The sequence below is a fragment of the Centruroides vittatus genome, unplaced genomic scaffold (assembly GCF_030686945.1).
Source record: "Centruroides vittatus isolate TY-2023 unplaced genomic scaffold, ASM3068694v2 scaffold_861, whole genome shotgun sequence".
NCBI classification, from domain to species: Eukaryota; Metazoa; Arthropoda; class Arachnida; order Scorpiones; family Buthidae; genus Centruroides; species Centruroides vittatus.
This window is the reverse complement of record NW_027122718.1, coordinates 4,186,271-5,314,531: the sequence shown is the minus strand read 5'-3', so window position 1 is coordinate 5,314,531 and position 1,128,261 is coordinate 4,186,271. Positions and strand designations below refer to the sequence as shown.

Sequence of the window (1,128,261 nt, the reverse complement as noted above, 5' to 3'; positions counted from 1 at the left end):
AAGTAATTTATCAAAAAAGCATGGAAAAGATACACATCAACATTAACTTGTGTAACCATAGATCTAATCTAAAATTCAAGTTCACTATTCTGATATCAAGGCTCTACGATATAAATTAACTTTTTTATAATATTGTAAAATATCTCCGGATGTTATCGAAGGATAAAAAAAAAGATAATTAGGCCTACAAAGGTTAGCAAATAAATAGAAATTAAACTTTTATTATGTTTAAAAAAAAATACTAAACGCAAACAGACCAATAAGGTTTTTGCAATAAAATTTATGAATTGCAAATTAAACTACTGCATGACACGAAATCAAAATATAATTTGCAAATTAAACAGCAATAAAATATAAGTTGACAAATTAATCAAAGTAAAAATGCTACTTCATCAATATCAAAATTTCATTTTTGTTTCATGCAACCTAGGCAATTTATTTAAAAATTAAGTAGTAGGCCATTTAAAAAGCTATCTTAACGAGGTTTAAAATTAGAAAATTTCCATATACTTTTAGTGTTAAATATCTAAATATCTAATATATATATATAGGCTTATACGTTAAACTCGAACATTATTAAATATTGTATATACTTCATAACTTTATTTTAAGATTTAAAAATAAATAAATAAAACTAGACTAATTTAATTGAAGAAAATAAATTTATTAGTCGATTAAATGCTAAATAAATTAAAAATTTTTTTTCCTAATAATCAATTATAAGAATGGTTTATAAAAGCTTGACGTATAATCGATTGGAGAAAGCATTTAATAAGCTCATAATAAGCTTTAGTTTTTGAAAGAATGAGACTACGATCTAAATAAAAACTATCTGGCAATTCATCATTCATCTAAAAGTCATTCTCTAAATAAACATCATTATTGGAAACCTTTATATCGGATTTCTACAAAATTTACAAAAGAAATATATATATATATATATATAATTATAATAAAATATCTAAACTTCTTAACAGATTGTCGAATATGCAAATTTAAAAGCCGTATCATTAATCTTCTATCAGCTTTCTTCGAAATTATATTTTTGATTTAAAAAAATAAATAATTAATTAAAATTTAGAAATATTAAGAGCAAACTAAAGCAGAATTTTAATAATTAAATATTTTCGAATAAATTTTTTTTTTAAATAGTTAAAAAGAAATATTTTAAAATTACCTTAGTGGTTTCAGTTGCATATATAAATAACAAGATTTAAATTTTTAATCTTTATTCAAATACCTTTAAGTTCATTTAAATACATATTGACCGAATCAAATTTAAGTTACTCGATACGTCTTGAGCATTTAAAACAATCTATTTAAAATCTTTTTATATAATTAAACTTTTAGGCCTATATATATATATATTTAAAATGATCAAAATTATATATATATATATTTTTAAACTAAGGATAAGTCTATAAGCTCTATACATATGTGTATATAACTTAATATGTGTTGTGACAACAGGAGATAAATTTTTGCTTATGTTTTTTTCCCATCACGTGTCTTGTCAAAAGTCTGAAATAAATATTAACTTAAAAGTTCGGTCTTATTAGATTAAGAGATAAATTCTTTAAATCTTAGATTTATCGCTAGTACTTAGATTTAAATCTACGTTTTGTTGTCTTAATTTTCTGAAGAAAAAAAAATTAAATATGTTAGAAGCGATATGGCTTTATATTCTACCAAATAATAATATATAAATACTAGAAAATAACAGATGAAATAAATGAATTTATATCACAAGAACTATCTTTTATATAGGATAAAGAATTTAAGTGATCAAGCACTATAATAAATGAAGAATTTTCATTTACAATTTTATACGTATATAAATCTAAATTTATTTATATATCGGGTATCGTTGTTGTTGTTCTTTTAACTAGTCTACTTACTTGGAAAAAAAAAGAACAAAGACTATTGTTTGCATAGGCGCTTGCTCTTCATAAAATTTAAGGCCTTTATAAAGTAAACACTTCATTTTCCGAAAGTCTCTTTTTTCATACAATAGATGATTGCGATCTGTCACGTTTTATAACTCAATCAATTGAGATCTTTGGCGTTGCTTTGTAGTTTCGAGTATTTTAATTATATATAAAAAAAGAAACAATAGTTTAAAAAATATGACAATTAATTAATGGATGTTTTTATAGGTAGCTATATTTTGATGGAATTATCATAACAATAGAAGACACTCATTCAAGATTTAGTTTTGACTTGGATAATTAGATTGTAATAGCAAATTGTCACGAATCACGCGAGGCGACGAATAACCAAGATTATTTGAAGAAGAAATCATTATATGGTGTTTACTAACGCCCTATTGCGCTAACTACTCGAAAAATCTTTATTCTATTTATTAAAATCCCAATAAAACTATCAATTTATATAGATTAAATAATAATTAAAATCTTATTTTATACCTAAGATGACCAGAAATGTGTTTTAAGGTGCGTGTTTACGTGTGTTATCTATAATGGGATGTATTCAATTTTAAGAGATCGATGCTCGGATGCTGAAGAGTAGACAGAGAAAATTATAAATATAAGTATTTAAATGTGTTATAATTGTGAAAATCAGTCGGTAATCACACGCCTCCTGATCGATAAGTCTATATAGGATACACTTACAGATGGTGAGAATTGATAATCTACTGAGATATAAATGTAAATTCACTTAGGAAAAATGACGGTTAATGAAGCGGTGTCTCGTCGGTGTCAGATGGAAATTTTCATAAATTGAATTATATTCTGAATTAATTTTTATCTATTGAAGTTTATGACACAAAAGGCTATATAGACATAAATATCGAGGTGCAAGGACACTGATCCGATGCGATACAGTTGTCTATCGGGGATGCTCTTTTGTGACTAACTTTCTATTGTTGAGCGACACCTAGTGGTGGTAAACAGCTAAGCCCTATCAATCGCCCAAAGAGGAACAATGGGATGGGTTGTGATAGGTGTCTAAAAAGATCCGCCATTTACAATGGCACCAGAATTTCTACTAGGGAACCTCCCCGAATTTTGGGGTGAAATAATAGAATGTTCTCGGCTCTACATCTGCCTATTATGATCTCCAAAGTCACAGTGGGGTCCTGTAACAATTGGGTTTCGTACGATAGATAGGAGTCTGGGGGTCGGAAGGGGGCAGATGTGTATATGCATTGACAGTGTCATCAACATCTGCCGTGAGAATTTCTGTGGTACTGGGGGGCGGCGAAGGGTGCTGCTACCAACTAGCCATTTAGCTGACCTCCCTGACCTCTTGTTTCGTTTTCTTTGTAAATTTGCTGTATAGCACACAGTACAGATGTCCTTATAGATTTTTATGAAAAATATAATTGTAAAGATTGGGTTATTTTATTTAGAACCTTACTTCATATTAAATAAACCAATAGATGGCGCAACTACGTCTTTAACATATATGTTAATTTGAACTTTAAAAAATAAAAAAAGAGTCGCTTTTAAATTGCTTAAATGGTACGGAAGAATTACGGCAAGCGCTGCACCTCCCTCTTTACTGTCTATCAACTGAACTAATCTTAGCCATTAAGCGCTTCACCGAACTTGCTAAGTCGCGTGAATATAATCTAGCTCAAGGCTGTGTTGAGTCCATATATCGCAAACCACTAACCTCAGAAGGTGGCCCTGTTGCCTCATGTTGTCCTTTTATGTACCCCTTAGAAATACGAGAAGCAACAACAGACATTCATTTCTTGCCAATTAACCTTTCAAAGATATTGGTGTCTGGTAGAACCACAACTATTGTCGCAGCACCATAAAACAATTCAGTTCCCTAGTCAATCCCTAAGGGAGACCTTTTGTTTGCGTCCGAATCGTTTGCTTGCTGAACTTTCACCTAAGGGTGATCCCACGCTTCGACTTTAACACTTTCTGACGTTTAGTTAACCCCTGCTGTTTCTTTCGTCTTGGAGACCCCATCGTGGCACCTAGTCACCTTTAGGAGCTTTTCTTTTCAGATAAATTTTTAAAGAGACGTTCTGCATTCGAAATAAATTTTATGAAAATTCAGTTTAGTGATGTATATCAATGATTTACAATTTTATAAGGACCTGGGCTAGTAAATTTGTAATATTAGGTTAAGTGTAAAAAAAAGTAAGCGATTTTCTGCTTCACTCTAACAATGCTTGTCAGTGAATGACTGTGACAAGAAAAGGGGATAGGCTAAGTGAAAATAATCTTTTTGAAATACTTGTCTGACCTTCTAACAACCTCTTCCAATGTTAGGATCGCGTGACACAATATCCCAGACCGACACAAAAGGTGGTTTTTAAGATCATTTGACTTACTGGGTAGGTGGAGATGGTCTAAGATAGAACAATGCAATGTCGCTACTATTGAACAATAGGAAATTGTGGGAACCATTGGTACATATAGAGAAGGTGATTCTGTAACATATGCAACATAGGAAATGGGTGAGTCCCAACGTTCTTCCAAATTTAAAGGTTTTTTTTTTATGTGGAGGACTGCAAATTCCGATTTTCATTAAGATTTCAGCAGCTGTTTGATGACATCATATTTCAACAAAGAAGTTGTTACTCGGAGAAATTTGCTCGATCAGATTAAACACGGGCCTAGAAAGTTCTCAGGCTTAATAATGAGAATCTTAAAGATAGGGATGTTCAAGTATAAAAGCCTGAAGTAAAATTCCATACCGGGCTATTTTCGACTTATAAGTCACTCATAAGCCACTCCTGTATAAGTGGCGAAACAAATCAGCATTTTTATCTTTGCACAGAGCCTTAAAAAAATATTAACCACCTAGAATTATAATTTTTTTTATTATTTATAATCAATGTTTCGACAGAAGAAAGATCTTTGGTTGTCTTTAGAATTATTTAATAAAAATTATTTATAAATAGAACAATTTCTAAATATTTATTCGATTTATTTAAAATAATTCAATGCAGAAGTTAACTAGATTTTACATTGATGAATAGAAGAGGAAAGATTGGATAAAAAATATATGAAAGCAAGGAAATTGTTATATGACCGAAATGAAATCCACAGGAAGCCAGAATATATTATATACAGTCAAGTTGAAATATTCTCTTGGGGCATAGACATGTATTTTACGACTTAGTTTTAATGAGTTTGGTGCCTTTATCCACCTTGCCAAGTATTCATTCTGTTACCACACAATGCTAGACATAACTCATTCCTTATATAAATTGCTGGAACAAGTCGGCACCCATGTAAATAATATGTTACTTTCGGGCTTGGATCTTAACTGCGGAATACTAAGTATTTTATTTATACAGAGAGAGCTAGTTTTAAAATATGGGGCTCATGCAAAACTATAGACTAACAATAGAGTGTATTACATTAAAAAAATTTTATTTCTCGAGATTCACGGTTGGATTTATGAAATTTTTATTGTTAAAAAGTAGAACATGCGAAAATCTATTTGGAACATGAAATATCCTTACAGATAAGACCTCTGTTCCTAAATTACAAATGAATGGACTATTTACAAAGCACGGATTTAAAATACACAGCAATATTTGTTGGCTTATCGTTCTGAATCGTTCTCAAAATTCTTTAAGAATTTAAACTTACATTTTAAATTACGCTACTATTTAATCTATTTACCTAATTAAAAATGTATAGTATAGGCCCTATATATTTATTATTATTATTTTATTAATACGTGGAACAAAACTTTAATTTTCAAAAGCGTAATAAATATTTTAAAATAAGTTATTTTTTCAATAAATAATTACTTGACACGATCCATTTGATGTTTCCAGGATGGTGATTCGGAGGCAGTAGCTGGCAGTAGATTGATTGTATCTACCTGAAGAACTGACCGGTCTATATTTTAGCTAAGCTATGCGGGAACATAGTTCTAGATAAAGTTATAAACAGAGACGAATACTTCTGATTTTTTCTTCTGAAAGGAAACAACCGGATTTATTTTTTCCAAAAGTAATAGAATTGGTATAGACATAGTCTGTATGATTCAGTTTCTTTCCTGTAATTCTTTTTCTTTTTTATTTAGTAATATAAACATTAGATTCTGCACCTCATATTTATCTATTTTTTACTTGGTTTCTTTTTGAAAATTCGCTTAAAAATTCAATTAAAAATCGAAAAACATTTTAATGGTGCTGCATGTAATTTTGCCTGTAGGCTAAACAAATATTTTAAACTATTCGCATTAATTTCCTGGTTTTAAATCTAAATTATTAGATTAAAAATTTAATTGCCATATAAATTTATACGTTGCATTGCTTTTAAATGGGCTAAAGAAATAAATCTCTTAAAAGATTTTACTCTTTTATCGTTGAATTAAAGAACGTAGTTCATTTTGGAAACCATTAAAACTGATTATTTTAATTAATTAATTATTTTTTTTTCGTGGGGCAATCTACCCAATAGGGTCTATTATAAAAAAAGAAGTAACTTTTGGCCAAAAGGATGATAGTATTCGAGGAATTTTACCGCCAAGAACTAGCCCAACATGCAAGTTTGCCTCGCACGGCAATAAAACAGAGAATTAACAGAGAGAGACGTGACGGTATGTAGAACGCCACACTTCGAACTCGCTCAGTCAGAGGACCACCTTGGAGATAGTGTCTTTGTCATAACAAGTTTGTTCGGCGTTGTCTGTTTGCAGAAGTAGGTCTCAGACGGAAGAGATCAAAGTTCAGAAGTTTGCAAAGAATTATAGAAAAATTTTGAGGTCAAAAGGCGATTCGAAAAGATACGTTTTTTTCCAGAACATCCGATAAGTAAATTTTCATAAATCTGCACTAAAACGAAACGTAAATATTCAAGTTTAGAAACTTAATATAGTTTGCATTAGCTAACAATGCTTCCTGTGTACCATAAAATCTGCTCTTAAATTAAGTCTAAAAATATTTTTTTAAATGTAAACTAAATTAAACTCGAAGGCAAAATTATATATTATAAACAATGCTATCTTAAAATTCATCCGGTATTTTCTCACCTTAAAGCCGATAAGTGCGAACTGTTTTCGAATCAGAAAGTCTATATCAGTTCTATTGACAATGAGATCAGCTTGTTCACATTAAGAACACTATCGGGCACGCACATTACCTAGTGTGTGACAACACAGCCCACACACGTACATAGCGATGATTTAATGCCTCACTGCTTCGCCTACACAACCCCATCCTCTCTCTTCTTTTGTGGGGGTGGCGGAGCTGCAGCACGTGACGGCATGACACCTATTTCTCAGTAAATGTCTTCACTTCGTATTATTTAATCAAAAGCTTTAAATTATTTTTTTAAGTTCTTTCAAATACTACCTAAACCGAATATTTAAAGGCTTACATACAGCAAAAATTGCATATTAATTAAACAACGAGACTAGTAACGGATGCAAAATCTAAAAACATTCTGTTCCTATTTTATTAACACAAACAGAATTTAATTTGATTATAATGTTCTCTGAGGCTAGTAATTTATAAAGTTTATTATATTGCAATCTTATCCATTTTTATTAAAGTAAATTGTAATTTTATTAAGGCTAATTAGCTCCTTACAATAGAAACGGCTTCAGGGAAATAAGGTAGAAGATTCCTGTTAGTATAACATGTCAATAATCAACTTTACTTATCCCGAAGGGTAATCTAACGGTACAAGTTTTGTTTTATGATTCAAAGAGGAGTTTTTCATATCGTACCTACTCGAATGAAATTAGTTCATATGGAAAAGTACGTTTGTTTTTATTATTATTTTTTTACTGTATTATGTATGTGAGATACAATGTTAGAACTTGCGTATAAGTATCTTTTAGTAAAGAAGAAAAGTAAACAATAGTCTTAGAAAAGGGCAGAGTGGGCGTTAGGATAAAAATTAAAATAAATTTATTACGTTGGGTGGAGAAGATTGGATGATGTGTGGCAGTATAAAGAGGTCGTACCAACTTTTTATGAAAAACTGGAAACGGAAACGAGTAAACGCGATGGGTCAAGACCTTTGGAGATTCGCTGAAAATGAATCTTGAGTCTACTTTACGGTCTTTATAAGACATCAAGTTTCTTCGGAAGTGCATCTGCAATAGTAAATTCCGTCCTGTCAGTTTAAAAAGATTCCCTTATTAAATTAGAGGGTCTGGAGAATTAAAGGCTAATAAGGATAATTCGGGGGTGTTCGGTTGCGAGTGCTGATCGCTACTTCTGTGTATAGAGACATCAGACTGAAGAAACTTGACACTAGCGACCCTTCCCTGGGTACGTATTACTATCCTCTCCCCTTCAATGTGTGTGGCACAGAGCAACTACGGTCACGAACCTGCAAGTCGTCGCACGTCGATGTACCCCCTCGTACCCCACCCCAATCCTTCTTGCCCTTTGATGCCGCAACAGGTCCAACTGATTAATGACAACCGTGGGGAAAAAGCTACCGAAACTTAAGCCATCGTTCTATTGTAGTAGATACATTTTTGGTAAATTTTTCTGCTTTCTTTCTCCCTACTCAGTATAAACAGGGGCGTAGACCGATAGTTGCCCCAGGGGGCCACCCAGAATATCGGACAGAAGAACCGCCCCTTTGAATTTCCCTCATTAAAATTGTGCAATGTGAGGTTAACTGATTGGTATAAGTGAAAATCATTTTTTGGGGTAGATCCCATAAGTTTTATTAATTTAATTTTGCGCTTCTACAGTTTTTTTTTCTTCGTCTTTAATAACGTTTACATCCCAAGAGAAGAAGACACAATATAAATGTATGAGACATACACGAAACCACTTACAGAGATGCAGATTTTGTATAATATTTTCCTCTTCAAATCTGTTAAAAATTCATTTTTATTGTTTCTGCGTTAAGATAAAAATTTGTACGGAAAGGAACTTTAAAAATGAAGTATTCTGCAAGTTGAAAGTGCTCGCTTGAATGCTTTTTTTTCCTGCTTCTAGCGACATCGTAAATACACACCGGCATTTATCTGGACGTTGATCAGTGAAGGGATGATAGTAAAACTGAAATTGTCTCGTCACAAATCTGACGTCTTGTCCTGGATCTTTGATGGTGGCCTTTAGATGATCAGATATTGTCCTTCTATCACAGAACTATATCAGTTATTTAAAAGAATTATATAAAGAATTTATTATTTTTTTCACGATTTTTTCGGAGTTAGAATAAATTCTTCAATTAAAAATAAAAACTGATTATTTCTCTTGTGTTTTCCCAATTATTTTTCACTCATTCTTTAACTTTTTAAAATGAATAAATTTTATTAATCATTGTTTTAACACGGAGTTAATAAATAAAATTAGAATTTGCATCTCTAGAAATTAATTAATTCGAAAAATAAAATAATTTTACCGTGAATAAAATGAATTATTTTCAATAAAAACATCTAATTTTTACAAAATTTATTTAATTTCAAACAATTTTAAATTAAAAATCAGATACTGTATTTGTAAACCTTACAAGTGCAGTGAGCTCTCTCTCTCTCTCTCTCTCTCTCTCTCTCTCTCTCTCGCTAATCCGAATCAATTTCGTTCGTCTTGCTGCTAATTGTTACAAACAAAAACAAAAATAAATCAAGAATTAATTCTGAAAAACGACAAATTTGCATTATTAATATGTACTGTACTTATCTATAAACCTAATTGACTTCCTGTACTTTATATATAACTCAGGCGGCATTCAGGAGGGGGTACTTATGATGCTACAGCAAAGCAATCAGTTTTGTTACTTTAAAATTAAAATAAATATAATAACGCGTATTGCATGACCTCAGTTAGGTAAGATTATGTAATTAAAATAATTCTAAAGTAATCGAGTAACATTTTCCGAAAAACAACAGCGAGTACGTGTCTTGGTCCTCAGAATCTGCCTCGAGTAGCATCCAAAATCCTGGTACGCCACTGATATAACTTGATAATACGACTTTTTCGCTAATTTGATCAACTCTGTGCAATAATTAGTTCAGATTAGCGAGAGTGTACTGTAATTTATTCAAGTAAAATTGAAGTTTATGTACTGTACTACAAAAACTTAACTAAATATCTACTTTTCTTTTACAGATTTCGAATGATTTTATTTAAGTCTGTCCGTCATCGATTAAGAAGAAACTGTCAAAATTTTGTTTTATTTCTGCTCACTACATCATAGACTTTCGAGTTTGAGTGTTTATATACAGTATATTTACATTAATGGAGATTATTGCTGGGATAGAGTGTAACATAAAGAGTGTATGTATCATTATTCATTACTAGACAGAAAAAAATAAATGACTAAAAAATAATTAAGCTGTCTATTTTCTGATTTTATTACGAAAAATTATAATATTAAATTATATAAATTGAATAAGAAAGCTATTTTTAACGATCATATTTACGAATTACAAATAAATAAAGTATTTATAATATTAAAATAGAGCAGTATTTAAGTTTTATTTATAAACTGTCTTCACTATAAAAATCTGCTAAGGAAAGAAAATACTTCACGAAACCTAAGCATTTATTTATTTTTCTAATATAATATTATTTATCTGTAATAAATTAATAGAGATTGGTACGGGATGGTGGGGGATGGTGAGGGTGTCCTAACTCCACCGTATACATCACTACATGGCGTTTACACACACACACACACACACATCGTGATTAAATCCTATATTTGGTTGTGTTTATCGGGTTTCGGGATGGGGAGGATGGTGAACGGCCACTCCCTAAAACATGATTAAAATCATAGGACTTACGAGTTAGTTACGTCCTCAAAGTTTCGTCCTTCTATCTTAATTAGAAGTGGGTAAAATTTGAGTTGCAAGATTTGAGGACATGAAACTAAGTTTAATAATAAAGTTAAAGTAAAAAACTTTTTTTTTTATTTGGTATAATAGTAGCATAATATACAATACATTGACATCTACGATATAATGCTAAAATACTACAGATTTTTTTTAAATTTTAAATCGACATATATCTAACTTCGAACGTTCCCGATTTAGATGAATCCTTCCGATAAGAATTTGTGTGGAATAAAAGAGCATCATCTAATGAAGCTGACGCTAAAAATGTATATTTCTTTCAGCCAAATCTTCAAGGTCAAAACACAAAGCACCCAGCGGTCCCTTGTCCCCTTGGGACACTTAGGGAAGGGGCTTCCTTTCTATTTCTTGTTTACAATTTTGTCCAATAGTGATTATACTGTGGTTTTACTCATTGGAGCAAGTTTTACCTACCTCGAGATCGTGGATAAACAAGTGGCATGAAATTAAGATTGACAAATGTAAATTTAAATTAGTCAAAACTTTTAGTAGTAATTTTGTTTTCACATAAGTAATAATAAAAAAAGGATTGAAATAAATATTTTTGATCAATTACAGTTGCGAGGGCAATACTGTAATTATGGTACTGTTTAAGAAAATCATTTATTTTACCGACAGAACTAATTCTCTTAGCTGGAGGGTCCCCATTAAGCTGTTTAACCACGAGTCTAAGATTTAGAAGGTTAAATAAATTACTAAAACTAATGCTGGATATTTTTGTATAGGTACATATATATTATTTAAAGTTAGGTATTATCACTTAATTTCTGGTCCTACAGGAAGTAGATTGATTATTTCCTTTTTCCGTGACCGTCCGAAGACAGGAAACCCCCGTATAAGAGAATAGTAGTCTTGAAAAGTTTCTCAAGACAGTCACGAAGAAACAAGCTAGGTAAGGTATATATATATATATATATATAACTCTTATCTTAATTTTAATTAAAAATTAAATTTGGCTTAAACGGATAAAATAACAAATATATATTTAAAAAAAGTCCTGTTTTGTGCTTAAAAAATATTATATTTTTCTTATATTTTTAATCCTCTACTGTGGAAGTATTGATGGATTATAGATTATAAATTACTAAAAGATAATGTATATAAAAGACAAGATTAATAATTTATGAATCTACTCGCTTCTAAGCTAGTTATTAATTAATAATTATAAAATTTACTCCGGTAAATGATCAAGAAACATAATACTCTTTCGGGTAAGATACGATGACGTCATGGCGGACGACGTCCGTTATCGAAGTCGGAAGTTGAATTTTTTTTTTTTTGCTTCCTTCTAGAAAACGAAGAATGGGAGATAAGGCCGTCAATACTGACAAATTACGCTATGACAAAATCCTTGTTTCTTATAGACCACACAGCTCGGCTGATTACATCACTTCCTGCGTTTGTGCATAAAACCACTTCCTCTTCGTAGAAAGAAGAAGGGGGGGGGAGAAAAAAGAAATCCGGTGAACATTCTATCATCCAAGGTTGTATATACGGCACGCGCTCTGTCTCTATAGCAACTGGATGAGATAGTAAAAAGCATCAGACCGTAATAAGTACAGGTTGGAAGATTTTAGAAAAACGAATTTTCTGACTTTCCGAATGAGAATGAGTTTATTCTCACGATGAATTTTCTAACTTGATGTGAATTTTATATCATTTTTTCCCTTAAAAAAAAAACATGTATAATATATTTAATTCAGTTTTTCTACACTCGACTACCTAATTTCTATTAGCTTACATTAAATACCAACTTATTTCCGATAATTTTATAAATCTTATACATTAATTTACATTGTATTAAATTAGATTAATTGTTAATTATCCCGTTTTTCAAAATTTAAAGTAAAAGTTAGAAGAGTTTCTTTTTTTTAAAATTAGTAATTGTTTTTAATTAATCTTTTTTAAAAGGGAAGGAGGGGGAGGAAAAAAAAAATCACTTGTAGTAGCATGCTTTAAGTTACAGATTAATATTTTAAAGAGAAACAAATTTAGTCAGAATAAATAACATAATCATTTATTAAGATTCAGTTACAATAAGTTAGATGTTGTAAAAAAAAAATAATAATAATAATAAATGATAATTTAAAACTTTCTTTCTGTTGGCTATCTTGTCATTTTGGATAAATGTCTGTTTGTAAAGCCATCTTGTCAGATAATATAGAACAGGATAAACTGGAAATTCTTGGAATAAGAAAGTTTAAAAACTCATATTTGAATACGCTTTGGGCTAAAGCGAATGAAATAACTTCTCGGATGAAGTTGCTTATTCTACAAACTTTAAACACATTTAATTTTGTAAACTAATTAAAATTATTGTAAGTACTTATTGAGGTGTAGATTTTAAAGAGAAGAAGCTATATAAGAATTCAGTATACTTCAAAAATATTAAAAAGATATTGTAACATTGATAAATAGTGTTTTAAAAACCGAAAAATATATTTCCTGATCTATACAGTTAGAAATTCATTACCTATGAAGGAAGATAATGAATGAAGGTCGAACAATACCGACTTGTTTTTAACTTTAAATGTAAACTTCATTTTATATTTCCATCACGTAGATCCGTTTAAGATTTAATGAAACAATTTTTATGTAAGAGAGGCAAGGCGCAAAACATGCTTATTTTTCCTTGTCTTAGGAGTAAATAAATTGTATTTTAATACAAGATTATTCTTAAAGTCTAAGGAACGTTTACCCTCTTCTTTATTTATTTAATGACGTATCTATAAATTAATAAATCATAGAAGAAAATTTTTTTATTGATTTATAACGATGTTATAACCAACCGCAAATTAATAAAGTTTGGAAATATATATATAATTAGATATATTAGGATTATATTTATGTAGTATGGAAACGATTATAAAAAGAATGTAATAGTCAAAATATATCATGCTGTAGACCATTTGTCAATCGCTTATCTTATTTATCTAATTCCTTTTCGGACCAGATGTCACATACAAGACATCTAATTTTATATCGAAACTGGTTTGGTAATCTTGAAACGGGATAAATGCTTAGCTAGGTTGACGTAACAATTTTACTTTCACACTTTACGCTACTTATTAGGTGATGCACCTCGTGACTGTTTTTCAAAACTTGTTATGCGGTTTCTGTTGACATAGCTGCTTAAAACTGTCTTCGATACATTTAAAATGTCTTTCTTTTAAAAGAATCTGACGTTAAAAAACAATACATTTTCTAAATTTGGCATTGGAATAAAAAGAAAACGTTTGTAAAAAAATACAGTTAGCGTGATAAAAGTCGAAATTATATTAAAATAGAAATTTAAAAGCAATTGGCTATTTTTAAATATTTACCGAAAATTTCGACCAATCAAATAATTTCTCGATATTAAACGTAATCATGCGCAATACTGTTAGGAATAGTTCTATTTTTCTGCATGATGTGGCGCTGTAGTCGAAACAGATAGGTTAACATTTGGCTGTAAGTGCACCTAACATGAAGTCTTATAAAAAAAAAAGTATAATGTTGTATATGAAAGAATTAAGTAATACATGAAATGTTTTTTTTCAATCGATTTTAAGATATAAAAATAATGTAAATAATAATATAAAATACATTATATCTTGTAAAATATATTGTATCTGTAAGTGTAATAAGAAGAAGATTTCTGTAGAATGTAACGTCAGGAGTTAATCCGATTTGCATCACACCAACACATCGGAGAGTGGTGGTGTAGTATAACTACGGCAACACCTCAGTAGATAGAATGGATTATGATGTTAGACGGATTGAAATATCTGCGAACCGGGGTTGGTCTTGGAGTCCGTAGACCTTAGTTGAGCACGTCCCTCCATTTCTATCCCCCTTTTTCCGATGACATTTTAATAATCAACCAACACCAGCGCAAGAGGGGTAGTGGCCAAGGAAAGCTGCGCTTTCTGATTGGACGCCAGCACGTGGTTGGAAGGGGGCTGGCCTGACTTGCACCAAGCGCCACCGCAGAAGACTTATGTGCCATGCATTGCGATCAATTGTACACACTCCAAGCGAGGTATAAAAACGTGGTGTGTAGTCAGAACCTACCAACACCTACACTGAACCGTGAAGGACTTCGACCACACCCCAAGATTATGCTTGTGTTGTGAGTCTGATAAAGTGAAAAACATGGCTTTAGATACGGACCAACAATCGTCCGAGACTAGGCATTTGGACTCTCCAGGTAGGCCAAATTCCGCCCCCGATATGGACAGTTCCAAACAACCTACTTCATCGGCAGCATCTTCACCCACTTCTGTACAAACGCTCAAGTTTTCTATCGAAAAAATACTTTCACCGGACTTCGGTAGAACCGTCAGGGAGAGTTCGGATGATAGTAGCAAATCATCAGGTAATAATAACAAACACTCGTCTTCAACCGGGGCAGATGCAAAGAAACCAGCCATGCTCTGGCCAGCGTGGGTCTACTGCACTCGATACTCTGACAGACCATCATCCGGTATGTAGCTTTGTTTCGCTTCTTTTTAATAATCTGCTCGATGATACATTATTACTATAAGCAGCTATTTGCACTGTTAATTACATCTTGCGCTATTTCATTCTATAAAGGTCTATTTATTAACGTTTTAAATTCATATTTCAGTTTGTAAATTGATTTAAGTTTTATTTATAAGTTTTCATAAGCCTATAATTGAATAACTCAATAGGCCTATGAGTTTAATAGCGCTAGGTACTTTTTGATAATTACATAAAGGCAAATTTAGTTTACATTAAAAAATACAAATTTACATCTACAAGGTGATCTACATGTATTTTTCAATTGTATTTTTTCTCGTTGTTTGAAATTTCAGAAAATTTTTATAAATAAATATTATAGACTGGAAAAAACCTTATCAAAATTTAATTTACATAAATCTACAGATTGATTTCATTTAATTAGACTAAAAATAAAATTCTATTAAACTTTTCGTCGTCGTTAAGATAGGCCTAAACCAACAAATGATCAATTTTTAAGTCATTTTAATGAAATAGATCTGGCCTAATATTTAGAATAGTTAGGGATTCGCTAGGGGACGGCTAATTCGAATAATTTCATTCTATTTGCCGATTGTATAGAGAAATACGAAATTCTTAATTAAAACATTGGTCTTGAATGATTCTTATCGATAGGACAAGCTAAAAGATAGTCTTGACAATAACTAATCTTAAGGGAAAACAGATTTAATCTGTTTTACTCAACAAAATACAGTTGTAACAACACACGCATTCCCTCTCGCATCTTTTCTACGTGTTCCATGTTTTCATTTCATAAATTCTTTTCGGGGAACGTATATTCAGGATGGGTGGCCCACTACATCAGATAAAATTAAATTTATTTCGCTTTGCTGTAGTTTAATTACATCATTTCCACCATCTGAATAAAATGTAACAAAAGTTTTCTTCTTTTAAATTTATTTTTTTGACTAGGCCTGTACAGGTAGGTTTTGAATTTGTGGCTTAGATGATAATGTATCTTTCGACGTTTGAAACAACCAGAAAGGTTAAAACTTAAATAAATTAAGAGCAGTCATAGCTAGGCTAGAATTTTCCCAAATTATAAATTAGTCTTAGAGGAAGCCAGAGGCTAATTTTAAGTCTAGTTTTTACGTTAAACGTCCCTATTATTTGCAGATAGAGGCTGTTTGAATTTCTAAACATGAGGAGTTGTTACATTTGCATTCACCCCAGGCTATCTTAGACCAGTGAGTATAATACGACTATAAAACTGCAGGTTGTTGTGAACTTTACCGCTCTTTGCCACCGAAAATAATTCAAAAGCATAAAAAAAAGGTATAGCTCGACTTTAATGATACTAATCAGATTTACTGTTGATCCCTGACCTTATTTACTGCAGTAAAATAGAAATTGGGATGCAGAAGTGCGGTTTCTAAAGGTCCTACCTCCTCGAATTCTAACTCCAACACTATAGCTGCTTTATTCGTTGTTTAATTAAGAGTTTGTTTTTTAATGTTTGAATTTGTGGTATCAATCGATATAGGGGCTCTAACCAAGCCTAACGTGTTTAATAACATCTTAGTTTGGAAGGTCTGTCGTCATGTGTTGTCTACACGCGATTTAATCGATTATTCGATGTAGGGAAACGTTTGTTAAGTAGGCCTCTTCGATCTATAGTGAGGGTCCATATCTGGTTGGACGTCACACCCATTCACAGGGCTTTCCCTATTTTAATTTCGAATTTACTTATCTTATACGTTTTACTTTTAATTTTCTAAACTTGATTCTCATTCGAATCGATTTGAAAATCAGTTCTTTTCTTTTCTTCATTTCTATAATTTCGCTTCTGAGCGAAATTAACATTAGTCCAATATTCCTTCGTTTTCAAACAGGATCTATTCAGTTCTACATTAAATATTTTTAGATTTAACTCCTTCACGATATAAATTTGAAGTCTATATTATACTACTCTGTATCAATCACTTTCACACTAGGCCTGTATCATTTTACAATTGTATGTCGTTTTATTCTGTACCTGTTTTTCTTACGAGCCTTCAGATCTTTATATTTTATAGGCCTGATTTTAACTGACAGCCTTTAAAAGTTATCGAGAATTTAAATACAATTAAACTTTTATTATTTTGTTCTTTTTTTTTGTTTTTTACAAATAAGAGAAAGAATGTTTAAATATAATAAAGTTGTGTATTTAGATATTACCGAAAGTTATGGAAAAATTATGTTGTTTAAAGTAAATTAGTATGGTAGCATTCAAAATGTAAGTTATGCCTTTGGAATATTTAAGATGCTTATGTAATCTATGTAATAAATATAATGGAAAGTTATCGCAATCTAAGAAAGAATAGTCGATATGGCAAACTTATATGAAAGATATATGATGTTTTGGCTTAAGTAAGGTCCTTTGCTCGACTAACTTAACTCAGATATTGTGCAATTTATAACCAACTTTAAGATATCTTAATAAATGAGCCTGTCGCTGTAAAAGAATGCCGTATAGGTTTTATTTATTCCGAACATGTCCCCTTGGGCCTTTGGCCTCTTCCACGTCATTGGAAAGACACTTTTCATAAAAGAGGACCTCTTGATAAACCGAACTATGATTCTATCAACGACATGTTAAATGGTTTTTACCTTTATGATAAGGTGCTTATATCTTAGAAACATTCGGCATTTGGGCCAAAGACATTAAAATCCGAGCTTTTTTACAATGAAATTTATCAATTTACGTAGACTTTGAGGGGGGAAACGAATTTAAATCGCATCGGGGTAGGCCTAAATTAACAGAAATTTAATTAAAAAATCTGAAAAACAGTTGTAACAGGACGTATCATTTTTCACGTTAAAATTCTTAAACAATTTGTAGAAATTTCATTTAAAACATTTTTAAAAAAAATCCTTTGTAAAAGCGGAAGATTTCGAATGCAAATTATCTTCCGTAGTGGAGCGATGAAAGTCATTTCAGTAAATTAAAGCGTAGAAAATTGAGGATATATTGCTTATTTAAATGCATTTAACTGATAATTCATAACATTTTGTGGAGATATTCGCAGCATATCTAATTAGATGATGACAATTAAGTGTTTGCATTTTTCCAAGATAGATTAGGGACAGGTCATTGAATCTTGCACTTTTACGCTTTTACTACCTGATTTATAATAATGACATCCTTCTTAAAAAAAAAAAAAAAATTATGACTTAAAATATTATTACCGTTACATAGTAGGCCTAATATTTAGATATTATATAGCTTATTTATAAACAGGCCTAGAGACAATTCAGTTATTATTATTTCATCTATACTTCTTCTGCTAATAACTCTTATTGTTTAGAATATTTTAGATGAAATAAAATCAGCATACAACGATACCGAAATAATGTTTACTATGTATTTAATTATTTAAATTTATACTTACCGTAATTATGGTCTTAAGCAATCTATAGGCGACAATATACCTAAGTTATTAAGAAAACGTTAGGTAGATGAGTAGCAAAACGATACTATTTTGTAACTAAGAGATAAATACGATAGGTTATCACGCAGACAGCTGCAAGAATTTGAAGGTGCTCTGCTTTTTCCTTGAGCATGTCCGCTGGATAGATTATTGAGAAATCATTAACTCCTATACAAGGGGCAATTAGTCGCCCAGGGCTTGTTGACTTAATGGACGAAATCCACGACAGTTTTTACAATTAGCAAATCTGTTGTCTGACAAATTACTCAAAATGTCATTATGTGTAATTTGCATTAACAGATCGTTACTTTATTTTTACATTATTGCCAAGCTTTGAAACGTTGTTTTTTAGTTTTCATTTAGTACTATAGATCTATATCTTACTTTCGAAGAGACTGTTAGGTGCAAACAAGTGAAATATCTAGTTTATTTTTGCTAAGATTCAATATTTAATAAAATGCTAAATTACTTGAAATATCGTTACGATTCAATCTGTGTTTTTTTAAAGCTTAAAACTATAAAAAAATTTTGCGATTAATAAAAGGTTATGTGACTTTGTTGTTACCGAGGTGTGAGAAGGACGAAATTATGAAGACATTGTAAACACTTTTTGTTAACACTTTCTACTTTTTATTCGAAAGCTTAAGCTTTTAAATTTGAATTTTAAGACATTTTAATTCTTAAAATGTTATATTGTTGTATAATATATAGCTTAGATTATATCAAAAACGAATTAAAAGTTTGAAATCTTTCAATTCTGCTAATATAATGTATCTGAAATTAAGCAATTATTAGTCTAATAATTTGCCTTTAAAATGCTGAAAATTTTTATTTTCTTGTTTTTAATTTTTTTTTTAAATTATATCCTACTTTTATTCTAATTCTTTTATAAAAAAAGAAAAAAATTATAAAATTCTGTCTTGTTATTTTGAATTTCATCTTAGATTTGTAAACCGTAAATGAATGAGTATTTCAAACAGTTAAGCTTACAGGCTTCAAAAATTCACTAATAAAAATAAAATTGGATTTTACACAATTTTTTTTTTAAGATTTACTCTTGAAATTTAACGAATTTCAAGTTTTTCGTGCGTAGATTTTCATAATTGTAACGAGCTTTAAGCGTATTATTTATAACAATGTTGTTTATCGTGTTAACACAAGCTTTACTATAGGGCAATTCTATAAACTGTTGTTGATCAATAGGCCTAATTGTAGACTACGTACGATGTGATGGAAAATTAAGAGCTGCAGTTCTATAGGGTGAACGAGATTGAATTATTCGTCTACTTATATTAAATTGATTCTGTCATATTAGTTAAATATTTGAAAATGAAATATAGTTATTAATTTTATGCAATTTTTTTCCGATTTTCAATTTCTATGCTATTCTTTAGCGCTTTAAAGTATTTAGAATCTGAATGTGACTATCGAAAGCCTGCCTGTATATATCAAAAAGGCCCTAAAGTTATGGATATTATAATTAATATTTGGAGTTCCAAAATTCAAATTAATTTGTTAATTTGTATCATCAGAGTCAGTCTGAAGTAGTTATCTCTTTCAGAACCTAGGCGTTTGTCCAGATCCCGTCAAGCCAACTCTAACTACTCAGGTTCGTACTTCAAATTTTACTGACTCTTAAACTAAAAATGCACCCGGGTCGAAAGCCACGAGGTATATTAGGATATTTTTTTCTGTTGCCTTTCTTTAAATAGTGTGTACGGTCTTTTGGCATAATTCTCTATTAGCTTATACATCAAAGTAGGGTCTAGTGGAGTGAGCGGTATCAAAATCGATGATGTTCAAAAATCTAGTTTGGAAAGTCTTTAAAATGTTTCAGTTTTGTGTCGTCGAAGCGGAAAACAGGTTAGCAAAGTCCGTCAGCCCACCAATGGAGGCCGGAAGATAAGCCCTATACCCCGAGGGATTCTGTGATTACAAGTTTGTTCAGTGAGGTATAGAATTGTTTTGTTAACGAAGAGACGATACTAATTGGTAGAACTTAAAAGCAATCTTAAAATATATATTACATTTCATTTTTTAATTCTACATGATGATTGCGTGATCCACCCAATTAAGTTTAGTGGAATCATTTTTGATTTAATATCTACTAACATGATGTAGGCCTAAATAAATATACAGTATATATATATATATATATATATACGCTGTCTTAATGCATTTAAGATCAGAGAAATAGATACTATAAAAATAAAATATTACTGTAATAATTTTTCCTTCAAAAACGGTTCCACCCAAGACGATTGAACTCTAAGAAATACTTCGAAGTGTATGCAATCCATATAGGTAGCTGTTACCAGCTGCTATAGATGTTCACATCTGCTTCTATACTCGCCTATATTATTATTTTCACATGCCGATCCAAATTATAAGGTGTACGTGACATACTGGATAAGGTCATTCGTCTGTGACTTCCCACAGCCGTTTTTGATTCTCATCTTTCGATCGGTGCTACTGTAGCCATTCAATAGTTGAGAAAGTCGCTTGTATTCACTAGAAGACCAAGTACTGTGTAGAGTATTCGGTTCGATTCGGTTTACCGGTAAGTCGTACAAAGTCGGTTAATAGAGTGTCGTGTGTAACTTGCCGAACGGTCCACGAAATTATGAGAGATTTGACATACGTTACGGTTTTTCAAATGATGAAATTTCTGTAATACGTACTACTTGTTAATAATCTAGATGTAAACGATCCATTCAATCGTATCGCATCAAATCATCTGCCTGCAGTGATAGGGACTAGACATAAATCTGTAGGACCTCACACACAGCCCTGTACAAGGGACCATCGTGTGAGGTCCTTCTTTAAAACCTTGGGCGGACCACTAACTAATTTTGATCGATCGAAAACTAAGAATGAATAAACTAAATAAATAAATGTATACGTTTCCTATATTTATATGCGAACTGCTCTTTAACGTAGAAGGGGTAGAGTCAGGAAATCGGATTACGATAGAGCATGCGCAGTTATCTATGTAGGTGAAGACAGAAAGATGGATTGATTGTACCTTAGCTGGGGAAATTGGTGGGTGGCGTTCGTGAGTTAGAAGGTATTTCGTGTACTACTATTCTTAGGAGAAGGGAAATATGCGGTATAAGATTTAACTATGCGGTTTACAAACACGATAACTTAATCAATATGGTCACTGAAAAAAGGATTGTCCTCTATGAACTCGACTTATAGAAGCATGACGCGTGAAGATAGTCACGAATGGTTCCATCTCAGGACCAATCGGTAAATTAGCTTTCTACGATGGTCTCAGACTGCAATGGACATCTCAACACCAAATCTGCGTGATTGACTAACATTAGCGTGCCGCTTTCGATTAGAATATAAGAATTTATCTAAAATATTTTGTTCATAAATCTTGTCGGAATTTCTGTAAATACAATTGAAATACATAGACTCGCAGTGTCAATGGGTGGAGCTGTTCGTATTACATTACAAAATGTGATTCATTTGCTTATTTTTTCACTCCATTAACTTCACACCTTACTGAAAGTCGAAAATTTTTGACCACACACGACCTTTTGTCGCCACACTTCCCACCTGTAGTTTTATCTCATTTATCTGAACCTTTCAGCAATGATACTTTAGTTGAAAGCGTTTGTGGGTGTCCCTTAACATCACTTCTATTCACTATTGTGTCAATGTTAAATTAGGCCTAATTCCTCTTCAATACCTCTGTTCGCAGGTAAAAGTCATCTCATTGTTCCTTAGAGGTTTAAAAGTGAGAAAAGGTAGGTAAATATCCACCTACTATTACTCTCGCGTCATTGGCTCACTGTTATAGTCACTTTTCCTATTCAGCTTTGAAAAGCATAAAACGAGTCTTGCTCAAAGATCTTCACGTTTTATTTGACTTTTAGAACAGTTAATGAAATATTACGTAGCCCACGAGTAAGCACCACCTCCAGAAAAAAGAAAAAAATCAATAATTCTAATCGATAGTAGGTGTTATTCTTTATTGAAGAGGGTTAGAGATTATTAACACCTATAAATTTGGATAAATGTCAGCAAGATCCCCAAAACGAATTTATTAAATTACAAAGTACTATAGTCCTTGTTAGGCCTGTCATGTTGTTCGACAACTACGCAGGGCAGAAAAGATTAACTCTGTTCATTTTAATAAAATTACATTTAGAGTTAAAATTTATTTATGCTTAAACGAAATTTCGGAAAAGTATTGAACACGGTAACAAAACAATAAAATTTTTTAGTTGTTACCACGTGTTGTAGAGTACAGAATGTTTTCTGATTCTTTTTTTTTGAGTTAACGTCCCTATCAGATTAAATTCAAAAGAGAAACGATAATAAAAATAACATTCTGAGAACTTTATCTATCTAATTAATTGGCGCAAATTATGTTACTATCTGTAGATTATTTTACCAGAGAACCATCCTTTTGTTCCTTTAAATTTTTGTATAAGGTGAGAGGCTATCTACTTATCCTACAGGCCAGCTCTGTTTGAAGAAGGTTCGGAGGAGAATTTATCCACTCACAATGATGCAGCTACCGAATCAATTGTCCAGGCGACGTTGTGTTGAAAGGGCTGTATTTCACCTTGATGTATTGACATAACCTGTCTTTACTACGATAGGGCATGGTTTTCCGAGGTGAACAGCTAGTTTAGTTTATTCCTTTCTGCACACAAAGTGTGACGAATAAATCACGCACTCGCTACCAGGTGCTAGATGCTCCATACTATCCTAAGATAAAGCGTTCACAAAGAAGTAACACACTGCAAAAGGTTATATTTACAAACAGTAGGCTACGAATAAGTCTATAAGCCAAGTAGACCTTACAACCCTAGGAAAATAACGAATTATTAATTCGGAAATGCGACAAATTAAAGATAAAGGGAAGAAACAATGTTTACGTTTAATATTGATGTAATGGGGGAGTTTGAAAATCATTTCTCTGCCACGCTGACGATAAATGGTCTCTCTCTCTCTCCCGCAGTTTAATTTCTTAAGGAGTAATATAGAATTAATTAAAGTAAATTATGTGGAAAATAGTAGAATTCAATTACAAAACTCCCAACTCGTCTGGATTTAATTGAAGGCGTTAGAAGGGCAAATGGCAAATGACTCATCAGGGACGAAAATCTTGTACAGGAATGAGTACAGTTTTGTGATGTTAGGAATCAGACCACGTCCTCTGCTTTTCCGGCAAATCCCCAGGAGTACAGTAAGGAAGCATGTAGACGTAGGCCGCCTAAAATTCGTTAGGTTTAATAACCCGGAACGTAACTCGACGGCGACTATCATTCTACTTGCAGTTGTTTCTCTTATTCCAAATTAGGATACTCAGTCAGCAAAAGTGGAAAAGCATCTCGACTTGACTTTTGCTCTTGAGATTTCCCAATATAGGCTTTATAGATCTGCTGCAAAATAAGAAGTTGACGGTTTCCAATGCGAACTCACTTCTCCAAAGCAGTTAACATCGTTTTTCAATTCTTCTCTCATAGGCCTATTTCTCCGAAAACTGATTTTAAGTCGTTTTTGTCCATGCATTCTACTCCAATTGTAAAATCTTCTTTGCAATGCATTCATTTGTATTATTTTTTAAAATATATATATATATATATATATATATATATATATAAATATTTTCAAAACAAACCAATACATTTATATAATAAAACAATTATTTAATTTATTAACTTTATTTTCATCTTAGAATGAGGCATAATTTAAGATATACCTTTAAAATAAAAGATTATTGTGTTTAGATTTCTTATGGTGAAAATTTGAATTAATTCAAAATAAAGTAAACGAAATATTTGTTTACTTTATTTTTTTAGATTTTAATTTATAATTTCAGAAAGAAAAAAAAATATTCAATCTAACCTGCTAGAGACTATAAGAATTAAGTTCAATTTTCATTTAAATTATCTAAAACAGTTACTACCGAGTTCCTCTTCCGGACTTAAATTACTTCCTATTATTTTCACTCCTTCCGCTTAAAAAATTTACTGGTATTAAATTAAAAATTGCTAAATTAATTTGTAGACAATAATTTTAACTCTTGATTTGATTTATTATTTGATTATTTTAAGCAGATTTTAAATTAGGCTATAAATTCTTATTTATCAGTTTATCATCTGGATTTTTTGAAGTAGAATTTTAATTAAATCTGTCCCCCCCCTTTTATTTTATTTTTTTTGTAAATGTTTCATGCTTTAGTTCGGAAAATTTTTTTTTCCCCAATTTTTAAATTTTATTCTGATCTTATTTTAATTAAATTTTTTCTTCAAATTTCAAACGTTTCAATAGTTAATTAGATACAATTTCCAGTTTAATTCGGGGGCATTTCACTTATAACAATATGTTTAATTTTAATTACAAAATTTAAATAATTGCCAAATCCGGGATAAGAGTTACTAAGTAGTTAATTTTAGTTAAACATCATAAAATGCTAAAAAGTACCACCTACAACGACAATGCATACATAATGAAGATATCTTGTTAGAGAAGTACACTTGGAAACTCGTCTGACCAGTTATATTTCGGTTATAGGAATTAAATTTCCCTTTGGGATGATCAATTGTAAATAGGCAAAGCTTCCATTTAATGTCTGAATTATTGCATTCATTGTAATTCCCTTTTCGGATTTAACAACATCCCAGATCCTCTTTACCACACCCTTTGTGTCACAGAAGCGAAACGACGAACCATTAACCAAATGAAGATATGAAAGACCAATTAGTGTTTCATCTACCTTTCCTGAAGGATTACAAAAAGTGGAACATTAACTATAGTTTATTTAATATTCTGTCAATAAGTTTAAACGATCGATAATTTTTTTTATGTCTTCGCATGTTGTGTTTTATTCAACGAGCGTTGGTTTATCGTTAACGTGTGTTTGTAAATGGAAGATTTATTTGTTTAGTTTAGTTTATGTAGCATTTAATTTTATGTAATCATTTCTATGTATTCTTTAAAGTATTAATAATTTAAAAAATAAATAAATAAACAAACAAACAGCGATGGTATAAGTGAAGGAAAATACTACAATTAATAACAATTTTTTGGTGATTTATATGATTTAAAACAAAATTAGCAAAGTAAAAAAAAGAAAGGGGGGGTTTAACTTAAGAAAAAATTCTTTAATGCTATCTAATTTCTAGTGCTATCTCTTTGTCCAGAAAGTGTAAAATTTATTTAGACTAAAACTACCATTATATTTCATACAGAATGGCCGTGTTACAATCGTCGGTCGGACAGAGATTAAAGACATTATCCCTTGTGTTTTAAGGTTCAACCACGTAACGTCCAGTCAAGTTAACAGTACTTTCCTCCAGGAGACATAAAATTAAATAACGTTCGAAAACTGAGGCACCACGCTTGACTGCATAGTCCGTTTATCGTCTGTTCCTTGTCAAGGCTGCGGAGAATGTCAGGTACTATTGCCTGATATCCTCTCGGGTGCTGTCAGGATATAGCCTGAATTCAGCAAGATATCTTCTTCCTGTTAAGAAGAGTCTGGTGTGGATGATAGAAGACTTAAAATTTCTGAGTTGTTTTAACCCTCTTTCTAAGTTGATGTTATATGGTTCTTTGGAGCTTATGTCTTTATCTCATTTCGGCATTATTTTAACCATCGAGCTTTAAAAAGTCGTGATAAATGAGAATACTTTTCTAACGTCGTTCGTAAACCGGATATATTAGGAGTTTTTAAAGCTTATAGCAGCCGGTGTAATAAAATAATTATAACCAATTAACTTGCACCATTATATATGGTAGATTATAGGCCTATAGGCTATTTAATTATTTTACCAAAGACGTAAGCTGGCGTTACCGGAGGCGCCTTGTCAGATAATTCTCAGATTAGCCTTCAGGTAGAGACGCCTCCTGTGTGTTTCTATGGCAACACCACGTTTCTAAAGCCCTTTCTCAGTTCTGGCTGTGATGAATGTTGTAATTACTTAGACGTTGAATGTTCTGCACTTGGATCGATAGATGAGCCAAGGAGTGGCAAAGTTTACCCCTCTTACATAATTCGACACCTTTGAGATTGCGTATATTTTTATAAGAATTGGTGAACTCTTTACAATTAATAGACTATATTACATAGAAGAGAGTCTCAGATAGGTTTTTCTATTCTAGTCTTTAGGATCTCGTTAAAGAAGACCGAATTCATTCAGTCGAGACTGAAAATGCTTTAACAATAGTTTACTATGTTAAAATATATAGCTGAGAGTTATAACTAGTATAGTCTAACAAGGTAGTCCCATTGTTTTTCTCAAATAGTAGAGATATATAATTATATATGCTGAACATTTGTACAGAGAATTCAACAATTATAAGGGCGATTGAATGCGGCATTATCTTCCACCGTATAGTTTCTTGTCTCGTGAGTTGCAATTTCACGGTCACCAACAAGTCCTTTTACTGTCAGGTGTCAGTCCTAAACAGCGTGACGTGAATGGTGACGTCACTGTGACGGTTTTCCGTTTCCGTCAACGTGTGTGGTCCTTTTCGACTTTTTTTTCTATGAGTCGGGAGACTTTCGCAAGAATTTTTACAGGAGGTTGAAAATTAATAATTAAATCATGTTTAATTAACTAATATAGAATCATTACTCTGTTAAATAGATTAATAAAGTTCACATATAGGGTTTTATGAGTAAGCTAAACATTAAAGGACTCTTAAATTTCTAATATATCAAATTAGTTCCTAACGAATCTTGTTATGAACCCATAGCCTGGTAATGGATCCAGATAAGGCCTACACGTATTAAATTTTCAATTAAAGCCTATGGTGAAGGTTATAGAAGAGTAAACGTCATACAATCGAATCAGCGCATCCTTTACCTCTTAAAGCAAGAGAGAGACCAAGCGGTCGATGGCGGGACAGTTGTCGAATTAATGGTCCGTAGTGTCGACACGGCCGTATCACCAAGACCAGACGTGAGTTCAGTGTCAGATTACGATGATCTATGTTCCCGCGAGGACACTCGTTCAATTTTCCAACGTCCCGGAATTGTCCGCCGTTCAGCCCCTAATTACCAAAAGACCTGAGCTGCCGAGGTCGTGATGCTCTATAGAGATGTAATGGCCCACCACTGTGGGGTGTATAGATAACAACGCAACCATTACAAGGCATTGAGCCTAGATAATGGTTTGTAACATTTTGTTGAGGAGTGCGTGAGTCATAGTGCTTCTCTAACTGTTGCTTCCTACCAGTTCCGTTCTAATATCGGTCCATTAATAGCTGCCTATTGCCAGACTTTATTTGCGTGAATTTGAGAAAAATGGGCGGTTTCTATGTTCTATACCATAAGCTGGACGGGGATGAAAAATGGATCTTTTATTCGCATCATATTCTTACTCGAAATACAATAATCCTATTATTTATCTTTGCAAATTCTTTACGTAGGCCTAAATATATATCTATCACACCTAAAAATTGAAGATTTTTAGCTAAATCGTTTTCGAATTATCGATTATTTTAAATAATTTCACGTCAATATTGGATCCAAGATCAAAATCAATTAAATTATGGTAGATAATTTTTAAAGTTTTAATTCTACTTTTTAATAATTATTCACGGGCATAAATTATTTCAATTTAATTTAATTAAATATTAATTTAAATTACAAATTAAATCTAATCAAGTTTTTTTTTTAATGTATAAATATATCTCTCTTTTGTATATAAACTATAACTTTTATAAACTTAAAATACACGTGCAGCAGGCCTATTATTTATATAATTTTAAACGAAAAACTATAATTTCCGAAATTTTTTAGGTGTAAGAATGCATTTAATAATTTTTCGTAAACTCAATTTTAAACGTAGAATTATATTCTTGAAGTAAATTAAAATCTAGAAGAAAAAGAAAAAAAAAAATAAAAAATACCATTGTTTAATTAATATAGACCTATTTTATGTAGGCATATAGATATTAACGTATTGTTTTCTCTGATGGAAAATCGATATTTTGTGCTTATCCTTCTTTATTATCATTGTTATTTAATACTAATTTCCTTTTTTTTAAACTATTAATTGCCTAATTAATCGAGATTTCAGCAATTTATGAGTTTAAACGCGAGGTGTTCTTTAAGCGAAGTTGAAGATAAGGTAAGCTTTCTGTTTATTAATCTAATTCGAAAATTAAAGTATTTCAAGTTCTATTTACACGATTGATCTACATAAAATTTGAATTTCTATGAATTATTTCATTTGAAATAAATGGGAGGACAAAGATTCTTTATGAAAAAAGCAAAAATCATTATTACTAATTTAGAATTTCCGAACAAAATCGCTTAAGGTAACAGAACGTTACAAAAATAAATTTTATTTGTTTAATTTCTATAGGAACACGTTTTTAAAATAAGCTTACGGTTTATAAATTAAATTAAATTAAACGTCGACTGAATGGACTTATTTTTAAATCAAAGACGTACCCTTTCAGAAAACTAAAAACAGTTTTTTCACTATTAATTCTTTTCTTTCAGAAATTCAAATCATTTTTATTAAATTTAATATATTTAAATGATTGAACCGTAATGAATTGAAATCTTATTACATGTAAAATTTTAAATATAATCTAAAACATTGAATTCATTTTATTAATTCGTTTAATCTAGACAAAACGATCGTTTTTCTTGTTTATTAAATGTAATTAGATCTATCACGAACACTTAAACTAATTGTTACTATTGTTTATCATTGACTAGGTTTACTTATAACTTTACATTATATTTTTCTTACAATTTGAGCTATTTCTTTTGTTCAATAGGTCTTTATCAACAAGCCTTCTATAAATATACAATTGAATGACATTTAAATTTACATCATTTAATCTTAAGAATATTATTCTTTCTTGAATGGAATAAGTTTACAATTGATCTAAGCCTTTAATATGTAATTTTATAGTGTTTTTAATAACTCTAATTATTATAAAAACTTTTATTAATAAATTTATTTTTAGATTTTATAATTAATAAGTATGAATCTGTTTTATAAATCAAGATTTAGTACAGTAGTTGGTATTAAACTTTTAATAACACACGGACTTCATTTTATTTAAATATTTCATTCGTTTGCATATTTCGTTTAAATAGGCCTAACTTATAAATAACTGTTTTAAGTAGAAAAGTTCTAAAAATAGTTTTAATTTAAAAAATGGAAGTAAAATTATTAGAAATTCGAACAAAATTGAAATTTCGATTGAGTTATCGATATACTTTAAAGTCATTAGGATCATACATTAATTCTTTTCAGAGTTTAATAGATATATTTTCACATAAATTCGGAAAGGAAATTTCTATATTTCATTCTGGAATGTTTTCTTTTCCAATCACGTGACTGGAAAATGTTTAAAGAAGAGAGAAAAAAGCGACAGAGCAAGAAAATCCATCCAACGAGGTGATGAAGTGGCGCTTGTATTTCAATCCACATGTCTTGTTTCGAAGGGCGCTCCATATTTCTTTTTTCCTCTTTTACTGAGTATCAGAGATTGTTTTTGCATCACAAAGTACATATTTCTTCATTCACTTCTCTTGTTTTTCCTTCCTTTTTTTTTTTTTTTTTTTTTTCCTGTTTTGCTGAATAAATTAGAATTATCTGCTCGATTGCTATTTTTTAATGAATACTAATTTATCCAAATCTATTTTCTTCAATTTAAAATTATTAATGACAAGTCGGGGGTTGTTAAATGGTTTTCAATAAAGGTTATTAACTTCCGAATTTTCACTCCCTCCCAAAAAAAAAGACTTTTTGTATTCTAGGGAATGAAACAAACGAGATAATTTCTTCCTCTTTCAACTAAGCTTTGTAGATCCAAAGGGTGTTTTAATTAACTGTCATCGACCTTATGATAGAGTTAAGGGCATGCATTCCAACTCTTAATATCGAATAGTTCAATCAAATGACTTGTCAAGGGGAAAGAATGCGCGGAATCTATTGCCTCGTCATTCCACAACTATGTCTTTCGCTCCTGATAATTCAAATTCTGGATTTATCTCTAAAATATAAGGGCTTAATTAACCATGGAAATATTAATTTGAAAAAGAACCTTTTGGATGGATAGGCTAGCTAGATTCCGACAATCTGATGAAAGCTAGACAGGGAAACAGGCTTACTGGGCCAAAAGTTTCATCTTTAAACCACTCAAGTCTACTCCATTCTCTTCTTTCCAACAAATGTAATTAATTTAATAATCATATTTTATCTTAACAGTTTTGTTTAAATGTATTTTCGAATCTTTCTAAGGATAATTTTCGCATTAATAACATTGCAAACAGTTTGTTACATGTTTTGCTTCAGTTATTTAGGCCTAGAACTACTCATACAGAGGAAATCACAAAAATATGTCTATTCCTTCCTTCAATTTAAAAAAAAAAAATTATTTTATTGGTATCAGAAGATTACAATCGTATCAAAATAGTAGGTATATTCTACAGATATTATTATTAATTAAAGTTAGCTATTATCAAATACGCGGCCTATCAGATAAATTCAAAAGAGCAAAACTAATTATGAATTAGGTAAAATTCTGCCTGTGCTTAACGTTACTTATTATAAACAGTCGTAAAAAAAGATAAAGAGGATGGAATTTGATCCGTTTTATCGAATGACTACAGCACAATATGGCAAATTCAGTTTTTATCCTTTGCGGACAGACCCGACTCTAATGGAGTCGATCACAAAATCACCGAGGAAAGCAAGCAAACAAAAAAAAAAAACCTTTCAGAATCTGAATTAAAGTCTGAAGATTTTTCTTTATAACAGTCGAAGCAACTCTTAGCCGTTAGGAAAGAGAATCGAGAAGATATAAATTGATCTCGGAGTAATTTTTTGTGTTTTTGGAATAAGAATTATATATTAAAAAGAAAATACAGTTTATTTAAATTGCAGTTTTGTTATCAGTGAAGAAAACACATAAGGTGCGAATGAGTAAGATATAGGCTATATATACCTTAGGTATTTTCATCAGTAATAACAAAACGGAAATTTAATGTAACCCATCAGAATTTTTCAACTGAGAATGCATTATCGTGTATCATTTTACTAATTTAGACAATCAAGTAAATTACTCGAAATTTTACGCTATTTTCCGCTTCTTGATCAGATGCCAAAGTCCTTTGTTGTTAAAACCTTATTATTCGATAGGTAGACTATATCACGCGAGAAGTATGTCTCGAAAAAAAAAGTTCTCTGAACTAAAAATTTACTACATTTCTCTCGAAACTAATTTATTCATTCCGGCATATTCGCATTAAATCCCAAATCAAGTTTCTCGCTATTACTTTATAAGGCCACGAATAAACATAAATTATTTTTTAACACAGACCAGTAGCTCCTCCCTGCTAGGCAGGAAGGATAGTCTATTCGTTGCCGAATTACCGGGTAGAAACCTGTTCAACGCCTTTCTTCATCACCTGCCGGTTGGGCCTATCCTTATTGGACAGTTACTATTAACCTATACTTCTTTCTCATTTTAAATATTTAAAAAAAAAAAGAAAAGAAAATATGAATTCAGATTAACTTATACAGTCGAAAATTATAGTCCGTCAAAGAAAATCAATTTTACTCTACTATAATAGAAAAACTATTTTAGATAATAACAGAAGCTTTCTAATATGTTGGGACTATATAAAAAAATAACAAATGGAACGATTCGAATGACTCCCTACAATTTTTTTAAGCATAATTTTTATCTCTGAAGGTAAAATCTATGTTACAATTTTCTTTTTATGCCCTTCCGAAGTGAGAAAAATATATTTTTCCCCCCTTCTTCCAAAGGAGCAAGCTCCCCTTACACATCTCTCCGAACGGAAAACATGACCCTATATTGGTTTTACTTTATTTTTTATTTATTTTTTTTTACCATGTTTTATTTTTATTTTAGCTTATAACATATCAATTTTACTTATTTTTTTTATACAACAAATGCCTATTGGTTGTTTCTGTTGCATATTTTCTAGGGACTTCCTACTTTTGCAAAGTCCAACTTGTAGAGGAAGTACTGTACTTCAGATTAGATTAACTATTAATGGTACATTGCAGAGTTTAATTGAAGCTGCGATAAAGGGGAGCGTGAGACAGTTCGCACGCGTAGTCCTCATCTATCAGCCAATACACGCGATAGAATTAATAGATCGTCTTAGAGATCTGCTGAACCAATAATATTTGGTGTTCATATAGCGATCCATCTCCTACTTCAGACAGCTCCGTTAATACAGAAGCGACTAGGGAAATTTCCCTTTTTTTGTTTTTTTTTTTACTTACGTCCTTATGGATGTAAAAGTTTTTCTTGTAATATTTCGAGTGCTGCTGTTGCTGCAAACTCTTCCGAGGTGAATTAACTCCCCTTCGGTTTATTCCAAAATACGGAAAGTTATGAGATTTGTAATTGATAGGCCTTCTATGAAAAATGATGGATTTGATTTGCAGATTTGTCGATAGGAGTTCTAAGCACAATAGAATGAATGATTGGCAACGATTGGTCTTTTTTCGGATTAAAAAAAAACGAGGGAGGGATTCTCTGATTCTCCGTATTTATAAATACTCTTATGGGTCTTAATAAGTTATAAATTTTAAGATTAATACGGGGAGTTGTTCTTTGCGAGATTAATATTAAATTTACTTAGCTATGTTTCCATTAATTAAGATTATTTATAAATTTTTAAATGTATTACGTCTTTATAAATTTGTATCTAAAAATAATAGTCTTTCAAGATACAATCATAACTTCAATTTATTTATTTATTTATTTTTTTTCTGATGTAGGACGTTGGCCACTGGTTTCTGAACTTCACCTTGAATATAATGCAATTTTTTTTTTCCCGATAATTTCATCTTTGATATATAATTTAGGTCAATAACTGCATATTAGATCAAATTATATAAGTAATAATTTTACCAGAAAGATATTTTTACCAATGAAAAAAAAATAATAATAATAATAACAACCCCCCTTTAAAGTTATAAGCTCCATCTGGTGATGCAAAGTAGCATTATTTCATTTTTAACAGTTAATAATTTTTCGAATAATTATTTACATGAAACAAATATTTAAGTATAATATCAAATGAAACATTATCGTGATTACGTGATATTTAAAATTTATTTATGCGAATCATCCTTTACAACCCTTTCATCGATCTTAGTAATCAATGAGACGGATATTCGATATCGTTAGCAGTCTGTAAGTCCCTAATGATCGAAATTTTACGTATATTTCTATTATTCTTGAAGAGATTTTAAAGTATAATTAAATGACTGTTTAAACAAGGAGTTAAGAATTAATTTTAGCCAATAGTTTCTTTTTTTTCCCCCCCTAGTCGAGTGTTTTAAACATTGTGCTTTATTTAAAAATAAAAACAAAGTTGGCCATGTTTTTATCCATTTGTTTTCTGACCCAATTTGTAGTGTCAATTATGAGAATTCATGGTTATCAACGGAAATACGAACAAGTGTAATTCATCAAGCTTGTCAACTAAAGGTCTGGGAGGGTTAATGAGCATCTTTTAAATGCAATGAATAGTCACTGCTTAAATTACGAACTAGAAAATTACATAAAGTAACTTAAATCAAGGACGACTTGTTTAACACAATAGGGGTAACGTACAAGCGATTTTTTGTACATAAAAGTCGTTGCCAACATCGCTATTCTTGAATTGAAAAATTGAAATTGTTTTGATAAATTCCTTTCTCCCCCCCTCTCAATTTAATCCGTTTATTTAACACTTTATGTATTTATTTTTCTAAAAGAAATAAGAGGAAAATTATTAATATTTATTAAAATCATCCAATCTTTTTAACACTTTAAAAAAAAAAATTTAATTAGCAAGTTAGTTCTTTAACTAGAATATTGACATTTAATCGATTTTAAATAGGATACTTTTTTACTTTATAATTTATAAAGGAGTGTGTTTTGAATTTTAAAGAGAAAAACCTACCCTTCAATTTTATTAACGAGTTATAAATTAATAAAAGAATAGTCTGTAACCAATATTTAATTATAACCTTTACCTTTGAAATTATTTAGTATTTTTTAATTGAACCAATTATTATAATCTTTGCTAAAGTCAGTATAGAATTTTGTTTTATATCTTTAGTTACTTTAGAATTTAATTATTCTAATTTTAACGAGGATATTATATAATAAATTAGGTTATCTTAGATTTTACCTTATGTGTTTTTAGCAATTTGATTATTTAAAAAAATAATAATAATAATTTGAATGTCCTTAGTACTGAATTTTAATTATTAAAATAAATTTTCTGATCGAAATTAGTAAAATAGGAATATATTTCATTCATATTGTAGAAAACAAAATACGTTATATCAGAGAATGAGAACCAGACCATCTTGTTTCTCCCCTTCTCATGATTCATGGCACCCGCAATATGGCGTGCTGTACTATGGTGAGGATCACCAAAAACCCAATTTTCGATCTCGAACCAAGTTGTGTGTAAATACTCCGCTCGTGATGAATGGGGATGGTTGTAGACCGCCCGGTTATCCGGTCTTTGTCGGGGAGAAGCTCACAGCTTCACTCTGACGCAATAATTGATTGCCTGGTATCCGTCTGCGGCGTACCCTGCAAGGATTTAGGATTAGCCATTAGCTACTCCATCAAATATTGTACTTTTTCCACAATGCCATCTTCTTATGTATGTAGAAGTCTTTACAGCTAGTTAAATTCTTATTAGGACTGCTAAAAATGGCTTAAGTGCTAACAGGGAAAGAAAAGCTACTATTATACTTCAAAAGGAACCATACACATTTCATCCGCTGTATTTCGACAGAGGAAGTGTATGGGTCTTTTTGATGAGAAATTTATTTTCAATTTTCTTTCATTAAATAATCTGAAAGTTTTTTAAAAATATATTTTATTTCCTACGTATTCTAATAGATTATTTAAACGACCATAGCTTAAAAATTAGAACTAAGATTTAATGCTTTTGCTTTGTTTAATAAAAAAATAAGAATAAGAAATATTAGATTAACTAATAATAATCTATGTAGTCTATAGGCTATATAACTTATAGTTAACTATAAATGGATCTGCTCTGCATCTTTAATTTCTAGAGCAATTCTAGAAGAAAATTCTGAAAGTAATTTTAATAAAACTATTGGAAACTTGTATTTATAATTATCTTTTTTTATTTCAATTCAATATTGCTATCAAAAATTTAATTATACTTTTTATTTTATATTTTAAAAAAGTTTGCTTATTCAACCTTATTAACACAGGCTAAAGGGTTTTTAGCCCAATAGGCCTGTAATATACTTAAAGGAGCTAAAAATTTAAGTGTTCGGATACTCCTAAATTTAGTCAAGGTGCCTCAAACATGATTTTTCATGAAAAAATCATTTATTTTAGTCGAGTGCTAACCTAAAGTTATTACAGCATTAATCTACTTCGCCAAAAGTGTAGGGTATAATTAAAGGAAATGAATTATCTTCTAAAGTAATAACAGTTTCTTCTTGTGTAAAAGTTGCACCAACAAACTTAAGTGGGTTAATCATAGAATGAAAACATTTTTGGCTTGAAAATCATTATAATGGAAACTACTTCCTGTCATAATTTCCCATTAATGTCGGTTCTCTTTGGAAAAAGCATTTTTGATTCGATTAATAATGGGAAGAGTGACAAATAGTCCAAAAAATTTTCATAAAAATGGTTTCTACCTACCCCCAACTGTATTTATATATTATATACAAGTTATTCTACTATAATTAGAGGTTCTAGGTTAGAATCGATTATTCTTAGAAAGTCGGAGTTCTGTTTGAAATCATGTTCAATGGTTTAAAAAATTTCGTATGCATCGTTGATTAAAGTTGCTTGTGAATAATGAGTTTTCTTTTCAAGGCTATTTTCTCGAAAAAGAACTGATTTTTCGATTACGATTAGAAATTGGCCTTTAGATTTTTACGCCTTCTGTTTTGGTTCCTTTAGTTATAATGCGGGATTTCAAAAGCTCTTCTGTTTGGCAATACAAAATAACGTAAAAATCTACACAAGTTAATAAACTAGGTTAGTTTATAGCCTAATTAAAAGACTTTCATAAAAATTAAATTTAAGAATTAAAGATTTACTTTGTATGTACTGTACTGTGCTTCCTATTTATTAATAATTGCATTTATATTGAGCTTAGTACTAAAATCTGAACAAATTAGTATAAAGTTTTTAGGATTAGATCGAAATTTATACCTATAATAATTTTTTATATAAATTTATTACATGTTTAATGGAACATCTGTAAGGGAATTAAATTATAATTCCTATTATTGAGATAACTTTTTTTTAAAAAAAAGAGCTAGACGAATGAATTAAACTACAAAGTTAGTAGTTTCTTTTTTCATAGGAAAAAAAGTAGTATAAGATGAGACTAATCTGAAGGGTCGAGGCACGGATAGTGTTAAAAAAACATCATTATAAAGTAGCAAATCTGTTCAACAGTAAAGCATTTTTATTGCTAGTCGCATCTGTCACTCAGACTGCGGACCACCCGTTATTCAACCACAACATTCGATCTTATCCAGTCAATTCGCGATGGGGTGTTCTTTGTCTTCGAACTAGCCACCCCGCAGATTTTACAAATTTGTTCTTCGCCTTTTTTCAAAATTAAAAAAAATAATAATAATAATAACAATTTCGGAACATCCTAATTTCGTATTATGGATACTTTTATGTGATTGAAAATCTGATCTTTAGAAATCCACTTGACATGTCTCTTTTGGAAGCATGTTCGTGATAGAAACCATTAAAATCAATTAAACAGGTCGATATAAACATCACGCAGCGATTTATGTGTTTTAGAAGCGTCTAAAGAACAAAAAAAGGCTCTTTCGGAACAGAGAATCCCATAAATATTACAAATGGTCTGCTAACGGATGCAATCACGCAAAGAGAATCGTCACCTTAAACTATGAAATGTTTCATGATCTTATATGATCTTTCTGAGTTCTTTAAGCAATGTTTTAAGCCTTAGAGGCTTACTGGAAGCTAAATTTTCATCTTAAAGGCCTAGATTCCTTAACGATAAGTCGACCCATTTAAAAACTTCCAACATTATAATTAAGTCTACCTATAAATACGTTTTTGATAAGTATTAAATCTGATAAGGTCTAAAATGAAAAGTCAGAAGAAAACTTGTAAGCCTACAGGCACGGGCTTTTAAAAAACCATCACAATCAATTCTATTTTTTTTTCGTTAGAGCCTCAAGGTTTTTCTTACTCTTACCGAACATTAATTAATATAGTTTCTGTAGCAATCACCACATCCAACACATTTTTTTTTGTTCTTTCTTTGTATTGTGTCAAACAGAAGAGCCACACAAAGAAAATTTCCATTTGTGATATCTAGGAATAGACATCACTGTCAGAATCGCCCATTGTATGCTGTTCTCACCTGCCGTAATACCTGTTTAATTCTATATTAAAGAATAATCGAAGGACATCTACTACTTGATATGTTTATTGGCTATTATCAGTGAAGCCAATAAGGATGAAAAAAACAAAATAGCAGCTTCTATTTCGAGATAATGCCTAATTTATGGGCCTAATTAGATAAGACAATTATCAGTGATGTAAATTTTATTTATTAAGTCATGAATAGTCCAAACGGATAATCTACAGGAAAAGATAGCTTCTTATCTTTACTCAAAATTTCTTTCTTAATAATCACATCTTATGTAACGACGTTTTTTGGCATTTATTGACTAGCTTGAGGCTTGCGACATCTGTATAACATAGTCTATAGCATACACTATATCTTTTTCTTCCTCTGTTGTTTGTCTTTCAGGAATCAATCCTCGAAGGGAGCAATTAAATACATTTAAAAAAAACCGTGTAAATCATCTTTCGACTTTAATTTTAAAAATCATAAAATTAAATTTCGATTATTAATTAACGTTTTGAAAAGAATAAACATTTAAATAAATTCATCTACAGTAAAGAAATCAAACCGTGAAATTATTTAAGTCTTGATGGAGGAAGACTTACATTCACTTACATACACAGCAACGGACTCGTGAGATGGTCTTTGTTGAAGGAAAACCAATTTAAAGCAATTGTTTTTGAAAATATTTTATGCCCTTTTAAGACAAGCATTAATAATTATGTTTTATTCCAGTTTTTGTTGCTTATTAAAGCGAGTTTTAAAGTCACGAAAGTATCTTCTAATTCTTTCACGACTTGTCAGGTCTTTTGTGAGTTGTGGCCTTGTAAGTCAACCAGCTTTCAAACTAAAGTTTTGTGATGGCCTAATGGGTTGAAAGGATGTGATCTTTCACAGATCCAAGATAAATATGGGCTAATTTTCAGCGGGTGCGACCGAATCCGTTTAACTTGACAAAGGTTAAATTATCAGTTTTAAAATGGTGTGAGAACGCCGTAGTACACTCGGGTTAAAGATCACGACAGCGACGACAATCAAGGCTCGGAACCGTCCCATCATCAATCATCTCATGTTGTTCAGATCTGCTCTGGTTATAAAACAAAAACCAGCCAAATTTTTTAGAAATCAAACTATGTTCAGTTGATGAATATCATACTCACGAATACAATGTTGAAAATATACCTTTTTTTTTTTTTTTTCATTCGAATGGTCATCCTCCTCCTGTATCAATCTTATTATCGAAAAAAAAAGAAAAGATCTTATAGATCTAAGTATGTAATATCTTATCATATCTTTAATATGTTAAGATTTCTGAAAGAATGCTTAACTAGAATGTAAAATAACTATAATTTTTGAGAATTCTTCCGTATCTAAAAAAACCTCTAATTGATTAGTTAGATCACACACACAGGGATTAATCTAACAGCAAATAAATCTTCTTCTATCTTCTTATAAAATTCTCTTTATCCGAAGGATGTATGACGTAAATATTTGACATGAAGATATCTTTTATGAAATCCTGTTTATTATTAAATTGATCGGAGAAGAAAGATTTTTACCGAAAACTTTGTTTAATTGTGATAGTTTTCATTTCTGTAGAAGTTTGGGCGAAAATTCCTGACAAACGTAGACAGCTCGGAAAATTAATCTGCAGAGAAAAATCTTTCTTCTCTTTCTGTGCAGTGATTGAAGGAGAAATCCATTAGTTGGTAAAGCCCACTTGGTTGGTTCCCACGTCCGGCCACGTATGACGTACGTTGATGGACGGTCGTAATTTCTCGTTCCCGACGAGATTCTGTGAGACTTCCGAAACCTAGGTTCTTCTACTTTTCTTTTCTCCCCTCCTTTCCACTCTGGACATAAAAAATGAAAGGAAAAAAGAAAAAAAAAACACCATAAAGTTCAGAAAAGAAAAACTTAGTTTGGAGAAATTCTGTGATTACTAAAACGAAATTGCTTTTCCTATCCCGAAAAATAGTGAAAGAAGGATAGTGTATGTTTTCTTTGCAATTCTCGGCTCGGATTTCCGATAGCCTATAGGTTTATCCTACTAGAAATTGGTATTTTACACTTATTTTATTTTTGTCGTTTTTAAAAAAAGAGCAAAATTTCACTTAGATTTTATATCTTTATCTTGTGAAATCACTTCGAATTTTCTATGCTTTAGACATCGATAAATTTGCAAGACTTTAATGGGTGGAAAATCTACACAAGCATTTATTTTAACAGAAAAAAAATGGAGTTATTTATTTATTTATTTAATAACATACAGACTACATTTATTTTATTGAAGAAACAACGTAACATCTACTAAAAGGACAAAGCGTAGGCTAGATTTTAAATTCGACCACTCTACATTTTTGAGTTTAATTTTGCTCAAGGCCTATTTGTTCCTATTAATTGAATATAATATTAGTAAAGACTGTTAATTAGATTAATTAATTAAGTAATATTTTTCCCAGGACCCAGGTCGAGGAGAATAAAGAAAGCTGAAAAGAAAGCTGACGAGAAGAGGCCACGCACAGCATTTACTGCAGAACAATTGGCCAGGCTGAAGCAAGAATTTCAAGAAAATCGTTATCTTACAGAAAAAAGAAGGCAGGACTTAGCAAGAGACCTCAAATTGAATGAATCTCAGATCAAAATCTGGTTCCAGAATAAGAGAGCTAAAATCAAGAAGGCTAGCGGACAGAGAAATCCTTTGGCCCTTCAATTAATGGCACAGGGACTTTATAATCACAGTACTATACCCGTCAGGGACGATCAGGATGAACAGTCGATGTCGTCGTAAAAAACGAACTTGTAAAAAAAAAAATATTTCAAAATTTCAAAATTTTCTGTTTTCTTCAATAGTTGCAGATTTAAGAAATTATCGGTTTTTCTTAATCCCAATTGAAAAACCGTTTTGTGCTGTTGCTCAACCATTAAAAAAATAATAATAATAATAAAACCACGAAGAAAACCATAACGATTGGTTTTATCGACTAAATTTTGTTTTTTTTTTTCTGTTCTGAAGAGACTGGACTTCTGTATAAATATTAGGGGTGGTGTACCAAAATTCGTTTCTCAACTTTGTGGTGATATCTAGTCCACTTCATCTCCTTAAAAATTCAAAAATTGGACTTTTGTTCTCGAAATATTCTTATGGTTTTTGATAAGCGAGCCTCCTAAGTTCCACTTTTTAATACGGTGGTTTCAAGGACTCTAGAAGAGATTCCTAAGAGGAGTTACTTATTAGTAGGCCTACTTAATTTTGTTAAAAAAAAAAAAAGTGGTCTAATAGTGAAATTTCAAACTCTGAAGTTTCAAAAAATAAATGAAAGAAAAAAAAAACAAAATGGCTGGCAATGAAAGAGTTTTTAAAGTGCATTTAAACCTTCAAAAGAGAAGAGCTGAATCTACTTAGTGTTAGGATTGCTTACGTAATTTAGGAGCAATATTAGAAGGTTTAATCTCTGGAGCCATTATTAAAATCGTGCCACAGAAGAGAAGATAAATAAGTCCATACAAAATCTAAACTTTTAACAAAAAAAAAAATGGAGATGAAAACAAGTGTATAGACATCAATTTTATTTATATCTTCGCGAATTTCAATTAATAATAATTTTTGTGTATTCTGTACCCTACCGAAAAGAGAAAATCCATTATGATGGCAAAAATTATTTAAACAAAAGCAATAAATAGAAGAAAGGCCTACCGAAGCCTCCAAAAATATTTATTTATAGAAATAAGACTTAAAAGTTTAAGAATTGTTTCCCTCCCCCTTAAAAACTTCTAGTTATTTGTAAATAGCCTTTTTTTTTATTTTATGATAAGATGTTTGTTTTTAGTTCATATTATATTTACATGTAATTAATTCCGACGATTGTAGTAGGCTAATCGCAATAAAATAAAATTTTGACTTAAAAATTAATTCAATTTTTGCCATCTTATTGAGATTTTTCCATATTTAAGAAAATGTCCTGTCTTTATAAATAATATGTGATTGTTTATCGTGATATAGTTAAATAAAGATGTGTTTTTAAAACCTTATACAGTCTTTTATAATACATAGAATAAGTCTAATGCCACGTTAAGTTTCCATTTTGAAATTTCAACTAGATTTTGAATTAGATCTTTTAAAAATTCTATTGAGATTACTTACTGACATTTATTGTTCACGTCATGGAAAAGAATACCAGACCTTACACTAGATTTTTCTGTAGAATTTCTCATCACAATATCCATTTTAAATTGGAAAATTAATTATTAACTTAGGGAACAATTTTGGAATTTCCAGTTAAATATTTCAAGGATAGATGATTATCTATAAACAATACTAAAGAAATGACTTTTACATTAATAAAATTTTAATAAAAACGAGTTTGAATTCTTAGATGTTATTAAGGAAATTAATTAGCCTTGGATAAGCATGTTTATAAGTTTCGTAGGCTACACTTGTTCATGTAAATCGAAGGATAAAAATATGCACACAATATATTCAGTGTGGTCTAAATTAAACTAAAATGTCTAGACAGGGACAAATATTCCTCCTTTATAATTGCCACATAAATAGATAGTTATGAATCTACATCAATTCGAATTAGTTATAACAACAAGAGAGTCCACCTGTGGCATCTGCATCTATTTTGACATTTGCTATAACTCATCGAGTAGTTAGAGGGGTCCTTCGTTATCTGTGACAACTGTTCCCCGTGTGCATGTCAACTAAGTGTCCGGGGACACATATTTCAATAGAGAGTCATAATTAGGGCAATCTTTCCGAAACCGTATCCTTTTCCATCAACTTGCCCATTAGCCCTTCATTAGGTGAAGTTGTGTTTGCTGAACGGATGATGGGCCACCCAGTGAGATGCACTTTTTCTATAATTGATATCACACGTTTTCCTTTCCTTTACTTTTAACAGTGTTTTCATTCTATTCAATCCTATTCTACGTTAATAATCGATTTATATATATAATTTTTTTCCATCCTTTAAATTAATTGAGATTTAATTAGAATTAATATATTTAAAATTACAAATTTAATTTGAAAATTCCAGGCCAAATAATATAAGTCTATGTAAGAAGTAAGCCTTTGAGGTGTTTAGCCTAAACAAACAGATTGATTAAGTTACTTAATTTTTAAACAATTTAAAATATTTTATCTTAATGAGATTCTTTTTTTCTTTTATTATTGTTTAGGTGTGCCGTGCCATTATATTTTTTACACTTTACGATCAGTATCTAAACCTTATCAAGATACTTTCATATAGAAAGGTAAATTATAGGTCTATATTAAAAGGTACTTTTATTAGATCTTATCCTTATTTTGCCGTTAGACTTCTACGTTGTTATTATAGACGTTCTTTAATAAAAATTGGCCGATAGGAGAAAAAAGAATAGGAGGTCTTCAATAATAGTGGCGAAATGTTCAGGCGTGAACTCACGTGACCATCTGCACGCTATAAGACCTATCTATAACACGAAGGCACAATGTCACCGACCTAATGTCATTGTGAGAACCTAAACTACATATCCCTATAATAATAGGCTGATATCAGATAAATAACCTACAAATACATATTCTGAAAGATATCTAATCAATAGCTTGTCTTTAACTAGTTAACGTTTAACCTAGACCTATTTTTGTAAAGGAATAAGCATTTTTAAATGCATTATCTAAATTCCGTATTCTACAGTTAATAAAATTTGCAAAAATTGTTGTAATTTTTAAATTCCAAATACCAATTTAACTATATATTAAATTATAGTATGGTATTTATTTAATATTTTTAGAATAATTCTCCAATCAAAATATACAGAAATCTTAGACTGGAAATATCATCCCTGAACAGATATTATAATAGATGAATTTTGAAGTAAAGTTCATTTAAATTTGACATTATTTATACCGTTTGAAATTCAGAAATGAACAATGTTTAATGTTAATGTTTCAGCGTAAATTTCGGTAAATCCTGGTCGTATATTTTTAAGAAGAAAAAATGGATTTAGACAGTTTTAAATGAAAGAAAACATTGATGGAATTTCTTCGAAGTGGCTTAAAAGATCTCTTGTCGGAAATGGTGTCAAGCTAAGGTTCAACGTGCCTGTCACCGGAATTGGGGTGTCACATGTAACGTGTCTGGTGACATCTCACTCCAAAGTCGAGTTCGGGTCAGGACGTTTGTCAAATTTCCAATGACAACTTTCTCTAAATAGGGTTCCGCCCGAAACTGGGCATTAAAGCGTAAAAAAGGAACAACCCTAAGATTTTTACCCCAGTTTTTAAGAATTTCAAAATCCTCCGGCACACCCGTAAAAAAACAAGGGAGGCCCTCTATCCTGATGTATTGAAGAACCTTATCTCTCATTTTAGTAGGGTGGATGGGATGAGATTTGAGGGTGGTGATATTTGCAATGCAATAACGCCTCTTAAGTGGTTCTACCTCCCAGAGTAGGACCGATAGGAGTGTTTTGGTCCATATAAATGGTACGCCTAAATACACGAGTAAGAGCAAGAGGTAATCTTTGACCATGAGTCATGGGTAAAAAATATGAACATGATGGCGCCTCTTACAGCCTAGACGTATAGCCGCCTATTAGGAATCAATACAGCTTTAGTCAATTAGACATCAGATCCATTGAGCGAAAACAAATTCCAATAGTGGTCTTTACTGGTATCCATAATGCATTTAAAACCTGAAGGCCCTTCACTGTTTGGTTCTTTATAACTAAGAAAAAAAGAAGAGATCTTGCGTGACAAAAGATAACGTTAATTATCACTTTGCAATTTAGCCCCGGGGCAAATTTAAAAACAGTTGGCTAAGATAAATATCTCTTGTTCGATACTCAAATAAGATGTAATGCAAATGGATAACTTGGCATTTATCCAGGTTATATCTGGAGGAAAAGAAAATGCTGTGAGTAGATTAATTTATGATTATTAGGAGATCAATTTTCGCTATGCAAATATGCTTGTATGCCAATGAATATTAAGTTAGAGCCATAAACATTTTATACTGAATATCATTCTATGTCAAAATAATTTTTTTTTTTTTTTAATGTAAGTTTGCACACAAATTGAACAATAAATTAAGATGTAAAGAATATAAAAATTCGATTTTAAAGATTAAATTATTTTTGAATTGAGCGATAAGCATATTTAAATTTAATACGTATAAAACAAATGAATTTCTCCAGACCGTAAGATATATGAAGACGTCGCAACCACACCCAAACAACAATTCAATTATCCAGGATTAGAATCACACCATTGGGTCTGTGCTACCATTTAAAGGGCCTCGCCCAATATTAATGCCTCAATTGATAAGGATGCAATGAATAGAATTCGTTTATCAATCTCTCTGTGAATGATGCCAAGCAACTTTCTTCTCTTATAGAAAAGAGTTGAAAGCCTACTGGAGGCTCATTCATAAGATTGACATACCAACAATAGGAACCGTCTAGGCCTTAATAAGTCGAATCGCTTTATAAGCGCTTAACTTCTAGAAATAATTGTATGAAGCGAAATTCGACTTTTGTTAAATATTGCGCTTCTTCTCTAATATATAGAAGACGGGTCAAATTTTTAATTATAATATTAATCAAATATAAGAAGTTTGAAATTTTATACTTAAAGGAATTAATAGATCCTAATAGGCCTACATAAACTTAAGAAATATTATTTCTCTAATTACTTAGCAATGCAAAAGAGTGTATCTCAGACACCTTTCTACTGAAAATTTTTAGTGTAGATTTGTTAATTAGGCATATTGGAAAAAGGGGAAAAATTAGGGCGATTATCACTGCCTGCCAAAAAAAAAACTTAAGACTATATCACCATTGACTTTAATTATCTAATTTTATACCTATTAATTCATAATCTAAAAAAGTTTGAGATGCTAATTTATAATTGTGGTGAAACACTCCATCAGACGAGTAGGAAAGCGAAAGGGTTTTTTTTTTATTTTTATAATTAAGGATTCACGTCAGCTTCGTATAATGAAAAAGCATCAGACCTTGTGTTAAAACAGGAAAACGATTAAAATGATTTTTAGATGTGGCTTTAGTTTCCTGTAGATAAGAGTAGATGAGGTCAACGTAAGTAAAGGTTAAACCAAAAGTGTGAAAAGGTTTGCTTTTTCCGTAAACCATCTTCAGTTCAAATTTTTATACGTTAATTTATAGCCTGTGGGATAAATATTTATCTATGGGTGCAAACTGTTTATTTTAAGGGCGTTACTAAACTTTATGAATTCATACGTGATTTAAACAAAGAAAGAAGTAACTTTAAACCTTACCTAATTTGCTTTCTGTCTTAAATAATTTGTATTTAAATAATTAAGAACGATTTCAGGGTAAATTATAATTTTAAGAAACACACGCCCCAAAAATAAAAGAAGAAAATGCAAAGATTCTTTCAACCCTTAATAATTTAGATTTAGTTAGTTTCTTATCTGATGCAAGAATCCGCCTAAAGATTTATGAAATAAAAATTATATATAAATCTGAAGAAAATATAAATATTTATTTATAAAATTACATAATTAATTTTAATTTTTTTTTTTTAATATTTAATTTTAACTTACAGTTCATATAAATCTATTTAATTTTACGCTACTGTAGTCATTTCACCTTCGAAGTTTTGTTTAGAGCAAATGATACAAATTATAAATGAATAAATACTGAGATTACAATAATTAGCCTATTTTGACTTGAAAGGTTTAACTTTGAGAATTTACAAATGTGTTTTAATTATAAAAGAAATTATTCTAAATTCTAATTTGTTGATTTTCATTTGACGTTCGAATATTGGAAAATTAGACATATTTTAATGCCCTTTATTAGGAAGAATATAAAAGCTATCAGAAGTGTACCGCAGTGCAAAGAAGTAACATCAAGCCTAATCAACGTGCCGCTTGCCAGGTAAAGGAGGTCTGCCTGGAGTTGGGGAGGTACCTTTACCGTCCAACCAGACCACGCTGTAATTACTGACAGCAGACTAGTCTTTCTAACAAGGAGCGGGCGAGTTGTACGGCCGCCTCCATGACAAGATTGATTTTCCACTTTCTGGGTGGTCCGATCACGTCACAACAATTTCCATTTAAAAACCTTCGGCCTCTGTTAGCGCGAACGTGACGAACGAGGAGCACCTGTGGTCTCTCTCTGCATCAACCGGAACACCGTACCCGAATTGGTGTCGTCCTTATCTAGGAACAGTACCCGAGAGGGCACCCGATTAAAAATCATACAAAATTTACGCCATATTCCTCCGATTTAATATTGTATATGATCTAAAATTAATGAATAACTTCTTTAAGCTGTTTGCTTGTATCTTTTGTTATAGTATTGATTATCTTACAAGGTTTACATGATTCTAAGCTAATTCTTTCACATAAAGAATTTCTAAGAAAGTATCTTTCGAAATATAAAAAAGATATGATACGAATTCGTTTATAGGCCTATAAAAAGTAAATATGCTTACCAACAGAAGCCTTTATTGAAGATCTATTCAATAAACTTAGGTTTTATATAAGTTGGCACTTAAAAGGCTTCTATAAGGATTTACGGTTATTTATCTTAGTTGGATAAACGTAAAATTGGTGAAGTGAAATTCAAATTAGCCTATATATTATTTTAAGCTTATAATTTACCAAATTTAGTATTCACGACTCGAAACAATCGAGTAAACATTCGTTTTGGGCATCAGAGGAGTTGTTTTAAATTCTCGCTTTATATTAAAACCTATTTCTATTCTCTACGAACTCGAACTCATTTACATTTAAATTGTATTCTGCATTTTCAAAATGAAGCAAGTTGATGTAAATTTTATTTGACGTATTTGCTTCATTTTCGAAAGATTCCTCCTCTTTTTTTTCTTTTCTTTCCCCCCCCCTCGTTATAGACAAGGAATAAAGGCCTAGTTTCGTAGATCTATAGGCTAATACATAAGAATACGTAAATTGTCTTGCTTACTATTTAGAATTTAGAATTATTTGTGAATCAAGAATGATAATAACACAGTAAAATATAAATTCAAAGTTTTAAAAAGTAGCTAGTCTAATGATTAAGCGAGCTTTTTAATTTATTATACCGAAAATTTTAAAATACAGAAGTAGGCTTCTTCCCCGGTGAGAGATGATCAGCATTAAGTACTACGCTCATAAATTAGTCCAATGTAAAGTAGTAAATGAAACTAAGAGTTTGGCTACCTGCTCTCCTCTTCTTGTTTTTTTGTTACTACTCTTAATTAGAGATAACCTCTAGCTGCACCGAATCATTATGAGATCGTTGAAATTCCAAGGTGGCACACGTATGTACATTCTTGAATAAATCATTAAATAAAAGGCATTGTTACTTTTAAAGAAGAGAGGTAATTAAGAGAAGGACACACTTTCCTCTCGGGGCTTTACAAACGCTTTAATTTACTTTTAAGAAATAAATACAGGATCTTTCATGATAGATAATTTTACACTTAAAATTTCATTTTGTTCTGTTTAGTTTTAAATTTTTACTTGTAAACAAAAAGTATAAATACATTATATAGGCTATGTAACTTATATAAATGTAAACCTGTCGAAAAAACAAAATAAATGTATGAAAATTCGATTTAAAGATTACACCCAATTATTAAGACTTAGGCAATATATAAAGACTTCAATTAACCTTGATTGAAGGTTTGGAATACAGATTAATAACTCTTATTTGGCACGGTGTGAGTCTAATCAAGATACTAAAGAGATCGTTAAAACAGACATTAAATGAAGATCTTAAACATAAAAATTTTTAGCTTTTCTCATAACTCAAGTGTTAATCGCGTAGAAGTAAATCTGGAGAGTATTCTCCCGATTAAATAAAGATTTTTATAAGATTTGCAAGCATATATTAATCTTTCCAAGTTTACTATTTCATCAATCAAATTTCGTCGGACGAAAGTGGTAATTAATACACAACAATTACTAATACTCGATCGACTTAAAAGGCCTCTTTTGACGCGGACAGCCAAGGTGTTGCCCGCGTATACCCTGTAGGAACATGACGTCATCACAGGGAATGAATGTTCACACCAGAGTTAATGGAGTGTTACAGACAAGCTCGGACCTCACACGAAGCTTTACCTGGCCCTCCCAGACGGCCAGGTATGACAAACAGCCTGTCAGTGCCCTCAACACACAAAAGCTCACCAATAGCAGTGGGCTTAGCGAATGCCAGCACGAGCGGCGACCAATAAGAAGAGGGAAAAGAGCAGGTGTTAGTTGTAACCAGGGAAAAAAGTAGCCTCAAAAAGAGATGAACCTGTTATGCTGGGGTAAATTGCCTGTTCTGAGATTAAGTGTCTATACTATTACGATATACTTATCAGGATCTGGAGACGCCCTCTATGGGTGTTGCCGAGAACTAGTGTAAAGTTGAATAAATGAAGTATTGAACGTTGAGATAGCGACTTGACAGTTTTTACTGATTAATTATCTGAAGACGTGGATAATTTAGATCGGATAAAATATTTAGTAGCCTCATAAACGTTTGGCTTCGTATTAATCCATAATCTCGTGCTTAGCTTGGCATCGCCATTAAATAGGATTTTTAATTAAGCGGTTATATTAGATTTATAAATAAACTTTGATATTGATAGAAGCCATATATCTCTTTAATTACCCCAATGATCCATTGTGCATATCGGCTCCACTAAGGTTATGCAAAAGCATAGTTCCGTCAATAAGTTTAAGTTTAAACCTAATGCTTGGCCTAATGTATAAAATTATGAATTTTTTTTTTTAATAAGAGACAATTCTTAATAACTTATTTATTTAAAGCGAGAATCATTTACCATTCTAGAGCCACGTAACGATGGTAATAAAAATAAAAAGTATTAATAAACAATGGTCAAAAATGGAAGCCGTTAAAGATGGAATTGGAAAACGTTCTCTTTAAAGTGAGATTTTGGAGTAAAAATCTTCTGATAAATTTTTTCCCTCTCCTGGTTTGATGCAGGAGTGATGTTTTCTTTTGGCAGAAGTCGTGTCAGTGTCGTAATTTGCCGCCCAAATCTCGTCATCACTTTTCCTGATGCAGTAAATCCCCGGCTGGCCATCAGCAGTAAATTCCATCACTAAACCTGTTTTCTTCCTCGTTAGGCCCATAGGCTTTCGAGAAATAAAAGGTGAGTTGTTTATCTTTGGTAAAAAATTTTGAATAAGTTAGTTTATATCCAAATTTACTTTCTACATACAAGAGTTAGAACAGTATCTTATATACAAATCCTGTAATATAATAATTTTATCAAATTTATTTTATAATGGTCAAAACGTTATATTTAATTCGATTTAGGCTACAATTTTTCAATGTAGACTGCATGAACTTTATCACGTAAGCAACTTAGACTTGCCTTTAAGCTTAGGCTAAATTCTATAGTTAAAAATATTAAAACATTTAATAGGCCTAAATGAATAAACCTAAAACATATTAAGGATAGTTTCATTTGGAATTTTAGACTGTTCTAATTAATATTGTTAATTATTTTCACGTGTTAAGATAGTGTTAATCATTAAAACTATTTGCTAAATCGTCAAATAAACTTCATATTTAGGCCTGCCTGTTAGAAGCTGCTTTAAGATAAATCTAATAAGAAAACATGATTAAATATAGATAAATTACTGAGTATTTATGTTATTGTCTATGTTAAAAACATTGTTATTCTAATGAGAATTTTATTTTGAAATTGTTAAATCTACTAAAAAAAAATATTTAATAATTTTAATAGAAATTTCTATTAAATTTTTATTAAATAACATAAATATCCTTGTAAACATTTTACAAACTGTAGTGTGGGTTGTAAGATAGGGCTAGAATGTTTGTAAACAAACTCGATTATTCACTGTCCTTTCGAAAACTTTAAATTGATTTAATTTAAAAAACAACTTAATAAATTTAAACTATTTTAAAATCTAATTAAATCGAGTACAAAATTGAACTTAATTAATGCTACCATCTTAAAAAGAGGTCTTTCGAGTAAAATAAACGTAAAAGAATATTGTTAATATAAGGAAATATATGAAATTTTTTAATCAATGTTGATATTTGATATGACCTTTTATAAATATTATTCTAAATATTAACATTAATAGTAGATTTTAAAATAAAACAAAGAAGTATTGGGAAATCATTTTGACAATTGCTAAAATTTAATTGTGTGAAAAATACTTAAAAATAAACTTTTCAAATTTTAATTATTGCATAAACACATCAGTTTAATCCTTCTTATTGTTTTAATTTATGAAAATATGCTTTTTAATGTAAGTTGTTTTGAATAAGAAACTATAAATTGAGTGTAGCTTATATATAAGTTATATGTTCTGAATTTTAATAGATGTAACTCTTGTTGTTATATATATATATATATATATATATACTATCTTCTTTCAGGCTTTCAAAATCATGTGTTTTAGTATTTATAAGATTTCATAGTTAGATTTATAAGATTTCAGATGTTTACAATTTAAAATTTTATTAATAAAATTATTATATGTTCTTAACCTTTCTCGGTCTAAGGAAAAATTCAAAAATATCCAGTTTTAATATTAATAAAAACTAAATTATGTTAACTCTTATGCTTTGATGCTTTTATTATCCACAAACGCTGTGTTTACTAATTAGAAATACAATCAAGAATTAAGATTAATACTCTGAAGTGATTAATTTTACGAATAAATCTTGTTTTCTAGTTATTTATTAACAGTAAATCAATAGTTTAAGTATAAGAAAAAATACAAAAAAAAGAATTTTGAAGGAATGTTGACATATGAAATACCACTTTCTAGTAGACTATAATGGCATTTCAAATATTTCCATGAGCAGTAGCCATTAAAATAAGACAAAATGAAATGAAAGTGATTAATCAGGAACTGAAGAAATTTCTACTTTCCGCGAACGATGTAAAATGATAAGTATGTCTTTGAGCTCGTCTGTAAATGTAGAGAACAGAAGACGATTGTCAAAAGAAGCAAAGGTGAAACTGTTAATTAAAAATCAGTTATAAATATGCCTTGTTTATACAAACCACTCTTCGGATTTCTGTCAAGAGACCCTGGGGAGTGCAGCATGAGAGGTGAGCACCTAACCCCCTGCTGATGGTTTGTGGAAAGAGCATTGCTCAGCGGGGAAGCAAAGGGAGTAATTATAAAGGGTGGTATTTTCTAACGACAGCTACCGCAGCTCCCTTCTGGGTGAGTAAAAGTTTTCTTTGTGACAAGAAACCCGCAAGATGGTTGTTATAAATCGTTTAGAGGCCTTTGCCCGACAGCTTTCCGAGATGCTCTTCCACTTTCGGTTTGAATAAGAAATGGTAGTCTGTACGTTTTCATTATATATCCCCTTTGTGTCTCCTGCACCCCGCAGTTCAAATACAACCGTAGAAGCTAAGCAAAGAGTGAAGGTTTTTGGTTATGGCCCATTCATCTTAGAACAAATCTGTTCCGAAAATAACCATATACTGTTAGAGAGAAAATAAAAACTTACACAAGTCTCGAAGCTGAAATATCAGTAGGCAAGTTACTACAAAAATAATCCTAAAATTAAAAATTAGTCAAGGCAAAGCAATTTTCCAGTTGGAAAATTGCATGCAGTTGTACGTAATTTTTAATTCGACTTATTAAAGTTATAAAATTACATTAGGTTTCCTCATTTATTTAGGTTATTTTCCAAGTCAAAACTGTAATTAAGAACAATCTCAATTTAAGATGTTTTTAAGATTTGGATGGAATCTAAAATTACCCTTGGTCATTCATTGCCTGTCATTTACGGCCTGTTATTGTGACATTTATAGCCTATTATTATAGAATACTGATGAGAAAAATTTTCATCTTATTGCAGTAAATAGCTTGAAAATAAGCTAAACTAGGCAGTCAGATTTATGTTCGGGGTATTTGTATGAGGGCGTGTCTACTAACGCCCCAAATGGTTGTCGGAGCATCAGAGAAAGAGTTTGAGGCGTGGCTCCAACTTTCAGTACACATTCGAATCCTTAAAAATCTCAACATAATTATAGCAGATGCCAAATATTCTAATCTAATAAAATTTTACAAACAGAATGCTGAAAGAAGCGTATTAATTCACTCGCTACACAAAAACCATTGAAATTTAGTTACACATGAAATTACTTTTGAATGCATTTATAACTTTCGTGCCACAAGATTTATGCTTCAAATAATTGTTTAATTTCTTAAAAATAAGAATAGAAAAGCCTTCGTTTAAGTGTTTATATCCAAAATACTTCATAGCATCCGAACATTTTATCATATGAGCTTTGTATTAAAAATTTGAAAGCTCTATAGAATATTTATTTTATATTTAAGAGTATTTCCTATTAATAAACATTAAATAAAAAGAAATATTTTATTTGTAGACATTACTGGAATGCATTAAATGTATTAGCATAACAGAATTAAATTACGAGATTGTCCAATCTTAAAACATGGCATTAAAGTCGAACTCAAACTCAAAATATTCCCAGGAAGTTATAAGGTTTTTAATGTGTGGTTCTGTATATTTATCGATGTCCAAGGTTCATTTATAAACCTTGTAGTCGAAATGAATAACATAATACACAGGGGGATAAACTAACAAAGTGTTTATTCGAAAAATCAATCATATAAATTAGTTTAAACGATTACTGGAAGGGTCTTCTGACTAAAGAAAAACAAAACGTTTAGAATATTAATACGGTGTTTAAACTTTTATAAATTATTTAAGAGTATTTAAAGACCCAAACATCTTTTTGGGAGGAGCTTCCTGGTCTAAAGCTTAAGATTAGATTCGGTTAGTGATTGGTCAGTCTTCAAGGTGTTTAAGCGAAAAATCACCTTTTTTTTTGTGTGTGTGTGTGTGTGTTGCAACCAGGTGTTAACTTAAACACACGTTTGAACTTTAAACAATAGACGACACCAAAGTCAGATGGGTGTTATTATGAGAAAAAAGAAAGCTTAAAAAATAGTAATAATAAAACTGAGAACACTAAAATTCTACGTTTAGCTTTTTTTCACTTTTGTATAGAAACGATAAAGACTAAAATAGGGGAATTAACATATCGATAAGATTTTCATTGTTTCATAGAAGTAATATCCCACAATTCAACAGTGCGATCGATCTACCATTTCCTCGCGGTAAGAATCATTCGTCTTGATCACTTCCCACCCGAAAGCGGGAAAAGCCACACCTTAGCCGAAATTCGGCCACACCCCGAATTCACTTGAACATGTCAACAAACCTATATTTTTAATAAGGTTGTGGATATATTCTTCTATCAAATGAAAATTAGTGGTTGGTTTCAAATGAAAATTGCCGGTTGATTCTACGAATTTAAATCATCAATTCATCGATTTTAGAATTGATCTCCAAAATCTCAGATATATTAATGGTGAATAACTTCTTCTTCTTTAACTTCTTCTTTTTTTTTTAAGAAAAATCGTTCAATTAATCCTCTTGTTTTCTGAATTTACCAAAGCCTCAAATACAATTATGTAGTGATTAAGTCTGTTCAATTTAGTAGATAATCATTAAAGTTTTTTTAAATTATTAAGATTATGTACTGCTTTTGATAGTACTGATCGATTTTTTCATGTAAATAAGCCTAGGCCTACATTAATTATACCAGTAAGAATGAAAATTGTATATAGCCTATTTTTGAAAAAGCCTACAAGATAAACAATTGTAGGCCTATACTACTGTAGGCAAAAAATCAATTTTAAATGTAATTAAGCTTCTAGCTTGGGAAAAGAGCTTTGTTTAGTTAACACCTATCGTAATAATAATTTACTCTGTATTGGAAGAGAATATATTAATTTCATATTTAATTATGTCATCTTAAATTTGTTTCAGGAATCTTTTGTTATTAGATCTAAATTCAATATTTAATTATGATTATTACGCATCATATATTTATTAAGCTTATTATTATCACGTTAAATAATAATCGACCGATAGAAATCCAGTCTGGAAATTTTTATTTCGTTCGTATAAACATTCCCTTTATTTCTACCAAACATAAATAAATTAATTATTCAAAATTAATGTAGCTTAATTAATTTATTATAATTAATATGAATAAGATAATTAGGAGCAAAATGATAATTTTGTTTGTCTGTAATGTGAAAAAAATCACGTTTAATATAGATTTTCAAGTTACATTATCTGTGGTAGTTGTGTACAGCTTATAATTTGAAAAATAAAAATAAAAAATAGTATTTACATTACGTCTTTTGCAATGTAAATACTCTATAGATGAGAATACAATGAGGTATAATGTCCGTCCTTTCTTTACCTAAGTGTAATATAACACAAGGTCTAGTTTATGTTTTTATCTCAAATAACAAAGCCTGGTTATAAAAGTTAGTATGATATTAAGTTTTATGCATAATTACTTAATAAAAATTATAATTATTTGCAATTACTTAAGGAAACCACTCGAAGAAAAACAAGATTTTGCATTGAAACATGCTGTTATAACTATCCATACGAGGATAATTTTATGTGAAAAATTAACAGTAATAATAGAATGAGGTTTAAGTAAATATCTACTGAAGATAATATAATTATACCCGAAGTAGGATAGACAGTTTCGGTGTATTCTGTAAGATTTGTCTCGCCATTTTAATCCTAATAAAACACACCACTGACACATATACTTTAGCAAACAATCAATTTATTCTAATATAAATTAAACACATACATAAAAAAAGGTTTAATTATTTTAATTGTTCTGAAAGAGCATATATCGTGCCAATATAATTTTTGATGTGGGATAAATAAAGATCTCTAACCGCCATGTTGGTTTAGTCGCTCTTAATCTTTTTATCAAGTGAACAAATATAGTTGTCTTAAGATTGGATTTAGATCCTGTATAAAAAAATTGCTAGCTTCACTTATGGGATGCAGTTTTAAATATGTTATAATCATATCCTGTCTATAGTCTTAACTAGCCCATTCCTTACTACGACAATACGATTCATTAAAAACATAAATATTAACTTATCTGTAAATATAAATAGAAAGAAATTACAAGATATTATTTATTATAACATAATTTTTCTATACACTAATATTATTTATTAGTTTATAACTATAATTAGGTTATAAGAAGCGTAATCTAGACAAAATAGCCATTTTCATTCTTAGACTTCGAATCTTTAAATTAAAATAGATTAGATTTAAATAAAATATTTAGTAAGGTATATATATATATATATTATAACGTTCTTTTTGGAGGAATTTATTAATAGGAATGAAAGGATCTGGAATATTTTCTAATTTTAGGCTAAAGTCCTTTAATTTTCCACTTAATTTATAAAAATTTTAATATATGCATAATATAGGTGTAGAGCCAAGCTCTTATAAACTTATGATAAATAGCGGGATATAAGATTTTTTCATTTTAATAAGAGCAATTTTCAGCAATAAGTTACTCACGAACATCTGCTGTGCTGCAGATGTTTTCTAAAATATTTGAAAAATATCTGTTATCTCGAAATTTACATAAACTTTAAGCTGTCATAGGGCTATAATAATTTGCAATATTTCATGTTTTTTTTTTAACCCTAGACATCAAAAAAGCTTCCACGCTTGAACAGGATTTGCAATAAATTTTAACCTCCTCTGTCTAATATGCTAAGTAGGTAAGTTTTAATTAAGGTTTTTGGCTAATTTAAATCATATTATCTCGTAGCTACTGTTTTCAAAGAAAGTTATTTTCATTATTTTTTTGGTATCTAAAAAATTTCTATCTTTAGAAATTAGGCCCGCCTATAACTGGCGCCATTCTACACCATCATTAGAGGTCTATGCAAGTTATTTCGATCCTTATCTGAGGGAGGTTTGTTTGACACCAAGTTGCCATAGAGACCAAAAAGAGTCCTTACTGATCCACCGGAATTTGCCTAGGCCTATGTATATTTAAAGACCTCATTTTTCCTTTGAGAGTGTTGGTATTTTAATATTTAAGATCGAAAAATGTCCCGAAAGTCAATGATAGACATTGACAGCATCTTACTTTGTCAAAGATTTATTGGTTAATCTAGATCTACTTCCAACGCAAGTTTATGTTTGTTGTGTTTAAATGACCGCAACGTGACAATATTTCAGCCTTTTAAATTTATATATTGTATATTTTTAAGAAATTTCTAACGACTTACAAGCGAATCCAATTTTCCGACGTTCACCTGGTGTCGACAGGTGATTCTAATAGATCCTCTCCTGATACTATCGCCTTCATCCTGTGGGGGCGTCGACGTTTGGCACGAACTAATTTTCTGCAGTCCTATCATCCTGAAAAGATTTATAACGACACATCAGTCATCATTTTCACTCCCTCCACTACGTGATTAAAACCTCAGCTGCAACGCAATTTACCCCTTTGAAGAGATAGAATCATCAGCACTCTTGCCTTCTTCTTAGGCCCATTTTAATGTTTTCGGGACTAATATGCTTGCTAATAAGTCTTTCGTTTATAACTTTTTATAAAAAATAACACTGTTTTCTTTATTATACCTAATTTATTTTTAAATAACTAGTTTTATTTTCATTCCTACAGTGCATTAGGTACAGTACAGGAGAAGTCCGAACAAGATATATGTAAATTTTCCACAGTAACGTTTTGTTTTTATATTATTATTATTATTATTAGTAAAATAACACTTATAATCCATCAAATTTTACAGGAGTTTTGCTTTAAAAACTTTACATATTTATCTTTTTTTTTCGAGATTGTAGTTTTACAATTTGATGTAATGTAAACTAAATTAGAAACGATTAGAAAATAAAATTGTTTATATATCACTAGCGCGGTTTTAATTCGATGTACAGATATAACTAGTTAAATTACACGTTTCTTTTTTTAAATCGAGTGTATTTAATTGAGTTGAGTCGAGCATTAAAACTGAAGAGTATTTTCTAGAATAACTTAAGACTACAAATTTACATTAAAGGGCAGAAAGGACCATTAAGTTTGATATAAGCAATGAAAATTGAAAACAATCAAAAATCATCCAGGGGTTTTTGACAAGCAAAGGTAAAAAAAAATAGAAGAGAGGCCATTTCTTTATTTTCTTTTCTCGAAGTCCATTTACTGGAGAGATGCAAGAGAATTGATGGGTTTAATCCTGTAGAAGCACATCTGTGTATCTTCTCAGACCATTTCCGTATGCCCGAGTTGCGAAACCACACCTGATATTCAAATCTCTGCCCGAGTGTAGCAATTTACTAGCAGTCTCTAATGGCCTGCACCATCTGCTCTAGCAGTCTTGTCAGCACTTCGTTAGCTGCCCTGCACGCACATCTCACCAATGGATGCAGGACGCATGCTCTTCAATAGAAGGGCAGCTACGTTAAACTCAGCCTATGAGAATAATATTGTAACTGGGTGTAGATTGATACCAGCTGTCATCGTTTCGATCTTCAGAGGCCAAGAAAAATCTTCTCATTGCTCCCAACGAATGCAGCTAAACAAAATTTGATCGAAATTGTAAAATTTTTAATTATCAAACGTATACGTTTAATTAAGATCTGAATACGTTAAAAGAACATTCTCAAATAATTGTCTGCTACAATCGATACGAGTAAGGCATTGTATTTTTAAGAAGGAAAAGAAATTATAAATTTTTCCTCTTAGCTTAACGGACAGATGTAATTTTTATGTTGGGCTATCGTTTCTTAAAAACAAGTAAATTTGATAATATAAATTACATGCTATCAAATTTCATTGTATAAACAATTTTTTAAATCTTATAGATCTTAAACGCCTACTCAAATATCTCTTCGATAATTGAGTCAAATTGCCAACATTTTAACTCGATATACACTTAAAATACATCGATTTAACCTTTATCGTTATACACAAATTTCTCGAATAGAAAGGAACGAATGTTCGATAGGATAGAAAAAATAACATATTTAGATAAGTTTCAAGAAGATGAGGGCCATTTTCGACTATATATTAATACAAAACTAAAGTCGGAAGTACAGTTAAGTGTATTAGTGGTCATAAAGTTACGGGGCACACCCTGAACTGTTCTAATGGTGTTTCTATAACAGTCACGTTTTTATTCTTCGCCTATTGGTTATTACAAGAAAATCCACTCTCAACTGCAGCTGATGATTGCCCAGTAGCTGGACCCGTAGGTCACGTGCACTGGTTAAGTTAATTGTGCAAAGATAATGGTGCATCTTGTTTGACGACCGATATTTAATTTACAAGTCCACTCGTCAAATTCTGAAAATAGCAGAAGAAAAATAAAAAGAAAATTAACTAAATTAGATAGTTTATTAAAATAATTAACAAACAACAATAATTGAACAAACCTAATGTCGTTGTAGAAGATTTACATACGCTATTAAACAGAACTAGCTTATACGCGCGCCCGTTTGATGATTAAAAAACTACAATTAGTGAAGATCCGACATCCTGTTTGGGCACGATGCTATCGCGCATGTGTGGACAATAAAAAAAAGCGCAGTGATATTTCAATAAAGGAACGTGTTGTATAAAAGGAGAAAGTTTTCATCCACGATTCGATCAGCGAATAGATAAAGTGCTGTTTCAATAAAGCTTCTTTGGGTTATTCGTGACCGTACAGACATTCTACACGTCCTCGTAAATCACTTGAGCGTGATCGTTCCTCTACTCTGTCCTCCGAATTTCCCATTAAGAGCGCAGTGGGATATCTGTCAACTTGCTGCCCTCCTCTCATTGGTTGTTGTTACCTTTGACAATCATTCTCTTGCTCCAATGGTAGGTCTCGTTGATACTTTTCTTCTTGCCGACTTCTGATAGAATTATTATTCGTTTAATTCTGACCGTAGGTATGCCTAATTGGGACAAACATTCCATGACAAGGTCCAAAGTTCCTATGTGCTTTGAATAACAGTTTTTATCCTGTCTCAAACCACTAATATGTAATAAAAGAGTCGAATTACTGTATTATATTTATGCTAATTGTAATATATTTATGCTTATTGTTACAGCCAGGGGAGGATTTAACTTTACGGAGCCTCGAACTTGAGGTTTTTTTCGAGAACACTTTTTAAAATTTTTATTAAATAATAAAATTTTACACACGAAGCAACATTTTATTAACACATTTATTAACTGTTAACATTTTATTAATGTTCCCATTAAGTAAAAGTTAATTAAGTAATGCATAAAGTAGTAGCTGACCAGTGTCCTCGTTAATTATTTTTTTTAATTTTAACAAGAAATTTCTACATTGTTATTGTTTTACATTTCTATATTCTATCCCTTATTTAACAGTACAGTACATACTTTGCATTGTGTCTTAAGGCCCCTAAGAGTTGGGGGCCTTATTAGCCTATAAATAGATCCCGCAACCGGTTACAGCTTTAATAAATATAACCGATTATAAATATCTAAAAATTCTTAATGGGTAACTTTGAATTAGCTATGTAACTAAATTTTAAAATTTACATATCCTGTTGGTTTAAAAATACGTCGAGGGGATGACTCACAACCTTCTTGGATTGTAAAATATAAGAATTATCGAATTATTTTCGATTTAATTCCAAATATTCAAATGATCAAATTTGTCGACATTGGCGATCTTAATTAAGAAGACGACGAGGGTGAAACGAAAAAGAGCAACATAGTTAGCATTATAATCGAGATGTCTTGTCAGACTAGTAGATGAGGCGCCTTCATGCCCTGTAGATATGAGGGCAAAGTCGACAACAGTATCACTAGAGGCGCGAACGAATTGAGTCAGCTCCAAAATTTCGGGGGTAACATGATTTCGCCCTAGGTCTTTTATTTCTATAGATTTTTTTTCCCCCTTACACATCTCGGTTAGATGAATCTATTGAAAAAGGCTCCTATTCGTGAAATAAATACGTTTAATTAACAAGATTTCGAAAGACTGGCCAAAGAATTGTAAGTGTAAAGATTATTTCAATTTTCTAATCTACCGAATCTAACAGTTTTTTGAATAATATTTAGATTTGTCTTTAAAATTTTTCCTCTGTAATACATCACCTCTTTCTTTAGCTTTACTAAGAATTTTCTTTTGATCCTTTAAGCAAATCTTCCAGGAAAACATTTAATAAATTTCAGATTTCGAATTGTATAGAGCTAAAAAAGGTGTGAAGTGTTTATGGGTAATGTTACACAGCAGGGTTTCTTTAGTAGTAATTTGCGGAATGTTATATCCAGACATATTTTATTTCTCAAAGTTTGAAGGCAGGTAAGTTAAATTAGAGTTCTTATTCCATAAAGTTATGCAGATTCCTTTAGAAGTTAGACTTTTTCCTGGAAGTAAATTACTTTTATATTTATAGCAAGACATAATTACTTAAATTCTTTTATGTTTATTTATTAAAATAAGTTATAAAGTAAAATATAAGTGTCTAAAAAGCGAAGAAGCTTTAACAAAAATTTGAATAATTTACATAAATTTAATTATGCCTAACAACTTTTTCTTATTTAATATAGGCCTTATAAGTAAGTTAACATCTTAAGCATAAATTTTCCTATATATTATAATTAACAAATAACTGTAGGCTAAGGAATTTTGTAATTAAAATGATAATGATTAATTTTCCTATAATTTAATTTAGAACGTTACGAAATTCTAATCTTAGGTAATTGATGATCTAATGCGCCTATAGGAAAACAAGTTAACACAAGAATTGAAGTAAGTAAAAATAATAAACCGGGTAATAAACTTTAATAATAAACTAAACGGTACAATGAATAGTTATTGAAGACAATGTAACCGAGCTTAATCTAAAAAGTGCGAAAGAATTAAATAATTAAGTTCGAAGAATACAGAAATAAAAGAATATAAAAGTATTATTGTTATTATTAGAAGGGCAGCATCTGATTGAAAAAAATAATAATAATAACAAAAGCCGAAAGAAGAAAACTGAGTTACGAGTCGAAGATTTAACCTAGACGGATTCAATGGGAAACTGAGAGAAAAATAAAAATATAACTGAGAGATTAAAAAATAAAGATATCGAGGAAAGAAACAATAAAGATTTTAAATTGAAAAAAAAAAGGGAAAGCAGAGTAGAAATTTATTGGTACAAATGATCTAAGTTTAAGCCAACTTCTCGAATAACACGGGTTAAAATATAACCAATTAATGATGTGTAAAATAAAAATACCTGAAGTTAACTCATTAATTACGCTACATATTCGAAATTATTCAACGAATAAAACAAAAAGCTTAAACGGAAATAATTTTAAATAATAATACACGATCATATAAATTAGAAGGATTAACGAAATCTATTGTTAATATAGACATATCATAAATGCTTTATGGACAAACTACGCTTTAAATATAATTTTAAAGAATTTAGTTTAAGTTTTAAGCGTACTTAACGTAGGAGAAGTTAAAATTGTTTACGTTTTACACGTACCATAAATTAATCAGATATTAAATATAAAAGACATTTTCATTCATTCCTTTCTATTTTATTAGTTTACACGGGCAAGGAATTTACCTTAAAGATAAAGCGGGTTTAAGCTATACTCTATCTATAAGAATTTTGAAACAGAATTTAATCTTATTTATAAAAATTGCTCGTTATTTTTGACAATTTTCAATCAAATTTTCAATTTTTATTAAATTAAAAACATAATTTAATGCCAGTATATTTTTGCGCAATAAATACGTAAACATCTTTTCATTTTAAACGTATATTATTATTATTATTATTATTATTATTATTATAATATTCAGTAAAGTCATGTTCTGTCGCTTCGCAACGCATACGATTAATTTTTTAAAGAGTTTGTTTTATTTGACGTGTTATATAGCCTAACAGAATATAAATGAAAAGATTATATATCAATGGTAAACAAAAAGGAAAAAATATTATGTTAGGCCTTCTGTTTCGTGAATATAACAGTTATAGCTTATCATTTATTACTTAAAGGGTAAAAGTGAAAATAAAATATGCGACTGACGTACTTTACGTATAAAATATTATCTTAGAAACACTATATAAAGTAAACCCTCGATTTAACGAATTAATTGGGGTCGGCCATAAACACTCGATTTAACGGATTTTCGGCAATGGCGGACCCCAATTAATTCGTTAAATCGAGTGTTTAAAAACATATAGACTATTAAATGTCGTTATAATGTATAAGTTTGAATAAAATAATATAATATATTGTACAGTACAGTACATTGACTCTTTAATCCAACCTCTTGCGAAGAAAACGTTTTTAAATTTTTCTTATCGAAAAGAAATTGTCAGACCGTTAAATCGGGGTCTGTTAAATCGAGGTTCCACAGAAGATAATTTCAGAAATGGCGATTTGTTTCTAAGATATGGCATCACACGAGGAATCCCTTATAAATTTGAATTCGACTCAATAAATCTACCTAGCAATGAAACTTTAAAGAAACATTCATTATTAATCACCATAGATCACACGTTATCGACTTTTTTTCCCTTATTAAGTATTCGCAATAAGGTAAAGACTATTTTTCAGCCGATACTATAAAAGATTAAAAGATATATGATAGAATAAAAATATAAAATAATTATATTTCTTGCTGTTTAAACAGAAAATTCAGCACATTTATCGATATATATCCTTATAAAATAAGAAGAATAAGCATCTATCAATATTTATATTTAAATATAGTCAGATTGCTCGTTTCAGTTTATTAAATATTAATTAAATTTTCAGATTAATGAACATGTAATTATTCTGTATAATGTTATAGGATAATACGAATGTTTCCCTTTCTCTACAATGGAAATTTATTCATTTGTATGTTTGAATATTTGATTTAGTTAACGAGAAAAGTCGGTAATTTAAAAATAAATTATCTGAAATTTATTTCTAATGTATAAATATTTACCAGATTTACTTAAGATGTAAACGACTTTTTTCTATTGAACAAAGTGCATTCTGCTTATACAGTGTTAACACAAACAATATTTGTTAAAATAAAATAGGCCTAAGGCTATTTAATTGCTTAACAATTTCAAAGTTAAACCATTATTTTATAATTTTTATAAGCTTTAATATCAACTTTAATAAACTGAAAGCGTTATTGTGATATTTACTTTATAATTTTGACAATAAAAACTATTATTAACCTGCCTAAGACGTTATCTCGGATCCGAGTTAACCGTACTAAACTTCAAAATTCTTTTTTTTTTTATGATTAAATTAAATGTGTTAATTTAAATTAAAATCTGTAAGAATTTATAAATATAAATAGGCCTATTTCTAATTTGTAAGATTAATTACGGGATGAAGTTGTATAAATTAATTTTATCCGCAACAAGATCGATTTTTTCCTCCCCCCTTCAGAAATTAGTTTAATGTAATGCTAATTTTTACATTCAATTATCGAGAAGATTTATTTAAATTCGTATAAAAATTTATTCTGATGGTTTATATTATAAATTTTACAAAGAAATTTGCATAGGCCCTAAATAAAAATGCCCGTTTTTATATATTAAATCGATTGATTTATTTTGGAATATTTAATAGAATTTTAACCTTGTTAAAAATTAGATTAAAATTTTTATTTAAAAAACAGGCTTGGTATTAATAAAAATGTCGAATTTTCATTTATTACACTGTTAAAATTGATACAGTAAAACCTGCCAAAACGGAAAGATATTCGGTACAGTGCAATTCCGGTTTAAATAGGTTTATATTTATTCGAATATGTGCAAATTCTTATTATAAAAGACAATGATTAAATACTACACAGAAACAGTTTACTGGTTTAAGTGTTACGTTTCTCCTCGATACAATGAAAATTAAGTTTATCATCATCAGTAGATGTAAATTAAGTTAATACTCGATATTCTAATGAGTAATACGGTTAAAAATTACAATAATTTTATAGTTAACATTGACAAAATGCCACTGTAACATGCTGTAGCTTACACATCGTTGTTACACGTTGCAACGTCTTCGTATGTGTAATTTTCCAAACTATTATCTAAAATAGGAATAAATTCAAAAAAATAATCATATTTATTATATAATTTAAAGTATTTTTTGAACGAAATTTGCAAAAATAGTTCTTAAAACAAATAAGATGTAGTAGAAAAAAGTGAACTAATTTATAACTGCTTATAATACATATTGTTATAACACATAAAAAAACTGTTATTAATAAAGTAACTTTTAAAATAATATATATTAATAAAACTAATTTAATTAAGGTGTTAAATGTACAAGAATACCTTTTTTTAAGTTCTTCGTTAGAATAAGCATAAAAGATAAAACAGTTGAACACTTGTACAGCACTTTGATCTAAATAATAAGTTTATAATTTATAAAAAAATTCTATTAGTAATTTAGAAATTTGGCATTCAATACTAAACCCGAATCTATTGATTTATAAAAAAATAAAATTACTATTTAAGAGGATTTTCTTCAATGTATAACATTAAAGCAAGCTTATTGTAACTGGTTTATAAAATTTTTTTAAAACGACTTTAATGGCTTTAGAACACCCATCCTTATCTAGATGTAGAAAATAGTTATGTATGAAGAAAATAGCTTCGACTAAATATTTAATGATTTCTTTGTTTTCAGCACCTGTTTTATAAATTGTTATATACATCTGCCTCCGTATATTTGCACCTGAAAGCAACATTGATTTTACCTGTAGGCATCATTTATTTTGTTTGCAGAAAACATTGTTTCTAATACAGGTGCATCCTTTATGAAACTTATTCCTCCATTTTGATTTGAAAGTTTAATAACTAATTAAATTTATTGTATTATACATAGAAAAGATTTACAGAGTTTTCCAGAGAAAATATTGATATTTAATACACCAAATTTTATAGATAGCATATAGAAGATTTAATAAGTAAATTAATTAAAAGTTAATTTAAAAAACCAATTTTATTTTCACAAATTCAGTTGTAAGTATTAACATTTTAACATTGATTTTATGTATATACGAGTTTAAAAACACGATAAAATATTTCTCGATTGGAAAAACTGTGACGTAAAATTTGTATTTTTAAGAAGAAATGTGCACGTGGATGTTTATTTTCGTCAATAAAAACAAAATACATTGTATAAAAATCTTATGCTTTAAATATAATTTGAAGAATTAAGTTTAATTTTAAGCGAGAAGTTAAAATTATTTACGTTCATACGCATTATAAATAATCAGATATTTAAATATAAAATCCATCAATAATTTTGATTCATTCTTTTCTATTTTAAGAACACACATTTCGTAGAAAATTCGTATTATTATTATTATTATTTCTTTTATTAAATATTAATATAAAAATGCATAAAAAAAACAAAATAAAATATTAAAAGCATATAATTTTAAATACATATTTAATTACATCTCTAATATAGTAATAACACTTAAATTTTAAATAATAGTCATTACACTTCACTTTGCAAAATTGCATATTTTTTACAAGTGAAAAATATAAATCGAATTTTATAAAATGACAAAAATCAAATAGACTTCATATTACTTCCTAATTGAAAAGGAAACACTTTTTTTTATATTATTATTATTTTATTTTATTTTATTTTTTTTTTCGTTCCACCACTTCTACTTGCTGTTCCTCCCTTACTCTGTCATCGAACGGCTTGGAGTAAATCAAATAAGTTGAAATGTAATTACACGCTGAGGAAAAAAAAAGAACAGATGCCAGTTCAATAACAGAGAGTGCTGCTCCTGTACTACATGCCTATCCGTGCCTTGCACTTCTACCTTTAGGCAAAAGCAAGTGTGAAGATTATAGTGTACGCGTGTCAACCGGCCTTTAAATCCGATTTTAAGATTTTCGTTTTTATAAAATAAAAGATTCGATTTAATTTAAATTTTGGCTCTTTTTTTTAATTCCCGAAAATCTCGCAGTTTCGGCAAACAATGTGTAAACAATGTACGAAAAATCGGGCGGACTATCGCGAAGTGATAAGCCTGGGGCATACCAAACAGCAGAGGCTCGGAGTCTCGCAGCCCCTGATTACAGGGCTCTAATAGGCATTGCTATATCCCCCTGGGTGGTCCATTCCAGGCCTGACAATTTGTCGACCTTGGATGACCTCCACTGTACTTATCCACTGATTTTGGTTGCGGCCCTATTGCGCCATCAAGAATAATAAAGGCGTTGAGTGTGTCTTAGTGGATAGGTATCCGAGTCGATTAACCGTTATGGTGTCTGACGTCACTGAAGCTCTCCGTTACGCTAGACAAATTGGGTTTGCAACGTCCTCTTTAGCCGGGACCTTCACAAATGGAGGAGACGTATTAAAAGTTGTGAATTTTTTTTTTTTTTTTTTTAAATAACATTGACAGGACCAGAATAAAATCTAAATATTTAATTAGAGATTAAATTTTGGTCGATTAAGTTAGAATGCTAACGTCTTTATAGGAAGAACCAGCGTGGAAGGTAATTCTAGGGGCGCTTAACTTGATACTTAGTTTACTTAAGAAGAAGGGATGTTGTAACTGTAGTTACACATGCTTCTCTTAAATACGTGATCTGGCTAATCCTCAATGACAACTACATCCCTTAAAGTTTGAACATTTAGTTAAGGGATCTTAAGCTCGATACCTCGCAAAATCCCCTCGACAGCTGCCAAATTGCTGCACCTGTGCCTGTATTTTAGGAAGGAAATGTAGTCGGATTATCTTCCTTGATCTGAATGGTTGCTTTAAGTAGTTGATAACGTCTGCTTTTCTCTAGTGGAAAGAAAAGTTAATATAATGTATGAGGTAATTTTAGAGGACAGATATATCGTGTGACATGAGGTATGTGCAATGATTTTTGATCTTTTTTTCCTGAAGAGGCGAAGAAACAACTGCTATTAGAGTACTTCAGTTATAAACAAGTGTTAAGGTGACAAGTGATTAGATGTTGAACATGAATTAAAGATAAAATATGTTGAAACGGTAAGATAAATTATGAGTACAAATATGCGGTTGATATTCATAATTTAATGTCTTTCGTTTTAGAGGAAATTGCTTATAAAACTTTGAGTTTTAATCTTTCAGATGAATATCTGTAGATTGTGTTAAGTAACTTACCTTTTATCGTAAATTTACTTAAAAGTAAGCGAGTAAGGAAGAAAAGATGGAGCAAAATGCTTAATCGTTTACGTAAATTTAAAGTTATTTCCATTAGAGAATTTCTTGATCAGGTTAAATTTCATTTTCTAAATCTCTTAACTCCATGGAGAAATCGAACTTCAGAAGTTATATATTAATTTTACAATAGCGAATTTCACGAGCCTCTTTCGTGTATAAAAATGGACTTTTCGATTTAGCAATCAGTAAATTTAGTTGTTGTACCGCTGTTTTAGCATTAAGGAATCTGTTAAAATTTTATATTATTCCTTATAGTAAAGCGCTAATCGTATAAAATTACGAATAAAAAGTACTTGAAGATGAAAATTTTTAATGAAGAATATCTAAAACACAACCATATTTATCATTTATATAACATTGTAGAATCAATCTCTTCAATTAGAACAATATAAACGATTTCCTTAATTAGACTCTACTAAATATAATTTATATATGTATCTATATCAAAAGTTTTGAATAAATCTATTTAACTATTAAAGAGTGACAAGATCACTAATGATTAGTCTATATAAGTCCATTAATTATTCAAAAGTCCAACAATCGGTTGTCTGCCTAATATTTCTTTTTTTGTGTTTTATTCATCCTAAATTAAACTCTGATGAATAATGATTCAATACGGATCACGTGGTCATTTGTAGTCATTTACCTTATATTATGACCGGAATAATATTCTAATCAAGCAGATTTCGATCATTTTCATGTAAAATTTAATAACTTTATCATATTCTATAAGAGAATAACGTTATTAAATTAGTTTTAAAGGAGTTTGAGGGGTCGAGAACTGCCACTGTATTATGTCAGGCCTTCAAACTTCGAGTTAAAAACAGAGATTTTTCTTTATAAAAAATTCGAAATTTCTTTTCTTCGGTAAGTAGAAATATTTATTATTACTACTATTATTATAATATATATTTTATTAGACGATTTTTCCCCTCTTATAGCTGTCAAACCTTAATTCTACTCCAATGAAATTCCAGTTTTAAATGGAGATAAAATCAAAAACTTATAATATTAATCATAAAAAGAAGGGAAAATATATATATATATATATATATATATATATTTCGTTTTGAAATTTTGCTTCCGGTATATATTTTTAATCATTTATAATCTGTGGCATCAACGGCAATTTTATAAATGTTCTCTTAACTTGACGAAAAATATCGCAACATTTATAAATGATTAGAAGGTGTACTTCATTCTTCTTTTTTCTTTTTTTAAATTTAAAATCACGAATTCTTATAAGTAATGTTAGAAAACGTGCAATAAGAAGACATTGACGAGAGCATAAACATTAAGAATAAACGACTACAGCCATCTATATCAGCTAACGATAGATAATAATGTTCGGGAATAATGGCACATCATTAGCTGGTTAGTCCGAAGCATAATGATTGCAAAAATGCCTCGTCGTCCCTTTAATAGTTTATTTCTTGGAATGCTTTTCTCTTAATATTAAATTAGTGCTCATTTTAAATCTAAACTCTTGGCTAAATTGTCATATACTCCAGTCTAAAAAGTTCATACGTGGCCCGTAAAATATCGATATTCTTAGCTAAACATTGGAATAAATTCAATCAAAAAGACGTGGAATCAAAGTTAATTTTGACAAAAATTAATTAATTCATTAATTAATACGATCAATTTTATATTTCTCTCCGATTTACAGCTATTAATGGAATGATTTCGAATGCTTGGTATGAATCGTGTAAGAATTTTATAATTTGTCTATTAAACAAATGCTTATAATTTAATTCTTCGGAATATATAATATAGTTCTTTAAATTCTAGAGAATTTCTAGAAAAATATCCAGTAGTAGATGTAAGCTCTACTAATTAGCCTATATTTATATAACGTTCGCATGAAACTAATGTATACAAATTAATTTATATATGGGCATAATTCTACTCGAATTATATTTATTTTAAACCTGTTTACTTTTTAAACTTTTAAATTTATTATCCATATTCATACACAATTAATATCGAAGGGATGGTCATAGGCCTAAAAAAACATTTACATCGGGCTCTAGAGCAAATTATTATACAATTTTAGTACATTGTATTCAACTAAACGTATTCAATTCTATATTAACATTTAGATTAAGTTAATAATGAAAAAAAAATACAAGTTTAGTAACCATTCAATCACTTTATTCTTAGAAGTTGATTAGATTTAATATAGAATAAACCTTAATGTAAACCTTTAGTACAATCTATCGAATACTCTTAAACGTGAGTTTGCTTGAAAATATTTCAACTGATCGCTGTAAACACAACTAAATTATAGAATTGCTTCTTTAAAATAAATTTTTAAGTTACAAGAAAAGCGCTAGAAATACAGAAGAATTATCAAGAACAGTTTGAAAACGGAAATATTTCTGTCATTTCGACAGCATTTTCCAGTTCTTTCTTGTTCTTTTAGGAACATTAATTTCGAAATTTCTTCTCAAAAACAAAATTTTTTGGTTTAGAAGTAGTACAAATAAACTAATCAAAGATGCAGACAATTCTTTCTTTGGCCAATTAAATCTTAATCAAGTTTTAAGGGTTATATAAGTAAACTTTATTCATTTAAAGGTTTGTTTTTTTTTAATAATTAGAATTGACTGTACAAATATATAGTTTTTCCCCCTTTTTTTTAATTTAAACGGAGTAAAAAACGGAAGAAAAGAAGTAAATGTAGCGTATTTTTAAAAGCGATTACTCGAGTTCTGCATGCTTTAATAGAAAAAAAAAAACATCGCATTTGATAAGATAAATTTTCGGAAAGAATTTAATTCGGAAACAAAACTACATAAAATTTTAAAAATTTCAACTTAAAATAATGATAAATTGATCCTACTAACGATCGATATTCAGATTATTATCCTAGCTAATGCATGATAATTATAACCTCTCTGGTATTTTTGTTCTTCTAGTGAAACAAATACGTCACATCTATGATTAATTTTTTTTTTCTTTTCAGTTTTATGAATCAATGAGTTTATTTTCTTTGAGGTAGATTGATCTTTTGTCTTCCTTAATGTACTCTTTTCACTTTTTAATGTTATCACTCTTGCGTGGTAATTACACAGGATGTTGTGGAAGTGTCTGACTAATTATTGGAATTGCCAATGCAGCTACAGTAACAATAAGTTATCAAAGGTTCTCGTATTTCTTTTCCTTTTTTTTTTTATATCTTAACAGTTTATTCTGTAAGCTTCTTCTTTTTTTAACGAGGAAAGCTTTAAATAAAATGCCCAAGTTCTATCATTCGGGTTCTGAATCAAAGTTTTAAATTGTAAACTTATTTATCAAATGAATGCTTATTTTACTTTCTAATCAAGACGATAATTTTACCAGTTTTTAAGCTTCATTAACATATAATTTATTTAAGTATCGAGTTGATTGTGAATGTCTTCGTTAACTACTTCTCAATAGGCTATATCTTAACAAAAAAAAATGCATTAACCTGTAAGCCTAGTATTAAAATTAAATGATCAAAAAGTATGTGAAAATGTATAAAAATAAGCAATTACGTACTTTTTTATTTCAGATTTATCCGTGAAGAATTAGATTAAGTACTGTACTGTATACATCTACTACGATTTAAACTTGTTTAACGAGGCCTGAACTACTGTTTTTTAACTTTCCAGTTGACTAAACAGTAAAGATAACCAAGAATTTCCGAAGAAAATAATTCGAGCAGACAACTGAAGTTCTAAATAAAATGAAATGCATTTGTAGTGTAGCTTCAATTCTTAATAATACGTCTATTTGTACGTTAAGACTTTAATTGTAATTCTTTTCTGAATAAAGAATGGTTTGATATTTCGTGGCTTTTTTTAATTCTTTATTAAATAATTCTAGTATTTTTCCTTCTATAAAGGAACTAATAAAGCCACGTGTCTCCCCCAAAAAGTTAAAATCCCGTAGAAACGTCCAGCATAATTAAAATGGAATGTGTTCCATGATCAAGGTAGTGATAATCATATTCCGATACTTAGTTGATTACAACGTTAATTCAAGATTGAATCCAACATCTTATTTCTTCTGAACAGAACTTTTGTACGGAATCGTCTATTATAAGATTTACAATTCGATAAACAAGTTTTAATTCAACTCGCCGCCATACTTCTTTTGTGTATTTAATTCAATGCATTGGAATAAATTTACGAAATTTTTCGTCTTAATTGAAATAATTCTACTGTCGAAATATTTAGAAATCCATCCTAACCAATTTTTATCAAATTTAGTTGTATTTATAATTACTTTCGTTTGAAAATCGTGCATTTTACAAGCTAATTATACGGAACCATTTCAATGTTTGTCGCGGATAATATTTGGCTAGTGCACTCCAAACATGTGACAGAGGATTTGCTTTACATAAATTAACATGGTCGTCTATGATCACACAGAAAGAGCTACACAAAAGAGGAGAAGGGAAAAAAAACGAACGTACTCAACCAGGTGTTCAATCTCCGCACGAAAGTAAGCTTCACTTGGATCTAATTGAATTTCAATATACCACTTGGCATAATGCCTAAGGGCGCTTTGACTAAGTAGAATTTAATCCTTTTATATTTTTTCGTTAATCTTTAGGGGAGGACAGTTAACAATTTATTATTATCACTGGTTAAGGATATACAACTTGGAAGAGAAATCAGATTTTCGAATCTAACGAGTTGTCTTAACCTTTCAAAGCCTTGTTAGAACATAAGAGATGCTTTCAGATGAGAGGATAATACGGTGATTGATAATTCATCCCAGAGTAGAGCGATTCACGATCCATATTCAGCAACTTAACCTTTCACCCACACGAGGTGCTGACAAGGTACTAAATATCATATATAATTACCTCTTACTTGGCATAATTTGCAACATATCGTAATTTCTTTATAAAACAAAATAACAATAGTAAATAAATTCAAGAAAACGTGATAATGATACTAATATAAATCTTCTATCTAAGAACCTCCTGCCGATTTTTAGTCACGACTTCGAATCTTATAATTAGAATTCTTTACTTTAGGCATTAGAAGTGGATCTAACTGGAATTTTCTAGTTGATTTCGATATGTATAAAATATGCTAGGTTAAATTAAACAGGACTTGATTTAAAGGGGCATTTTTATCCTTTTCCTCAATTAAATCAAGATGACCTACGTAAATTTTATAAATAATATTGATTAACAATTAAAAAATGAATCATCGATTATATATTTACGCGTTAAATATAATTAAACCGAATAAAATTTTCTAATAGAGCCAATCGTCATCTTCAATTCAGTAACGTTTAGTTGACGTAACCGCCAATAAGAGTGCTTAAAAATGGAAACTGTGTCTTCTTCGTAATAATAATAATTAACTAGTAAAGTGCATTTTAAAATCGTGGGTTTAATTTATTATTATAAAGTTAAAATATCAAGATAAAATGATTTAGATCCAGCTCTATACAGGGCTTATCTCTAAGGGGAATGTCGACATAATTCAAGAGAAATTCTTGTAAGAAGTGAGAAACTATGGAGAACGAGTTTCATAGCCGGATTTTCTCCACAACATTCCTCCACTATACACTTCGCTATGTTATCTCTTCCTGTAAATGTTTTCACAAAGCTTTTCTTTACATTTAGCCCAAAGCCGCCACCATTAGGAAAATGTCTTTCGTGAGTATTATGACATATTGTTAGTTTCCACCAATCGCAATTCAGTTCCCATTCCGAGATAACCGTAGAATTCTTCTTTTATGATAATCGCATGGGAAGAACGGAAACAATCAAATTCTGTAGAAGTTCTTAAGAAACGTTTAGGTCATATTTTCTAATAGCTCGAGTTTTAGCGTAGGATAACCCGCGGTAAAGTAATGATCTTTCATAGAAACTCGGAAGCATTGAAGAAAATCATGCAGAATCTCACGAATTAAAAGATTATACCTTATATAAAAAAAAAAGTGAATACAATAAGCTAATACCCTTATGTTAAAGAAGAATGAAGAAAAATTAATATATCCATCTCCCGTTTCGTATAGGAACCATAAGAATAATTTCGAGACTATGTGGGCCAAACATCATTATTTTCTAAAGCTTATTCTCCAAACAATTACCGAGAATGTTCATCCTGGAACAGAAAAGTTGTGGCAAGTAGAGAAACCTGTTATTTCTCGCCAGAGAATACTCATTTATCACCGGATTGTAGTTGCCGTCATAAAATTTGCTAACTCCTCATCTGATGGATGTTAGCGTGTAGAACAATTCTCGTCCATAGTTGTATTAATCATAAACAGAGAGTCGTTTCATTCTCTTTAATGTTTAAGTCGATTAAGTGTGGATGGGTTTGTGATGTTCTAAATCTTTAATGATCTTCAAAGAAAAATATCGTCATTTGAATTCGCCCTTTTATATCAAAACCAGAAGAAAAAAAAAATTTGTACCACCATTTTATTTATTTATTTATTTATTTAGAACTTTTAAAGGGGGGAAGAGTTTACTCTTAACTTTTAGTGGCTCCATCTCTCGTTATAAAATAAAATTAAAAGGTGAATGACCGTTTTATTTAGCAGATACATATACTATTATGTTATTGTTTAACACGCGATTCAAAACGGCTTTAGTGTATAAAATTATATAAAAGGATCCTTCTAAGATCGCATGGTTTAGCTTATCGAGTGACCTTTTTTTTTTTTTTTTCTTCTTGACCTTTTTAAATTCGAGAATAATTAATGTAAATAAACCTATCATTGTAGAATTGTTAAATGCCTATAATTTGTACAGTTAAGAGTATTTATCAGTTAACGAGAGTAGTTAGAATTGCAAATTTTGCGTTTCGACTTTCATTAACGGATTTTCGTGCCTTCTTAAATAAAAAAAAAAATATATATATAATAAAATAATAATAAAAAAATTGCTAGTGTTAACATTAACTTATGTATTTTTCTCAGCACTTTTTTTATATTATTATTATTTATATTTCGTTAGTTCAATGAACTGTTCTTTTACAGTTAAGAATGCAACACTTTAACATTAGTAATTATGAAATCTTAATTAAAATATTTACGTAATAATTTATCTTAATTTCTTGTTTTTTTTAATCGTTTCAGAACAGATTTTTAAAGATTATTTTTCAAGTATGATGAAAAAAAAAAAAGTCTAATTTTTCACGCATTTTTGCTTTTGGTGTTTAAATAAAGTGATAATAGGATCTGTTTTTTTTTAATTATTTACACGTTTTTGTTTTTTATATGATAATTAACCTTTGAGTAAACATTGTGATTATTCATTGATGCGGTCAGGTAGGCCGAGTAAAAAAATTAAATTTAATTTAAAAAAAAACAAACAGAAAATATCTTATTTATAATAAAAAAGTTTAAAAAATTTACTCAAATAAATTAATTAATTGTACATAATTTAATCTGTACAATTTATTAAATATGTCATTCATTCTATTAATGTAAATGCGATTAAAACTCATATATGACGTCAGCAATTTTACAATTATAAAGAATTTATAATTTTTAATCTTAAATAGTTTTTTTTTAAAATTAAAATTTATATGTCGTTAATTATGCTATTAAATACTGTTTAATAATATTAAATAAATTTGGATTAAAATTTAACAATAATTTAATTTAATTCAAACGTGCCAAGATTAACTCAAAAGTGTCTCCATCTAGTATCGAAAATAGTATAAAAAAATTAATTTTAAAATATTTATTTAATAATTATTAAAATTATTTTACATATATCTTACACTTCATTAAAATTTAAGAATAATTTGGTATTTTAATTAGTGTAAAATTTAATATTTAATTTTCTGTTTATTTAAAGAAGATATAAACGAAAATATATTATCCCTGCAAACACGATTTTAATTTTTTAAAAAGTAATAATGATTACGAAAATAAATATTTAAAAAAAACACACACAATTATCATTTCTAAACAATTAAAAATAATAATTTCAATAAAAAAAATTTGTGTCGCCATCTGTTGTTAAAAAAGAAAAATTTTAATATAGATATAAAATTAATGGAATTTTATTTAATTAAAAGGTAAATTTCGGGACAGGTGAGATTCCATCACACTTCTCAGGTAAATGAAGCGATCACACACAACTAACTGCACCTGAACATAACGATATTCAGCTCAGGTGCAGTCAGGTTTCCAAGCAATTAATTCTTGACAAACGCCCAAGATAAGATTATAAGTAATACTTTAAACAAGACAAATAGTCGATTTTTTTAAAGTTAAATTATGATAATTAAAAAAAAAATAGAAGTTAAGCAGGAAAAAAACATCGCCCAACAATGTCTGAGTTTTAATCAATCGATTAAGTAGCTAATTAAATTCATTTTTTTTCCGATTAAAAAGTTAAAAATAATCAAACGTAGATTAAGATTTTAAGCTTTATATTAAATAATAATTGTATTATTGTTGAAAGGATATTTTTACTTTTTCAATAAGTTTATCAAAGAATACGCTAGATGGCGACACATTCTCAACCCCTTTCTGCGTAAAGTAATTTCTAAATTAATAAGTAATTTATGTATTTTAGGTTCTGATTTGTAAAAAAAATTATCATATATATGCACATTTTTATTTGATTTAATAAAATAATTTTAATAAATACGAAAAATATGTGTAATTTTTTAACGTAACACGAATGCATTATTATTTACTTAACAGATGAAGATAAATGATACATTGTTTCAAGGTGGCATAAATTAAGTAAGAAAGTCAATTGTATGAAATATTGCACACCAAGAAACAAAAATAGATAGTGGTTAGTATGCATACACATCACTGTAACTATGTTTGCATTGCATGTATTTTTATAATTTCTTTTTTAATCTATAATTTAAAAAAATTTTTTTAAAAATTTATATTATTAAATCATATGTTTTATGGTTAATTCCATTATTTAAAACGTTGCTTTTAAACTAATAAGTTTTTAATTTTTTAGTTTACGTAACAGTTACTAGAGGGCGCTCTTCTCAGACTGGAGACAATCGAACGTCAAAACAATAAATTTTATCTATTCCGGTGGCTTCAACACTGAATGGAAAATAATCGTACAATTTAAAGGAAAAAAATATACGCAGATACTAAAAGATTTTCTGTTGAAGCAATAAAAATAAGCCCGGATACTTAGATTCAATACAAATTTTCATGGGAGAGGTTGACCCGGATATATTAGGCCCCCATTCTTCTCTATTCCGCTTCTTCCCGTGTGGGTCTGGCCGAATATATGATGAGTTTTAAAAAAAGACTCTCAAAAAGAGGGGGGAAAATGCTTTGTTTGCGTTAACAGATTATAAATATTTAGTTTCTGGGCATTTAAATTATTTTTTGCATTATTATGAACACATTTTATTCCGATTACGATTACAAAATATATAATGTATTATTAAAAGTTTATTATTGTTATTATGCATTACTCTAAATTGTCTTTTAAATATTGCGTTTCTTTAAAGCCTTTTTGTCTGTCCATAAATATGTATTTATTTCGTTTGCTATACAGTACAGTACGTCATAAAGATTGCTCTGTCGATTTTATCGCTATCTGGCGGATTGTCGGTTAAATAACTCTCGTTCAGTGTATCTTGTAAAGATATTCTTCTTTAGCATTTACCATGATTCAAAGAAACGGTGCATTTATAATAAGTAACAGATACAGTATCTTGTTTTCAAAGCAGAGTGCAATCTGCACCACCTTGTGGCACATTGATCCAACGTTGAATCATACAATTTGAAGCTTCTTGCATAATGTACGAAAGCTTATGCCGTCTTTTTTATAGTTTGTGGGCGCCGCTGTACCGAACAAATCTGAAAAAGGAGATGGATTGTTGACTCACTAATCGACTCGCAGGTAGATGTATGTACCGGTACCTACCGAAAATTTCGGCAGAGGCGTGGCGCAAGAATTTTAGAATTCATTATTATGGCTTAGTTTACAATACGGTCAGATGGACGAGACTGTAAGGTAAGACGTCAGCCCACTGATCTCGGGAATACGGGATCGAATCCGATTGAGCCACTCCCCAAGATTTATCACGAGTGATTTGTCCCGAATACGTCGGACCCTCTATCTCATCACCGACATCCCCATAGTCGGCTTGACGGATTCTACCATGGATATGATTAAAAAGGCCCTCTTAGTGCCTTTTAAATCATACTATAGGTTAGAATAACAAATAAGAAAAATAGGGTAATAGTAATTGACACTGTACCACTTTCTAAATGGTATCCATTTAAAAAGTAAAAATTTAAAATAAGCTAGTTAAACGAAAAATGTTCAGCTATACCAACTATTGTTACAGAATTACATTAAAACACTGTAAAAATTATTCCGAATGGGAGCCATCGAGGCCTTAGTTTTCAATTCGATTTTGATACATCAGTTAGTTAACTGGTTTCTCAAATATTTTAAAACAGTATTTTATTAAAATCTTTTAAGGAAAGGTTAGAATCCTTCCTTAAAGATTTTTTCTAATACAATACCGATATTGTACAAAGAATGTACTGTACAAATGGATAGATATATGACAAAAAAAATAAAATGTAACACTATTAGTGGTAGTGCAATTGTATTTCCGGAACCAACGAATTATTAAATCCATGTAAATCACGCTCTTAAAATAGTTTCCTAACCCACCAGCGTCTCTTTTGGCATTTTTTAATAAAATCATCAATGTTTGAGTGAAATATAACCATCAACAAATATATACCGACGGCGCCATTTTACTAAACTAATATATGACGTTGTTACGATTCCGTTTCTATTCGGACGTGTGTGTGTTCTGGCATAAAAGCGTACAACAGAAACTAAACTGAAAGCTGATTTCTGATTCAGTTTTCTGCCACACAATTTTACGCATGTGTGTTCTTGGCCTTACAGACTTGGCCGAACCTACAATGAGCTTGATAAAAAGGCCTTTTCAGAGCCCACAAGGGTGGAATGAATTGAAAAGTATCATGACAGCAATCGGGGGAAGAAGAGAATGCCGATTGAAACTTTTCGGAAGCTAAATGGCCTTTCTGAACCAGTGTGCGGCATAATTGGAGCGGCAGCAGCTGCGCACTCGTATACTCTCAGGGTTAATAATACAAAAGTTATTTTTAAAATAAAATCTCATAACAGCTGGAAAACTTACGCAATTCGTTGCTAGATCCCGTATTATCAGAAAAATTTCCATTAAAAATATACAGTAGAGCGTCGAAAAGTGGAACCAATTGGGGACTGGGGTCCTTCCAGTTAATGATTTGTTCCAGTTTCCGACTTTGTACGAAAAAATACATTAACCTGTCCGATGTTCAAATTTTTCTCCGTTGCGTATCGCTTCCTGTTGAATTTTTCTCCGTTGCGTGTCGCTTCGTGTTGAATTTTCGTCGATTTTAAGCCTAACGAAAATTTTTATAATAATCATCGAGGCTATCGTATCGTTAAAAATTATTTCTGCATTTTGTACAAACAAAATAAATATGTTGAAGAATATAAAAAACATGAAAATTATACTTTAGAAGTAAATTTAGTATCAAAAACATTCGATTCAGCACGACACAGTCCGACTGAAAATCGTTCCACTTTCCGGCTATTCCACTTACCGACGTTCCACTTATCGACGCTCTACTGTATGACAATTTATAAAAGAATTAAATAAAGCATCTGTATAACAAACGAGCAATTGTTTATTGTGACATCGTTACAATGCCGGGCTGCAATTTTTAATCATATCTTTTATTTATTTAAATATATGCTCTCCACCTCGAATTAGTACTGTAGTGTCTTGCCCATGTACTGTACATCATACTTTTCTTTTAACAATAGAGTCTTAACTGGTCATCTAAGTCCTTTCAGGAGAAATTTTAAAAAGTGAAATAACGTAACTTCCGGTTTGTATCGAAAGTTCGTATATAATTAATCGGGACCTCCTGCCTCTAAGGTTTTCATATCTGGTCTCGTTTTTCATCTATCTAACTCCGCTCTCGAGATTGAGGAAAGACAGACGGACGAACGGGCGACAGTGGGAATTTAAAGGTGCACAATTTTTTAAATTGCAGCTCAATAAACTACCGTGTATTTATTACTCTATAAAAGTAACCTATTTTAGATATTCATTCAACATATAGAAAAATAAGATATTTTTTCCAGGATCCACAGTATGTTTGGCTTATGACTATTGTTTCCGTCTTCTGGCAGTCCACGTTATATATTTGTAAGGCTAATCGCTTCAATGCGATCTCATGACATATGGTATGGAAGATTTTTTAATAAAACACAAAAATACATAAACTTAATTTTGAATTAACCTACATATTTTCTCAAAAGAATTAGGGCACATTATGAGATTTTGAACAATTCATTGACTTACCTCAAAGCAGGATGCACACGGAGCGACAAGGAACGACGTTTCTCACACTAACGCCCTTCCGTCCCTCTCCTCACTCTTCTGGCCCCCACTGCCACCCCACACGAGCTTACAAATAAACAGTAAAAAATGCCAGAAGCAGTTGACTACTGAACAGAACAGAAAACAAGCACATCAGACTCAAATACGAGGCTACACACATTTATACACATTTATTGTGTATAGGCCTATATAATATTTTGACATTGAAGAAAAGAGTTTCTTTTTGTAGCTTCTTTTCATCCTTTTTGTTTAGAGCATTGGGGCATTCTTTTTGCCAAAATCTTTAACGCAAAAGATTCCAGAAGATACGATAGAACGGTAAGTTACTAAGACAGTAGAGGCATCCAGTCTCCCTGTCTGATTCGAATCCAGATCGTGACCCTCAGGAATTTTTCACGAGCGTCTATCCCAAAAACGGCGGTCCCAGTCCATTGCCATGTAACTGTCCGTTTTGTGGGCCTGGCCAAATTTATGATAGGTATGAAAAAGGCCCTCTTAATGTTTACAGAACCATAAAAGTGAAAAATTAAAAGAAAAAAGAGGTACGAAAATTAGTTTAACAGATCTAAAAGCCATTGAAATTTATTGTTTTAAAAAACAGAATTACGAAAACTACGTTGTGTTAAAAATTATTAATAATGGTATATAGGGTTCGATTGATTGATTATTTTATTTTAACACACTAACATATTAATATTTTGAGCCGATTTCAACAAGTGACCGAAAGAGGCTACGCGCTCAGTGGCACAAAAGAATCATCTGTATTAAATTTCTTTTATGTTTCAATGTATTTGTTTTCGTTACAGTTAAATAATTATGAGGATCTTTAGGAAAGAAAGAAAGAAGAGCAAAAGGAAAGCGAAGTAAAAAGGGGGAAAGAAAAAAACAAGAAAAAATAAACGTAAAAGAAGTAACTTTTGATAATTTCGCAGTGTTAGTACACAAGACGGAAGCAGAAGATAGACAAAGAAAACGAGAAAGAGATATTAAAATCGGTGAAGTGGAACAGAACATGAAGAAACCGAGCACACGAGGAATGAAGTAAAGTCAGGATGACAAATGGATTCGTAAAGATAAGGAGACGGAGGAAGAATTCTAAGAAACGAGAACACAAAATGGCAATGGTTAGACAGTGAATAAACAATTGAGTGTAATACCGTAGGTGCTGATGAAAAGTAATAGCTCGGTGGAGAGCGATCGAGAAAGTACAGTGGAGAAGAATACACAGAAAGAATGGAGGACAAAAGAAAACGAAAAAGGAAAGCGAAGAATATGATTGAACAATGAGCGAGGGCCTTTGGACGAATGATAGTAGAAACCACGAGAATAGTCAATGGAAGAATTTCAGTTATTTTGGAAATCGGTAGAGGAACAAAGATTGAAGGAAAAATTGCGGATACAAAAAGAGTTGGTGAGTAAACTGGAAAAATGGGCAATACGAGAATCAATGACAGCAAATAGCGTAATATATTTAGTGAAAGTAATAGGTCGGATGGTAGCACAGACGAAAACATTGAACAGCACGGATTGCAGAAGATCTCTCTATCAGTCTTCGACACAGTGTCAATTAAGTATTCATTGCAACAAGAATTATTTAAATATCTTTTGTTGGTCTAGATAGCGACGATTTATTTTCAGCGTCCCCGTACTGTACTGTACCTTAGAAGGAGAGTAAGGCAATGTCATCCATAATCTCCACCACACCATACCTAAGAAAAGAGAGAAAGTATTTAAAATCGTCGATTAAATCTTAAAAGCGAAAGAGAAATACTGTCAGCACTTTCGTTTGATGAAGTGAGATGTTAGACTTGTATGATTGGCTCACTATAAATCATGTGTCATACATGAAACTGATTCTAATAGATTATATGTGGCATTTTGCAATGCTTATTTTATTTATTTAAGAAAAACATTGCAATGCTTGCAATGTTTTTCTTGTGTTGTTGAATAGTAAACTCCCTACACACACAACAAAAACTGTTATAGTCATTTACGCACTCGCGAGCGTAAATAACCATAACAGTATTTTCATGATTACCACTGCTAATTCAACTACTTGAGTAAACAATACGGGTTGGCCACGTGGAATGTGCCATCCCGGCGCGAACACGCCACCAACTCCAGCGTTCAGTGGTTGTAGTCTATCCACTCGGCCGTTGGTGGGCTTCACAAGGATTGACTTTGAGAAAGACACTGTGTTGGTAACAGAAGACCATCCGCTTGTATCGTCCAAATATGATAGAAAAAAGATAGAAAAAATTCGATTTGGGAAACTAAAAGCTATGGTCAGTGACTCCGAATATAGACAGATGACGCGATCTTTGATGTCTCACAGACAAAGGAAAAAGAAAGTTTAATTCAAGGCGCGAAAGACGAAACAATATACAAGACCTTAGATGAATGCCACATCCAAAGTTGAAAGGTCCCGATATTTTGGGGAAAAAGAGAAATTTCAGCCAAACAAATATTCAAGAGAACATCTAACAAGTGCTGAAATTTCCAAATTTAATACTGTTAAACAGCGGCGCTCGCATACTATAAAAAAGGGCATCGTACATTATGTAAGAACATACCTGATTCGTTAATGAAATACAGCGGTACCCCGTACTCAATCACGACCTACTAGAACAAAATTTTTGGTTAATAACAAATATTTTAATTTTGTCATCAGTAAAAAGTTTTCTGTGATAAAAATGAGTAAATAATTTAAAAATAAAATTAAACCTTAGAGCTCCCTTGGGGATTAAGAAAAGAGTAACCCCACGACAAAGGGAGGCACGTGCCTCAAGTGTCTCAATGTACGGGCGCCCCTACTGTTAAACTGAACTTGTTCCTCTTGATTGCTGAAGTAAGAGGCAATTGTAGGAAATCCGGCGATCTTTTCATTGCTAATTCTTAAGCTTTTATTTATATCTAAGAAGAGCAAGCTGGATATAAAATAAAATATTTGAGAAGTATTAATGGTACCAAAATTATTTTCCTTTAATTATTTTCCTTCCTTTAATTAATTACGTAAAAATTAGTAATTCTGATGCTCAACTTACTTTTAAAACGTAATATGCATGAAACACAATAAACTTTACGTATTATATTCTGATATAGTATGGCCGTGACTTAGACCGTTTCTGATTGGCTGCGCCATATTCCTTCCACTTTTGTATTGTTACCTGCTTGTGTGTGTTGAAATTCATTCATTAACTCACAATGTGTATTAATTAATAACAAATAGTTATTGAAACTGTTATTTAATTTAAAAAATTTCAGCGACGAGTTGCTTAACTATCCTGGCAACATTTTAAATTTCGTATGTAGCGCCATCTGTTATGATATTTTATCAGCGCTATTAAATTTTACTATTAGCTAATACACAAACCTTCCTGCAAAATTTCAGGAATTATCGTTAAAAGACAGGAGTTATTAATCTTCAAGTAGAGTGAACAAAATCGTGCCCCACATAGACATATACACACATACAGAAAAAAGAACTTTCCATTACAACGTCATTCACAGAAATCCTGAATGGAAGGAATATGGTGGACGTACTGTAGTACGTTCCATGGCCACGCTGTATATATCTAGCTACTGTAATGATGACTTCAGACATTTTTTTCAGAGGAACTTTGGGAGTAATCCTCGTTCGTTTTTCTAACAGGACCTCTGGGGGTTTAAGTTCTGAGTTGCGCCGAAGCTACACCGAAAATCTAGGGTCTCCAAAAATGACGCCAAATTTAAATTTCGATATTCTTACTACAGTAATGAGTTTATAAAAGATTGGTTTGAGGTCTCCTGTTGGTGGGAATTGAGGTAATTGCATTTTAGCCCATAGGATAACTAGCCACTGCCAACATCCTTCCAGTGTCCCTTGAATCTTCTACAGCCTTCAATGGGCGGTAGCGCCCATATTAAGAATCACTGATCTAGTTAAATGTTACAAAATAGAAATTAATAATGAAGATAATACGAAGTCATTTTTTGTTTATTAAACTATTCTGTTCACAGTTATTCTCATTTAACCTTGCACCCCTTATAAACAGTAATTGTACTCTTTTATGGCCATAAAAACTACTGTAAATATACTTATCAAATTTTTTGTTAATTCTTTATTTCTTCCACTTATAAAATTGTATAGAACTGTATACATTCGTGTTAAATTCATATTGAAAACACCAAAACCAAGTTGAATAGATGTTGACATCTATTGACAACAATCTTTAACTTTTAATAATACTTCCAAAATCAAAATATAAAATAAAACTTAAAAATAAATCGTGCATATTAAGATTAATTTTGGATCTTCGCCCTGTGGGCGCTAAAGGGCCTTTTGTTTTCTGTATCCATCACAAGTTTACAAGGCCTACAACGAGGGCAGCCGGGTAGTAAGAAGGGTCCGATATACAGTATAAATGGATTATACAATCGTATAACGCCTAAGTTTACATATTTTTATACGTTTACAATGATTTTAATATAGTAACACCCGCATACGCGAAAGCGCAGACAGCAATAATGAATTTAAATGAGAAAACTAAGCATGATTAATGTCCCTTGTAAATTATTTAAACAATAAAATATTTTTTTCTATAACAGCATTAATCATTAAAGTTTATCTGGAATTACAGGAATTTTACACCCGTAATTTTTAATTTTCTCGTGTAAAAAAAAACAATAGTAATATATTATTTACTTATTGTAAAAATATTTAATTAAATTTAGATAGAAATTGTCTTGTTAAGCAGGTGATAATAATACTGTAATAATAAAATCACTGTCTTAAGTATGAAATACACTTTCATACTTAAGAAATGATTTTACAGCGGACACATGAATGACGTAATTTAACATCATTATAGATAATATGATTATAGATTTACTATAGACCCTAGGTATGAATCAGGTTTCATTTTTGAATAGAATAGTATCGAAAAAAACCCGCTTACATCGAGAAAAATATAATAATTTACTCTCTTTTAGCATTCAGCTCTCTTGCCTTCATGAGGTGTTTTTTTTTTTTTTTTAAATGTAAAATAGGTCTTGTAAAAATTCACTTTTACATTATTATAGTTATTAAATTTCAGATTTACGTATAAAAATTGCTAAAGTTTACATTAAGAAATACCTATTAAATCAAAAAATACTAACATTTGTACTTATCTATTGATAAAATAAACGTGTTTACGTATTATATTTTTAAAATAATAAATATATTAATTATTCTTGAGTAAAAAAAAAAAAAAATTATATATATATTTTATACATAAATTCTTCTGTGGCGTACTTTTAAAAGAGGAATATTTAATTAAAAAAAATCATTTAATATATATTTTAATTATAAAATGAAAAATTGTGGCATGTTTTACGTAAATATTTAAATAATTTCACATATTAAAATAAATTGTAAATGTATAAAATATCGAAAAAATTTATTTTTATTTATTCGGAAATTTGTTTTATATTTCGCCACCAGATGGCAGTGAGGAGTAAACAGCCAATAGACGTAAAGTACAGTATTGTATCTGATAAATATAAATGATTCTGTACAAGCTTAACAATGAATTATTTAATTTTAAATGCTTTAATTACAAAATAAATTAATTTAATTATTTTATAGAAATTATATTATATACTTTATTAGAAATAAAATTTTCAACGGTAAGAGATAAATTTTTAAAATAATTATTAATTTTTTTTATTTTTATTTTTTTAACATAAGTCAAAATTTGCTTAATAGTTTAAATTATTAAAGTAAGTTACAAATTTACTATGTTAACATTTTTAATATTTATACGTTATATTATAATATAAATTTTAATAAAATTTACAGATCGATGTACAAAAGAGAAACTTTTAAGAGAATCATACAATATTTCTTCATCTGTTAGTCATGATGATGATGCATATTTTATGAAGAGTTGGAAGATGTATTCTAACTCGGAACATATTCATCTTTCTAGGAAACTTATTAATAAGCATATTTTTTTTCCCCCTTTCTTGAATCAACGAAAAATCTTCATAGGTCGATACGTGTCCCAAAACTATTAACATATAGATTTACATTTCGGGGATTTTGCTGTTTGGCTATAGGAAAAAAAAGACATTTTTAATTCGTTAATTTGTATATTATAAGTTAGGAACCGTCTGTTAAGTACTAAAGTAAAACCTGTGTAAACCGTCCCGAATATTTTCCGGTTTGGCAGGTTTCTGTTTTATTAAGGTTTCATTTTGAATAGGTTTTATTGTACACAATTTTTGAGCCATTTTTTTTAAACCCTCCTTCCCTGTTGTATAGTATTTTTGGCTTATCCTCTCCCTTTTAATTACGTTTATAATATATCAGACCCCCCCGAAAATGTTTGCAGAACTTTTTACACGTGACTAGTGAGTAGGCTTACTTACAATAGACCCTCCCTACAGCGTACAGAGACGAACTTTTCTCGATTCTCCTCCCTCCTTAAACTGTACGGGTAATTAACGGACGGCCCCTTATTATAATTGTTTTGTTATTTAATACATAAATATGCTAACAGATGGCGCCGAACGTCTAAAAATGAACAGAAATTCTTTCCATCTGGCTACACCTATAGCGTTAAATATAAGTAAATCAAGCCTGTAGGCACGCATTAATTGAGACGTGATATTATTACCATTATTTGCATTCTTTAAACATCAATCGGATATAAAGTAACGTAATTCATAAGTCTAGTTCCTTCCTCTGTAATGTATTCAGTGTTTAGAAGAGAGATTTTAGACGTTTTTTTTTTTTTTTTCTTTTTTTCGGTGACGTTATAATTGAAAAATCTGCTAGTAATCAGCAAATTTCGATAATACGCGAAAAGAAGAGGAGGGAAAAAAGAGCTAACGGCATTTTAAACGATATTTCATTACATGGCTTTTTGTAGTAATTATATGCTAGAGTAGCAACGCATTTAAAAGCTCTTTGGAGCGAATTCTTTCAAGCAAAACGCGATTGTGTTATTGGAGAAAGGACTAAACAATGACACAGACTTTACTTCTTTTTCCCCGCATCATCCTTTGTTTCGTTTGAAGGAATCGCAGATTTATTCCTTCACAATATCCTTCTGGTTTCAGATGATAACATAGAGTTTCACATATGTTTATTACAGTACTTATAATAGCACTTACGTAACTAATCATAATTAAATTTAGAACTGATTTATTATATATTTTTATGGGATTAAAGTTATATTTATATAATCTACTTCTTTAATAATATGTAAATAAAACTTTTGAAATATAAAAGTTTTTTTTTAATTTCGAGTATTAAGGTGTTATTTCGGGAGAAGCTTGCAGTAAAACTAATTAAACAGAGTATAAGAACTTATAAGATATTTAAATGCAGAATATGAGAGAACTTTTTAAAAACTGAATTACAATTTTATACTTTTCTTGGGTACTTTTAATGTAATATAGTGTAGGCCTAAGTATTGAAGAATAGATACACACTTAATATTTAATTCTACAATAATAAATACTTATTAAAAGTTCAAGCTTTGGGAATACAAGCTTTAAAAATTACAGAGTAAAAGGTTTATAACCTTATTAATGAAAAATTCAAATAATATATTAATAAATTTGCTACTATGCTTTGAAAGTTATTAATTTTTAAGTATAATTTCATTCAAAAAAAAAAAGACATTTTAACTATTTAAATCGGCAATAAATTTAACAGTTTTAAGTAAATGACCTTATAAATCAAATGCTTTAATTTTTAAATGTTGGATATTATTAAATAACATTAATATTTAATTGTAGAATTTAATTATTTACTTTTACTCTAAGTCTAATTCTCATTTATCAACGGATACGAATCATCATTTAGACTGGTTGCATTAGGGCAGAGTTTAATTCTAAAGGTTAAAAACTTTGAATATATAAAAAAAAAACTTAATATAGATTCTTCTAAAGATTTTAAAATTAATTAACATTAATTAATTATTAATTAATATAAAGCGTAACATCGTTCCGAAGAGCAAAAATCATTGCGAATATAACGCTACAGGCCTACGAGAAGCGAGTAGAATGAAGCAAAATTTAATTTTTTTAAAGATAAATCTTTCTGTAGAAAGAATATTTTTAAGTTTATTTTATTAGAAGCCGTCATAATAGAGTACAGATGAATGGTTATGGAAGAAAAAACGCCATATTTATTGGGCCTATAGGCTATTATCGAGGAAGAATTCTTATTACAAGCTGCATAGTCGCTATAAGCGGGGAGTCATCCATCTGCCGAATGTGTTGATTGTATTTGTATCCGGACAGTTGAAATATCGAAAGCAAACCTTAAATTTATCATTTTTGAATATAGAGCATAAAGAATGTGTAAAAGATTGAACAATTTTTATCTTTCTTTTCAAAATTTGACGTTGAATTTGAAACTAGGAAACGATCTGATTTGATTTATAACTGTAAAGTTGACGTCTTTCACTTAAATTTAATCTCCCAAGAGATGAAATATGCGACAAACAACCTCATCGATTGGCCCACATTTCAATAAATTATCTTCGCGCCGCGATGCGGATGATACACGAACTGTAACTGTTAAGAGGTATCTACAAATGGACGCCATTTTGAATTCGCCTTTTATCCACTTTCCTATTCTTTATTGATATTTAATCCAAATGCGATGCCACGTGATGTCATTCGCCTCTATATTTACGTATCCCATTTTTATCGTATTGTATGTATAATCCCATCAACTGAAACAAATTTCAAAGCTTCCTTCTGTTGGTTAAAAATGATTCAGTCAAAAGAAAAAAATAAGAAACGTTCACGATGAATATCTCCAATCCATTTTATTGTTCTGTATGCCTTATTTTCACTCGACAAATGGGGAAAAAAATGAATTATGACAATGTTTTTGAAGGTGAAATAAGGCGTATCATCGAACTTAAGTTTATTGTTAATGCGAGACAGTTAATTAACATTATGCAAGACCTAGAACTACTTAAACATATCATTAAATTTTATAGGCCTGTACGAAATATGTCAAGTTCGAAGATATTTGCTATCTTTAAATATTTTATCTTCTGTTATTTATTATTATCATATTAAAGAATAGAAACTTCTACATCTAATACGTCGAATGGCCCTATAAAAACTTTCGAGTAATAAAATAATTTAAATGTCTATAGATTCAGACAATGCAAGGCCTATTTTTTATTCATGATTTTGACTTATTTTTCGCTTTATATTTCCATTTGTCAAACAAATATTGCAGTCTGTCTGGCTGTAGCCTTTTATTAAACCTATAGACATTGATAAAAAGCCTTACATAAGACTATTCTGAGTTAAGTTATCTTTTTTTTTCTGTAATTGAAGAGCCTGGGGCAAGAGTTTACTATGCTATAATTTGACTTTTATCAGTAAAAAGGCAACATATAAAGATATCCTATTTTCATATTCAGATTAATACTCTTGGAAGTATTGATTTAGATTAAGACTTCTTCAAGATATTATAAATCGGATAAGAAAATAACCTATGCGAATATATAATTTCACAAGATACAAGGCTGTAAGTAGCCTTAAAAGTAAAATATTGTATACAGTTGTGTCTCCTCTTCAATTTTAAATGACCTCACTAATACTTATAAACAGTATATTTAAAAAAATTAAGTTTATAAGCTTGAAAACATTTTAAAAAATTGATATTTTTTCTTACCAATTGGATGCTGTGTAGTGTCTAAGACATAAAGTGTTTAAGAGGTTTACCCAGTGACTTTCGTAAGCAGTGGCTTTTCTCCTCAAAGCAAAATTAAAATATATAAAGGAAATCAAGCAAATGATGTAATTATAGTCATAGCAAGTAACATATTCAATTAGAATAACTTTTCAAAGGGGAATTACAACTTTCTTTGCTACTGAAGACGTCTCATGTACAGGTTTTTATGTTTGTAGGCTATTAATCAAATTCTCATTCAAAATACTTGCCTTCCCTACAATTTACTTTGCTCAATTACAAAATTACAAACTATCTTTACCTTCAGAAAAAAATAAATAAAAAAAATTACTTGTTGTTAATTAAGTGTAAGGGTAGGGAATGACAGGATAAACATTCCGTGTCAGAAGAGATGAACACATTTTACTGTAGAAAGAGAAGTAAAGGCCTATTTGGATCCAACTGCACTTTACGAGCCATTAATAGCTCGTAACTAGGCTTCATTTCATTATCAAAAGGTAAAAGATAAAATAATGTCTAATTTTGTTAGAATTTTGAACTTTTATAATTTCTAATTAGCATATTTTCTAGGTCATCTGCATTTTTAAATTAGTTTAGTGTTTACCAAAAACATTTTACTAAGGATCTATCCGACGTTTATTTATCTGATTTCCAGCATTTTTAATATTTAAATTTAAGTTATTTCGGATAGACGTGCATTTAACTCAGACATTTCAAAAGTGTGATTCTTCTTAAAGATCTTCCTTCAAATTTAAGGGTTTCGGATTTTCTTGCGGATTATTATCTTATATTTATAAAGATAACAACAAAATAAATAATTATAAAGATATACCGTGTAATTCTTAATTTTGAATCGTGTATGTTAATATTTTCTACGCCAATTCGTATTTTTAACTGATAATATTTGATAAAACTTAACGATTTATCCCTGTTGTGGACCTACTTAAGATCTCAAATTTAAATAGGATATTTTAAAACAATCTAGGAGAATTAATGTCTATTAGTTATCAACGGGATAACAATTTAAATTACATAAATATAATCTTACTTGATAATTTATGTTGTATGTAAAGTGTTAGTGGTAAATTTGTTAGTATAAATATAATATGTTTTAATATTATACTAGCATTATAATGCTTAAGGAGATTCAAAGAGTAGCATTATAATTCTGTTCTTTGAAACTCTTTAGCTGATCTCTACGAATGATCTTCAGAATCATTGATTTTGATAATGATAATAAAGGAAAAATAGTGTTTAAATTCTCATTATTAATCAGATATATCTGACATTTCTTTTAGTATCTTTGATAATAAACCGAAGAGTAAATATACCACGACAATCTGTTTACATTAGTAATGTATTTTATCGGATTCTTAAACTTAGATATACACGTCTATTTACGTTTAGAATATTTGAATGGATCTATTCTATTCCGAAAATTAATTCGTAAGCTGTGTCATTAACATTAGAGTTCAGACGAATAGCATGCATATAAAACAATTTAGAAAGGTCTACATGTGTAAGTAGAAGTTCTCAAGAATATCGCGGCATAATAGAATAATTCATTCGACAAAATGCATAAATTGTGTTTTGTTACGATAAGTGCAAGATTAATACGTAGGATAGGCTAAACTAATACAGATTTATTTATCAAAATATTAAATTTCACGTTAAATAATGTATACATTTATAGATTCGATTGCTTATCATCTTTCAATCGAAGATTTGTTTTCAAGAATCCATCATTTAGAGTAGGGAAAAAAAAAACATTAAATTTTTCAATATTAAAATATTTTTACCGACGATTCGAAAATATTTATTGTATTTTCTGCATAAATTAAAATTTTTAAAAATTTGATTTGGCTTTCGTTGTGGCGCCGAGTTTCGGCCTTAACTAAAACTCGAGATACGAACAAAAATTCCAGCGTATGGTGTAAGATATTTAAAAAATTAATGGAGTCGAGTATATTTTAAAATAGCTTTTAAATTGAAAAATCGAGTAAAATTCTACTTTGGCCTTTAAAGAAGTAGATTACAAAAGATATGTGAGAGTTCTTTGTAATGTGAATTGAGGGCCTTATCGCTAATCAAAGCTTACCTTTGTTGGCTAAGCGTATAAACTGAAATACATGCAGATAGGCCTTCTATATGGCACGGTAGTTGAGTTTCAGTCATGCAGCATTAATGTCATAACAGTTATAAGGGTTGTTGCTTCACTTGATATCGCGTAAAAGCGAATTGTCAGCGTTGAATCGTGACCACTCGAGTAATTCAAGCGTAAAAATGGGACTATAATGCCTTTTGAATCAAAAACGATAAAAATTTTGAGGACTCGGCGCTAATGGATTTTTTTTTTAATGCATTGTGGGTGTATGGTGTGTTAACTATGTAGTTTCCGACTTGAAATCTGATTTATATTTTCGGAAAAATTGAGGAAAAAATTATCATTAGAACTTCTGTAAAGTTTTACTGGTTCTTTCGTTTCAAAAATTGTTAAATTGTATAGGTCTGTAATGTGTAATTGAGGCCTATTTTATACATAATGGTTACTTTTAGATGTCTCGGAAGCGTAATATTTCAGAACAATAACATCACTTAAATCTGCAATAAACTTAACTTTGCGTAAATATTAGTAACATTTAGGCCCATTATGGTTTTAAATAGGACTCTATAAGCTTGTTTTAAAGGTGTTCATGAAAGCCTGGTAGAGAAATGTTACTAAATTAAGCTACAGTCGGTTTTTTCGTGTAAAATAACTCAATAAAAAAAGCCATTTTGCTGTTGATTTTCTTTTGGTAAATCGATTTTTGTATATATCTCAATTAACTTTTCGTATACATGAATTAAACTAAGAAATTGCTATTTTTGCAGGTAATCTCATAAAATATCAAATACTTTTATATTTAATGGCATCGAAATGTAGGAGATTAGTGCATTACAATGTTGTTATTCGTTATGGCTATATTTTTCTGTGAAGCGCTTAAGCCTGAAATGCCACTAAAATCTTATGAATAAATGTTTACTTTCTGCACTCTTTTCTGTGTTTTCTTGCCATTTTTATTAAACTAGAGTATTCAATCTATATTATAATGTAAATATTTGTTTAACTTAGATGTAGACAAACAAGCCTAGATGATTTAATCATTCAACAATATGTATGTAAGTTCGATTTAGCTGGTTTTGAATTTAGCAGATCGGTAACTTGTAAGTTTATTCTTAACTTAATGAACATTTTTATAACTTAATTTCTGTCATTGTTTCTATATGTTCTATGCTAACCTTTTAGAATTAAACTAAGTTTTATAAGAGTGTTATTTTCGAATTGACAAATTGTATAAGGCTTGAAACTTTAGAAAAATATCGAATCCAGTCTCAGACCTACTGCAAACAGGATGCACTTATCTCAAAAAGAGCTTGTGAGGTCTATGAATCCGCAAACCAATATAATAAACGCAACCAAAATACATTAGGACCTATAATTTAAAAGGAATCTTAGATCAATTTCAACCGGAATTTCCAAAATAAAAAGTATTCTTAATTAGGATCACTTAAAAGAAGAACAGATGTCATTAACAATGGTAAATAGTCATTAATAAGTCTCTTTATCTCATTAACTTCTACAATTAGATTAATATGATCGCTTCCACCCTACTCCGTCCTTAATGAATCGCGGCAACGTGAGCCCATAGGGTCATATCCTGCACCTATGTCATTGCAGAAAACTTACCTCGGACAGCATCCCACACTTGTGCACTTGCTACATATCCAACAGCATCTTTACTACTTGGCTGATAGCATGCAATTTAAAGAGACGAAACCCATCCAATTGAAGAGCAGTAAAACGGAGAAGGGGGGTCGAGAGGATAATTGAAAAATCACTCTGCACAGTCGACAAAATGAGATGCACAGCACTTGATTGTATGTTGACCCGAAGCCACCAAAATGGAAAGTATATACGGAATTACCGTTATCAGCATTCTACACCCATAGAAGTAAATAATAATTGTTATTACTGGGTTGGTTTAGCTATCCAATAGTATTGTGTGCAAGCTTAGGAATAACTCGTCTGACATCTGTTAATGGTGATTGCTGGCTTGTCTAGGATGGAATACATTGGCGGACAATTATTTTCTTCACTCTTCTCCAATATCGTTTATGATGACAAGGGTAATAGAGGGGTTTGCCGATAGCATCGCTGTTTATTGTCACTAAATTCGATGGTCGCCTTCTACTTTCGATATTTTTTTAACTTCTCTGACGAGCCTAAGGCACACATTATGAGTTTATTAATAAGATTACTATTATAGGAACAATCTTTTGTGATGAGTGTTTGCCTAACCGGAGAAATGCTACTACTTTTTTTCAATTATACTCGAGTTACCGATTTCGCTCTTTTGTTTCGAGTTAGTCTAAGTGTCCAAAAGTCAGTTTTTTTTGTACTTAGATCAAGTGTTTCTTTTAGATTTAGGAATGCTGACTCCAGGGATGGAACTGTTTTTGCCATCAAAATTTAGTAATTTTAAGCTTGGATAAAATTCTGATCCCTATCGCCATTGCAAATATGACGTCTTCTGCCATTTTTGATGGAGCGTAAACAATTCCCAAATCTCCTGGAGAAATTTAAAAGAAAAAAGGCTGCGACCCCGATCTCTAACCTCTGACCCTCCACATCCGGGTACCGGTGAGTTTTTGGTAGATTTTGGAAGTCCTTTTGCGTCTGTAGAAGACAGAAGGAGGTTGGATGATGGATAGCTGGTTCCCCCCAACAACATCTCACGTTCCATGAATTACGCCGTCCCCACCTGAGTGGCGAGGTCAGATATCGCAGCCATGTGAGTCACGCGCGAGCCGTAAGCTGAATAACTGTCATTACTATGTCTGAGGCCCATCATTAGAGCAGTCGCTGGTCCTGAGGGATCCACCGACCGTCCCGTCAGACAGTTCGTCATTAGGCTTCTGTACGGTCCGTCTTGTCCGAAATCCGATTCGGTGTCCAAGTACAGCCCAGTCATTCATCATATCTTCAACAGAACAATGGAGTTGCATCGAAGCCTTTTCGAAATATTTTTTTAAGGCTACGACTCATCTCATAAACTCCCTGAACACTCAGTAAACTTTTCCGAAAATCTAAATCTCTTACAAAAAATTTTTCTCTCCGTATTTTAAATAAATATGCAATAGTCTTCCTGCATTTCCATTGTTAAGACCGTTTCTACGTGCAGATTTTTTGGTTAATTCATACGGACGATACAGATAAGAAAATCCTATTCGTTTCGCTTAAACCTAACATTATTATAGTTGGTTCCACGCCCTATTCATGTAGGGTAAGCTTCTACGGCGTGGGAAACGAAATTAGAGGGGTTTCTTTTCCACCCCTCTGGAAACTGGGGTGTCACTGTTCGGTCAGTTTTGGCCTTCGGTCATTTAATTTATACTATTCAAAGTTGTATTCCAATGAAGATCGGTAGGGCCTAAACCGTAAAGAAATCACCACAATTCTATTTCCGAATTTAGATCCTATTTATAGTTTTCTAATCTAACAATATTGCACTTTACAATCGAAATTGCAAGACTGACAAATTCAAATAGCCACAATGACCGAAAAACTGAGAGTAAAATTCAAATGATGCTATTGATATAGAGTATAGAAAGTTATGTCTAAAATTAATTTTCGGTTAAATTCTTTCTGGGCATGAAACGTTACTTAGTTACATTTTAACGTCCTCGGTGAGTAGACTTAACTAAAGCTTAAGTCATTACACGAGAAGAATCTGTTATGCTTATGATTCTAAAAGCCATTTAGATCTAATGGTTTATAAGGTTTATGACTTTTCTAAGGTTGATGACAGTAACTTATAAAGAAGCAAATGAAATATCTAGTTTACAGTAGTACAATCCATAAATACATTTTAAAATATTTAAAAAAAAATTGTTTAGTAAATTCCATAATAGATCTATTAACAGTTCAGGCTTTGATATATTGTAATATTATATTTAAAAAAATATTTGTCATTAATTGATTTATTTCATTATCATTAGACTATAGGCGAGACTATTTTCAAACTTATTTTTCAATTCAAATTTAATACAATACACTTAAAACTTAAAAGCAAATTAAATTGATTTTCTTTATAGAGAATTAAACAATGCAATTGCGAGAATAGGCTTATCTCGATATTCGTAAGGCTAAAATAAAAATATGAATTGTGGGCCTTTGCAAAGAATAACAGAGAGGCTATTCAAAAGAAAAATTCTAGGGTTCCCAATGGATAAAAGACACGCGAACACGAAATACAATATCTAGACTTAGACAAAATAAATCTCCTCATACATAAACATGAGTTGTGATTATAAAAAAAAAAAAAGGCAATCGATAGTCGATAACTGGGTTGAGATTCACTCTAGGGCGGAGCAGCGCTTTCAATCAGAATTTTTAATCTAGGCCTATATAAAATTTGTCATATTTTCAATTTTATAAGCCTACGCTAATCATCGGAAAGGGTCTATATATCAAATAATATTAAACTGAGTATTTAGTCTTCGAAAATGTTTTAGAATCCTCTGTAAAAAGAAAGTCATAGGAATAACATTTCCTGCAATAGGTTTCTTAATGGCTAAGCAAGCGAGATTAATATCTTTAATTACATTAAGGTTATTCTAGATTAGTCTATCAAAAATTTATGCTATTAAAAGATGTTTTTTTTTAAAGAATTTATTCTGTGTACGAAATTTGAAGGCTCGTTAATTAAATCAAAGAGAAGCGATGCGAAATAAGGCGTGTCTCGCAACGTATGAAATTCGTCCAATCAGAGTGCTTGTCTACGGAGTTTACGCCTACTTGGCATCCATCGACCTCTCAACGTGCTCCATCCCAAAATGGCCTCTTCCGAAGTACTTGACACATTGGGCGAGGTCATAGGAGCACATGTCATTTGTTTTTCAAATATTATACCTTTGTTGCTTCATCTGTTCAGTGTTACACGGTACAGAAGGCGAACAGACTGCTAATTTCTTTTTTAAGGTTAGGCTTAAGCATGAGTTTATTTTATAGAGTCGTTTCTATATTAGTCATTTTTAACTTATAAAAATTGCGTATTAATTTTAGACAAATTATCGAAATTTAAAACGTTTGTTCCGTTCGTTTTTGTCATAAGAATTTTAATTTTGGTAAACTGTGAATTTAATAATTATTAATTCCATCGTAAATAAGAAACATCTTCAAATGTTCGTCGGTGACCAAGCCTTAGGCTAACGCTCATTAAAGCTGGGAGTTGTTAAATGCAATTCAACTAGTCAAAGACTACACTTGATCAAAAATTTATAATTTTTATGGGTGGAAATGAAGTTGATGCGTTAAACTTTCTGCTCACGATTTTTGCTTTTCCTCCAACTTTCTCTATGAGTATCACGTGACAAAATCGTTCCATCTCCGGACGCTTTACGTAACATGAATATTTCATAAACTTTCGCAGATTGGAGTTATCTTCCGCAAGCAATTAACTCCCCTCTGGCTATAACGTGTCTTCCCTTTTCAACTAAGTTTCCACTGATTAATTTTGCATCAAGCGATCTCCGGTGGGATGCATGGGAACAATAGCTCTTCCAACCACCTGACTCCAATTCTGTATTCCGACGACATCCTTTAAATTTTGCAAATGCAAAAGCTTAGCCTCTTAAGAGTTAAAAATTATCCTTAAAAGAAAGGATGGGCTTTCTTTACTAAAAAATTTCGTAATTGATAAGATATGCATTTTTAAGAAAACTTTTAAACGGGATGCACATTTATATGAATAGACATATTGTGTTTAAAACTTTGTAGACCCAATTCTCGGAAGCGTACAAACTTTATACATAGATCATTATAAACTCTTAGATGCGTTGTTACATCTTCATAAAAACTGAGCTTACAAAGTTTAAAACATAATAAATTTATTCATAAAGTCCACGAAGAAGTTTTTCTTAAACAAATCATCTAAATTGCTTCAAAAAAAAGAAAACTTAGATCTAATCAATTATGAATTTTTCTTGAAGAAAAGCCATTCTTTGTTAGAATAAATTTTTAATTTTTATGAAGCCAAAGTTTTAAGATTTTTTTTTTAATATAAAATTCTATTCAAATTTTTTAATATAAAATTTCACCTAAACTCAAAGCAATGTTTTATTTATTTATGGCGTAAATAAAATATAAATTCGAATACTCTAAACTATATAAAAATTTTTTTAATGAAAAAGAAAATCGTTATTTATTCTTGTTTTATAGAATATAATTAATAAAATTGTTTTTTAAAATGCATATTAACGCGCTTCCTTTATAAGTTTCTTTGTTCGTGAGGTCATTTAGAACACTATCATGAGGTTTGCATTGATGCAAATGTCTCTTGAAAAGCCACAGTTTGTATTTATTAACAGTATTTATTGCATAAAATTGATATATTATAAATAATCTTTATTGTTATACAATTCCATTGTAAATTTGGCATCTCTTGTTTACAATTTAACAGCGAAAGTCAGTTGAATTTACATTGTTTCACCTTCATCTCAACATAATCTATTGTTAGTTTATGTCATACTTATGCAATATAATACATGTATTTTGAAGATCTATACAATTAATACTGAGGAATATTGAAGATTTATAGTTTTACTTCCGTTGATGTAACTTATAAATGTTTTGAAATAAACTTTCTCTTATATAAAATTCTAACTTTGCATGTAAATTAAGATTTAAAATTGGGCTTTAACTTGGTATAAAAGTTAATGTTTAAATGATCAATTATTAATCAGGCCTTAGCTCTTAATTTACTGCAAATTTGATATGAATGATGTGTTTGATTTTCACAACAGTTGTTTATTTATTTTTTTTAAATTCAAACATACCAATTTCATTTCTTGAAAATAATAATTTTGAATATGTCTACTATTTATAATAAGTCTATTACAATAATCATAAAGATAATTTGGTCTACAATTACATGACAATTATACACATTACGAGGAACATTTACACTAAAATGAGTGGTTCGATATCGAAAAGTCTATATCTATTTCTGCGTAGTTTATAACAAATGCGGAACAATAAATTTCAAAAATTAATAAAAAATTCGGTTTAATTTAAATTATTTAAAAAAAATAAATATATGTTAAATAAAAAAATAATATACGTAAACACAGAGGAATTGTAGAAGAATAAGAATTTCTGATTACGATCTCTATGGTAAATTTTTTATAGACATATTCTATATAAGTTATGACTATAGAATTAACTTGATCTAGAGGACTATAGCTAGCAAAAACAGTATTCGTTTTAAACTTTTTAAAGCATAATTTATTTTAATCTTAGTTAATATTTTAATTAATAGCCTATAGTCTATATAAGGCTTCATCAAACTAATTAAACAGAAGTAAAACCTTAACAAAAACAATAATGTTATTGGTAAGGTTTAATATAAAACAAAAATCTACAATAAACTTAAAAAATAAAAGAGATATAAAAAATAAACTCTACTTTTTTACCTTCTCAATTATTTTACACGGATTAAATATTCAAATAGTTTATACATTTGTTCTTAAACTCACCGTTGTAAATTTACTTAATAATTAATGCAATAGTTTCATTGGTAGCCTTAATAATTAATTTGATCGAATTTATATAAAATATCACTATTAATTAAAATATTTAAAAGATAAATCATAGCTTTAATGCTATAACATTGCATAGAAACCATCTTAACATTGTTTATCTTAACATTTATTTTCGGTGGTTCAGGAGAGTATTTTTGTAAATTTTTAAATTGTAAATTAACTCTAGCAAGATAATATTTGGAAATAGTTTGAATCATGTTTACAACTAACATTTAATACAGTGCACATTGCGTTTAATAATAATTAAACATAAATACATTTAGCCTATAGTCTATTTTTATTAATTACATTAGTAGCAGTTTTCAATTTGACTTTATAAAGAATTAATATTACAAATTCTCTGCATAACTTTTTGTAAAAAAATAAAACCGTGATTAATTTTTTATATAAATCTTCTATTTTAAACACGCTAAATTATTTATACAAGATATAAAAATGCCAGGTGAAAATTAAAAATTTAAATCCGATTCCGATACACGTTATTCATTTGCGTAAGAAAGTGTGTTTAGTAAGTTTATATAGACCCATCCTAATCGCGTTATGGTTTTCCTATTTTTTAATCTATTTAAAAATATTTTAAACCTTTTAACATCCTTAACCAATTAGCTATAATCTGATGTTAATTTAATCATTAGTAGGCCTATCGGTATCGGCCTAAGGTAAATTACAATAGATCTGGTACAGTACAATATCATAATAGAATGTTATAGATTTATTAATTTAAATAAACTTAATTGGGTTAAAAATAAATTTATGATAATTGTTTTTGAGGAATTATCGCATGTGAAGAGTAGAGTCACGCGAGATTGTCCGTTAGTTGGCATGTTTTTCATTCATGTGCAACAACACGCTATCCTTATCGTTCAAAAGATTGATTATCGTGGAAAACTGCAACAGGTTTGCAATATTATATCCATCAGTAGCTTAATTGACAATCAATAGACTCCTAGAAAAATCCTGTAGTCGAAGAAGTGAAGAAGAATGATAGGGATATGTATAGGCCAATTGCTAGATACGTAACGATTTAGGTTACATTTTACTTTCAAAGGGCAAACTATATAAGAATTCAGTTTCAGATTTAAAATTATTGGAAATTGAAAATATTAAACGATAACTTTCACGGACATTGTGATATTTTTCGAGGTATAACTTACATAAAGTAAAGTACTTTTTTGAAAATTCCGTGATTTAAAGAACGTGTGTGGGATACAAATGCATAGAATATCGAACTTTCTGAGTTAAAGAATTAACTAAAAGTGTAGCAAATAAATTAAAAATGTGACTAATTTTTAAAGTTTTATTGGAGAAGATCTTTACGGAAGAATTCGGAACAGAATATAAAGTTGAAAGTTGCACTGCAGAGCGATTTTTAACAGAAAATAAATGGCGAACAGGACGTCCTTCTACGAAATATTAGCTTAGAAAAAGAATAAAAACATCTATGAATTAACAAAATTATAATATTTGAATAAAATTCGAATAATTTTGAAAAGTTAGTTTTAATCTAAGCGCACATTTCTCTATTTAAATGTATGATTTACAACTGAAAATAAAAGTTTAAAAGTTTCTCAAGTTTGTAGAAGAACTATATTAATTCATTTCTTTTACAAATAAAAATAAAAAATTCATCAAAAAGTACTTTAAAAAAATTCTTAACTCGAATTCTATTAATTAATTATTATCATTATGAACTTATTTGATAAAGATTGAATTGTAAATTCTAAGTTCTAAATAAAGAAAATCCTTGAATAAAATTCTTTAAGAAGATTTCTCTTTCTGTACAAAAGTTCGCTCTTTGGAGTCTCGTTGAAGAATTTACTCTTTTACATAAGAAATTAGTTGAAAAAAATGATCCAAAATCAATGGAGAGTTACGAAAACGATGATGACAGCCGAGGCCCGAAAATCTGAATGAAAATTAAAAAATAAAATAAAATCAGAAAAGTTTTTGAAATAAGGCCCGATTCTACCAATAGAAGGGACCAACGCCCACTAAAATTAATCGGACGACTACCAATTAAGAACACTCTCAGGGGCTTTCTCACACCTTGGGATAATCTAAACAAACAGGCAGAGACGGTGTACACCCCCCGACCTAGCTAGGGCGTCTAGATGGCGCTGTAGGGTGGGGCAGCTGCTCTTCTTCCTTCCCCCCTGAGCTGTCTTTCCTGACCACGCCTAAAGGACTTTAATTGCTTGCAACGGATGGAGATAAAGATGATGACAAATGGAACAGTCCATGGTCCAGCCGACGGACTAACTCCGCTATTATGGCCATAAATCATGTCGCACGTCTGTTATTTAAGTGTCGATAGCAGAGACTACACTTGACTCTGTAATTACCTAAGCCGGTCCTCTTTCCTATTGGTTCTTTCGAAGAAGTATCTCTCGGCTTCACTCCATCCACCATGGATCTGGTTGCCTCTTCGCCAACGAGATTTGACGAAGCGACTATGTTCTGTATATCCGACTGTACTCTTTTGCTTTATTTTAGCTTTCGTCTGACCACTTTATTATAAAATGCGATAATTCAGGATTAGAGGTCTTTATTCTCTCCTATCTGCTTTTAATGCAAATAGATGATCGCTTATTTTTTTTTATTTATCTTAACTTCTTTATGGGATATAAATATTACAGTTCAACTTCGCCGCCTTTCTATAACTATGAGTAAGAAAGATGAATTTTGATTAGCTAGAAATTGAACGTTTACTTTATCTGAATCATTCTGATCATTATCTCCTTTACTTCCTCGAAATAAAGAGGATTGAGGTCTTTAATTATTTTATTTCCATCGTAATAAGCACCCTTTCTACACATTTACTTCGGCCCTACACTTTTTTTTAAGTTTAACGTGATGCTGATACGAAGGTAGAAGGAACTTTAATGTTCTTTAAAGACTGAAATATAACTTTTTTTAATTGTTTTGAAAGCATCCCTTAATATAAATACCTTTTAAAGAGATTTACAGGAGCGAAAGTTATCATTATTTGGATATGAAATCTTCGCAGCATTTTGATTTCTCTGAAAGTCGCGTAGGAAGAGAGAGGGCTACTTTTCATTTCATTTGACATGCTTACGACAAGAGATATGTCGCAACATGTCACATGACAACTATCTATTTACTCAATAGCATCATTAAGTGAACATATGATGTTAGAGGATCTCCTAACACTTGCTATACCTTTAACCAATAGGGATTGATGTAACTCGAGTATTTTATCAATAAACTACCATCGTGTGTGCTACATTATATTATATTCTACTTTTTAAACACCGTAGTCTCCTCAATTATAGTATTTTTCCGTTAAATACCGTCATTTGTATTGATTTACACTCTGCTAAGGTGCGAACTGACATATGGAAAGGAGAATCTACACATAGTAAACCATAACAGGACCACAAAGGTTCATAATCTAATTATCTTTGATCATTCATCTATTGATACTTGCGTTAAAGAGTAAAATTTTGTTCTACTTTCCCTTAAAGATGGCTCGTCTTCGGTGATGTGAAGCTATGCGGAGAAGTCGAACTGTTGAACTATGTCGTTTCTCATTCTAAAATTTCGAGAAATGATTGTGAAAATGTCAAGAAATATCGATTTTTCAATGAGAAAGTGAAAGGTTTGGTTGAGTGAAAGCTACACTTACTCCTTATCGATTTTCTCATTTAGTAAAATAGTTTATTCGTCCACGATAAAATAACCTAGCAACCTTGCAGGAAACATAGTGCGATGGCACGAATGTAAGACAGTAATTGCAGGGATATTGAATCGTCTATCTTTATAACACAAACCAGCAATTTAATGTTTTACTGCACAGATTTGTCGCCTCGTTGAAACTTATTCCACTGTATTTGTGGTTTGTGTGGTAATGACTTAATTGCCTTATCAATCTGCGCTTTGCTTTTTCAAAAAATCCAATTCCACTTTTTACTTCATTTTTTCTTCTACTTTTCATATAATTAAAATTCGCTCAACTCTTACTTCTTATTCAGATAGAACCTTAAATTTTCCGAATTTTTTATCGCCGAATGTTCAAAGTTTAACTTTGAGAATCTAAAAGTTCATATAATTTATTTAAAAAGTATTTTTTTAAGTATCGTAAATTAAAATGAATAAATTTAGTCTATATTAGAACACTTTTATTAGGTTATATCACTTAGTGTGATTGTGATTTAGCTGGCTAATTCAGCATTCTCATCAGAAAGATTTTTTGCATATTTACATAATTGGTATTTGATCGAGATTTCTGTAAAGAAACTGAACAGGTTAAAGGGGGAGAAACGAAGGAAAAATGCCTTTGGTAGTGGAGAATCTGCCATTATAGAAGAAGAGCTATATAAACAGTGGCTTGGTAGAAATTTGCGCAACACGATCTTGGTACAGAAGAGAAAAGAAAAGGTAATGGCTTAGTTGCCCGCCTTAATAGCGAGAAATAAAGTCGACAGTAGATTTATTACACATTGCAATTCTCGGAACGACTTCAGCCCGAAGCAAAAAGCAGCACCGGACAGTGTCCGCCACTTCTACATCTAACCTACCATTACCCGACAGACATTGATGCGTTGTCTCTGTTCTTTTTGTGAGAGGGTCTCTTCTCTTTCCCTTTCCCCCATCTCTATTACCTCCCCCGACATTACTTAGTAGCAAAAAAGTACGTTTTTCGTTTTGACCTGCACTCTTGCTAGCTTGTGACAGGAGACTTGCAGTGTTGTTTCAACCGGTGCAAGAATGAACTGACGGGCCCTGCTTGGGTGTTATTACGTCAGAAGCGAGAGTCGAAAATCACTAGACACCGCGATAATGAGGGGTTATGGACGTTCCCTTTTGGGGGGTAAGGGATGGAGAGGCCACCTCGCTTCACTACCCATCTACAGACGCCTAATTTCGACCTCCGAAATTATTGTCATTCTTCCTCTTCCTTTTTTATCCTCGAGTCCCCCCTATACTAAGCAGGTTGTCAGATGACAGATACCGCCCTTTCTTCCGCCTTTTCGACGCGACTTCCGTTGCTGGTAGGCTCTACACAGAATCAATCAGCTATGCCCTGTCAGAAGTGCAGTTGACAAGACTAAAATTAGGCTAATGTAATCGTAAATGCGTGATCGGAATTTGATTGGATACTTTTGCTACAAATGATCCTATTTAATGTGAGCTTTCAATTAATCTGGATTAGATTGCCCTTAGCCTTAATTTTACACTTTTATTTCGCCTCTGGCTACTGATAATATTCTTACAACTATTAAATGAACACTACTTCACACTACAATAGTGGGATTTCAATCAAAGAAAGCCCTAATCGTTTCGAAGTTAAAGGTCTTTTACACTATAAAATTAATGTAGATACGAGCGTATTTATAACTTAAGGTAAATGATAAAAGAATAAACACAATATTGGCCATAATTCAGCCGTGTTATACTATCGAACAATCGAGTAGTTAACGAATACAACAAGGGATCAATCGTGTATAACTGTTACAGTTGATCTAAGGGAAAAAAACCTGGTAAAGTCAACCATTTCGGAAGAAAAAGTCAACGAGTTAAACTATTTTCAAGTTGTTTTCGTTAACCATCGTTTTCAACAACGACGCCTCGAAAAAAAAAGGTTATTGAAGAAAGGGAATGAAGAGAAGGAACAAGCAGAAAATACTATCTCATCCGAGAAATGCTAGTGGCCGGATAATGATGATCAGTCGCTCTATCCATTGCTAAATTATGACAATCGTGAGTCTAATAACGACTATTATACTTTAGCTGCCACCTGCTCGACTACCACACTCTCAATGACAGTGGTTATTGCCTCAAATGGCGGCAAGATTTGGAGACGACCAATAGGATGAGGTTAAAAGCATCACGTGGCTAATCATACTCTAAAAGGTAACGTGATTTTTCTCATTTTTTTCTACTTTTGTATCAAAGGTGAGATTTTTATTAATATAATAACATCATTTTAAAGTGGTTTTAGTCCGAATAATTAGCCAAGAGACGATTTCAGCAGAAGGTTTTCCAGATTGGTTACGATTTCGGATACTTTTTTATGGAAAATAATTCGAAATAGCTTCAATTTTCGCAATTATAATCTATAAAATATATATATATATATATAGGCCTACATAACTTTAAATAAACCTGGAAAATCTCTCTACCTTCTCCAATGAATTTAATTGGCAAATTTTCGTAATTGTAATTAATTACTTAATCAAGTTTACTTTCTTTTGTAACTTAACAAAACATTAAATTTTTAATTATGTAATTAAGTAGATTTGTGTAAAACAAATCTTGAATTTCAATTCGGAATTGTCTTTAAAAAAATCTCCCCAAGTTAATTATAATATTAGATGAACAATAGTAATAATACTTGATAAAACTAAGTAATTAATATTAAATTATTTATACTTTTTTACAAATTTAAGTATAATATGATATTAAAAAAATAATAATAAATATAAAATTATAAATTGTTGACGTATGATAACATCACTCTACGGGGTAATATTAGAAGACGATCTTAATTTTGTCTGTTAAGTGCGAGAGAAGAGCATGGGTAAAGATAAGAATAAAGGATAACAATAGATAAAAATAGGAATAATGATAACAATGGGTAAGAATGATAATAAGGATATGAATAGTTAAGGTTAAGAAGTAATAACTGTCACAAGGATCTTACTCGAATTCAAATTCCTTTCGGTTGTAGTGGTATATTTAACCCAGACATCACCCGATTTCATTGATATTCTGTGATTTAAAATTATAAAAACGACAGAATTTACAGGTGATACAGATAAATTTAAATGAGAAATAAGAGCGTATATTTTTAGCTTCTAGAGTCTACTCTTCTGTTAAAATTTTATATTTAATCCTTAAGAATGATTGTAACATTTAGGTGGTCGAATCGTAATAAAATGCCTATCGAAGAATAAAGATTAGGCTGATGATAATGCAATTTTTCAGAGTTTAGCTTCCTTGCCAATGCTTTAAAAAAAACTCATTAGGCCTGACAATTTTTCATATTATCATTAAAATTATATTAGATTAAATGAAAAATTTTAATTGTAAAAATGTGTAAAGTCATTAGATTTATTTATTTATAAATTATAAGGAGTAGATATATTATTACGCTTCGGTAAATTCGTATCTATTTAGAGATTATCGATACGTGAGAGCAGAATTGTTGCCTAAAATGTCATTTTTTCTAAGATTTTAAAGATATTTTTACACCGTTTTTCTGTAATCCATTGGAAAAGAGTTGAGAAAGGAGAAGGTCCTTCCCACGTGTGAGAGAATCTTCTCGTCTTAATTGAAAACTTGGAGATCGGCGGAAAATTTAAATACTATATTTTAAGACGTCTTGATTAATCGAAGGCCTAGGCCTATATTAATTAACTATGGAACGCCTGGTGTTAGGCATTGAGGTTGAATGTGTCAACAACTTCTGGCAATGTCACCGTTCGACTTAACCACTCAATCATTCGGCGCTAACAACACTAGAGACATGTCCACTTCTTCCCAGCTGACTCCCTGAAGGGCTCATTAACTGCCTGTTGGTAGAGGCGCATCTGCTTTCTCCTAGGGATGTAACTTGATCGCGGATCATTAAAATTGGATTTGACTCCCATCCCAAGCTTCAACCTGATTCGATTAAGGAGATAGCACGGTTTTGTGGCCCCGTTTGCTTTGATTTTTCAATAGACCTATTTATAGAGAGATATGGATTTTATCTCCTCGCATATTCATTACTATTTGTAATTTATATTGACCTAAATGATATATATTTTAAGCGTTATTTATAGGCGAATTTAAAGGAAGATAAATTAATAATAAAGAAGAAAGTATATTTAATTAAAATTAAAATGTTTAATTTGTATTTAAAAAAAAAATAAACATAGCCTTATATACAGGCCTACGTGTGTTGTAAGATAGGCTCATCGTTGAACTTTCAAACTCAAATCCTTCGAAATTTCACTTAGATAGGCACAAAGTCTTACGTTAATTTAATAAAACTACGAAAGTTTTAGGATGATTTTTAAAAACACTTTCAATTTTTTTAAAAATTACACAATAATATGCCTAGGTAGGCTTTGTATGCGTCATGCGCAATGTAGCATGTTGGTTTTATGTGTGTCAACCAAGTAATGTAGGCTATAGAATAACGAGTGACGTGTGCAATTCTTTGCTTGGCTGAATCTTCGTAAATAGTTTCCTTCATCCTCATCAACTTTCTCTTTTCAAACAATTTTTGTACTTTTGCCTATAAAAAAAAAAGAACCAGAAAACAAGATTACAGCATCCCAAAAGAAAGTCTGTTAACAGATTATAGCTTACGCCAATAGATTACCAGATAATTCCAACAGCCTATTGTTATTTTGCTCCTTCGATCGGACAATCTAGAATTTCAAGACACATAAATGCAAGAGACCCACACGTTTAACTCGAAATTCTTTCATTTATTTAAATCAGTTTTTCGTCTCGGAAACTATTACTACACTTATCTGTGAAGTCCGTTTCGTTAAATTAGATTATCAAGTTAATTTCTAATTAACGAAAAAGGCCATTTTTATATAAACAAGTAATTACGGTATTTAAAAATGTAAAAAGGCAACTACAATAGAAACAAATGTCGTGTTTTTTTTTATCGTCTCCAAACCGTTAAAGTACCTGTTTCCGTCTCTAGATGTCGCTAGTTAGATTATACCCTACCCAACAAAAGTTCATCTTCTCTCTCGAGACATTTTCGTGATTAATTTCATAAATTTCTCACACTAATTAAATCCTCATACTCAAGAATTGCCTCCTATAAAGGAATTTGTTTTGTATATAATCAAAACTAATTACGCATTGTTTAATGTGGGGGTTATCTACATTATTAGTTTACTTTCAAAATGTTGTTTCTTACATACGTTCGGGAGTTCATTTAGGGGGATAGGAAGGGAAAAATCCCCAGAAGAGGGGAGTGCAGCTGCACTCCCCTCTTCTGGGGATTTTTCCCGAGTAAAGCCGGGTATTCGAGTAGTAAAAAATTTTATAAAACGTACTGTTTCTTTTTTGCATCCCTCTAACAATTTCCGAATCCGCTATTGTATAAGTAGTAGAGTAATTTTCAGTTAATCCCGCTTGATTTTTGTTAAAAGTTACGTAAAGGAGGATTTAATTAAGACGAGTGAACTATGGTTAAGAGCGGGCGGAAGAAAAGAATGGATGTACAGTACAGTACTTCCTCTAACGTGCTCCGCAACATCCGACCGTGACTATACCCATCCAAAAGGCTAAAGCATAATTGGTGGGAAACTTTTGGCGTCTTGGTCCGACACAAGAGTGTCTTCTCTACAGGTGTATTGACCTTACGCAGACTTGGGCGTTACGCCCCTCTAGTCGCACTAAGCACTTTTACGTTCGATGGGGAGTGTGAGAAAAAAGGACGACAGGTGTTTCGCCCTGCATGGCTTCCTCAATGGAGTTAGCTGGACTTAACTGTCGGACATTGTTCGGTTCGATTAGAGTAGTCTTTATCAATCAACATCTGTCATTCTTTGTGGCCAAAATGAAATTTTTCATTTTTTTACACTCATTAAATATGTCTGCGATGATTCGAGTGGAAAGGCTTTAAGAATTCTCTCCACTTGAAAGAGATAAATTTGAAAGATTAACTTAAAAGTTGGGTCGGGCATTCACTCTTAACTCGATCTTCTCTATTCTTAATAAAGTTATACCAAATTTTTCCTAATTTTATTACAGTTTTAAACTTATTTTTTAACACCAAAATATGCATTTCTATACGTAACGTCTATACATCGTATTTTAAGTATAAAATTTTAAGACTAAAAAGTCTGCAAGTAGATATTAACTTTGTTAAACTTAAACTATTTTTAATTTATAATCAACGATTTAAAACAATTTATACCTGTATACATAACAATCGAAATATGTATTTACGTACGTTTGTTTGTCAGGTAAAGGGTTCTATACCTTTCTATATCCGTACCAAATTTGGCATAAAGATTCTTCGATCCCCCTACATAAAAAATAATAAAGAAATACTGTTGGTTCCTCACTCCAAATACCTCAAAAACCCTAACAAATCCAGCTATTATTTAATAAAATTTAAACGTTGTACAGTAAAAATGTATTAGTAACAACACGTTCTCAGTGTACGCGAGTTGCAGAATACTTTGGTAGAAGAAAAATAAAATAAAATTGATTCGGATATACACGATTAAGTTTCTTAAACTTTCGAAATTTATTGGCCGATAAATATTTTTAAAATCAAGAATACGAAGCAAAACACACCCGAGTTGTTGGTTTCTTTTTTTAAAATTAGGAATTCTCTATTCGTAAACAACGTTTATTTTCTCATGGGAGAAAATTGTAATCATAATAATAATAAAAACATTGCGTGTAGAGCGAAAACATTTCTTTCTTCAACAATTTTAGTTCCGCCTGCAAGTATACTGCGTAAAATTGATCTCTTATACCAATGGTCCATTAGCTGTATTTAGAGGCAAGCATCATAAATTTAGATGGTCCTTTAGTCACTAAATATTTCACATGCTAGAAAATCGAGAGTACAAAACGATAACTGCCTGTTAAAACCACTTTCGTGACATTAATATCAGTTATTGGTGGTCACACTAATTTCTAACGATCGAAAAATTGGTAACAAAAGCGCACATCTCCGATAATGGGCTTAATAGCCCTTTACACATATCAATTAGGTGCTCCGTTCTTTCTTTTTTCTTTTTTCTTTTTTTTTTTCCTTTTTTTTCGGGTATCGGAATATTTTGACATTTAAATTTTCAGTCCTGCTGACGTCATCACTGATGAATAGCTTCCCGTCATGCTCCAGTGGTCATGTGACAGATAACGGAACAGTTACTTCCGTTGAAGGGACGTCCGGTCTCACCATTCCCTCTGACCCTCCGGCTTGACTGAGCTTCTCCGGATTAATCAGCCTCCCCCCCTTTTTTTTCTTACGAACGTAGATGAAAAGAACGAAATCGCCATTAAATACGGTTCTAAGGAATTTAACTTTTATTCCTTTGTACTCGACGATCTCCGTTTTCTGTGTTTGAATCCAGGAGATTTGATAAAGAGCACCTTATTTAGGCAAAGAACAAAGGACCTAAGCGATGTGAATGCTTAATTTGTAAGAAGAAAGCGTCATATGTACCAATAAATTGCAATTTTCTCGAATAAACACGCCATAAACTATTATTCCTTGTAGATTTATTTTTTTTCTTAAACTTTTTAAATTATCTTTTATAAATTAATAATAATATTTCTACTAAAAAGTTAGAATTCAGAAAAGGTCCCATCGTGAGTTTCTTTAAACTTTTCCACCAAGGTCAAAAGACTGAAATATCTCCATAGGTCACGCAGGGGTTGTCATTTGAGGGATAACATCCATATGAGGTTCTTTGGCCAAGAGAGAAGAACCTGTCATTCAAAAAAGCCTAAGGGGACAGAGCAATTTTAATTGTTTTGATTCAGAAGGCGTCAGTGACCCTATACAGAAAATAATCACTTCAAGGCATAGAAATCTTCCAAAAAATGTAAAAATTTTATGTAGAGACGAAAGAAAATGGTTGCCGTAACCTCTACAGTGAGAGCGAAACAAGAAAAAAAGATAAATCTTCAGAAATTAATGCACTCTTTAGACCTATTTGTCACTTGCAGTGTCCCTTCAGTATGTATTTTTAATTGCTTTTGTTTAAACGTGTTTATACCTTTAGGGTATTTCTTCAAATTTACGAGCGGAAATGATACCGGCACATCTTATAAACCTACCGTTTCCGGCAATTTCTATGCCTATAGGCATTTTTCAGGGGAGGTTGATAGCGATATAATCTTTTCTGAATAGGCCTTTCTTGATTAAATTAAGTAGAAGGCAGAGAGAAGAAATATTTTTAATAAATATTTTTATTATGAAAATTTTAAAAGGTTTTTAAGGTTGTATAGAAAAGGCACAGAAAGTATTTTAATTGTTTTTATAAAAGAAACTGGACGGCGCTTTTTATGCCTGGAGCAGAAACACAGGAGAGTCTTTTGTTCTATGACGCACAAAAATGGAGTACTTTATGGCTAAGGAATAAATAAATTAAATATATATATATATATTTCTTTTTTATAGTTATTAAAATAGCAGTAAATGTCCATCAAAAGTTACTTTTTTTTAATTTAATAATTTAGAATTCAAGTTGAGGAAAAAAGTGAAGTTCAAACTGATAAATGAGAGCGTCGTGTGTTAACGGAAAAAAGGCAAAACAATGATATTTAGTTTTTATAAATCTAATCGAGTGAAATCTCATATTTCAAGCTTTTGATATCAAAATTTGAGAAGCCTCTATTCTGAAAACTGGACCGATGCCGTCGGAGCCTTGAACTTAATTTGACAAGGACGGTATGTTTGTGTTGACTTTACTCGCACCGCTTCAATCCTCCATTCATTTCGGTGGTGCTTTCATCTTTGCCGACACTCCCCCTTGGCAGGTTGGCCAGCAAGCGCCAGCCAGGCGGCCAGGTAAGAGGTACAGCCTTTGGGTTAGGCTGGATCCAAATGCCTTCAGGCTTAAGTTGGTGTTTACTGAAGACTGAACTACATCGCTCATTAAATACTGCCTCCAGTACTCTACCGGCTCCTAGACGATGAAATAATTAATACCTTGTTGGTGTTAGACCTCATCTCACTTCCTGTGTAAAGGACATGGTCGGTAGAACAAAAGTCCTGAAACGCATGTTTTCGGTCTAATTTCAAACAGAGATAGTTGATTGCAATTTACTACTTGTTCAACTTTTAAAGGCCTTGTTATATAAAATGTTCCGCTTATAATTCTAAATACTTAATTCTGTATATATATATTTAGTAAGAAAGTATTGTAAGGATACTTTTTAGGTACGAGCTCTCCCTATTTAATGCATGATATTAAATTCAAAATCTGGAAAAATTTTGAATATTCTTAAGTTTCCTGATGGTCTGTGAACACTGTCAAACATTAAAGTAATTAAACAATTATTTTTTTAATAATTATCAAAGTGAATCACCGATGCACGACTGATCTACACAGAATTTAAGCCTTTCAAAAATTCGGAAATTAGTCTCTCCAACATTAAATTTGCTATAAATACGCTTGTAATATAGATGCATAGATTGAAATACTGCCTGAGATTAGATAATACGCCTATGATACACAAGTAAACGTTCGATTTTTAATAGAAAAACACTGTACATTTACCATATTCTGATTCGAAATTACATATACGAATAGCAATCTTGATATTATAGTTGTCAAAATGGTGTGGGGATGGTAGAGGTGAAGACACTTTCACACACAAACCAGTACAGTACATATACATACACATCATGATTAAATTGTACATTTGGTTATGTTTATCGAGGTGGGGAGAATAGTAGAGGTGGGCCACCCCGTAAGACATGATTAAAAATGTATTATGATGAAATTTAGGTATGCGCTCAAAGTTTCAACCTTCTATTTTAGTTAGGAGTGAATGAGATTTGAATTGAAATATTTGAGGACGTATATTGAATGAATAGAAATTAAAATATGTACTGTACAGTAGAATACAATACAAGTACGTGTCATCAGTGTTGGGTTAAAAGTCTAATAAAAATCATATATGTTATTAAATAGTGACTCCACGACTAGTGTGTAAAAGTACAAATAATCATCATCAATCTGCGTCAAAAAGTTGATTTAATTTATTTTTATATAATAAATTAAAGTCGATGTTTTTGTACACTTCGTCTTTATTTCAACTGTATTCCGAGTGTATAGAGTGCAATTCGTTTGAAGTTTGTAGACTGTAAATATCTTGTATGTAAAAAGTAAATTAAACCGGTTTCTTAATGAAGGTTGGTGATGACAATTTGATTTGTATTTAAAATCATATTCTGTTCTCCTTCAGCATGAATGAATATTTAACGTGATAACAGAAATCAAGATGAAAACGAATGAAATTCTGTCAAAACAAGACTCAGATCGTTCGTGTCTTATCCTAAATATTTCCCTTTCAAAGGGATTAAGAGCTCAAAAAAATATCTTATTAATAAAATGAGCTGGTTTGAATTTAAATTAATAAATAAAACGGACATTTCCGAAGCTATTTTTAATTTTGAATTTACTGTGGGGTGAGTTAAATGTTTACATTTGACGCGCCGTTTAAGTAATAGATCAACTATTAAAGAGCAGTTTTCATTTGTTTATTTATTTTTCAAAAAACAATAGGCAATACTTTCAAGTTGCGGAAGTGTTGTTAACTTTCTCGTATTTTTTTCCCCTTTACGATGTGTAAATATAGTTTACATTGTTTTGGATGACGTCACCAGGCTGTGATGGCTTCAAATGGGTCAGCTCACCACAGAGAAGGAAAATTACAAAAATTGGTAGTCATTTGTAATCAAACTTCCGGTATAGGGAGCAAAATTGTAGCGAGAAATAACTCCACCCGTTTTTGAATCCGTGGCACCTTACTCTAAGCCCTAAAGCTAACTTGTTTGCAGCCTAGTTAGGCCAGTTCCTTAATTGAGCCTAATTACTTTCTAGATAAAATTCTCTAAGAGCAATCTGGATTGTTTACTACTATGATGAATATGGCTATTCAAGCTTTCATTACGAAGACAATTTCTAGTATAGTATGGGGGCTTATTATAGAATTTTCGCCAAAATAAACACCCAGAGTTTCGAATAATTCCTTCGATGGTCTGTTTTAAATTAAATTGAAAGTTTTATCGAAAATTGATGTACTTTTTTCTAAGTAGAAGTAAATTAAATATTTTCTGAAAAACTTTTTAATGAAAAGGAAAATTTTTCAAAGGCCCTCACAGGATTTATCTTTATTTAATAGTAGGGTCTTATGTAATGCGATAGAATACATTAGAATACATTATAGAAAGAAATTTGAGTTGGACGAATAGAAATTGAAGTAAAGCAGGATTAGGCTCCATCATCATCTTGAAAACTTTTCCATTCAACTTATAAAACAACTATTTCTGTTGATAGTACTTTGTAGAGGATCCTATTACTTAATAGATCATAATTCATCCACTCTTCTTGAGGAGCTTCTTTTTGGCAACAGCACGAGTCGAGGTTGGCGCACTTCCTCCGGAAATCCATTGTGTCTCGTCCATTGTCCAGTCGGTGTTCAACTAATGTGGGAATGATGAGTGTGACACGTGATCATGATTCCCCCCACGCTTTGCTTCTCCAGGCTACCCTTACCTTTCTCCACTTTTAATTTATAGAGTACAGCAATCATCTGTCAGTTCAGACTAGTTGCATATATAGCCTCGGGCTTCTTACTTGATTGAAAATTCTCTACACAATCTTTATGGGTTTCATTGTGATTTGTAGATGAATTTTTGAAAATTGTCCACATTTGCTTTTTTCTAACGAGAAAAAAAAAGATCCTGCATTTATAATTTCGAAAAATTGAAACCGAAGCGTGTTTAAGATTCTAATCATTCTGTACGACTTTCTGTTGCAGCGAAAAGTATTGTTGATTCTACAATGGGAAATATTAATTTAGACCTGCCAGATTTTTTCAATCCAATCGGATATATCCGTCTAACTGTCACATAAGCGCATTCCCACAGTAATTTAATTCTAGACAGGTGTAAGCCTATAGATACACCTGGGTCTCACCTTCTCCTGACAAGAACCAGTACGACATTCACCCTATTGTCCGGCCATCGAACTCCCCTGAACGGACAGTCACGTGATTCGATGGTGTGATTACCCCTAAAGCGTCCCCTGTCGTTCCGGTCGGAGGAACCAAAAAATTGGGGTTCTAGCTTCATGCTTGAGGAGTTCGCGTGTGGGGGCGTTGTTTTCCCTTTCGCCATCCAACCTCTCCCCGTACGCGCACGGGATAGACCCGGTTGTTTGATGGAGCGTAGGTTCCAGACCAAAGTCCCACATACCGAACAATCGGAGCGTCTCCCGACGTAAGCTTAACCTTTCGTGTCATGTGACAGATGGGAAGCACTTCCTACTGCTGTACACTGGAGAGCGTGGAAAAGATGCATTAAAATCTATTATATATATATATATATATATATATATATATCATCAAAAAATATAAAGACACTGTGAAAAGTTCGAGTAAGAATTGTTTAATTCTCTAAATAAAAATTTTAAATAAGCCTATACAGTATAGCGGACAGCATCAGGTCGGAGAAGTTTGTCCACTATTTAGAGGTAAATAATATAATAAACGTTCTATTATTAGGGGTCTGGAGATTGTAAAAATGTTCGTTAAATAGAGGTGTCCGCTATTCGGGAGTGTATATATATTAATTTTCATGCATTACATACACACTAGCCTTGTTTCAATACAATTTTCAAACACTTCTACTCTATTCCATTGTCTCTCATTATAGAAATAAGTTCCAGAACTACACGAATTTATTAATTTCGAGTTACCAAAATGTATTAAATCTGAAATTTATTTATTTATTATCATTTTACTGCACCTAAATTTATATATTTTAAATTCTTTATTTATTTCTGAAACTATATAAATCGAGGATCAAGCAATCTTTTTCACGATTGTAGCAAGCATAACCGAAATCTTTGCGCCACTTTCCCAAAAATATATTTATAAAATATTATAAAAGTAGATTGATAACACTTAAAAAGAAACAAAAAAAAAAACAAAAAAAATTTCCGATGTTTACAAAATCTAAAATACCAAATTAGAGATGATCATCCTAATCCGAAATTTGAAAAAGAAAAAGGATCTTTATTGATTCTCGATAGAAAAAGTGTCGAAGCACTCTCATAATAAGCATGTTTATCTTCATTAATCTTTTACTGAAACGTGACGCAACCCTTTCACTGACCCAATTTTGCTATCATTCGAAAGTCATTACTAAGGAACCTGTTTCTCAAGAGATAGTGACGAACTGTAAGGAGTCGCTTAAGAATTTTTCTTTCTTCCATTTTTTTGACTGTCGTGAATATCGTGACACATAATCCTCATTCGCATGATTATTTAACTGTTAATCACAGAAGAATGAACTTCATATGCTAGAAAATGCATCATTTACTAATGCAGGAGCCTTGTACTGTACCCCCGAAAGGTCCGCTTTAAATGCAGAGCTTTTTTAAAATTATATTTTAAACTCTTCCAATAGGAATCTTAATTATTTTAGTCCCAAAATTTAGATGATTGGATCAAAATATATTCGGATTTATTTTTTAAAAAATATATATTGTGTTGATAGGTTAGATACTATATGATCGCCTGTAAATCGATATGAATATTTGTTAATTGAATGACATTTTATGCACACTTTAAAGGCAATTTAAAGTGTGCATAAAACACCGTGTAAGGGTGCACACTTTTTTTTTTAAATGTCATATATTTTATTTGATAAATTAACGAAATTATGATTAATTCAAAAATTATAGATTAAAATATTTAACTGTACGTTATCTATTTTCATAATTTTTTTTCCCCCGTCACCGGCTATAATTATGTAAAAGTGTAGTTCGTCAGTGCTCTGTTTATGCACCAAATTCTTGGTAAAATTTATGCTGGATTACACAGCAGGTGATACTAGTCCCACCTGTCTAATCAGCCGGTACTAGGTACCAGGTACCAACACACCACGTGCTCCACTTACACACCTGCTTTGCTTTACCCAAACTCCCAATCGGTACCGGCTAGTTCTGTAAATCACCGCCAGGGGAGCACCTCGATTCGGCTAATGACTTCGGGGGCGAGAGAAGAAAGAGAATGAGGGGAAAAAAGGAGAAGTGCCGAAGATCACATTGCATCGTTAAGGGAAAGATAAAAACATGGGATTGTAGAGTGAAGGTGATATCGGGTAACGGTTGGGTGTCCGGGCATGCGGACCATTGCAAACTGATCCTCTCTACCTCGTTAGCCCGCGAGTCCGATAACAAATCACACACTAATTGTCTAGAACGCGTGGCGGGCATCAAGTTGCAAAATCCCTTTGCTCCCTCTACTTAATTACTTTCTGACCATCTAACCAGTTAAAAACTATATTAAAATGTTTAAATTTTTAAATTAAAAAGCAAAAAAATAAAATTATAATTAAGAGTTTAACTGCTTACGGATAACAACTAACAATATTAGTTAATTGATGCGGGACTGTGAGAATTTTAAGCGGTGATATCATACGAGTGATACTTAAAAAATATAGGCTACATATGTATAAAAAGTTCTCATTGAAGTAAATACGCAATTTGCGAAATTATAAATTTATCTTTTAAGATGGATAATGTTATTTTATTTGTGTTAGAAATTATGAAATCAAAAACAAGGAAAATATCGATATTACTAACCATAATTCAATTTCTCAAATAGAAAAATGTTTTCCTCTAGCTTCATCTTTATTTATACTTCCATGATATAATTAATACTTTCTGTGTATTTAGTAACATTTCCTTATAATTATTTCAGTTCTGATTAGAAAATATCCCTTTTCCTTCTGATCTTTTTTTCTCTGTGTTATAAGTCGAAGGGATGAAGAAAGTAAAACCTTTTGTCAGTTACGTCGGTACGAGCATTGAAAAGGTCAATGCGCTTTTGTTAATAGAAAGAAAAAACTGTTAATAATTCACTGTATGTGGTCAAGAAAAATCTTTTGTGGTGTTCCGAAGCTGACAAAAGACCTCGGAATAAACTTAGCTACTGTTTATTATTTGTTGTGCCTCCGGCCAGTGAGTCAACTTTATCATTCATCAATGTTAGGCGATTTCTACAAGTTTTTTTTTTAATCATCGATAACTTTACTTTCATCGCGAGAATTCTGCAATCTCGAATAGCTAATTCGTCAGAAAATAAAATTGTAAAATGTATGTTTTTTGAAAGAAACCTAGCCAGGGATAGTGGGAATCGAGAATAACATAAACTCACTACAGGATACGTACTGTACCTTACTTCTTCCCACTATCCTTATACACTATATTCTTGCGCACTATATAAACTACAAGCGACAGATTTTTATATCGTAACGCAACAAATGTCTCGAGTAAGAGCCAATATGAGAAAAATTACCAAAATGGAACGAATAGTCGTCAATTGTCAACCCTACAGTGGGCATCCCAGCACAAATGCCAACGCATGAATGCCTAGTCGGATTTGACAATGTCTTCCAAAGGTAGCTTAAAAGAATTTATTCATGTTTACTCACGCATCAAAAATCCCGCGCTATATAAGGCCCAACAGAAATTCTATTGACGTCTTCCTATTGTAAATTTCCAAAGAAGAGAAATTGAGAAGGGATTATCCGTTATAAAACCTCGCAGGAACAATTGATTTAAATTGTTAAATTATTATATACTTAAATATGTAAATCTATCCATTTAGGGATTATCATCTCCCGTGCATTAATCGAGAGCTGACTAACAAGTCACATGCAATTTTTACTATTAAAAAAAAAGTCTTTAGGTATTAAATAAATGTTACTTCTTAAACATGCGTAGGAAGAAGAGTCAAGCAGGTATGAAAGTTGACAGATTCCTTGCTCAATTGACCACGAGCGTGGGAGGGCTGCGGCCCTCCCGTACCACCCGTGGGAACCTGCACACTCACGTAGCATCAGACAGAAGCATGAGTTAATCAGACTGCCGGTTTCGGCCCACTGATATTGCTTCTTCCCGCCGGGTGGCCGATCCTCTTCTGGACGGCATCTCTGTGGGAACCATTAGGGCGATGCCCTCTGTTAGATGTCGGACGAGGGTGCCGCTTAAACACCTATTTTCTTTGTTTGCAGCCGATGAAGTGTTGGTATGAGTAGGTTACGAGAATATCATCTTTTAACAAAGTATAAAACTTTTTCAACAGAAATCAGAAAGTCAACACACTCTTTCAAAAATCGTCCGTTTTAAAACTCTTATTAATGGATATTAAATATTAAAATATGACTGTTTTAATGCATTTTTAATATAATTTTGTTCTAATTATAGAATGAAACGTAAATAAGGAACTTAAATTGTTATAAAATATCAATTGAGGAAGAAATTAATAAAATTTCTCTTAACTTCTATTAATTCTTTTTTATTTTATTTTAAAATATGCTCCTCCTTATGGCTCTAATCTGTTACCTAAATAGACAATAGATATGGTATTCTATGGGACACAGGAAATTAGGGCAAAGTGCGAATATTTGCTAAATAAGCATTTTGATAAATTGTCTATTTTATTAAATTTAGGCCTATAGCTTTAAGGCTTGTGTGAACTAACATAAACATTCTTCTCAATAACCTGTTCTCTATCAGGCTTTGACCATAAGAAGCATTCGACATGATTAAAATTTGTATTTAAAAACTATGGTGAAGGCGTAAACAATAGGATAAATAAGCTGATTTTAATAATAATAAAAAAGAAACACGAGACTGGTTAATATAACTTTTTTAAATAAATGAATATTAAAATTTTAATTATTCAAATTAAATTAATTATGAAATTATTTTTAATATTTTAAAATGAAGAAAAAGCTTAGAAAAATAATTTTATATTGTAATTAATTGAACGCGATTTTTGAATTTTAAATAATTAGGCTTTTATAAAATAAAAGAATGCTTTAAAAAGTTAAAAGAAAAAAATTTAGAGTCCTGCAGAGTGGCCACAATTCATTCGAGATACTTAAGAACATTAAACTAATGGAAGCAGTGGTTTAAAATAAGTCTAAGGGAACGTACAGCAGCAATTTGTAGAAAGAAAAAAAATGATAGAAGCAAAGAAATCAGGCGGGGCGTTACTTCTCCCCTCTATCAAGCGGCTTGTTGGGCTTGACTGCAGAGCATATCGCATTTCAAGGCAAGCTAACTCGCAGGGGTAAACGCCTCCCTGGTGTGTTGTCGTCCATTCGAGGTCGCCCACGTCAAGTAAAGGCCCGTCAGAATAATTTAATAATGCACATTACCTGCTGTAATTGGACCTAATCAGATAAATTACCAAGAGTTGCTAGTAGCTTTACTATCAGGATGAGAAACAATAGGAGGCTTGTGACAGCCAAGATGACATTCTCTGCTGTGTACAGCCGGCAATTTGCTACTGAGGTCTCGTTTTCCCCGTAATTCACGCCGATATTTCGGAAAATTGCTTAAAATTAGCGAAGATTACGAAGAGTAGAAGGTTCGCTCCCCCCTAATTGAGCTACATGTCTGTCGTTTGACGTCGGGGCGACTCTCTCAGATCGGACGAAGTCGCGACGCGACCAGACAGACACGTGGACTGCTCCGGACCTCATAACTGACCTCATATCTGTCTATCTTTGCTTTCTGGATGTACCTGACTGAGCCGGACTCCTTTACTTGTTAGGATTCGTCTACCTGGTAGGTAACGATCCAATCAGATTGCTTCTATTATATTTTATACCTAACTGCTACTTAGTACTTTACGTATTCGTTACGCTTCTGTGATTCTGCTACGTTTGTTTTGTCTAAAATAAATAAGAAGTTATCGGCCGATTCTTATGTAATGCGCAGGAGTCATTCGAGAGGTATAATAGCTTAAATGCCAGACATAATAGTTACTTCCTAATGCAAGAAATTACCTAGGTTTACAGAAATAAATTCATATTAATCCATGCAAATTTTTATCAGATATTTTAATCTTAGGCCTCGCAAATATTCTTCACATAAATATATTTTTCTAACTGCAGTGTAGAGTTTTTCATCATGGACTTAACATTGTTTCTATGGTTAGCATCTAAGTTGGAGTAGTCTAAGCTTGACTATAGAATTAAATGCATAAGCTATGAGCGGCGAGTCAAAAATCTGCTTCAAAAATTGGATTTAATAGTTTATAAATCAGGTTTTAGCATAATTAGAGAGCTTAGTGTAGTATATATCAATAAAATTGCCTAAATTGAAGTTAAGAAGCATACTTTAATTAAAAATAACATTAAGAACTGTCGGCGTTGTTGATGACCACATAAATCTTAAAAACAGAGAAAGAAACGTGGAGTTGAAATACAAAACGATGGGCCAAAATGAGTCTAGAATCGTAAGTTGGCCATTAAGAAGTTGAATGAAAGGAACCGACGTGCAAATGATCCCCGTTTCTTAAGTATAGGGGTGGTTTAAAGAAATAAGTTACAAATAAGTGCCGGGTCTCTTATACGCGGGTGACGTCACGAAAATACGTCACGCGTAAGACAGAAGCATCTTTAAAATGTTCTTATCGGTGGGACAAAGAGAAATTGCCCCCAGGCTCAGAATTGTGTACGAGAACTCATGCTGTGCTGATTTGTATAGTCAGAGTAAGGCTAATCGGCACCTTGGGGGCATAGTTTGTTTATGGGTGACAGCTTGAATATAAGGTCTCTCTCAGCTTATACCTCATGAAGTGATGATTAAAAATAACGACGGTAGATCGTGCAATTTCTTACGTTATCCAACACGTATTTTTATTAAAACTGATTGAAATACAGGCTAATAACTGAAAAATAAACCAATTCGATTTAATTAATAAATAAGGAATATCGCGCCATTACTGAAGAGTAAAATGAATTCCAATTCGATGAAAACATTTTTTTTTTATCTGATTATTAGATTGTAATGTGATAAAACTCTATTTTTACATAATTACACAAATTGGAACAGCTGTGAACTTTTTATTTCTCTTTTCCTGATTAAGAGCGAAGTAAACACATTTAGGCAATAAAACCATTTTCGAACACCTGGCCATGGGAATCTCTGGTTAGTAAAGAAAATCACGTGACAAGTAATTAAGTGAAATGCGGTAAAAATGCCCTCTTAACGGAACCAATAACTTTATTTATTTATTTATTTATTTTTTACTTATTGTAAACAAATTAAATAAAATGATTTATATTTTCGAATTGAAGAGAAATTAGTGTTTTAATATCTAATCAAGGTCAAGCACTTTTAAACAGTAGCTTTTAATTGTAAAATTATTATGGTAAATGACCTTCTTTTTTTCATTGGTAGATTTTAGCATTTATATTTAACTTAAGAGAAGGCCTAATAAAGGTTGTATTTTTAAGGCATTCGAAGGAGATATTTATCATGCTGTACATGCATCCTCTGTGGGATGAGTAAGAGTCTTTTCACATCGGCTAACAATCGCTGGCAATGATCCATCAATGGTAAGTCATTTGGCAGTAGCAACTTGATCATCTCATTGTAACTTGACAGCTTGACCAACTGCATTCGCCTAAAATATGAAAACCCACAGAAAAATAACTGATTAAAGACATAAAAATGTTTAAAGCCAAACCTCAAAGTAATAAAATCTATTAAAGTCGCAATTTTAAACAATTACAGTTTTTACTTTTATAAAGTGTTGCCATCTGTTCGTGGACTTGTTTGAGATAAAATAGAAAGTTTAATATCAGAAACAAGCTGTTATATAAATATTATTAATCGTTAATGTAAATCGTTGCTCGTAAGAGCCAGTTTATTGGAGTGCATATTGCTACATTATGACTTAGAGCAGATATTACGAGCCATGTTTTAGCATTACTGTCTGGCACACGTGCAGGACAGGTTAGCTCTATTGCTTTACTACACTTACTCGTGCTATGTTGTTAACTCCTTTTATATTGTTTATGGCATATTTTCTTTCCATTTAGTGGCTCGATACTTAAATTCCTAAGTTCGAAATATAACAAAGTTTCTAATTGTATCAAATGAAAACTAAATTCTATCAGTAGGCCTATACACTAGGATTTTATAATTTTTTTTTATTCTTTAACAATATAGATTACATGTGTATTTGCAAACTCGTGTAACTTTCGTGTAACTTTTGTTTATTTTATGTTAATAAATTTGCATCGAAATTCAGCCATTAGAAAATATAGCCTATCAACTTCTCTATTGCACATCATTGCAGGAATTTATTCTTATCTAATGCTATACACCTTTACGAATAAGTCTTGCTTTAATAGACTTTACGTGTTATATTGCCGATCAATAATATTAAAGCTTTTACATTATTTTTATATGAATAGCTGCGTGTACCCGTTCGGGCTTTTGAGGGAGTGCGCGATTGGTGAGGATGGGTTGGGAGAAGATAATGAAAACAATAGTCGTAGTAACTAAAATACACGTTTCTTAACCTGAGTATTTACAATAATGAAACTGTAAAAGACAAAAAGATTGCTCGGGCTCCTCAAGAGGGGATGGATAGGCTTGAGTAATGGTTGGGAGGGAGGACAGTGTTTTTTTTCTAGGGTGTCGAAGAATATTCGTGCGGATATGTCGAACGGTATAGAACCCTTTATATAATAATCATATATATATATATTGATTTTTATATGTATAGGTAATAATGTAGACTATAAATTTAAATATGTCACTAAAGACAGGTTTAAATACAAGACAATTCAATAATAGACTCTGTTGAAACTTCCAACTCTATTGACAATAAATATATTTTAACGACTTTAAACGTAAATACGCTACATTTTAAAGACCCATTAAAGTTTTAAAAGTAACCACAAAATAAACTTATAAAAATTTTCGAAGCTTTTTTTTATAAATCAAATGAGTAAATCAATTTAATTCAGTTATAATCTACACAAATATATATATATTATCAATATAAAGTCGAGCAAAATATAATAAAAATTGACAAGGTAACAGTAATCTTAGACACAATTTACACGAAATAACAGGCCTACATTAACATTACTTATATGCAAAATGGTAATATATGAGTGAATTTAACATTAAGTTATCTCCGAGAAGAACAATTCAAATCGCTTCATAATTCTAGGATGAATAGATAATAAAGTAATAGAATTTAAACTCAGATTGTTATCTCATATTATTACTGCGTTACTGAAATAAATATTGATTTTGATTAATGCGCATAGGCTATATAAAAACCATATTTCTCAACCTTATTAGTCTTTAAAAAAAATTGAAGAATTGCATCAGCGAAAGCCTACGAAACGATCAAGTAGCGTTGCTATTAAATACTTAATAATTATTTCCGCTATAATAAGCCACATTATTATCATTTATGAAGTAGGTTATGATGTATCTATAATTTTGTAGCCATCGTAAATCTTTTCAGTGATTTTAATGACTCGCATCTCCCAATCGATACGTACGGTGTTTTACGATTTCAAATAAGCTAAGTTAAAAGAATCAACACAGCTTTATTAATAGTCCAACGTCTAAATTTAAATCTGTCCTAAGTTTCTCATCGAGATAAAAATCTGAATTTCGCTATAGCAAATCTTAACGCAACGTACAGCACTGAAGCGTGCACCTTAATGACATCAGCTTACCTTGTCCCATCTTTAAAGATTTAGGTCGTTTTGTGCACAGGTTGGAGACACGGACGATTTTATAAAGGACGAAACTTCGATTATTTTCTGTTTAAATATGGTAATAGGCCGTAAATTGACTATAATAACTGTTTAGTTTGTAAAGTTACTCGTAAGTGGAAGTGGCTGGTTGTAAATACCTATCAATAGCATGATGTAGGCCTATATAATAGCACTTTTTCGTAGTTAGCTCGAAATGTCGGTTTGTGAGCTATAAAAAGGATCACTTCTACTAATGTTTCAGTTCCCGTAACATGGATACAAATTGGTATTATTTCGTCTCTTTTAATTCTAAAAATTTTGTTTATAAATAATAAAATATTTACAGATCAATTATTTAGATAAAAATTACTGATAGGCGTGCAAATAGGTCTAATTTAAAGGCCCTTTTTTTTAAAATTTTATTATTAGCATACTTATAGCATACTAGTCATTGGAAAGACTTTAAGGGGTCTTTTTCGTGCTTCTCTCGTTCCAAGGTCAGTAGCTACTATGATATTTAATTAAATCGATTCACATAATAGAGTTTTCAATTCGAATACCATTCTGATTTCCTATAAAGATGAACCAGTTCTGAATGAAATATTTATTCATTATAAAGATTGGAAGCATAAAATCAACGACCTCTGATCTTTGACCTCGAAACAATTTGGGTCCTCCGACTCGTACCACTTCCGGGTTCTATCCTTCTAGTGGTAGATAGAGGAAATAATAATTGGGTCCCTATGATTGCCCATCATTCCGTATTTTGTGATGCGTAACCGTTCTCTGATCTTTCGACGAAATAATCATACCAGAAATTCGGTTAAGGATTCCTCGGATCGGTCAAAACTACTACAAAAAACAAGAGAGTTTACGGGGAAAAAGAAAAAAAAATATACAAAATTTATTATTTTCGGAGTTTGTATTTAATAATTATAATAGTTTTTAAAAATGAATTAAATCCTTTCTTTTTTTTTTAAGTCGGCGGGCTTTAAAGGGGTTTAGTTTATTTAATTATTTATTTATTTAGCTCTCCTATAAAAGGATTCTAGTAGAAAAATAAATGCATTCCTCATCGGATAATGGTACGAATGTTTATCTTACAATAAATCAAATCGCTATCGGTTTTTAGTAAAATTTGTATTGTTTACAGGCTCTATATACAGAAGGCCTAGTTTCCTTTCTATTCTTTTACAGTAATCAGCGAAAAATAGCCTTTAGGCATTCGCAGAGTTGTAGGTGGTTTGGGGCGGCCATTGGCCCTGCTCTTTGTGAGAGTGGATGTGTCCGTGAGTTCTCGACGGTCTATTTTGGGCAAGTTTTACGGTTTACTGATTTTGAGACCCAACTTGAAAAGGCTCTCATCTCTCATCTGTCAGAATAACGCTTCCTTCACAGCATAACCTTCTTCCGGATCATGTTAAAAAAAGAATATTAAAACTTCATAAATTGTCATTCATTAATATTTTCTGTAAATCTTCTTACAACTACTAAAAGCGCTCATAAATTCTAAAATCTGGTGTAAATTTAGAGGTGTAATCTCCGAATGTTTCGTAAGCTTCTTAATATTAAAGCGTTTTCTTTTAAAATTATTAGTTAGAACCGATAAATAAATAAAAATAAGATTTTTAAAAATCGTTTATACACAACGTATTAACTTTCTTCAGGTCCTTACTTAAAGTATTTAAAACGTAAATGACAAATTACAGTTTGTAGTAAATGGGAAACGACACTAAACGTGACACGTATTCCGAAAAGTCTATATTTTGGATCCTTTTTTTAAAGTCCTTATCAAATGACACAGTCAAAGGCACGCGTGTGAAGTGTGCCTTTATCTTTGTTGATAGGGAAACAGAAAAAAAAAAGAAAAAAACTTCAGCCACGTGTCTGCCTCGGGCCCGCTGATAAAAATCTGCCCTCCCGGTGACAAATGTGGACAGAATAGTTAGAAGAGAGCTTCTGTTTCCTACTCAGACCCGGGTGGTCGTCTGACTAAACTTGTCCCGTTACCATGACAACAGGTGGTAAGTGAACAATATGGTTTACAAATAAGAAAATTAAAAATTGCTCCTCGTGCCCTGCTATAATTCGCCCCCTTTCAGAAAACTTTTTTTAATGTAATACAGTATGTATTTTTTTTTACGAAATAATCATACGATGTTATGAATAAAAAATAAATAAATAAATAACGTTTAATAATAATCTTTCTAATGATCGAGTTCTGTTCGGTATATGTAGTGATTAAGTTTGAAAAATTTTTAAATTTTGTAGTTTCCAGTAACAATCGCTTTTACACTAATTTATAAAATCGTGATGGAAGGCCTGGAATGGCGTAAACCTAAAAAGGGCCCCCGATAATCTATCTGTCAATGATGAGATCGTTTTCAAATTAATTACGGTCGCTGATAAACAGTTATTAATCAGAATTAAATAGGTATAGATAATAGCCTAATTATAGGTTAAGTCGAACACGTAAATTGTTGGACTAACTAGAAAATTTAATTCTGGGCAATCAAGAGTGAGCATTGATAAGAGAACGAGAGAAATCTTCTATATATTTTTTATATTTTTCAATAAAAATATAACAGATTACAGTGTAAAGATCTCAAAGATTATTTTCTATTTAATAAAATATTAAATATATAACTTCAGCGTGAAACTTGATTTTAAAATGATTTTTATTAAATGCATCTTAATAACATTTTAAAAAGAAAATTAATATCTAAATTAGATTTTTTAAAATAAGACATTTAAATTACTTTATTTAGACTTTACGTTTTTCTCTTATTTAACGTGAGTCGACAGTATTTCTGTACGGTTAAGATTCAGCTTGTATTACACTGTATTTTCATCGGAGATAATATTCTTTATTATTTAGTGTTAGAAGTGTTCAGTTTAAATACATAAATGTCTGTTACTACTGGATTTATCAATGGTTACACTAACACTAACATTATCGGAACGGCTCACAACACACTACCACTCAAAATTGACTTTCTTTTCCTAAGCCGTCAAAACCCGAGGAAAAGTTTTATTTAATACATTTGTCTAACCACTTCTCACGGCAGATTACCGTATTTAATCCCCGGAACTAACTGTGGCCTCCCGCAAAGGGGGATTACTCTTTAAACGTTCCAAGTATACGAGTCTATGAAAAGCCCTGTTTGTTCACATTTACAATGTTCCATTGAGGGTCCTACTGCTACTGGATTCTGTTGACACTATTCTTTATTGATACATCTCAATAGAAGGTCTTTTACACGGCGGTACTGTTTATTTAATATTTTTATACCTCATAAATCAGAACTTCTCAGGTAGTTCTGCATTATAAGAATTTCTTACATCAACCCCTTCTTTCGACTTTACCACAGAGGGTCGTTAAACAAACATATCAGATATCTCCATCAGTCGAAAAGAAAGTACCCCGTTGCCGTTGTGTGATCAACAATGGCATTCCCAATAGACAGGGGGCACAGATGGTACTAAGCCTCTTGAAAGAGGGTAGGAGGAACAAGCACCATTATGCCCACAAGACAACAATAAAGTCTCAAACCGTTTTCGTGTTCTGGATAGAGGGATCGTGTTCACCCCCTTTTAGTAAATCGGGAGGGATATCGCGACAAAGTATTCCCCAACAGCCCTCGATTTTCCCAATTGGTCCCTTAAGAGGTGCTGACGTTTTGCTTATCTGCTGTTGTTATAGGTAGAGAAATTGTCACGTGATGGCGATAAATGAACGGTTTAGTATGTTGTGTATACCTGATAGTCTACTTAGATGATGATCCACCGATTATGACCCAATAGGGGTCTAAAGTTTATTCTGTTATCCTCCGTTCCATTCAAGGATTTAAATGGTAGCGACAGGAGTCACTTTTTGGATTCCTCTGGTGCCCCAAGATGATAAAATCCAACAATATTAATTATGGGCGTTTCAGTTGCAAATTTAAAAATAAATCCTTTTTATTTTTTGTATTTTTTGAATACAATGAACAATGGGACGTTGCAATTCTTGACAGTCATCCTGAAGAGGATAAGCCTATAGGCCTGAGTATCAATAATGTTGGATGGGGTTATTGTTGACTAATCCACGTTATGCACTGGTGAGCAGCATATAATTTACTTTACACGTGCATTTTCTATGCCCTACGTAACACTGTATAAACAGAAGGCAATTCTATAGAAATACATGGATTCTATTCAGAAATGGAAACTTGCCTATAGATATTAATTTTTAATATTACAAATTATAGAAAAGATTTACTTACTTTTTAGAAGAGCTTGAAGACAGCTTATGGATGATATTTCGGCCATGTTATACTCGTTGCACGTGAGACTAGGAGGAACCGGTTGAGGAAATTGCTTTTGTAAATGATGGAAATTACGTTTATTACCCCGTAAGTAGTATTATTACTGAAAAGCAACAAGTCCTCCAATCGCATAGAAATGAGTGCGAACCCAATTGTTGGCACCAAATGTGCCTCTCCGTTATTAATTTGCCAGGTGTCACTTTCGTTAAGTGCTAACGGGCCTGTTAGAAGGATTTCGACTTACCACCGGGCCTTAATTTTCTAAAGATATTCCGAAATGAAAAATCCATTCAATTCATTCTATTCTTAATACTGATATCAATGTAAAGTATTTAAAATAATAATAATAATTTAAATTTTACAAAAAAGTCTTTAAAGTTTTCTGAATTTCATACATTTTAAGTTTATTTCATTTCTAAAATTGCAAACTTTCCAATTTCACTACGAAATCTTTGAGGAAAAAAAAAATTTATCAAACTTTTCCTCTTAAAAAATTATTTTAAAACCTTTACAGCATTATTTATCCAATAGAATAACGAAAAAACAATTTTTTTTTAAATATAAGCATCCTGTCTAACACTTAATCACTTCCCCCCTTGTGTTTTAATAAGTTTAACAATTGAAGTAAAACTTTTTATGGAATCGATCAATTTTTAATTTTTTTTTATTTTTTTAAATTATAATTTTTACTGGTATATTTTTATAATTTTTAGGAAAAAACTAGGAAAATCCCATGCTGTCAACGACTCTCTCTCCTTTGTAATGAGCGCATCCCCTTCGATTATGACATTATGGCCGCTAGAGGCGACACCGTCGATGCTTGCCGGTACCGGTGGACTCTATCGCTATCTTATCTTCTTCCATCAACACCGCTTAGTTTGGAAGATAAACTGTCAAATATAAGTAGAATCGATGAAAGCAATTATTTCTACGATTCTTCATCTTAATAAAATGGTTAAGATATTCTAAAATCTTAATATGTGATATTTAATGAACTCGTAACTTCTAGGTTTTTAAATAAATTTTTTATTTTGTGTGTGATAAATATATTTAGTAAAATTAGCCTTTTCGTTATGACTCGTGTTTATCTTAATTTTATAAATTAAATAAAAATTAATTTCTCTTACTTTCAATGCTTTTTGTACGGCTTCGGAAATATCTTCTACAAATCTTCTCGAATGCAATGTTTTGTATCAAATATAGTGCATAATGATTAATTTGCAAATTATTATTATTAAATTTTTATTTAAAAAAAGGATATAATATAATAATAAAAAGTTTAGAATGAAATAAATATTTAAATTAAAAAATATCTTTAAATGAAGAATGCGAAAAAATAATATATATATAAAATAGCAGTAAAAATTTATTTATAAACGTTATGTTGCTGCGAGGACGACAGCGAGAAGAGAATCCAGTGGACACCTTTAGAACATACCTTCGGAAATTTATTTATGTGCGTAAACACCTTTGTGCATCGATCGAGGGGGGAGTGCCGGACCCCTCAAGTGGGGCTACCAGGCGTCTATGAGGCCCTGCCGGCCTTAGATAGAAGGCGCCAGGTAGGTGAGGCCGCAAGGCTAGGAGAGAGGAGAACCCGAGAGGTGGTGCACTGCCCGCCGCTCAGCAGCCACGTTGCTAGTCACAGCCAATGAGGAGATTGGCCCGTGTACTATGGGCGGAGTTACAGCACTCGTCATCCATATTCATCGGCGTTGGGCTTTTGGTACACTTGCCACTTTAAGTAGTTGCTGTACGGCCGCACAGCAGCCACAGTCCCTTTCTTTCTTAGTCAGGTATATACCTTATACCGTCACCACGTTGAATTTCACAGAATTCACGGCCCCGTATCCCACTATGGCGGGCAATGCGGATGGCCTTGATCAGGACGTCAGCAACAAATCGGCATTTATGGAGATCCAGCAACAAGGATTGTCTACCATGTCTCACCATGCCCAGGCATATCCCATTCGGTCGACTTATCCAACTCAACAGACTCAACATGAAGCTGCCTTTGCTACATCGCAGCACCCTAGGCCTCTAGGTGCCTACCCGTTTCCTATGAACAATAATCCCTTGAACAGTTCATTGCACAATAGTTATACGCATCCGAGCCACCCTTGGACATATCCAGCCAATGTGCCAGGATGTCCTCCCTGTCCATCGCCGCCTAGAGATGGTAAGTGAGCTTTGTTTTTATTATCGGTTAGGCTTAACAAGCGAAGCGTCCCGGATAGGGAACGTTAGGCTTAGTAGTATTTACGTGACCAGAGTAATAGTGAAAAGCCGTTAAATGTTTTGTATCGTCGAGTCGCCTTTAATGAAATGTTAATGATGGCTCAACACGCGATGAGTCAATAACGTGCTGCACAAATTTAACGTCTTTTCAAATATACACAGTACTGCACATGCCAATAGTAAACAGAGTGAACAATTACCCTCAGCTGTTTATAATTACCTGTAATTGTTCACATAATCACACTATTGGCAGCCGCCACTCGATAGCCTTGAACCACTCCATGTCTCTACCATCCTTAAACTTAAATTCGCTTTTTTATAAAATCACTTTTTTATAAGGGTTTTTAATCCGTTTTAGACAAAACACAACTTGAAGAAACGCTTCGGGTTAACGGTAAAGGGAAAAAGATGCGTAAACCACGTACTATCTACTCAAGTCTTCAACTTCAACAGTTAAACAGGAGATTTCAACGGACCCAATACCTAGCCCTGCCAGAAAGAGCCGAATTGGCAGCATCCTTAGGACTAACACAAACTCAGGTGAGTGTTATTGCCTCGGGGGCTCCGTGAACCCGACTCACGCACACCCTGCTGCCTCTCTCTTAAAATTAGGCCTGCGACAGGGCCTATGCACATACTACAGCCTATTTTGATACTGTGGGTAGAAGTGTGGGTTAGCATCATGTAGGATATATCGAGCATGTGGGAAGTGAGACCATGACAGGTGGTGTAAAACTGAGACCGCCGCTAGTATAAAACACCTGTACTGCACATGGTAGTCTATATCAAGTTGGCGTTAGCAGTTATTTTAAACTAGATTATCCCTCTTAAATCTATCGGATTGTATCTTCCTCCAATGCATAAGACAGGGTGACATAACAACATCGATAGTTGCAATCAGTGGCGAATTAATGACATTACTGGTAATGATACTCGTCATCCCTTCTATATTAAATAAAATGCACACGCGATTCTTCCTTTAATAGCGATTTAAACGACGGCAACTTGTCATAATAATTAATTTGTCCCTCAAGTGTTCTTTTCAATGTATGGACGGAAGGTTAATATAGTTTTTCTCTTTCAAAAATATATATAATTTTTTAAATATATAATTCTATAAGGATATGTATTGATGGAAAGTTTGTTCGTGACAATCGTTCTTCTAGGCAGTGTTGGCGCACATGCATTCAGTTACACTTATCTCAACACAGACAGCCAACATGACAAATAGAGCTATCACGATAGCCGAAAGAAGATGAACGATCTCGAAAATCTCAACCTTATTTAGAGATATGTCGACTTTAATATATAATTTAATCCGAAATTTTATATAAAAATAATAAATAATTTCATTTTCATGTCATAAAATATAACAATTTCTTAATACATTAAATATTACTATAATAGTATAATATAGAATTAAATCATTTTTCGGATGTTGCGATTTCTCTTTCTCTCTTTGCCCGCATCACAGATAATTTTAATAAATTTGTATTTTATTTTATTTTGTAAAAAAATTTAAGTAAGATCTCTCTTACATCATTATATTTTAATAAGAATAATTAGAATAAATTTCAAAAATCCCCATTTTTATTTAAATTAGCGAAAATTACGTTTAAATCCTTAGAAAATTGAAGCGTGTTTTTCGTTTTATAATTTTAAATACATTTCTTATATAAAAACGGATTAATTTAAAAATTTAAATGATAATACGTTAAGTTATTTGTATGTTTTACTGTTTTACCACGTGAAATTCATAAACACTACGCCTTGTTTAGACGTTTACAAGTCGGTCTTAAATGCTCTGTTTGAATTGGATTGAGGTAATCTCGGGGTTTTCGACAAACAATAGTAACTATTGGTGTTTTTGTTTTGACGAAATTTGTTTACAATGTTGTTTTTCACACTAGTTTACAGCAAACGGACTTTCGGCTCCTTTTTATTAGACTCTTTTTCCTCGAACGGGGAAAGAATAATCAAATAAAATTAGGCGGAGTCTACTTTACGATTTTCTTTTCTTTCTTCTCTTTGATTTATGTTTTCAACAACTTTGGTAAAAGAATGGAGTTGTTAAAATTTTCATCTTCGACATTTTATCACTTAAGAAGTAATTGCTCGATGTTTTTCTCTCATTGAAGTTAAAAGAAAATTCGAATTTGTAAGCTGTCAATACCTGAAGACATTAACAGAATTATACACTGTGCCAAATTAAACCAGGTTAATAAAAAATTATATTATTTAATATTTATATTAAATAATAGCATCAGTATATAAATCAAATTTATGAACTATTAGATAGCTATCACACCATTTGTTTTTTTGTTTGCTATTAAAACATTCCTTCGTCTATAATTTTATTGCTGATATCACGGCAGCATCTTCCAAGGAGGTATCTAAAGCGTATGAAAGTTTATTTAATTCATTTTTCTTTTTTTTAAACAGAGATATAAAATATGTAGGCTTGTTTTAGTTCGGCCTATAGGCTATAAAATGTTACGAAACGTAGGCTCGGCGCAAAAATGGTCGATCTAATTCATAAAATAAGTATCCATAGGCCTGTATTTAGTCATCTGTTTTATACTTATGTAGGCTAATTTAATGCGTAGTGTGCGTAAACGTTTTATACTCGATCGATTCTTAACTAGGCGTGCCTATAGGCATGAAATTCAACGGATGTTGCTACGAGTTGTCCATTAAATAATACTCGAACACTTAGTAGATTTCCATTTCTTTAAATAGGTGATGGCAATTAAATTAAATTGGTTTAGGTTCGAATAACGTGTAACGCTTTCTTATAGGATTTCCATCGATTGGTTTGAAGGATTTTGAAATTAGTGAAAACATTAAAAAATCAAAATAATAATAATAAATAAAATGACAAACAGACCGGAAATTACTTTTTTTTTCTGCGAGAAACTAGGCCCTAGAAGTCTCGATTCGTGCCTAGCCCAATTTTAACGTGTTCGCACCGTTTAACAACGACTCTTGCTCACCTGTTCCAACTAGACCGTGAAGTTAGAAGTGAGAGTTCTTCGTGGGAGGGCAAAACACATTCTTGGCCGGAAAAACTGCAAACACTAAAATTTTATAAAAGTGAAAATACAGTATATAAATAGGAAACGAACAAAACAATAAACAATAAGAGAAAAACAGTTTCTGTTTTTGCAACCTATGCAGCGATTTTTTTTCTTTCTTTCTTTTTAAATTTCCCACTCTTTCCTTGCATTGTCTATTGAAATGGCCTCCGTTGGGCTCCAACCTCCTACCGAACACAGCTTAGTTATTATACAAAATTGAATTTACGGAAATATTATTGCATTAAACAACTTTGTTTTATTATAAAATGTAAATTAGACTGCTTTAAATCTATTGAAAAATACTTAAACTTTTCGTTAAATATCATTACCGAGAATAAAGAAAAAGTCTATAAAATAATTAACTTCGACACGAGTAAGCATCAATAGAAGAGAGTCGGTATTCGTGTGCAGTATCTGCCTTAGGTTTCGCCTAATTACTTTATCGCTGATTGGAGACGATAAGCCGGTCTTTAAGCTTCAAGCAGGGTTTATCAGACATGTAACGCTTGGCTTAGATAAAAGCAGCGCGTTTATCCGTACTAGTCTTTTGTGTTCGCAACCATATCTCTCGGTTTGGTTCCTAGATGAGGTTTGCACGCAGTCCTACTTTCTAGGCCGACATCAATCTCATTGCATCTTCGCCTATTCATATCTATACTCATCTTTTTAGGTCTTCCAGCCCCGTTTGTTAAAAAACAACAAATTAATTTTCCTAGGAAAATTAATGTACAAGAAACGTAAAAAATATATATATATATACATCTAACAACCAAAAATTCTCAATTTAATGCACTTATTACTGCATCATGATCTTAATTTAAGGCAGCAAATTACACGAAGTAACTAGTTTTTTTAATCGTTGAAGGGAGGAAAAAAAAAAGTAAATATCTTAAAAATGCTATGGAATTTATTTTAATTTATAGGCCTAATTGATTAAGCCCATATATCATATAAAATTCGAGTAAACAAGTTTAGACAATGCATACGAATTAAGCGTAACACATCTCAGTTTAGAGTGACAAGAGTCTCTAGGCATTTTATGCGTTTATTTACGATGGAGGAAACAATGGTAGGCATCTAAACATATTTAGATAAAAATCTTTCATGTTAGAACATCGCCATTAAATTTGGTGTTTTAATGAACTCGTTCGATCGAAAAATATTTAAAGTAGGAACAGAGTGAGTATCTCATTTTTCAAAAACGATTTAAAAGGTGACTAAAAGTGTAATATTTTCACAGTTTATGACACACGTGACTAACCGGATGGTATTCTCGTGACTTCGTTTCACACAAAAGAATAAAGCAACAGTTATTCCGTGGGGGTGGGATGATCATTAAAATAGATGACTGGGGTGTGGATGACTCTCATTTTTTCGAATTCTTTACTTAATTTTCACTCAAGTAGACTATTTAAATAGCTTAGATACACTGTTTATGTCCTAGGCGCAAATATTTGTTAGTTAACCATCGTTTTTCACGCGTAAATTTATATCATAGAGTTTTGTTTTATTTCTCCTACAATCTTAACGTGTATACGTTACATTATATAGGTTTATTGACGTAACTTTATCAGAATATTCTATAGATTTTTGGACGTTCGGAAAAATATGCGATAGCATCTTCTTTTTTTTAATGATTTAACTAATATAATTAGCACTTAATTACGATAAAATATGTCTAATTTAATTAAAAACATATTAGATGTATGGAAAAGAATGAAATCGAAGCTATATTTCGATATTATTTTAATCATTAATAAACTAAAAAAAATAAATTTATGAGGGGAAACGAAAAGCGAAATTTCAATATAGATAAAATAGCTGTAGAAATTATCAACCCATTTTACAAGGTAAAGAGTTATTATTAATGCTTTAAATTAGCTAGAAGTATTAAATATTAATACGTAAAACCTATTTTGTAATATGTTTAGATAAAGTCTTCCATCATTGTATTATAATACGAGATTGATATAGAAATATTTTCATTACAAAAATGGTTATTCGAGATTCGGATTTCTATTCGAAAACGTTAAAACACGATTCTCATAGGTTAAATACAATCATATTAATTTATTTAAAGCAGCATTTTAACTTCATTTTAGATATACATTTACATTAAGAAAATGGCTAATGTGAACAAGTTTAATTTCTTTTTTTTACGTTTAAAATTTCTTCCAGAGAAAGATAAAATTTAAAAAAATCTTCCCACAAAAATAAGAAGTATTTTTCTTAAATTCTTCTGTTGTTGAAAATATTTTTTAGAGTGGACGTTAAAAAAATCTTCGGACCGTGAATCCAAACAAAATACTTTAAATGCTTGAATTATATTTTTCAATGAAAATGTTGAACTAGGCCTACTTTATTTTTATTAAATTTAATGCCTATTTGAGCATCAAAAAAATAAAAAAAAAATTAAAATTAAAATAATAGAAACTACCCGATACTTCACACCTACATAAAAAAAACTCTATTTAAAAGCTGTTGCTATTTAAAAGTTCATATACTCTGTTACAATGTAAACATTTTTAAACGAGGTTATTATTATTATTATTATTATCTAATATCAATTTGTAATTAATTATAATTGAGTGTAATTATTAGAAATTAAATGTCTAACATACAAAAGTACCTTTTCTCAGAAAAATGATATCAAAATCTAGGCCTTGTAGTATGAATGATTCCATTTTAAATTCCACTTAAATTTATATAAAAATCAAGGATATTAAATACCTACCTTAATTTAATTCAAATTATATTAAAGATGTAATGATATTTAATGTTTTAACGGGTATAAAATACGAATATATACACTTACTCTATATATATTTAATAGGACGTTTTATATAATAATAATAATAATTAGAATGAATTTTCGAAGAAAGAGAGCTTATTTTACAGAATTTCGGTAATATAAATCAATTGAAATTATGTTTTTCTTATAAGATAACACGTTATACACTGCTTAATGTCGATGTAATTATATTATTTAATAAGAAATTTTGTAAATAGATACATTTAGTAATAATTGCGTAGAAGATATTTATTGAAGGCCTTCGATGGTTTCCATTCTGAAGGCTTTTTTAAAGATATAAATTTAATAAAATCTCACCTCGAAACAATAAAAAACGAAACGTAAAAGAAAATAAAAAAAGATTTAAATGGTGGAAATTAAAAAGAAAGCGTTAAGAGCATTAGATAACGATCTCGATACTTTAGACGACACTTCTTGCCATTAATCTTGGCATATTTACCCAAGACAATTGGATTGCCTCAACAGTGATTCCTCATGAGGCTGTTTGTTCTAGGAGGCCCAACCGAGTGACTGAATGGGCGAAAACTGGACAGATGATTGCCATCGTAAAAGTTTACTGCTCTCAGCGACACCTGTGTGACCCTCTTGTCAACAGGGGGTTCATCTGGCGTGGAGATCTGATACTCTCTTTGGCCTTTTTTCGCCTATCTTCAGATAATTTAATTTTCTTACCCATCGTATTATTACATTCAATTGAGTGGATTTATGTAATGGAAATAATGCGCCGTTGATTGTGCGTTCAATTAGATAAAAATTGGAATCGATGCAGTATTTATGTGTACGAATTAATGGGATTTTTTCAATTGAAATTAATATGCGCGGATGCCATTTTATGGTCGCTTCTCGCGCGTTTAATTATACCATCGGCCTGTTTTAATACTAGCAAATGGACATTAACCTCTTTAATAACGAAAGCTGAGAAGTAAACATTTTGATTCTGAGGAATCTTTGATTAGTGGATGTCCTCCAAGCCGCAGTCGGAGTTTTATCACTATAATCGGAAAGAAATAAGAGGCCACCCAATCGTACAATATTAACGGGTTATGTTTCATTATTATAAAGTGAAAAACAAACGATTTGAATTTTTCATAACAATTAAGTTCAAGATAAAAAGTAATTAAAAACTTCAAGTTTGGCCCCTAGCCTTAAGGACGAATTGTTCGAGAACCGAAAAACTGGAGAGGAGGTCAATATTTTTGATTTCCTCGTAGCTCAGCTGATAAAAATGGAGCCTTGAGGCAATGATAAAGTTGGGAGGAGGTTCAAAATTGGATGATCCTTCTGAGTGTGGAAAATAGATGGGTTAAATGAACAAATACAAACATTTTGGAAGAGTGCGCCTTATATGAGTTCCACCTCCATGTTTGCGGCGAAGGGGCGCACCTATAGCAGCACTTAATTGTCGGTTAGGAAGCTGTTATTAGGACAATTACCTGCCAGTTTAGGCAAAGTTTACGTAAAATCTTTTTACCTGTCCTGCTACCTGTCCTAGCGCGCGAGGTAGACGCATGTTAGTTAGATAAAAGGTCCTGTCAACCTGTTCCTTACAGAAGTTCCTTCAATAGACTAGGCCCACATTTTTATTAAATTATTACTTTATAGATTAATATTGGGGATCTTTGGCATCTTTTCGACCGTTGTGAGAGTCGCGATATCGGTAACTTATCCGAAACACACACACACACACACAAAAAAAACGGAACCCGATCCAGATAGTCGCGTTGGAAGCCTGAAGGCCTGTAATATATCACGTGATTTAATACATAAATGGATAATAGACCTAGATAGTGCGAAGAGAATTCATTTAGGTTATCGTCGTAAAGGCTGAGCAAATTAAACTAAATTGCAACTTGTTCGACTAATTTGCTAGGTACTTAAGGTCAATTTTCTCTTTTAATATAATTTTTTTTATGATAAAGTGACTCGGAAAATATTAAATGAATTTTCTAATGTTTAATAACTATTTTATCTTTCGTAAGGCAGCCTTGTGATTTTAAATCTAAAGCCTTGTATAGATTCGCATACACTAATTAGTTACTGGATGACAATTATATTAATCGGTTATTACTGCAAAATGGTAAAAAACATCCACCCCCATTCGCGCCACTGGACTGCCTAGATATTGTCAAAAGGTGCGAACATCTTGGAAAAGTGCTACTTTTCATCAGAATTATATACATTGGTAGCTTTTAGTGCATTTAATCACACGAAAGCACTTATCACACAATTACAGGGATAATAATATATATGCTATATGGAAACAAAACGAAACGCCTCTCAAAAATTAACATTAGAGCACCTCCTTTTCCAAAAATTCCCGGAAGAATAAAAATTATTTCCATTTATTCCTTTTTGAATGTTTTTTTTTCTTTTCTTTTCTGTCAAGAAAAAATGTTTTTCTTGAGAATTAAACTTATCATTATTTTGAACCGATAAGCTTCTTTGTAACGGTTTAAATTCTTTTTAAATACATATATATTTTTTTATTATTTCAAAATGTAAGTAAAATAGATTAAGTATTAAACATAATATCTTAAGAAAATATAATATTTTATTAGAGTTATTTCATTCACGTTTTAACTAATATAAAAATGCCCATAGGCATTTGTAATTAAGCGGTAACTTATGTTGCGTAATAAAAATAATAAAGAGTTGTAACACGAACTCTATGCTTGTTTGCCTATGGGCTTATCGGTAATCGGATTTCTCCCTCCCCCCATTTTGAATTGCAAATATTTTTAACATTTTGGTGAGATCGCTAAACTATTAAGCTCGGGTTATGACCTTTGCTGTTGTCCACATTAAGTATAATTATTGTTTTCTGTGTGTAATTCGTAGTTTTTGAGATACGCAAATGCCAATAGCGTAAGGCCTATTAGCTGTAGGGAAGTTTTATTGTTTTAAGTAGGCCTTATTGTTAATGATTAAGTTCAGTGTTTCTTGTAATGATGCTTTAATTGATTGAAACGACCTCTATTAGCATGAGAAATAATCATTTCGGTTGAATCATGGCTAATTCTTGTTTAATAAACATGTTAAAGGAATGATTCCAATTGCATGATCAGATATTAAGTCCTTAACGAGAGATGGGCTTCGAAGTTATTTTAATAGGAAGATCTTCTTAATTAATCACAGTCATTATAATGTTTATGGGTCCTATAAATTAGAATTATATATATTGATGTTTATAAGTTTGAATTTAAACTTTCGACTATTACATTTCGATATTCTTCTTCGCGGGTTAAAGTTGACGTTTAATGTTTCTCCGAGAGGGCCTTGGAACATTGAAACTCTCAGAAGAGTGGGCCGTTCTTCAATGCCATAAAATAAAGGCGGGGTGTTTGAAGGATGATTGGGCCATTCTATTATCTTAGCGCTAGAATTTTTCTACATAGAGGCACGGTATATCGGAAGGTAGTCGAGGGAAGATGAATATATCGTAGTGGCCACCATCTGCAAACCGAAACAAAGTAGACAGATTGAAACGATACAGACCAGTGAAAACAACCCACAATGGGACAATAGAAGAATGTGTGTCATGTGGTTGTCACGCACATGAACGGGAAATGTCACGTTTTGTGCTCGACTATATACTAACAGTTGTCAACGGATGTAGTTTTATTTGCGAAGTTACTTATTAACTTATTACATAGTTTCAAAGTTCCGTTTTGCCACTTTTACTGCTGTCCAGAATGATTTGTAAGGCTTCTTTGAAATATAATTTGAAAAAAGAAAAAAAAGAGAGAGAGAGAGAGAGAAATGTTGGATTATGAAACTTTACTGTAACGCCACATCAGGATTCTTTCGTTTAAACAATGTAAAATGCGAAAAACGAGTTACTAAATTTCCAAGGGTAAAAATAAATTTAAAATTGGCAGACCGCGATGTATCGAAACTTTTTGTCCTTCAATATAAATTGGGATGTTTCGAGACAATAACAATGGATGACAAAAAGTAGTAATATGCAGAATCATAGCAGGGGGGTCTCCTATTGCGCACAGACTTCCGGCCTAGTGCTGACTAAATCACGCTAGCCGCTGCCAAAGAATTGTGTAAGAGTTTCCATAGCTAAAGGGACAGGTCCAAGGTCGAGTCAGGGAAATACTTGAGAAACAAAGAACCTGTTCTGACCGCAAGATTTGTCCTATTGCTCGGCTCTTATTGATGATAGCCAACTTAGGCATTAGCTTATATTATCATTTAGGAGCAATGGGATATCTTTTCACCCTATTTTCCGTAGAAATCAAATTTTTTTTTAAATTGTTTTTTATTCTGTTCAAATCATAGATTTTTATCTCTACTGCTCCTGTTATCTTAACTGGATTATTATTATTCTTTTTTATTTAATCCGGTTAGCCGATAGGATAGCATCTGGATGGTAGCCTATAAAATTGCCTTTTTTTTTTTCTAACGTGTGGTATACCGCAAATTAGGTAGGTGCTAATAATTTGTTAAATAATGTCGCTTAATTATTAACTTAGTTGCGTGAAAATGCTAATTTTCAGATCTGATTGAGATAGTTGCTTAGAATGGTTTCTAACCTTTGGAGTTTCTTTTTTCGTGTAATAATCGAACGAATCTTCTTTTAATAAAGCCAAAAAGTCGAAATTTTTTACTGTAGGAAATAGAATTTTCTAAGGGGGAAAAATTGAGGAAGAAGTCCTAATAATAAAAGTTGTAGTCCTAGTTTACTTGTAGAATAATAGGTTTAGATAAATACCTTTAGGGCATAATCAAGTACAATCTTAAACATATGAGAGTATATAATAAATTTTAATTACTGAACAATTATTTTTTCAATGAAATATGATAGTATACACGTAATTTATCAATTAGATAATTCGGATAAAGCTAAAATTCTAAAATTAGAACATTCCTTTCTTATTAATTAATGATTAAAAATTAAGAAGAAAACGAAAGAGAAATTTATATGAATTAATTTGGCAAATAAAAAAATAAATTTAGTTTTTAGTTAAAAGTTCATATAAAGTGTGAGAATTTAGAATTCCAAAAGCTGCACTTCCTTGAAGCCTGCTCATTTCCTTATCTTTAGAATCTCGAGGTTACCACGACTAGAACTCAGCCGTTTAAAGCATATCCCGAGTGATGTATAGTGTGCCATTTAAAGTTTCTCGAAACTCTGCATATTCAAGGATCTGCTCGAAAATAAATTAGCCTTAAAATTTTCCCGGTTGCTAAAAATTAATCGCCAATCTACCTAAAGGGTTGAGTCTTTCGGTGATTTATGAACCTGAAATATTATTCAGTGCGCGAAGTTAAATATACGGGATATTTTAGTAAAATAATCATTATTTTTTTTTAAATTTTAATCTCTCATCCGACTTCGACAGGTAGGCTACTATCTATTAAATTGAACTTTCTATTTTTTGATAAATAGACTCTTAATGGGATATAATAAGAGTTGTCTATTTGACGACTTTTCATCACTCCTTGCATCATCACCTAATCAACGATGCGTGCAGCACAGAAAGCTACATGAAGACTATTGCAATAATGGCATGAGTAACTTACTGTTTACAATGACCCATATAGTCGTATAACAGGCTGTTTAGTTGCATATGATTTGAAATACGTCGATAAATCTAGAATAATATTTACTCCGCGTAATCCTTCCAGCTTTCGTTTTAATAACTTATTTAAAATTTCTCAACGGATACGTTACGTAAAGTATTTTTAGATTAACTTTCTTTTCGAGTTAGAAATAAATTTAATTGGATGGGACGGCGATTAATACGATTTGGGAAGGATGAAGTCGGGAAGAGTATTACAGACGAATTATTCTTTGATGGTGAAAGGTTCTCGTTTGCGACATTTCCGATTGATACGTTTTTTCATGAAAAAATCCAAGTTTCGAGTACACTTTAGATGTGGCCTCGATTTTGTGAGAGAAGGTGCACGTGTTAAACAGACTCGGAAAGGGGGTAGAATGATTAAAAGTAAGAGCGACAACCGAGACAGGTTTTACGAGACTTCCGACTAACTAGGTCTATTGCAAGGTTATGTCTAATAGATATACGCAAATGTGTACAAAATTGGGCGACTATTTATCCATTTATACCAAAAGATCTTTTTACCTGAAGTTTTTTTGCATCCCTGCTTATTAATGACTTCTCGAGACCTAAGAAGGGTTTATAATGCATCTTTTTTTTTTCTACTTTGTTTACACGTTACTTCTGGCAACGTCGGCTGCCTTTGAATATTCATCACGCTTACTCCCCCATTCCTAACCCGAGCCCTCCAACGACAACTTCCTCAGCCTAGCCGTGACCGGATAGCCTGGTTGTGGGCTAGATGCTATCCCATCGCCCTCTCCTCCCCCTCCGGTGCCGACATGATAGATCTATTGCTTGACGTTGTATCCGCCCGCCACCTAACAACTGACCTATTCTTGCACCACGTGACTTGCTTTACAGGTGTCATGACGTCGAAGAAGTTTTACTTTAGCCTTTTACGCAATCATTCTTATAGACTTAGACCCGGAAATTAGATCTATCTAAATTTAATTCTTGATTAAAATTATGCATTATTTTTTTTCTTAGTTATTAAATTATTTTGTTATCATCGTGTTATCTATGAAGTAGAGCATAATGTTTTAATATTTTCTGTTTTCCTCCCCATTAATTTTATACATTTTATATCTGACTTTACTATTTTAATGCGAACTTAATTACGGATAAAAGTTTGTTGCCACTTATATAAATAGAACGACGAAGCGCTAATAATAAAGTACGACTTTTAGTAAAATTTTTTAAGGATGGTGCTTGTTTTAGTTCTAAAGAATAGTCCATTTTTCAACTCCCTTTATGTATCTTACATGCAACTACGTGCTGCTCTTCTACAAACTTGGAATGATGACAAAACAGAAGGCGGAGTATCCCCTGTAGTCTAGATCATTGCAGAAGGTCTCCGTATAGGAAACCGATAGCGAATTCGCTACCGTGTAAGGGCTGCGTGCACGTCAGGCCCACCCACGCTAGTCTTGTGACGACCACCTCGTTCTATTCCCTATATTCGCGAAGTTGGATATCCAGTCGTGTCGTGAGAGTATGTGTAACATGACTCGGATCCTTTTTAAATCCGAGTGGACCAAGGAGTATTTCTTGTTAAACGTTTTACCGGCTGCTATCATGAGCGGTGGGCTCTCTTACAGATGGCATCACATTAGGTTCTATTAGAGTAATGCAGCCTACAGTATTTCCTGCAGAACGGTTACCGCCTAGTCACGTAACAGTTGGGGGACGAAAGATCTCCTGAACGGAGCCTCTTCATCGGTAACATCCAACTTCACCAGCTTAAGCTAATCCTAAACGCAGCAGCAATCTCCGATAAGCTCCACCCTATCAGCCTGTCCAAACCGGACTCTTAGCAGATGCCATGAAGAGAGAAAGAGAGAGAGAGAGAGAGAGACGAGAGAGAGAGAGAGAGAGAGAGAGCCTTTCGTAAATTATGTGGTGGCAATTTCAATTAGGTGTGAACAGTCGTCGGCAACACGATACTCCTGACAGCGACCCCGTGCGGTCAATTTCTTACTACTGCACTTCTTCCATTGGTTTTATCCTGTGACGTCAGTGGACAATAAAGCGTTGACGTCATGGTTTTTTGATGTGTGTCATGGACATTGTCACTATTTAACGGATTTTAAAATAGATCTGGGACTATATGGTTAAAGGCTATTCAGGAATTTTAACTTGTAAAATCCTAAATACGCTTCTGGTTCAATTGGAGATAATTCCGTTTTTAATTTTGGGATCGTAATTTAATAGATGTAGGACTGACAAAAATCAGTAAGTCGTGAGTGGAGTGGAATTTCTTAAATCGTCCCAAATTTTTCGCATTAATGCATTCTTCTCCCAAGCGGATAAAGAAGGTTTTCTGTACCAGTCCCCGCCGAAGGCGTGGTTGTTTGATAGCTTTTCACCTTCTGAGTTTTTTCTTTACTTCTCTACACAGAACTCAATGCATTTCTAGGAATTCGCGAACATGGAGTTCGTTGGTTTATATAGAATAGATCTATTTTGTTTTTTAAAAATGAAATCGGCTTGTTCTTCCTTTCCAATTAATATTTGCTGAAGCAGTTATATAAATGTATCAAAACAGTCGAAATCCTGCTTTGCTATATTGTATGCAGATGTCAAGAGGAGACATGCTTGGCCGGAAATGCTCACCCTCATACAGGAAATCACATGACCACAAACATCCGCTGCCAGGTGCTGAGTCCAACAGCATGACTGATATCCGGACTTCAACGGGTTTGTTTTTGATGTCGGCTTACTCAATCCTGATACCTTTGTATAGATATATTTGTGCAATTCAATTAAAAAACAATATTTTTTTCTATTTTATAAAACATTTTGCAACTATGGCAGCAGAATAAGTATCCACTTAAGCCCCGTAATAATCAGAATCTCAATTACTAAATGTAAAATATCTTTTTAAAATTGTAACTAAAATAAATGTTTCATCCCCCAGGTAAAGATATGGTTCCAAAATCGTAGATCCAAGTACAAGAAAATGCTGAAGGCGCAACAACAGCAACAACAACAACCACCTCAGCAGCAAAATCAGACGCCAACAACCAATCCAAATATGGTGCCACCAAATCCGGCTTCGACACCACCAGAATCACACGATAGTCGTACACCACCATCAGTGTTACCCCAATCTGGACTTCTTGCACCGTCCAATCCTCCACAAGTGAACAGTATGTCTACAGCTGTTAGTCCTCCTGCCATGAGCCCTCCTATAAGTTCTTGGGACATGAATCCTGCCAAGGCAGCAATGAATGTATCTAACACGTATATGCCCCAGTATTCTTGGTACCATCATCAACCGGATCCATCTATGAATCAACAGATCCTCACTTAATTAAAAAAAGAGAATTATGTATTGAATTTCGGATCTCCTTCTTTCAGTCAGCCTGAGAGCGTGAAAGGCTGCTCTGAATCGAAAATGTATTGTACAGCGGTTTCCGGGATTGGTCCAGTCAACTTTGAGCCCCACAGTGAGTATGAAAACGGGCCCGAGTCCTCCCTACAGTTCCATAAAGAGAAGGTTCAAATGTGATCCTCTCCAAAGACTTGACGACCGTTGTGAAATGTTTTTGACGTGTTTCTATCCTTATAGGACCGACGGCGTGTGGGCTCGGTGCTATCCCGATTCGCCGTTTTTTTAAGTTAAAAAAAAAACCAATGTCGTCCTGGGCCTGTGGGGTCCTTAAAATCCGAGGGGCCCTGTGTATATATATGTACGTTTGTGGTGTTAACCTAGTGTTCTTCTCCAGCTACTCAGGTACGTGCAGGCCATGGGTCTTTCACTCCGTCATGGAGAATGTGCGCGAATTCCTGATGGCTTCACGTGACGTCATACTCATCTAAGAACATTTCGATCAATACTCAAGTGTACGCGGAGGAGAACATGGTCCCTGCCCTTCTTTGTGCAATGTGCCCATATAAAAAGGGGACCCTCCGACATCCCTGATCTCTGAGTTAGTGTACAGTTTCTCAGCTCCCTCCATATGCCTCCCCTTCTAAACCCTCTTTTGCTTTTTATGAATGAAAAAAGTGTTTGTAGGTCCTGACAAAAAAAAAAAAAAAAATGAGATTTAAAAAATTTAAAAAGGAAAAAGGAAATGACACTTGAAATGTATATTGTGAGGTTTCATTAATAAAGTATTTTAGAGAATCTTCGTCTCCGCATCTTTTTTCATGCCGCTCTATCGGATCAATACAACGAGAAAATTTTTAACTGCGTGAAATGTTTTAAAAATTCTTCAATATTAATGAAAATATTATTTATATTTGAAAAAAAAACACTTAAATATTTAATTAAATATATTTCGTTTCTTTGTTCTCAGTTCCAATGCGACTGTCATGTTCTTTATACTAAGCTTTTTATGTTGATTGTAAGAAATAATTCGTGTGATGCCAATTAGCAAGCAGGTAACCTAAACGAGAAAAAATTAAAATTAAATTTGTTTTTTTTTTTTTTAATTTAAAAATGGCGATTTTATTATTTGAATTAAAAAGTTGCAAATTTTAAAGATTATTAACGTAGAAATAACCAACTTTATTCGATTAGAAACAAGAAGCAGGTTTAATGTTACATCAATTGGTCCGGAGAATAACCTAATTAGATGAAGCACCTATTACGTCTTATCTCATTAGTGTAACATTACGTCTTCCAATTAGAGGACATCGATTGCTATTAGAGGATATCTTTTATGCACATTTATTTCTTATCATTCTAAGCATGTCATAATTCAAGTCATTTGATCATCTTTACCTAAAGGTTACTAACATAGGAACATTAATTTTGTCGGTTCTGCCAACAAACTCTTCACTAATATCTCTTACTCCGTAAGAAGTTTTCTTTTTAACCTTCGCATATAACTTTTCGATTTGTACATTACATAAATCATTGTAAATAAATAAATATATATATATATATATATTACATTTAAATTTATAATTATTCATTTATTAAATTATGTTATTGGCCTAAGTAAGCTCTTAATTCCATCTTGAAGATTTATTCTCCGTTCCGGGAAACTTCTGCTTTGAAAAGTATTTAATGGTAAGCAAAAATTAATAAGTATACATTAGTAAAATTTAATTATTTTATAAATAAATAAATATATCAATATATATATATATATATATATTTTTTTTTTTTTCCACAAACTTACAGGAACTTTGGCGGAACGTCAGGTTGAATTCAAACTGGAAAGGTAGGTAGGACTTTCATTAATATTAATAAAACGTTTATAGTTAATTAGAATGTTACAATAATTTTATCTATGTTTATCCTACTTTAAATAAGCAGATAAGACTATTAAACTTATATCATTATAATCTTTATGCCATTCAAAACGCTTGTAACTGTAAGAATTGATTAGATTTCTAGTCATATAGGCTATGATTACAATCATAAGTAAATGTGAAACATTTTTAGCAAATAAAATTGTTGTTTAGGATAAAGATTTCCGGGGGGGAAAAAAAGGAATTTACTTTAAACTTCGAACACGAATTAATCGTCTCTGATAGGATTGCATGAAAACTCTTCGGTTAGTATATGCAAGGATCTACGTGAACGGCGGTAATGGCGATAATCTTTTCTTTTTAAAATGAAACTTAAAAGGTAAATGATAAATGAATTTATCAACTATTACTCGAATTCAACTTTTCTATCTATATTTGATGCACCGAGGGCGGTGCCTATTCCTCGATAGCCATTGAATAACTCATGATGGAAAGGTTGAATGCAGTTAGGATACATTCCTAGATTGACATTTAAATCTAACTCATGCTTGACACTCTTCTAAAAACGAAAATATTCAATTTTTGTTATGTTCTCAACACGAAATCCGATCGCCATCGTTGTAAACTCCGAAACTTTTACATTTTGGTATTGGTCGGAAACACTTTCGCTTTCATAAGGCCTATTCTTTTTGCGCTTGTTTGTTTTCGTTTATGTATAAGAAGGTGGAGCGGAAGACTTGTAATCATGCGATGAGTCAGAAAAGAAAAGTGGATGCAGGTCGAAATATTCGCTTGGTCGCTTGACCAGAAATAATGTATATATATATATTTTTTTTCTTCTCCTATCTTCGGAGAAAGTTTCATCGTTAGAACAAATCACTGCAAAGAATTAGAGCATCAAACATCACTTTCTTTGATGGTGATAGAGATTGATCCCGATGATGGATCGAACCGGATGAGAGATGCCAGAAGATTTTAAGCGGTCTGGAATTTTTACTCGATTTTATTTTATTTTTCAAAAAAAAAAAAAATATTTAATTCTCAAAATTTTAAACATAAACAACACGTACACTTTATTTTACATTTATTATCTCTTCGATTCCATGATAATTGTAGATAGAAAATGACGATTATAAAAGTTCCTCGATTCTTTTATTATTAAAATAAGTAAATATTCTCTTTAAAATGATACTATTTAATAATATTTTCAAGTATTAGTTAGTGTTGCTAATATTGGAAATTTAAAATTTTCCAATCGGTTGTAGAAATCGGATAAGTAGTAAACAATTGAATGCCCACGTCTTATTCTTCTTTTAAAAATTTAAACGAAACGAGTCTAAATATAAATTTAACACAGAAATAAATCAGGGACGACTTTCTTAGGCTTTTGCTTTAAACAAAAAAACAATGGAGTTAATAATGGTCTATAAAGTTGAATTATAATCAGCGAAGGTGATTTCTAGATAACAAGCTTAATGAGCTGAAGAAAAAGAAAAGAGAGAGAGAGAGAGAGACTAATTTTATAATTCTAATATTTCAGATTTAAATTTCATTATATATTCTTAAGGTTTTTTTTAAAAAAATAAATTAAATTTATTAATAATTGGATTAAAAATTATTCTATTAAATCCAAAGAATTTTTATTATAGTTTTTATATATAAAATTTTAATTTATTTTGCTAATTTTTTAAGTGATTATTAACTGTAATAACTGTGTAATTAATTAAATAATTTTACTATTTTTTTAGCAAATTTATATAAATCTATAGACTTCTAATAGAATTTTTGAGTTGTGTCGTGAATTTACAATTTTATTATAGTTTTAAGTCAAGGTTTTTAGAAAGAAACACATGTAAAATTTCCTGGTTTTATTAATATTAGCTCTCGAACACTTAAAGAGCACTTTTATTATTCTCGGTTGAGGATATTTAGAGAAAAATATGAATTATAAAGTGGTTTAGCCTTTATCGTTGGAAAGAGCATTTGATTATTAGTAATAATTAGTAAAAATGTTTTCCTTCTGAAGTGAAGACAAGGCTGGAATCGAGCATCACGGCTAGATGCCGATCTGTGCCAAAACACCCAAGCGTAAAGGAAAAATCAAAAGCGGGTGAAGGAGAGACTCTATCAGTTCCAGTAAATGTTTAGCATACTCATTCCCTTACTTAACTAATTTTTAAAGATATTTTTAAATTTATAGAATAATTTTGACAATAAAAAAAATCCCTCCAGTACGCCCGCGGATGGCCGGAGGCTCGTTGCGCTGCACCTCCGGCAAAACTGTTGGGCGGAGTTCTGTATGAAGTTAGATGCCGACATTGCAGACAGTCCGGCACCAATGTCTTTGTCTGAACCGCTCCTGACAGGCCACGTTGATTTTCGGTGTTGACATACGTCTATTGTAGTATCCGAACCGTACCGCCTACGAAGCATCTGCCTTAGTACTGTAGCAGAATTGAAGGACTACATAACTACACTTCTACCTATTCAATGAATCGGAAGGCCTTTATTAATGACCGAGCAACTTCTCCGGTCCACAAGATAGAAGTTTAATTTAACATTTTTCATTCCTGACTAGGCTTGAGTACAAGTTTAATGCCTTCCTTCCATGAAGTGACAAGATTTCTGCCTTTCATCTTTTATAAATTCCTGAAATTCATAAAGAGAATTTGATGCTGTCTTCATTAAATAAATGCCATTTCGGCGTATCATTAGTTGAATATCCTTTGTAACGTTTAAAATTTAATTTATATTAAATCTTGACATTCTATTAACTGTTGATTATGCTAAAAAAATACTCGAATTCGCATCCTTGACTATTAAAAATACATTAAATTGGAATTTCGTGTTTTTATTAAACGTTAACTCGTGCAACATTAGTTGGAGTCAGTAGTTTCTTTATGCCTTTTTACTTATATATGCTTATAAAATAAAGCTATATTAGGCCTATAAAGTGAGAAGACCGCTTAAAGAGGTTAGAAATATTAAAATTAAGACGTATAATTTACGTATGTAAATTTAAAACGTAAATTATAGAGGAACTTAGATACGTTGAAAACTTGGGAATTGAAGGCGTTAAAAAATAGATTAAAGTTTGAAAATTTTGTAGATCTTACTTCGGATATTATTGTTTATAGTTCTATAAGTTTATTTTCGCTTTTCAATTGTAATTGAATTAAGTTTTTGGAAAATTTCGTATGAAAACTGACAGGAACAGATCCATATTTAGCCAGAATTTGGGTTGTCTGGCGGCCGTGTGTCGCCTTCACCAATTGACGCGGGGACCTTTATGACGTCATGGACGTTACCAATTGTCCCATTAATAGAGGCTGGATGGGCAAATTGACATTTCCTCCTCATCTTGACTAGGCAACTTTAATAGTTACTTCCAACTTCATACCAGGAAGTGGAGAAGGAGCCTACATAGTACAGCCAATCGCTGGAATTCTTTCAAGGTTCCCGAGAGCCCTTCTTTTTTGAGGGGCTCGTAATATAGGATTATACTATTTTATTTTTAAACCTTGATAGATAGAATTAAAAAGTGGTTTATATCTCAGCCTACGGGCTTCGATTGTTTAACAGTAAGTATGCATACCTTTCGGGATATATCAGACTTATTAGGCCTATTACCTAGGTTATGCACTTTAATTAGGCCTGTTTGTATCTGGAAAATATTCTTAAAAAAATCAATTTTTTCAGTTATATATGTATTTCCCTTTTTCTAAACTAGATCAATATACGAAAAAACATACATACAAATAAGCAATGGATGGCGAAACAATGCACTAACATTAAAGTAATAGCAAGATTAACTTTGATCTGCAAACTTCTTTCCAATCTTGTTAAAAGGTCCTCGCTTTTTTCCAGTTCTCTAACGTGACAAAAACGAATCCTTTCGTGGCAGAACCGGACAATGAATATACACTTCTTTCATTGTTTTTCCATGTAGCGAGAAAAATTTTAGGTTAAAGGATAATTTTCTTTCTAAGCGACTCTTAAACTATGATTATCGTAAGGACCACACGCACTGTAGATAATCATTAGTTGTTTAGATTAATGAGATATAAATAAGGCAGAACTTTAAGGATTAGAAAGAGGAATGACGATTTTAAGATTTGCCAGATTGGTCAGAAGTATAGATTTTCTTAATTATTATTATTTTTTAATATGAATGATAACAACAAAGAGTCGTGGCTCCTAGCAATACTAACAAAAGGGAGCTAGTAAGAAAGGGTTGTTGGCGCCAAGTGACAACAGAAGCCGTTAAGTAGAGTCTTAGTTAAAAGAGCATAGCCGTCAGGCAAAGAATTCTCAATGGGTGGTGTCTTTTGTCTAATATCTCTGCTTTTCTACGAGAATGCGATGAAATTCTTGCTGCGCTATGAGCAAAATCGATTAAGGTACCGCATCACTGCTGCTGACTTAAACTTCTCTGCACCAGTATATTTTGAGTAAACATAATTCGGAAACGCAAAATAACTGTTTGTACAACAAAGTAGTAGTTATGGTAGACAACATATCAATCAATGGGATTGTTGCGTGTTAGGTGAATCTATCCAACGCCGAAATTCAATTTGGATAGAACCGTGTTCTAATGATCCTGGATCACTTCGTCGATGGCCAGGTGCCATTTCTCAGCTGCATCAGCTAAGATAGGGAAAAAGTATTTTCGGAAAATCTGCAGATAATGTCCCGTGCATTTACGTGAAGGGCTTCGAATGGGCGGAGATGCATGCGAATTTCGGAGTTCGGCAAATATTTCCCTTCTATCCGTGCCGCCCCTTCAGAACATCCTCCATCCATTGTTTCAGAGACAGTCGATCCACTTACAAGGGATTGTGCGCTAGACCTCATTAAGGCCCTTCTCTCTGTCTACTTAAGGAAGCGCTGCACCATCCACCTGTTGTGCATTTGCCTGATGCTCCGCTTTTTTCCCTGTCATTTTTATTTTTATTCTTCTTATTCTAGCACCAGATTTTTCCTCTAGCTATTCATTAGAATTGCGTCTAATTAGAGGGATAAATCTGTCCTTTTCCTTACCAGAGATCTCTATATTTCACGTTGTCGATGCGCCAAATAGATTCTCACAGAAAACCAGAACTTGGAAACATTTCTGATAGTTTTATGTCTAAAATAATTAATAAGTCGTTGTCTGTACATCTGTGTAGCCACATTCACTTTAAATTCTTACTCTAATTTAGTTTATAGATGCAGGTTAAACTTATTTTCCCAGATTAAAATCAGATATAAATTAAACGACTATGACAACTAAGAATATTCCCGTTCACTCCTTACGTTAGTATGGGCATATGATAGAATCTTTATACACTATAATGAAAATAGGATATTAATTCTAAAGAGCCCAATTATTTAAATATTAATTCTTGAATGCCGAATGTTAAATTAATGTCCAATTAGGGTCGCTAAAGCTAATCATTCGATCGTTTATGGCATTTAGACAACGCTAATCATATAGAGCAAACTGTCCAATAGCGAGTGTCTTAGGCATTCATTCAGTAGGTTAAATTTGTCTGTCACACATCTAGAAGATGATCGTTACTCTATTCCAGCACACAAACAGGTAAGGCCTCATTTATTGATGTACGCGGCTTTGTGCTTATAACCTACACTTACTTAAATATACTCGTATAATAACATTATTATCTAATTTTGGAGCAATGAAGCAGAAGGCTTAAAGAAAAACAAAAATAATTCTCTATAATAAAAAAACGATATAGACCTATTTTAATCCAATCCAACGGCTCTAAGAATCGAACAAAAAAGGATCGAATTTACTTTAAGCAGGTGAACTCATCTTCTATTAATAACAGTAAATTGAGTATTTTTTAATTTAACTACCAGCTGTAATATTTTAAGCGTGTGAAAATACAGTTAATTCTCCTATCTGACTGAAAAGTTATTTAAGGTGCATAGCAAAAGCGATCTTCTTCCCCTGAGGAAAGGCAGAACCATAGAGTAATTAATGAATTGTTGCCTATCTCTATGGCTATACTCGCTTTATCTTCTTACATTTTTTCCTAGATTACAGGTAGATTTTTACATTTTTATAAAACCTAATAAAGACCAAAGAATGTCTTAAATTCTGAAGGTTATTATAATATTAAAGTTAATTTTAAAACAATTATAATTGTAATTAATGCCATTTTTTTATCTGTTAAAATACTAAACATCTCACTACAGTTTCTAGTGAGGGACGAGTTAAAAAGTTTCAGTAATGTGAGGTCATCTCCTATAGAGAATTCTCTTCTTATATGAGGTCTTATCTTTTTTCCCTTCTTTTTTTTTTATTCATTTTAACCACTTAAGGGAAACCTCGGGATGGTTGCTGATACTACATCCGGGATATATGGAATGGGGACTACATCTCTCACAATGGCTAGAGTGCGATTTATTAGTGCAATTTCCTGTTTGTCTACTCTTCTTCCTTTCAGCAGTCCGTTCAAAATTTCTTAACTCGCACGTTAGACTTAATTAAGGCCTGCTCTTCTATAATCGAGTTCGTCGCCCTATTATAGAAGGTCAAAATGTGTTCCAAACCAAATTGGGAAAATAAATAAGATGCACACAAGTTATTTATAGAGCGAAATTTGACCAAAAGAAAAGCTTATAGACCATACTGTCGGGAGATTGTGTATATCATTATGACTAAGAATTAATGAATTTTAATTACTCTAATTTTGTTAGATGTAAGATATTTTAAGCCGAGTAACTTCTAATAAATCAACGTATATTATAAAAATATCATTGAAGTATACGGAATGTCCGTAAAGTATCCTAAATTATGGCCAGTAGTAACGTTGTAAAACATTTAGAAACACGTCGTTGAAGAGTTTTATCTATTTTTCAATTTCTTTTTACTAAGTTCCATTCTCAAAAGTTTAATAAAATGCATTATTAGTAAGAAATAATTAATAAATGGACAATTGTATTAATTATTCTATAGATACGAATTAATATTTCTTTTCTTTTCTCGCCTACTTTACGCATCATCCCGAAAGAAATCTTTGTTTGTGAAATTATTTGACCATTTCGCCGGCGATCTGTTATGTATTGTGCATTTATTCGCTTCGTGTAAGAATTACAGTTAATAATTTTTATACATAAGCAACTAAACAAACAGAAAAAGAGACATCAAATTTAAACGAAAATGAACAATGAGCAAAGCAAATCATCCTTGAATGACAGTGTTGACGGAGGGCCAGACGATATCTGGGGGTAGGGGGCCAATCCTAATGGCCAACCCCATGTGGAGAAATGACCCCTGAAACACAGTCGCTGTCAGTAGTAAGGTCTCGGACCCTGGGGCTTAGCAAGGGGCACCCGCTGTGCTAGTACCCACCCGTTTTCGTCTCCGGTAGATCATTTAAGTTGCACTCGAACCTTTTCTTCACAAACACGATTTGTTAATGAATAGACACTCCTTGTAAACTGTATTTAATATCCTCATTAATAGTGAATGAACTACCTCGTTGACTATGGTCATTAGCGTGCTTTACTTCTACATAAAAGTTAATAATAGACAAATTATTACGTATCTAGATAAATTGTTAGAGACTGATTTGATTTTCTCTTTAATGGCGATTTAAGAGATTTTAATAAGACGAAATTTAAATAAAAATTATAATATTTTTATAATTAAATCGCTTTACAAAGGGACTGATGTTAGCCTATATATTTTGCTGGGAATGAAATTTTTAATAAGAATTTAAAAAAGAAAAAGAAAAAAATAGAACTCGTTTCTTTTACAAATTCTCAGCATTAAACAGGAAAATCTGGTAGTGTAACGGTACTTCATTTCGTTTGTTAAATATTTAAAAATTCAAATTAATATAAGAAAAGGATTATTAGACTATCGAAAAACCATTAAGGCATAGAAATAAGGCAAAAATTCAATCTTGAACAACAACAGGGCACGTCCGCGATGTTAGTCACACGTGTAATGAAGAAAAACGACATTACTTAATTATCTATCGACCGCACGTGTTTTTATGCCACCCTATGACGTAATTGTCATGTGATGATGTGGGGATATATGTGTCTGACACACTCTAGGACCGTTAATTTGAAGCATTAGATTATCTCACTCCGGAGTCACGATAATCGTGTACGAAACTTTTTCGCCTACTACACCTCCCGAAAGTAAAAAAATTATTTAAAAAATCCGTAGAATCTTGTTAATAATCTGAATTTAGTTTCTTTTTTTATTTATAAATAAAAAAATAATGAAAATAACATGGTTAAAAGTTATTTTATGAGATTTTATAACGTGACGATTATCATCGTGTTTAAAGCTTTCCTCTTTTCTAGAGTTTTAAGTAGTTTAAAAATATGTTGAAAATTTTTCTTTTATAACTTTACTCATCATAATTAGCTTCATTTAGATGCTAATTAAAGTTTTCAATTAGCAAACATTAAAGATACTCAAAATGTCCATAAATTAGAGAGAAAGTGGAAAGAATACGTTAACTTATATCCATAAAGAATAGAATAAAGCGACCCTTGAATGATGAAGTAATAGTTTCTAGATGGGTATTATAAGTGATACGTTGCCCCTTAAGGGTAGGTTTTACTGTGAAAGGGCTGAATAGAATTTGTAGATGGAAGCTCAAGTTTAAATACAGGAAATGGTGCACTCTGAACAATCTAATTGATATCAAGCACAGTCCAAGATAGTCGAATGCAGGAGGATGTGGGGAAAAGAGGCGTTGATGATTAATTCATCAGTTGAGGGAGGGAAAGGGCGCTACTCACGAAATCTTCACATTATGGCCTATCAATTATGGTCTAATAGTGTTCCATGTGGGGGAGTCGCACAGGTACCGTTAATAACACTTTAGACTAAGGTCGAGGCTGATGACCAAGTTTGCCGTCAATTACCAAATATAGGAATTCGAAAAAAACTTGGTTCTATTTTAAACTTAAATTTTTTTATATATATATAAATCCAAGTAAAGCGACTTTCTAGCTGAAAATTTTCAAGCATCATCCAACTTCAGTAAAGTGCATACTGTTAAATAGACAATATCCGTACTCCCGATCCTCCGATCTGGGGATGTATATATCTGACAAGAGTTATTACAGAAAATGCGTGAATGTGCCGCAAATGCGTGACACAATCTGGCCCTATTTATGTATTCTATATAAAAAAAATCTAACCAGGTGGTACTAACTATGAAGCGGATTGTGTTCGCCTGTCTCTAACATTCCCTGCGGCTGGTCTGTTGGCATTGTTTCGTCCGAAGCCCTTCTATCACCTGTCGTGTCACGTGACCGTCCAACAATAGGCGGGCGTCAGAGAGTGACGGCAACTCGAACGCAACCGGAACAAACCGAAGGCTCGTACAACCGGGATTGCAGTCTGCACGTAATGTTGCAATCTAGGCCTATAGGCGCACATGCATATTAATAAATAAAACTTTATATATATATATTTTTTTTTAAATAAAAGAGTTTTCTAAAGTTATTGTGCTGACGTCATATTGAGAGTTTAGCCGGTAGCTGGTAGCAGTTTGTAGTGTCACGCCTGTGGCGACATCATCACAGCCTCTAATTGGTGCTAAGGTAGGCCTACAACTCTCCAAATACCGATTCTAAAGAAAGAATAATAATAAAAAAGAGGAGGCCATTTTTATTACTTCTTTTCAACGAAATTTCTTTGTCAATCATTTCTTTTCTTTCTCTCTCTCTCTCTTTTAAATGCGCTGTCACACTTTATTGAAACTTTTTGTTTTCAAACCGCAGATCGACCTTATTTTTAAGAGTCTTAATCTTAATCCAGGTGCAGAGAATTCCTTAATGCCAAAAAGTTTCCTTCACAATGGGAAAAAAGGAAGAAAAAAAAAATGCTTTTTGTGATGTCTGCAGAAAAGAAATAAGAATATGTCCTTTTTTGTAGTAGATTTTCTGCAATCAATTTTGAATATCGATCAAGTCAGACTGGAGTGAACTTCTTAACCTCATAACACTTCCAAATCGATCAAGTTTATCACAAAGTTTTTAAATCAAAAGCCAGCTAAATTTGTAAGACATCGGACCATCTTAAAATAAAAATTACAGGCCCATAAATTAAATTTCTTCGATCATTAATTTGACCTTATCTAATATATATATATATTTCTTTTTTCAGAGATATTTTCCTGTTCTCTCTTCATTACGACTAATTCTTACAGGCAAAGGCATTTCGCTTATTAAGACCGAAACAACCACAAATTTAGTTCTCAACTTTTCCTTGAGCAAGTTAAGAGTTCAGATGCTTACATCCTAGTATAGAAAATGTCGACTTCCTCTAACTGCGAGAGGGAAAAAAAATCATTTAGCAGAAGAAATGTCATTTGGTCGAAGCACCAATGACTGAAGATCTAAATAATCCCTTTGCCGATTCCCCCACCCGAGGGCTAGTGGACCATCGGAGGGGGATCTGGTCGGTCACGTGACATGGGAGACCCGCCTACCGCGTCGACAAGGGGGAACAGGGAATAGATCACAGGGACCGGCGGCGCCTGGATGGCTGGAGGTTGACCCTAAAACGACAATCCCATTCCCTGTGGAAGAAAAAAATTAAAATGTAAAAATAATCACCCAGCAAGGGTCAAGATGGAGGATTATACAAATCGTACCATTGTGGGGTTGGAAGGTGAGTAAGCCCCCGACACGTGGCCCTTTCAGTAGATCCCCTCGTCTCCCATCCGTTTACATTTGTTTCCTGCCAGTCGGGGGTGGCAGCATAGCTCCCTGAAGGTGACGCCCACTCGGAGCGGACGAGCTGCCAGATCGATTGTCGACAGGCTAAAAATCAAGCTTTAGCATGATTTGTGATGATTTCGCTCACACTCGACGTTGCTGTGAATAATAGTAATGCATTCTGGCAACATTGCCAAAGCTCTTTAGTCGAATGGGTGAAGTGAACCGGTCGGGTGCAGTATCGTGAATTTTGATGTGTTGACAGTAATGTGTTTGCATAATCTGTTAGTAGCTGGATGAGTAAACATAATGAATTATATACTAAATTAATCTAAATTTTTATATATATATACAATGCGCATAAACGAAAGTAGTTTTACTTCTACCTGACTAATTATAGATTGTTGATTAAGTAGCGCAAACTTCTTTCAATGGGTGAGCTAATCTTAATATAACTCTACCTTGAGTAAATTATAATAATGATAATATAGTTTATGTTCTGTCTTAAAGTTAGGCTCAACCTCCAGCATAAATACTGTTTTGGATAATATTAAAATGGAAAATTCAAAACAGTAATGTTATAATTAAGAATGTATTTAGATTGAAGAGGGATGCTACACGTGCGAATCATTATTTATTTATAGGCATATTGAAATGTATAAAAGTCATTTCAAACTTATATTTGCGTGCTCTTATTGCAGGAGGATACATTTTTCCTTTGTGATAGGATTAAAGCTTCAAATCTTTAACTTCTGTAAAATCCTTTATGGCTCGCAACTGTTATTGATTAAAGCTTTGAAAGGGATCTCGGGGGTTACTGCTGTATAAGCCGCAGCTTTTTCGCTTCCTAAGTAATAGAAAAAGAATCTAAAATCAATACTTTTATAAGTTATTTATAAATATAAAACACTAGTAATATTTTGCTTGTATAATCTACTAAACACCGATCTTAGGCCAATGTAGATATTCCTATAAACGCCTTTCTGACGTAGTTTTAATTATAAAAATACTCATAGATTAATTAATATTAGAGAATATTTACGAAGTATTTTAATTATTTTTTAAAGAAGAAATGAAACTTTTTTATGCTGTACGAATTCCTTTTTCATCTGGATGTAGATGCAAGTGGAAAGAGATTTACAGGATTTCCAACGAATAGAAGGAACATAGAGACTCAGAATTTTATATGTAAATTTAAATGAGAAATAAATTTTAGTTAGAAAAATCTAAAATATAGTTAATAAAAAGTAAACTTTATTTCTAAACTTTAATAGAAGAGAAAAATAATAATTATTAAAAGAAAAAAGTAAACATAGAAGAGAGAGTTTTTTAAGTTTTTTTTGTGTTGAAAGATTACAAAAATAAAAACTTAAAATATAAAAAAAAATAAGTGGAGGAAACACAGATATCTTAGCTGCTGCAGAGTTTGGCTTGCGTGTTCCAGATATGTCTTCTTGTCTAGCTTAAATGATAAGCACTCACACTTGGGAAAATTGTTTTGTAGAGGATTCTATGCGTCATGATTTATGACCCTCTGGGTATGGAATTGTGGGAGAAATAAAAGCAAAAAAGACTACAAGATTTTTGTAGAGTTGTGCCGCCGGCTTTCATCTACTTTATTCTTTGTTGGAATATCACGCACATCTTAGTTTCAGACAGACTATGAGTGATTGTGGCCCTCCTTTCAAAAGGTGAAGAGTGAACCGAAATTTGCAAAGGATTATTGTTATATTTAGGTCCTACTTCAAATAGATCCGAAATGTTTGTTTTATTGAAATCATCTTATCTAATTTATAACACAAGTAGTGTATCCGTTCGACAAGATACGCGCACTTAAGTAAGTTTAATGTAACGATTGTCACATGCTAAGCATTCGTATACTTCATACGCCTTTCAAATGGATGAAATTGTATTCGAGTAATTAATTTTATTTTAGCTGCAGAGGATCTATTAAAATAAATAATCGTGTCGCAATATAGGAACGCATTCGTACGAATTTTTCCTTATGAAAAACAAAAAAAAAAAGTCAAAAGAGTTTTTAAAAATTGGACACAATCCGAGTGGAAAGATAAAAAAGAAAGCGGTCTGATTGTGCAACTTTCGTGTTTTCTCATAAACATTAACACGACTTTTACGAGAGAAGCAAAGTAGTCAGACAAGCAACCAATCGATGCGATTCGAGTCAATACGGCAGTGTCACGTGACCAGATACGCCCAGCGGTCACGTGACCAGTGGCGGAAGATTGCACCCGCCGAAACTTTTTCCTCTGGTTAAGGTTTCGTTCCACTTTCCCACAAACGAAAAGTGGGCAGGGGAAGTAAAGCCGAGCCATCTCTGATTACCCTCCCCCCCTTCGAAGTAGCGTCATCTGGTGACGGAAGGTCCTGGAATTCTATTCCTGGCCCCAGTCCATCCAAACGTAATAATTATGGGTCATTCTCCAGATCTAGACCTGCCGTGATAGCAGCGGCACCAAGTGGCAAATTACTAGCCGCCCTGGCTACTGCCCCCTGGTTGTGAAGGGGTCGACCCCAGCGACATCCCTGTGTCCTTTCGTCGGAATGTTTGTAAGTCTGCTAGCTTGCGTGTCGATCGCTACATCTGGTAAGTTGCATCCTCTTTCGTTTTTATTTAATGTTTAGTTAGTAAGATCAATGGCGGGCCAAAGACATTTTTAATCCTTAAAGATGATAACTTTTAATCTATCTCGTTCTTGCAGAGGCAAACGACCGATTTCTATTGGTTTAAAGTTGGCTTCTCAATAAGATCATAAATCAATTTGTAAAAACGCTTTGAAACTTTCAACTTATTCTTGTTTGGATACTTTAAAAGGATTATTTGAGAAGCTTCTTTTGCTTTATTATTATTATTATTATTATTTTAACTTAAATCGGAACGAAATTTTAAATTTCCCCACACCAAAATCACGGAAAAGGAAGAAGCATCGTCACCTTGGTATATTTCTAAATAATTACCTTGTATTTTCTCGTATATAATACCGAATATAAGTATATTATAGATTATTTAAGTCATTACAGTTTATATTTCATCATTAAATAATTACGTTTCTAGGAGTTTTGATTACGTAGTTCTTAATTACTTTTAAAAATCGAGAACGGTATAAAAAAATAAATAAATAAATGAATTATTTTCTATTTTTTTTTAAAACTAAGAATAAACTATTGAAAAATTTTAATAACTGGATAAAAATAGATTTATGAGCTTAGATAGTTGTGGGAAACTCTAGGTAAAAGAGCCTAAATAAATAATTATGGGGACTTTGTCAGGATGAGGTATGCCTAGGGGTTAATATTTGCTGTCTACCAAAGCCCTAATTATTTTTTTCGATCGATTTTTACCTTGGATAAACTACTATGCACCTACTGTAGATATATTCCTATAGAACTTATAGATTATCTATATCAAAATTTAGAATGAGAGATTTTTATTAATTATATTGTATTTACTGTCCCCTAACTGGAAAAATGTAACCGGCGACAGGAATATATATATATATATATATATATTTTTTCCATTGAAATATCTAGAACCAATCATACTTTTTGTTTCTTGCGATAATCTTCGAGTCAATTCTTTGAAAACTGAGCGATAAGTTACACAATAATCCATATTATAACACACTTTGTACTAATTTTCAAGTCTTATACGATCACCACGTTTAGTCAAATCAGTCCAAATTTATATTTAGGACCTTAAATTTGTTTTCAGAAGAAATTTCGGAGAAATTAAAATACATTTTTTCACAGATTCTTTGCGTAAATCAACTTGTATATTAATTTTAAACCTGTGTAAAACGTAATACTTTGCATTAACCTTGTCTGAAATTACGTGATAACTGATAACTTAAGTAATGATTTGAAAAGTAGATTTACATTGTCTCTATATAGCGAATTCTTTTCTCTAAGACATCGCTTCAATTAACTTTTATTTATTTTTGATAGTAGCCCCGTGTTAACTTGTCATTAAGTAATAGAAATCATTCGTTTGTCACCCGGAATCGAATACCTACACCAAGAAATTCTCTCGAAAATTAGGCATATTTTAAGTCACTTCTACCTACAAAAACTTTCTGATATTCGCGTGTATTAAATTAATTAATTTAAGTGTATTTTTTTGTCGGTTAAGATTTTATTTTAATGTATTAAACAAAGCATATTTTAAGCGAAATTTACGAAAGTAAATAGTTTAAGCGCTATTTAAAATACTGTATAATGTATGTACTATACTTTATATACAGATATTTTTAGCTTGCGTAGGTTTATATTTATAACTATAAAGAAAACTCCTATGTAGATTATAATGATAGACGTTTACAGACGTGCACTTGAATTTACGCCGACGAGTGTGATACGGAATGATTTAACATTTGATGATTATCATGCGTGAATAATGCTAAATATTTGTGCATAGTTTATTTTATTTAATTATTTATGCTTAATAATTATAAATCATAATTTATACGAAGATTTTATCTAATTTTAAGGAAGTGCGGTCCGATAACTGATTTCGTATGTTTTCGGTAATTCATGTAAAGTAGCTAATGCAAAAATCATTGATTATTCTAATATAAAATTGACTCGTGTATCATTTAAAATGTTTAAATTTTATATTAATAAACGATAATAAAATTTAATTTTAATTAAAATAGTCGCAAATTAAATGCCAAACCTCTAAACTTTCTTCATTTGTAATAGGTTCTATGTAATCTTTGGTCTTCAACCTTTGATGAAAGATTGGTTTTTTTTTATGTAAAGATGGTTTCTAGTATATTTTTACTTGTGATTTTTATTGTATTTTCTTATTCTTTGTCGGTTTTAAAGGGGAGGTTTACTCGGGGAAGCAGCAATCGTACATACTGTACAGTACCAAAGGAAGCTTACTGCAATAATTAATCGATAAAAAAATAAGAAATTTAAATTTGTAACATATCTGCGAAGATCCCAGTGTTTTTTGGCTTGTTCTTTTATTAAAATGTAATGAAAAATGAGGGATTTTTCAGCGAAGTCATCGGAGCAGATCTTTAGGATGAAACGAATTCTTCGAAACAGCAGCGACTCTTAAATTCTAAGAAGCGAAACGAAAAATTAAGCAAGACTATACGTAAAATATCTATCCATATTAGGTATTAAGATTGTTCCAAATTTTCATTGTTTTGACATTGTCTTTCGAGCGTGACAATATTTTTACGAGAAATTCCTTCCCTCCAAGAAGAAAATTCGCTTCAAGGCTGTGCACATTTCGGAAACAACTTTATAAATAATTAAGCTTTAAACAAAATAGTCTATGCTTATGTTCCTCTTAATAGTTCTGCTAATTATCACGCGATCTTTCGCTCTCCACAGAAACACTAGAAATTCTCAAAATACACTCGATATATGGAACGAAAGAAACGTTAAAATATGTTAATAAAATTTGAAGTTTTAAATTTTTTAATATTTTATTTAAGTTTAAGCTTATATCATTTATTAAAGGCGATGACATTAGAAAAAATAAATGTGGGATTTTCGCGAAAATCCGGCCTAAAATACAAATGGTTAAAATTCTCAAAATTTCGCCGATGAATCACTTCTTAAGTTAACTTTACTTAATAAATGCCGCTTCTATTACCGCTTCGACTTTATTTATTAACAGTTAAGAAAGTAAACTTTTAATATTTGATTAAAAAAATTAAGAAATTCTAGATGATTTTATAATTTAATAGCGATATAACCACTCTTTGTTTAGAACCTATTCGGTTTTGTCCTATGATTTACTTCATAGGCCTAAACATCGCTCTATCTAGTCTAAACGACAATAAATAAATCGATTTTATTAGATCTTTAAGCGTAGTTATAATTAATAAATCATCACGAATTATCCCGCGATGTAGGCCTAAGTTTAAATGAAATATTTTCCGATTCGGATAGACCGATAGACTTTCTATGTTTTGTATTCTCTCCGTTTTATTTATAATTTTATATTAGTTTTCTAATCGAATACAACTAAAACGTTCGATTATAAAGTTTAGAATAGTTTAGATCGATCTATAGATTCAAATTTGCTTAATTAAAAGATTGATCTATTGAAAAATAACCTTTTTTTAAAGAGATAAATTGTTTAAATGTAAATAAATACTAAATTGTTTCGTATCTGACTTATTTATCTCGGGCTTATACGCTTGTGTTTCATCAATCTTATTACAAGACGGACAGGGCGCAAGGTACTGTAGCAGCCTACAATGAATCGAAAAAGAGTAAATTTACATAGACAAAAATAAAAAAATTTTGAGTCCTATAGTTGATTAAGCCGCAATGCGGTCCATTGTTCTAATTTTGATTATTGTAATGGAGATTCGAAACACTCCCTTTTCTTTTCGAGAGAAGTCCGGGTTTAGATCGTTTCTTTGTCTTTGAAATGGCGTCATTCTCCTGTGGAGGGCACACAAATCTACTTGACTATCAATTCTGCGAATGACGAACACGTGACGAGGCCAAAGACCCAAATTAGACCTACACCTACACAGGCATGGCCGCTACTCATCACCTTCGATTAAGAGGGGAGTTGTTTTACGGGAATTCGCTTTACAACTAATTTACTGTACTTAGCCATATCATCTAGTTATTAGCAGGCTGACACACCAGCCTTAAAACTTTCGGCTTTTAGAACTTAATACCATTCTTACTGTTATGGGCACCAGCCAAGAGTTTAAAATTACCATTTTATAAGAAATTTTAAAACGGATATTTATGTGTAATATACAGAGAAAATGTCACGATTAGAATTATTTTACAAGCACTTTTATATTAAATATTGAGGATTTATTCGATTCGATCGATCTGAAATTAGTCTTTAATGGATAATTTAACATAAAATTGTAAGGTTTATCATAACCTTATCCATTTAAATATAGAAAATCAAAAGATTTTAAGCTTGAAACTCCGAACGAAACTCCATCGTAATGGAGCTAGAAATTTCTTTGTCTTAACATAGGTCTGTGGGGTCTATTTTAGCTCTTTCAAATTACACTTTTTATTCTTTAATTCTTCATTAAAATAATGTTAAACTATTAAATCATAACATTAAAAAAAATAAATTCGAGTTTAAGAAGATTAATTTTAATCATTTTTAACATATAAAATACATTCTTGTTATCGCAGTAACCGTATAAACTTCATTAAAAACTTTAAAAATTTTGATAAAATTAAATATATTTTGAAAAAATCAATAATATAAGATTTTATTTAGAAATTAGAAAATAGGTTTTTCAATTAAGAATTAGAAATTTAAACCGATTGATACCAGAAGTAACTTATAATGTGTAAGTAAAATGAAAATTACCAGGAGGTAATTTTCAAAATGATAAACTATTATAATAATCAAAAGAACCAGTTCTCTATAAAATTAAATTGGTAAAAAAAAAAAGAATAGATGCAAAAATGTATACTATTCTGACCTGTTTAATGTTGTTTTGCTATTGTTTGGTTGTACCCACTAACCTGGAGTCATTGGCACTAACTTTCAAGGTCTTTGCTATGATTGTGCTAAATGTTAGTAATTATGTCTTCCACTAGTTTGTTGGCTTGTAAAATAAGCCAATGTAATGATTGCGATGCGTGATATATGGATTAAATAAACATAGACTGTTGATGTCACTCTGTAAAGTAGATGGTGACGTACAATCACCTACCGTATTCTAATACATCAACTTAAAATATTCTTAAGAACAAAAGTGAAAATTCTTGTAGTCCAAATAATATTTTTGATAGAAGAATTTCAAATTTTTCTTTTCTCCATCTTCTTATCGTTATTTTCAATGATGAAATTTAAGAGGAGGAGGGGGAAAAAAAAATTCCGATTGAAAACAATTAGGTTTAATGAGTTTTTGATAACCTTACCCTGTAATTTCTTACCTTAAAATATTAAATAAGGTTTACTCGAGCATTTGAATTTGTAGCGTTGTAAGTTTTTAGTAGTCGTAAACAAAATGATTTAAATAGAAAATTCTATGCAGATAATTACCGAATTTTTACTTAAATAGAAAGATTTCTAACTAAAAACGTTGGTATTAGTGTTAAATATTGCAAAGGCCTTCATTAAGAAGGGAAATCTGAAGGCCCTCTTAAATCTCTTCACTGTAGTAAATCAGATGCGAGCCTATTTGCAGGAATAAGAAAAGAGTAGATAGGCCGAGCGCAACAAAGAGAAAAGGGGAGAGCACCAATCGATGACAGTCTATCGAAGAGATCGGTTGTACTAATGGCGAGCCTTCAAAGTGATGTAGTCCCAGAAACCTGTGGGGCGGTACCAACGAGAAAGTTTAATTAAAGTTGGCAATGATCGTCTTTGTGATTCCCACGCCTGTTTCCTGTAGCGTAGAAGGATTGTATAGGAGAATCATTGTCCTTTTTCTCCCGCATCTTCTGTATGACGATTTTCTCTACTCTTCACTGCCTAGGTATTGATAAATTGAAGACAAGTGTGCAAATTGTAAGCTGTCTCTTGTTTGAAACATTTGCATTTACTTGATGTTGAAGAAGGTGTTAGATTTTAATCTAATGTTTTTTTAATGCTTTTACTTTCCAAACTATTGCATGATATTACTTTTCCCATCGCCGCTGTTTCTACTTTTACATTAAGATTGTTTTTGTTAAACTATACGAAATTGAGATTTTTATTATTGTAGAAAAATTATTTTTATTTTGATCGTCTCATCAAGATATATATATATATTTAAAAAAAATTAGCTTCTTATCTTTTCTATTTACAGATCAGTTGAATTAATTAAGGCTAAACAATTATCGTTTGCTTTTCCTCTTACTCTCATGCTCTCTTCTCGGAGTTAAACGGCTCTGATTTTTTTCAATGCATTCTTTCTCAGAATGCTTCACCAAACGAGACTATCTCGACATCATCCCATGTGACCGTGACATTAGATGGGAACTGGCCCTCTATATTATCTCCGTGACAAACTGCACCGGTGTTCACCCGACAAATTGACTTCCACTAGTCACGTGATCTCCGAGTAGAAAATATGCAAGAGGCTTTTGATGAATATGTAAGACTCTGCAACCCTATTCATATCCTAGACCTTAACCTTAAGGCATTTTTATACTTTTTCTACCCACATCTAGAGAATTGTTTAATATATTTATTAAAACTTTTACCATTAAGTTAGTAAAGGTCTAATTGCATTTCTTTACTTTTTTAAGCCTTTTATATTAATTAAATTTTTATATTTTATTCTCTCCCCTGCTTGGAATTTCAAGGGCTAATAATAATAATAATAATAATAATTCTGTACGAAGAATTTTTTGTTTTTTGCTAGTAACTAATTTCTGTACTTTTGACTAAAAAATAAAAATGTTTACTCATTGCAAAAGTGTTGCGTGATTACTCAAAAAATAATCCTGTAGAATACCAAAATACTTAAGATAAAGAAGGAAAACGATTCATCATTTTATAAAAACACAAACATAGTTCTTTCATTTATCTCTATCACATGGACAACCATTTGGAGTCTTTAGAAGAAGAAAAAAATTCGTCATTTGTTAGCATGTCACCTAAGTCCCAGAACTGGCGTCAAATATCCATGAATTATTACCCTAGTAGTAGCTGGATGCGAAAAGCATGGCTAAACAGATACTACATTAGTGTCTCTAGTATCTCTATTGGATGTCCCTTGGTATCTGATGGGCGGTGCAAATCTCTTGCTCTACTACATGTATCCTACTTAGATAATATGGGAATATCATGTAGGAAATAGTCTAGCATACGCCTAATCTTGATAGCTTGTTACTACTTTATTTTTAGAATTTAGTTTAGAAATGACTAAAAATTCCATTTTAGGAACCACGCTAGTCAACCTTTCTATTGTTTACTTATATAAAAAGTGAAAGTTTCGCTTTCCTCGTTGATTTTTTTAATGTAATCGCGCTATAAAATAAAACTTACAAACGTTTTTATTTTATTTTATTTTATTTTTTTCTCTTCATTATACAAAGATTTCAAAGACGTTTCCATTTATGCGCTTGGTTTCTGTTTTCTGTAATAGAAAAAAAAAAAAAAATATATATATATATATATATTTAGATAATTAAATATAGAACAATACTTTTATTTTTTAATTTAACTATTAAAAATTAATTTTTTTCTTTCTAAACACTTCAAATTTATTGTTTTTCTGAAAGGTTCAAACATCATTACTTATCAATAGATGGCGACACGTATCATTTAGAGTATTTTTTGAAAAAATAATGGCGAAAATAAGAAAGTCTTTGAGATATCGGAGATCCTAAACAGATACGGGATTGAAGAGACATGGTCGCTAAATTATTTAAGAGATCGGTCATGTGATCGATTAGAGATAAGCAGAGATTGTCCCCACTACTTTAGATCACACTTTCTAGGTCGCAGATATACCTCACGTGTATTATTAGCGGGAAAAAAACGAGCTGTCAGAGACTATTTTTTTCCTTTTTTTTAGATGAGGTTCTCATTTTCCAATCACGAAAATTTCACTAATGTCATTCCTGGAAGAGTTGACACATAACACAAATCTTCTAACTGAATTTTCTTCCTGCAAGAGCTGGACTACCACGCCTTTCACCCCTCCTATTCTGAATTCAACGAACGCCGAAGTTACACGGTCCGCATATGTTCTCTACTAAACCTGTTCTCCCTGTCTGCCGTTACTCTCAGCCATTCGCATCAATACGGCAATCACGTAGCTGCTGTTGGTTTTATGATTTCCGCCGATAGTGGATCCTTTTTTATTTATTTATTATTATTATTATTTTTTTTTTTACGCGTAAGAAATATTGCTGGTGACAGTTCTCCCCTACTACCGGTCGTCTACGCAACACCACTGGATCGCGCTCCCTTTGCTCTCGAGTAGCCGCGAACACATCACATCACCACTCATCATGGACCCACGTGTAAAATGGAGTTTTTTAAAATAGTTCTGGGGGGGTGTAACATTTATTATTTAAAAACGCGTGAGAAAAATTTCCATCTTGTTTCGGCCGAAATAAATGGATCAAAAGAGGTCCTACCCATAAAACAAATCACACATTCCTCAAAACATCTTTTTGTTATCTGTATAACTGCTAAATGGGCGGATTTACGGGGAGAATATTTTTTATTTTTTGATGTTATAATGGGAGACTCCAGGTGTACAAATCATCTTATTTCTTATCCCACCTTTACCGAATACATTAAGGAAATGGTAGTTTGTTGGCTGTAGGGAAATGAACTAGTCTACATCTATCCCTTTTTTTTTTTTTCCTCTCCCCCTTGTTTTTTCAAATCTCTATTGGAACAGGTTCGACCAATGACGCTTTACTGACTTAAATTTTCGTCGTAATAATTAATTAAGATTTACGTAAAGGTCAACTAACTTATGTTAATGTAACATCACTGGTGACGTCACGTAGTAACCAGTGGTAGGCTCTAAACAAGATTTGTTTATTATGTCGACTTATGGGTGATCAATCATGTTGCCAGACAGGTTTATGGTAATGAGTGTGATTCGATGCATAACTTCAGGCATAATGGAAGAGACAAGGGAACTTCCTCTTCAACGATTTTTTTTCTTTTTTCTCCCCCCTATTGATAGGTTGGAGGTCAGTAAAAGTTAAAAATTTTTCTTAAATGGAAAAAATTTTACCATTTTCTTATTCTTATTCTTTTTCTTTTTCTTTTTTGGTTACACTGATGGCATCAATTTCACGGAAATGCTCTGTAATCTGGGTCACGAGATGTGATCACGTGAGCGGAGATAGAATGTGCCACGCAATTTCACGTTGCAGAAATTAACACCCACAATACTGCGTGTGGACGAAATTAAGCTGGACAATCAGTCGTTACAAATTGACTCACACGAAACCAGAAACGACTCTTCACAACACGTGATGGTCGAAATGAATCTATCACGTGCCGGAAAGTGATTGACGTTTTGGGGAAACTAATAATCAGCACGTGCGGAATCGTAACTGATTTCTCGCAAGAAGTCACGATTGATATAACTGATTCGTTCCTTCGCTGATACTCACTCTACAATTGATTCTTGAGCGACGTATCGATTTAGAATCTCCAATGTGTCCGGACTCATAACAATTTTTTTGAATGAATGGGAATGTCAACCTATTTCCAACACTAAAATATTTACGAGTATACGGTGTTCAAGAATATTATAATCACTGTGACGAAATCAGTTACGTAAATTAACAGAAAAATCTATAATTTCAAATTTTGAAAAGTAGTTTAAGTGTAAACTCATAATACTCATACGCTCCAGAAGCTTGAAATATGTCTATAATTTATATAAAAATTTAACTAAAGTATTCTCTTTTATAAAGAGAAAATTTAGCCTACAATTAACGATTAGGCCCTACTTTAACGCTTATAATTAAAAAAATAAGTGATATTTGATTTAAAAAATAATAATGTTTCTATCTACATACATACAAACAGAACAGACTAAAATAATTTAAATTGCAGTGTATAATTGATTCTACACCTCATTTTATGTAATATTAAAATTGCTAATTACTACTTTCATTAAATTCTTTCTTATTATACATATTGTGTTAATAATATACATAAAATAAAACTTGTACAGTGCATATGTTTATGTGTGTTTGCAGTCTAATCCATGAATTTACGTCCAAGATTTTTAAATATTCCAATAATTAATTTAAGTAAACTGGCATTCGAACAAGATAAATCTTAAAAATTTATCATAGAATAATACTAAAAATATAAATTTTAAGTGCCGAAACAAGTCTATATCTACACACGTAACACAAAAGAATGCTTTTAAACAATATACGGTCAAACCTCTAAACGACGGACACTGACCGGAGCATAAAAGAAAAATGGCCGCTGTTCGGAGGTGGCCGTTATTACAGGTTCGAGCGCATTACTTTAGCGATGAATAGAAAATAAAACATGTGTTACTTTATAAAACAATAATAGTAATATATATTAAAATGATGTTTTTCGAAAGTTTTGCTAGATACTGATTAAAAGTGATAAATAAGAAATTTCACGTAAAAAAATGAATATAATTACTGAATGATATAAGTTATAAATGAATGTTTCATCATCACACGAGATGAATGCACTGCCCTTCATCGCATGTCCAAAATATCTTCATTGTACATTGTAAAGTCTCTCGTGAATGGAGGAGAATCCCACTTTGGTCATCGAACGATTGTTATTTTGAGTGATGATGTGAGAAAGTTCCCTCACGTAGTTTACTTCCGGTTAAAGTAGGATTAATTGGTACATAGCAGAAATGATCGGGATTATTCTTAGATATGTAACTATTGTCTCAGTTTAGCCATGCGACAAAATTTGAGATGCTAGTCCTGTAATAATCGTATATATAATAGTATATAGCATCCTCACACGGACCTATTTTTCTTTGTTTTAAACTGGAAAAAAATAGAAGAACATTTTTTTTCTATTTATTCAATTTTTAAATACACCGAAAATCGAGAATAGAAATTATCAATTGGAAGTATTATTTAAGAGAAAATGGACGTTAGAAAAATCGAACATACGAATTTGTTTTTTTATCTGTCCGACTTGATGAACAATTTTGTTTATTTTTGTAGGGGGAAGAAAAAAATAATAAGCATTCTTTTTTACTTTGAACATTTATCAGCACAAAAATTAGTATCACGAAAATGCTAATTAACGTTCCATATCATCTTTCCTAATAACATAAAAAAACCGAAATTGTTGAAAATAGTCACGCACTTATCGTACGAAGTATGAGTAGCCACTTCATTAATGAGGACTCGTTCGATTATTTTTACAAAATACAAAAATTATTCTGATACAAAAGATTCCAATTTTACAGTTATACATATTAATATCTTCACGGATGCTTTGGGAAAATCCCCGATGAAACCACGAAAGATTAATGGAAGCTGTAAAGAGATTAGTCTTTTAAATCCTAGTCTATACTTTGTTTGCAGCATCCTTTAATCAAAAATTATTTATTCTCATCAGTATAGATGCTCAAAAGTGGATCAAAGTTGAGTAAAGAGGCGTTACTATAAGGATCGGAAGACGCCCTGTAGGTAACTAACATCCTTGAGGACAGAAGGACAAGCTGTCGTGCTGTTGTATACCTGTCACCGTCTAGAAACAGGTGTCACCTAAATGTCGACTGTGTTAGAATAAACGGTCATATTATTTCTTTCTTTCTTTCTTTTTTTAAAAAAAAAGGAGGAAAAGAAAAGAAAATGTCGCATTTATTCTTACTTCTTTGGTCCTCATAAAACGGGTCATAACTATTCTTCGAAAGATTTAAAACTTGCTCATCCTGTTTTAATTAAATCTGTATTCTTTAATGTAATTAGGCCTATATAATATATTAATAAAGCTATTAAAATATTATTTGATACAACAATTTCATCGGTAAAGGTTTTCTAAGCGAGTCGACATTTGCCCATTAAATTTTTCTCATGAGTTAGGCCCACCTACGCCACGAATTTAACTGATGAGAGGTCAAGCATGTTATATCACATAGATAACGGATCTAACTTAATAATACTTTTTATGAATTTATCTTTCGTTTTTCTTGATATTAGAGTTGAGATATAGGTTTTTCGCCCTCCGATGTCGACATATTATCTGTCTTTCCTCATTTAGGGCGGATAATTTATCATGTGATCGAATCGGAACATCATAATGTAGGAAAATATAGAGAAACTTATTATAATTAACTATAGCTTTTTCTTACACGTTAAGAACAATGAATACTAACTATACTCAAGATTACAACTACGTGATTTACTCTAATTTTTGTTTTTCTCTTACTGCTGTGTTTTTACTTCAAATAAAGAAAGGGAAAAAATCATTAGAGTATCTTTACCTTATTTTTTACCTTACCAGATTTAAGGTAAGGTGGTCTGGTAACGTAAAAATAAGATAAACATCATTAAATGTTTTATTTTAACGGCTGCTAAGCTTAAATCGCATTCGAATGTGACTCGAATTTTATCTTGAGCTTCGAAAATGTACAGCTTACTGACTTCAAATTTATAACACGTCACAATACTTCGACTTTGTTTTGTTAACATCGGACTAATATGTCGATCTTATTCCTAGAAACGGCATATTATCGCATACATTTGATTCTTTTATATTAAAATACACGTGATTTGATCAAATAATCTAACCTTATACGTGAAATTTCTATGTATATAAAAGTCAAAATATATATGTTTATATGTACTGCATGTTAGGGAAAGGTTTCTATACCGTTCAATTTATCCGCACGAAATTCGACACGAATATTCTTCAATACCCTACTGTGGGGGTCACCACTTTCAACTACTCCTAAAGCCCACCCTCTCTTAACTTTAGCTCGAGCAATTTTTTTGTGTGTTTTGCAGTTTCATTATTGTAAATACTCGGGTCAATAAATGTACTATACTAACAAGTTACTAAGACACTAAGACCATTGTTTTTATCACCCTCTCCCAACCCAACCTAACCGATCCCCCATCCTCTCAAAAGCCAGCACAGGCAGCTGGTATTTCCTATAAGATATAGAGGATTTAAATGTACGATGACTATCAAGAAATCTCAGCCTGAAAATGTTTTTAATCTTTATAAATTTACCAAAATAGTCTTTACGGTTCTCTAATAAATGTATAGAAAGCAGACTTTATCCTCGTCAAGATTTTAATATAGTCCTATAATATTATATTGGTACCCATAAGAATTTTTCAATATTATCCACACCTTAAAATAAGCCTAAGGCATTCATTGATCCTTACTGGATAATGATCCGTACTCGGCCCTTAGCGCCTATAGGCTTATGTTTAACATTTAAACTTACCTATTTGTTTAAATAGCCTATAGGAAAAATGCTAAATATAACTTAGATCTATTATTATTTCTAAAATCATGTTCCAAAGGCTAGAATTCGAGAAGAGACTAATCTAGAAAAGGCCTTAGGAACTTCAGTTAATAATAGGCCTGATGTAGAAACCGTTATTTATAGGATTGCCTATGTATTAGGTAGTGGTAATAACCGCTTAGATCTATATGATTCGAAGAACTTATCCTTTAAACTAGATCTTAGTTATAAGCATTGGAACAAATTTATTAAATATGTAATAGCTGAAAGAATCTATTGATTTATCTTTATAAAAATCACGCGAATGATAAAAGAATTAAAAAAAAAAATTAAACATTCAGTCGTGATAGGTGCAGAAGAGATCAGCGGTGCAGAAAGTAGCACTCACCTTAATTAAATCACAATACAATATTAATAGACAAAACTAAGTTGTAACGGGTAGCCTATAGGCAGCAACATTCATAGGAAGCTGTATTTGACATTAATTAATGCTACTAATGTCAGTCTGTGGCGAGACAAGTCATTTAAGGTTGCACTTTTAGTTGCATGAAAAGGTTATATTTTTAGTGGATGAAATACTAAATTAAACATTGTTTAAATTCATAAAATATTTTCGCAGTAACATCGACTATCTTAACTTAAAAAAAAATATAAAATTACAAGTTTATAAAGATATGAAACAATTTAAAACTTCGTGAGCTTACTAGGAGAGATGTAAGTAATTTTAACCCCCGTCTTAAACAATACAGAATTTAATATGCACCAATTAAATTTACATTCAAATTTTATACTTCATAAAGTAGAAAACATTAAATTCGACGAAAGTTATATAATATTCAATACACACTTATATTATTTTACTCCAATACGCGAAGAGAAAACACATTAAAATAACATCAGTTAATAGTTGAAGATGCAATTGTATATACGAGGCCTCTAAGGGAGATGGTATCTACTTGCAATATTCAAGACATACATTTGTACTGTACAAAGGTAGCTCCTCTTCTGCTTCTTCATAACTAAATGACTTTATAATTTCCTCATTAACACTTCATTACACGAACACGGAATATTCGACTTGTTATTTCATTATATACTAAATGAGCTGAAGTATTTCAGATAACGTGTATTATTATACTTTATGTTAATATTTTTATCATGCACGTTATAGTTTTCGTGCAGAAATTAAAATATTTTATTCAAAAATAGAAGAATTACCTTGTATATCCTACATAATATTTCATAGTGAAATAGTGACCAAAATTTCATAAAATTCATATATTTATATCCAATGTTTTCATATCAATTCGACTCATTTTAATTGAATTTTTAAATATTACATACGTGAGAACTTAATGTCGTTAAATTTATAAATAGAAACTTAGGCCTCATTCCCAAATAAGAGGCCAGGCCCTTAAACGTTGGATTAGTTTATTAAATTAATATTTTTACAACCTGTCATGCATCGCATGTGAACTTTTTAAACGAACATCATATTGTTTTACAATCAAATTTTGAAAGTTTTTATAGCAGATACCCTCCTATCGAGGCTTATTTATTCTCCTTAGGAGGGGGGTCCAATTTTTGAATAGGGATCAACGGACAACGAAAGGGCAAAAACCTTACTAGACTTACCTGTTTAGAAAATATTTATCGATAAATACGTTAGACAAAACAATCGAGAAAGATATAACAAGCAAAGATGACACGTGATGCCCTGGCCTCATAGGGTTTTCGTCTAAAAGAATTGGCTCCAAATTTAAATAACTGTCGTCATTACGCATGCGTACAAGAGAACTTAAGTGTTTAATCTCCCCCTCTTCTCTAACTCATTAAGAAATGCCTCCAACTGAGATACGACATGCGGCGCTGAGAACTGTATCGTGACAATATAAATCTTATCTATCATTAGATTGCTTAAAAAGTTTTTAATTCTCTCGTCGTTTAAAAAACAATTAACAGCTTAAAACTTTATTTTTAAAGTTGCCGGGGTATATCGATCAGCGGAAAAAGGAGAAAAAAATGAAAAGAAGTCACTTCGTGACGTGACATTCCGATCACGTGACTGAGCTAGCGTGATTCTTGGCATTTGTCGGGGGTAAACGTTTTGTAGTCAGTCAGTGATTGGAAAAAAAAAAAGTGTTTGTGTGCCCATCTTTCAATATTTACCTTTCAATTGATTCGCTCCTCTCGAAATAAAAATATTGATTCCAATGATACAATAGAGATGTTTATTTCCCTTTTCACAATTTCAACGTGCATTTATTATATATTATTTACGTGTAGTAAATCAGACTTTATTGTTATTATTTTCGACTTTAAATACACACGATTTTTCAAGAATAAATTTCGATTACCGTTTAAATCCCTCGCCACGAATTATTTACACACGTTATAAGTGGCCCTGTGGTAATTTAAAATAGATTAATTAATCCGTCGACGATTTACGAGATTTTTGAACTGAATATCGTACAAAATATTCTCACCCCAACTTTCTTTAAAGTCAAATACGGCTGTTAACCAAGTTTAAAATAGCCCATTGTGTTTCCTAATAGGCCTACTTCTCTAGAGAGGTTTCAAATTAGCCTTGATTTCCGAGATGTAGGCCTACTTTCCATCTCAAAATATCTCTGGAAGTAACAACTTTATCAATATATTCCCCCCCCCATAAACTTCCATTTTGAATGTAAAATTCGAGCAGAAGTTGGTAAATATTACATTAAGTTACTGTCGAAGCACGTATCTTGATCTTTCATTAATGGCTCGATATGTGACGCGTGAAATTAGTGGTTATACCCTACCGTAATATACGTGACACGTAACTGAACGTGAAGAGTTTATGATGAAATAGTGTTATTTTTTTTTTTAAAAATGAAATGATTTCGCAAATTTCAATTATAACCAATAACAGAAATTAAACGTATTGGAAACTTAATTCGAGAAAAAAAAAAAAAAAAAAAAAACTAGGAAGGAAAATAGGTAAGAGGAGGAAAATAGAAAATTCGCATGAAGTTTTTCAAATACATGCATAAAATATGTTCTAATAAATTAATTACTTAGTGTGCATGAATTATTAAATTTATCATTATCAATGTACACAGGGTGTCAGTTTGTGTTTAACAATAAGTTTCTCTCTCAACTTGGTTGTAAAATGCCTATAGGCTAAAATTACAGTTATTAACTTGTCTTATCAACACACTTTAATAAATTATGCTTGCTATTAATTAAAACAAAATTATGCCTACAGACAATGTCTGTTTTAAATAATATTATGTCCAGAAGACAATTCTCAAGTTCTATGTACCATACATTGTCACTTTGGCTGAAGGCAAATGTAGTGTCCTTCAATAAAACAATGCTTTCTGTCTTACGGCTCGAGTCTTTGTTTTTTTTTTTTTAAATTTTAATACATTTATGTATGCCTACATTACATATACTCGTGTAGATTAAGTAAGCCAATTAGTCATTTTAGATGTGAAAATTTATAAATTCTAAATTTGATCGAGTTGCAATAATATTTTACAGGTCTCACGCGTGTGATATCTTTGGATGGCATTGCTTAGGTTAATAAATCTATTTCCGAATTATATCGGAAAGGCTCTGAAGATAACATATTTAGTAATGTTTTTTGAAATCTTACAGATGTAGGCCTACGTACTGTACAATACATTACAGTAAGAAGGTCCGATAGTACGATACGGTACGATATCAACTTGCCGACTCGTCACTGACCGCAGTAAAGCCTAAGCGAAGTACCAGACATGGAAAAAATCAAATAAAAAAAAGCCTAGCAGCTGATGAGACTATGGCGTGACTGGATCTCAGTTGGTAATGTCGTAACGAAATCTGTATCCCTATTTCTACCCACCCCGATCTGTACTGCAGCTACCTTTGCGTGACGAAGCTGTATGCAATGAAAGACGTTTGAATTCTGAGTGTTTTACAATTGCTCTCGTATAGAGACTACAAATTGGGATTTTCCGAGTTGAAAAGAAATACTTAATGCACACATAGATATGGCAAGACTTGGACTAATACGTAAATAAGTTTGAAAAGAAAGAAAGAAAGAAAAAAAAAATTCTCAACGGCGTGCCTATTAAATTAGCCTAAACCAGAAAATATTTAATATTAGTTTTACGAAGAAAAGAAGAAGAATTTGCATGATATATATTTGCAACAACTGTTGCGTAATTTCTAAATAGGTATTAAGCGTCATAAATCCCTATAGGTTGGCATAATTTGATTTATTAAATTATTATCTATCATTAAACTCGAAGCAGTTCGTTTCCGCTTCGGCTACACGCCTATAGGCAATACCTATCGGAACTTAGTGACGTCACATTTCGTGCAATTCCTCCGCCACCTGCTGCTATTTTCACCATCTGCTGGCATTTAATCCACAAGTCACAATATTTATCAAATCATTTATCCACATAAACACATTGAAAAATTATGCATCATCTTAATCATCACACGATTACCATATTCATAAACTTACTCCTTTCAGTTGGAAAATGGATTTAAAACGTGTAATCGAAACCAAGGCCGTCTAAAATCGTGTAGACCAAATCTTAGAACACGTAAGTTAAAACTGTATCGCATAAATACTTTATATATATATATATATTATGCAATATTCAGTCGAGTGGAACCCCTGGCTTTACTATTTCTAATCGTTCAAAATAATTTTCTTCACGTCTTAATATAGAATTTTGAATGAAGATTTATTCTTCTATAGTTTTATTGAGTTGCGTAAGTTGTAAATAACTAATACATTGTGTGTGTGTGTGTGTTGATACGCGCTTTGTCTTGAAAATTGATCCATAAACTATAAAATTTCTTAACCATACAAAATAACTTATACGTAAGCTTAGATTTTTGGTATGACTTTAGACTTTTCTTATGCATTTTGTAAAGTGTTCTCGAAAGTAGGGAAAACGAAAAAAAAAAAAAAAGATGGTAATTTCTATCAATTTGAAAGGCTCTATATAAGTCGACGATATGTGGTATCCTGTAACATCAACATTAAATCCTAATCTAAACAATACTATAGTATAGGGTCTGGGAAAGTGAAGTGTGGCCCCCGACACAATGGGGGTCCGGAAGTCGGCCAGTGTTCTCTGATGCGTAACATGATAAATAAGTCCTGCACGTCATTACATGAGGCATAGAGCAAGACGGTCCCTGACGAACAATGGCGTCCTGCAAGCCGTTTCGGTCCTGTGCACAAGCATGCGTGCCGTGTCTCCCTTCGCGTGCCGTGGCCAAAGGTGGCCTTGAGTCTTCATCGAAGGAAGAAAAAAAAAAAAAAAAATCCATATAACGATGGATTTAACAGTTTCTCCCAATCAAAATTTCGTCGAAACACGTGACTGCGCGTCATTACAATTCAAAATTAATGCCGCCGTCCCCCTTAGTAAAAACTTGCGTAGGGCGGACAAGAGTATATATATTAAGCCCTTAATAACACACTCCCCTATAAAAGAACCGGAAAAAAAAACCGCGGATTAACCGGGTTCGATCTGTCAAAGAAAACAATTAATCTCTTATATTAAATAATGAATATAATTATGTATTAAAATACCAAAAATGTTTTAAAATTCGAAATAGGCCTAACTCATCGAATTAAATTGTAACCATACAATAAATAAATGCGTTATTAACCTAACGAAATAAAAAAAAAAAAAAAAAAAATAATAATTTTATTGTTAGTTAGTGCTAATAAAAATTATAACTTAGATAAAACTATTGATAATGATCTCTGAATGAAGCGACTTAATGCTTTTTGTAACGATATTATTTTGAATTATCAATGTCATGTTCAATTTTTTTTTTAATATACACATATAGTGTTTTTTTTTATATTACAATTATTATAAATGATTAATATTGGGTGATTAATCATACTTAAAATATATCAGATTTTTAAAATTTATTGTTATAAAGATGTTATGATTCCTAAGTTTATTATTAATTATCCGTAAAATAATGATGTCACTCTCTAATTATCATTTTATTTTGCTACTATAACAGTCTACTTTTTATACAGAGGAGAGAGAGAGAGAAAAAAAAAAGGTAGTCCTGTTTGTCTAATTTCAAAAGGCGAAGGATTTTTATCATCTGATGCGAGATTTATGGATATTTTATGAAAAATATTTCCATAATTTATGATAACCTAATAATTAATTAATTCTCGTTAGATTTTAATGTTGGTTAAACTAAATTAGGCCTATCCATTATACTTTTGAGATAGAATAATAATATATATATATATATTTTTTAAAAATTATTTGGTAGATGCTCTTAATTATCTTAAAAAAAAAAAAAAATTAGTAGTAATTTTATATATTTTTATCCTGTAAATAAAAATAGACCCGTATAAAAATAGTAAGTTAATTAATACAAGTTTACATATCTAAATAGACCTATTAAATGAAATTTTAACCGTGAAAAACTCTTCGTGTTATTACTAAATATTAAATAAAACTTTTATTTTAAAGTTATATTTATTATTTATTTCCTTTTATCACAATTAAAGACTGCGTGCATCGGCAAAATGCCTTACTTTTTTACATTAAATCGAGTACACCGAGGTAAGCTGTGTTTTTTTTTTTTTTTTTTTTCATTAATTAAGTCTAACTTTAAGATATTTCCCCAATTTTAGAAAGTATTCGAGCACTTTTAACATTTAATTTTAATGCAGTTTGTATCCATCCAGTTAAATAAATTAAATTTCTACATATGTTTACAAAGAGTACATTTAACGATTTAATCAATGAAATATTTTATTAAATCTTGATTAAAAGGTTTAATGAAAGGTTAAGGTAAAGTTTTCAAATTAATTCTCTGTTAGGCCTTAGACAATAGCGTATATCTTAAAGTAGACATTTGCATCATTACGACAAAATTTATCTCTTGCTTATTTATTTATTTATTTATTTTTTTTCCTTTCATAATATGCAAATTAAAACTATTTAAGCTTAGGCCTAAAGCTATACACGAAATGATTTCAAATATTAAGAAACATGTCTAAGAAGTTTTTTATAAGTCTAATTATTATTTTTTTTTTTAAGTTGTCGTGGTATAGATTTTATACTCAATATAAATTCGACAGAGATACATTCCGTTTTAAACGTATATTTAATTATTTAAGGCATACAATTCTCTTAAATCGTCCATTAAAAAAATCCGTTTAAACGTTTCGTTCGTGTTTTAAAAACAAGTTTATAACCATTTAGACCTAAATTTCGGCTTATACAGTTTAAAATTCGCATATTTTATTCTTTAATCTTCCTGAAACATTCAAACATTTGTGAAAAACTAAGAACAAAGTTCAGTTATCAAGTGAAAAAAAAAAAAAAGACAACTTCGAATTATCCAGATTTACCGGTTTAACTAAAAAACAAAAAAAAAAAAGAAAGATAAAACCGCTATCTCAGCTTTATATTAAATTATAATTAGATCGATTTAAGCTTTAATCTAATTTTGTATTAAGATAATCACGAATTAAACCAAAATGGTTGTTTAATAGGCATGAATAGGAATTAGTAGGCACGTTTCGAACAATTTTCATTCACGAAACGAGTATACATTCGGTCACTTGTTTAACTACACAAGAGTATCGGAGTGAAGTCATTTAGCCCATTAACAGTTCGGTGTGTGATGTACCTTATCAAAGAGAAGGTTTCATTTGTTATAGGGCCTACTTACGGCATTTGAACGGGCCATTAGCTAGAGGCTGAGTGCCTCTTATCCTGGGCGGTTCTGTAACTTGAACTGGCGAGGGGCGTGAATTGCGCATCTGCCGCCACTTTCCTTAGTTCAAATTTAGTACTTTAAAATTGTTCCATCTGTAAAAAAAAAATTCTTCTAAATAATCTTCACATTCTATCCCATATTTAATTATAAAATATAAATTAAAAAAATATTAGAGAAACCGTCCATTCAGTTTTGAAGATACGCGGCGGGATCGGGTGACCATTTCAATTCCTTTTTATATTGATTAAAACGTCGTATGTCGTTAAATCGAAATCCAATTAATTAATACAATAAGTTAAGTTCGGCGCTTAATTTATGTTCCGTTGTTTTTAATTCAGTCGGTTGCTTTTCAAGGTTGACAAAGTTGATCAATGACCAGACTCGACTAAGTGGTCAGTAAAAGTCGTGACATTTGTCACTTTCTGCTTTCGTGAAGAACGTTGCGTGTTTCTCTCTTCATCCGTGCGTGAGAAAAGTTGCAAATATATCAAAAATACTTTTAAATATCTCATTCTAATTTAAATATACCGTGGATAATTTAATATAACTTTATTCCGGTAATAGCGTACGTATATATATATATATATATACGTACTAAAACTTGCTATATTTAATTTTAGACAATTAAAAAAATTTTTAAATAATTTTTGTCAACATTTAAAATTCTAGAATAATATTAATTTCTATAAATAATTAAATTATTTTACAACAATTTATTTAACAGAATCGCTAGTTTTAGAAGTTTCCACGACGTCACCTCAATCGACACTTTAACTTCAAGTTCGAACAACGCCCTCTAGCGACGAAATCGAGAAGCACGATTAATTATAAAAAATTTTCTATTTTTAAATGTTTAATTATGATTATTTTTTAAAATGTAAATTAACGTTTCATTTTAAATAAATTTAAATTTAAATGTATAATAATAATAATAATAATAATAAAATATATATTTTACACGCGTGTTGTTCATATCAATAAATTACGAGTTTTATAACTTTTTAAGGATAATTATGTCGAGTTTAGTACAAATTATATAAAAATTTAAATCGATTTTAATTGAAACAATGTTAAATTTAATCACAATTTTCATTTCTGTAAGCAAAGATACGAATCATCCACCTGTTATCACGCTACGATGGAAGCCTTTAAAGCGGCTAACAATTATAAGAAGAGTAAACATAGAATTTTAATACAAAATTTAGCAGATGTTTCACATATAAGTTTTAATATATATAAAAATAATAATAATAATAATAAAATTTAACACATCTCTAAGATTTTTTTTTTTTTTTTTCCTCTTAAAGTTTCGAGTATAAAGATCGTTAAATCGTTGGTTCTCTTAGTTGTGTGTAGGTACCACTCATGCAAGGGTGAGAAACAGCAGATTGGTATCTCTATACCTAACCATAAAAATACTATAGAGTGGGTGGTTTTATTATGTCGTAAGACTATCCCAAATTCGCTTTATGACACTGACAGACATCTCTCAATAAGAGATGGGTCATTTTTCTACACCTATCGAAGAAACGGTGATGGCCCGACTATTTAATTCTTTTTTAAAAGAAAAAAAAGTATAACTTATGTCGATTTTAATTAGTTGAATTATCTTTATGACGATTCAAAATAGTATTATTTCTGAAGGTATGGAAAATTTCTAAAGTGGAACGTCGAAATCAATTGGCATCTAACAACTTTTCTATGCAAACATTGATTCATCATAAGTGCACGATAATATCAAACCTGTCTTCCTTCCTACAATATGTATCGAGTTGTAACGCACACACAAAAGTTGTAAAACAGACTGTAGGATGTCATAACTGTTGCCCTTTCAAGTCATAAAGTCCGCAGGAAAGTTGAAAGGAGATAAAGATCTCTCTCTCTCTCTCTCTGCACCCCAAGGACTCACAAAAAAATCACGCACTTAAAGAATTCCTGTTCTAAATCTAAAATTTTATTTACAGTCAGTAAAATGAGGTTCGTAAATCATTTATGGCGAAAAGTTTTTCTTCTTTTTTTTTAATTTTTTTTTAAGCGAAAGAGGCCTAAGGTGATAGTTTGATGAGGCCTACAGGCCATAAAAATAATACGAAATACCACAGGTTCTACTATTCTAAAGTAAGTGTTTTTTTTTTTTTTTTTTTGACACGGAAAATTTGAACTTTGTTTCAGTAAAAGAAATTTTAGAAAAGAATAGATGGAATTTTTTATTTGTTCTTCTTCTTCTTTATGATGAATAAGCCGATAATATAGACTAATCCTTCATAAATGGCTGGATAAATTTATAATATTGACAATGACTGGGAGCAAAGGGCAATATTATTATTAGAAAATTTTCAATGGGTTTGATAAAATGGGTCAGCTAAATTTAGAATATCTTCTCATGTCTTGATCAATTTACTTTACTCTTTCCGTAGATTGTTTCTTCGTACTCTCTGTCCCGCATTAAACTCTTCAAGAAAATTTAATATCTACGCTAAAATTCTCTACAGGAAAGTTAATTTAATCGAGATTAATCCATAAATTATTTATCGCACGTTTAATTACCGTTAGGCTATTAAATAAGATGTGTTAAATTACTAAAAAAAAAAAAAAAAAACACTATGGATTATTAAAAATGAACTATTTCTATTTTTAACTGACCTAAAGGTGTTTTTCCTTTCGTGGAAATATCACGTGATTAAAATTTCCATTCATGGACATCCTCAATATGGCAGATACGTTGAACTACATGATCATCCATCCATGATATACAACAGGAAATGTTTTTCTGTCGAGAAAAGAAGATAAAAATCAAAAAATTACACTTTTCATTCAAAAGTAAACTTATAAATTTTAACAATGAATTACAGTTCTAACGTTTGTTTATTCTACTTTAATTTTGTAATAAAACAAAGATCTTTTCGACTAGACTACATACGATTTTCAAAGAAATTTAATAGATTTGATATCAGTTTCTTTTTTGGCTTAACTTTAATAAAATTTACATTGATAAATACAGGAAATGTAAACATTGTTCGCTGTTGAACAGATACAGATCTTCCCCCATTTATTCATCCATTTATAGATTAAAAACGAACAGATAAAAAGCTTAAAGTAATACTTTTCTTTTTTATATATCCAATTTACTGTTTTCATAACAGAGTTTACCTTACATTTTCATTAAATTTATATCAGAAATTAGATTAAAAATCGTGATAAGTGAAAAAATTAAAACATTTCGTCATTATTTATCCACAGTACTTTATATAAATATGGCGACGAATCCTATGTTCAGGCTCGAATTAGGTATACGCGATAACAAGCTAATTTCGCGTAAATAACAGGTTTCGATCAATGATGTCGGAAATAAATAGAAAAGACTTTCAGTTACGTAAAACTATCAATAGTCTGTGATGTGCAGTAAACAGCTGTAATTGCTTGTTAACATCGGATAGTTGCGCCTCTTCTTCTATTCGCTAGTTCTTCCAGTTACGCCTACTTGGGTGAATGCGAGAGGCTGACACATCCTTCTAACCAATAGTAACATAAGGAAAGTTGGGTTACCACCCTCTGCGGAGGTTCTCTTGGGTCTTCTTTCAGAAAAACGCAAGATTGGTCGCCAAACTCTAACAAATATAATCTTTCTTTCGGCTAATTCTTTTTTAAATTTAAAGACTTACAACAGGGATTTTTAAACGTTTCATATATAATTTAAAAACGATGCGTTAAATAAAATCTTATAGCCAAACGTAGAGGCAGAGATAGTGGGAAAAAAATATTAAAAAAAAAAAAAAACAATTTGTAGAGAAGGGGGAAAAATAGGAGCTTATTTAATATGCATCTGAGATTCTTTCAAAGGCTTGAAGGAAAAGAACAAAGGGTCGATGGAGAGGATTATGGAGGGAAGTGGGTGAGGTCGAGAGAAATGACGAAAGCGTTACTGACGCCCAAAATGGAGACAATTCCATGATTTATTGATGGAGATTATAGAGGAGGTTGTCGATCTGTATGGGATTAGAAGAGAACGTTTACAAATTCCAAACAGCCATATTTGAAATTCTGTTTTTCTTTCAACACGCAATAGTCCAATGAATTTTTTTATTATTATTGTTTTTTTTATATATTTTTAGTAACAATGATTTGAGTCTAAAAACGTTAGAGGTACTAATTTAAAAAAAAAAAACTATCCATAAATCTAAAAATAGACTTTTTATTTTCTAAATACGAAAACATTGAAACTTAACAGGCTAATTATAATATTAACAGGCGAACGAGAATGAAAATAGCCTTATAAATCGATAAATATAGATATATTTTCCATCAAAAATTAGAGTATTTAAACTAATATCAGGCCTAGACCTGTATAGGCTTATATATTAGAAAAATTCAGTTTACAGTTACACTGTTTTAATTTAAATTTACAAATACAAGGGCGTTGATCATCTCTTCTTTCAAACTTCATAATTTACCTTATACACTTAGGCCTAATTTAGAAATGTAATATTATTAAAAACAAAAGCTTAGAGCGAAAGAAACAATTAATTAAGACTAAAAATGAATAGAATTATGTCTCACAAAGCGATTTTCTGGATGATATTAAAAATATCGGAAATTATAAGACGGACAAAACGGTTTAAAAAGTGATCAAAAGGGTTGAATTTGTTTGTTACGATGAATCTATCAGCGCCACTTCACGTGACAATCAGCTGTTTCCCGAATTTCTATTAGGCATGTCGTGCACCCACCAATTATGAGGGCGCTGTCATTGGAGAAGGCTTTTGATGAATGAAAGCTGTCTTTGCATCCCATGTAAATGAACATTATCCGTGTCAATTATGCTTTAATGTCTCGTTACAAACAAACAAACTCCTTTGGTGCTATTTACGGATAATTTTGACACGGGTCAACCATAAGCCGGCTATTAAAGTTATTTCTTTAGTCTCTTTGCCTTGCCTACCTTATCCATCTCTCTACGTGGATATCTTTTTAAGTAAGTTCTTATTTAACTTTAGAAAAATATTCAATCTTCAACGACTACGGAGCCGAAATTTTTAAGTTTTTAAGCAAAAATATCCTTTTACGCGGTTTCTCTTATATACTTTATTTATATAAAAATATAAATTGAAGAGCTTTATAAAGGTACACGACTGGATTTCTTTGAACATTGATAAATGACAGAGCAGCTATCTGAAAGTGAATAAATTTCTCTGAGGTTAAATAAATGTCCTTGGTGGGTTAATTAATAATAGGCTTATTCTTCGGCATACTCATAAATATAGCCTATAAAAGATAAACTATATTTTTGCTTTAACGATTTATATACCGCACGTTTATGAGACTGACAAAAAGATTATTTTCGTCAGACACAAAGGCCATGAGAGAGAGACATCTTACTTTTCTCCAAAGAATGGGCACGATTAAACTCGCTTAAGTTTAATACATTTTTTAAAGGTAATAGAAACATTTTCTAAGATTTTCATCTACGAAATTCGAAAATAGACGAAAACATTAAAGAATTTCGGAGGGGTCGAAGCACGAAGAAGAACGTGCCTGGATCACGTGAAGCGCACAATCACGTGATCTAAGAGGTAAGTCCGATGAGAGAAAAGATAAGACGCCACCTCCATAGTTACGAAGATTAGGCCTACCTCTGACATTCTTCTTTTCGTTTTATGATTAATGAAGCATCCGTGATGCGAATAATATCACGTATAGACGCCACGTAAATTGTCAGGGGAGGAACCTCTCTACTGGATCAAATAACATTCCACTTTTACCCTTTACAGACCATGAAAATAAACCCCTATACGTCTCGAAAGTATGCTAGTAAAACGTGCTTTAACAAAACTTTTTATAAACCTATTCCACAATTTTTTCTTCCAAATCTTTGTAAAAATACCATAAGTTTAATAATAAAAAATTTATACACCAGAAGAAGTACATAAAGAATGCTTAAGGAATTTATTCAAAATCTTACAAATTTTATAAAATATCAATCATATACCAAGGCCTTTAAACCTATTAATCTATTTTTAACAATAAAAGACATTTTTTTCTTTCATTTTTAATAAAGAAATAGCAATATTTATTGTCTAATTATATAAGGGTTATAATACTCCAGAACAGGGGGAAATATTAATTAGAACTTTATATAATTTACAAATAAATATTTGCAAGAGTTTCAGAGTGAGTTTAGTTAATTAAAATTAAAATAATAATAATTATAATTATAAATCAAATCTAACCAATTGCTATATAGAAAGAGGGATATTTTTTCCTCTTCAGTTAAAATTACATAGGCCTATAAATGTATTTTTTTTTTTTTTTCCATAAGAAGATTAGGTTTATCACTAAATCTTTATATTGAGACGTAGACTTATTAAACTTTTTTAAACCTAGAGATTTATATATAAAAAATAATAATAATATATTCATTAATCATTAATTATGTTTCGGTATAAGATAATGGTGTACAGTACAAATTTAATCGAAAATATCGAATTTCTAATGGAGTTAAGATGTCAATGCGAACGTTAACTAATCTGTACCGCTTAATTAACCTTGAATAAACATTTTTATTCTTATAATACAACGAGGTAAGTGTTTAAATATAGATAAAAATAGGCCTATAAGTGTAAAGTTTAGAGTTAGTATAATGTAGGCCTAGACAAAATCAATATAACAAAGCTCGAGTTAAAAGTCACATAAAACAATCGTGTATTTTTTAAATTAAATATAATTTTCGGCACTTTAATTATATAATATTTTACTATAATAAAGCTGTACTAAAACTAAACAGGAGCTGCACACTAAACTTAACGTAGGCCTAATTATAAACGTTACCTTCTTAAAGTCCGTATAATAATAATTATTATAATTAAAAGCACTAATGACGAATTAATTTATCCGATAAAATAATTATATTTTAATATTATTTTCTAACCAATGCCTTCATTTAAATACGAATTAACACCTTAATATTGTTCTCGTTTGCCTCGATAAAGTATAAGAGTTTATTGAAATTTTGAAGATGGAAAGTTTAAAAAAAAAAAAGTAGTAAACACAGGCTTTACTTACAGTAACGTGTGCCTCGTAGCCCGGGAAAAATACGACGAAAATGCCACTTAAAACTTAATGATGCGTCAAAATCTGTGCTGTATCACTGTTACCTCTAACCGGCAACCATTATTACACCTAAATAAATACGGGTCTATTGTCATGCCTTTATTACACTAATAAAACGTTAAATTGACGAAAAAACTGCACTTGACAGTCTTGTCTTCCATCAAGCGAGGAAATTCGTGTACTTAATAGGCTTGACGACACTACTTAACTTTTTCCTCAGTCCTAACCAATGAATTTGAACATAACATTTTTACTTTCCTCATAATTAATTATAATGTTTACTTAGCTTTTTAGACCTAATTTCTATATGTAGGCTTTAAGAACGTGGAGTAGGATGAGGGGGAAAAAAGATTGCAATGGTTCGTTCGATATTAATTTCTGTCAAGTATTAAGTATCGAACACCATTATACACATATCCTATCTCACTCTCAGCGTGATAACTTAAGGGAATAGTTAAAAATTAGTATCTGGGTATAAAGCCTATTGGATATAGGCCTATAGGGATGATGGTCACGCCTCCGAAACTAAATTCATCACATGAAGATTTCCCTGGAGAAGCTCTTAAACGGATACGTTCCTACCTTACAAATTAATTTAACCCGTTAGGCATGCGCTATAATATCCGGGAACATAATAACAGTGTTGATCTTTGTAGTGAGAAATTTCAGAGTGAGGCATTCCTTGAAACAACTTTATCCCTGGAGCTAACCTTCCAAATTTATTAATGGAGAGGCGCACCTAAAAGCCATTAAGACATTTCTCATTTTGAGGATAAATAATTACTTTCGGCTATTTTTACTGTAAAAAAATCTTCATCATTATCAGATAATTATAAAATATCTTTCAAGTCCGGCTTTACATCAAATAAACAAACAAAAATAAATGTCTGAGTTACTTTAAACGAAATTCTTAACCAGATAACCGCATTTTATAAATTTTAAATTTAAATTAAGCTTATAAAGATCTAAAAGGCCTATAAATTTATACGTTGGAAAGAAATAATACACACGTTTAGCACGGATCATGCTTTAGTTTTAGTGTTTATCACTCAGTGTTTTCTACGGAAATTTATTATTAACCACATTACAAAATTCGGCGAAAGTACTTTAGAATTAGTCTAAAATTTAAATTAAAACACTTATTTAATCTTCTTATTTGAAATATTTGAGTATTTCATTACTTTCAATCAAATAGTAATATACGTAAGTCGTGGTAAGAGGTGATCGACAGTCTTTACGAATATGAAATTTTAATTGGGATCTTTTTTGCATGCCAATACAGCCTATGTAGGCCTGTTACCACCACATTTATAATGTAAATTTTAATGTTTTCTATATTTGGTTTCGTTTTTCATTTCTGAATTAATCGATGGGAAGATTTAGCCATCTTTTTTACATTCAAATCATATTTGGTTCCTCACTAAACTCGCGAATTTTCGTCCCCAAGACGTCCGTAAGGTACAAAAATAAGATTAAGTGTATTGAAAACCTAAAATTGATTTTATTTTTACCTCAAAAACTGCCTTCAGATTAAAGTCTACTCCTTGTACACCAAAGAAAATTCTTGATGTAGAAGTTAAAATGGCATATCTAATGCAATTAATCCATTATATAAAACGTCTCTATAGATTATTTAGCTCTTCCTTCTCGTTATATTATGAAACATCGCATCGTTGATCCTTTATAATTTCGTTATTGTGATGCTTAACGTCTTTTATCACAGCAATAACTCAAAACAAGTCTTCATTACACTTATATATATTTAATAACAAAGCGTGCCTTAATTATGATGTACCATATTTATATAAAAATATATCATTACGGTATTATTATCATAGGCCTACATTTCTCCATTGTTTAAAACAAAGTAAACTTCTAAACTAAAGTCTAGAAACAAAATCGATAGACATACGAACGTTCTTTTTTTTCTTTTTCTTTTTAATTTTTAATATTAAATTTTCGTTCTTGTTTGAGTGATAATAAATTATATAAAAGCGTAAAGTGAATAGATATTTTGAATATTTTTATATTCAAAAATATTTGTTTTTGATAGGAAAGGGTCTAATGTCAGGGTTAGAAGAAGCAACACAGGTTTCGGCAACATCGTTAAGGCTATAAAGAAGGCAAGGGTGAGAGACAAGGCTATTGTCGACTAAGAAAACTATAGTTATTACAAGAATTAAATGAAAGCCTATACGACGTAGAAGATAAAGACGTTAAGACCTATTTATGATTCAAACACGAACCTACCTGAAGGGACTAAGCCTAATATGTCTCCTGTCGCTTGTGTCCGCTTGTTATAGGCGAATTATCTGGAGTTTCGCTAATGGAAACAACTTACATGCTTGAGTGGTTAGAAAATTACTAAAGATAATTGCACAGATTATGAAAATAAAAAAATAAAAAAAAATAAGAGAGAAAGAAAAATATACCTATTAATCTTAGTATCTATATAGAGTAACGTAAGATGAAAATATTTAAAAATTAGCTATAGTTAAATAACATAATTGAAATATAAGTCTGTGTCTTTCTCAATTAAGACAGACTTTCTAGATATGTCTGGCGGTCTTTGAAGAGAATGGACCCATTTTAGCTAGAGGCTTGTCCTTGGGGATTCTAGGGGAACACTGTATCGATCTCAGGGGAGCTTAGGTAAAAAACGGGGTAAAGATATTTAATGACAGTTGAGGTTCCTACAGTTCCGGTTCTCACACGGACGAAACTAGTGACCTTTCACCTCCGACCCCAGCTGGCCGGTCATTAGCTAAAAAAATCGGTAGGAAATCATCGGGTTCCTCCTAAGACTAAATGCTATACTATACCGTTAAGCTCCAACAAAGTGAAGCCTCCGGTATGTATTTGTTGTCAAGATACGATGATTTATGCCTTTTATTGATTGGAATACAGTTTTAAAAAGCCGAGAAAAATCCCGATATAAACATTTAATTCAAAGAAAACCGAGGCCCTAACCGAAGTAGGCCTACTCTGACCAACAACCTCATCTACATCCTCTACAAAAGTTCAAAAAACCAAAAAAAAAATCCTCCATAGATTAAGGCCAATTCATTAAAAATAAACATCATTTAGTATTAATTAGTTCCACGATTAGAATTATTCAGTTTATTGATAAAGGTTAGATTAGTTTTTCAGCAACCCAACCGTGCAGTTGGCTCGCTCAAACTTATAATGTAAACGAGTTAAACACAAAAAATAACTTATAAGCATATTTAATACGATTGATTACATTATTTTTGATATAATTCCAAGCAGATTATTGCTTATAATAGAATATAAAACAGCGCATTATTAAATTTATGTTTACTTTGCATTTTAAAAGACTTATTGATTTTTAAAGATCTGTAATAAGGCTATTACATTATTAGCATCATTAATAGGCCAGGCGGTTTAATTCATCTTTTATGCAAATTTCCTTAAGCAAAAAAAAAAATAATAATATTCTGCGGTATGTTTTCTTACAGTTTCAATATTATATTATTAATTTACGGCTTATAAAAATTCGATAAGTTGGACACAATACTTTTTTGGAATAAAACAGTGAATTATATTTTAAATCGTTTTATAATTACGTGTTTTTATGCTACTATTGTATTTTTGAATATGAATCAACAAAAAACGGAGCATCATGACAAGTCAGCATAACGTTGTATTAAAAGTAATAAATCTTTTAATATTTTACTTAAGAAAAATAAATAAATTTGCTAATATTTAGTTTTAAATCGAAGTTAAATTCGTTTAAAATTAGGTCTAGAACGATTTATTTTTGTAAAAGTTTGAAAAAAATACATGTAAAGTGAATAAACATTCAAACTTTAGAGTTTTCTGGAGGGTTTCGGGGATTCTCTGAAGGATTTCAAGGGTTTTCTGAAAGGTTTCAGGGGTTTTCTGAAGAGTTAATATCCGCACATTAAGCAACGTTTAACTTCTAAATAATAATTTAACTCAAGAAGAATCTCCAAGTTTTCTAAAAAGCGCATAAAAACTAATGAATTAAATTCGATAATTGAAACTAAATTGTAATTTTTGAGGCATAAGTAATTATAATAGTTAACATTCACGGCAGAAAGATTAATTTGAAAGTGCTTTTATTCTATTGGCAATTCTTATCGATGGAGAATCGCACTTAATATTGTTTGAGGGAGAAAATAAAACAGCCAATATTATTTATATACTGTGCACAACCGACATGATCAACATCAGCATTGTCGAAGCGTATCTTCCATCTTGAAGACAACGACATCTGCCGGAGTTATTTTAAACCAATGCCTCCAAGCTAAGTGTTACTTCTTAACAATGATTTACTGTTTTCTCTAACAGTTACGGGGATTGGTTGTCGATAACATTACGTCATATCCAGTAAAGTTTACCATAACTAGAGTAAAGTTTATAGTTTGTGGATAATAATTTGTAAAAAATAAAAACGTTTTACTTACCCTGTTGTAGTGCTAGAAAGACACAATACGAGTGTTTGAATGAAGTATTATGTCCAGCAGACGGGTAAAACGAAGCGGATACTCTATAAAGTGTGGCAAAAGTGAAGGAAATGGACATTTCCAGTAACAGGGTTGATTGAAATCGGTATTGTCAGTTGCACAACTAACCACGTGTAAAACACGTGTTTTCTAGACATTAGTAAACAATGTAACCGGATTTTTGTCATCCTACATACACTATCCATACAGACACACACCATCAGGTATAGTACGTGCGGACTGATGCATCTAGCAGTGTTTCTGTGACTTTTATACATTATAGGGGGGAATCAGATGACGTGGGGAAGGGAAGATATCATAAACGTGCAAATTGTACTTTAATCACCATGCCAGACTGCTAGCGAATGCTGACTGTACTTTGTACTTCAATTAACTTACAGACAGACTCTATCATTTGATGCATTTAACAGGCTCCTCGCCCTACGTCCTTAAGTCAGTCCACAAAAGGGACATGCATCAAATTGGCATTGGCGAGTGAGATTGGTCGGATAACAGCATGTTTCTGGCTCATGAAGTACCGTGATTATTGCAATTGCCCGTGTGGGTAGCTTGGGGTTGAGTTAAACGGTTCTAAATGGTTAGTCATTTACATTGACTGCTCTTTGGTAGAAAAAGAAAAGTAGATCAAGTAATGCCTTTGGAATATTTCATAATATGTCTCCTGTTTTTATAGCATATGCAACACTTTTACACGTTCCAAAATGTCTCCGTATCTGCAATATTTATAATTTAATGAGGATTAATTATTTTCACAATCGACTTTAAAGGGGAACAAATATGAAAACTTTCTGCTGAATGCAAAATCAAACAGTTCCAAGCGTTTAAACGAGGATGAATTTTTAAAACTTAATCTTTAGATGAGTGACTACACACCACGAATACAAAATGAAGGCTCGCAATTCATTAAAGACCAAAACCAAAAAATAAAACAAAGCAACATTTATTTTAAAATATTCTCTCCATCTTCACGAAATAAATAAATAAAATAATATACAATAAAGTTATAAAACGAATGGCCTGTAGGCAAAATATTTGCATTCACAAAATGTCTATGCACTAACAATTCGGGCAGTCGTTGGAGAAGCGTATATACATTGTGAGTTCTTTTTTTGTACGTATGGATTAATGATCGATGAGTTTGAGTAAATCGATAGACATTCGATCAATCATTAAAATCTTTAGATAATGTAGTCTATACTTTTTTTATTAGATTCAACTCATTCTGTTTATCTCATTCTAAAAAAATGCTCCAAAATCAGAATTTCCCTCCAAGGTATCTAATTGTCGGGTCCTATCTTAAATAAGAATGCAAATTAATCATTAAAGATGCCAAAAGACTAAAATTAGCCCAGTTAGCAACCTATATATATATATATAGGCCTTTAGTAGTGAATGATATTTTAATACTGGAGAGTGGATTCTGAAATCTGCCTTAGAGTGACTGCTTTGGCAGTCGGGAGAAATGCAGAGGGAATGAGTGTAGTTAGCGGTGCCTGGATGGCGACCCATAATTTCCAGCTGTTAGCCTTAGCACGAGATCATTAGAAAATCTACCGCCTTTATTGAAGGTTTAGGCTGAGGAGAAGAGGCCCAGTCATTATCTGACTGTCCGACTGAGGGAGGAGATTTCTGTCGGTTCAGGGATGGTTCAAATTAAAGTTCTGTTTTTCCTATATCAGTGTGACAGTTTTCGGCGTGGGTGGGCCAAATATTTTAACCTGAAAACAAAGAATTATTGGGTGGAAAAACTGTAGTCAACACAATGGGTTAAATAGCTTCAACATCGAGCCCTAACTTAGCTAGTTAAATTGACTTATTTATTTTTATTTATTATTTAAACAAAAATCAGCGATATAAAATAAAAATCGAACATTTTTTTTTGTAAATTGCTTACTCTTTGTTTAGAACAAATGCAACAGTGTTAGTTAAATCACGTGATTAATGATCGATGATCGCAATCAATCAGCATCACCAAATCACAACATGGTGGAAAGAGGAACTCATCATAGCTAATAATTAATTTGGAATGTGTTTTGAAATTTGAAATTATAGTGAAGCTAACTTGTTACATCACATTTGACCCAATAAGTTTAAACTGTTTTAAATTATTACGTATGGGATCATAACTTAAGAAATTCTAAAAATGGTCGAAAAATATCCTCTATTTTTTTCTTCCTAAATACAAAATTAAAATATCTTTCTCTCCTCAAGCAAAATAACACCCGAAAACTAAAATAAAATGACATTTTTTTTTTCTTTTTAAGGTATTAAATTTACGGTAGGCTACAGTTTAACACTACGGCATTGTTTTATTTCGTACGGAAAAAAACTGGCAAATGGTATATAAATGGATATATAAGTTCTAATTAAATTAAAACGATTTAATGGAACTAGATCGATCATTTTACTTTTTCAAAAGGTTGAACAATATACCAGTTCTCTAAATAATCATATGGATTAGTAGGTCCTATGAGCTTTATACTCACATTTAACCATGCTGTCTATTGTTGCGTCATACAATTGATACCAGTTAGGTTAGAGGTCAAGAAATCGCCCTGTCAGATTTTGAGACGTGCCCTGCTTCGATGCCACCACAAAAACCTCGCAGCCATCTTAGTCGATGTGGCACACGTGCAATCGTGCCCCCATCTGGTGACAGAAATTCGAATTAAGCGAAATCGAATAATCGCTAACCCCCTTAAAAACACTCTTTACGTACTTTTTAAATAATAATTTATACGTTAGTAAATTTAATTTTAATGCGCGAAAGCCATTTTGAGACTTTAATAACTTAAAAAAGACGTTAATACAATGAAGAAAAATCAAGAGAAAAGTAGTGTTTTCGACCGATTAAATCAGTAAATCTTCAAAAGAAAAAAAAAAGTAATAATATAAATAAATAAATAAAAACTCTTGGATGGATGTTTTGTAGCCTTCGTCCGTACGATATTCGCAAATCAATACGGCAAGTTGTTAATAATCAAAACACGAAAAACTGTTTTGTTGTAGTTGTAGTCAAGAAGTCCTCTTCGATTTTTGCATTCTCATTGTCAGTTTGAACAATGCCCTCAGCTGACTGGAGAAGCATTTTTTACACGAAAATCAATATTACTATAATCGATAAGAGACCTGAATGGGCAAAACTTCTAAATAAAGATTTTGTGATTGATGCTAGATATCAGTTACAATTTTCTTATGCCCTTATCTACATCATCAAGTTACTTTTAAGTTAAACATTTTAATAAATTACCCGACATCAATCAGATTTAAACAATTGAAAAAATTATCAGATTTACTCATAACTCTTTCAAATTGTTTAAATTCGAAGATTTAAATTGCTAGAGAATTTAATAAAAATAAATACAATTGAGTGAGACAAGAGAATGTCTCTTGTTCGCCGCCGCTCAATTTTATTTATTTAAATTAAACAGCAATAAAATTAATATTAAAGCAGTGTTATAGGGCCTATACTTAAGCTATCAAACGGGTGTATTTTATTATTAGATAATCGGAAATCCTCCCGTTTTCCATCATTAATTTTTCTTTTTCAATTTTAATACCAGCATCCTGTTAGGTGTATTCCGATCCAAATGTGGCATTGCGTGTCCTACACACATTTGTTGATTAAGACCATACAACTCGTAAAAGTAATATATTACGTGACTATGAGAAAAAAAACATATATATTTGCGAGTTTTTATACCTTTCATGCGTAAGTAGACTTAAAAAATAAATCTCTATAACGGGGTAAAGTATTAAATTATAAACCTTTCAATGGCGTAACGTAAGATTATTTAAGACAATTTAAATCCATTATTAAGGTGTTTTGAGCGGATGGTTTATTTTTTCGGGCGTAGATATAAGTGACGAGATAGCTTAAGATTGCAATAAGAAAATATCAGAGTTAGTTTTAACATTGCTGAAGGAGCAATTCGTAGAAAGATAAAAATGTTTTTACGATTTCTCTTTAATGCCGTTGAACCGAATCAGCCTCTAGCTACTTGTTTTACGCAGATAGAGAGAGGCATATCTTTATTTTTTCCCTTATTTTTTTTTTATTCTTAGTCCTTACTAGGGCACTTTCTCGATTCGGAATGTCACGGCAATGACGTAAGCGTTACTAATCCGGATTAGGATCAAATGGATTATGCGGAAAATCAAGGCACACACGTGACTAGGCAGGCTGGGAATGAAGAACGTGCACGAATTTAGGTTGGTGTTGACGTCGGTTGCGTGCGAATCCAACAATGGGGGGACTGGGTCCGCGTATCTGTTTAGTTTCCCACAAAATAAAATTGCCAAGTTAAAATTCCTTACCGAAAATTGCTATCTTCAAGTTACACGCGCGCCTACGAAAATTCTGTAAAAGAGGTCTCGAAATAAATAAATAAAAAAATTTTTTTTTTTAGGTCTCATTCTTGGGATGTAACCGATTAGGCTGTAACTATATTAATGACTTTTATGTAAACATAATGTTTTTTCGTGAGTCTTTTTTCGCCTTGGAATTTATGGGATATTATTATTCTACTTTTTTACAACCCACTGTCATCCTTCATAGCTCGTAAACAATATATTGTTTGCATCTCGGTAGAGGTTATATTCGATTCTAGGGATAGACTCTAGCTAGAGCTTAAGTCTAGATCAGGGATGGGAGTCCGGAAGGGAGATTGAAAATCCCTCAAATAACCCCCAAACACATAAATTTATTGTTTCTATGTAAGCCTATATGTATATGCTTGTGTATTATATATATTTTCACCCCTCTCAGATAAGAAAAATATCCCCGGAGATAATAGAACTATTATCGAATAAGTTATATATGCTATATAATATATTATTATGCCTAATAAACTTGTACAGTACATAATCTATATACGTTAGATGTCAGTAAAGGGAATGAAAGAATGAATAATAGTATAAATATTCATGAATGAAAACAGTTATACTTGTAAATTTAGTTTCATCTTTAAGTATTAAGATGATAAATTAAACTTACATTTCAATTGATAATTTTTATATTATAGTACAATTCCCTCGATAAGAGATAAATTATCTTATAAAATATATTAGATTATCTTTAATAGTATCTTAAGCATCTTAAGCAAAGCTCCCCCCATCATCTGGGCAGGTGCCCAGATGATGGGGGCCCTTCCACGCTCCGATTTCAAGCACCCTACTTTATAATACATTATATACGACGTCATGCCTATTGTTTACATAAAATAATAGGTATTGCAACATAAAAATTGCAATTATATGGAAGAACGTCCGTATATATTAGCACCGATATAGAATTAATACATTTTTCAAACAGTGCAGATTAAGCCCCCCCCTTTTTTATGGATCGTGCATATTGCGACCGTAACGATGTCGTAAAATAATTTAATATTTACAAAGGCAGAAATTAAAAAAACTCGTGTGACTATAACACAAGTGATCCTGAATGCACGGACGATCATATAAATATGTAATGAAATTATATAAACCAATACTACATGTTATCAATTAGTCAGACGTTACCGTAAGCCACCAAACGGGCATGCAACGAACTAAAAAAAAAAATAATAAAAAATAAAACGATCCAGAATGCAATATTCATGATAGGTTGGAGAAAAGTTTTTATCCGATTTGTGTAGCCATGTGTGAGACAATTGGTCCGTTTTCGTGCCGCAGGAGATCCTGATTATTCAAGTCACGCTGGCCGTGTACAATTACTAGTTAGTTGGTAATTAAAGACTTATAGAGCGTGTTAGTCACGTGGTACTTCCGTATGTTGGCCTACTGTGATTTGATTAGACTAACTGCGTCATATGATCGGAATGCTTAAACGGGAGGGCATTACGCCAACACAGCAGTTTCCGAAATTAACTTTTTAATTTATTCTCTTTCCATTCGCCAAACTCCAGTTTACACTTATAAGTTACTTTTAAAGGCATTACGATTTCCCAATTGTGGTTATCGCATACTTTTCGGTATATTCTTATATATTGTATGCCGTATATTATTTACGCAAGGCATTAGACATAATTCGAGTCTGTATTTTTAATTGACGGGGGTGCAAACTTTCTTCTCTGTCTAACTAATTTCTATGTTAAAAATTTTGTTCTAGTAAAGTTTATATTTGATTATTAAGAATTCATTAAGGAATTTTAGGTGTAAAATAACGCTCGTGTAATTAGAAACTTTCTATTTTGACGTTAATGTCAAAAATTTGGAAGTTACGTCTTATTTAATTGGATTAAGCAAGTTTCGTGTTAAATTTGATACGTTTCTAGAATCTTTCTTATATTTTTAGAATATAAATTAACTTCTAGATTACGTGCATTATATTATATATTTTTTTAAATACAGATACCGAAAGTTTTCTAGAATAAGTTGTAGATTTTTTCTGGAATAAATTTGTAGAATAGAATAGAATATATCTAGAAGAGCGGAGAATAGAATAGGGTACTTACATCTACAATAGCACGGAATGTATCCAAATTTATCTCTTCTCAATCATTATAAATTCCGCTTTGAAAAACAAACGTAGACTTGATCCTACCAGAATCTGAGATATAATTATCATAGGATTATTTTTTAAATCCTCCAAAGCAGAGTGGCATTGATAATTTTTTTTTTTTTGATTGCCAAACGTATACAAAATTTGGCTATTTTTTTATTTTTTTTTAATTCTTGGCCTCTATCTAATTGAAGATATTAGGCGTAAAATGATAAGATATTTTATACTAATAAGGCCGGTAAATTGTTTGATGTCTTGCTAAACACAACTGTAATTACGGCCTATATAACCTAGCACGAAGTAATGGTTGGCCGACTGTACGAAACGTCATTTTAAGTTGGATTTTTTGTGTATGTGAGAATTCATGTCCCGCTAACGAGATTTTGTACACGCGATAAGCTATTTCGTGTATTTTTTCTGTAGACTCCGAGTCTTACGTAGGTAGGCATTACCTACTCTCAAGCTTTTATTTGTATGATCTATAACCCTGCTTTCGTTCTAATTATGGTTCATAAATTTTATATTTGTATAAGGTTTATATATGCGGCTTTATAATCAACAATATTAAAGCACGAGAGAATAAGATCTAATTTTTATCAAATTATCTACATTTTGTTTGAAAATTATCACCTTCTTCAACCATACTTTAATGCCTTTTTTATTTATTTTTTACTGTTTTAGAATTATATTAGATGTTCTCCACTCTCGTTTATTACCTTTTAAATATGTTTTATTTTTAATTTTTACAGAAAAATTAAGTAAAATTACATACGTAAAACCTGACACCATTGAAAAGCACTTCAGCGCCTTTTAAACACTTTAAACTTTATAAAGAGAGGGGGGGGAAATATTCTAGAAAAGATCTTAAAATCACATTTACAGTCCCTACTTTAATCCAAAAATATCCTGTAACTTAAAATACTTTAGGGATTTTCCCAAAAGAGACAATTCATCCGAGAAGTCTATTATCAAAACGTTGAACATGAAATATCTGTCATGGTTTCTCTTCATGAATAAAGCAGAAGAAGGTTTGGAATTTTTTTATTTATTTATTTATTTTATCTTATTTTTTTATTATCCAGCTGTATTCGTTTTCAGACCCCCTTTAGGCTAAAATCGATGAAAACTTTACTATATAAAAAGTGTGTATCTAAAGATTAAAAATCCCTATATTTTTTAAAAAAAAAAAAAAACTTCGCGCGCCATTTTGTTTTAGATCGTCGCTAGCTTAAATTGACGAAAATAATTATGAAAATTAGCCTATAGGCTCTTTGGAAATACGGTAGGCATAATTATTGAATCGTCCAATGATCTTTCGTAATAATTTGCTGTTTAACATGGCAATGGTGTCAGATATCAGTTGGATCATCTACTTGACAAGCGTGTCATCTGTAAGAATGGGGTGGAGATTGGGTTATTAATTATGGTATAACCATTGAATGCTATCTATGAATTGTAGAAGTGGAGGATATTAATCATTTTCTGTTTACATTTAAAAAATACGGAGGCCTTTCATTTTACGAGAGGCCTAAATATTTTAAAAGGCCCCGCTGTTACATTTATCTAATTATAAGCTTTATGAAAGAAACTTTATCATTTCGTGATGAATGCCGCCCCCTTTTAATCTTCGAATTAGATACTGCGACACGGTGCAGTTAATAATGTAATTTTTATTTTAGTTAATTGTCTTATGCAAATTTATTATTATTATTTTAAATAATTTATAAAGTTATTCTCCTATTGTAAGCAGAATTTTTGAAGATCTTTTCAGTAATTTAGCCCCTCCACACACGTCATTTTACAGTTCGTTAGATTAATTCTTAGAATGGAAAATCTTAAATTATGTTTGTGTAGACTTTGTGATGAAATTTTAAATGCAATTAAGTGGCTTATTTTTATTAAAATTAGTTGCAAACCGAATGCGGGCCTCTGACAAATTAAGTTTCCTCTGTAAGACAAACAGAGGAAAGTAAAGTGTATTCATTTTGTACATTCTCATTAATTTTAAATCAAGCAAAACCTATTTCAATATATAAATAATTTATTAAATCTGTGCCTTATTTTAATTCCATTAACTTCTTAGGCAACTTGTTACCGATGCCACATACTGAGAAGAATAGAGTAAGCTATTATAGATGTTCATGTTTTGACTTTCCAATCACGATTTCTGTTATACGATCCAGCAGAAATTATCTAAATGAAAGATTAAATATTAAACTATACTTAATACTTCTTAATTCATCAAAACGACGCCATATGGCGACACTGTCGGATCCTAACTGATTATAACAAAACGGGCAGACTTACAGACGTGACGGGAATATTGTCTAATCTAATAATCGATTTTTTTTTTTTAAATATACACAAATGTACGAATTTATATATACATACAATTATAAGCCAAATAAGAATGAACTACACTGTACTGTACATCTCTTACACTATATTATACAGTACAGTACATACTCTTCTTTTACTATGCCGTACATATTTTACGTTTCTCTTCTCCTGTACTGTACATATTTTACGTTTTACATACTCTTTCTTGTACTATACTATACGGTACAGTACATAAGTTATTTTATATTTTCTCTTCTCTTGTACTGTACTGTACTGCACATACTCTTCTCGTGTACATATTTAACATTTTATTGAATAAAAGCAGCAAAAGTCTGGTAAATTATGCGAATACTTTATTTAAAAAATAAAAAAGAAAATCCCCACGAAGTTTTCGTACACGAATTTTTTTTTTTTTTTTCGTCCCCGTCGAAATTATGGTAATTTTAAATAAAGTTTTTTAGGTAATGTTTATACCGGGAAGATAAACTTTTAAAAAATATCATTTATGTGAAATCTGCAGATCGTAACTCGTAACTGTATGTTTAATGGAGGGCAGATGTTTCTGTCGTTCCGTATGTTTCCGTGATTATAGACACCAGGGGGAGCACGGATATTGTAGCCGGTGAGTTTCTTCGAAATGTCGCTTTGTAGCACGCTAGTCACGCAATCTAGCGCAACTTATAATTCACTAGCGCCATCTATGGAGTGGAAATATTGCCGATAAGCAAAACGGCCGTTCTAGGAAAATGCCTACTCCTCTTTTTCATTATACATTCGCCAACAAACCGGCGATATAATTTGCTTAAGCACGGACACGGCTTTTTAAAACCCACTTCTACATGTAAAATATAATCGCTAATGCCATCAACGGAGATTGAAACAATGGATAAACAAGAAGAAACCATGACAATTTACCATATCCACTATAAAAAAAACGTGAACTTACGAGTTAACTAATTAATGCACAGTTCCACTAGGAATATATATATATATATATATATACTCCCACGTAGGCTCCACACAGCCGTGCGTATATGTATATATATATATATACACACTTATACGCAAGGTCAAAAATTTAAGGGGCCTCTGAAAGAAGTTATTAGTGAGTCCTTTAAAACATTTTTTAAATCAAATTTTCTTAGAAATTTGTAGGCGTGGGGCCTCTCCTATCTTGAGGTTTCGTTGTGATGCCCGAAAAATCGACATCTGAGCAGGCCCACTGATTGATGTCCCTATTTCTTGGCGCATCCTTTCACTTAATATACGCACTAAACACTTAAGATACACTTTTAACTCCCTTCTCTTCCTTATTTTCCTTTCGTAACATTGATACTGAAATTTTTAACTCTTTTCCTCTTTCCAAATACGTTTAAAATAAAATTAATAGTAATTATTTTCTTTTATATTTCGTGTCCGACCACGTGAAAAAGAAGGGGAGGAGAATAATCATTTTTCCTTTATATTGTAGAAATTGCTTTTTTAAATAAAGAAAAGAATTGAATGGCTTGAAATGATTTCTTTATACCAAAAATTGCGTAAGTGACGGTTACATAAATATTAATTTCCATCGTGGCATCGTCACGTTTAACAATTCGATATTTATTCTTTAATGTTAAAGTCATTAGATTTAATTTAAGTCAATGATGTTGCGAGAATTGTTTATTATTTTATTTTATTTTTTATATTATTTTTCCAGTCTTGTTGTACATTTTATACAAATATTTGCTACTGGAAAATTTCTCTTGTATCATACGCGTGCATGAAATATACTGTAAAAAATATATTTACAGTACAATAGTTACTGTAAAATATGTACTTAAAAGTGTATTATTGTACAGTGAAATCCGTGAACAACTGCCACTGATGGTGACATAAAAAAAAATGGCGGCGTTTGAAGGTCATTTTGTATGTACTGTATTTAAAAAAAGAAACGTTTTTGAAAAACTTTACGCCGTTTAAGGGGTGGACGTTGTTAAGAGGTGGACGTTTTTTGAGGTTCGACTATTGTACACTGCATAAATATTTAAATTTGAATTAAATCGTGTTCGAGCATCTATTTACATAAAATTTTAAGTATATTTTTAGATTTTTATTCATATTTTTTTAAAACTTTTATTTTTATAAATACTTATATAACAGCTTTAATAAATTTAAATTAAATCACGTGATTTACGAAAATAATTTTAAAAAATTCGATTATAAATCGATTCATGTGATAAAACTTATACCGTACAATTGCATGTGTCGCCATCTTCCGCCTAAAAATAGAATTTTAATTTATATATTAAAAAAAAATTAATAAAAGTTTCTAAAATATAATAGAAAAATACTAAGTCTTAATAATTGTAAATTAAAATTGAATAAATTTTAATTTATGATATTAATTATTTTCTAATTTAAATTATATTTTATTGAAAACATTTAAATCTATAAAAGATTAAAATAAAAAAATAAAATAAAAATGAGTAGAGAATATTGTGTCGCCATCTGTCGAAAAAAATAGTAAACTTAAAAAAATCTTGATTCTAATGAAAGAAAATATTTTGAGTTTATCAGGATATTTTAGGTGAAAGAAAATTAATAATTTTCATTAGATTAATTATCAGAACAGTTTTACTTAAGATAAAGGCGTATGATAAGATACAAAATGTCGCTAATAACTTCTAATTGGAAGCTTATCTAAATATAATCATGTATGCCACTTAAATTTTTAAACGGTCTAGATAACAAGTGATTGATTAATGTTTGTTTTTAATATATGTAAGACTTTTTTTAATCTTTAACTTCCTGATAAAACTTCATTTTCATTTAAATAAATTTAAAAAATAAATAAATAAAATTATAAAGTTAAATTTATTTAATATATTAAATTAATAAACAGGCTTTTTAATTATAATGTAGAATTTTTACGTCAAAAATTATAATACATTTTCTTTTTTTAATGTTTAATAATTTATATTAAATGAAAAATTATATACAATTATTATTATTATTTTTTTGAAATACAGAATACGTCACGATCACGTGACTCGAGTAAATTAATTTTTAAAAATAATAATAAATAAAAATTTAATTTGTATTATTTAATTTCTGTAAATTTTAATTGGAAAAAGTGTTAAATAATTCATTTTAATTTTAATTTAAAAATTTACAAATGAACATTTTACTGTATTCGATAATTTTAATAATATGTATAGACAATGATTTGTTGACATCATTAATCTCTTGAATTTAATTAACAATATATTTTCGTGTTATAAACTACTAATTTACGTTATAATTAATAATTTATGAATTTTCTAGAAATTAAACACAATTATATTTCGTTTTCTACACACCAGATGGTACTACTAATGACCAACAGATAGGATACATTGACATCACTGCTGCTTCCATCTGGCGCATGAAAGAAAAATAAAACTTTTTTTTTTTCATATTTAAATATTTTGAATAATAAAATACATATAAATTAATTTTTAAAAATAACTTATATAATCACCGTATCATTAGTTTAACTTTAATTAAAATCATTATCGACATTTAATGAAAGTAATGCATCACGTAGATTAAGAAGTAACGGTGATTCTTATTGGCCAATCAAAAATTAATTTCTTCTTCTCAACCACTAAAAATCGATAACAATTAATAAACATTTTTGAATAATAAACCGTCGAAATTGTTTAATAATACGAATAATTATTGTATAAATAATTCATAAACGAACAAAAATAATTATGATTAATTCTCAAAATTTAAATTAACAAATCAAATTAAATAAGAATTCTTAATTTAATTTCAAAGTTGATATATTTTCTTTGTTTTAATAACAAATAATTAATTATTTTTTTCATATTTTTAATGTTCATTATAACTCTTTACGTAAGGAAAATGAATATTTCTAGTTTTATTTGGCTTAAATCAATAGAATTGAGGGTATTTTTTAAAGATGCTTCAGATCCAAGGTAGCATCTACGGGTGGTTTCGGTCGGTAATTTATGTAGAATATACGAGAATATATCGAATAATTGGGAAATATTTACGTCAATATTACGTGCCGCTTCTCATTGAGACCTATTTAGATTAATCCGCGTAATCAATTCATTTCTTGAAGTCCGGTACAAAGTACCACTGGAATAGGATTTTGAAAGGTTTAATCTATTTTAATGCCAGACCAAAATAACCTTAAAGTTTTCTGTTTAGTGCCATTGGTGAATGGCGTCGAAAGCTTTTAATATCTCTTTTATTATTAGCTTTAACATAAGTTTAATAGAGCGAAGTACAGTAAATCGGCATTAGAAGCCGAAGCATCCATCCCGCTGATGGATTTTGGGGCTTTAGCAAAGCCTGGACGAGATGTTTTAACCGCTGTTTTAAAACTGTTTTATATCCTTTAAGAGTTTCGGATATAATTTTTAAAATTAGAAGGGAGAAAAGAAATCGGTAGGGGTTGGGATAAATTTAAACTAAACGCAAGCTATCATCCGTCATTAAAAATTGAAATCGCAATGCGGAGTCGGGTTTAATTTAGAAATCCACAAATAGAAAGAGAAGAAGCAGATGGAGCCGGCATTTTAAAATGTAAGAATTTAAAATATTCCAAAAAGTTTTATTGGATTTACGCAGCGGAGATACAAGACGAATAAATCGATTGTTGATGTTTAAACTTTACTAGTAGTACTACTTCAAATTCTAGAAACATTGACTGATTTATTGTTACGCCGCGCCGTGTTAGAGGGGGATAGCGGCGCGGCGCGCGTGTGAAAGAGCGTGAAATTTTACGCCAGGGGTGTAACAAGCGACGTTGGCCGATGTAGGACGGATAATCAGTAAGTCTCGCAGACAGATTACAAATGAGAGGGAGCGTAGATCGACTTTTTGACGCCCCCGCCTTTCCATTCCCTCTCCTTCCTTAGCCAATTCACTACGACATCGGTAATGTAATTTCCTAATTGCCAGTCGTGTGCAGGGGGCAACGAGTCAGCGCAACCCCAGTCGCTTGGCATTATCGTAAACTCAGTTAGCGGCCGTATCGATCGTTGAATCCTACACCGCAGGCTCAGACGTACTTCATTAAGGCTAAGTGGCTATCTCGGCAGAATTCAATGAAGCCAATGAATGCGTGGGGAGAGGTGGTCGCTGCACGTTCTTTGGATGAGAGGGGATAATATTGGTCATTCTCTAGCTCCCCCGCATCGCAGCTTTGACATATGACCCGGGTTTGTTAAACGACGTATTTGCGTCAAATGACCGTTTTATAAATTAATTTTATCTTTATGGCCTCTGCGACGATAGGGCTAGTTTTTCCCTCAACGGCCTTAATTTTAGGGGAGAGAATGAAACTTATATATACATAAAATCGATTAAGCTAAATATCGTTATGCTAATTGATAATAATTTACCGAAATTTCCCTTCGGCATGCTAGAAATTAATTCTTTATCTATGTTCCCTTCGAGGGATTTCTCCCGGTAAGAGAATCCCTGGCGCATTGATTAGAACCAAAATTAAAAGTGTAAACTTGACCCTGACTGGACGAGTGCGTAATGCTTGCTCATATCACGGAATGATGCTAATTTTTCCTGACGTCATAATTTCCGCAATAAAAAGAACGAACGTCACCGCAGAGTGATTTGGTGCACAGAAATGGCAAATGTGCCAACTTACTGGATTCTCCCGGCCGGGATGATGCACGATATGTCATTTTGATTCCGGCCACTCTGTAAAATTTAATAATAAAATTTCGGCCTGTCCATCCTCTTCCTTACACCCGACGTTGGACACGGCAAATTATGATAAAATAGTAATAATAATAAAATTTCCAAGATTTATTACACATTTAATGAACATGCTAGCATACAGAAATCTCATGTCCAAAATCATAATCACGAAATAAATACAGAATCACTCATCCTATTTGTCTATAATAGTTGTGGCTGTTTATTTTTTCAAATATGAACCAAATGATGATGAGTACTTTTTTATAATTTCTAAGAATGTTCAACTAGAATAATCACGAACACGCCTGATCACACTATAATCAGTTGTCTACTATGCACACGCGAAAACCATTCATCTCTCTTCGGATGACCTGACCACATTCGACTGAGTATGTATTAATGGTCTCTGACTCCACGATCCGGAAAAAAATTTACCCGACAGGTCCGAAATCTGATGGTGGCCAGTTTCCGTGGTGCCAAGTATTTGAGAATTTAAATAATGTACTCCCGACGTACCAACCCTAGCAAGATGAAAATTATCGATTTGTCTTTCTTGGTTATAAGGTCTTTGACGTTTCAAAGTAGCCGCATCTAACTCCTGCACCTCTTTATTTACCTCTAATTCGTCTTTTGTGTCCGTCTGAATGACGGATGACGACCCTTCCCTGAAATTCATAAAAGGTCGAGGGTTTCTGAGTGTCCAATCAATTTGATCTTTGCCATCCGATCGTTGCGAGGTCTCACCTAAATGATGCCTGGGTAGTTCGATGGCAGAAGTGCTATTTCCTCGGGATTTAATGAAATTTGTTACGTCCAGCTGTCTTTGATGATACTCGTTGCATATTTCTTCTGTGCTTCCTCTCGAAGAACCGTCGTAATCTACCGATCTGTACGAGTCATTTCTTTCCATAGAATTCCTAGTATTTTCATCGTCTTGATATTTTTTATCGTCCCCTTCATTTTGATTGGAATCTCCGTTATTTCGAAGTTGATCACTAGAGGAAGGTGAATCGTGTTCTAATTTATTTGATCCAGATTTCTCTTATCCGACTTTTCGTTATTGCTTTTAGATTCCTGTTGAGATTTTTTGCTTCTCTTCCATTTCATTCTTCTATTTTGGAACCAAATTTTTACCTGGATTAATAAGTTTTAAAAAGAAATGGCAAAACTTAGATTTAGTTTTTAGCAGCTTAAAAAGAAAATGCATACAATCTCGAAGGCTCCGGTTTTCGCGGCTTCCGATCGAAAATTTACGTGGAAAAGAACCATAGAAATCCTTACCTGCGTTTCGGTTAACATCAAATTTGTTGCTACTTCGAATCTTTTAGGTCTAGAAAGGTATCTGTTTAACCTAAATTGATTCTCCAACTCCAAAAGCTGCTGGCTTGTGAAAGCGGTCCTCGGTCTTCGACTTTTACCCATGGCGAATGGTCGTTGGTGGGCTACAACATTAAAAAGACAATTATACTATTCTCGTCCGTTTTGCTTAAGTGTTTCCGTCTTAGTTTTTACTTATAAAATAGTAATAAATTGTGGAAAACTAAAATAATTGCTTCAACAGACGACGAAAGTGGTAAGTTGTTATCTTCGGAGGAATGGTAAAGATGGAAAATTCGCCGACTTATTTTTAGTTGAATAGATTGTTAGAAGTTTGGAAGTAGAAAAAGAAAAGAAAAGAATTAGTTGAGGCAGTTTCGGGTCAATCTACAATGTGTTTTTTCAAGTGCACGACGGTTTTTACGAAATTTCTACCAATCAGACATAAAGTTTATTTGCGACGTGTCAATGCTTGTTTTAATATAAATTTAAATTTCAAAAATATTTTAAAATGAAAAAAGTTTAGTAATTTAAAATTAGGCAGAAACGTTTTTCATTTTATATAAAACTTATTTACGATCCCGTACAAGCGAGATGATTAAATCAAACTAACAGTTTTTTCACCTTAAAAACAAGATAACAAAACATTCCTATGAGAGATAGAAAAGAGAGAAAAGGAAAAGTAGCATTTTTTGTTATACTCAATCCTGCGGGCATTTTGCCTTTTAAAGTGCGAACAACAGATATCGAGAAATAAGAAAGAAAGAAAAAAAGAAATAGTGAGAAAGGCTTGTATCTAGAACTGTCTCTCCCGGGAAATAGTTAGGTCTAAATCGAATTCGGACAGCTCTTTGCCAATTCGGTGTTAAAAAGTGGACAAGGACTGCACATGCGCAATGTATCTTGGCCTCCCCCTCTCTAGCTAACGCGATAAAAACGTTGTGGAAATACATCCCTATAGATGCGGCAGCGCCCGCAGGGAGGACATATCGTGATTTCCCTAGGGGCCTTTCTGGCGTTATTCAAACACAACCCCCCGGCACGCGGCTCCCCTTTGGGGGACGAAGTTTCTAGCCCCCTGCGGCCTGCCCATCGTCACCTTCCAATTTTCCGATTTCACTTCAGACCATCGGGGCGATTACCTTACAGCCAACTGTACCCTAACAGTAGTTGGTTGGAAGTCCTGACGGGTTTATCGGCTTTTCAAGACGGTAGTAAAACTGCTTCGTCTACCGTTTCTTTTACAACCTCCTTTCTTTCCTTGCTTGGGCTACTGCTAGGGACGCCAATAATGGCAACTTCTTTTTTAGCAACACACTGCGGCTGGCGAAGCGAACACTTTCCTTCACAAAAGAATATTTCAATCGTCTAGTGAGCGGCTTTACCGCGCTCTTCCGACAATAAAAAGGGTGATGACGAGAGTATTAAATATACTCTCCTTTCCGAGTGTAGAAAATAGATCAGTCTTTTCGTGTTTGGACGCCGAGAATAAATAAAAATAAACAAAAATATACATGTATATATCATGCTGACGAAAATAGGTTAATGTAAAGCCTTATCTAATCGGAGGCGGATCCCATTCATAAGATAATAATACTAAGTAACTGTGGAAACAATTACTGTAACTCCTACTTAATTGTTTCCACCATTTTCTTCATCAAAAATTCGAAAATTTTAGCTTTAATCTGGTTATCTCGGCATTTCGAAGATACGCTACCCAATGAGCAATATTCTCCGATTCTATCGTTCCTCTGGGACCAGTACCATATTGCCGATGCAGCCGTAATTTGGGCTCATTGCCTTGCCCCATAGCAGCTCACAAGATATCTATCATCTCTTCTGATTGGAAAATAACTTAAATTCTGACAGAAAAATCAACTGTGTCCACAAATTAATTCATTAATAGGAGCTTCCAGTACTTAAATATTTCGATTGTATATTTTATAACACTACGAGTGAAAAATCGGTTCCGTAATAAGGCTTCTTTGTAAAAATTAAGTAAATTTAATCAGCTATAACTTAGCCATTTTGTAAAATGTAGTAGAGTCGGATATAAATAGAATGGCATTCAATTAAAATTTACATCAGAATGCTAATGCTAGTTTCTGGGAGATTTAATTTCGTTGCCCGGTCTCAAATTACCGATTAATGGTTAAATTTTAAAATTAAAAGATCATTTTTATTACAGAATTATATATACGGTATTTAAATCATTAAAAAATTGCTTTTATCTTTGATGGAAGCAACGGAAACACGACAGCAAACTTCATCCGCTCAGCCTATAACGGTTAAATTTTTTAAATATATTAAAAACTGTATTTGTAAAAGACAATAAGAAATATTGTTTATTGTTTTTTATATCGTAGGCCTATTATTTAAACGATTTTTTCTTTGGTAAAATAGCGATTTTATAGTTTATTTCTAATTAAAAAAAATTATATATCACGCCGTGCTTCGGATGACTTTTAATTCACTTTCTGGTGTTTTAGTGTCTGCCGATGACTTGGAAGTAAAATTAATGAATTGGTTGTCGTGAAAAATGGTAAGAAAAAGGCATCATCCAGATCAAAACTCCAATAAAAGCAGGAATAATAAAGCCAAAGGCAAAATCTTAATTTATCCGTTTTCCTTCTCATTAAAATTGGTTCAATTTCTTTGCACCAGGTGTCGCGGTTCATGAAAAAGGCCGTAAAATTAAATTAAAGTAATCTGCGCCCGTTAAAATTAGCATGTTTAAACACAGCCAGGCGCCTGTCAATAATGGCGTCGTTAGACTGTAATTGGTTAATCGCAAAGAATATATAGTTCGTTTTTTTTTCTTAAATTCTCGACGTTAGTAGAATTCTTTGAAGTTCATTAGCGTTTGCAGTCGTTTAATTAAAACAGCATTTCCTTCATGGTTGCCAAACGATGCGGGGCCATTAACGGAAGTGAGTGGTACCCCCTGTGGACGCTGATACTGTTGTCGTTAAATCATGTTCACTGCGGCAATTATCTCGGCCTGTAAAAACCAGCACGTAATTATTTTAACGATGAGCTTATAGCCAAGGTGTAACCTATGACCTCGCATGCTTAAATTCTTCTGTTTAAACAACGGATCGTGTTTTTATTATTAATTAATAGAGAGGTTTCTGTTTGATATTGTCTTACACTATATAAAGTCATAGAGTTCGGTTCATCTTCCCTAAATTTTAAGCACGCAATCTTGTACTAAAACAATGGAGAAGAAAACAATTCCTATTCATTCGTTAAGTAAAGGGTTTCTAAAACGGGGGTGATGCGGGTGTTGGAACCCCCTCCGAGGCTTTACCACCAGCTCAATTTTTCTTTATTCCGATTGTACTTTTTACGCCATCCTCTCCAGATCATCCCCAGAGCAAAATCTTCGCACTTTTCCTATATAAAAAGAAGAATTTTACATAGGCTCGTGTATCTATTAATTAAGTTTTCAGATGTTTCTTGTCTTAAGAAAATTTTCCTTGTTCATTTTGTTAATTGGGATGCCTTTGGTGAACGGTTTTTGATTGTAATCAATTTCCTAATGATCACTTTTAAAATGCATAATAGGTTTGGAAATTAAACCGTATACGCCAGTTATTTTAATCGAATTGTTAATCATCGTCTGCAAGATATTATCATTTGTAATGCATAGTTAATTAAAGAGTTATCGCCATTTTGAATTATTTAAACGAGAGAATCCCGAATGGACACGGAAAAAGAATCCCTGGCAAAATAAGTTATTTAAGTTAGCGAATAAAGTTAAATTACTAACAAATCGTAAGGGTGAAGATCCATAAAGCTGTGACGACGTCTCGCATCTATTGAGTCACACTCTAAAATTCAACTTGCAATAAAACATTCTTCTTTTTTTTTTCTTTCGAAAAACACTCAATGTCCCTCAGGGTATAGTATAATACATACACAATTAGGACGAGCTTTTGTCATGTAAAAGTCCCATCTAATGCTCCAAGGGCAGAAAATCGGATACAGCCCATTACAACGAACCAATAAAAGACGTAGGGTGGGTGTAGACCAGTGGAGGGCTGAAGTTCCGAGTGCGAAACAAATCCGCACAATGTGTTAAACAGTTCGGGCTAATCAGAGAAATGTTTACTCTAGCCAGGGTGAGCAGGTGGCTTCTAGTTGTGGTAACAATAGGCTAATGTGATTTAGCCTGGCGACGAACTGCTAAGAGGGGTATGCAAAGGGGGGAACAGGCTAGGATCGGATTTAGGGACTGGTAGGGGGTCACCAGAAGGGGAAACTTCAGTCTTTTGTACAATTCTTCCCTTAGTAGAGTTTTTTCGTTTCGTACAGTTCTTCTGTCCTAGCTCCCCCGTTTCGAAAGATAATCTAATCAACGCTCGGCGCAGTCGAAAAACTTTATGAACTGTTCGGTTCGACTTATTTCTTTCCTTAAGGATTGAGTTACTGTTCAATTGAAAAGTTCGCCTTTCTTAAGAGATAAAGTGATGACCTACTCTGCCTACACTGTGATTGTTTAAAGTTAGCGCCGTGTACAAGTTGATATTTACATTATCAAATTTATTACGAAGCGTTAAATAATAATTTTCCTACTTTGCTTCTCAGAATTGGCCGGGGAAGAAGAAATCAATTCGCACATTTTATTGTTTAGTTTCGTCGAAAAATTACAGAAATTTCCATCCCCGCATTCTTAATTTAATTAAAGATATTATCTAATAAAATATATGTTATCGATTGAGAAAGTTAAAAATTACCACTTTAACAATACGGTTAATGGGTGGATGTATATAAATAACTTAATAATCTCGACTTGTAAATATACCTTTTTAAAAGTAAAAATATTCCATTTTTCGTAGATAATTATCATCAAAATCGCAACATTTATCGAATTTGAATGGTTTTTAAGCGCTATCAACACAATAATTGTCATTTACGACGAAGAATTTAGTGTAAAATATTAACCGAATCGACTTCTACACGAAAACGTAACGAAACTTAAACAATATTGGTTTCGCTTCTATCCGCATTCCAGGGCTTGACAATGACGTCATGGGTCTTCCTCCCTTCCAGCATCCCATCAGTCAAACTGACAACTCAGCGGCTGGGGAGCCAACCTATTAGCACCCCCTAATCAGTTCGGTGTTTAACTAATGACATCTATGTCACTGCAATCAGCAACGTCTGCAGTCCGAAAAAAAAAGGACGAATGAAAAGGATCTTACGAATGTCAATCCAGAATTAATCGCTTTAACAAATATTCCGATTCTTACATTTGAAAGTAGAAAGAGATTTACGGAATTCTCATATTCCTTTAAAGTTTTGAAATTTAGTAAAGACGAAGGTGATTGGTTGTAGGAAGCACGCGGGATTAGTCACAATAGTGTAGTAAAAGGAGAAATTGTAAGGCAAACTTAGGAATTAATTCAGGCCTACAGTAAAACTATAAGTAGATTATAGAAATGGTATTGTTACAAAGAAATTAAACGTATATGAATACAAATGATTCCATTGCTAACAAGATTCGGTTGGCTCAAACTAACGGACAACACGTGATTTAGCAGGATAAACGTAACGAGATTTAGGAAAAATTGGAAATATCTTCTAAAATCTTGTTATATTTTCCTATTTCCTATCTATTAAACACTGCAAATTCAACTTTATGATAATAATAATAATAATAATAAAAGAACTATATCGTAAGCACTCGCGGATATGAACCACCAGAGAGGAATCACAATACTGTTCGATGGAATAAAGAAGATGGAAGAAAAACAAAAGGGAAAAAGTGATCCGTAGCTGGGAGCAATTTCGGTGACGTCATCGAAAGGAATGCATAATCACGAGCACAATCAGAGGATGTGGACTAATTAGGGAATGAAAAGAATGCGAGATGTGACAGATGAAGCAGATGATTTGCAGAAAGCAGATGTCGTATCTAAACACCTAATTAGATGACGTTTTTGATGACCGAGTTAACAACTTTTCTGCCATGACATTATCAACTTACCGTTCGCCTCCCGTGTTTACTTCCCCGATTAAGCTTAACTAACCTTAACGTAGTGAAAGTAAATAGTGGGGTGACGGCGCAGATGGGACAATGGGAAAAGATCTAATGAGATCGGGGGGAAAAAAAAACGAATTAGACGTGATGCCGTGATTAATCTGAGTATTATCATTTGAATTAGTCCACTTTCAATTACTCACAATTTATCTTGGGCTCGTAGGCATATCGATAATTACTCTTCACTAAATTTCTCTTTCACGCCATCGCTATATGTATTGTCAAGCTGATAAATATGCTTTGGCATGCCTATGGGTTATTACAGGTTTATTCCTCTCATAGTAGCTTATGTTAACTTATCTACCGATAATAAAAGATTTGTTTATAAATTATAATACCCTTCTAAAGTCTGATGATATTTTATGGCTCGGTAGCGAGTTTAATACTGCCAAATTCTTCGCTTTAAAATTTTCTTGGCTCTAATCGCAGAGTATAAAAAAATTTAAATCAATAAGAATCGTAAAATACACGGGCGATTTACTTAAAATATACAAAAATGGAGACGTTACGGACCTCGTATCTGTGCCATTTTCGAGTTTATAATCAAAACGTGCCGCCGAGGCAATAAAAATATTCTTGCTTTTATTTAGGGCCTATTATTAAATTTACAAAAATTTCATTTAATTTAATAAAAAGCCAAATTTAGAATCTAATGATGTACTAAAATAATTTAAGAACTTCTTCTTTTTTTTTCGTAGAATAAAAAGGAAAATATATGTTTTGCTCGACTGTTTTAGGTTTAGCAGAATAGAATCTATTCCATATAGAAGGTGGATATTGTTGATGCGCATTTAAGAATGCCGAAAAATTTAAATTTAAAATGTTTGAAGTATTTTATGCATTATCAGAAAAATAAATTGCGCTTTAATATTCTGAATATAAATGTAGAAAATATTCAACGAAGCGCCCGGTATTCTATAGATAAAAATTTTCCATATTGTGATGCTTCTCTTTTGTTTTATTTTTTTCTTTTCTTTTCTGTTTTACTTTCGTCTCAATTGATAGAATGTTGTTACTATAGCAGCACGAGATATTTTTCACAATGTATTTTTAATTAGAAAGAGATTTAAAGTGTTTTCGGTGTGAAACACTTTATCAGTTATCATTGACAAATTGATAAGTAGAGGGAGAAGCTATTAAGAAATCGTCCCGAAAAGTTGATAAAAAACATCGATTATCTCGACTGATCCACATCATTATAGAAGTTAATCGCAAAAATTTTGATATAACTGTCATCGAAATGGAACAAGATGGCAAAAACAAACAATTATAACCAGGATAGATGAGTAACATCACCTATAAAAGATATGAAAGGCAGAATAACATAAAAGTGATCGCTTTAATCGGACTGTGTTCTTCGATTGACGTTTTCGATTGATTTGTGGTGTTGGTAATCTCGTTGCTGAAGTTCAGATAGAGAGTGTGAACAAGATAAGCTCAATCTTAAAATATATTTTCACTCATTCCCTCCAAACCGAGTAAAGTGGCCTTTCGTACCCCGGTAAGAGTAACAGAGAAGACTCGAAAAAACGTGGAAAATATCCAACTTTATTAGGGGAATAATTTCGGATTGATTCATATTGTTTTAATTATGCCAGTAGCGGAGCGTTGTTACTTTTTAAGACGGAGAAGGTGGAGGCCTCATCAAGAGCGCAATTACACCAATCAGATTGTGTGTAAGGGGGTAGAGAGATATTCATTACGGCAACGAATGCCGCAGTACTTAACATAGTTTTGATGTATGCCAGACACCGCAGGGGAAGACGCAACTGTAATTTCCTAGAATAACACAAGCTTATCGTTCATTCGCGTCGAGATACATCAAGGCCCGCCCACCTAGTTAGATGCAGCATTCTCAGTCAGCCCAGAGGACGGCAGGGCAGATCGGAGCTACAATGGGAGCATCCCATAATTACAAGCTCTCCTAACTGCCTGGGATTTAAAAACATCATCCAATCGATAAATTCGCCTTCCTCTCGTTTGTTCAGTGTTTTCTCCAGACTGACTTCCATTACTTTAATTGTGCCAGGGATTTTTTTTTCACTTGTCTTTTGTTTTATCGTATTGTTTTTACTTGGCATTTACGTCTTCTGATTGTGATGGAGAAGTTTAACTTGACAATCACTAATTGCGGCAATTTACTATGAAACCAATTAAAGAACGACACTGGTTTACGTTTGATGTGATTTCGATGCAATTCTTTCTTTGTTCTTTGTTTTTGCAGTTTACCAATCGCGGTTGAATCGCTACAATCTGTTTGAGTGCATTATGAACTGCTTCTCCTTTTTCCAATTGATTCCAGTCTTCTTCTTTCTTCCAACCTTATTTCATCTACATTTCCAATAAGCAAATCCTAATATCCGACTACATTTTCCTACAAAATACCTCTATTTTCCTCAATTACCCCCTGTATAGTGAAATTAATTCAAACTTTTATTTTATTACCTACGCTTACTTTCTCTGTAAAAAAATAAAAAAAAATGAAGAATGAATACTGAATTATTAATTCTCCCGTGTTACTTTTGTTATTTATTATAATTTTTCACACTTTAATTTAAGAAATGCTTTCGGAATTCCACATTCTTTAAAGGCGATGTCAAGTAGTTCTTGTAACTAATTTGATAAAACGTTTACGAAAAATGTAAAAAATTAGTATATATAAAAAGAATTTATTCTTAAAAGTTAAAGGCACAGACTTAGAAAGTTTATATGTATATAAGCCTATATTTTTAAGTAGTTTCTATAGAGAATTTTCGAACTTTTAAACTCTTATTTAAAGCCAATTTTAACACGTTACTAAGCTAACGAATTTAACTTAGAATAAAGGGAGACGATTTAAAATTTCTTTACATAAATTTTTAAACGTTAAACCAAAATTTTAACCTCTCTAAAACTTGTCACACTTAAGGAAAAAAAAAAAAAAAAAAATATAGGAAAAAGTTTTGATCGTTTTCTGGCTTCTCTATCATCTAAAGCAGAGGTTAAAGCTCTTAGTTAGTTGAATGTTCGTGACAAAATGGCTGTTTGCGAACATTAAATCATTGATTTTGAAACAGACTGACATTTTGTTAAATGCAAATGATAATCTGGTGACTTTTCTCGAAAAGTAGACATTGAGAATTTTGATTAATTGATATAATGGAGTGGATTAGTAACTAATAAAGCTAGAAAATTACGAAAAAAATTATATAAATTACACGTAATCTTTAGCACTTTTTAAAATAAAAATTAAAAAAAAAAAATCAAATTAAACCATTATCAAACCATTTCGAACCAAAATCAAACCATTATCGTCGTCTCGTAATAGTTGCAATTAAAACAAATATTTCGTATTAAAATCTCATATTTTAATCTCGGCTTTCGGAGAAAATTGTTAATTTAGTTAATAGGCTTTTTTGTTTTTTTTAAATTTAATTTAAAAAAAAAGAAATAAAGAATAAAATACACGAGTAATATCATCATCGTATGTAAACAAGAAGCCTTGGTTAATCTAACACATATAAAAAACAAAAAAGGAATTTAATTTTATAAACATTAAAGTTGAATAGACTGGAATATTTAGAATAGATGATATGAATATTGTTGATAAATTTATTAAAGCTTAAATGAATAGAATTTTGTAAGCTTGTAATAGAACTAAATATCATTTACGCATTGTTTGCTGTAGATTATCAGTTGGATGAGAATATGTGGCCCCATTATAAATAACAGCAAAAGATATACTTTTTAATACAAGTGAGCTTACAGATAATACTAAATTGTAAGGATAAAAACATAAGCTACACCAGTACGGTACTATAAATTCTAAATAGGCCTATAGAATTTTCGATTGTAAAAGTACAAGATCAGTGCGAAAGCTTTAAACATTTTTCTAACTTTGTTTAAAAAATAAAGCGCTCTACTAGTTATTTATTTATTAACTTAATACTTTACAACCCTACTAAGCTACGTCTATAAAAATTGGATTATTTTAATACGAAACTGGACAATAATTTAGATAACATTAGGGCATATTTTCTTTAATTTGGTAAAGAACTAATCTACGATCAATTATTATTTTTTTTTATTAAATACGTTAAAATTTGGATATTATATAAATAAAAATAAACTAATTAATAATAATAAAATCGTTCTGTAGGCCTGTACTGTACTTCAAGATGGCCTGTGTTTTCAGTTGAATTTATAGATGAGCTGGCCTTTAAACATTGTAAAAATAATCTCCCGATTAGAATTAAACTCACAATTAACAGATATTTTAATTAAGTTATGAAAATAATTATTAAAAATGTATTTAATTCTGTAAAAATTTAAGCTGAAGAAGTCGTACAAATACATTGAAAATTTCTATGTAAAATGAAGTTATTTAATTCTAAAACTATATTAAAGAAATATCTCGATGAGAAATGGTCTTAAATTATGAATAATTTTTGTATTTTCCACAGCTGAAACCGTTTTTTTAAATGCTACCTTTTTAATAGAACAAGATTGACTTATTGTCTAATTTTGTATAATATTTAAATTATAATAAAATATATGCTAATAGAATCGATCGTATTTAATTTAATAAGAATTAAATAATATTCCATAACTGCATTAAATAGTTTAATAAAAATGAATGAATAATTATGCGCAAACTTAGGCCCGTTTATTTTTATTCTGTAAACATTTAACAATTGATTTTACAATAGGCCTACGATATTAATGAAGTTCGGTGTAATTTTAATTACGAAGTTGTTAATTAATAAATTCATATTTATTTTTAATCAATTTTATAAAAATTTCTTCCCGATATTTTCAAAATGAAACATCCGATCTTAATTAATTCATTACGTTTTTTTTAAAGATTAAATTGGGGAATAGATATTTAATGAACTGTAATGACTTCTTCTAAATGTATTATATTAATGGAATAATAGGCCTATGCAAATTTATTATTAAAATACCATTAAAGTATAGATTTCTTTTACAAAATAAAGGTGTTTAATAGGACATTTTCAATACTTAAACGGCGTGCTTTAACCAGGATCTCCACCCCGTTTGGTCTAATTAATGTAGTGTTGTATTTCATCAAAAGCTCGTAGACCAATTAATTTATATTTAATTATATTATGCAAAATAGTATAAAATTAATCATCATCTTTACAATAAGTGAAGAATATTTTTATGATGTAGCCTTTAACATTATCAATAGAGGGAATATAAAATTTATCTAACAATCTGCAATTCATTTTCGGATACTCAAAAGGGCATAAGGCATTTTTAAATCTATAAAAGATGTTACTTTTAGTAGTATTATTCAGAAGGAATTTCTTCTTTTTACTTTATACTCTTTTCTCCAGCAATAATCGAATCCCAAGTTAAATTTTGTATCCCTATTGACCTATAAAGTAGCTTGTGTACGACTCCATGGAGAGAATAAAACATATCGGCCTATTAGTCCATCTTCAAGTATAGAATTTACAGCACGAATCGTAAAATCTAAAAGATAACAAAATAAAAAAGAGAAAACAAAAACAATTAATCACCTTTATTGTTTGGAAATTATGTTTAGGTCCTTGTGTATGCAAAATAATCCAGGAAGTGCCATGAAGTCAGTTCTACTCCTTTGTTTTCTCCATTAACAACTAATTACACATTTAATTAGTTTTTACTGCTTTCATTCACTCATTTTAAGCTTTAAACAATAGTTTTTAACATTAATTTTAATTAAATTAATAAAAAACGAAACACTATCGTCGTATATAAACTCGATTTTATGTGTTATAAGATAATATATGTTTACATTTCCAGGCCTAAAGGCGGAGATTTTTCGGGCCTGTTCTTCATTAAAAAAATGCAAGTTGAACTAATGAATACGGTAAAATCTGACTTTTCTCTCCTCCTTTTGTATAAAAGTAGCCATTCTTCCATCGTAAATTGCAGAATATATTTATATAGAGGGTTTTATGCTTTCAGCAAAGGTTAGGCTGTCAATATTCTTGTCTAGTAACGGCAAACATCTGTCGAGTCAGCCGTGTAGGGCTTAGCTTACAACATTTGGGCGTGTGAAGAGGTGGAGCAAACATGGCTGCTCAATAAGAGGGTCGATTGGTGGAGAGCTAGTTTCCTTTTTTCAAAAAAAAAAGAAAAAAAATTGCATACAAACGTTCAGCTTCCATTTTACAGTGTATTATCATACACGAGGCTCTTATGTAGAAAGAGTTAGACAATGCATTAAATGTGAAGTGTGGAGAGAAAATAATAGGCCTGTAGAGCAATTCTCTAGTTTTCTCTTACCGAAATTTGATCCCAAATTTTGGAAATTTGTCAACATTTATCCTTGATTTACATTATCAAAAACAGTTTAAGTCCAATTAAAATGTTTCTTGTCTATCAATTCATTTATTTTCAGTTAATTAAATATATTAACTTGTTAAGAAAAATCACTTAAAAACTGTAGTGGAATTAAATATATATATATATATAAAGATTAAAAATTGAAAATAATAAGTGGAAATAAAAAGATAAAAATTTTAATACGAGAAAAAAAGTGACTAAAGAATAATGTTGTTAATTTAATAATAATGTCATTAAGTAAATTAAATCACTTAAGTCATGGCTAATTATCTTTAATTTGTTCATCAAAAATAAAGCTACAATATATAAGCTAATTTCTCTACTGGGCCTTAACTCTAATAGACCATAACTCGATTTTGTAAGTGGCTATTTAAAAGCCGAAATATGACAATCGACATTTAAGTGAAGATTTTAAGATCCAAACTGCTGTGTTTATCGTTTACGCTATTTTATATTTGACTTTGGCATTTAATCAAGGCTTAAATGGTAAAATAAATTAGTTTATTTAATTTTAATGTAACTGAAATTACATTAATCGTAATATTTTATCTGGAGAATTTTAAGCTGGGTTTTCTAAGTGCTACGAGGGTTTATTTAAATGAAAACATTGTTATAATATCTGTGTTGAACCTAATAGAATTTTAAATGGACTTTTTGAGAGTGCATCTTATAAGTAAACTTAATAATGCTAAAGATGATAAAGAAGAAGTAATTACCTGCTAAATCTAGAGGTGGCGGGTAGGCCAATCCCGATCTTAATAACCATTGGAGGCTAAATGGTTGATGGTTCTTTAGTTGATCAAGAAGTGGACGGCCCGTGCAGGGAGAGTCTTGGGACACACCCGAATTGTCAGCGTGAATGTCCAGAGGCGGGTGTATCCCACCCAAAGGATGGGACGGCAGCAACGGTAAGAAAAAATGGCCCGGGTTGGTTGTACCTGCCAAAGGTAAGACTAATGGAGCCACACCGTAGGATCTGGTAGCGAACTGTGGGCCTGCTGATTGGAAGGCAGCACTCGGAGTGTCACCTGTCCTGCCGTACACGGGGGCCACGCCGTACATACCTGAAGGACTGGATATACCTGCCGGGGAAAGGGGACAACCTGTAGATTCTTGTTCCCCCGACTTAGTGACATCATCTTTGGCTAAGAGGGCATCTATCCCAAACGACTTTGTCTTCATCGCCGTCTTCATGGTGGTCTGTCGTCTGGTACAGCCGAGTTAGGCCTAGCAGCGGTGTGTCGATCCCTATTGGACGATTGGCTGTTGGAAAATGCACCGATTGGACGAAAGACTTTGCTATAATAGCACGACTGAGGTGTCTTAAATTGGCTGCTAACATATCAATTGCGTGTTGACAGCATCAGAGAAGAAAATACCAGTCGATAAAGCTTTTGTCGGAACTTCTCCCCGCTACTATACACGACACAAATGCTAACTGATGCTGTTGCCATTTTCCAGTTCCGCTTTGGCTATTGATAACACCGCCTACCTGACTATTTCCTAAACTTTACTCCCGCAACCGATTACGCGATTTTTCAATTCTTGGGGCCTTTGCTATTCTTTACAGGACCAGTTGAGGGAATAAAACCTGGCTTGGCTTTATTTATATTTATTTTCAATCGACACTCGAACCGATGCGGCAAACAAAAACAATGCCATCGAAGAATTAATTAAGAGAAATTTCCGTCTTGCCGATCACGTTAACTTTAAGTGGTATTTAATGTTTCTTGCCTCATAATCTGGAACGTCGCTTGATAAAGAAATTGGGACTTTACTCGGGGCTATTGATGTAAGTAAACGTGTTCGGACTGTAAGACATCCGGTGTGATCTCGTCAGCGAATTATTAATGTAACCAATTACAGTTGGTAAAGTCTCCAGAGATCGTTTTCCTAAAAGCTGTCTTTGCCAATCTCCTAATGTTGTTTTTTTGTAAACTAGATTTCTTTCCAGGTCCTAATCGATTGGGACCTCATACGTCAAGTTATAGGATATATTTATTTATTTGATGGATCTGTATCCGTATCTTTTGAGAGGATGTTGCATCAGAGGCGGGTCTTTCAGTGTAAAGATTCAACTGGAAAAATCTCCTATTAAAATATTTGTTTTGTAAATCGAAAAAACGTATTTCGTTAAGTGCATCTATAACAGATAATAGTGTAGCATCCTATCCGATCTTGATATTTTTATTACTAATAAAGGAATCAAATAATCGTCAGATATGTGTCTATTTTGAAAACATTTGTAAGCCCTTAAAAAAATAAATTATTTATTTAGAAACGTCTCGATAAATATTATTATTATATTCGGCTTATTTTATTTTATTTTATACGGGAGATGTGGCTAAAACGATAACTGTCACCCTCCCCATACAACGAACGATAGGCGAATTTCATTATAATATAAGCTAAAATTAAACGATTATATAGGCCTATATATTTTTTTATTTATCTAGATTATTAAAAAACAGGCGAAACGAATAAAGAAAAAAAAAATACAATTTTTGATATTTTAAGCAAAACTAGTATTTAATTCTTAGGCCTATTTTAATGCGGATTTAATATGACTTTAGGCCTTAATAATTTTTGGAATGTAGGCCCATCTTTTCAAGTTTTTAAAACATTAAACTTATAAGAAGAGGAAGAAATCTGTGTATTTTGTAGTTTAGTTTCCTTTTTCCTGTTTTCACGAAAGGCCAGTACTGAACACATAAAATTACGTTGATCCATGAGTGACCGTAGAAAATCTTTGAGGGGAGGGCCAAGCTCGCAGACAAATAATTATATCAATAAATTTTCTTTTCACGAACAGATTATAGAATATCGTACTGCATCTCATGGTCGAGGTGTACGCTTTTACTATTATAATTTGTGGAATTTTTTACTCGATCCGGGGGGCGAGTGCCCCGTTTGTCCCCTTGTGAATACGTCCAAGCGTTAATCATAATATTATTGAAATGTAACCTTTATAGTAATTTTAAGACCTAAAGGTAGTTATTATTGCCTTTAATTGTACACATATGACCTTATAAACTACGAATATTGTATTAAAACTAGTTAATTAGCATTATGTAACTCAGAACGACTGTGTTCTCTTAAGTAAGATTATCTTCATAGATACACAAACGAGATTATTAGTTTCTCTCACTCCATATGAATAATATGGAAGAATCTTATAAAAATTAAGTTAAAACACCTGTAGACCGTGTTAGAAAGTTAACTGTTACAATATTAAATTAATATCGAATTCTGTATCTATATTAATTAATTAATTAATAAAGGCCTAAGCCAATTCCGATAATTAAATGGACCAATTATAATTAAATTTATAATCTCCTAGTTAAAATGGCATTTCATATTTGATCTATTTTAAGTTACCTTTAGGTTTAAAAATATTTTTTTTTTTTTATAATTATAATTAAGTAGGTTTTCTGGATAGATTATTCAATCAAATTAAAGAAATTAATTGTAAATATTTTTATATTATTCATTACTATAATATATATTCCAGTTAAGTATAAGCCTAGAGACAAATTGAGATGATAAAATACATTTAATAAATCCTTCCCGTTAAAGAAGAGAAGAGAAAATAGTCTCTTAAACAACAAAACCGCTTAAAATTTAATTAGCATAAATATTTCAAGTCTACCTATTTAAAATAACGTTAATTACATTGCACAGCCGACAACCACATTTTAATGAATTTGAAGATGCTGAGCAAAAACAGAAGGGAAAAAAAAGAAAAAAAAAGGTTGAACGATCGGAGATACAAGATGCTTTAGTCACGTCTGTCTCATTCAATTGGATAAATCGTTAAGGATCTTCCGCTCGTCCCTCTATACCCGAAGGTCTAGATTTATATACAGCACAATGCCTATAGGCCTTATACATAAGGTACATTAGAAAATAAATCTTTACGAGTTTTAAATCGATGTTTTCTTTTTTTTCCTCCTCTTCTTCTTCTTCTTCTTTTTATTTTTGTTTGCCTTTCGATGAAGTTTTTCCGAATTAAATAATTTTCACTTAATGATTCTACATTATAAACTGAATATGCCAAGCTATAACGCATTGTTCTTAATAACTGTTAAGAAAACAGAGCAAAAATACACCTAACGAAGCTAAATTTTTTATAAGATATCAGAGAAATTTGCTGCTTATTTTCCATAAATTACAACTTATTTTCATTTAATTAACGATATAAATGGAGGGGGGTTTTTTTGTGTGTGTAGGCATGTGCTGTGTTGAAGAAATTCGAATTAGAATAAGATGGCTTCAATTTTCTTAAAAACAGGTGTAAATACTATGGATATTTACATGATTTTTGGGAGAAGCGATCACACTTTATTATTATAAATTAAAATTCGAAGTGATAATATTTAACATTATAATTCTACAAAGAAAACAAATGAATTAAATTTGTTTTTCCGCCACGCATTTAGTGACGAAGATGGAGAAGACGAAAGAGAATGAAGGTATTTTACAAAGATAAAAAACAAAAAACAAAAAAAACTGGAAATTTCCAATGTTTTTTCTTATAGATTAGTCTAAAAATAGATATTTGATAGACGCGAGCAGTAAGCGATAGGCCGATAATATATATAAAGATAGAAGAAAATCGGAAGAAGGAAGGGGAAAAAAAAAAGAAAAAAAGAAAAAATTGAATAGCTTTTGTTCTCTCACAAACAGGTTAAAGAGAACATCCAGTTTGCTTCCGTCGCCTCTAGGAGGCGCTGATTTAGTAGGAAATTTAAAACATCTCAGTGTGTAATCAAGCTTCCTCCATCGTCCATCCTTTCTCCTCAACAAGACAGATTAGGGTTGAATTTTAGATCGGGCACCACACTTGGGAAAGACTGATTTCCCACGGCACCTATCTCTCAACCGTTGCTTAGCAACCATCCGACATGATGTTCGCATGCCATCTCAGACACTGGACTCATATTCTCCTCTAACTGACTGCTAAATAACTTGTTTTTCCCACTAAATAAGTAGGAAGATACTTTTTTGCAATAATCATTGATGATTCCTGTTTTATTTTATTTTATTTTTTTCCTTCTTCTTCTTCTTCTTCTTCTTCCTTTTTTATTTTATTTTTATAACATTTGTAAAGATTTCTATCGTCCATTCTAATGCAAATGATGGGTTTTCTAAAGATCCCGGTTATCATCCAAAATTAGAAACTTAACGAGGATGTTCTTAGGTAAATTTTAAACAACCGATTCAATAAATTAATTAATCGCCTCTTATTTTTTTCCACCTGCTCTTCCTTGCCTTACTTTATAAGTGTACTACTTAACGATTATCCCGATTTAGAGCCATTTTAAATCCCTATTTTTAGGGTAATCGATAGAAAGAGACTATTTCTAGCAATTTAGATAAAACGTTAGGATTTTTCTCATCTGATCTGACTAATGGTTTCCATTTTCTAGGCCATTAAACGTTTAGATATTGTTGCAAGAGTATTCGTTGATCAGAATGGAAATGTTCGAATTGTCCAACCGAGCGCGATAACTTCAAACGACTACAATAAACGAAAAGAATAAAATATACACCACGTTAAAATAAAAATCATGTTATAATCTATGAATTTTATTCTTTCTAAATCTTCAGATTAAACAAAAAAACATAATAATAAAAAATATACAGAGAAAGAGAGAGTGAGAGAGAGAGAGAGAGAAGATGCGGAGGAAAAACGGGGAAGCGCGAGAGCCACATCTTTAAAATGGAATTTTTAAATGTAATTCTCTCGCTAATTATTATTAAAGGATGTTGTTAATTAACTCATTAGTTTTTCTTGTTAAATAACGGCTTAATTGCCGTTAATGACGTGTCAAATTCGATAATAGTTTGTGATACAAACACGTGATGATCGCGCTAATTAACCCCCCATTTTTTTGTTTATTTGTTGTTTTTTTTTAGTCAAATCTGATACTTCGCTGTTTTAATTTAAGCTTATTTAATTATAATTTTTTTCTTTTTAATTTAAAAAAAAATAATAATAAATATGTATTGTATAAATATAATAGGTACTGTATTATACTTTGCGCCATCTGGTAACTGTTAAATAAATTAAAACAGATTAAAAATTTAAATTAATTTGTGAAAGTGTTAATTATACAGTAATTAAATATTTTATTTACAGTAAAACCTGTCCAAAACGGAACCTGAATAAAGAGGAAACCAGCGTAAAAGGAAAACGAGACGGAGCGATTTTCTATGTTTTTTTTAAAAAAAACCTGTTTAAAACGGAAAAACCGGCTTACGCAGATTTTACTGTACTGTACATTTGTGTAAATTTATCAATAATCTAGCAAATTTTATTGATAAATAAAGGATAATGGAAAGAATCTGATGCGAATTTAAAACTAAAACAGGTGATAAGAACAGCAGAATGAATCTATAATCTTATTTACACTTATCTCATTACGTAGTTAATAAATGTGATCAATTATTATTATTTTTAGTAATTATAATTAACTTTATAGATAAATCGACTTTTGTATTAGTTAATTAACTCAACTCGGAATCGATTTATCAAGTTCTAAGTAAAATATTTATTATTTAACATTCTTCATTACGATCTGATTTTATCTTTATTAAAATGAGTATGCTTATCCCTAGGGTAGATATAGGACAGACAAGTTAATTGAAGTAATTATAATAATACCTACCACAAATAGATTCTACCGCAGTGTACAGAGAAAAATTCTCATGATTTAAGTGTAATTATTTCATATTAAAAAAAAAATTCTATTCTTTTATAGTATTTAATGAGCAGGATGTAGGGGGTTTGCGTGTTTAAACGGTGTTAATTAATGTAGTAAAATATACATTTTTTCTATATTTTCTCCCCTCAGTTTTATAGTAAAAACCTGTCTAAAACGATACAAAACCATGAAAATATTCGGAGTGCGATTCCGGTTTAGACAGGTTTTACTGTAATTTATTTTCGATTTTATATGATTTTGTTTTTGCACTTTATAGAAGTTATATAGGCTTATATAAATTTATAGAGTAAATAATATAGAATTCATGCTCATATTTTATATGCTATTATGTGCTATTTTTGTTAATTAATATAAAGATTTTAACGTAGTGTTCACTGTAAAGGTAGTCTACATTGCACAGATGCTATACAGTACAGTACAACACATTTAAATTGTATTGTGATCAAACTCTGTTGCCAAATCTCTCCTCGACAGTGCATTCATGTAATCACGATGAGAACTGATTAAGTGAAAACTCTCCTTTCTTATCCCTATTTTTAGAAAGCATATTCTTTTATTGACAAATGAGATCCAGTGATGGAAAGCATAAGCCTATTAGACTATTTCATCATCTTCATACAATTTATAATAGAAATTACGAAATTAAAACAGTTTATAACTTTATATACACTCGTATATATTGATTTTTGAACGAAATTTATTATTATTATTATTATTATTATTCGAAGAAATCGTAAGCATTACAAGGTTTGATCATTAGACCATCAATTCTGACAATGAACACTATTAATAAACGAATCGATTTGTTGTTAGTGGCCACCGTTATGATGTTTTGTAAGGTTTGATCGATTGATTAGAAAGGTTCGAATCACTGGCCTAACCAGAGAGGGGCCCAGAAGGACCCCCTTTTGTAATGAGGAATTTAATAAAAACTGATAAATATAGAAAAAATATAATTAAATTATAGTGTAAATTTGTATCTATTAACAGTAAGGGATTACGTCCCTTTCAGGCCCTAGCAAGGCCTTTTATGTAAAAGTGTTTTTTTAATATTAAAAAGACAATAAACTCCTTAAATAATAACAAATTTTTTTCTTTATAATATACACTTTTTATACGCTTAATAAGCTTTTTAGAAGCTTTCCGCTATTTAATTTTTGAGGCCCCTCGAGATGACGAGGCCTTAGGCACGCGCCTAGTGTCAGTACTAAAAGAGAAAATATTATATTTTAACTTCAGATCCCCCCTTTACGAAGCTTCTAGTTACGCTGGTGTTCATAAAACAATTGCTTGTATTCTTTTATATAGTTTTTCTTCATATGATTTACTAAATTTAAAATTAAAAAAAATTTATTTTAAAGATAAGATTGCATAAAAATAAATGAATTAATTTTAGTTCTAATTATCTCGACGGTTCTAACGGGTGATTAATTTAAAATTAATGTACTCTAATTAATTTATGGCTTTGTATAACAAGTTAGAAGACGAATTAGTTGCTAGACACGTATTCTCCAATAGTCGAGAGCTAAATCTTTAAAGGAGATTTGCCGAGTTATTTATCTGTATGTTATTAAGATAAATATTTACTACGAATAATAAAAGAATTCCCCTTGGGTTCTTTACCGAATTTTAATCTGTGCTTATTTGGTTGAAGGGTTTTTATGAATTCAGCAGTTTTACTTTGTTAATCTTTTGTATTCGTTAAGAAATTAGATTAAAGATTTTCAAAACGTAAAGTCATAGTTAAAATATATAACGGGACAATAGTATAATCTTAAATATATTCAACAATTTTTACATGATTTATTATAAAATTATATACGTACAGTACAGTATGTTAACAAAAAGTAGTGTATTCACATAAGGATTCGCATCGGATAATGCAAAAATTTGGTTAATGGAGGCTCGGATAATCGAGCTTCTACAGTATAAGTAAAATTTTATATCTGTATCACGTCATATATCATTATTAATGAATAGGAATTTTAAAAAATTCCTGTTTTTTTCTCCTTCTCTTTTACCTAATTTTCATAAAAAATTAAATCAAGATTAAAGCTTACATATAAAAATCCTTGTTAAGAGTTTTGTTAAGTTATATTAAACAAAACGAAACCATTAGCAAGGATTTTTGCTGTCGAACAAGAAGAAAAAAAAGAAGAAATGATAGAGAACAAGACTAATTTTTAACGAGCAATTCTTTATTGTGACATCGTCACAATGTTGGGCTGCAATCATATTTTTAATTAATTTAACTTAAAATATATGCTCTCCATCTCAAATTAGTATTATCTTGCCCCTGTACATCATACTTTTCCTGTTAGCAATAGAGTCGTGCCGGTTATGTATCTAACCCCTTTCAGTGAAAATTTTTTGAAATAACACGATATAGTTAATCGGGGCCTTCTGCCCCTAAGGTTTCTATCCCTCTTCTCATATTTCATATAACTAACTATATTCTTGAGAATAAGGAAAGACAGTCAGACAATGGACGACATCGTATGAATTAAAATAAATTAAATAAAATTTAATCTATTTAAAGGTACTGGTAAGAATTTTCCGTTTTGACAGGTTCCGTTTTATAGAGGGTGATGCTTTTATTAACTTTTCTAGAAAGTAAGAAAGAAACAATGGTATTGCATTGTCACATCTGTTTTCAGACAATGAAACTACAATCTTTAACAAAGGAAAAAATAGTAGACTGTAACCAAAGACGGATTCACGAACAAATCCATGGGGTGGAGGGCGAATCGTGTAAAGTAATGAACAATACTAAACACGGAAGCTTAGTTGTTTTAATAATTACTTAAAATAAACTGCATAGAAATCTAATTAAATTGAAGAGTAGTGATAAAAATATTAAAATATGCGTATAAACGTATTACTTGAAAGAAATAAAGAAGCTGGTGTTAGCAATAAAAATCTTAGGGGCAATTACCCCTATCGCCCACTATAGATCCGTTACTGTAATTCGAGAATTCCAGAATAACCAAATCCCACAAGTTACAGCATTACGATTTAGAATTTAGATGTTACGCAGGAAACGTCGAGAGCTTGTGTGGGGCCCCTTTAGCCATTTGTTCATTGAACAAATGAAATAGGTAGAATGTTTCTTTATTAATTAATAGAAAGCAATTTTAAAGATTTTATTTCCTATTAGTATAAAAGTGAATTTTAATTAATTTTATAGGAATAGGAATTACTACACCCAGCACCCTTGATAGCATTGTTTTATAGTAGAGATATCCAAACTCATGGAAGTCACATAGAAACTTGATGTATTTGATTAGCTCAGTTAATGGTTAACTTTAATTAGGAGTGCATTACAGCTAGTTAAATTATCTTCAGTAAATACTACTAGTAAGTGTTGTTTTTTGATTTTATACAGTGAAAAAAAATGATTGAATCTAAGAGTTTAATTAGGTTTAATCACTAACCATAAGGGATTTAAAGTGAGAGTATCACTTTAATCAGTCACAAACAATTTAAAAGTATAATAGAAAATTAAAGGAGAGAAGGAAGAGAAAAGTAACCAAGCATTTAAATAAAAATAATTTTATATGGGAACAAGTTTACCTTTTTATTAGAGAAAGAAACTCGAGGAAAGTCTGAAAGAAGTGAAATAGATCCACGCAAACAATGTTGAAATAAATAAAAAAATTAATAAAGAAAATGAAGAAACTAATCGCGGATGGCGCCGATATTTAGAAAGAATGGAGTGAAAGTCACTTTGGAAAAAACAAAAACCATTCTTAGTAAGTATAAGGAAGCTCGAATCGAAATATTTAAAGTTGGAAGAACACAGTGGGAAAATCCAGTCACGCCGTAGCGTGGAATAAAGCGTGGAAATCGCAGCAAGAACAAATAAGTAGATATTTAAATTAAGGAAAATTCTGATTATATAATAGACAAAAAAAAGGTGAGGCCAGCAGCCAATGTCCTGCATTGAATAAAATAAATTACCTGTATAGTGATAAAAATTGAATTGTTACGAACTTTGGTAGCATTAGTCTCAAGTAAACCTCAAAACGGTATCAAGAAAGTGCGCGAAGAACTAGGAAAAAGAAAAAAAAAACAATTTATAAGGCTATTATATTTAACAAGAAATGGCGACCTGGAGGCAGCCTCCTGCCAGATTGCTTAGTAATTATTTAGCCTCAAAAGCCCGATAAAGGAATCCTACTGTTCGTATTACATTTCAAGGAATGATTAGTTGTATTTACTACACGTAAGACTTGAAAGATATATATATATATATTTGTATTTTGACTTCAATATTGCACAGATAAATCTTCCATTTTATCATTTACCAATTCTCAAGGAAGAAAGAATAAATTATGTCACTCACTTAAGAATATTTGGAAACTTTTCATTGATAATCAGCTTATTTTTTGAAATCTCTTATTACATTCAAGAACGGAAACATAAAGGACTATAGTTTAGTCAGCCGAACTTGACAGTAAAAACAAAAATGATATTTCAAGAGGCCGTATATTTGAATAATACTTTCTCCTTTTACCGATTTCTCGTATAGAAATAGAATACAGACATAAATATTTTTACGTAAAACTTTATAAACTGTCATTTATAATAATCAATTTATTATCTACAAGAATTACAAAAAAATTATTATGGGCACGACTAAAGTAAATGAATTTAAAGTCGGCCATTTTGAAAATATGTTCGTTACTCTCACTGAAATACACAATTGTATTTAAAAAAAAAAGGTGTTTATGCTCTTGTAAGTTCTGCAATTACGTAAATAATGATTTAAGAACGTAATTTATTTCCTCACATGTTGGCAATTTATGTGTATAACACGTAAAAGTTTATACCATTTGACACACTACATTTTTTGATTCGTTCAATCTATAAACTAAATAACTCATTTAAATTAGACTTTAAAATTAGAAAAATAATATACACAGTTAATTTTATACGTATATTTATTTATTACTAGAAATAATTAAAGACGAAAATTATAATATACAATTAATACATAACCTATTGTTTAATACATATAAATTACATTTACAAATTATTGTGTATTAGAATCAATAAAAATTATTGAATAAACATGAGATTTGTACAGTACGTATTGAAATCTTGAATGCAAACTCAAAAATTCGTAAGAAGGAATGTATAAATGACTTTTGTGAAGATGCAACTGTTGAAATAATAGAAAAATAACCTTTTCTTCGGATAAATTGATTCAAATTCACATTTTTTAAACACTTTTTATCGCGGAATAGAATTCTAGGCCATCAGTTTCGGTCCAGTTGCGATTGTAAACCTTCGTAAAATACTTTCCTAGTTTCGACTATCGTCGCTCTAGAATATAAACAGCAAATTTAAATAATATAAAAAACGGTAGTAAAGATTAAATTTAAGTAAAACATTCTACCTAAAAACCACTTGTCCAGAATGATCGTTGGGTGCCACCCATGCCAAATGAACTGCGATTTTGGGTTTAGGATTGCTATGGCTTACAGCCGAACATTCCTTCATAACGGCTAAACCCGGTGCTTCGATAAATTTACCAATATATTTACCCGTTTCTTTATCCAGAGCTTGGACCATGAAACCTTTAAAGGATGCTTGAGGATCCAAGCGCCTTATTGCCACTAAAAATAAAAATTTTAAAAAATAAATCATCACAAATGACACCCATTAAATTCTTATTTTAGAAAAGCTTCCGATATTTATTAACTGCGACCCACTTTCTGAGAAATTCTTGCACCTTGGCGTGTCAGGTTTTAAAATTTCATCTTAATCTATTTTAAAGTTACGAACGATATAAAAATAATTGGTCAACGAACTGTTATAGATGAAAAGATATTCTACAACGTTTTCTTTATTAAATTATAAATATATATATATGTACTGTACGGTATAAGGAATTAGAAAATAAATAAATAAAACATTTTGACACAATTATGAACAATCAGTGTTATTGTCCGTATGTTTCAAGTTCAAATACGGATAATTCAGTGATTCGGGACATTGTTATTGTTTAATAACAATTCTATTCTTGATCTACTTTTTTTTTATAGGACATCGCAAGTAGTCATCATTTCAAATTTATCTTCCTGACAATCCGTCCAAAAATAAAATACACAGAGCCATGTCTATAACAGTAAATATAGTAACCAATACAGAAGGAAAAAAAACAAGAAAAAATCAGTTTTCTAGAAGTCAATTTCGCAGTGTGAATCGCCTGTTAAAAATTAATCGTTAGCATACGCTGAATTTTAAATAAGTAAAATTTTGTGTTTAATAATGCAATGATTCAACTCACCATTTATAACGTCTCCAGGATTATAGTAAACTGCGGATTGTATTATATCGTAAGGAGCGTTACGTGCGGGTTGGGGGTTAGCTTTGTGACCTCTCTGTGGACTCAAAGAATCACAAGATTCAGTCGGAGCACCTCCTGGAAAGGCCGATACGTAAGTGTGGAATGTTAGAATTAGAGAAAACACTAGCAGGCTCATATTGGCTCGTTGTAGACTCGACTAAATACGAAATGGATTTAACTTCACTTTTTAAACCTATTGTCCCAATTTTATTAACGCTAGAGGCTATCACGAAAGACCTACATTAATTTAAGTTTCGATAATTGTATCATCGTTTCCGGTTCAGTAGTGAAGGTTTAAATAGAGACGGAAGTTTCTCTCATTTCCTTGAAGTTTTTCTTGATGTAGACAATTTTTTTTTTGTCTTAATGAATTCTTTCAGGTCGTTCTACTTAGATCCGCGCCAACCTACAGGCTATAAATTAAACATTATTTTTTTTTTTGGTTTATGCCAATGCGAATAACTATTTTAACGATACTAACTCCGCATAACTATTCTCAATGACATAATCCTGAATAAATTTGGAGTCATTTACCCGTCTTCTCCGGAATTTACGTAATAGTCCTCGTGTTGTAATACGTCAACGCGGAAAACCTCAAACGTAATTTATCCAGTTTTCCTACCACGTTATCCTTAAATAGAATAAACTTAATATACTAAATTATCGGATAATGCGTTATAATCTTTTATTTTTTTACCGGATTATTCGACATTTTAAACACATCCCAGTGACTAAAAACATTAGAGAAAATTTACTTTTTTTTGCTTATTTTAACGAATAATCATCAGTCATTTAAGTTTTGTACTCAATGCTTTGCACCAATTATTCATAATAAGAAGCAATTAAAGAATACTTTTTGCAAACGTTAAATATATTGTACAGTGTATTTGACAGTAAAAACTACAGAACATTGTGTAATGAAGTTTCTGATTAAAAAATGTTTTAATATAAACAAACGTCTTGGAATTATATTTAGAAATTCATACAGTTTGCATATTAAATAGAAAACTTTCCTTACAATTGTAGTACCATAAATAGAAGAAGAAAATCTGATGAGTGAACAAGTAAATTTGATTAACTTTCTTTTATATATATATATAATTTTCTTACATCGTGACCAAAATATAGTGAGAAAAAGTGGAATCTGATAGTGACACAACTGGTTTAACCTTCATCCGAGGAAACTACTAAACTATTCTACAGGGGACTTACTTGTAATCTTTGACTTGTAACTATAAATAGGTTACGAGAATGCAGCACTTGTTAAAGTTCAGTAACACCTCGTAAATTCAGTATTGATCGGTTTTCTACTTTGGAAGAGATCGTACTTAAAATGATTTAAGAAAAGATTCTTCGAAACAATATAACTTGTAATATCTTTCGGTGTATTTTTCAGAGACGTACGAGACTAGAACATACTTTTTTTTTTTTTTTTTAAAATCTTATTTCCTGATACGAATTGAAAAAAATAGGATAGGATAAGATATATTAATCTTTCTATTTTAAAAATTTATATCTTACATTAATTCTTTTTCTATTTTTGTAGATTTTTACTACTTTCCCGGCTGTTATATAACAGAGGGAAAGTATGGCGAGCGGTCGAATAAATGACCTACCCCTTAAGATTTTTACGTTTTCGAACTCGGGAGAACCTTGAAAAACGTCGAGAAAAGCAAAATAATTTGGTAGATTTTTTTTTTCTTTACGTATGGATGTCAGTGTAGTTGTGGGAAGCACGATTTTTTTTTCATCCACTTTTGAAGCTTGATAACTCCCGCGCGTTTTGCCAAAATTTTTTGAAATTTTGCATATGAGTTTATGTATTATGGAAGAATGTTTATAGAAATTTTCAGGAAAATTGGACAATTGGTTCGGGAGATATAGCCCCCAACCCATTAATGTCCACGGAACCAATCCGAGGACTAAAGAGTAATGGTAGCAATTATTAGGGATGAAAACAAATAAAGAATACCAGGAAAGCCTAGCAACAATGTTGCCAGCTTTTTATAACATCTCGCAAAATATTTTAAATACAATTTTTAACGCTACGTAATAAGCAAGCATGCGAGAAATTTTTTTTTTTTAACCATTTCAAAATTATAATTACTGTTCAAGTTGGAGTTATTAATGCGTTACGCCTTTTATATTATAAATAAATCCATTTTAAAACTAAATAATAATGTAAAAATTCCAGCAATTTGTTATTAAGCTATTTACAGATAAACGTCAGAACTAATGATTATTGTTAAGTCAAATTAACGAACGAATGTAATCACATTATGTGAGAACTCAAAATTATCTGAAGACGTAACAGAATTAAAATGAATTGGAAACTGAGAAGTGAAGAACATTTAAATACAATGAATAGATTAAATAATGATGGATTGCAGTAATATTAGCGAGTTTTTTGGATTTTTAAGTTGGTTATATTAAGCTAATTCGATTGTTAAATGGCATTATTAAATTCTCTCTCTCTCTCTTTTTTTTTAATTTGTTGTTTTCACAAACGAGATTATCCTTATTGGTCGAGTGCTGCTTCGTAAATTAAGTCTTTTCCTTTTCGGGAACATTTAACAATCGTCTCACGAAAATCTCTTAATACTTGCTAATAATTGGTAAAATCTTCATTAAGTCCGATCCCACTCGAGATATGACACATGATCACTTCTATCTCTCCATTCCTCGACCTTTAACCTCCAAAATTTAAGAGTATCAACCCCCCAATACATCGCATTTCAAATTTTTTTTTTTTAAATCCAGCAACAAGTTGCATAACTTTCCCGGCGAAAAATAGGTTTATTTATGTTGAAGAAACCAAATAAAAATTGTATGTGGCACCATCTGTTACGAGATTTTATTTCAGAATAATTTTTACATTATTAATTACTATAAAAAAGGCAAAAAAAAGGCATAGAGGTAGAGATGAGTGTTTTAAGTTCAATCCCACTCGAGATATACATATGATCTCCCTCAATCTCCCCACCCCTCCAGTTCCGTACTCCAAAATTTAATAGAATCAATGTCTCTTATATACAAGTTACTATGTCAAATTTCGTTTCTTAATCTTTACCACATTTTGAGACATTAAATAGACGTCAACATACACAAACACACGCATGTAAGCGTAGAAGTTTGAAAATGACGTTTGGAACGTCGAGCATGATTCCACTGACGTTCCAAACGCCATTGTCAAACTTCTAGGCTTACAAGATGGCGGCGCTCAACGTTCACGTTTTAGTGATGAAAACTTCGGCCGCAACCTCTCTATTAACACTCCTTGAAAAACTTCTGGGGTTCTTCAAACCTCCTGAATTTAATTCCGGGTCTCCCAGAGAGGTAGGCTGATGCCTTACAGTTTCGGTTTTCTAAGAACGGTCCTCTTAGTACCCACAGGGCAGTCAGCTTTTCCGAATGAGAAGTTAAAGTTCTTTTCCCATGTTCCTAAGAAATTACTTGATTGAAAGACGGGTGAACATGTAATAGAACCGAAATAAGAGCGAATGTAATGGTTCTGAAAAATGATTCAGCCATATTGTACTTAACGTATGATGAAAGTGGTTCCTATTTCATGCCTAAAAATTAAAATACTGTACTGTAATAAATTCCAAAATTATTAGAAATTCCCTTTTAAAGCAATATATTTTATAATAGTATGAGGAATTTGTTTGTTTTTAATAGACTGCACTAAAACTCTGAGCGGTAATTTTCAAGTTGTACAGTACATGAATGATCTAAATCAAAATGACTAAATTTTTAAAGTACAGTATAAATATACAGCCAAATAAATACGGCTATCTTTGAGAATTGATTTCAAAGTACTGTATGTCTTTTTATGTTCATAAATTTAATTAAAATTGATGAAATCTTATAACTCTTCTTTGAGAGAAGACAAAACTACAGTAAGTAAATTTATATATATTAATGTAATTCCTTTCCATCTTTATACAGATATAGAAAATTTATTTTAGTATTAGCATAATAAAAAACAGAAATTATTCGAAAGCTTGTAATACTCAAATTAAAAGACAAGATTGTTTAATAGAGTAAATTCACAATACACAAAATTATCTATACTGGATACACTATTTTTCAACATAATTCTTTTGACAGTTGAGCACTATCACAGCATGTAATAACTTTGTTCATTTCAAGTGCATAGACAGACAAATCCCTGTTTCAACAGTATTTAATACCTTTATTACAGACAAAATACTGTCTCAAGTATAGAAACACATGAAAATCACCGGGTCAACATTGAAGTGTATAAAGATTGGTCTAATGTTTCTTTTGCAATTTTCTGAACCTGCGATATGTAGTGTTAACACGACAGAATTGCACTGACTATTAAAGTCATTTTCCATGCCCACAAAAACTGCATCATTTCTATTATTATTTTAGCTGTACCCTTACATACATACTTCAAAATATGTAACCGAATACTAGAGATCTGTATTGTGCATAAGTAGTAAGAAATTTCAATAAAATATTACAATGTGTACATGAAGTCCACATAAACTTTAAAATTGGAATAATTTAGCTTTCATATTTATAATAAAACCATCACAGGAACTAAAATAAATTACTTTTACAATGCATTTTATATGGTTAAGATTCAACAAAATCTCTTATTGCAAATCCAACATGCAATATGATTTTTGGAACCTTTTCTCAATTATATTAATAATAATTGCTGTGAAAAACTCCTCCAAGTTTAAAAAAAAAAACAAAAAAAAAAAAAATAATAAAAATAAATTGCTCTTCTGCAGTTCGGTTATTTACAAATTTCGGACAGTCAAGTCCGTCCTCGGGAGACGTACAAACAATTTCTAAGTCTCCTGATTATATTAACTGCATTTATCATCTTGATAGGAGCATAATTCAAAGAATATTTGAGGAGTAAATCAAAATTAAAATGATTATCTCCATTGGAATTTTTCCTGTACAAACTGTGCAATTTGTATTCATTAAATAAGTTAAAATTAAAAACAAGACAAATTTAATACAAATGTTCTTGATTATAATTTAATGGTCGTCGTCGTCAGATAATAAAAAATGGAATAATATTCAAAGAGAAAATAAAACAACATTTAAGAACTTAGATTGTCATTGTAAAGAAGATGTAATTTTAAATTATAAAATGTAATCATAGCTGGAATAAATACATATTTGAATAACATTCCACACACAAATCTTAAATATTGACCAATAAAGTTTAGTCAAAAATGTTTATTGCATTAAATTCGTTGTCCTCGTCGGAATTTCACGGCAGTGTTTATATTAAGACAAATTAGACAAATCTAGCAATTAATATTTAAAATCTATCAATAAGGATTTCTTTCTAATGTTTTTTTATATGAAAGTCTGACAGAATTAATATGTAAGAAATTATTATTATAATTATTAAATTAGCATGATAATTAAGAAAATATACAGTTAAACCTGTCCATCTTGAAATTTACTTCCCCCCCTGCATTTTCAGCCTAAATTCAATATATTTACTATGTTCATCTCAAATAATTTTCTCCCAAACCTCTATATCTCAAATTATAAACTGAAGTGTCAATTACAAGTTCAAAGCTCTATGACTACATTTTGACAGTATAAATTCTAGCAGCAATTCATGCCGCTTTCCTCTGATTGGCTCGTGTCTTATTGCTTGAAGAAAGTTGGGCATCGGCAACTGTTGACAAATTATTTCTGTTAAGATGTCAAAAATGTTTTACTTATATCTAATATAGGTATGTACTGTACTTGCTATTGTATCAATTGTGCCATACCTTCAATCAAACCTATTACTGTTTACTGTGTAGGAATATCTATATTTTGAATTTATTCTCATTCCAGTGAGATTTGAGATAGATACGTTTAACTGTATATATATTTTCATTTAAAGTTGAATTAAAGTAACCTGAAAAAATTTGAATGTTTTGTTTTTTATGAAATATGATTTAATATGTATTCTTGTTTCATGTAAAATCTATATAATAAAGTTACATTGGCTTCACTAACAGACTGACAAACTAACATGAAATATTTGAGAAGCAGACAACTTACAGAAAAATGACATGGCACATTCAAAAGAAAATGTTGAGTTTATTACCATAAAAATCTGAAGTCTCAAAAAATAAAAAAATAAAATATTTCAGATCCTATAAAATGTCAAATTTCAAGCACCACCTGCCTATTTTTAATGTTTTTTTAAAATAATTTAATGAAGAATAAATTTTTAGTAATTTATTAAAGCAAATTATTATAAATTGCAAGACAAATATAACATTGCTAGACATCAGAACTGAACTGTCAAAAGATAGTCAGGAATGGAGCACCTCATATAAATCAAACTTAAAGTGTTTAAAAAATATCTACATATTGTCCCAAAAGACTATTGTTTCTATTTTCACTATTAAATATTCAGTAGTATATTTGTTCTTATTTAAATTTTGAATTTCTTTCATATTAGTATGTATTAATATGAATGAAACCCTCCTGCTTAATGTTTAATTATGTTTACCATTCAATCAAAATCTTATCTCTAATTATTACAAAACATAATGTCATCATAAATAATTATTATTATGAAAAAAGAAACGCGCATTAAAAAAAATTATTACAGTTTGAGATTTATAAGAGAAAGTGTGTTTGAAAATTTATGAATAAAACAGCAAAAACAATGTTCTTACTTAAATATTCATGAAACAATAACGATTTTTATTTATTTATTTTTGACTAAAATCTCAAAATCAATAATTCTTTTTTCTGCATTTTATTCCACATGAAAAAATATTTTTAAGTTATACAATTATTCTGCAAATAGTGTATCCATCTGTGAAAAATTTAATTGAATAAACTAACATTAGAATTTAATATAACATTTTTACAATTTGAAATATATTATACAGTTCAGTATATGATCTTATATACATATTACCAAGTGCATAAAATAGGAAATGTTTAGGATATAATTGGAATACTGTAATAAAAAACTTCTATAATGAAAATGCAATTTCACCTTGTACCACAATCCCCAAATAGACGTTTCATTGTAAAAATAACACCAGTTGTTTCTAAAAATAATCTAAAATTATAATAAGTACATGTAATAGATTGTTTTAGCAAATTTGGATCATATTGTATTACAATTTTCATGAATATGTAATGAATTCTAGTATTTTTTAGAGTTATTAATTTCTGTACACTATAGAATTGTAATCAACAAATACCATATACAATGTGTACAATCAACAACATTAACACCTAATTTGGATTTTGATTAATTGACATGAACATATAAATCAGAGATCTTTTTGCACAATATTTTAAATATAGTATATTTCTTTATATAACATGAAAATCACTTATTTCATAATTGTTCATTTTTTGTGTATTGTTCTGATTGATATCAATTATAAAATTGTCAAAATAATAATTTATACTTTCAAAATAAAAATACGGTGCAAGATATTTTTGCTTAACACAGGAAAAAAAAAAAAAAAAAACAACTATATAATAAATCTTGTTTAATTTTCTATTATGTTTTGTATGTATGTAGCATATACGTCATAACTAACTTTATTTTTTATCACCCATCAGAGCGAGAAGGAAAATAAATATGTAAACAATATCCAAGTACAATTGCAAAGCTGCAAAAATATATTCTTCAGCACTGAGTTGGTGCTTTTTGCCACCCATCAGCATTTGGGTATCATAAGCCAAAAACTAAAAATAAAATAAAAACACATGTTTTAAGAGTATTAAATTTCCTTCTTAACTTTACAGAAATTCTAACTCACCAACATAAACAGCAAAGCTCCTAATCCAGCATAGATTGTGTTCAATATCTAAAATTATTTTTAATTACACTTTTTAGTAAAATTACATTTTCAAATATTAGTATGTATGTAAATTAAACTTACAGAATTGTAGGTGAATATTGTAAGAATGCCAAACAGGAACAAAACAAAGCAAAGAATGAACAGTACACCACCACAGCTTGTAAAATCATACTACACATAAAAATGGTAAGATATTAAAGTTATAAATTGTCTAAAATAAAATATAAAAATAAATATTACCTTTGTGTTAAAAGAAAAAATAGTAATTGCCAAGCAGCAGGCAGCACAAATTCCCATGGCCATTAATACAATATTTGTGTTGTGATAACTGCAAAAAAATAAAACATGCTATAAAATTAAATTTGAAATAAAATACCAAATACTATAATCATTACAAAATATTTAATATCTCAAGGCAAATTTTAATATTGATCAATAAAAATCTAACTATGAAAATTTAATAAAAATATATAAGAGAATTTTTAATATCCTTTCCTGCCAAAGAATAATCTTTCATGTAAAATAATACATAAATTTTGTTACCTTGAAATTACTGTGTTAAATTATGTAGATAATTTGAATGAGGAGCAAGTTATATGATGGGGTGGGTTATATGCTAATTTTAGATTGCAATTACAAACTTTTGCCTGTGGAGCAATGTACGCTTACTAGTGGAACTGAGTTCAGTTTTGCTTCACTGCTCACTGCTTAAAACATTGTGTCCCTTTAATTTTCCTCTCCTCAGTCTTCATGTTATCATGCTACTTCAATGTTAACCCTTTCCCAGCCAGGGTACCGATCTATCGTTACCCTATTCGTTTAGCAAAACGGCCAGGGTACCGATTGATCGTTACCCTGTTAACAATCGATTTTTATAAAATTTATTGACAATAGATGTCAGCACTTGACGGCATCGTCTTGTTTATCGTTCATTCTACATATTTTTGTTCAGGTGGTGTTTTGTCGACTTAAAAAATTTTAATTATCGGTTATTTTTTCTTAATTTTTCATTTTCTGATAATTTTTTATTTTATTTTTAGCATATTCATGCAATAATATTACTATAATAAGTTGATTTATGCTATAATAAGTTTATTCAGCTATAATATGTTAATATATCGTAAATATTTAAGTTATGACCTTCAGTTCTGATATTTTATATATTTTTTTTAATTTTTAATTTTTAATTTTTTTTAAATCTAAAATATTAGCAAATGTTACATCTATTGCTATTGGTAATCATATGTTTATTACAAAAATATATAGTCTTGTTTGATATGAAATGAATAAAGTATATTAGTTAATTATATTAAATGAAAGCAGAATAAAGTTCAGATTTCAAACAAATGTTTGATATAATGTGCGATAATTTTACAACGAATAAACGTACGTGCATAAATGTAATATCAAATTGTACAGAACAATATTCTACGTCATTCTGGCTCAGTGACAATAAGAATAAAGTAACCAGACAATGTTAATTTTGACAAAAAGTAACAAATTTTCAAGTTTGAATGTCAATTATCATATATTATTTTTTTTTTCTCATAAATTTTTCAAACAAACTTTATTGAAAAATGTCGTATTTAAAACTAACTATATTGATAAATATATGTGATTTTTTTCATATGAATCAAATAATAATTTAATTTTTGGTGAATTTTTAAAATAATATTGCCTGATTTACCTATTTTGACCTTGGCCGTTTTACAAAATAAGGGGGCGTGGCAAACGGCAGGGAAAGGGTTAAGAAACCTCCACTTTTTTAAATGTACTGTGTTGTATTATTTTTTTAATACATAAATACTGTTTTAATATAAAAGATTAAATATGTAATTAATGTTTTAATTTGTTTTTCTAATATGTCTACTTATTATGCAACTGTTTGAAGAAAAGAATCAAGGATAGCCTTTCAAATCCTTCAAAATAGTCTGTCCCCCCCAGCAGTTGAAGGTGTAATGAGTTCACTAAAATGTTCTTCATAACCGTATGATAAATAGGGTAACAAATTATGTAATAATTCTATTTTTTTTCTGGTTATTTTTATGGGCTATATGCATCATGGATTATGTGCATGAAAATATAATAAGTATATATTTTGGACCAAATTTATTAACTCATCCTGTGTAAAAAATCCAAGTTCTTACAAAAGTAAAATAATTTTTAAAATTTCATATTTTTCAAACATGCAATAGTTGGTATTTGGTGCATTAATTCTTTATAAAAAAAAAATAATATTAAAAAATATTGTACAGAAATATTAACAACAGAAATATCAAAACTAGAAACATCAGTAAGCTCAATTTTTGTATTGAATTCTCATTTTGATATTCAAAGTTCTATATTTTTGGAATTGTATCTGTTGACAGTATCAAATGTCAAGTTTGAAAAAATTTGAGTTTATATTTGCAAAACAAAGTTTATAAAATAAAATTTATAAAACTTAATTTAAAATTTTGTACAAAATTTTAAATTAAGTTTTAAAGTTTTATAAATTTTAAATGTTTATTATGAAACACTTATAATTCACTTTTCATTTTATCTTAATCATCAATTTGATGATAAAAGATAAATTTAATTTTTGCAAAATGCTTTAATATTTCAAAAAAACACCATCTTTAAAATTGCAATTAATGTAACTATTTAAAACTTTAACAAAATATAATTTATTCTAAGGTAATTCTTATCGTTATTCAAGGATAATTTTTAGACCCCAATTAATGAAGAAAATTGTAATAGCTACTACATAAAATACAGAAAATAAAATTCCTAGTGAAAAATTAAAATTTTACATTTGGGATTATAAGATCTACTTCAAATAAAGTTTATATCAATTTAAAAATTGAGGATCAAAAATCAATTTTGATAAATTTGAAATACTGTATGAAGATAAAAACTAAAGCCTAGATTTTAAATACTTAGTAATTATAATAAATTAATAAAGTAATATTTTTAAGAAAAAAAAAAAAAACAGCATAGTAGTAAATTTTAAATAATTAAATTTGATTCATAATGATCTAATTTTGCCACAAACAAACGTTCTGTTACTTTACAAAAAGCAATAAAACTAACTTACTTTAAGCTTTTCTAAAGCCAAATATGAACTAGTCAATATCACAATTTGTTTCTTGTATATTAAATTTATACAGTTCTAACTTCAATATTTATTACTTAAATATCATTTTAAATCAAATGTTGGTGAAAAATATATGGCAGACCAGTCTAGGTTCTCAAATCTGACATATTGAATCAATATTACATCTTATAATAATATTGTTAGTAATGTAACAACACAGAAGAATATAAATAATATGAAACTTATCGAAAGTTTTATATTAATTATATTCTTTTATGTACTTACAATTATTATAATATATGTATATATACGAATTAATAATGTTATATACATGATAATGGTATTTTTGCTTTCATAACTTGCAAGACATTAAATTCTTTATGTGAAGATTAAAGAATGGAAGAAAGTTGTTCTAAAAGAATTCAGAAGCATGAAATTTACAAAAAAACATACTGATATTTCAACAGGAAAAAAAAAAAAAACAAAAAAGTAATTTGTTTTATATTTCAAAATAGAATGTTATTATTACTGATAAGTGAAAATTCAATGTTTTAAATATTTGATGAAAACTTTAATATAAAATGAACCATACCTTGAGATAGCTCCAACCAAGTAGCTTAAACTTACAGTCTGAAATTTTCAAAAAAGAAAAAATATTTATATAATCACTAAAATTGCTTTAAAGTTATAAGACATATTTTAATAAAACTAATATGAAATATAATACTACTCACAAATAATCCAAGAAGAATGATGTTTGTTGGCCATTTTCTCCTGTTTTTTGATAAATTTTATATTGATATAATGTTTTAAAATATGATTTTTACATTTATTTAATATTCTGATATATATATATATTTTATATATATTTATTAAAAAACTCACCTCAATTCTGAGCAACAGACCAATGTGATGTACAGTGCTAAAAATGCCACACTAAATATAAAAAAAATTATTATTATTATTCCTGTTTTTATTTCAAATTCATTACATAATACTAAATAATGTTAAGTATTTTATTCTATTATTCTACTTATTAAAATATTAGAATAAACAACTTAAAATTTAAATTGTCACATGCCTTTCTACATTTCTATACGGGTATACCTCGTCTTACGTTGGTAATTGGTGCCAGGAGAGGCAACGTAAGTCGAATTTACTTGTGTAGTTACCACTTACGTCGTAACTAAACGCCAATAATGGAGGAAATGCCAATAATGAGCACTTAAAGACCGCTAAATAAGACGACAACACAGAAACACAGATGTTTTCATGTTTTGTTCTCTAGAATTTATGATGATTATATTAACATTTACTGTAAATGTACATATTTTAATATGATTTTATGTGCTTTCAACGCTTTTCTAGTGATATTACGACTTCAATGTTTGTGGCAGACAAATTTAAAGTCGAATAAACTGACTTAAACTTGATTTTTATTTTTCCATATACTTTTTTGACAAATGACGGATAATCGGGAACGACGTAACTCGAGGTATACCTGAATCAGTTAATCTCTAATGTTAATAATAATTCTATTTTATGTCTGTTAATGTTGATGATCTGACAAGAGAAAATTACTAGTGGAAAACATTTTACCTTATTGAATTTTTAGATATCTTAAACTTTTGCCATATTACCTGTTTATTATAGCTATAGGTGAAGTTACATGCAAGGAGATAAACTGGATTCTTTAACACTACTGAGTGATTCAAACTGTTTTTAGCATTCAGCTGAATAAACTTTGTTACAACTGAACTTAGCTGTTGAATTATTTCATATGTGTCAAAGAGTTGGATTCATTATTCAATTTCATTCGTCAATTAATTTCTTTTTAAAAAAATAATTTTTATATGTTAAATCATATTCAATTCAGATAAAACAAAAATGGGAGATGATGAAAATTAATTGCAATAAAAAATGTGGCAATGAGTTGAGTAAATTTCCCAGCCAAACTTAAAAATGTAAAAATCTCTGGGGTCAATTTTTAACCAAATATTAACCAATTTTTCCTTCTGTTATACAAGTGTATAACAGCTGGGAAAGTAAAAATGACAAGAAAAATAAAATAATATAAAATACATAAAAATTATTAAAAATAATTATAAAAATCTAAAACTAAATTCATAAAATAATAATTAAAACTGGCCTTTACAATGAAACCAAAACTGAAATTAAAAATAAAATAAAATCAATTGAAAATTAAAACAATGTTTTAAAAACCATTTAAAAAGTTCTTTTGAAATTTTCAAATCGTAAATCAAATTAATTTTTAAATTTACATTATTTGTGCGTAGCGGTAATGGAATATTTTGCTTTTTATATACAGAATACAGATTGCCGGTCAAGCCGACCCAATGCCAGCCAGATGGCAACCTTAATGTTACCCTATCTCCCTAAATTGGGATGGTTTATAATATCAAGTGCAATCTCTCATCTCTGACTACATGAAAGAAAAATCCACAATCACTTCCTGGTGGCAATCACACTGGGCTCAGGTACACACTGCTTTATCGACATAAAAGTTTCCAATAAACTATTACTTAATTGTTAACATTGTAATTTAAAAAATTTTTAATCTTCCATTGAAACAAATAATTAATTTTCTTATTAATTAAATGTGGAAGAATCATTTTAAAAATTGGAAATCGTGATGAGATTTGCTTGATTTGCAATTCCAATTTAACAACTTGGAAAATGTTAGTTTTTTAGCGAAATGTGCCAAGAACGTCGTTGCTAAATCTAAATTCTTGTAGTATTTTAGTGAAAAAACTAGCAACAGCTTAAACCCTGCAGTTGCTTTTAAGCAAACTCCACATGCTAGGGCTATAATACCAAAAACCAAACTTGGATCACTCTTGCTCTGCGGCTGCCATATATAAAATCAAATCAAATTCAGTAAATGATATTCATAATATACCTACATATATATTTTTGTGTGTATATAGGTAACTTTCATACTACAACTGGAAGGAGGTAGAGGAATGGAAAATGAAGATAAGCAGAAAGAAAAGCAAGACAGTGGTGATGTCAAGGAGAACTCAGGAAGAGAGAGGGAAAATTGAAATGAATGGAGAATTCTTAGAGGATGTTGACATTAGATACCTGAGAACAGAAATATCAAAAGGATTGAAAGTTAAACAAAGAAATAAGTAAAAGAATATAGCAAACTTCTACCAGACTATGAGAACTTTAATCTGAAAAAGGAAGTGCCACTGAAATATAAGTAAGTCCTTTTTTTAATTATACTTTATCCCAATATTGACTTATGAAGCTGCAGCATGGACTATATCACAGAAAAGACAAAGATCCAGGCAGCAGAAATGAAATTCCTTAGCAGCATGATGAATAAGACCAGAAGAGACAGGATAAGGAATGAAGAAAAAAGAGAAAGAACAGGAGCAAAAAATTTGGAAGAGAAGATAGAACAACTTAGACAGATGATTTGGACATACCAAGAGAATGGAAGACAATAGAATACCATAGTTGTTATTGGTGAAGGAGATGGTGGGGAGAAGGCCTAGGGAAAGACCCAGGAAGAGGTGGATGGACAAGGTAGCTGAAGACCTAAGAAAAAAGACTGATGATGTAACAGTGGTGTTTGCAGAGGAGTGGTGGAAGGATAGAGAGAGATGGAGGTCTAGAGTCCATGGCCCAACCCAAACTTCACTGGATTAAGGACAAAGAAGGTAACTTTCAATGAAACTTAAGAAAATAATTCTTCTCGTATAGAACATAAAAATTAAATAAAACCTGCAACAAAATTTTAATTTCATGCATGTTAATTATAAAATTCTCTCTTAATTTTAATTTTCTAGCTTAAAATAAGCTGTGAAATTATTATGTTGATGACCATATATTTGCAAAAATTCCCAAAATTAAATACATTTCTATGGGATAATGAACCTTTTTTTTAGCTTTTGAGGAATCATGACCATCCAAAAATTCCCTCAAATTTATATTAATGAAAGAATTTATTAAACTATTTCAATTTCAATAAACAAACAAATTTTTCACATAGAAAACCAAAATGCTATTAGAGCTGTTAGTCTGACAATAGATAAGGACTTTATCTATGGATAAACCATTATGAAATTCTAATGGAAACAGAAGACTTTCAGACAAAGAAACTAAATCTTAGTCAACCTTTTTACTTAATTACAAATTACTGTAGTAATAATTGAAATAATCAGATAACCAATAGTACTGAAAACTAATATAAACAATATTTTGAAGCATTCAAATCAAACTTCAAATCTTCCTCACGGAACCCAAAATTATTCAAATATCTTTTAGATACATCACTCCATTAACAGCAGTTTAAACTTGTACTTATTACGTAGAAGAATATAACATTCTGTTGATTTAAACAATTCTGAGCATTTTGAGGAAGATTTAGAGTTTGATATAAATTTTAATATATAAAGTTATTTGTTGGCATTGAAAATTGAGGAATCTATGCTTTAGAAACACTAATCTAACATTTATCACAGGTTTAATGATAGATATCTATTAGTGAGGATATAAAGTCAAAGCATTGGATAACTTCCTAATATTTCATTTTTTAATTGTTTTTAGAAGTGAAATGAAATAGCTAATTTCATGGATCAACAATTAGGCACTTCTGAGAGAATTTTTATCAAATTATTCTAATAATTAAAACAGCACATAATATTACTTTTAATCATATTAATTTTAATAATGTTTCATAGAAACATTCTTTACTGTTCCTTTACTATTTCTGTTTTTAACAAGTCGTTAATTTGTCTGTTTCCACAAAAATGCTGACTGTAAACATTAAAGATATTTTAGCATGTTTCATTTCTATTGCATACTTAAAATTAATTTCTCTAAAATTCTTCTGCAATTATGATAATGGTAGAAACAATTTTTCTATATTAATATGGATCAAGTAAAAGTCACAGTAAGATTAAAGCATGCAAAGGATGCAAGTAACACACGTCCTCAACATTAACTGAATTAGCATTTTTATTTAAAAACAATTCAAATTTAATATGTTTTAAATTTAAAATCATACATATCACTATATAAACTAAAATAAATAAACTAACAATTAAAACAAACATACATATGTCATTATTCAATTTAGTTATGATAAGATATATTTTAATTTGTTTTATTTCAAGATATTTCAGAATTAAAGTAACTCTAATAACAATTTAAAATAAATAAAACAACTTTTTGTTTACCATTCAGTTACTTCATAAAAATAGATTACAGATGACCCACATGATTTAGATAATTCAAAAATACACCAATTTTCTATGAACTTTTTCTTTGTAATAAAAAATTTATTAAGTATATATATAAAAAATATATTTATTAAGTAGATATAAGCTTCAATTAAATAAAATAGAATTTATTAATCAGTCATACACAATATGAAGTAAAAAATAAGTTTAAATTTTACACAAATGTTACTTTAATTGATGTAAAATTGATTTCTACATAACAGTGCTTATAAAATAAAGCAAAAAATAATGTCAACTTTAGTGTCAATTTCGTTACTTATTTAGTTCTCACTGCACTATTAATATTTGGTTCAAAAAATTTGCATTCTACTTTAATTAACAAAACAAAAATAAATTAATGAAAACTGAAATAAATTAGATAAAATTTAAAGATTTTAAAGATTAGAAAATACAAACACTCATAATTGAGCACTGTATGTATCTCTCAGAAGACTGGATCAAAACAACATACCATATATTTCCGCGGATAAGACAAGGTATAAATTTTTCTAAAAGTTTTATAATTTTAGCATATATCTGTCCTATAAGACGATCTCCAAACTATTAACGACCTATGAATTTAGTCTAGATCAGCGATCATCTTCTGGATAATAATACAGTATAGTGTATATGGAATTATGTCCTATTCGTAATTTTTCGAATGAACAAATTTTATTTTCTGCCTTGCTATTGTTGCAAATGTTCACACTGATTCGGGCATTTGGGTAATGATCTTGACTATTCACAAAAACATCGTATGGGCTATTCTATTTTGTGGACATGCTCTACTCTATACTAGTAAATAATTATGGTTTGTCCGTTTTTTTATAATGGTTTTAATTTATATAAATTTCAATCTAATGTTTTTGTATCTGTCCTATAAGGTGAACCTGGATTTCGGTGTCTTTTTTTATGATTCAACTATAGTCTTATCTGCGGAAATATATGGTAATTAAAATTTCAAATGCATCACCAAACAGCAGAACTTAATTTTTGTGACAAACTCAAAATATTGAAGCTTTTAACAAATATTTCAATGTTTATCTTTTATTTTAAATTATTGTTATAAAAAAACAATAATACTTTTTATTACACATACTGTTATGGTCAGTGGTCAAGTAGACATAATTTGCATATCTGATGAATAGCAATAAATTCAAAAGTAATTTTTGTTTCTTACTGCCTGTGTGTATTTTTGACTGAAAGGTACTTGTAATGAGTGGTATATGTCCTGTACTTCTGTTGTTTCAGTATACTACAAACATGTAAACTTCTCCTATACAGGTATACCTCACCTTACGTTGGTAATTGGTTCCAGGAGAGGTGACATAAGTCGAAAAATGACGTAAGTTGAATTTACTTGTCACTAGGCTAAACCACAAATTACCATTCCCAGTTCTGTATTTTATTTATAAATGCATTTTTAATAATATATGGTTAATAAGAATCTATTTTAAGCTTACAAACAAATAAATTTTCTTTTTTAATATAGTTCAGAAAAAAAGTAATCTAAATTTACGAATACATGTACTGTACATACTTGTAAATGTACAGTACATGTTTACAATTTGGTGATGTTTACAGTACATTGCAGACTCTTTATTTGTGAATGTGGTTTCTCTAAGACATTATAAAACAAGATTATTTTTTAAGGTTAAATAACAAATACAGTTATTAAAATTATTTTGTGATAGTAGAAAATAAACTAATTTATATTAAATTTACCAATATTGAGTGGCGCTGACAACGACGCCAAACGGTAAATATTGGAACTACTGTGGAAAACGCCAATAATAAGCACTTAAAGACCACTAAATAAGACGACAACACAGAAACACAGATGTTTTCATGTTTCGTTTTCTAGGATTTATGACGATTATATTAACATTTACTGTAAAATTATATTAAAATATCTACATTTATGTGCTTTTAACGCTTTTCTAGTGATATTACGACTTCAATATTTGTGGTGGATGGATTTAAAGTCGAATAAACTGACTTAAACTTGATTTTTATTTTTCCATATACTTTTTTGACAAATGACATTATGTCGTTCTCGATTATACTCAAGGTATACCTGTATTGTGATCACTTCGCGTCCATTAAGTAAATAATCTACAACTAATCCTCCCTCTCTGAGGAGACATATGGTGGAGTTCATATTATGTGCCATTTAATTCCAGAGATATGATTAAAGGGGTACAAGAATAGAAACAAAAATGACATGTTCGAAAAATTGTAGGCATTGAGAAATTGCTATAATTTTTGTAATAATAATGCAATCATAGTAAAATTTGTGTACAGCATACACAAATTTTACTATGAAATCTTATAATTCCTGCATTGGTAGTGTGGTAGTGACAGAGAGGCCATACATACAGTAGCAAAAAAGATGACTACTTTTCTGTTCAGGAATGAGTGTAGATTGTTGCATGCTACAAAGTGTGGAAATCAGTGGTTGCAATGCAGAGCTGGTGACATATGGTGAAGGGATATCAGGCCGCAATCCATCCAGAAATAATCAAGAATTGCCATTTGAAGCTAATGACTACAGGTTCAGCTGTGGATGTACAAAGATGTGGCTACTTGTCCACATTATGATCCTCAGTCATTTGAAGAAGTTGGTGAATGGCACTAGTAACTACATTGAATTTTAAGGTATGCATCTGTATTTCTATTTAATAAGGTACATGTCAAATGATTTATCATCATCATTGCTTTAGAAATATAGTTATTATAGTGATTTCTCAATGCCTAGTTACTTTCCATCCACCCTGTATTTTCTAAAAAAATATTGTGATATCTTTATTACAGAAGAGATGACGTACAATCATCCCTATGATATATTGGTTCCAGAACCCTTGCAAGTTCCAAGATATATGGTTGCTTAAGTTCCTTATAAAAACATGGTATAGTATCCTACAATAACCAATCGACATTTCTATATGCTAGATTACTTATAATACCTAAAATGTAAATGGTATAAAAGTAATTATTGTACTAATTTGTTTAGAGAGTAATCACAAGAAAAAAGTTTGTACATGTTCAGTATAGATATAACTATCATAGCCTAACTACATGTACATTTACACACTTCTTTTGTTTACTAACCTGAAATAAATACATAAAATAAAACATACAATATAACCAAATTCAAGTTTTGCTTTTTAAAACTGATATTTTTTTTTTTGTTTTCTGAATATTTTTGATCTTCCTAATTTATGAAGAGTTGTCTGTATAAATGAAATTCCATCATAAATTTAGACATAAATGAAATAATTCACCATTGGAAGGAAGAAATAGGAATGTGTTGGGACCAATATAAAACAAACAACTCCAATGTATATATAAAATAAAATTAACCTATTTCAAATAGATTTTTTTTTGTTTTATATTAAAACTATCTCCTTTTCGAATTACTGGAGTTAATCCAACCAAAAACAAAACCTTTAAATAACAGTAACATAACTTTAACGAAAACTTCAAACTTTTTCGGCCTTTTCCAAGGCCTGCCTCGGGTTTTTTTTAACAAATCAAATTCCGAAATGGAATGCTAGTACGATATTTGAAAAATCAATTTTAATTGATGTTTTGATTATTATTAATTCATCTCAGACATTGTGTACATCTTAAAAATGTGTGTGTGTATATATAACATGGTCATACATTTATGATTTTTAGTCTATCTACCATATGAATTTGGTACACATTATGAGTTGTTTGAAATCTTAAAATTGATTTTTCAAATATTATCGTACTAGCATTCTATTTTTGTTTTATAAATAAAATAAAATGAATTAGTTAGCTACAATTTTTAAAAATATTCTAATATCTATTAAATTTGAATGTTTTTTTTTTCATTCTTATGAAAAACAGTATCAGATTCAAGAAAATATTAGAAAAACAAATCTTATGAGATCAAATAAAAACACGATAGATTTTCACACTTCAGAGGCCAGAAAAATACTTAAATGGCTGAACAATTTTAGATAAAAAAACATTAAACAACAAAATGAGGAAAATCAATTATGTCTTCAAACACAAAAAATTTTCAAATATAAAATTATTAATTTAGTTAAGCTCTCATCTTTATTTAAATAAGATCTTTCAATCTTTTCAAGAGAAATGATTCTAAAGGGAGACAATATAATCATAGAATAAAATAAATACTCAAGTATGATAAGAGTCATAAGATCTAGCAATCTTATGACTCTGCCTAATAATGACTAAGAAGAGAGATGATAAATAAATTACATCCCTAAAATTTTGTTCTAATTTATCCGCCTGTGGGCACTAAGAGGGCCTCTTTTAGTAAGCCCATTATGGGTTTGGCCAGGCCCACAATGGGGCGACTGGGTGGTGAGGGACGGGGCCCGACATATCCGAACGGACTACCCCCCGAAAAATTCCTGGGGATTTCTCGACCCTTTTGGATTCGAACCTGGGTCTCCCAGAGCAGTAGGCTGCCACCTTGACCGCTCTTCCATCAGGCCTCGCCTAATAATGACTAAGAAGAGATATGATAAATAAATTACATCCCTACAATTTTGTTCTAATTTATTTGAAAGATTAATTTTTAATTTTCAAGATTAAATTTACCTAAAAAGTTTTGTAATGAAATTGACACACAATTTTACTTAAAGGGCAATTCTAAGAAAGTTACTACTATAAAATTTTTTTATATGGATATACTGTATAAAGATTATTGTCAGATATTTTATAATGAATTTTGCTTTTTAAGTGAGACTATTTCAATGAATTGTGGAATGACATTTTTAACCAAACTTATTCATTTTCTTAGCTGAATAGCTCAAATTAGATTTGCCTTAATTTTATTAAATCTTGTTTTTCTTCCAATTTCATTAATTACTTATTCCTTGAATTAATTCAATGAACAAATAATAATAAATGAATGGACAGATTTAACTGATGCCCAGGTAGTGTAACTAGTAACACATCTGCATGCAGTGGCACACTCAAGATTTAATCTTGAGGTGAGCCAAGTTGAATGGATAAAAGTTTTTTTAATGCAAACTCAATAAAATTCCCACCTCATGTAACCGCTAATTCATAAGTAATATAGAAATAAAACACATGACAATATAAATAAACTTTAATTAGGAAAATGTTTTTGAAAATCTACTAGTGTTTCTTTTCCTTTTACTTCGGGGTGCCAAGGTCCCTTTGCCCACCCCCCAGGTGCATCACTGTCTGCATGGTAAGCAGGAGTTGCAGGTTTGAGTCCAACTCCATGATAATCTTATCTTCCAGAATATTCTAAACAAACTTATTTTTTATTATTAAATTTAACACGAGACGGCAGCTTAACCACCTACTTCTAATCCAAACTACTTGATACCTTGTTAATTGTACCTGATAAGAATCTGGTTGTATCATTTGAATATGTTAGTTCTTTTGCAGCTAAATTTCAACCAAAAAATTGATTGAAATCATATGGCATTAATACTGTATATTGAAACTGCTTATATCTTGTCATTGATTGTTACAATTAAATTATTGTATACACATGCTGAAAATGTTTGTTTACTAGAAATACATTTTCAAAAAGGGTTTTAAATTCTAATTGTTATTTGAATTACAGAATTTGATAATATTTATCATTTTAAAATTATCTTTAAAATGAAACTAATATATACTTAAGAATATACTTATAGAGATAAGTATGTCTTTGAACTACTTCCTTTACTTTAGGCCTACAAATATAAAATTGTAAAAAATATTACAAAATTTTATTCTGTAATAAAAACAGTTATATTTAATTTAAATATAATAATAAATATTTCATACAGCTATTTACAATGAACTATTTGAAATCTAGCCTTTCATGATTTACTACAGCAATTATTATATATTGTATGCATTTTAAGAAAATCAGTGGAGATGAGCACTAAAATCACTAAATATAAATTCAATACTTTGAATAAGGTATTAAAAACTCAAAACAAGTAAACAACAGACTTAATTCAAGTAATTTCACTTATGACATTGCAAACTTCTTTAAAAACAAAAAACAACAAAGCTTTTTTAAATTTTAACGAAACATTTTTACATAGATGGTAATAGCAGGAAAGTAATAAAAATTACTACATAAAAAATACATAAATAGGAATAAAAGTAAATAATAAAAACAGATGATAAAAAACGAGTTAAAGTACTGCACGTGTCTGCAGGGGCAGAGAATACTTGTAAAATATGTAGGCAGAAGTTATGAGGTGGTGGGTGGCCCGGCCTTGCCTAGTTTAACCAAAGTTACAAATTTGCAGCCAATATTCTGGAAAAGATAATGTGGAAGTGTTGACAGGCTGCAGATTTGTAAATAAGGAATTACTCCCAAAAAAAGTTTTATCATTGTCTCTAGTAGATAATTTCCAAAAATATTCCATTAAATTATATCATAAAAAATGTTTATTTTAAATATATTTTTCTGTCACATATTCCCTTTTTTACTCTCTCATTATCAAAAATGTAAAATCAACTGCATCTCTAAAAAGACAAAGAGATTTAATTATTTCATGAATAATATTGCAAATAATCAAGGTTCCAGTTTTGCAGACATGTAGATTAAAATAGCCAACAGACAATCCTTATTCAGACTATTAAATCATTGTCCTTCCTCTAATAACAGAAAAGTAGTAATTGATATTTTGCATATATATATCTTCATATTCTACTGTAAATTTAAACGTAGTATTTTTCTTATTACGCATTTAAAACAGTGGTTCTCAAATCATGTTCTGCAAACTTGCCACACGTGTTCTATGGAGGAAATAAGTCTCTATTGCAAATTTATTCCAATATACTACAATGCATTATTTTATTCATAGACAATTCCACGTTTACTGTTTTGTTCAATATAATAAAGACAATTAGTTTATTGCTTCACTGTTTCACAAAAATAGTAAAAATGGAACTACTTATTGATTTTTGAATATATTGATGCTAACGTTCCATGAAATAGAAAGCATATGAATGGTGTTCCATCACATCAAAAAAGTTGAGAACCACTGATTTAAAAGAGTCATTTACAACCTATAATGAAATTCAAAAACTTTCTGCTTAAAACTGACACCAAAAATAATTATGAAAAATATCTTTGAACAAATGTATATGCTTTAGCATTTTGCATTAGTTCAAAACTAGTTCAAAAGACTGAGAAAGAAATTTGAATATGGAAAAGGAAAATTCACAATTTTTTCATTGAACATATTAAAATCTGTGCAATGATAATAAATAAATCATATCTATTAACACAATTAACTTGTAACTTCTTAAATCTATTAACTATCTGAACATAAGCCATTTAAAAACTGAGCAAATATTTATTGTAACGTCATCACAATGCCAGGCTGCAATTTTTAAGCATATTTCTAATTTATTTAATTTAAAATATAATTATGCTCTCCACCTCAAATTAGTAGTCTTGCCCCTGTACACCATGTTTTTCCTGTTGGCAATAGAATCATGCAGTCATCTGTCTAATTCCTTTCAGGAGAAAATTTTTGAATTGAAATAACAAGACTTCCAGTTTGCATCAGAAGTTCTTATATAGTTTATGGGGCCTCCTGCCCCTAAGCTTTCCATATCTGGTCTCGACTTTCATCTATCTAACTCCATTCTTGAGATAAAGAAAGAACAGGCAGATGGACAACAATGAGAATTTATAGGGCTACGATTTTTTCAAATTGCAACAAAGAAAAAAAAATTTTTTTTTATAGCAATGTACAGTGAAAATTTGTAAATCATTCTCAATACTTAAATTACAGCATCCAAAAAATGTTATAATTTGCATGTTGTGGGTTTTAAAAATGAGTCGCCATAAATTACTAAAATATAATGTTAATGTAAATATTGAATTCCGTGAATAAATAGTCGTCATTAAAAAAAATAAATGGTATAATTTTCTGCTCTGATTATACATATTATCATATTGTAAAGATAATGTGACAAATGATAGCTAAATAAGAATTTTCTAGTTTAATTGCTTTATTCTTTCTGGTTACCCCTTTTCATTTTTTTCAGTTCTTTAAATAAAATAAAAACTCAAAATATGAAGAAAAGAACCATTTAAAAACAGTATTTGTCCGTAGATCAACATCAGTTCATGGAGATTAAAGTCTGAAATATATAAAGCTGGAACAGGAAAATCAGAAAATAACCACAGCTTTTTTATAGTTCTAGCAAAAGTTTAGTTTAATACAATACTAATATTTTGGGGCATCTTACTCTGCTTTCCTCAAATATTAGCAAAATGAACATTTAATAAATTTTTTAGAACAAACAAAAAATTTAAAAACTATTCTTTTTGCTAATATTTGAGAAAAGCAGTGTAAGATGTTCCAAATCATTAGTAGGTTATTATATAAAACTAAAATTTTGTTAGAACTGTAAAAAAAAAAAAAATATGGTTTTAAATCTAAAAATTATTCAAAATTTTGACAAAAATAGCGAGGTTGAGGCCAGAGTTTTAAATGCAAAAACATGTATGTCGGACGTTCAGCACCGCTTTCCTGTAAGCCTAGAAGTTTGACAATGGCGTTTGGAATGTCGAGCATGATTCCATTGACTTTCCAAACACCATTGTCAAACTTCTAGGCTTACAGGAAAGTGGTGCTGAACGTCCGACGTACACGTTTTCGAATTTAAAACTTTGGCCTCAACCTCGCTAATATATATTTTAAGATAAACAGATATTTTTATCACTAATGCTGAGTATAGTATGCAATTAGTTGCTGATCCTGTTTTGTGATAATTTTTTAAGTTCTAGGAATTAAGAAAAACCTTACTAAATCTTTGTACTTAATATTATATATATATATATATATATATATATAATATTAAGTACAAAGATTTAGTAAGTATATGTTGTTTTATTTACATATGTTTTTACTGGTCTGAATTTAATACCACCACATGAACAGACTTTGAGATAAAACCATCAAATTTTTTCAAAAATTGCATCTTAAAAGTACCCATTAAGAAGATAAGAAAAGATTATAAATGCCAAAATCTATTCCTTTGATAAAATCTTCATTAAATGTAAATGGTTTTATTTTCCAAATGCATAATCTCTTGAACAATCCAAAACTATATTCACTAATCATAAATTCTAAGATTGGTCAAGCTATTTATTCATAGATGTTATTGCAATATAATAGTTTAAGTTAAGTATAAATTAATTCTCTACTATAAATATAAAGAATAAATAAATACTTACACAAAAATGAATAAAGCAATCACAGCTGTAGTAAAGCCAAGTTGCAGCATAAGAATGGTATACACCTGTAGAATATTTAATATCTTTAATTCTTAAAAAATATCATATTTTACATAAAGTTCTCACCACAATTGACAATCTTAAAAGCTGATAAAATATTAGCGAAGCTATTACTAATTAAGCTAACTAATTACTAATAATAAAAATTATTACTACTTTGACTGCATTACAAAATAAAGCTATTTTCTAGAATAACTTTAGACAGATATGAATAATTTGATGTATGAGCCATTCACAGACCAAATCAATTAACTCAGTACATCCTTGAAATAATAGTTATTTTTACATTTTTTCACATAACTAAATTTATGTGTCATTAGATAAAAGCTATGCTTGTAATAATATATTCTATAATGTTTATTTAAATTTCAAACAAGAATGTGCATCATTTTTATCAATTTCTGTACTTTTTGCTTTGTGGAATTAATTGATTTGAAAATAAGCAACTCATATTGATATATGCTTTCTCTAACCTAACATTTATGGCAATCAAATTAGCATGTTTAAATAATTTGTGTAAAAGTAAAAGCAAATTTCTTGTAAAAAAAAAATAATAATAAGATATAGTCAAAAAGAGATATTTAGTATGTTATCAGAAAAAATCATAATCTGACAAAGTCAAAATAGTTCTGCTATGAAGTTCATAATACATGCCTAACAGAACATCATAACAACCATCCATCAACCAACTTAAGCAAGATCTGCTTATTTTTTTAAAGATGTCTGTTATTAATTTATTCTGCATTATTTTAAATTGCAGCATTTTCTTCTCTTACCATCAATTATTATTCATTAAATTTGTTTATTATTTACTGTTATTTAATTTACTTTCCATACTGTACTTAATGGAGTTCAATTTTCTGTTTATATTAAACTGAGTGCTTTTGAACTTTTTGTCCAACTTCAGAGCTTATTCCATTTGTTCTAAGTTCTTCTGTGAACACTGTTTTAGAATGTTTTCAAATTCTCTAACCAGCTTTCTTATTGTTACAACATGTCTATTGACATATGTTTAAAAAAAAAAAAAAGCATTTCATTTGAATTAGATTCAAAATTTAAACTTAAATTTATAACTACCATTTTATTTTCTTGTTTTTCTTTATTTACAATGTACTCTTCTTATTCATAATCCACTTCCATATCTTTCAAGTGGAATCATTAGCAAGTAAGTTGTGATGGTATGGAGTGTAAGGATTTAATTAATATTGTTTATGTAAATAATTATAACACAGATACAGTGCATATCACAAAATTATACAAACTTTAGTGATGGACTGCCAAAATTCTGGGAGCAGAATCCTTGCTAATATTAAAATAAAAATTTTTTGTAACAATTTAATTATAGAAATATTATTATTATATCACCAATATGCATCAAAGAATAAATGACACATTCGAATACAATTTTTAAAACGACTGACAGCATAATAGGAGACTTTTCTATTGCTGATAAACAGTCAATTTGATTTTCTTCTGAATTTTCATGCATAACTGTATTAAGATATTCTCAGTGAAAAATTTATAATTATATTCTTTCCTATAAAGTCTTCACATATAAACTTAAATAAGCATTTTAAATAATAAATATGATAATCACATACATACATATTTTATATGCATTTAAAACCAATTAAGACCATTGTTCTTTTAAAATGGACAGTTAAAAAAATTAAAATATTTCAACAGATATTACCCAATTAATTTGAATGATAAAACAACTTACTAAAGAGATAAATTTTCTAATAAACTTTAAAAAAAAAGGTGGTATAGTAATGATATGGTTAATATGTCCCAGCTGAAGATATTGAGCAAACAATAAATAAATAAAATAAAGAAATATTTTGTAAATCAATAATAATTATATATAGTTTGGGGAGAGGAAAAGTGAGACTATATATATCAAAGAGCTGCTTACTTTTCACCGTATATGAAGAATTTTTTTCTTTTTTTACTTTTTGCCACAGACACAAGATTTTGATGCTATGCCGCTAGCTATTAATGCTATTTACATTACTGAATTTAAAAAAAAAATTAGTTTTTAGTGCAGACATTAATAACTCAAAAATATGAATTATTGAATGTTATTCTGTTTGATCAGTAATTTTTTCACAGAATAGCTTTAATTCTATATTTCATGACATGTTTTAGGCATGCATATAACCTAAATGCATATGCATTGTAATACTAATAATGTTCTAAATTTAAACCTTATTGAATTATTTACATAATTCAGTTTCGTTGTTTTAATAATTAACTTTTGTAACTGTTAGATAACAAGTTTCTAAAACTTAGTTTTGGTTTTAGATGCAAAATATCTTAATACCGATAGAAGTCTTGATCTCGGACAAAAACATCTCAGTTTCATCTTGGTCTTGCAAAATAGTGTCTCATTAACAAGACTGGATTTACATATATATATATATATATATATTTCAAGAATTCTAGAGATACATACATTGTACTTACACCTTTATATATAGAAAGTGTACTTGGTGCTATTATCTAATCTCATCCAGAACCTGATGATTCTGGTCAACTCCCATGTCTAGAGTAAAAAGAGGGGCCTGGTAACAAGGCCTTCTAAGCCATGTACCTCAATAAACCCTTTTTGGAAAAGTGTGAATGGTTTTTTTTTTTATAAACCTGTATAACTGGCTGCATGTGAGAGTACAGGCCTGCATTGACACTCAAAGATGGTACATGGTATACTGATATGGTCTGAGTATTGTTGACATATGCTATACTTTAGAACTTGTGCATGTATTAGTATACTGTACATAGTCATTTCCAGTACCCAGCTTATTACCTGAAGATATGATCTTGAGTAAACTGAAACACATTCAGAGTATTGTAAATTTTTTTCATCAGTAGAATTTAATTTACAAGCAAGCCTTAAAAATTATTGAATATATGTTAATATTAAGTAAATTAGCTTGGAATTTGAAATATACATTATTTATTTAATTATATAATAAATAATACCTTTCTTATAAAAACACGTCTGATTGCTTTATCTGTAATTCCTTCCCATCCTTTTATTGGATCAGATTCATATCCATCAGTTTCAGGACCTAACACATAAGTTGGTGGTGGTTCATTATAGGGTTGATTAGTTTGTGAAAATTCTGATGAATATGGGTATGATTGTCCACCAGTTGGATAACTTGATCCAGCAGGATAGCCTGCTGTTGGTGGATATCCCGGTGCTGGTGGATATCCTGGTGCTGGTGGATATCCTGGTGCTGATGGATAGCCTGTTCCAGGTGGACCTGTTCCTGTTGTATAATTAGGTGCAAAACCTTCAAAAAAATTTTAATTTAATAATTACAAAATTACATGTAATAAATTATCAGTTTTAAATAAAAAAAAAATTATATTAAATATCAAGTAGATATTTTTACTTCTTTCTACAAACAATAGAATTAAAATACTTGAAATCATTGTCAATTTTAATCAAATTCCTATTAGTTATGGAATCAATTAATCCCAATGGATATTAGCATAAAAACACAGCAAAATAAAATTGTAGAATTTTAATAAAACATGAAAAGAAGATACTGGTTAACAACATAAAGTATTCTATTATTATCTGATTCTATTAAACCCTCCAATACTAAATGAATGAGGATCTTCGCCCCATCTACATTGCAAGCTTTACCCTAATCTCAGCATACATAATCTTATCAACTTCAGCACTCTACAGAAAAGATTACGAAACTAACAATTATGCACTATTATAAAAAAAAATACTGACAAGAGAATAAGTCATAAACAAAGAAAATTAATTAATATTTATGCTTTAAAGTTTGCCACTGTTTACATAATAGTTTAAAATTATATCAGAGTTGAATGTGTGATAATCTGACTTTTCCCATATTTCGATCGTCGATGTCGTCATACTTGCTCAGTGGTTGTCGTCATCTATTACCTGAGAGAATCTCTTACACTTTCTCGATAGCAAAAATGATGCATTCCCGTGACCTGCTGACCTCTTTGCCAGACGATATTGTACTGATATTGAAATTGGAGGCCGAAAGAAAAGTCAGCTGTCGCCAGTCCCTCAATAGTGAAAAATCGTTGCCAGACCTCTGTCTCACGCTCTGCAAGTCACCACCCTTTTCGGATACGTCTGCCCACAAACATCTACTGGATACTCGAACTGTTTCTCAATCCTAACCTTTCTTTCGTTCAACCAGAGCACCGCAGACCAAGACCCTTTACAAGATCCTCTATAAAGTATTTATCACCACACGAATCTTATGTAAACTCTATCTCTCGAGAACTGCGAAATTAGGCCTATCTAACCCTATTTTAGCTATTACACACACTATCGAGAATTTATGTATTGTAATATAATGAGTTTTTTTGTCCTTTACAAATAAACGTTGTTTTGTTAACATGGTCTCTGCATGAGTCACTTCCAGTGTGCTGTCTCTCACTCCATCCCGAATCTGATCACCTGTGGACGCTCGTGTGACCGAATCAACACACTGTCTCGGCTTCCATGTCAATCGAGACACAATGGTGTGTATCCTGATGAGGCACTAAAGAGGTGCCAACCCTCTGGTCACAAATGAAATTGAAAATACTTCATTTTCAGTATAATAGTTAGAGAAAGACCAAACTTTGTAGAAATACAACTAATATGATTAAAAATGTACTGAATAGTGCTATCAAATATGAAACTGTAATAAGCAAACATTATATCAAGACCAACCACTGCCGAATTATCGGGCTAGAAAATGGCTATAGTAATATTAATAATTTAAGATAATTTGGTACTAGAGCCATTTTCTAGCCCGATAATTCGGCAGTGGTTGGTCTTTATGTATAACGGGTTAGTTGTTGTTTATTTATAAAACATTATATCTCTAACTCTTGTGGAACTTTACTCCTGTTATGTTGTATTTTATTGATTGCAAAGAGATTCACTGAAATTATGATAGATTTCATAAACTTTTTGCAGATTTCTTTTGAAATATCTTTTTTAACTAATAAAAACTAAGCTAAAATTTTATTACAGTAGAATACATTTATAACAAACATTGTTAAAAAAAAAGTTTGAGTTCAATTAACCCATTTTCCTGAATGTAAAGTCAGCATATTTAATTATCTTATTTAATAATTTTTTTTAATTTGCCTATTAAAATATCTAAATAAACCTATACTATACTATTTTGTAAACATATTGTGCTACAACATATAATATAATTTTATTTATTTAAAAATGAGTAGGCCACATATTATTGTGTTTAAACAATGAAACTTCTTGGATTACTATGCATTTGTTAGTTTCCCTTTATTTGTAATTTTCACTGATGCAATAAATCTATTAATTATCAGTCCCAATAAGAGGAAAGAGATTGGGCAACTCAATGTTATTTTTATGACTTTGTGTTGTGTTAGGCCAGGAACACACATGCGTAAAATTCAGTGTAAAATCTAGCATAAAACAGAAAGTGTAAAAATTTTTCTGAAATTTCAGCTGAAACAGAACTGAAAAAAGAGTAGAGCGTGTGTCTACTTTTTACGCCGTAAAATTTTTACGCCAAAATTCCTCCAATAAAGAGAAATCTTTTCTGTGACATCAAAGTAAACATGTGATTTTTATTCTAACAATGGCAGCAATGAGGGTTAACCCTATAATTGTGATGGTCTCGAAAAAACGAAAAATAAATGAAATACAGGGGTTTATCGAATCCATTCGACCACATCAGTGTCATGTATACACTGTATTTAAACAACGTTTATGGATGGCTATAGGTGCAAAATTTCAAATAACAGGTAGGTCTAGTAGAATCGATATATAGGTATACCTCACCTTACGTCGGTAATTGGTTCCAGGAGAGGTGACGTAAGTTGAATTTACTTGTCTAAACTGAATTTACTAGGCTAAACCACAAATTACCATTCCCAGTTCTGTATTTTATTTATAAATGCATTTTTAATAATATATGGTTAATAAGAATCTATTTTAAGCTTACAAACAAATAAATTTTAGTTTTTAATATAGTAGAGAAAAAAGTAATCTAAATTTACGAATACATGTACAGTACGTACAGTACATACTTGTAAATGTACATGTTTACAATTTGGTGATGTTTAAAGTACATTGCAGACTCTTTATTTGTGAATGTGGTTTCTCTAAGACATTATAAAATAAGATGATTTTTTAAGGTTAAATAACAAATACAGTTATTAAAATTATTTTGTGATAGTAGAAAATAAACTAATTTACGTTAAATTTACCAATATCGAGTGGCGCTGACAACGACGCCAAACGGTAAATATTGGAACTACCGTGGAAAACGCCAATAATGAGCACTTAAAGACCGCTAAATAAGACGACAACACAGAAACACAGATGTTTTCATGTTTCGTTTTCTAGGATTTATGATGATTATATTAATATATACTGTAAATGTACATATTTTAATATGATTTTATGTGCTTTTAATGCTTTTCTAGTGATATTACAACTTCAATATTTGTGGCAGACGGGTGTAAAGTCGAATAAAATGACTTAATCTTGATTTTTATTTTTCCATATACTTTTTTGACAAATGACGTATAATCGAGAATGACGTAACTCAAGGTATACCTGTACAGGCCTAGTATTTACATCACACGTTCTTTATTTGAATTCAGAATACAAGTGTATTAATTTAAATTTTCTATATTATAGCAGAGGAAGTGGAGAAAAAATGGAAGGTACAAAGGGATAGATATATGAGAGGAAAAAAATTAATAAAATTAGCACTGTTAGTGGCAGTGGTGTTTCCTATTCGGCCAGAATTTTTACATATGTGTGTTCTGGCATAAAAGCGTAAAACAGAAACTGAACTGAAAGCTCATTTCTGATTCAGTTTTCTGCCACACAATTTTACACGTGTTCCTGGCCTTATGCATGAACCATCCCACCATCTGACAAAAATTACAAACATAAAAAGCAATACATCTTGTATAACTCAAGTAATACATTTAATTAACTCCTTAAACACTAAAATTTTTGTGTTTACTACGTATTTGTAGACTGAATAGTTTTTACCCTAAGGATATACTTTAGTGTGGACATATGGTTTAGTTTCTCCCCAGTTGTGGAACAGTTCAAATATATTATTGGGGGGTTTGCCATTTATGAAGTTTTGTAATATTTTCTTGATATTTTTGTTAATATTTATAAAATTAACATCATTTTAAATGTCATCTTTTGTATATAATGAGAAATGCTCATTCTTAGCTTTATATATAAAATAAATTATATATTAGTAACTTGTCTTCTAAAAATAGATAAATAATCCTTTCATTAAATATGATAAGTTTCAATAAAATGTTTCATAGATTATTTTAAAATATTGTAAAAAATATTAAAATATACATGAAAACAAATATAACATAATTAATGATATAAAGTAATTTACATTATAATAATAAATAATATATTATAAAATAAGATTAATATAAAAATGATAAATGAAAAGAAGTCAGAAAAAAGTGTAAATAACATTTCATTCAACAATACAATAATATTTAATTTATATAAAAACTATATAGTATATACAAAACAACAAAGATTTTATAAACATAACCAACTAACATTCAATATCACTCTTAAATGAAAATGAACTCAACCGAGCGGGAAGGGAGTAGACAAAACGTAAACAATTTGTAAAACGAAACCAGTAAAACAACTTTTTGTTTGGCTGACTTCATCTTGAACGGATTAAGCCGATTTATGCCGACTTCGTGTTTAAAGAGTTAAACTTGTTCTTGGTCTATTGTTCTCTTATAGTATGGAGGCACTTCAATCTAAACAAATGAGTTAACATATGCATATCATAGTTCAGACAGAATTTTCACTTCAAAATACAAAGTAGCTGTATTCGAACTAACTGAATTCCTTACCATATAAATCTCTATATCCCCAGCTGGGACAAAAGTACAGTTACGAACTAACGGGATTTTGAATTATCTGATTTCAAATAAATGAGGATTTCCTGTACAGTAAAAACTTATCTGGCTCATTCATACACAGTTAAACACCACAGTACACACAGAACTGTATTGAATTTCATAATAGTTTTTCATACCCTTTGAAGCAGTTTCTGTTAAAATGAAGATTTTGATGTAAGTTGATAAAATAAAAAGTAGACATACAGTATATAAGGAGTATGGAATCAAACCATCAATGTCATCAATAAAAAAAATTAAGACCAAATTTCAAAACTGAAAACTAATGTAGATTCATTGCTTTTGTGGTTCAAGAAATGAAGACATTCCAGTAAGTGGGACCATGCTACAAGAAATAGCCATTGAATTTTTGAAATTGTTTAATATTGAATTCAATTACATTTGCAGATGGGTCAATCATTTTAAGAAATGTCAATATTTTTATGAGAAAAAAAATCTCTGGTGAAACTAACAATGTTGATGAATCACAAATAAAAGATTAGATTAAAAGCAAAACTTAAAGAATATCTTTAATGCTACAAAAAGTCTTCAAATTACTGTCCAATAGAGAATTAAAATTTCACAGAGAGAAATGTATAGATGGTAGGTAAACTTTTGAAAAAGAGATTACAGTACTTGTTTGCACAAATAGGTATGGCAGCAAAAAAAAAAGAAAGTTATTGATTATTGGAAAAACCGTAAAGTTCTGAAAATGTAAAGACAATGGTCTGTTGGTTGAGTTACCAAACAGTTTAGATGACTTTTAAATTATTCAAAAAAATTTGAAGTTGTGGGATCTAGAACGAACAGTATGCAACAATTAAATATTCTTCTAAGTTTAAAAAAAAAAAGTTCTGGAATGTTTGATGTGGGTATATAAGTAAAGTAATAAGGGGAAAATTCATCAGATATTTCATTGGAAGTAAACACATCTGCAATGTCTGACAATACAAACATTTTACATTTCAAGATGAATCTCATTCAAGCAGTGATTCCATCATTGATGATAATGTTCTCCTGCAACTGAGACTATAGTTCACAGTTGACCATCAGAGAATTAGCACAACTTGAGCATTCCCATTCCAAAAATTGACAAAGTCCAAAAACACAACAGCACAGCAGTGTATAGGGAAAATATGATGTCAGAGAAACTAGCTAATCTGGACTGGAAGGCTCTGCTTCATCCACCTTACAGCTCAGACTACCACCAACTGACTACCTTCTATTTCATGCCCAGCCTGCAGAACCATAATGTCAATGTCCAGTTCAATGACAATATCCATGTGTAGAATGACAATTGAGACTTCCTTCAAAGAAAAACCCCAGTCATTCTATGCTCATGGAATTGAAAGTTTTCAGCAAAGGTGATGAGATGCGATTATCTACAAGACTAAACTATAATCATTGTTCAGTTAATTGTCAATAAAATTTTTTTTAAAATTATCTAAATTTTACCTTTACAACCTGATATTTTTCATTCTCCAAGGATGTAACACTCAAACAGAAATGATTCCTTACTATAACTTACATTTATCACTAAAATTTTTATAAATGATCTTAATGTTTTCAAATTTATGTTTTATTAGTTTTAATATTTTATTTAGGTTTCTTTTTTTTATTAATTTAGTAAAGATAAAATAGATCTTTTAAAATCATTAAAGGTATAAAATTGTTCTACTTCTTTAAACAAATTTAAGTATAATAAAATTTAATTAATAGGGTATCAATTAATTTACTTAGGAAAGGTGAACAGCAAAATTTTTTCAAGTGTTATTTGGGTTTATATTAATATTATCTTATATAATTATTTTTTAATTATTAAACACACAATTTTGTGTAATATATATAATAAAAGTATTAATTTGCTTCAAATAAAACTTTGCTAACATCAAAAACTAAAAGAATATTTAATAAAAAATTCTTATATCACTTCTAAAAGAAATTTTGCTTCTATGTAAGAAAATAAACTATTTTTGTACATTAACAAAAATTTAATAACTTTAAAATGAACATATTTAATTTTCACAAGCACTTCCCACAGCTAATTAAAAAAATGATGCATATATAACAAGATAAATAAATTATATGAGATGGATATATTATAATCCTGGATATATGAGACTAATTATTTCTATACAAACACCATAATTAAAAAGTTTATAAGGCTACCCAATTGGCCTGGGAATACTAATAAGTTTGTTGCAAGATCAATCAATTATAGGCAATGCATAATGTCTCCCAAATGTATTTGAAATTACATGTCAATTTGTCATATTTGAAACTTCAAATACACACACACACCATACCAAATTTGCAATCCTATTGATTATGAATTTTCACCTAAATGTGAAAGATTCAAATTAGCTGTCAAACGTGCTTGTGAAAATTTTATTTATATTGCTTCCACTTCCTTTTGTTAAATTTAAAAATAATTAATGAAAATATAATCTAAAATATTCTCAATCTCTCAACTGAAATGACTGGAATTATCCCACCTTCTCTCTAATTTATCACAGAAGAATATTTTAATATGAATGTAATAAATATTGATTTTAAGTAAATTCCATTACAAAAATATTACCAGTTGGAGGTGCAGTTTCCATTTGAAATCCAGGTGGTGGAGGTTGTGTTCCAGGATATGCTTTAGGATATGGTGTTCCTTGAGGATAGGTACCATATTCATTTTGCGGTTGCATGTTGACTATCACCTTAAAAGACTGTCTCCCTTGTAATATAGAAAAAAAATTATATAAATATATATTTAAAGAACTTAAAGCATTTTATTGATAAATTAATAATATTTTAAATGCAATTAATATAAGAAAAGAATAAATCTTAAATATTCATTTTCAATATAATAAAGGGTACGTTCGTTAAGTCAAACGAGTTAAACGAGAATGACGTCATCGTTATTCTTGTTTCGTTAGACTTTTCGAACGATTCGTTATAACTAAATGGCTGTTTCTAAAATCGAAGATATGAATGTTGCTAGTGCAGCCTTATCCAAAATATTTTTCTTAGGTTGCTTCAGATGGACAGTTATTTCAATCATTTCACCTTTTAATTCACAATTTAAACACTCAAGTAGATCTAGAAACATCGATATCGTCGGGCGCCATTTTCTTAACGAAGTAAACTAACTCTTTCCTTCGTGAGCTTCGTTAGAGTTTCGTTCGATACGTCATCACCGCAGAGCATGCGCACTGAGCGAGACTACTACTTTTCGAACAATTCGTTACTAACGCGTTTAACTCGTTTGACTTAACGAACGTACCCGAAATCTCAATAGCTAAAACTTGAAAAGTATCATGCTACAAAACAAATACATCATTCTTTAAATTAAAATCCATACTGTCCAAAGAGGAAGATGAACCTTTGGTAAAGGTGCAAGACTAAGGATAGAAATCTGATGATAAAGGAAACTTTTATTTGATGATTCTGTGTAGTTTAACAATCATTAAATAAAAGTCTACATAACAGTCATAAAACATAACTTACATATAAATCAAAATAACTTTCAAACACTAGGCCTAAAATTTTTTATACCATAATAAGAGATTAAATTTGGACAAGTGAAAAAAAAAAAAAAAAGTAATTTATGAAGATGACATACACAATGAAAGAAACAACCATTGTTATTCTTTTTATCAGAATTATATTTTTAAACGGTTAATGTTACCTTAGGTATACAAAATGGCGACTCGTCTCTGACTCCAGCATACAGAAGCGAGGAAACAGTGGGGTCGCACGTTTTCTAAACCTAACCTATACTAATAATTTAGTTGCTGATAATTATGATAATTTATTAGAATAGGTTAGGTTTAGAAAATATGCATCCCCACTGTTTCCTCACTTCTGTATGCTGGAGTCAGAGACGAGCTGCCATTTTGTACACCTAGGGTAACATTAACCTTCAATCCAGCAGAGAACTTTTATTAAAATAAAAGCATTAATGAATTTAAACAGATAATTTTTAACTAGGGATATTACCACGAATGATACTGAAAAATCAGCCAAAACACAATTTTCTACTAGTTTAATGATGAACATCATATAAAGTATTTGATTTATTTCAATGTCAAAAAAAATCCAAACAAAAATATTTTCATTTATACCTATTTTAAAATACATCATTTTATATAATTAATGTATTACTTAGTTCTTTTTAAACAGTTTTAAATAATGTGTCATGATATGAATTTTAGTTTTAAATAAAATTCTATGGTTACTATTCTTTCGAATTAAGTTGATACAGTTAATACGGGTTAACACCACCCAGCCATAAACAGCGAGGAATCACTTCATAGTTCATCAATATTTATTTATCAATAAATCTATTTTTTACAAACTAAATAGTCTTCATCAGCAAAAACACAGGAAATAAAGACTTAAAAATATATATATTTATATTTTACTGAAATTTAATGACAATAAAAATCAACTTATGGTATGTTTTGATTGCACAATATATTAACAGATACAAAATTAAAACATTGTTTTTGAGGTTTTAGATATGAGTTATTCTAAAAGTGATGATTTCATGTCAAATCAAATTACTATTACTTAATCATAACCTATCCTTATTACGAAACCGTGTTGTATTATTCTTCGAAGTATCAAACACAAATTCGTGTTAATAACAACCACTTGGCTTTTTTACACTTTTATTTAATAAAGGTGGAAAAAATTTATCCTTATTAACTATTTAGATAATATCAGGATCAGCATAAACTTAGTTTGAAATATATATTTGTTCACAACAGTAATTCTTAAATTTCAATTAGGAATTATGATGTTGCAGAATTCAAAGTTGTAACTTTAACCATCAGAACATTATCTAAACAATTAAAATGACTAATTTTAACTGTTTGAAAGAATTCTTCCTCCAAAAACCTAATAACCGGTGCCAAACCACTTAAATTATACGGCAAACGTTTTCGGACACTTCACTGCGCCCTTCTTCAATTTGAAGGAACAAATAGAAATCTTTAAGGCCTTCCGTTCATCACAGCCTATTAACGCAAAAGATGAGATGAAATTATCGATGGCTTGGCAGGCCCTGCTGCAAAAAGACCAGACAGAGTGAAAGAAAGGAAACGGGATGACGATCTTTTATTGATAGAGTGGAGGAGCGTTTTTATGAAATTAGTTAAAAAGTGCGACGTTTAGCAATGACATAGAGCTGCTTATGTCATCACTCGTTAGAGGAAGGGCAGAGCGAGGTAGGAATTTGTAAATAGCAAAACAGTAGAATGTTCGAAGGAAGCTTCATTTACGGAAGTTAGTTGAACCGTTGGAATTTGGGTTGTTCGATTTTTTAATTTTTTTGATTTTTAAATTTTATTCGGTTGGCACGTGCGGAACGGAAATATGACTTCGTTTGTTCGAAAATTCGTTTTAAGAAGATTGGAAGGCTTGAAGAAGGGCGCAGTGAAGTGTCCGAAAACGTTTGCCGTATAATTTAAGTGGTCTGGCACCGGTTATTAGGTTTTTGGAGGAAGAATTGTTTACAATCCGGTGTTTTAGTGAGAGTTTGTGTACTGTTTGAAAGTTTAAAACAGAAAATTTAGACAGGACTTTTTCTAATAATTATAACAATCTATCTAATACATATAAAAATAAAAATATATTAGTTTTATTATGCATAATATTATAAACACTTGCTAAACAACACCTTTTAAAATCTACATGTACTGCCCAAAAGGCAAAAGACTAACTCCATAAAAACTGAAAATAAAGTTGTGCACTTGTCGCTATACCCAATTAGTGTCCTTTATCAATATTGTCCAATACTCTGCATTTAAAATGTTCTGTAATAATTAGAGGGTTTTTCATGCTAGATATTAGTCAATATCAATAAAAGATACTGATTAGGTAGGACAACAAGTGTACAACTTGATTTTCAATTTTTGTAGAGATAGAGCATGTTTCATTTGAACAGTACACGCGTGATATGGATAACAAGACCTTAACTTCTGCTGCCAAAATGTTTAAAAACGATAGATCAAGTTTCAGCTTTTCAGAAATACTATACTTTTGATATTTGTGAAAGCAAATTATAAAAAAAGCACGCGCATGCACACACACACACACACACACGTATTAGAGCACACACTAGCCTAAAAATTTTGAGTCAACTTAAGTAATCCATGAGTGACATCAGTCAGTTTTGAAAAAATGCATTTATTGTGTACTTTGTACGACGTTACAAACTGAAATACTTTGAAGATATTACAACTGTTAAGAAATACAGCACTGGTATGTACTGTACATACTTATATAATACAGGGCAGCCAGAATTTTTCATTATCCCATGCTCAAAAATGTTTTCTTTCATGTCCATTTTGCAGTAAATTTTGGAAAATTTTTGTCTAAATTCTCATTTATATGTTAATTTTTGCAATTTAGTTATTTTTTCAGAAAAATAAAAATTTGTCCAGAATTCTTCCACAATTGCTCTGGGCATAAAATGACAAGCTTAGACACACACGACTTTTTTTTTAATGACTAGAATTTTATAAGTGTGCTGCTTTCTTGTACTGAGGTTATACAATTATTTACAATAGATAAACATAGATAAAAAACTAAAAAAAATTAGTACATTTGAATGGAGAATACACAAATTTACAAATCCAAGTTGACAATATATACATTACACATAGTGGAGATAAAATAAAAAGAGAACTCCTAGATGATAAAAATTGAACAATATGTGAAGAGCATATGACATAAAATACACAGCAGTCATATTGATAATACAGAGAAATGAAATGGAGCTAGCATATTGTAGTTCTTTATGTTAAACAGTTTAATAAATTTTAGTAAATATTTAAATACATCTTTGTTTCTTTGAAGATTGTTTAACTCATAGGATCAGGAAGCATTACTCAATGAGTAAAGTTTGAAGAGTGTCTAATATCTGTCAGCATGAAGCAGTCAAAGATGTAGTGCCAGATACCATCAAAACCTATATAGATAGAAATCAAACCAGCCATGTAAACTTTGAAGATCTAATCCTGTAAGCCTATTCAAGTCATGCACGTCTTAACCGTTACCCAATGGAGGGCAGTCCAACTTTGGTTAGATTGTCGGCCACAATGTCACACAGTATTTGCATTCTCAATCCTGTACTCTCACATACCAGACATAGCATACTGATATTTGCAATGTCAAATTTCAGTGAGTGACAAACTGACTCACCAGTAAAAATGCTGAGTCAAAGTTGTGAAAATATTAAATCTGATATGGGCGTATGATCTTATGCCAAATTTATTCATCATCACTATCTTAACGTGTTCTTTTTATAAAAGATTTTAAACTATTATGGTAAGTAACAGGTTATTAAGAGTGATGCAAATGAAATTCAATAAACTGGTGTTATATTATAAGTTTGAAAGCAAGCTTTACAATTATTTCACTTATCAAACAAATCAATAACCTTTAAACACCAGTAACATTAATGTAATGAAAACTTCAAACGTTTTCGGCCTTATTCAAGGCCTGCGTCAGGTTTTTAATAAAACACATTCCAAAATGGAATGCTTAGAACAAACATAAGTTATTTAAACTTATGTTACTGGTGTTTAAAAGTTATTGATTTGTTTGATTAGCTCCAGTAATTTGAGAAGAAGATAAGTTTTAATGTTTCATTTATATTAAAAAAATTAATCCAATACTTTTGTAAAAGATTCTTTCTATCTATCTTCTAAGATTAGATATACAAAATTAATAATCAGAAAATTATATGTCAGTTTTCAAGAATATATCATGTATATAGAAGATTAGAGTATTTTCATATTGACATTTTCCATTATAGAATGTTTATTATAACAGAGTCAAATGATATGGTGAAACACTGATATAATTTTATCAGAGTTAATGAAATTTTAATTTTCCTACCAAAGGAAAAAAAAAAAAAAAAAAAAAAGTAATTCATAGATTATTTAATAATGTTTGAGAAAAATCTTGAAATGAATTTGATAAAATGTCCAGTCTGTATTATGTTATACAACTATATTAAATTTGATAAATAATAGAATCTGATATCAGTATTATTTCACTTATCAGTAGAGTGTTGTTTATCCAAAAGCCGGTTAACCAAAATGTCGGTTATCCGAAAGCTTTCCGGTTGGACTGTGTCGTGCCGAATCGAACGTTTTTGATACTAGATTAACTTCTAAAGTATAATTTTTTTTGTTTTTATATTTTTCAATATATTTATTTTGTTTGTACAAAATAAAGAAATCATTTTTAATGATACAATAGCCTCGATTATTATTATAAAAATTTTCGTTAGGCTTAAAATGACAAAAATTCAACACGAAGTGACACGCAATGGAGAAAAATTTCAACATCGGATAGGTTAATATATTTTTTGTACATAATCGGTTATCCGAACAACCCCAGTCCCCAACTGATTCGGATAAACGACGCTCTACTGTAGGTATATTTGTATTTTTAGATTCAATCAAATTTTGCATTTTAAATTTATTAAAACAATGTATGCTCAATTGAGTAAGAAAATTTAAAAAATGCAATTTTCTTAGCACTTTTGCTGCTACCCATTGAAAAAGAAAACTACATAGAATATGCCAAATTTTTTTTTTCCATAAAATACGTCAATGTTTCATTTACATTAAAAATAAAAAATATATACTTTTTCATTTTGAGCAATCTTTATGGAATTATATGTGATGACATGAAATTAAGTCTTTGGCACCTACAAATGTATATAAGTAATGACGTTTAAACAACTATAATTAAATATTCTCAGGAAATTAAACTATTCATAGTATAATTGATGTGGATGACATTGCAATAGTAGCACCCTTCAGAGGAAAATAAATTTAGTTGAAAGTTATTGTAAAGAAAATAGACTAAAAATTAATCCATTGAAATCGAAAATAATGATCTTCCATCAAGAAGGAGATTAGCTGAAAGAGGAAAAAAAAAAATTGTTTTTTATTTGGAAGGACAGTGCTGAAAATTGTCTCAATTTAAATACAGTAAAACTTCTCTAACTCAAAGCTCCAAGGAGCAGGAAAAAGCTTTGTATTTTTACCTCTCTTGCATTATGTAAAGAATCTTTGATAGTTTTTTTTTGTTTCAAATGGCTTGTGTAATGCCTTTCAGCAAAATATTCAATGTGACTAATGGGATCACAGTTTTGCAGGTACATCTTGAGAAAGTGAGAGGTCCTCTTGTCTGTAAATGGGTGTTGGACAGTTGATACAAGTAACTGTTTGAAAATTTCAAAAAAATTCAATAATTAGAATCACTTTGGATAGAATATATATTAAAATTCAAGTCAGGGAAGTTAAAAGTTACATAAATCACTGTCAGGGGACAATGAAAACCTTTGACACGAATTTCCTTAACTCAAATTTTCTCCAAGTTGGAGACATTAAATCCCTATGCTATTCCATTGAGATCAATTGCTTCATTTTCTTTAACTCAAAGAAATATTCAAGTTATAGAAATTTGAGTTAGAGATGTTTTACTGTATTTGGGGTTTTTTTATTTACATTTGGTCTTTCTTTTGACAAACATTTTTAAAAAAGAAAGTCCTCACAAGATTGAAAGCAAAGCTAAAATATCCAACCAGATGAATGTAAATACCAACTATTCAAATTCATTTTGATCTGTTTAGAATTTAAATCAGTAATTCTTACATCAACATTCTATGCAGCACCTACTTAAATATCACATTTTATGGATAAAGCTGAGATGACACAATTACAGTTTATTAGAATAATTTATCAGTTAGAACCTAATATATTTAGATATACTGTCTGTCATGAACTTTTGAAGATTTAAAATTAATACCACATTATTGCAAAGAATTGCCTCTTATCTTTAAGATCAACAATTCAAAAAAAAAAAAAAAAAAAAAAAAATGAAATAATAAACATTTGGTCAGAAATTAAATTAAATCATATAATAAGAGAAACAAAATCAAGTGAAATTGGTACCTAGAGATAGAGGATATGTTAAATATGGAATTTCATTGGAAGTCTATATTATATGAGAAAATAAAATCTCAGTAAGAAAAAAACTAACTGATACAGTAAACACTCAATCATTAAAAATATGGATAAATTCCTCAGCATATCCCAATTCTACCATTGGTTTCAATCTATATATATAAAAACGAATGTATGTCTGTGTGTGTGTGTGTTTGTCCTTCATGCATTACCACACCATTTATCCGATTGCCATGAAACTTTGGGAAGTTGTTTAATACATTCCTGCAAAGGTTTGTGGCATATGTGAAGATCTCCATTTCCCCCCTTTCAAAAATATATTTATATATGGATTAAGGCTTTTATGTCCAACAGATGGCGCTAACTTCAGACGACCTAAGTTTGCTTTTCTGTGAGGCATTATGCTTTTCTGTGAGAATGGATCTAAGCAGATCATTTTCTACCTATCTATATAAATAAAATACAACGTTTGTTTGTTCCTACAGATTCCTTTGAAATTTTGACACAACGTTGCATTTGAATATGCACGTGTTTTTATATAATATACATGTCGAAATTCTCCCTACGGGGAGGAGATGGACGAGATTAAGGCTTACCGTGAAGAACTCTGCTTCTATTTATACTATTTTACCTGCGGTTTTTTGCGTTTTTAATTGCGTTTTAATAGGTGACGTCAACAGAATATACACTAAAAAGGGATTTTTTGAAATTCCCCCCACGGGGAAGTGTTACACATTTATAATAGATACATTTTGAGCCACAACAACGCGTGGCCGGGTCAGCTAGTATATTATAAAATATCTTACCAAATCTAGTCCCTTTAAATATTCTTTAAAGTCTATATGCAAATGAGGTTTAAATTCAAGTATTGTCAATTTTGTCACCGATGGTGCTTATTAACATATATTTTATTTGAATGTACAAAGAAAGAGTAAAAAAAAAAACTTTTGGAAGAATTTAATACATAAAGAACTTCATAATTTACTTAAAGAAACACCAACAGTAATTTGAAAGTTACATAACCATTTAAGTTTGGTAATTTTGTATCAAGAAGAATAGGAATTTAACTCTCAATTAATTCTAAAAGTATTATAGATACTATATCAATCCAATTTAAAATATTTGATTGCTCTCTAAGGACTAAGAGCTAACATGTAATCATCACTAATTTTTGTTTATCTTTTATTTTATATTCTCTCCCAATGACAGGGAAAAAAACCTTTTATTGACAATAAAGTATTATTATTATAATTGAATATTTTCGGAGACTAAGAAACCAAGTAATAAAATATGATCTCTGAAATGTTTCATATACTTCCAGGTAGTAATAAGTAACATCCAAAAAATAATGCATGTGCAATTTAGCAAAAACTTCCAGCATCTAGAAGATGCAAAAGTGAAAGTGTTAAAGCCACTATTTTATCTAGATTCCAGGATCTGAGAAAATTTGTCTTGAACAGGGATGGAGTAGGAGAGAGAGCAGAGATTGTTTACAAAAAAAATTTTTTAATTGTTTTTGTAAATCATATAACATTAGTTTATTAAGCATTTATGAACTGTTTCACTAATGCTTTATTTTAGGACCCTATGTGACATTTTTAAGTTTTAATATTCTGCACACAATGGGGACAGAAACTGTAATGTTTGTATTAGCAACTGCATTTTCCTTGGATGAAGGTTGTATTACATATACACAATTTCTGAAGCCTCAGCTTCACTTAGCTTAGCAAGATCTGTTCTTGTAAGCATGAGTTTATTTAATTTTACAAGCATATGTTTTATGAATGCTTACTTGGATTTCTTTGGAGGAGAAATCTTTGAAGAAACAAACTCTCCCAAGGTACCCTAGATGAAATAGTGCTTAGAAAACAGAATGGTCAGGAGTGTTCCTTTTTTTAAAAATTGAATTGTTCTAAAGCTGTATTCTTCTACCCGAGGATGACATTGATGGAAATGTCGAAAGTCCTTGTATTAATAAAAAGTGTTTTAATGCCGATAGACAGTAATATTTTAGCATTTTAATAGATATTATCTTGGCATGTTCACATAATCGTTTTTATAAGTTAAGAACCCCCTCGACACTGTAAAAATGAACATTATATCCAAAAAATATCAAAGTACAAACTTGCTATTGTTTCTAATAAATTTATATTATGATTTAAATAAAAAATAAAAATTGCATAAGATTAATTACTTGAATTTTATATTAAAATATATATATATATATATATTAATTTCAACGTAATCATATGACACAAGTTATTTTTGCTACCTATTATATTAGTTACAGTAAATTTAAAAGTTAAAAAAGTCTATAAAATATTTTTATGATAATCTGCAATGAATAATACAGTTACTTTTATTAGCTATATTATTCATTACACATTATCATAAAATACTTTATAATTTTATAGAAATTTAAGATTTTCCTGATGAAAAACAATTTTATTTGTACTAAGATAAAGTTCCAGCAATCAGTTTATCCAATTATCTATTAATCTGATATTTTTGAATACTATATACTACTAAATGGAAAAATAATAATCACAATGGATAAGTATCAGCCAGCCAATTACTGAAATATGGATATCACAAAATAAATTACAAAGCAAAAGTACAGTAATGATGATGATAAACTATTAATATCTTTTCAAATCTGTTATAAACTGAGGAAACCTTACATAATAAAATTGATAATATAAATTATTTTTTAAAATTACTTTTAAACTGTAAATTTAAATAAACATTGTAGAATGTAGCTTTATATACCGTTATATTAAAGCATAGCTTTAATGTAATGATATAAAATGTAAAAATGTGAAAAATATAAAAATAATAACGATTACAGTCAAACCTGTTTTTATGCGCTCTTTTTATGTGCGATTTTTATTTGTGCGATTTTTTTAATGCGAATTTTTAATTTGTGCGGTATAGTTGGCGACTAGTCTCGTGCGATTCGTCATGTCTCACGTTGACTTATTATAGCTAAATAAACTTATTATACCATAAATGCACTTATTATAGTAATATTATTGCATGAATATGCGAAAAATGAAATAATTTACTTTTTAAGTCAACAAAACACCACCTGGACAAAAATATGTAAAACAGACGATAGACCAGACGATGCAGTCAAGTGCTGACATCTGTTCTCAATAAATTCTATTTCGTACGGTTTTGAGTTATTTTCTATGTGAGACTTTTTTTATGCGGTCCCTGTTGACCGCATAAAAAAAATATTTTTTAATTGTGTCGCGAAAACTATTATTTACAGCCATTCGTGAAGTTTGGTGAGATTTTTTTTAATGCGTTTTTTTTAATGCGGTCCCTATCCCCCGCATAAAAACAGGTTTGACTGTATATTAAGGATTTACAAATGGAGTTAATCGATTTGGCCTGCAAACGGCTCAATTGTTTCTTACTTGTTATTACGTTCTGAAAAATATTAAAAATAAAATAAGCAACTAAAATAAAAATTATCATCATTTGAAATTATGTTTTAATTTGAAAATAATCACAATCAATAGAGACTTAACTGAAATGAAATTGATGAGTTTTTTGGCCTACTGTTTCCATATTCCAATTTTACAATGAATTGGTACTATGCATGTATATGTTACGTTACATTCACTGCTTCTTGACAGGTACTAAATATTTCTTTGAAAGAATTAGCAAGTTCTTTCTACCAAATTTGATGATTGTGAAGTCAGGAGAATTTTATTTATATTTAATTGTTTAGTCTATGTTCTTTACCTTTTCATTTTCATCATCATAAATTTAAAGATTTGATTTTTGTTAAATCACAAGCTATCAATTTGCATAATCATGTTAATAAATAAAATTGCTTCCCATAAAATCATTTAATTATAATTATGATAAAAAAAAAAGCTGTAAATTTATATTATTTTGCATAAAATTTTACATCATCAGTGTGTATAAAAGATTATTATAAAATTAACAAGGTCATGTGATCTGGTCAACTGTGAATATTTAGAAGGCTTGAAGTTATTGCTTTATAAGTTATTAAAAGCTGATTAAGAACTTTTAATAATTTATAATGCAGTAACTTCAAGCTCTCTAAATATTCACAATTAACCAGACCACATGACCTTGTTAATTTTATGATAATCTTTTATACACACTGATGATGTAAAATTTTATGCAAAATAATATAAATTTACAGCCTTTTTTAAATCACAATTATAATTAAATACAGTAAATTATTTATTAAGATCATTAATTGATGATAGAAAAGATCTTTACAGTTTTAAATTCTGAATACATCAACTAACTAGTTAAGAGAATGGTTAAGGAGTTCTAGTCTGCTGTATGAGATCTACTTGTGAGATTAGACTTGTGATGTCTGATGTGATATGTATGTCCTCATCTTGCTAGAATTTCTCACCATAGCTCAGTCTGCAGAGTGAGAAGTGACTTTCCGAATGTCACGTGATTATCTGTTACATTTGATCATCTTATCTCACTAGGCCAACAGAGCAATTTATCATACAAAAGTGCAAAATTTTGTTATCTGTTACATTTGACTCTTCTCGCCTCAATTCATTGTAACAACTTGCATGGCTAATCAGTCACCCAACTACCAGTCTTTCCAGCAGATTTTTTTTTCATCAATACATTTTATTTCACATTACTTTTGAAATCATTTCATGTCTACGAAGTTCCATAAATTAAATTATTTGACTGTAAATATTAATAATACACATTTTACTTTTAAAAGAACACTTTTTTAATATAAATTTTTAAAATTAATTTTTAAGTATGCTAATAAAAGTTTTACCTGCATATCACAAGAGTTTTTTTTTTTTAAAGTTCTCTACTAAATATTTAAAATTGTATATTTTGTATTAATATACAAATGTTGGAGACTCATTAGTTTAGTTTTAACAAATAATATAATGTTCCAATGAGCTATACTTTCACTGATCTACAGTACAACACATACATAAATAATGTTAGTATAAAAACAAGGCACCTGGCCATGAATCTGCATAAATGGAAGACTATTGAATTTAACTGGGTTCCTGGTCATAATAATACAAGTGGGAACGAAGAAGTGAACAGGCTGGCAAAAACAGCTGCCACCCTCTCCACAACTTCTTCCTGTGAAAAATCCCAATTACCTATATCCATAAGTACATTTGGAAGAAATCTATAAACTTCTGGCAAAATGAATGGGACAATTCAAATACTGGTTGCATGACATATATTCCTTCCCTCTATTGCTAAGCGGCAACTATTCAACTACATCATCCCTTCCTTTGCTCTGACCCAAGCTCTCACTGGGCATGGCAACCTGTCAAGCTACCTGCATAGGATCAACAAGCAAAACAATGACAAGTGTGATTGTGATGACGATTCCACCGGGGACACCGTCCACATCATTCTGGACTGTACCACATACGACAACAAAAGGAAGGCACTATTGAACTATTGTCTTGTCAAAGACCAAAACTGGCCACCGCACCTGGACTTTCTGTGCAGCATCAGAGAGGCATACCAGGTATTCTCTGTCTTTGTCAAAAGTTGTGATCTCTTCTTGGCAAGTTCACACACACTGCAGGTATTAACCCAGCATCAATCTGCATAAATGTTTTTGGTAATATTGTTATCTGGTTTCTATTCTATGTTGTCAGTCTATTACTGTACTGCCCTGTGTTATTGTTGCCTAGCCTGAATGGCAATTTGTATAATCTGTTTTATGTATATACACTATATTGTCAGGATATATTGTAAGTATTCTGTCTATTATTGTCTTCTAGCCGAAATGGCATTTTGTATATATATGTATATAGTTGTGTTTTATTAATTAATGCGGTATAAGATGTCCATAGATCCCTACTAACCTACCCTCAATTTTCAACTCTATCTACTTTCTTCCTCCTGTCACCCAAATCCTACCTTCCCCTTAACCTCCCTTCATTAATTCTACTTCCTTCCTTCTTCCTCTTGATGGGCTAACTTCTTTCAGCCTCTTAACTTTAATAAAAGTAGAAGTACTGTACATACACACAAAGTACACAATGTATTTAAATATAATATAGGCCTAACATAAGAAATCATATTAATTTTCCTATAATAAACCAATTCATTATTAAAACTGCTGATTACATTATTTGGTTATTATTTAAAACTAGCAAACAAATCTTTACTTTTTTCCATTTATCTGAGATTTTAGGGGAATGAGTGCCAATGGCATTCAGGATAGTCAAATCCTTCCATGGTCTTTGCCTATCTTTTGCTATACATGAAAAAAGTTTTCTAGCTATCATATTTTTATGTTCATCCAAAGAATTAAACATCAAGAGCTGCTTTGCCATTATCCACATTACTGTCATATTAATAAATGACACCTCATGCACATGCTCAATTTTCTCTCCATTTGTATCATGCTTTCCTATTGCTAAATAAATGCAGTTGTTGTTTAGCCTGAAACCAGCAACTTTATAAAGTCTTTATTGTGCCTGCACCAAGCAAACTTACAAACCAGTTGATGTTTGACAACTCAGCATAGCAAACTAGAGCTCCAGGTAACATTACAGTAGTTTTGGGATAACTGGAAGCAAAATTTATTGCAATTTTGCTTGTGAAATTAAAAGTAAATAATTTTTAAAATCCAATAAATGTTCAAAACAATATTAAAATTAATTTTAGAACAGATGTTTCATTTTTAACTTGGAAGTTATTAGATAACAAATGCACTTAAATCATTATGGTACAAGCCAGAAATGTTTCAGAATTATTTGTTGTTTGCAAAAGTGACTTATGCAACTAATCAAACCATAACATTACTTTCAGGGAAGATTTATACCAGAATTTAGTAGTAGCCTAGAAAGCATTCTTTAAAACAACATAAAATAATACATAATATGCATTTTAATTTCAATCTTACTCAATTTATTTACAATTCCTTGGAATGAAATGCATTTTCAGAAAGTATACAAATTTAGGTTATTGCTGATTGCAATAGCTGTTGATTTCAGGATCTTCACTGACATCAACCTCATCTTTAACCAAAATTAAATTCTTATGAATGTGATGCAAGAAAAAACTACAGAAGCTCCATGATATCCTTTAGTTAATGGGTGTAAGTCCACTGTAGAGCTGTAATGGTTCCTTTAGCAAATGTGGTTTTTCTTTCCTACACAACTATCAAAAAATTGAGTTCTCTGAGTTGTTAGCCTCATTTATATTATACTTGAACTGCATGCACAATGGCTGATTTGTTGGAAACCTCATCCACTTTATGTTCAATCAGTTGACAGGATTATGGTCCTAGTCTTTTTTCTAAGTATTGTAACTTTGTTTACATTCTTCATTTATAGTGACATTAATACCACATGTGCTTTTCTTTCTGGAAGTAGCCATTGTGGAATATAATAAACTTCTGCTACCTATCAAGTGCTATACCAGTTCATGAACAGGTAAATCATAGTACATCAATCAATCTGTTGCACAAAATAAACATGAATTGCTCTGGCTCTCACAAATGCTTAAATTATTTAAGGGTTTTCAAATGCATTGTGTTTAAAGCTATGGTTGGACCTTGCAATTTCCAGTGCACAGCCAACTTTTCAGGGACAATTTTCAGGGACAGGGGAAAACAGGGAACTATTTTCAAAGTTGCCACTGTATGTGGCACAAACTGGCTTCCTTTTTAAAAAATTTTGATGTTTTAAAAGAAAGGCAGTTTCAAGACTGTTTGTTAAAGCGCTACATCAGACATGTGCATAACTTCGAAAATAGTTCATCATCGTGGCAGAAAGTGAGAAGTCCAGTGCAGCTTTTATAAAATTGAAATTGATCAAGCTTATTCAGGCTCACAAATCCCTGTGAAATTTTAATTCTTCATTTTATCAAAGAAAAGATAAAAGAGCACAAGCATAGCACGAGATAAGCAAAAATCTTGGCATTGATTGTAGGTGCCATCTTTAGATTTTGGAATATAAAATTTCAATTATTTTTATTTTAGTAACAACATTATTATTTTAAATACAGCTAAAGAACTAAGTAAAAAAGTATCATCATTTGCAAATGACATTTCCTTGCATTGAAAAATAGTAGAAGGCAGAAGGCAAAGTGGATGTTTGTTAATTATAAGGGCATGTTTCAGAGTTGCAATGCCAACAAACAATATGACCATGACAAGAGGCATACAATAATAGGGCTATCTGTTGAATCACTATGACACTGAATAACGTATGCTTTAATGGTGCATGATAGCAAGCTTTCATAAATTGTCATGTTGGTCTCAACCACTCAACTGATGTCAATTGGCATTATTTGGCAATAACAGTGCATTTTTGGATTTTATATTACTTTATATCAAATCAGTTTACGTCAAATCTTATTGTATTATTTACACTTAAAATTGTTTTGACAATTGACAGTTAATATCAGTCATATAAAATCATATGAAACTGTCCAAAAAAATCATTTCATCACTTTATATTATTTCAATCCCACATCATTTGATCATTTGAAATTGATAAAATGATATATTTTTATTAGGGTTAATCCAACAAATTATCTAAAACTCGCAATGTGTCAATATCTCCGTAATGTTTCATTTTTCAAAAATTTGTTTTATAACACTCCAGTGGGATTCAATGTAAATTATGTATAGGTACATATTTTGAATCAATAAAAAAATATAAATAATTGGTATTTTGTATTAAATATTTAAATCTATAAGTGAGAAAGGGCAATTATCTAGAAAATCTGCAGTTCCTAGAATTATATTATTTACAGAACATTAAATAATTTGCTAAATGATAGATAATGATAAATAACTTACTAAAAATCATTATTATTTTTTTAAATTATACTTGACAGACAAATAATTTTGAATTAATTTTGAAAAAATTAAATGAAAAGTTGAATATATGAACTAATACGTAATTTGCATTGATTTAAAGACTATTCTTTATTCAAATTACATAAAAACTTTAAATAAATAAAGCTGTTCATAATCAAGATACATGTTATTCAAGCTCTTTCATTAACTTCAAAATCATTTGTAAACTATCTATTATTACAATTATTAATTAACAAATTGATAAAATTATAAATACAAAATATCTAATTGATTAAAAATTGCTGACAATATTTACATATTAAAACTAAATTGAAGATACAGAAAATGTCTTCATAAATCTGTCATTCACAATCACAGCAATAAAAAGATCTATCTTGAAACAAAGTATTTTGTACAAAGAACTATTAGAATGAAAATGTGTTTTTTTTGTGGATCATAAATTTCATCATCAGAATCCATCAAGATACAGATTACATATGAAGAGGGGCTTAAAGATAAAATAAGCCCAAAATGCATATGTAACCTGTATCTTCAATAAAGGATGTTCCTGACCTAAAGGCTGTAAGATAGTCTACCGGAATTCTTGAAATTTTTTCAAATTAAAGAGACATTTATATGTTGAACGAATAAACAACTACCATAACAGATATTTCAAGGAGTAAATTATGATCAAGTAAAGATAATTTCTGCTCTAATTCTAATCATTTCAATTTTATCAGCCTCCATGTTGATGGACACAAACTGAGCTACCAACAGAGAAAAGTAGAACTGTCAATTTTTATTTTTAACCAAAAAAGAGTAAAGCACATCACTAGTAATGCACAGTGTTGTGCAATAAACCTGTTTTCTCTTTTGTTCTCATGAAGTGTGAACTGGCCTTTAGAAAGACACCAGTATGAAAGAAGTATATACAACTAATATAGGAAATATCTAGAGACAAAAAAAGTAAATGAAAACCAGGAAGAGGTAGAATGACCTTTTAAGCTGGAACAGGCAAAATTTCCTTATCCTTGAATGATCCAAAAAGATAAAAGCAAATGTTAGAAGCTGTCCTGAAGAAATGAAAAGTTTTGAAGTAAAGGTTGGTTTCATCAGAGTTCAGCTTTAAGCCAATTTCCATTTAACCTAGTGGTAGATGTGCTGATGGCAAAAGTAAGAAAAGGGAATGGAGCATGTAGGCAGATGATATTGTGTTGTTAAGAGTCAAGGATAAAGGTAAAATGAAAGAAGGCATTAGAAGAGAAAGTCTTAAAGTTAGTAAAACAAAGATGGAAAATATATGATGCAATGTGGAAAGTAAAATAATGGATTAAGCTTTAAACAGAGAAGTTATCAAGAGAGTTAAACATTTTAGATACCTTGACCCAATCATAAAAAAGAAAAAATGGAAAGGAAAATTACCAATCGAATGCAAAGTGCATGGAAAATCTTAATATACAAAATATTATATAACAAGATGATATTAACTAAAAGACAATGTACAAAGGTGTATTTAACCTAGCAATCATGCATGACAGAAACAGTATCTATGAAAAAAAACTATCATCAACAGCACGTAATTAAAACACTTGCACAAATGATCTTCATTGCAGCAAACAAATTTTTACAATATGCTAATGTTTTTGACCTCAGGATAAGATTAATAAATATGACATTGCTGTGATGGATGCGAGACTTGACAAAATTGGATCAGATTAAAAATATAAGGGGAACAACAAACATAATAGACTTGGCCGAGAAAAGAAGAAGCATGATCGAGATGGTTCACATATATTATGAAAGAATACGAAAACAACACAAGAAAGATTATGACGATAAAAACTGATGGAAAACAGAAAAGCCTTAAAAGAAATGAAGATATCAAAGAAAAAATAAACTGAATAAAAGATCAGCCAGAGGAAGTTCATTAAAACCAGAGATCCTATATGAAGCTAAGAGAAGAGGTTTCTAATAAGACAGTATTGTCAACACTTCTGGTTTTAGTTTTGGTTTGAAATGTATGTCTACATTCTAATTTATGTAGTCTGAAGTTCACTACTAAAGACTGAAAATACAAATTATCAATAGACATTTTCTTACTTTTAATTTTTCAAAATTTTTTTATTTTTACTGTATTATAATTTCATAACTTACAGGTCTAGTGTTTCATATGACAAAAAATATTTAAATACACATCACATAAAATGATAAACAACAATGTTATCGAACATAAACAACTTTTTAAGTAACTTTTTTCCCAAAATTTATTATTCATACAAAGTTAGAACTCTGAAGACAATTACTCAAATTTTTAAATTAAAAAAAAAATTATTATTTAGGTAAATAATTTTATCGCCTAAATAATAACAGAAGAGTACCAAACAGAGAGAAATCGTTATTTACGATTAAACTTGTCCGAATATCAGAGTAAGTTTAATATTCTTCTAAGTTATCTACGCTAGAAACTATCACGAAATATAATTATTCTAGAAACCGGAGAAATTCCAGAAATAAAACTGTTTTCGATGTAAGTTTATAGGTCTTCCTCGGCCGAAGATTCGGAAAACGTTCGACCGACGAAGACCTATAAACTCGGGTCAAAAACATTTCTGTTTTGCTAAATGAAACACAATTTAACATGTGAATTCCATTTCTATCATGAAATATTTTAAAAATTTTGTAATTGACATATATTTTTTTTTCAGACATATGTTTAAAAATATATAAAGAAAATAATGATATAGTTTAATATAAAATACAATCAATAATGATATTAACTTGTAGAAAATATAAATTTATAGAAGATAAAAAAAAAAAACAGAGGAAGTTCTCATTTAAAGTTACAATATTTATTAATTTCCTCAATTAATTCGAATCAAAATAAACAAATTTAACAACAAAGATGTTACTTCAAATCGCAAATATTTATTATTTTGTAAGAAATTTGGGCTAATTAATATCGATGAAATCATTTTTAAACGGGAAGTAAATTGCATAACCAAGTGAAAACATCGGATTCTCCAACAATTATAATAAATCAATAAAGTAAACAATTTACAGCTGATTTTAATTGATTTAATTCCGTTTTTTTCTTAATTCGAGTCTTTAATTAGCATTTATATGTCTTGAATTATCTGATACACACACAAAATTTAATAATTAAACGGAAATATTAGAAAATCATTCCTACCTCCTCTATAGCAATCGAAACAACAAAATCTGAAAACTTACGCAATCAAAAGTGACGCCTGGGATTTTCCATGGCAAATATTTATTTATTATTCTATTTTATTTCTTTAAAGTAAAAAATTAACTTTTAAACTAAAATATTAATATATATATTTTAAACATTAAACAACTTTTAAATTTTATAAATTCGGATGTTAATTTTTCGTATTTAAACCTAATAAAGTTTTGTTAAGTAAATTTATAAAATACGTTTTTAAATTATTAATATAAATTAATTAAAATTAATTATTTTAAAAAGAATATTAAAAAAATTAGTAATGTTTATTAAATTTTGAGACGAATGTTCGGGCGGGACTGACACCAGGGGATCCGGATTTGAATGCTAATTGGTTGATCGCTTCAGAAATTTTAATGGAACCCGAAACATTATATAAATCTAACTGACTTTTCGTTTCTAGGTCGTCCGTGAAGACCTACGCCGATGTAATTTTATCGGCGATGGTGCCGCGCTTCTCTTTTTATATTTTTTAAATATATTTTTTTTTCAGATTGTTGCACGCTTATTTTTCAAATTGTGATAATGGCGGGCTTTATTGCACTATTATCAATAAATAATGCTACAGTTCAGAAATACTAGATATTGCTAGATTTCAAATAAAGAAAATCGTAATTTAATCTGTGCTAATTTCCCCAATAAATAAAATAAGCCGTAAATATATAAATAAATCTTTATTTAATTTTGACTTTTTGTGCATTTAAAACACCGATTTGTTAATTTTAGTGTGATACTGAAAATTTAAAAAGTTCGTAATTATTATAAACAAACAGTACTTTATTAACAACTGAGGGACTTATTCTTGAACGTTTTGCTTTAACAGTTAATCTACTCACGGAGAAAACTCTTTCGCTATTGGCGATAATGGCGGACCTCAAGAACAGATGCTGCAAGCGCATACAAGTGCGGCATTATTTTACCACGATTCCTCTAAAACAGGCATGTCAAACTCATATGATATTGCGGGCCACACGATCTATTTTGTAGAATTCGGAGGCCGCATGTTTTCAATGTTCAAAAAATTAATAAAATACGGTTTTTAGAATGATTATATTATGTATTTATTAGACTTAATGTATTGTATATTATACGTATCGTACATAGACATTTTATATTTCATATCATTTTTTAAACTTAAAAATATTTTGTATTTTTTATAAAAAACAAAAGTTATAATAAAAAATAAACAAAATCACAGTTTAATATTACTTTTTAGAAGATATTTGACAACGTTTTTCACAAAGCGAGTCATTAAAATTTGGTTGAATATATTCAGCCGATGCAATTTTTAAAATTAATAATAAATGTTGATCGGTTAACCTCGACCTTTCTGAATTTTTGTTATTTTTCATTAAAGAAAATAGTTGCTCGCATAAATAAGTGCTTCCGAACATAGCCACTATACGGGTAACCAACGATAATATTTTAGGAAACCGATCTACAGATAAATATGTATAAAAATCTGGAATTCCAACATCCATATATTTTTGCTTCAGCAAATTATCACAGTGGATTCCAATTAATTCCATTTGTAAGTTTTCATCAACTGTTTCAATATCGATAGATAGAGGCGAAGTAAATATTGTAAATATTGTAATTCACAGCTTTTAAAATCAGAAAATCTTTCAAACAATTTAATTTGGTGAGCATATTCTGTAAATTTTAATTTAGGTGATTTAAGCAACAGATATTGACAGCTTTCGAAGTGAGACAAGTTTTCTTTTTCTATTTGTTTTCGCCAAAGTGATAATTTTTGTTTGAAATCGTTAATATTATCAAATAGCGTTGTAACAACACGATTTTTGCCTCGAAGCTTAAGATTAAGTTGATTAAGATGACTCGTAATATCAACCGAGAAAGCCAGGTCCTTTATCCATTGTCCATCTTTTAATTCGGCGCATTCGTAATTTTTTGTTTCCAAGAAAATTATGATTTCGTCCAGCAATGTGAAGAATCGTTTTAGCACTTTATGACTCGAAAGCCAACGAACTTCCTTATAATATGGTAGATCGGTGTATTCATATTTTATATCTTCCAGAAATGAAGCAAATTGACGATTATTAAGTCCACGTGCCCGAATATAATTTACAATTTTGGTGACTATTTTTAAAACATGTCCGATATTTAAAACTTTGGAGCGCAGTACTTGTTGGTGAATAACATAATGAAAATGTTCAAAATTATTATTACCATTGTGATGTTTAGGGCGACAAGTACAATGTCCAGCGAGCGGGATAGTACAAATAAATAACTAGATTTTATACAAGTGACAAAGTAATTTATTTTCGCTCTAAACGGGTTCTTTGGATCCCAACAACTACAAGTAATTACTATACACACACACGTTACAATTTATACTAACGAACAAAAGATCAACGAGCGCGACAACTATACGCGGGCCGAAACTTACAAACTAATACTTATGCTAATTATAACTAAGGAAAGAAGAGAAGATGGAAAAAAGAAGAGGAAAAAAAAAAGGTAGAAATACCCGGGACTTCCCTGATTTTTTTTCAAAAGACTTGGGTGAAATACTAGTTTGACGCTTTTCTTGGGGTGAATGTTGCTCCTAGTGTCAACTGTCGGCACTCTTTTCAATTTCTTTCGCTAGCTTCTTTGGGGTGAACGTAGCCTTCAATCGTCCTGAAATTCGATCAGGTGCTACCCTAATTCCGCCCTTATTCTTCGGAATTCGAGTACAAGTCTCTTTTTCGAAACCTAGTGGTCTCCGATTGTCGTGCTAGCTATCTCGTACCTTCCTTCTCTCCGTCCGTCCTCGTCGAGGGTTCCGTCCAAAAGTGTCTCTTCCCTTTGTTCATCGGCCCCAGGGCCTTGTCTCACCCTTTGTTTACGTAAACCTTTCTTGGAATTGATAATCCCACCCAAGGGATAATGAACCAGAAAGACAAAGCAAGAAAGTTCTAGGAGATGAGATAAAGAATAGAAAAAAAGAAAGATACTAAACCAAACTTAAATCTATATTTACAACAAAAAAATATAGCGTACAGCTACACCATGCTGTTTGCATGTTTATTTTAATCTTGCAACAACTCCTTTAATAATACCGGTCACGGTAGGTGCACCATCAGTTGCGAGACAAACCAACTTTTCCAACGGTAACTTATACTTCTTCAAAACTTCCATAAGTGCATCAAAAATATCAGCTCCAGTGGTTGTATTATGCATAGGAATGATTTCAAAAGTTCTTCACTTATTTTTAAATTAACATCGCATCCGCGAATAAAAACGGCCAGCTGAACGATATTTCGAATATCTGTACTTTCATCAATTGCAATAGAGTAGGCTTGAAATGTTTATATTGTTGAATTGTGCTGATTTCTGAAATTATCGGCTATTTCATCAACTCTGCTAGCTACAGTATTTCGACTTAAACTTACACTTTTAATTTTTTTTTTTTTTTTTGTGCTGGATATAATACTTTCGCCGCTTTAACTAAGCATTCACTAATAAATTCCCCTTTGGTAAATGGTTTCGATCTGCTCGTGATTAAATGTGATAATATATAACTAACTTTTACAGCGGCTGTATTGTCTTCAACAGATTTAGTGAATACACTTTGTTGTTTTTGAAGAAGTGATTTCAATTCCGACAATTTGTCTTCACGACGTTTTCCAACGAATTGGTCATAGTTTCCTTTATGATTTCTGTCATAGTGCTTTTTAAGATTATATTCCTTAGGAACTGAAATAGAGTTTTTACATATCAAGCATAATATTTTATTCTTGTTTTGGACACAAAAATATTGCAATTTCCATTTTTCTTGAAAGTTACGATGTTCCTCTTCAATTGACCTTTTCTTACTCATTGTTCTTGAAGTTAGTCAAATTTAAAATACCTCTTTTCAAATTAAACAAAACGTTTATGACAACTATTTGACGTTACATGAACTTACAAGGTTTACGAGATTTACAAATCACAAAAATTACGACGTTTACAAAGTAGATTCACACAAACAGTCAAAGTTACAAAAGTCACTATTCCTAGATCCGTCGAAAAGACACCTTGCGACGTATACTTCGATAAAGTTACTCGGAACAATCCTCCCGTCACTCGTCACGGCAATAGTAGACGAAACACCTTACGGTAGAGCACACAAACGTCCACCTTGAAGTTCCAGCAAAAACTTGACTTTGGCGCCAAAACCTTTCCTTTTATACGGATTGTAGCAATCGCTGATGGACCGATCAGCGCGTAGCAGTCTTCCACGACGTTCGCCGGCCAATCATCGTTCGTAGATTCAAAGCCGCGGCCGTTATCCAACCGTCTTTCGTAGCGTCGACCAATTTGAATTGGTTGGACGAAATACGGAACGAACAAACACAAAAAGGGCGGGAATCGTACAGTTCAAAAAAGTTAAACTTTCCACTTCAAGGATCAATGCTTGATATTTAAAAATTTTTAAAAGTCTCGAATGTGTTGGCGGGCCGCATGCGGCCCGCGGGCCGCGTGTTTGACATGCCTGCTCTAAAACTACAAAATATCATTGTTATCGGAATATCGGAAAGACTATCAGAACATTTATGTTGTTGAATTAATTTATCAATGATGGTTGCGGTTGTACACAACTTCTCTCAACTATTTGACCATGCGCCTGGAAGATAAGAGGAAAAAGTTGAAGTTCTTGCTGTTTTTTCACGACGCTATGCAAATAGAAATCTCAAAGAAAGGTGACTTTATCTACTTTTTTTGGCCACGTAAGATTCATAATTTGGAAGATTTGTAAATCTTAGATACAATAAGCAGGCTACTCACAGTCAAATCGTTAATTGGCAATCGCATGTTAAACATTGCATTCATTTCAGATTTCAGTTTTATTATCCTGTGGTCGTCATTATCAGATGCTTCTAGAATCTCTTTCAACTCATTGCGAAACATTATAAGATTTCTGGTAAGATACTTTGATTTCTCAAGAATTTTATCTACATTCTTGAATGTCTTAAGTAGAGATGTTAATTCTTTGGCCAAGTTCTATTCCAATGCAGTTAACTGATTAGTATTCTTCTCAAAACTTTCTAAAATTCTATCTACAAAACCTCTCATTTTCAACAAACTGTTTATTATATATCATTATAAAAAGCTATTTCATTGAATTGGAACTTTTTAAGGTGGTTGCAAGATGGAAATCTTCAGAAATTGCTTTCGGCTTTGTATTGCATACGACTGTTTTTCTTCAATTAGTGGTATTCGCTGAACAGGGTTCTCTTCACCTTGGTTCAGACATCCTCCTTCTTCTTAGATCATTATTAATAGTTCATTGTATTGAACTTCTACTTGCTTTTGTAAATACTCATATTTAACAGAAAGCTCTTTTACAATAGCTTTACATCGTGTAAAAGGTTCTTCATAGTAGGAATCTTTTCAATGTCGTGCAAAACAAGATTAAGAAGGGCATGGTCTACGCACACGTTTGCTAATCTACATGCTGCCTTCATTTTGCTTTCTGCATCTGATACATATATTACTTATTTATTGTTCACTGTAAATTTCTCAGAAACAATCATCATTTCCTTATTTACGTTAACATCAGTATGCTTCTCTCAGCCATTTTTTATATTACAAACAATGTTATTCTTCAGTGAGAAATCGTTCTATGGAATAAAGTAACACACGAAGGCTATATACGACAAAAGCCGATAACTGTCTGGCCAAACATCTGTTGTCATGTCTCCAAATTTTCTTGATTCTGATATTTTTTCGCTGTATTTTCTTGAAAGAATAAAGAATTAATTACTGTTTTCTTAAATACTTTCTGTATATTATTGAGACAAGACCTGATGAACGTTTTTGGATCTGATAAATCATCTTTTGATCTACCGGCCTTCATTGGAAACTTTCGAAAATGGCAACAGATTTCGACAGAACTAAAGAACTACATCTCTTCACAAAATATATTTCTTTTCTGTTTTGAAAATGGTTCTTTGGTTTGAAAAAGATATTTTAAAGTTCGTTTAGTTCGTAAAACATATCCTCAGAATTTTTAATGTTGTAAACAGTTTCCAGATGGTTTAATAAATTGCTAGTATTATAATTGGTTGTATAGATTTTTCACAGTATTTGTTAAAAAGTTTTTTTTAATTGATTCCAAACACAGTTTACAGAATACAAGAGTCCTGGCCATATGAGTTTCTTTCCCAGTTTTTGGTTCCTGGAAGTGCAATTTAGTTCCTGGAAGTACCCGATTTCTAAATGAATTGAAAAATTAGATAATTCAGACGTTTTATTCGTGTTTGTTCATTGTCTTTTGCCCTTAAGTAGTCTATGGCTACAGTTTTTTTTTTTTTTTTTAAAGTTGTTAATAGAAGTTGCAAAACCTTTTCGCAATGCAATCATTTTCGAATTTCGATCACATTACAAATTCAAAGAGCCTGGACCGAGCCTATCAGTCAACAGAACCAATGTTGAAAAATTTTATAATTCTTAATACGAACCGTCGACGTGTCTATAATCCATTATCCTATATTTTTTACCACACAAAAATATAGTAATTAAAAATAAATCTAGATAAATTTTCTAAACAAAGTTTACTAAATTAATAATTGTATATCGAATCCGCAAGAGTGGTAGGCTGTCACCTTAACCTCTCGACCATCCATTTGGTATCCATTAAAAATTATTTTAATTAATTAATATTTTTAGTATTTAAAATTAGTCAATAATAAATTTCTTAATAATAAAATGCCCGTTCTCATATTTCCCGTTTGAATTCGACAAAACTAATGCATTGTGTAGAAAGGAAGTGAAAATTTGAGTAAATACTGTAAAATGTTATGTCCATACTTCACATTACGCCAGTAAGCATTTTTAATAAGAGCCTATATTTAAGTTGCTTCTTGTCACGATCGAAAACGTGATACGAACCTAAATGTTAATTGCATTCTTTATAATAATAACAATAACCCATTAAGAAATTAAAAAGCTTCTAATTTTTTATTAGTTGTTTCTTTACTTATACTGTAGTTATCTTATTTTCTTTATTTTTTCGTTCATTATATGTATTTTACTGGGGTCAATTGCTTATCGGAGGAGAGAAAATTCTTGTCTTATCAGACATTTCCTATTGTAATTGTGACTCGTTGCTATATTTGGTATATTGAATGACGACCTATATATTGGGTATATTGGGTGACGACCTATATATTGGGTATATTGGGTGACGACCTATATATTGGGCATATTGAGTGACGAACTATATATAGTCTGCGACTCTAGGTGACCCTGACTATGGAGTAAAACGTTGAAAGTCACAAATGTCTATCTGTGCACGTGGTCTACATTGTTGTGGCAACATAACCACCACATAGTTTGGTGTTTTGTTAAATATCTGTTTTAAATTACAAAGTTAGTAAATTATTATTTTGCTTTTAACGAGTGGTTATCACTTCCGGTGGACGTCCAATAAGATGTCGTCGTTTTTCTGCATTAATTAAGTCGCCAGCCTGATAGAATTGTAAAGAATTTTAAACAAACTGTTACAGGTATAACACTCGTATCTATTACAATTCAAAAAATAAAATTCGTACGCTTTGTAACGAAATCGGTAACACCTGGGTACGATATTAATATAGTACAGTAGCCCCTCGTTATATCGCGGATTCTGATATATAGCTCTTTTTTTGGTCCCCCAAATTTTAAATTCATTCGAGTCAATAAATTTTAAATTAGTAATTGCCACTGAATTTCTTTTTGCAATGAAATGCGGTATTTTATTCCTACCATTGTCGATCGATTACTACATATGTTTTATTATATGTTCGATATTTATTTTTTAAATTTCGGATCGTGCCGTCCGGTTTCCGGTCCATCAAAAAGAACACCATACGACTCCTTGAACTCAGTTTAACGGATATAGTAGGTTTCGTTTGATTTACAATTTTTTTTCTTTTTATTAAAACAAAATCATATTCAAAACTCAGTTTGCTAATTTTTGAATATTAATAGAAATGCCCTAAATCGTTACAGATGTAGGAAGCATATAATGAGAGAGTGGTCGTACGGATAGCTGCCGCCATGTCTTTTCCAAACTGCTTATTTAGCCGCAGCCACTTACTATAATACTTAGTTGGGAAAACGGAAATAATCTAGCACTTACTTAAATGGAAATTTGATTTTATTTTTATAAACTTCAAAAACGCATAAAATATCTACAGTAAATAGTTACGTCATTACAAAAATAAATATTTTTAAAAATATGTACTGGATCAGCAATAAACGCAATGGTTTCTTCTGAACGATAAGGATGTAGAATATAATATACACATTTATTAAATTTTCCACTAATAATGCCAAAGGCTTTTTACATTGCCTGATTTAGAAATTATTTTATCTTTTTTCAATATTATGCTTTTTAACTCTGCTTTTTAAAACTGAAATCTTCATTAAATATTGCAGAATTATCATGTTGAAAATTATCTGTTGCTGGTTCATAACTTGATGCAAGTTCTGTTGAACAAGCATCATCTTTTGAAATTTTACAGGTTTTTGAAGGAAGTGGGTTTCTTACTGGTGGAACCCTTCTAGATTTTTTAGGTGGTGCATAAGAAAATATGGAAGGGACAACATTATGCTTCAATTTTTTCGTTCCATCAACTCTAGTTTTTCCCATTGATCACCAGGAAAATGTACCTGAAAATCAGATTAAGAGTATCATTTCAGATATCAAGACAGTACATTTTGATTTAGATAATTTATGCTATTAGACTATTTATTTAATTGCATGGAATTTATAAAATAATTATGCAATTTCAAACGATAAGTAACATATACAATCATTTCAATATCAAAAATTCTAATTTATATAATTTATATTTTAAATTACAAATCTACTGTAATTTACAATAATTTTTATTAAAATAAAAGATTTGTATAATTAAGACTTTCATATCAGATATTGTGTATCACATATTACAAATATTAAACAATATCAATACTCACGTTGTTTGGAAGAATAATGGCGGCTTAAGATCACGTCATCACAAACTGTCAATAGAAAAGCGTTCCTTATATGGCCACTCTCTCATTAGAAGCTCTCTAGAGAGATGTACTGTAGACCCCCTGAACCTAAAAAGTAAAAAAGAAAACGGAAAAAAATTGCATGCAAATGAGTGTGTGTTTGTATGTTTGTATTGGAGTATATTTCGTTTTATATCTCAGAATGGGGTAATGACTAAGAAACGAAATTTGGCATTGTAGCTTGTTTATAAAGGACATTAACGCTATTAAATTTTGGCGGTGAAAGGTCGGGGGTGGAGAGATAGAGGGTGGTCACGTGTCATATATCGCGTGAGGTTGGATTTAATGAAGATTTTACTTGTTATTAGCATTTACAATTATCTTTTTAAAACTCATCTCTACCTTTAAAATGAAGCTTTCCCCATTTTTTCCATTTTTTAATATTAATAAGATGGAAAGTTTAAAATAAAATTTTAACAGATGGCACCTAACACAATTTTAATTTTGTTTGGAAAGTTACGCAACTCGTTGGATTTTTTAAAACGCTGTAACTTTTTGGTTTATTAGGGGTTTATGCTACATAGTTAATACCAAGTATGGAGAGTAGCGGAAAAATACACGACTCCCATACTCCCATAAAAAGATTCGACTCCTCGATTCCTTACCCCGACTCCGAATCTCCATCCCTGGTTAATGCTATTGTAATTGTATTCTCCATAATTTGTTTTAAAAAAGTAATGAGTTATTATACTATATCTATTTTGTAAATTGGAACATTTAAAACAGTAATTACGTACGAGGAAAAAAAAAAACGAGAAATCTTAGCCAACTGCATTTTTCTTAAAATCTCACTGGTATTTCAGAATTTTAAGATGAAAATTTGAAAACCCAGTTCATACCCTATTATATTATTCAGTTTCCAAGTAGGCCAAGTATTTCTCCTATCATGACACAAGTTTTGGAATGCCATTATCATAAAACATGATCAGTTGCTCACGCAGCCACAAACTTTTATACAGTATATTGGAGTGTATAGAAATTAAAAATTTATCTTAAAACTTTACTTTGTATTAATTGTATTGTATTATGCTATTTTTATTTTAAAAAAATAACATCTTTTTAGTTTCAATTTTATTCAAATTTAAATTAATAACTACAGAATAATAATAACTTTTTAAATTATGGCTTTGCAAAAGGCGATTATACAAAATGAATACAAAAACTGCAAGAGAGAGGGAAAAAATACTTTAAAATTTATCTTATTTACTAGAATAAAGTTTTCACTTTTTCCTAAATAGGATTTATTTATAACAATAATATTTTTCAACTTTGTATAATTATGTCAGTAATTATAGTCTTTTTTTAAAAAAAAGAAGAAGTTAGATAATAGGATTCCTTTACTTCAGACAATTACTACTTAACTTAGAACTAGATACGCTCCGTTGCTCCATTAAGTAATTTACTTTAGAACTTTAATCTTTAACGAAAGCTTTAAGTTAAAGACTTTACTAATTCTCAAGTTTTCGACAAAGTAATTGTCTTTGAAAATTCAACGAATACAATCTTTGAAAACTGAATGACAAGCGACCAAACTTTATCTTTTTACATTTTTAATTTCTCCGACTTTACGGATATCCGTTGCTCATTGAATAATAATTCAAATTGTAAAATTAAATACAAAAATCTCGTTTATTATGTACGATTATTATTTAAATTAATGTTACATTTTATAGTTTATCATCAATCATTTTAATAAACGACGGAATAAATTTGCGAAATCCAAATTTAAATTGACTAATTTTAATTTCTTGTATTCGATTTTTACTTTCCCGTCTGTTATATATAATAGAGGAAATGTATGGCAATCGATCAGAAAATGACCCCCCTCCAAGACTTTTACATTTTTGGACTTAGAGGACCTTTGAAACATCAAGAAATGTATAAAAAAAAAAATCGAGGTTTTTTCTGTATGTATGGATGTTAGTGTGTGTGGGGGGGTACGATTTTGTTCACTTTCTTTAAAGGTTAATAACTCCTATGCCTTTTACGGAAAATTCTTGAAATTTAGCAGAGAGGTTTGTGTATTAGAAGAGTTGATGCTGTTAAATTTTGATAGTTAAAGGTCGAGGGGGTGAGGAGATAGAGAAGGTCATGTGTGGTATCTCGAGTAGGGTCGGACTTAAATTTTACTCGTTATTAGCATTTACAATTTTTTTTTTATTATAAAACTCGTCTCTATTTCCAAAATTAAGTTTTTCGCTATTTTATAATAATTAAAAATAGAAAAAGTTTTTAGTAATAAAATATTATAACAGATGGCGCCATATATGCAGTTTTAAATGTTGCCGGGAATGTTAAGCGAGTTGCTTAACATTCCCGGCTGGATGTTGCTGGATGTTTTTATTTGATGTTTCAGGGTTATAAAATTAACATAAATTATTATGCAGTTTGACATCGTATTTGACTCTCAGCGAAAATCTAAATTAAAAAGGAAAAGTAATATTACTCAGCAGGATCCAGAGAATAATGAGAGTCTGGTGCAAAATATATATTGAAGGCCCGATAGCAAATTAAGTTATTATATTAAAACAAAGGAAGTAAACGAAAAAAATTGTGTAGGACCCCTATTTCCTGGGGGCCTAGGAAATGTGCTCCTTTTTCCCTTTGGTCGTTCCTGGTTTCAGGACCGTCGAGACCTTGTATACGGCCCGGAAGTAGAGTGAGCCCTTTTTTTTGGGCTGCAGTTTGAAAACATTGTAGACATATAAATTCTCACTGTGGTCCGTCAGCCTGTTTGTCCGTCTGCTTGTCCTTTCTTACTCTCGAGAACTGTATTAGATAGACAAAAGTCGAGACCGGATATGGAAAGCTAAGGAGCAGGAAGCCCCGATTGACTATATACAAACTTCCGGTCTGTAACAGAAGTCACGTTATTTTAAAAAGCAATTTTAAATATTTTATTTTTCGTTATTAAAAATAATATTAATTTATAGGGATAGGAACCACTACGGGTCACGAAGTTTCTCTCCGGGCTTAGGGAAAATCTCCAGCTCTCCCCTCTCTCGACGGCTCTGATAATTAGTACTAAAATATATAGGACTATATATACGAATATGTATAGAAAAATATAATTATATTCAATTAACAAATGCTTAAAAATTTCTACGTTGCCAGTTTCAATTATTGTTTCATTTCATTTAAAGTTATGAAGTTTAATCTAAACGAATTATTATCTGGATTATCATAACTTTTAATTTAATATTCGAAAATGTTATCTTATTTTGCTTAATAGAATTAACCGAAACAGATTATAAGATCTCTAAATTATATGAATAACAACATATTAAACATAATCTTATACTGCATAAGCCTATTTCTGGATTTGTGCCTTTGTGATAAGTTATTTACAGAATATTAAATATAATTTATTATATAATGCAGTTGATAAAATTAAGCTGTTACCTACGATTAAGTCCAGGCCCTACGAAAGGGGTGTTCCAGCTGCTACCCCCTTTAGGAGACTCATCAGAGGGAAAATTTTTAAAAATTTGTTTCATTGACATTTATATATAGAGTTCATTAGCCCGAGATTCACTTATTTCTATGTTACTAAGCCATTTAATCAGAAGAAATAAAAGGAAAAAAAAAGAAAAAAGAAACTAGATAAATGAAATTAACTATAGTGGTGTATTCATTTAGCCTTCGACTATTAATTAGGAATGATCTTGATTTCTTTGATGTAGAAAAGCTGAAAACTGGGCCGGCTCAGACGTCGGTTTTTCGGGCCTCAGGCGCTCTGTGGGCCCTATACTTTCAAACTTCTAAGAAATATTGATTTAAAAATATATATATATATTGTAAATATTTCAGCGCTTCACTAATAACTTTTTCACGAGGTTCCTCAACACCTCCAGCCGGTCCCGGTTCAAATTTCCTAAAATAGTTTTGATGTTAACTACTTCCATTTTAATTATACATACAGTACATACAGGGTGGTTATAATTAAAGTTGCCCTATTCAGACCTGTCTAGAGCCTGTTCTCGTGAACGTATTTTGATGAAACTTGGTATATAAGTTATATGGACCATGGGGAAAAGGAAAATGCAAAAAAATATTTAGTTCGAATTTTTACCACTAGGTGAAAAAATGGCGCATGAAGAACAAGAAACACAAAATGGAAACACGCAAAAGGTTTTTATTCACAACATTTGTTTAATGTGTGATCCATTTGCATCAATTACATGTTCAAAACGCCTTACAATGCTGTAAGGTGTTTTGAACACGTGACTGATGCATTGTAAGGCGTTTTGAACATGTAATTGATGCAAATGGATTGCACATTGAACAAATGTTCTGAATAAAAACCTTTTGCGTGTTTCCATTTTATGTTTCTTGTTCTTCATGCGCCATTTTTTCATCTAGTGGTAAAAATTCGAACTAAATATTTTTTTGCATTTTCCTTTTCCCCATGGTCCATATAACTTATATGCCAAGTTTCATCAAAATACGTCCACGAGAACAGGCCCTAGACAGGTCTGAGTCGGGCAACTTTAATTATAACCACCCTGTATAATAATGCATCTGTAATAATAATAATACTTTATAAAAATAGCAATATAACTATATAATTTTATATAATTAACACAAAAATGATGCAATGATTACATCGCATTATTTCGTATTCGGCTATATAAAATTCTCCACTGGAGAATTCCTTCAATTTTTTTACGTAACTTTTCCTAGAAAATGAAAGTAAATTATTTGTAGAACAGTGTAAATATGACAACAATTTCAAAAATTTCTTCTATTTGCCCTGCAATTTTATCCGCCATTTTATATCTAATACATTTATAGGATTTTACACAAAAACGTCGATAAAACTATTTACTGAAGAATTTAAAAAAAAAAGTTTTATTGTTCTTAACTTTATATACTGTATTTATTATAAGTTATATTGTACAATATATATATTAAAATAATAAATACAGTACTATTAATATATATGTAACTGTCAATTTTATTTATTTTTATACATTTTAATTATTATAAATTTTATTCATTTATTATTACGACAAATTAAATTATATATATTTTAATAATATATTAATAAAAAATTAAATTATTGTATTAAATAAAAAGTTAAAAATTTCACCACCAGATGGAACCGTGTTTTAAATAATCAATTTATCGCTCTATTGATCACACAATCGTCTGGCAAATTAATGGGCCATTTTTGATACACATAAATTTAAACCACAATCAATTAAATCCGTGCCCAAATTTACATGCTTAATTCTAAAGTAATTAAGTTACATGATTTAACTTATTCGAGAAATGTTTTAGTAATAAATCATTTAACGAAAGAATTACGTCACGTAATAACGCATCCAATCACGTTAAAGTATTTTCAAATTTAAATTTAAATTCAAATAAACACTTGAAAAATTATACACACTGAAAAAATTTCAAATTGATTAGCTGACATGCCATACTGATAGGAAATTTTCTATATATATTATATTACTTTTAAAGATTTTTATCGGTTAATTTTAATAAATCTGAAAATAAATATTAGCGAATAAAAGAGACTTTTAGGTTATTTATTACCATGTCAAACTGCATTAAGCATATATGTATCTTGCCTTAAGAAAGAGAATACCATTTCAAAACAAATTTATGAAAGGAAATGAAGTAATTTCCGGTTCGTTTATCTTTTTATTTAGTTTTTTTTTTCATTTTAAAAAAACTTTCCGATAGGAAAATTCGCTTTAAGACATTTTTTTAAGATAATACTTGTCAAGAAAAACCACTTGTCAAAAAAATATTTGAAGAATATTTGACATCTGTAATAGAAAATTTTAAATCTTGGTGTAAAGTTTCATTTATTTCCTTTAGAGTTTACAACAAATTTTTTTATTTATTTATTTACTCCTTTATTCACTGCATAATGTTATTTATAGAATAAAATATATATATATATATATTTGTTTAAAACAATCGTAGAATATAAATATTTTCTATGTAAAAATATAAATAATTTAAGAATTTTTAATATTTAAACTCATTTATTATTACAAATGTATTGCGTAAATGTTTTAGTAATTTATTAATAATTTTTTTCGAATTATTTAAAAAAAAAAATCATAAATTAAATTGCTATTTTTAAATTATATTGACACCAGATGGCATTATTTTTATGTGTATTTAGTTCACACACAGAGGAAAAAACAATGTGTTTTAATACTTTAAATCGTAAAAAATAATAATAAACTTCGGTTATAAAATGCAGTTCTTATAAAGGATTTATTTCGAATTTTATTCGGAGGGGAAATAATAAATAAATAAAATATGGCGAGTGAGAAGATGAAGATGGGGAGGAAAATCGGTACGTGAAAATTAACTGTGTTTTTCAGAAGTATTATTTTATTACTTTTGTAAATACACTACACATTTTTTTTTTAAATTAGTATCTAAATACAGATTAAAATATAAATTGTCCTCGACACTTTATAAATTTATGGCAATGTCCGGGATATGTAAAAGAGAGATTTATGGATGTAAAATCACTTCAGAAATTTCTGGAATGGTAGGAAAAAAAAAAAAAAAAATCTGTTTTCGAAACTAAAATTTAATTAGGGAGAAAAGAAATAAAGGATAATAGAAAATGTAAAATATTTGTTGCCTGTAGCAACCATTTTTATATTTTATTTTACTTAACTTTAAATTACCAAAACTATTTTCTGAGTTTATTTTCATTAAATATGAAATTTTTCTTTTATATATTTTAAACGATTAAAAGGAAATTCTTTTCAATTATTATTATTATTATTTTTTTTTTTTGTGGATAAACTTCTAGATATTGCCATTTACAAGATATAATTGTAGTGATAAATTTTCTAGGATCATTTCACCCATGATTAAATGCAGTTGAAATTGCCTGGAGGCCTCCAAATAAGAAAATACTTCCACAGAAAATTTTTTCCAAAGAAAATGTATGGGGCCCTCTAATATGTAAATTCTCCATGAAGATATAAGGCCTCACTGATTTAATGTATTCTTTTTTTTAAATATTTATTTTATTGATAAAAAAAAATCAATTTAATTCCTAAGGAATTTTTTTGTTTATATTTAGAAGAATCGTATTTCTATAATATTAATATTAATAATTTCATCGATATCTCCATACAATGTTATTAAAAATTCATTGTATTTACTATTAATTATAGATTTATAAAGATTTAAAATTTATTATTTATTTATTTAAATATTCATTTTTTAAAAATAAATGAACTTTGTAGACGTTGGAAGGAGGATAAAAAATATTTACATTAGACTACATTCGTTTTTTAATATTAAAATTTATTTGATTTTATGAAAATTTAATTAGAATGATAAACACACAAAAATCTCATTCATTTTTAATGAATTAATAATTATGTGTGTGTGTTTTTTTAAAAATTAAATTACTTTTTCTTATATAAATTTAAGTAATAAACTGCAAATTATATTATTCATTTAATTAGTGAACGGCGTGAGAATTCATATAGCAGAAACTCGTATAAATCATGTTATATCAACCGACAAGCAGATTAATATTTATCAGATCTTGTGTCTAAATAGTATTTAATTCTTTAAATTTCCCATCAAATCTTACCTTTCACAAGGTTGAGAATTCTGCATGTGTGCTGGGAAATCAAATATAGAAAGCTAATTTATCAGGAATTTATGAAAACTAAAACGTTACTACTTATCTCTTCCAAAGTTTTGAATATATAATAATAAATCTAATTAGGGAATAAATCCGATTAGTTGAATTTAATCTTACACTACGATAATAGTGCCAAATATATACAAAATAATTATATTCTGTGAAGTTTTCATTCCGAAAGAGTGACTTTGTAGTATACAGGATTATGAAATTTTCATAAACAGACTAATTGCCCATTTTCTTGTGTAAGATATTATCGTCGAGATCTTTTAATATGTTTAGAAACATCTTCTACGTGAATTTATCCATCAATTTTCACAGAAAAACACGAACAGATTAGTTAAAAAATGACCTCACCCCCAAGATTTTTGATATTTTTGGATTCGGGGGACCTTGAAACGTCGAGAAATGCTAAAAAATTTGAACAGTTTTTTGCGATATACGCGAATGTTTGTGCGTGTTTAGGAGGATACGATTTTGTTTACCCATTTTGAAGCTTAATAACTCTTGTGGCTTTTGTCGAAAATTTCTGAAATTTTGCAAGCAGGTTTAAGTATTAGGGAGATTCATGCTATTAAATTTTGGTGGTTAAAGGTCGAAGGGGTAGGGAGATAAAGGAGGTCGTGCATCGTATCTGGAATGGGTTCGGGTTTAATGAAGATTTGACTCCTTATTGAGCTCAATTTTCAAATTGCAGATTTATAAATTTCTACTGACGATCGTATATAAATGAAAGTCAAGACCAGACATGGAAAGATTAGAAGCAGGAGGCTCCGATTAAGTATATACAAACTTGCAGTCTGAACTGGAAGCTATGTGATTTCAATTGAAAGTCTTTTCCAGTACGGAGTTAGATAGATGGCCGGTATGATGCTGTTGTTACCGGAAAAAGTATCTTGTACAGGAGCAAAACACTTAAAATCGAGAGCGCATATTTTAAATTAAATAAATTAAAAATATAAATAAAAATTGCTATCTTTTACAACTTTTTAAAACTCGTCTGTATCCTCAAAATTAAGCTTTTTGCCATTTTGTAATAATATAAAAATATTTTTAAATAAAATCTCATAACAGATGGCTCCACAGGCAATGTTAACTCTTGCCTGGAAAGTTAAGCAACTCGTTGCTGGATTTTTCTTCTCTAACATTACGACATAATGCAATAGCACGTATTCTTTCCGATGGAAGTACCAGATCTATTTTTTAAGGAAGTAAGTGAATTATAGACTTTGTCATGCGAAAGTGTCCTTAATTACTCGGTCTTTATCAAATTAGCAAATATTAATTTTCTATAGCAAAATTTTTTTTTCTCGCAAAGGTCATAGCGTATAAAGATTAATTAATCAGACTTTAAAGTTCGGAATTTGTCTAATTAAAGCGGCTGCACACTTATTTAATTCAGCAAGCGATAATTATTTTGAAGTGTTTTGGTAAACTCTGCAACTTCAAATGATTTGAGAGATTATAGTTGTCATTGAAATTACCATAACGACACAGATGCCTCAAGTCCCAAAAGTACTCCTCGATACACAAAGTCCACTTCAGCCAATATATCCCTTTGATTACTATTTAATAACGTATAAGAATATATTAATATGAATACCTTATTGATCATTTATCGCTTCTTGCTCCAATATCCTTAATCATTTTATCGAATATTTATATTTGTGTGGGTATATCCTTCCTAATTCTCGAGAAAGAAGTAAGATGAAAGTCGAGACCCAATATGGAAAGCTTAAAGGCAGGATGCTTCGATTAACTATATACGAACTTCCGGTCCACACCGGAAGTCACGTGATTTCAGTTCAAACATTTTTCTTCAGGAGTTAGATGACCGGCACGACTCTGTTGTTATCAGGAAAAGTGTGATTTACAGGAGCAAGACAGTACTCCAAATCGAGAGCATATATTTTTAATTAAATAAATAAGAATTGTAGTCCAGCATTGTTACGACGTCACAATAATTTTGTCGATATATTACTTTATTATACTTTACGGTATTTTATTGACACTATTATATTCATTTTTAATGATATATAACATGCAAAAAAGGAAGTTTATAGCCAGCATTAAATGCCTAGAACTGCAAAACTTTATTCTCACGAGAACTTAGAAAGCATTTTTACATTTAATAGGCTATTCAAGTTTTATATATTGTAGAAAATAAAATTTAAGACGTTGGCTTTGGAAATGAAAGGCAAGATTAAATATTCATTCGGTTGTTTATAAAAGAAAGAAATTATATTCTGTCGTTAATTACTCCATTCAAATCGAGAGTATTTCAAATGCATTATGAGGAATTTCCTGCTTGAAATGCTAGAAAATCCTCTATTTTAGATCTTCTGAAATTGAATAATATATATTCGAAATTACTTTATATAAATTTAAAATGATAATCATTACAGTTAAGAAGATATAAATCCTCAAAATTTTGATATTATTATTCCCAGGAGAAACTAGAGATAGGCGAGAATGCAGTTTAGTTTTTTCTATTCACATGTTTTTGCCAAAATATTAAAAAAAATTAAGTAATGTGAGTAAATTTATTTAAATTTTTTATCCAGCAAACGTCATTTTTTTATTGTTTCCAAAATTACATTTTTTAAATTATTATTATTATTATTTAAATATTATTTCTTCACGCAACGTACTCGAGTGGAAAATTAAATAAATTTTTTTTTATTATAATTAAATATATTCTATTGTTTGCTTTTAAATAGAATAAGTAAACTAACTTTGAAGTGAATAATTTAATAAAAATAATCATATTATTTTCAAATTTTTGTAAAATTCTTTAAGTTAATTTGTTTTTTTAGAGCATTATATTTCAATACAAGTGTATTTATGTTTATTGAAGTTTATATGGCTAGTATGCCAATAAACAAATCATGTCGCGCCATGTTATGTATCTCATAACACGCATTATAACACAGAACACATAACACATTCCTAAGGATAATGGTTCCTCTTCTCATTCAATATTTATTTTGTATTAATATTTGAATATAGGAAACATATTACTGTATTAACATTAGATTTTTATATTCAATAAGAAATTGTTGCTATAATTTTAATGTCTCCATTAAAATGGTGTTTATTTATTCATTTTCTTCTAAAAAAATAAAAATTGCTTTTTAAGTATAAGTGTGAAAGCTTTTTGACTAAATGTGTGAGTAAAAAACAAGTATTTTTTACAGGTTTATAAAATTTTTAACATTTTCTTTTAAACTTTTCGATTACTAATATTTAGAAATTACATGAAATTTTTCGAGACTCGAAAGATTTTTTAAATTTATATCTAAATTAAATTTAAACTATACTCTGAATATTTTTAATAACTAGAATTTTATAAAACAAAGTTTAAAAATATTCTTTATATTGATTTTTTCTACACTCTCCATTCTTGTGGACTTGGATTATCTGTAAACAAGACTTTGTATAGCTTAGTGTAAAAGATGCAATCACAGAATTATGTTTGCTCCTCTTTGACTTTGCTCACTAATTAGTGGCTTTGCACCTCTGACTTTGCTCACTAATCGGTGGCATTGTACCTCTTTTACTTTGCTCACTAATCGGTGGCTTTGCACCTCTTTTACTTTGCTCACTAACGGTGGTTTTGAACCTCTTTTACTTTGCTCACTAACGGTGGCTTTGCACCTCTTACTTTGCTCACTAACGGTGGCTTTGCACCTCTTACTTTGCTCACTAACGGTAGCTTTGCACCTCTTTTACTTTGCTCACTAATCGGTGGCTTTGCACCTCTTTTACTTTGCTCACAAATCGGTGGCTTTGCTCTTTTACTTTGCTTACTAATTAGTGGCTTTGCACCTCTTTGACTTTGCTCCCTAATCAATTGCTAATGATACTTTTAATTATAATAGTGTTCTGAAAATATTCTCTATTTATTTGTGAATGCTACAACACTTGATTTTCTATTGCTAAGTGGTCAGTTTGGTAACAAATTTCATCAATCTTGTGGAAAGTTCTATAGATTTACAAGTAAATATAACAATAGTAAAACTCGAGTATTTAAAAATCATTCTTTTATTTTAATTTAAATTTAAAAAAAAACAAAGAATTTACTTTTCGTAAACCTATTATATTGTTTAATATAGAGAATAAAATTCTGTATGATATTTTTATTAAGGATTAAATCTTTACATACCAAAATTCCTAATTACAATACCGGGCTGTAATTTTTAATCATATTTTCTAATTTATATAAAAATTTTGAATTGAATTCATATATGTGACTTCCGGTGCAGACAAACGGACAGTTTAAAAATTGCATCCCAATAATTGCTTTAAATAATAAATCTTATAATTGAGAAAAATATTTTAGAATTATTAAATTTTTATTTTTTTATTCTTTTTTTTTGTAGGAAATTTCGAATGAACGTGAAAATTTGAATAAACATTTTATGACTTCCGTAAAAATATGAAAATTGATAAATTATGTTGTAAGTTTGCCGAGAATCGTAAAGGAAAAGTTTACAACTTTGTACAGACGCCTAGAACCTATAAAATGTCTCAATTGAATTGATTTTACATTTCGTATATTAGGATTCAAAAAAAGAAGCTTTCAGCAAAGTTGCTTGGCGAAATTTGATGTTGTATTTTTACATTTTTTTCGGATAATTTTAACGTATAAACCTTAAGAATTTAAAATATACTTTTTTTTTAAAAAAAAAAAGTATGTTGCATTATTCATAAAATTTAAAAATAAATACACATTTTATACACGTTGAACTAATGAAGCATAGACATATCGTCTTAGCAATTATTTTACTTCCCCTAACAGAGGAAAAATATGGCGATCGGTCAAAAAATGGCTCCAAGATTTTTCTATTTTTAGACTCGGAGGACCTTAAAAACGTCGAGAAATGCAAAAAAGTTGTGGTTTTCCCAAATGTTTGTGCGCGGGGGAACGATTTTGTTCACCAAATTTGAAGCTTAATAACTCCTGCGCCTTTTGTCGAAAATCTCTGAAATTTTGTAGGGAGATTTATATATAAGGAAGAAATATTTCTAAAAATTTTAAAAAAAATCGGATTATTGTTTAGAGAGATATGGCCTTAATATCTAACCCCCTTAATATCTCCCGAACCAATGTGAAGACTTGAAGGCAATGTTATCAATTATTAGGGAAGAAAATAAATATAAAATGTTGGAAAAATCTAGCGACTTTTTAAATTCATGTTTAAAAATAGTACACAGATTCTATAATTATTCTCCACACTTAAAAAAGGTATATTTGTTCAATTAAGTCGGTAGAATTTTTAAATAAAATCAGGCTGAACTATGATCTGTGAATAGACACAAAACTTTTTCATTATTTTTATGTCTGATAATCTTTTTTATACACTTTCTCTTAAGACAATTTAATGGATGCTTCAAAAATATGATGCAACTCTTTTACATCGCTACTGGAATACTTTAACTTTTTATAGTTTCTGACGATTGTATGGCTTAAGTAAAAAGTATTGAACAGTAAGAAGTTTACAGCATCAAGTAATGGCTTTTTAAAGAAAGTAATTTTAAAAATATAATCAAAAGGACATAAAAAATTGAACGAGTTAATCACTCCTATGATGAATCTCAAGGGTGTAAACTTTCAACTTTAACATTTTAATTGTAACAAAGTTTAGAATTAATGTATAAAATCTTAAACTATCAGAAAAATTTAATTTACATGAATAATTTTAATAAATTATTAACCAAAACATTATCAAATATTCTTAATAATTAAATTAGTTCTTAAAACGTAACAAAATTTAATATGATTATATTGTTAAATCGTTATGAAGCCAAGAAATATATAATGTATCTTCTTATAAAAACTGTTGTATTGTTTAGTAATAAATTTCTAATTTCACAGAGAATTTTTAAAAAGTTATATAATATTAATAATAAATACAAAGTTTCTCTAAGTAGATTGAAATATTAATAATAGAAATACATTATAAATCATTATAGTTAATTTTCAAGCAGTATTTTTTAAATTTAGAATCGCATTAAAAAAAAAAATAATCCAACAGCGAGTTGCGTGACTTTCCCGGCAAAATATTTTAGACTTGTGTGTGACGCCATCTGTTATGATACTTTATTAAAAAATCTTTCTATATTACTAATTATTATATAAATGACAAAAAAATCTCAATTTTTATGGTAGAGACGAGTTTTATAATTAAGAAAAAGATTGTAAATGATAATAAGGAGTAAAATCTCTATTAAGTCCGACCCCACTCGAGATACGATATATAACTCTCTCTACCTCCTCACCCTCTTGACCTTTAACCACCAAAATTTAACAGCATGGACTACTCTGATACGCGAACCTCTTTGGTAAATTTCAAGAATTTTCGACAAAAGGCACAGGAGTTATCAAGCTTCAAATCGAGTGAACAAAATCGTACACACTAACATCCAAACATATAGAAAATCCCTTTTTTTTCTGTATTTCTGTACGTATCACGGTCTCCTGAGTCCAAAAAAATATATAAAAATCTTAAGGGGGAGGTCATTTTTTGACCGATCGCTATAATTTCTCTGCGTTATATAAGAGGCATGAAAGTAAAAAAAAGAAAAAACATTAAAAGTTTCAATTTATAAATCGAATAATTTCAATAAAATCAAATCATGAAATAATTGTTAATTTTGTATATAGCCGGAAGCGACGAATAACTTTGAATTTAACAAAATTTATTTTACCGAATAAATTAAATTATTGATAAATTCTCGAAACCGAATTTTTTTTTTACTTCTTTACTTTTACATCGCTGCTAATGCAATCAATAGAAAAATACTTAAAATTCCCTTCTATTATAACGTCAAAAGAAATAGGTAAGTTACAATAAAACTGGTTTCTTACGAATTATTATCGTACTTTATGTTTTCTAACAATTTAGCTGGAAGCAATAACTTAAAACTTTTATTGCACGGATTCAAACCGTTCATTAAGATCATTAGTGTTTGTGATCCGTAGAATTATAGTACTGGAAAAGATTAGTCCTTAAATGAGAATTTAGTCCGTTTCTGTTGTAGCGTGATGTTTTGTTTCTTCCAAGCACCGTGAACACGGACATGCTTAAAAGTATAATCTGTTATAATGATAAAGAGAGAGAGAGAATGCAAGGTCATTTACCTCAACTACTCCACTTGTTATTGGAAATATTTCTTTCATTGTACGGTTTCTTTGCCGATTTAGCTTGTAAGTAGAAAGGATTGATGTATTGCACGAGCCGTATTCACAAGATTACATACGAGAAAAAATTTGGTACCGGCATGTTTCGTGTATTTTCTTCAACTAAAGTTATATAATTTTTTTTTTTTTGGACAATTTTTATTTATTAAACTTCAGTCGAGAATTACATCAACGATTCTATTTTAAATTACGTATTTACAAAGATCGGAAAATTCTAAAATTAGAATTACAAAGATTAGAATGATTTTCAGTGAAGCACGAAAAGAACTTTAAAATTTTCTTCTTTATTTTTCTTCGAAGTCAATTTTTAAAGCTTTAATCTGAATATATATGAACTTTTATTCTTTATTTATAGAAATGAACGACAGATTCAACTGTTAAAACTATATAGTAGCTCGATTAGTCATCGAATATCAAGTTGACATTTGTAAAATTTCGTGAAATTATTTTTATTATTTTAAGTAAATGTTTTTCTAATGAAGTTCTAAGAGGAATTTTCGAATGTCTAGAAATAGCATCCATTGACGGACATCAGTGATATTCGTTCTGACAGCCATAATAAGCAGAGTGGAAAATGGTATTACGTTACCATGGTTACTGTCTACTGTTAACTTACGTCAAGTGCACCTATTGTCGCGTAAAGTTCGTCAAGGTGGATTTATTGACAAACATTTGTTTTTATCGATCTATTGATACTTCGATTCCAACGATAATGTCTTTTAAGAGAAAGTTTGTCCAAACTTCGAAAATTTCTTTCTTTCTTTCTTTTTTTTTAAGCGTTACATTGTCAAGTTATCAACTTCGATGCCCGACTTCAATTTTTATTTTATTCAATTTAAAATATATGTTCTCCATTTCAAAATAACGGTGTCTTGCTCCTGTAAATCATACTTTTCCTGATAACAATCGAGTCATGCCGGTCTCCATTCTCGAGGAAATTTTGAATTGAAATCAAAGTTAGTATATAGTTAATTGGACCACCTGCCCGGATTTCTGTATCTGGTCTAGATTTTTATCTATCTAACACTGTTCTCGGGATTAAGGAAGGACAGACAGACAGTGGTAGTTTAGAGGTCTACAGTTCTTTTCAAATTATAGCCCAAAAATCAATATAGAGTATTCTGATACGCATATATATAGGGATAAGCTAATATTATAATAAATTGTTGCCGTACTTATCCGGAAAATACCCTAAATTGAGCAATTTTTCTGTCTCTCGAAATAAATTCGAGAGAGAAAAAACGAATAAAGTAAAAGAATAAATTAATAAATTGGTTATCCGAAAACAGGCAAGACATTAATCAGTGCTCAAATTTAAATGAATTTATCAAAATTTTCTATTGACATAGGCCCGTACAACGTACAACACGCAATAAATCTTTGTTTTCTGTAGCGATTTTATCCCTTCATCCCCTTACATATTTACTAAAATTCTTTAAAACTTTCCAGAGTTAGGATTTTGTTAATGAAGGCCTAAGAAATACAACTCACATTTATATATTTTCAGCTTTTTTTCTAGAAATTATATTATATAAATGTGCATAGAGCACTATACAAATTATTATCAAAATTAGTATATAGTAATAATAAAAAAAATCATTGAAATGGATACTGAATTATAACATCTGTATCTTAAAAATGTATAAAAAATGAATATATTCTTTTATTTAATCATAGCTTCGAGTTAAATAAATGGACTCGGGGCATCTTGAAACGTCTAAAAATGCAAAAATTTGGGTGTTTCCTGTATGTATGGATGTTAGTGTGTGTGGGGGGAATACCATTTTGTTCACCCGATTTAAAGTTTAATAACTCCTGTGCCTTTTGTCGAAAATTTCTGAAATTTTGCAGTGAGGTTTGTGTATTAGAGTAGTCGATGCTGTTAAATTTTGGTGGTTAAAGGTAAAGGGGATGAGGAGTTAGGGTCATGTGCCGTATCTCGAGTGGGGTTGTACTTAATGAAGATTTTACTCGTTATTAGCACTTACAATTTTTTTTTTTATAATACTAATCTCTACCCTCAAAATTGAAATTTTTTGTCATTTTATAATGATTAATAATATAAAATAATTATAAAATATAATAGATAGCGCCATACGTAATTTTAACTTTTTTCCGGGAAAGTTACGCAACTCGTTGCTGGATTCTTTTAAAATCTCAGTTCAAAGAATTTAATGATGATATCATAAAAGAGATAAATCGATTACTTTCCAGAGCTTTTTTGTATTAATTAATGTAGGCAACCAACTAAGAAACATGTCAGAATATATCATATAATAAAGAAAAAAAAAGTGCTGAAAAACTGTTTTTTCTATACGTAATTACTTATTCCAATATCAAAGATAATTAATTAAAATCCCTTAAAAGTAAACTTTGAATTCAATGGAGTAACTGTGCACAATCGTGCATAAAAATGATTATTCATCATTGCAAGAATTCATTAAATGAATAGGCTAAACAGTGATTTTTATACGAACATTTTACATTCTATTACTACTATTTAAGTGATGATTTTAGTCTCAGTTGTGCTATTAAAGCGGATAATAATAAATTAATTAAATTAAAATAAATTAACTAAAATTAATTAAAATGCTGATGATAAATTTTGATGAAAGTTAGAGAAAGATCGAACTGATAATTATCTTTAAACTTTTTAAAAACGATTATTATAAAATCGATATAATGAAATTTTTATTATTTTTTTTTTACTTAATTACGATATTTAATTGTATTTATAATTGGCTATAGGACAATTTTATCGTTATAACGTTCTTTTTTTTTATTGTTTTATCTTTTATATATTGATTTTACTGTCTAAAAAATTGGGTGGATTGAAAATAATGAATGATGGGACAAGCAATTAAAGTTAAACAAAACTAATTAAGTAATCTCTTCCATAATCATGAGCATGCTTTAAAAATGAAGATATTTGGTTAAAATGTTAATTATATTGATAAGCTTATATTTTTTTTTTACAAGTCCAAAAATTTCACTCCTATTTATGCTAATTACTAAAATTACTTTAATTGTACATACAATATTATACGTACTGTACATTTTAGCTCTTAAGACCGTTGTTTTTAACACCCTCTGCCAATCCTTCACCTCTTCAAAAGCAGGGGCAACACCTGATACACGCAACTAGTATTATATAAAACTGTTTATATAGTATTTATAGTATATCGAGGAAAATTCAGGCAGTAAATATATATATACATCAATTTAATATGAAAATAAAATGGAAAACTTTAAGTTTATTTTGAGTTCCTCTATAGAATTGTACTACTTGACAGTTTAAATGACAATTTTTTTTACTTGCTATTGTTTTTTCCCCTTAAGACTCGCTGTTTATACTCGCTGTTAAACAGTGATTTTAAATAGCGAATATCTTTCTTTTTTTTTTATATACTTAATGATATTCCCTCGACTTATTTTCATACTGCACAATGCAAACAAGCCTGCATAATTCCTGCATTTTAAAAATATATTATTGAGGAATTTATATGTAAATTTATAGTCTTGTCATGCAGATTGTTTAACGAAACAATTCTTTTTAATTTAAAAATAATCTGTTATTAATTAATGAATTTCTAAAAGCTAAGTACATAAAGTAATGTATTGTGTTAATAATTCCTCGCAGCATGTTTGAAAACAAAATCTAACAGAAGCTGTGCGGGATGATCTGGATCTTGGATCCCCAGAGGCTTTAGGAATTAAATTTAAATTAAAAAATTATAAAAAAGGTAAATAAATATTGCTTAATTTTATTTCATTCTCACAGATCACCCCCAGAGCAAAATCGTAATTATGCCACTGAAGGCAGCGTATAAAAATATAGAACAAAATATTTTGCCCAATTTACATTTATATATAGCACAAAATATAAATTATATTAAAAATAATAATAAATTAAATTCGGGAGCAACAGTATAATACCGCATTTACATAAAGCTGGACAATTTATTTTAAATTTTAACACACACACACACACACACACACAAAAAAAAAAAAAAAATTAATTGGTTTATAGATTAAGGCAAAAGATTCCAACAGTTATCAAAACATTGATATTTAGTAAAATTAAATTAGTAATTTGGTCGATTCTACATTCTTTCAAACATTAATTAACTGGGAGAAAAGTCGCGTGGAATGTATAGAATCGATGAAAATATATTTCTTTCCGATTTTCAACGTTATTTTAATAGTAAATCCTCACGATGATGTTTAAGAATTTAAATTAACGTGTTATTTTGTTAATTTCCTCATTTATTTTGATCGTTTTCATGGCCAAAGATCGTGTAATATATTCAGGAATTTGTCATTCGCTTGTAAATCAAGCATGACTTCCCACCCGTTCTTGTAATCTCATATTGATTTCTCCTAAACTAACTCGAATTCTGACAGCGGGATTCTTTCTCTTTATTAATTGCCTACAGCTGTTACGCCTCAAATCAATTTTTTACAACAGATTACCTAAATTTTTTATTCCTTTCATAGGAGAAAAAAAATTTCATATAAATAGCGCGAGTATAAAACATCTCTCATTATTAATTATTATAAGTGAACCTACCCAAACGTTGTTTTTAAATTAGTATAAATATCTTCTTATATGAAATTTTTCAATATGAAATTTTTCAATATATATATATATAATTTTTAAAAACTTTAGATATGAATTTAATTCGATATTCCTAAAAACTTTATTTTTTAATTCACTAATGTCATTTTTACTTTCCCGGCTGTATGTAACAGAGGGAAAGTATGTCGATCTGTCAAAAAATAACCCCCAAAATTTTTACATTTTTGGATTCAGAGGACCTTGAAACGTCGGAAAATGCAGAAAATTTCGGAGGTTTTTTTTTGTATATATGGTTGTTACTACATGTGTGTGTGTGTGGGGGGGGGCATGAGTTTGTTCGCCCACTTTGAAGCTTAATAACTCCTGTTCCTTTTCTCGAAAATTTCTGAAATTTTGCAGGAAGATTTATGTATAAGGATGAAACGTTTCTTGAAATTTTCAAGAATATCGAAGTATTGGTTTAGGAGATATTAACGAGTGAAAGTTATATCTCAAAAAACTTCCAAGCTATAAAAATTTATCTTTAGTTTACAAAAAATAAATGTATTTGTTTCAAATATTTAAAAAAAAATTATTTTTATTATAAACAATAACAAAAGATTTTTTTAAAATAAAATCTCATAACAGATGGCGTCACACACAATTTTAAACGTTGCTAATGTGTTTTGTTAAAAATGCTTTATTATAATACAGTACAGTTATTGGATACTGTTTATTAAAACGATTAAATTAGCTTTCTAAAATACATTTTTTATTTAGATATATTATTACAATTGCGTTTAAATTAATAGTAATATTCAATTTAATTATATAAAAATCCAGAAATGAGTTGCGTAGCTTTACCGGCTATAAAGTTAAGACTGTGTGTGGCGCCATCTGTTATGAGATTTTGTTAAAAATAACTTTTATATTATGAATTATTATAAAATTTGCAAAAAAGATTAACTTTGAGGGTAGAGATGAGTTTTATAAAAATTGTAACGAGTGAATCTTTATTAAGTCCGACCCCATTACAAACATGAAAACTGATCCCTCTATCTCCCCACCCCTTTGACCTTTAACCACCAAAATTTAATAGCATCAATGCTCCTAACACATAAACCTACCTTCAAAATTTCAGGTATTTTCGACAAAAAGCACAAGAGTTATTGAGCTTCAAAGAGGGTGAACAAAATCGAGCCCCTCACACACACACGTACTGTACTAACAATCATATACCTGTATACAGAAAACCCCCAAATTCGTAAATACAGTAAGGGGGAAAAAACCTAATATCTTTGTATTTTTCTACGTTTGAACATCCTCTGAGTTTAAAAAATGTGAACATTTTAGAAGAGGGACCGATCGCCATACTTTCCCTCTGTTATACATAACAGAGCGGGGAAAGTAAAAATGAATTATAAGTTATTAAATGAAATATAAATTTAATTAAAAAAATAGTATTTTTTAAATCAAATATTGATTTTAGCATTCCATTTTATTACCTATAAAAGGAGCTACATCATAAAAAATGATACGTCGATAACCATTATAAATCATAATAATAAATCTCTCTCTCTCTCTCTCCGAACCATAAATTATTATTATTATTTTTTCTTTTCTTTAAGGTTAAATAAAAACATTTATTTACACGATATACGAAACGATAGATTAGAAATTATTTTATTGGCTTAATTAAATTTTTTGATTAACTCTCATAAAGATAATTTCGAATCACGTAAGCGTGACGAAGTATTATTAAACTGGTGATAACTTTTAACTATTTTTATAACCTGAAATGAAAATATACGTCACACCGTGTTTCTATAGTAACATCAAACTATGTAGAAAGGTAAGATTGTCAATGGCTGAGATTGAGAATTCCTAAATGTTCAATCGGTTATGTAAACATGTCGAGCTAATACAGGTAAACTTTGCATGTGATAACTGCAGCCAGGTGTTTGATAAATGATGTATTGAAGTCTTACTCCATTTTATCCACGTTTATTACTTTCAAACTCTTATAACCGATACTTAAAATAATACTAAAAATTACTTTTAATTCGAATTAATTCTGCAGAAAATTTTTTAGGGGGAGGCAAAACGTGGTGATAAATAATTATTTAATGTTTAAGATAAAATAGAAATTTTAAGACTGACAGATGAGGGTGTAATGTATCTCAATCACTTTTGCGATTATAATTTGTGGAATTTTTCACTCAATCTCAGGGGGTAATTGCCACGTTTTCCCCCTCATAGACATTATAATTCTTGTTTATTTTTTTAAAAATTTATTTTATATATTTATACATTCGAAACTTTAACACGTAAATACTTAAAAATAAAAGAGAAAAACCTAATGTAAATCGAATTTTTAAAGCATTACACAATCTCATTACGTAAAATTGAAAGTGTCTTAGTGATTGTACAGAAGTTTGTTCCATTTTTAGCTTAGTTGCACGCTAGTCTCATTTTGCCGGAAGGAAATGCACCGATTGTACTTTAATCACCAAGGATAATTACATACCTCATGCAGTGATGATAATCAAGCTTCCTACCCGCACTTTACTTCTTGTATTTCTTTCTTATTAAATTCTATTTTGTGTCCAAATTCATTCTACTATCCCGGATTAGCAACAAATCATTTAAGCTTTACAGATTATTAAGTCCTGTATAACTTAGGGAATGTATTATACGAGGTAATAACTTACGATATCGTTTCCATCGATCGTTGATTTAATCAAACAGGGTTGCAATTTGTTAAGAGCTTGATAATATATTATATTAAACACTTGTATAAAGGCCTTGGTTCTGTTAAAAATTCTTTCTTTAAGATCTTTAGTTATAAATGAAGCGAATAGTTTTCTGGATCTACTTTAAAACGATTGGTTTAATGCTCATTTTTAAGATCTCATCTAATGAAATCTCTAGAAAGTCTTTCAAAAGAAACTTTTTCTTTCTGGTCAACTTACATTGATATAGAGACTCTCTCTCTCCCCAAGTTTCATCAAGACTTTCTAGTTTCACGTCACGTTTTTCGATCAATTTTCAGGGAGAATTACTGTGAAACTTTTTCTTCATTTCCTAGAATATTGGAAGCTGAAGGAGGTGATTGAAAGAAAAGGACACTGACACGGTAAATGATCTTAAAAATTTGTAATTTATTTTTTAAAAATCTCACTAAATATCCCCTTTAACGACACTTAATATAAAATAGATTTATGACTCGGTGTTAAAAATTTGATTAAGTGAATTTGTGTTTTTTTTCCCCCTCTAGAATTATAATAGTTTTAATTTAGGAGTGGAACATTTTTAATGTTAGAAATACGGAAGCGACACTCAAAAGAAATTATATCACACGACAGAAAGTGTTACTTTGGAATTTTCACTACAGCGAATTGTTATGGCTGTCCATTACATTTTTCTGGATGGCCAACTACTAAGATCGTAAATCATCTTTAAATTCTCTAAATGTTCTGATGAATTATGGATTCTGTGATCCTAAAAGTTTAGAAATCATTGTATTCAAAAAGGTCACACCAGGTTTTAAAAAAATAAAACGTTAGGATTTTGTTATATTTTGAAATTTCTTTACACTTTTGAAACAGATCCAAAGGAATTTGTTTCAAGGTATTTTTCTTGAATTAGATTTCTTCTTCTTCTTCTCCTTCTGTATTATTTTTATTTTCAACGGAAGAAACTCAAGAAAACAAAATAAATTAGTAATAAAATCGGTAATATAAATCCTCAATCAATAGCCCAATTTCGCTTTTTCTTTCAGTTCTACTGTATTATCAGATTACAAATAGATAAAGTTTAATGTATATAAACATAAGTTATTATCGAAATTTATTTATTAAAATATTGTCTGTAATAAATGTGAATTTATATCCGCGTGCAGTAATAATTTACTCGCTTTTTTTAAAGTGATTATATTGCTTTATTGGTTATAGAACCATATTGTATAAAGGAATCACAACTGTGAAAGCCAAGGTATTAATCAAACCAAATACTTTCAACGTAACCCTTAGGATATTTCTGTTTCAAAGAAGAAAAAATCGATATAACAGAAAAGTAGAAGAAGAAGAAAAAAAAAATCGATCAATCATTTTCTAACTTTATTTTAAAATCGAAATTTTTAACGGGTAGTTAAGTTGTAAAATATAAGTCAATCTCTAGGGCCTCACATGTTTCTTCTATCGATCGATGATACCATACTTTCCTTTAGTTATTCTATGTTTATTTTAGTCCCGTTTTGTTTGATGAACATTATAAAACGTGAAAACATACCAACCGTGTATATATACATTTATATTTAAAGATAAATGAAAAATTTAACTTGGTTGATTTTTCCGCATGGGTTACTCGTCCATGATGATTTTTCTGTTGAACAGTCACTTCAGATTAAACTTTCGATAATTGTTAACTATATAACTCGTTGGAGATAACAGATAAAGTGTTATAAAGCCAAGTAGTTGCTTTTATTAATCTGGTCTTCGGATACTAGTAAACACTTCAATGGCTACAGAACCAGAACAGGAAATGAGTATAGTGGCGTGATTGGCCTCGTTATAGTGCCACTTCGGTTGTGGCTCGATTTTCTATATTGATAACGTTTACTTATAATTCTGCCTGAATTGAAAACATCTCGTTAACAATGTTTTCTTTTAAAATTTAAACATTTAAACATTGAATTTTTCAATTTTCTTCCATTTTTTGTTTTTTCTTTTTTAATATGTAAGCAGCACCAAAGATGATTTTACCGTTTTAGGAATAGATGATTACTGTAATTAATTTAATTATAATAATATAAATTTGCAAACGGAATTGATATTTATGTGTTTAATAATAACTCTAAATAAACAGAGATGTAATGATGGAAGCGGATCTATTTAGATTAAAGTGGACTCAATTTATACCACAGAAGATTTGAGGGGGGAAGAGAAAATAGCTTTTCAAATTGAAACTTGGAGGGGAATTGCACTTGAAGTGATATTTTATGAAACATCAATCGAGAAACGGTTGAAATGTTACCAAGAAAACTGCTTGTCCATCTGGGAATTTGCGAGAATTTCCAAAGTAGTGATGCGATTTCCGTCAAGTCATTGGTGTCAATTGCTATTTGGATTTTTGCTGAAGAAACTTTCAATTGAAAGTTTCAAATTTCTTTAAGAGACAAAACTTCCGATCGATACTTTTACATTATTAATAATGTAGTATCGTATGTTGATGCAACTCGAATGCCGAATGTTTACATTAAATTAATCTACCTTTTGAAAGTAATAAAGTATTAATAAAAACGGGCAAAAATATCATCAATTAAAATTTTATATAAGCGTGAATATATAAAATCATTATCAGATTATAATTGCATTTTTAGAAATTATATATATAAAAAAAACATTAATTGTAAGATTAAAAATAAACAAAATTCAAATACAGTAAAACAAATATTTAAATTTATTTTTATTGTGACGTCTTTTGTCACTTCTTTTGTGACGTTTACTGCGTCACGTGACTGATGTTGAAACGATTTTTGAAAACAATTCAATTTGAGTTTTATTATTTACTTATTTTTTCCCGAAAATTTCCATGCAACATTATAAATATAGCAGTTTTATCACAGTTTTTTTCGGTATTTATATCTGTGAAGAGAGATCGATTTAACTATATTTCTCGTGTCATTCACTTGTCTTTTCATTAATGCATGTTTTTTTAGAGTCTACTTTTAATCATATTTATAAACTACTTACGTTAATAAATCAATAAAACTATTTATTTTTATTATTAAAATATTATTTACTTTATGGAAACATGATGTGATAACAAGAAAAAAAAATCTGCAGATTAAGCAGATTTAAAATAACCGTAAATAGAAAAGTAAAATGGTTTTAAAAACAAATTAATTTTTAGAAAACGAGTCAATAATAATTAAATTAATAAATAGCTTACGACATTTTAATTTTCTGTGTAAAATCACACAGAAAAGAGAGAAAGAGAGAGAGAGAGAGAGGAAAAAAAATACATATAATTTTTAATGAATTAAACAAGACAATTAAGATTAAATAATTAAATTATATTAATTGGGTTAATTTTATAAGTTTTTATTTATTTTTTAAAGTTATAAATATTATAATTAATGTAGTTTGACAATAATTATGCGATTTTGCAGTATAACCTGTCCAAAACGGACACCTGGTCACAATCCGGTTTACACAGGTTTTACCGTATTAGAAAAATGGTGGTGATTTTTCCGATTCGTTGGTAGACACAAACTGATCCAGTACTAATCGTGTATTTAGAAAATTAGGTTAAAATCATCTGATCTGATCAATTTACTGTTTAATTTATAATGATGCCATCTTCTTCGGTTGGTTATTAGTTTACCTTTTTACAAAAGAAATGTTAAAAGTTTTAATGGTTTTGAAACTTCTCCATTAAATAATTCTCTAACGTAACAAATCCCTATTAAAATTCTAATTTCATTTAATTAAATTTTCTTTTTCAATTTAACTTATATAGAAAGATCAGATATATTATTTAATTTAATTTAATTTATAAATGATACAGTTCTATTCTCCCAACCGTTTTCTCCATATAATTATTTTCTTACGCAGTAATATAGAAATATAATATTACTTAATGTTATGTAATATTAATTTTTAATGATCAATATAAAATATTTAAGTAGTAAATAGAAGTATATTTGATTCGTACGCTACTTTAATTGAATCATTCCGTTGTATCAACGCTTTGCATTTTGGATGAAGAGGAGGTATACACTTGAAAATTCTTAAAATAAATAAAATTTTCTTTAACAATCTCATTTTATAGTTTGATTCCTTAGTGGATAAACATGTTTTCATCTTCGGTACCTATCTGTTCATAACAGATAAGAGCTTATATTCAATTGGTTTACGAGCTATCGACAATTTCCTAAAACGGAGTTCCTTATCTTCCATTTGAACCTAAACATCTTCCAGAATCAAATTTAAAACTTTTTTCATTCTAGAAATGAAAATATTTACGTACTTTAAGCATTCAATGTCTTGCAACTGACACCGTCGTGTTTATTTGAATTATTAAGCTGCAATTACATTCACACTGTCTATTCATCACCAGAATGGAGTCAGATAGATGAGAATCGAGACCATATACGGAAAGATTAGAAGGCCACAATTAACTACATATTTGTTAAATTAAAACATGATTAAAAACTGAAACCCGGTATTGTGACGTCGTTACAATAAATAATTTGTTTATAAGAAGTATATTTACGTAATTTTTCCTTTTCCCTATTAATTCCCTACAAGTATTATAAGTACATATACCGCATATAGTTTTCCCTATTCCCTATCTCTACAGGCATGAATTAGGTTATGGTATGAGCAGGTATGAATTAAAAATTAATGGTCCTTTACGTCATTTATTTTTATACCATTTAGTTATATCTTTATTGTAATTAATTAACACAGTTTTACTTTATTTTTTTTTTAAATTTAAGACAATTATTACGTCAAACAACCGAAAAAATAATTAAAGAAGGAACATCGTACTATAATTTATTGTATTTAGATCCTATTACTTTTAGTTAAAATTAAATGAAAAAAATTATATCTTTATGGCAAAAAATAATTCCAGAAAAAAATTCTTGTTAAAATTAAAAGTTGTGTTACAAGTTTTTAATGAAATAATTCCAGCAGAATATTTTTTTTTACTGTAGTAAATCACCGAGTAATTTATTACTAAGCATGCTGCAATGTTAATTTTTTCCCTATCAAAGAATTACACTCGTATATAAGTTTATAAGAAAATTAAAATTAACAAGCGCTAAAATCGTTAATGTAAGTAATAATTAGATTATTATATAATTATTAATTATAAAATAGTGTAATTAGACTTAAATCAATTCTTATATTAAGAATGTTATCAATTTAAATTAGTTACATCTTCGCATATTTATACTGCGATATATTAATTATAAATATAAAAATTATATACTTGGAATATTTTCATACATTTACTATTATTTATATAATATTAATTACACGAATATGCTTTATTAATGAAGAAAATTCACATTGAAAACTGCTGGAAACGAATTAATTAATATTTGAAACCCAATAAAATTTTTTTTATGAAGTTATAATTAACGACATACGATTTTAATAAATTTTTAAAAATTATTATTCCTTTCTGTACAAAGATCTAAACAATATAAATTAAGCTAATTTGTTACTGTTTTATTATTCTCCCCCCCTCTCTCTCTCTTGCAGCTGTTATTATATATATATATATATATTTCAACTTTTATTTAATATAAATTACGTCAAAAACATTTTATAACTACAGAAAATTACTATAAACCAAAAGATATATAACTTAAAATCAATATTTACAGAACTGTATGTATACACTATCCGAGTTAAGTATACAGTAGCAAGGCAAGCCAACCAAAACAGATTACCTTGCATCTGCAATGTTGTAAATCTAAATTATTAAATCCATTTATAGCATCCTGCAGCTTTCTGAAAGTGAAGCTGAATCACTTTGTTTACAAATTTATTCATAGCATCATATACATCTCTGGCATTCTCAAAGGCAGTCTGTTCAACGATTTTAAATAATTTGCACTCGGCTCGAATTCATCACTTTATAAAATCCTGTGATTCCTTTTTTTTATTGGTAAAATAAATTCTGAATGGCCATTCCCCTCCCCTTATTTAAACCGATTATTATCTTAATAAAACAGGGAGGAAAAAAAGGTATAAAAATTCTATATATTGATTTCTTTTTAAATTATTAGCTTCATAAAAATCAATTATAATTTTATGAATATTTTTTAATTTATTAAAAATTTATGTATGACTTAGAAGATTTTATTTAAAGATTTTATACTTCTTCTACATAATAATAATAATATTTCTAATTTTAATAAATCGATAGGACAGGAATGTTAATAAATTCCGAAGTAATATATTAATTTCTATCCGAAAATAAAGGTAAAAAATATTATTTAAAAAATGAAATTTTCTAGCTAAAGTAATATTAGATCTTCCATTTTTTAAAAAAAAAATTTATATTTTTAAATTAAAAGTCAAACAATGCTAAAATTTATTATTATATTTAAAGAAAAATACTTTTTAAATATTAATTAAATCTTAATAACTTTGTAATTATTTAATTTCTAATAATTAATTTAAGATATTTTTCTGCTATTATTTCTTTTTATCCCGAAAATTAATCTAAATATTCTTTGTTTTAGTTGACACTCGTATTCTTTTAATGCATAAAATAATTGGAATTTTAAATGCATAATTAGTATTTAAAACAAATTAATTTATACGAATCTTTCGTTTTAAAAATACAGGGTGGCCAAAAGTCGCTCTACCATTAACGGATGCCACGTGATTTCAATTCAAATTTTTTTTCGACAACGGAGTTAGATAGATGACCGGCATGGCTCGATTGTTTTAAGGGGAAGTATGATGTACAGGGTGCAAGACACCACTAAAATCCGTACCAGATATGGAAAGCTTAGGAGGGTCCAGAGACCTCGATTAACTATACACGAAAATTCCGATCTGGAGTAGAAGTCGGGCGATGTTTTTAAAAGTAGGAGATGATTAAAAATTGAAACCCGGCATTGTGACGTTGTCACAATAAATAATTGCTCGTATTGTGTAGAAAATACATCGATGTATAATTGTACTTTACAACTACGAAAGTTGTTTCACGATAATAATTTATTGCTGATAATTCTGGCACTATATACGGTAAAGTTTTAATATATATATATTTTTTCTTTAATATAATAAGTATTCTATATAGGGAGTAGGCCTACTGTCGTCACGCACTTCTAACCAGAATATTAGCAATGTTCTATGTTAGTGTGTAGCATCGATCGTTTGATATCTTACAGTAGGTTTCAACGAAAGTCTTTCACGCTCTTAGAATTGAAGTATAAAATATTCTGATAATTTACTCGAGAATTTATTATTTCACATTTCCTGAAAGAGTTTAATCGAGTTTTAAATTGAAGAATTTGGATCTTGGAATCATCCTGAACAGTTCAATTGAATTAACAGCCGCTTCTCTATGAAAATAATTCTCAGAAAAGTATATTTAACACTTTAGGTTAAGGAATTTATACTGCATAGTTTTGTTTCCCAGGTTTAATTAAAATATATCTTATAATCAATAATGTGAAATAATAGCGATAGGTGAATATTTGAAAATGCCCGAGGAAAAATCAACAAAATTCGTCAAACCACTTAAATACAGCTTGACCTATAAAGCACACAAGCCTATAGCATATATAAATCAACATAATTTCATTATTATCGGGCACTTTCGATTGAAATTGCTAGTCTGATATTGATATTCGAGATATCAATCAAAATAAGAAATTGTGTTAAGCGTTAGTGATTATATCTTTATTAAACACTCACCCGAAAATTAATTATATACATTTTTCTCGGACACTTAATTAATCTTTTCAAGTATTATCACAAGATATATATATAAGAATAAATCTATTTTAGTGGCACATCCAGGATTTTGAGAATATGAGTGCTGCTCAAGGTAGATTCAGGAGGGACCAAAGCACGTGTTATTTTTTGGAGAATTTCACTCAATTCCCTTAAAATTGCCTAATTTTACTTAATTGAAGTCATGCGATACGCGTTATTGTATTTATTTTCTATTTTAAAATAGCAAAAATGCTTTGATATCAAGGGGTGCTGCAGCACACCTTGCCTATAAGAGCCTCTTTACATCTCTAATAAATTCACTAATTTTGCATTAATTTTTGAGAATTTGAAAAATAAAAATTTAAAATTTGACAGGCCTAATAATTTTCCTACGCTATCGAAAAAAAAATATAAAAATTAATATTTTTTTCTTGCTTCACGATACATCTTTTTTTAATTTTATTTTTTCGTTTTAAATAAATGGTCATAGTTTTTTTCCGATATTTTTCCAATAGAAAAGTCGTTATTAAAACTAAAATAAAAAATTTATTCAATAATTTGGTAATGTTTTAGTCTGTCATTTCATAAATTTTTCGATTTTATGGAATAGTTATTCGAAGATTTACATAAAATAGAAATAAGTGAAAAGCGATTAAAGATATCGAACATATTAAAATTCTTTTGAAGATTGAGATTGACAAAAGACATATTTTAAAACATTTTTCAATTTTATTGCCTGTTTTATTTATTTAAAAATTCTTTCATTCACTTTATGTATTATTAGAGTTGAATTTTCATAATGAAAATTATCAGTTTCATTATCAAAATTCAACTCTAATAAAAATAATTAATCTGAAAATCGTTTAGTTCAAATATAAAATAAGCCACGTGATTACAATTGAAAAATTTTCCCCAGAATGGAGTTACATATATGACCGGCATAACTCTGTTGTTATCAGGAAAAGTATGATGTACAGGGGCAAGACACTACCGATTTGAGATGGAGAACATATATTTTAAATTAAATAAATTAAAATATGATTAAAAATTGCAGAATTTTTGCTCGTTGTGATTATTATTTTTCATTTTGTTTGTAAAATAATAAACTTAAAAATAATTCTTTAAGTTAAGCAAGCATCAAGCATCATCTTATCTTTTCCATTCTGTCTTAAACGTTACTTATGAGAATTTTAGATAATAATTAGAATTTAATGAACGTTTCTAAATATTTAAGATGTATACCGACGATAATTATTTCGATAAAATTATAATAACATAAAGTTATAAAACTTTCTACTGATACCGTAACTTCATCTATATTAAAGAGCCTTTATCTGCAATTTTCTAGAGATAAATTAAGCTGGAATTTTCAAGAAACAAAAGTTAAATCCAAGAAGTTTGATCGTGATTTATCCTCCTACTAATCGATACAAGCGTTAAAGCGTAAGTTTAAATTTTACAAATTTTAAGTTTGGACATTTATTAGTATTCTTTTCTAACAACTGAGACTTTTCATATAATTTATTCTTTTCTTCTAGAATCATTCTAGAGAATCGATCCATGCAGAAAATCGTTGTCAATTACGGGATTTCTCATTTGTTTAGCTTTTATTAGCTTTATAATGCAAGTGATACATCTAACTTGTAGGCGAAGTAGAGATATCGTTAAAATAAATGCGATGCTTTAACTTGTCTATTAATTAAAACGTTGATAGTTAACTAACAGATTAAAGTCTAGCTTTATTAGCAATAATTTTGATTAGCTTCCGACTGATTTTTAAATGATTAATAATTCAGAATAATTTCTAGGTCATAATTATTGCTTAACGAAAGAGATAATTGGTTGGTTTGTATTTTATTAAGTATGGTTTTGATAATTGCTTTGAAGAAATGCGGTTATGCTACTTTTATTACAGATTTTTTACGGTCAAGTGACGATGTAATCATACTTATTGCAGCTACTTCAAGAAAGACTTCTTAATAACTCTGAATGTGTTCCGTTCAGCTAAGGATATGATTGATCCTTCGCTATTCCCCGTCATTAGTTTAATGAGAAATCTCTCTTATGACCAAACTTCTCTTTTAAGATATAAAAATGTGCGTTTTTTTTCTTTAATATTTGGCTATTTATAAATAATTAAGACATAAAAATCTGTAATATTTTATAATTTTTTATGTAGTAACATCATCATTAAATTTCCACTGTTGTCTGTCCTTAATTTCAAGAACGTTGTGAGATAAAAGTCGAGACCAAATATGGAAAACTTAGGGGCAGGAGGCCCCGATTAAATTCCGGTCTAGACCGGAAATTCGTATATGATTTCAATTCAAAAAGTTTACCCAGAAGGGAGTTACATAGATGACCTGCATGACTCTATTGTTATAAGGAAAAGTATGATGTACAGGGGCAAGACATTATGAGATGGAGAGCATACATTTTAAATTAAATAAATTAAAAATATAATCAAAAATAATTTTATTCTTAATAATTAAGCTTAATTTTATAATAACAAAAATAAAATCAAGAGTAAATTATTTAAACATGTTTAAATTAGCGTAGATCGAATTTATGTTGCGCCGTGTTAATTAATTATTGCGGTTTTGTGGATTCAATTAAATGATTTCTGTTTGCTGACAAATTATTCTTATGACGAAATTTAATCTGTAAAGCGTGAAATTATAAAATAATTAAAAATCAACCGATGAAAATAAGTTTTTAGCAAGTAAACACTACAAACTTATTTCCACTTCGCTTTCCAGAAAGCTTTTACTCAACATCTTTGTACAAACAAAGATAAATTGATAAAAAGATTTCAAGTTTACAATTGATAAGAGATTATCCATGATCCATTTTCTTTAGTTAATAGAGTGTTTCCCCCAACATAAAATCGAATAAAAAAAAAAATCTTCCCTACTGGAAACGGTCTTAAAGTTAAGTGAACTTCTATATATATAATTTACTTTGCAAAACTCTTTTAATTTTGATAAATTATATATTTTATAAAGGTTTTAAGGCATATTACTTAGATCTGAAAGTCACCTTTAATGAAATTTTTATAACATTTCTCATATTAAAAACAATTAATTAAATTTGAAAAATTTATTGCACCCAATCAAACATTTATAAATTGATTATAATTTTAGTTTACTAAGCATTAATAAATTAAAATTCTTATTAATTTGTTTAATTTAAATTAGTTTTAGACTTTGATTTTATTTAAAAATGAAGTCAAAATATGTTTGTTATATTTCTATTTATTTTTTTTTTGTGTATTTATTCAAATAAAAACATCGTGAACCTTTCCTTCTTCCAATATTATTCGGCTGTCATTACAATGTACATATTTTTAAATATATATATATATATATATATATATGTAGCTGTAAATTCAATTTTATATGAAAAAGAATAAAAAATGGCATTTTTAAAATATTCAAATATAACTTATTTTTTAACTTTATGATGTAAATACAGTAGGATTGAATGAAATATGCCCCTTTTTTTTATTTGTTCGGTGTATGAATAGTCATCATCAAAATTCACTGATGTATAGGTCGAAAGCTTGATATATAGAGCTATATAAAAATATTTATTTTACTACGTTACAAAATAGAAATTTAACAGGAGAAAAAATTTTAAATTTACGTGCTTAAGTTATGAATTTGGACAAAAAAAATGTTTTCTCTTTCTCTATTTTGTTTCTATACAGAGACGAATTTATTTTCTAGTGCTCTATTACATACCAAAGTATATATTTTCTTACGTATAAATATATTTAGATATTTATAGATTCGTGGACAGATACGAAGACAAACGTAGACTATAATTAATTCTACATAATAGCTTTATAATATATTATGAATTATAAATTTTTGTTAAAATAATTCTTAAATTAATATTTAATCAATATATTAACACGCTTTCCACTTAATTATACTCAACAAATAAGCTAAACTGATTTACATTTTATTCGTTATATATAATATACGTAACGTATAAAGAAGCTGGCAACGATTTTGCTGGAGTTTTTCGGCATTATTTATTTGTTTTCGTCCTTTATAAGTAACTACTATTACCTTTAAGTCTTCAGATTAGTTCGGGAGATATTAAAGGTTGGGGGCCATATCTGCCGAACCAACAGTGCGATTTTTCTGAAAATTTCTACAAAAGTTTCCACTTAATACGCAAATCTCCCTGCAAAATTTCAGAAATTTTTGACAAAATGCACAGAAGTTATTAAGTTTGAAAGTGAGTTACAAAATCGTCTCCCCCACATACCCTAACATCCATACATACAGGAAAAAACCCCCATTTTTTTTTTGCATTTATCGACGTTTCAAGGTCCTCTGAATTCAAAAATGTACAGATCTTGGGGGTCATTTTTTGACCGGTTGCCATACTTTTCCTCTGTTATATAACAGGCAAGAATGAAGTAAGATATTCGGTGTATTTTACCAAAATTATTATGATGTTTTTCCTTAATTTAATAAATAAATATACAGTTAAACAAGTACTGTGTATAGTATATAAGATGATTACATTATTAAAAAGTAAGAATAAATAAATAAATAATTAAACAGAAAAACATAAAATGAGACAAACTCTGTGTATTTTGTCAACGATGTTTATTTGTTTCGTTGGTTTCTCTACACTTTAAAAGATAATTAAAAAGTTTAAATTGGACAAAACTTTTAAAATCAGATATATTGTTTCCGTAGTCAATTATTTTAGAATTTCTTTTAAAAAAATAAATAATAATAATAGACTAATATAAAAGACAATTACAAACAATTATCAAAAAGAAAATTGTGTAAAAGTTAAAGAACATAAATTTAAACTTTATTAACTCGTAATTAAATTTACCGTTTTCTTTATTTTTATTTTCTTGAAAATTCATTTGTTTTTTGGAAAGTTGGCCTTAGCCCTTTAGTTTTTACTTGGATTTAAACTTAGCGTTTGAAAGAGATTGTTTCCTCCAAACTGTAATCTTGTTTCTGATTAATCAGTTCAGAAACTGCAGCATCCTCCAGAGAATCTTCACTCAAGATCAAAGTATGCGAGTTATAAACAAACCGAAGAGAAATCAAATTTAAACTGCAATTTTCAACTATAATTTATGATTTAATGCTTTATTTTTTTGTTTATTTTATCCTCCCTTTCTCTTTGCTTTAAATTTGTATTTTGTAAATAATAATTCGTACGAAAATAATATATTATGTTTTGCAATTTTTGTAAAATGTTTACGGTCTGGAAACTCACAACAAAAATATTTTGAATCCTGTATATAATTTATTAATTATTTAAAAAAAAAATTGGTTTAATGTTACCTATGGTTCCAAGATGGCGGCTCGTCTCTGATTCCAGCAAATAGAAGAAGGGAAACAGTGGAGATGCACGTTCTAACCTAACCTAACCTATCTTGGAACCATAGGTAACATTAACAAAAAAATTATACCATAAAACCTGTATAAGCCGAAATTTCACGGTATCAAAAATATTTTTCCAGTTTGTCAGGTTTATTTTTAACGTAGAAAATCGCTCCGTTTCGAAGAATTTTATCCGTTTAGGCCGGTTTCCGTTTTAAACAGGTTTTACTGTATATTAAATGTAATTTTAGTACCAAATTGAATTTGTTTTTATTATTTAGTATTCAGAGCATTTCGTGCCTTATTATTATCACTTAAAGTAACAATTTCGTAGGCCGCGAGAAATGTAATTGTTGTTTAGTACGTTGGGAAATCTATATCCTGTAGACACACAATAGCTAGCAATAACTCTCCAAGTTGGACATATTGACAATTTACGCTTTCCTATGAACGGACAAGTCGTTTACACGATTCACTGTAATTCCGAAATGATATCTGTCGATTTGAAGAATTATTATTGTTATGAAAACTGCGAATTTTATTGCTTTTTTTCCGGTATAAACTTCCTCTTTGAAAATTGTTCCAATGATAGAAGTTATAAAATACGTCGTAACTTTATATTTTCGTATAACTTTTATACTTTTATTATTGTTTTGTCTTCATAAAAATACACAATATGTTTGCTATTCGTTTTATTTTATTTTTTTTAATATTAAGCTCGTCTAATTAAGATAGAAGGATAAAACTTTGAGCCCACATACCTAAGTCAGATGGCTTCATTTTATCATGTTTTGGATGGTTGGAGGTAGCCCAACCATCATCCTTCCCACCTCAAAACCCGATAAACATAAACAATTGTAGAATTGTAGAATAAATGCACTATAATGATGCATATGGAGGATATAAAACTTCACTCCTCGAGGGGTTTTTGTTTTAATTTTAAAAAATATATTAAAATTATTCAACTCAGATTATACCAACAACTCTGAATGTGACTAACGTTGTTGGCCTAAGTTTAATGCAAGAATTAATAAATAAACTTAAAGTATAATAACGAATTCTTTACTATAAACCCTAGAAATAAATGTCGAAGTCTTAAAAAAACATTTTTAAAACTTTCTTTCAGGCTTTAAATCGCTTTAAAATGAAAGACGAAGAAAGTTTTTATGATGTTCTAGAGTAGAAACACGTAAATAATTACTTGTCTGGTCATAAAATTATATTATAGGGAGATTCAATAGGAAACTGACTCGAACTTTATTTTTATTTAAAACATATAAATGTAAAAATTTTTTAAATATTGAAATTATAGACTGGTTATCAGTTATAAATTCTAGTTATAAACACAGGGCTTTAATGTTGGGTGAAAACTTTTATTATTAGGTAAGCATTTAAATGTTTTAAACATTAAAATTTGAAGTAATAAAAGCGCGAGTTATTAAAGAAAATCGTCTGAAACATCACATTTAATGGAAATTATTGTGAGAAACCACTTATTAAAGAACAGCCTGTTGTTTATGACACACAAATTTATAATTTTAATTACTTAATAAACGGGTTTTGTTGTTGTTAATACAACAGTGTCATTTTAATCGATATTAAAATAAGTATGTTAATTGGAAGATTTATCGAAAGTAGATTAACGAGTAATTAAATATACAATTAAAAATGATACCGAAGTGTTTTTAAATCTATTTATTAAATTCTTAAATATATTCAAATAAAATTTCCGTTTAAAAAATTCGAGGAAATTAAATTTTCGTTTCCTTTTAAATATATTTAAAAAATAATATTTTTTTCCCCTAAAGGATAAATTGAATGTTTCTCCTTTATACGTGTTGAATTTTCTATCCAAACAAGTAAATAGTATTAAAATTTAAATTTTTAATCATATTAACATGTTAAGTTGGTGTAGATGCGATTTTTATTTTTCTAAGCTGATCAATATTATTCTCAAATTAATAGCTTTTCTATTTGAACTATGTCTGTTGTTTTCGTAATTAATTATTCAATCTTCTTGTTTATATCATATATCAAAAGTTTAATGTTTAACAACATAACCTTTGTCAATATAGAGCTGAAAAGAAAAATTCTACGAAGAGTTTACATAATAAAACTTTTAAACCAAACAAAATAAGCTATCGGACATAATATACGAATAAAATAATTAAATATAAACCAGGTAATAACCATTTAATGTTGTTAAAACTCATACTTTTGTTAAGACAAAGGCAGAGTTGAAATATATATAAGATTGTCAGCCCACGTTCTATTAGGATATATATCAATATTGTATATCTACTTATAAGCGATATCTCATCATTTCTTCATGATAATATGATATTAATTCTTAATCAAGAACAAAAATAACTCTTAACAAAATATATCAATTGTTAACATCTAAGAGGAGTTCAAGATACAAACAGCTACTTTATCGTTTACAGGGGAAGAATTATGAAGGAAATTAATCGATTTAATTCGTTTAAAAATTTGATAATATATTAAATTTATGAAATATTTTTAAAAAATCAAATAAAAAGTATAGTTTTAATGTAAAATAGTGTGCCAAAATAGAAGAAATTACCCTAAAATCTTGGCTCATAAGCCGGAAATGTAAGAGTTATAAAGGAATGTTGACTTTTTTTTTTTCATGGATAGCAAGGTTATTATATTAGGTAATACTCCAGAATAAAAGGCAATTTTAAAATATTTAAACCAATAGATCAGGAATAACACGTAAATCTCACCGTGCTACATACAAGAGTTAATTGTTGATCATTTTAGCCAAGGCTTCAAAAATTACCTGTATATTTTTACTACTTTAGTTACAATTTTTACCAGTAATCACGATGCATAAACCGCACGCAATGAATTTTATGAATATAACCTTTGTACAAGCCAAGATTTTAGAGTAATTAATTTTAAATATAAAACAGATGCGTAATTATCATCGATAAACGTTGAATATACGAGAAGTAAATTGTAAAAATTCGGTTTCGATTTATAATCTAAACTAATGCATAAAATAAATTTATTTTTAAATTAGGTTTTATGTTAGTGATGGTAATTTTGGAAGTTTACTGTATAAAAATAAAATTCTTATCTCCAACTGTCAACAAGAAATGATCTCTTGTATTGATATTTTTCCGTTTTTCAAAATGACCTGTCGAAGTAAACATGCATATTTTTTAATATTAGTTTACTAAATTACTTTATCAAACGAAATTTCTAATTCACTTCATGCCTTTAGGGAATGAAATTACGATTATAGAGTAGAATTTTCTTCAGATATTCGTAAATTTTCACTGAACAGTCGATACGAACGGTAAGCATTTCTATTCAATTTACTCTACGAACGTCAGGATCTATCATAGAAAAATAATTACCATCAAAATTTATAAATAAATCTCTTATATGTAGTCATATAATTAAGTAACCAATAGAATAGATGAAAACTTCGCTGTTCTAGAGGGAAATAACTCGTTTCTAGAATCTCTCTGGAAGTATATATTTTGCTTCGTTTGTTAAATGATTACTGTAGAAATAAACCAACGTGGTTTAAGTGTTAATATTTCCATTATTGCCTTACTCGTAGGGTTGATCTAACAGCGAATCCAATGGAGTGATCGATTAAATGAAAGTTCTCCCCCGGAAAAATTAATTTGTTCGGACTTTATGCACAGTAAAATATTACTTTCCTCGGGCGATAAGATCTGGATTCAAACTGATGCGGATAAATCGTAATAGCACTACCTAAAATGGAAAGAAGACGGAGGATAAAAATGCTTATTGGCTCTTCTGTCGTACAGTTCCCAGGAGAGTGTTCGAAAATACAACCAATAATTTCAAAAAGTATAACGTGCAGATCGAAAAGAAATAAATATTCGTATAAATATAAGCATTCCGTATACAAACTATATACAAAATTCCCATCTGGACCGGAAGATAAGCGATTTTTTTAAATTAAAAATTGAAGTTTGGCATTGTGACGATGTCACAATAAGTATTGCTATTTGTATTTTTGAAAGATTAAGTAAAATATAAGAGATACGTTCAAAACTTCTACTCAAAAGTATATATTATTTTTCATATTTAAAGTGAAAAGTGGAAACTTTTACTTTAATATGACAAAGAGATGAATCAAGTTCGGTGATTAATAATGTGTTCGATCTCTAACGTTGTACAGATTGGTTATGAAATAGGCTAACAGTAGTAGTAATAGTGGACTTATAGAATCAAAGATTGATTCGAATATATACACAAGATTTTCAATTGTATCTTAAATAACTTTAGACTAGTTGAGACACAATTTTAAATTTTAGAGAGATAAAATTGAAAAAGTTGTATTCTATCCATAGGAAGGAATCCAAAAGAAATAAATCCAAAAGAACATATAGAAAAGAAACAGTATATAGATATATATATATATATATACAATTTCTTTCCTTTTTTGCAATATTTATTCATCTTTTATTCTAAATATATACACCCAATTTGATTTTTTTAAAACGAAACTTCAAAAATTAAATTCGTGACCATTCTGAAATTATTATTATTATTAAATGTATATTACTAACATTATAGATATACTGTAAACACGCATCTTACAGATATACATACAAAATTAATTTAGAATGTAGAATATTAAGACAAGGAACATATGATCGCATTGTTATTAAACAGTCCACCAAATATTTAAATATAAGCTGATGTAAGGCATAATCTAATTATTTTAAAATACATTTAAAACCATCCCCATTCTTGATTAAATATAAAATAACGAGATTATATTTGTTAAGAATTCACTATAAATAATTACGGATAGAAAATATTTTGCTTTATTTTTTATATACAAGAACTGATTGTATACATGTTGATTTTTTCTTTTTTTTTTTTTTTAAATTAGTGTCGTCAATGAAGCATTATTAAAAATTTTACCAATTAACAAACAAATTTGTATATTAAAATTATTTTATTTGAATAAAAAAGAATGCAATAACAGCGAAACCCTCTCTAAAAGACCACCCCACGTAAAGAACCATTGGTGGTCGCAAAGTACAGGTTTTACTATAATCCTGAAAACAATAGCTGTTCTTATTTAACAATATTACAGATATGTTACCCCCCTTATCGTATAATATTTATATCTTTAATCAAAATCTATTCAGAGAAATTTATGCTTTAATTCTTCTTCAACAGACAATGCTGTCAGACAGAATACCAACTATTATTAATCAAATTAATGGATATAAAAATGGTAAAATATTGAATATCGAATCACCTTTGCAGAAACCGCTGCATAAAAATTCTTCAATTCAACAAACCTAGATTAAACACACGTAAAAAATTTCGTTATTCCCGTTTTGTTTACTTGCCTTTAGGGGTAATTTAACATTTATCACTAGATAGGCTTTATTAACTTTCAAATTAAACTGTGGGAATGAAGTTCATTTAAAAATAAATTTAAAAAAAAATTAAATAAATAGAAGAATTACTTAATTGAATTATTAATTATTTTAATCAAATCTATACACGTGAGTGATAATACGACGACAGAAAGCATTGTTTTAAATAAGATTTACAACAATGAAAGCATCGCATTGTTTATACGAAACGGATGAAGTGCTTTTGTTTAAAAAGTAACACGTGTTAATTTGTTACATTATCAAGAAGAGATTTTAGTAATGTTTAATTGTTATCGTGTAGCTTAAGCTAACAGAATTGAACTTGTTCGGGACGAAGACTAATTCATCAGTTCATATAGTTGTTTATCTAGAGCTCATTAGCAGTCATTCGTGCCACGAATTCCAGTGTAAAGCTACAGATTACTCATTATGTTTCGGATCATGAACATGCCACTTCCAAATTTCGATGTTTTCCTGCATAAGTTGGTAATTAAGCTCATATAATTTATATATATTGTTGTCCTTACCAGTTCATCCATTGTTATCTTCGCAAAACTTTCAAACTATCTAGAAAATATGATTAAACACGAATTGATTAATTAATACCAAGTTTAAATTACCGAATAAATTAATTCTGGAAGGTAAATATAACCAATAACTATGGTTTTAAATATATTGTAAATGTGAAAATCTCAATTAAATTGAGAATTATTTTATTTTTTTTAAATAAAATTAATCATTTATTTTTCATAAGATAATTAACTTCTCGAATCAATGTTTGAAGGAATTCCTTGTGAGAAAATCATTCATTGAATCGTAACAAAACGGAATTGCATTGGCATAATCGAATTTTATTCTAGAAAAAAAAAAGATTAATTTAAAAGATAAAATTAAAATGAATTACATCATAAATGCAAATAGAATTATATAATTTAATAAATGGAGGGAAAAAAACCGAGTTGAATTACTCTGTTTTAAAAAGTCATATTTAATTTGCTATTACATTGTTGTACACGCTGTTTTCCAAATAAAATTTTGCGATAGGCAAAAGAAAGTCGAGGGTTTGTTTGATAAAGATTTCCATTCGACTGAAATGTTTACATTCCCAAGAATGTACGGTTGAAAAATCGAACGGCCAGGGGGAAAAAAAATACGTATATATATAGGCCTGTACTAAAAATTCGATACCAAATGAATTATATCTTAATAGAGACCTTCGAAACAATTAAATTATCCGTTATAAAAAGTTTAAAAATATACGAAAATGGCAACATTATACTCAATAAACTTTATTGTCAGATACAGATGTTGTTTTTTTCAATCATTTGTCGGATACCGAAAACATATTTTAGATGATTCGATGAAAGTTAAAAATACATTGGTTTTTAACTTCTTCGATTTTGATTTTCTGCGTGATAGAGACCTTTGATAACATCCATTTTCTCTTGTTCCTGATATCTAAGGTTGCCTAGGTAACCAGTTGCTGGAGGTTTAATGTAATCTGTTGATAAAAACCACCTCTCAGAATACAAGAATCAGTTATTGACTTCTAGAACTTACGATAAATCGAAAATCATAAATTTATCCTAAAAAAAATTGCTGATGTTCAGTACAGATGCAGAATGAAACAGTTACGGCCATGTTTAAGTAGTTGGATCAGCGAAATTCGATAGAGAAATACAATTTCGAATGTAGTTTATGCTATTCATTACATTTTAAACGAAATTTTATAAATGCAAATGAAAAATATTTCATAGATAACGAAGAGGAGGAGGATTTATTTATCCTCCTCCTCTTCATCTTCCTCCTCCTCTTTTCTCTCCTACTAAAAAGCAAGAGTTTCTAATAAATATTAAATTGTACGTAAGACTAGATATATTATAAGATAAATTTATAGGAATTCTTCTATTTTATAAACAAGCTGCTGTATACGATTTTATAAACTTTCGATACAAATATTTGATGGACATTTACAATTTTCTTTCTTTTTTTTTTTTCCTATAAATTCTAAACATGTAAAGTTTTCAAACAGAAATCAATATCCTATTTTACAACATCCACAATCAAACAGTACAATTTCATTTCATTTTCTATTCAGATTATTCATGTAAATTATATTAAGATATTACCATTTTGCTATATTATTAAAATAAGGAAATGATATAATTGTTATGATTTTTCTTTACTAAATAGCAAGATTAACTCAATTAATACGTTATTCCATTTAAAAATTTAATCTAAATTCCACTTTAAGCATTAAATAAACTGCTCGAATGAAGATAATTTAATTAATTCCTCTTAGGAATTAATATGAGATTCTGTCTCTTAATAAATATACAGACACCATTCTAACCGGATTGAAAACTGTGGATATTATTAATCAGATATTAATTTATTTTTTTCTTTTATTCATGTAAAATCAGTTTTTAAAATAAAACTTGATTGAGATTTTCCTGTAATTTTAATAGGAAAACATTTGTAGTTTACTTACGTCTTAATCAATTAATTCCTTAATAAATCAACGTGTTTCTTTCAACTGTAAACCACTCGAAATGACAGATAAACGGTTAACCAGACAGCCCGAAATAAATATTTTTATATTAAAAATACCGTAAAAAGAAAAAAAATAAAACATGTGGCGTAGTTTAAGACAAACAAATTTAATTACAATGAAGATTTTTTCCGGTTATTTTAGAAGATTAATTACTTATAAAAGTTTAAGTTTCGTCAAATGTAAAGAAAATAAGATAAAGATTTAATGAAAGATAAAAATGTGAGTTAAGATTAGCTTCATCTATTATCAGCAAGTAATTTAAATGATAAGTAATACTGCAACTAAGCGCGTAAACACGATACAATATAATCAAATGAATAAATTACATCCTTTGTCGTTTTGTTTATTATTATTGTTAACATATTTGAAAATAAATTAAAAATAAATCTTCTTGTACTTAAGTACAAGCTTAGAGAATGAGTGATGAGTTATAAGTAAAAGAAAAGAATATCCATCAACTTATATAATGTTAATATTTAAGTTAGCCTTTTATTATAAGTTATTTTAATTTTTAATATATATAAAAAAAAAAAAAAAGACAATAGCTTTCGAGTAAATTTATTTTTCTATTCATTTAAGAATAAATAATAGTTTTATTTTATTTTTTCAATTTAATTCATCTAGCGAATACGTGTAGTAGTATAAAGTGAAGAAGAGAACCTCTGTAATTAATAATTATAACTAGCAATTATTTATTGTGACGTCGTCACAATTCCAGGATGCAATTTTTAAACCGGAATTTCTTATATAATTAATCGGGGCTTCCTGTTCTTAAGCTTTCCATATCTGGTCTCAAATTTCACGTATCTAAATCCGTTCTTGAGATTAAGGAAGGACAGACAGAACGACAGACGTACGCTAGTAGAAATTTGAAAATTGCAGCCTTATAATACAATAAAACCTGTGTAAACCGGAATCGCACTGTTCCGGTTTGGCAGGTTTTTGTATCGAGTCAGGTTTCTAATTTATTACTAAATCAATAAAATCTAGACTTTATAATTTTCTTTAATTTAAAAATAAATCTTTTTTTTTTATCGTTATAAATATTAATTTAACTGGCGATAATGTTAATCACTTCAAATTACACAAAAGAGAAAATTTTTGTTCTTGGTATGCATAAATGTACCTAAATAACTTGAATATTGATTATTTTAGATTCTAGAGCATAAAATCTTATCGTAGAGAAGTTATTAATATTTTAAAAATAAAAGTTCTAGTAATAAGAGCAAGATTAATAGACTAATGGACTTACTATTAATACTTGAAGAAAAGTTGTGATTATGTAAAATTACATTGTGAAAATAGCATCTTTACTAGCTTAAATAAAGTTAAAACTGGAATGCGAAAGTATGCGGGTGGATAATACTGTATAAATAAACTTCTCTGACAACTCGTAATTTATCGTGACTTAAGAAGGTCGAGGTTATAGCAAAGAATAGATAAACTTTACAAAAGTACAGTTCCCCAATAACCTAATTTAAGCACGTTTCTCTCGATACGTAAGATTAACACAGAGATGAATAACAATGTCATTTACAAATTTAACATGGAGAATATTAGTGATTAATCGATATTCGAACAGAAAAAAGAATCGTTTGAATCTATACTTTTCTCTGAAAAATTGAAAATGTAGTCAATTTTTCTATTGTAATTTCTATAAGGATGGAATAAATTAGTCGATAAAGGGTAGATAAATAATAGGATACGAATTACACTGTATGATAGAATATTGTAACGTAATGTCCGAACAATTCCAATGCCATTTAAGTTTGTTGGTTGAAGACTGATTGGAAATCTTGAACGAGTACATAAAATATAAAAGCAACTCACGTCGTTCATTCAACAAGTCTATTGGACTTCAGATTCTCCTGACTGGAAATTCTCTAATCTCCAAATGACCAAATTCCCTCTAGTAAGCATTGTACACAGTAACTAGATTAGACTAACATAATAGTATAAGCAATCTTAGTTTAAAATACATTTATTATTTAAATAACTTGTAATTATATTAACAAAATAAATACGTATACAGAACATAAATTTCCAATAGCAGATTTTGATATATTTACTATTTACTTTAAATATTTTAACTCAAATAGATGTATTTCTCTGTAGATTTTTAAAATAATTACGTTAACAGTTTCCTATTTACTAACATATAACGTTAACATGATATAATACGACAAATGGTATCATGTTAACATCAAGCACATATAGAGAATGACATAGAAATTCTTCCAATCGCTCCCAAGAGTATGTCTTTTACGTTTAAGAGATTTTGGTTTAGAGAAAATGCTTTCTACGTTTCAAAGTGCACTTACTCAAATGAAAATCCCAAAATCTTTCTTGCATTAAAAATTCTTAACAATTGATAACGTGAGATGTAAAATATACTTTTGGTTGCTAAGTAAACTACTCTTAGTGTTCAAAAAAGGAAGATATCCCATTTAATAAAAGTCTACACAAGAGAACTTCATTCGAGAGAACCAATAAAGTTGAGTTTTATTTTTAACTGAATCGAATATATCAATCTTAAAATCACAGATAGAAATATTCAATTTAAGTATAAAATATTCATGAAACGTAAGGAGAACACACAACTCCTAGTGTAATTTTTAATATTTATATTATTAGACTGTGTTAATTACGTGATTTATTAACCTACTCGATACAGTACAGCGTGTATCAAATTAATGTTTATTAGAAGGAATAAGATCCTTCAGTTTACTAGACAAATGCGAATTCGTCGTAGCAACTGTTGTGTACGTCTAATGTTGAAAATATTAAGTCATTTAGGATTAGAGAAATCCTTCATAACATTCTTAATCTCTTGAGATGAAGACTAAACCACACCCATTTCCTAAATGAACTAACTTGAGAGTTTTAATCAAGAATTAATGATTAAATTGCGCCAATAAGTCGTAAGAATTTGTCAAGAAGAGTGTATTTATATATGGAATATATTCTAGAACTCAAAAATAATCTTATTGGGCTGCAATTTGAAAACATTGTAGGCTTATAAATTCTTATTGTCTGTCTGCCTTTCCTTAATCTCGCGAAAGGTGTTATATAGATGACTAACTGTATTCGATTAACTGTATACAAATTCCCGATCTAAAACGAAAATGAAGTGATTTTAATTCAAAAATTTCCCCAGGATGGAGTTACGTAAATGACCGGCATAACTCTGTTGTTAACAGGAAAAGTATGATCTACAGGGGCAAGAGAGTAATTTGAGATGGGGAGCATATATTTTAAATTAAATAAATTAAAAATATAATTAAAATTTCAGCCCGGAAAGTTTTGCTTGTACACGTATATTTTTGAAGATTCTCTTTTTAAAGAGAATCTTCAAAAATATACATGTACTTAAAATATACGTGTAACTTAAAATTTTCAATCCCTTTTCTTTTTATAAAAAAAAATAAAATAAAAGAATTTTCCTGGTAACCAGTTATATTTTTCAAATGCTTTATCCTTCTATTGTCACCATTTTACAACTGAAGTTTTTCTCCAGTATTGAACGTTTCTTTCACGTATTGTGTTACTACAAAACTTAGATCACACACACACCAATTGTCCATAGATCCTTTGCCAAATTACTTGAAAGAAAACCGAGAAATATTGCAAAAAAAAAGTCCATTTTGATCATGATCTAGAAAACGTAATTATCGAAAGATTAACCCAAAGAAAATGATGGAAAAACAGATTTAATCTAGTCATTTTCTTTTCCCATTTTCATTTCTCGAATGAAAATTTTCACTGCAACTAAAATAAACTGGAAAAAATAACAATAATATCAAAAAAATTAACCTTTTAGCAACATTAAGACGTAAAATTTAAATATTATATATATATATATATTTTTTTTTTTTTCTAAATAATAAGAAAGATGCTCTTTGATAATTATCAAATTTTCAAATTTAAATTCCTTTAGATAAGAAGAAGAAGCAAGATAAGAGACGTTTATTATCAATAAATAAAATATCTAATTAAGGAATATGAAATTTTAAGAAGTTTAAAATTTTACAGAGAATTAATTAAAGATGACAAACCATAAATTATATGAAATTACAATGGGGTTACTCTTACTTTTATTTTATTATTATTTTTTTTCTAGGATATAAATTCGGTACGTGATTGTTATTTATTATAACGCATTTAATTACAGAGAAGAGAGTGCTTTAATCATTTATTTTGAATACAATTTCACAAATTTTTATTTTAATCTTATATATACTTAATATAAAATTACGTACGCAGAAAAAAAATTAATGAAAATACAGAAAATTAATGATATTTAAGACAAAAATAATGTTGTTTTTTTTTTTTTACTTTTTTTAAATTAAAAAAGGCATTCGAGGAATTTTACCGCTTTTATTTATTTTTAGATCAATAATAAACGTGAATAGAATATTTAAAGTATAATATCAGAATAATTATTTATAGTATAATATTTTAAAGAAGGTAAAACATTAATTTAATTTAATAAAAATTGTATGGTAGTAGGGTAAAATCCATTCAATTTTTCTTATATTTTTAATGAAGTTCATGTAAAATTAATGTTGTAGGTTATAAAATATTGTGATAGAACCTTCGTGACTAAAAGCCTTTTAGTATTATTATTATTTTCTATCGTGTTTTAATGCTAAGTTAAAAATTAATTAAATGAAACCTTACACTTATTTTTCTATTGTTCAGTTCTGTTAAGTGACACTGTATAAGTGTAAATCAGATTTAAATAACAAAATATAATTTGTTTCAAATAAATATTCGGATACCTTGACTGAAATTAGCTAAAAGTATCTGTATAAAGCATTGGTATTGAAGTTACCATGGGAACAACTTCAGTAATTACGCTTGATACATTGTCCGTATTGGAAGCAGAAAGATGCACAACAATATAAACTTGCAGAATATATAAATGTCAAAGATGTCTTAGAATATAATTCCTCCAACCATGCGACTTTAATAAAATGAAAAATTTATATATATCTACCCCTTCTAACAACTCAAATATAATAAAATAATAAAGGCAGTAGATAATAATTGATAGAGCACACAAAAATGATCATTTTTGATTCTATAAAACAATTCTTTTTTTATACGCTTCAAAGAATATCAAACATAATTTAATTTGCCAGGAAAAGTAAAGTCGTGTGGTGAATTATTTGCCATTTTTGGACTTTTTTTTTATTATTTTTAAATCATTATTATTATTATTTCTATAAAAAAAACAGAAAGAACTGTGATTCCTTTATTGAATCACAGTTAAAATGAGTTAGAATTGCATGCAAATTTATCAGGAAAAGACGTACTAGATATTATTAAACATACCTGGTTGAAGTTTTTCATGTAAATTAGAATTTGTTTACAATAGAAAACAGGAAAGAAATTTTGTAGTGTCGTTTAAAATGCCGGATTAATGTATTATTCTCGTTTTTATTTTTAGATATTTTCGGATAAAGCTTATTAAATCCCACACTACAAATCTGTAATACAATCTTGCATACACCTAAATCTTCCCTTATCTAAACAAACACATTCTAAATTCTTTTATTCCTTCCTTTGTTATCGTTCCTTTCTTATTTTTAAACGTAATTCTAATTTTAAACTTCAGTTTATATAAAAACAAATAATAATAATAATAATTATTATTATTATTTTTCTGATGAATTTAGAAGAAAACTGTTAAATCCTACTGTCAAATTGATTTCTTTAACTCGAAATTCCATTCCTTTCAGCATCGACAGTTTCATTTTATTAAAGATTTTGCATACGAAAGAAAGGAAATTAAAATATATATATATATATGTGTGTGTGTGTGTGTGTGTATATATATTCAGGATATTTGAAGAAGGTTCGTATATCGTGTTTTGAATATTTTAAAAAGTCAGATTTTGAACACACCCACGAGTTAATGACGAATGAAAATATCGCGTGCGAACATGCGATTCACGTCACAAAGACCAATTATACCATATCATCAGATAATAATAAAAAAATAGTAGTAGCACTCGCATAGATCAATTGCATATTGTGCATTAAAGTAAACATGTAATTAATTAGAATATACCGAATAAATACTTAGTGTTATTCAAAGTATCGCATAATGAGCGGAAGCAGAAAGTTATTTTAACGTTAGTGACTAAGATCTATGTTTATGTTATTATGTAAAACGCCAATTTTAAAGTATACAACACTTAGCATAAAAAATTATATCAGATTTACGAAGTATAATGGCGATATTTTTCCTTTTTTCTCCGGCGAGTTTTCACGCAGATTTGCATATTTAATACAGATGTAATGATTTTGTGTAAGTTTAAGTGTTAAAGATGTGACTTTAAAAGTGTTTTTTTTTACATTTTATAAACGCAATAAACTTGTAAGTCTTTCAGAATTAGTGTCTTAGTTATTTTTCTATCTGAATACGAACTAAATGAGAGTATTTAATCCACGATAAATATTTATTAGTATAAAAATGCATATATTCATAAAATTTTCGAATTTTTAAAAAAAAATATATATAAAAAAAGTAAATTATAATAATTATGAAGATATTTTTCTACGCATAATTTTAAATTATTTTCAAATAAAGAGGAGGGAGATTAGTTTGAAAGAAGAATCTTCGTTGCAAATATACTGTACTGTACTGCACATGGTTTATTTTCTGGAAGCTATTTATGAAAGTAGACCTGAAAAAAATCGAGAGAACCCAATTTTTTAGTGAAATATAGGTCTATTTTTAGATAGAAGAAGGATTTTTTTTATCAGGTTCATTTTTTACTTACAAGATTAATAATATCTTTTCCATATTCCGTTGCAGTTGTTAATATTTTCGTGGAAACTAATATCATATTGCAAGTTTGTGTGCACTCTTCCAGTTACCCAAATGCCAATTATAATGATTTATAACTCACATAGTAACTTTGTTCACAAATCTGTCATCAACTTAAGCGCTTCTTGTTTCTAATACCATCATTAATCTCTAATGTAATGGCGTTATAATTTTTTTAATGATAAAAGAAAAACTAAATAATAATATTAATTTTAATTAGGAATTCCTTCTTTCTTTAATATAATGAAAGTTAAATTATTAAAATTTCTGTAAATCAGCGTATTTCGGTGGTAACAGTTTTATTAGAGAAAAACTTTTGATGATGAATTTAGTCAAATTACAAATACATAAACGAATATTCTCGTACTTTGTCTACAATCAATATTCCATGAATAAAATTAATTAGAATGTTATGTATATGTATATATATGTATATATTCCTGTAAATAGTACAGTTATTATTTTGAAAACGCATTCGTTCGTAGCAAACGAACTCAATATGACAGTACATACTTTGATATAGTATTATTACTTACCTATTGCAAATCATAATGGAGGTAATCTAAGTAGAATATACATACATATATCTTCACCACTACTGATAATCCTAGCTGACATCAATTTCATGTTCAATACTATATTTTAATAGTCAAGGAAAAGAATTTCCCTTAATAATTAGTGGCTTAAAACTATTATTTCACTTACAGAGTGTCCTTAAAAGCACCTTCAAGTACTTTGATGCTTGGTAGCCCAGTGCCATCTCAAAGCGATCACAGCAGCTTCTGTACCTAATATTGTCATAGCAGTAAGAGCTTGAAGACATCCCAAAGCGGCTTGGTTTTTATTAGTACGACTAGAAGCAGCTAAGCATGCCAAACTTAATAAAACCAAACACGCACCAGTACATAATAGAGTCAGTATCTTAGATCTTAAAGTTCTGGTACTCCACATTAAACTAGACGTATGCGCGGCTGGTACACCTAAAAGGCCCATGCCGTATTCTTTTCTGTTAGCTTGTATATTTATAACGGCGGTCAGAACGGATAGAAATCCTGCTGGAATAGCAACACTTAAAGTATAACGAGTGGTGTCTTCCAAACAAGCTACGGTTCCGAGCAGCACAAATAATATACCGGCAACAATTTGCGTAACTCTTAGTCGTAACAAGACTGCTAATGGCCTGCAACCAGGGATGTTACCCCCCGTTTCGTCCGTTTGTTGAGAAGAAGGTATCGAAGATGGTGCTGAACATCCTAACGTTCTGGGAACAGAATCCAATTGTATTCGAGCCCTCTTCTGGCTTCCATCCTCTACTGTCTTCGTATCGTTTTCTTTATCTTCTTCATTTTCCATTTCCGAATCTTGGTGTTTAGTAACATTAATTTGGCAAGGAGCTCTAGTTCCCACACAGACGGCTCCTTCCTTCACTATCACAATACTTCGTAAAATTTTGACTGATTTAGATACAACCAGACACTCTTACATAATAGTAATACTCTTATATAAACCCTTTAATTTCTGTCAAAACCTTTCATGTTGCAAAAGTAGGATGTAAAAAACTATTACAACGAGTTGATGGAGATGAACTTAAACAGTAAGAAAAAATACACATACATTACTATACCTGGCAAAATGTATGGGGGAAGAATTGTTTTTAAAATCTTATCTCGGACGAAGCGTAAAACACATATTCTTCTTTGTAAAGTTAAGAGGAAAGTAGTTCGGATCCTTCCTTATCGACTACTTCAGACACAACTGAATGTGCATCTAACACGTGATCGATTACGTCCCTTACTTTTCCCATCATGCTTCGAGATATTTTGGTAGTCATAGTAACAAGCGGGAAGTATAAGTTTATTTAGAAAATTAAATATTAAAATCAGGGGTATGTTTGTCCTACACCGTCTTTACAATCATTCTCTTGCAATTATATATTTACATAAACACGTTTATTACTGCAATTATTTACTATTGAATCATTTTATAGAGTTATAAGACTAAATTATTTTTATATTAATTATTATTATTTTTTTAAAGTAAGGGAATAAACACTTTAATCTTTTACTTCCCCAGCTGTTATATATGACAGAGGGAAAGTATTAACACTATAAAATAAATATATAAACATTCCTAATCATAGCTTATTAATCGAATGTAATGAAGTCAATAAAGGGAATTGACTAGGCATTTATATTTAAAATACTCACTTATTAAAAATCATTTCCGAATTAAATATAATATTACCAATTTATCTTTATTTAGTTCGGTATACACTTAATATTATTATTAAAATTTTAAGCTCTTGATAAATATTCTAAAATTAATTGCTTCAATAACATGTTATCGCCTACGTAAACAATACGAATGGATTAATAATATAAATAAACGTTTTCTCGCTCTTAATAATATAAACAAATGTTATATTTACAAAACATAATCATTGTAACATTCGAAAATAAACAGCAGAAACAAAACTCGACAAAGAAAATACAATATTGGATATTCTGCAACAGAGAGTTTGCCAGGTACTTGGGGATAAAATCCAACACAAAATGAATTCTTCTTGAAAGATACTGGGGCTCTTCAATTCCACGACACGCAATAAATGTGTATTTTTACTCTGCCAGTGACAAAAATACATTTAAAACGTGAAAAAAAAACAAGAAACAAATACTTTATTGTATCAGTGGCACGTTATAGCATCGCGGTGCCCAAGCGAATTTGAATTAGGGGGTACCATATACTGTAGTGTTGATTTCAGACATTTTTCTTCGGCGATATTTTAGGGAAATGTTTTCTTATAATTGGTTTAAACCTCCTGTTAGTGGAGTCCTCAAGCAATTTCATCGTAGGAACAGTTTTTGGAATAAAGTCCTCCCTTCTCTAAATGCTACGGGAAAAAATACGGGACAATCCCGGAAAATCGGAACATCTTGCAAGCTTACGGAAAAAGCTTGCAGGCTACTACGATACGTTACTCAAATATTATTACGGTTTATTGCATTAGAGTGCCGCTATTATCTATTTTAGGTAGAAAAAAATTAAACGAAAAGATTTAATGCTTTACTGTAATATCGACATAACTCACATTCCTTCAGACAGTTTTCTTAATAGGAAAAGAAATAAAACCTTAATATTTAGTAGAGGAATTTATCAAGTTAAAAACAATTTATTTATTTATTTATTTTTTTAAAATAAATGTTCGAAACACTAGATTCATTTAAACAAATCTTTCTGTTGAATACAAGTTATAGTGTTGATCTATGATATGTTGTAAAATGCAATATAACATTTTCTCGGTTGTGAATGTAATCTTGTCACAGTTCTTACCAAAATGCGATTGAATTTGGCACTTTTTATTCTTTCCTGTATACAATCTTTTCTAATCCGATAGTTTTTCTAAACCTTTCTCTCTTTTTTTATCACTTAAAATAGCTTGTAACGCGTATAAACATATTGAATTTTATACATACGATGCATAGTTTTATCATTTTCGCATTTTATTTTATGTATATATAAAATAATAATAATAATAATAATAATTTATTTTCAAACAATTATTACAGTTCATCTTACCGTATTTAAGTTAATTCGGTTTGCAATTTATTAATATAATTTAACGAAGATACGTTGCGGTTTCTGGTAGACCTATTCTAATTGAAAGAAGGAAAAAAAAATAACAGTTTTAATATGTCTGACCTCTACAACTAATAGGGATTTAACAATGTAGTACATACAGTTTAAGTGTCAATCAGGATTTAGTAGTGGCTTCCTGCAATTTAGTTTATAAATCTTTGGATAGAGATTATCTGATCAGTTTATGTGAATGTAATGCTTTTTGTTTCGAAAATTGTACTGTTATCAATTAAGGATTTTCATGCTTCATGCTCTTTAGAATTTCCGAAAGATAATGGAACTTTATCTGATGAATTTATCACATTTACACACACACACACACACAAATAAAGAAAGTAAATAAAAATAATGTACTGTACATTTTCATTAATCAAATTCGGGAAGATGGGAGAGATTTGTTTCGACTCAAATCCAATTTTCCGTATAAATATATAAATTAAATTTGAATTTATACTTCTTCCATTTCTATTTATTTTTTCTTTTTCTCGAATTGATAATAAAATGATTTAATACTAAACATTTTTATTTAACTTTCTTTTTATCACGTCCTGAAATCTTACAAAACTCAAATTAAAATAGAAGGATGAAACTTCGAGCACTCACCTAAATATAGTGACAATGCATTTTAATCATATTTTTGGGAGTGGCCCACCCTATCGTTAATTTAATCATTCCCTGTAATGATGTACATGATGGGGATTTTTCGCGATTGGGAATTGGAAATGGTGGTGTGTACCCCCACCGTCTCTAACCCCAATCTCGAAAAACTTGACCAGTAAAAGCGTATTTTTAATATATTAAAATTATTAGGAAAGGATTTTTATCAAGTCATAAATTCTTATTGACTTTCAACAGGATGTGGACATACGTAGAACAAATAAAAATTCATAACGTGTATTGTCAGAATCATATATCAAACTCAGGTATATATAAAACATATTTTTTCTTCATCGATACTTATGACAGTGTTTTATTTTCAGAGAAAGTTTTGTAAAAGTTTATGTGAAAGAATGAGACAATGGATCTTTACAAAATGGCTTTCGCTAACTTCCCTAATCGATAACTGATGAAATAAAAGAATGTGTCGGAAAAAGAAAGAAAGTATTGTTAAAGAGAAAATTGTGACTGAAAAATAATGCATTTTTAAATGTTTGAAATTCAAAAATTGCGTAAATTCCCTATTATATTTACTTATTTTATACTTTTTTAAAAGAATTTAATTAAAAATCAGCTGATAAAACGTGTTTTTTTTAAATACAATAAAGTACAGTAAAACCTGTATAAACCGGACTCGCATTTTTCCGTTTTAAACAGGTTTTAAGTTCTGACAAAAACCTATTTAATGATACATCTTCTAAACCGTAAGTTTAATAAAAATTTTTGTTTGAAATATATTATTTCTGTTATTTATTTTCCTTTATTTACATTGACGTGTAATTACGAGAAATTTATTTCCATTACATATTTAAGTAAATTTTTTTTCTTTAAATAATTACACTCTTCATTTAACTAATTACTAAGACCCATTAATCAAAATTAAAAGCAGTTCCGTACGATTAGGTGCCGACTGATCGCTTGTGAAGCGAAAATTTAGCACGGAATATGTAATTTAAAGAATATAAAATAGGAGAAAAAATTAAACTGGAAAGTTTATTAAATGCCACTACTTATCAAATTCGGTGATACAGATTTAATTCAATAAAATTTCCCAGGATAAAATTAATTTATGGGACGTAACTATACCTGTAACATAATTCTACTATCGAGATGAAGCTACTTGAAAAATTGGTTAATGTTACCTATGGTTCCAAAATGGCGGCTCGTCTCTGATTCCAGCAAATAGAAGAAAGGAAACAGTGGTGACACACGTTCTAACCTAACCTAACCTAGTCTAATAATTTTGTTGATAATAGTTATGGTAATTTATTACTGCTTCCTTCTTCTATTTGCTGGAATCAGAAACGAGCCACCATTTTGGAACCATAGGTAACATTAACCGAAAAATTTAATACCTGTTATAATCACAATAAAAAAAATTAACGGAAGCATCTTTCTATATAACAAAATATAGAAGATAATGGTATCTTGTCCCTTGGCTGTAGCCCAGGTACCTAATGGATTTTAGTTGTAATTGGGCTGCAATTCGAAAGAAGTGTAGACTTATAAATTCCCATAATCTGTTTGTGTCCTTCCTTAATCTCGAGAACGGTGTAAGATAGATGAAATTCGAGACAAGATGTGGAAAGCTTACGGAGAAGAAGCCCCAATTAACACTATACATGAGTCAAGTGACTAATTCAAAAATTTTCCCCAGAATGGCATTACATATACGACCAGCATGACTCGGTTGTTATCAGGAAAAGTATGATGTACAGGGGCAAAAATAATTTGAGATCGAGAGCATATATTTTAAATTAAATAAATTAAAATTTCAGCCTGGCATTGTGACATTATCACAATAAATTTTGCTGATGTGATATGCTTGTGTATTCATTCAATTATAAGTAGAAAATATTATAAGAGCCTTATAAAAATTATATTTACAAATTAATTAAATGCGCTTAATTCTTGTTACTCGTGGCATATTTAAACACAACGATAATCAAAGGATAATACGAGAAAAGTTTTGAAAGTTTTATGACTAATTAGAGTTTGATAATTACAGATATTTTTTTTTTCGTTGGTTTAATTCATAATTAAGATTTAAGATTAAATATTTTATTAACCGTAATAAATATCACAGCAGAAAATGCCCAGAAGTACAAGTAACTGAAGATTATTTTAATTTACACGCTTAAATTGAGATCATTTGGCAGTTTAAGCGTTGTAAACATAATGGCACACGACAACTTTCCTCATTAGATTACTTTTTATGTAATTTTATACGAAGTCAATCCCTAGAGTCTAATTTCTGAAAATGTACTTAATGTGACCTTTAAATACAAAAATAAGAGAGGAAAACCATGACGAATTTAATTAAACTATATTGGCGAAAATTAATCTCTAAAGATATTAAGATTGTGAGATTTAAGCTCTAAACTGAACTTTTCAAACATATCGAAGGCCTTTTGAATAAAAATCTATATTATATATCAGTTAAGTAGACAGACTAACGTACTTTCTTTTCAAATAACAAACCGATTATATAAAAATTTTAATAGAAAGATAGACATTTTTAAAGATTCATAGGTATTACTTTTTCGTATGTGAAGTTTAGTTTAAACTTTCAGATATCAAAATATCATATTTCCACTTAGAAAATTTCTATATATATAAAATAAAGTTTCTCGCTACATGATTCGAAATTTTTCTAGTTTATATTAAACTTTGGTTTCTGGAAAACTGCCAACTTCGTTCAGATTTCTATAACATTGGCGATTCAATAATCGAGATTTCAGTTTTAATAAAAATTGAAAAGTTTTACAGAAGAGAGAGAAAAATAAATAAATAAACAAAATACGTCCAGTTTTCAAATTTAATTCGATTCTTATGTACAAATATTTATATTATTTCGATTCAAAATACGGATAATTCGGAGGATAAAAGAAGAAACGTATGCGTGCCTAGAGATAAAAGTATAGTTTAATAGCCATTAATGAAGTTAATCTTCCATGAAACTGGGGTTTTTTTTTAATGCTTTCTAAATAACTTTTCGGTTAATGTAACCCTTGGTGCCAAGATGGCGGCTCGTCTCTATTCTACTAAATTATCATAATTATTAGCAACCAAATTATTAAAATAGGTTAGGTTAGGTTAGGTTAGAACGTGCGTCCCACTGTTTCCTTGCTGGAATCAGAGACGAGCCGCCATCTTGGCACCAAGGGTTACATTAACCAAATTTTCTTATAGTATTTACGTCAACAGATTTTTATATGAATATATATAACTTTAGTTGAAACATAGTTTCATTACTTAGAATGTAATTTTTAATACGATTTTCTATCTTAATTAATTGATATAATTATATAGATAAGTGTAAGATTTAAAATAGAGAAAATAAAGAATCATACGAAGTATTGTTGGACTAAATATTTTTATCTCCAGGATAAAGAAAAGCATACAAAACTTCGGAATCCATTATCCGAGAGGAGAAGCAGATAAAACAAGAATAGAAATGTTGTAATTTCTTTCAGGTATAATTTAAAAAAAAAAAAAAAAAAAGAAATAAATAAAATAAAGATCAGTTAGTTCAGTGTAGTTTGGTGTTTTATTATTTTTAGATAAAAAAAAAGAGAGAGAATCTCTCGAAAAGAAATTGAAAGAATTGGGAATCACTTTACAATGCTACTAAACACGAATGGGATTGTCTCCGAGAGATTTTTGCAAAATTCCAAACAAATCAAAAAGTACGTGTAACTATTAGAATTGAAGAAGAATAAAAATCTGTTCCTGTAGTGTTTCAGCATTTTCTTTTATATTTCAGGGAGTGAAGAAAGAATTAAAATTGGTATGTTGGGAATTGGTTCGTGTAGAAGCAGAACAGAAAGACAAATAAAAATGAAACGTTGATTTGGCCGAACAATTACGAAATTTATGTTTTGTTGGAGAGAAAAACGTTATTGAAAAAGATCGGATTATGCCGCATACTTTTATGGAAAAAGATAAAAACAAAATACAAAAAAAAAAAAAACACTTAACCATCCAAACAACACGAGGAATACAATAGAGGACACAATGTTAATTACAAACATCACAGAAAAATGACGCCATAAATTTCTGTAATTAGAATAAAAATTATTAAATGAACAACACGTTAGTTTCTGGTAAAACAGGAAATAAATTTAGTTAATAAATCAAGCGACCGGATAATTATAATCAGAAGTGGCGAATGATGAACATGGTCGTGGACGATAACCATTCAGACAATAAGATACAGGAAACATACAGGGAATTAATTACAACGTTTTAAAATGAGTTGTAATAAATCACTATCGCCTACATTTGCTAAGAGCACGTGTCCATTCTTTCATCTTTTGTTTCCATAATGAGCAAGAAAAGTTTTTAAGAACCGACACAGATCTCACAACATGTCAAATGATGGGATTATGGCACGCTTCGCTGATAATTAATTAAATATTTTGACATCCATTCAAAGTTCAATTTTTTTTCTAACTCTTCAAAGGTTTTCGGCATCAAAGATAATTGAGTTCTCAACTATTTTTTGCTGCTCGTTTTCCTCTTTTTTTCTTAAAAAAAAAGTTAAATGATAAATGTGCTTCACCACTTTTATCTCTTTATTAAATGTTATGCAAACACCCAACGATAACTGGATGTACTAAATTAATATCTTTAGAGATTACGGCTAAATTTGTTACGATTAATAGGTAACAAAGATAATTAAGATGGATGATGATGCTTACAAGCTCACCAGGAAGGCTCGAAGGATGGTAAACATTTATGTTTAGTTTTACAACGATGATTTTTTTTTTGTTTGTTTTGTTTTTAATCTCATCTCTCATTATTTTCTATAAGAGATTATCCTGTATTATATGTCGAAATTAATATTTATTACAGGTGACAGATGATAGATTAGCGAAAATTATTTAATTATTGAATCACAAGTTAGCTAAAGTCGCTCGACAGTTTCCAAAATATACGCCTTTTGCTTTAATGAATAATTTATGCAGTGGGAAAAAATATTGTTTGTAATGAATAATTTAGAACACACTCAATTTTTAATAGCTGTTGCTTTGAATTAATTAATCAATATAGCCGAGTATTTTTATAAAGTTTAAATACTCGTTACCTAACACACGATAATGGCGAGATTCGGCTTTTTTAATATTGAAAAAGATAAATGTTCTAAAGTTACTAATTACGTAAGCATTTTAAATTTAAGTGGGTCAGAAAGCTACATCCATTAAATAAATATATAGCGGATAAATCTTACTGGATCTGTGTAAAAAATTCGTTCAAACCTCCTATTATACGTCACTGACACTTTAGTATGCTAAAATACAACCTAATAGGATAGGATAAATAAACAGAATTTAATAAAATTGTTACAATAATAGCTATTGCTCAGTTTTCTTCTATCCTAAGTTACTGATCCTTGAATATATATATATATATTTAACACAGCCTGGCTTATAAAGATAAAGAATTTTCTCGTTGAATAGCGCCAAAAATAACGCTGTATCTTGTATTTTTGCACCATTTGCATTTAATAAATTCTTCTCTGAATGGATCGTAAGGAAGAATTTCAAATATTTCAGCAAAGTTTCCCTTATACAAGATATAGATTAAACAAGAGTCAATCAATCAGGCAATTCGCTTGAAGAAAATAAACGACCGAGAGTGAAAACTTTCGCCATTAAATTTACATATTTTCTCCATCCTTTAGATAAAATACTATGCGAATAAACAGTAAAACGAAACATTTATAAATGATTAAAAATAACAAATGATAAGCGTAATAAGTGCAGTTTAAGTGTAAACACATTTCAAGAAGTAATTATTACTTTAAATTAAGCTTTTTTCTTGCTTTAGATAAGGTATTTTAGTATATTTTAATACGGACACAGCAAAAAATAAGCTATCAGCTACAGTAAAACGGCGTATAAAACAGTTTCTGGGATCGAATATTTGGTTTAATCATAGCAAATATATATTTATATATTATTCTTTTGTTTTATAGTTGAAATGTTGTTAGCCACGAGTATATTGTCGTGTAGTGTAGAGAAATATTATTCAGATAGAGATTCAAATCCAAAGCCGGATCAGACTTTTTATGTTGTAAGATTCGGTCGATGCTGTCTGGATGTTAAATATGTTAGCCCCGAGCAATAATATAAAAGGGATAAAATAGCCGAAACAAACAAATAGGAAGTTTCTATTATGGAGAATTGTAAATCTTAAAAGTTTCGTGTTGTATTTTCCCTCCCTTTTATCAACAGAAATTTGTCGAATATTGAAGAAGAAAAAAAAAACAATTCATTCCGTATTATTTTCTGAATAAAATGGTAGAAAACACAGGAAAAAAAAATTGTTTTTTGTTTTTATTTTAATCGAATAATATAGATTCAAAATTCGAAAATAAATTTTATTCTTCAAAATAAATAAATAAATACGTTCGTAGGATGTGATTTATTGGCTAAAAATGAGTTATAATAAAAATACATTTATACACGTAGAGATGCGGAAAAATAAATAAACAACAACAGCAGAAAGGATGTAAATAAAATTTATAAAAGATAATTAGAATAAATAGCAATTTTTTATTTTTTCTCTTCAACTTAGCTAATTATTCTACATTGGTAATTTAAATTCACGCACAAATAAACGAAAAAAAAAAATCATTTAACTATTTGCTTTTTTTTTTTTTATCATCAGAGGGAAGAAGGATTTGCTTTCTCGTATTGTTATCGTTATTATCTTATCATTAATGGTGGAAGGATGCGGGAGAAGTTACTTTATCTTTCTACAATATGTCTGTCAAGATTAATTAACCGGTGTTTACGTAGTAGTCAAAAGTACACGAATTTATCTTCACTCGTCAAACTACGGTCTACACTATTAGTGTATTAATGTCACAGATGTGTGGCAGTAATTGGACGAAATGTCGAACCGTTCGGAATAAAATGCTATATTCTATCTCTATGTCCTCCCAACTGGATTACACAAAACTCTTCTCGCTGTCACATCCAGCAGTTCTGCTTCTTTGTTTGTTCAATCAAGTACCATTTCTTTTACTTTTTTCTTTACAGTTCAACTCAAACAAGATTATATCTTGAAATTACTGCGTGCTCGTGATTTGACAACTTCTGCAAACTGTATAGAAAAAAACATTTATTTTAGAGCAAGCGGGAATTGTAATGTATATACATAAGATTTTTTCCTCTTCTTCTCCCCTTTCTTTCTCTCTCTCTCTCTTCTACACTTCTAGGCGATGTCGATTATAATATGATTAACGAAAGCAAAAGCAGAAGAAAATATTCTTTCTTTCTAACACTGTTTGGTTTACGGAAGATCCACCAAAATAGATTTGTCTGAATGTCACATTCGACAAATTGAATCATTGAAACAAGAAGTTCATCTTCCTATCAAGAACACCAGGAGAGTTTTTCATCCAATTATATATATATATATTATCGCTCCTGCCAGACTTCTTACTATTAATTAAAGAAAAATATTCTTTTAAAACTCTCACTTCACTTTTTTTATTAGCTTTTAGTAAGTAACTACAGACAATAAGTGTGATTCTTAATGATTTTATGAGATTTATTACTATTTACTACACACATACTTATCGATTTTATTAAAACATTTAATAAATAAGATATATTTTTTAATATATATATAAGAGGTAAAAATATATTATCCATTTGATATTATAGAAAAAACATTTATTTTTATGAATAATCATAAATAATAATAATAAACACAAAACATCTGTATTTCTCAGATTCACAATTGTATATTTAGTTTTGTACCTCACGTGTTTAATTATTTATTAATTATTCTATTTATATTATATAATGTATGTTACTTTATCTATATTATTTATTTATACACGTATTTATACAATTATATTATGCATCTACACGTGTATTCGTATTATGTATCTATATAATGTATAAAATAAATTAAAAATTTCAGACTGGATATGTTTTCTTTGTCTAAAGTTTTATAAATGTCTAAGAGAAACAAAAGGAAAAAATAAAAAAATAAAAGTTCGTAAACCGTAGTGTCTGACCGAAGATATTTTGCTGACATCATACAAACATATTCCCCATTTTAGAGCAGTTTAAAAAGTAAAATCTGCAACAAAGAAAGAAAAATTTGATACATCTGACAGAGCTTTATCCAAAATATCGATTTTTCCCCCTTTTTCAATGACAGAGATAAAGGGGGGCGAGAGAAAGTGATAATAAAAATCGAAGAAAAATCGAGAGAAATCATAAATTTGAACTGTGCCATTTATAAGGCTGCAATCATATTTTTAGCAGGGGGATTGTAACTTGTAATAATTATCGATTCCAAGCAGAGAATAAGGTGGGACCAGATAGACAATAATACCTTTTGACAATAGCTAGCCTTCAAATCAACTTATTATAGATCGAATGCGACTGTCTCTGAAAAAAAGTCAAATTGGGCAGAAACGTTTGTCTTTTCTCTTCTTCGATAAATTTATTGTTTTATTTAAAGTATGAAATCGGTTTTAGGTTAGAATAAGATATATTTTAGAGTTTGGCCTATTCGAAAATCATAAGTTATTTCTAAAAATAGAAATAATAAAATATAAAAATAGTGCTGATACCAGACTTTGGTGTGGTATACATGCATCATCAAATTTCATTTCCTTTGATACAAAGGCAAAAAATATTCGAGAGAAAAATTAAATTTCAAGTAAATTTAATTTTATCATTTCATAAATTTTATTATTATAATATTGCTGATCGAAATTTATGCAAATAAGTTTTCATATCTGTGTCAGACTTATGGACGGTATACAGTTTACAGGGACTGATTTAGGGGATGGGCAGGGCGCAACTGCGCCTCCTTCTAAGTGTTTCTCTTTTGTAAAGCGTATGTAACCGTCCTACACTTCCCTTCTAAGGGTTTCTCTCTTGTAAGGCGTATGTAACCTTCCTGCACTTCTCTTCTAAGGGTTTCTCTTTTGTAAGGCGTATGTAACCTTCCTACACTTCCCTTCTAAGGGTTTCTCTTTTGTAAGGCGTATGTAACCTTTCTACACTTCCCTTCTAAGGGTTTCTCTTTTGTAAGGCGCATGTAACCTTCCTGCACTTCTCTTCTAAGGGTTTCTCTTTTGTAAGGCGTATGTAACCTTCCTACACTTCCCTTCTAAGGGTTTCTCTTTTGTAAGGGGCATGTAACCTTCCTGCACTTCTCTTCTAAGAGTTTCTCTTTTGTAAGGCGTATGTAACCTTCCTACACTTCCCTTCTAAGGGTTTCTCTCTAGTAAGGCGTATATAATCTTCTTGCACCCCTCTAAATACTTTCATATCCTCTATTGACAGTATATGATATAATTGAAGAACGGATTAGACTCCACTTAGATCCAATGTTCTTGAAGATTAGGTTTTTATTTTATCTTTCTCGTTCAATTAAGCATTGCAGATAATACAAAGAGAATCATTATAGAAAGACGTAACACGTTAGGGTTACAATTGCACTTTCTGTGATCTATGATTAGTGAACGGAATCGAGAACAATTAACGAAATGTCAGTTGGAAAAGAAAGATTTTCACTTGGCCGCTTCCATTAACCTTCCGAATTCGATTTAGTACATTCTTCTATTGAACTTTTGTTCAATCTAGAGCCAAACATCCAAAAATCCGTGTTTAGACCCACAACAAAGAGGAAAAAAAAAAAAAAAAAAGGTTATCATCATCATCATCACCCAACTTGTTCCATTTTTCAAAAAATAGAATGATGAATGTCCCTCTATTTTTCTATTCAAATGATTTATATGCCCACTTTTAAAAATAAAAATCCCTATTATAAATCAAAAGCGCTTTTTATCTCATAGAATTTTAGCGTTATAAGCGGGTATATCACCAGGAAAATAAAAAAATTTCTGATTAAAAGCGTACAAAGCTTTAAAAAGGGGGCAAAGAAGAGAAAAGAAGAAGAAGGAAAAAAAAAACTATTCGGTGACGTTCGCTATCATTAGCGAGTTTCATTAGTGAGGATGTAAAAGTATTAACAAGGAGATGGAAAGTATAAACTTAATCATCGAATCACTCTCAGACTATTAATTATCTGTTTATTTACTGGATAAAAATGATACTCATGCAAATAGTTGACTGTCTTACTAGCAAAAGTTGTTAGATTTAAATAACTGTTAACTGTTTCCTCTCTAGTCGTTAAGTAACACATTAATTCTGCGAGATGATGTTAGATAAACAGGTTCATTTATCAAGTAATCTCGAGCTTGAATATTAAAAAACCGCGGTAATATACACTCGTGTATAAGTACACTTTTACTATCCCAGCTAACAGAGGAAATGTATGGACATGGGTCGAAAAACTCGCCGAAATGTTTACAATTTTGGGAGTCGAAAGACCTCGAAACGTCGATAAATGAGGGAAAAATGAGGGGTTCTGTACGTATGTGTATGCGGGGGGTCACAATTTTATTCACCCATTTTAAAGCTTCATAATTTTAAAGCTTCATTTTGTCAAAAATTTCTAAAATTTTGTATATTCAGGGCATTGATTCTATTAAATTTTTGTAGTTAAAGGTCAACGGGGTGAGGAGATAAATGGGATTAATATAAAACTCATATCTACCCTCAAAATTAACCTTTTTGCCATTTTATAATAAAATCACATAACAGATGGAGCCAGAAACAATTTTAACTCTTTATGTTTTTTAATGTATAAAGAAACGTTCGAAAATTTTCAAGATAAAAAAAGAATTTTTATTGGCGCGAAAAAAGCGTTTAAGAATAAAGAAAAATGCGAAAAAATCGAATAATCTATTGAAAAATAAAATAAAAAAAATTATCGATTGTTTATTCTTACAAAGTTTTTCTATTGGTTATTCTTCAAAACTAACAGATTTCGATAGACATTTCCCCCCCCTTCCCACGTTCTCACCCGTTGAGCGTGTGACAAAACGTCACTACTTCAAACATTTATGTCACTTAACGTCGGATTGCTCGTATCTATGGGATCTATCCATCAAATGTGTTTGGAGCGCAAACAAGCACTTTATTCAAGTCAATACACTATTTGCATTTGAATACTTTACCCGTCGGTTGTCCACTTAAAGCGTTAAAAATATAAAATTATAAAGAAAAAAAATCATTTTTATCTTTTTAAAAATACACCAATTTTTATTAAAATGATCCGCATCAGGTTAGGGTCAACAATTTAACTCTATTACCATAAAATCCTTCGATCCATCGTTCCAACGACTCGTATATTATTATAATTGTATAATAACCTATTTAAATTTTTTTAAAAAAATTATTATACATTTTAAATTTAATATTTTAGCGATTTAGTTAAATAAATACCTTCCTCGAAGTCTTCTTTTTACGTCAACAGATGGCGACACGAATCGGTTAAGGACCCTTTTAAAATTATTATTATTTTTTTTTATTTTTTTTTATATTTAATATTTATATAACAGATTAAATTATACGTTTAATTACTACATTTTAAGAATTTTAAAACAATTTAAATTTAATTAAAATATTTACATATACTAAATAAAAATTATATAAATTTTAATACTACGAAACTCTTTTACACGCAAATTAAATTATTTTGTGTGCGTAGTATGTTTATAAATAGAAAATAACTCATTAAAATTAAATTATATATATAAACATTAAGAGAATTTTATATATTAAATTACTCGAGTAAATAAAGTGCAACTATAATAAAATTATCGATGAATTTTTAACAGTTTTATAATTAATTTTTAGTCGTAAAGGTTACCTCCATCGATCCCATTAAAAATAGTTTTAATATGAAAACACCCACTGATATTCTTTAAAAAAAAAAAAATATTTTGTATTGATTTTCTCTCGATGCCTAACAGATGGCGCCAGTGACTAATACGGGGGTTCACTTTTTTTTCACTTTTGGTGAAAGGTTAGAGCCTCTAAAAATCAATAAAACGGACATTAAATGGCATTCGAGATTCTCTCTGACCTTAAAAATGACGGCGACATTTAGAAAAGTTAAGTTAGGATGTAGAGGTATACATCCTTTAGTATCTAAAGGTATATAAAACCATTAAAACAGTAGGCACGTATGTTGCTATAGTAACGGTTGAAATTTATGAATAACCATTTTGTTATTTGCCGTCGAAGTACGAGACAAATTGACGTCAGACCTTCCACGTGACTGATAGACTTGTGGTTTTTTTTTAATCATTTATAACGATTGCTTTCGCTTCCAAACAATCAATTTGCGTAATGTATTATGACGTAGGAGTTGTGGTTTGTTTTATTGTTTTGTTTGTTATTTCGTCGTGTTTAATATTTTAGAAAAAAATAAAAGAAAAATTGGAATAAAAATATGTAGGGAGAGGAACTGAAAGATGCGATGCTGAGGCTTCAACGAAGAAGATAAAGAAGAGGAAAATGATGACGATGATAATTTGGTACATATAAGAAGATGAAAATCTGCTGTAGGAGTGTATATAAGACTAAAAAGTGCTTATTAATTATTCAAGCATTTTAAGTCCCCTTTGGGTACTTCTGTATCCCGTTACTGATTCTGTGAAGCGTGTGTGACGTGTGTACAAAGATTCGGAATGTAATTAACTATTTCTTGTTGAAATTTTACACCCGATAATCACGTAGATAAATAATTTATTATCGTTGTAATGTGAATAAAACGAATTAATTTTTCACAAATTGTATTCGATATCATTCCTATAATTTTATAGTATATCGATGCAAGTATATTTGTTATTTATTTTATAAAATTTCATTTATTTTTCCCTGTTTTTCTTTGTAATAAATACGAAAAATAAGAGAGAAGAAGTGAAAAATTGTGTGGTAAGAAGTGCGTGAAGATGCACGTTTAATGCGTTTTTTTTTAATCCTTTGTTCAATTGTTTTGTTCTGAAATATAAAACTACGAGTGTTTTTTTACCGTTGAATTTTTGCGAATTTAATAAATAAATAAATAAAAATTGAATATATAAAATGGGAAATTTTATTTTCAATATCATCATTCAATATCTGAAGGGGGGGGGATATATGCATCTGTTACAAATGCGATATGAAAGCTGCAATATCGAGTAGAATTGCCTTATAAATCGAATTACAGAGGGGGGGGAAATGCATTTATAATGTCGAAATACAGTAAAACTTGCCTAAAACGGAACCCGAATAAAGAGGAAACCTACCTAAACGGAGCGATATTCAGTGCTTTCCGGCTTACACAGGTTTTACTGTATTTAAATGGTCATGTGATTTTTTTTAATATTCTAATACCTAATTATTCCGAAATTTACTTAATTTATTAATAAATTCGTGAAAATTTCGCATTTCTTATCACAAATTTAACCGATAGATTCTTGAAATACATTATAAAAATCATTAATAATTAAAAATTCATAATGCGATTAATGTAAAATCATGTGTTACTATATAGATTTTTACATGAATATTTTTAATAAATGTGAGAAGAAAGGAGAAATAATCAACCTGTATTTTTATGATTGATCTAATTTATGATTGTAAATAAAATGTTATTTTTATCGCCGTCGATACAAGCGCTCGATGTGTACCAAACAGTAACAAAGAACCAATGAAAATGACGAGCCGCAGAGATCAATATAAATATGTCTGCCGTAAATATTCGCCTGTGTTAATAAATATAAGGATGTAAATTCGATTTTCCTTTCCTTTCTGCAGATTTTTCGAATGTTATAAATTCTCGAATTTGCATTGTAAAAGCAACGAGATCCACAGGTAAGAAGGCGCATTGAGGCATTCAGGAATTTCTTCCGAGTAACTTTCTAACACCGAATTTCTTCTTAAATACGAATTAATTATACATTATCTCATGCAAATTATTGTAATAATAAAAAAAATTTAGATCAACTTTATAAAATATTCTGAAACCGTGATTGTTGTTGGAAATAATCCAAAAAATGTGTGTAATTTTCTTGTTTTTATAGGCCTATCTACAACAGCTACTGTACCAGATATGTATAAATGTATTGATATAACAGATACAATAAAACACGAAAATTTAACAGATGCGTAATTTTTAATATAAATTTTTAGTTAGAATATCGATTCTTATCTCCGAAATTCACTTTCCTTCGATGGTTAGGAAGGAAGAGAATTTAACGTTTGATAATTACGTTTAATTTAGGACATAGACTACCGTCACACTTAGAATAATGATTAATTTATAATTAGCCGAATGTACGTCACAGATGTCTTCACGTAATTAAATATCTTAGTTATTTTCTATACGAATTTCATCGATTTTATATATATATAAAAACGTACTTTGTAACTTATTTTTGATAACTTAAACCGCTCCGAATTTCCATAAAGTTATTTTATTTGATAAATTTCAACCTTTGGCCTTTCTAGTTACTCGATAGATGAACTGTCTTCGGGCAAAGAATGAATCCAATTAGGATATAAAAAGAAAAACGTTCCAATTTTTGAAATGTCTCTCTCTTATATATTTCTTACCATTAGAAAAAAAAAAAAAAAAAAACAGAAAAACAGAAATGTGACTCCACTATTGACCTTAATTTTTCAAGTAAATAAATTTTACAACATTTTCTAATCTAATTTTATTATTTGATAGAATTCTTTAAGATGCACTGCACAAATTATTAAAAGTAAGTATGGAGTTTAGATACATCCAAGCTTACTTTAATATATTCATTCAGTGCAATGAACTCTGTCTTCGTGCAATCAAATTTACAAAATGGAAATAAATCTTTTAATATATATATATATATATATATATATATATTTTTTTCCATCCATCTTCAATCAATCTCATTGTATTTTTACTTCTAAATATAATAAAATTACTATAGATTAATATATATATATATATATTTGTAATTCCCTACAGCGTATTTATCAGAAGTTTATAACCTATTAAAATATGAAAAATAAATCGTTCTTTTAAGGATATTTATAATTTATATGCTGTATAAAGAAAATATTGAATTGAAGGCTCTTCTTTCTTAGGAGCAAATAAAATATAAAACAAAAAATTCTTATTAGTTACAAGACTCGAGATAACAAAACTGCATATACAGTAGACCCCCTATAACACGGTAGATAAGTTCCGTGTTGTACGAGTCACTTAAAATACACGAGCCAATCACAGCCCGGCACACTGGCTGTGATTGGCTCGTGTATTTGAGTGACTCGTACAACACGGATTCATATAACACGGAACTTATCTACCGTGTTATAGGGGGGTCTACTGTACTGTACATAGCAGAGTCCATTCACCCTCTTCTCCATTATACTTCCTGATAAATTGTATATTTTGGAAACAAACGTCCATATATTTTTAAAGAAAAGGGAAAGTACATTTTGCATTTTAATCAATTATATCGATTTTTTAAGTACACTCATTAAAATTAATACGAATGCAACAGTATCAAGACGTTTGTTATTATTTTTTCTTCCCTTTATGCTTTTAAAAATCTGAAATTTTCTTCTTAATTTGTAGCCATATTCTTTTGGAATCGATGAAGTAAGAATTTCATTCGATACCAACTTAATTAATTTTGAGAAAGATCGTTGAAGATGCGCGATTGTTATTATATAAAGAGATCTATACTTGTAATTCAATTACCTTGAAAGTAAAAGCTCTATGATTTCTATCCTAATGAGACGTGCCGATAGAATTTCGTTATTTTATTTTCTAAAAATATATGTTAAAAAAAAACACACAGATCCTTTTAATACTTTTATTTGCAGTATTTTTCTAACGTTTAACGTCCCACACAACCGACGAAACCTTTACAGATTGCCTCATTTGCAGATGCTTCGTGGCCGTCTCTTTCGATTGCTTCGTATTTTTTAATTGGCCGTAAAAAAAAAAAAGAAAACAAACGTTAAATATGATTGGTCGAACACGACACACATTACACAATGTTTTTCTCTTTCAAATATTTATAAACGGTAAGGGGATAAAGGGGGTAGAATTACACAAAAGGCTGACGTTGGCTCCGAATTTTCTTACAACGGAGAATTTCCTAGAAAGCAACAGATTAAACTCATATATATTGAATTTTGGAAATGGTCCAAAATCAATAACGTCCAATGTTAAACAAAAGAAATGATATCGTGAATTTTACTTAGTGGAACGAGATTTAGCCATTAAGTTTTAGTGACTTTTCACTTATTAAAATCCACATCTATCAATTACCCCAAACAGATAAAATTCTGTGGTCTTTATCCAAGGAAGAACGGGCGTGATCCGTGTATTTTTTTTTTTAGGTTAATTAGGATATTTTGTAGGTAAAAAAGAAAATACATTAAAAATCGTACATGAATATATAATTTACATATCTGCGCATTTATTTTTAATGCACCAATTTCTGATCATTTTGCCTGTGCATTTCTAAAAATAGATCTAATCCTTAGACAAACCTAATCGATGTATCGAACCGAGCTAAAAAGAATCGACTGTTGAATCGTACATATCTTTATATATTTTCAGACGTAAGATATATGTGTAAATCGGGTATAAAAGTGAAAATATAGATGGGTTAAAATGCGCAGTGAGTTTCTAACTGCGGTGTACGTATCCGCAACGATATTTCTAACGATTCCCGGCATGGTTTCTATAGCAACATAAGATAAGCAATTTTATTCATTTATTAGGTAGGAGAATAATATAAAACGATAGGAAACGAAGGCTAAAACACGTATTTTAAGTGTTAAACGTAAAAAAGCGAGGAGATTTTGCGAGGGTAGGAAGGGTAAAAATGAAGCGATGAGCGATTGGTATTAAGGTGTAGGCTGGTAGTTTATTTAATTTTATTTTTTTAAATGGAGTTATTTAACCTGTTGAACGTGAGGAAGACGTACAGTACAGTGGGTTCTTCTTGCTTTATCGCTACGTATCAATCGATTCTGGCAGAGGTGGAGCCTCTTCACAGCTGCGCATAGTCAGTGTATACGATAACAGTAGTTGTTGGGAGACCCCATGATGGAGAGTGTTTCGCTTCGTTGCTGACTCTTTAACGTTTTGAACATGCAGGCTATATGGTCCCAACCAGTGGTTTGCAAGAAGGTGCACAGATGTGATTCGACGTCGGACATTCCACTCAGCAAGATAGGAAAGATCGTCTTTGGTATCAGCATCGGATTCACGCTACTGGGTGGCACTCTATCCATATTGGGTTTAACAGGATATTTCGTTATCGGCCGAACTAAATATTACCTAGCATTCGGAGGTATCGTGGGTCTGGTGGCCATTTTTTCTGGACTTATCGGTATAAGAGCAGCCACACGTAAAAGTAAAGCTAGGAGATACACCATGTTTTACATCTTTCTATCTTGGCTCTCTTGGGCTAACGCGGTAACTATGATAGTTCTAGGAGCCGTAATTTTACAAAATCGTCCAGACTATCTATTAACAACTATATTGGCTTCGAGTGAAATTGCCATTTCGGTGGTGATATCGGTCATCGCCGCTGTGGGTTTTCTGATTGTGGTCAGATATCGTTTACAGTTGATGTACCCCGAGCAGAGAAGTGACGAAATCGAAGAGCGAGATGTACCAGGTAGGTGCAATGTATCCCTTCTGCCTTCGACTTCTACGTCACCGGATACACCGCTCGACTATGTGGATACCGAACAGCCACGTATCTAAATAAACAAAATAAAAACGTCCGGGTTTTTTTATGATTGTGCCTGTTTTTCGGATGCTTTATCCATTCCAGTTATGTTATTGTTTGTTTGCACGATGTTGTTGTGTACACGATATGCTTAAAGCATGATATTAAAAGCCACGAAAAAATTCTATCCTGTTTATTGAGTTTGGATTTATGCCCGCATAAAATTACATTTCGCAAAATTGAAAACGGATTGCTTGGCGGGGATGTACATAACCGCATGATTTAATTTTAAAAATCACTACACACATTGGCATGAATTGTATGTTTTAACCTACATATATCGAAACCGTATCCCTTCCCCCTTTATCTCTTCGTTTTATTACAATATTAAAATTTATTGACGTAAACACCTGCTACGTTTATAACGTATTAGCAGGATTCATTATTCTGCTATCGTCGTAAATCCAAAAATTACGTGTTTATTTTTTTTATTTTTCCTCTATTTTTATATGCAAATGTAATTAATATCTTAAACACGGCCTTACAACCTGGTTTTCGTGTTAAATTAGCTCGTATTAAATTAACAAAATAATTATAACTTATTTAGACGACCAGACAAACGGAACGTAAACGATAATAAAGAAAACAAGCGTGTATTACCACCCATTTTAGAAGCCAAAAACCATAATAATAATAATTTTACTATTGATTACAGTGGCACCCATTACGAAAACCAGGTTAGGAAATGGGATTTATCTATGCAATTTTATGTATTGTTTACTGTATTTTCTTTATTATTATTATTTTATTTTTTTTATACTGTTATCCTTTGTTACCCCTCGACAAATTACAGTATTATGTCTAATTATAGTTTATCCCGAAGACGAAATAAAAAATTAACGATTGCCAGAAAGACAAGACGGTTACAAAAAAGGGGTCGATATTGATCGTAAAATACAAGAAAATGATGAAGACATTTAAAAAAACTTTGAAGATTTATTCATTATATATATATATATATTTTTTTAGCTTCCAAATAATAATTATAATAATAATAATAATAATAAATAATAATAATAATAACTATAATTATAATTAAATTTCCATCTAATCATATGTCCATAACATGTATTTTCCTCTAAATAATTTTTTTGAATGGAGATGTTGGATCCTATATTTCATGTTTTTTAGTTATTGAATATTTGTAATAATGTTGGATAAGATTGTATTCGGAGTGTAATTTATATAATTATCCATTGTATGAACGAGATTTAAGCTAACAAATTTATACATTTTTTTTATAATTAAAAAAAAAAAAAAGAAAAACAGAAACAAATTTCCCCAATTTAGAATTATTCTAAAGGAAGAAACTTCTGGTAAATTGTTGTTTATAAATTTTTCTAAAATTATATATTATAAAAAAAAAAGTTGAAAAATCGATGAAAATTTTACAATTTTAATTATTCACAATTTCTATATATTCAATAAAATTATTATTAAAAATCAATCAAAATCTGATCTGAATTATTCGAAAGGAAATTTTTTATTTATTTATTTATAATATTTAAATTATTCTCTTCATAACAGTACAAACAGGGAGTGGTAGAGGACAGACAAACAGGGAGTAGGTAGAGGACAGACAAACAGGGAGTAGGTAGAGGACAGACAAACAGGGAGTAGGTAGAGGACAGACAAACAGAGAGTAGGTAGAGGACAGACAAACAGAGAGTAGGTAGAGGACAGACAAACAGAGAGTAGGTAGAGGACAGACAAACAGGGAGTAGGTAGAGGACAGACAAACAGGGAGTAGGTAGAGGACAGACAAACAGGGAGTAGGTAGAGGACAGACAAACAGGGAGTAGGTAGAGGACAGACAAACAGGGAGTAGGTAGAGGACAGACAAACAGGGAGTAGGTAGAGGACAGACAAACAGGGAGTAGGTAGAGGACAGACAAACAGGGAGTAGGTAGAGGACAGACAAACAGGGAGTAGGTAGAGGACAGACAAACAGGGAGTAGGTAGAGGACAGACAAACAGGGAGTAGGTAGAGGACAGACAAACAGAGAGTAGGTAGAGGACAGACAAACAGAGAGTAGGTAGAGGAGAGACAAACAAACAAGCATCGAATTAATAAATAAATGTAATAATTACTTAAATGTTATTATGTTTATAAAAGTATTAAAAACGTATATATGAGGTTAAAAATAGATTTTTAAGATGATATATTTTGATGAAAGTGGAATTAAACAGAGGAGAAGCGACGAGTGAAGTAAATATAATAATACATTCCAGAAAGATGGTAGTTTATTTTCTCATCCGGTATTTTTCTACTTTAACCTCTTAACTCGGACGATCACCAGACATTTGTATAAATGTTTCCACGTATTTTCCTGTAAATTAATTGGTTTCGACACTTTCTATTTAATTGGTACACAAGCAAATTAAGGGAAGCCATTGCAGTTTAACTCTTAAATAAAATACCAAAATTAACGAATATAATAAAAATTATTTTCGAAGTGTTTGCATAATAAAGTAATATATATATATACATATATATTCTGTGTTATTCCGAGGGGATTTGAATGTTAAACTGACCTGATTTTTCCTAGCAGACACACCCTCTAAATTGATTAATAATGGCGTAATAGAAAAACACAACACGTAATAAAATAGAAAAATTTGAACAAAATAATAATATTTAAACGTCTCGTTACTTTAGGACCGGTACATAAAATATTTCTATTATAAATTTGTGAAGAAATTCATTTGAAATTATCTGAAAGGAGATGTTCTTACATTTCGGGGCGTGTTTAATTAATGTAAATCGAATAAATTTAATTTACGAACTCGACGTATAATCCTTTAAAAATCTCTCGTTTTCTTTCTCCTCCCAGTCATTTAATGTCGATAATTATAACAACGGTATTTTATTTTTTTTAAAAAAGTTATAAATTTTTTACCTTAATACCATACGAAATCATTGATAAATTCTACACAGAGGGGTGAACAGTTTTTGAGGGTTTTCCTGAGTAAAGCCGAGTACCTCAGGTTGTAAAAAATTTTATAAGGTATAATGTATACCTTCTGCATCCCCTTATAAAGCTGGATGAGCTGGATCTGCTGCATCCCCCTGTATCACTATTGATTTCTTGATATTATTATAGCTCCATTGTGGGTCTGATAATACTGGGCTCGCTAAACAGAAGGCCCTCCTGTGATCCTTCTGTTAAGCATTAAAAGAAAAAAAGATAACAGCATTATTAATTATTCTAATAATGCTATTAATGATAAGCTATCGTTAAAGCAAAGCTCAGAAGTTAATGCAAATATTTTTTATGCTTGCATCTAATAAACGTCAGTAACACGAGAAATAAATAATTTAGAATGTTTTTAAATCTTAGGAAAGTCTAGAATGAATAGTTTTCATCGAGAAAAGTAACTTGCCTATGTCATATATGCTTCATAATTATCTTAAGTTACTGATATACATAAGCTTAGTTATTGTTCACTGAAGTATAGACCGTACTTAAGCTGTGTACATGATATTAATAATATATTTGACGAATGTCATGTCTTGTCATAGATGTAGCAATGATTAAACATACCATAAGCATTTTTTTCTCATTGATTTCTTCTTAAACATAGAATACTCGTATGTACAAAATCAATTCTGAATATTAAATTATCCAAATTATTCATTTTGAATAGCATTTATTTCCATTCGAGAGGCTAAATTTGCTTAGAAATTATACTAAAATACATTGATTTCTTATATAATTAACCGGTAATATAAAAAAATAAATAATAGACTAGAAGGGAAATAAGAAAGTAATATCCGAATTCATCGAAAAGTTAGGAAGATAACACAGAGCTATTACGTGTGTTGATGCCATCCGATAGGATTCATTCCATTCCACAATTGATGATGTTGTTCTTTATAAAGTAAGACGTCTTATTATAGGGACAATGTCCTCTGGAAATCATTGATCTAATGTTGCCCCTCGTGCCAATTTTTCACTTATTACTTGCATTTGGGTTCCATCACTCATAAACCCATCTACAGACAATATTTCATTTTAATATGTACCCAATGACAGTTTTTCTTCTTCTCCCTGCAATTCTAGATAATTCAATTTCTTATCAATAGATGTCGTTAAGATTTAATGACGGACAATACAAAGTAACACCTAATTATTGTTATAGGTCTATAGACACACAGAAAATATTCAATTGTGGTGTATAAGAGTTACTTGATTTATTTTAATTATAAATTTTAGTTAATTTTTTCTTTAAATTATTCTTTAATTAAAATTACATTTTAGTATTAAATATAAAGAACCAAAATGGATGATTATCTACACGTAAATTTCAGGATTTTCTGTTGTTTTTTTCTTTTTTTTATAACACGATCATTACGTCATTAAGTGGCAGGTAAAATAGCGTAGAGGAGACACACCTGAACGAAACTTATGATTTGTCTTAGCCTTGGCCTGTTTTAGCTTCTCGAAACAATCACCGGATCGTGATGAGTTGTGTGACGTCGAAAAACGCGCTCCTCCTTTTCGGCGTTTTTATCCGAATCGAAAAGAAAATAAACACCGACTTCTCTTTGTTTTTTCGAATCAAAAGTGACCCACTTAAACTCGATAAGCTCCCTCACTCGGGATTGTTTTGTATCCGGAAATTCGCCACAAAACACACAACGACTTCGCCTATTTCCGGATCGATTCCGCCCCCCTTCTACACGAATTTACTCGTACGAGATAAAAATAAATAAATTACACTGTTTTTAAGTGCTCGTTTATCGAGAAAGGACAAATCCGAGCAATTTGTGATGGCGGCCATTAAATAAAAAAATCCGAGATTGCTCGTATCTCTATTATACTATAATAAAATGCTAGGTTATAACCCGACATTTTTATTTACTTTTGACACGCTATAAATCCGACATATTTTGGTATATAAATAGAAAGATTACGTCTGATGTGTGGCAGATGTTTAACTTGACCAATCTGATGAAAGAACTTGTTTAACGACATGTCAAAATCAACTCGTTAGGCAGCTTATGAATCCCATGATTTGCAAAATATTCCTCCTACGTTTATTTTGGGGGGGGGAGCTTTTCGTCGTCTTTAACGAGATACGTATTAATAAAATATACCTTTATATGCAAATATTACTGACAAGAAACGTTACTAGTTGGCTAAATCGCGATTGCAGTGGTTGCTCATTACTAGCTTGGATAATGATGGCCCGTGTTGCAGCCAGATTTACGCTCTTTGCTTCCTGCAAAAAACCTCTGTAATCACTCGGCCTCCTTAAATACCTCTTGCAGAAGGGTCATTTAATGAATGAGGAGAGAGGTTTGTCGAGACTGCCCACATATTTCACAAAGAATGACGTTAATGAGATAGTAGCCGAGAGAATCCATCAGGAAGTGAAGATTCAATGGGGTCCGTTTCTGTCTCCAAGTCCACGAACTTCGTTGTAAATACCAATTACGATAGGAGGGGGGGTTCCTTTTTTTTCTCGCCTTACAAATGTTTTATTAATAAACGAAAAACTGAACACGTTGAATTTGGGTCAAATCCAGGTCGTCTACGCCCTTCACATTACAATTATACATACAAAACGGCAATACGTCGGCGGGGTCAGAGGTTAAGGGTTCACGATGCTATTTACGGAATAAAGGTCCCCGAGAATGTTACCAATTGTATAACAATTCTGTAGATGACGTCATTCTTGTCACGAACGTTGGGGCCACTAAATATCTCTTTGGAGAAAGAAAGAAAGAAGAAAAAAAAAAAAAAAATTGAATTTTCCTGGAAAAACAAAATTATAAAAAGATTTCCTTTTAAAATTACTCTTTAACCTTGAGATCATTGAAAGTTATTTATCATTATGTTTTTTTACTTCTTGTTTTCGAGATTACAACAGGTCAACACTAAAATGCATTATACGATCAGATGTGTTCTGTTAATTCAAAAAGCCAAAAAATAAAATAATAATAATAGAAAGAATTACAATAGTCTTATTAAAAATTCAACGAAAATTTCTTTTATTTCTAGAGAAAAATCAAGCAAAATTGATTTTCACTACATTAAGTTCTCCAGTCTTTTATTCAATTTCTTAGAAAATAATAAATTCTAAATAAAATAAACTACACGTAAATTACTTCAGATTGTTTAAAAATTACTTATTCCAGACAATAATGTTAAGAACGTAATTTTTGGAATAACTTTAAAGTAAATCATTTCCCCGGAGGAAGGCAAATTAATAAGACGAATGCCCGTTAAGAAACGAATTAAAAGGTGTGCATAAAAGTTCTGTGCTTACTAACAGATAATTTTCCTGGATAATAACCAATTTACTCTCATTATCTTAAAAGGGGACAGCCATCTGGTCAATTGTTATTCTTTTAAGAAGAAAAATCCTAACTCGTTTTCTAGTAATTTCTTATCAAATAGTAATCACTTCCTTACTTTGTCTATTTTCTATTCTAAAACGAATTTAAGGTATTTTATTCTTTATGATTTTCTATCTTCAGACGGTTAAAACCTTGTTGCAACGCATTTACTTCCATGTTATTTGCATACAAATCTGAATTCTCTGTTAAGGATTCGTAAAATAAGACTGCATACAAAATCGTGGATGTCTGCAGATAATTTTCTGGGGGGAGGGAGCAAATTGGAGACATTGGTGATTTTTTCGTGAATAAATTATAGAATATACAAGTGTTTGCATCAATACAAAAAGGGGTCCACGATCGAGGGTGTAAGGTTACGTATTTGCATACACCTTTCAACTCTTTCGAGGCTTATTGATTACTGAAGAGTACTGTATTCGATAGCCACGTGTTTTTTTAAAAATGAAATGTCATTTACCTCGAAATGACCAGATATTAAAGATTCTTGCACTGGGATAAAGAAAACAACTCTCGGAAGATTAAGTCAGAAGTTCCTAGCGAAAGTAGAAAATTGCTATAAGCATATACAGTGTATAAGTTATAGTAAGCTTTAAGAGATCTCGTAGGAAATATAGCTAAAATAAACCCATACATAAGCTTTAAAAGATTTTTATGTCAATGTTTGTTAAGCTTACCTCTCATAAAATACGTTTAAAAACCGTGTTTTTGAATTTAAAATAGATTTTTTCTTCTTCTTCTTCCTCTCCCATCCCATTTCAGATTTCTTCGGGTTAGCCTATTTATATTTATTGTAGAAATGGCATATAAAAGGGAAACCCAAGTTGAATTTTTATAAAAGTGACTTTCTGTTTCACATTCGAAGAGAGATTAAAGTTTCCAGTTGAAAACTTTTCGTGTCGTATGACCTATAAAGTTAAATAGTGTTAAAATATAAAATGTATATTTTGAACAGGAGGAAGATAATTAATCATAATAATTAATTACTTTTTAAATAAGATGATTTAAAAGTCAAGTTTTTTGTCCCCCTTTAACACGTTACTATCCTTCACCTATATGTTAAACGCTGACGAAGATTAAGTTTGACCCCTTGTGTTTATATATTAAAAGTGTTAAGTAGTAAATAATGGGAAATTATTTTTATATATTTGATAGTTTATTTTGTATACTAAAGCTTGCCTGTATATTAAACTGTATACTACAGCTTGTTTGCATACTAAAGAATATTCGCATAATTACAGTGTCAAAAACGTTCACGACTTATCAGAAAATCTATACAATAACGTTTAAATGTGAAAATGGAATGCGGATGAAAAAGTCATCCATCCAAGCCAAAACTTTCTATGTAACTTCCTCGCTGGACAACTAGATCTAGGTCGCAGGAATAACACGACAGGTTAAAGGTCATCGTCATAAATAACTCAGCTCGGCCCTCCTAAGTGAGAAGAAAAAAAAACCCCCTAAAAAATGAAAAGGAAAGAGAAGACGAAGAGGGGTGAAGCACCGCCCTGTCGCAGTAGGTTCCTGTGCTCCAAAATCATAAGTGAATGACAGTCACACCTTTCCGTATCATCAGTTTATACCCTTGTAACCTTTATAGGTCTTTATCGTAAGAGCATCAAAGACGTACAAACATTTTGACACAGGACTTTTCTTCCCGTTAAGGAATTACATCAGAATCTTGTTGATTTATGTCAGATTTTTGAGATTACTTATCATTCTAAACACGAAAATTCGAAATGGTGAAACGTCGAGATAAATCCAACTGATAAGTGGACAGATCCCTATGGAGAATAGTCTTAATAATATGTTTATACGAAATAAAACTGTTTCTTTTTTTAAATAAACAGGTAAATAATACAGTCTTTGTATATAACCAATTATTTCGGATACGATAAAACAAGAAAATTACTTGAAATGATTGAAATTTCGAATCGATCTCCTTTAAGACATTTCACCTTCAACTTAATACGGATCAATTCAATTGGTGTAAAATTAAAATCTCTACAAAGACGTTCCGAATTCGATCGAAGAATGGTTTAAATATTATAAATCACAATTAATTAATTAAAATATTTAAATATAAATTAATAACTTGAATGGATAATGAATGTTAAGTGAAGAGCTCCAGGCAGAGAAACAAATGCGTTACGTTCGAGAAATTTGCAAATAACGTGTGTAGTTAAATAAAAATCCTGTGTTACATAATAATAAAATAATAATGTTACAGTAAATAACCGTAAAAATTAATTTTTTAATGTTTTAAGATATAAAATCAAGCCTACAAACAACACACACCATTGCCGCAAGCTTACAAATGAGAAATGTTATCGTAAAAGTAATGAATATTAATAATCTATTTTATAATACATATATAAACCTAAACTATAAATATTTCAATGGCTGACGTAAAAAATATCAATTTTTATACGAAATTATTCAAAGAAATTTAATAAAAATGAACCGAAATAAGCGTGTTATGAGATCACACACACATAGAATATAATACGAGATGTAACGCGTAATAATGCCATTTCCGTAATTTTCTCGTGTACGTTAAGCAATAGAGAATATTATGAAAACACCACGTTTAATTCTAAGCACGTAGATAAGACAAAACGTTTTCCGGAAAATATTTAGGTGAAATATTTAACGTCGTGTATCTGTAAGGTGGAGATGCACGCGCCTAAACAGAGCCCCTTTCGGGTCCAAGGTGGCCAACAAGAACAAAGTTGAAATGACCCATATTATGATCCGGTCTAAATCGAGATCCGGTCAACAGCTCTCACTTTCTTCCTCGTCTTTTGTCACCTCAATATATTATTTCTGTATTCCGAAACCGTAATTTCGTAAAACTGGAAAATTATTCCCTGTATCAGTCGACACCCGTTGATGGGGGTCGGATTTAGGGGGTTGAGCGAATGCGGCTGACCCTCTTCTGAGGATTTCCCCCGGTAAAACCTCGAATTTTGTATGGCACATTCTGCATCCTCCCTCTGAAGATTGCTGGATACGCCATTGCTCTTTAAACACCGCTGATAAAAATTAAACACGTAAACAAGTCTTTTTTTTTTCTTTTTTTAAAGCTATTTCAACCCTAATTATTTTTCGGTGGCATCGATTATTCCACGTAAACATTCCATAATAATTAATTCAAGGCATATCCACTAACAGGATGTTATATAAATGAGTTTATACACACTACTCAATAAAACGTACTATAATTATCTGAAGTTAAAAAAAACCAACTGACTTATTGACCTATGAACCCCGTGACCTCGTGTTAGTGGCGGCATTGACATGATTTTTGTCTTCTCGATCCTGATTGGACGATCACCTCAAAAATAACACAATTAATTTATGATTTTCAGTTCATTTATGAATATAATTAAAAATCTGAAGGTCGATTCACTCTTAAGAAAATAAAGAAAGGATGTTCATTACAGCTTCTAGAATTGGGTCTGTAATCTGTAATGTATTGTTACCTATTTGTAGATGAAACGGGCATTGCAAAAAACCATTAACGATATCAATCTCGATAAGGTTCTTTACGTGAAACCTCCATTAATTGCTTTACTGAGCGGGCGATAAGAGAAACCAAACAGTTTAATTAATTTGTTTACCAATAAACCTCAAACGGGTACTTGACACCCCAGAGCGCATTCCTAGTATAATTAGACTGAGATCAATAAGTGTTTCCAGATTCCAGTGCAACTTTTTCTTCTGGAATGCTTGATGAGGTCAAGACAGCAAGGTCATCAACGACAGCAGGATTATTATTCCGTGTATGGAATTGAGGACATAGGTTGATCTTTGACATTAAACTTTCCTATATTGGAGCCTATGGGCTAGTCAGTTTTGATAGAAGGGGAGAGAGATTCCGCATTAATGTCTTTCGGATGACGATAAAAATAATATTGATCCTACGATCAAACGTTACGTGGGTGGTTCTGGCGATTTTAAAAATCTGCATAATAATTTAATGTAAACACGATCACGCTTCTTCCAAAAAATTCGTGCCATATTTACGCTATTTGTAATTACATGTAATGGTCGAATTACGCTATTTTTAGAAATTTCATTCGCTTAATTCACTTAATTATAAATTTATATTTTCTTAATTACCAAACTTTTCAAATTATCCAATGACAAAATTTGTTTATAAAGCAAGAAAAAAAAAAGAAAATGGCGGCTGTCACAGCCGCCATTTTTTTTTCTAAATACAAAATATAAATATAAATTATGACATATTAAGATATATAAAACAGGTATTTAGGTATTTTAAAAGCGTACGGTAGTCCGAGCACACCAGGAAAAACAGAAAAACACCGAGAGTACAACACAGTCGACACTGTAAAAGGAGAATTTTACACAGTAGAGGGGGGGATTCTTCTCATTAATTTTGAAATAATTTCGGGTGTCTATCGACGTATTCGGCTATTAAATTTTTACTCACTGGTGGGAATTTTCTGACTGGTTTTGGCTTCACTCTTTTTGATATGTCAGGTCGTGACGTACGTGATAAACGTGACGGTTCTACACGCAGGTTCGACGACTCGACAGTAAATAAAACCGCTCCATTTTTTACCCCCCTCTTTCGAAAACTTGTTACTTTTAGGCTATTATTACTATTATTACTAGTAGGAAATTAATTTTTTTTTTACTTGATTTAAAATTCATAATTATTATTTTCTTATTAATATTATATATATATATATATATATATATATATATACTGTTGATAAATGACAGGGTGTCGAGAAGAAACCTGTTATAAACACTAAGTGTCATTAAAACATGCAATTTCTGTCATGTGTCCTCGCGAATAAATTCCTTCTTCGTCTTATTATCTAGCCGCTTTCAATTTGTAAATGGCATTTGTATAGCATTTAAATGGCAAAAATATAAAAAAAAATTGATAAAATTTTAATCACTGTCACTTCTAATTTAAAATATATTCTAGTATTATAGGATGGAAGCATAAAATAATTAACTAGAACGTGTTTTCAATGATTAACTTATCGAAAATACGGTGAAATACTTGATTACAGTACATTTACTCGGCTTCAAATAAAGGAAAATTTAAGTGTTTCGTATGCCTAGAAGTGTTTCATAAATTGAGTCAATTTGCTCGATTTTTTTCTATATTAAACAGTAGTTTTTGAGACAAAAAAATGAGGTTTAAATATAAACAATTATCTAAAATAATATGTATTAATTCGTCCACTCTGTCGAGTGTTTCATTGATTATTTAATAAATAAATAATCAGTATAAGCGGCTGTGGATAAACCGTATCCACAGTCGCTCGTGTCTATAACCTAATTATTACATATAAATTTTAATTTTCTTTCATAATAATAATAATAATAAAATAAATATGCCCCATTAAATTGTGCAAGATACATAAACAATTTTATTAAAATAAATTCCTTGGTAAAAAAAAAAGGGAATAAAGTATCATGTGTTTTGTTAATTTGAACGAAAATCCTACTTAAATATAATTGTATATTTCGTCTTTATTTTGATAAAATAAAGGACAAACAAACAGACGTTCTTCATTCCTTAATGTAGTTAAAATAGGACATAAAAGGTCAGAGTTGATGATATTAAAAATAATCCTTGGCCAAAAAAAAGAAAAAAACAAAACATTTGAAAGTTGTAAACATTCATTTTATTAAGTAAAATGGCAAAATTCTCAGAAATTATGAAGAAAAATAAAGGAAAAACTGCCAAGTTACAATACTTAAAAGTATATTTGGCTTAGAATATTTTCAAATAAATTGTTTTAATGATAATTACGGTAGGAGATTATTAATTACAATTAACATTTACAGGATTATTATTGAAGATTATTCAACGATCCCTCTTATATATATACTAATATTAGTCTGTTCCTCTACGGTGATGATCAAAAATCCATGAAAAATATTCTAAAATACGTACGAAAAGAATAATTGAGCACGGTGAATTTCCAGAATTTAAGATTGTAAGGGCCCTATATAATGTTTTTTTTTTCGCTTACATCTTTAATATAATAACTTAATTTACAGTAGGGCCCCCAATCCTTATATTCTTCTGGGAGGCCCTGTTCATACAACACCGCAATGTATCTTCAAGAAAACCAATTTAGAGCAGCCAGCCAGTAAAATATTGAATCATTTCAATAAAGAATAAATATTAAATTTAATATATATAAAGTTATGATATAAATTTCGAAGTTAAAAGTCTCTTTCGAAAATCAAAATTCAATCAGCGAGCCAAAAATGTCAATAATCTATCTCCAGTCTACTGCCTAACAATATTCACCAAAGGCATTATAATGCTCCATAAATTCTGTAGACTGAAATCACACTAAAAATATTCCATAAATAGTAGAGAAATTCGAGGAAATATTCTGTTAAATATAAAAGATATATGGATTCGTTAGTGAAGTGAAATCTCTTTAAATTGATGGCAAGAGTCCAAGATTTCAAAAGGAATAATTTTGATATTTACATAAATATTTAAAAAAAAAAACACAAGATTATTTATTGTAATATTTAAATTAGTAATAATTCCTAAAGTCATCGCTACCCCCCTCTTAAAGGTGGTAGAAGATTCGAGGGAGCACTGGAAGGTGGTGTGTGTGTGTTGGAACACGAAGAGGACACCAAAATTCATTTTAAAACAAAGAAAATATAAACGAAATATAGACACTAAAAGGGGGGATGGTAGCCGAAAAGTTTAGGGGAAGTGTGGTTTAGACCGGGCCTGGCCAACCCAAATTGTTTCGCGGGCCACTTCGATCACGCGTAAAATTACGGCGGGCCACAATTTAGGCAAACACGCTTTTAAAAAAGTGAAACAAATACAAAATGAATAAGATTTTATTGTTATACCAAGAATTCGTACTCACACTTGCGCATTATAACAATGACACGTGCAAATTTTCATTTATTTAATTGTTTTGGTATACACATAACGGGAAACAAAAGCTTTAACAGATAATATATAATATTGCTTAGTGGGCCACACAATTTAACGTAACGGGTCGCGGGTTGGCCAGGCCTGGTTTAGACGAACAGAAGAAACACGCGTGGTTATACGATTGCGAACAACACGTAATCAGAAACAAGTAAACAAATTTAAAATTTCACTTATCTAAATGAAAATCTGTTTAACCAGAGGAAAATAAGTTGTTTATTCGATAATTTTAGTTGATTAAATTTAATTATTTAAAAGGAACAACATTCTTCTCAAAAATTATTGATTTGTATAAGTGGAGTGAGAGAGAGAGAGAGAGAGCATTGCTTTAGAATAATTTATAAGAAAAAAAATAAATAAATAATAAAATATGTTGCAATTATTCAATTAATTAAAAATACTTTAGCTTCAATATTAAATTATAAAATAAAGTTGAGAGAGATAAATGCAAATCATCGAGAGAGTTAAATTTGAAGAAAAGGACCTTCAATAATTCATTCGAAAAGAATATCACTTTAATTGCTTTTATAAATAGACAAAAGGGAGACAGATCATCATCTAGTATACCTTGAATCTGCTAGGAATTTTGTGTTTTCAGCGTGACGTGAGAGATGCTCTTGTCACGAAAGACAGAAAGAAGGTCAGAAACGACCGAAAACTAAAAAAAAAAAAAACAATGCTTGTAATTATTTCTCCTTAAGATTGACTTCCCTTTTCCCCCCCTAAAAATGGATGAATTTACAATTGGATAGATGAAATTCACTAACCGATAAAACTATTAAACGATAGATAAAAGCCAACCGTGGAAAAGAATAAAGAAAAATTCAGGAAGTTATCCTCTGGTTAAGCAGGATATTCTTTTAGTAAAAGTGCCAATTAAACATGCAAATTTCACTAGTCCAAATACAAAACAGGTTACTACTTTCGTGAATACTCCGAGCTAAATTCGATATAAAAATCCTATTCAAAAATTAATTAATTAATTAATTAATTAGCAAAAGTGGCATCTTCAAAAGCGATTCTAAAACAAACTCTCTACCCCATTATAAAGAGCGTGATATCGTCGAAAACGTTGATAAATTAAGAATTCGCCCGAAAAAAAAAATGGAGCCATCTTAGAAAAATACTAGATAAAGACTTAATTATGACCTCAACCTTCAATTGGTGTTGGCATTTAACTATTTCGTTAAAAAAAAAAAAAAATCCTGAAGAATGCATCGAAGAGCGTGGTGTGTGTGTGTGTGTTTCTTTTCTTTTTTGTCAGTGGTTCTTTAACAGATGAGCTGGTCTGTTTTGGCCTCGGGCGAATCCTGACAAAAGTGGGAAGTGGGGGAGGATGGGGAACGATGAGTATATAATGTTGAAACACAGGGAAGTTCCGGTGTTGTAGCTCGGGCATATTGGTGAATCTGATCTTAACAAAGCCGCTGAAGGTATCTTTACGTGACAGGTAAGAAGACTCTTCTTATACTAATTCCGAATTAAATCTATTTTAATTACATTTATTAATATTATTACTTTTATCGGTTTAGATCAAAGACCTTTGCGTGTCTTTTAATAACACTTATCAATATTCTGTTAAACGAGCTTCCGGTTGAAAATTTTATTAATAACTTATTTAATTGTGACGTTATAAAATAAAAGTGTGTGTCACTAAAATCATTTGTGACGTAGACTTAATTAATGCGTCACTATTTCCGTCAATTTATTCAAATTGTTATTAATAAAATCGACTTTTATTAAATTAAAAAAAATTTTAATTGGAAATTATTTTTATAAAAATAGATTTTATTAAATTGTGTAATATTTTAATTATTTTTTTTATGTTTAAATTTGCTTTATATTTAGATTTACAACTATTTTTTTTTAAATATACTTATGTAAAAAAATAATTAAAGAAGTAATTATTTAAAATTAAAAGCTATATATATATATATATATATATTTATATTTTTTAAATCAGACCTAAACAGAAAGTAAAATTATATAAAAATTCAAAAAAGTACGAGACAAACGACGGTTAATTCAATTGTTGACAATTGAAAACGACATTGTGTTTCGTCACAGAGAAAGACCGTTATTCGATTTTTCAAATTTTTGAATTTCGAACGGGCCAATCGAATTAGAAACGAACACCTTTCGATAATGTTTGACCCATATTGGAATTACCGGTTACAAATTAGGTTAGGTATGCGAGCATAGGTCGACGTCACTAACCGTTTATTTTCCTTACAGAAAAATTATTTGAAAAATGTGGAGAAACTTGGCGATCAGTTGTATATGTTGCGCAGGTAATTTCAACGATAAAATTAATTAAAACAACCAATAAAAATAAAAATAAAATAACTAAATAAATTACTATTTCAGTTTTAACTCTGGTCTGGGGGAAAGCCTTATTGAGAGTGAGTATTTTTTTAAAGTTAAAACAGTAAATAAACAATACAAAATTGAACGTAAACAATTATCATCAGAATTTATTCGATGGTAACTTCTCGGCAAATACAATCATTATTAATTATCCATTGTTAAAACAATTGTTTATATAATACAAAATAAAAAAATTTGTGTTTTCGTTTTCAGTCTAAACGATGGGAAGAATTTCCTGACGTGGAATTCACGTTTGATTGCAGCAATCGTCCCATTGGATTTTACGCAGATTTGGAATTCGAATGCAAAATATTCCACATGTGTGACGCATACGGCCGCAGAGTACCGCATATATGCCCCAATGACACTATGTTTAATCAACAATACAGAGTCTGCGATTGGAATCACAAAGTGAATTGTAAAGATGCACCAAATTTTTACCATCTAAACGACCTTATTTACGAAGCACCCCCGCCTAAAGATGACAGACCATAGTGTGTGATCGTGACACCTAATTTTGTCCGTCCTGAGTGGGCGCCATTACAAATTTCTGTACAAAATATGTGAGAATGTAAAAGACTGTATGACGTACCGAAAAAAAAATTTATTATATAAATATTTCATGTTTTTTTTTTTGAATAAGTAATAATTTGTCGGTAATTTAATCGTGTTAATTCGTACATCATAAGCGGCTGCGTATAATTAAAAACGGTTAAATATAAAAGATAAATTAGTTAAAAATTAGTTTTGTCCGCAATTTTAATGGGAATGATAACGACAAATAAATCGTATTTTAATAAATAACTTTCGGGGGAGTAAAATATTGATTAAGTGACATGGCGCCATCTGTTAACAAAACTAAATACTAAATTCTTATATATTATTCCTTTAATTGGAAGAAAGTAATTATTTCACATTTTCATATATAATTTATTATATTTAAAATGGAAAAAAAAAATACATATATATAAAAATTTTGGGAAAATTGGAAAAGTAAGAATGATTTGAATAAAAAATAATATTTTAACTAAAAATATAAAAATTAGAAGGAAAAAAATAACTTCCATATTATTATTATTATTTTTTTTTTCTTGTATGGCAATTACATTTTCCTATTACAAATTCAATTTAACTTCTTTTTTTTTCCACTTTCAACATAAAAATATTTTATTATCTGAATTTAAATATGTTTGAGAAGAAAATTTTCTTTGACTTTTTTTACTGCCATGTTTATTACATCTGGATGAGTTAAACAAGTCACCAATTCCCTTAAGAATTCATTTTCCTGGATTTGGTCTTTTGTATCGTCCGGTGCTTGCGACGAAAAGTCTATTTCTTGCGAATTAAGCAGTTCTCGGGGGCCATTTCTTCGATTAGTTTTAAATAATCTTGGAAAGAAACTGAATTAATATATTTTATGCTATTTTTTAATTGTTTGCTTCCATCTTTAACGCTCGGCTCTTCTTTCATTTCCTTTCCTTGTAATTTATTTTCTCTTTCTTTTAAATTAAATTTCTGTATTAAATTATTGACATACCCGACGGTTTCTTCTGTGGGAACTAAACTCTGTTAAAAGCAATGAAATTCTTTTATTTCAATAGTTTACTTATTAAATTAAATATAAATTGTTTTATTCATAAAACATAATTATGAAAAAAATAGAATCTAATCATAAAAACATTAAAATTTCTTTACAATTTGCTATTTTACATTTTAAATTCTTCCTGGTTTTAATGTAATTTAATTTCGTCGTTCGGCCAAACCTCGTTTTCCCACAGCTACCTAACAATAAATTTATAATGGAATTTCATTTTAATGATTTTTTGATAATTAGAAATGCCTCTTGAATTATTAAATAGAAAATCATTACTCCTATCATCAAAAATAGCCATTTTATAAGTATAACTATAATATCGAAGATGAAGTGATAATACAATAGAGTAACAGAGTGTTGTTTAAAAATTATCCGTAGGAGAACGATAGGGATTTTTCTTTTCTGCGGCAATTCAATTAAATGAATCTTCTTCTCTTCTCCCGCAACTTATTATGTAAAATTAAAAGCACGCAGTATTTTTCCATTACAAAAAACTAAAGAAATGCAAATAATTTAAATGTTAGAGATGTAATAAATATTATATTTGCAATTTTTGAAACAGCTTCTTCAATTAAAATTATAAAATTAAATCTATTTTTAATCAGATATACGGTATTAAAATATTTTAATCATTTAAATATGGTATAATCTGGTTACGCGCGATAAATTTGGTATACGTAATGAATAAAAATGTTAATATCTCGAAATGTGTGTCAGAGTTTTTTGAAAAACTAAAAAAGAAAAAAAGTTATAAATTTAAATTCATGTTTTTCACACAAATTAAATTTCAAAAAGAGATTAAAAATTAGTGAAAAAGTTAAATATTCCAAAATTTTTTATATTTCAGTTGATAAATATGATGAATTTCTTATTTAGGAAAATGTATTTTTGTTTTAATCTAAAGTTTTTATTCTTTGGAGAAAAATAATATAAAACTAATTTTATAATAAAAGCTATGAAGCTGTTTATTATAAAATTATATTTATGTTTCTAAAACTAAATTGTTTTTATAAATAACAATTCGAACCAGTAAATATCACACACTGTTATTATTTAAATAATATATATTAGAGCAAAAACTATATACATTTATATTAAAATATATTATTAAATTATATAAATAAAGAATTCAAAAAGGTAAAATATGTATAAATGTATAATGCAAAATTTTCTAAATTTTTTGTTTAAATAAATTTAATTTTATAAAAATAGTAGCTAAGAAACGTTAAGCTTTGAAAAATAATAATAAACAGAAAAAAATGGTTTTCTAAATTATACTATTAATAATATGAAAACAGAGCAATAAAATTATTTAAACTTAATATGTAAACAAATTTTAATTAGTGATTAAAAAAAATATACTAAGTTTTGTTTAGAATTAAAAGGTCATTTAAAATGTAAGAAATAATATTTGACGTGCACAGCAATAGACAAGTGTACTTACTATATAATAATCTAAACAAATACTGTTATCAAAATGTTTGCTTAAGTTAATATATTCTATTTAAATTGTAATTGATTCAATTCAGAAGTGTATGCAACAATATATGTCACAGGTAATTATGATTTCATTTTTAAGGAAATAACAATTATAAAGTTTTCATATATGTTCTTATAAAATAAACCATACTAACTGGTTTGATACTTTTATAATATAAAAAACCTTTATTAATTCTTTTTCTACCAGTTTGTTACATTTACACACAAACTAGTTTAGATTTGTGATTCAATGTCACTTATATGCGACAGTTAATACTTAAATAATTTTCAAACAACATATCATTTAAATTAAGCTGAATATATTTCATTATAAACTACTGATAAATAGTTAAAACTCCTTTTCTTGAGAGTGTAGTTTAACAGTGTTTCATCGCTGATCCCTTTCACCGATCCATTCACTGTAGGTGCCCTTAGCAACGAGCGTTTGATAGTGAATTGTGCTCATCAAGGAACCTAATTCTCCACCCTGTCATCCAGACATTTGTGATCTCAAGACTTCGATCAAGCCGATCAAGGTATTTAGCATCGTGCGTAAAAATGTAAGCTCTCTCTCTCGGCTAGGGACTCATTAAAATAGTACCTAATAGTATAAAGCTTAATCAATTACATTATGCTATATGAGCCTTTTCCAGTATGTTATGCTATATAAGTCTTATCCAATATATGACGCTATATAAAAGCTATAACGGAACTCTGTTATCCTGTGTGTGTGTGTGTGTGTAAATAGTTTACATAAATAAACGGGTATTATTCTTTTATAATTAAGTTGTGGTGTGCACTTCTTCCAGTCATCTCTCAGGCTATCTCCATCCCAGGCCCAAATGCGACTGCTCACATGTAAAATGAAATTAGCTGCCATCAAAGAATAACATTGCATATTTAATCTCTACACTTATGAAAATTTTAAATATTATTGGAGATCTAAAGATGGCTCTGGTTGAAGATCATATAGATCAACAGGCTTTGTGGTTTTTTTGATTGAGAATTTTAGTAAAAATGTCTTGAATTTTTTTCCTTCTCTACTCCAACATATTATATTATGGTTTGAGAGCATTTTTTAAGTTTTTTGGAGGAAGAAGAGTTATGTTTGAAGTCAGGATCATAATTACAGAGAGATTCATGAGCAATTTGTTTGTGTTAAAACTGTTTTAGGGTCTTTGTGTTGAGACTCTTGAGTGGTACTGTTTTCTGAACTTCTTTGTTCTTTTCATTATCTTTTTACTTAATTATAGTAATAAATCATGCCAAATAAAACATTGTTATTAAAAAAAATATACATGTTATACTAATACATTTAATATAATATTTGTGATCTTTTTGGAAGAAAAAAACTGATTCTTAAAGTTGATTCTTACATCACAGATTCAGAAATTGTGGTTCTATTACCAGCATACAAAACAATGATGCCAGATGATAATGAATACTATGAAAATGACATTGAATAACATTTTTCAATAACACTGACGATGCCATCTAAAGATGATATTCAGTCTTATAAATTTGCTTACACTTTCATTATCATAATGCACTGTCAATGAATATTTACATGAAACTAAAAAGAAATTAACTGTTTATCTTTTATGATCAGAAGTGCAAAAAGAAGACATGCAAAAAAGTGTGCTATCTTCTACGTTATTTCCTATAAATCAGTGTCATATTAGTCCATTTTGGCTGTAGAATCATATCCTACATTACTTGAATAAAAATATATCTTGTTCATGAAAATTAAGGTTTTTTCCATGATGTAAAGCAATAATATTTCTATACTAAAATGTATATAAAAATACCTCAAAATATTCCTTTAATGCTACATTCTCAAATCATAACTCTGCAATTAATTATAAAGATAACAACCATCTTTATAATTAATTGAAGTTATTCCTGGATGCTTTATAAATTTCAAGCTTCTCTAAGTGCCTGCTGTGGGATAGATCTGTTGAAAAACATATTAGATATGCTTGGTCCAGATGAGCTTATAAATCTACAAATATCTATAATTATAACTCAGTAATTAATTATAACAATAGCAACTTGTTACTACAGGCTTTGAGGGCCTTATATAAAGTCCAAAAATAGGACTGCACAAGTTATTATGTCACTGTCACCACTAACTAATCACCAATCAGCAAATGAATTCTTTAAATTTTGAAAAGATAACGAAAAGAACAAAGTTCAGAAAATGGTATCACTCAAAAGTCTCAACACGAAGACACTAAAAAAGTTTTGAAACTAACAAACTGCCCACGAACCTCTCTGTAATTATGATCCTGACTTCAAACATAACTCTTCTTCATCCAAAAAACTGTAAAAAATGCTCTCAAACCATAATATAACATGTTGGAGTAGAGAAGGAAAAAAATTCAAGACATTTTTACTAAAATTCTCAATCAGAAAAACCATAAAGCCTGTTGATCTAAATGATTTTCAACCAGAGCCATCTTTAGATCTCCAATAATATTTAAAATTTTCATTAGTGTAGAGATTAAATATGCAATGTTATTCAGTAAATGAATAAAAATATACAACAATATCCATTAATACAGATTCAAAGTTTACATCCAAAATCTTCATATTTTTTGCAATAATTCAAGAATTAAAAACAAGTATAGGATAATGAATAGGATTTTTCAACTAATATTGCTGAGCAAACATAATCAAAGAATGAAATCATACTTAAATAATTTTTTTCCTACTTCTCAATAATTAATGTATATCAATTACATTTGTAATAGATTTACAGTTATAAATTTAGAACTATTGGCCACAGTGTATGTCGTAAACAACATACATTTTCAAAACAAGAATAGATGCTATGATAAGTGCTTTTCCAAACATTTCAAGCATTATATTAAACAAAGTAGTGAACCATTTTTTTTGCCAGTAGTAAGCATTGAAGAGAAACATGTTAATATAAATTCTTGATGATGATAAAATTATTTTAAACTATAATATTCATTGAGAAATTACTTCTCATAACTTCAAAAGTGTACTTTTCCAAAAAAAAAAACTACACAAATTACAAATATATTAATACATTTAATATAATATTTGTAATCGCTATAACATGTATATTTCTTTTTAATAACACAATGTTTTATTTGGCATGCTTTATTACCATAATTAAGTAAAAATTCAAATTTGAATAAAAAAGAATATCATAAAGAAAAACAAGTATAGGATAAGGAATTGTTCAATAACTGTAAGTACTTATAGCTGCCAAAAAGGTCATTACCTTCTATAATGACCTTTTGGCAGTTATAATGGTTTTGAAGAAAAATGAATGGTAATCATTGCCAAGTTGTTATTTTATAAATTATATTTACATTGTTTACACATTTGTGTTTCACAGTTGTGTAAACAGATTAAGTTTATTAATTAATTAATTATATTATACACAAAATTTGTATAAAATTAATAAACGAGTCTATGAAATTCTAATTAATTATACTTTATTACACTAGCCACTGTTATATTTTGCTTCATTATGTAAAAGCGGTTTAGACTGTAACTTTTAAGAAGTCAGTTTCCACTGAATTTCTACTGGCAAAAACTATTATTACATGAAATACAATCCACAATAATGAAGTCTTCAAAGAGATTGAAAATAGACAAGACAGATGGAAAGATATATCAGATTGTGTAATATAACCAATGTGACATTCATTTGATTTGTCTCTTGACATGTGTGACATAACAAAGAGTTACTATACTTGAGTTTTAGTTCTACTTGAAAAGAAGTTTATATAAGTTAAAATAACTTACTTCTGTAGGATTTAGCCAATCTTCATTTTCTGGTTCATAAATAGGTATTAATCCTGTCATGATCATTCGTGTTATAGCTTCTTCCAATCTTTTATCATCATCAGTTTCCTAAAGAATAAAAAGTAAACAATCAATAAAATAATTTAATTTTAGATATGTATCTAGACTAATTAACATTATACTATCACATTAAATTCAAATAAATATGTGTATTCTCATGTGTAATTATTACATAATTATTTATAAAAATTATTTAAAAAAATGTATAAAGAAAATAAAATAAGAAAAGTGAGAAGAATCAAATTTTGTGTTCTTTCAGCTAGTTACTTGGAAAGAGTTGATAAAATTTAGTTTGTTTCATTGTTGGAATAAAAGTAATAAATGTACTTTTAGCATTTATTAGTAATGGTAAAAATTTAAATTTTTAAAACAGTCTTATTACTAAGGTCCTGATTTTTGGGTGCGACACCCACTCGGTTTTTGAAAGGGGCAGAGTGTAAAAAGACAAACTAAGTCGGTTTTAGTAGGCCCACTCATTGCCAAATTGTTTAGCGCCCAAATCGCAAACCTGCCCCGAAACGGTGACTAGCACCCAAACTACATATTTTGCACTCAGTTCCCCCCTTATTACAATTTTGAAAAATATGTTGACAATTATCTCTTTTTTTGGTGGTTTTTATTCATTCTTTTGAAGAGGTATAACAAATTTGTTAAACCGGACCATGTACGCTGAGGAAAAAAATACGATAATTAGCTTACTCTCTTCTTTTGTTGAGAGAAAAGGGGGTAAAGTGGAATTTTCTGGACTAAACAACTAAGTCTTAGAGTTGTTCTAAGAATGTAAACAGATTCACTGAAAATCTGCAACATGTGTTTTCTTTTCTAAGAAAAGAACAATCTAAAAAATTCTGTATTGAGGTCACCTTACCCTGACTTGTGAACGCAACAGTTCCAATTTCCTTTGTTTGGTGTCGGTGACATTAGAAAATGGCAAAATTGTCCGCATCTAAACTGAATATTTTAGCAAATATGTTTAAAGATGAAGGCATATGCACAGACGGAAAAGTTCTTCACTGTTCCAGTTGCAATTATGTGATTTTGGTTGATGTGAAACACCAAGAAACAAAAATCAGGCAACACACGAGTTTGGAAAAGCATAGAGAAGGCAAACAAAAAAGGAGGAATTTCGAGCAGATATTTATAGGGGCCTCATTTCAAAGAGAAGAATCTCAGAAGGCTTAATAATACATTTTATGCAGATTTAACGACCGCTCTTCTGCAGGCATTGTTTACGTTATATAAGAGTATATCCTTATATAATGTAAACAATCCAGCATTTAAGTCATTTCTCCAGAAATATACAGTAAAGCTTGTCCCCTCAGAAAAAACTATGTGAAACCAGTTTGTGATCAAACAATATCTAAAATCCTAGATGTTGTCAGAGATAATCCTGTAGTGTTTATACTGGATGAAACAACAGATTCCACAAAACAGGTATGTGCTGAATGTTCTTGTTGCACTACTGACTGAATGCTATGTACAGTACAATCAATGTTGTTCAAAATGTACCAACTTGAAAATATGAATTCAACTAGAGTGTGCCAAGCTTTCAACGATGTTTGTGTCAAGTTGTGGCAAAATGACATCCAGTATGAGAAGGTTTGGCTTGTCATTACAGATCAAGCATCTTACATGTTGTCAGCATTCTCAAATTTGAAGTGAAGTGCATCTACAACAACTTAAAACATGTGACTTGTCTTGCCCATGCCCTACACCGAGTATGTGAATGTATTCATGTAGAATATAGCAAGGCCAATGACTTCATTTCAAAAATGAAAATAATTCTTCTCAAGTGCCGTAGTCAGGAGCGCTTGTACCAAGACGTAACTGGACTGCCATTACCACCCAGTCCAGTGGTCACCCGTTGGGAGTCTTGAATAAACAGTGTGGTATTCTACTGCGAGAACTTCAAGAAAATTAATGCGTTTATCGACAAACTTCCTCCTGGTGATTCTGTGACCATTGGTAGTATTGAGAAACTGGTCACTGATCCAGTAGTGACCACAAAGCTCTACTCCGTGCATTCGTACAAGTTATTGGTGAATAAAATCAACACGCTGGAAAGACGTGGAACTGAAATGCGGGATCAGTGGAATGTTGTAAGTCAGGCGCTTGATGTACTGGACGGTTTTGCCCTGGACAAACTCAGATCCAGTTTATCAAAAAATCCTGACTTGAAAAATATTTTGGATTGCACCGAACTAGAATTCCGAGTAAAAATGAAATATGCCCCCTGTGGCCGCCAGCGCCAGAGATCCCGAACACTGCCTGGCAACACTTGCCAATGAAGTTGGCTGGCAACGTAAAAAAGAGGCGCGAAAGTTCGCGGGTTTTTGCCTGGATGTTGGCCGAGGATGTCGGTGACAGTTCTCACCTTTTTAATAAAGTTTTTTTGTTACTGTTCGTGTTTGTCTGCTTAGTTCTAAAGATCAGTAGGATCGAATGACAAAGTGGTGACCCGAACGTGATGCGATTAACGAACTACCTGGACTTTCGACTGAATTGGATAGTGAACAACTCTGTGTCTATGAAGGAACATTTTTAACAGGACATGCAGGTATGATCAGTTTCTGAATCGTAAATTCAATAAGACGACTAAGAGTGCGTGACTCGGGCTAAGCCTAATCAAAGACTATCCCGCTTTCCTTGTACCCGCATAGTTAGGCGCCCGAAATGGCGGAACAGAACGAGTTGGAAATCGGACGTGTACAGGCAAAAATGCCTATCTTCACTAAAACCAACATCAAATTATTTTTTGTGCAGCTAGACGCAGCTTTTGCCATTAATCGGATTACAAGTGAGAACACTAAGTACAACTATTTAATCAATTCCCTGGACGCGGAGATTCTATCTAACGTCAGTGACTTAGTATTTGACCGTCCAGCCGAGGCTCCGTTTACTAAACTCAAAGATCGACTCCTCGAAATTTTTCAGAACTCCGCTGCTAAAGAGGCTAAAATTCTGCTTGAAGATCTGGCGTTAGGGGATCAGAAACCCAGCGTTTTACTCCGTAAAATGAGGGAGCTTTCAGCGGGCAAGATTACCGAAGAATTTCTTAGAAACTTGTGGCTCCAACGTCTCCCCAAAAATATTCAGACAGTTCTGGCTGTTAGCGGTGATGAACTAGACAAGCTAGCCATCCTTGCTGACAAGGTTGCTGAACTTACAGAACCAACCCAACTGGCCAGCATCAACTTAGAAGCCGACAATCCCGTAATCAAAAATCTCGAAATGCAGATTTTAGAACTCACAACGAAGGTTGCAGAACTTAATGTATCGCGTACTGCTCGTCCCCGTTATCGTAGTAGAGAGAGAAACCGACATGACCCGAATTCGAGGTATCGCATTAGTTCACGCCCTCGAGGAAGAAGCCTCAATCGTCAGGGATATTGTTACTACCATGATAAGTTTGGATCAGCCGCTAGGAAATGTCGTTCGCCGTGTTCCTTCGACCGAACTGCTGATCAGGGAAACGAGCGCAGCCAGCCGCAGTAACGGCCTGTGGGTCCAGCCTGGCTCCTAAATATAGCCGTCTGTTTGTGTATGACAACAAAACTGGCCTAAATTTCTTAATTGATTCTGGAGCAGATTTATCGATCATTCCCAATCGCACTAAGAATCAGCCTACAAAGGTTGAATTGTATGCTGCCAATGACTCTAAAATCTCGACGTATGGAACAAAGGTGCTAGAACTTGACCTCAACTTAAGACGTTCTTTCAGATGGGAATTTACCATAGCTGATGTGCAGAAGCCTATAATCGGTGCAGACTTTTTGGCCAACTTTGGACTCATTCTCGACATCAGAAACAGATTACTGGTTGACCCCCTGACTTCCCTTACTACACGAGGAAGATATTATACAGGACCACCTACTTCAGTCAAAACTATAATCAGCAATTCCCCAATGCAGGATATCCTCAAGGACTTTCCACATCTCACTCGTCCTCGACCGTTTTCAGATAAAGTCAAGCACAACACAGTGCATTATATCGAGACACACGGTCCACCCGTATTTGCCAAACCCCGTAGATTGCATCCGGCTCAGCTGCAAGTAGCAAAGCAAGAATTCCAGCACATGATGGAGTTAGGTATATGCAGACCATCAAAGTCCAACTGGGCTTCTCCCCTCCATATGGTGCCGAAGGGTCGTAACGATTGGAGACCTACTGGAGACTATCGTGCCCTGAATAGGATAACTGTTCCCGATCACTATCCAGTGCCACACATCCACGATTTTGGTCAAAGTCTACACGGAGCCCGAATATTTTCCAAGATCGATTTGGTTAGAGCCTTCCATCATATACCAGTTAACCCAGATGATGTGCCAAAGACAGCCATTACAACGCCATTTGGGCTATTTGAATTCGTTTTCCTTCCTTTTGGTCTCTGCAACGCAGCCCAATCATTCCAACGATTCATGCACAAAGTTCTGAAAGGCTTAAACTTTTGTTTTTCATACCTAGATGACATCCTCATTGCTAGCACTTCGTGGGAGGAACATAAGATGCACATGCGGCAAGTGTTTCAACGCCTTGACAAGTACGGTCTGCAAATCAATGCATCCAAGTGTACTTTTGCTGCCCCACATGTATCATTCTTAGGATACATGGTGTCTCCCCACGGCGTTATGCCACTTCCAGAACGTGTATCCGCCATAACTCAACAGAAGCGACCACAGACCCTCAAACAACTGAGAAGGTTCTTAGGCATCTTGAACTTCTATCATAGGTTCCTACCCCATGCGGCCCATCACCAAGCTCCTTTACACGATCTACTTAAAGGAGCAAAGAAAAACGACCAGCGCGAGATTAAATGGACTGACAATTCGATTCAGGCATTTGAGTCATGTAAGTCACAATTAGCAGATGCCACCTTACTACATCATCCTTCACCAAGTGCTACCCTTGCACTTCATGTTGATGCATCCGATTCTGCTGTGGGCACTGCCCTTCATCAAGTTACAGCACAAGGTCTCCAGCCACTGGCATTCTTTTCCCGCAAACTGAGTAACTCTCAGCGTCAGTATTCTGCATACGACCGAGAACTTCTGGCTGTGTATTTGGCTGTGAAACATTTCCAGTTTATGCTGGAAGCACGACAGTTCACCATTTACACAGACTATAAACCATTAATGTTTGCCTTCCAGCAACGACACGATAAGTGTACACCCCGTCAGTTGAGACATCTTGATTTTATAGGACAATTCTCAACAGACATCAGACACATAAAGGGGATCGATAACGTTCCAGCTGATGCTCTTTCCCGTATTGAATCAATTAGTAGCCCATCTATAGATTATAGCAAAATTGCAAAAGACCAACAGCAAGATCCTGAGCTCCAGTCTCTCCTGACTTCAAGTGACTCATCACTGGTACTTAAGAAGTTTAAACTTCCTGATAGTGATGTCGAAATTTACTGTGATGTATCGACAGGTCGCATTCGTCCATACATTCCGCCTAGATATCGTCGCACTGCTTTCAACACTGTCCATAACCTGTCCCATCCAGGTGTAAGGAGCTCAACAAGATTGGTAAAAGCAAAATTTGTTTGGCCATCCATCAGTAAAGACTGCCAGACATGGTCTCGCACCTGCATTTCTTGTCAACGATCGAAGATCCAGAGACATGTCGCTAGCCCTTTGGGAACCTTTCCTGTTCCAGACGCTAGATTTTTAAATATTCATATTGACATTGTTGGTCCATTGCCACCTTCCAACGGCTCAACATATTGCCTCACAATCATCGATAGATTTTCTCGTTGGCCTGAAGCAATCCCGTTGCCAGATATAGCAGCTGAAACAGTAGCTTCAGCCCTGTACTCAGGCTGGATATCTCACTTTGGAGTGCCTGCCCAAATAACATCTGACCAAGGACGGCAATTCGAATCTGGCTTATTTAAATCTCTCACTCAGCTTCTTGGTACCCAAAGAGTTAGGACAACAGTATACCATCCAATTGCAAATGGCATTGTTGAACGCTTTCATCATTCACTTAAAACTGCCATCAAGTGTCACTCTACTGAAAGATGGACAGAAGTGCTACCTACAGTCTTGTTAGGATTACGAACTGCGCTCCGTGAAGACACCAATACTACCGCGGCTGAGATGCTCTATGGCACCAGCCTCCGACTGCCTGGAGAGTTTTTCGTTCCAGGTTCTCAGGACGTCAATCCATGTTCTTTCGTCGAAAAACTCAGGACGATGATGGCAAACTTAAAACCAGTGCCTGTGGTGCACCACTCCTACCGCAACCCATTTATCCACAAAGAACTGCAGTCATGTTCCCACGTATTTCTTCGCAATGATGCTATACGGAAGCCCTTGCAGCCTCCATACGATGGACCCTACAAAGTCGTGTCACGTGGTAGCAAGACATTCACTCTATTCATAAAGGGAAAAGAAACTGTAGTTTCTATTGATCGACTGAAACCGGCTTTTATTCTCACAGCGAGTGAGTCGGACCAGTTACCCCCAACGTCTCCAATGCCAAGACCAGCGCCAACTAAACGTACCACAGACAATCCAGCCCCAACGCGACAAACTACCACACGCTCTGGCCGACATGTATCCTTTCCCGCTCGTTTCGTGTCGCAGACACTGGTGGGGGAGTAGCTGTGGCCGCCAGCACCAAAGATCCCGAACACTGCCTGGCAACACTTGCCAACGAAGTTGGCTGGCAACGTAAAAGAGGCGCGAAAGTTCGCGGGTTTTTGCCTGGATGTTGGCCGAGGATGTCGGTGACAGTTCTCACCTTTTTAATAAAGTTTTTTTGTTACTGTTCGTGTTTGTCTGCTTAGTTCTAAAGATCAGTAGGATCGAATGACAAACCCCTTACTCTCGGTCAACGTAGAAAAATCTTTTTCCTTATAAAAAGACATTCTATCCTCCAAATGAGAAAACTCCACTTTTAAGAACATCGAAATGGTTACCGTTGTAAATTACAATGCTCATCTTTATGTCTAAATTGCAATAAACAATTATGTAGTTTGTAAATTTAGTATTTCTTCTTGGTTTTGTCTTAATAATACAGCATTTAAAAGCACCCAATCCATTCTAAAAATGCATCCAAAAATCCGAACCTTACTTATTACCTTTATTTACATATATTTTTACATACCACAGAGTGCATTTAAGATAGTGAAAACATTTTACTTAAATAATTTAAATTTCATATTAACACTTTGTAAAATGGTTAATAATAAATTAATGAAGATATTTTAATATATTTTAGTTAATTTTTTTTTATTTTATATATCTTGTATTCCTGTAGTAATGAGACTAATAAGACAAAATGGAAGTTTTATATCTCAAATATTTTAAGTAGTTTTTTAGGTATCCGTTGAAATGAATTTATTAATTATGAATCTGACTTGCCAGAAAATTTAAATTAAAAACACAAACAACTTCTCAGCATTCTCAGCTTTATATTAAATCATATTTATTTAATTAAATTGGAATTTGTTTCAAAATTGCTAAATTTATTAAAATTAATTTTTTGGCAATTTCATCACCTCAGTAAATTTCTTGCATTGAAAAAAATTTTTATTAATATATGTTTAGCATTGATTTCATATTTTCATTTGAAATCGCAGGTATATTTTATTAAATACAGTGGAATTTGATGAAAACTGGTCATTCAGATAAATGAAATTTTGGATAATCCAGAAACTTGTTTGTTTTGTATTTTGGGTACATCAATCGCTGATTCGCACAATATGTGCATTTAAATTTTCAAGAACTATAAATACTGTAATGTGATTACTGTATTTAAAAGTAAATCAATTTACTCAAAATCTAACAACATTATATATATATTGACTTCATTTTTCAACACTACAATTGAGATATGATGGTAGTTAGGGTTTCCCAAATGGGATCTCGAGATCCCGGCTGTTTTTTAACTCTGGAAATATCCTGGGAAATCCCACAAATTTCTTAAAAGTTCACTTTTTTTCTTTTCTTTGCATTAAGGATGAAGAAATTTTGCAAATAGAAAGTATAATCAACTCTTAACTGTCAGAATACATTTGTATTTATTAATTTTAAGCCTGCTTATTCGTTTTTTAAATTTTTGCTTGTTATGACATCTCACAGATTGTCAATAATCTTCAATATGTATTTATGATAGGATCAATTCTTTACTTGTCAGAACCTGTAACATCTTAAATAATTGTGCCGATGCTGTCTTAATTTTAACTATGCCTAGTAACTTCAATAACTGCATTATGCCAGGTTGTGCAAATTGGGCAAGGATAGAAACTAGTACGAAGTCTGCAAGTATAAAGTTTTTCTTCATAAACCCGATTATTAAAGCCAAACGAACTGCCGAATTATTGGGCTATAAGCTCGATACTGCTATTAAAGCAGCCGAAGTAGTCAAATCGAGAATATTTGAGAGCAAAAGAAGTACTGCAACGCATCTCGAAAACAAACTAGAAATCTTCGAGGCTACAAAAGACAAACGTTACATGTTTTTTCACTTGAGACGATTCCACCTACATCCTTCGAATTGGAAAGGACATTCTCAGTAGTGAGACTTTTCATTATTAAAATAAGAACTTGATGAAGTGATTGGAGTATTGACCATCTTTGGTTTTCAAAATCTTATAAAAATTTACAATAATATTTTGTATTGTGTTTTATTTAAAAAACGAAAATTACCTTCTAAGTTAGAAGTTTGATCTAAATTCATTTTTTCTTTAAATTTTCAACTCAATTCAAAGACATTTTATTGTAAGCAGTTTCCAACAAACTTTAATAAATTTTTTCTATTTGTGAAAATTTCTACGTAATTCAAAGATAATTTTAATATATATTTTACACAGCATTATTAATATTATGATTTTGGGGGTTGCAGAACATATTAAATTACTTTTAAAAATGAAAAATAATTATATCCTTTGATTTCAAGATATTTTTTATATTTTAAAAATAATTAATTATATCCCGGGATCCTGGGAAACAGTTCGCTTTTCCCCCGAAATCCCAGGACAAGCAAAAGACCGGGAAATGAGAAACCCTAGTGGTAGTAATTTCCAGTTACATGGAAGGTTCAGTCTTTGTATAATTGTACTCCATAGTATATATAACAATACATACTAGTTTTTTTCTTTTTTTGAAAACTTTTCAAATAATTGAATTTCTAGTGTACATTTATTTCTTTAATATATTATATTAAATATACACAATTATTTCTAAACATTATTATACTTCACAAAACTTGGCTTGACAGAAGCTAAAAATATTTTTTAAAGAATATAAAGAATTTGGTCTCCTTAAATTAAGTGGTGTGAGGTAATATTCCAAAGCAATTATAATCTAAGAACAATATAAACTGAAAAATAGCTACTTATATAAAAAAAACTAATACAAATAAAGTGTTAGAACACAAATTTATCTGTTGGTTTATTTCTTATAAATTACAGTTCTTACAATGATTAACTTTACAATAATTTCAGTTATGAATCAGTCTCTTATAATGATGAAATGAACTTTACAGAACAACAACACAATACCAGATATATAAACAAAAAACTGCTCACAAAGTCAACCAAAATCCAGCAATTAAATAAACAGTTGATTGAATGTTTTCATCTACCTTCCAGTAGACATTTTCAGCTGGAATATTACAATTCTGTAAGAATATTCTTCATTTAGAATCACACATTCATCATGGTAGATGTGGCACCTGGCCATTGGTGGATACAGATGATGTCATAGAATTTGTGTCAGAAGGAAAGTCATCAGCTAGATGTTGATGAACATAAAACTTCCAAGCCAGGGGAAACGACTCCATGTCCTTGTGGTTGATGGTACGCTTCTTTACTGAAGCCCTGTAGATCTCATATTTCTCATAAAAGCATCCTATCATACGAAGAGTGGAGGATCCTGGATAGATGGAAGAAGATCTCCACTCCCAAGTCTGAAGCATAAGAAGCAAGGGCAGCAAAAACGGCCTTCCTTTTCTTGTCCTCACAGTGTTCTTTGAGGCATGACTATATGTGTCGGTATGTAACCCCAATGTATGCAAGAGGGATATTGCATCTGTGATCATGTACAGAAACAGTACATTCCTGGGAGGTGGTGCCAGTTTTTGAGGTCCTTGGCATTACGAAGGAGAGAAAAAGATGGTAGGGTAGGTTAAATGCCAAACAAAAACTGGAAGATTTGGCAATTTCTCTGTAGGTGGGGCCAAGGTGCTGTTGTAAGTGACTGCTCTGAAGTTGATGTCCATAGTAGGTGCACTTGGGCAAGTGGGCTTCGTAGTGGAAATGAGGCCCTTAATAGAATTCAGAGTATATCTGTGCTCAAGTGCCTGCTGTAGAATGTAACAACATTCCTTCTCCCTATCCTAAATATTGGAGCAATGGGTAAAAGCCCTTCAAATCAAGGTGTTAAATGCTGCCAATTTGTAATGAAAAGGGTCATGTGTGGAGATGAAAATGAAAAATGGATGGTAAGTAGGTTTCAATATATGCTAGTTTTGAAACACCAATGGTCAACTTATATATATAGATCTAGAAGGCACCCGTTCCACTGCTTTGCTCCAAACTGAGTGCAAGGCTGTAGGGGTTGTGGTTGTACTGTTCGATGAGATGAGGTCTGGATGGTGGTGCCAGACAATGAGTATTGTCATCTACGTATCTCAGATAAAAGGCAATGCAATAAAGAAAGTATGGTGAAACTGCAGCTTCCAACTTGTGAATCCTTTGAATGTTTTCATCTACCTTCCAGTAGACATTTTCAGCTGGAATATTACAATTCTGTAAGAATATTCTTCATTTAGAATCACACATTCATCATGGTAGATGTGGCACCTGGCTATTGGTGGATACAGATGATGTCATAGAATTTGTGTCAGAAGAAACATCATCAGCTAAACATTAACCTTGGCCCCACCTACAGAGAAATTGCCAAATCTTCCAGTTTTTGTTTGGCATTTAACCTACCCTACCATCTTTTCTCTCCTTCATAATGCCAAGGACCTCAAAAACTGGCACCACCTTCCAGGAATGTACTGTTTCTGTACATGATCACAGATGCAATATCCCTCTTGCATACATTGGGGTTACATACAGACACAAATAATCATGTCTCAAAGAACACTGTGAAGAATCAGACTTTCCATCGATGCCCCTTTGTATTGCAAGTAAGGTTGCCTGTCGAAAGAGATGTTACCCACCAACATTGTCCCATTTCAAGTAGCCTATAAGGAAAGATCGGCTCTGCCAATGTGGATCATGTTTAATGCAAAGATGAAAAGGATGACAAGAAATACTTCAATATTTCTATTTATATAAGTGTTTATTATTTGTATTTTTACAATATGTTTTAAATGTATATTTTATTTTCTGTGCCCTTTTACTTTGAAAAAATTTCAGTTTATATAGCACATACTATCTCTACACTGAAAATTAATGAAAAATATATTTACATTTTGAAGTTGACCACTATCTTGTTCCAGTCTGCCTATCTTCCCTAAGCTTGAAAGTTTACAGTGTCTCATGAAATTCTGATTTTTACACATTTTACATTAGTTATAATCACTATTATTTAAACAACAATTATTATAATTTAAAATGATTTGATTTGCTACTGTATATTATTTTTTAATTTTTCATTCCATACCAACTTCTAATTATATTTTGTTTTGATAATCTTAATGTCAATATTTAGTAAAAGCAAATTATTTTTATTTTTAAAGATTTACAACTCAGTAATGCTTAATATCTTATATAATTTTAATATTCATCATGAGTATTAATGATCTTTAATTATTCTTTAGTGAAATACAGGTATACCTGACCTTGTGTTGGTAATTGGTTCCAGGAGACGCAACGTAAGTCAAATTTACTTGTCACTAGGCTAAACCACAAATTACCATTCCCAGTTCTGTATTTTATTTATAAATGCATTTTTAATAATATATGGTTAATAAGAATCTATTTTAAGCTTACAAACAAATAAATTTTAGTTTTTAAAATAGTAGAGAAAAAAGTAATCTAAATTTACGAATACATATACAGTACGTACAGTACATACTTGTAAATGTACAGTACATGTTTACAATTTAGTGATGTTTACAGTACATTGCAGACTCTTTATTTGTGAATGTGGTTTCTCTAAGACATTATAAAATAAGATTATTTTTTAAGGTTAAATAACAAATACAGTTATTAAAATTATTTTGTGATAGTAGAAAAGAAACTAATTTATGTTAAATTTACCAATATCGAGTGGTGCTGACAACGACGCCAAACGGTAGATATTGGAACTACCGTGGAAAACGCCAATAATGAGCACTTAAAGACCGCTAAATAAGACGACAACACAGAAACACAGATGTTTTCATGTTTCATTCTCTAGGATTTATGATGATTGTATTAACATTTACTGTAAATGTACATATTTTAATGATTTTATGTGATTTTAATGTTTTTTAGTGATATCATGACTTCAATATTTGTGGCAGACAGATGTAAAGTTGAATAAAATGACTTAAACTTGATTTTTATTTTTCCATATACTTTTTTTGACCAAAAAAAAACGTATAATCGAGAACAACATAACTCGAGCTATACCTGTGTACATATATATAATTACTTCTAATGTAGTAAAATTGTTTATTCTAAATACAAAAAAATGCTGCAAAACATGTATTTATCAATTAAATACTTAATTTATCAGTTAAACTTGTAATATAGAACTACTGATTTAAACTATAATAATTTACTTCAATTATAAAATAACTTATTATTCTGAAGCTAAATTTGTTTCAATTTACAAAAATATAAAACAACTTACTAATTCTATCCAAGTATTTATACTAATGGATGGTTCAAGACATTCCACATAATGCCACCAAAGTGGAGGTACACACAATACTTCACCAGGTTCCAAAATAACAGGATGTGGATGTGAAAACTAATTAATAAATAATTTTATTACATTTAGATAAAATAAAATTTGAAATTAATATTCTATCAATAAACATTTTATTTCTAAATAAAAATTTAGATGTGGAATGAAGAGAGAGCAAATTATTATACAAAATTTGGTTTTTATATTTAGTATAAATAATCAAACATTATATCTATATTATTTAATAAGTCGTAAAAATAATAATAATTACTAAAATTGTAATTAAAAATGTTATGCTACTACAGAGTTTATGTAGTTATATTTTATAGCATTTACATATTCTTGCAATCTTGTTTTAAGTTTTTGTTTTGTTTTGCCTATATAAATATATTGTACAGAAAAGAAACACCTAAATTTATACATAATATCCACTTCATTTAATAACGACAATACGAAAAACATTTTATTATTATTTTCCATCTTGTTTCTTCGTATATGAACTTTTTCTTTCCATTTTATGAAAATTATTGTTAATACTTACAATTATAATTTAATGAAATTGAATAAAATTAGTAATAATTAAATGGACTAGAAGTAATGTTAAATATAAAAAATTTTTCATTAAGCATTTTTCAAAATATTTACAAAAAATATGTACAGGTGTCGTCAGAAAATTTCCAGAGACAATCTAGTGGAATAAGAAACAACACATTATTGTGCTGCAATTTGAAAAAATTGTAGACCTATTAATTCCCACTGCCATCTGCCCGTCTCCTTAATCTCGAGAATGGAGTTACATAGATGAAATCCGAGACCAGACATGGAAACCTTAGGGGCAGGAGGCCTCGATCAACTATAAATAAACATCTTATACAAACAGGAAGTCACATTACTTCAATTTAAAATGCTTTTCTCCTGAAAGCAGTTAATACATGACAAGCATGACTCTCTTGTTAAAGAAAAAGTATGATGTACTGTACATGGCAAGCCACTACTAATTTGAGGTGGAAAGTATATATTTTAAATTAAGTTAGTTAAAAAATATGATTAAAAATTGCAGCCCAGCACTGTGACAATGTCACAATAAATAATTGCTAGTTTATTTTACAAAATAATGTTTCATGTCTTCAAGAAAACCTTCAATTGCATACAACATTCCTAACTGCATCCTCCTTGAATGCAATGTCATGAATAGATTTACAACTTCATCAATGTCAACATGAAAATTGTAATGAATGAATTACAACCAGTCCTCTAAGGTAACATTCAGTCATTGTAGCTCTCATGTGGTTTCTCAGTCTGCTCAATATGATGGATGACCTTTTGCCTTCATATGATAATGTGGAAATTATGGCACAGTTTTAGCAGCACAAAAATGTCCAGAAACATATCTAGACTGCATGTTTTCACCAATTCAGTTAATGTGAATAGCAACTCCTCATCTGCATTTTTGCTAATCCAATACTTCCATAAAATCATCTCATTTCAAGAAGCTCAAAACTAGGCAGGTCATCACAATACATATATCGACGACTCTGACAAGTCAAATACGCTTGAAAATATACCATATTTACTCCCATATAAGATAATCTTGATCTTGCATGTAAGACAAGGTGTGACTTTAAAGATCAAAATACAGAAAATCAGATTTATTAATATAACTCTAATTTTATTCCATTTAATCACAAATAAAATATAAAATAAACATAAAAAACACATTTGTCCCACAAAAATTATTGTCATTTTAAACTTTAAGGAAAAAATCTTGTAAAATCGACAACATAATTTGTTCATGTAAAGCTGGACAATCGGGAACCTTTTTTGCCAATTCTTAAGAGTCGAATCCACTCTCCATCGATTACATTTATGAGTTTCTCCGATTTTTGATTTCCGAAAAATCATCTGTTTTCACACGGGAATGGATTAAAACTTATATCAGGCTCGTTTCCGTGTGATTTTGGAATTTCAATTTGGAATTCAATTCAAAAGCTTTGCTTTTCCCATTGCTATTGATCTTTACTCCTGACAATACACAAGAACGATTCAAATGACCCAGATAAAATACTTTGTTTTTAAACACAAGAAGGTGAGCATCTGGTAAAAAATGCAAATACATGGTTCACAAAAATTATTTGCAAAAACGCAAAAAATCCTTCACTTGCACATATAGGACAACCTAGGTTTCTAAAGCAGTGAAAAATGAATAAAAACCTTGTCTTATAATATGCGACTAAATACAGTAATAATACATTATTAACATAAGTAAATAATGTATCTTACTAATTGAGAAGAACTGATTGTTGACAACATAACCCCCTTTGTAACAGGTTATGCCTAATACGATTAAAGAATATTTGATGATGATGATGTATCTTACAAATTATACTGTAAAAATTTTAATATATACATATGTATTGGGAACAATGTAATCTAGGACTGGGTCACCATTTATCACATTATTAATCAACAGTTTATACAATAAAAACAAAATTCAACCTTAAGACTACCACATTTTTATTGTTAAACAAGTTTAAACATGAACTGGAGCCAAGCTTTGTGATGTATTATAACTTTACATGGCAGAAAAAAAGGGTCTACAGAACCATTAGACTCCCATTGACAATGTGCATAAAAATATATAGATTCATAGTAAAAAATTTCAAATAAAAAACAATTTTAAAAATACAGATTTTAGAATAATGATGTAATAATCCGACTTTTCCCAAAATTCGATCGTTGATGTTGTCATACTTGCTCAGTGGCTGTTGTCATCTACTACCTGAGAGAATCTCCTCTTACACTTTCCCAATGGCAAAAATGATGCATTCCCGTGATCTGCTGACTTCTTGGCTGAACAATATCATACTGATATCAAAATTGGCCGCTGAAGAGTCAGTCGTCACCAATCCCTCGATAGTGGAAAATCATCACTCGATCTCAGTCCCAAGCTCTGCAAGTCATCATCCTTTTTGGATATGTCTGCCCATGAACATCTATTGGATACTTATCTTCTGGATATCTGAACTGTTTCCTGATCCTAACCTTTCTTTCGTTCAACCAGAGCGCCCCAAACCAAGACCCTTCACAAGATCCTCTATAAGGTATTTATCGCCACACAAATTTTATGTAAACTCTCTCTTTCTCGAGAACCATGAAATTAGGCCTATCTAACCATATTTTGGCTATTGCCCTCACTATCCAGAATTTATGTATTGTAATATAACGAGTTTTTCATCCTTTACAAATAAACGTTGTTTTGTTAACATGGTCTCTGCGTGAGTCACTTCCAGTGCACTGTCTCTCACTCCATCCTGAATCCAATTGCCCGCGCACATGGCCGCTAGTGTGACCGAAGCAACACGCCGTCTCGGCTTCCGTGTCAATCGAGACACGATGGTGTCTATCCTGACGAGGCACTGAAGAGGTATCGACCCTACAGTCACAATACTATGTATCGTAAAATATTTCTTTTAAAAATAAATACTAGTAAAAGCACAAAAGCTCTACTACTATTTTAATCTTTATTGATATATCCTATTATCTGAATCTAATGTATTCCTGAAAATGATTCAAATATTGGATATTCAAACAGCAAAAAGTCTTTTCCATTATTTCTTTTGGAAAAATCATAATTTGTTTTTGATCCACCCAACCTACTTCTCCAAATCATATGAAAATACTGGTAAATGCCTATTTACCTGATCAATGCGTATTGTAGCATGATATTACCCATTACAAACTCTACCTTTAACAAACACTTAATGAATTCATTAAGGATATATTTGTAACCAGTAATATAACAAATAAATTTATTTAATGCCCCTATTAGAAACTGTATAGAAATTGCATTTTAATATACAGTAACAGCAATGAAAATGTTACAATGATAATATACATTTGCTCTTAAAATATTACTGTATAAAAACAGAACAGAGATGAAAATAAACAAACAAGAAAGTGAACCTAACGTAATGAATTTTGAGGGTATATTACTAGTATTATTAGCAAGGTTGAGGCCGAAATTTTCAATGCAAAAACATGTACGTCGGACGTTTGGCGCCGCTTTCCCATAAGCCTAGAAGTTTGGCAATGGCCTTTGGAATGTCAAGCATGATTCCACTGACTTTCCAAACACCATTGTCAAACTTCTAGGCTTACAGGAAAGCAGTGCTGAATGTCCGACATACACATTTTTGCGTTGAAAACTTCGACCTCAACCTCACTATTATTACAAACAAAATTATGAAACTAGAACACTACAAATACATTAGTAAATCCAGTAAGATATTTAATATAACAATGAAAACTATATAGTGACAAGATATGGTATTCAGGTAAATTACAAATATCCAGTTATGAGAAGTTAATACAATTGAAAATTATATACTGTTTATACTAAAAATAAAATTTTTATTTTTAGTATAAACAGTAAATGTTTTTCCAATATTACTATTACTTTATGTTTAACAGACTTTTGGTTTGAATCTTCTATTGTAATAAAAGCAAGTTGTAGTCCATACAAGATAAATATTTGAGTGATGTTTCTTAGATTTATCTAGAGATGCCTGCTCTACAAGAAAAGAAAGGCTTTATCAAAGAATTAAAGAAAATATTTGCTCTACAAAAGAATCTTCAACAAACAATCGGGAATCTGCAAAAAGTATTGTCAAATGTTTTTTCTTTTGTTCATTTCCATGCAAAGTTTGTTCTTCAGATCCCTACAAAATAAAAAAGCATTTTTTTCTTTTTTTGTATGGATCTGAAGGTAAAATTGTAAGTTTCAAAAAATGTTTAAGTTTTGACTCCCAGAAACTAAAAGCAGAAGCATAATTAAGAGAATTAGTAAAAAAATTGAATTGAATTTATCACAACAAATTTGTGCATTTTCTACATTTTTATAATATATTTTGACAACAGCAACTAATGCATATTTGAACATGCATACAAAACTTTTTGATTAAACATATTCAGTTTATTGTGAAAGCAATTTTAGTTTGAAATATACCTTTATAGACACACAACCAAACTTTTGATGTACAGTGGATGATCGATTAACGAACAGTTTGGACTACGAACATACCAGATAACAAACACTTTCACAAAAGATTTTTATGTTTGGATAATGAACACCTCACACAACAAACACAAGAAGCAGAGACATAAAATAACAAATACCAATTGGTCTTCCCTTGTCTTCAGGCAACAATTCGAAACTTTTCGGAGCGCGGGAGACGTCGACATCAATGCTCCACCCAGTATCAAAAGTTTGGATAGTATTCCTCCAAACTTTGAAACTCTCCCTTGTAATTCCATTTTATTTTTTTGACAGAAACAATTTTTTTATAGTATTTGCGAGACTGTTGGGCAGGCACTCGTTAAGTTTTGTATTGGTTTTTATTCTCGGAAGGTAAGAGTATAATAGCAAAGGTAGAGAGTGGACAGATGATGTCTGATGTTGCTGGGCAGTATGGCTTGAACAGGTCTCCAGTAGGCCACAGTTCAATCTTATCTAAGAAAGATACAATATATATAATCAAGAAGACTCCAGCAGCTAAAGGAGTAACAAAAATCACATCTGAGAAATAAAGAATATTGAAGAACTCATAATGGAACCTAAAACAAATCTGACAGCAGAACATCAAGAAACTCAGTGAAATATGTTTTCTTCTGAAAAAGAGGATTAACGCCAATATCTCCTATTAAAGATCTTTTGAAGAAGTGGGAGAATGTCAGAACAATGGTCTTAGAATGGCATCCAAACCAGGTTGAGGTTAATAGGCTTAGGGATCTCTACAATTACAATGCTATTAATTACTTCTGAAAAATCCTGAAGAAGAGAGAAAAACAATCAACATTAGACAGATTCTTTAACTCCCACAAACTGGAAAAACACGACTAACAAAAATGCAAGACTGTGTATATATGTATTTTTATTATTACATATAAATAAACATAGTAAGAAAGTATGTATTATTTATTTTTTGGAGTTTCCAGAACGAATTAATCAAATTCCCACAAAAACCTATGGTAAATTGATAATCAGTTAATGAACAATTCGGACAGTGAACAAAGTCTTGGTACAGATTAGGTTCATTAACCAATCACCCACTGTACACAATGAAATTATTATTAACAACAAAAATAAATATATCAGTAATTAAGTGTAATTTACACAATTAATTATCAAGTTATGTTAACTTTTGATAATAAAGTTAAGTTTTATGGTGAAATTTATAATCAATTGTTTTATTTATAGTAGTACTATAATTTAATTAATTTGTTTTTGCTTATCTTACTTGAAATTTTGAATGTTTCTTCTGATTAATTCTTTTCAAATTGACTGAACTAAAGACACTAGACTCTTCATATGGAATACGAGTAGGATAGAGAAATTCGCTATCTTTTGGAGGAAATAATACCCATAATTTCCTGTATTGATATAAAAAATTAACAATCATTAATGACAATTTGTTTATTAAATAATGTCTATCAAACATATATTATTACAAAATTTTATATTACAAGAAATTATAATTTCATGATTTTCATTTCTATAATTATACATTAGCTAAAGTTCTTTTAGCCAATTTATTAATTCTGTTTTATGACTAATTTATTTTTTTTTATGACAAAATGTATAAAGGAAAGAATTGCATTTCTGTATTCAATATAAGTACCAAAATGCAATTCTTTTCTTACTTCTAAACTTGCACCCAATTGCAGAAATTTCAATGAAATATTCAAATTATTCAATTTAATTTTTAAAATATTTTCATGTTTTAGTACAGTTCATCCAAGTATCCTGAATATATATATATTGTGTATTTAAAGTAGATTTTATAATCCTCGGGTACAGAGCATTTCATAATGTTTTTTTGAAGTTACAAAAAGTCACTACTGAACTTATCTTAACAAAACCAGCACCATTGTCTCACCACTGTTGCATGACATTGCTGAGCTAGAAGAACAGCAGTGTCCATTATTGACAGGCCCATGTTGCAAAAGGTGTGACAAGAACTGAACAATAGTATCAATGTATGCTGTGTCACCTGTGACACATATTGAACATTTGTGTTATAAAAAATTGTTTGAGTTCCTGTCCCATTTAGTGCTGGTTTTGTTGAAGTGAGTTCAGTATTTCTCTTGCAGTGACTTTTTGTAACACCAAAAAACATTATGAAATGCCTTGTATTATTATATACACATTATCTGTAAATGTATAGTGTGATTAATTAGGAAAAAATAGGAACATATACAATATTTATGAATGTATAGGATGTTTCTATTTTCTGCATTGCTTGTTCTATTGATCTATCATTAAACATTACAGTATCATATAGGATACTGACAATTCTTATTTCATAATATTGATCCAAGCAAAAAAAATCACATGATACTTTTCATAGAATAAATCATAGCATTAAAACCATTTCAATGCTATGTTACTAATTAAACACTAGTCATATATATGCATTAAAATGGTAACTAATTTTTAAAAATTAATAATATATTCATTATTATTTGTGAATGTCATTGCAAATATAAATTTATTGATTATATTAAAATGCAATTTATTTTTATCATTGTCATACATTAGAACAGCATTAAAATCTTATTCATTGATAAATTTACCATAAAAATTTTATTATTTTAAAATATAGTAAACTTTTACTCAGCTGCATATAAACAGAAAAACAAAAATGTCTAATTCTAAACCTATTCAAAAATACAATTTTCATACCTGAAATTATGAAAAACTATAATATACATATTTATATTACTAGAAACATATAAACAATGAAAGTTATAAATTAGTCTTTTATTAAATCTATAAGCCAGACACCCTATATATACAATATTTCAAAAAGAAAATTTGAATAATTTAAAATGGTACCGATGTTAATTATTATCTGAGAAGTATGTGATGTAGATCGATGGGATAACTGTGAGTTTCATCTCCCATCTGTATTCAAACACACATATATACATGTATGTATGTTTAATGTAGATCAATAGGAAACTCAAACAGTTATCCTATTGATCTACATCACACACACACACACATACATACACACACGTACATACATACATACATCAGTTTATCAGTGTTAAGAAAATATTTAAGAATTAAAAATCAAAGTTAAATTATTAAATTTATTTATTTTTAAACCATAATTTAAATCCTACATCACATTCAATATTAAATTCTTAATTAATTATCTGAGCATTATAAATAGCTCTTTTTTTTATGACTTATCATACATTGTCACTCACTCAGAGACTGATGAACATTAAGTATTTATTTGTAACATGGTAAACATGGTATACATTTCAGGCAGACAAGCTGTCCCTCTTCAGCCATTACAATCACTAAATTACAAGCATGTAATCCATAATTGTAAATCCATATATCTTGTATCAATGACTTTCCATTAACCATTTGGTTACATGAAATATAAAGAATTTTAATTTTCTGTCCTTTAATCTATAGCTATATAGTTGTTTACCACACAGATTATTTTTAAAATCAATCCACAAACCTAAGGTCATTAGTCATTAGATCAGAAAATAACAGATTAATTTCAAGCAAAAGCACAGTACAAATAATGGGAAAATCTGACCAATGAGCTTAGATTTGTGGATTGGTTTTTAAAATAATCTCTGTATGGTAAACAACTATATAGTTATAGATTAAAGGACAGAAAATTAAAATTATTTATATTTTGTGTAACCAAATGGTTAATGGGAAGTTGTTGATAAAAGATATATGGATTTACAATTATGGATTACAAGCTTGTAATTTACTGATTGTAACGGCTGAAGAGGGAAGGAGAGCTTGTATGCCTGAAATGCATACCATGTTATAAATAAATACTTAATGTTCATTGACAGTGTGTGATAAGTCCTAAAAAGAGCTATTTATAGTGCTTAGATAATTAATAATAGTAGAACAAAAAGCATAATATTAATAAATTCTTAATTCTTTGCAGTTTTATCTAGCATAATTACAGCAAATCATTCTTTTTTAATCAGGTTACCTGGCACTTAACTAAAAAAAAGTTTTAATTACATGTTGATGTCTATTCAGTACTTAAATACAATTTTTCTTAATAACTATAAGCTTTTAGAGAAAGTCTACTAGATTTTTAATATAACAATTTCAAATTTTTTAAGAAATTAAATTACCTGCCAGTCAGCTGGGCTACTAAATTGCATCCATAAGTATCCTGATGACAAGGGGTATGTGCACCTTCACTTCCAATCCACCAAGTACTTTGATGTCCACATCTTCCAGGAAAACCAAATGATGACCAATCCACATCCTAACTATACAATTGAATTATTTCAAAATGATTGAATAGAAATTTATTTTTTTTAAATTATTTTCTTTGTTATATTATATTAATTGCTTCATATAAACAAGCATTAATATATGTTAGCATTAATTAATTTCTTAAGATTGCCAAGTACTGTAATTTTGAGTGAATAACCTGCAGCAGAATATAACCTATAATACCGTGCAGAAAACTGCAAGAACAAAAATAAAACCTTCATGTAATCTGCACCTCCAGAGTAGCCATTGAAAGCAAGATATAAAGTTTAGAAGTTACCATCTCAAGTACTAAAATATTGCTGTTTCATTTGTTAACAAATCATTGTAGATATATATAAAGAACTAAGCCCAAATATTCTATAATAATCAAGAATTTCAGAAGTAATTAATAGCATTGTAACTGTAGACATCCCCAAGCCTATTAACCTCAACCTGGTTTGAATGCCATTGTAAGACCGTTGTTCTGACATCTTCAAAGGATGTTTAAAGTAATAGCATGTATCGGCATTAATTCTGTTTTTCAGAAGAAAACATATCTTGCCAAGTTTCTTGGTGTTTTTCATTCAAGAGTTCTTGGCGTTCTTCTGTTGTCAGATCTGTTTCAGGTTCCAATATGAGCAATGTTCTTTATTTCTCGGATGTGATTTTTGTTACTCCTTAAGCTGCTTGAGTCTTGTTGATTATACTATATCTTTCTTAGATAAGATTGAAGTGAGGCCTACTGTAGTCCTGTATAAGCCATACTGCCTAGCAACTTCAGACATCTGCACACTCTATACCTTTGCTATTATACTCTCACCTTTCGAAAATAAAAACCGACGCAATACTTAAAGAGTGACCACCCGACAGTCTCGCGAATACTATAAAACAATTGTTTCTGTGAGAAAAATAAAAAGCTGGAATTAGAAAGGAGAGTTTCAAAGTTCGGAGGAATACTATCCAATCAGTACATACCGGGTTGAGTGTCGATGTCGACGTCTCCCGCGTTCCGAAAAGTTTTGAATTTTTGCCCGAAGTCGAGGAAAGATCAATCGGTATTCATTATTTTACATCGCTTCTTATGTTTGTTCTGTGAGATGTTCGTTATCTGAACATGTGTTCATTGTCCGATCATAAAAATCTTCTGCGAAAGTATTCGTTATCCAATTTGTTCGTTAACTGATCACCAACTGTATATTTTGTTGGTTTGTAAAATAATGTTTATTACAAAATTTGACTTCAATTTTTTTTCGTACAAATGTTTGAGGCTCCTTGAAAGTCAAAGTCCTAAGCAACAATTTACATAGCTTTTTACTTGTAAATCCAGCCCTGATAGGACAATGTCAAAGCTGATGTTTTTTAACACAAAGGGCACAAATATGTATAGAATGATCTCGCTCACTTGTTTCGATACCACATAATGATGTATCCCAATAGCAATAATTGTTCTCCTACTATAAAATTTCTTGATAAACAGCTACAAGCGCATATATCATTATATCAGACAGTAGTATATGATTAATTTTACATTACTAGTTACAAGCAACCCAGATAAAGTAGCCATTTTGTAAAAATGCAGCACTCTCTTTAGTTCATGAAAAACACAAATACTGGTGTGTTGTACAATGCCAGACTTAAGTCAAGGTATAACTACAGAAAAAATGTTTTATTTATGTACTGTTCATGCAGTAGCTGTGTTTAGGAACTTCTGACTATGTGATATGTATATGGCAACCTTCTGTAGTGTGTTGTATATGATGTTGTGAAGCCCCAATGTTTCTAGACTTTTGTGTAATGTACTATACTTTGTAATTACATCTTACAATATGTAAGTTGATGTTGGAAAAATAAATTTTTTACGTTTTCATGATCTGTCCATAGATGGCAACACTGATCGTTTTTGCTGTGAGCTCCCTCTTTTTTTTTTTCCGCCTTTTTGTTCTCTCTTCAGATGTGTGAAGTTGTAGTGTTCCTTCTTTTGTGTAAATTAAAGTTTTTTGTTAGTTATAACAGTGTCTGTTGCAGATTTAATCATCCAGTTTCAACAGGTTATGGGCCCAGATCGCTTTAACTGTGCAATGGAACTTTCTAGACTTCACATTGGATATTTAGAAGGCAAGTCTAACTGGTCGACTTGGAAATATAAAATTTGCATCGTGTTAAGGAGTATTCCTGGTGCAATGGACGTTGTTGAAGGAAAAATTTCGAAACCGGAAGAATTAGATTCCGACGCTTCAAAGGAAGAAAGAACAAGGTATGAGAAAGAACTATTAAATTTTACTAATTACGACAGTAGTGCCTTGTTAGTTCTAACTTGCAATTTGTCTGAAGAAACCTTAAAGAAAGTCATGCGTTTTACGACAGCACGAGGCGTCTGGTTAGAATTACATAGATTATTTGAAGGCGTCTGTGAGGACAAGGCTTACGATCTTTGTATGAGATTTTTTGGTTATAAACGTCAAGTTGGAGATGATATGGCCAGCCATTTATCAAAACTAAAAAACATTTGGAATGATTTGAATGTAGAATTGACAAAAGACAAAGGAATGGAAAAGTTGCCAGATTTATTGTTAATTTGTAAAGTCTTAGATACTTTACCTGACGACTATTTTTCATTTAAGTCAAGCTGGCTTCTTATTTTAAGAAAAGATCGTACTATAGATAATTTAACTGTTCAGTTGTGCTCGTATGAAAGAGCTTTAGTTTGTAAGGACAATGAGAATGAAAATCAGGAGGTCTTAGTTACTAACACAAGTAAGAAGCTGTTCAAATCTAAACCAACGGGAAAGTCTAGTTCAGATATAGTTTGTCACTATTGTCACAGATCTGGTCATAAAATAAAGTATTGTTTTAAAAGAAAAGCAGATAGTAAAACTAAACAAGAAAGTAAAGAGTTTTCTGCAGGATATTGTAGAGATAATAATTGTAATATGACTCTCTTGACAATTATGTCGAATATAGTACTTAGTGAAAATGATAAAGACTGTTGGTATGTGGACAATGGAGCTACTAGTCATACTACCTATCAACGAAATTTGTTTTGTGATTTTGAGCACTTCAAAGATCCACATTCAGTTACCACAGCTAATGGAGATAAAATATCTGCAATAGGTAAAGGAACAATTGAAGTAGAAGCATATGTGGACAATACATGGAATAAAATTACATTATGTAATGTTTGGCTTGTACCGGATCTTAAGAAAAATTTATTTTCAATGTTAGCGGCTCAAGATCGTCATCACTCCAGTTTATTTATATCAAAGGCTGAAGAATGTAAATTAAAAGTTGATGGACACGTAATAATAACTGGTAAACGTAGCCGACATGGAGGTCTTTTTAAGCTTAATTTAAGAAGTGTAACATGTAGTAAGCCATGTGAGGTAAATGCAGTTACTAAGTCAAATTTATTACAGATTTATCACGAGAGGCTGGGTCACCAAGACAAGAGACATGTGAAAACAATTGTAGAGCGAGAACTTGGTGTTAAAGTCCACTTAGATAATGAAATATGTGAAGGATGTGTTTATGGCAAATCTCATAGATTAAAGTTTGGAACACGTCCACGTGCTACAAAACCGGGTGAACTGATACATACGGATGTATGCGGACCGTTTGAACCATCTATGTCTGGTTATAGATACTTTGTTTTATTTAAAGATGATTTTTCAAGAATTCGATTTATCTATTTTATTAAGAAAAAGTCTGAAGTGTCTGAAAAGCTAAAACAGATGATAACTGAAGTTAAAGTTACTGGACATACAGTCAAAGAAATTCTGAGTGATAATGGCAGAGAATTTGATAATGCTATTGTTAGAAAAATTCTACAGAAAAATGGAATAAGACAACGATTGACTATGCCATATACTCCAGAACAGAATGGCTGCTGTGAACGTGAAAATAGAACAATAGTCGAGGCAGCAAGGTCCTTAATGTATACTAATAAAACTTTCACCCAAAAGCTATGGGCTGAGTTAGTAAATACTGCAACCTATATCCTAAATAGAACAAGTCCATCAAGTATTGAAGGTAAATCGCCATTTGAACTGTGGTTTAATAAAAAACCAAATATTAAACACTTGAGAATTATTGGAAGTACCTGCTATGCCCATGTACCCAAACAACTAAGAAAAAAATGGGAGAAGAAAGCACAGAAAGGTAGTCTTGATAGGATATGATAATGATAATGGTTATCGCATTTGGGACAAAGAAAATAACAAGCTCATTCGTTCGAGAGATGTCACTTTTCAAGAAGAATCCTTGATAGTTAGAAATGATAACTTGAATATACCGCATCCAGAAATAATCATGAAGCCTGATAGCTTACAAGAAGACGATAGTTATCTGAATGCTGAAAAAGAAGATTTGAGTTTCCAAGATGAAGTTCAGAGCAAAGAGGCAACACAACAAATGACTCTACGGGATCGTTCAGAGCTTATACGTCCCAGAAGATTTGATGACTATGTTATGTCAGCGATCTCAAATGCTTTTGAAGATCCGAATACTTATACAGAGGCAATTACTTGTGAAAACCGAGAGAAATGGTTAAGTGCTATGAATTGTGAAATAAAATCCTTAAAAGATAATGAGACATGGACCCTTGAAGAGTTACCAGATGGAAGAAAAGCAATTCCATGCAAATGGGTATTTAAAACAAAGACCAATCCAGATGGTTCAATAGACAAGTTTAAGGCAAGACTGGTAGCGAAGGGATTCTCTCAGAGAAAAGGAAAGGATTTTGATCAAACATTCAGTCCTGTTGCTAAGTTAGGAACAATTAGAGCACTTTTAAGTGTTGCAGCAAATGAAAATATGTCTCTGACACAATTTGATGTCTCAACAGCTTTCCTATATGGTAAAATAGACGAGGACATTTACATGGAGCAGCCAGAGGGGTTTAGTGATAGTTCAAATAGAGTCTGTAAGTTAAAACGAAGTCTTTATGGACTTAAACAAGCTTCACGATGTTGGAACAAGAGATTTGGAGACTATCTTTTGAAATTGGGTTTCCAAAGAAGTAATGCAGATCCTTGCCTGTACATAAGAAAAAGAGGTCCAAATAAACTTTTGCTAACCTTATATGTAGATGATGGTTTAGTGGCGGCAACAGATCCTCAGGAATCAGCAGAGTTTATAGAGCAATTAAAAGGTGAGTTCAAGATTGTTTCTAGACCTGCTACCTATTTCTTAGGTTTAGAAATTCACAGACAAAGTGACGGATCAATTTTTGTAAATCAAAGATCTTATACTGAAAGAATTCTTAAGCGTTTTGGCATGCAAGATTGCAGACCTGTATCAACGCCAATAATTAATGAAAGCAATAAATCAGGGAAAGTAGGTTCCTGTGAGAATAATGAACACACAGAGGATAAACCATATCGTCAAGCAGTAGGTGCTCTTATGTACCTGATGGTTGGTACACGCCCTGATATTGGTTATGCAGTGGGAGTTGCTTCAAGATCACTTGAAACTTATAATAATGAAAATTGGATAAGTGTTAAAAGGATTTTCCGTTATCTAAAAGGTACACTTGATTATGGAATACTTTATAAGAAAAGATATAAGAAGGGCATCCTTGAGGCATATAGTGATGCTGATCATGGAGGAGATTTGGTGACTGGACGTTCTACTTCCGGAGTTGCCTGCATTTATTCTGGCGGAGCAATCACTTGGCTCAGTCAGAGACAAAACTCAGTCGCAATATCTACCACAGAAGCAGAAGTGGTGGCTGCAAGTGAAGCAGCACGAGAAATAGTATGGCTAAAGCGGCTGTTAAGGGATATTACAGAACTCAAAGAGCCTCCTGAATTACAAATTGATAATGAAGCCGCAATAAGACTGGCGCAAAATCCAGAATATCATCGCCGCACTAAACACATTAAAACGAGACATTTTTTTGTACGCGAACTTGTTACAGATGGAACCATTATGGTAAGGAAAGTAACCACAGAGTTCCAGGTGGCTGACGTACTGACAAAGCCTCTTCAGAAACAGAGACTAGAATTACTTTGTAGAAAAATGGGTATTCAACATCAACAGATCATTCAATGAGGGAAAGTGTTGAAAAAATAAATTTTTTACATTTTCATGATCTGTCCATAGATGGCAACACCAATCGTTTTTGCTGTGAGCTCCCTCTTTTTTTTTCCCGCCCTTTTTGTTCTCTCTTCAGATGTGTGAAGTTGTAGTGTTCCTTCTTTTGTGTAAATTAAAGTTTTTTGTTAGTTATAACAGTGTCTGTTGCAGATTTAATCATCCAGTTTCAACAGTTTATATTCATATAAGTACTTTTAAAACTGCTTAACATCACAGGTTAGCACAGTTATATTGGATAAATGTACTTTAAACGTTTATTTTATTAACCACATTAGAAATTTAAAATACTTAACTAAAAAATATAAATTAAAATTATAATTTACATAATTTTTCATATTAAGAAATTTGTAAACTTACATGTATAATGGTTGGAATGCTTTGGAAAGTTTTTGCCATATAATTATAACTAGAATAGCACCAAAATTCAGATCTTTTAAAACAGCTAAATAAATTCACTTCTTCATTTGAATCATTCAACCAAGTTAAAAAACCATTTATTGTTGAGGTTATATAGTCTGCTTCTCCTTCCCAGACACACTCTGAAAATATTTTAATAAATAATTTTAAAATTATAATAGTTTATTTTTGCTACCATAGTTAATAGAATTCAATACACTCATTAACAAAAAATTTATGCACCAAGGAGGACACATTGAAATTGAATAAAACTTTAATGTAATAATAGTGAGAACATAAGATCAATGGTATTAAATGACTATAATATCCTAGCAAAGAAACAATTTCCTGTGGAACAATGCTACCATTTAAAGGAATCTTTAATACCTTGTAGCACGTGAGCACAATGGGGAGACAGACTGGTCATTTGCCCAACTTGATCAGGCCTTCTAACTGAAGGCAAAAACAGGTTTTGGAAGTTTAAAGCTTATAATTAATTTCCTAAAGATTGCCAGAAAATTCTATTCTCTGTCTTACTCAATAGTATGGTAAATTGCCTGATATAAATTCGATTAGTCTGTAGTTTGATTTTATAACTATGATAACAGTGGGAGTAAAATCCTCTGTCTCTCATTGGAAAAGTTGCTATAGACACTTGTGCCTTGTAAGACCTCCTTTTGTCAGAATATAAGTGATAATATAATCAAGTATGGAGGTGTATAGTTATCGCAATAGATATCTTATAATATCCTGCAATAGATCTGCTTATGGATGCTGTAACTGCTGCTCCAGATCCCTCATACTTGATGAAAATAGCATCTGGTCCCACAAATGCTTGACTGGCAAAAAATCTTGAGATGCAACATGATCAAGACATTTCTAGGAAGCCCCAGCTATCTATGTGTGAGAATTATCTTGCTGGTAAAAGGATGTTTGCAGCCCTGCCATGAAAGAAAACACATAAGAATGCAGGATTTCCTGAACAGGATTGCCTGTAGACTCCATATTTCTTTGTCATAGCACTGCAAAATGAAGTCAATGAGTATTAATTCTTTTGACTCTATGTCCTTACTGTGTTAAAGTTTTTATTATATCATTGTCTATGTTAGACTTAGTATATTAATAAGTCCTAGAATAACCAGTATTATAAGTTCTATTAATATACTAAGTCCAATGTAGACAATGATATAATAAAAACTTTGAAGTCAATTAGGTCGGGGTTTTGATAGCAGGACACAAAGTGATCTCATCTCTTTCCATACCATTGTACAGGAAGAGACAGGAATCTGTAGCATGGTTTCCATCTGTCTGTGATTGATAGGCAAAAATGTTATTGCAGCTGTTTGTGTTTGTCTCACAATGAGACATCATCTCTCCTAGTAGTCTGTCTGGGTTTTGCAGTAATTAAACAATTCTATCTGAGTGTGTAACTTTTTTTTTGCCAATGAGCAAACCTTCTATCAATAAAAAATAACCACTTAAACTGATAAGTAGTATTAAATTAGATTGAAGATTTTAAAGAATATTTTAATTTGTTTGTTTAAAAAATTAAACAAACAACTTTTTGTGTACTAGCATGTTCAAAACTGCTATCTACTGTCATTATTTATAATCACATACATAAGTAGTCACGTAAAATTAAATATCAGTATTAATAGTAAATTTCAATTTTAATTATTATATGTTCTAGAATCTTCAGAATATTTATAAATTGAATCTGAAAATAAAACATTAAAACTGAAAAAGAAAATATATATATTACTAGCAGATGAGCCTGATGTTGCTTGGACAAAAAGTAATGATAGCAATAATTAAGATTATTAGATTATAGTCGATCTTGCCGGTTTTCACCAAGTGCAGGAATTTGGTCCCCCCCCTCTTCTGAGACTAATAAGAGAATTTATAGATGGGTCTAAAAATATGTTTGATTTCTTGTAAGAATGCAAAAAACCATATTTAAAATAGTACAGTAGAAGCAGAGTTCTTTAGGGTAATCTAAATATAAAGTCAATCCGCACAGCAGGGTGTATAACCCAAAATAATTGACTTACGTAAACCTTTAACCGCTGCGTAATATGAATTCTCACTCAGAACTCAAACATTTTCTTAACCCTCTCCGAGTTCTTCCTCAGGGAAAAACAAGCTGGATCTTCTAAACAAATACAAACATAAAAACTTTGAAGTTAATCGAACGACATAAAATTCGAATGTCCGGATTTTTTAACGTATCCATACCCAGAAGGGGTTAAGAAAACATTTCAGTTCTACGTGAGAATTTATATAACGCAGCGGTTAAAGGTTCACGTAAGTCAATTATTTTGTTTTAGGGTAATCATTAACCTTTTCCTCTCCCAGCAGGAAGAATTTCCAAAAATCCCTTCTTAGTGTGCATTTGCATGACATATCCTGTGTACCAAATTTCAGCTTTCAACTCCTAACCATTTGGGCTCTGTGCTTATTATTATTATCAACCCATCTCAATTATATTATAAGATATATCATACTGCCAACCTTGCATTACAGATGAGTCTGACATGACAGCTAAAAAAGGCTGAGAAATAAAAAAACAATTGGTAAAAAGTTTTTTGACAAAACTTGTGATACTTTTAACCATTTATTTAATCTTCATTCTCTTTAACACAATAATAGGTTTATAATATTGGCTTTCCAATTAAACTGATTATTAGCAGTAAAAATGTAGAATGAAGAATACACTGTACCATATATAATACATAATACATAAAAAGTTAATTATATATTTAAAAAAAATTACAAAAATTAATAATTCCTGATAGCCTATAGGCTAGGAAATGTGATTTTAGCATGTGACTTAATTTACAAGAACAATCAAATTAACATTCAAATTAACTTTCACATACCAAAGAGTGGAAAATCTTACATTCTGAAACAAAATTTTATAGTCCTGTGCAGAATTTTTTAGAAAAAAATTTATTTTTCATGATTTAATAAGAAATTTAAAGTTTCTGTTGAAATTCTCAAATGCATATAAGAATTCTTGCGCATCTGGTAATATTGAATTTAAAGAAAATGTGAATGTGTAATGTTGGAAAGTGCAAACTTAAAACTGCAATGCAAGCAAACTTTGGATTTTTAGTACTCATTGTAAGTGCACATTTGCATTAAAGATGTTATCCTAGCACAAATAGATGCAGAATTTCTAGTTTAAGCTGATAGGTTGACAATTACTTTCAAAAGCAGATTCTTAGCCCAAAAGATAGAGGGTTTACAATTATGATATATATAAATATATATCATTGTACATAGAATGTTATGCTGAAATATTTTGCTTTTTACATTAAATATTTAACAATCATTTTACTTTAATGCCTAATTTATTTTTTGTCAAATGTTTTATCTGATCAGATCAGCAACTATCTAACAAATAATTTTTTTGGAACATTTATAATTGTATATAATTTCAATTATAATTTTAAATAAAAAATAGTTACAATTTAAGCATAATATTTAAAATTTAAAGGTAAATTATTAAGCATAATAATGTTTCAATTATAAACCTTCTTCAAGTTTTTCATATGAATAAATTCTAAAATATAATGAGTAAATACAGTAAAAATCTTTTTAAGAGGTGTCAAACGACACAAAACAATCTTAATTAATGTGTTTGCTCTATTTTAACTGAGTAATAAAATTTATTTATTTTGTTTTAATTCATAAAAATATAATTAAATTTTGTTACTTAGTTACAATATGTTATAGCAGGCCTTATTCTAAGGTTTTTCCTAATGCACAAATATCAGTTTTGTTTTGGCCAAGCTGATAAATCCTAATGTTACTAAATCATTATAAAAGACATAAATGGAAAATAAGGACAAGAAAACAAATCTTATATCTGTATGTTTATTTATTAATTTCAATCATCGTTCATTCTTAGCTATTAGCAGGGCTGTAGAATCAGAGTTGTGAAGTTTTGGTATTTTAGTTGAAGTTGGAGTCACAAAAAATCCAACAACCCCGATTCCGGCTGTGTATGGAAAACAATTTAGTTCAACCACTTTGAAGCTTAACAACGCGTGTTAAACCATACGACTCTGATTCAAAAACCAGATAGTTATTAAGCTTCAAACAGGTTGAACAAAATTGTGCCCCCCCCCACACATTCTAACATCCATACATACAAAAAAAATCCCCAAATCTTTTTCATATTTCAACATTTCAAGGTGTCCCAAATCCAAAAATGTAAAAATTTAGAGAGAGATCATCTTTTGACCAATCGCTATACTTTCCCTCTGTTATATATAACAGCCAGAAAAGTAAAAATTATCAAATACATATTTATATATTGATTACGTCATTACTTAGAGGAATCTTTTAGCTTTGGAATAAAAAACTTGTAAAAAAAGTTTCTACGTTCTATCTTTATTAGAACTCTGTTTATTAAAGCTTTTATTCCAAGTTCACATGACAATATTAGAATTCCCGGGCCTATTTTTGTAAAAAGTCTGCCCTGGTTGAAGTCAGATGGTAAGGAAAAGTCAGGGTCAGTAGTTTTTTAAACGACTCCAGCGTCCCGATAATTAGACACATGCAACGTGCACCATGAGCCTGCACGTGACATAATTTACTATATGATAAGTGCGCCGAAATTCTGGATATGTGAATTATAGTTTTAAATGATAATATTAGTGTTATGGCCGCATAAAAAATATTTATCGTATATATTCGACACAAACGGTAAAGGCTATCGACATTCCTTCGTACAAGGGCATCACCAAGGGGGGCAGGAGGAGGCAGCTGCCCTCCCCTAGAAATTCAAAAAAATTATTTAAATGCTAAGTTTTAATTAAAATAATCTTAATAATATAAAAAAAATATAATACGACATTACGAAGTTAAAACTTCGTTTCTTGTCCTTCTTTTCGCCGTTTTACACCATCAACAGTCCTCAAGTCCTCACAGTCCCTCGGAGACGACTTTTCTTTTGAGGCTACTGCCTCCGTGAGAAAATGCAGAGTAGGTAAAGCGTCCTCTGGTGTTGAAGAAGGACAAGAAATGAAGTTTTAACTTCGTAATGTCGTATTATATTTTTTTTATATTATTAAATGTAATAACGCCGGCCATGTTTTTTGTAATTTTTACTTAAAATAATCTTCTTAGGCTTCTTGCAAGTTAAAAAAAAAATGTTTTAATTAAGATATTTCTTTTCCGATACATAGTAAATGATTAAAACTTTATGAATTGTTTTTATTTTACCTACATACAATTCATATCCTCTATCAATTTACATCATCTTGCTCCCCCCCGGCCCATTGGCTGGTGTCGTCCTTGCCTTCGTACCTCTTTTTTTTGTGAGCCGAATAATATCCACACTGCTTCATTTATAGGTAAATATTTTAATTTTAACATAACCAGAAAAGAAATACTTGAAAACCTGAAATCAAACAATTAGGCCTAATTATTGCATACAAATATGGATTCCCACTGCACAATTCAAAATTTTCACTACACATCCCATGTCCAGTTGCACAATATGCACTAGATTAGAATCAATAGTTACAATATGTTAATTACTTGTAATGTAAACATTAAAGTAGAACCATTACATTTGAAGAAGATACTAAATTTTACAGTCAAAATTTTATTGATCATCTCTTAGAATTGTATGAGATTTATCACTTTTATTACTCCCTGGATTAAATTGTAAACTGTATTTGTGACTCGTTGTCACTCAATTTAAATCTCAGAAATATAAGAATTATTTTTAAAAATTAATTTCCAAATACTTAGTTAGTTTAATTGGTTAATGTAACCCTTGGTGCCAAGATGGTGGCTCGTCTCTGATTCCAGCAAGGAAACAGTGGGAAGCACATTCTAACCTAACCTATTCTAATAATTTAGTTGCTAATAATTATGGTAATTTATTAGAATAGGTTAGGTTAGTTTAGGTTAGGTTAGGTTAAAACATGCGTCCCACTGTTTCCTTGCTGGAATCAGAGACAAGCCGCCATCTTGGTACCAAGGGTTACATTAACCGTTTAATTCATAAATAAAGTAAAATATACAATATAAAATATGGTTAAATTTTACCTACATGCACCATCACGACCACAGTTGCGACCATTTGCACTCCCGACCGACTCCTTCTGGGGGGCAGCCGCTGAGTGTATAACATCACTAGTTATTGATTCACTGAACACACATATCAATAACTAGTGACATTATACACTCGGTGGCCTGCCGGCGACTCCCACCCGGGAGGAGTCAGTCGGGACTGCAAACAGTTTGGACCGCAGCTGTGATGGTGCACATAAATAAAATTTGACCTAAAATACAAGTGAATTTTGACTAAAATTTGGTATCCATCTTCTCTGAATGTAATAGTTCTACTTCAATATAATGTATTCAATGTATTGTTATTGTATTGTATATATGTAGTTATTGTAATGTACTTGCAATGTATTATAATGTAATTCAAAGTGTACATTGAATAGATTAGAAAAAAGAAGTAAATGCCATTAAATTTGAAATTACTTGCCATTCTTATTTGGATATTTTCTAGAAACACGGAATTTGAATTCTTCTTTCCCGCAAATATCTGCCCATTCCTTCAGGGTCCACTTCGCACATTTCCAATTTTCTATCATATTACTCAATACAAAAGGTTGCTTAGGATCATTCAAAATTAAATCCTTAATTACTTCTGCACTTATCATTTTTTAAATACAATACTTATATTTTTCTTCCTATAAAAAAAATGGATGAATTATCTTGATTAATACACACGCTTCGTACAAAAAGGCACCATTATAATTTCTTCGCCATCTATCGGAATATTTTTAAAACATAGTAAGACATTTTAATTCTTTTCAAATTGTAAATACAGTACTTTAATTTAAATATTAAAATATTAATTTAAATATAAAATCTATACTTATTTTAAAATTTTATAAAGAATAATTGAACGTAAAAAATAAAGCTTTTATTGGCCGTTTTCGAGATAGTAGTGGAAGATTATGGAGTGGCCGGATGGCCGAGCGGTCAAGGTGGCAGCCTACCGTTCTGGGGAACCCGAGTTCGAATCCGGACGGGTCGATAAATCCCCAAGAATTTTTCGGGGGTGGTCCGTGCGGATATGTCGAGCCCCGTCCCAGTGGCGTAGCGTGGGTGTTAGCCGCCCGGGGCGGAGGAAAATTTCGCCCCCTCTTAAATAAAATACGGGGAATCTTTACAAGTCAGTACAGACGGTGTTGTCAGCGCTACAATGAGCAAGTTCTCATTATTATACGTACATTTAAAGAAAGGGGATTCCCCAGTTTCGTCACAGAATAAGTAATGAAAAATTCCGTGCTCATTTCAGTCGGTTCGAATCGTAGGTGCGATAAAAATATGAAATGAAATGGTTCAAATTTTTACAAGATATTATTATTATTTATTGTGAAAAAATGCCGCCCCCTAAAAGTGCCGCCCGGGGCGGGCCGCCCCTGCCGCCCCACTACGCTACGCCACTGCCCCGTCCCTAATTATCCGGCCGACCCGTTGTGGGCCTGGCCGAGATGAGTTTTATGAAGAATTGTAAATACTAATAACGAACAAAGCCCACCAGTGGCCGAGCGGTCTTCGTCCCCGCACTTTGAGTGGACTAGATCCTGAACACTGGGAGTTCGGTCGTAGTTTCGCACCGCGCTCGGAAGGGCTGGCAGTGTGGAGTTTTCCGGGTTTACTCCACGTCGATGACGCCTAAAAAATAAAGGCCAGTTTCCCATAAAAGTCCTCCCGGAAGGCATTCTTTTCCCCGCGCACGTATTGGCCAGTCTATAAGGTCGGCTCTTCGGTCGCCTAGCGATCACAACCAAGCTCTTCGAAGTATAAGTGCCTAATTGTGCTCTAAACAACTCGTCCAAAGAAAGAAAGAATAACGAGTAAAATCGCCAATTTAACTCTACTCGAGATACACAGACTTTATTAATTTTTATAAATTAATTAATGTAAATATTACACTGTATAAAACAATGCCAAATACTAATATTTACAAGTAAAAGTCATGGTTTTAAAAGGTGAAGAGAGGTTTTTGTATTTTTAAGTAAGTTATACACGCAATTTTTTTAATACAACGAGTAGTTATTTATTGTGACATCGTTACAATGCCGGGCTGCAATTTATAATTTATTTCATTTAAAATATATGCTCTCCACCTCAAATTAGTAGTGGCTTGTTTTTATATACAATATCATACTCTTCCTGTAACGATAGAGTCGTGCCGGTCGTCTATATAACACCATTCAGGGGAAATTTTGAATTGAAATAATATGACTTCCTGTTTGCATCAGAAGTTCATATATAGTTAATCGGGGTCTTCTGCCCCTAAGATTTTCGTATCTGCTCTCGTGTTTATAAAATTTGTCATTAAAACAATATCCTGTACAGATAATAACTATTATCCTTTATTATAAATTAAAAGCAATTGCATGAACTAGTATATAGGCAAGGAATGAAAGAATGGAAATACTATTTATATTTGTTTACAAACCGCCTTAAACACACATTGACATACTTACATCGATTTACATAATATTAACAATAAATATTCTTCTAAAACATTTATTGTATATTAAATTCTAATTTTAATTTATTATTACTAATTATTTCCAAGTTTTAATATTATATGAATTATTCTTTAAATAATAAGTGTTATTCTGTAAAAACAAATATATTTTGCAACAAAATTGATATATAATGCAAATGTTTAAATAAAACATTTTATAATTAATATAAGATGCAAATGTATTTACCATTAAACACGGTGATATTACATTATATATTGTGAGATATCTTAATAAAGAGGAATCAAGATTTTGCAATAAAGTTTCTATTTTCATTAAAAGTTATTGATATAATGTATTTTTAATATAAATATTCAAGGTAAAAATTTCTTAATAAAAAGTATAAATTATGAAATAAAATTTAAAGAATTATTTTATTTCCTATGATCTTTCTTAATATCAAACTCAATACAGTACACTATTAAAACAAAACCATACCAGGAGTTTTTATAGTCTGAATATAGATTAATCGCTATATAGGTGAGTGCATAAAATACAGAAGAAAAATATTAAATAATAACATTAAAAACCTTGAGATTGTAGTGTCATTTCTTATTCTTCACCCTTATTTGTTTGGCGGATGGCCGAGCAGTCAAGGTGGCAGCCTACCGCTCTGGGGATCCGGATTTGAATCCATACGGGTCGATAAATCCCCAGGAATTTTTCGGAGGTGGTCCGTCCTGATATGTCGGGCCCGCCCCTCACTACCCGGCCGCCCCATTGTGGCCCTGTCCGAACCTATAATTGGCTTGTTAATAGAGGCCCTCTTAGTGCCCACGGGGCGGAGTTTTAAAAAAATCCTTATTTGTTAAATACATCCCTATTGTAGACGAAGTTTATCCCTAACGTGTAATGCAATGTATGCTAGAGTTTCAGGTGAGTGACTACTATCATTAGAAACAAAGTGAAAGAAAAATAAACATTTTTGGTATAAATAAAAGTCTAAATCTTGGGAAATTAAGGCGTATCAAGCGGGTCTTGTGCTGCTGTACCACCCTGTAGACACTAAAACAATTAGTTTTGTTATTTGAAAATGTAAATAAGTATAATAACGCCTATCACAAGACTTCAATTAAGTAAGATTATGTTTCTAAAGTAATTCTAAGTTAATTGTGTAACATTCAACGAAAAATACCAGGGGACAAGTGCCTTGATTCTCCCTCAAATCTGCCTTCAGCAGCATCCATATTCTCTAAATCTTGATTACATCACTAACACCCGTGAAGTTGCCCCCAGATGTTTGTACCAACTAAAATCTTGTCATTATTCTACGTTTTTACCGGATTGTTCGGTCAAAATTTTTGTTTGTACCAACACTCATTATAAATTTTTCTCCAAATTATATTGAGTACTTATTTGGCATAAAAGTTACATTGAGTGGTACTAATCTTCATTTCATTAAAAGTCTGAAGCAACACAAATGAATTGCCAGGCTGCAATTTTTAATCATGTTTTTAATTTATTTTATTTAAAATATATGCTCTCCATCTCAAATTGTTACTGTAATGTGCTGCCCCTGTACATCATACTTTTTCGTTAGCAACGGAGTCGTGCCAGCCATCTATCTAGTTTCTTTCAGAGAAGTTTTTGAATTGAAATACCTGGTAACATGACTTTCGGTATATACTGTAGTTATTCGGGCTTCCTGCCGCTAAGCTTTTCGTATACGCTATTGAATTTCATTTATCTAACACCGTTCTCGAGATTAAGAAAAGACAGTGGGAATTTATAAGTCTACAATTCTTTCAAATTGCAACTCAATTAATATGTAAAGAGTACAAACGAAGAATAATCCATTAGCATTATTGTTACTTGCTACAAATGTATGAGATCAAAATTCTCAAGAAACCGATAAATGTAGGCCAACATTAATTCGGTTCTATCTCCCAAAATATTGCGATGTAAACAAAACGTTTGATGGAACAATCTGGTACAAGAGAGGAGCAATTATTTCACGTAGTTTTTCACTCGGTACAAATACCTGGGAAGCCAACTTCTTCACAGGAAGCACATAGGTCAAGGGTAAAGTAGATTAAATTCGGCTTCAATTCCTAAAATATCACGATTTGACTTTGACGGAACAATTTGGTACAAATAAAGAAATTTGGAATAATAAATCTAATGTATAAGTTTGAATCTATTGTCATTTCACTTGCTATTAGTTAAGCGCGAAATACCTTAAACGAAAATATGTAAAATCCCAAATCATCGTGACTAAGCGTGAAATCCTCATTAGTCTCTTAAAAATTTACAGTTTTACATTATTAATATGCCATCGTTTTCGTACAAACACGACTATTTTTTTAATTTATTCTTTTTAGAACAAGCAGCAATCGTTTGTTCTAAAAAAAACGCGAAAAGAGAGGAAAAAATTATGATGTAATAAACAGATTTGAAATTTAAAAACACGATATGTTAAATATAAATTAAACATTTGGTAAAACACAATAACAATTCAAAAATTTAATTTTTTCTGTAAAACATAAGGGTTTACAATTTTTTTTGCCTTTCTACCTCCATTACAATCACTACAAACTTAGAGGGCCCACCAGTGAACACCGGGAGTTCGGTTCCCGGACGGGCTGGCCACGTGGAGTTTTTCGGGTTTCTTCACGTCTTTGACGCCTGAATAGGGGCCAGTTACCCTTAAAAGACCTCCCGAAATGCATCGCCCATATGTTGCGTTTGCCGTAAATAAACAAAAGTTACTTCACTAGATCTAATCCTAAAATATGTTAAAACACAGACAAACCGTTATTATTGAGCTCATGAGAAAGATAAAAGATTGGTTAATTTAAATTAAGGAGTGGGAAAAAGTCCGTAAAAACTCTCATTTACAAAAAATGAAACAATTATTGGAATGAAATGCGATTTGCGTGATAAGTATTGTTAGCACGGTGGTTTTTGTTGACAGGAAAAAATTCAAAAAATAACCGACGGGTGGCGTTGACATACGAAAGACAAAGAACTAACGTGGAAATGACAATAAAAATGACTTTCAATGCGGTTTATAATAGTGGGGGGGGGTATTTAAATTTTCGAGTGCTTCGATCAGCTCCTTCTACATTATTGAAATTGAAAAAAACTATTAGCCATGAGGGAACATTCATCCAACCGAACCTGCTACACTCTGCAGTGGGAGGCGTTGTTACTCGAATAAATTGTGTTACACTCTGTAGTGGAGGCTCTTGTCTAATAAATATATTTAAAGTTATTTTCATTGTCTTTGTGTTGTCTTGTCATTCATGTAATAATGCCTTTCGGGAGGTCTTTTAAGGGTAACTGGCTCCTATTCAGGCGTTTCAGACGTGGAGAAAACCCGGAAAACTTCCCGTCCGGACGATCGAACACCCAGTGTTCAAGGAACGGAACCACTTGATCATTAGTAGATCCATTTTCATTGTCATATCTTTTGTATGTCACCGCCACCTATCGGTGATTTTTAAAACTTATTTTAACTAATTATATGTTTAACATCCTCTACTATATGTCGTTTATTATAACGAGGATTAGGAAACATTACTTCATTTATTTTTACAGTACTTTCCCGGCTCTGTTATATATAACAAAGGGAAAGTATAGCGATCGGTTAAAAAATGACCCCAAGATTTTTACATTTTTGGACTCAGGAGACCTAGAAACGTCGATAAATGCAAAAAAATTCGGGTTTTTTCTGTGTGTATGGATGTTAGTGTGTAGAAAAAACGATTTTGTTCATCTACTTTGAAGCATAATAACTTTTGTGTTTTTTGTCGAAAATTTGTGAAATTTTGCAGAAAGGTTTCTGTATTAGGGGGTTTGATGCTATTGAATTTTCGCGATTAAAAGTCGACGGGGTAGGGAGATAAAAGAAGTCTTGTATCTGGCGTAGGGTCGGACTTAATGAAGATTTAACTCATTATAAGCATTTACAAGTTTTTATAAAACTCATCTCTGCCTTCAAAATTAAGCCTTTTGCCACTTTATAATAATTAAATATATAAAAAAATTTTAAAAATATATCATCATAACAGATGGCCCCACACACAGTTTTAAATATTACCGGGAAAGTTTAAAAAAATTCATGTATGTCAAAAATGTTTTATTTATATCTAAGACAGGTTTGTACAGTAATTGCTATTGCAGCGTTTCTCAACCTGGAGGTCGCGACCGCCAAGGGGGTCGCAGTGATACTAAAGGGGGTCGCGAAACGATAATGAAATCATTTTATGAGAAAAAATCATTTATTATAAACTTATAAACATTTTACTTACAATAAGTGCACATGTAAAGAAAAGAAATTAATGTGATGGTTGCATTTGTTTACATTTATAATTACAGTTAAAATTCAATTAGTAATAGTAAGGTTTACTGTTATTATTCCTTTGGGTGGGGTCGCGAAATATTAATTTTATTTATATTTACTATTTGGGAGGTCACGGAGCTAAGAAGGTTGAGAATCGCTGTGATATTGTATTAATAAGATACCGTAACTCCAATCAAACCTTTTACTGTTTACTGTATCGGAACTTCTATATCTCGAAACCTGTGTATCTCGAATTTTTCTCTTGTTTCCGTGAGATTCGAGATAGACAGATTCAAGTTGTTGCTGAGTTAATTTAACTATTATTAATTGTTATGTCACTTTCGTTTTCCTTCCTAGAACCTGTAAATCTTTACAGGTTGTCAACTTCTAGGAATAAATCAATTAATTCTTAACTTTTCTAGAAATTGCAGTTTTTCCATATTTAAAAACTTTCCTTTATAATCATTATCATATCGATAAAATTTTTATATTTATTTGCAAACTTTATATATGTTGTAAATGTATACAATTTTAGTTGAATATTTTTATTTTTCTAGTTCTGAAATCAATAAATGCATTTAATTTTGTTCCAAGAAAGCAATTTTAGTTATAAAATTCGGTTTTATTTAATTTTTAAAAAATTAGCAACGAGTTGCGTAACTTTCCCGGCTGTTATGAGATTTTTATTTCAAAAATAACGTTATATTATTGATCATAATAAATAAAATGGTATGTGGCGCCATCTGTTATGAGATTTTGCTATAAAAACTTTTCATATTATTGATTATTATGAAATAACAAAACGCTTAATTTTGAGGGTAGTGATTAGTTTTATAATAAAAAAAAAATTGTAAGTGCTAATTATGAGTAAAATCCCGGGCCTCAGAGTGACAACCTACCGCTCTGGGGGACAGGATCGATCCGGACGGGTCAAAAAAGCCCAGGAATTTTTCAGATGGTGGTCCGTTAGGATATGTCAGGCCCCATTCCTAACCACCCGGTCACCTGTTGTGGGCCTAGCCGAACCCATAATGGGCTTGCTAAAAAGAAGCCCTCTTAGTGCCCACAGGGCGGAGAGTTAAAAAAAATACCTCAACGTTACCAGTTTCCTACGTATTGTGTTTCCCTTTCACATCAATCTAATCGAATTGTTTAATATTGTTTACTTATCAATGCAATGAGTAAAATCCAATCATATTTATATTCACGAATTCATATCAATATGTTAATTTTATTTTCACAATGTCAAAGAAAACCTATTAAGGTACCGGTACGTACAGACTCGGGTGCACTTCACGTAACACGCATACAAGGCACGTTCAATATAAAACTGGAAAATTGCCATTAAAGATGAGCAATAGTGTAGTAATTTTAATACACGAATCTTCCAAGTCAGAGAGAACAGCAACTGCGACTGACACGAGCGAGACCATAAGACAACGGGCCAATAAAAAATGGTAGCGCCTTCCCAGCAGTGCACGAAGCAAGGGCATTGTAGTGTTATCGAATTTTTGACATAAACTAATCGACATCCATTGGTATATGCAAGTACAGTAAGGAGACAACTACACGAGTGGCATACAGATATATGAGTAGAATTCTAGAATTTTCAAAACAGTGAAAGATTCTTCATGGCATTCACTGCGGTCCCAGCTGGTGACACGACGTAACCGCAATAAGTGAAAGGTACTCTCGCTTATATACAACTTAAATTAAAGCTGTTCTAAAATTCAATCAAAATTCGAATGTTTGAGTTTGGATGATTTTAAATATTCATAATACGAAACAATTGTAATATTGTTTCCAAAAAATATTGCGAAAGATTATTATTACAAATCTCATGATCTTCGTTATTAATTAACGTTGATTTACTTATCTATTATTTGATTTATTACTATTATTTCTCTTGTGTAAAACGTTCACATAAAATTCTTTCGTTTGTAAAACTTTGTTAACGATTAAATACATATTTTGTCCCTGTTCAACGCTCATTTCAGTTGTTAGTTTAAATAACAAAGATCGTAATGTGTTTAAAGTATTTAATTAAATTGTATACCGATTTATGTTAATATCAAAATGAAAAAAAAAAATAATCTTCCAGATTGCCCTTTTTAAAATGATTTGACCAGTTTGGTGAAATTTGTAAGAGCGCGTTTAAAAATTTCATTTTAATTTTACCTAATTTAATACCCTAAGCACAAACATCATCTATGAACTAACACTTGAATCTGTGTCATGATGACATAACATTATCTAAGGTGATTTCAAAATCTGTAGGAATAATTTTTAGTGTGATCCTAGTAGATAAGATCTTGTGCACTAATTTAAGTAAATACAGGGTGGCAATAAGTCTGAAAACACGGGCGAACATACATAATTTATTGTTATTACACTGCAATACGCAATATTTTTTATTCTAGTGTTCTCTATTTGCAGTGCATAGTTTGATTTACTGTGCAAAATTGCAAATAACATGATTATGATGAATAAAATGTTTCAGACGTTACAAAAATACCATAGTACAAACCACTGGTTTAACTATCTTGATTAAATATTAAGTCTAGTATTTTTAACAAGAGTTCATTGTTTAAAACGATAAATTTTCATAATTTAAACGAATATTTGAATTTATAAAGGTAAATCAATAGACGGTCAAATCATGTATTGTATATTCACATCATTGAAGATAGAAACAAGCAACTAGTTGATGACAGACTCTATTGGTAACATTTCGTTTAAATGATTTGGCTGTATAAATAAGCCCTCAATGAAGTTTATCACTCTCTTGATATTAATGGTTTAAGTAATGAAACTAGCATTAGTTCATGAAGCCAAGTTATATATCTATCTACACGTATTTATTTAAGACAGCTTAGAAACTATATCCATACATAGGAACCTCTAGGATGACAGTGAACTTTGTTTTTCTTTCTTTTGTCGGATTTCCTACAAAAGAAAGACCGACAATATACCCCTATCAACACTTAATCATAAACATTCTAACAAACATTCCACCATGAAACAAGATATTTTAGATTTAACGAATTAAGTTTAATCAATGTACAACGCACAATGATTTAATAACCTTTTAATAAGAGGGCCCCGGTTTGATGGAATATGGCACTCCAACACGTACCCTTTTAACGTTCCGGAAGGACTTGTTGGGTTTTCCGTGAAAACTACACCTGGCCAGTTTGATGGTAACACCGAGTAATTAAAAATTAAATAAAACATTACCAGATTTTTAACTTAGTAAACATTTTTTTTTATTTTTTGAAAAACATTTTATAAACATATTGCAAATTAAAACGAAACGGCATAAAAATTACAATTAAGCATAAGCATATTTACACAGCTATTTTTTTTTTCTTTTAATATACAAACTGCTTACAAACAAACAGACATTTTATATTTAACATATGATTTGTTGTCTTAAAATAGTGATGACAAACTGTAAACATGTTTCTAGGTTAATATAAAATTTTATAAGAGAAAAGGGAGGAGAAAAGATGTGATTATGAATGACCAGAAAAATATTGCTGATGAAAATTAATTAAAAACTTTAATTTTTTTTTAAACATAAAAATACATCATAATCTATTCTCACTAAATTGTCTTGGGAAGTAACCCAAATATCACAAAAATTGAACAATAGTTTTAAATAAATCCATATTATTTTAACGTTTTTTTTCTTCACTTCTTTTGTATCTGATATAGCAAGTTTACCAATTGAATTCACTCGAAATGTGCTCAACACTGAATTGTTTGCTATATAATGCGTGTTATAAATAATAACGAACGTTATATATAATATCACTTAGCTCTATTTACAAGAGTAATATTGCACGATCTTGATTCAATAATATAAATAAGCTCGATTATCTTAACTGAGCTCCTAAAGCTTTGAAGATTTCAGTTAAAACTTGATAAAAGTTTCAAGGTATACTTTCCCTCTTCTAAACAACCGAGGAAAAGTAAAAGAAATTTGCTTTAATTCACTTTAAACTACTATTTTTTTCGCTTTTATACACTAATACATTACCTCAAAGTATTGTTTTGTGAAAAAATACGCTAATCGTTTTTGATATGAAACATGTATTAACACTCAAAAGTATTATGAATTTAAACAATAACTTTCATACATATAAGAAAAGGGTAGATTTGCATTCTAATTAATTTAGATTAAATCGTATATTAAGCAAATATTAAGATGTAAATACGAATCTGATTTCATCGATTGACTGGTGTCTCGTTAACCGAAGGGTACCTTCATCCTACTTTTTATAATAATAAAAACTATTTTATTTTTAAATTAAAAAAGTGCAATGAAAACTCAGTTGAGAATATTGAGATGGGAAAAATGATTAGAGCCGTTTTTTAATAAATAATATACAAACTGTCCCAAAACAGTTTACAAACTTCAAATTTTTATATAACATGGCTTTGAATTGACATAGGAATTTGCTGTGGTTCAAATTATGTTCCACTTCAAAAAGATTTTCAAGTTGATACATCATTGACTAATCTTTCCTGTCTATTGTAAATGAAAAGGATTCAGAACACAATAGAGGAAATAACAGAGGAAGTGAAATATGAGCTGAAGAAAATTTACTGGTTAGATTTTTTTACTTTCCAGAGATGCAACATATGTTTTTTTGTGCTGGTTTTAAATTGAAGTCGTAAACTATCTTGGGACACCCTGTATTACAAAATAGAGTTGCTAAAAAATCGTTCTGTTACTAACTTACATGAGTCTAGCAAATCTCTGGTAAATAATTGCAATTTACTTTAGGAATTTGCTTTAAAAATTGTTGAATTCTGTTATAACTCTCTCGCGCGTGTCTAAGTTTATCAATTAATGCCCTATTGTCTTTTATTAATGATTCTTTTTCGGTTGAAAGCTGACTAAACTCTTTTTGCAAATTTACTATTTGATCTAATTTCCTTTTCCTACAATTTTGTGCTGCAACCTATAAAAAGAAAAAATAAATAAATAAATCAATCAAAATTTAATTTCTTATTAATTTATTAAGAAAATGAAATGCATACTGCAAAATGTAAATACAAAACAAAAACAAAACTTACTTTATTTTTTCCTCGCCTCCTAATATCTCTTGCTAATGATAATTGAGTGTCATTTAATTCGTGTTTCGATAATCGATCGTTGAATTCATCAATTGGTAAATTTACTATATCATTCATAGTAAGTGGAATCTCGTTCTCTTTGGCTTTCTTCTCGTCCTTTGACAATTTTCCATTTTCTCTGAATGTTTTCTTGTCTTTTTGATGTCTAGTCCTGCACCTCAATTGCATATTACAGGTAGCTTCGGTGGCACGTCCTAGAGCAGCGGATCCAGAAAAAAGTTCTGAAGCGTTCGGTAAACCAGGATAATTATTGTAATTAATGGGATTATAATTTCTCAATTCTTCGTTGTATCCATTCAAATCCATTCCGTTCTCCTAAAATTGCACAAAAATTTAATATTAGAGAAATTCGCAACACGTAAATAAAAAAAATTTACATCAACTACGCTATTTCTTGTAATATTCATAAATATTTAATTGCTAGCGATTGCGAGCCACAATTTATTCAGAAATGATTAATGTCAGCACTTTTTCCATTTGAATAAATTTTGAATAATTAAGATAACGTTTAAATGGTTCATACGTACATCGTAAGGATAACACTTTCTTCCATACATGTGATGTTTTTTCTGTGGTGTAATTTGATTGGACGTCGATGGAATATCGTGAGGTGGATTAGAAGCAAAAGAAGCCGGATAGAATCCTTGTTTCATCCAATTAAAGTCTTGTCCATTATGAGATAATTGATCTGGACAGTTTTCTATCCACTCCTGGTTAAAAAAAATACCAGTATTTTAATTAAAATTAGTATAAAAATTGATTTTAAAAGTTGTAAGTAATGGAATTTTTTTTTTTTTTTTGTGTTTGCTGTTACTTAGAAATCGTTCGAATTTAACATGAATGATGATCAACAAGCAACTTAACACTCTTCGAGATATTAAATCGTTATTATTAACTGTGTAAATTATAACTGATGCTCCTTAACTGTGTATTGACTTAACTGAATATGATTTAATTTCTGTTAATTGAAAAAGAATTCAATGTCAAATTAATGGTGAAAATAGGAAAGTCGAGGGGGCGAGATGTGTTGAGTAAGGAAGCTGTAGAAATGCAGGTATCTAGTGTTTTCTGACTGTATTAATTAACTAGGAGAGCTTAATGCTCCAGTGCATTGTCACGAGGAGAACCCAGTCTTTTTCTTGTCAGAGACGAAATTGTTTTCATTTTATTGCATCACGGAGATAACCGAAAATGTCAAAGTAAGATATCCTAATAATGGGTCTATTGTCCGAAACAAACTGGTGATGGGAAAGGCTTTGTGCATTACGAAAAAGTGTTATGACTATTGCATTCAATGACGTAATGCAGGATACACTGCAAGACTTATAAGTGGTACGTACGAACTTTGGAAGAACTGTAACTACAAAAGGTCCAAGTTTCGGAAGTGTCCTTTTGTAAATGCTAATATCATTAACGCAATAAAACTTATATTAAAATACTGGTGTATTTTTAACTCTTCCTTGTATGATATTACATTCGGACGACCAGTTGGCCAAAACAACGAGTGTTGCCCTACCACCCAGGCGATCCGGGATTGAATCTGGGCGAGAAAAACCAGATCTTCAAGAGCGATTGAATCCTGTTACTCCACCACCTGGCCAGGCCCGCAATGTTGAACAAAGGCTTATAGTACTATATTTGTATTAAAGAGTGCGTTACATTTAATTTGTAATACGTAACTCACCAACTGGCGAGATAGTAAGGAACAGGAATCATACTACGATGGATATGATTAAAAAACACCTTAATGCCCACAGACTTCCCTGAACACTGGGAGTTCGGTCGTGGGTTTGCGCCTCACCCGGATGGGCTGGCCACGTGGAGTTTCCCGGATTTTCTCCACTTCTGTAACGCCTGAATAGGGCCACTTACCCTTAAAAGACCTCCTAGGCAGATTGCAGAAATGTTGAGTTAACTTAATAAACAATAAACAAAACTTACTTCACTAGATCTAATCCTTTCAGATCCTAAAGAATCGTTGCTGGTTTCAATATGGTCTCTGGATGTAGAAGGCCTTGCTAATTCTTCGTAACCTAGAAAAGTAAATGAGAATTAAATATATTAATTTAAGTTTATAGAAAGTCCATTTAGACTGCAAATAAAACGTAACTAACCGTGATGCTGTGGTGCCATTTCAATAAGATTCGGATTCAAATTCATTTGTTCGTGACTATTTGTTATTAACTCCGTTAACATGTTATCTTCGTGATTATTGATATTATTATTTGTACTGCTTGCACTGTTATAATAATTACAATAATTTAATTCGTGTTCGTAATTTGCTTGTGTCATATTCACTGTCGGATTGTTATCGGGATCATTAGTTAAGGTCGAATATGAAGACATTATAGCACTTCCCACATTTGGTTGATCTGATAATGTTAAATATCATTAAGATTAAGAAGAAATAAAAATTTTAAATTGCAATAAATCTGTCAGAATACTTACGCCCATTAGTAATATTAAATATATAATTCGACTCGATCATATCGTGTGGTACGTCACCATGATACATCGGTCCATTAATTGACATGTTGTTCATGTAGTGATTGTCCATGGTTTGTCCATATATAGGGGAGGGACGTAGCAGTGGGACAGCGTAATGATTCGAAAGCGGAACATGACTATTTATCTCATCCCAGTTTCCATCCATCGTCCTACTGAAAGAAAAGCAAATTTCCATTGGTAATTCAGATTGATTCGAAAATACTTTGAAATACTAAATCCAAAATATGTTTAAAATTAAAGACACTCGAATCAAAAGTAAAGAGAATTTTTAAAATTGTTTCTGCTATTTTTTCCCTCCCACAGATACAGTAAGGTCTTGACCCCCAGTGGCGCGTTATAGCTTCGTGGTGTCTAGATGAATTTGAATTAGGTGGCCCACGTATAATGTTGACTTCAGGAATTTTTCTTTGCCTGAATTTTTTGGGAAAATATTTTCTTATAAAAAGATTGGGACTTTCTATCGATGGGGCGCCAAGCAATTTCTCTTTTTGCCCATAGGATAATGCTGTTTACTACCTTTTATCCAGTATATCATCTTTAGATGCGATGATTATGTATCCTACAGTAATATCAGATACGGACGGTCGTATAGCGAGTTGATTAAGGCGTCAGATTACTACACTGGAATCCAGGAATTCGGATGAGTAACCCCAGAATTTCTAATGAATGGTCTATCTCGTATATTTCTCGCTCCCATTGTGGGCCTCGCCCCATCAAGGAACCAATCATTATGGGTTTGGCAAGGCCCACAATGGGCGGCCGGGTGGTGAGAAACGGGATCGGACGTATCAGGATGAAGCATCTCCCGAAAATTTCCTGGTTTATCGTCTCGTCTGGAAAAGGGAAAGCCACTACTAATTTGAAGTGGAGAGCATATATTTTAAATTAAATAAATTAAAAATATGATTAAAAATTGCAGCTCGGCATTGTGGCAATGTCACAATAAATTATTTTTCGGTTTTTTTTTAACTTTAACGATTGGAGAGATTCCTATAGTTCTAAATTCATTTTGATTCGATAATGCTATTAAAACTTTCGTTGACGATTAATTTCTAATATTATTGCATTATTTTTTTACTTTAATGGTGATATTGTTCTGTTAGATAATAAAATAATAAAGATATAATAAATAATTAATTGCAGATAGTATGCAGATAGTATACAGAGAGAGATAATTAAATTAAGTATAAGTATATATAAATATATATATTATTAATACTTAAATAATTACTTATATATTATAGAAGAACCTCGCTAATTCGGACTAAAATCGCCTAGTCTGAATTAATGAAGGTCCGAATTAGCCAGGTTTTATTGTAGGTGTATATTCATTATAATCGAGTAATAATTTCAAGACGTGGAATTTTCCAGGTGGGGTTTTCCAGGTAAACATACAAGTATTAGACTAAAAACATTGTAAAACAAATAATCTTTCAAGCGGAAAAATTTAAATAATATTCATATAAAGACGTCTGATATTTAATATTATAGCACCCCTCTTTGCTAGATATTAGATGTTTCATCTGTATTTGAATTAATAAACTCAAAAACGAACTTTAATTTGTTATGATTGCTTATATTTTACTATTGTTCTACTGATGATTTTTAAGTCTGGTAGTTGCTTTCAAACCTATTCTATGTGGATAAAAGAACTATTCTAATATGAATAGTTATGCTGACAACTGTACGAATACAATTGACAGTATAACTAATAAGTACTGTTCATTCAAATCATGCAATATATAATCATGCTATTCTGCAGTGTTTCTTTTAGAAAAACATACTCCGGGAGGATATTTTTCTGATGTGAGGGAAGACAAATGCAATTGATTAGCTAATTGTATATCTCATACATATATATAGTACACACACACAAATACTTATACATGAATTATTATTGTTTTAATGTGTTTTTACAAAACTGTTCGTATCAGGTTATACAACGGTGTATTTTTCAATCCTCGAAGGGCATTACTCTCCAGGGCACCCCATGGAAGTTACGTTCGGAATTACTGGATATCAGGGTTTCTAAGTATTTCGTTGTGAAACGTATAATCACTACACTATACAGCTATATTTCTCAAATATCATATCAAGTAAATTAAGATGGTCTGTTGAGTTATGCTTATGATACAGCTTTTAAGAATTTTAATTTCTCGAGAAATTAAATCTTCGGAACTATAATAATTGCAAGTATGCACAATTTTTATAGTTTCACTTAGCAGCGATGCGATGGATATCAGCTGTAAGGGTGCGACTATGCCACGAGCGAGCGAGAAGAGATGATGACTTTTCATGCTCACTGTTTCTCGCTCTCGTCTGTGTGGTCGTAATCCTGTATCCTGACCTACTTAAACTAATGCTTAATCTACTATGTCTACTAAGATTACTGGTTTAATTAATTAAGCTTATATATCTTATATACAGGTATATATAGGCTTACATACAATACGTAAAAGTTATAAATTAAATTAATAGATAAATAAAACATGTTAGTTTGCTAACTGTATATGGTTTTTTGAATAAACTAGCTTTTAGTTTACCTTTAAAATTTCTGCTAAACGAGAATAAAATAAGTCCTGTAAGTGGTTTTTTTTTAGATTTCTCAACAGAATTACGAATTAAATTTAACGCATTCTTTAATACAAATATAATACTGTAAGCCTTTGTTCAACAATTCTTTGGTGTAGCCTATTGTATTGCATCGAACGTATACTGAAGGAAACAAAGCTTGAACACCTATTTTTCAAACAGTACAAAATACTGCAACTTGAACACAAACTATATGGTGTATTTTCTCGGACACATGGCAAATTTCATCACTAAATTTTCCTCAGTTGTTTTTTCAACTGAGGAAAATTTAGTGATGAAATTTGCCATGTGTCCGAGAAAATACACCATATAGTTTGTGTTCAAGTTGCAGAATAAGCACCGGCACGGTTTCATAAACAGTACAAAATACTATTTTAGTGAGAACAGGAAAACTGCGTAAGAATTTCTTTGACTTTAATAGACGATCGATAACATATTGATATTCGTCTTAGAATTATATTAATACCTAAATAGTTATACAACTTTTATAAATAGAAAAAGTTCTCTTCTTGTTTCTGGTTTTCATGCAGGAAATGACGAATCTTGTTCCTTATATTTGGAACAAGATTCGAAGACACTAAGCTATTGATAGATAAATGTATTTCGTTCTTAAAGACAAAGAATACGGATTTAACTTGAAACGGGGATAACAAAGAAATTAAAATAAGATAATTTGACAATCTCCTGTCTCCGTTGTTTCTGTTATCTTTAATTATTTCAGTTTCGTCTTCAAGTTTTGGTGAAATCTTTCAATGCGTAAAGCATACAAGTAGTCAATGATATGCACAAACTAAACTTGTCCATGTGATAATTATAATAAATTGTAATGAAAAATAAATGATATCTAATTTTTTATGTATTTGAACTGCTTTATATTTTTAATATAATAAATTTAGCTATAAAAATAAACTTTAAATTAATTTGATATTCAATTTTGTTACAGGCCTAGGTGTATCTTTGCATTTGATTTCGATGATGCTTGATCTAAAATACAAGGTATTATTACTAGAATTATATTAAAAAATATATAAAATTTTGATAACTAATATAATTTTATTAATTATATAACCGACTATGGTAAAATATATATATAATGAGTTAAAAATAGGATAAGAGCAATTACTCATAATAGATTTCATGCAAGGTATTATCATTAATTAATTTACAGTTTAAGCGTATAGCATCTAAATCATTTTAGATTTTTAAAAAAAAATTATTATTAAGAGTAAATAATTTATTTTATTAATTTATGCGAATATTTAATCTCCAGAAAATATAAATAATATGGTAGAAAAACCAAATTTTGTGTTCTTAATTACAAAATATTGATTTTTACAACGAATTTATAATTATATTTTGAGATATCACCAATGAATTTAATAATAATTTCGAATATTCGTTAGGTCCTTGAAATAATCTATTAATATGATTATGATTATAGTTAATTATATTAAAATAGATATTATATCCTGTATATTTTTACATTATAGTGAATTATTCATACGATTACTGTATTGTGTTGGTGATTTTTCTTGTAGTGTGCTGTTCTGTGTTCCGAACTACTTACATTAGAAATGTGTTGTATATTAAGTCATTCTTTTATTTACAGCTTTAATTATTAATATATAAATGAATAAACGTGTATTTATTCGAATTTTATTGTTAATTGGGGCGTTTAATCAAACCCTACACTTTCGTATTCCGCCTTTCTCCCCAGCTCTATATGCAGGAATGAAACATTGGAGGAATAGAGAGGTAAATAAAATATTGTGACTGATTTTTTATTTTTTCAGCCAGCACTAGGTCTGTTAGAAACAATTTAAGTGTAAAAATAAGTAACAGTAGCCTAAGTTTAATATGAGAGAGAAAGTATACTGTATATAGGCACTACTAAGTTGAGGGGGCACCTCATAGTCCCCATAGCTAGTTAGACGTCCTTCTCTTCCTTTGTCTTTTTAGATTCAAGCAATGATATTGAGAAGAAAAATATAGTGTTATCTGATGCGATAAGCCCACCAATATTTTGCATTATACTTTGGAACTGTTAAAATCTGTTAAAGGGTATAATGGAGACTATCTCCCCAAAAAACTGTTATAAAATATTGAGACATAATTTGGTAATTGCGGAACTAGAAACAAACTTGTAACAGATTACTTTTTAGGAACTGAAGAAGAATTCGTTCGGACGAGAAATATTCTAAAATTAACATTCTGTAAAGAAGAAAACAACAGAATAAATTGGCTTATATCAGAGCTGATTTGAAAATATTACTCTTGATTTAGAAAACAACGAGTTACTTCAGATTAATACATTTTTTAGGAAGAGGGAAAGCTCCAGAAGATTAAGAAGGGCCTTAAAATGCAACTGAATTCGACCTCAACATCTTGTCGTGGAATTATCAATGACCTCTCATCTCGTGGATTCGAATGTTTTGGATTTTTTTTAAACTAACTTTTCATATTTTTGTTTTTTTGGAAACTTCGATAACATATTCTATAAAAATTTTCTCATCGATAACCGTTATAGAAAGTCTAGCACATCAACCAGTTGGCCCAGGGAGACCATTTTGGTGGCTTATTATTGATTGTTTTTTTAAAACATTTGATAAACTTGATCCCTGTAATGTGTCTTCTGTTAACTATTGAGTCAAAAAATCTAAAATAATTCTTAAGTCGAGTATAACATGAGCAGTTATAAATGAAAGTGGTAAAAGTCCATTTATTCATTACATAGAGATATTTAAGGGTTTGTGTTTGAATAAACTGAAAAATATTGACAAACGTTATTACGTTTTTAAAACTATAAACTTGTTAGATTTTTCTGGTGCAAACCGGAAGTCACATTATTTCAATTCAAAAAGCTTCCCCCGAAAAGTGTTAGATAGATGACCGGCACGACTCTATTGTTAAAGGAAAAGTATGATGTACTGTACTGTACAAGGGCAAGCCACTACTAATTTGAGATGGAGAGCATATATTTTGAATTAAACTAAAAATGTGACTTAATTAAAAACTGCAATAATGTCTCGTTTTAATGTAAAAAAAAATACGAATGGACTTATGAACCGTTATAAATGAAAATGGTATATGTGTGTTCCTAATTTGTGTATTAATTCTGTTGAAAACGTTTAATTGTGGTTTCTTAAATGAATTTTCCATTTAAATTGTTAAACTTACCGTCCTTTGGACACTAAGAAGGCTTTTTTAATAAGCTCGGGACCACAATTGAGCCGGGTGGTGAGGGACGGAGCCAATATATCTGGATGGACCACCCGAAAACATTCATGGGGGTTCGGATTCGATTCCGAATCACCAGAGCGGTAGGCTGCCACCTTAACCTCTGACATCCGACTTTCCTTTGATAACATTGGGTAGACAACCCCTAGCAATTGGCCTTACGAGTACTTTACGTTTTTTGGTTTAAATTTCTTGATTTATCGGAATGTGATTTTAGAAAAATAGTTTATAAATAAATTATAACGCAGCAATCATTTTAATAAGGCTATTTCTGCCGAATTACTACAACTATTAAATGATAAACATTGGTCAGAAATATAACGCTTGTTTTTTCCGTGAACTAGGCGTTACTACTCGAAATTTAATCTTATAATTTAAATTAAACAATTAGTGATTCAGGCTTCGGACATTAATTTCGAACGGTATTAAATTTGCATCCGGAAATAATAATTTAGTATATTCACTACATCAAATTAGAAAAAAAGAATTTTTATCAAAACAATTACACAGCAATAAATCATTAATAAAGGATCCAAATTTTAAAATTTTATCGTTTTCAGCAAGTCTTTACCTTCCAGAACCCACCAGTGACCAAGTGAAAAACCACTGAACAATGGTCGTGGGTTCGCGCCTGAACAACGGGCAGATCACGTGGAGTTTTCCGAGTTCTCTTCATGTTAGTAACACCTAAATAGGGGCTAGTTTTCCCATAAAAGACTTCCCGGGAGGTATTCTCCCTCGGAAAAACTAAATTAAACCTTACCTTCCATCTCTAATGACTTACAAACTACCTTATAAATTGCAAAAGTTGGGAGAAGAGAACTTCCCGAATACGTTACAATTATATTTTTTTCTGACTTTTAGTATACAGAATTAGAGGTTGATTTTTATCTAGGTTTTAAATATCGGATTATCTAGTTTATTTTGAGATGAATAAAAATAAAATTCAATTCGGGATATGGAATTTTCAGGGAGATGTTCACGTGCCAGTTTATATGAAGAAGATATATGTAAATAGGCCTATCACGCTGAAGAAAACCTTGTGGAATCTATCATCATATTTCTTTCATAACAGCGATTGAATACAATAGCATCGTTTTGCACGGATGATAGATGAATACAAATATACTCTACAATTATGTAAATTTATATACAAATAAATGTATGCAAATATACAAAAAGTCATAAATAATAGTATTATTTTCTGTAAAATCTCTAGCAAATACATTAAACTTTATAGCACATACACAGAGTATTACAATTCGTGAAATGAACAAAAATATGCTGAAAATTCTGTAACAATGTTTTAGTTAAAGCTTCAATGAAGTCAATTGTCATTCAAGCTATCAGCCGAAATATCATTTTGAATTATGTTATTAAAGAAGAAGACACAGACACGCATATAAAACGGGCGGACATACATAGGGACTAATAGGGCTTAAGCCCTGGCCCCAAGTGTCAAGGGCCCACGAAAATTGAATTATTATCATAGTAAATTTTTAATATTTTGCTAATTGGAAAATGAAATATTCCACTTTTGTTTAATTATAAAAATTTTAGCATAATTAATTCTTCTTAATTCTGAAAGGATGTTGCCTTTTTACTTTAATCCTAATTTTATTATTTATTTTCCTATATGTCTACTTATTAGTTAATATTATAATAGGGGATAAAGGAAAAAAAATTAATTTATTAAACAACATTCTAAAAAATTTGTTACCTTTGAATCCTAGCCTTTATCCTAGCCTTTAGACACAAAACAGCTCATTATGTATTCGCTGACCACGTCAATCATGACAGAGGTCAGAACAAATGAACATTTTGTTTTGAATTTGTTTCTGTAAGTATCCCTTAGAATTTATTTCATAAAGAAACGTTCAAGACATGAGAATTTAGACCTTCTGAGGCCCTAGGCACAGAAGATTGGAGGCCCTTCTATATAACTTTACGATATCATAAACTAATAAAGAATTGTATATCAACAATTAGACGTTATAAATTTCAAAACTTGTATATTAATTTCTTATTTTTGAAAAAATAATCTCACTAAATGCTTTAAAATATGTTCAAATTTGTAGATCCTTTGTTTAAGCCTGTTTACTAGGAATCTACAGTTTACTACACTACTACTAATAATAATAATAATACAGTTACTCTAATTTTCTATAAAATATTACATTATTAATGATGTATTTTGAAAGTTTTAGGTAAATTTTCTCATCTTTTTTTCTAATGGATCACACAATATTACAGGGATGAAAATTACCACTTTCGAAACTGTCCTTAATACTTATATAAGCGTGCAATGTATTCGATCGAAAAACAAAACACATAACCTGCTGTGACTTGATGAAACATAAAACATAAATAAGCAGAGAAAGTAAAGGATTATATAGCGTACTACTTTCAAATAATATGCGGTGCCACATGTAGCATAGATTGCGTGATTAATCTACATTCACGTGACTATAGGAACGTTACGGTTGTAGGTAACTTGTAGTTTAAAAATCATATAATAGACAGTTAAATATATATTTTTTTATTTAAATAAAAAGCTTCGAATTATAATAATTCTTCAAACAAAAACGTCCATGTCGAGTTTAACATATTTTAGTTATCTTTTTGAGTAAACTGATAAGATTCTGGAAACAATAGCTTATTTTTGTTACAATGGAGTACAGTAACTTCAAACGATTACTAGTAAACGAATGTAAAAGTATTAAAGAAATTGTTAGTTTTATAAATTATTTTTAAAACATTTTAAATTCGCTATCGGATTTTATTATTTTTTTAAAGAAAAAAAAAACAATTCTTTAACTGTAGATCTTGACAGAACTAAACATCTCCAGACAGGTGGAGAGAGTGTATTCCATAACAGCAAAATTATATGCATTGCCACGCAACTGACTGCTTAAAGGTGTCGAGGGGTAACTTTTAGCTACAGTGAAAAAAATATCCTTTGGTAAAGAACATTAGCTAAGCTGCTAAAAAAAACGCATTCTTTGAACATTGTTACAACTCAGGAAAATATCTATAAACTTCATTCGTTCTAATAACACGTGATTATCTTCATTAAATAATTGTTACTATACTTCAAAGATCTTAAACTCTAATATGATTTTTTTTTTATGATTAATATTCATACAACTTGTCATATGAAAAGTCATTATGACAACCAATCAGATACTTGTTATAGATGATTTAGCTAAGTTATTTTCATTCATTTGAAATTGGAAAAACTATGTTAAGCAATAGGAGGTAACTTTCTCACATTTTAAAATACAGTAATCAAATTAACACCAGAATTACTAAAACGTAAGTTATATAATACAATGATCTCAGAAGTTTGTTTCTTAACTGTTAGATTACGTAAAAATCCTCTAATTAAAATCTTTAAAAGCGAAATAATAGTTCATTGTACTCTAGAAAAAAACACTTTTAAACACAGTATTTATTTTCTTAAATTAAATCGAATTAATTTATTCGTTACTATTTTATTCCTTTTAAAATATCCTATAGATAAATATCTGATCAAATAACTTCATGAAATATTAATGTAGTATTATAAGTAAGTGTACGGTAACTAGCGAGGCGTACAGAAGAAAGTACATTTGTTAAACAACATGAAGATCCCCTACAGCGAAAACACATATTGAAGAGGAATCCTTCCCATTGTTGCACTCTTTTTTTGTAGGACACCGATAAAATAATACCAATTTTTAAGCTATTGATACATCGCATATTACAAAAGTTATTTTTTTAAATACTAAACTAATTTTTTTTTTTTTTTAAGAAGAATTTAGTAAGATCGTTTCGTCATATTTGACGTCGTCCCACTTTGAGTGGTGGAGGGGCCCCTTGGATATTTATAAGAAAGGAAAAAAGAAAAAAAAAAAAAAAAAACTTTAAAAATTCTGTTTCGGAATTGTCTTATCGTAAATACATGTAAAAGTACTGACATGTTTGTAGTATTATCTCGTTGCGCCATTTTTGCGACTGTAGAAAGGAAAATACCGTCACTTGCTTGATAAAATAAAAGAGGAAGTTGGGTATACGGCGGCTGAGAGTCGGGATTAGAATACATCTTTCTCTAAAATTTACTTACTTTATCATTAAAATTTTCATAGATATTTTAACGTATAATTGTCGACAAGATTTTTTTTATGTATAACACGATTTTGCCTTGTCTTGAAGGACCTACAGATGTATAAAAACACGTGATAGATTCTAGTTATAAATGAAGGACATTAAAAGTGGGATTCTTCAATCGATTGTGTAAAATATTACACAATCGACTGAAGAATTGACAAGGAACAATTAGATGCTATGAATACTTGGAGTTCCCTGCAGAGAGATGTTTCGTCTTGCGTGCTATCATTTATTTCATATAGAACATATGGATTTAAATATGTACAGAATATTTTAATATTTTATTCCTGTATTTTATAAATTTAAAAAAAAAGAACAGATTTGCCGTTAAAAATTGAGAAAATAGTATTTTTTGAAAACCGTATTAAAGCCTGGTGTCTTTAAGAAAGCTTAAGAATTAAAAAGTAAAAAAAAAATATTTCGAATTTAAATTAATACATTTTCGTGTATAAACAAAGTTTAATTAAGTTAATTATCTTTTATCACGTGCTTAACAGCTGTAAAATACAAAAACATTTCAAAATCCTTAGGCAATATTTTTCTATCCGCAACGTATTTGCAAGTAAACTAAGCTAAAGAAAAATGAAAAATAAAATATTTTTTTATTTGTCCATTTGTTAAATTTTTCTGAAAATCAGAACCTCAAATCTGTACAATTATCATATATAAAAATTAGAAATTTACATATGACTTAACGTAAACGTATATGTTCTTTTGATTGGCCAACCGAGTTAAAGGAATAAATACAAACGAAAATTCATCGGATAAATCGACCAGTTAACTGTAACGTTAAATGATAAGAATATTAATTTGCAACATCACTCTATTCATTCAATACAATATAGTGAGAGATAATTTTCTTAAAGGATCGCGTAAAAAAAAAAAAGGCCATAATAAAGTTTAACAGGTAGGTTCTAGCGGGTAAAATTTAAATCAATAGTCTTTGTTAGCTTTAAAATATTGCAATAATTTCTTTTTTATATTCTAGTAAAACTAATAAATTTTTATAGATCTTAACTAATACAATTATATCTTACGATTGTTTATCACTCTAAGTAGATTCGACCTTAATATAAGGCATTACAAGGCCTATCGTCGTCTATAGATTTATATTAATTCTAAAAACTTACTTTATTTTATGTGAATTAATGAAAAGAAACAATTAATTTCCAGCTACATAATGATAATCTTTTAAAAGGTAGATAAATTACTGATTATAATCGTTAAGGAATTAACAGAGCAGCAGCTCTAAACAACAACTAATCTGAGGTCCTCGCCATTGTTTCATTTATTAATGCATAGATTCTATAGTTATTTTTCAGTTTAGAGCGCATTAAATTGGAGTTTTCAAGGAAGTTCTTACACTGTTTATGAGATAATCCGCCACTGTTTGTAATTTATACAGATTTAATATTAAGCGAGTTGAAATATAATCAAGGCAGCGTAAAATATCTATTAAATGACATATCTATTGCATATAAAGTAAATTTCGTTTTTTTTCCTGACAAAAATTAGTCACATTATTGGAATTTTATACTAGTATACGAGTCTAAAAAACAAAATATTGTTAACAATACGTTACTAATTTAAGTCTAAATTGTATAAATTCGTTTTAAGATGGCCCGGTAAACAGAAAAAATAAAGTAAATCTATATAAATCTAAAAATATATATATAGGCCTACTCATAAATATTCTAATGCATTTATTTGTCTGTTCGACATATAATATTTCTAAGCAAAATAAAGTTAGTTACAGTTAACTCAAATAAAAATATAATTAAGAATAACTTTTTTTCTTTCTTTTTTAATGTTTCGTCATTAATTTTGACTAATGATTACATTAGTTTTTCCGAAAAACTTTGCATGTTATGTAAATTTTTTTTAGATACGATAATCCCCGTTAAAAAATAATACATCATTTGAACTGATTCGTCATTGAATGACTAAATTTAAGTTAAAATTTTACTCACCTACCTGTTGAATAAGGTCCTTCCTGATCTGGTTGTAACTTTTGGTTCGCTTCTTTTACAACTTTTGATGGCAGAGGGCGATACTTGGCCTTTATAACGTACTGATTGAAAATGATTGGTTGTTTAAGTAGCGAGCAGCTTTTTACTGTTTAAGTGTTGCCAACTTTAACGTATAATTAGAATTTTTACAATTTTATAAGTATAAAATCGATAAAAAATTTAATTTATTTTAATATATAAGCCTACATCTTGCTATATAAGTAGATTTGATATAATTCGTTAATTATCTTATTGTATCGTATATGCTAGTTCACCGTTATTTTGTACTTTTAAATAGTCATTGTATAGTATCAAAATAAAATGCAAGGCTTCATTTAGTGTCATAAGAATATATATTTTCTATTTATACATAATTCCAGTTACGATTGAAATGTCTCTAGAGTAGTAAATCCTAATCGAATCGAACCGCTAGTGAATTTTTTTTTAAATAAATATTATATTATTAATATTAAAATATATATGTTATAATTTAGTTTGTTTTAATTTTTATTAATATTTTCACCGTTTTCTTTAAATATTTTCAGATATGAAAACTATTTCGATAATTTCTAAGAAGTTTAAGAAAAACAATTTGTTGTTTACTTACACACCTGTTAGGGGTGGAAAATTAGTTTAAATGATAATGCATAAAACACATTGTTTTTTTTTTAATTTGTAAAAAATTTAAAATATAAATTACAATTATTAATTATTATAAATGAACTTAATTAAAATATTCTTTATGCGAAAAATAAAACACATTTAGATAATGATAAAAGATAGATTTGGGTTTATTAAATTGGCATTTAATTTAACAATTTTCAGTTATTTATAACTATTTTAAGCACGAATATATTAATGTATTTGAATTACTAAACTTAAATTAATGTTAATTTTCTGTACTTCAACTATTCTTGTTTATGATAATTAATAGACCTAATACCATTCTAAACCTTCAATATAAGTTTTAAAGGAGTAGAATTTTTAAATTTATATAATAAAAATTAAATTAAATAATATAAAAAAAAAAAAAATTATAACTTAATTTTAAATAGAACTTTATGAAATTCTCGTTTTGTAAGAAAATCTTTTTGGGTCTAATACTAAAAAATTGTCAATGGTTATAAATTATATATTTTATATAGAGTAAATCTATAATTTTTCATTTTTATAATTTGATTACGGTTATTAATTATATATTTTTGTCAATATTTATGAAATAAACGTGATTCGTTAAGATTATTTAACTTATTTATATGTAGCTGGTCGTGTTAAGTAGATTATATTTTAAACTGTATATTAATTACATTATAGTAGTATTTAATTAATTAATTAATTAAAATTGTTCCGTTTACTTTACATTTTTAAGATATATTTTTACCGTTACTACTTGATATTTCTACAATAAAATTATATTAATCGCTATTTTATTTATAGTACGGTTCGTGGGTTTTACTTTTTTTTTTCTTTTTTTTTAGATTGAAATTTGTGGAATTAAAAAAAGAAACCCAAAATGTGCCTCTCGGTTTATTTGGTACTAGTCTACTCTTTGATTTTAAGTTCTAATGCGAATTCTATGCAGTTCTTTCTTACAGGATATTGCTTAACAGCACAGGAAACTTAGAAAATGACCAATTGTGTAAGTTTACTTGTCTTCTCTATAAGTTTTTAGACAACAGAAGAATAAAACAAGTAATAAGTTTCGATAAATTATTCGAAATTTTCCATTTAAAATGTAGATTTATTTTTAATATGAACGAAAATTAAAATCATAAAAAGTTTAGGCGGAAAACTTGGTGTTTGCAGGTTTAAACTTTCATAACAACACCTTATGTTAGAGAAAAATAAATAAGACAGCATTCATATTTATCATATTTTTTTATTATTTTCTTCCATAGTATACTCATAGATTGGCGCAGAGATGTCAGTAGAATAATAATAATAATAAGCGTTTAGCTAATTAAATTAATTCTACATTTTAATTACTTAAATTATAAATAATTAATGCGTTATAAAAATCTAGCAAAAATAGCATTATTATTAATTTTTATGGCAAAAAATATAGAACAATTTAAATGCGAAGGAGCGAATTTTCGTCGAGAACAGCAAGCGAGCGAAATTAATAACGAGCTATTTACTCTTTCTCGTTAAAACCATTATGCAGTAACGGTTTATTTATTAATTTTCCATTTGTGTTAGGGAACAAAAGGAAACGAATGAACGTCGATGTTTGTTATTATCAAAGGCGAAACCAATGTTTTTTCTTTTTATTGTTATACAAAGAATAGATATTTGCTGTTATTTAATGCAAATAGTTAGCGAGATTTTTCATTTTAGCTCGTGCGTGGTTTTGTTTTGCTAGAGAGAGAGAGAGAGCGATAACGCTTTAATTTGCTACTGTTATCGCCATAATGGCCATAGCCTTAGGTAAACATTTCTACCAATCTCTAATTATTTTACAAAAAAGATAACATTATTTACTGGTGTTTTCTGTCTTTACTTGTAAACTTTTAATTAATGAGAAGTGATAATTCTTATTAATATATGAATTCTATTATCATATAACAATAGAATGCATTTAGTCCATTATTTGTTTGTTATTTTTTAACAACCCATTAAGTTCGTTTCAATTTAGAATGGGCTAAAAATAGCTCATTCTAAATTAACTTAAATCGTCACGTGTGAACATCGTCACAATTCACCTGAAATCCCCTTTCTAAGTATTGTGTAGGTACTGTACTTCTCATTTACCTTATACCTCTCACCCTTATGCCCAAGATTGGCTCTTCCAATATTAGGCTATTTGAGCATATTATTTTCTTGATTGTCTCATTTTCTATAAATATTTTAACGGAAATTTCGGCTTTCCAGACTTCGTCTGCGAGTACCCACTCGTCATATGCATTGTTCATCTATTTCTGCCCCCTTCTAAGTTCTATCTCATTGTCAATTCTTTTATCGTATCTTACGTAATGTATACAACGTTGAACATCTTTTATACCAAGATTTTAAGTGTTTTAAACGTCATTCTAAATGAATTTTGTATTATTCTTCAGTTCTCGTTATGTTTAGTGTTTTATATTGTTACGGAGGAGGAAATCTTTCGTCTGTAAGACAATTCCTAGTGTATTAGTTAAAATAAATAAACATTTTATAAAAATAACTAGCTACGAATTACCTGTGGCTGATAAATCACACTTTGAGAACCAGCTTTAAGCCCTCAAGACACTAACTATATTATAGGGTCTATTATCTAAATTAATAGAGGCGAGACAATTTTTTCGGATAAACGATCACACTTGGTATGGAGAATAAAATATTAGAATTAAAATAAATAATTGTATAACAATTAAAACATGTTAGTGCATTAAATCCTGTTTTCTATGTACTGTTTCTATGTAATTATAAAAGACTAAACACATTGATATCAGATTACATTTTTTCAAGTCTCTCACAAAATGCAACGGTATTAAATTAGAATACATAACCGTAACCGACATGCCTGAGTATATGTTGACGAAGAGACTAGCTCTAATAAACATATTATGCTAGGATCTATTAAGGCTCGGGGATAATAATATTCCTGATATATCTCATTTTTGATGGTCAAGAACGTGGCTAACAGGTGGTCCAGACTATTTGTTCCCCAGATGTTACATTTGACCCGTTATAATTGGACACAGTCACTTGCTTGTCTGGTTGCTTCCGTGTAGAAGGAGGTGTCTAAACGATTGTCTTCATTCGTCTTGTTTATAAGTTGCTGGTTAAGTTTTGAACTTATCGTGATCATTAGTAACAAAAATAATTCGTATTTAAAGTAATTTTTCCATTCATTGTTTCGTATTCTTATCAGTTATAAACAAAGATTTGGTCTTAAGGCAAATGTGTTGGTATAAGAATATCGTGCATACACATGTAGTTTCGTTTATTTTTATAATATTCAATTAAAAATTTTATTTAAATATGCTATTGAATAACAAGATAGACTCAATAAGCCAGTTCGTGCATGGCCAACGGACTGGTCGCGTGGAGTTTTCTGGGTTTTCTTCGCTTTAGTAATACTTAAATTGGGGCCAGCTTTACATAAGTCTTTCCGAGATGCATCCACTTTGGCAGATCGCTCACGTGTCGCGTTGTTGTAACCAAATAAACCAAACTAATTCTAACGAGCGATTATTTATTGTGACCGTCACAATATTTTCAATCCTTTTAGCGGTCTTGCCCCTGTATATCATACTTTTTCTGTTAGCAAGAGTCATGTCGGTCATCTAATTCCGTTCGGGGAAAAATTTTGAATCGAAGTAACGTTACTTTCGTTCTAAATCTCGGCCTCCTGCTCTAAGCTTTCCATATCTGGTCTCGACTTTCATCTACCTAATTCCTTTCTCGAGACAGTCGAGGAAGGACAGACAGCAATCGAAATTTATAGGTCTACAATTTTTTTAAATTGAAGTCCAATAATTTTTCTATAGACTCAATATTTACGAGAACATACTTCCCACGTAGTTAAATCTGTTGCCAAAATTTAAACACTTTATCATCACATAAAAGGAACTATTCTAGCATTTTTACGAGATTCTTTTTATTTAAACAAGTTTTATATGAAGTCTTTCGGACGTTAAGGTTAGCAACTTTGATCACATGCGGGGCCATCACAACACATCCAACAAGGATCACTTTTCCAATATTAATAGTAGACCAGTATTAAGTAGTAGCAGTTGACCGAGGACTACTACTACTTTGGTCAAATTACTTCAAGCCCCCTTCTTCAACGGCCACTTCTTTCTATCTGACCAGAGGTATGGTTAACACTAGAAAATATATTTTCAATTCTTGTTTACTTGTCCAATGAAATTGTTACATTTTTTACCATCCGAGTATCGCGATAAACGTGACAATGGTAGGCTGAAGAACCAAACTCTTTATATGGTTTTCGTTTTAATGTTCGTTATATTATAGTATTTGATTTATTTAATAACTACGAGGTTATCTTACGTAAGGATTTATCACACCGAGTGACCAATCAAAACACATTTTAGAAAATTCTTTATTCCCCTACTGTACACAATTTAAATAATTTTTAAAATAATTGGCACTCGGTGTGATAAACTATCACGTAAGATAGCCTTTGTAAATATAAATCAATCAAATACTATAATATAATAGAAGGGTTAGAAGTACGAAATAATCTAATAATCATAATCTTTGCTGTTATTTTTTGCCCGGATTCATCTGCTATTATTATAATATTTTTACTTGATTATTAATGAATTTCTTTATCGTACACCTTATTAACGGCATGTATACCTAAATTTGTCTTAAACGTAATTGTTTTTAACGTTAATCTATTCTTAAAAAATTTTTTTAATAAACCTTACATTTTCAAAAGACCTTGTATTTAATAGATAGATGTTGTAATTTAATAAATCACTCATTTTCTCTTATTTAAAATTTTTTCCCCTCTTATATGTGCATTTTGATCATGTTGATAGTGTTATTTTGTATATAATATTAATTTTGGAATATTTGTTTTAACTGCTTTTTTAAAAAATAACAATGGGTGGTAGATTATTTACACCTAAGTTCCAAGTTCTAAGATAAGCCAATTTGTCTTTTGTTAGCTTTACCTGGAATTTTCCTACATACAAATAAACAATTTAGCTTGTGGGTAGTCACGCGTGTTCGCAGAGGCGGGGCATACAAGGGACGCTTTGTGTCTTTTTGTATTGATTCAAATACCATATTCTATATTCTACTTTTGGAAAAACCCTAAAAATTAAATAATTAAATAAAAATTTATTAATGTAATAATTTCTGTCCATGCTTTGACCTCTGGTAACTTACTATTTATGAAAACGTACATAAAATAAAAAGTAGATTATAAACATTAATGAAATTAACTTATTCTAGCCTAATATTTAAATTCACAGAAAATTTTAATTGTTAATTTTTTTTTCGTAATCACATTTAACTTAACTGCTGTTTTGAAATATTTTACACATAAGTTATATGAAAAATTTTCAATTGGAAAGCAACTTTACTTAGTTAATTGACACATTAAAAGTTACACAAAAGATAGAAAATTAACAAAGATCATATCTTGCAAATTTTCTAATTATTTCAACACAGCTTACTGTTTCCATAGATTTTAATAATTTACAGCCTATTTTTAAAATTTTCAAATTATTAATATTTATCAAATATATTTCTCCGTTTTGTATTTTCGTTGCTAATCCTAATTAATCCTGATTATAAGAGACAATAAAACATGAAAAATTTTACATTATAACGACTACAATCTAAATAAAAAAAATAAATAATAATAATAAATCATCGGGGCTTTCGAGAGCTGCGGGGGGCCCAAGGATAGAGTGAGCCCCTTTTGCCTTTTTTTTTTTTTTTTTTGAACGAATGAAATACATAAAATATTTCTTTATTAATAAAATGCAATTTTAAAAATTTTGTTAGTAAAAGTAACACTAATTTATAGGGGGTATGAGCCCCTAAATTTTCTCTGGACCTTGGTTTGAGGTTTCAGCCCTATATTTTAAAATTGTTTAATTTAAAAACTTTATCAAGTCCATTCGCGTCAAATTTTACTCGAATTTTATTATGAAACAGTGAAATTTTCTACAAATTTAACGAACAGAATAATCTAAAGCGAATCAAATTTATTCATTGATTTAAAAAAAAAAATGTATTCATGGTCAGTTTCTTTTTAAAATATTATTTTAGTTGTTGTTTGTTGTTATAAAGTAATAATTGAAAAACAAGATTCCGGATATAAAAAAAAAATATTTTTCTAAGTATATTTTTTGAATTTGATGAGTCATTTCTAAAAATTTATCATATAATTTGATTTATCATTGATGAAAAATTAGGCCATTCGATTCCTAATAACTATAAGATTAATATAAACTTATTGATTTAAGTTAAAAAGTTGTTTTTAAAATCTTTGCTGAGTCATGGACTTCAAAACTAAAATTTAAACTTCATGATTTTCAATATAGTCTAAATAAAATTTTAACACTTAAATATACATTCTATAACTTTAAAAATGAGTTTAATGTAATTTTTAATAAAAATTTCATATAAATATTTGGATAACAGCATTAAGACATGGTACGTTTTGATTAGGAAGAATTTTTCCTTCAGGGAAAAGTGAATCCATAAACTTATAGAACGAACTATCTGTCAGTGACAACAAACAATACTCACACTATAGTTCTTAACAGCATACTAATCCGTATTTGGGCATTAGGCATTGGGATTAAGAGGGTCTTTTTAATCATAGGCCTACACATCGTGGGTTTGGCTAGGTCAACAATGGCGGCGGAGGGTGGTGAGACGACATATCTAGCACGGACTTTTCGTAAAAAAATTCCTTGGGTTGCTTCTTCTGACTACATTGGATGCGCCACTGATTGACAAAGAGGGAGCAAAGGGGGCCCTGGCACCCCCAAAGTAAAAAGAAAAAACAATAGTAAATTATCCAAAAATCTTTTCTTAATTAAAATTCATTTCTTTAAAATTTAAACTGTGTTGTGTCTTTTATTTTTATACTACTTAGCGATCACATAAGGTGAGAATTTTTATTAAATTTGCATTAAAAATTTTTTATTCGTTCAACTCGTTTCCCTCAAAGATTAAATTTTGAGTTGTCAATTATACTACAAAATCCTTATAGTAGGAAACAGTCATCTTAAAAAAAATCATTAATAATTAAAATTGAATTATTTTCCCTAATATTTAAAAATTGGGCTCTATATGAATTTGTATTAATTCAAATTATTTTTATCTGCATTTGTTGTGATAAAAGATTTTATTTTACTTATAATTGAAAGGTGTTTCAAATTTATTTTTTGGTAATAGGCCTATTTAATAATAATAATAATAATAATAATAATAAAATATGCATAAAAATCGTTGAGTAACTAGGCCTATTTTACACACTATTTTTATTTTCAGTAATTTTCATAATAAACTATTAGATTCATCAACAATAAACTCGATTTAGATGTTTCAATATAACGTGATAAACTGAAACAAGCTATTTCGATGGATTTAAAAAAATGACATTTTGATAATCTCTAGAATAAATAAACTTTGTAAACTCAATAGGACTAAATGTAAATCTACAGAAATAGAATTATAAATTTACTTAAATAAGTCTACGTTTTAAATTTAATTTATTAAAATTAATTAATTTATGCGTAGCCTACAAGACACACTACATTCTACTTCCCATTAAGTAAATTTATCATTTAATGAATTCTCAGTATTGCATATTTTGGTTATTATTTAGCTTCAAATAATAAAAATGCTTGAATACCTAACAGAATTTATCAATATACTTTTTTTTTACAAATAAAATGATAAGAAAAATCGTAATTACTAAACAATTGAAATTTCAGTGGTTATTTTTATCTTTGTTTCTGAAAACTTTATGCTTGTATATAAAGTGTTAGTAAATTAAAAATGCTTGAAATTAAATAAATCTCTTTCTTATTTTAAATAATTTAATCTATTCTAATTTATTTAAGATATAATGATAAGTTAAATAACAAAATTACTGTATAGACCTATAACTTACATAAACGAACATATAGCTCAGGCTTCACGTTTAAAAAATTAGTTAGACTAACATAACAATGGTTTTGATAGTAAACTAGATGTTATATTTAAATCAATAACTCTAAATTCTTATATAAAACAGCAATTTGCATATTTATTTTAATTCAATTTAATTAAAGATTTGCATTGGAATATGTAACAAATAAAAAATAATAAATTGAAATATTATTCATTAATGTATTTATTTTGTAGAATAAAATTAAAATATATACGTTAAACTTATTCGAATTCTGAAGAAACATCTGTAAAATAAAACACTCCTACTTGTCAAACTTGTCCCACCTCTTTAGTAACAGTAACGAATGAAACATAAGACTTGCTCCGCCTCTAATAAATGAACCAATAAAATGCTCAATAGTTTATTGTCGCGACAAATTAAATTCTCAGACAAGTAATACTTTAAACGACTTTAGAAAATATTTCTAAAATTAGTTATACGTGAATTTATAGATATATAACTTGAATGCGCTCTTAAGAATGTTACTAAAACTTTTAATAATAATAATAATATATTTAGGATTTTATTATTACTTTAGAAAAATTTTTATTCGCAGTAACATATTACCTATAATTATATGAAACCTACTCTAATAACTTTTTAGAACTTAATTTTAAAAATTAGATTTAACAATGGAAAATGTTAAACGTAATTCTAGTTTATTGTGATTTGTTTACTGTAATATACAAGTTAAAAAATAAATAATACGCAGTTTCTAAAATGTGTGAGTTAAACATTTCTCCTATAAATTAGACGATGAATTTGTAAGTAATTTGTTGGTGAAGTTGAATAAAATGAGCCAGCAAGGATGAAAACGGGAGACGGACAAAACTTCTATACATCTTTATTCGACGAAGAACTACAGACACTAGACGTTAAAAAAATAGCAAGAATTCAAAGGGTCATAGGCAACGAGAAAAAAATGAACAGTGTCATTGTACTGTACATCACATTCTATCTTTCAGGAGATAAACTTTTGGCACGTGACAGCCACATACCTAACAGAATTTATCAATATACTTTTTTTTTACAAATAAAATGATAAGAAAAATCGTAATTACTAAACAATTGAAATTTCAGTGGTTATTTTTATCTTTGTTTCTGAAAACTTTATGCTTGTATATAAAGTGTTAGTAAATTAATATAAAATTTTAATTAATTTTTAATTACTAAAGTTTAATTTAAAAATATATTATTAAATTTAAGCAGACTATATGATTAAAATTTTGACTATTTAAACTGATGTAACTTATGAATTGGAGTGGGTTTTTATTCGAAAAAGTAAAGCATTACGAGTTTTTATTTTTACAATTGAAGTTTGCAATGGTTGAAGAATGGAAAGTGGTCCTTAAAACCAAATTGTGTGTGAAAAAGTATGAGGATTCATTTAGCATTCGGTTTATTTACGTCATTAGAACAATTTTTTGTGGCGATTTAAAAACGATTTTAGCTAAATAATCACTTTTAAATTAATTTTTATCACTTTATTATAACAAATAAAAAACTTAAATAAAATAAACCTATATTTGTTTGTTTTAATATCTTTTAAAGGCATTTGTTAAGATATTTTGTATAGGAGACTTGAAACTTTGCCGCCAGAAAGTAGAATGATTAAATAAATAAATAAATTTCATAGCATACTGGGTACAATCTATATCAAAAGACATGCAATACCGACTAGAAATTACAAATTACAATTGTATCAAAATAAAAATAAAAAACATTTAAAAAATGTACCTTTATATTCTATTAATAAGGGAACAAAATAATGTAATCTTATAATTTTATTAAATAAACAAAGGTTTCATTCTGTGGTTTAAAAGTGTCAGAAAATTTTCTAAAACTGGGTCTAGTTAGCCACTAGCCAATAACATTATAAATTAAGACAAGTATGATTTTAAAGTTCTTACTTGCAATAGTATTTATTTTATTTGCATTTATGAACACACATACTATATTATTAATTATGGAAAATTTAATACAATTAATTCTTTGTATAGACTAGGGGTATACGACATAGTCTACTGCTTGCGGAACACGAGCGACCCTCTAAATATTTTTAAGCGGGTCATCGTCTGATTTTGATAAATATATTTTTTTTAGTCCTATAAAAATATTCAATTTTTGTCAACAGTCCTATAATACAGATTTAAGTTAAAGTAACATATTAGCATTATTTTAACTTAAATATATATAATGCATTTGAGTTTAACACTTTTGTATTGTGAATTTGCTTACAAATATTTGTTTAATGTTCATCTTTCTTTTCTTTCTTAAATACAATGCACCACAAGGCGATCTACCAAGGAGAATTTACTACCTTCCAGGAGAATTTTGTACAGGGAAACTGGTTCTTATTTAGGTGTTAGGAAACTTCGGAAAACTCAATCTGCACGTTGGCCTGATGAGAACTTATTCTACCAGTGTTCAGTGAGCTATTTGGCCTTAATCTAATCTAACCTAATTGGAGGCAACACTTTATTTATAGATACTTGGGACAGTACATGCGAAGTAAACGTTTGTTTCACTGATCCCTTCTTACAGATAGCCTAATTATGTTTATTTAGTAGACGATGTCTTCTGCTGGAGAGTAACAGATTAAAAAATTCACACAATAGACTAAAACATTTAAATTGTAAACTTTGAAATGCATTTTCTAATTAAAAATCTACTATGACATTACCGGCAAATTGTCATCTTTTTTTCATCCAAGTAAAGATCATTATCGTAACTCCTTTTGAGATTTTTTCTAAAATTATAACTTTCGATAAATTACAATAATTAAAATTATAAATTATAATATTAATTTAAAAAATTAAAAGTTTCATCATATAGGCTATATATACTAATTGGTACCGAATTATATCATCATCATCATAGGCTACATGCATAGGTCTATGAATTATAAAGTATTCTTTATTTTAAATACATAAGATACTTATAGTTTCAAGAATAAATATCAAATTTCAGAAATGTTCGCTTAAGTAAACAGAATCTACCATTACAAATATAGACCTATGGACTATTAAGTAGGCCTATAGACTATAAATCTCTTTTCTTTCGGAAAAATATTATAATTTTAATACTCTTAATAATAGAGGAAAATAACAATACAAGCGACGAATCTAAAAGAATATTTATAATCTTGAAATTTTACATATTTATAGTTCTATATAGATTCATAGAGACAGGTGGAGTAGATTTTAAACAGTGAAAAGTTGTGGGTATGTTACATTTGTTTTGTAAAGGGGTGCATACAGGGTACGTAAAAGTAAAATAAAGAATTTATTATAACATGTCGAAGCATGCAGCGAGATCGTGATGCCTGTTAAAGCAATTTAAACTTTAGGAAAAGATTTTTAAAAGGTTGAAGCTGGGAGTTACTCTATGCTTTAGCCCACTCGGTATTCCCCTGTAAAACGAAATGAAACATACCCACATTTTTTTACTGTCAAAAGTTTAATAAATCTAACTGTACAGCAGATATAGATAGGCCTGTAACTAATGCAAAGTCATCAACAATTAATGTACTGTAAGACTATACTTTGGAAATGTTTATTCAAATAAGTATTTATTTTAAAAATAAAAACACATAGCCTACTATATATCAATTGTTAAGGAACCGTAACAGTTACATGTGATTATAATTTAACTTCAATGTTATACAATGTTATTTTTAATTAATATAACTTACATATCAGATATAAATATTATTCTATTTTTATATAATTATTAAATTATGGCTTAAAAACATTACACAGAACTATAAATTACTCACAAGCTATTTAAAGATATGAAAAATATTAATATATAGACTGTTTCAAAATTCATTTCCATATTTCATATTAATTTTAGTAAACTTAGGCCTAACTTAGGCCCTTATAACATTTAAGCTTATAAAAACTTAAATCTTTTCATAACGTTTAATAATTAATAATATTAACGTAAATAATTTGTAAATTAATTTTTATTCTATCTTTTGAGTGTCTTAATTTTTGTATATATATACACAGTATATACACTATGTATTGTACAGTATTATACATATTTACAGTAGGCTTATAGGCTACTGTAGCCTATATACAGGGGGGGGGGTGCGAAAGTAGATAGGGCCTATACAGTTGAGAATCTGAAAAATACAAATGTATGGTGTTCATTATTATTATTTTTATTTTTTATTAGTTCATATTCTTTATGCACAAATTAAAATCACAAATAAAGATAAATGTTTTTTCTTCCTATTTTCTCCTATATGTTTTTTTTTCCATAATAACAACTGTATACCTACTTTTGCACTCCCCCCGTATATTAAAGTGTAGGGTAAAACCGGGTGAGATGTCTAGATGTAGTTTATTCAAATACAGTAGAGCGTCGATAAGTGGAACCAATTGGGGTCTGGGGTCCTTCCAGTTAATGATTTGTTCCAGTTTCCGACTTTGTACGAAAAAATACATTAACCTGTCCGATGTTCAAATTTTTCTCCGTCGCGTATCGCTTCCTGTTGAATTTTTCTCCGTTGCGTGTCGCTTCGTGTTGAATTGTCGTCGATTTTAAGCCTAACGAAAATTTTTATAATAATCATCGAGGCTATCGTATCGTTAAAAATTATTTCTGCATTTTGTACAAACAAAATAAATATATTAAAGAATATAAAAAACATGAAAATTATACTTTAGAAGTAAATTTAGTATCAAAAACATTCGATTCAGCACGACACAGTCCGACTGAAAATCGTTCCACTTTCCGACCATTCCACTTACCGACGTTCCACTTATCGACGCTCCACTGTATATGCGTTATGTATTTATTTCTTCTGTAACCTACAGTTAAGCGATTTATATGAGTTCATAAAAACTATAAGAGCCTCACCCAGTTTTATCCTATACTGTATAGGCCTATAGGCTATTGCATTATATACTTTGTATATACAGTAGAGCGTCGATAAGTGGAACGTCGGTAAGTGGAATGACCGGAAAGTGGAACGATTTTCAATCGGACTGTGTCGTGCTGAATCGAATGTTTTTGATGCTAAATTTACTTCTAAAGTATAATTTTCATGTTTTTTATATTCTTTAATATATTTATTTTGTTTGTACAAAATGCAGAAATAATTTTTAACGATACGATAGCCTCTATGATTATTATAAAAATTTTCGTTAGGCTTAAAATCGACGAAAATTCAACACGAAGCGACACGCAACGGAGAAAAATTTGAACATCGGACAGGTTAATATATTTTTTCGTACAAAGTCGGAAACTGGAACAAATCATTAACTGGAAGGACCCCAGTCCCCAATTGGTTCCACTTATCGACGCTCTACTGTATTTAAAATGCCTCGTATTATAATTTATTTACAAAAAAATTGGAAATTACGCCTATTAGTAATTCGAATAGAAACCACTTACGATTTATATTTTTCCTTGTCTTTGTCAATATTTTATTATTCAAAAACTCTTATAAAAAAATATAAATTAGTTCATCTGATAAATTTATTTCTTAATTGAAATTTTATAAAAATATATTAATACTTTAAGGTTAAAAAGAAATTGTTTTTTTTTTTTACATCTATAAACACATTTAATCAGAGACAAAGCCAATACTAAGGTGTTATCTCTGATTAAATGCGGTTATAAAACTAAAAGAAAACTAATTATAATTAGTAAATACAACAACAACAAAACACGTTTGTGCTTTTTTCGTGTTATTTTTTTTAACACTAAAGCGAGTTGTCATTTTTTGATTTCGAGTTGACATGGAATCTTCAATGAAAGTGGATATTCAGCATTTTTCCTGTAGTCTACCACTTAAAAAGGAGTAAAATAATTATTTTAAATAAAAAATAAATGAAATTGGTAGACATTATTTAAAAATTACATAAATAAAAATCGAAAAACTTCAAAAATATGTCTTTAAATAGTCCAATTTATGTAATAACTACCATTATATATAGGCCTATAAATATATATATAACTTATTGGTATTATGACGATATATAGGTGTATATAATATATATATATATATATATATATATTACTACAATTTAATTAAAATGATTTTTATTTTCTTAAATTTTTTTGTATTTATTTAGGATAAGGAACAATTTAAAATGTCCTACGTAACGATGATAGATAAAAAAAAATGAACTTATTTATCGGTAAAGTCTGTTGACTGTGTTAAAGAATATTTACAAATTTTTAATTGTGAAATAAAAATACAATAAAATATCAAAATTATCCATATTAATTCTTTTGTTATATAGAGTAATATATTTATGAAATTGAAAAGATTAGAAAGTAGATAGAGATTAGTAAATATATAGACGTGTGACATTGAAACACTGCTAATAAATTTATATATTTTTACGAATTATTAGAAAATTTCGTTTATTTTAGGTCAGGAAATTCAATTATTAAATTATTAACAACGATTAAGATATAAAACACAAAAAATGAAATTCATCAACAATTTAAAACAACATTTTAACGTCAAAAATAACACATTTTTTCACTTTTCGTGGGAAAAGGAAGCAAAACTTCCTTTGGGAGAGATGTTATCACACATCTACGACGTTTGGGAAGAAAATTTTACCGAAATTACTATACTATACATGAAAATCAGTGTTTCAAATGACGTACTGTACCTCTTTTCCACCTTTAAAATTGTTAAAAAACTTGCAAAGCAATAAACAGTCTTTACGTATGGACTCTTATATTGTCTCGTCATTTACACTGCACAGTCTCGTGTTAATTTACATATTCGCACTAAGCGAGACTGTGCAGTGTAAATGACGAGACAATATAAGAGTCCATACGTAAAGACTGTTTATTGCTTTGCAAGTTTTTTTTAACAATTTTAAATGTGGAAAAGAGGTACAGTACGTCATTTGAAACACTGATTTTCATGTATAGTATAGTAATTTCGGTAAAAATTTTCTTCCCAAACGAACAGAGGAGGGCAAGTGTTTCGTTTTCACCCCTCTGTGGAAGCCAGGGTCTTAATTATATCAATATATCAAAATAATACAAACAAGACCAGAAAGTAAATATGGCAAAAATTAATTGAAGAATCACTGTTTTCTTCGATTAATTTCTTGTAAATTTTTAACATTTAACTTATTTATTTATTAAGCTTATGACATCGTCATTAACGTCTGAAACTGTCTTTAAAATTTCAAATTCCCTGTTAAGTGATTTTCGAAATATTCTTCGAACATTTACGGATAAACAAATGATAATTTACTATTAAACTTAAACTATAAACTTCTTCGTAACTTGCTATTTAAGAATTTCGATGCTAAAAAATGTATTTTACAGCATTAAAATTCTTTAAAAAGAAAATAAAAACACCGTTATTAAGGCTATTAACTTAATTTTTACTCACAAGTATTTACGAAAAGATAAAAATTAAATTATAGAAATATAAATACAGACTGCGCGGTTTTCAAATGACGTAATTTTTAAAAAGAATTTAATTAATAAAAACATTTAATATTTTAATTACCAATTACTCATACTATATTTTAAGACAAAATAAAAATAAAATTTTATATTACTTCGTCGTTACCAGTAGAAAACATTATTATTTTTTTACTGCCAACGAAGACAGCAAGTGATTTTAAAATTGAAAAGCAAATTCCTTCATATACTACCATAAACAAGAAAATGCTGACGAAATACGTCTCAATGTTCATGTTATTGAAGTTTAAAGAATGTTTCAAATCCTCTTTTAACGTCCTGGAAAAATTCAAGAGAATTTCAACAGGCAAAACCTTCAATTTTTACCTTTTTAAAGAATTTAAAACAGTTTTACGGTTTACCAAAATTCTCGTTTTATTATTATATCGTTGGTGTAAAAATAAATATTCTATTATAAAACGTATGTTGAGTGTCGTTATTATCCTCCTTCCCTTAACCATTATGGCTTGTAGAGATTATTTTGGCAACAACGATTTTATCAACTGCGCCATTTTCTTCAAACGTAAAAATTGCAGTTAACGAGGGATTTAGAGCTACAGAATGGGGTGATGAACCCTTTTCTTGGTCTTCTGTCAAGGGCTTGTTGAAATTTTGCCAATAAGACAAAAATGAATACCGATTTTTTTGAAAAACAGAAGTGGGTTTAACATAAGAGAAATGTACGATCGACGGCTATAGAGACCCGAAGCAGATGCAAGGATAAGTATAATGGAGGTCTTTCTCGGTACCCGTTATACCTTCCAGTTCTCGGCACGACGCATTCTGTTTTGACATTGGTGTCCTTAGTTGGATCCGGACATGACACTCAGAGGAGAAAACCGCATAGGGAAACCACGGCACAGACCACCAAGTCACCCACAATAAAGAGGATACAGGACGGAGGGTTGAAATGCATACTACTGTCTGAAATCAAATCTAACTAACGTCTGTTAAGTCACACTTTTTAGGTGGGAGGAGGATGAAGACAAGTACGACATATCTGACACGCGGATTTGAAAATAAAGAAATAGGTGGATTACATTTTTTTACTAGCAATCCTATAAAGGAAAAGTGGTTACATTTTATTTATTAGTATAATGGGTTTTAATCGCCCACAAAATGCAACCAATCAGAGTGATAGGCCGTTCAGTTCTCTAGATCAGGAGTGGCAAATCTGTGGCACGTAAGGAGGAATCATCTAGCACGTAACATATATTATTTTTATATACTGTCGCTTTATCTTTGACAAAACCTGCAGCTGAATCTTCAATGTTTATGTTTGATTTTGTGGAATGAGCGGTGTCCTATTTGTCACCAACTTGTAGGCGAAACATATCTGTTAAATGCATATATGGTTTCGCGCATTGTATTTTCATATTAATTTTACAATGTTCAATCCACGTTTTCCAATCGAATTGCCATTTCGTGTTCTTTCAATCTTCGCTTCGTTTCTCATATATAATAAATTTTTTTTTTAACGTTATCACAAGTCTTCCTAACTTCATATCTTTAGCCACGTGTCTTAAAGAACACGTGGCTATGGAGTTGGATGGTTTGGATAAAGTTAGATGAACTTGACTTGATGTGTTAATTTTTAAAAATTTTCTTAAATCGTTTTGTAAATAATCTTGTATTTTTTCTACCCTAAAGAGAGATTGGCAGAGTTTGAGTCCGAAATGCATTGTTTTCAATACAGGGTAATTTTATTTGAACATGCCTTAAATACGCTAGATTACAAGGTTTTTATTCTTCAAATAACAAAAACTTTAGTTCATTTCCAGCAAGAAATCGCTCCACATTTGAGAAGTTTAAAAAGTTTCTACGAGAAGGGAGTCTTTCATCTACTCCCTCCTCTTTTCCCCCTTCTCCCTTTCTTCTTTTTTAAAAATCTTTTTTGTTAATACAGTTAATAATTATAATAATAATTAAGAAAATACATATTAAACCAATTATTATATGGGTAAGAAAAGTCTTCAACAATTGAACCAAAATCTGTTGGAAATTTTTTTCCATATTGAACATGTTTCCAAAAAAAAATGCATAATTCAAATAATAATAATATGGTAAGCTCATATTAATCCACACACTATTTTCATAGAAGAGCTCAATCTAGAGTATCCAAATTTACAATATCCTGAACTGTCGTATACATAACACATAACTTTTAATGAATTGTTTTCAATCGACCACTTTGGGTACAATTGATTTAGATAAATATAACCCAATTGTTGCCGAAGACACATCTGTTGATGACTGGTCTTTATCGAAGTTATGGAGTGGCAAATTTTGGAATAGTATACTTCAATCTTCTTACTGTACTGACGAAATTTCTGAAAAACATTAATTGAATAATTTCTTTTTATTGAAACAAATATATTAAAACAAAAAATCTCGAAACGTAGGTTAGATACACATAAACAGATATACTAGCTTGAAAAAACTTGGAAATGTACTGTACAGTGTTTATTAATCTACCCATTTATCCCAGTATATTATGATTCTTTTTTAATATGATTTTTGTTTTAGGCATTATAACATTAAGCAACGTCTTGCTAAGAAATAATGATCCTCTGGCTTGATTCTAGGAAAGCGCTGAATTAAAATCCCAACTGCTCTCTCATGCTGACTATTGCTTTGCGGCTCTTGGCTTTTGATTACAAGCAATTAAAGTTAAACTCTTTCAATTAACTTCTGCAATTAATTAACAACAAGTGCAAGTAATAACGTCAGTGTGAGAATCCGAACTTTAACAAACATCGGTCGTCGATGTAGTCACACGAGACAGGTGATGTCGCGAGAACCTGATACATTCAAAATGGCTGTGCAAGCGGCTATGAGCAAAGAGCCCATATATCAATTAAGCAACAAACCTATTATAAGAACGAGCGACGACGAGCGAAGACAAAGCTATACCGATAGAACTATAGACCAAACAATCAGGCAAATACAAGAGCAATTAGACGAACTAAGATGGCAGAGAAGTCGGACAGAATTCCCCCAGACATAGAGGCAACAATGTTAGAAACAGATACAGGGACTCATTCGAGGGCCCAAGAAATATAATAGGCGACGTGCGAAATCAACCATACAATTCTCGACACAGACCAAGACGATATGAGGCGACTCAAGAATTAACTGGCGAACCCGGAGGACTCAACCTCGACCCCAGATTCAGCAATAAGAGAGGAGAGCCGACTGAAACCGACGAAATTTTAGAAGCAATTTTAGACAAGGGAGACAGAATACACCCAGGGTCAGAATATCTAGATTCAGTGGCGTAACAACTCATCGTAACTTCAGAGTGCGCGATGCGGAGCCTACATTACATTGTCTCATAGATGAAGTAGCGACCCGATTAGCCATAGATACAGGCTCCAAAGTGACGCTGTTGTCGAGATCACTGGCGCACAGATTAGGCACCTTCAGAAGAAAATATAACAAGAGCGAGATACCATTCCGAAGCGTCACCGGACACAGAATCAACACCTACGGTAAAAACAATTTCCTATTCCAAATCGGTCCCTTGCAATTTTCCTACCCATGCTACAACGCAGACGATGAAATTACGCAGCCGTTTGACCGACTGATAGGAAGGGACATAATAAAAGATCGGGGGCTAGAAATAAATTTAGCGGAGGAAACAATAAAACTCCCCGACGGAAGAGTTTTAAGCTTCCAAGACCCTGCCACATCAAAGGGGACAACGAAACGAATCCAACCGAAAAGATCCCCGACCGATAAAGAAATCATCGTTCGGGTAGTCCGAACAGGGAAAATCATCACAGAGCAACATAACAAGGAAGCGACAGGAGAGAAAATCCTAATAAATCGACACCGCAGAAAAACTGCCAACTCCGAAAACTCAAATGTACACGGAGATGAAATTGGTCCGTCTAAAGGACAATGAACTAAAATCCATCTCCCGTAAAGGAAAGGGAAGAAAAAATAACAGATGAAACTGAACCGGAGATAAATCGTGTACCGACACACGTGGAAGCGACCAATAAACAGATTCAAAGTCTTCCGGAAGTAGATAGCCGGAAGGAACGATCAACGAACAGTTAGATCGACAGTTCTCCAAACTGCAATTAATGCTATCGTAATCCAACGCATCAGTAGCAACACGAAACAATACGCTTACAATGCACAAATGCAAAAAACACTAGAGCCATAAAATACTTAGTTGACGAGAATGTTCTGTACAGTACAACTCCTCTCTCGTTCCTCCTAATATTTTGTATTTGTTTTTTTTTATTCGCAATTTTCTCATATATCTGTGTTTTATTAAATATGTTAATTTGATCAATAAATTGTAGGTGCTCTGTATATAACAAATATAACATGTATATTTAATAATTAATATTATATTGCTATAAATTTTTCTTTTCCTAGAGGTGTATGAAATACCTATATTAACCTAGAATATCAAATAAGAATAATTCTTATTCTATATATTTGTGTATATATATATATATATAGTAAACCTCCAATTTTCCGAACTAATTGGGGCTTCGGGCTTTCCGGATGTGTGAAATATCCGAATAATATTTTTGCTTGAAATTGTCATTCTTTTTCTGGTCACATACACCATTATGTGCTGTAATGTACTGTACATAAATACGTGCAAATACAATATTAAATGTGGAAATGCACCTACAAATGAATATAGTTTATTCTCTATACTTACTTTTCATGCATACACAGTACATATAAATACATGCCTATTTATTTTTAACAAAATTCGAGGGGTAATCCGGATAATCACCGTCCGGCAAATTGGAGTTTTATTTGGAGTGTATATGTTAACGAGAGTACCATACGGTCCGTATATTCTTAAGTGATGAATCAGATGTTTCTTCTTTTTGGGCGAAGATACTGTAGCGCTGCTCAATAAATTGGTTTAACTGTAAGAGTAATTTCGTTTCCTTCTGCTAATGAGTAGTTGTAATTGATATAACCTTCTAGTAAGATCAGACTAACGTTGCCAGACTTGAAGATGCAATTTATCTCATCTGCCATTTAAAATTATTAATGAGGGAGAGCATCGGAGATATACGAGGTGCATTCAAGTTATAACACCTCCGGTGTTATAACTTGAATGCATCTCGTATTACTTCCCCATGATAAGTTTGTATGATATATTAGTTACGCACACCATCACATTCTATGCTAGAGTACGTAAATGTTGAAATCATAGTTAAATTTAAATTATTTTGTCTTTCCAAAATCATTAAACAATGCACACAATGCAATTTTTACGGAACACATGCTTGGATAAAAGATAAAAAAATAATAGATTGCTTCGAGACATTCATTTACAACCCCAAACTAAGTACAAAGAAAACAGTATATTGAGTTTGTAAACAAAATGACTAGCAAATTATTCACAGCAGATGACACCTGGACCAGGTGTCAATCTGATGTTTAGACAAACAAACATTCGCAGAATAGATAAGTTATGTACTAACAGAACGAGATAAACAAATGACTGTCTTTTTCTTTGGGCTAAATTGATAGAGATTTTTAATTATTTTCTCTTTTTCGTAGTTTGACACGCATTTCAAGAGGTGTCCAACTCTGATCGTGTTTACTGAGGTCGTAACCTGAAATAAAAGATCAAACCTCCGTGTATTTTAACGAGTTTCTTGTCTGAAAACAGAAATGAAGAAGCAGTTTGGGTTCGTGTTTTTAACAAATTTTAGTGTCCTAAATGTAATTTTATTTGTGTTTTAACCTTCTATCGTGTCTTAATACATCGAATGCGTAAGGCATCTATCTATAAATTACATTATAAATTATTATAATTATTGCATTATATAGGCGATATCTATAATTAAGTGCCTGTAATTATCATATAATTTACATCCACTAAATGCAGGAGCAACTGATGAAGAACTTTCGATACGAAATGCATATTACAAGAGGAAAACGTGACTTATAATTCCTTTTATCAGATTTGTGAATTGAAATAAATTGATTTTAAAGAATTGCTCTGAAAATCGACGTGTTATTTCCTGGAGTGAGAAATAAAAGAAAAAAGAATATACTCTAAGATTTTATTAACTAACTATTCATCTATTTTTAATTCATATAAATTGTTTATCAGAACTTAATACACAAGATACAATACTGTAAATGCACGATTAGATCTGTGATTGGCATGCATTGTTGTTCTGAAAACAAATTAATATGTTCTTGGAATTTGAAACAAACCATTAGCAGTTTGCACTTCAGCTAAAAATTTCCAGCTCATTACCCCTTTTGGATAGATATTTGTTTACTCAACATTAACATTTAATTAATTTAAAACTTATTTTCTAAATTAACAATAGAATAACAGAGTAATATAGAAAGATATTTTCTATATTCAATTAAAAATACTTATATTTGTTTTGAAAGACGTTCAGATATTTACAAATTAAGAAATGTTAAGTCTAATACATCTAAATATAAATAAATTCACGAATAATCTATATAGTATAATAGACTTATTATGGAAGCATTAGTACAGCAAACGTTACTAAATGCTTCATTTCTTAATTAAAAAAAAAAGATATTAAGAAATGAAGCTTAATGCAACTTATAATGCAAAAATTCATTTTTTGCATTGTAAGTTACATTTTATAATTGAATGCATATCAATTTTTTGTATGTAAATTTTATGCTTGAAAAATTAATATTAATTTAAGTGCGATGTGTTATTAAATAACGCATTTACAAATAATTGATTTTTGACATTGTTCAGTATAAACTATTATCATTCAATTTGTTTTATTATAATTAAACTCGTTGGAGTATTGTTTATTGTATCTAATGAAAAAAATGTAATGTTTTTATAAAGTTTATATTAGGAACAGTGCAGTGTTATAGCTTGGTGGGGAACCAGGCAAATCTGAATGAGGGGGTCCCATGTATAGTGTTGACTTCAGATGTTTTTCTTCGGGAGAATTTTTGAGGGGAAATATTTTCCTATAAATAATTGTTTCGAAGCCCCCTTTTGATTGGGGTCCCAGGCAATTTTCTTTTTTTGCCGTTGATTAAGAAACATATAGATAGAAAGTCTAAAATAAACAGTAATTATTGCCTTTAATTTCGTGGCTAGTTTATTTTTCGATAATAGCTTCAGTAAAAGAACAAAACTAACATGAAAATAATAGAAAAAAGTGTTATTGTCGATTGACAACTCAATAAATCCATTTATAGATGAATGACCGAAAATAGCCTCCTGACGTGTACCAATTGGTGGTCGTAAGTGTCAATTAATTAATTTTAGATATTCTCTCTCTCTCTCTCTCTAATGTTCAATTTAATGTTTGTAAATACAATTTAATATACACATCTTCCTATTTGTGGCCCTTTAACTTCTATGTTTCAAACAAATACAGTAGTTTACTTGGACTAGTGGTTCTGAAATGATGGTCAGCAGACTGCTTAGTCATTTTTCTAAAATGCAATTCAATGCTGTTTAGCCAGAAGATTATTTTTGTGCATCACTTCTCTTACGTTACATTATTGAATAGACAAAACTTATTGTAATGTAATGTATTCTGTCAATTCTGGGATGACTCACAATTTTTTATAGGCATTTTAAGGTAATTTTTAGAGGATTAAGAATGGGCCGAGGCATGAACAATCCGTCACGTTTGTGATTCTCTTAGTGGTCCGGTGGATCATGTAATTTTGGAATTACTAACTTTGGTGATAATCCCCGCAGGCTTCATTCAGATAGGCTCTTCTTACGTTACATCACAGAGCCTTCTGAATGAAACCTGAGGGGATTATTACCAAAGTTAGTAATCCTGTGGAGATTAACACCAAAAGGCTCCCCTCTCTCGATCTCAAGAGGGGGGGCATTTCGCCTATCCTAAAAATTCAACAAATTACGTGTGGTCAAAGAAGGCGTTATTTGTAACGTCATCTTTGATTGGTCAGACAAGGTAGGGATATCTGGTGTTGATATATTATATTATACACGAAACTAATTTATAAATAAATACACTCTTAAGCCTTATTCTATCTATGCTCATCTGTTTTCATCAGATAATATGACGCCAACTCACCAATGAAGATGAATCAATCCCAGGTCTTCTTTTAAGAATAAATGAATACAAAGAGACAAAAGAAATAAAGAATATCTAATATAATGCACTAATAGGTAACTGTAAATCATGTAAAAAACATGAAGTCGGTTACATTTTACGAATTTAGATTCCAGGGAGAATAACTCTTCTATATATATAAGATATACTAGTGTAATTCACATTCTGTTAAAAGTTTTTCTTCTCCACCAACGAAATGTCGTATCTAGTTTTTGAACAGTAACGTTTTTTTATTGACAATAAAAATAAATTGTCGAGACGTTCTTTTGACAGGATGGTGGTCACAAAACTTTTTATTAGTTTCAATTTACTGAATGTACATCTTCAAGAATGGACAGTAACTGGCATCGTTAATAAAATACGAAGAGCCGTGTACCGTGTAAATTTGGTTATAGTACTTCCGAATTGTTTTTTACTCAAGTATTCTTCATTCCACTTTGTTTTACTTAAATTTTAAGTAAAACAAAGTGGAATGAAGAATATAAAGAGAAGAGGAAAATTATGAGACTCCTTAGAAGTATTACTGTATTTAATACTTCTAAATGGTCTCAAATATTTGAGAATGGAAAATAATGCCTATTATTTAGAAGAGTCGTTAACGATTAAAGCATCGATTAAGACCGATAACAATAACTTATAAGGATATGTTATTAGACGATGAGGTTGCAAGCACAAAACAAGAGTAAAAAAGACATATTTATCCGAAGATGATAATGATAATCGAATTCTGATTACAATAAACGAAGTTTTTATAATGTATTGTGTTTTGAAATCTGCTAATTTTGCTAATATTAACCGAAAGATAATACTAACAGTGATTACAATAACAATACAATACAATTACAAGTGATACCTCGGTTTTCGTCGATAATCCGTCCGAAATCCGAAACCGACGAAAACCGAGGCAATTATCTCCATATAAATCAATGTAAATCCAATTAATTCGTTCTAGACACTCCAAAATACATACCAAAAGCACATTTTATAGAGAATTAATATAGCGTTAAATACTAAAAGCAATAAGAAATTAACATAAAAGACTAATTAGCATAAAGATAAAAGCATTAAGATGAAAGCAATGAAATTATTCGGCTAGACACGCGGGGTAATGTCTTGTCTTGTAGAAGCTAGTTGGACACGAGCTTCTAGCCTATATCGCCCGTGGTAAAGTGTGACGTAATTGTCACGATATAGTAGTTGTATGCATTTATGATGGTCGTATCGAGGGGAATAATTCCTTCCGGGAAATCCGTAATAGGGTAACTGGCCCCTATTCGGGCGTTACAGACGTGGAAAAAACCCGGAAAACTTCACGTGGCCAGCCCGCCCTGGCGAAGCGCGAAACCACGACCGAACTCCCAGTGTTCAGGGAACGAAACCGTTGGCCAATAGTGAGCCGCGCGGGGTAATGTTTACACAACGAGAAATAACGCCACATTGTGCCGGAAGACGCGTGGGTCGCCCTTTGTTTTCGCAAAATTAGCAGCGAGGTCACTTGAGCACGCCGACGAAATCCGAGGCAATCGACGAAAACCGAAACCGACGATAACCGACTGTACTGTATTTGGAAACATGCTCACGAATTAGATACTTAATCTGTGGAATGCTGGCGCCAACCTTTAGAGATGGCAAAATTTTTCATCGTATTTGGAAATACAGTATGCCAACATCCGATTCTCAGAAAAGATAACGGGCCCGGGGCACCGGATCACAAAAGAAGTCTTCTCTAACGAACTTTCTTTCTTCAAAACACCTCACACCTGAAATCACATAGTTGGACATTGGCTTAAACTTAATTACCAATATACATTTCCTAATTTCAGAAAGTTAAGTGAAATGCAATGCCTCCCAGCACATTAACATTAAATACTTTCGAATATTGAAGTTGAAACTGGAAAACTTTCGTTATCGCGGGAGCACTAACATAATGTGGAAACAATAATAATAATATACGTTGTATATTTCTTTATTAGCCTAAGCACCGACATTGTCCGGGGACAATATAATAATACGATAATGAGATAAAACTGTTATGGCTAGTAATTCATAGTACAGTACATTTCTAAACATGAACTGACATAGATCGATGATTTTGTGTTATTTCTGAAGGACGATAACTAGCAATAAGAATCACTCTTTTGAAATTTCTTTTCTAATTCGACGACATTATCTAGAAAGCCTTCTTCTTATTATGTTAAATATCAATTATCGAGTATCGCTACAGCACATACATCATCGATTTAACAGAACAACGTTTGCTAATGCCAACAATTACCAGGCAGCAGCGCCTATAGATTATAAAAAGGGGCACAAACTATAAAAAAAAAGGGCATCGTACATTATTCAAGAAGCTTCAAACTATGATTCAACGTCGGATCAGCGCTTTAACAAGATGGCGCTGGTTGCAATCGCGGCTAACTTTGCCTCGAAAACAAGGAAAATGTTCCTCGTTTTCAAGGCCACGTTTTGGTCAACATACGATGGGAATATCGTATAACGTAATTGCAAATTTTCGGTCTTAAATGTGAAATTTTTGTTCGCTGATATTAATAGAAGATATATATATATATATATATATATATATATTAAAGCGTTGTTCTAAAAGAAAATACGCTAGTAATAAATAAATATGCCACAATAGTTTGATTGAGTAAATGATATTGTATGCAAATTTAAAATGTCATGACAGAATGCTTGTTGTAACAAATAAGCTTAAATTTCTGCATAGATGACACTTTTGTTATGCATTATTTATTCGCATACACGTCAAATACCAATTTCAAATTTTGCCCTTTTCAATTATTACAATTAATTTTTCGTACTTTTTATTTTAAAACACTTTTTATATCACAATGTTGTTCTGTTAACGTATATGGAAAATTTCATCTTTAAATTTAATTACAATAAACTTTGTCTTACTGTCATTTCCTGAATAATGCAGATTTTTGATACTTTGTAATGTATAGTCTCCTATATTTAAACTATATCTTTTCAATCTACAATACTATTTAAAGAAATACAGCCTTTATCTAATAAATGAAAACTCCATCTTAAGATGGGGATCCGTGTAACTCCGTTCTGGAGATTTTTGAATTGGAATCACGTCATTTCCGGTCTAGAGCAGAAGTTAATATATAATCGGGGTCTTATTCCTCTAAGCTTTCTATATCTATTCTTGATTTTCATCTATCTAACACCATTCTCGATATTAAGGAAGGACAGACAGGTCTACAATACTTTTAAATTGCAGCCCGATGAAGAGTAACCTTCGATCTGCATTCATAAACACACGTAAGCTCACAATACGAGAATTTAATTACTGTATTGTAAATAAATGCAAATTTTAGTTACTGTGTTAAGATAAAAAGAATTTGTTCACATTAAAACATGAAAAATGGGCGAAGAAGATAAGATTAAAGCAAGTAAATCGCTCTTATACTGTATAAGTCAGGGTCTACGACAACGAATAATTTTTTCGTTTTAAGTCTTTCTATGCACAAAGAAGACTCCTGTATACACGTATATTGGCGTATTATTCTTTAAACAATAATTTTAATTTAAAATAATATTTGAAAAGTGTTCGTCTTTATTACGTGCGGATGAAACATTAAATCACGGTTTCGTCTTTAATCCTTTGTTTACGTGTGAAACGTGTATTTTATATTAAATTTTCATGCGTTTAATTTATTACTATCAATTTTTTTTTTAATTTCTAAAATTAAAATAAGTAATTTAATTAAATTTTATGTTCTTTTAGACAGTTCCGTTGGCTAATTAATTTTAAAAGTAAAAAAAAAGAATTAATGATGATGAGCGCACACACAATAACAATTCGGATATTCGAGAATAATTTACCATCCAGATAATTTTTGATTGTAGATTTATTGTTTTTAAAGTTATTCTCTATCGAATATGCGTGTAAAAACTCTACATCTAAATACAGTAAAACCTGTTCAAAAGGAAACCTGAATGAAACGGAAAATATATTAGGTACCATGAGATTCCGGTTTACACGAGTTTTACAGTTTATGATAACAGATGGCACCACGCGCAGTTTTAAATGTAGATTGGAAAGTTGAGCAACTCGTTGCTGAATTTTTTTTCAATAACCTTCTTTACATTTATACGAATTAAAGCATTTTTATATTATTTTTTAAAATATCGTTATTCGAAGTCTAAATATTTTTAAAGATGATTTATTATGCCCACTATATGGCACGCCGATACAAAAAGGTTCACTAGAAAAATCACTGTTAGGTCCTCACCCCAACTATTCCTAATGCCCACCTCCTTTTAACCCCGAGCAGTTTTTTTTTTTTTTTTTTTTTTTTGTTTGTGTGTGTAAGTATTTTGCAGTTTCATTATTGTAATGCTGAGATCAATAAATGTACTACATTTTAGTTACTAACATCATTGTTTTTATTAACCCAATCTCATCCCCTCAAAAGCCCAAAAAACACGCGACTAGTAATACAAATATAAACCCCATACATAAGTATATAAATATAATACAAATTATAAATCAAATAATTATTTTAATGATTTGTTTAAAAATTTGTTATTTTATCTCAACAGATGGCGCGATTTTATACTATTCACTCAATCATTTCACTTATTTAAATGAAATTAATGTTTAATTATATCTATTTTTTATTGTTTAATAAGATTTAAATTATAATAAATCATCATACTTTTAGTTTAAATATATTAAATTTATTTTTTATTATTAAAATTCCTAAAAAATTACAGTTTGTTTACAAATTCATGTTTTATATCATTTTATAGCAATAGATGGCGCCACGTACTTAACAACTTGTTAGCTGAATATTATATATATTTTTTAAAATAACGATTATTATTAAACGAATTTTATAAACAAAAAATGGGTTAATATTGGCATAATTATGAATAACAACCGATTTAATATATTATTAATTAGAAGTGAAAATATAAAATAATTTATTTTTTATTTAATTTGTTTATTTATTTAAAAAAATTAATTAATAAAAATATATATTATTTTACGTAATATTTTAGAATGTATTACGTGAAAATTCTTAAAAACGTCATAAATATTATTTTAAAATTTAACGCTAGACATTTATCGCCATCTGTTGTCGACTTTTACAACCATTACACGGGAAAACTTATTAATAAATTTATTTTATAGCATAATTTTATAAGTTATTTATAAAAATTACCATAACTAATTTACTGTTTATAACGTAATGAACGGTAATACATTCCGGAATTTTTATATATAAAAATGAGATATAATTATACTTGGGACAATTACATAATCGTTTAGATTTAAAGAGAGGTAGGGTCGCCGTTGGTCAAATTTTAATGGTAGTCGTTAGATCAACTTGACATTCTTCCAACTGCTAAACTTTGAAAGTCGTTAGCAACATCGTTAACGACAGAATATTCCCAAACCAGTGCAAATGACCCGTCTTTACACGAGTACTACAATACAGTAGCTGTCACCATATCAGTATTTTGACGATAACCCAAATGTCATGCTATTTCTACCGTGAAAAGTCGAATGTTTAAAAGGTAAAAATTAATAAAATGACGACGAAAATTCACATTTACGTAAATCCCTAAGACGGGGGGGTGAGAAACGTTCTTATTTATCTCTTATTTTTATTCCTCAGACGGAACAGTTTATTTTTCTATTGAAGAGGAGGAGGGTTGAAACACAATGAATCTGTACCTCTTCATTGTCGTTGCTCTCTCCCATATTCAACGATGCGGGGGGGAGCGTTTTATAACATAATGGGGTCTCCTGCGGGGGCTGCTCACTTCTGACGGTTTGCTCCAACTAACTGGTCAGTTGTGTTGAATACCTAACCTCCTGTTAACTCTGGTCTTGTCGAACGAAACAACTTTATCCCGTTTCCGATCTATTTTATTCTAGATCCACATTGTCAAATTTGTCGACCGTTCACTTTGCACGTTTTTCCTCCCCCTCTCTTCCCTATTGATTCTGCAAGTAATTTACTTTTATTTATTTATTTATTAAGTAAAATCGTAGCGTTAAAACTTAATTAAACCTCCCCCTCCCCAACATTTTTTTCTAAATTCCCAAATAAATATTTCGTTATAAAGTATGTAAAAGAATAAATAGTAATATTATTAAATGAATTTATTGCGTGTAAAGGATAAATTCTTAAATGATTTAAAATTCAAAGATACAAGAATAAAAGAGTCAAATATTATATATATATATATAGAATTTATAAGGGAGAATGCAGTAGTAGTAGTAGTAGTGATCTTATCTAGTTTAAAATTTTTAATATTACTTCTTTAAAACATCTATTTACTTTCAAATTTATTCCAGAAATCTCATCTTATTTCCATTTCTTTGACAATAAAATGAATATCTTGTCCCATGTACAAATTCTCTCTAGTTTGAAGATATAAGATGCGTCAGAAAAAGCAGAAAACTAGATCTTTTTCTGGATTTACATTCAGGTTGAAATTGAAGATTTGAAAATGTTGATAAGTCGAAAGTAAAGAAGGGACGAGTAAAAAACATATAAGAGAAAGAAGAAGGGGAAAAAAAATAATGTCAGAATGGCTAAGAATATTTTAAGAAAAATGGTGATAGTATAACATAGATTTGCGTTTTGGTTTACATTACTCAAGAATGCTCCTTACTTCCCCTTATATCTCGACTAATGCTTTGAGTAAATATGTAAGCAATAAATATGTGTAACATTTCGTGTATTTTCTCTTTTCAATATATTATAGTAATGCACCATAAAATGTAAAAATATTCACCGTGGGAATTACGATGCTGATATAATTTTAAATGACGCCGTTATATTCAAGATATATATATATGTTGAATACGGAATATATAGAATAAAAATTATGTTAAATTATTAAGAATTAATTTCATCTATCGTGTTCTAAAATTTTTTTTTTTTTTTTTTTAACACCACGCGAAGTATTATAATACTTCGAATATAGATTAAAATACACCAGAAATGCATTAGATTCAGTGTATTAAAATAAGGATTATTTTAATGACGATCGTTAAAAAAAAATTCTGGTATTTTAACAAAGAAAACAGCAGTTTAAGGAAGAAGATATTTATAAAAGTATTTTATAATTTGTATATTGTGAAATTCCATGCTTAGAATTTTAAAATACTTTTAACATGGAGAACACTGCACGAATACGCAGAGCAATCTTTCATATTTTAATGTGTTTCATATGAGATCGGTAGACCTCTAAGCTTTATTCTACTAATGGAATAAAGTTATCCAAAGCGTATCATTATATTTATATTTAAGTGCAAAGGTAAAGAATGTAGTCTGGTAATGGCAAAGCGCATCGTTATGTTCATTTCTTTAAGTACAGAGATAATAGGCAAGTTCACTAGAAGAGGATAAGGCGCAGAGCTTACCATTATTATGCACGCATTTCTATAATATATATATATATATATAAAGAAAGAAAAATAAGAGTTGAAAGTTTTATATGGTGTGTAGTAGCAAGTAAATGAATATTTTAGCCAGTTGCAAATCCATCATATTGAATGAGTACGAAAGGAAACTTCAGACGTTTCTATGAATGCAGGGACTGCGGGTGTGTTAGTGGTTCCCTCTAGTGTGGGAAATCTGCAGTATTTCGGCGTCTCTTGACTGCAGCTAGTCCCATTCTCGTTGCGCCATAGTGTACGGTGTTGAGAAGGGAGTGTGTGTGGTGTTAGGACCATGTGGTCACTTCTTGTATTGTGTCTTGTGGCCGGAACGAATTGTTTGGCCGAAACTGTATACGAAGCGCTTCAAAACAACCAGGAGTTCTCTAAGGTAGGTTTGACCGCATCTTATACGCTGACGTCATTAATGGGTTCATTGTTGCATTAAATTTTGATAACTGTATATAGGGCCGGTCTCCTTTACGGTGGAGCTCTCTCCCTTTGTAAATTACTTGATTACTTTATTTTCTACTAACCGGGACAAGATTTAAGGCGGAAATTAGTGGTCGGAATGATGGATATGTTATGGGAATAGCAAATGAAAGTATGGCATCCGAGCGTATGTGTATAGAATGAACACTAATCTTCTCTCATTCGATAATCATTATTAACTACAGTCATTAATTCATTTGTCTGAAAACACTGCATTAGTCGTTTCGGAAGTCAAAAATTATTCTCGCGCCCTAGAGGATTTTATTGGCCAGCAGGAAAAGTAATTTTGTTATCTCGTCCATCGATAACTAATCTGGCGCATATAATAAGTTTTATATTAAGTTCCTGGGCAGGTTTTTTTCGGCAGATGCCCAAGACAGATGTTAAAAGATTTTAAAAAAGGTATTTCGACGACAATAAAAAGATGTGGCACCCACTCGTGTCATACAATTTGTTCGAGACGAGGAACCATATCAGCTGCTGTGTACTTAAAAGAATGGGTGGATTAGAGAGGTTTAAAGAGAAAAGTGGGGAAGTTAAAAGCTCTCTGGATTTTTAATTAATTATTCGGCTGATTTTTATTGGACTAATGTAGAATAGGCTGTAATATTTTATTTTCTGTGAAGTTCTTTATATTTGTTAGCGGTGAAGTACTTTTCAAAAGCAATATAAAAACTTCTGTCGAATTTCCACTTCTATTGCTGTAAATTATTTGGCAACAGTCGTTGTTCCTAATGTGTAAAGTCCAAGAATATATATATATATTTTTTTATGATTTTGTATACTAAATATTATTTTATGATATTATAAATTAATGTATAAGTATAAGCAATTTTTTTTGTTTTTATTTATTTATTTATTTCTAAATCAGTTAATAATATCGAATACTTGATGACTTCACTTAATGAACCAACGAGTATAATACGGTAAATTTAGATAGAAAATTCATTCTAGGTAAGACATTTAAATTAAGAAGAATAGTTATAACGGTTGATTTATATGTCCAGTCTGAGAAAAGTACAGTAGCGAATGTCAACAAATACATGTAACTTGTTTTGTGCATTTGTTATGTGGCATTCTTTCCCTCCCTTAGGCACAATGTATCAAATCTTCAATATATCTTTAGACTTACTTAGTGCTTTATGAGAGAGAGAGTGAGAGGAGAGACATCAATTCCATTACACTGAAGAACTACAAAAAGAAAAGAAAAATCCACAAATGAAATTCTGGTGCATAAAAGTGATTATTTAAAAAAGTTTACTGTAGAAATCTTCCATAAAACTTGAATTAAAATATATAAATTAAACCATTAAATATATACGATTGATAAATATATATATATATATATATATTTTTCTGATCAAATTTATACAATATCTAGGCGGTTCGGTCACAGGTAAAATCAATAAATGAACTATATATAGACGAATGTGATAATAACGTCAAGCTGCAGTTACCTTTTCTGTTAGTAATAAAAAGGATAAATGTAAAAACTATCCGATATACATAATAAAAATATTCGAATTTAATAAATTTATATTATTATATCGCGTATAAAAAAAAAATTGTTTAGGTGCAGTATATGATTTCTGCTTTCACTGCCTTACTTGGCAAGGATATTTTCTAAGAACGGGTATTTTATAAAAATAAAAAATAAAAAAAAAAAAAAACGTAAAATGAATTATTGATTGACCTCATTCCGTTTCGGTGGTTATTTTTTTAATGTGTTAAATGCGAAATAGAGATTATCACGAAAAAATATTCAAAATTTTCCACCCTTTTTCCTTATACGGGAGGGGTTTTTAATCGTGACGTAGATAAACAAAAACCTTTTAGTCGACTATATTAAAAGCTGTGTTTCTCGTCGAATTTTACACGAATTGTATTGTTTATATAATTAAATTGTGTAAATATCCGCCTGTGAGGTAATCTGCAGAATTAATGTGAAGCCAGTAAGTTCCGTAGAGGTGATAATATTGCGCGTTAAATGTCACGTTACAGCGAGTAAAGCTAGAGCCTGTACGTATGTAAGTACAGTATATATATATATAATTATATATGGCGTATATATATATATAACACGAATGATGACAACGTTCCTCACCGACACGATGACGCCGCTTCCCTATCTACAAAAGAAATGGCTGACCCAGTTTCTCTAAGTGTCAATCAATAATTTCTGCTGCGCCGACGATCATTCGATGTTATACTTGATTCTGTTTAAATTAGTATACAGTACAAGTATATATATATTATACTAAGTTCTTCAATAGGATGGATGGGATCTTAACAAAGGGGGGAGGTCTAACTACATAGATTAATACAAAACGTATCTAGTAAATAATATTCTTTGATCTTCCTGGAATATTGACTGAACTAAATTTGTGCATTTACTGCGACACACCCTTCTGGTCCAAGGATTTGTCTACGTTCGATTTTTGAACAAAGTCGAGTAAAAGTCATCCTTACTTTTCAAGATAACTCTTAAATATGGCGAGAATGGGGAATATTATCTCGTAATTAGATTTTCAAGGACTTGTAAAAATAATAATAATAATAATAATAATAATATTAAGAAAAGAAAATCAATCGAAGGATATTTTTAGTTAGTTTTCAATATTATTGGAAATATCGAACACTTCCGTATAATTAATCATGGGTATCTTTAAAGATGGAAAGGCTCGATAAGTGGGCCTACGTCTGGGAAAGGAGACCAATGGGCCTATCTTTATCACCCTCCTGAAATTATAGAGAAAGTAAGGTAGACCGTGGAGAGTTGTTAGAACTTCTAAAAGGGCAAATGATACATCAAGCATTAAAAGTATTATAACGAATATGACGATGCAGGTGTGGTCAAAATAGGTTAAAATTCCATATAAAATTAGAAAATCGATTTAATGTACGTCACATTTTTTGGGGGGGAACCGCTCGGAAAACTACTGATTAATAATTATTTTTAAATTAGTATATATATATATATATATATTACATTTTTAAATATTATATTATTATTATTTAAATAGATTTTACTTTATTATAACCAAAAGTTAATTCTGATAATGCAGGTGTGGCCTCAAAAAATTTGTCATAAATTTTGAAAATTGTTCTTTCAAAAATAAGTATAATTAAAATTTATTAATTGTTTTTTTTTTTTACTTTAAGATTTTAATTATAAGCTTAATTTTATTATGATAATTAATTAAGTCTACGATTTTAAAAGCATTTTTCCTTATTATTATTATTACTATTATTTTACTCACAAAATATGAAAAGACAATTACAAATACATCAATAATCTCTTTATAAATATTGATATTTGATTTATAAGCGTACAAAAATATTATTATAACACAATTAATATTAAATTAGATATGTATATTCAAGTTTGAATTAGTTTCAGCCGAGTGATGATTTCATTTTATAATTACCTTCCTCAATTTCCTATCGAAGAATGCCATTTAATAATTGATAAACAAGTTAAAATAATAATTAAAAAGTGGAGAAAAACTTCATTCTACAAGTTCTTGAAATTGTTTTTCTTTGGAATATTTTAATATCAGAGACTTTCTACATGATGCAAAATAGTAGAGAAAGGAAGATTAAGCGATATATAATCCTTTGTATGCAACTCGTAAAACATTGTTGTTTGTTCAGTATCCTAAAGCCCTTCCATCGAATTACTGAGCTTAAAATCTATTTATGCTTTGGCTGTTTGTCTTTAGTTTAGGAACTAATTACTTTTCCTATTATATTTAGTGACTTTTTTAATTGAAGACCCAAAGAAATTGTTGCACGTTTTCATTCTTTTGTATTGAAAGTAATGAAATTTCTTGCACTAAATCTTTTTGCTTGTGTTTTTTTTTCTTTTACTAATGAAATTTCTGTAATTTCTCTTTGTTACTGTAGATATTAATTAATAAAAAAAATCATAAATCAATTCTTTTTCAATAATGATAAAGATGCGGCAAGGTAGTAGCAGTGAAATGAATTTATCGGATATTCTCAGTGATTAAACTTTAAAAAGTTACTTTTTCTTATTATCGATTAAATATATTAATTCTTAATAGTGTTAAAGTTATATGAATATTTATTACTCACGAAAGTTATTTTCGGTTTGTTTAAAAAGATGGCACTTTCCTGGCATTCTTTACTTGTTTTCATCCTCAATAATTGCTACCATTACCTTTATAAGTCTTCAGATTATTTCGGTAGATATTAAGGAAGTGGGGCCATATCTCACGAACCAGTAGTTGGATTTTTATAAAAATTTCTAGAAACATTCCCTCCTAATGCTCAAATCTCTGTGCAAAATTTCATAAATTTTAGACAAAATGCAGAGGAGTTATTAAGCTTCAAAGTGGATGAAAAAATAATAATAATAATTTTTCCACAAATACGCTAACACTCATACATTTGCATTTCTCGATGTTTCAAGGCCCCCTAAGTCTAAAAATATAAAAAAAATCTCGAGAAAAGGTCATTTTTCGACCGATACTTTACCTGTTAAAGTAAAAATTACAAATGTAAAAATTTACTCGACAATTCAGTAATTTATCTTCTTTTTTCCTTCTCTTTATCCAGATTTTCGTTAATTATCTTCTTCTTCTTCTTTTTTTTTTGTTTTTTAATTGAGAAATAAAATGTAATATTTTATATAATTTAATTTTAATACCAATCATCTTTAGTTTTTACAAGTCAGAATCGATAACAGAAATAACTGTTTGCTTTAAGATTTCTCTATAAAATGGAAGCAGAAATTTAATTCAATTACTTATTAGAATTTACGAGATAATGATTTATTATTCGATAGAAAAGCTTGAAAAGGTTTCGCTACGGAAATGTGATATTGTTAAGGAAAGCAATCATTACAGGATTTAAATTGCCGAAATCTGAAACTTTTCACAACGTTGTCTACTAAAATATGAAAGGTTTAGCTCTTCTGAAATACGCTGACTCACAGAATCCTAACAAATGTTTGGATTTTATGGCTGTACACTTTTGTCTATTCTCTTTTTTTTTTCTTCTTCTTCTTCTTCTTTTTCCTTTCTTTCTCTTCTTCTTCCTGTACTTAAGCCAAAGAAGATCAATATAGTTATGCGATGGCCATATTGGGTGCACCAATATTACAAAGATGAAGTAATTTAAACACTCAATAGCATATTAATAGCCCATAAAATAAAAATTATTTTTGGAGGATTTTTTTTTTGGCTAGTCCTTTTGTTATGTAGCCTATCAGAGTTTCGGATCCATAAAAGTAATTTCCTGCGAACAAAGAAATATTCTTTTTACTCATGAATATTTAAGATTATTCTTTATTTATTAGTTATAGCGTAAATATTTTTTGTTCTCTTTTTGTTCTTCGGTTTTTTTGGTGGCACACGTGAAATAATTACCGAATTTTACTAGGAATTGCCACGTTTTTACTCGTTAAATCTTATTATTTTATTTTAAATTATTTAAGACGACTTGGCCAGACACTTTGTTTCAATCTGCACTTCAAACGTATGCAAATTTGAATATTGGATTAAAGTTTATTCGAACGTAATAAACTATTTATTACATAATCTCACGTTTAAGAAGCTGTTAGAAAGATTTAAACGATTATAAATTAAAAAAAAAAGTCTTATTTATTAAACGAATACATTTGATTAATATTTAAACAGTAAGATTACGCGAAACTTAATCGTTTTACTATTATATTATTAAATTAAAAAAACGAAAGAGTAAACAGGATATAAAATTATTATTTTTTCGAAATCAATTTTAATAAAAAAAAACACTATAAAGTAGATTTTAATCATATTCATTTTTATCAATCTGGTGCATTCCCGTTTTGAATTTAAAGTGAATAAACAATTATGCAACACGTGGCCACTACAACTCTCTGTAATATGTAAACAGCGAGTGAAGAAGAATATGACAGAAGGCTGATAATTCTTTTTTTTATTATTTTTTTAACTAAAATGAATATCTAGAGAACAAATAATATTACTGTTCTTGTGAAACAATTGGTGCTTCAATGCACAATTACTTCACAGGCGCCGAACTAGACTCCATCTCCGTACTTGTTAGCGTTATTAAAAAGAGTTTAAAATGAACTGTTGCGGAATTATCAGGAAAGAAAGTTCTATCCATTCATTCTTTTTCATCGATAATTTATATTTATTAGTTATGGGAGCGCTTTTCTTTTTTTAATGCCTAGCGATGAAAGCGACGGGAAATAAAAATTGAAGAAATTTGTCAAACCTTATCAGATTTCCTTCGCTCGATACGTGTGTCAATTTGCTTATTCTTTCCTAAAGGTGAACGGGTTAATTCTATTTTATCGCTAAGATAATTGTGACGACTTTTTAAAAATCGATTTTATTTCATTATTATTATTTTTTCGGTTTAACGATTTAAAAAAAAAAAAAAAATGAAATTTGTTTGTTAGTATAAGGCAACACAACTCGCGGGAGATCTCCCGAGGGGGTATGCCTCCTGGGAGGACTTTCTGTGGTAAACTGGGCCCTACACAGGTGTTACGAACGTGAAGAAAGCCCGGTAAACACCGAGGCACGAACCCATTACAAAACTACCATTATTCTGTGGTTTTGTCCATTCGGTCACTGGTGGGTAAAAATATAAATACTGTAAACTAATATATATATATATATATATATATATTTTAATCAAACGGTGTTTCTTGACAAAACTAACGAAAATTTTGATTATCCGGTAGACTTTATTAATGATTGTAATGGTAATAAAACAGTTTTAATAGCGATAATAGTGAAATTTATTAGCTATATCTCTTATTAAATGAATATTTAACTTTACATCATAAAATAATAATAATAATAAAGTTATAAAAATTTAAAAATAATCTATAATGAAGTCATATAAATTAATTATATCATTGAAATCAGTTCATTTCTCCTATTTTCTTTTTCATTTTCATACGTTTTTGTGGAAGAATCTATCCGTAAATTATTGCCAACTTTGTAAAAGACTTCATAATTTATTTTCATGGGAGATCCCATGAAAATAAAACAATATACTGAAGCACGACTTGTTAAAACCACTAAAATTTCTAATTTCTTGATAGGAATTTTAACCTTGCGGTGTATCACTCGGGGGAGAAGGAGGCAAATACCATTCCAAATTCGGGCTACAAAGGCAAAAAACAATCAGGCAAAGCGAGCAATTCGTAAAGGAATTAGTGCAAATTAAAAGCTTAAGTAGAAACAAAAAAGGCATAGTTGGGTGTAATAATATATGAATATGTTTTCATGAACAGCGTGGTATTACCAATGGCAAATTTTCAACAGCCCTTTCGATATTTAAAAAATCTGTAAAAACACAGAATTAAAAATTATAAAATAGAATCATTCGGTACAAAAATGGCACTATTAGTTTGGGGCACTTGCATATAGTCCTAGGGGTGCCATATTTCTAAATTCACCGCTTCCACTTAACCAAATATGGGCACATTTGATTAAGGAGCAATTGTTAGGAGACAATGGTTAACGGTGGAGTAATTAAGATGGCGTGTCTCATATGCCCATGATTTCAACCATAATAAATAAATAATATAAACTAGACACCCTACTCTTATAAAATAACAACATAAGTAAAGTTTAATTCTCAAGCACAACATTAAAAAAAATTTTTAATTTAAGAATGAATGCAGAATATCATTTTTAAAAAATGAATATTCGATCTTAATAAAAAATTTTAAATAGTTTTATTAAAAAAATATAAAAGATATTAAAATGATATTTTTTAAATAATAAACAAAACATCTACACGTATCAATAATAAAACAGCATTTCTTTTTGTATAAAATTAAAATAGTCTTTCTCATTGAAAGGATTTAAAAAAAAGGAAAAAACTTTATTAAAAAATTATCGTCTTATTGTGAAATTCAATCTATAAGATACGTCATTTATACTAAATTTTTCCTAATCGTGTATTGTCGAGTGAGGAACAAAACTTATATTGTCATCAATCACGTATTTTTTCCTCGATGACATTTTTTAGTACTGCCATTCTGATCCATTGTTACAAGCAAGAAAAAAATAAAAAATAAAAATAAAAATCACGATGGGTGAACAAGAAAAGAAATCATCAATATAACGAGTCTTTTTATATACATAAAGTACAACAGTTTGGGAAGGGACCCCCTTTTTTCAATAAAGATTTTCCAGCTGAACTTATAACTTCAAAATGTCTTCCGTTCTTAAGTTGTTCATAAGGAGGGAAACTTTCCATAATCATAAAACTGAACAGTTTTTTTTTTTGGTGGAAACTTGTTTTATTTTTATTTTTTCTTCGCTTTCACTTGCTGCCTCACAAATAAATAGAATGTACGAAGAAAAATTTACCATTGTAAGAATTCTCATTCGGTACCTTTTATTAGAATTTTTGTTGCCTGAGGATGCAGTTTATAGCAAAAAAAGAATTCCCAAGTTTAATGGTAACAAGGTTTTCGGGAGGATATTTGGGATAGATCGACATAATTTAGGATTTCCAGATTAATGAATAATTTCATTTGTTTCGAAACAAATTTTCTGTCTCGTTAAATAAGTTATCTCTCAAAATAAATTACCGATATAGCCTGGAGGTGATGTGTTTCATCTATTTATTTGTTTTATGCTGCACATTTTACGTTAAATGATGGCAATTTACATCTAAGATGAAAGCTTTGCCGCTCTTACATATGTAAAATTTGGTACTAATCTTCTTATATTAGCCATTCACTCCGTGCTTAAGATCTCTTCATTACAATCTTAAATTTACCTTTTAATAAATTTTTAACTTATGTCCACGCTTTCATCTTTTCATTAGTCTCTTCGTGGTCAGTGTTGAAGTATTTGTAAAGGTGGCAATCTTCGAATTTCATCGATATGCTAGTAACTTCAGTTACTAAAATTCACCAAAGGCGTTTTGAACTCATAAAACACTAATGGCTCCCATTAGAGTTCTAGACACGTTCTCATCAGTATATTAAATAGGTTGGAGTTACGAAGTTTCTTGGCGCAATCCGATCCTCTAGAAAAGGTGTTGACGTATTACTTACGATCGCCACTTTGTATCCAGTTTTCAGCTTTATCGCCATTGTAAGAGCCTTTCTACTACAGCACTTAATAAAAGGTTAACTTCGTTAAATTGAACACAACTTTACTCTACCGAACTGTATCCAGGAAATGAGAAATTATTGGGTTTCTTAAGTGATCAACACAAATACCAATGATTTATCATCTTTTCCTCGGAGTATGAGACTAAACGTTCACTTTACTAAATAAATCATAAAAAACTCCGGATTAGAAAAACACATTTGAAACATCGTAATATACTTTTGGGAATAGCTAACATGTCGTTTCTTTCCTTATTCTTATCCGAAGATGTCTTGGTCCTTTCAAAATCCTTTTGTTACTCCCTCGAGAGTTATAAATGTTGTTTCATTTTGTCGTCTTGGCCTGCAGGTGTACACCATTTGGAAATGTTATTTTTTTTTATTTTTATTTTTTTATAAAAAACAATAAATTTACTTCTCCCATTTCCAACTGCACCTTCAGCAACGTGATTACTCCTGGGATTCTTCAGCTTCTTAGTTAGTGTCATGTTTTCTTTCTGATAGTTCTAAAACTCATACTTCCGTGTCGAATTGCAAGGCTTTTTTTTTTTTCTTTATCTAGCTTTCTTTTTTTTACTTTTTTATTTTTCATACTTGACAAATGTCCTTCTATCATCTGTATCTGTTTCTGACAAGAGTAGCTGGCACTGATTTTACCATCTGCAAAAGACAGGAAAATGAATATGAATGAATAGTGATGTTGCCATACTCTTCATCTTTTTGACTCTTTTCGCTGTAAAAATCCCTAACTTTCGTCATTAGTGTTACTTTATTAGAGACAATGAAAAAATATAAATGATCTTCGGATACATTTGTAACATTTTATGAGTATTTTCTGCGGAAAGAATGCTGATGTATTACTACTTTCTCCATTTTTTCAACGTGTTCTATTCAAATTTACAAACAGAAAATATCACATTGAAATAAAAAAAAAAAATCTCGACAATGGTTGATACCTTAAAGATTAAATCTAAAGTTTATTAACGGATTTAAAAAAGAATTATCTAATCCCTTAAATGCCATATCCTTTAATAATAATAATAAAAAAGGATCAATTGAAAACATCATTTGATCCCTTGAAAGATATCTTCTTCCCTCCCTCTTAATTCCTAATTCCTTCTTACGGTTGAACTATTAAATTACACCTTAACATTAAATATCTTATTATTGGCTAAGGGAAATTAAACTCGACTAAATTTTTAAAAAAAAGGATGGGAAATATTTTATTGAATTTCGCTACAATTGATCTTTAAGTGTTACTAATTGCGGCATTCTTTAAAACGAAAACAACGATTATTACCTAATTTAACCTTAAAAGCAGTCGCTAAATTCTCTGTTAATAAATCTTCGGTGGAAGGAAAGAGAGAAAACAATGGTCAATATCCTCATTAAGATAGAATAAGAGATTTAACAACGGATTTAATATTGGAAAAAAAAAACAAAAGCCTTAAGCAGTTAAGAATGGATGAAAATTGGCAAAGAGCTTTGTAAATGACTTCTTAAATGGCAATCGCATTTTAGGATTAACACTTAATCGGTTTAAAATATATTAGAATATTTTAAAGAATATTTATACGCCACAGCTTATGTATATTTTCATCAACATTCTTCAACGTTTTCATTTTTAAATCAATTTTTTTTTATGTACTCCTTTATCCCCTTATATATATATATATATTTCTGCTCGTATTTTTAGTAAACTATTTTCAACTGTATATACAATTTACTTAACAACCAATAATACTGGAAATGGTTGACTCAACACTTTACAATTTCCGGAATTCATTTTCCGTTTCCGCTAGCATTCCAAAGGATTGGAAAAAGTGAGGAAATCGCCCGTGGGATGATGGGAGTTTTCACGCTTCCTTGCCATGGACGTCATCTGTCGAATTCTAAATACTGGCGGATGGCATTGCTGCACGTGCTATGAAATGAGGAACTGTATTGGCACTTTTTTATTATACAACTTTCCATCCGATTCGCTCTATAGAAATACTTTTTTTTTTCTTTTTATAACGATAAAACTCGATAAATGCAATTTCTGTGGATATTTCATATAAAATATTTCATTATACTAACTCAAAGGGTGAGAGTATTAAAGGAAACGGAATTATAATTAATAATTCTTTCACAATTGCTGCCATATCAATGCAAACAGTCCACTGGTTCTCTATTAATCTCTCAATCGTATCTCTAACGTCCACAATAATGAGATCCACTGATTAGCTATCATTCTCGAGTCTACCGCAATAACAAAGCAGTGTTAACAGGATTACGTTCTCTCATTAAACTACAAACACAATAAAACTATAAAGAGAGACACTGGATAAGGGAAAAAATATATATATATATATATAAGAGTAAAGCTTTTATTACTCCTAATCGTAGGTCTACAATTGCATTAACAATGGCTGCACTGTTGCAACAGTAAAGAGAGGAATAATACGTAACACGTAGAGTATTAAATGTAACGTTTATTGTGTTACAAAGAATATATTTCCATTTACATAAATGAAACATTACCGAAGCAGCTGTATAACTGTTCAGATGATAAAATTATACTTACATAATGTTATCTCGAATTCTATACGTATAAATTCTCCAGGTACGAGTAAATCCGCTACATTTCTAACTGTTAAAGCATATTCTATCACTCACACGTTAAGAAAACAAATAGCATAAACGTATTTTTAGAAAACTTAATATAAAAATCTGCATATTTTTTTTTTCTGTCGTGCTACCACATTTACAAAACGTTTAATAGAGTACTTTGCATATTTTATCCATAAAATCATTTTAAACTTAGAAAAATCTTTTATCTGGAAGACACACCAGCCTTATTTAACATTCATATATGGTCTCATATGGAAACGAAAAAAAAAAAAAATCTATTGCCATTCCTCAATCTGTAATAATTTCTCCATTTTCTCCCCCTTTTCTAAAGGAAGATATTTAAAAAAAAAAAAAAAAAAAAAAAAATGAAAAAAGTTCCTTCTAGCCATATTTTCGAGTGGCAATATCAAAATGCCTGCTAGCATCGACTTGTCGTCGATAACTACAATAAATTCCGACATTCCTGTTATTAAGAAACTCGCCATCTTTACACATCGCTGAAGCAGCTATAAAAATTAAAATTAAAAATATTTTATTTATTATTATTATTATTATTTGTAATTAATTGCAGGAAAATTTATTTTTGCAACAAACAGAGGGATTTTTCTTCCCACTTCTACAAAATGACAGTCTTCTATCGCTTCAAAATGAATACCTTTGAACGTTTTTGAATTGTAATCTCGCATGTTAGAAAAGTTTATTATGGTTTTTCCAAGAACAAAAGATGTAAATTTGCAAATCTGTTCGGCGAATTTTTAAAAATCTGTCCATATAAAATCTTGCATTCAAACTGACTATTTTCATCAATTTCTCTCACCCCCCCCTTTAATTTACGTTTAAACGTAATTAGAAGGGGGGGGGGAAACGTATAAAATTTAACGAAAATTATGCCATAAAAATAAAACAAATATAACTGAAATTTGATTACACGAGTAACTAAACGAGAGATTTATTTTCTTTACCAAGCAAACATCTGAAAAAAAAGAAAAAAAATCCTTTACTTTATTAACACAATTTACTGTAATTAATTAATGAAATTAATAAACCAACATCGAATTTGACACGGGAAAAAATTGACCACGTGATATATTATTTTTAGGAGGGGAAAAAATCAAATAAATAAAACTCATCAGTGTGCACACGTTTCATTTAATGCTAATAAAACTTATTATTAAATAAACAATTTTTTAACGTAAAAGTTTAGTTAATTCGCTGTAACGACGAAGATTTAATCGTATAAAAAATAGGCCTATATACAATTAAAAAAAAGGCTAGTAAATCATTTATTACTACAAATAAATGTTTGATAACCGAGTTAAAATCGGTTTATATTTTAATATTATATGGTTATATCGCAGAAGAATATATGAACTTAACGTTTTGAAAATCGTGCCTTTAAAGTATACTTGGCAAAGTCTATAGTGGGTTAGATATTTTATTTGTGCTTTTCTTTTAGCTTTTCTTTTGTACTTTGATTTGCAAAGTGAATTCGTGATTTGGATTCTAGCTGACCCATTCGAATGATGTGACTTTTTTCCCTATTTTTTCCCCCTCTTCACTTTTCTCCACTTTACTTATCCCAAATGTAAAAAGTCGTGATTCCTACTGACTCCATTTCTGTTTTCTTCTTCCGTTTTGAAATTCCAGATAGTGTGGAGTTTCGGAAATGTACCTTTTTCTGAGATTTCGATGCAGAAAGGGTATTTTTTTCCCCTTCTTTCCCCGAAATTACATCTTGCAAATTTACAAATGGGATTCTGAACTCATTTTCTGCTTACTCATCTTGTTTTTACTAACGATAAATGTTGATATTTTTTCCACCCTTAAAATTTTACAGAAGTTTGAATCGAGTTATGGGTATAAGTTGTCGGGTTCTCAAATTTAATATATATATTTTTGCTGTATCTACTTTTTGAAAATGGCCCGAAAGGAATTCGAAATATTACTGATAATTTTTTTTTGTAATATTTGTAATAAAATATACGAAAGAGTTAAATATTAAAGTAGTAATTTGATAAAATTCCCGACTTATGTAATACTTTTTTTTCGTAATTTTCAAATAAAACTGTGTATTATCGAATTAGAAACAGTAAACATTATTATACTTTAAAATAAAATAGAATTATAGTAAAGTTTAATGATAAACTCGTAATGTATGTAATAATTTGGTAAATTCGCTACGTTCGTGGAATTTAAATAAATATAATAAACGTGTTCAGCAGGGTGTAAAATTCAGCTGTTTCTGCACTATTTTTGGAAACATTAATAATCTATTGCAAGTATTGAGTGTATATATATATGTATATACACATTTATTTAATGTGAAAGCGACTGGTTTATATGTATAGAAAATATACATTCACAACAACAGTTTACATCACACGTTTAAACAATTATCTAAGAGGAAGACAATTAGTGAGATAACAAAGATGACACGTTCTGCGTGACAATGCTTGTAGGAAACTGTAATTTAAGGATCCTCCAGGGGAAAAGCAATGCACTAGAACCCTTCGTTTTAATTTTCCTAGTTGAATAACAACGCATGGACCTTATTCAGAATGTAAATTTGTTTAATTGGTTTTCATTCATAAACGTGGAGGTATATTCTGTAAGACGTAAATTTCTTTTACAATCAGAAACTTATGTCTATCCTAATTATGGAAGAAACACAACTTTGAGCTTTTGTCTGGAGAATATAAAAGAATACACATTGTTTGATATTTGCCATTCCTACATAATAAGTCGGCTTCTTAAATTATTCATTGCTATTCAAAGAATTTTTTTTTTCCTTCCCCTTTTCGTTTTAAAAGTGTCAGAGGAAAATACCAGCTAATTTATTTTAGTAAAAAGAAATCTCCTGATAGAATTTGAAGTGAAATAATCACTTCAGCGATTCTTTACAGTACGCATGTTGACATTTCCAGCCCGTTTCTTTAGAAAATGGTGACACTGTGTAAAGTATGTACTACAATGGTGTTCACTTGCATTGTCAGCAAATTTATTTTATAGGTTATTCCTTAAAAATAATACCAGAAAGGCCGTGTAATTCTTATCTAGGTAATATTTTTGATGTACAGTTTCCGTGAAAGATTAATAGTCAAAATTTTGGAATTAAGATCGTTCCAAACAATGCCATTACGGGAAAAATCAATGCAACTTAACCATACTACGAATTTCTAATTAAATAAATAATTCACTTTACAACTTATAGCATAAACATAAGCCTTATATCGATTTTAAAATCTTACAATGACAGCCAGAGAAAAATGTAATTTGTTATAAGGAAATATTAACATCCGTATGTTAACGAGTGATTTCGGTTTTAAACAGGAAAAGAGATAAATATTAATTTCAATTAAAATTGCGTAATTAAAATTAAGGAACATTGACCATAAAATTAAATTTACTTTGAAAAGTTCCAGTGCATTATTAACACGAGAAGAGAAGGAAGAATGTGGAAGAAACCTCTTCAACTTTTGGACAAACACGTGGATCATCTACTTGGCATATTGCCAATTGGAGCGGGTCACGTGGTTCGTGGTGTGGCAAGCTAATCGGTAGGATGACAAGAATGGCGAGAGAAAAATCTATTGTTTGTCATGATTTTAACACCGTACTCTTTTCTGATAGATATTTTTCACAAAGGAATTTTTTCCCCAATGAACTTACACTTATTTTAACATTTGGATTTACTAGTGTTGCAAAAGAGGTTAAGCGACGGATAGAATAATTTGATTAAAACAATACTCCGTTTTCAAACTTTCCTAGCTTATAATTAATGGGAAAATTAAATAATTTAAAACATAATTATAATATACGTCATTAAAAATATGTGCTGTAATCTCCTAGTCGTTAAAGTCGCCATATTTTAATACTTGCAATAAAAGAAATAGGCTACGGTATAGTGGCAAAAACAACAATTGCCTGGGGGCCCCACCAACAGGGGGCCCCAAACCATCAACACTGTACGTGGGGCTCCCTAATTCAAATTCGTCTGAGCCTCATGAAGTTATAACGCGCCACTTACACAGTATATCACGTTTTATTCAAAAACATTAAAGAAACGTTTAATAATTCAGTTTCTTCACTAATTAGATTTAGAATTTCAAAATGTATCCATCGAATGGCAATCGATTTTAAGAAGAATTTTTTTTAAAAAAAAAGTGTAAAATATACCCTTAAATAAAATTAAATTTGTATTAAAGGTAATAATTTTAAAAACTTCACAATTTTGCGGAAGTTTTGCTATAAATAAGCCAAGTGTACATCCGCTAGTAGACAAGTACACTAGATAAATTATACGTCACACCAAGCATTTTCGTTGGGTATCTTTTGCTTACGTCAAATAATCGCATCGTGTGGTGTACTTGATTAAAGTATGCGTAAAACTCCGTACACAAAAGTAGTAGGTTGACAGCTTACTACATTTATTGTAAAGTCTATAAGGCTATTTTTCATTCGTGTCCCTTACGGCATAAGTGTTTAGGAAATTATAAATCTCCATGTATAACCCATACACAGTGACAGGTGGTCTCCGAGGATGTGAATGAATGGGATGATGTCATATCGTAACGGAAGTAAAAGTGGAAACGAGCCATGATAGTTCATTAAATTCTGTAATGGTCTAATATCTAACATAATCCCTGTATTTATGAGTAAGAATAACTATAATGAAAATAGTATATATATATATAAACCCGATTGCCTTCTAGCCAATGCCATTTTTGGTGATGAAAACTTTTAACTGGGGGGGTGGAAAAAATGCTAATGACTGTGGCAGATGTTTCCAGAATGATATCAAGCGTAAACGAATATTTAGTCACTGTTTGGGTTGGCCCATTTGTAGTCAGATCATTTTTTCCTTTGATTGAATTTAACAGTTTTTATCCCTTCTAATTTTTGATTTACGCTTTTAAATAATCGCCAGTTTCACATCTGTAAATGGAACTTGATTAATGTTGTATATTAAAATGATTACAAATCTCTAAAAAAATTAGATATTAGCAAATTAAAATTATAAATTTTACCATCCTTAATGTTCTACGTCCATATTTAAACAAATTACATACGTAAACTTTTGAGATTCGGATTTTAATTAATTTTCTGTCTTGAGATTTTAAATTTCTCCTTTTTTTTTCTCTCTTGGTTGTATTTCTAGCTTAAATCTATATTTTTTTAAAAGCTAGATCTTGATAAGCATTGAATGAATGGCTACAACATAGCAGAAATGAATTATGGATATTACTATATCGTGCTTCCTGAATGAAGCTAGATGTGTCATGTTCTATCGCCAAGTTTCTTACAATTTCACTCCCTTTCGTTGCTTACAGAATAACATAAATCAGGAGATTAAGTTTAAATCAGATTATTGTACTGTTTAGCTTTTTTTCGAGGTGTGTTTTGAAATTTGCAATTTGTTTTCAAGGTGGATTTACAACGAATGGAGTAGTCATTGATTTTTCGTGGAGGAGTGTGTATAGTATGCGCTACGTTTTATTGATTCTTTGATGACTCACCAATTTGGCGCCAGACAGCACGTGTTATGGTCCCATTGGTGCCCTGTCTACGCCCAGAGCATGCACATGTCCGTTTCAATCTTAATCGGAACTTGTTACGCTCAGGTACATTTGATAGTCCTACAAAATTATAAACGTTGATAGATCCCGTTAGCCCCTATCTATTTAGAGGATTTTTATGCTAATTACCTTTATGATAAAATGTAATTACAAAATCGAGCTATTTGTATGGAGGAGTATTGTTATATGAAGTTGCAGCTGCCGGATTGTTTCGCTTGCTGAACATGCTTTCATTGTTAAATGTATTGAATTGAGTATTTTCATAGTGAATGCTAATATATATTTTTTTTTCCTCCGCCGTTTCATACTGCTGTATAAATTTATTTCCCAATAAAATTCACCAAAATTATTAATATTCGCGGAGGTTTTTATGATTACTTTAAATTTCATTTGTTAAATTTATGTGCCAGATCTTAGCAAAATTATATAAATCATTTTTTATAAGTTTCAAGAACTCCGATTGTATAAAATCCAATGTCAAGAATTAACTGCTCTATAGAGAGCTAGAAAAAAATCTTCTAAAGTCATTTTCTAGAAAATCTTTTTCTTTTTTCCTTTAACTTTATTCCCCCGTTCCTTTAGAGAAAGCTGTTTATTCTTCTTGCTTAAAAAAAAAAGAATATTTAAGTTTTATTTATCAAAACACATTACCAGACTTATAAATATTAAATTGCATTAATCTAGAAGCATAAAATAACTATTCGATTGTAAAAATGTAAAATAATCCAACATTATTGACAGACCTTCCTCATCTGCAAATGTCGACCGTTTATTCAAGAAAACGTCTCTATTTCTCTCCATATTTCATCCGTTATCTTTCTTCAGAGACATTTTTGCTTCCCCCTCTCGTAATCATCATCCAGAGGAGCACGATAGCAGAGTATAGTAGTGAATTCTTCAACATTTCCTTCCCCCCCCTCCCTAAAATCGCAGTCACACGACCCGATTTTTACAACTCGACGATATCAGACAGACCAATGAAGATTATTACGAAAAATCCCTTTTGACGAGAAGATAGTAGTTGTTTAGAATCGTGCAACAGCTGTCTAAACTTCGATTTTGATATCTACTTAATTTATAAATCTGCATTTCGAAAAATTTCGAAAATAATCCATTATGGATTTGTTTTTTTGAAATTTCAAATATTGAAACGGTGGCATCTGTTACCGAAAACAAAATCATTTGATACGTTTCCTGGTATAAAGAAATACCATGCGACAAAGTACCATTTGTGCAATATTTATAAATATTCTCAATTTTTAAGTACGCGTATGACGGTCCTACGTATCTTATATAGCAGATTTACAGGGTCTTTTTTTTTTTATATTTTGCTCGTTGAAAGAAAGAAATTGTGGTGATGTCACGCTCACGTGATAATAGTAGAAAGTAATAAAACTGAGATATCGATTGTATTTGTCGAGATAACAGTTAACTATCCGATAACAGTTCCCTATGGAAGGAAATCAGGCTTTGGATCAACTAAATTTTGTTGGTTTAGCTATTTTACTTTCCTGTTACGTCACCTATAAACTATTTATCGACTTTATTCGCTTTAAAATCTTATTATTATTATTATTATTATTTTTTTCTAATAAAATTAAAAATAAATTTCGTGTAAACAATAATACGTTTGTGTGTGTTGTATAGTGTAAAGTATATAATACACGTAATTACTATTGTTATAGTGTAATAATATTATTATTTCTATATTATATTATATTATATTATAATTTACAACAATAGCAATAGTAATTATGTTTAGTATAGTGTAAACTAACAATATACATAATTACTATCGTTATTGTATAGAAAATACAAAGTTTTTATTGTGTCTTAAGTTATTATTATCGTGTTATAGATTATAATGAGGAAAAATTCAATTTTAAACGTTCGGAATTTCCAACGGAACAACTGGATAATTGTTTAGTTTAGCAAACAAACGGTCGTTGATGATTTTATCTTTCAATTAAAGTTGTATTGTCGATGGAGTTAATTGATTACGTCCGAAACACAATCGTACCCATGATGAATTACATTTGACGCAAAGTACGATTTTTTCTTACTACGTATACGTTGGACGTTAATTAAGGTAGTGTATGTCCGAGTGAAGCCACCGTAGATCTAATCTCTTGTTTACAGTGAAGCTAGAGTAATCTTCCTTAATCAGATTGTAACTTTTCTTCTCTTTTACGTAGTTAGAAAGTTTTGGTCGTCACTTTCACTGAATTGAATATCTTGACACAATGGCCATTCTAAAACGAATAACCAATGTTTACTTCCACGGTATTTTCTTGTTTTTTCCTGTTTATAACCGCCATTATTTCTTACCAGTATGGTTTCTGACACTAGTATACGAATTAAATGTATTTAATCTATTGAGATATTTTATTGCTTAAATTATTTATTATATTGTAATTTTCCTCCATTAATTATCTCATCTGATGAGATAGACTGGCTGGATGGCTTTGTTGTGCCAGTACCAGTTCGATCGTTTCTGACCACTGCCCAAACAGAGATTTCTGGCATGTTTAACCTTCAGATTTAATAACAAATACGAAATTTCAAATATAAAACATGTATTTAACGTTCGAAATATGGGGAAAATGGTTTCGTATTTAACTTAATTCATTTTTTTTTGTTTTTACCTACAAACTTAACTTAAAATAGAAATTTCTGAATTTTAGTAAAAAAATTTTTAAATTTAAATACAATTTAAATAATTTTTAGCTTTCTTTTTTTATAATATACAAATTTAAAACATTTTATGTGCATTAAAATAAGCTAGAACAGTTAAAAGTTTGTTAATGTTAGCGACTTCTTTAAAAGTTTGGGATAGTTGAATGTATTAAACTTATCCATTAGATAAAGAAAAGGAAAGAAAAAGTAATTTTTGTTCTTTGAAAACGTTGGCATTTAGGGATAACCCAAAGTAATCCTGTTCCTGAAAATAAGGGTGAATTATTAGCATTGACGTTCTCCCATGATAGAAAGAAATGCTGCTAAACTGCATACCAAATGCGATGTCATTTAATTCTTAACGAAGATGTCAATTCTGCAGACTAATAACAAACTTCCATTCAGACAATAGAGATTCTTTTCCAACTTTAGAACTTGATCATCTAGAGATTTCCTATTCTTGGATTAAACGGGGAAGAAATGGCAGAGAACGTCTTGTTTGGAAGAAGAAAATGCAATATTCTTCAACATTTATTTGAATGGAATTGAAAGAAGACAAAATGCATCTACTAAATTGAAATTCTATTTTTATTTTTTAATATAGTTATATTTTTATAAATGATATATAAATTTTAAGCAATAAATTCGATTTTATTTCGAAAGCACAAAAAAATATTCGTTAAGTATTTATGGACGAGAGAGGAAAAAAAAAATCGAATTTATGATATACGCGTTATGTGCACTTTATAATAACGCTTTTAAAAATTAAAAGAAAACACTTTTAGAATTTATTTATATTTTAAAAATGCTTCATTTAATATTTATGTCCTCTTTTACAGGTAAGTAACTTTATCTGTTCACAAGAAATGATGACCTAGTTGAATTTCAAAAGACTGAAGTTCAGAAATTCAGTACAAGAACTTAGAAAATCCCAAGAGCCGAACACAATTCTGTCCATTCCAAGTATGCATATTTATTGGTAATCTTATCATCAAGTGGAAAAGATATCTTTTCGCGTTTCTTTTCCTTCTCTAGTTTCTTAGTAGAAATAACTCCCAGTAGGAGGAAGGTGGTATTAGAATGAAATCCCCAAAGAAAACTTGACCTATGTTTGGTGAAAACAAACCGCTACCAACTTAGATACAAACAGAATTGCTCTCATCCATTCGCCTGTCTCCAGGGGAGCAGTGTCGAGATTTCCAATCCATTGGTTCCAAGAGCATGGTTGTGAGAGATAAGTGTACGCCGAATAGATTTTCGTCACCAGAGGCAAGGTTACAAACATATTGTGCAGAACACTTACAAGACCTGCTTTAATCACTATTTCTTAATGCATAAGTAGAAGAGTCTAGTAAACATTTCCTGCCTCGATTACTGCACACTCTTTCAATGCGATTTATCAAAGTAAATCTTGACTTATAACCAGAAATCATCCATATTCTTATAATTAATTTTTAATCTCCAATTATCAGTTAGATATAATTCATGTGTAAAGATTTTGACTTGAAATTACGCTCATTCGTGCACAAAGTATTTTGGGCACAGAGTAGTTACGTAAATTACTAAATAGAATTTTTCTCATTAGCAAAGCCTTTAGGATAAATAAATTTTTCTAATTTACTTTCTATTCTTTTTATTTTTAATTGCGGGGTGTTTTTAAAATAGGTTTTATAAGTAAGAAAAATATAATATGAGATATATATTTTGCAGCATTTCTTTACAATTTCGAGAAAAAAAAACAACAATATGATATCTTGCAGCTATTTTTAATGTCCTGTGGGCATTAAAGGACCTGTTTTGGAAGGCCTATTGATCAGCCCTATAACGAGACGGCCGGATGGACCTCCCCCGAAAAATTCCTGGTTTTTTTCGACCCCGTCCGGATTCGATTTCGGATCCCCAGAGCAGTAGTCTGCCATTTTAACCGGTCGTCCATCCGACCATTTATTGGCTACTAAAAGAGGCAAGTTGCCTTATATAATACAGTAATTTCTGTGCAAGAAGGGCAGAGAAAATAACCTTGAATTCTCATTTAAGACATCGCAGAGCTCATACAAACGTAAATAGAATTTCTCTCGGTTAATATAAAAAAGCATTTAAGTAACATTTAACAATAATGTCTAGTTTAGTTACAAGTTTAATGTAAAAGTTTTAGTTATTTAAAAACTTTTTATCAAATTTTTACCGAAATTATACAATAAACTAAAATTTAAACTTTGAATATTCTATACGAAGTAAGTAATAAGTTCTGCCGAATTTCTCAAAGTGTAGGCTAATAGTTTAGCCTAATTTGATCTAATTTATTCGATTTAATTGAATCAAATCCCCTAATTAGTTCGGACACCATAAGCAATGTCATAGTAAATGAATAAAGTTTGAATATTCATCGTTGCGCGATTTGGATATATCCGTTTCATTAGCTTGATACACTCATATATCCGTTTGCATTAAACCAGTGGTTAAGTTAAATGAATGTATAAATGAATAAAGCTAATAAAAATAATTTTAAATAATTGAATCCGTTGAAGCAACAGCCAGGAAATACTTATACTTCCTTTTAGTTTCTAGTGGTATTTTTACAACTAAACTTTATACACCAAGCATGTAAACATGGCTCACTTTAAGCGGATTTTACTTCGAAAACACGCTTTATAAATTTAATCATATTGAAGAATATTTAATGAAGATAAGACTCACGTTATATTAAGTTCAGATCCTTATTCATAATATTTAAAAAAAAGGAGCGAGACTATTCAAACTTGAATGAGATATCATCACCTTACAAGGTCAACTGAAGTAATGAAGTTAGGAAGAAAGATGGTCCTTCCTATAGATAAAAACAATAGATCTTTCTTCGTTCCTTCTATCCAACCTACCGGAAATTACATTATTTTCTTTTCTTTGCACTAACCAATGTAAAAGCAAAAGGGACTTGCGGATCGAACCGGATGCTACATAAAACATTGCTAGATATAAAGAAGAAGAAGAAGGGGAAAAAATATATATATATTCTCTTCATATCCTCAATGGAATAGGCCAGAAATTACTCTATTTTGACTTCCATCAAGTTGAGTTCTCAAGCTATTGCACTCGGGAATATACGATAGTTATGTCTCTAAACTAAGAACTCTAGCAATTCAAAAGTATATAGTAAGTGATTTCTACATTTTTTTGTATTGTCGACTTAACTTTTCTCTTCAGGATTTCAAAGTCTTTTTTTTTTATAGAGGTATTAATGTGAAGTGAAAATATCGCAGCCAGAAAAATATCCTGAAGTGTGGGTGTGAGAGATTTGAAAGAGAAAAACGCATCTGCTAAAGATTTTCAAAAATTCCTGACAAATGAGTCATTTCATTCAATAAACTATGATTATATTTCTCTATTCACTGATTTAATTAATTAAATTAATCATAACGCCTCTTTATATTCTTCTGCTTCTTATATATATATATTTGTATTTATGTAATATAAAAATTCTTGACGTAAAATGAAAGAAATTATCTCTCTTCTTATTTATTAATCTAACATTTTTAAAGTTTGGCTTTTATAAATGGAATGAAACCATTATAGGGAGGAAAAACAGCATTAGTTGTATCATAAAGGCAACTGTCAAATTCATAGAAAAAAAAAATGTATGGAGAATTTTTTCGTTTTTTCCACCCCCTTTTTTTTGTCTTTTCTTCAAAAGAACACGAAAACGTTTTCAAAATATAGAAGTATTCTTTTGTCGGATATCAGAGATTTTCATCAAAAGATCATCATCTTTGTACAATATACCAGAATTCTTATCTACCAAAAATATCTTCTAAGTTCTTTTCTCTTAAAGAAAAAATATTGCCATGAGTATTTTTTAAAGTTATATATATATATTTTTATAAAAAAAAATAAATAAATTTCCTTTAATGCATTCGAATTGCATCCTGATGCTTGCAAATTTATAAAAGTCTTCTTATAAATTTGCAAGCATCAGGAAGAGCATCAGAACTTATAAAATCTATTTATAAGAAGAACTTATATTTTATCTTATTTATATAAATTGTAAATATATTTTAAATTCGATTTAAAATATCGCGATTCATAAAATCAATAATTCGTTTAACAAACACGTGATACGAATTAAAACAAATATTAAAGCATAATGTGATAAATTTTACATGATATTTAAATGTGATGTAAAGATATTGTTATTAAAAATTATTTACTTATTTATATAATATTCAATTTGTTTAACTATAATATTTATTATTATTTTTTTCTTTTATGTATAGCTTCAGGAAATAAACTCGGTTCTTGCAAAGAACATTAATAATCGATTTGGTAAATTATATAAATGGTAATTACTTCCCCCGAGATCTATTCAGGCAATAACTATCAGGAATACTTACATTTATCATTTATTTTTGTGTAATTTTGTTCTTGGAATTAATTAAGCGGAATAAATTTCAATAAGAAAACCATTATTCTCTTTGTTTTCCTCGTTGTTTTTTTTAAAAAAAATTTTTCGTAAATTAATTTAAAAAAAAAACAAGTTAAAATTTCATCAAAATTGTATTTAAGTTTCCTAATTCTTTAAAAATAATTTTGTCCGTAATATTTCTCATTAATCGTGAATCTCTGTCGATAAAGAAAATATCTCAGAAATAATTTGAATCTATTATTAAAAAAAAAAAAAAAAAAAAATTGGCAACGTTGTTGCTAGACTTTTCCGGCATTTTTTACTTGTTTTCATTCCTAATAATCACCACCATTACCTTTAAGTCTTCAAACTAGTGTGAGAAATATTAAGGGTTTGGGGGCCATATCTCCTGAACCAACGGGTCGATTTTCCTGAAAATTTCTAGAAGTATTTCCTTCTAAAATACGAACCCGGGTGCAAAATTTCAAAAATTTTAGACAAAAGGCACGGGAGTTATCAAACTTTAAATCGGGTGAAAAAACGTGCCTTCCCTCCACACACTAAATCCATATAGGCCTATAAAGAAACCCCCCCAACTTTTTTCTGAGTTTCTCGATGTTTCAAGGTCCCATTAATCCAGAAATGTAAAAATCTTTGAGGGTCATTTTTTGACGGATTACCACACTTTTCCTGTGTTAGGTAACAGCCAGGAAAGTAATAAATTATGTACGAAACTATTTAACTATTTATAAAATAATCAAATGAGATAGAAAATAATAAATTTGGCTATGAAAATGAATTACTCATATACAATATAACATTCAAAAGTTGGAAATTGGTAAAATGATAAATATGATAAAAGTAAACAATGATGGGAATTGTCTATAAGAAATGATAAATTCAGTAGTTTAACAGAAAGGAAGAAAATTCTAATGTTAAAAATGACAAATTTAAAGATAGAAATTCCGGAAACAACAGATTTGATTATATAGAGCATGAAAAGTACTGGAACAAATGTCGAGGACCATTAATTCCTAATTTTAGAAAAGGCTGTAATATTAATTTCTGTAAAGTAACACAAACAAACTTTAATTATTCTGAACGTCATAATAAATTTATTTGCAAACTTTTACCAATTATTAATTGAAAACTTTATTCACTGTCCTGCGAAAACATCATTAAAGTAGTTTCAAAAATACTTGTTAAGGTCAACACCGACTATTTATATACAAAAGAGTATAACGTACACCTTGTTAGAGTTTGTGTTGGAGTTTAAGTTATTCGCTAGTGGAATCAATTAAAAGTGTTTCCCTTAACTAAACAGTAATTAAAAGTTTTGTACTTAATGATAAAGTCAGAAGGGAGAACATCCCTATTTTAAATACAACTAAAACAGTATCTTGATGAATGGTAATTTGATTGTATCGATGAAAGAGTGCGAGTGAAAGAGGTGTGAAAACTGATAATTCTACTTAAGAATTTTCTATTATCAACGTATTTATTTTTCATTTTAATTAATTAAATTCATTATCGCGTATTCCCTATTTAAAATTTCGTATTGTTTAATGGTGGAACAACGTTTAGATCATCCCCTATTTACGAATATAAAATTCATTCAGATTTATTCAGATAAAATTCAATATCTTTATTTATGCATATAAACTTGAATACATGTGAGATGTTCTACATAATAAGAATGACAACTGAATCATTCTGCCTATTTCTCTTCATAAATATTTACATTTTAAACTCATATTTTTTAAAAAAAAGTGTATGATAGATAACTTGTATTGTCTTTGGATTGCTTTCTAGACTTAGTTTATCATCCAATTTTGTTGACAAGAAGGCGAAAATCTTAATTAAAATATCGTTAAATTATTTGATAATCAAGATTAAAACTTTAACTAAATTAACCGTATCTTATCGATGAGGATATTAAATATAAATCGCTCAATAAAATATCGAAAATAAATTGAATTTTGTTGTGCATACGCTTATATTTGAGATAAATAAGAGCTCGTTGATCGTCGATATCGAGTTTATAAGTTAGGCCACTATAAATTCATATTGTAGCATGAAATTTAAAAACAATCTATAAACTATTTAACATAACATAGAATATAAATTGTATTTCATATTTCATATACGTATTCAATTTATTGTTTTAAAAAACCTATGAGATAAATTATAAAATAAATCCCTTGTCCGTATGAATTTCTTATGGATTTATTCAAGAGGTAGTTTTTATTTTATTTTATTTTTTTCATTACTTTTATAAACTTTTTTTCTTATGATTTATTTTTGCCTCGGAATTTAAATATTTTCTATTTTTATAACCATAATAATATATTTTCTTCGCCGTTCTATTATTATTGATTACGTGGAACCGGATCTGACGTAAATTTCTTCAGATCGAAGTGTGGTCACTCCCATCTGTCAGCTGCAAGTATTACCGCAATTATTGATCACTCGAGTGGCTATCGTCTGTCATATGATGGGATTTCTGTCTCTTCTCATCTTGTTTAATTAACTGCTTGATTTTAGAAAGAGTCATGATACCGAAATTCCTCCTTTAACCCGTAAGGTACAGGGTTCGATACTTTTCTTCTTTTGTTCTCTTATCGTGTTTCGAGTCCAGTAGTTTCAGATGTCATTTAGCCAACTCGATAGATGTTAGAAAGTTGTGGCGAGTGTCCAAGATTTTTGTTCTTTGACCATCACTTATAAGTGAGGCCATAGGTTAAAAATACTGTAATCATGGTTTTAAGTAGAAAAAAAAATAATAATGACAGCTAAATAATTCGTTTCAAATTTCATTTAAAAAGTATATTTTGTCATCTGTGGGATTATTTTACTGAATTTCTTAGAATATTTTAATGTATTTTTAGTAGAATTTGTTTTTTTTACGAGTGTCTTCCAGTACTGGCATTCTGCAATGTATTATTACCATAAATTAACTTATTAATACGAATTTAATATGATTCTTTACGGTACAATTAATATTGTATAATTAATATGTTAAAATAGCAACAGCATATTAATAATTATCATGGTTTAAACCTCAAGGATATACTATTTGTTCCAGATTAAGAGTGAATAATTGCAGTATAATTTACCTTATCCCGAAAACTTTACAAAGAAATATATATATATATATATATATACAAATAAACTCGATAAAATATCTTATAAAAATACTTAAGAAGATCATTTTTATAATTGAAGACAAAAAGAATTTTTAAAGTACTTCTACTTAGAGATTTCGAGTGCTCTCAAAGCTCACAACTCCTTGAATTTTCCCAAATAAAAACTAATATTTTTATATTATATTTATTACAAAATTGCAATTGTATTTTTTTAATATATATTTGTTTTTGTTGGAAATGTATATTTGTTATCAATTACACATTTCTATCAATAATATATAAAAAAAGAATCTTGTATGTCAAAGAAATTTGTAACCTTCTAAACCAGTTTATTTTTTACTATGTCAACTACCGTCATTCTTGGTTATTCAGGTGTAAAGTGATGAACAGATATGATAAACAAGATCAATTTTCAGACTAGGGAATGGCTTGGAGCTGTAAAAATATAGTAGTATCTGAAGCATAAACAGGAAAGGAAGAAGAAGAAGAAGAAAAAAAAAACTAAGCATCTAAATCCCCTAGTGTCTTCCCTATCCAAAGGATGATAGATATGCTCTGTCTTCTACAACTGGAAAGAAAAGATTATTCTTCGCATTTTGTGTAAAAATGAATGAAAATTATAATATGCCTAGACTCTGTATAGAAGTCTTGTGTAAAATTGTAGTAATAGTTTAATTTTTCAAGCTTATGAATACTTAATCGACAAAAGAAAGTCAAATTTCCTGATAGATGCGTAAAACTTTGGTACATATTTTTCTAAAAATGTATACGAATAATTGATGAGGAGGACCCAATTTTGTTTTTTTTTTTTTAAAGAGAAATTCTATATATACATAAATTATGCCTCTGTTATATATATAATCGTATAAACGTATCTATTTTAGAAACAATTCAAAAACTTTTTATATCACGTAATATTTTCATACAATATTCAAAGATTTTTGCTGGACATTTTTTGTAAACATTTGATTTAAAAAGAAAAAAACAAGAAAAGAGGATAAGACTGTACAACATAAGAGTACAGGAGTAAAAAAAGAAAGAAAAGAAAAAGCTGAGCTTTTTACAATTCTCAAAATGTCAAGTTAAAGCGAATTCAACATTTTAAGAAAGGACAACGCTTGATGGAGTGAAAACAACTAGACGGAGAGACACCTTCAGTACATTTTCTGGCAACTTGCAATGTTTTCCTTTTTTCTTTGTTGGCTTTCATGTCAAAGTATTTCTTTTATTATGTTTGGAAGAATATATTTCTATCAAAAACTTGTACGTTCTGAAAATTTGTGGATATAAGTAAGTTACGAATTTATTCAGATAAGAAGGAATTCAAAGTAAATCAATCTGACTACATTTAAAATTTCCTTTTTTCTTTACGCTATTTTCTTTTATCAATTTGTTTTTCATATTTTCTTGCTACACTTTATACTTTCAACCCGTAATCGACTTTATATCTTTCTTCTTCTTTTTTTTTTCTAATTGTACAGTACCTTACTTCAAATTATTTTCTATTCTCGTGTGCATCACATTTATAAAATTGATTCTTATTTTTCGTTGTGGTTGATATTTTTCAATATAAATATTTATATCGTGTATTCTGTTTGTTACGCTCTGTGTCAGGGAATTTATATTTCGAAATTTCGTACATTCTGTTCAAATATAAAATCGATCATACTTCGACCATTAAAAAGAAAAAAAAACAAAGAAAAACATCGCTAAATTGAAATATGAGTATGATATCATATTCCAGTTTCTCGTCATTTTACAGCAGGTGCAAAAGTAATACTACACTTGTACAGTGTAGAATTAGTAATGCTGCAAGTGCACACGCTAGAGCTCCTGTAGAAGTTTCTGATCAATTTATAGCAAGTGCAACAGTAATACAGCGCTTACACAGTGCAGTATACTACAGAGCTACTATAGCAAACTGAATTAATATTGGTTTCCATTTTTTGTCAGTAATAAAAGTCTTGATAAGTTTATGCATATAGAAAACGACGGGTTGATGATAATTAGTTTTAATGTGTTTAGTCACTTTTCACACGAATTTTGTTTATTAAAAGCGACATTGTTGTCAGTTGTGTTTCCAGTAATTGACAGTAGTATAAACTAGGCTCAACGCAATTTACATATTCTAATCTTATTCGCTGTTAACATATATTATAATATAAAAATTTTACATTTATAATTAAGCTTGATACTGATTAACAATACGGCCGTAACAGTAGTAAACTCTGACTGATTAATAGTACTGTTGTAATTGCTAACATATTACAACTGTAATTACTATATTATTAAACTATTCGACCATTCTACTTTAATATAATACCCGCTTTTGATATTGATAACTGTTTTGATGATAAATGGCATCAACAACCATCAATATCTTTCGTTTAAAAGATACTAACGTCGCCATTCTTTCATCGAAAGACACTTTAGCGATGCTTCAACGTTAACAATGATTACTAGTCTTACTAGTAACGCTGAGTTGTCACTTAATCTTATTTTATAGGTGCTCTGCTTTGGTTATTCTTCTTGCTTAGTTTACTTTCTCGATGGTCTACTAAGAGATTAAGACATTCTTAGCCCTTATCGACTCTTCAGACACAAGCGATCTTTATCTCATTGTGACGTAATATTTTAATGCAGTCTCTTAGAATGTCTCCTTTCTAACTTGTATAATCGTCACGTCAATGTTACGTAGTTCAATACATGCCCTATATCTATATATATCTTATTAAACTGAGCTACTATATTTGAAGATTTTGCAACGTTTCCGAGTCTATCGATCTTTCTTATCCTGGAGAAACTGCTCGATCTCCTTGTCTGACCTTTTACAACGCCGAATTGGACATTTGCCACAAATACTATCGTGACAGAAATGCCATCTGATTGGTCCAATCAATCACGTGATATTTCCGTTATAGCAATTTTTGTGCTAATGCGTCTTTTGCTATTTGATTTAATCGCTGATTAAATTAAATTAAATTAAATTTATTTGTAATAAAAATGATAATATTTTTAAATTAAAAAAAAAATTTTAAACGCAATTATATTTATTAACTAAAATTTTTTTTCTATATTTAAACATTGTTTAATTATTGTAGATTTATCTGGAAGCGTGTTTATCCTTAATTCAGTTCTGTTTGTATTAATAATTTTTTTTTTATTTTTAAGATTTACTTATGCTAAGTGTTTTCTACTTGTACACTTACTTTGTAATGAATTTAAGTTGTTGTATTTTTAAATAGTATAAATTACAATATCCTGGAGAGAAATTACTGTTTAAAATTGCAGCATATCTAGGAAGGAAGAGATAATAAACCTCTAGTTTAATTACTGGAAATATCATTAGATATTCGCAGATTTTAACTTCGTTTTCTTAATAATACGTATATATATATATAATTCTAGTGTTTTAATAACTTTGAATGTAATTTCTAAATTAAAATTTAAAGTTTATAGGCCAGAAACTTAGTGATGAGAATAAATATATTTAAAAATTTGTTAGAAATTTTCACTAATTTTAATGATTTCGACCGAGTTTAATTAATGCTAAATCACATTTTAATATTAACTTGTAACCTTTAATGAAATTTACGGATTTATAAGTTAGTAAACAAGGATTATAAGAATATAAAAGGCATTGCGGGGTGATTATAAGAGTGACGTGTTATAAGTTTGAGAAAACCACTAAAATTTCTATTTTAAATGAGACTCCAAGGTCAAAAGATACATCAGAATTTCCATTTTTAGTAGTAATCCATCAACCTATAATAGCTGTATATAGATCTAAATCTAATTTTTTAACTACTACTACATATAAAAATAATATACTGTACTCTATACCCCATATATGTGTTGGTTAAAATAAATAAAGCAGAATATATATTGTATATTTATGCAAATTTACGTATTTTGTAGGCATACGTCACTTTAATATAAATTTTCTCAGAGCCTGTCGTTAGAATAGATGACGCCAGTTACGTCAATAAATTAATCAATCTTAGATTCAAATTCGAAATTAATTAATTTATTAAACAAAATAAAATATTTATAAGTTTTAACCTTAATTTAAATCCACGTGAAAAGTCTACTAGAAAACATATTTTGTATTCAATTTGAGGATTAGGTTAATCAGCGAGAGCGTGAAGTGAATTTGTTATACGAGGACAGATAACTTTTACGATAAAATAATGATAGAAATTTACTATATAACGATAAAAAATTGCAATTAATTATGCTATTTCTCGTTCTATCGCCTGTCAACGTAGTAAATTTAGCTTTGTTTGAGTACGTAATCGATAATAAAAGCAATCAGCGTATAAAGATTGGCGACATCCCCGACTATTCGATAAGGATAATGTTTTTTTTCCTCCTCAAGGACAACTTAATAACCATTACATTGCTAATTATCATGCTGAAGGCATGTTATATAATATTATTATATTATCTCTACCTCTGCTGAAACTTTTCTAAGGGATCTGATGAATGGAGAAACTATCAAAATCAGTACTTTTGTTGAAAGGAGGAAAGATAATGAGTATCTTGAGACTAGTCTATAGGATAGTGAGGTATTGTGTCATCTACCTTAGTGAGGATATAGCAACATAGATATCCGCCGGGGACAAGCAACAACATCAAAAAAGCCTCGGGTTAACTATATCGAAGGATACAATAGCCAGGGATCGAACTGATATATTTTCGATTTTTTTTTTTATATTTTTTTCTAAGATCATGACTCCGGCCGGAATCGATTTAATGAAATAATGATTTGGCTTGAGCTATTTATAAAATTTTTCGTAATATTCTACTTCCAACTCATTTATCTTATGGAATTCTGTGTTTCTATGTTCTAGTCAGATTGGTATCATTAATATTTCTCCGTGAAATCGCGGCAAATATTTCGCATTGAAATGTCTCTATTATATTTAATTACATTCAGTTATATATATATTAATTAATTTGATGTTAGTACGTTTAATAGTGGATAATTGGTTGTTGTCGTGTAAAGCATGCTTTGTCGAAGTTACAATTAAGTTTATTGTTCTTCATTCAAATTAGTCTAGATATTAAGAAAAAAATCATTTTATATTTTATTCGAAATCTTCGCAGAAATAGGTCAGTCACTCTTAACTAGAAACCTATAATTAATTTCAGCAAACTGATCGAATATACGAAGTAGTTTTATTTACATTTTTCTAATAAGTTATTAATTTGCCTCTAGACTATGAAAACTCGCTTGTATAGAAATTTTTAGATACTATAATTATTTCACAGTAATTAAAATTCGTTGAACTCATTTCAAGTAGATAGAAGATAAAAATCAATACCGGTAGCTGGAGTAATACAGAAAAAGTTTTTCGGAATATATTTTTTTTTTTCTTTAGTGAAAAAAAAGGTAATTAATGTTACAAATTCTTACGGACATTTAAAAAATTAAGATAACAAAAATGGTTACAATCGGTTAGTGTGCCTGCCACTTTGGAAGATTTACGTCAAAGTTAATTGATTATTGTTCACGTGAATTTTTCTCTTACAAGAATTTTTTTCCGTGTGGTATAATGATTGAATGGATAAAAATATTTCTAAGTATTATATGAGGTATTTTTTACCAGAAAAATAAAATTTATTTAGAATTTTAAGGCTAAAGTAATTTGTTTCGCTGTAAATTCAAAGTTTACCATTTCACTTCAACGTAATTCTTGTATGCAAATTAAGATGAATTTTTATATTTGTTATATGAATTACTTAAAGTAACTATATTAGAATATTCTTATTTAATTTTCTTTGGTAGCATATAGGAATATATTGTATCTGACCTGTTACTTCTCGGCTTTCAGAGGACATTATTATCCTTTATATAAAGGAAACTCAACCCTTATTAATTATACGAAGCAATAAGTTCTTCCTTCCTATTTTACCTCATGATATTGTATATAATATTCTCTATATTTAAGATCAAAGATTAAATCTAAAATATCGTTGGCCCAAATTGGATTACGTGTGTACTTATATAGCGCTTATTTATTTTATATGGGCTTAGATATAAGGCTGTGATATTTCATTATTTTTTTCATTTATTTATTTATTTAAGGTATGTTTTTTTATAGAATTAAACGTTTAACAGTACGATACAAAATAAAGATTTTTTTTTTCTTTTTTACTGTTTTTATTTAGTAGATTTTAAGTCATGTAAATCAATTAAATTTTAATACTGATGTGGAAAGGAGGTTTTATACCATTTATTGGAGGGACATAAATCATTTTCTAGAATGCTAACTGAGACTACAAAGCATGTCTTTCCACGTAGAGTATTGGTTAAATGTGTGAATGGTTAATCCATTACTCATTTTTATATGAATATCCTGCTGTTATATTCATAATAAAGGATGAAAAATAAGATATCCTTCAAACAATTATGATACCAACAGACAATTATTAAATAAAAGGCAGTGATATTTTACAGATTTTTTTTTATTTTACGAATGAAAGTTTAGATATAAAATTGCATTAATGTTTTAAAAAATTTTAAATATTTAAATATCATTTACAGAAGTTAAATATTCAGTAAACTGTCGAACGAATGATAACATTTAGAGTAGTATGAAAAATAACCGTTGACCTTGTTAAGAGCTGTTAAAAGTGTTAAGTGAGGAACTTCGTCTAATAAAGATCAGTTGACCTTAATGTTGAATGCCTCTATAATAAAAATTAAATAATCTCAAAAGAAAAAAAAAATGTAAATATTTTAAAAATAAGCGTTATAACATTAATTTTATTTATTTATTTCACTTTAATTATAACTAGAAAATGTCCACCCTGAAAACAAACAAAGGATTTCCATCCTCAAACCAACAAAAATACCAGACATAAATACAATAAAATGCTAATTAGTCAAGTATTTTTAAAATTTATATTACTTAAAAAAAGAAATCAAAATAATTAAGCTCTATCTTCTCCCCCTGTTTAAACACTTGATTATGTAACATATTTTTCAATATTTTATTAACATTGCAAAGAATTTTTTAAATATAAACAATTTTTTTTTATACCTTTATAAATTAGGTTTTATTTAATGATACGTTAATGTTAAACTCATTAAACTACCATTAGTAGTCTCTTTAAGAACCACTTACGTTTTGCTATTTTATAAATGTATTAAAATTCGTTTCCAGATTTCTAAAATGGCAATTTTCTATAGCTTTATTAAAATTCAGAAACCGAAAGAAAGTGAGAGAAATTCAATACTTTGGTATGCCATTATTATAGAAATTCTTAAAAAGTGATAATAATAATAATTGGAAAGGTATAGAGTACAATAGAAATATTATTACAGAATATAGGATATAGTGAAAAAAAAAAAAAAAAATATGTCGGACTGTTTCTAACATCAAATGATCTGATTCTGTTAAGTTGGAAAGAGAAGATAAGTTTATTATATTAGGAAGATACTGGAGGCTATGCAATTCTATAAAGAATCAATGACTGCTGTGTGAGTGGTCCAAATTTGCATTTTTATGTCTGATATTGTTATGAAGCTTAAATTAAATTAATTAAAAATTTAAAAGAAGAAGAAAAGTGGGTAAAAAAATGAAATTTTTGCTAAATATTCTCATATTATTAATTTGATACATTTCCCCTCCCCCGTTAGATGCACTTGTTTGAGTAAATTAATTCTTAAAAGTTTCTAAAAATTAATTTTGCTTCTTCGGAGAGAAATTCGGGATTATCTGTATTGAATATATGAAGACGTTTTATTGAAATAAATTTTTTTTTTTTTTTAAGTTTAATATATTTCTAATAAAATCAGTTGAAAATTTCTTACAAATTTACTATCTTTTTATATAAAAATATATACGATAAATATTGAAAACTCGGCTATATATATATATATATATATATATATATATATATATATATATTTTTAAATATTTTATTTAGAAAACTTAGTGATAAATACATATTACATATGATAATTCTAATATTTATCCCTAGGTGGCGCTGATTACAACACTATTGTATTATTATTATACAGTAATTATTAATTTCTAGATTTAATAAATATTAAATTAATATAAATTTTATATATTAATTTTAATTAGAAGTTACTTATTGACGAATGCAATAGAGGAAAACTTACTTTCCTTCCTCATTTAAACTCGTTGTTTTATTTATTTTGTTCGTAAATTGCAATTTTTTTTTCTTTCTCTTTAATTTTTATCATTTAAGCGAATAAATTATAAACTCGTAAACTAATAAGAAAAACGCTCATAAATTAATTTATTATAATTAATTTTTTTCCCCCGAGAATAGAAGAATTAACTTGGATAAGCCAATCTATAAATCTTTATTCTAATTGAAAGAAAAATAATGAAATTTTAATATTTTCGAATATTTTTAGGTGTATTTTATAAAGAAATTTGTATCGAATCTGTTCTAAGTCGATCACAATATAAAATGAAGAGCAATCCCCATTTCAATTGCATTATGCGAAATACGATATTATTATTATGAATATTTTATTACATACGTAACATTATTCATTTATGTTGAATATAATACACTCTGCTAAGTTACATAAAGTTACACGAAAATTCATAAACTTTATTCTGATGATATTTTACTGTGTATAAGTTTGATACATTCGATTAACATCCATTTGATTAACACATAAATACAGTTGAAAAAAAAATGTATCTTATTTTCTTATTAATTTTATTTATATTATTTCTTCCCCTTTACAATCTAATTTAGAATTTTATTTATTTAATTTTAGATATTTAAAAAATCTTATTGAAACCTGGACAACAAATGTCTATTAAATATATTTATCAGTACTGTTGCCCCCTAACCTAAACTTATTTTATTCTTGGTTTAAGAAACTGGACAGACAGACGTTCCCTATAAAATTTTGATTGTACTATTGTTACTTTTTTTTCTTTTCTCTTACTTCATTTATTATTTTTCAACTTTACCTTCCTTTGTTTAATGCACACACTCTCTCTTCTTTCGCATTAACTCATTGTATTTATCGTTTCTTATTTTACTTACTTCGTTTGTAGACTGTAAATTTTTTAATTTTTCATTTATTTTTTTTGCATTTAAATAAGTAAATTATAAACTAGTAAACTAATAAAAAGAAATTTCGTATAAATTTATTATTTTATTCGCGAAAGAAGAAATTCTGACCCCTTCAGAAAATAGAAGTTTTCTTTGACAGTGATTTATTATACAAACACCTATTTTTGATTCATGGCCGTAATTTAAACCATTTAATACAATTATATTAGTAGGTTATGGAGTAAAAGATGAATATTCTTTTCTTTTTTTTAAAAATTTACTTTGAAACTCGACTTTTCCAATCGATTATTGCTTCTGTGCATGCTCATCCATCAGACTCTCTCTTTGGCTCGACCAAACTCCTGTTGACCTATAATTTACATATAATCAATAATTTGTACAGAACATCATCAATTGCTTACAAACAATCATTTCCTTCTAACTTCACCTGTTTTTGGCTTACTTCGTCGTGCATTATTTTCATTTTTTTTTCACCCCTATCTATAGCTTTCGTCTGTTTTTGTTTAACTTAGTCTATTGTTCGCTGTTTCACAACACCATTCAGTTTTTGATTTTAGAATTTTATTTCTGCCTTTTTTATTTCTCTTTTGTTAGCTTGCCTTTTACATTTACGAATTTCTTTTAGGACAATTTTCATTTTTAAAATTTTTTTCTTGATTTATTTTACCTTTTATATATCTTACTTTACCTCTTCTTCTTTCGTGCATCTTTGTTTTATTTCATCTTTATAATTTTCATCCTAGTTTATATATATTCTCTGTCCATTCCTTTATCTTATCTTTACTATTAATTTTTTTTTCATTTCTTCTTTCATTTATTCTATCTCTTTCCCTTTCTGCTGTCATTTAACCTTCAGTTTTTATTCAATTTCGTGTTTTCTATTATGATTTATTTTTATTATTTTGTTTGCGTTGCCTAAATTCATTTTCCATTCCAACTCGTTCTCTTATGCATTTTATTATTATTATTTTTTCTCCTTTTTTTATTGCAGCATCTTTATTCTTGCACCGTAATCTTCGTTACATTTAAAGTTAAAATGTATGGCTTTGATAATAAACCGCATCACTTAATTCTGTTATACACGCTTGTATTCAATTATTCGAATGATCAGTATACATTCCAATTAGATGTTTACACAATATTCATCACTCATTATGAATTAATTGTATTATCAACGTTAAATATTTAACAGAAAACAAAGTTATAATCAAAGAGAAAATGAAAATTGCATAGACAATAATGGCTATCATCTTCGAAATATAGTTTCTAAGCATAAATAATTAATATAAATAAATATATTAACTGAATATAAATTGAATATAAGCGAATTTTATATAATAAATATTATATAAAATATCGAATGATGGAGTAATATGTTTGCATGATAATCAATATAATCAATTAATCGATACTTTACTTCCATTAATTGTTAATCGATAAGAATTTTAGTAATTAAAATTGATAAATTATGGCCATGACAAAAGAAAAGATAGATTTTTGTATACTACTTCTACAAATGTTAACTAATGTTTAGAAAGGAAATGGAATATTTCGATAGTTTGAAAGATAAATGATGTCGCGCATTAAGAGTTAAATGATGTAAAAAACCTTAATGCTTATACTTTCAAATGCAAAAAATTCACTTATGCTTTTGTTTATACATCACACTTTGAATTATTTTATAGTGTAGTTGTTAACCATTCATCATCGCACCCTTCCATGTTTTCCATAATGCATCCAATGATTATCTCGTTTAATATGCATTTTATCCAAATTTCTTGAAGCAAAAATGGAAGATAATATAAATTTTATTCAAAATTATAATATATGTAAATGTTCCTCTTTTGTTAATAAAATAAAATCACAATTTAAAATATTTTAGCTTCTCGCTATCGTTTAACGCCATTATTTCAACATAAAAATATATCAAAATGTCTAAGAATAGTTTGTTATCAGTTGATAAACTTTAACATTTTTATCGTATTAAAAAAAAATCTAAAAACGTATGAATTTTAAATGACTGCTGAATAATTTCTGCTAATTTACTCTTTACTTAAGAAATATCAGCAAACAAAAAGAGTAAATATTAATTATAAAGAAAAAATACTACAGACAAGATTTGCTTTCAGATATTAAAGTGAAAAAGAATTGACCTGAAGCTTGTATAAACTACTTTCTAAATAATAGATGAAATTTTAATATTATTTTATATGTCAATATTACTTTTCCAGCTGTTATAACAGAAGGAAAATATGTTAGTATGTGTGGGAACATGATTTTTTTTCCACCTAATTTGAAGCTTAATAACTCTTGTGCCTTTCGTCGAAATTTTCTGAAATTTTTCAGGAAAGTTTGTGTATTAGGTGGAAACATTTCCAGAAATTTTTAGGAAAATCGGATTATTATTTCGTGAGATATGGCACCATCCTCTTAATATCTCCCGAACAAATCTGAAGACTTCAAGGTAACGTTAGCAATTATTAAGGGTAAAAATATTTAAAGAATACCGTGAAAGTCCAGAAACATCTTTTTTTATTCATATTTTAATATTTAGTGTTATCTAAAATAGAATAAATAGCACGTTTTTATACGAATTTTTAATATTATTTTCAGCGAAATTACAATTACAACGAACAACGAAAAATTATTATTATTTCTCCATCAATTTCTAAAAGTTTATAGTTTTCATTACATTAATGAGAGTATCGAATATATTTCAGTAATGATTTTTTTTTTTTTTAAAGTTCTTTAAATCTCTTTCAAATTGTATAAATCAAAAATATTTTAATACTTATATTTTTCTTTTTGCAGCAATTTTCTTTTTCTTTCGAGTACCTAACTTTCCTCATTAACCACATCATGGATGATCGTTACCATGGATATCATGCAATCAACATTGTAAAGTCGAAACTTGGATATCTTAAAATTAACTTTTTAGAGTGCTTTTTTTTAAAAAAAATGAAAATTCTTCTTAAAAAATTTAATTATATATTTATCATTATGAGATTCGGATATCATAAAACGAGCTAATCATTATTACGTATTAATTACGCTTACCATAATGATAATGATTTGAAATAATTCTGTTAATAATAATTTATCTGCGTGTAAAAAAATAAAAAAAAAAATCTTCTTGTAACGATGAAATTATTACAGAAAATCTTTCAAGTTACAGAATTTGATACAATTCAGTTTTTATCGGAATTATGGCAATTTAATCAGGTACATTTGAATATAATTTACATAAATCTATCGGAATATGGCCTAAATTTAATGATACGACTTTGGACATTATTTTTTATTATATTTTTTTATATATTTCTTGATAACTTTTGCGCCGTTTTTCAGAACGTAAAGTTATCAAGAAGTTAAATCAATGAAGTATGAATAAGTACTTAGAACTATATACGAAATTATATCATTCCCATTGTCTTTTATTAAAAAGTTATTTCACATTATGTGCAGTTGTAAAATCGATCTTAAAAAAATATATAAGCGTTTTGACTCGTAGTGTGAACTCACTTGCAACAAGAGTAAAAGATGATTTGCAATTTTCCACACTTTGAAGATATGACATGAATATTAGTGATTAAGTAGGTTATAAATTTTATTTAACTCTCTACCGAATATCTGCTAGGATTAGATTGTGTAATTTATTACAGATTTGAATTGAAAAATGGTTTTAATTTTCTTTAATTTTTATTTACAAGTATTTACATAAAAATTAAAGTCAATTTAAAGGAAATTTGTTAATACTTTCTCTAAGTAATTCAAGTTTTATATGATCCATCCGAGACTACAAAAAAAGTCAATAAGACCTCCGATTAATGTTCAGAATTTCTAATTAACATAATGTTTCATTAAGTAAATATAACTCATATAAAAGTATAAGTTTTTACTTTTTAAACTGTATACGTTGCTACGTTAAATAAATAAAAAATTAAACTATAAAATTCCGAAAAATTAATATAAATGGGTGGAAGAAACGTGAAAATTTGTTACTTAAATATATTAAAAATAAATTTATGATACAGTATTATATACGCTTGCAATTTCGAGAAGACATGCTTTCGAGTTAAATAAAATTAGGAAATAAGATATTTATAATATAATGAATTTTTTAAGAATTTACAACTATAAAATATTTGGCATTTTTAATTTAATTCCATTTCATTTTAATGTATTTTTCTCGTGTATTATTTTTCTATTTAGTTTTATTATTTTGAAAATTTTACAAATTTGACTTTAAGGTTTATTCATTTCTTCGAATTTTATTATAATAAATAAATATATATATATATATATATATATACTTCCTCTACATATTTCTCCCAATTTTCTTGCAGATGGTCTTCAATCTTTTTATGTTCTTTTCGTGTTGAATATGAAAGACTTCCCTCTTCTCTCTCTTCTAGTACCCTACAGGCCAATATTTTTTCCTGTAGGCTTATTCAAAATCAATAAACTTCTTTGTCTTTTCTTTACAGCTCTGATAAATAATTAATTCTATTGACAGCTGTAAAAAAAAAAGAAATAATCTATTGTTTTATTCAAGTATGTAAATCGAAATACTATAAACGTATTAGAAGCATTTCGTATGAAAATAATCAATCAGCTTATTTATCATTACACATTAATTATTCAATGAATAAATTCATTAATATAATGTAAATAAATTCTTCTTATATTTTCTAATAAAAAAAATAAGAAAAGAAAAAGCTAATTAAAAAATCTAAAAGAAAGAATTTGCTTTAAAATTTCACATGTTTTTTTTTCATTATTATTTTTTATCTTATTTTAATTAAATATTTTTTGTTATATTTACATATTTATAAAATCGATAAAAACTGTATTAATATTTTTATTATTTTTTATTAAAATAAATAAAGTTAATTAAAATAAAATAAAAAAATAATTAAAAATTTAATAAATTTCATTAAAAAATAAATTTTAGCTGAGTAAATTTAAGTTTTTTTTTAAAATTAATTTATTTATTAAATGAAGGCTTTTTAAAGAAGATTTTTCTGTTATTCTTTAAATAATTTGTAATTTATAAACACATTTACTATATAAGAATATAGGCTGATATATTCTATAAGTATTACAAGAAATGTAAGATACATATATACATATCCTCTAGTATTACATATACATGTTAGTAATAATTCAATAATTTTATTTATTTTATTTTTTAATATTAAATTTTGTCGCCAAACAATCATATTATAGAAAATATATTTTCGGTTATATTTGTTTTATAAATGTTATTTTGATTCGAGATTCCTGTTTATTCTCTGGAGAAATCTCTAAATCCTCGTATACTTTCAATAAAGAACAACGATGTTAACGGGATTTATTTGAACTTCTTTCAAATAAATTTAATATGATAATAGTAAGTTATAAAATAAAACAATCTCGACAAAAAAATTTTTTTTAAAAGTTAATTTTCAAAATGGAACAGATGACATATACGATTATGTGATACCACAGCGATGGCAGCTTCCATTTTCTAATATAAAATGGAAGAAACGATGATAAAAAAAGGAAAGAAACACTATAAAAATCTAGAATATGGACATGTAATCGCGATATATTATATTTAAAATCATAGTTGAAACGTGTTATATCACATGAGGATGAATGAAATTCCCATAAATTATTACGAATGTATTTGTTGTGAAAATTATCTGAACGAATCAGTGGCACAACTAGGATTTTGCTCTGGGAGTGATCCTCACAGATCATCCCAGAGCAAAATCCTGCAATGTAAACTCCATTCTGAATGTAAAAGTACATTCAGAATGAAGAAAAATTAAGCGTACCGTAAAGCCTCTGGGAATTCAACACCCACATCACTTCCCGTATGTACGCCACTGAAAGGAATAGATATAAAAATCCAAATCTTTATTGACGTATGACATACTCCAAAGGATAATATAACCCAATACTTCTTTCCAGTACTTTAAATATATATAGAACAGTATAAGACATTTTGTAAACCAGATCTGTAGATTGCAAGTATAAAAAGAATATACTAAATAAATTTTCGAAACAAAATCCTTTGTTAAGAGTTATTTATTTATTTATTGATGAATTTATAATCAATGGAGGATATACTAAGATAGAATCCAATCTTTATTCAATAACTTATCAGAAAAGTTTGATAACTTTGTAAACTTCTTGCTATAACTTTATATACCTATTATTACAACAAAAAAGAACATTCTGAGCTAAGTTATAAGCACGAAATTCGGATGAACTACTTTAAAAGTTTCCTTCCAAAACACTTTTCAGCACGCATCCCATTTTAAAAGAAAATATTGTCTTATCTTGTTGAAGATCTTATAGAGCTAAGTTTCAAAATACTGAGTAGGAGAAGACAAGATGACGACAAAAACTGTTTATTTTTTTTTATTTTTTTACACTAGAGAGCTGCTTCCTTCTTGTCTTTTCCTATTGGGGCAGCCATCAGCGATGCACGACATTGATCGAGTTGTTACCGGACATGTCAACTAGTTTTGTGGAGTGCGCCTTATATGTTCAGGAATCTATCCGATAATATAAAATATACGATTTCTATTTACGAGAATTGAAATTTTATAGATAAAAAAAATTTAAATTAATGTATATAAATAATATATTTTAAACGCTACACGCTATCGAGTTTATACAAATGGAAGCAATAATTAAATCAATTAGGATGACGTAAAAAAAAACAAAAACACGTCTATTCTTTTGATAACCAATCATCAACAATTAATAAGATTTTCCCCGTCTTACGCTGATTGGTTTTTTGTCGATTTCGTCTTTAAATGAATTACCGCCGATTGGTTACTTGTAAACACAATCAATCAGTCTGATTGGTCAATTTGTAGATTTATTTACGCCGTAGTTGTTTTAAACGGGATCGATTATATTTGTTATATAACGAATCAAATAGTTTGAGTTTTGATTAAAGTATAGAAATACACTTCCAATTATTCGATAGATTGCTTGAAGCATTGTATCTCTAATGTAGGGTATACATCCATAGCTTCAAGCAAATTGAACCAATAAGCGAATTTTGTAGAATGCCTCTAGCTAATGTCAACAACAAAGTTTGTGCAGCTAACTTCCTATTCTGTTTAGTTAATTTTCGACTAAGATGCAAATACTAAAGTTATAAATGTAGTATAGATATCCGAATTATAAATATCACGTGACCGATGCAAAACGAATGGCATCAGTTAATCTATTTGCCTGTTATGACTAAATTTCAATTAAATTTAGCCGAGGTTTTGACACGGTTTATATAAACTCAGTTTTATCTTTATTATTTCCAAACAAATCGGCTCATTTGAATTATTTTCGAGGAATTCGTAATTCGCTCCGTGGATAAATTTATGTCTGACACGATACTTTTTTAAAAATCAATTAATCTTGATGGTAAGTCAAGGATTATTATATATATATATATATATATATATATTATTCATCTGTAATTAACTGCTTAAATTACAGGAATATTTCATGCTTGTAAAGCTAATGTAACGTGCAGTAAATTTAAATTTAAAAAAAAATACATCAAATCAAGTAAATTTATGTAAGAATATCTTTCAGCAAAAAATAATAAAAAAAATATACAACTTCCATGTTTCTAGAATCTAGCTTATGGACAAGTTTCTGACGACTACATTGTTATGTGCGGTTCGTGTTCAGGTATGTTAATAAACTGCTTGAATTTCAAATCGACAAGTATGTTAAAACAACCGCAACAACTTCATAAAGGAATGGACGAGACATTAGCAGCTGGAAAAGCAGTTTGGGTCGATGATATTGTCGTCATGGTAACCACAGATCATTGAGTTGAAGGTGTCGAATGTACGGGCATAAGAAAACAAAAATGCCCTTACGAAAAATAGCGTCGGGAATTTTAATTATGAAAATGGGAGTTTAGAGTACGGAATTTTCCTCTTTCCTTCCACATTTAAAATTTCATCTATACTCGCAATTAATGTTTTCATTTGATGTTTATTAACGCTTGTATACGTCGAAACATTACTTTCCTCTAAATTGTAAATGCTTTAAATCTTACATCCCATGATTCAAAGCTTTTTTTTTAAAAATTTATTACGTAACAAATAATTTTCGTATACAGTTAAACACGCATTTATCATGTCAAATACTTACATTTTCTTTCTTTAAAATGTTTTAGTTAATTTAATTTACCTTACTTATGCGAATTTCGCTGGAAATTTGAACTCCTTATCAGCATATTCGTGTAATCTTTTACATATTTCAGTTAAGATTCAGTTTATGCAAGGCAATTTTTCAGTTATGCTTCAATTTTACGCTATCTTGTCGAGGGAAAAAGACGTCAAATTTCTAAAAAAAATGCATCAGTCTTTTGTTTTAACACAGCTATGCTTCAATTTTGCATTTCACTAAACAGTTATGCTTCAATTTTGCGTTTCACTTATCCGGATAAACATCAATTTTTCATTTCGTTTATTCAAAAATGCTTCAATTTTCTCTCGTTTCGCTTACTCGAATACTTCAATTCGGAATTTTATTTACTCGAAAAAAAAAAAAAATGCTTTAAAATTTTGTAGTTATGCCGCGATTCAATTCTGCAACCAATTTAATCGGAAATTGGATTTTCTGCATATTTTTTTCTTTTTAACCTACAAAAATGCTTTTGTTTTGAATAAAAGCTTGAAAAATTTGCATATTTACCATAAGTATGCCATTATTATTATTTTTTTTAAAATATATTTTTACTATATATTTCTTATTGGATGTTGGAGTTAACTTTGAAGGTAAAAATTAATAAGTTACTTTTCAACAACTTTTACTTTTGTTTTATTTCTATTAAGAAATGATGAACCAATCACAAAGTAAATAAATTTCTGCGTTCTATCCCAGGTTTTATAGCTTATATCATTCCCGTTGATGACAATTTAATGTGTCTTTCTGCAACACCGGGCAGCATATTGACAGTTGAAGTAATATTTCATCACTAGCTATTGTTTCTGTTCAAAGCCATTCAATAAATACATCGTCAAATCAGATAGAAATTGAAAATAAAATTGACGTCCTAACGAATTTCTAAAATTGATATTTTAAGTGAAATTTCGTTCATTTCTTTTGAAAATTAAAAGTGGAATTGCTTTTGTAATAGTGATTTCAGTGAAGAAAATTTCTAATTTCTTCAATTTTTAAAAATTATTCAGTAATTTTATTTATTATTATTATTATAAATGATAGATAGGCTCAATTAGGAAGCTGTAATCCAATGACGAGAAACTTTTACTTGTGTAAATGTTAGATTTAATTATTAATTAATATTGATTTATGTTAATTTATAAAATTAGATATTATTTGATTCTTATAAAAATTTGACCAAAATTTTAGTACATTTATAAATAAATTAGTAATTTTATTAATTAATTAATTTAATAAATTTTATTTATATTTCTAACTGTTAAAAGTATCTTTAAATTGAAAATGTGAGAAGTTTTTGAGATATTTTTAATTCAAAAATAGTCATTGATTAGAATTAAATTTGATAATTTAAATAATAATAAAGCAAATTTAAATATTTTTAAGTACAGTTATAAATTTCGTTACGTTTAAAATTATAATAATAAATATTTTTTACATAATATAAATAAATCCGGATTTATTTTAGATTATTTACATTCTCTTGTTTACGTAGTTTAAATATATTTGATGCTGAAACATATTTACAATGAAAAGTTTGCAAAAAGAAATATTGAATATTGCAGAGATATTATTTTACAAATAAGTTACTTTTTTCTATAAAAGTGTTTTATTTTATAAATATTTAATGAAACTAAAAATAGATATTTTTTTGTAAAATTTAAATATAAAATGATACTCAAGATTTATTTTATTTCTATTTAGCTTGAGCCGAAAAAAAATCACCAGTTTATTCGGGTTTAATATTGTTTTCAAATTCGAAATAAATAAATAAATTTTGTTTTTCTTTTCTTTCTGTGGAAATTTTATTTCATTGAGTTGTTTTGACTGTAAATTTTATTATTTGTCGCCAATGAAATTCAATAAAAGACGGATTTTACGAGAGATTTCGTTGGAAGATCAACGGATTATAAAACAAGTTTGTAATGTTCAATTACTGGTCAAATTTTCTGTAGATATTCTCACGTGATTTTGGCAATGATGTCATTGTTTGCTATTGCATTTACGATGCAAACATCGATCCAGTATTTGCTAGCCATCTGCTTTGTCCAACGTTTCTATTCTGAGGGTCGTTGTCCCGCAAACAATAGTATCATCGATTCAGATAAGGCTAGATATGTAGTGTCAAAACAGAACGGAACCTTAGCAATAAGAATAATCATTAATCTATTGAGATAATAATCTGACTTCAAATATTTATCATCTTGCTTGTTTTAATTACTCTATTATCTTAAAAATACTCATTTAATTTTTATCAGCGATCACGGAGATGATAAAAGATTATATTATTCAGTTTTATAGTAAAATAACCTACACCTCAGTTGTTTTCTTACTTACAGGTGGGGATTATTGAAACATTAAAGTATTTTTGAATAAAAATTATGATCTAGTTAGTTTCTTTATGTCCCTCGCTTAAATAGTTGTTGCTACTATTAAATTTTTTTTTAGTATTTAGCCATTTTGGAGAGGTTAAATGTTAAGTGTTGGTGGCATTCTACTTAACAAATCGCCCGAACTGTACTTGATAACAATTAAACATTTCTTTTGATGATAAATATTGCTGGTAGCATTTTAAATACAAATTATATCACTTGAATCATTGTAGGAAGTTCAACTCCTTCAGCACTTTCTTTTAACTTTATTATCTTATTTAATACACGGTATCGAAAAATTATTGTTTCATCTTCTTATCTACAATTTTTAAAAGCTTTTAACTACTTTTTATCCGCTAAAAATAATTATCTTTAAGCAATTTAAACTCCTAACTCATTATCTCTACTTAAGAAGCTTTCATAAATTTTTTTCCCCCTCCTCTTCATACATGCTAAATTACCAAGCCGATGATTTATTTTAAAATGTATAAATTTAATGCATTCTTTATAAAGAAGCAAATTAATAACTGAATTTTATGATTAATCAGCCCGCAATATTAAAGTTTAAAATATTCATTAATAATCTTACTTAATTTTAGTAGTAAAATTTGAGAAACGAAATCTTTGGACATCTCATAAATCGTCAAACTTTCTTTTTTGCATATATCAAGAGAAAAATATATTTAAAAAACGAGTACAGGAACCTTTATTACTGCATCATGTAAGATTTCGTGACATTACACATAATTTCTAATTTCGTGACATTGCGTTATTTAAGACAGTTGAAGACTGATCTGATAACAGATAAAATCTGTTCGTTTTGAGTACAAAAAATATAAAAAAAAGGATAAAAAATCTGTACTAACAACTCTTTAGCCCGCCTTACTCTTGATTTAGATCTAACACGCACTCCCCCCCTTCTAAATGTAGGTTTATGTGCTAAAGTATTATATTTTCAAAACTTCTGACACTTGTAAATATGATGGGAAAATCAAATTAAACTCTTCGTGTAAAACTTCTATCATTAAATAAATATATATTATGCTGTATCAGCAATTTAAATTGTGTCTAATTTTAAATAAAAATCTCAGTAAAATATTAAGTAGATACATGGAGCACGCTTTTATTTTATAAAGTAATCTTTATGTCCCAATCCTATCGTTAAAGAGTAGAATTCAGAAATACTTGCCCTACTATTATAAAAATATTCCAGCAACGTGTTGCGTAATTTTCCCGGTAAGAGTTAAAATTATATGTGGAGCCATCTGTTATGAGATTTTATTAAAACATTTTATATAATTAATTATTATAAAATACCAAAAAGCTTAATTTTCAGGGTAGAGATGAGTTTTATAATTTTTTAAAAAATGTAAATGCTAATAACGAATAAAATCTTTAAGTTCAACCCCACCCGAGATATGACACATAATCCTCCCCTCTATCTTCCCACTCCGTTGACCTTTAACCACCAAAATTTAATAGCATCAATCCTCCTAATACACAAATCTCCCTGAAAAATTACAGAAATTTTTGACAAAAGGCACGGGAGTTATTAAGCTTCAAAGTGATTGAACAAAATCGTGTCCCCCCACATACACATACTAAATCCATACATATAGGGAAAAAACTCTAATTTTTTTTTTTAATTTCTCGACGTTTCAAAGTCCCCTGAGTCCAAAAATGTAAATATCTTAAGGGGGTTATTTTTTAATCGATTGCCTCTGTTATATTTAACAACTAAAAATTATATAAAATACCTATTGAAGCATCTAATAATTTATAGGTTTTCGTCATCATTATTATAATAATTATACGAATTTTATCAATTTTTTAAAAATAATAACAATAACTTCATCTAGTTTCAATACAGAATTCAAATCTTCTGTAGTATTTCCATGAAGATAATTTAAATAATAATAAAATATCTAGTCTTAATGCGCAACAAATTATCGAAATTTTTAAACCATTATAAAGATGTAATTATCATTATTTAATCCATTAATGTTATTATTCTTATTAATGATGGTCGTTTATTAATTTTGTCAATGGTTTCTTTAATGATAAAAGTTATTCAGAAGCAACATAAAACCTGCAGGATGAGTGTTGCGAAACAAAGAAATCTTTGCCTTGATATTAATTGTTTCTGCTAAGTCTTCCAAGTCGAATATTGATCTGTCTAACAGCATTATTATTGTCAGTTTTAGAGTTCAGTGGGCAGAAGATGTTATATCTTGCATGCCAAATGATTAAGTTGAACATTTAGACAAGCATGAGATATAATGGGAACCAGGAAAAAAAAACAATAATTTTTTAATGCATTTTCGAAATTCAAAAGTGTCCGCTGCAATTACAAAGTTTTTGGAAAATAAAATAATTACTTCAATGTGGAGAATATTAATAATGTGTTTTAGAATGGATCCGAATTTCCTCTTCCTTCTCCTCCTGAAGTTTTTCAAAAATGACTTATTTCTTTGGTGGCTCTTCTAAAAACATGATTTCTTTTCCAAAAAGCAATGCTATCTCTTGGCTTTTTCTATAAAATACTTTACCAAAAATCAATTTTTATCTTACCGGCTTCGAGATAATTTAATAAAAATTGTGATTATTCAGTAAACATTGATGCGAAAATATATTAAAAAAAAAAAAAAAAACTGAATATATTTTTATAAGAAAATTTCGTATGTGTAAAAAATAAAAGTATTTTTTTAATAATGAATTTGTGAGTAAACAGTGTAAAACATAGCAATAATTTTTAATTATAATAAATATTAAATTATGCACAAATTTTAATATTTTATGAGAAACTTTTCAAATATTAGGTGAGAGATTTTTATACATTTTATTTAAATTTCGAAAATTAAATTATTAATGCGTGTTAAAAACTATTTATAATGGTAATATCATTACTTAGAATAGATACATTTGCTTAAATATTCCACCAAAAAAAAAAATTAGAAACTTTAATCATTAAAAATTTAAACAAAGTCAGTGAAGTATAAATCTATGTATGATTAAACTCCTATCAAATATTAGATCTTGAAATGTTCGTCTTAAGAGTATAATAATCCAATTAATTCTATAATTATCGTGCATAAATTTAAGTTACTCTTAAGCTGTCAAAAAATAAATTAGCATATAAATTTACACAATATATATATATATATATATATATTTTTTTTTCCGCACTGTATTGAATGAAAAACAAGTTAAAGAAAAGTAGCATCAATAGAGAAAGATTAATTTTAAAATAGATTCAAATGGAGTAAATAGGATCAATATTTAATTACTGAAGCTTAATTAACAGTGAGTCGTTTCTAGCGTGGATGAAAAAAGAAAACAAAGATCAGTGATTTGTTTCAAACAGGATTTTAACTGGAAGAGTGAGAAAAGTCTAATCTCTTATAATGTTTGATAAAACTTTTATTGAAGAACAACATTAGCATTTTATCACTGGGCGATAAATGGCAAATTATGTCTTTTTTTTTTTTTTTTTTTTTTTTTTAAATTTTTTTTTCCTTGTTTGATATGGATTGATCAGTTCTTCACCTAATGTATTTTTTAATCCTTCCTTAAGTTACTGATATCTAAATTTACCAATCAAGATACCTCACAGCTAAAAATTTTGATGATAATTTCTTGCTTTAATATTTAAAATAATTTGCAATGGGAAGAAAACTTTTATGTTTGGGAATTAATGGAGTTATTTGCATAAAATTTTAATTAAATTTTTTTTTTATTTTTACATTTAATGAAATTATAAATAAATTTGATAAAAGTTGTACAGTCTATTTTTGTATTTAAATTTATTAAATGGTTATTTTAAAAGTAATTTTCTGAGGAAATGAAAAATTCGGTTCAAATTTAAGTTTCTTGGAAATAAAATTAATTTAATCTATTTTCTGTTTTATATTATAGAATAGAAAATGAATATGAAATAAACTGTTACTTAACCTCTACAACATTATATAATTTTATAACCGTTTTATTTTATTTTTCTCTCGAAAATGAATTTGAAATTATATCATTTTTTTTTATATTTTATCCAAATATTTATTATTATTATTATTATTATTTTGAAAAATTCTTAGCAATTTACAAATTATTTTTTGGTAATTTAAAAATTTGTATATTACGATCATATTCGATATAATGAATTATTTGATAATTAGTTAATTTGTTTCAAAATAGCAATGGCTTCCTCATTTGCATGGCTTCAGAGCTTACAGATCTTACTTTACTAATATTTTAAGTAATACTTTATTGTATCACTATACACTTTCTTAAGGGAGGGCAGAGAGAACTTATAACTCTAATCAAAAATTAAAAATGAATGGAGTATTTAAGTCGTTATTATGGTAAAGCCAGCGGGAAAAACAGCAAAATACATTTATTTTTATGCATAAATTAAATCACAAATAAGGAATACGAAATAATAAAAGATAAATAATAATAATAATAATAAACACTAAACATTTGTATTTTTCAGATTGTATACAGAGGGTGCAACAGTATACCTACTTTTGCACCCTCTGTATACTAAAACAATATATTTTTTCTTCTGATATATACTGTTACATATATACAGTATATAGAAGAAGTGTATACGATGTATTTACTTGTTTTAGATTTATTCACCCCCCCAAAAAAAAACTCGATGAACATATTCTCCATGCTTTCTGGATACGCTACTAATACAAATAATATTTTACTACATATTTTACTTTATTAATCTTTTTTTTTCATATCAGTCAAATATTGCAATTTTAGTTAAATTTATAAATATTCTCTGGAAAATTATAATTAGAAGTAACACTTTGAAAATAAAGTCTTTCGTTTTCTTCAGATATCGAAGAACGAAAGTTGGAACAATAATAAACTTGGTTACAGAAATATCCTTTGTAAGTTATAAATTTCTACCGACAACATCGAGCAATACATTTCTGTTCAGGCGAGCAACAAGAGCAAAAACATACAGCATTATTTTTTCAAAACAATGCTTTAAAAATAAAATATGAAACAACAAACTTTCCGTTTTTATTTTTATTTATATTTTTTTTATTCCTTTCTTGTTTTATTGTAAAAACGGGAGTAGAAATCCTAGTATAACTTTGAGTGTCTTCGTATTATCCCGGGGATAAAATGTAAATTAAACGAGAGATAAATCCTCGAAAACAAGGGACAAATTAACCTTTTCACTGTCAAACAGACTTTAATTGAATTTTTGTAGAAAAGCTCTTTTAATTAACACGATTGAAGCCGTGTAAGCTTGATCTTAAGTTTGTCATTGCTTTCTTAAAGGTGAACTTAAAAGGAAATAAAATCAGCAAATCTAGGCTTTTTTGTTTAATTAAACGGTAGAAATGAGTGTAATATATAAAAAAAAAAGGCAATATAACAAGCTTTTGTTTTTAATAAACAGTGTATAATTCTACTGTATATATAAACATTTAATTTAAAAAAAATAATAATAATAATTTATTTATTTTTGTATCAGCAGCAAGCTAAATCCCTGTAGATATTTGAAATACTGTATAATTTAATATATTCTAGTGTGGCGCCATCTGTCGAGAAATTTTTCATAACGGACATTTATATTTTAGCAATGACACTATTCAATTTTTAATTACCTTATGTATGCTGCTTTTAGCATAGTCAAGTATAATAATAATAATAAATAATAATAATAATAATAATTTATTCGTGCTTAGTTGTGGTTTCTAATAACAATTATATCTTGCTACCCATGTGTGAAGAGGATATATGCATTAAATTACCATTGCATTTTTTTCTGAAACAGAACAAATTATTAATATACAAAATTATTTAATAACTGAAATTACATTACATAAATTTAGTTTTCGGTAATTACAAGTTTTTTCCCGCCCAATAATACAATAGTTAGTGTCTTAAAAATGGCTGAAATTTAATATTCAAAACTAGTTAATTTGGTTTAAAAATAAAAGTTTTTCGGTTAAAATTATAATTTTAATATATTGGATTTTGTTTTAAGTATACTTTCCATAAATTATGAAGTTTATGTTACCAAAATGTTGCTTCGTATCCTTAGATTCTCAGGATGTAACAGAATCTTGCTACTTTTTTTTGGGGAGGGATAGATACATTATCCCGTGTATATTTATAAAAATGGTTGAAAATAAAATGAAATTTAGATATAATTAAACTTTTAAAGTGTCAAAGATTATTTAGAGTACGAGACACAAAAACAAAAGCTACATCCCTAGGGAAGTGATTCGTAGTAGCCATGTTTGAATTACGCTCGTATATCTTTACAATATAATCATTAGAGCAGATTGTCTAAACCCTAAACCTTAGGGATCGACCTAAAATTCGAAGAATATATATATATATATATTTTTTAAAAAAGAAAAGAAAAATGTACATTTAAAAGAACAAAGATTTTAATTAAAATTCTTGATGTCTTTTTAATTAATTCTGTCACCCTGCTTTTATGTAAACTCTGCGCTGAGGGGAATAATTAAATAATCTTTTACAGATGTTTAATACAGATTTAAATATCTATTTTTAAAATGTTAATACACGAATTTTCTTGTTACTTTATAAGAATAAATGAATGGTTAAAAGGAATCCGGCAGAGTTTGGTTGCATTAATTGAAATGGGATGTGTCACATGATTGACTTTTGTTTAATTTACTTTTTACGTCGATCCGGTTGTGTTACGTGTTAATTTTCAGAACACGTTAATTAGTGAACGGTATTGACATAATCCCATAAAATATTGTGATCGATAACAAATTTCGTATATAATCCTTACCAGAAACGTATTATCGATCACTATATTTTGAATTCCACGGGGTAATATCCTGCTTCAGAATGAGAATTTAACGTATAATTCTGTTCTCCTGTGCTTAAATCATACCTCAAGTTAGTCTTGATTTTCTTAGATTTTTAGAAACTGTGCATTTAAATAATCATTTTGTTTCTGGATTCGATCATCCAGAGAACAGTTTCGTTTTCTAACGTCTGATGCATTATCTAAAAACGAATATAACATTAGCATAATGCCCTAGTTTTAGTTTACTTTTCCAGGAAAAAAAAAGAAAAAAAAATGAAAACAAAGAAGCAAAACATTTTTGTACGCATTTAATTTTATTCACAATCTCTACTTAGGTACCGTATTCTGTTGGTACTTTATAGATATCTGGCAAGAAGCCAAGGCTTTACAAAACAGAAAAATACTATTTGCGGTAAAATTAACAAACGTTCGTAAACAGAGTTCTTTAATTAGTTTTCCAAGCTATCATCGTGGCAGTTTTCTGTAGCAATTGCAGAAAATCGAATCTTAAGAGAAATGTCATCGGACCTTTTTATTAATTTCCTCTTATAATTAGTAATTATAAATGATTAATAAGTTTAATAACTCATTCACCAGAGCAAAATTCTGGACCTTTTTTTGTTCTTAATTAAGAAATATTAAAGTACATATTACTCGCGAAATTTTATAGGAAAAGTGTGAAAGTAACTGAAGATATGCTTCTTGGTATTTTTATACGTTTTTACGAAACCCAGAAATTGCTGTAGGAACATAAAATATCACCAAAGACAGTTATGTTTCTTTCTATGTTCATAAACAGCCTGATGTCAGAGTCCAAAGTAAAAAATGGAGCACATTTTCGGCTATGGTGTTACCGTATTGCTTTATCATTTGCTAAAAGTTTCGAAAGGTAAGAGTAAAAAATATATATATATATATATTTTTAACCGAAGTTTAAATATTATTTCAACCTTAGAATATTTCAAAGAAAATGTTTCACGGATGTGGAATTTTCAAAGAATATTACTCACTTAGTTTCTAGTAATGCTAGATCTTGAGATATCCTATGACATCAATTCGCAATTTTAACTTCCAGCTGCTACCTAAAAAAATCATCTACTATGTCAGAATGACGTCATTTTGGGATAGCATTTCTCTCTCTTCTTCAGTGTTAAGATTTTTTTCTTCACTTTTCACGTTGAGTATTGCTTAAGAGACTTACTCCCTACTCAAACTATGTAATAAAAAAAAACAAGAACTTTTAATATATTTTAAATTATTATTATTTTATTTTTAAATAGCTTTAAACAATTTAATTCTTGCATTGTTTATGTCAAGTGTAAAAATTGCTTTATATAAAAACCTGGTATTAAAAGATAAGAAAATTAGGAAAAAAAAAACAATCATTAAAATTTTGTAATTAAGATTATCAATAATTAATTTTCTAAAATCGGATTAACAATTAATTAACACGGTATTAATTTATAAATAATATAAAATAAAACACGTAAAAAAAAAGAAATTCAGACATTAATTAAAACGTTGATATTTACTAACAATCTGCAGATTTTTAATTTTAGTTATGAAATTTTTTTTTTTAAAAATAAATAAATAAAAAAACACAAATATCCATTTTTCATCACTTTAAAATTGAATTTATCTTCTCCCCGAAATTAACACTTACTACAGCTAACTTGCTGCATTTGCACTCTGTTTTTATACTTTATATTGATACAGTATATTAAGATGTACTGTACTTTAAAAAATAATTAATGATAAATAATTTATATATATATAAAAAAATCATATATAATTTTTAATAAACATTTCTATCAATCTCTATAAAATTATATATATATTTGTTATTTTATACATTAATTTACATCTCCCTGATAAAGTTGAAGAACACGATTTAGCCATTAAGTATATTAAAGGGAAAATTAGAGGGGGAATGAAAAATTTTACAATATATTTTATACAATTATTAAAGAGGAAATTTCCTCTTTAATAATTAAGATACGAGAGAAATTACTTTATTAATTAAGCCTATATAAAATTATTTTCCATAACTTTCATTTAAAAATCTGATATGTAATCATAATATTTGAATTTTTAATTAAAATTATGTCTTTTGATAATTTTCTAATGGAAGAGTATCGTGTATTATACATATTAAAATATTATTAGGGAGAGAAATCTTTGTTTTCGATATTATTTTTTATATTTTATAATATTTCTTCAAATTTTTTTTAACTCTTTAAAATTTAAAATTTTATATAGAGAATCGTTAAGAATTCTATCTTTGTATGAAAAAAATATAATAAACAATTTTATTTTTTATTTTTATAAATTTTTTATCAGGAATATACAGTTGTATATCTTCGACATAAATATTAATCCGTCTATAGAAGAGTTTTGACTTATTTATTTGGTTGTATTTTATATTTAATCCTCGATACATAAAAAAAAATAAATAATAAAATTCAGCGGTAAAAAGTAATAATTTGAATTTTATAAGAGGTTTATAATAAATTAAATTCGGTATATTTATAAAGTTTGTAATTTTAAAATTTATTTTATGTAAGTTAATCATAAAATTTGAATTATTTATTTTATGTTTTTTACTGTTTTGTACTATATAAACATAATAAAAAATTCCAATAAATTGGACATTATGAATTAAAAAATAATACTTTCTTCGGCACACGACATTCTATTAACGTGTTTACTTAATTAAAAATTCAATTAAAATAATTAATAAAAGAAAAAATAAATTGAATTTTTTATTTAAAAAATGCCTTGGTTATTCAAGAAATTCTTACTTATTTATTTTAATATTTATTGTCATTAATATATAAATACAGTAAAAGACGAATTTACAAAGAAAAACCGAACATTTCTTACCTAAATTAATATTTACGTTGTAAAAACAAAAATTGACATAAAGAGAATTGTTTATTATTTGTGTATTTACTAAATATATATATTTAATGACATCTTTTCTTAGATTTTAATCTAAATTACATAATTTATACGTATATCTTAATAAATAAAATCTCCTTTAAAAAAAAACAAAGTTTTTATGCTCGAAGCATAGACTTATCCCAAATTTAAACTACTTTCTTGAATTTTCTAAACTTAAATATTATTTAATCTTTCGATGTTTTTTTTTTTTAAATTTAAAAATCGTTCGAGTGGCATCAAAAATTAAATTTTGGTATTTAAAGAGAATTAAATCAAGATACAACAAAGTTTAAGTTAAAGGTTTTCTTAAACTCGCTTTAAAATAATCTGGATCTGAAATTAGTTTTCAAATTTCTTAATAATTAACTGAGTATTCAAACGGGATTAATCATAATACGAATTTTATCTGGTTCTTAATTCTCTGGTAGAGATAAAATTCAAGAGCTTTTAGTAATTCAAATGCGAGCCACACGATTACATCGAACACTTGCACAAAGAAAGATAAACAAAGTAATTCGAAAAGAATTAGAATGAAAGTTTAGCATCACTTTATTTTATTTTTTATTTGACCGGTAAATAAAACAGTGACGTAATCCATCCAATGTTTTACTTTGTAACAAAATAAAATAACCAGATGCTATAGATAAACTAATTTTTCCAGATGCAAGTATTTCCAGATTCTTTACCAAGAGTTATGGTGCCATTTCGGAATTTTATGATGCCTCGGAAATTTTCCGGCTTTCTAGACAAAGGTATACGCTGACGTAATTGCAGGAAGGACGGAAATGACCAAAATGACGTAATGGAGGGATTACTGTGAATTGTTCGTACGGCAGGATCTATCTCTGGCGTTAGTTAACTCTGATAGGTGAGTGTTATCGGTATCCTGTACTTTGTCGGAAGATGAAAGATGGAGTAGAAAATGACAGGATTTGTTTCCCTTATTTCATTATATCTTTAGCTCTAAATTTCACATACAAATGACCATTTTAAGTCCAACTGCAATAACCAAATTAGTCACGTGAATTAAGGATCTTAACCTCTGTTCCAGATGACTCTGACGCTTAGTGATAATATATGATTTTAAAATGATTGAAAAATCGATTTTATAATTAAATAAAAATTATATTTAAAGTCTATAATCTTCTTTTTTTTTCTCATCAGAAGATATATTTATTACGTTCCGAAGAAGGAATAAAAAAAAATTAAAATTATTTTTAAAACTTAATTTTCTTTGAAGGAAATCAGATTTTTCTTAATCGAATTGGGGGGAAAAAGTAAAATTTAAATAAAAAAATATATATTGATTAAGTTAATCAGTCGTAATAGTCATTTCATTTAGTTTTCTTTTTTTTTATAATGGAAATTTATTCACGACACAAATTACTAGATGGGTTTTTGTACTAGTTCATTTAACAGAAGTGATTCAATTAAAATAACAATAAAGAAGAGTGAAAAAGTGATCCCAGCTATTTGAAGTTTTATCATTTTAAGCTATCCCGAATTTCTGTTCATGGTTATAAAAAAATGGAATATTTTTTTAATGAATTTTTCCTCGAAGAAATTCAAGTTTGCCGCTTTAAAAAGTATTGTTTTTGTATGTTCATATGGCACGGTATATAAACTATAGTCATATTTATTGAATGGCAAGAAAAATTTTATCTTAACTTTATTCTTGTTTTCGTCAAAAATAAAAGAAAATTTTATGTACGTTTCCTGAAAGAAGCAAGTACGTCTTCTAAGTTTTCATTACAAAAAATATGCAAATTACAGTCGCATGTCCTTTATGGCTTACAACAGCTAGTAACTTTAGCCATGTTTTCATCATAAAATTACTGACTTTTCTGATAAGTTTTTGTATAGTTTTTCGTCATAAAATTATCAACTTTTAGGAACAAACTTAACCATGTAATTAACAAATATATTAATTTAACTAACAAAACTAATTTTACAAAATGAATGTTTACCTTAGACGAGTTTTAATTACGTGAAATTCGCTCAAGAATAAAACTAATACGTAGAAAAGAAAGATAAACTGTAAAAACTCGTAGAAAATTAAGAAAAAAAAAATTCCTGCTCCAAGAAAAATGTTTTTATTTAGAAAATTAAACAATCCGCTTTATTCAATTTAAATGCTGATTACCGTATTTATTTACGTAAAATGTAATCATACATAAAGTACAAAAGGACATTTCCAGGCTTTTAATTACCATGGACAGGTCGAGACTCGAAATCTTGTTATATCTATCACCAGAAGTGTCGAGGATGGAATCTAACCGAGTGTAAGTGATCTAAATGATATCCTTGTATTCAAATGGTATGTTTAATTAAGGTCGAGACAGAGGGTTGCTATCGATTGGAAACGAATGACAAAGATTGGACAACATGCTCCGTTTATCCGTGAATGATAATCTTTAATAAATATCCAGTTATCACCATCAGATAAATGTTCTTCTTCCGCCGTGTTTAATCATTTTTAAACAGTAATTGTAAGCCAGTATACTTTGTGGATAAAGGTTATAACCGAAAGCGAATTTTAATATACTGTATATCATGCGGTATTGCACATTTTCCAAACTGTTATTACACTCAATAACGCTGGCTTCGTTCCACTTTCGAGTAAAGTTATTTCTAAAAATAAGAAAATCCTCCCTCTTCTGTTGCGGTTTTCTATAAAATATCTTGACTCATGTTGTGTATACTTGATGGTTTGAAACTTTGTGAGACTCGTGACTTGTTTTCGAAATCAATTCTGTTTAATGTCGAAAATATTTCTCTTTGAGTTGAGTTTTTTACGCGAATCTGTTGAAAATCTATCAAACATTATTATTTTTTCTCGGGTTTTTACGTGTATTTTTTTTCCTACTCGTGTATAATCAATTATAGTTACGTATTGCTTCTGTTTTAAATTATAAAACAGTCGCTATTATTCGATTTTCGTAAATTAGATTTATTTTTTAACTTGTAAATAATGAAATATGTTTAAAGATTATAGATGCTAAGAACTTAGAAAATTGTTAAATAAATGTATTTAAAAAAAGAATTACGTAAACAAGTTTTTGTAATAAGTAAAAAGTTGATCGTTTACTTAGGTCAAATCTGTCTTCTTCGCTTTAATGACTTAAAGAAAAACAGTTTTCCCAGCTTTACTTTAATTACATAGAAAAATAATCCTCTACGTAAGAGCGATTTAACATAAACATGTAAGCATTTTAAATCATCTTATTTATAATGTATAAAAGCTAACTTTTAAAACATTCTATTAGGAAAACTCCATTTAGAAAATGAAGGATATTCTCCTTTTGTTGGACTTTTTGCATCCACATCCATTTTTACCACGATTGATCCAAACAACAGGGTGTGGCTCCCCAGCACGTTTGGTACAAGCCATAAAATTGAATTAGTAAATTTTCTACATTTTCTTTTATTTCATTATGTCTTTACCCGAACTAAAATTAATCTGAAGAAGAATTTATCAAATATACGAAACTATGAAAGTTTTCGTAACTTTAACAGTAAAAAAAAGAAGTAATATTATTGCTTCTGATAGCAAATTTTATCTACTAAATTTAATACTATTGATAATTTTCGTATTTTAAGATTCAATTTTTTTATATATTTGAGGAATGTTTTCTTTATTTTATTAAATTTGGTGGATAGTACATGTCCATTTTGTTTGCTCAAATCCCTGTTTAGGTTCCAAATATTAGCAGTTATTTTCTAAATTATAAAATTTATTTCCTATTAAAGGATCGTCTACAGTACCATTACATAATGGCATATTCATAAATGTACTCTCTTATCTTTTAGATAGAGATTATTACGTGATTTTATGTCATTTATAAGGCTAGTATCTCTTAAAAACAGTATTAATACAAGACCAATGCATAAATGATGTTTTTGGTAAATATAAAATTTAAATTCTACATCAAAGTTAAGGGTAATAATTCATAACTCAGAAAAAAACAAGAATAATAAAAAAAGTCATGTCATCTTTTTCATTTAAGCTGCTGAAACACAAATCCAAATTACAAAATTCCATTTGGAATCCGTTCTTTGAACAAACCTATTTCCGACTCGATTCTCTTAGGAATTCCTTAAATCCTTTGGTGGAAAGTAGAATCAGTTAGAAGGAAGAATAATTGAAATTCTGTAAGCAATGGTTAGATCCTGTAATCACGAGTAAACGAGCTGAAAGTGTTTATTTATTACACGTTTAAGTCTTTCCTTTCTCGAATCTTCTTGCCATGAGGTGAATACCTGATTTATTTGTAGTTTCTCATAGAAAAGGGGGAAATTGTACAGAGGATGTCAACAATTGAAAAACTTTAAGAAAAATAATAACGGTATGTTTTTCATTCATTTATAGAGGATTTTAAGTGGAAATATTTCCATTATTTTTTTCGTTCTGAAATGATTTTTTCGAATTCTTTCGTTTATGTTTGATGTCTAGGGATTCGTTGGAGTCTTTAAATCCCTAAAATCTTTGTTTACCCTTCTTAAACATGACTTAAAACTTTTATTCGACGGTTTTACAAGGGGGGAAAACCCTCCTTCTATACCCAACATTTCTATCTCTAGAGAATTTTGCCCAATTCTTGAAAATGACCACGATCAAACCGATTTTGACCGAAATTCAAAAATATAATCCCATACCCCAATACCCTTTAAAATATCCATCAATATTTGATAGCTCTTCTCGTTTATCCCCATCAAACTCTGAATCTGTGACTCCTCTACTCAGATACAGCATAAAATATAATTTTATAAAATATTTCCCCGTCGAGAAGAACTTAATGGAAAATTTCGGATGGATTTTTTTTTTTTACTGTAGAGCAGTGAAGAGAACTGGAAAAAAATTCCTCTAGGTCTTAGTATCGATTGCATTTTATGACCAAATCCAGGAATGAAAAGCATTCTTCATGTAAATTATCTTCAGAGCTTTCATTATATCTTTCTCTTTTCTGAGTTTTCTTAGTCCCAGTTGCAACCCTTTGTATCAATGCACAGAACACTTTGATTACTTCATACTCATTGTTATTCCTATAGGTATGAGAGTGTGGGTTTTTACTTTGCTCCAACTGCACCTTTAATGCATTATATCTTTTCTTCGCCATGTTTCTTTTCAAATCAATTGTAGGATTGAGAACTTCGGTTAAAACATGTTTTAACCGTAAATCCTTTCCAGATAAGATAGAAGATTACTTTCTTCCTTTCCCCCCCGGTTTTATCAAAAACTTATAACTTTTTGTACAATTTTGTTAAAATTAAAATTGAATTTTTTAACAGCTTACCGAAATCAATTTTTTCTCTCTTCCTTCCTTTTCATTTCTCCAGAGTTTGTTTAAAAGTTTAAAATTCTTGGCAATTTTCTGCCCAACTATAAAACCGTCAGATAATATTATTTTCTCTTATATTATATTATATTATATATATATAAATTTTATTTAAATCGATTTATTTAATTGTGAAGATGAAATAATTAAATTTTGAATTTTTTTCGGAGGATAAAACATTTATAAATTATTTTAAAAAGCAAAGTAAAATAACGTATTTATTAATTGACATCAGAATAATTTTAGTATTCATTATTATTTACTTATTAATTTTATATATTTTAATAATTAGTAGCGTGTACGTTTAATTTCATAATTTATTTGTTTTATATTTTGTAATTAAAAGATACATTAATTTCCTCAAGAAATTCGCAAGTGTATGGTTCTCTTTAAAAAAGAATGTTAATATTTAAATTAAAATTTATTAAAAACATTTGTTTAATGAGAAAAACAAATTTTGCTTTCAGCAATTTAAATTCATTATATAATACATTTCTTTTAAAATCGCACTGCCATCTATTGTAAATAGTTATAATAAATTAATGGTAATTGTTATCTAACATAAATTTCATTTCAGTTTATAAAATAAAATAAAAAAATAAACTAATTTATATATATATATATATTTACGATATTTTATATAAGTCTATCTGTTTCTAAACATAAAAATAAAAAAATATTATCTGAAAATAAATGAAACACGTGTCTCTATATATCAAGTTAGAGTAACTATATCCATAATTTATCTTTCTTTACCTTTCCAATTTATCTTCAGAGTGTTTTTTTCTCTTCATAATGCTAAAATATTGTGTCCTTATGATCTTCCAAAACAGATGTATTTTCTAAATAACATTAAATATTCTTAAGAATTTCTTCCGAAGTTGATGTAGTGGTATTGGTTTTTGTTATTTCGCTAATGGTAAGGGAAATCTTGCATATTTTTTCGACAGTATCATCTGCATTTATATACAATATAATGTTCAAACAGCTATCTGTCAAAAAGTATCACTAGGAAAAACAAGCTTTAATAAACACGAGTAAGCTTTAAGTTTCAAAAAAAAGAAAAATCTATAAATCTTTATGAAAATTTTTCAACGTTTAACATACTTTTCTAAGATTAAAAAAATAAAATAATAATCCAATATTTTGTTATTATCCACGTTATAACCGTAAAGGTTATATTTAAATGTGTTTCGCAATTTTTTCCTGTTTTTTTTAATTTAATTACATAAAGTAAACTACGTCGAGTATAAATAACTCTTAATGTATAATTTATTTATATTATTTATAAAGAAATTTTTCGTAATGTTTAAATTTAAATACTTTTACTAATGTTTACATTCTCTTATAATTTATTTAAATGAAATTCAATTTATCAAGTAATTCGTCGCGATTGCATGTTTTTTTTTTAAATTTGTATTCAAATTTTTTAAAATATATTTAAATGTTAATACGATATTAAATTTATAATGTAATTCGATGTCGTAGATAAGATAAAAATAATCGAAATGACTTACTCATCGATATATTTATATAAGATATTATTATAAAAATAAATTTATAAAACGAATTTCAAATATATACATTATATAAATTTATTTTCTTTTTTCTTTCTTTATATATTATACATTTTAATATTAGTATAATGTATACAGCAGAGATTTTCAATCGGTGGTACACGTACCACTGATGGTACTCAAGAAGGATCCTTCACTGCTACAAATCTAAACACAGAAGGGTCAAGTGGTACGCGAGTGAAGAAAGGTTGAGAACCGCTGGTATATAGTATATATATTATAGTAATGTATTAAAATAAAACTAAATTCAGTTTATTTATTAATTTAATTTAAGTTTTGTGGTAAATTATATGTAGATTTTATGCTGTGATGTTGAATCTTGAAGGTATTAATGATTATATTTTATTAATAGCTTCTGAAAATAAATAAATATATTTTTTAAATGTATGAATGAATTAACATAAATTAGTGAAATTAAATTCGGCATTAAATATAATCAATTTGTTTGATAATTAATTGGATATACTGTGTTTAATTTTTGTTCGTCTTCACTCTCCACTGTAACAATTATCTTTCATTCGTCTTGTCTTAATTCTTTTCGTAAACGTTAATAGAAACTATATTTTAACCGAGGAAAGGAAATTAAACTTTCGCTATCAGCATTAAAAGATTGGTGAAATTTTAGCTCTTTTCGATCGTTCAAGAATTAAAGATAAATTCTTAAATTATCAGACAATAAAACTGCAGCGAAGACATAATGACACTTAAAAGTTTTTTATCTTCTCTTCTGCCGTATTAATTACACATACTTAATGGGATCATTTACAATCTTTCCTGATGTTCGTACCACCTGCTTACAAAATGTCCTCACTCCGTGACAAGCTCTTCAAATTAGCTAATGAGATATGTAGAGAACCATTTTTGGTTCTAATCTCATTTCTGTAATGTCTTTTCTCCCAAAAGTCAATTATGTGGATTGTTATTCAGCTAGATATCCGCATATAACAGGATATATAATGATAATCATAATTGACTTAAGTAATACTTTTAATGAAACATAATTAAGAACAAATTGTATTAAAATTCCTTCTCTTCATCTTGGATACGTTTCTCTATTAATCAGAAAGTAATTTGGTATATTACTAGGGAAATTCTATAATATAAATTCTCCACTATGAAATTTATGCACTAATATTTAACTGTGGCTAGATCTAGATCTTCATTCGTTGCAATTAGCAAAAATGGCGCATGTAACTCGTACGTTTGCTATGGGAAGAAGGTCCATTATACCACATCGGTTGAAACCAATTTAAAAATAATGGCACCTGGTATCTTTCTTCTATCATATCCCATCGAATGACAGTTATGATAAATATGCTCTTAATTGCCATCCTCTAAGCTCTCTTTAAGGTATTTCAGATTATCTTAATTCGTCGTTATCTGTCATTTAAGATTATGTGGGATAATTATGGATTAGTTTGTGGTGTGGTTAATTACGAATTTATCAAATAAATTTTATTCCCGAAAATGTAGATTTACGTAAATTCTAATTTATAAATCATTTAATCTTTTATCTTCAAAATGTTACTTTGTTTTGAAAATTAACGTTTTCCAATTCTGTAATTTGAATATTAAATGAAATACAATAAATTAATAAGTATTAAGAAGAATATTTTGAGTAGAAGCAGCTGTTTAATAATATAATCTATAACTCTGTTCGATAATAATGAAGCATGTACTTGGCTTATTTCTTAGCTACAACAGGAAAGTTTCGATGATTCGAACCGATTAATATAAAGACATAACCGATTTATTCTGGTAAAACGACGTAAGAAACTGTATTAAATTTTTAAAAAAAATCGAAAATCTGGTAGCTGTATTTAAATGATAATTTTCGGATTAAATTTCAAGTTAGTATTACCGAGAATGTGTCTATATACTAGACTAACGCTTCTATCACTAATAAACTTTATATATAGAATAATTGAGACCGCCTTATAATAAATCCCAGTATAATTCTCTATTAAACTATGAAATTATACGGTTTATATGAATCCATCTCAATAACATAAATTTGATTTCGCGTACATGTTTAAACGCCTACGGTCGTTTAAAGTCGTAAACGATGAGCAAAGCCTTACGATTAATTAATCTATGAATGGCTCCCAAAGTAGGTGTACGAGTTTAATTTTTCTTTATGTTGTAATCAATGCTACAAAGTACGAAAAAAATTTCTGATGATAAATACTCTTAACAAAGTCGATTAGTAAGAAGGCGATTCTTTTGATGCTTTTCACTTTTTTTTTTTTTTTAATTTTTGCTTAAGGATGATAGTGTAATAATAACGCTTTAGGAGCAGATTTAATGGAAGAATACACAAAAATTAATTTTATTAAATAAAAAAAAGTTGTTAAAATTTTTAAATTAATTTTTCTTAAATTCATTTATTTGGTTCTTACTTTCCCAGCTGTTATATAACAGAGGAGAAGTATGGCGATCGGTCAAAAAATGACCAATCGCCATACTTCTCCTCGATGACACCCAAAATTTTACATTTTTGGACTCGGGGGGACTTCGAGAAATACAAAAGAATTAAAAAAATAAATAAATAATAAATAATAAATTCGGGGTTTCTGTTTGTATGGATGTTAGTATGTGTATAGGGAGCACATTTTTTAATACAGTTCGAAGCTTAATACAGTAACTCTTGTGCCTTTTGTCGAAAATTTCTGAAATTATGTAGGGTAGTTTGAGTATTAGAGGGAAATGTCTCTAGAAATTTTCAGGAAAATCGGATTGGTTCGGGAGATATGTCTCACCCACTTAATATCTTTCGAACTAATCTCAAGACTTAAAGGTAATGATATCAATTATTAAAATTGTAAATAAGCGAGTGACAGGAAAGTCCAACGACAACGTTATCAGCCGTATCAAAAATTTAGCTTAAAATTAAATGAAACTAAATATATCGAATAATGTTACTTTCGTAAACAATATAACGAGCTTTTCAAAACAGATCTGATTTTATAAAGTCTCCTTTTATATTATTATATATTAGATGTACAGTACAGTACAGTACTTCCGATGCGAGTCAGAAAATCGAAGTAAAATATTGAGAAACGTTTACTTTTTCCAACATTTATAAGCCGGACATTTATACAAATATTTAAAGTACGATATCCTATATAAAAAGCGACGTATGCGCGATATGTTCACAATCCGATTTATGTTAGGACAGAATATTTAATTTTTGAAAAGAAAAAAAAAAATTCAAGAAAATCCAACATTATTTCGACAGATTCAATTTTCAAGAGAAAGTTATAATATTTATTTTAAAGTTGTTTTAAAATTTTCGAGTGAAAAAATTAAATTTTCAACAGCATTTTTTAAAAATAAAATTTACTTTAAAAATCGAATATCTAACAGTTTATTCAAACCAAAAATGAATATTGTTTAGATTAATAAAGTGAGTTTGTCGGTAGAATCTGAGAGAGTAATAAATTATCTTTAAAGAAAACATTTTATACCATCCGCCATTTTTATAGTATCGAATGACATTTGCAGAAATCCAATTTTTTCCCTTTCTGTATATTATACTTTTAAAGTGATGAAGTTTGTAAGAAACAAGCAGAGTTAAAACTTTTCACTGTGTAAATATAAACAAAAAGCTATAAAATGAAGTCTATGGTAATCGAAAAAAACCGAAAGTGTGGCAAAGCCAGAAATATATTTAAACCGTAAAGTGTACTTGTAGCTTGTATTACACAGATCATTGGAAGGTTGCCGAATTGTTTCCGGAATAATTGCAGATATTCCTGAATAAAAAAATCAGCTTTTCTTTTTTATTTTTTAATTCTAAAAAAAAAAAAATGGCGGGGATACAATCAACTCGTCGCTAGCACACCGATAAGGATTTCGCATCAGTAACAGCGAGTTTGAGTTTTGCTAACTAATTTAACTCTAAAGTACAAATAAGAAACTCATTTGTACCCAGAAATCATTTTGAAGGCAAAAATGTCGTTTTTTGAATATTGATTTTACTGAAAAGTTCGCACGAAAGTTATTGAAATGACTTATGAAATATTGGAAGCAGCTTGTATGAAAGTTATAATTTAAAATATTTGAGAATGGCTAGAGATATGCAGGCTTGTAAAATTTCAATAACAGTAACAGATACGACGACAAGCGCGGTTGAAACAATACTTTGGTGGAATCATTTGAACGAAAATGGTATAATAAACAATAATGTTCTATACTTCGATAATAGTTACAGCTGACGACATTGTCAAAGTTGAAAGTGAGGAGAAAGGGAGGGGGAAAAAAACAAAACAAATGTAACATTGCAGAAAGTTTACAAGCCATTTTCTCTGAAGAATTTTACAGCATTTTGAATTTTACGAGAACTACATTACAATGAATTTAATATAAAAACGTCTACCATACATTGTGGAAATCATAATAAAGAAAAGCCAAATTAATAATACAAATTTCATTTTATGTAAATATTTAATGTAGTTCGAATTCAAATATATGTAATGCCTTATTGAAATTTGAAAAATTTGTAAATAAAAAATGAAAAGATATTATTATTTTTTAGCATAGAATTTATTGAACATCTGCAATCCACTTGTCAAAAAGTGATATAATGAAGAACCATCATGATCGGCTCTCAATCTACTTTTATAGGACATTCCGGACATGAAACTCAATTTCGAAACGACTTTCTGGAAGGTTCTTTTCTTTTTCTTTCTTTGTGGCAGAAAAGTTATTATTGTTTCTCTTGTATTTATCCAAGTATATCGGAGCAACACATCCTGCAACTGATATTAGTAAAAAATTCTCACTATTTTGCACTCACTTCCGTTCCTCCTCTGCTGTAGAAAACATTGAATATCAGAGTAATTACTTTTATGTTCAACAGTTCGAAGAACTGTGGTTCCACGCTTGATGAAATAGAAAAAGCGATAAAAGAAAACTGCATGAAACTTCAGATTCAGAAAGAATCGAAGAAATTTTTCAAGCAAAGAAAAACTATTGCTGAATACAATTCCCCCTCCCTTTTTTTATTTATTGCGATAATATTCGGCAATAATACATTTAATCATTTGGAATTACTTTAATAGACTTTATTATTTTATAAACAATTCTTTTTAATCAAAGAGTGTTTCCATCGAAAATTTCTTATGTTGTTGCCATACATCAAAATCTTGTAGAGCAATTTTTTATTGTTTTCTTGATTGAAAGTATAGTACATAAATTGTTCATAAATTTAATAAAGTAGTAATCTTTTAACATTCCATCAAAAAATAACGAACTTATTAAAAGTATTCGTGATGCATTTTTGCCGCAGTTAAGTGAATATTGATCCAACTGCAAAAAGTAAGATTGGTTCCGGAAGAGGGGGAGAAAATATTCACATAAGAAACTAAAAATAAGATTTTTCTTTGTATACTCACCGAAATTAACCTCAATGGTAATTCTTTTTTCTTCGCTAGGTTACCACAAATATATTAATATTCTTTCGGGTGAAGTTTCCTAATCAATTTATGGAAAACAAATGGCCTCGATCAATCAATACGTTAACCTCAATTCGGAAAATATCAGATAACTCTTCTGGCATTTCGGATCTTGAATTAAATTAAATGATACTAATTTTATAATATATACTTGAATGGTGGAAAAAAATCAACTCTTTTGTATACCTATCTTCTTTTTATTTTGGTAAATTATTATAATCTAAAATTTGATTATTTATTAAAAAGTTTCTTGAAAATTTTTTCAATGGTATCGTTGCTATGGTTCAGATTAATCTTAGTAGAAGGTAAAAATTCATGCAAGAATGACAGGTAAAAATAACTATCGCATTTAAAAAGGATCTTGTTTCTTCAAAGAAGAGTCCAGTGCACTCGAACAGAAACTGTTTTATCTTCAATATAAAAAAAGGGGGATTATTTTGCTTTAAACAAAAGAATTTGTGCTTTAAAAATGTATCCCAGAAACTGATTTTGTTCAGCGAAACGGACGAAAGAAATTTACGAATAAATCAATAATCGTATTTCTTCAAATAACAAATTGTTGGGTCATTTTCACCCATTTTTTTTTTTTTTTTTAAAGGGAAAGTTACATTAGAAGGACCTACTTAGCGGTAATCCATGTCATTGTGTAAAAAGAAAAGACACGATCAGCGGATCTTGCAGTAATGGCCGCGACCATATCGAAAATAGCATTTTCCACAAGGTTCAACAAAATGCCCAGCTAATCACTTTATCCTAAAAATATTCATGATTATATTAATCTCAAAATCTAATTATCTCTACACATTTTATCCCGCTAATTAAATTTGTTGCTGAAGCTAAAACTGTTTAACTTTGTAATGATCGTGTAGGAAAATTGGATGAAATATTAATTGAATTCTTAAAGTAAAATATAGTAAAACATCTCTGGTAACTCCAATGGTTTATAAAAACCATTAAAACTAAGTGGATGGTCATTGACTTAGAATAATTGCCGTGGAATCTGCCCACTTTAAGTAGGAACATCACAAAGAATCATTGCAAGGATACTTGTCTGATCCAAAGGAACTATCTAAGGAACCGACTTGGTCTGCTAAAATTGGATCAGTGATCGACCATTCTGAATCGATGAATTGACTAAAATAAATGGTCTTAACTTTCTCGTGAACAACGTTTATTGAAGAACAGTGAATTTAGAACTAGTACCAAAAATAGCACAGTAAAAATCAATGGGTATTTCTCTCCTTCAATTTCTAGCAATTTGTCTTGTAAATGCATTACACAAGTTTCGAAAATATCTACTTATTAGAGACTCATTTGAAATTTAAATAATATTGAATAAGGTAGAAGATCACTTCTTTTTTTCATCTCTTCCATTCTTTTCTTGACTATTTTCGGAACTTTTTACGCTGAACAGTAATATTGATTCTTAATTATTTTATTATCCAAAAGCGAAATTATGTGTATTTGCATTAGAATATAATGTAATTTTCGTTTTGAATCGAATTGTCTCTAATTCCATATGCCAATTTACTTTTATTTTCTTCTCTAATGCCAAAGAAACTTCAGATAGTTCTATTTCAGTTTCTATTTTTAATTAAATTACGGATTTGTATAGAGTTAACTTGGATCATTGACAATGGAAGATAAGCGATCCAAAATTTCTTAATATAACTTATATTTTTATACATTTTTTTTATTTTTTCGTTTCCTTCCCTTTAACCTTTCTTAATGCCCTACTTTTAAATGTCAGGAATGTTTCATTTAGTTATTTTTAAAACGAGTGCATTAAAAACTGTTAACGTTTTAAACGGTATTTAAACAGCTTAAAGAACTGATATCGATTGGTAATTTTGTTAAAAATCCTAAAATCCTTTCTGGAATAAATTATATTATTGAAATTTTTCGACTGATATCTTCTTTGGCTAGCATCTTATCGATTATTAGTACGAGTTTTTTTTCCAAAACGAAGGATAACAAATAAAAGAAATAAAGAGAAATAAAAGTTTTCGAATCGATGTTAATATTAGCATTTGCCAAAATGGCATTTAGCCAAACAAGGTCAGGTGCCCTTCAGGTAAAAATAAATAATAAAAAAGAAAAAGACTACTCAAACAAACGGGGGATTGAACTTGTTGGATAATGGACCATTTCGAATATTTCAATCAATGTTCAGTGAAAGGAAATGGATTTTTACGAGTATTTATAGCGCGATCAGTGCTACTGTTATCAAATCATTTCTGCTCTAGTGAGATTTCTACTTCAAATAAATAATTACGTTAGTCGAATTCTGTACCGAGCGTGTTTATTTTAAATTTTAAGCTTTTGAGAAAGTAGACAAGAGGATAACTAAACGTTTAATAAGCGCACTCCACTAAAATAGAAAGTATCGAAAAGTTGAACCCCCATAAAGACGATTCATTATTTTCAAAAATATTCGTATTGAAGACACGTATTGAGCTAGTGACTAAGTAGTATTAGTAGAATCCTTAAATGGTATCAAGTAGCCTTAATGAGGTTTCTCGAACCCCTCGAAACACAATTTTCTACTTTTAATATCGAAAGTAGATGGTGATATTGGTATTCAAAGTGTTTACTCTCTTTTAAACCGGAATATCATTCCTGGATATTTTACATTAATTATACTCGAGGAATTCTTTTAAATATTCAAGATTTAAATTAAATAATTGGTGTAAAAGTTGTATTTCTGTTAAAATTTTAAAAATTTTATCTATTAATACTTTACGTAGTCTTTGTCCTTTTTAAGGTTAATTAATTTCAATTAGTCACCTAAATCATTAATAGTAATGTAATTTTAATCCCGTTTATCAGAATAAACACACAGTTTGAAACTTTGTAAAAGTAACTAGGCTCAAATATTAATCACAAAAATATAAATTAATAATTTTATTAATTAAGCGCTTAGTATGAGGCACATCGGCCATTCCCGAGGACACGGTAGAGAATGCAAATTAACTCGGTGAAGAACAGCTTTAAATTCTTAAACGGCGCAATTAAATAATATAAAAATATGTATAATAATTTACAACCTAGTAAATTTATTAATTTTAACATAGTAATAAAAATTTAACAGGAACGTTAAGCTCATATTGCGGAGCAGAAGCGAAGTGTCTTTGAATGATGGCGCCGTTATTTAGATATATACTTGTTTTCAAAATAAACGAAAGATATATAAGTAGGCAAGAGTCTACAGACATCTTTTACTTAGAAAATATATTCTGTCGAAAATCCAATAATCGTTCCATCGACGTTTTGAAAGTGAATACCGTCATAAATTGCGAGTTCTTTTAAAAGCCAATCTTTTATCTACTTTCTCGAGTAATGTTTAATACAGCCAGAGACTTTGTACCTATTAATCTCATATGTTATCCTCGCCAAATTCCAATTTCCTTGTCTTTAATCTTTTCTGAAAATTCGGCAAAACTATTTTGGCTGTCAGTACATTACTAGGCGCGTAGATTTGATTTACGACCATTTTACAAGATAGCTAGTAACTTAGAGCCGAGAATGATTCGAATTTAAAAATATCTTTACTGACAAAGCGAAGAAAAGTGTTTTAAGTTGTCTTTTATTAAAATTGCTCTTTCACATCTAGATGGAATTTCTCCTCTCGAAAGATTAAGTTTTGCGTGTGACTCTAAAAGAATCCATTAAGGTTCTTTAATTGATAATATGAAGCAGCATCAGTTCTTTTTTTTCTTTCTTTCGTTATTTGCACGGTATGTTTTTTAGTATAAGTGCAAAATACATTATTAATTTCAATGATTCTATCTCCATATTTTATTGCTCTTCTTTTAGAAAAATAATTAAAATTTTTATTTCAAGAATCTTTAGAACTTTATAAAGTCATCTTATTGTTTTTCTCTTAATCGTTGTCATTACGGTTATATAACTTAATTATTTCTAGAAACTTTTCGATTGTTTGAACTTTATATTATTTCCAATTGTTAAACTTTCCAAAGCTCTAAAGTCTTTTCTTAGAATTGTAATTAAATATCTCTCAAAGCTTGAAGCAAACTATCTTATTACCTTTAAAAGTCTTATATATATATATATCTTATATATATATATATATTATTTTTAATTTTATCCTCTCTTTAATCTTTCAATCTATAACTCAATTACTGATATAAAAAGTCACAATTTATTTTTCCATTCTGTAAGTTCGATTTGTTGTAACAAGTTTTTTCGAAGAGTTGTTTATAACAAATAAAATAATCTCAATGAAATAGCCTAATAAGTAAGGATTAGCAGAAAACATTTCTGTGAAGAATATTCTGAATTCACGAAGAAAGTCAATTTTCACTACTTTTAGATCATTCTTCACATTTTATCGACCGCTCAACATACTTGATTGGAATCCCATAGTGTGATTCTATCCTTTTGCTAGGAGGTCGCTGACTTATGAGGCTGCAGGGAATGCCTAAGCTTGTTCTCTCTCGTATGTCTTCGCAGGAACAACTTTTCGATTGTTTGCGACAGTCAAACATTGTCCTAAACGTCATTCTATCAAATTTTCTAAGTTTTTTCTCGGCTTCCTGCAGAGTTACAATGCGAAGTGTGTGAAAGAGGTGAAGGTACTCACTCTCTCCCTCTTCCTCTCTCTGTCTCTCTTGGAGTTTCATTCGCGACGTTACACAATAGATTTTCCACAATTGAATCTTCCATTATAATGATTTATTTTTGATTTCGTGAAAAGATTAAATCTGTTTTCGGAAAATAAATTAAACGTTTTTAAATTGTATCGAAGTTTGTTATCTCATTTATGATAATGTAATAGTCTCGAAGCATCTATAATAGTGCCTCAATGACTATTATATACTTGGATTATCACAGAGTAAACCCGTTCTTACTGAATCTGATGATGTTTGGAAATGATTTTTTATGTTTTGCTAATGTTAGCAGTCTTCTTTCTAATATCGTCGTGTATATTTTGATGAAAACTTAACCTTTGTGCCCTTCGTTCAGCCAACAGCTATTGCAATCCTACAATTTGATGATTCACGTTAACCATTCTTACTTGTTGATGATTGCCAATTAATTATACTACCATTTAGATGATAATGCGTCCCAAAACATAGCATTAAGCACATAAATGCTAGCAACACATGAACAATTGCAATTTCAGATGGAGCGAGGGAATTACTCTGTACAATTTTGGCAATTATTAGATCCTCATCTGTTAGTGCGTTACTCCGTTGAAGGTAATATTTAATGGAAAAGTTTCATAATTAGCAATATGAATTGTATTATATTGCATTTAAACATCATTAATGATTTAATAAGAAAGTAAAAATAAACAATAAATATCATTTTATGAGCCATGATAATAATAATTTTATTAATTTGAGGAAAAACTAATGGCTGTCAAACACTGCTTATTCCACAAAATTTACTAACTTAGTAAACAAATTAGCGAGGTAATTATATTCGCTTTAATCGTTAAATTTACTTTTATCATTTTTTCTTTAAAGTTTATTTTGTGGTTATTAATTTTTATTATTTTTACCCGCTTTAATGGTCTGTACTTAAAGGAATATGTAGTTACTTTAAAATATATATATATATATATATATATATTCTAAAAGCTCAGAGTGTATCGAAATTTTTATGGTATTCTGCTATTGGATATTTGTGCAGGTTTATCCTAATTAAATCTCTACAGCAGTTTTTATTATATTCTATCGTTGATTAAAAAACAACTCTGTTGTTTCTCTGGATGTTAATGGAGTGATTTAATATCAGAATGGTTAATCTGTAAGTAACATTTTCAGTAGAAAGTGTCAAGAAATTGGATTTTAAAAGCTAAAATACGTTCTTCTTTACTCAATTATCTTCTAAATTAATATTTGTGAGAGTTTTAATTCAGTTTATAAATGTTATATTAAGAATACGATAAACTTCTCTTAAGAAAAACTAATTATTTAATACATTCGCGTAGAAATCAATTAAAAATTCGACGAATTAAATGATATTAAATAGTATAATAATTTCTAGAAAATTATAAATTCTTAAAGTTTAATATAAAACTCCCTTACCCTATCGAAATTCTTCACAAATTTATGTACATTATAGAGAATTTTTATTTTTGTATACGAGCTTAATTAACAGTTGACTTCATTAGTTTACAAGGCAAGAATTTTAAATGCGTAGAATTGCCAAAAGGGCCTAGAAATTAACATGGTTCATTTACAATTAATTAGTTACCATTCGCTAATTATGATAATAGCAAAGGTATTAAACTCACATGTTCTAAACAGCGATAGAGCAACCATAATGTCATTAGTTTAGAAAAATGATGCAAATCGAGAAACAGGGACATTAAGGAGATTAACGGGTCTAAGATTAAAAATCGAAAAAAAAACAAATACTTTAGAAAGTTAATCCTGAAAAGTAATCGAAATTTTTGACTAAAATCGGGTAGCGTGTGCATTTAGAAGATTCTGATAGTGGGGTAGCTCTAAAAAATAGTTTCAGCTTAGTCGAGAGAAAATCCTTCTCGAAGAGAGTAGATGATGGATCGACTTTGATACTTATTGTCGAAAAGGAATGAAAGAATATAATATTTTCTGCCGATGTGACGGATCGCGCTTTGTAGCTTTGATCTCTCATATTGATTCTTCTCTGCGATCGATCCTCAAAAAGTCAGTTGTAAACGGAGGATATCTTTCCAGAATTACCAGAAATGCTGAAATTTCATTTTTTCCTTGTATTTTTTTCTCCTGTAAACAATAAGTTGAGGTTTCTCGGACATTTTATTTTTTCTATTTACCTATAAAGACATTTTTTTGGGGGATAAAACTTGAATCTATACCAGTATCGCATATCCTATTAATATTGTAATGAATGGGGATGGTTATGTAACATATATACTCCATAATAACTCGATACCATTGAAAAATTGTAAATTTATTCCATTTTTTCTGCAATAACAGAAAAAAAACTGTGTAATGGTACGATGTAATTTATTACATTCGTTCTGTTAGATTATTCTATATAATAAATTGGAGGATAAAATAGACGATATTCATTGTGATGTATAATGTGTATTGCTCTACAATATTTCGAACTCATAATGTATAATGTTAATGTATAAGCAATATTTTTTTTTTTTGTACATGTAATATGTACGATGTTATATTATGACTCGTAACCTATACGTCTTTCTATTTTTTCTTTATGTTATATAAGGATATAAATATTTGATTGGATCAAATTGAATTTCGCTTCTATATAACTATTTTTTTTATGGTGTACTATTGCAAATTTTGTCGTTTCAACAGTTTTGTGTAAAAAAAATATATGAAAATTGAAAAATATATAAAAAAAATTGTAAACTTTTCAATATATTCTTGACCTATTGTAAACGAAATCAATTTATTATTTTTTTTTTTTTAGAAATATTGTATCCTGTTTACTAAAAGTAACAAGAATTTTTACTTCCTATAGCGAATATTTTGTAAATTTGTAGAAATTTTAAAACTTTTGTCACGGTCGAAATAAGATTTTTCTTTGTGTAAGAAATAAGATAAGAAAGAAAGATGTCTTCTTTCCATGATTGTCGTTTCGATGCCGAACTAACACGGTTTGCTTTGTTGTTTTTATGCTGTTGTTTATTCTTTGTTGGTTTCTTGTCAGGCAAGATGGCTGCCAGAATATACGTGCGCTATCAATGATCGTACGTGCGCCTTTTACACAACTATCAAAAGTTATAATAGAAAAAGATTAAATGGTAGAAAGTGAGGAAAAACTTATCTCTATTTTTTTTACCTCGTTTCGTTATAGATATAGAAAAATGGCTTTCATCCAGGAAAGATGCTATTTTGATTTTCGTTTAAGAAAGATATATTTTTTTTTCCTCCCCTTCAGTTTATGATCAATGAAACAGTTCATCACCACATCTAATTGTAGTTTGGAAGTCAATCGAATGAAGTAGCATATGGCGTGAAGATGGGAAAGCGATCAGATAATATTCAGTAAAAGAAGGGTGCAAATCCCATCAGATATAGGACACGACAATATAGGACAGTCACCCGTCCTGTCAGGTAAGTGACAGATTAGGAAGTTGGATCGGAAGCTAATAAATTCGATCGGAAGTTGACAGGAGAAGTTTCTGACCTCCAGTCTTGGCAAATAAGTAGGATGGGATTGGAGAAATGATTCTTCTAGATTGAGCTTGATGGAGATAATGTCTAGTAGGGCTTCTTTAAGGACCTAATGATTATCGAGGCGATATTTTATGATAATGATAAATGTGAAGTACGAAAAGACTGGTAGAATACGAAAATGTTTTTCTGGAATTATCTACTAGAAGAATTTAGTTTATCAAGTCTGCTTTTTTATATACACAATTAGACAAAGAAACTTACATTAAGTAAGACTTTTTTTGGAATAGAGAAACGTCTTCATCACTATAAACAGGAAAACTTTCAGCTGGTTACTGCTTAATATGGCGCTTCGCTCCATTAAATAAAACTACAGCTGACGGAATAAACGTGGTGTCTAGATATTTTTTTTTTCGTGTAGATTATTCTTAATTGTGATACAATTCAGCTCGTTGTAATATAATTAGGTAGTGGCATTGATTTCTTTGTCACGTCTATGATAAAGGTCTGTAACCTGATCCATAGTCATAGGTTTAGGAAGTTTTAATTATAATTAAAATGTCGATAAAAACTCTTTCTTAATTGAAGTATTACGTGTTTGTGCATAAAATATAATCATTATTCTTTAACTCATCAGAATGATAAACAGTTTTACTTCAACCTGAAGGTAATTTGATATGTAAAATTATACGACCATTTTCTTCGGCTGACAGTTATGTATTAACTTTTTAACTAAAGAAGTACAAGGAAAAAGAAAAAAGATATTCTACCGTTGAAGAAATTTTGGACATTAATATTACTCCCTTGACTTTTTTTTCCCTTCAAAATTTTGGCATTATTGGTCAATGAAAAGAGTTTTAATATCCGGAAAACAGAATTTAATAAAAATAAATGATGTTTAAAAAATAATATTAATATATGGAAATTATGTCACGTATGAAGAATTTTCTAAAGTTCTTTTTAAACACGTCTCCTGTAGTATAATGTAAGTTCGGGAGTTATATTTTTCTTGATTTTTTTAGTGTTTAAGTTAGTAATAAAATATGGGAAAAGTCGTTAAAAAATCTTCTAGAAACAAAATTTTAAAGTTCCTTTAAACATTTCAGAAAATATTTGTACTTAGAATTTTATTGAAAAAGTTCTAGAAAATCCAACGTAATTTTCATAATGTAATTCAAGAAATTTTCGAAATTTTGTCATCACATTAATCATAAAAGTCTGTATTCTCATTATAGCTGAAAAATCGTTATATTTGGCAAGGTTTTTTTTTCTTATTTTCTTTATATATTTTCTCGATTTAATCATTTAGAAAAGTAGATTTTAATCTCTTAAAACTTGTTCGACGTTGACAAAGTGAAAATAAAATAAAAATTGTTAAAACTTGTTTGATTCTTGTAATACGATCATCAGAATACTTTTATCGAATCAATAGTTTTGAATCTGGATCAAAGGTAAGCTTTTAGTAAATGGTATTGCATTAAGACCAGCAATGCACAGTTGCCTAGAATAACACGTTTGAGTAATTACCACGGAATTGATTTCTGTAGTTTCTTAGTGCACTTAATGGGAATCCGAGCAAGCGAGACTACTAACTTTAATGCACATCCCACTGTGTTTAATTTTCCAATCAACTTATTGATTTTTACGTGATAATGATTTTAAACTTTCATAAGAAATAACTCCGACTAATAGCCTCTTTCTTTATTTTATCGTCTTTTATCGTGAAAATTCCACTGTTTTCTTTCAGTCTGTTGCTCTCTTCCATGTTTCTCTCACTTTACGAAATGATATAAAATAAATTTTTGACATTTCCTCTTAATAAATCTATTCGAGAGCTATAAAACGTGAAAGGTAGCATTTAGCTATTTAAATGTAACTTATCTCGGTAGGTTATTATATAATAAATCGTAAGCGCTTTATTTTAAGTATATCAAGCGCTATTGTTAATTAGAAAAGATCAGCAACAGTTATATCTGATGTAACTCTTACTGTATTTTCGCGGATTGTCCGTCATGTCGGTCTATCCGCGAAAATATGGTAGAAACGGAAGTAAAAGTACGTGAGAGGAAGCGCAAGAAAAAACTATTTCTTTTTGTTTTCTTTTTATTTATTTTTGTGAACGTGACAACAGAGAAATGTCTATAATTTCGATTTTCGAAATAGATGCTACTTGTGTGTATGCTATTTGTAAACATCGCGTATGTTGTCATTGGTATTTCACAATGATTCGAAACCCTTAACTCGCCCATGTTGACCATTGGGAAGAATAAAATGACAAGAATAGGAAAACGTGCTTGAAAAAATTCCAATTCGCATGCAACTCGTAAAATTGCATTTGAAATAGGATCGTGTCGTGAATTTATTGCTTAAGTCTTTAAGTCTTCGTAGTCAAATTGACCCGGATATACGGAAGTAAAGTAAGATACAAATGGATTCGGTTTAAAACCTCTTTCTCACCAACTTTACTTTTTGACAAACGGTGCGGAAGGAAAACAAAAATCCAGTTGGAAGATGCGAAATATTTTCTGGACTTGTTCACAGTTTATTTTTTTATTTCACTTTAAACAACTTACTCCAGCCTGGACATATTCCATTATATAAAAGCAATAGAAGGTGTGTTTTTTTTCTCCTTCTTCTTTTGCAAAAATTCCGCCTAAACTTATTCAAGAATGGGATTGAATAAGAAAATGTTTAGTGTAGCATGGGGAAACTTATCTGACAGTTGGCTGAGGATTTTTGCCTGAAGTAAAAAAGAAGAAATCTTAAATAAACGTATATATCTATAAGGAAGATGGAATCCGACAGAATTTGAGATTTGTTTCAGCTATAAATTAGCTTCTAATGTTAAATCTGGACTATTCTTTTGAAATTCAATTCTTTGATGTAAGTCTTATATCTTTAAAATACTATTTAGATATAATATAAATATTTTGAAAAATATATTATAAATTCTTCGCGGAAATTTTATCGAAATCTTGTAAAGTATTTTCTTTAAATCTCCCCAGTATTCTTGTAAATCTCAATATTATTGATGTTTTATTTATAAAATATGTTTTATTTTCTTTCGTTTATATATCTGTTCTGTATAGTATATATATATATATTTTTTTTCTCCAGCGGCAAACTTTCTATATTTTCAAGTTCTTCCTTTCGAACGAAACGTGTCAAGGAAATCGTATTCTGCTACACGCGAGGCATCTTGTTTACCGAGAATTTTGTAACAAGAAATTTTTGTTATTGTCAGAAACAGTGCAGTTGACAGCCTAATATCTGTCACCATTCTTCTGTCATGTGACAGCAACCGGTGCCGGTTTGTCACTTGTCTTGTCTTATTTCTAATTGTTTTTCGAACTGTTTCGAGAAACACAAGATGTTCCTTGACAAGTAACATACTGATCTATCTTTTACAATACAAGAGGGGAGGAAAAAAAGAGAATAATAAATACTTAATCTCTGATCACGCTTCTAGACTAATTATTTTGGAATTTTTTGCTTCTCTTTTTTTTTAGTTTTTCGAATTGGTAAATAAAGATAAAGTGCTTCCAGAAATGCTACAAAAGAAAACTGCAACGGTTTTTGCACCCACTTCTTCAGCAATAGAAGCTGCGAAATGGATAACGAAGGATGAAGATAAAATTGCTGCTTATCACGTGGGTAAGTTCTAAAGATTTATTCTTACTCGTGCAGATTTACATATAACCTGGCATGCATATTAATCTCTCCTACGTTGCAGTATGATACACCTACTTAGCTATAAAAGTCGAGATGAAGTGATAACATCTACTATTAAACTTGCAAAATGCACGTACAAGACGTAATCAGTGAAATTAGATAACCTACACGCTTCAAAATAGCCATTCAAAACACCAGAAATGATATCATTAGAACAAGGAAAAAACAATTCAGAATATTATATAATTTTGTTAATATTTTACTTTATTATTTTTTTTAAAAAAAAGCTAAGTAACCATATTAAAATTTAAAATTTTAAAAGTAATATATTAAAAAATAGTACACATCAAGTAATTTTAATGATTAAAAATAAAATATAATTAAAAAAAACCCAAACTAATTTTAAATATCTTTTTTTTTAAATGTTATTCTACTTAATATAAAATTTTATTTTTCACAAATTCATAATTTAAAAAGAATTTCAGTCGATTTTACTCAAATATTTTGGAATAATGCCATAAGAAAATGAGGATAGGAGACTTTTAACTACGTTCTTCGTATGGCATTGATGATGTAATTGTATAACAGTGTCATAAAAAGGGGAAAATAAACAGTAAAACATTAAATGTAGAATTTCATGTGCAGCTTTTCCCACCGTAATGTTTTTAACATACACCTATTTAAAAAAAAAGAAAAAAAAAATATACGGCATTTGAATATTTCATAAGAAACAATCTTCTGGTTACATTACAATACAAAGGCATCAGATGCGGCCCTATATTGAATGAATAAAGTAGCGTAGATCTATATAGTAACAAAACATCTCGATAAATCTTCACTTACAGCAGTAAACGAAGAATGTCTCCGAGGTAACATAACCCCATCTCGAAAGTAATTTCCTACACAGAGAAGTTTTACAAATTACTCATGTTTCTTTCCAAAGTTGCAAGTATCGATTAGTGTCTGTTTTTGTGAAGTGTTTCTCCCAAGGCAGTTGTTTAAAACATGCAGAAGCGGACTAAATGGTGGAGTATATGACAAATACTAATGCCACTCTATTTTTGCAATGGTAACTCCCATAAGAGAGTAGTAGTATCGTTTCGGGAGTTTTCCTTCCACCTGATTTTCTCTTTCGTTTAATTGGCTTGTCTTTCAAAAATTTCTATATTTTAAAGTAGTTTGTGTATCAGAATAACTGATTTATATTTCTTTAAATAAAATTAAAATATTTATTATTATTTTCCTTAGCTATAACGTTAGCAATGAAGAGTAGCTTTCCCACTCATTTGTCATCTTATTCGAGTGGTGCACCTCCATTACAGCTGACTTTATACGAAAATGAAGACACAGGAAAAACGGTAATATTATTATTATTTAAAAAAAACATTAATTTATTCTTATAGATATTCATTGAATATTACATTATTGTTCCGAGTGTAAAATTAGTACTGAAAAATTCAAAGCGGCGAGTAATGTTATTCCATTATTTATCTGCACTCGAAATATATGATTTATAAGCGGTGATATAATCCTTATAAATGAAAATTAACATTACTCGCACGTATCTTTAGATGCAAGATTATTTTCACGTCCTAATGTAAACGATTATTCGCTAGACTAAAACGAATAACGTTTAGTCGTGCGCATTGGACAAGAATATTTTAAGGGAATATTCGATTAGTAAGTATCAAGTTCATTGAAATCTCTGCTTTTATCGATTCGGACCTGTCTATAATTCATGTCCGATAAAGAAAACAAAAGAATAAATGTAGAATATTTCTGCATATTAAGGAGAACAAATGTGGACAAAGCATTCCCCGAAGTACACAAAAATGTCATTTGAAAGACTACTGAAACGCAAAATTACTCTTTATTCCTTTATGTAAATAACTTTTATAAAAATTCGAAAAACATTAAATTTATTTTGCCATTTTCCATTCTAGAAGACATTTTTGTTTACAACTACAAAAAAAAAAAAGTAGTAATTCTTTGAACGATTTAACTTGATGCCATTTCGATAGAGACATAACAAAGATTATAAATCTAAGGTATCATTTCTTAAAATATTTCTTTATGCAAACGAATATAACTAATCGTTTCAGTCGTAACTGTCTCTGCATAGATGATCATAAATTTTCTCTCGGAATTACCTTAGAGAATTGAAATGGCCTGGATTGCAACCGAGAGAGATCGTTTCGATCAAATCACAAAATGATAATTGAAGGTACTTCTCCAAAATTATATTCACAGCAATTAATCACTCGCCTATCAAATCTAATTAAAGGTAGACGACGATAATAAAATAAATCCCAACGTTTTAATCTTAAATAATCGTCCAATTTGGAGAATTTTTCTTTATCTTGTAAACTTAGCTCATCCTCCATATGCATACACTCCGGTAGCCCCCGAGGGATATAAAATCATATAGATCTTCGGATATAATGGTCATACGAATTGTGTGATAGTGGACACAAGTCACGGTTCTTTCACTCTTAAATTCGACTTGTGACCAATTGGAGATAAATCTATATCAAATCAGCAATATTTTTACTACTTCTACACGTGTTAGAAAAATCAGTTATAACATTAAAAGTTGGAAACATGAACAATTTTTGCTGTTTTGGAATGACAAATCCCATTTAAAACTATTGTTTTTAATTAATTAATATAATAAAATTTAAAGAAATTTCCATAAAATATCGAAAATTATTCATTTTAAAATAATATCTCACATATTTCAGCTGTTTCAATCATTTTTGTCGAGTAAAGTAGCAATCAAGTAGAACAAGCAGATGTTACTAATGTCCAATTTTGAATACAATTTAGGGAGTAGGCACACGTAAAGAAATCATAAAATTTTATTCAATTATATGCTTTTTAATATTTAGGAATATTTTGTCAACAATGCTAAAATCATAGGAGAAAGTACGTACTTCACAGAAGAAGGAATGAAACAACTACTCTACGTCATCGATGACATTATGGAGCTGTACATTCCGAAGAATAATTTACCACCGACGGCACTAAGTCTCCTAAAACAACCTAAAATATACGACATCAGTAAAACATTCGAGTGAGTAATATTTAAATATGTTTTTTTTCCATTTTATTCACGTTGCAATTAATATGTCAAGTACACCACTGATATATATACATAAAACTCTTGAAGAGGAATCTGTGGAATGTAGGTATTAGTGTTATGAATAAACAATAAGAAGCTGCTAACTTCGTTTCTTATTTATGTACAGTACATGCCCAACATATACGGGATAATGATAATAATATGATTATGAGCATGAACACTCGCTGTAGTAACTTATGAAGTATAAAACTTTTATATACATTATACGTAAGATATAGAACTTCATTTCTAGAAGTTTAATTATGCATTTAACCTTTAATACTATTCTAGTTTCTCTAAGCACTTTCAAATCGAATAACGTAAATTTATTATATTTTAGTATGTAATTTTGTTAAATTTTATATTGTTGAATATTTATATAATAAAATAATCACATTTAAAATATATTAAATTATAGATTTTAATGTAGATGTGTACATTTATGATGTTCAGTGATAATACATACAAATTATATTATGTTAAAAGATATGTATGCAAAATTAAATCGAACATTTTCTGTTAATTGTAAAGCAGTGGCAAGTAATGCTCTTACAGTGTAATTATAGGCATCAATATTAACACAATACTGAGCACAATCAATATGCATAGCATCGTATTGAATGAAATTACCTTTTGTATATTAATGGGCATGTAATATTAACATTCTTTAACATAATAAGTACGACTGAATTTTTCAAAAACTCTCCAAAGAATGTAATATTGATGTAAATGTTATATTTGATCTCTAAGGACGTGATCGTAGTTTACATTTCTTTTAAATCCATGAAAACATTGTCAAAATTTCTTGTGTTTTTCCCTTATATTGGCAGTTATTTTCTTACGTCGTGTATTCTTTTCTAGTTACAAAGTTTTTTTCAGTTAATTAAACTCTTGTTTCTTTTATAAATCAGTATCGAAGAAGAGCTTTGTCTTCTTGAACGGTAAAACAATATGAATTTAGAGTTTAACTTCTTTCAAACATTATCCTGTTTTTTCCGAATCTAAAAGAATAATCTATTCATTGAAGAGTTAAAAAAACAACTAAAATTTCGTATTTTATTTGGCATCCAATTATTTTTAATTCATCAACCGAATATAATACTCTTTGAATTTATTCATTGTCTTTTATGAGATTATCAGTAAAAAATATACATTATTTTTTTTTAGATATTCGATTTACTCCGTAAAAGTTTCAAGTGCCGTTTTATAACCCTTATAATTTAATACTTTGATTATACAGATTAATTATTGCCTGTTCGTTATACGCGGTTAAAGCAACGACGTAAATAGGAGCGAATACTCGAGACTGTACGAAACGAATAAACAAGAATAATACCTATTGAAAAGATTTATAACTATACAATGAGATCAAACAGAGTAAAATGCATCAAAGATTCGGTATTGGAATACATTTATAAATAATAAATAGTACTGGAACGTGCACATAAAACGCAAAATAAACTTGAAAAATGTATAAATATATAGAATATATTATAACATTTTAACATATGAGGTTATAGAGTTACATAAAAGTCATTCTAGATAAAATTAAAGAGAATTTAAAAAAAAAACTTACAGAAGTAATCAGTGTTTACACCGTCATTTCATTTCTGTATCCCCATTCACCACTTTTAATTGTTTTGTGATTAAGAGAGACGGAAGCGAATCGAGATAGAAAAATATATTGAAAAAGATAAAATAAGACAATCGTTTCATCTTTATACCAAAGCGGAAAATTAATAATTATTATTATTTCTGAATTCCAGCCAAATTTTTGATTTAATACATTTTACGCAGAGGAGGAAGAATATGATTTTTTCACTTCTTAAATAATATTTGATGACCACATAAAAACGGATCGATAATAAAAGAATTGTCATAATAAAAAATAGAGTTTGGTGATATTTGATCTTGTCTAATCTTAACTTTTATCATTTCCCTTCAACTTCTTGTTTATTAGCATAAATATACCGTTTTCTTCTGCCTGGTACACCAAAGACTTTACGAGTTGAGATCTACGGAAACACTACCGAAATCGTTAAATATAAACGATGTATATACGTAAACTTAAAAGAGTAAACTGAAAGCAAATCCCTCGATATGAATTGAAGAGAATTAGCCAGTAGGGATAGGCAACTCTCATTTGGTCAATTGATGTAGCGATTCTCCAGAGCATCAAACCTAAAGATATTGTATCCATTGACCTCATCTCATTGTAAGTCCATTCGTCAAATCTAATCATTAAATTACTCTTATTCGTATCTCTTTCTGTGCCATACGGACTTATTTATATTGAGGTATTCGCAATGAGGTATCGATAAAATACTTCAGTTGTAGTGGAAATTCATCCGGATCTCTCAGAGCGGTAATTGTTGTGAATTTCATGATCTGGAAAATCACAAAAACGTCCAATCCGTGACGTGACCCATTTTTAGCTCGTTGAGAAAAAAGCCACGTTGACTCTTAACTGTTATGTTATTGCCAAAACATAAAATACTTTGCTGTATTTTTTTTTTTTGTTCTCTCTTTTCCTTTCTGTTTTTCTCGTCGATGAGTATTTTGATATTTAATATCTTTATATATAAATATGTTATATTTATTCTGAAAATTTCTCATTGCACGTAATAAATAATTCATTTTGAAGCGTAAAAACTGGAAGAAAACATTAAATTTCGATGTAAGACATCCTTTTCTCTCCAAAATGTCTGATCGAAATTTAATGTTTCTACAATATCTAGATGGAGAAATGAAGTGCAAAATAAGTGAAAAGAATACCCTCTTGGCATTTTTGGTTATTTGGTTTAAGAAGTAAGCTATAGATTTTTGTGTATCACTTGATGAATTATAGATGATTAAAGAAAATATCTTTTTCTCCATTCGAAAACAATGGTGAAAGTTAATTTATTATTTAAACGTAGAAATTTAACCAAATCTGAGGTTCGTCATTTGCGGTTCCCGTCCTGCGTGTCTATCCGTGCTCGATCATCACCATGGCAACGATTGTACGGGAAATTTCTCTTAAATTTCCCGATCACGTGATGTTAATATAGCGTATCCACAGAGAATATGATCTTATCATCATCGCGGTTTCTATACGATGTTTACTTAATCGTGGATTTCGTATTGTATATTATAATGCATAAACCTGTCGACTACGATCTTTATTTTGAAGAACCCCCAAAGAACCCCAAGATTTTTAATTTTTGGACTCAGAGGACCTTTGAAACATCGATTTTTTTCTGTATGTATGGATGTTAGTGTGCGTGGAGGGGCACGATTTTGTCCACCGTCTTTAAACCTTAATAACTCCTGTGCCTTTTGTCGAAAATTACTGAAATTTTGCAGGGATATTTGCTTATTAGGGGAATTGTTGCTATTAAATTTTGGTGGTTAAAGGTCGACGAGGTGGAGAGATAGAGACGAGTTTATAATACACGACCTTCTCTATCTCTTTGCTACTTTATAAATGATTTATTCTTTATAAGTAGGTCAAATTATTTATATAAATCTATATTTTTAATAATATTCCAAATTAAAATACAATTTTATACAAGAATATTATAGAAAAGTTTGATATAAAAAACAGCTTTTGGATATTTTTGACTCTTTTATTAGATTGTTTTAAAAATCGAAATGCATCCTAGAAATTAATCAATTAATTTTCTTAGCTTTGAGATAATATTGAATATCTTTGATGTTTTTGGGCTTCTTGTAAACAATATCAATCGATCGACGTTATGTAAACATAGTCAATAAATTATCATCATCTATTAATGTATTTTAATCTTAAGATTAATTCATTTTATATGTAAGAGGATAGAATTTTCGATCTAGTCGTTGTAAAATATAGTAATAAATACATAAATATGGAATTTTTAACAAAAAATTAAAGACGATTTTTCATTAAAAATCTATTCTTTATATATTTATTCTTTAAATATGAGATAATTTCGGAAGTTTCTCTCATTATATTTCCTTGCTTTTATCGATTTTTATAAGTGTTTAGCTGAAGAAATTCATGTGTTTTTTAAGTAGAAGTTTGAAATTGTAGTTTATTTCTTCAGAAAATTGTTGTTTAAAATAAATAAAAAGAATTTAAGGAATTATTATCTTCAAAACAACTTAATTATTTAGAATTAACTCGCATATATATATATATATATATATATATATATTTCATATCTGTCTTCATTTCGCATTATTCTTCTTTGATACACACTGGTTATTTGATGGATATAAATTTTATATTTATCAAAAACATAAAAAAATTAATTGAAAATCGGAAAAAATATTTTATTCCTTTTTTCATATTGTTAAAAACCGATTTATATCACTTCGTAAAGCTCTGTTACAGATAAAACTCTATTATTATTATTTTTTAACTTGAAATCGTTAATAAACATACATTTAAAATATACATATATATATATATATATATATATATATATGTATATATTTCGTTAAGAACTAAATTAAAATTCATTAAAAATTTATCAAAGTATGATGCTGAGCAAGCTGTGAGATTTGTACAAAATTCACCAGACCCTATACGAAATGAAAATAACAATTCTAAAAGGATTTTAAAGTGGAACAAACGACCATTCACGAAACTAAATAGATCTATTTTGAATGTAAACTATTTGATTATTTTCCGGAGTATCACACGAATTTCCATGCAAACATGATGTGTACTTGTACTGTTGTCTCACCTATAAAATAATACATTTACCTTAAAAACAATTAGAATGTCTTTCGCCGTGTCTTGTAAAAACAAAGTTATTATTATTATTTTTTGTATCTTTAATTTCGAGTCGCTGAAGAATTTTATTAGTCTAGTTTTTTTTATTTTCATTTGTTATTTTAAATTAAAATAATAATAATAGTATTTCAAATGTAAAAAGAGGAATAAATGAATAAATTTTTTAAAGAAATTAATTAGTACAGTTTTCGTGTATAAATAAATTTATATAGAAAATATAATTATTTTAATTATAACTTTATAATATAGCTTTTAGATAGAGTAGTTACAGCTAATTTTCGTTTTATTTATATCACGTTTTGGCATGGACATTTGAATTTCTTTCCATGCTGAGAGCTTGTATATGTTAATTTCGCAAATTGCTTTATGAAAAACACAAGGAATTTTTAAGTCGTACGATATTTATTAAAGTTCTAATCAAGCACTTTTGTAAGCGATAATAATTCTGGTAATATTTGATAAGTGGTGAAATGAAGTGCATTATATAAATAAGAAATGACATCAACAAGACAAAACACGTATTTGACTACTGGAGGAGAATGCTAGATCAGCCTAAATGACTCTTATCACTTGAAAACATCTTGAATTCTAAAATTGCCTTTTGAATAACAAGTCAGTTTGAAAGTTTCCAAACTTTCGAAGTGTTATTTTGAATAAAATTCTTGGTATTGTTTTTTGTTTGATGTATTGTTACCTTATGAAGCGTGCTTCTACTATAAAAATTCCAGTTAAAATAATACGTATTATGCCTCTTTTTCTTCTGTGTAGAAAAAAAAATGCCATGAATATTTCTTAAAATTTTCTTCTTATCTAAACACAATACGAGATTAAATTTGATAGACTCTCTCCCGTCTCAAAGATATAAAAGAATTGAATACTTAGTCTATGAAACGTAAACTTTTCGATATTGCAGAGGGGGAAAAAAGAAATACCAGTTATATCCAGTCTTATATCAGTTTTCAATACTTTAAGACTTCTTTAAAAATCTTAACATATGGAAATTTACAAAAAGTAGAATTTTTGCCATTCAAGCAAAATTTTTATCTCTGTAAAAATATAGCCTATCTATTGTTATCCGAAAGGAAGACGTGATACAACAATTTGTTTCGAGATGCTGCAATCCGTTTACAAGTCAATCTCCCGCAGTGAGTGTCTTTAGCATTCTACAAAACATTTCACTTGTATCTGTACATCTGAGAATGAACAGGACCATTCCTGTCTTTCCTTTTACAACTATTGTACTGAAAAGCACCAATGCCTTTTTCTGCTAGAAGACAGGAGAAGAAAGAACAAAGCCTTTTTTTCCCCTCTCTCTATTTTATATTTTTGTGGTTTTGTTTCGTTTACGCGAATTTATACAGGTAAAAGTTTAACAATAATTACTCTTTCCTTCCTCTATTAAAATAATGAGAAAGTTTGGATGGAAAAACCAGTTGTGCCTGCTCCAACCTATTAACTTTAATTACATAAAAGTTAAAATCTATTCTAAGAAATACAATAAATTTCTTTAAAGGCATGTTTATTTGACTAATTTTATGCAAGTTTAATAATTACAGTAATTATTTAGTTTTAATATTAAACAGATTGTTCGTCTATGGGAAATTCTACAAGTGGTGTATTCCACTTTACATCCGAACGACCGTAATAATAAATACGGAAATTATTTTTACGGGATTTATCTAATTGTTTATTTGTTTAATGGCTTTTTATCCCTTAGATCCGTGTATTTAAATGATTGGGTGAAAACCGTGATATCACTTATTACTTCCTCCTGCAGAGTGAAGAGTGGTCCAAATCGGCATATGGCATCGATTTCTCATTAACAAGGCCGATTATGTTGACAGTCGACTTCCATCTGTTGTAGCAACCGATTTTATCTAAATTTGAATACAGATCTTTGTCTTCGCCAGATGGTGTCTAGTTTGATGTGGCTTTAGATTTATTTTCCCTACTTCTTCCTATGATGATTACTTTTAAAATAAAATATAGAAAAACATAGACACGATATTTTTCTATAAGTATTTTTGTTCTCTGGGATAAAAATAAAATACCTTCTTTACTGTAGAAAAAAATAAAACTTGTCTCCAGGCTATTTTGCTAACAATTCTAAGTCTCTGATGTAGCTAAATTTTCTTGTAAGATGGATTTTTTTTTATTATTCCATGCAAATATCCATGTTGATCTAAAAGGAATTATTTGTCGTGTTTACTTTGTATTCTCATTCAAAATTTCTATGAAAAATGCATTTTTCTGTTGTATCAACATTGGCTCAATCTTTTTGACTTTATCTATCCTTTTCAGGGTGTTTGTTTCACGTACGAGATCAGTAAATGAAGAAGAATTGTTTCAGCGAGTTGGTCAACATACTTATTTTCTGCCTCAAGGTCATGCCAAAGAACAGAATTACGACATACAACAAGAAATTGATAAATGGGTAAGCTACAAATAAGATAAAACTTTTACTTTCCTTTCTAATATATCTGTATTTTTTACGTGTACATATGTATATATGTATAGTAATATAAAAACGATTCTGAACCGGATAAATAATTGAAGTGCACACTTTGAAAGGATATAATTACATTTCGAACTAGTTGTGTCGTGTACAATCGCTGCCAGAGAAAATTACTGCTTTTCATCTGGCTAACTCGAAGAAGAATCGTCTCGATTTCTGACAGGGACTAATTTCCTTTATCCTTTCCCAGGATTACCTGCATTTCTGATGAAAGCTCGTTTCTTACAAGTAAAGCCAATTGTAATGAATCGCAGCTAGGATCAGATGTAACTGCGCTTTTCTGGGTATCAATAAAAGTAATTAGTGTTTATCGATTTCGCTATATCTAACGAAATTCAAACCAAGAAACATTAAAACGGTTAATTTAATCCTAAAACTCGGCGGTTAACGCGCTACGTTAACTTTAACAACTCAAAGCAAATTAATCACGGGAGATTCTTCCCTTTATTTTCCCCCCTTTTTCTAGGTGATTCGTGGTCACGTCATCCCCAATCACGTTCTCTTCACCAGGACCATGGGGCGAAAGGCTTATCGATCGGAAGCGTACGAAGATAATTTAAAAGTGAAATTATCTTTAATAAACAGAACAAATGAAAACGACGACGGATATACTCGTAAGTTTGATTTTCTCCGCTGAGTTATGAGTAGAAAGTTGACAGTTAAAATGACTTTGGTGTGAGAGTTGAATCCTCTTGACATTAAGAGGCTCGTGACAAGTTAAATCGTTACATTACATAATTTGCCGAGTATTGTTCGACTAAAGTTAAAGATTAAAATATATTATTCAATTTTTACAGTATACATTCAGAGCAATACCATCCAAAGCGATTACACTCATAGGAAAGGCGTAGTCTACTCCAAGATACTCCACGCTAACATTCCTGTTGCTAACGGTGTAGTTCATATTATTGAAGTCCCGTTAATGATAATCGAAAAAACCATTTGGCAAATTTTGGAAGAAGAAAAGAATAACAGATTTTCGTTAAGTTTCGAGTTTCTTTATTTTTAAATAATTCATTTTTAGTATCGAATAATCTAACTTATACATTTCTTTTCAGGAAATTCTATAATTTAATAAAGGATCAACCGGAATTTATTGCCAAATTACAAAGCAGTTTACCTGTTAAGACTTTGTTCATACCTAGTAACGATGCCATCAGCAGCATCAGTGATGAAAAGTTCGCCATGTTGAAAGAGAACGACACCGAATTTTCTCTTGTAATTTTATATTTTAATAACCAAAAAAAACCCCCCATTCATTAAATTCATTTATCAGTTTAAATATTAATTTTTTTTATTAATAGAAATTCAAAATGAATTGATATTAAACATAATAATCCGATTACGAGAACAGAAAGATATCTTAATAAAGAATTTTAAGAATAATTTTAAATATTTAATTTATTTTAATCGACGAAATAAATTAATAGGCGAATTTTATTTTATTTTATTTTTTAGCTTTTAGGTTTGCATTTGGTATTTAAGTCTATATCTACGGAAGAAGTTTTGACCAAACAGATAGTGGAAGAGCGCAGTTTTGATAATCGGAGAGGATTATATTTTCGTGTTGTTGGAGATAAAAATAAAAGTAAGAATCCTTAAACGTATAAAAAAATAATTGAAATGAAAATTTATAGGTAGATTTTACACAGATGTGACTCTCACCGTTGAGGGTGGAGGAGTTAACGCTACTGTCATCGAAGCGGATATCGGAGCCACAAATGGGATGGTTCACATCATAAATAGGGTCCTGGGTATGCCTTCTATGACTGTTTACGAAAAATTGGAATCTGATCCGGATCTCAGGTAAACTTATCTAAAAAAAAAAAGTATTTTCAACTTTAAATAATTTCTAGTTTTTAATCTCTTGAGCACACGTGACCTATTTTCGAGATAGCTTTCATTTTCTTTTTTGGCTCTGTTAGATTTTCTTACGGTTGAATAAAAGCTCCTTTTCAAATGCGATTAATTTGATAAAGATTCCGATAAAAATTCAATAATATTAACTCGTTATTAGTTTCTAACTGTCTGCAGTAGTTAAATCGTATAGGGCCTGTAGTTTAGAATTGGAGTTGATTTTTATTTTAAATCTAATATTTGTAAATACTACAAAATTGCAGGATTATGTAAAAAATTATCGTTTGTGTGGATTAAAAAAATGGTTAATGTTATCCATGGTTCCAAAATGGCGGCTCGTCTCTAATTCCAGCAAATAAAAGAAACAGTGGGGAGGCACGTTCTAACCTAGCCTTATCTAACCTATCCTAATAATTTTGTTGGTAATAATTGTGGTAATTTATTAGAATAGGTTAGGTTAGGTTAGAACGTGCGTCCCCACTGTTTCCTTTCTTTCATTTGCTGGAATCAGAGACGAGCCGCCATTTTGGAACCGTAGGTAACATTAACCAAAAACAATATTTTAAATTTAATTGCCTTTCAGTGGCGCGTTGTCCTATGGGCAAAAAGGGTAATTGCCCGAGGCCCCCACCCAAAGGGGGCCCCAAACCAATCTTTTATAAAGAAATAAAAAGTCCTCCGAAGCAAAATGCCTGAATTCAAGTCCCCTAATTCAAATTCTCTGGGTTCCATGAAGCTATAACGTGCCACTGAAGTCTTTCAGCATATTGGAAAGTTAGCGATAAATATTTAATTGTTTTAAAATATATTTAGAACAACATTTAACATAAGCCACCTCGATGATTGGAACTGGCAATTAATGGACAAAACTAAGCAATATACTTTCTTCTGCCCCGCTGAAGAAGCATGGAAATTTATGTCTATAGAAATGCCAACTTCTTACAAACAGATGAGAATGACGGAATTTCCACATCACGTCCACAAAGTAATAAATTTAATTTATAAAATTCCATTCCGTATAATATGAAAGAATGCTTTAAAAAGTTTTCTTCCCTTAGATACTCGATCGCCATTTGATGATAGGAGAAGAGTTATCTACGCAAGAACTTGTGAATCGCGGAGAAATTCAAATGATTCATGGAATTTTTAAAGTCGAACAGCAGAGTGGTAAGTATAATTCTGTGAGAATAAAAATAAAAATAAAGTTCAAAAAATTCTAACTGAGTTTATTTCAGTTAATGTCACTACCGTCGAGTGGGAAGGAAAGAAGTCTCGCATCATTAAAGCTAATGTCCAAGCGACTAATGGTGTGATCCATGTGATCGATCGAGTAATGATGAAACCACGTGATTTAAAGAAAGGAGGCGCGTACATTATTGCAGCTAGTCATGTGTTAATTAATATATGTCTACTGACTGCATATATGTTGTTTTAGACGATCAACACTGCCGTGTACCACAAAGACCAATGCTAAAAGCTGATTACCCGGTGTCCCTCAACCTGATCACGTCAAGTGAGGGGACACTGGTACTCCTAGCAGCCGGAGCCAAAAAAAACCCAAAAAAATGGCTCTGCTAAAGGACTACAGATCCTAGAATGTGTACATATTACCTCACAGTAATCGACCATAGTTGCTCCTGTCACTGTAGAAACAGCTTGACAACTGTCAACGATGGTGGCTCCCCAAAATTCAGATTCGATACTTGCCGCCATCTTGTATTGTGTGCTTCATGGCGTGTCGTAAATTTAATCTCTTTGACCCACTTCATGCTGTTCCTATACGTTGTTTCTATTATGTTCTGTTCATTCTTCGATAATAATAAAAAAAAGTAAAAAATAATGTGATTGCCCTTACCGTGAAACTTGGGCAAAATGTACGTATTATTATTAATTTGTATTTAAAAAACAAATCAGTGAGATTATTACGAAGAGACGACAGCATTGTTGCTTCGATATCGATGTTGCCATTTTAGATTAGGAGATATCTGTACGACAAAAGCCACACACACACAATAGTCAACAAGTATGTAGTTAGACTTTGAACCACAAAACAGTAGGCTTCAGAATTTAGTTTAAAAGCATCAAATAATCACCATCCATGAGTGTGTTTCTTACGTTTTATGAATGTTAAAAAGGGTTTTATGGGGAAAAATTGTTTTATCTTCACAGATATCTCCACATTTTTTCTTGAAAGTTTATCTTTTTGATCATTCTACTGGCATTTACATTATTCTGAAAGCTCGTATAGTGTCGTGATAAAGAAAAAGCACGTTTAAATCGAATCATTTTGGCTATTAAAAGAAAAAATAAATAAATAAATAAATAAATAAAAGATTGTCGTAATATAATCGATAATGTTTCTTCAGCTATCTGCATGATCTGGACCACACACGTTTACACCTTTCACCTGGCAGTATCCAACTTATCACTTATGTTCGTCAATTCCCAAACAACGATATCAAAATTCTTTGTAGATACTTCAGATGTGTTTAAAGTATTTTTTTTCTGGGTTTAATAATTATGTAAATATTCTTTAAAGACTTGTTTGTGTTCCAGAGGTGCGATACTCACGCAGAAAAGCGCGTTACTCGCCCATAATATGAGGCCTTATAATTCCTCATTTTGCTTCCCGAGTACCAGTTCTGGCATTTCCCACCATATAAATTTTGTTCTCCAATTAAATGTGTGTTCTATGAGTTGTCTGGTACTCAAATTAGCTGACTAAATTTGTAATATTCTGAAAGTCAAAATAAAAAAAGCACTTTGTGCGTATATCAGTGTTGGTTGTGCCTTTTAGCACTCAAAAATGTTTATGAGAGAGTATTCTGTTTATATATCTGTCTATATATATATATAATCAAATATATATATATATATATATAAAATAATCTCACTGAATTCGATACATATTAAGTTTGGCAATAAATGAAAAGTAAGTAAATTATGAATATTATTTTAAGTGAGTGCTGTAGTTGTTGCAATAAAATTCGGTTTTAATGTTATAAAATTAATTTCTTCACTAATATCTTGTAATATAAAATGCTTTATATTTTAATTAAATTTAAGAATGAAAATTATTATTATTATTATTAAAATTAATTTAAATTAATTAATGCAGCTAGAATATATTAAGATTAATTACAACGTTGGCTCACTTCAACATCTTTCGAGTGACACTTGCGAATCCCTTACACGGGATTGCAATTTTTTAAACAGATTGGTTCCCGCTTTATAAATTAAGTTAGAAAAATTTAAGATGGAAACTTTCGACATTTGACAATAGTTTTTGATGGGAATAGTTCACAGTTTAAAACAATAAAACTTTATTTAGAGCCTCACGAGGAAACTTTACCAGGTAAGACGACCAAAATAAAAGTGCTTTTGTTGTAATTTTAGACCCCGATACCAAGCTTAAAAAAGTCGAATAAAGTTACTTGGAGGAAACGTTAACTTGACGAAACAACCATAAGAACAGCTGCTTTTTATGGGAATTTTAAATGTGTATCTCGAATTAAAAAAGTACTATATTCGGTATTTTAAAAATATTATCTTAAGAAACTTAGATGAGATTTTTGGGAACTTTTTACATGCTATGACTCTTCGTGAGAATTCGAATACAAAGGTCTACTTTAGGGATGAATATTTATGCCGGAACAAGACACATTAATCAAAAAATTCTAGAGACACAGTTCATTATTGGGAAGGAAATCTATCTACAGGATAATTCCTAGTGTATTTAGAAATAAATAAAGTATACTTATCCTTTATTTATCTTGCATAATGATTACGTCTGCATCCAAAATAAAATTAAATGCAGAAAAAAAAACGTGAATTTTTATAAACTTTAAGATATTTTTTAAATTAAAGTCTGGCGAACATTAAAAAACATGGCAAAGACAAATTACAGTCCTCCGATTACAATATCCGAAATGAACTACTTAAATTTTCACGAAAATAATTTAAATTATTTAATAAAGAAAATTTATATTTTATAAAGTGATACATTAAAAGTAAATAAATCTGGTAAAAATTTTTAAAAATATATATATTTATAGTAGAGACAACACGGCATTTACGTGTATTGTATTTTATAAATTTTTTGCCCTCCAGGTTTTAATCGAATTAGGAACTCATTGAATCAAATTTTCAAAAGAACTTTTGCTTTTGGCATAATGAAATTGCTTTCTTGTCTTCGGGGTGGGCATAAAAAAGGCTAAATTCAACAAGGAATATATATATATATATATATATATAATAACAAGAGTTTAAATAATGACTTTTAGTTTTTGAAAAAGTTTACTGTTAGAAAACAAAAAGATATTTAAAATATCATAAATTATCTAAGAGATATAACAATTTTTATAAACAGAATACTGATAGATTTTATATTAAGTAGTTATTAAGCCAAGGAGTAATCATTCTTACGTCACAAAGTTCATTATTGTTTATAAAAGTGAACTTAGAACGGATATATTTTTTTTTCTTTTGGTTAATTAAAGAATGGTTCTATAAATTAATAAACTTCCTCTGAAATATTAACTGTTCATTTTTTTAAAAACTTTTTAAAGATATACAAAATTAACAGCGCTTTTCCTCGACGTTTTCGTTTTCAATTAACAGAAGAAGTATTTTCGCATACTTGAACTAAATAAACTACGGAAAAAAACCTTTAAAAACGGGTTAGGAATTGTTGCATGGCGTGGAGAAAAAAAGGAACCGGAATAAGAAAAAAAAACAAACATTTTATTAAGAAAACAAGGAAGGAAGAAATGTTTTATGGTCTATTGAACTGTAAGCAGTATACGGAGTCCATGGAGCATTGATATTTGACGAATGTGATGAATGCTAAGAGGAAGATATACGATGCAATTCCAGCAAAAATGGAAAGCAATCTCCTGTGGAAGAATAGTATGACTTAAGGATGTTCAAAATGTTGATAGGTGTTTTTTCTTGGTTGATGGTTACAGGATATAGACGTTCCTCAAAATTAACCATTTTTCACTCCTCAAACTGTACTCACTCGTGAAATTTTCGTATCGTTTATTAATTAAAAATCGACAAAAAAAATGTCCGAATACAACTTTAAAAAAAAAATGCTATAAATACCGTGCAAATTCAAACAAAAATTGCAAAGAAATTGCCAAGAAAATCGGTTTTAAATTGACTGTCAAAGCGAAAGCATTTTTTAACAAATGATATACTTTTTTCAACGTTCTGTATATGACAATGAGATATTTCTTCCTTTGACTCGCCAGACAGACTAATCAAACTAGTGTATAGTGTTGAAAACTGGAGTAAAACACATGCAAACGTAAACCAGCCAAATGAAAATGTGAGAAAATTGTATACTTACACTAAGCTGTGAGAAAATAAATTTATTTATAACGTTTGAATGGATTACATCCGAAGGCTGGATGGCAGAAAAGGAATGTTGGAGGGCTTAATTAATACATTAATTTTATATATTGTTAGCTAACTCGATTAGAAATTAAGTGCTGAGCTTTTCATGTATGTTTTAATATATCTGAGAACAATTGATACGTCTGAAGAATAAGAAATTACACTGTTGAATGGTGTTACTTAGAACGAACACAGTCATTTATAAAACGTATATAATTATGTATAAATGTTCATTTATATTAGTTGATTATTATTATTACTATTATTACTATGCAAAATAAATTCTTGAATTAAAACATTAATTTTATAATCGTGAAAATTTTAGTAGCATTTGCAACCATTGAAAATATTCTACATATTTTCAGATGCAATTTTGAATCCTACTTTACGATCTTTTATAGATTAATACCCTGTTTTATGGATGTAGAATTATAAATATTTTATTAATTTTCGTACGTTAAATAAACAAATAATTTTGATTTAATAGAAAATTCCTTCGGGCAACGTACTTAAATAATGTACATCACGAAGCAATATAAACATTAATCTACATCAGAATAAATTTAATAATAAAGTCGTATATTCAGATGAAAGGATTTTATTTGTATGATTGTAAATATTATACAAATAAACGAATAAAAATATAATATTTTTTCTGTTTATCATACGAACAAAAAATATATATATATATATATATATATATATAGATTGTGCAATGCATAGTATCGTTTGTTAACAGAGATTTCATGCCTTATATTTTCATTCTGTTATAAAAAAGGAGTCCATTTAAATATAAAAATTCTATAAAATATATTAAAATATATATACATTTTATGCAAGAAAGAAATGAGTAAATGTAATAACAATATATATATATTTTTTTCTTGGAAATAAATTTCAAATTTTGATTTTACTTCTGTATTGGTTCATTTTAGGAAAGGTTTAAAGGGGGGAGCGTGTACAAGTGGGAAAAAATAGAAACATTAAATTGTATTTTCTTCTATCTCTTTTTGTTTTTTTGAAAAAAAGACACAAAACAGGAAAAATACAATTTATTTTATTATCAGTTTCACGACAATTTACTCTTTACGGCATTTTTATAGGGAAATAAACACAAATGTATTATTTATAAATTTCAGTTTTCGAAAATGCCACTTTTCTCTGTCTTTCGCTGATAGGAACATAAAAATGTAAATTGTTGAACAATAGTTTTAATAAACCCAATTTAAAAACTGTTTCCTACGAAGAAAATCTTTTATTTAAAAAAATTTTCTTGTATACAATTGTAAAAGCAAAACTTATATAAACAAATAATAATTTTACTGTCCAGAAAATTCAGAATTTATTTTTTAAATTATAAATTATTCTTCAATTGATTTACTATTGTTTTCATAACGAAACTAAGGAAAGAAAATTGCTGATCCACGAATAGAAACTTCGATCCAATACGAAATTATACGAATGAAATAACGTCAGTAACAACTCCAAAGAATTTTTTGCTGTTCTAGCCCTTGTAGTTTGCAAGAAAAGTTGACAGCACAAAGGTAGACAGAAAATTCAATGTATATATCTTTTTTATAGAAAAATCACTAGAAAGATATGATATTTATAATATAAAAAACATATATTAAAGACAGGTAAGTATAAACAAACCCGCATCTATTTATTCAAGTATCTTAAACCGATAGTTTGAAGTAACTGGAAAAGTTTGCGGAAGTTTGTACCCAATAGTAGTAAAGAAATAAATAAGAAAAAAAGGATAAAAAAATATATCTAAAGTTTTGATAACAAGTCCTAAGCGTGGCTTCAAAACGAACTGATAACAAATCTGTTGAAGCATCGAATGGCAATGTTTGCACTTAAAAATTGGAAAAAAAGAAGCTTAAAGATACTCCTTTTGATAATTTTCTTTTATTTTATTCTTTCCAGTAGAGATTTAGTCGAATGTCTGTAGAATTACGCTGTAATTTTAAGGATAATTTATGCATTAAAATTTATCAGGATGCCAGTCCGTTGCTGTAAAATATTTTTACTCGCTTCCATGCTATAAATTTGAACATTACTGTTAGTATATATTTATTTATAAATCGTCAAATACCAGCATAAAGATAGTCCTAAAATTAGTGTGTGTTTATCGCTGAAAATGCGCTATCTGAAGTGCAAAAAAAAAAAAATCTATATATTGATGTAGAAAATGCGTATTAGTAGTATAAAAAAAGGCTACAGCATCAGCACTTAAAACAACGTAATATTGCCATTTATTTTTTGCAGTTTTTATATTTTTAAATAAATTTTTATATAAAAATGACGTTATAAAAATGGAGGTAAGTTTTAAAAAAATTTGGCATAAATTCGAAGGAACAAGCTTTTGAAACTTTAAATAGAGAATATGCGTGTTTAGAGATTTATTTGGCATCGTTTTTATAAATATAAAACTATATTTTTATAATATCTTTTGTTTAAAATATTAATAGTAACACTTAAAATGCTGAAACGTAAATTATTCATCTCTTTAAATATCCTTAATCCCAGTGGTGCGTTATAGCTTCGTAGAAAATTTGAATTAAAGGGGGGGGCATGTAGAGTATTGACTTCAGACATCTTTTTCTTCCAGGGAATTTTTTGAGAAAAATATTTCCTTATAAGTGATTGAATTTGGGGTCCCCTGCTGATGTGGACTCCAAGTAATTGCCCTTTTTGCCCATAGCTTAATCCCTAATTATATAAAAGTCAAATATGTATGGTAAAGGGTTCTATACCTTTCAACATATCCACACTAAATTTGGCACGAATGCTCTCGTATACCCTAGAGAAAATACTGTAGTGGTCCACTCCTCTTAACTTAATCCCAAGCAATTTTTTGTGGTTTGCAGTTTTATTATTGTAAATATTCAGACCAATAAATTAGTTACTAAGATCATTGTTTACGTCGGCATTATTACGGGAATATCCCACCCCCTCAAAAGCCCAAACAATACTGGGCACAAGCGGCTAGTATTATATAAAATAATACTTTAAAAATCAAAATATACCCTACATTTTACATTATTCTTATATAAATTCTTACATATATCAGACTTCTCTCACTTCCTTTAAATCTATAAGGTAAATTACATTAAAAATAATTAAATAAAATATATATAGACCTATATATTATTTTAAAAAAAAGTTAATTTTAAATCAATGAACCAAAATAATTAATTATTTAATGAAGTTTTTATACTCTTGACATCAAGATTTATGTTCGTATTAAATTTGATTTTTACTTTTAAACTAATTAGCCGTACAAATTAAGGATTATATATTAAAATAACTTTAATTTTAATTCGGGAATATTAAAAGTAATAACAAAACTAACTTTCAAAACTATCTTCAATTTACTTAATGAGGATGAAATACATTTAATGGTATTTAAGTGAAGCGTAGAATAGAAAATGCTGGTGTATATATCTCATGTAAATTTGAAAACCTACAAATGAAACTTTATTATGATAGACATCGGAGATTTAACATGTCGTGACTTCTGTAAATATTACGAATCATTATAAATATATCAAAACTTTGTAACTAAATCGTTAAATATTTGTTTATCATTCATTAACTTAAATTGCTTTAAAGTGCAAACACTCTAATCTTTGACAAATCGCCATTTTTCACTATTTAGATAATGGATAATATAAAGAGCATTTACCTCGTATTAATAATACAAAATAATTGAAACTGCGGTTAATGTGAGATGATAAAATGTTTTAAATCTTTACTCCTTTCAATTCTATACGTTTTATGACTAGACTTTTCAATGAAAAATCGATAAAATTTCAAATTCTCGCTCTTCATTTCTGATCTCTTTCAATTCTGCTTAACTAACTTTTCAATATTACATTGCTTACTCAGCTACATAAACAGAATTCGATCGAAGGATCTTCTTATTAATTAATCAAATTTTCAATTATCAGAATATGGATGAAGACATTTCTATCGTCGATTCGACTTACTCTCGTGTAATTATTATTACTTTTGATTTGTTTACATATGACAAAAATATATTAAATTTTAAAAAAGTAGCATTTTTCCTCCACATATCTTAACTCTGCATTCCAATATGACTGAATACTTAACACTCGTCACAATTTCCTTTCTTTCTTTTTCATCCAACGTTGCTAAGCAACGTAACTCTCATCAGGGCCAAGAAGACAAACATATCATCCAGTCTAATATATATTCAATTTGGCAAAGAAATGGTTTTATGCAAATAGTTGAAATTCACGATTCGAGATACGAAAAGACTTTTTCTTACTTTAACCAATGGAAAAATTTCTCAAAGCTTTGTTTAATCAGAAGTGAAGAAGTACTTTGCATCAACAAAGAATACCATTTTTTAAAACAGATTTAAATGTTTTTTTTTTCTCCTTTTCTTTTACACTAAACTTTCTCCTATATATATATATAAAAGTTTGTTTCTTCATCCAGGTAATCTTAATGGACTATATAGAAATCTTCTAGCCTAGTTCAGATTACTATCTATCTTGATTCGTTACAGAATCACTACACCTCTCGAGTCAGATGGAAAAATATATATATATATATACTCTAAGAATACTTATATTACATTAACTTACTCGACTTGTTACGTCGTCTTACCTTACAAGCTTGGAAATAACAATAATTCAATGATCCCGACCTCTCAAGTGTAAAAGCAACAACCTTTAATCAATAATTATGCAAAATTGCCACTTCATCATTCAGAAAAATCATTTAAATCTATCTCAAAACTGATAAATATGTAAAAATGTAAATTATAATAATAAATATATGTATTTTTTTTTATTAATCACTTCGTGGATAAGTACCGATGATACTTCTGTTCACGATTGCTTAGAGAATTCCACTTTCATATACAAATTAGCCATCAAACAAAGAGATAATTGCAATTGTAAATCTTTAATGAAGAAAATTGGTTAATTAAAAGAAATTTAACTTTATTACTTAATGGTAATTAAATAACAAGTGTAAAATATTTGTATTAATATTAAAATTAATTAATTAAATTTCGAATGATTATTATTTTTTTCCTAAATAATTTATTTATTTTTTTAATTGAATATTTTTAACGTCTTAACGAATCATTAAAAAAATCTTTCTGTTTTTACATAATTTTTTTATAATGAATATTTTTATATTACCGATTTATCCGGTCAACTTCTTTGTATTTTTTATAATTAAAGTATTTTTTTTAAATATATATATAATTTTTTCAATGTAAGGAGACTCGTTTTATATAACAGGGATCTAAGAGTAAATCCAACTAGGCCTTTAATCAGACTTGACATGTAATTAAAATTTACCGTTTATAATCTCCTGTGAGCAGATTAAAATTAAAAAATACATTTATTTTTTCTTAAATAAATTTCTCCAAACTTTATTACTTTTTTTTAACCTTATCAGGCGCTATTCTACGTATAAAAAACCCGATAAAGGTATCAGTTCCAATGCCTTTTTGATGATTAGAAATCTTAAAATTACATTCAATTTAACCATTCCGACTGTAGTGACTTTAATCCCGAATTTTTCATTTCCATGTTAAAGTCAACATGCAAAGAAAATATTTCGTACAGGAAGCGAAATCATTACATAAGTTAACCCGGAATTTTTGCACTTTTAGAAAAGTTTTATAAAATTATTTAACCCATTCGAAAACTACTTTTAAAAAATTAATTTTTAAGCTTAAAATTTCTGTTGAAATTAACTAAATTACTCGACTTTATATATATGAAACATACGCTGTAATTGTAAAATATTTAATTATGCTTCCGCCATCTTTATTAATTGCCAACCAGTATCAAGCACGCTCAATTAATTAAAGGACCAAGCTTTCGTAAGGTATGGATGTTGTTTACTCTAAGGCGTACAAACTATCTAAAATGTAAATAAGCACAGTAATTATTTATTAATCTGACTTTAAACATAGTTTGCAGCTTAGTTTCCGTCTAGATGTTGCTAGATGCTGTATATGATAGTGTAAATATTGCAAAGTGGTTTGTAAATTTTGTTTGGAAATTAATTTCGCTGAATTAAATTTTAACATTTTATATATATAATTCGATAAATTTGGAATTTCTCCTAAGTTATAATTAAAGAATAATTTATATTAAATAAAAATACAGTCAAAATAAGGGAGGGGGGAAATCATAAATTTCACCATACGATTTAGAGAATTGCTATCTAGCACGTACGCTTTATTTTTTGAAATTTAATACTTGGATATTAAATCTTTAGTTTCAAATAGTAAATAAATAAATAAGTAATGCTCTAGTACGTGAAATGGGAGAAACTTCAGATTATTCAATAATTCAGTCCGGGGATAGAAAAAAAAGAAAAAAAAATGGAGGGTGAAAGAAGCAAGTCGAATACTTTTTACCTCAAGGCAAAAATTCTGCTACAGTAACGTCAGATAAGACTTTTTAAAAAACTTCCCTAGCAAAGTCAACAACAGAAATTTCCTATTACGTAAAAAATATTTTACAGCTTCTCAAATTTCAAATAAATTTTCTAGATTTAAATATCTGAATATTTAAAATAATAATAATGAAAAACATAAGTTCGAAGATATATAAGTTATAGACATGTATGTATATATATTTATATGTTTTATTTATAAAATGTCTTTGTCTTTATTCTCTCTCTCTCGTATTTAACATTTCTCGGCTAATTTTAAAATAAATATATTCAGATTAAATTTGGAATATTTATGATTTGAATACAGTCTTTTTCTTAAGTTCAAAAAAAAAAAAAAAAAATACCAACGTGTCCTTTCTTTAAAATTTCAGTATTGAATACCGAAGTTTTTGGAGTACAACTCGAAGTTTTGATATTGAATCTCCTGTGCCACCTACATTTTTAAAGTAGGGCGCAGAAGGTTCAATATCTATATTATTCCCATAGCTCGTTTTCTAAAGGTTTCAGTCGAAGTAAAGACGAACAGAAGAAATTTGAATACATAAAAAATAAAATTCCGAGCATCTTCGAGGTTTAGAGAAGAGAGAGGAAGCGAGGAAAAAAAGTGTAAGAGGGAAACGAACGACGAGATAATTCCTGGGAGTAAACTTCTCGGGATTAATGGCGATTATTGATGAAGTTGCATATATTATTTATGACTTCTATATCATTTCCGTAACCAATGTGTATTTTATTTTTGAGTTACTATAAATAGAAAAGAAATCTACTTGATACCATCAGTCAACGGTTGTTTTTCTGTTGGTTGTTTGCTCGATAGAAAAGTGGTCGCTTGAGGGTAGTAAATGTGGCAGATGCTGGTGATGGATTTGGTACTTTTATCTTCCCTACATAACATTGTCTCAGTGGACAAAATTGTTTGTTTAAAGTGCGTAAAAGAAGTGGACATATTATCATCCGTTTGAAAGATACTTTACGATGTTTCCGATTCTATCATTTTATACACAGAAAACATCACGCAAATATACCATAATCCGTTATAAAATTGTGTGTAATGATTAATATGCCGTGTATTTATGTACTATATTTAATCGTTTGGTATAACTTTACCAGAAATTGTTTTACACACCAAACACCGTATTATTTTCAAAGAAAACTCCAGTTTTTAGTATAAGTTGATACTGTACAAGAGGAGATAAAATTTACATTTAGCTGTATTTTTCTTCCTTGTAATATCAAAGAATATGAAGATATTGTTTCGACAAGAAGATAAAGAATTAATCAATTTAGGAAATTTTTGTAAAATGTTATCGGCAGTGATATCAACCCGTGTTATCATAGAAAACTTCAATATAAAAACAATCCAAGTTGCGGATTACAAAAGCTTATTTTGATCCTCATAGGATAAAAGTAAGATTTGAAACAGTCAAGGATATATCTGTTCAATTTACTAACTTCGTTGTTTCTATGTTGTTTTTTGATAAAAAGCAATTATCTTTAGATAATCGTTTTTATATTTTGAGGATTAAAAGTATTTAAAAAAAAAGAATTTTTCTCAATATTGACTTTTACTTATAAAAATATAATTCGATGTACCCAAATTTTTCAAAATTCTAAATAAACTAATTTTATTGGGCCCGCCTTGAGCGGGACTTCAAAGAATTGATCGCCAAGGGCACAAAACAAGTTCTGATTGGTAATGGTTAATGGTTCTTTAGGGAACTTTCTGAAAACTTTGTTGAGACTATAAAAATCTCATTTTCTTCTTTATAAAGTTTTCTTTGTGTTCTGCATTAAATCTTTGTCTTTTTGCTTTTACCAGACAGGAAATTTTATATATTCAATAGTTTCTTTGGTTAATTAAATTCTTGCTTTTGGTTACGAAATCATGTTAAGCAGTGGAATTATTTTTCTGGAAAACTGCATTGATTGTACTATTGACTAAAAGAATAAATGAATTGTTAAGAATATTTAAACAAGGAAGATATGCTAGAAGAGAGACGATCGATTAACCAAGTAAGAAAAAAGAAAGAAAGATAGATAGATGACCAATCAAAGAAAACGATTGACCAATCTAATAAGCTTGAAGATAGATTAAACAATAGAAATAATCCAAAATAAATTGATGAAGATGTAAAAAAAGCTTCAGGTTGCTAACACCTTCGCCTATTAGAAAGGAGCTATTCGTACCATTGAAGTAAAAATTAAGTGACTCTTAAGAAGATCAATTTGTGTATAGTGTGGAAAAATCGACTTAAAGACAATCAAGACTGTTAGCAAATGGATTATGCAGAAATGTCAACGGCGGTGCACAGTGTTCAATTTAACGAATCTAAGGAGACTTAATGCATAATTTCGGCACAGGAATAATTTACATGTTTAATGAGACTGGTAAGATATTACAAAACATAATGATCATATTTTTAATTTATTTCATTTAAAATATATGATCTCCACCTCAAATTAGTACTGGCTTGCCCCTGTACATCATAATTTTCTTTTAACAACAGAGTCGTACAGGTTCTTTCCTTAATATTTCCACATCTAGTTTCGAATTTCGTCTATCTAACTACGTTCTCTAGATTAAGGAAGGACAGACAGACAGAGTGGGGATTTATAGGTGTACAATATTTTCAAATTTCAGACCAACAAGCTATTATTATTAATAAACTGTACATTGACGTTTTCGAGTCATATGGTTGTTCCTCAAGTAAATCCAATACTTCTGGAAGTGATTTGCAATTGGTTTGTGGTAGATAACTCAAAGAACCAATAAATGAATCTGAATTTATCAATAACTTGTTCGATAAATCAGTGTTGGTGTCCACTCTGGATGTTTTCTTCGTAAACAATTCCCTGTATGTTCTGTTGTGTTTATTTCTGGCCTCCAGAGCTTCTTCAGAAAGTTGGCCAATTGGAAGAATTGAAGCTGCGATTATGTCTTTTCCGTGGAATAAAATTTTATATACGCTTCCTGGCATCGCGTACCAATTATACTTCCTCAGATATAAGTTCCGGTTTCTTTCGTGTATGCATCAAATTTATCCATATTTATGGCAAGGCCACAAGTTAGACATTCTAAAATACAATGGAATCGTTTTCCGAGCTCCGCGTTAATGCCGGTAATTTCGGCGGATGTTTCGGCATTTCGGAAAAATTCACGAGCTGTATTTCCATTGTTTGTACTTCCTGATATCTGTTTGGGATAATCCACTAAAAGACCTAATTCCTCGCACAGCTTGTATTGTATTTGCTTTTTCCTCTCTTCAACCTTACGTATATTAACTTCTCTTCGGGCTTGCCATAACTGGATTTCAAATTTATATGATTTGTGGAGCGTACATTCCATAAATCCATGAATGTAAAGGTAACAACTCTAAAGAGAGTAAATTTGGATCAATGTTGTGTTTATTTGGTAATTGATTCATTCCGCGTGGTGTTGGGCCACACACGTAACACGTATGGGTAGATTTGCAGGATGCTACAGCATTGCAGACTTTTCCATCTATTATGCAAAATATTACTATAGGCTTTACAAATACTTCCTTCGTATTTACAGATATTTTTGTAGGACACAGGACCACTATTTGCCCTTTCATCTTCTTCACTTTTTCCACAATTATTTCATCAATTTCTTTCACAAAAACAAAAATTTTATGGGTCGACAGTACCTCGTGAAAGAAGGTGCCGGATTTTGCCAAATAATTCTTTTACACCAATTACTACAACAATAAAGTTGAATTGGAACCATGGGCAAGCTGAACAAATTTTCATCCGTTTAGTATTCTTCAGAAAATTTTTGCTTGTACCTAGTTTGTGTGGATCCATCACAACCCACTTTATTATCATCTCAAATCTGTCTACACACAAAGTCTGTATTGTAATACCTCTTCATTTGCTGCGCACAATCGTTGTACAGTGTAATCGAGTTTCAGTCACTGATCACGATTGTGATCAGTGACTGCAACTGGATCTCCGCTGTAATTTCTGTTACTAATATTCCAGTCGGGTAGCACAAAGATTTGGATTTAGACACAACATAATACGGTGGATATAACTTACTGTCTATATGTTACACTCGCTTTCGAATGATTTTATATTGGTGGGTGGTAAGATTTGTGTCAACAATCATTGCGAGCGCTTGATCTGAGTAGGACAAAAATTTCTGATCATTCTTTATCATAGTTCTCCGTTTACAAGAGGCAAGAGACAACTCTTTGACAATAGCAGCAGAGTTCCTTAGTCCAGCGCGGCGTAGTTAAATTACTGTCGTCGTCGCTAACTCTTCGTTACATCCTCTTTTCAATTAAATTTTGTTCCTTTCGTTTTTTGGTCTTCAAACAGCAATCTTCAAATACCTTCGGAGGTCTACCACGTGAAATACCAGGTATAGCCTTCATCACTACATCAGGTAACGTCAGGAATTGTTTAAGCCACGAGGAATTTACTTGCAGAAAATGCCTGCGATACCGCTTTGCATTTATTTGAAAACAGACACTGCTTGCTTATGAAATGCTTCAGAAAACCAAAATCGTCTACTCACTTCACAAGTGACAGATAAATATACTGCAAAACAAATCTCAAAACAAATAAGATCAGCTCAATTGGCTTTGAAAGTCGGCGTATTCAGACGTATACGTGAAAAGTTGTCAATCATGCACTCTGGTAAGGCATACAACATGTTTTTTTTTTTTTTTTGTTGGGCCAGTCTTAATTACATAACCACATATCATATTTTAAATTATTATCTAAGATTTCAAACAGCTTGAAAAAGAAATATATATATATATATATATATATATATAAGTTCTAAACAGATAGGATCGACTGGGAGCAGCTTAACGAGCTCTTCCCATTGATACAGAAAAAGAAAATGAAAATTTGTATATTCCAACATCAAAATTTCGTTTTTTAAGACATTTCTGATGAAAAATATGCTTCTATTCTGCAATATAATCGTGGTGCAAATGTTAGTAAAAGGTAGTTATTAATTATTCAAAAATTTTGAGTTAGTCTCCTTTGGGTTCTCCTGTATACGCCACTGTATACAAGAGCAAACTGAACCACTATTCAAATATATTTTTTTTTGTTAAATTATTCTAAATATTCCGATTTACGACATTTCTTGTATTGTTTCTTTGAGGGTATTGTGGTTACAATGTCCAGATGTAGAATAAAATCTTGTTAAAAGCGTGTGAAAGTTTAATACGAAAGTTAAATGGAAAAATAGCAAACTAGACTGTTAAAATATAAATTTTGAAACAAAGAAGTCTTTTAAAATAAATATTCAAATATATTGCAGTTCTTGCTACAAGAGAGGTTAAAAAATAAAATAAGATATAATGATGGATCATTTCTCATTTATCATCTAAGCATTGATGATAATAGGGATAATCATTCGATGATATTTCATCGTTAATAGATGATTTTCAATAAGAGAGGAAGATCAGATAATTAATGATTGATCAGCATGATTGATCAGCCAATTATTCTTTTCTAACATAACAGAATTAAATATAATTTATAATTGTTTTTAATTCCGATTAAAAAGAAATTTGTTGTTTTCTATATGTAAGAAATGAATTTAAGTACAAAAGCATGTAGTGGAAAATTATATATTTCATTTTTTAAATAAAATTTACATAATAATATCTAAATTAGTAAACACTAATTAGTGATAAAAATAAAATATTTTTTAATTAACAATCGCATGTAAATAAATATTTACGGAAATTATTTCTTGTTTTTATTTTATGTAACATTCATTAAAGAAGTTAATGCTAATCAATTAATATTTTTTTTCAGATTTGTTAGAATAATTAATTTCAAAATAATCAAAAATATATATAAATACCCTTTTCAGAATATTAATTAAAATAATATACTATAAAAAGAAGTAATCTATTCGTAAAAATAGATATAACTGTATACAAAGACTATGGGCAAAAAGGGAAATTTCATGGGGCCTTACCAACAGGGTGGCCCAAACCAATCTTTTATAAGGAAATATTTCCCCAAAAAATTCCCTCGAAGAAAAATGTCTGAAGTCAAAACTGTACACGGGGCCTCCTAATTCAAATTTGGCTTGGCCCCATGAAGCTATAAGGGACACTCTCTGTACAAAGGACACCTCTGTACAAAGGAGGGGCAAAACGGGACACTCGTACCCTAGGATCGAGTAAAAAAAATTCCATAAATCTTAAAGTGATTGCGATATGTAACCTTATACCCTAATTATTTAATACATTAATTATTTGTTTGAAAGTTTTGCCCCCTAGAAATTTTTCTGTTGACGTTGCAGACAATATAACCATCCTTATAAAATCAGAAAATCATTTCTTATAAAAATTTTAAACGGAATAAAATTTTTAAGAATTCGGATAATTTATTAAAATTTTAAAGTAAAATCCAATTTTAAAAGGTAATAAATATAAATTAAATTTCTACAGTTGTTATTCTAAATTCAAATAAATATCTAATACATTAATATGTATTAAATATTTATTTGAATTTATATTATGAATATTTTAAATATTTACAATATAATATTGTTTATATTATAGTTGAATTTAATTGAAAAAAATAATAAAATTGAAATAGTAAAGAACTAATTTTCTAAAGAAGAATATAAAATACTAAAGATTACTTTTTAAATTTTAAATATATTAATAATTTATTTGTTATTCAGCCTTTTATATTATTTAGACTCTGTTTTATTTATTTATTATACAAACAAGAAGATTTTCCGAAGAATCAACCATAAGTATGAGTAGCGATTGGTAAACATCTGCTCTCAGATCATAAACACTTTTCTCGTTTTCGCCAACAGATCGAAATCTGGAGCCATGTGGAAACGGTCATGGCCTGTTACGATGATATTGTAGCTGATATAGATCCTGTTACTGGCCACGTTATAGCAGAAGTCTAAGTTATATGTCTTATTCGCAATTCCTTCTAAAACAAGGAGATAATGCTACATCATCCACTTTGTAATCAATCAGTCGACGTTAGTTACAGTTTTCATGGCCATTTTCGGTTCATTACGCTCCTTTCTAAGCTCAGAAAATGCTACGAGTGTACTTATCTTGTGTTCGTCGGTTGTTTAATGGATGCGACATACAAGAAGAACCCTTAAAGGAATCAATGACTGGTGCGATATTTTGTCAAATTAACACTTAACTGACGAATGTACTGTTTAAATTTTTAATTTCAGAGTTATTTCTAACCATAAATTTCAAAACTATGCAATTAATGGATGTGCAGAATGGAAAATTAATTAATCAGTTTTCCTTCGACATAATTATTCATGAAAATTCGTTCTTTGGATTCTTTAAAACAATCAAACTTCATCCACACCACAAAATTGAGTTTTAATTATATATCGTAGAATTTATTTTAATGGCCTATTACGTACGATAAGTAAATTCTTACCTGAGTCTAAACAATAAATACTTTAATAAAAAATTCTATTCTTTACACTTTACAAAATATATTTTTATAAATATTAATTACAGTTTTTATTTTACTGTAATTTAAATTTTATATATCTTATGCCAAGCTTTAAACACGTATTATTTTTTATATATTACAATTTTATTATTTTTGTTTATCGTGTAAAAATAATTTCATTTCTACTTGCTTTAAGCTCATATTATTATTTAATGATCGATAAACAAGATCTGAAGGAAGAATTCAATCCGGTATTTGCAGAAATATTAATAATATATTTCATGACTTTTTGACATTTTGGCACTGTCATTGATCAAAATACTCTGAAGATTCAACAGGAAAAATTCTTTTTTCTTTCCTTTATCTTTTTTAAAGTACATACTACTATTTTACAAATACGGATAATTCCTTTTATTCCTGATAATAAATAAAAATTTCATTGCAGATTAATTGATCTCTTTATCATGTTCTTATTTTGTATAGGCTTTCACATATAGAGGGGAGGGAAGAAAGTACATTGTCAACATTAACAGAGAGGAGTATATGGCAAGATGGGGGTTGTGCTATTTTCGATTCTCTGAGCAAGAAGCAAAAATAACAAAGTCCACATTCATATTGTTGCCAAACTATTCATGTATTTCTTCTTTCTTTATCGGAATAACTCAAGAATAAACATCTAGAAACAAACAAAAAAAAAAAAAACCAATTCGTCAACATTCGAAGAGTAAAAAAGATTGTAAATATGAGAATAAAACATAATTTAAGTAACTTTGTTACGTCTAAGAAAACAGTAGATTGAATATGTATTATCTTATACAATTTATTCTAGTTGAGTCTGAAAATTAAATCCAACAAATCAATATTTTAAATATGTAAATTTATATAAGAGCAAAGTGATGCGTCTTCTTAATGAAATTTTAAGTTGTATAAATTTAGAAAAAGTAAATATAATAAGATTGTATCAACCTGTTTGTCGACTTTCTTTTCATGTTGCCAAGAAAATATAATTAATATTAGTATTTTGAAATAAACAAGATCATATTTCGAGTTAATTTTATGTAGGTCATTCTTTATCTTGTCCATTATTTTTCTTTTTTTTTTTTAATATCTTGGCAAATATATATGAGCAAAAATAATTGTGACAATGCAGGGCTGCAATTTTTAATTATATTTTTAATTTATTTAATTTAAAATATATGCTCTCGATCTCAGTGCCCCTGTATATCATACTTTTCCTGATAACAAGAGTCATGCCGTAATCCGTTATGAAAAAATATTTGAATTGAAATCACGTGACTTCTGATCTAGACCAGTTAATCCGAGCCTCCTGCCCCCGGGCTTTTTATATCTTGTCTCGAATTTCGTCTATCTGACACCATTCTGGAGATTAAGGAAGGACAGAAAGAAAGACGACAACAGCAGGAATTTATATGTCTACAATTTTTTCAAACTGCAGCCCAAAAATTGATTTTTAGATAATATTATTAAAATATTTTTCATTTCTTCAACAAATATGATTATAAAACTAAAACGAATTTCATAAACTAACAAAAATAAAATGGTATTTTCTCATTTCAATATGAAAATAATTTATCCGGACAGAAAAGAAAAATGCCTGAAATAAATTCTTAAAATTCTATTCGAATAAATCTACTCGAGAAAATCATTGTTGTTTTTAACGAATGTTATCATTATCCGAAAAAATTCCTATATTATCACATAAATAAATGACAACATTTAAGATTGAAATAAACGGTGATAATCAAGCAATTCAATTACTACTTACAATGATAGGAATTCAGTCTGAATACCGATCATGTATCACTGAGATGGTTGATTGACTTCAAAAAGGCCAATGGGACTATTACAAGAGTGAATTCAGCAGATGTTGAAAATGAATGCAATATAAAATGTCATATGGAAGACGAGATAACTATTGAAATTCTAAAATATTACATCCTCTACTTTGCCAAATGTATGGATCTGAACGGGGACTTTTTAGTGGGAAAAATCAGATTTAAATCGATTATAAATTTTAATACAGAGAGAAGATCGGTTATGCAAATATCTATTTAAGGTTTCATAAGTTTTGCTTTTTTTTATTTTATAGGAAAAAATAATGTAAAGGAATGGTTGCATACTTAATAAATTGTTTAAATGAGCGTAACACAGAGTAAAAGTTTATTTAAATTTTTAATCAAAACGTTCATCGATTACCAAATTTCTAACCTTTTTAGTTATTCAAACTCATAGTATACAGTGTTTAATAGCTCACCTTCTTAACTGTTTACCTTCAGGCATATTAAAAAGAAAGAAAATAGAAAAAAATTCTAATCACGACGTTCTTTTATAGAAAATATTTAAAATTCTAGAACTAGAATTTTGTTAATAAATCTGTTTGATCGTATTCTTAAAATCAACCATTAATTGATAGCATAAAATATATAATTTTACTAGTTATAATTAATCTCAACTATTCCCACAATTACAAACTATATAATTATTCCAACGAATGATTAATCTCAATTATTCCCAGATCAAGAAACATTCTTTATTAATTTGTTATCAAACCGACATTAATGTCTTACAAGTTACCAAGAAGCGAAATTAATCATTTTGGGTTTATCGTTTGAATTTCGGATCTAAGATAACCAATTCATCAAACATCATTATTTATTCAATGATAAAGTTGCTTCACCAGTCTATATTTACGCTTAAAAATGAGAAAAATTAATCATCTTAAAAATCCGTTTGAATGTCTTTTAATTAATACATTTTGCATATTATTTTCAGCATTTATTTTTTATTTTATTTACCTTTTTTTTAATTATATTTTTATTTTGTTTTTCTAACTAATTTTCTAAACTTTATCGAGAAAAATTAATTTAAATAATTAATTTTTTTAAATCTTGTATTATTAAAAAAATGTCTTAAAATAATACACAATATACTTCGTTCTTTCAAGAAGGAAGCGAAGAAAATCGATAGATATTGCATAATGGCAATTTTAAAACATATCTGAGGCTAAGACTGCATGACTGAAGAGTTGGAAGGGATAATGGAAAAGAATAGTATGTATGACAGTAAAGATATGGTTGTTGTGTTAACATTACTTACTTCAAAAAAAAGAGGGGCTGAAGATGAATTATTAGACGTAGAAGCATGAAGGATAGACGACCGCCTTGTATGTCACACAATGATGACAAATATTCCAGCTGTTGACGTCACAACTACAATTGGCCAAATTTCGGATGAAGGATGATTATATCATTTCTATATTAGTTACCAAACGACGTATAAAATATTATTAGCCTTTTTTTATTGTATTATCTCAAATATATTCAGTGGTAATCGGCACAACTGATCAAAGTAAGTATTGAAACCAAATATTTAAAAAAAGTTAACGGAACCAAACATTCAGAAAATTCCTAAGATGGAATGAAAGCAATTCGTTCGAATTAACTTGGTCTAGGAGAAAGGAAATATTTGTCAAAGTTTGTCAGAATAGATAAGTAGCTTTATTATTGGACTGCAATTTAAAAAAAAAAAAATTGTAGACTTATAAATTTCCACTGTTTGTCTGTTCTTCCTTAATCTCAAGAACGGTGTTAGTCGAGATATGAAAAGCTTAGGAGCAGAAGACCCCGATTAACTATATACTAACTTTCGTTCTACACCGGAAATCACGTGATTTTAATTTAAAATTTTCCCCAGAACAGAGTTAGATAGATGACCGGCATGACTCTGCTGTTATCAGGAGAAGTATGATGTACAGGAGCAAGACCCTAATTTTAGATCGAGAACACATATTTTAAATTAAATTAATTAAAAATATGATTAAAATTGCAGCCCGGCATTGTGACGATGTCAAAATAATTTTTGCTCGTATAGAATTTGTTTTATATTACGTAAATTTTAAATTCTATATGATGAAATTCTTGATAAAGATTCATTCTAGACAGGATACAGAATAAATATTTATAATGTAAATGATTTAAGTGAGAACATTTCTCGAATATTCCGTTAAGATGAGAAGAATGTATTCATTTCACATAAATGGATAAATGATTTCATCGAAAATTAACCTCCTTCCGGCTACTAATGTTTATAAAACTGCCTCAATAGAAAGTAATGTTCAGTAAAGAAAATGCTTTTTAGTTTTTATTTTAGTGTTTTATATATAATCGATACGACAGAAATGAAAGGAATATACTTATCACGATTAAAAACAATCAAAAAAAAGTTATATATCGAAAGATGAGTAATTACAAACTTTTCTATTTTTGGTGTATTGTACGCGCCTGAGGGAAAGGGAAAACTGGAAGTGGCATCTCGATATTATAGCTATATAAGCAGAACAGATAGGATAAAAAAGAAGTAGACAGAGAAAAAACTCGGTCACTATTGGCTGTTTGAAGTGAAGCCAGTCACGGACATACAGCTTTTCATTCAATATAATTACGTGTCACTTTTGCTGAGAAATCCCCACCTCAAGGCGAGAACTTCCTATCGATTCAGTCCACACTAAATATAACGTTGGGGAGAAAGAACTCAAATCATTTTTAGACAAGTTTTACAACAATATCCTTAATCCCACCTTTTCCTTCCAGTTTTCTACATTTTGTTTTAGAAAATTATTCTTTTCTTACGGGTCAATAGTAGGTGCGTGTATTAAGAAAAAAGAAAAAAAAGAAGGAGAAAGTTTATTGCCGTTGTAGAATTGACAGAATTCTCAAAAGACTAAAAGCTAGACGTTTTCGAATCTGATGCACCTGCTACATGAGAATTATATACAGCTACCAAAACAAATGTTTTTTTATTATATTTATTTATTCAGATGTCTTTTAAAAGAGTTTGTTATAAAATATTTATTTACGATCGATAGGAAAGGTATTAAAACATTCCTAAGTATCTAAAATCTACTTTAAAAGAGTATCGTTGACTTAATAGAAAAATTTCCTTGTATAGAAAAATTTAAATATTTTTATAATAAAAAGTTTACCTTTGGCTTTACACAATTCATTACAGTACAAGCTATTGATAATAATATCGTTATACAGGGTAAAAAAAAAAAAGTAAAGGGTAGCCACGTTGAATTAGCCATAATGCGACAGAGAAAATAGCGTTGAGTAATTACAAATACAACAGGTGACGTTTACACCACCGTGTCACCAAATGCAATCAAACGGGTTGAAAATCGATAAAAGGCCCAGCATCAAGTCCGTATCACGTGACTGACGATGCGTGTCCGAGCATATCACTTCCGGTCCATAAAACTCATCCGAAATTTTATTACTTAGCAGCGACAGACAATAGACGTCGCTCCATTACCGTCCTTTACCTTTCAACAACAAAGACTTAAAATGGCTGCCGGCTGCTTCTATAAGAGGACGAGTCATTTCGCCTCTGGACAGCTGTTTAATTCAGGAACAGAGTGATATTCAGGTTTCTTATGCGACAATTTTCTGTTAATTTTAGCGGTAAATGGAACCTGTTCTCGCTATCAGCGCGACTCCATTTCGTTTACCTGCTTCTCCCTTTTTTTTGTGTGTGTGTATCTCTAACGTACTCAAAAAATATGGTTAAGTACATGTTAGGTTAATAGCATTCTGTTGCTAGCTTTTTCTACATTTAATTAAAGAATTTTTAAATGACATTTTATTTATGAGTTTGCTTTTGAAATATGCACCTGATTATAGAGTAATTTTTTTCTAATTTCATTTTATCCCAGTTTTTAACTTAATAAAACTATTTCTCGTCAACTGAATAAAGAAAAAAACATGTTATTAGTAACATTTATTTTTTTATCTAATTTAATATTTCGTAAAATAAATTTTATATTATTATTTTCAAAATTAGTATATTAAAAGTTATTGCTTTGCTTTCGTTATATGTCTATTATTACTGTCCTGGATGTTATATATAACAGAGGAAAATTATGGCGATCAGTTAAAAAATTACTTCCCCCTTAAGATTTTTACATTTTTGAACTAGGTGGGGTCTTGAAATGCCGAAAATGGAAAAAATTAGGGTCTTTTTTGTATGTAAGTATAGATGATAGTGTCTGTGCTAGTTAGAGGCACAGTTCTGTCCACTCAATTTGAAGCTTAATAACTCCTGTGCTTTTTGTCGAAAATTTCTGAAATTTTGCAGGAAGGCTCGTGTATTAGACGGATTAATGCTATGAAATTTTGGTGGTTAAAGGTCAATAGGGAGGTTACGTGTCGTATATGGAGTGAGGTCGAACTTAAAAAAGATTTTACTCGTTATTAGCATTTACAATTTTTTTTTATTATTATGAAACACATCTCTACCTTCAAAATTAAGCTATTTTTCCATTATATAATTAACAATATAAAAAGTTTTTGAAATAAAATCTCATCACACACAATTTCAACTTTGTTAGCCGGGAAAGTTACGCAACTCGTTGCTGGAATTTATTACTTGGCGAAGAAAAATTACATATATACATATTAAAACTTTGGCATAAGATATTTTACCCGCAATAAATTCGATATTCATTTATTTTATGTGCAATATTTATCCAAAAATAAACATGGTTGAGATGAACAAATTTATGCATGAAGAATTTATCCTTTCAAGATTGAAAAAGTTAGCGTTAAATCTGGATTATCTGAATAAATTCTTTTTAACGATTTCCACTTTTGTAAAGCGCTTATACATTAGCATCATCCGTCCATTCCTATGTAACTCGAGCAATATGTCTCGAATAAATGATTTGAATCGAATGAAAATTTAAAAAGTAAAATTTTCATAAATATCGGATATAAAGAATTTTTCTCTGTATAAAAATTCGAACTTGTTTGAATGTTATTTAAGTTTCATAGAAAAATGACAATTTTCTAAATATAAAATCCTATTTGAATGAATGAATATTTGAATGGAATCATCATAATCGAAGATTAATTATATTATTATTTTATTTAATTTTTAAAACCATTAACGATTATTATTTTTTCTGCACGAAAAAATCAATATAATTCTCCGTCGAAAATGAATTTTCGGAAGCAATTAATTATTATTTAAACATTTATATTATCGATAAATATTTAACTATCGCATAATATACATATTTAATTTTTAAATTATATCTGAAAAGATACAATAGATACGATATTAATTATCTAAACAATTTTCATCATTAATTTCTGAATTCATTTGATATAATTTTCATTAGAAAATCATTTGGAGACATTAAACAATTCCGTATTTAAATGAAGAAATAAATTTTAAAGTTTTTTTTTTCTTAATAATTTAAGTAAAATTGATTTTTCTAATATTAAAAAAAAATCCCTCATATTTCTGTAAATAGTCAAAGTTATTATCCGAAGAATTTTCTTGGAAGACGGATTTTCCCTTCAGGCACTGATATCATCAATATTAAATTTACAAATTAAACTCTACTTAGTAACCGATACTTCAACAGAGCAGATGATTGATGTCGCTCATGTTTATAGACTTATACTCTAAAGCAACTTAAATAATACTTTAGCCTGTTGCTTTATACTATTCATCTTATTGTCTTCACTTCTACACGCATTTATTTATAATTTTAACAAGTTATTAATATTAAAATTCTGGTAATTTGTTAAATACTACACGATTTTACTTTCATTTTTCAATGGTTCAATATTGTGAGTAATCAATTACTAACGAGTAATTATTTATTGTGACATCGTCACAATGCCTGGTTTCAATTTTTAATCATCTTTTAAACTTAAAAAAATATTTTATAATTTAAGTTAATCGTGGCCTAATCTTTCCACATCTGAACTCGAATCAGTTAAAAATTGTTTTGTTTTTTTTTTTTAAACTGTAAAGCGGGTTAGAAGCGAAAGAATAGTGTAAGTTATAATCATTGCGGTCGCGACCCGAGAGACGAAAGAATTGAGACCAACAGAAATGGGTCCTCCGGTGACAAGTTGAAAATGATATCGTTCCTGTGATATCGGCTGTAAAGGGAAACAACTATTCGAAATATTGTGTCGTCCTTTCTTCATTTTCTGTATTGAGATCCGAAGCTCGTTATACATATGTTTTATTATCGTACGAGTCTTTTATGCTCCATTTCCTATCATCAAAAAGAAAACAAGAAGAAAAAACCTCTTACTTACAATAAAGTGCTCTTAAATATTAAAAATTTTAAATTGTTGTTTTGATTCTACAGTATAAATTAGCCGAAAGTTATTTACATTTATATAAATATTTACTGTGAAGACATTTAAAATCAGGCAGCATGCATAATATATGCGAATTTGCTTGCGTGAGAAAAATTAAAAAGTACCTAAAATTACTTTATTTCTCCTTTAAACTTCGACTTTAATAATTTATCCATAGAAGTATTCGTTATTTCTGTACGTGATATACAGGTTTCTAGACGTTGCAAGTAATTTCATCGATCTATAAATATAATTAGACGTAAGAGTAACGTTTTTTAAATAAATTTAACGCGGTTTAAATTACTATAATTATTTCAAAAATTTGCAAAAATAATTAATCCGTAGTGACTAAATAACTTTTAATGGTAATTACGTTTTATCGGTATTAAAGTATATTACAGTTAGCTACTGAACTAATTTATGAGATTTTAATATCTATAAAGCGGCTTATATTCAGTTAGAGCTCATATAGTGATTTTAAATCCCGTAAGAACGATATAAATCCACAAAACGAAGCAAACAGCGAGAGAGAGATGCTGAAGATCCCTCCATTTTGTACACGCTCCATTGTGTATATATAATCAAAGGCGACGCATCAGCGAAAAGGATAAAGTAAACAAATATCGATCAACTTAATTTATTATTACACGGAACGGCACTAACTAATCCAACTTTAAGATGACCGAATATAATTACAAGTACTTTAACATTTTTCATCGTAATTTTAATTAATAATACCTTTTATCCACTAGCAAAGATCTCGTTTACGATAAAGCCTACAACAAAAATTACTCTATTCGCCACGATAAGTTATGCAAATTATATGTAGTACGTTACGTCCGAGTTGAATAATTATCCAGTCAAATTTTTATCTACAACAAAACCTGCTTAATGTGGACAAAAGCCGTGGCAGGAAGTGTCGGGTAATTGAACTTCACCGATAAAAACCTATCTAATCTTAAGGACTATTATGTTGAACAGTCATTAAAAGACGGGTTATATATATATATATATATATATTTCTGTGATAGATTTATAATTTTTTTTCTAGTTGTTCCTCTCTTGATGATTGTTGGAAAATTTATACTCTAACAATCATCATTACGATCACATCTTTTATGTAAAGGTCGTAAAAAGAGATATGTTTACATATCAATTTTTGTTAAGCTATTCATTATCAATTTTACACGTTAGATCAATCAATTTGTTTTGTTCTTAGTCATTAATCATGCCAAGTTTATATCTTCAACGTTTTATTCTTAGTTTTATTATATACATTTGCTTAATCGATAATGGTTTAATATATATTTTAAGCAAGCAGAATTATAATTAAACGGCATGCATAATATATACAAGTGCCTGAAAGATAAATTTTTGATCGTCTTTTAACACCTTGTCAACCCGTTAATCATTATTAAGCTTGCATAAATTAATGTTGTAAAATTATTTTATTTAATCATTAATCGAAATTATAACTATTAAATATTTTCGGATTAAACTAGACGAATGATATCTTGTTACTGTTGGCGCGTGTGAAGATTTACTCAATTATTGATCAATTTAATTAATGATAGAATGAATTAAAGGCATTTCTACTGAGAGATTTGCGTGTATAAGATTAGGATGGTTGCATTCGAAACTCTCAAGACAGAATGACAGCGGAATAATTTAGAAAATCCTCTTGTAAAATAATTGTTTTTATTGGGAATATAATCCAGCTTTAGAGGATTTGCCTGTAAATTCTAGTAAATAAATATTTTTAATAGAAAATGATATCGAAAATATAAACTTATTGATAATTTTCTCGTTTATTCAGAACAAAACCATTAGAAAAATAGCTGATAACGTTGTTGCTGGACTTTTTATTTGTTTTCATCCCTAATAATTGCTACCATTATCTTTATAAGTCTTCACACTGGTTAGGAAGATATTAAGGGAGTGGGGCCATATCTCCCGAATCAATAGTCCAATTTTCCTGAAAATTTGTGAAAATATTTATCCCTAATTCCCAAACCTTTTTACAAAATTTCAGAAATTTTCGACAAAAGACAAGCGAGTTATTAAGCTTCAAATTGGGTGGAAAAAATCATTCCTACTACACACACTAGCATTTCTCAACGTTTTAAGGTCCCCTCAGTCCAAAAGTATAAACATCTTGGGGGGTCATTTTCTTGACCGATTGCTCTCTGTTATATAACAACCGGGAAAGTTAAATTAAATTGTGAAAATGATTCACGTTAAACAGATTTAAATTGGAATTATATTTATTCTACTATGTCAATAATTTCTGCATAGTTTATAGTTATAGATTGTATTAAAATTAGAGTAGTTTTAATTATTTTTCTTCATACTTTTTAAATAAATAAATAATAATATGTTTAGACGACTTTAAGATGCACTATTTCAATAAAATATTAAACAATGCTGAAAGTTTAAATTGTAACGAAATCTTAATTTGTTAAAAATTTAGAAATTTAAACAATTAAAACAATTACAAGTCGTTGTAATTACTTAAATTACTATTCATTAATTAATTTTTGATTGTTTTAATTGTCATTAAAACGATTAGAAAGTCGTGTAACTTTAATTGTTTTAATAAAATATTATAAAGCGCAAAATATAAATTTATTTATGTGGAATCATTCTTTTTTCAGAAACACAATTGTGTTTTTAATTTGATAATATTGTTTTTCTCCCCTCCTTTTTCCCTTTTCTTCAATTTATATAAAATAAGTACATTTTTAAAATAACAATTCTGAAAAAACTTTAGAAAAAATATTTAAAGCTCGATATTAAAATTGAGAAAATTAATTATAAACTATTTAAATCATCAATCAATTAACAAATTTATATTTATTTACTTAAATAATATTATTCTTTCTTGATGTTTTTTATTTTCAGGTTACCGAGCTTCTTTATTGAAATTAAGACAGATTTTCTATACACGAAACATCAAATTCCCTTTCTGTAGCATTGTTGTCAAGAAAATTATTGAAGCATTCATTCCAGTTTGCACGAAATTGGCATTTTATACTGTATTTACCAGCGTGTGTTGGCAGTTCAATGTATAAAGCTCTACAACACTAATCAGATATGACTTAATGAAAGTTTACTCCAAATTGCTAGCCATCAAATCAAATGGTGTGAAAGAAAGGAAACAAAGCACAGAAATACATAAAATAACTGATACTTAAGAGTTCGTGTAAATTTAGAATTAGTGTACGACAGCATATATTATGATATTTAATGGAACTTTACGTAAAAACGAATATAAACTTTCAGATAAAGTGCCTGCCCACTAGTGGTCTAATGGATAAAACCATCGAACACTGGTAGTTGGTCACGGGTTTGCGCCTCTCCAATAGGTTGGCTGCGTGCAGTTTTCTCCACGTGTTCTAACACTAGAAAGTCCCCTGAGATGCACCACTTTGGCAGATCGCCCATAAGTGTGCTGCATTGCCTTACTCCACCCATCCAACATTAAAATAAATAAAAATTATCTATGGTTCCTTGTTTCGTCTCGTTTATTATCCTTTACCATATTTTAATTTTTTAAGGTTTGCGTATCAAACGTGCTTTTGACACTCTCCTTAACGATTTTTCTTGATTTATAGTCACTGTAATCAATGAAAAAAAAATTAATTTTTAATTATCACAACAGAAGAAAAAAGAAGAAAATTGAAACTTTCGTACTCATTATATTTTATCTATTTTCTTATTTATTAGATTTCGCATCAATCAAACAGATTTCCGTTTTTCGCTCAGCTCGATCTATAGAAAACAGAAACGGAACTCTACCAGAAGTAGTTTCTGTTTTCTATTTCTGATTTCCGTTCATTTTTTTCCCTTCTTAGTGATTTCTTAGCTTAGACAGAAGGGAAAAAACTATAAAAATTTCGTTACGTTCAAAAAAAAAAAAAAAAAAACTACATCTATACAAATGGGAAATGATATTATACATTATCCCAAAGCATACTAATCACGTATATCTCAGCCTTACAAAGAATAGAGAAATCTAGCAGATAATATATCATAACAACAATTTTTGTAGTTGTTTAGTTTGTCAACGCAAAGAATTTTACTTTATATTATTTATTTACAAGAAAGCTTACTTAGAATATGTCTAAACAATTTTAAAAAGTTGAAAATTCATAAAACTCTAGCGGATAAAGCGGGAAAACAAAAAAAAGAACCTGTAATTTTGTTGTAGTCCGAATCTTATTTCAGACGAGAGGAAAAAAACCATACACAACAAACTTATCGAGAAGATACATTATTACTAGACGTATACGTACATTTGAAAAGGAAATAAAAATAGAACATTTCTGGTAACAATCACAAAACAAAGTAAGTTCCAAAATAACTACCTCCGTACAAACAAAGAGCATCTGAAGAGCGATATAATAACCATCAAAACAAACAAATTCAAAGCAGAAATATTTGAAAGAAACAATATTTCCCCCAGATTTTATCAGAATTAATAATAAAGAAATATATATATATATATATGTATAGGAAACTCATAAAATTCCAACAAATTGCCTTAATTTAGTGTAATTAATTAAAGCTGATCCGCCCAATATTATTAACAAGGTTGATAAGTATTCTAGTAATTAGCATTTCTTAATAAGGAACTATATCAATTAACTGTGTGTAACTATTGTAGACAAGACTAAATAACATCATTTGTATCTAAGAGAATTAATTTCATTCATTAAAAAAAAAAATGTTTACTTTCATAAAGTACAAAAGAGTAATTTAGGTTTCAAAACGCAAATTACTAACTTTAATCACATTCTTACACTAATGGTAATTTGCCAGTTAATAAATTATAGCATTTTTTTTAAGCCATTCTCCACAATTTCCTTTATGTTTATTTCTCCAAAGTCTATTTAGTTCTGTACACTTTGTTACTAATTTCTAAATAATTTTTAACATGGTCAATGATGATGGTAAAAAAATACACTATCCGCCACTCACAGTAATGAGATTTTGATCATGTACACTTTTTAACCATGTAAATATAATTATTTTTCCACTTTACTTTAATGTAAAATTCATTAATGTAAATACGAAATTACTTTATTTTGTCTGTTTAAGAGTAGAAAACAAAAATAATTTTGATACTAAGTCTCCTATCGGTTTGACCTACTTTATAAAATTTAATAATAACGTGCAAAAATTGTTGTGACATCGACTCAATGCCGGGCTGCAATTTTTATCATATTTTTATATGATAAAAATTGCAGCCCGGCATAAGTTAAAATATATGCTCTCCACCTCAAATTAATAGCGCTTGCCCCTGTAAATCATACTTTTCCCGATAACAACAGTGTCATGCCGGTCATCTATCTAACTCGGTTGTGGGGAAAATTTTGAATTAAAATCACGTGACTTCTGGTCTAGCCCGAAAATTCGTATATAGCTAATCGGGGTCTTCTCCCCTTTCGTTTTCCATATCTTTCATGTATCTAATATCGTTCTCGAGATTAAGGAAGAACATAGAGACAGTGGGAATTTATATGTCTACAATTTTTTCCAAATTGCAACCCAATAATTTATATTTGTACATATAAAAAATAAATTATATATTATATAGACACTCAAAATGGATTTTCATTCCTTCGATCTTATAAACATTTATGAACTTCTTTCGAGACAAAGATTTATTCCGATAAGAAAAAGCTCGCTATTATTATGAAGAGTGATCAAAAAGTGATTGACACTACGGAAAGTGACAGTTATTTAATTCTCCTGCAATCACCTGATTAAATTTCTAAACTTGAAAACTTTATATTGTCACATGCCAATCAAATAAATAATTTTGTTATAAAAATACATTTTACCTAAGATATTAATTAAATTTTCTAGAGGAGATATTTATACGAATTCAAATCATTTAAAAATTCCAATATCTGTTAAAATTAAAGGGAATTTTATTTTAATTTCTCAAAATTATATCCTTAAATCAGTAAATCCTCGATAAAACCACTAAACATCGGTCGTAGGTTCGCTCCTCGCAAACAGGCTGGCCATGTGGAGTTTACCGGGTTTTCTTCACATTTGTAGCATCTAAATAGTGGGCCAATTCTCTATAAGAGACCTCCCTAAAAGCCTTCCCTCTAGGCAAATCGCGTTGCCGTATACAAACAAACCAAACCAGTAAAACTTTGATTTAATGGACACACCCTGGTTCGAATTAGTTCGTTAAATCGGGGTTTTATAGTACTGTATTCTACAATCTACTGGCGGAAAAAAACCCAAAAAGTTAAATAATTAAATAGAAATTTAATTGTGTAATTATTTATCTCCAAGCTTTACACCCCATGAAAAATTTTCTGCCAATATCCATGATGTAAAATATTTTTAAAAAAGATCTTTCTACGCCTAGACTCGAGTAAAATTTGATCTTGTAAAAAGTGTTGTAACACATAAATTGTTTAATAGGGCGCTTTTATATTTAAATTGAAAAAAGTAATTTTCGAATTTCTAAACATACATTCACATAAACGCAACTGTTTGACAGAAAGAAACTGCAATCTCCAGAAAAAAAGAGGATAGAAAAAAGGGGGAAAACACTCAGACATTTCATAAATTTATCCTTGGATACGTGAAAGAATCTAACATTAATATAATTTCGAGACGTTAGATGACTTAGTCGATGCTGACAGAAAATTGACAATATAGTCCGAGCATGATATAAAAATTTGATTATGAAAAGGCTCAGTTGTTTATTGTTTTGACTGGGGATAAAACGTATATTCAAACAAAAATATAACATTTCCTTAACTCGAAGAAGTCATCGATAACTTTTGCAAATGGTGTGTCGTACGGGCCAGATTGATTGTGAAAATTTTGATTGTCACGTTTGAGAAATGACTAGAAAGTGACAGCAAGAAATTAGTTCTCCAGAAAAGCAAATATCTCTTGGGAAATATCTTTTTTTTCTTCCCCTTCTTCTTTTTCTTTTACTCTAACTGTATCCATTAATCATCTCTTTGTGACTTTGTTCGCCAATTTAAAATAATAAATTGGTACTAATAAAAATCTATAGAATACCTTAATTTCTATCTATTTAACATCTTAACCTTATAATTTAAAATTATTTATATAGATCGATAGGAGAAAATAATGTGAATCACGTGTTAATGTATGTAATTATCGAAATTGTAGAACAAGTAAGGACGTTCCCGATCTGGCCGTCGTCACTTACTTATGGACGAATGTTAGCTCCCACCTTATACAACACGATCCTGTACAACACTTGGTGTAATGAGGCATTACAAATCAATTTTTAAAATTTCTAAAACATGAAATTTTTAGATAAAAAAATCAATTTTCGTGTTATCGGAACTGGGCGAAGTTTAACCACCTGACACCTTTATATTTTGAAAAGTTTTAAAATTTAAATTTGATCATCTTTATTAATTAAGAGAGATCCCCGACAGTAAAAATTATATAATGTTTAACGAGGTGTGTTGAATTTAATTTAATCAAATTTTATACGAAAAGAAAGTAGACTTAGCTTAAATTTATATTTAAAATTAATAATAATAATAATAATAATTTTATTAAATCGTAATTCTCATCTTTTTAACTCTCTTCTTCTTCTTCTTTCTTTCTTTACTTTATTAACTATTTTTAAAAAAAGGTAATTTTAATATAAAAATATCGGTGGAACTTTCTTTTTGCATAATCCTATTAAACCCAATTTATAATTTTATAATCTGTTTTTACACACATCTTGCTTTTGTGCTTTTGAACAAGAGTAATTAGTGAAGGTAATGCTGCATAAAAGTACTGAGATATGAAAAGGGGAAAAAATCTTTTAGTGATGAAATATGACGAGTTTAACAGAAAAACTTTTAACGAAACTACTTTGTTATACAGTCATTTTTTCCCCTCCTTTGTCTCCTACATTAAGAATTATTTCGATGTAAAGTACCCAATTTCTGCATTTTTAAAAAAATGCTATTAACATTCTAAATAAAATTTTAAAAGGAAGTAATAAAACCGAAATCTCGTCTTAATTTTTTTTTTTATAGAAATTTTAGAGGGATTAAAATGATATTAAGATTGAAAGATAAATCTTGGGATTTATTTGTTAAGTTTGATGGCTGCATAAAACAAATCCAAGTCGGTCATTTTTAAAAAAGTATGCTTTATTTCTTTAAAAAATAATAATAATAAAATGAAAAAGTTCAGTAATTATTAATGAAATTGTTTAAGTTTTAAATTTAACTTTTACGTGTCGAGAAGCATTTTTACTAACAAACAGATAAAAAGAATTATGTAAATACACACGAAATTCAAAAAAATATTAAAATTTTGTTTGCATGCTGATTATTTTTTTGATTTTACAATCATTTTGGACGTGTAATTGATAATATATTTGATAATAGCTACAGAAACAAACAGAGCTTGTGTGAGGCCCGAGAGTAGAGAGGGCCCCTTTTGCTATTGTTTTTTGGAGAAATGAAATAAATGGAATGTTTCTTTATTAAGAAAAAGCATTCTTGAAGATTATTTTATTAGTAAAAATAGCATTACTTTATAGGGGTAGAAACTAATAAGAGACCCTAAGTATTATTCGAACCCTGAGGAAAATCCCAAGCAAATCCCCGCTTTGACGGCCCTAGATATAAATTGGTATTTCTTAAAATAATTTGTAAATTATTTATTTAAAAATTATAAAATTTTATTTATTATCTGAATGAAATGAGATAAAATCTTATTTATTTCACAATGCGTTATGTGATTTCAAAGCATTTGTATTATACTGATACCGAATACATATGCATCAACAAAACCCTTCTAAATATATCAGTACATTTTGTTGATCTCGATATAAGTGAACTGCCAGTAAAATGGAATTTTTAGTAAAACTATATAAAGCAACTAGGGTTTTATTCAACAAAGGAATGTTGTCACACAAGTAGAAAATTTCTGCAGTATTGTCAAAGACATGTGACAATTCTAACACAGTAGTTCTCGAGTTGAACACGACATCCTCAATATGTATATTTCCATCCTGATACAAGAATCGATAACTCAAAAGTTATATAAAAAAAAATTATATTTTAAATCAACAGATTCGCGTAACGTTTCGAGCAGAAATTATGTATATCTGTCTTCAATTTGAAAAAAATTGTAGACCTATAAATTCCCACTGTCGTCTGTCCGCCTGTCTGCCTTTCCATAATCTCTAACGAAATATACGAAATTTGAAACACGATATGGAAATATTAGGGGCAGGAAGCCAGGAAATCACGCGATTTTAATTAAAAATTCCCCTAAACGAAGTTAGACGATCAGCATAACTCTGTTGTTATCAGGAAAAGTATGATGTACAGGGGCAAGAAACTACTGATTTGAGATGGAGAGCATATATTTTAAATTAAGTAAATTAAGAATATGATTAAAATTACAGCCCGGCATTGTGATGATATCAAAATAATTTTTGCTCGTTTAATATAAAATATTATAGGGAGAATATTTCGAGAGCTATAGAAGGATATATGAGAAGTAATGGATTTCAAAATGGAGAATATTCTATAATAACTGAAGCGATTTTAATAAGCTTAACCTGACTAATGGTGGTAATAAAGTATTAGTTAATGATTTCCCAAAGTTGCAGAATTGATTCTTCAGAGATTTAAACTTTGTGGAAATTATATAAATCATATCTGATTCAAGTAAATTGATTAACAGTATCTTAGTTTCGTTGATTACATAAGAATTTTGATCTCGACGTGTAGATCGAGATTTAGACTTTTAATGATGGTTACGTCAGTAGTATAATTACGTAACTAATATAAATAATGCGTTTAATTTGTATTCGAAACATTAAAATTTTATTCTTTAACTTAAATTTATTTCCATTTTTAAAAATTTAAAGAATTTTTGCATTAATTCTTCAAATTCGCATGATATCCGCCTGCCATGTAAACTTTATAAACTTCATAACAAATCCTGATAGAGTCGAAATTCGTGCCGGAATTGGGCTGACAGGAAAAGCTTATATTATTACAGAAGCGGTAATATCAAATTACACAGTAAATGCATTTAAACTGAGCATAATATATGATATTTAAATTCAACGAGCATTAACAACGTTAAACTCCATATTTAACAAAACGAAACCATTAAAATTATTGATTAAACTATAATATTAAACTTCCCATACATTTATATTTTAAATATAAATTTAATATTACGGCTACGGAAAGACAATTATAACAATTTTAATTAAAATCTATACTGTTAAATATAGTTACTAATTAATGTCAAAATAAAGGTTCCAAAAATAGATACTTATTGTTTTCTACTTCATAATTTCACATGGGTGCTGTATAACTGTTATAATATTTTTACATAGGAACATGGAAGAATTTAGACTTAATGCTTTGCGAATTTGAGATAAGGACCCATAAATCGATTTGTAAATCCACAAAAATAAATAGCCCACAAGTGGCAGTAGATAAAACTACTGGACACTGGTCGCGGGTTCGTGCCCCGTCAATAGGCTAACCACGTGGAGTTTTTCGGGTTTTCTTTACGTTTTTAATACCTGAATAGGGTCCAGTTTCTTACAGAAAGTCCTACCCTCGGCAGGTCGACCACGAGTTTTGCAGCTTCTCCAAGAGGATCCAGTGGAAAATATAACAAATAAAATTATTCGATCTTTATTTTCGGTATCTAGATCTCAAGTTTAGTCTAGGACCTAAAATTTCGTAAATCCAATACTGTATAGTAGTAGTATTCATAAGTTATTATTTAAAAAATTCTACTAAAATCGATTGAATTAATGGCATAATGAAAACAACACGTGGGCAATCTGTTAAGATGAAGTGCTGGACGAGAGGAATTCCATGAGAAAGTGACCCCCCCGTTTACATGTTAAACAAGTGAAGAAAACCGTAAAAATTCTACGTGGCCAGCCCATTAGTCAGGTGCGAACCCGCAACCAACATTCTTCAGTGTTGCCAACTAGGGTACTGGTAGGCTACTAAAAGCTGATGCATCTTCAATTAAAATCCGAAATTATATTGATATATCTCCTTCATTTTTTATTTTTTTTTTTTTTTGTTTATTTTTATTTATTTACCAATTTAATAAGTTTCATAGAGATCAAGACCTCAGGGAAGAGTTGCAAAATATTGATATAGAATTAAGAAAACAAAATACAAATAAACACCATAAATAATATAAAAGATGAAATATTTAATGCAAACATATCTTATTCTATTATTATTAGTATTGATCTATGAAAAGTAACTCGAATTAATTAAATATTAAAAAGAATTTTAATTAAATTATAAAATCTAAAGTTCAAAAAGTTATCTCTTATCTGTTTTATAATAAAAAAAAACACACGCACACAAAAAATAAATAAGGAACCGTAGGTTTAAATGATTTTCTAATGGTTCAGAATAGTTTTATGACTAACATGAGACATCCACCGGATGCAGAAATGTTGTCAGTTAATGAATGCAAATTGAACATTTTGATATTTATATGACAGAAGTTAGCTCAGAAGTTTTGCAGGGAAGGTCCACCTGCTCTTCTTATCGAAATTTCTGCATTAGAATTTCTGCATTATTATTGATTACATTTGGAAAAGAAATTCGAGAAAATTCCAACCACTCGAACAAACAATAAAAAAAGAAAGAAAAAAAAAGAGAGAAACTTTAGAAAACAACGAATCGAGGATCCTTTTCTTTGCCAACGTAACACATACAAATGTTCAAAATCGGTACTGAAAAGTCGGTATTCATTGAAAGAGCAGGCACGCCATATCTACAACATATGGTTACTCACCAGTTTTACGAACCTTGGAGATGGACATCATAAAAATGATGCTGCAATGGGTTTAACGTTCTTAATATTTAAATACTTTGCTTTCAATTCGAGCGTTTATTGGCCCCTTTCGTTACCGTTGGTCCTTCTTATTAGGGGTCGTTCCCCTAAAAATATAAACCTTCAACTATAAAATCAATTTTTATACCCGAAAAAATATCATAAACATTTATAAAACATCAAAATTTCATTTTTATATAAGTTTTATGACGAATAACATTCCCTTTTTTTCCCCTCCTGCAAAAATTTCTTCAAACGGAGCTGCCATACCAAAATAACGTTTGGCTATTCTAACAATAACTATCTCCACTTCTTTCCGTATGACAGATGTCTTTCAAAATGTTTGAACCCTTGTTTAATTGTAGGGGTGATCCGTCACAATATATCACTCTTTGAAATATAATACTTACTCGATTTAATGGTCGACTTGCCCTACGTACCGTTACACAAACATACAGTAACACGAAATCGCAAAGTTTGGCCACAAATATACTGATAATGATACAATTTATCGAAGTTTCACTGGAGGAAAAAAAAACAAGGCAAGACTTCCATTTTACAGAGTTGCAGCTGTCAACTAACTTAAGAATTTCAAGATAATCGCCTTTTTTTCGAGTGAAATAAATGATAAAGTTAGCTTTTTCAAGATAACTTTACTGTTTTATTAACGCTTTATTTAAGATTTGTAATCACGGTTTCCCTTATGGCATTTTTTTAGAAGAAAAATACACGGCGTACAGTACTCGCAACATCATTAGACCGTTGCTGTAACGTAACTATTGAATGGACCATGACTACAACTATGCAAAGATCTTTTTGTATTTCTAATTATGCAAAATACTGTATATACTTTTAACAGTGGCGCGTTATCCTATGGAAAAAAAAAGAAATTGCCTGGGGCCCCATTGACGGGAGGCCCCAAACCGATCTTTTGTTAAGAGAACATTTCCCCCAAGTCTGAAGTCAACACTGTACACGAGGCCCTCTAATTCAAATTCGCTTGGGCTCCGTGAGATTATAACGAGCTATGACTTTTAATTAAAATAATTTTATATAAAAGTATAAATGTTTATGCAACAGAGATTAGTAAGATTACTGAAATGCCATTCAAAATCTTCAATATGATAATATTTTTTCAATTTTTTGTCTCTTCCATTTATTAAATAACGTTAAATCGTATTAAATTATCATAAATTATTTTTTATTTTTTAAATTTACGTATAATATATTTAATATTATAAATCAAAAATAGATTTCTGTTGCTTTTTCAACTTATATTCATGACAGCATGTTAAGAGCTTAAGAAGAATTCCCCCCAATAAAATCTAAAAATTAAGTGGTTTTTTTTCTTTAATTTTTTAACATCAGACTTTGTTGTTATAATCATTTACATTTTTACATTTCATAGAATTCTAAATAAATAATATGCCATTTATATTTAAGTCATATGATTTTTGTATTTTTGTACAGGTCAATTAATAAATTAGATTCAAAATATTATACTGAAATCGTATAATATTTTGAATCTAATTTATTAATTGACCTGTAAATATACACTGTCATCTGTTCTTCCTTAGTCTCAAGAACGGTATTAGATAAAAGTCGAGACCAGATAGGTAAAGCAGGAAGTCCAGTCTATACTGGAATTCACACGATTTCAATTCAAAACTTTTTCCCTGAACGGAATTACATAGATGACCAGCACGACTCTGTTGTTATCAGGAAAAGTATGATGTACAGGGGCAAGACACTACTAATCTGAGATGGAGAGCATATATTTTAAATTAAATAAATTAAAAATATGATTAGAAATTTTTGCACGTTCAAATTAAAATCTGAGTTCATATTTAATCAATTTTTGGACTTCGTAAGTGTATTTTGGACTGGTACAAAATATATAAAAAAGTTTACTTTTACAAAAGTATAAATGACTTTATAATAGAATTACAAGTGATTTCTCTTACAGTTTCGTAAGATTCGATAAAATATTAAAGAATTATACACTAAATTTATAAAAAAACGTATAAAGTATAATAAAATAAATAATTACAGGCGTCAAGTATCGAATGATAACTGATAAAGAATTTATATAAATGTGAATCTTTTAACTCTACCATCGGATGAGTTTCGACCATCTGCCAATTTTAGCAAAAAAGGAATTTACTTTTAAAAAAATATAAGAATAATTTATAATTGTAAAAATAAAAACTTTAAGAAGCTTAATATTTTGTAAAGTTAGAAGCTCTTTTGTGAAAGAGGTCACGTCTTTCACCTTGCAACTTCCATGTTCATATATTAATAAATAATTAATTCATCTGTCGATGTAAGAACACAATCGTTACATTAAAATTTCAGTAAAAAAGATGGATTATCGAAATACTTAGAATTACCCATATATATATATATATATATTTCTATGTTCGTAGAGGTATAGGCAACAAACATAAAGCAGATCGATAACGTGAGAAAATGGTCGATCGAGCTGAAATTTCATATTAGATGAAATGTGACAAAGTGAAGTGATTGAGTTAAAAAGAAAATACTACAATAGACCCTCGTTATAGCGCTCATTCGTATATATCACGCTATTTTTCTGTCTTCAAAATAGAAAAGCGTTTTAACCAATAATAGATAAAATACATCGGTTATATGGCTTATTCGGTTTGTTTCCCTGCATGCGCGATATAACGAGGGGCTACTGTAAATGCAGTATTTACATTAGCCCCTCGTTATATCGCGATAAGTCGATCGTTAATTTATTTTTGGATTCATATATGAAATCTTTTCTGATATTTAACAAAATAAATCTTAAGTTCGTAAAGTCAGTAAAGGTCGGTATCTGTCTATTATCTCCTCGCAATATACTCATTAGTATATAAAATATTTAAATATATTTTTTAAAAGCTCTCAATGTAATTTTTCCGTTGAATGATCGCAAACTTTCTAAAGCTAACTGACTATTAATAATCGCCTTTTTTTAAATTTAAATTTAATATTAATTGTCTGCAAGATATGTTTCCGCCGTAATAATTCACTTCGTGTAAAGCTCTCGCGTTATTTATCTCAGAAATTAATTTAAAAATTTTTGACGTTTATTTAATGAGATAATTTTTTCATTTATTTTGGTAATTATTTTCTTTATATTTACATTTTTCGGTGATAGATTTCGGTACTATTGAACTCGGCATCGCTGATAAAAGGCATATTAACATGAAAGATATTTTTATATTTTTGTTCTATAACAAGGAGAAAGTATGAAGATCGGTGAAAAAATTACTCCATCCCCAATATTTTTATACTTTTGAACTAAGATGAGTTTCAAACGTCGAGAAATGAATAAAGTTGGAGGGGTTTTTTTTTGTATGTATGGATGTTAATGCGTGTGGAAGCACTATTTTTTTCGCCCACTTTAAAGTTTAATAACTCCTGTGCATTTTGTCGAAAATTTTTGAAATTCTGCAAAATGGTTTATGTATTAGGGAGGAATGTTTACAGAAATTTTCAGGAAAATCAGACTACTGGTTCGAAAGATATGGTCCCACTCTCTTAATATCTCCCGAACCAATCTGAAGACTTAAAGGTAATGGCCGCAATTATCAGGGATGAAAACAAATAAAGAATGCCTGGAAACTCCAGCAACAACACTGCCAGTTTCTTTTTTTTAGCAATGCACTCTGATCTCAATATTTTACTCAAGTTTATCCCTTATAATTCTGTTTTTATTTAGCGCGTATTATGTTTTAATCATAAAAAACGCTCTGTAATTTTACATTTTCCTTAATTTTTACTGAAATTTTTCAAAATTATTTTTAAGAAAACAGTTTTTAAACTGTATATATTAATTTATAATCTTAAGCGGGAATTAATTGAAGGGGAAAATCATCATGAGTAAAAGTCGATCATTAGTGTAAATTGAAAACAGAAGCATCCCATTATCTTCATTAAATTATGATCAAATACCATTTACAAATCAATTTTTACTTTCTTTACTTTATTTAAAATTAAAAGGATACTGGGTGATAGCTTAATGAAATGACTTTATTAGTAATTATTTCCTCATTAACTGTTTTACGCATTAAGCTAAGTATCGTTAATTATCTCCTTTAATTTCAAACAGCTGCTATATATGTGTGTGTGTATGTATATATAGTTTTTTCCTATCGAAAATTAACAAAATTAAGATGTCAATAAGGAGATAAATAAATATTAAGTTGTTTAATTAATAATTAATTACCATTTGATAATATATTCCCCTTTGTCTTATCATTAATGTATTTCTTATAATTAATTTGAGTAGTTTGGAATGTTTTATGAAGCTTCTTCGATAAATTAATCAAAGTAATTCGTAATTAGATACTATTAATTTTGATCCATATTAATGGTAATTAATACAATTAAAAAATTGAAAAGAAAATCGTCTTAATTCGATCAAATTTTATTTCTTTCACATTAAAAAATCGATATTTTATTATTTAACATCACAATTTTAGTGTTTTTAAAATTAAACTGATAAAAAAAAAATTAATTGCAATTTAAAATTGGAAAATTTCCAAACTAAATTTTGACGCCCTGCAATAAAGAATTTTTCGGCTCCTCGAATTTATTGTTTGTATTCTCAACCAAAGTTCAAAGTTTAACCATCAATCATTCAAATTCATTTTAAGTACGGTACATGAAAGTTTATTGGTTAATTTCTAATTCTGACGTAATCCTTTATTATGAATAAGGCTATAAGAAAAATAGAAATTGTAGTTATTTCAATAGTTTCTTTCATACCGCATGAAAAAAAACCAATATACCTCCTCAAAATAATACTGGGGAAACCTCTAAGAATCCCCTAATACGAGAAGAACCCCTAACGGCTCCCCAAAATCCTATAATACGAAGGAATATTAGGGGTTCTGAGGGGTCGTTAGGGGTCTGAAAAACACTAATATACCCCGTATTAGTATTAGTAATAATAGAGGCTCCGCAGAACCTAAGCATCAAGTAATTAAAACATGTATATAAAAAAAAAATTATTTTCACGAGTTACTTAAAATGTTCGTGTTATAAAAATTAAAGTTCGTATCAAATTTTTATATTACACTAATATTAAATAGCTGTCAATCATTAAAATACATAACAACCTTTAACGTTGTACAGATAAAAAAACAAGAAAAAAAGACCTTTCCTCCATCACATTTCGACTTTTTTAAAGCAATGTCAAACAAAAATAAAAGTGACGTATCACCTAGAACATCATTGACCGATCGAGTTTAAGGAATGCGATTAATTTAACCACGTTTTCAATAGCTTAATCACAATCGACTTTAGCTTAACTCTGTTTTGTTTACAGGAAAATACACTAACAATGATTAATCGTTATTTACTTGTGTAAACGTAACACTGTATTACGAGTGTGTTAATCGAAGTAAATGTTAGTATTTACGTGATAAACAAATGCGTTTATTCTCAAACGAATTTTATTTGCAATTATAATTAAGTTAATATTAATATAATAATTATCTTTATTTTATACACAATGAGATTTATTTATATTTCGGTAATAATATATATTATTTCTTTTTCCTGTAAAAAAAAACACTGACGACGTTGTTGCTGGACTTTCGCCGGCATTCCTTATAATTGCTACCATTACCTCTATAAGTCTTCAGATTTGTTCGGGAGATATCAAAGGAGTGGGACCATATCTCCCGAACCAGTAATCCAATTTTCCTGAAAATTCACGAAAACATTCCTCCCTAATACACAAACCTATCTGCAAAATTTCAGAAATTTTCGACTAAAGGCACAGGAGTTATTAAGTTTTAAATTGGTGATCTCCCCTCACACTAACATCCATACATACAGGGGGGGAAACAATTTTTTGCATTTCTCGACATTTTTAAAGCCCTCTGAATCCAAAAATTTTAAAATCTTGGGACGGGTTATGTTTTGACCGATACTTTCCCTGTTATATAAGAGCCGGGAATGTAAAAACAATTAAAAAACCTACAATAATACATAAAAAAAATAAAATTTCATTGTTATTCATGACTTTATTCAATTTAAAAAAACTGTATACTTTATAAGTAAAATTCAACCATTATTTTATGTATCAAATTAAATAAGACTTTAATAAATTAATTTTCATTAAAATCTAATATACTTTATCCTTTGCGAAAGTTAATCGCTGTTTTAGTGTTATATCCATAAAAATATCTAAATATACGCTACAATACACTTAAATTATACGTTAATTAATATAATTTCTAAAATATCAAACTTCGCACTTAAATATAATATATTTTCTACTATCTTCTCGTTATTATCAATAAATTTCGTTAATTATATTTACTTAATCATTATAAAAACTAACGCAATAAATTTGTTTAAAAAAATTAATTAAAATTTGAGACTGGATAACAAAGGAAAAAAAGAAGGGAGTCAATTTTATTAGTCGTTAGAAAGGGGAGGAAAAAAGTCAAGGAAAATCGATCTTCACCAAATTGTATTATTTGCATGTTAACCGATTTTTCCATTAATTAATCATTACAGAAGTGTCACATGATGGATAAATAGATAATATCTAAGAGGAAGAGTCTCTTTCGTGTCAAAAGTGCTAACATGTGAATAATTGGGTCAACTGTTATTAACAATAGTTATTCTACTTCGTAAGATAAACACGCTGTCAACAGTTAAGAATACTTTCTTACTTTAAATACACTTAATAACTCCAATGAACAAGAATAGATGTTGATGATGATTGCTTATGTTTTGACGTAATTACCACTGAAATAATTTTCTTTATTTTAAAACTTTCGATAATAATTTCTTAGTTTTTACTTTCTCGGCTGAATTAACATCTAAGATTTTTACATTTTTGGATTCAGGAGACTTTAAAACGTCGAGAAATGCAAAAATAGTTGGGGTTTTTCTGTATGTTAGCGTATGTGGGGCACAATTTTTTAAATCAATTTGGAGCTTAATAATCCCTGTACCTTTTGTCAAAAATTTATGAAATTTTGCAGGGAGGTTTGTGTATTAGGTGGAAATGTTACTAGAAATTTTCAAGAAAATCGGACTACTTGTTCGGGAGATATGGTCCCAATCTCTTAATATCTCCCGAACCAATCTGAAGACTTATAAAGGTAATGGTAGCAATTATTAGGGATGAAAACAGATAAAAAATGCCGGGAAAGTCCAGCAAGAATGTTGTTAGATTTATTTTTAAGCTTTCTAACAATTTATCTAGACATTAGGAAAAAGAATAAACTAAATTTAACCACAAAACTATTAAAAGTAGTAAGGCAATCATATCATCCTCTAAAGGTCTGAATACAAATGTAGATTTATTAAAAAAAATTAATATAAACATAGTAGATAAATGAAACTAAAGTGATATCAACTCCACCCAAACGTCAACAATCACATTTATTAATATTAATTATATAGATAACTGTTCAAGGCATCAAATTATCAAATTATATTCTACAAACGAACCTTTAATGACGAATCATTAATCAACAGAAATTCGATTATTATTATTAAGCTAATTATTTATTATATCATTACGAATTATTACATGCCCGGTGCTTTACTTTGGCTTGTTTAAGGCTTTAACGTTGTATAAAAGGCTTGTTTAATTTCTCAAAGATATTTTGATAATAAATACTTCGATGTTAAATTTAATTTTCCGATATTTCTTATACTAAAAAATAATTGCTGCCATTACCTTTAGAAGTCTTTAGATCGGTTCGTGAGATATTAAAGGGATGGGCCATATCTCCCGAACCAATGATCCGATTTTCCTAAAAGCTTCTAGAAATATTTATCCGTAATACACAAACCTCCCTGAAAAATTTCAGAAATTTTCGAGAAAAAGAACAGGAGTTATTAAGCTTCAAATTGGGTAAAAACTCGTGCCCCCTACACACACACACTAACACCCCTACATACAGGGGGGCGGAAACCCAACTCTTTTTGCATTTTTCGACATTACAAGGTCCCCCGAGTCAAAAAATGTGAAAAATTTAGGGGGTCATTTTTTTACCGATCGCCATATTTTCCCTTTGTTATATAACAACCAGGAAGGTAAAAATAAAAACTATAAACACAGTAAAAAAAATTGAATTATGTATCTATACCACTTTATTATTATTACATATTTCAATTATTATGCATTTTATTTTTTAAAAATTAAAAAAAAATGCTTATAATATTTACGAATACGGCATTAAAAATTATTTTAATCAATAATAAAAAAAGAATTTTAATGTGAATAAATCTCTAAGCATTTATTTATAAAATAACAATAATAAAACTTTATCTATCAAAATGATTAATGTTAAAGGTCATACGACACTTATATTTTCTCTTTGGGCGTTTGAACGAGGATTTGCTCTTTCCATTTTCGTTGCTGATGGCTCATAATGGCAAAATTCTGTCATCTTCCTAATACAAACCTCAACCGGCTGTCATGGGTTTGTGTAGCAAGGTGTGCCTATCTGTCACTAACAGACATCAACGCTGCAATATGATGAACCTTCAATGAGAAATGAACTTGTAACGTGAACATTTTGTCGTTGAAGGGCCGAATAACTTCATATTCTATTATAAGAGCCATCATGTCCAAAACATACATCGTTTTTTCTTTTATACTAGTAATAAAAAAATACAATAATTTTAAATTTAAATTAAGGGTATATAACACACACATATATATACATTTTTATAGTAAAAACAGATAAAAATAAACGGCATAAACCGTGGACATCTTTTAAAAATGAGGAGCTTTGCTTCAAATCTCAGCCTATTTTTCATTCATTTATGATAGTGGCGAGCATAAAATAAATTTTAACAGTGGATAAATGTAATTCCTATATAAAAAAAAAACTTAAAATTGTTTATTCAGAACGTGGTCGGATAATACAATTTAAACGATCGTCACAATGCCGAAATGCAATTTTAATTTAAAATATATGCTCGCGATCTCAGTGTCTTCCCCCTGTACATCATACTTTTCTGGATAACAACAGAGTTATGCCGTTCATCTATGTAACTCTATTCGGGGGGAATATTTTTAAATTGAAAACACATGAATTTCTCTCTAAACCGGAAGTTCGTATATAGTTAATTGGGACCTTCCGCCCTTAAGCTTTCCATATCTGGTCTCGACTTTCATCTATCTGACGCCGTTCTCGAGATTAAGGAAGGAACGGGTGATGAAATTTTTTCATATTGTAGCCCAAAAATTCAAAATTATTTATTCAAATCCTAGTTTGACAGATAATACAATTTTTAAAAAAAATGCTTACACGTCACTAACTGATCAATTTTATTTAATGAATGAGGTAACGAGCTGAAAGATCTTGCACCACAATTAATCAATGGATATTATAAATTAAAATGATTTAAACAATGAACAAAAATCATGTCATAAATCTCTTACTTGTATAAATACATTACTCGATAGGATAAAGGCAAAATATGTTGAAACAAAATATATATCTTTGCGACTATCGCATCGATGGACATGTATCTAAAGAAATGCGATCCGCCATTGCCTTTCAACTTTTATTTATTCCATATTTTGTTTTCATGATTTTTTTTTCTTATAAGAATTGTAAAGTGAGTTGCTGCATTCATCTCGAGACATCTTCGAAATAACCTATACTCAATGTATTTTATTTATTTATTTATTTAGTATTAAAAAAATTTATATATATATATATTTTTTAATTTATATTTTTTAACTTTTCTGCATATTGTATTTAAAAATGACTTTATTTTTTCAATATTTTTCTAATGAAATTGTATGCACGTTATTAATAATTCATTATTTTATGTGGTTATACGCATGAGGTTTTTTTAAGCATTTTATTTTTTTCAGAATTTAAAGAAAAATCTTTTTTTTTTCCCTCCTTAGTTGCTATTCATTTTTCATTTTCTCACTATTGAAAAGTAGACGAAGCGATCACAACTCCAACCATATTTTACGACGATGATGTTATTGGTAAATCGACCAACATATACAACTTCTAACAGTCATTCATTATCTCCGTAAAGATATATAAGTCTAAAATAAGATATATCTTACACTCCGTAACCGTGCTGCATCACTGAATTTCTCAGATAGGCTTGATAAATTTTTGTTTAATCTTAAAAAGAAATAATATATATATAAGTCTATATATTGCTATTTTATATTAGTCATCATTCGGATCCATTTTCTTTTATATTAAATAATTAAATAAATAAATATATATATATATATAAGTTTTGGTTCGTGGGATTTTAATTTCTATCCCAGTGTTCCGCAACCTTTTTCTACTCGCGGCACACCTGACTCGACATGACTCAACACGGCACACCAAAATGTTATTCCTCTTAAAAACGTAAGATATGATACTATTAATAGAGTTTCGTAGTGCCATGAACCTATTATTATTATTATGTTGGGTTTTGTGAGTTATACTCGGTTGACACCGATGGCTGTGTTCTATGCCGGACCAGAGTCAAGGGACAGTAACTTGAAAACAAGACAAAAATTAAATAAGTGTGTCTGTGTGTCTGTATTCAGGAATTTCCTAAGAATATGACATGTATTCAATATAGTAACCTTCTGTAGTGTGATGTATGTGTTTCTATTCAATTTTATTGTTCCCAGGCTTTTGTGTAGCGTGTGTGATATGACACTGTAGAGGAGAGAACGACAGATACAATAAACACCCTATCCATTCTCCATAGATTTCTTGGACGAGTTCTGTGTACTTGCTGATTTTTTCAGTGCATGTGTTTTGTACATTGAAACAGATATGTCTATAATGTATGTGATTTTATTGTGCGCGAGTTGTTTTCCAATACTGTCTGTCGAATGTATTTGTAGTATGGTTTGTGGATGTCTGATAATCTGTGTTTCTTTGCAAGCTCTTGATTTATTTGCTACTTGATTATGTCTATGTAAATAATCTGTCTGTGCCAAGAGCTTGCAACCAGAGGTGATGTGTTGTATGGTTTCTGGCATGATGTGACATTTTCTGCATGTGTCGTTTGTAATTGTTGTATCTTTGAGAATGTGTTTTATGTAGATTTTAGTATCTATGACCTTATCCTGTATGGCAATCACGAATCCTTCCGTCTCTCCAAAGAGGCATCCCCGAGCTAACCAGCTGTTGACGCAATTTTGTCAACAAAATCCTGGGCCAGGTCATAGGACTATCTGCCATGGAGTGCCTTTCGCACCCATGATTGATATGTTGTGTCGTGTCCATATGATGTGAGTGTAATTTTAATGGTGTGGTTATTTGAGTCTGCTAGAGTTACTGCTTTATGTAACTGTGATGTTTCTTGTTTTTTGTAGAAAAACTCTCGCACTGTCTGTATTTGTTTGTAGTGGAGGTTAACTATGTCGATCAGGCCACGTCCGCCATCTTTACGTGAAAGGGTTAATCTTTCTATGGCGGATTTAGGATGATGTTGTTTATGCTTAGTAAGTGTTGTTCTTGTTTTCATTTGGAGTTATTCAAGATCTGTGTGAGTGCAGTGTATAACTCCAAAAGAATAAGTGAGTACTGGGACGACATATGTGTTTGTGTTTATTGCTTTAACATCATCTTATTTCATCAGTGCTGCAGCAGAGAATGAAATACAAGCATAAGAAACACAGCAGCTGTGATAAAAATATATAAATAAAACTTGAAATTAATAGAATATGTAAAAGTTCACGTCACACCATTCACCTTGTGATGGCACACCGGTTGCGGAACACTGTTCTACCCTTAATAGGTTAAGATTTGTGATATACTTATGGGAGTGTTGTGGGAGTTGATCCCTCTAGGAATAAAATTTAAAATAAAAAAAATTATAATAAATGAATAAATAAAATTGTTTATGGTATGCTTAATTCTTCATTTTTTGCATCATCCTCCCAGATCATTTCCAGAGCAAAATCTTAATTACGCCACCGGTTAAGCTATACTCGTATAATCAATTGTATAAAAATTTATAAATTGCAAAATTTTAATCATTAATTTCTTATAATTGAAGAATATAACGTTAAAAATTTCCATAATTTATTCGTAGTAAGTTAATGGCTTGGTAATGATTAAAATAGGAAACAGGTTGAGACGTGAGATATCATATCTGAATATTTAATTTTCCGCATAAATTAGGTTAATGAAACTAAAATAATTAATTTCAATTAATCGATTAAATTTCTAAAATTAGAATTTCATAATTTTAAGATCCGTTTGCATCTCTTCTCTGCTCTTTATTAGATAATTCATCATTCGATATTCATCCTGCTATATTAGATCTTGCTAATTTTAATATTTTAACATATGTTTAACTATTGAATATCAAATAGTTCAGATATTCAAATTTAATTATCGCATAGGATATATATTATTAGCACTATAAATTATTAATGTTTTATAGTGAAAATGATTTAAGCCTTTATTAAATTATTAACATATCATTAAGCTTGTAGATGTTTGAGAGTCTATTGCTTAGAAAGTACGAGTAATTTCCAGATATAAATCTGTAATTTTTTCCTCATTTATTTATAAATATATGTATAATTTTGTATTATAATATAAACCATGTGTGTAATTTTCAATTTACAACAGTTAAAAGCAGTGGTGTAAGTAAGATTTTGCTCTGGGAGATAATCTAAAAAGTGCAATCAGAATGAAGAAAAATTAAGCGTAAAATAATTAAAAAATAATAATATAATAAAATAACTGATTGATATTGAATTATTGGGCCCAGAAGTCACGTGATTTTAATTCAAAATTTCCTGCAAAATGGAGCCACATGATCGATTGTTATCAGGAAAAGTATGATGTACAGGGGCGAAGACCTTACTAAAATCGACACCGGATATGGAAAGCTTAGGGGCCGGAGATCCCGATTAACTATATACGAACTTCTGGTCTGGACCGGAAGTCGCGTGAGTATTTAAATTAAAAAATGATTAAACATTGCAGCCTGGCATTGTAACCATGTCAATTTTTTTTTTTAGATTAAATTTTATTCCTAAAGCCTTTGGGGAATCCAACATCCACATACCTCCTCATAAGTACACCACCTAATAAGTGAGAATATTAGTTAGCAGTTAATTAATTGTTTATTTAAAATAAATACCAGCCTTAATTATATAAATTAATTTTTAAAAATTTAAGAAATGTATTATAATATAAACCAACAAAAAATTTTATATATTTCCAGAATAAAAATAACAAATTTCAAGAGAAAACTAACTTACTAAAATTTATATTTATTAAAACGCTTTTACATGGTTTTGTAATTTGTAAATAAAATGAATATTTAATATATAACATCATTTTATTAAATCAATTTAGAAGTACAGTAGATGCAAGGAAACGTATACATTTTGTTGCAGAATGTACGTATGCGTAACAGACTTATATGTAAATAATTTACGAAGAACAAGATTACTGAGAAATTTTAATTTTTTTTAATTCTTTTTTTTTTAAGTTGGAAATTCAAATAATATTACCAGAAAAATATTTTTCCGGAAATGACTTCATCTTAAATGAAATTTACCACTAATCCCTTTGGAAATGATATAAAAATGACCAATTCAGCAAAAGCAAAATTGATTCATTCATTTAATAATCTTTAAAAATAATCGAGTCGAATAGTTAGAAATTATTTATTAAAACAGCTTTAGATTTTTTATATATATATATAAATTATTTATTAATTATTATTATTTTAAGTGCTTTCATTTAAAAAAAATAAATAAAAATATTTTTTCAAATATTACTTACAGAAGGATTTTCAGACAAATCCGTCCTTTATTTTTCTATTTTAAAAGAGGAGAGGAAAAAAAAAAAAACGTCAGAGGAACTGTTGACAGTTAATGGAGGACAAAAGTTTCGCCTTTTGTTATTTAAAAGCAAAATTACTTCAAGAAGATGTAATTAAGTAGTTTTATAGAAAACTAGATGGGATTTGTCAGGTGGTGTTTGTCTGCGCTTTGCGTAAACAGAATGCAAATTCGGCGAAGAAAAATTACCACAAACAAAGAAAGCTTTCGAAAGAGGAAGGAAAATAAAAAAAAAAACAAAAAGAATTTTTATCAATTAAATATTTTAAAGGATTGTTTAAATTTCCTTTAAAATATTGTTATTATTCCTTCTTTCGTCTGCATTCTCTTAATTAATTAAAGCAGATTTTTTTTCCCTTCTTCTCTTAAAATTCGCGAACAAACAAATTTATTTACTTTATAATTAATTTGAAGATTTAAAATTTATTTGCTGGAGGATATCGGAGTATTCTTTTATTATGAGAAAGGATAATACTTAATCCTTGTTTAGCTGCATCTTTTAATCCTTTGTTAATGAGCGGCTTGTCTTCAATTGAGAAGATTACATTTTCTGCTCTGACGAGTATATTTGTCCAACCGAAGTCATTTCTTTCTACTTAAATTTACTGTAATTACTTTCATAATTTTAATTCTTATTTTTCTTCTTGAAATTCATATTTCTCTCTTTACATTTTTCTATTTAAGAGATATCGTTAGAGGTTCTTTCAGATCAACCGAAGACATTTTATAGAGATGATACTTAACTCTGTTAATAATTTAAGTAACTTTAATATTTTTCTTTATAAAATTCAGTAATGTAATTTAATAAAGACAATTTATAAGTTATTTTCTCGATGATTTCGCCGAATAAATTAATCCAAACGAATAAAAATGTGCTAACAGTAAGGATATGAATAGATATAAATTTATAATTATTACAGAAAATATTTTACCGAATAAATATTAAAAAAAATAAATAAATAAATCGCGTACTTACGGATCAATACTGAAACTATGGAAACTCGATAACATCGGGAAAATGTAAGAAGCTGGATTAGCTTAGGAGATAATTGAGAATTGATCCTTTGGAATTTACGAATATCTTTGTGTGTTAGATGGGAGTGATATTGTCTAGAATTTTCTGAGTGGTTGGCCAGATTGATAAAGCAAAGATTAAAAAGTATCATCTCTTTTTTTTAAAAAAAAAAAACCAGAACAGATTGAACGATACAATACCCTAGTTAATTATGTAAGAGGATATACAATATTACACAGTCTAAAATTCCTTTTATTTCGCGATGTATTTATAATCTAAATTTCAAAATCAAGAAGTGTATAAAATACTAAAAAAAAACTAGAAATAACAAATTTTCGCTTTCGATTGGATCATTCAAATTTAAATGAACCAATGACAATAATTTTCAATTATATTATCTACTAAATATCCAGATGGCGCTGTGGCTAATAAGAAGGCTGGCTTTTAAATTTGAAATCTGAACAGATTTATCTTACCGAAAATTATGAATTCAAATGAGATAATTTACTAGTTAAAATTTTTAATATTTTTCCCTGGTTTATTCTAAAATTTTTTGCGAATAAATTAAATTACAAAATATCATTTAATGCTATGTGATTTCGTTATGTAGCGTGAAAACATTCACGGAAGAGATGTTACTTTTTCATAATGTTTAGCAAACGAATAAATAAAACTAAAAATATTAGCTGATGTTATTAATGTTAAAAACCTAAGAGAATCGTTTTTAATTAAAAATGGAGACTATAATTCTAAAAAAAAAAAGAAGAAAGAAGTTGGAATATTTTAATAAATATGAAGAGAATTCAACGATAAAAATCCAAACCCATTTTTATTTGATTCGAAAATTACCCACGAGATTATTAAAAAGATAAGAAAATTTTATTAAACAAACTTTCATTAACATTTCATAAGTAAGAATCGTTGGTAGAATATTTTAAGGCATCGATATACAAAGTGGAACTAAGCCGCATTTAATGTGCCAAAGCTAGTGGAAGTAAACTAAGATGTTTAGAAATATGCCAAAGAATTGAAAATGCCATCGAGCTGAGAATTCAATATGGAAAGAAAACTAAATCACATTTGCCATTCCAACCAAATGTGCTGAAGAGACAAAGCTACTTAACGATTCTTCAATGTATTTAATAAGGAAAATATCATTAGATTTCAGTCAAGTTTCCGACAATATATTCGAATGAAATACGGTATACGAAAATAGAAAACTTTAACGAACCTAATTTAAGTTTTCAGAATTCCAAATTATATTCTTATTGTTCCGTAAAATATTTCAATTTTCTAATCATAAATTAATCAATTTATTAAAATCCTACTGTAAGTACGTATTTATATTTATATACATAAACCATAAATATCCCGATACGAAGTATTATTTGGTCATTATAAAATATCTTCCCGGAGGTATTAACCTCATCGATCTAAAATAAATTTTGTTTAATGATAACAACAGATAATACGATTTTCAATTAGTTATGTAAATTTAGCTATTCCCCAAATAAATTTTAAGTATTTAATTCGGAATTACACGGATTTTGAACTTGGAAATTGGACGTTTTGTATATGATTATAAATCGCTGAAAGCAAACAATACGCATAATTATATATATTTGCATTTACTCCAAGATTTCCTGAAAACTAATTTACGAGGAGACGTTTCGTTTATAAATCTTGTTATTATTATTATTTTTTTAATATGCTGTTTTTGGATTTTCCTTATTTAATTTTGTTGAATAAAGAATAAATTGGATAGAACTTCATACAGTTTTAATTGTAATTAGACTAGGGCCGGCTGGAGGTTTTGCGGAGGAAATGTTATTAGTGGGCCCCTAATTATTTGCAAAAAAATTTTTTTAAATTAAATTTCCTTATAAATTTGAAATTTTGGGCCATCTGAGCGTGGGGCCTTTGTCTTATTTTTTAAAAAACTCCAGTCCGAGCCGGTGTAAACGGATTCTAATACACAATTCAACTACAGTTATTCTTACCAATGGTGCGTTATAGCTTCTTGGGGCCCGGGCGAATTCAAATTAGAAGGCCCCATATACTCTACAGTGTTGATTTCAGATATTTTTCTTCGGTGGAATTTTATGGAAAATATATATATATATATTTTTAAATAAAAGATTGGTCTAGGCAATTGCCCTTTTTGCCCATAGGATAACGCCCCACTTATTCTTACATAAAATAATATACAAAAACTCTAAGACTGGATTTTATCATCAAACTTTTAAAATATATCCTCCGTCTCTTACCTATTTATAAATTTTTTTACATTATAAATTGAGTTGATGTAGCAAATTTTTTATTTAAAATGTTTCTTCGGGATTTATTTTCTAAGCTATTACATAGACTATTTGAAAACTGGATTCGTTTTACATTACAAAATTATAAATAAAAAAATAGATACATATTTGTAAATATTTATGTACTGAATATACAATACTTAATGGCTGCAATAACTTAAATATATAAATGTAGGCTACAGGGGAAAAACGTATTGTAATATTTAAAATAATATATCATATAATATTTATAAAAATTTACATAAAAAATTCGCCTCACACACTCACACACACACACACACACACACAACACACACACAGACACACACAAATATATATACAGTATACATAAAATATTTAAATCAAACAAAGCGATAAAATTTTGTAGTCTCTAGTATAAAGAGTTTTTTTTTTTTTTTAAATATAGATTACAAGCGTAATAATTTATTAGGCTAAAATTTGAAAATTGTGTTATCGTCCGTCTGTCTGTCCGTCTTCGTTAATCTGGAGAATAGAGTTAGATAAATGAAAACCGAGACCATATATGGAAAGGTTAGGGATGGAAGGCCCCGTTTAACTATATACGAACTTCCGTGTTGGACCGGAAGTCACGTGGTTTCGAAATTGTTAAGTATTAAAAACAAGTGTACGGAAAATATGAATTGTTTCATCGGGCAATTTTAAAAAGGAATTTTTATTCCATTTTAAGGCATTATATATTATAAGATATAAGCTGAAAAGGGCATTGATATAAGTCGTGTCTTGCCATCTATCGACTAGATAAAGTATTAAAAAAAATATAAAGCAATAAAACATTTACCATTTGTTTTTATCATACTAATTCATTTTAAATTGCACTAATTAGTCAAATGTAAGAAATAATAAATAAAAATATAATATAAATAAAGTATAAATTTAAATACTGTATAAGTGTAAAGAATAAAAATTGATGTAAATATTCAAGTTTTACATAGAATTATTTCACAGTGTTTTTTTTAAAATACAATCTTTCGGTTATTATATTCCACTTAAAAAATTAATTGGGAAAATGAATAAAAATAAAAACGTTGCAAAAATATAAATTTGAGGAATTTAATTGTTTTCTGTGGAATTTTTGGTGATCTTAAATTTTTGTGTTGACGGCTCGAAAATAAATGTTAAGAGAATTCTTCCTTACAAATGGAATTCCTCAACTTGAAGAATATTCAAAAATGTTACTGGATAATTAATGAAGATTCTTAAGAATTTCTTGAAGTAGCATTTTAAAAGCACTTTAAATTGAAGTGATGTCTTTTTTAAACCTTTCAGAATTAAATAGCAATTCGTAATTGCATGAAATAAAATAATTTTGTTTGTTTCTTTACTTATGTCATCAACCGAAGTACTAAAATATAAATTGAATACACCCGAGAAAAATATGTTAAAAGTAAATTTTTAATTTACAGTTAATGAATTTTATTTTATTTTTTTAAAAAAAGACACCGCCAATGAAACTTAAATGAATTCTACTCCAGTATTTCAAAGAGAAAGAGAGACAAATTAAGAGGGATCCTAAATAACAGATAAATTTATTACACAGTTTTACTCAATTTCATTTTAACCATTTAAAAGTATATTTCATTACACTCAATTTTTTCATGATTAAATCTTAGTAAATGGGAATTGTTTTGGAAATTTATTTAGCATCCAATGTCTGTAAAATTAAATTTTAAAATGCCTCAGATTGTCTATAAATCTTAAGTTGCCAGATTTTTTAAGGGTTGATATGGTTGAGAAATCTCCAATTTTCGGGATAAATTTTCTGGGTAACTATTTAAGGTTATTTTATAAAAGTATTTAAGCTTGGTTTATATTTACAATTATTAGAATTAATATATATGCCAATAATTTTTGGGTTGCAATTTTAAAAAATTGTAGACCTATATATTCCCACTGTCTCTGTCCTTCCTTAATCTTGAGAATCTGGAGTTAGATAGATAAAAGTCGAGAGTAGATATGGAAAAATTAGGAGCGTGAGGCCCCAATTAATTATATAAGAATTTCCGATAGAGATCGGAAGTCGAGTGATTTCAATTCAGAAATTTCCTCCACAACGGAGTTAAATAGACGTCTGATATGATTCTGTTGTTATCAGGAAAAGTATGATTTACAGGGGCAAGACACTACTGATCTGAGATGGAGAGCATATATTTTAAATTAAATAAATTAAAACTATGATTAAAAATTGCATAATTTTTCTTCGTATTATTTATATTTTCTGGCAGTTTAAAGTTATATACTTATGTAATAATATATGTATATAAATATATTTTATTTATTAAATTTATGTTTATTAAAGTATTACTAAACAATATAATATCCTTGAGAATTCTCATGCTGGAATCTATATTCAGAATTTCAATTTTTACTAGCGAAATTTCTCAAGAACGTGAACAAAAAGTATATTTTCGATTCCTCCTTTTACTTCTAAAAAAGTTTATAAATTATTTAAGAAATTCTACATCACAATACTCAAATATGGAATAATTTACATTTTAAATGAGAGAATTTTTTTCTATAAACTGTGGAGAAATTTTTAATGGAGAATTTTTCATCTAGATCTACGAAGTGACATTAATATTACTAAGTCAAAGACCGAAAATATGGAGTATTTTTCATAAATAATAATGATAAAAAAATGAATTCAGATTTTTTCCAGTAGTAAAACTGATTATTTTAACTTTATTTGAAACATAAACATGATAAATTTCCTTTCTGTTTTCTTTCGGGTCAGGCATTTATATGTAAAAATTGAATTTCATGTTAGAAAGAAAGTTATTGATGATTAGATCTGGTATCATGTTGAATAGGAGCTTTCATCAAATCTGTAACCTAAATCTTATTGAATAGACTTATCTATTTTTGATTCTATATTGCTATATTTATAAATGTGAAAGAGTTCGTTCTTTTTTTCTCTATTTTTGGCTTTTATGTTAGATACAGACTGAATTTCTTTACACCAACAGTTTCATTCCAGTAAAGATAGGAAATTTTGGGAAAAACTATTTAAAAACTGTTAAAATGGCTAAAGTCTACTGAGAGTTTTTTTTTAATTTTCACTAAAAAAATTTAATTTATAAATTTTTAATTATAGCTTTCTTATTGTTTTTTTTATATAAGTACATAATTCAAGAACATGATATATTTGGCCTGCTGTCGGGTTAAACAATAAGAAAAAAAGAGATCAATTCGCCAAACTTGGGATAATAGAGGATTTAGCTGGCATGTATGGGATTTGAGATGGAGCTGATAGTTCAAAATCGATTTGTTTAAAAATAAATACAAAACTAGGACTTTCACGTATAAGTGTAGTGTGCCTAAGGGTGGTTTCCATGACTAATTTTTAATAACGAAAAAAAAAACGAACTTGAGTCATACATATGAGATAAAATGCATTGAGAATTGATGAAAAATTAGTTCTAGTAATTGTAATTCAAGTTATTAAATTTGAAAGAATAATTTATTATAAAATAGACATTAAGTTTGCTCATATTTACCCATCAACACCCGATATTTTCGCTTCTTTAACCATCTAATTATTGTCATCAATTAGATATAGACGACATAAATTTAAAAGATCGCCTGCACACCTCTCTAGTTTTTCGGGTTTTCCAATACTCGAACCAATGCAGTTTAATTAATTTAGACTCTAAGACATTCTTCAAGGCAAGAATGGCAACCATTTAATCGTTTGTAACAGAAAACCTTTTGCAACAATCACTAGTGTGATGCCATTCATCACCCACTACTTGACTTAGGACGGAACACATTCTTCACCGGTTTGTTACAGTCAGGAATGGCAAAAGCAAGTCCACCATTACGTTTATGATAAATTCACTCTAATTTATCACACCTTTCTACATGTGTCCAAAATCGATTAATCACTTCCGTAGTAACTGCTTCACAGTCTCAGAACAATGAAAATTTCGCGTGGTGCCTTTTAGATAACCAATCGACTGTCGAAAATCGTCATTTTGCAAGAATGACTTTAAATAATTGGATGCCTTTTGTTAAATACTTATTTATCACGATAACTAAATTGTGTACTCAAATTAATTTTTGAGAAATTTTACGCCAATGACAACCGACGTCAAAGTTCAGTCGACACTAAACTAAATGACTTGGATCCAGACTGAAATTTCACATTAAAATTTGTGAAAATGAATTTGGGTTACATTTATCTAGATTGAAACGGAATCAAATTACCTGAAAGTGAATTGAAACTGAATTAAATGGAGTGAAATCGAAGATACAGTATAATAAAATGTCTGAAAGAGAAAATAACGAAACAGCAATGGTAGCTTGTATCAAATTAAATTAAGTGGTTTAATTAATAAATGTTTGATTACATGTTTATATGAGTAAATACACTATTCCAGTTTAATTAAACTATTATTATTACAAACAATTTGTCAAAATAATCAATCAGATGCCATCTTGCAGGAATGCTAACTTAACCCATACGCATACATTACTTCACCCATACAATCTAATTTTACTTTCCTTATTATTATTAATTAATTAAAAACGACACACGACTGACAATTCATTAATCTCCTGCCAACTTTAATTGAAGATACTTTAATTATTAAAATATTACTTGAATATATAATCAAAAACACAAAATTTAACGACAAATATCTTCCGAAAATATATTCTCTCTTCCTGTCTACTTTAAAACATTAAAAAATAAATATAAATGAATTGAATGTCCTCTTTTATTTTAAAAATTTACTATTCCAATGATAAATCTGCATCTTCTAATGGCATTAACAATAAAGTAACAACTAAAATGTAATTTCTACTTTTTCATAAATGAAAAAAAATACAATTTATCGTACATTGTATATAATGAATATTTTCAGATGCTAAATTTAAAAGTTATAAATGTTATTTTCATGTTAGTTGAATTCAAACGAAGATAAATAGTACGATACTTCAAATACACGAATGATATGTTTTGCACCACATCCATTGATCATCAGGTGGTCTGTCAAAATTTTCTTTTACAGTTTTTATGTAGAAATTTTGCAAATAAAACAAATCCTCATCAATCTTAATATTGATAAATAATCAGTTTGTTCTAAATATATAAAATAAAACCCCCAAAATTCTTTTTTAATATTCACATTAAACAGTTATTATACGAGTCGTAAATAAATGGCACCGAGTTTACGTAGGTGTTATATCGATTAATAGACATTTCTCTTTGGTTTTTTCTGTTATTCTCTCAGAAATATGTTTGGTAATTTGGTTAATGGACCATTTTCAAAAGGGGAAAAAAAATCACGAATTCTGAACAAAACATAAATCTCTTTGATATATATTCAAATTTCTAAAACCCATCCCTATTTTCGAGTGCACGCTTATATTATATTTAAGTGTAGGTTGGATTCGTGTGTTTACATAAATAATTCTGCAAATTTAGTATGAGATTAGAACTTTGTACTTGTGGAAAACACAAGCCTCGAATTTGATTTCAAATTATATACGATCTGCTTTTAGACAGAAAAAAAAATTTTGCATACAATTTCATTGTATAAAGTCATTTGGTATCTCGTTACACAACAACATTTCCTTTAAACAATTAAGAAGAACAATTTACTTTAAGTCACGTTCAATTGTTGTGTCATCCTTTTAAACGACTCGGAAACTTCTGGTTCTTGTTTGTAATTAACAGTGATTGGTTTAACTGATCAATAACATCAGAAAGCTCAACCCTCTGAGGACATAGGATGAATCTCTATTGACTACAAACAAATGAAAGAAAAGCGTTCTTTTAATAGCATAAAATCTAAACGTTGAAGTTTCGGGAGTAGATTATTACTAATTAAATCTTATCTTTTCCAAAAAGGGTTTTAAATATTTAATGTATTAATTGCCTCAAGATAACGCTTTAAGTTGTAAAAAGTTCAGTCGAAGTATAACACAGTAAAGTACAGATGTACTGTACTTTACACGTTGCTGCGACGTTTCCATTTAAAAAATTTCAAATTTCGTAAATATGTGACGTGGTTATGCATCTTACGTATCGATCGGCCCATTAATTTGACAATATTTTCAAAAATTATAATTTTCCTTTTAGTCTCTATTGATTATGCCGCACGATTTTTTCTTCCTAATTCCACTATAATTAAATTTTCCCTACAAACTAATGAATATTAATCACAAACCATCTATAAATTTGAGGGGAAAAAATCTAATTAATTAAAATTTTTAATCTTTAACAGGAAGAAAAAAATAATAATAATATATGCAAATCGTGTAATGAATAAAATTTTCTATTGGAGGAATATATACATATGTATATAAGTACAAAACATTTATATAAACTAACTTTTAAAGAAGCTTAGATGATAATTAATTATTCGAAAAATCTATTTTCTAAAATAGAAAAGAAAAGTTCCGAGTAGTAAAAATAATATTTAATGAGATTTTCTGATGTTTATAAATTATAACTGTCTTGAAAAATTTAACTCTTTTAAAAACTGATCTTGTTCATAAAAGATGATGGAACACCATAAGAAAATTGGATATATAAATAAGATATGGCTTCTAGTGTTTTCTTATAATAATTGCTTGAATTTAGATTGCTTGTTTCATTAAGAATTTGAAAGTAAACAAATTTCCTTCATTATTTTAGCCTTAAAAATCGATAAATACGTTAAGAAAGCGGAAGATGGGGGGAGTAGATTTTTAAATTATTTATCATCGTGAGGTTTTCTAATAAAATATTTACAAGGCTTTCCGTATTTTAGCACCTTTAAAAATTATTATTTTTTAATTTTTTTTTAACTTGATTCGAAATTATATCCATGCTGCCGCTAACACGATATGATGCTTATGTATTTTGTGAGTTAGTACAACGTCTAAGTTTATAAATTAAATTTTCTTATCCTGTCTGAATGTCACTAGTAGTTGTTGTAATAGATAGCAGTTCATGTTCTTTACACAAAATTATCATTTTGCCTTTTTTTTAAGCGATCGATTCGATGATATATTTACGCTTGAAACGACGTGACTCGATGTTTGCAAAATTTTAGTAGTAATAAAAATTGGTGTTAAGAATAGGTCTTCTTTGTTTCCCGATATAATTGGTGTAGGTTTAAATTTATACACCTATTGTTAAGACTTGCTTTTTTTATAGCTTCTATAGATTTAATAAATTATGTAAAGATATACTTAAGTAGAAATCGTTAGTGTAACTCGCTTGTTTTCCGGTATACAGTGCTAGTCAATGTACAGTGATGGATTAAGATCTTCCAGGGGCCACTTCTACATAACTTTACGACAATTGCAATGGTAAAATTTCTTTATTTTTTCCAATTTCGGAGAGAACCGTATCCCCTACACATGTGCTTTAATCTTGAGAATCTGGAGTTAGATAGATAAAAGTAGAGAGTAGATATAGAAAAATTAGGAGCGTGAGGCCCCAATTAATTATATAAGAATTTCCGGTAGAGATCGGAAGTTAAGTGATTTCAATTCAGAAATTTCCTCCACAACGGTGTTAAATAGACGTCCGACATGATTCTGTTGTTATCAGGAAAAGTATGATTTACAGGGGCAAGACAGTACTAATCTGAGATGGAGAGCATATATTTTAAATTAAATAAATTAAAAATATATTTAAAAATTGCAGCCCTAAATTGTGACATAAGTATTTGATTACAGAGTGCGCGTATTTTAATATTTTAAGCATGTTTGTCTGAGATGAATGTAATGTTAACTTTATGAATTTATGGATATAAATATATTCGTTTAGTCCTTACTTTATTCTTAAAATATTGTTTCTAATAAAATACAATTTTATAAAAGTACAGCTTACACTTTGATACACGTTTTATCAAAATATAATATTACCAAAATCCAATTACTATTTAGATAGAGCATTGCACTTTCAATTGCATATTACATCATTGGATTGAAAGCATCTGATATATATAACTGCTCATATTCAGTAATATAGAAATTTAACTAAATCGCAACTTTTTTATAGTATCGTTTTATACGTGTTCGGGGAAATCACGAAGTCCTGAAATTTCAAACTTGTTAAAATTTTTATTAGTTTCTAGAGGATAACGTTATGAAAAAAAATCAGTTTAATTACACGTTATGGACTTTTTTCATAATATTCAAAGCAAATAAATGCATGGAAGATATGTAATTACTCAAAATCAATCGAGAATACTTGATGCAGTGACATATATAAAGTATTAAAGTGTCTTTAACCTTACAATCAATAGAAAAAAAATCTGTTCTGCTATATATATATATATATATTCCTTAAAGTTTTCAAAATGAAATATCTCCTTGATATTTTTAAATAATAAAAATTATTTTTAAGTTATTTTTTTTTAAATCTAAATTCAATTTAATTATAATGATTTCCATTTAAATTTATAGAGCAAGTAAGATTTTTAATATAAAAATTTGATCTTCTAAGTATAAATAATGATGTTACAAAACAAAACAAAATTCCCAATTAAATATTGCATTCCTCTTTTATTTATTTTTTTCCTGAATAGCGGTCTTCACAGCCTAAGTTTAAAGCAGCAAAGGGGGAAAAAAAGAATTGAAAAGAATTATTATTTCACTTAAGATGACAATTATATTAGAGTTTGGAAGCAGATGTATTATCTCAGCAAACAGAATTCTAGATTTAACGTAATTGGAAATCTGTTTTCATATATCACTAGATTTAATTTTCTACAAGAAATGATAATGTTCTTGTTTAAGCGATAAAATCATTTAAACTGTATACAGATATATATATATATATTAAATTTTGTTATTTTTTGTACTGTTTTCTGCCAATTTAAGATAATTAATAATTCCAATTTATTATTATTTTTAAGCAGTATTTTATAGAAAAAAATAGGGCAAAATGAAACTTCTTTTTATTATTTTTTAAAGGAGTATAGAAACATTATTTCACGGTAATAAATTGCTAATTAGGTATTATACGATGGGAATTTTGAGTAAGAGCGTAACGCAAATTTTTACATTAATTATATTCCATTAATTTTCATTAAAAATGATCTAATATGTGTACTCGTTTTCTATTTTGGAAAGGGAAAAATCCCTGAAATCTTTTATAGATGGTTTGCTCCGTATATTTTGGGCCCCGTCTTCACTAGCGTTAAGTAATTTATGGACGATCCTATAAACTAATTCCTAAAGATTCTTATAATTATTTAACTGTAACGAAAACGAATACAATCCACACTGAAACACAAAAGGAATTTAATACAGACTATTTTATATATAATCTTTTGAAATATGTTTACAGTTAAGGATACTTATAATTGATTATATGAAATCTGTATGCAAGTGTTAATTGCACAATACCTTATGGATATTTATTAATTATAGAAAAAATATAAATACATACGAATACATTCGAAAAAGGTATCTATTATTTAGATTAAGTACTCGTGCGCATTAGTTATAGAGGAAGGAACCATTTGACTTAAGGCATTGACAAATTCTGTATAAGGTATTCATCATTTTTATATATATTCGTTCTATATATAACGTATGTGACGACTTTCTAACATTTATTATTTTCCTGTATAGCGCTGTGCCAAGAGGAATCTTCTGGCACAGCCTTATAAAAAAATATAAATGTTAGAAAACTGTAATGATATATTAATGCAATTAATAATATTCTTTCATTTTTATTAGTTAATTAATTACTATATCTCTTTACAATCTAATTTTCGACAAAGGTGTATTTAGTTAATGTAACTGTAAACATTCGATTCAATTTACAGATACATAATATATCTAAATTTAATATAAACTTTCACCCTGTAAACAATGTTCTTATTTATTATCTATACAAATTCCCAAACTAAAGACAAATTCACGTTTGGCATGTGTACATAAAGACTTTCACTCATTGGACAAACTATAAAGGGAGCGAGATACACCAAAGTTCATGACGCTGAAGGTTTATTAGCGCTAGAAGGAAATCTAAATTTGTTCAATGCCGTGTAAAAAAAAAAATCTGACTAAATATAAACACAATCAAATCCAAAGCAATAACAAACTCAATCAAAAGTTGTCTCTCGGAGGAACTAGTTTGAAATATGTGGACGTATAAAACGAGGGCAACGATCCTCCTCAATAAAAGGTAAGAAATCGAAATACCTCGCTACAATTGACCATCCTTAGAAATGTTATAGAATGAAAGAATTTCTCAGAGGAAAACTCCATCTCTTTGGAACTGAAAATTATAGATTCCAGTTACTTTTTTTCATCAATCTTAATGAATAGAATTCAAACTGGTTTTTAAGAAATTTTAAGAGAACAAATCGAGAATTATCCTAAGAACAATAATATTAACATGTCAAAAGGAAAAGCTAAAAGGTAAAAAAGAAACTTAAAAAAAGTTATATTACAAAACTAAAAACAAGCAGAGGAAATGGATAGATCTCTTTGTTGTTATGAGGATGATAGGTAGTTCCACTGGTTGTCTGAATAGATCTCAAGAGACCGAAAAAGAAACGGAGAAGATCAAAGAAAAGTGCAGAACCGGAATTAACTTAGAAAGAAACTGCCTCAAAAACAGAAAGACATACTTCGGAAAATTACCGAGGAGATTTTTGTTCGGCAGTTTAATACAAAAAGGAAACTAAAATAATACTGTATAGAGACTGCAAGACCTCGATCATACATCTAAAATTTAATTATAAAAGTTACATCGCTGTTACGTCAATGAAAAATAATATTTTCGTTTATAGAATATTCTTATTCTTCGTCGTTTATATTTACATAAAAATAAACAAAAACTAAGCAGGTTTTATACTTCATTAAGCTGTTTAAACAATTGTGTTCTGTTCACCTCATTCATTGAGTTATTTTTTTTAAAAAAAAGGGTTCCATTTTACAGTAGACTTAACCCAATTTCTATTTATGCTAATTCTCTATTGCAATGGAATCATTAATACAATAACAATGTTTATACCTTAACGAATGAATTTATAAATTCAATTTTGGCAAATCTGTCTGTCCAGTAGAAATGTTTAGAGCATAACAAGATTTCATTTATATGATACCTGCGGAGTGTCGAGTAAACAGATCATTTTGGTTATCGCATAAAGTCAAATAATATGGAAATTATAATTGGATAATCTTATGGTCAGTTAAACTTACGCATTTATAGAGTAAAGTGCGATTGGTCGCGGTATAATTCTCTCACTATACATGACTACATCGATCAATTAAATTACTCACAGTTAAAGGAAGGTTTCAATCGGCCCTAGAGATTAACCGTAATTACCGAGTAAATTGCGCAAGATATGCCATTACAATCGAAACTACGTGATTAGTGTTCGTATGTAAACTTTGACTATATTATCAAAAGATTTCTTCCACTCGAAACACTTTGCCACCTTCGATTTTGGGTTTCGATCTGTTACTACACAATTATCTCTAGGATTGAGTGAAGCATCAGGGGAGTTTAAACCGTTAGATTTAATGTTCTGGTTCCGGTCATTTTACACGACTGTAATAATATCAAATCCTATACGGGGATGTTCCTCTGGCTACACGCTCGCTATACTCTGATTATTTTGGATTAAATAGTGTATCGTTAATCATTAAGGAAGCTAATGCTAACTATGACATTCATTTTTCAACAGAGATCTACAATAATTAAGTCGATTTAGATTAACTTTTATATAATTTCTTCTCCTTTTCGATTGAGATAAAGTAAAAATGGGATACATTCTTCACGTTTCCCGAGTAAAAAAAAATCCAGCAACGAGTTGCTTAACTTTCCCGGCAACATTTAGAACTACGTGGCGCCATCTGTTATATTTTATTTAAAAACTTTTTATATTTTTAATTATTATAAAATAACAAAAAGTTTAATTTTGAGTGTAGGGATGGATTTTTATTTTTAAAAATTGTAAATGCTAATAACGAGTAAAATCGTCGTTAAGTTCGATCCCACTCGAGATATGACACACGACCCACTTGTATCTCCTCACCCCCTCGACCTTTAACCACCAAAATTTAATAGCATCGATCACCCAAATACATAAATCTCCCCGCAAAATTTCAGAAACGTTCGACAAAAAGCACAGGAATTATTAAGGTTCAAAGAGGGTGGGCAAAATCGGTGGGTAAAATCACACATACTTCTATTATTTTCAATAAAAGCATGAAATTATTTTAAAAGCAGATAAAATAAAAGCTTTCCAGAAAAAAAATTCTCCTAAAAGCAAATTTTTATCAATAAAAAAGGATAATTAGGTTTAAGAATAAAGGAAAAAAGGATAGAAAAAATATAAAAATATTCCTTCAATGCGAAGACAGTATTGCAAAAAAAGCTTCCAAAGAAACAGAAAGAAAAGACGTAACATACAGACTTAATGGATACAATTGTGTTTATCCCATCGAAATCCTAACAATCTCTACAGGTAAACTGTAATAGGATCGAAATCAATCAGCAAGAAAATCATCTTTTCCCTGTGTTTTTTTTAAGGTAAAAGAAAATTAAAGATTTTGTAATTAGTCAAATTCTATTTTATTAAACTCGGCAAAATTTTAATAATTGAAACGATCGAGTTACAAATTTCCACGAATCCATAAAAATTATCTAACTCAATCTTATTAAGAAACTTCAATAAAGTAGCATGAAAGAGGATTCTTCAATATGCACGCAACGTATTCGCTAAGCGAGTTATTACCCGACTAAAGTAGGGAGTTTCGCAAACAAGTCATAAACACGAACCTAACGATTATGCCATTTCGTCAACAACAGAACATTTTAAGGGCGGGTTCATATTGGTAACATATTCTGTGGAAAATTTTTAGTCACGTAAAAGTATATAACATGTAAGAAATTTCCTCCCGCGACGTTTTTATTCCTTAAAAAAAAAAGGATTTATTATTACGTTTAATTGGATAATTAATAACTAATTAAACACGAACGTGGAAAGAAAAGTGACAAATTATCATCTTGGTACTTAGAAAATTATGATTTTAATCACAACTTATTACAATATTTAATAATTTTTATGTTCGTATAAAATACATTCGTCCGAATGAGAAAAAATGTCATGTCGTACATCGATTTAATAGGTTTTAACTTATTCAATGGCTTAAATTAGTTGGAAAAAAACTAAATTTATGAACGTCACTCGACCTTTCACATTTAAAAGTAATCGATTGTTCTAATTTCTTTACTTCAATACCGGCTGAAGTAAATTTTTTTCTTTTTTTTGTTTCTTCTTCTTCTTCTTCTTCTGGGAAGATCAATGCTAGTAGTTGGATATTTAAATTAATCCTTAATTGGAAAAAATGCTTGTGAGAGATATCATCGAGAGGAAAAGTTCTTTTGCCAAGTTCACTTGACAGTTTTCGTTTTGTTTGATGGTAAACAAAAGTTTAATTGGGCCTTTCGAAGACCGTACGAGTGGAACTGTCGAGAAGGGAATGGCCATTGATATAATACAACATTGACACCTCGCACAATGGATTCTGTAGTGAGTACGATCGAAATAATTCAGTCTGATAATTGCTTTCTTTCAATTGATTCCTCTCCTGTTTTTTGTTTACTTTTGAACAGCAGAACTAACGTGAATTTCTGAAAGTTTCCTATGAATACGACCATACATTGAGATTTCTGTATTAATACCAATCCCTTTTTTTTTTAATGCAAATATTGATCTTACGTTATCTTAAACAAATATAATTATTCGTGGAACGAATATTTTTTTATCTTAATTATTTAAACCCATAAAAATTCTAATTTCTGTTAATTTACGTGCCAAATTACAAGTCTCTCGTTAATAAATTCCACGATTTTTTTTAAGATTTAAGTATTATTAAACTTTTGAAAAATCTTCCAGTTCAATATTTCCTAATACACTACTTTTTTGCTTGCTTAGAGCATTTAATTAACGTCGAATCGAGCCTTAACTTCGTCTATGATATAATTATTTATGCTAGATCAGAATTTACCAGATTCCCTAGAGTCTAATCATTGAACGAACGTTAATTTTAAACTTTGAATTACTAACTAATTGAAATGAATTTTTTGTCAATTACGTTAAACCCACAAAGTTTTTAGTTTAATTTAAGACCTTAAAATAAAGAAAGTTGAGTTTTAAATTTAACCTTTCACGTTTTTCTCTATAAAATAAGAATAATTAACGTTAATTAAACTTAACTTTTTATACATTAAGTAAATTACGATATCTAATTTGATAATAATTCAAATCAAGACATGTAATAATTATCTTTATCTATCTATATATATATATAAAAGTATGTACGTATATTAAATTAAGTATTCTATACCATTCAACGTATCCACACTGAATTTTGCATAGATATTCTTCGACACCATAGAAAAAATATTGTAGGAATCCCCAACCTCCAACCACCCTTAAAGCTCACTCCCTGTTAACTTAAGCGCTAGCAATACTTTCATTATTGTAATTATTCGGATCAATAAAGGTATATTTTAATTACTAAGACCATTGTTTTTATCCTCCTCTTCCAATCCAACCTCACCAATTCCTCACCCCTTTAAAAGCCCGAGCAATGCAGGATACAGTATAGGATATAAATATAGTATATATATATACATGCATCTAGTGTATATAGATATAATATATACAAGTGTATATTCATTTTTCTTGTGCTTGCCTTTCAGTTTACTTGTGCACAAAAATCTTAGAAACTAAAACACGAGGGGGAGAGTTTAAATTTTCAATAGTTGGAGAAATTCTCAGTTTATATTAATAAATTTTTCACATTTTCTCATATAATTTCATATCAAATTTCTCTCAAATTACCAAACCCCAAGTCTTAAACGTGAAACTAGCATTCTGAAATTAAGAATTGGTATTTGAAGATGCCAAAAAGAGCGATAAAGAATGCAATTCATCTATCGTAAGGCTGCTTTACGCATTATTTCTCTCATAATTTCTCATAAATTCAGAATTAAATCAATAGGTATAATACTAAAACCCGTGTAAACCGGTACAGAACATTTTATCCGGTTAGGGAGGTTTTATTGTATAAGAGATGCAAACAGACATTCTTATAGCAGGAGATTTAAATTTCCTCTCTAATTAATAACAAAGCAAACTGACATTATTATATAATATATATATATATATTATTAATATAATAAAACAGTAATTGAATATAAATAATTAAAAATAAACCCAGCTGATTATGGTGTTTTCCCCTCGCTTAGCATAAATATCGTACACATGTAAAATATGTAATATTTATTTAAGATTATTTTAATGGAGACGGCTATTAAATCGAAGGTCGATACCACCGAATTAATATTAGATTTAAAATTGCCAAGCTTTCAATTACTTTAGTTCGATCTCGCTTAAAATACAAGTATTTTAATTGTTTTATGTACGTCAAATTACATTTCTGTCGACAAATTTCTCTTTTCGGTGGGATTATTTATGTAATCATTTTCTATCTCCCCTATAATCTAACTGTTATCCAGAGGAACAATTACGACTCTGAAGAACTACAATACTCTTCGTTTCATATATGTTACTATTAGGCCTGCCGTAAAAATCTTAATTACGTTCTCTCATGCCGTCTTTCATTAAAAATATCCCCCCAAAAAAAGAAAAAAGAAAGAAAGAAAAGTAATAATTGAATTTAGTAAACTACTACCAAAGCACCTGTCGCCTTTTCTTAAACTTCTAATTTCTTTCCCTTAACTAATTACTTTTCTTCCCTTTCTTTTTTAATGAAATTAAATTATTGACGGGATCTATCGTTTAAAAAAAAAAAAAAAAATTAAACTTGAATCAATTTGTAAGAAAAACATTATGGAGGGGATGTTTCTGATGACGTCATTTGATATCTAATATTGGCCGGATGGAAGCGGATGGCCCTCTTGGGTCGATACACTAATCAACACAGCTTGATAGATATATATCCCGTTAATATTTAAGTGTTTTTCGTTGTATTTTGCTGATAGGATGCCTTATAACATCATCTTTTAATTTTTAAAAAAGTCCTACAGATTACTTAAATGTATTTTATTTAAGATTATAACAAAAAAAAAAAATATTTCTTAACGTCTGATCTCATTCGATAATCAATAATAATTTTCACTCAATAGGTTAAAAAAAATTAAAAATTTATACTAAAGAGTGTATGAAATTGTTGCTTCCATTAAAAAATAAACAAATTGTTTTATAAAACTTTAAATTTTTAATTCACAACACAAGAAAAAAGCTTTACAACCAATAAACAAGAATGTTAATGACTTTAAATTGTTCAAAAGGTATAAATAAAATAAAAAATAATAATAATGCCTCGTTTATAGAATATAACGTTAATTTTAATTTACTTTTTATTTCTTAAATTACTATTTAACATATAATTTCGTTGAGAAAAATCTAAATAATTTTAATAAAAACTTAATTAAAATATTTCCGTCATTTAAACATGTCAAAGAAGTCTTTCTTTTGTTCCTTAAAAATTCAATTATTCGTTTTTTTTTTAAATCTGGAATGTCTTTGATTAATAAATTTTTTATTAATTTTTTTTTTGTATTATTTTAACCGGTAATATTTTATGCATGCCATTAAATTTAAAGAAATCACAACTGATTTTCTAGTTTTTAACAAATTTCCAACCCGAAAGCTTCACTTATAAATTTTACAGTACATCAACTAGGAATTATTTATAAAAGAAGAATTATTTTATGTACAGTACATAAATATGAAGTTATAAAATAAAAAAATATTTTAAAATTAATCTAAATAAGTATTTAGAATAATTAAATTAATTATAAAAAAAATATCAATACTTGCTTCATTTTTTTTTAAATGTAGGCGGTGTATTTAGTGATAAATAATTTACATAATAAATATTTCAGTAGTAAATCTTTATGAAAAATTACCGCACGAAGTCTGATGTCAATTAAAATTAGATTTATTTATTTTTAAAACTTAGAAAACTTACCATTTGTATGTATTTCGCAAATGGATGGTGAAGTTCGATCTTCATGATCCGCATACGTTAAGAAGAAATCAATAGAAAACAAGATTGAACTGAAATTCGCCGGATAAACTACATTGGTTTATAGAATAACGAGATAAAGATCCTTATATTAATCCTTAAATCCTTAAGGCTCAAAGTTTTCATCAAGATCCTAGACTTTCACGTTATAAAAAAGTATGAAATGCGTAAGGTTCGTGCGATTCTTAAATCTTTTCAACGTCTAAGATTTATGTATTTTTAAATTATTAATTTAAAACTACTAGTCCTGCTAAACCGTAACATCACTTAAACTTTCAGTGATCAATATTGATTACTAAAAGTATAAGCGACAGGAATTTTCTGATAAATTGACCCATTCTGTCAAATGCTGAATATATATAGGAGATCTAATATCTCCCATCTTTCTAAATATTCGTGGAAAACATTTTTAAAAGAGTAAACATTTTATATTCCAATCAACTGGAAATTTATTATGGCTTTAATGATTTTAATTCTTTAAAAATATAAATATTATAAAATTGACAATTAAACAATTATTTATTGTGATAACGTCACAATACCGGGCTGCAATTTTTAATTTATTTCATTTAAAATATATGCTCTCCACCTCAAATTAGTAGTGGCTTGCCCCTGTACATCATACTTTTCCTTTAACAATAGAGGCGTGCCGGTCATCCATCTAACGACTTCCAGGGGAAACTTTTTGAATTGAAATAACGTGACTTCCGGTTTGCATCGGAAGTTCGTATATAGTTAATTGAGGCCTCCTGCCTCTAAGGTTTCCATATATTGTCTCGTCTTTAATCTATCTAACTCCGTTCTCGTGATCAAGACGGGCAGACGGACGGGAAGACAGTGGGAATTTATAGGTCTAGTTTTTTTTTCAAATTGCAGCCCAATAATCAGGTTAATACTATATATATTATAATACGTTCACCGTGGTAAAGTAGATAAAACTAAACACTAATTGGTCGCAGAATCGGCCTTTCCAACATGGAGTTTTCCGGGGTTTTTCACGTGTCCAGCACCTAAATAGGGGCCATTTCCCATAGAAAGTCCTCCCCCTTCACAGATGGTCCGTGCGTTGCCTTATCCAACGAAACCAAACCTTGTAATAAATCATTTTTGATGCAAGAGAACAAAAATTATTTAATTTAAATTAATATATTAGATTTACAGATAAATTATGTATACATGAATATGATTTTGAGAATTTTTTAATCGAAAGAATTTCGTTTTATTTTCTAAATTGAAGAGGAAAAAATGATAATAAAATAATTCACGTTGCTTCTCCAATCACTTTACAGAAGTTAATTAAAACATAATTAAATAGTATTAAAAGATATTTCGTCTCGAACTTTAATTACGCATAAGCCCATATTAATCTTCAATCTGCTAGTCCCATAGACAGTAGAAAATAATTTTACATTAATTAACCTTAATTAATATGTAATTTTCACTTCCATAAAGTAAACTCGATGATAAAGCCAAATTTCTCTACATTTAAAAAAAAAAAAAATTCATATTAATTAGCAAATACAAACGGGATGTATTATTTAATATCGTTTATTATCAGAAAATATTAAACAGATTTTAAAAATTACAAAAAGAAATTAAGAAACGGTTTAAAATTTGATTAAGAATGGATAAATCAAGCAGTTTTTTATCATTTATTTATTCTAAAATATTGTCTTATTTAATAACTAGATACTGTAGATAAAGTTTATCTCTAAATATTCATCTATCTCGCCATTAGTCTGATGTTAAAATTTATTAAACAAACAAACCTTTATAAATAATAAAAGAAAAATAAAAATAAACTAGATTCCCTTTTAATCTCTCAATCATAATATTTGAAGCGAGGTTTTCGTGGTATTTCCCAATACGGTGCTTTTTCTTCATTACTTACACTTTATCTACGGAGTTGTCTGTCATGCACAGAATAGCCATTCTTTATCCACAGTTTACTTTATAGTCATAAAATATCTGCATGTTGATGACAATAGCTTCCTCTGTTGACAAGGAGTGGTCTGCGGGGGTACTTTACCTGTGTTCGTGATCTTGGTACCACCTCCCATACGGAAGGTGATGAATTTATATGAAGATCCTGTTTGCACAACGGTGCCACTAGATGACGCAAGATACTTTCCCTTTATTTAAGCACCTTTCGTCAAATTTGCGCAAGTTGCGCTCCTAAGTTCAACAAAGAAACTATGTTGGCCAAACCTTCAAAGAGTTCTATCATCGTTCTACTTGGCATCTTCGCCTTCTTGACAAACTTTCCAGATGCTACAGGTGAGTTTACGTTGTCGTATAAGTTAAATATTATTGGAAAAAAAGTTATTCTCTTCGCTTCATAATAATAAGATACTGTTATATTTTCTCTAATTAACTCCATTCGTTAGATTACGTTCACGCAATTCCTTTGAAATGTATTTTGCTTTTAAAATTACGAATAACCATCGTTAAAATTTTGTTTTGTAATGTAACTGTGATATATTATGAAACATAAAATGCTTGATTTGTTTCTATTTTTAATTTATTTCACATTTTTATGTTAATTTAATAAACTAAACACGTTCGGGAGTAGAAATTCCTAGTTTTCCAATGGTCAATATACGAACGAGGAGGCTAAGATGGTATTTAATCTGGTACTTATAGGAATAAAAATTATTTCAAATTTATACTATAATAAATAATACTATTTATGAGTTAGTTTATATTTTTTAAATTTCTTTCCATCATTAAGTCGTGTTCAAATATTTCTACATCGTCTTAAAGAATTTTTAGTTACTAGCATCTTAAATCAACGTTAATAATGCTTAATTCTTTTAATAATAATAATAAAAAAACATTAGATTTTTTGGCATTAAGTAATGATTCAGAAAAACAAAGATTTCAGAATAAAATTTTTGCTTCTGAATACGCTTCCTTGCGATTAATTTAAGTTTTAAATTAACAACTGATTAATATTAGACAAAAGTAAACAATGCAAAAACCTAACGAACCAGCGAGAAAATTATACACAAAGTGCGAACGTTTTCGCCCGTGTTAAACGGGCATCGTCAGACAACAAACTGCTGCGAAGATACAGGGGATTGCCAAACACGTGTTTAGGGGAAGGGGTGTATGACGTAAGAAGAAAGGAAGGGGTGTTTATATTTCATAGAAATACTTCCAGGCGGTGGGGACGTCGCGATAGTTTATGGGCGCGTTATATGGCGGGCGGCCTTGTAAATTTCCACCTGTTCTAGATGTTTAAGCACAATATAAACCATGTGCTTAAACATCTAGAACAGGTGGAAACCACAAACCATACATGCACCTTCGATAATAAAATATGATCTACATAAATTCTTAAATATGAAAAAGAAAACTTTAATAATCGAGCAGTTATTAAATAATCTGTAGAATTTTCATCTGTTTTTCAGGTGAAATTTCGCTACTTTCGGCTGAATCTGAATATTTTTAATGTATCCATTAGATCTTTCTACATGCGATCGTCAATAATAAAATTACACAACAGATTATAGAAAAATGCATGGTCCGTAAATATAAACGTCTTTCGTATTACTAAGTTGAGTAATTTCTTAATGTTTCCGAGTTAATGTATTCAACAACGATCCTGTCCATCCCTCATTTGGATCTGTCATATCAATTTTTATTTAAACCAACTCTAACACAGAAAATCTAAAAAAAAAAAAAAAAAAAAATATATCAAAGATCATCCTCTTACATTTACGTATAACTTAATTATCGTCATTCACTTAATTCAATATTTTATTTCGTGAATTTAGTCTTGTATGTACTTTATTAATTGACTAGTGTCTCTAGATTCTTCCTACCATTATAATTTACATTAACAGAGCCGTAATGTCAAGCAAAGTAGCATTAAAGAAAATCATTTTTCGACGACAATCTTATTGTTTCTATATTATCTTTGTTAATAAGATTACAAGAGAATTGACAATGCTAATACCTTCAGCGCTAATTATTTCTATACAATATCTTTTTTTCTTTCTTTTTAGTAAATTAGACGGTTCCTAAGAGACTGGCAATCTCTTTCGATATTCTTAACTCTTTTCCTTTTTTTCGAGCTTCGGCATTTACTGTGGAAAATTAAAGCTAAATAGAAGAAAGTAAATTTATTAATACGCTATTATGTTTCAATTATTATTTCTAATCATTCGTCACTCAAGAATATGAGTGTATTAAATTATAAAAAAATCTCTATTGTCATCTATCTAACTCCGTTCTCGAGATTAACTAAGGGTAGACGGGTGGACGACAGTGGGATGGGAATGTATGTCTTATTTTATGCAGATTCCATAATAAAACTACACACAGACATACATACGCCCACACACACACTATATATATATATGTATTATATAACTTACAAATTGCCTGTAACTCGAGAAATCGAGTAAAACAAATCAATTGGCAGCGAGTGATATTTACAGATTACCTATATTAGTTACAGCTAAACTTTAAGGACATTTTGAGTGTTATATTTTGATTAAATTCGAAATATTTAGTAATAATATATTAAAAATAATAAGTGAAATCAGCAAAACAATTAATAGTTTTCGTGATTTAATACTCTTGATAATTATAATTAAATGATACATATTCATTCTCTGACAGATGCTAACACACAGGGGTATAGACACTTACAGTACATAACATATTTATCGTTAACAAATATCAATAAATATCACGAACGATGGTTGGTTGGTTTGTTTTCAAATCTTGAAATAATATTAATTATTTGGTGAAAAGTAAGGCGAATTTTTGTAAGTCTATTTATTGGCATAATAGTCAATACTATGAGGAAAAAATAAATAAAAATCAAGACTTTATTTAGAACTTAGAATATTGATCGTACAGTACTAGAATAAATCACGATATTCATAACATCCACTTGGCTATCGTCACTTTATATATGTTAGTATAATAACGCCTGTAAGGAATGTCGTAAAATTCATATCGTTTCTTTCTGAATGGGGCTTAACAGTACTTATTTCAATGGGATATTTTTTATTTTGGATTGGGAAATGATGGCTTTTGAGAGTAAAAATTTAGTCAGTATCTAGTCTAGATGATGTGAATTTTTATTACTATTTTGGCAAATAGTTTTTTTTTTATATGCAGAATTCGATATTTTTGATAAAAAGATTCATAAAACCTTGGTGAGTTAAATTGAATTTTGAGGTGGCCATTAATTTGTGTAATATTTTGAATAATTTATACAAAAAAAAACACTACACAATAACATCAGTAACTTTGAAATAATCCAAAACATATTTCCAGGAAAGCCTTTACCTAGCATGCCGCCATTTCTGAAAGCATTCGAACATATGGTTAGACTGGAACCGAGAATGTCAGGTAAGTGTGTAATTTAAAAACAAAAAAATTTCTTCTCGTCTTCAAAACCATAATTTCTGATTCATCAAAAATTCCTTGGAATGGAAAGGAAATAATACTCGAGATAAAAAAAAAAAAAAAAAAAGACTTGGTGATCCCATTTTGTCAAAATTAACCCTGTAAGGATAGAATGTTTGTCATCTGCTTGTAATTTTCGCTGATAAAAGTTATCAATAACAGTTGCTGCAACTGTAGAAGATGCAATGTTTCCCTTACAAAAGACAGATGTCATCGGCATATCATACTTCACCCTAATCAAAAAATCCATAGACTCATCTGTGCTGTTGCTCATATCCAGCTTCTTAAGATATTGATCAGAGAAGCGGTTTTAATCCATGTTACCCAATTCGATTTTTTATTTATTTATTTCTTTTTTATAGTAAGAAATATTTCGCTTTAATTTGCTTATAAAATAAATAAATAACGTGAAAGAATTTCAGAAAATTTTTAAATAAATTGACATGAAAAAAAAAAATGAATTTGAAAAATCTTGTTTTTAATTTCTTCGAATAATCTTTTAAAATATTTATAAAATCTTTAATAATATAAATTTTTTAAATTTAATTTAAAAATAAAAACAAAAACTAATGGATTAACTATAAATTGAAGAGCAATAAAAAGAAATGTTCGATTTTCTAAATTAAAAATCTCTTTCTGTTTCTTTAAAAATTGATTGAATTGCTATTGTCTTATTTATAATTATTTCAAATTTTAAAAATTTAATCCAATAATCCCTTAAACTTTTGATACAAAAAGAAATTTTCAAAACTTTTTAATAAGAAAATTGATATTTACTTCAACAAAAGAATGAAATACTTATTCTAATTACATAAAATAGCAATTAGGATAATTAGTGAAAATTAAAATGATAATTTATTCTACTTTTTCAGGGGGTTGTCAACAATATGGACATTCCTGTCTTGGAGGTAAATATATTTTTAGGCAATTTACATCTTTCTAGTTGTAAAATTGCCTTTAGAAATATCTCAACGTACCATTTTTTTATTGTTATTATTATTATTTTATTTGCTAATGTTACTTGAATAAAATGTACTTTTATGCAGAACGCACGCATTTTTAAAATAGCTGTTTAAGAAAACTGTTGACTTTATTTTTGCTTCATTTTAATATTCGCAGGTCATGGAAAAAGAGATTACGAGTCTCAACAGAAAGCTGCTTTTCAGAATTGGTTGCAGCAACTACTCAGGAAAAAATATGAATATAGCAATCCTTTTGAAGATGCAGACACAATTCAAATGTTAATGGACAAAATAGATAATCAAAAATAGTACAATGTACTTTTTATTGAAGAAAATTACGATAATTCAATATAAAAGTGTTACAGATGTATACGTTATTTTTTCTTTAAATAGGGATTGTTTTTCGAATTCAATTTTTAGTTATACAAAATTATTAAAGCAATGAATTATAAAAATGTATGAAATGTTTACAGTTCAAATTTTCAAATATATTCATTACTGTAAAGATTATTTGCAATAAAATGCACTTTACAAAATATATTGAAAAAACTGCATTAAAAAGATATATATAAAATAAATAATACAATATATACACATTTTATTTTAAAAAAAAAACAAGGAGGACATCATTAACTTACAGTTACTGATGCATTACAACAATTTAATTTAAATGACAAACTTTATGTGCTATCAATCTTCCATATATGAACTTTTCTATCTCCTCCAGCTGCTAGAATCGGAAGCTTACAATGCCAAGATATACCTTGACCGGCTGGCAAATTTTCAGACAAAATTATCTAAAAAATAATTATAATTAATTAACTATCAAATATTTAATAAAGCTAAAATAATAAAAATCAAATACTTAAATTATACATTTTATTTCACTATGTCAAACATTTTAATCTACATATACAGTAGCCCCTTATTATATCAGCTTATAGGGAGGCAAACTGAATAATCAATAGGTATATCAAATGGCACAATCTGTACATTATTGGCTAGAACACTTTTATATTTGAAAGGCAAAAGAATAAGCGTGATATATTCAAATGAGTACTATAACAAGGTGTGATATAACAAGGGGCTACTGTATTAAATATTTAAAAAACTTTATATAAAATTTAGGTAAATGTTTAGAAATAAATTTATCGAAGGTTTTATTTTTAAAAAATTCTGTATAAGTTTTCACAAACTAAAGTTTATCATCTTGAATAATACTAATGATTTATTTTAAAATAATAAAAATTATATTTATTTCTGTAAAATACAGAATTAAACTTATTATAAACAAAATGTCTTTTTAAATTTAAAATAATACATGATTTACTTTAAGTACTACTGTTAGAAACTTTCTTTTTCTTTAGTAAAATAATCATTTTTCTTATTTGACATGGTCCATAAATTTATTACCAACAACATTCAGTGTGTGTTTAAATAGACTAAAATACTATTTCAACTTCATATAAACTTTAAGAAAATTTATATGAAGTTGAAACTTGAAATGAACTTAATGTTCAGTTTTGTACAAAATTATAAAATTTTGCTTTACATTATTTCAAACAGTTAATCAGCAACAATTCGAAAACTTTTTAAATTCTATTTCCACAATAATCAATTAATAACAAAAAGCAATATTTTAAAAATACTTTATTTAAACTTTATATTATACAATATAAACATATGCATAATCACACACAGTATTCATACAAAAACTGCACACAAAGACGGATCAAATTAAACAAATTGTTAAACATACACAGTGTATCAATTAAATTATAAGACTATGTTTAGCATTTAGTATTAACATAAGAGTCCAAAACAGTGCGTAGTTTATCTGCCAGTGTGCTGTTTCCAATGACCACAAGTTGAAATCTGTCTGACCAGTAGTTATGAATGATTAAAGAGTAACAATAGTTTGATGAGATGATCAGTAGGAATAAGGATTTTATATGAAAAATTTTAAATTGGTTGTTGTTGGATGACAATGTACCTGCAGACTCTGTCATCATCAGGCAATTTTTTTGGGGGAAAACATTTATTCCAGTCATCAAACACACACATATTCTCTGGATTTGCAGGAGTGAAATGCTCCTGCAGATTATTTTCTGTTCCTCAAAATCAAAAGAACCAGGAAAGAAATATGTATATACCACAAGATATAGGATATCCAAGCCTGCAAGTGACCAATCAGCTGAAAGCAATGTCAAAGTAAAGTTCCAAAAGTGTCTTCAAAGCATGTATAAAAGATATAAAGTGCACAGCTGCATCCTGGGCATTTCTGGGGGTTTTTCCTGAGTAAAGCCAGGTACCTCAGGTAGTAAAAAATTTTGTAAGGCATATTGTTTCCTTTCTGCACATCCTATAAAGATTTCTGGATCCATTATTGAAAGTTTATAGACATTGGAGGCGATTACTTCAAAAATATATAACTTTATTTTGCATTAAAGTTTTTATTTTGTAGTGTTAGTTTTGTAGTTGTATTATTTAATTGGTACATACACTGTATACTTTCAAACAGGATACTTTCTACTCCTTTGATAAGCCTTCTTCAGGTCTGTCAAAAATTCTAAATGTCAACGTTCTATATTGGAATGTCTCATGTGATGATATATCGTCTAAGACTTAAATTTGTTTTTAAATATTGAAAACAGTGTAACAATGCTTCACATGGCTATGTATTTTCTACATTCCAGGATATATGATGGTTTATATTGTAACTTCATATCTTTAAAATTGTGAAATCTGGAAGTTAAAAACCTAGAAATTTCTGAATTTTTTCACTCCAGTTATAAACGACTTAATCAACAACATTCCATGCCCGGGAAATTGTTGACCCTCGACAGGCAACGATCGCCCCCTAACTATCAACAAGCCGTTGTTCCCTCGGATGCAGGTAGATCATCTTGCACGATGGTTTACAGTTAGCGTCCGAGCTAGTCGTTTATTTAAAGTCCGGGAACACCTATGGCCCAAATTGCGATCCGTTATCGATCACGTGACAGGTTTTCCCGTCAAGAAAAACTTATAAAAGACGCTTCCTTCCCCCCCTAAAGGGCTCTCTGATCGTCTCTCCAGTACGAATCGTACTGCGCTGTCGACCGAACTCGAAGTTTCTACGTTTCTAAGTGCCACTGACCCGCCTCGAATTTTCTAAGGTTCTACATGCCACCGACCAAATACAGGACTCTCCGTCATCCCGAAGATTTCTATTACTTCGGAGTGAATATTTACCTAAGGGACATTCGCTGGACTCTATCTATTACGTAATTTATAGAGGTATGAACAAATATTTGTAAACTCTCTCTCTCCGGCTCCTTTTTGTATATGAGGTTAGAAGTGTAGTTTTGTTCGTTTAGCTTTTAATAAATCTTGTTTTGTTATAAAATGGTGTCTTTCTTGACTGTCGGCTTCGCCTTATCGTCGACCCCATCCTTCCTCCTCACCCACTCGCATAACGCGTAACGTGCCGTCGATGTAACTGCCATGACAAGTGAATCGCCGGAACGGAAGGTACGACTCCCTCTTACTTCCCCGGGATCTCACATATTGGTGTCAATCGAGTGGGGTTTCGACTTATTCGGCACCCCCCCGATTTCACAAAATTATATCTTGTGGACCCCTAGCAGAGAGCTCTTATTTGGGTTCTCATAAAACAATCTCCAGGCAACATATAAGGTTTCAGTCTTACTATTGATAAAACAAGATTTGTTTTAGTAAAACTGTGTAAAAATTAATCAGAAACTCATTGTAGTGAGTTAATATGCAACATGTAAAATAAAATCTCCCATTGTATTTAAATATTTCTGTATTTGGAAACAGAGAATTTCTGATTAATTTTTACATGGTCTCGCTAAAACAAACCTTGAACTCATAAAAATTAATACTTTATTTGGATTATATCAAATCTTGTTTTCTTTTCTAAAACATCTTTCCAAATGTTTGGTACTTTGAGTTTTTCTTCTTTCTTTCTTTCAATTTTTCCATTTTATGAAGCTTATATTGTAAAGAATTACTTCTTTTGATTGGAAAATAATGAAGAAAACTTTCAATATGTTGTTTCTTTACAAAGTTCAAGTATTTTCAATTTTTTCAAAACCGGCTATTATCAGAAACAGTATGATAATCAGTTATTTTAATCCTTCCTTTAAATCATCTAAACATTGATTATAAAAGATAATATATGTCTAATGTAGGTACTGCATATAAAGACAGTTTGTAACCTGTTTGTTAACAGTTTCAGTTTATAATGTAAATGCTAAAGCATTTTAAAATAGAAGACAAAACCATACATAATTACAGAAAAAATGCACCAAATTGTTTACCCTAGAATGTTATTCAATTCAGATGAACTTTGACTGAATAAAATAAAATAAAATGAATTGGAGTTGATATGATTCTGTAAACAAACAGAATTCTTTCCTCATTAACAATGCAATGATGCTATAAAATAAAAATTTTTTTAAATTAAATTTAGAATATTTTCCAATTCAATTTTCTGTTCTCTATATTTATATTTGAATTTGTATAACACTATTTGACTTCATTATGTTATTTGCTGTTATAACTTAACAAATAACTTGCTATTTGTTATTATTTGTTAAAGTTAAATTAAATAACTTTAACAAATAATATAAGTTAAGTAAAAGTATAAAGATGACAACAAATTACTTATACAAATAACTTAATAACTTCATTCTTTTCAAATATATTCTCTTCCTTGAAGAAGGTTGAATGAGATAACAGAAAACATTAGAAAATAATTAAAATTTTACTACATTTTAATGGTTTTAGTAATGATATTATTAGTAGGACAATGCAGTTTTTAAAGTAAGTAGTTACAAATATAAACATTGTTTAACCCAATCTTTAATATTAGTGTCAAACAATTGCTGGATTACCTTGGGATATATTAATGCTAGCTAGTATTAATAATTAAATGTCAAGTAATTTGGCCTAGGGGTAAGTGTTAGAAACAATCTCTTGATAAATTTAATAATTATAATTAAATCAATATTTAATAATTAAGTTAGAAGATTCTAGAAGAAAAAAATCAGCCCAAAGGGCTAAAACTTGTAATTCTCTCTTACTATGCAGTTGCATTGCCAGTTATGCTATCTGGACTTCTGTCTGATCTTTGCTTCCAGAACTATTAATTTAGATATAACCATACTGGTTACTCATGGTGCCAACTGGGGATGCCTTCAGTGTCCATGGCCTGTACTTCATGGTATTCAGCTGGTTATCACTTTACTCCAACATAGTGTATATATACAATATAAATATTGTTTAACCTGATGTTTAATACTAACACCAAATGGTTGCCAGATATAAACATATTAATGCATCCACAAGGTAAGCAGGAGTTTGCAGGTCCACTTTGGGTCGATTTCTTTTCTTCCAGAGCCTTCTAAATTAATTATAATTATTAAATTTATCAAGAGATGGTGCCTATTTATAAATGAAGTATGTAGTCTTGGAGAATGTAAAAGTTTTGTGTAGTGAATACTGACAAACTGCAGTTGCAAGACTAAGAAAAGGATTTCCTCGCAGTAGTCATAAGTCCAAGCAATCATTAATTAAACCGGTAGGTTGTCAAGTGAGTGGCTGTATTGAATTTTACATACTATATTCATAATAAGCTTCATATTATATAATACATTGTCTTATCCAAACGACAAAAGTCAAAACTGCTTTCAAATCAGAAACTAATAGTTCCAATTCAAATTATGTAGTAGCATTAATCAAGAAAAAAAATTTTATATCACAGCAAAAATGCATAAGTTGAACTAGTGTCAAATTAATTTTCTTGTCAATCATAAGGAAGACAGCATCATAAGACTTTTTACTTTTGACTAACTACTGCTCTTTAGATGCAGTAGCCAAAGTTTAGAAGATCACAATATTCTCATTAGAAATAACAAACAGGCAATATTTTAAAATTACTTTTGTTTTATACTCATTGTAAAATGAATATTAAATTTTGGATATAACAATTTCCAATCTACTTTTCTTATTCTTATTCATAAGATAAGTATTAGGCTTACAAAATCCAAAGTTCTGGCTCTCCATTAATACACTTATTAATTTTTGACACAACCATTCTAAAGTTGCCCACTGCTGACACAGTAGTAATCATGGAATGTCTGTTTAGGAAATGAATTACAACAAACTAACAATTCATTTTGCCATTAGTCTCTCTTTGTTTGCATTAAAGCTTAAAATTCTTATGTTGACAAAACCACACATGTTTAATTTGATCATAACAATGACAAGCTTGTCAGGAACAACAGAAAAAGAAATAGCAGTCATTTAAAGAAGGAAAGTGTGTAATGATTATTTGGAAAGTTATGAACTGTGTGATCTGTATGACAAGTATTAAATAAGAACAATGTAATATATTTTTAAAATCCGTAAGTCTATTATAATTGTCACTCTTTTCTCTCTCTGAACTAAATAAATAAAGAATAACTTTTAATATAAGGAAGGAGAGAAAACAGATTAGATTAATTCAAATGATTAATTAAATAACATAATCATCTTTTAAAACATTTCATAGTTTTCTTTCCTAATTTTTTTTTAACATATCTTGAAAGACCAATCATTCTACCATACTTTGTGTACATCATCATGCCTTCATGTTCCTTTAACTAAGAAAAGAAGAGAAAAATAATTATGCATATTAAAACATACCTATATAAAAATTTTGTTATATAAACAAAGGATTACATCATCAAATACAGTTGAAAATTGACCATGAATATTTATTCTTAATTATTATTAGAGTAAAATCAACTAATAATATACAGATGGAAAACTAGTAATACTTATTATTGGCTTTTTGTTAAATGTATTATTCAATGAGTAAAGAGAAAATGAGTAAAAACACTATTCATTTGACAAATTTAAATGCTGAACTTTAAACTTCTACAAAATCTAAAACACCTATGTATGAAGATAAGTACTGTATTTACTCGCACATAAGGTGAAGTTTTTATCCATCTTTCACTGCTTCAAAATCCTAGGTCGTCCTATATGCGCGAGCAAAGGATTCTTTTCATTTTTGTATAATTTTTGTAAACTGTGTATTCGCATTTTTTACCGGATTTTCACCTTCTGGTGTTTAAAAACAAAAGTATTTTATCTGGGTCGTTTGAATCGTTCTTGTGTATTGTCAGGAGTAAAGATGAATAGCAATAGGAAAAGCAAAGTTTTTGAATTGAATTCCAAAATTACACGGGAGCCTGATATAAGTTTTAATTCATTCCCATGTGAAAACAATGATTATTTGGAAATTAGAATTTGAAGAAACTCGTAAGTGTAATCAACAAAGAATGAATTTGGCTGTTAAGAATTGGCAAAAAAGTTCCCGTTTGTCCAGCTTTACGTGAACAAATTATGTTGTCAATTTTACAAGATTTTTCCTTAAGTTTAAAAGGTTAGTAATTTTTGTGGGACAATGTTTTCATTTACGTGCATTTGATATTTTATTTGTTATTAAATAAAATAAAATTAGAATTGTATTAATAAATCTAATTTTCTTTATTTTGATCTTTAAAGTCACACCTTGTCCTACATGTGAGGCTGTCTTACATTTGAGTAAATATGGTATTTTTGGCCATAATAAAACTTGTAGACAAGGTTTAGAATTTTAAAACTAAAAATAATGAACTTATATAGGAAGAACATGCATATTGCAAAATAAAGATTCTTCTAAAATAAGAAAAAAATAATAATTATTCCATGATACCGAAAAGAAGAAATGGAATGTATTCACAAATGAATGCATAGAGTGTTACATTATCCACAAACATGAGATGGGATAAGTATTGTGTTGTTTTGTTTTGTTGTGATTGATGTATCATATTACCATATTTCCTGTGATAATTGCCCATATTCTAAAAATCACTCATATAAATATTGTAATAATCACCAATCTGTATTATGAGGTAAACTGTACTTGTTGACCTAGATACTGATATATTAGTAGTGTTCAATATTACTGATATCACAAATTAACAAAAGTTACAGAGTTTATTAAGGTAATTCAAAGTATATCATACAAATTACTTTTTATATTTTATCAAGTAACTAAACAAAAAGTTGTAATGTTCAATATGACTAATAAGTCACACTATTATATTCTACAGCCATTTTCTAACTGAGACAATCAAAATAATGAAATGGAGGCACTATCATCAAAGAGCCACATTTATCTTAAAAAACTCCATGTTTAAAATTGTTTACTACAGTGGGTGATTGGTTAACCATAGGATTTTATGGAAATTTGAGTAATTTGTTCTGGAAACTCCAAAAAATAAAAAATATATACTTTCTTACTAGGTTTATTTATATGTAATAATAAAAATACATATATATACAGTCTTGCATTTTTATTAGTCATGTTTTTTTTCCGTTTGTGGGGGTTAAAGAATCTGTCTAATGTCAATTACTTTTCTCTTTTCTTCCGGAGTAATTAATAGCATTGTAATTGTAGAGATCCTCAAGCTTATTAACCTCAAACTGGTTTGGATGCCATTCTAAGACTGTTGTTCTGACATCCTCCCACTTCTTTAAAAGATCTTTAATAGCAGATGTCGGCATTAATCCTCTTTTTCAGAAGAAAACATATCTTGCTGAGTTTTTTGGTGTTCTTTGTTCAAGAGTTCTGATGTTCTTCTGTTGTCAGATCAGTTTCAGGTTCCATTATGAGCTCTTCAATGTTCTTTATTTCTCAGATGTGATTTTTGTTACTTCTTTAGCTGCTTGAGTCTTCTTGATTATACTGTATCTTTCTTAGGTAAGATTGAACTGTGGCCTACTGTAGACCTGTTCAAGCCATACTGCCTAGCAACATCAGACATCTGCCCACTCTCTACCTTTGCTATTATACTCTTAACTTTCGAGAATAAAAACCAACACAAAACTTAACGAGTGCCTCCCAACAGTCTCGTGAATACTATGAAAAAATCATTTCTGTCAAAAAAATAAGAGGCTGGAATTACAAGGGAGAGTTTCAAAGTTCAGAGGAATACTATCCAATCGGTATCAGGTTAAGCATCAATGTTGACATCTCCCGCACTCTGAAAGGTTTTGAATTGTTACCTGGAGAAAAGGGAAAACCAATCGGTATTCGTCATTTTACGTCACTTCTTCTTGTGTTTGTTTGGTGAAGTGTTCATTGTCCGATTTGTTTGTAATCCAAACTGTTTGTTAACCGATCACCCACTGTGTATGTATTTCGGCCAGATACTTAGTTACTTGATAAAATTTGCATAAGCCACCCTGAATATAAAGCAATTTAAGTTCTATTGTTTTATTATTTATTACTTTTTATATATTTGCCATGATATTCCAATTTAACTAGTTTTACATCTCTTTTAGAATCATGCTCTTTTTCCCTTCTTACAATGCCAATATTTTTTTTACACCAATAATTAGCAAAAGAGTAAAAAAACATTTTGTGTAATAATCACACATTGGGCAATTATTACACAAAATACAGTATGTATTACTTAACCTATTGGAGAGTGGATTTAAGAAAGGAATTTTCCAAAGAGATTTCTGTGTCATTTGTGTATTTGGTTCTTTTTAACGTGTGTCATAAAGTCTAAGATGTAGTATCATTCTCCAATGTTGTATTGCATTTCTAGAAATTTAACAAGTATTAATGCATTTTGTACATGTGTATGTAACCATCATGAATGTAAGATACTGTCAAATGCTTTCCTTAAAAATATAATCTAGGTACATAAACAATACAAAAATGTATACATAGCATACACGCTATGTGTAAGTTTCTGTAATTTATGTGCTCGTCATAGGATAATTGAATCTATGAGTAGCTCTTATTTGCATTCTATGTGATTTCTATGATAGCATTTTTGTTGTTCTGAGAGTGTTATGTTGTTCTATATCACTCCTGGCCAACAAGTTGATCGTGATCTACCAGTCTATTGCTGCATCATTTTTGGTCGATTGCAGTTTGGTCGACCATTTGGTCTATTTTTGTTTTCTCAACATAAATGGGTTTGCTTATATACTTAAAACCCTTAATGTGAGAACAATGATGAGCACTTGTGCACTCTGGATCAAATGCTGTTTGAAAGTTACACTTAACTTCATTACTTTTTGTCTTGGAACCTTCCTGGTCTACAAGACCCCAGTGGAAGCTTATGTTCCAGTAGGGTCATTTAGATCAACTACTGAGCTCTCTGATTTCAACAGGATGGTAGCTAGTGAGAGTTATTAATATTATTAACAATTTTCTCACTATCAACATCAATAAATGTTAAAAATATTTAATAAAAATGATTGTTTTTTCAATTTTTCTGAATGTAAATAAATTGAAAAAATAATAACTTATATTTTCTTAATACATTTTTGTTTTAATTTTTAGAATGTTTTTATTTACACATTATTCTTCAATCTCTTCTAAATTATAAATCTTTCTTTATATCATACTTATTTTTTTCATAATGTACCAGTTGTTTTTATCAAACAAAATGATTTTATTAAATTATTAATTTATCTTTAATAAACAACATTTAGTTGTATTTAGTAAAGTTTCTAGTTTTAATAGCAAAAATAATCTTACTATAGTAGTAAGTTCTGCTTAAATATTTAATCAATGTTTATTCAAAAACTAAAATTATTAATAAATTTCTAAAAATATTAAAGTTTGAAATTAATTAAAATAAAACTTACTTGATTAAGTTTAGCATTCATTATTTTGATTTCATTGCCAGGTCGACCTCTGGTAGCCATTACATTTAGATTTATACGAGAAAAAGAAAAGCAAAGTGCACCTTTGTTATGAGCAAGTTTCTTATTAACAGGTTGGCTAAACAAATATTAAAAAATAAATAAAATGTTAAAATGTTAATAAATTCTAAAATTAAATAATATTAATTTTTATTCAGTGAAACTTAAACAGTATTTTTTTTAGAAGCCAACAAAGGAAATCTTTCACATAAGGATTGACATTTCAGGCATTTTTTTCCTCTCTCTTCAGTCCAATTTCTTAATATGTTCCTATTTAATGTCACATTCAATATAGTATTTTATACCATTTGAATTCTTTTCATGCATTATAATTTACAGTAATATTATTTTTGTCTTTTTCTTTGTTTTATATAACAACATTTAACTAAGACAGTTAAAAATGTTAAATGTTATAAAATACTATATTCAATGTGATATTAAAAAGGAACTTAAGAAATTGGACTAAAAAATGCCCAAAATGCATATTCCTATATAAGAGTACATCTTGTTGAACATGACTCAAAACCCTACTACTAAAGTTTCACTGGATAAAATTAAAGTGAAAGAAAGCAAGTGGAAACGGAAAAACTAAATAATATTAAATTTGTTATCCTTACATTTAATCGATATAAAAAGAAATTAGAAATTTTAATATTAATGGAAAAAAATTCAATTTAAAACAATGAAATCAATAATAAAAAATTTTATTTTTAATGATTTATTAGTTAGATAATACTCCTGTTCAGAAATTTTTATCACAATTCTTTGATAAGATCTTTATATTCTGCATTTATACAATGCAAAATATAAAAAGTTTTACTTAAATCTAAAATAATAAATTTTATTTGAAGATCACTCATTCTTCCATGTAGTCAATAGATCATTATTTCAGTGCTAATCAATTATAAAATAACTGTTGCTAAAAATTCAACAATGTTCATTAAAAATTGATTAAGCGTAGTAAAATGATATTAAATCAAATGGCAAAGGATATATTTTGCTAGGAATTATTTAGCTACATTTTATTACTTTAAAAGTATAAATTAAGTCTTTTCTAGCTGAATTAGCACTACATTTAGAAATACTAAATTCAAACCCACAAATAATTATAAATTTTTTAAAATTAAATATTAATATTTGTTTAGAAAACAGCAAAAAAAGATTTTTATATCAATCTTATGTGTAATGTGATGTACTGTACATAACCAACCTTGACAGTGAAATATTCCATAACAACAAATCAGTAGCAGCCACACAACCAACTTGAAGACTATTAGTTGTGCACCAATCAGCTGACATTAATGGAGTTAAATTACAGTCCAAAGACATCATTGGTTGTTGCTTATTGATATTATAAAATCTAATAATTCCTTTCTTCTCTGCAACCATAAGCTGAAAAACAAATTTCAAAATAAATCATCATATTTAGCTAAAAATGTTATGGAGAAAAGAAAGAAAAAAAACCAAACATACTTTTCCGGGTAATTCATCTGGATGCCAGGATACAAATACTCCAGGTGACGTGAGTAAAAATGTAAATTTTAACGTACCCTTTACACTCCAAATCCGACAAGTGTGATCATCACTTACACTTGCAAATTCTTCTCCATTTTGTGGTTCAAAACTTATATAATTAATATAATCTGTGTGTCCCTCTAAAATCTAAATAATTATAATTTTAAATTTAATCAATGATTAAACATCAAATTAAAGATTTATAATTAAAAATTATTCATTCTTTTAACCATCTTTTAGGTTCATTATGTCACAAGTATACAAGAATTTTTTACTCATGAGAATCATTAATCTGTTGATTACTTGATATATTTCTATAAATATGCAATATTTTTTATCATAAAAAATCACATTATTGTTATGACAATATTGATAAATAATTAAACAAAAGAATTTTAAACTTAGGAAGCTGGCATCTTTAGTAAGAAGAAAACACTTTTCAGATACTTTGCTTTATCTTTAATACAAAAAATATTTTCAGCCAATACTTCTCAAACTGGATAAACAAACATACACCTCTACAATACCTTGCTCCAGTCAGCTGTAGTTAATTCACTAGAAAACTAATGTTTTTGAACCACATCTAAAGTCTTTGTCAGACACTATCCAATTCAAACAAGTGCGACAATGCCGGAGCGCCCCTGTGCTTCGGCACCACGAGACCAAAGGGTCGACACCACGTTTGCGATGACTGGTTTGTCAGGACTGACATCACTGTGTCTTTTAGGTAGACACAGAAACCTAGATGACTGCTTATTTCGTCTTTTTAGCGCAAGCGGTTGCGTTTGTAGGTACTCAGATTCGGGATGGAGATGGCCTGAGAGATGACTGGAAGAAGTATATGCTACTACGAATTTAACAATTAACAATACTCATTTATTTATTCATATGATTTACAGATGCTTAGCTGGAGCTAATTTTGTATAACGATTATAGAAAACTATCCCTTATCATTAATATCGCAGGTGCCATGAGAGAGTTTACAATCGTTCGCACGTTGGTAAATACCTTAGCAGAAGCTGATCCCTTTTCGTCTGGGTCTTTTCGGAATCTCAGAAGGGTGGATCCTTGACTACTGGTCCACCAGTGGTTCGAAAGTCTTGGATGTCTTGAGAAGAGTAGAGGATTGACAACGGCTGGAGTAATATCCGAAACAGGATCAGGCACGAACACCAGTTCAAAGTGAACTAACAACGACAGTGAACTTCTCTCGAGGACAAACTGTTGTCATCAATCATTGCCTTTTATTGGGGGTCGTCCCTCTTTTCTCCCTTGCCCTTTTTTGGCAATGTTGCAGCACCTATGTCCAATAGCAATTTCTCATTACCAAGTTCCTGGTGACACATTTGATGTCTCATCTTGAAAGGGAAATGACTTCACAGAAGGATAAAATCCTATCCTTTAAATTTTTAACAATTGTGGGAAAAATTATACCAAGTTTTAATTAAATTTTAACCCAAAAAAAAAAATTTTGTTTTTCAAGTCCGATCTCTCACACAAGGAATAGTCCAAAGAACAAGTAATAATTCAAATTCGTAGATATCAATCTGATGCTGATAGACAAATGATGTAATTAATCATAAATTTAAATCATAATGTGCTTGCCAGGCATGAGATATAAATTTATTTTTTTTAAATTGATGCACTGACCATTCTTGTCTACTTTAAAGATCTCTGGGGCCTCTAATTTTCTTAGCTGTTCTGTACAGACAGTGGATCTTATTATATATGCTTGATCTAATTTTGCTATAACCTTGTTGTCTGATGCATATCCAGATAGGACCATGGAGCTCTTCTTGTGGATTATATTGTGACTATGTTCTGCCAATTGTTTTTAAAACTGAAGCCAAGTCAGCTACTGCCTAAAGGAAGATTGCGCTAGTCTTAACAAAAGCTACGGTTAAGTTTAACTTCCTTTTAGAATGTCAAAACAACAAAGTTTTACCAATGTCCATCTTTTGTATTCATTTACCTGCAAGATGTGAATCTGTGCTGCCAAAATTATAGAATATTTGCCAGAGAAAAGCTATTAGAACAAATATAAACATCTCTAAACCTGATAATTATATTAAAACCAAATTATCACCAGATTTGATCTATACTATTTGTAAAGGTCGCTTTTAGCATCCTATGTCGAAAAGCCACGCGACAGAGATAATTGGACCCACCTGGTGTTGGGGCCATAAACGGCCGGAAAGATCAAAGGAGTAGCGTCTCCGTTTAAGGGTCAATGTGTTTGCCACGTGCCGGCCGGCTTGGGGAAAAATGTAAACAAAGGGACGGACGCGAACGTAAGCTACGTCGTCGGGAAATAGGGCGGACGTCTTTGGAAGCTCCCAGGGGAGAAGAAGAATCTGATTGGCCACAAGTTGTCACCGTAGAATCCCTTAAAAGCTAAGTGTGGCGGAGAAACGGGGAGAAGGGCAAGAGACTGATAATACGGTAGTCTCAGGCACTTGGACAGCCCGCTGAGACGTAGAGAGAGTGTTCTCCTCTGACAACGATCTCAGGGACGGGTAAGTGCGGAGACTGGACAGGCCGTATAGTTGAGCCAACTCCGGAAAGGCGACCTGAATTCCCCGAAGTTTAACAGTCCCCAATAGACAAGCTGACGTGAGATACTACATCTTTGTAGCATAGCGTATGTAATGTGTCGAACATTGTACATCTTGTAAATATTTGTTGTGTAAATAAACTGTATATATTTACTTGTTGAGTGTGGAGGTGTAGCTTTCCTCGAACCATCTTACGGACATTCTCGAGTCACAAAACCCAACTCGAGACGATTCATCGTAAAGATCGTGACGGATTAATAAGGATCTTCACTCTATTAATAATTAAATATTAAGTAATTTGGTCTAGAGGTAAGCATTAGGCACAATCTCTAATCTAGCAATCGTTTGGCTTTAATATAATTATTGGGCTAGAGATGTTTATATTTTCATGTATATATACATACAATTATAAACTTCTCTAGCACAATAATAATAATAAATAAATATATATACCATGCTAGGGTAAAGCGATAGCCAGCTAAGTGCCATAGTGAGAGTTACAGGTCATGGGCACTGAGTTGTCTCCCCAGTCAGTGGCATGAGTAACCCCAGTATGGTTATATCTAAATTAATATTTCTGAAAGTAAAGATCAGACAGAGATCCAGGTATCATAACTCAAACCCAACTGCTGCTTATCTTGCAGTTGTGGGTTTGAGTCCTGCTCTGAGCCAATTCTTTTCTTCCAGAACCTTCTAAATTAATTAATAAATATTAATTTAATTTTAATTATTAAATTTAATAAGAGATGGCACCTAATACCTACCTCTAGATCAAATTACTTAAAATTTAATTATAAATAGTAGCAGTAATATAGCCCTATCTAATCTGGCAATCATTTTGGCTATTACAACAGCAAGGGGGAGATGTACTCAAAACTCCATAATCTGATGAACTTGGAAAACTGTTTATCTCAAAAAGACTACAATCTACAGATGCTAGAAAATAAGAAAAGCTTAACACTCAAGAGAGATTTGAGTGAATCCTATGGATTAAATATCAAAAGAAATTACAGTGAATATTGAACTTCAAAAGACCTAAGAATGAGACTGACTTGAGTGCATCCATTATCACATGTTGAGACCAGATCACACCACTGAAATGCCTCTTACATGTTATCAAGAAAGATCATGCTGAGAAATTCTAAATTCACATATTAATGCTGGATATGGAGAAGCTCTTCATAGGCTTGAATAAGACACAGAAAGAACTCTTTCATTGGAAAGCATATTTTAGAATGAAGAACATGAAAGGGAACCAGTGAGACACCCTTTACCGGTGTAATCTAAGAAAACCAAGAAGTGGTTATGAGATGATAATGTAATCTTAATGACAGCTGACCAGAATACAGAAGGTCACTTACAATGTGACACTATGCAGTTACATCAATGATACTGAGAGTGAGGGAATTGGTGAAAGTTATATTGACAAGTTACAGGCATGTGTCTCCAAGTTTATGTGATTGAACCTAGCCATATTTTGCATCTAGATGGGAAAGTTGTTGCTTCATGTGACTTTCTTAGAAAAGTCAGGTGAATTGTTTGCATTTGCCAACACACACAAAAGTAATCCAAAACTTAGGACAATATCTGACAAGGCTAGATCCCCTACCCATAATCTAAAAAAGACCATGCACAATGGTCTTGCTTCTAGTTTGAACAACTACCATCTCACGATAGCTAATTCCAAGCAACCCATTGCTTTGTTATGACATATCGCCTCAACCAACAGAGCTTATATTATGATTTTGTATTTTAAGATCAAATTAAATTCATCTATCTATCAGATTGCAGCCCTATTTCTCCATTTTGCATGACTGGCTAATGAAGAAAGTTGCAAATCTGACACACCACCAGCATATTTTGGAATTATCATACCTAATGTATTATTTGTCCTGTTTTCAGTTCAACAATGACTTTTCCTGTAAAAAAAAGGATTCCTATAGGAACCCCTATCAGGGACTTATGTGAATTAGTCATATGCTGCCTGGAGAATAAAATTGTTCTTGTCTTTTTCCCGAACATATTAATTTATAGAAGATACATTGACATCTGTATTATTTGGAAATCAAATTACAACATTGATGGATTTGTGTTGAGCATAAACAGCAATCCCTATGGCCTAAAACTTGAACTGTAACAAATGAGAAATTCAGAAGCACACCTTTTTGATCTTTACATACAATTTACTGATGATCTTATTGAAACTAAAGTTTTATAAACCTGATTACTATCTCTTATATACATCCTGCATGCACCAACAATCTACACAGTTATAAAATTACTGCATTTAGAGCACTCACTTGCAGAGTTTACACTCATTGTATAATACTGCAGATACAAAAGCTGAACTCAAGCATGTCACAAAAATAGCATAGACTAGATCAGTGGTCCCCAACCCTATGCCCGCGGGCACCATGGCGCCCGCCAATCATTTTACGTGTGCCCGCCACTGTGCGACCACGATAAAAATAAAAATATTTCGGTTTTCGATAAAATGCTATGTAAAAGTTTTTTCACTTTGAATGATTAACCATTCAAAAGTAGAAATGGCGTCCAACACAGATGAAAGCACAAAGCGAAATGCGACCGATCTCTTTTTCCCCTCCGCCAAATCTGCACCAATTCAATTTCCCATACCTGAAATGAAGTAAATCGGTCCGTTCTGAATACCATAAAATCAAAGTAGGGAAACGTGTAGGGCCCGTAACTTGGAGTGACCTAGAAATTTCAGCAGTCGTTAACTAAAAAAAAAAAAAGGTCAACAGCCATCCGTGTGTCAGAAGTAATCTCCGCCACGATATCTCTCGCACCATCTAGAAATATTCCTGGGTGACACCACGATATCCGCACCGGGTGTCACCCATGCTAATGTCACATTATATAAGATTTGTTTAGAAGCAACTTATTTAAATGGGGCCCCAATTTAAATTTTGTCTAGGGCCCGCTAGAGGCTTAATCCGGCGCTGTTAACTATGTCCAAATATAAATTCACCTTGAAAAAATAAATGGTGCCCGTCGTCCAGCCGGTATTCTAGAATGTGCTCTTAGGTACAAAAAGGTTGGGGACCCCTGGACTAGATCATAAATTAGTTTTTCAGAAAAACCATGTCTATCACTACCAGGCATAGTCAATTAACTCAAATGGACTTGAGATGAATGACAACAATGATAGGAACTGTGAGGCAGCTGTTAAACCCTCATGTGCAGTAATCAACTTTGATTGCAAATATGCATGGATTATATAATGAAATAGAACATCAACAGAGTACCAGGTGTATATATGGTCCCAATATGTGATAAAATGTTCCATTTGGATCTAGCATTGGGTCTACAAACAGATTCCTTAAAAAAACAATTGGCAGAACACAGACATGATATAATCTGCAAGAAGAGCTCCATGGTCCCATCTGGATATGCATCAGACAACAAGGTTATAGCAAAATTAGATCAAGCATATATAATAAGATCCACTGTCTGTACAGAACAGCTAAGAAAATTAGAGGCCCCAGAGATCTTTAAAGTGGACAAGAATGGTCAGTGCATCAATTTAAAAAAATAATAAATTTATATCTCATGCCTGGCAAGCACATTATGATTTAAATTTATGATTAATTACATCATTTGTCTATCAGCATCAGATTGGTATATATGAATTTGAATCATTCCTTGTTCTTTGGACTGTTCCTTGTTTGAATCAGATAGTGCCTGACAAAGATCTTAGATGTAGATCAAATATATTAGTTTTCTATTATATTAACTACCACTGGACTGGATCAAGGTATTTAAAGGTAATCAAACTTGAAGGTTGGATGTCACGCCAATTTTTTTACTAAAAATAATAAAGAAACTTTCCCAAAAAGGCATTAAATACATTTAAAATAATGTTTATTGCTGCTAGCGCTTTTGATGTATTATAAGGAGTCGTCCTCAGGCAGATATAAATTCGAATAAACCTTTTGAACAAGCTTTTTAAATTAAAAGCTAACGGCATTAACTGTTTAGAACAAATTACATTTAAAACAGGCATACATAAAGAATTTAAAAGTAAGGTGTGTCATGATGACTACCCGCATGTACCATAATATGTAAATTAGGTGCTGAAAGCAGCACTAAAAGTGATGTTTCAGTCTTTTATATAAGCTGACCCACATTGCAGGCAACTCAAGTATGGGGAGTTGCATGGATTTAGTAATATGGCGAGGAGGACCTCCCAAACATACACCAGGCTCCTCTGATCACAATATCTGAGCATCACCACCCAGTCCCACAGTGGGGTGTGTTGATGTAACACCATCCTTGATAGCTCAGTGTCACACCTGCCTACCATGATGGAATGGTGTTTGGTAAAGCGGCAAAATAACATTCTAGTTGTCACCTCTATTTAGTGGGTGCGTATACCAGATATTGTATTTTCTAATGGAATAGAGTATACGCCCAACTTCTCTAGGATGGAAATAGCGTCTCTGTCCTCTATGCCTGAGGACGACGCCTTTTAGTACACTGAAAGCGCTAGCAGCAATAAAATATTTTTTAAACATATTTAATGCCTTTTTGTGAAAGTTTATTATTACTGTAAAGGTGAATGTTTGTTTATCCAGTTTGAGAAGTACTGGCTGAAAATATTTTTTGTATTAAAGATACTGGATTTCTTAAACTACACAGTTAATTTCATTTATTATTTAGATTATTTTTATATACATTTTATTTATTAAAAATATTTAAATCTCTAGCAGAATAAGAAGTATTCAACTGAACGAAGATATGAATTTTATCATGTTTTTTTGAATAATCAACAATAACAAAATATTCTCTTATATTGATCTGACTTATAAGCTAGAAACTAAAGATTTTCAGCTGTATGTTTTGACAAGAAAAAGCACTTTTTGTTAACAATCCAACATCTGTAATTGGACTATTCACTATATTAAAAATTTTAATCTGTATTATAATACAATTTGCTGTAAAAAATTGATGTTAAGTTAGAAATAAATAAGGAAAATAAAGAAACATAAATTTATTAATATAAGACACAAAATTTTTTGTACACATCAATACTTTAACAAATTGGAAATATATTTCATATTAACATACTTTGTATAGATAAACTGATACATATATACATAGATTCAATTCTCCTCCTGGTTAATTCTAGCAAAAACTAATATTAACAAACATGTCATTTCTTTTTTTATCTATTCATAACAGTTATTCTTTGCTCCTCCTGACCAAAATTTCAAATTAAATACTCTATAATGTTTGAGTATTTGATACTGAGGTGAAAGAAATACAGGCAAATTATTAATATTTGCATATATTTTTATTTCTTTATAAATACAGTCGATTCCTCATAAGTCGACATCCGGATAACGCGACACTAGTCGGTTACGTAGTCAGTTTTTGTGGTCCCGGCCCACTTACATAGGCAATAATGTTATTAACCTTAAAAAACTCAGTTTACTCGATATCGTTTAACTCGTCACCACTGGATAAATCAACATACTTTTTCTGTTTCACACTTTTTAGAATTTGATAAGTCGACTCCCCCCTGAAAAATGAGTTCACACCACACAGCTTATTGTACGGTGTGAACTCATTTTTTCAGGAGGGGAGCTGACTTATCAAATGTCTAAAAAGTGTGAAACAGAAAAAGTATGTTGATTTATCCAGTGGTGACAAGTTAAATGATGTGGAGTAAACCGAGTTTTTAATTAATAACATTATTGCCTATGTAAGTCAACCGGGACCACAGAAAACTGACTAATTAACCTACGGTGTCGAGTTATCCGGGTGTCGACTGTATATTGTGATTATTCAAATAGCAATTAAATTTAAAACTTTTATTATAAACTCTTCATAATGAAAAACTATTCTACGTATTAAAGTTTTACAAATACCTGTATTGTGTCTTCATTTTTTACATCTGAATGAAAAAATCTGATTTTCTTGTCACCTCCAACTGTAGCAAATCTAAAAAGTTCTAAATTTAATTATTTATATTTTCTGAAATTAATTACATAAATACACTCACGGATAAAAAAAAGTTATGCATCCAGATAAAATTTTCCAATTATTGTTAAACTTAACATACAGCTGTCTCAGACAGGTAAGTAAATGATTATAGTTGTGGTCCAATTACAGTATTACACATCAAAGTAATGCCACCATAGCACATTAAAATCACTATAGTCCATTTATTGTAACTTGGCACCTACTATAAACAAACTAAGACACACCTCCCTTTGTTTATTGGTTTAAACTCGTGTCCATCAATTAGAAACTGCGTTGCATCTCATTCATCCGCAGAAAATAGTTCTTCGTTATTTATAAAATCATTAATGAAATACTAGTCACTTAGCAATGATTATAAATGTAACTATTTCATATTTGTTAAATTGTTATTTTAACGAATATTTGCACATTCTGAATTATTAAAAATAAACTTTTTCTGGTCGTGTGCACTATAATGTTTCTGTTTCATTTTCCATTCATTACAATAACTATCGTTATTTCAAACTGTGTGTTGTTGAATTACAAAAATGGAAAACTTGAATGTAAATACCATTACACATCAACAAGGAAAATCGCCAAGGAGCTCAGAAAAATGAATAGTATTACATTTGTTTAATTCTTTAACTGAAACGAATCCAGAAGTCTGTGTGAAGGATATAGTAAAAATGGTAGCAAAGACGACAGGAATATCAGAAAGGAACATTTTCAGAATTCGTAAAGAATATTTTACTAATGATAAAGTAATAACCTTCGAAAACCCATAAGCATACTCAACTTGTTGACAAATATGATGAATTCACAAAATGTGCCATTAGAGGTAAAGTACACACTTTTTATTTTTTAAATGAATTACGTACTGTAGATAAGGTATTACAGGCTGTTAATGATGATCCAGATTTACCAGACTTTACTTGATCCACAATATATAATTTAAATATACAAACCGAAACAGAAATAGTAGATTAATTGAAAGAGACGATATCATTTTATGGCAAAGACAATATCTGTGAAAAATAAGAGACTTGAGATGTTCTTTAGGCCGTAAGATTTACTATTTGAACAAAACATGGATTTATGTGAGCCATACCAAGAATAAAGTATGGAAGGACTGTTCAATTACATTATATCACGAAGCTTTTATCTACTGGATTGAAAAATCCTTCTGGAAAGAGAAAATTAATAGTTCTTGTTCATATAGGCAGCAATACAGGTTTTCTTAATGGTGGTCTATATGAATTTAAATCAGTCAACAAAAGATTACCACAAAGAAATGGATAGCAATAATTTCAAAAAATGGTTTGAAAAAATATTATCAAAATTAGAAAGTAATGCTGTTGTTGTCATGGGCAATGCTCCATATCATTCAGCTAAAATTGAGAAGATTCCAAATTGTAATCGGAAAAAAGCTGACATAATTTCTTGGTTGGAAAAAAATAGGGTTCGTCATAACGACAAAATGTTGAAAATAGAATTTTTGGATATTGTTAAAAAAGTAAAACATAAATACAATAAATATATTGACAAAATGGCCAAAGAAATGTGTCAACGTGTTACATTTACCTCTGTATCATTGTAATTTAAATACTATTGAATTGATATGGGCAGATATGAAAGGTTACATCACATGTCACAACACAACATTCAAATTGTCAGATGTGTGAATTTTAATGAATAAAGCTATTCAACAAATAACTGAAGAATGATAGAGAAAATGTATCGAACATATAGAAAAAGAACAACAACGGACGTGGGAACTTGATGAGATTTCAGAAACTGTTGTAGAAAAACTGATTATTCAGTCAAACACAAGTAATGACAAAAGTGATATAAATGATTACTTTGAGCAACTATATTCTGATACAGATGATTAAGAAGGTAAGTTTACACTATAATTATTTTTAAAAATTTTTAATTATAAAAATATCACATAGATAAATTCATACATTACAGTAACGTTTTCCTTTGGAGGTTTGCATATGATTTTTAAGGATTGCCGGAAAAAGTTTTTTGTTTTGTTTTATATCTATTTAATAAAATAGTTGTATAGATAAAAATTCTGAAGTATGTTCAACTACACAATTATAAATATGTTTTGTGTAAATCTTATATTAATACATTTAATATGATTCACGAACACAAATTGTGCTACTATTTTAACACTTGGCGATTTCCCATCTTTATTTAGTTGATTATATTTAAATAGCAAATTATATTTAAATGATGGAAATAATTTAAATGGCTATGTAAAAATGTTAAAGTAGGCTCCCGGTAGTGCCCAAAGTGGAACCGGGACATGTACTAAAATTGGTACCTAATAAACTTAAAATGAATGAAAAAAAAAAAAAAAATGTTAAAGTAGGCTATAATAACTTTTCTAAGTATTATCTTGGTATTTTTAATTTGTTGTGACCACTCTGACCTACTTCGACACGTGCAGAGAAAGGGGCTTAACTGGTCAACACATGTCTAGCCACTTCCAATTGTGATTTGACCAATGAAAATCTCAGGAGGATTAATACGACAAAATCTTTGTTTACAGTAGGTGCCAAGTTACAATAAATAGACTATAGATCAGTATCCTAAAAAAAAGTCTTGCAGAAGTTTACTGTGTTCAGAATTTTCAGTGCACCTGTTGTTTGAAGGTTTCCAAATGCCAAGTATGCCCGTACAATGCATTCAAAGACATTATGCATGGCTGATGAAGTTTGACAAAAGCTGCATCATCATATTGAAGGAAGCAGGTTGCCATTTTGCCAAACTGCCCATCATCTGAGCCATTCTAACTCGACTGTCAGCAGATGTAAACAGTGGATACATGAGAAAACAAATACATAACAAGCAAGCATTGGATGCCCCAGAAATACAACTATGGTAGATGATTGTCCAATCAAGAGATAAATAACTGTAAAAAGCATCTTTGTTCACTAGACTAAGATAATCAAAAACCTTGCTACAGGAACCTGTCTTTTCCTGTACCATTGACAGGTGACCAGCAGAGGCAATTTACATACATGGTGACTGCTACATATCCTGTCATTAGCACTCTAACATTACTATCTTTGTTTGCAGTGATGCTATCATAGAGAAACATGGTCTGCTACAGAATGGCAACATATCATCTTTAATAATGAATCCAGTTCTTTTTGGGAATAGACAATTACAGGATTAATGTGGAGGACCACTGATGAGAACGCCAATCCCACCTTTACTGTTGAGCAGTACAGTGCACCTCAATGCTGGTATGTTAATCTATGGACAGTCATCTCTATTAGTGGTGTGAGGAACTGAGAGCATATCAATTTCAAGAAATCCTATGCTCTCATGTGTTTGCCTTCCATGTCAAGATGGTAAACAGCTATTTTCCAGCAAAAGTAATGCTCAATTACACACAATTAGAGTTTTCCAGGAATATCTGTTATATTTCTGTACTTACTTGGTCTGTCCAGTCTGCAGATTTTTTGCCCATTGAGTATTTGTGGGATGAGATGGGATGCTAGCTTCAATCATCTATAAGTGTGAGGAATCTGGAGCAGCAGTTGCAGCATCCGAAGGTACAGTAAATCTGTTGCATATGTTGCTTGTACGTCTCCATGCCAGACCATATTGCAACATGTATCCAGGGAAAAAAGATCCTACAAGATACTAAAGGTTTCTTTAAATTGTCCCTTTGCTATGATACTGTAATAACCCATTGCCATCATTTACACTAATAAAAGTTTCATTCAAGAGACTTGTTCTTGGTGCATAGCTTTTTTTTGCCAATGATTATTGTAACTTACCTTAATACATGTGGAATTTGAGTTAGTGTTGTCTGTGGACTCCAAGCAATGCAATTCACAAAACATCCATGATGAAATTCCCTTATATACTTATACTCTAAATCTTCAACAAGAGTATCATCTTCCTAAATAATCACAATTGAATCATTAATATGCACAATATATTATTTTTTTACATTTTAACTATATCTTATTTTTTCTATCATCACAAACAGCAAATTTATTGATTTCTCCTCATTTTCTTTTTTCAATAATAATGAAGTCAAGTAAAAAATATATAAACATTTAACAATTATTTATTAAAATTTATTAATAGTCAAAATTAAAACTTTTCACACACACCAAATGAAAACTAAAATCTGTATAATATCTAAATATTTCATTAATAGCATACATACAATTTCATACATTCATTCAATTCGAAATAAGAAAAAAACTATATTTCTTTTCTAAGTAAATCAGCAACTATCATGATACATAACAATTCCAGCTCTGATTCCAGCAAGGAAATTTTCCTTGCTGGAATCAGACGAGGATGGGGACGAACGTTCTAACCTAACCTATTCTAATAATTTTGTTGGTAATAATTATGGTAATTTATTAGAATAGGTTAGGTTAGGTTAGGTTAGAATGTGCGTCCCCACTGTTTCCCTTCTTCTACTTGCCGGAATCAGAGACGAGCCACCATCTTGGAACCGTAGGTAACATTAACCCTTATTTTTAATTAGAGAAAGAATCAAATAAATCATCATAAAATATTTTTCTTTCTCAAATGAAAAATTATATATATTTTGATAGATAAACTAAACCAAAGTATTTGAAATTATGATAACTGACAAGAATAAGTGCATAAAAAACATTTTTTCATTGCAATTAAAAAAACCCACAAAGAAAATTTACAATAAAACATTCACATAGACAATATTGAATTTTGGGAATTTTTTATTTTAAAATAAAAAATTTACTATTAAACTTCAAACAAATATTTTGTAAAGTTAGTTTTGGAAAATACAACTTTATATTAATTAATAAAGTATTTTAAAATACTTTTAGACAATTATATTTTTATTTATAAAATAAATATTAGGAAGGAAAATAGTTTAAAATGCAGAAGAAAATTATTGATGATTAATTTCTATTCTTAGGTATAATAAAGTCTATAAAAATCCACATTTTAGTATAGTGAAATTATTAAGGAATAAAATAAACACTTAAAATAAAAAACTTTTATTAAAATTCATTTTTCAATTCATGTTTCAATGTATCAATTTTAATATATTGTAGCACTGATTTTATGGGTGTGCTAAAGAAATAAATGCATTAAAAGAAAGTAGTCTGAAAAGTTTTGGAAACACTAATATAGATGTTCTTGGGAAACTTCACTATTGCCATATATTACATAGCAACAGTGAAAAAATTCAACTATCAATCAGTAAGATGACATCAAAACATTACATTATGACAGGTTAAAAATAAAAGTAAAACTCATAATCATATCTAAATATTCATGGTAAGTTTTAAATGAAAGGCTATGAAAGGCTTTGTATTCATATGTCCTATACACAATTAAATACATCAAATGAACTGAGATTTGAATTGATCAGTCATCAGTCAGTCTACATCTTTAGTGTATCTTGTTTTTCATCTGATGAAAATATTTTAAAAAAAGTTTCTCATTGGATGAAAAATAATTAGCGCAATATAAAATTGGTTAAAGGTGTAATTAAAAACACAGTTGAACCTGTCTCTCTCAAACACTCTTGAAAACCTCTTTACCTCTAAATTAATTTTTCCCCCTGCATTTTCAGTCTAAATTCAATATATATTCCATATTTATCTCAAATAATTTTCTCCCAAAACCTCTATATCTCAAATTACGGACTGAAGTGTCAATTACAAATTCAAAGATCAGGACATTTGACAGCATAAATGGTACTTGAGAAACATATCTCTTGCAATACAGTACATAGTTGCAATTAACACTGCTTTTCTGTGATTGGTTATGAGTTTGGCTTGTGTCTTATTGGTTGAAGAAAGTCGAGCATCAGAAACTACTGACAAACTATTTCGGTTAAGGTATGTCAAAAATGTTTTATTTATACCTAATACAAGTTTGTAGTATACTTGCTATTGTATTAATAAAACACCATAACTCTAATCAAACCTATTACTGATTACTGTGTAGGAACCTCTATATCTAAAAAATCTGTCTTGAATTTTTTTCTCGTTCCTGTGAAATTTGAGATGAACAGATTTAACTGTATAAGAAATAAAAATTCAGTTTTATTTCTTATACATGATAAATGGAAGATAACATAACTCTATGGATATTGATAAATTTGACTAGAAAATTGTAATAGATGCACATGTAGGCACATCATATAGAAACGACATTATTTCATTTACAATTTTGACAATGTAACAATAATTTATTAAAAAATCTTTAAAATAAAAATTTTGTTAAACAATTTCCTCCACTAAAACATTATATAATATTTATTTTATCTTGCAATTTTAATTGGAATTAAATTTGCTTTTTATTTATCTTTAAGACCCAAGAAAATTTCATTATTATTTCTAATTTTATTTATTTTAAAATATATAATTTTTGTTTCTCAATACCAAACCGATTATCAAGCTATATAAGAACACTATTTTCAAAATAAATTAAGCAATAGTTTACAATTGAAACTCACTTTACATTAACATCTTAAAATGTTTCTGGAGCCATTGATATACAAGATCTGAAAACATTTTGGATATTATTAATATAGAATGAGTTCAATAAAACTATTTATTTATTAATGTTGGGTAGAAGTTACTTTTAGATTATTTTGTTACATACATACATGTACGCGTGTCAAAAACTTAAGGACAAACACAATTGCTAGCCGCGATAGCTAGGAAAAGTCACTCGGCGACAAGCCTGCCACGATGTTTCGAGGAGGTCATCTTTCATACCAACAGATCTCTTTGTCTGGGTGTCGGTAAACAGTTTCCATCCATTCTCCACATATGTTCAATGCCTGTATCTTTTTCACCATTTACTTTTATTGCTCTATTTGTAAAACGTACAAATCGTGTGTACTATTAACCTGTTAGACGTTAAGTAATATAGTTCTTGCCATATTTGTTTACATTTCTTCTACAGTTCTATGTAATCATGTTTTGTTTTGGACACCTGTGTATATAATGTACCTAAATATAACTTCTACCTGATGATGCTAACGCTATTGTAATTCTATAAACAAATATGGGTTACCCAAATATGAATTTTCTATTATATATATAAGTTAAAATAGACAAAACACGTGTTTAAACTTACAGGAAATTTACAAGATACGATAATGACGTTAGTGGATGTTCCGACGGCTAATAAAGAACTGACCCATCCGAATGGAGAAAACTCTATAGCAGTTACAACATCGTGTATATTTATAACGTAATTTTTTCTTTTCTCCATTTTATTTTAAACAAATTTCAAAGCAAACAGAAAATTCGCTATTTGAAAGTATCCTTCGCGGGATAAAGTTCAGCGCACCCTATCGGAGGTTGCGAGATTGACTCAATTATCCCCAAAATACTACTAAAATTTCTCCAGATTAAGGGATTTTATTGAAAAATTCCCCACAATAATGCCAGTGTGAGGATAAAATTTTAATAATTTCATTGCACGTTACTTTTCAAAGCGTTTCTATTGTATTTTCATTTCATGATTTGTTTTAATTCATGATGTAAAACTTTCAAAATATCTAACGTTAAATAAATTAGAGTACAGTTTTACAGATCGGAGGTTTCCCTCTCAAAATGGAGATTTTTCAAGTAAAAAATCCTCATTTTGGGGATTTTTACTTCAAATCGATAAAAAAAAAAAGGGAAAAAGTATGGGCATGATCCTAAACATAACGTTTTTTAAAGCGCTTTAGTCGAACGTTCGTTACGTTCCTAAAATTAACTTGCTCTTACAGCGCATTAAAATTTTTCTCCGTTGAAATTAAAACTATCGCAAGTGACGTTTAATGACGTAACCAATTAGTGTTTATTTAAATTGATATATTCTTGATATAATACGATATTACATTGTATATAAAATTCCTGCATAATGATAAAATTATCTCTTTCTATTAAATGTTGAAGATAATTTTAATTTGTCGAGTGTAAGTGAAGTGTTATTTTATTGGAAATTCAATCGCTAGAATCTCAATGAAGTGTTTCTAAGGCTAGGTCTCCACTCGCGATTTCTAGTCGCGCGATTTTTCAGTCGCAAAAATAAAACTCATTGTTTCCAATACAAGTGCATACACTTGCGACTAAACAATCGCAGAGATTAAAAAATTGCAACCGGTCCTATTTTCGCTGCGACGCGACTGTCGCTCTACCCAATGAATCACACAGACAGGCGGGGCATGCACCCGTTTGCGATAGTCTAGTCGCAGTTTTGAAGCAGTCTACAGTCAATTAATTAATAACAACTAACTTTATTTGTTTTATAACGCAAATGTATTGCAAATAATATTACATTTTTAATTATGTTATTGATGGACCAATTATTCCCAACAATTTGTCAAAACTACTTTTTGTCATTCGGTAATACTGGAAAAACTTTGCAGGGTGCTCATATAAATCTTCAAATCACTTGTAAAACTGCCCTTTCAATAATCTTTGACTTGTTATTGAATGTACTGTACCCAATAACGATGCTTCCGCCGTTTACTTCTCGCCCGAAACAAAAGACCGATCATACAAGTAGTTTCAATGGCATCCTTTGGAAAACTATTCTACTTCAACGATTTATCTATCGCAGTGTGTGTTCACCTTGTAGATTTTCTGCGGCAGCGATTTATTGGTCGCCGCGACTAGAAATCGCAACTGGAGGCCTAGCCTAAGTGTTAGCAATGGTGCTTATGTCCATTTAATGCGCTTTAAATAATTCGTCGAGTTAAGAAACGCAAGATATTAATGCGGAAGTTTGTGAAGAATTCTATACTTTTGAAGGAAAAATAGGGGAATATATTCTTTTTTTAGTTTTTATTCTTTCTGTCCTGTGGGCACTAAGGGGGTCTTTTTATTCAAGTCCATATTGGGTTTGGCTAAACCCACGAAGAGCAGCCAGAAGGTGAGGGACTGGAGCCGACTTATCCGGAATGCATAACCCCTAAAATATTCCTGGGGTTACTTGCCTGGATTCAATCTTGAATCATCCAGAGCGGTAGGCTGACGTCTTAACCGCCTCGGCCATTCGGTGCCACAGACCACAGGTTGAAAACTGCATTAAAAATCTTCTTTATGTCCTCTTTCGATGATGCCTGAATATCATTGCAACAATTAAATTTTACTGTAACTATCAAATTATGCATACCAATGTATGTGGTATGCATAATTTGTTGAGTTATGGTGTAAATTGGTAAGAACTTCAACAGTAATTTATCACAGATCAAAAATATGAAAGACAAGTTTTATGTGACCTTAAAAGTAGAAAAGTCTTATTTCATTTTATTCTTCCTGTTTACTTTTTACAAATAGCATTTATAATAAAACCTAATTGCTTTCTTTTACATTTAAACAATGACTTTAGTTTTGGGTGTTTATGAATGTTCAATTATAGTTTTTTTTTATTTATTTTCTGGCAGTTGATCTTAAGTTTTGATTGATAAATTTAACACAGTAGTATACTCGTGTTCTGACAAATAAAGAACTAATAATTTTTTTTAATTTTTCACGCGTAAGGTAAGGTTATTTGAAGTGTTATAAGCAATGTTTTTACGAGTCTTCACTTATACATGCTGCTGAGATCTTTCTGAAATATTTCTTCATAATCTTTGATGAATTCAGAAAATCTTGCTGTTGGTTTTGTGAGTCATATGCTATCCTAATAAAGTTTTTATATTCCTTGAATATAACTAGTAACTTATAGATGGTATGAGATCACTGTTTTTGGCAACAAGCTTTCTACATTCTTCATAATTATGCTTATCTGTTAGTTTTTTCTTCAGACTTCCACAAACGTAATAAAATTACGTTTGTGGCGCTGCTACAACCTGCTACAAACTGCTACAAACTGGTAGCCTATGGTTTTCAGAAACGAATTTCTTTTCTTTCCTTTTTTGAAACAAAAAACCACCGTGTTAGAATGTGAATGGTCACTGGTGGGCAAGGTCGAGAGGGAAAAGCTGAAAATTTTTTTCGGAGCCGGAGAAAAATTGGGGGCTCCTAATGGTTTCTAACCCTATAAATTAAGACGGCCGGATGGCCGAGCGGTCAAGGTGGCAGCCTGCCGCTCTGGGGGACCCGGGATCGAATCCGAACGGGTCGAAAAATCCCCAGGAATTTTTCGGGGGTGGTCCGTTCGGATATGTCGGGCCCCGTCCCTCACCACCCGGTCGCCCCATTGTGGGCCTGGCCGAACCCATAATGGGCCTACTAAAAGAGGCCCTCTTAGTGCCCAAAGGGCGGAAAGAGTTAAAAAAAACCCTATAAATTAATGTTATTTTTGTTAACAAAAAGTAAAAAACAAAAATTCATAAATTATCAACTATCATAAGCGCATTTTTACTTCTCCCTCTTGTCCAAGTTTCCGTAACCCCTCCCCACTTCGGGCGACCAACAAAACTCGACCTCCCCTTACAACCTTTATCACTTGATGAATGATAAATACCATAAGTAGAAACGAAACGTGCAAGAAATTTTAAAATAAATGTAATAAACGGACGTCCACTGAAGCTCAACCCCTCCCTTTCCCATTGTATGACTTTGTCCGACTTCTCGTAACCCCCCTCCTCCTTTCTGTGTAAATGTCATTTATGGACATCCCCTAATACTTTCCATCTGTGATAGAATATAATATAGGGAAAGTATGGTTATTGGTCAGAATTTTTGCATTTCTCGACATTTCGACACTGAAGGAGCCCCAAAATGTCAAAAAACAATGTGCGAGTGTGTGTGTGTGCGTAGGAATCTATTTTACATTACATCTCAGGACTGGATGAACTAAACATTTTGAAAATTGCCAGAATTATTTCTATATATTTCTATCAAAATTCAACAAAATTATTTATTGTAAGCTTCTTATTACTTAAATTTTAATTAAAATTTATCGGATTTTCTATTAATCCTCTTAACCTCCTGTTCTAGTGCTGATAGATGCCCACCAGTGGCCGAGTTCGTGCCTCGCCAACGGGTTGGCCGAGTTTCCCAGGTTTCCTTCACGTTTGTAACACCTTATATATCACAACATAATTGAAAATTGTCGGACTTTCTGTTCGAGAGAGAGGAAAGTCGAGCTGGATCCATTGCCAGCCTTTTTTCTCGTAAATAATGAAATGATACGTTAACAAAAATATATTTAAATATTTAAATAGATTTACGTTATTTATTATATAAAGTGTCCGTTTAAGAAAAGTGAATATTATTTCAAACTTTAATAAATTTCGATAATAGAAAAACAAAAGATGAATTGTAGTTTCACGTATCTTCGAAGAGATGGTATTTTCACCAAGTTGAGTAGGAATTTATAAGTGATACACAGATATTTAAGCTGGGTAAGAGTAAAGTGCGTAATAAAAATTTACAGATGATTACGCCTTCCAAGAGCAAGATAATAGTGAATAATAAAAATGCCATCGGAATAAACATCAGTAACGAACCATGGTTGAAAATCAGGAAGATGAAGATGGGTGCGGTGATGACATCTCTGAGAAAATCGACGAATCGTTTGACAGCGTCACAGATTTTAAGAATTTTCATTCGTAACACGGGAAAACTCCAGAATAGATTTGTCCAAAATAAAATACTTATTGCAAGAAATATTTTCCCTTTTGCAAAATCACAAAAAACTCTTTTTAGGTAGCATATTAGTGAATCTTCACTTATATTCTGACCGGACGAATGTAACATATTTTCTTCGAAACAATTCATCATTAATAGAATTAAATACTTGTTACGTCGTTTTTCGTTTGTTATGAGTTAATTGTTGAGTGAATGAATTTTGAATTATTTTATATCTAAGTATAAATGTAAGCCGAGCTAGGGTCCCGACGTCTTTTATTACAAAGGACAATCCTTTATTTAGGTCCTTTTCCTTAATCTGTTCCCGAACCCCAAAAATACCCATTTTATTTCTAAGAAATTATAACTATAGCTATAACAACATAGTTAAATGCCCTAATTAATGCATAAAAAATAATAATAATATCGCTTATATAATAGACATATCTGTTCTAAACATTCATAACATAAAAAATGTTCACTGAAAAATAAACAAGTACACTCCAATTGCTCTTGAAATAAGATGTGGAGGATTGATACAGTATTTATTGTACCTGTTGAACTCTCTTCTACTGGTGTTATACCACATACACTACACAAAGGTCTGGAAACATTAAATATTAACATAACACTACAGAAGCTGCAATGTTGAACACACGTAACATTGTTAGGAAGTTTCTAGATGTTGACACATATACCAATAACACAGAAGCTTAATGTAACACTTGTTTCGGTAGCTAATGCTTTGACTTTAGTCCGGCATAGCACTTGGAACCAGTATCAGCTGAACATGAAATTTGCAAAATATAATAATAATAGATTAAAAACAACGGAAAAAGTAAATAATGCAATAAAATTAGATAAACTGAGCACGACTGGGCTCATTCAATAGGTTCTGTGAGGCTCTGGACAAGTCCTAATCCTCACTAAAGTCCGCGTTAAATTAATTTTTTGAAGGGAAAAAAGTTTGTATGAAACGTTCGTCAATTATGTAATTCTGTTTCGTCGGTTTGTTGCTTTATACAATGTTTGGTTAATGTTACCCTAGGTATACAAAATGGCGGCTCGTCTTCGACTCCAGCATACAGAAGCGAGGAAACAGTGGTGACGCACGTTTTCTAAACTTAACCTATTCTAATAAATGATCATAATTATTAGCAATTATTAGAATAGGTTAGGTTTAGAAAACGTGCGTCCCCACTGTTTCCTCGCTTCTGTATGCTAGAGTCAGAGAAGAACCGCCATTTTGTATACCTAGGGGGGGTTCTGAAAATTCCATTTCTCCTAAAAATATTTAATTTTATTGTAATTTTTATAAAAGACAAATCACATCTTTTTCGTTTCAATTATGGATATGGATAGTTCAACTAAAATAAAGGATTGTCTTTTATAATAAAGGACGTCGGGACCTTTGCTCGGTCTACATTTATAATTAAACAGATATAAAATAATTCAAAATTCATTCACTCGACAATTAACTCATAACAAACGAAATACGACGTAACAATTGTATATAGATAATTAATTCTATTAACGATGAATTGTCTCGAAGAAAATATATTACATTCGTCCGGTCAGAATCTAAATGAAAATTCACTAATATGCAAAGTAGTAAGAGAAATATACAGTGCTTTTTGTATAGTTTTGACTACAAAACTACTATTTCTTGCAATAAGTACATCTTTATTTTGGACATATCTATTCTGGAGATTTCCCGTGTTACGAATGAAAATTCTTAAAATCTGTGATGCTGTCAAACGATTCGTCGATTTTCTCAGAAATATCACCACCGGACCCATCATCATCATCATTCTGATTTCCAACCATGCTTTAACGTCTATTCCGATGGCATTTATATTGTGCACTTTGCTCTTAACCAGCTTAATTACCTGTATATTATTATTACGCACTTTGCTCTTAGTCAGCTTAATTATCTGTATATTTTTATTACGCACTTACTTCTTACCCGGCTTAATCATCTGTGAATTACTTTTCAATTTCTACTCAACTTGGTAAAAATACCATCTCTTCGAAGATACGTGAAACTACAATTCGTCTTTTGTTTTTCTATTATCGAAATTTATTAAAGTTTGAAACAATATTCGAATAATTGTCACTTTTCTTAAAAGGACACTTTATATAATAAATAACGTAATCTATTGAAATATTTAAATATATTTTTATCAACGTATCATTTTATTGTGCAGCAAATGACTTTATTTTATAACTCAAATTAGACAATAAGTCGCTGGAGTGCACATTCAATTAAGAAAAATTTCACTGTCCAAACCTCTTTCACTCAAATAATGAACATCTTTAACCAATTTACTGTAAGTCTCTTAGTCGTTGATCACAGTCCGAAAGGAACAAACTTTCATTTAAATACATATAACTAGAGGACAATCCATTATTACTTAGTAATCCTTTAACAATGACAGATCATGGCTTCAAAAAAGAATTACCATTTATCTGTGAAATTCTTGTATATATCAATTTTCGATAGTCATCTTCCGGTAGGTCAATAAGTTTCATCCAAAATCTACACAAATTTATTGATAAATTATTAGCGAGGGGAGGTCTTCCCAATTCCATTCTCGGTGCAGGTCCTGAGACAAATCTATTAATATGGAACACTTGCTTAAAGCAGAATAACTGTATTAGTTCAAATTTGTCTATTAAAAGACTACCCCAAACCGAAAAAGCATAAAAAATACTTGGTCCAATTAAAGAATCAAATAATCTAAAATAATTATTTAATGAAGACACTTTAAATTTTAATAACTTTATAAGATTGGAGATAATACTATCATAGAACTTTGACCTCTTAGAAGGTCAGGAAGATCATTCAAAAACAAAATAAAAAGGATAGGAATCAATGGTTCTCCTTGAGGTAGCCCTCTATTGGACTCAACATCATCAGTACAAAATGAAAAAAGTCTCTATAAGATATCTAGTATTAGAAAAAAGACTCTTAAGCCGGATAATCTAAGACACATTGACCATTTAAAATACTGTATATAATCCATACGGGAATTTAAAACATTAGTATTACTCTCGGCATAAAAATTATCCAGTTCCTTGCCTATTCTAGCATTCGTGTCTCCCAAAATAACTATATCATCCTCAGAGAAATTCCTCGACAAGTCTTACATTTTAGCTAACAGTACATTATAAAGATCTATTCTCAAATAAACAAGAACAATTATCAAACTACTGTATAATTAAGTGAACAAAAATTTTTCCTATAATTAAATCTAATTACTATTAGATTGTCAGAGTTAAATTTTTCAAAGAACCTAGCTTTTGAGAATCTTCTGAGGTATTTGAGAAGAAATATCCTGCAATGTGAAATAATCGTCCAGTCGAGTTAATTTCATTGTTGGTTCGCTTCTAAATCAAAGACGTTTACCAGCATAAGTCAAAGCTTTACTGCGAGGTGGTGGTGTACGAGACATTGGACCCGGATTACATTCAACTCCTTCAATAATAAGTGAAAATAATAAAATTAAAAAAGAAAGTATTACGGTAGAAATAAAATCCTCAATAAGTCAATGGCAAACAGCTGAATTGTATATAGTAATAGTTAAGTCGTAAAAAAACACTCCAACAGCCAGCACTCAAAAGCTCCCACTTTTTGTATTATTAGGCCTAATTATTTATTGTAAAAAGAATGTTTGTTTTATTAAGTTACGGCAACGCAACACTTCGGCAATCTGCTTAGGGTGATGCATTCCGGGAGGTCTTAAGGGTAACTGGATGGAGTAAACCAGGAAAAACTCCACATGGCCGGCCTGTCCTGGCGAGGTGGGAACCCAGGAACTGTGTTCAGAGATGGAAACCGCTAGGCCACTGGTGAGCTGTAAAAAGACAAAAGACCGCATTTTGAAAGTAGAGATGTTTTCAAAATATTGTAAAAGCCAATGAGTAAAATTTTCTTTGTCCATCATACACTACCCCCTAGACTTTCAACCATTAAAATTTAATAGCATCAATGCTCTATAATTCAATTTCTCAATTTTTTCTTCAAAATTTGTTAGCTGTTTTAAATATCTTAAACTTTAAATTTGTAAAGTTTAATAATAATTGAACTAATTTTTTTCCAATTAATATAAATAGTTATGTGTAATTTCAATACGTGTTAGGTGAATTTATTTGGGTTAAAAATTGAAAATGCAAGCATTCTAAAAATATACAGAGATAACTTTAACTCCTTTATTTTTTTCATTTTTCTTTACAAATGAATGTCTAATTAATCTTCTTTTGTTGGTGCCGACGTTTTTCCACCTCTTATACGACCTGTACGACGAGCAGCAATCAAACCAACCTAGAAGTTAAAGAGTAATTTAATAATTTATTCAAACCATTTAATATATACAAGGTCCAAAAAATAAGCTATATTTGTATTAGAGAAATTCTGTATCAAAATGCTATATCTATAATATTATTATTATTTTATATTTCTTAATAGAAATGCAGTTAACAGTAACTTTCATTGCATACTAGTTTGTCAGTCAATGACAAAATACAGATACAGTATATAATATACCAGGGGTGGGCAAGCAAGAGTTCAGTGGGAGCCGAAATGTAGGTTTTGCAAAATGCATGGGAACCGCAGTTCTGTACTGCCATGGTGGATATTATGGTAAGGCGCGTGATTTTATTATATAATATAAATATAATATAAAACAAACATTGAATTTTTTTTAACAAACATATTTTCACAAAATTATAAAATTGTAAAAATAATAATAAAAAACAGAAATTAACACTTTCAGCAAGAGCCGCATGTAACTCAAAAAGAGCCGCATGCGGCTCTCGGAGCTGCATTTGCCCATGTCTGTAATATACACAAAATTTTTGAAAAAATGCATTATAGATATATTAACATTCAGTAAGAAAATATACAACAGAAATAAAAAAAGTAAAATATTTTCTTTCAGTGATTTATTTATGTAATTAAAATAAATAAAACTAACCTTGCGACCGGCTGAAGCATCTCTTCTAACAGTCGAAGCCTTACCAATATGCTGGTGATTACCACCTCCGTGAGGATGCTCAACAGGCTATTAATAGCAAAATTATTAGAGTTAAATGCAATGTTATAACTAAAATACTTTATTTGATAATAGTAATAAACCATTCTTACATTCATAGCCACACCACGAACTTTGGGCCAAGAGTTACGCTTAGCTTTATACTTGTGATACGCGCGACCAGCCTTCAAAATAGGCTTATCGATCCGGCCTCCACCAGAAACAATACCTAATTAAAAGTAAATATTTCATATAAATTTTTAAGTTATAAAGCATTCCAGTTTTTAAATACTTTATAGACAAATATTTTTATAAGTCATTAAAAATGAGAAGTAAAACTATTATAAGCTATTATAATGAAACTGATCATCCAATCCAAGCTTAACTATTTTAAGACTAAAAATAAAGATACCTAATATAAATAATAACAACAATATTTTTTGAACATTTTTTTATCAAAATTGGAGTGAAAAGCAACAAGAGCAATTTTCTGCACAGAAAAAGCAATTTTCTATGCATTAAATATATGATAAAGCAAGGAAATAATCACAAGATGCAAAACTACAACAAAGAATAAATACCATTTTATTTTTTCTCATTTTCAATGAATTAAATGTGAAATATGAAATGTGGGTTAAGTTAAATGTAACAATGTAAATTTTGGTAAATTATAACTATTTAATATCTTTTGTTACATACAATATAAAATATCCAAACAATTAGTATATAAGAACTGATCGTTTAATTTCGGAATTATTTCTACATTTTTTCCTGTATGAATTTCTGGGAAAATATGTCAGAGTTGCATCCTCTTTGAAATCTTGTGGTTGGCTTCCATAGTGCACATTGGTCTCAATTTTATTTAAACTCTGTCTTTGACTGTTATATTGGAACAAAAACCTTATTTCTTGACAAGGCTCTCTATTCATTTGTGTTTATAGAAATAATTCTAAAGGAAGAATACACTAAGAATCTCAGAATAAACTTTGCAGATAGTTCATGAAATGTGAAACCAATATTGTAATTGGAACAGAGGTCCTATCACATTCCCCATATTCAAAGTAGTCTCATCTGATTTCTTTACACTTTTGCAATTTAAATTCCAAAAGGCAAATGCATTACATCTGATGTGGCACAACTTTCCAGCACCTGTCCAAAACTGGATTCCAGAAGCAAATGAACCATGAGTATGGTAATGGCAAAGGATTACGAGTCATGGAGTGTGTTTTGAGTATGATAAGTTCTCACATGTAGATGAAAACAAGAAGAGAAAAATTTAGCATTATTCTGTAAATTAAATGATCCCTTTGTGTGTGCATGTATGTGTACATACACCTGCACAAAAAATATTTATCCAACTTACCAAAGTTAAGTATATTAAAAATCTAAATACTTACCCACCATGGCTCTATTAGTTGAAGGAACAACTTTCTTTGCACCAGATGGAAGTTTTACTCTTGTTTTCTTTGTATCTGGGTTATGAGAAATAACAGTAGCATAGTTTCCAGAAGCACGTGCAAGACGACCTCGATCACCAGCCTTTTCTTCTAAATTACATATAATTGTACCTTCTGGCATTACACCAACAGGAAGAACATTTCCAACTTGAAGAGTTGCTAAAATTTAAATACTGATAAATATCTAATAGTTAATTAAATTTTAAATAGACTAACATTTAAAAATTCAGCAACAGCCTCTGTGATATCATAAGATCATAAACTAATTTTCCATCATTTTTAAACCAATAATATTTAAAATTATAATTTTTTCACGAACCTTTTTTTCCACAGTACAGAAACTGTCCAGTATGCATTCCTTCTGCAGCAAGAAACAATTCTTTCTTCAATTTGTAACGATAGGGATCTCTGAACACTACTTGTGCAAGAGGTGCACCACGACCAGGATCATGAAGAATTTCCTGTAATTTAGTGATCATCATTAAGAATAATAAATTATACACATTTTTTCAAAAAATTACTAATTATGTTCAGAATATCAAAAATCCTCATTAATTTCTCAGGTTTCAAGTGTCTTATAATGTAATCATCATTATTATATATTTAAAATTAATACTTGACATAAGCATTCTTAATTATATAAATTTGTATGATTAAAACAAAATTTCATTATATACAATCCTGATAATTTTACTGAAATCATTGGGTTTTGACAACTTTTTTTTTATTGATTTCATAACTAAATTTCTGATTTTAAGTATTAATTTTATGTTATTAACATTAGAATCATAAGGAATCCACAATAATGCCAAACAGAGAGGTAGCTGCACTTGAAAGAATGGTGTATCTGTGGATGAAATGCTCAAATGAATGCAGTCATTTGGTGACAATGTACAATTTCAAATATTCCTTGCATATCAAACAAAAAATACTACCACTCTAACTGCATATCTTTTCAAACATACTAAGAAAGAGTAACATATTACTTGTTTCTTGTAGAGCAGGCATGGAAAATAAGTTAATTATGACTGACCAGTTGATTTTTGGTCAATCTAAGATAATATAGCTCATTAAAATGTAAAAAAACATTTTTAGATTTCACTCTCCACATTCGTTTATTTTAGAAATTAAGAGAAGCAAAACTTGTAACCTCTGTAACAGAAAAGAGCAATTTTTTTTGTTATGGCAAAAAATAAATGGTTTTGTATAATTTACACCTTAGTGTCTTTACCAAAAAAAAACCTGGAATGTTAATTACTGTGCAATACATAAATACAGCTACTGTATGCTTTGCAGAATAATTTCATTATAGTGGATTATTGAGTTTTCATGAAACAAAAATGTGAAGTAGATCATCAGTGCTTTTGACTTGTGAAAGTCAATCACTATCCACTATAAAATGGCCAGGACTGTTGTAGAATATCAAAAGCAAAAATACACTTTGTGCATAGAACAAACAGAACACTATGCCACAACAAAAAATCTACAAATTAAAAAGTTTCAGAATAAATGCACATGTATGATAGACAATAGATGGTCAGAGCTCATACTGTCACCTCTGATTTGTTCCAAGATCAGCAAACAGTGCAAGAGATGATGCACATTTCTATTCAAAATCCTTCTATGCTACAGGCATACAAAAGCTTAACCACCATTAGCATAAGTATGTTGAGAAGCTGGAAGACAACATCAAAAAATGTCTATTTATTACTGTATGTTATATGTCCGGTGAAGTCTATTTATTACTGTATTACAATAGAAGCTTCTGTATGCCTATAATGTAGAACAGTGTTTCTCAAACTTTTTGGACTGCGACCCACCTTCTGCACTTAAAAATTTCAAAGGACCCCCGAAGAATAAGTATGTGTCAAAAAACATCCCGGAGGGAGGGGATTAGGCTCGTATTTATATATTTATATTATTTTTATTATTTATATGTGCAATTTATTTAAGTAAAAATTATTTTATATATTTTTTATTTCTATTATTTCTAAACATGAATCCATAGTAAATTTATAAAATATTTGAAAAAATTGATCTGGCATCAATTTTTCAGCGACCCCCCAAATATTTTTTGCGACCCCCACTTTGAGAATCACTGATGTAGAAGGATTCTAGGTAGAGGAGATGTACAGTACACCATCTCCTGCACTGTTCACTGATTTCTGAATAAACTAGAGGTGATAGTATAAGGTCTGATCATTTGTAATGTAAATAAATTTACTTTTTAATTTATCCTTGTACTTTTGTAGCTGAAAACGTATGCGTGAATAGAGTCAATTGTAGCTTTATATATACAGTATATATTTTAAATTTTGAACAATGAAATTAGCAATATATTAAATTCTCAATTCCCTATAAATTTACAATGAATTTAGAGAATTTACTGCAAATTACTAAAAAAAAATGTTTTAACAAATATGAATAAACAACAAATTCAGTTTAATGTAATAAAAACTCGACTCTCAATTATAATATCAATAGTTGTTTCTTTTGCCATCAATGAATACTGTTTTAACGTTTATCTGACAATACAAATTTTAGTCATTATCGATCTACTTTATAATGACTATAATTATCAAAATTCTTAGAGCCCAGAAGGTAAAAACAGCTTAAAAATAAGCAAACTGTCAATTCATTGTGGATGGTAACCACACTAGCATACTTTGTACAGCAGAACAAGGTATCTTTAAAATCAGATTTGGTGCCCTCATGATGCTTTTCATTTTTTAATAGCTTTTCAACATTCTGGCACTTTATATTTCAGTATAACAAATGTATTTTTGTAATCTACACAATTTTGTTATATTAACAATTTATTATATAACTGTTTTACATGCTGACCTATGTTCATGAAAATTAATAAAAATGCCAGGAATTCAATATGATAAAATATTGCATAATGCTCTTGGGATCAAAAATCAGTAAGTACCAATAAAAACATTCATATATAACTGGTAAGTTTCTTCAAAAATTCTGATGTTTTAATTATAAAATCAATGTATTTCTTCATAAATCTTTATCTTTTATCAGGAAATGTATATCTATCAGATGCCAGTACAGTATTAATTTTAATGTTCAGTCTTATATTTATAAAGATATAATTTAACTTGAAATATACATACTTTTACAACACCTTTTATATATCCATGACGCTCTGCAAAGTCAACTGCTCGAAATTTTGGTGCTCCTTTCCGGTGTTTATTATGACTTTTAAATACACTTCCGGCACCTTTTCTCTGACTTCTAATTACTCTCCCCATTTTGCCCTTTAAAAATATTTAAATTTTAATTACTAAATTATACTTTAAAACTAGAATTCCACGATTCAATTTTTTCTATTATTAAAAATTTTATTCAGAAACAGCCTCTAATTTTTCTCATCAAAAAATTCAGACAGTTGTATCATCATCAAGTCTCAAATTTCAAAGAATAGTTCTTACAATACTCAATTTCATAGATCAAAACTGCTTATCATCATATAAAAATACTAATAGTGTCATAAATTTGGCAATATTCATTTTAACAAAATTTAAAACTTTTTAATACTAATAAATATTAAATGTGTGCTTCTCACTAAACCAACCATATTTAATAAATACAGGGCTATAACATATGATCTAATCTGAAGTTGTTTGACATTATTATTTATTGCCAATATTCACAGTTTATAACCATATATTTTAGTACCCAAACAAAAAATATCTTGGACATACATATTTTGATTATTCACAGCATTATATTTTAAAGTTAGCAAGATATAAAACACATGGTATGATTGCAAAAATTATTCCATATTAACCCATAACATCAATAGGAGGTAATTAACACAATAAAAGTGCAAATGCTTGAATAAATTACTAAAATAAATAAATATTGTATGTCTTGAATTAGTACTATGGTGCTAATTGGCACGGTTCATAATTCCTAGTGGTTTGTCAAGGAAATACTGTATTTAAAGATATAAGTTACAAAAACTTTGAATATCTCCAGCATTGGCAAAATATTTTGGATTTAATCTATTTATAATTTGCTTGTCACACATTAATAGCAATATTCATTTAATATAAAAGAGCTAGAAAAGCAGTAAGCAAAGATATTAGAGAAGTAATTGTAAACTTTCTTAGAGAGAAGTCATTTGGTCAAATACCATAACTTCAGAATTAAACAACAGCAAATGAAGTTTTTGTTGTTATAGAAAAAAGTACAAGGAGACTAGTAGCATTGATCCAAGAAAATCTATGAACAAAAATTCTGATCTAAAATTCTTGCACAGTATCAAAGAAATCATAATTTAATTATTAAATTTAATAAGAGATGGTGGCTAATGCCTACCTCTAGTACCAAATTATTTAGAAATTAATTATTAATAGTAGCAGCAAAGTAGCTTGATTCAATACCGTGATCATTTGCAGAACTGATGATTGAATGAAATACAGCCCCTGATAAACAAATTACATGAAAAACCAACTAATGTGAGTAAAAGAACATCAAAATTGGATGCAATAACAGTTGAACAGCATAGTCTTCAGTGATAAAGCCAAGCTTGAGATTCTCATCAGAAACAACAGAAAATAATCCAAAAAAGACAAATCCTTCTAACCTAAATGCTTTAAACATACAATCATGTCTCCAGAAAGCATTATGTTATGAGATTGAGCAAGTGCTCAAAGTGTCAGCATTAAAATTTTATTGATGGAACAGCGAATGCAGAAAAATATCCACTGATCCTTCAAGAAAGCCTTCTTCCATACATGGAAAGACTGGAGAACAAAACTGTAATCTTCCAGTAGGATAGTGCAAGTTGACACACTGCCAGAAAATGAGGACGTGTCTTGTAAATCACATTAGTATCAAGTTGGTCATCTAGAAGTCCAGATCTATCTTCATTGTAAATCTATGAATGAACATGAAAAAATTCTTTTGAAAAGACCTCAACAGATAGCGACTGGCTTACATAAAAAAAAATCCAGAAGTTTGGAATGGAATCACTCAAGATGAATGTCAGGCTTGCAATAATACAAATGTGTAAATACAGTGATACAGTTAAATTATGAAATAACCAGATACTAAACTACCAGTGTCAAAGGTACTTTGACACTGGTAGTTTAGTATCTGGTAGTGTCAATGCTAGAAATGTCTAAATTTTTTCTTTCTCTGTTAGTTATGTTCATAAATGTCAATACAACAAAATTGTCTTTTTCCCCCATCCTATTTCAAAATATTACACAGTTTAAAATTAATTAGTGTCCAAAGTATTTTTTGTTTGGGTTGCATTACATCTCAAAGCAATTCTAATACAAGGAAAAATTCTAACTACTAAATAATAATAAAAAAAATCCTCACATACTTATTCTAACAAACAGCACCCTCTAATAGTAAGAATGATGAATATTGAAAGAAGATAAGGCTTATTGTAAACTGAAAAACTGCAGCAAATTGTTGTTACTTTTTACCCAAAACCCTTTTACACATTGAGAGAAAGTGTGTTGTTCAAAAGTTATCTGATTTATTCCATTAATAGTCACACCCAATTCCCAAAGAACAGAAATAATAGATGCTCTCTAATAAATAGTAATTTGACCAGGAGTAGGCAGCATACCCCTAACCAATTGATTTGATTCTGATTATTAAGTAGCCTTAATATTGGCCAATAAACTTCCAACACATCATTCAGATCTAATGAAGAGTGTGGCTACAAGTTAAAAAAATATGGACAGCATGCTGTTTATTGAATCAATAGTGTATTTTATGCAAAATCCTAAAGCCCAGCTGGGCTCCCAACTTATTTTTAAGAACTTCAAGCATTTTAAAAGGGAATTTCAAGCCCTGACATATAGTATTATATATAAATCTATATTTATCATTTTTAATTTATGCAACATCATTATCAATGTTTAGTTGGTACTGCTATAGAAGTATAGCATTGCTTTTTCTCTCAATTTTGTTGTTTTGCAGAGTTAATCTGAAAAATAAATCTCCTTTATCAAATCTTAAGTTGGTAGGTTTTGTTGTAGACTATTATGGTATCACTGGAAACATAAATGCAATGTTTATCAAACTATGGTGCGCAGTCTCATCGGATTCCAAAACCTACTCCTGAAATACGTCAGAGATGTAATGTGACCAAGGGGGAGACATTCCAAGGTACTCACAAAAGACCGAGCGACATTGTAGCAGAGTTCACTCGACACACTTTCTAAACCTCTGCCATCCAACACGATACTCCACAACAGAAACAAAGGTGATCCAACTGGTGCAGAGCCGACAAGTAGTCCTACTGTTTTTTGTTTATAATGTTTTTTATAATGATCAATGGGATGATTTTTATGCCAAATACTGTATATAAAAAGGAGAAAACATTGAGATCGGCATTATATGTACATTTTCTTATCGTAAGCACTTTCGATTAACCTATAGTCGCCGTCGTCAGGCAATACAGAAATTTACTATACTACAATTATAAACTATACTACGACTATAGAGCCGCCACAAACTAGCACTTTCGAAAGCAAAACGCTAGCACAACCAATGACATCAAAGGCTCTGCCCCTTTCTTCTTGCTCATGCAGTTTTTCCTCTGCTAGCGCAACGATACGAGGGTACACGCGTCGTTCACAGAATTCAACAGCTAGAGCAGTCACGCTAGCAAGAGAGAGCAGGTAAGATGGATGACTACATGAACATGTCACATATTGAAAAAAAAAAAAAAAATTATAGAATTTTATCAATGTACATAAATTACATGATTAATACATTCAGTATTGAACATAGTATAAGCGTTGTATATAAATAGTAAATAGTTACATATAAATAGTTTTCAGCTAGTTAAGCCTAGCTAGGCTTAACTAGTAGGCACGTTTTTCCCATGCTGTTTCAAAGTTCGGAACGAAAACTGACGATTACAAGTATAGGTTATAATAAAATCTTTGTTCTATAGCCAATCCACATCTGTGGAATCCACGTCACGTGGACTACGTTATGTGAGCAAACATTGTGTAGTTTGCAGCTGCTTCTTGCCCGCATAACTTACTTAGCAAAAATGGCTCAGCCTCATAGGAAAAAAGACAGAGCTTGGGAGCGCAACTGAGCATATGCTAGTTCCCACTTCCCGTAGCTTGCAGTGACCCATAGGTTCGTCGAAAGTGTTTGCGATAAGAAAATGTACATATAATGCTGATCTCTATTTACTCCATTTTATTATAATGTTTTTTATATGGATTGGCACTGAATAAATCTGTGTGTTTTGCAAATGACTATTGTATTTGTCTTTTTTGAAAACAAAACAGAGAAAAAGCAATGCTATACCACTTCTATAGTAGTACCACAATAACTAAAAACAATTTAATTCTTCGGTTGATTAACAACCATCTACAAAGGACAATGCTGCACAATTTATCATCTATTTCTTCAATTTTATAACAAAGAATTCTGGATATTGTCATCGAAAGTACTCCATGTGAGCAATATTACATTGACAAATACATTAATATATTCAAACCATTTTAACACCCATACCAAAAAATTCATATAATAGAAGACACACAGAACTTGGCTACAAAACAGAGAAATGACAAAATAAAATTTAATCAATCGTGGTAAATAAAAATTTACTCTAAAGAATGGCACAATATGTATAATCTTTAAATTGATTAAATCTGCTAAATAGTATAAATTTATTCAACTTTTGAGCTTACTTTTCATGTGATTAACAAATAATAATAATAATAATAATAATAATCTTTAATACTACTTACTTAATATATGTTTTAAGATGGTACCTTTTATAGTAATTTTATAGAAACATATGAAATGTCTTGTGTCAGATAATAAATTTCTCATTATGTAATTCTACTGTGTAAATTTTTGTATACATTAAATAATATTTTTCAAAAATTTAAAATATTGTACATCTACTGTACATTGAACACGTTTACAACAAAATGAATCATGCTAAACATAATTATAACTAAACATTACTCTTAACTAAAAGTTAAATAAATATTATATCTAAAAGATTAACTGAACTAATTTTACATTATAATAAGAATTATAGGTAAATGTAAAAACAAAAATAAGATGTAAATGGATTGAAAATAACACATACTACCTATATCCAGCAATTATGGCGTGCTGAAGAAGAGGCAACTTCTACATCTGCCCAATTCAATTGTAGTTTATAATTATGTAGCCAAAGATTCGCCTAAAATTTAAAAATGTATTTATTATCTATTATTTTAAATCTGTAACTAATTAAAAATTATAAATACAGTAATACGTTCTACGAAGAAAAATTTTTAAAAAATGGAATTTTTTGAAAAATGTTATCATCAGACGTTTGGATGGCCGAGTAGTTTTAAGGTAGTGATTATAAATAAAGATGCTCAGCACTCAAGGGTGTCGCGATGACAGTTCAAGAATGAGAGAAATAGATTAATATAAGAAGGCACCTCAACATTTGAGCAATCTGCCAAGGAGGGGTGTCACCGGGAGGATTTTCTATGGGAAAACTAACCCCTATTTAGTGTAAACAGGTTAAGAAAATCCGTTAAACTTTACGTAGACAGCTCGTTAGTAAAGCGCAAACCCGCGATCAACTACCAGTAATAAGTGATCATATCTACACTGCCATTGGTGAACCCCGGTGTCACAAAATATAGTGCCGAGCAGCGCTATAACACTCCTCACGTATAGTTCTATTACTAAAAATACTAAAAGCGTAATAACTCTACATTGATAAAGAAGTAGAGGTTCCGCTACAGTATTAGAAAAAAGCTAAAATATACTAACATAAGTTAAGGTGTTAGACTACCGCACCGGGACCCGGGTCCCAAAACACCAAGAATTTTTCAAAGGGTGATCCGTCCCAGCCACTTTACTATAGGCCTGGCCGAACTCCCGATGGATTTGAATTAAAAAAGGTTCTGTTAGTAGTCACAGAGCAGAAAGAATTTTTTTTAAAAATACCCTCGATTATCATATCTTTTATGTTTTTTCGTTCGAAAATTCCTCAACAAAAATTTTCCGTAAACATATTTATTTCAAAATTGTTTCGCACCTGTTTTAATTTGGACATAATTACGATTGGAAATTTAAATTCCTACAACCCAACAGTCCAAACATACAGTTTGTGCCGGTTAATATTATCGGTGGGGCAGCGTTTTTAAGAACGACGCACGCCGGTTTTCATTTGAAAAATACTATATTTTTATAGTGATAAACTTTAAATAATACTAATGCATAAGCAGAAGACTACGGCAGTGTTAGGTGATATTTATATTTTTCAAATTTCACGTTTAATGTTTATGATTAAGAAGAAGAGGTAAAAACATAGGGCGTATTCAAAATTTCAGCACCTCTCAGGACTTTTGTTCAAAATCTCAGGCAATTTCCGATCCCTGCTAATTAATGCTAAATATGTTTATTAAAAGATTTTTAAAACAACCACTGGTAATAATGTATAAAGATTATTTTTTAAATTAACAAATTCGGATAACTTAAATAAAAACGCAACATAAAAATTTCATAAATGTCTCCGTCCTTAATAAAGAGTACTAACTGTTTGAAGCAGATGTACTGTACTGTACTGTACATGAGGTGGATGATAGTATAAATACAAACAAATTTATAATAGTTATTATAATAAATAGTGCATTCCAAACAATATTTTATTACATTTAAACACTAAATTCTTATAGTACAGTGCCTATAGTGTATTGTACAGTACATATAACCCTAAGGCATTACCCAGTCTCCGAAAAGCTGAGTTGCTATCAAGTGCGTTCAGTGAAAAAAATTTTGTACTCTACACATCACAATTCCTTTCATTGTTGATTTAAAGTGCATGTAATGTGATCATAATTTCTTCAAACTGTATATAATTAAATAAACTCTGAAATCATTAGTAATAAAATAAATCCGTAAAGAAAGCACCGCCAAGTTTGTGTTTAATACCTAAATATTTTTCTTTAAAAATATATTTGGGCACCGATACCAAAACTGCATTTAATGAAATAATCGCGCTATGATTACGTTTTTTCAACGTCGGAACCACGACTTTCCATAACGAAATAATTATGAATATAATACGTAAACATTTTTTTTTTTAAACTCTTTCCGCCCTGTGGGCACTAAGAGGGCCTCTTATAGACGGCCCATTATGGGTTCGGCCAGGCCCACAATGGGACGACCGGGTGGTGAGGAACGGGGCTCGACATATCCGAACGGACCACCCCCGAAAAATTCCTGGGGATTATTCGACCCGTTCGGATTCGATCTCGGCTCCCCCAGAGCGGTAGGCTGCCACCTTGACCGCTCGGCCATCCGGCCGTCAATACGTAAACATTAAACGAAGGTATCATTTTTAATTTTACAAAAATGTGTTTCGTGTACATCCTCGATAAAACGGTGATAATTTGAAAAATATTCATCTACGCATGGTTGACAACAGTTTCTGTACCTGTAAGGCTTACAGGTGTTTTTCGGGACTTTTTTTTTATAATGATAAGCAATAATTATAATAATAATAATTATTATATATATATTAATATATAATTAATAATTATATAATATATATATATATATATATATAATTATTATTATTAATGATTATATAATATATATTATATAATAATTATTATTTTTTTATTTTTTTAAATTAATGGCGGTTTCAGCTAATTCTTTATTGGCAACACGACAGGAACCGCGGGAAGTCTGAACTGTCACTTTATATATTTGTTGTGTTCTGTTGTTTATCGTATTTTTTTAACGGTAATCTTTATGTAGATTGATGTATATTATCATATTTTTTATCGATACATATTTATATAAAATTAATATCCACATAATAAATTTCTGCGTTAATCTTCTGTTATATATAACAAATGATGTGTTAACGTGTTGTGTGAAACACTACGTTTGTTTTACGTAACACGTTAACACTAAGTTTAATATGTTATACGTGAAACACATGAAAGTAAATATAGATCTGTTATAGATACTAATAATTCTTTATCATTTATAAATAAAATTGTGAACGATGAATTTGAAAATAAAATCCTACTAATTTTGGGAAGAACACTTACATTTATGGCAAATTTCACTTAATTGAGATACAATATAGAACCCACTTTAACAGGTACAATTACACCTCTAAATGAAATGGTGGAATTTTATCAGAGCTGTAGACTGTACCCATAGGAGCAAAAAAGTCAAAGAAATCATACCTCTATATGTGACGCTTTACAAGATAAGCCCCCAAAATCAACCTACTTCCATGTTGCACACAATTATGAGTCACATTGCTTCACTAAGACTCTTGTGTTTAACTATTTAGCCCGTGTGACACTGCAGGCTTTGAGTAGCCCACTTGACTGTTCATGGAGTACTTATGCTTAGGGGAGTGTGGAGACTTGCCCCCGTGTGGATGCTGAGGTACCAAAGTGCACGACTGTGCTGAGCACAGAGAATAGGTAGGATACCGATACACAGTAAAAACTGACTTTTGAAGGTGAATATCTCGGGTTGCATACACAGGTATGGTTCCTATAACTGTTTTCTTGTACAGGGGGTCTCTAGTTCTAGAGATGGGAAACCCTCGTTCAGAGTTCACATCTTACCCTTTAGCATGACTTTCAAAGATGCATTTGTGTATTGTTTTTATGTACTATATTTATCTCAAAGGAATTGTGAATTATATCAGCTCTAGCTAGGGATAGGTTATTTTATCATCTCATTTAAAAAATTTATAGTCATTAAGATATTTATTTTATATGCTTATTTACTAATACAATGGTCAAGGAGATTGGCAATTATGTAATTCTTACAGTATTTGAAATATAATATACATCTTTTGAATTTCTGTCATATGTTGACTAGTTCAAATGTAGACTAATGATAGTGCTGAGTTATTATATATATATATAAATTTTAGAGTTGAATGTCTCATTATCTTTAATCTGTGAATAACCTTGTACTTTCTGAAGATGGATGTCCATTGGGAAGTAATGAATCTTTAACTCATAGCTAAACACTTGCTTTTATGTGAAAAAATATATTTATTTTAATATTTCAGACACTTTATTTCCATTTTCAAGTTAATTTACTATGTCCAAAATTGTAGGGCAGAAAATAATTAGATAAAGTAAAAGCATAGAGAGTGATTAGTTAACAAACAAACAAAGATGTGCTACCCATGAAAAAATGGAGATATTACTTTTGTTGATAGTTTGAATAAAAGAAAGGGAAATGCAACTAGTATGACTATCATTCAAGAGAAGGCTAGAGAAATTTTTGAAGAACTGAAGAAACAAACACCACATTTATCACTTGTAGAAATAGAATTCAAGGCTACCATGGATGGTTAGCAAAGTTTAGAAGAAGATTTGACATTAAATGAGATAATGCACAGTGAGTCTGCTGATAAAGAAGCTGAGAAGTTCTGTCTTAAATTTCAATAATTCATTAAAAAAGAAGGAATTTTCAATTGTGTTGAATTTGGTTTATTTTGGAAGTGCTTGCCAAACTGTACCTACATTATGAAAGATGAGAAAAATATTCCTGAGCATAAATCCATGAAAGATTGATTGACGTTACTTTTGCATGCTAATGCTAATGGTGATATGAAGCTTAATCTGCTTTTTGTCTATCACTCCAAGAACCTTAGAGCATTAAAAAAAATTCCATAATTAAAGAAAGACTATCAGTGATGTGAAAATTGAATGAAAGGCATGTGTCATGCAAGTTCTTTTTAAAGAATGTCTGTTTAAAGTTTGTGCCCCAAGCATCAAGGATTACCTTCAGACCAATGAATTGCCATTGAAAGCATTGTTGCTATTGGACAATGCACTGGGACACCCAAAAGACCTTGAAGATAATTTGCTGGAAGACTTTCCCTGGCTGACAGTTCAGTTTCTGCCTCCAGATACCACTTTGTTGATTCAGCCAATGAATCAGGAGGTTATTGTGGGTTTCAAGAAATGGTATATTCGTGAGATGTTTCATCAATGTTTTGAAGCATGCCAGTTTTCCTCAATGATGACATTAAAAAACATTTTGGAAAGAAAAATTTGATATTCTTGAAGCTATCAGGCTCATTTAAAAGGTGTAGTCAGAAATCACTCAAAGAGAAGGTGAATTCATCTTTGCAAAAGCTGTGTCTGTCCTGCATTCAAGGAGACAGAAATGATGTCTCTGAAATTATGGATGAAATTGTGACAACTGCTAGAGATATTGGATTGGAGATGTGAATGAAGATGACATTGAAGAGCTCACAATAGAACATGAAAATGATTTGACAACAGAACCCCAAGAACTCTTGAATGAAGAACACCAAGAAACTCAGAGAGATATGTTTTCTTCTGAAAAATAGGAAGATGAAAGAGGACCAATGCTGACATCTGCTATTAAAGATCTTTGGAATAAATGGGAATACGTCAGAACAATGGTCTTAGAATGGCACCCAAACTAGGTTGAGGTCAGTAGGCTTGGGGATCTCTACGACAATGCTATTAATCACTTTCAAAAAATCCCAAAGAAGAGAGAAAAGCAATCAACATTGAACAGATTCTTTAACGCCCCACAAACAGAAAAAAAAAACATGACTGATGATAATGCAAAACTGTGTATGTATGTATTATTGTTATTACATAAATAAACATAGTAAGAAATTATATAATTTTTTATTTATTTATTTTTGGTCTCCATAATGAATTAATCAAATTTCCATAAAAATCTATGGTAAATCAATAAACAGTTAATGAACAATTCAGGTAGGGAACATAGACTTGTGAACAGATTAAGTTCATTAACCAATCACCCACTGTACATTTTAGAAAAGTGATTCTGTGTTAAATCTTTTTTAATATATGCTGTATTGATATACAGGAAGCAAGAAGTTAATCTCATTTTCATTGAGTTTGCAGGATAATAAATAGCAATGTATCTGCTTACTTTCACTAAGAATGAAAATTAGATTTTGATCATAGATAAATGAATAAACTAGAAGTTGATAAATAAATGAGTCAGCTTGGAATATGAAGCTATCAAAAGTAAGAATACACACAAATGCATACATGGACAAACACACAAAATTAAAATAGGCACACTAAAAAGATTTTGTTTACTTTTATATTTATTATTATTATTATAAAGGTATCATTTTTATGTTTTTATTATTTAAAAACCATTCAAAAATTGAAATTAAAATTAAGATAAAATATTAATTAATTTAAATGTTTATATTTTATGTGTTCATTTTCAGTGTATTATCTAAAATTGCAATGACACATCTTGAATTTGTTATTCCTTTAAGTAAAGATGATTTGAGAAAAGTGAATAAATCTTATCAGTATGTAGTGAAAGAAACATTTTCTACATCTGACATTGTACGAAAACTTAAAGGTAATAAATTAACTTAATGCATTTATTTTTAAAACTATAAATGAAATCCATGAAATAAATAAATTCTTTTTTTATACAGATTGTCATCATCAAATAAGATATAATAATGCAGAATTCATCATCAATTATTTTGATGTTTTTTTCTGTGTTTTATAGTAAGTATTTTGCTTTTATTACTTACGTTTATTAAGCCACATATATCAAAATAATCATACACCTTCAAAACCAACAAATGCATTTAATTAACTAAATAAGTAAACATTTTCAATTTTTAAAGGCTGCCTTCGGATTATTTGGCCTCTTGGACTGTTTAAATTTGATGTAACTTAATAATCTGAAAACCTTGAAAAGATTGAAAGCATTCAATTGAAGGTGTATAGTTGTTGGACCGAAAAAATTGTAGACCTATAAATTCCCACTGTTTGTTTGTTCTTAATCTCAAGAACTGATTTAGCTAGATGAAAATCAAGACTGGATATGGAAAGCTTAGGGGCAGGAGGCCCCAATTAACTATATACAAATTTCCGATGAAAACCAGAAGTCGTTATTTGAATTCAAAAATTTTCCCCTGAAACATGTTAGATAGATGACCGGCACAACTCTATTGTTAAAAGAAAAGTATGATGTACAGGAGCAAGCCACTTCTAATTTGAGATGGAGAGCATATATCTTAAATTAAATAAATTAAAAATATGATTGAAAATTGCAGCCTGGCATTGTGATGATGTCACGATAAATAATTGCTCATTTTTGAAGTGATTTCATTACTGGTTTATGGAGTTGAAAAGTCACATAAATAATAATAAAATTTTTCAATAATTGATTAGATCTTTAAATGCACATTGATCTCATAAATTTGTATCAGATATTTTTTATTATATTAACATATCATTATACAGGATGGGCCAATGAAAATGAAACGGCAGAGTTTTTGGATAGTTGGATTTGTATTTAAGCAAATTGCTCGGACAGGTCGATTTTATTCTCGAGGGGAGCATCTCGGAAATCATGCAAGGAAGTTATTCTCGAGGGGGACATCTCGGAAATCATGCAACGAAATGGCAGAGTTTTTGGATAGTTGGATTTGTATTTAAGCAAATCGCTTGGACAGGTTGATTTTATTCTCGAGGGGACATCTCAAAAATCATGCAAGAAAAGAAAATGAAACAGCAGAGTTTTTGGATAATTGGATTTGTATTTAAGCAAATCGCTCGGACAGGTCGATTTTATTCTCGAGGGGGAAATCTCGGAAATCATGTAAGAAAAGAAAATGAAACAGCAGAGTTTTTGGATAATTGGATTTGTATTTAAGCAAATCGCTTGGACAGGTCGATTTTATTCTCGAGGGGGAAATCTCGGAAATCATGCGACGGGTACCACAGGGACGAGTTGGTACAGGAGATCGTAAAATTAAGGCTGATAATGTGTTATCTGTTAACTCTGCCGTTTCATTTTTGTTGGCCCACCCTGTATATAAAGAAAGTGAGTTTATAAGATCATAATAATAAATGAAGTTTTATAATTTTATATGTAGTAACTATTGATTATTTAGAAATATTAATGTTACTACTAAGTCATAATTGCTATATTTCCTCAATTTTTTAAAAATATTTCAATAAAATTTCACTTTTTTAAAGACATTTTTTACTTATTTTGAATGGATTATCAAATTAGAGGTGCATCTTAGGGTGTATTTAGACTAGTGAGAAAACTTATGCCATTTATGTCTGACATTACTGTCACTAGTGTAAACAACTTTATAAGTCATCTTGTTGGAACTTGCAGAAATCCTTACATGATATCCATGCTTGCTTGTCTAAACTGACATAACTAGTCACATGATTTCTGGAAGTACTTTCAGTTTGTTTTGATATTTGGCAAGTTAAACAGTGCAAGTTCAGCATGTCAAAAGGCAAGAGAGATGCAAAAATAAAAATTTTAATATCTTTATATGAAGAAAACCCATTTTTATAGGATGTGCATTTTTACAAGTTATACAAATCAAAATAAAAAACAAGAAATATTAAAATTAATTGCAACAAAACTTAATGCAAATAACAATAGCAATGAAATTTTACAAAAATTACACAACTTAATGGGCCTTTTTATGCAGGAAGTGTAGAAAATGGAAATAAAAAAAAATGATTCTGGGACAGATGAAGTTTATAAATTTACTTGGCCATATTTTTCTTTGGCGATGTTATACTGCAAACATCCAAATAAAGTTTTTAAATTGTTGTTCATCTTCAATTTTTGACTCATTGAACAAATTATTATATGCCCAATTGTCTTCCCTTCTTAATATTCATTACTTACCAACTTGCTCACTTTCTATGTTAGTTTTTAATTGTAATAGTCATTTAGAACTAACAATGCCATTACACAATGTTTATTGTGTAGTGGTATTATTAGTTCTAAATGACAGTTTACCAGGTAATATAGTGAAAAAAGGACCCAACACTTGACAAATGACACTGCCACAAATCTAAGTTGCTGAGAGTATAAGCAGTTTTGTGAGAACTCAGGTGATGTTTCTGATAGATAATCACAACAATTATTATTAGTAATGTAAATCCATATGAAATACATTTATATGAGATTTATTGCAAGTAACTTGCCAGTCTAGCTGCACCCTTAAGGCTGCTGCAAACTAGGCAGTATCGAAGCAAACTGGTTGAAGGAAACATGAAATGAAATTTGTTCAATCATCACTCAGTCAATCATTGATTGCCCAGTCAACAACTCAACGTCACTCTGTGTCATATCTATAAATATAAATGAAAATATAAAAACTGTCTATTGGTGTTACTGGTAAATACATTTAATTAACAAGTACAAGCACTTTTAACAGTATATAACTGTCTTCTTCAGGTAATATGGTGGATGGAACATTATAAATCTAGAGATAGAACTCATTTTCAAATTGCTTTTTGTGTACAAGCATGGAACATAAAAATTTAAAAATACAAAATTATACACCATTACAAAATAAACATATGCTATGGCAACAGTTAACAAAAAAAAAAAAAAAAAAAAAAAAAAACAGAATTAATATACAGAAATAATTGATAAGAATATAAAGAAAATTTAAACAAAACATAAACAATGGAGCCCCTTCTCACTAGTACATTCATGTCACATAATTGCATGACCTACAATTTTAGCAAATTGAACAGTGCAACTCTTTGCTCTGGAATATCAAATGTGGGAGAGTTATATGGGAACATTGATGTGATAAACAAAGACTCCCAAATGAACAAAATTCTCCTATCCCCACAGTGACCAAAGAGGATCAAAGTTGTATTCCATCACTGTTTTGGCTAGCTCTGTTGAACATCTCCCATGTGTAATATCTTCATGATGCTCTGCTTGATGGACACAGAACATTCTGGTAGTGGCACCTATATATAATAATATAAAAATAATAAATTTGACCCAGTTAGTGGATTTTGTAAAGGTATAGTGTAAACTCCAGACTTTTCAAAAGTGTAATTCCATTTCTATCATTGCTAAGTATCCTATGCAATGTGGGCTGGGAAGCAAGTGGTAGTATATATTTGAATTTTCTAAAGGCTCATTACGAACTTTTAGAAAATTTGGGTATATATCAATACATAAAGAAGGGGGCCTAGATACAGGATAGCTGGCAACACAAAGATCAGTTCTTTATGGAATAGTGGATTGTGGAAATAATGCATTTTTTACATGATTGACTGAATAATTAAACTTGGCAGAGAATATTCAGCCCTGCACACTGCTAATTTTATGTGGGCAAGCTCTTCATCCACAAGCAGCTGGGAGGACGAGTACAAAATATGAATCATTTCCATGGTGTGTTCATCCTTTGCTGCTTTGTGTAGAAAGAAAGCTCCTGGCTTATCAAAGATAAACAGAAAAATCACTGGTTTTGAACAAAATGCATATCTTGCATGCCTAGTCTTTGTTAAAATTTGTGAAATGAGTTCCCTCTATGAACAGCTCAATAAAATTTATTTTATCCCTGACAAAGTTATTTTCCAGACAAAAATGAAGTTAGATAAAAAGCTGCTTGTCTGCTTGAATGAAGAGCTTGCCCACATAAAATTAGCAGTGTCTAGGGCTGAATATTCTCTCACTAAGTTTATGTTTGTTTATTAAATTTCTGCCAAATAGACAACGAATGAAAGCAGCCGATTAGTTGCTTCGATTTGTTGATGCAATTTGTCATCATACGTCATTGTCATTTTACAAAATAAATACAGTAATAGTTCTTAGAGAGGACAAAATGTTCATTGGTTCTGTAGAGCTACATGCGCAATATCACAAACAGCGACATTGGTCAATCATTGAAGGAAAGCATTCACATGATCATAAAATGTGATCCTGACGTCATGTTGAAAGTGATGGCATTGCCTAGTTTGCAGTGGGCTTTAGAGTTGATAACCTTTTAGAATTGAGGAAATACAGTATATAAAAATTACTGACTTACTTTTGCATAAATTGCATTATGCTGTTGAAAATTACTATTAATTTTTAATGACTGATGATAAATTTAATTACTAAAATTTTAAATAACTAAAATGTATTTTTTAAAATCTGATTAATCCACTTTTAATTTTTTATTTTAGTGATTTTGCTAAAATTGAAGATGATGTAAAAGAAAATGCTTGGAAGATCATTTTGAAAGGTTTTTTTTTAGATACTAATTTATTTTATTTATTGCACTGTTTTATTAAAATTAAAATTTTGATTTTGAGCGCACAACTTATTTTTTATATGATTATTTTCAATTTTAAACATTTTCAGTTTGTAAAATGTAGAAATTTCAACATTCATGTTTACTTCATTAGATTTAAACTTAGTCTGAAGCTGTGCAAACAAAATTAATGCTTTATTATACCATTGTAGCATTAATGATTGCTTAATATTGATGACTAAACTGAATATTTGATATCATGTTATATTTTGTCATAGAACTACCCAAGGCCCCTATGGCTTTCAGGCAACTTACTTAAACTTTTACCCCACTATGATAGACAGGGAGGTCCATTTTAATTAATCCACTGGAATATGAAAATGTGCATCCTGCAAAAAAAAAATCATTAAACCAAAAATGTTAGAGAGCTACAAGAGAGCTACAAGATGGAGCTATCAGTTTCATCATAGATGGCACTACAATTGGTAAAAAAAAGGGTCAACTTTATTTCTTAATACATTGATTGCCATCTACAAGATAAATCATATAATGTCTGTCATGTTTTGCCAAATATGATTATTCCTGTAGTAAGTAGTTATTATAACTGATTAGTGGGTGCCTGGAATGAGAATGACACATTGATTGGGCATTAAAATTATAATTATAAAGAAGTTTAAAATGTGATATGAGTTTTCTATTTAGATTGCAAGATACAAGTATTTTTGTAGTAAATATATTATCAAAGTGGCTAATTTGTGCCTGGAATATGAAAGACAAATCAATTTGGTGTCATAAAAGGAAAAGTTTATTGAAAAAATATTGGGGGAAAAAACATATTTATTTATATTCCTAAATTATATCATTGTTGGTGTCTGCAAAAGAAAAGTTACTTTACATATCCACTACAAGATAACTCATATTGATATTTTTTTGCTAAATATTAATTATTACTACCAATTATACTTAAAAATAAATAAATATAAAAATTTAAAACAACAAATAAACATTACATAATCAAAATGGTGTCCAGGACATGTTTGTGCAAAACGCTCATGGAAGTCAACACGTTAAATGGAAACAGCCATTTTTTATTGCATATTCTGATTCTACATCAAAAATAAACAAACAAACAACAACTAACCCATTATACATAAAGACACCACCAACCAATGCTGAATTATCGGGCTAGAAAATGGCTATAACAATATTAATAATTTTAATATAATTTGGTACTAGAGTTAGGCGTTAGGTGTCATCTCTTGCTAAATTTAATAATTAAAATTTTAATTAAATAATTTAAATAAATTTAGGCCTAACTGGAAGAAAAGAATCGGCCCGAAGCGGGACTCGAACCCGCAACTTCTGCTCACCGTGCAGATGCGTTGCCAATTAAGCTACCCGGACCTCTGGTCCGATCTCCCCTTCCAGTATATATAAGCTTATGCTAGTACCAAATTATGTTAAAATTATTAATATTGCTATAGCCGTTTTCTAGCCCAATAATTCGGCATTGGTTGGTGTCTTTATAAATAAACAAACTTTTATCTAAAACATTTTTTCAAAAGATGTGCTTATCAGAAGTTATGGGAGTTTGAAGTTTTATGCAGCCACCATACCATGCACATGTGAATCTATGGATATCTGTGAAGTTCATTGAAAAATGGGGAAAAAATGCTAAAAAAAAAAAAAAAATCATTAGGAAACTATTATTGTTTGGTGGAATCAAGATAAGTGTCTTCTCTTTATCACAAGCTTGATGGCTTTAACTGACATGCTGTGGCATTAGCTTTTAATCAGTTTATTATTTGAAGAAAAAGAATGATTTTCTATCCAACCTGTTTTTGTTTCAGAATCGTTTTCAAGAATATTTAATTGTTGGAATTTCTTGTCAGGTTGAAATAAAACAAAATTTTCACTTGTTCCTCTTGCACAAAATTTGCATGTTATTGAATTGCATTAAAAAAATTTTCTGAATTGTCTTCATAAAGTAGCTAAATAGAAGTTTTATTATGGTTTTATAAACATGTTTTTTTCATAGATATATTTCAATTTATTAATATTTGTTACTTTTTGATAAATTTTAAAAAGTCAAATACGGTTGCGTTTTCAAAAAGAAAAATACAGTATATTGAAAAAAAAGAACTAAAAACTTTGCAAAAATTGCTACATTTTAAAAATTTGGATTTCTTGTTTTACTAAAAAAAATATTTCTGCATATTTTAAATAATTTTTCAGTTAAAAAAAAAAAAAAAAATACAGTGGAACCTGGCTTAACGAGCATAATTCGTTCCAGAGACTTACTCATATTGAGAAACACTTGTTAAGCGAAACAATATTTCCCATATAAATTAATGTAAAATACAATAATGCGTCCCATTCCAGAAAAAATACTCAAATATTTTATGTATAATGTTTATTCAAAGAAAATTATACAATATTGTAAATGAGCATGAATCATCATCACCTTTTCTTCTAGTGCAGAATGAACTAAACCAACCTGGAATGCAAATTCGATTTGCAGAAAACAAAAAGAAATTGAAATTTAATTCAGAATTGGTCATTAAATTTTATACAAGATGGCAGCATAACTGCCTACCTCTAGTCAAATTATTTAATTTCTAATATTTAATTATAGCCTTTACATAGTCCAAGAATTTGGACTATCGTTAGCATGCTTATTATATAACGGGCTATGGTTGTTGATGTTTATATGTAATATGTCTGAACACAAGTTTGGAAAAATGTGTGATCACAAGTGACACTAAGATGCTAGCGGAACCAGTTCTAAACACAGACTGATGTAACGTGCACAATCCGGGACTTCCTCTCTTCTCGTCACTCGTTATACAAAATGTCGCTCGTTAATCGAGTCATTTTTTTTACAATTTGTTTTGCTTGTTATGTGAAATACTCATTATGAGAGGTGCTCGTTAAGCGAAGTTCCACTGTATGTACAATCATTACTTGTAAAGAAGTGCGTCACACTAAAAATATCTCATCCCTTTTCATTCATGAGGACTGATGCCGGTCACATTTCACTTCAATTATTTTCTGTTTTATTTTTTATTAATTAATTATAGTATTACATCAGGATTAAGGAAATTCTGATTTCTGAGATTTTAAGCAAATGTAAATTTTAATATCTTTATTTTTACATTTTGTTAGCTTAAAAACCTAATAAATTTTTAAAATATGGATCTTTATAGATAATTTTCAGTCAATCACTAGTCTTGGTTAATTAGGATTCTACCATACTATCATCTAATCTTGATATTATTTTGAAAATGTAGAAATTTGATTAACTTAAATTTAAAAGTTTAATCTTTTTGTTCACAAATACATTATAAATATAATTGCTAATTTCGTATAAAAATGCATTTTGTTTTTTTTACTAGTCTTTATGTTCTTTCTAGGTATGAATCTGTTAGAAAAATCTCTATGTGAGTATCTAGATTCAGAAGAGTCAATGGATCAACAAGATTGTGCTAAATTTCGTAATATGTTAAAAATGTTCTGTTATTTATTATGTCAATTTCTTGAAGCAGTTGAATCTAAATTATATCAAAATTCAAATAAACATATAATAGGAAAAGTAAATGTTTATAAATTAAATATCTTTTAAATATTTATTGATAGATTTGTTGTTTAATTTTATTTTGAAATTATTACAGGGGAAGAAGTTAGTGCAGAATGAATCATCTGTTTGGGATGAAGAACGTATTCAAGGCATTACAGCACTTAATACAATCTGCCAATTAAAATTACACAAGTTATGGGATCCACCAATAATAGAGGAAGATTTTGTCAAGTAATATAAATCTCAAATTCATTATTGATTAACTATAAAATTGTCCAAGCTAATTTTAGGTAGTCACTCAATTTGCTAAATGTTTCCTCTGGTCAGTTTAAAATATTTTAATTATAATTATTATGTTGGGTTAAGTGAGATATACTCGGTTAACACCGGTGGCTATGTACTATGCCGGACCAAAGTCAAGGCATAGTAACCAAAACAGAAATTTAAAAAGTGTATCAGTGTGTATATCTGTATTCAAGAATTTTCTCACAATATGACATGTATTCAATATAGTGGCCTTCTGTAGTGTGATGTATGTGTTTCTGTTCAATTGTAATATGCCCAGGCTTTTGTGTAGTGTGTGTGGTATGACACCTGTAGAGGAGAGAACAACAGGTACAATAAGCACCCTATCCATCCTCCACAGATGCCTTATTTCCTGGGCGAGTTCTGTGTACTTGCTAATTTTTTCAGTGCATGCGTTTTGTATATTGTGAGTGTTTGGAATGGATATGTCCATAATGTATGTGATTTTATTGTGTTTGTCAATGAGTGTGATGTCTGGTCTGTTGTGGTAAATTGTTTTATCTGTGATTATGGCTCTGTCGTAGTACATTTTGTGCGTTTTGTTTTCCGATACTGTCTGTGGAATGTACTTGTAGTATGGCTCGTGGATGTCTAATAATTTGTGTTTCTTTGCAAGCTCTTGGTGTATTATATTTGCTACTTGGTTATGTCTGTGTAGATAATCTGTCTGTGCCAAGAGCTTGCAACCAGAAGTGATGTGTTGTATAGTTTCTGGCATGATGTGACATTTTCTGCATGTGTCATTTGTGAGTGTTGCATCTTTGAGTATGTGTTTTCTGTAGTTTTTAGTATTTATGACCTGATCCTGTACGGCAATCATGAATCCTTCCGTCTCCCCAAAGAGGCATCCCCGAGCTAACCAGCTGTTTGACGCAGTTTTGTTTACAAAATCCTGGGCCAGATCATAAGGATGCCTGCCATGGAGTGCCTTTCGAGCCCACAATTGCTTAATGGTGTCTATGCTTTTTATATGTTGTGTTGTGTCCATATGATGTGAGTGTAAGTTTAATGGTGTGTTATTTGAGTCTGCTAGAGTTACTGCTTTATGTAATTGTGATGTTTCTTGTTTTTTGTAGAAAAACTCTCTGTGACTGTATTTGTTTGTAGTGAAGGTTAACTATGTCAATCAGGCCATGTCCGCCATCTTTACATGGAAGGGTTAATCTTTCTGTGGCGGATTTAGGATGTTGTTGTTTATGCTTAGTAAGTGTTGTTCTTGTTTTCCTTTGGAGTTGCTCAAGATCTGTGTGAGTCCAATGTATAACTCCAAAAGAATATGTAAGTACTGGAATGACATATGTGTTTATTGCTTTAACTGTGTTATGAGAATAGCATTTAACCTACTTTGGTATTCTTTAATTAATCTTTGCTTTATTTGTGTATGTTCTGTTAGTTTGGCCTGTTGGAATCCTAAATACTTGTAGAACTCGCCCTCTTCCATGGATTCAATAACGTCCCCATTTCCAGGTGCAAAATCTTCTTTCTTCAGGATTCCTTTTTCTATGTGAAGTGTTTTGCATTTATCTAGGCCAAATTCCATTTGTATGTCCTTGATGTATGAATGTGTGATTTGTAGGAGTTGATAAAGTTGTTTTTGTGTGGATGTACAAAGTTCTGTGTCATCCATGTATGTACATGAGATGTGACAGTGTAAACTGTGTTGTTTTTTCATGTCTGATATTGTAACCATATTGCGTGTTATTTAACATTTTGGATAATGGGTTCAGGGCTAAGCAGAACCAGAGAGGACTGAAGGAATCTCCTTGAAAAATTCCTCGCCTAATAAAAATTTGGTTTGTTTGTATAGAAGTGTTACTAACCCTGAGATGTAGTGTTGTTCTCCAGTGCTGCATAGTGTTTTGAAAGAATGCAATGAGCGATGGATGTATTTTGTACATGTGTAGAATATGTAGCAGCCAACTGTGTGGAACACTGTCAAATGCTTTTCTGTAATCTATATATGCCATGTGTATGTTTCTGTATTGTTTGTGTGCTTGCCGTAGAATGACTGAATCTATGAGTAACTGTTCTTTGCATCCCCTGTGATTTCTACAGCAACCTTTTTGTTGTTCCGTAAGAATGTCGTGTTCTTCAACATGTTTGTATATTTTGTTTGCGATACAGGATGTCAATAATTTGTAGTGTTGGAAGACATGTAATTGGTCTGTATTGTGTAGGGTCTGTGGTATTATTGTTTTTAGGTTTCATGTAGGTGATGCCCTGAGTAAGAAAATTTGGCATGTCTTGTGGATTGATGATGATGTGTGTTAGGTGTTTAGCTAGTTCCTGATGCAGTGATGTAAACTTTTTGTACCAGAAATTGTGAATGTTGTCTACACCAGGTGTCTTCCAGTTGTGTGTTCTGTTAACAGTGTATTGGAAATCATGAATGTTTATTTCAGCACAGGGCATAGTTGGTATGTTGTGCAAGTTTCTGTTCTCCTCCTCGATCCAGCCTGCATCAGCATTATGCGTGACAGCACTGGACCAAAGGGAAGACCAATATGTTCGGAGTTCTTCTGTTGGTGTGCCACTGTGCTGTGTATCAGTGTTTGCTTTTTTTGTCGGAACGTAGTGATGACTAATACTTGACTTCGTGCATTCCTTGTCCGCAGAATAACTCTGGAATGAGTTGTTCGATCTTGATGAAATTTTCTACGACGACTCATCATCACTCAAAGATGAACTGATTAAAATTTCAACTTTCAAAAATGATCCGTTTTTGTAGAACTGGAGATAGGGGTTTTTCTTCAGTATGGATCATTTTTGAGAGTTGAAATTTTAATCAGTTCATCTTTGAGTGATGATGAGTCGTCGAGATCGGACAACTCATTCTAGAGTTATTTTGTTGACAAGGATTGCACGAAGTCAAGTGTTAGTCGCTTCCTGCACACACGTGTAGAAGCGCCATCTGGTGGTCGGAAAATATGACAAGCATTAAAATGGTAATTTTGAAAGGTAAATGTTGTTGCTAACTGGACACACAACAAATATAAAGAATCTTTATAGAATAATAAGTTTAAACAAGTCTTCTTTTTAAAACGTGGGGCAGCAGCGATCAATATTGATGGCTTTACGATCCATTCTCTCCTTCGTCTTCCTATCGTTAGTATGAAATTTCGATCTCTAAATGGAGAAGCTGCGCAGAGATTCCAAATTGAGATGAAGTCGCTCAAATTCATCATCATCGATGAAATGTCAATGATTGGTGCAAGAATGCTTTACATGATCGAGAGCAAATTGAGGAAGATAAACCCCGAGAAAGATGAGCCGTTTGGTGGATTCTTTATGTATTTGTTTGGTGATTTTCGTCAGCTTCCTCCTGTTAAAGATACTCCTCTCTACTCGAGTGTTTTTTACGATGTAATGTCCCAACAAGTTAGATTCGCATTTGATTCTTTTGAGAAGTTCATTGAACTTAGTAATTCTCATAGACAAAATAGTGCAGATAGTTCCTTCACAGATGTCTTACAACATCTAGCTTCGGGTGATTTCTCTGATACAGATCTGAACATTCTGACGACAAGAAATTGAGTTTATTTATCCAGAGATGAACTCGATCAGTTCCAAATGGTAGTAGAGCTATATCCAACAAATGAGCAAGTTAAACAAAGCAACGAAGACTACTTGCAGTCAACTGGATGCCCTTTTGCTTATATAGCAGGGGTGGGCAAGCAAGATTTCAGTGGGAGCCGAAATGTAAATTTTGCAAAATGCATGGGAGCCGCAGTTCTGTACTATCGTGGTGGATAGTATGGTAAGGCCGGAAAGGATAGCACTTTCAGCAAGAGCCGCATGTAACTCAAAAAGAGCCGCACTTGCCCATGCCTGTTATATATCATCTGAAAACACTCCAGATATTGCCCTGCCTTCGTCCAAAGATGACTCAAGCTCTTGGTCTCTCGGTCCCTCCAAGTTTTTGAATCTCTCAGTTAATGCCAGAATCATTCTGAGAGTCAACTTATGGGTGCAAGGAGGTCTCGTCAATGGTTCACTAGGAACTATACGCTACATTATATATGTTCCTAATGCTCGCCCTCCAGCTCTTCCTCTGTTTATTTTAGTGGAATTCGATAGCTATCGGGGACCTTTCATCTATGATAATCTGTTTCCAATAATCCCCATAACACGCACTTCGAACGATGGCAGTATATTGCCCTCTCGTAGACAGTTTCCCCTTACCTTAGCATACTCGATGACTATACATAAATCACAAAGATTAACTCTTCCAAAAATCAAAATAGATATAGGGAAAAAAGAAACCGAATAATATATATATATGATTTCTATTGGAAACAGAATTCTAATAGAAATCATATATATTGTTGAGAACGAATGATTCTTTGTTGCTTTTTTCCTCATAATCTAGAAAATAAAGGTGCGAGCAGCTTCGTTCCGACTACACGCTGATACAGCGTTACTTAACTAGTTTAATTTGTCTGTAAAAGAGTTTTTCATTGTTTGTAAATAATTTATTTTGTTGTTTTTGTAGTGTACATGTTTTGTATCGTTTGAGTCTACGTGCTTTGGCAGCAAGTTTTTGTTTTAGTGTATCAATGTATTCTGTAATGCGTGTGTTGTGATGTTCATGTTTTGTGTGTGTTTTTATTTTCTTGAAAATGTTTTGAGCTGTTTCCTTAATTTGGGTGTTATGTTGTTTCTAGTGTATTGTGTCAGTCTGCCTAATTGCTGTCTAATGTCATTTATTTGTGTTTCTATTCTTCTCTGCCAGGCAGGCTTGTGATAGAATTGTGTTTTCTGTGTATTTGTCTGTGATTGTACTTTCAGTCCATGGTGTGTCACTACTGTGACTGCCCCAGCATAAACTAATGTATGAATGTCTGCGAGTGTAGAAATTGAATGAATGTAGTGTGGTAGTGAGTGAGTGTTTACATAATTTAGTGTTTTTCCTACTTCCTTTGACGTGTTGATTTTTGGTATTCGTGGTCGTTGTGTGGGATCTGTACCTGTATATTTAGTGAGTGTTTCCTGAAATATAAGTGAGAGCATATTAACTAAATCCATGTCTATGTTATCAGTGATGGACGAGGAAGTGTCTGTAGTATCGTTAGTGGTAATTGTTGTATGTGTGTTGTTATCAATGCTTGTTGCTGGATTATCCTGACAGGTTACATGATCTTCATTAATGTTAGATGTTTCTGTCTGTTGATGTATGTGATCAGCAACCTGTTGTTTGATAAGTTCAAGTGTTGTTTGTGGAATAAGGTTGTTGTGTATAATTGTTCTTTTTTGATCAACAACCCTTTGTTCGGTGACAGTGAGAAGAGGATACTGTTGTGTGAATCTATAGTGTAGTTGTTGTCTGTATGCTGTCATGTTTGTTTCGAGTTTTGTGATCATGTAGTAAGTACGGATGATAAACTCATTCATTTCTACTGTCCATTTCATCTGTTGGCGTGGTTTTCCAGCCTTTGAGGTCTGTGGATGCATTGCCACAGAAACACCAAGGCTGGGTTGGTTCCTCACATGTGTTGAGGGCATTGCAGTAGCCATGCTTGGGCCGGTGCTGCTTTTGCCACTGGTAACCAAGGGAGACTGTGGCCTATTTTTCGAACATGAGCCTCTGCCTAACACACGAACACGGACCTTGCTAACCCGGGCGACGTCCGAGCCAGTATCACACTTTGATCTGGTTATTACCATAATAAATATCTCCACAGAATGTGGGTGTGGTCACTCTTAGCTTCATTTCTCCCCATAGACCTTACTGGCATGGGTGTCCCTACCAAGAGCTTGTGCTTCAGCCTGCATTGCCCTATGGATCAGTAAAATTACTGGGCTCTCCCACCACGACCAGGTGGTGACCCTGGGAGAGTTGTCATCATCACCATCATCATCATCATCTTCTTCTTCTTCTTCATCTTCATCATCTTCATCTTTTAAAGATAATCTTACTGGTATGCAGTAAGATTTATTTGTACATATTCAATTAATATTCTTTACTAAAATATTTTAGAAAACATTATCAGTGATTTGTATAATATATAATTGACTTCTGAAGTTTATTTATAATAGATTTATTTTTATTAAGCTATTGTAATTTAGATATTTTTTATAAAATTCTTTTATATCATTTTTAAAAAGTATTTATTTAACTCTGTTTATTACTCAATTATTATTAATTAGCAGATGGGTCCGCGTTGCTTGGGTAAAAAGTAACGATAGTGAAGATTATTAGATTATAGCTGATCTTATCTATTTTCACCAGGTGCAAGAATTAGGTCTTTTTTCCAAGACTAATTAGAGAATTTTTAGATCAATTTAAAAATATGTTTGACTTTCTACAAAAACACAAAAGATTGTACCTAAAATAGTACAGTAGAAGCTGAGTTCTTCAGGGTAATCCTTAACCCTTTCCCTCTTTCCTGCAGGGGGGAATTTCCTAAAATCCCATCTTAGTGTACATTCTCATGACATACCCTGTGTACCAAATTTCAACTTTCAACTCCTAACCATTTGGGCTCTGCACTTATTATTATTATCAACCCATCTCAATTATATTATAAGATTTATTTATAGTTCATATATAGTATCTAATGTACTGTATATTATTAATTGAAATAATTTTTTATTTGTCTCTTTTAGCTTGATTATGAATTGTTGCTTCAAGTTATTGGAAAATCAGAATACAGTTCGATGCAAATCTACAAAGAATGCCATTTTTAATCTTCTTGGTATTTCATTAAAAAAATATAAAAACAGCTTAAGTAAGATTTCATTTTAGTAATTTTACCATTAATATCAAGAAAATAAAATCATAATAATGTATGGCTATTTTAAAGGTTGCAGTTTAAAAATTATACAATTTGTACAGCATTTTGATTATTTAGTTTCTCCTCTGGCTCAAGCAGTTGAATTATTTGTAAATGAATATGGTATTAATAATATTGTGAATGAAATAATAAGGTATGTATGGAATTATAAATAAAAATATTTCAAAACATTTTTTATATTAAATTGTCATTTTATAAAATTATACTTTGTATTTTCATTATTTTTTAGGGAAATAAGTCAAATGGACATTCAAGATTTAATTAGAGATAACACAGGAACCAAATCAGTCTCCCAGTTCTTGGTGGAAATCACAGAAAAAATTCCTTCTGTAGTTTTACATTCTTCAAGTCTCTTGCTTCATTTTCTTGATGAAGAAGTAAGTAGTGAATTATAAATAAATTTATCTAGTTTTCTAAAACAAATATTTTTATTTATCTGTTTAAAAAAATATAATACACAAATTTTTATTTAAAAATATTGTTGCTTCTTGTAATAATTCTTATAATTTCTCTATATAAGCAAATTCTTATAATAAATTTATTATGCCTCAAGTCCAATTAATTATTCAAGTCCAAAAAAAAGCATAATCATCAAATTTGTAGATAGAGCAAAAATTAAACAAATAAATAGCAAAAAATTTACATGAATGTTTCCAGACAATAAAAATATCCAGGATGTAGTCAAGAATGTTTACTTTAAAAGCATGAATTTATACAAAATATGTAGTTCCATAAATACAGCAGGAGCATAGCATTGTTTCTTTTGCAGTTTGTTGCTATTTTACTATATGATACTGATAATACAGTGATAATACAATAAATTTTTCAGCTACTCCACTTAACTTTTTTGAAACCAGCCTAGTGCAGGAATGGTACTATTAATGTTTTTTTTAGGATTACAAAGGGATCACATTGTTGTCAAACATTACATGCCTTCAGGACCCACTGTGATAGTGAATCACATTCTGATCTCCTGAAAACACTTTTGAATCCAGAGATCAGAACCAAAACAGCAAGAACTTGCTCACCCATTGTGCTCTACTGCAACATGACAATGTACAGTCTCATACCTCATGTATGACTACTGCAACCATCCAGGAGATTTGATCCTGCTGCATCCACCATATTCACCAGACTTTGCACCATCAGATTACCATATCTTTGGGTGCCTAAAAGGAAGGATCTTGGTGTAAAAAAAATTTGTTCTGATGAAGAGGTTCAACAGGCAGTGCATGAATATCTAAGTACATGCCTCAAAGATATTTTTTGTTGGAATAAATGTGGATAGTTATTGAATAAGTGTTTTACATGAAGCTGTAAAATCACTGTGACATCCCCACCTTTAAGAGCTGATTTTACCCCATGAAAACATTTTTCAACTGTTAGAAGAAATGTATATCTTGTAGTTTTTGATTTCTGTAACATATTAATATATAAGAATCAAAATCAGAGGAACATTTGGGTGATAGTCCTTGTAGTCTTCTAACTTATTTTTATGAAATTAATTAAAATTAAGTAGAACTGCATTATTAAATTTGTATAAATTCTTTCATATAATGAACTTAATAGCAATTAACATAATTCATTTACTTATTGAAATTTGTTTTTATAATGCATAATCTTTTAGAAGAATATTTAGGAAGAAAGGTATGACAAATGGAAATATATCAATTTTTATTTTAAATTTTTATTTTTGATTGATTATATAGGAAAGATGTATTATATGATATATATTATGTTAAAATTTTCTTTACAGCCTTATGTTATGAGATGTGGTGTTCTATCCATGTTTGGAGAAATAATAATAAAAGTATTTAGCAATACTGAATTAGAAAATAAAGCAAAGGATTTGAGAGATCAAATGTTGGCTAAATTAGAAGTAAGTTTAGTAAGCTTTAAATACTTTATGCACAAGAACATAGTCCTAATTTTTTGTGTATTTAGGAACATATACATGATGTCAATGCTTTTGTCAGAAGCAAAGCTCTTCAGATATGGCAAAATTTATGTAAGCAAAAAGCTATTCCTTTAGATCATCAGCATCCCCTATTAGTTTTAATCATCAGTCGATTGATGGATAAATCTAGCTTTGTTCGAAAGTATGCAATTCAATTTATTAATACTATAATTCAAGTCAATCCATTTGGTGGAGTTGTAAGTAATATATTTTATTATAATTTATACTGTAAATACGCTTTATTTATTAATACTGCTATCAAAGCTCGGTATTGAGGAACTCCAAGCAACACTTAAAAAAGAAGAAGAATATTTAGAAGAGTTACTTTCTGAAGAACAAGATGAAGGTTATTATTTAGATTTATATTTTATGTTAGAACAATTTATCTAATTTTTTAATTTATGTTTTATAAAATTACAGATGAGAATGAAAAAATAATAGAATGGGAAATTATTAAAAAGCATTTTACATCAATGCTAAATGATGAAATTGAAGAGGATATCACTCAAGATACAATTTATCAGTAATTCAAAATATATACTAAAATAAATGATTATAATATTTCCCAGAATAAGAATGGAGCTGATGTGCTAGATCTTGAATATGTATCAGTTTGCTGTCATAGCTAAACAATGAAAATTTTTTTAAATGTTATGTTTGGATTTTTTAAAAAATATTCAAAATTTTACAAATGTAAGAATATGATATAAAGCAGCGGTTCCCAACCCAGTGGTCCGCAAGAGGTAAAATATGGTCCGCAAAAGATTTAAAACTTTTATTCATTTTAAATTATTATTCCCACATTGATACAAACTGAATTTAATTTTTACGAAAAATATTATGTTTTCTATTATAATAGTACTGTTAAAGCATGTTACTCTTGAGTTTAACGATTTCTTAGGTTAACAGTTTTGATTAAAGTTTATTTTTAGATTGACACAGTTTATTATTCTTGAACCTTGTGGTCTCTGATAACAACAATGAAATCAAAGTGGTTCCTGGTCAAAAAAGGTTGGGAACCGCTGATATAAACCGCTGCTTTTTTTTTTTTTTTTTTTTTTTGAATTTGAAATTATTTAGATATTCCAGAAATTTCAAATAGATTATAACAATTTAAACATATAATTTTCTAATATATGTAATTCTACTTCATAATGAATACAAAACCACTTTCCTTTGCATATACAGACTAATGAATATCAACTTCATTATTACTCTTGGAAAGACTATAGTTTTAAAAATTCATTAATAAAGTTAAATAACTTTGACAAATTTACATAAGTTACTTTTGACAGAATTCTTTCTAAAAGCCAAGAATCCTTAAATGATCAGAATTTAAAGGAATTTTTTCAATATACAATAGAGCAACTATCTGATTTTGAAGCCATAATTGAAGATAATGAGTAAGAAATTATTTTTCAGACTAGACATATCTTATACATTTCATTTGTAATTAAGACATTCTATTGCAGGGAGAAAATTGATCAGGATAATTTATATATGACGAAAGCTCTGTTTTTCATTGAAAAGTGTTATATAAGTAAGAAAATATTTTAATTAAAATAGTAATATACAGTTGATAACAATATATAAATGTTTTAAGTTTTTCTGAAAAGGAATTTAGAAAGTTATATTATAACATTGTTTGTCTGTTTGTTCATTATGCATGCCTAAGACGTTTGACCAATTGCTATGAAACTTGGCAGTTATATTCAAATACTTCCAACTTAGATCATGTCATACATCCCACCCCAAATTATTGATTGGATTTCTGTCTACATTTGATTGCTGGCTTTACATGTAGTGCCATCTATTGAGAAAAAATTAACAAAATAATTAACTAAATATAATTCTTACAAAAAAAGGATATAATTTTAAAATATATATGTTATATTCACTGAATTGCTATTACAATGATATAGTGCGAAATAGATGCACCATTACACCATTACTGTGACAGGTAGCACATAGTATTTGCCTGCATGGAGTGTAGTAGTGTTTTGCCCCTGTACATCATACTTTTCCTGTTAGCAATAGGATGGTTATGTATCTAGTACTGGTTATGTATCTAACTTCATTCAGGGAAATTTTGAATTGAAATAACATGACTTGCAGTACAAATCAGAAGTTCATATATAATCTCCTCCTATAATCTGGTCCTCTTACGATTTCCATATCTGATTTCAACTTTCATCTGTCTAACTCTCTTCTTGAGATTAAAGAAGGAGATGGATGGACGATAGTTGAAATTTATAGGTCTACCATTTTTTCAAATTGCAGACCGATAAGTACTCTCCAGTAACTGAGTGGATAAAACCACCGAACACCAGTAGTCTGTTGTGGGTTTGAGAATGGCCAATGGACTAACCATGTGGAGTTTTCTGGGTTTTCTTTGCATTAGTAACACTTAAATTAAACTTTATGTAAAGCTTTTCCAAGATGCATTTTTTTTGGCAGATTGCTCACGTGTCATGTTGCCATAACCAAATAAATAAAACTAATTCTAACAAGCGATTATTTATTGTGACATTGTCACAATGCCAGGCTCAACTTTTCATCACTATGTTCTCAATTCTTTTAGTGGTGGTATTGCCTCTGTATATCATACTTTTCCTGTTAGCAATAGAGTTGTGTTAGTCATCTATCTAACTCCCTTCAGGGGAAAATTTTGAATCAAAATAATGTTACTTCCATTCCAAATAATGTTACTTCCATTCCAGAAGTTTGTATATAGTTAATCTGGGCCTCTTGTCCTAAGCTTTGCACATTTGGTCTCAACTTTCATCTTATCTAATAAAATTATATTTTTAACATTTATCATCATTCATATGAAAACAAATTGAAATTATCATTTCTGCAACAGAAAAGTGATAAAGTGATTTATTTCTATGTACGATCGCTACTTTTTTCTACTAAATTTGTAATTTTACTTAACAGTTCTTTCATTGTAATGTCCATTTCATTTTTATAGGACAATTATTTATTGACATTTTTTATATTTTTAAAATAAATATAATTAATAATAATAAATTAATATTAAAATGAATAAAATGTAAATACATATAAATTTATTGTTATTTTTAAAGATTATTTAGAAATAAAACAAAAAGATAATTCTGTAAATTATGAAGATAAAACACCAGCTGAAAATAAAATCAAGAAACAACAAAATTTAGTCTATTATTTCAGAGTAAGAATTTATTATAATTAAATAAATAGAAAATAATATATATTTTTGATTTGTATTTAATTTTCTTTGATTAGAATATGCTTCAGTTTTCTCAAGAAATTGAAAAAGCTTTGCCAATAATTTGTCAACTTCTTCATTCTACATATACTTCCAGTGATATATTGGAATCTATTAGATTTTTTGTAACTGCTTATCAGTTTGGCATTAAAGATGCTGTTTTTGGAATTAAAAGTATGCTTTCTCATATATGGTCAAAGGAAGATGTAATAAAAGATGCTGTAGTATCAGCATATAAAGAATTATATTTGGCTAACACAAGTTCTAACAGAAAGTAATTATTATTATTCTGAATTATTTTTCGGAATATAAATTTTTATAATTTTAATTCATTTAGTTTCTTAATAATTTTCTTCTATTATTATTAATTACTGCAAATTTTTGTAGAGAGAGTGTCTTGAGCATTGTGAAGAATATTATATTGCTCATACAAGGATCAACATTTGCAGAAGAAATATGTCTTGAAAAATTGGTATACATTTCTTATAATATAAAATATATGAAATTCAAGAACTAAAGATGTTTTATTCAATACAACTGTATTTAAATAATATTATTTACATTAAGCTATTGGTTTTTGTAGATTTAAATTGTTTTGATTAAAGGTGAACATTATATAATTCTCTCAGTTCTATGCATCATCATCAGTTTTTGCTTTTTAATTGTAAAATTTAATGTAATTAATATAATAATTTTTAGATAGGAGAATTTATGAAATCTGAAGATTTTAATAATAATATAATTGAAATGTTATGGGATATTTATTCAATGAAAATACCAAACTCCACATTAGAAGAAAGTCATTCTGCATTAAAGTTATTAAGAATGGCAGCAACGTAAGTAAACAAATTTAAAACAATTTAAATACACAATTAAAAATATAATTTACTTAGTTTATTTAATTTTTTATTTTAGATTTCAAACTGATATTGTTGAGAAAAATATTGAACTTTTGTTGTCAGTAGCATTTAATTCAGAAAATATGCCAGATTTTGTTTTTATTTGTGACGTTTGCAAAATGTTGTTGCAGTTAGCTAATTCAAACAAGGTTTAATATTTATTATTTATATTATAAAATTTATCATAATTAGTAGAATATTGTTTTTATTCTAAAATTTATGATGATAGGATAATTCAAATAAGAGTTACTATTTTCCAAATGAAGATGTTATGTTCAAAAAACTAAGTGATGTTCTTGTTAAAGGTAGGAAAATATTAAAAAGTGATGTATTATGGACAATTCTTTTACACATTTACAAACAAAATTCATCTAGAATCTAATGAAAGTTTTAACATTTTAGGTGTAATTAAATTAAATGATCACTTTTGGATTCCTATGGCTGAACAAGCAATAAATGTAATTTATAAATTAGCACATAGGCCAGATAAATTATGTGCAAAAATTATGGAAGAATTTTCTCATCTCGTTAGTGATTCTCAATCACCTTTTTCAGGTAATTTTAAAATTTTTAAAGTATACAAATTCTTATTCATTTCAGTTTTTAATTTTTATTTTATCTTAGAAGATACTTCAAGATTTCCACTTGGAATTTTGCAACGAATTATCAGCTTTTCTGGTCATGTTGCACTTCAACATCTTCTCTACATTGAAACGTATGTAATACCAGAATTAAAGAAACAAATCCAACAGAATAATACTCAAAAAGGAAAAAGAAAATCAGATACTTCAAATATTAGTTTAAGAAAAAGATCATCAATATATAAAGATGTAAATATGTTTTAATTTTAATATGAATTTTTCTACTACTAAATTTTGAATAGAAAATGTTATGATTATAAATTGAATATTAAATTGATAAATATAAGGATAATTTAACAAGTGAGATGAATTTTTGAAAATAGTGGCACGAATTTTTTTTATTCTACAGTATTATAATTTCATTTTATTTTTATGTAAGTTTTCCATCATCTTACAAGTTATGATATGTCTTGTTTATAAACATTTTTGGCTAACTCGTAAAAGAAACTTTTTCACCATTGTCTAGGCCTCCTCTTTGCCTCTGAATCTTCAATTCATTAAATCTTTCATTAGTATTTAAAAAATAAAAAATCCAAAGGAGTAAAGTTAAGACTGCAGGGAATATTGAGAAGTTGAGGCGCAAGTACAAACATTAAACTTGTACAGCAAGCAGAAGTACACGTTTGATGTTTTAAGTCCAAGTAAAAGACCTTGCGGTGCTCGTTTACATCATGTGACTCAACAAATGTCATGCATTGACTCACGGGAAATTTGTTGAAAAAATGGCAGATATGTTTATATCTGCCATTTTTTCAGATGGTTATATCTTAGTCTTATATATGCTGGAAGAGGAGATCGAATCGAAGGTCCGGGTAGCGTAACTGGCAACGTGTCCACAATGTAAGCGGGAGTTGCGGGTTCAAGTCCCGCTTCGGGCTGATTCTTTTCTTCCAGTTTAATCTAAATTAGTTAATTAAATATTATAATTATTAATTTTAATAAGAGATGGTGCCTAATGCCTAACTCTAGTGCCAAATTTATTTCTAATCTATAATCATATATCCAAAATTTAGCCCGATCATTTACAGCAGTTGTTGGTGTATTTGCTTAGGATATCAGGTTTTGTTTGGTGTATATTTATAGATACATTTAACATCGAGGGTTACCAGCAAAGGTAAATAAACAAATTAAACTGTTTAAAAGTATTTATAGGATGTTTAATAACACTAAATAATTATTTTTAATTCTCCTACCGTATAATCAGACGATAGGACTACCTCATACTTTTGTTGAGGGAAGTAGTGGCTTATGTAAATTCGAAAGCAGCTCGGAAAATTAATTTTTAGATTATAGACAAACATATTTCGCTGTTGATGGTAGAAGATGCCGTGGAAGGACAAACCTACCCTAAGATAAGCTATTATGAAGACAAGTATATGTAAATTCTATAAGCACTGCACATCACTTGCTAAAAAGTTGAATAATTAAATAATTTCTGGATTAAAATTGTCTGTTTTTTTACAATATTCATAAATGCTTAAATGATCATTATTTTTTTTATTCACTAACACAAGGTGTGTTACCATTTTAACACTTGGCTGTATTTCATCTTTATTTAGTTGATAGTTATCAACTAAATAAAGATTAAAGATTAGAAGATTAAAAATCATTATTTTAATAAAATACGTCATAATTTTAACCACAAACAGAAAAAATGAAGAAGTTTAAGCCAATCATCTACTTGCCATTCTAGACGTAGCAAACGCCATTATTGACCGTATAGAATTGCCAGATGGTGGCGCTCGTCTGTCCACCATTCACATTTTGGTCTGAATACATGCACCTCAACCTCTCTACATTAAGATTATGGAACCCAATATTATTTGTGATAGTGCTAATGGTTTCATTACTGTATGAATTCTTGCATTATCATGGAGAAACAAAACATTCTTTCAGTTTCTCTCTTCTTTGGTTTTCAGGATTTATTGTATTTTTCAAGATATCACATTAGATTTTACTAGTTATTCTTTATATTGAGTGTAAACATCCATAACAGTAGAACCATAAACATTCCAAAATACTCAAAAGAACTTTGCCAAATGGTTTCTTTAACTAACCATTAAAACTTATTTCGGTAACTGTTTAATGCAGAATGCAAAGAACATCATAAGTTTATAGCATTATACTCTTAACTATTTACCAATTTTACAACATTTATGAATATTTACTTAATTCTGTATTAAATAAAATAAATATACATGTATGAAAGAACAATATTATAATACTCAATCAATTTAATAATGCAATATGCTATAAATATAGTATTAACTGAATTTTTACAGCAAATATTATAGTATTTGCATGAAATATTAAATTATAAAGTACAGTCCCAGAAAGTTGACTCTCAATAACTCAACATACTGTAAAACTCATCATGGAACAAAAAGAAAAAACAAATATAATCTAATTTATATCTTTATAACTTAACATTAGAATAAGGTAAGTTATCATTCTTCACTGGTGACACTTGGTAATACCATCAGTTCCACATGATAACAAAGAATATAAACCTTTTACAAAAGTGTCACTGCAAAACCATGGTGTGAATGTCACTAAGTGGAAAGTAGCCATTTGAAAATCCAATATTTTTTTTATAATTAAAATTTGACTAGAAATAGAAATAGTCATTATTGATATGTAGTTAATACATATGAATTTTCTCATATAATACCTTATAATATACATTGCCTATAAGTAAATTTTTATATCTTTTGTAGTATAGTAATTATTTTATGTTGGATTGTACTGTATATTTTCTTTCTCTCTGACTGTGTTAAAATATTAATTCCTTTTACTTCTATGTCCTTACTCTTTTAAATTTGTGTATATGTTGTCTACTAGGACCTTGTTTATTAATAGAACTTATTATACTGGTGTAGTTTCTGATTAGCAAATAGAGATCTTATTCAAAAGTCAAAACAAGATGGAAATAAAGATATTTTGTTTTGACTTTTGATTAAGATCTTCTCTATTTGCTAATCAGAAACTACACCAGTATAATAAGTTCTATTAATAAACAAGGTCCTAGTAGACAGCATATACACAGAAATTTTTGTTAAAATATTTTTTATAGATTAATTTGTAGTAATGTATTATTATAACCTCCCCAGAGCTTGTAAAACTGATCATTTTCGGTAACTGGTCACTTTCTCAGTCCATATTCAGTCGAGTTTGTGGGACTCTACTGTATTTCAAATTTTTAAAGATATTCTACTATACTTACTTGAAATATTACGTAACTACATATTGTATCATCATTGATTTCTTAATTTGAAAAAAAAAATATTGTATTGTATAAAAAGTTTTCTGTAATTATGAGATCAAGAAAGATAGTTACTTAAATAATATTTTGTTACATGTAAATATATATCATTCATGTTCTTTAAAACCATAGTTGTGTTCTTTGATGAGTTATTTTTTTCTAAACTGTTATAATTTATTTTCAGGATAATATGAATAGTTCAATTCCAGATGAAGATGTGGGAATGATAGAATTGGTTGATGAAACAGAAATAGAATATTTTAGAAAAACATTTGAAGCAAATATTTTTAGTGGTAAATATTCTTTAAATAAATTATAACAATCTGATAGTTATTTATTTTAGTGTTTACAAAACTAAACAAAATTAATTTTAAATTTTTAATTTATTATTATAAACCTTAATTTTGTTATTATTAGTCTTTGTATTATATGTCTTACTATTATTTTTGAATGTTTATGTTTATTATTAAGTTATTTCAATTTTAATTTGAGAAAAACCACAAAAAAAAATATTTATAAAAGAAATTTATATTTATAAAATTATTTTTATTATTTTAGAGGAAAATTTGTTTGGAATAATATATCCTTTAGTAATTGAAATATGCAAAACTCCAAATAAATATTTAGATAATCATCTTCAAGCAACTTGTGCAATAACTCTTGGAAAATTTATGATGATAAGGTAAAGAAGATTTATTTCTATAAATTATTGTTTAAGATGACATAATAAAAATTTTTATTATAGTTCTTCATTTTGTGATTCTAATTTGCAATTACTGGTAACTTTAATGGAAAAATCAACAAACCCAGTTGTTCGTGGAAATACAGTTATTGCTTTTGGAGATCTTGCTGTTCGTTTTCCTAATATAATAGAACCTTGGACAACTCATATTTATAATAGGTATATCAAAATTTTAAATTATTTAAAAATTATTTAAAAAATTAAAAATTAAATTTTTATTTTATAGATTGCATGATTCATCCACAGATGTCAAAAAGAAAGCACTTATTATATTAAGTCATTTAATATTGCATGATATTATTAAAGTAAAGCAACAAATTAGTGATGTTGCTTTGTGTCTAGTAGATAAAGAAGATTGCATTGTACAATTAACAAAAGTATTTTTTCAAGAATTATCCAAAAAAGTAATCCAAATTGCATAATTAAGTTAGAATTCTGATTTTTCTTAAATTATGACAATTTTTTAATTTTTTTTCAAAAGGGAAATGCAATTTATAATATACTTTCTGATATTATCAGTCACTTATCTGATCCAGAAGTTGGAACCACACAAGAATTTTTTCAAGATGTTACAAAGTATGATGGTTAATATTATTAAATGTTTTCTTCAAGAAGTTAAAATATATTATAATTTTCAGATATCTATTTCAATTCATTGAAAAGGAAAAACATGTAGAGGCTCTTGTTGAAAAGTTATGCTATAGATTTAGAACAACAAGGTAATTAACTCTAAGTTATTATGTATTATTTGAAACATTAATAGCTTATTTTTATTTCAGTTTTATATAAATTTTGCACTTAAAATCTTGTTTTTATTAAAAGAAATATTAAGTTATAAAAATTATGAAATTGTATTGAGAGATAAAATGAAATGAGATTAATAAATTTAATTAACATTAATTATCACTTCTTGTAATTAAACTAAATTTTATATTAATTATATAAAAAAAATCTATCAAAGATATAACAACATGGTTTCATGCCTTGTGTTCTTGTCATGCATAGATTTTTTTTTACAACATAACCAATGACCAACATGGTAAGAGCTAATTATTCAATCAAGAAATGAAGTTGATAAAAGTGTCTACTTTAAACATCTAACTAGGGATAAATCTTTCCAGCATTGATTAGGTTAGGTTGTTGATTGCAGCAAACATGAAAACACTGGATATTATATCACCGTGATATGCATTCATTCCTCTGCAACATGCAGAGGACACACAGTGATTTGATTCATTCAACATGATGTTAAATTTATAGTATAATGAATCACAACTTGTTCAGCATATTTTATGGACTGATGAGGCACTATTTTCTGAGAATAGATTGTATAGCTGTCAAAATGTGTACCACTGGACAGCTTGCTCCACAATGCATATGACATACACTAACAAGGGAATTGTCTGAGTGTCTTTTAATAAATATTAATGACATTTAGTTAATAATTATGTTAAAAATATACAAACTCTATATTAAATTTGTAATATTCACTAAAAGTGTTAATCAGAGTCAATAGCAATCAAATGTCATACTATTTTATATTAGTTTAACACAAATATGCAAATTTTTAGAAGTGAAAGGTCGCAGAGGAAGACAACAATATTACATTTACAGAGTAGAATAAGGAATAAACTCAAATAAATGTTATGTGAAAGATTAGATTGCGGCAGTTGGCAACATGGTGTTTGACCACCGTCCCCAACCTATGTGACGTCAGACTGTGGCTAACTCCACTTTTTAGGTGGATATGCTTTTGTCTAGTTGCTCACCTCACTGTGCACTCCAACCACTGTTTCCACAGTCAATGTAATTGTAACTCTTGTATATAGTTCTGTAAAATAAAGTTGTGACAGCGACCATTGAACACCATCGTCTGTCCTGGAATCATTCATTTGACACGATGACAACACTATTCATAGATGTAATCGGATTGATTGACATAACCGATTTCCTTCTCAAGAGGTACGCCTTAGTGGCCTCCTCACTGGTGAGCTGGACGTGACCTCCACAACATAGTAATCTGGACTAGGTGATCCCAGCGACGCTAACCATTTCAAAACCCGGTCTCTCCACACCAGTCAAGCAGCTGAACTAACAGTTAGTTTGGCTGCTTGACCAGCTTGGAGAGAAAAAAGGAGGCCTACCTGGATTCCTGTCGATGAAGTCTGGGATTTGGGTTTTTGAAATGGTCAGTGTCGCTGGGACCATCTAGTCCAGTTTACTAAGTTGTGGAGGTCACGTTTAGCTCACCAGTGAGGAGGCCACTAAGGCATGGCTCAGTGTTTTTCAACCGGGGTGCCATAGCGCCACGATTGGGGTGTCGCAAAGTTTAACACCTTTAGGCATTTTCTTGGAAATTTACTTAAGTGTAGTTCAAGATAACTCATTGTCAGTATTTCGACAAAATTCAATGGACTTAAATTTTGATTTTGAACATGTAGAAACACTATTTTTGCATTAAAATGCTACTTAAAACTGCCAATTTTTAAAATTTTTCTTCCCGGAGAAGAAGTCTCCTCCCCAGACCCCACCCCATCATTGCACATAATATTCATTTTTGCAAAAGATTCATCTGCCCCCAATTAAAGCCCCCCTTTTTCAGATTCTAGATTTTCCGCCGGTCAAGGGTACCACGATTTTTTATTTTTCAATCGGGTGCCACTCAATGAAAAAGGTTGAAAAACACTGGCATACCTCTTGAGAAGGAAATCGGTTATGTCAATCAATCCGATTATATCTACGAATAGTGTTATCGTGTCGAATGATTCCAGGACAGGTGATGGCGTCCAATAGTCGTCGTCACAACTTTATTTTACAGAAATATATACAAGAGTTACAATTACATCGACCATGGAAACAGTGGTCGGAGTGTGCAGTGAGATGAGCAACTAGACAGAAGCACATCCACCTAAAAAGTGGAGTTAGCCACGGTCTGACGTCATGTAGGTTGGGGACGGTGGTCAAACACCATGTTGCCAACTGCCGCAATCTAATCTTTCACATAACATTTATTTGAGTTTATTCCTTATTCTCCTATGTAAATCATGGATGGCCAACCCATGGCATGCATGCCACAGTGTGACACGGTGGAGTTTTAACAGTGGCATGTGAAGACTTATTGAAAAATTTAAAAATTTGAAAAAATAATAATGTTATCTTCAGGAACTTTGTCAAAGTCCATAAAAACCATACTCATACGCTGTTGTGACTATGCGCAATAACACAGAAAGGTTGAGACTATGAACAATACACTTTATTGTTTGTTCGGAAACAGGTACATGGTTAATGGCGAGACATCGGTATAACCATGGCAGGACAACGGTCCAATGACCCTAGTTGCGTGACCACTCATTCTCTTTATCACTGTTGAGGGGTGCCCTCATTGTCGCATCCCTCACATACACTACTGAATACAACAGCACTGGAAAGCAGCATTGTTGTTAGCCCACAAGAATAAACCTTATTCTGATGGAGAGGAGATAATAAAAAAAATAGCCTTTTAATATTTGCCCAAAATGTCGGTGCTATAAATGGTGGCATTGTGTCTTGCTATGGTTGTCTGTTTCAGTGTTGCCAAATTTGGCTACTCTTGTTTTAGTTTGACATAAAAAACATCATTTGGCACATTGGCTACTTTTTATAAAATTTTTGGCTACAAACACTAAAAACATCTGGCAGCGCTGGTCTGTTCTCAAGCGAGTGCAACACTCTGGCTGTCTGGCTCAGTTGATTTTAAACTGAGGAGCAAGACATTAATCTTTTTTTTAACTGTTTTTAAAGTTTGGTGTCGAGCGTCATTGTTTCAAAAATTTTATTTTCACTATGTCCATGAGTAAACCTTCAACATCAAAAAGAAAATATGAAGAGGATATTGCAATCTGTGATTTTAAAACTGTCTGGGAAGAACATTTTTGTTTATGCTTCAAAATACTTCCAAGCCTGTTTGTTTGATATGTGGAATTTGTATAGCAATGCCGAAAAAATTTAACCTGGACTGACATTTCAAACAACTGCATAGTGATTTCAACAGCAAATATCCTGTCACATCACACTTGCAAACGGAATTTATCAATAAAAAAAAAGAAATCTTTAGCTGGCCAACAATCCTTTTCCAGAAGAGAAATGACAAAATGGAAACTATGGCAAAGGCTTCTTATGAACTTTGTTGTTTGTTCGGAAACAGGTACATGGTTAATGGCGAGACATCGGTATAACCATGGCAGGACAACGGTCCAATGACCCTAGTTGCGTGACCACTCATTCCCTTTATCACTGTTGAGGGGTGCCCTCATTGTCGCATCCCTCACATACACTACTGAATACAACAGCACTGGAAAGCAGCATTGTTGTTAGCCCACAAGAATAAACCTTATTCTGATGGAGAGGAGATAATAAAAAAAATAGCCTTTTAATATTTGCCCAAAATGTCGGTGATATAAATGTCAAAAATATGATTGATAAAATAGCTTTGTCTAGAAATACTGTCATGCGGCGTATAGATGACATGGGCCAGGATGTTGGCACACAAATTGTCTCTGGACTACAAAATTGCAATTACTTTTCATTAACTTTGGATGAAAGCTGTGACAACACAGACAATGTGCAGTTAAGCATATTTGTGCGTTAAACAAATGATAATTTTGATATTGTGGAGGAACTTCTTGATTTGCGCCAACTAGTTTTAACTACAGGTGAGGACATTTTTAAAGAACTTAAAAATGTAATTGAAGTTAACAAAGTAGAGTGGACAAAATTAGATAGTGTTTGCACAGATGGAGTGCCTTGCGTGGTTGGCAGGATAAAAGGTTTTGTTACATTGCTTGAAAATTATTTGGGAAGAAAAGTTTTTAAGTATCATTGTATTATCCATCAAGCTCTTTGTGACAAGAACTTAAACCTGTCTTCTGTTGTTGACCCTGTAGCGCCCTGTATCAACAAAATACGAGCTCGAGCTCTGAATTGACGATGATTTTGCGAGCTTTTTCTGGAAGAAATGGAAGAGAATGGTGAGTTACTCCTTCATTGTAGTGTGTGCTGGCTTTCCAAAGGAAGTGCACTCGCAAGATTTTGGAATTTGAGGGAGTATGCTTTAAAATATCTGGAAGAAAACAATGAACTGCCCAGTGAGTGCTTGCTACTCAAGAATGAAGATTGGCTATGGGATTTAGCTTTTCTCACTGATATTATGACACATTTAAATAATTTAAATTTAAAATTAGAGGGAAAAGATTGTATTTTTCCTACCCTAGTTGGTCATATATCTTCTTTTGTGAACAAACTTTTGCTTTTTTGTCTCGATTTTGGAGAAAAAAGATTAACACATTTCACATTAATGCAGGAACTAGCTACCAAAGTCAATAATGCTCCGAACTATGATAGATTTAAAAATTTAATATCCATTTTGCAGGATTCATTCAGTGCTAGGTTTGATGATTTTCAAGAAAATAAAAAAAAAATGCTGATCTTTTCACAAATTCTTTTTCAATTTCTCTGCAAGACATTAATTGTTACCTACCTGAAATCCAAATCGAAATTATTGACCTACAGCACCATACTCCATTGAAAAGCAAATATAAGGAACTTATTTCAACTGCAAGTGATCCAAATTATATTGAATTTTGGAAATTTGTACCAACAATATCTGACAGCCAAATTGTGTAAATTTTCCAAATTTACACAATTTGGCTGTCAGATATTGTTGTAGGTTTGGATCAACATATGTTTGTGAACAAATGTTTTCTATTATGAACATAATAAAATCAAAATATCGTTCAAGATTAACTGATATGCACCTAAAACACCTAATTTTGTTAGCATTTTCAAGAACTAATCTTAATACAGATGACTCGGTAAAAAAACTAAAAATTCAAAAGCCATATTAATTAAGTACTGGCTGTTTAATAATTATTTAGAATTAAATGTTTCAAGTTATTCATTTTTATTTTATACATAACCTAACTGACTGAACCTTTAAAAATGTTTATTAACAATAAAACCTAAGTTTGTACTTTTGTTTTATTTATTATATTATTTTTTAAATCTCCACTACTCAGACTTACATGAAAAAAAAAATGTGCTATTTGTGTAAAACTCCCATAATCAGCCTATAAGTAACATTTTTTCACCTTTTTATATTTTTTACTATGTTGGAAAAGTTGGAAATGGCATGCATAATTTTCTTTTTTTCAGATAGTGGCACTCTTCTCAAAAAGGTTGGCCATCCCTGCTGTAAATGTAATATTGTTGTCTTCCTCCGCAACCCTTTCACTTCTAAAAATTTGCATATTTGTGTTAAACTAATATAAACTAGTACGACATTTGATTACTATTAACTCTGATTAACACTTTTAGTGAATATTACAAATTTAATATAGAGTTTGTATACTTAACTATAACTTAACTATTAACTAAATGTTATTAATATTTATTAAAAGACACTCCAACAGTTTCCTTGTGTGTTTTACCCTAATTGTCTGGTATGGAATTGGGGCAAGTAGCATTTTGGTCCCATATTCATTGATGGCACCTGAATAGTAACTGATATCTGAACGTCCTAAACACAACAGTGGACAAATGACTTGATAGCATGTCATTGGTGCAATTACAGTAGCTTTTGTACTGCACAATGACATGCCAGTTCATTTCCAGACAGATATGCATAAATGACTCAGAGTAGTTGGCAACTAGGATAGGACAACACGACTCTGTTCTATGGCCACCAAATTTTCCAGACTTGATCTCTCTGGATTTTTTCCTACGAAATCACCTAAAAGCATTGGTATATGATGTGTACCTGCTACCCAGCAGCAGCATGTGATGTTTGCAAACTGGAAAGACATACAAGAGGCCTGTGAAATGGTGAAACCAGGAATGCTATGTGCCATCTGTAACACCATATTCAACTGTCTACATCTTTGTATTGCTGTTGAAGGAGGTTGTTTTGAATATATTCGCTAACAAAGTAAAAGTCAGTTTTTTTGTATCAATTCCTGCAATGTTATCTTTATCTCTTACAGTCAGAAATTACTTGCGTGTTATGCTAAATTGTTTTAAATTGATTCCTTTCTGTTATTTTAGTTCTGGAATAACATGCATACACTTGTGTGCAATGTTAGAAACATCTCTTTTGCACTGGATAGATGATGTTTAAGTGGACACCTTATATATGTTATATGTAATAGAATCAGAACATTAATGTTTTTATGCCCTCCTTCTATTGTAAATGCTTGAAGATGATAATTTTAATGTTATTGAAAGTACTTATGATGAATGTATGATTTGTTTTAATAACTCTGTTATTTTTATTAGTTTAGAAACTGTTAACACTGAAAGACAGTTTTAGAATGCACTTTAAACAGAATCTTAGAAAAGGATTTTGAAAAAAGAAAATCTCTCTGCTATCTAAAGTAAAATAAATTATTATTTTATATTAAATGATGCAGAAATTTGAATAGAAAATGAATCTCTTATTGAGAAGTTGATTAAGAGTTTTGAAGTTATAACAGTTAGAAAATACTTTAATATCTGTTACACTATATAGAATTTGAATATTTGAAATTACTGTATATGCTTAAATTTATATATTATGAATATTTAGGTAATTAATATATTCTTGTGTAATATAAATATTTATAATTAGATTATAATTTGAAATTTTTTTTAGAAATGAAGTACAATGGAGAAACTTGGCATTTTGTTTAAGTCTCCTAACGTATAATGAACGAAGTTTACTAAAACTTCAAGAAAATCTTGGTTGCTTGGGTGAAAAACTTGCTGATGACATTGTTTATGAATATATGACATCAATTTATAATGGAGCAAGAAAGATACCTAATTTAAAAGGAAAAGCAAAAGTAAGTATTTTTATCTCATTTAATACATAGGAATTAAAATTATTAACTTCTATAATGAATATACTAGACTATAATTGAAGAATTAGAACAACAAATTGAGATTATGCATAAAAATGATGGACAAGAAGCAGCTGTGTACAATGAAGACTCTGTTGCTAAATCTCTTAGTTTTAAGACTCCAGCAAAGACACCTGGTTCAAGTAAGATCTTATTTATTCATACATTATTAATCTTATTAGAAATATTTAGAAATAGTTATCAATTTGTAACATTGACAACATTTACAGTTCACTCTAAAGTTATTTACAGTAACAGAAAATATTCAACTTTTTCAGAATGTCTATTAGTCAAATGCATTACTGTCTGTTTTTCTGGAAATATGAAATTCCTAAATTAATAATAAATTATTATTTCATGCTTTAATTTATGAAATTATGAATCAAAGTTAGGAAAAAGTTGAAAAATCTCTGTGTGTGTGTGTGTATTTAGATAATTCAAACAAATTTACAGAAATAAAATGTTTTACATAATGATATATAACAACTGCTATGGAATTTCTGTATTTTATGTATTGATAGAAGTATTTGTTATTAAAAAGAATATGTTTTATTGTAATTAGGATGTATTTTTTATTAAAACTTAACATTTTCAGCCTAATTTGTAGGCCATCCTCAGACCTAACATAAAAATTGCAATTAAGAGATATCTAACTATGCAGTTATGAAGGATATTGCCAAAACTACAGATTTCTCTTAATTTTCATATATTTAAACTTATTAATCTGCTTTGACATGCATCTTATTTTAGAGTATTGTAAAAATAAAGCAGCTGATAATGTAAATAAAAGAGAAAAAATCACAAGAACACACATCAATAGAGAGAATCCCACACTAGTAAAATAACTAATAAATTGAGACATTAAGAAATTCAAAATTATGAAAGCTCTTTACTGCATAGATACCTTTTAATTTTCAAACTCTGAATTTCAGAATAAATTAAGGTGAGGCCAGCGCACAATACAGAGCAAGTTATACAAGTTACATGACTTACATGAATAAGAAAATGCATAATGAACAACAGGATCAAAGTTTTAGTTAATAAAAGAAAGGAGAAATAATACTATTGTAAAATTGCATTTAAAGTAGTCAAATAACTTTTTTGGAATGGACTGTAAAGCTACAAATTGGCTATCTACTGTTATGGAAAATATTCAACTTTTTCAGAATGTCTGTTAGTCAGGTTTATACCTGGAAATCAGATTCTTTTAGTTGCAATTCCAGAAGTATAGAGAGATATGAGAGTAGTGAAAAATTTCCTGATCAAAAAGCATCAATTCCTGTATTATACTCATACCAATGGACTCTTGGTTTATATTTTAAAGAGCCATTAATTCTACTATCTGGCTAGGAACATTTATGGAAGAAGTCAAGAAAAAGTTTGAGAGCTGACATATTCTGAACCAATTACGGTGTGTAGATGATGAAACCAAACAAAAACAAACGTTATCAAACTCCTTCTGAGTCTTTCATCAGGTTTTTTAACGATTCCTCAATGGTTTTTTGTTTTGGAATAAAATTTAAACAAGAGTTTTTATATAAGTTCGAAAATTATTACACCACGTCATGCCTGCGCAGAGAGTCACCCTACTGGGACTCAACATATGGCTAAACCATGTTGTCAATCAACTTGCCAGGCCATTGACAAAACCATTTCCTCTTTATTATTTATGCACAAAGATGTAAAACTGGATTTAAAAATGTGCATAATCTCCAACCATCTGAGGTGTTCTGCGGCAGTGCAGCAAGGATGAGTTTGGCCCAGTTAAAGTCCGCTACAATGTCTGGATCTGTTGCATATGTAGAGAGGCAATGGTGTGGTTCTCACATTACATATATTGGCCTGATGTTCTTGTAATCTGATTCCCATGGAGCATTTAGTTGACCCTATGTATACCAGGTCTCTATTGCATCTGTTGTCCCTTATGGGGACGCTATATACCAGACATGGGCAAATGCGGTTCTTGCTGAAAGTGTTAAAATAATAATAAAAAGCAGAAATTTACTATTTTATTTCCACAATTTTGTGAAAATATGTTTATTGAAAAATTCAATATTTGTTTTACATTACATTTATATTATATAATAAAATTGCGGTACAGAACTGCAGCTCCCATGCATTTTGCAAAACCTACATTTCGGCTCCCACTGAGCTCTTGCTTGCCCACCCCTGCTATATACGCTGGGGAGTCTGTTTGGGTTGGGAGGGTCCTTCCCATTACTTAGCATGTCAAAAATAGTTGGGCACTTTCTGTAAGCGAGACTCACTTGGCATTTCCTGGCAATTTCGGTGCGTCGAGACCTTAAGTATGGGTTAAAGGTGATAGGGACCCATTCTACGTTGTCAGGTTGGTTATCACTCAGTGTGTCCTGAGTGCATTTGCTGATAATGTTGCGATAACCGTGTGTGCTATGGCTATGTACTCTATAAATGCTAATTTGGCATCAAGAGCCTGGGGATTGGAAGAACGTATAAAGGTTCTTCTGATTAATGCCTTGTACGCTGCAATCTTGTACGAAAAAGGATCACACAATCCCACCGGTATGTATGACAACATGGATTGGTTTATGATAAATTGAGGTGTGGATACCAGACCCCTCCACTCTAATATTTAAGTCCAAGAAGTGCACCTCTGAGGAATCTAGATTGTTCTACTTCCAGGATCAACCCATGGGGATTATTATTGATAGTTCTGGATCTGATGGCATTTGTCAATACAGTAATACCCCAAACTTACACGATAGGTGGGACAGAGCAATAACCACATAAGTCGAATTTGCGTAAGTCAGGGTATAATTTCGCATATAAATGCATACAAATTATTTTTAATTGGGGCCGGAGACTAAAGAAAACAATAATTTTGAAAATCTTTGTTATACATATGTATTATCTAATTATATTATTAAAATCGTAAACCGAAGTTATTTTGATGTAGAAGGCTTCATAAAATGTAACAAATTCGTCTGACAGATCAAGGATTTTTTTCTCCCGCAAAATTTCCTTGTAGCATGCTAATAAATTTTTTATTTCTCGTTTTGTAGAAGAAATGTGCTCTGCATTGGAGTCTATATTTTCTAAAATTTAATAATGTTAAACTTTACATTCCAAAGATTAAGTTTTCTTTTTTTGTTTGATGCAGAAGAATCAGTTCTACTTCATTTGGATGACCTAGTAGAGTCTCTCAAGTCTCCGTAGATGAAATAAATAACACAAAATAAATTGTAGCTATGCGTCGATTCTGCACGACACATCCGAATGTGTAAGTAGAAAAATAGTGTGGGGGGAGTGAGTAATCAAGAGTTGCGTGGCGCTCAAACAAAAGACGAATCGACGAGATTTAAAAATCAGATAACTCCAGGTTCACGTAAGTCAAGGTATTACTGTACTGTCTTCCAGAAAATAATGATGCCATCAATATACCTCCTATATAACAGGATGTTGGGAGGAACTGAGGAAGGACCTTGTTCTCCAACTATCATTCTACTATTTTGCAAAGGTCCCCTGATACAGGACTACCCATGGGGACACCTTTTCCTTGAATGTAGATGTCACTGTTGAACTGGAAAACCGAATTATAACAAATTAAGTGTGCCATCTCCAGCATGAGGTGGTGTAATGATTCATCCTCGACAATGTGAAATAGGATGTACAGTACCAGAGTGCACAAAAGGAAGGAGGGAGCTCAACAGCTGGGTAGAGAGACTTAAAAGTTCAACACTGGGTATGTTCGTAAAGTTGAAAGAGTTACACGAGATTGACATCATTATTTTGTTAGTTATAAATGAATCGTTTGAAAAGTCTAAGTGGCTATTTTTAAAATAGAAGATATGAATGTTGCTAGTGCAGCCTTATCCAAAATATTTTACTTAATTGCTTCAGGTGGACAGTTATTTCACCTTTTAATTCACAATGTAAACACTCGAGTAGATTTACAAACATTGATATCGTCGGGTGCCATTTTCTTAATGAAGTAAACTAACTCTTTCCTTCGTGAGCTTCATTAGAGTTTTATTCGAAATGTCATCACCGCAAAGCATGCACACTGAGTGAGACTACTACTTTTTGAATGATTTGTTACTAACGCATTTAACTCGTTTGACTTTATGAACATACCCCGTGATGTACTGGGGGAAGTGACCTCTTTCAATTGCGTTATGGTAGCCCTCCGAGTGGAGAGTGAGAAGGGTATGCATAGCCTTTTCCAGGAAAAGCCGAGCGTGTCTTGCTTACAGGAGGTGCCCGATTATTTTTGACATGCTACGTAATGGGAAGGATCCTCCAAATCCAAACAGACTCCCCAGCATATATAGTGTCTCTGTATGGGACAACAGATGCAATAAAGACCTGGTATACATAGGGTCAACTAAGCATTCCATGGAAATCAGATTACAAGAACATCGGACCGATATATGTCATGCGAGAACCACCATGGCCCTCTCTACGTATGCAACAGATCTGGACATCGTAGTGGACTTTAACTGGGCCAAACTCATCCTCGCTGTGCCCCCACACAACACCTCAGATGGTTGGAGGCTACACACATTTTTAAATCCAGTTTTACATCTATGTGCATAAATAATAGAGAGGAAATGGTTTTGTCAATGGCCTGGCAAGAGTTGATTGAAACACGGTTTAGTTGTACATTGAGTCCCAGTAGGGCGACTCTCTCTGCAGGCACAACGTGGTTGTAATAATTTTTGAACTTAAATTCGAACAAGAGTTTGAATATATTCCGAAATGAAAAACCATTGAGGAATCGTTAAAAAACCTGACGAAGGACTCAAAAGCAAACGTTTTCAAACTCCTCCTGTTTGTTTCAGAAATACGTCAGTAACTATATCCCGGTGTGGTGAGTGGTTGTTTAACCCTTTCCTGGCCAGGGTAACGATAGTTCGTTACCCTGTTAACAATTGATTTTTATAAAATTTATCGACAACAGATGTCAGCACTTGACAGCATCGTCTGTTTCACATATTTTTGTCCAGGTGTTTTGTTGACTTAAAAAATTTTAATTATCGGTTTTTTCTTATTTTTTATTTCATTTTTAGCATATTCATGCAATATTACTAGAATATTTATAATGTATTAACATATTAAAGTTATGACCTTCAGTTCTGATATTTTTTTAAATCTAAAATATCAGCAAATGTTACATATATTTTTGTAATAAACATATGATCTTGTTTGATATGAAATGAATAAAGTATATTAGTTGAAAGCAGAATAAAGTTCAGATTTCAAACGTTTGATATAATGTGCGATAATTTCACAACGAATAAACATACTGTACATGCATAATGTTATATCAGAATCTTGTTCTGTACAATTTATAACATTCTGGCTCAGTGACAATAAGAATGAAGTAACCAGACAATGTTAATTTTGACAAAATAACTGACATTCAAACTTGAAAATTTGTTATCATATATTTTTTTTTCTCATAAATTTTTCAAACAAACTTAGTTTTAAGTAGGACATATTTATCAATATAGTTTATGAAAAAAAATCACACATTTTTCAATATGAATAAAATTTAATTTTTGGTGAATTTTTGGTGAATTTTTAAAATAATTATTTTGCCTGATTCACCTATTTTGCCCTGGGGTGTGGCAAACGGCAGGCTAAGGGTTAGAGAACTTGGAACTGCAAAAGTAGAGCTCTTAACTGCTTCTCAACTTATTATGATAAAACTTTTACTTGGTAAGATGAATGGTCTTCACTAATTATGACAAATCCTTTCACTACTTGTTAGATTATTGTTAGGATGGTTCATCTGTACAAGTGTTATTCAACTGTATTTCATGTATGTATTAATTTTAATTCAAATATTAACTGGAGGAAGAAAGTGATGAAATACCCCATAATTATTTCTGAATGTTTTTAAAGATGCTTTTGAAATTAAAGTGTGTACTTTACAGAATTTTGTTTTTGCATATATTTTCAGGAATTCAAAACAAGATCAAGACATGTGGCAAAAGTACCAGAAAAAGTTCAAGAAAGAAAAAAGTTCATAAACCAGTTCTTTCATTTAGCAGTGATGAAAGTGATTAAAACAAGAACTCTTTGTACTTTGAATTGATTTAAATAAAAATTCACATTTAAACCATAATTTTATTTTAACATGAACCAAGTGCTTGAATAACAATATTTAGATTTTTGGAAACAATCCACTAATATTTGGTATCTTTACATTTCACAGTGATCTATTAGGAACATTTAGTAACAATTTTATTTTGGGCATCGGAAATCCTTGCCTGCATATTTTGCAGCAGATCCTAGTTCTTCCTCGATGCGGAGAATTTGGTTATATTTGCAAAGACGTTCGGAACGACAAGGTGCACCCGTTTTTATCTGGCCAGTGCCTAGACCAACCACCAAGTCTGCAATAGTTGAATCTTCAGTTTCACCACTGCGGTGTGATACCATCGTGCCCCATCCATTAGACTTTGCTAAATTATGACTATTAAGGAAATTTTAACTTTAGTTTACAATATACTAAATTTTTTCATTTAGAGAACACATACTTACGCTTTAATGGATTCAGTGACACTTCCAATTTGATTTACTTTCAACAACAGACAATTGCAGGCTTTTTTATCTACAGCCATCTGAATACGCTTAGGATTAGTTACAGTCAAGTCATCACTGTTACATAAAAAAAAAATGTCAAATATAAGCACATCATTTATTACAAAAATTTTTTGAAATTTCAAAAAAAACTTACCCAACGATTTGAATTTGAACCTTAGAACTTAATTTAGTCCATGCATCCCAGTCATCTTGGTCAAAGGGATCCTCAATACTGACTACGGGATAGTTTTTGATGAAATCCAAGTAAATATCTCCTAATTGGTCAGGTGTGATGAAAGCTGATGGATCAGATTTTGGATTTTTAAAGTCAAGATCATATTTTCCACTCTTGTGAAATTCTGATGCCGCAACATCCATTCCAATTTCAATTTTTCCAGTATATCCAGCTAAATTAATGGCTTCCTTGATCAGTTCTAAGCCTTCTTTGTTATCTTGAATATTTGGAGCAAAGCCACCTTCATCTCCTACACTAGTTGCATCTAAACCAAACCTATAATATATATTTTATTTTTTATTTCTAATGACAAGGATATTAATATGATGATGTTAAAAGATAAAAACTTGCTTCTTTTTTATGACTCCCTTCAGATGATGATAAACTTCAGAACCCATCTTCATGGCCTCAGTAAAAGACGATGCGCCAGTAGGCAAGATCATAAATTCCTGCATAGCTAATTTGTTCCCGGCATGACTTCCTCCGTTAATAACATTAAATGCTGGTACAGGAAGCACAATATTGGTATTTCCTGCTAAATCAGCAATGTGCTTATATAGTGACACACCCTAAAGAAAAGTATTTATTTATATGCAATGTTGCATTATTTAGTTTTAAATATATCAGTAATTAAAAAGTACCTTATGAGCAGCTCCTGCTTTGCATACAGCTAGAGAAACACCCAAAATTGCATTTGCTCCTAATTTTGCTAATATATAAAAAAAAATAAAGTTTTATATAAAAAAAGAAAAAAAAATCACTTAAATAAAATCCATTAACTAAAATAACTTACATTTATTCTCTGTGCCATCCAGAGCAATCATGAATTCATCAATTTCTGTTTGTTTTACTGGATCAAATTGCTAAGAAATAATCAAAATAATGAATTCAAAAACAGTGATATTTATTGATAAAAGCATACTTTTCGTACCTTTCCTACTACAGCAGGAGCAATGACATTGTTTACATTATTTACAGCATTTTTCACACCTTTACCCATGTAAGCACTTTTGTCTCCATCTCTCATTTCCAATGCTTCATGAATACCTGTAGATGCTCCACTGGGAACAGCAGCCCTAAATAAACCTTTAATATTCACAGTTTTAGAATTTAGCAGTTTTGGATAATTATTTCCCAATTTTCAAAAAATCAGCATTACCTTTTTCAGTGGTTAAGTCTACCTCTACAGTTGGATTGCCTCTGCTGTCAAATATTTGTCTTGCAAAAATCTTTGAGATAGGCATTTTTCTTAAAATTATTTAAAGGAACAACAGATGTACAAGCAAGGAAAATGCTAAAAGAATTTGAAAATTTTCAGCAAAAAGGCAAATTTTTGAATATACATGACAAAAAATTAAACAATATAAGCAATTATTTATTGTGATATCATCATAATGCCAGGATGCAATTTTTAATCATTCCTAATTTACTTAATTTAAAATGTATGTTCTCCATCTCAAATTAGTACTGTTTTGCCCCTGTAAACCATAATTTTCCTGATAACAGGGTCATGCCAGTCATCTATGTAACTCCATTCAGGGGAAAATTTTTGAATTGAATTTGTGCGACTTCTGGTCTAGACCAGAAATTCATATATTTAATCGGGGGCCTACTGCCCCTAAACTTTCCATATCTGGTCTTGACTTTCATCTAACACCATTCTTGAGATTAAGGAAGGACAGAGTCAGAGACGACAGTGGAAATTCATAGGTCTACAATATTTTCAAATTGTTGTTATACAGGGTGTCCATAAAGGTGTCTTTATAACTTATCAATTGCCTTTGCAATAAATTTATCTTAATCAGACTTGTTCTATTGTACTCAGTGGTTTTCAAAGTTTTTAATCGCATTGCATTATGTGCAATTGAATTTTTGGTCCATTTTTCTTCCATGAGAGATCAATTAATGCAGGATGTCTACCTTAACCTTTTGACCTTGACGTACGACTAATGGTGCCCATATAGAGGTGAATTGAATGAGGTAGAAAAACTTTGAAAACCATTGAATACGATAGAACAAGTCTGATTATGATATCTTATCAATTGCCTTTGCAATAAATTTTAAGTTGTAAAGAGACTATGGACACCCTGTATATTAAATATAAGGGGTGGGCAAAAAGTTTCCATTGTTTTAGAGATATCTTTCATTATGAGTGTCTCACAAGCAAATATTTTGATTGAAAATATTTTTCAACATTATCACTTTTATCATGGTATTCTTCTTTTGCTTGAAAGGTTGTTAAAAGTCTCTGCTCTTAGAACATAAGAATTCATTCACCCATTATTGTACTTTCTCAGAATTTCAAAAACTATTAAACAGGCTGATACAATTTTAGAAACAAGTGGTAGTCTAAAGGGACCACATTTGGAAAGTACACCAGGTGTTAAAGGACTTCCCATTGTAGCTCCATTAGTTTTCCCAGATTGCAAGGTAACATGGGGCCTAACATTACCATGAAAGAGAATAATCTCATTTCATCTAGTTGCAAAATATGATTGCTTTTTCATCAATTTTTCATTCAAATGTCTTAATTATTGGGTGTAGTGTTCTGCAGCTGGCACTAATATTTGGAGACAGTTCATATGGAACCCATCTTCCTTTTATATTTTTTCCCATAGCATGTAGGCATCAAATGATGGTACTCTGGAACACAAAATGATTAAAGGTTAACCAAACTTGATTACACAAAAGCCTTCCAAATTATCCAAACTCATCTCCTGTAGCCTCCCAGAATGCTTTAGATCAAAATCACTAGCTTTAAATTTCTGAAATCACTCTCAACACGAACTTTTAACTATAGAACCTTAACGGTAAGTTTCACAAATGGTGCCGGTTGCTTCTGCTACAATTTTGCGCCGATTAAATAGAAAGAGCACATAGCAGCACCATTTTTTGAAAAATAAAGCCAAAGTTTATTTAAATTAACAGTAACAAGTTGTAATGCAATAATTTTCATTCGAGTTGATTGAAATCGACATCAAATACAAAACATGTCGAAACAAGTCTAAACATTCACTTAAATAACACCATCCGAATGTCTGTAATGGAAACTTTTTCACAAAAACCTTATATCTAATATCTTGTAAAATAATTTAAAATCTATTTTATATATTTAAAGCTATTGCTTAAAAAAAAAATATTCAAAAGATTGATTAATCATTAATTATATAACTTTCACCAATTTCCCAACAAAAATATATGACTCGTAGAATATCTTACATCTATTAATTTTTTAAAAGTAAAAAATATCGTATTATTTTTAAAAAATCAAATTTACGAAACAATAACCGTTAAAAATGCACAAAACAGACTCGAAATAACACGATAAAATATTTTCTAAATTTACTCCGCCTTAATATAAATGAAGATCGCTACATCTTCGGAACGTATAGATCGTCGAACGAATAAAAATACTTTTATTCGGGAATTACATCCCGGCGACGACTGCATTTTCATTAAAAAAAAAAAAGGAGACGAGACAAAAGGTGACTCGCAAGCATTAAAAAAGAGAATTTAAGCATCCTGACTTCAATGACCTAAAAGTCATTGAAGGTTAAATCTGGATGAATCCCAATGGGATATTGTTTGAATGTTAAATAGTATATTAAAGGATCATTTTAAAAATCTATTTAACAAAAATGAATATTAAATAAAGGGAAGTTCCTAAGTAAAATAAAAAAGAAAATTTTCCTTTTGGGAAGTATTTAAAACATTTTTTTAAAATTAAATTTGTTAATTTAATTTGCAAATTTTTTATCTATTATATAACTTTGTTAATGAGACTTAAATTGACTTAAATTATGTGCAATTTTTATATACTTTAATTTAAATCTTGTTGCTCATCTTAAACATATATGGAAATTATGACAGATTGGTTATGTTCAACCGCATTTTGCAGGATAAAAAGTCGGTTTTGCCAACTGACGTATATATTTTTAATTATTTATTTAAAAAGATTACTTATCACTCGAAATTTACTTCATGTTTATTGTAATATATGAAATATATCAAGGTCATTCAAGGTCAGCCGGCTTCTAATTAATAAAAATATATTTTCGAGGGAAAAATCAACGCATGTTACTTATACGATAATCGGAACCGCATTTATGTTATTTTCGCAAATTTTTTTTTAACATTTTAACGCTAAGATAATCAAACAAAACGGTCAAACATAACTCACCTAGTAACCACGATGACTGACGCACGGACGCAGAACCCGACTTAGGTCACGGTATTTATAATACGATCGCGCCATCTGTACGACGTCTAGGTAACGATTACGAAAGAATTTTTTACCGTAGTAGTATTGCGCCTATAGCGATGGCCGATTACGCACCTCTGAGGCCCTAGGCGTAATTTTGTTATAAGGCCCTTTATGTAAAAGTGTTTATAAGTTATGAGCTTTAAATTATACACATTGTTGAATTCTGTGATTTAATTAAAATACGTACAGTACAGTACAGTGCGCGCGGTTGCTTTTTAAATCGCCGTCTTCTCTAAAATGTCGGACGTGTTTACTGTAATTGAACGTCGGAACACGATTTAAATACACTGTTATTTTAAGTAAAATTAAATTACAAAAGAAATTTTTTATGAAATGTCTATTAAATGGTATTTATAATAGTATAATTTTTTTTTTTTTTTTTTTAATTCCAAAATTCAGCGATAAAGATTGGTACTCTTCTATATCATCCGACAGATTTAAGTATTTAAGTGAGCCGAATTAAAGGGTAAATTTATCTTTAATATACGTTAAGATGTTTCGAAATACCATCCGAAAAATTTCAAATTTTTATTAAAATCGAGTTTAATAAATCGTGGGACACTATGAAAATGTTTTCTTCTCAATTAAGGGATTTCAAGCTGAAAAATACGAAGCAAGCATGGCCAAAAGCGTGAAAAAACATTTGCAATTTACCTAAGAATATTAATCTCGTATTTTACAGGTGAAATGTTTTTTAATTACTGCTACGGATTGTAGTGTTGTGCTCTATGAGATAACACGTAATCATACTTTATGATTACAACATAGTTAAAAGTATATGCAATACCAAAAACAATACGAAGTGAACGTGCTCTTTGCATATATGGCTCAGCTAGATGTAGAAAGCACTGTACACCAGAATGCTATACCAGATGCACAACCATTCTATAGCAGCTTCTTATATAACATGCTTTGTTGTGCACCAGAAAATTTCATTTTTTGTGCAAAACGAGTGTACCAAAATAGAGCAAAACTTATAATTTTCGTGATGAAGAGAAAATAAAATACATTTTTTACAATGAAAAATAAGTACTGATTTAATTCATAACGCCTCAGTGTCTTTACCAAAAGTGACTTGAATCTTTCATACAGCAGTATTATCATTTAATACAATAATTTTAATAATGCATACCTGTTGAAATAATAATAATAATAATAGCCTAATATAATTATATAAAATTGCTTTGTATTATTATTAATTGTGTGAATTTATATCAAATAACGGTTGAGTGAATCATCCGATGCATCGCATATTTTTTTATGCATAGAAATAATCATTATAAGCCATAAAAAATTGTTATCAGTATATCAATATCAGGCCTATGTTTCACAGAAGTTGGAAAAGCTATTTGTCAGATATACTGCGCGCATACACGTGAATAATATTAGAATTTAATTTAATTTTCGAAAATATTGTATGCTGCTTCGTGCATTCGAATAGATCTACAGTGGACAATCGGGTGGTGAAGTAACGGAGTTCGACATATTCCGACCATAACATGCACGAAATTTTGTCGGGTGGTTGGAGCTCATGCTTGCATTACAACTGCTTTAACAGTCTCCTCGGTCATACGATCGCCGATCTTCATACGTCAAAAGATATCAGATCAACTTTATCGTTTCCTTCTCTTTGATAGTTAACAAATTACATTATCAGTATTTCTATTTGATGACTTTCATTTATAGCAATCTCGGAATATTCACCTATTGACATCAACCTGTTTTACTTTGAACACCGATGCAATTATATCAAATTTTTTAGTATTAGATCTAAGATTTCGTCATTAACTATCTCTAAAGAGCTAATATTTATTGTGATATCGTCGCAATGCCGGGCTGCAATTTTTAATCATATTTTTAATTTATTTAATTTAAAATATATACTCTTTACCTCAAATTAGTAGTGTCTTGTCCCTGTACATCATACTTTTCCGGATAACAGGGTCATGCCAATCATCTACGTAATTCCGTTCAGGGAAAATTTTTTGAATTGAATTAACGTGACTTCCGGTCTGGACCGGATGTGCGTGTATAGTTAATCGGGGCCTTCTGTCCCTAAGGTTTTTATATATGATCTCGTCTTTCATGTATCTGACTCCGTTCTCGAGATTAAGGAAAGACAGACTGACGACAATGGGAATTTATAGGTCTACAATTTTTTCAAATTGCAGTCCAATAAAGTTATATAATATTTTAATTAATTATAAAAATAAAATATTTCGTTACAATGCGATGCCGTTCACATTGATCAAGTATTGTGCACAAAAATGAACATTGGCTAGATGGCCGCGCGGTGATTTATATTTTATTCAATATGTAGTATATTTAATTGAATTTTGACTCTTTAGTCCTGTGGATACTAAGAGGGCCTTTTAATCATAAGTTCAGCCAGATCTACAGTGGAAGCGGTGGGATGGCAATCAGAGTCATGGACAGCTTATATGGTAATCGGGAGTAAAGCGGGCCCGTTTTGCCTCTGCAGACTCTTTAACCATCTTTTTTTGAACACATAAAATATTTAAAAATTTTTTATTAATAAAAAGCAATCTTAAAGATATTATGTTCATTCAGTAAAAATAACGTTAATTCTTATAGGGGTTTTTTTTATAACTCTCTCCGCCCTGTGGGCACTAAGAGGGCTTTTTAGCAAGCCCATTATGGATTCGGCAAGACTCACGACGGGGCGACCGGATGTTGATGATTCGGGCCTGACATATCAAGGCGGACCATTCCTTGAAGAATTTCCGGGGTTTTTCGACCCATCCAGACTCAATCATCGGTCTCCCAGGGCGATAAACCACTCGATAAACCTGCTGCCTTAACATCTCGATCATCCAGCAGTCAATTTTATAGGGATAGGAACAATTATGGGCCTCTAAGTTTTCTCCGGAAAAATCCTTTAGGATTAACAAAAACTGTATATAAATATACTTAAAGGTCTGCAGAAATTATGATTTAGGGTGCGACTATGCAAATACGAGCGAGCGAGAATATGAGACAAGAAACAGAGAGCGTGAAATGTCATCACCTCTTCTCGCCACATATTCTCGCTCGCTCGTATCTGCATAGTCGCACCCTAATTGTACTTGTATGTTCAAATAAATATCGAACACTCAATACAATCACCAATACAAGATGTTTATCGATATTCAATTAATATCGATAAATATTTATCCTTTATTTATCATTTCGATTCTTACCTTATTTCCCGTGAAGCAAAGAAAGAGGGCAATTTAAAAATTCGACGATGTAGCGGGAGAGAAAAATCGCTCTGTCTGTTTTAAGGGCTAAAGTCTGAAAGCAACGACATCAACACCTAGTTGATAGGAAAGCCAGGGCAAAGAAGTAAAAATTCTACTATCAGTTTTCATTAAAGTAAGCCTGACGTAAGGCACAAAACTAATTGAAAATTCCAATATTCTAAAGTCAGTGGGCAAATTTGAGACACCTCGAATTATAGATATAATTAAAAAGGCTCTCTTAGTGCCCACATGGAGGAAAAAGGCGAAAATAATAAAACTTCTATATGTACAGTACATATACTGTATACATGTATTTAGAATACCGCATTTAAGCATGGAAATAATAAAAAAGATAAAAAAGAGATTTAAAGAAAATATCAAATAGCGAAGTTTATACTTAAAAATTGTGAAATTTTGTACGGAAGATTTTCAAAACCGTGTCAGAGCTAAACCGGAAGTTGTGTTAATCAAGGGGTATCCTCAATTTTCGAACCGTGTTAGAGCAAAACTTGTGTAGAAGTACCGTGTTGTACGAGGGATACCTGTATATACACATCAGACAATTGACTGCGACATTAGATTTCGGCTCAGAAATAGAAATTGATTTGGTTCTTGTAGAGGTTTTTAAAGTATTTTTTTTTTTTTAAAAAAAACATTTCTTACTCTGAGGGCACTAAGAGAGCCTTTTATTGTTCTGTTGTTATGTACAGTACAGTACATCAACACGACTCGTGGGCGATCTGCCGAGGGAATGTCTCTCGAGAGAACTTTCTATGGAAAACTGATCCCTAGTTAGATGTTACAAATGTAAAAAAAAAAAAAAAAAAACCAGGAAACTTCATGTCGCCAGCCCGTTGGCAAGGTGAAAACCCACAACCAGCTACAAGTGTTCAGTGGTTTTATCCACTCGGCCACTGGTGGGCTGGAGAGTCTTTTAATCGTAGCCATCAATGGGTTATACCAGTCCACAATTGGGGCGGTTAAGTGATGAGAGACGGGGCCGACGTATATAGAATAGAACACCGAAAATCGATTCACCCAAAACTGTAGATTGTAGACCGAATTAGACTCAGGGTCTCCCAGAACTATAGGTTGACAACCGTAACTTACAGTTCTGGAGCAGCCATAACTGTTCGGCTTTTTCGGTCAGAAGGTCGGATGGCCGAGCAATTAATATGGCAGCCCAGGACCGAATTCGGACGGTCGAAAAATTCCAGAAATTTTTTGGGAAGGGGGATTCAATCGAGTATGTCGGGCCTCGTCCCTCATCATCCAGCCATCTCGTTGTAGGTCTGGCAGAACCCATAATGAGCTTGTTTAAAAAATAGATCCTCTAAGTATTCAAAAGTCGGAAAGAGTTTACAAAATTTCGCCACGGTCATTCGCCCGTCTAATATAAAGTATTTTGTATAATTAGTCTATCGTGTTGTTTTTAACAATATTATAATTACAGTACATTGAGAATATATATTTTTTATATTTTTTAAATATAATAATGGAAACATATGAACTATTTAGGATAATCCTTAATTGGCTAAAGTTTTGTTTTTTTAAATATACATAAATGTTATGTTTGACTATAAACGGCTTAATGACTGAAGCCGGTTAAGGCCCTGGAATTTGGGATTGAATCCGGGTGAGCAACTCCCCAATAAATTTTTATGAATGGTCCATCTCAAAAATCTCGGTGTCCCTTAACGTCCGGCTTTCCCTATTGTGGCCCTGGCCGAACCCATTATGAATATGATTAAAAAGGCTCTCTTAGTGCCCACAGAGAGGAAAAGGACGAAAATAATAGAACTTCTATACGTTCATATACTGTACACATGTAATAGAGATATAATGGCTCCATGCATTTAAGCATGGAGCCATTATATTTGCACTTTTTTACTATATACAATACAACTATATTTACTACATCACATTACAATGCATTTTAATCGATTTGATACAATAACAAGGTATTTTTTTAATACAAAGTAATCGAATACATTATTATATGTGTTCTATTTGACTTATGCTACTTATAACGGTATATTAGCGCCTCCCCATTGAAATAACGAACAAAAATAATAATTTTTCGAGAAAAAAATTATTTTTATAGAAATATTAAATTTATATTAATATTTTAAAATAAAATATTAAAATATATATTATACAACGTAAGGTACGTTATAAAAAATAAAGAAAAAAATTAAGTCCTTGTCTTATATCATCATCCACCATTCAATATGGCATCCACTGGTAATAAGTGTGAATTATTTTATTAAAATATTTTAACTTATAGCGATTTTAATAATAATTAACGGTAAATAACGGTTACATATGACAAATATTAATACGTATGCGGAAATGTTAAGTTTAAATAACTGCATTAAATTCAATTAAATTTATGTTATTTTATAGTGAAATTTAGGCCTAAAGTTAGGGTTAAGATCGATTTATGTTTTTGCGCGCAAATTGATTAATCGATTAAATCACACAATATATTATTATAAGAAAAGATTAGGTAATTCGCTTGACTCTTTTTTAATCACTGATGTCATTATTTCTTCCTTTTATTTCCTTTTCGTTATTGACGCTATACCATTCCATATTGCGAGAATTTTCGTATATTTGCTCCAGTTTATTCCCATTCTTCCTGCTTATTACTCAGAAATAAAATCTTCTAAACACCAATTCCTAATGAGTATTACGTATTTATTAATTTATAATCTGTTATTTATTCATTAAAAAAGAAAAATTTTAATATGCGTGATAATCGGCAAAATATTGAGAAATTCCAGGAGATTTTCGTCTTCATTTCATTTGTATGATGCAATTTCTTTAAATCTATCCTTTTTTTTTTTTTTTATGAATTGTGCCGAAAATTGTTCTTGGAATAAGACTTGCATACCTTTTACATGCAAGAAATATAATGATGTATTCGCATTCCGAGAACTCATCCTATATTATTTTTATATCATAATAGGCCTATTCATTTATTGTTGTTATTTCCTATGCTTGCTTGGCCATATTATTTACCATCCGATCGTGGACGCGTTTCGGAATCTTTGAAAATATGGTGTAAAACTGATTGAACTTTGGTTATTTTTTAAAATTTATTTATTGATTGATTTATAAATATTGGCATGTTAATAAAATTTATCTATTCAAAGATTGATTCTACCATCAAATATTAAAAATAGACAAAACCAGGGATGTCTGGGTCGTCCTACCATTGAATAACGTATAAGTGGGGTGGAGCATTAGTGAAGCATCTTCTGTGTGGCTTATGGAATTGGGTTTGTTCTCAAAATCTGTTCGATCGATTTTGACAAAGCTTTGCTATTTTCTATTAATTGCGACGAGGAATCCAAAAATGTAATGATGGTCCATTTAAATATAAAAAAATAGGACTTTGTTTTGATTATACAGAAGAATTAAAGTGATGATGTTCATACTCTCTGATGTGACTGAGAGTACCTAATGGGGTCTAGGGATCGAAAATAAAATCGGCATTGCATGCACCTAATGGAAAATAGGCATGAAAAATGAACAAAACACAAAAACAAAGCAATCGATGGCAGTTGCTTTGTTCTTGGATCGCCTGTCTGTGTCGGCAATTTCCAATTGTGTCTCCCGTGGGTGGTAGGTATGAATATCACCTCTTCTACACTCTCGGGTGAAGGGATCACTTCTTTCTTTCTGGCTCCGCCTCAATTCTACAAAGTCATGGAATGTCCTAGTTATTATTTTTAAAGACTGTAAAAAAAATGATTTTATGTTCGGTTCTTTATAGTCTTTTATCCTTGGTATTTTAATGTTATTTATTTAGTTGTAAATAGAAATAACAGACATATTTTGCTTATAATCAAACTTTAATTAGTTTCATTTCAAATTTTTATATCCTTGAAATATTTTTGGCATCAGTTGTTTTATCAAGACTTGAAAAAGTGACAATCCCAATGTTTTCAGATTAAAAATTGTAAAGGATTTAGCAATAAATTTAAGTTTAAAAGCTTTTAAGTTTGTCATAATTTTTAAACTAATAAAGTGATAAATTCTAAAGTTGTTTAAAAGTAGTTTTGGTGTAAATTGATATTTGTAAAACATGTTCAGTTTATTAATTAGAATATGTGGATTGCTTAATTTTTCATAAAAGTAATTATTTTATTTTCGTTATGATGAGGGTGTAAAATATCTCTTAGATATATAATATATATATATTGGAAATTTAAATTTAAGTACACTGCATTAAAAAAGATATATATACATCTTTTTAATTTTTAATGCAGTGTACTTAAATTTAAATTTTCAGTATTACCAATTTCCAAATTATTTCAAGATTACTTTTGTAGCTTTTTAATAATACAGTTTGTACATGACATATCTTATGTTATATTTACCTGATGTTATAATTATAAATACATAAGATAGATAGTGTTAGTGCATCCAAGCCTGTTATGTTGTAAAAATAAACAAACATTGACATCATTGAAGCTATTGTTTTTACTCCTGGAGATATCAAGATTTTGTCATCACATTAACAATTAAACAATTAATAGACAGTAAGTAAAAGCAAGGTAGCAAAGACACGTACCAAAGAAAAAAAAATATGGCTGACAAACACCAAGCAGGTTCTTATGTGGGCATGTGTAACGATGATGTATTGATGTCAAAAAAGGATCAAATATGTTTGGTTCTGCAATTTTATAAAATAAACATGAAACTTATCTTATGCTTATACTGGTACATTATGCATAAAGTTGTAATGGATGTTTTTTATAATGTAAAATATGTCGTGTACAAATTCTATAATGTCTCAAGATGTTAAAGCTTATAATTTACACGTTTTATTCTTAATTATGTAATTTTAAAAAATTATTTCAATTTAAAATGTAAGAAAAATTATAATTTAAGTATGTTCAAAAGTTTTCTGAAATTGGCAAAAAGTTTTTGAAATCAAAAAGTGTTATTTTGAAAACTTTCAAAATTGCCATTATGTTAAATTGTTAGAGCTTTGTTATATGGACTTAATGTGAAAAATAATAATAATGATTTTAACTTCTAAACCTATTAATAACAACAGTGGGTTAGTTTCATTGCCAGATTTTATATATTATTTAAAACTATATATTGTAATTCTTTAGCAAAGACAAAGCTGAAATGTTACTGCTTTGTTATATAATTTGCTTAATCCATGCCAGATTTTTGAAGTGTTGTACCTATGACTTTTTCATTCTTCTCTGAAATATTACTTATTTTTTGAATTCTATTAATTGAAACCAATTTTATTGGTCTAGATTACTTCTACAGATTACGCCTAGATTACAGACCTAGATTAAATCTAGGTCTATGGAAGGTCAAGATTACATCATTTTGCTAAATCTTCTAATTAAAATTTAATGTTTTATTTTTGATAATCAAAATTCTTTAGTTTTTTATAATTTATACCAAGTCCAATAAACATTTTAGAATATAAGGAACATTGAAAATTTTTGGTAATATTAATACAAAATGAATAATTTATTTTCAAAAATGAAAATAAATTTGGACCTGAAGCGGTTCTCGATAGAGATACGAAAATGTTTGTTCAAGCAAGTAAATATTATTATTTTTATTGGAAATAAAAGGTTTTGAAAGAGATAGTTTTCAAAAATGTTTTAAAGGTATTCAGCATGATGTCTATCTTGTAAGTTCAGAAGATGGTTTTGAGTTGAGTATTTTATATACAGTTCTTCTATAGTATACTTAAGTTACCAAATATCTTATCAAAAATAGCTTTTGTAAAATATTTGATATTACTTGAAAAGTTTCATTTGGATATGTCGATCATATAATAAAGTTTATTATTCATGAAAATAAGTTTGGGCAAGCTAATTACTGTACTTAATATTTATATATTATAAATTTTCTTATATATTTATGTCCCCTCTGTTACAAAACACATTCTGGATATAATTAATTAAAATAGCAATGATATGATCTTAACATTTTTTAATGGTTTCATGCTTCTATTCAAAATAATGCCAAACAATTACATCAGTCTATATTAATGCTATTAATTACTAATTAAATGTCAAGTAATTTGGCCTAGAGGTGGTGTTAGGTAACATCTCTTGATAAATTTAATAATTAATTTAGAAGGTTTTGGAAGAAAAGAATCAGCCAGAAGTGGGAACTTATCATGCATACACATTGTCAGTTATGCTACCCAGATCTCCATCTGATCTGTTCTTCCAGAACTGTTAATTTAGATATATTGATACTGGTTACTCATGGGGCTGACTGGGGACAACTTCAGTGCCCATGGCCTGTAACTTGATGTAAGCTGAAAGTTTATCACAATGCTTCTTTCAAAAATTAGATCTGCTGGTCTAAGATTTCCAAGATAGCAACAAAAACACATGCCAAACTGCTTTTTGGAATAAGATAATATTTTGAGAATATTTTCAGTCACAATCTTTGAAATGATTTGATTTTGCTTTATGGAAACTTTCTTTTGTGAATGACAGCATATATCTGTTTCAGGGTTCCTCTATCAGAACATTGTTGTTTACTAAGAAATTATTATTCCACAATCTGATACATTCATATTGTCAAATGTTCTGCCAGATTATTAATCAGGCTATATTAAGGCTAATAACTATTATTAGCTTTAATGTAACTCAATTGATAATTCAGTAGATTGTTTGGTAGTAATAATTTCTTCCTAATGCTGTCAGAAATTGGCTCACTCATCTGTTCCCTTGTAGATTTTGAGTTAAAACACATTACAGTTGGTTTATTTGGTAATTTGCAAACAACTCTATCATACCATTTTCTATATATGTCAGTTTTTTGCTTAGTGATAAGCAGTATTTTCTTCAAGTTATGATTCTTGTGATGATTAAGAGAATGTTCTTTCCTTATATTTTTCCTTCTACAAATTTTTTGTACGCTTGCACCTGGAACAACCTCCTCATTATTAGAATTGATAGGTGAAGAAAGAAGCTTTTGCAAACAGCAAGATTTCTTATGTTGAGAGCATCTATTTTTTTTCTTTTTTTTTTTTACCATTCTTTTTATTCTTTTACCTCTTGTCAATAAATCACTAACCTCTTTAATTTTTTCCATGCTGGTTCTTTGCTTCCAATGCTCTCTTTCTTTTCTCAAGTATTCTTGTCGTGTTTCTGAGTTACTATTAATACATTCTCTGTGCTATTACTACCTTTTGGCTGCTTTTAATCTTGTCAGCATTTTAAAAAAATCTTTAACAAAATGTTAAATCACATTTAAATAGAATAGGCCTAATCTAGATTTTGTAAATTACCGTATTTACTTGCATATAAGATGAGGTTTTTGTCCATTTTTCACTGCTTCAAAATCCTAGGTCGTCCTATATGCGCAAGCAAAGGATTCTTTTCATTTTTGTATAATTTTTGTAAACTGTGTACTAGCACTTTTTACCAGATTCTCACCTGGTGTTTAAAAACAATAGTATTTTATCTGGGTCATTTGAATTGTTCTTGTGTATGTCAGGAGTAAAGATGAATAGCAATAGGAAAAGCAAAGCTTTTGAATTGAATTCCAACATTACATGGGAGTCCAATATAAGTTTTAATTCATTTCCATGTGAAAACATTATTTGGAAATCAGAATTTGAAGAAACAAGTGTAATTGATAAAGAGTGAATTTGACTGTTAAGAATTGGCAAAAAAAAAAGTTCCCGATCGTGCAGCTTTACATGAACAAATTATGTTGTTGATTTTACAAGATTTTTCCTTGAAGTTTAAAATGCCAGTAATTTTTACGGGACAATGTTTGCACTTACATGCATTTGATATTTTATTTGTGATTAAACGAAATAAAATTAGAATTGTATTAATAAAGCTAATTTTCTTTATTTTGATCTTTAAAGTCACATCTCATCCTGTATGCGAGATCATCTTATAAGTGAGTAAATACAGTAAATAACTCCACTGAGTGTATGCAGCAAATTAATGAAAAACTAAGCAAAAATCAGTTATAATGTGTTTCAAGCATGCCTTTTTTTTTAATTAAGTAAATTTTTCTTTCTGTCTTTGTATGCAAAAGTAAATTTATAAATTTATATTTTTATAATTCAGTTTAGTAATTTTTTTAAATGAATATAATAATATATTAGGTATATATTGTCTAATCTTAAATAATTTTACTTCAAGTCTGCACCACTACTTTTATGCCTTCCTCCATTACTATTTATTGATTTATTAAAAAAGGAGTAGAGAGGTTGTCTGTTTAGAAACTGACTTTACCTCTATGGAAGTAGTAGTTGTGAAGTGGAAGTAAGAAGAGGAAGAGATAGTGTTTAGGGAGGGAAAGTAGGTAGGGAAAGATTGAAGATGAGCTGGGAACCATGGGTGCCTGCATTGTCTAATTAAAAAACAAAAATACTAATATAAATAGGAATACAGGTAAAATTTACATAAATGTATAAAGCTATACCAAATACAGTAATGGTGCAAGAAACTTTGAAAATATAGTATACAATGGTAAAAACAATTATATAGTTGTACAGTAGTAGTGACACCGCAATACACGAATAAATGTAGGGTATTATCCACAGATGAAACACACTAAAGCTACAATATTGATAAGTGATAACATAACATTGAACAGGTACAGAGTAGCTTATATGATAGTATTACATATTTATCATGTGCTGCAAAGATTGTAGCATGGATATGTACATGAGAGGACAAAAGATAACAAAATACCAATTGAAGTATAGACAAAACATGATCATGGTAATATACAATAAAAACTTGAACCAGTTAATTACAGGCAACAATACCTTCCAATGTAATTAACGGTGTTAATGAACACTCTTGACGAACCTTTGTCCGGTAATGTTTAAAATTCGTGAAACAAATGTTTATAGCCTCACTTGAGGTCTGCTTCAGGTTAAATTGAGAAGGAATTCCAAACTTAGAATGCCTGGTATTGAACAATTTCAAATGTTAAATTTTAAAATAAAATTGGAATATGGCTATTAACTGTATTCAATGGTTGCAAAAGTGTGCCATCTATGTATAAATACATAGGATGTCCCGTGCAAGCCTATTAATTGTGGAACTGGTATAAATGTAAATAATACACACTCACGGAGCATCAGCAACGACTTGTTCCTCACATACGTAGCGCCAGGCATACAATAATGCATTGCTGTCTTTAAAGTTGATACATCTACACGCCAGGCTGCTGGCCTTGTATATTTCAAGGGTCTCAAGGGCCTTGATGTGATTTGGGTGAAAGGCTCTTTTTATCAGCCTGGTGTTGGACAGGTCTGCGTGAACTTCTGGCTCGGTGGCATAGGTGGATAGGGCAGTGGTGTATTGTGTATGGTCTGTGTCGTATTTGTGCTCACGGACTCTCTGTTGGATGGAACGTTTGGTGGAGCCAATTTACACCAAGTTTTGTCTAAACCTGTCGTCCCTCACGGAACACTTTACACACCAGGATCCCTGAGATTATCAGATTTTTTTGGCATTGTACAATAATGTATATATAGAGGGGGACAAAAAAAATTAAATACCTTCTAAAACCGATAACCGGTGCGAACTATTTTTCGAAATGGCGAACGTTTTCACTGCCCCTCCTGGGCTCTTCCTCAGGCCAATTCTGGATTTGATAATCGAACAGCATAAATAAATGGAACGTGTTCCGACAACCCGGTGTGGAAGAAGTGTTAGTTTATTATAGAGGGGGACCTTTTTTAGGCCAATTTGGTGCCTGTTCTGGCTGCAATTACAGACAGCAACCAAAGTCAATATAAGTACACAAATGATAGGGGTAATCAACAGTTATATGGTTGGAAAACAGAGTGGGGCCATATGTAGCCCGATTACATGCAGTTTGGGCTGTTGGTTATGTTATATTCATATCTTGCTGGCTGGTACCAATCGTAGTCTTCGGTTTTTTCATTTTGTGAATGAAGTCTGTGAGTTTAGTTCATAAGTGTTTATTTTTAAGTCAGCAGGGTTAGGGGGCCAGTTTAGTCCAGCCTGAAGACATTCTTGGAAAAGTTTGTTGCGTTGTTCTTCAAATTTGTTGCAGGTGAATGTGAAGTGCATGGCATCATCTTCACTTTCCCCGTCACAGTCACACTTGTCTTCGATTTCTTTGCTGAAATGGTGTAAATAAGAAGCAAAGTTCTCGTGCCCAGTGCGGCACTGGGTAAGTTCAGTGTCTGGACTGAAGCATTTAATACTTTTAAGATAACTAATAGAAGGAATGAAGCTATGGCAGTCTCCCAGTATCTGCTTCATCCCACTCTTTTTGCCACTGTTCAGTAACTATTTGATTAAGTTGTTGTTTTAATGTGGTTGCAGAGAGCCTTGAATAGGTATGATTTGAAGGAATTTACAAGCTGACTTGGCAAGTTTGTTGTCTAACTCAGAGGCTAACTCAAAGTTTATTGGCAAGTTTGTTGGCTAACTTTGAGGGCTAACTCATTGCCCTTATAACCCTTATGAGCTGGGATCCAGTTGAACTGTAGATTACAGCTTTTACCCAGAGTTTGTGCAGTCAGTACCAATTTGTTTCTCATTCTTTTGAACTAATTTCCCCTTGTTTATTATATATAAGGGAAAATTAGTTCAAAAGAATGAGAAACAAATGTTAATCGTTGTACAAAACTTTATCTGCATTTTTCTATTTTCTAGCTTACTATTAGTTTATTTATTGAATTGCACTGATACTCAATATAAATTTTTATAACTTATAATCTCAATATTACACCTTAATCTTATAATAATTAAGCTCCTATTCAAAAATCCAGCCTTTGTTTTCAATTTTTAATAAAGCATCTCAATGATAAATCTTATAATGAAACATTTATTCAAACTTTTACAATTAAGGATAATATTGTGGGGAATATATCAGCTGAAAACCATGATTGATTTAACTGTAAAAATTGAATTATTTATCAAAAATATATTAGAAGAGAAATTTTTCTCATTGGTTATTACAAATATATTATGATTATTCTATATCAATATTTTTGAATTATTAATTTGAACAAATAAATTCTATTAGTTTTTATATTATATTAAAAAATTTTTTGAAGATATTATTTGGATTTATTTTCTGAATAAAACTTTGTTATATTTCTTTAATTGGAATATGATTTTTATAATAATGGACAAATTTCTTTGTCCATTTTCTATAAGTATAAAATATTTTAAATGCTTTATTATTATTGTTATAAGAACAATTATTTCTGAATTCAAATAGAATCTGTATATGCTGTATGTTTATATTTTTACTTACTTATTTATTCCTGATAAAAAAAATTTAAAAAGTAGGCCTAAGTAAAATAAAATATAATAAGTTAATTTAATGAGTAATTTATCAAATATACATTCAGAATACAATAGTTAAGGTTAATAAATATAAATTTTACACTAAGTTTATATAGGGTGTTTCCAAAAAAATGTACACACTAATTTTTAATAACTTCTATTTTATTTTTTTAATTTTAATTTAATAATTTTCTGATGTAGAGTAAATATTATAACATGGAATTGAAATTGAAATTTTTAATTTTTTTGCCACTTCAAATTATTTATTGCTACCAGTTTTACTTATTAATTAATGCATGTGCTGGTACCATTATTGGTTTGGCATCTGAAAAGCAAAACTTACATGTTAAGCTGTCACTTACAAGGAGAGGGCCAGATGTTCATGGACCATTTTCCGGTCACTGTCTCCGGTCTCTCTTCTCTCACAAGTCGGTCACTGATTGGCTAATCCGAATGATTAGCCAATCAGAAACCGATTTGTGAGAGACAAGAGACCAGAGATGATGACCAGAATACGGCCCCAGGTCTCCAGTTTGAATGAAACTTGGTGAGCACATAGCCTTAAACAAACAGCTTCTCGTTCAAATAATAGGACCCACTTTTCAAGCATTTCCTAAAAATGGGCCTCTGAAAATTGAGTGTTTAGCTTAAGTCTTTGGAAGTTTTATGTATCTGAGTTGTGGATAACTCTTTCACATTGTTAAATAAAATTTTTATTTCTTCATATTAATTTTCAAATATGCCAGTATTGTGATATTTGAAGTGTAACAAGTATGAGTGCATGAAGAAGTAGTCCATAACATTAACAATTTTAAAAAAATGCTATAATTAATCTACCTTATTTTCATATCACTTGTCTTTTTGTCCATATGCAGTAACAGCTGTAGCTTATTTGCATGTGAGGACATAGTATGTAAAATATGTGAAAATAAATGTGAAGAAATAAAAGTCTTATTTAACGATGTAAAAGAGTTAAATCTACAGAGGCTCGTTTTCACTAAACAGGAAATGATGTCACAATTTTTAATCTCTTGTTCTATAAGCTTGTGAATAAGCTCTATATATATAAGATCTTGTGAATCATAATAATGCTAATGAAGTGATAAAATAAAGTAATAATGTTACACACAAAAAAAAACTAAACTAAAATTCCAAAGGTTTGAACCTACATCAATTAGCACAAGTGCATAGTATCTTACTCACTCGGTAACTACTGTTCAGGAATATGAAACTTCCAAAGCCATATAAAGTAAAGATTCAATTTTCAGAGCTCAAGCTCAAGAAGTGGTTCTATTATTTGGACAAGGAACTGTTAGTGTTTAGTGCTATGTACTTACCATGTTTTGTTTGAATCAGAGACCTGAACATCTAGCTCTCTCCTTGTTAGCAATAGGAATCATTTTTGAATAATTTTTTAATGAATAATTTTGAATAACACATTGAGTACAATGTTTAAACAATATTTTGCATGTTCTGTCATGTCAAAGTTTACTGAAAAAAGATCAAAGTGAAAAAAATGTCACTTCAAAAAATTTTTCAAATTTTCTGTTGGTTGATAAAAAAAAATCCTCAATCTGGAAATGATGGGGGCAGCATTGCAAGAAAACTGCCTTTTGTTCTCAATGTCATTTTCTACTTTTCTGCTTGAACTAAGGCTGCTTAAACCCAGGCTGACTTACACACCATTTTTAGGCCAAAACAGTGTACCGGTCTGTTGCTATAATTTTACTGTTGAATTTTAAGCCAAAATGGGTGGTTGTTTTGCAGTTAATTGCACAGACCATTCAAAATTGTTATTGGATTGTAGTTATTGGATGTACATACAGTAGAGCATCGATTATCCGACTTAATTGGGGACTGGGGTTGGTCAGATAACTGAAAAGTCGGATAACCGAAAAGTATGAAAAAATACATTATTAGTATAGTGTATTAGGCCTGGTTTAAATACTAGCCTCCCTTTCATGGTTGAGCCAATGCTGCCAGCTAAAACATGCAAAAATTTAACAAAAATAATATTAAAGTAGCCAAGACATAACCAAATATTGTAGTGCCACATCACTAGCGGACATTTGAATTTGCCAACTAGAACGCGGTCAGTTAATCGGGGGTCGGATAATCGATGATCTACTGTATTATTATTTAATGCAGTGGTTTCCAATTAGTTTTTCCTGCATACCACTTCAAGAAAGAGCTCAAACTCAAGTATCCCTTATAGCAGAAATTCATATTAATCCATACTAATATTATAAATTCGAAAGTAATTCTGTCTGTCTGTTACCTTTTCACGTCTAAACCGCTGAACAGGTTTTAATAAAATTTGGCACAGAGATATCTTACATGTTGGAGATGGATATAGGCTACATTTTACTGCGAGAAAATATCTTACTCCTACGAGAAAATTCGATATAATGCGGGTGAAGCTGTGGGTAGACTGCTGGTGATAAATAGAATAAGTTTTTTTTACATTTATTACCTTTAAAATACAATTCTAATAATAATGAAAATAACATAAGGTTATTTAATTGTAATGTGACAAATGTGTACGATTTTCTTTGCACAACTTTGTAAAATCTGGTTGCTTTTTGGTCAGCTTCAGTCTCGAGTCATCTTCGTGTTGAAGTCTGTAATTTCGCGTACACAAATAGTGTTAATTGTACAATTTTTGTTTCTTGTGTAAGAATTTCATTTAGGTATTGTTACAAATGCAATTTTTTGATGAAATTTCGAGAATATTTTTAGTTATAAATAAACGAATTTGTGCATTTGACACATGTTGTAAATTGCCAAATTTTTGACGGTCCACCCATTATTGTTTTGATTGCTTCATCTCATGCATTTAAATTTTAAATCGATCGATTTTAGATTGCCGTGCGTACCCCTTCATGCAATTTCGCGTACCTCCAGGGGTACATGTACCACTAATTGGGAACCATGGATTTAACATGTGTGTATTTAATGATTTTACTTTTTAAATAAATTACAGACATATATCATAAAATATAAGTCCTTAAATATATTTATTGAACTATTAACATAAGTAATTACTATTATTAGCATTTTTTTTATGAAGTAAGTAATAAAATTTAATGAAATCATTTTTTAATTAGTGTAATCATAATTGAGGTGATTATTTTGATTATACTGCATTTTTATATTTATGTTATCATCTCAATACATCCATGTTTAAATAATCGTGAACTACTTATGCTGATATTTATAACAAATAATGAATTCATAAAACTTGTATTTGGCAAAAATGTGAAATGTCATTGTTTTCATCAAATATTAAAAATTTGTACTGTTTACAAGTTGGTTAATCTAATAAGTATCTATATCTTTGGAAAACTATGACATGCTAAAATTTATTCTTAACTTTCATATTCTTGATAAATTTTGAAATTAACTTTGTTACTGCTATGAAAGTAATAGCTTCATGTGTTTTAACAGATATGTGTTGCACTTTCAATATACTGTGCGCATTGGCCTAAAAATTGCATCTCAGTCAACCTGGATGCTAGGAGCCCTAGCTCAAACTTGTTGCGTGACATCATGAAATCACTCTAAGTGTGTGGTGCATGGGACTTCCATCACATGGGAGCTAGACATTCTGCTGTTTTTCCTGAAGTGTGCTTTGTGACTCAATTTCATGCTGAATGTAGAAATAGGCAAACTAGGGTTTTTATCACTGCTTGCTATCACCAGTATTATATTTTTATTGCCACTTTAATAAAAAATATCACCAAGCGATGATTTTGGCACTATGCAGCCTGACTCTTGATTATTCAGTTACAGTTATCATTATTTTTAGGTAAATATACCTATTTAAGCTTATGAAATTTTTAAGCTGGTTTTTTGTACTATCAGTTATAACATATGTTTAGTAACATAGTCATTATCATTTATCAATTTATTATCATTAGTATTAGCCAATGCTTTAATGTTTAATGTTAATTGTTTTAATTATTATTTACTTGCAAAACAATAGTTTAAATTGCTGGAATTTTTTATTTCAATTATACATTATCTGTTATTAAAGACAGTAAAAACAGCACACAAATAATGGATGACTTACTTTTAAGTAAGAATAATAATTATAATTTAAAAAATTTTCAAGTTTGATATGTTTTAATGTATTTTAATTTCAGTCAATGAAACCAGAATATTCACTAATTTTTTTTTATTTATTTACCATACTTAACAATAACCAAATGATAACTTTATTAGTATAGACAAGTGATTACAATAAGCAGATTCTATTGTAATTACAAAACAAAAGCAGCAGTCTTCGGTGATCACTGTATAGTTGGTAGCTTTTCATTCTTTCTCAACTTGTCGTGATCTGAATTGATTATATTTAATTTATTTCTATTTATTGTATATATTGGATTATTAGCAAGGTTGAGGCCGAAGTTTTAAATGTGAAAACGTGTACGTCGGACGTTCAGCGCTGCTTTCCTGTAAGCCTAGAAGTTTGACAATGGCATTTGGAAAGTCAGTGGAATCATGCTTGACATTCCAAATGCCATTGTCAAACTTCTAGGCTTACAGGAAAGCCACACTGAACGTCCAACGTACACGTTTTCGTGTTTAAAACTTCGGCCTCAACCTCTCTCTTAATTAATTTGATATCTAATTACTAGAAAGTGATATGGTTTTATTAAAATTTGTTTATTGTAAATAATTTAATCAAAAGACAAAAAGTAATGAAATAATTTTCATCTTTCAAAAGACAGTTAAACTGAAATAGAAATTGTCTGTTTGGAATAATTTTATCTATAATTATAATTTGGATATTTTGTTATAATAATACTCATAGCAATAAAATCAACTGAAGCAGTAAAATAATTTGATTAAGTTTCTTAAAGTAAAGCAATAATAAAATCTATATATATAAAAACGAATGTATGTATGTCTGTCTGTTTGTCCTTCATGCATTACTATACCATTTATCCGATTGCCATGAAACTTTGGGAAGTTGTTTAATACATTCCCGCGAAGGTTTCTGGCATATGTGAAGACCACCATTTCCCCCTTTCAAAAATATATTTATATATGGAAAAAAGCTTTTATGTCCAACAGATGGCGCTAACTTCCAACGACCTAAGTTTGCTTTTCTGTGAGGCATTATGTTTTTCTGTGAGAATGGACTAAAGCAGATCATTTTCTATCTATCTATATAAATAAAATATAACGTTCGTTTGTTCCTACAGATTCCTTTGAAATTTTGACACCAACGTTGCATTCGAATACGCACGTGTTTTTATATAATATACATGTCGAAATTCCCCCACTGGGGGGGAAATGGACAGGATTATGGATTACCGTGAAGAACTCGGCTTCTATTTATACTATCTTGCATGCGGTTTTTTGCATTTTTAATTGCGTTTTAATAGGCTATGTCAACAGAATATACGCTAAAAAGAGATTTTTCGATATTCCCCAGCGGGGAAAGGGACAGGATTAAGGCTTACTGTGAAGAACTCGGCTTCTATTTGTACTATTTTGCATGCGGTTTTTGCGTTTTTAATTGCGTTTTAATAGGCTACGTCAACAGAATATACACTAAAAAGGGATTTTTTGATATTCCCCAGCGGGGAAAGGGACAGGATTAGCTTACTGTGAAGAACTCGGCTTCTATTTGTACTATTTTGCATGCGGTTTTTTGCGTTTTTAATTGCGTTTTAATAGGCTACGTCAACAGAATATACACTAAAAAGGGATTTTTGATATTCCCAGCGGGGAGAGGGACAGGATTAAGGCTTACTGTGAAGAACTCGGCTTCTATTTGTACTATTTTGCATGCAGTTTTTTGCGTTTTTAATTGCGTTTTAATAGGCTATGTCAACAGAATATACACTAAAAAGAGATTTTTTGATCTTCCCCAGCGGGGAAAGGGACAGGATTAAGGCTTACTGTGAAGAACTCTGCTTCTATTTGTACTATTTTGCATGCGGTTTTTTGCGTTTTTAATTGCGTTTTAATAGGTTACGTCAAGAGAATGTACACTAAGAAGGGATTTTTTGAAATTCCCCCCATGGAGGAAGTGTTATACATTTATAATAGATACATTTTGAGCCACAACAACGCGTGGCCGGGTCAGCTAGTAATTTATAAAAATACTTCAGAAAGAATATTTATAAATGTTTGAAATCAAAATTTTTATAAATTTCAGGTAAAAGTAAACGTCGTGTCAAAGGTAAAACTCTAGATTTGAACAGTTTTCTTGCAAACGAACAAGATGCTCCTAGTGGATTTGCTGTGGTTAATACCCATTATGACTGGGGAGATGTTATGGAAGATGCACCTGTTGATGGTGAGATAAAAGATTTGTACAATATTTTGCTTTAATGTTTGTTTTACTATTAAAGAAGTTATTTTTTAATATTAATATTTTAAATTTAGATAAATTTACCCTTGATTATAAGAAAGATTCAAGAATATTTTTACCAACTGCACCAAAAGCTGCTCGAGGGCCTGATATTGATATGAGCAGAATTCCTACAAAACCACCATTTACAGCATATGTAGGCAATCTTCCATATGATGTTAATGAAGAAGATATTATTAAATTTTTCCGACAGTTAAAGGTATGAAACTTATTTAAATTAATTTGGAACTTAGATTATTTGTTCATTACTACAAATATTTGATATTTATTTTCATTTATTATTTACATCATGGGCATCATGACATAGCTTCTTTCAAATGTCCAAATGTTAGTAACAATTGAAAAGATAAAAAGAACATAAAATGGCAAAGCCATATTTGGGACGAGACTATGTCTCGGAGACTCACTGCTAAGTGGAATCACTGACGCTCAAGCAGGTCTGGTTCTCATTCTCCAATCTTCTTTGGTATCGCTGGTTTTGAGTGCGATCGTTCAAACTTTGCCGGCCAAGATCACGAGGTCATCCACAATGTATTTTCGGTGAAATTAACCTATCCAGGTATACTCTATCCAATGTCAAAATTTCTTTTGTTGTGTGATGGCCAGGGTTGAATTTTTATCGATGCATAACGAAAATTTCCTGTTTTTGAAAAAAAAATAATCGTGGCTATTGTATCGTCCAAAATTTTTTTTTATATTGCACAAACAATATACAGTTTAACCTGATTATAACATCATTGGATGTAACGACAACCCTAATATAATGTTGACCTCAACCATGTGTTCTGCGTCTTTTGTTCTGCTGGTAAAAATTAACTGAGAAACTGATATTTTACTTAATTTGTATTGGCTACATGATATTTACAATAGTGTTGAGATATAATGTAAATCCAAGATCGGCACGGCTGTCAAATCGAAAGGTTAACTAAATGAAGTAAAAAGATGTCTCACCTCGTTAGAGTTTAGGAGCAAAGTGAGGTCAAAGGGTGAAGGTCACTCAGTGGTGCCCTCTGCCCTACATGTCAAATTTTTATCGGTCCCACGATTTTACTATACTAGATAATGTTAAAAAACCCTTGTAATGACATAAAACTGTTTTAACATCATATTTGAAGCACTCTCAAATTTACAAAATTAGATTACAAATTTTATTTAACAAAGAAAATACTACGTGTTCAGTCCTAAGGTCAGAGTTCACTTCTTAGAATGACTGTGGGTGGTACTCTCCCCACCTGACTTCGGTGGGGTGAGGTACCTGTTTTGCCTGTTTGTAGAAGAGGGTTGCCATTCTGTATTTTATTTTGACTCGGTTCTCGATCCCGACTACCTACAAGTCTGGATTTTTTTATGCGCAAGATGATTTGGGCACCTAATACTCTGTGCCAAATATGCAACTCCTGACATGTACTCCTTCATACCTCTAAGCTGGTAACAAAAAGGCAGTACGATTTTATAAACAAGACGTAGTCTTGTCAACAAAATATTCATGACATAAATAAGTATTTAAATCACAGCTCTATACAATGACTGCAGAGGATTGTAAATTTTATGTAATAGTGTTTAGTCTATAGCTATTTTGTTCCTTTATTTCTAAATAGGTTTTGTTCCATATTCTTATTGTAGAAAAGATTATTGAATGTTGTCCTACAGAATGTTTATGGTTTGGAATTATAGTCTTTCTACTTTCCTGAAGGGTTCTTTTTATTAAGTTCATATATATTATATAACTGGTAAAAACTATGTTGACATTATGTCTTTGTTAAACAATATTTTACCACAAATAAAATATTTTGATTTACATTATTTATTCTTATATCATTGTATATAGATGATACAGAGGTGTGTTTAGCAATGTTGATGCAAGTTCTAATAAAGTTATTTTGAGATACTTGGTCTAAGTATAATATAATTACAAGTATTTCTCCATGTGACTATTCCGTAGCAAATTTTTGATTCTGTTATGGCTCTATTTAAATATAGGATTGTTTCAGTATTTAAATAGGTTTTTCACTTATTTATTATGCCAATAAATCTAATAACTAGTGTTCTAAATAGAACACCAGTTATTAGATTTATTGTTATTGTTGTCTACAAATGTTTATGTTAATGGCTGAACAATATACGTCCCAAATATTTATGGAATCAGTTTTAATTATTTCAATCTTATCTGTAAATAAGTAAATATTTTAAACATGTTTCATAGCTTTCTTTTTAATGAAAATCACATAGCAAATTATTTACTGATAGTTAGTTTATTAATTTTTGTTTAAGAGTTTAAAAATGATAGGATGAATAGAAATGGATGATAGGAATTTTAGATAATTAAAATTTAATTTAATTTTTTATCTGTTCGTGTTTACTAAACCATAATTTAATACTTTGTTGTTTGAAAATCTATATTATGATAGAAGTTTGTTGCTAGATTACAGGACTTTTTTGTATTTTTGCAAAATTTGATAAGTTCTATGCAATCTGAACATTGCAAACATAACTGTATATTTTGTTTTGTACCAGTGCATGTTGCTCTATGCTTCTTCTGATTTGTTTATTTATGCTTTTTACACAGTCTAAAGATGATATAGTGCATGACTATACTGTTTTTCAATGAGTCTTAGTCATTGATTGAAAAACCTGAAAAAATGTTGATGATCACATTACTGCTGGGGGTCTTTAGCACACCTCATGTTCAAACAAATTTTGATTTATGGAATGCTAGCATGTTGCATAATTATGTATTATTGGTTACTTTTCAGAGGATAATTAATTAATGGACATTCTGGATTGATGAGTATCAAATTAATAAACTTTGCCTATGTTTACAGTAATCTGACATAGTGAAATTGTAATTAGAAATTTAAAATTTACAAAAAAAATGATAAAAATTTGTAAATTTTTAATATTACTGTAATTACAAATATAAAAAGAAAAATTCTTGCTTTGGTATTTCTTTCCAATATTCACACCAGTGATAGTCCAAAATGAGAATTTTCACACACACAGATCTTTTCTTTCAGGCTCTGCCTCTGCAATAGAATGCAAATGGAAACTGCATCCTCTGGTAATTTTGTCAATATCACAAAATAATACATAAAGTAAAAATTTAAAATTTGGCCAGTGATATTTAATTTTTCAAAAATAAAATTATCATGAATATACAAAGAAAGGAATGTGAAAGCAAGAATTTTTTCTTTGTATATTTATGATATTTATATTTTTTAAAAAAATTAAATACTGTCAGCTAAGTTTTAAATTTTTACTTTATGTATTACTGTAATTGATAAGAAATCGATTAAAAAACTATAGTCTATAGAACAAATTTCAATTGATTTTAGATATAATTTATTGTTAGATATTGGTATAGATATATTTATTCTTAAAAGAACAGAAAAATTATGATTTCTAGGTGTATGGGTGAAATTATAAAAACATGTTCAAGTAAGTAGAACTAGCACTGCATTATCATAAAAAATAAATTTTTTCATTAGGCCAGGAACACACATACATAAAATTATGTGGCAGAAAACTGAATCAGAAATCAGCTTTCAGTTCATTCTGTTTTATGTTTTTATGCAGAACACACACGTAAAAATTCTGGCCAAATAGGAAACACCACTGCCACTAACAGTGCTAATTTTATTAATTTTTTCCTCTCATATATCTATCCCTTTGTAGTGTAGTGTACCTTCCATTTTTTTCTCCACTTCCTCTGCTATAATATAGAAAATTTAAATTAATACACTTTTATTTCGAATTCAAATAAAGAATGTGTGATCTAAATACTAGGCCTATATATCGATTCTAATAGACTAGACCTACCTGTTGTTTGAAATTTTGCACCTATAGCCATCCATAAACGTTGTTTAAATACAATGTCTTTATACATGACACTGATGTGGTTGAACGGATTCAACAAACCCCGCTATTTCATTTATTTTTCATTTTTTCGAGACTGTCACAATTATAGGGTTAACCCTCATTGCCGCCATTGTTAGAATAAAAACCACATGTCTACTTTGACTTCACAGAAAAGACTTCTCTTTATTGGAGGAATTTTGGCATAAAAATTTTATGGCATAAAAAGTAGAGACATGCTCTACTCTTTTTTCAGTTCTGTTTCGGCCAAAATTTCAGAAAAATTTTTATGCTTTCTGTTTTATGCTAGATTTTATGCCGAATTTTACGCGTGTTCCTGGCCTTACAGTGAAATAACAGTTTTTAGCATATGTTGAAGTAAGTTTAAATTTTATAAAAAAAATATATATTACTGCAGCAAAATATGAAAAGAAAAATGTTCAAATGTAAACTTTGCTGTCATTAATCAAAACAACAGTATATGTAAAAGATTATATAATGTGCATATGTGAAACTAAATTGATCTTTAAATTTATTCACTTACTGAAAATATTTGAAAATGAGCAGACTTTTTACAGAAAAATGAAATGGTATATTTGATGTTGAGTAAGTTATCAGAAAAATTGAAATCTCTAAAAAATAAAATATTTATATACTACAAGACATCAAAGCTTAATTTCTGATGACTGTAAAACAAAATTTTATTGAAATGGTTGATTTTAAGTACTATCTGTTTTTGTTCCATATTATTTTAAATTAAGTTTTTGATTGTCTTACTGTTGATTATTATTTTATTAAATTTTTTTTAACATATACAGTACATTAAATAGTATATGTATAGTTAATACTGTATTTACAAAGAATTATTATAAATTATAAAAAATATGTTGTGTTATGGATCTGGGGATTGGAGATATTTTACATACTGTGTAATTTGTTTTTAACTTTAATTTAAACCAAAAACAAAAAAGCAACTCTACCAGGAGCATCTATCACAATAGTTTCATGCAAGACTCGTTGACATTTTGGTGCATGTGCTATTGAAATCAATCCTTCTACCGGTACATATACAATCCAATATATCTTCCTAAACCTTTACGTTTTCGGTACCCAAGACGAAAATTAACACACAACTAACGTTTTTGATTCTTCTCCGCGATCTTCGTCAGGTTCTTTTGACTGTTTTGACTTCTTTTGGACGAAGATCTCGGAGGAGAATTGAAAACGTTAGTTGTGTGTTAATTTTCGTCTTGGGTACTGGAAACGTAAAGGTTTAGGAAGATATATTGCATGTGCTATTAATGAGAATCTAGGCTTGAATTGTCATTGGAGAAAGAAAAACCTTTTCCAACTTTGTGGTATTACAGGATGTAAACCACCAGATGTCATTACATGGTAAAAATTTTTAAAATATATAAAAAGGATAACAGTGTGAGGAAGACCAAGAAATGGGGGCTCTAATCAACCATCAGCCATTTATCACTTGCCAACTGCCAAATAAGATCCTTAGTTGCCATCTCCCTTCTGCCTAACCTTTAAGTTGTGATATTTTGATCCATGACCATCTGTTGCCAGTCAGTCTTCTAATGGTAATCATCATCTGATTACTATTAGAAGAAAGACTTAGATGACCTATGTCCATACCTTATATTTGGTGTTAACCAGGTATTATATAAGATTTGCTTTCAAAATTGAAAAATCATGTTATTCCACTCTATACAAATAAATATATTTAGAGATATAAGCGTGTGTCACTTATTGGGGTCCATACGACATTGCCTTCTTATCAAGAAGTGTTGTCATATGCTTATGTTTGTATAGGACTGACTGCATTTGCAAATGAAAAAGACAGAACTCACAATAAAGCAATGTGAAACACTGGAGTTAAAGTGCAAAAAATGATCATAAATGGAGTCACTTATATAGATATCCTTTGTACATGATACTTCTACAACACTGTTTCACTCTTAACACAGTTTGAAAATTGGGGATATCCCTCATACAACAAGACTTCTGGTTTTGCTCTAACACAGTTTTGGAAATCCTCTTTACAAAATTTCACAATTTTTAAGTGTAAATTTCATTATTCAATATTTTTTTTTATTCAAGTAAGCATGTGTGTTGTCTCAAACTTGCCCAAGGATTTTAGAATATTGAAATTTAAAATTATTTTGTGCTTTTTGTCAGGTTTACTTTAATGAAAACTGACAAGGAAGAAAAAATTGCACTAACTTTCCTATCAATCAGGTGTCATTGTTGCTGCTTCAGACTTCAGCTTTTAAGACTGTCACTCTGTTTTCTTTTTATAGATTAATCTTTGTATTTTGTAAAGCTAATTTAAACATTTTTAGGTAAATGTTGTTAAACTGTTTTTAACGACAGGTAGGTATTACTGCAATAAACAAAAATAGCTACTGGAAAATAACTATTAAAAACAAAAAACCTTGATAATTCCAGCAAAAAAATATTTAATAAAAACGTTTTCGACTGTTTTAAACAGCCTTCATCAGTTAAAACGAACTTAAAAACAAAAGAATGCAGAAAAAGAACTCAAGCAAATATTTAAAATTCAAATTAATTCCAAAGTAAAAATGCCGTTCTGAATAAGAAATTAACAAATTGCGCATGCGCAATATATCGCAGTGAGAATAAAAATAAAAAATAAAACAAATAACAAAATATTGCCGCAAAAACTTGTCTATTACAAGAAAAAACGTTATGTACTGCGGTAAAACGATCTCCAAGCCGTGGACAAAGCATCAGCGTCTCTATGGTTAATACAACCGGTGTTAACGTGGGCTTTGTAGATTTCTAGTTTTTCTAAATATTTCAGCATTTGTTTGTTGGTCGTGGCCTTAATGATAGACGCTTTATCCCAATAAATGTCAACATCTTGATGTTTAGCGAAAGCTGCTAGCACAGTAGTATCCAAGCTTTTATTAATGGAGTATCTATGCTCCTTAAGCCTCTGTTTTAAATGCCTCATGGTTGCGCCAACGTATACCAGATCCGAATTAAACCGACGATCCTTTAAAGGTATAGAATATACCCCTGTTTTATAACTATGGTTTTCTTTTTTCTTGTCATTTCTTAATAATCGATATATTGTAGGATTACGTCGATACAACAATCTTAAGTTGTTATTTTTGGCCACTTTCTTAATCATCGTGTGTAAGAAAGGAAAATAATTGAGAATCACTTTTCTCCCTTGATTCATAGGAGGAAGCTGCCGATTTTTTGTCCTCTGAAACCTGTCGATAAGTCCATCAATCTCCTTACTCCGATACCCATGTTGTAATGCTGTAGCACGAATGTAACTTAGTTCCTTATAGGTGTCAATAACACTGGTGCAATGCGTGTAAGCACGCTTGATCCAGGCATGGAACGCTGCGTATTTAAAATTCATCGGATCGACAGAATTTTTTGGTATAATAATAATGGGCTGATAGGTGGGTTTTCTATAAATGTCAGTCCATATTTGACCCTCCTTGCATGTGATTGAAAGATCAAGGAAATTTACGTTAAAAGCACTCTCTTGGTCTAGCGCTAAGGTCAAACCATATGGGTTTTTGTTGATTTCGTGCAGGAAATGCGGAGCGCTACAATCATTTTTCCAAAGGATGAAAACATCATCTACATATCTTGTATATAAAACAATCTGATGTTGAAAGATGGGTATGACCTTGCTTTCCAAACGCCGTAATACAAGTTCACATAAAATAGAGGACATAGGGCTCCCCATAGGCACCCCTCTTTCTTGCAAATATGTATCATCTTCAAATTCGAAAAACGACGTGTAACATATTAAATCTGCAAGTTCCAAAATGCTGGTATGGTATTTCGCTGCATTATCTATATTAGCAAAAAGAAAGTCCCTCAGTTCACAAAAACACGGTGGTAGTCTTATAGATGGAAACAAGGACTTAAAATCCATCACTGTCATATATTCGTTATTCTTGAGTGTAATGCTGTTGAGCTTTTCAACTAGTTGTACTGCGTTTTGTATAGCAAAGGGGTATTCTTGAATCTTCGGCTGGATAAACTTGACAAGCTGCTTCTCAAGGGCAAATGTAGGGGACCCGCATTTCTCTATTACCGGGCGTATTTGGCAATTAGGCTTGTGCGTCTTACCAAAAGCGAAAATTCTAGGCGTTTTTGGAGCCTGTAACACTGAGTTATGCAACCGCAAAATACGAGCCAATGGGGTTAACGAGAATTTCTTGACTCTTTGTTGCAGCGATTCCATGTATTTGTCGGGAGCATGTTGACATTCGGTGGTTCTGATGTAATCAAGTAATTTATGGTTGTAGGAATCACGCTTAATAAGGACCACACCTTTAGACTTATCCGCTTTAATAAGTACTACATCATTCATTTGTAGCCATTGCCTTGACCTTTCAATGCAGTTGTGGAATCGTCTTGCTTCCAAGTTAGAATTTCTTTCATTTGCGGATCTAAACCTTGTTTTCCATCTGATGTAATCTTGTCTGGTAGGATTCATGTCCTTAATAATTAATTCAATATTTGGAATAACTTTCTCTGGCCTCGGTACAGTAGCAGGAGCAAACAGTGGGCCATACTTCAGAGCTTCAAAAAGACACTTCGGAGGAGTAATATTATCCCAAGGCGAAGATTCAAGAATACCCCTTTGCTATACAAAACGCAGTACAACTAGTTGAAAAGCTCAACAGCATTACACTCAAGAATAACGAATATATGACAGTGATGGATTTTAAGTCCTTGTTTCCATCTATAAGACTACCACCGTGTTTTTGTGAACTGAGGGACTTTCTTTTTGCTAATATAGATAATGCAGCGAAATACCATACCAGCATTTTGGAACTTGCAGATTTAATATGTTACACGTCGTTTTTCGAATTTGAAGATGATACATATTTGCAAGAAAGAGGGGTGCCTATGGGGAGCCCTATGTCCTCTATTTTATGTGAACTTGTATTACGGCGTTTGGAAAGCAAGGTCATACCCATCTTTCAACATCAGATTGTTTTATATACAAGATATGTAGATGATGTTTTCATCCTTTGGAAAAATGATTGTAGCGCTCCGCATTTCCTGCACGAAATCAACAAAAACCCATATGGTTTGACCTTAGCGCTAGACCAAGAGAGTGCTTTTAACGTAAATTTCCTTGATCTTTCAATCACATGCAAGGAGGGTCAAATATGGACTGACATTTATAGAAAACCCACCTATCAGCCCATTATTATTATACCAAAAAATTCTGTCGATCCGATGAATTTTAAATACGCAGCGTTCCATGCCTGGATCAAGCGTGCTTACACGCATTGCACCAGTGTTATTGACACCTATAAGGAACTAAGTTACATTCGTGCTACAGCATTACAACATGGGTATCGGAGTAAGGAGATTGATGGACTTATCGACAGGTTTCAGAGGACAAAAAATCGGCAGCTTCCTCCTATGAATCAAGGGAGAAAAGTGATTCTCAATTATTTTCCTTTCTTACACACGATGATTAAGAAAGTGGCCAAAAATAACAACTTAAGATTGTTGTATCGACGTAATCCTACAATATATCGATTATTAAGAAATGACAAGAAAAAAGAAAACCATAGTTATAAAACAGGGGTATATTCTATACCTTTAAAGGATCGTCGGTTTAATTCGGATCTGGTATACGTTGGCGCAACCATGAGGCATTTAAAACAGAGGCTTAAGGAGCATAGATACTCCATTAATAAAAGCTTGGATACTACTGTGCTAGCAGCTTTCGCTAAACATCAAGATGTTGACATTTATTGGGATAAAGCGTCTATCATTAAGGCCACGACCAACAAACAAATGCTGAAATATTTAGAAAAACTAGAAATCTACAAAGCCCACGTTAACACCGGTTGTATTAACCATAGAGACGCTGATGCTTTGTCCACGGCTTGGAGATCGTTTTACCGCAGTACATAACGTTTTTTCTTGTAATAGACAAGTTTTTGCGGCAATATTTTGTTATTTGTTTTATTTTTTATTTTTATTCTCACTGCGATATATTGCGCATGCGCAATTTGTTAATTTCTTATTCAGAACGGCATTTTTACTTTGGAATTAATTTGAATTTTAAATATTTGCTTGAGTTCTTTTTCTGCATTCTTTTGTTTTTAAGTTCGTTTTAACTGATGAAGGCTGTTTAAAACAGTCGAAAACGTTTTTATTAAATATTTTTTGCTGGAATTATCAAGGTTTTTTGTTTTTTGGTAGGTATTACTTACCTACTAATGATTACTTCATTTGTAAAAATGACAAACAAAATACAGCAGTATCTTGGTACTCTAACAATTCAGTATTTGAACACAAATTCTGGAAAAAATGCTTGATACTCGACTGAACATACGCAACCCGCTAGAACAAATTTTCGATTAATAACATATTTTTATTTCATCATCCATAAAAATTGTTTATGATAAAAATAAAAAATATGAAAATGTTGCTGATGTTTCTGATCAAGATCAACAAGAAAGCTGCGATGACAATGATATTTTGTAAAAGATAACACCCTTATTTAAAATTAATATTAATACGTAATACAGTACTTTTAATTGTAATTGTTAATAAATTATTGATTGCAGTAATAAACATATTTCTCTTAGTAACGAAAAAGAATAGTACAGTAATACTTCGGTTATCATCAATTTTTCTTCGTGAAAAAATTTGTCTTGGATTTCGTTGTCATGCCCACCTGACTTCACTCCTAATTTTGCAAAAACAAAGGGCAACCCACACGTTTTCATGCTCAGAATGACATTGTTTTTGGTTGTGTGAGCATTACCCCCTCCCCGGCATCTAGCCAAAATGCTATTGCTTTCCTTTCCTTTTAGCTTCATCATGGGACCAAAGAAAGTTTTCAGAGCCAGCAACCTTTCAAATACCATGTTAAATGTTAATGTATTCTTATATTAGTCTTTTATATTCATTTTATTTTAATTTCTTATTGTTTTTTGTATTAAATTCTATATTTATTCTCTATAAAATGTGTTTTTGGTATGTATTTTGTAGTGTCTAGAACAAAGTAATTGGATTTACATTGATTCATATTGAAATAATTGCCTCTGTTTTTGTTGGTTTTGGATTTTGCCGATTACTTTTGGATGGATTATTGACAAGAACCGAGGTATCACTGTATACTTTTTCTGACTTCTGGGGTGTAACTCTATGTTTTGCATTAGTCCTTTGTTTTGTATAGCACTGATTTGCATAACATGGCACTTTTTCGGAGTGTAACTACAGTTATACGAGGGATACCTGTAATAATAAATTACTTATATATTTTGAATACCATTGATTATTTCCATTTTGTGATTTAGTGAAGTAAAAACTTCTTTGAATAAATTGTTCTTTCTCAATTGTCCAATTCTGTATATTGGACAATTGAGAAAGTTTTATTTTTATATTTAGTATAATTACATGAGCCTCTATACTATTTCTACTTTATATAGGGTTACTGAGTCTCTAGTAGCAGGTAGAGGCAATCTTCTATTGCCCATAAGCAGCATGCCTGTAGTGAGATATCCAAGTTGATGGAGAGCTCAATTAGAACAGTGCTCATACTGTGCCACTAAGACCAGTATCTACTATAACCAAGTTCTCAAAGGGTGCATTTACTTCTCAGCTAATTTTACTGTCAGCATGCTCAGCCTGTATACTTTCAACCGAACATTGGTGTTTCCTTTATTGGTGTTTCATTGGTGTTTACTTTAGAGCTATGTGACGTCATGTTTAGCGAAATTGGTAAGCTCAGAGTGCTAGCTAGTTCGTTATTGAGCTTTGCACTAATTCAGTATGGCTGCTCCCATGAAAAAATTACTTTCTGTACAAAGTAATGAAAATGGAATTATTTTTGGAAAAATAAATGGCAGAAAGTATTTTTAGTGGTAAATTTCAATTGTTTGTTGTATAAAATGTTTACAATGATCTTTTTTATTGTGTAAGGTTCAATAGCTTTAGATAACTTTTTTTATAAACAGATGTGAAAAAAATTAAGTTTGACTCATTGTTTATGATTAAAAGTGAAGTTTACCTTATACATGTTTGGAATCTTCAGAAATGTTATGTTCAGAGCATTAAATAAATTGTAAAGAAATGAACAGCATTAATAATAATCCAAAACTACATAAGTTTGCATACTTGAATGAATTTTTACTTACAATTTCTTGAGAAGTCATTTCCCATATGTATTATTTGAATACCATTTTCTCATTACAAACTAAACTTGTATGATGACAGAGTAATACGTATTTCTATTGAAATAAGCTGCTGCTTCTTCAGTTGATGTCTTAATAGCCATATGCTTTTCATCAATAGAGCCTCTAATTCCAGGAAAACCAGATTGGTTATAAAAAATTCCATTATTCTTACATCATCCTGCCCTGCGATGGCCAAGAGATTATTTTTTCATTTTCATTTAACACTAAGAGAGAATTAACAACCTTATTTAAAATATTCCACACAGTCCATCTAGACATATTAAAATGATCACCAACACCCTTAGAGTAAAAAAACAAAGAAGAAAAAAAATGTTTTGTATTTAATATCAATTATTTGTTGATTTTAAACTCAGTTTAGTTACACCATAAAAGAGCAAAGTCACATCCATTCACTGGGTAAAATAATTACATTAAATATGTATTATATATATGTATAATCTGCTATTCTCTTATATACTGCATCTAATTTCATATATTGCTTCATATAAATAAACCTGAATGATTCTTGATTTGCCAATGTCCATAGGCAGCATAAAAGCTGCTTTTGAGGAGACACAGGTCCTCTTCCACAGGAAGTAATTTTTGTGTCTAACATTGGGCTTATTTTTTAAAGGAGACTTTCGAAAGATTCTCTTGTAAGTCTAAGGTGCTGTTTATAATTGGTTGGATTATAAAAAGGTATAGTCTCTTCAATAAAAGTTTTTATCTTTTTTATTTGACCTTACTTTTCTTTTTACTTCTTTCATTTTTTCTACAGTTATATCCACAATAAGATCATCCTCATCTGATTCGGAATCAAGTAGTTCTATCTGTAATGCAACATTTAAAATAGCAGCTTTGACGATATTATTTGCAGGAAACCACCATATTTCTTGTTAGCGTTTGCGTTTACTTTCAAACTGGACATGTAAGCATGAATACACATGCTAATGACGTCACTTTCGGTGTTAAGGAGTAGCACTATTAGCTCAAAAGTACATGCACCCAAAGATATACAGAAGGTACTGAGGAAGAACTAGTATTGTTTGATCAAAAGGCATTCTGGTTTTTTTCAGACCAATGCATAACTCTTATGACATTTGACCACCTGCAAAGTCCAGGAACCAGGCTGGAAGACATTGTCCCATTTTCATTACAGTTCTTCATTCCTAGTGTTTGTCACTTTTTTGGTCTCCTTGCTTCTTGAGTAGGCAACATTTTTCTAGTGATATGATTTCTTATCGATTCTGTTCAGGAAGCTTTCAAGTTCTGGTTTAGGTGTGATGACAACCTATTGTCAACTGCTGGGACAAGTGTATCTCTGCAGCAAGAAATTATGTACAGACATAAATTTAATCCTTTTTTTACTTTACTTTTTTTTTACTATGTAGAAGGAAAAGTAGTGAAATCGTGTCAAATTTGATTTTCTGAGTTTTTTGCAAATCTCCATGTTTTGAGACCTCCTGAAGCCAAAAAAGTCAATAAATGGCAAAAAATTTTATGGGTATGTGTATGTGTTGGCATCTATTTTGTTTAATATCTCAGGTTGGGGTAAAGATTAAGAAATGAAATTTGGCATGGTGGCTTGCATATGAGGGGTATTAATGCTATTAAATTTTGGTGGTAAAAGGTTGAAAGGAAGAATCGTGTATCTTGAAAGGGGTAAGACTTAATGAAAATTTTATTCATTATTAACATTTACACTTTTTCATAAAACTTGCCCCTATTTTCAAAATTAAACTTTATGCCATTTTATAGTAATTAAAAATATGAAAACTTTTCCTCATATTCTTCATTTAGCTTCTTGTTTGGGTTTGTATTAAAATTAGGTTGTTGAAATAACATTTTAATAAAAAAATTTTATAATAAAATTTGATAACAGATGAATTTAATTTTTTGCTAATAATATAAAAGATTTTAATTTTTAATAGAAACACACAGCAGCTGGAAAAGTTATGCAACTCATTACTAGATATTTTTTTTTTGCAACTATTTATTTCATATAGTCAGAGTTTGACTTGACTAATTCTCATATATTGTTCTTTTAATTATATTAGGATTTCATTAAAACATACTTCAAAATAAAAAATTTCTTCTAATGCTACATATTTTATGAAATATGGGGAATAATTGACAAATAATTTCATATATATTTGTGTACTAATTCAATAAATTCTGAAAAAAATAAAATAAATTGATCCTCAGTAACTCTATAGTAGTTCTGTTATGAGGTTCACTGTAATAAGGAGGTGAAAACAAATGTATTAGCCTGCAAACTAGTAACTGACATCTTATTAAATTATTAAAATTATCAAATACTAGGACAGTATTTTAAAATTATTTTAGAAAGTTTTTGTAACTTCTGAAAATGACTTTTATTTCATTTCAAGATTAGTTTTATATAATAAAAACAAACAACTTACTGGAATATAAATAATTAAAATAACCAACACCTTACAAGCAAGAGCTAAAACATATTAAGAAACTTGAAATTTACAATGCCCATATTGGCAAGCGATGCATCAACCATAGAGATGCAGATGGTTTATCCTCTGCATGAAAATCATTTTACCATAACGATTAATTTTCTTAATACTTTATTTTTAATTTATTATTTTTATTTTGTTTTTCATCGTTGTTCTTATTTAAACCACTTGTGCATTATACGTTGGAATTAATTTCAAATTTTAAACCTTTGTATTGCTTGCATTCTATTTTGCATTCTTTTGTTTTTAAAGTTGATTAACTGAAGAAACTATTAAAAATAGTCGAAAACGTTATTATTTTATTAAATACATTGTTGCTGGAAATATTAAGGTGTTGGTTATTTTAATTAGTTTTATGTATTTTGTAGTTTCGAATATATATTTTATTGTCAGTTAATAGTAGATTTCTGTGAAGTATATCATGAAATAAGTATACAAAGTATAAACAAAAATATAGAATTTAGGTAAATATAAAATATAACACATGGCCGACGGTAATACATTGTATAAGTATATAAAAAACAACGTTTAACAAATTACTTTGCTTTTCGTTTATTCTTCCGTCGTTCGCTACCAGTTGACCAGTCCACATTTCCACAAATACGAAGGCGACCTTTCTTTATAGGCTACTGCCGACGTAACAAAATGTAAAATAGGTAAAACGTCCTCTGGAGCTATCGCCACTTTCCGTAAAAATTACAATTTAGGTAAATATAAAATATAACACATGGCCGACGGTAATACATTGTATAAGTATATAAAAAAACAACGTTTAACAAATTACTTTGCTTTTTGTTTATTCTTCCGTCGTTCGCTACCAGTTGACCAGTCCACATTTCCACAAATACGAAGGCGACCTTTCTTTATAGGCTACTGCCGACGTAACAAAATGTAAAATAGGTAAAACGTCCTCTGGAGCTATCGCCACTTTCCGTAAAAATTACAATTTAGGTAAATATAAAAGTGGCGATAGCTCCAGAGGACGTTTTACCTATTTTACATTTTGTTACGTCGGCAGTAGCCTATAAAGAAAGGTCGCCTTCGTATTTGTGGAAATGTGGACTGGTCAACTGGTAGCGAACGACGGAAGAATAAACGAAAAGCAAAGTAATTTGTTAAACGTTGTTTTTTATATACTTAAAAATATAGAAATTTATGACAACTCAGAGAATCAAGTGATTTGGTGAAATGAAAAGGATGAACAAATTACTTTTTCTAAAAGGATGTTTGAAATAAAAGAAAGAGAAGGGAAAGAGATTTAGAGGAAGGCTAAGGAAAAGATAGAAAACAGATGAAAGAAGATATACAAAATGTTGGAGAGATTGGAGCAGAGTGGAATAATTTCAAGATTCTTATTTGAATCTTGAAATTATTCCACTCTAAGAAGAAATGGAAAATATTGATTCAGCTGATAAGGCAAAAAAATTGGAACAGTGGAATGACATTAAGATACCATATTTACTCACATATAAGACAAGGTTTTTATCCATTTTTCACTGCTTCAAAGCCCTAGATAGTCTTATACATGCAAGTGAAGGATTCTTTTCATTTTTGTATGATTTTTGTAAACTGCATATTTGCATTTTTTACCTTCTGGTGTTTAAAAACAAAAACATTTTATCTGGGACGTTTGAATTGTTCTTGTGTATTGTCTGAGTAAAGATGAATAGCAATAGGAAAAACAAAGCTTTTGAATTGAATTCCAAATTTAAATTCCAAAATCACACGAGAGCCCAATATAAGTTTTAATCCATTTCCACGTGAAAACAGATGATTATTTGGAAATCAGAATTCAAAGAAACTCATAAGTGTAATCGACGAAGAGTGGATTCGACTGTAAAGAATTGACAAAAAGGTTCCCAATTGTCCACCTTTACATGAACAAATTATGTTGTCGATTTTACAAGATTTTTTTCTTGAAGTTTAAAATGTCAGAGATTTTGGCGGGATAACGTGTGCATTTACGTGCATTTGATATTTTATTTGTGATTAAACAAAATAAAATTAGAATTGTATTAATAAATCTAATTTTCTTTATTTTGATCTTCAAAGTTATACCTCGTTTTATATGCAAGATTGTCTTATATTTGAGTAAATACGGTAAATCTTTAAAAGGATATAACGAAACTTTCATTTATTTAGTCTTCAAATACTTTTGTTGTATTCAGTTATTTCTTTAGAAACTTTAACAGCAGTTATAAAAATAATAATTTGCATACTTAAAAAGAATGTAAAAGAATGGAGTAAACATTTTAGTAAATTATTACATTGATTTATTTTAAATTATATGTTTATTTTGAACTTGTTATATTTCTCAAAGTATTCATAATTGAATATGATATAAATACTTATACTAGAATACTTTGTTTCATGTGTTCAACGATCTATCAAAATAGATCTTTAAACAACATGAAACCACACCTGTAAAATGGTTTTCACATTTATACAATATTATGTCTTGATATGATGAATTTTTTGTATATTTTTTTCTATTACACACACATATTTATTTATTTACGTTCTTATAATGTACAGTAATAAATATTCATTTTATTTATATATACCCTTGTTTAAATTTTTAATTTAAAAATTGTATTATTATTATAGGTTACATCAGTAAGACTTCCTAGAGAGGGAGGAGGAGAGAGGGGAAGACTACGTGGGTTTGGTTATGCAGAATTTGCTGATAAACAATCACTTATAGAAGCTCTTGCTTTAAATAATGAAGTAAGAAATACTGTTTCTTTTTATTAAGCAGAATGAATTTTACATCTTTAGAAATTTCATTATAAAATATAAATTAATTTACTAGGCTTTTCGATTTTTTATATTAATTAATAAGTATTTACTTTTATTTACTCTTAATGTTTTCGGTGATTATTATGTTTAACGAACATAAATTTTGTAATTAAAAAAATTAAAGATTTCTTCGTACAAATTAACAATATATTTAAGTCTTCAAAAAAAGTATTAAAAATTATAATTCATTTATTGAAGTAGAAATATGAATATGAATATTAAGAAAATGATTATAACAATAAAAATATTGAATTATTAATGGAAATTATGTTATGAAAACATAAGACACAATAATGACAATGAAAATTAATTGCAAAAATCCTATAAAAATGTGTTTATTCAAATCCCAAGCATACACAAAATTTTCCCAAAAATTTACAAAGTACAAAAAATAATAAATAATTTTAATTTAAATAGTATTATTTACCACTTTTCATTTTAATAATTTTGATTGCATGTCTAATTTTTTCCAGTTTATTAATACAGGTATACCTCGAGTTACGTCATTCTTGATTATACGTCGTTTGTCAAAAAAGTATATGAAATAATAAAAATCAAGTTTAAGTCATTTTATTTGACTTTACATTTTTTCACCACAAATATTGAAGTCGTAATATCACTAGAAAAACGTTAAAAGCACACAAAATCATATTAAAATATGTACATTTACAATAAATGTTAATATAATCATCATAAATCCTAGAGAACGAAACATGAAAACATCTGTGTTTCTGTGTTGTTGTCTTATTTAGCAGTCTTTAAGTGCTCATTATTGGCATTTCCACGGTAGTTCCAATATCTACCGTTTGGCGTCGTCAGCGCCACTCGATATTGGAAAATTAAACACAAATTAGTTTATTTTCTACTATCGCAAAATAATTTTAATAACTGTATTTGTTATTTAATCTTAAAAAATTATCTTATTTTATAATGTCTTAGAGAAACCACATTCACAAATAAAGAGTCTGCGATGTACTGTAAACATCACCAAATTGTAAACATGTACACTTACAAGTATGTACAGTATGTACGTGTATTCATAAATTTAGATTACTTTTTTTCTGTACTATATTAAAAACTAAAATTTATTTGTTTGTAAGCTTAAAATAGATTCTTATTAACCATATATTATTAAAAATGCATTTATAAATAAAATACAGAACTGGGAATGGTAATTTAGACTAGTGACAAGTAAATTCGACTTACAGCGCGTCTCCTGGAACCAATTATTGACGTAAGGTGAAGTATACCTGTATTTTATAAAGTTCAGGAAATTTATTAAGTGATAAATTTGTTTTTTTTTCAAAGCCATGTAGATTTATGGTTGTGGATTAATAACAAGATAAACTACTTTAATTTAATAAAACATTTTATTTTTAGTTTAATAATATGGCAATTATAAAAACATATAACTTAATTAGAAAAAATAACTAATTAAAAAGTTGGAGAAGCAATAGCATATGTGCATAGTAAGTCAAATACTGTTTTATTTTGTCAATGTATCATACTGTAAGATACATGAAGGTCAAGAAATTTGTACAAAGTTGGTCAGAGGAAGTCAGGGAGTCATGGAATTTAAAACAAAAATTTGAGTAGAAACCCTGTGTATAAAAATTTCAATCTGGACTGAAGCCACGTGATTTATTTTTAAATTAAAGGATTATTAAAAATTGCAGCCCAGCATTGTGACAATGTCGCAATAAATAATTTCTTGTCAGATCTTAAAATTTGTATTATGATGGTAATTGTCTGACATACATTGGAATGGCTGATGCATTGATGTAGTAGTAATATTTCTAATTTTATAAAGTTAAAAAATTTAAAGGTGTGTATAAATATTTGCATTGTTTAATTTATATTCTTATAGCTTAGATTTATACAGTAGTACAGCAAATCCTCACTTAATATCATTGTTAAATTCTTGGAAACTGACATTAAGCAAAATGACATATAACAGACATGGGCAAATGCGGCTCTTTTTGAGATACATGTGGCTCTTGCTGAAAGTGTTAATTTCTGTTTTTTATTATTATTTTTACAATTTTATTATTATAATTTTGTGAAAATATGTTTATTTAAAAAAATTCAATATTTGTTTTATATTATATTTATATTATATAATAAACTTGCATGCGTTACCATACTATCCACCACAACGGTACAGAACTGTGGCTCCCATGCATTTCGCAAAACCTACATTTCGGCTCCCACTGAACTCTTGCTTGCCCACTCCTGACATATAAATATAAGAAAACCAATTTTTACCATAGTTAAATGATATAAACAAAAGTTAAGTTCTTATGACATATTTCTGATCACCAAACTTTTAAATAAAGACACAAAATACCTTTCATATGAAAGATTGGAATAAACATGAGCTATAACTATCATATTTAAGAAAGATAAATGAAAACAAGTAAGATAATTTGAAAATTAATGAGTGACATTGATCATAGTGATTGTAAGTGGTATGAGTTGTCAATCCCAATGAATTAGAGAATGATGTATAAACTTAAAATGGCAAATGCAGAAAGGGCACATTTGTTTAATTCAATATTAAATGATATCCTCCATATTTTTAATGGAGATATAGATTCATGTTATTTGAAAAAGGTGAAAGTATAATGAATGCAAATTATATTAATCAGATTTCAAGAAAAGGATTTGGTAAATTTTATTAATATTGGATTGTGATTGTAAAACTCCAGCATATATTTCCTACCTTATAAAATCAATTTTCTTTTTAGAAAACTCAACAACAGTAATTGTAAATGATTACAAATGTACAGTACATGTACTGTATCTTTCTTCAACAACTTTGACATTAAGTGAGGACTTGCTATATATTTGTTTTTGAATGATTACATTTTATATAACAGTACAGTAGACTCTTCTACATTCAAACTAATGTGGGCAGGATTGATCCGGATGTTAGAAAAATCTAGATAAGGGGGGGAGAGAATTTTTAAATAAGACTGTAACATATGTGCCTAATATATGTATAAAAAAATGTTTATTTTGACTTTGATGTTTATTTTTGACAATCACAATTAATTTTGAAAGTACTGTGTTATAGTAGTATTGTTTTTCTCAATTTTCTGACAAGCTGCTATGCACTCCAATGCCCCATCATTATCATGTCAGCAGTGACTGATGCATTGTGCCCTTATGCAAACTTCAATGCAACCTTAATAAAGTAATTCAAAAATATATACACTGCATTATGGAAAAGTAAGATTGAAAGTAGTGTACAATATTTTTGAAAATTTTTGGTTGCTTTTGATTAGTCTGGATAAGGGAGATTCCAGATATGGGAGTGTCTACTGTATTTATGATAAGCATTCAGTTTACAACTCAGAAATATTTGGTATTCGCATATAAATTGAGAATGAATTACTATTTTTTAATGTAATTTGTTATATACTATGACTTAAATATATTTATATAAATGTACAATGTATGTGATAAATAATTTTTGAAAATTTTATCTTGCTCTAAAAATAAATAAAAACTTTTATTTTAACAGACATTAAAAAACAGAGCAATTAGAGTAAATCTCGCTGGTGATCATGGTAAGCCATTTTTTCTCAATTTTTATACTATCTAATAATATAATATCCTGTTTAATATATCTTATGCCTGCATATTGTTAGCTCTACACGAACTGTATTTTCTATTTTTGAGTGTCTGTTTTTGTGGCAACTCATTTAAATTCAAATTTTGCATAAACAATGTATTAAATGTATGTATGTGAACTGTTAAAGTTTAAGGATGGTTTTAATAAAGCTTTGAAGTTGGATGAAGTTGCAATAGAAATGCATGTTCCACCAATGAAAATTGTGTTGTTTTAGTTTTTGTTATTGTTCAGTAAAATTGATAACTTTCTCACAAGAATTAAATAGGCAAAAACAGTTATTTTTTTATATCATTTGATGAATCTTAACAGTGTTGCATTTTACAGTGTACTCTGTTTAATTTTAAGCTTGGCCAGTAGTATCAGACGTAATTGATTTTTTTTGAATGAAAGTTTATAATAATAATAAGCTTTATTGTACTTATTTTGTACAAGGGGGAATTATTATAAAATTATATCTTGAATACATCATGAAAAAATTCACTGGAAAATATCTCTGGTGGATGATGTTTTCAATTATGAATTAAATATACAAATTTTTTAGATGGCTCAAACCAAATTCAATTAGCAAAATTTATAATTTAGGTTTACATTGCTGAGTAGCAAGACCATAAGTTAATATTTCAAATACAATGCAGATAGTTGAGGTATTTGTATGTAATAAGAAACTCCTGTAAACCAAGCACACACATTTCCCATTATTCTTTGCTAATTTGTTAACACACATTACTAAATGGTGCTAATTTTCTGTATGGAAGCCTCTATGTGAAATGTGTTCAGCTATGTGTAAAGGGGGTTTCTTTTTTACTAAAACAAAATGGATTCTTCTAATAGTGACAAAATTAGAAGCAGACAGAAAACTGAAGGACAGAAAATAACTTTGTAATTTAAATTTTTGGAAAGATAATGAGAGAAAATGGCAAAAAGAAAAACCTTAGAAAAGCCTTGCACGTCGTCTTCCAGAAAGGAATTTCAGAAAATTAAAGCTTGTAAAAAGAAATGCTTCATTTTATTAAGAAGAATTCCTGCTATGTTCCAAAATCTATGAAGCCCAAATTCCTCCTTAGAAGAATAGGAGTTTCTGTTTTGTGAAATTTTGGAACATAGCTGATAAATCAATTTAAGATGCAATATTGTCTTGAAGCATGCCTATGAATGAACCTCAAAAACTTAAAACAGTTTGCAAAACTAAACGAGAAGTAAACTGAGCAAAGTGAAACTCAGGATAGTTTTTTTTTTTTTTTTGTAACTCTTTCTGCCCTGTGGGCACTAAGAGGGCCTCTTATAGCAAGCCCATTATGGGTTCGGCCAGGCCCACAATGGGGCGGCCGGGTGGTGAGGGACGGGGACCGACATCCGGACAGACCACCCCCTGAAAAATTCCTGGGGATTTTTCGACCCGTCTGGATTCGATTCCGGGTCCCTCAGGATGGCAGGCTGCTAACCTTGACTGCTTGGCCATCCGGCCGCTTCTCAGGATAGTTTATAGTTAGTTAGGAGACAGGTAGAGATACAAATAAGTGGAACAGTTGTCAGTATAATGAATTAAGCTAATAGACATCTTTAATAACATGAAAACAGGGTGTATCTTTCTTGTTCATATTTAAATGGAATTAAAGTATGCAAAGAAAAAAGCAACTTTGCTTTTTACGAGTGAAGTTTTATAGTTTATGGAAAATGGGACTTAATTGAAAATAGTTTTTTGGATATGTTACTGTGAATGACCGATATTTGGCAAATGTCGACATTCTCTGGTGAATGTCAGCATCCACACAGACGTTTCGTGTATGTATGAAATATTTGCTAAATATAATTATTTCTCACTTACACTGGCAAATGTCGTCATTCAGCATGTACTGATGGAGAATGTTGAATAAAAATATTTTTATTACGTTGAGACAAAAATGCAACTTTTTAATATGTCAAATAGGAGAAAGCTTAAGTAACAGCACATGTAAATAAACTGTTGAACCTAAAACGAACAGTACATTCTAAATCATTAAAGAAATTAATACAATAATATACTTACACATAAATTATGTGATTAATGTTATACAATCTTATTTATTGCAAGAACTTAAACTGTTATGGCATTTTGAATTGCACAAGAGTCCCTTACTTTTACAACTGCATTTATTCGTGGAACACTTCTTTTTGCAAAGACAGTGTGTATAGCCTTTGCCCTCCACTTTTTGAATTAGCTGCAGCTGCTTCTTAGCAATATTTCTTGAGAAGAAATCTCATCCATGGAAAGTAACTTTTCTTTACAAATTACAAACTGATTACGGGTATAAAGCTGACAAACCGATCCCCACCTCACAGGATCAAAAGATTGGTGATTTCCACCAAACTGTTGCCGGGAAAAGAGGGTACCTTTGTGGGGTAGCTGTGTGTGGGCTGGCTACCCCCAAATCCTTTGTGAGTAGCCAGCGGTATGACCTTGTCCTACCGCTGGCTACCCACAAAGGATTTGGCTACCCACAAAGTCTGTCATCTCTCTGTCGACATCGGCTTCTCGGGTGTAGTTTTGACCTCCACCAAAGCTTATCTGTGCTTGTCGACATACACCAGTGATTGTTCGAATGTATAATAATATAACCAAATATTTGGTCTTTCACTGACATATTTTGTATGTGTCAACATTCACCAGAGAATATCAACAATCTCTAATTTCGGTCTTTCATGGTAACAGATATACAACAGCTTATTAACATAATTAAAATATATTTTAAATTTACCTTGTGTTTTGATATGGCTTACATAATCTTAAGCAAAAATCAATTTTTTTCATCATTTTTGGCAGGTTACAGCTTGTATTATTATAATTGTTATTAAATACAATGCATTCTTACTGCAGTGAAATCTGCTAATGCGACCACCAAAGGGATCAGCTCAAAGTGGTCACCTTATGCAGAAAGAGGAATTTAGGTATTTTTGAATGAAATCACTTAAGTAGAAATAAGCAAAAGGTTTGATTATATGAAATTTAATATGAAATATAAAAAAAATACAAAACAATTGAATATACAGTATTCTAAACAAAAACTCCGAGAAGAAAAAATAATGCAACAAATTCAATTTTTTGTGAGACACTAGTCAATTTTGGATTGTTTTAGAATTTTGTTTTTTAAAAGTTTCATCAGCTACAATTTTTCTTTGCTTGGTATATTGGCATAAGAGAACCCCAGGACAGCTAGTAGTCACATATCGAGAGGCTATTTTCTCCAGCATATCATAAATTTCTTTGTGGGATAAAGGTGAGGGCTTTTCTTCTTTGTTATGATACAGACCTCCTTTATCTTCACTACTTTCATTCTTTCCCTTATTGAACTCTTTCAGGACACTTCCAAAAACATTTTCCAAATAAACAGATTCGGTGGTCACAACATCACAATCACAGTCAATAAATTTGTCTGTGCTTTCGTTTAATATCCCTATTTTTAGTAAACCACTTCAGAGTTAAAAGATTGTTATCGTCAAATTCAGTTGCCCTCTTTTTTCTGCTCATATCTTCGGACTCAATTTAAAACCTATCTAGACACTTACCTCTTTTTGATGTTATTTACAGTTGTCTTACTAACTCAACTCCTCAGTTGTTTACCTCCCACTATGACTTTCTAAAAAGTGGATTAGTTTGCATTTCTGCCAAATATTTAGCTCTTTGTATCCTTTCTTTACTATTCTAAAAGTTAATTAGGGTCAGTGAGTGAAAGAAAGAAGAAAATGACTCTCACCTTCGAATTAAAAATTCACACAAGGAAACTTAACAATTAGCAAAGAACACACGAAGCTAGCTAACTTTATTAGACAAAGCCAAAATATAAAACACTCTGACAAGGAAAACCTCAATAGTGACTTGACATAATCTCTATCATAACAGAAAATTTTAAATTTGCCTCCAGTGCTGCTGCTAAAAATTGCAGTGCTAGCATGTTTTTAATTTATGATACATATTATTTCAAGTTTTTCAAACTGCCATTTCTTTTACTTAAGCTTTTAAAATAAAGATTTCAAAAGATTACAGGAAATTTAGTTTGAACCTCTTATCAGAAAGTAGAATGGTTTCAAATATTTTATATTTGTGATGTGATCACTACAAATTGAATTATATTCTTTAAAATGGTTTTGTTTTTATGGTTTTTTTTTAAATTGTCACTTTACCCAAAATGTTTTCTTGCCTTGGGATATGACCAAAGTAGTCAGTGGTTACATTAGCAGGTTTCACTGTAATCCAAATTTTTTCTTTATCTTCTGTTAAATATTTCAACCAAAAACAAAAAGTTATGGATTAATTTTTAATATATATACATATACAGTTTGGTTAACTCAAATGACTGTCTTAAGATAATTAGTTTGGATTAATAAGAATGAACTGTATATTTATTTAATTTTCATCAATGAATAGAAAGTCTATATACACTCAATCTCCTTTAAACTGCCCCTCCATGTATCACCATCCTGAATTTTCTGCCAACCATGATTTCAAATAAAGAAGTTTCCTGAAAACAGAAAATTTTATAAGATTCTATTTGGCAGAGAGATTGTGTATCAGAACTATGACAGCTGTTGCAGTTTTGATACACAGTTTGATACCGCCAAAAATGGTCAATACATGTAGTCTACAACTAGTGATCAGTTGATAGATATTATATCAAGTAGTTTTGATATTGTAGATATAATAATTTTTCTAATAGCTTTTTTTGGTGACAGTCAGCTTGAGTATAATGCCAAATTTAATTTATTGTGAAGAACATACTTTGCATGATCTTCACAGTGTTATCTATTATTTTTATTACTAATGTCCTATGTCTTAAAATATATGAAGAGAGAGATTTTGTTAAAAAGTGGTATTATGAATGAAGATTAAAATAATTATAATTAAGTTGTTTAGAAAATTAATTTTTAATATATTATACTTTTATGAAAATAATTTTAAAATTTTATTATTTTAAATTCTATATTATATTTATTTATTAATTTCTGAGTTATTTTCTTTAGAAAATGAAAGAGATCATGATCGTAGAGATGACAGATCAGATAGAACAGCTGGAGATTGGCGTGCTGGTGGGCGAGATGATGGTTTTTCAAGAGACGATAGGCAGAGAAATGGAACATGTAAATAAGTATACATTTGTAATTTATATAGATTTTCAATTATTTGTAATGACAAGGAGAAAGGCATAAGATTCAATAAATCAATAGAAAATTAAATATATTGATTAGCAATAAATACTGAATGTTAAAATTACCATATTTTACACCATAAAAGACAAAACTTTTGTTCAAAAAATGAACTCTCTTGAATAACTCTTGTCCAACTCTCTCTTGTCTAACTCTTGAATAAAAATGTTATTGTCTAAACATATATTAGGATATTCTAAATCAAAGAAAACTTTAATTAGTATAGGCTCAAGTATAGGTTGAGAGTGACTCTTTTCTTCATTCTTTTAAAACTGGGAAAAAACACTGACTAATATTTGGGCCAATATGGTATATATTACATAATTCAATGAATGAAAATGAGAGAGAATTTAAGTGTGTTATGAATAAATCAGAATATATGTTTTTCAAAATATTTTAACTTAAAATTGGAATTTATTTAGGGTATGATAGAAATGAACGAGGTGGACGAAGAAGAGAGATGGATTCCAGAGATGATTTTGAATGGAGAAAAGATAGAGATAATTATAGCAGAAGAGATGATAGAGGTGGATATGATAGAAGAGAGAGAGGTTTTGACCGACGTGATTATGGAAATAGAGAAAGAGGTATGTTAAATATGTTTTTAGTGCATGTTTATCTTTATTGAAGTTTTTATTCAACAAATATCATGTTGTCATAACTAAAACTTAAAATTTTAAGCATATTTCTTTGCTTGTTCATTATGAATAAAAATTATAGATGATTATGAAATTTATATGATATGATTTTTTAAATCCATACATATATACATATTATCTGATTTGATTATTTATTTTCACTTCTGTAATTTTCTGTGGTGCATATAATCTGCAAAAAATTCCTCATTAGTATGAAATTTTGCATATTATTTGATGACAATTACAAAGAATATGCAGTAAAACTGTGATTATTCAAGCTAATGTAGACCAGTGCTATTTCAGATAAATGAAAACTTTGAATAAAACAGATGGCTACAACCATTTTGGATTAAAAAGATACCATAACATTCTTTCTTTTCTCATTCATTCATTCTTGATATTCAAGATGAAAAGTTTTAAAGAATTATGAAAGATGTAGCAACACTGATGACACACTGGCAGATATGATCAATACTAATAACACACTGACAATAGTAAAATAGACAGGAAGTGTGCACTTGGGGAAGAGTGAGTTACTTGAACTCTCATATCATAGTCGTCAGCTTCTTAAATGCTTGTTTGTACAGTCAAGATTGAAAGTACTAAGTACAGTACATTTACAAGAAAAGTATTCAGTAAATTTACAGAAAAAACTTTTATGAATAAAAATAGTGTATTAATAATGCAAAGCCCAGTTAATGGAGACTTGGATGTTTGGATTCTACTGTATGTTTGTAAGAATGAAAGTGATGCTTTATTATTGAGGCAGAGCATTATCAAAGCCTGTGTGGCTTACAATATTACATTCAATTTCAAAATTTGACCGATTGATTTTGATAAAACTTTGCCATTTTCCATTTATTGCGACAAGAAATAACATTATAAAAGATGGTTTGTTTTCAAGATACAAGGTCATACCATGAATGCATGCAACAAAGCGATATTGCACAAATTGCATGACTTTGTCAAGCGATGTCTCAAGGTCACTAGCATATCTTCTACACTGTTTATAGACTTGAGTTTGTTCTCAAAATTTGATAGGCTGATTTTGATGGAAATGCTGCCATTTCCATTAATTGTGATGAGGAATCCAAAAATGTAATGAGGGTCCATTTAAATGTAAAAAATCGGGGTCCATGACTTCATTTTTGGTATAGGCTACTGTGATGTAAAAAACTATAATGTTTGTGTTTCTTGATGTAATTGAGTGTGCCTAATAGAATTTAGGAAGAAAAAATGAAAAATCAGTATTTTACGTGCTTAATGGAAAATAGGCACCAAAAACAAAAACAAAGCAATCAATGACAATTGCTTTGTTCTTGGATCATCTCTCCATGCTGGCAAGTGCAAGAATTGTTTCTCCTTACCTAGCCAGTGCAAGGATTGCATCACCTGTGGCCAGTAGCTAACAGGATTATCTCTCCCATGGCCAGCAGATACAAGCAGGATCTTCAAAAGGCAGAGGCAGATGGGGTATGTACCCAGGGTACCAAAATTTCAAAATTGTTACATGGGCAAATTAATGAATTCATGGAAAACTGCCACAAAGGAAGTATGAAAAATTATATTAATTAATAAAAAGTGATTTTGTAATTTTTAAATTTGTAACAGACTAATAAAAGGCTTATCCAAAAGGTAACATATTTAAGTTTACTCCTGGTGCCAAATGCTCTAGCCATGTATTGTCATTGAAAATACATAAGGGCATTTCTCATTTTTTTTCAACTTTACAGGAGAGCGATTTAAAGAAAAAGGACTTTCTTATTTTCTATGTAAATAAGTAACTATTGAGTATAAAGCACCACTTTTTTCAAGTTTGAGTTTACAATACTTGGTAAATATTATAAACACACAAGTTTATTTCTGGCTTCATTATTATCATTATTTTGGAGCCTTATTTTGAGATATACCTTTATGTTTTGCTAAAAATAAAAAGCTCTCTGCTGATTTAATGAGATATGCCTTTTAGAATTTAGACATAACTACAATTTAATATTAAAATCAAAGTAACTAAATCAACTGATTGCTGTTAAAATAAAATGTTTTGTATGCAATAAAAACAAAATGAAGAGAGACATTATTGTACTGAAGAATTTTTAATGACAAACATAAAATCAACAATAAACACAAAAATATGAATAAATTGACATAAGGATAAACTATTTAAGAAGAAAACAAGTGAGGTACAAAAATGAGTTTAAAAAAATACTTTGGAAAAAATTCAATTCAAAAATTTTGTTTAAACCCATTAATATACATCAGAAACTGAAAGATGCTAAATGGTGAAGTATGCTACCTGCTTACTGGTATATCACTTAAAGTGCAATAATATAATATTTCTTGAATGAAGATAACAATAAAAATGAACGGAACCTTTTTGAGAAGAGAAGAAACTAAACTGTATGTAACAACACTTTCCTTTTTTTTTCTTTCTTTCTTTTACTCTATCAAATGAGACAAAGATTTATAAAACTGGACATGTTCAGGCAAATTTATTACTGGTGTTGGTCCAGATCAAAGAGTGATTAGGTTGTTGAACTGTACTTTTTCCAATGACAATAGACAAGATCTCTTAAGTTATTAAGTTGTTTTTTCAACAGTAGTGCATTTTGCCATTTTAAAGTTAACGATTGGTAGTTGTGATCAATGTGGCTTATTTTAAAAAATATTCTATGTAATCCATTCTTCCCTATATTGAATTCAACGATGTCTGTCCATTTAAGTTTTTCCCTCATTGTCGATTTGAATAGAACACACTAAGGTTCTTGCTGAACTTTTTGAAGTCTAAAAAATCATTATAACCTAAAGAGTGCACTATATAAGGCTTTGTCTTTCTTGCAAGACAAAAGATGGTATATGCTGAGAAGGCACAAAAATTCACCAGCCTTTTAATCGTATATGAAATCTCACTGTGAGCAGTGTCTCCTTCACATTGTCCGTGATTAGTGGTAAAGAAACAGACTCACTTCAACTAAGTGTTTCAACTGCAAAACAATTCGTATGTTTCTATATTCAACAGTGAGAAAATTATGTTTTTAAATGGATTGTTGAGACTAGTGACGTCAGCACTGTTTCACTGTTGAGCTCAATGGTCTCAACGACCTGAAAGATCGTTGAGTATTCAACAAACTAACATGGCAACTTCCACGAGAAAGTAAATTTCGCTTATAGAAACTATCCATTCACTCTTGCTGTGGATGCTGTAATAGCGGACAAATTAATGAACGATCTGTATATGATAAAACGTGATTGCACGATTATATTGGATAATTCGGTCAATATTGAAATATTAAGCTTTTTTCATAAACAAACTACCTCCATGAATTTGTCCAAAATTGATTACAACTGATATTTGGCCCTTGTTAAGTTTTTCTAATGATATAAATATTAAAGAAAGACTTAGTATACAAGAAAATGATACAGATAAGGGTTCATTTGAATAAAAGGATTTATTTGAATAATGCAGTGATTCTCAACCTTTTTTTCGTCACAGTACACTTTTAATAATTAAAAATTTGACAGCACACTTCGGTAAGTACCACAGGACAACTGGTGATGTCATAACGGTGATTTTTAAACGCAGTTGGTTATTTAGGTCACATTTTCTAAACATCTTGGTAACTTTACTGGCAATTACTGATAACACCGGTTACAATTTCCAAATGCACTCTAGGAAGGTAGAATTGATTAAATTACTTGTGTGACATTGCTTATGTATGGATATTCGCAGTGTCGACACACTTCAAAAATCTCGCAGCACAGTGGTTGAGAATCACTGGAATAATGGTTAAGCGAGTTACTTTAATTATTTAGCAAAACAGTCACAATCGTTGCCTTCTCTTTAATTAAGTTGGCCATTGTGAAAAGTGCCCTTTTAATGGAAACGTTTCTTTTTTTCTACAAAATGTGATGTCAGATTGTTCAACGGAGGAACTCAACGGAAAATTCACTGTTGAGTCAACCATTGAATATAGAAATGTAAGGAATGTGTATACGAGAGCTCCTGCCATGATGGAATTCCAGTTTTGTCTGCCACAATTATCAGCAAATTTGGCAGTATGGAACTTCTTTTCATCATATTTCAGCAATGTTCTAAACAGTGCTGTTGATACTTCAGAAGCACCTTGACCACTTTCGTACTCATTTCAGGTAAAGCAATAACAGTTCTGGGAGGCTGTGCCATAAAAAGTTCAATTGTAAACCTCCTATTGTAAAATACTACACTGTTGTTTGATACAGGAAAATAGATAACCTGTTGTAGATCAAAACATAAACAAAGCAAACTGGGATCATTTTTAGTGGCAAGCTTGCAAGAGTTTTTGATCCCATGCATAGCATTTTTGGGAGCAATATGCTTGCTATAAATGTCTTGCATTTTTAGTTTTATTTCTTCAGATCCCTGGAAATATACTTTGCATAAATCACACTGGTCTTTTTTGGGCCTGTGAAACGAAAGATTCGTGGATTTAAAAACTGTGATATGATGTGAAACATGGCTTTCCAATGTTGAGAACCAGCTCTTCTAAAAACATAGTATACATTTTATTCAAAATCAAGTCACTATGAATATATTCCCAAGTGCTGTCTTTTTGGCAGTAATGTGACTCCACCCTTTGAAATTGATTAATGTGATCTTCAATAAGCTTTTGATTAGCCTGAACCCTCAATGCAGCTGCAGCACATCTGTCGCCATGACAATCTCTTTGGATCATACTGGTAATTTCAAGTTTTTCAAGTACTGTTCTGATTGTTTTCTCACTGATACATGGGTCGTTCAATAAGTCCTTAGAAAATCCAATAGATGGCACTCGTAGCATAAAAATTGGCACGTTTTTAGTAAGCATCGTGGCTCACTAGACAGTTGTGAAAATCTCAGTCATATTCATTGCATTGTTTAATTTTTATTGTCGATTGAAGGAAGAAACTTTTGTTTATTTAGAAAAATGGAAAAAAGTGAGTTTTGAGCGCTGATTAAACACATATTTAAAAGGCTTAATACCGAAAGAGATCAAAGCTGAGTTGGATGAAGTTCATGGCACATCTGCTCCTGTGTTTGCAACTGTTTACAATTGGGTAAATGAGTTCAAACGTGATTGTACATCCACAAAAGATGAACATAGTTCGGGACGTCCAGTGGAAGTGACTACTCCTGAAATGATTGACAAAATCCACGATATGGTTTTGAATGATCGATGAATCAAAGTGCATGAAATAGTTGAGGCCACAGGCATATCACAAGATACGGTGTTTTCAGTTTTGCACGAAAAATTGGGTGTGAAAAAAATCTCAGCAAGATGGGTGCCATGTTTGCTCTTAGTGGAAAATAAACATAATCGTGTGGTTGACTGAGGCTATTTTGGCACTTTTTCGTCGCAATCCTGACGAGTTTTTGCGTTGATACATAACTGTGGACGAAACTTGGATACACTACTATATTCCAGAGACAAAAGAACAGTCAAAACAGTGGGTTTTTGAAGGCAAAAGGGCTTCGAAGAAGGCAAAGACAGTGAAATTGGGCGGGAAGGTGATGGCCACAGTTTTTTGGGATGCACATGGAATAATCTACACTGATTACTTGGAAAAAGAAAAAACAATAACTGGAGAATATTATGCGTCATTATTGCACCGGTTGAGTGAAGAAATCAAGGAAAAAGTCCTCATTTGAAAAAGAAAAAGTTCCTCTTCCATCAAGACAATGCACAGGTGCACACCTGTGCAGTTTTGATGGCCAAAATCATAGAATTAAAGTTTTAATTATTACAACATCCGCCGTATTCACCGGATTTGGCCCCCAGTGACTTTATTTTATTTCCAAACTTAAAAAAATGGCTCGGCGGACGATTCACGTCTAACAAGGAGGTCATCGCCCAAACAGATGCCTATTCTGAGAACCTTTCGAAATCTTACTTTTTAGATGGCTTAAAAAAGTTGGAGAAACTCTTGGAAAAGTGTATAGGAGATATGGAGATTATGTTGAAAAAAAAAAAAAAATTTACTTAAAATAATTTGTTTTTTTATCTTTTTCTAAGGACTTATTGAACGACCCTCGTACTTAATTTGTTCATGAATAATTTACGACACACTTTCACTGTGTTTCCTTTCAATGGAAGGAAAAGGAAGTTTGTATTTCGACAACATGATTCTGTTTTACCTGTTGTACATGCTTTCTTCAGAAGCTGCAAGTCACTTAATTGGTAGAATGCTTTGTATATGGCCTGCCAACATTCCTCACTAAATTTAACACATTGTCTTCAGCCTTTTTGCACCACTAAGTATTGCACGTTGGACCTAATACTCAGCTGTTCACAGTTTTCTTCATGTTTACTGAAAAATATTCTGTACCACTGCTCCGTAATGCCTGAGCAAGTTTCTTTTTGTTTACCGTTATAATTTTCTCTTGATCATATTCCCTTAGAATACCTTATACTTCAAATTCTTCTGGCTTTTTCTTCTTTTTGTTTATGGGTTTCTTCTTATGTTGTCGATTTTCATGCAAGTTTGTCATTGGTTATCACTAATAATCACTGATCCAACGAGTGTTACACGTAGGCAAACTTCCATAAAATGTTTCCAGCACAAAAGAATCGAGCACTGAAAACCTCTTTTTTGCAACTAGGAACTTCACATGCCTGGACATATATAAGATCTTCTTGGTCTCTGAGTTCAATATTGGAAAATGGATATTGTTCATTTAAATCATCTTCTGGAGAAGATAATGCTGACAGCTCTGGTATCTCTTCCTGTCTAGTGTGACTTTGAGACATAGCACTATCTTTGTTATTATAAGGATTCACAATACTTGTAAATTCTGTTAATGTGGGTATTAATTTTTCAATAACACAAAATATATTAAGTGTGTTGGTCACTGGAAAAACATGGTGGCTTAATGTTTGACCTTAAAACATTTTCCTCTAGTCTAGTCTCATTTTACCAAATCAGGGTATTCAGAAAGAGAATTTCACATAATCTCCAGGTAAGTTTGCAATAAAGAGGCATAAGTCTAAATACACTTTTAAAGTCATTTAAAAATGTAGTGTTCATGGTGTGTCTCAAGAAATATCCGTAAGTTATAATATTTTCATCAGATGTTTGAGAAATGCCTGGTGTTTATCACTCCATAAATTGCAAACAGTGTTACATAGAGATATGCTGCTCCATCACAACACGAAGGACTTGGGCTTATATTTAATGGCATATCTAACTCATTTTGGCCAAATTTTAAGATATGCCTTTACATATTTTCACCAACAATATGTAGATACAAGGATCATTTCTTCCATGCCTAAAAAGTGCAAGGATCACTTTTTTCTTTCTGGCTCTGTCTCAATTCTATTGCAGTATGACAAAGTTGCATGATATCCTAGATTTTTCTACAAACAATTCATTATTGAATGTATATACATTCTCTTTGCAAGTCATACTAGCCATATAAGTTATATTAGTATACTTACTATTAAAAGTAATGACCTCTATCTCAGTTTAATTTGTTCTACTTTTTATATGGCACACATGGTATACTGTGTAGAATAGAACAACAATAATATTTTACAGAGAAAATACGTGATGTCATTTCTAGGCCAAAACTGACATCAATATGTTTGTCTTGTTTTATGCCTGTGAAACCCAATATTTAATTTTTGGGCTATTGAAAATATTTCTACCAAAATTTAAAATATTATTTGTAAATTAATAATTTATCAATTTCTAGATGTTCCAAAAGAACGACCAAGATTACAGCTAAAACCCCGATCTGTTCCTTTGGAACCAAATCCAACAAGTGTTGGATCATCAGCTATATTTGGAGGTGCAAAACCAGTAGATACTACTGCTAAAGAAAGAGAAATTGAAGAAAGGTTATCTAGACAGAAAGGATCAACAGAACCAAGACCACGATCTTATTCTGAAGATGATCCAAATAATATCAGTGTACCAGCAAAGACATTGGAAAATCATGTTTCTGAAACATCACAACCAAAAGAAACAAAAGAACAGAAAACAAAACAGAGTGCAGGTGCATCAATGGCAACTGTTTTTGGAGACGCAAAACCTGTTGATACAGCTGCAAGAGAAAGAGAAATAGAAGAAAGACTTGCTAAGGAAAGAGAGGAGCAAACGAGAAAATTAAATCCTGATCAGGAAAGGTATGCAATTCTGTTTTGTATAAGATTTCAATAATTAATCTATTTTAAAGTGTTTAAAAATATTAAAGATATGATACAATGAATAATGTAACTAAAGAAAATATGCTAAATATAAATAAGTAAAAAAACTTTTGAATTTCGAAATTGGTTTGTATAAAATCCATATTGTTCTAAAGCAATAGACATGATAATTTTTCTAAATCAGTCTTAAATAGAAATTTCCTTTGCAATTATTTTAATTTTTATAAAAAAATTGTAATTAATATCTTCATTCCCATTTTAAATACAATAAAATATAAATAATGTTAATACATCTAATTGCTTAATATATCAAATACTAGTGACTCCAGCCATGCGTTGCTGTGGCTCAAAATGTATTTATTATAAATGTATAACACTTTCCCCATGGGGGATTTCAAAAAATCCCTTCTCAGTGTACATTCTCTTGGTGTACCCTATTAAAACGCAATCAAAAACGCAAAAAACCACATGTAAAATAGTATAAATAGAAGCCCAGTTCTTCATGGTAAGCCTTAATCCTGTCCCTCTCCCCGGTGGGTGGGGAATTTCGACATGTATATTATATAAAAACATGTGCGTATTCGAATGCAACATTGTGTCAAAATTTTAAAGGAATTGGTAGGAACAAACGAACATTACATTTTTATTTATATAGATATGCAAAATTACAAAAATATAATGGTGTACCACCACAATATAATAAATCTAAAGTAACGCTTTCACTTTCCTATTTAAATTCGTCATCAATGTTTTCAGTTTTATTTATCGCTGATAATTAGAAGCATTAATCAATTATAAATAGTTGAATTTGATTGTACTGTACAACTACAGTTATACCTAAAAGTAATTTTGCTTTTAGAAATGTGTTCTTTCTGGTTTTAATTTTATAAATTTAAAGTTAATGATTTAAATGTTTCTATTGAAGGAATTTAATGTAAATACGATTTTATTAATTTTTAAACTTTTATAGCTAAATATTTCATAATTTTCCAAGCGAAAAGTATTTGTTTAAGAAAAAGTAAGACACACTAGTACGACATTAAAATTGTGTGTAGCACCATCTGTTATGAGATTTCATTAAAAAATAACTTTTTTTTTTATTATTAACTCCCGGGGTGAGGGAATTTCAACATGTATACTATATATAAACACGGCTGTATTTGATTGGAACATTGTGTGAGAATTTCAAAGGAATCTGTGAAGAACTTTCAGAGATTACCTGTTAGTCACAAACGGACATTACAATTTTATTTATATAGATATAAATTTTTTCAATGTTAATCATGATTGAAAATATTTATATTTTAAATGTTGACTGGAAATTTATTTTGAGTCACTTTCATTTTCAGTTAGCTTAGTCCTGATTATAATTAAATAGGTGCTTAAAGAAGCATCTATGTTGGTAAGATTAATTTATTATTTAATTTAATATTTAGTATTTATCTTAATTCTTTGAAATATAAATGGATTTTCTAATGTTTAATTTAAGTATGGAATTTTATTTTGAGTTATTTTGATTTCAAAATCCAAATATAGGTTATTCTCATTGAGCACCAAAGTACTTGGATATAGATTTTCTTTGTACGAGTCAGTTATGTTAAATAGTGATGTTAATCAACTTAGCTCTGTTATTAATATGTAAATATTTTGGGAAGTCATACATTCTGTGTACTTTATATTGAGAGGTTAAGTCAAATACCATTAGCATAAATACTGTAAGAAGTTTTGAGATGCTGATAATTTACAAATAAATATGAGCAAATGTTTTTCATGTAATTTTAATGTTACAGAATTTTTTAAAATATAATTTGAAAGATCATAAAAAAAAGCTAAATGTAAAAATTGTTATTAAAGTTGTATTTAGCTTTTAATTTAAAAATTTTTTTAAGTTTGTTTATTCAAACTGCATTTTCTCAATATAGAATTTCTTTTATTACCGGTTTAGTGAAGAATGAAAGTAGAAGGATTAGAAATTAAATTGTGATAGAAACATAAACCCAATAATATTGTACTGTACATTACCCATGATTGTTACTAACCATTTAAAATATTGTAAGTAGACCAGCAAAGTTTTTTTTTAACTTTTTCTGCCCAGGAGACACTAAGAAGGCTTATAAACAAATTCAATATTGGTTTGGCCTGACCTACGATGGAAATGTGTAAGTTCAGAAACATGGAGCCAACATTTTCAAGACACAGCTTGGGGAAAGTTTCTGGGTTCCTGAATCATACTCAAACCTGGGTTCTGTAGAGTTGCAGTTGATGTCTTTATGCCATCAACTTGTTAGATTAGAAAGTTGTTCTAGTAAACATTTGGATAAATTCAAAAACTTGCAGAGGTAATATTCAATTATAATCTAGAGATGATATATATAACTACACTCAAACTAATTTCCACTATTCTGTTTATTACTTTCCTTTCTAAAAAGTGCTATTCAGAAAATACTGATTTTAAATATTTTTAATATTATCTAACAGAAATACATATAATAGAACAATAAATTTTATCAAAGAAGAAAAACAAAACATTGCAAATTATTCTGTTTAATTTTCCATATATCATCTATAACAGGGATGGCCAACTTTTGTGTACATAAGGTCTACTTTTTATCTTAAAAATGTGTTGCGATTGACTTGTCATAGGCATAGTCTAAGTGGGGTGGGGAGATGTGAAATACATACTATGTTTATACACTGTGTTTCAGTACGAGGTGCACTCCCACGAGTTATGGGTAGATAAGCAAAATATATATTCAAAACTATTTTTTTATTTTTTAAATCACTTATTAAGTTTTCAAGTTATAGGCTCATAAAGAAAATAAATTTCCAAGACCCAACTTTTGACATTTGTAGCTATGAATTCATTTCGTACAGGCAGTACCTAAAAAATCGATTTTTCAACACTTTTTCAAGATAGATTTTTAGTAACTTAAAATATAATTTAATTTTTTTATCAATTGCAATGTATAAGTTGTGGTACTATTTGTTTGTAAATATGAAAAAGTTGTTATAAAAATGCACAGTATGGCTGATAATTTGATTTTAAGATTTCACTTTCGTGATTTTTTTTGTGCCAGGAAAATTTGGATGGAAGAATGATATAAGATTTTTAGACTTATTTTTTGCTAATCCATCAATAGCTCGAGGGAGTGCACCTCGTACTGAAACACTCTTTATATCTACCTACGTAAAAAACAACATAATTATTTAATGGACCAAAAAACTTATGTCCAGGGGAATTAAAACAACATGAGTAATTATTAACAATATTTATTAATTCAAATTAGCTACAGATAAAGACAGATCTAGAATTTATTTTACCTTAACATTAATGGGAGGACTGAGTTTGCACGTCTCTAACCAAGGAATCGTAATTAGGTGTATATCCTGACAAAGGTAATAATAATGAGTCTTCAGTTTGGGAATTAGTCAGGACAGAACTTTGTTTAGTCTTCATTAAAGTTAAATATGAAAATGCCAATTCACACAGGTATGTAGATCCAAAACAAGAATAAATATATTCGCTACATTTGATGATACTGGTATTTTTTCTCGGTTGACATATGACAGTACCAAATATTCAAGCTAAATGGCTGTGTTTTTCAGAGTAAATCATAATTGCATGCATACTGTTGTGTTTGCGTGTTACGTTCATGCACTGCTTTCGGTTACAAGTGTAACACATTAAGTCAAGACATCATAAGTGATCAACCAAAATTGGCTTCACGATCGACTGGTCAATCACGATTGACTTGTTGGCCACCCCTGATCTATAAGATCACAATGCTATATGTTTTCCTTTCTACACTGTATTATGAGTATTAATCAAGTTACATGTCTGTAGTATATTTCTTTGAATATTATGTATGGTAATTGATACTTGAAATTTACATTCATTTAACTTTAATTTTATTAATATAATTATCTATAATAGATATTAGTTTAATAAATATCAAAGTATTTAATATTCATTTACTGATAATTATATAGTTACATTCCATCCAGAAATGCCTGTGTATAATGTGATGTGTGACATTGTCTCATCTTGCATGAACCACATATTCTCATTAGCATCCATTCCTTGAACAAATGGGATGAAACTTTGTCATTATGCAAACATAGCAACTAGTAGTTACAGTTTCATCTTTAATCATTGATCATTTCACCTTTCGTCATTATCCCAAACTTGATATCATACACTAAATGGTAACACTTTGAGGATGAAGTAACATTTGCGGTGTGAAATGAGGATTTTCTGTGCTCCAAATTCTCCAGTTCTGTTTGTTGACATAGCCATCAGATGGAAGTGGACTTTGACCATGGACCAAATTCTGTCCAGCTGCTAGTCTATCCTATATTGCCATTGACCATATTCACAACTGTTCTTGTAAAGTTTGATCTTTGAGCCTTTGACCATTCTTTGAGTAGTTGGTGCATTTGAATTTTGTATAGGTAGAGAAGCAAATCATATCTGAGAACAGTCCTGACACTCATGGCTGATGTGTATTTCTTGGGCTGCATGACACAATGACCATTTTGGACTTTGTATAGTCCACTAGGATCCATACTGATCTTCTGATATTGGGAAATCAGAAAACCTGGAAAAGTTGGGAAATTTCAATAAATGGAAAAGTCAGGAAATATTTTTATTTCACAGGAATAAATACTTTTTTAAATAAATATTCATTAATCTAATTTGCTAGTGTTTTAAAATTATCCATTCCACATTAAGTCATTAACGCCAAATAAAACCTTAAGCTCAGGCAATATGGAAGAGCTACTAACTGACTGGTATGGCACATTTGATTTTGGTTTTTTTGTCAGGGAAATCCTGAGATTTTTATCTGGAAAAACCTGATAATGTTGGGGAATTTGTCATTAAGATGGGTAGAACCATGCATACTACTTTCAGTAACTTTCTCTTCAGATCTTGCTGTTGATAGACTGCTGACCTTTTCCCTCAAGTCATTTTCTACACTTTCTCTTTGTTCAAACTTCTGTATTAATTTGACAATTGTTTGCCATATTGGTCTCACTTTTATCCTATACTTTATGCAGAATGCTCTTTGGACTGTTTCCAGGCTTCTGTTCATGTAATATTGTCAGACACTGAATCTGTTCTTCAAGGTTCTATGGCATCATATTTACATGACACACAACACTACAGTATGACTACTGATGCATAATTATGTATGCAGACTAATTTCCACTGTGTGTGCTGGAGTTACTTGTGGAGCTTGTATTTCTAAGGATGAGATAGATTCAGCCATTAACTCCCTTTTTCACACCTTGTATGTATGAAATATGTATAAAATAACTAATATTATTTATATAATTTATTATAAATGATAATAGATATGTAGTGTGATATGACCTACTGGGATTGAAACAGAAAAGCTTGGGCAGAGCATTTTTTGTATATATACAGGTAACCCCCATATAACACGGCACTTCTATAGCACGGATTCACTCTAACACAGTTCGAGAATTGGGTAAAACCCTCGTACAACATAAAATGTAATAAAAACTATTAAAAGCAAACTTTATCTAATTTGAAATTAGGGAAATCCTCGTATAACGGTTCAATAAACATTGTAAGGAACTGAGTCCGAACCTTATTTTTTATTTTATTATTATTTCCATTTTATTATCTTTTTGTTTGGGGTTTATGTTTATTTAGGACGAAGGTTCCCCACCACTCTCTTGTTAGTAATGAAAAATGAAGAAAAAACAACTCACGGAGAAATAAGCGCCATAGGAAACATCTTGCGCACTTGCGCTGCCTGGCGGAAGTAACAGTCCGCAGAAAAAAAATGGGGGGGAGTCCCCACAATCACTAGTAGAGAAATACTTGATAAACCGTCTTAAACATCCCAGAAAATTATGATAAATATTTTGTAAACGGTTTATAAGCTTTGTCGGAAACTTAAAGCTGCCAGAACAAAGTTAATGTTAGCAACTAAGTATGTAAATAAGAGGAGTAACCCAGCTCAAGTGTGACGTCACCTCACAGTATAAAACCCGTACGTTAACCGAAGAAGGAGAGGTGATTTCCAAATCGAGGCGACTGTGAGAGCGAGGTTAATTCGAAAGCGAAGTATTTTCTGATAGAAGTCCAGATTGATAATTGGACGATCCAAGGTGCTAAAGAGGAGTTCGATTGACGATTTGACGATATCGAAAGGATTGAGGAAATAGTTTCTTCGTATAGTGAGGTGACGGATAGACGTTTAATTAGTAAGAGATTTTGTTCATAGTTGCTAAGTATTTGATTTGTCGAATTTCAAAGGGGAATTACTATTAAGTTAAGCTAAGTTTATTGTCGGGTTGACTTGTTGATTTTCGTTAATAAATTTTGTTTGGAATTATTGATATTTGTACGTAGTACGTTCTAGTTGCTAATTAAATATATTTGAACTTTTGATTTGACTTGATATTTATCGTTGTTATTACTAATTTTTCGGTGCACGCTTAAAAGCCCAGGCCTGGCAAACTAATCTCGAATCCGCGTAAAGTACCCGTTAGGTTAACGGAAGTTTTACCGACTGTAATTATAGTCGGTTTCCTAAGATACTAAAAAAAATAGTACTTTACAACATGATAAAGCTTTTAAATGCAAAAGATACTTCATTTGACATTTTTCATTCGAGTGCATACATACTATCAGATTTTCCTGCATAATTTTTGTGAACTATTAGTACTTAAGTACAGTATGTAAATTTTCTTTTCCCACCTTCTGTCGATAAACACAGTCCTTCTTGAAACTTGTTTCAGTGTTGCCAGATCTCAATGCTTCTGATTTTGGTGTTGTTTAATTTATATTAATATGTATCACTTCTTAAGAAAATTTTAATAAAGATATTTATCTTAATTATGAAAATATAATAGCATGTTTTTTAATTTTTGGAACCAAACCCCTCTTTTTGTGCTAGTTCTTTGTTTCATGAACCATGGATTTGCATAACACAGCAATTTTTTGGAACATAACTCCCATGTTATACAGGGGTTACCTGTATTGCATTTAATGTAGTACTAGTTTGATTTGTGGGTTCACTCATAGAAAAAATTTGAAATTGCTATTAAGTAATTAACAACTTATTATATAAACTGGTAATACTTTATTTATTAAAATTAAAATATATTTTATTTTTCATAGAATTTCTGCTACGCGTCCACCTACTTCTTCACGTTCTGGAAGATATGAAGGAAGATCGTCTTCAAAACAAGTAAGTCATTAATACCAAGGTTGTAAAAAGTTTTTAGAAAATAGGCAGTTTTTTTGCTTTGGGTTAAATAGTGTTTTAAACTTTATTTTTTTAATATTCTGTATTTACAATTTTTACAAAACTGGGAATTAATTATGTAAATAATTATTACCTGCTACCAGCATAGCATCACCATTCCCAATTCCCACAGCATCACATGCAAATAAATTTGAAAATTTTATTTATGAACTAACAGATTGTCAGAAAAAGAAAACGAAAGTGACAAGACATGTCTCAGTTTTTAAAGTGGAAATATTTGTGATTGGAAAAACTGAAAGTTTATGCCACTTTTCAGTTATAAATTTTAAATTGAGGCAAGAAGTCGTAAGCATTTCTTACAATTTTTATTCTTGGTCCAAAATGTGATCAGTCAAAACAAGGCTTCTTTAGGGAACATTTTACTATATTAGAGAGGTTGAGGCGCACGTATTCAGCCCAAAACGTGAATGGCGGACGGACGAGCGCTACTATCTGGCAATTCTATACGGTTGATAATGGCGTTTGCTCTGTCTAGAATGGTGAGTAGAAGATCAGTTAAACTTCATTTTTTTTGTGTTTGGGGTTAAAATTATGACCTATTTTATTAAAATAATGATTATTTAAGCATTTACAAATAATATTGTAAAGAAACAGATGATTTTAATCCAGAAATTATTCAGTTTCTTAGCAGGTGATGTGAAGTGCCTATAGAATTTACATATACAGTAGAGCATCGATTATCCGACTTAATTGGGGACTGGGGTTGGTCGGATAACCAAAAAGTATGAAAAAATACATTATTAGTATAGTGTATTAGGCCTGGTTTAAATACTAGCCTCCCTTTCATGGTCGAGCCAGTGCTACCAGCTAAAACATGCAAAAATTTAACAAAATTAATATTAAAGTAGCCAAGACATAACCAAATATTGTAGTGCCACATCACTAGCGGACATTTGAATTTGCCGACTAGAACGCGGTTGGTTAACCGATAAGTCGGTTAATCGGGGGTCGGATAATCGATGCTCTACTGTATTTGTCTTCATAATAGCTTATCTTTTGGTAGTTTTGTTCTTCCATGGCATCTTCTACCATCAACTGCGTAATACGTTTGTAAATTTTCTAAAAATTAATTTTCCAAGCTGCTTTTGAATTTACATAAGCCACTACTTCCCTCGACAAAAGTATGAGGTAGTCCTATCATCCAATCGTATAGTAGGAAACACAACACTAATTAAAAATAATTATTTAGTGTTATTAAACATCCTATAAATACTTTAAAATAGTTTAATTTGTTTATTTATCTTCACTGGTAACCCTCAATGTTAATGTATCTGCCATTTTTTCAACAAATTTCCCGTGAGTCAATGCACGACATTCACTGATTCACGAGATGTGAATGTCTTTTACTTGGACTTAGAACATCAAACGTGTACTTCTGCTTGCCGTACAAGTTTAATGTTTGTATTTGCACCTCAACCTCTCTATTAGCTCCTCTGAAAAAATGAAAACTTTGTGGGTTAGGTACTAAATTTGCAAAGGGAACTAGTTTCTTTGATTCAATGGATGAAAAACCCTGCAAAAATTTCATCCTGGAAAATTATCTGACAATGATCCTCTGAATACATTTCTGCTTTTGTAGAGCAGAAATGTATTCAGATGAAACTGAAAAGAATACTGAACCTACAAACCAATGAAGTTCATTGACTAAAGTGCTCAACATCCCTCAACAAAAAAGCCCAAAAGTATACTTAGCAAATTTGTTGTTCATACCATCACTTATGGAAAACAGGAACTCGATTTGCAAATCACAACATTTACACCATAAATTCAGCTTTCCATTACATGGAACATGCATAATTCAAAACTATGATGAATTTCATCAGCTTCAAACTGTTCACAAATTGGAGATGAACTTCTGGATACCAATCAAGACATCAAGACCAATCTGGAAAACAAAAATTATTTCATTGTGTTTGACTGTTGGAACAATGTCTGCCACAAGTCTGTAATCTGCATTTCCATCAAAGCATGTCTGAGGAATTTATCTATCTGGTCAACATTGTAGATATATCTTCAAATCTACACATCTGCATACCTCTTGCAGTTGGCACAATTCATGCTATCAAGAATTGTGAGGAAAAATACAGCTACAAAGTTTACAGCTTCATTAAGTAAGTAAATAAAGTTTATTTGTACTAGGTATAAACCTGTTTGTTACAAAGGGGGTTACAAAAGATTGCCAACCTTAGTTGATTTTGTTATAATATAATTAACATCTTGCCAAAAACCATTAGCATACATTTTGAAAACTGTAAACTCAAATATATAATCACCTATCATAGTTCTCAGCTATAAAAAAGTTTTTTAAGCAGGTTATGTACATTGTTAATAGTTACAATTTTTAACTATTTGACAAGAATAAGTACATGATATTGTTGCTTAGACGAACAACAACCAGTCTTTAGGAATACAAAGGGGTGTTTATTCACTTAGAGAACTTACAACCACTGCAGTTTGCAGTGCCAGATGAAAAGCGCTGCTCAACCTGAGAGCTCTCGATTATATCCTGTGAGGACAGGGTTGCAATATGTAAATGATAATGGATTTACATTTGTTCTCAGACCAGGAGAACGTATACCCAAAAAAAAAGAACCACATCAAGGAGGTTCAAACCAGAAACCTTCCATTTGATAGGCGACGACGCTGACCACTGGACCATGAATGACCCGGTGGGAGAAGTGAGCCGCAGCAATATTATTATTGTTGCTCTTATCCATCGCACAGAGGTTGTGTTCTTGTAACTCTTGAGCTTCCTTACAAATATAAAAAAGCAGGTTGGGCAAAAAAACCTTATATCTTCGATGGGAGCAATTGGAATGTTCTTAAATGATATTATGAGTTATTGTCTTCTTTTAATTTAACCCTTTCTTCACAAGGGTATCGATTGGTCGGCATCCCCCATTGTTGAGCAAAACTTCGAGAGTACCAATTTGTAGGTACCCTGTTAAAAATCGATTTTTATAAAATTTATCAACAACAGATGTCAGCACTTGATGGCAGTGTCTTGTCTATCCTCTGTTTCACATATTTTTGTCCAGGTGGTGTTTTGTTGACTTAAAAAATTTTAATTAATGCTTTTTTTCCTGATAATTTTTTATTTCATTTTTAGCATATTCATGCAATAATATTACTATAATAAGTTCATTCATGCTATAACAAGGTTATTCAGCTATAATAAGTCAACATGTTATGAATATTCAAGTTGTGACCTTCAGTTCTGACATTTTATATATTTTTTATTTTAATCGAAAATATCAGCAAATGTTATATGTATTACTACTGGTAATCATATGTTTATTACAAAAATTTATATTGTTCGATATGAAGTGAATAAAGTATATTAGTTCATTATATTAGTTGATAGCAGAATAAAGTTTTGATTTCAAACAAATGTTTGATATAATGTGCAATAATTTCACAATGAATGAATGTACATGCATAAGTGTTATATAGAGTTGTACAAAACAATATTCTACATCTTTCTGACTCAGTGCCAGCAAAAAACTAGGTATCTAGACAATGTTAATTTTGACAAAAAGTTACAAATTATCAAGTTTAAATGTCAGTTCTGATATATGTTATTTTTTTTCTTATAAATTTTTCTAATAAAATTTATTGAAAAATATCATATTTAAAACTAAAGATATTAATAAATGTACAGTCTAATTCGTTTATAACGTCTTCCATGGGACCAGCAATTTGTTGACGTTATAACCGAGTGTCTTTATCTGCGAAGTCTATTATTATCATAATAAATTTATTATCATATGTATAAAAATGCAAACTACATGCTTAAATCAACTTTATTTACATTACATCAATGTAATTAAAAATTTCAAAAATTACCTTTTATAAGAAATTTATATTTGTCATAAGTTTCAATAATGGCGGAACTTCCAGTTTTGAGAATAATGTTGAATCAAGAGACAACAAAAGATTAAACTAATGTATGCCAATTAAAAATAATTCAATTATTTCTTTATAAACTATTTAATGTAATATGTTATATTAAAAATAATAGAATATTTAACAATTTAACATAAAGTAATTTAAAAATGAGTACATAATAACCGATCATCACGTCGTTAAAAGTGTAGCAAACTCACCCCACCGAAGTCAGGTGGTGAGAGTACCACCCACAGTCGTTCTAGGAAGTGGACTCTGACCCTAGGACTAAACACGTAGTATCTTCTTTGTGAAATAAAATTTGTAATCTAATTTTGTAAATTTGAGAGTGCTTCAAATATGACATTAAAACAGGGTTTTATGTCGTTACAAGCGGGTTTTTTAACATTATCTAGTATAGTAAAGTCGTGGGACCGATAAAAATTTGACGTTACATTAGGGTTGTCGTTACATCTGATGACGTTATAACCAAGTTAGACTGTACGTGATTTTTTTCATATGAATATAATGATAAAATGATTTTTGGTGAATTTTTAAAATAATATCACCTGACTGACCTATATTGCCTTAGGACAGATTACAAAATAAACGTAAACAAGATGTCGATCATAAAGGGTTAATCTTATAGAATATTTTTTATATACAAACAAAGTCATAAGCGCACAACCATTAATATATGAATATATTGATATTATATTATATCACACAAGATTACACTGTTATAGCTATCCTTGATATCTTGAAAACAATATTTTTCAGAAATATTTTATATCAACTGAGGACTTTGCTCTATTATACTCTATAATATAATTGATACTTATATTCATTAAAGATAAAGCTACCAATATGACAAAGATGATTGACAGAATTCTTTTGCAATCAGAAGAAATTTCTGGTTCTGATATTCTAGTATTGATACATGGATGCAGCACTCATATAGCCAGTCTGCTAACACAACAAAGATTCCTGAAGTGTGAGAATACATGAAACAAGTTATGAAGTATTTCAATAATCACAACTTTGGCAGAGAGAAATATGAGGAAGCAGAAGGAACTTCTGTAATTTATCCTTTCCTTGGCCATTTCTGCTGCCCATCTCCTAGCAAACCTGCTTGATTCATAGTTTTCATTCACAGTGCATATCCAATGTTATTAGCTATCAAGCAAGAGCACAGCGTTTCAAAGATTACCTCTTTGAGAAAACCATAGATCTGTCAAGTCTCTGAACTGGCTTTCCTTGCATGGCTTGAATCCAGAAACAGTAGCTCTTGTTACCCAGTTGCATATAGCTGCAGCTTTATCAGTCAGAATTGAATGGCTTTTTTCATCCTTTGAGCTTGTTCAATCCAAATTAAAAAACAGATTCAGAACCCAAAAAGTTGCCAAGCTGGTGGAAAGTTTAGATATTTAAACAAATTAGTGTACATCTGAGCAGTGGTGAATCCAGAAGGGAGCAGCTAACTCAAAAATTAAGAACATTTGAATAATTATAAGTACCTTATTTTAACATTTTCAACACAATTGTAGTGCAGATATGATGAAAAATATAATTTATCGAACTAAAGTGTTTTTAAAAACAATGTTTTGAAGTTCAAAGTCAGTTACAACTCTATATATTTGTTTATATTTAGCAACTTTAAATTTTCAAGTGAACACTATAAAACATTTAAAAGTAATTTTTTTTTGTGTGTGTGTTTCATTTTTGTTACTTTTCTATTTTCCTCTATATACAGTGGTTCTCAATTTTTATGAAGTCGGGGAACACTAAACTTTCACATTGTTTTCTGCGGAACACTTACTGTACGTTAGCTTTAAAGCAGGGCTGGCAAATCTTTTTGAAATCAAGCGCACTCGGTCCAGTAGATGACGACATTGGTGTTTGCTAATTACATTCCCATACAAAAATTATTTTACATTGTATTCACTTTTCTTTTGCAACAATTTTTAATTGTATATTTGTTTTTCGTGGAACACTTGAAGTGACTTCACGGAGCACCCGTGTTCCACGGACCATGGATTGAGAACCACTGCTCTACAATGTTTGATTGTTCAATGTTTATAAAGCTTCATAGTTTATCATAAAATAATATAATATGGTTATAAAATATTTGTACATGTTTTCTCATTAGTCTAATTGTATTCCTAAATGTTAAAACAGTAATTTGAAAGTTTGTGAAATAATATCTATAATATTGATGATGTATTTTTAGTAATGTAATAGGTTTTTGTTTTAATTAAACTTCTGATTTTGATATGTAACAAGTTTGTCATATTTCATTTCATATAATAATAGAGGGAAGAAAGTTAATCAAATAAATTTGCATTCACCAATCTGAAATTTGAAAAATTATAAAAAGTATTCTTATCAATTTTTTTAACAGGATGGAAGTGATCGAGGGCCAAGAACTGGTTCACGGGGAAGACAAGGTTACTATGCTAGGGACAATGCAGACAATCGAGACAATTCAAGTGATAGAAGGGAAAACTATGTTCGTCGTTCTAGCCGAGGTGAATACCAAAAAAATTTATAATTTATGATAAAAATAATGTGTGAAGAAATAATTCTTTGCATTCAATGGAATATTATTAAAAGCAACATTTGATAGATTATTTTTTTTATAAATGATGATGATGATAACTGTAAGTTAAATTTTTAGATGAGGATTCTGATAGAAAAGATTCTGATAGAAAATATCAGAATCAGTCTCGGTCTCGTGGTAGAGGAGAAAGAGCAACATCTGGAAATAGGGGATCTCAAGATCGTGACAGAGAGAATAATGATTCTAAAGAGCCTGCTGTTCTTCATTATCATGAAGATAAACCTCCAGTAATTATATTTAACAATTATAATTTTATTTATATTATTTAATGTTCTGATTACACACTGAATATATTTCAGGTATATACATCAACTAATAAATTTGTACACTTAATGCATGAGGATGATGATGTGGATAATGAAAGTACCTCTGAATAATTTTTATAAGTGCCTACAGCATAGAGTCAAGAATATTAGCATTCTCCGAGATCTGGATCTAAAAGTTGACATTTTGATCTGCATTGATCCATCGTGAGATTATAAAAATGCTGTCAATTCTCCCTCCCAAATCATTAATCTTTGTTTTGATGCCATCAACTACAACATTCCTTATCAGTAGATCAAACAGTCAGATATATCCCATTGATTGGTTGGGTTTATAAGTAAGAACAGCCCATATTCCATCATTTTTTGGCAACTTTCAATATATCTAGATAAACAATTATGTGTAAAATGAAATCTGTTATCTCCAATAAATACCTGAAAACAAAAAGTAAACAACAGTGTTAAACATTACTGCAATGTCTTAAATACTGGAGAAAAGAGCATGTAATTGCTGTAGGCTGTCCACGATGGCCATTTCCTGATAATCAACGGAGCATTCTATGCAACTGGTAACGAGTCACCATCAAATCAAACGTAATGGGAATTTGAAAGATTTCCCCTACTTGTTGCTTTACGTGCTCTTGTATCTAAGAGAGTTAGTTGAAAGACAAAGTATGATTGGTCAAAATGAAATTCCCCTTGAATTTAATTATTATTAATTTTTTTGTCATTATTATTTCCTTTATGTGAGCTGTTCGAAACATGTTTCATAATTTTATATTCCAAAAGCCGATCGTTTGTGAGCATAATTTTTGTATGTATATTATTCTAGCATCATTAACATGTTTTCAGCTGCTATCATGTTTCCAGTGGTTCACATGATGCAAAATGGAAATGTGTCGTTTATATATATAAATATATATATGTTGTGTTTGATCCTTTTTCAAAAACAATCATATTTAAAGACTTGTTACTCAATCTAGACACAGTCAAAAGCCAAATTTACTTTTACAAAGTACATTTAGACATTTTCTGTTGCATTTTGTCCAGTAAGTTTGATATAATGAAAGAAAATGGATTTTTAGCCAAAGGATTATGAAGTAGATAGATAATTTGATGTTAACTATCATTCTCGTGTTCTGATGTTTAAAATATTGTTATAATTAATTGAATTTTGTATTTTTATTGCATAACGAAAGCGAATCAAGTTAGCCAAGTTATTTGTAATTTTTTTGAATTTACCGTAAGTGTTACAGATTGCAATATAATTATAGAGCAACTTTTCCGATTCATGTTGGGTGGATGCTCTTGCCGACACATTTCCTATTTTTACCTTGAACAGTGTGTTTATGTATAGAATGAATAACTGCATCAATCGTGCTATTTGTCACTCTCGTGTAGTTCAGTTCTGCTTATATGCAACTGGTAATTATATCAAGTATGGGAATCTGTGATTTATTTTCTCCTATGCTTTTAATAGGGGGATGTACAATAAAACAAAACAGTTGCTGCTTATGTTTTGATATATTTTCTCCCCTGGGTTTTTACTTTCAGATTTTTTTGTATTTTACACTGATTGCTGAGTTATGTTTGAATGTATAATTAATTTCATCTGCTAATATTGTTGAGGATCTGCATGTAATTAACTACTTTGAATTAAAATCTAATATTTTCATCAGAAAATCATAGTGCAGTTTGGATTTTGATATGTGCAGAGGATTGTAAAGTTAGTCTGTTAGTGTCTAGATATTTTTAAAAGTTCACCCCCAATATTTATTAAACACATTGTTAATCCTACTGTTTTTGAATAAGTTTTATCCTTAAACTATGATATTCTGAAGAAAATTGTTGTGTTATCCTATTTTCAGTAATTATTATTATTACTTTTTAAAAATAATTGTTTATAATTTATTATTTTTTCATTATATGAAATGTTGGACATTTGTCATTTACCATGATTTTAGTAGATGTGTAAAATTTTTTAAAATTTTAAAAAATATATAAAAAATTATTTTGCTTGTGATTTTGCAGTGTGATTAATGAATCAAATTCAATAACAGGATTGTTTGACCTTTCCACGATGCTAATTTGTGTCCCCTTTGCATGCGCTCGACTCGCAGGTCGGTTGGTCAATTTCCCTCTGCGGCCTAATAGCACATAATATATATGTTTTTGTTAAACTACTTGCACATTTACAAAAATATATCAAAATATTGAATTTTAAATTATCGTGTAGAGATTTAAAGTATCGGATTTGAAATTTTACCTTTTTGGAGGATTGTCACATACCAATAGAATGATGTATCGATGACGATAGAATTTAGTGACATTATTAACTATTTTTGATTACAGGATAACACAACAATCAGCTTTAGATTGAAACTTAAATTTTCCATTCGAAGATTCTGCTGGAATGATCATAAAAAAAGTTCTAGGTGCCTGCACAGTTAAAAATTGTAATAAAAAATATATATATATATTTTTATAATATGTATTTAAATGCAATATTCTTTAATTAATGGGATGATTTGCAAGCCAAAACATCCACTTAGTCAATTTATTTATTTAATCTGTTAAATAAACTAAATTTGGAAAAGGAGAAATTCAAAATTTGTTTAATTTTATAAATATAAAAAAACTGAGAATGATAGGAAGAAATGTTAAAACTTTTTGCATGTTGCACATACAAATTCATCAGAGAAATCTGGTTGTATCTTTTGAAAATAAAACATAAAAGATGGATTTTTGAATTGGAGAAATTAATAAAACTAATGCAGTTGTAATGTTACTGTAGTGTAGTAGTAGTAAATACTTATGCAAAAATTTACTTTGAATAAGTAAGTATCTCTCTACTCAAATTGCATTAAATGTAGATGAAGGCAGCATAAATTATAATTTCTCCAAAAAACATTAGATAAATATTTTATTGAGGAAATATATGTACTAACAATCACCAACAATTAATTACATTTAATAAATTTTTTTACCAACAAATAATAATTCTTCTACTTTCTAATTAATGTAGTTGTAAACTAGATACAACTACTTTCGTCGTCTTCGTTTGGGAAGACCATTAATAATGAAGATTCCGAATCTTGCTTTTGCTCTTTCTTCAGAAGAGATGAATTTTCGCTGTTACTCAGTGATTCGGTAGACTCGCACTGGAGATAAACATCGGTCGTCGGACTCTTGTAAGTTGGCTGAAAGGTGGGTTGATTTTGATCTTTGATTTCTCCAGACTCTTCTATGGACATGCTGCGCTTGAGTGGAAGTGTTTGAGTGGCATTCGTGGATGCTTCTTCTTCTTTTAGAGTTGGTTGTTTTTTTGTGGGGACCATAACGATCTGCTCTGATGTTTCTGTACCTTTAGCGTGTGCCGCAAACCCCGCACCCCGTCGAGATTTCCTGAAGCGAAATGTTTTTCGACTCTGTGCCTTCTGTCTCTGGAGACGATGTTTAGGTTTATGAATGTCTTGTTCCGGAGAATGGGGACTGGAAGGACTTAGAGGAGCATCTCCTATTAAAAAAAAAATGTTATAAAAAATTAATCACTCTTCAACAAACATATGAACTCGTTCAATTATATATCCTAACTACCCAAATCGTCTCGCTCATCTGTATCTATTGTACCAACAGATGCACTTTCATCCCCAGAGATACTCTTTTTACTTCCACGTTTTTTTATGTGTAATGTGGATTTGCGAAATAATCTGGGTTCGGATGAAGATGACTGTTCTCCATCTAAAATTTCTACGCAAATAGATAAATGTGAAAATTTTAAAAAATTTCTCAAGACGTACGATTCACAAAATTATTTACCTTGAGAACTTGCACCTTCCGCATCTGGGTAACTCGTTCTTCGAATGAATCTTTCCACTATACGATGTCCTCCTTCGATGGAATGGAGACGGATACTGAATCCTCTATGATGAGGGATAAAAGATTCGCTGCGGGTACTTAGTTCTCTTGTTAAGGGAGAGTGATACGATGCACTTGAACTCATAACTGTATAAAATTAATTTTTAATTGCAGTACATTTAAGTAAAATTTTGCACATTTTGTTCATCAAATTGTAATTCACCTGAAGGATTGCCAAGTCTAGTAACACTCTGGTGATTATTTGTTAATTCGGTGATGCTGGAACAGTGAGCGTCACTACCCATGTTATAAACGTAACTAGTCGTGTGAGAGACGTCACTATTACTGCAGATTTTTGTCAGAGTGGATTTTAATCGATCTTTTTCTCCAGTGCCTACTTCAAATATAAAAAATAAAATTAAAAATATCAAACAAATTATTACAAAGACATACATACCTAATTTCCAAGCAATTAAATCTTCTTTCAGCATCTTCATTTCTGCAGTCATGTCTTGAAACAGACTTCCTTGGCATTTTGGCGTGGGAAGACTGAACCCTTGCAACTTTTCTCGTATTAGTTGTTGATAGTAATACTCTTGTTCGTTGTCGCAGATGGTTCTTAACATCTGCGTGTTTAAAGTTTTATAATTCTATAATCGTTACGAAAAAAAGTTTAGATGTACACACCTTATTCTTGATTAAAGGATAGAGTAATATGTAGAGAGGTGTTCGATGAGTGACTACAAAATCGAGAAAGTTCCATAATGCTAAGCCACCTGGAATAATTTAAAGAATACAGTATTAAATTTAGATGTTTTCTTATAAAAGACCAGTAATAATCAGATTAATTTATCACTTATTCTATTAAAAATAAAAAATAAAACTAGAAAACTAGCTCATATTAAATTATTTGAATATCTTTTTTTACCTTGCATTTTGTTTCCGAGTTCACGGACACAACATGCTATTCGATGCCAGTCTTCAGATAATTCCTGCTCAAAGCATACTATTATAATTTTTAGCCCTGTTGTAACCAAAAATGGTAGACAGTCAGTTGATATATAAAAACATTTTAACATTTCGTTAAATTCACCTTACCCAAGAAAGCTATTTGAACTAAAGGAGTTATTCTTCTCGTCGGACTTTTTTCCTGAAAAGAATCATTTCCTCTTTTTCCCGAAGTAGAACTGGACTGATGAGAATGTTTCGACGGTAAGGGAGTCAGTGCAGTCAAAATGACAGTTAGCGCAAAAGAAATATCGGACTGACGTAATTTCGGGACATCTGTAATACACAATACTTTATCCGTTTGCATAATACATTAACCTCTCTTTATATCGCACTTGTTGCGAGACAAAGAAAGTGCAATATAACAGAGTACTAAAAATTCTGAGCTTTTACTAAACGGATAGAGATTCCGTAGCATGTATAATCTTTTATTCTTTCATCAGCAAGTGTTCTGATATACAATAAACTTCATTTTTGTTTTTCAATACCAATTTTATTCGTGGCTATATCATATTAATTGGCATTTACGTAAACATTAATATCACGAATGCCCATTTAGCATTAAATGTCATTTTTAAAGAAACAATAAAGACAATTACTGTCAATATAAAAACAAAATATCAGTTGCGATTTTATTATACAGTACAGTAGTATATTTCATAATAAATCGCTTATTAAAACTTTGCGTAATTTATATTTTTCAATAGAAATTATAAATATAGTAATTGAACATATAATAGAACATCAAAATATAAAATTACAGAGTAAAAAGTCTCTAAAAAGCGAAATAAAGTTACTACTGTATAAAAATTTTAGAACTGTTCAAAAATAAATCTTTTCCTTACACATCTGTATGTGAATTGACGGTATTGGGTCAATTCACAGAAATTTATTGGTTTTAAGTACTTTTACTTTACTGGAAGGAAGTAGAAGGCCCAACCTTACAGCATAGCCTTTGAAAAAGGAGAAGGAAGAAAAGAAAAGACTAATAGGAAAGTGTGAAACATGAGACCTCAGAGCACCCGGTTGGTTCCATTAATTGAAATTAACAAATGTACAAAACATGGGGCATAGCCCATAAGCAAACAGTGAATATAAAGGAATTACAGAAAGGCGGGACGCCCAAGGGGCTGCCTCTGGTGAGGCAGATGCAGCGATATACAAATAGCAGCAACGCGAATGGCCAAACAAACCCGAAACAAAATTTACATGAAAATAAAAAAAAATAAAAGGAAATGATACAAACACAAGTGGTTGAGCACTTCTCAACATAGGACCCATGAACAGCCTGCACCCCTAGACCCGACGGGTTAACAAACAGAGGGGCAAGCACTATGCTACCCGGAACAGCCAAAAACAAGTAAATGCATATGTACAAAAGATGGGTGGGAAAAACATCCCAACTTTGGGCCCATAAGATGGCCTAAACTTAGACCTGATGGGTAAACAAACAGTGAGCCCCAGATGAAAACAATGCAAAAGGCCACCCCTAGGGCCTGGGGGCTGCCCAAATACAAAGAAAACCCAAATATATATTGTTCTGTTTTATTTAACTACAGACAGAAATCTCCCTTAGCAGCCTCTTGGCCTAGGGAATGTATTGTACAAGGAGGAGTAGACCAATACTTAGAAAGATGGGGCCTGACCCCAATGTCGATGACAAAGGTTCTCCGAGCGTTGTACGTCTTTTTGTTAAATAAAAGTCTTTAACAACGCAAGGCCAGTGTAACCCAAGAAGGTATATGGAATCTGAGGGTTTTCTGCTGTGAGGTGTACTTGTTGCACACAAAGAGGACGTGAGCAGTCACACTTTCCATTTCCTTTTTGCAGGAACCTCCTTAAGTAGGAACGGAAGTTCCCGTGACCAGTCAAAATTTGGGTCATATGGAAGTCTGGAACAAAGAAGTCCGTTTTTTGCCTGTTCTTGATAATTGGAAGAAATGTGTGTGTTGATCTTCCCGTGTTTTCGTTGTCCCATCTAAGTTGCCAGCTTTCCATGGTGTGGTTTTTCAATTCACTATGAAGCCAGCAGCTAGGGAGCTTCCCAAAGGCTGCTTCTCTCTGTGATCAAGCATCCTCTTATCCACGAGAAGGAGGCCTGCCGTAAGGCATATTAACATAAGGCCTGCCGACTCAAGGTGCTGAAGGTAGGTCAGGATACAATTAATGATTGTGTACTTAGTATTTAACTTATGAATTTGAAGAGAGTGGTCCTGCTATCGCTATAGAGAACAATTGGATTTTTGAAATTTTTGTGGCGCGCTTCCACACACTGAAGTGCCTTTAGGATAGCCAGGCTCTTGGCTTGATTTATTGAGCAGTGGCTCTCCAGTTTCAAGTGGATTTGGTAAACATACCGCCCATTTTCACCAATGATCACTGCCGAGCACCCAATGTCTTCAGGGGTTTTTGACCCGTCAGTAAAAATTTTTATCCCTGGTTGAATGTCCTGAGAGTTGTTGTGGATCCCATTTATGAAAGGCCGGGTGTGGGATGGATGTGTCTAGTGGTATCCCTGCATAAGATTCGTTTTATACTTCACGATGTTCTCTGCAATGCTTTTGATTTTAATTGGCAGATTTTTTTTCAGATGGACTTTCTAGTATGCCTCCAAGATCTTGATGTCAAGTGGAACTAAGTTTGCAATGACTTGGAGAGCACTGGTAGGAGCTGTTATGTAGGCCCTTGCAATAGGCACCAGGCAACTGTTGAATGGCTAGAATGTTTCTTTTTGCATGCTGTTTGACGACCACCTTCCCCCACACCTCGGCCCCGTAGAGTACTGCTAGCTCGATTGCACTCTCGTAGATTATCTTCGATGTTTGGTATTTAATGCCCCAAAGGTTTCTGCAAATGGAGCAAAGCGAGTGTGCGAGGTTGATATGTTTCTTTTTAATGCTTTTGATACGCGCAGTCCATGTTAAAGTGTTATCAAGCATGATCCCTAAATATTTCATTTTTGTGCTAGTTTTTTCGTCCATTAATCTCAATAGCCGGATGATTGACAAGGGGCCTTTTCCTCGGGAAGACTATAGACTTGCATTTCCCGATATTGATTTTGAATTTGTTGTCTTCTGCTCATGTGTTAACAACCCTTAGAAGTCTATTCATTCTGACCTGCAACACTTCTTGATTTCTATGCCTCACAATGATGAGCGTGTCATCAGCAAAAGCAAAGCTTATAATATCGGTATCAGGGTTGGATTGCTGGGGAATTTGCCTTTCCTGGACCCTGAAAAGGCTGTCGTAAGCTAACAGCCATAGGAGGGGTCCTGAGCAGGAGCCCTGAGGTCAGCCTCTATTAATTTTCCTTGTGAGAGTTGTAGAGTTAGTCCATATGCAGGCCTGTCTATCTTGGAGGAAACTTGTGAATAGGGTGACAATGTTCAAAGGACAAGCATTCTTGATAAGTGAGTCTGTGATCAAACACTCCCTGAAAGTCGATAGATATGGCAAGCATATGTTTGTCCTGTTGCTTGGCCTCATTGATGAATTTCATCAGTTGACAGAGGACTGTTCCAGTGCTTCTATTCTTCCGAAACCCATGCTGATTCGGGTGTAAAAGCTGATTAGACTCCACGTGATGTTGTAGTCTTTTCGCAATTAAGGTATCTAGCACCGTGCCCAAGATGGAAAGCAACAAGATGGGCCGGAAGTCCTGTGGTTTTGTTTGTTCGCCTGTTGTGCCTTTAGGGATAAGTTTGATTTTGGCTGTTTTCCACTTCTTGGGAAAGTAGCCCAAGGCTAAGCACTTATTATAGATTACTGAGAATGTAGTTGGAATGGCCCAATAAGCCCTTTTAGCCTTATTGCCAGAAATACTGTCTGGCCCAAGGACTTTTTTCCGGTTAATGCCTTTGAAATGAATGTCTATTTCCGACGGTTAAAAGTTTTTATCGGTAGACTGTTAATGGCCCGCAGGCTCTTTTCTCTAACAAGTTTATGTTTTCCAGTGTCTTTCTTCCCAGAAGACAAGTGGGAAAGGACTACTGAGGATGTAGTCATAGGTATCATTCAAATCTGTCGTAAAGCTCCCATCTTCTTTCATTACTGTGCTTGGGATACTGGAAGCTTTTGCCTTTTTAAAGGCTATGTTGTAGAAAGGCTCTTCCATGGTTCATTGCCACGAATGTTTGTACAAAAGTCTTTCCATGATTCTGTTCTGCTTTTATTTATAAGCTTTTTGTACTTTTTCCTCTCTTTGATATATTCTTCCCCGATTTCCTCTTTTCTGGACTGATTTGTTTCCTTCTGGTAATTCCTTTTAAGCTTCCTAACTTTTTTCCTTTTCTCCTGTAGGGTTGAACTCCACCATATCACTTTACAGGTGGTTGTCTTTTGCCTTGTGGCTGAATTATACGCTTGCAGAATGGGAAGATATGCAGTTCGTTTGGTGTCTGTATATGAATGAAGGGGCCAGGATCTCTTCATAGAGGTCCCAGTTAGTTTTCTTCGTGATTTTGGTGCTGCTTGATGGAACAATTTGGACGATCTTGCTTAAGATATAATTGTGATCACTGGGATTTTCTGTATTGAGAGTAGAGCAGAAAATCACTTTGTTGTAAAATGTGGCATTACTAATACATACATCTATCCAACTCTCTCCCTGGGTAAAGGAGATCGCTGGTATTAGTAGAAAACAAATTGTGCACTTCAATAAGTTGCCTTAGATTTCTGCCTCTTGGAGCATACCACAAGGGCAATTTAGCATTAAAGTCACCAGATATAAACAGAGGAGAGTGAATAATGCAGTCTATATCTTGTAGTGGTGCTTCTATGTCTTCAGTTGGTGGAATATACACTGACAACAAGTGAAATGAGAATTGATTGGTATTAACACTGACAATAGTACAGAATTTGGTACTTAAGTTTGTTTTGAGTTGGACGTCCAGGTGTGGGTTTGCCACAATAACTGCAGCATTTGGGCGTTCTAGGTTCTAGGTGCGTTAAGTCAACATTCATTGTATGGATGTCCTTGAGAATTTGAGAAGTGGCTGCTTTGCTTTTTTCCAGGTTTATCTGTAGAAAGTGCAGATTTGGTTTGGACTGGATATTATCTGTGTTGAGTGTAGTTGCAGTGACTTGCGAGTTATGTTGGACGTTAGTATCCATAATTAGTAAGGTTTATTATGGCAGTCTTTGCTCTCTGCATAGTGGGGCAGATCGGATCATAAGCATTGTGCTCAGTGTTATACTCCTTTTCTATAGAAACCATCTTTGTTTGCTTCTATACAGCTAGGGACTCAACCTAACTGTACTATTTGGACATTCTGTGTATCTATGTTCTTTAGTGCAATGACTGCACCTCAGTATTTTCTCATAATCACAAGCAAGGTGCCCAAAACTGCAGCACTAAGACAAAGTCGTCCACTTTTACGTGGCTCCAGGATAAAGCCAGGTATCTCTCTGTAATAAGTATGTTCCTGATCATAGGTGACACTGAGCACAATGTGTCTACAGTTTTCCCATACCTTTCCTTTGTTTAGTGTCGTAGCTACTCTGTATTGTTCTGCAAATTCCTTCTTTGTGGTTTCCATCCATATCTGATTTTGGTCATAAATTGTTTCAGTTATTTCATCATCCTTTATGTAATTGGGTACCTGTAACAAAATGACTTTTGGTTTCCATCCCTCAGAAATTTTTGTCATGTTTTAGAAGCTAGCTATGGATCGGCGTCTACAGCCTTCTTGAGGGTGTGCCCATCCTTGTGGGACTCCACTCTCACACAGACACCATTGCCTTTTATTTCTCTTATTGCCTTTATGCTTACCTCAAGCTTGTGAGGCTGAATTCTTTTTCTAAGTGTTGTTGTTATTTCTTTTCTATTCGGGCACTTTCCCTTTTCATCTTGTTTCGGGTATAGAATCAGAGCCACGGCGTTCCCTATTTACCTCGCTGTTTATGGTCTTGTTAATGCTTTTGGTCGTTATGCTAGGGCTGCAGTTAATTCCTGCTATGTCTGCAAAGGTTGTTTTCTGGCAAATTGGAGTTACTGCTTTCTCTGTTGTCTTAGTGCGTAGTTCCCGTAAAACTCCATATAACTGGTACACACATCCATGTAATTTTGCCATTGAATTCCGTATCTCACTTCTCTCATTATTAAGCCTAGAGCAAAGGGTAGCTGGGCATAATTCCATCACCCTATCGAAGAGGTCCGAAGCCTCTTTCAGAATTGTATCCTCCAGAGACACAATTTCCACCCCCAGTGGAGAGTTCTGAAGTTGATTCATCTTGATTCTTTAATAAGTCTGTTGATGAGAAAAGGAGGTGTCTCCCTTGCTTGAGTCTTTCTGGCACCAACAAAACACACTCAAAACCCAGACCTAACTTGTCTAAAGCCAAGGCCACAACTTCAGGACCAGAGACAAAAGCTGAAAACTAACTAAAACCAAAGAAAATGCAATGAACAATTTAGAGCCGTTAGAAAGAACCGTTGTAACGGTCTATAACGGCCAAAATTTAAAATAAGCTATGCTAATCCTATCAGAAAAAACAAAACCCCTATATCTACTTTAAAAATTTACCCCCGATAATAAAACTTGTCAACAGGGTACAACCTCTTAGTCCCTTCAGGATTAAGGGGTTGTACCCTGTTGACAAGTCTCAATTTCGGGGGGGGGGAATGGTGTTGCACCTTTGCCGCCGTCCCCTGAAATTGAGACTGGTTTTAAGTACTGTCTCCTTATTGTAAATGAGGAGACAGTACTTAAAACCAATAAATAAATAACAATATGAAAAGGAAATTTAAATGATAATTGATCTGTCCACCTGTTTTGCTTATTTAGATCTCGATGAATTTATTGTCTCACCTGCAGTGGTAGTTTCAAAGACAATGGTAGGAATAAAATACTGTATTTCATTGCAAAAATAAATTGAATGGCAATTAATATTTTAAAATTTATTGACTCAAGTGAATTTAAAAAACAAGATACAGTAGAGCATCGAGTATCCGAAACGTCGGTTAACCGGAAGCGTTCCAATTCGCAAATTTAAATTTTCACTAGTGCTGTGGCACTGCAATATTTGGCTATGTCTTGGGCTACTCCAATATTATTTTTGTTATTGTGAGTGTTTTAGCTGGCAGCACTGGCACGACCACGAGAGGGTACTTAAGGACGCGCCAGTATTTTGACGAATTTCAACACGGGATAGGTTAATATATTTTTTCATATATAATCGGTTATCCGAACAACCCCAGTCCCGAATTGTTTCGGATAATAGATGCTCTACTGTATATCCAAATCAGTGATATAATGAAGGGTTACCACATAATTAAATTATATATAAAATGGTACCTTTGATTCCACTACTAATTCTGATACACATGGGCAAGATCAAATTCATTAAATATAATTCCATTTTTTCTGGAATGGACAGAATGCTCGGACCACCGCACACGGTCTCTAACGTCTGCATTTCCTGCGGACGCATTTGAGAAATAAATTTTAATTGAAAAAATTGCATTCAAAATAAATAAATAGTTTACTTACACCCAACGCTGCCATCTGCATGGCCACCAGGCTGACCACGACGGAACAGAATCTGGAAGGGGGCGACTGGCCGAGAGCCGACATGGTGGGAAGATTGGTGGAACTGTCGGCACCTATAAGCAAGTTCTGATCGCCCAATATGATCATCTGACACACTCCTATTAGGGACTGGACATAGAGAATGAGTTTCGAAAAATACACCGGAATAAATTTAATAATTTTACCTTTAAATGTGGAAGATGCGCTATATATGGATGTCTGAATAATGTTAAATATATTCCTGGAAATAAAAAAAAAGTTAATAATACAAATTAGAGGGAAAAGTAGTTTGCAATTACCTTTCAATAACGATCTTGCAGCATTCCAATCCACAAGTCGCTGCAAAAAATAAAATTTTAAAAATTACACAACGGTTTAAATATTGAAAAACTAAATAAAAATCGAATTCCGTAGTAATCGAGTCGTCGCATTAGACGTTATTCTGCAATAATTCACGAAATAGTCTGAAATAATGATCTAGAAACTACGATGCTTGTTAGTATGAACATAATGAGCCTCAAAAATAAATTTTGCCCTAGGTCTTTGGAAATCCTAGGACCACTTCTGGTTGAAATAATATCTGTTAAATATGCACTCTAGTCAAATTCTGAGACTTTGAATGAGATATTACAGATATGTTGCTAGTAGCATGCCCCAACTATAGACCTTTTCAATGCGAAATCACAAGATGGCAGATAGATAGCAGTTTTATACCCCGATACGGTGGTTCTCGATCCGTGTCCCGACATTCCACAAAGAGAAGGATTTTGAAGTTTTCATTGTAAATTTATTCCAATGCGCTACAACGTATACAATATATTACTTTATTTCTAGACAATTCCACGTTTACTATTTTATTTCGTACAATAAAGTTTATTGTTTTGTGAGAATAGTGAATGTGGAATTGCTTATTGATTTTTGAATACGTCGATGCTAATGCTCTGTATAATAAAATTATACGAATTTTCGTGTCGCGATTTCAATCTTCGTATCGAAAACAAAATTTATTACTCCATTTTCAACTAATTTATATAAGCAATATGAAAATATCAAAAGGATAAAATAACTACACGGTTTAGTCCTTATATCGGTATTATTGATTAAAATTTAAAATTTTCTTTCTAAAGACTTGCTAAATTATTTACTAATAACTGAATATTCTGGCATTTTCAAATGAATTTTCTTCTTTAGAAATTAATTTTATATTGTCTTTGAAAAACTATACTATAGTATAAAAATTAAATACACTTCTTGCTGACTTTATATGCTTTAAAATAATAAAGCAAAATTAATTTTAATGCTATTATACCGTTTACATTATTTGGAACTGTTGCATGTCGACCCTACTCGTTACGACATCACTAAAGAAGTCCTTTCTTGTTAAATGTTCAGAATTAGTCTGAACCGTATAAAGTATTTGCTGTCTCTGTATATCTCGAGATATATTAAGGAGATAGCATTTATAGGAGTAATGGGAATAGAACTCAAAAATATAAAATACCAAAACAATATTTAGTAGTTATGAAATGCACAGAATTTTTCTTAAATAATAATCTATTCCACATTTGTTTCAATGAACAGAACTATCATTGATATATACATCCTTATTTAAAATGGAGATCTCCAAACATTTTCTGACTGTTGACCCCCTTTTAGTGACCCCTTCTTTTTTTTTGCTAATACATCTAATAATAAATAAATCTGCTGAGGCAGTATATTAAAGCACACTATTTTCATAAAAAAGATTTATTTGTGGGATGCAAATTTACAAAATCCAGAATTGTAATATACAGTATATAATCCATTGAACTGATAATTTTTAATTGACCCCTAAAAATATCTTATTGACTCCCCAAGGTAAATATCAGCCACCTTATGGACTCGCGATTTAAAATTCTCAGCTCTGCTTGACATACTAAATGATTACAATTTACAAAATGAATATACAATGAAACATTATGGGATAAGAATATATGCTTAAAGCTAATATAATACAGAGATGTTGATTTATAAAAACAGATATAAGGCAACACCATATTTTATCTACGTTAACGACCACAATTTTATCCATTCTAACTACCTATAAAGTTACCGAAGGATGGGGAACGATACTGCAATCCACACTATTCGTTAAAAATCTCGAAGATCTAGATCAGATTCAAACACAGATCCCCGAGCTAACAGATTGATACCTTGCATAATTACCTGTTGATTGGTAATCTGACATACAGTATTGGGACTAGTGTTAGATTAAGATTTCCAAATTATTGGAAGTAAGGTGAATTCATTGGCTCACAAATGAATTTGACAGCACGGAGTCGGCAAAACAGCAGTCGAACTACAGATCAAAACATTGAGAATATTGCAGTCGTCGATAATCAGTTATAGCAAGTTAGTGAATTACCACTAAATTTAGTGGGAGGTGCAGTATTTTTGGGGAACTGATTTTTATATCAATATTTATATTATATAGTATCGTGTTATAAAATATTGTATCTTTTTTGAGCAGCCTAAGATGACAAGCCTAACAATTTTTAATATTGCATGTTCAATCTGAGACTCAATATCATGCCATATTTAGTGGGATGATGTTCAAATTTAGTTAGAACTGGAGTTTGAACTAGTGAGAAGCTTAGCTACATATGTAAAAAAGTTATCTAAGGATTAATGTGTCTATTAAAATTTGTGTAACTCTGAAACATTTATAATCTGTACATTAATATTTGAGTCTCAAACAATAAAAAAAAAACATGTACAGTACATTTTATTTGCTATTGGATATTTCTTAAAAAATTGCAGTCTTAAGATATTGATATGTCATACAAAGAATTTTATCAATTACAAATTTTCACACGTAATAGTTATAGATGTCAATTTTTAATCGATGAAATTCTTTGTGTAGTTAAGTAATGAAAAGATATTAATATACGACTATGGCTTATTAAGAGTAGCAAATAATGAACATTAAATTTTAAGGGAGACGAAATTAGAGAACAAGTAAATGAAACCATATTATTGTTAATTCATAAACTAACTGCTACAGTAGATCACTCAATTAGCTGCAAACAACCTTGTACGGCGGCAAAAATGTTTGTTAAAAATTAATTTTTTCGGTCGTATTTAGTGACTTTCATTGAGTTTGCTATTTGGAAAATCAACTATTTTACAAAAGCTAACAGAAAATAGAACAAAGAAAACATTGCAGTGGTGAACAAGGTTTAAATATTGATACAAAAAAAATATTTTGCAATGTTTCACTCCACCGATATGTGCACTAAAAACTAAAAATTGGAGATAAAAAAGTCTATTAGTTACATCATGATTTGCATAATTGCCAAACATTAGACATGTTCAGGTCTTTGTAGTTGATAGTGTTTCCCCTTATGCACAGATTTATACATTTCAAGTGTTTGAACTTGTCTCAGATGGTGCTTAAATTATTATTAGCAAAGCATGATTGATAAATACAGCCAATAAAGTTTCACAAAAAAAAAAAAAAAAAAAAAAAAAAATTATCTTTACTTCATAAAATACTCTGAAATTAAAATTAACATGTTAATTCATATTAGGAACATAAAAATAGTAACTGATATCCAATTCGACCTTAAATTATTTGGAAAATAAACAATGGCAATAATTGTTCATTGTTATTATTATCTCCATAGTGGCTTACATTCCATTCAGATCACAAAATTAGCAAATTTCTTAATTTAAATATCAATAAAGCTGCTAAAATCAAGTTAAAAAACACATTTCCTGAAAAGTGCCTTAAATCTTAATCACGAGAATCAGTCAATTGGTCATTTACATAATAAAATTGTATATAACAGGCAATGTTAATTACATGTCTGTATACAACAAAATTGAATTATAAAAATGTATGCAGTAATATAATTAAAAATTATTTGCAAGTGTTATAATATGATTATAGACTTTTAATAATTAAATTATTATAAGCTATATTTTACAAGTTTTTTGTAACAAAAAAGTATGAATAGAATAATTATATGAATATAAACCGTCTGGCAAAATTTACCACTATATTCGTACAAATAATAAAATTAAATAGACGTATTCGTGTACTTACTCGAATTGCCGGTTTCTTGGCTATTTTATTAAATGTCTTATCTAAACGCCGCAACACCATGATTAAAGCCGGTCTCATTGATTCTTGAGCCCATTCGGAGTGGGGGAGAAGTTCATTCATGTACTGCTGTAAACCTCTGCAAGCCATTGTTACTGGGTCGTAGGGAGACACCTTTAATAAGCTTTGGGCAACCTCGGCTAATCTCTGAAAAATAAAAGTTTAATAATTTATTTATTTTCAATTACATTAGGAAAAGTCTTGCAACAACTGATTTCCTCCCCCTATTAACATTAAAACCCCAATTTAAAATAGATAAAAATACATTGTCGTCTAAATGATGAAGGATATAATTTTTATTTTAAAAATTTTCAGTAGTAGTCTTATTTTTCTTAGCAATTAAATATTCCAGTAGAGAAAAGAAATATTCAAACTATTGAACAATTGAGATTTTAAAATTACATGTCCTGACTGACTGACTGATTCGTCGTCGCCCAGAACAAACCGCTGAACTTAAAGAGGGGCTTCTACTATACTATTTTAGATGTGATTTTTTGTTTTTGATAGTAATAACTTAATTTCCAAATGTACAATATTTACCAAATCATCCAAATCATTTGCCCGAGCAACGCCGGGCTCATTTACTAGTAAAAAATATTTTTAACATGTTCTAGATTTGATTTTAAGGTAGCAAAAATAGAGAAGTTTTTAAAAATATGTTTGTTCTGTTGTTACAATTTTCATTTAATCTTCAATTATGAAATAAATAATGCAAAATATAATAGAAATAATAAACGTATGAGCCTTTTTTAAGTGGTATAAGTCAGCTTTTTCTTTTTTCAAATGTTAAAAATTTGCATAATTACCTATTTAATAACATTTGTTTTGTTTTTAAAATCAATTTTATTATTTGAGTCATTTTTGATCCCATCCCTTCCTATTGTGTACAATGATGGACTGTACTTTTGGCACATCTTTTCAAATTATGTGTACAATAATTCATGGTTCCAACATTCAAAAAATGATTTTAAAAATTTCTGCAAATATTTCCTAACTGACAGTTATACAAGTAATTAGGCTTGCAAAGACAAATTTATGATCCTACCACCACTAAAAAGTTCACGTAAACAATGCCTATACCTCTTCCCTCCCCATCACGTAGAATGACGCACTTTTTGCAACCCTCTCCGTCCCTTAAACTGTATACATAATTAATGGATGGTCTCTAACTGACATACTAAAATATTTTAGGGACAGATAAAAATAACTTTTACTCATATTGTATTCTGTATTTTGCTTCTGAACAAGTTCTTTAAATATTCATGGTTACAGGTATATAAGGCAATAAACTCCTTATATTTATTAGGTATACATATAGGTATACATTATATATAGCTCGTGCTCTATGTCTAGAATTTCTATATAACAGCAATAACGTTATTTCATTGAAATTTATTGATCAAAATTTAAATTGTTACTTTGATTATTACTTAATGTTGGAAGAGATGAAAACAAGATATACTTGAGTTCACTTTCCAACTGAAAAACAGTATCCTCACTTGTTGGTACACACAACAGTGTTACCAATGGTACCTTAATATTAGGGCCTTGCAAACTGGTGATGCACTGGATGTGCTGCATTGCAAAATGAAATAAAGTTTGGAAAAACAAGTTAAACAAAATAAAAATATAATAGTTGTGTATGCAATATCAATTAAAAATGAATTTATGTACATAATTAATGTATGTATTTATTATTATTGTCTTGTTATAGGTAAAACAGTTCCCTTGGTTTCCTTTCATTTAGGTCCTGTAATACATTTTCACAGCCCTGCTAAACTCAGTTGAGTTTAGCAGGGATAAAATTTAGTTTGTTTGCCTAAAAAAAAATTGAATTTAGTCTGCCTAAGATTATTGAGTGGACTTACTTTCAAAAACACATCTATGCAATCCTGCTTAACAATTAAACTTTTAAATTATATTAAAACTATAAAAATTTGATAAAGCTATTATAAAAACTGTTGTTATCCTTTTTTAATAGAACTAAACTTCTATTGAATAATTTGTAAGGATACTGAAACATCTTGACTTTAATATTTTAGTAGGAGAAAGAAGACATCAAGTCTGTAACTAAAACTGTCTTTAAATCATTTTTTCAATGTTGGACTTCACCACTTTCATAAAAAAATGGCCTATATTACTAAATAATCCTTATAAAGTGATATATAATGAATACCAAATGGCATTTGACATCAAGTATTTCAGTTGCTTTGTTGTTCAGATCAGGTATTTTTTTGCTCAAGTCAGCAAGGCGAGAGGAACACTTTGAATAAAATTCACATACAACACTTAGTAGTGTGTCACGAGGAGAACGGAATTCAAATCGAAGCATTTCACTGTCTTCTACTTCTTTCTCGTACTGTTGCTGTTTACGTGAACTATAATAACTGTCACTCATGAACCTGTATAGAAAAGATTATCAATTTTAAAAAATAACTGGCTAACAATTTATAATTTTGAATATTTGCAATACTTGCTTTGAATGGCTATCATCATCTATTTCAAAAGGTGGAGAGCAAGCACCTTTGGAAGCATTTTTAATGCTCGAGCCTCTTAAATCAATCATTCTTTGAGGACCCGTATAGTTTCTAAAATAATTCAATTTTTAATTGATTAAGTTTCAATTAAATATGTCAAAATTTATAATATATTTACCTAGCTAATGCTTCACAATTACTAATTAGAGTTTTTATACAAACTGCAATATTATGAATCATATTCAGTTCTGTTCTTGAACCACCAGGTGTTTCTTTCTTAGTGGTTAAAATCTGTAGATGTTTCAAATAAAATGGTAGTATCGCTTTAAGAATAGTCTAAAAAAAAAAAAAAGCCAAAATATTATTTATATTTCATGAATATATAAAAATATAAGAATTTTATTAAGCCTATAATTGTTTGCTAAATAACTTATTCGTCCTATAGATATATTATAGATAGATAAATATTTGTTTTGTAGGATATCTAGTAATCTATAAAAACATTATTGCTTTTAAAAGTATGGTGACAAAATTTATTATTTACCAGCATCTGATGACCTCTTACAGAATCTGCAGAATAACAAACAACTGTTACACAAAGTGAAATGGCATCAAGGACTGAAAGAGTATCGGGATCTAACTGATAACAGAAATCCAGAGCACGAAGTGGTTTATCAATATCCACTAATTCTAGTATATCTAGAGGATCTACTACATATTGTTCTAAGCTTTGTAGTAATTGAAAAAATGATTTTGGATGAACCTAGAATAAAAATTATTAACATTTCCATTACCTATTATTTAAGAAATCAACAAAACTATCTGTCAAATTAAACAGTTGGCCTTACTTTGCTTGCGTCTCCATAACTGCTCATCAAATCCATATCCAAAATTGGTGCAACACTTCCAAACATCTACAAATTTTTATTTATTAAGTACATTATCAAATTGATATTTAAATAAATATTTGTTTTTCAACATACTTGCAGAATGAAAGGCTTACGATGCATTATAAAGAACTGTTTACATATAAATTCAATTGTTCTGCATAACAGACCATTAGTTTGATGGTTGGAATAGATACGTAAAATAGTTGGCATAATCAAAAGATAACTAAAATAATTAAAATATTCATTTTAATTTTTGAAAAATTCAAATTTGGAAACTTGCTAAAACATAAATTAAACAACGTACCCATTAGTAGCAAATATGTTTTTAAACTGATGGGCAGCATTGAGATATGTGGCCATACATAATCTGAGAATTGCACAATCTTCAGTGTGCAACACTAATATACCACTGATCACATTTAAAAATAAGTGAATATCTGATGAATGAACAAATAAACCAGCCATTGCTTCAAACATCTTGGCAACCAACTAAAATAAACTTTAAAAAATTACTTTAAATATTTCTTTCAATTTTATTAATAATAAAATGATATCTTACCTTAACCCATGCTAATTTGTGAAGCGCATCAATTCCCAACATTTCCTATAAAATATCATTCAGTATTATATTTGGAAAACATGGTGATTCAGAGTAAATATTCTAATATTTGTACTTCGTAACGAAAGATTTTTCTTATGTTTTAATTCGTTGAATTTTTACGAATGTATTTAAGCCATACTTCGGCAGTTATTATACAAAAATTAAAACTATCTTAAATGAAAAGTTAGAAAAATAATTAAGATTTTAAATTAAAATATTTCAATTTGTATTAGCTTAGAACTGAATAAATTTTTAATTTTTATTATTGACATACCTTTCCCAAAGGTCCATTATATAATGAAAAATCAGCTTCTAAAGCCTTCCTTGGAAATGATGGTAATTTCATCAATTCTTCATGCATAAAAAATACTCTTTGTGTTACTTGTGTTGGAGATTTTAAAATTGATAAGCTCATTAAAACCTGAGAGAATTGTAAATTATTTCAATATTATAATGTAAGAAATTTTTAAATAGTTTTGAATTTTGATTAAATATTACCTTTCCCAGTTCAAGAAAACGCTGAGTGAAAGCTTGTTTTTGTAGAGTTTCAAAAGCTACTTCGGGATCCATATGAATAAGTGATAATTGTGCATATTGAGATCGTTTGAAAAAATAATAGTCTCTGACATATGCGTCTAAACTGTGCATTTGATCTGTAAGAATAAATTTACTGATATACATATAATGTATAATATTTAAAGAGTTCTAGCCTGTTCCAGCAACAATTTATTTATCAAATGTTTTCGTTAAAATTTAAATTTAAAAAGAATTCTATTGCATGTTCGATCCCAATGATGGCTACTTAGATACTTGAAAACATTTGATAAATAAAGAAATTGTTGCTGAAACAAGCTAGAAATCTTTAAATTTTACATTTACTCCAGTTAAGAAGTTTATTAATATAAAATATACCGTATTTTACGGACTATAAGACGCTACGGACTATAAGACGCACCTGAATTTTGGAGGCAATTTTTCGAAGAAAAAAGTGCGTCTTATAGTCCGTAAAATATGGTAATACTTTATATCATAAAAGTATAGATTCTTAAAAAAAAGATGTTAACATAATTTCAATTATATGTGGTGATTTTGTTGTAAAATTATTTCATTTCTTATTCAAAATACATTTTTTTATTTGTTTTTAATTTAAAAATATGTTTTTTCGGAAATAATTTGTTACACTTTGTTAAAAAATAGCATAGTAATTATAAATTTATACAAATTAATTTTAAATTAAGTGTTTATAAAATATAAGTTTATTTATTAAAATAATTTCAATCGTCGGAAAATGAAATTAAATAATTACTGGTTTTCATGTCCACTAAGAAATATGAATTGTGTTGAGCTTCATCTATTCCAAAAAAATCTAAGCTGTCTTGCAAAATGTGGGAAAACTGTGTATCCTAATTTAAAATTAAAATACATTAAACACAAATAATATATCTTAAGACAAACAATAATTTCAGAATTTATAAATTACTTCATGAACTGGAAATTGTGAAGGGGTACCACCAGCATCAGGGCCGTGAACAATAATTTTTTTTGCACTTGGAATATTGGCCGTTATCAATAATGGTGACTAAAAAAAGAAATAAAATAAATATCTTATTTATACAATTTAAATAAATGTTAAAATAAATTCAATTAACTTACATCACATTGTTCTTTGCGTAGTATTTGTTTCAAGTCCTTCAAAAATAATCCATGCACACTTGGCACTACCTTTAATGCAATCAAATACTCAGTTTTAGATACCAAAAATTTTAAGTGGAAAATTTAAACATAACATAGAAAAAACAATTATAAAATAAATTTTAATAATAAAAACTTACCAACCAAAGCACAGATAAAGCATTAGAAATAATTTCTTGGCTGCATTCTATACTTGTTCGCACATAAAACATAATGAATCCAATCTAAAATAAAATATTTAATCAATTAAAACTGATGTTGTTTGATGATGACTTAGTAACATGAACTAAAAGAATATTTCTGAAGTCATTTACTAAAATGAGAAATTTCTGACAAATCATTTAAATTTTTCATAAACAGACATAATAAAGATTGAACTTTTAAAATTAACATAAACTTACTAAATAGTTATATAGATAATACGCAGCCTGTGCCGGTAATTTAGGAATATAACGCAATAATCTTCTTATAACTTGCATCATTGTATCTGGTTTCTCTCTGGTTAATTTCTCAAGAATTGATCTTAAAAACAGAGCAGTATCTTCCACAAGACAATTCCAAATCACTTGATAGGCTACTTCATATACTATAAAATTAAAATTTATATTTAGAGATTTTTAAAATAATGTGTATTTCATAAATTGATACATACCAGCAAATCCTTGTGAACAAACTTGTACATCTTCTAAAAGATTTATAATATGGATTGAGGCATTACATAAGCATGATGGAAACAGAAGTTGTGCTATTTGCATGTGATGCAACATTGTTCTTTCTAAAGTTAGATTATCTTCATTTCCAACATCTGAGATTTTAAAAATATCTGTTATTTATATTCTTTTAATATAGCACATAACAATAGTAATTTACTATTATATTATATTTATAATTATTTATTATTATTAATTTTTTATAATCTTAGTCATGAGCATTTGCAGAAAATTTTCCGGGGGCAAAGCTTGGAGACAAATAATTGCATCAATAAATTTTTACAGGTACTCCTCACTTTACGACCGAGTTCCGTTCCGACGACTACATCGTTAAGCAAATTGGTCAATAAGCGAGGAGCTTGAGCTGGGAATATAGGATCGTTGTAAAATTATACAAATTATGCAACAAACTTCAAATTTATTCATAAAAAGACTATTACAGTACGCTATTTGCCTATTATAGTACTATAAAACTATTATAGTACGCTTAGTGCGCATGTCACCATTCGCCACTGACCGACAATCAAGCTGATAAAGGGGATTCCCCGAATTGCAGGTCAAAACTCGATTGGTCATAAGTGCGAGTGGACGTTAAGCAGATAGGTCGTAAAGTGAGGAGTACCTGTATTCACTTGTATGTTCTAATAAGAATTAAATAATAGTATTGAATCAAAGCATTTTATGATCGAGAGTGTAAGGTTACATAGCTCGGTCATTTCTATGATTATAATTTGTAAAACGTTATACACAATTCCAGGGAGGGCAAGTTCTTTGTTTGCCCCTCTCTGCAACTGCTCCTGGTGTTAGTTAATATGTATAATGCAAAATTACCATCCTCGTGTTCTTCAGCAGTATGAAACAGTGCTGGTTCATAAGCAGCATGATAGCAGACTGGAACTGAAGTAATATGATAATTTTCTCTATTTGCTCTTTTCTTTTCTTCTTCTGCTTGTAATGCATTATGCACTAATTCCATTTGTTGTTTACGTCTCGTTTTTGTTGCAGTTACAAAAGAACGTTGCAGCTATAACATTAAAAATTTTATTCATATCATCATCAATATAAATGTAATTATAAATTAAATAAACAAAATTAGTAAATTTATTTTAAAATAAATTACTGATTGTTCTTGATTGATTGTAACTTCTTCTACTTTGGCTTTTACGTGAGGCATCCACGGAGGATCTGCAACCGGAAGCGATTCGATAGCTATTTTAGGAGAAGGTGATGTGAATTCTATAGCTGGTGGGGGAACCTTAATTATAATAGTTTAAATGTTAAAAAACTTTTCCTTAGATTTCCTAATTTTATAGAAATGTTTGAAAACAAACTTTGAAAATTAAATGAGCACCGTCTTCCATGTTAGGCCAACACTGATAACGAAATCTCCATAGGGATCGAAATCTATAATATAATAAGTCAATGATTATTTCAGATCTGAAACGTGTAATCTGCAGATGTATTGTACACACCTGAGAATAGAATTGACTCGTTGCTCTGGATCTTCAGTATGTAATTCATCATATATCATTTTTGTAGCTATATCAGGACATTTCACAGAAGATAGAATGAATGTGACAGCTAATAATATAATAATTGAACAATAATTAATAATTAATTAATTAATTAATTAAATTTCAAATTGTTTTAATATTAAAACTTAAGTATTACCTGCTGAAGTTGCTAATTGTTGATTACTTTCCAATAATAATTCCCAAGAAATGGACATTGTTCTTTTGTAAATTTCATCAGACATAATCACAGCTCCTTTAATTAACATTGACAGAGGAGAATGAAAAAGTCCTCTTACCTAAAAAAAATAATTTTAATATTTCTAAGTTTTCTATTGATATTCTATTGATAAATGATTAAAAATTAAACCTGGCTCTTTAAATATTTCAATATTTGATCCTGTTCAATTTTTTCTTGTTTTTTCTTACTGCTAGTATCAACTTTCTGCTGAGTTCCTTTATCTGCATATAAGCATGCTTCAATGTCATGAGCTAAATGAGTAGTACTGCTATGTAAAGAACGAGAAGGTAGATACGGTATGTCCATAGCATGTTCTAATTTGTCAAGATTATGAGGTATGCTGGCTTTTCTTTTCAAAGGCGAACTAGGAGCTGTTATAATCTGTAACAAGTAGTTGATTAAATTTTAAAAATGCTATTGTGATAATGAAAATAAAGAAAGAACATACTTTTTTTAATTTCTTTTCTTTTTTTATTTCTTCTTTATCAGAATGTTGTTTTTCAGTACTTTGTGAAAAATTAAATTCTTCTCCATAGACCTAAAAAATAATTTATGATAATATAACATAATTTAAATTAACCAAGCCAAAAGATTTACCTTGCACAATGCTTTCGAAAGTCTATTACAGGCTCGTATTTGACGATAATGACAATTTAAATTGCAATGATGTTGATGATGACAAGAAAAATTTAAAGTTTCTAATAACTGCACCACAACCTAAAATGATAAGATGCTTAAAAGAAATACTCTATAAATATATAGATAAAGTTTATATTAATTAATACTTTAAGCCATGGAAAATTTTTTCCAATTGATCCATTTGCATCTATTAAATCAACAGGACTCTCTGGTGGTTGGTCATCACTTAGTACACCCGGAGATTCATCTCCACTCACGTCTGCTCGTTCGCTAGTATCGCTACGATCTGATATAGCGCTAACTTTCCGCCGAGAATGTATGCTCTCCGTGCGCCTCAATCCTAAATTATAATATCAACAATAATAAATAATTTAAATATTAAATTGAATATCAACTAGTTGGAAAGTACAAACCTCCTTCTTCGTCATCTTCAGCAAATGTAGAAGAACGACCTCTATTTTTTCTATCACCTGTTTTTTTTAGTTTTAAGCTTCTTCTTTTAAAACTAGAATTTATTCCAGAAACTGGACCTTTACGTAACAAATAGGGACGAACTTGCCCTATGCGACGCCCTAAAGAATAAAAAGTAACTTAACTATTTATTTATAAAAACTTTAAAAAATTAAAACTGTTATGTATATATCAGAAATAATTGCAGCAATGCTGCAATTTATTTCTATTCCTATATAGTAACATTTTGGGTTAGACTATTGAAGGTTTTGAATAATTTGTAATTAATAGTGATAATTAAATCATCATATATCAACATCAGGCTAATGTAGAGAGTATAGTTGTAAGCTTCTTACCTCTAATGTCTTAAAATAATTATTTCATACTACTAATTAGTGAAAATATACAAGCTTTATCAAACTGTATTGGAGCATCAATAAATCCAGATCGCATCAAAAAATACTAATTTTATTTATGGAATGCATTTCAGTCTACTAGACCCTCTTCGGTCACTATTACATAAACACAGATACCTACAATTGCAAAAAACTTATATTTAACATTCAGTTACTATCAATAGTTATTCTCACTGTAAACTAATACTGCAGACCCACTTAACACAGAGTCATATGAGGAATTGTTTGTGTGAACTGTTGGTGAATTACATAGAACAATTTGTAAGCAGATGGCTATATGAACAGTTAGCAGTATAAACCCATGTAACCTTTAGTAATAAAGTTAAATATTACAAGTTTCTTTTCTTTTGTAAATTTTTTATGTATTAAATTAACACTGAATGTTAAACATTAAATATAAGTTTTTTCAATTGTTGTAGGTATCTGTGTTTATGTAATAGTGGCTGAAGCTGGTTTAATGAAGACTGAAATGCAGTCCATGAATAAAATTAGTTTTTTTTTTGCATATGATCATGATTTTCTAATGCTCCAATACAGTTTGATTTACCTTGTATATCTCCACCAATTAGTACTTTGAGATAATTATTTAACATAGAGATTTACTTAATTCAAAGCATGTGTTGATAAAGTTTATTAAAATCCAGGCATATGTTACTTTACTGTATTGTTTAAGATAATAAGCTAGAAAATTTAGCAATAGCCATGAGAATGCACATTAAGAAGGGATTTTTGGAAATTCTCCCCATGGGGGAGAGGGAAGGGAGCTGGTTAAGGATTATACCAAAGAACTTGGCTTCTACTGTACTATTTTAGATGTGATTTTTTGCATTTTTGCAGGAAATCAAATATATTTTTAGACCCATCTAAAAATTCTCTAATTAGCCTTGGAAGAGGAGGGACCTAATTCTTGCACCTGGTGAAAACAGGTAAGATTGACTATATAACTACAAAGGCTATCTTACATAAGGGTTTACACCCCAAATGACCAATCTAGCATTTTAAAAATTCTTTATTCCTCTACTGTACACAATTTAAAGAATTTTTAAAATGTTTTAGATTGGGCACTCGGTGTGATAAGCTCTTACGTACGACAACCTTTGTAAACATAAATCAAATACTATAATATATTATAGTAGAAGGGTTAGAAGTATGAAATAATCTTAATCTTTGCTGTTGTTATTTTTGGCCTGAACAACACTAGGCTCATCTGCTAGTTTTATTATTATTTTATATATTTTATTTCAGTGGTGGAACTAAAATAGTGCAAAAGGTCAGGTAATTCTTTTCTTCAGTTAAAGGTTAAAGGTTTTTTGAGGAATGCAAATCCTGCTTTGGGTGGAGGTGGATGGAACTGAGGTGTCCTGCATTAGAATTTTACACCCCGATCCAAAGTGAAGATGTTCTGTCTCTGCTTTATTTAATTAACAAATTTTAATAGTTACAAAAAATTACATATACAATATATTTTTATAAATAATGTTATTGAATGCATCACATTAAATAACAATTTTTATTGTATATATATATACAATAAAAATTGTATATTGTATATATAAAAATTGTATATATATATATATATATATATATATATATATATTTTTACCTCATTTATACCAGATGAATTGCAAAAATGTTTAAAAAAACATATACTGTGCTCCCCTACTTATGAATTGGTTAGGTTTCCAAGCTTTTCTTGTAAGTCAAAATGTTCATAAGAGAAAAACTAACCTAGAAAGTACATTCATACACAAAATAACTACTTAATGTTAGTGTTTGATCCTTCAATGTACTCAATAGAATACGTTATGTTCATTTACCCTCATAAATGCAATTTTTTTTTCACCTAATGCGCTTAGTTTTATAAAGCCCAGTTTAGTTTCCATGGCAAAAGAATTACACTTCTTGCATCTATCTTCACTGCTAGCCTTACTATTACATTTTGAATGCATTTTTAAAGCACTAATTGTAAAATTTCATAAAAATTGCAAACAACAGCAAAAAATGCCATTACTCCATATTTACCAACTTCAATGCCACCTCTCGAGCAGCAGTGGAACCTCAGAATTCAGGCAAAAATGAAAAATGACAATATGTAATAGAAATAAGCCCATATTAATTTATTATTGACTGAAGACTGACTACAATGCCACCCCATCATTGGCAACAGAACTTTGTGAAATGTAAATTTTAGACCTACAGCCAAATTGTTCGTAAGTCTGAAAATTCGTGAATAGAAAATTCTTATTACAATTTAATTACAATACTTTTCCGATAATGAAATTATGAATATTACCTTTCTTGTCATCCAATTCATCTTGTACAGTTAGAGTAGTGTTACTGCTGTTTTCAGATTCGCCTTCAATATCTGCTTCGTGCAATACAAAACTTATTCTCCTTTCTCCAGGCATAACTAATGATAAAATTCATTTGAATTATCCAAATTTAATAAATAAAATAAGGAATATAATGTTGTAATGGATAAATTATATTAGAAGTAATAAACAGATTAAGATTTTGAAGAATTAGGAATTATCATAAGTGTTAAATTTTATATCATTAGTAGCATTTACTATAATAAGTATTAATATATTTCAAAAACAAACATTACATTAAATTTTTAATGATAAACAACAATGTTAAAATTTTTTAAATGAAATCAAATTAGATAAGATTATTATCAGATATTAAAAAAATAAAGCAAAATTTCTTTTAAAACATCAAGAATGTTAAGTCAAATATCAAAAAATACTGTTTATGCTAAAATATATGTCTTCTTCATATTAAAAAAAAGACTTTGTATGTAAAAGAATGTCATTAATCAAATCTTTGGTATTAAATTAAATAAATATATAATATTCAAAGTAACTAATGCATATTCCTTTAATTTTTCAAGAAATTTTATTCATATGTTTATCTATTACTTCATGTAAATTTGTTTTTGGTTAATATTAACTTTCTTATAGAATTTTCAATGCAAATTATATTTATAATGGACTCTTGGAGTCGTATAATTTTATTATTGTCATTTTTGTTAAAACGCTTTATATTCTTTAAGCTATTTTTTTTTGGAGTTTATATTTCTCATTCTTTTTAGTACTTTCATGTTCCTGTAAGTATAAGAAATAAGTTGCTACTGGAGTTGTTTTTCATGTTAATTGAAAACATGTTTAAATTATTTTTCACTTAAAACCTTGATAGCAATTAAAAAGAGGTTTTATTTAACAGTGATAGTAATAATACTTTATTAATGTCACTGTTGTCAAGTCAGATAACCTTTCCACTAGTTCAAACTCACATTCCTACTAAATTTGAACTAAACATGGTATGATATCAAGCCCAAGCTTTGAACAATCAAGTTAAGCCTGATATTAAGGATTTTTAGGTTCATCATCTTAGGCTACTCAAAAAAAATATATATCTTTTAATATAACACTATATAAATATTGATTTAAAAAAAATCAGTCCCACTGAATATTCCACTAAATTTAGTGGGAAGTAGAGTTTTTCTAATGGGATCCCAGCTGTTTTTTTAACCCGGGATATTCTTTTCATCCCGGAAAATCCCGCAAATTTCTTAAAAGTTCACTTTTTTCTTATTTTGTGTTAAGGTTGAGGAAATTTTGCAAATAGAAAGTATAATTAACTCATAAACTGTCAGAATACATTTTTGTATTTATTAATTTTAAGCCCGCTTATTCATTTTTTAAATTTTTGCTTGTTATGGCATGTCACAGATTGTCAATAATCAATATGTAGCAGTGGCGTAGCGAACATAACTGGCACCAGGGGCACGACACACTATTGGTGCCCCCACTCCTCCTCCAGAAACACATACAGTTTGTCTTGGAGACCATTTGAATGCCCAGGGCATGATACACCCCCTTGCCCCCCTCGCTATGCCACTGATATGTAGTCTATTTGTGGCAGGACTCCGAAAATTCTTTACTTTTCAGAACCCGTAATATCTTAAATAATTGCGCCGATGCTATCTTAATTTTTAACCATGCCCAGTACCTTCAATAGCTGCATGATACCAGGTTGTGCAAATTGACAAGGATGCAAACAAGTATGAAGTTTTTCTTCATAAACCTGACTATTAAAGCCAAACGAACTGCCAAATTATCGGGCTATAAGTTCGATGCCGCTATTAAAGCAGCCGAGGTAGACAAATCAAGAATACTAGACGGCAAAAAAGTACTACAACACATCTTGAAAACAAACTAAAAATCTTCCAGGCTACGAGTGAAAAAAACATCCGTCTTCTCTTAAATGCGTTAAAGACGATTCCACCCACATCAATTGAATCAGAAAGGGCATTCTCAGTAGCAGGACTTTTCATTACTAAAATAAGAACCAGATTGAGTAATCAGAGTATTGACCATCTTTTGCTTTTTAAAACCTTATTATAAAAATTTACGATAATATTTTGTATTACGTTTTATTTAAAAAACATAAATTACCTTTTAAGTTAGAAGTTTGATCTAAGTTCATCTTTTTCTTTAAATTTTCAACTCAATCCAAAGGCTTTTTTTTTTGTTGTAAGCAGTTTCCAACAAACTTTAATAAATTTTTTCTATTTGTGAAAATACAATCTACTTAATTCAAAGGTAATTTTTAATACATATTTTACACAGCATTATTAATATGATTTTGGAGGTTGCAGAATGTATTAAATTACTTTAAAAAATGAAAAATAATTATATCATTGGATTCCAAGATTTATTTTATATTTTAAAAATTAATTAATTATATCCTAGGATTTTCTAGTATCCCGGGAAACGGTTCGCTTTTTTCCCAAAGTCCCGAGACAAGCAAAAGACTGGGAAATGAGAAACCCTAGTGGGAAGCCACCACCTTGCCAGCACTAATTACTGGCAATGCCAGAATGCACAGATGACGAAACAGCAAAAGACAAATTGAAAATTATTTTAAAAAGATTGATGATTAATTTGAGAACTCTAAAATACAGTAACGTATGATCTTTATATGAGCCGTTTATTTTCAACGTGGCCTAAGTCCATTTATCTTTAAATCAAGATATTTAAGGGTTTTAATTCATTTTAAAATATCGGTACCCGAGAACATTGTAATATAATGTTTTTGCGTTTTTAAAAGTGTTTAATTTACTTAACCAATCAGTATAATAAACATTATTTAAAAAATAACATGTTTTTGTTGGCCTTAAATGAACTTGAGCTACTTTCTAAACCATAAATAAATTTTTTTTAATTTTTGAAAAAGCATAAGCCCCTCGAAAAAAGTTATAATATCCTTAAAATAAATAAAACAATACAATATATTGTGTTATAAATAGAAGATATTCAATTTTTATTCACTTTTAAGGAATATTACACTGATATTATATATCGTAATTTATAAATTATTCATCTCCGCTTTGTATGTATGGGAGGGATTTAAAATAATCATGGTGTGCAGGTGGTATATAGTGTAATAAGTCCATCATATCTTTGTATTTGGGTGTCGAAATTGCTCTTACATTTTTGTACAGTGGTGTCAACTCGATATTATTAAAGTTCCTTGGTCTCTCCTGACGCAGTAGTATCTCTAGTATTTAAAATTCTGTATCCTCATTAATTGATGTTTTATAGAACATTTTATATGGTTCAATTCTCAAAAAAATGCATCCAACATATTTTTAACCAACTTACCATTTAGTATTCCATTAGTATTCTTTATTGTAAAATTATGTTATATTTAATATATTTATTATTGTAATTATTAACTAATAAAATTTTACTCTATAATATACTGCATATTAGTTTGAAACTTGTCAAAGCAGACATAGGCCACTTTCAAAATAAACGGCATGTATATTTTTGATTGATACAATACACTAACTTTCAATAATCCAACAATCTCCTTAATCTAACACTCTTCTAGACCCATATATGTTAGATTATCAAGATTTACTGTATTGATTTTCTAAATGGCCATTAATACTTGTTTTAATAAAAGTCTAGAAAATCAATTTAGGAATTTCAAGTGCATTAACAGTGAAAAAAATATAATAAACTGAGCCATCATATCAGACAAAGGAATAAAGGGGGCCCAGGAGCCACTAGTTCTGGGACCCAAAATCATTCTCCGTGGTCTTGGTTATAAATTATTCTTTAAAATTTTTATATATTAGCCTAGCCAAGTTTACCAGAGAAAGGTTAAATCTTCATAATTGTAAGTCAGGCCAGCTGACGAGAGCCCTGCAAGTCTCAAATCAGATATTGTTTAATTATTTTTCATAATTTCACTAATTGTTATAGTTATTTCTTACATTGTTATTATTAACATTAAAAATCTGACAGTTAATTTTCCATGGTGCAGAGAAAGTTGAAAAAATGTCCTGTAAATGTATTATTGAAATAAATATTTTTAATGTCCAAATGTTATTGCTGTGTTGCCAAAAAAAACTTTTTTAAAATCCAAATTCATTATTATATCTTAAAAATATATATATAAGGGTAGAAAAATTTGGCAGAACAGGTCAGCTAAAAACTTTAATACATCATTAAAACAGTTCGAAACAAAAGCACAGAGTTTCTAAAAAAACTGATATAAACTAATATAAATTATATATATGCCTACAGTTTTTTATTTATAAATATTTTGTATAAATATTCTTAGCGATATAACAAAAAGCAAATACTTTAACGAAAGAAATTAATCCACAAGTAAAATATTTTTCAAATTATCAAAAAATAAAAAAATTTTTTTACCGTTTGATTAAATAAACTTATCTATCTCATACTTTTGTATAAGATATCTGATTCAGTGGCATAACTACCATTTGTGCAAGATTTCATTCGCACAAGAACCCAAAGCAGCTAAGGGACCTCTGCCTTTCACACTACCAGCCAGTTGTTATATTAAACAAGAGAATTATTCCCTCTATAGTGCATGATTGACCAATGTTAGGAGTGAAATGCTTGAAAGAGAGAGAGAACTATACCAGTGAGCAGCCCAAACAACTTTAACAGAAAAAAACTGTGCTTTTTCACTGGATGCTGTTATGTATAACACTTCAGATATAGTAGCTTTTATATGGTCAAAGTAATATAAATAATAGAAAGAGTAAGCAGAGAATATAAATTTTGCATGAATTTAAATTTCTTATTTATTTTGTTGCTGTTCTTTACAGTAAAATACAAACATTATATTTTTCTAATAGATACATTTATTTTTTTTAAATACAAAAATCTTTTTTCTAGTAATTTGTATATTATTTTTAATGATTTAATACAAAATGCTTCTCTTTATAAGAGGTTTGAAAATGGAAGTAAAATGTGATTAATATATTACAACATTTATTATTTAAGTGCATAAGAACTATACATTGTAAAGTTCTTGTCAGAAGTAAGATTTACATCAATACTTTTACAAGTAATATTTGAAACTATCACATTTTTTTCAAAATATCAAAATATTAGATATTTTTCATCTATATCTTTTTATTTTGATTGTTGATTTTTGATGAATTATGTGAAATCTAAAGCTTAACTTCTAGTGTGAGCAGGTTTAACACCATCATTCCCAATGCAACTACTTGCATTTTGGTCTTGCTTAGAGAAAGACATTGCCAAAAGAACTATAATGAAAGAATTAGTGATGCTACTTCTGTTTGAAAACCATGCATTTGTATTTAGCTTGCTTGATGTCTGCATGGCTTTTCTATTATTTCTTTCAATATCTGTCTCTATGGCTTCTGCCAAACATTCATTCTCTAAATTAAAAATTATAAAAAGCTAATTGAGGAATTCAATGGCTGAAGAGATACTGAGTAGTTTAGCATTAATATCTATAGAAAATTCAGAAGTGAGAAAACTGGATGGACTTGTTCAAGGCAGTGGATATATTTACTACAATTAAGTCCAGAAAAAATTTTTGGTGACCAATATTCATCACAAAGTAAGTCTACAGTGTACTAATGTAGTGTTAAGTCACGCGAGTGTATGGCCAACGAAAGGACAAATTTACAATAAAACAAAACTTTAAGTTTAATGTGGAAAAAAAAACAACAATCAACAAAACACTCTTCCACCTCGCGTGATGATACGCAGGATTCTTTTACAATTCCGACTTGAAACCTCACACGTGTAGGCGAAGGAGGAGACAAAAATAACAAAGGGAAACACGTGGTTCACACACTATAAGCGCGACAAATTTATAACGAGTTACAAATAGGATATTCACCGGAATATTACAAACTAGAGTTAAAACTAACTTACATGCTATATAAAGGGTGAAGAAGAGTTAGATAGATATATAGAATTATATATAAGAAGGGATAGGGGGTACCCAGAATAACGATGTGTCCTCGAGATCTCTATTTCGCTGAACGAGCCGATCCTATTCTTTCTCCACGTCTGCTCTGTCCCAGCTCCAAACCAAGAATGACAGTTACTCCCATTCTTTTGCCTCAGGGTCTTTTTCTTCTTTTGTCCTCCCCCTTACTTCCTGGGAAAGGACTGCCCCACCCGCAAGGAAAGTGAAAATAGAAAGATCGAGAAACAAGGGAGAGACAGAACAAAGAATTGAAGGATTAAATATTAGGCTTATAACTATCTACAAATATACAAAATTATATTGGTGTATCACCACAGTAGTTTACTATTTCTTAAATGAATAAATTACTTACACTTTATAATTTTATGTATGTTAGGCTTTATCACAAAAAAATTACAAAAAGCTCAATGAGAAAGTATGTTTTTGAAATGTTACACAGGGACCCACTCATACATAGTTATGCCATTGACCTAACTGTACCTAGTTAAAGTAACAGAAAAATATAGAAGAACATCACAAAATAAATTAATTTATATATTAATGGATGAAATTTGGCAGCTACTGCTTTTCAAATCCATTCAGTAAAATATTAAATGAATGCTGTTAATTATTTGTGGTTAAATTTAAACAAGAATTTCTAAACAGTAGTAAATATTAGTACTTGTTAAAAATCTCTTACTTGGATGCATTTGATCAGCTAAAGAAACAAGACTATGGGCAGAATTTTGGCTAAATCCCAAACTACTTAATGCCATACTCCACCTACGATTAGCGGTTATACTTCTTGGTTCAAAAGTGTGACGATCACGAGACGAAAAGCGAGCTGTCTTGTTTGGTAAATACTGATAGGTTTCTCTCAGGAATGCTGTAATTTCTAATAATAGTTGGCACGCTGTCATTTTTAAAGCAAATGGACAAGCATTTCCACTTTGGTTAACAGTAACTAATAAAAATTATAGGTATTATATATATATAAGTTTCAAAAAAGAAAAACTCAATGTAAAAATAATTAAAACCTTCATCAAGAAATTCTTCATCTTCATCCTCTAGCCTAAGCTGACGCCCTTTATTTTCATCAACAGTGTCAGATGGAGCTTGGTTCTCTTGTTCATCTTGTAAAATTTCTTCTAATCTAGCACCAATAGCCTAATAAATAAAATGAAATTTAATTAATCAGCAAGCATGCAATTAATTAATTAATTCTGATAATTGCAAAAAAAATTTTTAATCAATATAAATTAATATAGTAAAGTAAAAAAAATTCTTAACATACTTCAGCCCACAGATAGAAAAGACGACCTGCTGATCTTTGTATTATATGAGTTCTTTTATGACCCGAAGGTGTGCCTCTGTTAGTAAGTGGACCAGAAGGTCGAAACATTGGTAAATTTAATTTCATCCAACTTGGCCAATGACCTTTATTACACATGTGAACAAAGTTTGCACATTCTATATAGAGGGCTGCACGACTAATCACTGGTGCTTTCTGATAAATTTAAGTAATTCATTTTCAATTTATTAATAATTAAATAATCAAAAATTTATATTTCAAAAACATACAAACCAAGTCAAGTAATGCAGCTAACAGTGGTGGATCTGGTAAAGAACCAGGTTGGCAAGTTTCTAATAGAAATGAAAATCTGAGCATTCCATTTCTTATAAGAATACTATTAACTAATTTGCTTTCCTTAATGACAAAGAATTCTCCTTCTCGTAACGAATGTTCTAAATCACAAGAATTTCGGCGACTTAAGTCTATAAGAAATATCAAAAATATGTGAATTTATATGTATAATTTAATTTATGGAAATAAATTTTATATATACTTTGTCATATATAATTAAATTTTGTTGTTAATTACATTTAATTTCATACTAAAATATAAATTGTTAACGTTATGTCATATCTACATTAAAAGAAATGAAAAACAACACACTGTCTTTTGACATTGTGTTGAATGAAATTAATACAATGTTGAAAGTACTTGCGTGCCATTTTCTTTAAATTAAACTAATGTAATACTAAAAGACAATGTGTTTTTTATTTTCTTTATAAAATTTGGCATAAAGTGTGATTATCATTTTGGTTTCATATCAACATTAATTTTCCCAAGAAGATTCATTCATTGTAAACCTTATATTATTTTTTATGCAATTTTTTAAAAGTTCAATCATTTATTTGTGATAAACATTAAAAATACATTATGAGAGGGCTTAAATTTCTTTCATAAGGAATAATTCAGTCAATAAAATATATTTAATTCTATAATTCTTAGGTAATTGAGTAACATTCTCTGAAAAATGACACAGGACATGTACCTTGGTCCCCCCTAAATCTATCTTAAGCAGTACCCATATTCTCAAAATCCTGAATACACTATTGCCTAGGGGTAACCATCTTTGTGTGTGTCAATCAGATAGCTGTCGTATTAAATTCATTTCGAAATTTTTAAATGAAAATGGGGTCATATGATACATGAAATAAAGCTAGAATTTCGAGAGAAATGCAATGGTGGTTTGTTTTCTCTTAATCTTGTTAACTTTAATCTGTAAAAAGTTTTGAAGAGATTAATTTAACTACTCAACTCAGTTCAATTTTTATAAGGGTGTTAAAGTAGCTTTGTGCCTTATGTCTTTTCCTGCCCCCCTTCACCATGTGGTGGGTCCAACTCGGTGGAGAGGAGTTGTGTAATTCTGGGTGTGTAGCTGAAGGTGGGAGATTTATTGGATGGTGTGTCTCGGGGAGAAGTCAGAACGGAAGTGGAGAGAGGATGAGGAAGAAGAAAAGTAGTGGTGGTGTATGGAAGTGCGTATGAAAATGGTTGGGAAGTGGGAAAGTAAAGACAGTGCAACCAAGTCAGTGTGGAGATTTTGAATTTCGAACTGTTTTATGCCCAATGTGAAGAAGAGGAAGAGGTACACTTCAAACTCATTTGTCGGTATGTTTTATGTCCTCATGTTACGGGAATTTTGAGCAGTATATTGTAGGGAGAATTGATGTTAATGATATTCGGTATATTGGATTGTCGGGCTCCGTATGTTTCTGTGATTTTTTCCTAGAAGTACTGTATGTTCGCAGGAAAATTAAAGGGTTATCTTGTTAATTTGGATAGTTGTCTTTATCTATTCCCTACAGTGGATTCCCCCTGCTAAGCATCTGCTCTATCAAGCACGCTTGTTCTAAATTTGTCCCTTCGAAGAAATCACTAAAGTTCTGTGTGTCGACTCGTTCACACTTTCTATACTCTCACAGCTTTTCACTCACCTTGTAAATGAAACAAATTTGAAATACAATTTTCTAAAAGCATTTGATAGCTAGCTTTTATGGACATAAGTACAGTAGAGAGTAGTTTATCCGAACACCGGTTATCCGAAACGTCGGTTATCCAAATGCTTTCCAGTCGGACTGTGTCATGCTGAATCAAACTTTTTTGATACTAGATTTACTTCTAAAGTATAATTTTTATGTTTTTATATTTTTCGATATACTTATTTTGTTTTGTACAAAATAAAGAAATAATTTTTAACGATACAATAGCCTCGATTATTATTATAAAAATTTTTGTTAGGCTTAAAATCGACACAAATTCAACATGAAGCGACATGCAATGGAGAAAAATTTCAACATCGAACAGGTTAATATATTTTTTCGTATATAATTGGTTATCCGAACAACCCCAGTCCCCAATTGATTCGGATAAATGACTCTCTACTGCACTGTATTTTCTTTTGTATAACCCATGGGTTATCTGTATTTAAAAAGTAGTTTGAAAGGGGTGCAGGTATAAAATGGAGTAGGTTAAATGCCAATTTTAAATTGTAACCATGAATTTGCCCTAAGAAGCAATGGCTGTTTCCATATGACCTAATACTAAATTAGACAATATATATATAATCAATATATATTATAAAAGTAAGTGTACAATGTGCGTGCCGCTAAAACTCAAAAACGATTCCCGGTACGATCAAGGGAGTTATTTGGTGTGGTAGCCCTCTATCCCCCATCCATGAAGAAAGTTTCCTGTTTTTACCTGAAGGGTGTGCCGTTGAAGATATAAGGGCTGGAAGTTTCGCCCTCTAGAAATTTCTAGAACAGTACAGAACATTCGAGAGCATTCCACAACATCCTAGATCATTGTGGGACATTCCAGAACACTCTCGAATACTCTTGAATGTTCTGGACCCAGTGCAGAGCCCAAACTGTTAGGAGTTGAAAGTGAAATTTGGTACACAGGGATGTCACGAGAACGTTTAGAAGGGATTTTTCGAAATTCCCCTACAGGGGAGAGGGGAGAGGGGATTATAGCTTATCCTGAAAAACTCTGCTTCTACTGTACTATTTTAGATGCGGTTTTTTGCGTTTTTGACTGCGTTTAATAGGGTACACTACGAGAATGCACACTAAGAAAGGATTTTTGGAAATTCCCTCGCAGGGAAGAGGGAAAGAATTAAGGCTTATCCTAAAGAGCTCAGCTTCTACTGTACTATTTTAGATGCAATTTTTTGTTTTTAACTGCATTTTAGTAGAGTACTACGTGGGGATGAAAAAAGTTTATTCCTTAACAATGGAAATGTTAAGAGAAAGTGATGTGCAAGATTTACAGGCACAGATGCGGTTTTTTGCGGGAAATCGATCATATTTTTAGACCCATCTAAAAATTCTCTAATTAGTCTGGAAATAGGGGGACCTAATTCTTGCATTTGGTGAAAACAGGTAAGATTGGCTATAATGTAATAATTTTAATCTTCGCTATCGTTACTTTTTGCCCGAGCAACGCCGGGCTTATCTGCTAGTCTATACATAATACTCTTATATAATTTATTTTTCTATTTACTTTATTTACTTCACTTTAGAAAATTCATAATATTAAAATGTGATTAAAAATGCTCAATTAAATTTTACAATCTGTTTTAATACTATAATAATAATTCTTACCCAGGGGTTCTTCAAAACTGTTCTGTTTATTTTTGTTTCTTGCAAATCCCATCTTATTTAAATGATCTTCAACTCTTTTCCTAGCTCTTAGAAGGGTAAGACTCATATGACTAGAAGATCGATGGCCCAATTTTGTTCCATGACTTAAAAGACTTGCCCTTCTAGTTAATCTTTCACTTCCTGGATAGCTTTCAGGAGGAACAGGAGAAATACTGACATCATCTTCACTATGATCTTGTTTTAAATGATCGGTTTTGAACCAACTGCCTATTTAAAATATACCTTATATATAATTTAAAATATTATTGAATCAAATTACATTAATTTTAAACATAATTTATTTTATTCTTGAAGTTTTAGTGCGAATTTTACATTTATGAAATAAATACACGAAAAAAGTTAAGTTTTTTATATTTTAATAATGAAAAAGAAAGTTAAATACCAAATTGAAAATGACCACTTTTATTTTTAGGAGTTACGGTTAAATTATCTTCATCAGAGACACTTAATCTAGGTGCCACTATATGATGATAACGAAGAGATGGTGTTGTCTGACCTGATGTGGGGTTTGGAGAAACATCGTCTCTTTCATCTGGAATACTCTAAATTTGTGTCCAAAATAAAAGTTAAATCTTAAAATTATTAATAAAATGTTTATGCAATATTACTTTTCTTTTTTTTTACCTGAGCACTGGGAACCTTTCTTACTCCTTTTTTTCGAAAAAATGATTTCCTACTTGTCTTTTCGGTAACAGTTTCATCAACAATAAAAACAGTGGGTGAATGAAGTGGTTCTTTATATTCTTCTTGATCTATAGATTTCATGTGTCTATAAAATTCAAAACTTGATTGAGTGAGTTGATCTTTGACTTATATATCAAAAATGAATGTATTATTAAAATCCTAAAAAAGTATAACACCTCACAATTCTTGTTACTGGAACAGTGCTTTTATTTTTTTTTCTCTGGACAGCAGTATCTAAAAGAGCACTCAAAGCAACTCTGCGAAAAGTACTTCCATGATTATCTCGAACAAAACTTACAAACTGACGAATGTCACAGTATAAAGCCTTTAAAAATAAAGTTTCTTTAGTTGCAAAAATTAATAAGAATTTCTAATTACCATATTTCTTTGTTTCTAAGGTGTGCTCGCTTCCCAATATAAACATCTATAAAAATGGGGTACATCTTGGAATCAATGGCATCTTATAATTTCAAGTTTTTAAAATTTTCCTGCACTCCCCAAATGTGAAGTGTCAGATTTGGTACAATGTACCACATGTGGGAGTCTGATTTGGAACAAAGGAGAGGCTGGAACACCAGGAATCTATGTTGACATCATAGAACTGTTTGCAAAGTAGGCCCAGACCTGACAATCTTCCTCTGACACCCAGAAAAAATTAAGAAATTGCAGGAATCAAAATTGGCAGAATGGATATCTTCAGCTGGAAAGTAATCCCAGAAATAGTGCAGCACTCATTTAAAAACTGTTGCATCACTAATGCTCTCAATGGCTCAGAAGGTAATATATTATGGGGATAATGAAGAAAAAGATGGTTCAGAAGAATCTGACTGAATGTGAAATAGATTCTGATATTGATTCAGGAGGAAGTGTTGATAAACCTACCTACTGATTAATAAGTGGGTCTACTAATTGTTGTTAGTAAATTCAATTCTATTATAATAAAAATATTTGTTGGATACATTTTAGCATTTTATTTTTTATTTCCTTAGAATCAAAGATTTTTGGTGATACTGAAGTTAACATGTGTCTTACAATCAATGACATCTTAGAATTGAAGAAATATGGTATATTATAAAGAGTTAACAAAATATAACATCGGCACATTATTAATAATGTGAAAATAAATATATCTGAGATTATGGTAAAACTATAAATGAATGCATTAATAAGAAAAACAATTTTAAAGATATAAATGATTAAGTAAACAATGTCAAATTAATTTTTGAATTAGATGTTCCTTTAAAAGAGTGCTTTTAAATTTCAAGTGTGTCCATATATTTAGTTAAGATGTGGATTATGTATATTTTTTATGACAGGAGTTGTATCCCAAAGGACCACATTATATCGTTATTACTCCTAAAATGCCTCGGCCATCTAGCTGGCAATATACACATATGCAGTGCATATACACACTCATGTTTATGAATGTATGAGTCTATGTTTGATATATATATTCCCGGGCTGAAATTTGTTATTAATCTGACACATTGAGGAAACTTTTTCTTATTGTTTATGGTTTGATGTAATTCATATTAAATTTTTGCTTTTCAATTGTTTTGTAGCATAACATACATGCAGAAAAATTGTATTCTTTAAGTTTCAATGTCTGATCAGTAGTTTTGAAAACATAGACCAAATTAATAATTATGTTTACTTTTGGACATGAACATACTTTACATGCTTTACATCTGAATTATAAGCAGGCACAATTCAAATTGGCAAAAGTGTTTCAAGTAACAATAATATTAGCAGAATAAAAATCACATAAATCAAACAGAAAACATATTTGGAATGTCTATCAAGAGCTGCAAAAGAAATATATTATAGAAAACAAATTTGAAATATATTATACTTGAAAATGAAAAGCATTATTCAAATCCTTTCAGAGGAGAAATTAATTTCTATACAACATGCTTATTTATATTTATATATTAATAAGTTTAGTAATCAGTTACTAATAAGTTATAGTTTTCTATGAAATTATAAATTGTCACCAACTTCCCATCTCAAACATAACTACTCCAAAAACACACTTATGTAAGAAACCAGATAACCGGAGTGGTTGATATTAGGGTCGCTAACGTTTTCGTAGCCCCGTCTGGGCTCTTCTTCAGGCTTTGTAGTAATAAATATAAGCCGTATGTTGAATTTCGAATATATTTTCCTTTTGGAAAGAACCGTGTTTCGAATTCTGCCATGTGTAAACATTCCAACATATTTTTAAACGAAAAGATCGCCGGTCTGTGCACCGCGCTTGTGCTTCGAAATGATGTTGATGTTAATTTTTTAAAAATTATCTTCTAGCAGGATCTGCCACGCTGCTAAAAGGCCAACTCTTCTTTAAAATTGATGCACGTGGTGTTACATCCTGCTCTGTATACTTCCGTAGCTTCCAATAATTTGAGATGTTCTGGGTGGTTGGTAGTGAGGATAATGCAGGCTGCACTAAAGTCCACCATGACTTCTTGATCGGTGCCATATGTTGAGAGAGCTGTTGTGAGCCTTTTGTGTAGTATGTCCACTTTATGTTCTTTAATTCTTATCCCCATTGTACGTTTGGTGGAGCCAATGTAAACCATATCTCTGTCAAATCTGTGGTCTCTGAGGGGGATGGTGTATATTCCCGGTAGTCTGACTGGGTTCGGAGGATCTTTTCCATTACGGAGTATTGGGAAAATGGTCTGGCATCTTCTGTAGGCTATACGGACTTGATGACTTTTGGTTATCGTAGCATATAACGATTTTAACCGTGGGTTAAAAGTGATAGGGATCCTTTCAGTATTGTCTTCTTGAATATTTAAGTGCCTCTCTGTCGGATTGTTACACGGTTTCTGGCTATTTCTGTACTGTCTACATAATCCACTTACAAGGTTGGTGTATCCGTGGTCTACTGCTATTTCATTTATACATTTGATCTCCTGATTCAGTGCCTGGTGAGAGGAGGAATGCGTAAAGGCCCTCCTATCCAAAGCTCTGAAGGCCGCTATTTTATACTGAAATGGGTCACAGGATCCTATCGGAATATACATGGAGGCAGTATCAGTTTTGCGATACACCGAACTGTGTATGTTTGGCCCTTCAAAAGCAATATCTATATCCAAGAAATGGATTTTAGAGTTACTATGTTGCTCCACCTCAATTACCAGACCGTACAGATTTTTGTTCATCGCTTTAATAAATTGATCTATATTTGGTTCCGTCCTCCAAAGGTTCCACTACCAACCACCCGGAACATCTCAAATTATTGGAAGCTACGGAAATATACAGAGCAGGATGTAACACCACGTGCATCAATTTTAAAGAAGAGTTGGCCCTTTCAGCAGCGTGGCAGATCCTGCTAGAAGATAATTTTAAAAAAATTAACATCAACATCGTTTTGAAGCGCAAGCGCGGTGCACAGACCGGCGATCGTTTCCTTTTAAAATATGTTGGAACGTTTACACGTGGCAGAATTCGAAATACGGTTCTTTCCAAAAGGAAAATATATTCGAAATTCAACATACGGTTTATATTTATTACTACAAAGCCCGAAGAAGAGCCCAGACGGGGCTACGAAAACGTTAGTGACCCTAATATCAACCACTCCAGTTATCTGGTTATTACGTAAGTGTGTTTTTGTATTGAATCCCGGTGTGTAAAGAAGATTGATCATAACTACTCCATTATTTTTGAGAACAAAATCTAGATCATGTTTTCCATGCAGAATTTACAATGATTAACTATTAATCATTATAAATTTTGATGACAATATTTCTCAAAGTTTATAAATTATAAATCTCAGGATAATGACATTTGATTAGATTTAGATAATTACGTGACATCTATTGTAAATTCTAAGATATCAAATTCTTTAAACTTAATTTTTCATTAAGAAATTATTGAGTTTTGTATAAAAAAAAATAACTAATATAAGATTCTACTATTAAAATATAGATACAATATAATATTACATTTTAATCATAGTAAACCATCAATTTAATAGACTTCAAATTTAATGGACAAAAAATTTGTCCTATAGAAAAAATTTAAAATATCTTTGTGAATAAAAAATGCTAAAGGATTGGAATTACGAGTATAAATTACTCAATGTACATTATATTATTATTTTATTCATACTAATACATCGTAATAACATATTAACATATCTTGAACACTTTAAGCTTGTTATTAATTTATGTTTTTAAAACATTTAGTTTAATGGACTTTTAGCAATAGTGGACACCTCTTTTTCCCAATTAGTCTGTTAAATCGAGGGTTTACTGTATTTAAATTATTATAATAATGAATTTTACCATATTTTCTTGTAACTTTAAATCTTTTAAGGACTGAACCATTCTTGTTACTAAATGCTTAAAAATATAACCCAAAACGATTCCTTCCACTCCCTTAGGACCAGTAACTGATGAACGAAAATTATTTCCATAATTACTTCGTGAACTTGTTGTGGGAGTGTCCTGAATACTAACACTACTGGTTCTCTTCTGACCTAAAAATAATTAAATTAACATATACGTTGTTTCATATATATCTTTAATATCTTTAATAATGTGAATATATTTACAATATTTAAGGCAAAATAATGCAGGCAAAAATTATCACTTATTATATAACATAAGTGATGCTGTTTAGTGTTTTTATTCATTGTTTTATTAATTTGTAATTAACAAAATTAACAATGTATTGGCTATTAAAGATCAATTAGCTCGTTATTAACATTTAAAATGAATGCAATAAACACGAGATTCTTTAATCGCGCTATTTGATATTTCATTAATAGTAATTTTAAGAAAGATGATTCTGGTGAACAAGAATGTACTTTATATTACGGCCAGTATATCAATTTATAATATATTTGAATTGCTAATAATGATTATTTTCTCAACAATAGTCTGTTACTGAAGTTCTTCTTAACAAATCAAATCTATGGAATGAATTTAATCATTTTTTCGATCCAATTTTAAGTTTTTTCATTTTAAAATTATTATTTAATATAAACTGAGCATTTCAGAAATTATTTTCTGAGGATTTCCTTTTAATAAACCAATGAACACACTCAACACCAAATTAGTACAATTAATAAATACACACTGTCTTTTGGCATTAATTTAGTTTAATCCAAATGCATGCAATTACTTTCAATATTTTACAAATATTGCTTTGGACGAAATAGAATGTATCTAGAATGAGAATTTATTCTAAATACTAATTAAATTATTTATTAATTGGATTTCTTTTTAATGTAAAATAATAAGTATTTTGTTACATCTACTTTTGGGAAATGAAATACAGGTACTCCTCACTTTACGACCGAGTTCCGCTCTGACGACTACGTCGTTAAGCAAAGAGCTTGCGTCGGGAATATAGGATTGTTGTAAAATTATACAAATTATGCAACAAACTTTAAATTTATTCATAAAAAAACTATTATAGTATGCTATTAGCCTATTATAGTACTATAAGACTATTATAGTAAGCTTAGTGTGCATGTCACCATCCGCCACTGACCGACACTCAAACCGAGAAAGGGGATTCCCCGAATTGCAGATGGAAACTCGATTGGTCGTAAGTGCGAGTGGTCGTTAAGCAGATAGGTCGTAAAGTGAGGAGGGCCTGTGTAGAAAAAGATTTTTATATAGGCTTTTAATATAGTTTCCTTTCACTTTAGTAATACAACTTAGTTTTGCTGCATTATTTAAAAAATGCCATTGAATATACAGTGCATTCAGATTTAAAATTATTACAAAGCAAACTAATTGTTATATAATTAAAAAAATATAGTAACTTATTTAAGGTTACTTAATTTTAAATAAATTTTGGTTATTTTTTAAATGTTGAAATTAATTATAATCATTAAAAAATTACAATTATAAACATTTATTTGTATAATTAAAATTAATTAAATGTATAATTATCATTCATTTTTATAATGTTTTTTAATTAATATAAATTGTAAAATAAAGTTTTTATATGTAACAATTAAACTAACCATTATAGTTTAATTTTAAAATCATCATTTATTACTATCTCTTATATTTAAACAATGTTTTACCTAATGGAGATAATGCAGCACCAGGCTCAGAACAGAAGCCAAAAAATGTATGAAGAGCATCAACAATTTCTGTTAAAGCATTAACTCTTATCATTTCTTGAAAAAATCTTCGAAACTGTGACTGATCTGTATTGTGCAAATTATTAAGCATGCTTAATAATCTATAACGCAAAGCATCAGCAGTTGAAGATCGATGTCCTTCTCCACATCCGTGAGGACAACCCAAATGCTTAGAAATTCTAAAAAACATTTTTTTTCTTAACATTTCATTATAACATTTTAATTAATTTGTGAAAATTTACTTACCTCATTAATATATCTAACAATAAATAAAATGATGTTTTTTCTTGTTTTTCTTTAGTAGATGTTCTGGTAACCTTATCAACTTTAGGTACACCATCAATAGGTGTATTGCCAATAAAACTACCAGTATCAACCGACGAAAGATCTTTTTCTTGCTCTTTATTTCCGGTTTGAATGGGTAAAATACCAAGTTTCAAAAATATTTCCAAAAGATTTAAGATAACTTCACAAACACGTAAAGAACAACAATTCTCTCTCATAGAAACCTCGTAAACACCCTACAAAAGTATTTAAAAATTAAAAATTTTGTAATTTTAAAACATAATAATTAATAAAACTTACCATAAGTGCAACTTCTAAATCAATTTCTCCATCTTTTGTTATATAATATGTAGAACCTGCAGCTTCATATGCCATATCAAAATTATATGAAATATTAGAATCTGTCTGACTTCTAGTTATCGAAAGCTGACGGCAAATAGGAATAATGGTCGATACGGGGGGACTGTCCTCTCTTGGACTCTCTACAGATTCCTGAATAAATATACATATATAAATATAATTTTCAGATATATTTTGATTTTTTATAATTACGTAAACTTATTAAATATTATTAAAATTAATTATTTCAATTGTTAAACTGTCTTACTTGATTGAGAAAAAACTGAACAGAAGCAACAGGAGAATGTTCGGTTACGGTTATAATAGGATTTGGTACACTATGAGTATGAAAAGCAGGCACTTTTTTGCTCTCTCTTAATGCTGTTTTAAATGATTCTGGTAAGTTAAAACGTTTTTCTTCAGATATGTGCAAACTTGGGAGACTTTTTCCTCTTATCATTTCAGTTTTGATTGGAAGAGCCACATCATCAGTTTTTTCACTTTTATGTTGTAATAATCCTAATGCAGACTGAGGTCTTGGAGGACATAATTCTGACAATGATAAAGAATCTTTCATTTCAATATTTATAGCTATTGTATCTTTAATAAGGGATACTCGATTCTGTTCGTTATCTTCGATTAAAAAAGTAGGACTCGGCTCGTCTTTAACTATTTTATCTAATACACGTTCGGATAATCGAAGTTTTTCTTCGACAAATGATCTAAAATCGCCGATTTTATTTCTCTTTTGCTTTGGTTTTTCTGGTAATCCACTAAAATGACAAAGTTCTTGTAAACTTGTATGATGACTTGGAAAATAAGAAGAATCTAAAGTAAAGAGCTCTGTATTTTCCACAGATGTGATACAGTCCCGAGCAGTGTGTTCGGGCGATTGATAAAATGTAATTTCAATTTTTGGAATGGGAAGAGAATTACTTCGTTTTCTCGGTTTAATTTCTTCGGCTCTTTTTTCGGCAATACTTTGAAATCTACATAAATATGAAAATATGTTATTTGAAAAAACTGTTATAATATTATTTAAAACAACTAACATCTAACCTGTTACATAAATATTGTAAAGCCCAATGAACACCTTCCTCTAGCCATTGAGAAATAAACAAACAGCGTAAAACTGCAATATCAAGATACGTTGCCATACAAACATCAGATGAAATAAAACTTTTATTCTTTTTTTCTGGTCTAAAAGATTCAGTTGATTTTGATGTTTTATTACATTTAATATCATCTTCCTATATAATAAAATACAATTAAAATATTACTTAATTAAATGATAATTAAACTTAAACTTAATAAAAGAAGTTTACTAAAACCTGAGAAGGTGTGCTTGTAGCAGTTTTAGGAGCTGGAAAACCATTACTCTTATTTAAATCAATATCTTAAAACGAAATAAACAAACATAAAATAAATATATTGATTTTCTTAAAAATTAACATTGTAATATTTTATTGCATAATTTTACCTCCAGCACCTAAAAATACATTTCCAAATGAAGTAGGTATAAAATGATCTTGAGCAGGCTTAAAGAAATGTCTTTTAGGACAGACTAGAGATGTGAAACAAGGAACATTAGGATGTTGGAATTCCCATAGAGGCTGCCAAATTTTTAATCCATTTTCTAGGCGAAAACTTGTCATAAATTCTGAATACTTCATAAATTCAGTCAGTGGTGCAAATAAATAAATAAATACCTGAAATAAGAGACTATATTGTAATACGTTCTTATAAATAAATAAATAAAACATAAGTCTATCAAGCTATTATATTAAACATACCCACATTTTAATAATTTTATATTGTAATGCAAAATTACAGTGTACTGTACAGTACATGGGAAAGATAGATGGAAAGGCTGAGAAAATCTTGGTTGGAACAAATAGATATAAGAATAAAAGACACCTAAATATTTCTACCTATGTAATTCTTCATCTGTTTATGATAATAATAGATATGATAACATAACAAAATATGCTATATCTTATTAACATAAATTCACGAATCCAAAAAGCTGGTAAAGTCCCATTATCATTGGGGCCAATTTTAGTCAATGTTTGTTTGATCACAAGTTGGTAGCACTTAATGAATAACAACACTCATAATTTTATTTGAAGTACAGTAATACCTCGGTTTTTGTTGACTTCGGTTATCATCAGTTTTGGTTTTCGTCGAATTTTGTCTCAGATTTCGTCGGCGTGCTCAAGTGACCTCACTGCTAATTTTGCAAAAACAAAGGGTGACCCATGCATTTTCTGGTGTAGTGTGGCATTATTTCTCGTTGTGTAAACATTACCTGCTTTTTTGCTGGTAGTCTCCGCAGGGAGAGTGTGAAAATCGAGCTCCTAAGTCTATCGCGTTTTCGCTGGGATATCTTGTTTTTGTTCTGGTATTTTGTGTTTGTTTGGTAAGAACTATCAGAGAGGATCCTGCTGACACTAATTTTGGCAGGGTGGACCTAGAATTTTCGGAAATACGGGAATGTAAAGTCAACGCAACTTCGAACCGATTTTCCGGAACTCTCCTGATCGTTTTTCCGGAAGTGTGTACGGCGGACGCTCGACCATCAATAAGTGAGTGAATCTCCCAAATTTGGTCACTTTTGGTTCACCCGTTCTTTTACGGTGGTACTTCTTGTGTGCAGCACTCAACGGCCCGCATAGGGCTTTTGCGACTTCAATCGGGAAATTTGGGTACATCGATGGATAGAGGACCCTTTCATCGTCGCAGTGTCAAATTCTCACGCCCCTAGCTTAATTTGAATTTAAATGGCGGCATGTTTAAAATTGAAGAGATATCTCCACTGAACCGTTGAAGTCGTTGCCAACGGTCTCTGGACTGACGTTGAAGCTGACGTCATCGCTCTTGAAAGTACTCTGATTGTAAAACGTTTTGAAACTACTCTAGGACAAGACTGTATGTTATTGACTTATGCTTTGCCATCTGTTTAATTTATTGTAACTAGTTTTTAATTAGTTTTAAGTTTCTATCTTTCTTTTCTCTCTGCATTGTCAGGCACTGTCCTGGGGGTGCAGAGTCGTTGGTACAAGGCTACCTCTGTTCAATACCATCTTCAGCTTTGGGGCTATAGGTACTCAACATACACACTGGGGTTTATACACTTAGTTATCGGTTTATTCACTATAAACGTTTGTTCTCTTGTTGTTCTGGCAACGGTGATATAGTTTTATTGTGTAATGGCAACAAAGCAACTGTCTGCACCCTCGACCATGGAAGAATACAAAGGAGTGGTACTGGAAAAATTCTTGGAGGAGTCTCGTAAGATTGTGGAAGAAACCAAACAATACATTAATGTTAATAAGGAAGGTAAGCTGTCCACAAGGGCAAATAAAGCGCTCATTATAAAGCAGCTCACTAGGGTGATTAACCTAGCAGAAACAACGATACTGGACATCTTGCCCACTCAAAAGTCTGACGAAGACCAGTCTCCAAGGATGTCAATAGAGGATATTGTAAGCACATTTCGGGCATTTGAAAATAGAAACTCAGAATCTCTAAGGGAAATTAAGGAAGAAATTTGGGATGTTAAAAAGACGGTACAAGATCAGATAATCACCAAGGAAATAGAAAAGGAGCTTAGGCAAGACCTTGCAGATACGATGGGAAAGAATAGTGAGAATATCACTGCAGCAGTCTCCAATATAATTCATAAGTTAGGTAACTTAGAAGACAAAGTACTACAGCGAACACCTCCTGCTCCTCTTTACAGCTCCGTTGTTAGAACGGGGGGAAAGACTAGGGAATGCCAAGTAGCTCCAAAACCCAATGCCCCACGCGAAGTTCTGCTGGTCTACAGTAAAAATAAGGATGACTGTAATAGTGACTCAACCCGCAGGATTATGCAGGATAAGATAAGGCCTTCAGATCTAAATATTGGAGTGGAAAGAGTACGTAGGATAGGAGGTGGTGGTGTGGCAGTGGAGTTGAGCGGCAAGGGAGATGCCGCCATCTTAGAAAAATGTATTGAGGCTAATATCCCCGAATTAACAGCACATGCTCCAAAAAGGAGGTGGCCACACGTGGTTTTATTCTCGATACACAAGGATATTGACAGGGAGAGTCTCCCGTACCAAATATATGCCCAAAATCAGATTCTACAGGAAAAGTATACCCAAGAAGAGTTTGAAAGGCAATTAAAAATCAAATTTCACATGGGTAAGAAAGACTCTACCTTCAAAAACTGGACAGCAGAAGTTTCCCCTTCCGTTAGGAAAACACTGATAGACCTGGGAAAAGTGAATCTAAACTGGTCACGCTGCAGGATTGCGGACTTTTGTCCGGTCCTGCAGTGCTTTAGATGCTGCCAGTATGGACACACAACAAAGGAGTGTGCCCAATCCACAACTATTTGCAGCCAATGCAGAGGGGATCACCTGTTCCGGGAATGCCCCAAAAAGAAGGAAGAGCCTATTTGTTGCAACTGCAAAGCTGCAAAAATCAAAGATAGCAACCATAACGCCCGAAATACCAAATGCCCGATCTTCCAACGTATTAAAAATAACCTCCTATCTCGAACTGAATATGGCCTTGAACTTTGAAAGCAAGATTAGGATTCTGCAAAGCAATACCCAGAGGAGCATTTCGGCCACCTCTCTGATTAGAAAACAATTACAAAAATATGACTTGGTGTTGATGCAGGAACCGTATTGTCGGGCTAATGTTCCTGCGTGTTTACCTACTAACTGCCCAATCCTGCAGGGCACTAACCAGTACCCGTGGGCGGTCACTTTGGTGCCCAACACTAATCTTCCAATCATGCATCATACTAAACTCAGTGATGAATATGTCATCGTCACAGAACTCTCAGTCAATGATGAAAGGATCGTCATCCTGAACGTGTATTTCCCAGGGGAAACAGATGACGCTGGCTTTTTGGAGAAACTCCAACACATAATAGACTTGTTTCATGACGCCTACATCGTGCTGGCAGGCGACTTTAACGCCCATTCCCCTGCTTGGGGAGGGGATCGCTTAGATAGCAGAGGAAGAACACTTGAGGAATTCTTTCACCAAAATGACCTCCTCGTTTTAAATAACCCGCTCTCTCCCCCTACTTTCTGCTCCAGCAGGGGAGACTCTTGGATTGACCTGGCAATCTGCAGCTCGGGGTTATATACTAGAGCCACAAATTGGAGAGTGCTGGAGGAGGATTCACTTAGTGATCACGCTTACGTCTCGTTTGACTTAGAAGGAAACAGGAACAATGATGTTTGGAAATCTAAAAACAGATATATAGTCGCAAAGGCTGACTGGACACAGATGAAAACCTACTTGGAAGAGAACTTAATACAAGATTACGACGACAATCAGTGCTCAGCAACTAAACAAATTGACCACAACATTGAAATAATTACAACGGCCTGCGAAAAATACATTCCAAAAGGGTCGATTAGTAAAAGAAGTGTCCCCTGGTGGACTAGGGAAATCGGTGAATTGCGCCGAAAGACTAGACAACTAAGGAACATCTTCCAGAAAAGTAATAATAATACCAGGGCACAGCACAAGGAGGCCTACCTCGCCTGTCAGCGTATCTACAAGAAGACCATTAAGGCTGAAAAACTTCGCAGCTGGCGGGACTTCTGCACAAGAACCTCGAGCAATCCATGGGGCTACCTTACCAAAATGTGCTCCAACAAACTGCGGAGAACAAAGATCCTGACGGATCTGCAAGAAGGTAGACAGCTCCCATCACTGTTACAAGCAATGACTTTGCAACTCCACTCTTACTGTCCGGATGATGACCCCTTGACTGACACTGATTGGCAGCGGCATCTCCGTTCTGACTTAAATAAATTAAATGATACTGAAGATACACCATTGTTTACTGTAGAGGAAATTCACTGGGCAATTACCACTCTCGGACGGCGCAAAGCGCCGGGTATTGATGATATAACCTCTGAAATCGTAATCGAATTGTGGAACACCATCCCACACCATCTAAAAAATCTTTATAATACCTGCCTCAAACATGGCACATTTCCGAGAGCATGGAAGAGGGCACGGGTAATTCCAGTCCCGAAGCCTGGATCATTAACCGACACTAGACCAATCTCACTACTGCCGATTATGGGGAAAATCCTCGAAAAATTAATCACCAAGCGCCTTAACTGGCACATAGAATATCACAAAAAGTTAAACGACTCGCAATACGGATTTAGACCGCAAAAATCGGCAGAAGATGCCATAGAAAATGCCATTAACAAAATTCAGCATCTTTTACAAGACAGCAAGTATGTCCTAGGGGTCAGCCTGGACATATCAAAAGCTTTTGATAGTGCCTGGTGGCCCCTAGTGACACACCAGCTTCGCCAAATTGACTGTCCGAAGAACCTGCTGAGTCTCATCATTAACTACTTTAAGGAAAGAGAGGCCATATACCAGTGTGGGCCACAAGCTGTTTCAAAGAGCATAACCAAAGGGTGCCCACAGGGGTCAGTGTGCGGGCCACTCCTGTGGAATGTTATGTTCAATGCATTCTTGGAAAATAACTTTGGTCAAACGCATAGTATTGCGTACGCAGACGATGTGTTCTTGATATTAGAGGGTAGATCGAGAGCAGTCTTGGAGGATAAGGGAAACAGAATGCTTCAGAGCATCTATGAGTGGGGCGAGAAGCACAAGCTTAAATTCAACACACAGAAAACGAAAGCCATTGTGTTTAACAGGCCTAAAAAGAGTAACCTCTACCGGAGACCGCCCCACTTGAAAATGAACGGCAGCACCATCAAGGTGGAACGCACTCTAAAATATCTAGGTGCTATTATTGACTTTAGGCTAGCTTGGGATAGCCATATAGAATATATTACTGGGAAAACAGGACTTATATGTCAGGCATTTGCTCAAGTCGCCAAACGGAACTGGGGCCTCAATTCCAAGGCCATGTCGGTTATTTATGATGGCATTTATGTACCAATTACAACCTATGCGTGCGGCACGTGGGGGTGGGCTGTCACCAAGGTTCACCCCAGACGTAAACTATACTCCTCACAGAGACGTGCTCTTCTGTTGATCTCAAGGGCTTACCGCACGACCAGCAACATCTGTCTACAGGTTCTGTGCAAAAAACCGCCTATCGATCTTGTTATTACTCAGAAGCAACGTTACTGTAAATTGAAGTGGGGAGGTAATATACAGACTGAAACCGAAAACATAGACAACAAAGATATTGAATGGCCATCACCTTTCGGCAATACCCTTCCACCTTTTGAATCCTATCTGGTCACCCATGACAGTACTTCTAGTGCGGACCTAAAAGTTTACACAGATGGGTCATGTCATGACAATGGCGTGGGAAGTAGCTACGTCGTATACGATGAAGATAATGAAGTATACCACCAAAAGTTCCGTCTGCACTGCAAGTGCACTATTTTTCAAGCAGAGATGTGGGCTATCAGCAAAGCAGTGGAGCATATCAGCACTAATTATAACAATATGCATGTCTCTATCTTCACCGACTCACTATCTGCCCTCAACCTCTTAACTAGCAGAAACCAACATCCAACTGCAGAAAAAATCAGAAGGGATTTACATGCTTCCAGTTGCACTTTTGACATAAACTGGATCAGAGCACACCAGGGTGAGCGGGGAAATGAGAGAGCGGATACTCTGGCCAAGGAGGCTGCCACGGACAAATCCCTCTCCATTTCGTATTGCAAACTGAGTCAACGCACACTCCGCAACTTTCTGCGTAAAGAGACTCTTACTCTCTGGCAGCAAAGCTGGGACCAACATGAAGATCATATAACTCACACCTTTATTCCTAACCTCGAGACATTCCTGCAAAATAGTTGGTACACCCCCAACTACTATAATTCTCAAGTATTCACAAATCACGGAAGGTATGCTGCTTATCTGGTCAGGTTTGCCCACGGCACATCACCACTGTGCCCGACTTGCAACGTTGGGGATGGTGCTCTACACTACCTAAATGACTGCATGATATTGGATCAGCATAGACTTGAGTTACAACTTTTACTTCGGGAGCAGGGTGTGGGGTGGCCCTGCGATCCGGCTGACTTCTGGAGGACACGGGAAATTTTCCAGGCTTTCGACAACCTGGCTAGAAAGATTAGCCAAATCACACATAACCTCACTTTCCGCTAGGGGTACCACGGGTGTTCTGTCCTTTTGTGCTGTCCCCATGCGCTGGCACTGTAAGAGCGAAAGCATGCTCGTACAGCCAGCTGGGTTCCTTACTCCTATTTGTTATTACGGTTTTGCCGACACGCGCAAAGTTTGTCGCGCGGTTAACTGTTAATTCACTCTCAATTCTTTCATTTATGTCTGTAAAAATTTATATATCAGCATACCTGTAATTTTACCTGTCTTTATTCCCGGTAGTGCCCAAAGCGGAACCGGGACATGTACTAAAATTGGTACCTAATAAACTTGAAATGAATGAATGAATGTGTGAACATTACCCCGTGACGGCCCACCATTGGCCAATGGTTCTATTCCACGAACACTGGGAGTTCGGTTCTGGGTTTGCACTTCGCCAGGGCAGGCTGGTAAAGTTTTCTGGGTTTTCTTCACATCTGTAACGCCCGAATAGGGGCCAGTTACCCTTAAACAGATTTCCTGGAAGGCATTATTCCCCTCGATATGACCATCACAAACCCATATAACTACTGTACTATTACATGACAATTACGTCACACTTTACCACGGGGCGATATAGGCTAGAAGCTCGTGTCCAACTAGCTTCTACAAGACAGGACATTACCTCGCGTGTCTAGCCGAACAATTCCATTGCTTTCATCTTAATGCTAATTATCTTATCTTTAATCTTAATGCTTTTATCTTTATGCTAATTAGTCTTTTATGTTAATTTCTTATTGCTTTTAGTATTTAGCATTATATTAATTCTCTATAAAATGTGTTTTTGGTATGTATTTTGGAGTGTCTAGAACAAATTAATTAGATTTACATTGATTTATATGGAAATAATTGCCTCGGTTTTCATCGGTTTCGGATTTTACCGATTGTTTTCGGACAGATTATTGACGAAAACCGAGGTATCACTGTAGTTCTAATAAATTATTTTTCATATTATAAAATAACTTTTCAAACTTTTTGAAATTAAAACAAATCAAGAGAAAATTGTAGATTTTATAATTATCTTTGAAATCCACAAATCTTGGCATCATCATAATAAAACAGTTTGACACTGTTTTTATCACAATATAACCAATCATTTTATTTACAAAAAAACATTTTCAGCTTTATTTAAGCCATCTTTAGTTTTAAAATTTGTTCCAATGAACATTTGAAGTTATAGAATTTAAAATAAACAAGTCAAAAGAATAAAACTAAGCACTAATTTCCAAGGACGACACCAGCCAATGGGTAAGGGGGGGCAAGATGATGTAAATTGATAGAGGATATGAATTGTATGTAGGTAAAATAGAAACGATTCATAAAGTTTTAATCATTTACTATGTATCGGAAAAAAAATATCTCAAATAAAACATTTTCTTTAACTTACAAGAAGCCTAAGAAGATTATTTTAATTAAAACTTAGCATTCCAGCAACTTTTTCGAATTTCTAGGGGAGGGCAACTGCTCCTCTGCCCCTCCCCCTGGCAACACCCTTGCTAATTTCTATAAACTGTTAGACTTGATGTTGCTTGTCGGAGATTAGTAAAAACTGGTTGGACTCACACAACCGGTTACGTAACAAAGAATACACAAAGATTACACTGTCTTGACTCATGGAAGGTCAGTGCCGAAAAGTAGAGAGTGAAACGAGGTCACCGTCTCTAACGGCTCCTCAATAGCGCCACCGACCTTTCATTACGTAACGGAAGAACGTTTACAAAACATCACCGCAACACAATGCATTGTAGGTAATGATGTCGTATAGCATCTAACAATAGTTTCGATCGTTGATTCAAACATAAACATCCCAAGAACCTGACATTTTAATAATCATCTAACCTTCAGCCAAATTAATTTTTGCCTGGTTAATTTGGCTTGTTGGATTAATTGTTGTTGGCTTAATTTGGATGGTTGGATGATTATTAACCACTCATTTTAAACTTTTAAGAAACTTTTTAAAATTTCTTAAAAGTTTAAATATAAACTGAATATAATATAAATATAACACAAATATTTTCTGTATATCTTAAAATATGAAAAATAAACAGAATAAAATATCCATTTGATAAACAGTGTCTTTTATGTAGAACAATAGTGCAGCCAGAAATTCAGCACAGGAATACAACTAAAAAATTTTAAAATTTTTAAAATATTGAATGTTATTTGAATAAAACTGCAATGCAGAAATACACAAAATTGAATATGATCAGTTTAGACCAGTGATTCCCAAACTTTTTTAAACCACCGTCCCACTTAGTTCTATTAACTTATAACCAACACCCCAACCCATTTTTCCTTTTGTGAGAAAGGCTTGGAAATATTCTTAGAAAAACTTTTCTACAAACCTCACATTTTGTATCCTTACCATACAATAATGGTTTCCAGAAATAAATAACAAAATCGCTGAAAAAAATTGCAGCACAAACACAATAATCTAATATAATCATAATAATACCTCCTAAATATGAATCAATTTTGGTTTTTTCCTTGAAGTTTCTATAAACTTCATGGAAAATGACAATTAATTCTGTGAATTAGTTAATTCCTGCCTTATTGGAGAGTTATTTTAAAATTAAAAAGTTCTAAATACTTTTGAGCTTTCTGGCCCTCATCAAGAGGTTTACTTAGTGAAGAATAATTAAAAATAAATTTTGTAAATTTTGCAATCGTTTTAAAAATTCTATTTAGTGGTATATATTATAGATTCTGTATAAAAGCTAAAGATTATTTTAATTTCAGTATTTATAGTCTATTAGCAAATGCCTATTCACCACTATTTGAAAATAATGGAAAGAATGATTTTTTAAAATTAATTACTTAAAAATAAAACTGAATATGTAATTATAATTTTTATTTTCAAGCTATCAAATTATTTTTGAAGTTTTTAATTGTTGTTTCATAAACAAGAATTAGTATAATACAGGGTTCCTACTCAAAATTTTTGTTTTAAATTCCATAACTTTTCCTGACTTCCCCTGACCAACTGTGTACAAATTCCCTGACCCCCCATCAGTGGCATAGCAAGGGGGCGTATCGTGTACCGGTCTCCAAGACAAACTATATGTGTTTCTGGAGGGGGGAGGAAAGCACCAATAAAGTGTTGTGCCCCGGGCACCAGTTATGTTTGCTACGCCACTGCCCCATGTCTCTTACAGTATGGCACATTGACAAAATAAAACAGCATTTACTGTGCATGTATGCTATTGTTTTGCCAACTTTTTAATTAGTTATTTTTTTCTAATTAACAGTTATATATTTTTTATAATTGTCAAATTATTAAAAGTAAAAATAAAATGTTTAATTAAATTAAAGTAGTTTATCCTGTTATTAATCCACACCCATAAATCTATGTGGCTTTGAAAAAAGAAAAAAAGAAATTATTTATTTATTATTCATTAACAAATCCTGTATAATCCATGTACAAAAGTATATATTTATTAAATTTATCTCTTAATAAATTTGCTGAACATTATAAAATATTAATAAACTGGAAAAAAAATCAGAAATTGTTTTATTATGCAATCAAAATTATTAAAATGAAATATGTTAAATAGTACCATTTAAATTAAAATTATTTATCATTTTTTGTATTTTGTAAATTTTTGGGGAAATTTTGGGTCCTGAAAATATCCTGCAACCCTTTTCATAAGTTTTATTGCATCACATTATCTCTTACTTCCTGCAGACAGCTATACTTAGTCAAGCATGTTGTCAGCAGAAAATCAACAAGGCAGGCGAGGAGGCAAATTCCCCGACTTTCCATGATTTTTTCCAAACACTAGTGAAAATCCCTTACTTTCCAGGTGTGTACTTTCCTGTATAAAATAACTTCATGAGTATATCTACATTGTATTGACATGCACATGAAGATATTTGTTTAAAAATCATATTCTGTTTTTAATACAAAAATAAGATAAGCATATCACATCAAAATTTAAAACTAGAAACAAACCTGAATAACAGATATAGGAAATAAATATGTTTGTAAGGAACTATATCCATTAGCTTCCGAATCGGCACATTCGTCGGCTGCATCTAGCAATATCCAATGCAGAGTATATAGAAGTTTCGTTTCCGCCGCTCCTAATTTATCTAAACATCTATCTTTTCTTTGGTATAACAGAGCAGCACAACAATGCATAACGTATGGTAAAGATGCTTGCACTAATCTCCATCTAGCATCAAAATATAATTTTCAAAATTTAAATTTCTTCATTAAAAAGGTATTATTATAATATTGAAATTAAACAGTAAAATAAAACTTCAAAAAATCAAAATGCAATAAATTAAAGAAAATCAATCTGAATTAACTTTTTCATATTTAAATTTATTGGTGTTGACTATTTGTAGCAATACACAAGAAATATCTAATAGGTACCATTGATACAAACTTGATTACAGGATAAAATTGAGATTTTTACTAAAACAACAAGATAAACAATAAAACAGGACATGTGGTCGGCCTATTTATGCAGTTCTGCAGTTCTATATATGCCGTGTAATTCCATCTTTCACACGTTTTACCGAATAATAACAACAACAGTCCTTCTATAAGAAAGTTTTACAAGCCACCACTAACAAAGAATAACATAAAATAATAAGTACTTGCCTACTAATGCTTTTAATTGCCTCTGTCAAACTGGGTGATAAACCAAACTGAATATTTTGCACAAGAACTTTTTCAAAAGACTAAAAAATATAAAATAAGTATTATTATTAAACTTTATTTTAAAAATTCTAAATAAATAAATAGAAATAAAGTTTATTTATACAAAAAATTGAATATTTTAAAAAGATAAAACTTCTTAAATATATTTTAAATCAAATTTCTCTTCAGATCATCATCTAACTTTTTACATTTTAATTATTGTAATTTGATTAATTCAAACTATAAGATTCAGAAATTAAATCGTGTATTTACTTTTGTAAGGAAATGTTGAAAATTGTATTATCGGTATTTAATACAATTCAATTTTTAAAATGTATACTTTTTGAATATCTCTATAATTCAAAAATTATAAATTTCTATGAATGATGATAAAAATACAATAAATTATTTATTCTATTATTCTTCTTCATCTGTAAATCTCACTATACCGACTAAATTACATAATTGGCTACGAGTCAATAGGTCAAATCTAAAAGTCATTTTGAAAATGTTCTAAATTGATAGTTCTCAAATAATATCATGACAAAAATAAACAAATTTAATAGTTATAATGTTTTTTTCTAGTGCTTGTTGCTTACATCAAATTACTTTTTCTTCAATTAGAAAATTGTTACTATTTAATGAATTAAAGTTATAATATTCTTGATCAGACATAACATAGCAGTAGGCACTGGTATTAATCAAGTAGGATACATTCCACCAATTCCATAATAATAATATTTTCATGTAAAATTGAATTATAGTGTAGGTACTGCTCCAAAAACTAACACATTTACCTGTTTGACAATCATCATATAAACTGAAAGTGTGTTTGAACACTTGCTTCATAGTCTAATAAACAACTTAATTTTGAGTTAGTCATTATTTTCAAGATATTCTCATATTGCTTATCATAATCACTGCTAAATTAAACATGTGATAACACAAACAATAGCATTTTAACATTACTGACACAATGCTTGATAATGACCCATTTACTGGGACAAAACATTAGCATTTTTTTAACCTCATCCATTGTTAAAAATATATATTGCTTATTTCATTATAGTTGAACGCAAAATAAAAGTGCTTACTTGCTGTGAGATTATTTCAACATATTGTGGCTTTATTAAACCTTATTTATTTTCTTTTCTTTACTTTCCTTATACTATCTTCCTGTAGTAACAATTTTACTTCCGTTTTCTATTTACTTAACCACGCGGTAGTTAGTCGACACATGTGGCCTGGACGGTAATAAAAACAAAAAGGGTGTGACACCGAGGGGTCGAGGGGTTACGTCAGAGGAGATAGGAGGACAGGAGCGAGAGGAAGGAAGATTTTTCGGAGAGAGAGAAAAACGGGACGAACAGAAACAAAGAAAGTTATTAAGGAACGGATCCGAGGTTTTTTTTTTCTTATTTATTACCGCCAGTCACCCCTTCGAACCAATTTTCAGTCTTATCATCTCTGTTTAATTCTCTTCCACCTTATCTTTCTCTAGGGCCCTGTACTTAGTTAAGCTAGATATAAGTTAGAATAAGTTCTTTGTCTTGTCGGCACGCGGGGACTAATTGATGACATTGTTACGCGCAGTCCCAAATGTATTTGTATTAGTAATTAGTAAGTGTGTGTAATCGTTTCTTTGTAAATTATTTATGTTCGCTGAAATTAATAAACCTCTTTTTTTAATTCTATCAAAGCCGAGCGACTCTCAGGGTCTTGTTATTTCATATACTCGGCTAACAATGGCGTCCGCGACAGGATTCTGTTAGTAACGGGATACGGTTTTTATTGTATAGAACGTAGCATTGTATTATCGTGCCTGTAGATTTAAGGCCCTACAATTTGTAATCAATTGTATTATTTTTATATCATTAATTATGGATGATTGTAACCAGAACAATCTTGCTACATCCTCAGGAGGCGAGGGTGAGGGGATCCCTCCGGTAGTCACAGGGTTTCTAGGAATGGTTCCCATTTTTTCTAATAGTGGCAGTGATTTGGTTAATGTCCGCCAATTCTTCAAGACCATAGATAATATATCTCGCCTGGCTGGGTGGAACAGTGAAGTGAAATTGGCTGTCTTACAAGCTCGGTTAAAAGGGGGGCCATTATCGACGTTCTTCAGCTTGGCTGACCAAGATCCTTGTACTTTTGAGGGAATTAGGCAAAAATTAATTCAATGTTACGAAAAGCGAGAACTTAAGGAAAAGAATGCACTCGACCAACTCTTAAGTATTAAGCAGAACCATGATGAGACGGTATGTGACTATGTCATCCGCATGAATACACTGTTGTCGAAGGCCGCTTCCAATAACGAAAAAATTGGTGCCTTGAGGGATGACATTATTAGAGAGAGATTTATAAAGGGCCTAAGGCCCCAGCTAAAGGGATACGTATTAAGGAGAGAACCCCAGACCTTAGATCAGGCAATTAAGGAAGCGGAGAGGGAAGAACGGGTCGAACTCGAGTGTAACGTTAGTAGAGAAAATAAATTTGTACACACCATTGAAATAAAGAACCCAACCGCTAATGAGGATCCGAATGGTGTGATGAATATTGTGAAAACAAAGGAAGACGATAGACTTGAAAGGTTGGAAAAAATGGTGGGGTCGTTATGTAGTACTGTTAATGGTTTGGTCGAAAGACTGGGTGGAAATCTAGATAAAAATAAGGATAGCCCGAACCGATCTGTCCTAAAAAGGTGTTACATTTGTGGGAATCCTCGCCACCTGGCCCGCCAGTGCCCTCAACGGAATATAAATGATTTAAACTAATTACGGGGCGTGATGATAGCCAGTATCACGTCCCATGCATCGAGCTAACCCTGGCCCCTAATGTGTTCTTCTCTAAAAAGGGCCTTCCCCTCATTCTTGGTGATGCTTATGGTACCAGTATCAAGTTTCTGGTCGATACGGGTGCGGAAAGGTCCGTGCTAAGCCTGAAGATCGCTCAGAGCGAGATATGGAGTAGGGGACCGAACGGTGCACTTCACAGGAGTTGGAAACGACTACGAGGAATCGGTGGGGAGGTTATCGAATGCGAATGGGAGTCTAATATCAAGATCGAAAGAGGAGGGAGAACTCAAAATGTTCAAATGACTTGCATGCACTTGCCATCCGAAGTCGAATACGAAGGAGTATTGGGTATGGATGTGTTAAACAGGTTCCCGGAAGTATTAATTGAAACAGGTGAGAATGTAACATCTTGGAATAGAACCGAAATTGATGACTTTTATCAGTGTTGTGGATTCAGAAGGGAGGAATCCGATAATACGATGGAGGTTAATTTATCCCATTTGAAAGACTACGAAAAAAAGGAAGTGGAGCGTATCTTTAATGAACACCCCGGATGTTTCGCACGGAAAATAGAAGATTTGACCGGTACTAAGGAATTTCTTCATACACCTATCATTAAGAGTAACCAAATAATTAATACAAAACAATATAGAATACCGCAATGTTATTTGAGTGAACTAAAGAAAATGATAGTTTCATATCTGAAGGCGGGGATTTGCGAGGAGAGTACTTCTGAATGGAATTCCCCCCTTCACATTGTCCCGAAGGAGTCCGGCGAGTTAAGGGTTACTCTCGATCTACGAAGAATTAACGAAGTAACCCAGTCCCAGGAGTTCCCTCTAGCCCGTGTGGATGAGATCTTAACGAAGTTTCAGGGAAGCAAATTCTTCTCGGTAATCGACCTAAAGTCTGGATATTTCCAGATACCCATACATGAATCAACACGTCATTTCTTTGCTTTCTCTACTCCTTGGGGAAAATTCCAGATGTGCCGCCTCCCGCAAGGTGGAAAGAATAGCGGGAGGTATTTTCAATACGCCATGTCTAGGCTGTTGGGGAGATTCATAGATATCAATTGTTTCGTCTTTCAAGACGATATTGTGTTGTTCTCCCAATCCTTTGAAGATCACGTGAAACTCCTAAGGGAGGTAATCTCTATATTAGACAAAGCCAACTTGAAATTGCACCCAAAAAAATCGAAATTCATGGTGAAAGAAGTGCGGTATCTGGGACACATCATCGATAGTAAGGGGATACGACCTGATCCCTGCAACGTGGATGCGATTAAAGAAGTCCAACCCCCGCGTAATGTGAAAGACGTCAGGAGTTTCCTCGGAATGGTGGGATTCTTCCGCAACTTTATCCCAAACTTTGCCGAGATTGCTCTTCCTCTTACATATCTGACTAAAAAATATGTAAAGTTCTTATGGGACGACCAGTGCCAATCAAGCTTCGAAAAATTTAAAGAACTATTATCTAAACCCCCTGTGCTATCTCATCCCGACTTTAAAATACCTTTTTTCATGCACTCGGACGCTTCAGATACCTGGGCTGGTGCGGTCTTAGAACAGGAAAGCGAAGGGAAACTCATTCCCATTGGCTACTTTAGTAGGAAGTTCCGTGGGCCCGAACTAAAATATTCCACTATCGAGAAGGAATGCTACTCAATAATCTTAGCCCTCCGCCACTTTAAACATCTTATTCTTGGTCAGAAGGTCACTGTGCTTTCCGACCACAAACCTTTAACCTTTGTGAAAAATATGAAAAATCACAATAACCGCCTCATGAGATGGGCCGTAGAATTATCTAATTTTGATTTGGTCATTACGCATGTTCAAGGGAAGAGTAACCCAGTGGCTGATTTATTGTCTCGACCACATGGTAGTAGAGAAGAAGCCCCCTCAAACAGCGATGTCATTAATTGCATCAGTGAAGAGTTGTGGAAAAAGGTAAAGAAGTCCCAGATTGGGGACAGAATTTTTGGTCCAATGAGAAATCATTTAATTAAATTCCCACCCTCTTACAATGATTACCCGAGTAGTGGCATACTTCCTGAGTATCAAGTAGATGGTGATGTATTAGTCCACGTACGACCGGGACGGTTTGGAATACGTCAATGGAGGCGTGTTTGTGTAGGGGAAACAGCAATTAATGACGTAATTAAAGCATTCCATGAATCACCATTAGCCGGACACTACGGCAAAGAAAAAACGTGTGACCTGATCAACCGTTACTACTACTTCAAGAAGATGAAAAAACTCGTCGATAGATTCGTGAAGTTCTGCAAAGTTTGCCAACAACATAACTTACATCAAGGAAGAGCCCCCTTTCAAGAAACGGAAGTCGCTAATTATCCGTTTCAAAAGGTGTCAATCGACATAATTGGCCCTTTAAATCAAACACATAAGGGTAATCGTTATATTCTCACCATAATTGACATGTTTACTCGATACACAGAAGCCGTCCCTTTAAGGGACCAATCTGCGGCCTCTGTAGCCAATGTGTTTTTCGAAAGGATAGTCTGCAGATATGGCAGTCCCGAGATCATCATCTCTGACCGGGGCACGAATTTTACGTCCTCCATCTTTAATGAAATGTGCAACATCCTTACCGTCAAGCACAATGTTACGACATCATATCGCCCTTGTTCGAACTCAGTTTGTGAACGTGTGAACAAATCCATCAGTAACCTTTTGGCCAGAATATCAGGCGGCAGCAACAACAATTGGGATACCTTCTTACAGACTGCTGTGTTCGCTTATAATAATGCTACACACTCCTCTACTAGTGAGTCACCTTCATTTCTTCTTTACGGATTTGATCCTAAATTCCCTCATGCGTTCCCTGTTGAACAGACAAATGACTACCCGGGTATTCGGGAGTATCGTGATTTCCTTATGGATAAGCTACGATGCATCCGTGAATCGGCATACGAATTAAGTCGCAACCGTAACAAACTTAACCGTAACCGCATCAACACAGGGAGGAAGGTGAGGAGCTTTGAGGTAGGGCAGAAAGTTTGGATGTTAAGGAAAGGGAAGAAGCAAGGCAAGTTTTCTCCAAAATATTTAGGTCCTTTCCGTGTCTCTCGCCTCCTGGGGCCTGTTAACGCGGAAATCGAAAATTGTAATAAAAAGGAAAAACTTGTTGTACACATAGACAGACTAAAACCGTGCTTCTCAAACTTCCGTGAGCCTAGACGGAAGCGTAACATCCCAATTGGACACGAAGGATCACAATCCGGAGAGATCGAGGAGATTGAAGAGGAAGAAGACATCCCTCACCTACCCACTGCGCAACGGGCGAGCTACAATAGGTATAATCAACATAACCAGCAGCATCAAGGAGACCGCAAGGATTCGGGTAATGAGACCATGCTGGAACAGAGGGGTAATATCTCCCACCCGTATAACTTACGGGGGCAGAAAGTGGACTATCGCCGGCTTCACTTTGGAAGATGAACTGTAGTTCATCATCCATTAATGGTTGTGTATCTCCATATTAATGTTTCTGTTAATTGTTAATATGTCTTTTGGTGGGGACGTATGTGGCTTTATTAAACCTTATTTATTTTCTTTTCTTTACTTTCCTTATACTATCTTCCTGTAGTAACAATTTTACTTCCGTTTTCTATTTACTTAACCACGCGGTAGTTAGTCGACACATGTGGCCTGGACGGTAATAAAAACAAAAAGGGTGTGACACCGAGGGGTCACGTCAGAGGAGATAGGAGGACAGGAGCGAGAGGAAGGAAGATTTTTCGGAGAGAGATAAAAACGGGACGAACAGAAACAAAGAAAGTTATTAAGGAACAGATCCGAGGTTTTTTTTTTCTTATTTATTACCGCCAGTCACCCCTTCGAACCAATTTTCAGTCTTATCATCTCTGTTTAATTCTCTTCCACCTTATCTTTCTCTAGGGCCCTGTACTTAGTTAAGCTAGATATAAGTTAGAATAAGTTCTTTGTCTTGTCGGCACGCGGGGACTAATTGATGACATTGTTACGCGCAGTCCCAAATGTATTTGTATTAGTAATTAGTAAGTGTGTGTAATCGTTTCTTTGTAAATTATTTATGTTCGCTGAAATTAATAAACCTCTTTTTTTAATTCTATCAAAGCCGAGCGACTCTCAGGGTCTTGTTATTTCATATACTCGGCTAACAATATATTTAATATAACTACTAAACAGTGTTGTTATATTACGTTTTCGGCAACTCTATTAATATAAAGTTTCTACGAAGTTGTTTGTAGAAAGCACACGATAAGGAACACCTTACTAATCGAGATAAAAACTGTTTAGTTAGACAAGTTTAAAAGTAAGAAATCAAACTTTATAATCACGATAGACAAACTGTGACTCTTCTGGACCCTTACCCTTTAGTAATAAGAAGTAGACTTTGGTGCTATTCCTCTACATATATACAGTATATAGGTTATGTATAAAATATTGTTCCAATATTTGAGGAAGTGGCTCTCATGTATTTCTGATAGTTCCTATCGTGTTGTTTTGATCGCTTCTGCTTTATAACAATGACAAATATAAGTCATGATGTTACAATTTCAAACCTTAGCCTAATTTTCTAGCATATTACTGCCATCTTATTTTAAATCTATAAATATTAAGTAATATCAACAAAACTCTATAATTACCTTACAAGCTTCTCGTTGTTCCTAAAAGAAAAATATGTTTTATATTACTTATCCTCAATATATTTTTTTATAACAAATAAATATTTTAACATACCATACACGAGGACTCATGCAGCTTTCCAAATTTTGGACGAATAAAAGGACTAAAAATAAAACCAAAAAATCCTTTTACACACATTTTTATCATATTTTCATTATTTTTAAAGTTCCTTTATGTTAAAAAAAAACTAAATTTTCAAAATTAGCATACTAATATATAAAGCCAAAATCTGAAATAAAACATATTCCATATTTTAGTACAATAACCGACATATCTATGTATAGAATTATATGTGATCGTAATCTTAATTGAGGCCAAGCGTTAGCGAAGTTTATCGAAGCCTTTTCTACATGGCTTATAGAATTGAATTTGTTTCCAAAATCTAATTAGTCGACTTAGATTAAACTTTGTCATCCTACGTACAGGATGGGAAAATTAAAAATGTAATAAAAATCTACAATTTTATTTTTGAGACGCAGTGCGGTCGAAGCAATAATGTCCAAGATCACTGGCATGCAAATTTTTTTTTATTATTTATTTATTCAAGTGAATATTATTATTTTGGGGGCTTCTGAAACATTATTATTGACTTGCTAGCATGTCCAGTCAATTCTTAGTTTGTGTTCAGACAGATGAACAGATGAACTGTGCCTATCTTTTTCGTAGTTTGTAATTCCATCCTCTGCTTAAAGTACAAAAAAGTTATATCGAAGAAGTACAAACAGTTATCTGCTATTTTCTGGATTTTCCAGTCATCTTTAAGAGTACTAACAGCATTGATACCCCTAAAGCCCAAAATTACTATAGTTTAAGTTGAATTTTTCATCTTAATCTCAAAAATTTCTTCATAAAAAAATTTTTTTTTAAGTACAGGTTGAACCTCCTTGATCTGGCAGCTTTTGGATCTGGCCATCCCCAGATTACAAAAATTGACTTTTAAGATCCCTAAGGAAATCATCTACGCAACCATAATCTTATTCCATATATGTATCGCAGTGTTATCAAAGATACACGTACTGTATATCACAGGGGAAAGAGGTGCAGGAAAGTGGATTTATTACGTTGGAATAAGTCGCGGTTGTTATTAACAATCTTCTTCGACCATTACCGTAATATAACATGCTTCTCGCACTTTGGCTTTTCCTTAATTAACCCTTTCGAGTTTCTTTCTAATTTTTCTTTGAAAACTTAATAGATTTGCAAAAAGGGCTTGTTAATGACCCAAATAAAAATTGCAAACTATCATACTAAATTTCGAAATTATTTTTTAAAATAATGTATTATATATAAATATTCATAAAGATATCTAAAAATATCTTAAACAAAAATAGATCAGAGTATAAATACTTGAAGTTATAAAATTATTATGTAGTTGTATATTTTATATTTAACTATTTAATATCCTTAATACATTTAATTAAATGTATTATGTATGGTCATTTAAACAATAGTGAGTTCAAAAATATTTATTACACTACATGATTATCTTTTATTAGTTTTTAAACAGATGTATAAATCATAAATAAATCAAATCATTCAATAGAATACTATATATATTAAAAGATTCATCTTATAATTAAATTATATTACCTACTTATTATTTCAATTCAAGCAATGACACCATTAGTTCTTTGTTTGATATACTGGCACCTGACAACTTTGTCAGGTGCCAGTATATCATAGTAAATTTTGCAATTCTTGTGCAAATAAAATCTGTTAAAATACATTAATCAAAAATGTAGGAATATCTTTTACTTTTAATAATTAAAATTTATATACCAGTAGCCGAATCCTACTACGAGTATTTAGCCGAGTCTAGTAGAAGAGCCTACTAGACGTATCTTTTATAAAATATTTTTCGTTTTCACTTTTTTGAGTTTTCTATAGTTAGATTTTTCTACAAAAATAAAATTTCTATTTCTAATTCTATTTGTTCAATACTGCTTTCACATCATTGTTAGGCATTGGTACTTTTAACATCAAGCATTGATGTTTCTATCTCAAGAACTAGTACAAAATACAATTTATCAACAGAATAAATAAATTTAATAAAATACTTAATTTTCTGAGTAAATTTGTATTTATAATGCTATGAAACACAATAGATTAAATAAAACAGCAATTTTACACAGAATAAATTTCATAAACCTTTAAGTAACTGCAACATAAAGTATCAACCTTAGTCATCAAAATTCTCTATTAGAATACAGTTAAGATACCAATGTTACTACGTTTAAGTGGAATACTTGAATATATGTGATATTTTTAAAAAGTGAATAAGAATTAACAAGATATCAAAATGGATCTGCCATTTATTACAGGTACAGTTTAAGGAAAGGGGGAATTGCAAAAAGCACATCATTGTACAGAATGGAGAGAGAGAATTTAGGCATTGTCTAGTGGACTTTTTTAGCAGTAATAGTGGCAAACAAATTTGTCCTGATAAACCTAATTACTAGTCATGCAAATAAACTATCAGTTAGAAAATATTTGAAAAACTTTTTAAAGCCATTTCTTCAATGTTGTGGAGTGTCTATGAACTATTGTACAAGGTAATTAAAGGGGAGAGAGAGTTTGGCAAAACTCATTGTAGATAAAGGGGTGTCAAAGACTACACATACTTATGGATGCCTCAAAGTCTAAAGCATATTAAGAAACGATTTTTTTTAAAAAAACACAAGAACTTCAGTTTATAAACAACTCTTCTCTACATATTTTATCATAAAAATAACGATATAAATCTCTATTGCAATACCAATTTATATTGTTTTTAGATGTTTTTGTGTTATTTTTCTCGTCTCTTAATTTTCAACTTCTCCGAAATAAAAATAAATAACTTAATTTTTTAAAATAAACTTAATAAAACACTCTTAGATTATTAAATTGATTTCGCTTTTCGCATGTAAATCGATGCCACATCAAACCACGTGTCAGAGCAATAAATTAAATTTTCGCACCGTCAATAGGAACGCCCTCTGTTATCTTATATTTAAAACAAAAAAATATTTTAAATTGTTATTTAAAAATATAAATTGAATGATAAATAATAAAATTCGAATGTAACCGCGAATGGAAAAATAATCGGTATCACCTGGTCTGCCTCCATAAAAACGTTTGGATGGGAAGAGGAACCGAAAGTTCTCCGTCATCTTGACAGCTGGAATCTTTCTTCTTCTTGGACATGCCGCGTTTCCGCCGTCAAAACTCTTTCTCTACAGAACAGTTTCTTTTCTCCTTACATCCAAGGTTAAAGGATGCAGATGGCGATTGTTTACGTTTGACGCTGTCCGCTGCATATCTCAAAATATCTCCTCTCCTCTCACTCTTGGATGGCTTCCAAACAAATTACTTTATCGATCAATTGGCGACCGAATATGGCGTCTCGGCTCCTTCCGAGTATCAAAGAGAGAAACTCGAATCCTCGGTAAAATAGAGAAAGAAAAAAAAAATGGCCAGCTCCATCAGTTTATTTATATTAATTTGATGAGTGCGGATTGGATAAAACTTAACACGTTTATTTTATAATTCTATTTTTTACATTATTAAGTGGGCGGTTTGATGTTTAGAAACGGCGACAGCGCAGGTGTTTACAATGCGTCGAAACACTTCAGATAAATGAATTTTATAATTTGACTCGACACGTTTAGGCCTATGCATTGGTTTTTCTTAGCGTGTTGCCCCGTATTATCGCGTAGATTTGTCATTTTTCTCGATCGTGTATTAATTTATTCATTTTAACAAAACAAAATCTCGTAATAAATCTGAAAAAAAATATTACTAAAGACGTATGAATCGTGTATCTAAAAACTTTTTTCGCGTAACTGTGCCAAAATACCTCGTATTTTTAGTGAAGATCTACGATCGCTCTGATACCGTTTAAGTGTATTTTAATAAATTTAACGAAGTAACACGCAAAATTCGTTCGAGAGTTGCAATTGCTTTCATCTCTATAGAAAATACTGCAGAATTTGCAATTGTTTTTTTTATTAAGATTGTTTAAAGATTAGTAAGGCTTTTATATAATAAAATACAATTTTTATGACTTGTATAGTAGATCATAAAAGTAAAATTTATCTACACAATTTATTAGTTTACGTGAATTTATCTTTAAGAATTATTAAATAATTCTACATCTTGGTTAAAAGTAAGTTCTCCCAGTTTTTCAGTTTTTAAAAGTGGCCTTGCCTATACATTAAACATAAAAATGTTCTCACCTACCTATACTTTATCTATTTCCTAAAAACCTCGACTAAAATCTATAAAGTGGTATAAGATCTTAAATATAAATTAGTTTTAGATTAACATATTAATAAGTTATCCTTTATTTAAAAGAAAAGGAGGTGTAATTACTTCAACCCTTGTACTACCAACTTGTTATTGTTACATCGGATACCACGGACGAGGCTGATCTCAATTTAAATTCCAATTTGGGTTTACGTACCTCCGTACTATAAAAGTATTTATAGTAGTGATGTGGAGAATGTCCTCCAAATCTGTGAATTAGAAAACTCTAATCCTATTCAAATTTACAATCTGTTGTTTGAGAAAGTGGGTGATAGACACGAAAGTGATGAAGAAGACACCTTGTACGATAATTATGAAGATCGCTCAGATGATGATGATGACAGAAGTGGAGGAGCAATACAGTTCCTTCAATTCCACACAAAAATCGCCACATATAATGCGAGAAAGAAACACCGAGACTTAACAAATTAAGAAAAATTAACTTTAGGGTCACAGTTACTTCCATGGTAACAGATGTAACTTGCAAAATGATGCCTCTGAAAGAAAATCCTTTTTGGACAGGCTCAATTGTGGGAAAAAATATTAAAAGTCACGAAAGGAAAAGAAATTACAAACATTATTGTACAAAATATGACTCGAAAATAGAGAGTGGGATCATCATTGACTTCACTCCACCTGGATCTCTACCTCTATTAAGTATTGATGGATTATTCGATCGTCAAAAGAAAGATCCATTTTTAGATCGAGTAATTACCGGAGATGAAAAACGGATATTATATACTAATATTCACTGGAAACGATCGTGGCTAAATCCAACATCCACACCAAAAAGTAGACTGCACCCAAAAAAGTAATGTTGTGCATACGGTGGGATGTGTATTACGAACTACTAGATGCGAACAAAACTATAAATGTCAACACATATTGTGAACAATTGGACCGTTTAAGCAAAGCATTAAAGGACAAAAGACCGGCGCTAGTAAACCGCAAGGGCATTATACTACGTAATGACAATGCAAGACCACACGTTGTCAAAGTAACCCTAGAAAAAATAAGAGAATTGCAGTGGGAAGTTTTGACTCATCCGCCATATTTTCTAGACTTGGCACCTTCAGATTATTATTTATTTAGATCTTTACAGAATTATTTATATAGGAAAAAGTTCGGTCGAATTTATGAAGTCAAAAATACTATTATGGAATATATTGCCTCAAAATCCGAGAACTTTCTCAGTAGAAGAATTGAGAAATTGGTAGAAAGATGGCAACTAATGATACAACTAAATAGATCATATATAATGGATGAATTGTTTGTGTTTGTACGTTAAAACTTAAATGTTTGAAATGAACATAAAGAGAAAATCAATGTCATTTTGACCTGTAAAGCAGCTTTTCCGGCAGAAGTTCGTTGATCTGCAAACGAAATATCAAGCAGGCTAAACTTTAAAAGTTACATTTTTAATCTAAAATTTGCTTATCTTTATCAAGACTTATTTTTGCTTTGACTATAAACAGATGATGATCCACTACACACAACTTCCAGAGTAAGTAGACTTTAACTAAGTATACTTCCAGACTTATAAGCTAAACACTCAATTTTCAGAGGCCCTTTTTCGGAAACACTTGAGAAGTGGGTCCTATTATTTGGACAGGGAACTATATGTGTTTAAGGTAACGTGTTGGCCAAGTTTCGTTCGAATCGGAGATGCAAACGTCTGGCCGTCTCCTTGTTAGCAACGAGAAAGCGAGGAGGAGGAGAAGCGACCAATCGGAATGGGCAATGAGGGACAGAAAATAATAAAAATCTCAAATTTCAAGGACGAGAGGGCTTCTTCTCCCGAAAATTCCAAGTGTAGGAACAATTGTTTTGTGTGTGTGTGTGTGTCTTCGTCACCGTTCCCCTTCCTCGGATCGACATCATCTCTCGGAAGTTAAGTATACATCTCGGATGTATACTTAACTTCCGGTAGTGCGTAATATAGTGGAAACTAAGCGGAAGTTTTGATCTGCTTATAAAAATCTGGATTTAAAGAATGTGATGTTATATATATCAAAATTAAGCTTTTTGCCATTCGATAATAATTAAAATATAAAAAGTTATTTTTAAAAATAAAATCTCACAACAGCCGGAAAAGTTACGAAACTCGTTGTTGGATTTTTTCACACGCTAGGTTTAAAATAGGGTAATGGTTGAAGTTTCTTTTTTAAGAATAAGGGTAATTCTTACCAGAAAGATATTTAATGAAATTAGTTCTTGACATTAGCGTAAATGACAACGAACAAAAGGTTAGTTCATGTTAATTAATATAGCCTACTTTTGTTATCCAGACTGATTTATATTGTGCACAATTTGTACACATCCTAATGGTACAGTTTGTACATATTAGTCTTTTGTACTTACTGTCATGTTTTCTTTGTCTATTTTTGATGGGCAAATGCAACACTTCCTTCATTTCCCACAGTTATTAGCTCCTCATTACATCTTAGAAGGTTTTAACTTCAACGGGACAAAGATCAAAATGTAGTTTTTCATTGTAAATATTTTCACAAGTTGAAGCCAAAATTTTCACAAACAAACTATAACTATAATAAAAACACAAGAACACTACAAAAAAATTCTGTAAAAAGAAAAAAACAGTCCGAAAAAAATTAACAACGTACTGAGTATGGTACGGATCAGACTGACCCGAGCACACTATAGGGACAAACAAAACAATTTAGATTTAGATGAGAAAAATAGATTCTAAAATAACAATCCTGCCCAACACGTGATATAGACTTCAATGTTTTGACTTAAAGTAAAATGGCGGCCGATAGTACTCGTCGTTGCCACCAAGAGCGCTGTATCTAGGGTCACAGCCACTCGTATGTAGTATATTCTAGTCACCTCCAGTAGGCCCGCGACATTTGGGATGGTTGATAGAGTGGCGCTGCGTGTTTTTGTGAGGCTCTGGATAGGTCCGAACCTCACTGAAATTCGCGTTAAAATCATTTATTTTTAGGAAAAATTTATTTTTTTTTAGAGGAAAAAAAATAGAAGTTAGAAATAGTTTTTCTTAAAGAAAACGACGCGAACTTTTAAACAATAGAACAATGAGGAAACGTAGATCGTCTATCTCCGAGTGGGAATCGAATTAAACTTCGATTTTGACCTCTCCCGCGCCCCCGAAAGGTTTCGAATTGTCACCAGGTGACGAGGAGAGACCAATCGGAAAGTGGAATCGGAGGAAAACAGATAAAACCTGAGAATTCAAGGACGCGAGGGCTTCTTTTCTCGAAAGTTCCAAGTGACGGATCTATTGTTGTGGGTGTGTCTGGTACCCATCTTCGTCTCCGTCTCCCGACCTCGGATCGACATCTTTCCATCAACGGAAGTCGACCGCATCGTCCTGGAGTCGCGGAGTCGTCGAGGGAACTGGCCATTCGCGACCTAGGGACACTCCTTCAAAATGAGACTATATTCGAAAGGAGAGGAAGACCCAGAGGCTACTGCCGACCTAGAACTTCCAAGATCGCGGAAATCTTGTAAGCTTCTTTCGTGTCAAATAAACGGTTTCTTGTAACCGTTGAGTCTGTCTCAGTGCCGATCGCCCACATACGACTCTTCGCGACCGCTCGACCCTCTTGACATGGTCAGCACCCAGTCGGAAACCTCACATTTTTATCGTGCCAGTCATGACTTCTCGCCTAAACACAAGAATTTTTTACCCAGTACTTCTGGTACTACGTACCGACTGTCGGTGCTTAATGCTAGCCTTACTCTATCCGCTCGTACAATGTACCGGAGTGTTCCGGTTGACCTTACATTTCTTTTAAAATTTTTACTCAATAATACATCACGACATAAAAATGTGATTTAAATTTTATTACAATATATTTTACAATTTACGTTTATTTCATTTAAATGACCTTAAACGTAATTGCTCATTCAGAACGAGTTGTAAATTTGACACTTAAGCGCATTTAATTCTATTAAAACTATCAAAGCTTGTTAAATCCAATCGTCACTTCCCGAAGAAACAAAGAAAGTAATAATAATAATAATAATAATAAAATTGTGTCGTATCATCCGGAGAAGAAACTTCGCGCCATGACTTTCTATTTTAAGTTCCTGTAAACGAACAGTTCACGCTCTATTAACCGAACGCTTACGTAACTCGTTTCGCATTTCGAAATAAAACAATCGTGTATAAAAATTCGAGAATAAAAGCGGAATTATTAATTAATCGTATTATATTCCGTCACACCAAGATAATTTAAAAGTTTGCCGCTAGTGGCGCTTCGGATGGCCAGTCACATGGAGTCGTAACCGAACATAAACCAGTTTTGTTACGAACGGAATGATACGAAATCGTGAATTATAAGATTATGGACAAAATATACGCTTTTATATTAACTCTATGTTTTATCGTCACGTCCCAATCACTCCCGTTTAAGTTAAATACATCGGAATCGAAAAATGCCAGTCTGCGAGACATCAAAATATCCGATCTTCATCCTCCCGATCATCTGGAAGCTTTAAAAATGGAGAGAGACGGTCATATAAACAAGAATTACAGAAAGGAAATACTTCTAGGTAGAGACGTGGAAGAAGAGGAGCAAGACGAAGCCATTTTAAGACGAGTTTTCAGAAAGTATGCTACGATAATTTAATATATAAATTTTAATTATTAAAATGATAAATGAGATAATTTTAAATGTATATTTCTGTATCACTAAAAATAGAATCTAGACGTTGACCTAAATTCTACCTGTTTGAGACGTTAGTGTAATCAGTTTCTACCTGAATGTATTTAACAGAATTATTTTTGAAGTGCTTCAACGCTTTGGAGGTCATTTCTAATTTTCATTAGTAATCAAATTGATTATTCATTAAGTAGAGGTATATTTGGTAATTAATATTTCATTGGCACATTATTATTATTACACGTACAGATGTATAATAATAATAATAATTGCATTTTATGCAATTATTTTCAAATCAAATTATGTAAATTGCATAATTTTTGTGATTATGACAATAAAGAGAAAGCCTCTGAATAATTTAGTTGGTAAAATAAATTGGGAGTGCTCTTTAATAGTAAATGAATTTTAAAATTAACGATACTTTTCCGTATTAGAAATACCGGTTTAGGTGCGATTGCATAGATGCTTGCGATTACGGCTCGGAAAAGTGCAACGACGACGTTAGTACGGCGTTGAACGTTAGTTAAATAATAAACTATGCTCGACTATGTATTAAAATTAAAACTATATGGGAAAAAATTGGTCGAATTTTACTAGTCGGTTAGTTTTATCTAACTTCGGATAGTGGTTTGGTTTAATATGTAAAACAAAAATCAGTAAGCTTTGTAAATGCTATTGTTTGCAAATAATATTTACACTTATATTTAATTTCTTAAAATTATTACTAAAATGGGTAAAGGTAGCCATTTATTCTCCGTGCAGAACGAACAAAATACGGCAAAGACGTCGGCTAGTTTCGGAATGCCGTCGAGCGTGATGGGATTATGTTATTTTTGCAGTTTCTCGTGATATTCGTCGAATGCAAAAGCTATAGAGCGTACGGGATTCGATCGAGATTCCCGTTATCAGTCTATACATATATAAATCCAGACTAATAACAGAAATCTCGGAATTGAATCCTGTACGCTTTATAACTTTTCCATTTAATGATGATGAAAATCTACAAAAATAATATATAGATATATCTATATGTATCTACATATTATTTTTAAATTATCAGTGTTGATATTAATGTGTCTTATGATATAAAGTTAGTAATAAAATGAATTAAATGATAAAAAGTAGGATTTTTTATGCTATATTGTTAAGAATATTGATCATAATCAATAGTCAAAAATAGACTTTTTTTATTTAAAATATGATTGATGGTTTTTGGCTTGCTGTATAATATCACTGCTGTTAATCCAGGTGGACTTCGGTGCATATAACGAATTAAAAAAGATCGTAATCTGATACGATATCGTAAACCGATTCTTTGTAAAGATCATCCGCATTTTGTTTTTATTGAATTTATTAATAATAATTTTATACAGTAATATTTAATACAGTAAAGCATGGTTTGAATGAACGATGTTCAGATAATCAATCAATTAAGTAAATGCTTACTGTTTTAAAATAAAAGTAGTTACCATATATTGAAATCTTGTTTAAGAAAGGATGAGAGATATAATTGTAAAAAAATCAGCTTGCATGTTTCAAAGAAAAATTCAAGATTATTTAAAAGTAAAAAAAAAAACTTTTTAAAGTTTACATTATATTTGTTTCTATCATGTAATAGTTTGTTTTCTAATTTTTTTATAAAAATACACTCATTGCCATAAAAATTAGCACACCAAGGAGTTGTCAGAATCAAACAAAATTGTACTGTGTGAGTGTAATGGTGATATAAATAAATGATTACAAAATGAAAGCAAAAGGATCAGGAAAGGAAATGAAAGGAGGTTGTAGTACTCTGTTGGACCACCTCTAGCACGAATACGTATGATACGTGCGGGCATGGAGGCATACGGGTGCCATATGGTGTCCTGCAACATTTCAGTTTATAGTTGTTGCAAGGGATCCTCTAGTTCGGCCAAATTCCCAGGCTGTCCAACTTTGTGTCCCGGACGTGTTCGATTGGTGACAAATTGGGACCGAGAAGGTCGGGGAGGTGTGGCAATGTGGCGGAGGCAGTCTCGTGACACCCTCGTCGTGTGTGGTCGAGCATCGTCCCGTTGGAAAATGGTTCTTGGGAGCCCTGCTGCGGGAGGCAACACGTGCGGTAGCAGGATGTCATTAACGTATCGTTGGGCTGTCGTGGTCCATTGGATCACTACTAAAGGTGACTGGCATTTGTAGAACATAGTTTTAATACCGCTGCTACAGGAATACAATTTTAATTTTTAATTAGCATGTTCTTTACTTTTTTATTATGTTAGTATAAAAATGATTTAAAATCTGTTTTCCAATTACTTATATAAATATGGCTTAGAGAATTTTTACTTTTGATTAATTACGTCATGTTAGGTTGTCACATTTTCAATACTAATCATGTCTATTATCTGACAGTAAATAGCAACAGAAAAATGCAACTTTTCTGTATTTTTTCTTATTGATCTTTTTAAATTATAATTTAAAAGTAACTGAATTTAGAATTAAAAATACGTGAATTGTATAAAAGGTGGAAAACTTCAATTATTCACACTTATTATGATATATAAAGATATTTATTGATGATTTAGTTCATTTCATGAATATAATTTTTTACTATAGATTAGGAACTCAAAATTAAAATATATGATTAAGGTGAACTGGTTTTAAATAATAAATGAATGTATATTCTTATTTTCAGCAATTTAATATACAGGGTGTCCATAAAGTCTCTTTACAACTTAAAAAATTTATTGCAAAGGCAATTGATAAGATATCTTAATCAGATTTGTTCTATTGTACTTGATGGTTTTCAAAGTTTTTCTACCTCATTTAATACACCTCTATGTGGGCACCATTAGTCACACGAAGCACATCAAGACGGTATTCGACTTCTTGCCACGTTTGCTGTAGCATAGCCTCATTAATGGTTGCTATTGCATCCGGTATCTTTTGCTTTAGTTCAGTAATGTCCCGTATCTTTGTTCAATACACGATATATAACATAGTCCCATAGAAAGAAATCCAGAGGTGTAATATCTGGTGAATGTGGTGGCCATGGAATTGGTCCATCCCTTCCAATCCAACAATCTTGAAATGTTTGATTAAGGAAGTCACAAACATGCAGTTGCCAATGTGGTGGGGCACCATCCCGCTGGAACACGATGGTCGGTTGAAGGTCCTGCAGTTGTGGGGCCACATATTCAGTCAAAAGATCAAGATAGACATCTGCATTAATCGATCTCTTGTGGAAGAAAAATGGACCAAAAATTCGATTGCACATAATGCAATGTGATTAAAAACTTTGAAAACCACTGAGTACAATAGAACAAGTCTGATTAAGATATCTTATCAATTGCCTTTGCAATAAATTTTTTAAGTTGTAAAGAGACTTTATAGACACCCTGTATATACATGTTGCCTTATTGTTTAGGTAACAAATTGTTATATTTAAATAATTACTTATTGTGACATTGTCAGAATACTGTGCTACAATTTTTAATCATATTTTAATCTATATTAACGTTTTCCACATCCGGTCTCGATTTTCATCTATCTTACTCCGTTCTCGAGATTAACGAAGGGCAGACAACAGTGAGAACGTATAGGTCCAATATTTGAAATTTCAGACCAATGTTTTTATATTTTTTGTTATATTTTATTCAATAGAATAATTTTAACTGAAGGCATACTTTATATAATAATTATTTAATTACGAGTGTAATAAACGAATTCAAAACGTGATAATGAAAAACTTATTTTTATATATTAAAATATGTTTGTGTTTAAATGAAAGACTAAAATCTTTAAAATAATAATAATAATTTATTTATTTATCAATTAAGTTTTTTTTTTTTTACAATTAACTTGAATGCAGGTAAAGACTCCTTCAGTCTGACTTTATCTTGTGATTGGAAGTTAGAAAAAATTTCATTTGAAGTTTGACAATTTGTTTGTGCAATTGCATTTCTTCTGATTTATTTCAATATGGAATAGTCTTTAGTTTTTGTATGTCATTTGGTGTTAAAAGCTAGATTATTTTGTTATTTAATTGAAAAAAGTCAAATAAAATTAAATTAAATTTTGCTGATGACAAATAAATTACAACTGTCCCTTCTCTGATTTATTAACTAAAATAGAATGTGTTTAAACAAAATATTTCATTTACATTAACTGGTTTAAATTAAAAAGCTGTGTAAAAAAAAAAAAATAATAATACTGTCTGTACAGCATAAGGAAAATGGAAGATTGGTTCCAGGCCTTAATAATACTTATTGTATTTTTTTTTTTTTTTACTGGTTTTAAGGTCTGGAACCAATCTTCCAGACCTTAATAATACCATTTTTCCTTATGCTGTACAGACAGTATTATTATTATGTGTTTTTTATACAGCTTTTTTGGGAACATATCTATTAGGTAAAAACAGTTATTAGATTCAATGTAACCTAATTCTATGTTCCTATGGCAACCACAACACTTTTTGTTATGCATATGTTATATTTGAACATCTAATTAGATCAATATTTAATAAAAACACTTACATAGGTGTAAAGATTCCTAATAAAAATAATACCATATGTAGGCCTGTATTTTATATATTTTTGGGGCATATTATTTATCAAACAAAAGTAATATTATTAAATACAAGATTTATCATATGTATAAATGATCCAAAGCAGTAGTGGTCAAACTTTTCGATTGACAGGCTAAATTGTGGATGAGTTGTATGTAGGCAGGCCATAAATATTTTGCATATTCCATATATACAAAAAGTAGACCTAAATCTATCACTTATGAAGGGCCATTTAAGTATTATATCAGTAAATATTTGCCACTTTGATCTCCTTTCCCAATTACCACCAAAGTCATCAGAAATCAAGGTACCTCCCTCCCCATAATTATGTCCAATGTATTTAACAACTCTGGTGGTAAGAACATCAATTTGTCATCTGTTATTATAAGTCCTAGATATTTTATATTATCTATTCTTAATAATTTTATTTCATTGAAATATAAATTAAAATCCTTTTCCTGTGAAGAATTTTTATTCATATGCAAAATACATTTAGTTTTTGTTGTTTTATCAATACATTGATCTGATGTACTGATTATATAATTGCAAAAATATGTAGACTTTTTGTTTACTCTTTCAGAAATGTCATTTATAAACAGATTAAACACTAGAGATACTAAGGTTCTTGAGGGACTCCTTTTGACATGATAACGAAGTAAGAATGCATGTTTCCCATTCTAACAACATAAGTTACCTATACAGGGTGATTCAGAACTCGTGGGACAAACTTTAAGGGGTGGTAGAGCACACAAAAAAAAAGTTTTTTGTATATGAAAGTATGGGTGCAAGTGACAAACACAAGAAATAACACATGAAAGGAAACAAATTGTTTACTTACAGCATCATTGACAAGTGTGTCTTTACAGCAATGTTTACAATAATTGCTCAAAATTGCAATTATTTCTTATGATCTGAAGGACCTCATATACGAGAATCCAGTTGACTCTGTTGAGGACCTTGTTCGAATATCCGTTGTGGCTACATGCGTACGAGAAATACCTAGCATCTTTGAAACTGTTCACCAATCACTCCATCAATGCTGCCAAGCATGTATTACTGTTGATGGATGCAGTTTTGAGCAATTATTGTAAACATTGCTGTAAAGATGCACTTGTCAACGTAGCTGTAAGTAAACAATTTGTTTCATGTGTTATTTCTTGTGTTTGTGCCTCAACGCGTCACTTGCACCTATACTTTCCTACACAAAAAAAAATGTTTTTGTTGCATGCTCTACCACCCCTTAAAGTTTGTCCACGAGTTCTGAATCACTTTGTATAATAGAAATTAACCAGAAAACTCCCCAGATACTACAATTTTGTAGTTTTATTCTTAATAATCCAAAATTTATGGTGGTGTTGCTTTTTGACAAGTACATTATTACTGGAAATTGTTTTTGAAGTGTCCAGATTTTTTGTTAAAAATTTCTGATAATTCAACAAAGTCATAATAGTAGAACAACCTGTTTTGAAAACCAAATTATCATTTATTATTTATACTTTAATAGACTTTGATTATTACAATCTTGAATAGGTGTTTTTTCCATGTTTGTATTTAATTATCAATTGATAAGATTATCTGTTTTATCACCTTTTTTGGATATTGGAAGTACGTTTCTTTTTTAGATAAATTGAAAACTTTCCTGATTTGGTTGATAAATTTATTATATATTTTAATGATTTAGCCAAAACAGAAACTCCTGACATTAACCTTTTAATTTATTGAATATGTTTTATTATTTCTGTTTCCATAGTTTCATCATATACAAATGTATTTTTCAAAGCAAAAGATGGAGTTGTAATATTTTGTTTAAACTCTGCTTCAACTTTTGGTACATATCCTCCATGTTGATTATAAACACTAATAAAAGTGTTTGTCTTGTTTTCAGTAATGTATATTTTCATAATCAGAAATTTACCTGTAGATTTTTTCTTCCAAAAATCTGGAAGATACTATGATTTTGAAAATTTATCTTTATAATAATCTTTTTTTAAAATATACTAATCCTTTCAATAGTGTCAGTCAACATATTAAAGATCTAAGAACTGAAATAAATATCTTCTAAGATTAATTTTGTAATGACTGATAGAAAAATAAAGACTTAAAAATTCTGTTGTGCAAGCCATAATGTCGGTATTGCAGATGCGACTACAAAACTAAGAGTTGTATTTAGACTAAATCTGCCAGTTGTATTTTATCTATAAAATACAACTGGCAGATTATCTTTATTAATTTGTTATATATTTTGTCTACAAGGACTTAGCCTATTAATGGGACCCGTATAATACAAGGTGATCAATAAAGATTGTTTGTTTTCTCCGAATAAGTTTTTCCTCAATTGCTAAAGCCAAAACACCAGTGCACTACGTCCCATTAATAGGCTAAGTCTTCGTAGACAAAATATATAACAAATAGAAAATAAGGACATAGAGGCATATAAAGTAATCTTTATTAATTGTTTTGATTCCTTATATCTTTAGTAATAATGCTTCAATGACAGATGATTTCTATTTAACACTGTTAAAATATATGAACTTTGACTCAATACTTGAAGAATGAATCAAGAATAAAAAGAAGAGAGACTTGAAAAGTTCAAGTACTTGGAACGATGAAACCCTAATTCTGACTGATTTTAGATTTTAATGTTTAACATATACTGTAGAAATATAATAATAATACAACATTTAAGTGATTTTATTGCAGTCTCCTCTAGTACATATTTCTTCCGTTCTTGTCTAACTGTAGAAATTTCCCTTCCTCACAAAAAAATAATATAACAATGAGTGTTTTGAAAAAGTAAATCTTGTTTTATTAAATATTGCTACTGAGAGATTTAACTATAAGTATTTTAAAATTAACAAAAGAATTTGTTTTCATTCTTGACTTTTATCATTATTTTTTGTTATTAATGTTTTTGAAGAAGTTTTTAGAGTTAGCAATGGTTTGTGAACAGAATGAATTGGACCAGTCGTGCTCTAGTTCTATGGACATTATAATGAATTAGATATGTTCATACTTTTTATTAATGCATGCATAGAAATTTCTTTAAGATCAGTTTAAATTGTTTTATCAAAAGCAAAAATTGCAAGTTGTAACCTATTTTTTATTTTTAGTTTTGGATTTTAAAGAAGCAGATTTAAGATTATTATTAATCAGCGCATAATAAAACTTTAAAAATAATTGCATACATTTTTATTAAATAAGTTTGCCGATTAAATATTTAAATAATTTATAAAACTTAATAAATCCGAAAATTTTTTTTACTAATTTAGAACTTTAATATTTTCAGTGCTGATATAAATAATAACGATCTTCTAAGTCAAAATGAACTAGAAAAGTGGATTGCCGCTAAAATAAAAGAACATTTTCTGAAAGCAGTAAAAGATAATTTTTGGATATTTTCAACTCTTGATAAAGATAGAAATGGTAATTTTGAATATTGCAAAGAAAATGCTTGCAAATGATAAACTAATGCTAAAAATTAATTTTTTTTAGGAAGAGTTAGTTGGGATGAATATCATGTAAATTTTATGATGGAGCAAGGCTTCGACGAAAAATTTGCAAAAAATCATCCTAAAGATCATAAAAAATTAAATAGAAAAGGTATTAGATTTATTTATATTAAATTTTAATATATATTTATAATTATGAATTAATTAATGGAGTTAAATGTTTAATTTAGTTTTAGAAAAAATATTATTGGATAAAGCTGCTTGGTCCGAAGCGGCAAACTCCGATCCGGATGCATTAAACATAGACGAATTTTTAACATTCCGCCATCCCGAACACAGCCACGTTTCTCTGTTGAACATGGTGAACGATATCATTAACAACCTTGGTATAAAATATTTCTAAGTAATTTGGAAATTTACGATTAAAACGATCTGACCGAACTTTAATTTTTAGATTCCGACGGAGACGAATTGCTGACCGAAGAAGAGTTTATGTCGATGCCGATGGAAGAAACGAGTAAAATGTCGGAGAAAGAATGGAAAAGACAGAGACTTAAAGAATTTCGAGAAGTTATCGATATTAACCACGACGGCAAAGTCAACAGACAGGAATTATTGGTAATTCATTTGTAACAATGTATTGTTTTTGGATATAAAAATTGTTATTTAGTCTTTAAATTAACTCTTATCAGATGTACAACGATCCAGAAAATCCCGTTCTTGCAAAAAGAGAAGCTCGGGAATTAATAGCTTTAGCCGATCTGGACAAGGATGGAAAATTATCTATCGAGGAAATACTATCGAAGAAAGACGTGTTTATGGGAAGCAAAATGATCGATACGGCAAAAAGTTTTCACGACGAATTCTAAATTTAACTGTGATAGCTTACTGGTGCTTTTAGAAATTACTTTCCTTTAACATTCCCAAGACAAAATAATGTTAAAAATATTTTTCAAATTTTTATTGATATTTTGTAAAATTATGATGCTCAAGAAATAATATATTATTGAAATATTTCATTCCTATTTAATTCTTTAAAAAGTCATTATTATAAAGAGAAATCTATTTTAAAAAATAATTATAAAATAAACAAAGACATTCAAATTAAATATATTTTGAAATGTTTTTGCATTACAATACTAGTTTAAAAAAGACTTCTGGAGGGAATAGGCAATATTCATTTTATATATTCAATAATTAATCATGTTAAAACTTATTTCATTCAAAATATAATAATTAAAAATCCATAATATAAGATGATTTCTATTTCTTGATTATCATTTTGGCTTATTAGCTAAACTTTGAGATTTTGTGATAGTATTTTAGGAAGACATCTTGTTATATTTTATTAAGTATTGATTGATATTTTAAATATTTTTGTTATATACAATTTCTGTTAAGATTTTATTTGTTAATATTCTTAAAATAGAAAGATGGATTTTATTTATTAAAATGTTGTTATTACATTTTTAAAGATATATTTTACATGTAAATTAATATTTACACAACTGAATTTTATATTACTATTCAAAATCTTTAAAGTAGTAATCTGCTGGATAAGTAAACATGAAATAATGAATGTTTTTGTCTGTCTTCTTCTCGGAAGTTTACATTAATAATGTTCCATTTGATCGGTGCTCGATAAATGTGAAGACGGTCAAAGGCGGCAGCCAAAAACATTCGTTATTATGCATTTAAAGAAATATTCTGCTGGATAAGTAAAGAATTTAAATAGTAATATATGTGTTTTACATGACAAATTTCAAAATTCGAAAAACTTTCCCCTTGCATGCATTTTGTTATTGAAGGTTCATAAAAACTTTATAAAAACATTTTATGAAAATTATATCAAAATTATTTTACAGTCATTAATTCATTATAAACTTAACATAAATAATTAGAAGGAAAAAAAATACATTTGGCATTACACAAAACTGCAAAAATGATAATTAGTGATTAATTATAATACTATTTATTTTTTCTATGCTGATTTTTAGAAATTAATATTTTTCAATAATTAAATTATAGCAGCATTAACATATATCATTGTATATAGATTATTATTTTTATAAATAAATAAAATCAATAAAAATATTGATGAGAAAAAATTGACTACGAATTTATTCTTACTGTACACAAATTATCACATTATGTATGAGATGATATTTTCAATATCAGAATAATTTATGATTTTATTTAATTCCAGCTAAAACAATTTATATAAAAATTATATAATGGTGAAGATAACCTATTTGTCATTTTGTTTTATGGCTAGTCTTAATTTTAAAAGTTGAAATAAGTCATGCATCTAAATTCCACATATTGGTTAATTAGTTCCTAAAATATGTTCTTTTTAAGTCATTAATTTCTTGTCCATGCTTATAAAGATCTTACCAATTTGAAAACACCAAATTTTAGCATGACAAAAAAAAATTGTCAGTTTTATGGAAATTGTTACAATGAAGGTTGGTCACCTTCCAAAATTCACAATAGATTTGAAATGAAACTGGAAGATAGGAAAAGCCAACACTACACTCAAAATGAGTGTGTTGTGTGATTACAAATGAAAAAGTGTGAAGGTAATAACTAGAGTCTCATATTTAGTACTTCTACTGTCCCTTGTAGTGTCCAACAAAGTTTTTATCATGATAGATATACCAACATATCCAAGCCAATTTAATAAAATTCAATATATATATTTTTTTCAGTGATTCTTGTAATGTGAGTTGTACTTTTTCTATTACCTTATCTTCTAACTCTACTACTAGTCACTATTTTTGCATTTTGATTAATGACTGTAAATAGAGTTTTGCTACCAAGTCTTAATGTCATCTTGATTCCACAACATAAGTAGTCATTTTTGTGATGACATTAGTTTCAGTGGAGGAGTAAATAATGAATTACACTTAATAGTGTACTAAAACTTCTCATCTGTTGCAATGAGTTTCATTTTCTTGTGTTAGCTCAAGAAATAAAAGAAAATAAAATGCAAGAAAACAAAAGTTTTATTTTCTTATCTGTACATAACATCATTTCTCTTATAAAGGAAGTAATAAGTATTGTTACTTTTGGAGAAGAAATTGTTCAATAAGTTCTTTTTGTTCAATTTCGTCCTTCTTTAATGCTTCATATTGTATTTTCAACCTGAAATTAAAAACTTTCTATAAATGAAAAAATACATTAAATTTATCAATTACTTATAACAAATGATATACTTTACAGAGTCCGTACAGGTAATTCCGTCTGTGATTTCCTGACCAATTATGACATTATTCCCTGACTTATTGTCTCTGCATCCTCCCTTCTGAATTATGTAATATTTAGCCAAGTCTACTTAAACTCATTTTGCACACAATTATGTAAATTTTTAAAATTAAAAAACACTACTGTATTCACTTACAAAAAACTTAGTGTAAAATCAACTACGTAATTAGCTATGTCATTTCTACATCATATAAAAAATTTTAATTAATTCGTAAATTTTATTTAAATAAGAAAAAGACACTCATCACATCGTAAAATTAAATTTTCTTAAAGCGAGGAGACAGTAAATTCAAAATTATTTAATACAAGCTACACTTGAAATTAAATCTTGAAATTATTAAAAATAGAACAGCTGTAGTTTGATTCAAAGAAGTGGGAAAAAAGTAACTTTTAGAATTGTAAAATATATCTTTAATGCCCCCATAAAATTATTTCTGTACAGTGCACATGCTGGATACACAGAGGCTAAAAAATAGTGCAAATAGCACTTTCACCTCACAATCACACAATTAAATTAACCAATTTTCTTGCGACACTCATTATATATATATAATAGATATTTTTTTATTTTAATGAAATAAATAAATTTAGAAAAAGTAATCATAGTCATCTCTTTTTTTTTTTTTTTTTACCTTCACCATCCCTCCACGCGGTCTTTTCTTATATCCTCCCTAAACTGTGACAAGTGATTTATGAATAAACCCTAAAAACAATACTAGTCTGTTATTATTATATACATACAGGGTGGGCCAGCGAAAACGAAACGGCAGAGTGTTCGTGTTCGTCCAAGCAAAGCACTCGGACAGGTCGATTTTACTCTCGAGGGGACATCTTTTGCAATAAAGTTTTTGCGATTCTGAATATTAACTAAACAATCATTTTTTTCGAAATAAATGCTTTTTTAGTTAATACAAAATAAATGAGTTTTTAAAATTTTTTGTTGTCTGTTGTATTCAAAATCGCAAAAACTTTATTGCAAAAGATGTCCCCTCGAGAGTAAAATCGACCTGTCCGAGCGCTTTGCTTGGACGAACACGAACACTCTGCCGTTTCGTTTTCGCTGGCCCACCCTGTATATAAACTAAATAATTTAAAAATTAACTAAAAAATGAATACAGAACGTTTTTCTTAATCATTGCTCTCCGGTAAAAATGTAAAAATTGAATATTTGATATCAAAAACAAACCTTCAAATTTCCAACTTTTATCTCATTAAAACATTTCTGAGAAGCATTGTCTCATTTTCAATGACTTAATCTACACACATTGTTCAATTTAGAATATTACTATCAAATAGTTTTTGAACATCACATTTTAAACTTTGACTGCCTTAATCATTATACAACTTCCTTTCTAAACATGCAAACATAAAAATCTCCAATATTATGTAGTTTTACTTGACACACACATTACTTGAAATCCTGTATCTACATAAATATCACCATTTTTAATCTCTTCAAAACTACTTATATTCATTATTTGCCTTCCTATCCTGAGCCTCTCCTTTTTAATTACAGCTTTACCTCTGAAATTTCATCTGTATCACATTATAATCTAAACTTGCTGCATAAATATACATCCGATCCCTTGTTCGTAAGATCATTAAATTGTGATATTTTCAATCCGACGTACTGTTGAATTTATATTGCACACCTCTTTAGTCAAACTTTTTGTTAACTTTTCTTTACATACATCTTTTCAATGTTCATGGATTCTAGTTTTCATGTTCCTAAATGTGAATTTTATGTTATACAGTAGAGAGTCGTTAATCCGAATCAATTGGGAACTGGGGTTGTTCGAATTAGTGATTTGTTCGGATAATGGATTATGTACGAAAAAATATATTAACCTGTCAATGTTGAAATTTTTCTCCGTTGCGTCTTGTTTCGTGTTAAATTTTCGTCGATTTTAAGCCTAACAAAAATTTTTATAATAATAATCAAGGCTATTGTATCGTTAAAAATTATTTCTTTATTTTGTACAAACAAAATAAATATATCGAAAAATATAAAAACATAAAAACTATACTTTAGAAGTAAATCTAGTATCAAAAACGTTCGATTTGGCACGACACACTCCGACTGAAAATCGTTCGGATAACCGGGGTTCGGATTAATGATTCTCTACTGTATATACTTTCTTTGCCTAGGCTGTTCTTTATCATCACAGTATACACCTTTTTTTTTTTTTAATTCATTATAAAAGCATTATATTTTGATATTATAAATAGTAAAATAAGCAGTATAAGAGGATTGGAATGTTTGAATATTCTGAGCATAATTAAAATAAGTTTCTTTTCACTTATTCTCATTTCAGTAATTTTTCATTTTATAATATTAATCATAAATAATTTTATATATTGTTTGATACATTATTGCAAGCAATAACATTTCAAAATGCTAAACTAGCTAATCAATAAAAATGTTAAACAACCTATTACTACGAAAATTTATCTATAATTAAAATTTCATTAATGATACAACCATCAACAACTAGTAAATTTTCCTGTTGGTTTAGAGGTGAAATTCAAACAAAACATAGTATAGAGAAAAAAATTTCCAGCTTTATAATTTTTATAAACTTCAAATTTTTAAAACACATAACATTCATTTAGAAAAAATTGTAAAGTCAAAACAGTAATTTAACAAATACATTGAAAAGGCTCAAACTCTCATGATTATTTCATTTTGGGAAGAAAATTGAAAAATAAATTTGTTTGATTTAATTGAAAAGGATAAGCTAATAGCTTATCCTTTATCCAGTATAACCATAACTGAATTTAATGCAGTACCTGATTTAGGGCAGGCTGCTAACATTTTGTGTGTCCTTTACAAAAATCATATTTCCACCCTAATGGAACTAATTCTGGTAATTTATTACAAATTATTACATTAAAATTGTGTAAACTGTTACAATAACAACAACTGTATCAACACAATTTTTCTTTTTTGTTAAAAAAATACAGCTTAAAAACAATGGGACCATCCAGCTTCTCTTATTCCAATAATACAGCCTCTCAAACTATTACCTGGGCAAATTTTCTTTGTGTCTTAAAGATATGTCCAGTGATTAAACATCCTTTCACAACAGAACTACAGACAAGATGCCTCTGAGAGCTCTTTTAGGCTTAACACAGGAAGTACTGTTACACTCATCTAGTGGCAAGCTCATTCATCTAATCGCATCACAACTCTAATCATTTGCATATCTGCATTTGCATATCTAAGTATGATTTTCTCCTTATTATTCTTCCAAGTTAATTTTTAGTGAATTTTTAATTAATAAACAATTGGTTACAATTTGTTACCAAATTGTAACCAATACCAATAAAGATAAAGATTCTTTTAAGAAAATATAACAAATAAATAAATAGCATCAATTTGACAAAATTTGTTTCGCAGACAAAAAAAATTCCAGAGATGATGTTATATGGCAGATTTTCACATTCCTAAATGTAATAAAGTATACACCATTGGAGAAATGTTCTTTGCAAATGCCTTTGATGGGCATTTACAATGAACTATTTGGCAAAGAACATGAAACAAAAATAAATTGCATTCCAATATCAAATAATACTGTAAGTTTATGAATAATCAATATGTGTGATGACATTTGTATTTTTCCACCAACTATAATTCAATCTCAGTATTGTGCAATTCAATTGGACCAGGAGCCCCAATAAGACATTCTCGGGGATTGATTGAAAAGAATTTATTAAAACTTATTATTCTAATGGGTTATCTTTCTGGTTTTTAAATAACAGTTGAACTTGAAATTTGCCCAATCAATATTTTATTTTGCATATGGCTTTTTCAAAATAAAAAATTATTTTTAAATGAAGTGTTTTTTGGGATGGGACTAGATACCATAGTTATATTACACATAGTAACATTATAGAATAATACTGGAAAAAGATTTAATTAAATATAATTTTATGAATATTTATATTATATATATATAGGAAATCCTCATTAATTTGAACTCAGATAGTTTGAAATCCCATTAGTTTGTAACTATACTGTTTGCCCTGGCCAGGAATATAGAGATTTACATGTTAAGGAATTTGGTTAGTTTGAAATACAGCTACTTCGAAATTTAAAGTGAAAATTCTGTCCAAACTGTGATAGAGTATGTTAACTCCTTTGTTTAGATGGAAGTGCCTTTGTACTATAAGAGAACAGTAGATCAAGAACAAACTATAATCTGGTTAATGTGGTTTTGCTTTTACAGTAACACATTTTTGAGTGTCGCCTTACCCATGGACTACCCTTTTTTTCTCTTATCTCATAAAATACAGCTGGGTTTTGGCATTGCAAGATTGGGCTAAAAGTAGCAGATTGAAATATTTGTAGGCCTCTACACTACTACATTTGTGCGACTTACTACTTTTTGAGCCACCTTAAAAATAATTTTGGCTACATTTTAAGAAATTCTTCTTTACTTTTTATAAAACCCATCGCAACCTATGAGGTTTTCATCTGATTTGTGCTGTTACCTTCATATTTATATTATTATTAAATTTTAATTGATGAAAATAGCATTCTGTGTATGTATCTGTATTCTATTTACTTAATAAATTATATCAATTAATGGCATTTGACATATTATACAGAAATATGTAAATCTCTGATAACTCAAAACTAGTGATGTAACGAATAGTATATTTGGCTCAGGCCAAATACCGAATATTCGGCCAGGAGCGTGGCCGAATGGCCAAATATTTGGCCAAACTATTTGGCTTGATTAACACACATACGAAAATTGGTGCGCAAACCATATTATGGCAAGGATTGCACATCCTGCTCTCTATTGGCCCGCTGTCACTACGATTTTTTCTTCCAGTAGGTCTAAATTATTTAAATTAATTAATTAAATTATAATTATTAAAGTTAATATGAAATGGAGTCTAAGATCTACCTCTAGTGCCAAATTGGTTTATAATTTATGTAATAACCGTAAATAGCCCAATATGATTCGGTAGTTGTTGGTATTTAGATGTAAGTTATAACTTAAAAAGATCGATTGTAAATAAAATAACTTATAACTCTTTAATTAAGCACTAAAATTTTGTTTTTACTGTATATTTGTAGACTGAATAGTACCCTAAGGATATACTTTAGTAGGGACGTATGGTCTAGTTTCTTCCCAGTTGTGGAACAGTTCAAATATATTATTAGGGGTTTCTATTTGTGAAGTTTTGTGATATTTTGTTGCTATTGTTTTTGTCAATATTTTTAAAATTAACACAATTTCAAATGTTATCTTTTGTATATAATGAGAAATGCTCATTCTTTGCTTTATTTATAAAATAAATTATATATTAGTTACTCATCTTCTAGAAATAGATAAATAATTCTTTCATTAAATATGATAAGTTTCAATAAAACTTTTTGTAAATCATTTCAAAATATCATAAAAAATATTAAAATATACGCAAATACGAATATAACATAATTAACTAAACAATAACATTAATGCCCGATACATTCTAACCTACATGCCATCAATGCCATAAGATATTGGGCTAGATAAAGGCTATAATATTATTTAATTGTGAAATAATTTAATAGAGTTAGATGCTATTTCTTACTAACCTTAATAATGATAATTTAATGTTCAGCATTAATAAAAGTTACCAAAATGATTAATTTACTGCTGTAAAAACAGTTTTGTTATTTCTTACTCCTGTTTTTAGGTATTCGGTATTCGGCCGAATAGCAAAAAATAGGCCGAATACCGGTAGTAACAGAATATTCGTTACATCACTACTCAAAACTCAATAATTATAAGTCACGATTATTTTGTTCCTTGAATTTCGAACTAATGAGGATTTCCTGTACTTTTATAAATAAATAAATAATTATTTTATTGTACATAGTTTATCTAGTATTGTTTTCATTTAATGTTTAGACAATGAGCTCAGCCTTTAAGGCTAATGTCAGACGAACATGATTTCACGTCTGTCATTTTTTATTGATGTGATGGGATTGCAAAAACATACAGGAATGGTCAGACTGATGTGGATGCAAAAAATAATACTGTGCTGCACAGACAAATCACTGGATCGTCTGCGATACTCTTATGATGGAATGTGGCCTATGCTCACTGGGAGCTACACTTCAAGCCTACAGTCATCAGATGAGCAGGAAAAACAATGGACATCGTAACATTGTTCAAATTCAATTGATTGATCAATTGATCAATCAAATTCCCAAACACTGACATCCATGAACATCAAGGATATAGTGTATTATTTAATGGTAAAAGATTGGACAAAACAGGGATTAGAAACTTAATAATTAGTACATATATGCTCATTATTCAATTCTAATAAAACATTAAACTTAATAGTGAGTTTTAAACCATCCCATAGGTACACTAAACTTTACTATATTTGAAAAAATGCAATGTAGTATTATCTGTAAACAAATTGAGAAAATGCAAACCTTTCCAACTGCAATTTTTTTTCTATAATTAATGCTTGCAATTGTTGTTGTTGGGCCTCTCTTCTTTTTGTGATAGATTTTAATAAATTTCTTGATCCAATAGCCTTGATTTAAAAAAAAATATAACATTTTAAAATCAATGATAAAAAGAAAACCTAACATTTTCTTAAGCTACTGAATATTTATTAAATTTACATTTATTAAGCATCTGAATAACAACAATTTAAAATGATATATGATATAATAATTACTCAACATTTTCAACATTTATTTTTACAATAATAAACATTTCAATATATTTTTTTATTCTAATATCTAATATTGTAATACCAAGTGTGAGATAGAGAGAAGAGAAAATTCATGTCAAATACAGAAATTGTGAAGTAAATATTTCTACATATGATAATAGATAATTGCAATTGCATAATTTTAATTAAAAGATATTTGATGTTTTAATAATTCATAGTATTGATCTTAAAAAGGAAAAAAAAATTCTGTTTATATAGGATTGATCAAAAAGTTCAACTGGTTTTTTAAGACAAAAATAACACTCAAATTTTAAAAAAGTTAAAAATATATTTATTAAATTATATATGCTCCTTTATTTTCTATTACTTTAGTCCATCTGTTTGATAAATTCATTATCTCATGTGTGAAAAATTTTGAGAGGGGGAAAAGTTTCGAAATTGACATAGAAGGTAGAATGTATTTTTAAATTTAAAAAATAAAGAAGAAACTAAATCGTCTTCGTTTCCATTGTTTTCCATCAGTTTTACATAATTTTGCAGTGGCATCGCCTCTAATAAAAGGTTATCTCTGTGAAGAAAGACTATTTTGTTCCTAGTGATTGGACAACTTAGTTTCTTCTGTATTTTTTAAAATTGTCTCCAAATAATTTTACACATCTAAGTTATTGAACTTCTCCCCCTGCAAATTATTCTGGAGAGATTGAAATAAGTTTGTAATATGAAGGTGCAAAATTGAGAGAATGTGGGAGTGGCACAAAACATTTCATCCAAATTCCAATGATTTTCCTGAGCATTCAAAGATACACTTTCTGCTTACTGACAGTTTTTCTTTGATGGTTCCTTTCAGATTATCAAGTTGGGTAGAGTACTTCTCTATATTAATGGTCTGTTTTTGAGATAGCAAGCATTTCATAATAGATAATTACTTGCTAGTCCCAATGCATGCTCAACATAACCTTTCTCATAAACAAACATTAATAGAAATTATTAAAATATATTCATAAAACATGAAATAGTAAACTAAGGCATATATTAAGATTTCATGGAAAACTTTTTGACTATAAATTTTCAAGCCGACAGTAGACCTTCTGCACCACTTGCATTTATACACACCTCTTCCAGTTTGCTTTTGTAAATTTCAAAAGGCATGCAAGGGATGTGGAAGGTCTACTGTCGGATTGAAAATTTATAGTCAAAAAGTTTTCCACGAATTCTTAATTTATGCCTTAGTTTACAATTTCATGTTTTATGACTATACCTTAATAATTTCTATTAATGTTTATTTAAAGTATTATTACTTGATTTTTATTTTCATTATTATATCTGATTTTGTTTTTCTTTTTATTTATATATATAATTTTTCTGTTATTTTCCATTATTATTTTTGTATTTAAATATACGTATTCTATTTTTGGAACACCGATGTTCCAATTTTCTGGCTTAACCTGAGGATGGCCTATGGAATAGGCTGAAAATGTTAGTTTGTTTTCAGTAAATTATTATCTCAGCAACATGAGGTGTGTTATGATAATCTAATAATTATTTGCTGAGTATGTTCTGTTAAATATATATACAGTATATATATTAAATATTGATTTCATATGAAATTTGGAAGATATTACAATATATCAAATAAAATTGCACAAATTATTAAAAAGTTGTTTACAGTTGAACTTTGTTAATTTGAATTTTTTTAAATCTCAATTTAACTCTCAAATTTAATGCAAATTGTGTCAATAACTTGGAATGGTTTTGGTAATTTGAAATCTAGGTGCCTGATATGTTTTCTGTTGTATTTTCAAGAAATCTAAGACAAACTTGCACACATTTATGTACACTTGAAGAAATAAAGTTAACTAACATGCCCGAGCCTCTGAAAATGTAATGAAATACAAAACTTTTGTAAATAATTAATGTCTAAAGTAAAAACTTTAACATAGGTGTACGAATGTGAATTAGCAATCAAATTTTAAAGAAAATTTAAAAAGAGTTTTGTCAAATATGAAATATGATGTTTGGTCAAGCACATCTAAGATATTTTCAGTAAGAAGCAATGGACTGTTAATGTCAAACTCAAGTAACAGATTTCTTTCACTAATAATGTAAATATTTTATTATTTTATATATGCATAAATCTAATAAATAAAAAAATATAACATTTATGTCTAACTGTACTATCTATTAAATATTTATGAACTTATTATAGAAACAGTAATTTCTATAATTCAAAAATTCTTCTCTATCCCTTCCACTTCAAGTTATCAAGAGTCAACTGTAATCATCACCTGTTAAAAATTCTGAATCATTTTCAACAAATTTAACAACCCTGATGTATAATTTCTACAAAACCCTTTAAATCCTAACTAATCTATTATATGTCTATACTGAACTAAGCTAACTACTTGGATATTTTTGTCATTTTATTTCTGTTATGATTGCATAGTCACAATAATGCTATTGCTGTATACAACAATCTCTAGATTCCAAATTAAAAACAAAAAATTATTTGATAAACTGAAGATCTTTCTTTTTTCCTTACTCAATGATATAGAGTTAGGTACCGGCTATATTTGAATAGAAACAGGCTGAAAAACCTATCTTTTTCTTTTCCTTCCTTTGAACCTACAATTCTAATCTAATATTGTTCACTTATTTCAAGTGTTTTAATCACTTGTTTTTGCCAACTTAGGCTAGATGGTGAGCTTATTGGAAATGCTACAGAATTGAACTAATATTAAATTGAAAATATTTAGGTTAATGTTATCCTAGGTGTCAAAGATGGCGGCTCGTCTCCAATTCCAGCAATCAGAAGACAGGGAACAGTGGGGACGCACACTCTAACATATTCTAATAATTTGATTGCTAATAATTATGGTAATTTATTAGAATAGGTTAGGTTAGGTTAGGTTAGAACGTGCGTCCCCACTGTTCCCCGGCTTCCGACTGCCGGAATCGGAGACGAGCCGCCATCTTCGATACCTAGGGTAACATTAACCAATATTTATTATTCTAAGTGAAAACTTATGTCAGTAGAAAATGATCTTCATGCTAAACAAAATTATAATAAATACCTTCAAAAATTTCTAAAATTATATAATAAAATATTCAGTCAAATATATCAGCAGGTATAAATAACTGTGTAATAAATCATACAAAAGTCTCTCATTTAAATATATCCCCTTTTTTGGTCTTCCAAATATAAAAACACTTTAGCCAATAATGCATAGATACTCATACATTTATTACATTCTGCCATCTGATATCACTTATTTGGTTTGTCTCCTTACGTGCGTGTGCAATATAATGAGGGCTACCGCATTAATTATTTCTTATAGTTATAATATTTACAATTCATTTAATTGTTATATGCAATTATTTATCAAAATCAAAGAAATAAAAATAATTTTTAAATTAATTAATTAAATTTACCTTAAGTTTTTCTTTTTCAACTTCGTTTGAAAGATTGTCAATTATCTGAATAAAACTATCGACTATTGTTTGAAATTCAGCAATCTCTGAAAACATACATTATTATTATTATTTGTTTACATCCAGACAAACTAACATACAGTACATACATTCAGACTATCTTAATGTATTAAAACGAAATTATTACTCACTATCCACAAATTCTTTGCATTCATCTTTTAATTCAATTGTCTGTTGCGAAACAACAGGATCTAATACTCGAATTTTGTTTAATTCGTCGAAAAATAAACCGATCCTAGAAAGGTGTTCATTTGCCATCTTCAGTAGATCACGTGACACTTTCGAACAAAAAATCAATTTCCAAACGAACGAGTCTTCTGTATATTACATATAGTCAAATTTATATAAGACTCGGCAATGATCGATTTTAATAACAAAAATTAAAAGTTCACAATTAATTACACAGCATTTTTATTTTTAAATATCAAATTAGAGGCGGGTAGTTTCGAATTCGCAACCACTAGGAATCGTTCCTCGTCCAGTCTCGAGACGTAATTTACATTTTTATTAGCGTTTATAATTATTTATATTTATTATTAACTAGCAGATATTTCTGGCATTACCCGGCTAAAAAAATAAGAACGTTAAAATGAAAACTATTAAAAGTTTGGTTCTTTTAACTTTAGCCTGCCATTATTACGTTTATCACGAAGCGTTGAGTAGATCGAAATAGGCGAAGAGTGGAGCACTGTTGCCAAGCGATTTGCTTGCCATCGGTAGATCGACTTTTTGTGGCAGAAAGGGGGTTGCACATAAACAATAACGTGTTTTTTTCGTCATTTATTTTATTATAAACTATAGAACAATAAAAAACTAACACAGCACAATTACGTAAAAAATAATGATTTACTAATTAATTAAGTAGGTACATTTTGTCTTATTTTTCTAGCAAAGAATTATTTTTTTATTTTTCGGATATTAATAATAATTATTATTATTCAATATCTTCCGTTTGTATGTTTTTTTTAACACTGTTATTTTTGAAATTAAATTACTGTATCTCTTACAGGAAAATCGTAACAGTAATTTTTTCCAATTAATAATTTAGTAAGAAGTAAGCCAGTGATTGTTTCAGAGCTCAGTTTATTTCCTTGTTTCGTTTTAAACAGATTTATTGACAAAATTATTTTTTCCACATTAGCCGAAGAATGAGGCAGACACAAGATATTATCAACAAAACGAGTCAACACTGGAAAAACAAGTGTTTCATCGCCCAGAGTAATAGTTTTAATATTTCGCCAGAAAACTTGCGCATCATTGCTAAACGACTGTATTTCTTGATTATTTCTTAATAGTCTCCATTTGGAATCTAAACTTTGAAGCTCGCGATTATATGAGATTAGGAAATTACGAGGCAACATCTGTATGTATAATCCCACTTTTAACAGCGGTTGGGTTCAAAAAACTAAATTTTTTATGGAGTTATTTTTAAGAGGAAATCTAGCAGCAATTTGAGTGCAACCATCGATGTAAAAATCCAAACGACGTAGTCGAAAAAATTTAATGTGTTCATCAGTTGCGTCATTGAAGCGATGACTATTGCTCCAAAATTCATGTTTTCTATAGCTAAATAATTTCTTGGATTTTTAAAATCAATATTTTCGATTGGAGTGGTTGTTATATAATTTCTTTGAAAGAAGCCATCATAAATTGTTTTCAAAACGAGACAAACATTATCATACAAAACATGCAATTTTGGGGACTCGGACTGCATTCCTATATTTAAAATATTGAATAGAGGCAAGACATAATCCAAAAATTCTAGTAATAATTTTGAAACTCGATCATTCAATTTCTGCAGTATATCATTTGCAGCGAGGACATCATTATTGTCGACAGCATCAGTAAAATATAGTTTTAGAGCAACGTACTGCGCTAAGATTCGAATTACGAAACCATGAACTAAAAGCCATCTGGTTTGCGATGAATGTAGAATTTTGTGGGTCTTAATATTGCAAAATTGCTGAATTTGGCTGAATTCACAACTCTTTTTGGGCTAAAATTAAAATAATTGTAAATATCGCGGCAGAGATCTTCGAAGTACCTAGGTAATCTGTGACACGCGTATGATGCGCACAAGTGAAACGAATGGCATATACTGTACATTTTATAATATATAAATTAGATACATCATTTTTTAATGGGTGCGTTCGTTAATAGCGGTCGTTCTGCGTCTCCGCTACTACGGGAGTCCGCTGCTGTTTGTAGGCATTTAGGAACGACGGTGAAAGAAAGATGGCGGCGTCCGCACTATCGATAGTATCGTAATGGAGAAATCTATAATTCTAAAATATGAGCTTTTAAAGTCAAAAGAAAGGTCCCAATTGTATAATTTAACCATAAAATGGATTATTTGTTGAAAGAGCATTCAAAATAGCCACGAAAAAAATTAGAATGCCGGCTACCATTCGAAAAAAAATTCGAAAAGACACTTACATCACCGCGTGCATTATTTTGCGTTTTCACAACTTCTAAATTTTCATTCACAAAACCATATAATGGACACCGAAACGAAATTATTTGGGCCATGGAGGACGCCATGTTGTTTTCCACCGTAAACTACTGCTACAAGCGGCCGTTTTTACCGTTCGACGGCGCGCACTCCGACCAGAATTTAGGAACGCGTTCCGCAGGATTTTTTAAACGGATGTCGCTCGCGCGGAGTTACGCGGAGGAATAAAAGAACGTACCCAATAATGTCATCAAAGAATGGTGACTTCCCATCATAACATTAGCTTCATCGAATGCAAACCTTATCAAATTGTTTTGGTAGGGAATATATATTATTGTGGTTAAACATTTAAGCAATGTGATTATTTATATAATCACACTGCTGAAATGTTTAACCACAATACAGTAGAGAGTCGTTAATCCGAATCAATTGGGGACTGGGTTGTTCGGATTAGTGATTTGTTCGGATAACCGATTATGCACGAAAATTTTTTCGTACATAATCGATTATCCGAACAAATCACTAATCACAAATCACTAATATATTAACCTGTCCGATGTTCAAATTTTTCTCCGTTGCGTGTCGCAAAATAGCGCAGATAGTTCCTTCACAGATGTCTTACAACATCTAGCTTCGGGTGATTTCTCTGATACAGATCTGAACATTCTGACGACAAGAAATCGAGCCTACTTATCCACAGATGAACTTGATCAGTTCCAAACGGCAGTAGAGCTATATCCAACAAATGAGCAAGTTAAACCAAGCAACGAAAACTACTTGCAGTCAACTGGATGCCCTCTTGGTTATATAGCATCTGAAAACACTCCAGATATTGCCCCGCCTTCGTCCAAAGATGACTCAGCTCTTGGTCTCTCCAAGTATTTGAATCTGTCAGTTAATGCCAGAATCATGCCGAGAGTCAACTTAAGGGTGCAAGGAGGTCTCGTCAATGGTTCACTAGGAACTATACGCTACATTATATATGCTCCTAATGCTCGCCCTCCAGCTCTTCCTCTGTTTATTTTAGTGGAATTCGATAGCTATCGGGGACCTTTCATATATGGTAATCTGTTTCCAAGATCGCAATATACTGCCATCGTTCGAAGAGCGTGTTATGGCAGTATATTGCGATCTCGTAGAGAGTTTCCCCTTACCTTAGCATACTCGATGACTACATAAATCACAGGGATTAACTCTTCCAAAAATCAAAATAGATATAGAAGAAAAAGAGACAGTTATCGGTCTTACCTATGTTACATTGAGTCGAGTGAAAAAAATAACTGACAGTATTTTTAAAGAGTTACGATAAAAATCGCTACGAGTCAATCTGTAAGTCCAAGGACCTTAGTGATAGAATTTCATGAGACGCTGGCATAGCAATTAATTAATGGCTTATTCTGACCTTATATATGTACTGTACCTTTAAATGATCCAATAGAAATCAAATATATTGTTGAGAACGAATGATTCTTTTTCTTTTTCCCTCATAATCTAGAACAGTCATTCTTGACAGGGGGCCGCGGCCCCCGGGGGTCCATAAGAAGTTTGCCGGGGGCCGCCAATTTATGCAAAATTTCCTTCAGAATATAATAAAAAGAAAATTGATGTATAACTGAATATCGTATGTAAAAATGAAATAAGAAAGATAAAGTTTTCCTATTTATTTTTTATTTCTTCCTACATGCAACTTTGTTAGTACAGAAGAAATAAATGCAAACATGCTACTTACCCCTCAGTATTTACTTTTTTTATTCCAAAGCAGTTTAAGAAACTATTAATGCTTGGAATTTTAAAAATAATTAGGAAAAACAGTAGGCTTAGTAGTAGGCTTTAAAAATTTAAATATTTTTGCAAAAGATATGCAAATTCTTTACCACAAGTCGTGGGTGTTTTAGTTTAGTTTTAGCATCGACTTTGGATCGATTTATCGACATGTTTCTTATTTTTTGTTAAAAATTAATGAGTTTTCGTGTTTAATTGTGAAGTTTGAATGTTATTTAAATAGATAATGAAATAATAAAGTTATGATTTACATTTATTATATAAAAAAATAAAGTAATAATAAAAAAAATCAATTTATTATAGATAATTTAACAAATATAAATTATTATTACAAAAATGGGGGTCACAAAAAAGTATGAAATATTTAGTGGGCCGCGAGTATAAAAAAGATTAAGAACTACTGATCTAGAAAATAAAGATGCGAGCAGCTTCGTTCCGACTACACGCTGATACAGCGTTACTTAACTAGTTTAATTACTTTTGACTATCATCTATTTCGCATCCTGCAGAACCATATGGCCAATATACTGTTTAATGACAATACCCGACGTTTGAGACTAACTCTTGAGGGAGAGGGTTATTTTATTTGAAGAGGGGTCTCAAACCTAACGTTTGAGACTCCTCTTCAAATAAAAATAACCTATGCTAACTTACTTTTTGAATCTTTTAAAGCTCTCTGGTCAGAAAATACAAATATTTTAATTTTCTAAATATAATACAATTACAAAACTAAAATAAAATACAATAATACTTACAGAATCCTTGGAAATGTTCTTTGTATGGTCTGGTACAAAAGACAACCATGAAGTGATACCGTGAATTGCTGGACTGACATCAACTCTATGATGCGTTTTGATGTTTTGATTGTATCTTCATTGAATACAGGATACAATATTTTGTCTTACATCAACCATAGTCTCCTATGCAACGAATTTTGAATTATTGTAGAAAATGTACACCAAGTTACTACACTGACGAAACGAATAATAATGTCAAATGTGCACGTATGAATTCGGATGGGTGCTCTACCGAGCAGCACGGCTCATCAGTGGCCGAGTAAATAAAATCGCCGAACACAGGTTGGTCGTGGGTTCGCGCCTTACCAACGGGTTTGTCACTCAGTGTTTTCTTCATGTTAGTAACACTTAAATAGGGTCCAGTTTCCCATGAAAGATCTCCTGGGAGGGGTTTCCGCCTCGGCAGATCGCCATTGTGTCATGTTGCCTTAAATGGATAAAACCAAAACCGAGTAGTAGATTAATGACGTCATCACTCCGAATCAACTGATCACAGTATGCGAATGATCCAAAGTACTGCTCTATCTGCTCTTCAAACAGGAAGGAGCAAACAGAGCATTCACCAATAGATATTCCTACTTTCTGTGGACATTTTAGTCAATTCGTATAGAACAAAATTGATTTTTAAAGCTGAAATTGCGATTGTTGTTAATGCAGTCTTATCTGAAATGTTTTTCAGTGCTTCACGTAGGCAATTCATTTCACCTTTTAATTAACAATTTGTGAAGTTGAAGTAAATTTGGAAATATTAATAGAGATGCCATTTTTTCACTAAGTAAACCAACTCTACATACGTGAATTTTGTTTGACGTCAACAGAACTTGCACACTGAGCGGAACTAGTACTGTACCTTATAATTTACGAACGGGTCGTTTCTTGGGTGAGCTGACTTCACTCTGGTGAGTTAAACCGAGTTGATTAGATCTAGATCAATTGTGGGATTAAATTATTATTCTTTACTCCTTCCGTTTTGTGGGCAAGAAGAGGATCTTTTAAAACATCGTTTTCTGCAGGCCCATAATGGTGGCGGCCAGGTAGTAAGGGACGGACTATCACTGAAACTTTCTTGGGTTTTTTGACCCGTCTGGATTCGTTCTCCAGAGTGGTAGGCTGACACCCTTACTGTTCGGCCATCCAGCCTCTATTAATTTAAATTAATGTCATGGAAACTGACAGAACCAGAAAACGTGACCACATAGAGGGATTTGAATTTCCATTTGTTTGTTTGTTTGGTTATGGCAACGCAACACTTGGGTGATCTGCCTTTTTAAGGGAAACTTGTCCTTATTTAGGCATTACAGACGTGGAGAAAGCACGGAAAAAACTCCACGTGGCCAGCCCGTCCGAGCGAAACGCGAACCCACGACCGAACTCCGAGTGTTCAGGGAACGAAGACCGCTTGGCCTCCATTTAATTGATAAAACATCTATAAATTTATTTATGGATCTTACCTTACAACTTGTTTTTTTACCTTTAACTCATCTAACTTGTAATATGAAAGTCACCTGGTTCAAATAGTGCGTATCTTGATTTTATATATTTTCCGCATTAGTTCAAAATTACCAGCAGCTTTATTTGAAAATGCATTGCGTAACACTAGTTCAACACGATTCGGATGAAGGTGCTAGTTTTTAAATTAACGCAGTCTATATCGGGTACCTACTAAAGTAACTTATCGTGACACTTAATTAGATGGACTTCCTGAGTCTATCATATAATCTAGGATGCGTTTACTTTTAAACTCGATGAAGCACGATCGGTGCCCAGCCACGTGACTGAGAACTATAGCCAAGTGTTAAAATATACCGACACGGGAGTCTTTTATTTTTCTGCTGAACTTCCATCCCTGATTAAAACTGAACACGTTTGAGCACTCGAGTGTTTATAAGAAATAACGCTATTATACAAACCTTCGTTTTGTACACAATTTAATTGGGCTTTCAGATATGATTCTAGATATTATCGGCAATCCCAGAACAATAAGGTTGTGAAAATATCGATTCCTATCCAATAAGTTGGGAAAACAGCACATTTCATGAACACCTGGTACTCAGATGCCATGTTTATCGTTCACACATTTCCTGTATTCGCTCATATTTCTGAAGTAAATGTGTTCGAGGTGCTCGGTAACTCGAATCGTAAACCACACCCTTATGATAACTTAAGTTTCAGGCTTAACATTGCTTTATGATAATTTTTAATATATATTTAAAAAGTGTCTTTAGTACTTATGAAAAAAAAGATATTAAAATGGTTTACCGATCGTTTTGTTTGTATTCAAATACGTCAACAAAAAAATATTAGTACGATATCTTGCTAATCCGGCATACCCATTATCTCTTATTAATGCTTTTTATATATTTTTTATGCACACGGAAAAATTTTACCATTAAAATTTAAAGAACTAAACTTAAATTACTGTATCATTGTACATAATTTCACTACAAACATAGTTCAACTGCAAAAAGAACTAGTACCGAAAGCCACGCCATTCATTCTTTAGGTCTACATACTTCCAGTAATCTGGCTCTCCCCTGCAAGGATAGAACAAATTTTTTACGTTTAGCGAAACAAAAATATGTATATAAAATACAGAAATTGCACACATTACAGACGTAATTTTATTATTATTAAGTCTTCCCGCCGACTAAGAGGGCCTCATTTAGCAAGCCCGTTATGGGACGGCCGACATATGCGGTCGGATCATTCCCCGAAAAATTCCCGGGTCGCCCAGAGCGGTAGGTTGCCACCTTAACCGCTCGGCCATCCGACCGTCTTACGGATGTAGATAGAAAACGAGATGAACTTTAATTTTACTCGAGAAAATAAATTTTAGACGTTATAAAATTCAGCAGGGAACAAGACTATACCAACTTATTCACGATCAGTCGATGTCAAGAGGTTATAACTATTAAAAAACACGCAAAATAAAATGTTTAAACCTAGAAACAGTGTCGTAATTTGGCAAGTGCAACAAGCACAGGGACAGGGCAAGCGAGTCTTGAAATGAGTATCGAAAAATTATATTATTTCTATTTCAAAATTTTAAATTTTGCAGTGGTGGTAACCGATTCCCCGACTTTTTTTTTTTGGTTAAAGATAAAGGTTAACTGACCATTTCTATCGTATGTTCCCCCCAAAAAGAAGCCAAAACTATAACGGATCATCAGTGGCTGAGTAGATAAACCACTGAACACTGGTAGTTTGTCTTACGAGTTAGGTCCGCACCACGTCAATGGGCTGATCACGTCGCGTTTTCTTCACGTTAGTGACACCTAAACAGGGGCCAGAGGGCTTTATGCCGAGGGCGGAAAACCTCCAGGGAGGAATTCCGTCCTCGACACATTGCCCACGCGTCGCGTTACCGGTATACGAATAAAACAATAATGTTGCACAGGGTACACGAAAACCTAGCTATTGCAGTCCAGAAATTTCGATGCAAAACTGAAAGAATTCCCATATTCCAAGTGCCATTTAACAGCTTATCAAGCTCCAGAAATTAACATATCAAATTAAAAAAAAAATAATTTCTGCCTTAAAAACAACGGATAAAAATTAATACATAATAAAATGTAATTTTTAAAATGTGAACATTAGTACTTAAATGCCCTCTGTAACTGCTCATAGAACTTAAAATTCGAGTATTTCCTATTGTCAGTTGACTGAAAATTATAAATAGAAAAGCTCTTTCTCTGTTCCTCCTTTCCTTAAATATTTTATAAGTTACATGGTTCATCTTTATTGATGTTAGTATTTGAAATATCCTGTGAAATATTTCGTCTTTATTATGAAAAACTATAATTAGAAGACCATAAAAGTTAAACGATTATCGATTTTCCAATTACACACCGACATAATAACGAAAGTAATTTAAAAAAAAGAAAAAATTGCTTTCAAATTGGATAAAAATGTATTTAAAATCATGGAATTCGTATTAGGTAAATCACTTTGTGTAATATATAGATGAAAAACAGACATTACAAGAAATTAATTGTTTGAGAAAACGTCGCTTTCTCAAACGATTAATCACTACTAAGTTGAAATCCGAATTATAATTTAACAAAACACTGTTTTACGTAAGTATTCATCATGCAGAAGTGGAAATAAGGCCTACGGTCTGATTTTTAATTAATTAAACTGTCTCAAATTACCGTTTGTGTATATATACTTTTATGTGTATTAGAAAAATTTATCGCCTAGGGAAGCTCTATGCTTGCTGTTTGTTCAAATATGCATCAAATTGTTTATTTCCAGATAAAACTATAAGCTCGTCAGCAATAAATCTTTACGTACCTTGTTGCAGATATTAAAATTTAAACATTTTTTAAACATGTCAAATTAATCTCTTGAATCTGACACAACATAATTTTTAATAAAATTAAATTTTAATTTAATTTTTTGATTGTTATAGGAAAAAAATTTTTCTTTTATTTAACTGTAATATAAAAAAGTGTTTTGAAAAAATTTTTTTTTGACAACAACACACCAAGATTTATTTTATATGGTATAATTCAATTATCCATTTAAGACTAATTTCGTTATTATATCTTGGTATATTTAAAATAATTACTTAATTTGTTAAAAAAAACTTAATTATACTAATTTCCTCTAAATGCAAAATACACGGTTAACAATGGAATCTTTTTGGGTTGTGTCTTTAGCTGTAATATTAATAAAATCTGAGAAATTTAACATTTATAAAGAAACATTACGTGCAATTAAAACTAAGGATACAGATGTTTAAAAGTACAATCAATCTTCACTCAGATACATGAAGCAAAAAAATTAACAAAACTTAAATGTCATTATGTTTTTAATTAATCTATTTATTTGTGTGTGTGCAAGTGCAGTAACTTCACTCTGAATGATAAAGTTGATTTTACAGATCAACTTTACCATTCAGAGTTTATATTAAAAAAAAAATACTAAATATGTTTTTGTATAAAATAGTTGGGTTATTTATACAGTTTAAATCAAATTCAATCTTGTATCATTTGACATCTTATTTTTTGTATGCAGATCAGTGTAAATAATAATTTTTAACTTTTCTGTTCTACAGAATGTCTTATATGATACATAATTAACTAAATAAAAATTTATTATCCCGATCAAAATTTGACACACATGATTTTTATAAAACATTTTAAATGCGCAAGTTTAACATAAAGACAAAACTTTTCCTTACAATTAACACAGTTCATATTTTTACAATAAAAACATGATAATAAAAAATAAATTTAGATAAAAATTTTAAAAAAATTATTATTCATTCTTGAAAAGCATGGTGTTGATTCTGTCTCTAAAATGAATTTGACTCTTAGAAAAATTTAACAGAATAATAAATAAAAATGCTGCTTATTTTTTCACTTAAATTATATGAATAGATTTACTAATTTAATGTTATAAAAAGTATTTTATTTTCTGATATTCTTATCACTCATTATTATTATAATAAGGAGATTTATATCTTCTTTTTTTATAAAATTTATCAATAAGGATGTTTGTTCATTCAAAGTAACAAATTTAACTAAAATAAAGAATATTTTTAAAAAATATTTTTCAATTTATTATTTAAAATAATTTAAAATATATGGTAAAATAATTTATCATTAATAGTGATATCAGTAGTTTTAATTTTAAAAATTTTAATCCATACAATTCCAAATTGCACGAATTATGATGGGTTATTTTAGATATATTATAGTATATTATTTCAATAACAAAATTTGTTTAAAAATTTTATGTAAACATTGTTTATATTTTAAAACTCATATAAATAGTATATTTGAGAAAATTCAAATGTTCTTAGATTCTACTATATTTGGAATTCCTTTGAAAAAATTCATTACTATTTCTATTTTTGAGTGTTAAAATAAAATTTACCATGATAGAAGCAATAGCTCTAGTTTGTGTTATGATAATATCTGTAAAACACTATGTACTGTATTCCACTGTTCTAATATGTATACACTTACCAGTGTTTAAAAAAATTCGGCATTTTTAAAATATTCAAATTTATTAATTTATTGCAAAATGTGTCATAATTAAATTTGCAGTTCTGATTTTTCAGATTATTTTATAATTTTTAATTTTCTTTTTATATAATGAAAAATTTTAATTTAAATCCCTTAAAATTCATTTAGTAGAATTCATAATAATAAAAGCTATATGTTTTATTTAAACATGTATTGAATGAATATGGAATTAATTCATTTAAAAATCCGAACATCAATTTACATAAATATTTTCACGTTTTAAACCTTGACCATCTTTACTCGAGTACTAAGTGAAACCACACTTTCTGGAATGCCTTTTTTCTATATTGTAAAATTTTAAGTATAATAGTGAAACAAAAACAAAATTTTACAGAAACTTTTATGCAATCAATAAATGACAAAGCAGTCATAAAAAAAAAATAATCACTATTACTAAAAATTTAGTGCTCAGCATAAAGAAATAATTAAAAATAAAACCAAGCAATATTTAGTATATTTTTGTGTAGATTTAATCAAATATTCTTGCTTGCATAACTTGTCATCATTTTATATATATATATATTTATTTATTTATATATATATAAGTTTGAGAAAATGAATGAGGCCCATAATACCACACTATGATGTAACTTTTGTTAATAAGTGGTTTGCAATGTATGTCTAATAAGATAAAAATGAACAGTTTTTTTTTTACAGTGATTTAAAAAGATGTGCATTCTCTATTTGTAATGAATGATGATGATTAAACACAGAAGTCTATAGTATTGAAAACTAAACTAAAATAAATGACGAATTAGCAAACACCAATATAAAGTACTTGATGCCAGCTCAAACATAATTACTGGCTACATAATTAAACTAAAGAAAACTTGTGGCCACTTAAATTCACGGATATTGTTCCTATACATTTACTCTCTTGAGGAGCAGAAAAGGCAACACACATCTGCTTCAGATGAATTCAGTACTGGACCATTGATTGATGTCTGTACAATGTTAGTCCATTGGCAAGGGATAGAAGGATACATAAATATATCTTGGGAAGCAGGAAGATATATGATTACATGTGGCAAATAGTTTGTACCTTGTTTTTTTTTCTTTTTAAATATTCTCCACTACTGGAATTAAAAGAAATGAAAAAGGCATTTGTATCTCCTCAGTTGTTTCTACAAAGATAGAAGATATGATTTATTTTGCAGACAATGCTACTTTATGCATGCCTTCTAAACTCCCTTTCGTTGAATATATGGCAAAAGTTTTTATGAAGTTCACTCAAAGAAAAACAACTTGATAGAGTGAACAAGTAAAACAAGTCAAGTGGCATCTTTCCTTCGATATGCAAAGTTTGTGCTTAAGTATTCCATGATGGAATGCTACACAGCAAGGGATGTAGAATAGTATACCAAAATAGAAAGGACAAGAGCCACACAGTTTCCATTTGCTTTCCATGGGCACTGGATACAGAAGAGTTATCTCTACTCTGAAGATTAAGAGAAGCGTAGGGAAGATATGCACCACTGATCTATTGATGATGATGACAGTATAAAAATATTATAACAATGAAACAGTCAATAATATGCCAAATGCATCTACCTCACAATTCAGCTTTTTTCTTCTTTTTTACATCAGATCTAAAAAAAATGCTCTGGCAAAGTTAAAATGAGGCTTTACTGCAGTTCCACTACAGCTAATTGCTCAAGATAACAATAATAAAAATGCTTGCTACACAGCAGCAGTACACATATAAATCAGTAATCATTTTCATTGGATTTCCTTTGGTCATGATTTTCAAAAATGCCTCTTATAACAATAACTAAACTTGACAAATATATGCACATAAAAATGCCCTCTGATAAATTCTGTCTTCAAATCATTTACTATTCATTAAGTTAACACAGTGCCAATTAATCCAATTATTGAAAAACTTTCCATTGTCAATATTCTTTCTTTTACATTCATAACAAGTCTCAGAAAAACAAAATGAACTATACTAGTAGAAAATAATATAATGGAATGAATTGTAGTTTAAGATACTCAATGTTAAAAATTTTTTTAAGCTCAGGTTTCCTTACCATGTTAAGTACTTGAATAATTTTTCATCAGAAACACGATGGAAAAAATTTCAGAAAAGTACCTTTTGTCTTTTCTTTTTTTTCTTTTTTCTTTTTTGTAAAAACATCACTGTACAAACTGCAGTTTGGTCAATGGGTGTAATGATTATACACGTCAACCTTCTGCTTTAAATGACTTCCACATAGCAGAGCCAGATAAAACATAATGCAGGATTTACTATCAAGTGCTAAGTACTATAATTCCTGCATATGCTGCATTCCAACACTTTTTCAAGAAAGCTGTCAGATACTGCTCAATCCCCAAAACCATGAGGCAGTAATAAGCTGTTAAGAATGATGATTGCCAGAAAAGGGGATAGTTCATGTGATTATAGCAGCACTACAATTATTCAGGCTAAAAATTTAGAATAAAGCAAATGATTACCAAATCTTTTCATCCAATTTGAAATAAAATATGATTTGCCATTTTTAAATAAGTTGCCAATTTTTTTTTTTTTACCAAGAATTGATATGCAAAGTGCAACAGGCATTGTAAAAACAGCATTGATTTTAACATGCTGCTATTTTCTACATGTTTTATACATTGAGGTGAAATAACAGTAGAAAAACACTTGTTTGATGAAAAGCATGCCCATGGTGCAGTCATGTCAGTTCACAGGGAGAACCCGACGATAGCAGCCCTGTTTAATTGTGCAGAATACTTGGCAACATGGGGAAGTTTGAATAATAGCCTCTAATCTCAGAGTGCTATCATAACTTTGATAGTTCCTGTAAAATTTCTCATGTTTCCTTTCTTTCAACTACACCACATGGTAGACTAAAATATTGAAAGCTCTACAACTGTGGCTGACTGGGAGGCAATAGTGATTGAGTTCCCTACAAAAATTGAAAATTTTAGTTATAATTTATTGATATAATTAATATAATTACTATAAGATAAATATAGTACACTATTAAATTTATAATAATTTCTTAAATTACTCTATTATTTTTGTATACTTAAAATCATAAGTTTGGTATACAATGGTTTACTATGAAATTAATATAAAAAAAGTACTTCACTTTTAAACAAACCATTTCTTTGTAATATAACATTTTTGTTTTAATTATATCTATTTTCGGGATAATCTCGGAGCAGATTTTAAAGCTAGATAAATAAACATTATTTATAAAATGATTTTACTCTTTTATGAAGCAATTGCTCTTTTCAATTAGGGACATATTAATCCATGATTGAGCCCATAGACTTTCAGGTATTTCAGGTCCCTTCTGGCACTTCAATCTTTTATCCCACTAGAATTGACAGTCTAAAGTACATAGTCCTATATCCATTTTAAAGGTCTCCTGACAAATTCTGTTCATAATTTTTAAAATATTTTTATTGTGCAAGTAGAACTCTTCAGGAAAGTACATTTTAGGGATATAATTGTTCAGTACTGTATTATTTTAAAGTGAATAAAATTTGATAGGCCCTAAGCTTCAGCCTAGTCAGCCTTATGAATAACAAGGCTCTCCTCTCAGTTTAAAATAATAAATGAGCAACGAGTTTCAATATTTTTATATTTAGGCTAATGTCAGACTAGCTTGAAAACATTTGGATGCAGTTTTTTCGATTCACGATGGCCAAGTTGATGGTCAGACAAGCGCTATATTTCACAGACCATGTTAGTAGTCGGTGTTGTTTTGGACATGTATATGATGACTATGTGTGTATATATATATATATACACACACCTATCCCTCGATTTACACGGAAGATAGGTTCCTGAGAAAAACGTGTAAATCGAATTTGTATCTTTTTGAATGTAAAACCGTGTAAATCGAAAAGTATGAAAAAAAAAAAAAAAAAAAAAAAAAAAAAAAAAAAAACGCATAATTTCGTTGTTTATTAATTATGAATTTTTTTCAATTTTTTAAAGGTACATAAATCAAACAAAAATATTGAAAGGCAAAAAAATATATTCTTTTATTAATTAAATACAAAGTACAAAGGAACAAAAAATAAAATCTGAAAGATTCATAAAAATGTAATGTAATTGTGTAATGTAATGTAATGTAATGTAAAAAATGTAATTAAAAATAATGTAATCGTTTGTTACTTATGAATATGAAAAATTAAAATTTTCTGGTTTAAAACTATGTGCAATGAATGCAACTTCGTGCGTATGGGGGAGTACCCTATATCGGTTTATCGGTTGCTATTTGACGGATTGAAATAAAACTGTCACCTAGTATCCTAAATATCAACTATGACATATAATTAAGGTGGATTGAAATATAGATGTAGATTAGAGTTAAAAATTGTTCCTTTTGATCATAGCCAGTTTATTTTCTACATTTATTTTTTAAACTGTGTAAAAGCGAAAACGTGTAACAGAAGTACCGTGTAAAACGAGGAATAGGTGTATATATATACAGGGTAGGCCAACGAAAATGAAACAGCAGAGTGTTCGTGTTCGTCGAAGGAAATCGCTCAGACAGGTCAATTTTATTCTCGAGGGGACATCTTTTGCAATAACGTTTTTGCGATTCTGAATACAACAGACGACAAAAAATTTTAAAAACTCATTTATTTTGTATTAACTAAACAAACATTTATTTCGAAAAAATTTTTGTTTAGTTAATATACAGAATCGCAAAAACTTTATTGCATAAGATGTCCCCTCGAGAATAAAATCGACCTGTCCAAGCGATTTGCTTGGACGAACACGAACACTCTGCTGTTTCGTTTTCGTTGGCCCATCCTGTATATATATATATACATATACACATAGATGGTGATAAACTGTTTTTTTATTATGTACAGACGTATTTAGAAAAGAAGAAAGACATAAGCAATATTGGGTATGTACTTTTGAACCTAACTGACCTTCCTTTTTCTTCTTTCTGTTTTTATAAAATGCAAATAAAATTTCTCACAATTCTGCCCCCCTCACTAATTTGTTTGATCATTTTACTTTCATCAATGTGCATTTTTTAAAATACACATGTTCAGGACACGACACTTTCTTGAAACAATGTTACAATGTCCATTGTTTTTCATGCTCATCTGATGACCGTAGGCTTAAAGTGTAGCTCCCAGTGAGCATAGGCCACATTCCATCATAAGATTATCGCAGACGATCCAGTGATTCGTCTGTGCAGCACAGTATTATTTTTTGCATCCACATCAGTCTGACCATTCCTGTATGTTTTTGCAATCCCATCACATCAATAAAAAACGACAGATGTGAAATCATGCTCATCTGACATTAGCCTTAAAGGCTGAGCTCACTGTCTAAACATTAAATGAAAACAATACTAGATAAACTATTATAAATAAATAAAAAATTATTTTATTGTACAAAGTATAGGAAATCCTCATTAGTTGGAAATTCAAGGGACAAAATAATCGTGACTTATAATTATTGAGTTATCAGAGATTTACATATTTTTGTATATGTCAAATGCCATTAATTGATATAATTTATTAAGTAAACAGAATACAAATACATACACAGAATGCTATTTTCATCAATTAAAATTTAATAATAATATAAATATGAAGGTAAACAGCACAAATCAGGTGAAAACCTCATAGGTTGCAATGGGTTTTATAAAAAGTAAAGAAGAATTTCTCAAAATGTAGCCAAAATTATTTTTAAAGTGGCTCGAAAAGTAGCAAGTCGCACAAATGTAGTAGTGTAGAGGCCTACAAATATTTCAATCTGCTACTTTTAGCCCAATCTTGCAATGCCAAAACCCAGCTGTATTTTATGAGATAAGAGAAAAAAAGGGTAGTCCATGGGTAAGGCAACACCCAAAAATGTGTATAAAGCAAAACCACAGATTATAGTTTGTTCTTGATCTACTGTTCTCTTATAGTACAAAGGCACTTCCATCTAAACAAAGGAGTTAACATACTCTATCACAGTTTGGACAGAATTTTCACTTTAAATTTCAAAGTAGCTGTATTTCAAACTAACCAAATTCTTTAACATGTAAATCTCTATATTCCTGGCCAGGGCAAACAGTATAGTTACAAACTAATGGGATTTCAAACTATCTGAGTTCAAATTAATGAGGATTTCCATATATATATATAATCTAATAATATAATTTTATGAAATATTTATAATTAAATCTTTTTCCAGTATTATTCTATAATGTTACTATGTGAAATATAACTGTGGTATCTAGTCCCATCCCAAAAAACACTTCATTTAAAAATAATTTTTTTGTTTCGTTTTTATTTTGAAAAAGCCATACGCAAAATAAAATATTGATTGGGCAAATTTCAAGTTCAACTGTTATTTAAAAACCAGAAAGATAACCCATTAGAATAATGAGTTTTAATAAATTCTTTTCAATCAATCCCCGAGAATGTCTTATTGGGGCTCCTGGTCCAATTGAATTGCACAATACTGAGATTTGTATTTTTTCGAGATTATTATGAGATTGAGATTCATCTTACAGTATTATTTGATATTGAAATGCAATTTATTTTTGTTTCATGTTCTTTGCCAAATAGTTCATTGTAAATGCCCATCAAAGGCATTTGCAAAGAACATTTTCTCCAATGGTGTATACTTTATTACATTTAGGAATGTGAAAATCTGCCATATAACAACATTTCTGGAATTTTTTTTGTCTGCGAAAACAAATTTTGTCAAATTGATGCTATTTATTTATTTGTTATATTTTCTTAAAAAATCTTTATCTTTACATTGGTTACAATTTGTTACCAAATTGTAACCAATTGTTCATTAATTAAAAATTCACTAAAAATTAACTTGGAAGAATAATAAGGAGAAAATCATACTTCTTTTTATCATTCAATTATCTGCAGACTGTGATAAATTAACATCAGATATAAATCATACTTTATTGTTGATGAAATACAGTCTGATGTTCTTATTGATATATAGCAATCATTTGAGTATAGAATTCCATAAACTACTTACAGTTTAAAATCAAAACATTATTAAAAATATGAAACTCTTAAATTTTCAATATAAGATCTAAGATGTATATGTTAAAACAGTAACTAAAAATGAAATGAATATGTTTTTATAACTATGTACCAGTACATCTATAATTAAATATGGATTTTTGATAAGAGAATTTAAGACACTATCATAAAATTTTCTTCATCTTATTATTTCTGTAATGATCAAAATGAAAAATATGTAACACATATATACTCATTTGCAAAAAAAATCATGCACCATGAAGTTGTTGTTGCATTGCGGAAAAACTCGGCACGAGGGCATTGAAGCAGATATGCAAATGATTAGAGTTGTGATGCGATTAGAGGAATGAGCTTGCCACTAGATGAGTGTAACAGCACTTCCTGTGTTAAGCCTAAAAGAGCTCTCGGAAGCATCTTGTCTGTAGTTCTGTTGTGAAAGGATGTTTAATCACTGGACATATCTTTAAGACACAAAGAAAATTTGCCCAGGTAATAGTTTGAGAGGCTGTATTATTGGAATAAGAGAAGCTGGATGGTCCCATTGACAAACTGCCCAGCACTATGGCCATTCTGACCAGACTGTTAGGTGGTGTTGGGACCAGTGGGCGATTGCCATGTGTGAGTAAACATGACAACTGAGCTCAGGACATCCTTGACAGACCTCCTGGAGAGAGGACCATATGCTCCTCCAACAAGCATGAACACTTCCGATTGCACCATTTTCTTCCATCCAGGTGACACCATCATTACAGGTCCTAGTCTCTCAGTACTGTTTCAAGGTGCCTTACTGAAGGACATGTGGTCTCATGGTATCCATTGTGTGTGCTATCATTGAAAACCACTTGCCATCACACCCATATGCAGTGTTGTTCACAAACAAATTGGACTGCTATAGAATGGAATCAGGTTGTCTTCAGTGACAAATACAGGTTCAGTATGGCCAGACGATAGCTGTGATGAAGACACCTTGGTCAGTGCCTGAATCCTGTCTTTTCCATCAAGCACCACATCTCCCACAGCAGGTGCTAGTGTGGGGAGCTAACACATACAACAACTGGTCTTCCCTAGTAGTGATACAAGGTGGCAATATGTTCAGAACATCCTGAAGCCATGAGTTACCTCTCTTGTCAACTCTCTATGAAACCATTTTCCAGCAGAATAATGTGCAGCCGCACACAGCAAGGATATCACAAGCAAGTCTTTATCAGGCTGCCACTCTTCCTTGACATGTATGATCACCACATTTATCATCAATAGAACATGTGTGGACCATACTGGATGCCAAATTCAACATTCTACCAGTTTGGACGATCTAAAGGTCTAACTACAGTAACTGTGGACAGATATGCCTCAAGACACCATACGGCATCTGTATGCCTCCATGCCAGCCCATATTGCATCTTTATACATTACAGAAGTGGTCTAACAGGTACCAGAACTCCCTGTCATGTGTGCACTTTTCCATAATAAACAATTATTTTGACTGATGTAATCATTTACTAATATTAACATTACAATCACAGACACAAAATTTCCTTCAATTCTGACAACAACTTCATGGTGCAAGATTTTTTTTTTGCAAATAATTGTACATATTTTACATATACACGAACAATAAAGAAACATACCTGTATTGTAGTGGCCAACCGCTGATGTGGTAATGATTCCAAAGTTTGTGGATGAGGAATAGCATGCATACCTAATTTTGGGCCCTCCTCATTTTTCTCCTCTTCCCGCCTTTTCAGACAGGCAGCTTTTGGATTCAAATTTCGTTCTGTAAATTTAATTAGAGTTATTATTCATTGTCATTAAACAAGACTAAAATAACAACAACAAGCATATAACCTCGAACTTGCTGTTCCAAGCTTGTTATTACTTCAACAGCTTGATGAAGAATATTCAGTTTCGTCTGTGCTTTATCAGTTTTTAAATGCATCATACACATGCGACCTAATTCTTTGAATGCTTCATTTATATCCCTAACTCTTATTCTGTAATAAAAATAATATTAACATATTTTATAAATTTATAGACAAATTTTATATGTCAAACAATTATATAGCAAGACATAAAAATCATGCAGATATCTATTTTGTAAAAAAATTATGTATATTTATTAATTTATCACCATCTGTGCATGAGTATGATTCATTTCTAAATCACTGGGCTGCAATTTTCAAATTGTAGACCTACTTGTGCCCACTGTCATTCATCTGTCCTTCATTAATCTTGAGAACAGAGTTAGATACATAAAAATTGAGACTAGATGAAGAAAGTTTAGGGGCAGAGGCACCAATCAACTATATACAAACTTTTAGTCTGGACTGGAAGTCATGTGATTTTTTCAATCATGTCACAATAAATAATAATAATTATTTATTAGGAATTCATTATTAATCTATATATATAAAACTACTTGTCCTGACTGACTGACTGATTGATTCATCATCACCCAGAGCAAACCACTGAACCTAAAGTGGTGAACTTTGGTACACAGTTAGGGTATGTCGTGGAAATGCACACTAAAAACCGATTTTTCGATATCCCCCTGCGGGAGGAGAGCATTAGGGCTTAACCGGAAGTATGGCTTCTACTCTACTATTTTAGATGCAATTTTTTTGTTTTTAACTATGAGTTTTAATAATTAACATGTTTTTAACTACGGGGGTTAATAACTATTGTTTTAGTAGGGTATGCCATGGCAATGCACACTAAGAAGCAATTTTTTGAAATTCCCCCGTGGGGAGAGGGAGGATTAAGATTTAACCGGAAGAATGGCTTCTACTGTACTATTTCAGATGCGAGTTTCTGTTTCTGATGGTAATAACTTAACTTCCAAACGTACAATATTTACGTATTACGATTTTTTAACCAAATGTTTGAACCGTTTAAATCCAAATTTGTTATTACATATTTGTTCGATATAGTGTGGCGTTCTAACCCTTTTGCCATTGGGTAGGATTATCTTTTCCACGAAAATAAGTAGAACAAAAGACGGTGTAGGGCCCTGGGACCAAATGGACAGAGAAAGAGTCACTTTTGGTGAGAACCTCAAAGAAGTAGGGAGGGAAAAAAGAGTGCTCCAGATTTCGATAAGGACAATCCAAGACTGAGAGGTGCCAAAGAAGTTAGAAAGAAAAATAGACTACAGACAGAAAACCTTGAGGACAAATGACAAAGTCAGGAATAGATGAAAGGTCTATGACAAGAAGAGGGTCACAAATAAAGGAGAGTTTCAAAGTGGTGTCCTATCCAAGAGCATGTCGCTACAAAAAACCCAGGGGATTTCTATTCCTTTTGCTTTTTTTCCATTCTCCTTAATTGTAAGAAAGTTATAAGTCAGTATAAGCTGATATGACCCGCGTTTGATTGTCGTGTGTGTGAGAATTTTATATATTTAGATTGTTATAAATTAAATAATTACTATGGTGTCTGAAATAATGTCGGCCACGATTTTACTTTGTTAATTTTTTAAAAAAATATTATTGGGATAGTGGCGAAACACCAGAAGACATTTTAACCATTTTTGCATATTTCTTGCAGAGGCAGTAGCCTAAAAGGGAAGGTCGTCTCTGTAATTTTTGTAATTTCCGATGGACTACTGTTGGTGTGCAACAACGAAAAGGAAAAGGCAATGACAAAGGTTTTATCTTTGTGAATGCTCTGTATTTTTACATTTTATTATTTATTTAAATTTAGGGAGTTTCAGATAACGTCATTTATGTCTATCTGAAACTTGAATTTAGGTGCATTAGCAGTCCATAGTTTGAAACAAACAAAAATCAGTAATTTTACCAATTAGTAACAAATAATGATTGAGAACCTTAGTGAAGTACTGAGGGAGGGTTATTTCTATGAAATTGCAAAATCCAAGTGGGCAAAGCTGCAGGGTAACAGCTAGTAATATATATTTGTATTGATAAGTCAAATTTAATTTATTAAGTTAAATTGCTAAATGTTTGTTATATAATTACAACAAATGAAAATGAAATAGCTTAAAAAAGTTGCAAACTGTAATTAAAAAGTCAGAAAATGGAAAAGTTGACTTTGCTCAATGCAAATGACATTATACACAAGTGTCATGTGTGAGCAATTTAATGATAAATTTTATAAGTTAGTGAGCAGCAAACAAAACATGGAAAATTGTGGTAAAACTTATCATCTTGATATGCAATCCCACAATAACATTAATTTTAAATTTATTATGGTCTACCAAGATCAATATATCCTTCCAAGATTGTTTTAATATGATGGAAGTATGATTGAAATGATTTAACATTCATCATGAAATGATTTTTAAAAAAGTGTATGAAGGGGAAAAAATCTGTTAATTAAAACAATTCAGAACATGGAAAAAAAAAACAATTCTTTAAAAAAGGAAAATGTTATACAAGCCAAATGGCATTTTTAATATGGATAAAAGTTACTTCCATAAAAAAACAACAGCATTAAAAAATAAAGCCTACCAATGAAAAAAAGAAAATGAAACTAAATGATACAGTTCTGGAGGTGCAAACATGAACAGTTCTGAAAAACAAACTAATTACGACAGTCACCAATACGGATTGCAATTGCTGGATCCCTGATCCAGCAATCCCGCTGGATACAGTGCTGCAGATCCGCAATTACTCAATTAACTTTCTAAATAATAGCGCAAAAGTCTACGTTGTCGGCGTTGCCGCTTTGCTAATGTGCTATTGCTTGGCGGCGAGAGGACATTGCCGTTCAGTGTGGCACATGCTACACCTGCTCTCTACACCGCACCGCCCGCCCTTTTACCTCTGCTGATCTAATTGCCAGTTGACTTTCTGCTCTTGCTAAATAAAGTGTCTTCACGCTAAATAAAATAAGTAATTCCTCTCCTAGTCCTGGTGCATAATTCTGATTTACATTCGGTTGTGACGTCAATGAATCACGTGACGGAACGATTTATGATTACTTGATGTCCCTGAAACCAACTAGCGTAGAGGCAGAAAGGGTCTTCTCTGCAGCGGGATATATATTCAGTTCATTAAGAAGTAGGTTGAGAGACAACACCATCAATACCATTTGTTTCTTCAGATCCTACTTCCAGAAATGTCAAAAAAATAACAGAAGTGATTGATTTAATTTTATTTAATCCTTTAAAATACTTTATTCAAGACAAGACTAATATTTTATAACTTCTACTCTAATTCTATTAAGTAAGAGTTTTTAACTTTTATTCTATAAGTGGTTAGTGGGCTAGGTTAGGCAATTTCATTGTGAAAATTAGTGAGAAACTCAGACTACCTAGTTAAATATTTAATTAAAGTAATGAGTATCAGTATCTTAGATATACGATGATATGAATGTATGTGATTTATGATTGTGATAATAATAACTAAACACTAGACTACTACTAATTACTTACTCACTACTTTACTAACACGAGTAATTAAATTAGTTATAAATAACCACAGACTGATATGTAGAGCCTATATAAGAAAACTGGTAGAACCACTGATTATCCGTCCTTACATTATTATAATATATTAATATAAATTAATTAGTAGTATTACATTTGCTATTATTTAACTTAAAGATTACACTATAATTATAATCTAACTAAACATTTAACAAGTTAATTATCTCTATCTAAAGTGTTAAACCGAATCAAAGTTAAGTTTACTACCTAAATGTGTAAGAAGTTTCACTGATTTATAGTGACCAGTCTAAATAGTAAAAGCTTCTTAAGTATTTAAAAAAAATGTTTTATTTCTTTAAAAAAACCCCATAAATTGCTGGATGGATAAATAGATAGACAGACAGATAATGCTTTATTGCACCAAAAATACATCCGTGCTGGATCCAGCTGAAATGATGTTGGTCCAGCAAAAATCCTGCTGGATTGCAATCCCTAGTCACCAAGTCTTAAAGCAAATACTGACAAGAACTTTTCTTGAACTTTTACTTCTGTTACTTCTTTGGGAAATTCAGGTGGTTTATTTCTTCTGACACTACTCAGCAGTGTTAATTGCAATTGGTTCAATTTTCTTGCAAGTTCTAGGCTTATTAAAAAGTTGTCACACGCCACATTATGATCAATTTTTGCTGTTTCCTATTTTTTCCAGTAGAAGATGCAGTAATTTGTCCTATCAGAGATGTTCTTTTCAGTCATGTTTGTTTGGTGCTAAGATAGAGAACAAATTTTATGGACAGTCAAATTTACTATGCATTGTTTCAGTAGGTAGGTGATAGATACGGAAATGCAAAGAAGACATCTTGTGTGATAATTATAAAGACCATTCAGATGATGATGATGAGATTGCTATAACAGGAGTGGGCGAGCAAAACAATTCCAGCAGTTTGTCAAATGATAATTCATCTGAGGACAATCAGAAAATTTCAGGAACAATCATTAATGAATATTTCACAATTTCACACAAATTCACCACATATAAGAAAAGAAAGACACACTGAGATCTATCAAAATGAAAAAAATTAACTTGGGGTCACAGTTGATCCCATGGTAACAGATATGAGTTTTAATGTAACTTGCAAAATAAAGCTTCTAGCAGAAAATCCTTTCCAGACAGTGTCAACTGTAAAAATATTAAAGGCCACAAAAGAAAAAATTTACAAATGTTTTGTAAAAAATAGACTTAAAGATAGAGAGTGGAGTCACTATGTACCCTATAGTAGTAAAAGGATTAAATAAGCAAGAACTTGCTGTGTAATCATTGATCAAAATATTTCTGAATAATGATTTTGATGAGAACTTGTTTTAAATATTCTCAAAAATTTTCTTATTTGAACATTATCATTCTGCTAACACTTCCCCCACTGCATCACATACTGTCACAAAATTTGTACATATTTTCATTGCATCATATTGCCCTTCATTGCAAAAGTCATATTTTAATGAACTCTTACTTGGCATCAATTGAATGTAACTGTAATCATTTAATTCTATCTGAGTACATAACTTTTTGTCAATGAGTGTATTTTATATTATATTATATCCTGTAATTACAATCAAAATTTTTCCAGTTTGCATTTTTAGAACGTAAAAATATTTGAAATAATTAAATTATCTCCAATTTCAAATGAAAACCATTCAAGTTAAAAATTAAATAAAGTTAGCTGATAATAAATTCAATTAAAATTAAGACTAGTCACAAAATTTTTGAGCAAAGTAATCATACCTTTCTCGTGCATTGTTTGCCTGACGCCTTTCTTTTTCTTTCTCTGCTTTAATTTCAGGTGGATCATCTTCATCTCCAGAACTAAAGATAAATATAAATGATTATACATTAAAAGCAATCTAAATATTATATATATAAAATTATTTTTTAAAAAATCTCTCACGATGAATTTTTTATCAAATATTTATTTATAAAAAATATTTCTTATATTGTCATCAAAATGAAGTTTAACAAAAATTCAATTATAGTCACTTGTTGCAGAACTATGCATCAAGTAATTAATATGATTATATAAATTTTATAGAAATTGTAATGAATATTTTTAAACTAAAATTTGTTGATAATTTTTAGTATCATGAGTGATTTTTTAGACATATTTTCAATCTTATTAAAATAAAAAATTATTAAACGGAAAGAAACAATTACAGCAGCTTCATTTTCAGCCATTTTTAAATATTTAAATTATTGCATTATTATTTTAATACGAAATATTTGAATATGAATAATATAAATATAATTTAGTAACTACATAGCAATTTTTTTTTGCATAAAGTTTTATAAAGGAATACTAAAATAAATAATAATAAATTATAATCTGTGTAATTATTATTATATAAGCATATTACAAATAAATTGTATGTGTGTGTGTGTCTATATACATACATATATAGAGTACATAAGTTTGAAATTAATATTTTAATAAAACTGATGATCATAATCATAACTAATAATCAAACTGATGATAATGATATAAATAGATTAGGGTTAGAACATGTTATTGGAAAACATGGGTCAGCTCAACAAATGACAATGGGGAATGCTTCTTTCAGTTTTATTGTATAAATAGTTTCTGCAATTTATTTTGTCTGCAAATAAAGAAAAATCTGGCAATCACCAAATTAATATATTAGAAACAAAACTGACTACATCTGCATTAGTATAAACTGACACTCAGTATTATAGGATGTAAGAACATACAGGGAGATTGACATAGGATCAAATCATTACCTTGTAGGATTTCCATAAAACTACATCTTGAAACAAGATGGCAGAGAAAATAATTTAGTCCATTTATGGTGGAGAAACTGAAACATTGATCTATTATTGATCAATATCAATTTAAAAATCAGAAAAAGGTTCAAATAACTACAGAAATTAAATTAAGGAATACTGGGCACAATACAAGCAGGATGGGGACTGCAGAGGAAACAATGGAACATAAGAGAGAAACACATTAGCAACACGAGGATACAAGTGCTAGATATAGAATAAAACATAGAACAGACAAGAACTTCAAAAACAGATAGAAATCATAGCAAAATTTAGACCACAGAATAAAGCACAGCTGTGAAAATGACAAGAGAGAATGGCTTGAAAGCAAGGGAAAAGGCACAGGATGCAGCACACAGAAATGACTTGAAACCGGCTTATGAGATTTAACAAGTTTGAGACATAATGCCAAAGCCCCCATTATGAACAAAACTGGAAAATTGCATCTTGAAAAAGATCAGCATATATCAGGTTGTAAAGGAAAAAATTAAGACTTTTTGAAAAACTTTTATTGACAATTAACTCAACAAACGATTAGTTTGAAAATGGTAGGCAATCACTATCAATATCAATCACATCTTATCACCTCTGCTGCAAACTTCCTGTAAGCATAGAATGGATGTGGTTTTTCTTTGAAGAAAGTCTTGATTGTTGTTCTCACATGGGTGTTGTGATTGAACTGTATATTGGCAACATGGTTCTGCAGGGCACAAAACAGATGATAATTGCTTGGTGCAAAGTCTGAGCTGTAAGGTGGATGAGGCATATATGCTGGCATGTTTTCCTGGTGGTATTGGATTTTCCAATTTTTGGAGTATAGGGAAACACTCAAATTGTTGTGTTAACTCTCTGGTGGTCATCCATGGATTATCATCTATCAGTTACAGGATCAATGGTGGAATTGCTGCCTAAATAGGAATTCATCTTAAAGTGAGAAATCTCTATCCTTGAATTTCTTGAACGAATTGTAGCAGATCTACCTGTTGACTATGTCCTTGTGAAATGCCTTACAAATGAGATTGGGGCCTTCATTGCGTTATCGCCACTTTTGAAATGATAGAGAAATAGCACACAAATGTATTCTTAAAGTTTCATATTCAAACATTGCTGATGCATTTATTTCCAGTGAAATATGTGATGAATGCCCTTTAGTTACTGTACACACACACGCACAAAATCAAATGTTCCAGAAAAAATTGAAATGTCTAAATTTCACTTTTACAACCTGATATAATAGCATTTCAAGGAAATACTGAACCAACTTGACCCAAATGCAATATTTGACTTTATAGCTATACATTTCCAGAAATTTTCAGAAGTCAGTTTCATGAATATCCCAATTAGTGAGAATCAACAAGCAAAGAAAATGCTCAGCAATAACAAAATTGTTTTCAGCAGTCTTGTTATTCCTAAGTATTTTCTTTGAAAATATATTTTCATGTGGACAAATGTTTTCAACCTAATTATAAATTTCAAACTGGAATGAATGATGGTGAATTTCAAAATTGTGTTTAATGTTCTTAGTATAAATATTTATATATTTAAATCAATGTTATATAAATTTACACAGATTTTACACATGTTTTCTTAATTAACGAGATCCATTTTCTTGGCTACCCATTTGGATTATCATAAAATGTTTGCCACGTTTGAAATCTTCCCCTCCTCCTTAAATTAAGGCATTCCCCTCTTAATTTCTCTTTGCAAATCTCCAGTTTCCAGTGCTATAGCATGCTCTGCCTAAATGGTGTGTCTGATAGGACTAGCTTGTCCCAATCCTTAAAATTGAAATCCTTATATGTCATTTTCTTTTAAAAGTATGGCAAAAACTTGATTATCTGTTACACTTTTATAACTGTCAGTTTCCATTAATTGTCAGAGTTCTAAATTCATTTTTGAGGTATAGAATTACTGTATTTTTTTTCTTTTTTTTTGTTATTGCCTCCTCTCAATCTTGCTTTGTAAATCTCCAGAGTTTCCAGTGCTTTAGCATGCTCTGCCTGAATAGTGTGTCCAATAGGACTAGTTGTTCCAAGTTTGGTTTCACTTCTGTTTTGGAGGAATATATGAACAGAGGTGATTTATTTCTTCTTTTGTCATATTTGTGTTTTTCAATTCATTTAGTCAGTGATCTGATATATACTAGATCTTGCTTAAATCTTTTGTCCTATATCAGTATCCCACATACTTCTCGTGCCCTTATTTTATTCATGGAATCCTTACAATTATGCAATAGCTAATATATTGAAGGATTTTCCCTGTATAAGAAATGAATGAACTACAACAAATCCTCATAACTCCAGACCAATAATTGTTGAATATGACAAAACATTCCATCCTGTATATAAGGAAATTGCTAGAAATTCAGGCACCATACTTACAGAAGAGATCCATCAATATATAAGCTATTACATAATTGTAAAAATCTCATGAATAAAATGAGGGCACCAGGAATGTATAATATCCTGGTACTGGAGAAAATATTTGAGTAAGATCTAATATATATCAGATGATCTAATATATATCAGATAAACTAACAGATCACTGACTAAATGAATTGCAGAACACAAATATGAAATATAAAAAAGAAACAAACCACTGTTCTATCCATATATGCCTTCAAAACAGGTGTGAAACCAAACTGTAACAATCTAGTCTTATTGGACACACCATTCAGGCAGAGCAAGCTAAAGTGCAAGAGATTTACAAAGTGAGATGAAGGGGGATGTTTAAATTTTAAGGAGGAGGGAAAGATTTCAAATGTATGATGATTCATACAGGAAGCAAGAAAATAAATCTCATTAATTAAAAAAAACATACGTAAAACCTATATAAATTTATATAACATCCATTTAAACTTGTAAATATCTAGATAATACCAATTTAAATATGTAAATATTTATACTAAGAACATCAAACACAATTTTGAAATTAACCATCATTCATTCCAAAGTTTGAAATATATCTTTCTCCTTCAAAATAGAACAACCTATAATTAAATTGAAAGCATTTGTCCACATGAAAATTTAAACTCTTGCTGGAAAATAAGGATTTTGGTGAGTTGATCAAACAATTCAGTTTGTAGAAGAATTTAGAGATAATTGGGAATTCAGTAGAGTCAAAGTCCAATTATATAGTGGTTTTGTATTATCAGGAGTGACTTATGCCAGTGAAACATGAAGAATAACTACATGAATATCACAGAAACTTAATGCATTCCACCAGAGATGCCTAAGAAAATACATGATGTCAGTTACAGTGACCATGTAGAAAATGAACAAATTCTGGAAAGACATAATATATTTAGTCTCCAAGACATCATTAATAGACAGTGAATGTTTTATTTTGCATATTCCCAAGCAGAAGTATCCAAAAGCAGCACTAACTTGGCTGTCAAGAAAAAAAGGAGGAAAATGGGCAGAACAAGAAAAAGTGGCAGGAAATTTTAGGGAAAATCCAAGATCATTTGGTGTAAATTGGTGCAATATGAAAGATATAGCAACAAATTAGAAACATTAGAGAAAACTTACCATCCAATGCATGCAGATGTGCAGGAGGACCTTAGACTAAGACATGTATACCATATATGGCATTTTTATTTTTGTTTTAGACTTATACTCCACAGAAAGTTGCTATGTCAGTTACAACAACTATGAGTATTATACAGGAAATTATGGTGGTTAGGGTAAATGGTACAGCTATTGGTCACTTGATAGTAATTAACCTTTTCAAATTTAAACCTGTTTAATACTAGTTCTATAGAAGCTATTCTAGAAATATTGCACAGCAGTATTAATTCAAGTCTGCTGTCAGTAGGTAGAAAAAATCTTGCAGGTTGTGTTATTTTCTTGTTGTTGCATTTGGTCAATAAGTATACAATTTTTCATTTTTGTAAAACAAGGCACATTTTGGATTAAATTATTGGTATTTGCAATTTCATCAGTAAGCATAATATTTTTCAACTTAACCACTCTGCAGTGACTGACGGATATATCCATCAAGGGCGACCGTGTGGCAGTGGTGAGGGATGGATACATCCATTAATTTCTTTTGGGGGTATTGCCAAAAACTACTGCGAAAAAAATTCACATAAAAAATGAATTATGTAACAATAAAGAGAGACTTTTCTTTACTAGACACAACTGTTTAAAAAATCTTTTTCCGAAATGGTAATGAGAAAAAAACGTGTGAAAAAATACTTCAAAAATTTTCCACGTTTATTCTCCACTACTTTCGGGTAGCACCATACCTGACTATCCCACTGTTGAAAGGTTAATCTGTTATATCATAGAATTTTTAAAATAAAAATTTCCTTAAGTGGCCAATAACTGTACTGTTTACTCTATGCATTTATTGCAAATAAAAAATTTTATAAAAAGCATACAAATTTTTGAATCCTAATTATTATAAGAAGAGTTCAAAATGTCCTCCTGCCTGCTTTGATACACACTTTTTTTTCCAACTTCATTGATTAGTATATACAGTACAATCTGCTTATTGTAATAACTGATATTATTAGCATATTTTTAATGTTTTCAAAATTATCATGTCCAAAATATATGTTAAAAGTGTTTACCATTGTAATCCTTTTATCATACATACATTTGATTTTTCTCATAATTTAAAATTTTTATATACTATTTATAATATATAAATAATTTTAAATGATCTTCCAATTTGAAACTGTGTCTTTTATTTATATTTATCCTTATTACACAATGAAGTGCACTCAATAGACATTAGACTTTACGTCAATCTTTATTCTGCTTTTTAGGTGCTGATACACGTTTCAGGAGCTTGTCTCTTTTCTGTCAGCTACAGAATTATATTATTTTTACAATATTATAAAACTGCAATAATATTTGTTTTAAAAAACGTATCTCTTTGTTATTCCATATTTAATACAGTGTATAAAACAAACACATGGCATTCTTGCCACTCTAAAAATGTATAGGACCACTTTAAAATAGAATTAACCTGTCCTGTGTCATTCCCGGCATATACCGGGTCATGACCTCTGACTTATGGGATCAAACCCGATATATCTCGTTACAGTATTGGTACATTTTTGATACTAGATGACATTACGCATCATAAATTTTATATTAAAATGAACTTTTGAAATATAATTTTTTTGTTTTTATATTTTGTTTGTGCAAAATATAAAAATAATTTTTAACAATACAGTAGCCATTATTATTATTTAAAAAAAATTTTTTTGTTAGTCTTAACATTAACAAAAATTCAACATGGTGGCACACACGACAGAGAAAAATTTTGACATAGGTGGTCCTATACATTTTTAGAGTGGCAAGAATGCCATGTGTTTGTTTTATACACTGTATTAAATATGGAATAACAAAGAGATACATTTTTATAACAAATATTGTAGTTTTACAATATTGTAAAAATAATATAATTCTGTAGCTGACAGAAGAGGGGCGAATGCCTGAAATGCATATCGGCACATAAACAGCAGAATAAAGATGGATGTAAAGCCCAGTGTCTATTAAGTAGTCTTTACTGTGTAATAAGAATAAATTTTAAATGATGTTAATTAAAACAAAAACATTATATAATATTTTTATGTTTTAAATTACAAATGCACAAGAAATATTGGACATTCTATATTTTAGAATTTTATAAATAACATCATTTTACATGTAACATTCAAATTTCAAATGTTATCAGGTTGGAAGCTACTGTATATGTAAACTTGACACAGGTTTTTGAAATAAGTCAAAAACATTTATATTCTTAATAAATTTGGTTGCTGGAAATGCATGGATGGTGTTATGTTTGTTAGGATAATAGTTCCAGCTTTGTTCATCTGTTTGTTTACTGTAATCAAAATTTAGTTATAATCAATGCTCTTTTAATCCAGAAAAGCAGATGTGCAACTTGCGATATCTTCTGAGCAGCAGATGAGTTACCATAGATAATCCAACAGTTGCTCAGACTAAGTCAGGTGCATGGGTGCCGAGTTAGGTACAGATGAATATTTAATCAATTATGTACCTCAAAACCTGTTACTGGTGTGCAATTAACATCAAAAACAAAAAAATAAATTTCACAAACTTTTTGAACCTTCAACAGTTCTTCTTCCGGCAGCGATGAATTTCCATTAGAATGTCATTAAATATGAATATTATTCAAAATTCGAATACGTGTTACCCGATGAAGTTTTACTAGGAATGCAAACTATATATGCAGCAATTGACAAGAATTTATAGCTCTTTGTCCACTAGCGCTTGCCATGCTACAGACAGATTTGATTCCTCTCTGTGGTTGATGCAGGTGTTGCTGAGTTTGTAGATATATAAGGCTTCCAACTACTTTAGATGTTCAGTGTATGGTGTGGTGATAATGATTCTCGCCTGGTTAAAATTCAGCTCTATCTCAGGATCACTGGCATAAATGGCCAGAGCTGTGGTGGTCCTGGCATGTCGTATGTCTGCAATGTGCACTTTTATTCTAATCTCCAAGGAGCTCTTCGTGTAGAGCTGATGTAAATGAGCTCTCTATCACATCTGTGATCTTTTATTGGAATGTTGTAGACTCTTGGGAGTCTATCTTGGTCAAAAACGTCCTTTCTGTTGCATTAATAAAAGATCGCAGATGTAATAGAGAGCTCATTTACATCAGCTCTACGAAGTGATCCTTGGAGATTAGAATAAAAGTGCACATTGCAGACATACGACATGCCAGGACCACCACAGCTCTGGCCATTTATGCCAGTGATCCTGAGATAGAGCTGAATTTTAACCAGGCGAGAATCATTATCACCACACCATACACTGAACATCTAAAGTAGTTGGAAGCCTTATATATCTACAAACTCAGCAACACCTGCATCAACCACAGAGAGGAATCAAATCTGTCTGTAGCATGGCAAGCGCTAGTGGACAAAGAGCTATAAATTCTTGTCAATTGCTGCATATATAGTTTGCATTCCTAGTAAAACTTCATCGGGTAACACGTATTCGAATTTTGAATAATATTCATATTTAATGACATTCTAATGGAAATTTGTCGTTGCCTGAAGAAGAATTGTTGAAGGTTTGAAAATGTTTGTGAAATTTATTTTTTCGTTTTTGATGTTAGTTGCACACCAGTAACAAGCTTTGAGGTACGTAATTGATTACATTCAAGTGTTGGATAAAGTGGATTATGATGAATATGTAGCTTAGCAGGAACATTGATAAAGAGAAAAACATGTTTATTATGACTGATGATTTATAAAAACGTTAATATTTGCTATTACAGTCACTGTGCAAATTTTTTTTGTATAAAATTCTTGAGCATATAGGTGCAATTACATATTTCACAGGAAAATACAATTATGGTTATGTTCATTTGCATGATGCATGTAAGGAAGCATTTTTTTAAAAAACTATCTTTTCTTTTTTTGTCCATTAGTCTCAAAATGTGGCTGATAATATGCAGCCGATATTAGTCTTACCCAGTGCTTTTAAACATTAATCATTTTAATTGTTATTTGCTTCTAGTATACAAGTTTAAATTGCTGGCATTTTCTACTTTAATTATAAGTTAACTGTTATTTTAGGTAACTGCAAATAATACCAAATAAATTACTACTAATTAATAAATTTTTAAGTTGCACATTTTATAATTACTTTAATTTGGCTTTATAAACTTTACATTTACTTACCTTGGTTAATATATCAGTTAGTTATTGTTAGTAGTGTAAAATGATTACAATAAGCAGTCTACTGTATCTTCTAAATTTTCAATCATATTTTATATTGAATTTAAGACATTCTATTCTGCCTGAGATTTTTCATTATTAATTCCATATAAAGTAACTAAAGTTTTCACATACCCCCCAAGAATATGCTTTTCCAAAATTTAAATCTTTGTTAAAACTCTGTATGTACTTTAGAACAATTCATTCTTAAACATATGTTTAACAGACTTTATCGTCCATATAGATACTCTTAAAATATAGTATGGATTTTTGCTAATTATCATCAAGTATCCTGTATATTTAAATACAAGATTGTTAAATATTTTTGTTAATATATCACACTATGAATTTACAGTATAAGTTTCATTCTATTGGGTGTATAAATATGACTGCCCTTTTTTCAGTAAATATAAGACATTTGTTTGTTTTTAAAATGAAAGAAAAATTTAATCAAAGTATTTTCCATCAGAAGTTACAACATTTGCCCATCTGTCAGGCAACAAATGGATTCCATGAAGGAAGAAGAAATCCAGTTATCAACCCAATTTTAAATATCCTCACAAGATCTGAACTACTTTCCTGAAAGGTCGCTCTGCATGGATCGAAACAAATAGTAATCTGAAGGAGCGACATCTGGAGAATATGGTGGGTGAACATTCCAGTGAAATTCTTCTAGAGTTTCCTTGACTGATCTTGGAACATGTGGGCGAGCATTGTCATGTTGGAAGACAACGCTTGTTGTGTCTTTTGGCATATTCTGGACGTTTTTGCTTTAATGCTTCGTTCAATTTGATTAACTGTTGTTTGTAATGTTCAGCATTGATCGTCTGACTTGGTTGCAACAGCTCATAGTACACAATATCCTTTTGGTCCCATCAGATACACAATATAACTTTACTTCCATGAATATTCTGTTGTGGCATTGATGGACCTGGGGTCACCTGATGCACCCATGCCTTTGGTCGTTTAGATTGTTAAAGTGTATCCATTTTTTGTCTGCGGTAACAATTCGGTGCAAAAAACCTTTTCTTTTTTGTCTTTGGAGCGATAATTCACATATGGTTTTTTGACGTTCAATGTCTCTTTCTTTCAGTTCATATGGGACCCAATTTCCATGCTTTTGAATCATTCCCATTGCACGTAGACGGGAAATACATGGTTGAGAAACATTTAAAGCTGCAGCCAGTTCCGATTGTGTTTGGCAAGGATGGCTGTCAAGTAATGCTTTCAATTCTTCATCTTGGAAATTTTTTGATGATTTTCCATGCTCATTGTCATATGTATCAAAATCATTATTTTTGAACCGTCAAAACCACTCTCTACATGTTGTATTGGATGGAGCATTTTCACCGTAAATTTCCAACAGCAAATGATATGTTTCTGCTTCAGTTTTCTTTAAAATAAAATAATGAAGCAAGACTTCCTGCAAATGCTGTTTTCCTGGAACAAAATTCAACATTTTTAACCAAATAAAAATAATTATTATTTACACTTTAAACAGATGTCTGGGATTTATTTTTGAAGAATGCTGTAAAACCTTTCAAATAAAAGTGTTGCCAGAATCAGTTGCATGCAAGCAGTACTACTAATGCCTTCTATTAAAAAAGGGCAGAGTCATATTTATACACCCAATAAGTTTAACTTTAATGTGCTCCATTAGAAAATTTAAAAAAAATTTTTCAAATAAATAACTGTCCTGTTTTATCAAAACAAAGAAATAAAATAAATTTAAAAATGAAAACATCTATTTTGAAACGCAAAACAATAAAATAAGGAATTTAATCTAAAATTGTTTTAAAAATAATGAAATCATTAAAATCAATTTAAAAACTTAATACAATAAAACCTCACTAATTCAAACTGCATTAACAACACTGTCAACAGGTCCCATGCACAGTACATAGGGTTTTCCATATAATATGGTCTTGTTAAGTCAAAATTACCAGTATTTTTAACTTTTAAATTTATTTTTTGAGTACCCTCGCGTAGCGTGGGTGTCAGCCGCCTGGGGCAGAGGAAAATTTCGCCGCCCCCGTATTTAGGTATCTTAATTTAAAAGAATAAAATATACAGTAATTCTAAAGAACTTTTCGGTAAGGACAGTCATCATTATTGTGTATTGTACAGGTTACAAATAAAAAAGTCACATATATATATATATATTTTACAATATAATAATTACATTTATTACAAAAATTTTTACACGTATGCCACTTACATTGATATAACAGGTATAGAACACTTATGATTATACCTTGACAATCGACAAGATTAAGTTATTAATGAATTGAATATAAAACACAAATCAACTTCCAATTAGAACTAGAATGATACTGTTACTATTTATATATTTTCATTTCAATCGGTCCGAATCGTAGATACAACAAAAATATAAAATGAAATGGTTCAAATTTTTACAAGATATTGTTATTATTATTTATTGTGAAATTTTGTCGTCCCCAAAAGTGCCGCCAGGGGCGGGCCGCCCCTGCCACCCCCATTACGCTACGCCACTGCCCTCCACCCTTTAATAGAGCCATAATCTTCATTCAGTTTTTCTTATATTCTGTATGAATAGATGATTAAGATAAGCAAATATTATGCTTCATACCAACTAACACCACACCTTTACAACTTCATGTCAACATCCTTTTATTGATACAGTGTGTTACTGATGTTCTGATTGGGACCCAAGACAGCACCAGCACCATACAATTTTGTAATCATTCTATGAAGATTCTTGAGAAATGGTTTGAGAGTGGAAAATTTATGGCCACAAAAAAATCAGATATTAAACTTGTTAACTTAAAATTCTCAAAGCCAAGATTTTTTTTAATCCCTTAAACATTGACTTAATGAGGTTTCGGTGTAATAAAATTTTAAAAAACCTGTTTTATTAATCTTGTCTTGAAGTAATTTTACTTATTAAAATAATTAATCACACAGTCTAGATGTTAAACAGATAATTGTTTAACAATCTAGAATATTCTTCTACTTGAAACATCTGAATGAAATATACCTTCAGGATAGCTTGTTAAGAAAAAAAACTATATATAATACTACAACTGTAACTATCAAACTCTAAATAACTTTTAAATATTCAACATTCTACATATTCAAATGCATTCTAAAATTAAAGTATTAAATACAGATGTGATGTGCAATTAGGGTTGTCAAGAATGCTTTATTCAAATGAGAAAGGATGCAATTTGTCATTTATTTTCATTTTTCAATGCCTGTCTCTCATAATGACAGTGGCAAATTTCTGTAACATCCAAACATCGTTCCCCATAGAAAGCTACAGTTTCCTATTATAGGATATCCTTGTTAGTTCAAAATTCTAGGGGCAAAATAATTGCAACTTCAAATTATCCAAGATTTACATAGTTTAGATTTACATCAGATAGTTTTCATAAAGATTAAAGCAGAATTCTTAAAATATAGCCCAAATTATTTTTAAAGTGGTAAGTTGCCCAAATCTGGTAGTCTAGAGCCATACAAATATCTCAATCTCCTACTTGAAACCCAATCTTGCAATCCCAAAACCCAGCTATATTATATGAGATAACTAAGAGAAAAAAGGTTACTCCTTTTTTCTCTACTTTAAGATGACATTCCAAAATGTGTTATTGTAAAAGCAAAGCCATATTAACTAGATTAGAGTTGTTCTTGGTCTTTTGTTCTCTTATAGTATAGAGGCACTTTGATCTAAATGAACAAGTTAACATATGGATATCACAGTTTGGACAGAATTTTCACTTTAAATTTCGATCTAACCAAATTCCTTAATATGCAAATCTCTATATCCTTGGCCAGGGCAAATAGTACAGTTATGAACTAAAGGAATTTCAAACTATCCAAGTTCAAATTAACGAGGATTTCCTGTAAATATTTTACATTAAAATTTGCAAATATTCATAGTCAATGTAAAAACTATAATTTTAAAATCAAAATCTATGAAATATAAATAACTTTTTATTTATTTATTATTCTTTTTGTCCTGTGGGCACTAAGAGGATCTTTTTTCAGTCCTATTGTGGGTTCAGCCAGACTCACAATTGAGCAACTGGATGGTGAGGACAGACCACATTAAAAAAAATTCCTAGGTTTTTTGACCTCCAAATTTGACCCTGAATTTTCCATAGTAGTAGGATGATGCTTTAATCACTTGGCCATCCATCAAGCTAAAAAATGTTCACGCTGAGAACCAAACTAGGTTGTCGTCTTTTTTATTTTAATTTCCATTTGAATATTTTCCTCTTCATTCTTTAAATATTTTAAAATTCTTTGTTAGAAATACATTTCCTAATTTGTCTTTTCAAATGAGTCCATAAATGTTTTAGTGAATTAAAATCTAATTAATTGGTGGGTGTAGAAAGAATGAGACATTAGAAAACTGATGTGTGATTTTTTAATAAACAGTATGCTTTTGGTCATTTGTAATGCCAGAAAACAAACTTTCTACCAAAACCTATTTTTCAGACTTGCATATTAATTTATTTTTGACAATGTCTAAATATGCAACCATTATATAAAATAATTGCTGTAAACCAAAACCACTATTAAACAATAAACAATTTAGGACTGCCTCAAATATTGGAACAGAGATAAAGATGATATCAATTTTATAGAAGGAATTTGATAAAGGAGCTAAGTTTTCAAACTTCTTGAATATACCTATCTTGGTTTCCCAGGATAATAAAACAATACATATGAAGTTTAATCCTGTCTACTTTTAGAAAAAGCTTTAGCTTCTATTTTCTTCTCTCATGGGAGCATTATTTTTTTTTTTATACTGTTTTGTTGTTCCTGGAAGCCAAGAATTTTGTATTCAAAAAGCTAGGAAATTTAGCTCCTTTATCACAAATACCTTTTGTAAAATAGATGTCATCCCTTTACATCCCTCTGTTTCTATATCCAATGCATCAGATTAGCAAATTTTTTTTATTGTTAAATAGCAGTCTTGGTATTCAGCAAATGTGTGCTGTAAGAGGTTTCAGAGTTATATTCATTTGTAAAGTTTATTCTTTTCTTTGTTTACTAGAAAGATGTGATACTTTTTCCTAGTCACTCTTCAATTATAATTCTCTTATAACTTTCCTAATTCTTTTAAAATTGACTATTTTCTAAATTTATTTCAAATATCAATACATATTTACACAGCAGATAAATTAAGATTGATCTTAACATCTTTAAGGATTGCTTGTTTTTCTCAAATAGAAAGTTCTGTTACACTATAATTACTTAAGATTTTGAAATGTTTTTATGATAGACTAAAATGCTAAAGCATCTTCCAATTAGTTCAAAAAGTTTTGAAATGTTTTATCATCATTAATTAGCTTTAAAATGAAAATTTTGACAATAAACTGACAAACTGTAATACAATACACTATTAATCAAATTTCAAAGTTACAACAGTTGATCATGTTATAATTTCCATTTTCTTATTTTAAAGCTTTATATTATGAGGGAGAAACAAAAAAGTTTTTTGTTCTTTCTCAAAAGTATCTTCTACAAAGTATGTAAATTTAATATTAAAATCATTTATTTGTAAAAGAAACATTTCAGAATTTCATTTTTAACTGAAGAAATATTAAATGTGTAAAGAATAAAAAGGACTTTTAATAAATTTTTTTATTTTAATTAAAATAAAATCATTGATTGATGTACAAGAACTACAACTATAGGATCTTTAATTTCAACATGAAATAAGCATTACCCGTATTTGTATTCCACAGGGTAGCTCAATCAATGCTGACAAGGTAACAAGACAATTGCCTCAAGTGACAAAATTTGCAGTCAAAAATATTAAAAAAATAAAAATAACAACTTTAAACTTTTTATTGTGCTAATATTAATAGTACAAGTGCTTACAGATCATCTTCAACTATTTTTGACTATTCTGAATATGTTCTGTAAATGCTTCTCCTGACTGCTGTATATACAGTATTCTATATTCTACTTTTATTTGGACATTTACCATTAGAGCCCTGCATTGTGAAGATGTAGGACTAATAGTTAGCAATCTTCATTATCTTTTTTGCATATATATATTGTATTTTGTTATAACAGTCTTTCTTCGGATATAGGTGGCAGATATATTAAATCTTAATAATAAGAATGTTTATTTCTACTGTAAGTACTGATTGTTGAGTATAAGCATTGTATTGTGACCATAAGCTAAAGAGCACTCTAAAATATTAGATACACATTGCTTTTTTGAATTAAAAGTTTATTGTATGATTTATGTTTCTCTTCCAGCTTTTTTGGATCTGAAGACAAATATTTTTTACGAAAAAAAAATTCATTACAGCTGAAATTATTTTTTGAAATTCTTTGGTTACCTGAATTTTATTTGTTTTTTTTTTGTTTTATTTATTTCTTGAGAAAATATATAAAAATAATAAAACTTTATGAGAGAAATTTAAGAATTCACCTATAAGGTATGAAAACAATAATGTAGAAATCATTTCTTTTTTTTAAGTTAAGGAAAAATAAAGTAACAAAAAATAATAATAATCAAATTTGCACATAGAACTGAAAGAAAAAAAAACATGTAAGAATAATTATATTATTCAGAAATAAGGTTAAATCATTAGCAAGGAAATTACAAGGAAAGGAAATCAAGTCTCTCTTAAAAAATTGTTTTCTTCTTATTTGATTATTCACTCCATTTCTTTTTAGATATTACAAAACTTACAAAATGAATCTCGAACAAAAATTTATCTGGAAATCCTAGAAAACTAAAATTTTCAAATTTTTGCTGGAAAGATTAGTAATAGCATATTTTTTTCTAATTAGAATAAAAATGATACATTTAGATTAAAAATAAATTTTATTTTCTTAGTTTGCTTTTTTTAATTTGTTCTAATTTATATAAGAAAATAAATATTAAACTACATTGAAATATAGAATTACAGTCTATATTAAATAAAGACTGTAATTCTTAGTACTATTTCTTATCTAAATATGCAAATAGTTTTTAAATTAAGTGAAAATATAATATTCTCATTTTCATTTAGAGACTGTCTACACTTAAAATCAGACTATTGATAAAGCTATATTTGCAGATTTTGAGTTAAACTAATACATGAGACCAATTTATAAAATGTGAGTAAAAGAATTTTCTGAATTGCCTACTTTTACAACTTATATATGTACGACATTTTACAAAAAGTTTGTAAAGTTTACATTATCACATTTTATATTGTTATTCAAATTAAATAAATATTTAAATTAAAACTATAAATTATACTATTAAAACATAATTCATCAATTGCTATATTTTTAAAATTTGGATTTATTTCAGTCAAAATTTAAAAAATTTAATATTCTGTCAATGAGAAATGCTTTACAATAAAATTATATACAATAGAACTTTCATAAATAAATTGAATTTGCAAGTTAGTTAGTTGCTTGTGCTTTTTTTGCAAAGAAAATTGGTAACAGTGGAGATCTATAATGCAAAAATTAGGGGTAATTGCATTAATTATAAAAATAATGAAGCTGTATTGCTAGCACAGCAGTCTCTACTCAATGACCTGCTACAATGTTTCCCCAAACAGCACAAGTAACTAACTAATGAAAAACGCTTTCTTGGTTATTAGTAAAGATTTCTTGGGATTAGTTAAAAGTATATCAAATTTATACACACAATTTCAAAAAAAGAGGAAGGGGGAACTGTCAGCACGGCATTAGTATCTATGTAAAATCCTCAGTGTTTAGAAACTTGATTTCTCAGCATAAAAATATCTTTGTGCTCTATCTTAAAGCAGATTAATTTTAATATGATTTCTTCTGCAAATGTTAATTTTCTAATATTAAAACAATTACTGCACTTCTGTGTGTACAATCTACAGATTGTGTGTTTAAAAAAGAATTTCAAAAGAGGATGCAGCTTATGTGATGAAGCAGGTTATATGCTAATTAAATTGTCTTTTCCTTTGTCTGGTTTCCAACCTGTGGGGCGCACCCCCTAGGGGGGGCGAGACTGTTGCAAGGGGGACATGCAGCTGTTTTCAAAATATCATTTTCGAATACAAACCAAAAAAGTCGAATAGGTGTCAAAAAAACGAATCAGCAAAATAGGTATACGTAATCCACAATCCTCGCCGCGAATTTTTCAGGTACAAATGCTAAAACATCCATCCATACTCTTGCTGGAACAAGAACATCTCGCTTTCACGTTTGGAGCCGAGCGCACTTTGAGTATTTATGAAATTAGATTGTTAGAAAAATTAAGGGGGCGCAACAATTTTTTTTAAGGGGGGCGCAGGTACAAAAAGGTTGGAAACCACTGGTCTAAAGTCACTAAAAGAGTCTTTAGAAAATGTGAAAGAATTTCTGCTGCAGACAGTGTTCTGCCATTCAAATTTTCCCATAACTGCTAAACACACACAAGCATACTTTACTGTTAGTTCTCTTTTGTTCATTCTATGCTTTCAGCCTATGCTTTAATTGATATTATTACATTTTGTACCTTCAGACTGGTAAATTTCTGGTAATTATCCTCTATCTAAGTAATTTCAAAAACTGTAATGGTTAAAGAAAATAGTGGAAAGTAAAGCTAAAGAGGTCATCATTATAATTATGGTTTATCTCCATCATTTTTTATTTGTTTTAAATTCTATAGCATAGAACTTCATTTTATATTAATTAAAATATTTTTTATAATATTTAAATTATTATTTAATAACTTTCTAGTTAGAAGACAACAGTATAATAAATCTTTGTATGACATTGAACAATATTTAAATGAGCAAAACAGAATTTCAATATTCTATTGGATGGTAGGATTATTACAATCTGTCAAGCCCATCTTTTTATTTGAATGAATTGGCTGCCAAAAATAATTTTTTTTTATTATAAAGCTTTGTTTTTGTTTCATCAGATATTAATAAAATATATTTAAAAAATTTAAATAGAAAATTTTGAGCTTACAGTTTCAGTTTCAAGCATATAACATTGCATTTTTTATGGAATTATCATACAGGAACTTAGGAGACAATATGGCTGAATTTAGACTTTATTAATATTGATTAAAAAAAAAAAATGCATTTCAGGTGTCATACCAGGTTGTTCAATAAGTTTTGTCGTTCAATAGGAGATGGCGCTATTAGGTTTGTCGTTTTATTACTCTAAAAATAGTACTACTTTTTTATAAACACGTGTGAAGTTTCATGTAGATCTGTCAACTCATTTCTATATTTGCAGCTGTTCAAAGTTGACGTGTCAGTGTATTTTTTTACAATGGAAAAAATTGAATATCGTGCAGTGATAAAATTCTTATTTTTGGAAGGTGTAGCACCAAAACAAATTCATGAACGATTGGTAAAAGTGTATAAGGACTCTTCACCTTCAATTAGAACAGTAGAAAGATGGGTTGCTGAATTTAAACGTGGCCGTACAAGTCTTGAAGACGATCCACGTGAAGGACGTCCAAAAAGTGCATCAACACCAGAAATCGTAGCAAAAATACAGCATATGGTTTTGGAAGATCGTCGATTAACTGAGAGAGATTTAGTAGAAGCCCTAGGGATCTCATTAGGCAGTGTGAGCAATATTTTGGCTGATGTTTTGGGTTACAGAAAGCTGTGTGCACAATGGGTGCCGCATTCGCTAACTATGGAGCAAAAACACATTCGAATGCAACTTTCTCAGCAACATTTGGAGCGTTTTAGAAAAAATAAAAAGGATTTTGTGCGTCGTTTCATTACTATGGATGAGACTTGGGTCTACCATCATGATCCTGAATCAAAACAAGAGGCTAAGGAGTGGTGTGAACCCAGTACTTCGGCTCCGAAGCGAGTTAGGGTCCAGAAATCGGCCAAGAAGGTGTTAGCATCAGTTTTTTGGGATGCAAAAGGAATTTTGTTCGTGGATTATCTCCAAACTGGTAAAACAATCAACTCAGACTATTATTGTAATCTTTTGGACCAGCTGGATATAAAAATTCGTGAGAAAAGACCTGGTTTACAGAAGAAAAAAATCATTTTTCATCAAGATAACGCACCCTCTCATACAGCTCAAAAAACCATCGCGAAAATCAGCGAATTAAAATACGAATTGTTGCAACATCCTCCCTATTCGCCAGATTTAGCTCCCTCTGACTTCTGGCTGTTCTCACATCTTAAAAAATTCATGCGTGGGAAACGATTTTCATCGAACGAAGAGGTAATAGCAGCCGTGGAAGCGTATTTCGACAGTCTTCCGGATTCTCACTTCAGGGATGGAATCCATAAATTAGAAGATCACTGGAACAAGTGTATTGAAGTTCAGGGAAATTATATTGAATAATAAAATGTATTTCAAACCATAAAATTGTGTTTATTAATATTGATTAAAAAAAAAAAATGCATTTCAGGTGTCATATCTCTCATCAGTTCTTAGAGAAAGACAGCGAGCACACACTATTGTTTTAATTATTGTATTTTCTCCTTCTCCTCCTACTTCAATGACAAGACCAGTTATGAAGTAGATGAGAAGAATAAAATATGTTTTTTACATGTGAATTTTTAAAAATTTATTATTATAATGATATATGTTAAGAAAAATCCAATTGTTATTAATAATACAAAAAACATCTTTGAAGAATACAGGTACTAAAAGTGATAAGAACTGATGAGGGCTATGAAACACTCATCTGTTCTTGTCACTAATTCTCTAATTTACTAAACTAATGCATGACCAAGAACTGTGAGGGTTAAGTTCTTGTCATACATTTTTTTGTAACTAATATCAATAAAGTCTAAATTCAGCCATATTGTCTCCTAAGTTCCTGTATAAGTCTGTAAAAAAAAGTATTATTATATGCTTGAAACTGAAACTGTAAAGAAATGGAACAAGAAGCTAGAATAACAATATTAAGTTTAGTTCATATAGAAAGCAAATTGCCAGGGAAAAGTGGAAAGACTATTCCATTGGCATCAAATTCTTTCTGTAGAATTTGTTTTGTGAATCATGATTACACTTTAACATGTTGAACTCTTCCATCAAAGGAAAACATTAGTTACTAATTAAAATGATAAATTTCTGAAGAAAGGGACAGATTTAAACATGACAGCCACAAACAATATAGTTTAATTAATTAAAAATTTTTTAAAATAAATAAATGAGAAAGCAAACATTTAAAATAATTTGCTGTTATCAGTTGCCAACTTGTTTTAACATTTATTGTTATTTACATATGAAATACTCATCTGTTCTTGTCACTACTCTTGTTTTGTCTGTCTGTGTCACTGTTCTTGTCAACTGCTCATTTCATTATTATCTTGTAAAATGGCAGCGAAAACCAATTTTGTTAGGCAAAAATAATTACTTTTAGCAATTTGCTTTCATTTTTGCAAGTGAATGCCTATCTGATCTAAGTTCCATACAGCATAGAAAAGCCAAGTACAGTGGTACCACATACTTCAAACGACCGTAACTTCAAATGTAAAATTTCACAAAAATTCACCTCAGAGTTTGAATGATGTTTTGGAATTTGAACTGTGCATGCAGTGAAAAAAATGTGCTTGAAGCATAAATGCAATTTGTTGTGTCAACATCATCTATCGCTCTCAAGTTACGCTTGTATTTTTTCAGTGCTTTTTTTTTTGGTATGCTTGTTTATTGTTTGCTATTTGTCGCTTTTTAAACAATTTCTACCTGCAATTTTTCTTTGTTGACAGCTTTTTCGCATCCCTACATTTTGTGTTCTTTAGTTCAAAATTTCCTGAATAGAACTTTTTAAACCACATTTAATATGTTGGAAGTTTACAAGTACCTTTCCCATACACATTACAATTTCTTTTTTTTACTGTTTGTGCAGCATTATATCCTTTTCAAAACTCAAAGTATAATATGCCCAATATGCTTTTTATCTAAAGACATTACAACTTGATTTTATTCAAACAAAATGTGAAGTAAAGAGTTTAAAGTAATCTTCTAAACAAAAATTAAAATCTCACACTATCTATATGTTAAATTTCACAACTTTTATAATTAAATCACACAGCTATGTTAAGAAATAGAAGTCCACAGCCATTAATTGATTGTATTGTTAGATTCTAAATATTTTACAACTATAAATACTTTATGTCATTAAAATAACTTTTTCCATAAAGTAAATGATTTCATTTTGCTAATCAAAACTTTGATCTCGTATCAATTGTTGTACGAATCCATACAAATATGCCCTCATGAAAATAATGTATATGTTAAAAATAAATATTTTATAGTTGCTTCCATTTTAGTAAACATATTAATTTTTTTGTTGTTATCAAATATTTTATGATTCATACTTTACTTAAATTAATAACAACTATTATTGTTATTTTACAATGTCTTGTTCATGCAATCAAAAAGAATATATATATATATTCTTTACTGTATAAATATATTATATATATATATATATATATATATATATACAGTAAATCCTGTCCAAAACAAAGCCAAATAAAATGTAACCTGTCTAAACAGGAAAAAGTCTTCTAAACTGTGATTTTCTATGTTTAAAAAAACCTGTTCAAAACAGAAAAAATATTCAGTACAGTAGACCCCCCCCTATAAGACGGTAGATACGTTCTGTGTTATATGAATCTATATTGTATAAGTCACTTAGATTTTACAAATACATGAGCTATTCACAGCCCAAAGCGATTATCTTACTTGTTATATTTAAAATAACTTTCTTTAGTAATCAGGCTTAGGGCACTACATGACAACAATTTTTATGGCTGTTGAATAATAAATGTGTTTTTTTCCCCCCACAAGAAAACTCAACTTTTCCACCTAAACTGACTGTACATACATGTGCCGCTGGATGGTGGTCATCCAATCAGTGTCGTCGCTACGCTGGTAGCTCTCAAAAAGGTCCGTTGCTCGTCCACTATTGGTCCAGATTCGAACAATCCTGTGGAGACACGAGTCCGCCATGACAATCTGGCTCATTCTTTTACCGTGTTATACAAACACAATCACAATTTTTCTACCATGTTATACGAATCCGTCTTATATAAACCCGTGTTATAGGGGGGTCCACTGTACTGTGTGATTCCACACAGTACTGAATATTTTTCTGATTTGTTCAGGTTTATGCAGGTTTTACTTTATATGTATATACCACACACAAAAAACTTACCATATTTCAATGGCTACACTAATACAGATGTATATTATAAGGCTGATTTAATTTCATAATGTAAGAAGTTATACAGTTCAAAAATACATGATATAAAATTTTAAATTAAAAGATTGTAACTTGCAATCAAACAATATTGATTTATTACATAATATAAATTTTTTAAAAATTATTATTATTAGATAAACTAGCAATTATTTATTGTGATATTGTCACAATGCAGGGCTGAAATTTTTAATCATATTTTTAATTTATTTTAATTTAAAATAAACATGCTCCAGCTTAAATTAGTACTTTAGTACCTTGCACCTGTACATCATTCTTTTCTTTTAACAATAGTCATGCTGGGCACCTATTAACTGCTTTCAGGAGAAAAGTTTTGAATTGAAATAACATGACTTCTGATTTGTATCAAAAGTTTATATATAGTTAATTGGGGCCTCTTGTCCCTAAGGTTTCCATACCTGGTCTTGGATTTCATCTATCTAACTCCATTCTCAAGATTAAGAAAAGACAGAAGGACAACAGTGGGAATTTATAGGTCTACAATTTTTTTCAAAGCCTTAAAAAATGTAAATATGTTTAACATATCAAAATTTCAAATGGTACCATAATTTTCTGTAGATAATTTGCATACCTGCAAACCTGGCTGTTTAAGACATGACACTTATGTTATGTAACTTATAAGATATCATCTCAAAAATTCCATTTTTCCCATTTCTTTCATTTTATTTATATTAGCAATTCAGTATGAGTGGGTGTTTTCACATGCTATTCCTTTAAAAATTTGTTGCAAGGAAATTCATTAAATATTAAAAAGGAAATAGTTTTTCTTGTGTCATTTATTATAAACTAGGCTCATCATCATTATTTCTTTAATTTTTAATGAACTATTTTATTATTGTTCTTAATTGAAATTAATTTTCAACATAATTCCTCAATTACTATTTCTAATTTTTGTTGTAGTTCACTAAGTTTTAAGCAAGCCTTGTAATGTTTGTGTTGTTATTATTTATGCAAGATGCATATAAAATTAATAATACTAGGATATGGTTGTTAAACTCCTTAAATTTCACTTCTTTCTCTAAAGATAAATTCCCATGAACAGCAAAATTAACTAATCAGTGAATCAGTGGCTTTCTGGGTCTGATGTTTCAAACTATTATCACTACAGCAATTCCCATTGTATATATCAGGGTTTGAACATAAAAACCAATGGTTTGATGAAATTGTTATGTTTTCTCCCATAATTCATACCATGTAGTTCCAGTACATGGTAAGAATTATGGGAGAAAACATAACAATAATACTACCATGTATATTGTTAAATGTGTTTGTGGTAGTGTAGATATATTTAGAATTTGAACAGATTTTTATCTACTTTGTCAATCTATTTAAAGCTTATGTGTTGAACTTATCTGCATTGTATAATGAACTGAAAACTCAACAAAGATGGATTAGACTGACAATATCCAAACAGATTAAAAATGTGAGAAATCTTTTTATTTATTAATGTTTCTTCTATACTCTCCCTTTTTCTCATTGTGAGAAACAATATAATGAACCAAAAGCAAGTTACCTTTCAATTATCTGACTGATTCAGTTTTTGTAACTCATTAAGAAAAATAATTAAATTTAAATAGTCACAATTATTTATTCAATCACATATAATTGAAACCTTTAAATATTCAATAAAATTAACAAATTTAATTCAGTCATTCCAGGCTTAACCCACTCAGGATATACAGGGTGTATCAGAATAACGTTTTAAAAATTTGGAGCATCGTAGAGGATAAAATTTTGTACATTTTGATATAAGGAACCCATAGCTGGAAATGTGATATAAAGTTTCTACAGCACTTTGCACTTTGCGATCAGTATGCTGAATGAAACAGCAGAATACAGTATTTATGACAAGCTTTATTGACAAAACAGTAGAGTACAATCAAACTGTACATCGAATCAGTGACTGCACTACTTTAGAGTAAATGTTCAATGTGGACAACCACCAACTTCGTTACATCATGTGCAATGACGAACCATGTTTTGTCTGACTCTCTGTAAGATGCCACGCTCCCCTCTGATGATATTAAATGCTGTAAAGATGCACTCCGTAAGCTCATGAACTGTTCCTACAGGTGTTGTGTACACAAGGGACTTTACATAACTCCAGAGGAAGAAGTCAAGAACAATAACATGATGTCAACGGACAGAAGGGTAGTTACCAAAGTGAAGGGTGGTCAAGCACTTCCTACTGCTGTAGAAACTTTATATCATGTTTCCGGCTATGGGTTCCTTATATCAAAATGTTCAAAATTTCATCCTCTACAATCCCCCAAATTTTTAAAACGTCATTCTGATACATCCTGTATTTACAGATTATAGGGAATTTCAGAGTTCATTTTCAGCTGAATTCCTAATATAGTATGAATAGAAAACTCCCATTTTAAACATCAAATTTAAAAAATTAGCCAATCAGAGCAAATAAATTTTAACAATGTGGTACTATTATTATACTCTAACGGGTAACCCATTTTATTATCAATGTCAGGGCTCTCCAACAGTCTACCTCTGTATGAATAATTAGCTTTTCCAGGGTCATGCTTGGCATTTGTCCACTTATCAATATTTTCAAATAATTAAGTAAATGGTGCCTTATAAAATTTGTTTTTAAAGTAAAATATAATTTTTTATTCAAAGAATTAATTAAAATTCTGGTAATATAATTTATGAAATAAATTGTTAAATCATTCAGACTATGACTTAAAACATTTTAATTATTCAACTAGTAAAATTTGTATTAAATTCTAATTATTGATAAAACTATTAGATAGTTAAATATAAAAATCATAATAAAATGAAAACTCCTCTCATGTTTAACACCAAATTATTTTATTGGAATAAATTAGTTAAAAAATTCATCATGTTTTTGAATTTTGCTATTAATTTTCAAAGTAACCAAAAGGAACAATTTTTGAAAAACATTCTTTAAAATATTTTTAATCTCAAATCATTTAGTGTTTGTACAATTTCCAAAAACAACAAAAAAAAAGTATTGTAAAATTAATTGTCTGAAAGTAATTGACTAAACAATTAAATAAAAAATGGCAGCTAAAACAATAACTTTAATTTTAATAAACAATAACAATAATTTTATTCCATCGTTATAATCCAACTTAATATCTCCCCTTTGGGAGATATTACGTTGGATTATAACAATGGAAATTGTTACTGCTATTGATCTATTGAAAAAAATGTCAATCTACTAAAAACTTGAAAGTTAGCAATAGAAGAGAGAAGTTTTATAAGTTTTATCATATCTATTCACAGATAACCTATAAAAATCTTTATTATTATTCATGTTTTCTCTAAGGATCTTTTTTGTTATTAAATTTGAAAGCAATGGTATTTTATAAGAAAATATTTGCTATCTTTTAAGGAAGTGGTTATTAAAAATAAGATTGCCTACATAAAATCAGAGTGACTCAATTTGATTATGCAGTTAAATTTATAGAAAAAGAATTACCAAAAAATCTTTCAAAATTTACAAGTAAAAACAGATCCTGACTTTTATAAAAATTCTTTGAATGTTTCTCAGTGTGTTTGTATTCATGAAAAAATACACACATAAATAAAAAAACTGGCATCTAAAAAAATAAAATTAATAAGGCATCAAAAAGAATTGTCACTCCAAAGCAAGTTTCTTAAACATCAAATTTATGTTTATTTAACATTATTATTATTCAAACAAACTAAATTATTACAAAATAACCATACATGTGGTAAGATGGTTATGATGGAAATTTTTTCACATATAGAACATATTTATACAATTTAAGGTAGACTGTGAGAAAACTATTGATCCTACTTTGAAAAACTGCTGTAAATCAATTTAACAGTTTTCTCTCAGGTCATCTGTTACCCAATTTTTTTTTATACTCATTAAATAATACTTTTTGTTTTCATTTATTACTACTGATCTTATTTCTACTACATACAGCATAACATACCATATTCTGTTTCTAAACATAAGCAAAAAAAAAAAAAAAAACTATTGGAAAATGGTTTCAATTTAATTTAGAATATACTTATTGAAATAACAGATGATTCAGTCTTTTCATTTAAGAACTAAAGCAAGAAACTATTTAGATATATATTTTTGTTTTGGTGTTCTATACAAGTAATATATGTAATATTAATTAAATTATATAATGATAATTCTTTTGTTTTATTTCAGAATGCCAATTCACAAATGATTTGAGATTAAAAGAATGTTTTGTAACATTTTGATATTTTTAAAATAACTAATAATACTCAAAAATATTAAAATTTTGTAACTATTCATAATGTATTTAAAAGAAATCTTAATATTGAGAAATATAGTATAGCAGGTGTAAATATAATAAATGTTTGAAACAAAAATAATACTTTTACTGATATTCTTTTACAAACAATCATAAAAGTTTCATAAATAAAACACAAAGAATTCATTATTTTTATATATTAGTTATGTATATAATCAAATTCAACCATATCTATTTATCTTCAAATTTAATTATATGTAAAACTAATATATAATTCTTTCTGATTAGTAATACAAAATATAATCCTGACCAAAAAAAAAAAAAAAAACACAATAATATAATTTTGGAAAATATTTAATGGCTAAACTGCTCAAAGATTGTGACTTAATAAGATATGACTTAATTGTTTCTTAAAATTTTATAATCAGTTACATTCACAAATATAATATTTTTATATTAATAAATAAATTAATATGAAACTATAACAATGTACTTAATGTTTATATAAAGTTTAAATTTTAATTTTCATAAATAAAAACATACCTGGACCCATGAAGCTTGACACTATAGGAAGAAAAAAAGGATAATATAGTAAAATATTAAAAATCATTTGAAGAAGGCAGATCTCATGTTTATTTTAGTGTTATATTTTATTTATATTACTTAAATGATAATTGAAAATCTAACGTTATGAATTAAAATAAGTATTTGTAAACAAATTCATTTAAAATTATATATTAATTATTCTAATAAAAGTTATTAATTTATTATGGATTTAATATAGTGAAAAATCATCATTTTCATTTCTTGAAGATAATATCTAAAATCATACCACTTATTGTATTACTTTGAAATAAATCTTTTAGATAAATTTTTAAGAAAAATTAAAATTTATTTGAATATTTTATTTTAAAAACATTATAATAAAATTTATTTTCTCCATTGAAGCCAAATTATTTGTAAAAGAAAACAAAGCTGCTATTAAAAGCTGCTGTAATTGTTTTCTACATCATTTAAAAAATAATAATAAAAATATATAATAATATTTTTAATATAAATAAATAAAAATCATATCCATTTTATTTGAAAAAAATAAAAATTGATAATAGAGAAAAATAATTTTAAAATTATTTAATAACTTTTTATAAACTAAATTTAAAAATATTCAAATTAATAGTTGGAAATATCAATTTTCAAATGAGTACAAGAAAACTAAATCACTATCAAAAAGTCAAAATATTTTAAGTTTTAGAATTGGTTTTGCAGATATTTTATTTTCTGACAACATTACAGGAAAAAGTAATTTATAACTAGCAATTCCAAAACTCAATATATCAATATTATACATTGATAAATAAATTATTAAAAGCATTTCTAAAATTTAAATAATTTCTAACTTTAAAAGTGGTTTGGTTTATTTGTAAATATTCAACAAAAAGATAATCATTACTTAACTAATATATGCTAACTTATAGTAAACAGATACTATATCCGTATAGAAATCAACTACTCAAAACTTCTTTAAATTTATCAGAATATGGTACTCAATAGTAATTGATATTGAGTACTGTTGTTGCTCACTTCTTTCACTGCTAGTTGATTATGAAGTCTCTGATTTAAAATCAACAATGATTTGAATTTAACTCTAGTAAATCAGAAAATTATTATATACATGAACTATAAATTTTTGGTTTAGTGTTTTGCTATTTTTTGATAATACGATACTTGAAATGACCTCTAGGAGTTTTAAAAAAAAATTTACTCTAGTAATTTCTCATGACAATATAAATTTTAATTGCAATCAATCAAAAACTGGATTTATGACAAAATTCCTGTACTTCATCGATCACTATGTGACAAACATTCCATGTCAACAGTGTTTTTGATTATCTGTAATACCCTTGCAATATCCTAGATCAGAGATGGGCAACCTGTGGCCCGTATTAGTACTTTTTGCAGGCCCACGTTGCATAAAATATGAATAAATATATCAGTTTCCCAGCTTAAGGAAGTATGCAGTAAAAATTCAAATGTTATTTTCTATAACTTATGTAAGTGAATAGTTTTTGAATTTGAATTTAGTAATAATTAAAACAAGAAACTAGCTAATGAACACATCAAAACTAATTTAAAGCTAGCAGTGACTAACATTTAACCAAATATTTCTGATATATTACATTTACATCAATTTCAGAAGCTAAATTAAGTATACCCATGATAATTTATAATTACATGTGAATAAATAATTGTGATTTACTGGCATTTTTTTCTATTTTCTCTTGTATGCGGACCACATCAGTTCAAAAGTTTTGAAATGCGGCCCTTACATAGAAAAACGTTGCCCATCCCTGTCTTAGATAATCAGAAATGTACTGTATATACAAAGTAGAGAAGTTTTACAGATGGTTCCAAAATTGAAATATATAGGTTACTTTATACATAGAAAATAGGTATTTTAACAAAAATATGGCAAACTACACAAAGAAAAAAAATTAATATTTAAATTATTTTTGTTTTAATAAAAATGATGATATTGGTAAATATGAAGAACTGAAATGGATTTTGCAAAATCCATTCTTTGTTCAAATACATAAAAATTAGGAACAATGGCTAGACCAGTATATGCCATCATGGTAAATGCACCAGAATAAAATAAAGTACATTAATCCCTGAATTTTAAATCTGGTAACTGTATACTGGGTAAAAGCTTACCTTGGTAGTCCTAATGGCCGCACTTCCAGTTGCCACCTTGTTTGTGAATGTGCATGCGCAAACAAGAGGGCAACCATTGAGGTTACCAATATGTGCTTATTTTTAATTCTTTTTTTAAACTAAAATATTTAAAATGTACATATGCTACTCATGTTTTCCATACTTTTATTTTGTTATCCTGTTTTTTTTTTTTTGCTCGGAAACTTGTTTTGACTTCTGTTTTAGAACCTTCCTTTCTCTTATTTGATGATTTAACTACATTTTTAATAGACATTTCCTTTTTTTTCTTTTTAAGTATTCCTTTCTTCTGTTTGCTGGATTCAGGGGCAGTAGGCACACCTTCTGGTTCTTTCCATTGTGGGGTTTTACCTGATCCTGGATATATCCAATTCAAATGTTTAGCAAATAACTGAAATCATCCTCCAGGTTTCTTTTTTCACATTCAAACATCTTTTTATACATAAAAAAATATAAGTATGAATCCGATAGATCCTCGGTAAAATGCATTGGCAAAGTTTTCCTATTTTTTAAAGTATGCCACAGACGTGTAATTTTCTGACTATGCACACCAGTTATAGGGTCGACAAAGTTTTCAGCATGTTTTACAGTCTTATGCACAATTTCAATACCTTCTAAATCGTCCATGTGATTATACCCCTTCCACTCAACAGGCATTCTTTTATCAACTTCTAAATAAGCAAATTTGGATTCCAGCAGGTGAAAGAAAAGTCTAGAATTGCAATTTTCGAAAAGTCGGACGACAATTTCACTCCTTCTGACATTATTTTGTTAAATGAAAAATAAATATTTCTACTTTTGTTAATATTTAACTCAAAACCAAAAAATAATAAAAATACAAACTTTTGAATAATATTAACACTGTCATAATAACACAACCTGCACCTTCTGCTAACATGAAACTGGAACTCAAAAATTTGCATAATTCTTCTTCTTTCTTCTCTGAGGAGAAAGTTGGACTCTCATTTGCATACTGATATGTCAGTACAATCAGTGGCACCTAGATCAGATTTCAAATCACACCTGCTGTTGAGATTTCGGAAGCGTGGCCATTGGGACTACCAAGATAAACTTTTACCGTATATTGTAATATTTTGTGTATTTAGTGTAGTATAGAATTTTCCTTAACTGTTTTTTATCTTTATTTTAGATATTTGAGGTCACCATGTAGGATCACGTATACAGGACTTGTATATTTAATAAGTGTTTCTTGGAATAAATGTTTCGATGTGTTAATTAATTATATATCTATAGTGTCATTGGTTGTAATTGGGTTTGTTTTTATTATTAAGTATTATTCTATGTATATTTTCTTTAATGACTTATTGAGTTATTGCCACTGTCTGATCATCTGTGTAATTTAGTGTTTCTGTATGTTGATGCATTAAAGTATATTATCCATCTTTTGCATTCATCCTTCTGAATTAAAATCACATTAAAATTCACAAAAACTTTCATAGCTATTTAAAACAATTAATACTTAAAATATTAAAGTGATATTAATATTAATAAAGTCATAACAATAAAAATTGTTTTATTAGCAAATATTTCTACTTTGGTATTCTGAAAATATATTCTCAGTAACTTGAATTTTATCTTTATTATATAAAAGTAATTCTCCATTTAATAAGCAACTCATATCTTTTTCCTCAATAAGACACAATGCTAATAATTTTTTGTAGTCAGTTTATAACTTGATAAAACTTTTTTGAGATTATAATATCTCATTATCAAATTCAAACTTAATAACAACCAAGTTTGGATCAAGTGATAAACTGATTACTTAAAAATTATTAGCATTATGTCTTATTGATGATACACGAAATATATATTACTTATATAAAATACAATAAAAACTTGAGATTTAATAAAAAGAGCATATTTTCTTAAATTATTATTAATTATTACATTCAAATTACTGAGATATATTACTGAGATATTTTCAGGATATAAGTGATCACTCACTATCGTGATCGGGAACGTTTTGTCCCTTTAGCTTGTGTAGTACTGGAAGTGGTTGAGGAGGTAGACGTGGTTGTAGTATTAGGTGGAGGCGTATCCGCAGGAGTCCGGCTATTTGGCGTATCTGATTTTTCTCGAACAAGCTGTGATAATTTTTCTGAATCTTTTTGTTTTTCTGGTTTCACACCAGGACTAACTTCAGGTGGAACAGCTGAAAGATTTTAAAATACAGTAATTACATTTTAATATGTAAATATAACATCTTTACATATGTTAGCCAATATGTTTAAGCTTTAACTAACAGTTTTAAAACTAACGAAATAAGTAATTTTTTTTAAATACATAACAATAATTTATTGGAAAATTACTACATTTTTCTATTATTAATGTGAATAATGTAATATAAAATATGAAGACTGTCATTATATGGTAATCAAATAACTTAAAAAAAAAACTTTTTATAAAGAAAACAATTTTATTTTTATCCTATGATTTTTAATAGCTTCCTAACAAAGCAATATTCTTATAAACTATATACTGTATATCAACAAGAGAAGTATAGAGTAAAATGTTATAAAAATTAACAAAAAGATTGTCACTTGTATGGTGTTGGCAAGAGACAGTGCACATTCTTGTATTGTTGTACAAATACAATAAGACTCTTCACTTACCATCTATTTCTACAACTTTCCTTTACTCTATCATTGACATAAAAAGCAAGAGCTAAAAATCTAAATCTACAAATTTCATGAAAATGGCAATTTGAAACCCTATCACAACTATTGTAAAACACAACAACCAAAATGATGGTTGTTTGGAATGCTTGGAAATAGAAGATGATGCTAAAAGAGAGCTCAGATAAAAATGAGAATGAATATAAGTTAAAAAGTCAAGCTACAATTTAAATTAAGACAAAACAGTGGTAGAAGTGTAAATGAAGGTAAAAATAATACAGAAGAAAACAGACAAAAAGAATAAAAGCAGAACTGACAAGTCACATATTGGCATTGTGCGCCACTCAAATGGTAATATGGACTATTTGACTGGAATGTTTGAGATAGACAAAAAGCATCCAAAAAGGTTAAAATCTGTTATTTCTCTTATGTCTGAAGAAAATGCAAGTGTCTCAATTTTGGTGTTTGAATTTAGAGGGATTATTTACTAATTGTAAGTTCAAAATTTCACATTAGTTAAGGTAAAAGGCAACTAATTTCTAACATAAAAATGCTAGTATGCTATTCTATGCCTTTCAGAAGAATTGACAAATGATTTTTCACAACTAAAGTTCGTATTGCTAGAAAGAGTTGTGGTTACTCCATGTAGAATATAGATAAAATTTCACAAAAGTAGAAAAATTGCCTTATAAAACATGATTACAATTTCTGAATAGATTACAAGATCTATTCTTATATTACATTAAAAGTAAAAGATTAACAACTTTCAAAACTTTTTCTTTTTGAAAATTTTTCATCCGATGGCGACAATTATATTTAGTAATTTGAAGACCTAGTCCTTTCCAAAAGAGGAACTACCATTTATTGCTCTTGTGTTCCAAAAATTTCGACGATACAAATATTTTTTTGTTTTTTTAAAAGACTTTTTAACGTTTGGCAACTAGAAGCTTATAAAGAAAGGTCTGTCGCCAGATTGTATCATCGAAATTTTTGGAATACAAGAGCAATAAATGGTGGTTCCTCTTTTGGAAAGAACTAGGTCTTCAAATTACTAAAAAAAACTTTCAAAACATTAATAGATGTCATCATAGCAGATCAATTTGTGCAGAAAATGGATTCAGAGATATATGTCCTGTTTGTCAGAGGGATTGTCCCTCTGACAAACAGGCATTTCAGACATTCATGAACTCTATCTCCTTTATCTAAGAACAGTTTCAGAATGTCTGAAACTGTTCTTAGATAAAGGAGATAGAGTTCAACAACTCTCTAAAAATATCAAATCCACAATTGCCAAATTTAAGGACATGACTGATAATACAATTGAAGGAAGGACACCTGTAGAAGTTTCATTCCATAAACTCAATAACATAGATGGTGGACAAACCCAGCCATTAACATCAGTGAATATGTCTTTGGATGAGCTACAAAAACAATTAACAACCCCATCATCTTTACATACACATTGTGAAAGTGTTTAAGGGTAAGGTATAGCAAAAGGATAGGGTAATGAAGATGTAAACATAAAAATATTAAATGCACCTCTAAAGTAGTAATGGAACTTTCGCTAACCATACACAATTTAATTATTTCTTGTTTAATTTACTGTGTGTTAATATTGGTCTGAAATTATGGGGATGTACAGGTACAGTATATCAATTTTGTCATTGCATTAATCTAATTGTTGTGTACATGTATATAAATATTTCATAGTATGTATTATCTTAGTTGTATTTTGTTGTGCTGTATTTAGATAAACAGTAATAGAACTTTATGCTCAATTATTTATGTAGCAGATTGGAAACAGCCTGTGGAACTACAAAAAATCAGAGTGAACACTTTTATTTTTCTGTAAATCTTACATTTAGTTGTGTTTATCAATGTATCCACCTTTTGCATATTATATGCTCCACACTCTATGTGGCCAAGCCTTTAGACCTGCTCTATCATCTCTTGGGAAACTTCTTGTAATTTCTTCTCGAATGGCACATTTGAATCCATTACATTTTGTTTCTTTATTCTATTTCAAGTAGCCCCATTAGAAATAATCGCAGGGAACAGCATCAGGGCTGTTTTGCAACCATTGTGAGGGCTTGATAAATGCAATTTTACTTTACTGTAGGAATACAATTGTACCTTTGTTGTATGTGAAGGTGCAGAGTCCTAATGAAATACAAAGTTGTTATCTGAAAACAGTCTCTTGACATCTGACTGAAAGAAAGGAAAAACAATCCTGATGTAATATTTTTATGATGCTTTGCCAAAGCTCTATGAAAATAAGCTTTGTTGCTTCCTTTGCTGAAATTCCAGCCCAAACCACAACTCCTTCTTGAAGATGACATATTCAAGTTGATGATGGTGCTTAGGAGTGATTTTAGCCCATTGGTGTAGCAGATATTCCTCTTGCCTTAGGATTTAGTGAGATAAAACCAACTTTAATCAGTTGTGATAAGCTTTTGTCAGCTATTTTTCATCAGCAGGCTGCAGAATGACCAATATCTGCAGTATCCCTTTTGGATGAATGCATTAGAAAGCTCATAGCATGCAGATTTCTTGAGTTTAAAGCCCACTTTCTTCAGATTATAACTGGATACTTGTTGACTAACACAAAACCTTTGTCCCATTTCTGACGGTGTTGGTTGATTCTCCATACTGGTCATAGTCTAATCTCTTTAATGTCACCTTTGGTAGGATATATTTTCAACAACACTGCTTTGCTATGGTCCTTATCTGGATGCTCTCTGCTTACCATTTTTAATGTTTGAAATCTGTCCAATGAAAATACATTATCCTTAAATTCTTCTGAACTTGTCTGATGAACCATCCAGCTTCTAAAAGAGTCCTAATTATCCCAACTGTTTCATCACTTATTTTCTTATTCACTATTTCATCCTACATAACTGTTCTGAGCACATGCACTTGCAAGACTTTCTACAATTCAAATGTCACTCATATTACTCTAAAATGTTACATCACTTTCATTATAACACACACTTATAAGTGTTCACTTTGTTCTTTTTTTGTAGGCATGTACTTTATTTCAGTTAATTTAATTATGAAAATTACAATTTTCAGCAAGTATAAATATATCCGGTGATGTCAAATTCAGTTGCATGATAAAGGATATAGTCACTTATTAAAAACTTACGGAATGTAGTGTGCAACATCTTTAGATTCCCTAGTATAGTTTAACTTTGTAATTCCAAAGGAAAAAAACTTAAAAATTAGAAAAACAGAAATCGGAATTCAAACCTTTATTAATTGCAATGCAACACTTATATTATAACTAAAGTAATAAACAAACAATACTGCCAAATTTCAATCAGACAAAAGATCAATCCATAATGGAACTTGAACCTGCAACTCCTGAGTACAATACAGATGTGTACTAATTACACCACACAGATCTCCATTTGATCTTCACTTCCAGACCAATCAATTCAGAAGATATACAAGAGTGACCTGTATAATTATATATTCTAAATAATATAATAAAATAGTAGTAGTGTTTTATCAATATTTGAAAAACATTGCTATTTCAGTAAATTTTATAACATTCTCAATATTTATTAAATTGAACAGAAGATTTTGTTTTTTTAGGAGGAAAAAAAATCACAGTAACTTAATTTTTATTTAAAAATTTATTTAGTCAAATATGTGCAATTACCTACTCCTAATATTTCATAAGTTTGTTCGTTCAATATGAGTAAAAAATGTTTGCTTTTGACTCAAAAAACGATTGAACATATTTCACTTCAAATTTTTTAACTTTTTAGAACTTAAATTACAGTGATACCTTGGTTTTCATTGATAATCTGTCCAAAAACAATCGGTGAAATCTGAAACTGATGAAAACCAAGACAGTTATTTTAATATGAATCAATGTAAATTCAATTAATTTGTTCTAGACACTCCAAAATACATACCAAAACACATTTTATAGAGAACAGATATAGTGTTTAATACTAAAAAACAATAAGAAATTAATATAAAATGAATATAAAAGACTAATGTAAAGAATAAATGAACATTTGACATGGCATTTAATGTGTCAATCAAAGGGCTGCTGACTCTGGAAACTTTCTTTGGTCCCATGACAGAGCTAAAAGGAAAAGAAAGCAATGGAATTGGCTAGACATGCACAGTAATACACACAATGCCACAGTGAGAAGAGAAACAAGAAACAGCACAATGAGAAAAAATGCCACACAGAGCAGGAAAACGTGTGGGTAACCTTTCGTTTTTGCAAAATTAGCAGCAAGGTCACATGGCACGCCAACAAAATCCAACGCAACCTACAAAAAAAGAGACAAATTTTTCGTGGAAACAATTCATGAAAACTGAAACAGACAACAACAGAAACGAACGAAAACCAAGGTATTACCGTATTTTGTAATATTACAAATAAATAAAAATTGGAAGATATTTAATCTGCCGAATAAGACAGATGATCTAAAATTTCCCAAATAAAATTTTTACTTTTTATTTGAATTATCAAATCATTTTGCAGAGAGTTATTTTTCACCAGGATGAGATGTGTTTGTTACACATCTCATCCTGGTGAAAAATAACTCTCTGCAGGTTGATGGATGTGGGTATTTTTGTTTAAGACATTAACTTGATCTCATTTCTGACAATAGATATCAAAATTTATAATTTCTTTATGTTCTAAACACTCATAATTTTAGAACTTAATAAAAGTTATTCACATTCCATCATTCACAGTTCTTTCTGTAAGTCAGAAATGCATAAATATAGAATTCTTCATGCAGTTAGAACCATAGACCATCCTTGTAAAAACATTTATTTTTCAAATAACATTTTCAAAAAAAAAAAAAAAAAAAAATACTATTTTTTACTATTTGTACTACAACGGTATCATTCCAAAACTTGAGAAATAGCATGCCATATATGTATATTATCTTTAGGCATTTTTTCTTGTTTTTATCGAAACAACCATGTAAGGCTGAGATTCTACTAGTGTAAAAACAGACGTAAAACCCCTGACCATAAAAACTTTTAATCACGTGACCTATTTGCGTTTGTGCTCGGATTGCGATGGAGGTCCAGCTAGCGAAGTTTTCACGGCGACAGTGCTGTATATGCCTGTACGGTTGTATATGTGATATAAAGACAATGATTATATTCTACAAGTTTTTTTTTATACTATAATTACAAATGTAGTAAAAATAATATCTTTACTTTCATATATTAACTTTTATTATTGTATTATTAAGATAATATACAGCACTTATATAAGCTTAGCTTTTTTATTATATACTCCTCTAAATTGAAGGATGGCCAACTGTATCGCGTGTTTTATTCATCCATTATTATAAGCGGGATACCTCTTGTCGTAGATACATGAATACTTTCGGATGTTTTCGATAAATTTTTCCAGATCTATTCTAGAGTAGCCACGAGAGAACATACACAAAAGCTTGTTTTCCGCCATTTTCGCACTGTGTCACAATGACTTAGATTTCACTGACTTTTGATTGGTGGATGGTACCGTTTTATGGCCATATTTGCGTCAAAAGTTGAACACTGCTCAACTCACTTTTACGTTGGTTTTACAACCTGCTTAGGCATAAAATATCATGGTCACATGAGTAAAAGCTTTTACGGTGAGGGTTTTTATGCCCGTTTTTACGCTAGTGGCGTCTCCTCCTTAAATGGGAAACTCAAAATATGCATCTAATGTTATTATGTTATCACATGTAAGCAATGAGGTGTTAAATATAATAACAGCTTTAATTAAATCAAACCATCACTCTATATAGTAATGTCTACTGAAAAATTCAAAAACTTTCTGTTTAACTCAATACTTATCAACTGTAATATTTCCAGAAACTCATACATACACATGTATGTAGATTTGAATAGTTTCAATAAATTTTTATTAAAAAAAATTTTTCTACAAATAGACAACTCCCTCATGAAATAGGTTGTTTAGTGTAACTTAGTCAAAAAACTTTATTATTGTTTAATGTATCTTGTTCAATGTATTGTTTATTGTAACTTGAATTTTAAGTAAAAAAAACCTCTACTTTTGTTTGAATGACGTAACAAAAGTATTAGTGAATTGTAGCTATTTCAAAAATTCGAAAGAAATATCTTTAAAGACAGTTCTTCATTCTTTATTCAAATGTTCTTTTGAGAACCCTGAAGATGGGATAAAACATCTCAAAAACATTTAATCATGTAAGCAATTTTATAAAAATTTCTAAAAAATTTATTCTTGCATTACTACTTGCCTTTATATTAAATTAAATTCTGTGATATTGAAGTGATGAATATAAATATATAATAACTATAAACATTAAAATACAGTAATTATTCATATAATAAATTATATGCACAACACAAAGTTTTCCTCCAGAAGGCAATTGCCAACCATAATACTTGTAATGTAGAATCTTGTAGAGAAGTTTTGAACTGGATACTAACAACTGAATTACATCTTAGGTATAAATTTCCATTAAATTAATATTTCAAAAAACTTGTAGTAATTATGAAGTTTCTGAAATAAAATTATGTAACTGATAATCATTTAAATGTTAACTATTTGAGACAGTGTATAAATTATGATGGAAATCAAAGTGCAAAAGTAAAAATTAGAAACAATGATTTCACAATTCAAACAAAGATTTAAGTTTTAACATTCATTTTTATACATATTAAAATAATTGCATTAACTTTATTTCACAGAATAAATTTAAATACATAAATTATATCACAGTATAAATTTTCAGATACAATTAATAGTAATTCTTACCATAGTGCTGAGAAACTGTTGCTTGGGCTGAATTAGTGGAATGAGAAGACCTATTCCTTTCTGGCAGACTGAGTGGACTTGGCTAAAATTAAATTTTAAAACAACTAATAAGTACATAAAAGTATAAAAATAGTTATTTTAAGTAAAATTTAAAATATATATTTCTTTAAAGTCAAAATGTAAAAATTTGATCAACAGATTATTTTATGAATTAAACAGAACTGAATAATTAATATAAAAAAAAAAATTTCAAATTCTATTCAATTTATATTTTATGACTTTCAAATAACATAAAAATGACTTTCAAAAGTCAAAAAAAAAATAACTTTAAAACCAAATAATACATTTCTTGAAGAATTTAAAAATCTATTTATAAAACATTGTCTCAGAAATGGAAATACAAATATGAAATATCTATATGAATGACTGAAAGTCAAAAATGTTTCAGGAGCATTTGTGATGTGTTCTAAAACAAAATATGTACTGACTGCTCCAGTATAAACATTTATACAAAAAATGCTTCATTCGTATTCTAACATTTGCTTCAGAAATATGGATAATCAATTATCAGCAGGGAAAAGAGAATATTGCATAAAGATGAAGTTCTTAAAAACAAAGCTTAGAAAAGTTTGTCTATATGGAATCAGAAATAAATACAGTCAAACCTGTTTTTATGCGGGGGATAGGGACCGCATTAAAAAAAATCTCACGAAACTTCACGAATGGCTGTAAATAATAGTTTTCGCAACACAATTAAAAAAATAATTTTTTTATGCGGTCAACAGGGACCGCATAAAAAAAGTCTCACATAGAAAATAACTCAAAACCGTACGAAATAGAATTTATTGACAACAGATGTCAGCACTTGACTGCATCGTCTGGTCTATCGTCTGTTTTACATATTTTTGTCCAGGTGGTGTTTTGTTGACTTAAAAAGTAAATTATTTCATTTTTCGCATATTCATGCAATAATATTACTATAATAAGTGCATTTATGCTATAATAAGTTTATTTAGCTATAATAAGTCAACGTAAGACATGACGAATCGCACGAGACTAGTCGCCAACTATACCGCACAAATTAAAAATTCGCATTAAAAAAAATCGCACATAAAAGGAGCGCATAAAACAGGTTTGACTGTATATGAGAGCTTAAAATTGGGATTTGCAAATATAAAATATAATTTGAAAGAATGTGGAAGAAATGGTTTAAACAAGTGAAAAAAGATCATCCAAGATAATTTTCAAATTACTGATATTAAGTCAAGGAAATAAATGGATCAAATCAGATTTACAAATCAGGAATGGATAGAACCTGAGAACACAATATAAGAAGAAAAAAATTAAAGACTTCATTTCACTGAACTGATACACTAATGAAATAATGGATGTGCAATAATAATCATTAAATCTGTATAGAATTTGCCACAGTTTGTATAAAGGTTTGTCTTGTAACTCTCAATTTTATGATCCATTATATGAGAAAATCAAATAATAAAATTCATCATATATGTATAGTAAAAAACTTATTTATATTTACAATTTTAATACAACAGATTTCCAAAAAAATAACATTTTATTTAATTTTTAAATTTATTTATTCTAGCTAAAACCAAATGATATTTTGCATTGTTGTAAGCTCTCAAATTTATAAATTTGTTAAATTCATTTTCCTAATTAACTATACTATTCATGATAATTTTTTGTTTCATTGAGAACCAATGGATCTTGTTACACTTGCAGGTTTGCTCACAAGCAGTTCTATATCACCTAAAGCTATACTACAGTGTAAATGTAGTATATACCTCTTAAATTCATGTAATTTGTAGCATATTGTTGTTTTTATTAAATTATAATGTCAAAAAAAGTCAAATACATACTATTCTATCCAAAGAAAACCAAACCTAAGAATTTAAATATTAAAAAAAAAAATTGATGAATATCAGTGATGGAAAAATATACACACATTAAAAATTTGAATATAGAAGTGACAATCTTATTGCTTTTCTAACATAAAATGTTCATTTTTTTCAAATATGCCTCATGAAAAAACTTTTAGATTTTAAAAAAGTCAAATTACAGCATTCTGATCAGCAGGAAAGAGTTATAAACATATAGAAAAAATCTTAAACCAATTTATTGACATGATTCAGAATTTTGTGACAAAACAATGTCACTATGGTCTAAAAAATATGCAGGACATCTCCACAAGCTGTCAGAGATATGAATGCTCAATCATCAGGATAAAGTTTTGAATTTCCAACTTCTTTTCATATGCCAGATCATCTGCACTAGAATGTAGCTGTGATACCTCAATAGTTATTCATTTCAATTTTTTTACACATAGAAAGCAATTTGTTAAAATATCAATATTTTTGTTTTAATTTACTAGTAATTTATTTTATTATATATACATTGTTTATTCTTACACTGGAATGTAAGGATGGCCAAAAAACATGTTCCTGAAATAATAGCAGATTGTGTCACTGCCAGAAATTATAATTTGGTATGTGGATCTGCCACAAAGCAGAGTCCCATATGAAGTTGGTGTTTGTTAAAAGTTACAACTAGTTACATATAGTTTTATGTCATATAGCCATCAAATCAAATGCAGAAAAAACACATTGTTTACAATGGGTTTGTTTTACAGCATGAGTTGTGTCTATTGCTGTCAAGGCAAAAAAAAAAAAAAAAAAAAAAAAAAAATGCAAAGGATGTGTATTAAAAAATTAAAGTATCAGTTTGTAAAATCAACTGATATACCAGAAACATTTCCAACACGTTGATATACTGGTATTGGTTATATCTCTAGTATTATTGGTTAAAAAAATTTTTTTTACATATAAAGTTTTCCATTGAAGAATTTTAAAGCAATACTTAATATAATTGCATAAATATTATTATTAAATAAATATTAGTATTTATACAATTAAACATAATAGAAGTAATAATTAAAGTTATTAAAGTTAAAAACTAAATAATATGAAATAAATATGTAAACTTATATTCTATAATATACAGTGGAAACATAAATCAAAATTTATAAATAAGATAGGGAAAAACACGATCAACAGGTGTTAATTTAATAGTAAACACAAATATAAAAGTAGAAATTAGAAAGTATTACAAGTATTTTTGATAAATCAATTTATCTTCTTCAGGTAAAAATGGAACATTTTTTTAAAACTTTGTTCAAACTATTAAACAAATTATAGTCTTAGAAAAGCATTTAGAACATTTCAATTTACAATTTATTTTAATCCAATTACAAATTTGTTACAAAATTAAAAAGACTATAGTTTGAAGATTTAAAATAAATATATGCTATTATGAATAGTTAGTTACATGAAAGCATAAAATTATTATTATTATTTAAAATACATTACAAAAGTAAAGTAACATGTAAGAATAAGGAATTATTATTTATATCATCACAAAAATCAGACAAGGATAATATTTAGAGATTAGTGTACTAAAATTTATACTTAAATTTAAGATATATAAGAACATGTTTGTAGAATGAAAAACTATTTTAATCTACAAATATAGAATGCTAATGAGATAATAGTAGTTTGGGAAACAAACTCCTCTTATCTCATTAGATTTCTTGGCAAACTTGAACAAATTAGGTGTCAATAGATAAAAGTGGGTCTGCAGATGTGCAATAAGCTTTTTGTTTTTGGATCCAATGTTTTAAAGATATTAGGTTCCACATTTTCTGAAATTTCCCATCATTTTGTTAATAAGAAATTTTTTGCACTATCAAGATTTTGTAACAATTCAATGTCAGGTTCACTAAATTGTTAACCAGTAGGACTTAGCCAGAAAAAGTTTGGTTATATTGGATTTACCATTTACCACCTTAAATGTGGTATACAAAGAAATTTTGTATTTCATTTTTTGTAGTTAGTGTGAATACATTTCACCTAGTCAAGACTGTGAGTACTTTTTCATATACATTAAATTTCAATTTTTAATTCAAAATTAAGTTTTTCTTTTTGATGACTGGTTGCCTGCTAACAGTGTCATAATACTAGTCTTAACAGACTGGTATTTTTATACTTGAGTGTACTTAAATTAACACCTACAGAAAATATAATTTTTATTCAATATATAAACAATAAATCCACAAACCCAATTTATTAAACTAACCTTATTATAGCCCAATAATATGGCAGATTGTTTGGCATTTATTCAATTTACGATAATTTATTGATAGATAAATAAAATAATCTAATATACATAAAGAAGAAAATTTGTTAGTTTGTTTTTTTATACATTTTGAGTAAATGCAAAGAAACTTTTCAGGAACTAGCCTCTTATCCAGGAGGAAGTCTATGACTATTTTTGATTGAATTAATTTCAACCTCTGCCACATCACGCATCCTTTCTATCTGACCAATAGGATGATGACATTCAAATAGGAAAATTACTTAAAATGGAGTTACCATCAAGTACAAAATATTCTCTTAGAGGATTTCAAAGGTGCTAAGTTTAAATATTTGCTCCATTTTTTGCAAAATTTGATTGGTTAATTGATTACCATTTAACATTTGACTATGAATGACACAGTACAACAGAATTAACATTAGACAAAATTTGAATGTCTTGAATTATCTTCTCATGCAGGCAGAAATCAATGACTATTTTCTGTTGAAAAACATTAATTCTGTCAACCTGACCAACATTTAAGTATAGCATTCCTAGCAAGCACAATTCATGTACTCAGAAATTTTCCACAATGCTTGGCAGCCTGGAAAACCTCTGAGTACATCACAATAACATACATTCGATGTTTTGTTTTCACTTTTGATATATTTTAAAAAAAGATTCATTTACTTTTTCTTCTTCAGAGTAGTTTTTTGTCATTTTTATTCTGTCTAGTTACATTTTCTTTTTTCTCATTATAATTTAACACTTCATAATAAACATGACAATGGTAGGCTAAAATAACCAAACTCTTAATATGATTTTCATCTTAATGTTTGTTCTTACTTTTTGTCCAGGCAATGCCAGGCACATCTGCTAGTTTACTATATTTTTTATGCAGATAACCTGTGGATCTTCAGTTAGAAATTGAATTTGAAATAAGGAGCTGACTATATAATGGATCAAGCTAATTTCATAATCTTGCAACTTCCAATTTATTATGAATTCCTTAAAACAATTTTTCATTTGTATAAAGTCATTATGCATATCTTTAGAAAATGTAAAATATTTCTTCACTGTGGATATATTCATCTATCATTACAAAATTTTTCATCATCATCAAAGGCATTTACAAGTATACAGGTTTCGGATATAAACACCAACTGAAACCCAATGTATAGCAAATAAAACATCCACAACTGCTGTCTATTTGCTATACATCGGGTTTCGATTGGTGTTTATATTTGTATTTCTATGCCTTGAGTGGACGTTTCTGGACAAGGGCACAATTGCATCCCCAGTTGGCACAGTAATAACTGACGATGATTATATCTTAAGCTTTTATATACTGGAAGAGATCAGACCAGAGGTCTGGGTAGCATAACTGGTAACGCATTCACACGGTAAGCAAAAGTTGTGAGTTCGAGTCCTGCTTCAGGCTAATTCTTTTATTCCAGTTTAATCTAAATTACTTAATTAAATATTATAATTATTAATTTTATTATGAGATGGCACCTAATGCTTCCCTCTAATGTCAAATTCATTTGTAATTCAAAATCATTATTTCCTAATTATAGCCAGATTATTTACGGCAGTTGTGGATGTCTATTTACAGGTTTCAGTCCTCTCTTCTTCATCTGTGTGTATCAATCTATGCTTTAATCAATGTTGTTATACATTCTTATATGCTTTCTAAAGATGGAATAAATTCTAATTGATCTCATGTAGAGTTTTAATTTACTCTTTTTCTAAAAGCTTCATAGAAGCTCTTTCTGTATAATTCACTCTGTCCAGAAAACTACAGTTGTTGAATACTTACAGTTGTTGTGTACAGAATTATTGACTTTCCAACTTGTGTCAGTAAACATATATATTATATTATCAACATTAAATCCTGTAAAGTGCATTAGCCTTACTTGTGAAAAACAAAAATGAGAGTTTTAGATTCATAGTAATTATAAAAGAACTACTTATTTATGAGGAAACAAATGTAGAGTATTGTTGGCTTTTGCAAAAACAACATTATACAGAAGAAACTTTCTTTGAAACAAATCATGAGCATGGACAAGGTCTCACTGTCATTAAACTGCCCATTGAGCAATGTACGGATATCTCCATTGAAACAACTAGTTACAATAAAATAAATTTGCCCATCATTTTAGGATGTTATATGGATAACACTAAACTAAAACTGTTAATAATTTTCAAATGGAAGCAATTCCAAAAGACTTGTTTTCTAATGAATGAAATGGAAAATAGTTAGAAGAATGCAAATGTACTGATCATGTGCCTGTGGTGGATTTAAGGAAAAAAAAAAAGTTATTTTTTTGTTAGCTGTTATTTCTGCTAGAATGATAAAAATTCTACAGTGTCTGACATTTCAATAAATAGAATATTTGAAAACAAAGTGCATCAACATTAGAAATATTGGATGATCAATAGCTATCATACATGTATGAAGACTGAGAAGATGAAACAAGTTAGTAGTACAGAAGTTGCTAAGTGGATGCTAGTCATGATGTGACTATAAAGATGGTGGCAGAATTTAGCTATTGCAAGTACAAAATTACTGTTTATTCTGACAAGGAAAATGACAACAAATTGGGTAATGATGAAATGCAAAAGTGATGTAATGTCAAGATACTATGGAACTTTTCCATTCAGATCATCAGGAAGTGGACCTAAAAGATTTCAGTTACAATATGAAACTGTTCACAATATTAAAATTAGTGTGTATTTCCTCTGAATATAATATATACATATTTGTTTAAAAAGAAATTTCTTGTATCTTGTTAGAGTGTCTTACTTATTGGGCTGCAATTTGAAAAAATTGTAGACCCATAAATTCCCACTGTCGTCCATCCGCCTATCATTTCTTAATTTTCAGAATAGAGTTAGATAGGCAAAAGCTTAGATAGAGGAGGCCCCAATTAACTATATATGAACTTCCAATACAAACTACAAACCAAAAGTCATGTTATTTCATTTCAGAAATTTTTCCATGAAAGATGTTAGATAGATCACCGACACAACTCTATTGTTAAAGGAAAAGTATGATGTACAGGGACAAGCCTTTACTAATTTGAGGTGGAGAAGCATATATTTTAAATTAAATAAATTAAAAATATGATTAAAAATTGCAGCCCAGCATTGTGACAATGTCACAATAAATAATTGCTAGTTCTTTCTAATTAGTTTTATAGTCTCTCCAATTAAGCTTTTTTATCTATTGATACTGATAACATTTGAAAATATATATTGATACTAACCTCGACATTTATATAGTTTAGAAAGCTTCATCACAACCATTCTTTTTTTTTTCCTTTTCAATCACTACTTGTATAATTATATATACAATAGACTGTTAATGGCAGTGCAACTGAGGGGGGGGAATAGAAAGAGAGTACAATAGAGCATTGATTATCCAAATCAATTGGTGACTGGAATTTTTGGAAAATCGATTTTTCGGATAACCGATTATGTACGAAAAATACATTATTAATATAGTATATTAGTATATCCCACCTAATAATAGTATATTAATATATCCCCATGTTGAAATTCTTCTCCATTGCATGTCGCTTCGCGTTGAATTTTCATCGATGTTAAGCCTAATGAAAATTTTTATAATAATAATCGTGGCTATTGTATCATTAAAAATTATTTCTTTATTTTGTATAAACAAAATAAATATATTGAAAAATATGAAAACAAAAAAAAATTATATTTTAAAAGTTAATCTAGTATCAAAAATGTTAGATTCAGCACGACACAGTCCGACTGGAACACTTTTGGTCAACCAACGTTTTGGTTGATCGGCTTTTGGATAACCAACACTCTACTGTACTTTCTAAACTGCATACTGTTAAATGTTGTTTTCAAAATCATTTCAGAGATGTGGAGTATATATGGGGTGCAGGTAATGTAAAGGTTTTATTTTGGTTCCAGAAACTTTTTAAACTTATGACCATCTGCATAAAAATATGGTAATATAGAATACATTTAAGTAAAATTTCTAGCTAAACTTTTATAGATATTGAATAATTAATTAGATACCCATCATTTTAAAGATGAGTATTTAAATATCAAACTTACAATATCTGCTGAATAGAAAACAAACTGATAAGTGCATAATTTAAAAAAAATAAGAACATACATTTTCAAATTATATATAAGTAATATAGTGCATATATACTAATAATAGTCTTATATGATTTCAACATATAGATAAAAAGTAATAAATTTTGAGTAATTAGCATTTTATATAACAAGAAATAGTGCTATCAATTTTGAACATATTTTAATGTTACCATCACTTGGATGTTATGTTTGAAAAAAAAAGTCTAATTTTTTTCAAAATATATTATTTATAATTTTCCTTTTTTGATCACATGACTTTAAACTTCCATTTATTATTACTAAATAAAAAATACATTTATAAAATAATTGTTAAAAACATAGACAGCAGCAGTAGATGTAATTTTGTTTTAGTCATGCTTATTAAATCACAGCCTCCAAATGATGATATGTAATATTAAAATATGTTTAAAGTTTCCAATGATGTTTTGTTACAAAGATAAGTAGCAATAATTTTAAAAATATTTTATCTTATACACACTTTGAAAATATAGATTATATTACATTTGGTTAAAAAAATCTATAAATAAAAGTAACCTTATTAGAATGTTTCAGTTAAAAAAATTTTTTTCCTGAATACTAGCTAAAGGACAATACCAAAATGTAATAGAATATTAAAGAATTTAACTTTAATATCCTACAATATTACATTTATAAAACTGTTATAAGAAATTCTCAAAAAAAAATTAAATTTTAATTTATCATAAAAGGCTATAAAACTTGGTATCATCATTGTAAATAAATAAATAACTGCTAATTTCAGGAAGCCAACTTTCTTTAATTAAAAGAAATGTTTTGATTAAGATTCAATCACTCAGCTTACAATCTTATATTTAACAGGTTAAAATAATATCACCAAACAATCGGGCTATAACTCCACTAATTTTTAAATAATACAATGTAATTTGCTACTAAAGGTAGACGTTAGAAGCCCTCTTTTAACTAAATTAATAATTATAACTTTATCAAATAATTTAGAACCGTGTGGAAGAAAAGAACTGACCCGGGGCAGGACTTGAACCCACAACAACCACTTGCCATGCAGTGTGCTTGCCAGTTCCACCACCCAGACCCTGAGCAAGCCTTTGCTTCCAAATGTATTTAAATTTAGATATAACCTTATGCAGTTAATCATGGCAACAACTGGGGACAACTCCTATGCCCACAGCCTAAGTACAGTACATCTCCACAATGGCACTCAGTCAGCTAATGTTTAACCTAACAAGGTATATATACTGTATATATATTATAAGTATAACAAACATCCTGAAATCCAATATGTATATCACCAAATGATCACCTAAAAAATAAGGCTATAACTCTGCGAATTTTTAAATAATACAAAGTAATTTACTACTTTGCTGCTTACCACTAATTAGTGGAGTTATAGCTCAATTATTTAGGCAATTGTTTGGTGATATACATATCAGGTTTCGGGATGTTTGGTTAAAATAACATAGCATACAAACTACAAATTAGAACATATTCAAAATTAGTATTCTGAACAGGTTTTGTTTATGATAATACAAATAAAATGAAAGTAAAGTAATATTTATTTTATTTCACATGTTCAATTGCATTTGTTTCAAATTCAAAATTGTAACTAGAATATTAATTTGGTTAAATATAAGACTATAAGTTGATGATAGTCAGATTTTGATCAAAAACATCCCATTTAATTAATAAAAGTTGGCTTCCTGAAATTAGCAGTTATTTATTTAATGTCAGGTTATTTTATCTTTGGAGAAGCAGTCGTTTTTCTGCATAAAACTATTGTTTTTAGCACTGTGTAAAGGAAATTGTGTATATATAATTAATAGTTTACAATCTTTTTCAACTAAAAATAAAACTTTTATTAAATATAAAAGTTATTTTGAATTATATGAAATGAGCTTTGCTATTCCATACTAACAACTTTATCAAAATTCTAATAAAATTTTTCTCAATGGTCATATTTTAAAGCTCTGGTTTCAAAAGAATAAAATTAGGAAAAACTATATAAACTTAATTCTATTAATACCAAAATAAACTAAAAATAAAAATTAAAATAATGCATTTAAGTTTTCAAGGCAATAATTAGACAAGGTTAATAATTTGAACTAAAATCAAATATTCTATTTACTGTATAACAAAACTTTTCAAAATTATTTCTTAACTAACCACATGTGTTTCCAGTGGACTCAATGCAACTGATGAAGGATATGCCTGAGCTCCTAAAAGTCCATTTGTAGGACCAGTCACAGGATTTATTTCAACTGAGGGTGGTGGAGGCACAGTTTGAAGCACAGGGCCTTCTGCATGATTACGAAGTATATTAATTGCATCATCCAGCCTTTCTTCCATCACACCTCTTGATTGTTGCTTTAATTAATAAGCACATAATTTAAATATTATTTCTTTAATTTTGTAATTAAAAAAAATAAATACTTTCATATGAAAATAAAATTTAAGAAAAACAACTATCTTATAAACATAAATAATAATAAAAGACAAAAGGATTAAATAAAAATCATATTTTTGTTGTTTTATTTTCAAATAAAATACTCAGTTGGCTAAATTACTAAATTTAATTATATCAAATGTTATATAATTAAAAATTTATTAAAATTTTATTAACTATTCATTTAACAATTTTATATATATATATATATAAAGATGATCAAACAAAAGTACAATTTGTGAAAAGTTAGCAGGATAAGTTTGGCAACAACATGAACCAACTGTGCTTGTTGCACAGTTGGCACCACAAAGTCTCACAAAGTCTAACTTGCAGCACTGTCAAACTCATCACACTACTACTCGCAAGTTCTATTTTCATTTGATCACTCTATTTAAATAAACGACACTAACTATTATTATTATTATAATTACAGCTGAAATATACAAGACTAAATAATGTGTTTAGGTAATAAATCATTATTTCTAATTAATATTAATTTCAGTATATTTATTTAAAAATAAAAAATATCAATGAAACAAACTTATACAATTTAGTTACTTTTAGTTTTCATTTTAGAATTCTGAAGTTTTTACAGAACTAAATATTTTAAATAAAGGATTTAAAAGCAAACATAATAAAACTGTAGTATAATTTTCTTCATACAATGACAATCATATTGTAAACACAGATGTGACTTAATTTATTTTATAGTATAAATTGTCACTAACCTATTTTCTGTAGAGTATTAAATTATAAATACTCTGATCTGTAAATTATTTATCATCATAAATCAAAACATCACTGTATAAAAATTATTATTATTGTTAAAACCATGAAATAATAACTATGTTGTTCAAACATATAACAAATCATAATTGAGGACAAAATTTGTAATGCCAGAAAAAAATTTGGCTGAAATGTTTAATGTGAAAAAATGCAGATAAACAATATTTTGAAGAATAAACAAACTTTTTAAAATAGTGGAGACCATAAATTGTATAGAAACATAAGATTTTGTACAAATAATTGTTGACTTGAGAAATTTTGTAACTAACAATATTACTTTCAAGTCTGATCATGGAGAAACTGAAGATATGGATAATGAGTTGTATGAAGACTGGAAGAGGTGACTTGCCTTAATTCTGGCCACATTTGAGATTGAAACATTTATAACACGAACAAAACTTTTTCATCCAGTGTAAGGAGTCGATTCTGACCCATTTTATTTTGTTTGGAGATAATTTTTAGTTCATTTTTATTATTTATATTTGGGGCCTTTTATTTTGTTAAGGATAAACTACCATACCTCCCCAGACTACATTCTAAAGTGAATTGAAATTCACCTTACCAAGACAACTGCTAAGGGCAAATCGAATGCATCACCAACCTGGAAATGACATATCACGAGGAGATTTCTGAGCGAAGTTAAAAGAATGATCTCCCACACCAAATTGTCACAGAAATACAGAAATAATTAAAAGAAGAGGATTATGTGGGGTGATGACACACAGAAAAAAAAATTGCCAGAAATAAATCACATTGTTAACTATAAGTCTGAAACAGGGACAAGTGAGTATAGCTCTGTACATCACCATCTCCAGCACTATAAGAAGAGAGATGAATAGTGAACTGACAAACTAAAACTAAGGAATGAACAATGTTCAGAAAAAACAAAAGGTTTTAAATTAGATCTGGCAGAAGTTTTGTAGTGATGGTGCTTAGGTGAGTTAGAATGCAAGACTTTTTTCCGTGAATCTTGAAAATAGTATATTTTTTGTATTTGTTAAATATTGTGGAGATAGTTTAATTCTAACTTATTTCAAAATTCCTACTAATAAAAAAAATTGTAAATGGTTGGTCATAGAATGATGATAATTTTTTTTTTTATGGATTTATTATATTTTATTTATTTTGCTACAGTAATTGAGATTCATTTGCCCATATTTGTTTGTTTTGCCCATTTTAAAAGTCCAGGTCTAGCACTGACCTACTGTGGATTTTGTTTTTATGTGACACTGTACATTAGGTAATTCCAGGCTTCAAAAACATTTAGATGTTACACCATAACCAACAAACAGTTTAAAATAAAAAAGCCATAAGAATATGGAGCTACAGTAATTGAGATTCATTTGCCCATATTTGTTTGTTTTGCCCATTTTAAAAGTCCAGGTCTAGCACTGACCTACTGTGGATTTTGTTTTTATGTGGCACTGTACATTAGGTAATTCCAGGCTTCAAAAACATTTAGATGTTACACCATAACCAACAAACAGTTTAAAATAAAAAAACCATAAGAATATGGAGGGGAGAAAAATCAAAAGAACAGTTAACAGTTTTTTTATGATAATGCTACTGGTTAAAAAGGAAAAATTCTTGGTAAATTGAAAATCTCAGTGACTATGGTAGTTTAAAAATGTGGATATAAGTAAAATAGCTCTAACTTGGAAGTTAGATAGAAAAGGCATAAATTGCATAGGCAATTTTCAAAGAATGCCTGGTAAAATAAGAAAATCAGCATCTAGCAAAGAAATTCATCCTAATTTTGGATAATGCTCCATCTCTCATTAATCAAAGTTACACAGTGTAAAATTTAAGGTTTTACAACCAAACACAATAACCAAACTACCAACTTTTGGATCATGACATTATTCAATGATTCAAACTGAAAACTACAGTTTTATCTTACGGATATGCCAAATAAGACTCAAAAAGTACTTCAGAACTGGCAGAAAAAACACCATTACAGAATGTGACAACATCTCATGGTTATCATCATCTTGGAATAATGTATAAGTTCAATCAATCATGGCACATTTTCAAGATTCCAGACAGAAATGACTCTTGACCTAATAAGACCAGTGTTTTTCAACATTTGTTTCTTAGAAACAAATGTTGTTTCTAAGATTACAAAGTATCATTCTTAGAATGATACTTTGTAAATTTTTTTCTTGTGGCACACTTACTTTATTAATATAATTACAGCAATGAGCAATGCCATAATTATGGCATTGCTCATCACTATATTTCATAGTACCTTTGAAGTGTATCTATGGCACCTTAGTGTACCTACTGTAGACACTGATTTTACACAAGAAAAAAAAATCCTTTGAGATAACAAAAGTGGTTCAGACAGACTACAATTCGAAAGCCTCTGAATATAAAACAGTACTTAAATGTTAACCAAATGTCACGCAGGTCAAAAAAATTGAGGGTTGTGTATGGGAAACAATCACAATTATTTAAGGCATGAATCAGTCTTTGTATTATTAGAGGAAGGATAAGATGAAAATGCCCAAATGCCGCACCATGTTACCAATTTTGGCATTCATGTGCAACTGTTATCCCTCCCGTGCATGGCTGCACACCCCCACTACCCACCATTTTAAATACAAATGTAAACCTTCTATCCAACAAAATTTTAAACTGTGAGACTACCATTTATAGTTTACAAGATATAAGCACAACAAATCTTGCCATTTGTTTGGTTGCTCCAGTTTTCATAGACCTCCCTATACTGAACCGAATTGAGTTTAAAGATGTGTTCGGGTCAAAAGGAGCGAGAGTGAAATTCCACAGTATTTGTGGATTCCCTGACTTTCCAGGTCTATACAGACCCTGTGTATAGCTTAAAGTTTTCTTTTTGTGTATTTTAAACATTTATTTATTTATTTATTTGCTAATACAAAAAAGAATTTTTCACAATTTTTTTACAGTATGATTTTCATTGTTAAAAAACATGTTTTAAACATTATCTCCATTAAAGTTCAATCTCTCCCCTAGCAACCAATTTTCAACAGAACTTTATTAGAAAAAAAAAATGCTAAATTCAGAAGCCAAAACAAATTTTTTTATTTAGCAATGTTTTCATTCTCTTAAAAGAACATCTTCAGCTGGAAAATTTCTTGAATTGCTTTAGAAAAAATACATTAAATAGAATTTTACCAGAACAAAAGTGGATGCTTTAGGAAAATTTTACATCATTTTTCATTTAAAGTGTATTAAGCATTGTATGAAGAAATTAAAAAAATGAAAATAATCAATTTATTTTATACAACCAATAAAATTTAAAATTAAAATAATTGACACAGTAGATAACTCAAAAGTCACTAATAATTTAGATAGATGAAAAATTAAGTTTTTGAAAGACACAAATTACTATAGAAATATTACAAAGGGAATGCTTTAATACAAATAATTAAATGGAAGGCCATTAGTATCAAAAATAGTCTTTAATCTAGAAACTACTAAAATTCCTAAATTACTGTTTCAGTTAAAATGTATTACTACAAAAATTGTTCAATATGACTTAACAAGAAAATATTGTTCCAAATACTTTTAGTATTAGTTTTCCAGGAAAATATAAACAATGTATGTGAATTGAAATTTTTTTTGTTGTTAATATCATAAAAAATTTATAAAATTTTACTTTCAGTCCAATTACAAATGATATTTTATATATTTTAAATGAAAATGTATATTATAAGGAATTTTTTGGAAGGGAAGAAAGAAATTTGATTTAAAGAAATAAAATTTTATGCAATAATTTGCACATTAAATTTTTAATTTTACAATTTAAGTTATATTAATAATGAAACATCTTAAAAAATTATAATCTAGTCTATATTCTGGTCAGAGCATAAACAAATCTTTTTATATGTAAGTGTTTACTAAAATCTTTTGAAAACTTTCTAACCAATGTATATTCCTCATACATTTTTAAAGAAATGGAACATATCAAATTTACTATTTATGCAAATAATGTGACTCAAAATTTAGCCTGATAATCTTCAATCATAGTGATCATATCTTCAAATTATTTCTAAAAGTTTGACTAAACAGATAATAATGTATATAATAATATAGTCAACTCCACATAAGTCGACACTCGGATAACTCGACACTCGTCGGTTACGTAGTTAATTTTTTGCGGTCCCCGCCGACTTACATAGGCATTAAATGTTATTTACCTTAAAAAACTTGGTTTACTTGACATTATTTAACTCGTCACCGCTGGATAAATCAACATACTTTTTCTATTTCACACTTTTTAGACGTCTGATAAATTGACTCTCCTCCTGAAAAAATGAGTTCACGCCGTACAATAAGCTGTGTGGTTTGAACTCATTTTTCAGAGGGGGGTCGACTTATCAGAATTCTAAAAAGTGTGAAATAGAAAAAGTATGTTGATTTATCCAGCGGTGACGAGTTAAATAATGTCGAGTAAACCGAGTTTTTTAAGGTTAATAACATTAATGCATATGTAAGTCGACCGAGACCACAAAAATTTGACTATGTAACTGACGAGTGTCAAGTTATCCGGGTGTTGACTTATGCAGAGTCGACTGTATAATCGAAAATTAACAAGAAATTTTATATAAGAGATAAAATTCCTAAATTACAGAATAAATTTTCTAAATTTCATCAGAAATATGTTACCTCATTTGGAAAACTAAAACATTTGTTATTTGGACAGATTCTATATAGAGGCTATAAGGCAACGATTCTTAACCTGAATACATGTGCTCCAGAGATGCAAGACATCTTCCCTGGAGATGAAAGGGTTTATATTGGAGATGTTTAGAAATGTAAGTATAATGTAAAAAGTACATATTTAAGTGTATCCACTTGTAGCCAAGTGGAAAAAACCACTAAACACTGGTAGTTGATCATGGATTCAGGCCTGATGAACAGGCAGGCCATGTAGTTTCCTAGGTTTTCTTCTCGTATTTAACATCTAAATAAGAGCCAATTTCCCATAGAAAGTCTTCCCAGCAGCTATCTTCCTGGTACATCGCCCTTGTGTTGTGTTGCCTTATCTCATCAAACAAACATATTTAATTAGTAATAGAAATAAAGTTAAGAGTTTATAATAAAATATTTATTGAAAAAGTGCAATTATTTACATTAGTATAACATTAAACTCTTTTAACTTCTTTCTTTAATCAAACTTTATAAATTTTTTTATCTTCTTCATTGGGAATAAAATCTTTTATTAAAGTAAAATCTTATTGAAAATGTATAATAATGCATTTTTCTATTATAAATCCAAACTCAATCTCTTAAACAATATATTTGTTTAAAACATTTTTAATTGAATGTAAAAAATTTATATTTTTAAAATTTAAACTTTAGTGGCTTTCTTCGTAATAAAGATAAATATTACAAGAAGCACGTCATTAATTTCACAATATAAATTAATAGGCTTTTTTTTTTCTTTAAAACTCAAGGAATTTCAACATCAACACATTCACAGATCCAAGAGGATTGTTGGGAAATACTACATTACCTGAATTATTTCAGGTACCCACATTTTCTACACGTTCAGCACTAGCAATCCTTGAATATTTTTCTAGATCATCATGACAAAAAACTATTTATTTATTTCATTATTGATTACGAATAAAATTACTATAATTAACAAGTGATTTACAATTTTTAACATAATAAAATACAAGTGATTTTCAGTTAACAAAGTGTACTAAACTTGATATAAGATATAAATAAATAATAACCAACTGTAAATGAATGTTATTAATTACAATTTTTGTTTTAAAAATTTTTTACAATTCTTTTATAAGATATAATCTTTTTTGATAAACATTTACTAACTTATTTTAAATAAACAAAATGAGTAGTAGATAAAGAAGAGGAAAAAACTTTTAATTTTATATGCTCCAATAGCATTACAGAATAGTTTTATAGATTATTAGTATCAAAACATTATAGAATATTAATATTTAAGCCTATTTGTGTTCCATTTTTTGCCTGATAATGATAAAATTGTTTTACAAAAAACACAGGTTGAAATTTTAAGTTATAATGCATTTTTGTTTATTTTTCCAGTTATTAAACTAACACCACAGGACAATTTTTCTTTTTTTATCTACTGTAGTTAATAAATTATGGAAAATTGCATTGCACTATTAAATTGCAAACCTCACAACATTATTAGCATGTTTAATGGTCATAAAAAATTAATAAATATAACGTAACATAGATAGATAAAATTTATATAAAACCATCTTAATAGGTCAAAAAAACACATTCTTCAAGTTACAATCTGCTTGCTAGATTTTTAAAAGATAGTTAAACAAACTCATAAATATGTTATGCTATCAATGATAACAAAAGAAACTGAATAACTTATTCTTAAATCTTTCATTCTCCAGTAACAATATTCTTTGATGTTTCATCTAAATAAATTCCAATTGTTAGATTAGTTGTTGATAGATGAACTAAAATGGACTAAGTGATAAACAAGTGTTACATGACAATAGAGAACAGTTATCAAACAGCTGCAGTTATAATCTACATAACATAACTATAAATAGGTTATTTTTATATTTTATATAAATAGAATAAATTTTCTATTAATATTACTGAAAACATTAACCAAAATAAGAACTTGATTATTCCAGCCAAATCCATGCTATCTGGCAGCAAAAATTCTTTATATAAACAGGACAAGACAAATAATCTGTTTTAAGAATTTAGGATAACTGAAAATGCATCAAAAAATTTCTCATGCATCACAACAACTAGACAGAAATATAAAACATTATCTTTTCATCATTTCTCCAAAAGAAAAAAAAAACAAGAAACACTTAAATTATACAAGTTTTTTATTGAAACTATTTCACAGTATATTTTATAATGCTTTATACGATATGTAAATATTTCAATTATGTATAATGTTAATATTTAAAATAATAACCACACAATGATAATTATTGCTTGCTTGGAAGTCTTTATGAAGACTTGGCAAGCTTGACTCAATATAGGTACAACTTAATTCTCTCAAAGATTCAAACCAAATTCTAAATACAGGCAACCTGATATAACATGATAGTTAGGATCCTATAAAATCTTGTGTAGTGGAAAACCATGTTATACAGACTAAATTCATGTATGAAAAGAGGGATTGCATTCAAAAAGAAAAAAATTTGCAAAATAAAAGATCCTACAGTTACAGTAGTTGTAATTTTTTTGTTCATTTCCTTCTATAATCTGAACTGTTTCTTCTTTTAAATTTAAACTTTTGGTAATATCTAATATGTTTTCCTTTTTCAAGACAATCTAAAATCTGTATCTTTTATTTTAGAGAAATAAAGTCTGTTCTAATTGAAATTTTTTACTCTCATTAGACATAATACAGAACTAAAATTTTATTCATAACAAAGAAATTATTCTAGTAAAAATTCTTAGGTCCAGTTCAAATGAATTTCTACAGAACAGCTGTGCAGTTACCACATGGTGCATTGTTTATTCTGGGACATACTGTGGATGGAAGGTGGAAGAATTTGTTTTCAGTTATCCAGTTGCCATGAATGCTCATTACCATGTAATAGTAGTATTCTTTTTAAGAACTGAAGTCTTTTGAGACTTCAATTCTTAAAAAGTATTGAGTACATCCAGTGTTAAGCTTTATTTGTTGTTTAAGCAGCTTGGAGAAAATGAATCAAATTTTTTAAATTACTTCAAAATATAGTTTCCAAGCTTTAATAAATTATATCAAACTTTGAAATGTGGCCTTTTCTAAATAAATATAATCTTCTCCATAATAAGTATTTCAACATCTAACTTTCCTATGTCCAGATACCCATGTCAGATAATCTTTCCAAATTCTCCATTAATCAGAAAATGCAATAGTTCATAATCAATCTGCAATCATTGTGCAGTGTCCATTTCTCTATGGGTGAGGCTGACAAGTGATGATGTTTTATCACCACAACTTTCCATCAAGTATGAATTATTATATTTAAATTAGTATGCCATAATAATTGGTGCATCTGCTGCACAGATACTGTTCCATATAAAAGAGGAAGAGAAAGTCTCTCAATGTACTATTGCGTTCCACATAAATTCTGCTTGTCTGAACCAGGTTTTAAGAAGTTTAGTGATAAGCACCTAGGAAAATTAATAATCAATTAAATAAAAATTACAATAACTTTAATAAGATCTTAAAGCATAAACTGTACACTCAAAGTCCAATATTTAACAATCTCAAACAAGCACAAGTCCAGCAGTATAGAAACTAAACAAAGGGAAGCTTTCTCCCAATAAAAATGTTAGAATTTCCCAATATTTTGTTATTTGTAATATTTTGTTGGTGACTCCACACTGTTGTGAATCAACAGTGTGGAGTCACCAAAAACACCCTATAATATAACTGCAAGGTTTTCCCAAACAAAAGATTATAAATAACATGTCAGAGATTTGCTGCTATTCTTGGTGTTATTAAAGTTCTGTTTTATATGAATATTGCCTATTTGTATATATTAAATTTTGAAATATCTTAATATCCAACTTATTTCTATACACTATTGCATCATCATAAAAGAAATATGCATATGCAAATCTTGAGCATCAGTACGACCACTGCAAAGAAAAACAAAAAGAGAGAACGGCAACTGATTTTAAGTATTAGAAATATATCTGTATGCTGTTTCTGAATATAGGACACTGAATTATGCTTCATCAAAAGTACGGTAGCCTTTCAAACATGTATCAGCATTTGACAAAGGAAGAATAGTGGCCTATTGAGAATGCAGACTATCCGTCTGAGAAACAGAATTAGAAAGATTCTCAAATGCTGTTCAATTTCTGAAGTTATTTAATTCATTCTTTTTAAATTAATTTTTTGGTTTCTTTTCACTTTAATGCCAGAAATCATTTCTAAATAATTCAGTATTTAGAACACAAAGCAAATAAATTTGAAGAATCCTGCACAATATATTAGTTATAAGTTGTCATTTAAAGGAAATAAAACTAATGAATCTAAAGATACAATAGAAAACAATAAATCATAGAATTTGAAAACAAAAATTTATAAAACATTATGTGATTAAAATGATAAACAGGGTGGTCCATTTTAATCAATCCACTTAAGAACATGAAAAATATGAATGCTAAAAAAAATTATTGAACAAAAAATGTTAAGACTTTTTTTTATGTAAAATCATAATACACAATAAAAAATGGGGGTTCTCATTTAAGAAAATAAAATTGACCCTATTTTTCACTGAATAGTACACAGAAAAAAAATCATCATAAATTTACACAGAGTAATGATTACATAATTCAGAACTTTTAAAATTTAGTTCAATAGAAAATCTCTGTACATTCAATAGTTTTGGAATTTATAATTATGGTATTTTTTAATTTTTACATTAGTTAATATGAAAAAAATTCCATAAAATGTAAGGAATTTTTAAAAAATAAATAAAAAAGTTTTATGATTTTAACTTCATTGGTAATCTTTCCGATTACATTAAAAAGGAGAAAAGAGTGACAAGCTCTTAGGCCTTATCTCAACTTTATACTGATTTTTTTAATAGAAAAAGAATGAAAACTAGATAAAATACAAGTTGTATTAATTCAAAAGATACTATTCAATACTACTATTTAATATTATAAGCATTCTGTTCAAAAATTATATTTCTGAATAACATATTTTTTCTTATAAAATATAAAATGTCATTCATGAAATTCAGGACTTTTTAGCATTGCCTCTATTTTTAGCAAAACCCAAAGTTCTATATATACAATGAAGAGATGAACTAATAACATAAATTGAGCAAGCCAAAGATTGAGTGAATGACATCAATTTAATATTAAGAAAAAAAAAAAAAAAAAAAAAAAAAAAAATTAGTCTTAAACCCAGGACCATTCAATAAATAAATTAAAAGATCATACTACATCCAAACTTTTGAGAAATTATTAAAATAAGATCTTTATGATTTTTATGAACTGCCCAAATATATTCTAGATGAGATAGAATTAATTCTTATGTATTAATATATATATAGAACTAACTACATTTGCACAATACTCTTGTAGATATAACCAATACACCAATAAATCTTAATATAACTAATTTGGTCTAAATTTAAAAAATAGGCACTATGGACTCAGAAAGAACTATATGATAGATTTTTTTTATAATTTTGTCAGGATCACATTAAGAAAATTGTCAAAATGGTGATTTGCTTGAAAGTGTCTCATTTGCTTTGTAATTACCATAAAAAGTCAAATCAAAAATAAAAATAAAATTATAGAAAACATGCATTAAAAAACAACATTTACAGATGACTTATGTAGAAAATGCTATATCAAGCCTATAAAAATACAATACATCATATCAAAATGAAGATGCTTAATTTACAAAAATTACTGATATAGACATAATCAACTAACATAATATATCAAAGATATGCACATCAATGCAAATTATTAAGCTTTAGAAATACATAACACAAACAGTGTTAAAAACAAATATACTATGATAAAACTATAACTGCAGATAAGTTATGTAACACAATACACCAGATATTGCATTCAGTAACAGACAAATAGAATCAAATACAGTGTACTGTACATACATCCATCCCTAACATTCACAACATAAAAAAACAAACTGGTAAGAATCACTATGTATATGGAATTTATTCAAGGTATATTTGTAGAAAATGAATAAAATAATTATTATTTAATGTAGTCACCCCTTCCACAGATATCATGTCACTTATATTATATAAAACTTCTAGAAACAGTATGACTTACTCATATTATTATATCCAGCAGACTACAGAACTTTATAGTCCTAGTTTTAAATATATATTATAGCATCAAGAAGTTTTTAAATATAAATATATGTTATGTAGTATGTTGTTGATGCATCCAACAACATATTTATTTGTTTTAGTAGTCACATGGAATTAAACCTCTTCATTTCTGACAGATTAAAGCACGGATGGGCAAACTATGGCCTAAAATGTTTATTTTCCATAGCCAACACACAAGTTCACTAAGTTTGTAATTTTATTAATAAAAATAATAAGTTAAATACACAATCAGTACATGTTTTGGAACATTTGAAAAAATGAACAATCTCATACATAACTATATGTGCACACCTAGGTCTGGACTGTAATTGTGAATGCTATTAGTCAATTGGAGTTAAATTGATTGATAGCATTTACAACCCCAGCAGTCCCAGTGCTGCCCTGGTATACATTGATGTTTCAATCATACAAAGCTAACCGAAAACACCTTGCAATCTGCAAGCATTAATAAACATACATTTTTTTTGCACTTATGTTTGGATTGCTCTGATAATTAATTGCAATAGTTTACAGGTCATGTAAGCATTGTGCTAAACTTCACATTTTGTAGCCTATCCCTAACAATGAATGCTACTGTTAAAAAAAATTAAAATTGACAATGAATGTCAACAAAGACAATAAATGTTTTTAACAAAGAATGGACATACAAGTATTTTTTCACAAATGTTGAAAGTAAAGCAGTATGCCTAATATACCATGACAGTATTGCTGTTTTCAAGAACCATGTTGCATGTTCAAAGAAAATACAATCAAGCGGTTATTTTCTTTAAGAGTTTTCAATACAATTTGCTGATTTCAAATCTTTGGAAGACCAATTCAAATTGATAAGGCATCCATTTACATCCAATGTTGAATCAGCAACAAATGATCTGCAGTTTGAATTAACAATCTTCAAGCAGACAATGCACTGAAGAATAATTTTAAGAGTATGAAACTAACCGAATTTTATGCTTCACTTAGTACAGAAAAGTTTGGTCATTTCAAAATGCTACAAAAATATTTGTTCTTTGCTTCTATCTATGTTTATGAACAGACTTTCTCATGCCTGAATATTAAAAACTCAAAGAACAGGTTTGTTTTGACAGATTCAAATTTACAGTGTCTTGTGATTAGTATAAGCAGTCTGAATCCTAACTACAACAAACTACAGCAGAATTGTAAAAATTGCATAGTTCCCATTAACAATGGCATAACAGCAACTAATAGTCTAAGTACTAAGTAAAATTTAGGCAAAGAAGTAACATGAATAAATAACATGCTAATTTTTATTTTCTACTTTCTATTGTGTGTCAAATTTATATAATTACTAAATGTGTATTTATATGAAAATAAAGTTTATTGTCTTATCAATTTAGATTTTTCTCACTTGCAGCCTGCTGGAGACTGTATAGATGTCCAATGTGGTTCCCAAGGAAAAGTTTGCTCACCCCTGGGTTAAAGTAATAATAAAGTTCATTTAATAAAAACATAATTTTTTCATAATAAATTTTAAAGTCAACAATAAAACATGTATGGTAATTACTTCCAGCCATCACAAAGATAACTAATAAGTAATATTTTTGACAACAATAGTTAAATTGAGATATTAAATGTTAAAATCATGAGATGTAACACCATTTACTATTCATAGCAATTTATTTGTAAATTATTTTAATCAGTTTAATACAGCATGGTTATAAAACCTACCAATTTTGATGCAGTATGGCTTTAGTTAAATCCAAGTTAAGATTGTTCTTGTTTATTTTATAATGAATCTAATATTTCAAAAAAAAATGTTTTTAATCTGCTCTTTCTTAAATTTATTTGTCATAAAAAGTAATTTATTTTTTATTAAATTTAAAAAATACTACATAGTTATTCAGTCTCCTTAAATGTAAATAAGCCATTAATTGATTAAATAATCCAATTAATCAATAGTTGAAACATTAAAATATCATCTCACCTCCTTGTTTGTTGGAATTGTCTTATTGCAGATTTTGTAACTTTGATTTAGAGTTATCTATTTAAATCAGAAAATTAACTGTTTTTAAATTAAACAACAATAATAAAAAATACAGTTAATATTATAACAATATTAACAAACATTATCCATCCATTCTTATGGATTAAAAATCACAAATTACATAAGTAGACGTAGCAGTAACTATACAATAAATTAAGCATGAAAATATTATTTTTTAAATTATTTTCTGTAAATATTTGATAAATTTTATACTAACACAGAATCTAAATTATTTCAATTTTAATGTATCACCACAAAGCCATTAACCAATGCCACTGATTTTGGTAATATTTGAGTTTCAACATTAAAATTTCAATATTTTATTAACTTTATTATAGAATTAAAATAATTTAACTAAATATCACATTTTAAGATATTAGTTATCATTAATTTTATCAGACATATAAATTTTTCACATTTAAAATCTTACAACTGCTAATTATTTGAAGTTAATGGTAAATATGGTACCAATAATTGATGCATCCCTTACATATACATTATTATTATTTTGTGAATATTTTTGAAAAAATTTTTAGAAATAATTTTGTGCTTCAATATCTTATTCTTCTTTAGAGATAAACCAAATAAAATTTTATAAATATTTAAAAGATTATAGCTAATTGAAATAAAACAAAAAACAAAAAAAAAAATATTTTGAAGAAATAAAAATTTTCAATTACATATAAACAACCTTCATCAGCTAACCTGATAATTAAAGCAATACACCAACCAAAGCCAAATTATCAGGCTAGAAACGGCTATAATAATAACATCAGTTAGTTCTAAATTATTTACATTATTTAATTAAATTATAATTATTAAATTTAGCAAGAGATGGCACCTAACACCTAACTCTAGTACCAAATTATCTTATAAATTATTATTATTATTATTATTACAGGTATATCTCACCTTACGTCGGTAATTGGTTCCAGGAGAGGCGACGTAAGTCGAATTTACTTGTAACTAGGCTAAACCACAAATTTCCATTCCCAGCTCTGTATTTTATTTATAAATGCATTTTTAATAATATATGGTTAATAAGAATCAATTTTAAGCTTACAAACAAATAAATTTTAGTTTTTAATATAGTACAGAAAAAAGTAATCTAAATTTATGAATACTTGCACTGTACATACTTGTAAATGTACATGTTTACAATTTGGTGATGTTTACAGTACATTGCAGACTATTTGTAAATGTGGTTTCTCTAAGACATTATAAATAAGATGATCTTTTAAGGTTAAATAACAAACACAGTTATTAAAATTATTTTGTATTAGTAGAAAATAAATTAATTTATGTTAAATTTACCAATATCGAGCAAGGTCAGGACACGCGTGACCTACTTCTTGAGCCGCCATTTTGGGGTTTTTTGAGTCGCATGTTTTAAGCAAACTTGTACGAGCAGTCAGTTTTATACGACATTAATTAAACTAAAATTGCATAAATCCAGTCATTTCCAGTCAAAAATATAATAGTTTCGGATGATTATGCAACCCCAATTTTATGTAACTTTTCAATCAACTAGTTTAAAAGAAAAGATCATCTATATCATTTGCTGTCATGATTGAAACTAATTAAATAGGTGCTAAAACTGATGCAATTACATATATAGGCATTTCGTAAAGCAATGCAATAATATCATAGAAAATTTAAAATATAATAAAGAATATACAACGAAGTTATCCAAAATTTTATTTTAAAGCATTTACCAACACAATATTAATGCACTAAACAAATAAATACTGGACTAACGTTTAATTAATAAACATTTTTGGCTTTACAAAGGCTTAAACGTCATATTTTCCTAATTATGTAAACTTTATCAAAAAAGGATAATATTAAACACAATTTAATGATATTTTTAACAGAGCTTATCTGAGACATAACTTATTTTTCTGAAACACACAGAAAGCTGTAAACTCTGTAAACCCATTGTTTAACGTTTTGAGTACATACATATGTAATAATAGTCGACTCACACAGGAACCACGTGTGGTGAGCTCTATCGATAAGTTCCAAAATGGCCAATGCCGTGTAGAATCACGGGAGCGTGTCCTGACCTTCTTATACAGACCTTGATATCGAGTGGCGTTGACAACGATGCCAAACAGTAGATATTGGAACGACCGTGGAAAACACCAATAATGAGCACTTAAAGACCGATAAATAAGGAGACAACACAGAAACACAGATTTTTTTCATGTTTCGTTCATTAGGATTTATAATGATTATATTAACATTTACTGTAAATGTACATATTTTAATATGATTTTATGTGCTTTTAACGCTTTTCTAGTGATATTACGACTTTAATATTTGTGGTGGATGGATGTAAAGTCAAATAAAATGACTTAAACTTGATTTTTATTTTTCCATATACTTTTTTGACACACGACGTATAATTGAGAACGACGTAACTCGAGGTATACCTGTATAGCCGTTTCTAGCCTGATAATTCAGCTTTGGTTGGTGTATTGCTTTAATGTATATCGGGTTAGCTGATGAAGGTTGTTTATATATATATGCCTTGCTGGGGTTGTGATGGCTGGTTGAGTGCCTTGGGAAATGTTTACAGGACATTGATGTGTCCCCAGCTGGCATTGTAATGGCTGTCAATGGTCATAACATAAGCTTAAATATATACTGGAAGAGGAATTTGGACAGGAGGTCCACCCGGACCTCCTGTCCAATCTCCTCTTCCATGCATAATTGGCAACGCATCTGCATGGTAAGCAGGAGTTGCGGATTCGAGTCCCGCTCGGGGCCAATTCTTTTCTTCCAATTAGTTCTAAATTACTTAAATTATTTGATTAAATTATAATTATTAAATTTAGCAAGAGATGGCATCTAATGCCTAACTCTAGTACCAAATTATCTTATAAATTATTATTATTATTATAGCCATTTCTAGCCTGATAATTTGGCTTTGGTTGGTGTTTTGCTTTAATTTTCAATTACATTTACTATCACCAAGGGTGAAAAATTTTTACAAAATGTCAAAATGTAAATATTTCTCATCTTTTCATATAATATAGTTATTTGTTTATTATTTGAAAAATCTTCCAGAAAATCTTATCTAAAAACAATTACAAAATGCATATCAATCAACTATTTAAAAAGACGTATTCTCTAGTTATATTGTTAACAATTAAACTCCTTTGATTTCAGCTCTAGTAATAATTTTGGAAATATAGAATTAACCAAGGTTTTGTTACCAAATACCTACCTGATAGAAAATAAAATAAAATTAACACTAATCAAATAAGCTCAAGGAATGTTATGTAAAATAGTTCAAATCATTACCTCGACATCATCTCTAAGATAGTTTATGGCTTCATCAAATCTGTCTTCCATTCTAGCTTGCTAGAGTTCAGAACATAGGCACAGAATTAAACAAAAAGGCATGCAGCTAAATAGCAAGCTCAAACTTTTCAATCAATTATACAACCAAATTTTTACATTAGTAGTCAGAGCCAGTCTACATGCAACTGAAGACTGAAGCAACAATAACCATGCAGACAAAATATAATAATTAATCATATTTTAACTGTAATAAAATAAGTCCATGTATGTTTTATTTTAAGTAACATCAGATCAGATCATGCATTGTATGCAAAATACAGAAAAATTTGTGACCAAACAAAATAAAATTTTACTAATATAATCCAAAAAAAAAAAAAACTTAAAATTCAACATTTTATATGAACTAAATTGTATAAGCTGTATAAACTTGATTACATGTAATGTTTATATAACAAATCATCATGTAATCAAATTAATTATATAATAATCAGTAATAAAATTATTATTATTATTATTTAAAATAAAAATTTAAATTTATAATATATCTCAATAATAACTGAGTTATTAATACTACTATAAATAATTATGCTATTTAAAAATTTAAATTTAGTTCCCACCAATGGTAACACTGTTCCATCAGAATAGGCTGTAGGTGGAGCAGCTGCCTGTGAAGTGTTTCGAGACCAATGTGTGACAGCTGTAATGAATTAAAATTTTATTTGAAGTAAATAAATGTGAAGTGTAAAAATCACAAATTCAAATTATTCTTTTAAATAGAAAAGTAATTATTAAGAATGACATAAACTGTACTGTTTTTTATAAAAATGTTGTGTGATATTCCATACAGATGTCAATGAATTTAATTTTAATAATAAAAAATATTTGAAAACTAATGTTAATATATTATTTATAAATATTCACTATAGTTTTCATAAACTCTAAATACAGAACAAGAATTAAAGTATAAATTAAAATAACAAAACCTGATATACAAGAAGAGATCAATAAATAAGTTTCAGTGGTCTTGCAAATCTACATTAGATGATTTGTAAGAATGCAGACTATATTCTCAGGTAGTGACACATGTTGTCTGGTGGTGCTGGCATGTCCTAGTCATGCATAGAAGTCATATTTAGGAAGTGTTTAACATTCTAAGTGTCTGCTGCATTGTTGGCAGGAAGAGATAGCAGAAATTCAAATTATAGAGAACTTGACTAGTAAGGAGATAGGGACTGTACTTAGTAAAAATGGGCTAGAATTCAATCCAGGAGTGAAATTTACAGAAGGTTTGTAAAAATTTATGTCTGAACAGACCATGTGAAAATGGTGTCCAGATTTCTCCAGTGGGCAACGACTTTGTGAGATGAACTGGTTGGCCATCCTCTGAGAATGAAAATGCTAACGCATGAATTCTTTGGTTCAAGAAAACAAAAGGATCAAATTGTGTGAAATGGCTGAATTGTTGGAACTCTCCTTTGGCACAGTTCACATTATCATTCAAGAAACACTAGGGTGGAGAAGTGGCTGAAAGATGGGTGTCTCACCAATTCAAAGCTATGGATCATGATTGAATGGGATTGTGTTTGGAACACCTCATTTGTTAGCAGAAGGATAAAAATGCCTTTCTGGACTGGACAGTGACAGAAGACAAAACATGGCCTACCACTTCACCCACAAATTGAAGTTTGGGAGCATATAAGTGTGCTTCCTCCAAAAAAGTTTAAAGTAACACATTCTGTAGGGAAGGTCTTTTTAACAGTTTTCTCCTTGTGGAACTTCTTGAACATGGATCAACTGTCAGTGCTACTCATTATTACGCAACCTTTTGCAAGCTGAAATCAGCCATCAAGCAAAATTCCCCAGGTCTATTGAATGTGGGTGTCATTTTGTTGGATGAAACATATGCCTGCACAATGCTACAGCCACACAAGGTCTTCAGCCACTGGGGTGGGAGCAATTGCAACATCTGCCTTACAGTCCTGACCTAGTGTCAAGTAATTTTCACTTGTTCTCTACACTGAACAAGAAACTGTAAGGGAAGAGCTTTCAGAACAATGGTGATGTTAATATTCAGGAGCAGTGCATTATGTGTGCTCTGGACACAACCTTCTTGTAAAATCAAAGCCATATACACCTTTCCGACAAATGGGTTTCATGAACAAATATACAAACATTTGTATATTTGGTTCATTAAACCCATTTGCTAGAAATTTGAGGTACTGGTAAACTGGGGAAACAAATGTTTGCAAACTGATGATAGTTACATTGGAAAGTAGAAAACAGATGGTGATATCATTCTGTGTATCTCACATTCATGTAAATAAATTCTTCCTATCATATCAGACTACAGAACCTTATTTATTTATCTCCCCACATAATTAAATGATTTAATTTTAGATATTTGAAAATATGAAAGTCATATGTATATTATCATTAGATAAATATAATGCAATAAGAATTTGTACAGGATCACATACTTGAAGCATACATAAACAAAGATTTACTGAAAATTAAGAGAAACTATTCCAAAGAAATAAATAAAAATTCAGAGTAATGCATTCTGCAAAATATAAACATCCAACAGTATAGAAATTCTGTTAATTTCAATTTAGCTGCATAAATTAAATAAAATTAACAATCCAGAACATTATCTCCATACACAAAATACTCCTTAATTTAGGACCTAAATTTACCCTTAAAACAAAACTTATAACTATGTTGAAAAAAATATAGCATTTTTGCAACATATTAAGCTCTAAGAGAAAAAGTTGTCAAAATCAAAAATAATAAAACAATTTTGCTAAAACCACATATCATCACGATAAAATTTTACAATCTTGCATTTTAACCAAAAATATATTCTAATAATAAGGTGTATGTATGTGTATATATATATATATATATAAATATACACACAAAAATTTCTAATGTGCCATCTTCATCTTATTTCATGCACACTGGAGATTCAACAATATCTCATTCAGATCTCCTCATTAAACTTTTAACTCGGCCCATCAAAGCATCTGTGACTATTATTTAGAATTTGTCATGAATGCCTTACTTTGTAATCATCCTAAGAAAGCTTTTGCATCCAGGACATTTAACATGAAGTAAGGATAGTGATCCCAGGATTACTAAGATGAAAGAAGTTTTCTTTTACAAAGAAATAAAAAAAATTCCATATTTGTACACAATAATTTTATATAAGATTCATCACCAGGGGCAGCTGAAAATCTATATTTACCAGTTCTTGCTTCAAGTAGATAAAAAGTCTTATCATCTCCAAGTGGTATGGATGGAAGAAAAGAAGACATCTGTGATATTGGCAGTTCCAATTTTTAAACTTGTGTTTTTAATAGGATATCTTTTTCTTTGTTTTTAAGGAAAGTTTTAATTTTGATGGCCAAGTAACCTACAGTGAAAGGTTGGTTATCAAAAGTTTGTATTCCAGAACACTGAACGTAAATAAATGGCGATTCCTTTTTCAACAGACTTTGTCTTCAATTTAATTTTTAAAAATAATTTTTTACTATATATATACAAGAAAGTATCATATGCAGTTACAGAAGTGATATCATGTTGCATAAAATATAATTAACCTCAATAAAAAATTATAACAACAGATAAAACTAAACTAAAACATGAATTTATGAAGAAAATATACAGGACATTTTAATAATTAAAGTAGGAATTCTTGCAAAATCTTAAAATGAATTTGGTAATATTTATGAAAACAAATGGTATGTTCAGATAAAGGTCTTCCTCATTTAAAAGTTATTCACAAACTTTTGAAAATATGCTCTTAAAAACCATATGACTAATGCCACTTTATTATAAAGAATCCCTGCTTATGAAAAGCCTTTTCTAATTCTGACTAGTGGAAGGAATAACTAGTAACTGTTTATAGAGAAAAATTGAAGTTTTTCTCCTCTCAGTCCTCTTTCCTTTGAAATCATTTATTTCTCATATTGATACTGCTAAATCAATGAATTACAGTAAAATGAATGTAATTAGCTAATAACTAAATAAAGTTATTTCTTTAACTTTTGACATGTTAATATCAAAGCTTTCACCACTAAACAACTCAGAAGTTGTCAATTAATTATATGTGTCAAGGACAACATCTGAGAATTCTTTCAAATATGAATGAAAAAGATTGTATGCTTTAATGGAAAGAATTAATGCATATTTTTTTAGAAACATTTCTTTTCAAACAAAAATGCATACAAAATAACCTCCAAACAGCCCAACCACTAAAAATTCTGTTTTTAACCTCAGCAATAGTCATTGCCCTCAAAATGACATACAGAAAATAATAATGCACTATACATAATTAGTCATTATTGATAAAATGGTTAGTTTGGCTAATGGTTATTTCCATGGTTAATAAAGTTGGCTTTAAATGTAAAAAATAATTCCTTTAATTTTAAAAAACATCAAGGACTATCTATGTTTAACGTTGTTGACAACTGAAAAAACAAAATTCTACTTTGTGCAGGTACAGATTAAAAATTATTTAAGTTTAAATTAGTTAAATAGTAAATTAACTATATCTGATAAATGTTTTGGTTCATTTATATTCATTCAGCTGATTGAATTCTAGTGCAATGCAAAAAGCATGGGTTCATTTCCCGATACATAAAATTTATTTTTTCTAAATAAACAAAATCTTATTCATAAAAAGTCAATTTACTTTTATAAAAATTAAGCAAAATAGAACTATTTTTTTAATGTCAAAATTATAGTAGGAATTAACCCATCTGATTCTCCAATTTGTCCTCTGACCTCCCATGAATTTACTATTTGTTTATTTATCAAACATTTTCATTACAGTTGAAAGGCCTTTGGATGCACTTGATGCAAATGTGCATAATAGACAGCTTCTCACACACTGTCTTTCAGAATTAAAATATTTTTATTAGCAAAACATTTATTAAATTTATTATTATTTATTAACATCTTGAACTAAACTTAAGCCAAAACTTCTAGATTCTCAGGCAATAATAAAGGAAAATTTTAATTAGGCATAAAGACAGGCAATAAAGTCATATTCTTGTGTAAATATTAATAATTAGAAATTGGTGTTAAATTTAATTAAGTTGCTTAGAAAATTCTGAAATAAAGGACCAACTAGAAGCAGAGATTAAACCCATTCTTAATTGGTAGTCTAAAAAATAGTCAGAAAAAAAATCTGGTAATTCAGACTGAAGATTTGCTAACAATTTGAGTTTTGTATATTATATTATATATGTACAGTACAGGTATATTTTGGAAACTTCTATGGTGAAACTATTTTTATGTAATGTCATTACCATCCGACAAAATTTTCTGTGTTATTATCTCTGTAAACATCTACAAGTATCATTGATTACACATGTCATTAGCTAACCATAAGGAAATTTTATTCAATTAAAACATTTTCAATACAGTTCTTTAGATAATGTCAGATATTTAAACTAGCATGTAATATAAAAATATATTACCTGTAAGAGGAGTTGGAGAACTCACTGGTGTTGCAGGAGTTGAAGGGAAGCTGCTAACTGGAGGCTCTGTGGGATAAATCTGCAAACAATATTAAATTATATATTTTCATTCAATATAATTTAATGTTAAATAACTGGAATTTAAAAATTAAAATTCATTTTAAATATAACTATAATAAAATGTTATTATATCTTTAATTATTCATCATACACACTGTATTCCATAATTTAATCAAATTTTTAATTAAAATATTGCTGCAATCATTTTTTTTAATAAGTACATAATTTGCATTTTTAGTACATAATCAAAAACTTCAAAAAAAATTGTAACATTACATTAGTAGGAATATAATATTTTCAAGTATGTAACTACTGTTTACTCATTCAATGTTAGCTCGAAAAGTTACTTCAAATTTTATAATTTATTTCTTTCTTAATTAATTACTATTTGCTTTTATAGTATTATTATTGTATGACAAACATTACTACTTCACTTGCTAAATGAAACATTACAAGTTTCACTTGACAATAATGTTATCATTGTTGGGAATGGTAGCATGGATAATTACTGAAAAGCAAAGCTTTTATTTCTTATTACATTGTTTAGTCTATTTTTGGAATTGTACAAGGGGTGATCAGTTAACGAACTTAATTCGTTCCAAGACCATGTTCACTACACAAATTGTTCTTTAACTGATTATCGATTTATCATAGATTTCGGGAATTTGATTAATTCATTCTAGAGATCCCCAAAAGTAAATAAGTGATTATATACTTTCTTATTAGATTTATTTATTTGTATAATAATATATACATACACAGTCTTGCATTTTTATCAGGCACATTTTTTCCCATTTGTGGGGCTTTAAAGAATCTGTTCAATGTTTACTACTTTTCTCTCTTCTTCAGGATTTTTTGAAAGTGATTAATAACATTGCTGTTGTAGAGATCCCCAAGTCTATTATCCTAAACTTGGTTTGGATGCCATTCTAAGATCATTGTTCTGATATCCTTCTTCTTCAAAAGATCTTTAATAGCAGATGTCGGCATTGGTCCTCTTTCATCTTCCTCTTTTTCAGAAGAAAACACATCTCACTGAGATTCTTGGTGTTCTTTATTCAAGAGTTCTTAGAGTTCTGTTTCAAATCAGTTTCAGGTTCCACTAAGAGTTCCTCAATGTCATCTTCATTCACCTCCTATTTGAGATCTCTAGCAGTTTTCACAATTTCAGGGACATCATCTCCATCTTGCTGAATGCAGGAGAGACATGGCTTTTGCCAATCAGAATTCAACTGCTGTTGAATGACTTCTGACCACACCTTTTGAATGAGCCGGATAGTTTCAAGAATATCAAATTTTTCTTTCCAAAACGTTTTTAATGTCATTGTTGAGAAGAACTGGCATGCTTCAAAACACCTTGAATTCTTATTTCCTCATGTGACGAATGTGGACTTTGTTTCTTCAGTTCTCCAAAAATTTCTCTACTTTTCTCTTGAATGATAGTCATACTAATTATATTTCTTTTCATTTCCTTTTATTTTATCCAAATTAAAAGCAATCTCTCCACTTTTTCATGGATGGCATATCTTTGTTTCTCTCATGTGATTTTCGTTACTCCTTTAGTTGCTTGAGTCTTCTTGATTATATCTTTCTTAGCTAAGATTGTGGCCTGTTCAAGCCATACTGCCTAGCAACATCAGACATCTGCCCGCTCTCTACCTTGGCTATTATCTCTTGCTTGGTTTCTATGGTGAGCACAGTTCTTTATACCACCACTCTTTTTAGGCTTCATAATCTTATCAGTTTCTTTTTTAAATAAAAAGTTCAGAAAAGCATTTTACAAAAATTCATAGAACAAAAATCAACTAGCACACAAAAGCATTATTTAAATGTGAGGTCCAGACAGAATTCAAAATTTGGTGTTAAAACATTAATGAATATTTGATGGGACAGTTAAACTCTCACCTTTCAAAAATAAAAACCAATGCAAAGCTTAACAAGTGCCCTACAGTCTTGTGAAAACTATAAAAAATTATTTCTGTCAGAAAGGTAAACAAAATGCTGGAATTACAAGTGGGAGTTTGCATTATTGCATTATTCAACTTTAATATTTATTACATAGATATGACAGGTCTATTTGGAAAAATTTTCTGACAGAATTGTTGTAAACATTTTTATTTACTGTTTGTGTCTATGACATATCAAAAGAGTTCGGAGGAATATCCGATCAGTATTGGGTTGAGCGTCAATGTTGACGTCTCCTGCACTCTGAAAGGTTTTGAATTGTCATCTGGAGACAAGGAAAGACCAATTGGTATTCATTATTTTATGTCACTTCTTGTGTTTGTTCTGTGAGGTCTTCTTTATCCAAACATAAAAATCTTTCTTGAAAGTGTTCATTGTCCAATTTGTTCGCAGTCTGAATGGGTCGTTAACCAATCACCCACTGTATATTGAAATTATACTTTATAAATAATACGTATCAACTTCCTTGTAATTATTGACTCCATCTTTCATAATAAAAATAATTCCTTCAAATAAAAGTAAAGATATACAGTTTAATAGGCCAAAACATTTTATTACAATTAAATTTTATTTCTTTATTTTTTAATAATTTTATATAATAATTTTTTAAATAATTTTAAAATATTTCATATCTCATCATCAGATAAGATAAACACTAAACACTAAAACACTAAAAGATAAACAGATTTCAACATCAGATGCTGGAATCTGTTTACAGTTCAATGTTTGTTCTGATAATGAAATTTGAAATATTCAAAAAACATTTAATTGAAATGAAATGTGATTTGACACTATAAACATTACTTTGTTTCAAAATTTTTAAGTATGTATCAAACACTTCACAAGCTTAAAATTAATCAAGCACAAATTAAACACATCTGATTAAATTATTCTGAAATATTCTGTATTATTAAATTTATGTAAGTTCAATAAACTAATCACAAAATAAAATGAGAGCTCAGAAAGTCATTATTTATGTATACTGTAATGTTTGAGGAATAAAATAGTTATAAATAACTACACAATAAATACTATACAAAACTATAAATTTTTTAAAAGTTACTTATAGTGTTACAATATAACTATATAAAAGTAAAATATTTTTATCTAGATACCCTTTGTACCATAGCTTTTCAATCTCTAATAATAAAAAAGGATATCCAAGAAAAAAAGTTAATCTAGTCTGTAAAAATTAAACAAGAATAAAAACATGACAGTTATAAGCAATAATGCACATAAGTGCTACTATTTCTTTATGTACTTAGCATGACTAGTTAAAACATTTATCATCTCTGGAAGTTAGCATGTCACAGTTTGAAGGATTCTTCTAGAGACCTAATCCACACATTATCATCATTGCTCATTTACTGAATAGCCAAAAATCTTTTCAAGTAAAGAAAAGTTTCAAAATCTGAAAGAACAGATCTGAACTATAGGATGGATGCTCAAAAATGGCTTTAAAAAATACAATATTGCTTTTGCTTCTTTAAGCATTATGATCATTGAATCTAACATTTATTTACAAGCAACAAATAATACAATTTAAAATCATGTTAATTTATGTAATTGTTCAATATTTTTAATTTTAAAAATTGTAACTATATAAATCATTCATTTTCTCATTTTGCTACAGTTTAATTGATTTTAATTTTCATTACAATTTATCATTTCCGTTACATTGTTCATATCTGATAACATAATAAAAATAACAGTGTATTTCTGTTTTGTTAAACTCTTTTAAAAAGTAGTCACAATAATTCCTTCACTACAACTCTCTCCATTAGACCTCTGTCTTTCCCTTCCCCATTTCATTCAGACATAAATGAATCATTTCATATTCATGATTTCCATACTATAAAAAAATCTTTTTTAAACAAGTTATATTAATTAATACATGAAACTATGTACAAAACATTTTGAAATTTACAAAACATTAATACATTTTTACAAAATTATTGGTTTTTCAAAGTATTTTGTACATTAATGTAATTTATGTTTCTAAAAAGTTGTCTTTTTTTTCTCCCTACTCACATTTTGGTTGTAACTTAGTTAAAGAGATATACAGGTCATATTGAAAGTAGTTCTTAATAAACTTTTATTTTGTTTAACTGTCTTAAAATATTCTTAGTTTTGATGATGATAAGCCATTTTTATAATTAATTTCTATTAGTCTCATTTATTAATTCACTACAAATAAAATATTTGTATCTGATAAAAATAATATACCCATATTTATATTAAATTAACAGTTATTGATCCTGTACTTAAAATAACTTACAGATGCTAATGCTTTTCCCAGAGTATCCCCTGTCTGAGAAGTTGGTTGGGAGGACAAGGAACTGGGAGAGGTGTTGCTCTGGCCATACAAAGGGGAGGCTGATGAATGGGGCATGTTGTGTGTGTTGCTGGACGGACCCCGAAATGTGGACATGGGTGGAAGACTGGAGGACATCATGGAGGGGTCATGGTTTGGAGGGTATACCTGAAATGTATGTGTTTTCAAATGACTTTCAAAAAAGATATAATCATGCAAACTTATTATGGATAGAATGAACATAATATGAAAAACACTAATTTTAAAAATAAATTTAATGCAGATAAATAATAGACATACAAAAAAAAATCATATTAGTTGATAATATATGTTATCAGTAATAAAAAATAATTATTTAAAAAATATCATTAAAATAAATTAATATTGAAATTGTAAATAAATTAATTTAAACAGTCTTCAAAAAAAAAAAAAAAAACTAAACACTAAAAGATTTTGGAAAAAGTAAAAAAGTTTCATTAAAAAAAATAAGATTTCATAATTTAAAACAAAAAATTAGTTTACAGTATTACATATATACAAGATTTTGCAAGATAATGTAACCAGCTGCTTCTCATATAATTTTTGAGTTATAAAATTTTTTTGAAAACATCATTTAAGAGCTACAGACTTAAAATATGATAGCAAATAATATAAGGATCATGATGTTACAATTTCTGATTTATATTTGTCTAGTTGATTTTTTGCCCTCTCAAACTGGTAATTTGACATCATTTGCTAAGTACAAAAATAAATTTGTTTGTTCTTATTCTCACAAAATGATATTCTCAGCTGAGTTAACATCCAGAAACATATTGCATTATTCAACTTTAATATCTATTACATAGATATGACAGGTCTATTCGGAAAAATCTTCTGACAGAATTGTTGTAAACATTTTTATTTACTGTTTGTGTCTATGACATATCAAAAAAATTTGCCATAGTCATTTTCCTTCCAATTACATTTTCAAATACATTATCATTAAAATAATCTAGAGATTATTATTTTATCATTATTAATGTAGACAATTGTAGAAAATTAATTTAAAGAAATAATGCTTAATAGCATGTCAGACATGCTATTAAGCATCCCAAGCATATATTTTTGTACAGTCTTCACAGCGAGTATCAAACAATTATAATGAATTACGTTTTTGATTTAATTGCATTATAATGAAATTTTTAATAAAACTGATTGTTATCCTAAAATTAAAGCCAAAGAAATTCTTATATTCCAAGAAAAAACTTAAATATTTCTTGTTAAACACAAAACTAATATTACATTTAGGTTATTTTTTATCATCATATTCTGGAAGCTTTCAATTAATAAAGTCTTCAAAAAGTTTTACAATACAAAAATTTTCTGAGAAATACATTTGCTAAATTATCTTGTAATACCCTGAATATATTTCATAATGGCATGCTAATTTTAAATAATAATCAAAAAAAATTTAACATGATTAGGAATGTAATCTGTAGTGTTATTCAGATGATGTGAAAATTTATTTAGTATTGATGTGTAGTGAATTAAAAAAAAATTTTTAAACAATAACATATTTTCTTCAAAATCAATTGTATTTTTTTCTGAAGAAATAAATGCCCTCATTTTAATAGTTCTTTTCTCTGATATTGAGGGTATTAACATATATTCATATACATGAATTTCACATGGTTACTAGGGAGCTGCCCCAACCATCTTTAGCAGCCCAACCCCAGCATTTTGTATCATTTTATGATTATGTGTGTTACAATTTATAATAAGTCTATATATAAACAACAATAGTTTTGTAAATACAGTAGAGACTCGTTAATTGGAACCCCGGTAATCGGAATCGCCGGTAATCGGAACGATTTTCAGTCGGACTGTGTCGTGCTGAATCAAACGTTTTTGATACTAAATTTACTTCTAAAGTATAATTTTCATGTTTTTATATTCTTCAATATATTTATTTTGTTTGTACAAAATGCAGAAATAATTTTTAACGATATGATAGCCTCAATTATTATAAAAATTTTCATTACGCTTAAAATCGATGAAAATTCAACACGAAGCGACACGCAACAGAGAAAAATTTGAACATCGGACAGGTTAATATATTTATTCGTACATAATCGGTAATCGGAACAAATCACTAATCTGAACAACCCCAGTCTTCAATTGATTCCGATTTTCGGTTCTCTACTGTATTAATTAAACAATTGTAAGCAATAAAAGATTCAATGTATATGATTTCATATGCAAAAAGTTAAGTCACTTGCAACACTACATTAATTTTCTCTTTAACAGAGAAAAACATCAAACATACAAAAACTATGTTTACTAAGCTAATTTAATTCTTATCAGTTAGTTCATCAGGAAGATAAAATTTGATATTTTCTAATTAATTTTACTTAAATGTTTTAAAATAAAAATTTACTATTGATGATAATAATTAAATTATGTAACATTGACCAGATTAAATAATTAACTAAAAATAAATATTTCACATAAAATATTTTTTGTGTTTTATATCATGGCTCTATTATTCCACAATGCTATAATAGAAGATTCAATACTATACCTAAATAATTGCCATAACAAAACAATAGCAATATGATTGCTAAGATTTGACAAAATTTCATTTTTCCCATTAAAGATTGTTTATAACTACACCATATATTTTATTAAAATTATTAAATCAGTTGCCGATCTTTAAAAGTATCAATATTAAGTTTTAAAGTCATATGAAATTATAACTGTTTACATTTAAAGCTTAACATTAAGTATACCAGCATAATATGCCAGTATATTATATACCAACATATTATGTGATATAATACTATATACCAGTATTTTTAAAATATCAGATCTTGAGTATAGAAAATTGCTCTCTTTTCATAATATTAAGCAACAATGAGAAATTTTGCTTGACACAATGAGTCAATACAAATTACATTAATTATAAATGCCAAGTTTCAATAAATACTCTCTCTCCATTACCAAAATTATATATAGATAATTCAAGGGTTACCTGTTTAAAAGTCAATTTTAAAGCAGATGTAGGTTATTTACTAATTTTAACATGAAATTATAAACTAATCGAACAGTTTTTTCTTTGTCTAAACTTACCAAGAGTATTTTTAAACATGTAACAAAATCTTTTCTCATGAGAAACATATTCATTTGCCATCTCAATTTTACCAGAAACCAAAAACATACTTATGCCCATCTTCAGTTCTCTGCTTTTTATTTTCTGTAGATCAATTGATGCTTCAATCACCATTAGTGCACTCTCCTATTTGAACTTGCATATTGAAAGCTGAGAAGTTTCTGGTAATTCTCCTTTTCTATATAAAGGGTGGACCATTTATTGGAAAATATCTCAAAACATATACATCCTGAAAAATGTTTCAGACCAAATTTCTATGATAGCAAGGAGGACATGAGATGGACTATCATTTTCATCATAGGTGGCACTACAGTTGGAGAAAATGAAGTGGACTTCATTTTCTTAAATAGAAACCCAATTTTTTTTCTTCTATAAATTAATTCTACATAAATTAATAAACTTTTATCTAAAATATTTTTTGAGAAATGTATAAACATTCAAAGTTATAAGTTTGGTTTCTAGACTGCATGTCTCCTATGATGAAATATTTTACCTGAGAAAAATATATTTTATGCCAATCTATTTCATTATGATTTGTAAATAATGCTTCATCAGAAAACAATACTTAATGGCTTGTGAGCACTAAGATTGACTTTACTTTACCGTTAGACTTATTACACCACCACAGGACATCAAATTAGATTTAGAAAAAACACTATTTTATTTTCAGAATGCATTTTGGACGTGGAGTCCCTCATCAGCTTTTTTGCTACAAAATTAAAAGGATGTTAACAATTTTTAAAAGTACTGTAATGTTTAAAAAAAATTGTCATTATTTTGTATTTGTTGTTCTGCCCAATGACAAAAGTTTACATGATTTTGAAAGTCATTGCCATGGAGTTCTTGGCAGAACAAAATATGATAAGAATTAAATGTGTACCATTTAGGTATACAAAAAAACTGATTTTAGACATCCCAGAACCTTATACAATTTGTCTGGAACTAGTGGGAAGATTTCAAGCTACTGTAGTTAAAACACCAATTTCTGAATCTTCATTTATTATGGTATTTCTTTGAAACTTAGATTTTGGTTACACACTTCCCACTTCAGTAAATAAATTAAATTAATGATGCAATGAGAAGTCAAAACACTAGGATGATTTCTGTCAGTTAATGTACAATTACAGGTATCCATGGCATATCTATTAGTTTCCCTGTGAAAAGAAATTATGTCGTTTTCTACTACTGTAAATTGTATAATAATCAACATTATTCACAAAATTATGAATGTTTGAAAGTTCATGAGTGGTAACTCATGAGTGTTTCAAAGTTCATGAGTGTTTGAAAGTTCATGAGTGGTAACTCATGAACTTTCAAACACTCATAATTTCTGACAGTTACATCTCTCAAAAACACATTTTAAATAAAGTTTTAGTTTTTATATAGAATTATATAGAATAAAAATTGGGATTCCTATTTAAGAAAATGAAGTTGACCTCATTTTTCATTGATAGTAGTATCATCTATAACAAAACTGATAATGCAATCTTGTGTCCCCCTTGATATCAAAAATTTGATCTAAAACACTTTCTATGGGCTACATATTTCTTGGTATATTTCCTGATAACATTATAAATAAATCACTCTGTATATATAATATATATGTTACTGTGAAAGACTGAAATTAGAGAATGTCGATACATACAAAATACGTCGGTGAAAGACCAAATATTTGGTTATATTATTATACATTCAAACAATCGCCGGTGTATGTTGACAAGCACAGATAAGCTTTGGTGGAGGTCGAAATGAAAAGCCACATCTATTTGTTATACTTTTGAACACTGCTGTTTGTCAATCTTATGCAAGGTTTGTTGGTGTGTGTGATGTTAGGTTAGGTTAGGTAAGATTTCTCCCTGAGAGAAGCAGCTGCAACTAATTCGAGAAGTGGAAGGCAAGGCTATACACGCTGTAATTGCAAAAAGAAGTGTTCCACGACTAAATGCAGTTGTAAAAGCAAGGGAGTCTTGTGCAATTCAGTGTCATAACAGTTTAAGTTGTTGCAATAAATAAGATTGTATGACGTTAATCACGTAATTTATGTGTAAGTTTATTACTAGTATTATTTTTCTTTTCTGATTAAGAATATACTGTTCGTCATTAGGTTCAACAATTTATTTACATGTGCTGTTACTTAAACTTTCTCCTATTCTGACATATATCATATATTAAAAAGTTGCATTTTTGTACAAGTTTTGCATTCTTAATGTAAGAAAAATATTTCTATTCAATATTCACCATCAGTACATGCTGAATGTCGACATTTGCTGGTGTAAGTGAGAAATAATGATAAATGATATTTACAATCTCTCTACACACCAGTAAAATATAAGTATATAAATTCTTCAAACTTGTTAACCAGAGTTGATCTATTTTTAGAATTGCAAACGTTTTCGTTGCCCCCTCCTGGGCTCTTCCTCAGGCTTTATCAAATAGGCTGTTACTGTTCGAATAAACATTCGATGTGAATTTCTTTCTGAATACTATCATGTGCAACAGTTCAATAGTGGTATTGCGGATGCTCCAAAATCATCCCTTTAAACACTATTATCTAGCAAAATCTGCCATGCTACAGACAGGGCCATTTCCTCCTTATAATTAATACATGTACTATTTATTCCCAACTTAAATATCTCCATGGCTTCTAGCCATGGAGATATTTGCACATGATAGTATGCAGAAAGAAATTCATATCAAATGTTTATTCGAACAGTAATGGTCTATTCGATAAAGCCTGAGGAAGAGCCAAGGAGGGGCAATGAAAATGTTTGCAATTCTAAAAATAGATCAACTCCGATTAACAAGTTTGAAGAACTTATATACTTAAATGATATTTAGCAAATATTTCGTACATACACGAAACAACTGTGTGAATGCTGATATTCACCGGAGAATCTTGACATTTCCAGATATTGGTCTTTCACAGTAACAAATATATTATATGTGATGTGAATAATGTTTCTAATGCTTGGAAATCACTTCACTATATGAGGTATTCACTAATTCAAAGAAAACCAGTATTCTGTTAGACCAATACTATGTATTTATGTATTTCTGTTGGTTAAATTTAAATTGTTAAGTAGTTTGTTCTTTACTACATTTGATTACTTTAATTTTAATTTGGTATTCTGTTTCGTAATTACATAAATGTTAATTTTTTAAATTTTTGTAATTTTCTATTTTCATTACTACTTATGTTATTGTTTCCTAAAAGGACATTAAAAATGACTGAAAATGTTAGTATGCATTAAAATTTTGCCATTCTGTATTATACAAGTATTGAATTTTGTTCAAATACTTATCCAGCTTTATCTCTGTTGTTTATATGAAAAACCAATATTTATCATTCTAAATTAAGAAAAAATACAGAGACTATAACTTAACAAATCAGATAACTTATGAGGTTTTTTTTTGATAAGTTTACTTTTGTCTTTTCATTGCTTCACAATACTGTAACTAAAAATTTTATAAAATAAACTATTACTAGTATGGTTATGCTATACTAATGTTTTTTTCTTATAGATTATGAAAACATGAATGTTGACAAATTTCATGTGTGCTATTAAAAATATATAACCTATGTAAATATATTGAATAATAACTCATTGAAAATTTATAAAGAGATTAAATAATAATACCCTTATACTTTTCGTTTTATAAATGTGCTAATTCTAGTAATGAGCTATTCTAACCATTTAAATTTCTGTATTTTATGATTAAAGTTTCTCAAATCTCGTTTAAGTCATTATTTCATTTCTCATAATTTTGAGAAATTATCAATGTCAAACTAATAAGCACCTGCTATATTATGAAGTGTGCAATGCCATAATGTTGTAAATGCCATTTTTCTCTAAATACATTTTACTGAAAAATTGAATTCTAAATGCAATGTTTTCTGCTGCAAAAGAATATTGTGGCAATATTGGCACTGTAAGTGGCTATATTTTGAAGATATAACATTTAAAGCATCAGAGCGTAAGTCACGACTTTTGGCACTTAAAATGTTACAGCTTATATTTACATCATTTTGATATTCCAGAGAATTTGTAACCTAGTGAGTTTTTTACCATTTTATTGTAAAATTGAAATGAATTCATTCATTAGAAAAAGTGTTTTTACCTCTCCTGAAAAGTTTCTTTTTTGGATTTACAACATTATGGCATTGCATGCTTCATATAATATATATATATATATATATACATGCATACATACATGCATACATACAGTCAAACCTTGATTTTTGAACAAATCAGTACCATAGAATAGACACACAGATGGTAACTCCCCATATTTTCTATGTTAAAGAAAGTCAACAGCCCGACCAATCAGCAATAGGACTACTGATTCAGAAGTCAATGGTATCAAAATCACCTTGCATCACTGGACATCATGACACAAATCATTGATTATGTTATTATTAAAATTAAATTTCAATCCACATGCAGGCAAGATACAACTTCCATTTTTTGGTATGCACAGCAGTTGAATTTAAAATCAAATTAATTATTAAAAATTGCATTAATTGGCATTCATGTAACATAAATGGCATTCAAGAATGTGTGTTTAAAGGTGCTTAAGTCAAATTAAATAATAAAAGTTTATTACATATAATACAGTATTTTATTATATACAATATTACATTGCATTTGTAGGCATTTTTAGCATGAAATAGAGCTAACAATAGGCTTTATTTTGGGAGCAGAAACAGATTAATCCATTTTAAATTTTTATGGAAACATTTGTTTTGGTTTTAAAACAACTTTTAGAAACAAATTATGATCAAAAACCAGGGTTTGACTATATATATATATATATACACTGTTTGTATAAAACCTCAGTTTTCTATAAACAGTATATACAATTTTTAATATTTTTATATTAAAAACAATGTGTGTATATAAAATGAAATATTTTCATAATTGTTTTTAATAAATTTTATTTTCTTAAATTAAAAATCACTCTTATTTCATACATAAATAAATCAGATTAATTTATATCATTGAATTATGATTGAATTTAATAATATAAATTAATCGGATTTATTTGAAATTATCAAATGCAGTACAATGCAATAGTCTCTTAATATTAATTCTATACTTCATTTATACTTATTAATTTATATAACCACACATTTTAACAAAAATTAATCAGTGCTAAGGAAAAAGAAAACACTGTAATAGTTTAGTCTGTATTATAAAATAATACAGAATAAACAATAGTAACACAGTCAAATTCATATTATTGAATAATAAATATCTTTGAACATATATTAAAAACAACATACCATGCATACAAAATTTCCAGCAAATAATAAGTATTTGAATTAAATACAAAAACAAAATGTTTTCGATATCTTTTAGGGCCTTCATCAAGCATCAAACTTACCAAACATTAGAGATTCTATTTTTAGAACATATTTTAAAATGGTTTTCCTTTTGATGTCAACCAGTTTTTGAACTTTTAACACGCATGTGTTACATTTTTCATCTACTCTACAAATTATTATTATAAAATAAAAATTTTAAACAAATAAAATTATTATGACATGAAGATATACGCATGTAGTATCTATACTAATTTATCCATAGTATCATCATGTTGAAATTTTGTTTATCTGCTTCCCTTTAGAGGGTTATCAACCAACAACTGCCATGTGACAGATATTATCATCTCATGTTCTTTACTATCAATGCACTTTCCATCGACTGATGCATTAAAAATTTCCCAGGTCTCCATGGTTCTTAGTTTTTGAACATCAAAGACTTTCCTTATGAGTTTTACCTTATCCCATATAATTGACACCTCAAGATTGCTTGCATATTGGACAAGAGTTGTTACTAGTTTATTATTAGAAACACCTGCTGGTGTTCTTTAATTCTATATGTCCATGATCTCATAGTGGACTCCACGTACATAAGATCTCTTTCAAATCTATTGTGTTATAGGGCCAGAATATACCCCTGGGGCTCTATTCCTGTTGATCTTATCTTTGGTGCTGTATAATAAGCAGAAGATGGTTGGATTGTGCCAACAGCCAAATACATTAACAAGGCTAACGTATCTTTTTATAAGTGATTTGCAGCCTTGGATCAAAGTCCACTATAAGGCAGTTCCTGTGCTTGAGGTTGTAGCTATTCATTATTGTTGTTAGTAGGGTGGGTGTTGTTCTTAAGTTTTAATTTTTCAAGTTAATAATAAAATAAGTTTTTTACTATAACCATACTTTATTGCTATGCTATTAATGAGTTCCAATTCTATCTTACTATCTTTAGTGTTAGAGCAGTGTGTTACGACTCTACTAACTAACACTCTAAACCCAGCTAGCTTATTTATAACAGTATGGGTCATCAGAAATGGTGGGAATAAAGCATGGACAACAGGTAGGTTTGTTATACACTTGTGTTTCTGTCACAATTCTGTCATTTTTTAACATGATGTAGAGATCAAAGAAATGAACCTCGCTGGTACTAATTTGGTCTATTTTAAGCATAAGCCCAAAGGAGTTGATATTGAATCTCTGCAACAGTTTATCTACGTCTTGTTTGGACTTCCAAATGATCAAAATGTCATCAATGTAATAAGTGTAATAAAGTATCTCAGGTAAGAACACTTGCATCGCTTTGTTCTTGAACAAGCAAACAAGTTCACTTAAATCTTGACATGATGCTACCCATTGGCATACCCCATTTCTGCAGGTAAGTTTGATTATTATACCCAAAAAACAAGGTGTATCAGAGAAGATGAGTTAATTCAAGTAAGTACAGTACTGATGGTATAAATTTGCCGATGGTACTATGTTAGATAACTTGTCCCTTAGAAGAGAATACATAGAGGCCACAGAATGCAAATGTATTAACAACAATTATGTACAGAAGCTACAGAATAAGGTTATCCATCTAACTTGCACTAACCTAGCCAAGGTTTTTGGGTTGAGACACGCTACCATAGACTTCCCAGACACTCTGCAGCTCATGGTATGTTGTTTTTAATTTAGACTGTTTAATTTAGACAAAGATAAGTAGACTGTACTTTAAATCAACCACTTGAACACAATTTTATGACATAAGCATGAAGGGTTTGACTTTAACATCTTGTGCTTAAGCTATTTTATTTTTTGAGATTTCAGATTGTCTAGTCATGTATTCAATATCTACTTTTAACTGTATTATTTTCTTTTTCTATAATAAGTCTGTTTCTATTAAAACATTTCATATCAAAGAGTGAATTGGTGAGGCCAATATAGCCTTATTATATTAGATAATTTATAAAATTATTTATATATAAGAATATATCCTGATTGATACTGTTTAATAAACTAATTAGTCCAGATATAAATAAAAATAATCAAAAATTTAGAAAATAAAATGCTAAAACATTCTTACCATTGGTTCGTGTGGAAGATGAATTGATGGTTGTGACTGATGGGAAGCTATGCTATCAATCATGGAGGACGTATAAGAGTACTGCAGGCTGGAATTGGTGGACCAAGGATCTGAGGGACCATGTGGCCCATCTACATATTAAAACATTTTTATATTAAAATAAGAATATAAAATTATCGTAAAGTATAAAGAATCTATAAAATTATGTTATAAATGAAATAACTTATTAAATTATTAAAATTAAAGAAATTATTAATTTAATAAGTTATTTAATTTATACTCTGTCTCAGTCAATAAGTAATAATTTATTAACTAAGAGAGAGTGTAATCATTATCTGAAAGAATTTTTTTAACTACACCAATATCGTACGTTATCCATTATTTAATCCTTTAATTTTATTTAAACATTTAATAACTAAATATTTCATGAAAAGAAAATAAACACAACAGCCAATCAATTCATTTTCAGTATTTTCAGATAAACATATTACAAGGTAACATCCAAAAGTTCTGGGAGTGGATCTGTAAGTCCAGAATTTTTGGACAACAGTTACAATGCTGAGATACAACCTTCTTCATAAGCCCCTCACAAAAACACTTCTGAAACCCTTTCGTCACAATATCCTTCAGTTCACCAGCACTGTGTTGTTCACTTGTTTTTGCACTTGAAAACTAGCAAACCTTGAAGGTGACATACCAGGTCAGAAAACAGATGGTGTAATTAAAGCAATCTTTTGAAGTGTTTTCAGTGTGAACAGTCACTGATTGCCCACTACATTTATCATATTCAACTTCTTCCCTGCCCTCCTCCTTGAACTAGCGATGCTAATTGAAGACTTTTGACTAAGACAGTGTGTTACTGCCATAAACTTGATTTAGCATAATGGTTTCCATTGGACCTTTGCTCAAACAAACATAAAATGTAATATTAGCACATTACTCAATAAATGCCATATTTCACTAATCACCAAGCACTCCATATCTAGCTAACAATACTTGTGATCACATGACCTGTTTGAACAAAACTACTTCCCTGTGAGGTGGGGTTAATGTTTTGACATAAACCAGAATCACCATAAATGTAGTATACATATATATTTCCTGTGTGGACTCAGTCCCAGAACTTTTGGATCCTACTGCATATATATTGAAGATGTTTCAGATATGTCACTTATTACTTATATATTAGAAATTTAGAACATCATAAAACCTATTTGTTTGTATAAAAATTTAGGAAAAAATAATAAAACTTCTAATAGAAATAATTTATATACAGTCGGTGATTGGTTAACGAACAAATCGGATAACAAACACTTTCGCGAAAGATTTTTATGTTCAGACAATGAACACATGTTTGGATAATGAACACCTCACAGAACAAACACAAAAAGAAGCGACATAAAATAATGAATACTGATTGGTCTTCCCTTGTCTTCAGAGAACAAATCGAAACTTTTTGGAGTGCGGGAGACGTCAACATTGATGCTCAACCCAGTATATAATGATTGGATAGTATTCCTCTGAACTTTGAAACTCTCCCTTGTAATTCCAGCCTTTTATTTTTCTGACAGAAACAAATCTTTTATAGTATTCGCGAGACTGTTGAGCTGGCACTCATTAAGTTTTGCATTGATTTTTATTTTCAAAAGGTGAGAGTATATATCAAAGGTAGAGCGAGAGTGGGCAGAAGACGTATGATGTTGCTGGGGCAGTATGGCTTGAACAGGTCTACAGTAGGCCGCAGTTCAATCTTATTTAAGAAAGATATAGTATAATCAAGAAGACTCAAGCAGCTTAAGGAGTAATAAAAATCACATCTGAGAAATAAAGAACATTGAGGAACTCATAATGGAACCTGAAACTGATCTGACAACAGAACTCTTGAACGAAGAATACCAAGAAACTCGACAAGATATGTTTTCTTCTGAAAAAGAGAATTAATGTCAATATCTGCTATTAAATATTTTTTTGAAGAAGTGTGAGGATGTCAGAATGACGGTCTTAGAATGGCATCCAAACCAGGTTGAGGTTAATAGGCTTGGGGGATCTCTACAATTACAATGCTATTAATTACTTCTGAAAACTCCTGAAGAAGAGTGAAAAGCAATTGACATTAGACAGATTCTTTAAGCCCCACAAATGGAAAAAACATGACTAATAAAAATGCAAGACTGTGTGTATATGTATTTTTATTATTACATATAAATAAACATAGTAAGAAAGTATATACTTTTTATTCTTTGGGGTCTCCAGAATAAATTAATCAAATTCCCATAAAAACCTATGGTAAATCGATAATCAGTCAATGAACAATTTGGATAGCGAACAAAGTCTTGGAACGATTTATGTTTGTTAACCGATCACACACTGTAATCTTTGACCAATAGCAATGATAACTTTAATAGATGCAATAACCTCAGCAACTATTTTCAGTGAATTTATATTGATTTATGAAAATGAGAAATTAAAATAAACTATCAGCAAAGATAAATACAGGAAACTATGAGAAAGAAAAAATTTTTTAATAAAACTATCATTTTATGACAAGTACAGTAGAGAGTCGTTAATCGGAACACCAGAAAACAGAATCGCCGGTAATCCAAACGATTTTCAGTTGGACTGTGTCGTGCTGAATTGAACGTTTTTGATACTAAATTTACTTCTAAAGTATAATTTTCATGTTTTTATATTCTTCAATATATTTATTTTGTTTGTACAAAATAAAGAAATAATTTTTAACGATACAATAGCCTCGATTATTATTATAAAAATTTTCGTTAGGCTTAAAATCGCCGAAAATTCAACACAAAGCGACACGCAACGAAGAAAAATTCAACACGAAGCGACACGCAACGGAGAAAAATTTGAACATCGGACAGGTTAGCATATTTTTTTGTACATAATCGGTAATCCGAACAAATCACTAATCTGAACAACTCCAGTCCCTAATTGATTCGGATTACGACTCTCTACTGTAAATACAATTTCCTATATTGAATTGTAATTTTGGAAGGGATCAATGATTCTCAACTAGTGTGTGAAATTTCTCATAGACGTGCCATAAAATTTCAAAACATCATTTAAAATTGCTTTTTTTTCTACTTTTTTATTATTTCCTACATTCTCTATTTTTATATTTTTCATATAAAAAGCTGCATATCTTCAATGTCATACTTCATTATATATAAAATCATATTTAATATGTTATCAAAACTTGTGCATGTGTCACTAACTCAAAAATGTTAAGAATAATTAATCTAGATCAGAGGTTTCCAACTTATTTTTATCATGGAACCCTTTTCATGTCAATAAAAAATGTTGGAACGCAGATACCAATGAATTAAAGCATGCTAGGTAGTCACTTTATACCAAAACCAAAAGTAAATCTACAATTAAATGTAATTAAAATTAAAATCAAATCAATTGAAAATTAAAACAATGTTTTTAAAAACCATTTAAAACTTGTTTTGATATTTTCAAAATTTCAAATTGTGTGTGTGTAGTGGTGACAGAACATTTTGCTTTTAATATATGTATACAGATTTAACAATTACATTTTTATTTATATATTGGGTCCTATTTAAGGTTATGATTTTTTAAAATTATTTTATAGCTTTAGTTTATGTTTTACTGTTTTTATGGTTTCCATTACCTTGTCAAACATTATATTATGAATTCAGTTTGTTCCATTACTGATAAATCTGTCCACACTGTTTATAAATAACTTTAGCATGTGTATAGTCTTGAGTCCTCATATTGTCATACGACAACTCAATCCGAGACTAGAACAATTACACCTCAAATCCCAAATCTGCATTGTCAAATTCATATCTCACTAGACTCAACGGAGTTTATTGTGGAACCCCGAGTTTTTATTGGCAGAATCCTAGAGTTCCACAGCACACAAGTTGGGAACCTCTGGTCTAGATGAAATCCAATATAGCAAGGCTTCTTAAACTATAAGTCGCGACTCCATTTGGGGTCGCTTAGCAAAATCTTGGGGCCACGAGATTTTAATGCAAAATATTGAAAATAATTTGTGAGAGTTTGAAAATGTTCTTCTGCCATTCAACACCACATATTTATGTGAAATTACTTTTTCAGCTTTGCCCAATACTCACTTTTATTTATGTTATTGCAAAAAAATGCAGGTTTTGATTAAAAATAGGGTATATAATTTTTGTAACTATAATAAATACAATTTTACAACTTTTTGTGCAATTTTTAATTTTATATTTTTGTATGTTTTTAAACAGATTCAAAAACTATATTTTTTCATATGTATATATATTGTTACCTAATCAATAAATCATCACAAAATATTTATATATTTTTATTTTATATTTTTTCGGTCGCAAAAAAAAATCACAATCATAAATGGGATTGTGAATAATAAAAAAAAGTTTAAGAAGCCCTGCAATATAGATTTATCACATCAGAGAACCTATATCAGTAGAAATTTGTAAAATGCATTTTTTTTTTTATAATGAGATGCTATCTGTCATTTTTTAATGGATGTTTGTTTTACACTTACATTATATTTTACAGCATTGGTACTCTTCTTATCTAATTATCCTTATTTCATCAATTTTCACTTTCTTTGTATTGCTTGTGTTGTTATTGATAGAAGTCAGATCATTGTTTGGTTATGAAATAATGCTGGTGTAGGGATGCATGCAGTGGTGATATTCAGCGGGTTCGCACAGGTTCGGCCGAACCCGTTGTTAAAATTTTCAGTTTTCCAAACCTTGTTAAACACACGGAACATTTCAGTGGTTTTGTTTTTGTTCTTTTTTTTTAATATATTAAAATATTCGTATTATACTCTGTAATACTACTAAACTAGAGCCTTATACCCCGTTCGCACCGAGCATTTCAATCTAGATTGTGAGCAAGGTCAGGGACTATGTCTTGGTGCGATCTCTCTCGACTGAAACAAGGTTTAATCGCGATCAATTCAAGAGAGTTCTTGAAACTAGATCCAGTCATAAGAGAGATCCAGTTATAAGAGAGATTCCACAATCTCACGCACGCGAGATAATACAAGATGGCTGTGGAACACATGTCAGGCTATGGACAGCGAAATAAAAAGGATATTGTATTTCGAGAAATGATGACATCTGTTTATTATCAGCAATGCCATTCGGGGTGGAAAAAAAAAGTCGACAGCACTAATATACTATTGTTACCTGGTCTTCGCCCAGGGCTCGTTACGTTCCAAATATGCCACTGATTATTAGATATATCGCAAGAAAACGTATTGTATTTATTTCTAGCCAAAACTTCCATTTCGTTTGTCAGTGATTGTCGGGGAAAAATTTTCTGCTAGCGAACCCTTTGTTAACTATCTCAAATATCACCACTGGCTGCATGCATAAAATTTAACAAATGGAACAGTTATCAAATTTCTTCAATGTTGCTATTTGCTGGCATTGGTAATGAACGAGTTATTTTGTAGCATAAAAGTAAAAAGTAAAACTGGTAAGTTTGATATCATTAATAAATGCAGTTAGCTTAAATTGATAGTACTCTCATTATTGCTATTTAAAGAAAGTGGCTTTCAAGCTAACACCATCCAATTACAAGAATGGTTTATAAGTTTTGTTTAAGTTTGTTTGACTTTCTTCTCTAACATGTTAGAGAAGAAAGTCACATAACAAAGCTTTAAAAATTTGGAAATAGGAATATTAATGGATCGCAGAAATAATGAATAAATAAATCACGAAATAAACAAATTTTTTCTCATTTCAAATATTTATTTATTTGAAATGAGAAAAAATATCTTGATTGAAAATCATTTGAATTTATTTCATAACAATTAAAATCATTACCTTTTACTTCGTACGTACATAATTTTTACATAAAATTAATTGTAATTATAAAAATTAGCTTTATTGGTCTCTCTTCCTCTCTCTTTAATTTTACCATAATTGGGCTAGTTTGAAAAAATTGTAGACCTATAATTCCCACTATCATCCATCTGTCCGTCTTTCCTTAATCTCGAGAATAGAGTTAGATAGACAAAATACGAGACCAGATATGGAAACCTTAGGGGCAGGAGGTCCCAATTAACTATATAAAAACTTCTAATGCAAATTTGAAGTCACATTATTTCAATTCAAAAATTTCCCCTGAAAACAGTTAGATAGATGACCGGCATGACTCTATTCTAACAGAAAAAGTATGGTGTGTACAGGGGTAAGACTGCTAATTTGAAGGTGGAAAGCATATATTTTTAGATTAATATGATTAAAAATTGCAACCTGGAATTGTGACAATATCACAATAAAATAATTGCTCTATATAATAATAAGTTATTTTTTAGTTAATTACACTTTCTCTAGCTTAGCAAGCATATGGCCTTGAATTCTACTTAGTGATTATGGGATTTTGTAATTATTATCTAAGTATTTTGTGTTACTATTAGATTAATTTTATTATAAATCTAAACATTTTTGTTCAAGAGAACTTGATTATTCTAGCAGATAGTTTAGTGAGACAAAAGAAATTTCTCATGTTTAATATGCACAGAGGACAAACCAAGAATTTTTACTATCTGTAAATTCCACCATATTGTCTGCAATCTCTGTCACCATCTCAAAGCATACACAAAACTTACCAATGCCTTTCCTTACCATGTGTAACATCACGTGATCAATAAAATTGTTTATGAATTCCAAATCTATACAAATAAACTGTAATGATCAGACTGTCAGTTTGTTTGTTTGTTTCCACATCATGGGAAAATGCCTAAACATATTTTAACCAAGCTTCATACTTTTAATCTGTCAATTAAGCAAAAAGTTTAAACATACATAGTATCTCAAAATCTACATTATATAAAATAAATTGTAATAGATTTCTATCTGTCCATTTGTTTCTCTGTCTGCTAGATGGCAACACATCACATATCAAGCAATTATATATTTGTACTACTGAAGTATAGTATTGTTATATTATGTTTGGAAAACTAATATTAAAAAGTAATTAGCGAGAAATTAGCAAAACATATGATAAATTGGAAAAAGTGACATCACTATAATAGATGGCACTATATATATATGCATGACCAATTTTTTAGTGTTCTATATTGTGTTACTTAGTCTTAACTTTATTCCTATAAATTTTACTTTATATAGAAATATGCCTACTCAGACAAATAAATCTTGGTCAATCTTCAAGGAAAAATACACAGGTAAGCTGTCTAGGAATTCAAAGAACCAGTCTTCATGATAGGCTAGGCTTAGTTCCCAGACAGAATGGTAAGTCATTCTGTGAGCCTCTGACAATGCTTCTGAAAATGTGGCAAGACTTAACATCAATAGATTAAGGAAGTGTGCTGTCTCAGATTCAGAGAGTGATGCTGATGGGAAGATCAGACTCAGTTGTCAGAGGAAACAACAGGCCACTGTTTGGGTTTCATGTAGTGTTCATGATTACTTAGCCTTAATTATATTGGTGTGAGTTTTCTGTGGTGGTCTTTGCCAAAACCAGACCCTGTTAACTTAAGCCCAAGCAATTTTTTGTTTTTGCAGTTTCATTATTGAAAATACTCAGGATAATAAATGTGCATTTTAGTTACTAAGACCACTGTTTTTACTGTTCTCTCCCAATCCCCCACTCTCTAAAAAGCCAGAGCAATGCCAGGCACATGCAGTCAGTTATCAATAAATGACATCATATACCAATTTCACAATTTTACAAATTACTTTAATTCAACTAAATTTACTAAATAATCTCTTATTAAACTTAATAACAGATGGCACCTAATGCCTACTTCTAGTGCCACATTACTCAGTATTTAATTATTAATAGTAGCAGTTATTTAGCACAATTTAATTTAGCAATCATTTGGCTTTAATAATGAGGGTTAATAAAAAGACTGTTAGTATGATATAGCTCAATCATGCAGGATATGACAACACTGTGCATAATGAAATTCTCCCCTTTAATCCTTTCAACCTATGGGAACTAAGAGTATCTCTTTTCCATACCCATTATGGGCTTGACCAGACTCACAATGAGGACAACTGGATGGTGAGGGACAAGGCCCAATGTATTCAAAACAGACTTCTCAATAAAAATTCCTAGGACACTACTTGCCTGGATTTGATTCTGAGCCCACAGAGCAGTAAAGGCTGGCACCTTAATTGTCTCAACTTCTAGCCATCATGCATAATGAACTAAGAAATTGTTTGTCAAATTTTTTGCTTCCATGACCCAATATATTTGGTTTGTAATGGTCCTGTAACCGAATTGTTTATAATATAAATTTTTTAGAAAACTTGGCAAAGTGTATATTATATAACAAAATAAAATTATGCATTATTGATAATAACTTATACTTGCAAAGTGTAAAATTGAGTACATTTCTGTTAAGAGCAGTTTGGACCAATTTCAACTTGTAACAAATAATTTACTTCACTTTCAGTTTTTATTATTAAAATTTAACTATTAAGAAATACAAGATTGATGATTTTAAATAAAACAGGCTGTTTAAAAATTTTCAGGGGTTATTTTACTTTGAAAAATATTACATTTTTTTTTTTATAAACTTAATGAACCCTTTTTTTAAAATGTACTTTTCAGATTTTATGATAATTTTGTCAATTTCATTCTGTATACACAAAAACAAATTCTTTAAAAATTATTTATTGGCCACTTGTGCCAAAATTCATGCTATTTACTTTTTTTATAATTTATTGTTATGTATGACAATAAACCTAAAAGTTTGAACAAACAAGGAAATATTTTAAAAACCAGTGCAACTTAAATGGCTTTATAACTATGACCTTACATAAAATATCTATTTTGATGTTATTCAAAATAGAAATCAATTTCATATTCTATAATTTTATTACTAAATGACAATAATTATAAGAAAAAAGTTGATAAAAGTTTTCAGTACTAAACAGATACATCTATTGTTCCTAGTTCTTAGAGAATATTTCAGTAATACAATTATTACAGGTATTTTCTGCAGAATGTAGTGTCATTTTGCAACCCATTAAAATTTTAATGCAACCCAATATTGGGTCATGATCCATACTTTGAGAAATGCTGAAGGTGACTCATTTATGAACATTCTCACGTCTTAAAATTTGTATTTATTGTTGGGAAGTAAGACCAAAAGATGATGTATTAACATTTGATATATTAACATTTCTATCCAAGCATAGCACTAAATTAACAAAGGTTTCCTTTGTTAATTTAGTGCTATGCTTGGATAGAAATGTTAATATATCAAATGTTAATACATCATCTTTTGGTCTTACTTCCCAACAATAAATACAAATTTTAAGACGTGAGAATGTTCATAAATGAGTCACCTTCAGCATTTCTCAAAGTATGGATCATGACCCAATATTGGGTTGCATTAAAATTTTAATGGGTTGCAAAATGACACTACATTCTGCAGAAAATACCTGTAATAATTGTATTACTGAAATATTCTCTAAGAACTAGGAACAATAGATGTATCTGTTTAGTACTGAAAACTTTTATCAACTTTTTTCTTATAATTATTGTCATTTAGTAATAAAATTATAGAATATGAAATTGATTTCTATTTTGAATAACATCAAAATTTCAAAATTCAAAATTTAAACCTTAATTTTATTACATATATCATTTATGTATATATCACTTAATTATAATATGATTTATTAATTATTAATACAGCAAGAATAGATCAATACTTTTATATAAAAAGGAATTTCATAATCTATAATATAAACTAGAAAAACATCAGAAATTAAACTAATGGCCCGAGTAGCTATTATACATTTTTAATATTTATAATAAAGCATGTTTTATATATATACAGAATGTATTTTTCTATTTGTTATTTTCTATATAAAAATTAAATAATTTTTAATAGACATCACCAACTTTATCCACTAAGATGATCATTATTAATTTTATGTTGTCATTTATTGGTGTTATTATACATCAATTTTATTTATAAAATTATGATATAAAACTAATATCAAAAAGAATAAAAAAACAAACTTTTAAATGAAAAAATATTCTTTCTGATTGGCTTCAGAACAGTAATTCTTCCAATAACAAGAACTACTTATTAAAATTTGTGGGGAATGGTTAATAATAAAATGCAACTTTTTCATCACAAATAAAATTTGAATGGTTATGACAAAAATTTAATAATGGAACTAGTCAATATAAATACAGTAAAAAATCCAACTAACATAAAATGTTAAAATTTTAACTTGACATTTAATAAATAAATAAAAATAATTACAAAGAAAAATTCTTAACTGGTTAAATTATTTTACAGTAGACAGAACCTCTTTTAAACCGGCATAAATATTTGTAAATTTCTAGTACTTTTGGCTTTAAAAGATCATCTTTAATACACAACAAATTTCAAAAACCCAAACAAAAATTATATTTAAATACACATTGTTTCATAAAATTTTAAAAATTCTTACAAACAAAAATAAACTACATATTTTCTGTATACAGGAAAGTTTTTAATTGTAATCTTGAATGAAAGTAAGTCTAATGGGGATTTATATTTAAAATATATTTTAAGATATTTGTATTTCTGTATATGAAAAACAGTTTATTTTTATTTGTAAGCATTTTTATAAACTTTATACAACAATATGTATTTAAATATAATTTTTGTTCAATTTTTTGAAATTCATTGTGTATATTCTAAAGATGATCTTTTAATATGTCTTTTTAAAACCTTTTTATTTCCAGTAAAACATAAAAAATATTAACGTGTTCCAACAAACGTTTTCGTATCTCTATTGAGAACTGCTTCAGGTTCATTAATGTTCTAAAATCGGAATGCGCAGAGTTTAAAAATTAACTGCCAAATTAACTGATCTTTTAAGGTTGAAAATATTAGAAATTCTAAATATCTGTGCTAGTTTGAAAGGTTGTTCTATCTACTGTAAAAAATTGATTATATTAGAATGGAAAGAACTAAATTTCAAATTAATAACAAAATGATTTACCCATGAAATATGTATCACCATAAAGGCCTGTTTTGGATGTGGAATAGCGTGGGGAATCCTGCTCAAATCCTTCTGATGTATATGGCTAAAAATATATATAAAGTTAAAAAAATATTAAAAACAATAAACAAAAATATGTTTATACTAAAAAGAAATTTAATACAACAATAATACTACTACTAATAATAATAATAACAACTCTCTCGCCAGTCATCACCTTGCTATGGTGAGAGAGCTCAGAAATTCTGATGTAACAGGCTAGAGCATCTGCTCCTGGTAGGGTCACTCATGCCAGTGAGGAGAAATGAAATTAAGCATGATGAAACCCACATCTGTGAAGATCTAACAATGGTAATAACATGATCCAAATGTAACACTGGCTCAGACATTGCCCAGGTTAGTTTGTGAGTTAGGCAAAGGCTCACATTCGAAAAATACATCAGTCTCCCTTGGGCACCAATGGTAAAAGCAGCACTGGTCCAAGTATGGTTACTGCAATGCCCACACCAGTTGTGAGAAACCTGTCAAATCTTGATGTTTCTGAGGAAATCCAGTCACAGACCACTAAGGCAAGTAAATTATGCCAACAGATGAAATGGACATTAGAAATGAATAAGTTTATCATCCATACTTACTACCATCACAAGACCTAAAATAGACATAACCCCACACAGACAACAATTACATCACTTGTTCTCACAACAATATCCACATCTCACTGTCACTCTACAAAGGGTTGTTGATCAAACAAGAACAATTATACATAACAACCTTATACCACAAACAACACTAGAACACATCAAACAACAAATTGCAGAACAATTACACCAACAAACAAATACTCCCAACATCAACAACAATCACATAATCCTTCAGGCTCATCAAGATACCTTAATTGACAATGCTGTTCCTACCACCACTATTTTCACTGAAGCTGACAATATCAACACTTCTTCACTGCCTGAAATAGATTCAGGCTTAATTTATACTCTTTCTCTCTCTCTCTCTCTCTTTTTCAGAAAGCACTCACAAAATTTACAGGCACTTACCCTGCACAACAGCCATGCATTCCCAAAATCAACACTTTTTAACTAGCAGGGAAAACTACACCAGGGGTTCACAACCTTTGTGTTGTGGGCACATTTGAGATTGCAAAAAATAGTGGTGGGCGCAAATTGGATTTCAAAAAACAAATTAAATATTATGTTTTTTATTATAACATGCATTTTGTAACATATATTTATTAAAAAAGTTGAATTAGTGTGATCTTTGACAGTGTATTTCATTTGCTAATTTCTCACAATTGGGAGTGTAAGATGATAATCCCAATTGTAAACAATCTTCAAGATTATTAAGTTGAGATCTGATTTTTGAATTTATAATATTCATGGTGGAAAATAAAGATGTGCACAAATATATGGAATCAAAACAGGATTTGATTTTGAAGGCTCCTTTTTTCAAAAGATTATACTTTTTATGATCAACTAAATTCCAAAAGTTTTCATTGTATCGTGAGATTTTAATATGATGTCGTTTTGAAAATCTAAAATCTCTTCTTCAATTATCAATGTCTCTTCTTAAAGAAGTTCTGCTATAGATTTAGCAGTTTCAGTAATGTCTAGTAAAAGGATTTACAAAAAATGTAGCTGCAGGTTTGATAATGGTAAATTGCTGGAATCTACTTTCAAATTGTTCCAAAAATATTTCAAGATGAGTAATAAATAATATTAGGTCAAAATTATCTTCACCAGTCACTTTTTCATCAGTGTACAAGGGAATTTTTCAACATATTATTTATCCAAAACTGTATTTTGGCTCTGAATGCTTTTATAGAGCTAATTATTTCAGCTAGCTAAATGTTTATTTTTTCCCTGGAGATCCAGGTTTAAACTGTCCAATTTTTCACATATGTCTGTTAAAAAAGCCAAGTTCATCAACCATTGTAGGTTATCTAATTATTCAAATGTTTGACTTTTTTTCTCTCTTTCAAAAGATCAAAAAATCGGCCAAGTGTTTTGTGTTTACTTAACCATTTTATATCTGTATTTAAGAAAAGGTCAGCTTGGAAAGATTCGTCCTTTTCTACAAGGGCTTTAAACAATCTATATGATAAAGGATTTGCTCGAATTTTTTTCATTATTTCAACACTTTGACACGGAGCTATTTACATGCACAAGGTTGGGAACCTCTGCTCTATACTATGTGAATGCTTACATATTACTAGATTGTACTCATTCTATTTCTACACTGTCAGACATTCATACACTAGCCTATGCAGGTGCAGTCACAGTTGTGACCTACCATGGATTAAAACTGCATCCACAGACAGAAGCATACAAATCAAAAACATACAGAAACATACCTGGCAAGCAAAAATAGAAACACAAATTAACAATATTACAGAGCAGCTAGGCAGGCTGACAATATACTAATAACAAAACAAAATCTAAATTAATGAAACAACTAAAAAACTTTTCAAGAAAATTAAAACACACACAAAGTACAATTATCATAATGTCCACATAATCACAGAATATATTGACACATTGAAACAAAAACTTGCAGCCAAAGCACAGCAACTTAAATGTTACAAAATTTGCTCTGTATGAAACCAACAAAATAAATTATTCACAATAAAAAAACTCTTCTACAGGCAAATTAATACCAAATCCACTACTGATTCCGAACACAATGGCATGCCAATTGAAGAAGTTATTGGTTTTCTATTCAGTCTACTGCTGACATGCACAATACTGAAGAAGACTGAATCAAAGAAAATGGCAAAGACATGTAAGACACACCTAGTATGCATTGTGTTTAAATAAATACAGAAGACATCTGTTGCACAATGCAGAAAGCACACAACATCTGGTATAGACAACATTCATAATTTCTGGTACAAAAAAATTCACATTCCCGCACAATGAACTAGCTTAACATTTAACTGACATCAATAATCCACAACACATGCCAAATTTTCTCATGCGGAACATCACCTATATGAAACCAAAAAAACAACAACACTAAAGACCCTGCCCGGTACAGACCAATTACGTCTTTCAACACTTTACAAGATTCTTACATCTTGCATTGCAAACAAAATATACAATCATATTGATGAAAACAACATTATTACAGAACAACAAAAAAGCTGCCATAGAAATCACAAAGGTTGCAAAGAACAACTATTCATTGACTCTGTTATCCTACAGCAAGTTCATAAGCAACACAGAAACATACACATGGCATACATTGATTACTGAAAAGCATTTGACAGTGTTCCACATGCTTGGCTGCTGCACACACTTCACATCTACAAAATTCATCCCCAAGTCATTAGTTTCCTTAGTTCTACCATGCTCCACTGGAGAACAACATTACATATTAAACTCCATAACACTCACATAAAACCAAATAAAAAAATATACATCAAATGAGGCATTTTTCAAAGAGATTCCTTGTGTCCTCTTTGGTTCTGCCTTGAGCTTAATCCTTTATCTAATACATTGAACAAATCACAATATGGCTACAATATCAGACACAATAAAACAACACTGTTCACATTATCACACCTTATGTACTGTACTGTACATGGACAATATCAAACTTTACCATCCACACAGAATAAGCTTCATCATCTCTTACAAACTACACACACACACATATGCAAATAATATACAAATGGAGTATGGTCTAGACAAATGCAAAACACTACACATTGAAAAAGCAGTTCTGAAAAAAGAAGACTTTGTATTCAGAAGTGGAGATATTACCAACCCATGGAAGAGGGCTAGTTATACAAATATTTAGGATTCCAACAGAACAAACTTAAAAAACATGCACAGATAAAACAAAGATTAACCCTCGAATACAGTGGAACCTCGCTTAATGAGCACCTTGCACAATGAGTATTTCGCATAACGAGCAAAACAAATTGTAAAAATTTGCCTCGCTTAACAAGCAATATTTCGCATAACGAGTGATGAGGTGAGGGGAAGTCCCGAATTGTGCACATGCAGCATGCTCCATCAGTCTGTGTTTAGCACTCGTTCCACTGGCATCTTAGTTTCACTCGTAATCACATATTTTTCCAAACTTGTGTTCACACATATTACTTATAAACATCAACAACCATAGCCTGTTATATAATAAACACGCCAAACGATATGCCAAATTCTTGGGTCATTAAATTTAATGACAGATTCCAAATTAAATTTTAGAAATGTCTGAATTAAAAATTAACTATTTATAATTATTAAATTTAATACGAGATGGAAACATAACTGCCTACCTCTAGTCAAATTAATTAAGTTCTAATATTTAATTATAGAATTTACATAACCCAAGAATTTGGCATATCGTTTGGAGTGTTTATCAAACATATTAGCTGTGATTTTTTTTTCTGCAAATCAAATTCTCATTCCAGGATGGTTCACTCCTGGAATGAGAATTCCAGGAACAAACCATAAAAGAAATGATGATGATGATTCATGCTCCTTAACAGTGTATATCGTACAATTTTTTTTGAATAAACGTTATATATAAAACATTTGAGCATTTTTTGGCATGGAATGCATTATCATATTTTACTTTAATTTCTATGGGAAAAATTGTTTTGCTTAACAAGTATTTTGCATTACAAGTAAGACTCTGGAACGAATTATGCTCGTTAAGTGAGATTCCACATTACCAGAACAAATTACATGCAGTACTAAGAACACACCTAAATGCAAAACACACAGTTAAAGCAATTAACACATATGTCGTTCCAGTACCCACATATTCTTTTGGAATTATACACTGGACATGCACAGATCTCGAGCAACTCCAAAGAAAAACAAGAACAACACTTACTAAACATAAACAATATCACCCAAAATAGTCTGTAGAAAGACTTACCGTATTTTACGAACTATAAGACGCTACAAACTATAAGACGCACCTTAATTTTTAAGCAATTTTTAAAAAAAATACCTATAAGACGCTACAGACTATAAGACACACCTGAATTTTGGAGGCAATTTTTCGAAGAAAAAATGCGTCTTATAGTCCGTAAAATACGGTAACTCTTTCTAATAAAGGTGGCTGTGGCCTTACTAATATAGTTAACCTGCACTACAAACAAATTCTGACACTGCAGGATATTTCCCACAACAAACAAGAAACAGCAAGCAATAACTCTGACAGACAGTAACCACACACCTTTAAACTTATACTCTGAGCACCTGGACATATCTCAACACATAAATAACATAGACACCTCTAAGAAGTCATGGGCCCAAAAGGCACTTCATGGCAGGTATGTCTACAACCTAGCTCAGGACTATGTTGACAAAATTGCATCAAACTGCTTGGTTGACTAGGGGTTGTCTGTTTGGAGAGACTGAGGGGTTTATGGTTGCCATTCAATATCAGGTCATAAAAACTAAAAACTACAAAAAATACATCTTGAAGGATACAATATTCACAAATGACTCATGCAGAAAATGCCACATTATGCCAGAAACAATACAACATATAACTTCTGGTTGCAAGCTTTTAATACAAACAGACTATTTACGTAGGCATAATCAAATAGCAAATATAATAATACACCAAGAGCTTGCACACAAACACAGATTATTAAACATTCAGGTACCATACTACAAATACTCCATAGGTAGTATTAGAATATGACACACACAAAATATACTATGACAGAGCCATAATGACAGGTAAAACAATTCATCAAAATAGACCTGACATCACTCTCATTGATAAATACAATAAGATCATTTATATAATAGACATCTCTTTTCCAAATACAAACACACACTCTCTCTCTCTCCTCAACCAATGATTGGTGGGAAAACATGGATGTGTGCAGTATTATAGCTTCTCTCTTCGCTTAGCTAGCTGATTTATCTGATGGTAAGACCTTTTCTGTAATAACTCATCTAGATATTCCACTCTGGGTCTTCCACGTCCCCTTTTGCCCTCTATTTTTCCTTCCAATAAAACATTCATCCATTCCAAGTATCGAATTAGGTGGCCAATCATGTCATTTCTCATCCAAACACTCATAACTTTAAAAAAGCTCATACTGAAAAAATAAGTACACTCCATTTGCTCATGAAACAAGACAAATATGAAGGATGGATAAGGTATTTATTGTACCTATTGTCCTCTTTTATACCAAATACATTACACGAAAGTCTAGAAACCAGTAAACCTTAATAAAAACAAAAACATGACACTACAGAAAGCTGCAATATTGAACACATGTCACATTGTTAGGAAGTTTCTACTAGATGTTGACACAAATACCAATAATACAGAAGCTTAATGTAACACTGGTTAGTATTAGTCCGGCATAGCACTTGACACCAGTATCAGCTGAGCATCACATTTGCAACATAATAATAATGCAATTATACTTTTAAATAAACAATTCAAATCCTTTCTTTGCCAAATGTGTATGCCATCAGTTTATATCTAGTAATCACTGTTCCCTCTAGTTTTTATTGTAGATGGGCAGAACATATACTTCTCTGAGCAAAAAAAATTTTTGCTGAGCAGATTCTGAGCAAAAAATTTTTCTGAGCATATGCATATATATATATATATATAATCTTATTTTTTCCTATAAAAATTAAAAAAAATAATTAATTATAAAGTAGAGATTAAAATTCATTTTAAAACATATTTTCATAAAAAATATTATCTTTTGTCAATGATTTAATCATTGACAAAAGATATAATCATGTTGCAGACAGAGCAAGAAATAAGTAAACAATAATTGAAATCAGTGTGCGTGCTTGCCTGCGTGGCACATAAATTTTCGTGCGCGGCAACAATTTGAGCAGCGCGCGGCCGCACAGCCTAGAGCATTGCTAGCAATAACTTCAAGATATATGAAAAATTAAAATAATACAAAGAAATAATTATGTAAGATGTAAGTAATTTCATTTTATCAATTAAAGGTTTTCAGCTAAACATCTAAATTTCTATGCAAGTTTTTTAACTGTAAATTTTTTTATTTTAGAAAATTATTAATACAAACATGTACAGTACATATAAATCTCAGAGGGTTTTATTTTTTAATTTAGTTGTATCATATGTATTTGATTATCACTGTTTTAATAAAATATTAACAACAGTATCAATAAAATATGCTTATGTAATATTTTACAACATATAAAGTATAATTTAATGAAAATAAGTTGTATAGATTTAAACAACTAATTTAAACTCTAATCATAAAAGTGATAAAAAACATACTAGTTAAAACATAGTAGTTTAAAAGATGATTGTCATCTTTTAAACTACTATGTTCTTCCTAGTATATTTTAGAATGATGATATCTATTATCTAATCTAATACAATCTCAAATTCCATTACACTCAGTACCATAAACATATCAACACATATGAGTATATTGCCTGATTTTTTTTCCAAACAAACAACTGTTCTATTTTCAATAGTTGAATTCTACTCAAAAACCCTTTTGTGGAAGCTGCATGACAGAGTCTGAAAGTTGTCAAACAAACTTAATGTGGTTATGGACAACAAATACTATTTCACTTCTGATAGAAGTAAATGTGTTAATGAGAATTACTATCTCAGCAAAGAATGGCTAGATGTGGATCCTAATATCAAATTCAAACAACACTTCTGGTTTGGCTAGCAATCACAGGTAATAGGACATTTCTTCATTGCTCCATCATGACTCTCCATCACCAAATACATGTATGGCAACAAATGCATTTAAAAGGTCCCTTTCCTGAAGAAATACTATCCTGACCAAGAATGTCTTCTGGCCAGAAGGACACTGCCAAGTTGAACTATTAAGTTGCATTTATGGAGACGAGAGAAGACGAAAAACAAGCAAAAGAAAACTTTTGGAATCAAAGTTTGCACTTGCAATGCTATTTATGCAGAAGAAGAAAATGGAATTCTCGTGCGTAATGCAAATCTTTCTCATCCTTGAAAGTTCAACCTGTCGATCTTTCTCATATATCCTCTCCTGAGTTTGTGCATGCACAGTATAGTTCAGCAGCCTCACTTCAGCACAACATCATCAATAAAATGGCAATGATAGAGCATGCAGGCAATCTGTTGAATGCAAAGAAAATGGCCTGAGAAGCTTTAAAAAATCACAGGAAGGCCATAAATAAGAGAAAGATGTTAATAGAACAGTTTCATTTTTTTTTTAATTTCATTTCATTATAAAATTAATTGTACTTTTCCTTCCCATTTTTGCATGAACACAACTAGAGGAAAAACAAGGAGAGTACTGCTGTAGGTGTGTGACTGATTAATTTGGTTTTCCCTCTCCTCCTGTTTTCTCTCTTCTCTTACAAAATACATAAATGCAACCCTATGGAATTCAATATATCTCCTGTACAGCCAACATTCCAAATGTTTATCAAATTGGTTAGGAACCAGGATTCGTAAAGAATTTGAAGGACAGTATCAAGACCAAACTTCGCAACTTCAAAATTAGCAATTTCCAGAGGTTAATGGAATGGGTTGACTAAAGTACAAACTGCAGCCAACTGCAATCCTGATCATTTCATCTGACTGTTTTACACACACACACAGATCTATACTACTATTTGTAACACCTTCTAAAGATAAATGAAAACACTTCAGGTTAAGTTGTGTTTATATATATATACTGACAGCTTCACTCAGTTCCTCCATGGAATTTGTCTACTTCTTCAAAAATTTCATGATGATTTAAGCTAAGTATTTTATACTATATATAGTGTATAGAATAGATATGTATAAACACAAAATGAATAATTCCAAGTAGTATAGAATAGATATATATAAACATAAAATGAATAATTCCAAGTAAATAAGCAATAGTGTGTGACAATGTTTTAGTTTTAGATTCAAATGATTTAATACATTAGTGAATATCTTTTACAAATAATGTCTTCAATGACTGTGAAAAATCATAACAGTATATTACAAATTCATTGCATAGTTACTATTGTTAATATAATTGTCTTAAACAATTATAATTTGTGATGGTTTGAGTGTTTGACTTTGCTTATGTGCTTATGTAAGTACTTCAAGCTTTTATAGTAGTACCATAATTGTTTTAGACAGAACCACTGAGAGTTTGTACGAGACTCAGGGTTAGAATAGGCCTTTTGTCATTTTTTTTTTTGTTCTGAACAAATGTTAAATGTTTCTTTATTAAGAAAAAGCAGTCTTAAAAATTTTACTTTCTGTTAGCAAAAACATTAATTTATAGGGATAGGAACCACTGTGGGCATTTAAATTTTCTCATGACCCAGGAAAGAATCTCCAGCTCCACCATCAATAGCCTTGGTCTTAGATCTAATCTAATTTTATTAGTTCTATTTTTTGAATCATATGTTAATAACAACTTATATATTATTGAAAGAAAAAGTGAAGACTAACATTCAGAAATTAGGGCAAATAAAATGTGTAGTGATATTTGCAAAGACTGGCTAAACATGCACAATTTGACAGTACAGTATTATTTCTTAAGATCTTGTTCTGAAAAAGAAATTATACACAGTATTGCAACATACTGCATTTTTACTTTTTGTACTGTAATGTATTAGTGTTTCATATATGTATTTTAAAAATATTCTTATTTCGAACATTTAAAAATATACTCTATTAATAATTATTTATCATCATCTTTTTTTACCAAAAATACTTGCATTACACCTCACCATTTTTAATGAAAAAATATTTATTGTATATGAGAGACTTTTAGACCCAAAGTGACTAGAGATTTTCCCTTTGTTTTTAAATTTAGAATACCTCTGCCAACTTTGGCTATATATTTTATACACACTCTACATAATTTAGTAGACACACTATAAATCATAAATCTAAAATTTTTGATGTCAATTTTTTTTCAAATATTCTTTCATTTTGTTTCATTTTAATATAAAAAAAAACTTAAAACCTTTTTAAATAATATAAAAATAGCATGGTATTTCAGATATTTATGAATTAAAATAATAATAATAATAATCATTAATCTGCAATTATATCTAAAAATATTTTGATCACTTTTAGATATAAAATATGCATAAGAATCTGAATTATACTGTTATAACGTAAATCAGATAATTTATTTATTTTTATGGAAAATGCATGTTTAATGTAAGAAAAACTACCCACATTTATTTTAGCTAATACGCCCAAGTTATTAATTATATTATTAGCATTTAAAACTTTAATTCTAAATAGAACTTTCTTTCAACTATTAACTCCATCATTTATATTTTTTTGAAGAAATGCTATTACAATTCAAGGAGTCAAGTGTATTTTATTTCCATTAAACGTTTTTCAAGATTTCACATCTCATCGTCACATCGTGCACTTAAAGATAAACTGTTTCAAAGTTCCAACATGAAACAAGATCTATGTTCGAATCTGTTACAATTATTTGAATTTAAGACGTTCTGTTTTCAAAACAGTTTATCGTTAAATGTTCGATATAACGATGAGATCGATATAACGATGAGATGTGAAGTATCTCGAAAAACGTTTGATAAGAATAAAATAAATTTGCATCTTTGAGCTGTACAGCATTCCTTCAAAATACGTAAATAGGACGTGGTTAATTTTATATTAATTCTGAACAGTTGTAAAAGTAAGTTTAAAAAAAAATTAATACTGTGTATTATCTTTGTAATGAAAATTAGAAATGTAAGTTATAACTTTTGTTCACGTTGTTATATTATTTATATTATAACGTATTATAGTTATATACACATAAATATTTTTTTTTAAATTTGGTTGTTCTTAAGTCAAACTTTTAGATTCCGTTTATAGTTCATGTATTCAATTTTCTTTGTTTAAATTTTAGTTTAATAACTCAATTATTAAAACAACAAAATATATCATTAGTTAAAAGTTTCTTTTTTTGCTTTTCTTTTGAAAATAACTGAAAGGTTATCTGAAAATTTTGCTCTTCTACATCTGCCATTTAATAAATGACAATTGAAGGCGTTAAATATTATCACCTAACACCGCCTCTCTCTTTCAATCGAAGTACACGTAGGCAAAGACAAAGCTCAAAAGTACTAGAAAAAAGGTGGAGTTAAAACCTGACCTCGTTTTCCTTTAAACTCCCAACTAACATTTCTGTGAAATGTGCTTTACAACATCAACCTACAGATGTCAACAGAATGCACGTGCATGTCATTTATTCTACTAGCGCCACCTGTATGCACTCGCTTCTCAACACAGTAAACTATAGTATTCGAAATAATTTACCCGATTTTTCTTGCTCAAATAATAATCTGCAAACAAATCCACACTTTTAGAATTACTTAAGTAACTGTTGTTTGGATTTTTAATATAAATGAAAACTAAATAAACAGCGAGTTATTGGGAAATCTATAATTAATAGTTTGGTATCGTTTATTTATGCTGTTATATTAAGCGGAATTCTTTTAATTTGCTACATTTATCGTGTAATTAACTTTTCATAAAGTATCATTAATGTAGTATACAAAATTATATTAATTAAATGTATATAATTTTTTTTATTAAATTAAATTCTGTATTTCAAAGTTAACTTTTTAACATTAAAAATCATGCAAACATCACATAAACGGTTGTTTCTAAGAATTATTTGTGATTTAGTAAAGATAATAATTCAAGAAAACTAATTAAAATAAACAACTATATATGGATTTGAGTCTATCAACTACTTATTCCATTATTTATAATTTACAAATTAAAGAAAATACATATATGTATATAATTTGTTTTCATTATCTACTCCTTTTGGTAATCCTGATATATTAATTAGATAATCGCAAAAGTTTTAAAACAATCTATTAGTATTAATCAATATTATGCGATCACATCATGCAAACAGGTCCAACTTTCAAAAATACTAATTTATCAAAAGGTCTTAATGGCAGGGCGCCAATAATCTTCGATGATTCGCAGAATAGTTGAGACAAAAGAAATTGGTTTTAAACCGATAAACGAATGAATAAATGATCGTGGACGTCATTTATTCATGCAAGCTATTAAAGAAAGTGATTGCAGTTATTTATTGACGTCCGCATTTTATTAAGGCTATCTGATATTAATACTCTTCAGTGTTTAAAACTCGGTGAACAATGATTTAATATTCAAAATTCAAAAAATAAAATAATCTGTACTGTCATCTTCATAACTGAAAAAGTTTAAAAATGAAAATGTGAATACTTTTATAAATGTTCCCTATGTTTTCATTAATTGACTAAACATTCGTGAAAATTTAATTACAAGTTCGATCATTTTACAAATGTAATTTAATTTTAAAAATAAAAATCCGGTACAATGATTTTATATATAATGCAGACAACTCCATTCCTGCAAAGAATATAAACCAGAAGAACGACAAAAAAAACTTGATCGGATAAAAAATACTGAAGTAAAAACTAACCAGGTAGGTCGGGTAGTCAACGCAGGAAGTGTATGCAATCCCCATGGGCATTGGCAGCAGCTTCCAGCTGCTCCCCTTTGGCCAAACAGGTGGTGTTGCTAGCATGCACCTGGTCACTGGTCGAAAGGATTCTGCAATATGGCCACATTTAATACCGACAGTGTCGTTGACGTCAAAGTGAGAGTCAGGTGGAGTCATCCGGATACGGGTCGCCAACCCAAACTTCTTTGGTATGTCTCCGAAGTAGACAAACGATCGTTTTCACCAAACAAAAAAATAAAGACCACATACTTGCGTCTTTAACGAAGTTATTATAGCAAAAAGACAAATATTTACAAATTCGACTCATCTAGTCAAATCAGATGATTTTAAATGTATTTTTTTTTTATATTTAACTTCATAAATCTTTTAAATTTAATATTTCATAAATTTAAGAATACAATCTACACATCTATAAATATTCATCACAATTTAATCTTTTCTATACGTTTTGCAAATATTACAACGTCATTTAAGTATATTTAATTTGTTTTATTATATTTGATATCGTATGTAAATTAAAAATTAAATGGATTAAAATAAAATGTTTCAACAAAGAAAATGATTAAGAATTTTTTTAAATCAAATTTTGCTTGCATATCACATTTTATGTGTGTATGTAATTTCATTTTTAATGTATCTTATGTTGTTATTAGTTATATCTTGCATTTTATCTATTCGATTATTTATAAATAATAACAATAATCCTTTTTATTTCCTACTGTCGTATTTTTTTAAATTACAATTTTAACTTTTTAAAATTTCTTTTTAAATGTCGAAATTTCGTCATTCTCTTATAGAAAAATAAACCAGTGCAATAACCAGAACTCTGGTAGATGTAAAGTCCAGCTGGCAAACGAACAATTTTTTTAAATACATATCCTTCATACTAGGTCATCGCGGCATTGAAAATTTGCGAAATAGCAAAACCCGTTAATATTCAACGGCATGAGATCAACAACTCCAACCAGTTCGATGAGGCTAAAAAAGAACAAAAAAAAAAAAAAAAAAATAGCAGCACCTCAGGGTAGGTAGATGGCCGAACAGTAGCGAAGTTAGTCCGTCATCAAGTTATAACCAAATACACCTGCATTATACTAACCACATGAAACACATGGTCACGAGAAACATATGTTACGAACACATCAACAGGTAACAAAATATCTAAACATCTTTATAACAACATACTGTATAACAAGAGTACAATAGTTTTTCTAAGTATATCAAAATATACTCGTTTTTAAACATCTAACTAATAATAAAACATCAAAAATATAAACTTAGTGAATGTGTTTCCAAATTAAAGTTATATTAAATAATCATAAAACTTCCAAATTAGAATTTAAAAACTTTATACAAATATAAAACATTCGAACAGACTTTACAAAATAAAAATTCAACTAAAATATGTTTTTACTTTTGTTTAAAAAAAATACAACGATCGCTTAATAGTCTTATACTATTCTTTCTCCACAGTTAACATATATAAAATATGCGAAAATTATATTAAATATATCATTTACATATATTTATATTTAGTGTGTATTAAAAGTTTCCATTAAAAGAATTTTCGATTTTTGTTGTTATATATATAACAATCTCGTCCTAATATAGATTAAAATCGCAGATAAGACATATATAGCCTATAATAAATAATAATTATTATTATTGGTACGATGTAAACTGGTATCATTCAAAGGATTATAATCTGACGAGATATAATCCATCGGAACATAAACTAAGTTACGATCTTCGATCGATAGTGTAAAGACAAGTTACATATTTATATAACAATAAATAATATAAATACATGTGTACAGCAATAAAAAAATTAATAAATCCATACTTATAAAAAAAAATGCTTAAATATCTCTACACTAGATTTATATAGTCAACTCAATTATCAGTGGATTGATGCGAAAGTCAATTGATTTGAAATACGAACGAGAAAATTTTAAAGATAAAATAAGTGTATTATCAAGACAATAAGGCAATGAATGGTAACTAAAAATCAAGGTCAAATTTAATCCTTAATTTTTTAATATGGTTCTGCTTTATTTCATTGGTACTCACACCTGCGTGTTATATCTAATGACCTCAATGCACTTCTTTTATCCGGCTACTGCTATTTGCAAAATCGAACAAAAGCATTTCAAAACCCAATCGGTCTAAATATCAACTGCAGTATTTTTCAGCCACCTGCGATCTCAAAACGCGGTATGTTTCAACAGGTTTTCAGCCTAAAGCAGAAAAAGACCAAAGTTTACAAATCTCAACCACAACTCTTTATAATATGAAATGGTGGGATACAAAACTGCACCTGCAGATTGCTTCGTGAATTCTGAAATCCACAATCGTATTGAATACGTCTAAAAGGAAAATATTGGACATCCAGTGCTTCTATTATTATTGAATGATAACTCTAAAAACTTCAAAACTTTTAAAATATGGATTTATATATACTATAAAAAATTAGCATTTACAAACTAAAAATACATTTTTATAAACAATATCATACAATTGTTAATTATGTGAATCTTTAACTTTTTAAGTTAACTTGATAATTTATAATATCTGAGACAATCTATATTATTTATAATTATCACATTTACTTTTGAAAAATATTTCAGCATAACAATATTAAGCAGATAAAGTTTTAAAAAATTGTATTTTTATATACAATTTTTTAAAACTTATATAAAATATTATTTAAAAAAATAAATGAATTTGGAATAAAAAATTTTATTTATAACAATAAATAAACTTTAAAAAAACAAAAATCTATGCTAGTGTTAAACAATTTTCATGTGATAAAATATCTTAAAAATTGCATAAAGTTTACTAATATTTTTAAAAAACAATTCAGATTTTTCTGTCTTCAGTCATAAAAAGTAAAAAAATTGAATGATATAAGTATAACACTAAAAGTTAAGACGAAGAGAGATTACGAATAATAATATAAATTACACGAAATCTTCACTTAATTTTTTTCACTAGCTTTTATCAATAATTTTAAATATTAAAATGGACCTTTCTTAATTTAATTAGAAATGTATTTTATAACTTGATAAATAAAGAATTAGATAATTCTATTTAATCAATTAGTTTTAATATCTACATAAGCTATATATATAATAAATAATTCTATATCTATTTAATAAAATTAAATAGATTTATCTAATCTTTTAACTTTACAACAAAATTATCAAAGTCAAAAATCTACGTAAATGTGAAACTATAAATAATTCTGGATTTTGTTTAATTACATAAAATAAGTATAAAGAATCCTATTGTTAATAATTTCATATAACTATGTTAAAACCTTTATATAGGTATTAGTAAACTCTCGACAAATGACATTTTCATAAATTATATTAAATTACTCAAATATCTAACAGGCGTATTTCCAATAAAATTCACTATTGAAAACTTAATACGACACAAAATAAAAACTGGATAGTTATATCTATAAAATTTAATAGATGCACTTTTTTTAATTTAAACTATGATTAAAATGTAAGTCTCTTTATTTTAAAGCAGAAAAACGTCTTTCTAAAATTTGGATTTTTGCCAATGTTTTAGGAAGTTTCAACAGCTCTCAAAATGTGAAAACACAAGACTTTTATTTTTCAATCATGTGATACCATAGTTGAAACAGTACAAACTGTTAAACCATCACATAGACATCAATGGTTCTGTGATACAGTTTAACTTTAGAAAACTTTTTGCCCAAATGGATACCAGCTTTTGTTTCATAATTCATACAGTCAGTGAAGTTCTACTCTCTTCCATTTGGTTCACATATCATTGTTGGTTTACACTACAGCTTACAGAAAAACATTTTTCAATAGCTATTTAATTTTAATGTTACAGAAAATAAAAGAAAATTCCATAACTGAAAGAAGCTTTAACTGACATCACTATTTTTGAACAGAAGAGAGTTAGGTAAGCTTGATTACACAAGATTCACAAGTCAGCTGTTTCCAAAATGTCAGAGTCTTAAAGTAGGATTTGTCCTGCCTCTAAAGTTTGTTATGGATTCAGGTCACTTTAAAATCTAGACATCCATCACTTCCCACCAAATTCTGACAAATTATTAAGAAAAATTATTGCTACTCTTTCTAGTACCGTACATACTGGATGTGTTGTACTCGGAAAAAAAAAAAGATAAAGTAGAAAAAGTTTATTAATTTCACGATTACATTGAAGTAATTATAATGATATGTTTACTATTAAGAAACTTAAATCGACAATAAATTTTTTAAATTAAAACCAAAAACTTTATAAGCAAAATATGTTGACAAAGTTCAACAAATAGTACTATTTTATAAAATAATTTGGAATATATACTTAACTGAATGAAGATAATTTATTTATTCATATGTTCAAATTAAAAACAGAAGCAACAAATAACTGATTTCAAATATAGCAGTCATAAATTTTAAAAAAATTAAATTAAATTAACAAGTAAACCAGATTTATTTATCAAGTAAGTTTTTCTTCTTAAACATTTTAAAAATTAGATAAGTCGATAGGGGAAGTAAACAGACGTTATCTTATTTATCACTTTTCAGTATTATTATAAACGTGATTAAGTCAATCCTGTAAAAAATGTTATAAAAAGTCATACGCATAAAAAATTAACAATAATTCAGGAACATGATGAATTTCCAATTTACCACCTGTTGTGACACACTTTCAAATGCAAGTTTTAAAAGCTATTATAAAGTTTTAATAATATAGTTACAACATCTTAGATAACACAAGTACTGTACTACACGAAGATATGTTAACACAAAATTATTAGCAATCATACCTGACTGGACCAATACGTCGAAGCATTGTTGCACGTCCTGGTAGCACCACTACCGACAGTGTTAACACCATTGGTACCGACGGGTGCCCCATTCAAATGGTTATAACCAGATGACACAAGACCACTTTCCAACGCAAACATATCCAATGTCCATCCGTCTTAGATCGTTATAATACGTCCACCAAGTGTGGAAAAGCATCCAGTTTGACAGAGATCTCAGCAACACATTACCCCACACCATGTGAGTATGACCTACAACTGCAACAAAACACAAGATAGACGAGATAGGAGAAGAGGACGCCAGAAACTCGGTTCGTTCCATACTGCTCGATCCGGGGAGTAGGAAGTTCTAGGAGGGGACTGACTTTGTTACGCGTATCCCAAAATAGTGTCACGCAAAACTCAACCTATACGAATGTTCTTTCGCCTACATTTCAGAATTACATTAAATTGAAATTATATAATAATGTTCTAATAATAAAAATATCGTTTAAATTTGTTAGTTTAAAAAGTAGACCGCAAGCGATACAATTAACAAACTAACCCAAACACGAGTTTGAACAAGGAAAATAATTATAAACAATAAATAGTATTCGGGATAATAAAGTTCCATAATAAGAGGATTGTAAAATGAAAAATATCTATCGCTGTTTATTTAGATATCGAAAATACGTCAAGCTGGACGGAGAGAGAAGAAAAACCAGAGACAAAAATTATTTGGTTCACTTATACCCACTTTCTCTTCTGTTCGCTTCACTAGTCACTGATTATCGAAAACAACTGGCGTGGAAATGCGCGCAGTTCAGTCCAACGCTGTTTAATTAAGCTTAATCGTTGGTCTTGTTTAGCGGTAAACTAAACTGCTAGTTTCCGACAACAGGCAATAAAATTCCTATTGTCGAGATGTCATTTAAGTCGAAAATGGAAATCCATCTTTGATAATACACAGATAAAGGATATTATACCTCAATGCGATTACGTTAAAATCAGATATAATTAATTAATACAACGGACTGGCATATTTATAAACATATTTTAACGGTGTCTGAACAGGTTACATATTAAAATATTTATAAACTTTTTATTTAAAAATAATTAAAACATTATTTTCATACAAGTAAAAATATTTTATTATTTGTAATTAATTTAAATCAGTTAAAACGAGTAAATCCTAAAACTCGACATTGTTTTTTTAGTAACTTTAAAAAGTGTGAAGAGAAAAAAGTTTATATCTAGTTTCTCTCTTTAACCGATGAGGTTTGAAAAATTATCGAAATATGCTTGGAAAACCTTGTCTTGACTGAAATCAAATCCACGCACCAGTGATAAAGACATTTTGAAGTATCTAATTACAAGGAACAGTCACACAATCGTAGTCAAAATACGCTAGCGTGGCCAAGCAGTCTGCAAATCCAGAAGGGAGATATGAGACTAAAAAAGACGGGAAAAATACACAATCTCCCCTACTCTCTCCCCGGGAATAAAAGTTGAATCGTCCAATGAACTGTTACTTCCAGTTATTTGTATATTTAAGTAAGGCGACCTGAGTTTATGGAGTTGGCGGTGTTTATTCTAACTACCAATCTTTATTTCGAAGTTTACTGAATTTATACAATAAGATTTGAGCTTTTTCGACTGTGGAATGAGAAACTACATTTAGAGTCCTTCCTAGAAGGATAAACATATCCGGACAAAAATAATAATAATAATATACTATCTTAATATGTTCTAAGAATGGCTTGTTTATAGATATTATTATTGCCGGAAAATATTTTAAAATCAGTCATATATGGATAAAATTTATATCTGATCCATCTTTACTTCAAAATGTCGTCGCTTAAAGGTACTAACTTGTAAGTTAAATTATTTTAACAAGTAAATGTATACTTGGCAAATTCAAAGTGCTTTGATTTAATAAGAAAAACAAATAAAAAGTTAAGTGAATTTTATACAATAATCCTTTTAAACAAAACAATTCTAATTTAATTCATTTGAGAAAAATTACTTAACAGCTATCCCATCAATTTTAAAGTAGAGAAAGATAACAGCAAGATTGTGATGATAGTTAGAATTCTACAAAGAAAAATTTTCAATTATATTGTAAGATTGTTTAAAGAGTCCATTTATGATTTTTTTTAATCATACAACTATAGGAGATTTCATTCCTAGCTTCTGTCAAAAACGCTTTAAAAGGCCAAAATCAAGAGACAGATGACATCTATACAATATCTTACTGATTGATGTACCCAGACTTACTAAGAAGCAGCTGTTGTTTCACAAGCACTTTTTTGTTATTGTTACATAATGCTTCTTTTTGCTAATATCTTAGCAAATATTGTTTTTCACAAACTTTAAATAAATGAGAACTCATCTTCATGAATTAGATATGTCTTATTTCAGTTACAATTCTTTTCAGAATGTAATTAAGTCAAAACATATAACTCTTGTTACATAAAGTTGAGATTGCTAGCATTGACAAGATCATATATCAGTTGTTGAAGTGATATTTTGTTTCAAAATAAATGCAGTTGCTCCTCAAAATAAAATGCAAAAGAAAGTATTTGCACATGCTTTACTTATAAAAACATACATGTATATCTGAATACTAATGAGTTCTTGTTCACTTACAAAGATTTTTTTCCTTTTTTAAATTTACCATGTGGTCATTTTCCATTCAAATTGATAAATATATATAATAAAGATTGATGATGTTACGGTTGAATGTTTTTAATAATTTAATTTCAACCAAATAAAATTTATTTCGAATAATAAATTTACTTATTATACTGAAATAGTTTTCTGTTTTTATTACAGTAATTTTATTGCAGAAATATTTACGAATAAAAAATAACATCTATCTAAAATATATTAAAAGGCTATATATGTACTCAGAATTTTCTATTATACATATATATTGAATTTATCAAAATATTAGCTCTAATCATTATCTTTATTAAATAAATAAATATTTGTCCCGTCGGTTCGTCGAGCATGCGCAACAGTCGCTTAGATATACATGAAATACTGTACTTCTGACAGGCTTACTGAAACGGCAAAAGCTTTATTACATTATAGTTCAAAATCTACGTGTCGACTTAAGATCATTTACCTAACTGTAGATATATGTCGACCGCTATAGATTATCGTCTTTTATATATTTTGTAAAATAATTGAAGAGAGATTTTTAAATTATACTATTTAAAACTGATACTTTTAGTATCATAATATTTTATATATTGCATTAAACTATCGAATCTGACGACTTTCCATTGTCGTCATAAAACAAACAATATACACAATTCTTATTTCCCGAAAACTTCTGACGTAGTAAAACTTAAGACGAAACTCTGACAAGTTTTAACATTTAAACTAATGAATTAACTTAAAAGACTTAAATAATGTTAAGTAATGAAGTATGTTATTGCAATTTTTCACTTATTTCCCCCCCCTTTTTTAATCTTCTTTTTAGCCTATTTGTAAGTTCTTTCTTTCGAGAAGCCACACTCGAGTGTAGTTTATATCGAAAGGACTTACAGGTTGGAAACATTAATTAAAGATATTTTATTGCAATTTTACTCAATAAATTCCAATTAAAATTAATAAAAATACATATAGAGCCGAAAATATTGACATTCAGTTATTTTACAACCTAATTTTTAATACATTAGTTCATTTCTATAGAATAAGTACCGTATAATAAATTTCATCATCAACGTCAAACTTTGTTTATTAATAATTTTCTGTTGAAAAAAATAATGGTAAACTAAAAAATCAAATTAAGAATCGTAGATTTGCTGACAAACATTACTTATAAGGCAGAGAAAAACTAACTGTTCAGAGAATATGTAGATTTGGTGAAATTCATTGTAATTCAGAATTTAAAGTAAAAGTTCTTGTAATCACGGAATGGGATGAAAACGATCAGAAATGATAATTTCTGAAAAAATTACTTTTTTTAAAGTTATATAAAAAAAGCAAATCATATTCATAAAATATATTTATTTTTTAATACAATTTTTTTTTTCTTGATATAAATTTTGTTAGAAATAAGAAGTTTTCTGAATATATAAATTCAGAAAAATTCTATATATATATTATATATAATACTAATATTATACATAATATATATATATATAAGTTTATATCAAAACAGAACTAAGAAAAGAATCACTAGAGTGAAAAATCCTTGAATTATTAAATGTATGTAGTAACTTCAATTACATACATTAATTTATAAGTTGGAAGAGTATGACATATAGTTACAAGATTTACAGTATGTGAAAAGAATGTATGATAAGTGTGTAAAGTGGTGCTATAGTTCAAGAATTACAAAGAAAGATTCTATTTATTAAAGAAATAAATCAAAGAACAAAATTTAGAAGTAAATATATACATAAGAATATTGATTTCCGCGATGAAATTTTATTCTCAGTCAAAGCAAATTCAACATATTTTGTTCTGATGATCGATCAATGTGTGGAGAAAAACCAAAACAAATTCAGACTATATTCAATCAACGATTAAACAGAATGATAAATTCACTTATCATTATTTTATGACTGACTGATATTGGCTAAATTATACCTGTAGATAATACAATAATGATAAGATTTATTTAATTGTATTAGACTATTCTTAGTATAATCACGAACACTGTTGTCAGTCGTTTGATATCAAAATTAACAAGTCTCAAAACATAAGAAACTTATAAAACTTCGCTTATTGTAATCAGAAATCTTTTATTGTTGTCATCTTTGGGTAAATAAGCATTTTTAAGCTCTTTTTTTATATCAGTCTCAATATGTGATTTATAACGAATGTATGCTATCAGTTCTAACCAGTGCTTCGAACGTTAAACATTTTAATCGTTATTTTTTTGTTACCAATAAAGTAGTTTAAATTGATGGCATTTCTTAGTGCACTTTATATACTGATTGTTATTGAGGGCTGTAGCATTAAAACAATACTGAATGAACTACATATTAATTAATATCAACTAATAAACACTTCAAATTATATAATTTTTAATTATCTAAAAAATGTATTAAAAATAAACCCTAAAAAAGAGGGTAATTTAAAAATTACAACAGCCGATCCTTTCAACAGTCCTTTATTATAAATGGTAGAGAGAATTAAGTTACGTGCCTACTAGTGGCTAACGGTCTTCGTACCTGAACACTAGGAGTTCGGTCGTGGGTTCTCGCCTCGCTCGGACGGACTGGCCACGTGGAGTTTTCCGGGTTTTCTCCACGTCTGTAATGCCTAAATCGGGGCCAGTTTCCCTTAAAAAAGACCTCCCGGAAGGCATCCCCTAGGGGAGGGGTGGCCAACAAGTCGATCGCCAAGCCAATTTTGGTCGATCGCTAGCGATGTCTTGACTTAATGTATTATATCTGCAACCGAACGCAACTGTATGCATGCAGTTATGACTCGACTCATAAGCAGTGAGTGCACTTCGTACTGAAACAGTGTATAAACGTAGTATGTATTTCACACTTCCCCCTCCCCACTTAGACTATGCCTATGACAACAAGTCGATCGCGACACATTTTTACGATAAAAAGTAGATCTTATGTGCACAAAAGTTGGCCACCCCTGCCCTAGGGCCTAGGCAGATCGCCCAAGTGTTGCGTTGCCATAACTTAACAAACAACAATTAAGTTACACTACAGTATATTTCTGTTTTAATTTACAGTTTCTCTTCATTAATACAAAAAGTGACTTTTATTTTTTAAATTACCCTCCTTTTAGGGTTTTGGTTGTTTAAACATATTTTAGATAATAAACTGATAGATCCCCGTCAGGTATAACTAGATATTTTTTTTAATTGTTTAAGAACGCTCTTTTAATTCTTTTAATGCTAGTCTATAGAATAAAAGTTTTTTCTTAAATGTAGTTTTATTTACTTACTCCGCTTAATGTTATCAGTATAAGCGAGTTCCAAAATAATTACCAGTACACTAAAGGGATTCTACTGGGTATTTTGAGTGTATATAATCGTCTAAAAATTTGTAAGATTCAATTTTTGCATGAAAACTTTTACTTCCGGCGGGATAATAATACTGCACATATTGTCTATACACAATATTTATAGATTAATACATCAGTGAATCATTTACATCTCACATACAGTCAACTCTCGAGTTTCGAACTTAATTCGTTCCTAAAAGTTGTTCGAAAACTGATTTGTTCTAACACGGAAACAAATTTTCCCATAAGAAACAATATAAAATGGATTAATCTTTCCCGACCCCCAAAACAAAACTTTTTTTAAACCTTTTTAGCTGTATTTCATGCATAAAATGCCAATAAAGGCAATATAAAATATTACCTATATCTATATTCTACTGAGTGTGTGTGTGTATTAAAAGCAAAAATGTCCTGTCACTGCCAACCGAAACCGAAACCAACACTTTAGACCAAAGAAATGTTATAAATAGAGACTCAACTATGACTGCCTGCATGAAATCAATCAAGACCGACAACAAGTTCTTTATCCACTTTCCCAAATATTATGTTTCAATTGATTTAATTTCAATTTTAATATTAATTAATGAATTAATTTTATTTTTAATTTTAGTGTAAAGGCCAGTTTTAATTATTTTATTTTAAATTTAATTATTATTTTTAGTTTTAATTAACTGGCTACCTAGTATTAATAAATATTAAATACTAATATTATAATATACGAATATAATATTATATTAATAAATTTTTGTCATTTAATTTAACTTAAGCATATTTAAACACAGTTTCTTGGATGCCATTTATATTACGCGAACGTCAATAAATGCAGTTTTTATTAATTTGATTTAAATTCTGCGGCATTTACCAAACACGGAAATAGTATCTCCCCGCATGCGAATTGAAATGTAATTTAAATAGCGACGTCATCGATTATTCGTATCGTAACGCGAGGCGATCTCGGCGTCACTAACTTCCGAATCGGTAGTCCTGTCGTTGATTGGACTTTCTTTAACATAGGAAATATAGGGAGTTGACGACCATCGGTGGCCGGATCTGCCGAGTAGCTGGTTCGGCAACCGAGTTATTGTATGGCAACCAGGGCAAAAATCAGTTCAAAATGTTCGAAACCCGAAGTTTGACTGTATCTTAAGACTTAACTGAGATCCTCGTAATTTTAATCCACTCAAATATCGTTGATTTGAAATAGGAAGAATATAACCGCTAGGGTTTCTCATTTTCCGGTCTTTTGCTTGTCCTGGGATACCAGGAAAAAAGTGACCTGTTTCCCGGGATATATTTTTAAAATATAAAAAATATCTTGAAATCGAATGATATAATTATTTTTTAGTTTTAGAAGTAATTTAATACGTTCTGCAACCTCCAAAATCATAATATTAATAATGCTATGTAAAATATATATTAATTAAAATTACCTTTGAATTACGTAGAAATTTTCACAAATAGAAAAAAATTATTAAAGTTTGTTGGAAACTGCTTACAGAAAAAAATGCCTTTGAATTTAAAGAAAAAATGAACTCCGATCAAACTTCTAAGTTAGAAGGTAATTTTCGTTTTTTAAATAAAACATAATACAAAATATTATTTTAGATAGCCCGATAATTCGGAAGTTCGTTTGGCTTTAATAATCTGATTTATGAAGAAAAACTTCATATTGCAGACTTAGTACTTGTTTCTATCCTTGCCCAATTTGCACAACCTGGCGTTACGCAGTTACTGAAGCAACTGAGAATAGTTAAAATTAAGACAGCATCGGCGCAATTATTCAAGATATTACAGGTTCTGCCAAATAAAGAATTTTCAGTCCTGCCACAAATACATATTGATTATTGACAATCTGTGAGATGTCATAACAAGCAAAAATTTTAAAAACGAATAAGCAGGCTTAAAATTAATAAGTACAAATGTATTCTGATAGTTTATGAGTTAATTATACTTTCCATTTGCAAAATTTCCTCAACCTTAACACAAAATAAGAAAAGAGTGAACTTTTAAGAAATTTACGGGATTTCCCGGAATGAGAATTTCCTGGATTAATTAAAAGGCAGCCGGGATCCCAAGATCCCGTTTGAGAAACCCTAATTATCATGTCACATATGGAACAAAACTAATAAAAACGATTATTTCCGAAAACGGAACAAAATTATAATTAGAGAGCAATTATTTATTGAGACATCGTAACAATGCCGGGTTGCAATGTTTGCTCTCCACCTCAATTTAGTACTGTCCATCAAACTTTTCCTTTAACAATAGAGTCGTGCCGGCCATCTATTAACTGCTCTCAGAGGAAAAGTTTTGAATTAAAATAACGCGACTTCCGGTTTGCATCGGGAAGTTCATATATAGTTATTTGGGGTCTCCTGCCCCCAAGCTTTCTATATATGGTCTTAGTTTTCATGTATATAACTCCGTTCTTGAGATTAAGGAAATTTACAGATCTACAATTTTTTCAAATTGCAGCAAAAAAAAATATATATATATATATATATATATATATATATTATACGTTGTTTATCTACTCTGTTAGGAGCAAACTACATTGTTGAACAAGAGTATCAATCTTGAAGCTCCTGAAGTACTGTTTTGGATGAAGCTGACAGCTGCATCTTGTCTCTCTATAGCATACTAAACATTCTATGCGACGAATATTTTCACTCTAATGAAAGTCATTGAAGAATGCAGCCCTATATGCGCATATTATCGTCCACAAAAATAAAATCTGTAACCACAGCACCTCAGAAAGTCTCACAGAGAGTTCCAAAACATCGTATCTGTATCTTCTTGCAATAACGACCCTCTTGTAAAAACGTGGAGCTCACTGCGGCTTTTACCCGTAATGCCACCTCAGACCATGATACCATCACCTGCAAACTTTCTCCACGATGTTCATGGGACCATATCGTATTCTCCGATCTCTCCAGATTCTAATCCGAAGAGAATCATTCTGTAGATTGTGCCTGGACTTGTCAGTGAACAGAATATTGCCCCATTCATTCAAAATCTAATGCTGATGTTCTTGACACCATCTTCTACGCAGAGATCAATGGAATGCAACATACTGAGCATCTGGCATAAGACCATTTGTACGAGACCTTCTATAAACAGGATGAAAAAAGAAAAACCCCTATAAACAGTTTGTCGTGAAATTCGAACATCGGTGTCCTTAGACAGCTCTGCAGAGATCTGCCTACAAGACATTATTCTGTTCTGGTGCTCTTTTAACGTCAAATAGCAGTCCTATTGAGGAGTAATTCTTGTTGGTCCACTTCCTGGTTGACGTCAAACATCTTTTCTTTGAAGTCTGGCCTGGTTATGACGCTCTGCGGCACATTCGGAGACCTGGACACATCTCTTGTCGTTATGCTAGAAGCAAGCCAGTCGCATTGTTCTTTTCATAAAATCGTCTATATGACGTCTTTGTGGCATCAGCACTGTCATTATAACACAGTAAAACAGAAACAAACAGACCTCGATTGGTCAAATTGTAATAGAAACAACGCCATGCTACTGCTGTATTATGGGCATATGGAGCCACATTGGCTAAGAGGCAGAGGTTAAAATTTTACAAAGAAAAACAAAGTACCAATTTTTTTTTTTTTTTTTTGCTATCAATGAAAATTTGTTAACCATTTTTTGCTTTCTCTTCTGATTTCTTTGCCCGATATGAGAGAGCCGTTTCCCTGCTCTCCCAACTTGCATGCCCAAGGAGATATTTATGGAACCTGCAAATTTTGTTTTTTAACTGAACATTCGACTATATCCTGAGTATTTTAATTGTCTGGAAACATTCACATAAATTTTCCGTTATTTCTTAAAAAACAAACAATAAATAAAAATAACCTATGAATTGGATGACACTGCTTATTTTTTGAAGTATGTGTATATACATTATATTCTATTATTGTTATTATTTAATACTTTTACATCGATTGATATTTATTTAGTAAAGAGAAAATTATTATATTTAATAAATTTAATTTCATGAATAATCTTTTTATTTTGAAAGTAATTTTATTCTAAAATCTTTATACAAAAACTCTCTAAAAAGAAGCCTTTAACCGCAATATTGAGCCCACCAATAGCAGTGTGAATAAACCCACTGAACACTGGTAGTTGATCGTTTTGCGCCTGGCCAACGGACTGGCTATATGGAGTTTTCTGTTTTCTTCACGTTAGTAACATCTAAATAGGGGCCAATTTCCCATAAAAGATCTTCCGGGAGGAATCTTTCCTCGGCAGATTGCTCTTGTGTTGCTGTATACCAATAAAGCAGCAGTATTCTTTATTTTTCAAGTATCGTCAGGATACAGCAAATAGAACACAATTAGAATGCCCAACTGGCTGCATAAACAGCTGAAAACGTTCGAAAAATAAATACTGCTGGCAAAAACATATTTTGAAGATTTTGTACAAATCTCGTAAACTAGTTCTGAATTATAAGCATATTATAATAAAGATTTTACATGTTTCTCACTATGTTCGTAATATGTACTGCATAAAATTGTTCTAGGAACATCCAAGTCTTTTTCGGATTATTTATCTCAGAAACAGTTGAATTTTCGACCTATGTTTACTAAAGTATTTTTACTCAGTATGATGTGTACTTTCTATCATATAAATACCGAATTCTTTAAATCCTGTATATAATTTGTATTATATATTTTCCTTTACAAGTTAGCCAAGTCCCAACTATCTGAGGTAAAAGCCTTATATGATGTATGATATAATATATATAAATGAAAATAGGTTAATGTGTACCTAGGTAGCCAAGATGGCGGACCTTCCGGTAATCTCGATCCAGGTTACTTAGTGACATCAAGATGGAGGGAGCTGCGGACTATCGCGTTGTGATATGCAGATTAATAGTAACGACGCATTTCGTGTAGAGTTATCGGCGGAAAGTGGTAACAGGTGTGATAATTGTGTGGATTGGAGTGATTTTTGACTTTAGACGTAATTTTTTTTTCTTTTCGAAGTTTTTCGTTTAATATTAATTGGTTAGTTATGAGTTCTTTCGATATTTCTTCCCAAGAGTTTTGGGCAGCGTGCACCGCCCATGATTTCTATCGAGTGCTCGAATCGGAATTTTCCGAATTAGGTATGGACCCCAGAATTGATAAAGGTTTTAAATTTGCGGTGAGTCTAGGATTACAGCATATTGAGGAAGTGTTTGTAAAAATTGTTCGAATTCGTGCCAAATTTTTTATCGACACGACCGAGATTCGTGTGTGATGAGATGCAAAAAATGTCGAAGAAATCGTTCTGCATTCGAAGGAACCTTTAAAGGTAAATGTGGAAAAATATCGTGAAGTAGAATCTTTTCTTTTATATGGCATTACATTGCATTGGAATGCTCTTCGACCACCTCGGGTATTGCTGTAGGCATTTCGAATAAGGCTGCTGTCGACTGGTCCAACCATATACATTTTATTATGCTAGTTGCTCTGCACAATATGACGTCGTTTAAAATCGGAGGTCCGAAGAAAACCGTCGAAATCGACGAGACTGTCATATGTAAACGAAAATATGAAAAAGACCGCAAACTAAAAAGTACGAAATGGGTTGTAGGGGGAATATGTCGAGAAGACGAGAGCTGTTTTATCTGTCAAGAAAACGATCGTTCCGAAATCACGCTAAAAAAAGAACCCGAGACAGTCCCTGCAGCCCCAGTTTCTAATATTCAGAAAAAAGTAAAAAAGGTGGTCGAAGAAAAGAAAGGAATGCAATATTACTGATGATGATAACGATAAAAGTAGGAACGAAAGAAAGAACAGAAAGACGAGTAGTCAAACGGTATCAATTCCTGTCCAAAGCAAGCGTCGGAAAAAAAGAGAGGAACAGCAGCATGCACAATGACGTAAGTAATAACATTATAAATAATATAAATCGTTTATTTTTATTTATTTTATTATTATTTCGAAATAGTAATTATTTTAACAAAATCCTTAAATTCTAAAATCGGGATTTAGTATTTAATAAATCGCGGAGCGAATCACGTGATCACATGTGCTCCATCGTAAATCGCAGTCAAGATGGCCGCCATCTTGACGTCACTAAGTAACCTGGATCGAGATTACCGGAAGGTCCGCCATCTTGGCTACCTAGGTACACATTAACCATATTTTACACCGATTCTATTACTGTACTTCTAAGTTACCAGCAGTTGATAACAATTGATCGACTATAATAATATTCATTAGATGCAATTTTTAACTCTAAAAAAAATGTTATTTTCTGCTATCTATTTCTTTTTCCATTTTCCTTTCTTTGTATCTCGATAGCTTGTTAATCAAACTCTTTAGTAAGTTTAAGCATTGATATTTTCTATTATAAAACATTTCACCATAACATTATAGATAGTCATAACACTACAAGTGAAGTAATCCGTTAAAATCCTATATAAAGTTGTAATCCTCTGCTTATAATTGCTTATAATGAAACCAATAAAACAAACAAAATGTTGACATCACTTTATGAAACATGATAACTAAGACTTCAATTTTCTGCTGCTGAAAAGCTTAAAGCAATTTATGAATTATCTAATAATGTTTGCTAGGAAACTATAAATAACAAAAATGAACTATGGCAGAATGTTCATTCTATATTATATCAAGTTATTACAACATAAGAAAAACAAACTATATTAAATATGATAATTAATTAAATGAATAGGAGAGAAGCTAATACATATTTGTATTTTTAAATTCAAATATTGCATTTAAGGCTATTAAAGGAACATACACCTAATCAAGTACATAAATTTCTAAAGTATGATTTTCTTATGATAACAAAAAGTGATCAAGAAAAGTTGAACACTGTCAACAATCTCGTTTTCAAAATGTAGTACATTATTATAATCATAAGTAGTTCTTGCGAAAACACAATCTATAATGTCTGTCAGTCATTTGAACAAGGTGGTTAAGTCACCAGCCTACCACTCTGGAAAATCCAAGATCAAATCAGATGGGATTCCATGAATTTTTCATGGATGGTCTATCCTGAATACATCACCACCCATCCCTTACCACCCACCTGTTGTATTGTAAGGTTGGCCAAACCCCAGATGTTCACTGGACAAAACAATTAAAACTTTAAAAAAAATCTATGATCAACATTATAAATATTGTAATGTTATAAGCATAACAAAAAATATCAAGGATACTATAGATTACCACCTATGGAATTTCGGGACTTTGAGTATATATCTGAACTGAGGAGACCAAGAGGAGTTCAACGATACTCTACTTTTGGACCGGAAACGAAAAATAAAAAAGTTATCACACTTTTTTCGGCGATCGCGCAATGATTGGGAGTCGCGTTGCTCTCTCCGCTAAGCCTATCACATGTTTAACAGGCAGTCAGGCAAGTCGGCCATATATACCTTCAACAGAGGCAGATGTTGATCCACGAGCAAACTGATCATCTTCAGTTGGAGTTAAGTCCTTTTCACACACCCTCGTGCTCCTCGACCTTGGGACCTATGGCCCCTCAGCCGCCAACACACTCGCAATCACTTGTGGCCGGCTAGTACTACGTGCCGCTTTCGTGGCTTGTCCAACAAACCTAACCTATCCCTCCGGGAGATGACTGTAGTCCGACGTCATGGTTTGCAGACTTTACCACAAGATGGCGGTACTAGCAACTATGGTGCCGTCTGCATGATAGCATCAAAAAGTATAACAACTTAAAAGTATGATGACTTTCTTATTTTTTGTCTCCAGTCCAAAAGTAGGGTACTGTTGAACTCGTCTCAGTCACAAGTTCAAATATATACTCAAAGTCCCAAAATTCCATAGGTGGTAATCTATAGTACAGCCAAAATATCATCTGTAAACTCACTATTCATGTTTCTGTCACCAAATATTTTCTCTCTCTCAAAACAATACTCTGTATCAAACAACATGAGAGTCTGTTTTTTGAGGCTGGTATAAGTTGCTAAGGATGATTGTATAATGCTGAGCATTAACTATACAGCCACACTTGAGGAATTTCACAAAAACACAGTCCTAGATAATCAAAGAAAAACAATAACATGACTTTCCCTGCACTTGACAGAGTCTTGATCTTTTCAGACAGGAGATGACACATGCTACCACTGAGTGCTTGATTGATAAGTTTCAGGTTTGTATGGTGACATCAAGATTCATCACCTGCTACTATATGATTTAAAAATACATTATCCTTCTCTTGGTAGAAAATGAGATGTTTCTGGCATAGTTCAATACATATCTAATTCTGTTTGTCACTTTGCAATACTAAAACCTTTTATGGATAATGGTATGAATGCTGCCATGACTTATAACATGAAGTTATGCCACATCTGCAAGATCATCCTGTTGTGTCTGTTGGCTTAGATCAGGTCATTCATCCATGCAATAGTCACCTCCATAATTTGTGCTTGATCACCCTTTAATGATCTTGAAATGAAATGATCTCAAGCAGACTATTTCCATACAACAGATTTGTCTAAAGAGTTTTGGACTAATCTGCACTAATCATATATTGTACTAATTCTTCAAAAAATTTCCGCTATGTCCTTCTGCAGTCAAATCTTATAATTCCACACTGCTCCAAGTGTAAAGTGTAAGATGGAAGTGTCAAAGATTGCCCTTCTTTAGACACTTCCATCTTACACTTTACACTTTTCCCTCTTTGAGGAAAGTGAGCCACACACTCAACATAGAACAGTTGCTAGCACTCCTGCAAAAAATATGAAACTTCAACTAGGCAAAAAGTTTGCACAGGTGCTGTGATAAAGGAGATGAAGTTCAAAACTGGAGTTGATCCCACCAATGTCACAATAGGTAAAATGTGTTGTCAACAATGGTAATTATTAACATTTAAGTTCATATTCTGTCTTTTATCAGTCTCTGCTATGTTTCATTTGATTGCCTGTAATTCATCTAAAGAGCAAATTCTATTTGAATTACATTAATTCTTTTAATTACCATAAAATCTCTGAAACTTTTATCAGTACCACAATTTGAATAAATTATTTTTTTCATATTTCTTGAAACATTCATAAAACATGTCTGTAGGTTACTACTAGCAATTTTGTAGTTAGTCTCCATCTGTTTTTATAAGGCAAAAAAACCTTATATTTTCATTATTTTCTCATAAATTTACCATTGCACTTTGCCCAGCTTTCTTCATTTGACTAGGTAATTAAAATATTTCCCATTCTTATTTATCTTTTTAAGTTTTTAAGTGAAGTTAGTAAATTATCAACTAAATTTGAAAAAAAATTTATACATGTTCTCTGCATTTTTGATTATCAAGATACAATAAAAACTTATTTTATTAATAATTTACAATGACTACATTTCATATAAAAAATTTTTTTTGATTGATTTCAATCTGAAATGTTATCATAATGTTATATAAAACTGAAGCTTTTTCAAAATAATTAACAGCATCATAATTCAATTAACTATCATGCAGTGTCTTAATAATTAAACATATAATTTCTTTACTCAAAATCTAAAATAAAAAATAAGTGTGGTTTAAAAGAAAAAAAATATATCACAATTTTCATACATAAATGTTTTTTAAAAACTAGATTCTTAATTAGAAAACCAAAATAATCATCTGATATTTACACTTCAATATTGTAGATCAGGGCTTCTTAAACTTTTTTTTATTCACAACCCCATTTGATTGTGATTTTTTTTGTGACCCAAAAAATAAAAAATAAAATAAAGATATATAAATATTTTGCAATATACATATGAAATACAATGAAAATATACATATATATTGAAGATATATACAAATTTGCAAAAACAATAATGGTGTACTACCACAGTTCACTCTTGTGTTACAATGGAACAGAGACAACTGAATACACTGAAAAGCAACAACACTACACTAGTTCACATTACAATCAGTGTTGCTGAATCGTTGTCTCGCTGCACCAGAAGTGACACAAAGTGCAACTCACGAAACCTACGACACAAAGCATGCCATTTTCAAACTCTCACAAATTATTTTCAATGTTTTGCATTAAAATCTCATGACCCCAAGATTTCACTAAGCGACCCCAAATGGGGTCACGACCCATAGTTTAAGAAGCCCTGTTGTAGATGAAACTGATGAAATCAATGATGTGTTAAAAATTATGACAATGGAATATGCAAAGTTTATCTTTTAAATTTTACTGTCCTATTTACATCAAAACTGAAATTTATCCTAAATAACCTTCAGAAATGAAGATTGGTTAGGATAGAAACTAGTTTTAATTTCAACAGTAATATTTCTATTTTTATAATTAGAATTCCTTTAAATTACATCAATATGTGCTGATTTCTCTCACAGTGACAAATATCATTTCCTAGAAAATCCAACACATTAGCCAATAGAAAGTGATGTGATAATTTACTCCAGGAAGAAAGTTTTTATAGTCAGTACAGAGTGCCTGATGTTCAATCTCCTACAGTTTCTTCCTGTAAGAAGGACTGAAGATTAAAGGAAAAGAGAAATAAGAAGAATTACATCACAAAAAGGGAGATGCCAGTGGAGTTAAGTACAGCAACTGAAATCATAGTCCACCAGATGTTGATAAAAAGTAATAGAACTGATCTCCATCAGAAAGAAAAAATAAACCTTTAGTGTCACATTAAATAAAATTGAACAATTTTACAATAAAATGAAATTGAATCTGTTCAATATGTTATATTAATATACCTTCAATAAAGCCATTATGTATTTGTAAGACATGATATTTCTATTTTATTTTATTTACCATTATTTTTTTATTTTCAAATTCACTTACAGTAGCATTCTACAAGAAATTTTCACAATTGCTACCATAGCAATAATTTCCATTAAAAATTAAGAAATAAGAACAATTAATACAAACATTTTGTAAAAAAAAAAAAAAAAGCCAACAGCATATTGATAGATAAGTTTCTCTCGAAAAATTTAGATTTTTGGATTTACAGATTCAATTATCATACTTTTATAGTACTCCCACAATAAGTAAATTTAATCATGGGGAAAAAAGGAGATTAATTGGATAAAATTCAAATTTCTAAAATTCACATATTAACACTGAATGTAGTTTTAAAATTACATTTTTAAAATTTAAATCTAATATAATAATAGCTATCAGATAATAACAATGATTTTAATTTGAATCACTACTTTTTATCACATGACAGTTATTCTTATTGAAGTGTATTAATATATTTTATGAAAGAAAAAGAAAAATTTACAAATTCTTTTGAAATAAATGAATAAAATTATATAGAATAACTAAAATATATTTAGAGTAAAAGTAATATTTTTTATTTATATAATTAAAGTGAGTTATATTTTCAGCAGCTTTAACGTGTAATGCCAATAATTTTTTTTTTGTACTTTTTAACATTTGTTGCAACTTCACAAAAATCATTAATAAATTTTTTATAATTTTTGTTTTATCAAATCAAAAGAAACTAACATATATAATTAAACAGTTTTATAAAAACTTTCTCCAAAATATATATTAAAAAAAATAATTTCATAATTTACTACAATATTCTAAGGAAATACATAAATTACTGAATATATTTATTTTACATAACACAAAGTATCATATCAAAATACATATATTAAAAAATAAAAACAAAAATAAATAATACTCTGAAAACTAAAGTGATGAATCACTATATTTTGTCTCAATTTCATTTTACAGTTTCTTATGAAAGATTACATATTCTAAGATGAAAGTATGAATCATATACAAGAATTATAAACTCACTTGAGTATTGATCAAAGCAAATACATGAAAAAATAAATAATAGAATTTATATTAAATAATTTGTGTGATGGTGAAATTAAATATATTCCAATTTATCAATAATAAATCACTAATATTAAGATATTAGAATAATAGGCTTAATAATATTTTTTATTATTTTATAAATTGTTTTAAACCTTATAAAACATATACAGGATGTTCACTTTAACATTTATCAGGCACAAAAACAATCTTATCAGCATTGCATAAATATATGAATTTGCTGTATTAGTTCAACTATAATGATTACAGTAAGAATTTTGCTCATTCAAAAAAAAAATATGTAAATCGCATGGTCATTCTGCAGCAATACACAAATTTTCTTGACTAATTCACGTACAAAATTAAGAAGAAAAAAGATTTAGCATAACTGACAAAGAATCTCCGACTGTAAAGGATAAAACTCAACACTGCAAAAGAACAGTTAACATTATTTTGCTTTAGTACATATTCAAAGTCACACTCAACCATCTACATTTTTGTATTGCCATCTTCAGTGGCAATACAAAAATGTAGATGGTTGAGGGTGGCACATATCATACCTGCCATCATCCTAAAAGATTTTCAAATTCACTTATGCAGCTTGCCAACATCATTCAGTGCTGCTGGGTACACATTGCAAACTGATGCTTTTAAATTAAGTTTCAATAAAACAAATAACAGGGTCAAATCCAGGGAATGTGATGGCCACAGAATAGAACTGTGTTGTCCTATCCATGGGTTCTTGAACTGCTCTTTGAGTCCCTATATACACATCTGCCCAGAAATGAGTTAGTCAACCATCCTGCTTATACCAAACCTACTATAGTTGTTCCAACAGCAAGTCATTAAGCCATTTGTTCATCATCACATATAGGATATTAAGAGAGCAATCACTCTTAATGAATACAAGACCTAAAACTTATCCACTTCAGATGCTATATCAGACATTTAGATTAAAATATAACTAGTGTTGCATGTATCATGGAACACACTGTATCCAATGTTGCATATTAAGACAATTACACTCTCCATTCTAAAAAAAACATGCCTACTCAGTCCATAAAGTGTGTTCAAATAGTTGTTAAATTTATATCAAGATAACCTACAAAGCACTGTTCATCATCCTCTGCACATTGTGTCAGGTGCAGATAACAGTTGAATAAGTGCACATCATGATAATGTAAAATTTAATGTATTTATGACAGTTACAGTCCTCCATTGCCTTACTGCTTAACATACACTAGTATGTGAATATGGAAATATGCCAAAACTTTAATGTCATGAAGATGAGGGAAATTTGGAACATTATCTCTGATAGTGCCACAGGTTTTGCATTAAATGGTATATTACATTCAGAACTGTAATTGCATAAGTCTTGATGCAGCTAAATGTTCATGGAATCTAATGCTGCTTCTTATACATTTCATCTCATTTCCCCATAAAGTAAAATCATTTCATAATAGTGTTTATGAATATAAGGCAGTCAGTGTGTTCTATCAATTAGCAGACTGGATGATGTTGACTCTTTTGTTGATCTTGACAAATTAGTGGCAACACTAATTTGTCAAGGTCACATATTTAATTTGCTTCTTGTTCTTAAATGTTTAGAATATTTAATAACTGCCTCAGAGCTACTGTATAATTTCCATACTGGTCCCCTTTTTGAATGAATTAATGTAATTTACCATAAACATCACAATGGAACTAATGCATCATATGCATATACAGTACTTGTATATTGCTGGAAAGATCTCTTGTGCCCCAGATAAATATTGAAGTAAGCATCCTATATAAGTTTGTGTGTGTGTATGTATATATATATGATGCTATATTTTCAACATTTTTTTATAATGATAACTATTAATTATTATATAGTATTTAAATATTAATTTAGAAGTTTGCTGAAAAACAAAACTTACATCTCCTCTTTTGCCTTTGGATGGTGGACCTGTAATAATAAAAGTATTAATATTTCCAAAATAAAATATATTTATTATTTTTATATACTGTAGTCTGCTAATTGTAATTACTTTGGGACTCATCTATATATATAAAGTAATAACCAATTTGATCACATTAAGAAGTATAAATAAATAAACACAATATATAGTGAAAAGTTTGGTTTATTGATGGACATTAAATGGACATGCTAAAACAATTAAAAAATCCTTAACTAAAAGATTTATTAATTAATAATAATTCATGTAGCATATAACTGAAGTAAGAAATGCCACCCATTTAAACTACTATACTAACAGCAAATGATGTTTAAAATTATTAATATTTAACTTTTAAAGAATTAAGAGTAAGAATAATAATAATAAATAATGACTGCATTATCAGCCATAGTGCATGCTGATAGTGCAGAAAATGCCTACTTACCTACAGATAGTAACAACTATAACTGACAATAAGCAAATTTTTTTAATGTATTTTAACTTGTATGTTTTGGGCCATGTTAATTCTGATTAATATTAAATAACTGATGATAATATCTGGGATTACAATAAGCAGATTCTACTATACTTTGTATCAAAACATCTTAATCAATGAATAACATTGCTAGACCCAATATACTATAAAGCTAGACTCCAACAAATGCCGAAATTCTATCAAGCTAGATATGGCTCTAACTTTAATTAATTAATTAAAATTATAATTATTAAAGTTATTAAGAGATGGCACCTAATGCCTCCCTCTAGTCCAAATTGATTGCATAATTTTTTTAGTAATTAGCCACATCTAGCCCGATAGAATTTGGCATTTGTTGGAGTCTAGCTTAATCAATGATTTTCAAGTTTTAAAATGCAGTTTTGGCAAAAACATTAAGCTGGATTTGGATTCTATCAAATAACCAGTTAGAAAGTTGGATTCTACTAGCAAGCAACTAACACTCCAACTGGTTTCTTGACAATAAATTTTCTTAGCATTAAGAGTGGATTTAATTTGGACTTTGAGTACATTAGAAGTATTGCTAATAAGTGTAATGAAGTCTTATGTTAACTCACTAAATTAATTTCATGTTTTGTAATTAATATGATTGTCTTGTTTGAGTTATTTTGAAGAAATCACTCATAAGGATATAGCCACAGATTGTAAATTGTAATACCTTAGTCATTTATTGTTCTTTGTTACAACTTGTCATGTTTTACTGTCAAGATCATCAATAAATCTGGTGCTATATTCTAATCATTTATCTTTTGTCATGAAAATGAATGATCTCAGATGAGAGATGAAACTATTTTTCAAAAATAGTAATAATGAAAGTAAAGCATAAATTGCTCAATTTCTGATATCAGTAAGAGTGATTTGATATACATGTTTGAGTTTGTCTGCATGCACACCATTATTTTCATGAATTTCAACCATGACATATATTTTTTTATATTGAGAAATTCTGTATTGAATATGTGAGTTTATTTCTTAATTTTAACTAATAAGTGGTATATGAAGTAAAAGATACAGCTTGACTACAAAAACAAAAAAATATACATTCATATGTAACAATTTAAGTAATTTTTATAACAGCGGTTTCCAACCTTTTTGACTCACAGAGCCCATTTTAAAATAAATTTCGATGGCAGAGCCCCTTAAGCATACTCTATGTCTTACAAATTAATGGTGTTTAGGAGTAGTGTTATGGAAGAGAGCCTAGGAGTAGTGTTATGGAAGAGAGCCTAGGAGTAGGCCTAAATTAAGACGTAACATAAAATCACAAACATTTAATGAGATGCATGCATTTTTTGCACAGTTTTCTTATTTTAGGTTCAATTAATGATAATTATAAACATTTGCCTGTAATTAGCATCAATTATCTGCATTTAAGCAGTTTCTTACATTTTGTTGTAGTGCCTGTATATGCAGAAAATCCTGCTACGCAGAGATATGTAGTTGAGAAAGGCAGCAATACAAGAATCAACTTGGCAAATTATTTCTTATTCTTTAATTTCATTCAACATTTATTTATTTTATTTTCCTTGAGCAGCCACAGAACTCGAGAAGTGCACACGAAGCACAAGTTGGAAACCACTGGCTTATAAAATGACAAAATTTTGCTTGGTCTTCAGAAAAAATTATTATATTAGCTACAGAATTGAAATAATAATTCAATATTTTTTTATGCTAACCTTTATCACTGAGCATAATTATTTCCGTTTCAATTGGAAAATTTATTTACAGAAGCAGGGAGTTCCCACGGGTTCCCCTTTATCTGCTATTTTAGCGGAGCTCAATATTTATTTTACATGAATCCTACAGATTTAAGTACATTTGAGTAACTTTTCCATTAAATTATTTCAGGAAAAAATAATATTTTAATAATCTTTTAGTGTCTATTTTTGATTAAAAAAATACTAAGAATTGATTTGTTTAAAATACACAAAAACAATGTTATTTTATACAAAATAAAAAGTAAAAATGTCAAAAATTTACAATGAGAAAAATCAAAATTGCCTGTCATGTATGATGAAATATACAAAACTAGATATTTATTAATATTTATATGATGGATATAAAATGTAAACCTTTAACACAGAATGTAAACAAGTAGAACAGCATTCCTAACAATTTTATATAAATAAAAACACAAGTACCAATTTTTAATTTGTTAACCTTTTTGCTTTTTATGTCTGACTTTTTTTTGTTCTTGTTTTGCCTAAATTTGAGGAAAGTTGCCCAAGCTCTCTAATTTTTGTGCCCATGGATACAGTTCATTTCATGCAGGACAAGGCATCTCCCCATTTTGCTATAACCACAAGAGAATGACTTAACATGTTGTTACCTGAATATTAGATTAAACACAGAGGAAGCATTGAGTGACCAAAGAAAAAACTCAGATTTGACATTCATGGATTTCTTTTGCTGGATATCTCAAGGAGAAGGTGTACCAATGAAAATTTATGACTTTGATGTGCTAGAAGCAACTGTTTATTAGAAATGTCGATACATTCCAGTCTAAATGTTGCAGATTATTTTCAGAAATGCATCAGGGATGCTAGCACATACAGTATATTAAATCTTATACGGAATGATCAATAAATAACCAGCCAATAATAATAAAGCATAACAAGTACATTTTATTTTATATATATTTGCCCTGGCTGTTGAAGCATTAACTTATCCTGTGTTGTTCCCGAACATTTTCGTGTTGACCTCATTTGACTTAACCTGTTGACCCCAAATATACTCATTTCTGCATCAAAACATTTTTGATACTAGATGTCACTATGTGTCATAATTTTTATATTAAAACAAACTTTTGAAATATAGTTTTTTTTTGTTTTTATATTTTTTCAGTATATTTATTTTGTTTGTGCAAAATAAAAAAATAATTTTTAACGATACAGTAGCCATGATTATTATTTAAAAAAAGGAATTTCGTCAGGCTTAACAGCGACAAAAATTCAACATGGTGGCCACACGCAACAGAGAAAAATTTCAACATGGGATAGGTTAATCCCATTGTCCCACAAGCCTTGTAACTTAAAAAATATTGCAGGGCAGCTGCAAAGCCAAGTACAAATGGATTTCCTCTTGAGTTAGATTGAACTTGTACAACTTTCAGTGCTTTCAGTTCACCAAAGACATGAATGCCACACAGCCTTCACTTGAATTAGGCTTAGTTTGTGTTGTCCATACACATTTGTCACATGTTGATGAATTTCCATAAGTCTGGTCTCTTCTGTGGTTAGGAACTATATTATGGCACACTGCACTTCTTTAGACATATGCATTCTACCATAAGATCACAAGTACTACTAATTGTATATTGCTGTTTATCTTATATATAATAGACCTTTCAATTCCTGCCAAGTTGCATCAATATGCAAATTGCATTTCAAGTACTGAGCTCACTGACAGGTTGTTTTATTGGTCATCCCTTATGGGTAAAACTTACTCTTCACACAACTCTGACATTATTTTAGACATTTGTACTAATTTGTTAATAGCTAAATAAAACATCATACATAAATATGAATCATCTTATATGTATGTATATATGTAAACACACACACATATATATATATATATATATATATATACACAAACACACATATATATATATATATATATATATATACACACAAACACACATATGTGATCATAAACTATTTCCTTGATTACAAACATTTGTTGTGCAAAAACTATGCTAGGAAGAAACATGTAGTTTGTGTTATAAATTAGACTGATCCTTAGTGGTTTTTTTTTTTTTTTTTGCTATAATGTTGCACAGACTGAACAGTCCAGGTGGCACTACAATCATCAATATCAAAACTAGTGTCTTTGCAGGAGAAAGTGAGAAAACTCAATGTATTATGTGGTTTTACAGAAAAAAAATTAATACTAAACCAAAAAAATTACTAATTACAGTTCAGCAAAATTGAAGAAAAGAGTAAGGACAAAAACCATTAATGTGAAAAGCATTAAAGGCTGGTATGTAGGATTTAAAGACACTAGCAGTTCTTTTCAGGTCACCAACTCTGCAATTTCATTCCTTTAGTTTCCCATTTGCTTCTAATTTCATCCTCATTATTAAAAAAAATTCATACAATTTTGGCAAAATATTTTTTAAACAATGCTGAACACATTAAAAATTAGTGCCAGTTAACAATATCTGTTAATAAATTAGCAAAGAATAACAAAAAATGTATATTGCTTGTTTTAGGGGAGTCCCATATTACATAAAAGGCACACAAGTAAATAAAAAAAAATGAATAAATGATGTAAGTACCTTTTATGCTTTAGGTACAGTACCTTAATTCATCAAATGTCTCAATTATGGCCTTATCCATCAGCCTCTCCTGTGTCTAAACCTACTAAGAGTATCTTAAAAATCAAAAAATATCTTTTATGCATCATACATATTCATCTCCATCATGATATCTCTGGAACCACCAAAGATATCCATACATATATCTTGCCTTTAATGTATAGGAAATGAAGGACAACTAATCTATGTTTTAATTAGTAACATTGGATCCTCAGCAACTTGTGTGTTAAACCTGATAAATTTCTGGTAATTTTCCCCTTTTACATAATAACTTTCAGAAAAACTATTTAGAAGCTAACTGTTAATTGTCACCCTGCCATTTTGCCATGCTTCAGATAGAAACCAAAAAATATATCTTTTATAAAAGATGAGAACTTGCGTTCTAATTGAAATTCTTCTATTGCTGATGTCATTCAATTAAAGGTCTGGTTACTCTTCTTTTTTTATCTGCAACTCTCATCACTACTGAAACCTCTGTTTTACTATAGTCTGTTTCAAATAAATTGGTGCACAATATAAACAAATAATAACTGGGTGATTTTAGTATCATTCTGACAAAATAATCTGATTATTTCTCTTTAACCAGTATTCATTACATTAAACAAAATCATACTTCTAACTTTAAAAATAATTTCCATATTTTTAAGCAATGCAAATTTGCAAAATACTGAAAGTAAATATCTCTAAATATTGCAAACAATTCAAAATAATTCCAAAATAAAATTTATGAAACTAAATATTCTCAAAATAGATGATCTTTTCTGACTCACTGGTATATCAAAGATAATGTTACATTCTAAAAAAACATATTATAAAATTAAAAATAGTAACTTTTATTGATTTTAACTACTGAAAACAAATAAAAATTCTGGAAAACTAAGTTCCAAAAAAGGTTATCCAATTTCTGTATATTATATGAACTTTGATGCCTACTATCTCTCGCTCTCTTTTTTTGTTCTATTAGTAAGTTTTTCTTTCTGTTTTAATATCTTTCACTATTAAAGGGCTAGTAAGCTGTTTGCTCCAAAATTTTTTCTTTTATAAAATAAATGTATTATTCATATAATAATCACATTTTTATTTAATTACAATTAAAAACTTTTATTATAAAAATAAATTTATAGAAAAAAAAAAGTGTAATTTTCACTCTGAGAAAGATTTGGTTTAAATAAAATTTACATTAAATAACAAAAGGTAAAGTGACATGTTTATTTTGTTATAACCCCAACATATTGTATTGTTTTGTGATGCTCACACATCTGTGTTGCAATTTATAATTCTTTTTATATAAACAATATTAGTTTTATATATATCAAATAAGTAGCTATAAATAATTGGTATTATTAAGTTTTTACAGAAATACCCTCTGCCTGTCTTGATATGTTACCATACCAGATTTTATTGCATTTTAACTGCTCCAGATAGCAGTGAATAGAAGTTCTTGAATTATAATTATGTGGCACATATAATACTTTATATTTATGAACATATTGTTTTACTTTTTGGGGGACTCAAATTGTAATTACTTTCAGTAATCAAACTCCAACACTTTGCATTGCTTTGTGATGCTATTATATCTGTGTTGCAATTTATAATTTTTTCTATAAACAATATTACTTTTATATATACAATATATCAATTAAATAAGTATAAATAAGATTTTAAAAATTTAATAAACAATAAATCATTGGTAAGACAAAAAATTTATAATTTAAAATAACAGAGAGCAAATTAATAAAAAAACAATTAAAAATAACTCTTGAATACATGCAACTGCCTATCTCTCTCTTAGATTTTTATTTAAACTTGATAGCTAACAGAATACTATAATGTCTGCTGGATACTATGACATTCTATAAGGTGTCAAAAATTGAACTTTGTCATCTTGTAAAGCATTTGACTTGAGATAACAGATTTTTCTGTAATATATCCAAATATTTACTTTTGAATACATTACTTCATTTTTCTGTAAGGAGTCTGCTTCTGCTTTAACATTTTATATCAGTGAGAAATTGAATCAGCTAATCAGTGTGGTCAATGTAGCCTTATTACATTAAATAATACTTTTCTAATACAAATTGTGCTATTCCCAAATTTTTTGTAACAATATTTCTTATGGATATTCAAACAGACTTTTGTAATTATCAGACATGTCTCTTTCTATTAAATTACTAAACTATTTGTTTATCATAAGATAGACTGCTAAAACAGGAGTCACTCTAAAAAATTTCAAAAAATTGCCAACTGCTTTGCCAATTTTTAATTTTTTCATCACTACAAAATATTTATCACCATCAGTTTTATTTACTAATTAATGTAGGTGCTGGTAGCCTTATCATTTTGGAGTCTGGAAAGCAAAATTAACTAACATGTTAAAGCTGTCACTTAGAAATAGGAATCACTTTTGAATAATTTTTTAATGAATAATTGCAAATAATACATTTGATCACAATGCTTAAACAGTATTTCACATGTTCAGTCATATCAAAACTTTTATGCTTTAGTCTACTGAAAAAAGGTCAAAGTGTAAAAAAATGTCACCCCAAACAATTTCCCAAATTTTCTGTCAGTAAATAAAAAAATTCCTAATCTGGAAATGCTGAGCAGTATTGCATAAATCTGTCTTCAGTTCACAACACTATTTCCTGTTTGAACTTGCTGTTTGATGTCATGATATTGCTAGATATGTGGTGCATAGGAGCTCTATACAGTACTGTTTTTCCTGAAGTGTGCTTTGTGATTCAATTTCACATTGAATGTCAAAATAAGCAGACTAGGGTTTTTATCGCTAGTGTATTTTTATTAAATGCAATCCCTGCCAAAGTAGTATTTAAATAAAAATTCAATATTTACTACATAAAACTGTTTTGAGAAAATAAAACAAAGAAAAACAATCAAAATTATTTTAAATTTGAATTATACAAATTTTATTTAGATGGTTCTAAAAGTTTTTAAATATTTAAAAATTAAAAATAAAGTATATTTCATATTAGAATTACCTGGAGAACAATTTCTAATAAATGCATTAGGATTTTTAAGGGAGAGTTAGAATATTACATCATAGATGCACATTAAAATACAGTAAAATCTGTGAGAAGCAAAATCTCTCTAAAATGGAAACCATGAAAAGCCAGAAAATTGCATTTCTTTAAGCATTACCATCACATTTTTTTCACAAAATATCCAACCTAATGCAGAACCTCTGAAACATGAACAAAAAGCTGTATGTGTTACACCTGTGTTGTTTTTCATTAGTTAGAACTGTCAAAGATAGGAAACTTAAGCAAATATTAAAACAAAAAGATTGACAAAGATATTAGGAATAAAATAAACTCTATGATATTTATTTTGCTTATACTACTATTGATTTTAGGAATAGTTTAGTTAAACAGTATCATAATTGATATCAGTGAGCTTGTAAATTTTTCAAAAAAGAGCCTAATAATACACCAACACATGAACAACTGATATGATCACCAAGAGCCTAATACTGAACAATAATGTGAAATATGTTAAAAACTGGTAAACCTTAATAAGTAATCTCAAATAGTTACAATAAATCTTAGAACAATTTTGACTCAAACATCTTTCAGTTCCTAGATGCATCAGTTAAAAGCATGAGTTATCAAAATAAGATCTCATAACTAAAATAATCATCGTTTTGAGACGTTTTCTATTGGCTTAATTTCAGAAGAAAATTTTCAGCATGTAAAAAAAAAACCTTGCTCTAGTCTATTTTGTGTTAATTTCGAGCAGAAAATTCAAAAAAATATTGCTATATTTTCTGTTTTCATCCACATTTATGCTGTATTTTATGTATTTGTGTTCTTGGCCTAAATCCACTTTGGTTTTAAAATAGCAGGAAGATTGCTATGTTTTCCTGAAGCATTGACAAATTTTAAAAAGGACATATTACAGAAAACATTGAATGTTGTAGCTTTAATTACTGCTAAGATAAATGCAGAGAATAAAAAGTATCAAATTTCAGTAAATACAAGATGTCTATATTTTCAGCAAGACAACACAAAGAAGTTTCATGTAGAGCACCTGTACTTTCATTTCTTCATTTGAAAGATACTGTTCTGCTTAGAGATATAAAGAAATAAACAGTTAAAACATACAAAGCATGAGTTTGAATGACTAAAGGTTGATGCCATTTGAAAGAGCAAACTGTAAAAGTTTTATGCCAGGTGTCACATCAGGTAAATTATGGCACACATTACCCCATGCAATTCTGGCTTTGACATGTATTACTGTGTTATCATTATCCAAACCAATATTGTTTGTACTATGGAAGTTGAAAATATAAACTTTAGAAAAATAGTTTTCTAAAGTTCGTATCATTTTGAAAAAATCTAGAACTTAAAAAAAATTCCAATTTTAATAAGTTTCAGATAAACTACATCACACACTAAATTATTTAATTAATTTACAGAAGTTTGTTATCTAGTACTTACAGTAGAAGACAAATGGTACTAGATTATCAAAAATACTGAATTACCATAAAATTTTTGTATTTTCACAAAATTTGATAAGTTATCTGTGATAAGATATTTTGTACCAGCACATGCTACATGCTACTGTATGTTTCCAATTTTTTACAACTTTTCTTGATCAGAATATGAATACTGCATAAATGTTGGCATAACCATTGAATGGAAGCAGACGGTTGACTTTGCCTATAGCCATCTAAGACTAGTAGTACCAAAAGTTTGATTTAGAGAAAAGGAGTGGTGCCTATAAAGTGAACAAAATAAGTACTTGCACATCAGTACTTTTTGATGGTTGGTTGGTTGGATTTGGTGTTTAGTGGCACAAGGGCCTAGGTAAGCCCTACTTTTTGACTAAATTAGTATAAAAAGGAGGAATGTCAAAACAAATTAATTATACAATAGCATTTTTTGTAATGAAAAAATACATTTGCACAATTTCAATAAAATTGATAAAAATAAATCTATTAAAAGCTTAATTTTCTCAGTGAAACAAAGAAAACACACCTAAAAATCTTTGTTTTAATGCAGAAATATATTACCTTATGCAAATTTGCAAAAGGTTAAACTTTTGCACATAATAAGTTGTACAAGAACCTGTACCAAGTATCATCTTTCAAACATTATGGAATTAACTCTTGGAGAGGGGATGTTGTTATGGGGTTAGCAGGAATATCCTTGGGCAGTTTTATTGACCTCTGTGGTTTCAGCAAGTTCAATAATGACTTGCAGGTACAAGAAAAACTCCTCAGTCCCACTTTAGACCATATGCCTATGCAGTAGATAAAAGTTTCATACAGGACAATAACACTCAACCTCATAGTGACAGACTAAGTGCCCAGTACCCAGAAGACAATGCAATCACCCATATGAAGTGGAGCCAAATAGAGCATATGTAAAATGTCCTAGATCATCATATTTCACTTCTCTCTTTCCCTTCCATCACTCCTTGCACCATCAAGGAACTGCACATTGCTCATATGAATGGCCACTAATATCAACTACTCTCCTGGACAGTGCTTCATGCTATGAGGTTTGTATTTCACTCATTGGGAACCATTTATACATTATTAGTCTTGATAATATTTGAAGTTTCTGAAGAAAAGGGACTTTGCTCTTCAGCTTGTGAAACCCCAATGTTTATTAAGTTAATTTTTTGAACTATTTGAGCCAATAAGTCTTTGTTTTTAATACCGTATTTTCCAGCGTATAAGACAACTGGGAGTATAAGACGACCCCCAACTTTTACAGTTAAAATATAGTTTGGGATATACTCACCCTATGAGATGACACCCGGCATATGAGACGACACCTGGCATATAAGACGACCCCCAACTTTTGAGATTTTCTTGGGTTAAAAAGTCGTCTTATATGCCGGAAAATACGATAAGTCTTTTATGTTTCTGTATTATTTCTGTGCCAAACAAGCCATTTATGTTAAAATAACACACATTTGTGTACATTTATTTACAAATTCCCTTTAATTTGCAAGTCAGCATATATGCTTAATTCAAGTATCTAGTAGTTCATAATGCTGTAAAAACATGAAAGACATAACTAGTAGTCCAGGAAATACCATTAAATATTATGTGACCTTGAATGATCTGACAAGTTTCAAAACCATATTAGATTAATAATTTTAAGTAGCCAGAAAATCAGCAGTCAACCTGTAGATATTTTTCATCAATGATAATATAAAATTTTGATACATCCAAATTATTTATTCTTCTGACAACTAACAAATTTATTTTGTTCTCAAAAGTTAAACTTTAAAAAATTTAAAACTTCAAAATAATAATGAATTATTATTTATTAAGATCCTCTGAAGAGTTTACAGAAGGATGACTGGCTTGCATATTATAAGCAATGTTTTATTAAAATAAAAAAAGTGCATAAATAGAACAATAGTAAATAATTATATCTACTTTGAAAAATGTTACATCTTTTAAAGATTATATCTAAAACCTGTTAGAACACACCTCATAAAAATTATTTATTGAAAAGATTTTAAGTATTACCTCTATTTGCATCTGCTGGTAAAAGCCTTTGTTGAGAGGCTCCACCATATTGAAAATAGGAAGGTTCACCCATGGACAATACATCTACTGCAGCAGGGTAATTAGTCAAACAATCCTTAATAAAAATTATAATTTCAATTAGAATTATAAATTTAATCATAAAATATCATATATGTATAAATAATTTAATGGTGAAATATATAAAATAAATAATATTCAATCATGTTATTTGTATCTGACAAAATTTTTAAAATGCTATCATAAATATTTTTTTAATGATAAATTTTCATTGGTAGTGTAGTATATACAGTGCACTCATAATAGTATGAACTAATTATTGTGTAGAGTTATTTGGATTAGTAGAGTCATATATAAAGAAAATCAAGAGAAAAAGAATTTCAGACAAATTTAACATTTAAAAAAATTAATCTGCAATTTATTTTTGCTCTTGGATGAAATATTTAATAGAAAAAGAAAATAACTTTAAATTAACAAGAATATGCTGCATTTTATTCTTACTGTTAGTATATATTTTCAATATAAAAAGAATTTTAAATCTAAGCCTACTATAAATTAAAAGATCTATCTAAATACTATAAAGCAATATTTTTAATGAGATAACTATATCTTAAATTAATAAAAATAATTATGCATAAATTAGTTTCATACTTACAAAAACATATTTTTACAAATATTAAAACATCATCAAAATATTCTTTACTAATTTAAAGAAAATACTTCAAATTTTTAATTATTTTAATTGCAATTTAATATTTTATTCTGCTTAAAAACCTCCACATTTTAATACTGTTTCATAAAAAATAATTTAATGAAAATTGTTATCACAAAGCTTAGATGTGTGATCTAATTATAAATATTGAGGATACTTCTATTACATCAGTTAGTAAATTTTCTCTCTTCATTTATATATATTTTAATAATATCTAATGTATTGTTAAAGTAATTACCTATTATACATTAAATATACACTATACATTAAAAATTTTTATTAATCACATTATAACTCAATTATATCTTCAATACATCATTTAAATATTATGTAGATTATATCAATGTTTCTTAATCCAAATTATACTTTTGATTAATAAAATATGGCTTTTTCACAGTGTATTGCTTATTATGTTGGTTGAAATAGATGCTAACTGGATAGTATTAGATTCCCAATTGAATACAGTAGAAGCCTAATTAACTGAGATCCATTTAATAAATATTCTGCATTATCTGAGATACAAGAGTATTTTGCCAACAAAGACAAAAAGACAGTATAATACAGTTCATTTCATAAATTTTGTTGGGTTATACAAATACACAAAAGAGAAGTGTAAAAGTATTTTAAAAGAATTAACTTTGTAACTTCTCATAATAATACAAATTTTTACAGTTTTTAATGTAATCAAAAGGTCTATATTTGCTTAAATACAGTTGTAAATAAAATTAAAAATACTTTTAGTATGATTTACGAGTCATTATGTTCAATAAATGAGTCTAACCCAGAGATGGAAACTGGATTTAAGAAAAAAATAATTGAATTTACTGACTCAAAATACAGACTATTTACTAACTTATAATATATGAAAAAGTGCAAAATAATAAACCAAAACCTAGTCTTATGGCAGAACACTAAAATATTTTTTTTGACTTTCTCCATTCCCATAGCCAGCCATCTCTTTCCTTGTATAATGTTAATGACATAGTAACAGAATGTATTAAGGAAGTACTGTACAGCAAACTTTCTAATTAACAAATTTCAAAAAACCAAATTTTGCTGTTATAGTGTCTAAGTATGGTAAGTGTAAAAAAAAGATAATAGAGTATATAGCAACTGAATAACAATGTACAGTAATAAAATTTTTGATTTAAAATGTTTTCATTCATTCTTATAACCACACATTCTCCTGTTGTGTAAAATGTTATGTTTATTCTTTTAGCAAAATAATCTTTAATTGTTGACTGTCTCATAATTTTTGGTAGATATTTAATAATGGCAAATTCAAGTTGTTGAAAGTCTCATATCATGTTGACATTTTCTGAAGTAGAAATGAATGCTTACAGGGTGTTCAATACTGCCCATGACTTTGCTAATTTTAGGGCACTTACATCAGCGTTTCTCAAAGTGGGCAATAATGCCCCCTTGTGGGCAGTGAGTGAATCTAGGGGGACACTGGAGGCAGGGTACTGAACGGTAATCAAAGGTAAAAGTTCCCTTTCCTCTGTCAAACTGATAAGAGGAAACATTATATTTAATGGTTTCCAGATGTCGAGAACAATATATGGTAAGGGCACAAAGTGTGAGATTCGTAGAAAAGTTTTCCTAAGAATATTTCCAATCCTTTCTCACACGGGGGGGCGTTGGGTATAACTTTATGGAACAAAGGGGCAGTGGATCGAAAAAGTTTGAGAATCACTGACTTAGATGGTGGGGTCTCGATCTTCAAAGTCACCTTCATCAGAAACTGACTCCTGATGACCTGTCACTACATCCACAAAATCTTGAACTGTTAATCCTTCTAGATTAAAACCCAGCTGTGCCAGATCATTTCACTCCTCACCATCTACACAGTCCGTGACAATGCCCTGATTAGGAACTTCAGCTTTGTCATCAAGAAAACCAGCTTTCACAAAGCAATTCATAATTGTAGCAAAATTAACTTCTCACATTAGCTAGATCAATAACTATAAGTACACCAATCAAAATATTGATAATCCCAGTAAATAATTTAATATAAATTCAATAAACATTTTTGATCTTACACAAGATCTACTTCAGGTCAACAGTGTTCTAAATTGGAATGTACAGAACAAATTACAATTTTAGTTCCATCAATAAATTTGTCCCACACTAAGCACAGTCTATGCCAGGGATGGGCAACCCGCGGCCCGCAGTAATATTTTTTGCGGCCCGCGTGGCATAAAATATGAATAAATATATCAATTTCCCAGCTTAATGATATATTCAACAAAAATTCAAACGTTATTTTCTACAACTTATACTCGTGAAAAGTTTTTTCGCAATGAATTTAGTAAAAATTAAAACAAGAAACCGGCTAACAGACACATCAGAACTAATTTAAAACTAGCGGTGACTAATATTTAACTAAATATTTCCGATATATTATATTTAAATCGGTGCCAGAAGCTATATTAAGTATACATATGCTAATTTATAATTATATATGAATAAAGAATTGTGATTTACCGACAGTTCCCCCCCTCTTCTCTCTTGTGTGCGGCCTGCGTCAGTTCAAGTTTTGAAATGCGGCCCTTACGTAGAAAAAGGTTGCCCATCCCTGGTCTATGCATCACCTCCAATACATTCCATTTTAAGGAAGAAAACCCATTTGCATTTTGATTCACCCATTGAAGCATATACTAGATTAGTGATTTCTTATAATGCCACTTCACCAATACAATAATGCCTTGGTCTATTGGTTGCAACTTATTTGTGCAGTTGGGTGGGAAGAAAATCATCTTGATGTTCCTTAGTTTTACACCATCTACCTTATGGACTTTGCAACAGTCAATGAACACTAATATCTTTCTGTTTTATGCACCCATTTTTGCATCAATAGACAACAAATAATGAACATGTCATCTATGACTTTGCATTATTCTTATATGGACAGAACAATTACTGTGTTTTAAAAAATCAGCAGTTGTCAAATTTTCCAATAACTAGGGGCTTTAACTTCTCAGTTCAATCACTTAGCCTAGAGAAGCATTGTAAAGCATTCTTTACTTCCAGGCATTTCTCTACTTTGAGGGCAAAAGTTTGATCAGGCAACAAATTCAAAAAAAAAAAGCCAGCTTCATCAGAATTAAAGATATCTTTGGGATCATAACCAGCAGTTAAAGTGTTCAATTTTAAACACCACTCTTTTCAACTACAGGATCAACACCATCCTCCTCTCCAGCTGCAATACCCATCTTGCTTTGAATTTTTTCTACCTATCCATCTTTTGATGCCTTAAAGTAACTCATTCCAAACTTAATTGCTTCCTGTCTTGCTTTTTCTGGCAGAATTGGGCCAGTCAAAGGAAGAGAGTTTGCATATGCATTCATTAACCAAACAAAACTTTTCTGTCAAATTCCTCATTCTTATGTCTCCAGCTACAAAAAGGTGGCTGGTACTCACATTTTCTAAATATGGTCATTGTGATAAAATGATGGAGAGCATCAACTTTCATATACTCTATCTTACAATATCAATTTTAGATTCCTTCTTCTCATCTACAACTTTCAAATTTTGAATTTTTCTGATAAAATTGTTTTTGCATCTTCTTGTTTCCCTTGGTCACTATGGATGTAAAGTATGGCAGTAAACGACTATGTTGAGAGCATTAATAAAACTGCAAATTAATGTAATAAAGACTAGTCAGACCAACTTTGCAATCAACATACTGTACATACATGAAATGACAAATATGAGAATTCCACCAGTTATACAGTATGTGAAAGAAGATTAGGCATGGACGTAGACAAGGCATGATCGTGAGATGAGGGACTAAGCAGGCAATAGGTGAGAGAAGTTCCATGAAATGCTACTAAGGGGTACTGATCAGTACATAAACAGAAAGGCAATGGAAACTGGAAATGAGATGGCGAGAGGCATGACTGTGGCACATCCAGCATCTAATGCCTCTACATTTTCCAAAGCCAGAATTTTAAAAATAGCCTAAATAATTGAAATATCTTCACCAATATGATGCATCATGCTGTTCACTACTGATCCTCAAAAAATAAAAATTTGTTGCAAAGAGGAAAAAATTCTTTAACTTATGTAGAGCTCAGGTTGTGACCAGCCCTCAAGTTTGCTAATTAAAGTTTTTCATTAGAGATTTTACTATAACAGCAATCTTTAAAAATTAGCCTCTGAATTTGCTATTAGATCAGACATCATTGTCATTGAGAAGCTATAAAACTGAGTCACAGCTAGTATTGCCAGACATTCTTTACTTCAAAGAACACGTCTTTATTTAAGCTAAATTGTCCTTTATTAAAATGAGAATTTGTCCTTCATTTTCATTTTTCATGCCTTTGTTTCTCAATGGCAGTGGTAATTTTTGCATAGGATGTGCCTATCCTTATACAGTAAAACTTGGTTAAGAAGTTCCTGCAATAGAAGTTTTCCCATGTAAGAAGTTTAATTTCAAAAGACCCAATTTTTTCCCACAAGATTTTTGTCATGTAAAATGTTCATGTTTAAGAAAATTTCACACTTAAGTACACAAAAATCCTTGTCCATAACAGAAAATAAACTCTCTTAAGAAATTTTTCAACAGCATCCTATTGACAATTTTATACATTTAATTGCATATGAGAAAAATAAAAAATTATAATAGGAAATGAACAAAATTTTTTGTCATTTTGCATGTAACTTTGGGCTACTTTGAACATGCATTTTTAAATTTAATTAAAATTATAATTATTAAATTTATTACAAGATGGGGCATAATACCGCCCCCTAGGTTCAAATTGTTTGGTAAATTATTATTGTTGTAGCCATTATATAGCCTGATGGCATACGGCAGTGGTTGGTTTTGTTACTATAATATATTGGGTTTTTAGAGTGTTGTTTGTTTATTTAAATTTTCTTACACAGTTATCTGGCAACAATACTTGCAACAAACAGCAAGTTATGAATAGGATTATCAATGGGTGATACTGTAAATCAGGAATCCTCAAACATTTTTGATTTTCAATCTCTTCAAGGAATCCTTGACCTTTTATCAACTAACCCTTTTCATTTGCTAAGACAATTAATAATGATGATGATAATGATAATAAAATAAGTTCGGTGATCTAGTATTAATTCATATACCAGTTTTTGTAAAAAAGACCATTATAGTGTGCATATTTATATCATCCTAAACTGTTATATACAGATCTGGCAACCCACTGCCCCAGTCACAAACAACTCACCTACCCTTTTCCTGAAACATGCTAACAATTCTTACTTTCCCAGTACAGGAGTTAACGGAACCATTAGGAAATCTGATAAATTTTATATCCTACTATAAATGCAATTATTAAGTAATAAAAAATATCATATTTGATTAAATAGCTAGAAATGTATTGCTTGTTTCACATGATTAAAATAGGTGCATAACCATCACTGTTAATAATTTCAATAAACTGTCTAAATCTGAACACATGAAAGTCAAGTGTATGAAGCTTTTAATATATTTGCCATCAGAGATGTGTTCTTGTAACAAGTTATTTTGCTGCACAGCATCTTAGGGTTGATGGTCTGAAGGGTTTCTGAGAAGGAATGGAATATAAAGGGTGCATTACATATACAGTATTGCCAAGATTTAGATGTTTTCTCCCTGCTATGTAACTGCTGCCTGCAAATGATTTATGAATCATTAACATGGTCCACAAAATGATTTGGGTAGGTCAGGCCCAGTCATATACATAATCCATTGGATTAATAATATTTAATAAACCATTTTCAATCAACCCCAACTGATGCTCAATCCCTGAAAATGCCTTATCAACTCTGGGAGTCAATATCAACCATTTTGGAGACCCCTGCTGTATATCTTAATGAATTTTAATACAATATTTGTAAATGTGATTTTGTTTATGGGAATCATAAAACATATTTTTGTTTTCTATATATAACAAAATATATGAAGTAGGCTACATTAGACAAATAAATAAATGAACAATTACTTATTATGACATCATATTAATGCCAGGCTGCAACTTTTAATAATCTTTCCATATTTGATCTCAATTTTTATGTATCTAACTCCATTCTCAAGATTAACAAAGGATGGATAGACAACTATATGAAAATGGGAATGTATAAATCTGCAATTTGAAAAAATTACAGACCAATAAGCCTATTCCACTGTGATATAGAAGAATGTTAAATAAATATGCATTATTGAAAGAAAAGCTATATTATTTTCATTTCTGCTTAAGAAATTTTTAAACTGGTCCTTGAAAATCTTGTTAACCAAGTTTTACTGTATAACAATCCATATTGTTCTCCATAGAAAGCAATGGTTTACCATGGAATATTTTAAATTAAACTAAAATTTGCCAATATTTATGCTTAGAATGAGAGTTATAACAAATATCAATTTTAGCTACAATTTTTGAAAGATTTTTAAATTAATTTTCATGAGATAACTGAGAAATCAAATCAAAATTACATTTTTCAAAAATAAAAATATATCAAATTTTGAAGCAAATGAGTAATCATGAATAGTAGTGTAATATATAAATAAAACTGGTGTATCAAGATATATTGTTATAAAAAAATAAGTGAAAAAATATTAATTTTAAACAAAATAAATAATTAATAGTAACAATAATAAATGCATAAATATATAATATAAAGTAAATTAATTAATTAATTAATTTAGAGGATCAAGATAAATTTTTTAAAATCCTGTAAATGCCAATAACAAGTAAAGTTTTTATTAAGTCCAACCACACTCAAGACATGACATATGATCCCCCTCTATTCCCACCTCTCAACTTTTAACCAAAAAATTTAATAACATCAATGTTCCTCATAAACAAGCTTACATGCCAAAATTGTATTTCTTAATCTCCATCCTGAGATATTAAACAAAATAGATGCACGTGCACACACGCACACACAAAGATTTCCCCCTTTTTTACTTTTTTATGTTTAGAGCAGAGATGGCAAACCATTTTGAATCCACATGCCCTATTGTATGCATACTTAAGTTTTAAGATGATTATGCATACCAAAGTTTTAGACTTCAAATAACAATATTTAAAGAAATTAAACAAATATGCTTTAATTAAAATAAATGTAAAAAAGCTGATTGGAAAAAAGGATGATTGGGTAATAAACTGAAAAGATGGTTGAAAAAGACAGATGATAAATCAAAGTCATATGATATGTTATGTGCCAGATTTCTCCTTACATGCCACTTTGTGCACATGTACCATAGGCTCACTACCCCTGGTTTAGATGGTCTCAATACATTGAGATTTGCAAAAAAAAAAAACTCAAAGGTTTAAATCTGACATGATTGAAATACTTTTTCATGTTATAACATAACAGCAGGGAAAGTAAAAGGGAAGTAGGCATCAAGTAGAAGCCCTGCTAGTCATTCAAGTAAGAATCGTGATAACCATAATTATTTTGCACTGTATTAAAAATCATTACTACACAAACACACACACACATACATATTGTATATGTATATACTAACACATATCCATTAGGTTTCAGTGTATATAAATTGAATTTGGATTAAAACTGTATTGAATAATCATATTTGAAATACACTCCTCAAAAGTAAAATTGCAACACTGCAAAGGAATGTGCATAGCCATATGCACATTTCAGGAGCAATAGAGGTGACAGAGATAAGCAAACAATTAAAAGAACAAAGATGTGCAATAGACACTTGTTTATTCAGTAAAGAATATGGCCCCCATAAGCAGCTATAAAGGTTGCTATATGGCAAGGCATACTATCAATGAGGTGATTAATGGTTGCCTGAGGTATTCCTTGACATGCTGCATCAACTGCGGTGCACATATTGTGTACAGTATGTGGTAGTAATCCCTGGTGCACCTCACATCAAACAAGGTCCAACAGATGTTCGATGGGAGAGAGCTCCGACGAGGCTGCTGGCCAGGAAAGGATGTGAATTCCATTCAGGCTGGTGAGAGTTCACCATGCAATGTGTAGTCAAGTATTATCTTGCTGGACACCATGTCAGGTGCAGTCTGAACTGAAATACAGGCTACCCAATTCGTTTAATGTACAGATCTGCTGCCAGAATACCATAAACGTGCATGAGAGCTGTTTGCCAATAAAACATGATGTCTCTCCAAACCATGATACTCGGTGTGGGGTCAGTGAGATGCTCAGCAAAAGAGCTGACAGATAGTATTTCCTGGGATATTGCCACACCCATCATTCATCTACAGACAGAAGTGAAATTCATCCATAAACAATATCCAATGCCATTCAGTAGTCCAATGATGATGACACCACGCCAGACCTCATATCATAACTCTTAAGTAATTTGACCCTGCTCCGCCAAATGGCACTACAGAGTACAAAGATACTATGTAAGGTTGCCAATGGGTCAAGAGAATTGAGAGGTTGCAAAGGGTTTATATGTGGGTGATTGGCACTGAGACAGACTCTACAATTACAAAAAACCATTTATTTGGCATGAAAAAAAAGCTTATAAGATTTCTGCAATCTTGGAAGTTCTAAGTTGGCAGTGGCCTCTGGCTCTTCCTCCCCTTTCCAAGATAGTCCCTAGTAAAGAAGTGTCCCTGATTCACAAATGACAGTTCCCTTACATCTCCAGGATGATGCAGTCAGCTTCCAGTGATGGAAAGATGTTGATCCGAGGTCAGGAGACAGAGATGAAGAGTGGCATGACACACCCACACACACCCACACACACACCCACAACTGACACTTGGAACTTTCAGGAGAAGAAGCTGTTGCATCCTTGAATTCCCCAAGTTTTATTAATTTCAATCCTTGATTGCCCATTCCAATTGTGGCTTTTCCTCATTCTCACTTTCTAAGTGGTGACCACTCGCTACTACGTGTAATGTTTCATAAAAAAAAACTACAAGTATTTCTAACTTCATTTTTTTCCTTTAAAAAAATTATTTTAACACAAATTTCAGTGAGGGTTCAGATCTGTCCAAAGCTTCACAACTATATCTTAATCATTGGCAGTTGGGCACCCAGTAATCACTCAGATGTCTGAACAATTAAAATCAGACTGAATTAACTGCTCAGGCTATGACAGTACAAGCCAATGGGGACTAGCCTTCCTCGCTCTCTAGTCCAATCCTCTTACCTTACATATAGTTTTGGTGCAACCTGTTCTGCACTTTGAGTCCTCTACCAAAAGAGAATACAAGTCATGAGACCTATTACAATTCCCATCAATTCCTTTAGTTTCAGTAAGTTTCCTTTACTTGCTGCTAGCGTTCTAAGTACTTGTTCAGGAGGCTCAGATCAGTTGATGTGGTCAGCCTTCTGGTGGAAGCCCTCAGTGAGAGGGCAGTCAAGTATATGGTGCCTCAAGTTGCCACAAGGACACCTAAAGGAACAGAAACCATCTCCTTGTCCTAACTTGGACTTGAAGTGGAGAAATCTCCAGTGTCCAGTCAGTATTTGGGTCACTAACCAATCACAACTTACAGGAGTTTGACCAACTTCAGGCACAAAGGCACAGGTTGACCTACCTACTGTACTTTGAATCCAGCTCTCTTGCCAGTGTGTCATCGATTGTTGCAGTAAAATACCTTTTATGTAAGAGGCCAAAGATTCAACTGTCTTCATTACAAATGGGCTCTTGGCAGCCTCCTTAACCAGGTGATCGGCACACTCATTGCCTGGGATCCCAATGTGGCCTCAAATCCACCTCAGGTCAATGTGTCATACATGCCTCATCCTCAGTACCTACCTCTGATCTCCAGTATCAATCGGTCTCGATGGTACCTGTCGCTCAAGGCCTGAAGCAACAACTGGTAAAGTAAACCGTGATCGGCTGTGGACCAAGGTGTTGTAGGATCCACTGAAACACTACTTCCAGGGCCACCAGTTCTGCCTGGAATATGGACACTTTGTTGTTCAGTCTGACCCACTGACTGTGCACTTGAACTCCATCAGAAAAGATGCAGTATGCAGCACCCATTAGGCTACTGTCTTTAGAACCATTGGTGTGTATTTCAACATTGCTGTTTGTCAGTTCACAAACATCCCAATTTAATCTATACTACAGGCAGGATGGACCCCAGTATGTCTGACTGACATCCAAGTTTGTTGACTGGGTACATCTGATTGCAGTGCTTCACCTCTAAACCTTCCACTGTTGTCCTGTAGAAAGCTGCCTCCTGGCTGACAACTAGAGGAAATGGAAGCAGCCCGGCCAGGACCAGGTCCACCTCCATAGACAGTTCTGTATGCTTTTGTTACCTGCAAGGCAGCAGGTCTTTGAATGGTAAGCAGTGTCCTGCTCTATTTGATGTTGGTAGATTCCTTCCACCAAATACCACAGGCATAGCAGATCATGCGCTCTAAACCCACCTTATAGATGGTCCGGATTGCCTCTCCACTAAGACCATAGTCCTGTCTAGCTAGTCTTGATAGTACTGCTATTGCGAGGTTTGCTCTGGCTTGAACATACTTCAAATGCGGGTCCAGCATAGAGTATGGTCGATGACAACACCGACGTTAATTGGTTAATGGGACTCCCATTACAGGTTTCTGTGCATGCAGCCCAACTGTTGCAAATGGTTTGGGTGGACACAAATGCACCCATTGATGGCAACAGGTGGCTTTGGATGTCACAGGCCATTTGGCAAATCTGCCAGTTTGTGCACTCTCATCTGCCTGTGTGATTCACTTCCTCTTTGGCATGTTCACAGATGTTCCTGCATCCATTGTGTCACACATTACTGGATGGTATTCACGCCATGCCCAACACACTTGGCAACTGTGCACATCAACAAACCAAGGTTCTGCAGTTCCAGGATATGATCGTGTTCCCCAGCTGTTAACTGGCAGTATTCAGCTCATTGTCATCTCCAACACATTTTCTACACTTCTTTGAAAGTTCAGCTTCTGTAAATCATTGCTAATAGCATTTACAGCCTAAGCTGGCTGCTAGTTTTTATAGTCGCAAACTGGGTACCACATGACCCGATGTGTATGCAAACTTAATCATTTGCATATCTCTGTCACCTCTACCAGTCCTGCAATTTGTATGAGGCTATGCATATTCTTTCATTGTGTTGCAATTTCACTTTTGAGATGTAGGTATAATAAATGTATTGAACAAAATTGTAGAATTTAGAAATTTTTGCTTAAAAAAGGGGCACTTTTTAGGAACTATCTTTAAAAAAAAGTATTAGTACAATAAAAAGGGGCAAGTGACATAAAACACCACTTATTAGATTGGAGTGTTATAGTAAATACTTCTGTCACAAGCTTTAAATTATTTTCCAGTAAGGGTTAATTCAAAAAAGGTTTTCTGACAACCATTTTTGATTTGATTCTATATTCATTGTTGTTGTTTTGAAGCATTCCGTCACCAAATATAGAATCAAGACCCGAAGATCTTCAATTACAGATTTGAAAATGTCAAAAAAACTTTTTCGAATTAACCCTTATTGTTATATAATTTAAGGCTTTTGATGGAAGTATTGATCAAGTGACAGCCTTAAAATAATTTAATATTTTTTTCTGAATAAGAAAATTAATATATTATGTAAAAAATTTATAAAATATATTTCTTATGTTTCAAATTACCTGTGCAAGAGTATCCCCTGTTTGTGCGGAGTAAGGCATTCCATATGGCATCTCTCTCGTTTTATCTAAACAAAATAAAATTCAATTATTGTATATTTCTTTAAATATCATGCATTTTAAATTATTATTTTCAAAAGATTAAACAAAATTCATAAAATAAAAATTTGATCATAATTCTACATTAAAATATAAAAGTTTAATTTCTAAGATATATTAAATGCAAGAAAATTTATTTAAAAAAAAAAGAGGTTAACCGTCATGTGAAACTCTATAAATGAATGAAACAAATACTAATCAAAGCAAAAGTAACAACATATAAATGATTAGAGAACTGTAAGAGAATTGTTCACATTCAAACTTTTTCTTCTTTTCAATTTGGAATATTAAAATACAAAAAAAAATTGCAGTAATGTTAAATTTTATGATAAAGAATTATAAAAATAGATGATATAGATAAGCTCTAAAATGTTCTTGACCAATCAAAACCTGACCTCTGAAGAAAGCAAATCTGGTTTTTATAACAAAATACATTAAGTCAGCACTGTAGATTCAAAATAATGAAAAACCTTGCAATTTATGAAGAAATTTAAAATAGCATACATATTATAAAGATTCAGATAAGAAATGTCATCTCTATAATATTAAATTTAAATAAATAAATAGAAAATAAAAACATATTTATGCATTTTCATTACAAATCAAATGTAACATCTTCAAGAAAAAATTGTTTAAATAATAACCAAATGATAGAGTCAGATTAATTATAAAGCTAGAACTTGAATAATTAATTACACTGATATTGAATAATCTGGACTAAAAGTAAATGGTTATGCTGCTATCTTATATTAAAATTTAATTTAGATGATTCTGAAAGAAAAAAAATCAATTTAGTGCAGGACTTGAAACCACGTCTTCTGCTTACCATGCAGATGCATTGCCAATTTACAACAGACATCAACTACAATGGCAGTTTGATCTTTGCAATATAGTGGCTGATAGTAGTATATCATTGTATTTGTTACATTATAAATATGTACAAATTAGGTTATGATAAATAATTACTACTCAGTTTTTTTAAAAGGTTATCTAAATGATATATTAGTATATTCAAACAGAGAAATAAAATAATGTTTTCTGAAGAAGCTATACTTGATGCAACAATTTAATTGTGTGGTCTGTTTGTGTGCATCAATGTCTAAAGTTTGTTTGTAGATTCATAAAGATACTATTAAAAATACCTTTTTATTCATAATTTTTAATTCAATTGTTCACTTCATGAGAGTATACAAATTTACTATTAACATTACAGCAAGTAATATAACACAAGTTATTATAAAGTGCTATCCAAACAATATTGCATTCATAGAATTTCATAAAACACTACACTTTTTAGAATGAATCATTCCAAGATAATAGAGATGCAATATTTTTTCCTTAGCATTACATGATTTCATAAAATAATGCAAAGAGCAAACAAAAGTGCTTTTGGGTGCTTTCCAAATTTTCAAACAACCAACCACTCCTGTAAGATGAAACCTTTTAGAAGACAATGCAATGAAATACTTTTAGTTTATTTGCTCATATATTGAGATATAATGCAGTAATGATTGCTTATTTTATTATTTTTTCAAGTTTTACCAAAATATATAACAAATCAGAAATAAGATAAATGTAGATAGTAGCAATAATTTGATGGCTCCAATACTCCAACTTAGTAGTTTTCTAAAATAAAGCCAGAGTGCAGTCATTCATTTTCAATTGCAAATTATGTTACTTGGAGCTCCATCTACTCTTCACTTCTAGATCAATTAATTTGAGATATAACCATACAGGTCACTTAAAAATTAATCAGTTCCAAATTAGATAAATTAATCAGACAAGGTACCAATCTACTTCCTCCATACAAAAAGATTAGTTCAAATAAAAATAATGATTCACTGTCACCCTCTTGTTTAATAATTTGATCAATTCTGAGATGATCTACCATTTTTTATCATTATTTAAGACCAATTATTCAATCTGTTTGCTTTCCATGAGTACAATTTCATGGATGATAATTGACATAAGAGCATGCGAAAAAATAAACATTTCTGCAGTGTGTGCATTGAATAAATGTAATTTTCACAATAAGAAGATTTATGTATGTCACTGGAAAAACAAACTTGATTAATGTTTAAAAACACTTCTCCATCATCAATTAATTTAGAGAAGAATCATTCATAGCATATCACATTAGAAAATATCTGACAGAATCACTTGATGTTTTTTGCTACTGCCTTTGCAACTTCTCAAATTATTGAAGAACCCTCAGTTGCAATTATGTCTTAATTTTGAAGGATGCTTTCACAAAATGTAAATTTTATAATGTCGTGCAGTGATTCATCTGCAGAACAAATTTCTATGCTATTGATGTTAATATCAAAGCCATCTTTTTGTTCTTTAGTGAATGAAGATGGAATTATATATGTATTTAGGTTAAACGATGTCTTTGTTGCCACAGTATGTACTGTACATGACTATACAGAAAATGTTTTGTTTTTAAATAAATATTGTTAGGAAGCTTTAATTATTATGCCTTTGTGTCCTTCCTATCTCAATTTAAATTTATTTTGTATACTAGTACTTTTTATATATTAACTAAATATCTGCATCCATATTTTCCAGTATAATAAGTCCTGTTAAATATATAAAAAGTACTAGTATACAAAATAAATTTAAATTGATTGTTAGGAAGCATTTGTTAACTACTTTTGACATTGACTTGTCACTTGAAACAAATGCATTTTATTGTTTTATTCCCTATCTATTGTGTATTTGTAGTTTTCTAAAAATAAATAAATTCTTCTCTTTGACAATATTATAAAATTATAGTTTTGTATAAAAAAAAATTTACATTGATTTGAAACATGAACCTCATGATTACAAAACTGACACCTCCACCAAGCCACCAGCCACTCTACAAATGATGGAGATTCTAAAAATTTTAAGTAATTTGCAATTTTCAACCTCAATTGTCTCCTTTAATTTTGGGTGTTGCACCTTACTGCTTGGCACTTCAGTCATTGGAGATGCACTATAACAGGGGTGGGCAAGCAAGAGTTCAGTGGGAGCCGAAATGTAGGTTTTACAAAATGCATGGGAGCCGCAGTTCTGTACTATGTGGTGGATAGTATGGTAAGGTGCACGATTTTATTATATAATATAAATATAATATAAAACAAATATTGAATTTTTTTAATAAATATATTTTCACAAAATTACAAAAATAAAATTGTAAAAATAATAATAAAAAACAGAAATTAACACTTTCAACAAGAGCAGCATGTAACTATACTATAACTTCATAGAGTTTGATCAAAATCAGTGACTCCAATGTCTTGCCATCCTCTCATAAGTTGACAGAGAAAGACTGGGATTTGAAATGAACTTCTCAGCAGTCTTGCAAGAATCATGGGTTTTAATAAAGTGTGGATAGATGTAGTTTATCTGAGCTAATGGTAACACACAAATTTCCATCTGACAGAATTTATAATATAGACAAGAGTAGAATGTCAACTGCTCTGAATAACGTACCAAAAGTATTTTCTAGCACTGATGAAATAGCTGTGGAAAAATAGTTCTGCTAAGAGAGGTGACTTAGTTATGGTTATCTGTGACATGAGTGCCACAAGGCAATACACACACCTCTGGCACTCATTTTCAAAAGAAAAAAGACAAACCAATGGTGCTCCACCAGGTTCATTTCAGAAAGTGAACATATTAACTTTTTCTTTGGATCAAACACTTCCAAAAATATGTCAGAGTAACTATAAACAGTCCACTTTTGTTGATACTTGATGACCTCAGTTCTTATTTGTCCTTGGATGCTGTTTTATTTAAAGAAAATAATATTCATACATTATCAATTCCTGCCCACAGCAGCCACAAAGTTCAATCACTGAACCATTACTTTTTTCAATGTGCTCAAGATTTACTATGCAGAAGCATGCAACTGCTGGCTAGTAAGTAACCCAGGAAGAGTCATCACACAATTCCAGGTACAGAATTATTTGGCACTGCCTACTGTAAGCGTGCTTCTTGGACAAAACTGTCAAAGCTTTTAAGATGTCTGGGATTGTGCCTATGGATCCTGGAATGTTTACAGATGGTGATTTTGCACAAGGTTGCAAAATCATCTGTGCTTAAAACAGTTTTTATCACTGTTTTAAACAGAGGAGATTTACTAAAGATTAAAATAAAAATAATAATAATAATAATAATAATAATAATAATATAGCTGAGGATGAATTGGAGGAAAGCAATGATAATTTAAATCCCAAATGTCAGTGTCTAATTTCAATGTGTGGATGAAAACTGATGGAAGCATTTGCACTGAAGAACTCTTTCCAGAAGAAAAAATTGTCCTGAAAGAATGAAAGAAACAGCTCAATACACAATACTGACACAGCTGAGAAAAGTGATGAGGTGGTCAACATAACGAATCCTCCAATAACTGCCAAAATTCAACAAGAATTGGAGGTTATACAACACAGAATACAATGTCAGTCAAATCATTTCTCAATGCAATATTCATACAAATGCTTTATTGCTGATTCATTAAGTAAAGACTGTAAACAATTAAACATAAATGACTTTTTTACCACTTGATACTGTGTAGGATATGTTACTTTATTTTTCTACTTTTTTTTGGTTTTTTTTTCCAGTTAATACAATCAGTGTCGTAACTAGTCTTTTATGCGCCCGGTGCAAACTTCTGTAACTACGCCCCAAAACTACAATATAAAACTTGGTCCAAGTCATTTCTACACCCCCCAAGGTCTGCGCCCTGTGCCTGGGCACCGCTGACACTGCTCTAGTTACGGCACTGAATACAATCATTGATTATTATGATCACTTTAACTTGGTCTAACATGACCACAATAAGCAGCAACCAAAACGATATATGTATATTGTTGATTGGCAATCAAATCCTCTTAATAGGTGTAAGTTGAGATAATTTACAGAGAGTTTCTGAAATTAAATATGTTTATTTTTGCATTCTTGAATCAAATTAAAATTACAATAAAATAAACATAAAAAGCACTTTTGGCATTCCACAAATATTTTTACATCTTTAGAAAGAAGACAAAATGAAAAAATTAAACATATAATTGTAGTTTTTGATGTAAAGCTGAGAGTTTCACAGTTTTAAAATAAAAAATTGTGTTTTTTTTTTTAATGTATTCTCTAGAGCATTGGTTCTCAAACTTTTTCGATCCACCGCCCCCTTTGTTCCATAAAGTTATACCCAACTGCACCCTAACCCATCAGATACTCCAACTTTTACCTTTGGTCACCGTTCAGTACCGTGCCTCCAGCACCCCCCTAGATTTACTCACCGTCCACAGGGGGCGGTATCACCCACTTTGAGAACCCCTGCTCTAGAGCCATGGTTTCCAATTAGTGGTACGCGTACCCCTGGGGTACGCGCAGCAATCTAAAATCAGTCGATTTAAAATTTAAATGCATGAGATGAAGCAATCAAAAAATAATGGGTGGACCATCAAAAATTCAGCAATTTACAACATGATGTCAAATGCACAAATTCGTTTATTTATAACTAAAAATATTCTTGAAATTTCATCAAAAAATGCATTTGTGACAATACCTAAATAAAAATCTTATGCAAGAAATAAAAATTGTACAATTAACACAATTTGTGTTCACAAAATTAATTTTGAAAATTTTTGTTGCTGTTATTTCTCGAGCGCAACAACGTGACTTCTCGCGGAGTATAACAAGACTTCACTGAGTTTAATAATCAGTTGCGACATCTTGCTTCTAAATAGGGCTAAAATCAATCTTTTTCTTAAAATAAAAAAAAAATATTGGGAGAAAAGAATTGATAGCGAAAAAGATGGTCGCGATGGTCGCGATCAACGATAGCAATTATCGCAAGCGTGTTTTTTTCACCGAATTTTTCCTACCCGAAAGGGGTACACAAGTTTGAGTTCTTTCTTGAAGTGGTACACAGGAAAAACTAATTGGGAACCACTGCTCTAGAGAGAGCTGTATAACCTCACTTAAACCAGTATGCTGTTTTCACCATATGGAAATATCTGATTTTATAGTCTTCCCTGGATAGACTGACATGCCAGACAGTCCACAAAAATGTGGTATAAATATTAAGCATTTTAATTTACAAATTAATTGATCAGTAATTTAACTAACAGCATATATAATTTTTTTATTTTCATAGGTTAAATCCAAAAATTTTAATTATTTTAATTAATGAAATTTTATTTTTTTTAATGTTTATATTATATAACTAACATTCGTTAACTATTGAAGTTTAAAAGAATCCTTGCAGAAAGAGGAAAATTAAAATTTCCTATAGAATTTATAGTAGAAATTGTATTATGTTACATAACTTATATTGTACTGTATTTACTCAATTATAAGATGCACTTTACACATTATCTATTCTTTTCAGAAAAAATACATCCTGGTCAAAGGTCTTTGTATGAAATGTAGTATTTCTGAAAATAGGGTGCATTTTTGATTAGATGTAATATGTCATAATCAGCAACCTCTAGTGCCATATGTCCTATTTCTCTGTAACTAATTGCATTGGATCATTTTAATGATTTTATTAGACTAATATTTATAATAGTAAATATTTAAAAGATCAAACTATCTCAATCTCATTAGTCTATTATAATAATATCATAAGTACTTCAATAAAATTCCCCAAAAATTTGTGAACACTCAAGAAATGTGGCATTTCCAATGCTTTAAACTGCACAGAGGATATATTGCATGTGAGAAAATCTACTATATAAAGCTGAAAAAATAAGCATTTTCTTTCTGTCACAGTATGCCAAAAATGGCCACTAGGGGTGCCCCTAGCTATTATTTAAATTAACAATATAAATTATTTTATATTTATTTTATACTTTTACAGTATAATACTCAGTATATTATTATTTTTATTTGTAATTTAGTATGCCCCAATGCCTGCATCGGGCCTTTCAACTTGTGTAGTATAAAATCAAGTGTTGATTCAGAAAAGCCTAACACAGAAAGAAGTTTCCAATATTGAGTTATGGAAGACATTTATAAATAACTTTATGTCAACAGAACTGATTCTGTTGACATAAATTTTGAAAAAACAATTTCAAGTTGCATGGGTAAGCATACTAAAATTATGGTGCATCTTTGATGGCATCTTATATTCAAGTAAATACAGTATTTCAAATGTTAATTAGTTAGAATATGTGAATAAACTTATCTGAAACAAATAAAGCAAAATCAACTTATTATCAAATTAACAATAGAAAAACTAAATTTGTTCTCTCTAACACCAAACACAGTTTGCAATTGTGGAATTAGTTCTATATCTTCAGCAAGAAAATGTCTTTGTTATTATTAAATTGCTTCTTGCCCAATTATATCTATTATATATATATTATACTAATATATTATATTTAAACTTATACTTAATAGTATAATACAGGCAGTCCTCTACTTACGAACTTTCAAAATTACAAACAAAGCCGACAGATGACGGGTTAAATTGCAGTTGGTTATTTTTTATGTATAGTCAAGTTTATTTTTGAAGTTTTATGTTAAAACATTTACAGTACATACATACGTATATTTTTAGTTGTTTTAAACGAGTAATTTTAATAATGTACTGTACAGTACATGTGATTTATTTAAATTTATACTTCCCTTTAACAATCTTAATTCAACATTATTCAAGTAGCCTAAACATTACATAATTGTAAAAACAACATTGTATTTGAGTTTTTGCACCAAACATCATCTTTTCGAGTTACAAACTTTTCGACTTGCAAACAACCGCCACAAACGAATTAAGTTTGTAAGTAAAGGACTTACTGTATATATATAATAGTCTTTGTTATTACTAACATTTTTCTCAACAATTACAGAAAAGTGCAAAATAATGAACAAAAAAAAAAACTTAAAGTATCAACAGTAGCTAAACAGCTGATGCTTTCTTTATAAATGCTTACTGAATCAAATATAACTGTTTTGATATTTTATAAATTTGCATTTACCGTATTTTCCAGTGTATAAGATGACCCCCGACTTTTACAGTTAGAATATAGAGTTTGGGATATACTTGTCCTATAAGACAACACCCAACTTTTGAAAAGATTTTCCTGGGTTAAAAAGTCGTCTTATACGCCGGGAAATATAGTAGTTTAAACTTGTACAATAACTAAATAACTAAATAAACATTTTTTTTAATTTAATATTTTCTGTTTTAAAAACAGAATACTATTCCATTCTTATTTCACTTAAAAGCATCACATTTTTTAAAATATTTATTATAGTCCATTAAAACAATATAAGAAGCTATTTATAACTTAATTTGTAAATTTGAGTAAATGATAACATAATGTATATACACACATTTTAAATCATTATCTTAACATGTGTTTTCATTCTAAACTAAGCTTGAAAGGATGTAAAACATGATGTCATACAATCCGGAATCTAGCCCAGTAGAAGAAACAAAATGACCTTGATCACAATGGCCCCAAACTGATCCTCATTCAATAATTTTAACTTATATCAAAATGTTTTTAATTCAAAATTTATAGAATATATTGTTCTACAAAATCTAACGTTTAATTTAAATTATGCATTAATGCATAAGTTAAAAAATTATCTCCAAAAGAATTTTATCATTCAGTCACTTTAAATTAATATTGCAAGTGCCTAAGTAACTCCTAACTATATAAAAAGATTACAAAAAAGAATTCATACCAGATGACAAATAAATTGCACTTTAAAACCTATTGTCCAGTGTCTAATATATATACTGAGGAGCCCAAAAACATTTGTGCAATGTGTATATTACCAACACCAGACAATAGGTTTAAAGTGCAATTTAAAAAGATTACTTAACAGATCTGATATAAAAATGAAGTCTTTCATGTACCCATTTCATACATGTTAAGAAAATTGCCTTGATGCAAATTTTAATAATTTCAAATAATGGCTCTCTAATATCTTAATAGTGATGAAAATCTAACATTTAAAAAAAAAAAAAAAATTCAGAAACTATGCATATATTCCAATTATTATTCACTACAGAGATACAGATGCTTTTCTTTTTTTTACATTCATACAACAAAATACAGTAGAGCGTCGTTTATCCGAATCAATTGGGGACTGGGGTTGTTCAAATAACTGATTTTTTTGGATAACCAATTATGTACGAAAAAATATATTAACCTATCCGATGTTGAAATTTTTCTCTGTTGCGTGTCGCTCTGTGTTAAATTTTCGATTTTAAGCCTAACAAAAATTTTTATAATAATAATCAAGGCTATTGTATCATTAAAAATTATTTCTTTATTTTGTACAAACAAAATGAATGTATTGAAAAATATAAAAACAAAAAAGTTTTACTTTAGAAGTTAATCTAGTATCAAAAACATTTGATTCAGCATGACACAGTCCAACTGGAAAGCTTTCGGTTAACCGACGTTTCAGTTGACTGACTTTCGGATAAATGACGCTCTACTGTATACTGAAATGTTCTGCAAAGATTAAACTTAAAAAGAATTTTTACTATGTAAACCTTTGCATTATGGTAAAAATTATAATCAGCTGATACTGAATACATCAAAAATATTATTATTTGATATAGTACATCATAATCTACATAAAGATAGTACATGCTAATTTTATTAGTCTGATGTAATTTTTTGATCCTACTTAAATAAAATTCTATTTTTTTTTTTTATAAACAGGAATTTTTCATTACTTTCACATATAAAACTAAGAAAATTAGGGAATATTAGTGATAATAAAAATTTGTTAAAAAATGCATTATCTTTAAGTGTTGATAATTTCTATTTAAATTTCAAATTGATAAATATTTTTAATATACAAAATGGAATTTGAACTAAGAATTATGAGTTAACATTAATTTAAATTTATGAAACAATTGTTTAAATAAAAATGAAATAGTTTATTGAGATAATGCTCAATGCTAAATTATGATATATGAGACCATAAATAATGCTAAACATAAGAATTTTATCAGAATAAAACAATTTTTAAAAAAAGAATTATATTAAATTCTAAAAATAAAGATAATGAAGAGTAATTTCTCTTCACATTATTTAATAATAGATATTTTGTTAGTTACTAGAAAATATCAAAAATTAATTTTTTTCATTCAGATTGTGAGGAACTCAAATGTTAATCTTGCAGACCTTTCCAGTGGCAGGTAAATGAAGAACTTTAGTGGACTAGTCAATCAAGTGTCTTTCTCATTTCTCATATGGTCAGGGCATTGGTTGGCTTCTAATAACTGCTGTAATTCATCATCCAATAGGACAGAAGGGCTTTCTGAACATGACTTATCTTCAGCTTCATAATATTTGGCTTTAAATATACAGAACCAATTGTAGACTGTGGATTTGGAGACATTCTTGCCAAACAATTGCACCATACAGCAATAAGATTCAGCTGCTTTTATACCAAATTGATAATCATAAAATGCATGTATGTGAATTTGATTAAAAGAAGCATTGGCAAACTTGATATATTTAAAAAGTTGACATTGCCAAACAGAATATCTTTTCATTTATGATTATGCACCACAAAACCATTTGTTTACATACCCCACAAGAAATTTGTAGATTGTTTGTTTTGTTAAGTTACAGCAACACAATACTTGGGCAATCTGCCTAGAGGAATGCCTTCCAGGAGGTCTTTTTAAGGATAACTGGCCCCCTATTCAGGCATTACAGACCTGGAGAAAACCCGAAAAACTCCATGTGGCCGGCTTGTTCTGGCAAGCTGTGAATCCACAACCAAACTCCCAGTATTCAGAGAACAGAACCGCTTAGCCACTGGTGGGCCCAAAATTTCTAGAGCCATCTGTCAGAGAACAATTTTGAATATTCTACAGAAGTCTAGAAAATTTCAGAAACTTTTGCATTAACCCACTAGTTTAATTATATTGAAAGTCAATCATCAGATACAAGGTGTGGCAGAAAGAACGTTCTGATTTGGCAGAAGCGTTGCTTCGCTCATAATAGGGGTACAGAAGTAGGCGTGGTCTCTTTTGATCTGTTTGTGCATGCTATTTGTAGTTACTGTCATGGCGTGGAGAGCATCGTGCTTTTGTTGTTGAAGAGTTTGTTACGAACGGTGACTCTGTGATAACGACGCAATGGGTCTTCCGAATACGCTTTCAGCTCGGGCATCATGATCCGGTTCCAGCTGCACCAACAATTGTCATTGGGTTTCAAATTTTAGACGAACAGGTTCAGCTTTAAAAAGAAAGAGTCCTGGCTGCCCTAGAAGCATAATAAGACCAGAAGATGTGGAAGTTGCTAGAGCTTCCATACAGCAGTCTCCCAAGCAATCTGCACCCAAACATGCAGCTGCATTAAACATGTCTGATCAAAGTCTCCGCAGACTTTTACACAGCTCGCTCCACATGCATCCCTACAAAATAATGGTCGTTCAGGAGTTGAATGATAGGGACTATGCAATCCGTAAAACTTTGTGTCAGGATATTCTGCAGAACATTCCCCCAACAGTGGTACTGATCTTTAGTGACGAAGCCCATTTTCATTTATCGGGGATGGTGAACAAACAGAACTTTAGGTACTGGTCTGACAGTAATCCTCGAGAATTCCACCAGCGACCACTCCATAGTCCGAAAGTTACGGTTTGGTGTGCCTTAGGTGATTTCAGTGTGTAGGGTCCTTATTTCTTTGAAGAGGGTGGTGTTACAGTGACAGTAACGTCAGAGCACTATTGTCAATTGCTTGAAAATTTTCTTCGTCCATTAGTTAATGGTTTACTCAACAATCATGATCCGGAAGATGTATGGTTTCAGCAAGATGGCGCCACGTTGCATACCTCTAGAAAGTCACTTGGAATTCTCAGAAACTTGTTTCCGGACCATCTTTTCTCTTTGTGAGGTGATATTGGTTGGCCACTGCGTTCGCCAGATTTGACCCCATGTGATTTTTTTCTGTGGGGCTATCTCAAATCAAAAATGTACCAACACCGACCAACAAATTTGCAAGAACTCAAGGCAACAATTATGCAAGAAATCAAGGCGATTCTGCTGGACATGGTCCACAGATCAATGCAAAATTTCCGAAAAAGGACTTCAAAACTGCATCGACATTGACGGTCGCCATTTAACTGATGTACTCTTCAAAACCTAATGGATGACAATGGCATACTGTGTACTTTTCATGTATAAAAGATTTTTTTCTCTATCTTGCTTTGTATTTTTTTATTGTCGTTCCAAATCAGAACATTCTTTCTGTCGCACCCTGTATTACAACTTTTGAGATAATTAATAGTAATGAATGTTGTTTTAAACACAATAAAAAACATATATTCATTAAACACTTTCATAAAAACTAGAGATGCAAATACTGTTAGAAAACATTAAAGTATTCAAAATCTTTGAATATTCCATTGATAAAAATAACTCAAATACTATAAATACCTCTAAAATCACACCATACATACAGATAGTACCTGTTTAGCCAGAGTTGCCAGATAAAGTCAATTATCCCCAAAGTGTCTGTAAAATTTCCCCAAATTATGAAATTTTATTAGAAAAAAAATTCTCCACAATAATATCAATATTACAGATACAATTTTAATATTTTCAATACTCATAACTTTTTATTAAAATGTTCATTTGAAGAGTTATTTATTAAATTTTCACATATTGACTTGTTCTATTTCATAATTTGAAAATATGTAAGATTCCTCATGTTATATAAACTAGTTGGAAGACGGAAAAAGATATTATTTCATTTTAAAATCCTAATACAATTATCATACTCTTTTCTTCCATTTTATGAGCATATTATAATGACAAACCAAATACTGTATTTATGTAATATGTTCACATGCTTTAAATGTACACTCAAACCTGTTTTTGTGCGATTTGTTTTGTGCAATTTTTTTGTGCGGTATACCAATTTGATTGAAATTCATATACCGCACAAAAAAAATCACACAAAACAAATCGCACAAATAAAAAATTTCACAAAAACAGGTTTGAGTGTACTTAAAGAAAATAAAAATTCTTAAATTTCACCTGCTTTATTATCTTCACAAAGTTTTTCAGTTATAAATTCAGACATTTTCAATTATTTTTAATTGATAATACTGTATTACATTAAGAATTAGATACTTGACTATAATTAAATAAATATATACAATTATTATGAAGAATTATATAAAACTTTATAAAATCAATAACAAAAAAATATGTAGAAAGACTAAAATGTCTTCACTTTCACCATGTTGAACATAGTGAAATATGTTACAAAGTGGCTATTTATACCTACTGTATGTATACACAATTGGCTATTTATACATACAGTATACATATGTATATATGCAAGATATATTATTTCAATTGAAAATGCACTAAGTATGGATACAGATGATGTAAATTTAGACATCGATGATCATATTGAAGATGAAACTTTTACTGATGATTTTGATTGTCCCAACAAAATATTATTGGATAAGGAAAAATTTAATACGGCACTGGCGATAACTAAAAATATTGCAGATATTTTGTCTAATTATGGAATGCAAACCTTCAATAAATATGTAGAGGAATTAAAAGTAATAGAAAGCAATGCAAGAAATGGAATTTCTCTTTTTGAACACAAGAGTAGTGTGCTTAGTAGAATTGAACCAGAAGAACCTGAAGAACAAATTCAGTCTAATAACAAGCCCTGTTCAAATCAATCAAATAAAAACTTAAAATTCAAAACTAAAATTAAATCCAAAGGATGTCCAAAGAGAGAGACTAAGCAGACCACTTTTTACAAAAAAAAAATATTAAAATACAGAATAAAAAATAATATATTTATTTTACTTTATTGGTATACCTACCAATCTACTTTAAATTTCATTACCTATATTTCACTGATTTAATGATACTTCATAGTTTATTGATTACTTTATTGAACATCATTTTAACTGAACTTTAATAAATAAAACTATAATTATTTATAATTGTGTAGTTATTATCAAAATATTAATTGTAATAATAGCACATACAGTCAGTATGTATAAATAGCCACATCAAATATTTTACATTGAAAGAAATATTTATTAATCAAGTTAAATGTTAATTGAAATGTAACATATTTACTTTAAGTAACTTTTAACTTGAAAAACTATACTTAAAAATTTTTACACAAGTTTTTGCCTATTCACATTAAATAACTAATGAAACAATTTTAATTTATTTATTTTAGTAAATGCATTATTATTTATAAATCAGTTCTTAATTTTTAAAATTTGCAATAATCACTACTACAGAATACAAAGAATTTAACAAAAGAATTATTAATGTTTTTGAAATATTAACCGTATCTGAACATTTTAATAATATTCTTTTAGTTAAAAATTTTTCTATTACAACAAACAAAATTTTTTATTTTATAAAAAAGCAAATATACATAATAAATTAGCAGAATTAAGAAATATGAGGTAATTAAGTTCACTAAGTATTCACAAGGCATTTAATTATCTTCGGTTATATCAGGATGTTGTTATAAAATCATATAATAGCATCTTGATAGAGCTATAGATATTTTAACAAGCTTAACTGGAATTTTCTCTATTTAGACAAGCTAATAACATATGGGATGCAATAAGAAAGTTTAAGAATTTTTAATAATAATAATAATAAGTTTTAATAAAAATTTTTTTATTTCCCAATTTCCACTTTGAGATATAAACTTCCCTCCACTAATACCTCTTCCCCACTTTTTTCCTAGTTGACTTGAAAAGTTTCATTTTGAGAGGAAAAACCTCCAATTTAGCAACCTGTCTTCACCACTGATTTAATTTGTCACAAGTAACAGACTAGATCCTAAATATATTTGAACACTTCTTTCCATAAATAAAAATCTGCAGTTGGTGAAAGTAAGTACAATCATTGATAAATCTATTGTAGTTGAGATAGCAGTACTAAAAGGTATTGTAAAATTCAAAGTTAAAATAAAAACTTTGAAGTTTCATTTCCTAAAATTCAGTAAATTGTTTTTTTTACTTTTTGTTTTATTTTATCAATTTATTAATATACAGAAATAAATAAAACAAGTTAATAATTTTATTTAAAATTTATTATTTAACTTAATAAGTTATATAAGGTAATTAAGTTCACTAAGTATTCACAAGGCATTATTTAAAATATTCACACTCTGGTTAATATTCAAATCTGAAAAAAATGATATTCAACCATCTCTAATAAAAACTGTAAATATAAAACAACATTCAGTATTAAAATAATAATGCAGTAGAGCATCGATTATCCGACTTAATTGGGGACTGGGGTTGGTCGGATAACTGAAAAGTCGGATAACCGAAAAGTATGAAAAAATACATTATTAGTATAGTGTATTAGGCCTGGTTTAAATACTAGCCTCCCTTTCATGGTCGAGCCAGTGCTGCCAGCTAAAACATGGAAAAATTTAACAAAAATAATATTAAAGTAGCCAAGACATAACCAAATATTGTAGCGCCACATCACTAGCAGACATTTGAATTTGCCGACTAGAACGCGGTCGGTTAACCGATAAGTCGGTTAATCGGGGGTTGGATAATCGATGCTCTACTGTAATTTCATTTTTGCAAAAAAATAAGAATTTTTGTTTTATTCAATTTTTTTATAAATATACAATATCAAATATACTAATTCTCTTGTAAACTTAATAACCTTTATCATGAAATCTGAATAAAACTTTTCATAGTTTATAATAAAATTGAAATAATGATTTAGATAATGTCAGATAAGTTATGTTTCTTTTTTTCAGATTATTGTTATTATTTATAATCAATTCTAATCTGAGCTTTAGCAATCACACTACTACTACAATTCAATTTACTCTTCAATATGATCATTTGAAAATCACCAGATAATTTCTTCCAGTCATCATCCTTATATACCAACTAATTCAACAGCTTGAGTTAGCCAATCCTTTTAAACGAATTTAGTCTTGCTTTAAACAGTAACTATTTAAAATTTTCAATCAAAAAATTTAAATCACTATTAAACAGAAAAATTCTGCAAACAAAAATTTAAAAATTCACCAAAATGTTTACTCTTTATTCCAAAAGTCAAATTCACTTTAAAAAAATTCATCAGGTGATAAATAAATGTCTATCAACAAATTAAATAATTGTAACTTTACAGCTGGCTTATGTAAAAATGAAAACTTATTTATTAAATATGAAGATTCTGACTATGTTAAAATATAAATACACACCATACAGATATAAGTAATATATATATGTATATTTATATAGGCTATATCAAATTATTAAGAACTAAAAACAATCATCAAGTGTATATATATACACTTTTATTGTAAAAACTTCTTTATAAACAGTGTGTGATGTTAAAAATTATTTTATTACTAACATATTTTCAATAGTTAGGAGCAATCATTCAAAACAATTGCATACCATTTTAGACATTTAATGAAATTAGTAGATATAGAAATGAAAACTGGTAAAATAAATGAGAAAACGTAGTTAATTCGCTAATTGAAATTATAATAATAAAAAGAAATTTTCAAAACTATTCCTTTATAATTATCAAAGAAGGGACAAAGATATGAAAGAGTTTTCCTGATCTGGCAGCAAGCCAAACACAATGATCTTGATTTGTATATATAAAATGACCATTGTCCACGTCATTTTTGAAACTTTCATTTAGTTAAAATTATAGTAAATAATTTCAGAAATTTCTTGTTAAACTTGGTCCATAAATTCTAAACAAATCGCGATTTGAGTTAAGCCTGAAACGAGGCTTAAATTGATCATCAATCGTAAGAGATAACAAAGCTATAGGAGCGGTAATATTACAATACTATTATAATGTATACTTCAATAAACTTTCACGTTGACTTACCTGGTTGTTTATTTGCGATTTTGTTGAAACAATTCTGAAACACTTCGTACAAATGCATTGGTTCATCATCGTTCGTCGCCATCTTAACTCCTACACTCTCGATACCAGCACGAAAAGATTACTGTTTTGGGTAAGTAAATATAAAAATAAAATGATCTTCTGCCTTTCATACGATAAATATAAACTTAATTTACTGCTTAAACGTAATGTTTATTATCGTCTGTTTGGATTTCGATAAATTTAGCATCTGTTCATTCATACAATAAAAACTTGTAAATATCAATCATGTGTGTAAATAAGAACATTTTCGAAGGTATTTACTATAAATATTGTTATATTAAAAAAATTTTTATGTAACGAATAAACATCATCGTTTTCATGAACAGATATTAAGCCTTTGAAAATAAAGCAACGTTACTTCTTTATTTATCCGTTAAATGGCGCCACCGTTGTAATTGTTTTTAATCATTTATCAAAAATTTCTTAAATATTTTTAATTCATACAAAATATAATTATTTGAGAGTAATTCTCGCAAGAAAGAATTATTTTAAAAACGTTCATGTATTAAAATTTAACAATTTTTTAAATGTATTTGAAAATTATTTGTAATTGTTAATATTGCATTTAAACTTTTAAAATATTCATCAAATACTACTTTATTATTAAAGAAACTTTAATTTCACTATTATTATTATTATTATTATTATATCTGTAATTTTCTTGTCTGTTAAAGCCTTTCCATAACAGCTTTTTACTTTGCCTTTTTACTTCCTGTGGATATTAAAGATATGAATACGACAAATCTATTTCAGCTTATAAATGCCACTTCTGTGAAAGTCTTCGAAAATACTGTATTTTATTTTCCTGTCTGTAATCAGAAAAATGCTAAAACTTATGTTTTTGTATGAAGAAAGCGATATTAATATACAATTTAAAAAAATTCAGGAAGCTGT

General features: G+C 30.1%; 19 protein-coding genes and 5 long non-coding RNA genes across 38 annotated transcripts; 9 read left to right on the top strand and 15 right to left on the bottom strand.

Moving 5' to 3' along the window:
* The first annotated feature begins 14,433 nt into the window (after positions 1–14,433).
* On the top strand, positions 14,434–41,305 carry LOC136989986 (homeobox protein engrailed-1-B-like). 2 transcript variants are annotated; one of them, XM_067288294.1, is made up of 3 exons: positions 14,434–15,238; positions 20,266–20,313; positions 40,551–41,305. In XM_067288294.1, the coding sequence occupies exons 1-3, from the start codon at positions 14,908–14,910 to the stop codon at positions 40,877–40,879; spliced, it is 708 nt and encodes a 235-aa protein (XP_067144395.1). In that variant the 5' UTR covers positions 14,434–14,907; the 3' UTR covers positions 40,880–41,305. The 2 variants fall into 2 exon arrangements, with proteins under 2 accessions (XP_067144395.1, XP_067144396.1); XM_067288295.1 differs by lacking the exon at positions 20,266–20,313.
* A 15,354-nt stretch (positions 41,306–56,659) lies between these two features.
* On the top strand, positions 56,660–57,070 carry LOC136990075 (uncharacterized). The gene is made up of 2 exons (XR_010883000.1): positions 56,660–56,735; positions 56,850–57,070. It is a non-coding gene; the product is annotated as an uncharacterized lncRNA (long non-coding RNA).
* A 72,046-nt stretch (positions 57,071–129,116) lies between these two features.
* LOC136990147 (uncharacterized) lies at positions 129,117–129,773 on the bottom strand. Its single transcript, XR_010883006.1, has 2 exons — positions 129,447–129,773; positions 129,117–129,334 (listed from the first exon to the last, which is right to left on the bottom strand). It is a non-coding gene; the product is annotated as an uncharacterized lncRNA (long non-coding RNA).
* Positions 129,774–130,314: 541 nt separating this feature from the next.
* On the bottom strand, positions 130,315–131,009 carry LOC136990148 (uncharacterized). Its single transcript, XR_010883007.1, has 3 exons — positions 130,927–131,009; positions 130,616–130,658; positions 130,315–130,378 (listed from the first exon to the last, which is right to left on the bottom strand). It is a non-coding gene; the product is annotated as an uncharacterized lncRNA (long non-coding RNA).
* Positions 131,010–131,162: 153 nt separating this feature from the next.
* On the top strand, positions 131,163–147,317 carry LOC136990146 (homeobox protein Dlx6a-like). Its single transcript, XM_067288519.1, has 3 exons — positions 131,163–131,667; positions 132,085–132,266; positions 146,106–147,317. Exons 1-3 carry the CDS (start codon positions 131,163–131,165, stop codon positions 146,499–146,501), a joined length of 1,083 nt encoding a protein of 360 aa, XP_067144620.1. The 3' UTR covers positions 146,502–147,317.
* Positions 147,318–169,051: 21,734 nt separating this feature from the next.
* LOC136989982 (uncharacterized) lies at positions 169,052–196,945 on the bottom strand. Its single transcript, XR_010882987.1, has 4 exons — positions 196,838–196,945; positions 185,377–185,503; positions 182,686–182,825; positions 169,052–169,137 (listed from the first exon to the last, which is right to left on the bottom strand). It is a non-coding gene; the product is annotated as an uncharacterized lncRNA (long non-coding RNA).
* A 12,074-nt stretch (positions 196,946–209,019) lies between these two features.
* LOC136990138 (homeobox protein Hox-A4-like) lies at positions 209,020–223,804 on the bottom strand. Its single transcript, XM_067288511.1, has 3 exons — positions 223,327–223,804; positions 210,193–210,353; positions 209,020–210,045 (listed from the first exon to the last, which is right to left on the bottom strand). Exons 1-3 carry the CDS (start codon positions 223,802–223,804, stop codon positions 209,929–209,931), a joined length of 756 nt encoding a protein of 251 aa, XP_067144612.1. The 3' UTR covers positions 209,020–209,928.
* Positions 223,805–234,599: 10,795 nt separating this feature from the next.
* Positions 234,600–235,996, bottom strand: LOC136990136 (putative defense protein 3). Its single transcript, XM_067288509.1, has 3 exons — positions 235,634–235,996; positions 234,740–234,959; positions 234,600–234,666 (listed from the first exon to the last, which is right to left on the bottom strand). Exons 1-3 carry the CDS (start codon positions 235,827–235,829, stop codon positions 234,600–234,602), a joined length of 483 nt encoding a protein of 160 aa, XP_067144610.1. The 5' UTR covers positions 235,830–235,996.
* A 3,715-nt stretch (positions 235,997–239,711) lies between these two features.
* Positions 239,712–271,839, bottom strand: LOC136990173 (protein lifeguard 2-like). The gene is made up of 13 exons (XM_067288539.1): positions 271,680–271,839; positions 264,131–264,447; positions 261,091–261,153; positions 259,309–259,318; positions 257,511–257,559; positions 247,487–247,537; positions 247,336–247,375; positions 247,194–247,231; positions 243,766–243,853; positions 243,607–243,696; positions 243,484–243,531; positions 242,060–243,409; positions 239,712–241,874 (listed from the first exon to the last, which is right to left on the bottom strand). The coding sequence occupies exons 1-12, from the start codon at positions 271,792–271,794 to the stop codon at positions 243,263–243,265; spliced, it is 1,056 nt and encodes a 351-aa protein (XP_067144640.1). The 5' UTR covers positions 271,795–271,839; the 3' UTR covers positions 239,712–241,874; positions 242,060–243,262.
* An 89,876-nt stretch (positions 271,840–361,715) lies between these two features.
* On the bottom strand, positions 361,716–365,940 carry LOC136989976 (uncharacterized). Its single transcript, XR_010882983.1, has 3 exons — positions 365,839–365,940; positions 362,547–362,611; positions 361,716–361,962 (listed from the first exon to the last, which is right to left on the bottom strand). It is a non-coding gene; the product is annotated as an uncharacterized lncRNA (long non-coding RNA).
* A 20,960-nt stretch (positions 365,941–386,900) lies between these two features.
* On the top strand, positions 386,901–388,495 carry LOC136989985 (U-scoloptoxin(01)-Er1a-like). Of its 2 annotated transcripts, XM_067288293.1 has the most exons (4): positions 386,901–386,960; positions 387,746–387,801; positions 387,878–387,912; positions 388,091–388,495. In XM_067288293.1, the coding sequence occupies exons 2-4, from the start codon at positions 387,762–387,764 to the stop codon at positions 388,370–388,372; spliced, it is 357 nt and encodes a 118-aa protein (XP_067144394.1). In that variant the 5' UTR covers positions 386,901–386,960; positions 387,746–387,761; the 3' UTR covers positions 388,373–388,495. The 2 variants fall into 2 exon arrangements, with proteins under 2 accessions (XP_067144394.1, XP_067144393.1); XM_067288292.1 differs by lacking the exon at positions 386,901–386,960 and having other exon boundaries at positions 387,531–387,801.
* A 541-nt stretch (positions 388,496–389,036) lies between these two features.
* On the bottom strand, positions 389,037–430,227 carry HSPBAP1 (HSPB1 associated protein 1). Its single transcript, XM_067288415.1, has 7 exons — positions 429,970–430,227; positions 423,417–423,598; positions 416,840–416,976; positions 413,950–414,082; positions 407,597–407,716; positions 394,734–394,841; positions 389,037–389,443 (listed from the first exon to the last, which is right to left on the bottom strand). The coding sequence occupies exons 1-7, from the start codon at positions 430,145–430,147 to the stop codon at positions 389,207–389,209; spliced, it is 1,095 nt and encodes a 364-aa protein (XP_067144516.1). The 5' UTR covers positions 430,148–430,227; the 3' UTR covers positions 389,037–389,206.
* A 10,789-nt stretch (positions 430,228–441,016) lies between these two features.
* On the bottom strand, positions 441,017–444,121 carry LOC136989990 (transcription factor NF-E2 45 kDa subunit-like). Of its 2 annotated transcripts, XM_067288299.1 has the most exons (6): positions 443,913–444,121; positions 443,579–443,836; positions 443,406–443,497; positions 441,992–442,174; positions 441,405–441,779; positions 441,017–441,289 (listed from the first exon to the last, which is right to left on the bottom strand). In XM_067288299.1, exons 1-6 carry the CDS (start codon positions 444,115–444,117, stop codon positions 441,074–441,076), a joined length of 1,329 nt encoding a protein of 442 aa, XP_067144400.1. In that variant the 5' UTR covers positions 444,118–444,121; the 3' UTR covers positions 441,017–441,073. The 2 variants fall into 2 exon arrangements, with proteins under 2 accessions (XP_067144400.1, XP_067144401.1); XM_067288300.1 differs by lacking the exon at positions 441,992–442,174.
* An 809-nt stretch (positions 444,122–444,930) lies between these two features.
* On the bottom strand, positions 444,931–708,437 carry RpL8 (ribosomal protein L8). Of its 3 annotated transcripts, XM_067288418.1 has the most exons (8): positions 708,349–708,437; positions 703,367–703,510; positions 700,561–700,702; positions 700,182–700,400; positions 698,898–699,013; positions 698,728–698,814; positions 697,960–698,075; positions 444,931–444,948 (listed from the first exon to the last, which is right to left on the bottom strand). In XM_067288418.1, the coding sequence occupies exons 2-7, from the start codon at positions 703,502–703,504 to the stop codon at positions 698,001–698,003; spliced, it is 777 nt and encodes a 258-aa protein (XP_067144519.1). In that variant the 5' UTR covers positions 703,505–703,510; positions 708,349–708,437; the 3' UTR covers positions 444,931–444,948; positions 697,960–698,000. The 3 variants fall into 3 exon arrangements, with proteins under 3 accessions (XP_067144519.1, XP_067144518.1, XP_067144520.1); XM_067288417.1 differs by lacking the exon at positions 444,931–444,948 and having other exon boundaries at positions 697,950–698,075; XM_067288419.1 differs by lacking the exon at positions 444,931–444,948 and having other exon boundaries at positions 697,950–698,075; positions 708,352–708,392.
* Positions 487,789–584,191, top strand: Fas1 (fasciclin 1). 2 transcript variants are annotated; one of them, XM_067288504.1, is made up of 13 exons: positions 487,789–487,968; positions 569,005–569,149; positions 570,416–570,525; positions 572,056–572,240; positions 579,349–579,481; positions 580,029–580,176; positions 580,360–580,543; positions 580,621–580,780; positions 581,021–581,150; positions 581,200–581,368; positions 582,233–582,404; positions 582,478–582,586; positions 582,655–584,191. In XM_067288504.1, exons 1-13 carry the CDS (start codon positions 487,873–487,875, stop codon positions 582,852–582,854), a joined length of 1,941 nt encoding a protein of 646 aa, XP_067144605.1. In that variant the 5' UTR covers positions 487,789–487,872; the 3' UTR covers positions 582,855–584,191. The 2 variants fall into 2 exon arrangements, with proteins under 2 accessions (XP_067144605.1, XP_067144606.1); XM_067288505.1 differs by having other exon boundaries at positions 487,790–487,968; positions 581,215–581,368.
* LOC136990071 (uncharacterized) lies at positions 657,017–661,735 on the top strand. The gene is made up of 4 exons (XM_067288420.1): positions 657,017–657,253; positions 660,272–660,346; positions 661,276–661,311; positions 661,523–661,735. The coding sequence occupies exons 1-4, from the start codon at positions 657,172–657,174 to the stop codon at positions 661,672–661,674; spliced, it is 345 nt and encodes a 114-aa protein (XP_067144521.1). The 5' UTR covers positions 657,017–657,171; the 3' UTR covers positions 661,675–661,735.
* Nup37 (nuclear pore complex protein Nup37) lies at positions 661,947–689,529 on the bottom strand. Its single transcript, XM_067288416.1, has 7 exons — positions 689,313–689,529; positions 685,988–686,112; positions 682,094–682,166; positions 673,603–673,791; positions 673,340–673,521; positions 672,073–672,208; positions 661,947–662,162 (listed from the first exon to the last, which is right to left on the bottom strand). Exons 1-7 carry the CDS (start codon positions 689,448–689,450, stop codon positions 662,046–662,048), a joined length of 960 nt encoding a protein of 319 aa, XP_067144517.1. The 5' UTR covers positions 689,451–689,529; the 3' UTR covers positions 661,947–662,045.
* A 6,069-nt stretch (positions 708,438–714,506) lies between the features above and the next one.
* On the top strand, positions 714,507–754,760 carry LOC136990051 (condensin complex subunit 1-like). Of its 2 annotated transcripts, XM_067288391.1 has the most exons (31): positions 714,507–714,641; positions 714,721–714,796; positions 719,249–719,307; positions 722,730–722,908; positions 722,988–723,124; positions 729,806–729,927; positions 730,003–730,126; positions 730,223–730,370; positions 731,750–731,872; positions 731,938–732,147; positions 732,215–732,296; positions 732,371–732,473; positions 733,246–733,353; positions 733,423–733,490; positions 735,037–735,140; positions 735,215–735,471; positions 735,585–735,669; positions 735,897–736,033; positions 736,113–736,245; positions 736,326–736,401; positions 736,499–736,651; positions 736,721–736,926; positions 740,184–740,292; positions 740,558–740,681; positions 740,745–740,900; positions 740,968–741,145; positions 741,223–741,317; positions 741,380–741,460; positions 748,405–748,594; positions 748,662–748,794; positions 754,596–754,760. In XM_067288391.1, exons 1-31 carry the CDS (start codon positions 714,521–714,523, stop codon positions 754,700–754,702), a joined length of 3,984 nt encoding a protein of 1,327 aa, XP_067144492.1. In that variant the 5' UTR covers positions 714,507–714,520; the 3' UTR covers positions 754,703–754,760. The 2 variants fall into 2 exon arrangements, with proteins under 2 accessions (XP_067144492.1, XP_067144493.1); XM_067288392.1 differs by lacking the exon at positions 714,721–714,796 and having other exon boundaries at positions 714,566–714,641.
* Positions 754,743–759,707, bottom strand: Eno (enolase). The gene is made up of 9 exons (XM_067288406.1): positions 759,637–759,707; positions 756,616–756,750; positions 756,388–756,542; positions 756,250–756,319; positions 756,098–756,165; positions 755,808–756,025; positions 755,376–755,732; positions 755,180–755,296; positions 754,743–755,111 (listed from the first exon to the last, which is right to left on the bottom strand). The coding sequence occupies exons 2-9, from the start codon at positions 756,698–756,700 to the stop codon at positions 754,880–754,882; spliced, it is 1,302 nt and encodes a 433-aa protein (XP_067144507.1). The 5' UTR covers positions 756,701–756,750; positions 759,637–759,707; the 3' UTR covers positions 754,743–754,879.
* A 5,461-nt stretch (positions 759,708–765,168) lies between these two features.
* Positions 765,169–832,438, top strand: eIF4B (eukaryotic translation initiation factor 4B). The gene is made up of 12 exons (XM_067288403.1): positions 765,169–765,206; positions 780,441–780,581; positions 780,671–780,855; positions 797,818–797,937; positions 801,536–801,581; positions 806,642–806,758; positions 807,247–807,411; positions 815,171–815,603; positions 822,781–822,850; positions 829,215–829,341; positions 829,491–829,660; positions 829,733–832,438. The coding sequence occupies exons 1-12, from the start codon at positions 765,194–765,196 to the stop codon at positions 829,808–829,810; spliced, it is 1,665 nt and encodes a 554-aa protein (XP_067144504.1). The 5' UTR covers positions 765,169–765,193; the 3' UTR covers positions 829,811–832,438.
* A 100-nt stretch (positions 832,439–832,538) lies between these two features.
* On the bottom strand, positions 832,539–900,293 carry unc80 (unc80, NALCN channel complex subunit). Of its 5 annotated transcripts, none has more exons than XM_067288384.1 (61): positions 899,931–900,293; positions 896,894–896,942; positions 896,800–896,820; positions 889,312–889,391; positions 888,655–888,877; positions 878,053–878,281; positions 877,904–877,968; positions 877,632–877,822; positions 876,841–877,561; positions 876,534–876,725; positions 876,195–876,469; positions 875,889–876,127; positions 874,132–874,325; positions 870,016–870,164; positions 869,780–869,924; positions 869,538–869,697; positions 869,096–869,362; positions 865,725–865,915; positions 865,434–865,646; positions 865,177–865,306; positions 864,840–865,103; positions 858,156–858,272; positions 855,410–855,568; positions 855,143–855,336; positions 854,955–855,074; positions 854,806–854,895; positions 854,487–854,738; positions 854,277–854,415; positions 854,078–854,186; positions 853,937–854,009; positions 853,726–853,860; positions 853,437–853,629; positions 852,548–852,700; positions 852,297–852,481; positions 852,036–852,119; positions 851,857–851,925; positions 851,684–851,782; positions 851,510–851,606; positions 850,702–850,856; positions 850,478–850,624; positions 850,162–850,206; positions 849,907–850,091; positions 849,696–849,825; positions 849,561–849,626; positions 849,257–849,475; positions 848,891–849,048; positions 848,713–848,823; positions 848,412–848,637; positions 846,179–846,382; positions 842,391–842,430; positions 842,277–842,332; positions 842,053–842,220; positions 841,858–841,981; positions 834,653–834,838; positions 834,483–834,578; positions 834,242–834,330; positions 834,012–834,180; positions 833,778–833,948; positions 833,516–833,701; positions 833,294–833,446; positions 832,539–833,213 (listed from the first exon to the last, which is right to left on the bottom strand). In XM_067288384.1, the coding sequence occupies exons 1-61, from the start codon at positions 900,020–900,022 to the stop codon at positions 832,729–832,731; spliced, it is 9,927 nt and encodes a 3,308-aa protein (XP_067144485.1). In that variant the 5' UTR covers positions 900,023–900,293; the 3' UTR covers positions 832,539–832,728. The 5 variants fall into 5 exon arrangements, with proteins under 5 accessions (XP_067144485.1, XP_067144487.1, XP_067144486.1 ...); XM_067288386.1 differs by having other exon boundaries at positions 833,778–833,951; positions 864,927–865,103; XM_067288385.1 differs by having other exon boundaries at positions 833,778–833,951; positions 877,904–877,935.
* A 5,067-nt stretch (positions 900,294–905,360) lies between these two features.
* myd (mayday) lies at positions 905,361–914,780 on the top strand. The gene is made up of 6 exons (XM_067288408.1): positions 905,361–905,717; positions 913,599–913,735; positions 913,805–913,912; positions 913,992–914,147; positions 914,216–914,379; positions 914,454–914,780. The coding sequence occupies exons 1-6, from the start codon at positions 905,452–905,454 to the stop codon at positions 914,628–914,630; spliced, it is 1,008 nt and encodes a 335-aa protein (XP_067144509.1). The 5' UTR covers positions 905,361–905,451; the 3' UTR covers positions 914,631–914,780.
* Positions 914,781–916,748: 1,968 nt separating this feature from the next.
* Positions 916,749–927,843, bottom strand: IFT20 (intraflagellar transport 20). Its single transcript, XM_067288633.1, has 4 exons — positions 927,339–927,843; positions 927,148–927,233; positions 923,471–923,574; positions 916,749–916,905 (listed from the first exon to the last, which is right to left on the bottom strand). Exons 1-4 carry the CDS (start codon positions 927,463–927,465, stop codon positions 916,824–916,826), a joined length of 399 nt encoding a protein of 132 aa, XP_067144734.1. The 5' UTR covers positions 927,466–927,843; the 3' UTR covers positions 916,749–916,823.
* Positions 927,844–938,386: 10,543 nt separating this feature from the next.
* Positions 938,387–1,127,717, bottom strand: da (daughterless). Of its 4 annotated transcripts, XM_067288398.1 has the most exons (18): positions 1,127,308–1,127,715; positions 1,110,357–1,110,421; positions 1,098,050–1,098,164; positions 1,086,692–1,086,720; positions 1,049,748–1,049,832; positions 1,038,760–1,038,890; positions 1,028,194–1,028,397; positions 1,023,891–1,023,969; positions 1,019,025–1,019,104; positions 1,015,039–1,015,095; positions 1,001,193–1,001,393; positions 990,747–990,828; positions 983,301–983,508; positions 979,149–979,169; positions 952,421–952,501; positions 947,100–947,245; positions 946,883–947,028; positions 938,387–941,179 (listed from the first exon to the last, which is right to left on the bottom strand). In XM_067288398.1, the coding sequence occupies exons 1-18, from the start codon at positions 1,127,387–1,127,389 to the stop codon at positions 941,138–941,140; spliced, it is 1,854 nt and encodes a 617-aa protein (XP_067144499.1). In that variant the 5' UTR covers positions 1,127,390–1,127,715; the 3' UTR covers positions 938,387–941,137. The 4 variants fall into 4 exon arrangements, with proteins under 4 accessions (XP_067144499.1, XP_067144502.1, XP_067144500.1 ...); XM_067288401.1 differs by lacking the exon at positions 1,028,194–1,028,397 and having other exon boundaries at positions 1,127,308–1,127,717; XM_067288399.1 differs by lacking the exon at positions 1,015,039–1,015,095 and having other exon boundaries at positions 1,127,308–1,127,713.
* Between the last annotated feature and the right edge of the window lie 544 nt (positions 1,127,718–1,128,261).

Bases quoted from the DNA above. Each gene is read 5' to 3' on its own strand.
- LOC136990051 (XM_067288391.1), top strand. From the start codon at position 714,521: ATGACACATCTTGAATTTGTTATTCCTTTAAGTAAAGATGATTTGAGA. The intron at 714,642-714,720 runs GTAATAAATTAA...TTTTTTATACAG, and splicing joins CATTGTACGAAAACTTAAAG to ATTGTCATCATCAAATAAGA. The intron at 736,402-736,498 runs GTAGGAAAATAT...TTAACATTTTAG, and splicing joins AAGTGATGTTCTTGTTAAAG to GTGTAATTAAATTAAATGAT.
- LOC136990173 (XM_067288539.1), bottom strand. From the start codon at position 271,794: ATGCAACCGCAAAATGAATATGGTACCTATCCTCAAGGAACACCATAT. The intron at 247,538-257,510 runs GTATATATTAGT...TTTTATATTTAG, and splicing joins CTCTATAAGTATATTCTTAA to TGTGGCATTTTTAGCACTGT. The intron at 243,854-247,193 runs GTATGGTTCATT...ATTTTTTTGCAG, and splicing joins TTGGTTGGAGCTATCTCAAG to TTATCACAACACAAATATTG.
- da (XM_067288398.1), bottom strand. From the start codon at position 1,127,389: ATGGCGACGAACGATGATGAACCAATGCATTTGTACGAAGTGTTTCAG. The intron at 1,098,165-1,110,356 runs GTAATTTGAAAC...ATTTTTATTAAG, and splicing joins CAGGGGATACTCTTGCACAG to GATTGTTTGACTAATTACCC. The intron at 990,829-1,001,192 runs GTTAGTTAAGAA...ATTTAATTTTAG, and splicing joins GTCCACTGGAAACACATGTG to CCAAGTCCACTCAGTCTGCC.
- Nup37 (XM_067288416.1), bottom strand. From the start codon at position 689,450: ATGGAGAAAAGAAAAAATTACGTTATAAATATACACGATGTTGTAACT. The intron at 673,522-673,602 runs GTATGTTTGGTT...TTTGTTTTTCAG, and splicing joins CAGATGAATTACCCGGAAAA to CTTATGGTTGCAGAGAAGAA. The intron at 662,163-672,072 runs GTAAGTTTTATT...ATTATTTTTTAG, and splicing joins TGAATGCTAAACTTAATCAA to ATAATTTTGTCTGAAAATTT.
- HSPBAP1 (XM_067288415.1), bottom strand. From the start codon at position 430,147: ATGATAAGTGCAGAAGTAATTAAGGATTTAATTTTGAATGATCCTAAG. The intron at 416,977-423,416 runs GTAAGTTTACAA...TTGTATAGTTAG, and splicing joins GCATTCCAACCATTATACAT to GATGTGGATTGGTCATCATT. The intron at 394,842-407,596 runs GTAAGTTGTTTT...TTTATTCTTTAG, and splicing joins TAAATACTTGGATAGAATTA to GAAACTGATGATGATAAAAG.
- Fas1 (XM_067288504.1), top strand. From the start codon at position 487,873: ATGTGGTCACTTCTTGTATTGTGTCTTGTGGCCGGAACGAATTGTTTG. The intron at 580,544-580,620 runs GTTAAGTTTCGA...ATTTCTTTTCAG, and splicing joins GAAAAGAATAACAGATTTTC to GAAATTCTATAATTTAATAA. The intron at 582,587-582,654 runs GTAAGTATAATT...AGTTTATTTCAG, and splicing joins TAAAGTCGAACAGCAGAGTG to TTAATGTCACTACCGTCGAG.
- unc80 (XM_067288383.1), bottom strand. From the start codon at position 900,022: ATGTCCAAGAAGAAGAAAGATTCCAGCTGTCAAGATGACGGAGAACTT. The intron at 877,562-877,631 runs GTTAGATGTTAG...ATATTTATGTAG, and splicing joins TTACAATATTTATGTAACAG to ATTTCAAAGTATTGCCGAAA. The intron at 865,104-865,176 runs GTTTTAATTATT...AATTTTTATTAG, and splicing joins TGAAGAATTTCTTGATGAAG to TTACTGTTAACCAAAGTGGA.
- LOC136989990 (XM_067288299.1), bottom strand. From the start codon at position 444,117: ATGGATGGAAACTGGGATGAGATAAATAGTCATGTTCCGCTTTCGAAT. The intron at 443,498-443,578 runs GTTAGTTACGTT...TTACTTTTCTAG, and splicing joins AATGGCACCACAGCATCACG to GTTACGAAGAATTAGCAAGG. The intron at 441,290-441,404 runs GTAAGTTTTGTT...TTCTTTTTATAG, and splicing joins GGAGGCGAGGAAAAAATAAA to GTTGCAGCACAAAATTGTAG.
- eIF4B (XM_067288403.1), top strand. The intron at 822,851-829,214 runs GTAAGTCATTAA...TTTTTTTAACAG, and splicing joins GAAGATCGTCTTCAAAACAA to GATGGAAGTGATCGAGGGCC. The intron at 829,661-829,732 runs GTAATTATATTT...AATATATTTCAG, and splicing joins ATCATGAAGATAAACCTCCA to GTATATACATCAACTAATAA.
- LOC136990136 (XM_067288509.1), bottom strand. From the start codon at position 235,829: ATGAGCCTGCTAGTGTTTTCTCTAATTCTAACATTCCACACTTACGTA. The intron at 234,960-235,633 runs GTGAGTTGAATC...TTTTATTTTTAG, and splicing joins TCCTGGAGACGTTATAAATG to TGGCAATAAGGCGCTTGGAT. The intron at 234,667-234,739 runs GTAGAATGTTTT...TTTATATTCTAG, and splicing joins TCTGGACAAGTGGTTTTTAG to AGCGACGATAGTCGAAACTA.
- LOC136990138 (XM_067288511.1), bottom strand. From the start codon at position 223,804: ATGAAGACGGCGATGAAGACAAAGTCGTTTGGGATAGATGCCCTCTTA. The intron at 210,354-223,326 runs GTAATTACTTCT...TTAATGTTGTAG, and splicing joins GCCACCTCTAGATTTAGCAG to CCCACCAACGACCATTCGCC. The intron at 210,046-210,192 runs GTAAGGATTTCT...TTATTAATCCAG, and splicing joins TGATGTTAACCGAAACGCAG to GTAAAAATTTGGTTCCAAAA.
- myd (XM_067288408.1), top strand. From the start codon at position 905,452: ATGGACAAAATATACGCTTTTATATTAACTCTATGTTTTATCGTCACG. The intron at 905,718-913,598 runs GTATGCTACGAT...TAATATTTTCAG, and splicing joins TTAAGACGAGTTTTCAGAAA to TGCTGATATAAATAATAACG. The intron at 914,380-914,453 runs GTAATTCATTTG...AACTCTTATCAG, and splicing joins TCAACAGACAGGAATTATTG to ATGTACAACGATCCAGAAAA.
- LOC136990071 (XM_067288420.1), top strand. From the start codon at position 657,172: ATGTTGGCCAAACCTTCAAAGAGTTCTATCATCGTTCTACTTGGCATC. The intron at 660,347-661,275 runs GTAAGTGTGTAA...CTACTTTTTCAG, and splicing joins ACTGGAACCGAGAATGTCAG to GGGGTTGTCAACAATATGGA. The intron at 661,312-661,522 runs GTAAATATATTT...TAATATTCGCAG, and splicing joins TGGACATTCCTGTCTTGGAG to GTCATGGAAAAAGAGATTAC.
- LOC136989985 (XM_067288293.1), top strand. From the start codon at position 387,762: ATGTGGAGAAACTTGGCGATCAGTTGTATATGTTGCGCAG. The intron at 387,802-387,877 runs GTAATTTCAACG...TTACTATTTCAG, and splicing joins CAGTTGTATATGTTGCGCAG to TTTTAACTCTGGTCTGGGGG. The intron at 387,913-388,090 runs GTGAGTATTTTT...TTTCGTTTTCAG, and splicing joins GGGGGAAAGCCTTATTGAGA to TCTAAACGATGGGAAGAATT.
- IFT20 (XM_067288633.1), bottom strand. From the start codon at position 927,465: ATGGCAAATGAACACCTTTCTAGGATCGGTTTATTTTTCGACGAATTA. The intron at 923,575-927,147 runs GTAAATTTAATT...TTTTAAATCAAG, and splicing joins TTGAAAAAGAAAAACTTAAG to GCTATTGGATCAAGAAATTT. The intron at 916,906-923,470 runs GTTTGCATTTTC...TTTTAATTTCAG, and splicing joins AAAAAATTGCAGTTGGAAAG to GTTGAAAATACAATATGAAG.
- RpL8 (XM_067288418.1), bottom strand. From the start codon at position 703,504: ATGGGGAGAGTAATTAGAAGTCAGAGAAAAGGTGCCGGAAGTGTATTT. The intron at 700,703-703,366 runs GTATGTATATTT...ACTAAATTACAG, and splicing joins ATATAAAAGGTGTTGTAAAA to GAAATTCTTCATGATCCTGG. The intron at 700,401-700,560 runs GTTCGTGAAAAA...TTTAAATTTTAG, and splicing joins TCTGTACTGTGGAAAAAAAG to CAACTCTTCAAGTTGGAAAT.
- LOC136990146 (XM_067288519.1), top strand. From the start codon at position 131,163: ATGGGCGGAGTTACAGCACTCGTCATCCATATTCATCGGCGTTGGGCT. The intron at 131,668-132,084 runs GTAAGTGAGCTT...AATCCGTTTTAG, and splicing joins TCCATCGCCGCCTAGAGATG to ACAAAACACAACTTGAAGAA. The intron at 132,267-146,105 runs GTGAGTGTTATT...TTCATCCCCCAG, and splicing joins TAGGACTAACACAAACTCAG to GTAAAGATATGGTTCCAAAA.
- LOC136989986 (XM_067288294.1), top strand. From the start codon at position 14,908: ATGGCTTTAGATACGGACCAACAATCGTCCGAGACTAGGCATTTGGAC. The intron at 15,239-20,265 runs GTATGTAGCTTT...TATCTCTTTCAG, and splicing joins CTCTGACAGACCATCATCCG to AACCTAGGCGTTTGTCCAGA. The intron at 20,314-40,550 runs GTTCGTACTTCA...TATTTTTCCCAG, and splicing joins AGCCAACTCTAACTACTCAG to GACCCAGGTCGAGGAGAATA.
- Eno (XM_067288406.1), bottom strand. From the start codon at position 756,700: ATGCCTATCTCAAAGATTTTTGCAAGACAAATATTTGACAGCAGAGGC. The intron at 756,543-756,615 runs GTAATGCTGATT...TGAATATTAAAG, and splicing joins AGACTTAACCACTGAAAAAG to GTTTATTTAGGGCTGCTGTT. The intron at 756,026-756,097 runs GTACTTTTTAAT...ACTTTTCTTTAG, and splicing joins AAGCAGGAGCTGCTCATAAG to GGTGTGTCACTATATAAGCA.